Source organism: Diabrotica virgifera, chromosome 8, assembly GCF_917563875.1.
Source record: "Diabrotica virgifera virgifera chromosome 8, PGI_DIABVI_V3a".
Lineage (NCBI taxonomy): Eukaryota > Metazoa > Arthropoda > Insecta > Coleoptera > Chrysomelidae > Diabrotica > Diabrotica virgifera.
This window is the reverse complement of record NC_065450.1, coordinates 182,076,048-183,202,301: the sequence shown is the minus strand read 5'-3', so window position 1 is coordinate 183,202,301 and position 1,126,254 is coordinate 182,076,048. Positions and strand designations below refer to the sequence as shown.

Below are 1,126,254 nucleotides of genomic sequence, written 5' to 3'. Positions count from 1 at the left end.
GAATGCACTGTGTAACAAACGAGGCGTTGAGGGCTAAGTATCAGCGAATAACTGTAATAAGTATCATTTAAGAAATACAATTTCCATAGGGAAATGTTACCCCTACAGACAACCAATGGCAAACAAAACTAGAATCCTTTCTAGAAATTTAATGGTCTTCCATAAGACACTAGCAAAAAAGGGTTTCCCACCAAAACCGAAATAATGACGGATATAGAACGCCATATGCCAAAGAACTTGTTGATGGACCCGAAGCGAATGATTGAGAAATATATGATCTGGAACAGATCCAAGAAGAAATCCAACCAGCCAGTTTACGTCACTACTAAAACCACCAGTATGTATGAAAATAGAGAAACAGATAATAGACCGGGATCTATTGTCGCCCCCGCTAGCGAAATTATTCCGATTCGATTTTTTTTGCTCAAAAATAGGTCCTTATAACATGTGTATATCCACAGGGTGCCGGGCGGTGTCGTGGTCGAAAAATTGTTCAATTTTTTTTTAAACAAATTCACAAAAATAATTTTTTGATTTCAAACAATTTTTTTTAGATAAATTGGGTCTTCCTAACCAAAAAGGTCTCTTGTCATTTTTTTCTAAAATTGATTGTTGTCGAGTTATATGTGATTAAACATTTGAAAAATGCGAAAATGGCCATTTTCAAGGCTTACTAACTCGATTAAAAATTATTATTATGAAATTCAAAAAGAGGCTAAAGCAATCTTCAAACTCCTTCTTCAAGGTCCTGAAGAGATTTTTGTCAATATTTTATTATAAAGCTGTTATTTTTAATTATTAACAATTAGCGCTATAGTTCAAGATGTATCGTCGCCCCCGTTAGTGAAATTATTCCGATTCGATTTTTTTACACAAAATTACTCAAAAAGAGGTCCTTATAACATATCCATAGGGTGCCGGGCGGTGCCGTGGTCGAAGAATTGTTTAAACAATTTTTTTAAACAAATTCACAAAAGTAATTTTTTCACTTCGAACAAATTGTTTTTACATAATTTGGGTTATTCTGAGCAAAAAAGGTCTCTCGTAATTTTTCTCTAAAATTGATTGTTGTCGAGTTATATGGCCATTTTCGCATTTTTCAAATTTTAAATCGCGTATAACTCGACAACAATCAATTTTCGAGAAAAATCACAAGAGACCTTTTTTGCTCAAAATATCCCAAATTATGTAAAAACAATTTGTTCGAAGTGAAAAATAATTTTTGTGAATTTGTTTAAAAAAAATTGTTTAAACAATTTTTCGACAACGGCACCCTGTGGATATGTTATAAGGACCTCTTTTTGAGTAAGTTTGTGTAAAAAAATCGAATCGGAATAATTTCACTAACGGGGGGCGACGATACATTTTGAACTATAGCGCTAATTGTTAATAATTAAAAATAACAGCTTTATAATAAAATATTGACAAAAATCTCTTCAGGACCTTGAAGGAGTTTGAAGTTTGCTTTGGCCACTTTTTCATAATTTCATAATAATAATTTTTAATCGAGTTAGTAAGCCTTGAAAATGGCCATTTTCGCATTTTTCAAATTTTTAATCGCATATAACTCGACATCAATCAATTTTTAGAAAAAAATGACAAGAGACCTTTTTTGCTCAGAATGACCCAATTTATCTAAAAAAATTGTTTGAAATCAAAAAATTATTTTTGTGAATTTGTTTAAAAAAAATTGTTTAAACAATTTTTCGACCACGGCACCGCCCGGCACCCTGTGGGTATGTTATGAGGACCTCTTTTTGAGTAAGTTTGTGGAAAAAAATCGAATCGGAATAATTTCGTTAGCTGGGGCGACGATACTGCCCGGTCTATAATAAAAAGAGAAAAAATCAGCAAGATCTGGTTACCGATACTAAAAGACGAAAATAATAATAAGAATATAACAACACTAGGTAATGAGTTAACAACAAATCAGAGACATGTAATAATAGTTCTGTATTCAGTAATATAAACATTAAGATAATTTATACAGGTTGTCCAAATTTTTGAAGTTATACTTCTTTACCGGCGATAGAGTGTGATTTTTTTATATGTTAAAACCTATCAGCCCGGCGCATGCGCATTATAACTTTGTTCTGATTGGATGTTCAAATGACATGTCAAAAATTATCCGATATGGCAGCTGCATAGAGGTATATATTAACATAGAGAGAGCCTACCTTCCGCGCTTCCTGACGACAAGATCTCATGGACTGGTTTGCTGCATCTCTTTCTAACACATTGTATCGAAAATCTATGATGACATTCAGTGTGAATATAGGCACGGAAGAGGAGGACAACTGTAGCAGCTTTACTATGCGTAAGAGTCAAACAGCACTAATCCAAATAAAAAAGATGGTGTCGTCACTTCGCTCTGAAAGACACTCTCTCTATGCTAATATATAACTCTATGGGCAGCTGTGGTTTGGAGGTAAAGGTAAAGGTAAACAAATGTATAATATATTAGTTCTATTGTTGTGAGGACAGAAACAAAAAAGTTTATAATATTGTAGTGACTTTTAAATAGTTTTTAAAAGCAACAGGTACGTAATAATTGTTAATGTATCATGGGTATAAACCTACCTATTTGATCTGCCAAAATACATAGTATGTAATACTTTTATTTATATAATTTGATTACCATCAAAATTTCTATCAATATTCACCTAATATATTGTTTTTTTACTCTATGTTTTGTTGTATTTTTTCAATTCTAAATCATTTCAATTCAAAATTAAAATAATTTGATCAATTTTCAAAATCTCAAAATATCAAGTTTAATCCGTTTAGTTAGTCGATCTTCGTAAATAATGACACATAGTGTCCGTGGCTAAGCGGAGAAGGCGAATGAATTCCAATACCAACCGCTCTTATCAGCGCTGGTTCGAGTCCCAATAGAAACTTTCTTTTTTGTTTTTTTTTAATACATTTTATGATTGTAAGTATATTTATTATATAATTGTATTTTCAGAAAATACGTATTTAGTTAAAAAAATTTTCGACAATTAATGTTCAGACATCATTTGTGGCTTGTTTAATGTGTTTGTGTGTGTTTTATTCTTTTATTATTTTAATTTTTGGCACTGTTCTAATAAAAATGTTTGAGAAGTAGTAAGTATAAATTAGTTTAATATTTAAACAAAATCTAAATAAAAAGTATATTAATTTCGTTTAAATCATATAAGAGAAGTATAACTTCTTACGTGCGTACAAAGTACACACACATTCTTTTTTTTTTTTAATTTAAATAATTGACACAAAAAGAAGAATGTATGTAATTTATTTAATTCAAAATATCTTCTACTGCTGTTAGAAAACAGAAATAATAGTTTATTGTACAAATAAACATTGATTTTTGCTTAAATTCAATGTTCAAACTGCCAAGAGGCAGATAGGTGGCAGCTTGAACATTGAATTTAAGTGAAAAGTAATGTTTATTTGTTAAATAAACATTTATTTCTGTTTTCTAACAGCAGTAGAATGTTTTTTTTGAATTAAATAAATTACATGCTTTCTTCTTTTTGTGTCAATTAATTTAATTAAAAAAAAATTTGGACATCCTCTATAAATAATCATGTTAATGTTTAATATTACTGAATAGGGAATTGAATAACCTTTCAGATGACCTAGCACACGACCCCTATTTTCATTTAAAAAAATAGTCAATTACGTCATCGCGCCCAGATGGATGACGTCACTAGTACGATATATGTATATGTTAAAAAATCATAATTTAAAAATCGAATAACTTTTCTATTTTGTAATGTTCTACCATTTTTTCTTTTTAATGATAATGTGGAGAAAACAATAACAGTAAAACAATTAGTATTAAAACACAATGTGGCTTTTTAATGCCATTTCATTTAGCCATGAACTTAACCATATTATTACTCTGCTAAGTATGTATATAGGGATTTAATGAAATTTTTAGTTCCTAAAAAATATAAAGATTTTTGTACATTATATGCCCCGAAATCAAACAATTGTTATAGTAAATGCAGATAACACATTTGAAAAGAAATAGTATTTAAACATTACTTAATTAAAATTTGTGAGTATCACATCTAAATGAAATGGCTCTGAATTTATTGTAATTTGTTATTATAAAATAAATATTATTTTATATCATTTCTCTATTCTGCTATGTACTTCTAAAAATTAACACCAGGAGGCGTCTAAAATACATTTTCCCTGGAACCATTTGTACTGTAGTTGATTTTCAGGTGAGTACTGGTCCACATTTATACCTGTGGCAGCTTCCTCTTGACTCTGAAATAGAGTTAGTTGTGTATTTAAACATAATAATGCATTAAAAGAATTGATTATTGAAAACCTAGATATATTCCAGATATTTTTATGAGTAAATAGTGAAACCTGTTGACAATCAAAGTTTTGGTATTGACAAAATTTATCAATGTCCAATAAGCGAAGCTCAATATGAAGAAATCGCACGTTCCGCAGTAAGTATATTAAATACTGCTAAACGGGAAAGCCACAACAATCCTGGGATATTTTAATACCAAGATTGGTGTAATAGTCTAAGAGCTAGTGAACCCTCCCTTCCTGTAAGGCTAGAAATTTGTGTAGCGATAATTCATAGCACACCAAGGCTAAAATCCATGACCTGGCAGGCATCAGCCTTGCACGTGTATCTACCAGGTGAATCGAAAAGTGCATAGTTTAGGGGAAAAATAAACTTTCTACTGTAAAATTTAAATTTAAATATGTGTTCGAGTAAGTCATTTAGAAGAAATGTGTACAATGACAGGCGATTCTGAAGAGCATAAGACCTTGCCAGGCGAGGGGAAAGATTAGGAGTTTTTCCTAAAATTATTTTTTTTTTTGCATCGAACAATTTTTTTTAGGTTTTTTGAATAATTCCAAACAGAAAAGTTCTTTAGTGATTTTTCTCTTAGGTTAATAGTTTTTGTTATATAAGCGATTAAAAATTTTGAAAAGTGCGAAATCGGCCATTCTTAACCCTAAATCGGAATTTAACTAAAAATTTCAATGTTGCCAAGGTAGGTAGATATTCTTTAAACATTGATTAATGAAATCCCAAAGAGTTTTTTGCAATACAATATCGGAAACCCCTTTGTTTTTGAAGTTATACTTCTTTAGGCGCGATTGAGAGTAAAATTTCATAATACTGCGCGCATGCGCACACAGACAGTATGGCGTTTAGTTGCTAAATCTTTCAAGTTATGTATAAATATATCAGTGCAAGAAAAGGTGTGAAAAGAATATATTAGTGTTTTTAGTAAAAATGTATATTTATTATAATTTTTGTGTCTTTGGATTTGTCTTCCTCAGGAGTAAGACGAGTATTATTAAAACATTTTATTGTATTATTATACTTCACCTTGTCTGTTTGTTACCGTGAATTGTCATTAGGTACGTCCGAACCGATACAGACACAGTCCTCGTAGCGTATTTGGTATAGCATTCGGCCAGAGATCGAGAGGTCTTGAGTTCGAATCCGGAGCAATCCTATACTTTTTTTTATTTTTTTGAAAGCGGTAAGCACAAATATTCGTGAAACATTCGACATTCGTGAAAGAACAAAGATTACTGATGTCGCAGAACGTATAGCAAGGCTCAAGTGGCAATGGGTCGGACATGTTGCCCGAGATAATCCCGAAAAATGGACACAGAGACTAACAAACTGGAGACCAAGAGAGAACAGGCGATTAGTAGGCAGACCGCAGAAGAGGTGGGCAGATGATATCAAACAAGTCGCGGGCAAGCAGTGGATGAGAATTGCCAAGAGTAGAAATCGATGGAAGCAAATGGAAGAGGCCTATGTCCAGCAGTGGACGAACACAGGCTGAAGAAGAAGAAGAAGAAGAAGCACAAATAAATTAGTTTAGTGTTTAAAAAAATTAAAACAAAGTGTTTAAAATATATTTATTTTTAAGAAATCATATAATAGAAGTATAACTTCTTACGTGCGTACAAAGTACACACACATTCTTATTTTAATTGCTAATCAAGCGGGCGCGACACTGTAGTATAAGTGAGGACGTTTGAGTTGGCATAAATTCATTATCTCGAGAATGGGCAAATTTGAAGCGAAATCCTCAGACAGGTCGATTTTTATTTTTAAATTAGGACTTTTTGGCATATATATAATACTAGTGACGTCATCCATCTGGGCGTGATGACGTAATCGATGATTTTTTTAAATGAGAGTAGGGGTTGTGTGATAGCTCATTTGAAAGGTTATTTAATTCTCTATTCAGTAATATAAACATTAACATAATTATTTATACAGGGTGTACAAAAATTTTTTTTTATTAATTTAACCTTGATTGAATTTGACAAATAGAAGAAACATTTTTTTTGTACACCCTGTATACATAATTATGTTAATGTTTATATTGCTGAATAGAGAATTAAATAACCTTTCAAATGAGCTATCAGACAACCCCTACTCTTATTTAAAAAAATCATCGATTACGTCATCACGCCCAGCTGGATGACGTCACTAGTATTATATATATGCCAAAAAGTCTTAATTCAAAAATAAAAATCGATCTGTCTGAGGATTTCTCTTGAAATGTGCCCATTCTCGAGATAATGAATTTATGCAAACTCAAATGTCCTCACTTATACAACGCTTATACTAGTGTCGCGCCCGCTTGATTAGCAATTAAAAAAACAAATGGGTTTTCGATATTTTATTGCAAATAACTCTTCGGATTTCATCCATCAATGTTTAAAGAATATCTACGTACCTTGGCAACATCGAAATTTTTAGATAAATGTCCGATTTAGGGTTAAAAATGGATGATTCCGCAATTTTCAAAATTTTTAATCCCTTATAGAACAAAAACTGTTAACCTAAGAGAAAAATCACTAAATACCTTTTCTGTTTGAAATGATTCAAAAAACCTAAAAAAAATTGTCCGATGCAAAAAAAATAATTTTAGGAAAAACCCCTAATCTTTCCCCTCGACTGGCAAGGTTTTATGCTCTTCAGAATCGCCTGTCATTGTACACATTTCTTTTAATTGACTTACTCAAACACATACTTAAATTTAAACCTTACAGGAGAAAGTTTATTTTACCCCTAAACTATGCACTTTTCGATTCACCTGGTAGATACACGTGCAGGGCTGATGCCTGCCAGGTCATAGTTTTTAGCCTTGGTGTGCTATGAATTATCACTATACAAATTTCTAGCCTTACAGGAAGACCGTTAGTCGGAGGGTTCACTAGATTTTAGGCTATAACTGAATGAATAACACGACTTGAGAGACTGTAGGTTGCTACATTTCTGTACGGTGAATCATTTTTTGGCTACTAACAAAGGCTTTGAGCATTCTCACAAGATAATTTCGTACTTGGACATCACCAGGTCTAGCTCTTCTAGAGGTGCACTAGCTATTCCATCTCCCTTGCTGGAGGTTGTTAAGGATCATCATATGGAAGGTATGCTCCTTAAACAATCATATCCTTCATAATCTGTGACCTTCATTCTTACCGTCATTAAATTCCTAGAACATAAATTCATTAACGACAATATTTTCATTTTACCTTAATATTTTTATAGGTCCTTTGGCATAACACAATTATTCGGTACTCCGGTAGATCTGCTATATGTAAGCTCTCCACCAACACCCGATATAGACCTCTTGTTCATATTTGATCATTGGTAAACTCGGGTCTCTTGTAATAAAGCTACATCGAACCTTCTCATAGCCACAGTAAGTTCTGTCGAAGCTGCTTCACTGTGCTGGAGATTTGACTATATAGCACTCTGATTTGGAGTCATTATTTGAATCTGTAATATGCCTTGAAATGGACATATACCTTCAATTTTTGGCAGGAAAACTCTGAAAAGGATCATTCATTACCATGAGACACCTAGGCATACTTTGGGCTAGACTACAATCAAGCCTGCTCTCTCCCATAAGCCCCAAATAGTCCTCACCAGATCTACAATCCATTTCTTTGCGTATTCGTTAGCAAAGTTCACCCATAGGCTCTCAGCCGCTAAATGTGTTACTGAACTGTATAGATCTTTTAGAACTTTTCTACCATAAGATGTGCAGTGTTATACATTCTAATTGGTGTAAAAAATGAAGGCTCATGACTACTGAACACGGTTTCGTAGCCTTTTTTAACTTCTTTTGACAAATTTCTACTTTCTGTTGACTTCTCAGTGGCATACCCAGGGGGTTATAACCACCCCCCATTGGGATGTACTTTGAGCTTAAATTGGCAATATTCCATACCCTCCAGTGGTTGTACCCCCCCCCCTTAGGATCATCCTGGTTACTCCGTTGTGACTTCTTCTCTTTTTATTGTAAACTACAATTGAGATACTTGTATTAATTAATATTTATCTTTCCTTTCATTATTATGTTGTCACTTTTCGAGGTCTTGTTCAACCACTACTTGATCGTCTGCTAATGTTCCATTTGCAGACGATCCATTATGGTATGCTATTCGACAAATCCCGCAGTGACTATTTCCAAATACTATTGACTGTAATACATCCAACTCACACAGAAATCTAGAAGCACGTTGCCACTAGCGCCACTGTCGGCTTGAAGTGAAACTACGTTTTGAAAATGTAAAATTTGACGTAAACATTCAAATTTAATTTTATAAATTTTTGAATAACGAGCTAATTTTGCTAAATTAAATTAAAATAAAAATAGTTCAAACACTTATCCAAAAACAATAATAATACCCCAGGCTGTGGGTGAAAAAACGTGATATAATTCAGGAATTTTTGAAACCTATCAGGTGTTGTAAAGGACGATGCCAGGAATAACTTCTACTAAAATGTAACCAAAAATATTGTGCGCTTTTTTTTCTATTGCGATTTTCATTTGTTAAATTTGCAATTTTTAATGATTTTTAATTTTGCAACTTAGGATATTGACTTTAGAGAAAAACTTTTTCATAGAAAGTAGTAGTAATTTAAAAAACCTACAATTTGAGGAATGGTAAGTTTAATTTCGTTAATTGGTTATTGCAGATCAGCCTCCGAAAAGTCCAAAAATGGCCGTTTTTTACAATTGCATTATTTATTGCACGAATAATTTTTTTTTATTTTTTAAAGCTTTAAAATGAAGATCTTTCAATTCCAAACATAAAAAAAAATTGTAAAGCCAGATTAACGAATTTGTTGCTTAGATATTATAAATTGTTTATCCCAAGAGGTAAAATGTCGAAGGCTATAACTTTTTGAAAAAAAATCATTTTTAAACCTCTAATTTTTGGGTTTGAAAATAAGGGGGCAAATTTCGTTAAAAACATTTAGAGCTGAAGCGGTCCTGTACATCCTATGAGTTTTTAACTTACAGATTATTGTTGCTGAAGATGAAACTAATATTTATAAAAAAATAAAAAATTTCTACGACCAACTGAAGCTGAGATAATTTTTGGGTTTGAAAATAAGGGGGCAAATTTTGTTATAAACATTTAGAGCTGAAGCGGACCTGTACATCCTATGAGTTTCTAACTTACAGATTATTGTTGCTGAAGACGAAACGAAGATTTATAAAAAAATAAATATTTTCTACAACTAACTGAAGCCGAGATAAAAATTCGGCCGCTCGCAAAAACACCGATTTTAAAAATAATTTTTAATAATTAAATGTAACTATATTCTATAATAATTTTTATTTTAAGATAATATAAGTCTTTCTTTAGTCAATGACTGTAAAATAATTTCTTAATTGTTATAAATAAAGGCACTACGATTAAGAAAATAAAACAATTATCTCGGCTTCAGTTGGTTGTAGAAAATTTTTATTTTTTTATAAATCTTCGTTTTGTCTTTAGCAACAATAATCTGTAAGTTATAAACTCATAGGATGTACAGGGCCGCTTCAGCTCTAAATGTTTTTAACGAAATTTGCCCCCTTATTTTCAAACCCAAAAATTATCTCGGCTTCAGTTGGTCGTAGAAATTTTTTATATTTTTTTATAAATCTTCGTTTTATCTTCAGCAACAATAATCTGTAAGTTAAAAACTCATAGGATGTACAGGGCCGCTTCAGCTCTAAATGTTTATAACGAAATTTGCGAAGTTTAAAAATGTTTTACGCATTTATTTACATCAGAAGATGAAAATATAACTCTTTAGAAGGAGATTAGATGTTTCACCAACTCTCTACGATTTTTTTTTTCAAAAAGTTATAGCCTTCGACATTTGACCTCTTGGGATAAACAATTTATAATATCTAAGCAACAAATTCGTTAATCTGGCTTTACAATTTTTTTTATGTTTGGAATTGAAGGATCTTCATTTTAAAGCTTTAAAAAATAAAAAAAATTATTCGTACAATAAATAATGCAATTGTAAAAAACGGCCATTTTTGGACTTTTCGGAGGCTGATCTGCAATAACCAATTAACGAAATTAAACTTACCATAGCTCAAATTGTAGGTTTTTTAATGTACTACAACTTTCTATTAAAAAGTTTTTCTCTAAAATCAATATCCTAAGCTGCAAAATTAAAAATCATAAAAAATTGCAAATTTAACAAATGAAAATCGCAATAGAAAAAAAAGCGCACAATATTTTTGGTTACATTTTAGTACAAGTTATTCCTGGCATCGTCCTTTACAACACCTGATAGGTTTCAAAAATTCCTGAATTATATCCTGAAATCGACCTATTTTTCACCCACAGCCTGGGGTATAAAGCAATTTTATAAATGTAAGGTTAGATTGCTCTGGTTATCACCGAACACCACTAGATGGCGCTATATTGTTTGCTTCCTCAAATGTAATGGGAAATGTCAAGAGTTGTATGTGTTACATTCAATAGTATTTGCTACTTATGTATTCCCAATTACCAACATTACATTGCTTCTCACAATTACTCAGATCTTGTTATCTAGTTCCACAAGTACGTAAGCATCTAAGTATGATTTACGCGTCGTAAATACTGGCTTCTTCTTTTTCAAGTGTCATATTCTCATACTTTCATGGCTGCGTAATATTAGACAATGGTGTGGCTGCACAGTAGAAGAACTACTTCGCGCAGCAGCCAGTAGAGAGAGATTTCAGGAAATTGTAAACATGATGACGGCTAACGTCTGAATACAGACACGGCACCTAAAGAAGATATTCTCATAGAACGTTAACAATAAATTGCATGGTTTTTATCATTGATATAAAAATACCCATTGATATAAAATTGGTTTTTATCTACTGTTATCCGAAATAATGACCTGGGGCTAACTCCATACTATTGAAGATTGAAGCTGCTTATTAAGCCATGAGGTCTTTCTTATTTCTATATAGATATAATTTGAAGCAGTGACTTTATAAGAAAACAATAGAAAATATTAAAGATTGATATATACTTTACCATTGGAGGAGGAAATATTCTTTTACAGTCAGCCTTATGAAGATGTTCTTTAACAGCTGTCACCAAATATTGGCGAGTTTCTGTGGTAATACAAGTTTTGCATAATTGGCATTCCAGTGACATACAACTCGATCTACAGGTGTGACTGTTACATACATTTGGGTAAACTGCCAACGTTTTGTCAGATACCACCATATCTTCTTCTGATTTTGATCTAAATTTTAAAAACAAAGTATTATTTCCAGTAGCAAAAGTTTCGTAAACTATTAGGTACCTATATACCTACACTTGCGAGCAGAAAATTCGACTCAAAAGTAAATTAAGTTATATTTTTTGACTACGCTGTTTTGCAAGCCTCTATCCACATATTTATGTAAAATTAGAACTAAAATATTATGAACAGAGGTAATTTTTATTGTAATGCCATCAATATTTATAAAGTTAGTAACTAAAGTTAAGTTTAACTAAAGTATGTAACTTAATATGGTATGTGAGAAAACATGTTATGAATGAAAGTCATTATGTAATAAATAGTAAAGTAAATTAACATAAAAAATCAAGAGTAATACTGAGTATTTTCTCCTATATGTTGTATTACACTTTCCATGCGAAATCTTAAAGACCTTATTAAGTTATTGCTTTACAAGCACAATCGACTCCCGTCAGAGAATAAAACTGTGCTCCATTGGCCAAAGTCCCAATTGACGTGTTCTCAGTCAAACTGAAGTCAAGCTTGTCTCTGACGTGCGTTCAATTTGGGGCCTGTGTTAGCTTGTATGGGAGTCAAAGTGGCAGTCTTAAGTGTTCTTCTAACTATCCCCTAAGTGACGAAGACACCTCGAACATTCCTCAAGTGTTGAAAAGCTCAACTTATGTCGCGTATTGAGTCCGTAAGATACTCAGGACAATGAATCGATCATCCCTCTCTGGTATTACACGTCACCGACTCAAACCTGGTCGTCGACTATAGCTACCGATCTCCTGGTATCGACGGTAAGCCTTTGAGATTGCCGTCTGCGTCATTAGGAGGCGACGGGCGACAGTCCTTTGACTATAGCGCTCCCGTAATTATGCAATTACCTGGGCCGCCTTCACTGGTGAAGTATCCATTTATAAAATATTCCCTTACTGCACTTTAAATATTCACACGTCTGTGTACTGAAGTGTACACAGACGTTAACTTTTGAAAAGCGACTGAGATTACCACCGGTAAATTCATAGAGGTCTAAATTGCGTAGAACATGTCAGTTACATTGTTTGCTGCATTCCCTATCTATACCATACAGGTAAGTCGATTTTTTTGATCAAAAGTAGAAAACAGTAAATGCAAAAATAATATTAATGTAAAACTATTAGTTAACTCAAATGATAAGATAAATGCATTCAAAATGAAGAACTTAATTATTATGTATACAAGTACCTTACAGCTAAAGAACTTCTGTATATACTTTCTCCAACTCCAACCAGACCCAATACGTTGTATAGGACTTGTTGGTACAATAGTCTATTTGGTGGAAAATGAGCAGACGATAAGTTTGGGCTCATGTTCGCTTCCAGCAAGTAGATTTTCAAATTTTCATCAACCAAGAAATCGAAACGCATTAATTCGAAAAAGTTCCTTTTGCTCGTGTACCTGGAAAATCATTTGAAATAAAAATTAAGAATTGAGGAGTACCTACCTACAACAATGCATTATTTATAAACGTTATGTTTTAAGGGGGGGGGGTGTATAGTTTGAATTCAATATTACAAGTACATTTTTGTGATTTTTTTTGAAACTATGGTAGAATTGTTTTGTTTTTAAATTAAGTAAGCATGTTCAGATTGTTCAGTACAATTCAAAGAATATTCAAAAAAAATTTCAAGACAAAATATTGAAAAATAAGCCAACATTGGAAAATTTTTACAGACATCCCCCAAAAAAATGTATTTTGCGATGAACATCAGAACTCGTATACTCCATTCTTTCACGGTTTTTGCTCTAAATTTTAAAGAACCGCTTGGATTGACATGAAATTTGGCATATGTATAGCTTACATTTCAAAGAAAAAAAGTGATATTGTGCCGATGTGTGCTTTTGCCCTGGGGGTGACTTTCACCCCCTCTTGGGGGTGAAAAAATATATGTCCAAAACAAGTCCGGAAATGGGTAAACTGACTAATTTTAAGTAACTTTTGTTCTATAGAGCTTTTTGCCAAGTCAACACTTTTCGAGTTATTTGCGAGTGAATATGTTCATTTTTCAACAAAATAACCACATTTTTAGACGGTTTTTCGCAAATAACTCAAAAAGTAAATATTTTGTCGAAAAAAACGTTCTTAGCAAAAATATAGTCTATAAAAAATAAAAAAAATTGTGTACGCGTTAGGTCTCTGGATCTGGTAGAACCAGAGTTATAGCCAATGAAAAATAGATTCATATTTACCAAATTTCAAATATAATAATTCGACGTGAAATATCCAAAAAATTAAGCACTTTTTGGGGAAAACCCATTATAACTTTTTTAAAGTGTTTTAAAAAAGCTTTATTTCTGTTTTTACAAAAAGTTTCTAGCATTAGATTTAAGCAAGTTACGCTTAAAATAAAGTTGGTTCCTTTTGTTTTTGCAAAAAAAAATCGGGAGGACCACCCCCTAATTAGCAACTTAAATGAAATTAATCGTTACCGCTCCACAAATTATTTTACTTATGTTGTGTTTATAATATGATCTGTAAGTTTCACCGATTCAAAGTGCTTATTTTTGAAAAAATTTGGTTTCAAAGTAAAATTTTTAAAAATTTTAATTTTGAAAAAAAATGCTTTTTTTCAAAATAACTTAAAAATTGTTAGAGATACAAAAAATCTCGAAAAACAAAAAAAGTCAGATTTGCTTTTCTAAATATCATGTATTTTTTGTTTTTCTGTTAGACAAAAATTGATCAAGATTTGATGTTTCTAAATTTGCATGCATTCGTGATCAGTGGACTCCCCCCTTTTAACTACAGCCTTTTCAATAATAAGGACTTTGAACCGATGAAACTTACAGATCATATAAACAATATATACACGAGTCAAGAAACTTGTGAAGTCGTAACGATTAAGTTCATTTAAGATACTAATTAGGGGGTGATTTTCTCGATTTTTTTACCAAAACCAAAAGGGACTAACTTTATTTTGAGCGTAACTTGTTTAATTTTGATGCTAGAAATTTTTTTTATAAAACAAAAATGAAGCTTTTTTTTAACACTTTAAATAAGTTGTAATGAGTTTTCCCCGAAATGTGCTTCATTTTTGGATATTTCACGTTAAAATATCCCATTTGGAATTTGACGAATATGACCCTATTTTTCATTAGCTATAACTCTGCTTCTACTAGGTATAGAGACGTAATATATACACCATTTTTTAAAATTTTTACTTTTTTTAAACTTTTTAAATTTAAGACAAACTACTTACTATTTGAGTTATTTGCGAAAAACCGTCTAAAAGCGTGGTTATTTTGTTGAAAAAATGAACATATTCACTGCCAAATAACTCAAAAAGTATTGACTTGGTGAAAAAACTTTATAGAACAAAAGTTACTTAAAATTAGCTAGTTTACCCATTTCCTGACTTTCTTTGGACGAATATTTTTTCACCCCCAAGAGGGGGTGAAAACCACCCCCAGGGCAAAAGCACATATCGGCACAATATCACTTTTTTTCTTTGACTTGTTAGCTATGTGTATGCCAAATTTCATGTCAATCCAAGCGGTTCTTTAAAATTTAGAGGTTTTGCAATATTTTACCGTTAGCCAAGCCGCACACCAAAGAAACATGAAACGAAAAACATGAAACATGAAACGAAAAACATGTTTCATGAACCTAAAACACTGCTAAACAAATCTGAAAGTTCGCCTACCAATGAAACGAGTGTGACTCATGCTCATGACACATTTTTATTTTCGGAGAGTTTCATAAATGGGCGGACGTTTATTTGTTTAGCACTGTTTTATTTCCATGAAACGTAATTTACGTTTCATGTTTCTTTGATGTGCGGCCTGCCTTAAAGAACGGACTAGTAGTTGAATCACGTGAAACTGAAAATTCAAAAATATTTTATTAGCTTATAAGTTTCTCGAGGTAACGCTGTCGAATTTTTTTGTTTTAACGATTTTTGTTTTTTTTTAACGAAATTAACTAACTAATTACGAAATTTTTCGTAAATAATTATACTTTTATAAAAAGTTCTTTTTTATAAAAGTATAATTATTTACGAAAAATTTCGTAATTAGTTAGTTAATTTCGTTAAAAAAAAACAAAAATCGTTAAAACAAAAAAATTCGACAGCGTTACCTCGAGAAACTTATAAGCTAATAAAATATTTTTCTTAATAAATAATACGTTATAAAACGTTTTCATTATTAATTTATAGGACCCAATAATATAAAATTATAAACTATTTTGTTGTTTCAATTTCTATATAGTATATTATGCAACGAGCATTTAATGATGGGCATTATGAAGCGAGTATGAGGGATACAAAACGCGGCGAGTTTCGTATAGAGTACGAGTTTCATAATGATAATTAAATATAAGTTGTATACCTACACGATTTTTTTTATGATCATTCACAACAAAAAATATATTCAAATTTATTAATTTTGTAACTCAAATAAATTAAATAGTTTTTCAGTTTGTTTACATATTGAGAACTGTCAAAACGTATTTATTTGACTCGCCATTGGTCACTGCGCGTGTGCAAATGCCATATCGCGATTTTATTGGTTAAAAATCTGTATCATAATGAAATTCATTATGATACACGTAGTGAAATCATAATTGATATATTATAGTATGAGAATAGAAAAAAGAATTTTGTAATCGACTTTTTTAGAGGCATAATTATTTCTCTAGCGGATTTAAACTCATATACAAAGAAAATATTTAAAATGGTATATATAATATTTATATATAATAATTAACTTATAAAATATGAATTTTAATTATATTAACTTTTAATCATTTATTAAAAAAATTAAAAAAGATACGTAACAGACGGGCTTCGAATTAAGGACCTCTCGATCTCCAGTCTACCACTCTGCCACTGATCTACCACGTATCGATTCGTTAACGTACTTTAAAATGGCATTTAAGTGTAATTGCATTAGTCACATTTTTAAAATTGTTTGGAATTAAAAAAAATCGATTTATCCATATAATAGCAATTAAATATTGTATTGTTAGCTAGTTCTGAGCTTTTCTGAAAATTTCAGATGCCTAGGAAACATAGAACTATAAAAACTCTAAAAAATATAGAAACGTTTTAAAAAATGTGAAAATCAACCTATTTATTATTGTTAAACAAAAAATAAGCATAAAACAAAAAATATTTCGACAGCGTTACCTCAAGAAATGTCGGAAAAAAATATATGCAAAATTTCAGGTAAATCAGTCATGCAGTTTTTGCAATAGTTATAATAGTTACAATGTCCACCGCATTTGAAAAAAAAAACAGTTTTGAGAAAAATGCGTTTAAAGTTTTTACAACTTTTATTTTTAATCCCTTTTTTGTCTGTCAAATCGTGATGCACACCCGAATATATTTTTGTATTGTGGAGTAATTTACAAAAGAAAAGGGGAATAGCTGTTGAACGTTTCTCTCCACGCTCTAGTGCGCTGGCGCCAAGCTATTGTAAGTTGAGTCGAAGGTAGGGATATTCAACATGCTGTAGCTCTGGTAGTTTTACTCCGATCAATCTGAAATGTTCAGAGAGTATTCTTAAAGTTATGTCCTTTTATTTGACACAATAAAAAATCGATAATTTCAAAATTTTCAAAACATACACCTGCTCCCCTTAAATTGTATTTTTTATTAACGAATCTTAAAAAGTATACTAAAATAAAAATCTCTTCTGACACAGATGAAAACTGTTAGTGTACTCGCTTGATGCATATGATCATTCAGATCTAAGAGACAAAATAATTATCCCGGTATTAACCTTACTAATTAATGCAGTTAATGGAAATATCAAAACAGCTCTACCTACTCCATTTCACGAATTTGGGTCAAACAGGAGTTAAGAGTCAAAATAATTGAAACTAAAAACAATTTAGCATAGTAATACTATCATTTTTTTATTTGTGATACTTAAATTATGTTATACCTTTGTAGAACATCAACAATAGCAGCTTCTTTGGCTAATACCACAGTTCGAATTGCATCTTCTATCTGCTTCCAAATAGTACTGGGATCTTTACCCAAACTTTTTAAATAAGCGTTAAGGCTATCTCTCATCCCAAATCCTAATTCGTTGTAATAATAATCCAACGCAGGTATTTTCCAAACGGGCAAGTAGTCGTCACCAACAACATATTTATCCAAATTTTCGGGATCAAATGGATGATATTTTTCTGGACAGAATCTAAAATTGAAAATGTCAAAAGTTAAGGAAATAAGATTAAGGAAACTCTTATGCATACAGTACAAATGTTATTTGTTATTTAATACTACTTTCAGTCTCTGAAGTTTAATCACGATTAAAGGTCTTCTTATTTTTTTCTCTTTAGGTATACGTAATACTGCTTTTTCATTGGTGAATTGATACTTCTGTGGAAGGTTGTCACTCCATATTCTGCGCGGTCGGCCGATACTTCTTTTACCGATAAGAAGTGATTTATCTCTTGATATTTTGACCACACGTGTCTACCCCATTTTGCTTTATGTGGTTATTTCATTCTTTCTTTTTATTTAGTGTCCATTCGATTATACATTGTACGTTACATTCTAATGTCTTCACTTCTCTTTAGATCTTTCAGAGTATTTCCTGTAATCCTTCTCAGTACTCTCATTTCTGCCGTTTCCAGTAATGTTTGTGTTCTGGCTGTATCAGGTCTTGTTTCTGATACTTAAGTCATTATTGGTCTTACACTGGTTTTATAAATTCTTGACTTCATCTCAGCGTTAATATGTTACTATGTCGGTTTCGCCATATAGTACCTATTAAGGCATCCAGCCAGTATATTTGTTTATATTCCTTGATTTTCACTTCTTTGTCTAGGTCTCCGTAGATGGACAGTGTAATTCCAAGGTATTTTATTTCCATTACTTGTTATTTACTGATTCATGTTATTTTAGTTTGCTGAGATAAAATTGTCTTTTTTAATTATTTTGCTGTTATGATAAATATGTGGACCTATCTTTGCAGACTCTCTTCATCTTGAGCTATCATTATTGCGTCGTCTGCGTAACAGAGTATTTTTAATTCTTTGTTTCCCATTCTGCATCCCTTCTTTGTTGACGCTTTTGATGATTTCATCTGTCTTATTCCGCTGCTTATGTCTGCAGATTCTGTAAGTTGTTCATCTGTTCTGACTTGCATTTTGTTGTTTTGGTAGATATTTCTAATAGTTTTTATTATGATTTCTAGGAGAACTTCTCTATTATACAGAAGATGAATTACATCTTTGTCTTACTCCGTCAAATGCTTTCTTCAAGAGTCAATCAGACATAGAAATGCTGGTCAATTATACTGTAGTGATTTCTCAGTAATTTGCTTTGTGACGAATATTGCATCTGTACATGATTTTCCAGTACGAAAATCCTGTTGTTCATCTGCTAAACTTATCCTCTGATTCGTTAGTTCTTGTAAAATTTTAGTTGTAAGTTTTAGGGCAGTATTTAGCAAGTTGATACCTCTGTAGTTTTCTGGCTGATTTTATCTCCATTTTTGAATAGAAAAATTATCGCTCGTTCTCTATTCTTCCGGTATTTTATTGTGTTTTATAATTCTTCTTCTTCTTCCTTCTTGTATGTAGGCTTTAAAGCCTGTTTGTTCTTCAATATTAGCCTCATAAATTGTTTTAGTTATCGCACCATCTTTTTCTTGGTCTGCCAATACTTCTTCGTCTCTTTGCTGACTTATCTCGTGCTATTCCTATCCTCTGCCATTCTACTAATGTGTTTGTTCCACTCCTGTTTCCGTTTTGCACCCATCTTATGTTTTCGCTTCTCTCCCTATCCAACAGACTTTTCCCTGATATTCGACGGAGTATTTTCATCTGTGTTGTATCTAGTATTCGTCTCGTTTTAGATGTGTCAGGTCGTGTCTCAGCCGTGTATGTCAATATAGGTCTAATTGCTGCTTTAGGTATAGATTCTTGCTTTTGTGTCTTGTTTTAGCTGTTTGTTCTTCCAGATTGTGTCATTAAGAGATCCCGCCGCTTTACTTGCTTTTAAGCTTTGTTGTCGTACTTCCTCTTCAACATCTCCGTAACTGGCTATATCTATTCCCAGATATCTAAACCTTGCTTCCTACTTTATTATTTTCCCATCAATTTCGATTTTACATCGTAGTGGGTATTTAGATGTTGTCATACATTTGGTTTTTTCTGCTGATATTGTCATATTGTATTTCTTGGCTGTTGTATTGAAGATGTGTGTTAATCTTTGGAGATCGTCTTCTGTGTCGGCGATTATTGCGGGGTCGTCTGCATAACATAATATTTGGATTTATTTGTTCCCCATTCTGTAACCCTGACCTTTACGTACTACTTGTATTATTTCGTCCATTATTATATTAAAGAGCAGTGGACTTAACGAGTCAGCTTGTCTGAATCTGCTTTGTACTGGTATAAACTGCGTTAGTTTTCTATTTATCTTTGCCTGTATTCGATTATGAAAATAGATGTCTTCGATGGTTTGTATAATGGTTAATGGTGTTTTATAATTAATGTTGTTAATTGTTTGGTCATTGCTGCTCCAAAATACTTCAGTACGTAATTCGTTTAGTATTCTGTCTTTACCTGTAGCTTCTATGCTCTTCAGCTTTTCCAGTGTTTTTCAAAGTTTATGTGTACTTATATTAACTTTTTCATTTGTGCTAATTTCTGGAATTTCCAGTTCTAGCGTCATTGGTTCTTCCTCTACATAGAACTTTGTAATATAGTCAATCCATGTATCCATGATTAAAAGTGCATGTGTGAATTGGCATCGGTTTATTGTTACATGACACATTATGTATAAAAAGTTTTCATTAAAAAAAATTGAAGGCACTCGTGGGAGTGCCGACAGAAGTGAAAACTGCTTATAGTATATAAATTACGCGAAGCGTATGCCCTATGCTATTTATGTATGTATACATACACATAATTAATATATGTACAAAATTTATTTCAGCGAAGTGATCACGGTCGCAAATTCAATATTTTTTCCCCATCCAAGAAGTGCACAACGTCCATAAAGAAATTTTCACTTCAAAAATTTATTTCGTCGAAGCGATGACAGTCGCTAATTTAATATTTTTCTTCATCCAAAAAGTGCACAACGTCCTTCAAGAAGTTTTCACTTAAAATATTTATTTCGTCGAAGCGATGATGGTCGCGATGACGGTTCCTAATTCAATAATTTTCCCCCATCCAAAAAGTGCATAACGTTCGTAAAGAAATTTTCACTTCAAAAATTTATTTCGTCGAAGCGATGACAGTCGCTAATTTAATATTTTTCCCCATCCAAAAAGTGCACAACGTCCCTCAAGAAGTTTTCACTTCAAATATCTATTTCGTCGAAGCGATGACGGTCGCTAATTTAATACTTTTTCCCATCCAAAAAGTGCACAACGTCCCCAAAAGAAGTTTTCACTTCAAAAATTTAGTTCGTCGAAGCGATGACGGTCGCGATGACGGTCCCTAATTCAATACTTTTCCCCCATCCAAAAAGAGCACAACGTCCCTAAAGAAGTTTTCACTTCAATACATATACGTAAAAAATTATTTCGTCGAAGTGATGACGGTCACGATGACGGTCGCTGATTCAATACTTTTTCCCCATCTAAAAAGTACACAACGTCCCCAAAAGAAGTTTTCACTTTAAAAATTTATTTCGCCGAAGCCATGACGGTCGCTAATTCAATATTTTTTCTCCATCTAAAAAGTGCACAACAACCCTCAAGAAGTTTTCACTTCAAAAATTTATTTTGTCGAAGCGATGACGGTCGCGATGACGGTCGCCAATTTAATACTTTTTCCCATCCAAAAAGTGCACAACGTCCCTAAAGAAGTTTTCACTTCAATACATTTACGTACAAAATTTATTTCGCCGAAGAGATGACAGTCGCGAAATAAATCCTTTTTCCCCATTCAAAAATAGGTTTTACATTTATTTTAAATTTAAATACTTCTATAGAATTTATGTATAGATACACATAATATAGATACGTACAAAATTTATTTCGCCGAAGAGATGACGGTCGCGAAATAAATCATTTTTCCCCATCCTAAAATAGGTTTTACATTTTTTTAGATTTAAATACTTCTATACAATTTATATATACATACAAATAATATATAGAATACGCGATGACGGTCGCAATGACGGTCGCGATGACGGTCGCGAATTCACTGCTTTTTCCCCAATCCAAAAATCGCACAACGTCCCTAAGGAAGTTTTCACTTCAAAAATATGAATTTATTCTATTTGGCTGACACAATGTAAAATATATTCGTTTTTAATAATTTACTTACCGTAAAAGTCCTTCTCCGTTGTAAATATAAACTCTTAAAGGTTCAACAGAAGTAATTATAGTATAAATACCAATGTCAAATCTGTGCCCACTAACTAATAAAGGCTTATCAACATACTCCTGCAGAAAAGTTCCTTCTTCGTCTAAATTCACGTCAAAAATTTTTTTGATCTTAACCTCACGATGATCGTTATTTTTTTGTACAAACGATACATTGGTAAACTTCTGGGAATATTCCAGTAGTTTGTCTTTATCGACTGGTAGCTTGAATGCTGGTGGTATGTAATTTAAGCCGCTAGTAGCTAGAGTTACTTTGTTTGTTATGTGACCGATTCCCGGCAAATGGTTAACTTTTTGATGAGGTTTCAGATTGTCTAATTGCGACCTGAAATAATAGTCACAATTAATAATTAATCACAAAAAAATTGACAGTAGAAAGTAAGTCTTGCAGCCAAATTGTAAAAGAAAGAATAGAGGACAAAGTTACGGATAAGGAGGAGCAAAGTGGTTTTCGTGCAGGAAGATCTTGCACTGGCAACCTGTTTTGAATAAAATAGCTTTTAGAAAAAAGAACAGCCAGAGACTTAGAACAACATATGATATTCGAAGACCAAAAGAAAGTCTAAGATAGCATACCCTTCAGTAAATTGTGGCCTGCAATGAAGGAAAATGAAGTGATTGGTTGTATTATCTGAGGATAAGAATGATGTAGGATATAAGATCAGAAAATTAAACGAAGAGAATAAGGTTTGGATTGTACGCTTAATGTAGATTAATCTGGAAAAGACCAACTATCTAGTTGTTGGAAAATCAGATGGAAATAATCTAGGGCTAGACCACCGTGAAATTAGGGATATTGAGTCATACGAACTGGACAATCTGCAAAACTATAGTCGAAAGCATTACAACTTATTATGTGATGTTGGAGATTATACTAGGCTACAACTTCACGACAAAATAAGAAATGAAGAGATTCGGCAGAATGAGCATTGAGACAACAATAATTGAAGCCAAGAGTTTGAAATAGTACGGACGTGTAAGCCATATGAACGGAGACAAGTGGCCAAAGAAAGTGATGGAGTGAAGAGAGTGCAGGGAAAAAGATGGGGAAGCCTGAGATTTTACAGGATCGTGACCGGCGATATAGAAATCGGTGAAAATGTCAACATTGTACGAATAGGAATATTCACGCCTCATGTATATACTATTGTATTATGGACATTTCATTCTTATGAGATCATCAGATGAGAAAAATACGCAGAAGAGGTTGGCTTCCTAATACTGGTATAATACCTGTCACCATAGTATACCAATAAAACAAAAAGTATCGCATAATTTTCGAAACAGAAAAAAAGTTTAAAAATAATTTTGAATTTTTGGCAGAATGTTATCTATCGTCTCCTTTATAGTGTAGGAAACAGAGGTTGAACCTTGCAAAATGGACACAAGTCCGGTTTTATTTTTTTTTCGTTATACCAAGGGGTGCTTATTATAAGACTAACTTTTTCTGAAAAAATTTCGCCCCGGAACCCCCCTTTTCACCCCTTTAAAGGGGGTAATTTGTGGTTTTTGCGGAACGTAGCCCTTCCTGTACCTTTTACAAAAAATTTTTTTATAGAAATATGAAGTGGACTATATTTTCTACGATTTATTTCCCGCCAGCATATGTCTATCATCCACCGTTTAGCGGGGGTGGCGCCCCAAAGTTGACAAGTTTTTAAAAAAGATGTTTTTAAAACAAATATATTTTTCCCTAACTGTAACGGAAATTAAGAAGAAATCCTACGGCAATTATTCACAAATAAGTGAACGATTTTTTGGTATAGGTTTCACTTAAGGGTAATTGCCCTATTTTTAATTACAGGGTGTTACATTTTAAAAAACCCCTTTTTATACCATCTGAACCGTTTATGCTAGAGTAAAAAGACTTTCAGCGATTACCCATGTACTGGTGCTATTTACAAATTTGTATAATGCACCACCATTTTTCCCCGGAACCACCCCAAAACAAAGAAGAATTAATAAATAAAGTGATTTTCTTGGAATCCTTCACACACAATGCCCTTTATTATTATGCTTCATATATCATTTTGTGCACGTTATTATTACCCATGCATGGACACCAAAAGCGATTTCCTAGTCCAACCCCTGTAGCCAAAAAATAAATAAATAAAATGGGGGGTTGAAATTTTATTTTGTTTTTTGCTTTTTGATCTATATGGGTATCTGCTTCATCAATAGTGCTTTTCAAAAATATATATGGTTATTGCAACATCCCTGCGGAAACCACACCTATCCTTGAAAATATACTGCAGAAACTACCCCTATCCCTTGGCGAGGAGGTTTTTACGATTTTCTCATTACCTATGCATTCTTTTTAAACAAAACTTATACAAGGTTAAATACCACTATTTACTCTAAACATTAGGTCCTATTCATTTTTTTCGTATAAGCAAGCGTTACGGCACAGTGGCGCCGTAAACCTCATATATGCTTTGGCGGGCTCCAGTTTTTGTTTTTTTTTTTCGTCATCTGTTCGTTTTATTGATAAAGTACTTATGTAAAATAAAACAACACAGTGTAACCTACAAATTATGACCTATGCACATTTTACAATCTTTGCGCCCCAAAGCCACAGTGGTGGCCCAAAATCAATTTTTGCATATTTTCGCCACCTACACGCATTTTATTGCATTAATGCTACCTTAATAGCACCATATTTACCCTTAAGTGGTCACTAAGGAGTGGCGGATCCAGGGAGGGGTGATGGGGGTGATCACCTCCCCCCCTCTCAAACCAAGTGATATTATATTCAAAGATTATAAAAATATTCATTTATTTTTATAGAAATACTTATATTATATTATTATTTTTATAAGAATGGCGTACTTTTTATGCTTTACCAACAGTGGAGGATCCAGCATCGTTTAGAGGGGGGTGCCAATTGGCTAAATTTCTATAAGAATAAAAGAATATTTTTATAATCTTTAAATATAATATCACTTGGTTTGAGAGGGGGGGAGGTGATCACCCCATCACCCCTCCCTGGATCCGCCACTGCCGAGCGACCACCTAAGGGTAAATATTGTGCTATTAAAGTAGCATTAATGCAATAAAATGCGTGTAGGTGGCGAAAATATGCAAAAATTGATTTTGGGCCACCACTGTGGCTTTGGGGCGCAAAGATTGTAAAATGTGCATAAGTCATAATCTTTAGGTTACACTGTGTTGTTTTATTTTACATAAGTACTTTATCAATAAAACGAACAGATGACGAAAAAAAAAACAAAAACTGGAGCCCGCCAAAGCATATATGAGGTTTACGGCGCCACTGTGCCGTAACGGTTGCTTATACGAAAAAAATGAATAGGACCTAATTTTTAGAGTAAATAGTGGTCTTTAACCTCGTATAAGTTTTGTTTAAAAAGAATGAATAGGTAATGAGAAAATCGTAAAAACATGCTCGCCAAGGGATAGGGGTAGTTTCTGCAGTATATTTTCAAGGATAGGGGTGGTTTCCGCAGGGATGTTGCAATAACCATATATATTTTTGAAAAGCACTATTGATGAAGCATATGCCCATATGGATCAAAAAGCAAAAAAAAAAAATTTTTCAACGCCCCATTTTATTTATTTTTTTTTGGCTACAGGTGTTGCACTAGGAAATCGCTTTTAGTGTCCATGCGTGGGTAATAATATTGTGCACAAAATGGTATATGAAGCATAATAATAAAGGGCATTGTGTGTTAAGGATTCCAAGAAAATCACTTTATTTATTAATTCTTCTTTTTTTTTGGGTGGTTCCGGGGAAAAATGGGGGTTCATTATACAAATTTGTAAATAGCACCAGTACATGGGTAATCGCTGAAAGTCTTTTTACTCTAGCATAAACTGTTCAGATGGTATAAAAAGGGGTTTTTTGAAATGTAACACCCTGTAATTAAAAATAGGGCAATTACCCTTAAGTGAAACCTATACCAAAAAATCAGTCACTTATTTGTGAATAATCGCCGTAGGATTTCTTCTTAATCTCCGTTACAGTTAGGGAAAAATATATATTTTTTAAAAACATCTTTTTTAAAAACTTGTCAACTTTGGGGCGCCACCCCCGCTAGACGGTGGATGATAGACATATGCTGTCGGGAAATAAAACGTAGAAAATATAGTCCTTTTCATATTTCTATAAAGAATTTTTTTTTGTAAAAGGTACAGGAAGGGCTACGTTCCGCAAAAACCACAAATTACCCCCTTTAAAGGGGTGAAAAGGGGGGTTCCGGGGCGAATTTTTTTCAGAAAAACTTGAGGGACTTGTGTCCATTTTGCAAGGTTCAACCTTTGTTTCCTACACTATTAGGTGTCTACAAGCCCATAACATTTCAAGTTGAAGCGTGTTTTGGCCGAAAAAGAACAGTAAACAAAACGTTGTTAAAGGAGAATATTTATTTTGGACATTTGTGCTCGAGAATTTGATCTGCTTGAGTTTTGAATGAGGAGCTGCGTTCTTACCAAAAATGAGTAATATAACGTCAGAATAAGCAGCCCAAATTGTAGCTTTAATTGGAGATGGACGATCGCACAATAACTTGCTGATGTTAAGGGAATCCACCAATCCAGCGTTTCAAGTGTTTTAAGAAGGTATAGAGAAAGTGGAGGATACAGAAAAAGATCGGTTCCAGGACTTCCCAGGTACACGAACCTTGCCGATGAACGTTATTTACATCTACAGACTTTGCGTACATATGCTACAGCGAGACCACTGCGAAATGACTTTCGCACAGCCCATGGCCCGTAATGTTCGGTTCGTAAAGTGACAATTCGGTTAGAAACATAAAGGAAAGTTGGAGTCAGAGCCAGAATGCCTGCTACTGTCCCATTGTTAACGAGGGCACACGGTATGGCACGTTTAAGTTTTGCACCAGAACATGTCGATTGGAATAGTAATGACTGGACTAATATTCTTTTTACTGATGAGTCAAGATTTGCACTTTGTGGGCCCGACAGACACTTTGCACTGTCGGATCCACAAAGTGCAAATCTTGACTCATCAATAAAAAGAATATTAGCTCAGTCGTTAATATTCCAATCGACATGTTCTGGTGCAAAACTTAAACGTGCCATACGGTGTGCCCTCGTTAACAGTGGAGCAATAGGCTTATTCTGGCTCTGATTCAAAATTTTCTTAATCTGTTTCCAACCGAATTGGTGCTTTACGAACCGAACATTACGGGCCACGGGCTGTGGAACGATAATTTCGCAGTTGTCTAGCTGTAACATGATGTGTACGCAAAGTCTGCAGATGTAAATAACGTTCATCTGTGAGGTACGTGCAACTGGGAAGTGCTAGAACTGGTCTTCTTCTGTGTCCTCCACTTTCTCCATACCTTCTTAAAGCACTTCAAACACTGGATTGGTGGATTCCCTTAACATCAGCAAGCTATTGCTGCGATCGTCCATCTCCAAGTAAAGCTACAATTTGGACTGCTTGTTCTGGCGTTATACCGGGTGTCCACTTATATTTTCCCCCATTTTAACTGCCTATAACTTCTAAACGGCTCCAGATAAAAATATGCGGTTTTCACTTAAATGTTTTATTTTAGTAAAAGTTTTGTCTGAATGGATTGAATTTTTTATATCGCTTTCAAATACGAAATAAAATATGGCGGATTTTTGAAAAAAACGTTGTTGACTTTTTTTAATGGAACACCCAGTATATTCTTTTGTAAATTGAAAGAAAGGTCATTCACCTATCTGCGATATAAGGTTTTTTAAAATCGGTTGTCAAATCACTGAGTAATTAATTTTTAAAATGAGAGGTGCAACGTGGATATCTCATACCTAAATAACATAACTAACCAAGTTACGTGATTTCCACATTGCATCTCTCATTTTAAAAATTAATTGCTCAGTCATTTGACAACCAATTTTAAAAATTTTTATATCGCTGGATAGATAAATGACCGTTTTTTTCAAGTTTTTAGGTAAGTGACCATTTTTTATATCGCTTTTAAATAAAAAATGGCGGATTTTTGAAAAAAAAACGTTGTTGGCTTTTTTTATTAAAACAACCAGTATATTTTTTTGGATCTTGAAAAAACGGTCATTTACCTATCCAGCGATATAAAATTTTTAAAAATCGGTTGCCAAATGACTGAGCAATTAATTTTTAAAATGAGAGATGCAATGTGGAAATCACATAACATAATATCATTTTGCTCAGTTATGTTATTTAGGTATGTGATATCCACGTTGCACCCCTCATTTTAAAAGTTAATTACTCAGTGATTTGACAACCGATTTTGAAAAACTTTATATCGCTGGATAGGTGAATGACCTTTCTTTCAATTTACAAAAAACATACTGGGTGTTCCATTAAAAAAGTCAACAACGTTTTTTTTCAAAAATGCGCCATTTTTTTTCGTATTTGAAAGAGATATAAAAAATTCAATCCATTCAGACAAAACTTTTACTGAAATAAAACATTTCAGCGAAAACCGCATATTTCTATCTTGAGGCGTTTAGAAGTTATAGGCAGTTAAAATGGGGGAACATATAAGTGGACACCCGGTATTACTGATTTCTTTTTAAAAAAATATAGAGCACAGATCAAATACTCGAACACAAATATCCAAAATAAATATTTTCTTTTAACAACGTTTTGTTTACTGTTTTTTTTCTGCGAAAACACGCTCCAACTTGAAATGTTATGGGTTTGGAGACACCTAAAGAAGACGATATACAAGTATTATAACAACATTCTGCTAAAAATTAAAGATTATTTTTAAACTTTTTTCTGTTTCAAAAATTATGCGATATTGTTTTGTTATTAGTGTATTTAAAATATTGCCGATAGTTACCTAAGTTCCGTAAAGGGATAATCGTGGGCCCAAAGCAGATCCCACTCTGAGTAATTATCGTCTTTCTTGTATCCTAATCGATCTAGTATCGTGAAAACTTCTTTCAAATGCCCTCCGTCGACATCTTTTCCATATGCCCAATACGCCTTTTGTATTTTCTCTAGCGGTTGCAAGTTTGATGCTTTATCGAAGCATTTCCTACACTCATCTGCAGTTATGGCAATAACTGTTAGAACTGCAACAGCACCTAAGACAACTGATAATATGGTCCATTGTCCTATAGCGGTTTCTATCAGGGGTTTTGGAGGAGGTCGAGATGGCTGAAAATTTGAAAAGAGTAAAAATTATTTATCGGTGATATTTTAAATGATATTAATATTGTATAATGCGTTTTTATTGTCTACAACCAGAGCTTTATGCAGGGCTGATAAACCTAATGCCCCCCTTCTAGAGATATTTGATATTTTCATTTATACTTGAGTAAAGATAACTAAATTCTACTTAAGTAAAAAGTAAAGTGACAAAAAAAGAATCCAATAAAATTTGAAACGCAAAACTTTGTTTTTTGACCATCGGAATTGAATCGGATTCGATTCAATTTCAGCTCTAGGCTCTAGGCCACGAGTGGGCAAAAGCCGGCCCTTTTGCTTACTTTATCCGGCATATTGAGAAATCCTGCAAGCAATTTTTTTAAGAGCGTAGGCCTAATGTTTTTTAAATGCATTCATATTTTTCGATTCCTGAGAAAACTAATAATAAGTATTTTTGAAAAATTTAAACGCAGAATGAAATAAGTATGACATTATTACTGAGGGCCGAAAGTCCCTGAAAACTTCTATAATGTTTATCACAGAGGTGAAAAAAAAAGAGAACTTAGTACGTTATCATTTCTAAGTATGTTCACTTTCTCCTTGCTGTCTTTCTCCTTTTAATGATGGTCAAAAGTTCTCTGTTCCTTTTCCATTCTGTGCAACACCATTTAGTTCGTAATAAGATCGGTCCATGGTATTTTCACAATTCCCCTAAAAAGCCACATCTCAAAAGCTTGCAGCTTTTTCATTAAGTCAGCATTAACAATCCAATAAAGAAAAATAGAGTGGACATAACATTTTTATGATTATCCCTGTTATTTATAGCGTTCTCCGCCTCCCGGTTGCCAGTTTCCAGTTTCGTCCGTCATTGCATTCGTCAGGGTGAAGGTTCCTTTCCGACATTGCCTTCTGAATACCACCTAGCCAGGATTGTTTTGGCGTTCCTTTCTTCTTTCTTTTCCTTGGCGTCCATTTTAAAATTTGATTTGGCAGCCTGTGGTCGTCCATTGACGTCGTACATGACCATACCAGATAAGTTGCCTCCTTTGAATTTCGTCTATGATGGTTGACTTGACATAACATTATACCATCCGATATCAGATTTGCAGATTGAAGCTTTGGTTACTCAAAATCTTCAAAAAGGCTGCTCTTGATTACTCTCTTCTTGATCGAATTTCTGAAGTTCATTTTTTATCTGGATCCTTGTTATGGCTTAATATAATGGACCATATTAAAAATTTCGTAATTTTACTGGGAACAAATTGTTCGCATGTACACACCAGAAAGACAATTTATTATTATTAACAGTCAAATGTCTTTCTCCAAATGCTTTAAAATGAAACTTTAGTATATTTGTCAAAAAAATCTCTTGGGCAGAGAAAAACCTCCACCAAAAACATTAGCGTACATACTGGGTATGTCTCCGGCCCGGGAGACATTTTGAAAATTTAATTTTGGCCCGCGCTTAAAAGTATTTGCCCACCCCTGCTCTAGGCCAACACTATCTTCATACAGGTTACAAAATTTACTCTGAAAACTTCAGAATCATAGCCGCTTCTATCCGCCTCTATTAACCAAGAATTATACAGGTTTACTAAACAAATAAATTTTGGACTATTTGACCCCGTTTTTGGGGTCGCTGATCACGAATCCGGTTTCCGCTGACCTCTATCACGTCCGGTAAAGGTTATTTCAAGGTCAAATCAAGATAAATCGACAATCGTTTTGAAAAAGTATATTAGGGGGTTTTTGGGGTCGGTGATCACGAATCCGGGGTACTCTGACCTCTCACACGTCTAGCTCAACGTCATTTCAAGGTCAAATCAAGATAAATCGACACAGTCGCTCTGAAAAAGTGTATTAGGCGGGTGTTGGGGTCGCTGATCACAAAAATTGGGTCCGTTAAGCTCTACCACTCCAGGTAAAGATCATTTCAAGGTCAAATCAGTTTTGTGGACTTGTCCTGTTCTGGACGTGTCCGAAAAGAGCATACCGAAATCCACAAAATACCCATTTTTCAAAACTTCCGGAAAACTTTCCAGGTAAAATTACCAAATGATTGGACTAATAGGATTATTAAAACTTCCCCTGTTCCAGCGTTCCCGTACATCAAAGTTTGTTAGACTAGACACCGTTAAGCTACTAACAAATTTTCAGCTTGCTATTAATAAACTTTTTTGATACGCAGGATCCAGGCCTAATAAGATAATTCTATTTACAAATTTACATGAGAAATGACTGAGAACTTCCTCACTCAATCTGTAACAAAGTCAGGCTCAGACTGATACGGACTGTATGGTAGTGAATAATGGTCACTAAAAACCCTAATAATATCGTAAGTACAATATTAATAATACAAGTTATTAACCCTAAAAAATTCAAATGCAAAAATTTAATTACAAAAAATATTTTGAAAACTATAATGTCGAAGTATCAAATAATCCATCAAATAATAATTATTGTGTCTCATTCCATAAGAAATATATGAATAGAAAAGTGGTTTTACAACCATACTAATAACAAATTTAGCTTATAAAACCATGTTAATTAATTTTTTTTTGTCAAGTTTTAAAATTATTTTCAATCCAATTTCTAATCGACCAAACTAAACTATGTCATTGCACATTTGCTCTGTTTTTTTGTTTTCTTTTTATATCTAGAGCTACAAAAAATTAAAATAGGTAGGTATAATAATATGATAAAAAACTGACAGAGAAATTCTGTTCGTACTAGCTTTCGACCATTGATTAAACTTTCTTTTGCTGATGGTTTGATGCATATCTGTTAGATATATTTAGGAAACAGCAGTAATGTAAAAAAGTTGACTGACCTCTAAGCCAGTTCTTAATGATATTCTGAATAAAATTAAATGAGTATTGGTGAGATAATGTATTTTAAGCGGATTTATCATTTTTAGCGTTTAAAATCTAACAAAATATATGAGATGAAAACGGTCAAGAATAAAAACTATGACCTAACAAGAAATACTCAATTTAGCCCAATCGAATAAAATTACAATACAAACATGTAAATCAAAATGTAAACCCGTACAGGTTGGAATATATTTTATATCAAACTTTAGGTCAAAACAAAAGATACTTTCAAGAAAGTGTACGATTCATATGGAGGGTTCATTGTTTAAACAATTAAAAATGGGTAATTTTTGCACAAAATTTACTTTTTTAACTGCTGCGGTAATTCATGTTTTTATGAAGATTTTACGATTTTTTTCTGCAAATCTGAAGAAACATTTTTTCATATAAGACTTACTAAATTAAATTTGACCCTTAATTTATTTAAACAATTGTAAATCAAGGTTGAAAAACAAATTTTCAGAAAAATATTACATATTTTCATTATAAATAAGCACTATGAAAATTTTTGTTTTAGAGAAAAATATGCGTTGTGGTACTAGTATAAATAAAAAAAAAATTGGTTAGAAAATCTTCAGTAGTTTATGAGATATATGTAATTTGTTTATTAAATATTACTATTTTTTGAATTGCAAGAACTCTGTTGTTGCCGATGCAGTATACAATTTTTTAAGGCCACATTTTTTTATTTTATATTTATTTTCAATAAATACATTGGGAAGTTAAAATTTTAATTAAACTCCCATCCAAAATGGCGTTTGAAAATTGTTGTAATTTGTTTAAAGCTTGTTTTTAATACCGTCGCCGGGATTAAAAATTTTTAAATGCTGTTTTGATAGTCTTGTTCCCGGTAATTTTTCATACATTTGCAAAAAAAAGTTTTACTAGGACCATTTTTTGCCGAGATAGCCTTTCCAAATTTAAAAATTCATAATTTGTTTATTTATCAATATTAACATTGAAAAGTGCGTGATACATCTATCAACCCTGCTACTTAGCAATGTCATTTATAAATACAGTAAAAATTATAGAATATTTTTAAAAAATAATGATTTTCGTAGCGACCTTAATTGAAAACTTCTTACCTGAAATTTGGTGGAGCAGTATAGGTAGCTTGCAATATTTCCGTTAATAATGGACCAGTTTCAATGTTTTTTTTTAATTTATATTAAAACAGTAACATCTAAAACAGTATATTAAAACAGTAACACCTGTATGCATAATTATGAATTTTTAAATTTGGAACAGCAATCTCGGCAAAAAATGAGTAAAACTTTTGCTTTTGAAAATGTGACTATCAAAACAGCATTTCAAAATTTTTAATCTCGGCGACGTTATTAAAAAAACAAGTTTTAGATAAATTACAACAATTTTCAAACGCTATTTCGGATGGGAGTTTAATCGAAATTCTAACTTCTCAATGCATTTATCAAAAATATAGATATGTACATAAATCAAATAATGAGACCTTAAAAAATTGTATAGGTACTCTATCGGCAACAACCGCGTTTTTGCAATTGAAAAAATGGTAATATTTAATAAACAAATTACATATCTCATAAACTACTAAATATTTTCCAACCAATTTTTTTTTGCTTTATACTGGCATCACAGCGCAACTTTTTCTGCAAAAAACGTTTCATAATGCTTATTTATATTGCAAATAATATTTTTTTGCAAATTCGTTTTTCAATCTTGATTTACAATTATTATTTAAATAAATTAAAGGTCTAATTTAATTTATTAAGTCTTGTATGAAAGAGTGTTTCTTCAGCTTTGCAGAAAAAAATCGTAAAAAACTTTCATAAAAACATTAATTACCGCAGCAGTTAAAAAAGTAAATTTTGTGCAAAAATTACCAATTTTTAATTATTTAAACAATGACCCCTCATATGAATGCATGCAACAACCATCAACAATTTGATGTTGGGGTTTTTTCAACATCAAGAAATATTTTTTTCACTGGTTTTAAACTTCGGAAGCTAGGAATAACTAAAGGCAGTGAAAAAATTATTTCTTGATGTTGAAAAACCCCAACACCAAATTGGTCCTTCGAGCCGGATATAAAAAGAAGCAACAGTCTTCTAAAAGAACAACTTAGCGGATTACTTATGAATATCGTGACGGGCAATTTTTTATGTTTCTTCTTCTTAATGTGTCATGCATTTCTGCGTAAGCGTCCACCGTACATTGCCTTGTCAGGTGAGCTATTAATTAGTCAGGATTAAATAATTCTGTTTTTAGCTGCGTTGCGAAGCATTTCCTAGCTGTGGATTCCTGTCCATTGGCGAATACATATTACGCAGCCATGACAATTTTTTAGTGGTCCTAGACCCCTCTTACTGAGGTCTCATTTTAAAGATTATTTAATTGGCTTTCAAAAAAAGTTTGTTAAATTATTTTAACTTCATTTGTTTTAAAGTTATTAGGTCTGGATCCCGCGTATGAAAAAAAAGTTGATTAATAGCAAGCTAAAAATTTGTTAATAGCTTAAGGGTGTCTAGTCGGATAAACTTTGATATATGGGAGCACTGGAACAGGGGCAGTTTTAATTGTGGAACAGGTTAAAAATTTGGAACAGTCAGACCACGAAAACGGCACATTTATTTTGTCCGACAGAACAGACTTAAACTCTCCGAACAGAGATTAAACTCTCATGCAAAAATCAGCCTGCTATTTATCACCTGTCATAATTCCTGTCATTTGACATATTCTACATGTTCCACTCATTAAAACGCCCATTTGGTGAAAAATAGCAGTCTGATTTTTGCATGAGAGTTTAATCTACGTTCGGAGAGTTTAAGTCTGTTCTATCGGACAAAATACATGTGCCGTTTTCGTGGTCTGACCGTTCCAAATTTTTGACCTGTTCCACAATTAAAACTTCCCCTGTTACAGTGTTCCCATATATCAAAGTTTGTCCGACTAGACACCCTTAAGCTGTTAACAAATTTTCAGCTTGCTATTAATCAACTTTTTTTATACGCGGGATTCAGACCTATACCCGTTTGAATTTATAATTTTCGTAAAAAAATTGTACAATAATTTGTTTATAAGGGTTTTAAGCAAATTTGAGCTATAAACATTTATACTTTAATTAACAATAATGATAGAAGAACTCAAAAGGAACAATTTGAGCTTATGAAAATGTTCATAAGTTTATTTTTGGCCAAGATATTTCTATATTTTAATGACGCGCTATGAGGCGCAAGATCGGCTCATAGTCAAGTACATAAGTATTTTTCGACGCTTTATCGATCGTAACTCGGCTTCTACGCATGCAAATGAGCTTTTCAAGGTCTCATTTTAAAGCTTGATTAATATACTTCCAAACAAAGTTTGTCAAATTACTTTATCTTTATTTTTTTTAGAGTTACACTCGTTTGAAGTTATAATTTTCTTAAACAATTTGTACATTAATTTGGTTATAAGGGTTTTTAGTAAATTTAAACAATAAACATTTATACTTTAATTAACATTAATAATAGAAGAACTCAAAAGGAAAGTGTTCATAGGTTTATTTTTGGCCAAGATATCGATAATTTAATAGCAAGCTCTCAGGCTCAAGATCGGCTCACAGTCAATTAATATTACGGTAAAGACTTATGCAGATGTAAAAAAGCTGAGATTCCCTGTATATTTCGATGCAGATACATGAAAGAAAATGTTTGTAAAAATAGTTTTAATAAATAATATCAACTTACTTTTTAGTTATACATATCTCTAAAATATTAGCTTTTAATGTTTTTTTCTCATTTCGTACAAAAAAGAGAAGACAAAGTAAATAGAATGAAAGCTGATGATGATTTAATTATAAGAATTATATGATAAAATTTTATTAGGACCTTCAAAAATGAAAAATTAAGATAACGTATAATATATACATAAAAATTATAATTTGCATCGAGAAGTTAGCGCGTGAACCTTTACGTTGTGAGCCGATCTTGCGCCTCAGAGCGCCCTATTAAAATATCGATATCTTGGCCAAATATAAACTTATGAAAATTTTCGTAAGCTCAAAATATTCCTTTTGAGATCTTCTATCATTATTTTTAATTAAAGTATAATTAAAGTATAAAAGTATAATTAAAGTATAATTAAAGTATAAATGTTTACCACTCAAAGGACCCCGCACAAACCTTATGGAAAATAGGTCCCAGTGGATTTCGTTCATACTTTGGGAAAATACTCTTTGAAGCATCCTGATAAAAAGTTCTCATGGGCACAACTCAATCGTATGAAGGATTTTCAAGATATAGAGGCCCAAACTCGGAAAATTATAAGATTTACGGGGTATTCAAATTCCGTGAGTTACTGGTTATTTGGAAACATGTAGAAGTTTGGATCGAGGAAAAGTACTAGTAGTCTAGGATTTTTTCTTGGCTATCCATAGGCGACCTTTACTTTGACCTTGACCTTCAACGGGCGCCATCTTCTAGAGTTTCGAGGGTTTTAGGCAATAAATTGATATAAACAGATTACTCATGGGTTTTTGGGATCTCAAAACACGAATATGCCATAAAAATTGACCTCCGGATGACTTGGTGGCCAGGGCCTCTGCAAGGGACGTCATCTTCTAGATTTTCGATGGTTTTCGGCATTTAATTGATGCAAATAAATTACTGAAGGGTTTTTTGAGGTCGCTATATACGAATATGCCACCAGAACCGACTCCCGGAGCACCTGGTTTCCAAGGTCAATGAAAGGGGCTTCTGGAGTTTCGAGGGTCTTTGGTACTATTGATGCAAATGAATTTATTATAGCTTTTTGGAGTTGCTGAACACGAATACCTCATCAGAACAGACATCGCAGTACCTGTTGCCTAAGGCACGTCACGCTTTGGAAATTCGAGAGCTTTCGGTACTAAATTAATGTAAACTGATTACTCACAGGTTTTTGGGGCTGCAGAACGTGAATACGCCGTCAGATCCGACCCACGGAGCACCTGGTGCTTAAGGCAGGTCTTCTTCTGGAGTTTAGACAGTATGCATGTTCGGTAGTATGCATGTATGCATGTTCGGCAACCCCAAAAACCTAAGAGTAATCCATTTGATTCCTCCGAAACTCCAGAAGATAACCTGTCTTAGGCACCAGGTGCTCCTGTGTCTGTGCTAATCACGTATTCGTGTTCAGCAACCCCAAAAACCTATAACTAATCCGTTTGCATTATTGTAGTACCAAAGACCCTCGAAACTCCAGGAGCCCCTTTCATTGATCTTGGAAATCAGGTGCTCCGGGAGTCGGTTCTGGTTGCATATTCGTGTATAGCGACCTCAAAAAACCTCCAGTAATTCATTTGCATCAATTAAATGCCGAAAACCATCGAAACTCTAGAAGATGACGTCCCTTGCAGAGGCCCTGGCCACCAAGTCATCCGGAGGGAAATTCTGATGGCATATTCGCGTTTAGCGATCCCAAAAACCCATGAGTAATCTGTTTATATCAATTGAATGCCGAAAACTCTCGAAACTCTAGAAGATGACGTCCGTTGAAGGTCAAGGTCAAAGTAAAGGTCGCCATTGGATAGCCAGGAAAAAATCCTAGACCACTGGTACTTTTCCTTGATCCAAACTTCTACATGTTGCCAAATAACTAGTAACTCACGGAATTGGAATACCCCCGTAAATCTTATATTATAATTTTGCGAGTTTGGGCCTCTATATCTTGAAAATCCTTCATACGATTGTGTTGTGCCCATGAGAACTTTTTATCAGGATGCTTCAAAGAGTATTTTCCCAAAGTATGAACTAAATCCACTGGGACCTATTTTCCATAAGGTTTGTGCGGGGTCCTTTGCTTGAAACTCTTATAAACAAATTAATGCACAATATTTTGAAGAAAATTATAATTTCAAACGGGTATAACTTTAAAATAAATGAAGATAAGGTAATTTGACAAACTTTGCTTGAAAGCCTATTAATTAAGTTTTAAAATGAGACCTTCTAAGGATCATTTGCATGCGTAGAAGCCGAGTTATGATCGATAAAGCTTCGAAAAATACTTTTTTGCAATTTGCAATTTGCATTGCGCACTAATTTTACAATATCTTGAGTTCTAATTATTGGATTTCAGTTAGGTAAACGTTGTTTTCTTTGGTTTTTATTAAGGAACAAATTTTATTTGAAACATTTTTTTTATCTCTTTTAGTTTATGAGCCAGAGCGTTATAAACAATTAAATTGCTTATAAAAATTTTTTGACCACTCGGATCGAAATCCACACTCGACATTCGTTGAGTTTGTCCATCAGAATTAAAAAGGACACGGTGACCTCTATTTGAAGCGTAGACTAATAATGATAAATATGATGAACAACATGGTATTTTTATATCTGATTGGAAGGGAATCTCTTCATATTTCCTTTATCCTTCGTAAGGATGTGGGGACGTCACGGTATTCGACGTATGGTTGTTATCTATTCTTCTCTCCTCTGTGCGCAATATACTGACCCAGAGGGAGAGAAAAAGAAAGAGGGGGAGTGCGAGAGGGAGAGAGAGAGAGAGAGTGGGAGAGAGATATAGTAAGCAGTAGTGCTCTTTATTGGTCTGACCATCGAAATATTTTCCGAGTTCGCTTATAATTTATTTTTCCTTTAACCACCAATCTATTCATATCTTCACTACTTCGTATAGGTATGTGTCCTAAATACCTCATTATACTCTGGTTGATGATTGTGGTGATATCCACCACTAGGCTTATGATTTATTATTGAGATATTTGTGCGGCATTCTGTCTAGAGTCTAGAGTACTAAAGTTAAGCGCCCGTACCAAACATAGTTTGGTATTCTTAGTTATGCGTGTATCTGTTTTTGGTTTAGTATGTTTGACCATTGCTGATCTGGCCATCGTAAGATGTCGAACATGAATGAACATTAAATAGAAAAAATAATGGAATAACCACATAAACAGAATGAAGACAACAATAGACACGTGTGGTCAGAATAGCAAGAGATAAATCACCAATAGGTAGAAGAAGCATCGGCTGAGCGCGCAAAAAATGGAGTGACCTTCCATAGAGGTATCAATCCGCCAATGAACAAGCAGAATGGCTTTTAAAGAAGAAGAAGAAAAAGAAGAAACGTAGAAAACCAAAAAAGGAAAAATAGCATCTAAAAAGCATAAAACCATAAAAAAATATCCAATGCAATAGTTGAGCAGTGTATTTCAAAAAAGAGAAAATCCAAAAATAGAGCGGAATTTACACTAGCATAAGTGAGTTAATCTCAAATCATATATAGATATAATATGTAGGTAAATATATGTATTATGTATATGTATCAATATTGATCTCATACTATAAAAATTTGCGGTCAATAAATTAAACATCTATATAATTATTACTTTTCTTTTCAATGTCTGCATAGTGTGCGTTAAGCAATAGCATGATAGATATCTTTTCACTTTTTTATGCCATGTAATTATTCCTTAATAAATTCTAAATCTACCTTCTCATTACATTATTTGTTCGCATAGGTCAATGTTCAGATATGTGTTATATAACGAACCAATAAAATTTGTACATGGGATGTATAAAAGACCCACGACCGGTGTAATATTTTTGTAATAATTATGACATTAATTGAGGAAGAGATAATCGTATTTTTATATACAACAATGTATCATTTACGATAGCAAACAATAAGGCTTAAGACGGAGTTATACTACCCCTAATGATTTTAAGAAGATCTGATTTTAAGAAGAATATAGTCTATATTTGGATCCAAGGGTTGTGAGTTCGAATCTCAGCTGGGTAGGAAATTTTTATAATAGTTTCCCGTTTTATACCGCTTTAGGATTATAGCAGGGTAGTCTGCTGTATCTAGGGCCTACGGTATACAGAGAAGGTAACAGGGCCAGTGCTACGCTTCAACCGCCTATTATTACCCCTGGTTTTATCCAAGGTACCTATTCATTTTATTCAAGCTGAACTGTACAATGCACCATGCCAATGGCCATTAGTTTTTCGAGGCTTAAGGCCATCAGTACATAATTCGCAAATATTTTACGGCTGTCCCTACTTTTTCTGTCTTTACACGGCAAATTACGTGTAGTAAAATTCACACTGCTATGGATATGTAAACATTACTAGAATGTCATTCTACTTGAAAATGTCATCATTAACTTAAAAATATGGCTTTTGAATGTTCTTGGATAACTGTTATTTGTATAATTGCAAATTATTAATTCAGTTAATAAATGTAATAATTTTTTCACTAACTATGTATTCAGTGATTGTAATAATTTATATGTACAACAAAAACTAATACTCAATCGATAAAAGAGGAAAAGTGTTAAAGTAATTTTTTAATAATGTACTGTTAATATGGAACGCTTACAATAATTTTGAACATCTTTGTCAACAAAATACTTGGATCACAGAATATATTATCCTGATGTATTCTCTGCTTGGGTCTTCCACATATAATACACAATAAATAACTTTTTATTAAGTTCACGTCTTAAATCAAATATTTCTCAGATACACTATACATATATCAATATTATTTAATCAACAACTCAAAATATTCCCGATGCCATGTCAAATATTTAAAATTGTCACTGATTGTCACTGTCTGACTGATAATATGCTGACAATATTCTATTCGACTGAGTGCGTTGTAAGACAAAGACAGATTTGGAAAATATTACCACGGACATTGTGTTCATTTTTGTCGAATCCTGAAAAAACCAATAAATATTTTTGAAAAATTTAAACGCAGAATGAAAGATTAAATTATTACCGAGGGCCGAAAGACCCTTAGAATAAATAAAAAGTTTATTCTGAATGAGATATTTGAAATTAAAAATCACACTAAATTTTCTCTTAGTTTTTCACCCCTGTCATTTATTAAAATAAACATTATAGAAGTTCTCAGGGACTTTCGGCCCTCGCTAATAACGTAATCTTTGATTCTGCGCTTAAATTTTTCAAAAATACATATTCGTTTTCTCAGGATTCGAAAAATATGAATCGGCATTTGAATAGCATTGCAGCCGAAAATACATACCCATCCCCTTAAGCTAAATAAAAAAAAATAATAATTATAAATTAATAGTTACCATAATTACATTATTAGAAATATAAGAGGTAAATTTATGTGAGGCATTAACATTAGTAGATAATTTAAAGTCAAAAATTAAATCGGCACACGGAAGTAATGGTAAATTAATTAAAAATAGTGATTCTACGGAGGAGTCTTAAAAATCTACATAAGCACATAGTGGAAGCCCTATTCTGACATCAAATCTCAATCATCTTTTACTTTTAGTTAAAAAAAGTTAAATATGTTTTTGACAAAAATGAAGGTTTTTTTGTTTTTATCTAATGTTGCTAAGGTTTTGATTGGGACATTTTGCGAGAAATTACAAATTGAGTTAGATTTATTATACGCCCTGAAATATGTTTCAATTACATAATGTCTGTGTAGAACGTTCATTTTCAATTTACAAATTGACATAGTTTTAAGACCGGTAATGGTAGGGGAGCAAAGTATGCTAAATGTGCAGTCACTCGAGCGCTTTGGGGACCTATTGGGTTGTAAAGAGTAGGTCCTAAAACCAAAAAAAGTTAAGTAAAGTTTTCCATTTTAGTGGGCGCTTGCCATTTTTTAATTTAATTTTCCATTTCCAACAATCGTTTTTTCCGATTATTGCGACATCTATCCATAATTCGAAAAAATGTTTCGAATAAAAGTTACTTATTTTTACGTAAGGAATCCAAATCTGCAATAAAAAATGAGGGTTCCTATTTAAGATTTTAAAGTAACCCCCCACCCCACATCCATGGGGAGTCGTGTTTGGTGCCTTTCGACATATTTTTCAAAAATATTGAATAAGTGTATTTTACAGTTTTTCGATCTGATGTTCATTTCGCGAAATATCGCGGGATTCGTATTTAAAATATTCAATTTACCCCCCACCCCTCTCCGTGAGAAGTCGTGTTTGGTATAGTTGGATAGATTTTTAAAAAATATTGAGCATACATTTTTTAGTTTTTCGATCTGCCATTCATTTCACGAAATATTCGCTTTTTTCTTGTGAAACTTTGGGACTCACCCATTTCCTTACGCCCGGCTCAAATCGTCAGATTTTTGAAATATACACTCTTTTGCATGTACTTAACCTACCTTATCTTAATCTGACAATTTCGAGTTTTTTTAAGGGTAGATTTTTTTTTTCGGGCCCCCCTTAACGAACTCCCCTGTGTTAAGAGCCAATATATAGTAGAGGTGCATCTGCAGAGTACCAGGTTTCTCACCATATGCTAATCTGACGCGCTCGAGTGACTGCAAAAATCCCCGCTTGGGCTCCCCTACCATAATATTGAAAAGCATTTAGTTGTAGCTATTATAGTCCAGGAACCAAAGCATTACACCTCGCAATTTTTACAGAATGGATCAATTTGCTTGAAGATTTGAGAATAACTAGTGGATAGTCCATGGATCAAAATCTATATGATGCCGACAGGCGCTTTTACCATGGGGGTGGTTGCCACCCCATCTCGGGGGTGGAAATTTTTTATTATATTTTGACCGCAAAAGTTAATAAAAACATTCATTCTAAGCAAAAACTGTTCTATACATTTTTTGATAAAATTAATAGTTTTTGATTTATTCGCTATCGAAAGTGTTGGTTTTATATCTAAAAGAACAATGTTTTTCGATGGTATACTCATTTACGATTCACTCAATTTTTGCCGTAGAACAAATATTATCAAACCAAGTTCTTGGGAAATAAATTACCTACAATTTCATATTTAAACATTTTTTCGTATCTCTGATGCTAATCTTTCTATTCTGAAAAAAATGGCATTTTTTACCAAATTGCAAACATTCGTTATTCGCTTTAAACTTCAGTTTTTTTTTTAAAACTAATCATTCTAAGCCAGTCAAACTTCTAGAATCTATTAATAATACATAAATAAAGAAGAATAAATAAGGCCAATGACTAAAAACACCGCTAACTTATATTATTATGCTTCCAATTGGATTTCTTTTTTTTTCAAAAAAATATATTGCTTTTTTAACAGTAACTTTTTTATTTTTTATCTTAGAAAGTTTGTTAAAAAATAATTTGTAGATTTTTAGAAGATCTATAAGGCTGTTAATATTAAATCCTTTTAAAATTCTCAGTCACAAAAAGAGGTGGCATTGAAAGGGTTGGTAAAGGTGGTTTTTGCATGATATTACAAGTTTGAATTGTCAATAGCTCACTCAATTTTTGCCGTAAAAAAAGTTTTACAAACCAAGTTCTTGGGAATTAAATAGGCTACAATTTCACATTTAAATATTTTTTCGTATCTCTGATGCTAATCTTTCTATTCTGAAGAGAAGGACATTTTTTACCAAACTACAAACACTGGTTATTCGCTTTTAACTCAAATTTTTTTAAAAACTAATCATTCTAAGCTGATCAAACTTCTAAAACCTATTAACAATACATAAATCAAGAAAACCAAATCAGGTCAATGACAAATTTTAATTAGGGTGGTGATTAGGGGGTTGTTTACGATCACTTTTTTGCTGAAAAAAATAGGGACTGACATTCTTTTCATTATAAGTCACTTAATTTTTTTAGCTAGAGATTTTTTTTTATTTCTGGAGATACATATTTTTAAATACTTTAAATTAGTTTCAACAACTCGAAATATGCATAGTTTTCCCGTCGTTTGACTTTGAAACTACAATATTTAGCATTTGACGAAGAACAGCCAACATATAATAAAGTATAGCTCGATTACTATTGGTCTTAAAGAAAATAAAAAACGGTTTTGTTTATTTTTTCAAAAGGCACATTTTTGTTAAGCAAAGTTGTTTTGATAAAACGAAAACTTTTTGAGTTATTAGAAGAAAACTGATTAAAAACATTGATTTTTTCGATATAAAACTAAACACTTTCGATAGCGAATAAATCGAAAAGTATTAATTTTAACAAAAAAATGTATAGAACTTTTTTGCTTATAATGAATGTTTTTACCAAATCTTGCGGTCAAAATATAATAAAAATTTCCACCCCCGAAATGGGGTGGCAACCACCCCCATGGTAAAAGCGCCTGTCGGCATCATATAGATTTTGATCCATGAACTATCCACTAGTTATTCTCAAATTTTCAAGCAAATTGATCCATTCTGTAAAAATTGCGAGGTTTTGTCCTATTTTAAGCTTCATTACTTGGACTATTAATGATAAAATTTTAAATGGTTTCTATGTTTAATTATTAATTAACCATTATTTAGATATTCATTTAATTTTTTATTAATGTTACGTGCCATATACCACTATGTGCTAACAGGGTTTTTGAAAATATACATATATAGGGTGTCCCAAAAGTATCGAAGCGGACGAATATTTCGCGAAATGAACATCGCATCGAAAAACTGAAAAATACATGTTCAATATTTTTCAAAAATCTATTGAATGACGACACCAAACACTCCACCCCTTGGAGGTGGGGGGTATCTTTAAAATCTTAAATGGAAACCCACGGTTTTTATTGCAGATTTCAGTTCCTTACGTAAAAGTAAGCAACTTTTATTCGTGAGATTTTTTCGAATTGTAGATAGATGGCGCTATAATCGGAAAAAATGATTCATCGTGATACCGTAGGTAAATTATAGAAACGGTCTCGAGAAATACACTTCCAAATGAAATACCAAAAAACAAGTGTTTAACATTTTTCAAAACTCTATCGAATGACACCAAACGAGACCTCCATTCCACACCCTGGAGGCGAGGTGGGGGGGGGGGGGGTAACTCTAAAATGGTTTCCTCATGAAAGAATAAGTAACATTTATTCGAAACATTTTTTAGAATTGTTGATAGATGGCGCTAATAAATCATGTTTTTCAGATTACACCGCCATGTACGAATTTTAAAAAAATGTTTCGAATAAATGTTACTTATTTTTTCATGAGACATCCAAATTTTTAATAAAAAAATAAGACTTTCTATTTAAGTTTTTTAAGCTGACCTCTCCCCCCCCCCTTCCCCTTGCCCACTTCCAGAGGTTAGGGTGAAAAGTCATGCTTGGTGTTATTCGATAGGTTTTTGAAAAATATTAAACACGTATTTTTTGGCTTTTCATTTGGAAGTGTAATTCTCGAGATATTAGACCATTTCTATAATTTATCTATGGTATCAAGATAAATCGTTTTTTCCGATTATAACGCCATCTATCCACAACTTGAAAAATGTCTCGAATAAAAAATGTTTATAAAATCAATGGGGAAATCCCAATAGTTGGCTGTATACCATAGTTTAAAAAACTCATACAAGAAAAAACTTCATATTGTATACCTACTTGTATAAACTCGTTTATTAAAAACTATCTAAAATGTCATCCAAATGGATTGCAAAACGTTTTCGTTCTAATTCAGATCATCTTCAGTGCATTCTGCTGAGTAGTTTGAAACTAGCACACTATTTAAAATGGTAACCCCATAATATGCTTTACATATTATACATATTTTAATGAAATATGGTGACTACAAGTCGATGATGTTAGATATATTAGAATACATGCTCAAAGGGCAACATGTTTCCCTGCTCGAAACGCTAGGTCTGTTGGTATACTCTGTTGGTCTGTGCCCATTGAACTGGCAAGTACCTAGCATTTTCGAGCAGGGAAACATGTTGCCCTTTTAGCATGTATTCTAATATATCTAACAACATCGACTTGTAGTCACCATATTTCATTAAAATATAATATGTAAACCATATATTATGGGGTTACCACTTTAAATAGTGTGCTAGTTTCAAACTACTCAGCAGAATTCACTGAAGATGTTCTGAATTAGAACGAAAACGTTTTGCAATCTACTTGGACGACATTTTAGATAGTTTTTAATACATGATTTTATACCAGTATACAATTTGAAGCTTTTATTTTTGTATGAGTTTTTTTAAAAAATGTTTACTTTTACGTAAGAAATCCAAATCTGCACTAAAAACTAGGCGGTTTCTATTTAATATTTTAAACTTACCCCCCACCCCACGTCCAGGTGATGCAGTGGGAAGTCGAGTTTGGTGTCATTCGATAGATTTTTGAAAATATTGAACAATTATTTTTGGGTTTTTCGATCCGATGTTAATTTCGCGAAATATTCGACCGTTCCGCTACTTTTGGGACACCCTGTATAATAAAGTTATGTTTTGTAAATATATTTGTGTTAAGTTAATATTAAGTTCACTTTGTATAATAAATAATAAGTTTTTTGCCTATATTTAATGCCTGATTTTTTTCCTATAAACCGAGCTCTGGTTATGAACACGGAGGATAGCAAAAACAATTTCACACAATTTTTTCATAAAAACAAAATATTAATGCAAATCAAGTTAATTATGAAGGATTTAATGAAGAAAGTAGAATAACATAGCGCCATTAACTGCAGTAGAAGTCATAGCACTCATAGTATTTATAGAATGAAAGCTGTATAATGAACAATTGTTTTTTGACTTTCAAAATCCAATGAAGACCTACACCTACAATCTTTATAAGCATGACGCGTATATATACAGGGTGATTAATTAATTTTAGATCAGTTAGAAATTGGACGAGGAAACCTACTGATCAACAGAACGCTTCAACTGGCCGCTTATGCCGATGATATGAATATTATGACTAAATCATCAACAGGAGCACAGAAAACATACGCAGAGATAAAAACGCAGACGATAAGGCTAGGCCTGGAAATTAACAGAAAAATAAAAATAATGATACAGACAAGCAGAAATATAGTCCTATAAAACATTATACATAAAGATAACAATGAAACGGTTGGAAAATTTACATACCTGGGAATAGAAATATATGCCGACGGATCAGAATATGGAGAAATACGGAAGAGAATACCGCAGGCAAACAGAGCTTATTTTGCCCACTTGTCCTCTTCCATATATTTTCCGAATCTTCAGAATTCGATAGAAAAACGAGCTTTAACAGCTTTACAAGGAAACAACCCTGTCTGACTTCATTAGAATACAAAAATTGCAATGGACCGGCCATGTAATAAGAATGGGAGAGGATAGGCTACCGAAAAGAGCACTGAACGCTGGAATGCAGGGAAAGAGACCGGTTGGAAAGCCAAAAAGCGCTGGAAATACAGAGTAAATAGCGACGCACAAGCACTTTTAGGAGTAGGTGTATGAAGAAGACCAGCCACAGACAAACAAGGGTGGAGGCAAAAAATAAAGGAGACCAAGGCTCAATTTGAGCTGTAGTGTCGTAGAAGAAGAAGAAGATTAATTAGTGTGATAAAGCTCAGTAGATCCGCTATAATAATACATAGGAAAAGAAGTTAATAACAAAAATTGTAGTTAACTTTCAGGTTAATATTACAAAATTAGTAAGAATGTTGCAGGGTGTTTAGTATCATAGTGGCTGACCAAACTTATGTTTTTTTTAATGGAACACACTGCATTTTATTTTATATCCAAAATCTTCTTCACTTTCTTATCACAAAAATATAAAGTTTTATTATGTTGTACAACCAATTTACGAATTTACAAACAATTTGCTATGAAAAACATGATCATCTATTGCTGCCACTATTTTATTGATTGTCAAAATTTTCTAACTCCATGTCCGACTCCTATAGTCCTGTCGCCAGGGGGGGTACAACGGCCTCCTTTATTCAGATGGACTTACCCAAGTTTTTTTCATGTATTTTGACCCGTAGAATACGAATTTTTTGGGTAACAGTTGATCCGGATGTCGATAAGATTGTTATTGACCAAGAACTTGAGGAATTACATAACCGCGATCTCTCGCAAAACAAAACATTTTTTGGTATTTTTTGGGTCATTCTAAGCAAAACATGTTTCTACAATTTTTTTCGTATGATGGCTAGTTTTCGAGATAACCGCGGTTGAACTTTCAAAAAATCTAAAAATTGCAATTTTTGAACCCGAATAACTTTTGATTAAAAAATAAAATAGCCAGTCTGCTTACCGCATTTGAAAGTTTAAGTCAAATTATATCGGTTTTAATTATTTGCATTGCTAAAAATTTATTTTTTTATTGTTTAACAAAGCTATAAACACATAGTGTTTCCCTTGCCGTTACATGCGTTTTAACGCATGCCACGTAGAAATAGCCTCGATTGCACTAGTACCTATTCTACCTACTCGTTCGATTTTAAATGAGAAATCATAGAAAGCATCACTCACGCACTAGGTGTTTGTAGCTTTGTTTAACAATATCACAATACATTTTTAGCAATGCAAATAATCAAAACCGATATAATTTGACTTGAACTTTCAAAGGCGCTAAGCAGAATTGCTATTTTATTTTTTAATCAAAAGTTATTCGGGTTTAAAAATCGCAGTTTTTCGATTTTTTGAAAGTTCAACCGCGTTTATCTCGAAAACTGAGCATCCTACGGGAAAACTTGTTAGAACATTTTTTTACTTAGAATGACCCAAAAAATACAAAAAAAATGTTTTGTTTTGCGAGAAATCTCTGTTATGTAATTCCTCAAGTTCTTGGTCAATAACAATCTTATCGACATCCGGATCAACTGTTACCCAAAAAATTCGTATTCTACGGGTCAAAATACATGAAAAAAACTTGGGTAAGTCCATCTGAATAAAGGAGGCCGTTGTACCCCCCCTGGCCCTGGCGACAGGAGTACTATATCATATTTACCATTTCATCAACAGTAAAATTTATCTTAACTGTTTAGTAGTTTATACAGATGCATTGCCCCAGAAACTTGTACGGGAGTTTCAGAAACTATTGTCAAGACCGATATGCCAGCTTAAGTTGTCCAATGGATAAAAAGACGAGACATATAACTAAAGGTTGTCCACAAGGTTCAGTGTGTGGACCTATTTTTTGGGACATACTGTTAGAAGAACTGCTGGAACGGTTAGCTGTGGATCCTGAAGTTCTAGGGAGCATAGCGTATGCGGATGATTTGCTGCTTATCATAGATGCTAATTCAAGAAGAGAACTAGAAATAAAATCAAATGGAGTACTTGAAAACATAAATGAATGGATGAAAAAAGTTAAACTAACTATATCAGAAACAAAAACAACATATAGCCTTATAAAAGGAAGACTTGAAAGAAATCCAAGTATACAAATAAGGGGAAAGGCAATAAAAAGAACAAAAATAACTAGATATCTTGGTATCATAATCGATGAACCAAGACTCTTTACAAACCATATAAATAGCGTCTGTGAGAAGGCAGCGAAAGTCATGCATTGCATTGCAAGCCTAGCACAAAGGGAATATAGAATTCCGTTCCAGCATATGCGCGTATACCTGAGTACGATACTTGCCTCAATTGTAGGGTACGGTGCAAGTGTATGGGCACACAGACTAACAAATAATACAAATATTGAAAAACTGAATAAAGCACAAAGAGGTTTCCTTGTTAGAATGACAGGAGCCTTCAGTACTACAGCAACATCAGCTTTAACAGTCTTGACTGGTGTAATGCCCATGCACTTGGAAGCACAAAAACGTGCATGTAGATATTGGCAAAGAAAAGAAAATTATGAAAAAATAATGCAATTAATGGGAATAGAAATCAGAACAAAAAGACAATTAGAAGAAATATTAAATAGAAAATGGCAAAACGAATGGAATAATTCACCTAAAGCAAGACGTCTCTATAATTTCATTCCAAATTTAAATAATATACCAAATTATTTTAACCCAAAAAAAGGATTAATACATTTTCTTACAGGGCATGGTCCGTACCCTACATACCTACATAGATTTAACTTAAAAGACAATGAGTATTGTGAATGTGGAGAAATAGGCACACCAGAACACATAGTATTTATTTGCGAAAGACAAACAAATACACAAGAACTACAAAGAATGAGAAGAGACCTTCTTGGCATAAATATAGAAAATATAATACAAAATGAAGAATTATTTAATACATTAAACAATTTAGCGGACATAATATCAAAGAAACAATTAGAATTATATAATATTAGACGAAGAAGAAATCAAGTAAATAATATCCAACCTCTTTGAATTTAAATAAGAAATTATACACAAAAAAATTAAAATTACCTATAAAAATATAAAATAAAATATTGGAATAATTAAATAAATATTTATATAATAAAAAATTAAAAATTAATATCAAATATAAAATAAAATAAATCAAAAATAAAAAAATTATTAATCAAACAAAAAAAAATAAACTAAAAGCCTGAAATTTTAAAACTCAATGGTCTGAGGCTCACCGAAATACCATTAAGAATATCATAAAGTCGATTAGACCTGCACTTAAAATTATTCGTGACTATTTTTAGATGAAGAATGCTGGCATTTCTCATCTGAGAATGAGAAATGGGAGCACTTTTATAAAAATTATATGTTCAAAAAAAAAATTAATAATTTATATTTTGTTTGTTGGTTTTTGTTTATTTGTTATTATTTGTTCATTAGAATTATTTATTAGAATTGTTTACAATTTGTAGTTTTCATAATTAGTAGTAGATTAGGGCTATTGTTAAATAGTCAAATATAGAAAATTCTTAAAATAATAATAATGTAAAGATAAACTACTGTAATCCCATCAGGAAACGACCTGGATTAGTCACAAGAGGCCAGGTCATTTGTATAGTACTATAAATAAATAAATAAATAAATAAATAAATAAAAAAGTAGTTTATACACAAACAATTATGGTGAACTGTCAGTTTTGGACAATTCTTTAAGGGGGTAGGCGCAATATCCTGGTCAAATGCTATTTAAATGCATTAAATTTTTTCGAATCCTGAGAAAACTAATAAATATTTTTGAAAATTTTAAAGAGAGAATGAAAGACTGCATTGTTGTTTAGAATAAACAAAAAGTTTCTTTTGAATGAAATATTTAAAATTAACAATCACACTAAATTTTCTCTTTTTTTAACTTCTGCAACTTATTAAAATAAACATTATAGAAGTTTTCAGAAACTTACGGCCCTCGGTAATAATGTAACCTTTCATTGTGCGATTAAATTTTTCAAAAATATTTATGTGTTTTCTCAGTATTTGAAAAAATAAAAGCTTTTAAATAGCATTGGACCAAGATTTTGCGCCTGCCCCTTAATGGCTTAATTCAAATTTGTAAAAATTTTAATACCTAATTAATAATTTGCGATGAAAATTAAACTATCCCAAAATAAAAAGCTAATAAATTTAGACATACGGAATATCAAATAAAAATTAAAGAATGATAATGGCACTGTTTGATAGTGACATAAAATACAGGGTGATCTTTTTAAAATTATTGAGAAAATAATGTACTTGCCTTTTCACCCACTCTGTATTCGATATAAAGAAAATAAGCAATATCAGTCATTTTTGAAAATTTTGACAATCAATAAAAAGTGGCAGCAATAGATGATCATGATTTTCATAGAAAATTTTTGTTATAACTTTGTAAACACTATGTATAACATAATAAAACTTTATATTTCTTCGATGGGGAAGTGAAGAAGATTTCGAATATAAAATAAAATATAGGGTATTCCATTTAGAAAAACATAATTAGTTTGGTCTACCACTATGTTAACCTTCCGATGACCAACCTTTATCTTCTATATCATCATAAAAATCGCTAGCAGTAACAATTTTCTGTAACTCGGCCTCAGTAATAGGTGACATAAAATTACAAAATATATTTTTTTAGAACATTGAAAACCTTAAAAATGACGATTTTTGAAAATCAAAAAGTTAATTTGTAGCTTCGTAAACTGCAAAATAACTGAAAATCGTTATTTATTAATAAGTTTTCCTAAAACTAACTTAGAACTGTAGTGTTTCGCTTTACTCAAAGTTGGGTATTAGGGTACATAACAAACTTCCAAAATTTGAGACCGATCCATTAATTAGTTTAAAAGTTAGGTATTCTATTTGTTTATCCCAGAGACCTTTGTTTTGCAATAACTAATGACAGAAAATAATGAAGATAGGACAATTCTGCGTAAAACAAATGAAAGTAGAAAAGTGATCCTATCAAAATGTATTAAGAAAAGATACAAAATTATCTAATATAGTAAAAAATACTAGTTTATAAACATTTACAATAACTTTAAACATTTTGTCCGTAGTAAACATCTTCTTACATAGGTATTCGGAAAGATGATATTTTACTCGAATTTTTAAAAATGCAGTTCAAATGATGATTAGTCATAGTAAGTGAAGGGGGAGCTTCTGCGTTGATTGCACTAAATTGTTTTAACTATTTAGAATGGGAAATAAGCCACAATATTATTAAAAAAATGATTTTTATTAACGTTTCGACGCCCAAATCGGGTGCCGTTGTCAAAATATTGTCAAAGTATTTTGACAACGGCACCCGATTTGGGCGTCGAAACGTTAATAAAAATCAGTTTTTAATAATATTGTGGCTTATTTCCCATTCTAAATAGTTAAAATTATAAAAATGCCACAAGAAAATAGCTTCAGAACAACACTAAATTGTTAATAATTAAAAAACGAACGCGAACTCTAGGCAGGAAACATGTACGTTTTCATCCTATAGGTCAACAATTAAAACAGTTGTCAGCTACCTGGCGGGAGCCGAAAAATGCACGAGTTCAAAAACTAAAAAAGCAACTTAAAACTACTACCATTTTCTATATATTGGGATCTACTCAATGAATTTTGATATTTCTTTTTTTAATTTGTATGTACTTTTGTGTAAATTACAAATATGCAATTTGTCTAGACATTTAATAATTAATAAACAGTCTAATTTTTTAAATAATTTTTGAAAAAATAATATTTTCTCAAAAATCCATTTTTTGTAATAATACTATCATTATTAATCATAGAAAAAGTTAAGGTATATTTTAATGAATAAATTATGTTCAATAAATTATTATTTAATAAAAATAATTTATTTATTAAAATATACTTTAACTTTTTCTATGATCATTAATAGTATGATAGAATTGATTCAAAAAATGACATAACCCAGACATCCAAAGTGAAAGTTATCCTCGAACACCAAATTGTTCTATATCGTCCATTATAATGTTCAGAAAAAAGGTACACTTTTTGAGCGTCGGGTTTGGGGGGGGGAGGGGGGAGAAGCGGAGAAGTCGGTAAATTCGTAGTTTTTTACGTTTTTCGTCAATATTTCTAAAACTATGAGGTTTAGCATGAACAACATTTATACAAAAATGTTCTACAATAAATTTGAAATAAAAAATGTCCTATACATAATCCTTCTAAAATGAACGATTCCAATGTTACGGAGGTAGTATAGTATAATTGGTCCAAAAAAAGGCCTAACCTAGACATCCAAAGTAAAAGTTTTCCTCCAACACCAAATTGTTCTATATGATCCACATATTGTTCAGTAAAAAGTTACACCATTTTGAGCGTCCGGTTTGGGGGGGAGATGGGGGAGAAGTCGGTAAATTAGTTATTTCTTTACGTTTTTCGTCAATATTTCTAAAACTATGTTTAAGCGTAAACAATGTTATATACAAAAACGTTCTACATAAAATTTAAAACAAAAATGGTCCTATCCTTAATTGTTATAAAATCAACGGTTCCAGAGTTACGGAGGGTGAAATGTGGAGGTTTTCGATACTTTTTATATTTTTTAGGCAATGGAAGATGATTTTGGGTGGTGAGGTTGACGTTTAATTCTTCAAGGGATTATCACTAACATACCATCGGCCACTGAAATAGCAAATCCTGTTAAAGAAAATTTATTTCAATCAGTAAAAATATTATAAATTGCTCAAAAAATATAAAAAGTATCGAAAATCTCCACTTTTCACCCTCCGTAACTGTGGAATCGTTGATTTTATAACAATTATGTATAGGACCTTTTTTGTTTTAAATTTAATGTAGAACATTTTTGTATAGAACATTAAAGCATATCTTTAGAAATATTGACGAAAAACATAAAAAAACTACTAATTTACCGATTTCTCCTCTATTTACCCCCCAAACGGGACGATCAAAATGGTGTAACTTTTTACTGAATAATATCTGGACCATATAGAACAATTTGGTGTTGGAGGAAAACTTTTACTTTTAATATCTGGGTTAGGCCTTTTTTGGACCAATTATACTATACTACCTCAATAACTTTGGAGCCGTTCATTTTAGACGGATTATGCAGAGTACCTTTTTTGTTTCAAATTTAATGTAGAACATTTTTGTATAAAGGTTGTTCATGCTAAACCGCATAGTTTTAGAAATATTGACGAAAAACTTAAAAAACTACGAATTTACCGATTTCTCCCCCCTCTTCCCCCCAAACCCGACGCTCAAAATGGTGTGACTTTTTTCTGAACATTATGTAGACCATATAGAACAATTTGGTGCTGGAGGATAACTTTCACTTTGGATGTCTGGGTTTGGATCTAGTTATACCATACTATAATGATATGATTAAGAAAATAGGTATTTGGAAAAAAATAATTTTTTCAAGAAATGTTTAAACATAGTAGACCCTTTATTAATTAATACATTTATAATAAAATTGCATATATGTAATGTATGTAGAAATTACATACAAATTAAATTGTTAATAATTAAAATAACGGACGTGAACTCTAGACAGGACACGGGTAGGTTTTCTTGCTATAGGTCTACAATAATTAAAAAAGTAGTCAGCTACCTGAATATTTCAGTTATAATGAAAATGATGTAACAGTGTGAAATAGCTTCAGTGAAATAACAGTTAAAAAATAACGGCTACTGCTATCGCAACACATTCCTATCTTATACTAGTGCAAATTGCAAATTATACATAATCATAATTTTTCATTTTTATATAAAACATTCTGTGTTTATTTTCACCGGTCAAAAGTGAATTCATACCATATTGTGATCAGTGTGATTTTTGTTCTGCTCACTTGTGTAAAATATTATTTTTTATAAATTCTATGTTCCTCATTTTAATACATTTCTTATTTAAGGGACCGTTCAAGTATTACGTAACGCAGGTTGGGAGGGGGGTCAAAAATCTTCAAAAACTGCGTTACGTAGGGGGGAGGGGGGTCAAAAATCTTCAAAAATCGTGTTACATAATACTTGAACGCTCCCTAAATAAAAAATTCTGCTTGCATTTTTTTTCGCAAAAATGGTACATGTTTGAAGGGCGGTTACTAGAGAATTGCCTAGGGCTGCAATTGACCTAAACGCGGCCCTGCTTATATGTATACAAAATACTAAGAAACTATAATAATATACGCCAGGAAATAATAATAATGACTAACTGTAGCAGACAGGAATGTCATAATTCGTACATAACAGGTACCACAGTCTAAAAATAGATTTTGATAACGCGTAGTGTAAAACTACTTGGAATTCCACATAATAGACTGTATTTTACTAAACATAAACTTCAGAACATATTTTTTATTCGTAAAATATAGGGATTTTTTTTTATTTCAAAATATGAGGATATCTAGAATGATATTAAAGTCAAATAAAAAAATAATGAGTTAAAAATTGAAAATACTTTTGAATTTATTAAAGAAAAACCTAAGCTGGTGTCCAAATTTACCCCCCTTGGTCATCCGAAGGTTAAGGAACATTCTGTAACATTCTAACTAATTTTGTAATATGAAAGTTGGCTACAATTTTTGTGAATAACTTTTTGCTATCCATTATTATAGCTGATCTACTGAGCTCTATCATACTAATCAATTACCTTGTATACAGGGTGTAACAAAAAGGCAGATCATAAATGAAATCACATATTCTGGAACCAAAGATAGTTCGAATTGTACATAACTTACCTTAGTACAAATGTGCACAAAAAAAAGTTAGAGTCCTTTGAAGTAACAAAATGAAAATCGATTTTTTCTAATATATCGAAAACTCTTAGAGATTTTTTATTGAAAATTGACATGTGGCTTCCTTATGGCAGGAACATCATAAAAAAATAACAGTGAAATTTGTTCACCGCATAAAAATTCTATGCGGGTTTTGTTCCCTTAAACGCCTCCAAATATTTGTGTAGGTTTTAATTAAATTATTATTGTGGTACCGTTAGTTAAATGGTACCTACCATTAGTTAAACGGAATATTTCTAAAACTTTTTAGGTACCTCTTAGTAATTTTTTGATAAACCAGTTTTTATCGAGATATTTTGAAAATTTGTAAAATTCACCACACATTCATTATATTATTACCAGGTCTGTATAATTTTACTTAACCATTTAAAAATATGTGGTGAATTTTACAAATGTTCAAAATATTTCGATAAAAACTGGTTTATCGCAAAAGTACTGAGACAAAAAATTTTAAAAATATTGTTTTTAACTAATGGTATTGGAACGCACTCAAAAATTTGGGGGTTTTTAGGGAACAAAACCCCCATAAAATTTTTATAGGGTGCACAAATTTCACTCTTATTTTTTATTAAGTTGCATTTTCAACAAAAAATCTCTAATATTTTTAGTTTTCGATATATTGGAAAAAATCGATTTTAATTTTGTAACTTCAAAGGGCTGTAAGTTTTTTATGTGTACATTTTGTACTAAGGTAAGTTAGATTTGTGATTTAATTTATGACCTGCCTTTTTGTTAGGTAGGTACAACTTGTATAAATATAACTAAAGATAAATTGTTCCACCAATACTTTGATCTAATCTTTTTTGAAAAAAAAATCAAATATAAAAATATTGACGAACCTTTGCTCCCTTGGATTCTTCTTCGACTAGATTCATATCACTTTCAGTTAAAACTGAACTTGCTTCACGGTTGTGTGAGGTAACTCGAATGAATCTTCTGGCTGGTGAGAGCGTTAGACGTTGCCGATTGTGAAAGGAATTGACCAACAACCATAAGAACGACTATAGGGGGTATCTAGTTCCGTTTTGACACTATTTATTTTGGTGCCGCTATTGTATGCGGTCTACCCTAGGAATGCGGTCTACCTGTGCATTTGTGCAAATCCTGAAGGATTTGAGCAAAGTAATGAAATACTAAACTCTTGTAGAAAAAAATATTTATTCACAAGTAATAAAACTTTGGAGGAAAATATATAAAAGGAAACTGAAAAAAAATTTATATGTAACCTAATTATTTACAAAAGATTACAGCCTAATAATTATTATTAAAGAAAAAAATTATGAACATTGATTTAAGAGTGAGAAAATCAATTATTCTAGCTTAAAAAAGTTATGCATGCACCCCAACTAAGAATAGGCACCCCACCCCACCTTCGCGGGGGGTCATGTTTGGTGTCATTCGATATATTTTTCAGAAATATTGAATACGTGTATTTTTTAGTTTTTCAATCTGATGTTCATTTCGCGAAATATCACAGGTTTCGTATTGTATATAAATGTAGAATGCAGTAGGATGTGGTTACCCATACTGAAAGAGGTAGTCAATAGAAAGAAAATACCACGATTAGTAAGTCAATAACATATCGAGTTAGTACATATTTTATATTTTAGTATTACTTATTGTATATCTATGTATTATTAATATTATTTTTAATTTAAACATAGATATTAAGTCAGAATTTGGTATTAGTTTTTTAAAGTAAATTAAATGTAAGACCAAATACTTACGATGTCGGGATAGTATCACGAGGTTTTTTCCTGGTTTTCCCTCGTGATTTACTATGGAATCTCTAACGCGAGAATTTTACTGTCATCGTTGCATTTGGTTGTCTTTTTAAAGACAGATCACATGCTATGATTTTTTTGTGACGGATATTCTTGAGTTGGGATTGATTTCATGTAATCGAATGAACTATCTTTTAGTAAAGTCGTCCCAGGAACGCAACTTATAAATATTGGCGATATCATTTTAAAGTCTTCTACTTTAAAATGTATAATATACGTCTGAATTGCCAATATAAATGAGTCAGATTAAATAAATTATTAGAAGAATTTTTTTACTTAGCAACAACATTTTTGTTTAATTTAGTAATATTTTGTATTTTGACAACGGCACCCGATTTGGGCGTCGAAACGTTAATAAAATTATTTTTCAATTTAATTGTGGCTTATTTCCCATATAAATAGTTAATCATAAAAATGCCACAAGGAAATAGCTTCAGAACAACATTTCGTATGTAAAATTTTAAATTTACCTTCCGTGGGTTTCGTGTTTGGTATCATTCGATAGATTTTTGAAAAATATTAAACACGTATTTTTTAGTTCTTCGATCTGACGTTCATTTCGTGAAATATTCGGTTTTTTTTGTGAAACTTTGTGATCCGCCCATTTCCTTACGCCCCGCTCAAATCGTCAGATTTTTTAAATATACACTGTTTTGCACGTATTTTTTAACTTACCTTATCTAAGGACCGGTTGTTCGAACGCTAATCAACAATGATCATTATCAAATATTTAATTACTGTCACCAACTGTCAATGTCAACTTTGTTTGGGTTGCTGAAAACATAATTGATTACAATTATGAAATTACTTAATCAATTATGTTAATAATTGTTATGTTAATTGATTAACTAATCTCATAATTATAATCAATTATGTTTTCAGCAACCCAATAAAAGTTGACATTGACAGTTTTGGTGACAGTAATTAAATATTTGATAGTGATCATTGTTGATTAGCGTTCGAACAACCGGCCCTTAATCTGACGATTTCGAGTATTTATAAGGTTAGATTTTTTTCGGACTGCCCTTAACGAACTCCCCTGTATTAAGAGCCAATATATGGTAGGAGTACATTTACAGGGTACAAAGTTGCTCCACATGTGATAATCTAACGCGCTCGAGTAACTGCAAAAATCCCCGCTTGGAGTTCCGTACCATTAACATTGTTTTATTTAACGAGACGATTTAAAAAAAAATTTGAATTTTTTGGGCGCCAGTCAGGGGTGTCATGGTGCGGGAACGCGCGGGAACGCCGTTCCGGCACTGGTTAAGAAAAGAAAAAAAATAAATAGAGAATTTAGGTTTTGTAAACAAAAATTTGCAGTGCGTTCCGGCACTGCTAATTTCGCCATGACACCACTGGCGCCATTAAATGTTTTGCACACAGGCGCTACCACATGATACAAACAAAATGTTTACTAAATAAGGTTGCTTTTAATAAAATTTCAATCCCAATTGCAATCTAAAGCCGAGTAATTAATTTAATTAGGTATTATGTAGTTATAAATATCGAGCGTGAATTTTGGGCAGCTGTTTACATGTTGACAGAGTAATACCGGGTGTCCACTTATATTTTCCCCCATTTTAACTGCCTATAACTTCTAAACGACTCAAGATAAAAATAAGCGGTTTTCGCTGAAATGTTTTATTTTAGTAAAAGTTTTGTTTGAATGAATTGAATTTTTTATATCGCTTTTAAATAAAGAATGGCGGATTTTTGAAAAAAAAAACGTTGACTTTTTTTATTGAAACATCCTGTATATTTTTTTGTAAATTGAAAGAATGGCCATTTACCTATCCAGCGATATAAAGTTTTTTAAAATCGGTTGTCAAATGTGGAAATCACATAACATAATATCAATTTGCTTATAGGTCTGGATCCCGCGTATGAAAAAAAAAGTTGATTAATAGCAAGCTGAAAATTTGTAAATAGTTTAAGGGTGTCTAGTCGGACAAACTTTGATATATGGAAACACTGAAACAGGGGAAGTTTTAATTGTGGAACAGGTTAAAAATTTGGAACGGTCAGACCACGAAAATGTCACATGTATTTTGTCCGACAGAACTTCCAACTGATTTGTTACCCTTTCATTAAATTCTCATGCAAAAATCAGACTGCTATTTATCACCTGTTATAATTCCTGTCATTTGACATGTTCTACGTGTTCCACTCATTAAAATGCCCATTTGGTGATAAATAGCAGTCTGATTTTTGCATTAGAGTTTAATGAAAGGGTAACAAATCAATTGGAAGTTCTGTCGGACAAAATACATGTGACGTTTTCGTGGTATGACCGTTCCAAATTTTTAACCTGTTCCACAATTAAAACTTCCCCTGTTCCAGTGTTCCCATATATCAAAGTTTGTCCGACTAGACACCCTTAAGCTATTCGAATTTTCAGCTTGCTATTAATCACCTTTTTTTATACGCGGGATCCAGACCTATTAGTTATGTGATATCCATGCTGCACCTCTCATTTTAAAAATTAATTACTCAGTCATTTGACAACCGATTTTAAAAAGCTTTATATCGTTGGATAGGTAAAGGACCGTTCTTTCAATCTACAAAAAAAATATATTGGGTGTTCCATTAAAAAAAGCCAACAAAGTTTTTTTCAAAAATCCGCCATTTTTTTTCATAATTGAAAGCGATATAAAAAAACTCAATCCATTCAGACAAAACTTTTACTAAAGTAAAACATTTCAGCGAAAACCGCATATTTCTATCTTAACCCGGTTAGAAGTTATAGGCAGTTAAAATGGGGGAAAATATAAGTGGACACCCGGTATAATAAAGCAACAACTGATGATACTATGGCAAGACTATGTATGTAGGTACTACTTTTAATGAAAAGGTTGGCAACGTCGGTAATATTTATCCACGAAGAAAGTACTTTCTACAACACACTGATTCAATCCACGATACCGCGTAATGGCGCTACGATATTAATTAATGTCAAATTGTCCGAAAGTAAATCATTGCGTCACACTGCAACAACTTTGTAATGGGTTTCATTGATTGGCATCATGCAATTTCAAGAATGATGAGCATGCATTGATTTAGTTAATGTCTTCATAATTGACTCTTCTTTTAACGTTAATACATTATTGAATGAGCAGCTTTTATTTTATTTAGCACTCTAGAAGAGTGAAAAAGTTATAATACACTTTCTCTCCCTAATTATATACAACACTTTTTTAGGGTCCCCATTTACAAAAAGAGTAGTTATAGTAGGTAAAACTTAAGTAAAATTTTGCTTTAGAAATTATAGTATAGTGGAACCTCGAAAAGTCGGATTAATCGGGACCGCGGATGATCCGGGTTATCGAAAATCCGGGTTAGCCAGAGAATTTGGTAAAAATTACTAAAATACGGTATACTTACAGATAAACTCCATTATAATTACAAAAACATGAAACACATATGCACAGTACATCTAAATTACTTGTATACTACAGTAGGTATTGTTCATTTATTGGTGAAAAACTCAGTCGAACTGAAAAAATGTTTGATTTGTCTGATGAAAATCGGTCCAGGTTAACCTGACTTCCGGGTTATTGGAGGCCGACTTATCGGGGTTCCACTTTACTTATAATATTCGCCTACAAAGTCCCTTTGGTATTAAGTACGTTAAATTGAAATATGAGTGTTGTAAAAACAACCTAATTTTAAGGGGTAATTCTACCTGAAAAAATAATGTCAGTTTGCCGAGAAAGGGGGTGTTGAATTTTTTCTTACAAACTGACGATTTATTTATTTCTCTAAAATCGGTTGAGATATGCAAATGAAATTTGGTGGATTTTAAGAGGTATTTATTGTGCATTTTTGATATACAAGAATCTTATGTTCAGCATTGGCGCACATAAGGGTCATATTACTCGTGTGCGCGACAATGGTGTATAGAATATTCTTAATCGTATGTCAAAAAATGCACAATAACTACCTCTTAAAATCTACCAAATTTCATTTGCATATCTCAACCGGTTTTAGAGCGATAAATAAATCGTCAGTTTGTAAGAAAAAATTCAACATCCTGTATCTCGGAAACAAAGCATTTGCGAACATATGTTTATAAAGCAAACGGTCATTATTTTTTCATGTCGAATTACCCCTTAAAGTTTGTGGTATGGTATGTTAAACAGTAAATGGGTAAGTTCAATTAGTTACCACTATAAACAGCCCGGATTAACCGATAATAGTATAAAAGGCCCGGTTTCAGGTAAAATTTATTTTAGGCTTTATTATAGGAGTACCGTCTAGTCAGTGTTAATTGCAAAAGACCAACTCTGTCTACCTCGGTGGCTTATCGCTCCGGGTGGGTCTTAACAATGGGCCAGGTCAGATAAATTTAATAATATTTACGACCGCACTAATTTAACTCAAACCATTTACTGTTGAACAAACCATACCTAACTTTTTTATTATTCAAAATAAGCGAATGAATAAAAAAACATAATGTTAAGAACAGCTGAAGGTATAGTTGGGTTTTTATTTCAGTATTTTATAAATGCTAGAATATTTCAGAGGATGATACGAACTTTGAGAAAAAAACACATTTTGATTGGTAAACCCGGTATACAATGAATATTTATCTGTTTAGCAACAATATTATTACAGCGATATAGTTAAAGAATAAGGCTATAACAAATTAAAAAATTATTTAAATGGGACAACAGGTTCAGGAAATGAGAGACATCAAAAATTACCCATTTTTAAGGTGAACGGTTAATTTTGCCGGTGAGTGTATTTAAAAATTGTATTGGAGAACTCAATTCTCAGTCACAACAGAAACCCTACAAGCACTTTAAATGCATGGTTTCCCATTATTTAACCTTCGGATGACCAAGCGGGGGAAATTGTGACCCCAGCGTATGTTTTTCTTTAATAAATTCAAAAGTATTTTCAATTTTTAACTCATTATTTTTTTATTTGACTTTAATATCATTCCAGATATCCTTATATTTTGAAATTTCCTATATTTTACGAATAAAAAATATATTCTGAAGTTGATGTTTAGTAAAATATAGTCTATTATGTGTAATTCCAAGTAGTCTTACGCTAATGACGTCGACTATGCAAAGTAACAAGACACTTACTTAACATACACACTACACATGACACTAATACTCATGTTGTGACTGGCTGATTGACATAAAGTCCATGCCATAAAAAAAGCGTCATTTTTTTATTAATTGTCATTTTTGACATTTGCCCCCCCTTGGTCATCCGTGTAATAAAAAAAGGTTACCTCTCATTTACATGAGATTTGCTATACGCATAGCTAACATTTTAAAGAAAAAAAGTGATATTGTGCCGATATGTGCTTTTGCCATGGGGGTGAGTTTCATCCCTTCTCGGGGGTGGAAAAATATACGTCCAAAATAAGTCCCGAATAAGATAAACTGACTAATTCTAAGCAACTTTGTTCTATCGAGTTTTTTCACCAAGTCAATACTTTTCGAGTTATTTGCGAGTGAACATGTTCATTTTTCAACAAAACAAACACGATTTTAGACACATTTTTACGCAAATAATTCAAAAAGTAAGTATTTTATCGAAAAAACATTCTCAGCAAAAATATAGCTTGTAATAAAGTGAAAAAAATGGTGTATGCATGAAGTCTCTAAATCTAAAAAAAAGCAGAGTTATAGCTAAAGAAAAATAGGTTCATATTCGCCAAATTGCAAATAGAATATTTCAACGTGAAATAACAGAAAAATAAAGCAAATTTCGGAAAAAACTCATTATAACTTTTTTAAAGATTTTAAAAAGCTTTATTTACGCTTTTGTAAATAAAGATTTTAGCATGAAATCTAAGCAAGTTACGCTCAAAATACAGTTGGTTCCTTTTGTTTTGACAAAAAAAAATCGGGAAAATCACTCCCTAATAACCAACTTAAATGAAATTATTCGTTACCGCTTCACAGCATACTTTATTTATGTTGTGTCTATACGATCTGTAACTTTCGTAGATTCAAACGTTCATTATTTTTGAAAGCAAAATGGTTTTAAATTGTAATTAAAAAAAAATTATTTTGAAAAAAATGGGTTTTTTCAAAATAATTTAAAAATTATTAGGGGTACCAAAAATCTCAAACAATAAAAAAAGTCGGCGTTGCTTTCTGAATATTTTGAATTTTTTGTTTTTCTGTAAGACAAAGATTGGTTAAGATTTGGTGTTTCTAAATTTGCATACACTCGTGATTAGTGACTCGTTGAAGCCTTTTCAAAAATAGGAACTTTGAACCGATGAAACTTACAGATCGTATAACTAATACATACACCAGTAAAGCAACTTGTGAAATGATAACGAATAAGTTCATTTGAGATGCTAATTAGGGGTGATTTTCCCGATTTCCTTACCAACAAGAAAGGGACCAACTTTATTTTGAGAGTAACTTGTTTAATTTTAATGCTAGAAATTTTCTTACAATACAAAAATTAAGATTTTTTTAAACACTTTAAAAAAGTTGTAATGAGTTTTCCCTAAGAAGTATTTCATTTATTGGCTATTTCACTTTAAAATATTCGATTTGGAATTTGACGGATATGAACCTATTTTTAATTAGCTGTAAGTCTGCTTCTACAAGGTCTAAATATGTAATACATACACCATTTTTTTTATTCTTTTACAGGCTATATTTTTGCTAAGAACATTTTTTTCGAGAAATTACTTACTTTTTGAGTTATTTGCGAAAAATCGTCTAAAAACGTGGTTATTTTGTTGAAAAATTAACATATTCACTCGCAAATAACTCGAAAAGTATTGACTCGATGAAAAAAGTCTATGGAACAAAAGTTGCTTATAATTAGTCAGTTTATCGAATTCCGCACTTATTTTGGACGTATATTTTTCAACCCTGAGAAGGGGTGAAAGTCACCCCCAGGGCAAAAGCACACATCGGCACAATATCACTTTTTTTCTGACTTGTTATCTATGTTTATGCCAAATTTCATATGTTAATTCAAGCGGTTATTTCATATTTAGAGCTTTTGCAATATTTTACCGTTAAAGAACGCTATTATGGAAAACCGGTTCAAAAAATGCATTTCACGAAAAATTAGAATCTTTGATCTTTAGTAACTTAAAAAGTATAGATTTATTTCGATAACTTGGTATTATAAAACAAATTTTACTTAGAATTTGTCTCTATATCGATTTGTGGAGTTATTTTTAATAAAATAATTTTCACCCCCGAGAAGGGGTGCCATCCACCCCACGGCAAAAGCGCAAGACGGCACCATGTTTATTGAGATATCCTCTAACTACTCACCAATTTTCATGAAAATCGATGGAGGTTTAACGAAATCAGAGGTGTAAACCTTCTAATGCACTAGTGACTGCACTAAAGGCAAGGTTGTGAAGACGAGCGTTTTCAATAAAAATGTTCGTTTGTCCGAACATTTTTAGTTTAGGTCTCGTACATACCAAAAAATAATAATTTAAAAATAAAAATCAACCTCTTTCGGATTCGAGATTTGTCTCCAAATTCGCCAATTCTCGAAAAAATGAATTTATTCCATAATTTTGCCCCCCACTGTATATGTAATTAAACAAAATAAAATATTATCCCAGGTTTTATCGTTACTTACTAATCCAACCTTAAAAATTAATAGTATAGGTAGATGATCCGATAAATATAAGGTCGATTTTCACCTATTTTGTTTAATGGATAAAAATTATTGGATATGTAATTTAGCAGCAGGTTAACAATTACAAAAAACAAGGGTTGCCCGATCTAATCTTGTTCTAACTTTAATTAATTAATAATTAAAAAATGAGATTTTTTTTTATAAATTTAAAAACACATTTTTCGATCCGGGCAGATATTATTTCAGATTTTTTGGATCATTCTAAACAAAAAAGGTCGTTTGTAATTTTTCTATAAAGTTGATCGTTTTCGAGTAATAAACAATTTAAAACTGAAAACAGAACGACAGATGACAATTTTCAAGGCCCAAAAACACAAGTATTACTAAAAAATATAATTTTTGTCATCGTCAAGTAAATAAATTCAAGTTCAAACCTTTTTCTATCAGGTGTCGATAAGAAGTTTAGCCATGTTTTATTCTAAAACATATTTTTTTAATTGTTAATGAGAAAGGTTTCTTATGGGGAGACGGGAATAAACAACTAAAAACCAATGTTTCAAAATGAAATTAAGTCCAACAGTTATCAAGAACTGATAGAATAAGGTTTGAACTTGAACTTAGGCACCTATCTAGTTCGTAATTTCAAAAATGATATTTTATAGGTACTTATGTTTTTGAGCCTTGAAAATCGTCATCTTTCGTTCTTTTTTCAGTTTAAAATTGTTTATAACTAGAAAACGATCAACTTTAGAGAAAAATTACAAAAGACCTTTTTTGGTTAGGATGATCTAAAAATCTGAAATAATATCCGCCCGGGTCGATTTTTTTTAATTCGTAAAAAAATGTCATTGTTGAAGATATTCTTCTTTAGCGGCGAATCGATTGAGGGTAAAATTTGATTGATCCCCGCGCATGCGCACACCGACAGTATGGTATTAGTTGTTATACGGGCTCTGATTGGGTGTTGAAATTTTGAAATGATCGGTCAATAGGGCTTTTCATCGATTGTCATTTGTTTCGAGCTTCTGTCATATGTTGTATAGTCTGTGTATAATATTAATATGCACGGTTTATACGACATTTGACAGAAGCTCGAAACAAATGACTGTGATTGAAAAGCCCTATAATTGTTCAATATGGAGGTTATCGGTAAACAAAAATATTGTATAATATTAGTTTTTATTGATGTGTGGACAGAAATAAAATAAAATTTATAATAATTATAGTGACTTTTTAAATAGTTTTGAAAATCCGCAGGTACGTAATTCTAAATGTTTTAGTTGGAAATACCTAATAGTTTCAATACCTATCTATTTGTAAAATGTAAACAAAATAATGTAGTTACCTATTAGTAGGCAATGCTTTAATTTACATATCTGATTACGAACAAACTTTCTACAAATCTTCATCTCATATATCGTTTTCTTACTCTATATTTTGTTGTATTTTATTTCGACAAAAATCAAACTAATAATTTTATTAAATTCATATAAATTTACGGTGTAAACGTTTAGTTTGTGTATATTCCCACATGACGTATACGAGAGTTTGGTGCAGTTTGAAATGGCGTCAACTTTCGTACGGCGCGGTAGACGTGAAGTGGGTTCAAGCCCCAAGCAAGTTATTATTTTTTTATTTTTTTTATAGATTTTATGATTGTAAGTATATTATTATATAATTTTTGAAGATATTCTTCTTTTTTGAAAGTGGTAGATAAGAAAGTTAGTTTGATTTTTAAATAAAATAAGTACAAATAGCCTTTTAAGTATATTTACTTCGTTTAAATTGCCTATTATATAATAGAAGAATATCTTCTTACGTGCGTACAAAGTACACACACATTATTTTTTAATTATTAATTAATTACGGTTGAAAAAATAATATATCGGGCAACCCTTGTTTTTTGTAATTGCTAACATGCTAAATTACATATTATCCAATAATTTTTATCCAATAAACAGATAGGTGAAGGTCGACTATCTTAGACTATAATCATAATCAATTCAAATGTTATATTATTCTAACGGCTTAAATAAATTGTTTCTTACAACTTTCTTCTATGCAGTTTCACTTAAATTTATACAAAAGCATATTATATTAATTTGGCCAAAAAAATGGCACAAGCCCACTTTCTATATTGTTCGTTAACCTGTAGGTATGCACAAAATATAAAATTATAATACAAATTATTCATAACCGTGAAACTGACCTTAGCAATTTTTTCATCTTTATTTTCTTCTTCGACTAGATTCATATCACTATCTATCATAACTTGGCACCTAGTTCAAAAAACTATTATGGAATAAAATAAGGTCATTTTGGAGACGTAAACTAAAAGATACTTAATCTGAATTTCATATGCATAACGGTATCCGTGTATACGTATACGCAGCAGCAGGAAGGGATCCGATCGTGTTTTGATTTCACCTTGTCTTTTTGTCACCCACTTAAGATGATTGTCTTCTTTGCGTCTTTACCTCTTCATGGGAATTGTTATGTTGGTTGCCTAGCGCTTGGCTACAGTCATAAAAGTAGACGACACTTTTCCAAATGTATGTACAGTTTACCAGCGGCGCGGCGGTTCGTGGGTTAAGTACTTAGACGAGGGCATTTAGCACAAAATAAATCGATTTTTAAATACAGCACCTAGATATTTGCAGTTTTTTGCATTATGTTCAGGATGGCGTCAGGAAAAAGTCTACTATTCAAAAATGGGTGGAAATGCATAAAGTGCATAAGTGCACAATGTGCATAAAGTGCATAAAATGCACCCAAAAGTGCATATAAACATGTCAAAAACAGTATACTAAGGACCAAATTTTGTTATTCGTGAGTGTTTTGAAATCACTGAACACGAACACGCCATCAGAACTGACCCCCGGAACACCTGGTGCCCAAGGTCACTGCAAGGGACGTCATCTTCTGGAGTTTCGACGGTTTTCGGCATTAAATTGATGCAAATGGATTACTCATGGGTTTTTGGGGCGCTTAACACGAATATGCCATCAAAATTGACCTGTGAGTACCTGGTACCCAGGGTCACTACTAAGGCACGTCATCTTCTGGAGTTTCGAGGATTTTCGGAATTAAATTGATGCAAACGGATCATTAACGGGTTTTGTTGTCGCTAAACACGAATACGCCGTCAGAACTGATCCCCGGATTACCTGGTGCCCAAGGTCACTGCAAGGAACGTAATCTTCTGGAGTTTCTAGGGCTTTCGGCATTTAATTGACGCAAATGGATTAGTGCAGGGTTTTTGAGGTCGCTAAACACGAATATGCCATCAGAATCTACCTCCGGCGCACCTGGTGCCAGGGTCACTGTAAGGGGCGTCATCTTCAAGAGTTTCGAGGGTCTTCGGTACTACATTGAAGCAAATGGGTTACTCATAGGTTTTTGAGGTTGCTGAAGACGAATACCATATCAGAACAGACACAGGAGCACCCGGTGCCTAAGGTACGTCATCTTCTGGAGATTCGAGAGTTTTCGGTACTGAATTAATGCAAACGGATTACTCATAGGTTTATGGGGTAGTCGAAAGCGAATACGACATCAGATACGACCCACGGAGCACCTGGTGTATTAGGCAGGTCATCTTCTAGAGTTTCAAAAGGTTTCGGCGCTAAATTGATGCAGAGACGGATTAGTAATGGGTTTTTGGGGTTGATGAACACGAATACGCCGTTAGAACAGACATCGGAGCACCTGGTGCCTAAGGCACGTCATCTTCAGGAGTTTCGAGAGTTTCTGGTACTAAATTAATGCAAACGGATTACTCTTGAGATTTTGGGGTTCCTGAACACGAATATAACTTAGATGAATGACTCTTGTAGTATCTAATGACCACGATGATCAATAATATCGTCAACGCATAATAACATTATCAAAATAGAATATAGTAAATCGATCTTGAAATAAATAAGGGAACAACATTGTCAGATATAAATTGAGTTTATATTTATAAACAATTAAATAGCACGACATAGTTCTTTTAATATAAAGTCTATAAATAGCAAAAAAAATCAACAATTTGAGCGCTTTCTTTGAATAGCGACTAAGAAATCCTCTCAGTAAACCGAGGGTCGGTTCTGATTTCATATTCGAGTTCAGGAAACTCAACAACCCATGAGCAATTGAAAATCCTCGAAGCTCCAGAAGATGACATGCCTTGGGCACAATGTGCTCCGTGGGTCGGCACTGATGGCGTATTCAAGTTCAGCAACCCCAAAAACCCAAGAGTAATCCGTTTGCATCAATTTGGTACCTAAAACTCTCGAAACTACCGGAAGATAATACGTGCCTTCTGATTTTGTATTCGTGTTCAGCAAACCCAAAAACCCATGAGTAATCCATTTGCATCAATTTTATGCTGAAAACTCTCGAAATTCCAGAAGATAACTTGCCCTTAGGTACCATAGGTGCTCCGTGGGCTAGACCTGATGGCGTATTCGCATTCAGCAACCCCAGAAAACTATAAGTAACCCGTTTGCTTCAATGTAGTTCCGAAGACCCTCGAAACTACAGAGGATGACGACGCATATTCATGTTTAGCGACCTCAAAAACGCCTCCAGTAATTCATTTGCATCAATTAAATGCCGAAAACTACCGAAACTCCAGAAGATGACGTTCCTTGCAATGACACTGGGCGCCAGGTGCTCCGGAGGTCGGTTCTAATTGCGTATTCGTGTCTAGTTACCTCAAAAACCCTTCTGTAATCTAGTTGCATCAATTAAATGCCGAAAACACTCGAAACTCCAGAAGATGACGTAGCCTAGTAGTGACCCTGAGCACCACGTATTCTATAGGTCAATTCTGATGGCATATTCGTATTTACCGACCCCAAAAACCCATGACTAGCCCGTTTGCATCAATTTAATGCCGAAATCCCTCGAAACTCCAGAAGATGACCTCCCTTGCAGTGGCCTCGGGCACTATAGGTGTTCCGGGGGTTAGTTCAGATGGCGTATTCGTGTTCAGTGATCACAAAAACCCCCCGAATAACAAAATTTGGTCCTTAGTATACTGATGTTGACATGTTTATGCACTTTTGGATGCATTTTATGCAATTTAAAGTGCAATTATGCATTTCCACCCATTTTTGAATAGTAGACTTGTTTCCTGACGTCACACTGAACTTAATGCAAAAACTGCAAATCTCTAGGTGCTGTATTTAAAAATCGATTTATTCGGGTGGTTTTAGTGCTAAATGCACCGTCCTAAATAAGCAGGAAGTATATAATAGAGTAGGGAATTTTACTCATACACTTGACGAGTAAAATCTCCTACTCTAAGATAAAATTAAATAGAGCATATTTAGATAAAGTCCATGCTCTGAGGCCGCTACTGTTTAAAAATTTTCTTATTCGGTTTCTTTGCGGATTCCTGTTCAAAAATGCTCCCTTAAACAAATCAGAAGGATGCTGTACGAGCTTTTTGGGCAAACATTGTTTAAACAAATTCAAAAGATCACCTTTTTTGCCCGGAAAATATTTTTTAGGTTTTTTGGTTCATTTAAACAAAAAAGTTTTCCTTTAATTATTCTCAAAAGTTAATAGTTCTCGAGTTATAAGCGATTTTTTTTATTTAGCTTAATGCCTCGACAACTAATGGCCATTGGCATGGTACAGTTGATGATCAGATACCTATTTCATTCGCTTCCAAGATAAGCTAAAACACTAGTTTCAGACGCGTGATTGGTGGGTTTGTAGTGTCGTCAACCAATGACAAGCTGCGACGACATGACAAACCCACCAATCAGGCGTTTTATCTTAAATTTGAAGCGAATGAACTAGTGTAGTGTGTGTTGAGTAGATGTCTTGTTACTTTGAAAAGTCAACTTCATTGTCTTTACAAAGAGGCACTAATTGTATCCGAACGTCTGCGGTCCTTCCGGTGAGTACCGATCTCACAAGGATAGAAACTATTTTTATTTATTAATTTTAATAAATGAAAAATTTCCTCCTTCTTTAAGTACCGTGCCCAAATTTTAGGCGTTGCTAGCTTCCATATCTTGCGAGGCATGTAATAATTGATCTGCTGATAAGCCAGTCCATTGACAAAGGTTTCGGAGCATTGAATATTTCTTCCTACCAATTCCTCCTTTTCCGTCGATCTTTCCAATGAGTATATTAACTGCAGTATCGTGTATCTGCTACCTCTCATTATATGCCCCAGATATTCAAGTTTTCTATTTTTTATCATCTTCATTAGTCAAAATTTGCTACCCTGCTGAAATTCGAACTCACGGCCCGTGAATCCAAATGTAGGCTCTCTTACCACTGAGCCACAAAGGGAACTATAAGCGATTCTGCAAAGAGGGAACTATAAATCTGAAAAAAATGCAAGAAGTATGCATTTTCGAGGATTGAAAACTCATGTTTAAATTATTATTTTGAGGTTGTCAAGTGCCTACATTGACGTTTAAACATTTAGTTTTTGAAGAGTAATTGAAGCTTATTTCAATGAGGCGCTCTGAGCAACAGTGGCCCAACCCGCAATTTGAGCAAAACGCTTTTATTACATTAAAGTTATCCCTTATTAGTAGTGTGACCAGACCAACTCCAATTTAGTCAAATTCGGGACAAGGCTGAAAAAACTACCTAAAATCCGGGACTCTTCAATGAAAATCGGGCCATTTTTTTTTAAATATAAAACTTGATTATCATCATTTTATTGATTGGTATTTTTATGTTGACAAAATTTTTTTGGTGGAATGGGTTGTAATGATGATTACATTTTTGTTAGTTTTTGACGTTTCGACTTCCAATCCGGAAGTCGTTCTCAACAAACGAACAATTAGAAAATCAACTAATGTTGGATTTTCATGAAAATGGAACCTTGGGTTAAAATATATTTATCATTATTTGATATTCATGTTTTTAAATCGTCTTTTCAGAAGACGATAATTAAAATACAGAAACCGGAAAAAGTTCAGATTTTGAGTTTTCGTAGAACTATAATACGACGATATAAAATGCATGCGTTTTTAATGTGGTATTAGTATAACAGTCTAGAAATTGTAGACTTTTTTTCGTCCCGCCAATTCAATTTGATGTGAATTCTTAGAACAGTATTGTATTAAAAATTTCAAAATGGAATTTTTCCAAAATGTTAAAAATTCGGATGGCCCGGAAGCCTTGTCCGGGACACGATTTTGTAATTCTGGCCATGTCCCGGATTTTTCGGGCTAGTTGGCCACACTACTTATTAGTGTAGGAAACAGGTTGAACCTCGCAAAATGGACACAAGTCCGGTTTTATTTTTTTTCTGGTATATCAAGGGATGCTTATTATGAGACTAACTTTTTCTTAAAAAAATTCGCACCGGAACCCCCCTTTTCATCCATTTAAAGGGGGTAATTTGTGGTTTTTGCGAAACGTAGGCCTTCCTGTACGTTTTGCAAAAAATTTACTTAGTAGTAAAATGAAGAGGACTATATTTCCTACTATTTATTTCCCGACAGCATATGTCTATCACCCACCGTTTAGCGGGGGTGGCGCCTCAAAGTTGACAAATAAAAAAAAATATTTTTCCCTAACTGTAACGAAAATTAAGAAGAAACCCTCCGGCAATTAATCACAAATAAGAGGCTGATTTTTTGATATAGGTTTCATTTAAGGGCAATTGTAAACTTTTTAATTACAGGGTGTTACATTTTAAACAACCTCTCTTTATACCATCTGAACCGCCTATGCTAGAGTAAAAAAACTTTCAACGATTATCCATGTATTAGTGTTATTTACAAATTTGTATAATGCACCCCCATATTTTCCCCGGAACCACCCAAAAAAAAAGAATTAATAAAGAAAATAATCAAAAATTGATTTTCGGCCACCACTGTGGCTTTAGGGTGCAAAGAAAAGAAAATATGCATAGGCCATAATGTGTAGCAGACAGTGTGTTCTTTTATTTTACTGGAGCCCTCCAAAGCATTTCTGAGGTTTACGGCGCCACTGTGCGGTAACGGTTGCTTATACGAAAAAACTGCATAGGACCTTATTTGTAGAGAAAATAGTGGGCTTTAATTCTGTATAAGTTTTGTTTTAAAAAAATGCACAGGTAATGAGAAAATCGTCAAAACATGCTCTCCAAGGGATCGGGGTAGTTTCCGCAGGGATGTTGCAATAATCAAACCAGTACCTGTGGATCTTTTGATCACTGAGTGTGTTTCAAAGATCTACATCTTTTGTTTTTTTATAAACATTATCTTACTTACTCTAAAGTAATTAGGGAATTAAAACTTGAGAATGGCATTGTCAGGTTGGGCGTAGATTTACGTTCCTACTATGTCTAGGTCTCGAATGTTGTTTTTTGATTGGAATGTGTCTGAAGATATGCAACCTCTCATCTTCACCGATGAGCCCATAGAGGTTGAAGAGGGCGAAACACATTTCTAAGAGCTGGTGTTTGGATCTTCGATTCTATTCAAAAAATTTTTCCCAGCCCGAAGTAGTGGATGTGTGAATTGTTCGTAAGGGGATTTTTCCGCATTCTCTATTTCATTTGTTTGTTTTCGTACGAGTGGTCGTCCAAACCAGTACCTGTGGATCTTTTGATCACTGAGTGTGTTTCAAAGATCTACATCTTTTGTTTTTTTTATAATCATATATATTTATGAAAAACCCTATTTATGGAGCGTATGTCCATATGGGTCAAAAAGCAAAAAAACATTTTTTTTCAACCCCCCCCTTTATTTATTTATTTATTTTTTGGCTACATGAGCTGCCGTGCTAAGCCCAAAGGCGGTAACTGATTTTTTATCGAAAATGAGATTGTTGTATTTCTACGTAGATTATAGGTATTTAGAATATTTTTACCAAGTCCTTAGAGTTGTAGAACTATTATAATGGGTATCTAGAATATATTTACAAAGTCTTTGAAGTTGTAGAAGCATTATAATATAATGAAACCTACCTAGAAATACAAAAATGTCATTTTCGATAAAAAATCAGTTACCGCATTTGGGCTTAGCACGGCAGTGAGTTGCATTAAGAAATCAATTTTGGTGTCCATGCATGAGTAATAATAATGTAACGAAAATGATATATGAGGCATTTTAATAAAGGGCATGATGTGTGAAGGATTCCAAGAAAATCACTTTCTTTATTACTTCTCCTTTTTTTTGGGGTGATTCCGGAAAAAAAATGGGGGTGCAAAATATAAATTTGTACATAAAACCAGTACATGGATAATCGCCGAAAGTTTTTTTTACTCTAGCATAGGCGGTACAGATGGTATAAAAAGGGGTTTTTTTAAAACGTAACAGCCTGTAATTAAAAAAACGGGCAATTGCCCTTAAATAAAACCTATACCAAAAAAATCAGCCACTTCTATGTGATTAATTTCCCCCGGGGTTTCTTCTTAATTTTCGTTACAGTTACGAAAAAATAATTTTTTTTAAAACATCTTTTTTAAAAACTTGTTAACTTTGGGGCGCGCCACCCCCGCTAAACGGTGGGTGATAGACATATACTGTCGGGAAATAAATAGTAGGAAATATAGTCCTCTTCATTTTACTATTACATATAGTATGGTATAGTTAGACCCAAACCCAGACATCCAAAGTGAAAGTTTGTTCAACAAACTACGAATTTGCAGATTTCTCCCCCCCCCCAAACCCGACGCTCAAAATGGTGTAACTTTTTACTGAACAATATGTGGACCATATAGAACATTTTGGTGTTGGAGGAAAACTTTTACTTTGGATGTTTGGGTTAGGCCTTTTTTGGACCAGTTATACTATACTACCTCCATAACTTTGGAACCATTCATTTTAGAAAGATTATGCATAGGGCCTTTTTTATTTCAAATTTAATATAGAACAATTTTGTATAGAGGGCTGTTCATGCTAAACCGCATAGTTTTAGAAATATTGGCGAAAAACTTAAAAAACTACGAATTTACCGATTTCTCCCCCCCAAACCCGACGCTCAAAATGGTGTGACTTTTTTCTGAACATTGTGTGGACCATATAGAACAATTTGGTGTTGAAGGATAACTTTCACTTTGGATGTCTGGGTTATGCCATCTTCTGGACCAACTATACTATACTAATACATTTTTTGCAAAACGTACAGGAAGGGCTAAGTTTCGCAAAAACCACAAATTACCCCCTTTAAACGGATAAAAAGGGGGGTTCCGAGGCGAAATTTCTTAAGAAAAAGTTAGTCTTAGAATAAGCACCCCTTGATATATCAGAAAAAAAAAAAAATAAAACCTGACTTGTGTCTATTTTGCGAGGTTCAACCTCTGTTTCCTACACTATATTTAAGTATTTTCAGATGCAGAGTGGCTCCAGCATTAGTTACTCTTCATTTCTTATTATTAGTCCGCTGTCTGGTTCTTTTGATATTGTTGTCCGAGTCTTTAATCTTGATAAAAGGCCTATCAGATAAAGATAGGTTCTTGTTCTTGTAAATATAGTAGTGAAGTAAATCTAAATATGGAACAAAATTCAAAACATTCAAATTTCAATGTATGTATTTAATAACGGGATTAAAAGATTTAATCAAACAACATTTCCAATACAACTTAATTACTTTCTTTATTTACAAATTTATTCTATTGTAACTTTTAAATATAACTAAAATATAAAAAGTCTTAGAAAATTTTAGGATAAAGATATCTTATATAATTCCAATTTCGTGTAATTTGTTCTTCATTTTGGTTATGGTTCCTTCCCATACGGTTTGCAGTGGCTCCCTCACAGTTTCCACTGCCAAATTGGTCATTATACTAATAGCAGCTTTTAGTGTGGCCACCATGTCACCTAAAAATATCATTATTAGTATACACATTTCTTCCTTTAAGGGGAGAGGGGGGGTATGGTTTGAAATATTTAATTATTTTTTATAATTAAAAAAAAAGGAAAACTTCAAAAATACTCTCTGAAAATTTCAGATTGATCGGAGTAAAATTACCAGAGATACAGCGTGTTGAATATTACTACTTTCGACTCGCTTTGCTGCGCCTTCTCTTTTGTAAATTCCTCCGCAATTCAAAAAACATATTCCGATGTCCATCACTTTACGATTTGATACACAAATAAGAAGATTAAGATGAAGTTATCAAAACTTTAAACGATTTTTCTCAAAACTGATTTTTCAAAGTCGGTGGACATCGTAACTCAAAAACTATTCGACCGATCCACCTGAAATTTTGCACAGATTTTCTTTAGACATTTCGTGAGGTAACAACGACGAGATGTATTTGTTTTTATGCTTATTTTTTGTTTAGAAATAATACATCATCATCATCTTGGTGCTACAGCCCTTAGAGGGTCTCGACCTTCTCAAGCTTTCTAAGCCATTCTGTTCTGTCCCTTGCTTGCATTTTCCAGTTGCCGACTCCGATCTTCTCGGCATCTTGTGTTACCCCGTCCATCCACCTCAACTTTGGTCTACCCCGTCTTCTCATTCCCACGGGTTGAGCTGTTAGAATCTTTTTTATCATGTTCGATTCAGGGGCCCGGGCTACATTTCCTGCCCACTACAGGCGGTTTCGCTTAATTATAGCATTGATTATAAACTTACCCATAGATAGCTCACCTCCTGGTAACCGAAAGACGTATCGGCAACTAGATGGCGCTACTCGAAAACCGTATCGAGATTTCTCAGTCGCTGTCTGACTTGTGAGTAGTTAACAGTGGCGTCAGAGCCGAACTTACCCTATAGGTGTATTACCTTTTATTAGCTGCGTATTGTGCTGTGATAAGTTAAAGCGGAATTTAAGACAACAACCACAAATTTAGAAACGTGTGCTGTTACATGTGCATGTTACTGGTTATATTTACTATAAGATTATAAAGAATTTGAATTGGATTAAATGCCATGAAGATTTGCAAGACACTAAAACTCTATTAGAGAAATACGAATTAATTTTACTTCTTAGAGAATATGGTACACATGAATAAAGATTCTTCAGAGATAATCAGATTTGTTTGTTACTATTACTACAATAATGTTAGAAAAAGTTTCACGGGGCCTTTAATTCATTTAAAGTAGGTAATGCAGTTTTTGACAATATTGAAACCTATTTGGCTAAGCATATTTTATTAACTAAAAATTGGCTTGAAAACTGTAAAGACCATAAAAGAAAAAATATAAAATTCTTGGTGAAAATCAAACTTTTAAAAACTTGTCAGTGGTATAACATTAATGAAAGCAAACAAAAAACAGAAAATTACTTATTTTCGATAAAAGTAAAGTTAAACAAACATGAATATAATACAATAAATAGTCAATTTAACAAGATCTGGAATTATGCATTTTTTGAGTTGTGTTACTTTTCTTCCGGGTGAGCGATTATTGAAAACTTTTTTATAAAATTTAGGGAAAAAATGCATTCTTGATAAAAACCTGCATATTTTAAAACTTAAAATGAAAGAATTAGATGTCCTCGGCTATTTATATTTTGGAAATTCCCTGTCATTTTATCAATATTATTCATTTAAACGTTGGCAACATGTGGTGTTTTGTCAACGAAAAATATAATCCATTGTATTTGGTACACATCACTATCAGCTTTTAATCACCTCTTTGAAGTAATTCCATCAGAAAGGTCCTCAGAAATTGTTAAATGAGAGTTAGAATGAGAATTAAATAATAATAATATCGTAGGGCATTTTTGCCGGAGAGATCCTTTCGGATTGTTCCGGCGCCATTTACATCTTTAACCTGTTTCAAGTAACTATTGTTGATGTACACTAGCCCAGGGGGACCGACGGCTTAACGTGCTCTCCGAGGTACGGTGAAACGGCTCTTATCATTTTTAGAAATTAAAAATTGATTGTCGTTTGCAGGGCTTGAACCCGCGTGCTCTGGCGTATGATGCCAGTGATCATGCCGTTCACCGGCCGTATAGGTCTGGATCGCACATATGAAAAAAAAGTTAAATAATAGCAAGCTGAAAATTTGTTAATAGCTTAAGGGTGTCTAGTTGGACAAACTTTGATATATGGGAACACTGGAACAATGGAAGTTTTAATTGTGGAACAGGTTAAAAATTTGGAACGGTCAGACCACGAAAACGGCACATGTATTTTGTCCGACAGAACAGACTTAAATTCTCCGAACAGAGATTAAACTCTCATGCAAAAACCAGACTGCTATTTATCACCAAATGGACGTTTTAATGAGTGGAACATGTAGAATCTGTCAAATGACAGGAATTATGACAGGTGATAAATAGCAGTCTGATTTTTGCATGAGAGTTTAATCTCTGTTCGGAGAGTTTAAGTCTGTTCTGTCGGACAAAATAAATGTGCCGTTTTCGTTGTCTGACCGTTCCAAATTTTTAACCTGTTCCACAATTAAAACTGCCCCTGTTCCAGTATTCCCATATATCAAAGTTTATCCGACTAGACACCTTTAAGCTATTAACAAATTTTTAGCTTGCTATTAATCAACTTTTTTTTCATACGCGGGATCCAGACCTAGTAGCTCTGTTCTGTTAAATGTAAAAAGTATGCGATCGAACAGTAGATCCTATTGATTTCATTTCACCTCTATACTATTTCTTATTTTGTACAGAATATAATTGACTTCTATTTTACCATTTCTAGACAAATTGTCAATTTTTTGTAATACAATGTTAGGTACTCTCAGAAAAAAATATATAGCTAATTTTTATTTCCGGTAAATTAAAAATGCAGGTATTTGAGTACCTCTAATATACCTAGTACATATTCTAGTATTATTGTTTAGTTTTATAACATAACTGAACTTTTTTCTGAACGATCACGTTACTTTTATTTGACATTCCGAGCCATCACAAAATATGTAGGAGTAATTATTTCATTTACTCGCGGGTTTTGCCCCTAATTTATATACGTTCAAAATAAGTCCGGTATTAAAATGAGTAATGCTAAGCAACTTTTGTTCTATAGAGTTTTTTTCACTAAGTCAAGAATTTTCGAATAATTTGCAAGTGAACATATTCACTTTTCAACAAAAAAAAAACACCTTTTTACACGGTTTTTCGCAAATAACTCAAAATGTAGGTAAGTATTTGATCGAAAAATTAAATATTGTTAACAAAAATATACCTATCTTATAAAAAAGTGCAGAATGGTATGAAGTTATATATAATAAACGTATGAAGTTTGTAGACCCAGTAGAAACAGACTTGTAGTTCAGGAAGAGTGGGTTCTAATTCGTCAAATTCCAAATCGAATATTTAAACGTGGAATAATTAAAAAATTAAGCACTTTGGGAGAAAACTCAGTATCTTTTTTAAAATGTTTAAAAAAAGCTTTATTTTTGTTTCTCTTTTAAGTTACTAGCATCAAAAGTAAGTAAGTTACGCTAAGAATAAAATGGTTCCTTTTTTTTTGTAAAAAAAGATCGTAAAAATCACCCCCTAATTAGCGTCTAAAATTAAATTAATCGTCACCGCTTGATAAATTACTTTACGTATGTAGTGTTTATATGATCTGTAAGTTTTGGAAAATTTTTAACAGCCATATTTTAACCTATTTTTGTCTTAAAAAAAACAAAAAATATAAAATATTCAGAAAAGCAAAACCCCTTTATAGTCTAAAAAATGCTTTTTTCAGAATTTCAAAAAATTGTTTTTTTACTTTAAAACCAATTTTTTCAAAAATAGGCGCTTTGATTAGATGGAACTTACAGACAATATAAAAAATAAACAAGTTAAGTAAATTGTAAGGCCGTTTCGATTCATTTAATTTCGGATGCTAATTAGGGGGTGATTTTCATGACTTTTGTACCAAAAATAAAAATGGGGGCCAAATTTATTTTGACCATATCTTGCTTACTTCGATGCTAGAAACTTAAACAACAAAAATAAAGATAAACTTTTTTTAAAGTTGTAGTTTTTCCCGAAAAGTTCTTCATTTTTTGGTTATTTCACGTTGAAATATTCGATTTGGAATTTGACGAATAAGGACCCACGTTTCATTACCTACTACTCTGTTTCTGCTGGATCTACAGACTTCATATATCACTTCGTATACCACTTTTTTACTTTTTTGAAAACTATAGGTATTTCTGCTACATATACCTTTTTTCGATTAAATACTTACTTATTGAGTAATTTGCGAAAATCATATTTACCCGAAAATAACTCGAAAAGTATTGACTTATTGAAAAAACTCTATGGACCAAAAGTTGTTAGTATTAATCAGTTTATCCAATTCTGGACTTATCTTGAACGTATATTTTTTCACTCCCGAGAAGGAGTGATACTTAACCCCAGTGCAAAAGCACACAGTGGCACAATATCACTTTTTTCTTTGATATTTTAGCTATGTGTATACCAAATTTCATGCCAATAAAATGGATTCTTTAAAATTCGGAGGTTTTGCAATATTTTACCTTGAGTGAATGGGTTAGATCTGCAAAGAAATTCTGTATATCAACTTCAAATATTTTATTTCGCATTAGTTCTGAAAATTAATTTCTTTTACAAATTGCAAAAAATAATTTACATGTGAATTATCACTGCTAATTTGATTATGTATTTTCTATTTTGTTGTTTTTTTGTAGTGTATTAATAATTAAATCATTTTTAGGAAACCTCTTCACTATTTTTATTAATCAATATTTAGCGTTTTATCTGAAGTAAAATAGGAATTCCAAAATAGAGATTACAAGCGCGTTAAAATTATTTGTGAAAATGCTGAATACTACCCTTATATCGTTGTCTATTACGCCAGCCAAGCAACTCAAATTTATTTTTCAATCTTGGCAAAAATTTCAATAAATGTCGCCACCGTCCAGTCAGGTAGTACTTAGACTTGAGGGGCAAAGAGGTGTAAGTGGGCGGAGTTTACCACTGAATTCGGTTTTACCTTAAGGTGAGGTATCTATGTGTTTATTAATCAATGATTATAGTGATATCTTTTCCACCAAACATATGCTTGTAGATATTCTGCAGTTCAAAGTTATATCTAAGCCTCCATATTCCGTTCTCACAGACCGCTCCGAATATCTTGCGTAGCACCTATCTTTCAAAAATCGATAGAGCGGATTCATCTGTTTTAGTTAGCGTCCATGCCTCTGATCCATATGTGAGAACGGGGACTATCAATGTTCTATACAGCTTTATACGAGTTTTTTGAGACAGACGTTTGTTCGCTAAGTACTTTGATAGACTATGATAACACCTGTTTGCAATTATTATTCGTCTTTTTATTTCCCTTGTATAGCAATAATACATATGTTGGCGGAATTCGGCGGAACTAAAATTGAGGGTGTTTTTCTTCTTTTTCTTGGCCTGTTATAATGGGGGTTTTTAATGTCAAATCGTTGTCAAATTTTGAAATTTCAAACGCGCGAAAAAATATTCATTGTTTACATTGCAAATTGATGGTTAATATAAAATTATTAACATGGAATCTTCACGTTTCAATAAAGGTTGGCGTCGATGTTGTATAGAAACTTGAAAAAAAAATCTGCTGGAGTATAACTGCATTATTATCCAGTTAAAAAAAAAACGAAACAAAAGTATTATTGATCGAAGCTTGTGGATTAAGCAAAAATATCAAGTATTTTTATCTTTGCACTGGCCACTTTAAAAAAAGACGATTACATTACTGCAAGTAAATAATTTATATAATGAATGGGTTGCATGTGTCAGTCCATACTATTGTAGTAAAGAAAAGAGAGACGTTCTCACAAACAATTTATTTTACAACTGACGACCGGTTTCGCTGTCTACAATATTCACAGCATCTTCAGGTCCCGGTTAAAGTAAAATTCAATGCTACGAACAACAAAAAACCAGAGTTAGTTAAGTGGTCTGGTTTAAATCAAAAGTTAATGATTAAGCCAATATCAAAATACATATATTTATGCATGCATGAGGATTGTACACCATGCGTACGTACATGTGGGTATTTATGTGCATGCATAAATATATGTAATTTGATATTGGCTTGATCATTAACTTTTAATTTAAACCAGACCACTTAACTGACTCTGGTTTTTTGTTGTTTGTAGCATTTAATTTTACTTTCACCGGGACCTGAAGATCCTGTGAATATTGTAGACAGCGAAACCGGTCGTCAGTTGTAAAATAAATTGTTTGTGAGAACGTCTCTCTTTCTTTACTACAATAAATAATTTATATTTGATACTTATCTTTATACTAAGCAGATATGTACACAGTGTACATAATTATTGTCACAAGATAGTGACTTTGAGAATTCAAATTATTTTGTTTAATCGATGGGATTATTGACTTTTTCCAATGTGAAGATTGCATGTTAATAATATATAATAATTACTTAACAATAAATAATATTACCCAACAATTAATTTAAAACATTTAAAAATAAACAATGAACATTTTTTGGCGCGTTTGAAATTTCAAAATTTGACAACGATTTGACATTAAAAACCCCCATTAAAGCAGGCCAATAAAAAGAAAAAGAACACCCTCAACTTTAGTTCCACCGAAATCCACGAGAGGTCGTCATTGTGACTTAACACCTCCAATTGTATCCTAGTAAAATGTAATAATTAACTTACCATTACAATAAATATTGTCGATAGCTTTCTTTAGAAGGTTTTGGGAAGCCTGGGCACTCTTAATTTCTCCTTCTTTTATACATTGGCAAATGGATTCGGCCAGTTTAGGTAAAATATTAATACTGTTACCCATAATGCAGGTAAATCCACTGGCTACAGCACCAAGCATTACCTTAAAATGATGAAACGATAAAATGTGATAATGATAATAAAAAGACAATTTAACTGCAACTAAGTTTGTTTTTTGCGACTAAATTTCTTCAATGGATTACAGTTGTGGTGTAATAGCATCCGTAAGAGAATGTAGAAACCTATGCACCACGACATGTCGAGACCTTTTAAACATCAGTATTGTATTTTGTGAGTGATTATATCCAGTAAATGTCTTGTAACTAGGTAAAGCTGGCCACTCGAGTTAAGAAGGAACTCGAGTTAAGAATAGAGGACTAACACAAGATTAAGGGATAAACATAGATAGGAATACAAGTGTAAGTCGAATAAGAAAAATATAGCACTCCAATGTAAGAGAAAATGGCAAAAACAGTCTCCCACGAATAATCATAGAAAAGAAACTGGCAAAAAAATCTCAACCTCCCAAAAAAATCTAGAAATCTGGTAATATACTTCCACAGGAACGCCACACCAGAACTATGGTTTAAGTGAAACAATTAGACGTACACGTCATAGATTTAATGACATCATAACCCACTGGTAAAAACTTGACGGCAAAATTCAAAACATTTTTCCTAATACATTAGTTTTTTCGCTACTGTCCAGGTTAACAGGAAAGCACTGTTGCCAAATAAAAAACTTATATGTATTTTACCAAAGCAACTACTGGCTATTATACTGTTTCTCTTTGTCTTTAAGGCAGGCCGCACATCAAAGAAACATGAAACGTAAATTACGTTTCATGGAAATAAACCACTGCTAAACAAATATATGTCCGGCCATTAATGAAACTCTCCGAAAATAAAAATGTCTCATGAGCATGAATCACACTCGTTTCATTGGTAGGCGGACTTTGAGATTTGTTTAGCAGTGTTTTCTTTTCATGAAACATGTTTTTCGTTTCATGTTTCATGTTTTTCGCTTCATGTTTCTTTGGTGTGCGGCTTGGCTAAGAGTGACATTAAATTCTGTTACTTTAGTTTCTCGACTTGATTTTGATTCAAATTGTTGAATATTTTAATTGAATTGTACTAAAACAATAATATATCTCTGGTCTTCCCGGATTATAATTTGAAACAATATTTTGACATTATATTGACCTCCAATATTATGAGAGATGGAAGTTACAATTTCCAATCTAGCCAAATGTAATAATTACGTCATATAAACTCGTCATTAATTCTAGACAATGAAAGGCTAGCGGTAATAGGAATGATATGTCAAAAACATCTGATTATTTCCTATATCAACAAATGTATAGATAGAACTACTAGTAAAATAAAGTAAAACTTAAAATAGTTCTAATTTATCTAAAATCTATTTGGTAAGTCAGTTGGTTTATAACGCTTAAGTCTGCGAACTTCACCCTCCGTGTTTAATAATTCACTCGCGAAATCATTTGGATGCGCACTAAGTCTTTCTTCATACGTTTCACTGTATTTGCTGATTTCTTCTTTGATGCTAGGAACTCAGGTCTCTCTCTATTATTGCGTTGGGGACGTACCATGGAGTGTTTACTATGGTTCTTAATGCCTTATTTTGAAAACGTTGTATGATTTCCAAGTTAGAGTTGCTGGCTGAGCCCCATAGCTGTATGCCATAGGTCCATATGGGTTTATGTATGGCTTTGTATACCACTAATTTATTTTCAACTGACAGTCTTGAATGTCTACCCAGAATCCAGTACATTTGTTGAAGTTTGAGTCCAAGTTGCTTTCTTTTGGTGAAGATGTGTTTTCTCCATGTTAGTCTTTTATCTAGATGTATGCCCAGGTATTTGGTTGTATCTACTTGTAATAATCGTTTGTTGTTTATGTATACTGGTGGACAGCTCTCTTCGCATGGTAAATGTCATGTGGGTCAATTTTGTTTCATTAGTTTTTAGTTTCCATTTTTTAACCATTTTTCTATTTTATTTAAGTAGGCTTGTGAGTTATGCGAAGCTCTTTGGGGGTCTGTGTGAGATGCGATAATACCTGTGTCATCTGCGAATGTTGCGACTGTTGTCAATCTAGTTGTAGGTAGGTCAGCAGTAAATAACAGGTATAGTAAGGGACCAAGTACACTACCTTGTGGGACACCGGATTTTATTTTAAATAGTTCTGAGCGAGCATCTTGTTGTTTTACTAATGAAAAGCGATCTGTCAGATACGATTTTATAATTAAATAATATTGATACGGAAGATTTTTCTTCAGCTTATGGAGGAGTCCTGTATGCCACACTTTGTCGAATGCTTGGCTGATATCTAGAAAAGCTGCACTACAGTACCTGTTTTCTAGATCATTGCTGATTTGTTTGACTATACGATGTGTTTGTTCTATTGTTCCATGTTTGCTACGAAAACCAAATTGGTGTTTTGGAATTAATCTTGCTTCTTCTATTACTGGTTCTAATCGACGTAGAAACATTTTTTCAAATAGCTTAGATAATAGTCCCTGCCGATCATTACAAGATTCCGTAGTGTGGCCTCGGTTAGTTGAAGTGCAGAACCCAGATGATTACAGAATGTTTATACAAAAGAATGTATTGTTATTTTACCTAGATTTGAATTATCTAGTCGTATGTAATTTTTGACATTTTGTTCAAATTAGTTATTATTTTATCCATTCATTTCCAATATTTTGCTTTCCTCACAACTACGTATGAAGTAAAAATCAATTGAAGACAATAAAGCAAATGTAACTAGTTAAATTAGTAGTAATTTTTTATTCTAAAATTAATTTAAGTTCTACAATGATAGATTGTAGACGTCAAATTTTTTACCTTTGTTTTATTTGTGCCATGACAACCTAAAATTGCCAATTAATCAAAGAAGGTGAAGAAGAAGTAGAAGCAGATTGTGTAATAGTCGGCAGTTTTCCCTAAGCGAGAAAAGTTTTTACCTTTGTTGTATTTGTCCGATATTAACTCTAAATTGTATATGAATAAGGCATTTTTCCTTTATTCTGAGAGGATGAACTGACCAAAATACACATGCAGGCAGAGGTCAATAAACCAGAGAAGAAGAAGACATACAGACATAACCTGATAAAACTAAGTTTGAAGGAGCGTCATACGTAGAATTATGACCGAAGTTAACTAGCTGACGTTTAAAGGTATAAAGATGGTAGCTATCCATAATGGTAATGTAAATTATAAGTTAATACCGATAAAATCCCACCTCCGGTAGTTTCATTTCTTTTTATCTCACAACTTAATACATTTTCCATCTTTTGCGCTATTTTGCGCTCATCACTGTATTGTTCTTTTTTGTTGTTGTGTTTAGGTGGGCAATATGCTGCTAATAGAACCAGAGTACCTGTGCTACTTTCTATTGCTACACTGGTTGCTTGTAGGTATTCTTTTTGATAACTTTCTAATTCATAATGTTGTATACTGCTACGAATTATAACTGCTGTTCCTCCATGAGCTGTATTATCTGGATGGTTTGTGTGGTAGATGTTATATTTAGGTATTTTGAGATAGTTTTTATTGGTAAAATGTGTTTCTGCGACTAGAAACACATCGATGTTATTGCCGATGATGTAAGCCTTAATTTCATGAGCATGTAGACTCAGACCATTGGCGTTCACTGTACTATCTTTAACAATTGAGTATCCATTAAGAAAGTTTTGAAACAAGCGCTGTGATTAGATTCATGATCGTTGATAATTTAGAAAGGAAAGTTTTCATTGGAATTCTTACCTACATGTCATAGCCTAAGAAAGTCATAACTTTAACTGATTGTTCCTAACGGAACAGATTGTTAAATAAATTGGAGTAATAAAAAAAATTCCTAAATATTTTTTTAAATTTAGAATATGGCAACAAGGTAAAATTTCGTGCAACCTTTATTGTTTAACTTTTCCTTTATCATATATTAATCTGCACAAATCAACAAATGGTCAGCAACTATAAGAAGTAAAAGAATATTCTGTTCTTTTTTGCCAATTACTGCCCTCGTTTTTAGATGTCATTGTGCGATTATGATTCTACGTAATTTTTGTTTAAACAATGAAAATTATTGTTTATGTAAGCTGCAAAACGAGTCTATAAAAATAATCTCGATTATTTAAAACAGAAATTAGATCTTACAACTACGTCTACATTTCTCCGTCCTTGGAATCATCATTACGTGCCATCTCCGCGACGAAGGTTGGCAATCATTATTGCTATTCTAACTTTTGACACTACAGCCCGAAAGAGTTTAGTTGAGCTGCATCCAAACCATTCTCTGAGGTTTCTCAGCCAGGGGCCTGATTCTAATTCATTTCGACAGTCGCAATTTCATTTCGACACCGCCATGACAGCCGCAGAGTATAGCGATTCTTATTCATTTCGATATTAGTTACAACTGGGGACATTAACCTTATCATGTTGACACTGCTCAGAATTTGGGTTGGCGCTCCGGTTTATTGGAATTTGTTGATAGTCTGGGAAAATTATCGAAAAAATGCCATTTTTGGGAAAAATTATTTACCAGCTATTTTATTGCTAAAATCGAATCTTAAGATTGCATATACAGAATAAGCCAAATAAAAACGGAACATACGCAGTTAATACAGTGTATCGGAACTACGTTTGAAATAGTCGACCAATATAAAAGTTTGACACACAAATCATATCAACTCAACTACCTGTCTCCTTTTAGGCTAGGCTACGGCCAGATAAGCGACAATTTACGGCGCCATAAGAGCAGTAAAATGAAGCGCGAAAATGGGTCCTGGGAAGAAGGATCTGGGTCCAAATTTGTAGCTCATCTAACCACAACAACGAACGAAACACTGTATTTACATCTCGCGACACGCCGTAATTTACATCCCCATCTGGTCATGCTTTTTACTGCCGCTTCATTTTACTTCTCTCGCGGCGCTGTAACAGCAATAAAATGAAGCGGCAGTAACTGCAGTAAAAAGAATGGCCAGACGGGGATGTAAATTACGGCGTGTCGCGAGATGTAAATACAGTGTTTTGGTCGTGGCTGTAGCTAGATGAGCTACAAATTTGGACCCAGGTCCATTTGTTGGCGACACGACGCCGAAGATGAACCCGTTCGATAATATTGCTTCGCGATATTTCACAGCTCAGTCTGGCCATCCACTACACTCACCGCGGGACCCATTTTCGCGCTTCATTTTACTGCTCTAATGGCGCCATAAATTGTCGCTTGTCTGGCTGTAGCCTTAGCCTAAAAGGAGACAGGTACCTAGTTGAGTTGCTATGATTTGTGTGTCAAACTTTTATATTGGTCGACTATTTCAAACGTAGTTCCGATACACTGTATTAACTGCATATGTTCCGTTTTTATTTGGCTTATTCTGTATTAGTAATATGGGGTAAGACAAGTCCGCAGAAAGTGTGTTATTTTATTTATAAACAAATTAGCACTCCTAAATCTTCTTTTTTTTTCAATTAATGCTATGTAACTCCTAAGATTTTTCCTTTGAGCCAAAAACACTCAAATAAAAATTCACCGTAATTTAGTTCTGCACAAAGTTATTTTTTTCCGATTTCCTTCAACAAAAATTTTACTCAGAAAATCCGAGTTTTCCCAAAAAATCTGCAATTTTCAATTAAAATTTTAGGGAAGTATATAATTATTTATCAATAATTAAATAATTGATGACATGAAAGATTTATTATAGTAGATTATACAGAGGGGCTAAATTATGGAATAAATTCATTTCTTTAAAACGGACGATTCTGGAGCAAAATCCCGAAAGAGGTCGATTTTTATTTTTAAATTAAAATTTTTTGGCATATATTCCATACTAGTGACGTCATCCATCTGAGCGTGATGACGTAATCGATAATTTTGTTAATGGGAATAGAGGTCGTGTGGTAGGTCATTTGAAAGGGCGTTCAATTCTCTATTCAGTAATATAAACATTAATATCATTAGGTATTTATACAGGGTTGCCAAAAAATAATTTTTGAATTAAATTAATTGGCGCAAAAAGAAGAATGTATGTAATTTATTTAACTCAAAATACATTGTACTGCTGTCAGAAAATAGAAAAAAGGTTTATTTCACAAATAAACATTTCTTTTCGCTTAAATTAAATCACAAACAGCCTCCCTCCTACCTATTGGCAGTTTGAACATTTAATTTAAGCTAAAAGCAATGTTTATTTGCAAAATAAACATTTTTTTCTATTTTCTGACAGCAATAGAATGTATTTTGAGTTAAATAAATTACATGCATTCTTCTTCTTGCGTCAATTAATTTAATTCAAAAATTTTTTTGGCCTCCCTGTATAAATAATGATATTAATGTTTATAATACTGAATAGAGAATTGAACGCATTTGTAAATGAGCTACAACACGAACCCCTATTCCTATTTAAAAAAAAATAATCGATTACGTCATCACGCTCGGATGGATGGCGTCACTAGTTTGAAATATATGCCAAAAAAATTTAATTTAAAAATAAAAATCGACCAATTTAGGGATTTTTCTCTAAAATCGTCTAAATCTCTAAAATCGTTAAAATACATATTTTTATTTTCCTCGTAAACATCTATGCACGGCCGACCAAACGAGGGCCCCTGCGGGGCCCCTCTTGGCCGGGGCCCCGGGGCACTGCCCCGGTTGCCCAATGGTAGTTACGGCCCTGCACGGCTTCTGTGCCCTTTTCGAAGAAAAAAAATTAAATTGCGAGGAGTGATTCCAGGTATAACCGGTCAAATTTGACCGGCATTTGCGGCAGAGTTATAAACAACAGGATTTTAATCTTTGAACCATTAGATACCTTTTAATTCCGGTCCTCTTTGTACATACAAATTTTCATATCTTCAAGACACTCATAACGAAAAAGATTTATGTAACTGTCACCAAATTATTTAATTATTGATAAATAATTACTTTCCTCAAATTTTAGTTGAAAATTAAAGATTTTGTTTGGCAAACCCGAATTTTCCGAGGAAAATTTCCGTCGAAGGAAATTGGAATAAATTATCAATGTGCAGAATTAAATTACTGTCAATTTTTATGTGAGTGTTTTGGTTTAAAGTTAAAATTTTCGGAGTTATAGAGCAATAATTAAAAAAAATGGCACATTTTGTTTATAAACAAAATGGCACACTTTCTGTGGACTTTACACAGCTATATTACTAATATAGGAAATCTTAAGATTTGATTTCAGCATGTCCAGCAATAAAATAGCAGGTAATTAATTTTCCTTGTTTTTTACTAATTTTCCCAGATTATTACCTTACATCTTTCATTGAGTTGATGATTCATGTTGTGGACATTCTCAATTATTATATTTCTAATTTAATACTATTCTATCTAATTCCTCAAAACAAGCAGATTTCAATTAAACCCAACCATATTAATACCTTTTGCTTTAGTTTTCCTTGCAAGAAATAAACAAAACACATCTAAACTAAACCTAACCTCGCTTTTGGCCATTCATTCATCTCCGTGTCAAATAATTTCGACATCGAAATTATAATAGCGACCACTTTTTTGGAGTAGCTATTAATTTTGATAGTCGCTATTTTGTGACGTCATTTCGTTAGTTCAACGAAAATCCACAAGGCTCGCACAGTCGCATTTCGACGTCGCCATATTGAAAGCGACTTGTTTAGTGTCGAAATTTGATTTAGAATCAGGGCCCAGGACATTTTTTTCTTCTACCTATGCTGCGATTTCCTTGAATCTTTCACTGCATTATTAATTTTAGGAATTCATATCTGTCACCACGTGTTATATGACCCACATATTGTAGTTTTCTTATTTTAATGGAATTCAGTATCTCCCTGCTGTTCTCTATTCTTCTTAGTACTTCTTCATTGGCTATTCTGTCTGTCCAGGAGATTTTCAGCATTCTTCGATATGTCAATTTCAAATGCTTCCAATCTTTTGAGACATTGTTTATTAAGAGTCCATGTCTGCACACCATACAAAAGAACAGATAATACATAACACTTAAGTACTCGTTTTCTAAGATTTAGGCTGAGGTCTCTGCTACATAATAGGCTATTGATTATGTACTATAGAAAGGAACTACAACGTTAACGGGGTTTTATTATTTCATATGGTCAATGAATCTCTATATATGAATAAACCGCGGAGTGCTACCATTTAAAGGGGTGCGTTTTTGAGAAATGGGTGAATTAGTCCTTGGGCACAAGTTACATTAGGGTGAGTTCTATGCACTTTTGGTACAAACACGTCCACATAAAAATTGTTCCTGGTTAAATTTCCTATCTAAATATATAACCTTTTAAGGTCAAAGATACTTTTTTTTTACAAAAATATATTCAAAAGAAAAAGCACAAAGAAACCCAAAAGAAAGAAATTTTGTTTTTTGTCCCATAACTTTTGTCTACGGGGATATAGGTATAGGGTATAGGCATTGCTTCACAGAAAAAAAACTTACATATTTTCTCTTTAAAGTGATGTTTGGTAGAGGTCATTAGGATTTACAGTTTTCGAAATATGATTTTTCAAAGTTCGCCACCCACAGCAATTTTGGGCAATTTTCCTTGTTATTTCGCAAATATTGTTCTGTAACTTTTTTATACGCAACTTTAGGCATATGTAATGGTACATGTAAGAGGAATAGAAATCAATTACCTTTAAAATGTTCTACTTTATAATATTCTACAACTTCTTTTAAATAGGTTATCTTTTTCAAGATTTTATACTTTTAATGAGTTTTTATATTTTTTACGATTATATTTTAAATTTCCCATTATATCTTTTTTTTCTTCATTTAGGTATATATTATATAATAAAAAAGAAAGCTTATTCTGTTTACTTTAAAATGGTGTATTATAAAAAATTCTAGGATTAGTTTTGAATAAGATATGCTTTTTCAAAATGTAATAAGTACTTGTAACGATTTTTGATTTTAGGATTATTTTTGAAGTTATACTTCTTTACGCGCGATATGAGGGTGAATTTTTATATGCTAAAACCTACGATCCCGGCGCATGCGCATTATAACTTTGTTCTGATTGGATGTTCAAATGACATGTCAAAAATTATCCAATATGGCAGCTGTAGCGCAGCTGTGGTTTGGACGGTTAACGGTTTGGTTATGTATGGTTGTTGCGTTTTAAAATTTGTGGGAAGAGAAACAACAAAGGTTAGTTAATAGTTATACTGCCTTTTTAAATAGTTTTCATATTATATTTTTGAAGTTATACTTCAAAATGTTTTAATTTAAGGTGTGGAAAGAATATATTAGTGTTTTTAAATATATCTTTCTACAAACGTGTTAAAAATGCAATTTTTAGGACTCCATAGGAGCGTTAAAAATGCTACTTTAAGGCACTAGTGCTTTAAAAATTTTAAGGCACTGCAGTTAAAAGTGAATTGTCAAATTGTAAAACGTCAAAATATTTATATTTCATTTATTAACATTAATATTAATAATACAACTTGCGCAATTTGAAGAAGGTGGTTTAAAAGGTTTTTTATTATAATTTTGTGTCTTTGGATTTGTCTTCCTTGGGCGTAAAATAATAAAACATCTATTTTTATATTTCACTTGTCACCGTGATGTATAATTATGTATATCTGACAGGTAAGTAGCATGCGGCTTGATGGCTTTGTTGGTAGAGCATTGGACCAGAGATAAAAAAATCGCGAGATTGCGGGTTCAAATCCCGGACGATTCATATTTTTTTTTTTTTTTTTTTTTTTTTTTTTTTTTTTTTTTTTTTTTTTAATATTTGGCATTGTTAAGTTTTGGTTCATTTTTGGTAATTATTGTTAATTTTTTGTATTGTAACTGTTAAGTAGGTATGTATATTTATTTGGTTGAAATTATATTATAATAGAAGTATAACTTCTTACGTGCGTACAAAGTACACACACATTCTTTTTTTTAATTTCTCATTATAACTTTTTTTTTATCTGATTGTGTGTTATGATTGAATCTTATTTTTTATAGGTAATACTTTGGATCCACTTGACTCGGCCGGGCAAACTTCAAAATATGGATTAATTCCAATATTTACTGTCAAAGCTCCTGCACCACAAGCCTTGCTTGAAAAAATAGCATGTAAATGTACCAAAGGATGTACAAAAAACTGCGGTTGTAGGAAGATATGAATTAGTTGTTCAATATTCTTCAAAGGTGCATGTGCATGGGTAATAATTGTGGGAACTCTAAGATAACTGAGGTGTCAGAGAAAGATATTGAAGCTAATGCTAACGAAGAGATGGACTTTGATTTTGAAAATTTTTTAAATGTCAACGTTTAAATAATTTTAACTAAAGTGATGTTTTCTAAGACTAATGCTTATGTAATTTTTGTAAAAGAAATAACTTTAAATAATACAGGTAAAAATATATCACAGAATCACTCGGTTTCCACTATTTAAATATAGATGATACACCATTTTAAAGAACAGAAAGTAAGCCCTCTTTATTGAGCAATATATAGTATATTCATGTACAAGAAAAAAAGTTATAATGAGAAATTTAAAAAATAATCCTAAAATCGAAAATCGTTGCAAGTACTTATTACATTTTAGCAAACAAAATAAGTTTTTTTATTATATAATATAATATATACCTAAATGTAAAAGAAAAAAAGTTATAATGAGAAATTTCAAAAATAATCGTAAAAAATAATATTTTTTTTATATTAGGTATTTATGTAATATATAATATAATATGATATAATATATACTATATTATATAATATATTATATAATATTATTTTATTTTTATATTATATTATAAAAAATCGTTAAAAGTATAAAACCTTGAAAAACCATAATCTCTTTAAAAGAAAGTCGTACAACGTTATACAGTAGAGTAGACCATTTTAAAGGTAATTGATTTCTACTTCTATTACGTGTACCATTGCCTATACCTAAAGTTACGCAGAAAAAAGTTACAGAACAATATTTGCAAAATAACAAGGAAAATTGCCCAAAATTGCTGTGAGTGGCGAACTTTGAAAAATCATATTTCGAAAAATATAAATCCTAATTACCTCTACTAAACAACATTTTAAAGAAGAAATATGTAGGTTTTTTTTCTGTAAAGCAATGTCTATACCTATATCCTCGTGGACAAAAGTTATGGGACAAAAAACAAAATTTCTTTCTTTTGGGTTTCTTTGTGCTTTTTCTTTTGAATATATTTTTGTAAAAAAAAGTATCTTTGACTTTAAAAAGTTATATTTAGATAGTAAATTTAACCAGGAACAATTTTTATGTAGACGTGTTTGTACCAAAAGTGCATAGAACTCACCCTAATGTAACCTGTGCCCAGGGACTAATTCACCCATTTCTCAAAAACGCACCCCTTTAAATGGTAGCACTCCGCGGTTTTTCATATATAGATGTCCATTGACCATATGAAATAATAAAACCCCGTTAAAGTTGTAGCTCCTTTTAGCTATCTTATTTTGAATATAATCAATAGCCTATAATATTTGTTTCATATTATTGGATGGACTTCTAGGCCTTTTCTATTCTAACTCTGATTTCTTTGGTATAATCGTTTGTTTCATTAACGTTTCTCCCTATATAGTTATAATTCCGAACTCGTTCTATTGTCTTATTATTTACGTATAGATTGATGTTTCTAATATTTTTCTTTGATATAACAATGAATTTTGTTTTCTTTATGTTTAGTGCCAGACCAAATTCTTCACTCGTTGCAACAACCTTATCTAAAATTCTTTGTAGATCTGTAATATTTTCTGCTATTAGTATTGTATCATCAGCATATCTAATTTCACATATGGGTAGGTCATTTATTTTTATGCCTGCTACTTCATGTTCTAAGCTTTGGTAAACTTCGATAATCCGGAAAATAAGTTATAGTGCACAAACTAAGTCACAAACTTGATTTTCAGATTCACAAATATAGCCCTCATCCATTTCTACAAACCCAGGATTACCAGAAAAGCCATTGAGATCGAGAAACGCCCAAATTGTTTCAATAAAAAAGACGGCCACGCCCGATTACATTTCACATTCATAAGAAACATGTCGCATGTTGAAAACAAAAGTAACACTATGCCAAATTTACAATTTTAGAGAAGAGCATTTGATTTTGGAGATAATTTTAATAAACTAATTGTGTTTTTTTAACAATATACATGGCAGTATTTTTTGTTAATATTAGTCATGATTTGTAATGTATTTAATAGCTAAATATATTGAAATGTATAGTGGTTTATAAAATGTATAGTATTGAATGGTTTATAAAATTTTGTATAGTGTCACTTTTGTTTTCAATGTGCGATGTATGCCTGGATTTTTAGTCTTGTAAAATTCACTAAATTTGGTTGACTGTCTCAGAAACCTTAATTTGGTTCCATAAACCGTTTTTGGGCATCAGTGAACCATATTTGATATCCGTTAATGTAAAAAATGAGTTTTCTTTAGATGCGTGGTACTACTTTCCCCAGTGAAGATAATTTTAATAAATGAATCGTCATCAACTTACCTCATCAGTTCCCATAAATACCACATATTTATCAGGATTTAGGGTAAGTGCTGTTAACCCATCCTGTAAATCATTTGTAGTATATATCACACCAACAAATTGTTCGACTTCCCCCGTTATGTCTAATAAAAATGCAGTCATATCAACTAAAAAATAAAAGGAAAATAAGTTAACAAAAAAATTTAAAAATATATGTAAAAAAACTCAGAAACTAAAATTTGGATAATTATCCTCTGCGCTTTTTAAGATGTAAATATAATAGACGGGACTGTATCGTCGCCCCCGTTAGCGAAATTATTCCGATTCGATTTTTTTGAACAAACTTACTCAAAAAGAGGTCCTTATAACAAATCCACAGGGTGCCAGGCGATGCCGTGGTCGAAAAATGGTTTAAACAATTTTTTTAAACAAATTCACAAAAAAATTTTTTTCATTTCGAACAAATTTGTTTTAGATAATTCTAGGATAGGGTCAATCTGAGCAAAAAAATCTCGTCATTTTTCTCTAAAATTAATTGTCGAGTTATACGCGATTTAAAATTTGAAAAATGCAAAATTGGCCATTTTCAAGGCTTATAATAACTCGATTAAAAATTATATTATGGAAGTCAGAAAGTGGTCAAATCAAAGTTTAAAACCCCTCCTTCAAGATCCTGAGGAAATTTTTGTCATTATTTTATTGCAAAGCTGTTATTTTTAATTTTTCACAAGGGGCGCTATAGTCCAGTCGGTATCGTAGCCCCCGTTATCGAAATTATTCCGATTCGATTTTTTTGCACAAACTTATTCAAAAAGAGGTCCTTATAACAAATCCACAGGATGCCACGCGGTACCTTGGTCGAAAAATTGTTTACACCGAAACAGTCTCAAATTCACCGTCTAAATATAACCAAGTCCTACCATGTCGTGATGGGTAAAAGTAAGACGCATATTGTACACGAAATATTTTTCAATAAGTCTCACGCTAAGTGAAGACTTAATAATTTTCGTCGACATTCAAGTACCTAGAAAAGAACACGTGCTGTGTTGTAGGCTAAAGTATAAAGAGCCTTTATGGCTTTCTCAGACAGAAGTCTGTAGACTGTTTGTATTGGAACAGGAAATGTCGACATAAATAAGTCGATAGTATTGATAAAACCCTCAAGTATTGAGTTCTCAAAACTGGCCGTGAGATTACGAGTCAGCGGATTTCGTGAAAACTCATAGATTTGTTATTGCAAGGATAGCGTGTTTGTATTGGTCGAAAGGAAGAATCATGGCATTTGTAGGATGTCCTGATCATGATTCTCTCGCTACCCGATTTGTAGGGAAATGTTTTGAATGATCATTATTGGACAAAGTAGGTGATGGCTGTCAGAATGGGAGGTGAATTCAGGCGAGAGAAAGAAATCTTGTCCGAAATTAGGACAAGAACAAGCAATTAAGTTCCAGCGGACATGCAGTAAAGACGTCCAATTTTTTGGTCTGTGCCGAGTTAGGCTCAGAATGGAATCTTGAGTGATTCTGTAGTGAAAGTCGCAAGTACGATGTGTTGTCGTAAATACCATACCGGTATATTCTTTGTGTTGTGTCCGGTATAATAATGGAATAGTGTTCCTTGTACGGCGTTTAGTATGCCTTTTGCAAAAATAACTTTTAATCTTCGCGGAACGTAGTTCCTGGTCTTTTGAGTAACGACCAATTGTCTAAACAAAGTTTGTTTTACCATCAAGTCAGTGAAATGTGTCACTAATAATCAAAATACGCAGTTACTTTTTTTCATAAAACAAGACTATGGAATTTTTATCTTTCATATAATAAATAACAGTTGTGTAATGGTACTTTAAATCTAAAATTGTAAAGTGAAAGTGAGTTCGCCGCATCGCCCAGAGCTCTAACGAGCTACCCAGATCCAGCAGTACAACAACAGCAGATCGCCACCAGGTATTTGTAATAAACTGTATAATTCCCTTTTTCTCGAACTTTTAAAATAAACGCGAAAGACTTAATTTTTTTATTTCTTACCAGATCAGTTTTATTTTTCTGAACATTTTTCTACATGAATAAACGATAATTATGTTTTAAACTTATATGTCTTCTTATTCTCTTTGCACAATCCATCTCTGATCCTTATTGTAATAGGACATGCAGACTACCTCAGACACCAATGGTAAGTACCGATTGCTATTCAAAGGGATACCATTTTAAGTAATTTTTTTTTGTAATTCTTATATAGACATATGGCAATAGATTTTGATCTATTAATGGCGCCCAAAAATTATTAAATTCTTTTCTTTATATTAAATATTATTGCAAGAACTCACTTCCTAAATTCTCCGAGACTGTAGCTACCGGGGTATTAAAAAAATTATGTAGCACGAATTTTGTCAAGCCTATGATCTAACAATAATGTCTAAGTATATATTTATGTTTATTTAATTTGTCGTGCTTCAACACAAATTTTTTTAAACAAATTCACAAAAATAATTTTTTCACTTCGAACATTTTTTTTAGATAATTTGGGCAATTCTGAGCAGAAAAGGTCTCTTGTGATTTTTCTCTAAAATTGACTGTCCTCGAGTTATACGCGAAAATTACCATTTTTCAAATTTTAAATCGCGTATAACTCGACAACAGTCAATTTTAGAGAAGTCACAAGAGGCCTTTTCTGCTCAGAATTACCCAAATTATCTAAAAAAATTGTTCGAAGTGAAAAAATTGTTTTTGTCAATTTGTTTAAAAAAAATTGTTTAAACAATTTTTCGACCAAGGTAATGCCTGGCACCCTGTGGATTTGTTATAAGGACCTCTTTTTGAATAAGTTTGTGCAAAAAAATCGAATCGGAATAATTTCGCTAACGGGTGCTACGATACAGACTGGACTATAGCGCTAATTGTTAATAATTAAAAATAACAGCTTTGCAATAAAATACTGACAAACATTTCTTCAGGATCTTGAAGGAGGCGTTTTAAACTTTGATTTGACCACTTTCTGACTTTCATAATATAATTTTTAAACGAGTTTATTAAGCCTTGAAAATGGCCAATTTTGCATTTTTGAAACTTTAAATCGCGTATAACTCGACAATTAATTTTAGAGAAAAATGACAAGAGACTTTTTTTGCTCAGAATGACCCAAATTATCTAAAACAAATTTGTTCGAAATAAAAAAAAATTTGTGAATTTGTTTAAAAAAAATTGTTTAAACCATTTTTCGACCACGGCATCGCCTGGCACCCTGTGGATTTGTTATAAGGACCTGTTTTTGAGTAAGTTTGTGCAAAAAAATCGAATCGGAATAATTTCGCCAACGGGGGCGACGATACAGCCCCGTCTTTAAACAGTGATTAATTAATCAAACAAGGGAATCTATAATTGCAATCACGACTTGTTGTCCACCATGAGAATACTCTTTAACGAACTAGTTCTTTAAATCTTCAAAAGTAAATAAAAATAAACTAAAATTAAAAGATGATTGAGAGTTGATTTCAGCGCCAGATATTGTGTGTCTCCCTCATGGCGCATTTAAATCAAAGCGAACACGAACGAACGAATTCGTTCGTTAACTTTATTGTATTTGTACAGCGAATCGAGCACGACCGAACGAATTCGTTCGCATTCGCACATGTTCCAACCGAAAGGAAATCGTTGTTCAATGTGGACAGTGGATAGACGGTAGCGAACGAATTCGTTTAGAAGTACTGATTTAATTTATTTACAAACATTAGTTTGAGAGGGTTGTTTATTGTGTAGTTGTGAAAACATAATTTTGCAATATGGAATACGCCTATGAAACCCAAAATCAAAGCTATATAAAACAATAAACAGAAAAACTGATGCTTGTTTTAACATTTCTATAGGAATGGGTTGTGATGTCTCTGAACTAAAAAAATGAATTAGCTTCTGGCATCATTTAGACGAGAAAGACAAAAAGAGGGTTCGAAGTGGTTTGCTTTTAAAAGCGTAATGTTTTTATTGGATAAATTTCAACCCAGAAACACTAATGAGGTAACCAAATCAAATTAATTGCTAAAATTAATTAAAAGCAAATTTATTTTGATACACCAATTTTACAATTTATTATTTAAACATAATATACAATGTAGTCGTAATATCACGAGCAAGTAACTTTTTCGACGAAGAATTTTAAGAAAGCTGGTTTATTATGTTATTTTCTAAGCTCCCTCAAACAGCGTATAATACCCGCTACCTGCTATTTTTGTAAGCTATTATTGTATTAAAATTTACCCAGCAAGAAACACGAAAATAAACTTAAACACAATGTGTGACTGGCACTGGCGCATCTTAAAAACATCTGCGGGCAATATGCACTCCGGATCATCAACGAATGCGAACGATCGCTTCAATGTAAATGGCCCTACTTTGTAGCGAACGAATGACCAAGCGAACACCTACGAATTCGTTCCTTCGTTCGTTCGTGTTCGCTTTGATTTAAATGCGCCTTTAGAGACCGAATCCCTAACGAAGAAATATGTCGTAGAACAAAAACAACAGACGCTGTCGAAAAAATCGCGTCTCTAAAGTGGAATTAGGTAGGACAGGTCATGAGATTGTCAGACATCCGATGGACAAAACGTATTGTCGAGTGAAGGGCACGAGAAAAAGCATTACGGAGCAGAGGACCCTTAGAATATAAAATAAACAGGAAGGGGTCTGTCACATATCAACAACACCTTAAATCTCGAGCCGAATCGGCCATCTTGAACGTCTGTGGATGACTCATTCATAAGTTTTTGTCAACGATGTAAAAGGTATTTGTATATTGGATCAGCTTTGTGCATAGGCGTACCATCTGGTAAAGCTCCTCTATATGCAATCAATTAACTGAAGTTATTAGTATAAAACAATGTTACTTAACTGACTTTTCAACAAAATATTTTATTAATACGTATTTGCTCTTGATCTATAGCTGTTTGTTTAACATCAAAGATGTAATAAAATCGTTAAGAATTTCTTTTCTTCTATCTTTCAAAGGTACCTCACTGGAGATGGAAAGCAAATCTGAGAGCTGGTCGCCATTTGCGACCTCCTTCCCGGCTCAAGGTCATTTTGCATATACTCCTTCCTGGTTATTTTATATTCTAAGAGAGGACCAGCAGAGGACGCCCACCAACCAGATGGGCTGACGATCTGAAGCGTATTGTCGGCAACTGGATGCAAGCCGCACAAAACAGAGAAAGATGGAAAGAGCTGAGGGAGACCTATGTCCAGCAGTGAACGCATACGGGTTGATGATGATGATTATGATGATGACTCTTGTTAACTCGAGCTTTCGATAAGTTAAATAAATTTCCCTGGTCTCAACGAATTCAAGTTATCGAAAGTTGATTGTATTTATATTATATAATACTATAATATTATCTTGTTTTTCTTTATACTGAAAATATAAACACAAGTGCGAATACTTACTGTTGTAAAGTTGAGTATACTTTGGATAATGATGATATAATATAGGAATTTTTTCAGTGTACTCCGATATAATTTTAATGTATCTTATTAAATCTAGATGATTTTTTGGTTTATGATATAAATCAGGCATTAGAACAATCGCCCCTACTTTCAACTTTTCAGCATGGATAGCCTGAAATTAAAGAAATTGTTAATATACTGTATCTATAACATACCTACATAATGTATTAATACCGGGTTGCGAAAAAGTGTGGCAACACGGTAATTTCTCGGAAACCGCTAGAACGATTTTTATGGATTTTGGTGGGTGAGGGTCTTTTAATGCGGCCGAAATAATAGTGGTAATTACATTGTTGTCAAAACATCCATTTTTCTGGAAATCTAATGAACTTTCTTATTTCAAATAGAACACTCTGTATATTTTTTGCGTTTTGGACTTCTTAAGGGATACTGATTATTTTTCATATGATATTCCCTATACCTAAATGCCATATTTTCGGAGTTATTGCTACATTTATTAAAAAAAAAAAAAATTAAACAATTTATAAAAATCAATTTTGTCGGCCCGGGTAAACATTATTTTAGGTTCCTTGGATCATTGTGAACAAAAAAGGTCTTTTGTAATTTTCCTCTAAAGTTAATCGTGTCCCAGTTATAAACAATTTAAACTGAAAAATATTGAAAAATGACGATTTTCTATGTTCAAAAACACAAGTAAAAAATATTATTTTTGAAACTACGAAGTGCCTAAATTCAAGTTCAACCTTATTTTATCAGCTCCCGATAAGCAATTTGGTCTTGTTTCATTTTAAAATATTATTTTTTATTTGTTAATGCAGCCCGATCGCCCGTTCTCTCATATGCGCTTCATTAATAATTAAAAAAAAAACAATATTTTAGAATAAAACTTGCCAAAAATTCTTATAGCTATCTGATAGAAGAAGGTTTGATGTTGCATATAGGTACTTTGTAATCTCAAAAATTATTTCTTTTACTTGTGTTTTTGAACCTTGAAAATCGTCATTTTTCGTTTTTTCAGTCTTAGATTGTTTATAAAAACGTTTAACTTTAGAGAAAAATTACAAAACAACTTTTTTGTAAAGTATCGTAATGTCTACCCGGGTCGAAAAAATTGATTTTTATGAATTTAATTTTTTTTTAATAAATGTAGCAATAACTCCCAAATTATGAAATTTATGTAAGTATAGGAAATATCATATGAAAAATAATCAGTATCCCTTAAGAATTCCAAAACTTAATGTAATTAGCACTATAATATCGGCCACATTAAAATACCCTTCTTCTTCACGTGCCATCTCCGCGACGGAGGTTTGCAATCATCATTTCATCATGGCTATTCTAATCTTAGATGCTGCTACTCTGAATAGTTCGGAGAATGTGCAATGTGCATCCGTAAAAAATACCCACCAAAATCTATAAAAATCGTTTTAGCGGTTTCCGAGAAAATAACGTGTTGCCAGACTTTTTCGCAACTCTGTATAATTGAGTACATACATATCTTTACATTAATGCTTAGGAATGCAATGAGTCGGACTTAAAAATTATAACATGAAGATCATTACAAATGGATTTTGAATATTTCAATGTACAGGGTGTTGTTTCAAGGTCACAATAAATTTATATTTTTTTATTAATCCGGACCCGAATTTTTGCCTGTGAGTTACCAAAGTAGCCGGATGAGCAACCAAAACCCGCTTTGGGTTCTAAAAATCCTCATTCAAGTTCTCATCAAAAAAATATACAAGGTATATATATAAGAAATTGGCAAAATCGATAAAACATCCTGTAACTCTGTTATATTATCATTATCATGTTGAACTTTCTTGCTGTTCTATTAAATGGTAATATCACATGATCATGAGTAGCACCAAATAAAACAAAAAGTATTGTAATCTCTAAAGATCCAATAAGATGCAAGCTGGAAGTGGACAGCAAAATAATCCAACAAGAAAGAAATATCAGCTACCTGGGAGTATTAATGCACAGTTATGGAGATACAGAAGCGGAAGTTGCTCCACAAATAAACAAAGTCAATAGAACAGCAAGATGTCTTAAACACATTATCTGGCGCAACACCCATCTACGGCTAGAAACAAAGGCCAAGATTCATACAGTAGTTAGGCCAATTATGACTTATACCGCAGAAACAAGACCTGACATCACAAGGACAAAAAGACTGATGGAAACGTGTGAAATGAAAATAGTCCCGAGATATCACAGGAAAATCATTGAAGATCAACTTGATACCAGGGAAGGCGAAGCAAAGATATATAAAATAGCCAAACAGAGAGCAAAGAAAGCAAGAGATTTTAATCAGATTAGATGTATCCGAGATGAAAATAATAAAATACTAATTCACAAAAAGGATGTCAAAAAGAGATGGAGAAAGTATTTTGACAGTTTATTAAATGAAGAATTTGACAGACAGCCTGTGGAGTTAACGGAGACAGTAACAGCAATGGTTAGCAGAATAACAAACGAGGAAGTGGCTCAAGCGCTTCAAAAAATAAAGAAAGGAAAAGCAGTCGGACCAGATGATATTCCTGGGGATGTATGGAGAGCATTGGGAGAGACAGGAATAAGTTGGCTAGCAGGTCTATTTAATAGAATTATGGAAGTTGGACAAATGCCAGACGAATGGAGAAGCAGTATATTAGTACCTACATCTACATCTATATCTACAAAAACAAGGGAGACATACAACAATGTACAAACTACAGGGCTATAAAACTACTTAGCCACACCATGAAAATATGGGAGAGAGTAATTGATAGACGGATACGTGAAGAAACCGAAATATCCGATAATCAATTTGGCTTTATGCAGGGCAGATCAACAACAGATGCAATTTTCATTGTAAGGCAACTGCTGGAAAAATACAGGAATAAAGAGACCAACGGTCATATGGTATTCATTGATCTTGAGAAAGCATATGATAGAGTTCCTCGAGAGATTCTATGGTGGGCACTCAATAACAAAGGAGTCCCTGGCGAATATGTAAAGATTGTGAGAGATATGTATGAGGGAGTAACGACTAGTGCTAGGACAGGTGTGGGAGATACTGATAAATTTCAGGTGAAAGTATGATTGCACCAAGGCTCGGTGATTAGTCCTTATTTATTCTCATTAGTTTTGGACCAGATCACAGCGAAGCTACAGGGTAGCATTCTATGGTGCCTAATGTATGCTGATGATGTAGTGTTAATAGGAAATAGTGAAAGAGACTTAGAACAAAAACTGGAACAGTGGAGACAAGCTCTGGAGGAAAAAGGTAAAACTTAGTAGGACAAAAACAGAGTATTTGGAATGTTCATTTAAAGATGGAGTTCATCGTTGGATGGTGAAATGATTGTGAAAAGCAATAGTTTTAAGTACCTAGGATCGGTATTACAGAGTAATGGAGAAATAAATGGACATGCATGCAGTAGAATTAGGGTTGGATGGATGAAGTGGAAAGAAGCGAGTGGTGTGTTGTGTGACAGAAAAATTCCAATGAAGCTGAAGGGAAAATTCTACAAAAAAGACATAAGACCGGCTATGATGTACGGAACTGAATGTTGGGCAGTGAAAAAGAAAGAGGAACAACGAATGCATGTGGCGGAAATGAGAATGCTTAGATGGATGAGTTGAGTGACAAAGAAGGATAAAATTATAAATGAGTATATTAGGGGAAGTCTAGGTGTGGCACAAATTGATGCCAAAATGAGAGAGCATAGATTAAGATGGTTTGGTCATGTTCAACGTCGAGACGTTAATCACCCAATACGAAGAATAGCTGAAGTGCAGATTCCTGGAAGGAGTAGGAGAGGAAGACCAAAGAAGACCTGGGGGAGACGATAAGGCAGGACATGTTGTTAAAGGGGATTAACATTGATATGACCCAAGATAGAATTGTGTGGAGAAATGCAATTAGGGAAGCCGACCCCGCATAGTGATAAGGCAAAGAGAATGATGATCACAGGAAAATCATTATGGGACAGACAACGTACCACAGACCTCAGGCAAAGCTGTAATATAGAGAACGTAAATGACTGAACACAGAAAAGAAAAAAAGAATGGTATAGCCATATAAGCAGAATGGGAGAAGGAAGACTGGTAAAGATAGCACGAGACAGATCACTAAACGGATGAAGGAGTATAGGAAGGCCAAGGAAGAGATGGAGTGATAACCTGGATATCTGATGAGGAGGCATCCGAAGATAGAACAGGCGTGAGCCTATTCAGGAAGCAGGAAGAAGAAGAAGAACTCGGTTATAAAAATCGGTTGGGCAATTTTTTTTTCGGTTGTACCTACTGCAGCCACTTATTGTACTTATTGTACATCTTCCGTTCGTTTATGAAACCCATTCCAGAATTCTGGAACCCTGTGCCAGCTTGTACAGGTCTAGTGTGTGGGTGCCATATATATTTGGAGTCACTTCGATGTCTCCGAAAAGTGTTTGCCGCCTCCGATCCAATGCCTCACAGTCATGCAAAATATGGTTGACTGTTTCAGGTTCTCTGTTAGAAGAGTCTGCAGCTCAAGTCTCCATGAAACAGCCCCATTGTATGCAGGTGACCCTTAACTGGTGCATTTCAAGTGAGGAAACCTGTTATGACTCTGAGCTGATTCCTGCTTGTTTTCAGCAGTAACTCAGCCCTACTAGCACATGTCCGTCCGATATACATCTTGCCATGTGTTTGACCGGGTACACTCTCCCAATGTGAGTTGTGTTGGCTTCGGATCCAGGCTTTTTTTCGTTCGCGGACGGTGCTTTTTGGCACTCCCACGGCCGGCTCTGGACCCAGGTATTTTGTAGCTGATGCTCTCTTGGCAAGTGCATCAGCTCTTTCATTGCTGTATATGCCCCGATGACCTGGAACCCATACCAGTATAACACTGTTATGTTGTGCCAGTCTGTCAAGTTCTTGTCGACATTCCCATACCAGCCTAGAGTTCACCTTAGGGTTTATAAGAGCCCCAATGTCTGCTTGGCTATCTGTGCATATGTTAACCCGCTGCAGTTCGAATGCCCTCAGGTTGTTTTCTCTTGCACATTGCAAGATTGCAAAAATCTCTGCCTGAAATACGGAGGTATATTCTCCCAGTGGAATAAAAATGTTGAAATTTCCACCACTACAGAATATTCCTGCGCACGAACCATCTGCAGTTTTATACCCGTCCGTATACCAGGTGTAACCCTGCAGTCTGGGTGGAGAGTTTCCTCTGTCCCATTCGTCTCGTGGGCAAATGTCCACTTGAAAAGGTACTTCAGGCTTGTATCTTGATGTCATATGATCAGAAATCATCATCCATTCGGCATCATTAGTTTCATTCGTTATTCTACTATGTCCTGATTTAACTGGTACATTGCTCAGGTTTCCTCGCAGTCTATAATATCCCATTCTCGCCTCACCTCTTATTGTTATATGTAAAGGAGGGATATCCAGTAGTGCCTCCATGGCTGCCATAGGTGTGCCCCTCATAGCCCCCGTGATCCCGAGACAAGCAAGTCTTTGCACCTTGCTTAATTTGATGATGGCACTTTTTTGTTGCACTTTTGGCCACCATACCACTGATGCATATGTAATTGTGGGTTTTACCACCATGTTATAAGTCCAATATCAAACCCCACATTTTTCCATGAGTATGTCTGGCTACCATTAACGTAGTTACCGCTCTCTTCGTTATTCTTTCTATCTGCTGATTCCAAGTAAGTCTTGAGTCTAATATTATCCCGAGATACTTTACTTCACTCACCAGATTTAAATGTTGACCATTTAGACTTAGAGGACCCAATTCCTCTGAATTCCTCCTTTTAGTAACTTTAGGCCTGATAGTCTAGCTATCAGGCCATCCATGACTAGCTTCCACAATAGAGGAGATAAGACTCCCCCCTGTGGGCAATAAATGTACAGCTAGAACCGCTTCAGTTACCTCTATTCATCATTCAAGTACAGTAAAACCTGCCATATCCGGATCAATGTGGCGACAGACCGATCCGGATATGAAAAAATCCGGATATCAAGACCACTACTTCTTTTACAGTCTCTGAAACGTTTTCTCCTTCATACATTCCAGTAATCAACGCCGTAAATAACTTTCGTCGATAGACACGTTTTATAGATTCTATAATACATTATTTCGCCATATTTTAGTTCTTTTTTTAGTGCGTTGTCCAACAGCAGGACTGCCTTTATCGGTAGATTTCGGTAGATCCGGACGGCACAGAACCGTCCGGATATGGGGAGGTCCGGATATGACATGAAGGTTAGACGTAGTGTCAATCCAAAATTCGACATAAGGCTATTAAAAGACCAAAACACAGAACAGAGTGTAAAACGGTATATACAGAACAACTTGAATACCGTTATTCAATCGGATGTAATGGACCAGGAGATAGAAAAGTTGCATACAGTTTCACAAGACATACGTGAGAAATTCCTCAAACCACCAAAAATAAAGAAGAAATCGTGGATGACAAACGAGATTTTAGATATGATGGAAGAGAGGCGAAAGTCCAAAGATCAGGACATGTCATTATACAAAAGAATAGATAAAGATATCAAAAAAGCAATTAGAATAGCTAAGGATACACGACTAAGAGAACAGTGTGCGGAAATCCAGCAATTGCAACATAAACACGATTCATTCAATATGCACAAAAAAGTTAAAGAAGCTGCAGGCTTATACAAACCTAGAAGAGTTGGGTGTTTGGCAGATAACCAAGGCAAACCACTGTTAAGTGTGGAAGAAAAACTAGACACGTGGAAGAAATATGTGGAAGTAACTTTTGCAGATGAAAGGCAGAATACCATTGAAGACATTGAATGCCAAACAGGACCCCCGATTACCATTGAAGAAGTCACGTCAGCTATTAAAACAACTAAAGATGGTAAAGCTGTAGGGCCTGACCAGTTTTATGTAGAATTCCTAAAACTTATGGATGAACAAGGAATAAAATGGATAACAACCGTATTCAACAAAATATACGTAACTGGAAAAATACCCCAAAGCTGGTTAAAGTCGACCTTCGTAACTTTACCCAAAAAAGTAAATGCCAAAACATGTGAAGACTACAGAACAATTAGCCTAATGAGCCACTTACTCAAAACGTTTCTGAAGGTGATACATGGCAGAATATATAAAAAATGCGAACAACAGATATCATGGACGCAGTTTGGATTCCGCGATGCCTTAGGCACCCGAGAGGCTCTATTCGCTGTCCAAGTGCTTATGCAAAGATGCAGGGATGTTGACTGTGAAGTGTATATTTGTTTTATCGACTACAAAAAGGCGTTTGATAGAGTAAAACATGATAAACTCATAAACATCTTGAAAGAAGCGGGAGTAGATGATAGAGACTTGAGAATCATATATAATTTGTATTACAACCAAACTGCCAATATTAAAGTGGAAGACCAATTAACAGAGGCAGTCTCCATAGATAGAGGAGTGAGGCAAGGATGCATCCTGTCCCCGGTGCTGTTTAATATGTACTCTGAGTGTATCTTCGAGCAAGCGCTGGGAGAACTACAGGAAGGCGTATTAGTCAACGGAGTGCGTCTGAACAACATTAGATATGCCGACGACGCTGTAGTTTTTGCAGACAGTCTAGATGGTTTGCAAAGAATAATGTCGCGCATATCAGATATAAGTAGAGAATACGGACTTGATCTCAATACGAAAAAAACAAAGTATATGGTAGTCAGTAAGCGCGAAATATTAAATACACAGCTTTTGGTTAACCAACAACTAATTGACAGGGTCGACAGCTACGCATACCTTGGTACCAACATAAACAGCCAGTGGGACCACTCAAGTGAAATAAAACAACGCATAGGAAAAGCGAGATCAGCGTTCATAATGATGAAGTCTCTTTTCAGAAGCCACGATTTACCTCTTGCTACCAAAATCTCTATCATCAGATGCTATGTATTTTCTACGTTATTATACGGAGTAGAGGCCTGGACACTTTCCGAGGCTTCTTTGAGAAAACTCGAGGCATTTGAGATGTGGTGTTACAGGCGCATTTTGAGAATTTCGTGGGTGGATCGTGTGACTAATATTGAGGTTCTACGTAGAATAGGCAAGGAATGCGAGATTATTAACATAATCAAAGAGCGCAAACTAGAATATCTTGGCCATGTTATGAGGAATGAACAGAGATATGGCTTGTTGCAACTCATTCTTCAAGGCAAGGTATTTGGAAAGAGAGGACCAGGGAGAAGAAGAATATCTTGGCTTCAAAACCTGAGAAAGTGGTTTAATACATCGACAACCGGACTATTCAGAATAGCAGCAAGCAAAGTTAGGATAGCCATGCTGGTCGCCAACATCCGGAACGGATAGGCACCTTAAGAAGAAGAAGGATATGACAGGTCCGGATATGGCAGGTTGTACTGTATTTCTGTTTTCCTATGAAACACTCTGTATATATTAATCCGGTTATACAGCGTTCTACACCTTTCCGTTCCTAGTCACCACTTCTTTCTTTTAAGGCAGTCTTTTTCTCTTAAATTTCTATAAAATATTTTATACCTGAACTAAAGAAAAAATAACTAACCATATCGATCACACTTTTCAAAGGTGCTCCTCCAACTTGTACCATTAAAAACTGATTTTTTTCTTTACAAATGTCGTACCAAAATTCTGCCAGCTGCTTCCTTTCTTCTGGTGTCAATGACATACCTTCACCAGTGACATCATTCACTAAAACACATTTATTTAAACAATTAATTACTTTTTTATAATATACAGGGTGTAACAAAAATGCAGGTCATAAATTAAGTTACATATTCTGGGGCTAAAAATAGTTCGAATGAACCTAATTTATCTTACTGCAAATGTGCACATAAAAAAAGTTACAGCCCTTTGAAGTTACAAAATGAAAATCGATTTTTTTAATATATCGAAAACTATTAGAGATTTTTTATTGAAAATAGACATGTGGCATTCTTATGGCAGGAACATATTAAACAAAAATAATAGTGAAATTTGTAAACCCCATAAAAATTTTATGGGATTTTGTTCCCTTACACCCCCCCCCCCAAACTTTTGTGTCCGTTCCAATTGAATTATTATTGTGGTACCATTAGTTAAACACACTGTTTTAAAACTTTTTTTACCTCTTAAAATTTTTTCGATAAGCCAGTTTTTATCGAGATGCAGCTTCTTTTTTAATATCTTTACATAAAAAATTATGGGGGTTTTGTTCCTTTAAATCCCCCAAATGTTTGTGTACGTTCCAATTAAACTATTATTGTGGTACCATTAGTTAAACAAAGTGTTTTAAAAACTATTTTGCTTCTTAGTATTTTTTTGATAAGCCACCTTTTATCGAGATGTGGCTTCATTTTTAATATGTTTCAAAATACATCTAAAAATGTAAATTATAATTTTATAAATTTTCAGATTAATACTTAACCAATCATACTTAACCATATACAAATATGTGGTATATTTGACGAATATTCAAGATATCTCGATAAACACTGGCTTACCGAAAAAGTACTTAGAGGCAACAACGTTTTAAGAACGTTGTGTGTAACTAATTGTACCACAATAATAATTTCAATTGGAACGTACACAAAAGTTTGGGGGGGTTTAAAGGAACAAAAACCCCATAACATATTTATAGCGTGTACAAATTTCACTATATACTTTTTAAGATGTTCCTGCCATAAGAATGCCACATGTCCATTTTCAATAAAAAATCTCCAATAGTTTTCAATATATTCGAAAAAATCGATTTTCATTTTGTAACTTCAAAGTGCTGTAACTTTTTTTATGTGCATATTTGTACTAAGGTAAGTTAGGTTCATTCGAACTATTTTTGGTCCCAGAATATGTGATTTAATTTATGACCTGCATGTTTGATACACCCTGTATAAGTACCATGTTGCAATTCTGTCAATTCTGCGCTCCAGTAGGTGGCTCGTGCAAGTATATGTTGTACCTACATCTATTGGCATCATAGACATAATAAAAATAGACTAGGTAAGGTATGGGCCGCTCTGCATCAAGGTGTAACACAGATATCAAGCATGTCATTGACCAATATTCACTTTGAGTGATTTAGCCATCATTGTCTGTCACATGCGCGGGATCGCTTGGTTAAAAGAGATATGATAGACCACTGATCGACTGCAAAGTATGCCGTGTCTATCCTTATTATGTCTATAATGGTTGGCATGCCACACATGGCATTTATCATTATAACAACAATCAATCGTTTATAAATTTGATTTTGCTTGTCAAAATGCCTCCACCGACTGTTAAAAATATATACTGTAATTTTTTTAATGACGTGAAATCCATTTAAATATACCTTCAGACGTGATGGGCAATTTTTGTACAAGCTCATATTATTTTGTGATAAAAAGAGAATAATAAAGCATTCATTTTATGTATTGGTTTTAGTTTCATGCACAAACTATACATACTCATAGACGTTTCACGTAAATTGTCAAGGTCAAGACAGCAAATTAGTTACCATTCCAATCCAGAGATGTCGCCGTCAGTCAATTCTCTTGTCATATTTAACAACTGACAGTTGACAATTAAATTAATTTGTTATTTACTTTTTATTTTACAGTTTGTGGCTTATTATTTTATTATAGTGGTGTTACGTTTTTAATTAGATTTAATCACAATTTTAATAAGTGTATTAACCTCCTCTCCATTTTTATGATTAGAATTTTTAGTTTACATTGATCATCCCGTGTTGTGTTTCTCACATTAAAAAAACAATATAATAGATCCTGAAACAGTTTATTCCAGTAGACAAGTGTGTCATCAACATTTCGGACCTATATATTTTTGGAAGTTTGTAAAAGATTATAAGGTAATATTTATCTAAACAATCATCCTATGTACAAGATTCTTTCAAAAATTTTCATTCAACTCGATACACATCAGTGCTTTCACGTGACACAGCAGTAGTGTTTAGCATTTTGAAAACAAATTGGAATATTTGAAGTTTTCAGTAAAATATGGAATAAAACATTGAATTGTCTTTCTGTTGTTTTAATTTCCTGTGAAATTTCATCAAAAATCCCGAAAAAATTTATAATTTGAAATTCTCACGTAACTAAAATTTGTCAATTTAGTTCCCATTCCAATCAAGAGATGGCGTTAATTCGATCCGAAAGATTAACATGGTCGTGAAACGTCTATAAGTATGTATGGTTTGTGGTTTCATGCTACTACTTGAAATGCCAGAGTATATAAACAAAAAGCACAGAAAAGATACTTACATAAAATTCCTTTGACACCACAGGCCTTTAAAAATTTAGCATAGGGAGTTATTAATTTATAGTTAACTTCTTTTCCTCTAAAAAGAATATAAAAATAAAATCATAAAAGTGGGAAATAAATGTTGACTTACCTGGATTTGACAAATGGTGTAATAACTGGACATAGTAATCCTCTAAACATAAACTTATTCTGAAAAGTAATAGATTAGTATCTTAATAGAAAAGAAAGGACCCCGCAGAAGCCTTATGGGAAATGCTCTGAAACTTTGGGTTCTGGTAGTCCTTGATGTGTAGAACAAAAGACTCAATGGGCGCGTAGCTCCAAAAAATTATGGTTTCAAGATATAAGCCTCTGAAGTTATAGGTATGGTTTGTTCAACAGTAATTGGTTTGAGTTCAATTAGTGCGGTCGTAAATATTATTAAATTTATCTGACCTGGCCCATTGTTAAGATCCACCCGGAGCGATAAGCCACCGAGGTAGACAGAGTTGGTCTTTTGCAATTAACACTGACTAGACGGTACTCCCATAATAAAGCCTAAAATAAATTTTACCTGAAACCGGGCCTTTTATACTATTATCGGTTAATCCGGGCTGTTTATAGTGGTAACTAATTGAACTTAACCATTTACTGTTTAACATATCATACAGTGAGGTCGTCTGAGTTGGAATAAATTCATTTTTTCGAGAATGGGCCACTCTGGAGATAAATTACGAATCAGGTCGATTTTTATTTTTAAATTGTAATTTTTTGGCATAGGTATATATCATACTAGTGTCGTCATCCATCTGGGTGTGATGACGCAATCGATAACGCAATCGATGATTTTTTTAAATAAGGATAGGGGTCGTGTGACAGATCATTTGAAAAGTTATTCAATTCTCTATTCACTGATATAAATATTAACATAAATATTTATACAGGGTGCCCAAAAATTTTTTTGAATGAAATTAGTTGAGACAAAAAGAAGAATGTATATAATTTATTTAATTCGAAATACATTTTACTGCTGCCAGAAAACAGAAAAAATGTTAATTTAAAAAATAAACATTGCTTTTCGCTTAAATTAAATGTTCAAACTGTTAAGAGGCAGGTGGGTGGCAGCTTTAAGATTGAATTTAAGCGAAAAACAATGTTTATTTATCAAATAAACATTTTTTCCTGTTTTCGGACAACAGTAAAATGTATTTCGAATTAAATAAATTATATAAATTCTTCTTTTTGTCTCAATTAATTTAATTGAAAAAAATTTTTGGGTGTCCTGTATAAATAATTATGTTAGCGTTTATATTAATGAATAGAGAGTTGAATAACCTTTCAAATGAGCTATCACACGACCCCTATTCTTATTTAAAAAAATCATTGATTGCGTCATCACGCCCAGATGGATGACGTCACTAGTATGATATATATGCCAAAAAATTATAATTTAAAAATAAAAATCCACCTATTCGTAATTTATCTCCAGAGTGGCCCATTCTCGAGAAAATGAATTTATTCCAACTCAAACGTCCTCACTGTACCTATAACTTCAGAGGCTTATATCTTGAAACCATAATTTTTTGGAGCTACGCGCCCACTGAGTCTTTTGTTCTACACATCAAGGACTACCAGAACCAAAAGTTTCAGAGCATTTGACAGAGAGCCATTTCCCATAAGGCTTCTGTGGGGTGGTTTGTAAAATCAACTTAATAATAATCCAAAAATCTAAATACACATCTAAAATTATAATATGTACAAACTAAAAACTAAGAACTTCCCCATACTCTATTATTGACTATTTATTTATTTCTAGAAACCTAAACGAGACAAGAAGACTAAACTCAAAAAGCAACATGGAAATGCAAAAGAGGGACAGGGATACTATTAACATGGTGATAAATCTTTATTGGAACCAACAGGCTGTTGTAAAATTAGATGGAAATAGCGTGGATGCACAACAGATAAGTAGAGGAGTGAGACAGGGCTGTGTAATTTTACCATTACTATTTACCATATACTCCGAAGAGTTATTTACACAAGCACTTGAAAACAGCACAGAAGGAGCTGGTGAAAATATAAACAACATTCATTATACCGATGATACAGTCATTATCGCTGAAAGTGAGAAAGACCTGCAGACGGTTCTAAACACAATTTGTGATATTGGGGAACAGTTTGGTTTAACAATAAACAAAAAGAAAACAAAAACCATGGTGATCAGTAAGAGGGGTAAAGTCATAACTAAAGCTCGGATTATAGGCAAAATGCCTTTTTTGCCTATTATAATTGTTTTTTGCACTTTTTGCCTTTTTTCGTAAATTCCGCCAATTTGTTCATTTTTTAAAATTTCATGGTACTACCCATGATATTATTCTATTACTAAACCATTCTATAATAAAATTTTGGGTCAATAATAAAATATCAATGGTTTGTTTATATAACAGATTTCTAGGAAAATGTACCTGATCGAGACTTGAGGGTTAACTATTTGGAAATCCCTAAGCTTTATTAGTTTATTATCAGTTGTACAGTCGGTTACTGTATCAGAGTTTAGTCACAAATTGCTATATCCTAGTTTAGTTTTGTTGCGTATACCGAAAAGCAAAGAACACGTTTTAAAACGTTTTAGACATTTGTGTGAAAATATGACATCTAAATTAAGGCTATGGATCGCACCTTATTCGGAACTTTCTCTAGAAGGAGATGGAGCATTTTGTAAACCATGCGGCAAATCGGTAAGTTTTATTTTTTTCTCTTTTCTTCTCGTCCCACAACATAACTAAATTCTAAAGCGGTTTTAGAATTCTAATTATTTTTTTTTTAATTCTCAGATTTCAAGTAGAAAAAAGTACTTTATTGACCAGCATTGTGGAACCCCACTTCATAAACGTAATTTGGAAAAATTAAATTCCTCTAAGTTAGCCCAAATATCTCTGCGGGATAGTTTAAGCAGTTCAAAAAAAAAAAAAGGAGGAAGACGCATTTAAATTTGATTTATGCCAGATGATGATTGCATCCAACATTCCTCTCTATAAAGTTAATAACCCTAGTTTTAAATGCTTTTTCGAAAAATATCTTAATAAATCCTTATCGGACGAGAGTACATTGAGAAAACATACTGTGGAAAAATGTTATGTGGAATGTATTTCAAAAATTAAGCGGGAGTTAGAGGGCAATTTTTTGTATATTATCGTGGATGAAACGACAGATGTATGCGGCAGGTATATAGCTAATTTAATGATTGGAATTTTGAACGAAAACTTTGCGAGAAAACCTTATTTAGTTGCCGTTAAAGAATTGGAAAAAACAAACAATTTAACAATAAGTCGATTTATACAAGATAGTTTAACAAACCTCTTTTTACCCAACCCTATACCAGTGAATAAAATAGTTTTAATGCTTTCAGATGCTGCGGCATATATGTTAAAAGCTGCTGTTAATTTAAAGATTTTTTATCCTAATTTAATTCATTGCACTTGTGTAGCCCACGGGGTAAATAGAATTGCTGAAGAAATAAGAAATCTGTTTCAGTTGGTAAATAATTTTATAAATTTTATGAAAAAAGTTTTTGTCAAGGCTCCGTTGAGGGTGCAAATATATAAAGAAAGACTTCCCGGTGTCCCTTTGCCACCTAAACCAGTAATTACAAGGTGGGGAACCTGGCTCGAAGCAGTTTTTTTTACTTTGAACACTGCAATGAAATATAATTAGTTATGTCAGAATTTGATGATGATATTTCCGAAACCATTCGAGAAGCAAAAAAAAAATATTAAAAAATCCCAAATTGAAACAGGAACTCGCTTATATCAATGACAATTGAATGGTGGGCTACAACAATGTTGTAAGCGACATATTGGGTCAAAGTGAGGTTTTAATGCAATATTATTGTATATCTAAAGACCAATACGAGCATCTTTCAAACTGACTAAAAACATTTTGCCTTCCCCGAGTTTTTCGTACCGCAATGTTGGTATCCGTATGTTCATAAATAGCTTGTCAATATGTTTTTTCATCTCCTGCATAATCTCAATTTTGTCGCTTACAACATTGTTGTAGCCCACCATTCAATTATAAATTAATAGTTACCACAATTACCTTATTAGAAAAACAAGAGATAAATTTATGTAAGTCAGTAAAATTAATAGATAATTTAAAGACGAAAATTAAATCGGCACCTGGAAGTAACGGTCAATTAATTTTTAAAAAAATGAAATATGTTTTCGACAAGAATGAAGGTTTTTCGTTTTTATCTAATGTTGCTAAAGTTTTGATGGGACATTTTCTGAGGAATTACAAATTATGCCAGATTTATTATCCGCTCTGAAATATGCTCCAATTACATCTGTCGATGTCGAACGTTCATTTTCAATGTACAAATTAATTTTAAGTGATCGAAGACATAGTTTTAAGACCGAAAATATTGAAAAACATTTAGTTGTTTCTATTAATGATAAAATTTTAAGTGGTTACAATGTTTAATTATTAATTAACAGTTATTTAGTTACTAGTTTATTTATACTAATGTTATGATTATGATGTGTGAATATACCTGCCTTAAGTTAATAATGCGTTAATTCACTTTGTACAATAAATAATAAGTTATATTCCTTTATTGCCTATATTTTGCCTAAATGTTAATATTCCTGCCTTTTTTAATAAAAATCTTTGCCTATATAGGCGCCTTTTTCTTCAATTTTTGTTGCCTATAAATCCGAGCTTTAGTCATAACAAGGATCCATGCCAGGGGTGTAATGCTAGTTCGCCTCCATGTGGTGCACCCTGGGTAACGCTAAATGAACTAGCAAAAATTTGGCGGCAGACGAACGAAAAACAAAAACAATATCCTGCCAACATCACAGATCACAAACAGAAATCTTATCTATACGTTAACATACGATGGGAACAAATAAAGGTTCTTCTCAGAACCAACTGACTAGAGATCTCGGACCGTGTATCCGAGTCTGTCACCTTAACATCGAGGGCATAAGCCAGGCAAAATGCCAAGTGTTGCAAAAAATCCTACACGATAACGACATTGACCTGGTTGCCATACAAGAGACCCATACTGAAGACAAAGTCCAGCTTGATTTAAGGGGAAAGATACCTGGCTACGATTTACTGGGAGCCACCTATGATAAACATTACGGCGTCGCAACCTACATTCGCTGCAATATAGAAAATGGTTTCCTACTTTCTGCTTCCAATGAAAATAATATACATGAAGTAGTCACCAAGATTGGAGATATTACCGTAGTTAACATATACAAACCTCCAGCCACTACATGGAACCCAGAAGTGCTAAAGACTCATCCACATCCTACTATATACATCGGCGACTTCAACAGCCACCACGAAATGTGGAAGTACACCACGAATGATGAAAATGGGGAGGCACTAGTAGAATGGTCCGAAGAGCAAAACACATACCTAGTTTTTGATGCCAAAGACAGAGGAACATTTAAATCAGCTACATGGAGAAAAGAATATAACCCAGACCTATGTTTTGTCTCAAAAGATACCAATGACAGACCACTAACAACTGCGAGAAGTGTCCTTGCAGACTTCTCACATACTCAACATCGTCCGGTGCTTATCACCATCGGAATATCAATTCCAATAATTAGATCATATCCTCGACCCAGGTGGAATCTTAGAAAAGCAAACTGGAAGAAGTTCTCTGAACAACTAGACCGGACCTTGAGCTGGGTCCCTCCAACCAGCAAACATTATGAGAGGTTTGTGGGCGCAGTAATAAGCACTGCCAAGAAAACCATCCCTAGGGGGTATCGCAAAGAATATGTGCCTGGATGGACTGAAACATGTGAAAACTTATACACGAAGTTTCTCGAAAGTGGTGACCGAGAAATAGCCGATGAGCTTTTACACAACATCGATACAGCTAGACGCCAAAAATGGATAAAGACTGTCGAAAACCTTGACTTCAAAAAATCAAGCCGGCAGGCATGGTCCTTGTTGCGGAAAATTGGAGGAGCTAACCAGCTGGAATCCAGAGAGTCTAAAATGTCTCCTAACAAGGTTGCCTCCCATATAGTATCTCTATCCAGAGCTCCACGAGATCGAACACATACTACCAACGTGAAAAGGGACTTAAGGGCATTAAAACAAATGAACAGAACGAACTCCGAATATTCAGCAAGAATACTTATTTCTGAAATCACACATGCGCTGAAAGAAATGAAATCAGGTAAAGCACCTGGCTTTGATGGTATCCATCCAGAGTTCTTGATACACAGTGGTGCATACACGAAACAGTGGCTTGCAATGTTCTTTAATGATATACTTCAGTCAGGTAACATTCCTTTCTCACTTAAGCGAACAAAGATAATTGCAATTCCGAAACCGGGCAAATCAAACGATAAGCCAGAAAACTACCGCCCCATAGCTCTACTCAGCATGGTATATAAACTATTAGAAAAGCTTCTCCTCAACAGAATTAGTCACAGGATACTAGAAAATGTCCCCATTGAACAAGCTGGCTTCCGCCCTCATCGAAGCTGTACGGACCAAGTGCTGTCATTAACAACTTTTATAGAAGCTAGTTTTCAAAAGAAACAAAAGACAGCAACAGTATTTATAGATCTAACAGCAGCATATGATACTGTTTGGAGACAGGGATTAATATATAAACTGGCCCGCATTATCCCCTGCAGAAAGATAATTAACCTCATTGACAACATGCTGACCAACAGAGCCTTCCAGGTTATAATAGGAAAGGAGACGAGTAGACAGATGAAACTTAACAATGGTCTTCCACAGGGTTCTGTCCTTGCCCCTTTACTTTTCAGCCTCTATATTGCTGACATGCCTGAAACCGAATCTCGGAAGTTTGGATATGCTGACGACTGGACCCTTGCAACAAGCCACCAATCTTTAGAAACTACAGAAATCACTCTCACGAATGACTTATCCATCCTCAGCGAATACCTTAAGAAATGGAGACTACAGCCAAGTACTACAAAAACTGAAGTATCAGCTTTTCATCTAAACAACAAGTTGGCAAACAGAGAATTGCGAGTGTATTTTAATAACAAGCTGTTAAAACACAATAAATACCCGAAATACCTTGGGGTTACTCTAGACAGAACGCTCACATTCAGAGAACACCTGACGAAAACAGCAGCAAAATTGAAAACACGCAACAATATAATACAGAAACTCTGCGGCACTACATGGGGGTCCACAGCATCAACATTAAGATCCTCTGCTCTTGGCCTGATATATCCGGTGGCAGAATACTGTGCTCCAGTGTGGCTAAATAGCAGGCATACCCACCTGGTCGACACCCAACTAAACCGTACTATGCGTATGATAACAGGCACAATTAAGCCCACCCCTACAATGTGGCTACCTACCCTTAGTAATATAGCACCACCCAACCTACGCCGCGAACATGCATTGGTTAAAGATTATAACAAAATAATGGACAGTCGCCAGCTTCTAGTCCACAACGACATCCCCGATATTCTTGGAAACCGTCTCCGATCCAGGTTACCCCCTCTACAATCTGCTCAAGCGCTGCAGCAATCCAACTTTGACTTAAATACCCGATGGAGAGAAGATTGGGAAAGTAGGACAGATCCGCATTACCATAGTCTACCGGACATCATAGGGAAACCTGGCGAATTTGAACGTCCCCGTAAGATTTGGGCAGCCCTTAATCGAATTCGAACAAACTGTGGAAGATGCGCCGACTCCCTCCACAGATGTGGTAAACTCCCCTCGCCTTCTTGTGACTGCGGCGCTGCAAGACAGACGATCAGTCACATTGTTCAGGACTGCCCACGCAGAGCATACACAGGCGACCCTATAGACTTTGTAATGGCAACCGAAGGGTCAATCGAATATATAAAAAAATTGGACATCTGTTTGTGATGCATTGTATAATGCATAAATCTAAATATATTCTGTGATATACTTAAGCCATACGCTAAATAAATAAATAACAAGGATCCAGATAAAAAATTAAGATATCGAATAAGTAGACCAAATGAAATACTTAGGAGTCTGGATTACGGAAGATCTAAATCCGAAATCAGAAATTCTATCAAGAATAGAGCAATCAAGAGCAGCCTTTTTGAAGATAAGAAAATTTCTGAGTAACCAAAAACTCAATCTGCAAATCTGATATCGGATGGTAAAATGTTGTACATCCACTCTATTCTTCTTTATGGTGTCGAAGCTTGGACTGTTAATGTTGACTTAATGAGAAAGCTGGAAGCTTCTGAGATGTGGCTTTTCAGGAGAATTTTGAAAATACCGTGGACTGATCATATTAAAAACGAAATGGTGTTGCACAGAATAGGATGAGACAGAGAAATTTTGACCACAATTAAAAAGAGAAAAACATCATATTTGGGCACATACTTAGAATCTAACAATAAAACACTGAAAACGTTTGTTTTCTATACTTCCACAAAATTTATTACAACTATGTGACTACAGCTGTTTCAGCAGAGTGCCTTTCTCAAGTGATATAGTTTACAATGTGTTTGCCTTTTTAAGTCTTTAACTGAAGAGGTTGAGGAGTGGGGAGCTGTTTGTCTCGAGTTGGTCATTCAGAATTATATCTGTATTTTTCAATTTATTAATTTCCATAGATTCTAAAAAAGATAACTTAAGGCCTTTATTTTGAATATGCAGAATTTGAAACTCTTCATTGAAAGAATGATTATGATCTAGAATGTGAAGTGCGTATGTGGAAGTGTCTGTTTTTCTATTGTTGAAAGTCCTTTTGTGTTCTACTATCCGCTGGTCAAAGGTTCTGCCAGTTTGACCGATGTAAGTTTTCGGACAGTCACCACAAGTTAGTTTGTACACACCACTCTGTATTTGCTTTCTTTCGGCTTTTATTGTTCTTAATATATTTGCTAAGTTGTTGTTAGTTCTGAAAGCTGGTGTTATTCCTTTCTTTTTTATGTACCTGGCTATTTTTGTTGTTATCTTGCCAGTATATGTGAGAGAGCAGAAGGTACTGGGTTCTTTCTGTGGTGGTGGATACACTAATTTCAGGGCTTTCCTATGGAGTTTTTGGTTTAAAATTTTGTTAACTGTTTGTTCGTTATAGCCATTGTTTACTGCTATTTGTTTAATGATGTTTAGTTCTATCTCGAAGTTGTTTTTTGTCATGGGAATTTCTGTCAGTCTATGTATCATGCTATGGTAGGCTGCTAATTTGTGTTGTGTAGGGTGGGATGATGAATTGTGTATAGTTGTGTCAGTATGGGTAGGTTTATGATATACGGAGAACTCATGTTTGTTGTGTAGTCTGGTAATCATAACATCTAGAAAGTTTATGGAATTATTCTGTTCTGTTTCTATTGTAAACTCAATATTACTATGAAGTGAATTAATGTATGATAGAAATTGGTAAAGTTGTCTGTTAGTTCCTGTAAAGCATACACCTGTAAAGCCACATATCTCCACCAATATAAGAACTGTTTAAATACGGGATGTTTAGAGATTGTTGTTTCAAGTTGGTTCATAAATATATCTGATAGCAATGAGCTTTAGAGGATTACCCATAATAAGTCCTGCACTGTTGTTTGTGTATATTTGATTATTGAATTCAAAATAGTCTTGATTTATGCAAATTTCAGGAAGGTGTAAACTTTCAGATGCAATGATCGGATTTGTACTATTATGGTCTAAAAGATTTTTTACGTCAAATGAAATCAGTCTGGAGTTGTTGGGCAATTGAAAATGTTGTTTCATTGCATCTGAAATTTTACACCTTCTTGAAATTTGCATAAATCAAGACTATTTTCAATTCAATAATCAAATATACACAAACAACAGTGCAGCACTTATTATGGGTAATCCTCTAAGCCCATTGCTATCAGACATATTTATGAACCAACTTGAAAAAACAATTTCTAAACATCCTGTATTTAAACAGTTCTTATATTGGTGAAGATATGTGGATGATATACTAGTATGCTTTACAGGAACTAACAGACAACTTGACCAATTTCTATCATACATTAATTCACTTCATAGTAATATTGAGTTTACAATAGAAACAGAACAGAATAATTCCATAAACTTTCTAGATGTAACGATTACCAGACTACACAACAAACATGAGTTCTCCGTATATCATAAACCTACCCATACTGACACAACTATAGACAATTCATCATCCCACCCTACACAACACAAATTAGCAGCCTACCATAGCATGATACATAGACTGACAGAAATTCCCATGACAAAAAACAACTTCGAGATAGAACTAAACATCATTAAACAAATAGCAGTAAACAATGGCTATAATGAACAAACAGTTAACAAAATTTTAAACCAAAACCTCCATAAGAAAGCCCTGAAATTATTGTATCCACCACCACAGAAAGAACCCAGTACCTTCTGCTCTCTCACATATACTGGCAAGATAACAACAAAAATAGCCAGGTACATAAAAAAGAAAGGAATAACACCAGCTTTCAGAACTAACAACAACTTAAGCAAATATATTAAGAACAATAAAAGCCGAAAGAGAAAGCAACTACAGAGTGGTGTGTACAAACTAGTGGTGACTGTCCGAAAACTTACATCGGTCAAACTGGCAGAACCTTTGACAAACGGATAGCAGAACACAAAAGGGCTTTCAACAATAGAAAAATAGACACTTCTACATACGCACTTCACCTTCTAGATCATAATCATTCTTTCAATGAAGAGTTTCAAATTCTGCATATTCAAAATAAAGGCCTTAAGCTATCTTTTTTAGAATCTATGGAAATTAATAAATTGAAAAATACAGATATAATTCTGAATGACCAACTCAAGAAAAACAGCTCCCCACTCCTCAACCTCTTCAGTTAAAGACTTAAAAAGGCACTCTGCCGAAACAGCTGTAGTCACATAGTTGTAATAAATTTTTTGGAAGTATAAAAAACAAATGTTTTAAGTGTTTTATTGTTAGATAAAATGAACTTCCATCAAGTAACGGTCGAATCCATCAATTACATACTTAGAAATGACAAGTATGAGTTATTACAGCTTTTTTATTTATTTATTAATCATACGGGAAAACCCCATTAAAAGTGTAATTATAGAGTAAATAATAATAATAACTAGCATCAATACAAAAAAGTAGTACACATAAGATACAATGCAATAATACAAACAATCACAATATAGGGTCAATCGGGGCTAATGTGAAACACACAAAACATTGGGGCTAATCTGAAACATGTAAATAACTTTAAAGTTTTAGTAGATGAAGATGTGGAGTATATGTCATTTTGTAGCTAGTACATTAATTAATTAAACCCCATATCAAACATAGTCAAAATCCACCTAACTGTGTATAGAAAAATATAAAAATCATAGACTTGCAATTTTAAGGAAAAAAACTTTTAATCGGAATGCCAAAACTTTTTCTCAGGCATTAAAAAATACATTTAAAAACACAATAATTTAATTACAATGCATTCTATTAGAGTGAATGAGCATTTTTAGCTATAAATGTTTGTCCTAACTCTGACCAAACCTAAAATATTATCCACCAAAGTCGAGGGGCTAATATGAAACAGTGTTTGGGGCTAATGTGAAACACTCTCCAGTATTATTTCAAAACACACTCTAAGCAAAAATATTCTACATTATAAAATTTGTATCCGCCTACCACATTTAAAAACAAAATAGTTATGTCTTTTTGTTTTTCTTTTTGTTTTATTCATGCAGCTTCTTCCTTTTTTACTCTGTGTCAAAGGTAGGCATTTTTTCAGCTGGAAGTTTTCAGTCAGCTGTGTGACGGAATTTGTATATAAGGAAGGTGACATCTTCAATATAGATTTCATGGAAATAGTTGCGGTTCTACCTTATCCAGTAACCACTTTTAAGTCCAGAAAAATTACATATGTATTCCCTGGAAGTGTCAATGTGTATGAACAATGACTGAAGTTAGCAAAGGCTTAGGCCTATACACAAATTTGTTCATATTTCAGCTATTCATTTTTCCAGTTCTGTATTGTAGCTTATGTTGCTTATTTTGAATTATAAAAACCTTCCAAATGTAAACTGTTATTGTTATTACTAATTTCCATGGAGATTAATGCTACCTAAATCCATATTTAACTATCTTATTGTTGTTGTTTTAGGGCCGGTTGTTCGAACGCTAATCAAAAATGATCATTATCAAATATTTAATTACTGTCACAACTGTCAATGTCAACTGATTTAGTTGCTGAAAACATAATTATTGATTACAATTATTAAATTAGTTAATAAATTATGTTAATAATTGTTATGTTAATTGATTAACTAATCTCATAATTATAATCAATTATGTTTTCAGCAACCCAACCAAAGTTGACATTGACTGTTGTGACAGTAATTAAATATTTGATAGTGATCATTGTTGATTATCAAATATTTAATTACTGTCACCAAAACTGTCAATGTCAACTTTATTTAGGTTGCTGAAAACATAATTAATTACAATTATGAGATTTATTATCAATTATGTTAATAATTATTGTTATATTAATTGGTTCTAGTCTCAGAATTGTAATCAATTATGTTTTTAAAGTTGACATTAACAGTTGGTGACAATAATTAATTATTTGATAATGATCATTGTTGATTAGTCTTCGAACAACCGGCCCTTAATGTATCAGTTAATTGGCCAATATAGTTGCAAAGTGATAAAATGCAAAAAAATGTAGGTATAAAAATTAAGTTATAAGGTAGTAGGTTAGTAGGTACTGAAAGTTTACACACACAGCTAAATGCTGATATGTTTTTTGATTAATTTAATGGTTGTAATAAGGCAATTAAGTATATGTTTCACAATAGCCCCATTGCTGTTTCATAATAGCCCCTTTTCATGGGGCTAAAGTGAAACGCAGTTTTATTTTTTTTGTGCTTTTATTTTATGACAAAAAACATTTTTGAAACCACCAACTTGTAAAGGACACAAAGATACATACTAATGAACTTTTGTTTGTGTCTTGGGGCAAATAGATCATAAGTTATATTGCAAAGTTTACATTTTTGTTTCATATTAGCCCCGATTGACCCTACCTAAAATATAAGATGTAACAAATATACCTAACATATAACACTAAATTTAACAAGACGTATTAACAATAATGAAATAGACTTTTTACAACAATGAACATCATAAAGCCAGAGATCTCTTCAGTTGATCCAATGAAATCTTGAAAACATCAACATTACTAATATTCAATAATCCCATATACCTATCGACTGGGCTATGAAAACCAGAGGATGTTCTGTGGTAAGAGACATTGAATGTTTTATGATAGCGAAGGGCTTGATAGGGAACATTAAAATCAATTTGGCGCAAGAGACTGGGACAATCAATTTGTGCGTTAATCAACTTATGCAGAAAGACCGCACCAGAGATGTCACGACGTAATCTGAGAGGAATTCGAGAGAGATGGGACTCTACAGTTGAGTAATCATGGTTAACTATAGTTAATTAATGTTGGATCCTCTCGACCGTATCGATATGGTTTTGATAGTAAGGGGACCAAACTACAGAACAGTACTCCAACAAGGATCTAACAATTGAGCAATAAACTAATCTCGTTGCTACCACAGAAAAACACTTACAATTTCTCATAACAAAACCTAGAAGCTTAGAGGCCTTTACAGAAATAGTATTAATGTGTTCTACAAAAGAAAATTTTCCATCCATAATGACACTCAAGTTGCATTAGCTGATTATGAAGTGTAAAATCAAAGGAAAAAGGGGTCCTGGTAGACGACAAATATTCTGGAAAAACATTCACAACTAGATCGGGTTAAACATACAGAAACTTTTTAGAAACGCAGAAGATAGACACGAATTTGCAATGGTTATAGCCAACCTTCATTAGTGAAGTCGGCACTAGAAAAAGACGACTAGGAGTAGATAAAATAGATGGTAAAAGAGAAGTGAAAGGAAAAGAAAACTACAACAATGGATTGGGTATAGCACTCTACAAAATAAGTGAACTAGTGGGTGCAACAAGAAATGGTAAATAATCAGAAATGTAGTTGGCAACATCCAGTTAAGTATTTACACCCTCAAAGAAGTAGCCAGTAATAATATAGGCTTGTTTGTGTATGATTTTAAAATTATACTGAAACCAATTTGGAGATATGAAGATGTGCTAAACCATAAAAAGAATGTATTACATGTATACACGTAAAGAATGTATTACAGTAAGTTGAAACAATCTCAACATTTGCTTAAGTGCTCTTGTATAGAAAATTCTTACCTGTCCTGATTGGTTGGGGTTGGTTAGGTGCTTTTTATGTTTCATGGCACTCATATGTTTAAATACTTCTGTCTTTCCACATTTATAATCTTTTTTGCAAAACCTACAGTAAAAATAATGTGGGCCGTGAACACTTTCTGATATCCATGGTTTTACAGCTGGTATAGCCTCCCATTCTTTCTTATATTTTTGAATGTAATTTTTCTAAAAGATAGGGAAAAATATGTTATTAAACAGGTTGAACATATTATTTTAATTTTAATAATGTGATAGTGTTTAATTAACCAAAGTAATATTAATGTTGTGTATAAAACAATATTTATTATGTAATTTAAATACATAATGTAACATTTAATAGCATTTTATTTTATTTTCCAATTTATGTGAAATTTTTGACAAGCACTTTGAGATATATCAAATCCGTACAATACTGCAATTTTACAGTACAGTCGAACCCTCTTATTGGAATAGCCTTCGTGTTAAGCACAACAGAGGAAATAATTCTGAAAGGCAGAAAAACATATGGAATGAATAGAAATCTGCTGAGAAGCAGGACTCTTAACTGCCGTGCTAAGCCTAAAGGCAGTAACTGATTTTTTATCGAAAATGAGATTGTTGTATTTCTAGGGTAGAACAGGGTATTTAGAATATATTTACAAAGTTCTTGGAGTTGCAGAAGTATTATAATGGGTATCTAGAATATATTTACAAAGTCTTTGGAGTTGTAGAAGCATTATAATATAATGAAACCTACCTAGAAATACAAAAATCTCATTTTCGATAAAAAATCAGTTACTGCCTTTGGGCTTAGCACGGCAGTTAAGTATAATGTGAACCTATATAAGATCTTAATAAGACCTGTTGTTACATATGGGATGGAGACAGTGAGGATTAACAAGAAAGAGGAAGATAGCCCTGAAATTTGAAAGATAAATAATGAGAACAATACTGGGCCACAATGTAACAGAAGAGGGAAGAATAATAATGAAAATAAATGCTGAAATTACAAAAAAAAATTAAAGAGAGAAAATATTTATAGTCAAATACATAAAAGCAACCCAACGCAAATATGTCTTTGAGCAAAGGCGTCCTGAGAGACTTTTTTGGGACCCTGGGACAAATCGTTAATAAAACGGGACAATCCCGTTTTTACGGGACGTTTGGTCACCCTAATCTATGAAGTTTGGTTAATTGTATACAAATATTAATTTTTGGGATATTTGTATCCATTAACCAGTACGATTTTTTATTGTACTCTTAATCATTTCCTCTTCTCCATCACATATAGAAGAATAGTAATTTACTTCACATAGTTGACTTTGTTCCTATCATCACTGAGTGTTAAATTTCTAAATTCTTAGAGTTGAGTACTTTGTTATTTCTAAATTGGGTAAATTGGGCTAGGAAAAGCCTAGTAAAACTATACCTTTTTCTTAGAAGAGTCATAATTTCCTGCATCCTTAGATTTCCTTTTCCCTTCGCCTTTTTTGCCCTTTTTGATTTTCTTGGACAGAGGTTCGTCTGAATCGCTGTCGCTGTGTGCATCAAAATCATTTGGTCCAAAATCAGATTCATCAGAAGCTTTGAAATCAGAAAAGAGATCTTTGGCCGTCTTTGCAGCGGGCTCATCTTTCGGTTGCAGCGTTTGAACTACATTAATTTCCCTTATCTCTGGAGAATCTGGGCTTGTATTATTTTCCATTTTATTCTGTTATCTTTCGTAATTAAAAATTTGTTTTCAATATCGAAGCTAACCTAAAAATACAATTCGAGGGAAACGAAGACAGATTTGACAAAACAAAACTTCTTCTTTTCGTGTCAATCTTAATAAGTATTATTACCTAAAAAGCAGTTAGCTGTTGTATGGAAGAGAGCAAAGAGAGAGGACACAAACGCTTCTGTATTTACCAGTGATATGAAAATCACTGGTAAGAAGTTAAGAAAAGTATTTAAAACACCATAGTGTAAAACACTCTTACACAATTAGTCTACTCGCCTATTTCTACTTTCAGAACTTTTCTACTTAACAGAAATTTTAAATATTTGAACCGCCTTGAAACACAGAACAAGAAATTTGAAACATGTATTAAACTTTGCTAACTTCATATCAGTAACTGAATACTTTTGTCTAGCGGCCGACTCACTGCTTTGTGCCGTGTAATTTGGGTTGCCTATATGAACTTGAATCGGCGAAATGGCCATATAAAATATAAATAATAATAAAGTTCTGCTGTATTAACCACTTAAAAATAAAAATTCACATTGTAAGGCATGAATGAATCAAATATATAGTACCTTTTTTGTATAGGGCTTTTCATCGATATTAATTTGTTTCGAGCTCCTGTCATATATGTTGTATAATCTGTGTATAATATTTGATTATACGGATTATACGACATATGACAGAAGCTCGAAACAAATGACTGTGAATGAAAATCCCTATTTAAAAATGAAAATTTGGGAAAGTTTTCGGATAATTTTTTTCTTAATTATTCACCCTTTTTACACATTTCACATTTTTAACTTGGTATCAGAGATGATGGGCAGTATTTCAAAATTTTAAATGCCAAGTATTTCAATACCTACTCAATAATTATAAATAAGTACATACTTGGTATTTAAATGCTCTAAAGACTAAAGTATTTAAATACAGTAAAACCTTGATATAACGGAGTAATTGGGGGGAGGGTATGTCCGTTAAAGCCGAAAGTCCGTTATAAAAAAATAGGTTTAAAATTAATCATAATTTTTTTTTGAAAATATATGCCGTAGTTCTTTAGATACAGTGTACAAATCTCTAGTTAAGACAGGAATTAAGTTTTGTTTGGTACTTTTTTACTTCTTGACTTCATCTCAAAACTTTTTACAATATACTCGTTTGGTTGCTAAAATTATTCACTGATCCATGCGTTGAATAAGCTATGTATTTTTTGGAAAAAACGATCCAATTAAAGTTACCATCTTCTGAATGACGAATATTTTCAGGGGGATAAGCAGGAGTGTTGTCTAAAATCAATAAACAATTCACCTCTTTCGGCGGTATTTCCAGTATCTTCTCTTGAAATTTTCTCACTGCAGGTACAAATTCTTAAAAAAAAACCAATTTTTGAAAATATCTGTGGTGAACCATGCCTTATTAGAGCGATAATATGAAACGGACAGATGATGCATTATATCTTTGACAACTCTACATAGATTTACGAGATTTGCCAATAATTATAACAGTCAATCCACGCGATCCATCGGCTTGAGTACAAACTAGTGCCGCGATCCTTTCCTTGCTAATTTTTCTTCCAGAATTCGATTTTTCATATTTTTTTGCATTCAAATTTTTTTTCAGTCAATCGGATTTTTTGTCCGTTATATCCGAAGTCCGTTAAATAGAGGTCCGTTCTATCGAGGCTTTACTGTACCTAAAAAAAGGGTGAATGATTAAGAAAAAATATACCTAATGACTTGGGTACATTTTTAGTACATATTTAAATGTTTGCTATTTAAAAATACTTTTCAACATTGGTATAAATATTTGTATTTATGACACTTTCGCCAAATTTACTAAAATTTGTAATTTTTTGAAGTTATGCTTCTTTAGGCGCGATTGGGAGTGAATTTTTATTATTCTGCGCGCATGCGCACACTGGCAGTATGGAGTTTGTTGTTAAATATTTTAAGTTATGTAGGTATGTATCAGTCCAAAAAAGGTGTGGAAAGAATATATTAGTGTTTTTAGTAAATATATTTATTATAATTTTTGAATCTTTGTATTTGTCTTCCTCGGGAATAAGACAGTAAAAGTAATATTTAAAGTATTTTTATACTTCACTTGATCTATTTGTCACTATGTCTGACAGAAGTTGTAATCTGTAAAAACAAAAGGAGTAATAGCTCAGTGGTAGAGCGTTTGACTGGAGATTGAGAGGTCCCCGGTTCGAATCCGTGTGTTTTAAATTTTTTTATTTTTAGTATTGCTTTAATAAAGATTTTTGGCAAGTAGTAAGTAAAAATTAGTTTAATCTTTAAATAAAATACAAATAACCTGATGAAAGTATATTTATTTCGTTGAAATCATATAATAAAAGTATAACTTCTTACGTGCGTACACAGTACACACACATTTTTTATAATATCTAATCATTGTTTTATTTAAGTCGAGAATAGCCTACCTACAGACCACTCTTTATAGTAATAACTTTTCAGTTTCATTTTTAAATACGTCTACAAAAAAAGGTACTACATAATACCTACTACCTACCTACATATTTTTTGATTCATTCATGCCATTCAAACAAGTGAATTTTAAAAGTGGTAAGTGGTTAATTTATGCTCATTTCGCCGATTCAAGTACATATATATAGGCAACCTAAATTACACGGCACAAAGTAGTAGTCCTGTCGCTAGACAGAAACGACAGGAATGATATTTAAAAATTTAAATATCCACACAGCGCACAGCACAGCAAAACAGCACACTCAGCCACTCAGCACAGCAGTGCCAGCAGGAAGAATATGTGTCAATGTCAAAATTCTTAAAAAATGTAGTTTAGGTTAAATCTATTTTTGTTCTTTAATATTAATCTTTTATTAAACTATGCAGATAAAAAGGTAGTACTTAAGTAAATATGTCTCAAATTATGCTGATAATTGCTTCGGCATATCTAGTCTATTGTCCATTTACGAAAGTAGAGGAAAGCTTTAACTTACAGGCCATTCATGATATTCTATATCATGGATTTAACCTTACACAGGTAATCCATTTATAAATGATCGTTTATTTTTAGTATTTTAACTTATTACCCTTGATAATAAAGTAGCTTCTAACCGGAATAATGAATGGCATGCCCAAAATGTATAAACATTTGTGCACAGCATGAAAATATTTTAAAGGCTCTATAAAAATAGTGCCACTATATTTATGCTTCACAGCTTGCTGCTTATTTATTATGGTACATGTGTAGTGCCAATATATTGTAAGTATTTCAAATTATAAAAGAATAGGAAACGGTGTCTGATGGGATGACAAACACTGTACATTCACTAGTTATTGTAAAAAACCTTTCTTTCTTTCTATATCCGCGTAATTTGGTGTTGAAAAGGAAGCAAACACTGATGCATTGCATGGATATAGTTTATACAGCGAAACTGCATTTCACACCAAATGACACAGAGAGTGAAGGGTTTTTTACTAAAGTGAACTCTCTCTATAACGATCACGGATATCACACGGTTTTGCTTAAAACGAGGTTAGTAGATGTCCCATGAAATTCCTATTGAACTATAACACCTCTATAACGAGGCATACTTATTTGGTTATAATGAGGAAAAAAGAAACCTAACAATATGTTTCTTTACCTGTTTTTAGCGCAGTAATAGCTATAAATAAATACCCCAACTGCCTGTATATAGAAATGCCCAACATCTGTGTTATTATTGAGGCCAGTGCTGTAATAAACTCCACCGCCTGTAATAAAATTCTTCCTTGATCGACCGATATTGAATATTGTAGGAAATTTACAATTTACTATGGCGAAGTCTCATTATTCATGTTGACCATCGACACCTAATAAAATAGGTAAGAGGCATCAAAACCTTTCAATATTATTGTTGTCTGATATAACGAGATCCATTTAAAATGAGGTAATAGTCCACCATTTCAGTTCTTGTTATAGAGGGAGTCTACTGTATAATTCGGAAAGTAGAAAATAGTGTTTACCCTCTTTTAACAATAAATACTTTAAATCTTGAATCCCATCGTTTGGTGCCCATCTTGAAAAAACACCACATGGCTGAGTACCATATACTTAAATGGTTCATTTAGCAGGGTTGTTTTGTTTTAAACATTTTGTTTTAAACAACTGTTTTAAACATGTTTAAAACACTTAAATTAAACAAGCGTTTTTTTTTCATTTTTTTTGTGAATAATACATAAATATGAAAAAAGTCTTATACATATTATTATACAGAAATACAGACTTTGTAACAAATATATTTTTATTTATTAATAATGGGAACCCAACAAAAATTGGAAAACTCAAAACATTTTGCATACAAGAGTTAATAATTTTCTCAAATTGTTTTAGTCTCATAGTAATCTTGTAATCGAAGTCATCAATTTTATCAGCCACGTGATCACTTATAGAATTAAGCTCTTTAAAAATTGAAACCAACTTAGCAGCTTTGACATTGCCTAGCCGGTTATATAGTTTGGAATTGACTAAAGCGTATGACGAGAAGAGATTTTTTATGTTGTATGACCATAGAACGCCACCATGCCAATGGTTGTACATTAGATGTTTAGAAAATATATATGGATTAAAGGGTACACACCTTGCCTGGTAATTAACAATAATTGGCAATGCTTCTGGATGTGAAGTGAAGTTTCTACATATTCCGTACCAGTTTTTATTTGCTCTTGACTAAATTTACTTCCACTAAAGCGATGAGCAAGCAAACTTGTCAAGAAATGAGCCAGGATCAAAGCCATTTTCATAAGCTCCTTGACTTTATTCGTATCATTTACCAAAAATTCGCCATTTGCGTGTTCAGTCTCGAATGCTTCCAGAAGTTCTAGCCATATCTCTGTAGCCTCTCCTTTAGTGCAAGTATTTGTTTGGACTTTGTCCCTGCACTGCAATATAATTTAATTTTTATAAATACCTAGTCTTTGGCATTTGCCTTTAACTTTGTATCATTTACAAGCTTTGTTACATCTTTATCAATACTTATTCTAAAAAATCCACAAGGAAAAGAAAATGTTTTTCCTGTAGTTGGCTGTATACCATCAACCACAAAATTGGAAAAAAATCCTTTGTAAAAGGTATAATTTTTTACCGGTGTTACCTTAGCCATAAATTCCATCCATAAATTTTTTTTTCATATTTTCACAAAAATTTGGTATAAATTTATCAAAAATGAATAAAACAGATAATATTGACAAGAAAAATGTTATATATGTTACATATGTTTGGAAAAAAAATTTAAACCGGCAATTTATTGACGGTGAGTAGATAATGCCACTCAAATTCAAAAATCCTTTATGGATGGTACGTTAGTCAACTTTTTTTCTCAGTTTCTTGTTAAATTCTCAAAGTAAATATAATAAAGCATAACATATAAAAAAATCGTGATGGAGGTATTTTTCAAAACAAGCGAAAAAAATTCTGAAACTTAGATGTATTGCGCGGTATTCGTTAATACGTCTCAAATTCAAAAATCCTTTATGGATGGTACGTTAGTCAACTTTTTTTCTCAGTTTTTTGTTAAATTCTCAAAGTAAATATAATAAAGCATAACATATAAAAAAATCGTGATGGAGGTATTTTCCAAAACAAGAGAAAAAAATTCTGAAACTTAGATGTATTGCGGGCTATTCGGTAATACGTCTCAAATTCAAAAATCCTTTATGGATGGTACGTTAGTCAACTTTTTTTCTCAGTTTTTTGTTAAATTCTCAAAGTAAATATAATAAAGCATAACATATAAAAAAAACGTGGAGGTATTTTCCAAAACAAGAGAAAAAAATTCTGAAACTTATATGTATTGTGGGCTATTCGGTAATACGTTTCACATTCAAAAATCCTTTATGGATGGTACGTTAGTCAACTTTTTTTCTCGGTTTCTTGTTAAATAAATTCTCAAAGTAAATATAATAAAGCATAACATATAAAAAAATCGTGATGGAGGTATTTTCCAAAATAAGCGAAAAAAATTCTGAAACTTAGATGTATTGCGCGCTATTCATTAATACGTCTGAAATTAAAAAATCCTTTATGGATGGTACGTTAGTCAACTTTTTTTCTCAGTTTTTTGTTAAATTCTCAAAGTAAATATAATAAAGCATAACAAATAAGAAAAATCGTGATGGAGGTATTTTCCAAAACAAGAGAAAAAAATTCTGAAACTTAGATGTATTGCGGGCTATTCGGTAATACGTCTCAAATTCAAAAATCCTTTATGGATGGATCGTTAGTCAACTTTTTTTCTCAGTTTTTCGTTAAATTCTCAAAGTAAATATAATAAAGCATAACATATAAAAAAATCGTGATGGAGGTATTTTCCAAAACTAGCGAAAAAAATTCTGAAACTTAGATGTATTGCGCGGTATTCGTTAATACGTCTCAAATTCAAAAATCCTATATGGATGGTACGTTAGTCAACTTTTTTTCTCAGTTTTTTGTTAAATTCTCAAAGTAAATATAATAAACCATAACATATAATATAAAACGTGATGGACGTATTTTCCAAAACAAGAGAAAAAAATTCTGAAACTTATATGTATTGCGGGCTATTCGGTAATACGTCTCACATTCAAAAATCCTTTATGGATGGTACGTTAGTCAACTTTTTTCTCAGTTTCTTGTTAAATTCTCAAAGTAAATATAATAAAGCATAACATATAAAAAAATCGTGATGGAGGTATTTTCCAAAACAAGAGAAAAAAATTCTGAAACTTAGATGTATTACGGGTTATTCGGTAATACGTCTCAAATTCAAAAATCCTTTATGGATGGATCGTTAGTCAACTTTTTTTCTCAGTTTTTTTTTAAATTCTCAAAGTAAATATAATAAAGCATAACATATAAAAAAATCGTGATGGAGGTATTTTCCAAAACTAGCGAAAAAAATTCTGAAACTTAGATGTATTGCGCGGTATTCGTTAATACGTCTCAAATTCAAAAATCCTATATGGATGGTACGTTAGTCAACTTTTTTTCTTAGTTTTTTGTTAAATTCTCAAAGTAAATATAATAAAGCATAACATATAAAAAAAACGTGATGGAGGTATTTTCTAAAACAAGAGAAAAAAATTCTGAAACTTATATGTATTGCGGGCTATTCGGTAATACGTCTCACATTCAAAAATCCTTTATGGATGGTACGTTAGTCAACTTTTTTCTCAGTTTCTTGTTAAATTCTCAAAGTAAATATAATAAAGCATAACATATAAAAAAATCGTGATGGAGGTATTTTTCAAAACAAGCGAAAAAAATTTTGATCCTTAGATGTATTGCGCGCTATTCATTAATACGTCTCAAATTCAAAAATCCTTTATGGATGGTACGTTAGTCAACTTTTTTTCTCAGTTTTTTGTTAAATTCTCAAATTAAATATAATAAAGCATAACATATAAAAAGATCGTGATGGAGGTATTTTCCAAAACAAGAGAAAAAAATTCTGAAACTTAGATGTATTGCGGGTTATTCGGTAATACGTCTCAAATTCAAAAATCCTTTATGGATGGTACGTTAGTCAACTTTTTTTCTCAGTTTCTTGTTAAATTCTCAAAGTAAATATAATAAAGCATAACATATAAAAAAATCGTGATGGAGGTATTTTCCAAAACTAGCGAAAAAAATTCTGAAACTTAGATGTATTGCGCGGTATTCGTTAATACGTCTCAAATTCAAAAATCCTTTATGGATGGTACGTTAGCCAACTTTTTTTCTCAGTTTTTTGTTAAATTCTCAAAGTAAATATAATAAAGCATAACATATAAAAAAAAACGTGATGGAGGTATTTTCCAAAACAAGAGAAAAAAATTCAGAAACTTATATGTATTGCGGGCTATTCGGTAATACGTCTCACATTCAAAAATCCTTTATGGATGGTACGTTAGTCAACTTTTTTTCTCAGTTTCTTATTAAATTCTCGAAGTAAATATAATAAAGCATAACATATAAAAAAATCGTGATGGAGGTATTTTTCAAAACAAGCGAAAAAAATTCTGAAACTTAGATGTATTGCGCGCTATTCATTAATACGTCTGAAATTCAAAAATCCTTTATGGATGGTACGTTAGTCAACTTTTTTTCTCAGTTTTTTGTTAAATTCACAAAGTAAATATAATAAAGCATAACATATAAAAAAATTGTGATGGAGGTATTTTCCAAAACAAGAGAAAAAAATTCTGAAACTTAGATGTATTGCGGGCTATTCGGTAATACGTCTCAAATTCAAAAATCCTTTATGGATGGATCGTTAGTCAACTTTTTTTCTCAGTTTTTTGTTAAATTCTCAAAGTAAATATAATAAAGCATAACATATATAAAAAACGTGATGTAAGTATTTTCCAAAACAAGAGAAAAAAATTCTGAAACTTATATGTATTGCGGGCTATTCGGTAATACGTCTCACATTCAAAAATCCTTTATGGATGGTACGTTAGTCAACTTTTTTTCTCAGTTTCTTGTTAAATTCTCGAAGTAAATATAATAAAGCATAACATATAAAAAAATCGTGATGGAGGTATTTTTCAAAACAAGCGAAAAAAATTCTGAAACTTAGATGTATTGCGCGGTATTCGTTAATACGTCTCAAATTCAAAAATCCTTTATGGATGGTACGTTAGTCAACTTTTTTTCTCAGTTTTTTGTTAAATTCTCAAAGTAAATATAATAGAGCATAACATATAAAAAAAACGTGATGGAGGTATTTTCCGAAACAAGAGAAAAAAATTCAGAAACTTAGATGCATTGCGCGGTATTCGTTAATACGTCTCAAATTCAAAAATCCTTTATGGATGGTACGTTAGTCAACTTTTTTTCTCAGTTTTTTGTTAAATTCTCAAAGTAAATATAATAAAGCATAACATATAAAAAAAATCGTGATGGAGGTATTTTCCAAAACAAGAGAAAAAAATTCTGAAACTTAGATGTATTGCGGGCTATTCGGTAATACGTCTCAAATTCAAAAATCCTTTATGGATGGATCGTTAGTCAACTTTTTTTCTCAGTTTTTTGTTAAATTCTCAAAGTAAATATAATAAAGCATAACATATAAAAAAATCGTGATGGAGGTATTTTCCAAAACTAGCGAAAAAAATTCTGAAACTTAGATGTATTGCGCGGTATTCGTTAATACGTCTCAAATTCAAAAATCCTATATGGATGGTACGTTAGTCAACTTTTTTTCTCAGTTTTTTGTTAAATTCTCAAAGTAAATATAATAAAGCATAACATATAAAAAAAACGTGATGGAGGTATTTTCCAAAACAAGAGAAAAAAATTCTGAAACTTATATGTATTGCGGGCTATTCGGTAATACGTCTCACATTCAAAAATCCTTTATGGATGGTACGTTAGTCAACTTTTTTCTCAGTTTTTTGTTAAATTCCCAAAGTAAATATAATAAAGCATAACATATAAAAAAATCGTGATGGAGGTATTTTTCAAAACAAGCGAAAAAAATTTTGAAACTTAGATGTATTGCGCGCTATTCATTAATACGTCTCAAATTCAAAAACCCTTTATGGATGATACGTTAGTCAACTTTTTTTCTCAGTTTTTTTCATAAACCTTTTATATTTACTTTGAGAATTTAACAAAAAACTGAGAAAAAAAGTTGACTAACGTACCATCCATATAGGATTTTTGAATTTGAGACGTATTAACGAATACCGCGCAATACATCTAAGTTTCAGAATTTTTTTCGCTAGTTTTGGAAAATACCTCCATCACGATTTTTTTATATGTTATGCTTTATTATATTTACTTTGAGAATTTAACGAAAAACTGAGAAAAAAAGTTGACTAACGATCCATCCATAAAGGATTTTTGAATTTGAGACGTATTACCGAATAGCCCGCAATACATCTAAGTTTCAGAATTTTTTTCTCTTGTTTTGGAAAATACCTCCATCACGATTTTTCTTATTTGTTATGCTTTATTATATTTACTTTGAGAATTTAACAAAAAACTGAGAAAAAAAGTTGACTAACGTACCATCCATAAAGGATTTTTTAATTTCAGACGTATTAATGAATAGCGCGCAATACATCTAAGTTTCAGAATTTTTTTCGCTTATTTTGGAAAATACCTCCATCACGATTTTTTTATATGTTATGCTTTATTATATTTACTTTGAGAATTTATTTAACAAGAAACCGAGAAAAAAAGTTGACTAACGTACCATCCCTAAAGGATTTTTGAATGTGAAACGTATTACCGAATAGCCCACAATACATATAAGTTTCAGAATTTTTTTCTCTTGTTTTGGAAAATACCTCCACGTTTTTTTTATATGTTATGCTTTATTATATTTACTTTGAGAATTTAACAAAAAACTGAGAAAAAAAGTTGACTAACGTACCATCCATAAAGGATTTTTGAATTTGAGACGTATTACCGAATAGCCCGCAATACATCTAAGTTTCAGAATTTTTTTCTCTTGTTTTGGAAAATACCTCCATCACGTTTTTTTTATATGTTATGCTTTATTATATTTACTTTGAGAATTTAACAAAAAACTGAGAAAAAAAGTTGACTAACGTACCATCCATATAGGATTTTTGAATTTGAGACGTATTAACGAATACCGCGCAATACATCTAAGTTTCAGAATTTTTTTCGCTAGTTTTGGAAAATACCTCCATCACGATTTTTTTATATGTTATGCTTTATTATATTTACTTTGAGAATTTAACAAAAAACTGAGAAAAAAAGTTGACTAACGATCCATCCATAAAGGATTTTTGAATTTGAGACGTATTACCGAATAGCCCGCAATACATCTAAGTTTCAGAATTTTTTTCTCTTGTTTTGGAAAATACCTCCATCACGATTTTTTTTATATGTTATGCTTTATTATATTTACTTTGAGAATTTAACAAAAAACTGAGAAAAAAAGTTGACTAACGTACCATCCATAAAGGATTTTTGAATTTGAGACGTATTAACGAATACCGCGCAATGCATCTAAGTTTCTGAATTTTTTTCTCTTGTTTCGGAAAATACCTCCATCACGTTTTTTTTATATGTTATGCTCTATTATATTTACTTTGAGAATTTAACAAAAAACTGAGAAAAAAAGTTGACTAACGTACCATCCATAAAGGATTTTTGAATTTGAGACGTATTAACGAATACCGCGCAATACATCTAAGTTTCAGAATTTTTTTCGCTTGTTTTGAAAAATACCTCCATCACGATTTTTTTATATGTTATGCTTTATTATATTTACTTCGAGAATTTAACAAGAAACTGAGAAAAAAAGTTGACTAACGTACCATCCATAAAGGATTTTTGAATGTGAGACGTATTACCGAATAGCCCGCAATACATATAAGTTTCAGAATTTTTTTCTCTTGTTTTGGAAAATACTTACATCACGTTTTTTATATATGTTATGCTTTATTATATTTACTTTGAGAATTTAACAAAAAACTGAGAAAAAAAGTTGACTAACGATCCATCCATAAAGGATTTTTGAATTTGAGACGTATTACCGAATAGCCCGCAATACATCTAAGTTTCAGAATTTTTTTCTCTTGTTTTGGAAAATACCTCCATCACAATTTTTTTATATGTTATGCTTTATTATATTTACTTTGTGAATTTAACAAAAAACTGAGAAAAAAAGTTGACTAACGTACCATCCATAAAGGATTTTTGAATTTCAGACGTATTAATGAATAGCGCGCAATACATCTAAGTTTCAGAATTTTTTTCGCTTGTTTTGAAAAATACCTCCATCACGATTTTTTTATATGTTATGCTTTATTATATTTACTTCGAGAATTTAATAAGAAACTGAGAAAAAAAGTTGACTAACGTACCATCCATAAAGGATTTTTGAATGTGAGACGTATTACCGAATAGCCCGCAATACATATAAGTTTCTGAATTTTTTTCTCTTGTTTTGGAAAATACCTCCATCACGTTTTTTTTTATATGTTATGCTTTATTATATTTACTTTGAGAATTTAACAAAAAACTGAGAAAAAAAGTTGGCTAACGTACCATCCATAAAGGATTTTTGAATTTGAGACGTATTAACGAATACCGCGCAATACATCTAAGTTTCAGAATTTTTTTCGCTAGTTTTGGAAAATACCTCCATCACGATTTTTTTATATGTTATGCTTTATTATATTTACTTTGAGAATTTAACAAGAAACTGAGAAAAAAAGTTGACTAACGTACCATCCATAAAGGATTTTTGAATTTGAGACGTATTACCGAATAACCCGCAATACATCTAAGTTTCAGAATTTTTTTCTCTTGTTTTGGAAAATACCTCCATCACGATCTTTTTATATGTTATGCTTTATTATATTTAATTTGAGAATTTAACAAAAAACTGAGAAAAAAAGTTGACTAACGTACCATCCATAAAGGATTTTTGAATTTGAGACGTATTAATGAATAGCGCGCAATACATCTAAGGATCAAAATTTTTTTCGCTTGTTTTGAAAAATACCTCCATCACGATTTTTTTATATGTTATGCTTTATTATATTTACTTTGAGAATTTAACAAGAAACTGAGAAAAAAGTTGACTAACGTACCATCCATAAAGGATTTTTGAATGTGAGACGTATTACCGAATAGCCCGCAATACATATAAGTTTCAGAATTTTTTTCTCTTGTTTTAGAAAATACCTCCATCACGTTTTTTTTATATGTTATGCTTTATTATATTTACTTTGAGAATTTAACAAAAAACTGAGAAAAAAAGTTGACTAACGTACCATCCATATAGGATTTTTGAATTTGAGACGTATTAACGAATACCGCGCAATACATCTAAGTTTCAGAATTTTTTTCGCTAGTTTTGGAAAATACCTCCATCACGATTTTTTTATATGTTATGCTTTATTATATTTACTTTGAGAATTTAAAAAAAAACTGAGAAAAAAAGTTGACTAACGATCCATCCATAAAGGATTTTTGAATTTGAGACGTATTACCGAATAACCCGTAATACATCTAAGTTTCAGAATTTTTTTCTCTTGTTTTGGAAAATACCTCCATCACGATTTTTTTATATGTTATGCTTTATTATATTTACTTTGAGAATTTAACAAGAAACTGAGAAAAAAGTTGACTAACGTACCATCCATAAAGGATTTTTGAATGTGAGACGTATTACCGAATAGCCCGCAATACATATAAGTTTCAGAATTTTTTTCTCTTGTTTTGGAAAATACGTCCATCACGTTTTATATTATATGTTATGGTTTATTATATTTACTTTGAGAATTTAACAAAAAACTGAGAAAAAAAGTTGACTAACGTACCATCCATATAGGATTTTTGAATTTGAGACGTATTAACGAATACCGCGCAATACATCTAAGTTTCAGAATTTTTTTCGCTAGTTTTGGAAAATACCTCCATCACGATTTTTTTATATGTTATGCTTTATTATATTTACTTTGAGAATTTAACGAAAAACTGAGAAAAAAAGTTGACTAACGATCCATCCATAAAGGATTTTTGAATTTGAGACGTATTACCGAATAGCCCGCAATACATCTAAGTTTCAGAATTTTTTTCTCTTGTTTTGGAAAATACCTCCATCACGATTTTTCTTATTTGTTATGCTTTATTATATTTACTTTGAGAATTTAACAAAAAACTGAGAAAAAAAGTTGACTAACGTACCATCCATAAAGGATTTTTTAATTTCAGACGTATTAATGAATAGCGCGCAATACATCTAAGTTTCAGAATTTTTTTCGCTTATTTTGGAAAATACCTCCATCACGATTTTTTTATATGTTATGCTTTATTATATTTACTTTGAGAATTTATTTAACAAGAAACCGAGAAAAAAAGTTGACTAACGTACCATCCATAAAGGATTTTTGAATGTGAAACGTATTACCGAATAGCCCACAATACATATAAGTTTCAGAATTTTTTTCTCTTGTTTTGGAAAATACCTCCACGTTTTTTTTATATGTTATGCTTTATTATATTTACTTTGAGAATTTAACAAAAAACTGAGAAAAAAAGTTGACTAACGTACCATCCATAAAGGATTTTTGAATTTGAGACGTATTACCGAATAGCCCGCAATACATCTAAGTTTCAGAATTTTTTTCTCTTGTTTTGGAAAATACCTCCATCACGATTTTTTTATATGTTATGCTTTATTATATTTACTTTGAGAATTTAACAAAAAACTGAGAAAAAAAGTTGACTAACGTACCATCCATAAAGGATTTTTGAATTTGAGACGTATTAACGAATACCGCGCAATACATCTAAGTTTCAGAATTTTTTTCGCTTGTTTTGAAAAATACCTCCATCACGATTTTTTTATATGTTATGCTTTATTATATTTACTTTGAGAATTTAACAAGAAACTGAGAAAAAAAGTTGACTAACGTACCATCCATAAAGGATTTTTGAATTTGAGTGGCATTATCTACTCACCGTCAATAAATTGCCGGTTTAAATTTTTTTTCCAAACATATGTAACATATATAACATTTTTCTTGTCAATATTATCTGTTTTATTCATTTTTGATAAATTTATACCAAATTTTTGTGAAAATATGAAAAAAAAATTTATGGATGGAATTTATGGCTAAGGTAACACCGGTTAATTTTTTTTTATTAAAATCCCTTAAAAGGGCTATATCACAACAAAACGTTTTCGATTTTTATAAAAAATCATCATCAGTGTTAGATAAACTGGATGCTAGCTGACCCACAAAAGAAAAAGAAAAATATCCGGGTAAAAACCCTTTACATGTAATATAGATGCCTTAAAAGTGCATACTTCAATAAAAAGCCCTGTGATGGTCACATGGCAACCAGGATAATGCCCTGAGGTAATGTATTGAAATTTCCCCACACGTGGGATCCAAATTGAGTTGTTTACATTTCAATGACTTAATGGCAACTGAATACGAAATGAGTGATGTTTCTGAAAAAAGTCATTGAAATGTAAACAACTCAATTTGGATCCCACGTGTTGGGAAATTCCAATACATTACCTCAGGGCATTATCCTGGTTGCCATGTGATGTAGCCCCTTTAAGGGATTTTAATAAAAAAAAAAATTTATACCTTTTAGAAAGGATTTTTTTCCAATTTTTTATTACTTATTCTATTGTTTAGAGCAAATGTGAAATAATATTGGCCAGTTTTTCAACTAACTTTCTAAGCATTCCGATAAAGTATTCCAACGAACATCCTAATGCAATACAAGAGCAGAATCACCAATATTTGCAATTTTTTGACACTGTTCTTTATTCCTGGCACTTCTATATCGTGGGCAAGTAAGTTCATAACATAATATGGGCTGAACAGCCATAAGTTATTATATGTATCTGTGCTGCCTAATTCCTCAAACAGATCCTTCGCATTGTAAGAAATATGATTTAAACAATGTTTTTTTCTACGTTTTATTTGTTTAAAACAAGTAATTTAAAAACGAAGAATAAAACATGTTTAAAACAAAAAAAAACCATTTAAAACAAAAAAAAAAAAACGTTTGTTTTGTATAAAATAAAAAAAAACATGTTTTTTTTCAACCCTGTCATTTAGTAACACAGTACTACCACCTACACTCGTGCATCATTGGCACCCTTTATGAAACCCTCATGATGACACACTGTCATGGTGGGTACTGAACGAGTTAAATAGTCCTGGGAAGATAGGGTGCACATGCTTTACTTCTTGGCCTATGTTAAATTTCTCTGTTGATTCTAGGGTTATTCCTGTCAGCTTCCTGTTTTTGATATCTGTAGTTCTTTTAATGCTTTCATCATTCTACCTCTTTTTATTGCATTGAAGGCATTTTTAAAGTCAATAAATACTATATTATGTTTTGCTATGTTTTATTCCCAAGACTTGTAGAATTTTTCCCAAAGCATGTTTATCTTCCAGGTCCAAATCTATTTTGGTAGTCACCTGGTTTCTTATTTATTTATATCTGAAAATATTTTATAAACTGGGGTATTACAAATTTTAAACAAAATAGGAAGCTAAAAAATAATAGAATAAAAATAGTACAGTTAAAATTATATCCAAACCAATAATAGTAAATAAGTGATTTTTTCTGGAACCTATTGTGAAAATGACCAACATGAAAATAAAAACAAATTTCATATTGATCTGCAATTACTTGCCAAACACATTTTCTTCTGGTGTAGTTAATTATTTATTTTCGTTATTTAAATAATTCAATAATATTATCGCGAAACTCTTCTTTTTATGATGCCGTTCACATATAGTGCGTTTGTCTTTCACAGTATGCAAAAGCTCTCCAGTGTTATTTATGTCTGTCCAGTTTTTATATTTTGTCAACATGACATTTGTTTGCGACCTAGTCCACTCTAGCCCTCAATCTTTCCTTGGATGATTAGTTGAGATATTGCATATTTTTCCCTTCCCATGATATGCCCCAGGTGTCCAATTTTTCGTACCTTGATCAATTTAAAGTACTAGTACACTTTAGAAGACCAAAAATATTCATTTTTTCAATAATTTTTTTTCAGAACCTTTATTAAAAAATTAACATAAAGCTTTTTACATATTAATATATAATTCTTAGAGAGTACAAAAAATATATCTTTTTGAAGTTATACTTCTTTACGCGCGATATGAGGGTGAATTTTTATATGTTAAAACCTACGATCCCGGCGCATGCGCATTATAACTTTGTTCTGATTGGATGTTCAAATGACATGTCAAAAATTATCCAATATGGCAGCTGTAGCGCAGCTGTGGTTTGGACGGTTGACGGTTTGGTTATGTGTGGTTGTTGCGTTTTAAAATTTGTGGGAAGAGAAACAACAAAGATTAGTTAATAGTTATACTGCTTTTTTAAATAGTTTTCATATTATATTGTTGAAGTTATACTTCAAAATGTTTTAATTTATGTATGTATCAGTCCAGAAAAGGTGTGGAAAGAATATATTAGTGTTTTTAAATATATTTTTCTACAAACGTGTTAAAAATGCAATTTTTAGGACTCCATAGGAGCGTTAAAAATGCTACTTGAAGGCACTAGTGCTTTACAATTTTTAAGGCACTGCAAATAAAAGTGAATTGTAAAATTGTAAAACGTCAAAATATTTATATTTCATTTATTAACATTAATATTAATAATACAACTTGCACAATTTGAAAAAGGTGGTTTAAAAGGTTTTTTATTATAATTTTGTGTCTTTGGATTTGTCTTCCTTGGGCGTAAAATAATAAAACATCTATTTTTATATTTCACTTGTCACCGTGATGTATAATTATGTATATCTGAAAGGTAACTAGCATGCGCCTTGATGGCCTTGTTGGTAGAGCATTGGACCAGAGATCAAAAAATCGCGAGATTGCGGGTTCAAATCCCGGACGATTCATATTTTTTTCTTTTTTTTTTAAATATTTGGCATTGTTAAGTTTTGGTTCATTTTTGGTAATTATTGTTAATTTTTTGTATTGTAACTGTTAAGTAGGTATATTTATTTCGTTGAAACTATATTATAATAGAAGTATAACTTCTTACGTGCGTACAAAGTACACACACATTCTTTTTTTTTTTCATTTATGCACGCACACAAATATTGTAGAGGGCGCAAAACTTGAGGACTCGAAAAATGATGGCGGACAGTTAAACTCAGGATTGGGATATCTGAAACAAAAAAATCTTACAGCATTTGGAAAAAGGAAGGTTTCTTACGTGACAATTTACCACAATTTGACCAAAAAATAAAAAAATAATATTTTTTAACCATGAAAAACTGAAGAAAAACAAAAATTTTTCAAATTTCCGTAAAATCATTTTTTTTTTGGAATTATTTACTAACGGTAGTAAGTTGTCACGTAAGAAATCTTCCTTTTTCAAATGCCGTACAATTGTTTTGTTTCAGAGATCCCAATCCTGCGATTAACTGTCTGCCATCGGAACTACTTTTTTCGAGGCCTCGACTTTGGCGCCCTCTACAGTATTAGTGTACGTGCATAAATAAAAAAAGATATATTTTTTGTATTCTCTAAGAGTTAGATATTAACATGTAAAAAGTTTTATGTTAATTTTTAATAAAGGTTCTGAGAAAAAAAATCTTGAAAAAATGCTCATTTTTGGTCTTCTAAAGTGTACTAGTACCTTAAGCGATTCTTTCTCAGTATTTGCTATTCTTAAGATCTTCCTAGTTTCTCACCCTATCTGTCCATGTTATGCGGAACATTCTTCGCAATGTCCACATTTCTAAGACCTCCAATTTATTAATGGAAGATATTTGCAACGTCTTATATCTTACATCTACAGTACATAAGATGTAAGAGGATATAAGGATATTAGACATGAACTACAGGTAAAATCGCTCAACGGAAAAGTTGAAGAAAAGAAGTTAAAATGGACTGGACACATGATAAGAATGAGTGCTGACAGACAAGTGAAAATGACATGGGAGGCCAAAGCAGTGGGTAAAAGCACTGAGCAGACCAAAGAAAAGCTGGAACACGAGTGTAAACGAAATAGTTAAGAAAAGAAGAACATCGTGGTAAGAAGCAAAAGTTTTAGCAGCAGATAGGAAGAAATGGCGTCAGTTGGTAGAGAGTATCATATAAAGGAGGAATCCTCGACACCTAATGGTAAAAGAGGCAATTGATTATGTATGTATGTATGCATTTTCAACGTTCATGTCTCCATGCCGTATAACAATATTAACTATACATAGCACTTAACCATTCTGTAATGGAGATTGAAGGAAAGTTTGCAGTTATAAAGTAACAGCTTAAATTTAATAAAAGCTTGTCTTGCTTGTTCGGTACAGCATTTTATTTCTTGTTGAGGAAACATGTATACAATATACCTAACTAATTAACATGAAATTGTTGAACATAATATTGAACCAATTTTAATTGCAGTACGATCATCTCGAGTTTCCTGGAGTAGTGCCACGAACTTTTATTGGGCCTCTTTTCATATCAGCTCTTGCATCACCTGTAGTAGCAGTACTTCAACTCCTAAATGTAAACAAATTTTGGGTCCAGTACTTAGGTTAGTACATTACAAAAAATTACTTTTTCTGTTGTTTAACCTGCATTATTATTACTGCATTTAAAACTACAAATTTGATGTTACCAGTTTGAAAGCTGCTTATCTATTTTATTTATTTTTTTATGGCTTTGGATTGCTTGATCCATAGAGCCACCATAGAAGCGGCTTTTGAACTATAATAGTATGATTAACTTTTTGGGTAAATTGACCTAAGGCTTCTCTTCATAATTTTTTTGATTGTAGTGATGTAATCCTTAAAAATGGAGAGTAGATATCCTTTTGTAAGATTGTTTTACAAGGGATCATATTTCAAGCAATACGCCGGCTATTATAGTCTGTTCGCTAAACTCAGACGCAACTTTCTAGATATTTTAGTCGGTAATTTTGCCAATTTTAGTAAAATTGGCAAAAAATAATTACTAAATAGTTAATAATCACTAAATAGTTAGTAATTTCGCCAATTTTTGCAAAATTGGCAAAAAACAAAAAAATTATCGACTAAAATATGTAGCCAGTTGCGTCTGAGTTTAACGAACAGACTATATAAATATGCCTGTTAAGTTAATGAGATTTTGTGCTATTCTGTTGCTTTCTTTTTATAGTTTTTTATCTTCTTTTTCCTTCTTGTATGTAGGCTTTAAAGCTTGTTTCTTCTTCAATATCAGCCTCCTAAATTGTTTAAGTTATCGCACCATCTTTTTCTTGGTCTGCCACTATTTCTTCGTCCATTTGGTGACTTATCTAGTGCTATTCATACTATCCTATCCTCTACCATTCTACTAATGTGTTCGTTCCACTCCTGTTTCCGTTTTGTCACCCATCCATTTATGTCTTCTACATTGCATGATCGTCGTATGTTTTCGCTTCTCTCCCTATCCAACAGACTTTTCCCTGATATTCGTTGGAGTATTTTCATCTCTGTTGTTTCTAGTAGTCGTCTCGTTTTAGATGTGTCAGGTCTTGTCTTCGCCGTGTATGTCAATATAGGTCTAATTGCTGCTTTATAGATTCTTGCTTAAGTGTTTGTTCTTCCAGATTGTGTCATTAAGAGATCCCGCCGCTTTACTTTCTTTTAAGCTTTGTTGTCGTACTTCCTTTTCAACATATCCGTAACTGGTTATATCTATTCCCAGATATCCAATCCTTGCTTCCTGATTTATTGTTTTCCTCATCAATTTCGATTTTACATCGTAGTGGGTATTTAGATGTTGTCATACATTTGGTTTTTTCTGCTGATATTATCATAATGTATTTCTTGGCTGTTGTATTGAAGATGTGTGTTAATCTTTGGAGATCGTCTTCTATCTCGGCGATTAATGCGGCGTCGTCTGCATAACATAATATTTGGATTTCTTTGTTCCCCATTCTGTAACCATGACCTTTACGTACTGCTTTTATTATTTCGTCCATTATTATATTAAAGAGCAGTGGGCTTAACGAGTCACCTTGTCTGACTCCGCTTTGTTGTGGTATAAACTGCGTTAGTTTTCCAAGAGCAGTGGGCTTAACGAGTCATCTTGTCTGACTCCGCTTTGTTGTGGTATAAACTGCATTAGTTTTCCATTTATCTTTGCCTGTATTCGATTAATTACAAAATATTCAGCTAGAAATGGCCAGACTAGACATTCCTATCCTAGGTATATGCGAGACGAAATGGCTAGGGTCAAACATATTTGAGAGTAATGGATACATTGTATACCACTCGGGAAAGGCAGAAGGACCCAGACGTAACGGAGTCGCAATCATTGTCAAAGAAGAAATTCGTAACTGTATCCGAAATTTCGTCCCTTTCAATGATCGTATCATGATGATTCAGCTGCAAAATAAACTACTGAATATTAATATAATACAAGTCTATGCGCCAACAGCTGACAAACCAGATGAAGAAATTGAGCAATTCTACAGCCAAATTAAACAAATTCTCCGGAGCACAAAAAAACATGAAGCTACAATTATTATGGGAGACTTCAACTCAAAAGTTGGTGCCGAAATCACACAAGATATAACCGGAAAGTATGGACTTGGAGAAAGGAACGAAAGAGGGCAAAGACTAATACAGTTCTGCCAAGAAGAGAAATGCATTATAGCAAATACTTTGTTTCAGCAACCTAAAAGACGACTATATACCTGGAAATCTCCAGCTGATCAAGATGGAAAGATAGTCAGAAATCAAATTGACTACAATATCATTAATAGAAGGTTTAGAAACAGTATTACATCTGCAAAAACATACCCAAGTGCAGACGCAGCAACTAACCATAATCTGCTCTGTGCTGGATTCAAACTAAAACTAAAAAGAATAAAAGCCCCCACAACGCAGAAGAAACCTAATACTCGACTCCTAAGAAATGCCGTAATATCAGATGAGTTCGGAAATAAGATAAATCGTGAGATTAAAAAACAGTTAGAAAGATCTGGACAAGAAAATATCGGTCAAAATCTAGATATCATGAATTCCGCCATGGTCACCATAGCAAACGAAGTTTTGAAACCAGAAAAAGACCCAATAAAGAAAAAGGATTGGATGACCGATAAAATACTAGACCTTATTCAACAAAGAAGAAATTGGAAAAACAAAGACGAGATTCGGTATAGAGAGATATATCGACAAATAAGATACGAGGTTAAGCGAGCAAAAGAGGACTGGATGGAACAAAGATGTCGTGAAATGGAAGAACTACAAAGAAAACATGACGAGTTTAATATACATAAAAAGCTTAAAGAAATTACCTACACTCAGAGAAAAAGAACTCCTCACTTTATGAGAAACTCCAAAGGTAAAATAATTCTCGACTTGGATGAAAAAAAGGAACAATGGACTAACTATATAAAAGAGCTCTTCCTGGATACGAGGCCACCACTTAACACCACAAAGTATACGAATACTGGTCCTAGTATTTTAAAAGCGGAAGTAGAGAAAGTCATCAAACAGAGCAAAAATGGGAAATCTCCAGGCCCTGACCAAATACCATCAGACTGGCTCAAACTTCTGGATGACGACAATGCCTCACAACTAACAAACATTTATAACCATATATACGAGACTGGCATGATACCACAGATATGGTTAGAGTCTACATTTATTCCACTCCCAAAAAAGCCTAATACATCATCATGTAAAGACTTTAGACTAATTAGTCTCATGAGCCACTCTCTCAAGCTACTTCTTAAGATAATTCTTAATAGAATCAAGCAGAAATGTGAAGAGACAATGGGAAACAAACAATTCGGTTTCAGAGAAGGATTGGGAACCAGGGAAGCTTTGTTCTCAATGTTAACATTACTTCAACGATCATGGGAAGTACAGAAACCAATTTACGTCTGCTTTATAGATTTTGAGAAGGCGTTTGATAGAGTTCAACATAATAGGTTGTTTGAATATCTAGAAATGATTGGAATAGACGATAAAGATCTGAGACTTTTACAACATCTATATTGGAATCAAGAAGCTTCTATTCTGGTAGACGGCAAAGAAACAGACAAAATTTGCATTCAAAGAGGTGTCGGACAGGGTTGTGTGTTATCCCCAACTTTGTTTAAAGTATACTCAGATATAATTTTTAATGAAGCCTTGGAAGGACAATGTGGAGTTCGAATCGGGGGAGAAACTATTAACAACATCAGGTATGCAGACGACACCGCGATCATGGCTGAAAATATCGAAGATCTTCAATTCCTTATAGATCGAGTCACTAGAGAATGCTCCAATAACGGACTTAACATAAATGCAACAAAGACAAAGTTACTTGTGGTTAGTAAACAAGACGTCGGCCCTATGCAACTAATTGTCAATGATGAATCAATAACAAAAGTTAACCATTTTAAATACCTAGGATGTTGGATAAACGAGACACTAAATCCGGATGAAGAAATTAAAACTCGTATAGAAATTGCAAGAGGAGCATTTATGAAACTTAGATCTATTCTGAGCAACTCTCAGCTGAACTTACAACTAAGAATCAAGTTCCTAAAATGTTATGTGTATCCTGTATTACTATATGGATGTGAAACCTGGATCATGAAGGTTAACATGATGAACAAATTAGAAGCCTTTGAGATGTGGTCGTATCGTAGAATGCTCAGAATATCTTTTGTTCAACGCATTTCAAACAGAGAAGTCTTAAACAGAGTAGGTCAAGGCGAAGGTGACTTAATGAAGATGATAAAAAAGAGAAAACTTGAATATCTGGGGCATATAATGAGAGGTAGCAGATACAGGATGCTGCAGTTAATACTCAATGGAAAGATCGACGGAAAAAGAGGAATTGGTCGAAAGAAATATTCATGGCTCCGAAACCTTCGTCAATGGACTGGCTTATCAGCAGATCAATTGTTACATGCCGCACAAGATCGAGAACGATATCGGCAAATTGTTATGGAAGCTACCCACGCCTAAAAATTTGGGCACGGTACTTAAAGAAGAAGAAGTATTCGATTATGAAAGTAGATGTTTTCGATGGTTTGTACAATATTGATTGGTATGTTTCTTCTATACAGTAAATGTAAGACGTCTTCGACTTGGATGCGATCGAAAGCCTTTGTCAGGTCTATAAAACATAGATATGCTGGTTTATTGTACTCAATGGCCTTTTCTGTGATTTGTCTCAGTACAAATATGGCGTCTACGCAGGATCTTCCGGATCTGAATCCTTGTTGTTCATCTGATAAAGTTGTTAGTTTATTGATTTTGTTGGTTAGGACTTTTGTGGTTAGCTTAGCTAGTTTTTTTATATTTACATAAATGTAAAATTATAAAATTTACATTACATAAATTTATGTTACATTTACAATATTGTATGTGCGCAACTTATGAACTTTGGAATGGCCCTTTTTTTGTAAGATATGTTTTATAAAATTAATATAAATGCTATTGACTATTTTTAATTGGAATCAACCACAATTGTAGTTGAAAATAGGTTTATTTTGAACCTTTTTAAAATGTTTCCAAGTGGATATCGAAACTTCAAAATGAGCATATTTTCAATTGAAATTCTGCTTCAATCGCATAAAATTTAACAAAAAAAAAAATTTAAACATTTTTTTTTTGTTTTAGTGAGGACCATTCTTGCTACTTGTGTGGTGTACAGCTTTAATATATTAAGTAAAACTCTAGAAAAACAATTTGGAACAAGATGGCTGCAGTGGTTTATAGCAATAACTGTGACTCAAAGCCACTTCATGTTCTATCTAAGCCGTCCATTGCCAAATATTTTTGCGCTGCCTCTAGGTTAGTATAATTTTATCATATAGCCATATTTTATATAATTAAGTATGGTGAGGCAGATTTGAATAGCATGATTACTGATGATATTAAATCGAAATAATTATTAAAAAAGTTCAGTCCTTTTTTCGACCTGTTTTTTGTGGTCCGTATTCAGGGTGGGCAAAAACCAAGGCTTTTAAAAAAAAAAAAACCAAAATAACCAGGTTCATTTGGTTTAAACCAGGTTTATTTGATTCAAAGTATCATAAGTCTAAATACTTTAAAAATGAATAAATTATTTTATAAAAAATAGTAATAAACAATGAAAAAAAAATGATTAAGACAACTTTTATTTTTATTTACACACACAAAAAATTAAAATAACAAAAAACATCTTCAAACGTATGAAAACATATTCAAAATAGCTAAGTTCGAAAGTAAAAAATAGAATTTGTTTATCTTAATTTTCTTCATTTGCGGCAGCTGTATAAAAAACTTTAAATAAAAACACCAGTTTGGAGGCTCTATAAAAAAACCAGGTTTTTTTCTTAAAAAACCAGTTGATTTAAACCATGGTTTAAACTATGGTTTTAAGCATGTTCGTTTAAACCTGCCAACTCTGTCCGTATGTCAACAGGAAGTAGAAACATAGGAAAAAAATATGGTCATCTACAGTGGAGTACACTGGAGTGAAGTTTGTAGGTCTTTTAAGACTAAGAAACTTTAAAATGCGATGTCTCAGCGAAAAAATAAGACATCTGAGTAAACTTAACGTCATTTACGGGACTGATATTTATACTTTAAAATGGTTATACCATATTCTTGGAGATAAATTATATTACGATGCTATATCACCTGGAAAATGACCAAAACGCTATTTTTCCACTTTTAGGTCAGGATATCTCAGAAATTCAGCTCACAAAAAAATCTCTGAAAAGTATATTCTGATGTCGGCCTGTGTTGAATCGCAGAGGATGAAGTTTACGTGACATGTAAGAGCGAAATCAAAGAGCACTTAGATGCGCTGTATACGCTGACTTTTCTCCTTCGATGACAATTCTCAAGAATTTATTTGAGTTTCAACGTGGTCGCACGTCGGTTTTTGTTGTGCCTCGCCTATGTGCCATGAAAATGGCCATCGCGGAGGATAACGTGATGAAAAGCCATGATCTCGTATTGGCAGACTGACGACTGAAGGTGTGCGAGATAGCTGAGACAGTAGGCATGCTTAAAAACCCCGTTTGGTCACAAAAGACAACAAGCGCAATAGTGAGACCACTTCAATGCCATTACAATGTTTGTTGCTCTCCCCCGAAGAAGATGAAGACTGTCCTATAGGCCGGAAAGGTGATTGCCACCGTTTTCTGGGATTTACAAGGTGTGATCTACATCAACTGCCTGTATTCGCGGTGTGCAAGTACTTGGAAGGGAAACGAGAAACGACCGTGCGCGAGTCGCGGAGAAATATTGCAACTATCTTAAATAATTCATATTGTCAATTGAAATTGTCAAATTGACGTATATTTCATACTTTCTGTCATTGAAGCAGAAAAATTATATATTGCTCCACAATATTGATATGATATGCAATTATTATATAAAGGTAAATTTAATTAATTGTATTTTGCTTGCAGTACTGCATTTTAATAACTAATTTTATTTACTACATACAATTGTTTACGTTTGCATAACATAACCTGCATCTTATTTTTTCTTCTTATTATTTTTTTGGACTATGGCCTTGACAATTATCCATCCACCAGGACTAATATAATTGGCCAATATAATTAAAAGTGCGAATAAAAGTACAGAGCGTAGAAATAGAGGTCGCTTTGCCGAACTTGCACGGTCCCAATAAGGGCAAAACGGTCACAAGGCTCTACTATGGCGAATTATGGTGCCGATTCGACGCTAAATTGCAGAAAAAGGCCCCATTTGACAAAGAAAAAGTCTACTTTGCGGACATTGAGAAAATAAGTCTAATCCTTTGATCAATGTGTTTTATAAAATTTCGAATAAAACTTTTGGTATATCGTTTGATTTAATATATACATTTTTTAGTTTTACTGGCATTAGATGGCTGGCTCAACAACAACAATAAGACTTTTATCCTGTGCTCTGGAGCAGCTATTATTATTTTTAGAGCAGAATTGGCACTTTTCTTGGGTATTCTTCTGCTCTATGATCTGTACAATAAGAGGATAACAATTAAACGGTAGGTTAGTAAATAAATTATAATTCTTGATGTAAAAAAATAAGTTTTTCATGTTTTTTTAGACTGTTACAAATAGCTGTTCCAGGAGGATTAGCCTTTTTAATATTAACTGTTGTGATAGACTCAATTTTTTGGAATAGACCTTTATGGCCAGAAGGAGAGGTCTTATGGTATAATACAGTACTGAATAAAAGCTCGAACTGGGGCGTATCCTTTTTATTTTAGTAATTAAATAGTTCTTATAAAATTCTAGATGCTTCGGATTTCCAGAAGGCCTTCGATCAAGTCTAGCACGCTGGCTTGATTGATTAGCTCCACCTTGCTGGACTGCCTACCTCTCATAGAAATCATACATTCGTTTCTCTCCAATCGGACAATCCTCGTGAAGATTGTTAACCAATTCTCAACACCATTCACACCATAAGCTGGAGTCCCACAGGGCTCAATTTTAGTTCCAATTTTATACACAGTCTATACCAATATCAGCCCTCATCCCCTCAACAAGTCCGAGTACATTCTCCTCTCTGCAGGTACCGCTCATGGAACGCCGAGACATCCATCTGCATTCCATACAGCCCAGAATCAATTAAAAAAAATTGTAAGGTGATATTTAAAATGAAGAATTACACTTAACCCCTCCAAAATCCAAATTGTTTTCTGAACCTCGGTGCCTTATTTAGGAGTTAATTTTAGTAGAACTCTCAACTGGAACATGGACGTCAAAGACACCCTAGACAGGGTAAGAAGAAGAGCTAATCTCCTGGACACATTGACTGGCAAATTTGGAAATATTTACTTCTAAAACTTTCCTGCACACGTACAAAACGTTCATTAGACCAATTATCGAATACAAGGAGTGTGTCTATGCGTCACTAAATAATCGCCAAAGTAACAGCATTTTGGTTACTGAAAGAAAAATCCTTAGGAAATTCATGAGGAAACGTGCAGATTGTCCATCAGTATTAATCCACCCTCGCGCCCTTATTCTTACTGTAAAAGACAGAATCTGTTCTCTCAGCAAAATATACGTATTACGCACAGTAGACAGCTCCAACAACAGAGCTAAATAGGTCTTCTCTCCTCAAATTCTTAACCTTCTTGCCTATCATCAATTTTCCCGCTCTACTAGCAGTTCTGCCACTCTCCCTCACTTGCAAATGACATTGATCCTCCCCACTCCAAGCTCCCGCAACAAAAAAAAAGGGAGCAGCCTCACAGTAAAGAGGCGAAAGCCTAAGCGACGTTTCATAACTTTCAGTTTTGATTTGATGGAATTTTGATAGTGATTTGATATCTTCTTCTTTTTCTTTTATACAGGCAGTACTGCCTGTTTTTCTTCAACTGCCTTTTATTCTACCCCTAAATTGTCGTTCCATATTTTCCTTGGACGATAAAAAGGTGATCAAAAGGTTGCAGGTGTGAGTCCATGGTGTATAGTATCTGAAAATAGGATCAATACTCACAATCTTTATTATAAGTTGTTAAATAAAGCGACCGGTTTTGAGGTTTACATTTTATGCCTCATCTCCAGGCTCAGTGTAAGAGTTTGTTTTTTTTTTGTTTTCCTTGGGCGTCCTATGCTTCTTTTGCCTAATGGTGACTTGTCCCTAGCCATTCTTACTATCTTTGATTCAGACATCCTGCTTACAAATGCGTCAAATTTGGACATAACATCTATGAGTGTAAAGGGGAGAGCAGGGCAGCATGTTGCTACAACTGCATGAAGAACGGACATACGGCGGTGCAGTGTAGCAGTAATGCAACGAGGATGCACAGAATGACCTGTCCAGCAGTCCAGCCTATAGAGCGTGGGTGTACGGTAGAGGAGGGGAGAGAACCCCCAAAAAATAGATGATCAAAAAAAAGGTGATTTTTTGGTGTTTTTTGGTGGGAAAAGTGCTAGTATGTAAATGGTTTTTCGTATTTTGATCGTTCTCATTAGACCGTCTTTCGTCATGTTTTTCGGACGAATCCTGCATTTATCATTTGGTTTCTGTGTAGAAACCTTGTCATCTCTTCTTTTTTTTTATATGCTCCCGTATTTAGTCAGGAGTTCCTTTATAAACATTTCTGTCTAGCTGTAGTTTTGCTTTTTATAGCATGTTTGCATTCTTAGTTTACTTTTCTTGTGTCTTCTTCCAGTGCTTCCTTTGACATATTCGTAATTGTCCTTGAAGACATACAGAATTACTTACACAAGCTAACCAATATACAAATACTTACCATTTAAAAATAGGTCATATTACACAGCAGTTATAAAACAAATTTTATATTTATTTTATTGTAGTGTTGTAACTAAGCATTCCATACGTTTGTCGCATTTGGTGTAACTACATAATTTGTATTAAAATATTTTCTTAACTCTCTACAGACTTCTCCATTTTTATGGTACTTCTACTCAGCAATTCCGAGAGGTATGGCGACATCAGTATTTTTGTTACCTGTAGGTATTATTTTAGATCAGAGAGTAGCAAAAATGGTGATTCCAGCATTGGTATTCGTAGTGCTTTATTCATTTTTGCCGCATAAGGAGTTACGATTTATAATCTACGTGTTTCCTATCTTGAATGCAGGTGCAGCAACTGCTTGCCACAGAATGTAAGTACATACTTAAAGATACCTTACGCAGGAATCAGATTTCAAGTTTAAATTTATCTTGGCGTACTGCTTAACAGGGCCCTGATTCTAATTCAAATTTCGACTCAAAACAAGTCGCAATCAATATGGCGACTAGTGTTGCCAGGTCCGATTTGGTTTTAATCGTTACATAAACAAAAACAAATCGGGATTTAGGGTTGTAGATCGGGACAAATAAAAACAACAATAGCCCAGTAGTAAATAAAAGTCTCTAGCATTAAAACTAAGCGAGTTAAGCTCAAAATAAAGTTGGCTCCTTTTTTTGGTAAAAAAAAAAATCGTGAAAATCTCCCCCTATTTAGCACCGTAAATAAAATTAATCGTTACCCATTTACCATTTACTTTATATGTGTATTGTTTATACGATCTGTAAGGTTTACCGGTTAGGAGTGCTTAGTTTCAAAAAAATTGGTTTTATAGTAAAAAAAAAATTTCCTAAAATATTGGAAAATGCCCTTTTTTCAAAATAACTTAAAAAGTATAGGAATACTAAAAATCTCAAGGAGTAAAAAGTAGGTAGGTTTTGCTTTTATAAATATGATAGATTCATTTTGTTTTTCTGTTAGACAAAAATTGGTTCAAATATCAAATATGGCTGTTTATATTTTGCATACACTTGTGATTAGTGACTCGTTCAGGCCCTTTAAATCATGTAAAAAATACATAGTAAAGTACATTGTTTGTAAAGCGATAACGATTAATTTCATTTGGGGTGCTAAATACAGGGAGTCAACTTGATTTTGAGCATAACTCACTTAGTTTTGATGCTAGAAACTTTTTTAAAACATAAAATTAAAGCTTTATTAAAAAAGTTTTAATTGGTTTTTCCAGAAAAGTGCTTCATTTCTTGGTTGTTTCACGTTGAAATATTTGATTTGGAATTTCTCGAATAAAAACGTATTTTTCATGAGCTACAACTTTGCTTTTGCTGGGTCAATAGACTTTACGAGTTCACAATTTTTTCATTTTTTTTATATTATGCTACGTTTTTGCTAATATTTTTTTTGATCAAATACTTACTTTTTGAGTTATTTGTGAAAATCGCCTGAAAACGTGATTTTTTTGTTGAAAAATAAACATTTTCATTCGTAAATAACTCGAAAAGTATTAAGCAAGTTAAAATTCTATAGAACTAAAATTGCTTAGAATTAGTCAATTTATCCATCTCCGGACTTATTTTAAACGCGCGGTTTTTCACCCCCAACTAGGGGTAACTGTTACCCCCCGAGTAAAATCAACCAACAGCACAAGCCGTCCAAATTTTCATGCAATTCGGAGTTGATCCTGAAAATTACACGGTATCGCCGTATTTTCCGTTCATTTACTGGACTACAAGGTGTTTCTATAATCTGTATTTAATCCTACATAATAATAATAATAATCAGACGAAATAAAAAAAAATCGTAGATTAAGTAAATTATTTATTTTTTATTAAAATTCACTGCAAGTCCTCCTGAAATTGGTTTTCCTCCTGAAAATCGGGACATTTAGTGTCCCGATCAGGTACAAATCAGTACGCGTCCCCAGACCCCTGAAAATCGGGACGTCCCGCGCAAATCGGGACACCTGGTAACGCTAATGGCGACGTTGAAATGCGACTGTGCGAGCCTTGTGGATTTTCGTTGAACTAACAAAATGATGTCATTGAATAGCGACTTATCGAAATGAATTACGATTCCAAAAAAGTGGTTGATATTATAATTTTGAGTCAAAATTATTGTGACACGGACATGAATGAATGGCCGAAAGCGAGGTTAGGTTTAGTTTAGGAGATGTATTTTGTTTGTTTCTTATAAGGAAAACTAAAGCAAAAGATATTAATATGGCTGGGTTTTATGAAAATTTGCTGGTTTTGGAGGAATGAGATAGAATAGTATTAGGTTTGTTCTAGCAAACAGTCAAACTAGTCAGAAACCGTCAGCAAACAGTTGGTCAGAGAGAGAACATAATACAGTCACCAGTGCTATCCCCTCTACGCGCGCTGGTCCGCTATTCGCTGATGGTTTCAAACCGTTTGAAACTGATGCTAGAACAAACCTATTAAATTAGAAAAATAATAATTGAGAATTTCCACAACGTGAATTATCAACACAATGAAAGATGTAAGGTAATAATCTGGGAAAATTAGTATAAACAAGGAAAATTATGTACCAGCTATTTTATTGCTGGACATGCTGGAATCAAATCTTAAGATTACATATATTAGTAATATAGCTATACAAAGTCCTCAGAAAGTGTGCTATTTGGTTTATAAACAAATTAGCGCTCCGAAATCTTTTTTTCAATTATTGCTCTGTAACTCAGAAGATTTTAACGTTAAACCAAAAACACATAAAAATTCACTGTAATTAAATTCTGCACATAAATATTTTTATCTACTCCATGTCATATTATGTATAAGTTTTTAGTTTGTGACAACTGTCATTATAGATAGCAGTGCGTGAAGTGTTTAAAGTGTGCGTGAAGTAACAATGTATTTTAAATGGGACTTACTTTTTCGCACTGGTTTTGACACTTTCATATAATCAAATATCCTTAACTTTCACGTTGTCATGGTGATGACATAATGAGCAAAATTACGACAAAAGTTTTAACAGTTTTGTGGTTTGAAAGAAGTTAGAATTTTTAAATATCAAAGTTCTAAAAATTGTAGAATAGAAATAAATTCCAGTGACGAAGAGTTACAGTTTTTTATTTGTTCATCATAGATAAAATATTGTATGAAACTGTGCGTGAAGTACTTTTTGCGAACTTACGCGATGTATATATATGTGACGATATACTCTAAATATCGCGTGCGTTCGCAAAAAGGATACTTCACGAACTGTTTCATAAATAACTATTTTCCGATTTCCTTCGGCGGAAATTTTCCTCGAAAAATTCGGGTTTTCCAAACAAAATTTTTAATTTTCAACAAAAATTTTAGGGAAGTAATTATTTGGAAATAATTAATAAACTTAATGACATAAATCTTTTTTGATATGAGTGTCTTGAAGATATGAAAATTTGTATGTACAAAGAAGACCGGAATAAAAAGGTAATAGTTCAAAGATTGAAATCCTGTTGTTTATAACTCTGTCGCAAATGCCGGTCAAATTTGACCGGTTATACCTGGAACCACTCCTCGCAATTCAATTTGTTTTTCTTCGAAAAGGGCACAGAAGCCGTGCCCTTTTCAACAGCGTTAACTTAATTTAATTTAATCTAATATTTTCTGAGGGGTTCTATTTATTTAAAAGTCAAAAAATTGTTTATAACATTCCTGAGACCGCTCAAATAGTCCAATTTCAATTCTGTAAAGTACGTTGCATAGGTATAGTGCTTTTTTATACGAAAATCATAGTTATTCTAGTGTATCTTTCTGGTTATTATTTCGACCGAAATTTTTTAATTAACATTTTAATTATTGCTAAGCTATTGGTTAGATTGTCGCCGGCTTCCTGATATATAATATAATCTACTATAAAAAATCTTTCATGTCATCAATTTATTTAATTATTGATAAATAATTACTTCCCTAAAATTTTAATTGAAAATTGCAGATTTTTTTGGGATTTTCCGAGTAAAATTTTTGTTGAAGGAAATCAAAAAAAAAAAAAATAACTTTGTGCAGAACTAAATTACGGTGAATTTTTATTTGAGTGTTTTCGGTTTCAAGGAAAAATCTTAGGATTTACAGAGCACTAATTAAAAAAAAAGAAGATTTAGAAGTGCTAGTTTGTTTATAAATAAAATAACACACTTTCTGCGGACTTGTCATAGTCATACCCCATGTTACTAAATATGCAGTCTTAAGATTCGATTTTAGCAATAAAATAGTTGGTAAATAACTTTTCCCAAAAATGGCATTTTTTTCTTTAATTTTCTCAGACTATCAACAAATGTTGCGGTGGTTGCGTAGCCAATAAATCCAATAAACCGGAGCGCCAACCCAAATTCTAAGCAGTGTCAAAATGATAACGTTAATATCCCCAGTTGTAACTAATATCGAAATGAATAAGAATCGTTATAAATTGCGACCATCATGGCGGAGTCGAAATTAAATTGCGACCTCGAAATGAATTAGAATCAGGCCCCAGTTAGCTCAGTTTGATAAATAGACAATAATATACCGTTTCGAATGATCCGGCTTTTCACAATTTTTCAAATGTTCATTCATAAACGTTAGGAGGTAATTAATTTTGATAAGAGCTATGAGTCATGTCGATGCAGTACACAAGTTTACGTGTTATTTACAAGGTCATAGCTCTTGTCAAAATCCATTAACCTCTAACAACAACAACGAAACAAAAACAGTTTAACAGCTTAGGGTTAGCAAAAATGAAGCGTTACACTAGAGAACAACAAGTTTTCCTTGTTGAACAATATTTTAAAAATAACAAAAGGTTGGCGGTCACAATTTGAAAATTTCGTACAAAATATGGTCAGACTATTGATTTTGACTTCGGTAACTGCGAAGAGAGTAATTGGGGAGTAATCAGGGAGCAATCAGGGAGACTGGATCAATAATTATTGGTACCGCGAAGCAAACAGGTCGTCCAAAAACAAGCCGTTCAAATGTCAATATCGAAGCAATGCTTGAGTGTGTTCTCTGAAGAATAGCTGTATCTTCATGTTTACAAAGTTCAATTGATACACGAACTGAAGCCCAAAGACCATGCAGAGCGAAGTGCGTTCGATAAATGGATTATTGCACATCAAGAAGTGGATTGATTTTCACCTTGATTGTTTTGTTAATCGTCTAAATTCCGCATTTGGATTCTGAGAACCTATGTACACGTGACTGTCGAAGAAAAATGCATCCACAACGTGTCACTGCTTGGTGCGGATTTTGGGCTGAAGGCCTCATTGGACCATCATCATGATCATCCAGCCCTTTGCGTCCCTATGTTGGACATAGGCCTCCCTCATTTTTGTCCATTGTACTCTATTTTGAGCACTTTGCATCCAATTTCTCGACATTTTCTTAAAATCGTCAGTCCAAGAAGTAGGTGGTCTTCCTCTACTTCTTTTGTCTAATCTCGGCCTCCACTCAAGTAATCTCTTTGTCGACCTCCCATCACTGATTCGGGCGACACGTGTCCGGCCCAGTTCCATTTCAGGGTGGCAATTCGGGAAATTACATCAGTAACTCCTGTTCTTCGTCTTAAGTCTTCATTTCTAACTCGGCCACGAAGCGATATACTCAGCATTGACCTTTCCAGTTTCCTCTGAGCTATTTGCAGCATTTTAGAAGTTGTAGCTGTCAATGTCAGAGTTTCGGCACGAGGCGTCACAGACAACACACATTGGTCAAATGTTTTACGTTTTAAAGAAATTGGTATATCGCTTTTAAAGATGTCTTTGAGTTTTCCATAAGCTGCCCATGCTAGGTTTATTCTTCTTCGTATTTCGCATGTTTGGTTGTCTCGTGTGATCTTTATTTCGTGTCCAAGATATATGTATTTTTCCACTAGCTCTACTTCGTTGTTTCCAATATTGATATTTCCGCTAGGTACTAGGTTTGTCATGAATTTTGTTTTGGAGATGTTTATTTTAAGACCTACACTGGCACACACTTACTGAAGTTCATGTAGCATTGTACATTTCTCTTTGAGGTTGTCAGGGAATAAAACTATGTCGTCTGCGAATTTCAAATTTGTTAATCTTCTACCGTCAATATTCAGGCCTCGTTCTTCCCAGTTAAGTTTTTACAAGCATATTCTAGTACTGCGGTAAACATTATAGGCGATAAGGTATCGCCCTGTCGGACTCCTCTGCCGATTGGGATATGTTCCGTGTTTTTATGTAGTTTCACCGACATAGTTGCGTTCTTGTATGCATTGTAAATTAACCTTGTGTATCGGAGGTCAATGCGCCATGCTTGTAGTCCTTCCAGAATTGTATTCGATAGTCTTTTCTATTACCGTTGTAATGCTCTGTAGTTGATCATTTGTTCCAAATCCGGTACGAAATCCCGCTTGCTCCATTGGTTGATAGAAATCAAGTTTTTTCTCAAGACGATTCGTTACTATTCTTGTAAGGAGTTTGTATAAGTGACTAAGCAGGTTTATAGGTCTGTAGTTTTCTAATTCATGGGGATCTCCTTTTTTGTACAATAGAATTACTTCAGCATTGTGCCATTTGTCGGGTATATTACTATCTAAAAGGCACATGTTAAAAAGGTTTTTTATTTTCTTAAGAAGACAAGTGCCTCCGATTTTGATTGCATCAGTAACTACACAATCTTCGCTTGGAGATTTGTTATTCTTAGCTTTTCTTAGGGCTAGTTTTATTTCGTCTATTGTGATTTCCGGTAGCAGTTCTGATCCTTGGTTGACAATGCCCTTTTTCCTTGTTAATATTTCTGGTACTTGATCTTCTTTTCTATTGGACCATACTTCTTTGAAAATGAGGCTGGTCAAGCAATGGCTGTTACTAATGCTCAATATTGCAACGTGATAAGAGTTTGCTGTCTAAATTGGATGATGTTAATGCAGACGACATGTTGTTTCAACAAGACGGTGCCACATGCCGTACAGCTCGTGAAACAATTCATTACTGCTTGAGACATTTCCTGGACGTGCAATCTCTACTTTCGTTGATGAAAGTGGCCTCCTAGATCCTGTGATTTAACACCATTAGATTTATTTTTATTTGGTTATTGAAAGTCAACAAGTCTACAACCACCCGTGCAACGCAGCATCAACGAAATTCAGCAACATTTATGTTGCACGTCAGACCATTTGCCTGAGGTGCTATTCCATTCTTAACCCTATTCTATGTATTTTATGGTTTAATAAAAAATACAATCCAAAGAAAAAACAGTGTTTTCTATTAAATTCAAATCTTTGTTACACTACCAACAAGTTATTAAGTTACCAATTTCAAGTTTGTGGGACTGTAAGTTATTAAGGTCCTGTTTCACCAACAACAAAAAAATCAATGAATAGTTATTCGTCGATTAAAATTTATAGACGTTTATATTTATATTTTGTTTCAAAATAAATTTGATAATTTAAAGTTAAACTGGCGAATTTACTTTCTTCTTAATATTTACAGCGGGATTAACTTACCAATTTATTGGAAGAGTATGATAAATATATAAAATAAGTCTCATTTGACGTTAGTAAAATGGAGAAATGTCAGTTTATTGGTCGAATAACTTTATTCATAGAATAAACTACTATTTGTCGTTAGTGAAACCGGCCATAACTGAATTAGATATTTTTCAATAAAACAAACCATTATTTGTATGTTAATGTCATGGATACCAGAAATATCAAAATCGAGTAGGAGTTTGGAGGTAAATTCTTTCTACGCCGGTATATTAGGTGTCCCGCTCTTCAGGTACGGATCTATGGAGGAGTATCACCAAGAAGCAAGCCCTTACCTCTTGGCGTGCTGCTCCAACCTAGGCCAAGTAGACACCAACGGATTCTAATCTAAGTTGCAGATTCATTTAGAATTTTAAACTATTATGTTAGCCTTTAGATTTTTCCGTACACCGGGCCAGGATTTGAACGCACTCGGCTTTAATGAATTATGAAGGCGACCGGCTGCCCTGCTTGGTTATCTGACTGACTAACTTACGTCTCATACATTATTAAAAAAATGTCCAGTACCACTTTATTAACTAATATTATTCTTTTTAGATGGGAGAATCGAAATAAATCACCCATTTACCATTTACTCTCTATGGGAGTGGTTGGACATTTAGCAGTCAACCTCGCCTTCACCCTATTTTTATTAAGCGTTTCTAATACAAATTATCCTGGAGGTGTTGCCATATCTCGACTTCATCGACTAGCCAAAGATGAACCGAACGTGAGAGTACACATATCAAACTTAGCTGCTCAAAGTGGGGTATCACGCTTTACCCAAATCAACCCTAATTGGACGTAAGTACGAAATCAATATTGTTTATGTAGGGAATAGTGAAACATCTGGTTAATTAACCCCTTAACGTGCACACTCGAGATAACTCGAGCGCGCTAAACTGGCCAAATTGTGCACACTCGAGATAATTCGAGCGGCGTTGTACTTTATGTTGCTATAATTTTATCAAAGTGCCATAATCTTCATCAATACAGGGTGTTTTTAAATAAGTGCGACAAACTTAAAGGGGTAATTCTGTATGAAAAATTAATGTTGGATAATAAAAAAGTAAGGTACTTTAACAAGTAGCCGTGTTCTTCATCAGTACAGGGTGTTTCTAAATAAGTGCGACAAACTTTAAGAGCTAATTGAGTATGAAAAGATAATGTCCGTTTGCTTTATAAACATATGTCCACAAATGCTTCGTTACCGAGATACGAGATGTTGAAATTTTTCTTACAAACTGACGATTTATTTATTACTTTAAAACCGGTTAAGATATGCAAATGATATTTGGTGGGCTTTAAGACGTAGTGATTGCACATTTTTTGACATACAATTAAAAATTTGATATTCGCCATTGGCGCGCATATGGGTAATATGACGGTTTCTATTATCCGTGTGCGCGCCAATGGTGAATATTAAATTATTCATTGTATGTCAAAAAATGTGCAATAACTACGTCTTAAAACCCACCAAATTTCATTTGAATAGCTCAACCGGTTTTAAAGCAATAACTAAATCGTCAGCTTGCCAGAAAACTTTCAACACAAACGAAGAAGTCACATCTTGGAAACGAAGTATTTGCAGACATACGTTTATAAAGCAAACTGTCATTATTTTTCATACAGAATTACCCCTTAAAGTTTGCCATACTTATTTAAAAACACCTTGCATTGATGAAAAACATAATTAGCTGTTAAAGTACCTAACTTTTTTATGGTCCAACATAAGCGAAAGAATCACAATACAGAATGCTAAGAAAATATGAGGCTATTCGCGGTGTGCAAGTACTTGGAAAGGGAAACGAGAAACGACCGTGCGCGAGTCGCGGAGAAATATTGCAACTATCTTAAATAATTCATATTGTCAATTGAAATTGTCAAATTGACTTATATTTCATACTTTCTGTCATTGAAGCAGAAAAATTATATATTGCTCCACAATATTGATATGATATGCAATTATTATATAAAGGTAAATTTAATTAATTGTATTTTGCTTGCAGTACTGCATTTTAATAACTAATTTTATTTACTACAAACAATTGTTTACATTTGCTTAACATAACCTGCATCTTATTTTTTCTTCTTATTATTTTTTTGGACTATGGCCTTGACAATTATCCAGTAACCAGGACTAATATAATTGGCCAATATAATTAAAAGTGCGAATAATAGTACAGAGCGTAGAAATAGGGGTCGCTTTGCCGAACTTGCACGGTCCCAATAGGTGGGTTTTAATTTCAGTATTTTATAAATGCTATAACATTCCACAGGGTGATGCGAACTTTGAGAAAAAAACACAGTTTGATTCGTATACCCGGTATACAATGAAAATTTACATGTTTGGCAACAATATTATTACAGTGATATTGCTAAGGAATAAGGCTATAACATATTAAAAAAATCACTTAAATCGGACAAATGGTTTAGCAAATACGAAACATCAAAAATTGCCCATTTTAAGGTTAATTTTGGCTCAGAGTGTACATTGTTACTTCACGCACACTTTAAACCCTTTACGCACAAATCTATCTACAGGGTGATTGATTAGTAGGGTAAAGCTCAATAGCTCCGCTATAGTAATAGATAGCAATAAAAGTTAATAACAAAATTTTTAGCCACCTTTGAGCTTCACATTACTAAATTAGTTAGAATGTTAGAGGGTGTTCGATAACACAGTGGCAGACCTAACTTATGTTTTTTTAAATGGAACACCCTATATTTTATTTTATATTCGAAATCCTGTTAACTTCTCCATCACAAAAATATAAAGGCTTGTAATGTTATACAGGGTATTTACAAAGTTATAACCAATTTTGTATGAAAATCGTAACAAGTTCAACTCCCTGTATAAATAAAAATAAGCACAACAGCAATGGTTTATTAATGCCATACTTTTTTATTTATTGTCAAAATTTTTAAGAATTATTGATATTGCTAATTTTCTTTATATCAAATACAGTGTGAGTCAAAACGCAAGTACATTATTTTCTCAGTAATGTTAAATGGAACACCCTGTATTTTATATCATTATTGAAAAGTAACATTAACGTACTTTAATTTTTATATAACATTCCCTATGCCCAAATTTCTTAGTTTTCGAGATATTTTCATTTTTCAGAGCAAATTATTTTAGGTGTTTAAATTTATCTAAATTTTAAGTAAGCCATGACTGAATTGACAATTGAAGATTACCGATTATCAATCCGGTAATCAATGTAACACTGTAGCAAATAAAGAAATAAACTATTTTTTTATGTAAATGCAACAAATAAACAAAGAAAATTAGTAATAAATTTTACAAAAAAACACACAAACACAAAATACAATATTTTGTGAAGACAATTAAACACTACTTTTGTATGTAAATGTAACAATGTAACAAATAAAGAACGAAACATAATTTATCAGTAATACATTTTGCAAAAAAGCATGTTTGAAAAAATTAGAAGCTACTTTTAATAAAATATTTTCAATATTTAATTACATAAGGTGTTCAAAATTATCTCCTAACACATTTATGTACGCCTAAAAACGATCATTGAATGAGCTACTTACTCTACGGAGCATTTGTAAATTAACACGTCGAAATACACTTTGTATTCTATTTTTCATCTCATCCCTTGTTGTTGGAGGTATTTTATAAACTTCATTATTAACGAAACCCCAAAAAAATCAGTCCAGTTTATTAAATTCTGGTGATTCGGGTGGCCACGCTACTGGTCCATTGAAAAATGAAAATATCTCGAAAACTAATAAATTTAGACATAGGGAATGTTATCTAAAAATTAAAGTACGGTAATGGTACTTTTCAATAGTGATATAAAATACAGGGTGTTCCATTTAAAATTACTGAGAAAATAATGTACTTGCGTTTTGACTCACCCTGTATTTGATATAAAGAAAATTAGCAATATCGACCATTCTTGAAAATTTTGACAATACGTTAAAAAATATGGCATTAATAAACCATTGTTGTTTTGCTTATTTTTATTTATACAGGGAGTTGAACTTACAATTTTCATATAAAATTGGTTATAACTTTGTAAATACCCTGTATAACATAACAAACCTTTATATTTTTGTGATGGAGAAGTTAACAGGATTTCGAATTTAAAATAAAATATAGGGTGTTCCATTTAAAAAAACATAAAAAAAAAGTTTGGTCTGCCACTGTGTTATCGAACACCCTGTAACATTCTAACTGATTTTGTAATGTGAAGCTCAAAGGTGGCTAAAATTTTTGTTATTAACTTTTATTGCTATCTATTGCTACAATCATCCTGTATGGCAGTTTTCACAAACTAAAAACTTATACATAATATGAGATAGAGTAGATAAATATATTATTAACATTGTAAACATCCAAAGTGCTACTATATTTTCTTTTACTTTTTAGGTACAGCAAAAAGGAAGGTCTTAAACCAGGCGATTACGAACTATATCGATTCACACATCTCATAGTGGAAGGTAAAAGTAAATTCTCACAAAGTCTCAAACCTTATTCAGCGACTCACGACATCATAGATTCTGTTGATGCCTTTCATAAGATATCTTTTAACTACCTCACCATTCCACCGATTAAAATAGTCACCAAACCGGTGCTGTTCCTTCTAAGAAGAAGACGGAACTATAAGGACATTTTGAGGGTAGAAGATGATAGTTTGGATCAAGGTGATCGCGAATATCAAGACCTTGGTGACGGTATAGATGAAGGGGACGAAGAGAACAATCAATCGGAAAATATATCTGAGGAAACTCAAGTAACAGAAGATACTGAAAGTGAACGCGATAACCAAAATGATGAAGAAAATAATGATGATAATGGAAGTGAAGAACTCACTAAATCTGAAGAAAAGTCGACAGAACAAGCTGTAAGTGCAAATAACTTGGAGGCTAATAAAATAGAAAGTCATGAAGAAGTAAGCAGTTTGGTACAAACTGTAACAGCAAAAGCAATAGTAGAAAAAACAAATAAAAGTGGAGAGGGAATTCTTAAATATGAGAACGTTCAAAATGTTGGTAACATTGATGATACCTCTGCAGGTAAGAACGTAAATAAGGAGACTAATTTTGAAAGACTAAAGAAAAAAGACTCAAAAACCGACGAGAAAATCCATAAGCAAAAAGATATCAAGGAGAATCAAGAAGTATACCAAACAGAAGATGATCAAGTCGACGATAAAAACTTGGATACTAAAATAGATAACGATGCAGCACCTAAACTAAAATATGCTCGTGGTAAAAAGATTAAGAGTGATAATGATGTGACTGATGAAATTCAAACCAAAAAGTACAAATTTAAAAATATAGATCATGACGCTATTGATACAAAATTCGAAAAACTGGATAAAAAACCAAATATGGAGAATATTGATAAACATCTGGATATTTCTAGTAAAAGAAGCAAACATTACGTGACAAGTAAAAATGTTGGCTTGGATGATGATCAAGTTGATAAATCTGAGAAATTAGTCAAACTTGACAAAAAAACTTTGTTACCAAAAGATAATAACATAGATAACATTCAAGATCTCTCCAATAAAAGAAGCAAACATACAACGAGTAAAAATATTGATCTAGATGAAGATAAAATTGATAAAGCAGAAAAAATAGTTAAACATAATCAAAAAACAGTTTTGATTAAAGATGATGACGTGAACGATTTCCAAGATGCTTCTAATAAAAAAATCAAATATTTGAGTAAAAAACGTTCTCCAGAAAATTTTGAAGCTGTAGAAAATACAGAAAGTACCGAGAAACCTGAGGTTTCAGTTGAAAAAACGGTGAAACTAGAAACTAATATTAAATATAGCCAAAAATCCTTAGCAGTTTCCCAAAAACGTGTTCAGTTAAAGGATAGAAGTCAGATGAAGAAATCTTTTGACGAAGAATATAATAGAGAAAATAAGCAACATGTCAAACAAAATATACGAAAATTAATACAGAAATTTAGACGGAAAAAGATGTTTGATGAAGAAAAAGATGAGGTAGTAGTAGTAGATCATCCTAAAGAAAATATAAAGAAATTAATTGAGGAGAATAAAATTATGGAAGAACGTGAAGAAATAAGTAAAATCCAACGACAAATCATAGAATTAATAGAAAGTAATCCCAAAATTATAAACAAAGAATTGATAAAATCGAAACTAGAAGAAACAATTGAAAAGGAGTTAATTGGTGTGTTAGACCTAAGCATAATTGAAAAGGGGGATGCGAAGAAATCCAAAATAAGTACAGAAATAAAAGATACGAAGAACGTTGATAAGGTTGTGACTAAGCCTACAAGTGATTCCCCTAAAGTTGTGGAAGAACTTCTTAAAGTGAAAGTCACAAATGAAATTCCGTTAGAGGACAGTACTGCTGATTTAGACAAAAGTGAGGAAGATTACAAAACAGGTGAACAGGGTTTAGAGACAGAGTTACTGAAAGATGGTGAAAATGAAGGAATTCATTACGAGGATGAGAAGGCGGCATTTTATAAAAAGTTTAAAAAGGCAAATGAGAGATTAGAAGATATTATGATGATTATCGATGAAATTGTTGATACAATTGAAATCACCGACGATGATTTCGAAGAAAGTTTACGATAACATTTTGTGTGCAATATTTGTTGATTTTTTGAATAAAATGTGTTTTCAATAAATTATTTTTTATTTAACTGTTGAATGGGTTGCACAATATGCGAGTTAATTTTGAACGAAGTAAAAGACAGACGTACTCGCAATAATTTATTGTTTTATAGTCTGGGCAGATTATCGGAGAATAGGTCATTTTTTGGAAAAGTTATTTACCAGCAATTATATTGATGGAACTGAATCTTATGAGTGTATATATTAATAATATAGGTATGTAAAGTCCGCAGATAGTGTGCTACCTTTTTATAAACAAAATGGCGCCGGAAAATCGTGTTTCTTTCAGTTTTTGCTCTATAACTCCAAAGATTTTAACTTTACACCAAAAACACCCAAATAAAATTCACCGTAATTACATTTTGCGTAGAGACGTGTTTTTCCCGATTTACTTGGATGAAAACTTTCCCCGGAAAATGCGGGTTTTTCCAACAAAATCTTTAATTTTCAACTACAATTTTAGATAAGTAATTGCTTATCAATAATTAAATAACTTTGTAATCTAAAAGTTCTTTCCGTATAGCTATAGATTATAATTCTAGAAGTCGTTGGAAATTGAATGAACAGTTTAGCAACAATTGAATTGTCAATTAAAAATTTACGGTCGCTATAATAACCACAATAATTATGATACATAAGAATCACTATGATTTTTGTATAAAAAGACACTGTTCCTATCTAATGTACTTTACAGAATTGAAATTGGACTATTTAAGCGGCCTCAGGAATATTTTAAAATTAAAAACAATTTTTGGCTTATAAACAAATAGAATATTTCGGGAAATATTAAATTAAATTAAATCATGAAAACGGTATTGGTAAAAAAGCGGCAGGATGCTTCTTTTAAAAGAAAAAAACGTTTAATTCTGATGAGTGGTTCCTGAGATAAATCCGGTCAAAGTTGACCGGCATTTACGGCAAAGATATAAACAATAGGATCATAATTTTCAAACCGCCACCTTTTTATTTTTGTCCTCTTTCTCCACATCAATTTTCATATCTTTAAAATACTGATAACATATATTATTATAATAAAAACTATCGATATTATGAGTGCAAATTGCCAAAAATAGCAAAATTCCAATCAAAAATTAGGTTGGAGAAAATGTAATCTCAAAGTTCAAAATCGGTATACGTTAAAAAGATGCATTTTTTCGGCTTCCCATGGAGCAATTTTCTTCATTCTTTTTTTGTTCCCAAGTAGCTCGAGTAGAGCCATCTAACTAACGCATTATTAAATGTCAAAGTTGCTTTTGTTTTGTTATAATCAATTAATTTATTTATAAGAAATCAAAACTACATATTTTTTTCCAGTTGTAGACTTTTTTTACATAAATTTACCACAAGTGTACCTTTTGACGTTTATAATAGAAATATTCTCTTTTGAAAGCTGTATAATTATTTAAACAATCTTTGTTTAAACAAATTAAACATTTTTGTTAAAATAAATAAATAAATTTATTATAGCAAAACAAAAGCAACATTGACATTTAATATTGCGTTAGTTAGATGGCTCTAGTCGAGTTACTTGGAAACAAAAAAAAAAGATTAAGAAAATTACCTCCATGGGAAGCCGATGTCATTCTATGTTCTTTCCAATACCGTTTTTATAATTTAATTTAATTTAATATTTCCCGAGATATTCTATTTTTTTATAAGCTAAAACATTGTTTATAATTTTAAAATATTCCTGAGGCCGCTTAAATAGTCCAATTTTAATTCTGTAAAGTACATTAGATAGGTAGTTACTTTTTATACAAAACTCATAGTTATTCTTATGCATCATAATTATTGTGGTTACTTTATAATAAATTAATTTATTTATTATAACAAAATTTTTTAATTTGTTTAAATAAAGATTGTTTAAATAATTATACAGCTTTAAAATGAGAATATTTGTGTTTTTAACGTTAAAAGGTAAACTTCTAGTAAATTTATCTCAAAAAAGTGTACAACTGGAAAAAATATGTAGTTTGCTTTTCTTATAAATAAATTAATTTATTATAACAAAACAAAAGCAACTTTGGCATTTAATAATGCATTAGTTATATGGCTCTACTCGAGTTACTTGGGAACAAAAAAAGAATGAAGAAAATTGCTCCATGGGAAGCCGAGAAAATGAATTTTTTAACGTATACCGATTTTGAACTTTCAGATTACATTTTCTCCAACCTAATTTTTGATTGGAATTTTGCTAATTTTGGCAATTTTCACTCGTAATATCGATAATTTTTATTATAATAATATATGTTATCAGTATTTTAAAGATATGAAAATTGGTGTGGAGAAAAAGGACAAAAATAAAAGGTGACGGTTTAAAAATTATGATCCTATTGTTTATATCTTTGCCGTAAATGCCGGTCAAGTTTGACCGGCATTTGAACAGGAACCGCTGATCAGAATTAAACGTTATTTCCTTTAATAGAAACGACCTGTCGCTTTTTTACCAGTACCGTTTTCATGATTTAATTTAATTTAATATTTCCCGAGATATTCTATTTGTTTATAAGCCAAAAAATTGTTTATAATTTTAAAATATTCCTGAGGCCGCTTGAATAGTCCAATTTCAATTCTGTAAAATACATTAGATAGGTACAGTGTCCTTTTATACAAAAATCATAGTGATTCTTATGTGTCATAATTATTGTGGTTATTATAGCGACCGTAAATTTTTAATTAACAATTCAATTGTTGCTAAACTGTTCATTCAATTTCCATCGGCTTCTGGAATTATAATCTAAATGGAAAGAACTTTTACAATACCAAGTTATTTAATTATTGATAAACAATTACTTATCAAAAATTTTTGTTGAAAATTAAAGATTTTGTTGGATAATCCCGCATTTTCCGGTGAAAGTTTTCATCGAAGTAAATCGGTAAAAACACGTCTCTATGAAAAATTTAATTACGCTGAATTTTTATTTGGGTGTTTTTGGTGTAAAGTTAAAATATTTGGAGTTATAGAGCAAAAATTGAAAAATACACGATTTTCCGGCGCCATTTTGTTTATAAAAAAGTAGCACACTATATGCGGACTTTGCATACCTACATTATTAATATATCCACTCATAAGATTCGATTCCATCAATAAAATTGCTGGTAAATAACTTTTCCTTGTATTTTGCTAATTAGCCCAGAGTATTACTCCGACGACCGGTTTCGCTCTCTAAAATTTGCAGAGCATCATCAGGTCAACGGTTACAAGTAAACTAAATGCTACAAATAAAAAAACCAGAGTTAGAACATTGTCTGGTTGTTATCACCCAGCAAACAGACCGACGTGTTAATTACGTGAATTTTGGGTACATTTGTCACCAATATACGTAAATTACTTACGTGAATTTCACGTTAAAATTTGGTTGGAATGTCACATTGAAAATACGTCTTTAAATTACGTGAATAACTCGTCTTCAATAGACGTGTTATTTACCTTAAATAGCAATAATATCTTTCGGGAAATTCACGTCGCAAATACGTGTTGATTAACGTATCTTTTAGGGAATGTCTATATTAGTATTCACGTGAAAGATACGTCCTCGGTTCGCGTAAATAATTCGACCTTAATTAACTTATGAATCACGTAATTATTATCCTCATAATATGATATAAATAAAACCAGGGCCGTCTTAAGCATACACGGCGCCGGGGTGCGAGACTTATCTTTGCGCCCCCTTTTGTCAGAAGATTATATAGGTTAGAGGTATGCAAAAATTAAAAATAATTATGCTTGTTTTCTTTATTTATATTTAAAAAAAAATATGGTTTGAGTATTCAAAAAAAGATCAATCTTATAACACTACACTATATCATAGCCAACTTTTCTAGCTTTTAAATTGGCAAAAGTTTTTATTACTTCGGTGATTCTTTTTGGCCCACTGTCTTGGCCCATTGTTGAGCGCAGATAATTTTTGATTAATAGAATAAGTTTAGAAAAAGACATTTCTTCTTCAGCTACTGTTACTGGAAGTGTTAAATATATCCTTAGAAATATTTGGGAAATCGGAGAGTAAGTTATTAGATTATATAACTTAAAATATCAAGTGGAGTTGTGTCTTTATTTATAAAAAATCTTGGTAACAATTCTAACTCATGGAATATATCTTCTATCATCTACCTATATCAGATCTATTTACATGCACTTGTTTTTTTGGAATATCAAACATTGTGCTTTTTTAAAGTTTTCTTCTGAGTTTCTCGAACTCAATATATTTTCCAAGAACGAAAAATTATGATTATGTTCTCTCAACATTTCAAATGTTTCACTTAATTTTGCAATGGCAATGTCCAATAAATAATAATACAAGTTACATTTAAAATTTTGTTTTGGATCTAATAGAGGCTCGTCTGCAGCCTCGTAATTAAATGTCTTTTTTGGGGACGTGGACGAACAGTAACAGAAAATTTAGTTTCGCAATCGAGTTCTTTAGCAATTGGTACTGAGTCCATTCATATCTGCTCAAACGCAGTGTCAGTGCGGTTGTTGGCTAAATCTTTACTAACTTGATCAAGCATCTAAATAATAATATCCCGTGTTTGCAAATGTTTAGTGGCAATATTAACCTTTGTTAAAATATTTTTCCACCTACCTCTACCGAAAGCATACATTTCCTGACATCATTGTAGTGACCAAAGTCGTACTTTTCCTACAAAGTACAGAGACAAAGTACTTGTACTCCCTAGGGAGTAAAAGTGTACTAGGGAGTAAAAGCAACGTCATGGTATGCCATTGATGAAATAACTTATTAACGCCCTATACTCTATTGCGTATATTCTATTTTCTATTACGTAAGTATTTATACATTTTAACGTTTATTTATAGAACACTCTGTATTATACAGAATGGTAAGAAACAGTAAATTGTTATTTTGATTTAACAATGTTTACATTAATAATTTGACTTATATTTGACATTTAGAATGTACCTACTTGTTAGATTTAGTTCTCTAATAAATTTTGTTAAATAAATAAATAAATTATTTAAAAATGAAAAATGACTTGTTATTTGAGGAAGGTGGAAAAACCATATTTATAACATGGGAGTAAAGTGCCTTTCCTCCCTTGAATGATTACAGTAAACTTCATTCTCGGGAGGAAAAGAGGAAAAGTAACACTTTGCTCCCTTGTTATACAAATAGCTATTAACAGTCACGACAGAGCAGATAAACTTAAAATTCTTAAATTTTGTCACCAAATAGCTTGCGATGTTTCTTGTGTCACTTTCGTACTTGTTGTCAAAAATTGAGTATAATGCATCGGAAATCTTCCCCATATTAACACGAAGTATATTTTTAATGAGCCAATTCTACTCTCCCATCGCGTATTTGAAAGCGGTTTTAATGTAAACCCATTCAATATGACATTCCACCGTAATGTTGATGCAAAAAATAAAACATAAATTTCTTGAACAATTGAAAAAAAATTGATATTTCCAATGAGCATTTAGCGAACGGCTCCACGGGCGAGAAATTGACGCTAGCAGTAGCAGTAAAATGAACTTAAGGTCCCGCGAAACGGAATAGGAATAGCCGGTGCGTAGTCGGTTCAGTTCGGCTATTCCCATTCCGTTCAGCGGAACCTTAAGTTCATTTTACTGCTACTGCTAGCGTCAATTTCTCGCCCGTGGAGCCGTAGCCTTAGCAGAATCATTTAGCACTAAAGTAAGGCTGTGAGCCGCACAAGGAACATAAAATGCACGAGGATTCATGTCTAAATTTTTTTTTGAAGGCCAATATTTTCCCTCTCATACTTGCCCCATTATCATACCCTTGGCCTCGTAAATCATCTAAATCAATATTCATTAATTTCAGAAATTCTAATAAATAATTTGCTAATCCGTGTCCGGTAGTATCAGTAACCGGTAAAAAACCTAGAAAATTCTCTCTAACTTCGGCAAGCTTTGTTGAGATAAACGAACCTAACAACAATAGTTCCTTGTGTGAAATTCGACATTCAATATTGGTCAAAACTACGCGTCACCTTCTTGAAATTATTTTTGGAATATTCTAAATGCATTAATAGCCTTTAGAAAAAATACCGAAAGTGCACTTGTATATTTTTGTTATTTGTAGTTTTTTTAAAAAGAATTTTGAAAATTTTGAAAGGACAAAAAGCGGTAGTTTGAGCCTAGCAAATGTTCGGCTTGCGCCCCTTGGACTTGGCGCCCGGGTGCCTCGCACCCCTTGCACCCCCGGGTTGAGACGGCCCTGAATAAAACAAGCATATAAAGTATTAACAATGTATTTATTTAGTAGAATTTAGAGACTTTAAAACATTTGTCCTGTATAATTATTATACAAGATAATGAACCAAAAATGGTACCGACCTAAAGACACATTAAAAAATTTGCCAACACAAAACACAACACAGGTCACTTTTTATTTCGAGGAGGACACTTCGACACTTTCTTGTTTTTTCTAATTGCATCATGGCACTTCAACCCTCGAGCAGTGAGGTAAACGTTAATACGAAAGACATTACTATAAATAAACCCGCCTAAAATAACACGAGAGAAATAAAGCTCTTCACGTTTCACTTTTTGTTGTGAGAAATGTAAGAAGCCAGAGAAGCTGATATTAGAGGTAATGATAATCGATTATAAAAATCGATTATTTTTAAATTGCAGTTAAACTATTCTACTTACTTTAAATTAGTATTACGAATTTTCTTTTTGTTTTTAAATTTCTTCTACTATTAACTAATTGGTCTTACTAAAAATCTATTTCAATACCAGAATAATATAAAAAAATAATCCTATCGAAACGTATCTATTATTCGATAAATCGATTATTTTAGTTTTCGAACCAACTATGTTAGTCACGTGATGGTATTTAAAGGAGGAGAAAGGCTTGGTAGTACTTCATCACCGCGCGCGATTTGAAAATAAGACTCAACATCATTTTAGCTCCTGTGATATTTTTAAAGAAAAAAATAGCTTCAAATCAAGGTTGGATTGAAATAGTTATGCTAAATGATCTTAAAAGCGAAATCATAAATTTTTGTTTAAATATTGGTATTATTTATATTACTTTTACGTGAAATACATCTAATTTTTCGACGTCCATAAAATACAATGAGTAAAATTCAAGCGATACGTATTTAACCAACACCGTTGTAAAATTTTGTTTCCAAAATATTTCTCAAAATTTAACCAAAGCAAGTTATTTCTGTTTCGTGATTATTACGTGAAATAAATTTACCTTTGCGATGTAACCAAAATTCACAAATATTATAAAAAACATGTACTATATTCGTCATTATGATTTTATATTATTCTAATGTCAAACATGTATAAAGAAAGCACTAATATATAGGTGAATGATTTGGCACTGAAATACGTTTTTTTCCCGTCATAAATCACCGAGTTACGTATTCGTTGAAATTTGCCGTAAATTTAACGTAATTATCACGTAATTGGGCTCAAGTCTGTTTGCTGGGCAAAGACTATAAGATCAAGCCTTCTTCTTCTTGTGGTGCTTTCTCCTTTAGTGGAGGTTAGAGACTGCACTGGCAAATCTGTCTCTGTCCAATGCAGCTCTAAACGAAGATGTTGAATCAAGGCCGAACCAGTCTCTGATATTTCTAAGCCATGAAATCTGGCGCCTACCGGAAGCCCGTTTTCCTTCAATCTTACCCTGGATGATCAGTTGCGCGAGGCGGTACTTTTCGTTTCTCATTATGTGTCCCAGGTAGCTAACTTTTCTGACTTTAATCATTTTTAGCAGTTCCCTACCTGTACCTATTAATTCTCTTCAGAACATTTTCGTTGGTGGTGTGGATTGTCTAAGGTATTTTCAAGATTCTTTGTTCACCAGTGTTGTGTTGAGTGTCCAGGCCTCCGTTCCATACAAAAGTATTGACCACACATAGCAATGCAGAAAACGACATCTAAGGCTAATATTAATGCTACTGTTACAAAATAAGCTTTTCATTTTGATAAACCCTTGTCAGGCTACCTCTATTCTCGCTCTTACTTCTCGTTTATAATCAAGCTGTTGGTGTTTCACATATATTGGAAGGGGTAACTTTTTGTTCCGTGACATTTTCATAACTTTGGTTTTCGCAGTATTGATCTTCATCCCCATTTTTTCACAACTCTCAGTAACCCTATCTAACAGTAGTACCTATCTGCAGACTATGGTCCGAATCAGTCATTAGTACCGTGTCATCTGCATACCGGATGTTATTTACTCTGACATTTATCCTGATTCCTTCTGAAGAGTGCAATAAAGCGTTCGCAAATATTACCTCAGAGTTGACGTTAAACAGCATGGCTGATAACACACAACCCTGTCTAACACCTTGTTGTATTTCAATTGGCCTTGACGTGTTACCACTGGTCTTTATGATTGCTGTCTGATTCCAATAAATAGCCTCTATAATTTTAGAATCTCTAAGATCAAGTCAATATTTAAAAATATATAAATTACAACCACAGACACATATGCACGCACACATACAAGTAAACACTCCCATGCCCGCATATACACTCATATGTATGTGGTCTATGATTGTGAAATGTCAAAGTGTTGTAGTTGAAAGACATTTGTACACACTTGAATGAATAAAGGAAGTGAAAAAATAGTATATCAAAGTGTCTAAGAATTAATTTGTTTCTTTAGCTGTATAGCTATAGGAATAATAAAGTAAGTATTCTCTCATATAGCCACATCTCAAATTCTTTCAATCTTATCCCAGGCAACCAAATAACGTTTACAAAACGTTGAAAAAACGTCATAATTATCACCAAATGACGTCAGTTTATCACGTTTTTTTCGACATCGAAAATCCGTCGAAAATTTCGACGAATATGTCCCACCATAACTCACGTCATTTTTATCACGTTTTAAATACGTGATATGAAAAACGTAGTTTTTGCGTCGTTTTTAGATTTATTTTTCATTTTATGGCTTTAGAAATACACAATAATTGAATGGGTCCGCCGAATAACGTTGTAAGCGCCACATGGTCAAAGAAAAAGTTTTAATATTGTGATAATGGTGAGTTTATACATTTTAAAGATGAGTAATTCAGTTTGTATTTTGTATTTAAAAACTGTATTACTAACCCTTAAAATGTATAAACTCACCATTACCACAATATTAACTTTTTCTTTGACTTCTCAAAAACAAACCATGTGGCGCTTAGAACATATTTGGCAGACCCATTCAATTATTCGTATGGGCATGGTTGGTATTGCAATTTTTCCATTTAAGTAAAACCAAATGGAAGGCTCGTTAAAATGCATATAGAATTACAATATCCTCAATGCAACATATATAACTTACATAAAATTTTCACTTTTTATATTATATTTACTGTGTCAAAACTGAAACGACATATAAACTAATAAATAATTTATTAACAAATTAAACATTTAAGTCACAATTTAATAACAAACTTAAGTTTAAACCATTTAAGTTATATAATATATATAATTATTATAACTATACTACACACTTTAAAGGTACGATTCCGGCAACGACTGCAGACGGCAGTTACAGTTATATCATCATGACAGACGTCATTATTTTGCACTATTAATTTGCATAATTATTAGCAACTGACATTCTGCCGGACAGCAGTTGCAGTCAGATGTCGGAATCAGTCTCATACAAATAAACAGTGCAAAGTAATAACGTCCGTAACGCTGACAACTGCAACTGATGTTTTGCAGTTGCCGTCTGCAGTTGTTGTCGGAATCGTACCTTTAGTCCCAATCTATTGAATTTCAATGAAAACTATCTGCTTTATATTTATAAATTTTAAGGAAGACGATTGAATGATAAAAAATAGGACAAAACTATAATACTCTGTGTTCTCACATATATTTCCATACTCTTATAATCCTCAAATTGATTTCAAATAATCATTACACATTTTTGCATACAAAAAGATCTACAGACAGCTGAAAAATATATTTTTTGATTAAAGGACTGTAATGACCAAATTAAAATGATAAAAACAATTTACACGTGATTAATAGCGGGAAAGGATAGGCACTATCAGACGAAGAAGATATATATAAGAATACGTCATAATTTACCTTGAAAATAAATTTATTTTGATGTTTTGATTTTTAATTGGGAAATCTTTCTTAAAATTTAAAACATTAATTATTTAAAAAATTAATTAAAGATTAAAAGAACAATTTCCGAAATTGAAATTTAAATATCAAAATAAAGGTATTTTAAAGTAAAACTGTAGCTTTTTCCCAGTAATAATAATAAATTGCATTAGATGACCAAAAAAAGATAGCTTCAAAAAAATAGTTATTAATTTTTTCGAGAATAGTCAATTTTGGAGACAAATCCCGAAACAGATCGAAAAATGTTAGTTCCATAATTTTGCGCCTGACTATATGTATATTTCAGTTACCCAAATGAACTTCTAAATTGCCTTCAAATAATGTAATCAGAATACTTTTGACAATTTTTTGTTGTGAAAGTCCTTCCAAAATCTAGTTACCTTTTTCCTATCCTTTCCTACTGTAGGAAAGCCTCGATCACCAGTACCAGTTCAAAGCGCAGAGAAAATGATCCTGGATCGGCTTAACACTAGACTACCAACTACCACAAAGGCTAAAGGAGTTTAAATTGTGGTATTGTAGTGTCTGTATTGTATATGTTACCGTCCAAACCCGATTTCAGGACAAACTAGTTTGTCCTAGGCCAAACTAATTTATCCTGATATAAATACACACACTTAAGGCCAAACTAGTTTGGCCTAGGCCAAACTAGTTTATCCTGATATAATAAAGACTCACACTTCAGGATAAGCTAGTACGGCCTAGTCTAAACCAACTTAGCCGGGTCGAAAGTAATTTAGCGAACATCCCAGGCAACCAAACGACGTTTTTATAACGTGGATAACACGTTATAAAAATGACCAATTGACGTGTATCTATCACGTAGTATCAACGTTGAAAATCACGTGTATTTGTCTCGTCGATTTGACGTCATAATTGTGACGATTTTAAAACGTCAAAAACGTGACGACTTTTATACGTCGGTAAAATCACGTCTTTAATACTTTCAAAAAGTGACCTCTTTCAGATGTTTCAAAATAGGTAGTATAAAAAATAGGTAACATGAAACTTCATCGGTAACATCATTTGGTTAAGATCGCTTGTGCATTAGAAGCAATCTAACATTGATTCTCCATGATTGTACCAGCCCTCGCATTATAGAATTTTCACTATTTATATAAGTATGCCTACCTACTTACTGTGTCAAAACTGAAACAACATATAAACTAATAAATAATTTATTAACAAATTATCCAGCATACTTAATGTCTTAATTTAACGCTGTCCATTAAATCAAAAAGAATCATGAACAACTCATTTTGGAATACCTGTATACAGTAGTATGGGCGTCAATTTTTCTTTGCCATCTCATAGCTAAATCTTGTAGACTGCTGAAGCAATCTTAGAAGACTAAACATTAATTTAATTAAACTCGATAACACATAATTAGTTCATTAACAGAAAATAAACATAACCTCAAACAATTGTCAAGAAGAATACTGCATTAAACTAACTCACTGAGCAAAAACGAATACAAATATCTTAATTAACACGTTTCTTCAACTTAAATATCTAAATGAAAAGTCTTATTTTATCACACAAGACACAAACCACGTAAACAATAAATGAGAAATTTCTTATGAACATTATTTAACGAAATTATTTTGAGTAATACAAACAAGCTCCTCCCAATTTTGTGACGTCAGACTTAACAGTATGAAATTAAAACGTTTATTAAACGTATTTTAACGTCATTAATCTTACGTATTTAAAATCACCTACAAAAGACGTCTATATGACGTAATTTCCAAACACGTGTATATATTCAACTAAAGCTGACGTTCCCTCAACGTTATATGACGTCACTTGGTTGCCTGGGATGTAAGGACTTTTACATGCCGGCAATTCCCAAATCACGTCCCAACAGGGATGGCAAAAAATTTTTTATATTGGTCGTTACTTTTTTGAGTAACTAGGTCCATTTTCTGTTGGAATTTACCAGCTGAACAGACGGGGTCGTGAATTCTAAGTTTTTTGAATTCCCTCTTGTCTTCTTCGCTTCAGCATCCATCTGGCTTGCAAATTTTAGAAGCCAGGGAGGTGTTATCCTGCATCATGTATTAAATATCCTTTAGTAATATTTTAATATTTTTAAATATTATTAATTATGCTATTAGGAATGAAAACTACTTCATCTTTCAATTGCCAGATGACGCTAGTCACCTAGTCCATTCACCAGTCTCGCACCTAGAATTTTGGTCTGGGGGGGGGTTTGGCTTGGGTACAGAAATTTTTTTTGTATTGTTTGTGAAAGACAAGTTACGTTTTCCTTCTATTCTTTATATATTTTTTATATGCCCTGGGAGGGGGTTTGACCCCCAAACCCCCCTAGGTGCGCCACTGCCATTCACGTCAGTTGCGGTGTGGGGGATAAACTCTCGGTGTTGGTCAATTGGAGTATGGAGTAGCAGACCTACGCTCTCTCCGATGATGAGACTCCAACACGAGTCGAAAATCGTCGATTCAGAGGGCTGGACTGCGCTCCGTATGCTAATTGACAAATAAGATTGTTTTGCCTTCGCACTGCAACTGAATAAAAATGGAATTTTTATTTTATTTTTATATTGGTCGTTACTTCTTTGAGTAACTAGGTCCATTTTTTGTTGGAATTTACCAGCTGAACAGACGGGGTCGTGAATTGTAAGTTTTTTGAATTCCCTCTTGTCTTCTTCGCTTCAGCATCCATCTGGGTTGCAAATTTTAGAAGCCATGGAGGTGTTACCAAGGAAATGGACCAATAAGTTTTCAATATAAAAATCTTTTAGTAATATTTTAATATTTTTAAATATTATTAATATTGCTATTAGGATTGAAAACTACTTCATCTTTCAATTGCCAGATGACGCTAGTCACCTAGTCCATTCACGTCAGTTGCGGTGTGGGGGATAAACTCTCGGTGTTGGTCAATTGGAGTATGGAGTAGCAGGCCTACGTTCTCTCCGATGACACTCCAACAAGAGTCGAAAATCGTTGATTCAGAGGGCTGGATGTGGCTGGATTGCGCTCCGTATTCTAATTGAAAAATAAGATTGTTTTGCCTTCGCATTGCAACTGAATAATGGAATTCTTATTTTATTTTTACTATTACCATTACCATACTTTTTAAAGTATATCAAAGTCAACTTTTCTAGCTTTCAAGTTTTGCAAAGTTTTTTTTGCTTCGGTGAGATCTAGTTTTACTTGCTTCTCTATACTTATTAAGAGGATCGGTACGTATTTTCGGCTGCAATGCTATTCAAATTAGGATTCATTTTTTTCGAATCCTGAGAAAACTAATAAGTATTGTTGAAAAATTTAAACGCAGAATGAAAGATTACGTTATTAGCGAGGGCCGAAAGTCCCTGAGAACTTCTATAATGTTTATTTTAATAAGTTACAGGGGTGAAAAACTAAGAAAAAATTTAGTGTGATTTTTAATTTCAAATATCTCATTCAAAATAAACTTTTTATTTATTCTAAGGGACTTTCGGCCCTCGGTAATAATTTAGTCTTTCATTCTGCGTTTAAATTTTTCAAAAATATTTATTGGTTTTTTCAGGATTTGAAAAAAATGAACACAATGCCGTGGTAATATTTTCCAAATCTATCTCTGTCTTACAACGCACTCAGCCGAATATAATATTGTCAGCATATATTGTCAGTCAGACACTGACAATCAGTGACAATCACGACAATTTTAAATATTTGACATTGCATCGGGAATATTTTAAGTTATTGATTAAATATTATTGATATATAGTGTATTTGATAAATAATTGATTTAATACGTGACCTTAATAAAAAGTTATTTATTGTGCATTATTTGTGGAAGATCCAAGCAGAGAATACATCAGGATAATAATATATTCTGTGATCCAAGTATTTTGTTGTTAAAGATGTTCAAAGTTGTAAGCGTTCCATAACAATATATTATTAAAAAATCACTTTAACACTTTTCCTCTTTTCTCGATTGAGTATTAGTTTTTGTTGTACAAATAAATTATTACAATCACTGAATACATAGTTAGTGAAAAAATTATCACATTTTTTAACTGAATTAATAATTTGCAATTATAAAAATAACAGTTATCCAAAAACATTCAAAAGCCATCTCTTTAAATTAATGATGACATTTTCAAGTAGAATGACATTCTAGTAATGTTTACATATCCATACCAGTGTGAATTTTACTACACGTAATTTGCCGTGTAAAGACAGATAAAGTAGGGATACACGTAAAATATTTGCGAATTATGTACCCATAGCCTTAAAGCCAGGTTTGTTAATCTGTCTAGGTCCATTGTCTAGCTCAGATATCAATTTAAGTTTAGAGAAAGTCCTTTCTCCTTCAGCTATTGTTACTGGTAGTGTTAAGTATATCCTTAGACATGTAGAAACATTTGGGAAAACGGATAGTAAATTATTAGAATATATTATATAACTTAAACTATCGAGTGGATTTGTATCTATGTTTATAAAAAATATTGGTAACCATTCTAACTCATGGAATATATCTTCACCACCTATATCAGACCTATTTCCCTGCGCTGTTTTTTTTTTGTAAATTTAAACATTGTGTTTTTTTTTGTTAAGTTTTCTTCGGAGTTTCTCTAACTCAATATACCTACTTTCCAAGAAAGAAAAATTATAGTTATTTTCCCTCAACATTTTAAATCTTCCACTTAATTTTGAAATGGCAATGTCCAATAAATAAAAATATAAGTTAACTTCAAAATTTTGTTTTGGGTCTAAAAGAGGCTCGTCTGCAGCCACGTAATTGAAATGTCTTTTTCGGGGACGTGGACGAACAGTTTCAGAAAATTTAATTTCGCAATCTAGTTCTTTAGCAATTGATACCGAGTCAATTAATATCTGCTCAAAAACAGTGTCAGTGCGGTTGTTGGTTAAATCTTTACTAACTTGATCAAGCATCTTAACAGCTTCCAAAATAATAATATCGCTCGTTTGCAAAGTTTTGCTGACAATATTAACCTTTGCTAAAGCGGTTTTAATGTAAAGGTGGGTACCTCATTCATTATCTCATTCATTATGACATTCCATCGTAATGTTGATGCGGAAAAAACATACCTACCTAAATTTATTTAATAATTTAAAATTTATTTCCATTGATAATTTACCGGCATCATTTAGCACTAAATTAAGGCTGTGAGCCGCACATGGAACATAAAATGCACGAGGATTCAGGTCTAAAATTTTTTTTGAAGGCCAATATTTTTCCTCTCGTATTTGCCCCATTATCATAACCTTGGCCTCGTAAATCATCTGACTCAATATTCATTACTTTCAAAAATTCTAATAAATAATTTGCTAATCCTTGTTCTGTCTAGTAGTATGAGTAACCGGTAAAAAAACCTAGAAAATGCACTCTAACTTCAGCAAGCTTTGTTGACGAATTAGGATAAACGAATCTAACAACAATTAATAGTAAGTTGTTCCTTGTGTGAAATATCAGGTGTGCAATCTAAAATAATAGAATAATATTTAGATTGTTTCAAAAGATCAACAATTTTGCATTTAATTTTTTCACCAATTATTACACTTATCAATTCATTTTGAATATTATGTCCAAGATAATGAGTCATACGATGCTCAACACTTCGTGCAATGTGTTCTGAGTATTATCAAAATTTGAAATACATTCTACTAATTTTAAAAAACTACCGTTATCGGATTCATACAACCTTTCACTGGTTCCTCTTAATGGTAAATTTTGTCGTGCTAAAAATGTTATTAGTTCGATAATTCTTTCTAAAACCGCCTTCCACCTTTTTCTTTCCCGTTTAACTGCTGCTTGATTGACAGAGTCTACTGTATGACTTTCTAGTGTAAGTCTTTTTTTAAGATCTAGATCAGGGGTGGCCAACCTTTTTAAGTCGAGTGCCAATATGAGAACAAAAAAAATTTGGCGTGCCACTAAAATTTTTCGACATACTAATATGGATACTATATATTAATAATATACGGTACAATATGTATTTCTTATGTAAATTCCACATTTTTCCGTTTAGTCAAGATAGTGGAGGTTTAAAAAATAACGTAATAAGTAAAACATAACAACAAACTTACTTTATTGTTAATAAAAATAAAATAAAAACGTTAAACAAAAAAACTTAAATATTTTCTTATTATCTAAAATTCAAATTATTAAACAGTTACTTATTTAATGTGGTATTTGAACTTGTATTTTTTTAATTAATTCATCTATATTGGGATTAATTTCGGAACTAGCCAACAGAATTAGATTTTTTAAATGCATGTCAGTTAATCGTGACCGATATTTTGATTTTATTATGTTCATAATAGAGAACATTTGCTCACAAACGTACGTTGAACCAAATCTACAACAATATCTCAGAGCTAACTCGTGTAAATTAGGAAAATTGTTTGCTGGTACAAATTTCCAAAATTCAATATAATTGGGATCAGTAACAGTTGAAATAATTTCCCTATATTTGGTTTTTAGTATAGTGTGGTTCTGTAAATCAATAATTTCGATCTGTATTTCAGCTGAGTAACAATTGATATCTTGCAGAGAAATAGAAAAAGGATTTATGAAAAGGTCAACATTCATTTTGTCTTTTTGAAAATCTTCAAACCGGGTATTGAATGAACCTAGCAAAATAGATATAAGGTTTTTAAATCTGTCATAATTTGGAGTTCTACTGACCTTGTTGGCTAATTCCTGCATTAATGTGAAATGTATCAATCTCTGTTCTCCAAAATCGTTACAAAAAAGCATAAGTTTATTCACAAAAGAAGATATATGACCAACTAGAGTAGGAAAAATACAATTTTTTCCCTGTAATCTTAAATTTAATTGATTTAAATGTCTCATAATATCAGTGAGAAAAGCTAAATCCCAAAGCCAATCTTTATCATTAAGTAACGAGCACTCACTGGGTAGTTCATTGTTTTCTTGCAAATATTTTAAGACGCACTCCTTCAAGTTCCAAAACCTTTCGAGTGCATTTCCTTTGGAGAGCCAGCGCACACTGCAATGGAGAAGTAACTCTCCATCTTGCTCCGTTTCTTCCGCGAACAGTTCTCGAAATTGTCGTCGATTCAATGCCCGAGCTCGTATTTTGTTAATGCAGCGTGTTACAGGGTCAACAACAGATGACATGTTTAGGTCCTTGGCACAAAGAGCTTCCTGGTGAATAATACAATGGTACTTAAAAGCTTTTCTTCCCAAATAGTTTTCCAGTAATGTAACAAACCCCTTTAGTCTACCAACCATGCAAGGAGCTCCATCTGTACAAACACTATCTAATTTTGACCATTCAACTTTGTTGACTTCGATTACGTTTTTAAGCTGTTGAAAAATGTCCTCTCCTGTTGTTGTGACTAGTTGGCGCAAATCCAGAAGCTCTTCGGCATTTTCAAAATTATCATTGGTATAACGGACAAAAATGCTTAACAGCGCATTTTCTGTGTTGTCACAACTTTCATCCAACGCTAAAGAAAAGAATTTGCAGGATTGTAATCCACTTATAATTTGGGAAACAACATCCTGGACCATATCATCTATACGGCGCATGACTGTATTTCGGGATAATGCAATATTATCGACCATATTTTTGATCTTTACATCTCCCACATTTTTAGCAAATATTGCCAGACTATTTTTAATTATCTCCTCTCCATCAGAGTAGGCTTTTTTCTTCCGGGCTAACAGCAGAGAAAGTTCATATGATGTTTTAACCATAGTTTCCATTTCATCACTTCTCTTCTGAAACAGTGACTGTTGGCTGGCTAGGGTTTTCTTTTTTTTTTCAATAAAGTCGGCTCGCAAATGTGAACCAATAGGATATTTGTTGCTGAAGTCCTTATGCAGTTGTTTATAATGTCGTTCCAGGTTAAATTTTTTCGGAACTGCTACAGACAATCCACATATCAAACAAACAGGCTTTGAAGTATTACGATTAGTAAATAAAAATTGTTCTTCCCAAGCAGGTTGAAAATCGCGAATTGCAATATCATCTTCGTATTTTCGTTTTGAAGTCGAAGGCTTACTCGTGGACATATCCAACAAATACTTTTAAAATTTTAAAGAAACAATGCGCGATGACAAAATGTGCACATACAACGGGGCAGTTTAAAATAAACTAAGCAAGGGTAACGCAGTCCTATTGCACATTACGACAGCTAGGATCACGTGCACCAATCGCAGCAATATCGCTCGCCAGAGGATGTAATGATGCCGCATCTATCGTTACTTTCGTAAACCTACCCAGTTTCTTCTTATTATTTTTTGTTTTTCAAGTTTTAATTTTTTTGAAAGTTTTTTAATCCAAAACGCTACGCGTGCCACTGATAGGACTCAATCGTGCCACAGAGTGGCACGCGTGCCGCGGTTGGCCATCCCTGATCTAGATATTTTCTTACAGAAGTTAAGTGACTACAACTTTTTTCGTGTCTTTCTAAAAATGCAATGAACGTCTTTCTTGTCGCAAACGTAATGAATGAAGAAAATTAGGTTTATGAAATCAGCATTTATATTTTCCTATTATAAAAGATTATACCGCCGCCGCCTTTAAAAAATACCGACTACTTATATAGCAATAACTCCGAAATTATGGCATTTAAGTATAGGGAATATAACACGAAAAATAATCAGAATTTCTTAAGTACAGTGGAACCCCGATAAGTCGGCCTCCGATAACCCGGAAGTCCGGCTAACCCGGATCGATTTTCATCAGACGAAACAAACATTTTTTCACTTTGACTGAGCTTTTTACCAAGAAATAAACGATACTGTATACAGCTGTACGTAATTTAGATGTACTGTGCATATATATTTCATATTTTTGTAATTATAATGTGTATTTGTTTATTAATTATTATATGTATTTTATTAATTTTTACCATATTCTCCGGCTAACCCGGATTTTCGATAACCCGGATCGGCCACGGTCCCGATTAATCCGACTTATCGAGGTTCCACTGTACTTCCAAACGCAAAAAATATACAGGGTGTTCTATTTGAAATAAGAAAGTTCATTAAATTTCCAGAAAAAAGAAGATCTGACAACAATGTAATTACCACTATAATATCGGCGGAATTAGAAAAGCCTTACCCACTAAAATCTATAAAAATCGTGCAAGCAGTTTCCGAGATAATTGAGGGTTTCCATACATAAAACTCACTCTGTATACATAATGCGTCGCTTTTACAAACTCCCCAAACGGCAATTATACTTTTGTCAGCAGAATCGGATACACTGATAATTTTGACAAGATGGTCATTCATTGTCAGTCGACATTCAATATTGGTCAAAATAGTGTCACCTTTTTGAAATTATTGTCTCAATAATCTAAATGGTTTTCATATTTCATTTGTATATCGTAGGTTTAGTAACGATTACTAGCCTTTGTAAAAAATACCGAAAGTGCACTCGTATATTTTTGTTATTTGTAGTTTTTTTTTAAGGAAAAGAAGCGCAAGTTTGAGCCTATCAAGTGTTCGGCTTGCGCCCCTTGGACTTGGCGCCCGGGTGCCTTTCACACCTTGCACCCCCGGGTTGAGACGGCAGATTCTGGCTATGTGTACAGCCAGTTCCACTTTGGGGTCATAATTCTTTCTATGACATCTGTCACTCCTGTTCTTCGTCCTATTTCCTTGTTCGTAATTCGATCCCTACGAGAAATGCCTAACATTGAGCGTTCCATGGCTCTTTGGGTAACACAAGTTTTATTTCTTACTTTCTTGGTTACTGTTAAAGTTTCTGCACCATATATGTAAATACGGGCAACACACACCGATCAAAGACTTAGATAGATAGATAGATAGATTTATTTAACTACTTTACAAAAAAAAATTGTTTGTAGCAAGTCAAAATTACAAAGTCAAAATAAGGAATATAAAAATTACAAGGTATATAAAATCACAAGGTATATAAAACAGAAATATAAAACACAACTTATAAATATGTATCACAAACAAGAATATAGATTAACAAAAAATATTTTGTGTCACGGTAAGCATTTCAGTAGATGTTCTGCAATGAGTCATATATTCTTCCGAGCAATAAAAGCAATGTTTCAACAGATACCTTTTTATTACTTTTTTGAAACTGTTACAGCTTAGCTGTTTAATATCTTTTGGTAAAATATTGTAGTAGTTATAATTAAGACAATTTTTATCTGAAAGACGCAATCTAGAGCGATTTGTTCGTAAATAGTGAGAGTATCGCGTATTGTGAACGTGAACATCAGACTGCTTTGTTAAATGGGACCTTTTTCTGTGAATTTCAGTCAGAACTTGATATATCAACAGAGTAGGTAGCGGCATAATTTTTAATTTGATGAAGAGAGGTCGGCAATGTTCCAGATAACTAACCCCTGCTAAAATCCGGATAGCTTTCTTTTGCATCCTGAAAATTTGAAGAGCATTTGTTGAATTGCCCCATAAGATTAATCCATAGCTTAGGTGTGAGTGAAATAAAGAAAAATATGTCACCTTCAATGTCTCAAAGTTGACAACCCTTGCTAGTTGACGAATAAGAAACAATGAACTAGACAGCTTCGCCTTTACTTGTGAAATATGAGCCGACCAGTTCAATCGATTGTCTATGGTTATTCCTAATAGTTTAGCAGTGTCTTTGTCATCTGGATCGCCATGTAAACCACTTTCAGATATAATCAAGTCCTGCGTTTTTTCAGTATTGAGTTTTAGTTTGTTCGCAGCAAACCATGTGCTAGATTTATCAGCGACTTCCTCGTAAGCCATTTTTAAATCCTCATTTTTATTACCTGATATTATGTATGTCGTATCATCCGCAAATTGTACTGATTTGTACGGAGATATGAAATGAGGCAAATCGTTGACATATATAATGAATAAAAGAGGTCCCAAGACCGAACCTTGTGGGACTCCATGTTTTACGGGTCGAAAATCGGAGAGATAACCTTTAGACACTACAGCCTGGTGTCTACCACATAGGTACGAAGAGATAAGCTTAAGAGGGATACCTCTGATTCCATAATAGTTTAATTTGTGGAGCAAAATGTCATGTGAAACGCAGTCAAAAGCCTTCGACAAATCGCAGAGAGAAATTGCTATGCGATTGCCACGTTCAAGCCCCTCAATCACCTCGCTCACAATATTATATACCGCGTTTGTAGTAGAACGAGCACTTCTGAATCCATATTGCGAGTTGCTAAAATAACTTTTAGACTCAAAATAAGAATATAATTGTTGTTTGATCACCTTTTCAATCACTTTCCCGAATGTAGAAACAATGCTTATGGGTCTGTAATTGTCAGCTTTCGAGGAATCACCTTTTTTATAGATAGGTAGTACCTTTGAGTACTTTAGTGCTTCTGGAAATACTCCAGTTGATAAAATTAAGTTAATAAGATGAGTGAAAGGTGTTAAAACTATTTGGTAAGTTTCTTTTAAAATTTTGCTATTAATTTCGTGAACGTCCTTACAATTGGAATTATTAAGAGATTTAATTATTTGAGAGATCTCATCTTCCACAACGGGTCGGAAACAAAAGGACTTACTCGGGGAAGGATAGTTTCTGTAACTGAAGAGGATATCGTTATTAATAGTGGGAAGGGATGTAATTATATTCTCTGCGATTGTAATAAAAAATTGATTTATTTCGTCTGGAGATAGATCTGGTTGTACCGAACTGGATCTTGTATTGCCTCTTTCGAAGTTTAATATTTTCCAGCAGTCTCTAGGTTTATTATTGGAGTTAGTAATAAAACCAGAGTAAGCCGACTTTTTAGCATTTTGTAACTGCCGATTATATTCATATTTTTGTTGTTTATATAGTTTGAAAATATCGGGATCCTTAGTGACATCTGCAATGTGTTTAATGAGAGAAAGATTAGATCTGTAAGACCTTAATTCGTCATTAAACCATTGCACGGGTGTTATTTTAGCAGTTTGTCGTACTTTTTTTAATGGAAAAAACTTTAATATTAAGTTGTTATAAGTTTCAGTTAAAAAGAACATCAAGACATCGGGATCGTTATTGGTGTCATAGAAAAAGTCCATCTTTGTACTAGCTAGTGCATATTTAAGTTTCTGCAAACCAGAAGAAGTAATAGACCGTTGAAGTGATTGATTAGTGTCAACAACTTTAAGATCAGAATCAATAGATATAAATTGTGCTCGATGGTCAGAGAAACAAGGTTCAAATACGCCCACCCTGTAGATATTTTCAGAAAAGTTAGTCATAATGTTATCGATGCAACTACTGGATTGAGATGTGATTCTAGTATAATCGTTTATCATTATTTCTAGACCAAAAGACATTAACAGATTTTGAATATCATAAGAAGAGTCAGATTTAATTTTAAAATTTATATTAAAATCCCCAAGTATAATCAGTTTGTCTGCTTTGTTAAGTAAGAATGCTATAACATTCTCAAAATTCACCAAGAACAAGTCACAGTCACCATTACCTGATCTGTATACAGTTAAACATTGGTTCTCATTGAAGGTATATAAATTGCACAAAACTCTGAAGTTTGCTCTACGTTATATTCATTTAGATTAAGAGAAGAATACATAAGATTTTCTTTTACATAAATTGCAACGCCACCTTGCTTCTTTTCAACCCTACAGAAAAAGTTAGCTAGTGAAAAGCCGGAGATGTTAATTAATTTTAGATTTTCTTCAGTTTGCCAGTGCTCTGAAAAACATATGACGTCATAGAACTTTTTATCCGCAAGAAAAGCATTGATCATATCGACTTTATTAGATATACACTGTAAATTGACATGAAACATGCTTACCGTGCCTTGTTGAATTAGGTTATTTTGAAAATTTGATGGAGGGTTAACGGTCGTTTCTTCATCCTTCATTTTATTTGAGTATGTGTTGGACGCTTCATAAAAAACCTGCTTACATAAGAGCCTACGGGCCATAGTTTTGGGTCCATCGCTAAACCAAAATGTTGTTCAAAAATTGAGACTTTAAAGGATGAATATATGTTGGGATGCTTAGCCGTTAAGGACGTACATATCACTTCTGGAAAGTGTTTTTCTAACATCTTCTTAAGATTATCTGCCGTTGTATGCTGGTTTACCCTAGTAACATGAAGATGACTAAATTTTGGGACACCACTGATTTCAGAGTTTTCATTATTGCCAATAACAATAGGTCCATTCCTTCTTTTATACCTAACAGTTTTCCATTCTTGCCCATTATTATTTGGAACTGGAACCGAATTTTTACTCTCAGTATTTATCAAATTCTCATGGTTTGTTAAATTAATGATATCTGAACATTTTGCCTCCGTTTGTATTCTTAAAATATCAGCTGATAATTGTTTATTATTTTCGATTAAGGAAACAACTTGTTTATTCTTATTGGTACTATTTTTAAATAGAGTTTTTGTTGGGGAACTCCTTTCTTTATCAACAACTAGACTTTCATTTACAGCAACATTTTTTGCGGGTGTAGTGTTATCGTTTTTTGGATATATTTTACTGCTAGACTGTTTCGGTCGTTCAAAATTTGGGTCTCTGTTTGAATGGTTGATTGAATTCGTATTTTGTTTTGTAGATGGCGACTGAACAGCTATTTGCATATATTTAAATAAATCTAGTTGTTCCTTCAATAAATTTATCGTAATTTGTTGATTTGATATTATTGTTTCATTCTGATTAATAATTTTCTTTAAGTACCTTATTTCAGTTTGTCTCGGATCTTCATCGTCAGCCTCACTATCCAAGGTTTTGTTTGGTGGATCACTTAACCTCACACTCTCCTCACAGCATATAACTGTCTCATCATCGATATATTTGATCGATTTTAGTTGCTTCAGGCAGCCACTATGGGATAACGTTCCACAATTCGCACATAATAGACCACTTTGTGCAACTTTATAACACTTTTTACAACACTTAACTTCCGAGTCGTAAACACGACCGTTCTTCTGAGGCGCCATGTTTCATGTGACTTTCTTTTGAGACACATAGGCAGTTCTGACTTAAGGACATAGCTCAGTTTTCCGAATGCCACCCAAGTGAGTCCTATGCGGCGGCTTAGTTCGCACGTTTGATTATCTCTTCCTATGCGTATCTCATGCCCTAAGTACTTATAAGAAGTGGTTTCTTAAATGGGAATGCCATTTAATGAACATTTTTTTGTATGGTTGCGTTTTTGTATGGTTGATTTTTAATCCAACTTGTATGGAGACTAGGTGTAGTTTCTCCAGTTGCGATACTGCATCATCGATGCTGTCAGCACAAAGAACGATATCCTCAGCGAATCTCAAATATTCAAAGTATTTCTCCGTTGACGTTAATTCCTTTTTCACTCAGATTTGCGTTCTTAAACATATATGCTCTAATAATGTTGTAAACAATTTTGGCGAAATTGTGTCCCCCTGTCGTACTCCGCGTTTATTTTAAATGCGTCTTTTTATCTGCCAGTTTCAGAATTTTGATAGATGTATTTGATCATGTTTATATAGCGATGATCTATACGGCACTCTGTTAAGGCTTTTAACATTTTATGATGACTTATGGTGTCAACAGCTTTTTCGTAGTCAACAAATATCAGGACTAATGGCTTATTATATTCAACACTCTTTTCTATTAAGTTCTTAATTACTTGTAAATGATCATTCGTGCCATATCCTGCTCTAAAACCTGCTTGCTCTTTTGGCTGATAGAAATCCAATTTACTTCCTAGTCTGTTGGTAGCAAAGTAAGCGGAATTTAGGTATATAAATTAAGCGGAAATAAATAAGACAAGGTAACATCCAAATATACGCCATTTTATTATAGCTCTAACAAAAATCCAAAAAAGTATAATACAAAATGCTATAACTACTCTTAATGTTCTTTATACACAACAAATATATTTAACAACTAATATAAATAAATATTTTATGCGTAATCTATTTAAGGGAGGTATTGCTATTTCGGATTAACGTTTTTGTTCCTTATTTAGGAAATTTGACAGCTTATGGGATGAAGATGAATGTCACAGTTACTTTTTTAACACACATCGTTTTTTAAAAAGACAGTTGGACATGAGCCAGAGAAAAATATTTCGTATCGTACTGATGAATTCATTATTTAATCATTTATTTAATTCATTATTTATTTATCAGCGAGAAAAAAACTGATGAAAAATGTACCTAGATGTATATACCTAACATAGCGATATATACTTTATAGTAATTATGATCATTTGCATTTCGTTAACTACTATTATAAAAACGTTGCTTGTTTTTTTCTACGTTTATCCAAAAACTTTCTGTGAATGAGATCTTGTAGCTGCTGATATTTTGTCCTCAGTACATGACCAAGCAAACGATCAGAAGTTAAAGAATCGAAAAAACCGACTATAGTATTCTACCGAGACCAAACTTACTGTTGGCATTTGCAGACGATATCGACCAAATATGAAACACCAGCTTAAGGATGAGGAAGACTTTCGTCTTGTTCGAGAAGGAAGCAGAGAAGATGGGGCTCCTAATCAATGAAAACAAAACTGTATGTACCAATGTAAACAAATATGTATTGTTATGTAATTTTTATGGGGAAAATTTAGAGAATTCATTTTATGTCAAAGACCACGAGATCGTAAATTTTCATCGCCCTGTATACGACCAAAATTTGTAAATTAAATAATTTAGCCGTAAGCAGTGTTTCGTGGAAAAGTAAAAGTCTAGTGGTAAAGTTTATACGAACGGATTTATACATTTCAAAACAATGAAGTAAAATACGGTCGTTTTAGAAAGTTAATGTGCTGCGTTGGAGTGAACAATAGACCATGTTTCTAAATGGTTTCCTAGAAAGAAGCGATGGCAAACAATTTTGTTTAGTTTAGAATAGAGGGTTCTTCTAGAATGTAAGTAAAATTTAATTTTAATATCTCCTGGAAATTGACAAGACATAAAATTTGTATACAATACTACTAGTAATACCTTGTTCTTAAGAAAAAATAGTAGGGATATGATCTATGGAGAATGCTTGTGATTGGCGAGGAGACCGATGGAGGGAGAATAGAGTTGTTTGTTTTTTGGATTGATGGGGGAAAAATAATTCACTGTGTAATTAAGATCGGAAGCAACCAGTCCAGTTCGAAAGTAGTATTTTTGTGTAAAGTGGTTAATTTGGTGGCCGTGGAAGCAGATTCGTGTTGAGAAAATATTTAAAAATTTCGAAAAACATCGATTTCTTTCCTGCTTTCTTTGCTTATAACTTTAACGATGTTTTACACCTTCGCTGCGGGGTATGCCTCTCAGAGGAAAGGGGGGGGGGAAACTTATATGCAAGCGAAAGTTGGTAACAATGTATTTATAGCAGAATACTCAAATCATATGTTTCAGTATTGAATACTTTATAAAAATAAATTATAATAAATTACGGAAATTACGGAATAAATTACGGAAATAATTATAATAAATACATTAAAAATAAATGGTACGGTAAACAATCCTCATTTTTTAATATGTTATTCCATACAAAAAAACCTTTAATTTAAGCACAAATAATTAAAAATCGTAAATTTGGGTCAAAAGTTATTAACTTTTTAAGAATTCCCATAAGAGCCCATGTTAAAACTTAACTTTGACCCTTAATAGTAATTAAACGGCACGGTATTTTTTTTTAAAATCAAGTCTTAGTTTTTTGAAGTAAACTATAACATACTAAAATTTCATGCAAATTCTTAATTCTTTGCCGAAGGTGTAGAACGTCGTTAAAACGGTTCCTTTTGGAACAAAGTCGTAGAGAAATAAAATAAAGACAATTGAATTTTGATTAGTCAAAAATGTCTTAAGGTATTACTTTTCTGCAATATAGCAATAAATACAAAATAAGGGGGCAAAATACGCATGTTGTTATTCAATGTTTCTTAACCACTTTGGTGGCACTCAGAACCTTAGTAATTCGCTTAGAAAATTATTATAACTTACTTAAATGGTCTACAAGATTTCATTAAAATCGACCTAATAGATTTTGCATAATAAATTTGCAATGTAAATGTTTTTAAAAAAATTCAAATTTTTTAAAATATTTCTGAACAAAAAGTAGACCATTTAGAAGTTAGCTAATTTTTTTACATATAAAGAGGTGCTCTACCTATCTAATATACTTTATAGAATTAAAATCGGATTGTTTAAGGGGCCTCAGCAATGTTTTAAAATTATAAACAATTTTTTGGCTTAAACAAATAGCTTTGTTTAATAATAAAAAAAATAATTTTTAGCAATGCAAATAATTAAAACCGGTATAATTTGACTTAAACTTTTAAATGCTGTCAGCAGAATTTTTAGTCAGCAGCTATTTTATTTTTAAATCAAGTTATTCTCGTTCAAAAATTGCAAGTTTTAGATTTTTGAATGTTTCAACGCGTTTATCTAAAAAACTATGCATCCTACGAAAAAACTTGTAAGAACATTTTTTGCTTAGAATTACCCAAGAAATACAAAAAAATGTTTTATTTTGTGAAAAATCGATGTTATCCCTAATAGCACACGACGTCCTTTGGACGTCCAAAATAGGTCCATTTTTGGTCCTTACGTCCATGGACTATAAACGGACGTCCTTTGGACGTCCCATTTTGGACGTCCTTCGGAAGGAATAAATATGGACGTCCTTTGGACGTCCGACGTTGGACGTCCTTCGGACGGAATAAATATGGACGTCCTTTGGACTTCCGACGTTGAACGTCCTTTGGACGTCCATACTGGACGAAATACGGACGTTTTATGAACGCGTATATATTATATTGGACACATTATACCAATTACGGGATCAAATAGCAAAATAATTCAATAAAATATTAACTTACGCGTTAACTTTACGTTAATGAAATACAATCAAACCTGTCAGTAACGGCCACTAAAATGAAAGAACTATTGGCCGATATAGAAAGGTGGCCGTTATTGCCAGTTTTTGTAGTCTAGATATACAGTAAAACTTGTGTTACTGGCCACCTGATAAAATCGGCCGCCTGTACTAACGGCCAGTTTAAATATTCCCCAAACCAATTATATCTAGACTACAAAAACTGGCAATACCGGTCACCTTTCTATATCGGCCAATAGCTTTTTCATTTTTAGTGGCCGTTACTGACAGGTTTTACTGTAATTGGTTTGGGGAATTTTTAAACTGACCGTTAGTACAGGTGGCCGGTGTTTGCAGGGGGCCGGTAACACAGGTTTTACTGTAGTTTAAATCGAAAAGATTAAATTTTAATTCAAAATTGTATATACAATTATTACAATTATAAACAAACTATATAGTTTAATATCCAAAAAATGTTTTTGATTTTATGTAATGTAATGAAAATCTTATTTGTAAATTATTGGTTACAATGTTTAACAATAGGAAATATTCAAGAATAAATAAAATAAAAGTTTAATCCTAACAACACAAAACATTCCAGGAATGTAGGTACTACCGTTCTATTCCGTGAACATCTATCTGATTAAATTATGGGTGGAAAGTTACCACAAGATTCTATGAACATAGTACAATGTCTTCCTGGAGGGGTAAAATTTTCCATTACAAGATTTTAAGAGAGGCCATTTATTGTACTGTTCAATTTGCGTTCATTTTCAAATTTGCCGCGCGAGTATCTATGTAGCGTCTCGTGGTCATTGGTCATCACATTTCATTTTCATAACATAACCGATAACCTAAAAATTTAGTAAAAAAGTAAAAATTTTGATTGGAAAAAAATGCATCGATAAGGGGATGTGGGAAATGGAAATTAGTGGCTTTTTTGCTGTACTGTCTGCTAGTTTTTGCTCTGGGCACTGGCTAGATCTCTTGTTTAAACAATTTTGTAAGTATTATAAAATCCGTTTTCAATTTTCTTTATTCTTTATGAAACGAATCATTTATACATGCATATTATTACCTGTAAATAGGTACCTATTTCTTTTGATTTTTAATTGTAAAGAATAGAAAAATTACCGTTCATTTTAATTTTTTTTAGAATCAGCTGAAAGTGGCCTACAAAAAAAAACCAAGAAGGAAATGTATAGCCTTGTGGCTATGAAAGGCAAAAGAGAGATATAAAAAGTGTATTGGCTAGTTGGAAGAAAGTCCACATTGTCCATGCATAATAAGTTATTACATTATCAACAAATATCAAGAAGATAGCAGGGTCACGAGCATCAACTTCATGAGTTCAAGAATATCGAGGAAATCCAGCTCCTCGATACTACTGGGCAAACTAGAAGATTGAAGAGGACAAATCCTTTTGAACTAGTTTGAGTGATAGGTGATAGTGAAAAACGGAGCATAGTGCTTGTGTGCTGTGCCTGTGTATATTAGAATAGTGCACGATCTTGTTAGATTAGATAAGAGATGCTATGGGGTAAGCTCTTCATTTTAAGAAACAGTAGTAATTTAGGCTAAATTAAAATTGCTCATTGGTCAGTTATGACCAGATTGTTTTTTTATGTTTGGCAAAAAGGACTTAAGTCAGAATTGCACATTGATAATGTTTTGATGATTTCTGGACCAGAAAAAAACTGTTGTAGATGTAAACTGTATGTACAGTAGAATCTACTACAGTACTGTAGAAATCATCAAAACATTATCGATGTGCAATTCTGACTTAAGCCCTTTTTCCCAAACATCAGAGAATTGTAATGTACAATAATTCTCCTATCTGCTTTTTCATGAATTTTGTAGGAGACGAAAAACCATTTTTAGGATCATCTGCTTTCACATGTTTTGTAGTAAATAGATAGTTGAATTTACTACAAAACATGTCAAAAAATATATGAAAACAGGAGGTGACTATAAAAAAAGTTTTTAGTCTCTCTTACAAAACTCATGAAAAAACAAATCGGAGGTATGTCACATCAGTGACCATAGATATATAATACTCTAGATTGCGCCTTACGATCTTAAAATGGGTGACGGTTGCGACAGAGATAAATGAGCCTATTTGGTCGGTAGTCTCTTTCTAATTCAAGGGGAGTATCGACGACGTCACTATCCTACTCTGTCGTCGAGTATTTTAGATGGTTTGACAGTTCGACCGGATGGCGACGAGAACTGGTCGTTTGTCTTCGGACGTGGATAATCCTGGTTCGAGTCCCATACCAATCTTTACTTTTTTTATTTAATCAATATTGCGTTTATTAGATATTATTACATCTCTAAAGTAAATCTATGCAAAGAAATATATAACAAATAAGAAAAACTGTGTAGATACCTATAGATTTTTAAAAATATAAAAGCCAATGTTATTTTTTTAATAAGTTAATTGTAGAATAGTATAAAGTAATTGTTAAAAATATTCGTAAAAAATTACCAATAATTAATATCAACATAATGTATGTACCATCGATTTATTAATTGAATCGGTCATTTCAAAAACAACATGAGTCACATATTCCTAATTTTACAGAAGAGCAAAGAAAACTAACTATATAGTCGAAAGATGGATGAAATGAATGACATCAAAATTCAGAGTTATATTGTAGTTTTGTTCCTAATGTTTTTACTGGACTGGTGTCGTTTTTGCACACAACATTTATCTTAAAGGAGTCTATTCCTCTCAAAAAGTTAGTTTCTGAAAATTGTGGACTTTGCTGTTTTTGAAATGACCGATTCAATTATAAGTAATTAGACATTATTTTTATTTATGAAACTATTGTTACAATTTTTAAAAAAAGTAGAAGCAAAACAAACATTCACATCATTCGAATAATGACGAATTTATATCTATTAATAACGAATGACTTTTATTTTACTATGCAGTTCACAAATTATGTATTCCAATATTAACTTACTATACATACATTTATTATCTGCTAGATTTACTTAGGTCCATTTTTCAGATGTAAAAATATCTAATAAACGCAATATTGATTAAATAAAAATAAAAAAAGTAAAGTTGGGTATGGGATTCGAACCACGATTATCCACATCCGAAGACCAAAGACCATTTCCCGTCACCAACCGCTCCAACTGTCAACACATATTACTCGATAAAGTGGGATATTCACGTCGTCGATATTCCCCTTAAATTAAAAAGAGACTACCGACCAAATAGGCTCATTTATCTCTGTCGCAACCGTCACCCATTTTAAGATCGCAGGGCGCAATCTAGAGTATTATATATCTATGTCAGTGACTAAGAATGTCTAAAAAATATACTTTGATGTCCCAAGAACCAAATATAACCTACAGTCCATCTAATTTACTTACTGTTGCACGTCATTATCTACGCCAGAGATCTAAGTTGACATAGTTGCCAAAGTATAAAAAGATCCTGAATCCATTTTAAATCAAATATGTCACATAATTATTGTAAACGTGGATTATACAACAAAACAAATTAATATTCAATGTAAATAAGTAAAAACTTAAGAAATAGAGAACAAGAATTAAGTTATAATCTTTTAAGATTTGCAGTGCAAGAGTTTTTGCACTGCATTGTTAATAATTAAAAAACGGCTCCGAACTCTTGGCAAAAAGCCGGTAGGTTTCTTTGTATAAGTATGTCTACAATAACAACTACAAAAGTTGTCAGATACCTCGATTATTCCAAGTCGTTATAAAATTAGGTGAAATTTATATTTTTATAGTAGAGGATCTTTTTATAGTAAAGTAAATAATAAAAACAGTAAATATAATAAATAAAACAGATACTTATAGTAAAGAATATAAACAAATATGAAGTGTCATCACCGTAACTGTCAAATAAATGTTACCAATTTATTCTAAAATGTCACCTTCGTTCGATTACAGTTACAGTGTGATCCGAACAAATCTGCTTCATAAAAACGCTTTATAATCCATTTATACAAATTAAATGAAACATATTATTGTGTATTTCTTTAGGTTAACATTAATAGAAATCTTCAAATATTATTTCTACGCGTATATAATAAAATATGTCTAGTGGCTGTAATTCCAGTGTACTCGGCAAAGTGATTCTAAAAAAGAACACACCTACCGCCTAAATATTTCGTGTTGGTATCATGCAACCTCACAGGCTACGACGCGGATGACGCGCAACAGTTAGTAAATTAGACGAAGTATGTAGATATATACAGGGTGTAACAAAAATACAGGTCATAAATTTAATCACATATTCTGGGACCAAAAATAGTTTGATTGGACCTAACTTACCTTAGTACAAATGTGCACACAAGAAAAGTTACAGCCCTTTGAAGTTATATATATATATATATATATAATAGCACCAAGGGTCTTAGAGGCCCATGGCTTGAAAAGTTTGTTTTTTTTCTTCATTTTCATGTTTCTTTATGTACTGAGATCTTCTCTGGCTTGATATGTGATTTTTCTCCATTCCTTCCTGTTATTCATTTTTCTTTTCTGACCCTGTAGCACCATTCTTTCCAAATCTTTTTCGACCTCTTGCTTCCATCTATTTTTCGGCCTTCCTCTTCTCTTTCTTGAAGCTGTAGTGTAGTTTAGTACCATTTTTGGAGTCCTCGTGTTTGGCATCCTTTCAATGTGACCTCGCCATCTAAGTCTCTGTGCCTTTATCATTCATTTGAAGTTACAAGATGAAGTGATTTTTTCCAATATATCGAAAAGTATTAGAGATTTTTTATTGAAAATGGACATGTGGCATTATTATGGCAGCAGTATCTTACGAAAAAACTATAGTAAAATTTGGACACCCCATAAAAATTTTATGGGGGTTTTGTTCCTTTAAACCACCCAAACTTTTGTGCACGTTTCAATTTAATTATTATTGCAGTACCATTAGACACAACGTTTTAAAAACTTTTTTGCCTCTTATTGCTTTTTCGAAAAGTCAATTTTTATCGAAATATTTTGAATATTTGTCAAATCCACCACATATTTGTATATGGTTAAGTACGATTATGGAGACTTGGTAATAATATGCAGACTTATTTATGCTTTACATTTTTAGGGATATTTTGAACCATATTAAAAAAGAAGCCAGATCTCGATAAAATGTGCCTTATCGAAAAAATACAAAGAGGCAAAAAAGTTTTAAAAACATTCTGTTTAACTAATGGTACCTCAGTAATAGTTTAATTGGAACGTACACAAACATTTGGGGGGTTTAAAGGAACAAAACCCCCATAAAATTTTTATGTAGACATGTTAAAAAAGAAGTCGCAACTCGATAAAAACTGCCTTATCTGAAAAATACTAAGAAACAAAAATATTGAATTTAACTAATGGTACCACAATAATAAAATTGAATTGGAACATACACAAAAGTTTGGGAGGATCTAAGGGATCAAAACCCCCATAAAATTTTTATGGGGTGCACAAATTTCACCATAATTTTTCTTTAAGATATTCCTGCCATAATACTGCCACATGTCCATTTTCAATAAAAAATCGCTAATAGTTTTCGATATAATCGAAAAAATCGATTTTCATTTTGTAATTTCAAAGGGCTGTAACTTTTTTTATGTGCATATTTGTACTAAGGTAAGTTAGGTTCATTCAAACTATTTTTGGTCCCAGGATATGTGATTTAATTTATGACGTGTATTTTTGTTACACCCTGTATATACAGCCGATTACGCACCACCTTAAAAATTGGGCATTTTTGATGTCTCGAATTTCCTAAACCTGTTGTTGCATCTAAGTGATTTTTTTATAATATTCTAGCCTAGGCCCTAGGCTATAGGTTAAGTACCTCCTTATGCTTGTCATGCACGGGGAGCTATACTGTAATATATATTATATCACATCGCACTCTATAGTAATGAGTGAGCCTGCACATATGGAACTATTTGTTTTCTGTCTGCAGGCTCACTCATTACTATAGAGAGCGATATGATATAATGTACATATATTACAGCATAGCTCCCTGTGCATGACAAGCTTAAGGAGGTAACCTATAGCCTAGGCTATAATATTATAAAAAAATCACTTAGATGAAACAACAGGTTTAGGAAATACGAGACATAAAAAATACCCCATATTTAAGGTGGTGCGTTAATTTCTTGGAGAAGTGTATTGTAATTTAATGTAAATAATGTAATATCCAATAATTGTAATTTAATATAAGATGTAATATAAGTTCCTTAAAAAATATATTTTTTATTTCCCACGACATTAGATGGATGTTCGGCAGCAAGACATTGGACCAAACTGGGACGTCCTATGAAGGCCCAATTGACGTCCACCGAACGTCCCTTCGGATGTTAAGTGGACCTCCATTGGGCGTTTGGTAACGTAGCATTTGGACCAAAATTGGACGTCCTGTTAAGGTCCAATTCACGTCCCCTAGAACGTCCGGTTAAGGTCCAATTTACTTCCGATTAAGGTCCAATTTACGTCCGATTAAGGTCCCATTTACGTCCGATTAAGGTCCAATTTACGTCCTATTAAGGTCCAATTTACGTCCGATTAAGGTCCAATTTACGTCCGATTAAGGTCCAATTTACGTCCGATTAAGGTCCAATTTACGTCCGATTAAGGTCCCATTTACGTCCGATTAAGGTCCAATTTACGTCCTATTAAAGTCCAATTTACGTCCGGTTAAGGTCCAATTTACGCCCGATTAAGGTCCAATTTACGTCCTATTAAGGTCCAATTTACGTCCGATTAAGGTCCAATTTACGTCCGATTAAGGTTTAATGTATGTCCGATTAAGGTCCAATTTACGTCCGATTAAGGTCCAATTTATGTCCGATTAAGGTCCAATTTACGTCCGATTAAGGTCCAATTTACGTCCCCTAGGACGTCCGATCAAGGTCCAAATTACGTCCGATTAAGGTCCAATATACGTCCCCTCGGACCTTAGATGGACGTCCAATGGACGTTCGGTAGCGCGACATTTGGACCAAAATAGGACTTATAAAGGACGTTCCTCGGACGAAAACGGACGTCCAATGGACGTCCCTAAAGTCCGTGAAGGACGTCCAATGGACGTCCATTGGACGTCCTTGTGCTATTAGGGATGTAATTCCTCAAGTTCTTTGTTTATAACAATCTTATCGACATCCGCATCAACTGTTACCCAAAAAATTCGTATTCTACGGGTCAAAAGACATAAAAAAACTTGGGTAAGTCCATCTAAATAACGGAGCCCGTAGCACCCCCTCCTGGACACAGCACTAATTTGCTTATAAGCCAAAAAATTGTTTTTTAACTTTAAAACATTGCTGAGGCTGCTTAAATAATCCGATTTCAATTCTGTAAAGTGCATTAGATAGGTGGAGTGCTTCTTTATATGTAAAAAAATGACAAATCTTTGTATGTTCTAGTTTTTGTTGTGCAAGATTTAAAAAAAATTTATTTTTAAAAGATTTTTAAATTTTTAAATTTTTTTAAAAAAGTTTAGATTGCAAAATTATTATGCAAAATCTAGTAAGTCAATTTTAATGAAATTTGGTGGACGGTTTTAGCACATTACAAAAATTTTCTTCTAAGCGAATTAGGAAGGTTCCAAGTGTAACCTAAGTGATGAAAAAACATCGAATAACGACAGGCTTGTTTGCCCCCTTATTTTATATTTATTGCTATTTTGCAGCAAGGCAAGGGTGTTAAATTAAGACATTTTTAACCAGTCGTATCTGATAGAAAATTTAATTATCTTTGTTTTATTCCTATATGACTTTGTTCCAAAATGAATCGTTTTAAAGTTATAAGCAAAGAAAGTAGAAAAAAAAACGAAATTTTTTTTTGAATTTTTAAATATTTTATTTTTTTTTATTAATGTTCCGGGCGTATTTGAGAAGGAGCATAAGTCAATTATTATTAACGAAGTTATCACCTAACTCTATCCCCAAAAATCCGAATGCCACCTCTCACATCCACCTTAAAACAGATCCTTCCTGGTCTATAAGTAAATTGAAAAAAAAAAACAATACAAAATAATATTAAGTTAAACTATAGTAGCATCAGTTACCTTCTTGGTAAACTTTGGTACTACTAAGGGAAGATTGCTCTCATTGCAAATGGAAAATCTGGTTTGACTAATTTACTTCGATCAAATAATGATGTCGTCAGTACATTTAAATTCGTCTTGCTTGAAAATCCTCGATTTTTGCAATAAAAATACGTTCGCTTTAAGTTAAAGTAGTATCACAGATTATCTGTAACTAGTTTATATTATAAAATATATTTAAGAATAGCCAGCTACCTACATTTGCTAAACGTAAACAATTGTTATTTCTAAAAATATCATTTTGAGACGCTGCATCTTAATCTAAGAATATGCATCAACTTTTGTCGAATTATTGTAAACATTTTTCGTTCTTGTTTTTAATTTTCCATCGGGTACAGTGAAAGAGCTACAACAGGTATCAAAACTGCAAGTACAAGACTTAAATTAACATCCAACTATACTACGTTCGTTTCCAAGGTAAGTTTTGATTCCAGTTTCAGACGCCTGATATGTGGGTGTGTCGTGTCATGTCGTGAAGGTGAATGTGTGAACTAGGTACTACTACTATCGGTTCTCCGACGCCTTCCGACTCCTAACTATTCTTCTCTATTTAACCATAGACCTGGAGGGATAGGACCTTTCTTTCCTCTATTCTTTTTTACTTCCCTCCCTCCAGCTTCTTCCCTTTCAAGCCTTCCTCTTTACCTTCTCCCTTGTGGTGTCCACGCCATTGTGGTGTCCACGCCAAAATCTGTTTAGGGATCCTTTCATCTGGCATTCTCTGTACATGGCCGTACCATAGTAGTTGTTTTGTTTTTATGTCATCAATAATTGTATGTGTGACTCCGGTCGTATCTCGTATTCTCTCATTTGGTATCCGATCTTTTCTTGATTTGCCTGCTGCTCTTTTCCAGAAGTCCATTTCTGTTACTAGTAACATTTTCTCTGTTCTTTTTTTCAGTGGCCAAACTTCACTGCCATATGTGATTACACCTTTAAGTATGCTATTGTATATGACCCCTTTGTTCGCTTTAGATATTGTTTGGTCCCACAGAATACCATCATGGATATGGCTTTTCTACCCTGTATGTTTCTGTCTTTTATCATCGAGTGTTCCATCTTGAGTTATGTTCATGCCAAGATACTTGTATTCATCACCGTGTTTAATTTCTACCCCATCGTCTAATGTAATGGAATGCTTTTTCCCTGCAATACACATGGCTTCAGTTTTCTTAATGTTGACTTCGAGATCCCATTTGTTATATTTTTTTAGTAGCTTCCGTGTCATGTAACTTAAGTTGTCATGATCCTGAGCAAACAGAATTTGGTCTTCAGCGAAACATAAAGTGTAAAGTGTTGTCTCGTCATTGAGAGGGATTCCCATGCCATTACATTTCTTTCCCACTGCTTGTTCCAGATGATTTTGAAAAGGGTAGGCGAAATACAGCAACCCTGCTTCAATCTTTTTGTGACCTTAAATTCCTCAGACATCCTTGATCCAGTTTTAATTTTTGCAGTCGTTCCGTTATATAGATGTTGTACTGCTTTGGCAAGACCATGTTTAATGTTGGTTTGTTGTAGGGTTGACCATAGTTTGCTGAGAGACACACTGTCAAATGCTTTTTGTAAGTCTACGTATACCAGGTTAACTTCTTTATTGACGGCTGTTTTTTTCTCAATAACTTGTTAATGTGTGAATTAGAAATTAATTTCCGACAAATGACAAGCTGCAACGACAGGACACACGCATTGATCACGTATCTGAAACTGGGACTATTCCGAGCTTACCTTGGAAACAAACGTAGTGTAGATACCTATTTATGTTGGGATGCCAGTCATTATTTAGTTTTATATGGATTTCTATTTTCTTCCTATTCGTTCAAAACTTTCATCTTTGTCAGTGTGGCAACCTGTTGAATCCTAATACATAAGTATCTTAATATCATACAAAAAACAAGAACTAAAACCTTCCATTAAAATAACAGCCGAAGAAACTCTATAAGGTTATAGGAAGAAAATATAGAAGACTGGTAAACCGTACGGTGGGAAAAATATTGACGAAATGATTACGCACAAGAAAGAAAAGTACAGAATTAACTCGTAACAGATTCAAACGTGTAGTAGAAGATTAAAAGCAAATGAATAAAAGAGTTAAACAAGTAGTAGGTACTCAAGAAAAAGTACAGTGCCTGGTAAAATAAATGTAACTATGTAATTAATCACATTGGAGGTACTGAAAGTCCCGAAACGTGGAACGTGGAAGACCCTAAAAAGTATAAAGATGAGCAATAACAGCAAAGTACTAATAGGTAGCATATCTGACAAACAGTGGATCACTTTTCTAAATTATATTATTGACAGAAACACGAGAAAATTTTCTAGGGAATGAGCAGAACATTCAATTATCAGGTGAAATGATGAATGTAAGTTGGAACAGGTAGAAAGAGCTGAAAAAGAAACAACATTGCGGAAATAATCAGGTCCAATGGGAATAAATCCAGGACTAGTACGGTTTGGCTCAGTACAATTGCTAAAAATGCAAGACAAAAAGAATAAAAATGGTATACGTTTTTGTTTTACTAAAAATGCTTCAAAAACTTTTTGAAAGATGCCTAAACAAAGGGTATGTTCCAGAAGAGTGGAGACGGTCTTATATTTTATCTATCAACTGAGGTTTGAGACAGGGATGTTGTCTGACTCTTACTCTTTTACTGTTTTATACTTTTTGTTGGGTTAAAAATGCAGAAACATGAAACTGAGATTAGGGGAAAACATGTTTTCACTTTATTCTTTGCGGACTACCAATTCGGTAATTGCAGATTCTCGTAATTACCGAAGATCAAGATAACGTAAATATAATAACAAAACTAAAAGAAAAATACGAAGACGCAGATCTTACAATGAAGATATCTGTGAATAGGGCTTTTCATTCACAGTCATTTGTTTCGAGCTTCTGTTATGTGTCACATAATATTAATATATCTACGACATACGTTATTGGTATATACAATAATACAAACCACAGACGTATGACGTACATATATTAATATTATGTGACACATGACAGAAGCTCGAAACAAATGACAATCGATGAAAAGCCCTATATCTGATAGCCTAAAACAGTACAAGATCTAATTTTAGATATGGAAAGTATCCATAAATATGTATGTAGTAGTCTTTAATAAAAAACAAAATAATGAGGATGAAATATAAAGCAGAATTGACAAAGCTACAGCGACTTTACATCCGATACTACATTCTCTTCTCAGAAACAGATCAATAGAAAGAGACATGAAAAACATTTACAAAAGAATTTTTAAAAGTATAATCTACGGCTCCGAAGTTTGGGACGTAATCAAAATTAAAGAGAATTCTAAATGAGCATATGAAATGGATATGGGCAGAGCAAAAAGAGATTGAAAGAAGACAATTATCTTGGTTTGGCCATGTTAAAAGAATGCCAGAAGACAGATGGCCCTGGAAAATATTGGAATGGAAGGAATGGAATGCACCTACAGAACAACGGAAAAAGGCTATGACGACAAGAAACATGGTAGGGGATTGTGTCTTAAATAAAAAAGATTGGAAACGGGAGACGGAGAGATGGGGGCAGCTTTTAAAAAAGTCCCTTATATACATTAAAAACAGTTGTAACACCTATACACAGGTACCTGTAAAAGGGAATAGAGGGACTCGACTAGGAAAGGAGGGATATAGTAGTAAGGAATGAAAGAAACTGTTGATACGAAAATACAAATGCCCTAGCCATCGATCATTAAGAAGATCTCAAAATATATGAAGGGATATCTGGTAATCTACACCGCAAAAAAGCATGCTCCGAATAATGCACACGCTATATTATTTATGTCTAATAGAAATAGAGAATGATATAGATATAGAGGTAAACAGAAAATTATGTTATAGATACTGAAAATACAATTTAATTTATCAGGTTTGATTTTAAATGGTAATATACACTGACCGGCACAAAAAACAAAATGGGTAATTTTTGATGTTTTGGATTTCCTAAAGCTGTTGTCCGATTTAAGTGATTTTTTTAGTATTTTATAGCCTTATCTTTTAACAATATTGCTGTAATAAAATTGTTGCTAGACAGGTAAATTATCATTGTATACCGGGTGTATCGATCAAACTGTGTTTTATTCTCAAGGTTCACCACACCCTGTGGAATATTCTAGCATTTATAAAATATTGAAATTAAAACCCAACTATAGCCTCAGGTTTTCTTAACATTCTGTTTTTTGATTAATTCGCTTATGTTAAATAATAAAAAGTTAGGTACTTTAACAACTAGCCATGTTCTTCATTATTACAGGGTGTTTCTAAATAAGTGCGAAAAATTTTAAGGAATAATTCTGCATAAAAAAATATTGACCGTTTGCTTATAAACATATGCCCGCAAATGCTTCGTTTCCGATATACGGGATGTAGAATTTTTTCTTACAAACTGACGATTTATTTATTGCTCTAAAAACCAGTTGAGATATGCAAATAAAATTTGGCATGTTTTAAGAGGTTGTTATTGCGCATTTTTGACATAAAATTAAGAATTTTATATTCACCACTGGCGTGCATACGGGTAATATTACGGGTAATGCGCGCCAATGGAGAATATAAAATTCTTAATTGCATGTCAAAAAATATGCAATAACTGTATCTTATCTTAAATCCTACCAAATTTCATTTTCATATCTCAACCGGTTTTAGAGCAATAAATAAATCGTCAGTTTATAAGAAAATAATTCAACATCCAGTATCTCGAAAATGAAGCATTTGCGGACATGTGTTTATAAAGCAAACGTCTTATTTAGAAACACCCTGTATTAATTAAGAACATGGCTACTTGTTAAAGTACCTAACTTTTTTATTATCCAACATAAGCGAATGAACCAAAAAACAAAATGTTATTAAAACCTGAGGCTATAGTTCAGTATTAATTTCAGTATTTTATAAATGCTAGAATATTCCATAAAGTGTGGTGAGAATAAAACACAGTTTGATTGGTACACCCGGTATACAATGATAGTTTACCTGTCCAGCAAGAATATTATTACAGAAATTTTGTTCAGGAATAAGGCTATAACATATTCAAAAAATCACTTAAATCGGACAACAGGTTTAGAAAATTCAAGACATCAAATATTACCCATTTTTTTGGGGTGGCCGTTTTTTGTACCGGTCAGTGTACCTTCCACAATATAAGTTGATACATAATTCTTATAATGTGTGTTTTAATATTATATAGTAGTTATATATTTACAAAAAAAGTAATCTAACAAAAGAAATTACTAACTTCATGCATTTCCTAGCCTTTTTTCCTCGTTATAAGGACTTTTCTAAGCTTATTTCTTCTAAAAAATTATTTATCGTTTGTGCTATATATTTTTTAAATTTTTACACTTAAACTTTTAATTCAGCAATCTTTGCCTCTTCTAAATTTCATTTAAAAAATTACTGTCTACTGTATATAGCTGATATGATATGATATATTTGTTACAAAAGTCTCTCTAGCAATGCCTAACAATCCGTGTAATGCAGTGGCGTAACCGGAGGGGATTTGGTGGTTTTAACCCCTTCCCCATTGGGATGTACTTTGAGCTCTATATACTTAACACCATACCCCCCAGAGACTCACCAGTAGTTGTAACCCCCTCCTTAGGGTCATCCTGGTTACGCCGTTGGTGTGATGTACCTAAAAGAACCCCTCTGTGATTTTTATCTTTACATTTTTATTTTGCTTCATATTTACTATATTTCGGGGTTTAAGTAAAGAGACAAAATTTTATATACATACTTAAGAATTGTTGAGTAAGTGCAACATTTGTTTTTCAAATTGATTGACACACAACAGTTTTTGACATACCTATAGGTATTTGATTATAAAACTTTTCTTTATTTATAGTCAAAACAGATAACACATAGATATATAAACATAAAATTTTCTGCAAGCAAACTAAGAGTCATTACTATTCAGCTCAGCGGGGTGCAATAGTACCCTGCTGAGCTGAATATTAATGAGTCTCCTAGTTCGCTTGTAGAACTATATCATAAAGAAATAATCTACCGTCTAATAATCTAATAATATTTATATCCTCTAACGTTTCATCAGGCTCTCCTTAAAGTGACATAGTAATCCAGTTCGTAAAATAATATGTGACGTACTTTTCAGTCCAACCTGAAAAAATTATTTAATATTTTTAGTTTTTTTTTATTAGAAATGTTTTGTTGAAATGTCTTGAAATTATTTTCTAAGGAAAAGAACAAGTTGCCTAATCTTTTGTAGAAAGAAGGAAGGTTAGTCTCTCATAGAGATACTCTTACGCTTTTGTTATAGCCAAAAAATTTTTTTCTGCTCGTAATTTCTTAAATGTTTTCATTTCCTTGATGTTTCAAATTAGAGTGATGCTGTTTTAACACACTCGCCACTTATTGCCAGAATTGCCGGCAAGCAAAAGTACGTGTTAATGAACAGATGTCAGAATAAATTGAAATTAGACGTGGGGTGAGACAGGGATGCGTATTGTCACCAATTTTTGTTAATGCCTACTCAGAAGAAATCCTGAAAAAAGCTCTTGAGAGTGAAAGAGCTGGAATAAAGCTGGAAAATGGAGTTTCCATTAACAACATTAGATATGCAGATGACACTGTCTTAGCCAAAAACATTATAGAACTTCAGAAACTGGTGACCAGAATAGCGGAGTATGGAAAAGAATATAGTCTAAAAATTATCATAAAGAAGACAAAATTTAGGAGAATATCAAAAACTCAAAGAAATAACGAAAATTTTCTAATAAATGGAACCAATGTCGAACGAGTGGACAAATATGCATACTTTGGAACAATGACTAACTCCACAATTGATTTCTTCCAGGAAAACAAAATCATGACAGAAAAGGCTAGAGCGAATTTCAACAAAATGAGAAGAGTCCTCTGCATACGAGATTTAAAGTTTGAGCTAAGAGTAGCTTGGCGAAGTGCTACTTTTCCACGACTTTCTTTTATGGAATGGAAGCCTATACATTGAAGGCGACATCAGTGAAAAAACTGAAAATTTAAATACAATCAATAAACAAAATGATATGCTTGTATTACTGTCAAAAACTAACCTCAAACAAAATTTTGTCTCTCACATAATCTCCGAATCTTTAGAAATTTAATTCAGTAAATAGATTTTCTTTTCTCTAAAACAACACCTGTGTATATATTTTTCATCTTGCTCATGCCCATTTGTCTTTATCCTAAAATGTAGCTTTTAAAGAGAGTGTTGATAGAGTAGTATTAAATTTTTTAGTTCCTAAATTTGTTAAAAAAAACAATTCTCCTAGAGACCATATCAACAACCTCCATAAACAATAGAAGATAGCAATGTTTGTGTTATTTTTTTACATTAGGTTTCAGATTTATATATAAAAATGTAGGTAATAAGTTAAACTGTACATAACATTCAAAGAAAGTGGAATCTACAGGTGACTGTATAGGTTGTCCATCATGTTTAAATTTCTAAAGGGAATAAAATATGCGTGGCTAAAGCATACGATATAGATAAAAAACATTATTAGCTTTTGCTTCCCAATATTACTCTAAAGTCAAACTGACATTTTTTAGTGTAGTTACAGTTAAAGCTTGAACATGGCACACAAAAAACATAAATTAAGATAAAGTGTGTATTCTTCTGATAGAAGAATATAAGAAAAAAAATTGTAGATACTTGTGACGATAATATAAATTTATCGTCTAGAGTACGCCAATGAGTTAAGTAAAACGTGTTTTTGTACCGTCTCAGATGATATAAAAGTCGAAACCAAAAGCCTAGTTGATGATTCTTGGAGCGTCGAACGAAGAATAATAAACAACAACGAGGTATAAGAGGTAAGTTATCCCGACAATTTTCCGCCGTCGTTTTGGTGCGTTGAACGAATCCGACGGTTTTTCCCTTTACCTATCCTTATACGAGCAGTGATCGTATTTCCCAACATGTCTTTTCCCCTGGCGAGCTGAGCGAGATTTCCTCTCCTTATGCGTTCATTTCATATTAATTAAAGTAATTCCTAATCCACGCGATCGTCAATATAATTCATTCATTTACAAAATATCGTCACATCGACCCGAACCGAAAGGTCGATGCGTAGATTATAAATATATTTTATTAACGAAATTAACGAGTAATTAAGGCTAATTATCTTATCTTTCGCATGTTTTGATTCCAAATAAAGATGTCTTAAAAAGTGAACTTTTGTCTTCGACTGATTTTGTTACCTGGAGCAACAAGCGCAACGACCACGTTACATATTGGAAGTATACTTACCATTAAAACATTATCTCTTTTACTTCTTATTACACAACAAAAGGAGATTTACAAGTATACAGAAAGAGAGGCTTTGATGACAGACAAGAGATAGTAAGACTAATCAGAGAAGCAATCAACAATATCAGATATGCTGACGATACTGCCGTCCTTGCATCAAGTTATTGAGGAGGTCTTAAATTAATATTTCAAAGACAAAGTGGATGGCAATTGAAAAGTGACTCTGATGAAGAGATAATAACCAGGATCAAAATATCACGTAAGACTTTTATAACCTGGAAACCAGTTTTATGTAACACAAACTTGTGGATGCATATTTGCAAGAAAGTCCTGAAATGTTATATGTGGTCTATTTTATTATATGGTTGTGAGACATGGACATTAAAAACCAGAATGCTTAAAAATATCGTAGGTTTCGCACAGTTCCACTGAAGATGTTCTTAAAATGATGGATTGAAAACGTCTGCTCATAAATATCATAAAGGGGAGAAAAATAGAACAACAATAATTATAGTCTCCCGTTTTATACCGCTAACGCGGCTTTGGGATTTTAACAAGGTAGTCTGCTATATCTAGGGCTTACGGTATACAAAGAAGGTAACAGGGCCAGTGCTACCCCAGGCAACCAAGTGACGTCAATAACATCGAGGAAACGTCAGTTTTTGGTTGAATATATACATATGTGTGAACATTACGTCATATAGACGTCTTTTGTAGGTGATTTTAAATATGTAAGATTAATGACGTTAAAATACGATTAAAAAACGGTTTCATTTCAGACAGCAAGTCCGACGTCACAAAATTGGGAGGAGCTTAAATCTTATATTGACTATTGACTCCAAACAAGTTCGTTTAGTTTAGGTAACGCTAAATGGTCATAATAAATTTTTCATTTATTGTTTACGTGCTTTGTGTGGTAAAATAGGACTTTCCATTTAGATATTTAGTTGCAAAAACGTGTTAGTTAAGAGATTTTTATTCGTTTTTGCTCAAGTGAGTTAGTTTAATGCAGTAAATCTTCTTGAAATTTTGAGGTTATATGATTCTTTTTTATTTAATGGATAGCGTTAAATTAAGATATGCTGGATAATTTGTTAATAAATTATTTATTAGTTTGTATGTTGTTTCAGTTTTGACATAGTAAGTATATCTGTATGAAAATTCTATATGTTGCATTGAGAGTATTGTAATTCTATACATTTAAGAGAGTATTCCATTTGGTTTTACTTTTAGCCTGTGGGCTAAATTTAAAACAGTTTAATGAAAAAATTGCAATACCATTAATGCCCATACGAATAATTATTATTGTGCATTTTTAAAACAATTAAATGAAAAATAAATCTAAAAAGCGACATAAAAACGTTTTTGATATCACGTATTTAAAAGGTGATAAAAATGACGTCAATTACAGTGGGAGAAATTCACGTGACTTTCGACGTCGAAAAAACGTTATAAACTGACATGGTTTGGTGATAATTACGACGTCTTTTCAACGTTTTGTAAACGTTATTTGGTTGCCAGGGACGCTCCAACCGCCTATTATTACCCCTGGTTTTACCCAAGGTATTCATTTTATTCAGGCTGATTCGACCTGGGGCCTATGGACATTTTTAAAAATGTCTAGCTGTTCTCGCCGGCTCGACGCTGGAATTCGAACCCCGGCCTAACTGCATGGAAGTCAGACTCCTACCGCCTGAGCTACTCCGGCCCGAAAAAATAGAATATTTCGGCCATATAATTAGAGGGCTTAAATACCGTCTACTTCGCCTTATGTACTACCAACAAGAAAAAGTGGAGGTTAAGACATGGACTGGTCGAAAGAAACTTTTATGGCTACGTAATATTAGGGAATGGTGTGGTTACTAGTAGAAGAATTATTTCGCACAGCAGCCGATAGAGAAAGGCTTCAGGAAATTGTAAACACGATGACGGACAAAGTTTGCAAAATTTCATCTTTCCTCACTACCCGGTAAGAAATATCCGGTTATTTATAACTGTAGTCAGACCCATGAATTTGTATGGTGCACTTGTACGGTGGTCACAATTTTCCAGGCAGAAATAACGGTAATTCATCACTGCATGGACGAAACAGACAGAAAAAAAAATCAATGGGAAAATCCCAATTCTAACTAATTTTGTAATGTGAAGCTCAAAGTTCGCTACAATTTTTGTTATTAAGTTTTATCGCTATACATTACTATAACGGATCTACGGAGCTTCACCCCATTAATTATTAATCACCGTGTATAATAGCAGTAAAATATTTCATTGTTAGCTAGAAAAAAAAACTTCGCCATTAGATTTTGTAGAGGTCAATAATTCTAAGCTAGTATGTGATTGTGTCAGTGTTCTAACTAAACTAGGAGACAGACGGGAGCAACGATACGGAAGCCTGGGTACCGGGGCACGAGGATTATAAGGACAATGAAACAACAGCAGATGAAATGGTCAAACAAGACTCATCAATGCCATTCATTGGAAAGGAATCCTTCTGCGGCATTGCAGGCAGAAGAAAGTGGGTAACTCACAAATCTCTGGAATAGTGTAGGAATTCACCACGTCAAAAACAGACGAAAATAGTTTATAGAATATTTGCCAAAATTCACTGCAGACCTACTAAGCAAAGACAGGAAATCAGTCAAAGCCATAGTAGGTCTGTTAACAGGGCATTGTAAGATGAATAGGCGGTTGAAGCGGATAGGATGGAATTGGCAGATCAAGGCCTATGCAGATTTTGTCACCAGAGGAAGAAACAGCAGGGCGTATTTTATGTCAATATAACATGCTGGCAAATGTTCGGTTCTTTGCATTATTGGAAAAACTTATGGAAATATAAATCGTACCACTCACTTCACATGTAAATACACTAATTCTAGAGTAAGGGTTGTTAGAGTATATATTTTCATGTATTTCACAATTTCACTATACTGTAATAATTGACATCATTTCAAAGCTTGGAAGATAGCTATTTAAAACTTGTATTCTTGTAAAAAAATTATCAAAAATAATTCCTATTGAATTACTAAAGTCTGAATAATAAAAGTCTTGGCCATAAAAGTGGAAAGACTTACTAAAATGAAAAAAAAAAAAAAAATACTAAAACGACAAAAAAGAGATACCCACTTATATACACTATCAATTTCTAGGAATTTCACTTCAGGAACAGGAACAGGAAATATAATTTTTAGTTTGATAGCTCCATACAAGTATATTTCAGATTAAGAGAACAGGTTGTTCAATAAGCTTTGTGATCCGATAAGAGAGGGCGTTACTACTAGCCTAATTTTATTTTGTTATGTTGGTACACTCTTCAAATAAACGTGTGTGAAGTTTCATTTCAATCTATGCATTCGTTTACAAGCACAAACCATACATACTCATAGACGTTTCACGTAAATTGTCAAGGTCAAGACAGCAAATTAGTTACCATTCCAATCCAGAGATGTCGCTGTCAGTCAATTTTTTTGTCATATTTAACAACTGACAGTTGACAATTAAATTCATTTGTTATTTACTTTTTATTTTACAGTTTGTGGTTTAATTATTTTATTATAGTGGCGTTACGTTTTTAATTAGATTTAATCACAATATTAATCAATTGTATTAAGCATCCGTTTTTATGAGTAGAATTTTTAGTTTACATTGATCATCCCGTGTTGTGTTTCTCCACATTTAAAAAAACAATATAATAGATCCTGAAACAGTTTATTCCAATAGACAAGTGTGTCATCAATATTTCTGGCCTATATATTTTTGGAAGTTTGTAAAAGATTATAAGGTAATATTTATCTAAACAATCATCCTACAAGATTTTTTCAAAAATTTTCATTCAACTCAATATTACACATCAGTGCTTTCACGTGACACATGGCAGTAGTGTTTAGCATTTTGAAAACAAATTGGAATATTTGAAGTTTTCAGTAAAATATTGAATAAAACATTGAATCGTCTTTCTGTTGTTTTAATTTCCTGCGAAATGTCATCAAAACTCCCGCAAAATTTATAAGTTGAAATTCCCACGTAACTAAAATTTGTCAATTTAGTTCCCATTCCAATCAAGAGATGGCGTTAATTCGATCCGAAAGATTAACATGGTCGTGAAACGTCTATAAGTATATATGGTCTGTGTTTACAAGTCATTTGATATCGACCTGTCACAATCAACGAACTGTCAATGCTGTCAATACTGATGGAATGGGTATGAAGCGAATTTAATGCGGCCAACAAACAAAAGAAGGTCCTAGAGAGAGATAGAAAAGAGCCAGGGAAAAGTTGGGCCGTGTAATTTGAGTTGCCTATAAGTATAAACTTAAATCGGGGAAATGGACCTCATATTTTTAACTTGGTTTCAGGGCTGATGGGCAGTATTTCAAAATTTAAATAGGTCAGAATTTTCTTCTTCATTAAAAGAAGTACTTACTGGTTTTAGTCTTGCCTTTTATCATTAAATGATACACAAGAAAATTAGTTATATTTATTAAATATACCTATCATGGCGCAGTTCTAAAACCTACAAAATAGAATATGCCAAAAAGAAAACCAATACTTCTTTTAACGAAGAAGAGAGTTCTGAGAGAGTTTGCAAAAGAAAAAAAACCTTTTTCATTAGGACAATGCACCGTGTCATATGACTATTTTGGTAATAGCTAAAGTCGGCGAATTAAAGCTTCAGTTGTTAAAGCATCCATCATATTCACCATATTTGGTTCCTAATGACTTCCATCTGGTTCAATACCCAAAAAAATTCAGGTCATAACTCCCACGAAAGCGTATTTTGCGGCCTTAATAAATTGGAATCTCATTGGAACGAGTGTACTGATTACTAATGTCCAGGGATATAATACTGATTAATAAAGTGTATTTCAAACCATAAAATTGTATTTTTCTTATCGAACCGCACAACTTATTGAACAACCTATTTATCCGACCTATTTAAGTATTATTTTTTTTTTAAATTCTGTTTTTAAATTTATTTATTCTTGGACGTAAATAACGAATCTAAAATAAAAGTAAATTCAATACAAGTAATTATAAACAATGTTAAAAAGGTTTAAAAGAAGTCTATTTTGATGTAATTGTTAGTAGGACAACCTATACATTTGCTCGTCAAGCTCGTAGCCTCGTTACACAAAAAATGGAGAAAAGTTTATTGTCAGATTGTGTCAAACTTCTTCTCTATTCCACCATTTTACACTGTTCTCTATAGATCCACATTTATTTGAATCAAATCAAACAGCAAATTTTATTTACTATTGGTAGAAAATTTATATAAATATATTAATAAGAAATGTAATTTTTCATAAAAGTCCATACTTAAAGAAAGTAAAACATTAAGGAAAACAGTAACATCACTATTTCATTTCTTGTTTTTTATACACAGCTATTTTTTATTAATGATTGCACAATATTTGCGAGATATAAAAAATATTTTTTTTCATTATAAGGTAAATATGTTCATAAGGTAAAGTGTACCTAACAAGAAATACTACGTTGCTTAATGACTCGTATATTATCAAAAGAAATTGTTATCATAATAATTACAGAGTATACCATGATCTGATTATTCCATCAACAATAAATCGTTCAATTATAGAGGAATTATGTCAAGTCTCTCTAAATCCTCTCAGAGCCCCCAAAAAATTATAATATATATTATTATATTCTTCGCCGGCCACACTCTGCGGCGAAAAGATGAAATATGGAATAAGCGAATTCTACACTGGCGACCATCGGAACAGAAAATAAAAAGAGGAAAACCACAGATGAGATGGACGGACGAGCGACCTTAAGAGAACGGCAGGAAAGGAATGGATGCAGGTCGCCCAGAATAGAGACCAATGGAAATTAACAGGGCAGGCCTATGCCCACAAATGGGCATAGAGATGTTGAAAAAGTATCACTACACTTGATTACTTTCTACCAATCGTATCCCAGCGAGTAAAAACAGATCGGTTAAGGTCGTTGTTATATCGGAATACCTATACAAAATACCTACCTACCGAGAAATACGATTCTCGATATGATTACCGGTACTCAAATAGAAAAGTAATCATAGTAATCAAAGTAACGAATACTGTAAATGATTACTTTATACAAAAGTAACGATTTGTAACCAATACTCGAAAGTAACTATAATCAACATCACTAGTTTAAGTCTGATTAGACAGATAGATAGAGATCCCGTGATCTCGGTTTGTATAAAAAAAATCGTCTATTTCGTCATTACACTAACACAGTCAGATAATTTCCAAAAATATATCACAATTGATGGTCATTCAGATATTAAAATTTACGTGTTTAACGATTTTTTAAAGTGGTCTCTTTCTGACAATGAATGCATTTCATACTTTCGCATCATACTGTATAACTGTAGACAGGAAAATGATGATAAAAGTTCATTGTTATCGCAGTTTATAGGTCGTGGTCAGGAATGGTGGGTCTAGGAAAGTTGGTCGGCAACTCTTCATCGACGGAAAATTAGTCGACAACATTTGGTCGACAAACAGTTGGTCAAATGCACAATTCATCGAATGTACAATTCGTCGACGAACATTTGTTCGAATGGATTTTTCGTCGACAAACTCTGATTTATCTTTAGGATAAAGGGATTAATGGTGACAAACGACGGATTATTGGTTTTTATTTTGTTAACTGGAATATTGTATTATATATATCTGAATTTATTTAAATCTATTTTTTCTAAATCTTAATTATTTTTAAATTTAATGAAAAAATTGGCTTCGGTGGGAGAGTAGACATCAAAAATAAACCGATATTTTAATTAGTGATGTTGTACCGTTCTTCTTTTTGGTGTCGGCGCACTTGCGAACGGAGCATTTCCGGACAATTGATACTTATCATCTTATCAACATTTTAGACTACAGCAGAAAATTTAAACAAAATGTTGAAAAAAAAAATAAAAATCAATAATCCTTCATTTGTCACCATTATTCCCTTTGGGTCTTTGTCGACGAAAAATCCATTCGATCAAATGTTCGTCGACGAATTGTACATTCGATGAATTGTGCATTCGACTAACTGTTTGTCGACCAAATGTTGTCGACTAATTTTCCGACTAACTTTCCGACACCGGGAATGGTTTGTTGTGGCAAACAGTGTCAAAAGCGATGTGGGAGAGTAAATCCCTGGGTGAAGTGATTGTATCTACTGCAGCAATAATAATGCTTAGAAGAATAAATGCAGTAGTAAATAGGACAAAATTAAAAATGAATATGTTTAACCCTGCTGTCCCGTTCGAGTCAAGTACACAAATGTACTGTTCGGGTCAATATGACCCAACCATGGTTTACGCTCCTTAATCGAAACAAAATAAGCTATTGGTGATAAATAAAACTTTATTAACAAGAAATTATGGTTAATTAAACAAAAATTATGTTGTTCATGTAAATTAAACCTTATTAACAAAAATAAAAGGCATTTTTTCTTTCAAAAAGGCCTAGTAACAAATATCTACAAAAATTTAATTTAGTTTACAACTGGGACCGTAATAAAAAGGATGGATTTTCCAAATATGTTTGTAATATATAAAACATAAAATTAGTCTTGTTATCGATTTTAGGGCAAGTTTACAGCGTGCTTGTTTAGCAGGCGGAGTTAGATTGTTCATAGAAGGTTCACTAGGATTTCCATCTTGTCTACTTTTTCCTGCTCGTGTCCTTTTTACCAGTTCGTGAGAGCCTTTAGTTATTGGTATATTTTTTCTGGAAATGATGACTGGTTTCATTAGTTTTTTCCCAATTCCTCAAGAAAAAATCCGCCGTTTTCCCAATTTATTGGTATTCCATTGGATAATTATTGATACCCATAACACGAACCCGTTGTAGGCAGAAATGTCCAGCAGCGTAGAAAAAACAATCATTGGCCAGCGATTTATCTCTTCTCACATATATACGTGCCAATAAGCTAATCTAGAGTATACACTGCTCCCTTATTGGAATTGTAATCTAAAATAATTTGAGGCTATTTTATTTGATGAAAGTGATGCATGATGCATCGATTCATGGTGCAAAGTACTGATAAAACAACATTTCGATTATTTTTAGGAATATTGTCAACAACAGTGGTATCTAGCATGAAGCAAAAAAGACGAGCTATGAACTTCTTTATTCGCGATTTTTGCTAAAAGCTCCGGTTTATTTTACTTATAATCCCCGGCATTGTATCTACTTTGTTTTAGAAGAAATTGTCCTAAATTTTACGATGTCAAAAAGTTATTACACGTAATATTGTGGCCTTCCAAATCACTATTCAAGTCACACATCATACTCATTCCTGTATAGATCTGCAATTTTAGAGCATAATAAGTTTTTCTGTTCATAATTACAAAAAAACCCCAACTTTTGTGCCATGTTTCGCTGGCTTGCTTGGAATATACCATTTGAAGGGAGAGCGGCCTCTAAAGGCAATTAGTTGCTTATCGAAGGTTACATTTTCATCAGAGTTAAAAAATTTTGGTCCATTTTCTACCTATGTTTCATAAATTTCACGTATTGCAGCAAGTTTATCAAAACGTCTCCTATCCTGTCTAGTAGTTTTGTTATCAAAACGTATTACTTGCAAACTTTTTGTAAATATATCAAGTGACATTGTTGATTGAAATATACTACGATCTTCATTCCACAAACTTTTATTTGATTCACCATGGGACTTATAAACTCGAGCTAAAAATAAAACACCAATGTATGCTTGGAAACCAACAACTTTATTCATGTCTTTTCTGTTGGTTCCAAAGACATGCTGTTTGTCCATGTTGGTCATATTTATAATTTGGTTTGCAACTTCGTCCAGCTATACTACAGTTTATTTTACAAGTTTTAGCTTGCAGAAACCTGTTTTTGTTTACAGACGTATCCGGCTGACAAACACACAGGTACTGCCAATATAGAATACTGCCAACTAAACACACATACACAGGTAATTTTTAACGGTTTAAATACGTGGGTCACATTGACCCGAACGTACCCTAGGTAACAATTTCATTTTTATCAAAAAAATCAGGAAGTTGATTGTTTATCTCATATGCAATTAAAAGACCTCATATTAGGTAATAAAGTCACGAAACACCAAATCGTTACGCCGCGTAATAATTTGTAAAATAAGAAATAAATTATTTTTTGGGTCAAATAGACCCGAACAGGACAGCAGGGTTAAATGGGTAATCTAGTTGTAGCACCAATCAATGCCAAAATGGGGGAGCATAAGTTAAGATGATTTGGATACGTTTAACGTTTTAAGACTAAAGAAGATTTGATGAAACCGGATAATAAGAGGCATGGGTTATAAAATAGAAAGATAGAAATTGCATGTAATGTAGGTATGCCAACCAACCATATGAATAAAAGAAAGCAAGTTATGATGATATATTGATTCTCACACCCTGTTTTTATTATATTATATTTAGATCAATTTTTTGTTGTAATCTAATTCTTCTCTTGTTGAACTACTGTTAAAAATGCCTTCTAGTTCTTTTATATCGTCAGCTCATTGATGACAAAACTCTATTTTCTTACTGCAATATTGTGAATTTGTAACATAATTTAAATTAATTACAACATTTTGGGAATATTTTGTCATTAGGCAACACTTTACGTGTGTACATGATTTTTAACAGACTGATTTTAACGATTTAATATATTCATTATACAGGGTGTCCCGGAAAATAGTGCGTTCCTTCAAGGTACTGGCTAAGTGTACCATTTAGAGCAAAAAAGTCCGATAAAATTTTTTTGTAAAGTCGACCGTTTTCAAAAAACTAATTTATTAATTTTAATGCATTTGATTAATGTCCACAGAAACGCAAATACAGCCGGCAACTCTGCGTTCCGTCTTCTGTGTAAAAATAATTTTACTGTAGGGGAAAGGAGGGTAAGATGGAAGGGTAGGGCAAGATGGAAATTACCTATAAAACCCGAACTGCGCAATGAAGCGCCTGGATGCACATTCACACAGATGCAGACGAACCTCTTCCATTTACAAACGACGGCTGAATCAGTTCAGGTCAGCTAATGAGTGTACACGCTTCCTTCTTATTTTCGCAGTTAAATATTACACAATTATTGAATTTTTGTGATACGATTATTTAAACAAGGTGTATAATATTATTATTATGCATTTATTCAAAGTATCTATTAGGTACAGGTTATCTGAATTGATATTTAAATAAGAGAAATATTAAAGCATTTTTAAAATATTGATATTATTATTGGAAAGGGGCATATGGGCAAGATGGAAAATTGCAACTTAGGGCAAGTTGGAAGATAATAGTTAGGCAAAAATAATACCAAGGAAATAGGAACCTGCGAGAATAAAAGAAAAGGTAAAGGAAAAGGGACAAAAATAGAAAAAGTTAAAAATATTGTACAACATTTAAAACAGTCTTCACAAAATGATGTGTTCTGTGTATGTGATGAACGTTATGTGGAACCGCCCACAGAGGACTGGGTACAATGTCCTGTATGTAATGGTTGGGCACATGAATTGTGTACCGACACAGAAGATGGCAGTTTTTTGTGTGTAAACTGTAAAATGTAGTGCTTTCCTCTACATTCCATCTTGCCCGAACAAGCTTTCCATCCTGCCCTCAGGGTAAGGGCAAGATGGAATTTTTGACATTATTTTTTAATTACTCATAAAAAAAATTCTACTTATTATTAATAATATTTAATGGCTGACTTTTGTAACTGTATAAGGTCTCTTTCAAGAATGATTAAAATGAAAGTTTTGTATTACGTTGTTTTATTTTTTTACACATTATAAAGTTAAGCCTTCCATCTTGCCCTCCCTTCCCCTAACTCAACTATCATGAATCATCGACCATTAGGCATAATATGTATTGATAAAATACTGATAACAGTGATAGAAAAACAGCATAATATTTGTGTTTAATAAATATCTAATAAATAAGGCTTGTAAAGTTTATAACTTGCATGAAATTTTTTTATTACAATCAAGCTACGTCTTTAGGAAGTATCTATCGGTATAATATGTTACAAAAATTTGAGTACTACATTTCTCCAATCTTCTGGGAAATTCGAACGGTTCAATCAGATAATTCCTAATAATCCCAGCCCATAAATTCATACTTTTGGCAATTATGAGAGTTAAACACACCATTTCTCGTAAAACAAGCTTTATCTGCACACAACACTTTACATAGAAATTCGGGTTCTCTGAAGATTTTGTTTTGAAACCATCTACAAATCCCTTAACTTCGAGGTAAATCGCCTTGGTGTACCTAAATCTTGCACTAATTATATACTATAGGTACGTAATTAACATGATACTTGCGATCGAAATCATGACAATACCACAACGATACGATGTATTCTCGGGTTACAAGTAATTATGATATTATGACTGTTTGCATTTACAATTTTAAATATCTTCGCTATGTCAAAATAAAGAAAACTGCCGGGTTGCCAAATATAAATTTTAGTAGAAGACATTATTTTATTTTTTTGAGGCAACAGATGACTTTGGAAAAAAAATTTATAAGAAAGTTTTTTCTTAAATGGTGCATTCTACCCACACCTTTAAGGAACGCACTATTTTCCGGGACACCCTGTATTTAAGATGATATAAAAATGAATACCAAAAAAAATATTTTTCTTAAATGCTACAGATAAGTACGTTTAAGCCGAAGTAAATAAAATTTGCTGAATAGGTTAAACAACTCAAAAACACCGAAAGTAAACCATTTTAAAAGAATACATATGCAACAATGAGCATAATGACAATTAGTTTTTTATTTGATAGAATCAACACTGGTAAAAGATTAAAATCTGAGAAAAGTTCAGATTTAAGATTGAGTTGGTGTACCGCAGAAATATTATATTCGGAATTTCCTACTTATATGGTAACATTGTATCATAAATATAGTAAATAAATACTCGGAACATTTGTTTTATATTTTTTTAATGCAGATTAGCCAGTTCTACAAGAATCTAACTCTAAACAATAAATATCATATTTATTCAATATCATCTTAAAAACAATGTACGGATTATTTGTTCGATAACACTTCTCTTTCTATGGCGACTGTCAAAAATTAGTTTGAGTTTCAATGAATAGTCCATTGAAATGTTACATTTAGTGTGCATTTCTTAGAGGAGTCAATTTAATTTTTTTAATGTGTAGGGGGGTTCAGTAGAAGCTTAAGTTCAAGTTTTTGGGGTTGAGGCCCTTGTCCCCCGGCCGCCATCTTGGAAAAAGAGGTGCAAAGGGCTTTCGCGCTGTATCTCGTAAACTAGCTACCCTACAGAAAATTTAATGTCACGTAAAATGAAGCAAATTAAATTTTCTACAATTTTATATCTATTACTTTTTATCGTAAAAAGACCAACAAAAAAGTTATAAACAAAAATAAGAGAAAATTTTGTAAGAAATTTCCTTTTGGAAATTATAACTTTTTTTACGTTCATTTCACAATAAAATAACATCATAGCAATTTTGTAGAGGATTTTTCAGCGAACAATTTTCACTATAAAGTTGTTTAATTATCTTTATCTACGACTGATACATAATATATGTATTATACTTGTGGTGTTTGCAATATAATGCCATATAATAATCCCTTAGGGATTAATAATGCGGGATTAATAGCTATTAATCCCTCTGGCACAACAATCACAAAATTCACCACGGAAACAAAATAATCAACCTCAAAAAGTGTCACTGTCAAAAGAATAGTATATTTGACAGTTTGTGTTGAGATGGACGAAAATGAAGAATCTTTTAATTGTACACCACCAGAAATTGTAGAACTAGCTAGAGCAACAGCATCTACCTTAATACCTGAAACATCGAAATCCATTTATAATAAAACGTACGCAACCTTCAACGAATGGCGTGTTCGAAACAACGCGAAATCATTTTCCGAAAATGTTCTCCTGGCCTATTTCGCTGAATTAAGTGCAAAATATAAACCGTCTTCATTATGGTCATTCTATTCAATGATTAAATCTATGTTGAGAATAAACCATGACGTTGATCTGGAAAAATACGGCAAACTAAGAGCGTTTCTAAAGAGAAAATCGGAAGGATTTCAAGCAAAAAAGTCTTCCACTCTAACCCCAGAGCAAATTAGGAAATTTATTGACAAAGCTCCTGATGAAATTTATCTTTTACATAAGGTAAATATACATATTTAATTTGATTTATTCAAAAACTCATATGCTTATTTGCTTCAGGTAATATTGATCATTGGAATTATGGGTGCATGCCGCTCAAACGAACTTTATCAAATAAATATACAAGACGTGAAGGATCTCCAAACAGATTTATTAATAACAATCCCCAAGTCTAAAACCAAAATTGTATGAAAATTTACCATAAACAGTACGTTTTACAATATTGTGAAGAAATACATCGATCTCCGTCCGTCACATGTGAAAATAAATTCATTCTTTCTAAATTATCAAAAATCTAAATGTACAATACAACGTATAGGAAAGAACAAATTTGCAGATATTGGTAGGCAGATTGCCAAATATTTAAACTTGCCAAATCCTCAAAGTTATACCGGCCATTGTTATCGCAGATCATCTGCCACTCTGTATATTGATGGAGGAGGCGATTTAACTGGATTAAAGCGTCATGGGGGCTGGAAGTCAACACAGGTAGCTGAAGGATACATTGATCAGTCTATGAGAAACAAGGCAACTACAGCAGATACTATCGCTAAAGAGATAAACAGTAATGTACCATCTTCTTGTTCTACAGCAATCGAGATCCCAAATATTTGTATTAAAAACTCTACTAAAGTTAATGATGATTCTCAACCAATTCAGTTTATTAATTGTACTATTACTAATTTTAATGTTTTTAACAAATAAAGTTGTTTATTAAAAATCTTAAATTAATTAATTTGTCGTAGATAAAGTAGAGTATACTACTCGCAATAATGGCTCTCATTCCCTCGGAATGTTACTCCCTCGCCGCTAACGCGGCTCGGTTCGTAAATATTCCTCGGGAATAATAGCCATCATTATTGACTCGTGGTATAATCTACTATTATTTATATAGGTTTTACAGCGCTCCAAACTTGACCAGATTCTCGAATTCTCGTAGAAAAATAAAGCTTTTCTATCTACGAGCGGCATTCCGTTATGCCAGCCACGAAAATAAAATTTAAGCTGAATGATCAATTTTGGTCTATTTTTATGTTTTAGAGGTCGCTAAATCCGAATATGAAGTTTATTTTTATCTAGAGTTGGTGGCACATGTTAAAAAAATAAAGTTTATACAAAAATGCCAAAAATCAATTTTGATGATTTTTCAAATTTACCTCGCTGTATCTTTGGTTGCTGTAAATATTTCCTTTTAAAAATTTTACTGTGTCATCTTTGGAGTACTTAGATAACAAAGAAATTTGTCCAAAATGTTTAAAAAGATTAAAAAAGGAGTTGTTAATTTATTAACATTTTGTCATCATATTTCGTTAGTTTCATGTTTACTTAAAAAAGTTGAGCGACAAACTTTTTAGTTTATAATTTTAACCAACACAACAATAAAATATAGTTCATGAAGAAGTTTTTTGGAAAATTTTAAGTCAAAATATATAATAGGAAAAAAGTTATGTTACTTCATATACAAGCGGCACACCCCAAAAAACGCTTATATTTTGAGATCCTTACCACGGTGTGGTGAATGGCTAATTTTTATCATACTTTATGATTTTGATATCAAAAATCGTTTTTTTGCTCTGCTTAAGAATTTTGCATTTTGCGGTTGCGTCATTCTTCTTCTGAAGCGGCGAATTTGTCCTCAAACAACTTCTTGGGCCTTTTCTATATATGCTTAGAGTTATAAGTTTTATAGTGGGAAGAAAGGTCAAAAACAGGTTAATAATAGCATAGGAATGTTAAAATCATAATAAATTGTATGAATTAAAAATATATATGGATAGAAAAGTAAGCCTAACTTTTGTTTTTATTGTATCCCTATGAGCAGTCGAGAATCTGGTCAAGTTTGGAGCGCTGTAAAACCTATATAAATAAAGATAATTAAACAACTTTATAGTGGAAATTGTTCGCTGAAAAACCCTCTACAAAATTGCTAAAATGTTATTTTATTTTAAAATGAACTGAAAAAAAGTTATAAGATCCAAAAGGAAACTTGTTAAAAAAATTTACATATTCTTGGTTATATCTTTTTTGTTGGTCACTTGACGATAAAAAGTAATAGAAACAAAATTGTGGAAAATTTATGTTTAGTTAGATTTTCCGTAGGGTTGGTAGTTTACGAGATATAGCGCGAAACCCCTTTGCACCCCATTTCCAAGATGGTGACCGGGGGACAAGGATGGCGACCCCAAAAACTTGAACTTAAGCTTCTACTGATCCCCCCTACACATTAAAGAAATAAAATTGACTCCTCTAAGAAATGCAAGGTACGGCCTAAAAAATGTAACATTTTAATGGACTAGAAGTCGCACCTCGGTTTTGATGAGCCACACCTAGGTACCCTAAGTCGGCTACCAGGGAGAATCTCTCCTATAGCGCTACAGCCCAAGTCTAGCCCTGGCCTCCCCCAGCATCCGCCTCCAAATATCTCTGTCTTTGGCTGCTCTCCTCCAGTCGTCCACCCTCAATATCTATTTAGCATCGGTTTTCACTTTCACACCCCACTGACCAAAAGAACAGTCAAAACAGTGGACCTCATCGGACGAAAGTGCTCCAAGAAAGTGCAAAGAAAAAGTGCTCGTTTATTATGACATGACATGATACAGGCCAAATTCATCTACGAGCTGTGGTCCATCCAACTTATTCTCTAGATTTGGCTCTGTGCGAACAAGTACATATGTCTCCAGCACATCGCTATCTGTGACCTGTATTGTCATAATGAATGACGTTGCAAATTCTTGATGAGGAACGACTTAATTCACTTGTTGATTGGTGGCCTCTTTCACGTAGAATAGTTTGATGTCTACCTCTGACTCCGAAAAGTCCTCAGAAAACTGAAGAAGTGCGATAGAAAATGTGCTGCTAGAGCGCCATAAGAATTAGTATATCTTCATGAATGCTTTACACTTATCCAATACCAGCATAGCTGCAGTTCCGTCTTATCTTTAGAAAACTACTTTAGAATACCGAACAGTGGCAGATCTACATGGAGAATAGGGGAATTGAATATAGAATTAAAGAAAAAAATTGTTGAAACATAAAATATATTAGCTGACATGAAACTTAAACTAGCAGACATACAAATTAAACCCATAAACTCGACAGCTAGGAAAATAAAGGGAACTTATTGCACATAAGTTTTTATCTATGTCTTTTATGTAGTTTGGGTTTATCTATTTTATGTCTTGTGGTTGGTGTTTTATTGGAAGTCCCCCGAGGTAAATGTTCCGCCACTCTTACTAAAGCACCTTCAGAAAACTGAGGAACGACCACAACCGAACACCTAAATCCAATAACTTCAGAAGGCTGTAGCTTCAGAATAATAGTTTTTCAGACCTAGGCCACATCGACTTTTTTAATCTACGCACTGAGGACTATCATTTACCGAACTTTCGTTAAATTTGACTGGGGCCACTTTTCCATAAGGAGTGTTGCGGGGTCCTCTATCAGACAAATCGAGTTTATACATAGTTCGAAAAATTGATCATGTTACATAGCAGATTTTAGAAAACCTTTAGTTCAGATAAATTTATACTAGTAGATATTAGTAGTATCTAGATATTAGCTCGCTACTCGCGAGCTGCTTGATAATATCAAACGTAGAAAGATGGCCTATTTTGGACACGTATTAAGGGGAGACCGATATAATATTCTTCAACTTATTATGATGGGTAAAATCGAAGGACGCAGAGGAATTGGTAGAAAACAGGCCTCTTGGTTGAAGAATATCAGGGAGTGGACAGGTATAAAGAAAGCAGAGCAACCATTTAGAATAGCTCGAGACAGAGACAGTTTCGCCATGTTAATCGCCAACGTCAAGGGGACTTGATAGGGCACGTTAAGAAGAAGATATTAGTAAACGTAAAACTCCTCGCATTAGTAATTTTCTCAAGTATCCCACCATAATTGGTCAGTCTATCTATACAATGAACTGAACAAAAATACATGACTAATAAGTAAGTACTTATTAATGCGTAAATGTATTAATAAATAAATTATAGTAAATATATAATATCATGTAATATCAATACAATAATGTCAAAAAATTCTTGTAGAACCAGTCATAATCAATATTAGATTAAAAATATTATATCATTTTTACACACAAATAACAGGTTTTTAGAAAAACAACAATATCAGGAGTGACTGATTATACGAACACATAAAAAATACCTATATTTAATATAATATTGTGATTCCGTTTCGGTACACCAACTTCTTGTAATAGATTAAGATATCACTTCCTCATGTTAACAGTTTAAGTAGACTAATTTCGCGACAAAAACACCGTGTCCATCGTCGACCAACTAAAAGAAATCGCTTGTTCTCACACACATTCAGACAACTCACACTGTATGGCTCGGAGTCATTCTCACATTCAAACCACTCGCAGTCGACGCCATCGCTTTACACATACCACTCTTTTATGTCTTTACTGTCGCGTTTCTTAGCCTTCATCTGCGCAGATTGCCCGCCGTTCTTGTCGCCGTTGCGCAGCGCTCCGTTGAGCTGGTACTGCGCTTGATGGTGGCCGTTGCTGCTGGATGTGTTGCCGAGAAGCGCAGCGTTGGGGCCCTGTTGGTAGCCTTTTGTTTCCTCTACTTTATAGGAACGATCGCTGCGCGATTTAAACTTAAGGATTACGAGGATAATTAGTACTACGGCGATTAGGGCACCGGCGATTATACCTGAAACAGAAATCATTTTTAATTATGCGTACAATAAATTTTTGAAAAAAGAACCAAACTTAGATTTAGCCATACGGCCCACACTTCCACTAAGGGGAAAATTGACTCATCCCAGATACCTACGGTATCAAAAATATTGACCTCTGGTGGAACTCTTTCCGTGTTATCGAGCTCTAGGTGACTTGGTATGCAGGCGTATCTCCCAAGAATTTTCGTACACATCTGGCCGTTGCGAGTAGTACAGCTTTCTGGATGGTCTTGTAAAGATGTTCATTTAGACCCAACTTTTTTATGCTGTGGAGGAGGTTCTTCGGAATGACTCCAGTAGTAGACATAATAGTAGGTATCGTCTGGGTACTTTGCATTCTCCATTGTCTTCGTATTTGAATTTCCAGATCTCTGTACTTGGCGATATTTTCAGTAAATTTAGTACGTACATTATTGTTGTTAGGTATCGCCACATCAATTAGTGTGGTTTGTCTTGTTAATTTATTAACTAGTACGAGATCTGGTCTATTATGTGCCACTGTTTGATATGTGAGTACAGTGCGGTCCCAGTATAGCTAGTAGTTGTCATTCTCAAGCATACTCGCAGGGACGTATTGATAATATGGGAGATGGTTCGTTTGGAGAAGTCCCAGATTGATAGCTATCTCTTGATGAACGATCTTTCCCGTTAAGTCATGCCGTTCCTTATATTCAGTTACAGCAAATGCCTGACAGCCCCCTGTAAGATATTGGATGGTTTCTTGAGCTTGACATCCATATCGGCATTTGTCGTTTTGGACCTGAGGGTCCTTGACGATATACAGGGTGTCCCGAAAAGATTGGTCATAAATTATACCACACATTCTGGGGTGAAAAATAGTTCGATTGAACCTAACTTACCTTAGTACAAATGTGCTCATAAAAAAAGTCCTTTAAAATTACAAAATGAAAATCGATTTTTTTCAATATATCGAAGACTATTAGAGATTTTTTATTGAAAATAGACACGTATTTTTCTTGTGACAGGAACATCTTAAAATAAAATTATAGTGAAGTTTGTCCACCCCATAAAAATTTTATGGGGGTTTTGTTCCCTTAAACCCCCCAAACTTTTGTGTACGTTCCAATTAATTCATTATTGTGATACCATTAGTTAAACGCAAGGTTTTTAAAAATTTTTTGCCTCCTAGTATTTTTTCGATAATCCAGTTTTGATCGAGATGCGGCTTCTTTTTTAATATATTTACATACAAATTTTACGGGGATTTTGTTCCTTTAAAGCCCCCAAACGTTTGGGTACGTTCCAATTAAACTATTATTGTAGTACCATTAGTTAAACACAGTGATTTTAAAACTTTTTTGCCTCTTAGTCTTTTTTTGAAAAGTCACCTTTTATCGAGATGTGGCTTCTTTTTCAAAATATACCTAAAAATGCAAATTAAAAATAAATTTTCAGATTATTAACAGGTCTCTATAATCGTACTTAACCATATACAAATATGTGGTGGATTCGACAAATATTCAAAATATGTCGATAAACACTGGCTTATCTAAAAAGTACTAAGAGGCAAAAAAGTTTTAAAAACATTGTGTTTAACTAATGGTGCTACAATAATAATTTAATTGGAACGTACACAAAAGTTTGGGGGGGTTTAAAGGAACAAAACCCCCATACAATTTTTATGGGGTGCACAAATTTCACTTAAATTTTTTTATGAGATGTTACTGCCATAAGAACGCCATATGTCCATTTTCAATAAAAAATCTCTAAGAGTTTTCGATATATGAAAAAAAATCGATTTTCATTTTGTAACTTCAAAGGGCTGTAACTTTTTTTGTGTGCACTATTGTATATAGGTAAGTGAGGTTCATTCAACTTATTTTTAACCCCAAAATTTGTGGTATAATTTATGACCAATCTTTTCGGGACACCCTGTATTTCAGGTAATTTTTTGTTGGTACAACCTGATCCTGAATGGCCAGTAATAAACCTTGCGTTTCAGGGAACACCTTTCCTAATGTCAACCAATAGTTCGACGCTGTATTTTCGACATAGTCTTAGCTGACCTCACTGGGATGTCGCCCGTGCAGAGGTTTACCTATCCAGGTGCGCATTTTCCGTCCTTAGTGAGGTGGTTTATGCGCATTTCTGGTTCCCTAAGTTTGATCGGTATTGTGTCATCTTTCAAAAGAACTAAACTATTATCATTATTATTTTTACAATTACACAATTATTCAATTGTTAACAGCATCTTGCCGAATTCCCGTCATACTTTGCCAAACGTCTCTGTCCAAATCATCATCTTCTTGTAAATTGCAGTTATACATCAATCTCCCGACGCTCTCGTTCCACGACCTTCACGGTCTACCCCGATTTCTTCCTCCTGGTGGTCTCCACTGAAATATTTGTCTTGTTTTTATTAAAAATATTCTTATCCCACCAAAACGAATTTGCCTGCCTTTCCGGATTCTCTGCTTGCTTTATCTTTGTTCCCCCCAATCCGGTATTGTCAAACAATGCTCCCAGGTATTTAAATGTTTCCACCTGATTAATGTTAACGGCATCATTGACAAGGACATGAAACCGAGCCTCGCTGTTTACTAACAAATACTGTTTTTGTTGGACTTACTTGCAGTCCCCATTTTTAATACTCATAATAAATTCTAGAAAGCATCCTGGGCTATCACGATCTGATCATCTGCAAAACTAAGAGAGAAAAGAAAGGGTGTTGTCATTAACTGAAGTACCCATTACGCCACATCAAACTTCTAAGGACTGCCTCAATATACAAATTAAACAAAAGAGAAGACGTACTACAACCATCTCTTAGGCCTCTCAGGCCCAAAGAACCAAACTCCTTCAATTATTATGCTAAATTTAAACTACAAAAATTTATTTGTTCATACCAAACCCTTCTTTTAGTGGATCATAGTTTGTCGAATTCTCTCTATCGTGATTATATACACAGAACTCAGAAAATTATGTATTCGTTGAGGGATAGTTGCATACTTTCACAATGCTAAGGGGTAAAATTAGAATTGTCATTCTAGGTTAGTATATTTCGAGATTTTATCGTTGACGCACTGAAAGAAGGTTTTGGTAGGAACTGTATGTACAGTTGTTCTTGCATCCATAATGCCACGTCCGCATTGGTAAATTTTTCATGCGTACCAGCTGTTCGTCGCAAATATTTGTGTGCTCGAAGTAAATTATGCTAGTGTGGACGTGTTCGTCGCATAAAACGAACGCTAGAATTTTCGACGCACTCAACGAACACGCTCCATCGGTTATCGTTTTCGAGCGAAGATCAAATGATTTGAACATCGCGTCTTCACTGGTAAAAATTTGCGACGCAGATCCTTGTGCCCCAATTTCTTGCGACGAACCAATAGTTCAATACGCATGCAAAATTTACCAATGCGGACGCGCCATAACATCCAAAGAATATATTTATTCTTGGATGGTCTGAGGAGAGCGAAATACTGTGTGAAGAATTCTGTGTAGACGCAAAGCAGAAAATTGCAGACAAATTACTCCAGAGAATTGATACCGCTAGGGGCGAGAAATGGAGAGAGACAGTTAAAAATCTAGATTTAAAAAATACGAGTAGACAAGCCTGATTACTGCTTTGAAAACTAGGAGGCAGTAACTCATCCGATCGCCCAACCAATCTAGTAACACCAAACCAAGTGGAATCCCACATTATGTCTACCACAAAAGCACCCCAAAACCGCTTAAACATAATTAAAGTTAAAAAAGATCCCAAAAATTTAAAATACACTTGTCAACTTGAAACATGCATGGTTATAACAGCAGATCCAATAAGATGTAAATTGGAGCTGGAAGGTCAGATAATCGAACAAGTGATGGAGTTTAAATACCTAGGCATCACACTATCTAGCTACGGAAGGCTCGAAACAGAAGTGGAAGATCAAGTGAATAGAGCAAACAGAGCCGCAGGTTGCCTGAATGACACAATATGGAGAAATAAATATATTGGAAAAGAAATGAAAGGCAGAATTTACAAAACAGTCATCCGACCAATAATGACATACGCGGCAGAAACACGACCCGACACAGAGAGGACAAAACAGGATGACAAAAATCGATGGTAAGACTCTATGGGACAGAGCTAGAAGTACATATATACGACGGAGATGCAAGGTGGATAACATTAATAACTGGGTAAGAAACAGAAGAATAGAATGGATTGACCACATAAGCCGAATGATAAAAAATAGGGTAGTCAGGACAGCGAGAGACGGTTCCCCAATAGGAAGACGATCAGTGGGAAGACCACGAAAATTATGGAACGACAACTTACTAGATAGTCCATGTGGTGAGACCGCTCCAGTCTGGAAAAATTTCTGATTCTGTTTCTTTATGGATTCCTATTAAAAAATGTCCCCTTTAAACAAATCTGAAGGGTGCCGGGCGGAATTTTTGGGCAGAAATTGTTTAAACAAATTTTTTAAACAAATAGAAAAGATCACTTTTTTTTACTCCGGAACATATATTTTTAAGTTTTGTGGGTCATTTTAAACAAGAAAGGTATCTCGCAAATTTTCTCAAAAATTGATAGTTTTCGAGTTATAGGCGATTTAAAATATGAAAAATGCGAAAATACGCATTTTCGAGGCCTAAAAACTCATATTTAGATTAGTATTTTTGAGATTGTCAGATACATAAGTTGAAGATTAAACATTCAGCTTCAAGATTCCGAAGAGTGATTGTGTCTAACCTTAATATAAAGCGTTGTTTTTTAATTATTAAATATGCATGTCCATGCGATTTTTTTTGCCGGTGCGGCGCGCTCTATTTCAAAAATCTCCAATTTTCCGCCGAAAGATATTTTTTCTAGATTCTTTGGGATATTCTAAATAAAATAAGCTTCTTGACATTTTTCTCAAAAGTTAACAATTTTAAAGTTATAAGCGATTTAAAATCTGAAAATGCGTTTTTTTGGCATTTTTCGAATTTTAAATCGTTTATAACTTTAAAACTATTAACTTTTGAGAAAAATGTCAAGAAACTTATTTTATTTAGAATATCTCAAAGAATCTAGAAAAATATTTTTCGGAAGAAAATAGAAGATTTTTGAAATAGAGCGCGCCGCACCGGCAAAAAAATCGGATAAACACGCATATTTAACAATTAAAAAACAACGGTATAAATTAAGGTTAGACGCGATCACTCTTCAGAACCTTGAAGCGGAATGTTTAGTCTTCAATTTAAGTATCTGGCAACCTCAAAAATACTAATTTAAATATGAGTTTTTAAGCCTCGAAAATGCGTATTTTCGCATTTTTCAAATTTTAAATCGCCTATAATTCCAAAACTGTTAATTTCTGAGAAAAATTACAAGATACCTTTCTTGTTTACAATGACCCAAAAATTTAAAAATATATGTTCCAAGGCAAAAAAACGTAACCTTTTGTACTTGTTCAAAAAAAATTGTTTAAACAATTTCTGCACAAAAATTTTGCCCGGCACCCTTCAGATTTGTTTAAAGGGGACATTTTTGAATAGGAATCCACAAAGAAACCGAATCAGAAATTTTTTCAGACGGGAGCGGTCTCACCACATGGACTAAGAGGCACATTGAAAAACAGACAGAGTCATGTCTATACAAAAAGAAGAATAAGAAGAAGAAGAACTTGAAACAGAGTCAACCCTTTCACCTGTAAACGACTCACGAAAGCTCTTAATGCAACGAAAACCGGAAAAGCTACTAGCATTGGTAGCATTCATGCTATATATGATATAAAGCACAGTGGCAGATTTACTAGGCAATGACTTGCAAAGTTCTTCTCAGACATTCTTCAGACGGGAAATGTTCCCCATCAACTAAGAGCAAAAATCGTCGCCCCTTTAAACCTAGTGAAAGCTAACAATTTACCAAAAATTTACCCTTCGATTGCACTACTATGTATGGTCTATAAACTTTTTTAAAGAATTAAACAAATGCTATATAATAGGATCAGCCAAACAATACTCCACATATATCTCTTAGAAAAAGCAGGATTTCAACAAAACTTCAGCTGTACAGACCAAGTCCTAGCACTGAATCAAACTTCAAAACCTTATAAAATCGAAATAACTAACAAGATATACAAAGATACGACTGTATAAAACAATCATACGACCGGTAGTGATGTATGATAGCTAAACGTGGACGGTAAAAAAGACAAACGAAGAGACTAGTGTTTGGGAAAGAAAAATCCTAAGGAAGATTTTGGGCCTATGATTGATAAAGCAACATTACAATGTGGGATAAGAACTAACAAAGAGCTTGAAGAACTATACCCAGATTGCTAACATAACAAAAGAAATTTCCAGAAGACTCCAGTGGGCAGGACAACCTCAAAAGACATTATGACGAAACAACAGTAAGGTTGGCATGGGAAGAAATCTCAACTGGAAGAAGACCATGTGAGCGCCCTCGACTTCGGTGGCGAGACAATATAGCAGAGGGACTTAAAGTTATGGGCGTGGAGAATTGGATGGATATTGCGCAAGACAGAGAGGAATAGAGGGGTGTTGTCGAGTCGACTAAAACCCATGAAGGGTTGTAACGCTGAGTAAGTAAGTAAAAACAAAAATAGTCCAGAGAAATAAGGTTTTTGTCGGGACACTTGACCAGCCAGTTTGCAAATGGGTTTTTTGGGTACTATGTATCTAATACATTATAAATAGAAAAATGCCCGTCACAGTTCAGATGAGAATTTCAGTTATTAACAAATAAGTGTCAAAAATGGTAGTTTTTTCGTTTAAATCGCTACAGGTAAAAAGAGGGTAATTAAATATATTATTTAGAGAATTGATCTTTTAGTAGAGGAGCAAAGGTTTAAAATGGCAGTTTTTAAATTTTCGTCTGATCATTTTTTGCTTCGGAAATTTCGAAGTTAAGCTAAAATTTGAAAATGAAAAACTTGATATAACTTTTGCGAAAACGAACTTAAGACTTTGATGTTACAGGAAAAGTAGAGTCAAACAGTTCGTATTATACACAAAAATTTTCAGGAAAATTCGTCAATTAGTTTAAGTTTTATTCAATTTGATTTTTGCCAAAGATTTTTTGCAATGTTATTGCTCAGAAAATAATAATGATACAGTAATTCTGTGAAAACCATATGAAGGAAGAAGACCTATATTTTCAAAGTATTTAAAAAAAATTGATAAAACTCATTTTTACCATTCCTAAAATATTTTACTAAAGTATGGTCATTTCTGGCTTATAAGTAATTTGAATAACTTTGTTAATATTGACTGTAGACTAAATCTCCCTTGAGGATTGAAAAGCTGGTATTTTTACATGAATTAAAAAAACACTTTTCGCCTAGGTTAATTACGGTTAAAGTTAACCACTTTTTTTATTTAATTCACAGTTACTTCTATATAAATAAAATTCTCCTCTAACAGTGTAAGGCACCATACTAATCCAAAACGACTTTTTATATGAAATTTTACACGTATAGCCTGTAGAACTGAGGATATGTTGTAAGCTATTTTTCCTACCCATAAGTTATAAGTGGGGTAGCCACCCTGACATTTTTTTTATTTTTTTGGATAAAATTGTCTACTTTAATTTTATATGATGTAGCATTAAAAAATACATATAACCCTTAATTTTCACCCTTTTATCAAAAACCCTCTTTTTATTTATTTTTAATAGCCATCTATATATTTACGTCTATAAAATTCTCCTGCCACAGTGTTAGTTGCCATACTCTTCCGAGCTAGCTTGACCGATTTTTATGAAATTATATATGTACAATGTATATATATTTGGTAGATCTGAGAATCGGTCGTAATCTATTTTTCATATCCCTGAGTAATAAGGGGGGTTCCATCCTAACATTTTGTAATGTTAGGTGGGGATATGTGTACATAACGTACTCTACAAGGCTACGAGTAGGTACATACAAATTAAAAAATAATAATCAAAATCCATTAACAAGCTCCGGATATATTAATTGCAGCATATGTGTGAAGAATCAATTTCATTTTTTGAGTGCATGGATTTTAATAATTCCCCTCCACCGACCCCGAGCCGATTTCATTAGGACGTCATTTTAAAAGCTTTATTAACCACTCTGTTGAAGCTCAACGTTTACTCAATTTTTTACACGTAAAGTATATACTTTGAAGTTAACAATGGCTCTAGCTAGGTTCCTTAATTGTTATAAAAAAAGTAGCTGTGAATTAAATAAAAAAACGGATAATTTTGACCTTAATTGATCTAGGCGAAATTCTTTTGTGATAATTTTTGTAAAAATATCAGCTTTACAAATAATAAAGTGAATTTGGTCTACAGTTAATATTAAAAAAGTTATTCAAATTATTTATAAGCCAAAAATGACTACTTTATTAAAATATTTTTGAAATGTTAAAAATAACTTTTGTTGATTTTTTATTAAAAATAATGAAAATATTGGTCTTCTTCTTTTTATTATTTTCTGAGCAATAACATTGCAAACAAAGCTCTGTAGGATAAACAAATTAAATAAAATTTAAACAAATTGACGAATTATCTTGAAATGTTTTGTGCATGTGAATGTTTGACTCAACTTTTCATGCAATATCAAAGTCTTAAGTTTATTTTCACAAAAGTTATAGCAACCTATTTATTTTCGAAATTTTTTTTTCGGACCAAATTGAAAAACTGCCATTTTAAACCTTTCTTCATCTATTAAAAGATGAATTCTCTAAATAAGATATTTATTTAGCCTATTTTTACCTGTAGCGATTTAAACGAAAAAACTGCCGTTTTTGACACTTTTATTTGTTAATACCTAAAATTCTCGCCCGAACTGTGACGGACATTTTTGTATTTATAATACATTAGTATATTTGGTAATGGTATATTTTTGCCTTATTTCCCTGGAGTAAAAAGTGTGTGGCTGCAAAGCTCGTATTATGTAGTAATTTTATAAAAATATATTTACCTATAATAAGAGCAACAATTTCAGACGTTTCTGAATTGACCCTTTCAGGTTTCTTCGGAGGAACCGGCTTGTAATTATACGGATTCTCTTGTTGAGGTGGTATAATCACATGAGGCGGAATCTCTTTTTCTGTAGTAGTCGTAGTGGGTGCAGTTGGACTAGAGTGAATTTCAGTAGTAGTGATAGCCACAGTAGTTTCAATTCTGGTCGTTTGGTGTTCTGTTGTGGTGTCTTGATGTTCTGTTGGTTTGAAAGTTACTGTGGTTAGATTTACCATACCGCTTGTTGTGTGACTTGGTATAGTCGATTCTTCTTCGACTGTATGTTTGGGACTTGAAGTTTCAGTCATTGAGCTACCTTCTACTGATTCTGTAAAAGATATACAAAAGTAAATAAACATACTACACTCACTGTCACAAAATTCCTCTACTAAAATTTTTTTATTAATTTCAAAAATATATAACTTTATTATTTTGTACTCCAATTTTCAAGATTCTTGCATCAGTTTGTAGGTATATATGTTACCGGCCAAACCCGATTTTAGGACAAACTAGTTTGGCCTAGGCCAAACTAGTTTGTCATAAGCGCGTTAGGATAAACTAGTATGGCCTAGGCCAAACTAATTTGTCCTATCGCGCGTAGGCCAAACTAGTTTATCCTGATATAAATACACACACTTCAGGCCAAACTAGTTTGGCCTAGACCAAACTAGTTTAACCTGATATAATAAAGACTCACATTTCAGGATAAACTAGTACGGCCTAGTCTAAACCAATTTAGCCGAGTCGAAAGTAATTTAGCGAACATTTAAGGACTTTTACATGCGGGGAATTTCCAAATCACGTCCCAACAGGGATGGCAAAAAACATTATACATCGATATATTGTATCATATATGATACATCAAATGAAGATATTAGATAAGAATATAACTCAATATTATTGTTTGTTTGTTACGAATAATTATAAATTAAATAAAAAATGATTATTTTTCCAAGAACAAAGTATGTTATTCAATTTATCATTTATATTAAGCCGTACTAGTAGTTCGCTGGATTACTTTCTTCTTCTTGGCTTTTTCCCATTATCAGTTTGCCTTTTTCTTCTTCCGTAGCACTCTATTTTCCCAGTCGAGATCTCTGAGGTCTCTATCTATCATAGCATTTCCTATGTAAGTTTTCCATCTCACAGCAGGTCTTCCTCTCCGTTTTCCTACCCGCCGGTCCCAGTCTAGTAATCTTTTCGGCCACCTGTGCTCCGGCATTCTTTGTACATGCCCATATTTCCTCTGTTCTTACCTACCTATCTATCCTACCTGGTAATTTGTAGACACCTTCTCATAAACTCCAATTCAACTGTTCGTATTTTATTTCGTACTATTGTTGTCACTGGCAATTCTTCTGCTCTTGTAAGGTAATATTCAGCACTATGCCCTGAAAAATCCTTTTTTGTTTTCTTTAGTTAGAGTGTTCTTCCATATCACTTCATGGAGTGCTTTCGTGGCTTGTTTTCTCCGTACTATTTTCATTTCTATATCTTTCATACAAGTGCCATCTCGGTTTATCATTTACCCTAAATACTTAAAAGTCTTACAACTATTAATAGTGTTTTCTAAACTTACGTTTTAACCAACAACGAATCTGTAATCAATTACTTTCGACTAGATTAAATTGGTTCAGACTAGGCTAAACTAGTTTATCCTGATATAAAAACATTCACTTTTGGATAAACTAGTTTGGCCTGAAGTGTGGGTCTTTATATCAGGATAAACTAGTTTGGCCTACGCGAGATAGGACAAACTAGTTTGGTCTAGGCCATATTAGTTTATCCTAATGCGCTTAGGACAAACTAGTTTGGCCTTGGCCAAACTAGTTTGTCCTGAAATCGGGTTTGGCCGGTAACATTTACATGTAATGGTATCGTAATATTCGGATAATTCCAAAAACAAAATCTTAGTGATGCCTCCGGGATAATACGAAAAGACTATGAGACAAAATTAGCTCTTCAATTTTTCCACAGAATTTTTTAGGAGAGGAGGAGCCACAACGAGCAAGGGAAAGAGGAGAAAAGATAGACAAAAGATTAATTCTTCTTCTTCAAGTCCGTCTCCTATCGGAGGTTGGAAATTATCACAGCTATTCTTATTTTACTGGCGGCTGCCCTAAATAGGTCGATGGAACTGCAGCCGAACCATTCCCTCAGATTTCTTAACCAAGATATTCTGCGCCTACCGATACTTCTCTTACCCCTGATTTTACCCTGAATGATCAGTCTCAGCAGCGAGTATTTGTCACCTCTCATAACATGGCCAAAGTATTCAAGCTTTCTTCTTTTAACAGTAAGTACAACTTCACATCCTTTTCCGATCCGACGTAAAATTTCGGCATTCGTCACGTGGTCCACCCAAGATACACGTAGCATTCTACGGTAACACCACATCTCAAAAGCTTCAATGTTTTTAATGCTGCCCATCTTGATGGTCCATGACTCAACTCCGTATAATAAAGTGGAGAAGATATAACACCGCAGCATACGCACTCTCAGATCAAGATTTATGTCACGACTACAGAGAAATATTTTCATCTTGTTAAATGCTGATCTAGCTATTTCTATTCTTGCTCTTATTTCTTTTGTTTGATCGCCTGTATGATCCAGGCAAGCTCCAAGGTATTTATAGGAGGATACCCTTTCTATAACCGTGTTATTGAAAACCAAATCATTCCTGGCGTGTGGATCTTTTGTTATTACCATCCATTTAGTTTTTCTGAGGTTTAATGTAAGTCCGTAGCTGTTGCAGTAGTGGTTAGTGCGTTCCATCAGTCGTTGCAGATCTGTAAGATTGTCTGCTAATATCACTGTGTCGTCAGCGTATATCAAATTATTGATTGTATTTCCGTTGATCACTACACCACAAATAACGTCCGACAGAGCTTCTTTAAATATGACTTCGCTATAAAAATTAAACAAAAGAGGAGACAGAATACACCCCTGTCTTACTCCTCTACATATTTTGATCTCCTCAGTCATTTCATCATCTACCTTGACTCGTGCTGTTTGATTCCAATACAAATTAGTTATTATTCTAATATCTTTTTCATCAATGTTCTTTTCGACTAGAAGTTGTCTCAGTCGGTCGTGTCGGACTCTATCGAAGGCCTTCTCAAAGTCTATAAAGCAGGCGTATACATCCTGATTGATATCCAAACACCGTTGAAATAGTACGCCCACACCAAAGAGCGCTTCCCTCGTACCAAGGCCGTTCCTGAAGCCCATTTGTGTTTCACTTATATCTTCTTCAAGTTTGCGGAAAATTCTATTATGAATGATTTTTAGAAAAACTTTAAGCATATGACTCATCAAGGCAATCGTTCTGTAATCCGAGCACTGTTTTACATTTGATTTTTTAGGTATTAAAATGAATGTGGACCTTAACCAGTCTTGTGGTATTATTCCAGTATCATATATGTTGTTAAATAACTCGAGTATCATGTTCATCACTTCTCCATCAATAAGTTTTAATACTTCAACCGGTATTTCATCAGGCCCTGGTGTCTTACCATCCTTGGTGTTTTTTAAAGCATATTCCAGTTCTTGTTTAAGTATCCTTAAACCCTTCATTTCTTCTCGTTTCACTGTTATTAATTCTCTTTCGTCGTCAAAAAGTTCTTTTACGTATTCTTTCCATCTTATGAGTTTTTGTTTGAAATCTATTATAATCTTGCCTTCTGAATCATTCACCATTCCACTATGAGTCTTCTTCTTTGTACCAGTCATTTCTCTGATCTTCTTATGCATGCCGAAACTATCGTACTTTCTCTCACATTCCTCAATATCCTTGCATTGTTCTGACAGCCACTTTTCTTTTTCCTCTTTGATCATTCTCTTTATGGTTCGATTTATTGCATCATATTGTTGTTTGTTTTTGTTCTTATAGGCACGTCTCTCATCCATTAAATTAAGAATTTCTTCTGTCATCCATGCCTTTCTTTTAGTTCTCTCAGTTCGTTTAGGAGTCAACGTCTCTTTAGCAGCTGTTGTTAGTGCTGCCTTTATCTGTTTCCAATTATTTTCAACTTCTTCGGAGTTCACGCTATTAATTTCTTTCAAGTTTTTATTAATTTTTTCTTTTATGTCTTCTCTTGTTCTTGTATCTTTTAGTCTATTGAAATCTATCCGAGTCGTTTTTTTCTTTTTTAGTTTCTTTAATTTTATGTTTAACACAGATTAATGAAGGGATTAATGAAGGGAAGCAAAGACTCCCAGTGATGCAAGCCAGCGAAACGGGGATTATAAACCTTCAGGAAGAAAAGAAAGTCGAGATCTGTAAAAGACAGGTGCTCAGAAAAATTTTCTGAGGAATACAGACAAATAAAGAAATAATGAGGATCTATATAAAACCAATAATTATGACAAAAATATACGGCCCAAGGGCTTGGTCGGTAACATTATTCGAAACTCAGAAAACCGAACTGTTAATGTGATACTAAAGGATGGATAAACGGGGAAAAAGAAGAGGACGTCTATAAAAAAAGATTTTAAACAGTAAAGCGAAACGAAGAAATAGGCGTGAGAGAGTGATTGCTTAATGTTCTGTATTCACATTTTGTATAAATTTGCTTAGGTGTTATTATGAACTACTTTAATGAACGGCTCATTAAGCCAATAGTCCAAGTGTCCAAGAGGCAGCTCTGAAAAATCTCTCTGAATTTACTAAAGCTAGATTTTTCACAGTTAATTACTGTGAGTGTGTAGAGAAACATACTGCGGTCGGTCAAGCGAAACGTAGAACAGGAGTTAGTGAGAGGGTATCAAAGTTGCTTTCCTACGAAGGTAAATAAATCCATTTACTAAGGCTGAAAATCAGTACACACATTCTAAATTGAATATAAATAAAAGTTATTATAGTCGGTCAGCTGTATGACGGGACAGACGGACACTATACAGGGTGTAACAAAAATACAGGTCATAAATTTAATCACATGTTCTGGGACTAAAAATAGTTCGATTGAACCTAACTTACCTTAGTACAAATGTGCACATAAGAAAAGTTACAGCTCTTTGAAGTTACAAAATGAAAATCGATTTTTTCCAATATATCGAAAACTATTGGAGATTTTTTATGGAAAATAAACATGTGGCATTCTTATGGCAGTAGTATCTTAAGAAAAAATTATAGTGAAATTTAGACACCCCATAAAAATTTTATGGGGGTTTTGTTCCTTTCAACCCCCCCTACCTTTTTTGTATATTCCAATTTAATTATTACTGTAATACCATTAGTTAAACGCAATATTTTAAAAACTTTTTTGCCTCCTAGTACTTTTTCGAAAAGTCAATTTTTATCGAGATATTTTGTATATTTGTCAAATCCACCACATATTTTTGTACGATTATATTTTATGGCTAAGTACGATTATGGAGACTTGATAATAATAGGAAAATTTATTTGTGATTTACATTTTTAGGTATATTTGGAACCATATCCAAAAAGAAGCCACATCACGATAAAAGGAACCTTATCGAAAAAATACAAAGAAACAAAAAAGTTTTAAAAACACTGCGTTTAACTAATGGTATCGCAGTAATAATTTAATTGGAACGTACACAACCATTTGGGGGGTTTGAAGGAACAAATTCCCCATAAAATCTTTATGTAAACATATTAGAAAATAAGCCGCAACTCGATAAAAACTGCATTGTCGAAAAAATACTAAGAGCCAAATTTTTATTAAAAATATTGAATTTAACTAATGGTATCACAATAATAATTTAATTGGAACGTACACAAAAGTTTGGGGGGGTTTAAGGGAACAAAACCCCCATAAAATTTTTATGGGATGCACAAATTTCACTACAATTTTTCTTTAAGATATTCCTGCCATAAGAATGCCACATGTCCACTATCAATAAAAAATCTTTAATAGTTTTCGATATATTCGAAAAAATCGATTTTCATTTTGTAAATTCAAAGGGCTGTAACTTTTTTTATGTGCATATTTGTACTAAGGTAAGTTAGGTTCATTCGAACTATTTTTGGTCCCAGAATAGGAGATTTAATTTATGACCTGTATTTTTGTTACACCCTGTATATTAGAAAAAAATGTAAAATACAAAAGTTATTCGATTTTTAAATTATAATTTTTTGACATATATATGGTACTAGTAGGTCATCCATTTGGGCGTGAATACGTAATCGACTATTTTTTTTTAAATAGGAATAGGTATCGAATGCTTGCTTATTTGAAAGGTTCCCTATTCAGTAATATAAACATTAACAAATTTTTTTTTAAATTAAATTAATTGACACAAAAAGAAGAAAGTATATAATTTATTTAATTCAAAATATATTCTACTGCTCTCAGAAAACAGAAATAAATATTTATTGAACAAATAAACATTACTTTTCACTTAAATTCAATGTTCAAGCTGCCACCCATCTGCCTCTTGGCAGTTTCAATATTGAATTTAAACAAAAATCAATGTTTACTTGTGCAATAAACTTTTATTTCTGTTTTCTAACAGCAGCAAAATGTATTTTAAATTAAATAAATTACATACATTCTTGTTTTTGTGTCAATTAATTTAATTAAAAAAATTTTTTTTGGACACCCTGTATAATTAATCATGTTAATGTTTATATTACTGATTAGGGAATTAAATAACCATTCAAATGATCTAGCACTCGACCCCTATTTCCATTTAAAAAATAGTCGATTACGTCATCACGCCCAAATGGATAACGTCACTGGTAAAATATATATGTTAAATAATCATAATTTAAAATTCGAATAACTTTTGTATTTTACATTTTTTTCTAATTCTGTAAATAAAGCAGTTTACAGGGGAGTCAAAATATAGTGAATAATCCTGTACATTCCCTGGGGCCGACCGACCGGCTCTGTCCCGTCATACAGCTGACCGACTATAATAACTTTTATTTATATTCAATTTAGAATCTGTGTGCTGATTTTCAGCCTTAGTATTCTTTTTCTCATGATCATCTTTCAGTGCGTCACAGTTTTTCGATTTCTTTCTAACGCATTGAATTGTATGTGACAGAAAAAAGGCACGTCCGTGTTTACAGACATTTACAACATTTATTCTAGTTATTCTAGTTGTCGATAGGTGGCGTCATAATAAAAAAAATATTTTTTTTAATTAGATAATAATATTACAAATATAATCTATATAATTTATAAGACTATACAAATTAAAGAAAATACCATTTTATAAATGCAAGAAACACATTTGATTTGTTTTTATTCCAAATTGAAAATAAAATGTGACAACTGTCAGATTTAACTAAAATGTCATGTTAGAATAAATGTCATAAATGTGTATTATCACGGACTTACCCTTTTTCCTAGCATTTGTTACGCACTGAAAAATGCTCATGAAAAGGACAATAAATTGATTGCATTACCTTCGTAGGAAAGCAACTTTGATAACCTCTCAGTAACCCCTGTTCTACGTTTCGTTTGACCGACCGCAGTATGTTTCTCTACACAATCACAGTAATCAACTGTGAAAAAACTATAGTTGATTTTTTAACCAAGAGGAGTAAACTAAAAAGACAGATTCACACCCAAGAAAGTTACTGGAAAAGTCACCAAATTCATTTTCTTTTTTCGTTGATCATATCAGCTTTCGATGATAATCCATACATATTATATTATACTAACACATCGCTAAAGAGTTCTAAAAACAACTGTTTTTATATAAAAGTAGACTAAAAATCTAAAAATTAAAGGAATAAAAGCAGAAAACACAAAAAATCGCCGATATACTTAATTAACCTATAAAATGACAGAAGTGCCAAAATTTCCTAAATGTCATTAGTGTCAAAATTTAATAACAGCGGAGTAAACTTGCCGGCGGTTGGACCAATTAGAAACAAGCATTACGGCGCGGTAAATTTGAATCACTCCTCTTGGTTAAAAAACAAACAATACTTTTGGTAAATTCAGAGATTTTTCTGCGTTGCCTCTCCGTCTATAACAAAACGGTGTTCTTTGTAGTCACCAGTATTGTGATACTTCGATATTGTTACGAAGGCTGATTTTAGCCAATTTGTTGGTATTTGCCATGTGTTGTCAAATCTGACATCTAGTCCATATAAATGGATTCTATTACTTAATACTTTCCAGTATTAATTTTTTTAATATGTAAAAAAGTACAAAAATCCATCATTTACCTGTAGTTACTTTCATAGTCGTTTCTTCGGTAACCTCTCCAGATCCAGATCCAGGGAAACAATCTTCATCATCGCATGGTTTTCCTTTATCGTCACCTCCGTCCGATTTATGCTTTGGTTTTTTAGTAGGTGGAGGCCTCGTTGGAGGATCATAAACAGGAGTAATAAGATCGTCATCGCCTGATCCGTGTTCAGGCAAGGGTGGGCATTCATCTTCATCATCGCCATTGTTACAACCCGATCCGGCGCCACTGAAAACTAGATCGTCCTCTAAGCCGGGAAATCCTGACGCTGGCGTCTAAAAGGGTTAAAGTTAAAATTTATATTCTTGTTATAAAAGTAAGTTTAACATGTACAGTAAACATCGGAACATATTTTAATAAGTATATTGTTGAGGCAAACAATCCATTTTATGTTCATAAAGCCGCACTAACCAGTCTGGGCAGATTATCAGAGAATAGGCCATTTTTGGGAAAAGTTATTTACCAGTAATTTTATTGCTGGCATCGAATCTTATCGTTCTATATATTAATAATATAGGTATGCAAAGTCCGCAGATAGTGTGCTACTTTTTTTTATAAACAAAATGGCGCCCGAAAATCGTGTTTCCTTTCAATTTTTGCTCTATAACTCCGAAGATTTTAACTTTACACCAAAAACACTCAAATAAAAATTCACCGTAATTCAATTCTGCATAGAGAAACGTTTTCCCAATTTACTTCGACGAACATTTTCCTCGGAAAATGCGGATTTCTCCAAAAAAATCTTTAATTTTCAACTAAAATTTTAGGTTAGTAATTATTTATCAATATTTAAATGACTTGGTGATATAAAAGCTCTTTTGGTATATATTATATTTCCAGAAGCCAATGGAAATTGAATGAACAGTTTAGCAACAATTTAATTGTTAATTAAAAATTTACGGTTGCTATAGTAACCACAATAATTATGATACACAAGAATAACTATGATTTTTGTATAAAAATAGTAACTAGACCTATCTAATGTATTTTACAGATTTGAAATTGGACTATTTAGGCGGCATCAGGAATATTTTAAAATTATAAACAATTTTTTTGCTTATAAACAAATAGAATATCTCGGGAAATATTAAATTAAATTATGAAAACCGTATTGAAGAATGACGCTATTTTTTTAAAAGAAAAACCGTTTAATTTAAATAACTCGTTCCTGAGATACATCTAGTCAAAGTTTACCGGCATGTACGGTATAGATATAAATGATAGGATGGTAACTTTTTAACCACCACCTTTTAATTTCAATCCTCTTTCTCCACACAAATTTTCATATCTTTAAAGGACTCATAACATACATTATATTAATAAAAACTGTCGGTATTACGAGTGAAAAATACCAAAAATACGAAAATTTCAATCAAAAATCAGGTTGGAGAAAATGGAATCTCAAAGTTCAAAATCGGTATACGTTAAAAAAATGCATGGAGCAATTTTCTTCCTCTTTTTTTGTTCCCAAATAACTCGAGTAGAGCCATCTAACTAGCCCATTATTAAATGTCAAAGTTTCTTTTGTTTTGTCATAATCAATTAATTTATTTATAAGAAATCAAAACAACATATTTTTTCCAGTTGTAGACTTTTTTTACATAAATTTACCACAAGTGTAAGTTTTGACGTTTATAATAGAAATATTCTCTTTTGAAAGCTGTATAATTATTTAAACAATCTTTGTTTAAACAAATTAAAAATTTTTGTTAAAATAAATAAATAAATTTTTTATAGCAAAACAAAAGCAACATTGACATTTAATAATGCGTTAGTTAGATGGCTCTACTCGAGTTACTTGGAAACAAAAAAAAAGATGAAGAAAATTGCCTCCATGGGAAGCCGATGTCATTCTATGTTCTTTCCAATACCGTTTTTATAATTTAATTTAATTTAATATTTCCCGAGATATTCTATTTTTTTATAAGCTAAAACATTGTTTATAATTTTAAAATATTCCTGAGGCCGCTTAAATAGTCCAATTTTAATTCTGTAAAGTACATTAGATAGGTATAGTTACTTTTTATACAAAACTTATAGTTATTCTTATGCGTCATAATTATTGTGGTGACTATAGCGACCGGAAATTTTTCATTAACAATTTAATTGTTGCTAAACCGTTCATTTAATTTCCATCTGCTTCTGGAAATATAATCTATACCAAAAGAGCTTTTATATCACTAAGTCATTTAAATATTGATAAATAATTACTAACCTAAAATTTTAGTTCAAAATTAAATTTAATGATTTTTTTTGGAAAAACCAGCATTTTCCAAGAAAAATGTTGGTCGAAGTAAATCAGGAACAACATTTTTCTATGTAGAATTTAATTACGGTAAATTTTTATTTCGGTATTTTTGGTGTAAAAAAATCTTCGGAGTTATAACGCAAAAATTGAAAAAAACACGATTCTCGGGCGCCATTTTGTTTATAAAAAAAGTAGCACACCATTTGCGGACTTTGCATACCTATATTATTAATATATAGAATCACAAGACTCGATTCCAGCAATAAAATTGCTGGTAAATACCTTTTCCTTGTATTTTGCTAATTAGCCCAGAGTATTGGTTAGATACTCATTTTCCCTCTAAGAATTTTTCAGTTATTAAATGGATTTATTTACTATTTGAACTGGAAAATAATCCACAATTTAACTTAAAAATTTTTATTGACGTTTCGACTTCTACCTCGGACGTCGTTATCAAAATACAAAATATTACTAAATTAAACAAAAATGTTGTTAAATAAGCAGAATTTTTTCTATTTTCTAACAGCAGTAGTGCTGTAAAATTGATGATAGTATAGAACTCACAGATATCATTGTATAGTATACAAACATTTCGTTTTGAAATATAAGTATATCTTGATTGGATTAAATCCATAAAATGTAATGAAAATGAAACTTTTGGTCTGTAGTGAACTAGTCTGTATATATCTTAGTACTAAAAATTAATACACAAGCTATTATAATTACTATTACCTAATATCGTGTTAAATTTTAACGTTTAGGGTTAGTACTGGTACTCTCATGTTATGACCTGAAAGGCAGTTTTGCTTTATTACAACACTAAATACGTACCGCATCTGACGTTTGGATGGCGCTGCTGACAATAATATTATTCAGTAAGTGCTGTAAGTGCAAAAAGAAACCTCTTTTACAATTAAGAAACGAACACTTCAATATCTCGGTCATATTATGAGACATAATAAATATTATATACTCCAACTGAAAATATAGGGTAAAATAGAGAGCAGACGCGGACCCTGAAGAAGAAGACACTCACGGCTTCAAAACTTACGCAAATGGTTTGGACTAACATCGATCGAGTTATTCAGAAACGCCACAAACAAAATTAGATTTGCTATGATGATAGCCAACGTCCTCAACGGACAAGGCACACTAAGAAGAAGAAGAAGAAGTGCTGTAATGAGTTGTTTACTTTATTTTATTTTGCACACATACTAAAACATAACTCTAATTTACATATATACAATTATTATTTACAATTTATGTTCCACATTTATAACACGCGACATTAAGATAACGACTGAGCCCGCTTCACATAAATTCTCTTATTTATATTACTTGATGCCAGTTCTGGAATTTTCATTCAAGGCGACGGTCAATCTGTAATGCTTCCAGTTTTTGATCCCAACTAGGGTTAAGTAGACCCTAACCACCTGAAAACTGGTACGTGATGGTTGTTTGCACGAGGGTCCGATCTAGGCGTCATTTACAGCTGACTAACGTCACAGTACTTTTAAACGTAACCTGTTGAAATGTGACCTAAATCGAATCATTAATGCGCAAATTGCAGTGTTGAAATAGTCACGTTCTTTTGCAACTTTTAAAATAATGGACTAAATTTCATATGTTGATGAAATACCAATTCTAATGGACAAAAACCTATCCACACAAAGCAATATCTTGGCAACTGTTATCCACTTTCTGCTTTGTCAAAAAAAATGGTTAAGAACATCCACTCTGTTCCCTTTTATCTCTTCCGCGATATTGTTATCTGCTGTGATTGTCACTCCGAGATATCCAAAAAGCCCCAATATTTCAAAGTTATATGGGTTTACTGTTACACTTTGCCCTATTCTATCTCGATTTTTCTTTGGCATTTACACAGTTCGGCAAAAGTTTACTTTAACTCTTTTTTTGAACTTATACCCGGTGGTAGCGGGTAGATTATACCGGGTGATGTGGTAGCGGGTAGATACTTCTCTGCGATCCCGGTAGGGAATAGATCTACTTCAGGAATAGCACACCTGCCCTACGCGAGCTCATGGATTTCCCCAACATCCCTTTACCGGGGAAACCATGTCCAAACCCAAAGCATTCCCATCTCCACCATTTCCTCCTTCCACATCCTAACCAACTCGCCAACACGCACTAGCCAAGCTTGGCGTTTTAATGGCTAAATCCCCAAAGGCAAATTTCCATGAAAGACGAAACTACTGAACGGCCCTCAGTCTCCGGCGGCTCCAACACCCCCAGCCAAGGTAGCGGGTGGAAAAGGGTTGGAGCAGAGGGTGCTAAGAATCCCCGGAAAAAATCCTACCACAAAGAACGACAAATACATATCACCTCATATAATGTTAGAACTCTTATATCGGACCAGAAGATGATGGAACTGGAGGAAGAACTGAAAACAATAAAATGGGACATCATCGGCCTCAGTGAAATCAGACGAAGAGGAGAAGCGCAAATTACCCTTAAATCGGGGCACTTATTTCATTTTAGAGGAGAAGAAGACACTTCAAATGGTGGAGTAGGATTCATTATACATAGAAAGCACGCCCAAAATATAACTAAAATTAACAGCATAAGTCCCAGGATTGTGTACCTCATCTTCAAATTAAATGCAAGATATAACCTTAAGATAATCCAGACATATGCTCCAACGACTAGCCACTCGGATGAAGAAACTGAAATATTTTATGACGACCTACAAACAGCATTACATACTACACCAGCATACTACACAATAGTTATGGGCGACTTTAACGCGAAAATGGGCTTTAAACAAGATGATGCAGAAGTAGCAATGGGCAAGTATGGCTACGGCGAAAGAAATGAACGAGGGTAAAGACTGCTTAACTTCTTACACCAGGAAAATTTATCCGTGATGAACTCTTTTGTCGATAAAAAGCCTCAGTGTAAATGGACATGGATAAGCCCAGATGGCAGTGTCAAAAATGAGACAGATTTTATCATAACGAACAGAAAAGAAATAATTAAAGATATTAAAGTACTTAACAAATTTTCGATAGGAAGCGACCACAGATTAATCCGAGCAAGGATACAATTAAATGTCAACTTGGAAAGAACAAAGACGATCTTCAAAACACGAAAGAAGAAATGGATTCCCCCAGAAAACAACGACCTCTATGAAGATATATTAACCAGACGTATACAAGACTTAGAAAACGAAATAGAAGACATAGAACTAGCAAATAATCTCATAACGGAGGCACTTAAAGAAACCGAAAGGGAGTGCTGCCCGACGGACGTGACCCATAAAGAAAAATTAAGCCAAAATACCAAAGAGTTAATAAGTAAAAGAAGACAACTGACGGAAAAATACGACTCCAACTACACAACACTGAAGAAATTAAATAAAGATATCCACCGGTCAATCCGAAAAGACATAAGAGAAAACAATACAAGAGAAATAACTCAAATAATTCAAGAAAACAAAAGTTTAAAAGTTTTGCGGCGAAATACGAATAACATTGGCAACAAAAATATGTACAGAAGAGTTTCGAAACTTGTTTCTTAACTAGTAAACAGTGTTTCCGATTAGCTCTTAGTTTTTATCAAAATTAAGGTGGTTTTACTTGTTAGAAAATTATCAAAGTTGGTATAATAGTGTATTATATAGTGCTTAATCCGATTTTGGGATCAAACTGTAAGTTAGATCATCTTTATTACTATTTTTTAATCAACAAACAGTAAACAACGGTTATAAATACCAGTAACGAGGTAATTAAGTAGCTTAATTACTAATGAACCTGTCCAAGCACAAGGGCCGTAATCAGGCAACATAGGCCCAATATGCAGGAAATTTCAGAGGAGAGATCTTCTGAACTTCAAAATTCTCAAGATGTCATTAATCCATCCAATCAATCAAAATTATATTCAACCGCTCTGACTCAACCTAACAAAAAATTCGCAAGCAAAAACCAAGCCATTTTATTCAATTCACTTCCAAATACAAAAATTGAAGATTATTTAAATGCCATAGCAACTAAAGTCGATCCCAATAAAATTCTCGCCATTTCCAGGATTGTAAATGATCGTATTTGCGTATATTTTACTACTGAAGAAACAGTCACCGAATTTTTAAGAACAGATAATGGAACAATAGTAATCAACCAGGAACGTATCCAAGCCAGGAAGTTAGTCACACCAAGCGAAAAACTGATAATTTCTAATGTCCCCCCATCAATACCTCACAGTATTATAGAGACTCAACTACAAAATTTTGCAATTCATCAAATAACTCCATTGGATTTTCTAAGAATAGGTACAACTAACTCTTTATTTAAGCATATCTTGAGTTTCCGACGCTATACTTACATTTCTCCTAAAAATCTGGAAAATATTCCTGAGTCTATATTAACTAACTATGAACAAATCAATTATCGAATTTATTTTTCACTTGAAAAACAGTCTTGTTACATTTGTAAAGAACAAGGTCATCTAGCCTCTCAGTGCAAAAAAAATACAAACACTCAAACATCTATCGAAAATTCATCACCTACTGCTCAACCAAATTATATCCAAAATTGCCACCCTATCATAACAGATGCTCAGCCAACTATCCATCCTTCACAATCTTCGCAACAATCCACCAGTCCACAATCAAAAGAAACAACCAATACTTCTCTAATTGATTCAAATCCCATTCAAACACCTATCCAGCCAGATAATGTTGAAATGAATAATCACAGCCAAAATCAACCTCCTACACCCTCTGACACTCAATCGTCTAAACGAGCGGTGTCAGAAATAACGTCTCCTTCAACATCAGTAGACCAGAACCCATTTAAAGAACCTCTGCGTAAATCTAAGAAAGCAAAAACTATTCCTGAAGATAATAAGACTTTAGCAGAAGATCTTATTAAATGCACTAGTTCTTTTTTCCAAGATAATTCTGACAACGGATATTTAACCCAGGAAGAACTAATTGATTTCTTTGAAAATGCATACGGCTCTGCAGATCCTCTCAGCATTGCAAAAACGTATACAGAAGATATCGAAGGACTACTCAATTTTTTAACTAAAATCCATCCAGCATTAACTCCCAAGTATCTGAAAAGTCGCTGTACAAGATTAAAAACTAAGATTAATAAACAGCTATTATTATCCGCTTTCTCTACTGATCACAGTGAATACAGCAGCGACGCCTCTGCTGAAATTTAAAACAACATTCAACTGTATACTGCAATGGAACCTAAATGGGTATTACACCCATTTAGAAGAACTTAAATTAATTATAGCTAAGTTTAAACCATCTGTAATATGCCTACAAGAAACCCACTTCAAAGAAGATAACTGTCATAATTTAAGAAACTATACTCCGTACTATAAGAACAGAATAACTGCTAGCCATGCTAGTGGGGGAGTAGTAATATATGTCCATAACTCATTTAATACCGAAGTAATACGTTTAAGAACTGAGTTGGAGGCAACAGCAGTATCTATAAAAGGCCCCCACAAAGTCAATATATGTAATATTTATTTTCCTCCGAACTTAGACCCGTCCATAAAAGAAATAACTGAACTCTTCAATCAAATTCCAGAACCGCGTATTATATTAGGCGATTTTAATGCCCACAATATACTTTGGGGAGGTAAAAAAACAGATTCCTTGGGACGTAAAATCGAACAAATTGTTACAGATTCTAATATGAATATCCTTAACGATGGAAGAATCACAAGGTTCAATACTTCCACCGGCAATGGATCCCCAATAGATTTATCCCTCTGTGACCCTGTCTTACAACCAACTCTGTCGTGGGATGTGACATCCCATTTGCATGGAAGCGATCATTTTCCTATCCTAATTACGAACAATAACCATATCTCCTCATCAATTCCATCCAATAAATGGTGTCTGAAAAATGCAGATTGGTCTCTATATTCCTCTTTAATTTCACAAAAAATTTCTCAGTTGGTTCAGCCCTTTGATACAGACATTGATATTAACTCCAAAGTACTCCAACTCGTACAGTTTTTAACGTCAATAGCTCACGAGTCCATAGGTTATTCAAAATTTCCAAAAAAACGTGCTCCAGTCCCGTGGTGGAATCCCCACTGCGAAGCAGCAATTAAAGAGTCAAAAAAGGCGTTTTATAAATTAAGAAGGCACCCAACTTTAAATAACCAGCTAGAATTCAAAAGATTAAGGGCGTATTGTAGATACACCTTAAAGAAGAGTAAGAGAGAAGCCTGGAAAAATTATGTATCATCTTTAAATTCATCTACCCCGACTTCTGAGGTTTGGCAAATGATAAGCAGAATGTACGGGAAAAAATCATTTAACACCATTCATTACCTAGAACATCATAACCATATTTATTCAACTAAGCAAGAAATAGCCTCCGTACTAGCAAACGTATACCAACAACATAGCAGTGACGAAAATCTATCTACAAGTTTCCTAGCCCATAAAAATAAATTTAATAATCCATGTATAAATCTTGATGACCACAATAATTTACCTCTAAATGCCATATTTACGATGGATGAACTGTTAGAAACTTTAAACAAAGTTAAAGACACTAGCCCAGGGCCTGACAACATCCCTACGACATTTTTAAAAGCTATGCCAACGGAAGGAAAACAATATCTTTTGGATCTTTATAATTTCATTTGGACAAATAATGTTTTCCCCATTGATTGGTACGATTCCATTATTGTACCAGTTCTTAAACAGGGCAAGAATAAATCGGACCCAGAGTCTTACCGACCAATCTCCCTAACATCTAATATGTGCAAAGTACTTGAAAAAATGGCAAGCAACCGACTAATGTGGTACCTAGAAGATCGACAGCTACTTAGCCCTATACAAAGTGGATTTAGAAAGTCCAGATCTACATTAGACAACATAGTGGATATTGAATCTGTAATTCATGAGTCATTTGGATGTGGTCAAGAATGTCTGGCTGTATTTTTTGATATAACGCGTGCATATGATACAATCTGGAGATCAGATATCATAAGAATCCTGTCAAGTTGGTCGATTAAAGGAAATATTATCAAGTTTATTAATAATTTTTTATATAGGCGAAACTTCAAAGTTCGAATAGACAACTTTCTTTCAGACTCTAAAATCCAATTAAACGGTATTCCTCAAGGGTCTACTCTTAGTGTTGCACTTTTCCTTATTGCCATCAATGACATCGCTAAGTCACTTAGCCCATTAGTCAAAGCCCGTCTATTTGCTGATGATCTTGTTATATTCTGTCGTGGTAAAAATATATCAACAATGACGACCCATATACAGCAAGCCATTTACAAACTAGAGAATTGGTCGAATACTACTGGCCTAGAATTTTCACCCACTAAAACGAAAGCAATGATCTTCAGTAAAACTCCAAAGAAACAAGTAAATCCACCGAAACTCTTCCTAAAAAATTTACCAATAAAGTATTCAGAATCGATCAACTTCTTGGGAGTAAAACTGGATAGCCGACTATCTTGGCAAGACCACATCCACTCTCTCCGTCTGTCAGTTCAAAACGGCCTTAACTTAATGAAAAGTATCTCTCATAAACAATGGGGTGCCGATTTCCAAACTCTTATGACTGTATACAAAACCCTAATTCGTTCAAAACTAGATTATGCCGCTGTTGCCTACAACTCAGCCAAAGGTTCACTATTGAAAGTGCTAGACACAGTTCATAATTCAGCAATTAGAATTGCACTGGGAGCACACTACACAAGCTCAGTTGAGTGTATGTATGTTGAATCAGGCGAACCATCCCTTCAACTCAGGAGAGAATACCTTAGCCTCATGTATGCCTTAAGAGTATCAACTAACCCACATGTACCTGTTTATAAAAACACATTTACAGATAGATTTCCATCGACATTTAATTGTGGGAAAAGATTGGATCCTCCGTTTTATCATCGAGTGAGAGCAACGTTACAGAGCTTAGACACAATAATTCCACACACTTACAATACTTTTAAAGTCAGCCAACACATATTACCATGGACAATTGCTCTCCCTGCTTGTAATACAAACCTATCTGCATTCAAGAAAGGTGACACACCAGCAAAAATCTTCAATCAGAGATTATTAGAGATATTAAATGGTTTTAATGATCACATCCATATTTATACCGATGCATCCAGATCTGCAAATGGAGTAGGAGCGGCTTTCACAACAGATAACTATAACAGTTCCTACCAGCTCCCTCCCCAAACCTCCATATTCTCAGCTGAACTCTTTGCTATCCTCCAGTCATTAAAGTTTGTTAACACACATGACATCAAATTCTCAATAATCATTAGCGATTCCCTAAGTGCATTAACGGCCTTGAGGCGGGTATACCCCAAACATCCTATCCTCCTCTTAATTAAGGCGGAACTCTTGATATGCCAACAAAATCAAAGATTAGTTCAGTTCCTCTGGATACCATCACATTGCGAGATAAGTGGAAATGATAAAGCTGGCACATTAGCAAAAAATGCGAGTGAGAATCCCTTAACAGACATCATAACTACTTGCGTTCATACTGATCTAAAGCAATATTTTAAAAACAAGATCATGACAAAATGGCAAACAAATTGGAACGAATCAAACTCTACATTAAGAACAATCAAACAAAGTATATCACCGTCGAAACATCCTACAAAGAGAAGAGACCAAGTGCTCATGTCCAGATTGCGACTTGGTCATACGAAGATCACCCACGACTTTTTATTAAAGAAGGAAGCCCCTCCGATGTGTTATGTGTGTGATAGTGAACTAACAGTGCAACATATAATAATAGACTGTCCCCTCTACGTTATAGAACGGCAACATCAACAGTTACCAACTACAATTAAAGATTGTTTAAGTGAAAGTAATTCATGTAAGACTCTTAATTTTTTACGTACTATAGGACTCATTAACCAAATTTAATATACCTAAATTTTGTAATTTGATGTAAATACAGTTCATTGCTAATAACCCTTGTGGTTGAAGCAAATTGTAAATAAAAAAAAAAAAAATATGTACAGAATAAGAAATAAAGACAACAGCATTGCTACGGATAGAGCCGAAATCCTTAAGGTTGTCGAATCGTTTTATCGCGAAATGTATGAGAGCACCAACGCAAGGCAAGATCAGCTCCTGTCCAAAATCACAAACCAGGGATCAGAATTAATGCCAGAAGTAACACCATACGAAGTTAAAAAGACACTTTCAGAAATGAAAAATAATAAATCCCCTGGCGATGACGGAGTAGTGATCGAGGCAATCAAACAAGGTGGAAATAAAATTATCCAGGTTTTGGCCAAACTTTTCACCGAATGCATTTACCAAGGAAAAACGCCTTCTCAATGGAACAATGCAGTCATTGTTTTATTGCACAAGAAAGGTGACATAACAGATCTAAAAAACTACCGTCCTATCAGTCTGCTATCACACATATATAAACTTTTCACAAAAATTATCAAAAAGAGACTGGAGGCTAAGTTAGACTTCTATCAGCCTAGAAAACAAGCTGGCTTCAGATCCGGATACAGCACTAACGACCACTTACTGGTAATAAAAAAGTTGATCGAGAAGTCTGCGGAATACAACAAACCATTGGCACTGATATTCGTGGACTACGAGAAAGCGTTCGATACCATAAACCAGCAGAAAATGTTAAAAGCATTGACAGAATGCCGAATAGATTATCGCTATACTAACATGATAAAATATATCTACCACAACGCAACGGCTAGCGTAAGACTATCTGATCAACAAACAAATAAATTCTGTATACAGCGAGGAGTACGGCAAGGACACACCATCTCACCAAAGCTGTTCACAACCCTTTTGGAAGACAGTTTTAAGAAGGCAGATCTAAACGAATATGGTATCAACATAAAGGTAGAGAAGCTCAGTCATTTGAGATTCGCAGATGACATCGTCCTTATAGCCGATCGTATGGATGATGCAATAATAATGTTGAACAAGTTATATCACGCTTCCTTAGAGGTCGGACTAAAGATTAACATCAACAAGACGCAAATAATGACTAATCTGGTGCTAAATCGTAATATTGTTCTTGATGGAATGAATATTGAGCAGACTGCATCTTATAAGTACTTGGGACATGAAATTCGATTGGGAAGAGATAACCAGACGTGCGAGCTCCCACGTCGCATAGGATTAGCCTGGGCAGCGTTTGGTAAACTGAGCTATGAATTTAAATCGGACTTACCCATATGCCTGAAAAGGAAAATCTTTGACCAGTGTGTATTAACACTCACAAAAAAGGTAGTGCACAAGATTCGCATCACTCAAATGGCTATGGAGCGCCAGATGTTGGCTGTCTCCCTGAGGGACTGAATCCCAAACGAAGAAATACGTCGTAGAACAAAAACAGCGGACGCCGTCGAAAAATCGCGTCGCTTAAGTGAAATTGGGCAGGACACGTCGCCAGATTGTCAGACAACCGATGGACAAAACGTATTGTCGAGTGGAGGCCACGAGAAGAAGCACTACGGAGCAGAGGACGACCACCAACCAGATGGGCTGACGATCTGAAACGTATTGTCGGCAACTGGATGCAAGCCGCACAAAACAGAGAAAGATGGAAAGAGCTGAGGGAGACCTATGTCCAGCAGTGGACGCGTACGGGTTGATGATGATGATGATACCGGGTGGAAGAGAAGATATGTTTTCTGATTTTAAGCTTGAGACACCCTATAGGGAGAACCCACAAGTTTCGGTATACAACGAAATCGTATTATAGTCTTATGTTTTGTGAACATCTTATTTTTTGAATGTCGCTGATATCTTTAGAAACAAAGAAAATATACGGTTTTATTCTTTAACATGACGTGTTTTAACCGAAACAAAACTAATATAACAAAAAAATTTCAGTTAACAGACCTTTAAAATAGAAAGGCACATAACGTTAACAATTCTGGTTGACATGTTAAGAATTATTTGTCGACCGAAGTGAGCGGTATGCACAGCGCAACATAAGAGCGAATAAAATGTTTAATGGAGACTCTGTGATGTTTTGGGGCGGAATTTCCTTGAGAACAAGTACGGATTTGCTGTCTACGTGGAGGATCTTTAGGACCCGGCAGATTGCAGATTTTTTATCGGCCGATAGTTTAGTCGGCTTCTTAATCAGTACAGAGAGGTATACAGATGCGCACATTACACCGATTCAGTCTCGGCCGACAAAAAAGTTTGATGGGCTTCCCGATTGCATTCAAACTAAAAAGTTGCCACACTGTCGGCCGACTGTTTAATCAGTATTGGCTAACCACGCCGTGCGTATACAGGACGATTGTTTTGTCGGCCGACAGTTCAATTTGGAGAATTCTCTATACAATTTTCGGATTCGGAATGTAAATGACGGTTTGAATTTTTGAATACAGTCATGTTTAAAGACAAAGAAGGAAGATAGCTTTTTGTTATCCTTTCAGAGAAGCAGAGAACTACAGTAATGTAAACAAAAATGCAAATATTCATTTCATTGTTGTAAGTCACGTATGTTAACAATATAAATAGAAATAAAGAGAATGGCAGGCAATGGACACGAGAATAGCATTTCTTTAAAAAATGTATTAGCGTCTTTTGCTTTGACAATATCTATAATTTGGTATTTCCACGATTTTACGCTAAAACTCCCATTTTTAAATTTTCGTAGAGAAAAGAATAGAAAGATGGTTTAGGGCAGTGTTGCCAGGGCTACCGAAATTTCGGTAGGTCTACTGAAGTTGGCTCCTTCTTCTTCTTTAAGTGCCGTCTCCTAATCGGAGGTTGGATAGCATCAGCACTATCTTTACTCTATCTACCGCTGCTCTAAAAAGTTCTATAGAACTGCATTTAAACCAGTCCCTTAAATTCTTCAACCACGACACTCTCCTTCTTTCTACACTCCTTCAACCTCTTACCTTTCCCTTTATTATCAATCTTAGCATTTCATATCGATGTCCCCTCATTACGTGTCCCAGATATTGTAACTTTCTTATTTTCATTGTGTTTATTAATTCGCATTCTTTGCCCATTTCTCGCCATACTTCCGTGTTCCTTTTCTTCTGTGTCCATGCTATTCTAAGCATCCTTCTGTAACACCACATTTCAAATGACTGTAGCTTATTTACGTGTTCTTGCTTCAATGTCCAGCATTCAAGTCCATATTGCAGTATCGAGAAGACGTAGCATCTCAAAGCTCTTACTCTCAGTTCGAATCTAAGGTCTTTGTTGCAGAGAATTGTTTTCATTTTTACAAACATATTCCTTGGTATTCTTATCCTGGTCCATATTTCTGTCGTTTAGTCGTTTCTGTCGTTCAGGTTCCTAGGTATTTGTATTTGTCCAACCCTTTCTATCGGCACATTTCCCAAATGTATGCTTATTTGTATGTTTGTTTTATTATTAGATATTATCTTGCAAATTTGATGCACCCAATACTCTCGGAATCTTTTCTAATTTTCGTCCTCCGTTGTATGATAGCAATAATCACATTTCTGGACAATTTTTTCATTATGAAACCACTCACTTCAACAGTCAAATACGAACCAGTAATCGCTCGAGAATAGTTGGCCGATAGTTGTTGCTAGTCTGCGCCCCTTCATCAACCCGACTGTTTAGTTGGCTCGGTGTGCGCACTAACAGCCCAACCCGACTAAACTATCGGCCGACTAAAAAGTCTGCAGTTTCCTCGGGCTCTTAAAGAGCGAGAGGTACATGGCACACATTTTCTTTCTTTGAACACTTTGTTCCTTTTGCAGTATATATAGGAAATTATTTCATATTAGTGTATGATAAGACATGGTCTCCTCATGTATCGTATGTCGTCAGTTAAAACACATATTAAAGACTAAAACTGTCTAATTTCTTTGTAACTAAAGATGTCAGAGAAACTAAAAAAATTAAATAATCGCAAAATATGAAACTACAATATAATTTCGATGTATACTCTCCGTGTTACATTTTCCTTTCTACAGGGTGTTTTAAACTTTTGTTTCAGTTAAAACACGTGTTAATGTTAATGAATAAAACCGTCTATTTTCTTTGTTTCTAAAGATATTAGGGACATTCAAAAAACAAAATGTTCACAAAACATAAGACTACATTACGCTTTTGATGCTTACTCACCTTGTCCTCTCTACATGGTGTCTCAAACTTAACTTAAGAAACACATTTCTTTTCTTCCATTCGGTATAAGTACGAAAAAAGTTTGAGTAAACCTTTGCCCAACTGTGCAAATGAAAAAGACAAAAGAAAAATCTAAAATAATAAAAAAAAATTAGCGAAATCTGTTCATCTGTTCATGAAAAAATCAACTATGAAAATGAGCATAATTTTAGGTGATGCATAACTTTTGAAACCATGTTTAGATTAGCGACAGCCCTTAAATTCTAGGCATACATCAAATATTTTTATTTTTTTTATATCGTTTTATTTTATTCATTAAATCACATCATGTGACATCCCGCACATCCTTGTACGTTAAGCCATTTAGACATTAGCACCCTAATGCTTGTTTTTTTACAGTTATAACGTTTTCTTTTTCTGTCATTGTACCTTTCGACTTCTTCGCTTTTCAACAAGCACATATCTTACAGTACATTCAGATATCTAACAGTACATTCTTACAGTACATAAAGTACATTCACATATCTTAAGCAGTTTAGGCGTTACATGTCTATTGTCTAAGGCCGTTCGGTTAAATTCACTCTGGAACCCCAATCACTTCATATTTACTTGTTGAGCTACCCCCTTTTAAATATCCTGCTAAGGCTACGATCCGACGAACCGTTCTACCTCGAGGGTTGAGAACCATAGGGTTCCAAACGACATTTTGTACAAAATCAGTTTTTCTAAAGGATTCTATTTAATAAATAATTCTGCATCAAATGGTATTTGACATACGTAGAATTGTTTCAAGATGGCGGTGTAATCAATGCAATATGGTTTCAAGTGCGTCAAATATTTTCAGGTTCTGTCCATAAGGTTCCAAGAGACATTTTACGTCAGAAATAAAGTAAAAATATTCTTGATTCGTGATGTGTTCAATAAAAAAAAAGATAAATTTAATTAGGTACATATTTCCATAATGTATAAATGTTTTTTGTTCATTTCAAGTTCTCTATTTTTAAGCTTAATTTAGGAAAAATATTTTTTTCTTGTTTTTTGTTATGATTTTCAATTTAAGAATAAATATTTGCTTTATTTTGAAATTTATTGCTTAACTTCACCAATTGTGCTTAGAATATTTTTAAAAATTAAAATTTTTCTCTGAACTAATCTTATAATTCCTTAAGGTTCCAAGTACAAGGCTTATAGTGCATTAAGGTTCCAAGTATACTGCAGAGGTCGTAAAAATGTTACAAAATCTCACATTCGAATCTTACTTATGACATTATTTAACTTGAGGTATTGTCACAATTTACCACACTGTAGTATAAAATAATTTTAACATTTACAGCCCTTCAAATAACGAAGTTATGACAGTTTAAAATCAGAACCTTATTGTTCTCTTGCGCTTGGAACCTTATTGTTCTCCAGGCCTCGACCTAACAAACAAAAAACAAGAATGCACCTTAGATTTTGGTGGAGGTGCCTTGTTAATTCTTACGGACGCATCCACCACATCGCAGTTTTTGAGGCAGTATCAACAATGATTTCAACATTAATTATGATGCTGCATGTGCTACCCAAATGTCCTTGGTCAACATATATTTGAATCGTATGGTCTTTCAATGCACGTTAATTCTCCTACAAGGATTGCAAAAACTTCATCTACCATAATAATATTGTCTCAGATTTCTCACCCCTTAATGTCTGCTCTACAATTGAAGTGCGTATTGTATAAAGCGTATAAGTCCACAATAGTTAGTTTTGAGAAAAACGAAAAAAACTATTTAGTTTAGAAACTTGATGACCTATCAAATTTTGTTCTACAGCTGAAATGTAGAACGAGACTAGTAGAGTGATATGTGATACAGCAAACTTGGCTTTGAAAATTATTAAGGCCAAAAAGTCATTTTTAAAGGCAGGGATTTGTTTCCTCTATATAATCAATGAATAAAAGACGAAATAATGCTGCTTCTCTACAGTTAAATTATTAATTTATTTATAAAAAAGGTTTATTATTACAAACAAGACCTAAAATATAATATTGTAAGACTAACTAACGTAAGCTAACCGAAGTAATAAAATAAACGACTCTGTAAACAAAATGACACAAAAAAGGTAATCAGTCCCGGACTAGTTCCCTTTATACGCTCAACAAAAATTTTATCATGCGATATTTCGCGTACGGTGAGAGATACAAATTTCCTTTATAGACTCATCGATCCGTCGACGTTGGTTTAACAAAATGTATATCTCACTCTAATTTCGTAACTGGACTTATTTCCTTTACACAATAAGCGATTCAATTATTAATGCGGGATAATTGGATCATAAAGCAGTATTTACGAAGTTTCACGTCTTCAGCAAACCCTCCTCTAAAACCCGACGTTTAGGTAGGATTTTTTCCGCTCGGAATTATTTCATAACTTCCAAAATTTGTGCTTCACTTCTAAGTGGCATTTCCTTCCACGGACGTGGACTATAACTTCAATGTTTTTTTAGAAAAGCTTGTCTGTCTCTTTAGTAAGGCATTTCCATTAATTTGAATTAAGTCACAACATCACAAAACCTGTGCTACCAAAAGTATCCGCATATCAGCCAAGGATATGCGTTCACTATTGTATATCAAGAAATTTGCTACCAACGACTCTGTCACTTAATATATCACCACGTACACTACGCACAGGGTAACCTATCTAAACAATATGGACAATGGACACGATGAATCATGGAATGGAGGCCCAGAAACTATAAAAGAAAACGAGGACGACCACCGAAAAGATGGACCGACGACGTAAAAAGAGTAGCGAGAAACTGGCTATAAGCACCCAGTGTAGAGAACAATGGAAATAACTGAGGGAGGCCTATGTCCAAAAGTGGACGCGATGGGCCGATTGATGAATCTACATATTAAACAACGTATTGCACATATACACAAAAGTTTATTTGTATTTTTCGGTGACTTATTTAGATTGTATAAGCTTATCTTCCTCGCGTGCACTCATAGCTCTAACTACACTCACAGGCACAAAATTCCGCTACCCAAAATTTTTGATTAAGTTTGACAGTCTATAACCTTATTATCTGTGCTTAGATTTTCAAGATTCTTCAGTTTGTAGGTACATATATTGATGTCGATTGTTATTATTCCGGTAACAAAAAAATGCTTAAATGGTAAATACGGGGGTGAATGAAAGCGTTTTTTTCTCCTAATTTTAAAAAATTCTGTGGAAAAATTGGAGGGCTGATTTTGTTTCATACTTCTTTTGTATTATCCTGGAGGTATCACTAAGGTTTTGTTTTTTGAATTATTAAAATATCTCTTTTCTTGTAAGAGCTGTAAATAGAAACACTGCTTTGAAGTATTATTTAATTAAAAATATCAAACGCACTAAAATTAACAAAGCAAAACAAAATTAACAATAAAGCAAAATAATTCAATAGCGTGTATGTCCACCTCTTGCAGCAACGTCTGCTCGAAATCTGTTTAGCATCGAATAAAGACGTGTTATCCTTGACTGGGGAATAGCCCAATATCCCTCTACCAGGGCCCTAACTGTACCAAATTTTCTGGAGGCCTAGGATGACGGTGAACAGCTTTTTTAATTCATCCCATAAATACTCAATAGGATTGAGATCTGGGCTGCATGCGGGCCATTCTAATCTTATCAATCCAACCTCTATTTTATGAGTCAAGCAGTGTTTTTACTTACCAAAAATGGTACAGCTTTTACAAGAAGAGAGATATTCGGATAATTCAAAAACAAAATTTTAGTAATACCTCCGGAATAATATGACAGGACTATGGAACAAAATAACCTATTCCATTTTTCCACAGAATTTTTTTAAAGTTGGAGAAAATACAACGCTTCCATTCACCCCTGTATAATGCCATGCAAGCAAAATTTTTTTGTTACTGGAATAATACTAAACGATATTAATACATATACCTATAAACTGGTGTAAGAATTTTGAAAATCGGGGCACAAATAATAAAGTTATAAATTGTCAAACTTAATCGAAAATTTTGGGTGGTGTAATTTTGTGCCGGTGAGTGTATAAACTCAGTACTAAACCAACGGGTCAGTGTACATATTCCCTTATATAGTTCCTTAAACATAAACAGCGAAACAACACGTGTTTGGATTACATTGAAGTTTATTCGGTGTGTGATTGTGTTGCTTCTCGTTAAGTTGGCGACAGTTATTCAGAAATTTATACCTACAATCTAAACGATTTCAACCGCAACAAACACAAAACTATTTTAGATAATACAGGTAATTTGCTTTAATGCCATAAGATAGACTAAGAGCTTTTGCGTGGCTCTAGACATATTCCTATGAATGGATTTAACATTAGACTACTATTCGTGTACTGAATTAGAAAATACCACACTAATGTAGACAAAGTAGAAATCATTGAAGATGATTTCGTTTCAACGGAGCCATTATTTCAGGCACAGACACTGATGATAGCGAAAAAGGTTTAAATTTAACTCAATTTTTTTAGTATGAGTCTTTTCTTTTTATAATTTATTTTATTGTGTACGGCAGACAAGAGAAATTACCGTACTCAGGAAGTCTAATTAGTTCCAACAGGGAACTTGCACTAAAAAAATTTTTTTGCATAAAGTTGTTAATTTATGTTTTAAAATGTTATATTCAAAATATTACGTCTTAACAATGAATAGTGTACGTACAACATCTAGTCAAAGTTCCGCGCCTAAAATTTCCGTTTTAAACAACTTCAAAAGCGAGACCTGGGGTCTGACGTCACAGGCCACTCGTATCGTTTGCCCGTTCGGGGTGGGCTATTGTATTTAATGCAGTTTGCCCATAGATAAATAATATAGTTGAAATAATTTGTTTTACTCTGTGGCAAAAATGATTTTTTCTGTGACAGGCAAAATATTAACATTTTATCTCTGTTGACATGTATCAAAAAGTTCTTTTTTATGAAATTACTTTTGTCGTTTCTTGTGTTGAAGAACAAAGAAGAAACAAGTAACTTAAAAATAAACAAAACTTTTAGTAATAAAAGTAAGAGTAACTAAAAAGTATTGGTGCTACTATAGTATGCGGTTTACAGTCGGGTTTCTACTACAGCTTGCGGTCTACCGAGGGATGCGGTGTAAGTATAAGCTGAGATGATAAAGATATTAACTTGTAAAATTACAATAATGATTCTTCTTATTTATGCATATTATTAACTTTGTAAAGAAGGATTTTGTTGGCTATGTACACGTTCTATCGGTACGTCTGATATAATCACCATAATCTTTTCTCAGAAGGCTTTGAACACAATAATGAAAGGCTCCAGTAGGTACTAATAAGCATTACAATAAAATATAATCTTTATTATAATGCAAATTACACCGTAATCTTTTCCAGGATATGCGAAATCCTTCGATTAGAAGTAGGTAGATTAAACCCACGGGGTAAACCGCATACTATAATATAATGGTACCAAACTATTGTTATAAACGGTTTAAACATGCTTATTAATAACTCTTACTTATTTGCCTTGACACCTCGCGTTTCTCCAATAGAATAGCTTTCACTACTTTTTATAAAAGTTGCCACGATGAAGACATCAACGGTAGGTAAGTTAGTCAGATTGACCTTTTGAAAAACCCTCGTCCGTCATATTATGCGTTTTAAACCCTTTACAAAGTAGCACTCAACTTTATCAATTTCAGTTTAAAACTAAGCTGATTGGGGAACTACTTATTACAATATATAAGATGAACATAAATAATACCTAGGAATTTTCCATTAAAGCGATTAAAATGTAATATACCCGTGATACCTACCGTAATCGCGTTGTTTCCGACTAGCTAGCCCGGTTGACCGTGGCCCGTGACGTCGAACCAATAGAAAGATGTTCAAGAGCCTCCTAAGATATTTGAATTTTATAGCATTTTCAAAGCGTCGTAATTAGCGTACGGGTTAAAAATATTTGTTTTTTTCGCATGCAAGCGTTTTAAGATCATGTTGCCTTAAGTTTTTTAATATCATTTTAATATTTAAAAATTTATGCAAGTTCCCTACTGTCATAATAATTTTATTTTATGTTAAATAATTATGTAACGTTACAAACGTCACATCTTTGCTATTTTTTTAAATAATTATTTTACTTTATTTTCTTTAATATTTCATTAGTAATTATCTTCTGTATTCGTTCTAACTTATTTTTTCGTTAAAAACCTGTTTGGCGCCCTCTTTGGTTATCTTCTATTTACTATCTCTCTCTTCATTTAAATCATCAACTGAACATACTGAACGTACTTCATAATATTTTTACTCTGTAAGTATCTGTCTTTAAATACGGAACATGGTTGTCCATCTCCCTATAGTTTGCGCTGTCATATTTCACTGACAGTGACAATACTGGAGAGAGGGGAAATTAGTTTATTTAAAGAGATGAGCTTTAGATAAGGCCCCATTTATTTCATCAAAGTATCATCTCTTGGGGTAAGTTTTTAACCATCACTGTACAAGATTTTCTAAGCCTGTATTAATTTTTTATAACCTTTTTTGTTTTTGTACCTAACCTCCCATCTTCTAAAAGCATGACATGTGTTCTGATATTTCTTTTCATCTATTAATATGCGTTTAGTAATCAAATTTTAACAAGTAATAATTAATTTTAATTCCATTTAATTTACCCCTTGCCATCTGCTACTTTTTGAATACTTTTTGGCAAGGTGCTTTTTCTTTCTTCTTGATGTCAAACTTATACACGTTTTGTATTCTAGTTTTTGGGAATAATTTGAATATATTTGTTAATGCATTTAATAAATCACATTTTTATTATATCTTTATTGAACAATAAACATGATTGGTTAAAATATTGTTTTGTTTGCTTCCATTCTGAATTTGCATAGTTCATTTAATATTAGGACAAGGCGAACACACACCTTGGGAGAGCTAAGACAGGGTGAACGATAGCTATCTTGGATAGTTGAAGTATTATTTTCGAATGGTATTTCAATTAGTTGGGGTAGTCTATCGGTCTTCGCTTCACTGGCGCCCAACTTGGGGCCAGTGAAACAAAATAACGCGAACTACCCCAGATAATTGAAATACCTTTCGAAAATTATATTTCAACCAACCAAGATAGTTATCGTTTACCCTAGCTTAGCTCAGTCTCTCAAGATGTGTGATCGTCTTTTCCTAATCTTAAATATGAACTATGAAAATTCAGAATGGAAGCAAACAAAACAATACTTTAAATAATCATGTTTATTGTTCAATAAAGATATAATAAAAATGTGACTGTAATTCATTAACAAATATATTCAAATTCTTGCCAAAAACTAACAATTTGTAGATTATACTTATGGCTTTTGGTATTCGCTGGTAACTTCTTGATGTCGAATGGTACAGCTGTTGAATTGTAGACCTGGGCAGATGTTGTGGCCCTGGGTCCCTGCAACTAATGATGTCGGGTGCTGCTGTCTGTTCGATATACCTTGTTGTCATGCCTTTAAAGTTGCATCACCGGTGATGAAAGCTGGTGTCTCCCGAAGGGAGAAAAGTGATTTTTTCCCAAAAACTAGAATACAAGTCTACAGCTGTACCATCCGACATCAAGAAGATCTACTATCAAATACTACAAGCCATACAGAAGTATAATCTACAAATTGTTAGTTCTTGGCAAGAATTTAAATATATTTGTTAATGCATTTAATAAGTCACATTTTTATTATATCTTTATTGAACAATAAACATGATCGGTTAAAATATTGTTTTGTTTGCTTCCATTTTGAATTTTCATAGTTCATATTTAAGATTAGGACAAGGCTTACACACACCTTGGGAGACTGAGCTAAGCCAGTGAACGATAGCTATCTTGGAGGTTGACGTTTTGGGCATGCTTGCTATCCAAGTCATTTATATAAAATAAATGTGATTGAAGGTGATAATTGCAAACATTGCGGAAAACAGGATGATCTTGATCATATCTCTTTTGAATATACTAAGTTTCAACACCATTCAAACTCTCTCTATAAAAATTTAATTAAACTTAATATGCATGCACCATTCAATATCCAGTCTCTGTTGGCTACAGGCTCACAACAAATATACAATATCATTATAGATTTCTTGTCAGATACACGCACGGTCCTATAAGATTTGTACGCGGGCATGAAATTTTTTATGATTTATGTTCAGATTTGCATCCTTTTTTATCGTAAATGTTATATCAGTTTATCAGAAATTCATCATTGTCTTTATTGTATTATTATTTTATTGTGTTATTTATTGTATTCGTATATTGATTCTGTTTAATTTTGTATTAGGGATAGGATTGTATATTCTTTATTGCAACTGGCTGAATGACTAACATCTATGCCATTAAATAAAAAAAAATATTATTTTCGAATGGCATTTCAATTAGTTGGGGTAGTCTGCATTATTTCTTTTCAATTATTTAAAATTTACATCATCATACAGCCCCATAAGTCCACTCTTCCTCGTGTTTCCAACCCTATCTATCTTGCTAAGCTCACGTCTATTACCACACTGGACATACAGTACTAGCACATAAAATGACAAAACGTAAATTATTTAGAAATATCTAATACTTAAATGATCCAATCTAATCTAATATCTACCTGTTGCATCTTTTGCAGGTGTTCATGCTTATCCATCTGAGTCAGTTGTACATCTCCACGAATGGAAGTGTGAAGGTCTTTCTCTGCTGCTAAATCAAGAATTCGTAGGCCATTCACTACTACTCCAGATATTTTACCCGAAAATGGTCGTTCGATTCGTCCTTTTTTGGTCCATTTACCTCCGATTTGAATTTGTGATTGCGTGTTAAATACTTGAAGCTGATGCCCTAAAACGCATAAAACACAATTTAAATCAGATCAAACCGGCAACAGCTGTATGTACTGAAAATAATTTGATAGTGTGTAAAATTATTTATTAATTTACAAACTAAAAATTTTTTAAAATTAGAAAATCTACGGTTTCGTTTTGATTTAAATCTGTTTCCTGCCATTCCCCGATAGTACTATTTCTAGGTCTACCTGTTGTCAAGGAGGCTCCGCAGAAGACAAATTTACACCAAAACGTCCATAGTTCTCGGTACAAAAATAAAACTATTTATAGCCTAGTATGGTTAGAACGCCCTCTAACGGGGAATAAGTGAAATGAATATCAACTCGATTCAAGTTCTCTGTTTAACCCAGATATGACAATATCAAAAGGCATCGCTAGGAAAATATTCCAATATGCGGTTCAGATAACCTGTATGAAAAGGGTCTTTGTACTCTAATTAGGGGAGTGCAATTAGAAAGAGAAGATACAATGTTTCGGAAAAAACCAAACAAGGTTATATTTTTCTAAAACTTTTTTTGTTAGTTTATAAATATGTTAAAGTAAAAAGTTCTACTCACAAATTTCGCCGCTAATTGTTTATTAATTGTTTAAACAATAACAATTGTTTTGTATAAATAATGTTAAGAATATTGGTGAATTCAACATTTTATTTTGATAAAAAATGTTTTTATTTTAGTTTTGATTATGCTGAACCCGAATCTGACATTACAATTTGCAAATTCAAAATGGCGGATTCAAAATGGCGGATTTTTTCCTAAAATTCCTTAAAAAGCAGTTGTAAAATCCGATTTTTTTATAAAACGTGTTTGTTTACATATATGTGGATATTTTTGAGAGGTTGCTGAACCTGAATCAAATTTTGATAATTTAAATCATAAAATGGCAGATCCAAAATGGCGGATAACTTAAAAAATAGTTGTAAAATCATAATTTCTTTACAAAATGTATTTATTTCTACATATATTTATTTTTGAGAGCTTTGATAAACCTAACTTAAATGTTAACATTATAAACTATAAAATGGCGGATCCAAAATGCGGATTTTCTAAAAAGAACATAAAAAAGAACATTTTTCTAAAACATTTATTGTCTTTATGTTTAACAGGTTGTTGAATCTGAATTAAAGATTAAAAATTTAAATTTCAAAATGGCGGATATTTAAATGAAAAACAAGTAGAATTCAATCAAACAAATATGGAATTTCATTCTTAAAAAAAAAGATAAACAAATAATTTTCACAAAAATATTAAAAATTAGAATGTACTAGAAAGAAGGAACCAATTATTCAAAATCTATCTCTTCAATATTCAAAAAATTGTTGCAATGGAATCATAAATAAAAAGTTATTCTTAGTAAAAAGCTCTGCATATTCTAAAACTTTAAATGCAATCATAAAATATCAATTTTTATCAATTTTGTACAAGATATGTCAATAAATAAAAATTTCAGTTAGGAGTAAAATACCTGTATTTTTCATAATACTGAAAATTGTTATTATGGAAAGTTGTTCAGAATTAAAAACGATGTGTCAATATGCAATTACACTTTTATGCAATTTTTTTACATAATAGCTCGTATAATATTGATAAAATATAATATTTTATATTTGCATATTAAGTATTAGTCCATGCACAGCTATTTATGACGAATAACTTTCTTCATAAAATTAATAATAAATCAGTTATCATAAATAATAAGTGAAAATTTAATGATGTTTGGTATAATTAATTTGAAACAATATTAAAAAAAAAAAACAAATTTTCGATTAGAAGGATACAATTACATATTGGAACATAGTTTTTAATTCCAAACAACTTCTCTTTATAAAAATTTTCGATATTGTGAAATATAAAGGTACTTTACTCTTGAGTGAAATTCATATTTTTTGACATACCTCGTACAAAATTAACAAAATTCGATATTTGATGGTTGCATCTTATGTTATATACGATGCAGAGTATTTTATAAAGAATAACTTTTTTTCGTAAAACTGATAATAAAAAAGTTATCAATTGTTTCCAAGTTACGCAGACATATTGTATAAGAGCTAAAAAAAAATTTTTTTGTTGAACATTTATTATTTTTGAAGCTTATTATTAAATTAATTTTAGGTAAGTTTTACAGAAGAAAGTTTTGATCACTCTGTATATACATTTTTTCAGCTGGTAATTTTCGGTTTTTGTATTACATTTTTGTTATCTTTCTTAGTTTTCTCAAAAAGAAATTGTTTATTTCATTTTTAATCTAAAATAATTCAGTGTTTTTTAAAGATTACTTCCTAGGCTTTAAAAAAATATTAAAAAAATTGTATTAGATTTATTCAAACTTGAGTAATACCGTCTTAAAATGGTGGCAATTCTGTAGAACTACGAAGTTCTCAAAAGATTACATTTTTTGAGACAGCGTATTATTTGAATTAAATTTTTGAAATTTTTTTGAATGTAACATCGTTTAGTAAGATGATTGAGAGGTAAGTTGTGCAAATTTGAGAGCTTTGTAAGTAAAATTGTATTAGTTACACAGTTTTAAATCATTTTTAAACAAAATTCATGTAAGTCTCACTTTCCGCCCACACCGTACTTATGTCCATACATTTTATTTCTTTTTATTACAACCATAAGATAGCTCATTTTATCATCTTTCATGTCCAATTTGTAAAATTTCTTTTGATCCATTAGTTAAAGAATTACATTAAAAAAACTCAACCGTGCACTTCTACCAACGCTAGTTTACATTGCGCCAATGTGTGTGAGAAGGGTGACTTTAGCGTTATAAATAAAAAATTACAGAAGCTAGAGATTTAATTTTAGAAAAATCTTTATATAAGGTTTTTTTTGTAAAATTTTCTGAATTTTTCAATGGTCAAGTCAGTTTTTTTCTAAAAATTATACTTTCGGAATTATTTAAAAAAACATCTAACTTCGCTGTTCATTTGTTTAATAAAAAATGAAGCACCCACTTCTCGAGTAGAACTTTTTGATATGTTGTTTAATTAACATTTCTTAATGAAATTACAAAAAGTTTTATCTTGTTTGATTTTTTCCGAAGTGAAAATCTAAATGCACTCCCCTAAATACAGAGTATGGCATTAGTAAAATTAGAAAATCTACGGTTTCGTTTTGATTTAAATCTGTCTCCTGTCATCCCCCGATAGTACTATTTCTAGGTCTACCTGTTGTCAAGGAGGCTCTGCAGAAGACAAATTTAAACCAAAACGTCCGTAGTTCTCGGTACAAAAATAAAACTATTTATAGCCTAGTATGGTTAGAACGCCCTCTAACGGGGAATAAGTGAAATGAATTTCGACAAGACTCAAGTTCTCTGTTTAATCCAGATATGACAATATCTAACTAAAAATTTTTTAGTTTTTCTTGTTTCTTCTACTAATGACCACAAACGTGATTATACCAATTTAATATTTATTACATTTAACACGGGAGCAGTCGCGCCGTTAGAAAAAATCTAACACCTCATTTGCCCTGATAACTTGATGAACAATTTTGCAACATAACTTTCCACGCGTAAGTGCATCGAGGAAGATTGTAGTAAGGCGTGCGAATTTTTTTAAAAATTTTTTAATTCCTTTATTTTGTGGAATTTAGGGCTTTGGTGAGAAACATTAGCTTTAAAATTGTAATAAATAGATATTTATAACATAACAAGTAAAAAAAAATATTATAAAATAGAAATTTGTTTCAAATTCGTATTTAAATTTGTATTGTGAGATTTTTTCTCTACGCGAGACTGCTTACGTGACAGAAATGAGCGCGACTGCTCCCGGGTTAAACAGGATACAACTCTATAAAATTTAAAGTTGGCAACAAATTTTAAATATTGTTTTTTCAAATGTCATGTAAAAGCTCTACTTGGAGATATACAGGGTGATTCATTAAGAATGTCCAATCTCTGAGTTGTAGATTCTAGACCTCAAAATACTAAGATTTAACCCAAATTACTTAAAATTAATAACTATTTTCACGAATTACTTTAAAACTATTTCACGTATCCTTATCATACTTGGCAGAAAGTGTAGGCACTGCACACCCTACGAAATTATGACAAACAAACGTTTCTGCCTACTAATACAGGCAAGTTAAGCCGTAAATCATCAAATAAACAAAAAAATTGCGAAGTGGCTGTAACTTTCTACACTGATAAACAAACATATTCTTTTGAAAAATCCGATGAGTCCCGAGCATTAAATGTTGTGCTCGACCCGAAATCCAGGTATAAAAACCCCGGCGCTTCCCTCTTCAGCTACGCCAGATAAAGTACCTACAGAAGAAGACATCCAGGACACAACAAGAGAAGAACCAACACCGAGAGGATGAAGATCAAAGGAGATGGTGCAATCGCGGAACTTCTAAGAAGAAAATAAAATATCTTAAGGTTGAAATGTACATATAAGTTAGGGCAATAAACGTTTTTATTTTATTTTATTTTATTTATCCTCAACTACGTAACGGTCACCGGCAGTCGACCAAATGCTTGCGTACTGGTTAGTTGTCTTTTAAACAGTGTGCGTGTAGTATCGTATGTTGTAAGATATTTCGGTTGAGTAGTATTAGAAAAACTTGACAATCAACAATTATTATTGTGCATTTTAAACATTCTGTGGGTGGGTTTGTATGTGCATGAACACTTTTCAATATGACTGAAAACAATGAGTGTTTTATTTGTGAAAAGCCCATTTCGGATGATGCTGTAACGGTTGGTCTAGAAGCCATACAAACTTTAGGCAATTGCAGCAAAGAACGGGGAGATGGCAAACACCAGTTACTCAGCGAAAGTTATTTGATAGTTGTCCACAGAAATTGTAGGAAAGATTATACAAGACCAAGTAACGTGAAAGCGGGGATTACAACACTGTTTACACGTCCCTAATGATGGCTGTTGAAAAATCCAAGGAACTGCAAATTCAGACCACGTTTGTCACGTTTGATCAACCCTTGTACATGACTGCTGTTGACATAGTGCTTTCCGCGGAGCCGGACTCTGAATTAAGTAATGTTATAATCAGACTTGGAGGATTTCATTTGGTAATGTCATTTTTAGGCTGCACTGGTTTTATAATGAAGGGTAGTGGATTGAAAGAATTACTAAGTACTGCCTACGCACCCAATTCAGTTGACAAAATGTTAACAGGACATGCTTATGCTCGAGCTATTAGAGGGCATTTATTAGTGCAATTGTCTCTTGCAAAATGTGTATTAAATGATATAAATTTCAACGACGAAGAATGTAATGTTATCGCAGATATATTTTTGAATTTCGGAGACAACCCTCCAGCAAGAAAAACGATCGAAGAAATAGATTTACTACACAACATTACGAAGAAATTCGTACACCATAACCAAATATGTACACCATAAAGTTAATGATCCCTTATTTCCACGCTAGTGGGCATTTCCCATACTCAAAATCATGTCAAATTTATCTGCAGAGCGTGGCAAACTTGAAAGAGAAAATGGACATATCTGAGTATAACAAATTTGTTACAAACGGATACTTTACGATAAAGCGCAAAGACAAATTTTTTTCAGGAACCTGGACTGATATGTGTATTGAACAAACTGCCAACAAAGGTTTCAAAGTAAAAGGTGGCGTAATCTGTCGAGGGTTTACAAATGATATCCTCACAGCTCACGTTGTTGCTGGTCCTACTCTTCACAACATTTGTGAAGCATTGGAAGAATTTTGTGGTAGCAATAGTGGCACGACTGAGCAGCACGTTGAGTCAAGAGAATCTCGCGTAAAAAGAAATTATGCTGATGTCGAAAAACTTGATAATTGGCTAACCACACACAGCCCTTTCATTATTGGCGAAGAAATAATGTCTCTTAGCTCCGGAATAGTAGGCGACAAAAAGATAAATTGCCATAAAGCAAAGCAAATTGGCAACCAGTGTATAGCAGGAATCATTGGAAAGCTGTTTCAAGATATCAAACTAAAACGGTCTAACACAGTTTTATCTCTTGCAACAGTCAATTCTGCAGTAAAAGTTCATGATAAACTGGTTGCAATTGATCTTTTGATACTTTTCCAAAGAATGTTAATAGCCAAAAAACACGATGATGATCTCGCGGAATTTTTCAAATATGAACTTGCTCCGTACCCACTTTCAATGTTCAATGATACAACTGGAATGAGGAAGACTAAAAAATCTGCTGTTTATGACATGTTCCATCCCATTGATCTTGAAGAAAATTTGCCGAGCTGCAATGACATTTATGTGATTGATGGTGGATTTTTATTGCATCGGGTAATATGGCAGACAAATCAAACATATGGACAAATATGTGCTATGTACGTTAACTATGTAGAAAACAAAATTGGGAAAAATGCCGTAATCGTATTTGATGGCTACGAAAATGACTCGAGTATCAAAAAAGCTGAGCAGCATCGACGATACCTGCATAGCCAACGTGTAGAAATTATTTTCGATGAATGTAGGACATGTACTGTCAATCAAAAAAAATTTTTGTCAAACGATAAAAATAAAATCAGATTAATTTCATTGTTAACGAAGTTTCTCCAAAATAAAAAATTGGTGGTAAAACAAGCATTAGATGATGCGGATACACTTATTGTTAAAACCGCAATAGAAATGTCAAATAATGGTCGAATATTTGTAGTTGGCGAGGTGACCTATTACAACACTCCTTCAGCCAGCACCAGAATCGATACTACAACTAATAATAATATCGTATGGCATTTTTGCCGGGGAGATCCTTTCGGATAGTTCCAGCGCCAATTACATCTTTAACCCTGTTTCAAGTAACTAGTGTCGATGTACACTAGCCCAGGGGGACCGACGGCTTAACGTACTCTCCGAGGCACGGTGAGACGGCTCGTGTCATTATTGGAAATGAAAATGGTTTGTCTTTGGCAGGGATCGAACCCACGTCTACTGGCGTATGAGGCCAGCGTTTATGCCGTTACCCACGGCCGCTCACGATACTACAACTTATTTCCTGCAACTGTACATCTGATTGTTCTTAGAGATGTGGGTGCAGAAAAGCAGGGTTAAGATGCTCGGAAATTTGTAGACACTGTCAAGGAATGCAGTGCCTCAATGCATACATGGAGCCAATTTGCGAAAATCTTGACGACTCCGATACAGATTCAGTACACGAGCATGGAAGCAAAGAATTAGAAGATATCTTTTACGAGGCAGATGCTACCGACTCCGAATTTTTTAGGTATAAAAGATATCCATGAAATATAATATTTCAATCTACTTAAAAATCGTCACTTATGCAATTAATGTGTATTTTTTTTACAGAATATTCACACCTAGAATATTACACCTAGTGAAGCAGGTCTATAAAGAAAATAAATGTACAATTAGATGAAAATATTTATCACAATCGAATTAAGTATCAAAAGTAATCGAAACAGACCTCGAAACGACCTCGAAAACCTCAGAGTACAAAATTTCAATTTATAACTTTTTATATTTTTTGAAAAATTAAATTCATTTAAATATTTTTTAATTTTGTTTGTTTATTTCAACAATATTATAAACAGAAACAAAATTATGGTACCTACTGTATCTTTACTTATTATTTTAGATCTTAGGATGCTAAATTTACCAAACTTGTCAATATTGATAGTGATTTACTTGAAAAAAAAAATCACAAAATTATATTACTTATTATTTTAGATCTTAGGATGCTAAATTTACCAAACTTGTCGATATTCATAGAGATTTACATAAAAAAAATCAAAAAATTATACTATTTACTTGTGGGACTCTGAGAGACCCGTTGTACTGCAAAAGGTTAAGCGTGGCCACGCCAGCACACCCTTTATGGCTAGGGACTCCTTGGTTTCTTGAAATATATACATTTTCAAAGGTCTATACCAAGTTACAGCCACTTCGCAATTTTTTTGTTTATTTTGGACAATTTTATTGGACTATACTACCAGAGGCGTACGACAGGGAATAGTGAATGGTTGACCCAATCCAAATTCTACGTCACTAGTGGAATTACTATTATCCATTACTTTCTATATAATTATCCATTAATTATCCATTAATTTCTATGTAAATAATGTACTCTTCATTAGTAACGATAAAGCTATTAGTTTTTCGAGATATTTGAAGTTGAAAATGAAACGGTAAAGCTACATATTTTAATTAAATGTGTTGTGCCCCTTCATTCTTAACTTCAAATATCTCGAAAACTAAGGATGTTATCGTTACAAATGAAGAGTATATTATTTACATGGAAGGTATCGAAGAAATTAAAAATTAAGCTAAAATAGCAATTCCATCAGTGCCGTGGAATTTGGTAAGGGTCAACCGTTCACTTCCCTTGCCGTACGCCTCTGGTAGTAGCGAGAAACGTTTATTTAACATAATTTAGCAGGGTGCACAGTGCCTACACTTATTGGCAAGTATGATAAGGATATGTCAAATAATTTTAAAGTACTGGGTACAAATAGGTAATTTTTAAAATTTTAAATCAAACATCCTGTTACTCAGTACGGAGCCACATTTTATTTAAGTGATTTGGGTTAAATATTCACTATTTATAGGTACTCTACCCACTACTACATTATGTTAAATAAACGTTTCTAGCTACTACCAGAGGCGTACGACAGGGGAGATTGAATGGTTGACCCTTCCCACATTCTACGCCATTGGCGGAATTACTATTTTAGCGCAATTTTTCGATTCTCCAATACTTTCTCTGTAAATAATGTACTCTTCATTTGTAATGATAAAATCATTAGTTTTCGATTTATTTGAAGTAAACATTGAAGGGGAACAAGCATAGCACAAACTTGCTGTGCCGTTTCATTTTCAACTTCAAATATCTCGAAAACTAATGACTTTATTGTTACGAATGAAGAGTACATTATTTACATAAAAAGTATTGGATAATCCAAATATTACGCTAAAATAGTAACTCCGCCAGTGGCGTAGAATTTGGGAAGGATCAACCATTCACTATCCTCTGTCGTACGCCTCTGGTAGTAGCCAGAAACGTTTGTTTATCACAATTTAGTAGGGTGTACAGTGTACGTACGTACACTTTCTGCCAAGCATGGTGAGCATAATTCAAATAGCTTTAAAGTACTGGGTAAAAATAGTTATTAAATTTTTAAATAAAACACCCTGTAACTCAGTAACGAGCCGCATTTTATTTAAATGATTTGGGTTAAATCTTAATATTTTAAGGTCTAGAATCTAGAAATCAGATATTGGACATTCTTAATGAATCACCCTGTATACTTAATTTAAAATGTTTATTCGAATTTGTAGTGCATAATACGATACTTTTCTTCACTGTCGATTAAGAAAAAGTATCGTAGTATGCCCTAAAACCTTTATAACCATTTTACAATTATATCCTGAGGTATAACTTTTATTATATGATATTTAAAGAAAAAAATTGTCAAAGTCGGTTTCTTTTTGAATTGAAATAACTTCAAATTTTATAGAGGTGTTTCCGATGTAAGTGGGCCACACTGTATAATTATAGTACCTAATTAGTTAAAAATGTATAAACACTATTTCCAACTTTAAATATTTTTGAAGACTGAAACTCTGGAAACATTTGTATTAAAACTAGTAAGAATAATTATTTTACCTAGCGGATGTACAGTTTGCACATTATAATCGTCAACTTGTAGGGTGGCGTTATGACCTTGTCTGTGGTATCTAACTACGTGATATGCATTGTCGTTAACTTTGACAGATATTTCTCCAAGAAGAAGATCACTGGATCCTAAATTGTAAACTACGAACACGTTGCCTTCCACCTAAAAAATCAATAACACTATTACTAAAACTATTTGTTAATAGTAAGAATGTTTACAGAAGTTTTACATGTATATTTGCTTATATTTTTAAGCCGGTCACTCACGATACTGCGGCGTCATTCAATTTTGTCGAATTTGACTAATTGACAAAAATTTTGATCATGTGTGACCGTGCATCCAACAAAATCGTTACAATTTTACCACAGAGAAACTGGTTTATATGCTGCAGTACTGCAGAATTAATAATATCGACGATTTTGTCTAACGACACCGCAGTATCGTGAGTGGCCGACTTTTGATATACTTATTGTTACTATCTATAAAAGTAAGAAGAACTTACAATATACATTTCAATGTAATCATTTGACGTTCCACTAACAACCCGAAGTAAAACTGCATCAGATTTTGAAGTCATCAGTCCGAGTGCTATTGTATCCTCTTGCATTTCTGGCATGTTATCTTCTGGATATGTGTAGATTATGATACCTCTGTTAGGACCAAATTCGTACGAAACAGATTCTGTAACAAAGGCAAGGTTACACAGTTAAGCAAAGTAAAAGAAGAGTTATAAAATAATGTAGTCTAATCCTAGAATCATTAGGTAAAGTCTTTTCGGAAATATAATATTTTTTATTTACAAAAATCCGTTTTAACCAAATTAGGGTTTATTACACAGTAAGTAGGAAAGAGCTCAAGAAACAAAGTTTACCCTATATAGGCGAGCGGCAGCAACCCCTAAAATTACGTTATACCGACCACGAAAATCAATTTCAAGGTGAATGACCAATTTTGGCCACTCATTATGTTTTCGAGGTCTTTGAATCCGAATATGAAGTTTATTTTTATCTAGAATTGGTCTTCTTCTTGCAGTATTGTCTCCTATCGGAGGTTGGCTACCATCACAGCAATCTTTACTTTGTTGGCTGCAGCTCTGAACAACTGTATTGAACTGCACCTATACCACTCCCTTAAATTTCGCAACCAGGAAATCCTCCTACGTCCCACATTTCTCTTTCCCGAGATTTTTCCTTGGATTATGAGTTTTAGCAGAAAGTACTTTTCTCCTCTCATTATGTGGCCTAGATATTCCAGTTTTTTCGTTTTTATGACTTAGCATTCCTTTCCCATCTTCAGCAAAATATCTTGATTTGTTACTCTTTCGTCCATGGTATTTTCCACATTCTCCTGTAACACCACATCTCTTTAACCCTTCATACACCTGAATTTAAATGCATCATTTTCCTTTTACAATACCTTTCACTGTAATATTGTTTCTATGTTGAAAAAGTTGAACTGGTTTAGAAGGCATGGTTTTTGAAAAAAAAAAATAAGATTAAATATTATATTATTATTCAGATCAAATTATAGAGTGCATTTTTAAATTTCCTTAAAAATCTTCTATTTCTCCATGTAACTGGAAAATGATAAGAGATACGAAAAAAATGACACAGTACAAAAATCTAGTGATTCTTTCAAGAAAAATTTTGTTTGCCTCTTCAATATAGCATACAAATTGTCAGGGATATCACCATTTAAATTAGGTTGGAAGCGCAAGTATCACCTTTATTAAGCCTTTTAACCCTTTACCTTTTAAAAACTAAACTTTTCGCATAGATGTGATTAATGTAGTTTTACAGTTCTTGAAATTTTCTATAAAATGGTTTTTGAATGGATACGGTACCTTTAAAATGGACGGTATTATTGTAAAAAAACCAAACAATTTGTTTTTCAATTTTGGGATTTCAATGGGATCTCAGTATACCGACTAACCACTTTTCACAGCTGCTGGTGAAAAGCACTGCTGTAAAATTGACATTACTCATACCTACATTAGATGCTTTGGACGAGCACATTAAGACAGTTTATAGTCCAGGGTAATAAGGTTTTTTCCATGACACTTGAGCAGCCAGGGTACTGAAGCGTTTTCTCGACAGGTAATACCAATAAGAGCAAATTGTAACTATTTCCTGCGTAGGATCTGGCGGCCATTTTTATTTATAAACAATTAAGTGTCAAAAAATGGCATTGTTCCCTTTTTTTTTTTCAAATCAATGGAAAACAGTGAAACTTATGGTTTTTTTAGTACAAATATCTTTGAGATAATGGAAAAAGCTTTAAAATGACGTATCACAAGGTTTGATATACTCATTTATTGTTAATATAATTGCGAAAAAAGGTCGGAATTAAAAAAAATAATTTCGCCATATCTATTGTAAAAATTAGTGTACAGCTTTTGAAATTTTTGTCATATAAGGGTTCTTTGGTGCTTGATATGTGATAAAAATTTCAAAGCGATTCATTCAATTGTTTAAATTTTATTCAAATTGTTTATCCCAGAGAGCATTTTTTTTGCAATAACAAAAGTCAGAAAAAAATGACATTAGAACCATTCCACAGGTGTCAAATGAAAGAGCATGAGCTATATTTTCAACTTGGTTTAAAAAAAGAGAATAAAAAATATGCATTTATTAGTAATAAATAATTATGCAAAAGTATCGTAAATCTTTCCTTACGAACTTTTTATTTTGTTATATAAGAAATTATATATATTTATTACAATTTTTTATAAATTATGATATAAATAACATTACTTTGTAGTTGTGCACGTAAAACAGGGTAAAAAATTAATTTTTTTGGAAAAAGTTATTCAAAAAGTTTATAAGGAAAGATTTACAATACTTTTGCATAATTATTTATTACTAATAAATGCATTTTTTATTCGTTTTTTTTAAAACTATGTTGAAAATATAGCTTATGCTATTCCATTTGACACCTGTGGAATTGTTCTAACGTCATTTTTTTTGACTTATGATATTGCAAAAAATGCTCTATGAGAAAAACAATTCGAATAAAATTTAAACAATTCAATGAATGGCTTTGAAAATTTTATCACATATTAAGCAACAAAGAACTCTTATTTGATAAAAATTTCAAATCTGTACACTAATTTTTACAACAGTTATTGCGAAAATTTTTTTTTTTGCAATTCCGACCTTCTTTCGCAATTATAGTAACAATAAATGAGTATATCAAACTTTGTAATATGTCATTTTAACCCTTATCCGGGCAAGGTGGGTCCAACGAGCCCGAGACGCCAATTCTTTTATCATAAACTGATAAAAAAATGTTATTGAATTTTATGCATCACTGAATTTGCTTAGAAATATGTTTCCTTCAATATAGTCATGAGCTATTCAAAATATTCATTATCATTTCTGAAATTATTGCGTCGAAAGAATTTTGTCACGTAAAGGGGCAACACGGGCCCGTCGGACCCTGTTTGTATTTATACTTAAAGTCTAAATCTTTGTTACAGAAGTTAAACTGGCAGTCAGGTATTGTTTTTATGGATTATCTGAACGACTTTTATAATTCCGGAAATCAAATAATAAAGTCTAAACGTGAACAAACAATGTAAACATCTCTTTTATGTGAACATCAAAGATATGCTTACAATAGGTGTTATATCTATTTTAAATGAATTTTAAAAACTGATAATCATTGTTGGAATGCAATAATATTGTTAGGTAGGTACCTATACATATTTTGAAATAAATAATGCATCTGCTATCAGTCGCTTGATATCGATGTTAGTGTCGACAAATAAGCTCCTAAAATTATATTGAACTACAGTAAAAGTAGACAGTGCCAATAAAATGTCCCGAAAACAATTATCAGCTGCAGAACTAAAGATATTGCTAATAATTTATGGGATTCCTATAATAAAGTATCTCCTGAAGTAGGTGGCATTGAAAGTGACTCTGAAATTGAGGATTATCTTTCGGAAGCAAGTGAAGAGGATGATCAGCAAGTAGTATTGAGTGATAATGAAGAAGAATGTGTAGCTACAAGTTCCCTGATTTCAGAGTGTAATTTTTGAAACTTAGGATGGAATTAACTGGAAGAGTTAACCACAACCGACAGGACGTATGCGATACTGCGACATAACAAAAAGCAAAGTGCACAAAGTAATGTTAGTCCCTGGTCAAAGTGTAGATGATCCTGTTGATTCCTTTTGTTTATTTGTGGACGAAAAAATTGTAAACTAAATAGTGTAGTGTACAAATAAAGAAGCCTAAGAAGTCCTGGGGATAGATAACTGGGAGAATTGCGACTCTACAGAGCTATATGCCTCTATTGGACTACTACTAACTGCAGGGCACCTGAGTGCCAACATCCATAATGAATGTCGATATACTTTGGAGCAAGTTTTATGAACCTACTATATTTAAAGCTACCATGGGGTTAAAACGATTCAAAAACTTGCTAAGATTTGTTCGATTTGACGATAATGACATGAGGTCTGAACGAATAAGGAACGACAAATTAGCAGCAATACGTAATGTGTGGAATCAAGTCGACTAAAACTTTCAGAAATACTATTTACCAGGAAAACACATAACGGTAGATGAGCAACTTGTTCCGTATCGAGGTAGTCTTTATTTGGCTCCAAATGTTTATTACTTGTGAATAAATATTTTTTCTACAAATGTTTTCTTGCATTTCATTATTTTGTGCAAATCCTTCAGATAGATCGCACCCTCGAGGTAGACCGCATACTATAGTAGCACCTTTTTTTATCTAGATAATTTAAATTTAATTTTAATAAAAAATCAAAAAACAATATTAGAAATATATGGGTAAATATGAATAGTACATTCAAGAACAGTAGTAGGCCCAACGGACCCGAGTTGCCTGGTTACGTAAGTAAAATGTGTTGCCCGGATAAGGGTTAAAGCTTTTTCCATAATCTCAAAGATGTTTGTTCTAAAAAAATCGTAAGTTTCACTGTTTTCCATTGATTTGAAAAAAAGGGAAAAATGCCATTTTTTGACAATTAATTGTATATAAATAAAAATGGCCGCCAGATCCTACGCAGGAAATAGTAACAATTTGGTATTACTTGTCGAAAAAAACGCTTCAGTACCCTGGCTGCTGAAGTGTCACGAACAGGATATATTTTTGTCTTATTACCCTGGCCTATTATTACCAAATTCAAATTTGCTAGGCGATAAAGCTATCAATCCAATAGGCAACTTGCATATATTTTTAAATATTAAAATAATATTAAAAAATATAAGGTAACATGATCATAAAACGCATGCATGCAAAAAAAAACAAACATTGTTAACCCATAGGCTTATTACGAGACATTGAAAAAGCTATAAAATTCAAATTTCTTCTGAGGCGCGTAAACGGGTCTGACGTCACGACCCACGTTTAACTGCTAGATTTCTATGAGTCGACAACAAAGCCGCTAGGATATTTCGAAATTATTTACAAATTCATTCACATTTACTTAAAACTCTCATGTAGAAGTTGATTGTAAATAAAAGTTCAAAAAAAGATTGTTTTGGGGATTGTATTAATTCCATTTTAATCATATTATTTAATTGGAAATTCCAAGGTATTTGTGTTCTTGTATAGTTCCATAATGAGTATATTTAGTTTCAAACTGAAATTGATCATTTTGAGTGCTACTTTATAAAGTAGTGTTTTTAAATGTATAATATGACTGACTAGGGGTTTTCAAAAAGTTAATCTGACAATCTACAGTAGTTGATGTCTTCATGGTGGCAAATTTTATATTCATATATTCATCAATAATAATTCAAATTTCTTCAGAGGCGCGTAAACGGGTCTGACGTCACGACCCACGTTTAACTGCTAGATTTCTATGAGTCGACAACAAAGCCGCTAGGATATTTCGAAATTATTTACAAATTCATTCACATTTACTTGAAACTCTTATGTAGAAGTTGATTGTAAATAAAAGTTCAAAAAAAGATTGTTTTGGGGATTGTATTAATTCCATTTTAATCATATTATTTAATTGGAAATTCCAAGGTATTTGTGTTCTTGTATAGTTCCATAATGAGTATATTTAGTTTCAAACTGCAATTGATCATTTTGAGTGCTACTTTATAAAGTAGTGTTTTTAAATGTATAATATGACTGACTAGGGTTTTTCAAAAAGTTAATCTGACAATCTACAGTAGTTGATGTCTTCATGGTGGCAAATTTTATATTCATCTATTCATCAATAATAATTCAAATTTCTTCAGAGGCGCGTAAACGGGTCTGACGTCACGACCCACGTTTAACTGCTAGATTTCTATGAGTCGACAACAAAGCCGCTAGGATATTTCGAAATTATTTACAAATTCATTCACATTTACTTAAAACTCTCATGTAGAAGTTGATTGTAAATAAAAGTTCAAAAAAAGATTGTTTTGGGGATTGTATTAATTCCATTTTAATCATATTATTTAATTGGAAATTCCAAGGTATTTGTGTTCTTGTATAGTTCCATAATGAGTATATTTAGTTTCAAACTGAAATTGATCATTTTGAGTGCTACTTTATAAAGTAGTGTTTTTAAATGTATAATATGACTGACTAGGGTTTTTCAAAAAGTTAATCTGACAATCTACAGTAGTTGATGTCTTCATGGTGGCAAATTTTATAAAAAGCAGTGAAAGTTATTCTATTGGAGAAATGCGAGGAGGCAAAAAAGTAGGTACCTATTATAAGTATTATTAATAAACACGTTTAAATTGTTTATAACAATAGTTTTTAGTTACTCTGACTTTTATTACTAAAAGTTTTGTTTATTTTTAAGTTATTTATATTTTCTTTCTTCTTTGTTATGAATTTAAAATATTTATAAATTATAGGTTTTAGTTTTGTTTATTACAAAATATTACGACCAAAAGTACATATATTTGGAACATTTAATAACCAATAGACAACCAAATAACCAATGTTACAATGTACAATGCAAAAGTACAGTTGCAAATAATGTTTCTATTTGAAAAAAAAAATTGTTGATTTTGCGTACCAGATACACACTTTAAAAATAATTCAAAATTTACTTATATTTGGATAGAATAGGACGCAGATCTTATCGACAGTTTGATTAGTATAGCACAAGACTTTTGTTGGAGTGTAAATATTTTCCCGCATCTATTTGGATCTGATAATTATTAAAAATAAATGGAATAAAAATTTGATAAAATAAAGTTTCATCCATAAAATATTTTTTATTTCTTAATGTGAGAATGAAATTCATATTTTAAACTAAATATATATTTATATATTATAATAAAACATCCAGCCGGGGATTGTAGTCTGCGGTAGTTGGGACTAGTTCCCTCCTCCTGCGGATTGCAAACCCACGGGGGGTTGACCACGACCCATCTGGCGCGTCCCAATGGCTGATAGGGTGAGCCAGTGAGAGGGGGAGGTGCGACATGAAGTTCCGGACTTGTCGGAGGGCATGACGCTCCTCGCACACTCGCTGGTAAGATTGCTAAATAATGTGGGCTTCCACAGAATAGGCACCGCGGATCATGTGGTAGCACAGTTTAGGGGAGGCAGCTGACCTGTGCTTTGAGAGGATGAATGACGAGGACCCGTGTGTCGCGGGAGGAAGGACCTGGTATCAGCCCAAATCGTGCGACACATGAGCCCTTCCATGAGAGAGTGAATGACTGCTATCATACCGTGCCTGGCAGACGGGTGGTTGTTGAGGAAATGTTTGCCAGGTGTGGGGGCTTGCCTTAACCGGCCGGCCAAGTGGAAGGTAACCACAATAAAAATCCCCTCAAGCTAAGGTGGAACAGCATAAGCCGAAGGTTTGGCGTAGTAGAGGATGCTCCTACGGGACTTAGGGGTTGCTAAGCCGCTATTATGCGAACTCCGGGAAATGGGCGAATCCCTGGTTTTATTAGCCTTCCTGTGTTAATGCGGGGCTCTGGCACAGGTGACCAAAACTTCCCTAGCTACTCGTGGGATAAAACATGGACCAACAACAAAAAAATAAAAAAAAAGAGGCTGGAGTGATCTCGGACTCGGACGAGTCCTCCAGCTCAAGCACTGTCGTGGACACAATAGAACACGACAGTGAAGCATCAGCGGGAACTCAAGGAACCGCTGATACAATCACGACAGGGGCTGAAAGAATGGACCTGTCAGACAAAAAACGTTTGTCTGGGGCTCAGAAGAGGAAACAGACAAAGGAAAGAAAAATGGCAGAAGGGACGTGGGAACAACGACCACGGAAAAGGATGCAGAGGAAAGAGGGCTCTTCTAGACCTGCTATCGGGACAGACAAAGGACCCGATAAAGAAAGTAAGAAGAGACCCCGAGAGTACTCTGCTACACCACCCCAGGTCTCCAAAAAGACGAAGCAGGCTCCCAGACCTGCTGACTCTTATACAGAGGCCGCACAAAGACTCAGGATGGCGATCATAGATCGACGACATCCTGAGGTAACACTAGATCAGGCTCAAGCTGACCTGATCCAGAGTAGGATTGCGGATGCAATGGATGAAGCTCCTTCGGGGAGCAGTAATCCACTGCAGTTCGCCAGAACTACCTTTAGCGGAGGCGTCTTATGGATTACCCCCGCTAATGAACACACCAAAAACTGGCTGGTAGGTGCAGTGGAACGGCTGGGCCGTTTGTGGGAGAACGCGGATTTGACGGCTGTCGAATCCAAAGATCTTCCCAAGAGACCCAAAGTTCTTGTGTTTATACCAGGCCAGACACAAGAAGAGGGAGTTATCCGAACACGACTGGGGCAACAGAACCCAGAATTAAGAGTGGGAGGGTGGCTCCTTCTAAACAAAAAAGTAGAGAAGGAAGGAGTACTCCTGGCCTTCTCTATAGACGAAGTGTCCTTCAGGGCCCTCGAGAGGAACCGTTTCCGAGCTTATTACAGACTCGGAATGGTCATCTTTAGAGTCCTTGGAGCAAAAGATGGAGGGGAGAATCAGAATCCTTCAAATTAATTTGCAGCACAGTAAGGCTGCTTCGGCTGCCCTTACGGCTGCAAAAAGGGAATTCGATGTGGCCCTTATTCAGGAACCCTGGGTGAACAGGGGAAATATTATGGGGTTAGGGGGAGTTGGAGGGGAACTCATATATGACAGAACCTCCGAGGTCCCTCGAACCTGCATTATTATCAAAAAGAAATTTAACATACTGCCGTTAACAAATTTTTGTTTTAGAGACTTGACGGCAGTCAAGATAAGGCCGGGGAAGGGAAGGGTGTCAAGAGCGATTACGCTCGCATCGGCGTACCTTCCATATGATGCACCTGGTTCTCCTCCAACTAAGGAAGTGGAGCAGCTGGTAAGAGACTGCAGGGGATCCAGAACCCAGCTGATCATCGGCTGTGATGCTAATGCACATCATACAACGTGGGGAAGTACGAACACGAATGTAAGAGGTGAATCTATACTCGAATTTGTCATGGAAAACGAGCTGAACATAATAAATTCAGGTAATAAACCGACTTTTGTGACTAGGGCTCGAAAGGAGGTCATAGACATAACGATAGCCACCAACTACGTTAGCAATAAAATTACAAATTGGCGTGTGTCTGATGATGCGAGTTGCTCGGATCACAGACACATACAATTTGAAGTAGGGGAAAAAACATGTACCCTAGAAACCTATCGTAACCCTAGGAAAACTAACTGGGAGGCTTATAAAGCAGACCTGGAATATAGTTTAAAACAGACTAAGGATACGATAAGAAATACAACAGACCTCGAAATGGTTGTGGAGCAGCTGCAAGACACAATCATCTCGGCGTATAATGACAACTGTCCTTCAATCAATAAGGAATCCAACAGGAAAGTGCCCTGGTGGAATGAGGAACTTAAAGAATTAAGAAGGAAAGTTCGTAAAAAATTCAACAACGCAATGAACAAGAATATCAGTTGGGATGAATACAGAAAGGCCCTAACTGAGTACAATAAAACTCTGAGGAAGCAGAAAAGAGAATCATGGAGAAGGTACTGTGAGGATATAGAAAGAACTCCAGAATACGCCAGACTCCATAAGATTCTCTCAAAAGGACCTCAGAGCCCGATATATACTCTCCAAACAGAAAACGGAGAGTACACAGAAACAGGGGAAGGAACTATTAGAGAACTGCTGAAAGTCCACTTCCCCGGTTCCCAAGTTACAGACTTAACTTTGGAGAACTGCCAGAAATCAGAACTAGATACCCCTCTGTGGGCATCCAAGGAGAAATGGCAGGCAGCCAAGAAAGTAGTAACTGGGGAAAAAGTAAAATGGGCATTACACTCATTCGAACCTTATAAATCGCCAGGATTAGATGGGATTTATCCAGTACTGTTGCAGAAGGGATCCGACCTTCTGGCAAATAGAATATGTACAGTGCTTCGGAGCAGTTTGTCTCTAGGATATATTCCAAAGGCATGGAGAATGATCAGAGTAACTTTTATACCAAAACCTGGAAAAACTGGACAGGATGGGGCAAAGTCTCTGAGACCAATAAGTCTTATGTCTTTTCTGCTTAAGACGCTAGAAAAACTGCTAGATAGGCATATACGGGATGGCGTATTGGAAAACAGACCGATACATAAGAACTAGTATGCATATAGAGCAGGAATGTCAACAGAGACAGCATTACATCAGCTTGTAGAAAAAGCTGAATATGCTCTCAAGCACAAAGAGGTACTATTAGCGACCTTTTTGGACATAGAAGGAGCGTTCAATAACATATCCTTAGAAACAATCTCAAGAGCATCGAGGAGAAAAGGGATCGATGAAATTTGTTGCAAGTGGATAGACCACATGCTACAACAGAGACTCGTATATACGTCCATTCTAGGGGAGAGCATTATCGCCCAGGTCCGACGAGGGTGTCCGCAGGGAGGTGTTCTGTCCCCGCTAATATGGAACCTTGTCATGGACGATTTGCTTGAGTCCCTGGAATTGAACGGCCATGAAACCCTGGGCTATGCAGACGACTTGGTAGTCCTTGTTCAGGGAAAATTCCAAAACATAGTAAGGGAACGCATGCAACAGGCCCTTAATATTGTCACCAAATGGACTGAGGAAGAAGGGCTGAGAGTCAGTCCTTCCAAAACAGTCACAATTGCGTTCACCAGACGAAGGAAGCTGGAGGACTTAGGGCCTCTGATCCTTAATGGTGAACAATTGGAGCTGTCTAAAGAGGTAAAGTATCTAGGGGTTATACTGGACCCAGAACTTACCTGGAACCGACAGCTTGAAAGAGTAATTAAAAGAGCGGAGGCGACATTAATGCTGACCAGACGCACACATGGAAAAACATGGGGACTCTGTCCGAAAATGGCGTACTGGACATATACAACGATAGTGAGACCCATGATAACATATGCATCCTTGGTATGGTGGACAAAGATGCAGCAAAGAACCGCTATAAACAAGATAAGCAGGATACAAAGACTTGCATGCTTGGGAATAACGGGAGCAATAAAAACAACACCGACGGCGGCACTGGAAACCCTGTTAGACCTACCCCCTCTTGATATATTTATCAAAGGGGAAGCGAGGATGGGAGCATACAGGCTGCAAGGAAAACCAAGGGATAAATACGAGAACCTTGGGCATAATCAGATTTGGAACCATGGTGGGGTAAGTATATCTGATACATACACTGACCACATGGTACCAAAATACACATTTAATAGGAACTTCGGAATAGAAATCAATGACCGAAGGGAATGGAACAGCATCAGTAGCAAAATCAGGGGAACGATCTGGTATACAGACGGATCAAAAACCGATGAAGGCACTGGAGCCGGTATTTATAGTGAAACAGAGAATGTAGGACTCAGTTTCTCACTAGGAACATACACAACTGTGTTTCAAGCGGAAATGTACGCAATTCTGCAGTGTGTCGCAATGAACAACTTGAGGGCCTATGAAAATAGACGGATCAATATACTCACAGACAGCCAAGCATCACTGAAGGCACTAATGAGCCCGAAAGTGACGTCAAGGCTGGTATGGGAATGCCGGCAAGAACTGGAAGAACTGGCCGAAAGAAATAGTGTAACTCTATTCTGGGTGCCAGGACACACCGGGATAGACGGTAATGAGAAAGCAGATGAGCTGGCAAGGAACGGTTCATCAACTTTATATTTTGGCCCAGAACCTGCTCTAGGAGTAACTAAAACAATAATTAGGGGACAAGTCAGGGAATGGGTCAAAAACAAACACAAAGAATACTGGGGGAACGTACCTGGTCAGCGACACGGGAGGCCCTTAATAAGGGAACCCTCAAAACGGAGAGCTGAGGAACTAATGAAATTACATAGGAGTCAGCTCCGCATAATTACAGGTCTTCTCACGGGTCACTGTGCCCTAAAAGGACACCTGAATAGAATTGGGCTGTACGAAGGGAACCTTAACTGCAGACTGTGCAATAGGGGAACTGAAACAGCACATCATGTACTGTACGAGTGTGAGGCTTTGGATCACAAAAGGCAGGCTATTTATGGACAACCAAAATTAAGTCCAGCAGAATATGCCACCCAACCCATGCTAGGGATGTACAATTTGGTACGTGGAACCAAGCTTGTGGATTGGGTGACATAAAAGGTAGGATGGCTGGCACAATAAGCCCATGAGGCTGCAGTGCCATCGGAGACATATGTCAGACGACCTCCAAAAAAAAAAAAAAAAATAATAAAACATTCTTTCTTTTTCTTTTTATAAGTAATTTTTTAGTAGTATCTATGTACTTACATTTTTTAAGAAATATGATATTAATGTAGGTATTTAATTTTGTTCAAACTTTATAATATTATTTGGCATTTGAGATACCTATGTTGTAAAATAAAAATGTATTTCCCTAAACTAAAAATAATATTATGAATGCATGAAAATCTTTACAAGATATTATCTGCAGAGTGCACGTCTGGCAATAAGCAGTAGCCAAAACAGAACAGTGGTAAATATCATGGTTGGTGACGTCAGACCCAAGCGCGCGCTTTTAAAGTTGTTTGAAACGGTAATTTCGGGCGCGGAATTATAATCAGTTGTTGTACGTACACTATTAATTGTTAAGACGTAATATTTTGAATTTATCATTTTTAAACATAAATTAACAATTTTATGCAAAAATATTTTTATGTGCAAGTTCCCTATTATTGGTCGTGGATGGAATAATCCTAATGAATTTTTGCAGCCCACAAAAATGCATAAATCACCTTCTTCTTCTTTTTCTATGACACTACAGCCCAAATTGAGCCTTGGTCTCCTTTATTTTTTGCCTCCAACCTTGCTTGTCTCTGGCTGCTCTTCTCCATACACGGACTCCTAAAAGGGCTTGTGCGTCGCTGTTTACTGTGTCTTCCCAGCGCTTTCTTGGCTTTCCAACCGGTCTCTTTCCCTGCATTCTAGCATTCAGTGCTCTTTTTGGTAGCCTATCCTCTCCCATTCTTATCACATATCCGGCCCATTGCAATCTTTGTATTCTAATGAAGTCTGACAGGGGTGCTTCCTTATAAAGTTGATAAAGTTCGTTGTTGTATCGACTTCTAAAGATTCCGTTTTCCCTCACAGGACGTAGTATTCTCCTCAGTACTTTTCTTTTGAATGTGTTGAGCTTGTTTTTGGATGTTCCTTTCAGGACCCAGGCTTCACCGCCTAAGCATGTTATTGGTCGGATTAAACTTTTATAGATTCTCATCTTTGTATTTCCGTGGACACTTTTAGACCGAAATATACGGGAGAGGGCAAAATAAGCTCTATTTGCCTGAGTTGCATAAATCACCTGCGCCGCAGGAATTATTATACATAATCTTTTGCAACTTTGAGTGAGATTGTTTCGCACTTTCTATAGATTCGGTTATGTATGACTTTTAATAGGACTTTTACTGCATGACTCATAAGGATTATGTATAAGGTGCCATTCTCTTAGAATTTTTTCCTTTTTTGCCATTTTCAAAGACTGCGGCCCTGTTCGAATCACCACGTTTTGTGAATTAATAATTATATTTTTTATATTATATTAAATCTATGATACATATTACATATTTATAATAATTCCATTAACACAAATTAGTAATTTTGTTTATCCTTTTCAACATTTTACGCTATACTTTATTGCGTTATTAATAATAATACTGAAAAGTAGATATTTAAAATATCCTGTTTTATTTGAGCATTTAATTGAATAAAATAATAATAGGGATTCGTAAAATTTCATTGTACCAAATAAACATTCAGTGACATTGACACATGAAATATTAAAATTTAATTCGTGTTGTGTAAGTCATAATAATTTTAGGATTTTATTATCTATAACCATTTCTGCTGAAATAATAATTGTGATTAATAGTTATATATAAAATGAAAAATAATATGTAAACAGGTTTTTAACAATCATTTTTGGATAAAATATACTGTTACTGTTTATTATGTGATTTTATTGAATAAACGCATCAGGATGGTAGGCTACATTTTGTTTAATTTTATTGTTATTTAATTTTTTTTTATTTAGCACATTCTACATATAATCCAAAGAAATAAGGATTTTCTCAGGACACTCAAACATCCAGGTAGCTGACTACTTTTTTAGTTATTTTGGTTCTATAGGAAGAAACTTACCTGTTTCCTGCTTAGAATTCGCGTCCGTTTTTTGATTATTAACAATTTAGTGCAAAAACGCGATTCTTTCGATTTTTTGCGCTCCATTAAAAAGCTAAATAGTTCACATAAAATTAAATAATTTTATTTTTTATAACATTGAAAAAGCTTCAAATACCGACTTTTGAATGTTTAAAGTCAATTTGTTGCTTCGCAAAATGCAAAATAAATGAAAATCGATACTTGTTAATAACTTTTACTAAATTTAACTTAGAATTTTAGGGTTTCACCCAAAGTTGTATATTTTGGTATTTAACTAACCCTCAAAATTGGAGACCGATCCATTAATAAGTATAAAAGTTATTCTATTTGTTTATCCCACAGACCTTTATTTTGCAATAACATAAGACAGAAAATAATGAATATATGGCAATTCTGCGTATGCCAAATGAAAGTAGTTGAGTGATAGTACCAAAATGTATTGACAAAAGATACAAAATTAATCAATTTAGCCTGAGATTTTTTGGGACAACGTTATCCATGTGTCTTTAAAATTCACAGCTAATTTGTTTATAATAAATATGAAATCTCATTGATGCCATTTTAAAGAATGGGATTTGTGTTCTTTTTTAAAAATTTTTCACAAACATTGTACCTTCACAGCACCCTCTACGAATTTTCAAAAGTGTAGTTCAAACGGTTACTAGGGGGTATCTACAAATCCACCGAGTACAAATACCGAAAAAGCAATTTCAAACTATTACAATTTTATGTGGATCAACTCAATGGATTTTGACCTTTCTTTTTTAATTTGTATGTAATTTCTACGTATATTACAAATATGCAATTTGTTTATAAATTTATTAATTAATAAACAGTCTAATTTGTTTAAACAATTAACGAAAAAAAATATTTTTTTTCAAGAATCTATTTTTAATCATAGTATCATTAATGATCATAGAAAAACTTAAAGGACACTTTAACAAATAAATTATTTTTATTAGATAATTATTAATTGAAGATAAATTATTTATTAAAGTATACCTTAACTTTTTCTATGATTAGTAATGATAGTATAATTAAAACATGGATTTTTGGGAAAAAATTATTTTTAAAAAAATTGTTTAAACATATTAGACTGTTTATTAATTAATAAATATCAGGACAAATTGCATATTTGTAATGTGCACAAAAATTACATACACATTAAAAAAGAAAAATCAAAATTCATTGAGTAGATTCCGAGATATAGAAAATGATTGTAGTTTTAAGTTGCTTTTTTAGTTTTTGAACTCGTGCATTTGTCGGCTCCCAGGTCCCCCTTCACTTACCACGACTAGTCACCAATTGAGCTACATTTTTAAAAATTTGTGTAAAATATCAGCTTTTCGAATATGTAAAATAATGTTTTCTACGGACAACATTTTTAAAGTTATTCTAAATGTTTATAAACTACAAAATTTCAAAAATTTGGCATTAGGATTTTTGACTATATTAGAAAATTTTTTTATCTCTTTAAATACATTTTGATAGTATCACTTTTCTACTATCATTTAGCATACGCGTAATTGCCCGATCTTCATTATTTTCTATCTTATGTCATTGCAAAATAAAGGTCTCGGGGATAAACAAATAGAATAACTTTTTTTAAACTAATTAATGGATCGGTCTCAAATTTTGAGTGTGTGTTAAGTACCCCAATATCCAACTGTCGGTGAAACATTAAAGTTCTAAGTTAGTTTTAGTAAAAGTTAAATTGTTAATAATTAAAAAACGGACGCGAACTCTAGGCAGTAAACAGGTAGGTTTTCTTCCTATAGGTCTACAATAACTAAAAGAGTAGTCAACTACCTGGATATTTGAGTGTTCTGAGAAAATCTCTGGCCTAAGGTGAAAACATTCGATTCCTGCACTAATAAAACAGAGCATAATTCAAAAAAAGCTTCATCGGTTTATTAAAATATCAATGCTTACCATCGGAGCATGTGGGTCCAGTAAAAGAGGTCATATCACAGTCGCAGGTGTAGGATGTCCATTGTTGGACGCAGATGCCGGCATTGGCGCACACATTGTGACTACATTTAGCTGACTGACCTGCAAAGGTTACACAAATCCATTTTAGCTTGTTGTTGATGATAATATAATGTGGTTACTCAATTACGAAGGCTTTTAAACTTCAAACACTGTCGTTTGTCAAACAGTTCGGAACTTAATTAATTTAGTAAAGCATAGGGGGTTGCGTAATTGCAAAGCGTAGGGACGCAGAGAAGCGCTAATTATATGTCACGGTCAAACTAAAGCTCATCGCCGGTATTCAAAATTAAACCGGACAGTAGCGGCAATTCAAAGTAAAATAAAATTTTGTAGATATTTTTTGCTACAATCTGTTGAAAGTGACAAATAGACCAGTGCGGATCTGTTTTGAGGTGGATGTGAACGGTGGCATTCGGATTTTTGCAGATAAAGCTAGGTGACAACTTCAATAATTATAATTGACTTGTGCTCCTACTCAAATATGCCCGGAACATTATCAAAAAAATTTAGATATTTAAAAATTTCTAAAAATATCGATTTTTTTCTAATTTAATTGCTTATAACTTTAAAACGATTCATTTTAGAACAAAGTCGTAGGGAAAGAAAATAAATATAATTAAATTTTGTAAAACATACGACTGGTTTAAAATGTCTTAAATTATTACCCTTTCTGCAAAATAGCAATAAATAGAAAATAAGGGGGCAAAAAGACTGTTTTATTCAATGTTTTTCAAACACTTTGGTTGCACTCAGAAACTTCATAATTCGCTTAGAAAATCCTTACAGCATATTTCATGTAAAAAGTAGACCACTCAGAAGTTCGCTAATTTTTTTACATATAAAGAGGTTCTCTACCTATCTAATACACTTTACGGAATTAAAATCGGATTATTTAAGCGGCCTTAGCACTGTTTTAAAGTTATAAACAATGTTTTGGTTTATAAACAAATACAGTGAAGACGTTTGAGTTGGAATAAATTCATTTTCTTGAGAAACAAATCGATTTTTATTTTTAAATTATATTTTTTTTCATAAATATCATACTAGTGACGTCATCCATCTGGGTGTGATGACATAATCAATATAATGGAATTAATTTAATTCAATTTTTTTTTTAATTCAAACCCTGTATCAATAATTATGTTAATGTTTATATTAGTGAATACAAAATTGAACAGCCCTTTGATTGAGCTATCACACGGTACCTATTCTCATTTAAAAAAATCATCGATTACGTCATCACGCCAAGATGGATGACGTCACTAGTATGATATGTATACCAAAAAATTAGAATTTAAAAATAAAGATCGATCTGTTTCGGGATGTATCTCCAGAGACGCCCATTCTCGAGAAAATGAATTTATGCCAACTCAAACGTCCTCACTGTATTTTTTATAAGCAAAAAAATTGTTTAAAACTTTAAAACAGTGCTGAGGCCGCTTAAACAATCTGATTTTAATTCTGTAAAGTATATTAGATATATCGCACCTTGAAAACCATAGGGCAGTAACTGCAAAAATCATAATATCGAGTTATGAGCATTTTAAGTTTTTGTAAAGTTCATTTTATTTCCTGTAGTTCCAAAATTTAAGCTCCAAACCTGATATTTGGTATTTTGCATATTTTTATATGAATTAAGAAGTACATAAAATTTCCGTCAGGAAATAGGTATTTTAGCACATACGGCCATATGGTTTTAAAAAATATATTAATTTTCGCAAATGACGCAGTAAAAATTTATATCAAATAACAGTTTTTTTATTTAAGATTGTACTTATTCATTACAAATTTTTAGTGTTTACACTTAATCAAAGTCTTGCATATTATAATCTGTCTGTTCGGTTTCTATTGTTGCATTGGTCACGTGTAAATCTGCATAAAACCTATGATAGTGCTCTTAAATAACATTAGCCTTACATAGTGAGAGTCTAGATCTTGTTTTTTGAGATTGCATATTCCTGGTGGATGCGAATATGCTTTACTTAGTTCCATATTAGCCATCCTCCCTCGTTATCATTGCCTTATATTAATGGTTCTGAACTCTGTATCGTTAAAGCTTGCCTTAACCTAAAACTTATTTTTAAATGTCTTCTCCACCTAGCTCATCTTATCTCATTCCAGACGACCTGATTTCCTTCTTCGTCAATGCTATTTTTGTTCCCCATTTCCTTACATCGTTTTTTAAAGTCCAATATATCCGATGTACACCTTTCATTAATTTTATAAGGTTCACCTGGTTTTTCGCTGTTGAACTACTGTGAACCATTGCGCAGGTATGTAAATTGGTCATCTTTTAAAGCCTTTTTTTGTTTCTCAATCAAAGAATACACGTTATCTACCGTATTTTGGAAGTGACCCGTTATCAAAAATTTGTGGGTAATTTTTTTAGGTATGTTCAATTTCTGTACTGCATATTGATAAATATAGACAATATACTTGTTCTTATTTTGCCCACAGTAGTTATCTGAGTATAATATTATTTCCTTTTCCCTGGCATGGTTCCTCAGAAATTGTAACAGGAACGACGCTATTTCATTTGAATCACGATTAGCAATTCGCTCGAATCAAAGACCAAAGACAGAAGTGTCCTGCATTTGTGGTCAGGTAAAAATTGTGAAATTAAATAATGATGATAATCTCCTTTTTTAATAAAATAGACTTCGCCTGAAGGAGTCGGTAATTATTGTAAATCAAAACAAGCAGTGATGCAAGTGTTGGATTCTGCAGATTTTAACATTTTGCATTTATTTCTATTTCCTATTGAGTTCCACTTCCTGACGGTGAGTATTATAGGTTGTTTCTAATGTCGATTTATCTAATTAATTTCTGTAACTGTAAATTTCTCACAGCAAGCAAAGGTATTTTTGGGCTTAAAGAAGTCTATATTAAATTCCATGTGACATATGGTCATCATCGTAGCGTAATTTCCGAACACCGAACCTTTTTCTTTGCAAAATTTTATATAATCGCAATGAATATCAGCAAGAGTTATCATCGCTGACGAATTATCTGGTTTGTTTCCTTAGGTCGTGAGATTCCACTCTAGAAATGGACTCGATGTAAATCATTATGTTTTCTTTCACGACTTCGTTGATTCTTTTTCCATTCTTATGAGTTCCTTGCTTTTCTTTTGGGATAAACCCATCTGCAGTACGACGTTGTATATTAATTTGTTATAGTCTTGTCGCTTATTTCCAGTGTTGCAATGAAATCTCTATGTAGCACTCTATGTTTTGTTGCATTCAAAGGATTTTTCCTTAGTACATCTTGCTTTTATTTTACGAGCGTGGGTCACATTTTGCACATATTGCCATATAGATCTTAGTTTTTGTTCCAATTTTAGAACCGTAGAGCATCAACTGCAGATAATGCCTGATGGTATAAAAATAAGAATCAATTTTTGAAAAAAGCCATAGGGGTGTATCTTTCTAGTGCCGAACTTAAAATTTTTTGCAGATGCTGCTATATAGCATTAAAAAATAGATTTTTTTCCCTATTAGACTGAATTCAAAGGTCATTTCATGAAAAAATTGCAGATATTGCCATATGGTTTTCAAGGTGCGATATAGGGAACCTCTTTATATGTAAAAAATTAGCAAACTTCTAAACGGTCTACTTTTTGTTCAGAAAGTTTTTAAAAAATTTGAACTTTTTTCAAAAAATTTAGATTTCAAAATTATTCTGCAAAATCTATCAGGTCGATTTTAATGAAATATGGTGAACGATTTAAATATGTTGTAAGAATTTTCTAAGCGAATTACGAAAGTTCTAATGCAACCGAAGTGGTTGAAAAACATTGAATAAAAACAGGCTTATTTTGCCCCGTTATTTTGTATTTATTGCTATTTTGCAGAAAGGGTAATAATTTAAGACACTTTTAACTAGTCGTTTATTATACAAAATTGAATTATCTCTATTTTATTTCCCTACGGCTTTGTTCCAAAATGAATATTTTTAAAGTTATAAGCAAAGAAAATAGAAAAAAATCGATGCTTTTCAAAATCTTTAAATATTTTAATTTCTTTTTAATGTTCCGGGCATAGTTGCGAAGGAGTGAGCATAAGTCAATGATTATTGTTGAAGTTGTCACCTAACTTTATCTGCAAAAATCCGAATGCCACCTCGCACATCCAAAAATAGACGTTTTTTCACAAATCCGTGCTGGTCTTAAAGGTAATAGGGAACTTGCACATTTTTTTATTACATAATAATATTTAGTTTTGTTTAAAATGAGATTTACAAAATTTCACGCTTCAAGAACTCATATTAACAATAAAACACTGAAAACGTTTGTTTTCTATACTTCCACAGAATTTATTATAACTAAGTGACTACAGCTGTTTCGGCAGAGTGTCTTTCTCTTCATTCGGCAGAGTGCAGAATGAAGAGTTTCAAATTCTGCATATTCAAAATAAAGGCCTTAAGCTATCTTTTTTAGAATCTATGGAAATTAATAAACTGAAAAATACAGATATAATTCTGCATGACCAACTCGAGAAAAACAGCTCCCCACTCCTCAACCTCTTCAGTTGAAGACTTAAAAAGGCAAACACATTGTAAACTATATCACTTGAGAAAGGCACTCTGCCGAAACAGCTGTAGTCACTTAGTTATAATAAATTCTGTGGAAGTATAGAAAACAAACGTTTTCAGTGTTTTATTATTAGATAAAATGAACTTCCATCAAGTAACGGTCGAATCCATCAATTAACTCATATTAACTTAGGTCCGGTTTCACAAACAACAAATAAATCAATGAATAGTTATTCGCCGAATAAAATTTATTAGATGTTTATATTTATATTTTGTTTCAATATATTTTTGATAATTTAAAGTCAAACTGACGAATTTACTTTCTTATGAACATTTATAGCGAGATTTACTTGCCAATGTATTCGAAGAGTAAGGATTTATTTGATTAAAAGGTAAAATAAGTCTTATTTCACGTTAGTAGAATGGAGAAATGTCAGTTTATTGGTGGAATAACTCACAAAATAAATTACTATTTGTCGTTGGTAAAATCGGCCATTAGAAGTACAAATTTAAAATCTTATGTGTATTTAAAAAAGTTCAAACGACTCGTGACGTCACATAATTATACTTTATTTATGCTAATGGTTATGTTTATATTTTAATGACATTTGTCGTATGTTATTGTAATAATATAAACCAGTTTGCTGCGATTGGAGTTTTATACAGTTTTTGAAGGAAAAGAAAGAATGTTTACTAGGGGAAAATAAAAGAAAACACTACAGGTGTTGTTTAGTGCCATTTGGTAAAAGTACAACTATTAAAAACCCCAATAAAATATTTTTGGGATTATCAGCCAATAAAACACGGCGTTTAAAGTGGTTACTTGCATGCCGAAAAAACGTTGAAGATATTTCAGTTAATACACAAGGTCCTCATGTATGTCAAGATCATATTTATCGTAAGTATAATGTCTGTTGTCTGCTTAACAAAAACACTTAAATATTAGTTCGAAATTGTCGTAACAAAAACACTCAAATATTAGTCAGAAATAGCAACTATCAAAATATTTATAAAACTTAGTGTCAGTGTAAAAACGAATGCCAAACCTAATAAATTAATGGCGAGGACATCCAATACTACAATATGTCGTCACGACCAATGAGACCAATGACAAAAAATACTTTTTTTCTGTGTTATACGTTTTAAATTATGTTCTGTTGTGATTTATAGCATTTTTTTAGAACTTAAAATCTTATGCAACTTCCCTATTGGTTAAATTAATTCTTTGACAAAACAAAAATACTATTAATATTCTTTAAAAATATCCAGAGACAATGATAACCAAAGTTCAAATTATAGGCAAAAAGCTTTATTTTCCTGTTATAAGTGTTTTTTGCGCATTACCGTTTTTGATAAATTCCGCCTATTTGTGTTTTTTTTAATTGTATGTTACTATGCATTAGATATTATTACTAAATTATAATTATTATAATATTATATATTATTAGAATATATACTATTATTACTAAACCATTCCATAATAAAATTTTGGGTCAATAATACAATATCAATAATTGTTTGTTTATCAATAGATTTCTAGGAAAACGAGATCGAGACTTGAAATAGGTATTTTGGTAACGACGTCCGAAGTGGAAGTCGAAACGTCAATAAAATCATTTTTCAAGTTAAATTGTGGCTTATTTCCCAATTAAAAAAGTAAATTACATAATTGCCACAAAGAAATAGCTTCAGAACAACTTTATTTTGAGCGTAACTTGCTTAGTTTTGATGCTAAAAACATTTGTAAAAAATAATAATAAAGCTTTTTTTAAACGCTTTAAAAAAGTTGTGATGGTATGGAAAGTGCTTCATTTTTTGGTTATTTCACGTTGAAATATTCGAATTGGAATTTGACGAATAAGAACGTATTTCTCATGAGCTTCAACTTTACTTTTACTTGGTCTATAGACTTTATGAATAAACGAATTTTTGCGTTTTTTTTATAGGCTACATTTTTGTTAACAATATTTTTTTCGATAAAATACTTACTTTTTGAGTCATTTGCAAAATGTAGTTTTTTTGTTAAAAAATAAACATTTTTACTCGCAAATAACTCAAAAAGTATTGACTCAGTTAAAAAATTATATAGAACAAAAGTTGCTTAGAATCAGTGAAGTCATCCATTTCCGGACTTATTTTAAAACATATGTTTTTTCTCCACGAGAAGGGGCGAATTTCACCACCCAAGTAAAAGCAACCAACGGGATAAGTCCAACTTTGAAGTCGAGGGCTGTGTCGAGGGTAAGTAGAACCTAAATCCAAATTTTCAGTAGTAATTACACGAGAGCTCTAAAATTATCGATTTGTATCCCGACTGACACTTTGCAGTTTTAATTTATGTCAAATAATTAATGTCAAAGTGTTACGAGGGCAAAACAAATCGATAATTTTTAAGGGCTCGAGGGTAATTCGGTAAGAATATTTCATGAATAAAATTATTGTTTTTTAAATAATTTCAAGTAATATTTTATTGATATCTTCACCTGAACATTTGCTAAACCTGATCATGGTGTTCTCTTTGACAAATTGTAAATCAGTAATTATTGTCATTAATGTCATTGAATGTTCATTTTTGCGTGGCAACAAAGGGCATCTGACGTAATACTTGACGACGGGAAATTATCGAAAAAACGTTAACATCACAAGGGAGTGAGAATAAATTGACAATAATGCGACAATTTTCGAAAACTTGTTTCTTGGCAATAGACACGAGAGCCCGGAGGGCTCGAGTGACTATTACCGATTGGAAACCAGTTTAAGAAAGAAACGTTTAGCATTATTTTCTTGTTTATTCTTATTAGTCCGTTCTTTAACGGTAAAATATTGCAAAATCTCTAAATTTTAAAGAACAGCTTGCTAATTGCTAATAGCTAACAAGTCAAAGAAAAAAAGTGATATTGTGCCGATATGTGCTTTGCCCTGGGGGTGGTTTTCACCCCCTATTGGGGGTGAAAAAATATTCGTCCAAAGAAAGTCAGAAAATGGATAAACTGGCTAATTTTAAGTAACTTTTGTTCTATAGAGTTTTTTCACTAAGTCAATACTTTTCGAGTTATTTGGCAGTGAATGTTCATTTTTTTCAACAAAATAACCACGCTTTTAGACGGTTTTTCGCAAATAACTCAAATAGTAAGTATTTTGTCGAAAAAATATTCATAACAAAAATATAGCCTGTAAAATTTTTAAAAAATGGTGTATATATCACGTCTCTACACCTAGTAGAAGCAGAGTTATAGCTAATAAAAAATAGGTTCATATTCGTCAAATTCCAAATGGAAAACTTTAACGTGATGTAACCAAAAATGAAGCACATTTCGGGGAAAACTCATTACAACTTATTTAAAGTGTTTAAAAAAAGCTTTATTTTTGTTTTATAAAAAAATTTCTAGCATCAAAATTAAACAAGTTACGCTCAATATAAAGTTAGTCCCTGTTGGTTTTGGTAAAAAAATCGAGAAAATCACCCCCTAATTAGTATCTTAAATGAACTTAATCGTTACGACTTCACAAGTTTCTTGACTCGTGCATATATTGTTTATATGATCTGTAAGTTTCATCGGTTCAAAGTCCTTATTATTGAAAGGGCTGTAGTTAAAAGGGGTTGAACGAGTCACTGATCACGAATGTATGCAAATTTAGAAACACCAAATCTTAATAAATTTTTGTCTAACAGAAAAACAACAAAATACATGATATTCAGAAAAGCGAATCTGACTTTTTTTTTGTTTTTCGAGATTTTTGGTATCTCTAACAATTTTAAGTTATTTTGAAACAAAGCATATTTTTCAAAATTTAAATTTTTAAAAATTTTATTTTGAAACCAAATTTTTTTAAAAATAAGCACTTTGAATCGATGAAACTTACAGATCATATAAAGACAACATAAGTAAAATAATTTGTGGAGCGGTAACGATTAATTTCATTGAGGTTGCTAATTAGAGGGTGGTCTTCCCGATTTTTTTTTGAAAAAACAAAAGGGACCAACTTTATTTTGAGCGTAACTTGCTTAACTTTAATGCTAGAAACTTTTTGTAAAAACAAAAATTAAGCATTTTTTAAACACTATAAAAAAGTTTTAATGGGTTTTCTCCAAAAAGTGCTTAATTTTTTGGATATTTCACGTCGAAATATTCTATTTGAAATTTGGTGAATATGAATCTATTTTTCATAGGCTTATAACTCTGGTTCTACGAGATACAGAGACCTAACGCTTACACCATTTTTTTTTTTACTTTTTTATAAGCTATATTTTTGCTAAGAACGTTTTTTTCGACAAAATACTTACTTTTTGAGTTATTTGCGAAAAAGCGTCTAAAAATGTGGTTATTTTGTTGAAAAATGAACATATTCACTCGCAAATAACTCGAAAAATGTTGACTTGGCGAAAAAGCTCTATAGAACAAAAGTTACTTAAAATTAGTCAGTTTACCCATTTCCGGACTTATTTTGGACATATATTTTTTCACCCCAAAGAGGGAGTGAAAGTCACCCCCAGGGCAAAAGCACACATCGGCACAATATCACTTTTTTTCTTTGACATGTAAGCTATACGTATGCCAAATTTCATGTCAATCCAAGCGGTTCTTTAAAATTTAGAGCAAAAACCGTGAAAGAATGGACTGTCGTGTGATATTCGACAGATTATTTATTAATACTTACATATAAATTTCAAGTCTTTATATAAAATACACACACCGGCAAAATTAGCCGAACACCTTAAAAATAGGACATGTTTGATGTCTCGAATCTCCTAATCCTCTTGTCCGATTTGAGTGATCCTTTTAGTATGTTATAGCCTTATTAGTTAAGAATATCGGTGTAATAATATTGTTGCTAGACAGGTAAATGTCATTTTATACCGGGTGTTACAATCATACTGTGTTTTTTTCTTAAAGTTAGGAACACCCTGTGGAATATTCTAGCATATATAAAATATTAAAATTAAAACTCGATTGTAGACTTAGACTTTTTTAACATTCGTTTTTAATTCATTTGCTTATGTTGGAAAATAAAAAAGTTGTGTGCTTTAACAACTAGCCATGCTTTTTATCAATAAATTCTCATAGTAGGGGAGGAAAGTATGCTACATTTGCAGTTACTCGAGCCTTATGGGACATATTGGATTGTGAAGAGTGGGTGCTAAAACCAAAAAAAGTTAAGTTAATTTTTCCATAAAGTGTGCGACTCTCCATTTTTAAATTTAATTTTCCATTTCCACCAAATCGTTTTTTTCCGATTATAGGAAATATAGGCTATATCTATCCATAATTCTAAAAAATGTTGCGAATAAAACTTGCTTATTTTTACGTCAAGGATCCAAATCTGCAATAAAAATTGGGGGCTCCTATTTCAGATTTTAAAGTAATCCCCCACCCCACCTCCGTGGGGGGTCGTGTTTGGTGCCATTCGGTAGATTTTTGAAAAATATTGAATAGGTGTATTTTGCAGTTTTACGACCTGATGTTCATTTCGCGAAATATAGCAGGGTTCGTACCTATTTAAAATTTTTAATTTACCCTCCACCCCTCCCCGTGGGGTGTCACGTGCCCCCACGGAGGTGGGGTGGGGGACTTAACTTAAAATCTTAAATAGAATCCCCCAAATTTTATTTCAGATTTGGATTCTTTACGTAAAAATAACTTTTATTCGACACATTTTTTCGAATTATTGATAGATAGCGCTATAATCGGAGAAAAATGATTGTTTCAAATGGAAAATTAAATTAAAAAATGAAAAGTCCCCCACTTTATGAAAAACTTAACTTAACCTTTTTCTGATTTTAGCACATACTCTTCACAATCCAATAGGTCCCCATAACGCTCGAGTAACTGCAAATTTAGTATACTTTCTTCCCCTACTATGAGGAATTATTGATGAAAAACATGGATAGTTGTTAACCCACATAACTTTTTTATTATCTTACAGAAGTAAATAAATCAAAAAGAAAAATATTAAGAAAGCCTAAGTCTACAATCGAGTATTGATTTTAATATTTTACATATGCTAGGATATTTCACAGAGTGTTCCAAACTTTAAGAAAAAAACACAGTATTCTTGGTACACCCGGTATAAAATGATATTTACCTGTCTAGCAACAATATTATTACGACGATATTCTTAAATAATAAGGCTATAAAATACTATTTATTTATTTCTATTTATTTATTTACTGTTCATACATATAACCTGGCCTCTGGTGACTAATCCAGGTCGTTTTTTCCTGATGGGATTACAGATAATTTTTTTTATATTTTTACATTTTTTACTAAACTACTAAATCTATTTTTACAATTAATAATTTGCCATGCTCTATTAATTACATTTAACAAATACATTTAACAAGTTTAAAGAAACAATATATATTTGTTAAAGTATTTTTGGTACTATCAACTCCCTTCTAAGTTATAACGACAGTCCCTCTATTTTCAGAAGAGAGTTGGTAGTTCTTTTTTTAATTTAATGAATTATTTATTGAATTATTATTTTTATTTACCTATTTATTTTATATTGAATTATTATTATTATAATTGTGAATATCTATTTTTGAATTTATATTTTATTTTATTTATTTTAACTTTATCTTACTCAACTTCATCAGGGTTGGATTATTTGTTGTCTTCTTCTATTATTATAAATTTCTTGTTGTTTTTTAGATATTATTTCTGTTAGATTGTTTAATATTCCAAAATATTCTTCATTTTGTAATATATCTCTTATTTCAATTCTTTCTAATCTTCTTCTCATTTCTCTATGTTCTTCATTTTCTATAGTATTTTCACAATGTAACACTATATGTTCTGGTGTACCTAGTTCTCCACATTCACAATATGCATCATCTTTTAAGTTAAATCTTTCCAAATATGTTGGGTACGGTCCATGTCCTGTTAAAAAGTGTATTAAACCTTGTTTTGGATTAAAATAATTTGGAATGTTTTCTAATATTGGTATAAAATTGTATAAACGTCTAGATTTTGTTGAATTTTCCCATTCATTTTGTCTTTTTCTATTTATTATTTCTTTTAATTCTCTTTTATTTCTTATATCTAATCCTATTATTTGTATTATTTTTTCATATTTTTATTTTTTTAGCCAATAATTACATGCTCTATTTTGTGTTTCTAAATGCATTGTCATTACCCCAGTTAAAACTGTGAGTGCCTTTGTTGCAGTTGTTCCAAATGCTCCCGTCATTCTTACAAGAAATCCTCTCTGAGGTCTATTTAATTTTTCTGCATTTTTTTTATTTATTAATCTATGTGCCCATACACTTGAACCGTACCCTACAATTGATGCAACTATTGTACTTAGATATATTCTCAGCTATAACATACTAAAAGAATCACTCAAATCGGACCAGTGGTTTAGGAAATTCAAGACATCAAACATGTCCCATTTTTAAGGTGTTCGGCTAATTTTGCCGGTGTGTGTAATTCAGTGACGTTGATCCCAATTAATGTGTCCCACATTTTTTAATTTTTCAAAGTGAACAGCACAGTTTAGCAGATACTTAGACAAAGATATTAATAAAATATTAGTTAAAATTATTTATAAATACAGTTTTATTCATGAAATAATCTTACCAAAGTAAACTCAAGCGCTTAAAATTGCCGATTTGTGTTCTCCTCGTGACAATTTGACATTAGATACAGAACTAATAGTTTATTATGGATATTTTCTTAAATGTGACAGCTGTCAAAACTAGGAAACTGGTTGCAATTAAACAGAATCAATCTACTTAACATTATTCCCACTGTTATAATGTACAGCAGAAAATTACCGCTGTAATAATAATCTGATTGGACAGAATTAAACACGTGATAAAAAATCTGATTACACGATTGGAAGTTAAAATCATTAAAAAATAATAGCTGCAATTTTTATTCTTGTAACCTTCTATTGGTCAGAATCACTATGAATGAAATAATCAAGCAAATCCGCCGTGACACTGAAAATTACACTCCAAATCGGACATTTACTGGTAGACCAGGCAGTATCGTCGCCCCCGCTAGCGAAGTTGTTCCGATTCGATTTTTTTGCACAAACTTACTCAAAAAGAGGTCCTTAAAACATATCCATAGGGTGCCGGGCGGTGCCGTGGTCGAAAAATTGTTTAAACAATTTTTTTAAACAAATTCACAAAAATAATTTTTTCATTTAGAACAAAATTTTTTTAGATAAATTTGCATATTATGAGCAAAAAAGGTCTCTTGTCATTTTTTTCTAAAATTGATTGTTGTCGAGTTATATGCGATTAAAAATTTGAAAAATGCGAAAATGGCCATTTTCAAGGCTTAATAACTCGAGTAAACATTATTATTATGAAATTCAAAAAGTGACCAAATCAAGTCTCAAACCCCTTCTTCAAGGACCTGAAGAGATCTTTGTCATTATTTTATTACAAAGCTGTTATTTTTAATTATTAACAATTAGCGCCATAGTCCAGGATGCATCCGCCGCCCCCGTTAGTGAAATTATTCCGATTCCATTTTTTTGCAGAAACTTACTCAAAACGAGGTCCTTATAACATATTCACAGGGTGCCGGGCGGTGCAGTGGTCGAAAAATTGTTTAAACATTTTTTTTTAAACAAATTCACAAAAATATTGTTTTTATTGCGAACGATTGTTTTTAGATAATTTGGGTTATTCTGAGCAAAAAAAGGTCTCTTGAGATTTTTCTCTAAAATTGATTGTTGTCGAGTTATATGGCCATTTTCGCATTTTTCAAATTATAAATCGCGTATAATTTGACAACAATCAATTTTAGAAAAAAATCACAAAAGATATTTTTTGCTCAGAATGTCCCAAATTATCTAAAAAAAATTTGTTCGAAGTGAAAAAATTATTTTTGTGAATTTGTTTTAAAAAAATTGTTTAAACAATTTTTCGACCACGTCACCGCCCGGCACCCTGTGGATATGTTATAAGGACCTCGTTAAAATGGAATCGGAATAATTTCACTAACGGGGGCGACGATACATTCTGGATTATAGCGCTAATTGTTAATAATTAAAAATAACAACTTTCTAATAAAATAATGACAAACATCTCTTCAGGACCTTGAAGAAGGGATTTGAACCTTGATTTGGTGGCTTTTCGAATTTCATAATAATAATGTTTAATCGAGTTATTAAGCCTTAAAAATGGCCATTTTCGCATTTTTCAAATTTTTAATCGCATATAACCCGACAACAATCAATTTTAGAAAAAAATGAAAGAGACCTTTTGTGCTCAAAATAAGCCAATTTATCTAAAAAAATTTTGTTCGAAATGAAAAAATTATTTTTGTGAATTTCTTTAAAAAAATTGTTTAAACCATTTTTCGACCACGGCATCACCCGGCACCCTGTGGATATGTTATAAGGACCTCTTTTTGAGTAAGTTTGTGCAAAAAAATCGAATCGGAATAACGTCGCTAGCGGGGGCGACGATACTGCCCGGACTATGGCTTAAAAACATAATAATGAAATTGTATACAGTATTTTAGGCCCAACAACAAAATTAAATATAGTGGTTGTGGTTACTGTATATAATTTAAGTTGACTAATCATTTATCACTATAATAAATGAATTTTATATATAACTAGAAATAATGGATAATTTTGTTTATTCATTAAGTATAATTACATGGTTTCAGTCAGTTAGTAAGTTAGTAGTTAATTGTATTTTAAAATATATATTAGTTTACAATAAATAATAATTTAGAAATAGATAGAAAATTATAATATATAGTTATTTACGTTACAAGACCGGAAAATGGTGTTTTTCAGGTCGAGCCAAGCAGATTCCAGGGCAAGCCGCAGGCGAGCCCTGGAAGCTTGGGGAAACCTGAAAAACACTAATTTTTTTTTTGTAATTTAAGTTCTTTTTAGAGCTTTTTAATTTTTTTTATAACAAATTTAATCCGAGTTTCGGCAATTTGCGGGGTAGTGTAGAAATGATAACTGCTCGTCAAAAGTTAGGAATATAGAAAATTATACTCATTTTCATAGTTGATATTTTCGTGAAGAGATTAACGGATTGCACTAATTTTTTTATTATTTTAGATTTTTTTTGGATGTACATAGTTGTGCATAATTTAGCTGGAAACTCATTCTGCGAAGCTCTTAGAGCAGCTGAAGATAGAGACCAATTGAGAAACATTGTTAGGAATATTGGAAGAAATCACGATCCTCAGTAATGGGGAAACGACAAGAGAGGGAGAGAGATAGTTGGGCAAAGGTTTACTCAAACTTCTTTTTTGTACTTATACCGGGTGAAAGAAAAGAAATGTTTTCTTATGTTAAGTTTGAGACACCATCTAGGGAGTAGTGATGTTGATTATAGTTACTTTCGAGTATTCGTTACAAATGGTTAGTTTTGTATAAAGTAATAATTTACAGTATTCGTTACCTTGATTACTATGATTACTTTTGTTACTTTTTTATTTGAGTACTGGTAATCATATCGAGAATCGTATTTCTCAGTAGGTAGGTATTTTGTATAGGTATTCCGATATAACAACCACTTTTACCGATCTGTTTTTACTCCCTGGGATACGATTGGTAGAAAGTAATCAAGTATACTGGTTGTAGATAAATAGTTCAATAGTCGTTACTCGCTCTGATACGATTGGTACGAAGTAACGAAGTAATCAGAGTAATCAAAGTAACGATTTGCCTCTCTGTATAGTAATCGTTACTTTCGGTATTCGTAAGTAACGAGTATTTTGTAACGAATAGATACTTTTTCAACATCTGTAGTAGGGAGGACTAGGTACAAATGTGAGCATAAGTTTCGTATAAGAATCGTATTGTAGTCTTATGTTTTGTGAACATTTTGTTTTTTGAATGTCCCTGATGTCTTTAGAAACAAAGAAAAGAGACGGTTTTTTAGTTTAACATGTGTTTTAACCGAAACAAAAGTTTGGACACCTTTTAGGGAGGAAAAGGCGCAAAGATGGGTACACACCGATATTACCTTGTAGGCTCATATCTTGTGAATATTTAATTTTTTTAATTTCTCTGATATCTTTAATAACAATAAAACTAGACGGTTTTACTCTTAAATATGTGTTTTAACAACAAAACTAGACGGGTTTACTCTTAAATATGTGTTTCAACTGACTACATGCGATATGTAAGGAAGATATGTCTTATCATACCACTAAGATGAAATTATTTTCTACATATAGTGCAAAAGGAACAGAGTGTTTAAAGAAAAATAATCTGTGTAATGTACCTCTCTATATTTAAACAGCCTCACTTAGACAACAAATCCGTACTTATTCTCAAGGAAATTCCACCCCAAAACGTCACAGAGCCTCCATTAAACAATCTCGTCTCTCTTAGGTTGTGCTGTGCATACCGCTTACCTGGTCGACAAATAACTCTTATAGTACTAACATTTAAATACTAACATTTGTACTTCGTTCTCCCTACAGGGTGTCACAAACTTAACATAAGGAAAACATTTGTTTTTTTCCACCCGGTATAAGTACAATAAAGAAGTTTGAGCAAATCTTTGCACAACTGTGTAAATACTAAAGAATAATTTAAAATAATAAAAAAATTAGCGAAATCCGTCAATCGGTTCACGAAAAAATCAATTATGAAAATGAGCATAATTTTCTATATCCCTAACTTTTGACGAGCAGTTTGTTTTAAAATCAACTTTTAATATGAAAACTGAAACATCAAACGACGAATTTATTTTGTAATTGGCTGTATATTTCCAGCGAGATCTACATACAAGCAAAACCGCAAAACAATATATTTTAAAATACAATTAATACCCACTAATTCAAACCATGTGAAAATTATACTTAATGAATAAACAGAATTATTCATTATGTCTATTTAATATAAACTTAATTTAATATAATGATAAATGTTATCCAACTTAAATTATAAACAGTAACCAACATTATTTAATTTTGTTGTTAGTTCTGAAAATACTCACTAGATTTTATTATGTCGTTTTTAACCGCATCAACCCGTAGCGATATTAGCGGGGTGGTTTATTTTTATTTTGGAAAATTGTATTTACACATAGCATATTTGCGATGGCCTAGAAGCAGTACCTCGTAAGTGCATCTATCAACATGTGTGGTTTTTAACAAAAAACTGTGTATCGATGGACTAAAAGCAAAACATTGTAAGTACCAAAAAAAATTCAAAAATCACGCTTTTCACGCTACAATACTGATATAAACCTTTTCTACCAATCACCAGATTGGTAAACTTAATAGTAGGTACAACCTGGCAAAACAATAAATTTTTACGTTATAACCGCCATTAACTAACATAGCAAAATAAACACAGATGAGCTATTGCACACAAATACTATATTGTGCAACAAGTACTAATTTCTCACGAGTTTGAAAAGTTGCGGTACGAGCGCAAGCGAGTGCCGCAATCCAAACGAGTGAAAAATTACTTTCTGCACGTGTTACACACTATATTTTTTCTACAACCACAGTTTTTGCTAAAAATAAAAATCACAATCTCCAAACGAAGATTTATTATAACAGTAAATTATAAATTTTAAACTGTATTTAATTAATACTAATCAATTAAAATTTCTCACACCTAAACAAACTACACAGAAATCCGTTAAAAACTTAATGCACTGCCTTAATTTGTTAAATTTAATAGTTATTTATGATATAAGTGTTAAAAGTACACGTTTATGAGCGAAGCGAATTCTGCAATTCACATGAGTGCCAAATATCGATTATCCAGTGCCAATCTATTAAATATTGCCAAATATCGAGGTGGACTGTTTTCTTTGGCCCACAGTGTATACAGAGTGAGTCGGTAATTTGGAATTAATTCAATATCTTTTTTGAAAGTTGCTCAGACCCGTCGATTAGTATCTCAAATTGTCTTTTTTGACATACAATAATAATGTATACAGGATGTCCCAATTTAGAGATATGACGTCATCGTTGATTTTCTTAAATGTCAACACTGTCATTTTGATAACTATTTTGACAGGGTGTGTAAAGTTATATAGGGCTTTTCATCGATTGTCATTTGTTTCGAGCTTCTGTCATGTGTCACATAATATTAATATATCTACGTCATACGTCTTTGGTTTGTATCATTAGTATTACCAATAACGTATGACGTAGATATATTAATATTATGTGACACATGACAGAAGCTCGAAACAAATGACTGTGAATGAAAAGCCCTATACCTGCAAAATATCAAATTTTTATTCTCTACCGTTTACAAGATAATAAAAAATAACAAAGTTATGTCTGTAATTATGGGCCCCTGGACGTGAAGCGTGTGACCCATGTTAATGTGTATGTATATATATTTTCTCTTCTTTTCACTAATTGTTGTATTGATTTCCAACTTTAAATTTATCTATTCTAGTCTATTCAATTGCAAAAATTCATAAACTTTTCACTGCTCCTAATGAGATTAAAAGATCATGTAACTGGCTGTATGGCAAACTGCCAAAGTCATAAAAAAATGTCTGTAATTTGGAATAAATTCAATAATTCATATACTAATTGATTTTTTGAAAGATGCTCAGACCCGTCGATTAGTATTTCAAATTTTCATTTTTGACATACAATAATAATGTATAACGGGTGTCCAAATTTAGAGATATGACGTCATCGTTGATTTTCTTAAATGGCAACACTGTCATTTTGATAGCTATTTTGATAGGGTGTGTAAAGTTATACATAACTGCAGAATTTCAAATTTTTATTCCTTACCATTTACAAAGATACTAAAAAATAACAAAGTTATGAAAAATAAGTAACCAAATAATAATTGAATTTAATTATTTCACTTAAACAAATGCTCATAATGTTGCCCGTTGACTATTTAACAATAATTGAGGGCAATATTATGAGCATTTGCTTAATTGAAATAATTAAATTCAATTATTATTTGATTACTTGTTTTTCTTAACTTGGTTATTTTTTATTATGTTGTAAATGGTAGGGAATAAAAATTTGAAATTCTGCAGTTATGTATAACTTTACACACCGTATCAAAATAGTTATCAAAATGACAGTGTTGCCATTTAAGAAAATCAACGATGACGTCATATTTTTAAATTGGGACACCCGGTATACATTATCATTGTATGCCAAAAATGACAATTTAAAATACTAATCGATGTTTCTGAGCATTTTTCAAAATAACAATTAGTATTGGAATTATTGAATTTATTCCAAATTACAGACATAACTTTGTTATTTTTTATTATCTTGTAAATGTAAACGGTAGTGAATAAAAATTTGATATTTTGAAGGTATGTATAACTTTACACACCCTGTCAAAATAGCTACCAAATGACAGTGTTGCCATTTAAGAAAATAAACGATGACGTCATATCTCTAAATTGGGACATCCTGTATACATTATTATTGTATGTCAAAAATGACAATTTGAAGTACTAATCGACGGGTCTGAACATTTTTCAAAAAAACGATTAGTATTTCAGATATTGAATTTATTCCAAATTACAGACTCACTCTGTATATATTTTCTAACTACCTATAACCAACGAAAAAATACTACGGCATCAACAAACTTTAATATTTGAAATAATAATTATTATGGTCCTTATCAATTGTTAAGCACTGCATATTGTAATAATGTAGCTCATTTATTTAAATTTTGTGTGCAGCCGCCATTTGCAAAGCAAAAAATTTACAGTTTCGTCTGATTGCTTTCACGCCGCTAATCGTGTAATTCAGCCAAATTAAACAAACAGTCTCTATTGACTGGTGGATTTCGCACACCGAATGGTTATATTATGATGTTTGATGAAGCAAGCCCATTTTGACATTGTGTACGGGTTTATGTAATTGGGTCTTGTCAACAAGCGTTTGTAAACACGAGTTTTAAATGTTACAAAGTTAAAGATAAATATAGTTCTATTTAACTTTAATAGTAGAAAATAATATTGAATAGGTATGTAGCAAAATAAAAAAAAATTAAGCAAGGGACATAAATTAAAAAAATGTTTGCTCTTAAACTTAAACTTACTCTGTCTGCAGCGCTTCTAAAGAGTTCTATTGTAGGCCAGGGTAATAAGACAAAAATATACCCTGTTCGTGACACTTCAGCAGCCAGGGTACTGAAGTGTTTTTTCGACAAGTTATACCTATACGCTGTGAGCTCGTACGTAGAGGGGATATTTATAAATTCGTGAGCGCCAGTAGTGACAAGTCTGTAAACGTTTACCGGAAATTTGACATAAATGTCAAATTGATTAATTTTAAATTAAAATTAAAAACATTAATTATAAAAAATATTAGTTGATCAAAGCTGTGGTTTATATTTTTATCTTAAATATACTTACGTTTTAAATACTGAATTTGCGTTTTTTAATGTTCTGTAATATGTAATTATAAATTATTCTTGGCGCCATCTACATGATAATTGTGAAAGTATCCGAAGTAAGAAATTAATATTTCATCAATAGAACGTCAAAATGATTAGCAAAATCTTAAAAAAATCTATTACAATTTAATTACTTTTTAGCGTTGTAAATATTAAGCGATAACAATTAAATAATAAATTTAAAAATTACCGGTGAAAGTTGAATTAGTAACCGCTAGGAGCGACACCAGCGAAGCTCAGAGCGTATACGCTCTGAGCTTCGCTGGTGTCGCTCCTGGCGGATTACTATTCAACTTTCACCGGTAATTTTAAAATTTATTATTTAATTGTTATCGCTTAATATTTACAACGCTAAAAAGTAATTAAATTATAACAGATTTTTTTAAGATTTTGGTAATAATTTTGACGTTCTATTGATGAAATATTAATTTCTTACTTCGGATACTTTCACAATTATCGTGTAGATGGCGCTAAGATTAATTGATTAATTTATAATTACTTATTACGGAACATTAAAAAAACGTAAATTCAGTATTTAAAACGTAAGTATATTTAAGGTAAAAATATATACCACAGCTTTGACCAACTAATATTTTTTATAATTAATGTTTTTAATTTTAATTTTAAATTAATCACTTTGACATTTATGTCAAATTTCCGGTAAACGTTTACAGACTTGCCACTAATGGCGCTCGCGGATTTATAAATATCCCCTCTACGTACGAACTCACAGCGTATAGGAATAAATTATAACTATTTCCTGCGTAGGATCTGGAGCCATTTTTATTTTATAAACAATTAACTGTCAAAAAATGGCATTTTCCCCTTCTTTTTCGAATCAATGAAAAACAGTGAAACTTATGATTTTTTTAGTAAAAAGCTTTAAAATGACGTATTACAAAGTTTGATATACTCATTTATTGTTAATATAATTGCGAAAAAATTTCCGAATTGTAAAAAAAATATTTTCTCAATAACTGTTGTAAAAATTAGTGTACAGCTTTAAAAATTTTGGTCAAATGAGGATTCTTTGGTGCTTAATATGTGATAAAAATTTCAAAGCGATTCATCCAATTGTTTAAATTTTATTCAAATTGTTTATCCCAGATAGCATTTTTTTGCAATAACATAAGTCAGAAAAAAATGACCTTATAACCATTCCACAGGTGTCAGGTGAAAGAGCATGAGCTAAAATTTCAAAGTAGTTTAAAAAAGTGAATAAAAAATGCATTTATTAGTAATAAATAATTATGCAAAAGTATCGTCAATTTTTCTTTATAAACTTTTTGAATAACTTTTTCCAAAAAAATTAACTTTTTTACCCTGTTTTAAGTGCACAACTACCAAGTAATGTTATCTATATCACAATTGATAAAAAATTGTAATAAATATGTATAATTTCTTATATAACAAAATAAAAAGTTTATAAGGAAAGATTTACGATACGTTTGCATAATTATTTATTACTAATAAATGCATTTTTATTCATTTTTTTAAACCAAGTTAAAAATATAGCTCACGCTCTTTCATTTGACACCTTTGGAATGGTTCTAACGTCATTTTCTTCTGACTTATGTTATTGCAAAAAAATGCTCTCTGGGATAAACAATTTGAATAAAATTTAAACAATTGAATGAATCGCTTTGAAATTTTTATTACATATTGGCCACCAAAGAATCCTTATTTGCCAAAAATTTCAAAGTTGTACACTAATTTTTACGACAGTTATTGCGAAAATAATTTTTTTTGCAATTCCCATATTTTTTCGCAATTATATTAACAATAAATGAGTATATCAAACTTTGTGATACGTCATTTTAAAGCTTTTTCCATAATCTCGAAGATATTTGTACTAAAAAAACCATAAGTTTCCCTGTTTTCCATTGATTTGAAAAAAAAAATGAAAAATGCCATTTTTTGACACTTAATTGTTTATAAATAAAATTGGCCGCCAGATCCTACGCAGGAAATAGCTACAATTTGCTCTTATAGGTATTACCTGTCGAAAAAACGCTTCAGTACCCTGGCGGTTCAAGTGTCATGGAAAAAACCTTATTACCCTGGACTATTGTTGTTTTACCACTCCACTGCTTTAAATTTTTCAACCAGAACGTGCATCGTCTCACCAGTCCTCTTTTTCCTTCCACCTTTACTGGTATAACTAATCGCATCAACTCATATTTTTCATTTTTTTGTATATGACCAAAGTAGCTAGCTCATTTTCCTTTCCTTCACAGTGTTGAGTATACCAACACTTCGATAACACCATATCTCAAAGCTAGCCATGTCTCAAAGTCTTCAAAGTACAGATAATACGTACCATCTCAATACTCTAGTTCTAATTTCTATTTTAAGTCTTCCATTGCATAATAATGTTTTTCTACGACCGTTTAATAACATGCTCATTATTTGCTATTTTTTAATAGATAATAGCACCCATTACTTTAGCCCGTGAGTAATAATTCATTACTCACGGGCTGAAGTTACTCACGGGTCATTACTCACGGGCTGAAGTTAGGTTCAAGTGGTGCATGCCACTTTAAATATGAATCGTAAACTGCAAATAAAAGTACTTAAATTTGTTTATTTAATACAATAATTATTGTACTTTATTTCAATAATTAACTTCGAAAAATTTTTAAAGGAATTTTAACTGTAACAATGTCCGTATATTTTTTACGTTTATATCTTGTTTACTAAAAATTTTGACGTTTAGGTATCATTTATTTTAGTGACAGTGACATTAGCGTATTTTGTTTGTGTTATTTGGAATTTATAACTAATATTGTGTTTATTTTTTAAGTTGTATTGTGATAAATATGTTAACAAAGTATATAGTTATATTATTATATTATATATAGTTAAATGTAAATATACATAAAACTTTATGAATGAAACACGTCAGCCGATAATAGCAATTTCCTATTTATTAGATTCATTGACAGTAGGTGCAAATTTATGCATATAATTTTTCGGAAACGAATAGAACTTGGATTGACTATTTCTTGTTGTATTTTTACAATAAATAAGAATTTAGTTAAAGTAGGCAACCAATTACTCAGCCACGTACTAGGGGTAAACAGCATTTAGGTATTTTTGTAAATTATTATAATTCGAATCTCGAGTAGTTGATAATTATATTTTTTACTAATTAAAATAAAAAAAGTCGTAGAAAAAGTATAGTATTCTACTCGCATGTAATGGCTATTAGTCACTCTAATGAATTACGACACTCGCCTACGGCTCGTGTCGCACACTTCATCATCGTGAGTAATAGCTATCATTACATGCTCGTTGAATAATATAATATTTCATATTATTGAAAGCGCTTCCAGTCGTCTCAATGCGTCGTTTTATTTCAAGACTGCGGTCATATTGTTCATTTAGCTCACATCCCAAATAATTGTATCTATGTTATAGTCAAACCCCGAATTTCAGGCACTCCTAGGTTTGACTAGGCAATCCTCAGGTCTGACTGACGGTCTCAGTCAAAGCCCGAAATAAATTAGAGTTTCGGCCTTTGACTAGTCAAACCTAGGAGAGACTAAGTTGGTCAGGCAAAGGTCGAAATTTAATTTTATGAAATCGGGGTTTGACTAGTCAAACCCCGATCAGTTATTAAAATGTCGTAATTTGTTAGATTAGGTTTAATAAAACGTACTTTTTTAATTTTTTTTTTTTTTTTTTTTTTTTTTTTTTTATTGAAAATTTACCGCATCCACCAAGAGGTGATTAGCGGGAATACAGTGTAAAAGTACAGTTCCAATAACTTACAATCTATAATATAATTCTATGAGTTTTAAATAATTATCGATATTATTATCTATAATTACAGTATGTATCTTAAATTAAGAATACAGTGTAGGTATAACTTCCAGTAATTTAGATTCTATAATATAGCCCTATACATTTTAAATAGTTTGCGATATTGTCATAGTAACCATCTGTGCCTAAAAGTTTGTTGATGTTGTTAGGAATATTGAATCTAATTCGTTCATTTGCAAAAAGTGGACAGTCAATTAAAAAATGTTTTACATTATTTATTTCGTCACAAATTTCACATTTAGGGGGATCGTCTCTTGTAAACAGGTGAGAGTGCGTGTATCTTGTGTGACCTATACGCAGACGTGTGATAACAGTTTGAAGTTTTCGGGCTCGTATTCTCGATAGCCGCGGGTAAACATTATCCTTGATTGTTCTTAAAGATGTCTGTGAATATTTCCATTCTTGGTTCCATTTACACGTGATTAGATTTCTAAAGTACGATTTTATGTCACTCGCGAGATTTCGACACTCCGTTACCTCTGTTTCGACACTTTCCGACACTTTACGGGCGCACTGATCTGCTGCTTCGTTTCCATCGATACCAATATGAGATGGGATCCATATGAAGGTAATGCGTCTGGAATTTTCTTGAGCCTCTTCTAGTTCAGATTTTACCATTTTCTCTAGGGGGTTTTTAGGATACACATGATTTAAAGTTTGTAAAGCACCGAGTGAATCACTTAGGATCAAGCATTTTGGTATTTTGTTTTTGTTGACATGTTCAAGGGCTTTGAGTATTGCATAAAGTTCAGCAGAAAAAATACTGAAATATTTGGGAAGTTTTACCAAAGTGGCAACCCCACCAGAAGAATAATTACTATTACTTTTTCTGTCATTTCTAAAACAATTGAACTGCTTAGAATTGTAACTTGTGTTTGGACTAAGGTTAGTTTCTTGTAGGCAAATTATTTCTGGACAGTATTCTGATTGGATGATTTGAAGCATGGGTAAACGATGGAACAGTCCATCAATATTCCACTGTAATATAGAGTTGAAAATTAGGCATCGGAGGAAGATAATTCACTGTCAGTGATATCTTTACCTAGATAGTGATTCAATTTATTTTTAAGTCGGGTGAAGCGATGTTTCGTAGTTTTGTCTGATAGGTATGGGTAAGATATGGTTAATAGGTTTATTAAACCGGGGAGATCGGTTGTGTATTCCTGGATAATTTCTATAGGTGAATTGTTACCTTGGGTATTTTCAATTAGCATTATTAGCTGATCATAGTTTAATGGGAGTGTTGTGGAATTTTTATTCATGAAAAATTTAAGTGCGTCAGGAGTAGGTGCTGTGCGTTTAGGTTTTTTGGGCTTTTGGATGTTGGTTTGATGTGGTGTTTGAGGGAGAGCAAACGTTGGATTATTAGTATTCAGATTTTCGATGGGAGGGGATAACGTTTCGTCAATACTTCTTTTCACAGATGTACTGGATGATTCTCCTATGATTCCGAGTGAAGCTTGTTGATCCATTACTTCAGAGGTTTTTTCACATGGATTTTTAGTGGGAATGTTCTCTTCGGTGGGAATTATTTTGCTCGCTTCAGAAGTTGGCAGTAGGGTTTGAGGAGTAGAAGAAATTGAAGAAGGTTTTTGAATATTTATGTTGTTTGGATCACCGTCTTCAGCTTGATGTGATTCAGTATGGGAGAAAAGTTGTGTGTTCTGTTGCTGTGGCGTAGATTCGGTGGTGGAGGTTAGGTCATAAGAGATAGTAGAGTTTTGAGATAACACATTGTCTGTCACAAGTTGTGTATGCTGTTGCTGTGGCGTTGATTCGGTAGTGGGAGTTGGGTCATGAGAAAGAGTAGAATTTTGTGATAACACATTGTCCTTTTTTAATTTTAATGTATATTATTTTTATATTGTCGGAATTAAAATAACAAAATTAGTGTTTATTCTCACATGTTGATGCATTATAGCATTTAGAGTTGCACAATTCGTTAGACCTTTTACACTTATATAATTTTAAAGAGCATTTCTTTTTGCAGTAGCATATTATAAAGCCTTGTCCTTTAGAATATTTAGTACAAATTTCTCTTTATAGAGATAGCTTAACATCTGGAACATCTTCGAAATTAAGAAAATTCTTTTTGCATTCTCTTATTTGATTTCTTGAAAAACGTAATTTGGTTTCACTAAGTATATGAATTTTATTTTAGCACAAACATGGAATGGGAATGTCATCGTCAACTGTGAAAGAAGATATTGCAATCGGAGAAAAAACTAAGGATCACCATTATACTAAGGAAGCCCCTGGACCGTCGTCACTAGGAGAGGAAGAAAATTGTCAAACAATTCAGATTACTTCTTCAGAAGTGGTTTGTTTTATTTGCCAAAAAGAGAGCTCTGACACACATACGTGCATAATTTGTAATTAGGTGGTACTAGTTGTATGCGCTGACAGCACACTTGGTGTATGCTATGAAGGTTTTGATAGAAAAGGTACATGCATGCGTTGTGCACAGACAGAAAAGATTAAAATAAATAAAGGAAAGGCGATTGAAGGTCTTCATTCCCAGGCTAATGCTATGAATTAATTAAGTGAAAAAAATTTCCTTCAATTTCGATCGGAAAAACTGTAACAATACCTCTCCCCAGCTTTGATAGGGCCAAAGGAGATGCTCCAAATATTTTGGATATCATACAAGATAAATCAATTGACGTTTTATATAGAGTTGGTACTAAATTAGGAACAATAAACACACCTTTTTAAAGAAATCAAATATACAAAGAGAATTTTCTTAATTTCGAAGATGTTTCAGACGTTAAGCTGTCTCAAAGAGAAATTGATACAAAAAATTCTAAATTTGCAGGACAAGGCTTTATAAAATGCTACTGCAATAAGAAATGCTCTTCAAAATTATGTAAGTGTACCTAAAAGTTCTAACTTATTGTGCAACTGTAAATGCCATAATGCCTCAACATGTGAGAATAAACACTATTTTTTTTATTTTAATTGCGACAATGACCCCCTCTGTGGCTCAGTGGTAAGAGCGCCTACCTTTGGATCAAAAGATCCGAATGGTCGTGAGTTCGAATCTCACCAGGGCCAGGAATTTTTCGTTTATTATAAATTAATAAATGAAAATAGTTTCTGTCCTTGTGGGATCGGTACTTACCGGAGGGACCGCAGACGTTCTGATACAATTAAGGTCTCTTTGCAAAGACTATGACGTCGACTTTGCAAAGTAACAAGACACTTACTCAACACACACTACACATAACACTAGGTACCTGACTGCAAAAATTCACCGAACCTACCATGCCATAGCCATTAGTTGTCGAGGCATTAGCTAAATAAAAAAAAATGCGACAATATAAAAATATTAAACGTTAAAATCAAAAAATAACGTTTTATTAAACCTAATCTAACAGATTACGACATTTTAATAGCTGATCGGGGTTTGACTAGTCAAACTCCGATTCCATAAAATTAAATTTCGACCTTTGCCTGACCAACTTAGTCTCTCCTAGGTTTGACTAGTCAAAGACCGAAACTCCTAATTTATTTCGGGCTTTGACTAAGACCGTCAGTCAGATCTGAGGATTGCCTAGTCAAACCTAGGAGTGCCTGAAATTCGGGCTTTGACTATAACATCTATACTAAATTTAAATTTAAGATGCAGTAGAAATAAACAAACCAAGACACGTTAAATGCTACAAGGAGCACTCCCGAATCATAATTGATCTCAAATCATGATTTACAAAGTTTATACATTGTAAATTATGATTCGGGAGTGCTTCTAGTAGCATTTAACGTGTCTTGGTTTGTTTATTTTTACTGCATCTTGAATTTAAATTTAGTATAGTAGGGGAGTGCAATTAGAACGAAAACATGCATTGTTTCGGAATAATTCAAACAAGCTTACATTTTTCTAAAACTTTTTTTGTTAGTTTATATACATGTTAAAGTAAAAAGTTCTATTCGCAGATTTGGCCGCTAATTGTTTATTAATTGTAGTAATGAAACACAGACTTATTCACAATCATTTAATTATACTTTGACGACCGGTTTCGATCTCTACATTATTCAGATCATCTTCAGGTCGGCGTTACAAGTAGTTAAATGATGCCGATACAAGGGATGCGTTGCCAGTTCGTTGATAACATGTTTCTACGTCCAACTTATGCTAATTGGTTAGCTGGGACCAATTAGCATAAGTTGGACGTATAACATGTTATCAACGAACTGGCAACGCATCCCTTGTATCCAGTGGCGGCCCGTGAGGCAGTGCCATAGAGCCATGGCACTACCTTGCTAACTATCCATAAACATATTTTTTATCTTCAAAACTTTTTAATTCCTATTAATTTTTTTGTGTGTATTTCTTTTGATCTTCATAAATTATATAAAATATGGCAACTATGGGCGCAATACAATCCCTGCCGACAGCGGAGAGTATTCGACAGGAGAATCTCCTTCGCGCCGAAGTCAGTACTGGCACGAGTAAAGAGAGAAAGATTTTACGAGCATTATATGTAAGTGACAGAGAAAGAGCTATATTGGACTATTAGTATACCTTAACATTAGAATCTCTGTGCCAGGCACGAGGGTATGAAGCCAGGTCTATTTATTTTGAGTTTCTTTACGTGCTGGTTTGTCGCTTTTATTATGTATATTTTCTGTTAAAAAGTTTTTGTATTTATAATTCAACTTTTAGTGCATCATGATCGTGGGTGTTTTGATAATATTTTGATTATTTATTAAGTTTAATTTTTTAATTGACAATAAAGATTAGTATTTTAAAAATTGTTTTGGTGGTTTTTCGCTAGAAAAAAAAAAAACTACAAATGTTATAAGGTGTTGTGGAGCTTTCGAGTTAGCTTTAAGAGGTCACGACGAAAAAGAAAATTCAGAAAATAGAGGTATATTTAAGGAGCTGGTCAATTTTAGCGCCGAATTAGACAACGACTTAAAGGTTCATATTATTCAAAGTACCAGTATCTTTCAAAGGTCTACCTTCTCCGGACATTTAGTTGCTTCTAATTTATTTATGTCGGAGAAATTTTCTGCTTATAAGCATCTGTTCTCCGAATCATTTCTTAATGAACCATGGAGACAATTTTAATTTTTATGCAAAACTTGGTTTAAAACTGAATTAGAAATAGGTACTGTATTAGCGAGACGAATTAAGTACTACCTCTGGGGCTGTTTCGCTATCGGTTTTATTGTAGAGGGAAGGTTTAAAAAGCACATTTGAAGAAACTATTAAACTTTTAAGTATTTTAGTTACCATTCCTATATCAACATCTGAAGCAGAACGCTGTTTTTCGATGTTTACATCGAAACCTAGTGCTTTAGGTATGCTATCTGCAGAAAAGCATTTTGTAAATTGTATTGATAATTTTAATTATAAAGTCATTGAAAACTTTGCAACCAAAGAATAGAAAAATGAACTTCATATATCGTAAACTTTAAAAGTGACATTACAAAAATTTGTGCATGTGTGTGAATAATGAAATAGTATTATTTTTATAAATTGGTAAATAGAGACTAAATCGTAATAACAATTTCAAGCACTATCAGCAGTAAATGCTGGTGGTAGGTTAAGAGGTTTTTATTATTAATTAATTTACGGAACTGTTTTGATCAATGTTGGACAATTGCTTGGCACCTCAGGTCAATAAACTTAAGATATGTACATAAGATTAAAGTATCCGCGCATATTTTTTTTTTAGTTTTTGTTGTCAGTATACCTTTTTTTGACAATATCGTGAATCCGTCACTAAAAATTTTGGCGGCTGCCCGAGTTGTGGCACTACCTTCTTAAAGTGGTACGAGCCGCCACTGCTTGTATCGGCATCATTTAACTACTTGTAACGCCGACCTGAAGATGATCTGAATAATGTAGAGATCGAAACCGGTCGTCAAAGTATAATTAAATGATTGTGAGTAAGTCTGTGTTTCATTACTACACTTAATATGGACTCAAATATGCAAACCATTCAATATTTGTTTATTAATTGTTTAAACAATAACAATTGTTTTGTATAAATAATTTTAAAAATATCGTTGAATTCATTATTTTACCTTGATGAAATATGTTTCTATTTTGTTTTTGGTTATGCTGAATCCGAATATGGCATTACAATTTGAAAATTCTTAGGTAGAAGTTCTTATACAGTATGTTTGCGTAGCTAGGAACCACATGGAAAACTTTTTTATTATCAATTTTACGAAAAAAAGTTATTCTTCATAAAATACTCTGGATAGTCAAAAATCTAAAACTAAACCACCAGATATTAAATTTAATCAATTTTATACGAGTTATGTCAAAAATATGAATTTCTTTAAAGAGTAAAGTATCTTTTTATTCCAGAACATCAAAAAATGCTATTATGAAAATTTGTTTGAAATTAAAAACTATGTATTAATATACAATTACATTATTCTAATCGAAAAAAAATTTAAATTTTTTGTCAAATTACGGATACTCATCATCATTTTATTACAATTATTGTAACTATTTTATTATCAATTTTACGAAGAAAATTTATTCTTCATAAAATGCTCTACTTGGTCTAAAATCTATTATACAATCATCAGATATCAAACTTTTTCAGTTTTATACGAGGTATGTAAAAATATGAATTTTTCTTAAGAGTCAAGTGCCTTTATTAGTCACAATATTTTAATTAGAAGGATGTAGTTGAACACTGAAACATAGTTTTTAATTCCAAACAACTTTTCTTTATAACAATTTTCGATATTGTGAAATAGAAAGGTACTTTACTCTTGAGTGAAATTCATATTTTTTGATATACCTCGTATAAAATTAATAAAATTTTATATTTGATGGTTGCATCTTAGATTATATACGATGCAGAGTATTTTATAAGGAATATCTTTTTTTGTAAGACTGATAATAAAAAAGTTATCAATAGGTTCCAAGTTACGCAGACATAGGTACTGTATAAGAGCTAAAAAAAATATTTTTGTTGACTATTTCATATTGTTGAAGCTTATTATTAAATGTATTTTAGGTAAGTTTTACAGAAGAAAGTTTTCACTTTGTACATTTTTTTAGCTGGTAATTTTCGGTTTTTGTATTACATTTTTGTTATCTTTCTTAATTTTCTCAAAAAGAAATAGTTTATTTCATTTATAAAGTAAAATAATTTAGTGCATTTTAAAGATTACACCCTAAGATTTAGAAAACCGCCTATAAAATTGTAATAAATCTATTCAAACTTGAGTAATACCGTCTTAAAATGGTGGTAATTCTGTAAAACTACGAAATTTTCAAAAATTACATTATTTGAGATGTCATATCATTTGAATTAAATTCTTGATATTTTTTTTTGAATGAAACATCATTTAGTAAGATGTTTTAAAGGTAAGTTGTGCAAAATTGAGAGTTTTATAAGAGAAATTGTATTAGTTACACATTTTTAAATCATTTTTAAACAAAATTCATGTACGTCTCACTTTCCACCCACACCGTAATTATGCCCATACCTTTTATTTTTTTTTATGATAACCATAAGATAACTTAATTATTCTACTTTCATGCCCAATTTGTAAAATTTCATGTGATCCATTAGTTTAAGAATTACGTTAAAATAACTCAACCGTGCACTTCTCCGAACGCCAGGTTACCGTGCGCCAATGTTTGCGAGAAGGGTGACTTTAACGTTATAAATAAAAAATTATAGAAGCTACAGATTTAATTTTAGAAAAATCTTTATAAAAGGTTTTTTTTTTGTAAAATTTTCTGAATTTTTCAATGGTCAAGTCAGTTTTTTTCTAAAGTTTATATTTTCGGAGTTACTTAAAAAACCATCTAATTTCTCGCAGTTCATTTGTTTAATAAAAAATGAAGCACCCACTTCTCGAGTATGGGCCATTCCACGAACATACGCCTGTTTTGGATTACTTCGACAACGAATATCTTAATGTGCAACATAAGAAGTACGAAAGTAAATGGCGCTAATAATTATTCCAATAAACAACAATGTAATTTGCAATTTACTTTCGTTCTTCTTATTTTGCACAGTAAAATATTCGTTGTCAAAGTAATCCAAAACAGGCGTATGTTCGTGGAATAGGGTATAGAACTTTTTGATATGTTGCTTATTAAACATTTCTTAATCAAATTACAAAAAGTTCTATGTTGTTTGATTTTTTCCGAAGTGAAAATCTATATGCACTCCCCTAAACGACCTCCACCGATCTGTTTAAGGGATAAAAATGATTTGATTACTATGATTATTTTGTTACTTTTTTATTTGAGTACCGGTAATTATATCGAGAATCGTATTTCTCAGACTCAGTAGGTAGGTATTTTGTATAGGTATTCCTATATAACAACGACCTTCACCGATCTGTTTAATTGATAAAAATGATTTGATGAATATGATTATTTTTGCATTTGAGTACCGGTAATCATATCGAGAATCGTATTTCTCAGTAAGTAGGTATTTTGTATAGGTATTCCGATATAATAAAGACCTTCACGAAGTACGAAATAATCAGAGTAATCAAAGTAGATACAATAGTCTTTACTCGCTCTGACACGATTGGTACGAAGTAATCGGAGTAATCAAAGTAGATACAATAGTCGTTACTCGCTCTGATACGATTGGTACGAAGTAACGAAGTAATCAGAGTAATCAAAGTAACGATTTGCCTCTCTGCATAGTAATCGTTACTTTCGGTATTCGTAAGTAACGAGTACTTTGTAACGAATAGTTACTTTTTCAACATCACTACTGACAATCACGATTTTTGTTTTTTTTTTGTGTTAAGTCATTCCATACCTCTCTAAGTACTGCCTAGTGCGATCAACCAAAATTTGCAGTCATTCTCTTCTGTCCGCAAGAGTATTGTATCGTCTGCATCTCTGAGATTATTCACTAGTGTTCCGTTAATTGATATGCCTTTATTGATGTCATCTAATGCCTCTTTAAACATTTCTTTTGAGCAAATAATAAAAAGTAGGGGTGAAAGTACACATCCTTGTCGTAATTCTCTTTTTATTGGAATCTCTTTAGATTTTTGTTTCTCTATCTGGAATTATGGCTTTCTGATATAAGTATAAATTTGTACTGATTCTTACATCCTGATAATCTATTACTGTGTTCAATATGTTTGCAAGCCTTCAATGTTGTATTTTGTTGAAGGCCTTTTTTAAAGTCAACCAGACACATACGTCACAGTTGACATCTTGACATCGTTCCATGAGTATTTATTTGCTCCGTGCATGACTGACGCGACACCTAGCGTAGTCGCCTGAAATTTTTGGCGAACACAATTTGACGTTAAATATATGATACAAATATTACATCTTCTTCTTCTTCTACGGCACTACAGCCCAAATTGAGCCATGGCCTCCTTTATTTTTTGCCTCCACCCTTGCTTGTCTGTGGCTGCTCTTCTCCATACGCGGACCCCTAAAAGGGCTTGTGCGTCGCTGTTTACTGTGTCTTCCCAGCGCTTTCTTGGCTTTCCAACCGGTCCCTTTCCCTGTATTCTAGCATTCAGTGCTCTTTTTGGTAGCATATCCTCTCCCAATCTTATCACATGCCCAGCCCATTGCAATATTTGTATTCTAATGAAGTCTAACAAGGGTGTTTCCTTATAGAGTTGATAAAGCTCGTTGTTGTATCGACTTCTGAAGATTCCGTTTTCCCTCACAGGTCCTATTATTCTCCTCAGTACTTTCCTTTCGAATGTGTCGAGTTTGTTTTTGGATGTTTCTTCAGGACTCAGGCTTCACTGCCATAGCATGTTATTGGTCGAATTAAGGTTTTATAGATTCTCATCTTTGTATTTCGGTGGACACTTTTAGACGTAAATATATGGGAGAGGGCAAAATAAGCTCTGTTTGCCTGCGTTATTCTCTTCCGTATTTCTCCATCTTCTGATCCGTCAGCATATATTTCTACTCCCAGGTATGTAAACTTTTCAACCGTTTCAATGTCATCTTCATGTATACTGTTTTATGGGGCTACATTTCTTCTCGTCTGATTCATTATTTTTTTTTCTGTGTTAATTTCCAGACCTAGCATTTTTGTTTGTGTTTTTAACTCTGCGTATGTTTTCCGTGCTTCTGTTGATGTTCTACTCATAATATTAATATCATCGGCATAAGCGGCCAATTGAACCGTTCAGTTGGTCAGTAGGTTTCCTCGTCCAGTTTGCATTTGCCTAATCTCATACTCCAGTGCCAGGTTAAATAATGTTGTGGCCAGCCCATCTTCCTGCTTTAGCCCCTGCGAAATTTTAAAAAAGTCTGTCCGGTGGTTTTGTATTCGTACACATGCCTGAGTTTCGTCTATTGTGGCCTTAATGAGTCTTATTAGCTTGTGTGGTATTGCCAATTCAGCCAATATATAGTATAGTTTGTTTCTTTTGACTGAGTCGTATGCCTGTTTGAAGTCTACAAACACGTTGTGAACATCAATATCGTGTTCCAATGATTTGCACAAGATCTGTTTGACTGTGAATATTTGATCCAGTGTCGATCTTCCCCGTCGGAAGCCCGTCTGATACTCTCCAATAATATTTTCTGCTAGTGGTTGGAGCCGCTGGTTTATAATATGTAGTTATAATATGGTAGTTTTTGCACTGGAGTTTGTCTCCTTTTTTTATAGATCGGGCATACTATACTTTTCTTCACATATTACATATTTGACGTTAATGTAATGTTTTATTTACCATTTTTGATAAAATTTATTATACAAACAATAAGTTCGAGTGTCAAATAAACGTCAAATTAAAAAGCAGATGTAAGTTCTCTGAAGAAAATACAATAAGGGTCTTTCTTCACTTTTTCGTTATAGTTTAGTTGTCGGTGTTAACATTCATTAAGTGTACATCGAAAGCCATTAGGCAGTTTGAATTATTATTACCAGATTTTAGCATTAGCTGGGTCTCTTGAACTATTAATTTTGTGGTGTGTGAACACAAAATGGAAATAGATGACGATAGGAATATACCATTAGATCGGGGAAGGACAAAAGTCAGTATGAAAATATAAATATAAATAATAAATATCAAAACGGCGTAAATAAGGTAAGCGAAATATCTACTAAACAAAATTATTATTCAATCATTATTCATCAAAGTTGTCATATTTCGCCGCAACGAGCACTGGCATAGTTTCGTGTATCCCCGCCATGGTCACGCACGGAGCGAATACAGTGATGAGCACGCTAATAATCTGCAGAATAACCCAAAAGATGGAAAAACACATTAAGTTATGAGATAAAAAGAAATGAAACAGTGGAGGGATAAAAACTTATACATTTACATTCTACTTATTGTTTCCTACCTTTAGACCTTAGACGTATCGGAGGAGTTTGGCAAGTGCCACTGTGATAGTGACAGTTTTAGTTGACATACTCCTCTGATACGACTAAAGTTGGAAAACAATAAATAGAATGCAAGTATATAGGTTTTTCTCTAAATCCCCCACCTCCAATAGTTTCATTCCTTTTTATCTCACAACTTAATATGTTTTACATCTTTTGCGTTATTTTGCCTGTTATTAGCGAGCTCATCGCTGTATAGTAAATAATGCCTCTCTAGATCAAATTTTTTTATACCAATATAAACTATTTTTAATTCTCTGTTTTATATCAATTTTGAAATTAAAATTGTTTTAATAATGTCTATCGTTAAGTTAAAAACAAGCACAAAAATGTGGAAATATAATCCGTTAAAAGTACATCACCAATAAAGTTATATAACAAAAAAAAACAAGTAACACAAAGGAAACTTTTTCTAATCAAACGTGAATTTGCCCTTTAGCGATTTTGTGAAAAAATCAACGTCGAAAAGTTTTTATCCAGCTCAGGTTTATTTTGCAGGATAAACACGTGTATATGTATTTACCAGTAAATAAAAAACATGTACTAACTTTATAGTACAATCATTTGGTAGTTGTGCCTGGAAAGTTTTCTGGGAGTTTTAAAAATTGGTAATTTTATGGATTTGGGTATGCCCTTTTCGAATTTCAAATTTGCTACCTCGTATATCCGCCGTTCGGGCCGCCATTTTGAAAAAATTGCGCCTAATAACAGTTTTCTGGGAATATCTCCTTTCCAACGCATTTTACGAAAAAAACATGTACAAAATTAAACTAGAAAATATTTCATACCATTTTATAAAATCAATCTAATCAATTTTTTTTTATAAAATCAATCGTTTTTGGCCTACGAGCGCTGCAAAGTATATTTATTTCAATAGACGTTTTGAACAAAAAACTCATTTTCTCACCACCTGGAGGTAGAGTAAGCGGCGCGTTTTTTATTGTGGTTTTCACTATGGGCCTACTTCACATAACATGCATTTATTAATTTAATAATTTAGCGCAATCTCCTTCTTTTTTCTGTTAGTCCAAGTAATGAAGCTTAAAATAGGATAAAACCTCGCAATTTTTACAGAATGAATCGATTTGCTTCAAAATTTGAGAATAAGTAGTAGATAGTCCAAGGATCCCAATCTATATCATATCGAAAGGCGCTTTTACCATGGGGGTGGTTGCCACCCTATCTCGAAGGTGGAAATTTTTGAAGTTATACTTCTTTAGGCGCAATTGAGATTGAGGGTGAATTTATATTAATATGCGCGCATGCGCACACCGATAGTATGGTATTAGTCGTTATACGGGCTCTGATTGGGTGTTAAAATGATCTGTCATAATAAATAATTGTTCAATATGAAGGTAAACAAATGTATAATATATTAGTTTTATTGTTGTGAGGACAGAAACAAAAAAGTTTATAATTGTAGTGACTTTTAAATAGTTTTTAAAAGCAACAGGTACGTAATAATTGTAAATGTATCATAGGTACCTACCTATTTGAACCTACCAAAATACATAGTATGTAATACTTTTATTTACATAATTTGATTACCATCAAAATTTCTATCAATATTCACCTAACGTATGGTTTTCTTACTCTATGTTTTGTTGTATTTTTTCAATTCTAAATAATTTCAATTCAAAATCAAAATAATTTAATTTAATTCAAAAATGTCAAACTTTTAATCCGTTTAGTTAGTCGATCTTCGTTCATAATGTCACATTGTCTCCGTGGCGAAGCGTTTAAGGCGAATGAGCCCCAATACCAACCGCGCTGATAAGCTGGTTCGAATCCCAATAGAAACTTTTATTTTTTATTTTTTTTTATACATTTTATGATTGTAAGTATATTTATTATATAATTTTATTTTCAGAAAATACGTATTTAGTTAAAAAAATTTCCTACAATTAATGTTCAGATTTGTGGCATTTTTAATGTGTTTGTGTGTGTTTTATTCTTTTATTATTCTAATTTTGGCACTGTTTTAATAAAAATGTTTGAGAAGTAGTAAGTATAAATTGGTTTAATATTTAAATAAAATATAAATAAAAAGTATATTAATTTCGTTTAAATCATATAATAGAAGTATAACTTCTTACGTGCGTACAAAGTACACACACATTCTTTTTTTATTATAGTTTGACCGCAAAAGTTGGTAAACACATTCATTCTAAGCAAAAAACGTTCTATACATTTTTTTGATAAAATTAATAGTTTTCGATTGATTCGCTATCGAAAGTGTTAGTTTAATATCGAAAAAATCAATGTTTTTAATAAGTTTTCTGCTAATAACTCCAAAAGTTTTCATTTTATCAAAACAACTTTACTTAACAAAAATGTACCTTTTGAAAAAATAAACAAAACCGTTTTTTCTTATTTTCTTTAAGACCAATTGTAATCGAGTTATACCTTATTATATGTGCGCTTCTTCGTCAAATGCTAAATATTGTAGTTTCAAAGTCAAAAGACGGGAAAACTATGTATTTTTCGAGAATAACTTGTTTAAACTAATTTGAAATATTAAAAATATCTATTCCTAGAAATAAAAAAAGTCTCTAGCTCAAAAATTAAGTGACTTATAATGAAAAGAATATCAGTCCCTATTTTTTTCAGCAAAAAAGTGATCGGAAGCAACCTCCTAATCACCACCCTAATTAAAATTAGTCATTGACCTTATTTGTTCTTCTTTATTTATGTATTTTTAATAGGTTCTAGAAGATTGAGGGGCTTAAAATGATTAGTTAAAAAAAATGGAATTAAAAACGAATAACAATTTTAAGTTTGGAAAAAATGGCCTATTCTTCAGAATAGAAAGATTAGCATCAGAGATATGAAAAAATGTCTCAATATGAAATTTTAGCTTATTTAATTTCCAACAAACTGGTTTGCAAACATTTTTCTACGGCAAAAATTGCGTGAGCTATTGACAATTAAAACATGCAAAAACCACCTTTACCAACCCTTTCAAAGTCACCTCTTTTTGCGAATGAGGATTTTAAAAACATTTAATATTAATAGGCTTAAAGATCTTGTAAAAACCTACAAAATTAGTTTTTGCCAAACTTTTTATGATAAAAAATAACAAAGTTACGGTTAAAAAATCAATGTATTAAAAAAAGGAGAAATCCAATTGGAAGCATAATAATATAAGTTAGCGATGTTTTTAGTCGTTGGCCTTATTCATTTATCTTTATTTATGTATTATTAATAGATTCTAGAAGTTTGACTGGCTTAGAATAATTAGTTTTTAAAAAACTAGCGTTAAAAGCGAATAACGAATTTTTGTAGTTTGGTAAAAAATACCATTTTCTTTAGAATAGAAAAATTAGCATCAAAGATACGAAATAGTTATTTTCCTAACAAATGCAGAAAGTCATTCTTTTCTGCACGCGACTGCAGTTTGCCGAACGACGCGAAGCGGGAGTTCGGCAAGCAGTCGAGTGCGGAAAAGAGACTTTCTGCAAGAGTTAGGAACAATATTTTTTCTAAGAGTCTTTTACCAAAATTAATTTAATTAATATGAAAATACATACACAAATTAATTCTTTGACAAGGTTGTCAAAACCAAATTTTCAATATAATTAGTTAGCATGAGGACGATCTTGGTTTCCATGACGATGATTCAAAACGACTGTTATTGTCTACCGATTTGACTTTCGAATATTATGTCAAAATAATTTTATTTCATCGAATTGTCGCGTTAATTTCATTAAAACAGGAACACAATAAGATATATTTGAAATAAATAAGTAAATAACATCTAAATATTAGTTTATTGCATGTATTATAATTACTTTAAGACCATATTAACATATCTAAATTAACACGCGTGCGGAAAAGTAAAAACCGCGTGCGGAAAAGTAACACGCGTGCGGAAAAGTAACACGCGTGCGGAAAAGTGAAACTTTCTAAACTAAAACTCGTGCGCGAAAGTAGACATTTTTGCACGCTCGTAGAAAAAAAATGTTTAAATATGAAATTCTGGGTTATTTAATTCCCAAAAACTTGGTTTGAAAATTTTTTTTCTACGTCTACAATTGAGTGAATCGTAAAGTAATATGTATCGAAAAACTTTGATTTTTTCGATATTAAACTAATACTTTCGATAGCGAATAAATCGAAAACTATTTATTTTATCAAAAAAGAACGTTTTTTGCTTAGAATTAATGTTTTTACCAACTTTTGCAGTCAATATATAATGACAAATTTCCACCCCCGAGATGCGGTGGCAACCACCTCTATGGTAAAAAAGCCTTTCGGCATCATATAGATTTTGATCCTTGGACTATCCACTACTTATTCTCAAATTTTCAAGCAAATGGATCCATTCTGTAAGAATTGCGAGGTGAAAAGCTTCTGCTCCTGGACTATGTCACGACTTCGTCCTGACCATCGATCGAGACCATAGACGTATATATTAACATATACTGAGCCTATCCTCCTCGCCTCCTGATGACAAGATCTATTGGACAGTTTTGCAGTATCTCTTTATAGCACATTGTATCGAGAAACAAACATGAAACTAAGTGAGGCTATACGCATGGAAATGGAGGACTACTCGGACAGCTTTACTATGCGTAAGAGTGAAACAGCACTGAGCCAAAAAAAAAGCTGGTGTCGTCACTTCGCTCAATATGACACTCTGTTTATGTTAATATATGTCTATGATCGAGAGATCGCAGACCGAAATTTCGTCCGCATCATCTGCAATGTGACTATCAGACTCATAACGGAGCATTTTAATCCAGCTTTTCTGCATCCACAGGCTTTCTGACATCCTTTTTTTACATTTACAAGAAACAAGTTTCAATAACGACCCTTTAGCTTGGGGTTGGAGCATTGTAACAGGAATTAGTCCATTTTGTTCCTTTTCCATCTCCATTATTCTGCACATTTTTCATTCAGGTACCACTGCTGAACCTGGTGGTAGCGATGCAATATTAAATTTACTTTTATATGCTATTTGCATGAAAATCCATGTTATTTTCAAAATCCTTCTATAGCACCACATCTCTAATGCTCCCGACTTCTTTATATTATCTACTTTTAGTGTCCAGCTTTCCATTCCATATAACAAAGTCGAGAACACGTAGCATCTTAAGTCTCTTATCCTAAGCTCCAGAGGAAGGTCTCGATTAACAAACATTTTTTTCATTTTTATAAATGCTTGTCTTGCAATTTTAACGCGTGTTCTGATTTCTCTACCGTGTCCATTGTTTTCATTTATTCAGGTTCCCAGATATTTGTAGTTATTCACACTCTCTACTTGTTTCCACTCGACATCTAGCCTTCCTACTGTGCATAGAAATAATCATGAACTTGATTTTTTTAACGTTCATTTGTAGTCCATACATGTAGGTCTGGATCCCGCGTATGAAAAAAAAGTTAATTAATAGCAAGCTGAACATTCTTAATAGCTTAAGGGTGTCTAGTCGGACAAACTTTGATGTATGAGAACACTGGAACAAGGGAAGTTTTAATTGTGGAACAGGTTAAAAATTTGGAACGTCAGACTACGAAAACGTCCCATGTATTTTGTCGGACAGAACTTTCGATTAATTTGTTACCCTTTCATTAAACTGTCCTGCAAAAATCAGACTGCTATTTTTCACCAACTGGGCATTTTAATGAGTGGAACACGTTCGAACATGTCAAATGACAGGAATTATGACACGTGACAAATAGCAGTCTGATTGTTGCATAAGAGTTTAATGAAAGGGTAACAAATCAATTGGAAGTTCTGTCCGACAAAATACATGGGACGTTTTCGTGGTCTGATGTTCCAAATTTTTAAATTGTTCCACAATTAAAACTTCCCCTGTTCCAGTGTTCCCATACATCAAAGGTTATCCGACTAGACACCCTTAAGCTATTAACAAATTTTCAGCTTGCTATTAATAAACTTTTTTTTTCATACGCGGGATCCAGACCTAATATTTTATACTGACTTCATGTAATCTATTTACTAATCGTTCGTTGCAGTGCTTCTAGACTGTCAGCAAAAATAGCGATGTCGTCTACAAATCTTATGCTGTTTAATATTTTTCCGTTTGTTGATATACCCTGTTCTTCCTCTGATATTGCTTTCTGAAAAATAGCTTCGTTGTACAGCTTTAATAACAATAGAGATAACACGCAACCCTGTCTAATACCTCTTTTGATTCCTATAGTTTCTGTTTCAACAATTTCGATTCTAACCTTTGCTTTATGATTTCAGTACAGATTGATAATAACCCGTATATCTCAACTGTTCTTTTTTTAAAGTTATATGAGTTTCTGATGTCGTACTCTTTCAAAAGAGTATGACATCAGAAACTAGGGATCATCAAAATGAGTTCATCTGACTGGAAATGATTAATACCGGCGGCAATAGTAGAATATTGCACTTCTATATAATAGGTATATTTAATAAAATCTTAAAAAATACCAATGAAGTGAATAAAATATGTCCATTCAGAACGTTTTCGAACCTATCAGTCCATCATCAGTGAATTCAAATACTTGCTAAATAGCCCCAGAATCAAACAATGGTTTTAATTATAATTCAATCTACATTATGATGTTGTAATATTGAAAAGGCTAAACGCCGATGTTAATAGATAACCTCTGGGAACATGGTGAAACTCTAAACGAGAACCTTAACCAACCATCTTGGGCCAACAATGTCTACCATGAATGTCTAGACTTGTTGAAGAGTGTAGGCGCAAATATTTTACGGCTATCCCTACTTTTTCTATCTTTATACGGCGAATTACGTGTAGTAAAATTCTCCCTGGTATGGATATGCAAACATTACTTGACAATGTCATCATTAACTTTAAAGAGATGACTTTTGAATGCTCTTGGATAACTGTTACTTGTATAATATTGCTTAAATTATTAATTCAGTTAATTAATATGATCATTTTTCACTAACTATGTATTCAGTGATTGTAATAATTTATATACTGTACAACAAAAACTAATACTCAATCGAGAAAAGAGGAAAAGTGATAAAGTGTTTTTTTAATAATATATTGTTACTATGGAAGTCTTGCAATTTTGAACATCTCTAACAAAAAAATACTTGGATCGCAGAATATATCCCGGTGTATTCTCTGCTTGGATCTTCCATAAATAATAAACAATAAATAACTTAAACCAATTATTTATCAAATACACTATCAATATTATTTAATCAACTCAAAATATTCCCGATGCCATGTCAAATATTTAAAATTGTCACTATTTTGTCACCATATTATTCTATTCGACTCAGTGCGTTGTATGACAAATATAGCGAATATTCGATTTTTAAAATACCACCACTGACATAATGTCCATTTGTTTCGAATCCTGAGAAAACTAATAAATATTTTTAAGAAAATTAAACGCAGAATGAAAGAGTAAATTCGAGGGTAAAAAGTCCCTTTAAACAAATAAAAAGTTTCTTTTGAATGAGATATTGAAATTAAAAGTCACACTATATTTTCTCTTAGTTTTTCACCCTGTAACATATTAAAATAAACATTATAGAAGTTTTCAGGGACTTTCGGCCCTCGGTAAGAACGTAATCTTTCATTCTGCGTTTAAATTTTTCAAAAATACTTATTAGTTTTCTCAGGATTCGAAAAAAATTAATTTCATTTAAATAGCGTTGGAGCCGAAACTTTGTTCCGATCCCCTTAAAGTTAAAACTGCTGTAAAGTATGATATTAAAATGGAGTAACTTTAATTTCGACAAAACTAGATTCGGTCCTTGCCACGTTTCAAGAGTTAAAGTTTAGAGAGCTGGGAAACTCCTCCGTAAATCTATGGAACGTTTAACATTCCCAAATAAACGAACATGAAGTTATATCACGTACGAATTGGATTCGGTTAATTGCTTATATTAAAGTAATGATTTTGAATTTCAACGATAGTCCAGTCATTTCGTATTAAAATTGTTCAATAATGTCTCTTTGACTTTATATTTGATTGTAATCTGATATAAACCATTTGGAATATCACTGTGACAGGATCTTTTCACAAAACAAATTTTTTTACAGATTGTCCCAGTGGTTTCTGTGTGATACTCGGTATAGTCTGGGCAGATTATCGGAGAATAGGCCATTTTTGGGAAAAGTTATTTACCAGCAATTTTATTGCTGAAATCGAATCTACTGGTATGCTACTTTTTTTATAAACAAAATTGCGCCCAAAAATCATGTATTTTTCAATTTTTGCTCTATAACTCCAAAGATTTAAACTTTACACCAAAAATACTCAAATAAAAATTCACCGTAATTAAATTCTGCATAGAAATAATATGTTCTTTCTGATTTACAACGACGAAAAGTTTCCTCGGAAAATGCGGGGTTTTCCAACAAAATCTTTAACTGTCAACTAAAATTTTAGGTAAGTAATTATTTATCAATAATCAAATAACTTGGTGATATAAAAGTTCCTTTGGTATAGATTATATTTCCAGAAGCCGATAGAAATTGAATGAAAAGCTTAGCAACAATTAAATTTTTAATTAAAAATTTACGGTCACTATAATAGCCATAATAATTATGATGCGTAAGAATAACTATGATCTTTGTATAAAAAGGCACTATACCTATCAAATGTACGTTACATAATTGAAATTGGTCTATTTAAGCGGCCTCAGGAATATTTTAAAATTATAAACAATTGTTTGGCTTATAAACAAATAGAATATCTCGGGAAATATTAAATTAAATTAAATCATGAAAACGGTATTGGAAAGAACTCGGCAGGCGCTTCTTTTAAAAGAAAAAACGTTTAATTCCGATGAGTGGTTCCTGAGATACAATTGGTCGGCATATACGGCGAAGATATAGACCATCACCTTTCTATTTCGGTCATCTTTCTCCACACAAATTTTCATATCTTTAAAAGACTCTTAACATACATTATTATAATAAAAACTATCGGTATTACGAGTGGAAAATAGCAAAAATACCAAATTTTCAATCAAAAATCAGGTTGGAGAAAATGGAATCTCAAAGTTCAAAATCGGTATACTAGTCCAAGTAATGAAGCTTAAAATAGGACAAAATCTCGCAATTTTTACAGAATAGATCGATTTGAATGAAAATTTGAGAATAAGTAGTAGATAATCCAAGGATCAAAATCTATATCAGGCCGAAAGGCGCTTTTACCATGGGGGTGGTTGTCACCCCATCTCGTGGGTGGAAATTTTTTATTTTATTTTGACCTCAAAAGTTGGTAAAAACATTCATTCTAAGCAAAAAGGTTCTATACATTTTTTTGATAAAATTAATAGTTTTCGGTTTATTCGCTATCGAAAGTGTTAGTTTTATATCGAAAAAATCAATGCTTTTAATCACTTTTCTGCTAATAACTCAAAAAGTTTTCGTTTTATCAAAAGAACTTTGCTTAACAAAAATATATCTTTTGAAAAAATAAACAAAACAGTTTTTTTTTCTTTAAGACCAATAGTAATCGAGCTATACTTTATTATATGTTAGCTCTTCTTCGTCAAATGTTAAATATTGTAGTTTCAGACTCAAAAGACGGGCAAACCGTGCATTTTTCGAGGAAAACTTGTTGAAACTAATTTAAAGCATTTAAAAATATCTATCTACAAAAGTAAAAAAAAAGTATCTAGCTCAAAAATTAAGTGACTTATTATGAAAAGAATGTCAGTTCCTATTTTTTTTCAGCAAAAAAGTGATCGGACACTTCTCCCTACTTACCACTCTAATTAAAATTAGTCATTGAACTTATTTAGTCTTCTATATTTATGTATTATTAATAGGTTCTAGAGGTTTAAGCGGCTTAGAATGATTAGTTTAAAAAAATGGAGTTAAAAGCGAATAAGGAATTTTTGTAGTTTGGTAAAAAATGCCGTTTTCTTCAGAATAGAAACATTAGCATCAGAGATACGAAAAAATATGTAAATATAAAATTGTATCCTATTTAATTCTCAAGAACGGGGTTAGCAAAAATTTTTTCTATGGCAAGAACTGAGTGAGCTATTGACAATTAAAACTTGTAATAACATGACAAAGCCACCTTTACCAACCCTTTTACAGTCACCTCTTTTTGCGACTTAGGATTTTAAAAGGATTTAATATTAATAACCTTATAGATCTTGTAGAGATCTACAAAATTCTTTTTTACCAAACTTTCTAGGATAAAAAATAAAAAAGTTACGGTTAAAAAATCAATATATATTTTTGAAACAAAAAGGAGAAATCTAATTGGAAGCTTAATAATGTATGTTAGCGGTGTTTTTAGTCATTGGCCGTATTCATACCTCTTATACTTCTTCATTTATGTACTAGTAATATATCCCAGAAGTTTGACTGGCTTAGAATGATTAGTTTTAAAAAAACTTGAGTTAAAAGCGAATAACGAATTTTTGTAGTTTGATAAAAAATGCCATTTTCTTTAGAATAGAAAGATTAACAACAGAGATACGAAAAATGTTTAAATATGAGATTTTAGGTTATTAAAATCCCAAGAACTTGGTTTGCAAAAATTTTTCCTACGGCAAAAATTGAGTGAATCGTAAATGAGTATAATATCGAAAAACATTGATTTTTTCGATATAAAACTAACACTTTCGATAGCGAATAAATCGAAAAATATTAATTTTATCAAAAAAATGTATAGAACATTTTTTGCTTAAAATGAAGTTTTTCATCAACATTTGCGGTCAAAATATACTAAAAAATTTTCACCCACAAGGTGGGGTGGCAGCCACCCCCATGGTAAAAGCGTCTTTCGGCATCCTATAGATTTTTATCCTTGGACTATCCACTACTTATTATCAAATTTTCAAGCAAATCGATCCATTCTGTAAAAATTGCGAGCTGAAAAGCTTCAGTTCCTTGGCTATACGTTAAAAAATGCATTTTCTCGGCTTCCCATGCAGCAATTTTCTTCATTTTTTTTTGTTCCCAAGTAATTCGAGCAGAGCCATCTAACTAACGTATTATTAAATGTCAAGATTGCTTTTCTTTTGTTCTAATAAAGAAATTTATTTATAAGAAAATAAAACTACATTTTTTTTCAGTTGTAGACTTTTTTTAGATCAACTTACCAAATGTGTACCTTTTAACATTTAAAATACAAATATTTTCATTTGAAAGCTGTATAATTATTTAAAAAATCTTTGTTTAACAAATTTAAAATTTTTGTTATAATAAATAAATCAATATATCATAACAAAACAAAAGCAACTTTGACATTTAATAATGCTCTAGTAAGGTGGCTCTACTCGAGTTACTTGGGAACAAAAAGTGAAGAAAATTGCTCCATGGGAAGCTGAGAACATGCATTTTTTTAACGTATACCGATTTTGAACTTCAAGATTCCATTTTTTTCAACCTGATTTTTGATTGAAATTTTGGTATTTTTGGTATTTTTTACTCGTAACACTGATAATTTTTATTATAATAATATATGTTATGAGTCTTTTAAAGATATGAAAATTTGTGTGGAGAAAGATGAGCAACATAAAAAGGTGATGGTTCGAAAATTACCGTCCTACTACTTATATCTTCGCCGTACATGCCGGTCAACTTATGTTTTCGATAGTCTTGATAATATTTGACGGTATGTTTCATTTATATAACAGGTGCATTACGTCATTCAGCTCTACACGGTCAAATGCCTTTTGGTATTTTTTTGTTGAAAAGTAAACAATTTCACATTCACGAGTTAGTGAAAAAACTCTATAGAACAAAAGTTACTTAGAATTAATTAATTCATCTATTTCCGGATTTATTTTAAACGTATGTTTTTTCACCCCCAAGTAATATCAAGCAGCTCCACAAGTCCAATATTGAAGTGGAAAGTAAGTAGAACTTACTTAGAAAGTAAGTAGAATCCACATTTTCAAGTAAATCCGTCGTTACGCTGAAAATTACACTCCAAAACGGTCATTTACTGGGCTATTTAATTGTAGTTCACTAATTATACCAAAACAAAAAAATAGTGGAAGGGATCTATTTTATTGGGGATGTTAATTTACTGTAGCTGTTCATTGAGTTTTGCCAAAGATTATTAAATTGGATTTTAAATACCATATTGTTTTAATTGGAATTATTATTCATTATTCAATAATTTTAATGCTTATGTCAATATCGGTCACAACTCGGTAAAGTATATCCTATACACTTTCCTGGTGCCCAAATATTTGCTTCCAGTAATTGTCTTTATTGTTTTGTCTTTTCGACTTTCTGCTTCCTTAATTTTGTTTGGTTTGCTTGTTCCATACTCCATTGTCTTTTACGGGAATGCAAAATAGTGGTCAGTCACATGCATAATTTTTCTTTGTGTTAAACCGAGCATATTAATCTCTCTTATTTGTTACAAATGTTGAAAATTTTAGCGTGATTATTCTCCTATAAGCACAAGCACATTCTAACCAGCTGTTTCATTTCGAAATTGTTAGATTTTATTTCTGCAAACAATAGTTCGTTTTAAACGCCTCGAATAAATGAGAAATTAAAGAATGCTCACAAATTAGTTTTCCTTGCATACGTTTTTCATTTTTAATAATACTAGCAGGATTGCGGTTGTTTACGCTCATTATATTAGTTGGTGAGTATACAGGACTCTCGGCAAACCACTGTTCGCTTTAGCGGAACACAACAGCGAGCAAAGAGAACCGCCGCCACACCACATCGACGAAATTCCAAATCATTAATTTAGTCCAGTGATACTAGATTCGTTCGATGCTTCACACAAGAAAGACTTTGCCAGAGTTGGAATGTGAATATGTTAAGGCGGAAATACATATCCGCGCCGCGAACTCCGCGCCGTGTGAGCGCCGCGCGTTCGTGGCGCGGTTAATGTTCGTTAAAATTTTTCATTTTGACGAACCTTCCGCGATCCAGAGGAAACTTACGAACATTTAGTAATTGTAGATAATTAGTATTAAATGTGGGTGCCTACATTGGATCCGTTTTTCTCCGATCAGATCAGATCCGATATCGGCCGACGTTGGGAGTAGCTTCTCCTATTCTCATCGAGAAGTGTTGGGTTTCATTCCGATTGGTTGTAAGTTGAGTTTCAAGTTGGTTGCAAGTTGGTTGCAAGTTGGTTGCAAGTTGGTTGCAAATTGGTTGCAAATTGATTGCAAATTGGTTGCAAATTGGTTGCAAGTTGGTTGCAAATTGGTTGCAAGTTGGTTGCAAATTGGTTGCAAGTTGGTTGCAAATTGGTTGTAAGGTGGTTGCAAGTTGGTTACAAGTTGGGGGTTGCAAGCTAACATGTTTAAATATATTCAATGTCATCATCTCATTTTCACTTTCCACGGTAAACATCAATAAGTTTGATATTTCCTTCCTAACACTCCATTACTAACAAATATTCAACTCAGGCGCCCCAAAACCAACAAACCACTCGCAAACCCGTCCAAATACGTATTGCGAACCATCAAAGCATTTGTTGAAAAGCCGACAGAAGTTAGATCGTGGTGCGCCGTGTGCGAGCCGTTTGTGTACCACTTGAAAACACGTACTAATCTAACAGATATGCTGCGCGCGAGAGGCTCGCACACCGAGCAGAGCGCATATGTATACCCGCCTTTACATTGTATGGATTCTAAAACTTTATAGTCGAGGAAATGAAACTGAAAAAATGGCAAAACCTCGCAATTTTTTCGTCCAGCATCAATTTGTACAAAAATTTGGGATTAGGCTCATTTCACCCTCTAGTTCATTTTCTATATTGAACCGTTGTACGCATTTGGTTTTTTAAGAGTGAAAACTACCCCTAAGTGTAAAAAATTATAAAATAACATTTTTTAAACCTTAATATTGTCAATATTTGGTTCTTATTATTTACATAATGATTGTTTTATGCTTTAAGATATACTACCATAATATTGCAACCCTTAAAACCAACCTTGTTGGAGCTATATATAAAATTTTTATTATAGCTATACATAAAAATTTAGGATTAGGATCATCTCACCCTGTACTTTATATTCTATATCATACTCAAGGGCGTTGATTATTTTTAGGGGTGTAAACTACCCCTTATTGTCCAAAATGATATAAAAACATTTTAAACTTTAATATGGGTAAAATTTGGTTTTGATTGGTTACATAATGATTGTTTTATGCTTTAGGATATACTATCATAATATTTCAACCCTTAAAAAGCACCCTTGATAGTACGGGATCCGAATAGGAGGTCAAAATGTACCCATCTGCTTGCCGGATGAAACATTTTTTTTATTAAATTTCATACATAGACAAACACGACCAGCATGGGTTGCCTATCAAAATCGTGTCATAGCTATCCTTAAGGGGGGAGGCGGGTATGTTTTGAAATCAACATTTTAAGCACATTTTTGTGAATTTTTTTGAAAGTATGAGAGAATAATTTTATTTTTAAATTAAATAAGCATATTAAGTATAATTCAAAGAATATTCAAAAAAATCCAAGAAAAATATTGAAAAATAAGCCAAAGGTGGCAAATTTTTAAAGAAACCTTAAAAAAATGAATTTTGCGGTGGACATCAGAATTTATCATTTGATCATGGTAGACAAAAAATTCAAAAAGATTTTGTTAGCTTATAAGTTTCTCGAGATAACGCTGTCAAGTTTCTTTTAGTTTTAATGATATTTGGCTTTATAGAAGTCTGTCTTAAAGAAGACTGTCAGAAGTTAAAACAATGAAATCTTCTACAGAAAATGGGTGAAAATCAACATATTTATTATTGTTAGACAAAATACAAGCATAACAAAAAATATCTCGACAGTATTACCTCAAGGAATGTCTAAAGAAAATATCGCTGTCCTGATGGAACGTTGACATAACTGCAAATTTATAGAAAATGAGTTTATGTGGTCACTGGATCCAAACTTGGTTACCAACTTCGGCAGATCACTGTCAGACGTGTTGTTCAGATTTTAGCCACCAGGGAGCAGATGCGTCATAGTTGAAAAATCAGCCGACCCACGAAATCTTGTACTTAGAGGTCGAGGAAGACAAGCAAGAATGAAAACTGTCAGATCTGTTCACAAATATAAGGGGAAGTGTAATGTTCTGGATCCGTAAAAAACTTCTTTAATTTTCATCCAATCAACTTTACTGCTCTCAGGTATGTTGATAACCTGTAGTTAGGCTGTGGAGAGGTGCAACAGGGGAAACTTTAATTTTCTTGCATGATAATGGACCTCTACATACCATTAGAGTGGCTAGAGACATCATTGAAGCAGAAGGTATCCCTTGTTTGGAGTGGCCTGCTTGCTCACCCGAGCTTAACCCTATAAAGTATTTGTGAGATATCCTTAAAAGAAAAATTAGAGCTCGTCGAGATAATCCACAAAACACCGCACGGCTAGTACAGGCTGCTCTTGAAGGATAAAGCAACCTACCACAACAAAATGTTGATAATTTGATTAGGAGCGTGCTCACGCAAACTAAAGTTTACATAAGGACTAGAGGTGATAACACTGACTACCAAAAAAAAAAACAAAACAAAAATAAATAAAAACAATTTAAACACTATTCGTTTTACATTGAAATATTTTTTATGCTATTGTCTTTAAAACGACTAGTTTCAATTTGTTTGTTAAGTACACGTACTTTATTGTTTTATTTAATTGTTATGTATTTGTTATTAAATTGCTTTAAAATAAATATTCTTTGACTGCGAGTGTTCGTTTTTTTAAATTCATACGAAATAATAAGAAATATCAGATGATTCCATATAAGGTTGGTTGTGTGTATATTATCCAATATGCTCCAATTTCGCAACCCCTTTGCTAATAGAATAATAGTTTTCAAAAGCGTTATACTTACTCTCACATCCGGCGACCACTTGCGAACTGTGCACCACAGCGTCTTCCACAATATGCGGCGACTCCCCGTTAAGATCCAAGCCAGCGATGCATCCCTCGAAACCGTGGGTCGACTTGATCACCTCCTGAGGCAGCAGCGGGTATAAATCCTTGTAGACGCCGCCCAAATAAAGAATGCCGTCGAGTTCTAGATTGCCAGTGCCGAGATTTGCAGCTATGACGACGTCGTCGTCTACCATCAGGGTGTGCTGTTTGACGGAAGGACGCCGAATGCCGACGGTGTGCCAGCGGTTGTCGTTTAGGTGCGTACGGTGGTTGTCACGTAAAGTTACAGTGCCGTCACCTGAAACATAAAGTTTGTAAATTAACGTTCAAGTAACGTAAAATTTTTAACTGCCTTATATTATTTCCTAAACTGAAACTTTTTCTAAACAAAATTTCTGACTATTTTTTCGGTCCCACTATAGTCTGCGGTCTACCGTTAAGTTTCTGCTCTATCTTGCGGTCCACCGATAGATATGGTCTACTTGTGGGGCTAAACAATACCATAAACTTTTCTCAGAAGTGTTTGCATACAATAATGAAAGGCAACAAACCATTGTAGGCAAAATATTTATTGCTATAAGTAATAAAACATTTCTTTACTATTATATAAATACATAAACACCATAATTTTTCCCAGAACGATTTCCCAAATAACAACTCCAATTTTCAAAAAAAATGGCCTGGTAGATTTACAAAAATTAGTTAAGTCTTACTATCAACAACAAAATACCTGGAATGAGAATTTTGCTGAAATACTTCTACCAGTGGCGGCTCGTGATTTTTAAAATAGGGAAGGGTATACCTAACTGTAAAATATCTAGACAAATTTGCACTAGCAAAAAAAATCCGCCAAAAAATCTAATTTAAGGTCCCATTTTTTTGACCGTTTTTTATTTACATTTTATAATATCATAATTCACAATTTCATAATATCATATCATTTTAAAAATTGTTAGTCTAATTGTAAAAGTGTATTACCAAAGTTTGTGTCGTTTATTTGTTAAGAATTCTATCTCTGTAAGTAGATATGCATATCAAAATAAATACAGATTTGAAGTTTTGCAGTCCATTCAGGTTGAAAATTCACATTTTTGAAGATACTCAACTGAATTTTTTTAATTCTAAAAGCGGCCTACTGCGAATGCAAAAACACGGTAAATTACCGATATTTTGCTTTGCATTACAGATATCGGAAAAAGTTATTTGAACAAGTTGTTCCAAATATCATTCTAATCCCTCATACCAAATTTCATCACAAAATTCACACTTTTAGTTTTTTCATTATTTGTAGTCAGGATCCTAAAATCGCAGAGGAGGCTGCTGGCCGATTAGCCGCCCTTGCCCAATCTCCGGGCAGCGTATGCGTTAAGCGATAATGCAGCTCTAAGAAGACCGGGTCTCCTTAAACTGCCATGCTTAAACGCTGCAGGGCTGCGCGGAGCATTAGCAAGTGAGATTTTCCGGCCAACAGCTTCCTCTGCGATTTTAGGATCCTGACTACAAATAATGAAAAAACTAAAAGTGCGAATTTTGTGATGAAATTTGGTATGTGGGGTTAGAATATTATTTGGAATAACTTGTTCAAATAACTTTTTCCGATATCTCTAACGCGAAGCCAAATATCAAAGTAAACAAAACAGTGTAGCACGTGTAAAAAATTTATGGGGTGGCTAAGCCTCCCTTGCCTCCTCTGACCAGCCGCCACTGACTTCTACAGAAGCGTAATTTTATTAAAGGATTGTGCTGGGGCGTTTCTTCGACAACAAGGACTTCTTGACGAAGCAGATGATGATCAACCTTGCCATCTTTGTGGAAGTGCCATGTAGCACAAATAAACCGAAGTAGAGAACCGATTCCAGTTTTGCGGTGTCCTCAAAAAAGCTGCCAAATAACATGGGTTCGTCAGGGTAATGAATTTTTATATTACATCGATCTCAACAACAGTATTAATTCGAAGCTCTCCCTAATCGATTTTTTTGAGGGTAGTATCTTTCTCTTCGTGGAAGATAATTACATTTAACACGACAGTTCATCTAACGGGCAAGTCAGCGGATATAGTAACCTGATACAACTTGTGTCGAGAAGTATGTACAGCCTTCGTATCGAGAAGTGACACGATGATAGGAACAAACAGGAGGCCCATTCAAATTGATGAAGCAAGATTTGCTGTTTGCTGAAAATATAACCGAGGACGCATGTTGAAAGGAGATGGTGCTGCAGAATCAGAGGACAGCGATGATAAAGTGGAAAACCAACAGAATCACGGAGCACGGATCGACGGCCCTTGGGTATTCGGGATGAAAAATGGTGCAGACGGTAGCTATTTTTTCGTCGTGAAGAGAGGCATCCATTCTGATAAATGGCCTGCTTCTGCAAACCTAAATCGACTACAATTTTAACATCGGAGGGTGAACAACCAAAGGCACTACGTAGATGCTTTATCAGGAGCACACACACACACAGGTGATCGAGTGGTTGTGGTTAGATGCAATGATCCGCATCATGAAGGACCACGTCAACATTTACAGTCTCATTTGGACGACGACTGCTGGAGGATTCTACGGAAAGATGACAAAGACCTGTTTCTCGCATTTCTAAGGGACGTTAAACAGGTATATAGACAGAGTATTTTCTTAGTTCTTGGTTAGGGTGCCTGCATGACATTTTAAAGCGAGAATCATTCACTGGCTTCTCTTTTAAATTTAAGGTGCATGGACTTTTTCTTTAATAATAATTAAGCTGTATCGTTTTGAAAATAATTAGATTACATCTAATTCACCCCTCATGTTAAAAAGAGTTCCCTTTCATTTTACATTTATTTTTCTCCAAATGTTTATTACTTGTGAATAAATATTTTTTTCTACTAGAGTTTTATTTCATTCCATTATATTGCGCAAATTTTTCAGGAATTTTCAGATTGCGATCGACAAACCGAGCGCTCACTTAACCCGGCACCTGCCACGTGGCTTTGCAAGGAGCCAACTGCCACGTGGGGATCTCACAGCACCCCTTAACAATTTTCTGTGATCCACTTGTTTAAAAAACAAAATAATGTGTTGAGTAACACAAGAATATAAATAAACATGTTTTATTACCTTATTAGCCACTAATATGTTATAAAAGTTGAAAAATAAAATGAAAAAGGTGTTATAAGCAAATTAGCAAGTACCAAACCATAATAAATGAAGTCAAGTAAAATATCTAAAAAAATTAGGATATAGTGAGTATAGAGTCTATATTAATAATTTAAATCAGTTATTTCAATACAAAATGTAAATTTGACCTATTTATATCTAAAATTCAAAAAAAAATTAAAACATAAAGTGCCAGATGATGACACCCCAATTCGACTTTAGAGCTATAAGTTCAGAATGACACTAAATAACCACTTTAAACACTAACACATATATACTATATAATATTATAGAAAGCTACTATGACGCACAGCTCGCTTACCAAACTTGAAATACCAAATATTTGATAAAAATATGTTATGGGGTGCTGGTAGATCCCCACGTGGCAGGTGCCGGGTTAAATACAGCCACATGCAATCTCGTGGTAGACCGCATACTATAGTGGGACCTTTTTTTCTTCCAGGGATCAACTTCTTTTAGTCATATTTCCTCTAACAAAGATATATATCAGAGGTAAACACAGTATAAAACACATAAAGAGTACTTACCCACGTTAACAATGTAGTTGATATGACCTTCAACCAATTCCACAGCTACGAAGTCTTCTTTCTTTCCCCCATTGAATAAAATCAGTCCGTTTGATTCTCTAGTTTTAAACATAAAGTCGATATGTATGCTGGAGTAGGCCCTGAGCATTGGTAGACCGATGAAGGTGTGTTTCGACCGAAACGTTACTGGCCTGTGCAAATTATCTGTGGCGTGCTTTACGAACTTTGCTGCAATCTGTAAAAATATAAATAAGGTTTTTAAATAAGAACAAACAACGATATTAAAAAAATAGTAACTATAATATGCACCACATTGAGTATGAACAGCTACGATTAATCTTGAAAGAAAAGACATTAGGTCAGGATCCCGAGTATGAAAAAAAAGTTGATTAATAGCAAGCTGAAAATTTGTTAATAGCTTAAGGGTGTCTAGTCGGACAAACTTTGATATATGGGAACACTGGAACAGGGGAAGTTTTAATTGTGGAACAGGTTAAAAATTTGGAACGGTCAGAACACGAAAACGGCACATGTATTTTGTCCGGCAGAACAGACTTAAACTCTCCGAACAGAGATTAAACTTCCATGCAAAAATCAGGCTGCTATTTATCACCAAATGGGCGTTTTAATGAGTGGAACATGTAGAATATGTCAAATGACAGGAATTATGACAGGTGATAAATGTCAGTCTGATTTTTGCATGAGAGTTTAATCTCTGTTCGGAGAGTTTAAGTCTATTCTGTCGGACAAAATAAATGTGCCGTTTTCGCGGTCTGACCGTTCCAAATTTTTAACCTGTTCCACAATTAAAACTGCCCCTGTTCCAGTGTTCCCATATATCAAAGTTTATCCGACTAGACACTCTTAAGCTATTAACAAACTTTCAGCTTGCTATTAATCAACTTTTTTTTCATAGGCGGGATCCAGACCTACATGTGGAAGACGAAGTGAACCAGTTAAATTTTGTTTCCTTAATATTGCCATTTCTTTAACTTTCTTGTGCAGATTAAGTGGATCGTATCTCTTTTGAAGATCGTCTTTTCAAATAATTTTCAAAGTATTTTTCTTTTGCCTGTTTTATCATCGTCCTGATCTAGTAGTTTGTAACGATATTCCTTCAGCCTGGCGTTCTGCAGATCAACAGCAGAGAACCGTACGCGCTTCGATACCAGCGCAACCCCATTAATTTCCACTTCTACTCCGGGGCATCCAGGGATAGTAGCCGAGAGTGTATTTCAGAAGAGAAAAGAGGAAGAACAATCAGTCTTGCGGCGTTAAGTTCTAGACTCCCTGGCTAACCAGTGTAGTGAACAGATAGGAAAATCTGGGTGGTGGAACTCTGTAGTGAAGAGATGCTCCGCTTGTAATTTAACAGGATTTGTGTAACCGTGTTATGAAGGTGCTACTCTGGCATACAAATATATAAAATAATACTGAGATCCTGGAATGAGGAACAAATCCCGGAAGAGTGGTGTATTAAAATCGTTTGCCCGTTACACAAAAACGGTGATCAATTGGAATGTAGAAACTATAGGGGAATAACCCTCCTTAATACAGCCTACAAAATATTTTCGAGTATCTTCTATAGTCGCCTAAGTGCACATTCAGAGGAGCTTCTTGGAGAATATCAAAGTGGTTTTAGGCCTGGTCGATCAAAAACAGATCAGATCTTTGTGCTACTAGTCCTGTCGCCAGGGGGGGTACAACGGCCTCGTTAATTCAGATGGACTTACTCAAGTTTTTTTTATGTATTTTGACCCGTAGAACACGAATTTTTTGGGTAACAGTTGATCCGGATGTCGATAAGATTGTTATAGACCAAGAACTTGAGGAATCAAATAACAGCGATTTTTGGCAAAACAAAACAATATTTTGTATTTTTTGGGCCATTTTAAGTAAAAAATATTTCTACAAGTTTTTTCGTAGGATGCACAGTTTTCGAGATAAACGCGGTTGAACTTTAAAAAAATCGAAAAATTGCAATTTTTGAACCCGAATAACTTTTGATTAAAAAATAAAATAGCAAGTCTGCTTACCGCATTTGAAAGTTTAAGTCAAACTATATCGGTTTTGATTATTTGCATTGGTAAAAATTTATTTTTTTATTGTTTAACAAAGCTATAAACACGTAGGGTTTCCCGTGCTTTTACATGCGTTTTAACGCATGTAACGTAGAAATAGTCTTGATTGCACTAGTACCTATTCTACCTACTCGTTCGATTTTAAATGAGAAATCATAGAAACATCACTCACGCACTAGTTGTTTGTAGCTTTGTTTAACAATAACACAATAAATTTTTAGCAATGCAAATAATCAAAACCGACATAATTTGACTTGAACTTTCAAAGGCGCTAAGCAGAATTGCTGTTTTACTTTTTAATCAAAAGTTATTCGGGTTTAAAAATTGCAGTTTTTCGATTTTTTGAAAGTTCAACCGCGTTTATCTCGAAAACTGTGCATCCTACTAAAAAACTTGTAGAAATATTTTTTGCTTAAAATGACCCAAAAAATACAAAATATTGTTTTGTTTTGCCAAAAATCGCTGTTATTTGATTCCTCAAGTTCTTGGTCTATAACAATCTTATCGACATCCGGATCAACTGTTACCCAAAAAATTCGTGTTCTACGGGTCAAAATACATAAAAAAACTTGGGTAAGTCCATCTGAATTAACGAGGCCGTTGTACCCCCCCTGGCGACAGGACTATACGGTAAATACTGGAAAAAACCAATGAATTCAATATCGGCGCATACCATCTTTTCGTAGATTTTAAATCGGCCTATGATAGTGTTCTAAGAAATAAATTGTATGAATCCATGGATGAATTCCACATCCCCAGATAAACTGATAAGATTGGTTAAGGCTACAATGCGTAAAGTTGTTTTCAAAGTCGAAATACAGGGCGAAAAATCACAGGCGTTTGAAACGCATGTTAGGTTGCGACAGAGAGATGCGCTGGCGTGTCTCCTCTTCAACATAGCTCTGGAAAAATCGGTCAGAGATGCCCGAATATACAACAGAGGAAATATTTTTTATAAATCATCCCAAATTTTGGCATATGCAGATGACGTGGACCTAGTTGCCCGCACAAGACGCAAGCTAGAAGAAATGTATACCACCTTCTCAAATGTCTCAAAAAATATGGGCCTGCAAGTAAACGAGGAGAAAACTAAGATGATGGCATCAACACCCAACAATAGAGCCAGAAACCTCGGTCACCAATTCACGGTTGATAACTCTACCTTTAAAGTGGTGGACAAATTCACATACTTAGGCTCCCTGATCACCAAGGAGAACGTCTTGACGGAGGAAATCAAGAGAAGGATAATCCTAGCAAACAAATGCTATTTTGGACTGAGTAGACATATGAGAAGCAGAAACTTAAGCCAAAAAAACAAAAATAACTATATACAAAACCCTTATACAACCAGTGTTGCCATATGGATCAGAGGCATGGACCATTTCGAAGGCAGATGAAAACCTTCTGCTTCTATTTGAACGAAGCATCCTGAGAGGAATATTCGGTGGCATCTGTAAAAATGGTGTCTGGAGGAGGAGGTACAACTACGAGGTATACCATAGATATAAACAAGAATTTGGTGGTAAAGACGTAGTATCTCTTATAAGAATAGGAAGACTAAGATGGGCAGGAAATCTAGCAAGATCACAGCAGAACAATCACAGTAGGCCAAAACTCAGATGGAAGGATGGTGTGGATGAGGATGGGAGAAAAATAGGCGCAGCAAACTGACAACGGTTGGCAATGGATAGGACTGACTGGCGTAATAGACTTGGAAAGGTCGAGGCTCTTTCACAGATGATGTGTAATCGTGTAGTGAACGGTTACCGCCATGTCCGATTCTGAGTTGTATGGGTGTCTTTATGGTTATTAATTTTTTTGAGGGAGTATTTGTACTTACACTGGAGTGAAGTGTAATGAGGTGTGAGTCTGTCCGTATGTGCTTCTTGTATTACATTAATTACATTTTCTTTTGATATTAATACATATAATTTTCTTTTGCAGACGTCCGCCAAGGGAGCTTTCTCTCGAATGGAGCGAAGATATAATGTTACTTTATTTTATTATTTTAAGTTTAAACTGTATATTTATAAATATCCTCAATATGTATTTATTTTATTTTAACCTGTGTTTTACTGAGTCTCTTCTCCTAAAAGAGCTACCCGTCACAAATATTGTTATCTTGGCCCTTACATTGTGTGCCCGTTGTTTCATGACGTTGAGTATCTTGTCATTCTTCCATTAGGTTTTCGCCTTGCGGAATCTTGCGGATTTTTTTAATTTTTTTTACACGGTTCGAGAAGATAATGTTTTTAGTCGATCCCAGTGCTGGACAATAGGGCTTTTCATTCACAGTCATTTGTTTCGAGCTTCTGTCAATTGTCGTGAAATCCGTGTCTATTAATATTATACACATATTAACAATATAATTCTCAACTTATATTGGAATCAGAAAGCTAACATGAAAATAGAAAATGAGATATCGAAAGCAATAGAAACACGTAGAGGAGTAAGACAGGGATGCATTTTGTCACCACTGCTATTTAATGTATACAGTGAAACCATCTGTCAGGAAGCCCTTTTGCAAGCAAATGAAGGAATCGTAATCAATGGAGAGGTTGTAAATAATATTCGATACGCGGACGACACTGTACTAGTTGCAAGAACAGTAGAAGAATTACAACGATTACTTACAAACATAAATATTGCTTGAAACAATTATGGCATAAACATTAATATCAAAAAAACCAAGTATATGGTCTTCAGTAAAATCATGACACAACCAGCACATATTAGTATAAACGGCATTCAAATTGAAAAAGTATCAAGTTACAAATACTTGGGAACTTTAATAAACGAAACTGGAGACTAAAACAATGAAATAAAAAGACGTATCGAAATTGCCAGGACCACCTTCATAAAGATGAGGAAATTCTTCTGCAACAGAGATATAAGCATCCCTCTACGATTAAGAATGCTAAGAGGCTACGTATTTAACACGCTATTATATGGTGTAGAGGCCTGGACTCTCAAACAGAACAACATAAAAAATATTGAAAGTTTCGAGATGTGGTGCTACCGTCGAATGCTGAAGATAAGTTGGGTTGAAAGAATCACAAATCTTGAAGTAATACGAAGGATAGGAAGAGACCCAGAAATTTTGTTAACGATAAAACGAAGAAAACTTGAGTATTTGGGTCATCTGATGAGAGGTCATAAATACGCATTACTTCAAAATATAATGCAAGGAAAAATAGAAGGAAAACGGAATGGAAGCTTGGACATTGAAAAGGCAACATATAAGAAAAATAGTAGCGTTCGAAGTGTGGTGTTACAGAAGAATGTTGAAAATTCAATGGGTTCAAAGGATTACCAATGTTGAAGTGCTACGACGTTTAAATAAGGAGTTAGAAATTATGAACAGTATAAAAACAAGAAAACTAGAATATTTGGGTCACATTACCAGAGGAGAGAAATATTAGCTGCTGAGAGTTATTATGCAAGGAAGGATCCAAGGAAAAAGAAGCATAGGAAGAAGACGCATCTCCTGGCTGAGGAACCTTAGAGAATGGTTTAACTTTAGTTCATTACAACTGTTCAGAGCAGCAGCCAACAAAGTGACCATAGCCATTATGATATCCAACCTCCGCTAGGAGATGGAACTTTAAGAAGAAGAAGAAGGAATCCAGGCCGTGGAAGAATGTCATGGTTACGGAATTTGAAAGAGTGGTTTGGCTGCACCACTAATGAACTTTTTAGGTCAGCTGTAAACAAAGTCAGGGTAGCCTTGATAATTTCCAATCTCCGATAGGAGTGGCACAAGAAGAAGAAAAATACAACATATGACAGAAGCTCGAAACAAATTACAATCGATGAAAAGCCCTATATCATTCGTCTATGTTCAGTTTGCTACAGTTCATATGCAGTTTGTATTGGAAGCATTCTTTTACGTTGGGTTCTTTAAGCTTGCTTGTAGGAATTCTTTGATATCTTTGTATCTTTAAATTATCATAATGTAGTCTACTCGTATCTAGTTTCTACCTACTTTCTCCAATTTATCTCAGTGCTATTGTCTTTTATAAAGTCGTTTATTTGGTACCTTGAATAATGTGTTTGTAATAATAAAGTTCTACTCTTGGCAAAATTGTGATCGACGGTCTCTTTTCTCGTTGTGCTTCTCATGCACTCTCCAGACCATAGCTTCTTCCACTTTGCCCTTCCCAATCTTTGCATTGAGATCACCTAGGGTTATTGTGATTTCTCTAATTTTTGCTATTCTCAGCGCCTCTTCGCTATCTCGATAAAATAATAATCCCACTTCGTCTTTCTAATCATTCGCCGTAGAAGTATACACTTATACCAATTTCCCTTTGGCGTAAGATGTCACTAACTTTAATAATTTTAAAGCCCTTCACTGCTCTAGTAGATATTTTATTAACTATTGCTGCTAAGCCGTCTCTATGTCGGTTCTCTCAAAGTGAAGATGATTTACAACGTATGTTGCACCAATTCAACATAATCGCCAGAAAATTTAACATGTTAATTTCCCCACAAAAGACAAAATGCATGGTTATAACAGCAGATACAATAAGATGTAAATTGGAGCTTGAAGGTCAGATAATAGAACAAGTGATGGAGTTTAAATACCTAGGCATCACACTATCTAGCTACGGAAGGCTCGAAACAGAAGTGGAAGATCAAGTGAATATATCAAACAGAGCCGCAGGTTGCCTGAATGACACAATATGGAGAAATAAAAATAATGGAAAAGAAATGAAAGGCAGAATTTACAAAACTGCCATCAGACCAATAATGACATACGCGGCAGAAACACGACCCGACACAGAGAGGACAAAAAGATTGCTCGAAACAGCGGAGATAAAAACCCTTCGAAAAATCGATAGTAAGACTCTATGGGACAGAGCTAGAAGTACAGATACACGACGGAGGTGCAAGGTGTATAACATTAATAACTGGGTAAGAAACAGAAGAATAGAATAGAATGACAACATAAGCCGAATGACAACAAATAGGATAGTCAGGACAGCGAGAGACGGTTCCCCAATAGGAAGACGATCAGTGGGAAGGCCACGAAAACGATGGAACGACAACTTACTAGAGGCACATTGAAAAAACAGACAGAGTCATGTCTATACAAAAGAAGAAGAAGAAGAAGAAGAAGAAGAAGAATATTGTGCCTATTATCAGGCTGAAACATGCACTGAATATTCCAGGCTCCAAATCTAATGTTCTACAGTCTTATGCTCTCGTTTCCATTCTTTTGACAAGGAATTTGCTAGAACTACCTGACAGTTATTGTTTTTTATTCCTCTGTCATATCTTGGCTGTCGAAGACCATGGTTTCTAACGCCGTTGATTTCTGACACCATGATGATTTTGTTAACACCAAGGGATTTTCCCTTGCCTTCTACATTGTTATGCGGTTGCCAATATTTGGGTTCATCCACCTTTGGAACCGATTTCTCAATCCCAGGACAAAAGGGCGTGCCTCCTGTGTTAGAGTAGTCTTACAGAATTTATGTGTCATTGTTACGTTAGGGTAGAATTATACAATTTATCTGTCATTGTCATTTAACTTACTAATGAAATAAAAACCTCACATGTAGGTAGGTGGTATATAATTTATTAAAAATTTTTTTCTAAAAATGATCCAAGATGGATAAAATCACAAACGTTTTCGGACCAATCAGTCCATCATCAGGTGGTAGAAACTTCAGATCCAAAGTAGTTGGAACTAGCTACATATTTAGGTCAAAAGACCTTAATGTAATAATAATTATGCCATTTAGGCTACAAAAATGTCGACAATAAGTCGATGTCACAAGAAATTAAATTGCAACGGTATTACAAAGTGGTCTTCATCTTGGCCTCAAACTGACAGACTTATTATGGTATACAGCCAATGAGAGGAATCTTTTCCTTTATATTTTATTGTCATTTAAATTTTGCTATCATAAAAAATCAAGGAGTTTTATGATCTTCTAAACTGTACATTCTTGGATATTTCGTTTTTTTTTATACACAGGTACCAAGTTAACAAGACATCTATAAAAATTGAGAAAACGGGTTGCTTAGGATTAAAAGAGAGGAGTACTTACAACTGAAAAATATCCAGTTTTAGAGAAAAATAAATTTCAGAGAATTTTTGGAGAACATAAAAAAGAATTAAAACATTTTTTGGTTGCCAAACACCGATAAAAGCGGTGTTTTTAATAGGAAAAAGCATAATAAGAACAAAACTCCTTTAAATATTTATAAAAATGGTAACAAATTAAAACTGTATTTATACGTACCTTGATATTTGGAAAACCAGCTATCGATTGCTCTGTACTTAATGCTTTAGCAAGTTCGATATAGGGTATGTTGTTAAAATAAAACTGTTGGATATCCCCGATAAAGTTTGGAACTGTTGTCGACATGCTAATTTCCTCTTCAAGATGATATAGTCCTCCCAAATGGACAGTTCTCCATTGCAGAGATATAAACTTCCCCTGAATTTCAGCTGCAACAATAATAAACAGATTAATACAAATATAAATAACACCATTTATTAATTTTTTTTATACAGTATGACATAAGAGTTAAAACTTTTACCCTTTTATTTATTAATTTAGTAGTCATTTAAAATTATATAAAACGTTTTACCATAATTCAGTAATTGTTGAAGAATAGTTTAAACAAGCGTCAGGAGAGTGAGGATGATAAAGTTTATAAATACTGATGTTATGAGTTTATTTATTAACTTTATTTTAATTAAAAACACTTTCATTATAAGGCAGCTGATGGAAAAATACAGGCATAAAAAAACCAACGCTCATTTGGTATTCATTGATCTTGAAAAAGCATACGATAGAGTTTCTCGAGAGATTCTGTGGTGGGCACTCAATAAGAAAGAAGTCCCTGGTGAATATGTTAAATTTGTGAGAGATATGTATGAGGGAGTAATGACTAGTGTTAAGACAGGTGTGGGAGAGACTGATAAGTTTCATATAAATGTAAGATTTCATCAAGGCTCGGTGCTTAGTCCTTATTTATTCTCATTAGTTTTGGACCAGATAAAAGCGAAACTACAGGATAACATTCTATGGTGCCTAATGTATGCTGATGATGTAATGTTAATAGGAAATAGTGAAAGAGACTTAGAACAAAAACTGGAACAATGGATACAAGCTCTGGAGGCAAAAGGTTTAAAACTTAGTAGGACAAAAACAGAGTATCTGGAATGTCCATTAAAAGATGGAGATACTACAAATAAAATTCTATCTTTGGATGGTGAAATGATTGTGAAAAGCAATAGTTTTAAGTACCTAGGATCGGTATTACAGAGTAATGGAGAAATAGATGAAGATCCATGCAGTAAAATTAGGGATGTGAAAATTCTATAATACAACCATAAGACCGGCTATGATGTACGGAACTGAATGTTGGGCAGTGAAAAAGAAAGAGGAACAACGAATGCATGTGGCGGAAATAAGAATGCTTAAAAGACTGAGTGGAGTGACAAAAAAGGATAAAATTAGAAATGAGTATATTAAGGGAAATCTAGGTGTGGCACCAATTAATTCCAAAATGAGAGAGCATAGGTTAAGATAGGTCGAGACGTTAATCACCCAATACGAAGAATAGCTAAAGTGCAGATTCCTGAAAGGAGTAGGAGAGGAAGACCAAAGAAGACCTGGGGGGAGACGATAAGGCAGGACATGTTGGTAAAGTGGATTAATATTGACATGACCTAACACAGAATTGTGTGGAGAAATGCAATTAGGCAAGCCGACCCCGCATAGAGATAAGGCAAAGAGAATGATTATGGTAATTTTAATTGAAAACACTTTATTTATAAGTCTTTATTTTTAACTTATTTACACATTAAGGCAATATACTAAAAATATTTAATTTATATCTAATTATTATGTACAACTTATTTTACATTTTAGTCCTGTCGCCAGTGGGGGTACAACGGCCTCCTTAATTCAGATGGACTTACCCAAGTTTTTAAACAAAGCTATAAACACATAGTGATTGAGTGATATTTTCAATGCATTTCTCATTTGAAATCGAACGAGTAGGCGTGCATACAGACAATTTCTACGTAGATTTCGTACATTAAAACGCATGCATTGGGCACAGGAAACATTATGTGTTTATGGCTTTGTTTAACAAATAAAAACTTAATTTTTAGCAATGCAAATAATTAACACCAATAGATTTTACTTGAACTTTCAAATGCAGTAAGCAGAATTGCTAGTTTATTTTTAAATCAAAAGTTATTCGGGTTCAAAAATTGCACTTTCTCGATTTTTTGAAAGTTCAACTACGTTTATCTCCAAAACTATGCATCCTACGAAAAAACTTGTAAGATCATTTTTTGCTGAGACACCCAAAAAATACAAAAAAATGTTTTGTTTTGCGAAAAATCGCTGTTATGTAATTCCTCAAGTTCTTTGTTTATAACAATCTTATCGACATCCGGATCAACTGTTACCCAAAAAATTCGTGTTCTACGGGTCAAAATACATAACAGAAACTTGGGTAAGTTCATCTGAATTAAGGAGGCCGTTGTACCCCCTGGCGACAGGACTATTTATAGAGCGCTACTTTTTTAGAGCATCTTATGCAATTTACTATTTTATGTGGGAATAAGCCACAATTTTAGTTTCAATCAAGTTTATTTGACGTTTCAAATAAACACTAGAAATATCCCTAAAATATTTCAAACGCTTGATGTTGATTTTGAGAGTAAATCAATGTTTAACATGTCGGGGTAGTACATGTGGTTTTTTTCTGTTTTTCCTTGTTATTTACTATGGGATCACTAACAGGAGAATTTCACTGTAATCATCGCATGTGATTTTTCTGATGATGATTTTTCTGATATTCTCTGATTTTCTTCTGATTTTTGAAAATTCTTAAGTTAAAGTTGATTTTATGTAATCGAATGAACTACCTTCCAATAAAGTCATCACAGGAATGCAGCTCATAAATATTGACATTATTAGTTTTTGGTCATCTACTTTAAAACATTTGTCTGAATTGTCAATATGAGTGAGTCAGATAAAATTAAATTATTAGAACACTGTTTTACCAAGCAATATAAACAAAATTTGTTTAATTTATGAACGTTTTCTTATTTTGATAACGATTCCCGAAGTATAAGTAGAAACGTCAAATAAACTTGATTTAAAACTCAAATTGTGGATTATACCCAAATAAAATAGTTAACCTTATTTTGAATTGCTCACGCCGGTAAAAGGACAACAATGAAAACACTATTTTTCACATTGACCCGCATGTATAATTATTTCATTCAGCTTCTATTTTCCTTCAGACATCGGCTTTAAGTTGTCTTTTAAAATGGTGCTTTTGTTAAAGATCCCAAAATAAAGATTTTCTACGGTAAGCATCAATAAGTTTGAAAATATTGCCTTCCGACCACTCCATTACTAACAAATATTTCACTCAGGCGTGTTAAATCCAACAAAACTTTCGTGTGCGCGCCGTTTGTGCGCCACTTGAACACACGCACTAATCTAACGAACATTCTGCGCGCGAGCGGCGCCCATATGTATACACAATACATCAAGCAGGTCCTCATAATCTGCTTTATAACAACTGTGTTAGTTGTACAATTTCGCATAATATTTTAAAATAAGCTTTTTTGAAAAAGATTGCCGGTGTGGAAATGGAAACGTCAAACATTAGTTAAAAATGTAATTTTCATTTAGAACTATCAATTCTGACTTAAGGTGATAGGCGCAAAGTTTCGGCTCCAATGCTATTTAAATGGGATTTATTTTTTTTCGCATCCTGAGAAAACTAATATAGTGCAGTCACTGAATGTTTTCACCTTCGATTTCGTTGAACCTCCATCGATTTTCATAAAAATTGGTGAGTAGTTAGAGGATACCTTCAGGAATAAAGGTGACATAATACCAACTTGCGCTTTTACCCTGGGGGTGGATGCCACCCCTTCTAGTGGTTGAAAATTATTTTATTAAAAATAATACTATAAATCGATAGACGGGCAAATTCTAAGCAAAATTTGTTATATAAAGTTTTTAATATAAATCAATACATTTTGAGTTATTGAAGATCAAAGATTTAATTTTTTCGTAAACAAATGCATCTTTTAAAGCTGTTTTTCACGTATAACTCAAAAACTATATGCTTTTACAAAAAAGTTATAATTACCAAACCTGAAGATAATAAAAAATTGAATACAGTCCTTTTTTAAAGAACTAAACTAATGTTAATTCAAAGTGAGTTATGGGTAATTGAATCTATACTTTTTTCGACGAGTACTCAAATCTAAGTATTCAAGCTTAAATAACGGGAAAACGATGCACTTTATAAAATATACCTGCAAAACACTTGTCAAAGTACTTTGGAGTACCTATCAAATGAGCTCCAGGAGAAGTTAATAGCAACAAAATTAAGCAAGTTATGATGAAAATAAAAGAACCCTTTCGATTTTTTTAGGAAAAAGTGAAAAATGAAACATACGTCATTTCCACAAAAATTAAAATTATGGTAGTCCTTACAATAATTTCTTTATATTAGCATAAGTAAGGATTTCAACAATTTTGACCGGTTTAGAATGCATATTAGTGAAAAAAAGATATAATTTAAAATAATCAGAATTTTTAAAATTATTGTAATAAAATTAAAATAATCGATACACGTGCAAAATGATATATAGCCAAATTTTTGTATCAAATATTTTACCTTTCTCACTATTTCTGTAGGGTAAAAAATAACCGAGATATAAACGTTTAAAGTTTAAATTTTGCTGCGAGAACCATATAATCGGGACCATTCAACCTTTTATTTTTAAAAAAGTAAGAGGTTTAAAAGATTAAGTTCTATGTGGTTTATTAGCCCTCAGAATTATCTTTCAAATGGTTTTTAGGTGAACCTGATATCGTAAAAATTAACAGAGTTATTAAAAAAAAAACAATAACATTTTTTGGAAAACTTTTTAAAAGATCAATTTTGAAAAAAATTGGAGCATAAATTTTATTGCTATCAACTTGTTCCAGGGCTCATTTGATAGATATTGTTATATAATGTTATATAATAGCTTATGTTATAAAATGCATAATTTTCCCGTTATTTAAACTTGAATATTTAGATTTGGGTACTAGCAGAAAAAAATATACATTCAGTTACCTATAAACCACTTTTAGTTAACATTAATAGATTTTTCTAATAAGGAGGTTATTTCGTTCGTTATTAGCTTCAATTTTCGTAATAATACCTTTTTTGCAAAACTTATAGTTCTTGAGTTATTTATGAAAAATCGGTGCATTGAATGAATCGGTGCATGAAAAAACATGCATTTTTCTCACGAAAAATTAAAATCATTGATCTTTAATAACTCAGAAAGTTTTGATTTATTTTAATAACTTTATATAACAAATTTTGCTTGGAATTTGTTTCTCTATAGAATTATGGGTTATTTTTAATAAAATAATTTTCACCCCCGAGAAGGGATGGCATCCACCCCCAGGGTAAAAGCGCAAGATGTCACCTTTGTTCATTGAGACATCCTCTAACCACTCACCAATTTTCATGCAAATCGATGGTGGTTCAACGAAATCGGAGGTAATAGCCCATATCCACCTTCAGTGACATGACTGCACTAATAAGTATTTTTTAAAAATTTAAACGCAGAATGAAAGATTACGGGATTACCGACGAACGAAAGTCCATAAAAACTTCTATAATGTTTATTTTAATAAGTTACAGGGGTGAAAAAAAAAAAAAGAAAATTTAGTGTGATTTTTAATTTCAAATATCTCATTCAAAAGACAATTTTTATTTATTCTAAGGGACTTTCTTTCCTCGGTAATAATTTAGTATTTCAATCTGCGTTTAAATTTTTCAAAAAATATTTATTAGTTTTTTCAGGTTTCGAAAAAAATGAACACCATGTCCGTGGTGATATTTTCCAAATCGAACATTCGCTATCTTTTTCATACACCGCACTCAGTGCTGATAAGACAGTGAAAATTTTAAATATTTGACACGCCTTCAGGAATATTTTGAGTTGTCCTAAAATAATATTGATAGTGTATTTGATAAATAATTGATTTAAGACGTGAAATTAATAAAAAGTTATTTATTGTTTAATATTTATGGAAGATCCAAGAAGAGAATACAGCAGGATCACTTGTGTGATCCAAGTATTTTGTTGTTAAAGATGTTCAATATTTATCTAAGCGTTCCAAAGTAACAACATATTATTAAAAAAAATCGCTTTATCACTTTTCCTGTTTTCTCGATTAAGTAGTTTTTAGTACTACTTTTTAGTATTAGTTTTTATTATATAGTATATAAAATACTATAGTCACTGAATACATAGTTAGTGAAAGAATTATCATACTAATCAACTGAATTAATAATTTAAGCGACTATACAAGTAAAAATTGAAGACCTAAGTGGAAGAAGGGGTTATGTTACAAAGCCTACCTTTTGAGATATGGGCAGTTAAAGTTTTTATTCATATACTTTTATCATGAAAATATTGTTTGTGTTATTTGGCTTTATTTATACTGCTATGAGCATTCCTTTACATATATTGTTGATAATTTGTTCTTATTTTTAGTATTCTTTCTAAAAATAGATAAAAACTGTACATACCGCCTTCTTCCATTAATTTTAGTTTTTATAACTATCCTTGATCTGAAGGGATGAAGGGGTATGTTGCATGAAAGGATACTGTATTCAGATATTCATGTAATTGAACACAAAATAATCTTCTTCTTCATGTGCCGTGCTCGATTATCGAGCGTTGGCTATCAAATTGGCTATAGAAATTTTGTCGGTCTTCTTCGACCTGACCCTTCTTCTTCCGTCTACCTTGTCTTGTATTATAAAATGGAGTGAGTATATTATACACAGTGAGTTTTATGTATGGAAAGATTGAATTATCTTGAAAACGGTTTGCACGATTTTTTATAGATTTTGGCAAGTAAGGGTTTTCTAATGCGGACGATATTATAGTGGTAATTACATTGTTGTCAGATCTTCCGTTTTTCTGGAAATCTAATTAACTTTCTTATTTCATATAGAACACCCTCTATATTTTTTTTTGCGTTTTGAAGTCATTAAGAAATGCTGATTATTTTTCGTGGTATATTCCCTATACATACCTAAATTCCATAATTTAGGAGTTATTGCTACATTTATTAAAAAAAATTTTCAAACAATTTATAAAAATAAATTTTTTCGGCCCGGATAGACATTATTTTAGGTTCTTTTAATCATTGGAAACAAAAAAGATCTTATGTAATTTTTCTCTAAAGTTAATCGGTTTCGAGTTATAAACAATTTAAACCTGAAAAAAACGAAAAATACTTCATACCTCCTTCTTCCATTCAAGAATCGTATTTTACATGTTACATAGCACCTTCATCCTTCATCCACTAGAATATCTCTTACTAAGCTTTTCATAGGTACAGTATAAGTGCGTGACCCGTCAAAATAGCCCGGTCAAAACAGCCCCGTCAAAAAAGCCCCGTCAAAATAGCCCGAACACAAAATAGCCTCGACAAAATAGCCCGCAAACAAAATAGCCCCGACAAAATACATCGCACACAAAATAGCCCCGGTCAAAACAGCCCCGGCTAAAATAGCCCCGGTCAAAATGGCCCCGGCTAAAACAGCCTCTTATAAACAATTACATAATTACTTATACAAGGTGTCCAAAAACTTTTTTTTATTTAAATTATTTGACAAAAAGGAAGACTGTATTTAATTTATTTAATTTAAAATGCATTTTACTGTTGCCCGAAAACAGAAAAAAATGTTTATATAAACATTGATTTTCGCTTAACTTAAATGTTGAAACTTCCAAGAGGCAGGGAAGACAGGACTAGAGTTCTCTGAAAAGACCATTTTTATTTAATGTGGTTAAGATAAACATCTGAATAGAGGAGAATACCGTTTCCGAAAAAATGTATTTTTAAGGAATTATTTCATGATGAATTCTGAAGGGAGCTTTTTTGTCGGGGCTATTTTGTCGGGGCTATTTTGTCGGGGCTATTTTGTCGGCGGGCTATTATTCCGTGGCTATTTTGTCTGCAGGCTATTACGTCGGAGCTATTTTGTGTTCGGGATATTATGTCGGGGCTATTTTGTCGGAGCTTTTTTGACGGGGCTATTTTGACGGGGTACCGTATAAGTGTAATATGATAGTGAAGTTACATACCACCTTCATTCACTAGAAAACTCAAAATTTTAGAAAATGTGACATACCTCCTTCTTCTACTTAGGTCTTTAATTATCCAAGAACATTCAAAAGCAATGTATAAGTTAATGATGACAATGTCACATTGTCAAGTAATGTTGACATATCCACACCAGTTAGAATTTTACTACACATATAGTACATTCTTTCACGGTTTTTGCTGTAAATTTTAAAGAACCGCTTGGATTGACATAAAATTTGGCATACGCATAGCTTACATATCGAAGAAAAAAGTGATACGGTGCCGATGTGTGCTTTTGAAAGATATGTCCGGAAAAGGATAAACTGACTAATTTTAAGCAGCTTTTGTTCTTTAGAGTTTTTTCCCCAAATCAACACTTTCGAGTTATTTCCAAGTGAATATGTTCATTTTTCAACAAAATAATCACGTTTTTAGACGGTTTTTCGCAAATATCTCAAAACGTAGCCATTTTGTCGCAAAAAATATTCTTACTAAAACTACAGCCTATAAAAAAGTGAAAAAAACGGTGTATATACTAGGTCTCTATACCTAGCAAAAGCAGAGTTATAGCTAATGAAAAATAGGTTCATATTCGAAAAATTCCAAACAGAATAATTCAATGTGAAATATCAAAATAATGAAGCATTCTTGGGGAAAACACATTACAACTTTTTAAAGTGTTTAAAAAAAGCTTTATTTTCGTTTTTATAAAAAAAATTTCTAGCATCAAATGTAACCAAATTACACTCAAAATAAAGTTTGTATCTTTTGTTTTGGCAAAAAAATCAGAAAGATCACCCCCAATTAGCAACTTAAATTGAAATTAATCGTTACCGCCTCACAAGTTACTATAATTATGTTGTGTTTATATGATCTGTAAGTTTCATTGATTCAAAGTGCTTATTTTTAAAAAAAATTTAGTTTTAAAATAAAATTTTTAAAAATTTTAATTTTCAAAAAAATGCTATTTTTCAAAATAACTTAAAAATTGTTAAAGATACTAAAAATCTTAAACAATAAGAAAGGTCGGCTTTAATTTTCTGAATATTTTGTATTTTTTTGTTTTTCTGTAAGACAAAAATTGGTTAAGATTCGGTGTTTCTAAATTTGCATACACTCGTGATAAGTGACTCGTTCAAGCCGTTTTAACTACAGCTCTTTCAAAAATAAGGACTCTAAACCGATGAAACTTACAGATCATATTTTTGATCAATACATACTCGAGTAAAAAACTTTTGAAGTAACAATTAAGTTCATTTAAAATGCTAATTAGGGGGTGATTTTCCCGATTTCTTACCAAAAAAATGAGACCAGTTTTATTTTGAGCGTAACTTATTTACTTTTGATGCTAGAATTTTTTTTAAAAAACAAAAATAAGCATTTTTTAAACATTTTAAAAAAGGTTAAATGAGTTTTCCCCAAAAAATTGCTTAGTTTTTGGGTTTTGGCACGCTAAAATATTCGATTTGGAATTGGACGAATATGAACCTATTTTTCATTAGCTATAACTCTGCTTCTACTTGGTATAGTGACCTAATATATACAGCATGTTTTTCACTTTTTTACGTGCTATACTTTTGATAAGAATTTTTTTCGACCAAATACTTACTTTTTGAGTTATTTGCGAACAAACCGTCTGAACAAACCGTGTTTATTTTGTAAAAAAATTAACATATTCACTCGGAAATAACTCGAAAAGTATGTATTAACTTGGTGAAAAACTTTATGTAACAAAAGTCGCTTAGAATTAGTCATTTTATCTATTTCCGGACTTATTTGGAACATATATTTTTCACCCCTAAAAGGGGGTGAAACTCACCCCCTAGGGCAAAAGCACACATCGGCACAATATCACTTTTTTCTTTGACTTGTTAGCTATATATATGCCAAATTTCATGTCAATCCAAGTGGCTCTTTAAAATTGAGAGGTTTTGCAATATTTTACCTTTAAAGAACGTACTAATAATTTGCCGTGTAAAGAAAGAAAAAGTAGGCACAGCCGTAAAATATTTGCTCGTACGGTCTTAATCCCATATAAACATTTTTAAAATTTTGCTGTTCCGCAGAAAGGATTAATCAGCTATTTCATTCACTGAAAAGCACTCAATATTCACCCAAACGTTCCAAATATACAATTTGTGTAATAAGAGGCCCTAAAAATTAAAATCTGTTTGCACCGCGCTACATGTGTAATTGAAATATACAAAAGTAAAGGATTATTCACAGTTTCCATCATAACTAACTACATGAATAGCATCAATGGTCATCAAACATGAATGGATTTGTTTGAAATATAATTAAACCAGATGGCACGGATGTTTTCGTGATTAGTTTTGTTATGCGTTGGCATTCAATGGGATGGAACATCAGACATTCAAATAGCGTTGTAGAACAATATCAAAAAATTATTTTTTTAATAGTAATAACAAATATTTTTTCTCTTTTTTTCTATATACCTAATATAAATAGAAATACACTGTTAAACAATCAAAAATTAACTAATTAATTCGATCTCTTATTTCTATCCTTATGGGATCGGTACCTACTCACCTAAGGGATCGCAGACGTTCGGATACAATTAACGTCTCTTTCTAAAGACAAAGAAGTCGAGTTTACTAGGTTACAATACATTCACTTAACACACACACACACACTACATATTACACTATAATCTGATTGCAAAATCAACAGTAGGTACTATGCCAATAGCCTTAGTTGTCGAGGCATTTAAGCTAAATTAAAAAAAAAAACGATCGTTTAAAGTTTCCTAAAGGTACGTTTATAACGGAGACCATAGGATGGTATCCTCGCCTAGTATCATAGGGTCGTATCCATCGCATCGTATTCTCGCCTGGAGCATAGCATCGTACTTAGTCCAGGGCGCATCTGTTTTAAGATGGACGTTGAGAGGTGACTAAAATTTTTTGCAGAAATTGCTTGAAAATAACTCAAATATTAATATTTAAGTTATCTTTTCACTCAAAATGGTCCGGAACATTGTTTAAATAATCAAAATGTCAAAATATTAAGGAAACATTCGATTTTTTATTGGTTTTTTGATGATAACTTTAAGACTATTCATTTCTGAGAAAAGTTGTACTGATCTAAAAGTTGCATAATTAAATTTCCTACAATATAGAATTAGATAGAAATTTAAAAAATAGTCACCGTTGTTGCAAAATAGCAATAATTGCGAAAAAAAAAACATACAAAAACAAGTATTCGCATTTTACATTTTTCAACCATTTATGCTACACTTAGGACCTTCATATTTTACCCACAAAAACTTTATGGTATAGTTAAACAACACTGTAAATTTCATTAAGATCGGTTTAATAGATTTTGCAAAATAAATTTTGCAATCCAGCTTTCGCAAAAAAATTCATTTTTTTTTAAATGTTGCAGGACTGAAAATAAAGCAGAGAGCAAGTTGAATTTTTTTTGCTTATAGAAGTGTACTCAAACTTTCATTTTCAATTTGCAAAATTAAAATCGATTAATTACCACGGCGGCGTCAGGAAATTTTTTAAATAAACATTAATTTTTGGTGCTACGCGCAGGACAGCGGTGTTCGATTCACACAAGTTGATTTCCACCAAAATTTTTTCCAATCTTTATCTAATATATTATTTTCGTACTCTATATTTTGTTGTATTTTAATATTTTAATTTTACAAAAATCAACCTAATTTTATTATTGTTTGTGAAATATTGTTTAAACCATTGCATATGTTTAAAAATAATAAACTTTTATTCTCTAAGTTAAAATATATGAACAAAGAAAGTTTTTGCTAAAAAAGTGTTATTTCAAAGGATAGAGTATGTGTTTTTATTTTGCAATAAACAAATTTATTTATTTATTTATATCGAAATGTAATAAAAATTAAAATGTATCAATCACTATCAAAGGTCATTGGAATACCTAATCAGAGCAAACTATCCGCTGTCCTGCGCGTAGCACCAATAATTAATGTTAATTTAAAAAAATTCCTGACGCCGTGGTAGTCAATCGATTTTAATTTTGCAAACTGAAAATGAAAGGCACAGTACAGTTCTATAAGAAAAAAAATTTCAACTTGCTATCTGCTTTATTTTCAGTCCTGTAACATTTTGAAAAAATAATTTTTTTTTGCGAAAACTGGATTGCAAAATTTATTTTGCAAAATCTATTGAACCGATCTTAATGAAACTTACAGTATTGTTTTATTGTGTCATAGAATTTTTCTGGGTGAAACATGAAGGTCCCAAGTGTAGAAAAAATGGTTGAAAAACCTAAAATGCGAATACTTGTTTTTGTATGTTTTTTTCCCAATTATTGCTATTTTGCAACAAGTGTGACTATTTTTTAAATTTTCAACCAATTTTATATTGTAGGAAATTTAATTACGAAACTTTCATGTCAGTGCAACTTTTCTAGGAAATGAATACTTTTAAAGTTATAATCAAAAAACGAAGAGAAAAATCGAATTGAGAGGGAGGATAATTCAAATATTATTATTTGAGTTATTTTCAAGCAATTTCTGCAAAAAAATTTGAGTCACCTCTCAACGTCCAAATGTACTAATATTTTCACAGGTGCGCCCTGGTCTAACTCTTCATGCTCTTAACCAGGTATCTCTTCCTAATATCGTTGTCGTCTCTTCGTATTTACATTGCTGGGCATTTAAATATTCCGATTTTACTTCCGTAAAGTGTATTAAGTAGGTAAAGTGCCTCTTAAGATTGTCTGTATGCGCGCCTACTCGTTCGATTTTAAATGAGAAATGCATTGGAAACATCATTCAAGCACTATGTGTTTATATCTTTGTTTAACAATAAAAAAATTAATTTTTATCAATGAGAATAATCAAAACCGATATAATTTGACTTTCAGCTTTCAAATGCGGTAAGCAGAATTGCTATTTTATTTATTTTTTAGTCAAAAGTTATTCGGATTCAAAAATTGCAATTTTTCGATTTTTTGAAAGTTCAACCGCGTCTATGTCGAAAACTATGCATTCTACGAAAAACTTGTAAAAACTTTTTGTGCTTAGAATGACGCAAAAAATACAAAAGAATGTTTTGTTTTGCTAAAAATCGCTGTTATGTAATTCCTCAAGTTCTTTGTTCATAAAAATCTTATCGACACCCGGATCAACTCTTACCCAAAAAATTCGTGTTCTACGGGTCAAAATACTTTAAAAAACTTGAGTAAGTTCATCTGAATAAAAGAAGCCGTTGTACCCCCTGGTGACAGGACTAATTTTAGCGTGGACATTATTGCAACACTATTTGGCAATTATTTCACTGGCAATTAAATTATTGATGGATATGTTTCACAATTATACACGGTAAAACTATAAAAAATTAGGAAGTTACGATTAATGCGAGATTACAAATTAAGGGATTAATTTGTGATGGAACAGTGGTTCCATAAACATAATATTTAATTTTAAAATACGTTCAAGCTTCAAACAAAAACTTTTCGTGGTTTATTTAAGCGAAATTTGGATTTTCTTTCTGCACATAATCTTGTTGATGTAAATAATCTTTATCTACGAATAGTAAATATTTTACAAAGCAGAACTAAATCCAGAAGAGCCGGCATTATCTCTAATCCTTTTAGTTCAGTGCTTGAAACCGGTTTCTGATTTAATTTTCTGCTGCAGGAATGGGTCTGAATAAAAGAATTCTTTAGTCAATTGAAATTAAACTAAAGTACATTCTTTATTTTTACTTTATCTTAATTTTGGTTTATTACAATTTAGTATGTCTAAGCCCGGTTGCACCAACAGATCTTAAGCTTAAGTCGAGAATATCATAAGAATTAATATAATATAATTATAATATATCACAATAAGAATACCATAATATAATAATAGATATAATTGCTAATATGGTAAGAATCTAAAATTATGGTGCAACGTAAGTGATACCGTAAACATGGCCTACTTTGCCCAGTGGGTTCAACTTTGCCCACTGTAAGGGTTATAATATTTGTAAAAAAAAATACTTGGCAACATAGCAAAGTACCACAGACTTTTACGCGCGCACTAAGAAACACGCAGAAATCAAGACAGTGTGATCTAACCTGTTTGACTGAAGTGTAACGCTTGTAGTAAGGTAAGAAATTTGAACACGTTTTTATAGTTTTTTTAGGGTAAAAGCTAAGCACTGCTTAGCTTACACCAGTAGGAATATTAACTAAATATTTGTTTATACGTCTTACTTAGTATTGTTTTAACTGAATTTGCGATGAAACGTTTATCAGGGATTACATGTTTCTTCTTTATAAAACAAAATTTAAGTGGGCAATGTTGTCCTGTCATTTGTCTTTAATTTTTTATTCTTTATTTTTTATATAAAATGTTTTAGAGGCATTTAAAAGGAAACGGAAGTGTGCTTTTGAGTTTAACGTCACAAAGTATTAATTTTTACGTAAAACAGCATGTCAGTATTTACTTAATTGTTTTTTTTTTTTTGTTCAAGGACCAATCAAAATGCCAAGAAAAAGTAGAAAAAAATTGGGAGCAAGGCAGTATGTAAACTACTCCGAAGCCATGCTTGAACGAGCTGTGGAAGCAGTGAGAGGAGGTTTAAGTTCCCGTCAGGCAGAAGAACGTTTTAAGGTGCCACGCCGAACCATTCTGAATAAAATTAAACGAACGCATGTTTCCTCCATTGGCCATCCCCTTACACTCACTAAAATAGAAGAACGTCATTTAGTGGATGTTGTTATAGCAAGTGCAGAATATGGTGCCCCTTTAACAAGCCTGGAGATTAGAATGCTTGTAAAACAATATTTAGATGCCAGAGGAACTCGAGTTGTTTATTTCTCTAACAACAATCTTCCTAGTTGTGACTGGGTCAAGGCTTTTTTGTCACGACATAAGCACATTTTAACTCAAAGGCACTGCCAAAACGTTAAACGATCCAGGGCAGCCAACACTGAAGAAATCATAGAGGGATATTTTAATAATTTAAAAATAACACTTGAAAACATCAAAATATCCTAAATTATGACGAGACAAATCTGTCAGATGACCCTGGTACCCAAAAATGTGTATTTCGACGAGGGACAAAATACCCGGAAAGATACATGAATGCCACTAAAAGCGCAGTGTTTCTAATGTTCGCAGCTACCGCAACAGGAGAACGCCTACCACTGTATGTCGTTTATAAAGCTGAAAGATTATATGATAGATGGATAACGGGTGGTCCCCCTCGTACATTGTATAATAGAACAAAATCTGGATGGTTTGATGCATCAACTTTCCAAGACTGGTTTTTTAAAGTTGTTTTACCTTGGTCAAAACGGGATAACAGCACAAAGGTTTTGATTGGGGACAACTTGTCCTCACATTTGTATATTGAGATAATAAGGGCTTGTCAAAGGGCAAATATAAGGTTTGTATTTTTGCCACCTAATTCTACAGGGCTTACACAACCACTTGATGTTGGATTTTTCCAGCCTGTAAAAAGAGCCTGGAAAAAGATCCTTACTGATTTAAAAACTAGTCAACCTAACTTAAATTCAGTTAAAAAAAAACATCTTTCCTCAATTGCTAACAAAACTAATAAACGCGATTGAACCAAATTTTCAAAAAAATCTTCAAAGTTCATTTCGTGCAACTGAAATTTGTCCCTTTGACCCACATGAAGTGCTTAAAAAGATGCCAAAAGAGAGATTTGCCAAAAGAGTAAGTTCTGAAATTGATAATGCATTATTAAATTTTTTACAACAAAAAAGAAAGGGGATACCATTAAAAAACGAAAGAAAAAGTTGCTTAATACTGAACCCGGTCAATCAGTTCAATTTGAAGAAATTGGTCAGAATCAGAAGGGAAGTAGGAACGAGGATTTAGAAGAAGAAATAGAGATGGAGACGAGTGACAACGAAAATTTAGCAGAAGAAATGGAGATGACTAACAGTGACGATGATATTGGTGGGGAGGCAGATGAATTACATGAAGACGAGCAGAATGAAATGGTTGAAAATATCGAGTCTGATGAAAATATCGAAGTAGATGGAAATAATTTAAAAATTGGTACTTTTGTGGTGGTCCAATTTCTTACAAAAAAAAACCGTTAAACATTTCATCGGAATTATAGTAGAAATAAACGACGACATTACATACTACACCGTAAAATTTTTAAGAAAAAATATAAATGGTTTTTTTTATCCAAACATATTAGACATATCGGACGTCAATTTTGAAGACATTATAAAAATATTAAAGGAACCTTCCAAAAGTAGAAGAGGATATTTTTCTTTTAAAGAAAATTTAAGTTGTTTTCAGTTATAATTTTTCGTGTTTTTTTTTAATAAAAGTGTAATATTTTTTTATATTTTTATAATAAAACTGTAATAATTTTTTTCTAATTTTTTAATAAAAGTTTCTCCGAAATTGAAGAAAATTCTGAAAAATGGAGCTTTTTTGTTCTAGTTTTTATTAAAAAATAAAATTAAAAACGTATATCGTGGGGATAGTAGGCAAATTAAAACGTATGCCAGGGGCAAAGTAGTCCTATTACGTTTTAATTTTGCCCTACAGTGAATTTAAAATAGGTGGGCAATGTTGACCTTTTCCGGGGCAACTTTGCCCACCTTGTATTTATTTTTTTTTCCTCGGGTGTGTTACAGATTTTTATAAAAAATGATAAGAACATTCTCGGTTAATATTTCGAGAGTTCTCAAAATAATTTTTGTACTTATTTATATGTGCTAAGAAAAGAAATATTTAAATAAAACTGAAATTTGCTGGGCAAAGTAGGCCATGTGTACGGTACTCAAGGAGGCCCTATCTGTAAGTAGAGCTTAGCTAAGCTGGAGCTTAAGATCTGTTGGTGCAACCAGGCATAAATCTTTTAACTGGAAAGGTTTTAGGAAAAAGAAAGAAATATATGTTTAAAAACATTCCATGTATTTTCTTATGCACTAGGTACACAAACTTGCGTCCATAGAAATCGGCCCACTTTAAACTTTTGACTTGAATTATATTTTATAGGCGAAGCAATAAAGCACTAAAATCGGCCTTACCTCCGAAAAAAAAATGACAAAATTCTTTTTGCATTCGATTCGTGAATGCGCCAGGAAACTTTGTGACCCTGAGCCATTATATAATATTGAAAAACTGCATACAAAAAAAAATGCATTCTTAAAGTGCATCTCAAACAGACAATAAAAAAAAATTCAGAACTCGTTAATTATCGACGGAAATGAGTTCAATTTTGTTACTCGGGGAGTTTTTGGGGTCGCTGAAAACGAATATGACATCGAAAGTGATCTCCGGAGCCCAGGGTGGTGCCCAGGGTACCTACTGTTTACCTCGTCTTGTGGAGTTTTCGGCAAAAAATTTATTAAAAAATTAGTCAAAAATAATTACTCGAGGATTTTTGCGGTCGCTAACGACGAATATACCACCGGAAGTTATCAACTGAGTACCTGGTACGCAGGATACCTACTGTTTACCTCGTTTTCTGTGGTTTTCGACAAATTCATTAAAAAAATAGTCAAAATTCATTACTCGTGGATTTTTGGGGTCTCTGACAACGAATCTGACATTGGAAATGATCTCCGGAGTACCTGGTACCCAGGGTACCTACTGTTTACCTGGTCTTCTGGAGTTTTCGGCAAATTCATTAAAAAATTAGTCAAAAATCATCAGTCACTAGATAAACAGTAGGTATTCTCGGCACCTGGTACTCCGGAGATCACTTCCGATGTCATATTCGTCGTCAGCGACCCAAAAAATCCCCGAGTAATGATTTTTGGCTAATTTTTTAATGAATTTGCGGAAAACTCCAGAAGAAGTAGGTACCCTGGGCACCAGGTATTCCGGAGATCACTTCCAATATCATATTCGTCGTTAACGACCCAAAAAACCCCCGAGTAATTTTTTGACTAATTTTTTAATAAATTTTTTGCCGAAAACTCAGAAGATGAGGTAAACAGTAGGTACCCTGCGCATCCGCATCAGATACTCCGAAAATCACTTCCGATGCCATATTCATCGTTAGTGGCCCCAAAAACCTCCAATTAATGATTTTTGACTAATTTTTAATAAACTTGCCGAAATATCCAGAAGACGAGGTAAACAGTAGGTACCCTGGGCACCACGTACTCCGGAAATCACTTTCGACATCATATTCGTTTTCAGCGACCCCCAAACCCCTGAGTAACAAAATTGAACTCATTTCCGCCGATAATTGACGACTTCACAATTTTTTTTATTGTCTGTTTGAGATGCACTTTAAGAATGCATTTTTTGTATACAGTTTTTCAATATTATATCATGGCTCGCGGTCACAAAGTTTCCTGGCGCATTCACGAAAAGAATGCAAAAATAATTATTAAGATCCGTCTTGTCGTTTTTTTTTTAAGATTTAGTGCTTTATTTATATATTATATTTATATTTATTGCTGAAAGTAATTACTTTCATCACAAAATATACCGTTTGAAAGATAATTTTATACGCTTTAATGTGAGTATAAACTTGTCATGGATTGCTTATATGCTTATCCTTTATTATAATATGTAGCAACCGATAAACATAGAAGTGTCTATTTGATGTTAATAACGATAACAAGAAATTTGTTACAATTGCCTTTATAACTAAAAATTGCATATTGTCCATTTTTCATAATTAATTAGTGTTTAAGTGTGTGTAAGTTTAATTGGATACACTAGACCAGCGATACTCAACCTTTTTCTTTCCTGGGCAACATAGTAGCTATTGCCACAGCTTGGGGGCCGCAATCAAGATGAAGTAGTATACAGGGTGTTTCATTGGAAAACGGAAATACTTGAATGGTGAATAGAGGTAAATGAGGCGGTTCTAGACATACTAAATTTATTGCTCCACCGAGTTTATAACCGAGTTACAAGGTGATTTATCGATTTTGCTCTTTTATTTCTGGACTCATAACTTTAGAACCACCTTGTATACAGGGTGTTTCATTAATAATTGTCCATATAGTAACTGGAGAAGCCTTAGTACAAAATACGAAGATTTAACCTAAAACACTTAAATAAATTGTGGTTTCTTACTGAGTTACAGGGTGTTTTATCTAAAAATTTAAAAAATATTTTTGCTCAGAATTTTAAAACTATTCGACGTATCCTTTTCATACTTAGCAGAAAGTATAGGTACTGTACAAACTACTAAATTACGTTAAACAAACGTTTCTGGCTATTACCAGAGGCGTACGACGGGGGAAAGTGAATGGTTGACCCTTTCCAAATTCTACGCCACTGGCGGAATTGCTATTTTAGTTCAATGTTTGGATTCTCCAATACTTTTTATGAAAATAATATACTCTTCTTTCGTAAAGATAAAGTCATTAGTTTTCGAGATATTTGAATTTAAAAATGAAACGACACGGTTATTTTGATTAATGGACTGTGTCGCTTCATTTTTAATTTCAAATATCTCGAAAACTAATCATTTTATCGTTACGAATGAAGAGTATATTATTTACATAAAAAGTATTGGAAAATCAAAAAATTACACTAAAATAGCAATTTCGTCAGTTGCGTAGAATTTGGGAAGGGCCAACCAGCCACTATCCCCTGTTGTACGCCTCTGGTAGTAGCTAGAAACGTTTATTTATCTTAATTTAGTAGGGTGTACAGTGCCTACACTTTCTGCCCAGTATGATAAGGATACGCCAAACAGTTTTAAAGTACTGGGTACAAATAATTTTTAAATTTTAATCATATGAATCATATCATAAATTAATCAAAATAACTGTGCCGTTTCATATTTAACTTCAAATATCTCGAAAACTAATAACTTTATCGTTACCAATGAAGAGTATATTATTTACGTAGAAAATATTGGAGAATCCAAAAATGGCACTAAAATAGTAATTCCTCCAGTGACTTAGAATTTGAGAAGGGTCAACCTTTTAGTATCCCCTGTCGTACGCCTCTCGTAGTAGCTAGAAACGTTTGTTTATCATAATTTAGTAGGGTGTATAGTAGTCGCACTTTCTGCCAAGTATGAAAAGGATACGTGGAACAGTTTTAAAATGCTGAGCAAAAATAATTTTTAAATTTTTAGATAAAACACCCTGTAACTCAGTAAGGAACCACATTTTATTTAAGTGTTTTAGGGTAAATCTTCGTATTTTGTGCAAAGGTTTCTCCAGTTACTATATGGACAATTATTAATGAAACACCCTGTATTTTTTTGATATTTGGTACACATATGTCACATTTAGAACCCAAACCACCCAACTACTAATTACAAGAAAAATCCAGGTCCGGATTAAACAAAATTATAAATCTATTGTGACCTTGAAACAACATCCTGTATATTGAAATTTTCAAAACCCGTTTGCATACTTAAAAAGAGCTTAATGGAGCTTCCATTTTTGCGCAGACAATTCAATGACTTAAGAACTCGAACTTTCAAAACAAAAATTTCGATATAATTTCAAAATTAATGTCATTAAATTATCTGCGCAAAAAATTGAAGCGAGCAATTAAACTTATTTTTTTGTGCTATTTTCAAATGTGCAGACGAATTTTGAAAATTTTAATATACAAGGTGTTGTTTCATGGTCACAATTATTTAAATTTTTTTTGTTAATCCGGACCTGAATTTTTCTTGTGATTAAGAGTAAACAGTAGCGATCAACAGGTAGCGAAAACGCGTTCCAAGATTGCGGCTGTAATTTTGAATATTTTTTCGAGATATTTGACACACATATTCGTAATATAATAAAGAATGGCGGTACAGAGCCCACTTTGAAAAATATATTAATATGTGGAAATTACTCTGTAATTAAATACAATATTAAAAAAATGAGCCTGTACCGCCATTAAGAAGAACAAAAAAATACACTTTCTTCAAATAAACTTTTTTATCCGATGCCTAGATTTTGTGTCATTTTGGAACTACTAATGAAATAAAAAATTTTAGTAGTTTCAAAATGACACAAAATCTAGGCATCGGATAAAAAAGTTTATTTGAAGAAAGGGTATTTTTTTGTTCTTCTTAATGGCGGTACAGGCTCGTTTTTTTAATATTGTATTTAATTACAGGGTAATTTCCACATATTAATATATTTTTCAAATTGGGCTCTGTACCGCCATTCTTTATTATATTACGAATATGTGTGCCAAATATCTCGAAAAAATATTCAAAATTACAGCCGCAATCTTGGAACGCGTTTTTGCTACCTGTTGATCGCTACTGTTTCCTCTTAATAAATGGGTCGTTGCAATGTAGTAAATAGATATTGATTATTTTTAAAATGAGTATTTGTTCATTAACTTTAATAATTTATTATTAACAATTAATAATACCCTGCTTTTTAATCAGAGTTCTTACAAATTTCAATATAATTTAAAATTAAAGTCATTAAATTGTCTGCCACACGCCCAAACACGCATCAAACACATCGGCACACTATCAAATAATTTGAAAAATACGTGAAATTTGACAGATAATGTGATCACAGGGCCCTCTAGTTAGCCTTCGGGCCGCAAAAAAAACGCTAGAGGGCCACATGCGGCCCGCGGGCCGCACGTTGAGTATCACTGCACTAGACAAAGCCGCTCAAGTTATTGCATTAATGGGATGGGTACATACGAACTTTCAGCTTCAAAATGGGATTCATTTTTTTCGAATCCTGAGAAAACTAATAAGTATTTTTGAAAAACTTAAACGCAGAATAAAAGATTACGTTATCAACGAGGGCCGAAAGTCCCTGAAAACTTCTATAATGTTTATTTTAATCAGTTACAGGGGTGAAAAACTAAGAGAAAATTTAGTGTAACATTTAATTTCAAATATCTCATTCTAAAGAAACTTTTTAGTCTTTCTAAAGGCCTTCGGTATTTAAGTAATCTATCATTCTGCGTTTAAATTTTTTAAAAATACCCAGTAGTTTTCTCAGGATTCGAAAAATCTTCATTTAAATACATTGAAAATTTTGACAGGTGTCAAAATTTTGCATCTTGCTCCCTTTCCCTTAAAAGAAAATGGACTTATCCAGCCAGCTGTTGCAGTACAACTGCATATATGACACGCGCAGTGATTTGAAGAGTGTTATAACGTTATAAGGAGACAGTGATCATTTTGTAGATGATCTAAAACCAGTGGTGTCATGGTGTGGGAACGCGTGGGAACGCCGTTCCCGCACTGGTTAAGAAAAGAAAAAAAAATAATAGAGAATTTAGGTTTTGTAAACAAAAATTAGCAGTGCGTTCCGGCACTGCGTTCCCGCACTGCTAATTTTGCCATGACACCACTGTCTAAAACAGGTATAAAGCGATTTATAACAGCTCGTAATTATCGCTTTATTGTGTCAACAATATTAAGAAATCGTCAGCTTAATGCTGTTCATGTGCCACAATAGTTCCGTGAAGTAAAAGGAATGGCTATTATTCAGTGGAGAGTAAGGCGAGGACTGAAGGAAAATAATCTGACTCCTCGAATATCTGCGATTGGTCTAAAATTTACTGTAGCACTTTGTCAAGCAAGCCTACAATTTGCACGGGATCAGCTGAACTGGAAGTTGGAACAATGGGGATCTGTTCGCTTGTCAGATGATACCAGAATATATCTCTATGGTAGCGACCAAAAAAGCAAAGGGTACCGAAAACGAGGAGAGCGATTTGCAGAATTCTGCATTGAAGAACGTAGTCCTTACGGAGGTTATTCCTGCATGATATGGGGTCCAATTTCTATGAGTAAGTAGTCACTCCAGCTCTGCGGGCCCTCGTGTCTATTGCCAGACAACAGCTTTTCGAAAAATTGTCGCATTATTGTCAATTTATTCTTACACTTTTATGATATGAATGTTGGGAATTTTTTTCGATAATAATTTCCCGTCGTGAAGTATTACGTCAGATGTCTTTCGTTGCTACGCAAATATATACATTCAATGACAACAATTAATGTTTTACAACTTGTCAAAGAGAAAATCATGAACAGCTTTAGCAAATATTCAGGTGAAGATATCAATAAAATATGACTTAAAATGATTTAAAAATACAGTTTAATTCGTGAAATAATCTTACCGAATTACTCTCGAGTTATTAAATTATCGATTTGTTTTGTCCTCGTGACACTTTGACATGTCAAAATGTCCTCGGGATACAAATCGATAATTTTAGAGCTTTTGTGTAATTACTACTGATTATTTCATTCATAGGAGATTCTGACCAATAGATAGCTACAGAAATAAAAAATACAGCGATAATTTTTGATAACATCGCTTCGTCAAGCATTACGTCAGATGCTCTTCGTTACTACGCAAGAATGAACATTTAGTGACATTAATGAAAATTAATGTTTTACAACTTGTCACAGAGAACACCAAGAAACAGGTTTAGCAAATATTCAGGTGAAGATATCAATAAAATATTAGTTAAAATGATTTAAAAAGATAGTTTTATTCATGAAATAATCTTATAGAATTACTCTCGAGTTCTTAAATTATCGATTTGTTTTGCCCTCGTGACACTTTGACATGTCAAAGTGTCCTTGGGATACAAATCGATAATTTTAGAGCTCTTGTGTAATTACTACTGATTATTTCATTTATAGAAGATTCTGACCAATAGAAAGCTACAGAAATAAAAAATACAGCGATAATTTTTGATAACATCGCTTCGCTAAACATTACGTCAGATGCCCTTCGTTACTACGCAAAAATGAACATTCAGTGACATTAATGACAATTACTGTTTTACCACTTGCCACAGAGAACACCAAGAAACAGGTTTAGCAAATATTCAGGTGAAGATATCAATAAAATATTAGTTAAAATGAATTAAAAAGATAGTTTTATTCATGAAATAATATTGGCGAATTACAATAGATCTCTAAAATTATTATCGACTTGTTGCCCTCGTGACATATTGACATAATTTCTCTCCCCTTCGGGTCACGAAATTAAAACTGTCAAAGTATCACTCGGGAAATAAATCGATAATTTTAGAGCTGTCGTGTAATTAGTACTGGTAATTTTCAGCTTTTGTACTACATTATTTTTAATTTTCTGAAAAAAACTTATTTATTTCATTTTTAAAGTAAAATAGTTTAGTGCATTTTGAAGACTCTTAAGCTTTAAAAAAACACCTATAAATTGTAATATATCCGTTTTGACTTGAGTAACTTAAACTGGTAGTAATTCTGTTAAACAACGAAGTTTTCAAAAATTACATTTTTTGAAACATCGTTCAGTCAAAAGAATGTTGTGCAAATTTTACAGTTTTATAGGTAAAATTATTGTATTAAGTACATATCTTTAAATAATTTTTAAACAAAATTCATGTCCCAAAAGTCCCACTTTGCGCCCACACTGTACTTATGCTCATATTTTTTTCCTTTTTATTACAACTATAATATAGCTTTAATGTTCTTCTTTTATTTTCAGTTTGTAAAATTTAATTTGATCAATTATTTAAAAAAGTATAATAAATTAACTCTCGCTACGTCAAACGTTACTATACAGTGCGCCATTATTTTTGAGAGGAGCGAATCGCATTATAAATAAAAAAATATAAAAGCTGTAGTACCCCAGTCAATGGGAACAAGAATAGGATATTACCTCCGAATTCTATCCTACTGCATGAATTTTAATGAAATTTTGGGCCTAGCCTCTACTTATCTCTTAATTCAAAGTCTACCCTATGCCGATGTGTGCTTTTATCTTGGGGGTGGTTCCCATCCCTTCTTAGGGGTGGACAATTTTTTGGTTAAAATTACCAAGGAATTCGCTAGAGAACCCAATTCTAAGCAAAAACTTTTCGATATTTTTTTTTTGAAAACTCACTACTTTTTGAGATACTCGTGGTTGAAAATTGGCAATTTTCATGAAAACATAATACGTTTTCGAACGATTTTTTGCGAATACTTTAAAAACTATGCATCTAACTAAAAAAACTATATCAAACATTTTTGTAGGTTATAAAAAACCAACAGACACTTGCCTTCATAAATCTTCTAGTTATAATACAAAAAGAGATATGGTAGGTGAAAATAGTTTGTTTTGGGTACATTCTCAAATTGGTGTATTCAACTTGAAATATCAGAGAAACGGTCGATTTTAGGTGTATAATGCTACAAATATCTTTTGTAGTGCTTGAAAAGACCTTTACAATTAGCTATATTAAAGGTCCATTACATTACAACTAAGCGAGATATGCTGCAAACAAAATTATTGATAACCAATTTATTTTAAGAAAAAATGAGATCCCCCATCCATCAAAATGTAAATGCATTGTTTTCCTTCCATAATATATTTTATTATAGTGTTATTTCCACGTTCAAAAGTTGTACGGGTTTAAAATGAACGCTGTATTTAAACTGCCGTCAAACGGCCTTGCACTATAAAGCCGTTAACAGCTATGACTTCATTCGTATGATGCGTTTGACGGCATTTTCTTCGGCTGCCGTTCGCTTTCACTTGCAGTTCAGCATATAATGTATATATTATATACACGTGGTGAGTTAATGCACGAGTTGACGATTCTCTTGTCTTATTTTATTATAGTGCCCGTCTTAGTATATAGTTACAAGCGTTATATTTGTACCTAATTGTTAATTATTATGAGAATAATAAGTTTGAATTTGGAAAACTTGAATGACTTAGGTAAGTATCATTATTGGGCGTCCGTTCGTTTTCTAAATATTGGTACTTTTAGTTAGGTAAAGTATTGATATATCAATGATGTTAAAAGTTGGCGATACATTTCCTTATTTGCCAATGCAAAAAAAGCCATCTCGGAACTTGGAGAAAGTACATTTATCACGTTTTGGAAACGAGATGCACGTACTATTGTAAGCAGTAAAATTAAGAGGCCGATGGAAAGTTTTTTAATCTATTATCAACTTGTTTATGCATGCAATCATGGTGGAAGGAAGTTCAAGAGCGGTGGGAAAAAAATTCGGCAGTCTTGGATATTCAAAGAAGATTGCCCAGTACATATACGATTCAAGGCATCGTTAGATGTAAATGCGTTAGAAATAACGTCAATTCAAACTCAGCACAATCATGATACCTCAAAAGTAAGCAAATAATGATTATCAATAGGTACAACGTCGGCACTGTTAACCAAATTGGAGTTTATTTGGGTTTCTGCATTTGAAGTTGTATTTGAAAATGGCACGCAAGTTATTATTGAAAGAAATGATGAAGTTGTATTTGAAAGTGAAAACAAGCTGTGGGGTGATGTGGTTCGTCAAGAGATAAGTAGGGTAGATAGCGTGAAGAGGAATATACAAGAGTCAAGTCCAGAAAATGAACTTCCTATTACTCACCAAACTCTTCAAGTGAATGATGTTGCTTTGTCGACAATTAAAATGCCAGTGGCAGTAAAGAAACGAGGACGCCCAAAAGGACAAGGCTTGACAGCAATAGGACTACCAAAGAAAAGGAATCCCAAAACATTTCCAAATAAATCCAGGGTTTCATTGCAAAGAAAGGATTAAATTTCTATAATTAATTTTTTTTCTTAGTTTACAACAGGTTCTACAATAAATAAAGACTAATTTAATTATGTATTTATCATTACCCATAATTAAAATAGGTTTTAATACTTCACTTTGTTTTCTTTTTCGTTCATAAGAAAATCTTCTAATATTAATAGATTCTTTATCACAAATTTATACTAAGATGGCCAGCCTCCAAGCGAACGGCAGCCGAAGAAAATGCCGTCAAACGCATCACAAGAATGACGTCATAGCTGTTAACGGCATTATAGTGCACGACCGTTTGACGGCAGTTTAAGTACAGCGTAAAATGAATGGTTTTTGAAAAAAAAGATCCAATTATAGAGAGCATTTTTAAATTTTCTTAAAAATCTTCATTTTTCTCCATGTAACTTGAAAATTATAAGAGATACAGTAATGAAAAATAAAAAGGAAATTTTTATCTGAAAAAGCCCTACATTTTTGTGTGGTATCTTTTTTTCGTATCTCTTATATTTTTCGAGTTACATGGAGGAAAAGGAAGATTTTTAAGAAAATTCCACACCTGTAATTTTGAACCAATCAAAATACGTTATTTTGACAGATCACCATGGCAACGGAGGTATTTTATCGGAAATTTTTTGCTCGTGGGGTACCCAACAGCGAATTATAGTGGAAATTTTTTGACGTTTACAATAACAGAACATTTTTGACAGACTGGTTTTTATTTGTTTACATAATTTAGTTTTGATTAATTTTCTATCACTTGTAGTTACTCAAAACTTATGTAAAATTGAAGAATATACTATTTTCTATCTTGAAATGGTATTCCCATGCAACTACAATGAGTAGAAATTACGAATTTGAAAGCCTAAATAATTGCTGACAAAGCTATGGCGCGCTATTAATCTGTTCATGCAGCTTTGGATTTTCAAATGCAAATTTGGTGTGGAATTTTCTTACCGAATACCACGCGAAGTCAAATTAATATCCGGAAATTTTTTTTTGATCATGAATATTTTTAGAAAATTTCCCTCGTCTGCGACTCGGAAAATTTTCAAAATATTCATGATCTCAAAAAAATTTTGAGAAACCTACAGAAATATTTGGTATAGTTTTTTTGTTAGATGCATAGTTTTTAAGGTATTCGCAAAAATCCGTCCGAATTTTTTAATGAAAATGGCCAATTTTCAACCACGAATAACTCAAATAGTATTGAGTTTTCAAAAAATAATTATAGAAGAGTTTTTGCTTAAAATAAGGTTCTCTAGCCTCTTCCGTGGCTATTTTAACCAAAACATTTTTCACCCTCGAGAAGGGGTGGGAACCACTCCAACATAAAAGTGCACATCAGCATAGAGTAGACTTTGTCTCTTGAGCTATTCCCTACTTACTTTGAAAATATCAAGTAAATCGATGTAGTAGGATGGAATTCGGAGCCAAATACCCTCATTGACTGCCCTATAGATTTAATTTTAGAAAAATCTTTGTATAAGGTTTTTTGTGTAACATTTTCTGAATTTTTCAATGGTCAAGTCAGTTTTTTTTCTAAAATTTATATTTTCGTAGATATTTAGAAAAACAACTAATTTCACAGCTCATTTGTTTATTAAAAAGTGAAACACCCACTTCTGGAGTAGAACTTTTTGATATGTTGTTTAATAAATATTTCCTAATGAAATTACAAAAAATTCTATCTTGTTTGATTTTTTCCGTATTTTTCCGATTTTTTTTTAATGTTTGTTTTTACATACTACATTTTTATATACTACAATATCTAGCATGCAACGTCAGGCAGGTAAAAAGTCAATAATGTGTAGGTTCATTTAAACAGTACATTCTGCTGACAATTCAAATAAAACTGAGTGCATGCTGTGTACTTTTCAATGGTTTATGTAATAATCTCTATTATTTTATTCCCAGAAGTCGGGACTGCATAGCTTCATCTGCATCATATTTAAATTTTAAATTAAATTCACACCAAATAAACAAGAAGTTTAGATCTGCTTTTGCGGATAACATCGAAATATAAAGAGCTTTAGTTTTATTCAAAGAACTGCTTCTTTGCAACGCTCCCCTTCTTTCTAAAATGATATCGCGTCCTGGAATTTATTAAGTGCAATGGAAGCTTTACACCTTTTTTTATAAACAGCTTTATAAACGTATGCCCGCAAATGCTTCGTTTCTGAGATTAGGGGTGTTGAAATTTTTCTTACAAACTGATGATTTATTTATTGCTCCCAAACCGGTTAAAATATGCAAATGAAATTTAGTAGCTTTTGAGAGGTAGTTACTGCGCATTTTTTGATATACAATTGGGAGTTTAATATTCGCCATTGGCGCGCATACGAATAATATGACCCTTATGTGCGCCAATGGCGAACATAAAATTATTAATTGTATGTCAAAAAATGCACAATAACTACCTCTTAAAACCCACCAAATTTTATTTGCATATTTTAACCGGTTTTAGAGCAATAAATAAATCGTCAGTTTGTAAGAAAAATTTCAACACTGCCTATCTCGGAAACGAAGCATTTGCGGACATTCGTTTATAAAGCAAACTGCCATTATTTTTTCATGCAGAATTACCCCTTAAAGTTTGTCATACTTATTTAAAACACCCTGTATTGATGAAAAACAAGGCTAGTTGTTAAAGTACCTAACTGTTTTATTATCCAACATAAGCGAATGAATAAAAAAACAGAATGTTAAGATTATATTAGGCTTTAGTTTGGTTTTAATGTCAGTACATATGTTATAAATGCTAGAATAGCCCACAGAGTGACGCAAACTTTATGAAAAAATCACAGTTCGATTGGTACACCCGGTATACAATGACAATATACCTGTACAGCAACAATATTATTACAGCAACATTGTTAAAGAATAAGGCTATAACATGTTCAAGGCTAAAACAAGCCTTAAGCCTCAAAATCATTTAACTCGGCCAACAGGTTTAGGAAATTCGAGACATTAAAAATGAGAACACATTTCGAGACATATTTATTTGTGTGTTTTCATTTCTGATTAATATAATTATTTTAGCTATTGGTTTAATGTTTATAGAAAGGCTGCTCATAAGTACTTTTATTGATGCTCCACATCTTGAAAAAGAAAATCCATGGCTGTTCCCTTCTTTCTTAAGCCACTTTAAAATGTTTCCTTCTTCCATTGTAGGAGATAATTTTGGCACACTTACAGTAAATGGCATAGATACTCCATTAAAGTGATGCCTTAATTTCTTGGAGAAGTGTATATAGATCTACCTACAAGTTGGTTTCAAGTGTAGTGGCGAGCAGTTTCACGAAATATTTTATTGCGTAGACAATAAAAACAGTTATGCAATGGCATCGCCATATTTTAACAATTTGAGAACAATATTTTATATTTCAAATCGCAAAATATTTTATTACTTAGGTACTTCTCCCTAATTTCATCCCTCCTTGTGAAGTAACGGGCGCCTATGCGTTTCTTGGCCAAAAATGTAAGATTGCTAATTTGACCGGGTCAGCGAATCCTCTTTCTTTTGTTTTCTCCGAATAAGCTGTGTGCTAGTTCCTTTTATTCTCTTCTATTTCTTGCTCGGTTTTTGACTGCACCCCATCTTAGTCCAATTTTTCGTGTTTTCTCGTTGTAGTTCTTTTCCAGCTGTTGTCTGGTCTAACTCTCTTTCTTTTCCCATCGGGTTGGTATTCAAGTACCTACTTGTTTCGCTATATTGCTTTGATCTTTCCTCAGAGTATGGCCAATCCATTTATATTTTTTCCTTGACTCTAATATATTAATTAGTTTGTTTTGTTCTTTTCAATAGTTTTGTATTAGTTATTCTGTTGGACCAGTATATCTTCAGGATTGTTCTTAAATATTCATTTACAAAATTCTTTTGTAACTTTATTTTTTGATTTTCCCACTTTCTTCTATCAGTTGTATAATCTCTTTAGTTATCAATTTTTTATTTTCTCTTTTTTTCTATCCGATTATTTTTTGTTGTGTTTATTTATCCTTATTTCCTTAAATAGACAAGATAAAAACGGCGGGTTCGTTGGAAAAAATATTCCCATGAGATTTTTTTGCATAATTACATTCGTGAGACATCCCAGAATTAGGTTCTAGAAGTCGCCCACGTGAAAAGTGGGCCAAATTTTTTTTAACAATTTTTTTTAATCAAATTGCAAAAATCAATATTTTTGGCCTGGACAATTTTTTTTAGGTTTTTTGGACCGTTCTGGACAAAAAAGATCTCTTATAATTTTTCTTTAAAATTGATCGTTTTCGAGTTATCAGCAATTTAATATTACAGCCGCGTCATTATGATCTTACAGCTCATTGTTAATAATTAAAAATAACAGCTTAGTAATAAACTAATGGCACAAATTTCTTAAAAACATCATGTAGGGGGCCTTAAACTTTGATGTAGTCACTATCTGACTTTCATAATAATAATAATTTTTAACCGAGTTATTGACTCTTAAAATGGCTATTTTCGTGTTTTTCAAATTTTAAATTGCTTATAACTCGAAAATCATCAACTTAAGAGAAAAATTAAAAAAGCTCTTTTTTGCCCGGAATGGATCAGAAAACCTAAAAAAAATTTGTCTGGACGGAAAACATTGATTCTTGAAATTTGTTTAAAACAAATTGTTTAAAAAAATTTGGACCAATTTTCGCCTGGGCGCCTTGAACCTTATTCTGGGGTGTCTTACGAATAAGATTATGCAAAAAAATCTCATGGGAATATTTTTTCCAACGAACCCGCCGTTTTCGCCTTGTCTTAAAGTACTTCCATGTTTTTTCGACTGACTCTACAGCTCGGTTAATTGCCAGTTATTTCATATATTTTCTTGTTCTTGGGCATCGATGTTATATTTGTTGGTTCTGTTGATTTTTTCGTTTTTATTTCTGGCTAATTCATTTTAGTTTAGCTTTGACTCGCATGTGGTTTGAGACTTGAGACTAGATCAGCAACTCTTACGCTCTTGACATCTTGCAACTAGCTTATCCATTTATATCCAATTCTTATGTGATCTATTTGGTTCTTTTAACTCCCTCCTGGTGCTTTCCTGGTATTTCCTGATTTTATTCAATTAAACAATAAATAAAATTTGCTTTTAGAATCACAATCACTTACTCGTATTCAGAGAGAGTGTGCTACGTAAATAATTACCTTGATCTGCTAAAAAAAATGTTATTTAATCTACTATTATACTACTTATTACACTACCGGTTTATGTTTTTCTTATTTATTAATATTTATTATATAATATACAGGGTGTTTGGTAAAGAATGGGCCATAGCTTAACCTTAGATTTCTGAGGTTAAAATAGGTCGATTTAAGCTAACTTTCCTTAGTACGAAAGTTGATAATAACCGAAATGCAGGGTGTAAAGGTTAAATTTTTAATTTATTTATCCTTGAATATTTCCTAACAGGCATGGGACTATAACACGAAATTTGGTAAACAGGGGTTTTTTGGGACGATAAATCTAAATTCGCCACCAAAAATGATGTATTACCCAGAGGACGCCACATACGCCTTTCAGCGCTCATTTAATAGGTTCAATTTTCTTTATTACCCACTATACATACTTTCATTTTTAGTTCAGAGGAATAAGGAAAAACAATATCCTGTTGGTGACACATCCCCTCCAGGCCGAAACCAAATTTTTTGAGTAGTATGGACATCTATAATAATAACCTATATGTTTTCTGCAGCCGATTTTGATGATATACATAGTTATAAACAAATGAAGATCAAAAAACCGTAAATTTTCGCTTTTATCGTCTATATAACCAAAAAGTTAAGTATTTTAAACAAATTTGAGAGCGAGAAACTCATATATCGCATAAAAAACTTCAATATGGCGTTCGCTGAATATGTCTATCATTATTGGTTGCTTAGAAAATTGCAAAATAAATCATAAATTTTGAGTTTATATAAATATTCATAACTTATGTAAAAATTAACTTAGAACGTTCTTATTAAACGAATTGCTGAGACTTGTGGTGCTTAAATTATATTTTAAATTTCAAAGCAATTGGTCAAATAGTTTAAAAGTTATTTAATCTATCTATCCCAAATTAATTTTTTTGCAGCGCTATTAAGTCAGAAAATGGTGAAGTTACACTAATACTTTGAATAGTTTATGAAAGAAAAGGATTTATACTATTAATTTAATTAAGAAAAAATGACAAAAAATAATTCTATATACTGCAAAATTATTTTGGAAAAACATGTGAATTAAAAAAAGGGGGGCTAACTTCGTCCCTAATTGTCCTAGGACAATTGTTTTTCTTTCTAAATTTGTATAAAAATTCAGTCTTTCCAAATCTGAAAAAATAATTTTTCTACGGGTAAGGGTTAAAAAGTTATTCTAATTGTTTATAAGTAAGCAAAAAATATATAGACTGTGCGAAGAAAAAATCAGCCGAACACAGTTTGGTTTTCGAAATGCACTGGGTACAAGAGAGGCTCTATTTAGTATACAAGTGCTATTTCAACGATGTAGAGACGTGAATTGCGATATTTATGCATGTTTCATTGATTACCATAAAGCGTTCGATACAGTAAAGCACGACAAGCTGATGGAGATATTAACCAATATTGGAATAAACACCTGTGATTTAAGGATTATCAGCAATCTGTACTAGAATCAAACATCATCTATCTGGACAGAGGCAGGAGAATCCGACGATATCAAAATCAAACGTGGGGTCCATCAGGGATGTATACTATCCCCACTGCTGTTAACATCTACTCTGAGGAAATCTTTCAAGAAGCATTGGATGATGTTGAAGCCGGAATTAGAATTAACGGAGAATGTATCAATAACATAAGATACGCAGACGACACTGTGGTATTCGCTGACAGTTCTGAAGCCCTACAGGAGTTAATGAGCAGAATCGCAGAAGTCAGTCAGAGATACGGACTTTCACTAAACACTAAGAAAACCAAATGTATGATGATCTCTAAGAATGAACAGCAATTTGGACGGATCAGTGTGAATGGTCAACAAATAGAAAGAGTAAAAACATACACCTACCTTGGTACGAACGTCAATGAAAATTGGGACCATTCTATAGAAATCAAATGTAGGATAGAGAAAGCAAGATCTGCATTTCAAAAAATGGCAAAGTTGTTCAAATGTCTTGATTTGTCGATACCCATAAAAGTCAGATTACTACGATGTTATATATTTCCTATACTGTTGTACGGAGTTGAGTCGTGGACTCTCATAGACGCCACCTGCAAGAAAATTGAGGCTTTTGAGATGTGGCTTTATCGTCGAATCCTGAAGATATCTTATACCGACCACATTACTAATGAGGGTGTTTTGCTGAGAATGAAAAAAGAAAAAGAGCTGTTAATCAAAATAAAAACAGCCAAAATCGAATACCTCGGTCACATCATGAGGAACAGTGAGAGATATGGACTGCTGCAACTGGTCTTGCAGGGAAAAGTAGAGGGAAAGCGAGGACCAGGAAGGCGAAGGATTTCCTGGCTGAAAAATCTACGAGCGTGCTTCAACACAACCACTACAAATCTTTTCAGAGCAGCAGTGTGCAAAGTGCAGAGTGCCATGATGGTCGCCAACATCCGAAACGGATAGGCACTACAAGAAGAAGAAGCAAAAAATCGACGTGTTTTTGCAAAATAATTTTACACTGTTTAAATTTTTTTTATATATTTTTTTTAATTAAGTCAATAGTATAAATTTTCTTCTTCCATAAACTGTCTGAACTTTTACTGTAACCTCATAATTTTCTTCTTCCATAAACTGTCTGAACTTTTACTGTAACCTCATACTTTTCTGACTTTTTCTGCAAAAAAAAATGAATTTGGGATAAACAAATTAAATAACTTTTAAACTATTTAACCAATTTCTTTGAAATTTAAAATATAATTTAAGCACCACAAGTCTCAGCAATTCGTGTAATAAGAAGGTTCTAAGTTAATTTTTACATAAGTCATGAATATTTCTAAAAACTCAAAATTTATGATTTATTTTGCAATTTAATAAGCAATCAATAAGGATAGACATATTCAGCGAACGCCATATTGAAATTTTTTAGATGATTTATGAGTTTCTTACTCTCAAATTTGTTTAAAATGCTTAACTTTTTGGTTATAGACGAAAAAAGCGAAAATTTACCGTTTTTTGATCTTCATTTGTTTATAACTATGTATATCATCATCATCAAAATCGGCTGCAGGAAACACAAAGGTTATTAATATAGATGTCCGTACTACTCAAAAAATTCGGTTTCGGCCTGGAGGGGGAGGTGTCACGAGAAAAATCTTATTTCTCTGGACTATTTCTTAATATTTTTACTTAAAAAAGGTATACTACATTCGTCTCGCCAAACTTAACCGTTTTCGAGATAAACACATTTTAAACCTGCGAGGCAACATATTTTTTTGCATAATATCATTGTAGTTACACCCGAAAAATAACTTAAAACCATAAAATTATCCAAAAATGTATCGCACATTTCTTGAAATGGAATTTGCGATACAATATTATAAATATGAGAACTGGCACAATTATTATGGTTTCAAGTTTATTTTTCGGGTCTAACTTCAATGATATTATTATGCAAAAAATTATGTTGTATCGCAGATTTAAAATGCTTTTATCTCGAAAACTGAGTTTAGCGAGATGAATGTAGTATACCTTTTTTAGGTAAAAATATTTAGAGAATAAAAATTTGGATTCAAAAAGTATTTAGAGTGGAGGATAAAAAAATTGAACGTATTAAATGAGCGCTGAAAGACTTATGTGGCGCCCTCTGGGTAATACATTATTTTTGGTGGCAAATTTGGATTTCTCATCCCTAAAAAGTTTTGCTTACCAAATTTCGTGTTATTGTCTCATGCCTCTCAGGAAATATTCAAGAATAAATAAAATAAAAGTTTAATTTTGACACCCTGTATTTCGGTTATTAAAAATTTTCATACTAAGTTTAGTTAGTTTAAATCTTAGCTTATTTTAAACTCAGGAATCTAAGGTTAAGTTATGGCCAATTCTTTACCAAACACCCTGTATATGAACTAGTTGCTATTAACTCTTTTGTCTGATAGAAGTCAAATTATTCAGCGTAAGCTCTGTAGAGCTCCATATCCAGTGCTGATTTAATTATAGCAAAGCTTTTATAGCTTATGATAGCACTCAGATCCACCAAATCACCAAAACAGGAAATATAATTTTTCACAGCTGACAAAAATACTCTATACCTCGGTCGGATTATTGCCCCACTTACCTCCTCATTCGAGTGAATATCCGCCCTCCAAAAGAAGTGAATATAAAGGACAGAGAAAATACCGTTCTCATCTCATGGATGGTTTTTGCGAGCGATTTCCCAACCTTTATTGGCATGAAATTCATTATTTCCCCCCTTTTTGTCGTATCGTACGGGAGGTGTCAAAAATAGCTCGTAATAGGTAGGCAATTATAGAAGTGTGACAAAAGCCCCCATACTGGGAAAGTCGCTGGCAAATGGGTTTAGCGTACAAAGGAAAATTTGGATCTATTAGACCAGTTCTTAGGGACTTAAGATATAAAAAAACTAGTCAAAATTTTTTATTAAATTCGACGGGAAATTATCGAAAAAAATTACAATAATAATATCACAAGAGAGTGGAAATTTGACAATATTGCGACAATTTTTCGAAAACTTGTTACCTGCCAACAGATACGAGAGCCCGCAGCGCTTAATGAAAGAGTAAAAAATCAATGGGAAATTCTGTCCGACAAAATTCATGAGAAGTTTTCATAGTCCGACGTTCGATACCTGTAAGATATAGACAGCTTAGAACGTCCCATGAAATTTGTCGGACAGAACTTCCAATTGATTTTTTACCCTTTCAATAAACTCTCATGCAAAAATTAGACTATATCACTAACATATTTCCTCTCACTGGACATATTCTACGTGTCGGACTGGTTAAAATGCCTAACATTTTTGTCGGACAAACATTTTTTCGTATATTATATTATTATAGGGTAGTGGGTAGGAACTCCTTAGAGTCCTTTGGATTCTATTGGATAGTCCTATCAGGGAAAATAAATCAATCCATGCCCTCTGCAGATTCCAGGAGCTTTTTGACCCGGGAAGCTAGCACCTGCTAAGGGTCCCTTGTCCAGGGATACGGATGAAGTCCAGAACGGCATCCAAGGCGACGAAGACTACTCTTCGGTACGGCGAAGGTGGCGGAGCTGGCAACCCTTGATTTTAGGGATAGTATAATATTAGGGTAGGTGGGACTCTCTAGCTGTAGTGGAAGCAACTCGCATAGGAGAAGGATACTCCGATGTAAAATCCCTGGCTCTCCAGTTTGGGGGTTAAGGCACTGAGCTAACTCCTGGGTACTTATAAAACACGTTCAATGTTAAAAAGCCTAACCAAAGCCTCGGAGCAAAAGATTGGAAACACAGTAGATGAAAACTGCAAAGAAAACGGTTAATGAATTTTTGTACATGGAATGTGCAAATTATCTCTCGAAAAACACCAGAAATCATGTCAGAACTCAAAAATGCAGAAATAGATATCGCGGTACTTACGGAAACTAAAAAGAAGGGTAGCGGTTCCGAAAAGTGGGGTCACTATGACCTGTTCTACAATAGAGTAACTAAAGACCAAAGAGCACAACAAGGAGTTGCTATTGTTATTCGCAAAACTTTAAGAAGATATATTACCTCTTGGGAAGCAATTAATCAGAGGTTTATAAAAATGAACATCATGATAAAAGGAAGCAGAATAGCCATACTAGGAGTATATGGAATTAATGAGGACGCATTGATCAACAATAAAGATGCATTCTTCGAACAACTGAAGGATGAAATTATAAAAGTAGGAACATCTAGGGAGATCATACTTCTAGGAGACTTCAATAGCAGAGTTGGACGGAAATTGAACAACAAAGTGGTAGGAGCACACGGTGAAAATACCAGAAACGATAATGGAACCAGATTAATAACAACATGCACACAAAATAACTTAAAAATATTAAATGGATGTTATCAACACCGTGATATACATAAGTACACCTGGATACAAGAGACCAGAAATCTGAAATCTATAATAGATTACAGCGTTGTAAGACAGAGAACTGCAATTAAAATACAAGATGTGCGATCAGCCAGAGGGCCATCATGTGGCACCGATCATCATCTGCTAAAAGTTAAAGCGGTACTCCCAAACAGATATGAAAATGAAAAAGAGCACATGTTCAAGAGTCAAATCAGTTAATAAAACAAGTACGGTACAATCTATACAGTCTAAACCATGAGAGTGTAAAGCTACTGTATAAAAACCTTTAGACGAAAAATTAGAAAGGGGTAATTTTGAAAATACCCAAGAACACTACGAACACATCAAAAAGTCTATTCATTCGGCAGCAGAAGAAGCACTGGGAAAATGTGACGAAAACCATAAAGGAATAAAACCGTACTGGTGGGATGAAGAAGTAGAAAAGGAACTTACAGATAAACGTCGGAAATACCAAACGTTCCTATCAACAAAAACAGAAAACGATAAAATAATTTACGAAGAAGCCCAAGCCAAAGTAAGAAAGAAGATAACTCAAAAAAGAACGAATCATGGGAAAAGAACTGTCAAAAAATCAACACTTATTTAGGAGGTAGAAGAAGCACAGATAGTTGGAGGTTAATTAAAAATATGAGAACTAATAAGAAAAAAGACGTTATATCACCAATAACAACGGAAAAAGGGAAGAATATTTCAAAAAATTACTAACAGAACAAAGACCAGAATTTGTTAACATAGAAGAAAACACGATAGGTATACATATAAATTCATCACCATTACAAATAAGTAAATCAGAGATGGAAGAAATAACCAAATCCCTGAAAAATGGAAAGTCCCCTGATTTTGGTGACATCCCTGCAGAATTAGTGAAAGCCGGTACAGATAAACTCCAAGAACAGCTAAGAAAACTCTTCCAAGACTGCTTAAATGGTGCCGAATTACCAAAATAATGGAAAGTATCTATCATGTCAACCATCTACAAAAAGGGCAGCAAGGATCAATGTGAAAATTACGGAGGAATTGCGGTAAACAGCACAATAAGTAGGATGTATGGGAAACTTATTAAGAACAAAATAGAAAATGACTATAGAGATTACGAAGCAGAGGAGCAAGCTGGCTTTAGAGCTGGGAGGTCCACAGTAGACCACCTGTACTCGATTACGCAAGTTATTAAAAAAAAACAGCCGTCAATAAATAAGTTCACCTGATTTATGTAGACTTACAAAAAGCATATAACAGTGTGCCCCTCAGCAAACTATGGTCAACCCTACATCAAACCAACATTAAACATGTTCTTATCAAAGCAGTCCAAAGTCTGTATAATGGAACGACTGCAAAAATTAAAACTGAATCAAGAATGTCTGAGGGATTTAAGGTCACGAAAGATTGAAGCAGGGTAGTTGTATTTCGCCTACCCTTTTTAAAATTTATCTGGAACAAGCGCTCAAGCTGTGGAAAAGAAAATCTAATGGCTTTTTGATCCCTCTCAATGACGACACAACACTATACACCTTATGTTTCGCTGATGACCAAATTCTGAGTGCTCGGGATCATGACGACCTGAGTTACACGACCTGGAAGCTAATAGAAGAATATAACAAATGGGGTCTCGAAATCAACATTAAAAAAACTAAAGCCATGTGTATTGGAGGAAAAAAGCAGTCCATTACATTAGACGATGAGGTAGAAATTAAACACTGCGATGAATACAAGTACCTGGGCATGAAGATAACTCAAGATGGAACACTCGATGCTGCTGTAAAAGACAGAAACATACAGGGTAGAAAAAACCATATCCATGATGAACGGCATTCTGTGGGACCAGACAATATCTAAAGCGAACAAACAGCTCATATACAATAGCATACTTAAAAGTATAATCACATATGGCAGTGAAGTTTGGCTACTGAAACAGAGAACGAAGAAAATGCTACTAGTAACAGAAATGGACTTCTGGAGAAGAGCAGCAGGAAAATCAAGAAGAGATCGGATACCAAATGAGAGAATACGAAAAATGATAGGAGCCACACATACAATAATTGATGACATAGAAACAAAACAACTATGTAGTATGGTACGGCCATGTACAGAGAATGCCAGATGACAGGATCCCTAAGCAGATTTTGGCATGGACACCACAAGGGAGAAGAAAGAGAGGAAGGCTGAGAAGAAGTTGGAGGGAGGGAATTGAAAAGAACTAGAGGAAAGAGAAACCCCTCCAGGTCTATGGTTAAACAGAGAAGAATGGCGGTTAGGAGTCGGAAGGCGTCGGAGAACGCTGTAAACGGATAGTAGTAGTAGTATTATTATAAGGTTAACTATTGAATAAACTTAAAAACAGCCTGCCATTTTTACAATTATAAACTTGTCAGGATGACACGTTTATCACGTTCCACAAAAAGATTCCCTGTTCCAGTGTTCCCATACATCAAAGTTTGTCTGACTCGACACCGTTAAGCTATGGACACATTTTCAGCTTGCTATCAATAAACTTTTATTTGGTACCCGGGATCCAGGCCTACCTTTATCAAGCATTCTTTTTTGATTCTTGGAATATTTTCAGTGGTGTACTTTGAATTTTCACGCAAGCATTTTTCATATTAACTATAAAGTTAACTTTACAAATTTACATAATAAAGTAAACGGTGCATACATGGAAATAGAAGGAGACTTAATACATTCGTCAGTTTCGTCTGATTTACAACACGTAGATGAATTCAAAAATCGTGTATATGCAGATTTACTGTTCAATCTCTGTTTGTGTAGACCATACGATGTACGTACCGTACATATTAAACCCATATATTTTACATGTTGATAACCAACTTCACCTTACCTACTACTGAATAATCTTCCCTACGCTGATGACGTTTTACAACACAAGCTCTAAAGTTCGTTATTATCTTACCTCTTATAGGAGATTGGCCATCGAGTTGCAGCTTTAAATTAGATCCCCTTCTGGATAATCTCACTGTGTGAAATTCGTTGTCGTTGACATTTTGGCCGGCCAGCAAGATCTGAAAATTAAATCAGTGTTAATCAACTGACTGGATTAAATCCTGACGAAGAAGGAGTGAGCAAAGAAAGTTGCAGGATAATGAAAAACTGTTAACAATGAAATGACGACACACTTAATAATTTTGAATGAACCAAATACATAAACTAGTCAAGAAATTATTATGTTTTTAGTTTTTAATTGTATTTCTCTTTAAGTATAAAAGTAATTCGAAAAGTATCTTTCGAAAGTATAAAAGTAAGTAATTAATAATATCTTGAGAAATTAATGCAAATTAGTTTTATTTTATTCTAAATAATAAAAAATATAATAATAATAACAAGTAATTGGAATTCGTAAGTCCTAGGTTTTCACCCAAAGTAATCGAAAGTACTGAAAGTCGATATTTTCTGAACTCTTCCTGTAACTTTGTGTCGATTGATAGATGATTTTACCACTTTTAAGTCATTTTAACTAAACTTTGGGCAACCATTTCTTAAACAGAAATTATTTCAAAACCGGAACTAAAGACTCAAACTCAACTTTTCAAAACCCTTTGATTGATGTGTTACATGTACTATTTCTGCGACTATAATGACACTTCTGGTTAGAACTTTTTAACCGGAAATGATATTATAACCAAAATTTTACATTTTTTCTTATCTTGCTAAGGCACGTCGAATGATATATCGCCTCTACTATTTCGGTGACTTTAAAACAGTACTTACGGTTGCAACACTAAAACGGGAAGTCCGATTTCAAATTTCTCATCTTTAATACCATCTTTGGGTTATAAGCTTACATTCGACATCTCATTTGTCATTCTATCTGTATTAATAAGGCAGGAATTGTATTCGCGGACGCGGACGGACAGACAGTCATGAAACCAGAAGTATATTTGTTCTCGTCTTGCGAAGACGCGTCGAATAATACATCACTTGTACTATTCTGGTGACTTTAAAACAGTACTTCTGGTTGCTTTTCTAAAACCCGAAGTCCTAGTTCAAATTTCTCACCTTTAGTACCATCCTTGGATTATAATATTTCATTCGACACCTCATTTGTCATTCAACATGGTATAGTGACGGAGGAGTTATATTAGCGGTCGGATGGACAGACGGACAGGCAAAAAACGGAACAGTCAAATTTCTTACATTTAGTACCATCCTTGGATTATAAGGTTACATTTTACACCTCATTTGTCATTCTAAATGGTATAGAAGTTATATTCGCGGTCAGACGGACAGACGGACAGACAGCCTAGGTCAAATTTCTCACATTTAGTACAATTCTTGGATTATAAGCTTACATTTGACACCTCATGTGTCATTCTTAATAGTATAGTGACGGAGGAGTTATATTAGCGGTCGGACGGCCAGACGGACAGACAGCCTAGGTATAGTTTCTACACTTAGTACCATCCTTGGATTATAATCTTCCATTCGACATCTCATTTGTCATTCTACATGGTACGGTGACGGAGGAGATATATTAGCGGTCGTACGGACAGACGGACAGACAGCCTAGGTCAAATTTCTCACATTTAGTACCATCCGTGAATTATAAGCTTACATTTGACACCTAATTTGTCATTTTAAGTGGTATAGTGACGGAGGAGTTATATTCGCGGTCGGACGGCCAGACATACAGACAGCCTAGGTAAAATTTCTACATTTAGTACCATTCGTGGATTATAAGCTTTCATTTGACACCTCATTTGTCATTCTACCTGGTATAATGGCAGAGGAGTTATATTCGCGGTCGGACGGACAGTAGGACAGGCAGCCTAGGTCAAATTTATCACCTCTAGTACCGTCCTTGGATTTTAAGCTTTCATTTGACATCTCATTTGTCATTCTACCTGGTAAAATGACGGAGGAGTTATATTCGCGGTCGAACGGACAGACGGACAGACAGCCTAGTTCAAAGAACCTTTAGTACAATCATTGGATTATAAGCTTTCATTTGACACCTCATTTGTCATTCTATCTGGTATATTGGCAGAGGAGTTATATTCGCGGTCGGACGGACAGACGAACAGACAGGTTACAGCTTAGGTCAAATTTCTCACGTTTATTACCATCTTTGGCTTATGAGCTTTCATTTGACACCTCATTTGTCATTCTACCTGGTATAATGACGGAGGAGTTGTGTTCACAGACAGATAGACGGACAGACCGACGTGCATAATTCGGAGTTTTCACATTTTTTCAAAATTGGGTTAAAACAGTAATACATTAGCACTACAGGCATAGGAGGCCTACGGCTTGGTTGACTATTCTTCTTCATTCGTTTCCGTTCCTTGCTTTTCTTTCCCAGTTAGTCACTTTTAATCTTCTGATATCTGATATCTTTTTGCACTTCTGCTTTCCGTCTTATCCTTGGTCTTCCTATTCCCATCTTTCCTCCTATTGCACTAGTTAGGAGGCATTTTGGTACCCTGGTTTGAGGCATTCACTGCAAGTGTCCCATCCATCTTAATCTGTGTGTCTTTATGATTGCTATTATGTCAGGCTCTTTGTACAGTTCTTCTAGTTCTTGGTTTGTTCTGCGTGTCCATATGCCATTTGTAGTTTTCCGTCGTGTTTTTTCGTTCCCATATAAGTTTCAACTGTTCTGCTGCTGTTAGTGTCCATGTTTCACTCGCATAGGTAACTACAGGTCTGATTACGGTTTTGGAGATCCTGATTTTGGCACCTCTAGATATGTGGCTACTTCTCAGCACTCTATTTAAGACATATAGACAACGATTCCCAGCTATGACTCTTTTTTGAATCTCCTCGCTGTTACCAGGTTCACAGGAGAGTACTGCTCCCAGGTACGCAAATTTCTTATCTTTTTCAAATTTGTAGTTTGAATTCTTTGATGTAATCAGCGCGAGGTACTGTCCGTTAATGAAGGGTTCGTCCGTCCATTTGATATATTTGGTTTTGGTTTCAATAATATACAAGCCCTTGTTATTTGCCTTTTCTTCTAATCTTCTCACTGTCTCTCTTAATTCTGTTTTACTTCTGGCTATGATCACAATATCGTCTGCAAACACCAGGCACTGGTGTTTCTTGGGTTATACGAGGCCAGACCTGTTTATGTGTGCCTCTTGTAGGGTTTTTTCTAACAATATATTAAACAACAGCAATGACAATGGGTCCCTTTGTCGTACTCCTTCTCTGACTTCAAATTTTTCAGTTAGGTTGTTATGTACTTTGGCTTTGTTTTCTAATGCTATTTTTATCATTTTAGTCAGTTTCGTGCTAATGTTTAAGTCTCTGAATGCTTTAAATAGTTCTTTTCTTTTCACTCTGTCGAATGCCCTTTAAAGTCTATAAAGAGAGTGACTGTCTGTTTTCCATATTCGTGACATTCTGCAAATATGTCACAGTACTACGTCCTCTCCCAAATTCACATTGGTATTCTCCAATTATATTCTCATAATTTGGTATTAGCTTATTTTAAATAGTATTTTGTATGCTATGTTGAGCAATGCCTTTTATATCTTATGCCCCTATAGTTCTGACACTCACTTTTATCTCCTTTCTTAAATATAGGACATTATGACTCTTCGGTCCAATCTGTTGGCATTGTTATGGCTATCTATAAATTTGTTGATTTCCAGAGATTGCAACATCGGTTACTTAAGCCACTTTGCATCTGAAAATACTTAAATAAGGGATACATTTAATGTAATAAAAGCGTTTTGGTAAAATTTTGGATTGTGATTTAGGCCACTGTTACTCTGAGCCCTCTCAAATGTTCAACCTGTATTATTCATAAAACAACCTACATAATTTAGTTCGTTAAACTCATGTCGTTAAACATCTTTTAAAAATATAAAAACATACAGGGTGTTCCATTCAAAATAAAGTTTTGGACTATGTTAGTCTTGAGTCTTGAGTGAATCACTTTGTACATTTAAATTTATCTTTAAAAAGCCCACATTTATATATAAAAATCGAGGGCTCTCAGCGATTTTTATAATTTCTTAAAACAAGGACAGAAATAATTTTTTTTCCATAAGTGCCTTCCACCATATATAAATGACTCTCAAACGTTAAAAATTTGTTGTAAAATACCATCCACTTATCACTACACTGAAATTTCCATTATTATGCTTTAAAATAAATATATTATTAAACGTACACCGCACACATCTTATGGAAAATATAATGTCACTCAAATGAAATAAAATTTACATGAATAGATGCGTCCTGAAATTTCAATAATTTGATACCATTGCACCAACTCTGAATTTTGCTTAATTAGGGCGTTAATTGTAATTAAAGTTTATAGAAATTGCATTTTGAAGTCCATAAAACTGGCATTCATAAATAACATTAGTCTAGAGACTATTGAAAACAGTATATTCACCACTAGTTTAAGCTAATTAGAGGCGGTACAACTAACCAAATTATACCTACTTTATTATCAAAAATAATAGGAAAAGATAAGAGTAAGCCTCTGCCTTAATCCCCCGTGAAAGATTTATGGAGTAACCGAATCACAAGATCTTTTTTCTCTCTTTGACACACGTACATTCCTATTTGATTTTAGATTTATTTTTATCAATTTACGCTCTTGTTAATCAAACTACAGAGTAGGCGCACTGGTATTGAAATTTCAGGACGCATATATTCATGTAAATTTTATTTCATTTGAGTGACATTATATTTTCCATAAGATGTGTGCGGTGTCCTTTGTTAAAAGTTGTCACAGTTTTAAGTAGATTTTAAGTAGATGTTTTTAGAAAATTCTCTTTACGCTCATATCTGTTGTTTGATGGCACTTCGGGTGTACTGGAAATTTTTAAAATTAGGTAACTAGATATCTGAAAGACAAACTATTATGCTTCCATTAAGTTTTGTAAGTACAGTAGCAAAATATTACTATTAATTATACCCAAGGCTGTTATTAGATATACACAAAAGGAATACTTGTCTTATGAAGTTACATTGTATATTTTAACTAGATACTAATTTGTGCATAAGTAATAAGTTCTTGTATTATATACAGGGTGTCCAAAAGCTCTCCTTACAGACGAAGACCGCAGACTCCTCAGATAATTTTAAGACAATTTAACCCAATTCACCTAGTCCGAAAACGCTTCATAAGGGAGCTAGAGCTCTTTGAAGATGGCGTCTTCCTGCTTAAATACCTGCAGAAAGAGTCTATTTAGAAAAACGAAAACTGGTACACCTGTTTGTCTTCCAGAGATCAATCGATTCCATCAATTGCGAATTTATAGTACCGGTCATATGCGTTCGTTTTTGAATAGGGCAGCGGTTATTTTATCACATAACTTTTTTGTCTTTAACTTTTAAGCATTTTTGACACTGGCTTATTAAATTGTGAGTTATTATAGTACTAAAAGGTACTATTGCTTTAAGTCGGTAAAATACACCATTTTCTAGAAAAATCAATTTGAAAATTTTTCGTTTTTGAAAATTATTTTCAAAATAAACTATTTAGAAAACAACAACTGGTACGTTTATTTATCTTCCAGAGATAAATCGATTTTGTCAATTGCGAATTTCTAGTACAGGTCATATGCGTCCGTTTTGGGTAGGTCAACGATTATTCTATCGCATTCCTTTCTTGTCTTTAGTTTTTAAGCACTTTTGGCACTAGATTAATAAATTATGAGGTATTCGAGTACTAAAAGTTACTATTATAATATATTGCTTTAATTCGGTAAAATACACCGTTTAATTAAAAAAAAATTTCAAATTGAAAATTTATAAAATTTATAAAATCCATAAACCAAATGGCGAATGGGCTCGTTCCAACAAAGAAAAAGCGGACGTCTTTGCTGAACATCTTATGAGTGTATTTCAAACCGAACCACCAGACCTTGATGAAGAAGTGGAAGAACTAATTAGCGCAGCATGTCAAATGTCCCTTCCAATCAAAAGTTTTACTTCTATAGAAGTCAAGAAAGAAATAATCAAACTAAATTCACGAAAAGCTCCAGGTTATGACTTAATCTCGGCACAAGTACTAAAACAACTTCCTCGTAAGGCCATTATTATGCTAACAGTAATATTTAATCGCATGGTAAGTTTATCATACTTTCCAAAAATATGGAAATTTTCAGAAATTATAATGATCCTTAAGCCAGGAAAAGCTCCCAATGAAGTAACATCTTATCGACCCATCAGCCTACTCTCAATCGTTAGCAAAGTTTTTGAAAGATTGCTGCTACAAAGAATATACGCAGATCATGAATTCCTAACATTACTACCAGAACATCAGTTTGGTTTTCGGGAAAATCACTCTACTACACAACAAGTTCATCGAATAGTAAATGAGATATCAAAAACTCTCGAAGAAAAGAAATACTGCAACGCTGTATTCCTAGATATCTCCCAAGCGTTTGACAAAGTTTGGCACAGAGGACTGCTTTACAAAGTAAAATTAACACTATCTAGTAACTATTTCCTCCTAATCAAATCCTACTTATCAAATAGATATTTCTCAGTAAAATTCAAAGACCAACAATCCAGCCTCTGTCCTATTAACTCTGGAGTTCCGCAAGGTAGTGTTCTCGGACCTCTGCTTTTCTCACTCTACTACGATCGCTTCCTTTGCTGATGACGTAGCAATACTAGCAGTAAATGAAGGTCATATGCAAGCCTCACAAGGCCTGCAACACCATCTGGACATACTCAGTGAATGGTACACAAAATGGCGAACTAAAATAAATAAAACAAAATCATCTCAAATAACGTTTACAAACCGCCACAACACATGCCCACCTGTAAGAATGGAAAATTTACGAATACCAACAGTAACAGAAGCTAAATACCTTGGCCTCCATATTGACCAACGTCTTACTTGGAAAAAACATATACAGACTAAAAGAAGACAACTAGACTTGAAATTTCGGCAAATGTATTGGCTCCTTGGACGCAGATCAAAACTCAACATCCAAAACAAAATTCTTCTGTATAAAGCAATAATCAAACCTATTTGGTACTACTGACTACACCTCTGGGGCTGTGAAAAGTCAACATCACTGAATATCATTCAAAGATTTCAGTCGAAAGTTCTAATATCAATAGTGGATGCACCCTGGTATGTAACTAATCAAACACTTCACGAAGACTTAAATATACCTTTCATTAGAGAAGAAATCCATCGAGCCTCGGAATCACAAAACGAGCGTACCATTCACCATGACAACGAATTAGTAAGGGAATTATTTCATAATGGCCCTGTCACAAGGAGACTAGATAGAACCTGGCCTCAGGACCTATTTTAAAACTTTAAACATAAATAGAATAAGATGAGACATCATTGGAAGCCTCTTCTTCATGACCAAAAACATGAAAAAAATTTACTTAATACTCTTTTAATGATGTAGATTGTAAATAAACGTAATTACATAAAAAAAAAATTGAAAAACCGACTAATTTTTAAATCGATTTTTCTAGAAAACGGTGTATCTTACTGATTTAAAACAAGAATATCTTTTAGTACTAGAATGCCTCAAAATTTAATAAGCCAGTGTCAAAAATTCTTAAAAGGTAAAGACAAAAAAGTTAAGGAATAAAATAATCTTTGCCATACCCAAAACGGACGCCTATGACCGGTACTAGGAAGTCGCCATTGATGGAATCGATTTATCTATGGAAGATAAATGGGTGTATCAGTTTTTGATTTTCTATATAGAAGCGTTATGGAGGTATTAAAAAAAACTAAATATAAGGCCCCATCTTCTGAAAGCTCTAACCGGTTTTAGAGCAATAAATAAATCGTCAGTTTGTAAGAAAAATTTCAACACCCCATATATCGAAAACGAAGCATTTGCGGACATACGTTTATAAAGCCAACTGTTATAATTTTTTCAAGCAGAATTACCCCTCAAAGTTTGCCATACTTATTTAAAAACTCCCTGTATTTACAGAAAACATGGCTAGTTGTTAAAGAACCTAACGTTTTCGTTATCCAACATAAGCAAATTAATCAGCAAACAGAATATTAAGAAATAATGAGGCTATAGTTGGGTTTTCATTTCAGTATTTTATAAATGCTAGAATAGTCCACAGGGTCACGCGAACTTTAAGAAAAAACTCACAGTTCGATTGGTATACCCGGTATATGTATAATGACAATTTACCTGCCTAGCAACAATATTATTACAGAGCCAGTGTTAAAAAATAAGGCTATAACATATTTTTAAAAATAATACCCTACGACCTATTAAATTTAAATAATTTATTAAATACAATAAAGTTGACAAAAATAACAACGTAAGTAAAACTACGGTTACCACAATTACGTTACGACTATTGCTGGTAAATGTACTTATTTGAAAACTAATTAATTCAAAATTCTTTCAAATTTTTTGCATATAAAGAATATTTAGTCGGACATTAAACGTTGAAGGCACCACGGGTATTGAACGCCCTCTGGAAACACGCCATTGACCTCAAGCGTTATTATTAGGCGAGCGGCATAAACGCTAATTTGAGGCTTAGAAATCGAAAAAGCGACCATGATAGGTGAATGGCAAATTTTAGTCATTCTTTATGTTTTGGAGGTCGCTGAATCAGAATATAAAGTTTATTTTTACCTAGAATTGGTGGAACATGTTTAAAAATCAAATTTTATGCAAAAATGTAAAAAATCAATTTTAATGATTTTTTATATTTACCTCACTGTATCTTTGGTCCCTGTAAATATTTCCTTTTGAAAATTTTACTGTATAATCTCTGAAGAATCTATATAAAATGAGATTTGTCCGAGATATTTAAACAAATTAATAGTCCAAAGAAATAAAATTTTTTGAGTGACACATCCCCTCCTAGCCGAAACCAAATTTTTTGAGTAGTATGGACATCTATATTAATAACCTTTATGTTTCCTGAAGCTGATTTTGATGATAAACATAGTTCTAAACAAATGAAGATCAAAAAACGGTAAATTTTCGCTTTTTTCGTCTATAACCAAAAAGTTAAACATTTTAAACAAATTTGAGAGTAAGAAACTCATAAATCGTCTAAAAAATTTTAATGTGACGTTCGCTGAATATGTTTATCCTTATTGGTTGCTTAGAAAATTGCAAAATAAAACAAAAATTGTGAGTTTTTATAAATATTCATAACTTATGCAAAAACTAACTTATAACCTTCTTATTACACGAATTTCTGAGACTTGCTGGTGCGTAAATTATATTTTAAATTTCAAAGCAATTGGTCAAATAGTTTAAAAGTTATTTAGTTTGTTTATCCCAAATTCATTTTTTTGCAACACTAAAGTCAGAAAATTATGAGGTTACAGTAAGACTTCTGACAGTTTATGGAAGAAGAACATTTATACTATTGACTTAATTAAAAAAAATGACAAAAAGTAATATTAAACAGTGCAAAATTATTTTGCAAAAACACGTCGATCTTTTGCTTACTTAAAAACAATTAGAATAACTTTTTAACCGTTACCCGTAGAAAAATTATTTTTCCACATTTGGCAAGACTGAATTTTTATACACGTTCAGAAAGAAAAACAATTGTCCTAGGTCAATTAGGGACGAAGCTAGCCCCCCCTTTTTTAATTCACATGTTTTTGAAAAATAATTATGCTGTATCTAGAACTATTTTTTGGCATTTTTTTAAATTAAATTAATTGTATAAATCTTCTTCTTTCATAAACTATCCAAAGTATTAGTGTAACTTCATCATTTTCTGACTTATAGCGTTGCAAAAAAATTAATTTGGGATAAACAAATTAAATACCTTTTAAACTATTTTAAATACTTTTTAAACCAATTGCTCTGAAATTTAGGGTATGCTGTAAGCACCAGAAGTCTCAGCATTCCGTGTAATAAGAACGTTCTATGTTAATTTTTACATAAGTTATGAATATTTATAAAAACTCAAAATTTATGATTTATTTTGCAATTTTTTAAGCAACCAATAAGGATAGACATATTCAGCGAACGCCATATTTAATTTTTTTATACGATTTATGAGTTTCTCACTCTCAAATTTGTTTAAAATACTTAACTTTTTTGTTATAGACGAAAAAAGCGAAAATTTACCGTTTTTTGATCTTCATTTGTTTAGAACTATGTATATCATCAAAATCGGCTGCAGGAAACATAATATATAGGTTATTATTATAGATGTCCATACTACTCAAAAAATTTGGTTTCGGCCTGGAGGGGGTTGTGTCACCAACAGGATATTTTTTTCCTTATTTCTCTGTATGTTACGTAACTATAATGGAAAAGTTGTTAATTTTTAAACAATTTGTCGTCAGATTTCTTTAGTTTCATGTCTACTTAAAAAAGTTGGGTCAGAAACTCTTTAGTTTATAATTTTATTCAACACAGTATTAAAACATAAGTCATGAAGAAATTTCTGTAAAATTTCAAGTCAAAATATGCAATAGGAAAAAAGTTCTGTGACTTTATAGACGAGTGGCACTCCCCCAAAAAACGCTTATTTGTCGAGATACAGACCACGGTGTGGTGAATGGCCAATTTTGATCATACTTTATGTTTTTGATGGTGCTGAAAACGAAAATAAGGTTTATTTTGAATTTTATGTTGGGAAACATTGTCAAAATAGCAGTCTTACAAAAATTCACCTCGGATACTGATTCAGATCTTAGATATATCTTAAAATGAAAAAATAATAAATATGATAGACCTTTTTCAATATATAATAATAAATAATATTATTTTGTCTAAATATTGTCCGTGGATTAGGTCCACTGGAGATACCACACAAAATACGCGCCCCCAGACTCTATCTCATGGGTGCTGGAGAAAAGGGTCAAAAATAGTTTAATTATAGCATAGGAATATTAAGATCACAATAAATTGTATGAATAAAAAAAACATATAAATAGAAAATTAAGCCTAATGTTTTGTTTTTATTGCATCCATATGAGCATGTGCGAATGTGGTCAAGTGTGGAGCGCTGTAAAACCTAGATAAATAAACAAAATTCAACAACTTTATATAAACCGGGAGATATTAACAGAAGTTCAACCACGATTTTCTAAGTCCTGCCCTTTGCAATACTGGAAGGTTAGAGAAGGCACTTACAATTTGTGAAAAAATCCACGGGTTTCCTGTGACATTTTTCTGTGAAAATTAGATTTTCCATGAATAAAAAAATTGGGAGTTGCGATGAATTTTTAAGTCCTGCCATATCCATAGAATAACAGGATACTATCTATTTTATGAAGAAAATTTTTTGGGCAGGACGGTCGCAAAAGTACTTAGGGAGTATACATATATACAAATATGTAATGAAAATAATGAAATTTTCATGATTTTCTAAGTCCTGCCAACTTAATAAATTAATTATATTTATTTCAAAATGACCAAAAAAAATATTGGCATGACGTCACCTAATGTTTAACTGCACTTGTTTCTTGGAAAATTTTGTATAAAATTTTCACTCTGGTTCCGTGATTTTCTAAGTCATAAAATAAATTTTGTTACAAAATAAATAATTTCAGTATACATTATGCAAAATGGCAGGATGTTTAGTTACACCTTTTTTACTATATATAGTTAAAAAATTTGTAAGATAATTCGTGGAAAATTACACGATTTTCTAAGTCATGCCATTTCGCACATATCTCAAGAAGGTTAATATAAATCTATTTTCAAAGAGGCAGGATGGTTGTATAGTTATTTCGTATAAAAAAATTAAATTATCTGTCTGTAAAATTATTTCAGGGTGTTATACAAACATATTCATATCACCACATTTTTCTTGAGTCATACCATGTCGAGTATGCTTAAAAAACACTAATCTAAAACCGTTTACAACTTTACAAATGTCATCAGACCATCTGGTTGGCGGACGACCTCTACTTCGATATGCTTCGTCTAGAAGAAGCATATCGATGTCTTGTAATTAGTTCCTTTAAAATAGCTGCAGAACGCTTTTATTTGGAAAAACGAAAACTGGTATACTTATTTATCTTCCAGAGGTCAATTGTCAAATGTCAATTATTAATTGTCAATTTTTAGTACCGGTCATAGGGGTCCGTTTGGGTACGGAAACGGATATATTATCGAATAACTTTTCTGTCTAACTTTTAAGCATCTCTGACACTGGATTATTGAATTCTGGGATAGTTTTGTACTAAAAGGTACTTTTGCTTTAACTCAGAAGAATACGCAATGCAGTGTTCTAGAAAAATCGATGTGAAAAATTTTTCGCTTTTTGGTTTTTGAGTTTAAAAGAATTTAGAAAAATTCTATTTAGAAAAACGAAAACTGCTACGTTTATTTCTCTTCCAGAGATGAATCGATTTTATCAATTGTAAATATCTAGTACTGGTCATAGGCCTCCGTCTATTTAAAAGTACGCCCACCAATAAAACGAGTGTGATTCATGTGCCTGAAACTTTTTTATCTTCGAGAGGCCCCACACCAAAGAAACATAAAACATGACACGTTTCATGAAAATAAAACACAGTTAAACAAATTGAAGTCCGCACACACAAGAAGCGAGTGTGATTCATGCACATAAAACATTTTTATCTTGGTGAAATCTGTTTCAGGAAAGAGATCGTGTTGTATTTTTCGGTTTCAGTTTCATTGTTTTGGACAGTTAATTACGTGCATAATATGAATTCCAACCAAGAATTTAATATTGCATTGGTTTCTGTTGTAAAGTAGAATGAAGAGTTGTACAATTATTATAACCTGTAGAGGTACTCGAATAGGTAATGATAAGAAAATATCAGTTTTCTTTAAACCAGGACCCACAATAAAACAATGTAGATGTCTGAATACTCAGTCTATAAAATTATTTAAATTTGGGAAGATGATTACTTAGTTCGTTTGCAACCAAATACGTACTATGATTATGATGTTGGGCAGTAATAAAAAGTTGCCGCAAGAGTAACAACCTCGTCATCATTACTTTCCATTGTTGGCTATACAAATTTTCATTTTGTTTCTTTGATTAGTATATAATATGAAACGGTTTCGTCCTTCACAATTCATTTTGTTTCATGTTTTACGTTTTATGTTTTACTTCACGTTTCTTTGATCTGCGGCCTCCCTTAGAAAGTAATAAAGGTTTGCCATGACAGCAACGACCTCGTCATAACTTTCCATTGTCGACTATACAAATTTTATTTTTGTTTCTTCGATTAGTATATCACATGAAATCAAATGTTTTTTCACAATTTATTTGTTTCTTATTTCAAGTTTCGTGTTTCACGTCTCATCTTTCACGTTTTATGTTATTTTAATCTGCCTTAGGAAGCATTTTCAGATTAGTTGAATTGTGTTAAATTGCCGTAAAATTATTAAATTTATTAATTGCCTTTATTGCAATTATTAATTGCCTTAAAATCAATTTGTTGTTATTAATTTATTTTGTTGCATAGCAATTTTATCCCGCCTTCTTACTTGTTCGAACACAAAATACACACGCATGTAACAGGCGCTGAGTTGCCGCACTCAACTCGTTTTCCTAATATTGTAGGATTGTAGATATTATCCTGATATTGTTTCCTATATTTGATAGCAAAATTTACTAACACTAACAACACCAAAATAACGATTTTTAAATACAGCATCTATCTACTTGCAACTTTTTGCATTGTGTTCAGGATAACATCAGGAAAAGGTGTATAATATAAAAATGGGTAGAAATTGCATTTTAGTGCATAACATGCATCCAAAAGTGCATAAACCTGTCAAAATCGGTGTATGAAGGGCAAAATTTTGTTATTTTTGAGGTTTATGGAGTTACGAATACGCAAGCAGAACCGACCTCTGAATCACCTAGTGCCCAGAGTTGCTGCTAAGGCACGCCATCTGGAGTTTCGTGGGATATCGGCAATAAATTAAAAAAAAAAAACAGAATATTCGATGGTTTTTGGGATGGCCGAACACGAATATGACATTACAACCGACCCTCGGAGCACCTGGTGCAAAGGGTGACTGATCTCGAATTTAAGAGAGTTTTTGGAGGTCGATTCTGATGGCGTATTCATGTTCAGCAACCACAAAACTCTTCGAGAAATCTACTTGCATCACTTTAGTGTCTGAAAGCCTCGAAATTTAAGAATACGGCGTGTATATCAGTCACCCCGGGCACTAGGTAAAGATCTGTTCTAATGTGACATTCTTGCTCAGAAACCCCAAAAACCACCTGAGTAATCTGTCTGTATCAATTTACTGCCGAAATTAATATATAAATATGGTATAGAAAATGCTTAGCAAATAAAAAGGTACCATAAAATATCATTTTATTATAATACTAAAATACAGGGTGTCCCATTTAAGAAAACTCAAAAAATACTCATTCCGAGTTTCAAGTTTCAACCAACCCCGTATATTAAAATTAAACATTTTGGTATACTATTAATAACTGACAATAGTAGACTATATTAAAAATCGTTTAAACATAAATTAATAGAAGTTTGGATATCAAATCACTAACAATATGTATAGGGTGTGAATGTTCCTACAAAATAAAAAAAAACGTAATTATATTTTAAACTACCTCGTATAATATTTCAAAACACTATATTTTATTAAAGAGAACATCGAGTAGAATCCAAAAATGTAAAAATATACAGGGTATTCTATTTAAAAAAACATAAATTTTTGTCACCCTGTGAAAACGGGTAGCCCTGTATATTAGAAAATACTGTTAAATTATAGTCCTATCTGTGGCACATGTTTTACCTAAATAACTTTTTTCGTATATCTTACGACAAACGAGTAATTGGACTAGCCCACACTAATGCCCCACCCTGTATACAAAATAACCATAAAACCATCCTGCCTCTTTGTATATAGACTTATATTAAGATTCTTGAAACATGTGCAAAATGGCATGACTTAGAAAATCGTTGACTTTTTCACGAATTTTCTTACAAATCTAGGACTCCTGCCGTCTTACAAGAACTGTTTAACCTTCCTGCCGAGTACCGAAAAGGTATTGATTGTATTTGAGTATTATAACTTTTTAAAGGCAGGACTTAGAAAATCACGGAATCAGGGTGAGAATTTTCCGCAGAATTTTCCAAGGGACAAGTATACTTAAACATTAGGAGACGTCATGCCAATATTTTTTTGATCATTTTGAAATAAATATGTTTAGTTTATTAAGTTGGCAGGACTTAGAAAATCATGAAAATTTCATTATTTTCATTACATATTTGTATATATGTATACTCCCTAAGTACTTTTGCGACCGTCCTGCCCAAAAAATTTTCTTCATAAAATCTATCTACGGATATGACAGGACTTAGAAATTCATCGCAAAACCCTATTTTTATTTTTTGGGAAAATCTAATTTTTACAGGAAAATGTCACAGGAAATTTGTGGATGTTTCCACAGATTGTAATTACATCGTCTACCCTTCCAGTATTGCAAAAGGCAGGACTTAGAAAATCGTGGCTGAACTTCTGTATAATATCTCCCAGTCTAATAGTGGAAATTGTTCGCTGAAAACCCCCCTACAAAATTGCTATAATGTTATTTTATTGTAAAATGAGCTGAAAAAAAGTTATAACGGCCAAAAGGAAACTTGTTAATCAATTTTCACTTATTTTTGTTTATATATTTTTTGTTGGTCACTTGATGATAAAAAGTAATAGAAACAAAATTGTAGAAAATTTAGTTTGCTACATTTGATGTCTGATTAAATTTCCTGTAGGGTTGGTAGTTTACGAGGCACAGGGCGAAACCCCTTTGCACCCCTTTTCCAAGATGGCGGCCAGGGGACAAAGGTGGCGACCCCCACAAAATTGAACTGAAACTTATAATGACCCCCCTTACACATTAAAAAGATAAAATTGACTCCTCTAACAAATACAAGCTATGGCCTAAAAAATGTAACATTTCAATGGACTACATAGTATTCGAGGTAAAAAAATTGACCTCAGACTTCCTGTTGTAGAGTTGCAACCGGAAGTACTGTTTTGAAGTCACCGAAATAGTACACGCGATATATTATTTGGCGCATCTTAGACGAGAACAAATGTATACTTCTGGTTATTACTGTAACCGGAAGTGCCACATTATAGTCTCAAAAATACTACATGTGGTATATCAATCGAGGTGTATTGAAAAGTTTAACTTGGATATCTAGAGAAAAATAAAAAAAATATATTAAAAAAGATACGTGTGAAAAAGAAGGTCTGGGATGCAGCTGCACCCGAACCGTCTTAAGAGGGTTAACTATCTCTGTGGTATTATTAAACATAACTATAAACATAACAAAACAAAATTTTTTAAGAAATTGAAGAGTCTCAGATACAGAATTCACCATTATAATAAAATTAAAATGGTAATTAGTTATTTAAATCTGAGACTTTTCGTGTTGAAAGTTCTTTCTGGTACATCCTTAATCTGCGACTTTTACAATTTATAAGACCGCAGACGACGAATATAGAAAACAAAAAGGATTCCTTTCAATCACATTCCGTTTTTATTCGTCTAGCAAAAGGACAGAAGAGGAACTTTCTAGTACTCAAATCTGAGTAAAGATAGAAAAGTAAAATATGGTTTTGCTTGTTTTTGATTCAGATGGATGCACATGCACAATCGCTAGACAGCTGTTTCCACTATTTCAGGCTTTATTAACAGCGCTAGCGTGCTTTCCTCTGAATCGAAAAGCAGCTCAACCATCAATTTAAGGAGACTTTGAAAGATCATTCAAATTCCCATTGGGACGCGATTTAGCGACCTCTCTTAACAAATTGAAGAGTAAAAAGGGGTAGTTCCCTGGGTTGGCTGTATACCTTATAGTTAAACAAACTGGAACATGAAGTAAAAACCACTTCTATGTAAATATACCTTTTACATGGAAGTGGTTTTTACTTCATGTTCCAGTTTGTTTAAATTGAAGAGTCTCAGATGCAGAATTCACCATTATAATAAAATTAAAATCATTTTAAAATTAAATTAAGGCAAGATCCCTTATGTGATTGCGGTGAAATAGGAACAACGGAACATATGATCTTAAATTGTAACACCATACAGGATAGGGTACAACATTTAAATTATGAATTGAATAAATTCAAATGTATTAAAAATCCATACAATCTTGCCCAATTACTTATATCTAAAGATATAAAAGTATATAAAACACTGTATAAAGACATTTGTAATATAGGTTTAAAATTGTAAATTATATGTATATATTTGGAAAAAAAAAATTAATAAAAAAAATAGAATAAAAAAAAATAGAATAAAAAAAATAGGAAAAAAAATAAAAAAAATTAATAAAAAAATAAAAAAATAAAAAAAAATAGAAAAAAAAGGATAAAAAAATAGAATTAAAAAAAATTATTTATATCAATAGGTAGAAGTTTTCCATCCTAAAGGTTGAATTGTGGATACTTTTGGCGCCAATTGATTAAGAAGAAATATTATATACATAAGAAAAAATATAATATATAAAACCGAACACTTTTGTTAACCACAATAAAAAAAATGAAAAAGAAATTATAAAGTGCAGCAATTCATGAGCTCAAAATATAAAAATCGGTTAGGCGAATGGATCCAGTAATCCGCAGTCATTTTTTTCAACCACACACACACACACACTATTTTAATCTGAGATTTTCGTGTTGAAAGTTCTTTCTGGTACATCTTTAATCTGCGACTTTTACAATTTATAAGACCGCAGACGACGAATATAGAAAACAAAAAACCCTTAAATTGATGGTTGGGCTGTTTTCAGATTCAGAGGAGTGCACGCTAGCGCTGTTGATATGATAAAGCCTGAAATGCTGGAAACAGCTCTCCAGCGATTGTGCATCCCCTGAGTCAAAAACAAGCAAAACCATCTTTTACTTTTAAAATTTTTTAAATCTTAATTCTTGTTTCTATTCTCATAAAAAGAAGAAAAAGTATATCCTGCTGCTCCCTTAAACTAAAATCTGTACGCCAATGCACTTACCTTATCCTTTTCCCTGTCCTCTTTCTTCTTTTCTCTGACCCCAAGCCTAAGCGCCAGGCGAATCCTTCCAGCGGCCACAGCCAACTCAATCCTATCACCGGTCTCGACGGTCGAGGTGATCAACAACAATCCGAGCGGCTTGCTGGTCCTGCAAAAGAGACAAGACTTCAGATTTTTCAAACGAAAAGATGGATTTTATAGAGAAAAGGGAGGATTTAAGCTGCAGGTAAAAACTGGCGAAGTCTCAGAAATATCTTTCAATTTAGTCCAATCCGAAGATGATGCAGTATCCGCCTTTATCTATTTGGGACGTTTCCGGATTTACATATATGAGTAAATGTAAAATAAATTAAAATAAAAAGAGAACAACAATAAGTAGATTCTTGTAAATATTGAAGAACTTATATTTCATGGATACTTTATTTTTATATTTATTATGTCATACTAGTAGATAGTAGGGGAGGAAAGTATGCTAAATTTGCAGTTACTTGAGCGCTTTGTGGACCCAAGGGGTTGTAAAGAGGAGGTCCTAAAACCAAAAGAAGTTAAGTAAAGTTTTCCAATTTGGTGGGGACTTTACATTTTTTAATTTAATTTACCATTTCCAACAATCGTTTTTTCCGATTATAGCGCCATCTATCCATAAATCGATAAAATATCTCGAATAAAAGTTGCTTATTTTTACGTAAAGAATCCAAATCTGCAATAAAGATTGGGGGCTACTATTTTATTAAAGATTTTAAAGTTACCCCTCACCCCACCGTGCGTGGTGGGTCTTGTTTGGTACTATTCGATAGATTTTTCAAGAATATTGGATACGTGTATTTGGCAATTGTTCGATCTGATGTTCATTTCGCGAAATATCGCGGGGTTCGTATTTAAAATTTACCTATTTATAGATAACTAATAAATTTATCGTTGCGATTATTTACACAATATCTGTATACTTTTACCAAGTTTTTAAAAAATCTAAACTCATCTATATAAAATATTGAATATATTATCTTATTTTAAAAATTTCCCAAAAGCTTACCTAAATCTAAGTACAATGTCTTCAGTCTGAGTAACTTGTTCAGTATCCATGGTAACCTCCATGTGTTGAGTACCGTTAAAACTGAGGGTGGGTGCTTCTTTCCCACACGTAGGGCCGCTGAAGAGAGTATTGGTACAATCGCATATAAATCTGTTCCAGCCTTCAGTACAAGTTCCACCGTTTAGACATGGCTGCGAAGGACACTGTTGTGGTTGGGTATGGCACAATGTTCTTATAGACCCTGCAATAAGAATAAAAAATAAAGATTTTATATAAAAAAATTTTTGGTTTTTCTTATTTTGATTTATATTTAGCACGCATTTAAAAAAAAATAAACAGCTTTCGCTTAATGATTTTTATTAGTCCTAGCTTAGCTAGGTAGATTATAAATAAAGCAGTACTTTTAACTCATAGACCTTTTTACATTGATGTTAACCCCTTAAGTAACCCGAGATCATTCGTCTTGCACTTGTATCTAAAATAACCAACCCGATATATCTCGTTTTGAACTATTTAGTGGGAATTTAAGCGATTTTGAACGAATGTAGACGGAGTAGTTTAGTTGTATGGCGTCAGTAAAACGGTTGAATGGGACTTGTAAATGACATTAGTGTATAAACAACACGTGCTGCGTCCGGTTGTGTATACGTAAAGACATTTCATGAAATTGAATCGTTATTTTATTCACTATGAATTCTAGCCAGGGTAGTGAAGATTCAGATGACAGTTTTGTGCTAGATGTATCCGCCGTATTCACTTCAGAAATTGACGGTGAAAGTGAAATCTTATCAAGTGACTCTTTTGTTGTCTAGGCAATGCTCTAGGCAAGCTAGACAACAAAACCTTTTGCTAGCAGGTTTTATTCATCCAACCAAAAACCAATAAGATATCTCGGGATAGTTATTATACATATCTTCAACCGTTAAAAAAAAATAAAAACACAGCAAAAATCAACAGTATAGGACATTTTTGAATTCTGCAAAAAGTGAATAAGTAAGTGTATTAATAAATAAATGAGTTTTTTGGCACCGTTTTTGGAAAAATAAATGGTTCATGAAGGGGTTAATGTAGGCTCCCAAATTAATTTAATATTCAAGATATAAAAAGAAAATAATTTTGATTTTAGGTTATGTATAATCTTGTCAAACTGTTACACATGTTTTGTTAATATTCTTAGTTTATTATAGTAAACTTTTTACTAATCGACAATAGAATTGTTTTAGTCGTTAATTGAAATATTTTTTGCACAATTCCTACATCTATATTTCTTGTTATAGCGAGGCTTACTTAGTCTGAGGCCTTTCTTCAATAAATACTTAAAATCTGGACGTTTTTTTGGTCCTTACTGTTACTGAGCTTCGTCGCCGTTTTCCTGACTATTCCTAAGAAGTTCCTCTGCATCTTCGGATCCTGTTCCACAGTTTCCGTATATTTGCGTGGTTTATCTTGCTTGTTTGCTATAGTTGTGTTTTATCTTGTCCAAGGAGAAGCTAAAAACTGGGTGCTTCCAGCAGAACTCCACATGCCTTGAGAAGGCTAATGACACCTGGGTGCCTGACACCTTAAACTACATTAGCTTCCACTAGGGCGTGAATTTACGACCTACCAGAATTAGTGATCATTTTGGGCGTAAAGCTTGATTGAGGTCTTGAGGAGATGTATTACTATTATTGTTACTTGGTTTTATTCAACATAATTATAGTAAAATCTTTAATTTTATTTTTACTCTTATCATTGCATGTTGTGATAAGATACGACATACTCGATGGTAAGACACTATGGAACATAGCTAAAAGTACATATATACGACAGACATGCAAGGTGGAGAACATTAATAACTGGAGCTTCTTCTTGTAGTGCCTATCCGTTTCGGATGTTGGCGACCATCATGGCAATCTGTACTTTACGCACCGCTGCTCTGAAAATATTTGTAGTGGTTGTGTTGAACCACATACGTAGATTTTTCAGCCACGAAATCCTTCGCCTTCCTGGTCCTCTCTTTCCCTCTACTTTTCCCTGTAAGACCAGTTGCAGCAGTCCATATCTTTCACTGTTTCTCATGATGTGACCGAGGTGTTCGATTTTGGCTGTTTTTATTTTGATTAACAGCTCTTCTTTTTTTGCATTCTCAGCAAAACACCCTCATTAGTAATGTGGTCGGTATAAGATATCTTCAGGATTCGACGATAAAGTTACATCTCAAAAGCCTCAATTTTCTTGCAGGTGGCGCCTGTGAGAGTCCACGACTCAACTTTGTACAACAGTATAGGAAAAATATAACATCGTAATAATCTGACTTTTATGGGTATCGACAAATCATGAAATTTGAACAACTTTGCCATTTTTTGAAATGCAGATCTTGCTTTCTCTATCCTACATTTGATTTCTATAGAATGGTCCCAATTTTCATTGACGTTCGTACCAAGGTAGGTATATGTTTTTACTTTTTCTATTTGTTGGCCATTTACACTGATTCGTCCAAATTGCTGTTTGTTCTTAGAGATAATCATACATTTTGTTTTCTTAGTGTTTAGTGAAAGTTCGTATCTCTGACTAAATTCCGCGATTCTGTTCATTAACTCCTGCAGGGCTTCAGAACTGTCAGCGAATACCACAGTGTCGTCTGCGTATATTATGTTATTGATACATTCTCCGTTAATTCGAATTCCGGCCTCAACCTCATCCACTGCTTCTTGAAAGATTTCCTCAGAGTAGATGTTAAACAGCAGTGGGGATAGTATACATCCCTGATGGACCCCACGTTTGATTTTGATATCGTTGGATTCTCCTGCCTCTGTCCGGATAGAGGATGTTTGATTACAGTACAGATTGCTGATAATCCTTAAATCACAGGTGTTAACTCCAATATTGGTTAATATCTCCATCAGCTTGTCGTGCTTTACTGTATCAAACGCTTTATGGTAATCAATAACACATGCATAAATATCGCAATTTACGTCTCTACATCGTTGAAATAGCACTTGTATACTAAATAGAGCCTCTCTTGTACCCACTGCATTTCGAAAACCAAACTGTGTTCGGCTGATTTTTTTCTTCGCACAGTCTATATATCCTTTGATGTATAATTTTTAGAAATAGTTTTAAAATATGGCTCATTAAGCTGATGGTTCGGAAATCACTGCAGGATACGGACTTTGTTTTCTTTGGTAAAGCAACAAACGTCGACTTCAACCATGTTTTTGGTATTACTCCGCTTAAATGTATGTCGTTAAATATTTTGGTTAGGCGTTGAGTACCGTCGGTGTTAAATAGTTTTATGAGTTCAGCATATGCATTGTCAGGTCCAGGTTCTTTGCCATCTTTTAGTTGTGATATTGCTCTTTCCACTTCATCTGATGTGATTGGTAAGTGGTCATCACATATGTAGGATGGAGGTTGTTCGGATCTAGTATCATCAAAGAGTTCCTGTATGTATTTTGTCCATATGCAGATGTCTTGATTTCTGTCTCTGATGATATTCCCCCGTTGGTCTCGTAATTTGCTAGCTGTGTTGGATTTTTGAAGACCAGCTGCTTGTTTCACCTTTTTATGTATGTTAAACGTATCATATTTTTGCGCTAATGACTCTATCTCTTCACACTGTGATTATAACCAATTTTCTTTGGCCTTTCTTATTTCAGTTCTTATTTGTCTCTAAATCGTGTTGTACATTATTTTGTTGTTTTTTGATTTAGAATAACTGGATAAGAAACAGAAAAGTAGAATGATATGACCACATTAGCCGAATGACAACAAATAAAGTAGTAAAGAAGGCGAGTGACGGTTTCCCAATACGAAGACGATCAGCGTGAAGACCACGAAAACGTTTGAACGAATAGATATAATGTTTAATGAAGGTTTTCGAAAAATAGAAAAAATGCTTTGGTGTTGGCAGAAAATACTGATATGAACGGTGTTACAAATGACTTCGAATATGATTGCAAAATTTAAATACGCGTCCATAATAGGTGTTGATGTAAAAAGGAGTTTTTCAGCAGATACAAACACCCTAAATGATACAAGAGAAAATTTTGCAATGTAACATTTAATAGTTATTTATGTATTAAGAGCGAAAAGTGATATATTATTGCTTGAGAGTAATAGTTACCGCGCGACGTGTAGCGGAGCGCGGTAATTACTCGAAAGCAATGTCACTTTTTGCTTGTAATACATACAAGATTTTTTCTACAATCACTTAATAAAATGAAACTATTTTTAAATCATTAACTTTATGAGTTTGAATATTCAATTTTTTTGTATTGTATACGATTGTATGGATCTATGGTTGCTACTGACTACGAGCGTTTATGAGTATGAATTTTTAGTTTGTTTGTATTGTATGATGGTATGGTTGCTACGGACGACGCGCGTTTTTCAAACTTTAACGCGCTAGAGCGCTATACTCAGTAAACGTGAACTTTTCGTTGCCATTGACCAGCGAAAAAGTCTTTTTATCAAGTGATTGTAGAAAAACCAGTTTAAACCAATATTATTTGGTTATTGCTTGTTTTTACAAAAGTTAAGTTTGTTAGTTGTATAACTTTATTCTAGAATTAATTTAATTCTAGAACAATATTAACTTTGTTCTATTTTATGATTTTGTTTTTTTTCTTCTTGATGTGCCTAGCCGTGACGAATGTTGGCGATCACTATGGCAATCTTCATTTTATCTGTAGCAACGCGTAAAAGCGTTCTTCTTACCAGAAAGTTCTTATTCCTGGACTTCGCTTTCTAAATAATTTTCCTTGCAGGATGGCTTGAAGGAGGGCATATCTGGATGACTTCCGCAGAATGTGGCCGAATTATTGTAACTTTCGAGATTGTTAAAAAAGTTTTTGATTTTATTTTATGCTTTTTTTAAGTTGATGTTTTATGCCTTTTTGATGTGTATACTTGAAGCATTTTTCATAATATCGATTCCATACTTTGATTGAAACATTATGCAAGCGCTTATTTGAACTTTTTTATGCTTTTTAACTCGGATTTTAATTATTATAACGCACATACTAAAATAAATTATAATTATTATGCACGCGAGAACTTTCTGTTGGACATAATTTGGTTTTAGTTATTATTACTATCCATTAGTTTATAGCGACAATAAAATAGAGAATTTTCATTTTAGACATAATAGCCAATGTTTATTTTTAATAGCTGATATAGGTAATAACAAACTCAATTATCTGGTGTGTTTTGTAATGGCAATACAGTAGAACATTTTAAAAATCTTCCAAACTAGATTTATTTTTCTAGTATTAATATATTATAGATATTATAGATATTATAATATTATAGATATTTACTACCATATCCTTTTTTGTACTAATAAATATGTAAAAGTTATAAAATATAAGTAATGAGCTCGCTAAAAACCGGAAAATACCGCAGAATATGAACAACATAATGCGTTGTGAAATAAAAAGAGATGACACATAGAAGTGGGAAATTATCGGTATAAACCTATAAAACATGACCAATTACAATAGTTTCCCACCTTTAGATGTTAGCATTTTTTTCGTTTTAACTAATAAATAAACGACAAAATATAACAAGTTGATAAGCAAATCAAAATATGACAAATATGACTAGTTTGAGTTTGGGTATCTGAATTCTCTTGGGACAAGAGAAGCACTTTTTGGTCTACGAATACTCATCCAGCGCTGCAAAGATGTGAATAAAGACGTGTACATATGCTTTATAGACTACGAAAAAGCATTCGATAATGTACAACACGAAAAGGAAATTGAACAGGGTATACAACTGCTACAGTAAGACAAAAACAGGAAACAACCTTCAATATAGCTACAAGATAATGACTTTGTTGGCCTACAGATTCAAATAAAACACCATCTCTTGCAGTTTATGTTTTATTATTTTACTTCTTATCTATTTATTTCTTTTTCTTCGAGTTATCCCATTATGAATTCACCATTTTCGTTCTCCACAGCACTCTATTCTCCCAGTCACCTTCTCTGAGGTCTCTATCTACAGTTGAGTCCCCGAGTCTTTACCCGTGCGTCATCATTTAAAGCATACGAAATAAGTCGGAAATTTACTAAACGCAACAGTAAGTGACAGAAAGTGGGTATTATTCCGATCACGGGTTATAGTATAAAATTTGACGTTATCAAATAAATAGAATGACAAATTTAGGTTTTGCTTTAAAATTTTGGTGCATAATTACAGCTACATTTGGAGTAGCTTAATAAATTCTTTTATTATCATTGATTAATAAACAAATAAACAATTTATAAAAAAATCGATAACTATTTCCTTTTTGTCATTTTATTCACTTTGGCGGAGGGCGGAGCATTAAACAAAAATATTCCTTAAATGTGTCAACAATGAGGTTATTTGTACGTTGTTAAAATTTATCGTAAAATAACATAAACTTATCATAAAATTTCTGACTTCAATATAAAATTAGTTGTGAAAACAACTGTTTGTATATTATAAAAAACTTCAAAATGCAAAAAATCGACAAAATAACAGCTAAAAATTCAACAAATTGACAACCACAAAAGTAAACAAACCAAAACGTCAGAAATTGTACTTAAAATATGTGAAAACATCCCCAATCATATTTCTTTGTACCTATCTCTTTTCAATGCACTGAGTCTAGATATTTCATAAAAATAACATGTGTCTTTACTTAGTAACAGGCGGCAGCTGGTTTGTCATTAGTTTCATGCGTGGAAAAGAATGATGCTAGACACAATAGTATATTGTGCAACAAGTGCAGAAAGGTACTAATTTCTCAAGAGTTTGAAAAGTTGCGGTACGAGCGCAAGCGAGTGCCGCAATTCAAACGAGTGAGAAATTACCTTTCTGCACGTGTTTCACACTATACTTTTTCTACAAGCACAGTTTTTCCTAAAAATAAAAATCACAATTTCCAAACGACGATTAATTATAATAGGTACCTATGTGATAAATTTTAAACTGTATTTAATTAATACCTACTAATCAATTTAAATTCCTTATACCTAAATAAATTGCACAGAAATCAGTTAAAAAATTAATGCACTGCCTTAATTTGTTTAAATTTAAACAATTATTACACATTATTGACATTATATTTATGCAGTCACGGATTTACACAAAACCTACTTCATTCGACGTCTCTTGCACAGGTTGCTAAATCCTTACTGGTTATTTGATAATTATAAAATGTTTAATAAGTATAAAATTGTAAAATAAATCAGTTGTAACATCCATAATTTAGTTTCTATGCTATAGTTAAATATAATAATTGTCTTATATGTTATATAGTTGTCTAAAGTTTAACCACGGATGTAAACAGAATATAACGTTACTCAGAATGCGGTAGTCCACGGATGTAAACAGAATATAACGTTACTCAGAATGAGGTAGTCAACTGTGCAGAAAAGAACTTTGCGGCACAGAAACGTCACTTTGCGGCACAGAAACGTCACTTTTCTGCACACTAATGTCAAATATCTTATACTGTGAGAAAATATCAAGTTTGCTAACATAAAACCGTGCAGAAAAGTGCACTTTGAATAGTGGTTGTAGAAAAAGTAAGTCAGTTTCATGCGTGGTAAAGACTCGCGGACTCAACTGTATCATAGCATTTCCTATCTATGTTCTCCATCTCATAGTAGATCTATTTATTTATTTCTTAATATTTATGTCTGTGATTTCATAAATCCTTCTTGTCACTATTTTATTTAAAACCACAATTTGCTGCATGGCCTTAACATTATTCCATTTCTTTTCGACGTGTGAGGTAAAATTTCCCGGAAATATACGTCACTGGAGTGTAACTTTAAAAACATTCCTTATTTGCCAAACCTGAGTTTCGTGGCAATTCATTCTTAAACAATGAATAGTAGAACAGTTCCTCAAAAATTATACTTCAAGTAAATAGAAAAAGAGCACTTAACTTTAATTTTATTCTTAACTTACTACAAGTTAGAGTTTGAGATTTATTTTCTGCCGGAAAACTGATAAAAAGTCAACAGTGAGAAAACTTTCAAGAATCTCTCTGGCTTAACTCTTAGATTATTATTTTTGCGCAGTGGTATCACTAAAATGTTATTGTCTCTTCTAGCATGTTATTTTAAATTTTTAATTTATTTTAGAGGATAGAATTCAATAAAATCAATGGGAAAATCCCAATAGTTGGCTTTATACCATAGTTTAAAAAAACTCATACAGAAGTAAAAACTTCAAGTTGTGTGTATACTGGGACCGTGCAAGTTCGGCAAAGCGACCTCTATTTCTACGCTCTGTACTTTTATTCGCACTTTTAATTATATTGGCCAATTATATTAGTCCTGGTTGCTGGATAATTGTCAAGGCCATAGTCCAAAAAAATAATAAGAAGAAAAAATAAGACGCATGTTATGTTATGCAAACGTAAACAATTGTATGTAGTAAATAAAATTAGTTATTAAAATGCAGTACTGCAAGCAAAATACAATTAATTAAATTTACCTTTATATAATAATTGCATATCATATCAATATTGTGGAGCAATATATAAGTTTTCTGCTTCAATGACAGAAGGTATGAAATATACGTCAATTTGACAATTTCAATTGACAATATGAATTATTTAAGATAGTTGCAATATTTCTCCGCGACTCGCGCACGGTCGTTTCTCGTTTCCCTTCCAAGTACTTGCACACCGCGAATAAAATCGTTTATTAAAAAACTTCATAAAATGTCGTGCAAAACATACAAACTAATACAAACTAATTCAGAACATCTTCAGTGCATTCTGCTAAGTAATTGTAACTAGATCACTATTTAAAGTGGTAACTTCATATATGGTTTACATGTTAAATTTTATGAAAATATGATGACTACCAGTCGATGTTATGAGATTAAATTAAGTACATGCTTAAAGGGCAACATGCTTCCCTGCTCGAAAAAACTAGGTACTTGCCAGTTCAATGGGCACAGACCAACTGTTGGTCACAGACGTTGAGTCACATTGGAAAATCGAAATTAGACGTCTATAGACGTTCTACCCGTCAACGTGTTAATCTTAAATTACATTAATGGTACATCTGTCTCAATAAATAAACGAAATCGAGCTAATCTATTATTTTGAATTATTTAGAGCCAACATTGTCGAACTGATAACATAATCAAAGTTTTATATTGGTTCCAGATAAATTTGCCGTTCAGAGATGTAAAATGTAAAACGCCAAAGTCAGAAGTGTTCATCAAAAGTTTTATACTTTTAAATAACAGGAATTTCGTGGGCCCTGTGTTTCAACAAACACTTTCTAAGAGTTTTATGGGACCATCAAGTTGCCCTCTAAGTCCTCGTTCGTGTTCATCCTATCGTAACGTTTTTTAAAGGTCTGGCGTCATCACAAAGTTTTGATCGAAAAGTTCGAACTTTGAGTTTTCTGGAACGTAAAACATCAAACAAAACACATGTTTTGATTTTTTAAGATAATACATATTTAAACCCTGTATCAATAAGATTTACGGCAATTTTGGGAGCCAACCATTAATTCTGTGTTTGACTGTTCAGTAAGGGAAAGTTAACTTATTTGAAATAATGTTAAGTGACTGTTATAAATATCTTTTTGTAAAATACATAAGGACGTATCGGTCTCAATCAACCACCTTAAATATACAAGAATAAAAACCGATAAACGCCTTAATAATTAGTGGCGCATGCAATATTCCAGCTACAAAAGAGCTGATATGAATATTACGTGGAGCGAAAATGTATTTTAATTTTGATGGAAAATACAATTCTAGTTTTATTTTGAAAGATTTTTTCCATAACATTTCCATAATATTTCCATAAATTTGAAGTCAAACGCGCCACAAAAGGGGAACTTTGATACAGTTTGCATTTTGAGGCTCTTTTGTGCGCGTTCTACTTCAAATTTAGCAAATATTATGGAAAAAATCTTTTAAAATAAAATTAGAATTTGATTTTCCATCAAAATGAAAATAAATTGTGGCGCCACGTAATATTCATATTAGCTCTTTTGTAGCTGGAATATTGTATGCGCCACTCATTTATACGGCGTTTAACGGTTTTTGATTTCAGGAGTTTTTAAAAGTTTTTTATAAATTAAATGTATGAAGTTGAATGTAGTGTTTCTCGATTACACGTTAGGCGTTATAAATGGTCGCCTTTTTCACATTCTCTCCCAAATGATCTAGTAGTTACAACACCAGACTTGTGATAAGACAATCCGAGTTTATCCATCCTAATAATTATGGCCGGCAAATGAACTCAGATTACGTCGTAACCACTACAGCTACATAAACCATTTCAACGATAATGGTTAAATGAATTATTCTTTTAGGGCTCGATAACTTCTGAACAGCTTAACCGATTTTGAACATTAAACATGAATTTTAAATATATTGACAAGTAGCATCTGATGCATCCAAGGTCAGGTATGATAATTGAAGGTATTACAGGAATTATTGAGCTTGAAAATCCGTTTTCCCATAAGAAATAAATTTGGTCATACTTACGAAACCTATAACTTAAAAATTCGATAAATTTTCCCACGTATGTGGTATACTACGTTATACGTGTCTAGAGTCCTCCTACAAACGCTCAGCTATGGGCGCAACTCGTAGGTTGAAATTTTAAGTAATTGCCGATAAACCAAAATTTTTAAAGTTCAATTTTTCAGTTTGTCGGCTATACTGAGCCGTGTGTAGGTATGATCTTGACCGCTTAAGCACCATTTGAAAGCTTAACTTAATGGTATTTATTTGGTGTATTTGCGGTTTCCTGGCTTTCCTTGAACCTAAGATAAATACGCCCAAAAAATATGCCATTTTGTGTCTACCTAGCCCTATAGCTGGCTTATAGGTAGTCAAAAGTCACAAACTACACCGGTTCTGAATCGGCCCTGACCTCTTCTTGAAACATAGAAAAAAAATTCAGATCGGTGTAATTTTTCCACACACATACATACATAGATACATACATATATATCCACAAACATTTTCCCCTTTTTAAATAAAAATTGAGTCATTCTTCTGAGATCGATAACTTTTGAATGGTAAAACCGATTTTCAAAATTAGAAATGCGTTGGAAACGTAATGATTGGGGCTATCAGACGCTTTAGGTAGGACTTAAATTTTCTAAATTTTTGGTATATTTGGGGACGAGAACGAAAAACAGACCCTAAATGGGAAGGACCGTAAAATACACACCCTTGGACCAAAATGGAGAGTTGACATATGGATGGGCGAGTCTTTTCCTAGACTTTAAGATAGTATTTGGTCCAATTTTCAATTCAGTCAGATTTAGAAAATCGAAAATTTCGTGTGTATATAGTGTCGCATGTTGTAGGGGTATTGTGCGCCACTGGCGCATATTCTAGTATCATATTATATCCTCTTTTTATTTTCTTAACATTGTAATTTACCACCCATGATCATAACATTCCTTTACAAATTAAAGAAATTTTAAATGAAAAAAGAAGAGCTAGAGCCAAATGGCAGCGGTCAAGGAATCCCCGGGATAAAACACAATTAAATCGGTTAACACATCAACTGCGTACAGCTTTAATCCAGGCCCGTAATGAGACTTTTAAATATTACATCTCCAACCTAACACCTAATGACCATTCATTATGGCAAGCGACCAAAAAATTCAAGAGACCAATAACATCTATTCCACTAATTAGAAAATCGGATCTAAGCTGGGCAAAAACTGATGAAGAAAAATCAAACAAATTAGCACAACACCTCGCCCAGGTATTTAGTCTACATATAGAAGTCAATGCTGAAGATGAAGAAGTATACACATTTCTCGACGCTCCTTGTCAATTATCACTACCACTGAAACCATGTACACCAACAGAGATCTGGAAGGCGATAAATAAAATAAACCCTCATAAGGCTCCAGGTTATGACTTAATTAATGGTGATGTACTAAAGCATTTGCCTAGAAAAGCGATAGTCCTGCTAACTATTGTATATAACAGCATGATAAGACTGTGTCACTTTCCTATTCAATGGAAATACGCACAAATAATTATGATTGCGAAACCGGGCAAACCGCCTACAGAACCCTCCTCCTATCGTCCTATAAGCCTTCTACCAATAATGTCAAAAATTTTCGAAAGACTTCTTTTAGTCCGAATTCTCGAAAGAATAAACATAAATAACATAATACCTGACCATCAATTTGGCTTTCGACAGAACTACTCAACAATACAGCAGTGCCATAGGATTGTAAATTATATAAAAGAAACTTTAGAGGGAAAGAAAATGTGTGCGGCAGTATTCCTTGATGCGGAAAAAGCATTTGATAAGGTGTGGCATAAAGGCCTGTTGTATAAAGTGAAAAAGAATATGGCTAATGAAATATGCCTGATATTAAAATCATTTCTGAACGAGCGATTTCTCCAAATCAAAGTAAATACCTCACTTTCCAAATATTATCCTATACAATCCGGAGTACCTCAAGGTAGTGTCCTCGGTCCCTTCCTTTATCTCCTTTACACTGCTGATATACCTGCTGATGATGACATTACTATGGCCACATTTGCCGACGATACAGGAATCCTTACATCAGACGATAACCCAGATAGAGCTTCTAACAAACTGCAAAACTATTTAAGTTCACTTCAAACATGGTTAACAAAATGGAAGATTAAAGTAAACGGTGAAAAGTCTTCACAAATTACGTTCACAACAAGAAGGATCGACTGTCCACAGGTTCATATTAACAACATTCCTATCCCCTTCAAATCAGATGTCAAGTACCTGGCACTCCATTTGGACCGAAAGCTGACATGGAAGAACCATATAACAACCAAGAAAGCTCAACTAAATTTAAAAGTCAGACAAATGTATTGGCTGCTAGGTAAAAGATCCCAGTTATCATTAGAAAACCAAGTATTATTATACAAAATTATACTAAAGCCGATATGGAGTTATGGTATAGAGTTATGGGGCTGCAGCAAACCGAGCAACACTAAAATACTGCAAACTTTTCAATCAAAGACGCATGATAGCGAATGCACCATGGTACGTCTCCAATATAACTATCCATAATGACCTTGGGATACCATTAATCGAAGATGTTATTAGACTACAGGCAACCAAAGCCCAAGAAAGAAATTTCGCCCATGAAAGCCAAACTATTCAACAACTCTACCAGCCGCCACTTGTGGGAAGAAGACTGAAAAGGACATGGCCAGAGGACCTAACTGATTAGGTGTATTGGAGAACCATCGATGGATGGTGCCCAAAGCATGCCAGGATTCAAGACTTTGCTACTAATTGCTAAATACTCTGTGTTGTAATTGGAGTAGATTGTAAATTTGCACTTAATAAAATGAAAAAAAAAAAAACATTGTAATTGAACGTTAACAGTCAGCTCGTTACGACCGACGTTTAGAGAGCTTTGAGATGTGGGTATTTCGTCGTATGCTGAAAATTCCATGGACTGACCACGTTAGAAATGAAGAAGCTTTAAGGCGTACGAATAGAGAGCGTGAACTCACAGAAATTATCAAGAAACGTAAAACACCTTATCTTGGACACATATTTAGAGACAAGTTATAACTTCCTTCAGCTTAATATAGAAGGGGAAATAGAAGGAAGACGCGGTCCGGGTAGACGACAAATGACCTGGCTGCGCAACATAAAAGAATGGACAGGATTAGACTTTCAAAGTCTAATAAGAAAAGCCCAAAATAGAGAAGACTTTGCAGAAGTCATCGCCAACCTTCGCTAAGAAGACGGCACCTAAAGAAGAAGAACATTGTAATGGTTTTTCTACGTGCCGTATTTCTTTTGGCTTTGTTTAAAATTCCATCATGCGAAGTAGTAATTGGATTTATTTAGCTTTTTAGCTATTACATTACAAATAAACATTTATATATATATATATATATTACATATATATATATATATATATATATATATTACATTTACAGTCGGAAAAATGAAAGAATACCCATGAACGAACATATAAAACACGCTCTATTTTCCTGTCACCGTGTCACAAAGAAAATTGCCCAGCACAAGTACATGTAACAATAATTATTACATGTACTTGTGCTGGGCAATTTTCCTTGTGACACGGTGACAGGAAAATACAGCGTGTTTTATATGTTCGTTCAGGGGTATTCTTTCATTTTTCCGACTGTATACATATATTTAAATAACTATAACTTAAAAACGAAAAATCAACTAATTCTTAAAATACAATTTTTTTAACCTACTTTTGAAGACTTTAACATTTGGTGAATCTTTTATACTAGATGCTAGACTGTTATATATTCTTAGTCCTTCAACAAAAAGAGTTTTTTCCATGGCACTTGTATTGAACCTTTCAATATGATAATTATCAAATCTTAAATTATACTGACCTAACAAAAGTGATCTTTTAATGACATAATTATTGAAGTATTGAGGAGCTTGCTTGTTAATACAGTGGAACCTCGATTATCCGTCTCTCCATTAACCGTCACCTCTGTTAACCGTCAGGGTCCGTACATAAGTTTGATTGACTACATAAGCAAAAATTGAATCATTAATTCATTTTGTTTGAGCATTGAGATAAGCCAAACGAATGGTTAATTTGTGATGTGGATGCAAACAGCTATCAAATGCTGACAAATGATGAAATTGATGAAATGGCAACAGAGACGCCATTCAGAAGCTGATATAGACTTGGAATTTGACGGTGGCAATGTCGATGATGCTATTGCAACTGACACAGATTTGAAGAAGCTAAATTTAAGTTAAGAAGCTAGAGAAGCTGCATGGCACATCCAACAATTCATCGAGTGGTATTCTCAACAAGGAGAAGCCAATAAAATAGCATGATCTTACTTCGATCAAGAAATTCAGCTGTTGCAAAATGTGAAGCAACAGTAAAACAAACAAAGATTTTAGAATATTTTAAACCAAATTGATTCGATTGCCCATACCTACATAAATCCTTCTTATATTGTGAAACAAAAAATACAAATAAAATTTAAGAGTTGTACTCTGACCTTTTAATTTTTTTATTAATGTTCTGTTAACCGTCTTTTTGATTATCCGTCATACCCTTGGTCCGGTGCCCTGACGGATAATCGAGGTTCCACTGTAATTTTAAATATTAACACCAAACATGACTCAGTAATAAGCTGATTAACATATAAAAAATTTAATGTTTCCAGCATAAAGTTTATAGAGGTATACTTGCTACATCCAAGGACAATTCTCATAGCTTTATTTTGAAGCAACTGCAAACGATATACCTGTTCATTTGAACATGAAATAAACAGTGACATACAATAATTAAAATGCGGAAATATTATTGTATTATACACAACCTTCCTAGATCATCGGGAAAGCCCTTTAGATATTCTAGAGAATTAATCAATTTTTTTACCAATTTTTTACACAGAAAATTTATATGTTTGGTAAAACTTAACTGTGGATCAAATAAAATTCCAAGATATTTAATTTCATCTACATATAGTCCATTCTTTCACGGTTTTTGCTCTAAATTTCAAAGAACCGCTTGGATTGACATGAAATTTGGCATACGTATAGCTTACATGTCAAAGAAAAAAAGTGATATTGTGCCGATGTGTGCTTTTGCCCTGGGGGTGACTTTCACCCCCTCTTGGGGGTGAAAAAATATATATCCAAAAATAAGTCCGGAAATGGGTAAACTGACTAATTTTAAGTAACTTTTGTTCTATAGAGCTTTTTCGCCAAGTCAACACTTTTCGAGTTATTTGCGAGTGAATATGTTTATTTTTCAACAAAATAACCACATTTTTAGACGGTTTTTCGCAAATAACTCAAAAAGTAATTATTTTGTCGAAAAAAACGTTCTTAGCAAAAATATAGCCTATAAAAAAGTAAAAATAACGGTGTACTCGTTAGGTCTCTGGAATTCGTAAAACCAGAGCTATAGCCAATGAAAAATAGATTCATATTCACCAAATTTCAAATACAATATTTCGACGTGAAATATCCAAAAAATTAAGCACTTTTTGGGGAAAACCTATTATAACTTTTTTAAACTGTTTAAAAAAAGCTTTATTTTTGTTTTTACAAACAGTTTCCAGCATTAAATTTAAGCAAGTTACGCTTAAAATAAAGTTGGTCTCTCTTGTTTTTGCAAAAAAAAATCGGGAAGACCACCTCCTAATTAGCAACTTAAATGAAATTAATCGTTACCGTTCCACAAATTATTTTACTTATGTTGTTCTGAAGCTATTTCCTTGTGGCATTTTTATAATTACGTATTTTTTATGGGAAATAAGCCACAATTTTACTAAAAAATAAATTTATTAACGTTTCGAAGCCCAAATCGGGTTTCGTTGTCAAAATACAAAATACTATTTTATTTTTTACTTATGTTGTGTTTATATGATCTGTAAGTTTCATCGACTCAAAGTGCTTATTTTTGAAAAAATTTGGTTTCAAAGTAAAATTTTTAAAAATTTAAATTTTGAAAAATATGCTTTTTTTCAAAATAACTTAAAAATTGTTAGAGATACCACAATTCCCGAAAAACAAAAAAGTCAGATTTGCTTTTCTGAATATCATGTATTTTTTGTTTTTCTGTTAGACAAAAATTGATTAAGATTTGGTGTTTCTAAATTTGCATACATTCGTGATCAGTGACTCGTTCAACCCCTTTTAAATACAGCCCTTTCAATAATAAGGACTTTCAACCGATGACACTTACAGATCATATAAACAATATATACACGAGTCCAGAAACTTGTGAAGTCGTAACGATTAAGTTCATTTAAGATACTAATTAGGGGGTGATTTTCTTGATTTTTTTACCAAAACCAAAAGGGACTAATTTATTTTGAGCGTAACTTGTTTAATTTTGATGCTAGAAATTTTTTTTATAAAGCAAAAATGAAGTCATTTAGAACACTTTAAATAATTTGTAATGAGTTTTCCCCGAAATGTGCTTCATTTTTGGTTATTTCACGTTAAAGTATTCCATTTGGAATTTGACGAATATGAACCTATTTAGCATTAGCTATAACTCTGCTTCTACTAGGTGTAGAGACGTGATAAATACACCATTTTTTAAAATTTTTTACAGGCTATATTTTTGTTAAGAATGTTTTTTCGACAAAATACTTACTATTTGAGTTATTTGCGAAAATCCGTCTAAAAGCGTGGTTATTTTGTTAAAAAAATGAACATATTCACTGCCAAATAACTCGAAAAGTATTGACTTAGTGAAAAAACTCTATAGAACAAAAGTTACTTAAAATTAGCCAGTTTATCCATTTCCTGACTTTCTTTGGACGAATATTTTTTCACCCCCAAGAAGGGGTGAAAACCACCCCTAGGGCAAAAGCACATATCGGCACAATATCACTTTTTTTCTTTGACTTGTTAGCTATGTGTATTAGGGTGGAACGAAAAAAATGACTTTATAATTTCAATGTGTAATAGTGATAGAAAGTTGCCTATAGCCATTGTGAAGCCACAAATAAAATATTTTTCCAAACAAAATATTTTTAGAGGTGCCGCAAAAGGGTTGAAAGTTAGAATTTTTAGTTAAATTTTGGAAATTTTGATGATTTTGGTTTGGTAAAAAATAGCTATTGTAATGTCTTAATTCCTATTTTAAATGATAAATACACACTCTAAAACTACTCTTTCAAGATAATTTTAGTTTTAACTTACAACAATCCATTGTTTATTTTTACTAAAACTGGCAAAGTTTGAACTCGAATTCCACATTTAAAGAAATATTTAATAGGAAATATTTATTTCATTCCTTAATACAATTTAACATTCTGACTATATAGCAGAAGAGCACATTTCAATAGTAGAGGAACCTAGATCAACCTTGCTAGGGTATATAACTTCTGCTTCCGGAACAGGTGAAGCTATAAAATATAATGGAGCATTTTGAAGAGGACAATCTTTTCAACATTTCCAATATAACAGCTGTCGGATTTGATGAAACTGCCACTAACACCGGCATTAACAATGGTGTAATTGCTTTTATAAAAAAAACTTGCATCATTTGTTTTGCACATTGATGGAAAAACTAAAGACCGTAATGAATTTGGAGGGCTTTTAGGCAAAGAACTTGAAATCTATAACCAGCTTCATGGGGTTAATTTCGTTCCCATACAAAATAACCTCCCTACTCTAGAGATTAAGGATGACCTAAGTACAGATCAAAAATATTTACTTGAAATGTGCAAAGGATCTCCAGTGGTGTATATCCTTCTGATCTTTCTTTAAAAACCCATGGGAAATTAGCTCATTCACGATGGCTTACGTTGGCCAATCGCCTTCTTCGGTTATATGTTGCAACAGAGAATCCTTCAAATAATCCGAAAACTGTAACTATGTATGTGATGAAGGTGTATGTCCCAGTCTGGTTTCATATCAAACTGAAACCATTTTGTTAAATGGATCAAAACATCTATGGAGACTCATCAAATTTTCACGTTATCTTTGTGAGGAACATCTCTAACTAAATAATTGATCCGGTAATTCAAAGGAATGGGACAAGAGAAAACATATAAGGCGAGCTAGGTCTGCTGCGACTTTTGAAGGCAAGATCGAAACTCATAAATGGTGTAAGGAAGTTTGTTGTCCCGAAGCTTAACTTTAATGTCAATGACTTACATTAATATAGATATAATTAACTGGACGGTAGAATAAAATTACTAAGCCTTCTATGACAAAACATAGAACTGACGAGGACTTAAAAAATATATAAGTGAAGCAAGAGACCCTAGTTGTCAGGTACAGTGTGTGGATTCTCCGTGTTTTCCCTGTCATACACAGGCAGTGAAAAGAGCCATAAAGCTCGTGACTGTGTCATCTCTTAGTGTCTGTGGTCTTGAAGCAAAAATGGCTTTGTTAGAGCAACGATTTCTTCCCAAAAGATCATGCCCAAGTTTGAGACAAAAAACCATTTTATTTAAGTATCAAGATGAATATTGTAACTAAAGAAATCTTATAGCAATGTATGCATACAGCAATGATAGCAATGTTAACTGTTATTAGAAACAATATTTGACTAAGAAATGTTAGTTACGTCACCAGGTTAAATATAAAAATATTTGAAATTTTCTGTATTTTTTGTTAAAACCCTATCTTTTCAAAGCTCTTGCGGCACCTCAATATGTAAACCTAGAACAAAAATATTTTGTAGTTTTATTGTAGACATGATAAGGCAACTTTTGAGTGCTATTAGAAAGTTCCATGAAAGAAAAATTTTTTTTCCTATCCTTTCGTTCCACCCTAATGTGTATGCCAAATTTTATATCAATCCAAGCGGTTCTTTAAAATTTAGAGGTTTTGCAATATTTTACCGTTAAAGAACGGACTAATAGCTTATTATATCTTTACCTATTTTAATACTAAAGTTTCCTTGATTAAATTTATAACAATTTATCTTAGTACCCAAAATCATACACTTAGTTTTTTGAGCATTTAGTTTTAATTTATTTGCCATCAATCAATTATTAAGAATATCTAATTCATCATTTATTGTTTGAACTAAATTATTAAAATCTTGTCCAGAGACAGAAATGAATGTATCATCTGCAAACAGATTTACAAATGAATTTTTAAGATAGAGATGTAGATCATTTATATATAAAACAAATAATAATGGTCCATGAACGCTTCCTTGGGGAACTCCATATATAGTACCTATTTCGTCTGAAATATTATTATTTACTTTAGTTTTTTGACATCTAGCGCTTAGATAATTTTCTAGCCATTTGAACACAACTCCAGTTATTCCATAATTTTTGCATTTCGTTAATAACATCTGCCTGTCTATTGTTTCAAAAGCCCTTTTTAAATCTACAAAGACACTAATTACTATTTTACCGTCATCTATTATCTTTCTTCCATGTGTTACATACTAACTGGCATGCAGTTTCAGTAGAGTGCCTACATCTAAAACCAGATTGATTTACAAACAGCAAATTATATTCATTTAAATAGTTAAATAAGTGATCATAAACTAATAATTCAATGATTTTTTCGATTATCGGAAGTAAATTAATCGGCCTAAAATCTTCAAACGCCTGTGGTTTACTTATTTTTGGTACAGGTATTATGGTACTACATTTTAATACTGACGGCAGAACTCCTGCTTGCAGGCAGGTATTAACTATGTTTATATATGTGTTTATATCAACAATGGGTAACCAACCACTGAAAATATCCCTTTCAACAGTGACACTGTCAGAATATCGTCACCAGTTGCTTTATTTTTTAAACTACTTACCACTTTATGCAATTTACCAAGTGAAATGATGGGAAAAGGATCAATATTAGAAACAATATCAAGCTGTATTTCAGAAAAATTTGAGGATCTAGGAATATTTTGAGCAATCCCCTCAATACTATCAAAGTAAAACTTATTTAAGTCTTTAGTAACATTTAACCTACTATCTAATATGCTAAAATTCGATGTATTATTACTACTATTTACAATTTCTTTTAAAGTACCCCACATTCTTTTACTGTCATAGCGACATTGATCAATTTTTTGCTCGTAAAATATTTTGTCCTTTCTTGTAATTAAAGTAACAACTTCATTCATCTTCCGTTTGTACCGTTGAAAATCTAATGGATTATTTGTATACCGAAATATAAATCTCTTTCTCTTTGTAAATTTCGTTCTTCTTCATCAATCCAATAACTACTATCAGAACGGAATTTATGTTGGGTTGCTGCTATCTTATCCAAACTGCTTCTGATATTATTTAAAAAGTATTCATACAAAACGTCAAAATTGGTAGACGAATAATTCCAATCTTTTCCAATTAAATCAATATTAATTGCTTCAATTTTCTCAGGCGTAATATATCTTGAAGATACCATTTTAAATTCTTTTTTGCACAAATATTAATGGACAATATCGTGATCAGTAAATTTCGGAAAAGTTCGGTCAGTTTCTTGAAGTTTGCAATTTGTGATAATTAGATCTATTATAGTTCTGGAGTTTGCAGTAATTCGTGTTGGTATTTTAACGATTTGTTTACATCCAGCTGCTTGAATAATATTTAAGAGTTTAGTCCCGACTACAGAAACATTTAACACATTTACATTAAAATCTCCCAACATTACAATGTCATTTGTACACATTTCTTCTAACTCAAATAATTTTTGAAGAAAATCAAAAAATACAGCACTAGATCCATTAATACCTAGATATTTGTAGTCGTACCAAGGTGAAAGTCAACTCCAAGTCAAGTCGGTTGACTTTCACCTTCCCCAATGTGAAGACAGAATTTTACTCAACAACCCTCGTGCTTCGTGGAAGGTCATATAATGCCTTAGGGCCGATCCTTAGAGATTTCATCCATCCTTTGGATTTAATATTTAACATTCTAATGTGTGACATTTAGTCGACATTTAAATAATTTTAACCGATGTATTTTTGGTGCCTTAGCATGTCAAGCTTGCAAGAACAATGATGATACTCTTTTTAGAGCTAGAACGTTCTGTTGTATTTTTAGGTTTTTTTTTTTTAACAAATATACCTTTTATAATGAAGTTTTTCATCACTTTTTTTATGAGCAGAAGAATAAGAAAAATTATACTGAATTTTTAAAGAGCAGAGCTTATGTGAACTACACATTCGTCAAAACATTATAGACGAGGAAGGCTCTGTTTTTGGGTGGATGTGAGAGGTAGCACTCGGATTTTTGGAAATAAAGTTAGGTGATAACTTCGTTAATAATAATTGACTTATGTTCCTTCCCAGATATGCCCGGAACATTTATAAAAAAAAATAAAATTATTAAAAATTTCAAAAAATTTCGTTTTTTCCTATTTTCTTTGCTTATAACTTTAAAACGATTCATTTTGGAACAAAGTCGTATAGAAATAAAACAAAGATAATTAAATTTTCTATCAGATACGATTGGTTAAAAATGTCTTAATTTATCACGCTTGCTGCAAAATAGCAATAAATATAAAATAAGGGGGCAAAACAAGCCTGTCTTTATTCAATGTTTTTCCACCACTTAGGTTACACTTGGAATCTACCTAATTCGCTTAGAAAATTTTTGTAATGTGCTAAAACCGTCCACCAAACTTTAAAACTAACTTACTAGATTTGGCATAATAATTTTGCAATCTAAACTTTTTTAAAAAATTAAAATTTTTTAAAATCTTGCACAACAAAAACTAGAACATACAAAGATTTGTCAATTTTTTTACATATAAAGAAGCACTCCACCTATCTAATGCACCTTACAGAATTGAAATCGGATTATTTATGCAGCCTTAGCAATGTTTTAAAATTATAAACAATTTTTTGGCTTATAAACAAATTAGTGCTGTGGCCAGGAGGGGGTGCTACGGGCTCCTTTATTTACATCGACTTACCCAAGTTTTTTTTATGTATTTTGACCCGTAGAACACGAACTTTTTGGTTAACAGTTGATCTGGATGTCGATAAGATTGTTATAAACAAAGAACTTAAGGAATTACATAACATCGATTTTTCGCGAAATAAAACATTTTTTCTATTTATTGGGTAATTCTAAGTAAAAAATGTTCTTACAAGTTTTTTCGTAGGATGCAGAGTTTTCGAGATAAACGCGGTGGAACTTTCAAAAAATCGAAAAATTGCAATTTTTGAACGCGAATAACTTTTGATTAAAAAATAAAATAGCAATTCTGCTGACAGAATTTGAAAGTTTAAGTCAAATTATACCGGTTTTAATTATTTGCATTACTAGAAATTAATTTTTTTATTATTAAGCCATTTTTATATACAGTATGTCCCTGTAAGTTGTATCCATATGGAAAACTTTTTTATTATTAATTTTACGAAAAAAGTTATTCTTTATAAAAAGCTCTGCATGGTCCTAAACCTAAGATTTAATCCTCAAATATCAAATTTTTTGAATATTATACGAGGTATGTCAAAAAGTTTGAATTTCACTCAAGAGTAAAGTAGCTTTATTTTTCGTAATATTGGAAAATGCTATTATGGAAAGTTGTTTGGAATTAAAAACTCTATTCTAATATTCAATTACATCCTTCTAATTGAAAAAAAATTGTTTTGAAAAATTATGGATAACTATCATTATTTTTTCAGTTATTTCAATTCTGATAACTCTTTTGTTATTAATTTTACGAAAGAAAGTGATTCTTAATAAAAAGTTCTGGATGGTTTAAAACTTAAAATACAACCATCTTATATCAAATTTTATCAATTTTATACGAGGTATGTCAAAAAAGATAAATTTAGATCAAAATCAAAAGTAAAGTAATTACATACTGAAACATAGTTTTAAATTCTAAATAACTTTTCATAATAACAATTTTCGATATTGTGAAAAATAAACGTATTTTACTCTTGAGCGAAATTCATAATTTTTGACATACCTCGTATAAAATTGATAAAATTTGACAAAAGATGGTTGTATTTTAGATTTTAGACCATGCAGATTTTTTTATCAGGAATCACTTTTTTTTCGTAAAATTAATAATAAAAGAGCTATCTGAATTAAAATAACTGAAAATAATGTTAGTTATCCATAATTAAAAAAAAAAAAATTCAACTAGAAGGATGTAATTGCATACTAGAATACAGTTTGTAATTCCAAACAACTTTTTATAATAGAAATTTTCAATATTGTGAAAAATAAAGCTACTTTACTCCTGAGTGAAATTCAAACTTTTTGACATACCTCGTATAATATTCAAATAATTTGATATTTGATGGTTAAATCTTAGGTTTTGGACTATGCAGAGCTTTTTATAAAGAATAACTTTTTTTCGTAAAATTAATAATAAAGAAGTTTTCCATATGGATACAACTTACAGGTACATACTGTATTTGTATATAAGCCAAAAAAATGTTTATAATTTTAAAACATTGCTGAGGCGCCTTAAATAATCCGATTTTAATTATGTAAAGTGTATTAGATTGGTAAAACACTTCTTTATATGTAAAAAAAATTAGCCAACTTCTAAATGGTCTACTTTTTGTTCAGATACATTTTAAAAAAATTGAACTTTTTTAAAAACATTTTTAAAAAAATTTGGTAGACCGTTTAAGTAAGTTATAAGAATTTTCTAAGCGAATTACTAAGGTTCTAATTGCCACAAAAGTGGTTAAGAAACATTCAATAACAAAAGGCGTATTTTGCCCCCTTATTTTGTATTTATTGCTATATTGCAGAAAAGGTAATAACTTAAGATATTTTTAACCAGTCGTATATCATAAAAAATTCAATTATCTTTATTTTATTTCTGTACGACTTTGCTCCAAAACGACTCGTTATAAAATTATAAGCAAATAAAGCAGAAAATAATCGATGTTTTTCGAAATTTTTAAAAATTTTAATTTTTTTATTAATGTTCTGGGCATATTTGAGAAGGAGCATAAATCAATTATTATTATTGAAGGTGTCACCTAACTTTATTTGCAAAAATCCGAATGCCACCTCTCACATCCAAAAATAGACGTTTTTTACATATTAGTCCTGGTCTATTGCTACACTCGGAAATATGGAAAGTAATATCTAATTAAAAGTTTTAAATCTGCTTTTCAATAGTCTTTCCAATTTAAATACAATTCATTGCATACGTTTTGAAATAAATCAAAAGCACTTGCTAGAAATGTTGTTTCAAATATGGAGTATTTGCGAAACTGATTTGCAAATACCTACATAACTTTTTAATTGCTTATTTACAAAATTGAAATTTATTAAATTCAACTAGCCATAAAGAATATAAAATAATTAAACAATTTAAAATAAATATATAGGCAGAACATTGTTTTTGCAAATTATAAAAGTTAATTTCAACAAACATGATGTTCTTTTTGACTTGCATACCTTGATTTATATAAAAAATTATACACGGTGCAAAAAAAATAGGAAAAAAAATAGTATTATTTTTATATGTAGACTAATTATTAGCCTAGTAAAATAAAAAAATTAAAATGTAAATACGTAAAGGTAAGGTTGGAACAAATTTTATATCAAAGTTTAGGTGAATACAAGAGATATTTTAAAGAAAGTATTCAAATCAAATAAGTTGATCATTGTTTAAATAATTAAAAAGGGATCACTTTTGCAAAATATTTACCTGTTTAACTGCTGCTGTAATTCACATTTTTATAAAGGTCTTTTCGATTTTTTTCTGTTAAGTTGAAGGATAAAGCTTTCACTTAAGACTAAATTAAATTTGAATTTTTAAATTTAAATAATTGTACCTAAAACGTAAAAAACAAATTTGCAAAAAATTATTATTGCCTTTTAAACAAGCACTATAATAGTTATTTATGAAACAGTTCGTGAAGTATGCTTTTTGCTAACGCACGCGATTTTTAGAGCACGAGCGACAACAGAGCGAGTGCTATAAATCGCGTAAGTTCGCAAAAAGTACTTCAAGGATAGTTTCATACAATATTTTATCTACGATAAACAAATAAAAAAAGCTGTACCTCTTCGTCACTGGAATTCATTTCTATTCTACAATTTTTAGAACTTTGACATTTAAAAATTCTAACTACTTTCAAACCACAAAACTGTCAAAACTTTTGTTGTAATTCATTGCTCATAATTGTCATCACCATGACAACGCAAAAGTTAAGGATTGTCACCATGACAACGCGAAAGTTAAAAATAGTGCGAAAAAGTAAATCCTATTTAAAATACATTGTTACTTCACGCACACTTTAAGTCCTTCACGCACTGCTATCTATAATGACAGTAATCACAAATTAAAAACTTATACACAATATGACATAGAGTAGATAAAATATTTTATTTTACTGGAGAATTTGCGTCATGTCATCAGTATAAAGCAAAAAAACATTATGAGATATTTAATTTGCTTATTATATATTTTTATATATTTTCATTTGCAAAAACGCGGCTATTGCCAATCTCAGAGAACGGCAGTTCTCGCCAGTGGCGCACAACCCCCGTTTATGCGACACTATATTACACGATTTTCTAAATCTGACTGAATTGAAAATTGAGCCAAATCCCATCTTAAAGTATAGGAAAATACTTACCCATCCATATTATGTTAACCATCCATTTTGGTCCAAGGGTGTTGATTTTACGGCCCTTTCCATTAGGGTCTGTTTTTCGTTCTCGTCCCCAAAACTCCCAAAACTTTCGAAAATTTAAGTCCGACCTTTGCGGCTTCTGATAGCACTCACTGATCATTACTTTCCAACGCATGTTTAATTTTTAAAATCGGTTATACCATTAAAAAGTTACCGAGCTCAGAAATTGTATTCAATTTCTATTTAAAAAGGGGAAAATGTTTCTATGTGTGTATGTGTGTATGTTTTTGGTGGAAAAGTTACACCGATCTGAATTATTTTTTCTGTGTTTCAAGAGGGGGTCAGTGCCGATTTAGAACCGGTGTGGATTGTGACTTTCGACTACTCATAAGCCAGCTATAGGACTAGGTAGGTACAAAACGGCATATTTTTTGGGGTTATATATCTTAGGTTCAGGGAGAGACAGGAAAAGCGCAAATATACCAAATAAATAACGTTGAGTTAAGCTTTCAAATAGTGCCCAAGCAGTTAGGAACAGACATACACAAGGCTTCTAACTAAAAAAATTAACTTTGAAAATTTTGGTTTTTCGAAAATTACTCAAAATTTCAACGTACGAATTGCACCAATAAATGAGCGTTTGTAGGAGGACTCTAGACGCGTCTAACGGTGTATACCTCATATCTGTAAAAATTCGAATTTTTAAGTTATAGGCTTCATAAATGTGATTAAATCTATCTTCTGTGGGAAAAACGGTTTTTCAAACTTAATAATTCCTGTAATACCTTCAGTCATATACTTGACCTTCGATGCATCAGATACTACTCGCCAATACGTTTCAAACTCATGCTTAGTGATTAAAATCGGTTAAGCCTTTCCAAATTATCAAGCTCCAAAGTAGGTATAATTCATTTGACCATTGTCGCCGAAATGGTTTATGTAGTTGTAGTGGTTACGACGCTAAATTTGATAAGGCAATCCGAGTTCATTGACCCGCTATCCCAATATTTGTTTTCAATCTTTTTCGAATAGAAAAAAAATCTAGTGTACACTCGATGGACACTAGAGCATTTGTGAGATAATGCTAGAAAGGCGACCATTTGTAACGCTTAACGTGGAATCGAGAAACATTACATTTAACTTCATTCATTTAATTTATAAATAACTTTGAACAACTCCTGATACAAGAATAAAAATCTGCTAAACGCCGTAAAAATGAGTGACGCTATTTTATGCTCCAGCTACAAAAGAGCTGATATGAATATTACATGACGCGAAAATGTATTTTCATTTTGATGGAAATTAAAATGCTAGTTTTATTTTAAAATATGTTTCAATAATGTTTGCTAAATTTGAAGTAAAACACGCCACAACAGTGCTTCAAAATACAAACTCTATCAAAATACATTTTTGGGCCACGTAATATTTATATCAGCTCTTTTGTAGCTGGAATATTGTATGCGCCACTCATTTTTACGGCGTTTAGCGGTTTTTATTCTTGTAGAATATACACTTAATTTTTATGTTTTTTTATATTTTTTATATTTGTATGTATTTTTATATTTTCGATAAATAATATATCGAGAAATTCAAATTTTAAATAAACTCCCCTTTAAAATGGCGTTTGAAAGTAGGCCGTTTCGATAGGTCGATAGATCGGCACGAAATTCATTATTTTTTAAAATATTTTACAATTTTTAATATGTATGTATAAATTGCATTATGGGGTTTAATAGATGTAAATAGTCACACAGTTTTAAATATTGATATTCATAAACAAACAAATTATGAATTTTTAAAAGTTTTTGGCAAAAATGGTCATAGAAAAACTTGTTTATAAGTAAATTATACAAATGTAAAAATATAAAACATCTAGTCAATTTAACATATACCGGGTGGTGAGTCGTCAAACGGGCCATAGGAAACTCAATGGGAAATTCTAAATTGCTGAATTCCTGCTTCCATAATTCTTTTAAATCAAACGTCATGAGAAACCATTTGTAGAAAACTGAAATCTCTATTAAAAACAAATGTTAGATTTGTTTTATGAATTAAACACATTCCAAAATGTTCCATACTCTAAAAATTGCGAGGTGAAAACCTTCGGTTCCTGGACTATCAGAGCCGTCAGTAGTTGTTTTTGCACTTCCTGAAAATATTACTAAAAAGAAAACAAACCGTACTTTAACCAACAAGAAAATCTATTAAGAGGATAAGATAACCAACAAGATAAATTAACATACGAGATTAAAATAAGTGTACCATTGACAACAAAAGACCAATTTAAGGATGAATTAAAGGTATTCAATCAAGAAATCTAACAGGCAACGTAAAAACATATTCCAGCAATAAAGATAATGGCAACTGGACGAAAACATCCCATATAAATTTTAGACAAAGAGGCAGCGCTGAAAAATCTCTTTGAATTTACTAAAGCTAGATTTTTCACAGTTGATTACTGTGAGTGTGTAGAGAAACATACTGCGGTCGGTCAAGCGAAACGTAGAACATGGGTTACTGAGAGGGTATCAAAGTTGCTTTCCTACGAAGGTAATTAAATCCATTTACTAACGCTGAAAATCAGTAAACACATTCTAAATTAAATATAAATAAAAGTTATTATAGTCGGTCAGCTGTATGACGGGACAGAGCCGGTCGGTCGGCCCCAATAGTCGATTGAGGAAATTAAGCATTTTGGCTCGCAATTTTTTCGTCCAGCATGGATTTACTTGAAATTTTCACAAAAGGTAGGCCAAGGATCATTTTCTATATCATGCCGCTATCATACGCTAAAACCTTGGGGGTGGCTGTCACCCCATCTTGGGGTGGGAATTTTTTATTACATTTTAACCATGTAATTCGATGGAAAAAGTGATTCTAAGAAAAAAAATGTTTTTTACATTTTCTTAGTAAAACTAATATTTTCCGAGTTATTCGCGCTTGAAAATAACAGTTTTTCGACGAAAAAATCGACTTTTTTAGAGTTTTTTGAGAATACCTCGAAAAATATGCATATAATCAAAAAAACTGTAGACATCAAAATTGTATCTTTTAGTAACACAAATCAAATTCTTTTTTGTAATATTATGTTTAACACCAATACAAACCGAGATACGGCATGTTAAAAGTCAGCTGTTTTCGTCAAATGCATAATTTGAAATATTCAAAGCCAAATAATGGGAAAAATTTGCATTTTTTCGAGGAAAACTTACATAATCTTTTTTCAAGTATACAATTAGACCTTCCAAAAAAAAATAATAAAAAGTTTATACCATGTAAATTGAGCGACTTATGATCAAAAAAATGTCGGTACCTGCTTTTCTCTACGAAAAAATCAGTGAAAACAACCTCCTAACTACCTTCCTAATTCAAAATTGGTCTTGACCTTTCTGTAGTTCCGTTTATATTAATATTATCAATACACTCAAGGAGTTTGACCTATCTAAAATGCCTAATGTTGGAAAAATTGGATCTTAAAGAAAAATAGATTTTTTGCAATTTGGTATTTTTTACCTTTTCCTTCAAAATATTTTCGAAAATATTGAAGATAAGAAAAAAATTATCAACTACTAAATTGTAGCTTTTTTAATGACTAAAATTACCCTGTGCATAGATTTTCATAACAGTGAACAGTTAGCCAGATATAGCTGTTTAAACCTCTATTTACCAGCAAACACCCCCTTATTCGAGCCATTTAAACACGCCCGAAATAAAAACTAAGGGATCTTACGGAATTTAATTTACAAAGTCTTATAGCTCTTTAACAATCCTACAAAATCATTTTTTAAGAAACCTTTCATCGCCAAAAAATATATATAATATTTTTCGAGGTATTTTCAAAAAGCCCTCTAAGAAAGTCGATTTTTTCGTCAAAAAACTGATATTTTCAAGCGCGAATAACTCGAGAAATATTAGTTTTACAAAGAAAATTTAAAAAATATTTTTTTCTAAGAATCACTTTTTCCATCGAATTACATGGTTAAAATGTAATAAAAAAAATCCCACTCCGAGATGGGGTGGCAACCACCCCCAAGGTTTTAGCGTATGATAGCGGTATGATATAGAAAATGATTCTTGGACTATTCCCTAGTTCTGTGAAAATTTCAAGTAAATCCATGCGGACGAAAAAATTGCGAGCCAAAATGCTTCATTTCCTCAATCGACTATTGGGGCCGACCGACCGGCTCTGTCCCGTCATACAGCTGACCGACTATAATAACTTTTATTTATATTTAATTTAGAATGTGTGTACTGATTTTCAGCCTTAGTAAATGGATTTAATTACCTTCGTAGGAAAGCAACTTTGATACCCTCTCAGTAACCCCTGTTCTACGTTTCGCTTGACCGACCGCAGTATGTTTCTCTACACACTCACAGTAATCAACTGTGAAAAATCTAGCTTTAGTAAATTCAAAGAGATTTTTCAGCGCTGCCTCTTGGTCTATTAGAGGAATAGTTGCAGGAAAAATAATTATACGGAAAATGTGGCAAACGACACAAGTATCTTGGGATTAAACCCAACTAAATAGAAACACTGACCTGCTAAAAAAAATGTAAAACACAAAGAAGAATCCGTAAACAGATACTTAATAGAGTTGTGGACATTCTCCTATGGAATTTATAGAAGAAATGCAGTTAGTAGTAAAAAGGCTTCCGTATAAAAATGTAAAAATATCTATCAAAACACAAGTTTGTTCCACCCTGTTTATGTGGGTGGACCTGTATAGGTATTTGAAAATATTTTTTAAGGATGGCCCTATCTATTCTTCAACTTTTACCTGAACCATTGTTCTAGTCCTCTTACGCACATATTTTATGCTGCACCTTGTATAAGCATGAAAAAATTGAAACTTTTACCTGAACAATTTTTTTCATTCTCTTACGATTAATGAGTAGTTGGACACCTTTTCACTTATGCTGCACACTGTATGTGCGTAAAAATTCGCAGAACATTGAAAATCTGGACAAGAAACGAGATCCTGATAATAGTCCAGGGTAATAAGGTTTTTCCCATAACACTCGAGCAGCCAGGGTACTGAAGCGTTTTTTCGACAGGTAATACCTATAAAAGCAAATTGTAACTATTTCCTGCGTAGGATCTGGCGGCCATTTTTATTTATAAACAATTAAGTGTCAAAAAATGGCATTTTTCCCTTTTTTTTTTCAAATCAATGGAAAACAGGGAAACTTATGGTATTTTTAGAACAAATATCTTTGAGATAATGAAAAAGCTTAAAAATGACGTATTACAAAGTTTGATATACTCATTTATTGTTAATATAATTGCGAAAAAAGTTCGGAGTTGCAAAGAAAATAAATTTCACAATATCTATTGTAAAAATTAGTGTACAACTTTGAAATTTTTGTCATATAATGGTTCTTTGGTGCTTAATATGTGATAAAAATTTTAACGAGATTCATTCAATTGTTTAAATTTTATTCAAATTGTTTATCCCAGAGAGCATTTTTTTGCAATAACATAAGTCAGAAAAAAATGAAGTTAGAACCATTCCATAGAGGTCAAATGAAAGAGCATGAGCTATATTTTCAACTTGGTTTAAAAAAAGCGGATAAAAAATATGCATTTACTAGTAATAAATAATTATGCAAAAGTATCGTAAATCTTTCCTTATAAACTTTTTATTTTGTTATATAAGAAATTATATATATTTATTACAATTTTTTATCAATTATGATATAAATAACATTACTTGTGGTAGGGGAGCAAAGTATGCTAAATGTGCAGTCACTCTAGCGCTTTGGGGACCTATTGGGTTGTGATTATTAGGTCCTAAAACCAAAAAAAGTTAAGTAAAATTTTCCATTTTAGCGGGCGCTTGCCATTTTTTAATTTAATTTTCCATTTCCATTAATCCTTTTTTCCGAATATAGCGCCAACTATCCATAATTCGAAAAAATGTTTTGAATAAAAGTTGCTTATTTTTATGCAGAAAATTCAAATCTGCAATAAAAAATGGGAACTCCCATTTAAGATTTTAAAGTAACCCCCCACACCACCTCCGTGGGGTTTCGCGTTTGGTACCATTCGATATATTTTTCAAAAATATTAAATAAGTGTATTTTGCAGTTTTTCGATCTGATGTTTATTTTACTAAATATCGCGGGATTTGTATTTAAAATTTAAAATTTACCCCCCACCCCTCTCTGCGAGGGGTTGTGTTTGGTATCTATCGATAGATTTTTGAAAAATATTGAACGTGTAGTTTTTAGTTTTCCGATCTGACTTTCATTTCGCGAAATATTCGCCTTTTTCTTGTGAAACTTTGTGACTCACCAATTCCCTTACGCCCCGCTCAAATCGTCAGATTTTTTAAATATACACTGTTTTGCATTTACTTAACTTACCTTATCTTAATCTGACAATTTCGATTATTTTTAAGGATAGATTTTTTTTTTCGGGCCCCCCTAAACGAACTCCCCTGTGTTAAGAGCCAATATATGGCAGAGGTACATCTGCAGGGTACCACGTTTCTCCCCATATAATAATCTGACGCGCTCGAGTAACTGCAAAAATCCCCGCTTGGGCTCCCCTACCATTGGTAGTTGTGCACCTAAAACGGGGTAAAAAAGTTAATTTTTTTGGAAAAAGCTATGCAAAAAGTTTACAAGGAACGATTTACGATACTTTTGCATAATTATTTATTACTAATAAATGCATTTTTTATTCGCTTTTTTTAAACCAAGTTAAAAACACAGCTCATGCTCTTCCATTTGACATCTGTGGAATGGTTCTAACGTCATTTTTTTCTGACTTATGTTATTGCAAAAAAAATGCTCTCTGAGATAAACAATTCGAATAAAATTTAAACAATTGAATGGATCGCTTTGAAATTCTTATCACATATTAAGCACCAAAAAACCATCATTTGACGAAAATTTCAAATATGTACACTAATTTTTACAACAGTTATTTTGAAAATATTTCTTTTTGCAATTCCGATCTTTTTTCGCAATTATATTAACAATAAATGAGTATATCAAGCTTTGTAATATGTCATTTTAAAGCTATTTCCATAACCTCAAAGATATTTGTACAAAAAAAATCATAAGTTTCACTGTTTTCCATTGATTTGAAAAAAAAAGGGAAAATGCCATTTTTTGACAGTTAATGGTTTATAAATAAAAATGGCCGCCAGATCCTACGCAGGAAATAGTTACAATTTGTTCCTATAGGTAATACTTGTCGAAAAAATGCTTCAGTACCCTGGCTGCTGAAGTGTCACGAACAGAGTACATTTTTGTCTTATTACCCTGGCCTATAAATCTTTATCAGACAATAGCCACATGTACCGACTCTGTTAGACAGTAAAGTTGTGAAATCTGAATAATGGCATAAAGGGAAAACTAAAATCCATAAGGAAAAATTTTCCTGTAGCTGGCTGTATACCATTAATTACATGTATAACTCTAATATTCAGACTAGCGCAATCATAGCTTAGAAGAGCTAAATAAATTACAAGAGTTGATAGGTAGATAAGAAAGAACTAAATATCTATCTACTCAATCAAAACTCCATTGAAATGTTACATTTTTTAAGCCATACCTTGCATTTGTTAGAGGAGTCAATTTTATTTTTTTTATTGTGTAGGGGGGATCAGTAGAAGCTTAAGTTCAAGTTTTTGGGGTCGTTACCCTTGTCTCCCGGTCGCCATCTTCGAAAAGGGGTGCAAAGGGTTTTCGCGCTATATCTCGTAAACTACCAACCCTACGGGAAATCTAATAAACATAAAATGTAGCAAATTAAATATACTACAATTTTATTTCTATTACTTTTTATCGTCAACGGGCCAACCAAAAAGATATAAACAAAAATAAGTAAAAATTTTTTAACAAGTTTCATTTTGGAGGTTATAACTTTTTTTCAGTGCATTTTACAATAAAATAACATTAAAGCAATTTTGTAGAGGGGTTTTCAGCGAACGATATACACTATAAAAGTATTTAATTCTATTTATTTATTTAGGTTTCACAGCGCTCCAAACTTGACCAGATTCTCGAATTACCATAGGAATACAATAAAATCATAATGTTAGGCTTACATTTCTATCTTAATATTTTTTATTCATACAATTTATTATGATTCCTATACATTACTATGCTATTAATAATCTATTTTTGACCTTTCTTCCCACTGTAAAACTTAGAACCCTAAGCATATATAAAAGGCCCAAGAAGTTGTTTGAGGACAAATTCTCCGATCCAGAAGAAGAATGACGCAACAGCAAAATGCAAAATTCTTCAGAAGAGCAAAAAAAAAAACGATTTTTAAATATGTAAAATAGGGATTAAATGAAGAGTAATCGTCCAGGAGCATCGGTATGGCTTTTATTTTTTGACAACGATGGCTTTTATTTTCATCGATGTTGGTTCTAATTTCATTATCTTAATTTAATAGCCCCATTTTCAACCCTACCTACAGTTGCGTCATTATGCATCTGAAACAAGGTCTAACATAGGGCGTATTTCAGCAACGAAGCAATACCCTACCCTATAGTGGCTCAGCACATTTTTACAGTTCGGTTTTTTGTATCATCTTTACATAGTATTTTAGAAGTTAATTGCACAATAAACAGGAATTGAAGAAATTTGCAGTTACGTCATTTTTATTCCATACAGGACTGAATATCTGCCTGCTATTACTTTTATTATTATAATTTATCCTAGGTGGCACAGCAGTCGGTCCCCCTCTACTTAACTTATTCGTAAAGTTTTGCAACCTATTTGGCCACGTGCAGACGTATTAAAAATTGTGAAAAGTATTTTGAGTTTTATAGATAACACTATTGAGAGTCTTGTAGGTAAAACTTATATTTTTGTGATTAGATAAGCATTTTGTGTTTTTTTGTAAGAACGCATAATGAGTGGTGGTTATTTTATTTGTGAGAAACCTCTAGGGAAAATTATTTGTCAGTGGGAAAGTCGAGCCATCTTTACTCACTGTTTTCGGCGAACGTTTTTCGTTTCTTTATCTGGCGGAAATAAATACGATTCTCTGGAAACCCTGAAATACAAATGATTCGCTAAAACAGTGACAAAAAATGCATTTAATCTCTCCTCACTTCCTCCAACACAAGATGCAGCCCGTTTCCATAGACTCCGAGTGTATCACCAGATTCAGTCATGGCTCGGTAAACATTGTGATCCAGAAAATTGGACCTGGAAAAAGCATGGAAAATTTTGGATACCAATCCAAACTTCCAGGCCTCCAGTACCCCCGAGCTTATAAAATTCAACTTAAGCAGATGCAATGGAAACTGGAAGTGCATGTGATTACCGAAAAACAGATTTAAAATGTTCAGCAGTGTGCCTCTAATGTAGTGGTAAAAGTTGCAGCAACATCGTGGACATATCAACATTAATTATTGAAGAAAGTGAATTGGTAGATGAATTACCGACAATGACGCCGACTCTAACTCTCATCACATCACAAAAATTCACCTCTGATACTGATTCAGATCTTGACTCGCAGACTTGACCATCGAAAAAAAAAATGAAAAAATAAGAACTATGATAGATCTTTTTCAACATATAATAATCAATAATATTATTTTGTCTAGAAATTGTCCGTAGATTAGGCCTATTCGGGATACCACAAAAAAAAACGCGCCTCCAGACTCTACCTCATAGGTGGCCGGGAAAAGGGTCAAAAATAGCTTAATAATAGCATAGGAATATTAAAATCATAATAAATAAATATATAGATAGAAAAGTAAGCCCAAGGTTTTGTTTTTATTGTATTCCTATGAGAATTCGAGAATCTGGACAAGTTTGGAGCGCTGTGAAACCTAGATAAATAAATAAAATTAAGCAACTTTATAGTGAAAATTGTTAGTTGAAAAATCCACTATAAAATCGCTATGATTATATTTTATTGTAAAATGAACGGAAAAAAAGTTATAACCTCCAAAAGGAAACTTGTTACAAAATTTTCTCTTATTTTTGTTTATAACTTTTTTGTTGGTCACTTGACGATAAAAAGTAATAGATATAAAATGGTAGAAAATTTAATTTGCTACATTTTATATGTCATTAAATTTTCTGTATAGTTGCTAATTTAGGAGATACAGTGCGAAAGTCCTTTGCACCACTTTTTCCAAGATGGCGGCCGGGGGACCAGTGCGGCGACCCCAAAAACTTGAACTTAAGCTTCTGCTGAACCCCCCTGTACATTAAAAAAAATAAAAATGAATCCTCTAAGAAATGCAACCCTAAATGTAACATTTCAATGGACTACAAGGAGAGTAAAAAAGAATAAAGAGCATAATGGAAACAACATACAGGGTTGCGAAAAGTCTGGCAACACAACTATTTCTCGGAAGCCTCTAGAACGATTTTTATAGATTTTGGTGGGTAAGGATCTTCTAATGCGGCCGATATTATAGTGGTAATTACATTGTTGTCAAGTCTTCCGTGTCTTCCAATGAACTTTCTCATTTCAAATAGAACACGCTGTATATTTTTTACGTTTTGAAGTCCTTAAAAATACTGATTATTTTAATTTTTTTAATCAAATTATAAAAATCAATTTTTTTCGGCCCGTGTAGACATTATTTTAGGTTCTTTGGATCATAGGGAACAAAAAAGGTCTATTGTAATTTTTCTCTAAAGTTAAGAGTTTTCGGGTTATACAGGGTGTCCAGAAACTCTTCCGACAAACGAAGACCGGAGATTTTCCAGGTAATTCTAAGACAATTTAATCTAATTCTCCTAGTCTGAAAATACTTCCTAAGGGAGCTAGATCTCTTTGAAGATGGCGTCTTGAACTAGTTTTTATTAAATATCTCCAGAACACTTCTATTTACAAAAACGAAAACTGGTACTCTTATTTTTATCTTCCAAAGGTTAATCGATTCCATCAATGGCTAATTTCTAGTACCAGTCATAGGCGCCCGTTTTGGGTAGCCAAATTGCTTATCGGTATCTGATAAAATAAGATTTGAGCTTGAATTTAGGCACTTCGTAGTTTCAAACATAGTATTTTTTAAAAAGACTAAGTTTTCACTCTAATGGAATATAAAACAACATAATGCTATTCTACATCCCACCAGAATGAAAACAATGGGAACCTTCTCTGGTTACACCTCCGAGGCTTCTACAATTTGCAAGCCATACGGATGCTGAGACTAAGGGAGATGAGGGAATTCTACAATTTACAATTCACGTCCATCTGCTCAGCGCGGTAGATGCTACCGCGCTACCGCGCTACATCTGCTACTGCGCTGAGCAGATGGGACGTGAATTGTAAATTGTAGAATTCCCTCATCTTCCTTAGTCTCAGCATCCGTATGGCTTGCAAATTGTAGAAGCCTCGGAGGTGTAACCAGAGAAGGTTCCCATTGTTTTCATTCTGGTGGGATGTAGATTAGCATTTTGTTGTTTTATATTCCATTAGATTGAAAACTTAGTCTTTTTGCTAGCAGTTGCCGCTAGGGCATCTATGCCATTTCGTTCGTTGCAATCCGGGACTGCATGCTGGGGTTTGTTTTGGTTGGATCAGGGAGAGCAGCATATGTGCCTCCTGATGAGAGACTAATAAGTTTCGAAACCGGTAGAGGTGCTTGCAGCACTCTCTGATTGGACCAGAATATGGTTCGGCTGTATTTTCGTTTTGCAACGAAATTGAGGATGGTTATTCATTTTTGATAATATTTTTTACTTGTGTTTTTGAACCTAGAAAATCGTTATTTTTCGATTTTTTTCATTTTTAAATTGTTTATAACTCGGAAACGATTAACTTTATACGAAAATTACAAAGAACCTTTTTTGTTCCCAATTATCCAAAGAACCTAAAATATTGTCTACCCAAGCCGAAAAAATTGATTTTCATAATATTTCAAAAAATTCTTTTTTAATAAATGTAGCAATAACTTCGAAATTATGGCATTTAGGTATAGGAAATATAACATGAAAAATAAAAAGTATTTCTTATGGACTTCAAAACGCAGAAAATATACAGGGTGTTTCAGTTGAAATAAGAAAGTTCATTAGATTTCCAGAAAAACCGAAGATTTGACAACAATGTAATTACCACTATAATATCGCCCGAGTTAGAAGATCCATACCCACCAAAATCTATCTTAAACGTTTTAGCGGTTTTCGAGAAATTACCGTGTTGCCAGACTTTTTCGCAACCCTGTATAAACACAATGTATGAAAGTCGACTAACGAAACACATATTAAATTAAAAATGAAAAGGAATAGGACGTGTGAGACATCCCTTGAAAAGTAGGAGCGAAGTTTGATGTCAGAACAGGCAACAAACGCCTAATCCCTGAAATAAAAAGAAGAATCCGGAAATACTTAATATCCTTGCGACTCGTTATTTCACCTCGAAAACTTCAGTCAACAGCCACGTACCTTTTCAAAAATGGCTTATTTAATATTCAGTAGCGGCAAGCGACGCATTACGACGTCGACGATGGTGTCAGTGTCGGTCGGACAAAAACAAAAGCTAAACACAACAACTACTTACCGGAGTCCTGTTCCCTCGCAAAACCTGCAACATCCACGGCCTCATTGTTCATAACGAGGTCCTTGAAGCATCCAACAAATCCTTGTTGAAGGACCGCCGTCCAGAGTCCGGCGGGAATAGGGATCTCGGAAAAGGGCGGGCCGAGACCGCCCACGTACATATTTCCGTCTAACTCCAGACTCGAGGAACCTTCTGCAACAGATAAAAATGATTAAACCAAACAAAAGCCGGATACCTGGGGACGAAAAAAGACAATTAGGAGAGCAGAAAAAGCATATTCTCTTAAATTCATAATTAAAAACAAGTTTATTTATATGTATTTCTCAAGTTGTTTTGGTACAGTTAAAGCCCTCTTAAAGTAACCAGGAGAAATATGCATATCTAGATAAATTTAAAAAATAAAAAATATTAAAAAAATATTTTAAGAAACGCTCTTCTTTAGTTACGAGTGATTAAAATTAAAAATATTATAAAAAAATCAACTAAAAAGCAAAAAATAAAAAAAATTCAAACTCAAAGGATTATTTGAAACAAACCGTTATGATAGATTAAATATACAAAAATCTCGCACATTCGTTAAAAAATTGAAAAAATATAACACATTCGTTAAAGAAAAAGTGGGGCGCGAAAAGTAAAAAAGTATTTATTCTCAAACCGTTTATTCGATGAAGACGCGCACCACGCTTTTCTTTAACGAATATGTTAGATTTTTTCAATTTTTTAACGAATGTTTGAGATTTTTGTACATTTAATCTAACAGGTTTTTTTCGAGTTTGAATTTGCTTTATTTTTTGCTTTTTAGTTGATTTTTTTATAATATTTTTAATTTTAGTCACTCGTCACTACAGAAAAGTGATTCTTAAATTTTTTTTTCATATTTTTTTATTTTTCACTTTTTATTCCTACACTTTTTAAACACTAAAATATATGGTCATGTTTCAAAAAAGGATATATATGATATAGTCGGTTCGCTAAACTCAGACACAACGGGCTAGTGATTTTAGTAGGTATTATTTTTTGTTTTGGCCAATTTTGCCAAAATTGGCAAAATTACTAACTATTTAGTAATTATTAACTATTTAGTAAATATTTTTTTTGGAAATTTTACCAAATTGGCAAAATTACTTACTAAAATCACTAGAAAGTCGTGTCTGAGTTTAGCGAACCGTTTATAGACATATTTTTTGCATTTATTTCATCATTTGATGCATACATTGTACATTTTCTATAATTTCTTCATACATTTCTTAAATCAAAATCATTATTTACACCTATTATAGTTTTCGCAGTCTTTTTATCTCTTCTAATGATTTACTATTGCGCGGTGTAGACCCTGTTAATTTCCACTCCATCTCTTAAGGGTTCATAACAAACTTTGAATTAATACCCCAAAATGAATTCCAATGTTAATTGTAGTACGAAACGTCTCTAACCGTGGTTTTTCTAAGCCTACGTTAAAATCACGAATTTTTTGAATTCGAGTTTTGGTTGAAGTTTTGTTTCGTGTCGTATTGAAATTTGACATGAATAAGCGCCGATGTTTATACAGGGTGCTTCATTGGGAAACGGAAATACTTTAATGGTGAATAGAAGTCACCAAGGCGGTTCTAGCTATACTAAATTTTTTGCCTTACCGACTTTTATATCCGAGTTACAGGGTGTTTTATAGATTTTGCTCATTTTTTCCTAAGCCATAACTTTAGAACCACCCTGTATATTTTTTTAATATTTGGTACACATATCTCTTATTCAAAACCCAAACGACCGACATACTAATCAAAAGAGAAATCCAGGTCTGTATTAACAAAAAATTATAAAATAATTTTGACCTTAAAAAAACACCCTGTATATCGAAATTTTGAAAATCCGTTTGCATATTTGAAAAAAGCACAAAAACTAAGTCTAACAGTTTGCTTCGATTTTTCGCCCAGACAATTTTTTGACTTAAGTTTTGAAATTATATTGAATTTTTTTTAAGAACTCCACATTAAAAACCAGGTATTATTAACTTTTAATTATAAATTATTAAATTTATTGAATAAATACTCATTTTAAAATTAATCAATATTTATTTAACACATTGGAAAGACCCAATTATTAATCGCAAGAAAAATCCAGGTCCGGATTAACAAAAAAACATAAAGTAATTGTGACCTTGAAACAACACCCTGTATATTGACATTTTCAAAAATTGTTTGCACATTTGAAAATACCACAAAAATCCGAGTTTATAGATTCACTTTGATTTTTTTTGCAAAAATTTATTAACTTTAATTTTGAAATTAAATATATTCAAATTTTTAAGAACCCTGAAATTAATAAGCAGGTTTTTAAAGCACTTTTATTAATAAATCATTCAAGTTAATGAATAAATACTAATTCTAAAAATAATCAGTTATTATTTACAGCATTAGAAGGACTTACTTACTAATCACAAGAAAAATCCAGGTCCGTATTAACAAAAAAATACAAAGTAATTCTGACCTTGAAAAAACACCCTGTATATTAAAATTTTTAAAATACGTTTGCACACCTGAAGAGATCACGAACAACTAAGTTTAATGTCCCGCTTTAATTTTTTGTGCAGACAATTTAATGACATTACTTTTGAAATTATATCGAGATTTTTATTATGAGTTCCCAGAGTTCTTAAAAATTTCGACATAATTTCAAAATTAAATTCATTAAATTGTCTGGCCAAAAAGTTGAAGCTAACAATTAAACTTAGTTTTTTGTGCTCTTTTCATACCTATGTGCAAACGGATTTTGAAAATTTCAATATACAGGGTGTTGTTTCAAGGTTACAATTACTTTATATTGTTTTGTTAATCCGGACCTGGATTTTTGTTGTGATTTGTAAGTGGGTCATTCGAATGTCGTCAATAAGTATTGATTACTTTTAAAATGGGTATTTATTTAATAACTTTAATAATTTATTGTTAAAAGTTCTTTAAAAATCTGCTTTTTAATTGTAGTGTTCTTAAAATTATCAAAATATTTAATTTCAAAATTAAAGTTATTAAATTTCCATTCACGAAAAATTAAAGCAAACCGATAAACTTAGATTTTTGTGGTCTTTTCAAATGTGCAAACAAATTTTGAAAATTTCAATATACAGGGTGTTGTTTCAAGATCACAATTACTTTATTTTTTTTGTTAATCCGGACCTGGATTTTTCTTGTGATTAATAATTGGGTCGTTCCAATGTGGTAAATAAGTATTGATTAATTTTAAAATAAGCATTTATTCAATAGCTTTAATAATTTACAATTAAAAGTTAATAATACCTTCTTTTTAATGTCAGAGTTCTTAAAAATCCAATATAATTTTAAAATTAAAGTCATAAAATTGTCTGGCCGAAAAATTGAAGCGAACGATTAGACTTAGTTTGTTGTGCTCTTTTCAAATATGCAAATAGATTTTCAGAATTTTAATATACAGGGTGTTGTTTTAAGGTCACAGTTACTTTATAATTTTTTGTTAATCCGGACCAGGATTTTTCTTGTGATTAGTATGTCAGTCGTTTGGGTTTTGGATGAGACACATGTGTAGGAAATATCAAAAAAATATACAGGGTGGTTCTAAAGTTATGGCTTAGGAAAGAAATTGGCAAAATCGATAAAACACCCTGTAACTCGGTTATAAAAGTCGGTAGGGCAAAAAATGTAGTATACCCAGAACCACCTCGGTGACCTCTATTCACAATTAAAGTATTTCCGTTTTACAATGAAACACCCTGTATAAACAAAGATATGAGCGTTCAAAATCGTCGCCGCTTAGGATTTTGATGAACATGATGTACAAACATGAAAAGTAGTCGGAATCGGCAAAACTTTTTAAACTTTATTGTTTATTTATGAAGCATAACGCAAACAATTAACGTAAAAAGTAAAACTCTATATAGTTCATATAATTAGCTATAATCTGTAAAAGTTTCAAGTTTCTTCATTGTAAAAAACAAGAGAATTAAGCATTTTCCATTAAAATTGTTTATTTTTATTTAAAAAATTAATAAACATAACATTTTTTATTGACTATTCGTGTATTGTTTCCACGAATGCATATATCTGCAAATTTTCATTCATTTGCATTGGAGAAAAGGCAGTCAAATTAACGTCTAAATATTTGACCCAAACGATTAAATTAAAGAAAAGCGTTTAATAAAGCTAGAATACTTTAAATGCAGTTTGCAACGGCGAGTAAAAAACAAACTCTTAACGAAACTTGTTGTAGGATAAAAAAGGCACTAAATAACATACGATTTTAGTTATATTGATATATTAAATGAAGAAATAAATTTCGACAACGATTAAAGCAAGCTGTTAACCCAGATATATAAATATCAAACGGACGACGCTTACGAAAAATATTCCATTGATGAATCTCAGCTTGCCTATTAGTATGATACAATTGATCCAAATAACGGCATAACCCAGACATCCAAAGTGAAAGTTATCCTCCAACATCAAATTGGTGTGACCAAGTCACACCATTTTGAGCGACGGGTTTGGGGGGAGCACCTTTTCACACCATTTCTAAAACCATGCGGTTTAGCATGAACAACCTTCTGTACAAAAATGTTCTACATTAAATTTTAAATAAAAAAGGTTGTAAGCATAATCCTTTTAAAATGAACGGTTCCAAAGTTACGGAGGTAGTATAGTATAATAGATCCAAAAAAAGGCCTAACCCAGACATCCAAAGTAAAAGTTTTCCTCCAACACCAAATTGTTCTATATGGTCCATATATTGTTTAGTAAAAAGTTACATCACTTTGAGCGTCCGGTTTAGGGGGGAGATGGGGGAGGGTCGGTAAATTAGTAGTTTTTTACGGTTTTCGTCAATATTTATAAAACTATGCTTTAGCGTAAACAATGTTCTTTACAAAAATGTTTTACATAAAATTTAAAACAAAAAGGTAATATACATAATTGTTATAAAATCAATGCTTCCAGAGTTATAAAGGGTGAAAAGTGGAGGTTTTCGATACTTTTTATATTATTTGGGCAATTGATGATGATTTCGGGTGGGCAGGTCGACGTTTCTTAACACTAGAAAGTCGGAAGGGCCAATTTGGCCCCTGTTGCGATTTGAAGTTATTGTAGTTTTTTTATTTGAGGCAATAATAATTTCATATTTTATGACTTTTAATATGTTGGTACAAAGGCTTATTTAACACAAAAAAATATTGTTTACTAAGTTTATTAAATGGTTTTTCTAACAAATCTACCATAGGAGTCTAAAGGGGCCAAGTTGGCCCTGTGTAAATTATTATCGTTTTCTGGGAAATTCGACGAGCTTTTCTTTCAAATTTCTGTCGAATGGGTAAAATTATATTTATGTATGTTTATTGTAAATGGTTACCCTTATACTGGTACTGATCATCTACATAATAATACTCTGGGCTAATTAGCAAAATTCATGGAAAAGTTATTTACCAGCAATTTTATTGCTGGAATCGAATTATAAGATCCTATATATTAATAATATAGGTATGCAAAGTCCGCAGATAGTGTGCTACTTTTTTTATAAACAAAATGGCGCCGACAAATCGTATTTTTTTCAATTATTGCTCTATAACTCCGAAGATTTTAAATTTACAACAAAAACACTCAAATAAAAATTCACCGCAATTAAATTCTGCATAGAGATATGTTTTTTATGATTTGCTACGACGAAAATTTTCCTCGGAAAATGCGGGTTTTCCTAACAAAAACTATAATTTTCAAATAAAGTTTTAGGTAAGTAATTATTAATCAATAATTAAATAACTTATTGACATCAAAGATTTCTTTGTATAGATTGTAATTCCAGAAGCCGGTGAAAATTAAACGAATAGTTTAGCAACAATTCAGTTGTTAATTAAAAATTTACGATCGCAATAATAACCAAAATAATCATGATACATTGATCAAATTTATAAAGATTATAAAGATGAGATGCTTGTTTAATATTTTATCGACAACATATAAATTTTTCTTTTTTTTGCATAATCTTTAAATTTTGAAAAAAAAAATAGTTATAATACGTTGGTCTAATTAGTAAAGTTCAAAGAAAGGTTATTTACCAGCAATTTTATTGCTTTAATCGAATTATAAGATCCTATATATTAATAATATAGGTATGCAAAGTCCACAGATAGTGTGCTACTTTTTTTATAAACAAAATGGCGCCGACAAATCGTATTTTTTTCAATTATTTCTCTATAACTCCGAGGATTTTAACTTTACACCAAAAATACTCAAATAAAAATTCACCCCAATTTAATTCTACATAGAGGCATGTTTTTCCCGATTTGCTCCGACGAAAATTTTCCTCGGAAAATGTGGGTTTTCCCAACAAAATCTCGAATTTTCAAATAAATTTTTTGGGCCAGTAATTATTTATCAATAATTATATAGCTTGGTGAAATAAAAGCTTTCTTGGTATAGATTATAAATTCAGAAGCCAGTTAAAATGAAACGAATATTTTAGCAACAAATCAGTTGTTAATTAACAATTTGCAGTCGCAATAACAACCAAAATAATCATGAGACATTGATCAAATTTAGAAAGATTATAAAGGTGTAATACCTATTTAATATTTTGTCGACAAAATATAAATTTTTCATTTTTTTGCATAATCTTTAAATGTTTAAACAAAATTGTTATAAACAAATTAACATTTCTTAGAAATTGTTTATTATATTCTAATTTTAAAAAATACTTAAAATGCGTATTTCATAGGTCTTGAAAATGAATGCTTTAAAAAATTTTTCCAACCATTTGCAAACAAATTAGGAAACAGCAAAATAAATATACGATAGCTCTATTGTTTATAATTTGTTTTAATTGTTTCAAAGCTTAAAAGTGAGTCTATGGTACAATCTAATTACTCACAACGAATGTCAAAAATTAGTGCAATGGTTATATTTTAATGAAAGATTAAAAATACTTTTTTTTGTAATTTTTAGCGCGAAAGTAGGCTTGATACAGAGCCGGAGATAAAATGTTCACTCGAAGCGACTGACACGCTTAAACTCGCGCGAGTTGTGTATGTGGGCGGGTAGCTACGGTACTGTATTATTCTACTTTCGCGCGTGTAAATTACAAAAAAATATATTTATAATCTTTAATTAACATATAACCATTAAGCTGATAATTGATATTGTTTTATAAATAATTAGCTTGTACTTTAAAATCACTTCTACGCTTTGAAAGAATTTAAAAAAATTATTAACACCGTAGTAATCGTATGTTTACTTTGCTGTTTCATAACTTTTTTGAAAATGGTTACAAAAAAGGTTTAAAGCATTCATTTTCAAGATATTTGAAATGCGCATTTTAGCTATTTTTTAAAATTATAATATAATAAAAACTTTCTGAGAAACGTTAATTTGTTTATAACTATTTTTTTAAACATTTAAAGATTATGCAAAAAAATAAAAAATTTATATTTTGTCGACAAAATATTAAATAGGCATCTCATCTTTATAAAATTTCAAAGTTTGATCAGTGTATTCTAATTATTTTGGTTAAAATTGCGACCGTAAATTATTAATTAACAATTGAATTGTTGCTAAAATATTCGTTTAATTTTCACCAGCTTCTGGAACTATAATTGAAACCAAGAAGGCTTTTAAGTCACCAAATTATTTAATTAGGGGTAAATAATTACTTATCTAAAACTTTATTTGAAAATTAAAGATTTTGTTGGGAAAACCCGCATTTTCCGAGGAAAATTTTCGTCGGAGCAGATCGGGAAAAACACGTCTCTATGTAGAATTTAATCACGGTGAATTTTTATTTGAGTGTTTTTGTTGTAAAGTTAAAATCTTCGGAGTTCTAGAGCAATAATTGAAAAAAACACGATTTTCGGGCGCCATTTTGTTTATAAAAAAAGTAGCACACTATCTGCGGACTTTGCATACCTATATTATTAATATATATAATCATAAGCTTCGATTCCAGCAATAAAATTGCTGGTAAATAACTTTTCCCAAAAATGGCCTATTCTCCGATAATCAGCCCAGACTATAAAGATAAAAATATTGGTGAACACAAGTGAACACAAAGATACAATTGTGGGTGTAGAGGACCAAATGACGCATCTTTATACTGCAAAGGTAACTTCAAGACGATGACCTATGTACGTGTTTTATAATACTCTTGACTTGGAAGCAATAAACGCATGGATTATTTATAAAGAGATAACTGGAAGTAGACTCAGTCTTTGTAAGGATATTCTTCGGCTGTGTGAAGAATTATGGGCCCCATACCTTACCTCCCGAAATCTGGAACTACGCCTAGTAATCCCAGGTCAACAACTATCACTGTTACTATCCAAAAACGACAAAAATATCAGTTGAAAATATTTTGTAAAGGAAATCATACTTCCAATCATTGCCGCGGCTGTAACAAGGCAATGTGTGGCAAATATCAAAAACTGCAAACTGTATGGTGTTCCGAATGTTTTTGATAGGCAGCGAATGTGTTAAACAATGAAAGTAAAAAATAAAATCAGATTCTATCGTCTAGAGTAGATTTAATTTCTTTAAACTGAGTTTTAATTGATTAAGAAACGTGGAGCCAAAATGATCCCTTCCGGCTTTCTGGGTAGGTAAGCTAAGCCCGACTTCCTAGTGTGAAAGAGCTTATCACTAACATACCATCGGCCCCTGAAAGAGCAAATTTTATCTACAAAACACAATCCTGTTAAAGAAAATTTCTTTCATCAGTAATTATAAATTGCCCAGAAAATATAAAAAGTATCGAAAAACTACACTTTTCACCCTCAGTAACTCTGGAACCGTTGATTTTATAACAATTATGTATAGCACCTTTTTTGTTTTAAATTTTATGTAGAACATTTTCGTATAGAATATTGTTTACGCTAAAGCATAGTTTTATAAATATTGACGAATAACGTAAAAAAGCTACGAATTTACCGACTTCTCCATCTCCCCACAAACCGGACGCTCAAAATAGTGTAAATTTTTACAGAACAATATGTGGACCATAATATAGAACAATGTGGTGTTGGAGGAAAACTTTTACTTTGGATGTCTGGGTGAGGTCTTTTTTGGACCAATTATACTATACTACCTCCGTAACTTTGGAACCGTTAATTTTAGAAGGATTATGCATAGAACCTTTTTTATTTCAAATTTAATGTAGAAAATTTTTGTATAGTGTTCATGCTAAACCGCATAGTTTTAGAAATATTGACGAGAAACGTAAAGCACTACGAATTCACCAATTTCTACCCCTCTCCCCTCCAAACCCGACGCTCAAAATGGTGTGACTTTTTTCTGAACATTATGTGGACCATATAGGACAATTTGGTGTTGGAGGATAACTTTCACTTTGGTTGTCTGGGTTTGGGTCTAGTTATACCATACTAATTCCAATGTTTTATTAATCATTGATTACATATCTTTGAAATTAATTATTTTTAGCCGAATTGAATGAATTATATTTTTTTAAACTACGGCTTTAACTGAGTATTTCATTTTTGTTTCAGTAAACCAGTATCTAATACCTTGTTAATAAATTCCAAAAATGGCTTATCTGACGTACAGTTTAAACCTCTAGATTGAATATTCATGCGACCTTAATAATTCCTGTATAATATCGGTTCGTGTATCGTTTGCGCTTTTTTTGTATTCCAAAACAGTACAATAACCACTTCGAATTCATTCCTGAGGAATAACTGGAATCATGTCTCCGAATTAAATTATAACGATATGCGGAATATGCGGATGTTATCCTTAGAACGTGGCGGCTCAGAATTTGAATAATTGTCTTTTCTAGGCGACGCGACGCGAGGCGTCTCTATGTAGCCCGGATGCGCAGAAGGTGCTGGCAGTGGCGGTGGTTGGCGAGAATGTATAAGATTAGCAAAGAAACGGCATTCAATTTGCAAGGTAAAGTAAAAAAGAATGTGTGTGTACTTTGTACGCACGTAAGAAGATATTCTAATAGAAGATAATCGCAAAAACATAAAACATTCTAAAAGGATATAAAGACACCGGTATATAAGTTGAGTGCAGACGTTCAGAAAACAAATAATTTTGTAACCATGGATATTTTATTATATAATGTGTTATATATCGTTGGAAAGAGAAGATTTCAGGGAATAATTTTTAATCATAACCCAAAAAAAGTTAAAAAGTTAAATTTTCGGACTTTGGCTGCCCTTAATGGAATTGCACCTTTAGATTCACATGAACCTGTAGTTCACACTGGAATGTTTCTAGTGCGTGATCTGTTCAATATAAACCAGGGGTGTCAAACTCAATTTTGCAGAGGGCCATATATTAAATTCAGAATGTGTCGGCGGGCCAGATTCAAATAAAAAAAAATGTACTGAATTATTATAACATTTTATTTAATAGTATACTTATAATATACGGTTGTTAAAAATCATATCAAAGTTATAAAAGAGGGTAATTATTTTGAGCTCGAGGATCCAGATACCTGACTTCTCTTGTTTTTGACAAGCTCATTGATGTCAGGTATCATATTCGTTGTATTTATTTTAAGAATTGATTGGAGATGTTCATTTGTAAGTCTTGTGCGATGTTTGTTCTTATTTATTTTCATGACGGAAAACATCTGCTCACATAAATAGGTGCTACCAAACATGCACAGAATGCGTGCTGCATGCTTTTTTAATTCCGGGTAGTTATCCAAACTCTTGAAATATTGTGTATAAAATGTAAGTGCGTTAACCTCTTTAAATTTTTCTTTCAAAATACTGTCCGATTGAAGATCTATCAACTCCATTTGCAAATGAACTGGTGCCTGTGAAGCTTCAAAACTGAATGGATTGTTGAAAATTGGGAATTCCATTTCATTCATTTTGTGGAAGTCTTCAAAACGATTGTTGAATTCCGTGATAAGATTTTGCAGAAGTTGAGAATATTGATCCAATTTTTTTTGATCCACTGTGCCAAATGATTTTAAATGAGGGAAATGATCCAAAGTTTGATTTTTTACCTGATTTTCCCACAGCCTCAACTTTGTTTCAAAGGCTTGAATACATGAGTACATTTGAGTGACAATCAGATTTTTACCCTGTAACTTTACATTCAGATCAGTCAAGTGTTTATTCATATCTACCAAAAAGGCACAATCAACCCACCAGTCATTGTCATAATCAATTGGGTTGCCTTTTTCTAACATGAAAGCTTGAATAGGGTCACGTAATGCAAAAAATCTTTCTAAAACTACTCCTCGACTGAGCCAACGAACTTCGGTGAAATAAGGGACATCAGAAAACTTTTCGTCCAAATCTTGTAAAAACTGCCTGAACTGTCGGTGATTTAGTCCTCTGCTCCTTATAAAATTTACTATTTTAATTATAGGTTGCATGACATGGTCCATTTTAAAATGTTTGGATGCCAATGATTCCTGGTGAATTATACAATGAAATCCCACAAAATTTCCTGATGTTTTCTGTTTTAATTTAGTTACAACGCCCGAATGTTGGCCAACTATGGCAGGAGCGCCATCCGTAGTTGTGCTGCTAAGTATATTCCAATCGAGTCCATATTCTGCCATCAAATGCTCCAATGCAGAATAAATATCATTTGCTGTTGTAGTACCTGTCAATGGAACGCACTTTAATAGTTCTTCAGTTATTTCAAAGTTACTGTTAATACCTCGTATAAAAACAGCAAGTTGAGCTGTATCAACAGTATCAGTGCTCTCATCAACAGCCAGTGAAAAGTTTGTAAATTCCTTAATTTTCTCCTTCAGTTGAAGAACCAAATTTTGAGATAAATCATTTATTCTTGAAGCAACAGTGTTTCTTGACAGCGAAATATTTTGAATTATTGACTTTTGAAATGGAAATGAAACATCGGCAACTTTCAACATACAGTCTTTAATAAAATCACCATCAGTGAAAGGTTTTGATCTCTTCGCGATTTCTAATGCAATAATAAAACTTGATTTCAGGGCATCTTCGCTCTCAGTATTAGCTTTAGTAAACATCGATTGTTGACCTTGAAGTTTAGATTTTAAAGATGACAATCTGTCCATTCTTATTTTTTCAGTGTAACAATCGAATTTTGATTTATGATTCGTATCATAGTGTCTCTTCAAGTTAAACTCCTTACAAACAGCAACTGTTTGATTGCAAATCAAACACAGTGGTTTACCTTTCCATTCTATGAAAAAATATGCATTTTCCCATTTAGACTGAAAAACTCTACGTTCACTATCAACTTTACGTTTTTGTGACATTATGCCGAAATCGTAACAAATATGGAACTCGACACAATTATGGATATCGCACACGCACGACACAAACAAATGTACAATACCTTCTCAACCACTACTTCGCAACTGACTCACGTGACACGTCGACGCACTTCTTTTATATCGATAAGGAAGGTTCTAGTCTAGACTCGAAGCGCATGGAAGATTCTATTGTTCTCAACAAAAATAATAGGGTGTTTCCGCTAAGAGATGGTGTTACTGTCTATCTCTCTCGCTTGTCTAGGCACGCGCTGCCTTTGAAATGACTTATAAATGTAGTGTAGTGTACGCATTTTAAAACTTCCGTAGAGCAATCGAGTGAAGTCTAAAAGCTCTAAAAAACATGATTCTTCTTTCTGTGACACATTGCGATCGCGGGCCGTATTGGTATGGCCCGGGGGCCGGATGCGGCCCGCGGGCCGTATCTTTGACATGACTGATATAAACGATCAAATGTACCGTTTGAAATGGTTTTAGCCTAAAGACTTATCAGATAAATTCAAATAGCCAATACGTTGCTACTTCCGGCTGTTAGTTATATTATTACAGGATATCTCTCAATAGACAGAATTTCTACATGCCTTTATCCACAAGTTCCTTGCTGATAATCAAATAGGTATATGATAATTACTTTCTTTTCTTTGCTTTAGGAAGAACTTAAAAAGTTGTGACTAGCTGAATGGCAAATGGCAAAACTAGTGCAGTCACTGTAGATTTTCGCCTCCGATTTCATTGAACTTCCATCGATTAACATGAAAATTGGTAGATAGTTAGAGGATACCTCAATAAACAAAAGTGATATGGTACCAAGGATGCCACCCTCTCTCGCGGGTCAAAATTATTTTATTAAAAATATCCCCACTAATGTGAAAGAAAGTGAAAAAAGTATATTAAAGTGTGTAAATATATTTAATTTCCTTAGCTAAGCGCTTTCGACTTATGTGTCATCATCAGAGCTAACGGCCAAAGTATATAAAAAAAAAATAAAAAAAAAAGAATGTGTGTGTACTTTGTACGCACGGGAGAAGATATTCTTCTATTATATAATAGGTAATTTAAACGAAGTAAATATACTTAAAAGGTTATTTGTACTTATTTTATTTAAAAATCAAACTAACTTTCTTATCTACCACTTTAAAAAAAAATATCTTCAAAAATTATATAATAATATACTTACAATCATAAAATCTATGAAAAAAAAATAAAAAAATAATAACTTGCTTGGAGCTTGAACCCACTTCACGTCTACCGCGCCGTACGAAAGTTGACGCCATTTCAAACTGCACCAAACTCTCGTATACGTCATGTGGGAATATACACAAACTAAACGTTTACACCATAAATTTATATGAATTTAATAAAATTATTAGTTTGATTTTTGTCGAAATAAAATACAACAAAATATAGAGTAAGAAAACGATATATGAGATGAAGATTTGTAGAAAGTTTGTTCGTAATCAGATTATGTAAATTAAAGCATTGCCTACTAATAGGTAACTACATTATTTTGTTTACATTTTCCAAATAGATAGGTATTGAAACTATTAGGTATTTCCAACTGAAACATTTAGAATTACGTACCTACCTGCGGCTTTTCAAAACTATTTAAAAAGTCACTATAATTATAAATTTGATTTTATTTCTGTCCACACATCAATAAAAACTAATATTATACAATATTTTTGTTTACCGGTAACCTCCATATTGAACAATTATTGACAGATCATTTCAAAATTTCAACACCCAATCAGAGCCTGTATAACAACTAATACCATACTGTCGGTGTGCGCATGCGCGCGGATCAATCAAATTTTACCCTCAATCGATTCGCCGCTAAAGAAGAATATCTTCAAAAAAATTTCCAGCTACTTCGGGTTGTAGGTGTTTGTATATTAAAAACATTGGTCTGCTGTGCAACTCCGGATGATGAAAGATTACTTTTCTTGGATTACTTGATTTTATTTAAAAATAATGAAACAGTAAGAACAACCACTTAGACGTTACAAACATATTATAAATTTTGGTCATGGTACGGTATCACCGAACCATTTTCAAGTGATGCGAGCAGTCAACTGCTTTGTTGATCATTGTTTAAGCTTGAATACTTAGATTTGAGTACTCGCCGAAAAAAATATACACTCGATTACCTATAACTCACTTTGAATTCAGGGGATGGGTACGGACTTTCGGCTTCAATGCTATTTAAATGGGATTAATTTTTCTTGAATCCTGAGAAAACTAATAAGTATTTTTGAAAAATTTAAACACAGAATAAAAGATTACGTTATTACTGAGGCCAAAAGTCCTTGAAAACTTCTATATTGTTTATTTTAATAAGTTACAGGGGTGAAAAACTAAAAGAAAATTTAGTGTGATTTTTAATTTTTTCAAATATCTCATTTAAAACATCAGCAACATACAATTTGCAAACCTCGGAGGTGTAACCAAAGAAGGTTCCCATTGTTTTCAGTCTGGTGGGATGTAGAGTAACATGATGTTGTTTTATATGCCATTAGAGTGAAAACTTAGTCTTTTGCTAGCAGTTGCCGCTATGGCAATGCCATTTCGTTCGTTACAATCCGGGACTGCACGCCTGGGTTTGTTTTGGTTGGATCAGAGAGAGTAGCATTTGTGTCTCCTGATGAGAGACTAATAAGTTTAGAAATTGGTAGAGGTGTTTGCTGCACCCTCTGATTGGATTAGAATATGGTGCGGCTCTATTTTCGTTTTGCAACGAAATTGAAAATGGTTATTAATTTTTGATTTTCATGTTTACTTTGATTGGAGCATACACGACGCCAGGGTGCAAGACTCATCTTTGCGCCCCCCTTTTTTCAGAAGATTATATAGGTTATAGGTACGCTAAAATTAAAATTAATTATGTTTGCTTTATTTATTTATATATTAAAAAACATGATTTCACTATTCAAATAAGGTCAATAGTATACTATACTATATTATCAAAGTCAACTTTTCTAGCTTTTAAGTTGGTAAACGTTTTTATTATTTCGGTAATATCTATGTTTACTTGCTTTTCTATACTTAGCCAGTTTTCTATACTTATTAAAGCTAGGTTTGTTAATCTGTCTTGGCCTGTTGTTGAGCGCAGATAATTTTTTATCAATTTAAGTTTAGAAAAAGACCTTTCTCCTTCAGCTACATACTGTTACTGGAAGTGTTAAATATATCCTTAGACATGTAGAAAGATTTATAAAAAATATTGGTAAAAATTCTAACTCATGGAATATATCTTCACCATCTTTATCAAATATATTTCCATGTTTTCGGGGACGGGGACGAACAGTTTCAGAAAATTTAGTTTCAAAATCTAGTTTTTTAGCAATTGATACGGAGTCAATTAATATCTTCTCAAACGCAATGACAGTGTGGTTATTGGCTAAATATTTACTGACTTGATCAAGCATATTGACAGCTTCCGAAATAATAATATCGCTCGTTTGCAAAGTTTTGTTGATAATATTAAGCATTGCTAAAATATTGTATCATGTTACGACATAGCAGATAAACCTAAAGTTCTTTAATCTTCAATGATATCGCGATGTTCCTTGTGTCATTGTCGTACTTGGTGTCGTCAAAAATTTAGGATAATGCATCGTAAATTTTCCCCATTACATACATATTAAAACGTATTTTGAATGAGTCAATTCTACTCTCACAAAGTGGTTTTAATGTAACGGTGGGTATCTTATTCATTATGACATTCCACCGTAATGTTGATGAGGAGAAAAAACAAATTTCTTGAAAAATTAAAACAAAAAATTGTTATTTTCGATTAGCATTTAATAGCATCATTTTAGCACTAAATTAAGGCTGTGATCCGCACAAGAAGCATAAGATCACGAGGATTAATAATTTAAGTCTAAAATTTTTTTTTGAAAGCCAATATTTTTCCTCTCATACTTGCCCCATTATCATATCCTTGATCTCGTAAATCATCTAAATCAATATTGGTTCATTACTTTCAAAAATTCTAACAAATAATTTGCTAATCCTTGTTCGGCGGCCATCATAAAAGATTCTACCGCCACCTTTAAAAAATACCAACTAATAGTAATGCGGCGCTTTTACATACATACATACAGTAGTATGGTAGTATTACATACATACGGCAATTATACTTTTGTCAGCAGAATCGGAACTTTGCTCCTAATCTAAATGGGTTTCATATTTCATTTTCATATCGTAGGTGTAGTAAGCATTAGTGGCTTTCCTTATTAATGGCTTTGTAAAAATACCGAAAGTATTACAAGTAGTACACTTGTATATTTTTGATATTTGTAGTTTTTTTAAGGACAAAAAGCGTAAGCTTGAGGCTAGCAAGAGTTCGGTTTGCACCCCTTGGCCTTGGCGCCCGGGTGCCTCGCACCCCTTGAACCCCCGGATTAAGACGGCCCTGGGAGTACGAAGGGAACATTTCTCGTTGAAACTTTACCGCGCTGAGCAGATGGGACGTGAATTATAATTGTAAAATTCCCTCATCTTCCTTAGTGTCAACATACATATGGCTTGCAAATTGTAGAAGCCTCGGTGGTGTAGCCAGAGAAGGTTCCCATTCTTTTCAGTCTGGTGGGACGTAGAGTAACATTATGTTGTTTTTTATGCCAGTAGAGTGAAAATTTAGTCTTTTTCAAAATAAATAAAAAAATAAATTATTTTTTTTTGTATCTGTGTTTTTTCTAACAGCTTTTGTATCTTTTTCTTATCCATCACATTACCCATAAAACAAAAATACGTTAGGTATTTTTTTAATAAATTATTTTTGAGGACAAGCTTATGTTAAGGATTGATACATGTTTTTTTGTATCAAACCTCTAGTTTATGTGTTTCCGTTTTTACACGAATTTTATATCTCTGGAAGATTAGTATAATTCCTCTAATACTGCCCGCCACTGATTAAATGGATACATAGCAAGAAACGTTTTTCCCGTTGTGAAGGGATAACGTCGAAGAGCAATGGTAAATTCATTCCAAACGGACGATGCTCCAAGGACGTAATGCGATTATCTTTGTTCTTTGTATGGATTTTATTTCCCCATATATTCGGCCAAACACGAATGCCTAATAAAAAATAATCCCAACAGTTAAATTCACAACATTCGGGAAGATAATATATCTATATTATTTTCATCAAAATATCACAAGTTTTAATTGGATTAAAAAAGCAAAAGAAAAAAGTGTTGTGTAGCTAAAAGAAGGAAAAAATCACAAAACCCTAGTTCACTTTATAGGGGAGTCAATATAAAACGAAAACATGCATTGTTTCGGAAAAATTAAAACGAGCTTATATTTTTCTAAAACTTTTATGGTTAGGGTTACTATACATATACATACTTTAATATATATACAGCGTGTCTACTTAAGTTGGAAACATGGGAAACTTTTTTATTATTAATTTTACGAGAAAAAGTTATTCTTCATAAAAAGTTCTGCATGCTCTAAAACCTGAGATTAAATCATTAGATATCAAATTTTATCAATATTATACGAGGTATGTCAAAAAATATGAATTTCGTTCAAGGGTAAAGTACCTTTAATTCTCTGAATATCGAAAATTCTTATTATGGAAAGTTGTTTGGAATTAAAAACTAAGATCAAATATGCCATTATAAATATGCTTCTAATTGAAAAAAATATATTTTCCAAACTTTTCAAATTTATGGATACTTAACTTTGTTTTTATTTATTACACGTAAGATAACTCTTTTATTATTACTTTTACGAAAAAAAGTTAAACTTTATAAAAATCTCTGTATGTCCTAAGCCCTAAGATGCAAACATCAGAATCACATTTTCTTAATTTTATACGAGGTATGTCAAAAAATATGAATTTCACTCAGGAGTAAAGTAAATTTATTTTTCACAATATTGAAAATTGTTATTACAAAAAGTTGTTTAGAATTAAAAACAATGTTTCAATATGCAATTACGTCCTTCTTATTGAAATATTGTGAAATATAAAGGTACACACTATACTCATGAGCGAAATTCATATTTTTTGACACACCTCGTATAAAATTAAAAAAAGTTGATATATCATGGTTGTATCTTAGTTTTTAGACCATGCAAAGCTTTTTATGAAGAATAGCATTTTTTTGTAAAGCGAATAATAAGAGTGATCGTATTTGTAATAAATAAAAACGATGTTTGGTATTCATAAACTTGAGAAAAATTTGTAAATTTTTTTTTCTCAATTGGAAGCATGTAATTGCATATTTGATATTAGTTTTTAATTCCAAACAACTTTTCATAATAATAATTTTCGATATCCAGAGAAATAAAGGTAACCTACTTTACCCTTGAACGAAATTCATATTTTTTGACATACCTCGTATAATATTGATAAAATTTGATATCTAATAATTGAATTTTAGGTTTTAGAGCATGCAGAACTTTTTATGAAGAATAACTTTTTTTCGTAAAATTAATAATAAACAAGCTGAAAATGCGAGCATTATCATAACGAAAACTTTGTTCATTTACGTATTTTAATTTGTCATATGGAAAATTGCTATTATGAAAAGTAGTTTAGAATTAATAATTATGTTTTAATGTGCAATTATATCATTCTAATTTAAATGTTATGAACTATAAAGGTAGTTTACTCTTGATCTAAATTTATATTTTTATATACCTCGTATAAAATTAATAAAACTTTATATAATATGTTGGTTGCATCATAAATCTTAGAACATGAATAATGTTTTATGAAGAATAACTTTTCTTCGTCAAATTAAAAATAAAAGAGTTATAAATGAAAATGTTGTTTGTGTCCATAATTTGAGAAAAATCTTCAAATATTTTTTTCCATTAGAATTGCACATATCAGGCCATAATTTTTTATACCAAACAATATTATTTCATATACTTACTGTCGGTTCGCTAAACTCAGACACAACTGGAAAGTGATTTTAGTCAATAATCAAAAAAAAATAATTACCCATTTGTTAATAATTACTAAATAATTAGTAATTTTGCCAATTTTGGCAAAATTCGCAAAAAACAAAAAAAATACCTACTAAAATCACTAGCCAGTTTTGTCAAGTTTAGCGAACCGACTATATAGGGTGTCCAGAAACTCTACCGACAAACGAAGACAGGAGATTCCTCAGATAATTTTAAGAGAATTTAACCACATTCACCTAGTCCGAAAATGCTTCCTAAGGGAGCTAGAGCTCTTTGAAGATGGCGTCTTGTAATTAGTTTTTCTTAAATACCTCCAGAACTCTTTTAGTTAGAAAAAACGAAAATTGGTACACATTTATCTTCCAGAGATAAATCGATTCCATCTATGGTGACTTTGGGTGGTGGTTTTGGGTGAGGCAACGGTTATTTTATCGCATAACTTTTTTGTCTTTAACTTTTAAGCACTTTTGATACTGGATTATTAAATTGTGGGTATTCTAGTATTAATAGGCACTCTTGCTTTAAGTCGGTAGGACACACCGTTTTCTAGAAAAATCGATTTGAAACTTTTTCGCTTCCTGAATTTGAAAAAATTTTAAAAATTAAAAAAAAACGGTGTATTTTACCAACTTTAAGCAAGAGTAACTTTTAATACTAGAATACCTCATAATTTAATAATCTAATGTCAAAAATCCTTAAAAATTAAAGACAAAAAAGGTATGCGATAAAATAACCATTGATCTACCCAAAACGGACGTATATGACCGCTACTAGAAATTCACAATTAATAAAATCGATTCATCTCTGGAATATAAATAAATGTACCAATTTTGGTTTTTCTAAATAGTTTTTTTTATTGAATTTTTGTTTTGATATTCAAACAACGAAAAATTTTCAAATCGATTTTTCTAGAAAACGGTGTATCCTATCGACTTAAAGTAAGAGTATTTTTTAGTACTATAATGCCTTACATTTTAATAATCCAGACTAAAAAGTGCTTAAAAATTGAAAACAAAAAAGTTATGCGATAATATAACTGATGCCCTACCCAAACGGAGGCCTATGACCGGTACTAGAAATTTGCAATTAATGAAATCGATTTATCCCTGGAAGATAAATATGTGTACCAATTTCTGTTCTTATAAATAGAAGCGTTCTGGAGATATTTAAGATAAACTAATTACCAGACGCCATCTTCAAATAGCTCTAGCTCCTTTAGGAAGCATTTTCGTACTAGATGAATTGGGTTAAATTGTCTTAAAATTATCTGAGGAACCTCCTGTCTTCGTTTGTCGGTAGAGTTTCTGAACACCCTGTATTTTAATTTCATAACAAATGGAACAGTCCATTTATCATAAAGGGTAGGCCGTATACTCGTAAATATATACCTACTTAATTAATTATTGCTTTTAAAATATACTCAACTTGTATTTTTGAATATCTTATTTATTTTATATAATAATTAAATTCACTATCAAATGTCATTTTTTTTTATTTAGCTAATGCCTCGACAATTAATGGCCGTTGGCATGGTAGGTACGGTAATTTTGAACAGTTAGGTACCTAGTGTCATGTGTAGTGTGTGTGTTGAGTAAGTGTCTTGTTACTTTGCAAAGTCGACGTCATTGTCTTTGCAAAGAGAAGCTATTTGTATCCGAACGTCTGCGGTCCCTCCGGTGAGTATCGATCCCACAAGGACAGAAACTATATTCATTTATTAATTTATAATAAATGAAAAATTTCTGACCCTGGTGAGATTCGAACCCACATTTGGGATTTTTTCGATCCAAAGGCAGGCGCTCTGGATCGAAATCTATCAAATGTCATTGATGTTTTATTACTACTTAATTTAAAATTTAGTTTGAGATTCACGAAGTGTCAAACTCAAATGTAAATAAACTATGCTTTGCTGAACAAATTGAGATTAAATAATTATTCAAAATAACTAAATATTGTTAAAATTATTCAAATTCATTAATTACAAACGTTACATAATATAGGTACCTTGTTGTGCATTACGTCAATGGTTTTTAATTTCAAAAATAATTTATATAGGTACAATATATAACCTGAATTTACAAATAAATTAAAGGAATAAACGGTTTACTTACACAAGATTCGATATTTGATGTAAGATGTAAGAAGGTAGGTAATAAATTGATTTATATATATATATATATATATATATATATATATATATAGTTTGAATATGATTCTTGAACCTTAATATATTTTTTAATTTGGGTTTCTTGGGCTTAGGTTCACAAAGAAAAAGAGATGGCTATGATGTTATGTCATATCATTTAATCGACGTTTCGACAGGAATATCCTTGCCTTTTTCAAGATCATTACGTGACTAAAAAACATTTCGTCAAAGATACAATACCAAAATTTAAGAAAACATTTTGACTTACCCTGCATGTAAAGTTGGCAGTGAACAATAACAATAATAGACGTCACAAAATAAAACAATGTTAAAAACATAGGGACAGACCCACTAGTAGATACGTTTAAAATTTAGGTACTGTGTCGAATTATTGTGATGTTATATCGATGTTTCAAATATCAATCAATTAAATACCTAGTTGCTTCCGCATCATAGGCGTGCTGAAATTTCTTTTGTATTATATTTTAAATTAGATTATAATATAATTTGTTCAGATGTTTGATGTCCCTTTTGTCATTAATAGCATGGTTGTTCTTTTTTATTTCTATAGACTCTAGGAGCTCCCTCTTTTTCTTGTTGTGTTCAGTTTTTAAGATTTTGGTGTTGTCAAAATCAAATTTATGTTTTTTCTCGTTTTCATGTTTTGTGAGGGCCGTTGAGTTTTTTTTATCATATTTGTGAGAACGTATTCTTGAGTTGAGTAGCTGGCTGGTTTGTCCAATGTATACCCCATCGCAATCTGAGCAAGGGATTTCATATACTACATGCGATTTTTTTGATTGAGGAGTTTTTGTTTTTAGTTGTGTGAAATTCCTTTTCAATAGATTGTACCCTTTATGAGCAACTGTTATGTTGTGTTTAGATAGGAGATTTGCAAGCTGTTCTGATAACCCTTTTATATACGGAAGAGACATATAATTCTTCTTTACCTTGTTAGTTTTATTGTTATTCTGGTTGTTGTAGAAAGTATGTAGTCGCGACTTAAAAGTGTTTTCAATGAGATGATGGGGGTAAGAATTAAGCGTCAATGCTGTTTTTGCCTTTTTTATGGCCTGAGGTCTGTTTGTGGGGTCGGACAATCTGATGGCTCTATCAGCTAGGCCAATAACTACTGATTGCTTTTGGGACAGAGGATGATGTGAGTTGAAATTCAGATATCTCGATGACCAGGTTTTTTTAGTGTACCATGAAGTGGTTACGATACTATTTTCTCTATGTAAAGTCAGGTCCAGAAAGTTGATTTGACAATTTTTTTCTATTTCTAATGTAAATTTGAGTTTTGGGTGGAAGTTATTAAATTCGTTTAATAAAATATCCAGTTTATCCTCTGGTGCTGCAGTCAAGCAGTCATCTATATAACGATAGAAAAAAGGAATATCGAAATCTATTTTATTTAGGACAATTTCTTCTAGGTGCTCTAAAACTAGTTGAGCGATAGCACTAGATATGCTAGCACCCATAGCACATCCATCTGTTTGTTGGAAGAACTTGTTTTTATATATAAAGTATGTTGAGTTTAATGTTGTTTCAACTGCTAAAAGAAATTCTTCTAGTGGAATGTCCGTAAATATTTTGATTTCATTCCATTTTTGCTTAATAATATCTTTCGCCAAAGCTATTGGAATATTGGTGTATAAAGATACGACATCGAGCGAAACTAATTTGTACTCTTTAGGTAAATGTGTATTTTTGAGTTTTGATTTCAGGTGATCAGCATCTTTTAAATAGTGTGGATTTTTATTAATTACATTAGAAATGATGTTCTTCAAATATTTTGAGAGGTTTTCAAAAGGGGACTGAATACATGAGACAATAGGACGTAGAGGCATATCTTCTTTGTGTGTTTTGGGCAGACCGTATATTTTTGGAGCAACAGCATTATGTATTTTGAGGAAGTTAGCGGTATTTGGTGAGATGTAGCACTTTTTTTCCCATCTGTCGACTAATTCGTTATTTCTTTTTTGAAATATGTTTGTGGGGTCATTTTTCATTTCACGATATGTTGTTTTGTCATTTAAAAGAGAATCCATTTTGCTGTCATAGTCGTTGGACTCCATAATAACAGTCTTGTTTGTTTTGTCAGGTTTCAGGACAATTAAATTTGGGTTTTCGTTTAAAAAAGCTTTTGTTCTTTTTATTTTTTTATGCAGTGATTTATCTTCAAACTGATATTTGTTTTTGTTTTTAAAATTTGTTAAAATATTGCAACATTTGGTTCTAATGTCATTCTGTACATTTGTACTTAAGCTAGAGATGGAACTCTCAATTGAACAGATAATTTCGGATGTTGGAATATCATTTTTATTGCGGATGGGAACTGCAAAATTATCTCCTAAACTTAAAATGTCTTGTACGTCACTGGGAATTTCTACATTTGTTAAATTTTCTAACCAGGTATCTTTCAATGTATCGTTGTGGTTTTTATTTGATTTTAACAATAGCCTATTAAGTTTATTGATATTTTTATCTCGAATTTGACAAAAAATACGCTCATTATATTGTATCGATGTTTCTTTAAATGTATTTAAAATATCAACTGGTAATAAAACGATTAATTTTGCTTCTAGTTTTTTTAGTTCCGAGTCTACAGTTTTTAATGAAATAGTGGTATCTGCTATAAGTAGATTCAATGTTTGTTTCGCGAATAGATTAAAAACGTTACCAAATTTACGAGCAAGGTTTACAGAGTTTAGATTAATATGTTTTACATTTAAATTTAAAAAATTAGGTATTAAACTCTCTGTTTTACATCTAAGAAGAAAAATTCTGCGATTTCTTAGATTTGCCTTTTTAGCCAAAAATTTTTGATACAATTTCATCTGTTGGACGGATGTTCTTCCAAAATTGGTTTCAATATTACGATAGAAAGGCATATTTTCACCCATGCCTGTATATGCCTTTCTATCGTAATATTGAAACCAATTTTGGAAGAACATCCGTCCAACAGATGAAATTGTATCAAAAATTTTTGGCTAAAAAGGCAAATCTAAGAAATCGCAGAATTTTTCTTCTTAGATGTAAAACAGAGAGTTTAATACCTAATTTTTTAAATTTAAATGTAAAACATATTAATCTAAACTCTGTAAACCTTGCTCGTAAATTTGGTAACGTTTTTAATCTATTCGCGAAACAAACATTGAATCTACTTATAGCAGATACCACTATTTCATTAAAAACTGTAGACTCGGAACTAAAAAAACTAGAAGCAAAATTAATCGTTTTATTACCAGTTGATATTTTAAATACATTTAAAGAAACATCGATACAATATAATGAGCGTATTTTTTGTCAAATTCGAGATAAAAATATCAATAAACTTAATAGGCTATTGTTAAAATCAAATAAAAACCACAACGATACATTGAAAGATACCTGGTTAGAAAATTTAACAAATGTAGAAATTCCCAGTGACGTACAAGACATTTTAAGTTTAGGAGATAATTTTGCAGTTCCCACCCGCAATAAAAATGATATTCCAACATCCGAAATTATCTGTTCAATTGAGAGTTCCATCTCTAGCTTAAGTACAAATGTACAGAATGACATTAGAACCAAATGTTGCAATATTTTAACAAATTTTAAAAACAAAAACAAATATCAGTTTGAAGATAAATCACTGCATAAAAAAATAAAAAGAACAAAAGCTTTTTTAAACGAAAACCCAAATTTAATTGTCCTGAAACCTGACAAAACAAACAAGACTGTTATTATGGAGTCCAACGACTATGACAGCAAAATGGATTCTCTTTTAAATGACAAAACAACATATCGTGAAATGAAAAATGACCCCACAAACATATTTCAAAAAAGAAATAACGAATTAGTCGACAGATGGGAAAAAAAGTGCTACATCTCACCAAATACCGCTAACTTCCTCAAAATACATAATGCTGTTGCTCCAAAAATATACGGTCTGCCCAAAACACACAAAGAAGATATGCCTCTACGTCCTATTGTCTCATGTATTCAGTCCCCTTTTGAAAACCTCTCAAAATATTTGAAGAACATCATTTCTAATGTAATTAATAAAAATCCACACTATTTAAAAGATGCTGATCACCTGAAATCAAAACTCAAAAATACACATTTACCTAAAGAGTACAAATTAGTTTCGCTCGATGTCGTATCTTTATACACCAATATTCCAATAGCTTTGGCGAAAGATATTATTAAGCAAAAATGGAATGAAATCAAAATATTTACGGACATTCCACTAGAAGAATTTCTTTTAGCAGTTGAAACAACATTAAACTCAACATACTTTATATATAAAAACAAGTTCTTCCAACAAACAGATGGATGTGCTATGGGTGCTAGCATATCTAGTGCTATCGCTCAACTAGTTTTAGAGCACCTAGAAGAAATTGTCCTAAATAAAATAGATTTCGATATTCCTTTTTTCTATCGTTATATAGATGACTGCTTGACTGCAGCACCAGAGGATAAACTGGATATTTTATTAAACGAATTTAATAACTTCCACCCAAAACTCAAATTTACATTAGAAATAGAAAAAAATTGTCAAATCAACTTTCTGGACCTGACTTTACATAGAGAAAATAGTATCGTAACCACTTCATGGTACACTAAAAAAACCTGGTCATCGAGATATCTGAATTTCAACTCACATCATCCTCTGTCCCAAAAGCAATCAGTAGTTATTGGCCTAGCTGATAGAGCCATCAGATTGTCCGACCCCACAAACAGACCTCAGGCCATAAAAAAGGCAAAAACAGCATTGACGCTTAATTCTTACCCCCATCATCTCATTGAAAACACTTTTAAGTCGCGACTACATACTTTCTACAACAACCAGAATAACAATAAAACTAACAAGGTAAAGAAGAATTATATGTCTCTTCCGTATATAAAAGGGTTATCAGAACAGCTTGCAAATCTCCTATCTAAACACAACATAACAGTTGCTCATAAAGGGTACAATCTATTGAAAAGGAATTTCACACAACTAAAAACAAAAACTCCTCAATCAAAAAAATCGCATGTAGTATATGAAATCCCTTGCTCAGATTGCGATGGGGTATACATTGGACAAACCAGCCAGCTACTCAACTCAAGAATACGTTCTCACAAATATGATAAAAAAAACTCAACGGCCCTCACAAAACATGAAAACGAGAAAAAACATAAATTTGATTTTGACAACACCAAAATCTTAAAAACTGAACACAACAAGAAAAAGAGGGAGCTCCTAGAGTCTATAGAAATAAAAAAGAACAACCATGCTATTAATGACAAAAGGGACATCAAACATCTGAACAAATTATATTATAATCTAATTTAAAATATAATACAAAAGAAATTTCAGCACGCCTATGATGCGGAAGCAACTAGGTATTTAATTGATTGATATTTGAAACATCGATATAACATCACAATAATTCGACACAGTACCTAAATTTTAAACGTATCTACTAGTGGGTCTGTCCCTATGTTTTTAACATTGTTTTATTTTGTGACGTCTATTATTGTTATTGTTCACTGCCAACTTTACATGCAGGGTAAGTCAAAATGTTTTCTTAAATTTTGGTATTGTATCTTTGACGAAATGTTTTTTAGTCACGTAATGATCTTGAAAAAGGCAAGGATATTCCTGTCGAAACGTCGATTAAATGATATGACATAACATCATAGCCATCTCTTTTTCTTTGTGAACCTAAGCCCAAGAAACCCAAATTAAAATATATATATATATATATATATATATATATATATATATATATATATATATATATATATATATATATATATATATATAATAGCACTAAAGGCCTTAGAGGCCCATGGCTTGAAAAGTTTGTTCGTTCTTCATTTTTATTTTCTTTAGGTACCTAGATCTTCTCTGGCTTGGTATGTGATTTTTCTCCATTCCTTCCTGTTATTCATTTTTCTTCTCTGGCCTTCTAACCCCATTTTTTCCATATCTTTTTCGACCTCTTGCTTCCATCTATTTTTCGGTCTTCCTTTTCTCTTTTTTGAGGCTATGCTGTAGTTTAATACCCTTTTTGGAGTCCTCGCGTTCGGCATCCTTTCTATGTGACCTCGCCATCTAAGTCTCTGTACCTTTATCACTCCTATTATATTAGGTTGATTGTATAATTCCTTTAACTCATTATTTGATCTTCTTAACCATAAACCGCCCCTTATTATTCCTCCATATATCTTCCTCAGGATTTTCCGTTCCCAGATCTCCAGTAAACTTTGTTCATTTTTTGTCATTGTCCATATCTCACTGCAGTATGTTACTATTGGTTGGATAGTTGTTTTGTATAACTGTATTTTTGCCTTTCTTGATAAAAACTTGCTTTTCAACATTCCATTAAGCGCATGTACACTTTTGTTGCCTGCCATTATTCGAGCTTGTATTTCTTCTTTAATATTCGGTTTACGTGATATTATTGCTCCTAGGTATGTAAATCTTTCTACCATTTCGAATTCGTATGATGTTCCTTCTTCTACTTCTACTTTAAGCTTTTGTCCATTCCTGAACTGACCATCTGTCCATTCCATACATTTTGTTTTAGTTTCATTTATGTGGAGTCCCATTTTCTTCGCTGCTTTTACTATTCTCTGTACTATTTCCTGTAGCTCTTTTGTTCCTCTTGCAAGCAACACCACATCATACGCAAATGCCAAAACTTGGTGTCGTTTTTGATATAGGAGTGCTTTTCTATTGATTTTTGCTTCTCGCATTATTTTTTCTAGGCATTAGTTAAAGAGTAATGATGACAAAGGAGCGCCCTGCCTTACTCCTTCATTTACTATAAATGTGTCTGTTTATAGTCACACAAAAATACGACAGCGCTTGTTCAATTCTGGAAGACAAATGTCAAACATTTGTAAAACTACTAGATAATTATTATTAGTCTACTCGTAACTTATTGAGTTTGATGTTTAGCTTTTTGAAAAGTATCCTACTTCCTAACCAACCATTTGAGCCGACATTTAGTGCGTCGGTAGGAAATAACCGGATTGTGATGTCACATTTTAGATTTTGAGGTCGATTATCTCGAAGACGGTTAGAGATATCGAAATGCCGTTTTCAGATTTGGATTCAGAAGGCAATACTACATACGAATCCATCGATATGCCTGCTCTAAGTATTGCAGCAGTGGCAACGCAATAACACACACACTTTTGCAAATTTATAAACGAAAAGTTTTCGTTCAAAAAGTTTCCCATATGTTTCCAACTTAAGTAGACACGCTGTATAATAAAGTAAAAGTTCTACCCACAGATTTTGCCGCTAATTGTTTAAACAATAACAACTGTTTTGTATCAATAATTTTAAATATCGTTGAATTCATCATTTTACTTTGATCAAAAATGTTTTTATTTTGTTTTTGATTATAGTCTAAGAGCTAGTGAACCCTCCGACTAACGGTCTTCCTGTAAGGCTAGAAATTTGTATAGTTATTTGAATTAAATTTTTAAGATTTTTTTTGAATAAAACATCGTTTAGTAAGATGTTTAAAAGGTAAGTTTTACAAATTTGAGAGTTTTATAGGTAAAATTGTATTAGCTACACATTTTTAAATCATTTTTATGCAAAATTCTTGTAAGTCTTTCCGCCCACACCATACTGATATCCATATTTTTTATTTCTTTTTAATATAACCACAAGATAGCTTAATTATTTTTCTTCTTTCACGTCCAATTTGTAAAATTTCATTTGATCCATTAGTTAAAGAATTGTATTAAAATGACTCAACCGTGCACTTTGTCGAATGCTAGCTTACAGTGCGCCAATGTTTGTAAGAAGGGTAACTTTACCGTTATAAATAAAAAATTATAGAAGTTATACCTAGATCTAATTTAAGAAAAATCTGTATACAGGGTGAGTCATTTTTTTCATCAATTCCGTCACTAACGGGACGGAAGATTACAGCGAAATGGTAAAAGATTTAAGAAAAATTTAAATTGAGTAGTTTGTAAGTTGATTACAGCTACATTTTAAAATTATTTTTAAATATACAGGGTGTGTCAATAATTGGCGACGTATCAAAGCTATATTTTTTCTTATGGAACACCCTGCATTTTATGGCATTTTTTAATTATACGCAAAAAATAAGGTGTAGTTTCATAAGGCTTCCCTATACCTATGTACAGAGTGTTCTGAGTTATGTTGACTTTTCTTAAAATGTAAAGTTTTAAAAGGAGGCTTATTCTCAAGTTATTTAAGAAATTACCAAAACATTACTTTTACATCTAAATAGTTGGATATTGGTTAAATGTATTCCATGATTAATTATTACACATTTATCTACAGGGTGTTCAAAATTTACAGTTTCATTATTGGCCTTTTCAATGTGTCATATGATGCTTATTTTAAATGGAACACCATGTATATTAATACATAATTATACTAAACAAATTTACCTCTTTTGAATGGTATATGGATGTCCTATAGCTAGGTGTCATAGTTTTTGCGTAATTTACAATTATTTAAATTCTTAATCTGTAAATCGATTTTAAAACAAAAGATGTCGTTAATTAATGTCATTGTATGACATTGTCAGTTTATGACAGTACGGTCTGGTAATTATCAAAACTATAAACATCCGTGTATGAAATTCAATTTTTTTTTACTTAAAAATGACTTTGGCAGAGCCAATTACATTAAAATTTAATTGTTCCTAAAAATGAATAATCACGTTATCTATGAAAGAGTAGACATGCTACTTTACATTGGGGAATATTTTTCAAATTGTCTCAGCCTCTAAAGTTTACGCTTAAAAGTATCCTGATAGAAGACACCCAAAAAGGACGTTTTTGAGAGATTTCTCGATAGATTCTCTGCTACTGGTAATGTTGCATAGGTACGAAAAGTTAAATAAAAAATAAATCATTTATTTTTGATGACGTCAACGAACTTGATGTCCTGCTTTCTGTTACGGAAAACCCAAATACTAGTACGAGAAAAATTTTGGGTCGATTGGAAATCAGTCAAACAAGTGTATGTAGAATACATAAGAGAAACCACTATCATCCGTATAAAACTCAACTACAACAGCATTAAAAAGAACAGGAACGTTTAACTTTTCATTTATAGACTTTAGAATTTGGAGAAGATCCTAATTTTTTTTAGAATGTATTGTGTACAGACGAATTTACCTACTTTTCATAATAATCGTCTAGTTAATAGACACAGCTTTCACTTTATTATGATACAGGAAAAAACCTTTTATTGTTGTTCGCCAACACCGATGAAGTGTTAATGTTTGGGGCAATATTCTGAGCGAGTACGTTATCGACCCATATTTTGTTGACGAAAATCTGAATGGAGCAACTTTTTTAAATTTCTTAAAACAAGTTTTTTGGATCCTTCTTAAAACCTTCCACTTAGCGCGCGAACAAACATGTGGCTCCAATTAGACGGAGCTCCTGCTTATTTTTGACGTGATGTTAAGAACAACCTCAACATAAAATTTAGAAATAAATGAATAGATAGATTCGGTCCATATATTTGGCCACCTAGGTCACCAGGATTGACCAAGATGAATTTTTTTAAATGGGGTTATATTAAAATATTGTAAATGCTACACTTCCTACCCTACTACTTCAGATGGGATTTTTATGAAATTAAGAATTTTGGACGCTTTTACGTCTATAAATAACACCAGCTATGTTAAATAATGTAAACAAATAATTTAAAATCGCTTGTTGTATAAACATTTTGAACTGTATTACATAAGTGGTTAATATCCATGGTGTTCTGTAACTGTAAATTTTGAACACCCTGTAAATAAATGTGTAATAATCAATCATGGGATGCATTAATTATAAGATAATTACCAGACCGTATTGTCATAAAATGACAATGTCATACAGTGACATTAATTAACTTCATCTTTTGTTTTAAAATCGATTTACAGATTAAGAATTTAAATAATTGTAAATTACGCAAAAACTATGACACCTAGGTATAGGACATCCATATACCATTCGAAAGAGGTAAATTTTTTTAGTATAATTATTAATTAATGTACATGGTGTTCCATTTAAAATAAGCATCATATGACACATTGAATACTTCAATAACGAGACTGTAAATTTTGAACACCCTGTAGACAAATGTGTAATAATAATTCATAGAATACATTCAACCAATATCGAGCTATTTAGATGTAAAAGTAATATTTTTATAATTTCTTAAATAACTTGAGAATAAGCCTTCTTTTAAAACTTTACATTTTAAGAAAAGTCAAAATAACTCAAAACACTCTGTACATAGGTATAGGGAAGCCTCATGGAACTATACCTTCTTTTTTGCGGACAATTAAAAAATGCAATAAAATACAGGGTGTTCCATAAGAAAAAATATAACTTTGGTACGCCGCCATTTATTGGGACACCCTGTATATTTCAAAATAATTTTAAAATGTAGCTTTTATCAGCTTACAAACTATTAGTTTAAAATTTTTTTCAAATCTTTTTACCATTTCGCTGTAATCTTCCGTCCCGTTGGTGGTGACTCACCCTGTATAAGGTTTTTTTGAAGTTATACCTACTTCTTTAGGCGCGTTGGGAGTAAATTTATATGTGCGCGAATTCATCAAAAGTCTTGGTCCTGAGCGCAGCTCAAACGTTATACAAGCTCTGATTGGGTAATTACAATGACCTGTCAACAATTGTTCAATATGTCGGTTATTTTATTAATACGTCAATGGTTATAGGTAAACAAATTGTGTGTATATTAGTTTTTATTGTTGTGAGAACAGGGACAAAAAGCATGTTTATGATTGTAGTGACTTTTTAAATAGTTTTTAGAAGCCACAGGTACGTAATTATTGTAAATGTTTCAGTATTGCAATAAAAAATTACATACCTCTTTGGAAAATGTACCTACCTAGCTAGTAGGTAATGCTTTCATTTATATAATTTGATTACCAACAAAATTTCTACCAATCTTTATCTAATATATTGCCTTTTTAGTCTATATTTTGTTGTATTTTAATATTTTAATTCCACAAGAATCAAACTTATTTGATTAAGAGAATAAACAACTGTCAAAAAAGTTTAAAACGTTTAGTTGCTATATCTTCCCACATCATTCATATGTCTCGGCAGATAAATTCTGCGTGCGGTGAGTTCAAAATCTAACAACCTGATAGACGCAGGTTCAATCCCCAATGCAAATTTTTATTTATTTTTTATTTTTTTATACATTTTATGATTGTAAGTATATTTATTATATTTTTTTCAGAAAATACGTATTTAGTTAAAATTTTTGTCAACAATAATTATTGTTTAGAAATAATTTTATTCTTTGTTTCATTTTTCTATGTGTTTGCGTGTGTTTTATTATTTAATTTTTTTAATATTTGGTATTGTTTTAATAAAAAATTGTGGAAAGTAGTAAGTATTAAAATTAGTTTAATATTTAAATAAAATATAAATAAACTGTTAAAAGTATATTGATTTCGTTGAAATCATATAACAGAAGTATACCTTCTTACGTGCGTACAAAGTCCACACATATTCTTTTTTTTGTAAAATTTTCTGAATTTTTCAATGGTTAAGTCAGTTTTTTTTTTCTAAGATGTTTTTTGGGAGCTATTTAACAATTAATTTCGCAGTTCATTTGTTTAATAAAATATTAAGCACCCACTTCTGGAGTAGAACTTTTTGATATGTTGTTTATTAAACATTTCTTAATGAAAGTACAAAAAGTTCGATCTTGTTTGATTTTTTTCGAGGTTAAAATCTCTATTGACTCCCCTACTAAAATTATATCTAAACTCTGTTCATATAAAAAAATTAATAGGTCTTATAAACATTATAAACATATATATGTCACATGTTAATTTTTTTAAATAATTACTTTATTCCAATTTCTGTTGATTTTATACAATGATTATTTCATTCATAGGAGATTCTGACCAATAGAAAGCTACAGACATGCAAATTAAGGTGAAAATTCCACACCTGTAATTTTGAACCAATCAAAATACGTTATTTTGACAAATCACCATGGCAACGGAGGTATTTTATCGGAAATTTTTTGCTCGTGGGGTACCCAACAGCGAATTATAGTGGAAATTTTTTGACGTTTACAATAACAGAACATTTTTGACAGACTGGTTTTTATTTGTTTACATAATTTAGTTTTGATTCATTTTAGTTACAAAGCTAAGATGTTTTCTATATTCTTCGGACACCTCCTCTCTTCTTAATGGCGAAAATGCAGGACTTTGAATGTTTTCAATTAAGTTTCTATGTCTAATAAAATATATATAATATTTAGACACTAATTTATTTACATTTTCCTATTCAGTACTTTCAATTTTGCGTAGTTTAGACGCAAATATTCGTGGACAATTTGGAACAGATTTTCTTTCTTCAAGTTGAAGCCACAATCCTCTATTAATTCAAATAAATAAGCCATGGTACGATGATTGATCTTTACATCATATAATTTCACGCATATTTTGCATATTGTATGATTTTCAAATCGATTCATTTTTTAAACAAAGAATTTTATTGGTTTTACTGACTGTGCAATATTATTTATTGTAACAAAACGCGAGTTTTTTTTTATGTTTTGAAGTGTCAAAATATAATGATCACAGCCTCCTATGATTGATGCTTGCTGACGCTGGTTATTAATTCCATACCATTAAAACGCGCATAACGCACGTTAAGAAAAACGCCAAAAAAATAATTTTCTATCACTTGTAGTTACTCAAAACTTATGTAAAATTGAAGAATATACTATTTTCTATCTTGAAATGGTATTCCCATGCAACTACAATGAGTAGAAATTACGAATTTGAAAGCCTAAATAATTGCTGACAAAGCTATGGCGCGCTATTAATCTGTTCATACAGCTTTGGATTTTCAAATGCAAATTTGGTGTGGAATTTTCTTACCGAATACCACGCGAAGTCAAATTAATATCCGGAAATTTTTTTTTGATCATGAATATTTTTAGAAAATTTCCCTCGTCTGCTACTCGGGAAATTTTCAAAATATTCATGATCTCAAAAAAATTTCCGGAAATAATTTGACATCTAGTGGTATTACTAGTGATAATTTTTGATAATCTCCCGTCGTTAAGCATATTACGTCAGATGCCCTTCGTTGCTATGAAAAAATACATTCAGTGACATTAATGACAAATGTTTTAAAAATTATAAAAGTGATGACTTTCAAACGTCAAATACATATTTATAACAACTGTGTGTTTAATTTCACTAATTGGTACTTACATATATAAATTACAATAAAATTTTGGTTTTGAACAGTTTTATTCATGAAATAATCGCAACAAATTGCACTCGAACTCTAAAATTAATATAGAATTTTTGCCCTCGTGACACTTGACATAATTTCACTCGCCTTCGGCTCGTGAAATTAAAACTGCCAAAGTGACACTCGGGAAAAATTCAATAATTTTAGAGCTCTTGTGCAATTACTACTGATAATTTTCTCTTTTGTTTTACTATTTTTCTTTCAAAAAATTGTTGACGCTCAACTCGTTTATCAAATTTCCTTTGAAGGTTAGTTCTACCGAAATTTCAAATAGAAAATTTATTAGAGTCGCCATCTCATGGTTAGGTGCGGAACTTAATGACCGACATAGTCTAACTTTGCTTTTTCACTCTCTCCACCTATACTAAATTTACAATCAAGATGCAGTAGAAATAAACAAACCAAGACACGTTAAATGCCACTAAGAGTACTCCCGAATCATAATTTACAATGTATATACATTGTAAATCCCAAATCATGATTTCCAAAGTTTATACATTGTAAATTATGATTCGGGAGTATTCCTAGTAGCATTTAACGTGTTTTGGTTTGTTTATTTCTACTGCATCTTGATTGTAAATTTAGTAAAAGTAGTTCTATTTCCTTTCTCTATAAGCTTCTTGTGTTTTATATTCTCAATGTTATATTTTTTACAAATACTTTTTTTATGTTTTGGCATCGTAAGCCTCTGTCGTGTCTTGTGTACATTATATTTCCTTGCTCATCAGTTAAAGTTAGTTTTTAGTTCTTTTAAAATATTTAAATTTTTACAGCTCTTTACGTAATTTCCAAATTTCACCGTCAACTATTAACTTTAAAAATCCAATTTTGACAGATTTACATTTTTGTTTGTCTTCTTGGGCTTTCTTTTTTCCTTTTTTTATTGCATTCGTTCGGTTTTAGTCATATCGTCGTCGAGAAATATTTTATTCCGAAGCTTCCGAAAGGTGCAAAATATCGTGCTTAACTTTTCCAGGAAAAACGTTCCAAAGGGCACTTTATAAAAACTTTAAATTGGGTATATTTTATTATTTTTAAGTAATTTTCCTTTAAAAGTTTCCTTTTCTTTTTGACCCTCCTAACTGCGTTCATCGACTTATTATTATTCACGAAACTTTCCACAAAAACAAACTTTGTGTTCTCTCTGCCAAGTAATTAGCATTTGGATATTCTTGCCCGACCGCAAACAAAAACTAATTTAACGTCCATTAAGCGCAACCGAAAAACCATTTTACTTTCAATCCGTGACTGACAACTCGTCTGCCAAGCGCTAGAAAGCTCCTGAGAAGTAATTAAAGTTATATAAAATGTATTATTCCCGATTTGAATTAGGTCATTGCATTCGAACAATCTATTTATAAATATTTTAACAGGAAGTAACTTTAAAACGGACTAAAGTGGATTTAAGCAAAACGATTTGTGAAAACATTGAACTTTGGAAATTAACTTCACCAACCGTACAAAGCAGCATACAATAACGAATAACATATTATAACGTTATAAACGTTACATCTTTGTTATTTTATTTTCCAATAATTATTTTATTCTATCTTCTTTATAAATTCATTAATAATAATCTTGTATTTGTTTTAACCTGTTTTCTCGTTAATAACTTGTTTGGAGCCCTCTTTCGTTATTTATAGGCATGTATCAACAATCTTGTTCTATCTCAGCATAAAACATTCTTATTCAATCGTTCTGTGGTTCATGGAAATGACATCCCACTGTCGTTTCTCGTATCAAGTTTCAAGCCCCCACTCATTAACTCGTGTTAACTCAATCCCTCTTCAAATGAAAAGTTTTTATAATTTCTCTGACTTTAAAACCAAGATTTCACGGTTATCTCATTTTATTTTCCAACATACGCAGACGTTTTTAATTGAGTTTTCTGGACAAATAACAAACCAATAGAACAACCCTTCACCTCGTGGGAGGACTCCCTGAACCTGGAGCCCCCAATGTCGCCGGCGATGCAGCTATAATATAAACACCTAACAACCAACCGACACCTGTAGGCCTGGTGGCCAGAACATCCACGACCCTAGAGCCAGTTGCAAAACCGACAGTAAGACACCAGGAATCCGCAGACAGATACCAGGTGCCATCAAGTAAGTATAATCTCTGATCTGTTAAGTTTCGGCAAGGTCTTGTATATATTTTTGAAGTGAAAACTTCTTTAGGGACGTTGTGCGATTTTTGGATAGCGGAAAAAGCATTGAATTCTCGACCGTCATCGCGACCGTCATCGCCACCTTCATTGCGACTGTCATCGCTTATGCTATATATTATGTGTATGTATATGTAAATTATATAAAAGTATTTAAATTTAATATAAATGTAAAACCTCTTTTTGGGATGGGGAAAAATGACTTATTTCGCGACCGTCATCGCGACCGTCATCTCTTCGGCGAAATAAATTTTGTACGTATCTTTATTATGTATATGTATACATAAATTGTATAGAAGTATTTAAATTTAAAATAAATGTAAAATCTATTTTGGGATGGGGAAAAAGGATTGAATTAGCGAACGTCATCGCGACCGTCATTGCTTCGACGAAATAAATTTTTTATGTGAACACTTCTTTAAGGACGTTGTGCACTTTTCAGATGGGGAAAAAGTATTGAATTAGCGACCGTCATCGCTTCGGCGAAATAAATTGTTTAAGTGAAAAGTTCGTTAGGGACGTTATGCACTTTTTAGATGGGGAAAAAGTATTAAATAGGCGACCGTCATTGCTTTGACGAAATAAATTTTTGAAGTTAAAACTTCTTTAGGGACATTGTGCTCTTTTTAGATGGGGAAAAAGTATTGAATTAGCGACCGGCATCGCGACCGTCATTGCTTCGACGAAATAATGTTTTGAAGCGAAAACTTTTTTAGATGGGGAAAAAAGTATTGAATTACCGACCGTCATCGCGACCATCAGAGCTTCGACGAAATAATTTTTGAAGTGAAAACTTTTTTAGGGAAGTTGTGTCTTGTTTAGATGGGGAAAAATATTAAATTAGCAACCATCAATGCTTCGACGAAATAAATTTTTGAAGGAAAAACTTTTTTAGGGAAGTTGTGCACTTTTTGGATGGGGAAGATGTATTGAATTAGCAACCGTCATCGCGACCGTCATTGCTTAGACGAAATAAATTTTTGAAGTGAAAACTTCTTTAGGGACGTTGTCCCTTTTTAGATGGGGAAAAAGTATTGAGTTTGCGACCGTCATCACTTTGCCGAGCTAAATTTCGTACGTATATTATGTGTATGTATACATAAATAGCACAGAACGTACGCAACGCGTATATAATATAGGTATAGCACTCCTTTTTGGATGGGGAAAAAGCATTGAGCTCGTAATTTATACTGTAAGAAGTTTTCATTTCTGTCGGCACTCCCGTGAGTACTTTAAATTAAAAAAAAATCATTGATTACGTCATCATGCCCTGGTAGATGACGTCACTAGTATGATGTATATGCCAAAAAACTATAAATTGTCTTTTTTAATACATTGCCTTTTATGAAAAACAAACATGATTAGTTATATTATTGTTGTGTTTGACCCATTCTAAATTTTCAGTGTTAATATTTTTGATTAAAACAAGGTGGACTCACAACTTGGGAGATTGAGCTAGTCTAGGGTAAACAATAACCATCGTAGTTGGTTGAAATATTATTTTTTAATATTACTTCAATTATCTGGGGTAGTTTATCGCTTCAAACACTAAGAACATTATAAATATCAGAAATTGTTCTCTAGAAAATTATAGAAACAAAAAATCATCATCATCTAGGCATCTACAATACTAGCGGAGTAATTGCAGCCCTCCTTGGGCTCTTCAGATTCATTTGTCGCGGGGAATCAGTCTGCATTAACATTTTGGTTTTACAATAATTGGTTGTGTGAGTTGTCGTATTTTAAAATATTTTTCTATTCGTTACTAATTTTGCTAATGGTTATTGATTATCTAACTCCTATCTTCTTCTTATTCTTCTTCTTCTTCTTCTTCTTTTTCTTCTTCTTCTTCTTCTTTTTCTTCTTCTTCTTCTTCTTCTTTTTCTTCTTCTTCTTCTTCTTCTACTTCTTCTTCTTCTTCTTTTTGTATAGACATGACTCTGTCAGTTTTTTCAATGTGCCTCTAGTAAGTTGTCGTTCCATCGTTTTCGTGGTCTTCCTACTAATCGTTTTCCTATTGGGGAGCCGTCTATCGCTGTCCTGACTACCCTATTTGTTGTCATTCGGCTTATATGGTCATTCCATTCTATTCTTCTGTTTCTTACCCAGTTATTAATGTTATCCACCTTGCATCTCCGTCGTATATCTGTACTTCTAGCTCTGTCCCATAGAGTCTTACCATCGATTTTTCGAAGGGTTTTCATCTCCGCTGTTTCGAGCAATCTTTTTGTCCTCTCTGTGTCGGGTCGTATTTCTGCCGTGTATGTCATTATTGGTCTGATGACTTTTTTGTAAATTCTGCCTTTCATTTCTTTTCCGATATTTTTATTTCTCCATATTGTGTCATTCAGGCAACCTGCGGCTCTGTTTGCTCTATTCACTGTTTCGAGCCTTCCATAGTGTGATGCCTAGATATTTAAACTCCATCACTTGTTCTATTATCTGACCTTCCAGCTCCAATTTACATATTATTGGATCTGCTGTTATAACAATGCATTTTGTCTTTTTTGAGGAAATTAACATGTTAAATTTTCTGGCGATTATGTTGAATTGGTGCAGCATACGTTGTAAATCATCTTCACTTTGAGAGATTAGTATTGCATCGTCCGCATAGCAGATTATTTTAAGTTGATTTTCTCCCATTTGGTATCCTTTTTTAGTTCTTACTTTTTTATTATTTCGTCCATGATTAGGTTGAACAATAAAGGACTCAAGGAACCCCCTGTCTTATCCCATTGCCGGCTTCAATTGGGTCAATTAGTTCATCTTCCACTTTTACTTTTATTGAGTTGTTCTCGTAGATGTTTTCTATCGTTTTAATTATTCCGAGAGGTACCTCTCTCGAGTATAACAAGTGAATAACGTCCTTTAATGTGACCCTGTCAAATGCTTTCTTAACGTCCACGAAACATAAATATGCCGGTTTGTTTTATTCCAACGATTTCTTTTGAACTTGCCTCATTATAAATATACCGTCAGTGCATGACCTTCCCGACCTAAAACCTCCTATCTTCTAATCTACGTAATTATCTAGTGTTTCCATCTCGTTTTCGGACTTTTTCGTGGTCTGCCTCAAGACATATTATATTAACAAAGGAAGATGGACGCAAAACTTCCAACCTTTGCGAAAGTACTGAGATCCTGATGAAAACACCCTTCCCCGGTTCTAATTCCTCAAAAGCACCGAACTGGATGGTAGAAATAATCATACCCACACCGAATAACCGATATCTTGCCAGAACTTTATTTAGTAAGGAAAAGGTAAGGTCCCCTTTCAAGTCACCAGGACCTGTCGACATATATTCAGCCCTACTACGGCGGGGACTGAATATTCTTTTGCCGCACCTTGTGGAAATGTTCAGAACCTCGTTGGCTCTGAGATATATTCCTAGAAAATGGAGAGAGGTACGTGTGGTCTTCATACCAAAACCACGTAGGATGGATTACACACTAAAAAAGGATTTGCGACCAATCAGCCTAACATCTTTTCTCTTGAAAATGATGGAAATGCTATGCGAGATGTACATAAATGATTAAAACAAAATCAATAGGAAAGTCCCAGTAGCTGGCTGTATACCATAATTAAAAATCACACAGAACAAGTAAAAACTTCGTTTGTATAATGGTATAAAAATTTATTGAAAAACTATTAAGGTGAAACAGTAGCGATCAACAGGTAGCAAAAACGCGTTCCAAGATTGCGGCTGTAATTTTGAATATTTTTTCGAGATATTTGGCACACGTATTCGTAATATAATAAAGAATGGCGGTACAGAGCCCAATTTGAAAAATATATTAATATGTGGAAATTACTCTGTAATTAAATACAATATTAAAAAAACGAGCCTGTACCGCCTGTTTCAGTATGTTTAAACCATTTCTTTGGACTAATAACAATTAGAAAATTACTTAGTGAAGAAGTCAAATCAGGTAGTTTTTCAGTCGGCTATCTACGATTTGTTAAGTTAGTATTTAAGTCTCTCCTATTTAGCTATTTATATAAAAAAAAATTGATAATTGTCAGTGTCATCAGAAAAGTAATAAAAGTTGGAAAATTTGTAAAAAAGAAGTAAATTTGATTGCATTTCTATTATTCAATTGCAGCTAACCTAAATTGATTGATTTTTACTTCGAAACCTGGCAAGTTAAGGAGTAGAACGAGATAAAGAAGTAAAACTAAAGTAAAAGTTATCTTGTTCGAAACATTTTCGAAAGCTTACATTCGTAAGCGTATATCAAGACCCCCTCCAAGAATGACATACAACGAGTTTGGAAATCCAATAGATGCCCCAACTTCAGTGAGAGTAAGACAACCAAAAGTCAATTCAAGCCGAAGAAGCTCATTGTCACGAGCTTCATCAGTATACTCAACAAGCAGTAACCAATCCGTAATTGCCCTTGAAAAAGAATACGCTTCAAGAGGCAAACACTCCGAGACAAAGAAAAAGATTGCTGAATTACAAATTAAGGTCATAGAAGAAGAAGAAAAGGTTGAGGACTTTTCAACCCTAAAAGAGATCTCTCCAGAAGACCTGAGTGTAGATGATGCTGAGAAGCTAGTCAATGTACAAAAAAACCTGCAAGAAAGTAAGAAGACATTGAGGCACCTTCAGCTAAAACTACAAGGCCTTCAGTCGTTAAGTTTAGTTCAAGAAGAAGAGCTTAAGGATCTTAAAGAGCTTAAAAAGAAAAAAGCTGAAGCCATTCGACAATCAATTGCCGAAGACCAGTATTTAGAATCTGATGGTGGTGGTGAAGTCGTCGAAACCAATCCTTCAAATGAAGTAAACATACAAACTGAAGTGGAAGAAATACCACAAGTGAAGTGTCTACCAGAATCAAAAAATGTTCCAGTTGACCCAATCGTTTTGATGGCTCAAGCGATTTCACAGGTGTCTGCTACACAATCCCATTCTCGTAAAGAAGAGAAACTGCCAAAGTTCAATGGTTGTTCAGAAGATTGGCCACTATTCAAAGCTGAGTTTGATCGATCAACTAAAGAGTACAAAGTTGACAATTCAATCAACATTCGAAGATTAAGAGAAGCTTTGAAAGGAGATGCCTTGGAGACAGTTTCATTCCTGCTACCAAACATCGATAATGTAGAAAGCATCATGAAGACCCTAGAAGATAGGTTTGGACAACCAAAGTTTGTGATTGAAGGGTTATTAACTAAAGCAAGAGCAGCCCCTTCTCCATCAGTAACCAAACCTGAAGCAACAATCAAATTCGGAATCGCCGTTCAAGCATTAGTGGAAAGCATCACGTCTTATAAAAGTAGCCAGTATCTATATTCCATTGAAATCCTGAGCACTCTGGTCAAGAAGATGTCGATAGAAATGGAAACTGAGTGGTACACCTGGCTTCGACAAGACACCTCAGGAGAAGAGAATCTGAAATATTTTTCACAATGGATTTCTATAAAACAGTCTGTAGCGTATCTTCTGTCAACTCCCACTACAGCTTCTGAAAATACAAATGACAAAGATAGAAAGAAGAAGCAGACTAATCTTGGAACAGTATCAACAAACCCCAAGCCGGATCGAAAAGAATACTGTGTGTACTGCAAAATTGAAAATCATCATGTAAGTGACTGTCGAAAGTTTTCTGCACTACCAATTAAGGAAAAAGACGAGTTTGTAAAGAAAAATCGTATGTGCTTCCGCTGTTTAAAGAAAAATCACGCTGTCAAGAATTGCAAATCAAGAATGACTTGTAAAGTTGAAGGATGTAGAGGAAGACATCATACATCCCTACATGATAATTCAAGATTCAATGAAGTTCAGAAAAAACATGAAGCCTTCCTTCAAGATCAATCAAAATCTCAACCTCCTTCAGCCCCACCAGCTACTCATATGCACTACCATCAGGGATCAGCAGTTACAGATACAGACGATGAAGTTGAAGAAACATTATTATGGTATGCCCCTGTTCAACTTAAAGGAACCAATGGAACTATAATATCCGTCATTGCTATGTTTGATACGGGAGCTCAAAAGACTCTCATTCTGGAAGAGAATGTGAAGAAACTTAATATAGATGGTAAATGGCGAGATCTTTCACTTGGATGGTTTAACGGAAAAGATAACACTGATCCATCAATGAAAACAAGAATAGAGATCTCAGGCGACTTTCCAAATGCAAAGACTTATCTTTTGAAGTGTCATACTGTTCCAGTAATGAATTTGCCTTCTCAGACCTATTCTGCTGCAGAGCTAAAGAAGAAGTATCCGTACTTACGAAGAGCACCTTTCCCATCACTGAAGAATGCAACCCCATCACTGATCATTGGAAATGATAATATCTCCTTGTTCCTGTCACGAGATTACATTGAACAATCTCCTGATCTACCAATTGCTGTGAAAACAAAGTTAGGATGGACTCTTGCTGGAAATGGTGAAATGTTAACTGGAGGAAAACAAGGAAATTTCTCTATTTTCACTCGCAAGAAAACTAACAACGAAGATCTCTCTGAAGTCATGAGTGACTTCATTGCAGCCGAAGATTGTACAACATTCAAATCTGCGACACCAATGTCAAAAGAGGATGTGGAAGCTTTGAATATTTTGGAAGAAACAACGATTAAGAAAGAAGGGCGTTGGGAAACAAGCTTACTGTGGAAAAATGATGTTCTACCTTTACTTTCGTCTGAAGAAATGGTAAGAAAGAGACTGTTAACCATGGAAAGCAAAGCCGATAAGGATCCACCTTTTGCTAAGTTATACACAACCAATTTCGAAGAATATATCTCAGCTGGATTTCTCCAAAAGGTTAAAGTATACCCTAACGAAACAGAAGACAAGCGATGGTACCTACCTAATTTCTTTACCTTTCACCCGAGTAAAAAGCCAATACTTGTATTTGATGCAGCTGCAAGAAGTAAAGGAAAGTCACTTAATGATTTCGTTTACACTGGACCCGATCTGCTACAACTTGCTGCTGTTCTTATGAGATTCCGAAAACATCGATTTGCTATTTCTGGAGACATAAAGCAGATGTTTCACCAAGTTGCACTGAGAAAAGAAGATCGACCGGCCCAGACGCTTTTGTATCGTGAAATGAATTGTAATCGAGAACTCCAACTTCACATATGTTGCTTTTGTGATGCTAGCGAAGATGCGTTTGCAACTGTGGCTTACGTACGAGATCATGCGAGAGGGAGCTTAAGCGTTTAAATCATCGCAGGAAAAGAAAAAGTAGCAAAAGCCAAAGGAATGCCAATACCAAGATTGGAACTCGATGCTGCTATTAAAGGAGCCAAGTTGAAGGCGTATGTGGAAAAAGCTTTTGGACAAGAACTTAACTTTGCAAGCTCTTTTCTATGGATTGATTCAAGAACTGTAATGTGTTGGTTGACTTCACGAACGGGAGAATTCAGCCAATATGTAAACAATCGAGTAAACCTTATTCTGGACTACTCTATGTTGGATCAGTGGAATTGGATCAACACGGAGGAAAATGTTGCCGATGATGCCACACGCTTAAGAGGCTCAACAAAGATGTCAACTTCTTGTCGTTGGCTCAATGGAAGCAGTTTTTTAAAATTAAAGGAAAATAAATGGTCAAGGATTTCGACATTACCAACCGCTGATGATAGTCTACTTGAGAAACGGGCAATAATCAACTTCATTCACGAGAGGGAGCCGTTACGGAAAATGCCTGTTCCGGATGTCAAGAAATATTCAACGTAGACTAAACTGATTATGAAAACAGCAAGCTTCATCAGATCTTTTCGATCTAAGATTCAAAAAGTTGGAGAAAATAATGTGAGCCTTGCTGATGTGAAACGAGCTGAGCTATTTTGGGTGAAACAAGTTCAACTGAATTGTTTTGCTGAAGAAATAAAACAGTTGCTCCAGAAAGGAACCGTCTCCACTAAAAGTAAGCTTTATCAATCCATTCCATTTTTGAATTAAAACGGAGTCATGGTCGTGGAAGGAAGACTAACAAAGTGCGATAGAGTTCCAGATTAAGTCAAGTTTCTACCCATTTTGGATGGAAATCAATCAAGAAGATTAAAAATTTAAATAATTATTTAAATTTCAATAATTTCATTATTTTTCATTTATTTGGTTGTTATTTGTGATTCATTTTAATTGGTTTTAAATTTCTTTAAAATTAATTATTAATCTTAGAGAGGGAGAATGTTTCAGTATGTTTAAACCATTTCTTTGGACTAATAACAATTAGAAAATTAGTTAGTGAAGAAGTCAAATCAGGTAGTTTTTTCAGTCGGCTATCTACGATTTGTTAAGTTAGTATTTAAGTCTCTCCTATTTAGCTATTTATATAAAAAAAAATTGATAATTGTCAGTGTCATCAAAAAAGTAATTGTAAAAGTAAAGTTGGAAAATTTGTAAAAAAGAACTAAATTTGATTGCATTTCTATTATTCAATTGCAGCTAACCTAAATTGATTGATTTTTACTTCGAAACCTGGCAAGTTAAGGAGTAGAACGAGATAAAGAAGTAAAACTAAAGTAAAAGTTATCTTGTTCGAAACACCGCCATTAAGAAGAACAAAAAAATACACTTTCTTCAAATAAATTTTTTATCCGATGCCTAGATTTTGTGTCATTTTGGAACTACCAAAATTTTTTATTTCATTAGTAGTTCCAAAATGACACAAAATCTAGGCATCGGATAAAAAAGCTTATTTAAAGAAAGTGTATTTTTTTGTTCTTCTTAATGGCGGTACAGGCTCGTTTTTTTAATATTGTATTTAATTACAGAGTAATTTCCACATATTAATATATTTTTCAAATTGGGCTCTGTACCGCCATTCTTTATTATATTACGAATACGTGTGCCAAATATCTCGAAAAAATATTCAAAATTACAGCCACAATCTTGGAACGCGTTTTCGCTACCTTTTGATCGCTACTGTTTACTTTTAAAAAGTCATCCAAAAGGATTCGCAAAACGTTTTCAATCTAGATTAGATCATCTTCAGTGCGTTCTGCTTAGTACATGAAACTAGCAACCTCATAGGTGTCCATCGAACTGGCAAGTACCACACGTTACCATCGAGCAGTGAATCATGTTGCCCTTTGAGCACTCTTAAATTTATCTTTTAACATCGACTTAGAGTCGCTACTGACATCAGTTTTTAAAAATGTAAATCATATTTCTCGATGTCACCTATTTTATAAGGTTGCTAGTTTCATGTACTAAGCAGAACGTACTGAAGATGATCTGATCTAGATTGAAAACGTTTTGCGAATCCTTTTGGATGACTTTTTAATAGTTGTTCAATAAACTTTTTATACCATTATACAAACGAAGTTTTTACTTGTCCTGTATGATAAAGGATTAAGTTATAGTTCATAACCCGCTTCACCTACATCAACATGCATATACTTCGGGAAGATCTACTGATTCTGCATCGCATCAAGTAGAGGGAAGAATTAAAAGATCGCTGGATAATAAAGAATGCACCCTAGGTATATTCATAGACATTGAGGGAGCGTTTTCCCAACCATCTCCCAACAGCTCAATGTCATGAATGTCCCCTCGATCGTAAGCGAATGGACATTTAGTATGCTTTCCAATAGAACAATAAGCATAAATGTAGAAGACGTTTCAGTTAAAGGAATGGTTACGAGGGGAGGTCCACAGGAGGGTGTCATCACCACTCCTCTGGAACATAGTTTTGGATACATTGGTTGACCAACTCAGCAAGAACGGGTTCTACACAATAGCCTATGCAGATGACATAACCGTCTGGCAAAGCGGTTAGTTTGAGAATACACTATGTGAGAGATTACAAGTTGCTCTCACACTAAAAGAAACATGGTGTAAGGAACACTCACTATCTATAAATTCAAAAAGGACAGAGATGGTTCTCCTCAGCAGAAAAAGAAAGATCACGGGCTTAATATCCCCTAGGATTCTAAACTGCAGTCTGAATTTCTCTGAAGAGGTGAAATACCTTGGTATTACCCTTGACAGGAAGTTAACATGGAACTCTAACTTAGATAGTAGAGCTAAAAGAGCATATATTCCCTATGAACAGTGTCAGCGAACGGTTGGACGCACTTGGGGCCTTTCGCCCAGGGTGATCGCCTGGATCTACACTATTGTGATTAGGTCAATGCTAACTGACAGAGCTATTGCTTGGGTACCAAAAGTACTACAGGCAACAGCGATCAACAAACTAAAGCATATTCAGCGGATGGCTTGCCTAAATATAACAGGCGCCGCTATGAAAACAACACCAACTGCTGCAATGGAGTTTCTCATTGGCATCACCCCTTTAGTCAAAAAGGTGAAGCTGATGACTCGTTAGTCACTTAAGGATAAAAAGTAATAGAAACAAAATTATAGAAAATTTAGTTTGCTACCGTGAAAAGATCTAGACCACAAAGCTGCCAAACAAGAATGGATGACACAAGAAATTCTCGAAAAGATGGACGAGAGAAGAATACATAAAAACAAAAATAAAATTAAATATCAAGAAATTAATAAACAAATAAAACAGAAAATAAAACAAGCTAAGGAAACATGGATGTCCATTAAATGTCAAGAAATTGAGGAATGTGAGGCAAGGTATGACACTTTCAACACCCATAAGAAGGTTAAAGGAATGATTTCAGAAAATCGTAACAAACTAATCGGGATATTAACAAATGCAGATGGTACCACTATAACTGAAACGCAAGACCAATTACGTAGATGCAAAGGATACATTGAATACCTATTTTATGACCAAAAAGTAGAACAACTAGAAGTTGACGGAGAAACCACGGGACCAGAAATAATGAAAGAGGAAGTTATTTATGCCATAAAACACACAAAAGGTAGAAAAGCTCCAGGACTCGATGAAATACCAATTGAACTATTGCAGATAATTGATGAAGATAATATTGATGTCTTGGTAGGCCTTTTTAACTCCATATACAAGACGGGACACATACCCAAAGAATGGCTTCTCTCAACTTTTGTAACGATTCCAAAAATCACAAATGCTAAAGATTGCAATGACTGTCGGACAATTGCATTAACGAGCCACACATTGAAAACCTTTCTTAAAATCATACACAACAGAATCCACGTGAAATTAGAACAAGAAATAAGTGATCCACAGATGCATTTTAGAAAGGGTCTAGAAACTAGAGAAGCATAATTCGGAGTGAATGTTCTGACACAACGATGTCTGGATATGAATCAGGACATATATGCTTGCTTCATAGATTTTAAAAAAGCTTTTGACAGACTTCAACATGAAAAGCTTTTAAGTATTCTCAAGACAAAAAACATAGATAGTAGAAATCTACAAATTATATCGAATCTGTATCAAAATCAGAAAGCAAGAGTAAGAGTCGAAGGAGAACTGACAGAGGAAGTAAATATATTTAGAGCAGTTCGACAACGGTGCATACTTTCACCACTTTTATTCAACGTCTACAGTGAAGTGATATTTCAAGAAGTTTTATTGGATATTGTGGAATGTATTTTGGTCAACGGAAATAGCATTAATAATATTAGATATGCGGACGATACGGTCATATTTGCAAGTGACATGGAAGATCTACAGTACATAATACAACATGTATACAATGCATGTGAAAGGTACGGACTGCAAATGAATCTCAAGAAAACGAAATCAATGGTAATCTCAAAAAAACCACAAAATGTAGATAAGCTGATCATCAATAATACAACGATCGAAAGAGTAACAACATATAAATATTTAGGAACATGGCTAACCGAAGATCGAGATGAAACAAAAGAAATCAGATCTAGAATAGAAATGGCAAGAAACACGTTCATAAAATTGAAGAACTTACTTTGCAACCGTAACCTTAATCTAGAGATCCGCACAAGAATGCTACGTTGTTAAGTCTTTTCTACTTTACTACACGGCATGGAAGCGTGGGCAATAAAACAGTCTGAAATCAAAAAATTAAACTCCTTTGAGATGTGGTGCTATAGGAGAATCCACAGAATATCGTGGACTGAAAAAGTAAATAATATAGAGGTGTTACAAAGAATGAAGAAAGAATGTGAAGTCATAAAAACTGTTAAAATTAAAAAGATTCAATATCTGGGTCATATAATGAGGGGCAAGAAGTACGTATTACTTAGGTTAATTATTAAAGGGAAGATACAAGGGAAGAGAAACCCAGGACGACGCAAAATATCCTGGCTAAGAAATTTGAGAGAGTGGTTCGGTTGCAGCTCATTAGAATTATTCTGAAGTGTGGCCAATAAATTTAAAGTAGCGATGATGATTTCCAACCTCCGATAGGGGAAGGAACCTGAAGAAGAAGAAGTTTGCTACATTTTATATTTAGTTACATTTTCTGCAGGGTTACTAATTTACGACATACAGCGCAAAAACGCTTTGCACCACTTTTTCCAAGATGGCGGCTGGAGGACAAGTGTGGCGACCCCAGAAACTTGAATTTAAGCTTCTACTGACCTCCCGTACACACTAAAAAAAAAAAAATAAAATTGCGTCCTCTAAAAAAACGCAACCATAAATGTAACATTTCAGTAGACTAATAGAAATTATTTTTAATTATTAATTTTGTAATAAAGAAAAAATTTCATAGCCATCTAGGACTCGAACTCACAATCCTTGGATACAAAGGTAGGCTCTCTTACCACTGAACCACAGAGTTTTCCCATATCTTTATACAAATTTTATTATTAAATAAAAACAATACAGCAAATATGCTTGTGCAACGCTGCTGATATAATAATCTAAGCCTGTGCGGAGTACACTGACAGTGAGTGAAGTTGAGCGAGGAAAAAGTAAATTCTTAACAATAATTTGATAAGTTCTAAAAAGTTTGAAGAAGTTTAAATAAAATTTTCTGTTTAGTAGTATTTATGTTGTACTTTATTTACCACGCGATGATTTTCTTCGAAGCAGTTACAGGGAAAAATACTTAAAAATACAATTTAAGTGTTATGTGTATGTGGGATTAATAGCTACAGTTTAATTGTATAGTCCCTTCGCTAATCTCAGACACAACTGGCTAGTAATTTTAGTAGGTAATTTTTTTGGTTTTGTCCAATTTTGCCAAAATTGACAAAATTACTAACTAATTAGTATTAATTAACTATTTAGTAATTATTTTTATGCCAATTTTACCAAATTGGCAAAATTACTCACTAAAATCACGAGCCAGTTGTGTCTGAGTTTAGCGAGCCGACTATGCTGATTATCTGATTCATAGGATATTCTGGCCAATACTACAGAAATAAAAATTACAGCGACTATTTCACTCATAGAAGATTCTGACCAATAGAAAGAAACAAAAATAAAAATTAAACTGATTATTTTTTAATACCGATAGAATTTTTTTATGTAGATTGTTTCTGTTTAATGGCAACCAGTTTCCTAGTTTTGACAAGTGTCACATTTAAGAAAATATCCATAATATACGTATTAAAAAATAATCTTACGAATATCACACGACAGTAAGAATAAATAAGAAAACAATGTTTCATTTTTACTCAAATTTGTTGTCATTGGGCAATAGCCACACGAGCCATGCGGGCTCTCGTGTCTATTGCCAGATAACAAATTTTAGAAAAACTGTCGCATTATTTTCAATTTATTCTCACTCTTTTGTGATATTATACCCGATAATTTTTGATAATATCCCGTCGTCAAGTATATTACGTCAGATGCCCTTCGTTGCTACGAAAAAATACATTCAGTGACATTAATGACAATTAATATTTTAAAAATTATAAATGTAATGACTTTCAACCGTTAAATATTTATAACAACTGTTTGTTTAATTATACTAATTTGTACTTACATAAATAAATTACAATAAAATTTTGGTTTTGAACAATTTTATTCATGAAATAATCGCAACAAATTGCACTCGACCTCTAAAATTATTATCGAATTTTTGCCCTCGTGGCACTTTGACATAATTTCACTCCCCTTCGGGTCGTCAAAATTAAAACTGTCAAAGTGTCACTCAGGAAAAATTCGATAATTTTAGAGCTCTTGTGCAATTACTACTGAATATTTCATTCATAGGAGATTCTGACCAATAGAAAGCTACAGAAATAAAAATTAAACTGATATTTTTTGATAATATCCCGTCCTCAAGTATATTACGTCAGATGCCCTTCGTTGCTACGAAAAAATACATTCAGTGACATTAATGACAATTAATGTTTTAAAAATTATAAAAGTGATGACTTTCAACCATCAAATATTTATAACAACTGTATTTAATTGTACTAATTTGTACTTACATAAGTAAATTACAATAAAATTTTGGTATTGAACAGTTTTATTCATGAAATAATCTCAACAAATTGCAATCGATCTCTAAAATTATTATCGAATTTTTGCCCTCGTGACACTTTGACAAAATTTCACTCCCCTTCGGGTCGTGAAATTAAAACTGTCAAAGTGTCACTCGGGAAAAATTCGATAATTTTAGAGCTGTTGTGCAATTACGACTGATTATTTTTTAATGATTTTAACTTCCAATCGTATAGTAAGATTTTTGATCACGTATTTAATTCTGTCCAATCAGATTAAAATTATACTGGCAATAATCTACTGTCGAAAATTACCGATAGAATTTTTTTAAGTAGATTGCTTTTGTTTAATTGCAACCAGTTTCCTAGTTTTGACAACTGCTCCATTTAAGAAAATATCCATAATATACTTTTAGTTCTGCATCTAATGTCAAATTGTCACGAGGAGAACACAAATAGGCACATTTAAGCGCTTGATTTACTTCGGTAAGATTATTTCATGAATAAAGCTGTATTTATAAATAAACTAACTAATATTTTATTAATATCTTCATCTAAATATTTGCTAAACTGTGCTTTTTACTTTGACAAGTTGAAAAATGTGTGTCACATGTGTGACTGTTTTTATACAAAGACTTGAATTTTATATGTAAGTATTAAAAAATAATCTTACGAATATCACACGACAGTAAAAATAAATAATAAAATAATGCTTCGTTTTTTCCCTTTGTTGTCATTGGGCAACAGCCTCTCGAGCCCTGCGGGCTCTCGTGTCTATTGCAAGACAACAAATTTTCGAAAAACTGTGGCATTATTGTCAATTTTTTCTCACTCTTTTGTGATATTATACCCGATAATTTTTGATAATATCCCGTTACAGCGATAGTTTTTGATAATATCGCGTCGTCAAGCACTACGTCAGATACCCTTCGTTACTAGGCAAAAATGAACATTCAAGTGACACTAATGAAAATTATTGTTTTACAACTTGCCACAGAGAACACCAAGAAACAGATTTAGCAAAATATTCAGGTGAAGATATCAATAAAATATTAGTTAAAATTATATAAGAAGACTTGTAGTTGTTACTTACACCATCAAGACAATTACATTTAAACCTCAATTTTGTTTTAACTGTGATGTGACATAACCTCAACAACAACAATTGGCGATTACACACAGCTTTTAACACAATTCTTTTTAATCTTTCTCTGAGGACTATTTCCGGAGTGGAAATCGAAACGTAGGTAAGTATTTTTAGGTAATAATGGAATTATCTTTACAACCAAACTGTGGCTAATAGACCTTGATCCCGCGTACCAAAAAAAGTTGATTAATAGCAAGCTGAAAATTTGTTAAAAGCTTAACGGTGTCTAGTCGGATAAACTTGATGTATGGGAACACTGGAACAAGGGAAGTTTTAATTGTGGAACAGGTTAAAAATTTGGAACGTCAGACTATGAAAACGTTCCATGTATTTTGTCTGACAGAACTTCCAATTGATTTGTTACCATTTCATTAAATTCTCATGCAAAAATCAGACCGTTGTTTATCACCAACTGGGCATTTTAATGAGTGGAACACAAAGAACATGTCAAATGACAGGAATTGTGTTGGTGGTAAATAGCAGTCTGATTTTTGCATGAGAGTTTAATGAAAGGGTAACAAATCAATTGGAAATTCTGTCCGACAAAAGACATGGGACGTTTTCGTAGTACATATAACGTTCGAAACCTGTAAACTATTCCACAATTAAAACTTCCCCTGTTCCAGTGTTCCCATACATCAAAGTTTGTTCGACTAGACACCGTTAAGTTATTAACAAATTTTCAGCTTGCTATTAATAAACTTTTTTGGTACGCGGGATCCAGGCATATTTTATTAGAATGTTGTGTCTCATTATTAGCACTACCTTGTGCGTTAAAATTTACTGAAACCGTTTTCGAGCAGAACGATATCTTTGTGTTAGCAAAAAACTGCGAACAACACAGTCAACGTTTTAGCTAACATCTTGCTTGGATGTTCATTTATGGTAATGGTAACGGTCATGATACGTCCGCTCGCAGGATTTTACGATCTAACGGCCATTTATTTTACGGAATGCATGAAAAAGGCTTGCCTATAACTACGACTAGCAAGAATATCTTTTCTTTATGATATTACACACATACAGCATAAAAAGTTTTATGAGCTGTTATTTAAAATAAGAAAAGTTTATAACTCATATATCTAAAATTAATACTGTTTATAGGGGAAAGAGGTCTATACTTGGCTATAGGGAACATTCGGCTATCCTTAATAGTTGGTAAATTTTATTATACCGCGATGCACGGTGTCAACTTTACCCGGTGCCTTATGATTATTTTAATAATTGTTTCTACTAAAAGTTCCCTTATTTAGGTCTTTATTTGTAGGTATTTTTTTCTGGATAAGAGGCTTTATGAAAAGACATGAAAAAGATAAACATATCTTTACGTAAGCCAGAGAACATAAGCATCATCAGGGCAATGGCATTCAATAAACTTGTAGTTGATGAATTTTTCCCCAAATATATATCCATGCTTGAAAAGTAAAAGTTTAGACAAGAAGAAATACTAAGCTTAAATGAAAATGGCTGGAGGACCATGACGTCACCTACAAGGGTTGTTGCTCCTGAGGGTACAAAGCAATCTGCTCATATATCTTCTCAAGAGATGCGGGAAATGGTTATTTTTTGGGTGTTATTGCAGCAGGAGATGCATTTCTATCGGATTTTGTATATTCCAGAAAACGAAACCCAACCAAGAACATCGGCGGATCCAGCAGGATCCAGCATTGCTAAGAGGAGGGACCGATTGGATAAATTTCTATGAAAAATAAATGAATGAATGAATGTTTTTCTAATCTTTATATAACTTGGTTTGAGATTGCCCAATCGGCCCCATCGCCCTCCCCTGGATCCGCCACTGACCCAGAAGAATACTTACGAGATGAATATCCAACTTCATGTATTGCTTTGGAAACGAAAGTGTGTATATGACACCTCTTTTGATGACAAATTATTTCCTGAGGTAATAAAACACTTCGTCATCATGTAAAATTTACTCAACAAAGTCGGGTTTTTCTGCTTGTAGATAGCCATGAATCCAACATTTCTATATATAAGCAGTGGGGTTCCTACGGTCTCCTCAGCATCCCACATTTCGCTCGCCATCGTTTTCTATCCACCCATTCGTTTTATTCTATAAATCTATCTGATATAGACTGTTCTATGCATTTTTCCATGTTTCTATAGGCCTTTCTCTTCTTCTTCTATTTATGGGTGTGCAATTTAATTTTTTTTGGCTATATTTTCTCTGGCATTCTCATAACATGACCATACCATAGCAATTTCTTTATTTATATTTGGTCAACCGTGGAATATACACTCTTTGTCCGTCGTCTTTTTTTCCTCATTTGTTACGTGTTCTAATCTAGATAACATGCATGCTCTATGTAAGTACATAATCCATTTCCGCTATTTCTACATTTTTTCTTTCCTTTTCTGTGAGTTCCCAGCACTCTGCCTCATAAGTTGTTCAGCTTCACCTTGTTAGACCATAGTACGCCAGGGAAATAAGGCAAAAGTATACCATGTTCGGGACACTTAAGCAGCGAGGATGCAAATGGGTTTTTGAGTACTATATACCTAATAAATTATAAATAAAAAAATGCCCGTTACAGTTCCGACGAGAGTTTTAGTTATTAACAAATAAGCGTCCTATATTCTGTCGAATAGAGAGTTACACCCGTCTCTAATCTTGGATGTAAGAGCACTAACATCAGCAGAAATAGGAAGCGATCATAAATTGGTATTGTGCAAAATCAGAATGAAAACACATCTATGTGATAACAAAACAGCAGAATACACCACCAAGACTAAAGTCGAAAGCTTACAGGACGACTCCACCAGATACCTATTCCAAAAAAGACTAACGGAAAAAAGCAGCAACATGTATATCACAGAAAGTGACGGAGTCGAAGAAAGCTGGACAAAAATTAAGTCTAATATCTTAGCCTCAGCCAAGGAAGTTCTTGGTGAAAGAAACAATAATAAAAATAAATCGCTTCCAAGACGAAGAACTCCATGGTTTTGTACAGAAGTGAAGGAAAAATGTAAAGGGAAGAAAAAAGCCTACCTAAAATACATGTCAACTAAAACACAAGAGGCATACGATAATTATAAGACCATAAGAAACGAAACACATTCAGTAGTAAGAAGAATAAAAAACGATCACTGGGAACGTTTTTCGAAAGAAATGGAACATGATTATTAAGGTCTCCAAAAGGAAATATGGCGCTTTATAAGAGGTCAAAGAATGGAGGTAAAGGAACTAATAGAACCAAAACACATAGAAAAGGATACATGGATTGACTATCTAAAAAAGCATTATGCAGAGGAAGAACAAATAATGCTAGAACCGGAAACACCAGAAATTACCACAGATGAAGATGTTAATATAAGTGCACAGGAAGTACGAAAAACACTGGAAAAGCTGAAGAACAGAAAAGCTGCAGGTAAGGATGGAATACCAAACGAACTACTGAAATATTGTGGAGCAGCAATGACAGAACAATTAACAACATTAATTAACAAAATCATAAAACACGGTAAAATACCGGAAGAATGGAGAACGAGCGAACTAATCCTACTATTCAAAAAAGGAGATCAAAAGCAGCCAGAGAACTACAGAGGTATCAACTTGTTAAATACTACCCTAAAACTTACAACTAAAATCTTACAAGACGTAATGAATCAGAGGATAAGTTTAGCAGATGAACAACAGGGTTTTCGTACTGGAAGATCGTGTACAGATGCAATATTCGTCATAAAGCAAATTACTGAGAAATCACTAGAGTATAATAGACCAGCATTTCTATGTCTGACTGACTTAAAGAAAGCATTTGACAGAGTAAGACTTAGGGATATAATCCACCTTCTGTATAATAGAGAAATCCCTCTACATATCATAAAAACTATTGAGAACATCTACCAAAATAACAAGATGGAAGTCAGAATAGATGGACAACTTACAGAACCTGTAGATATAGGCAGCGGAATAAGACAGGGAGACTCATTGAGTCCTCTGCTTTTCAATTTAATCATGGATGAAATCATCAAAAACGTCAACAAAGGAAGAGGATATAGAATGGGAAACAAAGAAGTAAAAATACTCTGCTACGCAGACGACGCAATATTGATAGACCAACATGAAGATAGTCTGCAAAGATTAGTCCACAGATTTAACATAAGAGCAAAAGAATTCAATATGACAATTTCATCTCAAAAAACTAAAACTTTAGTAATCAGTAAAGAACCAATCAGATGCAAAATAGAAATTGATGGTATCAGTATTGAACAAGTAATGGAAGTAAAATACCTTGGAATTACATTGTCAAGTTACGGAGACCTAGACAAAGAAGTGAGAAATCAAGTACAAAAAGCAAATAGATTGGCAGGATGCCTTAATAACACTATATGCCGAAACCGACATATTAACACTGAGATGAAGTCAAGAATTTATAAAGCCAGTGTAAGACCAATAATGACATATGCATTGAAACAGGCTGGAAGAATCACAATCTAAATATCGCAAAAGTCCGTCTCTGTCGTTATAGATAGAAGTAAGACGAAATGTACTTCCCAACGCGTTTCTCTTGGGCCACCCACAAGAAAGCGGAAGGATTAATATTTTAAGAAATTCTAGACGCCTAAGCTGATAATTTAGCTATTGCAGGCAGTAAAATTACAAAGACACTTTAGAGCTCGAAGACAGCTTTCCTAAGAATTATTTACTTTGCACAGGATATGCCTCATAAAAAGAAGAATAGGAAAGATTGCTAAGTGTTTGAGTGATAGAAATCTCAGAATTCCACAAGGTTACAACGCAGTAACTTTCGTGGGAACCCTTAAACGGTTACAAAAAGGACACTCGTGGTGATTGGCCGAAAAAGAAACGTATGATCATAATAAGGCTGGTCTAAACATTATTTCCCAGCTATGTGATTGGTACGAAAATTTCGGAATGATGATTATTGGTCAATTAGGTGATAGCTGTGAAAAAGGGAGGTGAATATAGAGAGCAGAGAGGAATCTTGTCGGAGATTAGGACAAGAAGGAAAAAACTTAAGTTCTAGCGGTCATGCAGTAAAGACCTGCATTTTTTCTTGTCTGTGCCTAAATAGGCAAGATGGAATCTTAAAGATTCTGTAGTGAAACTCGCAAGTGCGATATGTTGTCTTAAATACCATACCGGTATATTCTCTGTGTTGTGTCCGGTACGATAAAATAATAGTTTTCTTAGTACAGCGTGTAATATTTTTCGTTCAAACAGAATTTAGTTCAACATTTGCGGATAAGACTTCCGTTTAATATGTCTCATATAAACCGCACTTAATTCAATCTTCGTGGAACGCCGTTCCATTCTTTTTTAAGACAATGGTCTAAATAAAATATGTTTAATTATCAAGTCAGTGAGAAGTATCACTCATAATCATGAATACAGTTATTTTCTTTTCATAAAACAAAAAGAACTATGGAATTTTTATTTTTCGTATAATATAATAACAACTATGTAACAGTACTTTAACTCTAAAAATGAAAGTGAAAAGTGAAAGTGATTTCGTCGTATCCACAACTCTGGCGAGCTAACCTGATTCCAGCAATTCAACAACAATGGATCATCACCAGGTATTTTGCAATAAACTGTTTCGTTCCTTTTTTTTTTTGAACTTTTAAGATGAAACGCGAAAGACTTATTTTTTTATTTTTTTTTCTAATCAACTCAGTTTAATGACTATTTTCTATCTAAATAAATGGTAACTATGTTAAAACTTATTTCGTCTTTTTCTGTTCGCACAATCCATCTATGTATCCTTATTGTATTAGGAAACGCAGCCTACTACAGACAACAAGGGTAAGTACCATTAGTAGTCAAAGGGATACCATTTTTTTCGTAACATTTTTGTAATTTTTATATAGATAAATAGTAATAGATTCTGATCTATTAATGGCGCCCAAAAAATTAATAATTTCTTTTCTTTAACTTAAATATTGTTGTATGAACTCACACCCTAAAATCTCTTGATGATTAGAGCCGCCGGTGCGATTTTAAATTATGTAGCACGTATTTTTTTAAGTTTATGTACATCACATGTTTAGCTAATTTGTCGTGCTTCATAAAATGGCACCCTAGAACGTGGGGCTATCTTGTGTCTAATTCTTATTAGTTTGTTTTCTTATTTTGTCCACGTTGTTCTGCTCACTATTGATTCATAAAATAACGCTAAGTTTTTCATATAACTCTTAATTAGTAATATCACAAAAAGGCTTTTTTATTTTTAACGCAACCTAAGTTTTATTCATAAAACGGCGACCGCACCTAGAGGTTTCTGTCATTTTTTTGTTTCTTTTTGCTCCGTGTTAACGAGTACTTAAAAACAACGTCATTGCATTCCTTTTTTTGTTTTACACGTAAATGGTATTTTTCCCAGCACTAATTTAAAATGTGGCTCCTTGTTGTCTAAAGGTGTCTGAATAGAGATTTTATACTGTTTATAAAATTTCGATGGATGCGCAGATAAGAAATAAGATAGTAATGTAAATACGAAAAGAGAAAATTCCAAAGGTAAATAAAATAATAACTGCTAGTTTCCAATTCCAAGTTTACAGTAAATTTTGAGTTTAAATATTTTTGTTGAATTTTTTTGCATAATTTTTGAAAGAATATAATTCAAAATGGAATCCTCCGTGGTTCAATACTTAAAAAATGACGAAATTGATTATGAATTGTTTATACGAGGGGTTAAGACTAAGAAAAATCTTAGTGACAAAAAAACAATGCTTCGTAAATTACTTAGTAAAAAGGCCGTTATTGATTTAGAGGAAAATAGGTTAATATTCAACGATGAGAAGAAGCAGATAGACGAAACTGCTGTTGACATCCATAGTTTAATTGGAGATTTCGAAGGAGACGTTAGAGATTCGGTCTATCGTAGGGCAAAGGCTCATCTTACGCATTTATCTTTTAGAATAGCTAGGTTACCCGTAGAATTTGAGGAAGAAGAAGAGTATAAGGCAGAGGCTTCTGCAGATTGTTTACTTTTAGAAGGGCAATTAGATGACAAAGTCGTTCCTGTTGGGCCATCAGTTTCTTCGAATATAATTCCTTCACAGCCGGTCGTTAATATTCCAGCTCCCGTCGTTCAGGTGTCGCATCCAACTAATTTAGCTAATTTGCCGTGCTTCAGCATCAGAAACAAGACCCGATACAGCCACAACACAAAGACTACTGGAAACGGCAGAGATGAGAGTACTGAGAAGAATTACAGGAAATACACTGAGAGATCGAAAGAGGAACGAAGATATTAGAAGACAATGTAACGTACAGTGTAAAAACGAATGGACACTAAATAGAAAAAAAGAATGGAACAACCATATAACCAGAATGGGGGAGACACGTGTGGTCAAAATAGCACGAGATAAATCACCAATCGGCAGAAGAAGTATCGGCCGACCGCGCAAAAGATGGAGCGACAACCTTCCATAGAGGTATCAATCCGCCAATGAACAAGCAGAATTGCTTATAAAGAAGAAGAAGAAGAAGAAGAACAAATAAGCGTCAAAAATGGCAATTTTTCGTTTATATCGCTACAGGTAAAAATAGGGTAATTAAATATCTTATTTATAGTATCCTTCTTTAGTAGAGCAATGGTTTAAAATGGCAGTTTTTGGTTTTTGAATTTTTTGTCCGATGCTTTATTGCTTCGGAAATTTCAAAATGAAATTAAAATTTCGAAAATAAAAAAATTGCTATAACTTTTGCGAAAATGACCTTGAGACTTTCATATTGCATGAAAAGTTGAGTCAAACAGTCCATATAATGCACAAAAATGTTTAAACGATTCGTTAATTAGCTTAAATAATATTCAACTTATTTATCCCAAAGAGCTTTTTTTGCAATGTTATTGTTCAGAAAATAATAACGATATAGCAATTCTGTGGAAACCACGTGAAAGAAGAATAGTTATATTTTCAACATATTTAAAAAAAAATCATTAAAAAGTCATTTTTATCATTTCGAAAACATTTTTCTAAAGTAGGGTCATTTTTGGCTTAAAAACAATTTGAATAACTTTGTTAATATTGACTCTAGACTAAAACTACCTTATGATTTGAAAAGCTGGTATTTTTACACGAATTAAAAAAAACCTTTTCACCTAGGTTAATCAGGGTCAAAGTTAGCCACTTTTTTATTTAATTCACAGCTACTTTGTTTATAGCAATTAGCCTAACGAGCTCCATTTTAAAGTTTAAGGTATATAGTTTATGTGTAAAATTTGACTATCTCTGTGTAAACTTTGAACTTCACTAAAGTGGTTATTAAAGCTTTAAAAATTACGTCCTAACGAAATCGATTCATGGTCGATGGAGGGGAATAATTATTAAAATCCGTGCACCCAAAAATGAAATTGACTCTTTGAACATATATGCTGCAATTAATATCTCCGGAGCTTGTTGATGGATTTTGACCATAATTTTTTAAATTTGTATGTACTCGTAGTCTTGCAGAGTACGTTATGTACACATATCCCCACCTAACATTACAAAATGTTAGGGGGAACTCTTCTTCTCACCTCGGGGTCTCGGAGAAGTATGGCAACTAACAGTGTGACAGGAGAATTTTTTAGATGCAAATATATAGATGGCTATTAAACAATAAGGGTTGGTGTTAGAAGAGTGAAAATTAAGGGTTGTATGTATTTTTTAATTCTACGCCATATAAAATTAAGGTAGACAATTTTGTCCAAAAAAATAAAAAAAATGTCAAGGGAGCAACCCCGCTTATAATTTATGGGCATGAAAAATAAATTAGAACTTATTCTCAGTCCTACAGGATATACGTGTAAAATTTCATAAAAATCGCTAAAGCCGTTTCGAAGGAGTATGGTATTAACTAACACTGGTAACTGGTAAGTAACACTGTTACAGGAGAATTTTATGTATATGGAAGTAACTGTGAATTAAATAATAAAAGTGGCTAACTTTGACCGCAATTAACCTAGGCAAACAGTTTTTTTTTTTGAAAATTCGTGTAAAAAGCTTTTGAAATCCCAAAGTGGATTTACTCTACAGTTAATATTAACAAAGCTTTTCAAATTGATTTTAAACCAAAAATGACTCGAGTGGCTATTGCCCAATAACAACAAATTTGAGTAAAAATGAAGCATTATTTTCTTATTTATTCTTACTATCGTGTGATATTCGTAAGATTATTTTTTAATACGTAAATAATGGATATTTTCTTAAATGTGACAGTTGTCAAAACTAGGAAACTGGTTGTAATTAAACAGAAACAATCTACTTAAAAAAATTCTACGGGTAATTTTGTACAGTAGATAATTCTCAGTATAATTTTAATCTGATTGGACAGAATTAAACACGTGATCAAATATCTTACTATATGATTGGAAGGTAAAATCATAAAAAAATAATCCCTTTAATTTTTATTTAGGTAGCTTTCTATTGGTCAGAATCTCCTATGAATGAAATAATCACATTTATTAACTGAATTAATAATTTGCAATTATACAAATAACAGTTACCCAAGAACATTCAAAACCCATCTCTTTAAGTTAATGATGACATTTTTAAGTAGAGTGACATTCTAGTAATGTTTACATGTCCATACCAGTGTGAATTTTACTACACGTAATTTGACATGTAAAGACAGAAACAGTAGGGATAACCGTAAAATATTTGTGAAATTATGTACCGATGGCCTTAACCTAAATACCTTTTGATGATAAATCTTTCTGATCAAATTTAACTGGTTAATTTATTTTAATATTTAGGAGGTACAACGGTCCAGAACAAATAAGTGTGCATTCAAGAATCAAATCTCGCACGTTTTACATAGACATTTGGGAGAATATTTCTAATTTAATACTCCCCGAAGAACGAGCTTTATCTTCTATGCTAATGACTTATTCAAAATCTCAGTTCCACTACTACTCATCTTTACAGTATGGAGAATATGCCCCTAAATCAACTTAATATTACAGTTTTAAGGGCCGTTATTCTCCTATTCGCCTGTTCTAAAACATCATCCGGCACGTTTTTGGTTTTAATGCTCAAGGTGTTTTATATTTTTATATTACGTATAGAAGTTTGAGGCTTGCGGAAAGCTTACTTTAAATTTTATATTACTTTGGAATAAGATTACAGGATTTGAAGTTTAAAGCAATTTTATAATTATTAAATTCTCTTGCAGAGATCTCTTTATGAAAGAAAAATTTAAGATTTTATGTTGATGTTCATCCTTTTTTCAGATGAATTTACACGGGTTTTTTATTTCAAGTAAAAGACCAACGAATCAACTCACCAACTAAAAAACAATATTTAGGTTGCTGCTTTAGCTGGGTAGTGACAAATGGCAACTTAAATGTTCTAAGAAATAGACAGATTTACATTTTCATAACCTCAAAGTTGATGACACTCAACACGAAAAAAGAATTAAAATTTACTATTTATAAAAAATTACCATGTTTTTTGGAAATCAGCCATAATTTTACTTTAAAATCAACTTATTTTGACAAAAAGTTGTAACGTTACAAACGTCACATCTTTGCCATTTTATTTTTAAATAATTATTTTATTGTATTCTCTTTAATATTTCATTAATAATTTTCTTCTATTTGTTTTACCTGTTTTCTACGTTAAAAACTCGTTGGCGTCCTCTTTTATTATCTTCTATTTAATATATCTCCTTTCATCTAAAATCTAAATCATCAACTGAACATGCTGAACGTACCCCGTATATTCTTACTTTATAAGTATCTGTCTTTTAATACGGAACATGGTTGTCCACCTCCTTATACTTTGCGCTGGCATGTCAATGAGGTTGACGATTAGTAATGGAGGGGGAAAATTAATAATATTATAAAAGACAATTACAGAGCTGATAATAGCTATCTATTCCCAGACTTTGATATTCTCTTGGGGTGAGTAGGTTGTAACAACACTGTACAAAATTTTCTAATCCTGAATTATTTTTTTATAAAGATTTTTTTACCTAACTTCGACGTTACTCTCACGTGTATTATTATCTTAATTTTGAATATTTCATTTCATCTATTGATATGTTTTTAGTAATCAAATTATTTAAATATTCCGTCAGTATTAATTTTATTTTATTTCTTTGCCAATTACTACTTTTTACGATTATTTGGCAAAGGCTCGTTTTTGGTTTTTCTTCTTGATGATTAATATGTGTCTTTGTCTTATAGTTTTTGGGAATATAATCAACTTTTCTCCCTCCGGGAGCCTCCAGCACCAAGCCATCCACACCGGTGATGGAGCTAAGGCCAACAAGAATAAAGACCATTGACCATGTCATCTAGACTACAGCACCCAGCATCTTCAGCTGCAGGGATCTGAGGCCGACCATCTGCCCAGGTCTATAAGAAGTCTACAGCAGTACCATTCGACATCAAGAAGTTACCATCGAACCAGATACCAAAGCCATAAGTATAATGTACAAATTGTTAGTTTTTGGCAAGAATTTGAATATATTTGTTAATGCATTTACTAAGTCATATTTTTATTATATTTTTATCGAAAAATAAGTATTATTAGTTAAAAATACTGTTTTGTTTGCTTCTATTCTGAATCTTCATAGTTCATTTCTAAGATAAGGACAAGGCGAACACACACCCTTAGAGACTGAGCTAGGCTGGGGTGAACGATAGCTATGTTGGATGATTGGAATAATATTCTCGAATGTTATTTCAATTAGCTGTCTATCGCCCGTTTTTGTTTCAAAGTAAACAACATATTCGAAACCAGGATGGTGGAATCTACAGGACTCTCCAGCTCTGCGTATATCCCTCAAGAAACAACAGTCTACTGTTGTTTCTTCACACAGCCTGTTTCTTGGAAGATCACTTCAAACAAACATGCTTCTTACAAACTTCCAAACCAGACTTTCTAGGGCATGGTCTATCTTCGGTAAAGCCAAATTTTTTATGTTATAATTAACCACAATTTTCTTCAAATTAGTTAGGGTCCACCATATATTCTCGTAGATTGCCTTGTCTGTATAAGACTTCCTCCTCACCATATACAGCAAAGATCGAGGACCATCTTCTAATCTCAAAACTGTTCCAATTTTAGGCTGCTGATTCCTTAACTATTTCAAGCGGCCGAACTTTCTATTAAACATGAACGAGATTCCTTTAGTCATCTCAAAGTCTTGAGAAACATAGTGCGCTAGATAAACGTTTTCCGGAAAACTAAAAAGAATATGCCGCACTTCTGTTGTCTCGCTGAATCTAGCACTCTTTTTTCTGAATAATTTGATATAAAAGCATTAAAACTTCTTGTGTTGGAAAACTTGTGCTTCTGTCTCATTTGAGCCAGCATATGGTTACAGATGAGTTATATGAACAACTTTTGGTTAATCTTTTGGCAAATATTACACCATTTATTCTTTTTATAATTTTATACGCACCTTACCATTGTCTTTGTAAATTAGGAGACAGGGCTCAACGGGGTTGTGAATTATAAAGCAAGACAATATTACCTACTTTAAAGCTTTCATTCTTGCATCGAGAATAATATTGGTCTTGCATTCTGTCACTGGCTATTTAGATGTGTTTTTGGACCAGTTTATGGATGTTGTTTATTCGTAACTTCAGGCGGTCGACATATCCCTCGCCTGCAACATGTTCTTTGGAAGGTCTGCAGTCAAACTCTAGGTCACAGGGAAAACGAACTTCACGGTCCAATATTAGGGAGGTTGAGGATGGGCCTGCAGCTTCATCCACGGTCGAGCGGTAAGCCATTAGGAATAAATGATGGTCCCAATCTCTTTGATGTTACGATACAACTTTGGAGAGGTGTTTACTCATCGTTTGGTGCATCCTCTCGACCATCCATTGATTGAGGATGCAGGGGTGTCGTTCTGGTCTTATTGATAGTAGTTGGATAGAAGGGTGTTGACTCAGTTCCACTACTACTCTTTTTTACAGTATGGAGAGTATGCCCTTAAATCAACTTAATATTACAGTTTTAAGGGCCGTTATTCTCCTATTCGCCTGTTCTAAAACATCTTCCGGCACATTTTTTTTAATGCTCAAGGTGTTTTATATTTTTATATTACGTATAGAATTTTGAGGCTTGCGGAAAGCTTACTTTAAATTTTATATTACTTTGGAATAAGATTACAGGATTTGAAGTTTGAAGCAATTTTATAATTATTAAATTCTCTTGCAGAGATCTCTTTATGAAAGTAGAATTTAAGATTTTTATGTTGATGTTTCCCTTTTTCAGATGAATTTACGTGGGTTTTTGATTTCAAGTAAAAGACCAACGAATCGACTCACCAACTAAAAAACAATATTTAGGTTGCTACTGTAGCTGGGTAGTGACAAATGGCAACTTAAAAATTCTAGGAAATATACAGATTTACATTTTCATAACCTCGAAGTTGATGACATTGTTCATTGGAAATCAGCCATAATTTTACTTTAAAATCAACTTATTTTGACGAAAAGTAAACAACATATCTGGAACCAGGATGGTGGAATCTACAGGATTCTCCAGCTCTGCGTATACCTCACAAGAAGAAACAACAGTCTACTGTTGTTTCTTCACACAGCCTGTTTCTCGGAAGATTACTTCAAACAAACTTGTTTCTCACAAACTTCCAAACCAGACTTTCTAGGGCATGGTCTATCTTCGGTAAAGCCAAATTTTTTATGTTATAATTAAACACAATTTTCTTCAAATTAGTTAGGGTCCACCATATATTCTCGTAGCTTGCCTTGTCTGTATAAGACTTCCTCCTCACCATATACAGCAAAGATCGAGGACCATCTTCTAATCTCAGTGCTGTTCCAATTTTAGGCTGCTGATTCCTTAGCTCTTTCAAGAGGCCGAACTTTCTATTAAATATGAACGAGATTCCTTTAGTCATCTCAAAGTCTTGAGAAACAAAGTGCGCTAGATAAACGTTTTCCGGAAAACTAAAAAGAATATGCCGCACTTCTGTTGTCACGCCGAATCTAGCACTCTTTTTTCTGAATAATTTGATAAAAAAGCATTAAAACTTCTCGTGTTGAAAAACGTGTGCTTCTTCTGTTTCATTTGAGCCAGCACATAGTTAAAGATGAGTTATATGAACCACTTTTGGTTAACATTTTGGCAAATATTACACCATTTATTCTTTTTATAATTTTATACGCACCTTCCCATTGTCTTTGTAAATTAGGAGGCAAGGCTCAACGACGTTGTGAATTATAAAGACAGACAAGATTACCTACTTTAAAGCTTTCATTCTTGCATGGAGAATAATATTGGTCTTTCATTCTGTCACTGGCTATTTAGATGTGTTTTCGGGCCAGTTCATGGATCTTGCTTATTCGTAACTTCAGGCGGTCGACATATCCCTCACCTGCAACATGTTCTTTGGAAGGTCTGCAGACAAACTCTAGGTTACAGGGAAAACGAACTTCACGGTCCAAAATCAGGGAGGTTGAGGATTGGCCTGCAGTTTCATCCACGGTCGAGCGGTAGGCCATCAGGGATAAACGATGGTCCCAATCTCTTTGATGTTAGAATAAAACTTTGGAGAGGTGTTTACTCATCGTTCGGTTCATCCTCTCGACCATTCCATTGATTGAAGATGCAGGGGTGTCGTTCTGGTCTTATTGATAGTAGTTGGATAGAAGAGTGTTGACTCAGTTCCACTACTACTCTGTTTTACAGTATGGAGAATATGCCCTTAAATCAACTTAATATTACAGTTTTAGGGCCGTTATTCTCCTATTCTCCTGTTCTAAAACATCTTCCTGCACGTTTTTGGTTTTAATGCTCAAGGTGTTTTATATTTTTATATTACGAATAGAAGTTTGAGGCTTGTGGAAAGATTACTTTAAATTTTATATTACTTTGTAATAAGATTACAGGATTTGAAGTTTAAATCAATTTTATAATTATTAAATTCTCTTGTAAGGATCTGGTTGTAAAAGTATATACTAGTTTTAATTAAATAGTTAAGATTTTAATGCTACTATTGATCCTTTTTCCAGATGGATTTACGTGGGTTCTTGATTTCATGTAGATTCAACGATTCAACTAACCAACCAAAAAAACAATATATAGGTTGTTGCTTTAGTGAATAGTGACCAATGGCAACTTAAATATTGTAGGAAATAGACATATTTAAAGTTCATAGCTACGGACTTGGTGACACTCAAGACGAAACTAAAATTGACTAGTTAAAATAAATTACTTCGTTTATTGGAAATAAGCTATAATTTTAGTTTAAAATTAGCTTATTTTAACGAAAAATAAACAACATATTCGGAACCAGGATGGCGGCATCTACACGACTCTCTAGTTCTGCATATACCTCTCAAGAATAAACAACAGTCTACTGTCTTTTAAGGGCACAACCTCTTCGGGTTAAAGCAACACACAGTAGTAGGTACGCCGGTTTTTTGGAAAATCACTTTAAACAACCATGCTTCTCACCAACTTCCAATTCAGATTTTCTAGTGTATAGCCTCTCCTGTATCTCCGGTAAAGCCAAATTTTTTGTGTCCTAGTTAAACACAATTTTCTTCAAATTAGTTAGAGCTCGCCATATGCTCTCGTAGTCTGCCTTGTCTGTACAAGACTTCCTTGCAACCATAATATATAGCAAAGGTCAAGTACCATCCTCTAATCGCAGTAGTGTTTCAACTTTAGACAGCTGATTCCTTAACTCTTCCAAGCGGCCGAACTTTCTATTATCTTCTTTCTATTTTCCTTCTTTCTGCGTAATTTGACACAAAAGCATTAAAACTTCTCCTGTTGGAAAATTCGTGCATCTTCCGTTTCATTTGAGCCAGTATATGGTGCAAGACAATTTATATGAACAACTTTTGGTTAACCTGTTAGAAACTTCTTGATTCGGTATATTACTTCATTTATTCTTTTTTTAATTTCATACGTACCTCACTCTCATTTTCTTTGTAGATTAGGGGACAAGCCTCGATGGCGTTGTGGATTATAAAGACAGACAAGATCACCTACTAAGATTTCATTCTAGCGTCGAGAATCATATTGATCTTTCATTCTGTCACTGAATATATTTATATTACTATTTTATTGCTGGCGTTTATTTCTCATCCTAGAATTAGAGCTGGGAGCACATTTATAAAAATTATATTTTCACAAAAAAAAAACATTAAAAATAAAAAAAAATAATAATTATATTTTGTTTATTAGAATTGTTATTAATTTTTCACTAGAATTATTTTTTAGAATAATTTATAATTTTCAGAATTAGTAATAGATTAGGGCTATTTTTAATTAGTCAAATAGAAAATTGTTAAAATAAATATCATGTAAAAGTAAACTACTGTAATCCCATTAGGAAACAACCTGGATCAGTCACAAGAAACCAGGTCATTTGTATAATAGTACTATAAATAAATAGATAAATAAATAAAACTGGCTATCTGGATGTGTGGTCGGGCAAGTTCATGGATGTTGTTTATTCGTAACTTCAGGCGGTCGACATATTCTTCGCCTGCAACATGTTCTTTGGAAGGTCTGCAGCCAAACTCTAGGTCTATCCACGGTCGAGCGTTAGGCCATTAGGAATAAATGATGATCCCAATCTCTTTGATGTTCTAATATAACTTTGGACAGGTGTCTACTCATTCGGTTCATCTTCTAGACTCTAGACCAGGGGTGGCGAACCTTTTTATATTAGAAGGCCAATTTTCATTTTACCATTTTTGAGAAGGCCGCATCCATATATACGATTTAATTAAAGGGATATGTAAAATTAAAATACATAATTTTCTTTGCAATTAAATAGTTTATTTTTTAAAATGACATACAATTAATAAATTCCAAAAAATTTGACATTTAATTTTATGATCCAGAAAATTTAATGGGATTTCTGTGGTTGTTTATTGGATGACAAAAAAGAAATATTTGTTTCAATTGACGTGGTACGTAATTTAAGTTGATCTTCCAAATGAACATCACTTATTTGACTTCTTAGGCGGGTTTTAATTTGAGTCATGTATGAAAATGTTGCCTCGCAACAATATGTACTTCCAAAACATAAAAGAATTCTTCGTGCGTGTTGTCTTAGACGAGGATAAATAACTGCACTCTTCCATATTTCAATAGGATCTTTTTTTGAATCGAATTGTGATTTAAAGACATTATCTTCTCCTATCTCAAATAATTCCATTGCAACACCATAGCAAATCTTAATTGAATAAAGTTTAGGGGGTTTATTGAATCAATTCTGCTGGACCATCTTGTTACACTTAAATAGGACATAAAATAGGAGTTAGGTATTTCTTATCTATATTTTTGTCTACGGAATGGGTGTTTGTTATTTTTATAGCGTGATTTTTTATTTTATATCTATAGAAAGACTAATAATGTCCTCCAAACAAAGTAAAACTGAACTATTTAATTTCTCAACTTTTATTTTAAAATTAATTTTTTCTTTCTGATTTTTTTGTAAATATTTTTGCAATTTTTGACCCTCGGTTTTGGCGCCCCTAAAGGATGGCGTCCGTGTGCATTGCACACTTTGCACATATGGTAGCGGGGGCCCTGGACTGAAATCAAAATCCACATTTTTTTTTTACATAAGTTTGCTTTCACAGAAAAATAATTATATTAATAATCGTTCAACTGATAAGAATTTTTAAATTGTGCAATGATTACTAAAATTTAAAATTAATTGACCCTTATTTTACTACAATACAATAGAAAACATTGTTCGATGTTTGTAATATATATTATCTTACAACTTACCTTATTAAAAAAAATAAACAACATTTAGTAAAGTTGATACAGTTATACACCGGCAATTTCGTTGCCTCGACGTTACTTGGCTGCGTTCCTTTATGCAACTGCGAGGATCGTTTTCATGGACGTATAAATAAAGATGGACTAGGCATGCTACTCTTTGTTCACCGAAATTTAAAGCCAAACAATTTATAGGCGCGGGGAAGGAATCGAGGTGATAGCAGATAGAATGTGACATTTCCTTCTTAGTCAGTAGCGTACCTTCCAATAATTGAACGGTATTTGAAACAATTTTTTTGTTTGAATAAATGATTACTAATGGTATTTTTAGTATCGTAAACTTTTTTTTATCGTTTAGTATCGCAAAATTTTTAAAATTTTTAATTTATGAAAAGGCCACAACTTGGGCAAGAAAAGGCCACATGCGGCTTTAAGGCCGCACGTTCGCCACCCCTGCTCTAGACCATTCCATTGACTGAGGATGCACGGGGGCCGTCCTAGTCTTATTGATACCAATCAATTTACAAACGTTTTGGAAGAGGGTTGACTCAGTTCCACTATCTTCTTTACAGTATGGAGAATATGCCCCTAAATTAGCTTAATATTATAGTTTTAAGGGCCGTTATTCTCCTATTTGCCTGTTCTAAAACATCTTCGGACACGTTCTTAGCTTTAATGCTCAAGGTGTTTTATATTTTTATATTTACGTATAGGAGTTTGAGGCTTGCGGAAAATTTGCTTTAAATTTTTTTTGGAATAAGATTACAGGATTTGAAGTTTAGAGCAATTTTATAATTATTATTAAATTCCCTTGTAGAGATACATGTATAAGGATATAATAAATTTATGATATGTTTAGCAGTAATTGGTTTGAGTTCAATTAGTTACCACTATAAACATCCTGGATTAACCGATAATAGTATAAAAGGCCCGGTTTCAGGTAAAATTTAAATGTTTTCTGGTAAAATTTCTTTGCTTTATTATGGGAGTACCGTCTAGTCAGTGTTAATTGTCAAAAGGCCAACTCTGTACTTCATACTTGACTAGTTTAAGATTTTTGTGTTGATGTTCATAATTTTTCCAGAGGGATTTAGGCGGGTTTTTGATTTCAAGTAAAAGAGCAACGATTCAACTCATCAACCTTCCTGGTCACCATTATACAGCTAAGGTCGAGGACCATCTTCTAATCCCAGGACTGATATAACTTTAGACTGCTGATTTCTTAACTCCCTCAAGCGACAGAACTTTCTATTGAATATGGACGAGATTCCTAGTCATCTCGAGGTCTTAAGAAACATAGCACTCTAGAGAAACGTTTTCCGGAACACTAAAAAGATCCTGCCGCACTTCTGTGGTCACGCTGAAACTATACTCTTTCTTTCTGCGTAATTTGACATACAAGCATTAAAACTTCTCGTGTTGAAAAACTCGAGCTTCTACCATTTCATTTGAGCCAGTATATGGTGCAAGAAGATTTATATGAACAACTTTTGGTTAACCTTTTGGCAACTTCTTAATTCGGTATATTACGATTTTATTTAATTTAGTTACATCCTACCATATGTTCTCGTAGCTTACCTTGTCTGTATATGGCTTCCTACTCACTATATACAGCAAAGATCAAGGACCGTCTTCTAATCGCAGTACTTTTCCAAATTTAGGCTTTTGATTTCTTAACTCGTCCAAGAGACCGAACTTTCTATTAAATATGGACGAGATTATTCTAGTCATCTCAAGATCTTGAAACAAACACCGCCTTGTTATCTATTTGCATACATTCAGTGCCCAAAACCTTCGAAACTCCAGAAGATGATGTCCTTAACAGTGATCGTAGGCACCATGTGCTCCGGGAGTCGGTTTTGCTGGCGTATTGTATTTAGCAACCTTAAAAACCCCCGTAATCTGTTTGCATTAATTTGGTGCCCAAATCACTCGAAACACCAGAAGGTGACGTGACTCTAGACACCAGGTTCTACGGGTGTCGTTCTGATGGCATATTCGTTTTCAGAAACCCCAAAACTCCCTTGAGAAATCTGTTTGTATCAATTTAATGTGCCTTAGCAGTGACACTGAACATAAGATGCTCCAGGGGTAGGTTCTGATGGTGTATTCATATTCAGCGACCCCAAAAACTTAATAAACTTAAAACAAATATTCTGCTTGCATCAATTTCGTACCGATAACCCTCGATAAGACGTGCCTTAGCAGTAAGCCTGGGCACTAGGTACTCCGTGGTTCTATACTGATGGCGTAGTCGTGATCAGTGACCCCAAAAACCTCCCAAGTTACAAAATCTGGCCCTTAATATGCTTATTTTGACATGTTTTTCTATAGTAGACTTTTTCCCGACATCATCCTGAACACAAATGTCATCTGCCGTTTCCAATAATCTTGTTTCTGATGCATATGTCATTATTGGTCTTATACTGGCTTTATAAATTCTTAACTTCATCTTAATGTTAATACATATATCGGTTTTGCCATATTAGTGGTAAGGCATCCTGCTGGTCTATTTGCTTTTTGTACTTGATTTTTCACTTCTTTGTCCAGGTCTCAGTAGTAGCTGAGCAGTGTAATGCCAAAGTATTTTTTTCCGTTAGTTAGTCAATACTGATGCCATTAATTTCTACTTTACATTTGATTGGTTCTTTGCTGCTTATGATTGTTTTATTTTTCTAAGATGAGATAATCATACTGAATTCTTTATCTCCTAAATGTTAAGTCTATGGATTAATCTTTGCAGACGATTTTCATCTTTGTCTATCAATATTGCTTCGTCTGCGCAACAGTGTATTTTTACTTCTTTGTTTCAGATTCTACATTCTTTGTTGACGCTTTTGATCATTTTATCCATGATTAAATAGGAGAGTAGGGCTCAATGAGTCCCCCTGCCTATGTCTATTTCGCTGCCTATGTCGGCAGTTTCTGTAAGTGGTCCTTCTATTCTGACTTCCATTATGTTGTTTTGATAGATGTTTTCAATAGTTTTTATGATATCTAGATCTTTGAGTCTTCATATGTCAATCAGATATACAAATTTATAACGAATCAGATATATACGATCTTCCAGTACGAAAACCCTGTTGTTTATGTGCTAAACTTATGCTGTGATTCATTAGTTTTTGTAAAATTTTAGTTGTAACTTTTAGTGTAATATGTAATTTATTTTTCTGATTATATACAGCAAGCGCCACGCTACTATATACATGGGTAGGTACCTAATTGCTATGCTTATGGGCTAATCCGGTCCGTTCTCAGTTGTGACTTTTATCCCTTTCATGTTATTGTCAAGAAACTATTAAAAATAATTATTTTTCCATACAAAATTACATTAGTTAATAGTATTGTTACCCTGCTTTATAGTCCGTTCTTTAACGGTAAAATATTGCAAAACCTCTAAATTTTAAAGAACCGCTTCGATTGACATGAAATTTGGCATATACATAGCTAAAAAGTCAAAGGAAAAAAGTGATATTGTGCCGATATGTGCTTTTGCCCCGGGGGTGCTTTTCACCCCCTCTTGGGGCTGAAAAAGTATTCGTTCAAAGTAAGTCCGGCAATTTATAAACTGACTAATTTTAAGTAACTTTTGTTCTATAGTTTTTTCACTAAGTCAATACTTTTCGAGTTATTTGCCAGTGAATATGTTCATTTTTTCATCAAAATAACCACACTTTTAGACGGTTTTTTGCAAATAACTCAAATAGTACGTGTTTTGTCGAAAAAACATTTGTAGCAAAAATATAGCCTGTAAAAAATTTAAAAAAATGGTGTATATATCACATTTCTATACCTAGTAGAAGCAGAGTTATAGCTAATTAAAAATACATAGGTTCATATTCGTCAAATTTCAAATGGAATACTTTAACGTGAAATGACCAAAAATGAAGCACATTTCGGGGAAAACACTCTCATTACAAATTATTTAAAGTGTTTAAAAAAATCTTCATTTCTGTTTAATAAAAAAAATTTCTAACATCAAAAGTAAACAAGTTACGCTCAAAATAAAGTTAGTCCCTTTTTTTCGGTAAAAATATCGGGAAAATTACCCCCTAATTAGTATCTCAAATGAACTTAATCGTTACGACTTCACAAGTATTTTGACCCGTGTATGTATTGTTTATATGATCTGTAAGTTTCATCGGTTCAAAGTCCTTATTTTTGAAGGGGCTGTAGTTAAAAGGGGTTGAACGAGTCACTCATCACGAATGTATGCAAATTTAGAAACACCAAATCTCAATCAATTTTTGTCTAACAGAAAAACAAAAAAAATACATGATATCCAGAAAAGCATTGCTGATTTTTTTGTTTTTCGAGATTTTTGGTATCTCTAACAATTTTGAAGTTATTTTGAAAAAAAGCATATTTTTCAAAATTAAAATATTTAAAAATTTTACTTTACAACCAAATTTTTTCCAAAATAAGCACTTTGAATCGATGAAACTTACAGATCATATAAACACAACATAAGTAAAATAACTTGTGGAGCGGTAACGATTAATTTCATTTAAGTTGCTAATTAGGGGGTGGTCTTCCCGATTTTTTTGCCAAAACAAAAGCAACCATCATTATTTTGAGCGTAACTTGCTTAAATTTAATGCTGGAAACTTTTTATAAAAATAGAAATAAAGCTTTTTTAAAACACTTTAAAAAAGTTATAGTGGATTTTCCCCAAAAAGTGCTTAATTTTTTGGATATTTCAGTTCGAAATATTCTATTTGAAATTTGGTGAATATGAATCTATTTTTCCTTGGCTATAACTCTCGTTTTACGAGGTCCAAAGACCTAACGCGTACACCATTTTTTTTACTTTTTTACAGGCTATATTTTTGCTAAGAACGTTTTTTTCGACTAAATACTTACTTTTTGAGTTATTTGCGAAGAACCGTCTAAAAATGTAGTTATTTTGTTGAAAAATAAACATATTCACTCGCAAATAACTCGAAAAGTGTTGACTTGGCGAAAAAGCTCTATAGAACAAAAGTTACTTAAAATTAGTCAGTTTATCCATTTCCGGACTTATTTTACACTTATATTTTTTCACCCCCAAGAGGGGGTGAAAGTCACCCCCAGGGCAAAAGCACACATCGGCACAATATCACTTTTTTTCTTTGACATGTAAGCTATGCGTATGTCAAATTTCATGTCAATCCAAGCGGTTCTTTAAAATTTAGAGCAAAAACCGTGAAATAATGGACTATTAAAATAACTTTATTTAAACACCAAGAATATTACAAAATTTTTACAACTTTAACAAAATGACAACTATGAACGTCAAATACAGCTGATCTACTATAATTTGTCACATTTTCTGACGTTCTAAACGTCACTAGACATAAAAATAAACATTGAAACAAGTGAAGGGTCCAGGAATGTATTAACTGTTGGCGGTTATGTATGTATGGGCCATTCCACGAGCATACGCCTGTTTTGGATTACTTCGTCAACGAATATTTTACTATGCAACATAAGAAGTACGAAAGTACATGGCGCTAATAATTATTCCAATAAACAACAATGTAATTAGCAATTTACTTTAGTTCTTATTATTTTGCACAGTAAAATATTCGTCGTCGAAGTAATCCAAAACAAGCGTATGTTTGTGGAATAGGGTATATTTACTTTATTCCCCACATTGGGAGTTCCTTACATGGTGATGGTAATTACATTGAATGATCTAGATAAGATAAAAAATACATAAAAAATATTAGTTGCTCTGTTAACACTACTTATTCATCACAATCAACTCGTCAATGTTTTTGGATTGATATAACTATCAGTTTAAATCATACACCGAAGAAAAATCTCAATAGAGTTCTAGAATCCAGTTTCCGAGTATATCTGCACTTGAAAATATAATACACGGACAACTACATTACATAATATCAGTTAAACCTATTTGAGATAGCCAATTAAGCTGCACTTACCGACAGTCTTGAAATCTGTGTGAAGTCCATCTACCGTTATCCTGGAGTCCCTTCCGGTTCGTCTGAAAGTGAACTCGTGCCAATTTCCATCGTCGATTCTCCTCCTCGATCCTCTCTGCTTCGATGGACCGGATCCTAGATCAATGTGGACGTATATGTGACCGTTATATATCTCCACGGCGAACAGGTCGATCTGAAAAATAGATGAAGGGTTCTATTTATGTTTCGAATAAACAGAACTTGAACACATGATACAAACCTAAAACTAGAAATAAAATAATACACACATTGGAAAAGTCTCGGGATACTTTTATAACAAAATAAAATTAAGAAAAAAAAATCAATGCGAAAATCCCAGTAGCTGGCTGTATACCATAATTAAAAATCATACAGAACAAGTAAAAACTTCGTTTGTATAATGGTATAAAAAGTTTATTGAAAAACTATTAAAAAGTCATCCAAAAGGATTCGCAAAACGTTTTCGATCTAGATCAGATCATCTTCATTGCCTAGAACGAAGTATTTCCACGTTAGAAAGAATGCAAAAGGTTAAAATGATATATAGTTAAAGAAAAATGTGGATAATACTTACGTTCTGCTTAGTAGATGAAACTAGCAACATTATAAAATAGGTGACAGAAATATGATTTACATGATGAAAATCTGATGTTAGTAGCGACTCTAAGTCGATGTTAAAAGGTAAATTTGTTTCAAAGGGCAACATAATTCACTGCTCGATAAGAGCGTGTGGTTCTTGCCAGTTCAATGGACACTTGGACACAGACCAACAAGAGTATAGGAGATGACAATTTATTTAGCTGAGAGTTGCCATTTAGACTTTTACAATAGAATCTAATTTATTATAATTGAAATTCCACGTTAAGGGGGTATGTAAACGCCACAGTCAAAATGGTTGGTGATCATAGGAACTAAACGTTTAACAATTCTTTCAGTAGATGGCATCACGTATATATATTCGAACATTTTAATAATGACCAATTTTAATTCTATTAACGACGGCGTTGTTGCCATTGCCAAGTACTAAATAGAACTTATGATCGTTACCGATCGATAAATTTTTCGATAAACTAGACAAATTTTTATCTTTTTTTAAACAATGCTAATAGATACAAAACGTTTCATTTGGAAATATTTTATCACTTATTGTATTTAGATTATATTTGTAATAATGTGATTTGTAATTTTGTGACAATTATTAATTGTTTACCTGGTCAAAAATATTTATTTTAAACTGATAAAAAAATTTGCAATTGTTTGAAATACAAGTATACGTAGGTCTGGATTAGTGATGTAACGAATATTCGTATTCGCATTCGCATTCGCGAATATTCTCATGTTTTTGCATATTCGCATTCGCATCCGCGTTCGCGAAATTTGTGCGAATGTTTTGCGAATATGAAAACCAGAAAAAAATAATTTTAAGATAATATTAGGTTACTAAAATCAAAATCTATTCACTTCTCATCTTTTTTTTATTAAGAAAAGGTAACTTAACCTCAAACATGCAGCTACTCTCAAATGGAAATATGCAGGACACAACAGCACACAAAGAGACGGAAGATGGAATGAAGCGATAACTCACTAGAGACCTTGGGACTACAAAAGAGGAAGGGCAGACCACAGGCTAGATGGTCGGATGACCTAAAAAGATACGCAGGGACCAGATCGACAGCACTAGCACTGAACCGAAAAGTGTGGACAAATAAGAGGGAGGCCTACGTTCAACTTTGGACAAATGAAGGGAAATAGATAGATAGAACTTAACCTTGTATAATCACATTATCAGCCTTCACTTTTTTTATTATTTGGTATTATGTAATAAAGCTTAAGGTTCAAATTGATTTACACTAAATATCAATTAACTTTTCATTATAAATTTAGGAAACTTTACAAAAATAGAAACAAATAAAAAAAATGAATATTCGCATTCGCATCCGCATTCGCGAATGTCGGTAACAGATATTCGCATTCGCATTCGTATTCGAGAATGTTCAAAAAATGACATTCGTTACATCACTAGTCTTGATCCCGCGTATGAAAAAAAAGTTGACTAATAGCAAGCTGAAAATTTGTTAATAGCTTAAGGGTGTCTAGGCGGATAAACTTTGATATATGGGAACACTGGAACAGGGGCAGTTTAAATTGGGGAACAGGTTAAAAATTTGGAACGTCCAGACCACGAAAACGGCACATTTATTTTGTCCGACAGAACAGACTTAAACTCTCCGAACAGATATTAAACTCTCATGTAAAAAATCAGACTGCTATTTATCACCTGTCATAATTCCTGTCATTTGACATATTCTACATGTTCCACTCATTAAAACGTACATTTGGTGATAAATAGCAGTCTGATTTTTGCATGAGAGTTTAATCTCTGTTTGGAGAGTTAAGTCTGTGCTGTCGGACAAAATACATGTGCCGTTTTCGTGGTATGACCGTTCCAAATTTTTAACCTATTCCACAATTAAAACTTCCCCTGTTCCAGTGTTCCCATATATCAAAGTTTGTCCGACTAGACACCCTTAAGCTATTAATAAATTTTCAGCTTGCTATTAATCAACTTTTTTTTCATATGCGGGATCCAGACCTAGTAGTAAATATACAGGGTGAGGCAAATAAAGGGCCTATTAGAAATATCTCGAGAACTAAAGGCAACAGAATCATGAAAATTTGAATTAAGGGGTTTCGAAGAGTCATCTATTTAATGAAAGTGTTTTCATCTATTTGCTACTTCCGGTTATACCGGAAGTTGCTTATATCTTGTTTTTTTTTAATGGGACACCCTGTATATTTTTACATTTTTGGATTCTCTTCGATCTCTTCTTTCTTAAAATATGAGGTTTTGTAATGTTATACAGGGTATTTTAAAAGATAATTACGTTTTTGTATTAATTTCGTAGCAATATTCACACCCCGTATACTAAAATTTCAAAATTAGCTACACTAATGATTCTTAACAATAGTAGACTATATTAAAAATCACCTTAACGTAAGCAGAGTTTTTAATGTCAAACTGTTACAATTCTACAGGGTGTGAACTTTGCTACGAAATTAATCAAAAAACGTAAATATCTTTTAAAACACATTACAAAACCTCATATTTTAAGAAAGAAGATATTGAGGAGAATCCAAAAATGTAAAAATATACAGGGTGTCCCATTTAAAAAAACGAAGTTATAAGTGAGCTATTTACACATTCACGCTGCCCACTTCCCTGTCCAATTCCCTGCGGAACAGGGCTGAGTATAAATCCGGTATAAGATTTTCAACATGTAAATTATATTTCTCGATGTTACCTATTTTATAAGGTTACTAGTTTCATCTACTAAGCAGAACGTAAGTATTATCCACATTTTTCTTTAACTAGTCATATTCTTAACGTAGCATTCATTCTAACGTGGAAACACTTCGTTCTAGGCACTGAAGATGATCTGATCTAGATCGAAAATGTATTGCGAACCCTTTTGGATGTCTTTTTAAGAGTTTTTCAATAAACTTTTTGTAGCATTGTACAAACGAAGTTTTTACTTGTTCTGTATGAAAATTAGGAAAGTGAAAAAAAATGTACCTATATCAAATTGTGTAAAAAGTATTTATTTCCTAATCAACTATTCCTCTTCAGTCATGATGGTTTGGTGAAATGCCCCCCACACCATGAACAAAGTTTTAATGTGTTTGTAACGTTTGTCTGGCTGTTTTTTCACGTGTTTTGTGTCTGTAGGTTGCGCGAGAGATAAATGAAGCATACATGACTATAATATACAGGGTGTAACAAATAAGTAAGTCATAAATTAAATCACATTTTCTGTGATCAAAAATAGTTCGATTGCACCTAACTCATCTTACTACAAATGTACACATAAAAAAAGTTACAGTCCTTTGAAGTTACAAAATGAAAATGGATTTATTCCAATATATCAAAAACTATTAAAGATTTTCTATTGAAAATGAACATGTGGCATTCTTATAGCAGGAACATCTTAATAAAAAATAAAAGTGAAATTTGTGCTACCCATAAAAAAATTTTGAGGGTTTTGTTCCCTTTAACCCTACAAATATTTGTTTACGTTCCAATTAAATTATTATTGGGGTACCATTAGTAAAAAAAAATTTTAAAACTTTCTCGTCTCTTAGTACTTTTTCGATAAGCCAGTTTTTGTCGAGATATTTTGAAAATTTTTAAAATCCAACACATATTTTTACATGGGTAATTAAGATTATAATAGAGACCTTGTAATAATATGAAATTTAATATTTTAGATATACCTATTTTTAGGTATTCTTTGAAACATATTAAAAAAACTGGCTTATCGAAAAAGAATAAGAGGAAAAAATACAGAAAATAAGAGGCAATGACCCGTATGCACTCCAATGGTGAATATAAAATTCTTAATTTTATGTCAAAAAATGCGCAATAACTATCTCTTCAAACCTACTAAATTTCATTTGCATTTCTCAACCGGTTTTATGGCAATAAATAAATCGTCAGTTTGCAAGAAAAAGTTCAACATCTCGTATCTCGGAAACGAAACATTTGCGGACATTATTTTTATAAAGTCAAGCAAACAAATGCTATTTTGGACTGAGTAGACATATGAGAAGCAGAAACTTAAGCCCAAAACAAAAATAACCATATACAAACCCCTTATACACCTAGTGCTGACATATGGATCGGAGGCATAGACCATCTCCAAGGCAGATGAAAAACTTATGCGTATATTTGAACAAAGGTTCCTGAGAGGAATATTCGGTGGAATCTGTGAAAATGGTATTTAAAGGAGGAGGTACAACTACGAGGTGTACCACAGATATAAACAAAAATTTGGTGGTAGAGACGTAGTATCTCTTATAAGAATAGGAAGACTAAGATGGGCAGGACATCTAGCAAAATCACAGCAGAACAACTCTCCTAAAAGAATCATTATGTCATAGCCTGTGGGAAGTAGAAATAGGGGTAGGCCAAATCTCAGATAGAAGGATGGTGTAGATGAGGATGGGAGAAAAATAGGCGCAGCAAAGTGGCAACGATTGGCAATGGATAGGACTGACTGGCGTAATAGACTTGGAAAGGTCGAGGCTCTTGCATAGGGCTGTAGCACCATTAATTATGATTATGATGTTAGTAAAGCAAACGGTCATTATTTTTTCATGCAGAATTACCCCTTAAAGTTTGCCGCACTTATCTAGAAATACCCTGTATTGATGAAGAACATGGCTAGTTGTTAAAGTATCTAACTTTTTTAATATCCAACATAAGCGAATGGATAAAAAAACAAAATGTTAAGAAAACGTAAGGCTATAGTTGGGTTTTAAATTCGGTATTTTATAAATGCTAGAATATTCCACAGGGTGTAATGAGCTTTGAGAAAAAAATACAGTTTGATTGGTACACCCGGTATACAATGACACTTTACGGGTCTGGCAAAAATATTATTAAATCAATATTGCTAAAGAACAAAACTATAACATATTAAAAAATCACTTAAATTGGACAACAGGTTTAGTAAATTCGAGACATCAAATATGACCGATTTTGTGGGTGACCCGTTTTCTCCGACGCGTAGTGTATATGTACCAAAAATCTTATAGAACTAAAAGTAATTATGGCTAAAGCTAATTTAATTTTCATACCTAGCTTCCTCTTTTCTTATAAAATTGTTGAACCAATTAATTTTCTAAATTGAAATTTAGATCGGATCAATATCATTTGTATATACTTAACATAAAAAATAGTATTCCGTTTGATGCTTTTGATGGCCTTTTTTTTAACTTTTTTCTTTATACCGATCAATTTCCAATATTTGTCCTCAAAAATGTAAAAAGTGCTGCTTTTTAATGCCTTTTCAATTTATGAGAAACGAGACTTACAAAGAAACGTGCCTTTTGAAGCTTGTTAAATCTTAGTTCGGATATTTCAATATTCTGTATTTCTGTAAGAAAATTAAATAGAAAAATATTTATTTTTGTAAACGCTGACGCAAAAATGTATACTCGTAATACAGAGTGTGGCAAAACCATTAGTCATCCCAGAGAACGGTAGTTTTCGTCAGTGGCGCACACCCTCCTAAATGCGACACTATATGGGTGAGGCAGATAAAGGGCCTATTAGAAATATCTCGAGAACTAAAGTTGAGAGAATCATGAAAATTGGAGTACAGGGGTTTTGAGGTATGAACTATTTAATGAAGATATTTGGGTCCCTTTACTACTTTCGGTGATACCGGAAGTTGATTGTAACTTCGTTTTTTTAAACGGGACACCCTGTATATTTTTACATTTTTGGATTATACTCCATATCTTCTTTCTTAAAATATGAGGTTTTATAATATTATACAGGGTAGTTTAAAAGGTAATTACGGTTTTTTATAAATTTTGTAGCAAACTTCACACCCTGTAGAATTTTACTGATTTGATATCAAAAACTCCATTTATGTTTAAGTGATTTTTAATATAATCTATTATTATTAATATTTATTAATACTGTGAAATGTTTAGTTTTAGTATACAGGGTTGTTCGAAACTCAGATTGAGTATTTTCTGAGTTTTCTTAAAGGGAACATCCTGTATTTTAGTATTGTAATGAAATGATATATTATAATACTTTTTTATTTCCTAAGCATTCCCTATACCTAACTGCTTTAATTTTTAAGTTATTCGTAGTTCTTTAAGCCAAACATTAATTGCAACAAAAATTACGTGAAATTGTTTTTATTATTTTTGCCGTGAAAATATTCAATCATAAATAATTTTTTGAAAATAAATACATGTTAATCTAGAATGGTCCTTAATTTATTAATAATGGATGAGATACCAAAATGCTTACGTTGTTAAGATTGTTGGTGCATAAAATATTAATAAAAATAAACCATATTCTACCTAGTTGGCTATGGCTTTGACACTAAACTTGATTAAACATTAGACATTATGTAATCTTTATAGTTCCAGTTGCTTTGTTACCATTACTAATATAAATTTTTGTAATGGAGAACTGATTAATAAAGATTTTGTTCTATGAGAGTATAACAAATGGTAGGGGAGTAAAGTATGCTAAATGTGCAGTCACTCAAGCGCTTTGGAGACCTATTGGTTTGTGAAGAGAAGGTCCTAAAACCAAAAAAAGTTAAGTAATATTTTCCACTTTAGTGGGTGCTTGCCATTTTTTAATTTAATTTTCCATTTCCAACAATTGTTTTTTCCGATTATAACGCCATCTATGCATAATTCGAAAAAATGTTATATTTAATATATTATATGTTATATATAAAGTCAAATAAAAGTTACTTATTTTTTTGTAAGGAATCCAAATCTGCAATAAAAAATGGGGGCTCCTATTTAAGATTTTAAAGTAACCCCCACCCCACCTCCGTGGGGTGGTCCATTCGATATATTTTTTAAAAATATTAAATAAGTGTATTTTACAGTTTTTCGATCTGATGTTCATTTCGTGAAATATCTCGGGATTCGTATTTAAAATATTAAATTTACCCCCCACCCCTCTCCGTGGAAAGTCGTGTTTGGCATCATTCGATAGATTTTAAAAAAATATTGAGCACATATTTTTTAGTTTTTCGATCTGTCAGTCATTTCGCGAAATATTCGCTTTTTTCTTGTGAAACTTTGGGACTCACCCATTTCCTTACGCCCCGCTCAAATCGTCAGATTTTTGAAATATACACTCTTTTGCATGTACTTAACTTACCTTATCTTAATCTGACAATTTCGAGCTTTTTTAAGGATAGATTTTTTTTTCGGGCCCCCCCTTAACGAACTCCCCTGTGTTAAGAGCCAATACATGGTAGAGGTACCTCTGCAGGATACCAGGTTTCTCCCCATATAATAATCTGACGCGCTCGAGTAACTGCAAAAATCCCCGCTTGGGCTCCCCTACCAAAAAATGTACTACTAGCAATAAGAATTTATCATCTGCAACTCCCTGATAGACGACAAACAAGAAGACACACTTTTCAAAGTTAACTAGAATATTTTCGACGTACTATTAGACACTTAGATTACGAGAAAGTTCATACTAATATGCAGATTCTCAGTGACACTAACATCTAATTGTATTTAATTGCATTTAATATTGAATATTATATGTTTCTATTAATATTAAACACACCAACAATCTTAACTACGTAGGTATTTTGATATATCAACCAGTACTAATAAATTAAGGGAGAGATTAATATGTGTTTAATCTCGAAAAATTATTTATAATTGAATATTTTCACGGCAAACCTAATAAAATTTGACGTAATTTTTGTTGCAATTAATGTTTGTCTTAAAGAACTACGAATAACTTACAAATATAAAGCAGTTAGGTATAGGGAATGCTTAAGAATTAAAAAAGTATTATAAAATATCATTTCATTACAATACAAAAATACAGGGTGTTCTATTTAAGAAAACTCAGAAAATACTCATTCCGAGTTTCGACCAACCCTGTATACTAAAATTAAACATTTCGCTATATTATTAATTTTTAATAATAGTAGACTACTAGCTGACCCGGTGAACTTTGTTGCACCTTAGTGTGTCATAATTAAATATTCTGTCATAATTGTGATTCTAGATCAGTTCTTGAACGCAATTGCTAGAAATCAATTACTCAAAATCAACTGCTCGAAAATGAATTGCTAGACATGAAAATTGATCAAAATGCAATTTGCTCGAATAAAAAAGAAAATTATATGTCCAAATATTTTTTCACAATAATGCAAAATTTGTAGGTATGGTCGAATGAAATTCGATAGTTTTAAGGCATTCCAGAAGCCGCTACAGATAAAATGTTTTAACAACTCATTAATCATTCAGAATTAGTCGACGGTTATTAAAAGGTAAAATAATTAAGACGATAACTGGACGATAACGATTTAATGAGTGAAATTTAAATTTTTTCTACTTTAATGACAAAAAGACAAATTCATTAGCAGAACTCAATTAAAAATTACTTTGCACATCATATTTGAAATAGTATTTGGTTGAAAAATCTCATTTTTGCTGGAAAAAAATATATTAATTTGTCTGGACTAAATTACAGTTCTGTTTACCTTAAAAGGGATATGTTACTATCAACATTCACACAGTGTTGCCAAACTGGATTTTGTTATTTTTAGTGTAAATTTTCCCAGCGATCTCCGAGGGTACAATACATAAAAAAGATACATAATATGACAAATTATATGATATTCCACGTATACAGTACGTAAATCTTTCAGCTGGACATAGGGAACATACAATATATAGATTTAGATAGATACATAAATAGCTACATTATTGTATTATACTGAGATAATTGAGGCAACTGAGCTTTCTCGATGACAATATGGTTGTTAGCATTAAGGGGCATTAACCTCAAAATTGACAAATCATTTCGATTGACACAAATAAACGTCAAAATATGAGAATGTAGTAGGTAGCTAAATATTTTTGGCCTAAGAGAATGGAAAAACTGTTTAGTTTTTAAAGTAAAATTAATTTTATTATTTTAATTCATACCTTAACCGTTAACTACACGTGCTGGCGTATTTTTGTACGCCACATATAAGAATTCTATTACAAATGTATTGTTTATTTATTTGACCTATCACTGGAATGTGCTTTACACTGGATTTAGTTTCGTTATAATCGGCGTTCTAGGAACATCGTAATTTACAGTTTATTATTTGTTGTTTCCGGCGGCGGTGGATAACATACGCCACAATTATAGTATTACTATTAGTACTATAAGTACATATTTCAAATATTCTTTAGTCATTATGGCACAAAATATATTTTTTTTTATAAACAATACTTTTTCTCAGGTAAAAAATATTTCAAAAAAATTTTTATTAGCAATTTTATTTATCATGGAATCAGATTCCAGTTATATATCCCAATTTTCTTACTGAGCAGAAACTCCAAGTATTCGCTGACGCCGAGTAAGGTTTATAGCAAGCAAATAAGTGTAATTAAAAAAAAATAAACAAATCCGCTGTTTTTAATTGTATTTTCTTGTGGCGTATAAAGTACGCCACGCGTGTAGTTATGTTATACAGTAAAACCTGTCAATAACGGTCACTAAAAATGACAGAACTATTGGATGATATAAAAAGGTGGCCGTTAATACCAGGTTTTGTAGTCAACAAATTTTGGTTTGGGAACTTTGAAACTAGCCGGCTAGTTCAGGTGGCCGTTAACACAGGTTTTACTGTATTTTGATGCGCGGGTAGATAAAGCTTAAAATTCTCAATATTAATTAATTATAACAATAACAAAAAATATTATCAATCATTTAATACATGCAATAGTGTACATGATATTTTTCGTTAGTTCATCTAATAAACATAAATAAACTGGATGGTTTGTCCAGGCGAAAGCAAAATTTTTTGAAAATTGCGTAATATTAAAAAATTCATATTTTATCCAATTTGAGTCCAAAAGGTTCGCTGTTTCGTAAACGGGCTGCGCTAGAGAAGAAAAAATAGCAGCATTTGGTTGGGAATTCAGCAGGGAGTCTACCTGTCAACAGGAGGCAACAAAGATGTAAAATATTTAAATGGCTATTAAAAAATAACAGTTGAAGATAAAAAAAGTGAAAATTTAGAATTGTATGTATCTTCTGCTTCTACATCATACAAAATTAAGAAAAAACGGTTTGTCAAAAAATTAAAAAATATATCAGGGGGGGCAAGCCCCCTTATGACGTGCGGGCATGAAATCAGAGTTATGCCTATTCCGAGTCCGGTAGAATACACGTGTAAAATTTCATAAAAATCTGTTGAGCCCTTCTCGAGTTATAAATGGTGTAACTAACATAACTCGACTTTCTTTTATAGATGTAAAATATTTAAATGGCTATTAAAAAATAACGGTTGAAGAAAAAAAAGTAAAAATTTAGGATTGTATATATCTTTTGCTTCTACATCATACAAAATTAAGAAAAAACGGTTTGTCAAAAAATTAAAAAAATATATCAGGGGGGGGGGGGCAAGCCCCCTTATGACGTGCGGGCATGAAATCAGAGTTATGCCTATTCCCAGTCCGGTAGAATACACGTGTAAAATTTCATAAAAATCTGTTGAGCCCTTCTCGAGTTATAAATGGTGTAACTAACATAACTCGACTTTCTTTTATATATAAATTTATATATAATCATATGAACATAAATTTAGTTTTTGATATTAAATCAGTACAATTCTACAGGGTGTGAAGTTTGCTACAAAATTTATAAAAAAGCGTAATTATCTTCTAACCTACCCTGTATAATATTACAAAACCTCATATTTTAAGAAATAAGACATCGAGCAGAATCCAAAATTATAAAAATATTTTAAAAAACGAAGTTACAGTCAACTTCCGGTATAACCAGAAGTAGCAAAGAGTCCAAAATATTTCCATTAAATAGTTCATACCTCCAAACCCCTGTATTCAAATTTTCATGATTCTATTACCTTTAGTCCTCGAGATATTTCTAATAGGCCCTTTATCAATGTTATAAATTATTCAATCTCCTTACTTTTTTCAATATTATATTCATCAAAACAATTCATCAAATTTCTAACAATAAAACACTGAAAACGTTTGTTTTCTATACTTCCACAAAATTTATTACAACTGAGTGTCTACAGCTGTTTCGGCAGAGTGCCTTTCTCAAGTGATCACTGCCGAAACAGCTGTAGTCACTTAGTTGTAATAAATTTTGTGGAAGTATAGAAAACAAAGGTTTTCAGTGTTTTATTGTTAGATAAAATGAACTTCCATCAAGTAACGGTCGAATCCATCAATCATCAAATTTCGTAAATACTTTCCCAAACTTTTTAGTACTGTCAACGGCCTCCTTAATTCAGATGGACTTACCCAAGTTTTTTTTATGTATTTGGCCCGTAGAATTTTTTGGGTAACAGTTGATCCGGATGTCGATAAGATTGTTATAAACAAAGAACTTGAGGAATCACATAACAGCGATTTTTCGCAAAACAAAACATTTTTTGTATTTTTTGGGTCATTCTAAGTAAAAAATGTTTTTACAAAATTTTTTCGTAGGATGCATAGTTTTCGACATAAACGCGGTTGAACTTTCAAAAAATCGAAAAAGTGCAATTTTTGAACCCGAATAACTTTTGATTAAAAAAAAAAATAGCAAATCTGCTTACTGCATTTGAAAATTCAAGTCAAATTCTATCGGTTTTGATTATTTGCATTGATAAAAATTAAGTTTTTATTTGTTAAACAAAGCTATAAACACATAGCGGTTCCCGTGCCCAATGCATGCGTCTTAATGGGCTTAATCTACGTAGAAATTGTCTGTATGCGCGCCTAATCGTTCGATTTCAAATGAGAAATGCATTGAAAACATCATTCAATCATTATGCGTTTATAGCTTTGTTTGACAATAAAAAAATCATTTTTAGCAATGAAAGTAATCAAAACCGATAGAATTTGACTTGAACTTTCAAATGCGGTAAGCAGATTTAGGCAATAAGGTAAGCAATTTTATTTTTTAATCAAAAGTTATTCGGGTTCAAAAATTGCAATTTTTCGATTTTTTGAAAGTTCAACCGCATTTATGTCGAAAACTATGCATCCTAAGAAAAACTTGTAAAAACATTTTTTGCTTAGAATGACCCAAAAAATACGAAAAAATGTTTTGTTTTGCGAAAAATCACTGTTATGTGATTCCTCAAGTTCTTTGTTTATAACAATCTTATCGACATCCGGATCGACTGTTACCCAAAAAATTCGTGTTCTACGGGTCAAAATACATAAAAAAAACTTGGGTAAGTCCATCTGAATTAAGGAGGCCGTTGTACCCCCACTGGCGACAGGACTATTTTGATAAGATAATAACACCACACAAAATTTTAGGTGACCTGCCTGAATAGCCATAATATAATTTAAGGCTCACAAAATACAAATTGAACAGGTCAAATATTAGAGAACATTATTACAGATTTGAAAATTATGGCAACTCTACTTTTTTTAACATATTGACAGGTGAACTCAGCTACTACCTTGTCATATTTTGACGTTTATTTGTGTCAATCGAAACGAAAAAAAAAAAAAAAAATTAACGGCCAAAGCTGGGAAACCATTGTAAGTGGTCATGTTTTATAGGTTTATACCGATAATTTCCCACCTTTTCTAGCTCCGTCTCTTATTATTTCAAAACGCATCCATCTTGTGCGTTATTTTTCTGGTTATTAGTGTGCTCATCACTGTATATTACGTATGGTAGGGGAGCCCAAGCGGGGATTTTTGCAGTTACTCGAGCGCGTCAGATTATTACATGGGGAGAAACCTTGTACCCTGAAAATGTATCTCTAGCATATATATTGGCTCCTATTTCCGGGGAGTTCGTTAAGGGGGGTCAGAAAAAAAATCTATCCTTAGAAACTCGAAATCGTCAGATTCAGATAAGGTAAGTTAAGTACATGCAAAACAGTGTATATTTAAAAAATCTGACGATTTGAGCGGGGCGTAAGGAAATGGGTGAGTCCCAGTTTCATAAGAAAAAAGCGAATATTTCGCGAAATGAATGACAGATGAAAAAACTGAAAAATACGTGCTCAATATTTTTCAAAAATCTATCGAATGATACCAAACACGACTTCCCACGGAGAGGGGTGGGGAGTAAATTTAAAATTTTAAATACGAATCCCTCGATATTTCGCGAAATGAACATCGAAAAACTGAAAAAAATACTTATTCAATATTTTTGAAAAATCTATCGAATGGCACCAAACACGATCCCCCACAGAGCTGGGGTGGGGGATTACTTTAAAATCTTAAATGAAAGCCCCCATTTTTTATTGCAGATTTGGATTCCTTACGTAAAAATAAGTAACTTTTATTCGAGACATTTTTTTTTGAATTATGGATAGAGGGCGCTATAACCTAAAAAAACGATTGTTGGAAATGGAAAATTAAATTAAAAATGGAAAGTCCTCACTTAAATGGAAAACTTTACTTAACTTTTTTTGGTTTTAGGACCCACTCTTCACAACCCAGTCCCCATAACGCTCGAGTGACTGCACATTCATCATACTTTGCTCCCCTACCAATACTGGCTTCACATATTTTGTATTTTTTTATTAAAAATAGTTGCAGTTAAAAGAATTCTACTGATTAAAAACATCGATTAATACGCTACAGTCACTAATTAAATTGGTTCTAAAGAGAAAATCACTCCTAATCCAGCGAAAAAGTGCAAGAAAATCATTAGAAATAAAGAAATACTCACTCTAGGTGGCCTAATTCCTCCGTTGAAAAGTATCAATCCATTGGCTTCGTTCGTGCGAAACTTAAAAGAAATATTTCCAGACTTCTTGGCATTCCACGGAGGCAGGATCTGAAAATAAATCAAAGGGATAAGTTGCAGGGAATTTAGATAGAATTTTTTGAAATACACCCGACCAATGGTCGACCACACACTATTATGTGGCGTAAGATTTATTTTAAGGATACAGATTCTAATATTTAGAAATTTTGGTATTTATGAATATGAAATTATTCCACTTGCTTAAGTACACAGTATAAATTATTACACTTTTTGGGAATTAACCAAAATATAATTAGTTAATTAGGTAATTAATCTCTTTGACGATTTTTAAACGCTTTTCTTTAGATTAATCGTTTGTGTCATATATTTAGACGTTAATAATTTGACTGCCTTTTTTTCAGTGCAAATGAATGAAAATGTGCAGACATATGCATTCGCGGGAACAATATACGAATAGTCAATAATTTTTTTTATGTTTATTAATTGTTTAAATAAAAAAAACGATTTTAATGCAAAAAGGCTTAAATTCTCCTGTTTTTTACAATGAAGAAACTTGAAACTTTTACAGATTGTAGCTAATTATATGAACTATACATAATTTAACTTTTTACGTCAATTGTTTACCTTATACTTCATAAATAACCAATAACGTTTTAAATTTTTTGCCGATTCCGACTGATTTTCATGTTAGTAAATCATATGTTTTATACATATATTTTAATAAATATGACGATATATTTTAATGTTTAAAAAGTGCAAGACTAAAAAGTAAAAAATACAAAAAATATGAAAAAAATTTTTTATGAAACACTTTTCTTTAGTTATGAGCGACTAAAATTTAAAATATAATAAAATCAACTAAAAAGCAAAAAACAAAAAAAAAAAAAAATCAAACACGAAGGATTATTCGAAAAAACTGTTAGACAGATTAAATACAAAAATCTTACATATTCGTTAAAAAATTGAAAAAATCTAACACATTCGTTAAAAAAAGCGTGGGGCGCGTCTTCATCAAATAAACGGTTTTCTCCCCACGCGTTTCTTTAACGAATGTGTTAGATTTTTTAAATTTTTTAACGAATGTGTTAGATTTTTTAAATTTTTTAACGAATGTGTTAGATTTTTTAAATTTTTTAACGAATGTGTTAGATTTTTTAAATTTTTTAACGAATGTGTTAGATTTTTTAAATTTTTTAACGAATGTGTGAGATTTTTATATGTTTAATCTGTCTTACAAAATTTTTTCAAATAATCCTTCAAGTTTGATTTTTTTTTATTTTTTGCTTTTTAGTTGATTTTATTATATTTTTAATTTTAGTCGCTCGTAACTAAAGAAAAGCGTTTCTTAAAATTTTTTTTCACATTTTTTTATTTTAAATCTAAATATCAAATGTTATTTTCCTATTACATTCAAGAAAGTCCATTGAATCACGGTTTTTGCTCCACATTTTAAAGAACCGATTGGATTGACATGAATTTTTGCATACGCATAACTAACATGTCAAAGAAAAAAAGTGATATTGTGCTAATGTGCTCTTTTGCCCAGGGGGTTAGTGTCACCCCTTCTCAGGGGATGAAAAAAATTACGTTTAAATTCTAAGCAACTTTTTTTATATAGAGGTTTTCCAATAAGTCCATACTTATCGAGTAACTTGCGAGTGAATGTGTTCATTTTTCATGTTGTTCTGAAGCTATTTTCTTGTGGCATTTTTATAATCAAGTATATTCAAATGAGAAATAAGCCACAATTTTACCTAAAAATGATTTTATTAACGTTTCGACGCCCAAGTCGGGTGTCGTTGTCAAAATGCAAAATAATACTAAATAAACAAAAATGTTGTTGCTTAGTAAAAAATTCTTCTAATAATTTATTTAATCTGACTCATTTATATCGGCAATTCAGACACGTATTATACATTTTAAAGTAGACGACTTTAAAATGATATTGCCAATATTGATGAGTTGCGTTCCTGGGACGACTTTACTAAAAGATAGTTCATTCGATTACATGAAATCAATCCCAACTCAAGAATATCCGCCACAAAAAATCATAGCATGTGATCTGTCTTTAAAAAGACAACCAAATGCAACGGTGGCACTGAAATTCTCGCGTTAGAGATTCCATAGTAAACCACGAGGGAAAACCAGGAAAAACCTCGTGATACTATCCCGACATCGTAAGTATTTGGGTTTACGTTTAGTTTACTCTCAAAACTAATACCAAATTCTGACTTGATATTTTAAATTTTAATTAATACTAAAATACTAAATATGTACTAACTCGATATGTTACTGATTTACTAATTGTGGTATTTTCTTTCTATTGACTTCCTTCTTTAATATGGGTAACCACATCCTACTGCATTCTACCGAGGAATTTGCAACACAATTGGTTTCATTTAGCATAATTAGAGCCGCTTCTTTGATTTTTCTCTTTTTACTATCTGCTTCTTTTAGGACTATACTTGAATCTCTCCACTGAACTCTATGTTCATTATCCCATGCGTGTTGACATATTTGAGATCTATCAAATTCTCTATTTTTTATATAAAACGTTAAAAAGGGAATCATTAAATCCTTATATGATAGAGCCAAAATTACTTTAACGAAAATTCATTTTTAGAAGAAAAACAATTGTTAACATCTGTTTTATTAAAAAATGATTATCCCATATCGTTTATAAATAAGGAATTGTCAAGATTGGATCGAGTGGAACAGAACAACTTAGAACGGGATCCTACAACATTCACAAGAAATAATACGAGGAAAATATCAATACCATTTGTAAAAGGACTATCCGAGAAACTTAAAACAATAGGAAATTAATTCAACATATCAACAACATTCAAAACAACAAACACATTGAGATCTATTCTATCTAAAACTAAACCAAACAGTGAACAAGAAAGAACAAAGAATTGTATTTATAAAATATCTTGTGAATGCGAAAAATTTTATATACGTGAAACGTCAAGACCATTAGACGTTAGAGTAGATGAACATCAGTCTTATATAAAAAATAGAGAATTTGATAGATCTCAAATATGTCAACACGCATGGGATAATGAACATAGAGGGTACAAAAGAAAGTATTTTATCGAAAAAAAAACGCTATTAGCAAAAATATAGCACATAAAAAAGTAAAAAAAATATGTAAGAGCTACACGCAGTAGAGGCAGAGTTGTAGCGAATGAAAAATAGGTTCTAATAATTCGTCAACTTCCAAATCAAATATTTCAATGAAAAATGACGGAAAAATGAAGCACTTTTTGGGGAAATCTGCAAGTGTTAATTTTATTTAAAAAAAAGCTTTATTTTTGTTTGCTAAAAAAAAGTTTCTAGCATCAGAAGTAAACAATTTAGGCTCAAAATAAAGTTGGTCCTTTTTTTTGGTAAAAAAAATCAGGTAATCATACCCTAATTAGCATATTAGATGAAATAAATCATTACCGCTTCACAAGTTTCTTTACGTATGTTTTATTTATATGATCTGTAAGTATTATCGGTTCACAGTGTTTATTTAAAAAAAATTGGTTTTAAAGTAAAATTTTTTTAATTCGTAATTTTGAAAAAAAAGCTTTTGACCGTGTCAAATAGCTTAAGCATATTACTGCATCAATAATTAAATTTAGTTACTTATATGGTATAAAAGACTTGATTTAGTACTCGAGGCCGTAACTACAATGTTAGGGGCCCCGGGACAAAGGTGATCTGGGGCCCCCTGCCGGTGGGTCTGGGGGTTTACCCCCAGCGGAAGGCGGGGTCTGGAAATTTTTTTTATATTTAACCCCTTGAAAACGTATTTTAATGGATTGTATGACTACTTGAACCAAGGGCGGATCCAGGACCGATTTTCGGGAGGGGCCATGAACTTTTTTGGGGAGGGTTTCCGGGGGGCCAAGGGGTATTTTTGTAAAAATTAGGGTTACAATGGTGAGTTTTAAGGCATTTTTCACACACTTTTGAGTTCCATAAAAACATTCAAAAGTTATCGTTATTAAAGTATTATTAAAGTCAGTACCGTTTCCTACACATTTCTTCGGATCCAAGTGCAGTTATTTTAACAAGTTTAATACTATTTTTCCCAATACTTCTCCTATCAGGCCTTGTTCTTCCCCTCTTTTTTGATTTTCACTAATTGTTTTTATGTTCTCATAAGCGTCAATGAACTTGACAAAGCTTTCACAAATGATGTTATTCTGTATGTATTTCAAATTCAGAGAATGCTGTTCTACGTGGGAAAATTGTCGGTCGTCTCGTGAAATATGACAGAGTAATAATTTGCACGTAGAACCTGATTCATTATTTGTTCAATTGTTTTTTCACTCCATCATGTTATCAATTGATTTTGATTGGTGTTACTAATGTATGTTGCTGCGGATAGGTGTCGTTTAAGAGTCTTTTCTCTTGATGCGATTTTAAACCTTAACAATTCCTCTTATTGCTTATCTTCGTCCAGAAGCAGAAGGCCATTATCACGATGGCCTCTTAGAGGAATATTTTGTCGACCTAACACTATAGACTCTACTATCGGTCGTAGTCTTTCTTTATTTTCTTGTATTTGTTTAGACCTTTGAGAGTCTATCTGGTTTATGACTGACTTTTGCGGGTTGCGATAACTTTGTAGAAAATCCACCTCAATCTCAACGCACTCTTTGTGGTATACCCTATTCCACGAATATACGACTCTCTTGGATTATCTCGACAACGAATATTTTGCTGTGTAAAATAAGAAGAATTAAAGTAAATTGAAAATTACATTGCTGTTTATTGGAATAATTATTAGAGCCGTTTACTTTCGTACTTCCTACGTTGTACACTAAAATATTCGTTGTCGCGATAATTCAATAGAGTCGTATATTCGTGGAATGACCCATATAATGTTTTTTCATGGGTTTGTATGGCTGCATCTTTGCCCATGAGTTTGACGAAAAATGTTAAAGGTTTCGTGACAAAGCTTTGGGTTGTCATCAATTTATTGTGACCATATTTTTCATTAGAAAAATAAAACGTTCTGTGGATCCAAGTAATGCTTCATTTTTTTTATTCTTTGTCTGTATAGAATATGGAAATTGATACGATTTTGATGGCTGCCAAGCCCGTTCTATAACAATTGTCACTTTGTAAAATTAACTACATTTTGATTTATAAAACATCCTATGGCATTCTTGAAGCTTCCGTTACTGCTTTTGTTTAATTCTAGTCCAAAAAACATATTTATCTCCTGCTTTGTACACATTATAATATGCGTTTGAAACTAAAACATTTCAACTGCAAATATTTAAATTTATATTTTTTTAAATTCTCGGAGGGGGCCATGGCCCCCTCCCTGGATACGCCCTTGACTTGAACCTACATATTGCTATTTTAGTTGACCAACACAAAAAAGTTTTAAAATCACCTTATTTTTTATTCGCTTTAAAAAATTTAAAAGAAAAACAACAAAATGAACAGATAGTAAAACAAAATGAGATAATATAATGAAACAATAAAAAGAGAATTTCTTGAAACTTCAAAACCGAGTGGAAAAATATGAAGGTATGAAGGTACAGAAAATTGAAAATGTGGAAGAAAAATTCAACAATGCGGTAAAATTCGATATGGAAAAAGTTGAAGGAAAATTGACGGAGATAGGAAAATGTCAAAAAGAAGGAGCCCGTCGGGAAGCAATTGTATACAGCTCTAATGAGAGCAGAATCCTATTTCACGAGGATATTAGAAAACCATATCCGGTACCTTCAGCAGTGCACTCTCGAAGGCGAATACCGTCACTGCTGTTGTAGCATTGCAAATTTCTGCTACAATGTTTTGTAAATATTATCCATTAATTTTATATCCTATCCCAAGAAAAATATCTATTTTTCTAATTTATTTTGTGAGTTTATATATCATTAAAATATTCTGAACCGCCCCTGGTTCTGAGTATAACGGTTTATTTCACAACATTGAAAAACGTTAGGAAATTTCCTGTTTGTTTGTGTAAGTAAACATTCATTATTCTAGAATGAATCCTTGAAAAGGTTTGGTATTTTTCCCTTAGTTTTGAGCGCGAAGCATCGTTTGATATTATTGGTCTGAATTTTGAAAGATCCTTGAGTTGTAGTTGACGATTGGTCAATAGTTTTGGTCGAACGATTGAGAAGAAATGCTTCGGTTTGACGCGAGAGAGACGTGACGATGTAAGCGTCTGTTCTAAAAGTATGTTTGAAGGTTAAACTTCTTTTTCCCGTAGAACTCATAGAATCGCAATTTGCCGCTTTAAAATGGCTTTTTCGTTATGGAAAACGAAGAAAAGAACTTGCATTTTGTCCAGTAAACATTAAGGAATATTGTTTTAAAGTTTCACAGCAATAAGTTGGATATATTCATGTGAAACAGTGTGACGCAGTTTGGTTTGCCGGTAGAAAAGTGCGTGGTTCCTGTCTTTTCCAGTTATGATGTTATGGTAATATTCCTGTAAGAATTCCTGTATTGAAGTACCCCGATGATATTTTATTTGGTATCAACTTATCCTGTTTCCTGTTTGGTTAGGATTGAATGTCTTCCCCCCAATCTTAGATGGAAAATTTTGGTTAAGTTCCAAGTGTGACATGTGACGATTGATTTTGTTTTAGAAATAGAGGTATGAAATAATGTTTATTTTAATTAAATTCCAAGTGGATATAGATTTGGTAAAGGTTTTAAATATTTATATAGTTTGTTTTCAATATGGTAATTTTATGTAAAGTAAATAAAATGGCAGTGACTTTTGACAGCCATAAGTCAAATTTTTGTTTAGAGATGCACTGCTAAAAATAAGGTTAAGAATTGTAAAATCATATATTTGTTTTTATTATTCATTTATTGCTTGAGAATATGTTTATTCTCAAAGTAAAAATAATAAGGTCTAAAGGTTTGAATAAACATTGTAAAATGTACCTATTTTTATTTCTGTAGCCTCTTTAAAAAAAATTATTAACCAGATGTCTAATACAAATGAAATAAGTTTTAGAATAAAGAAAAGGAAATGGCATAGAAGCCATAGCATGGTAATTAATAGCCCAGTATAACCCCAACGAGGAATCTAAGATGAATGTCCCCCAATTTGGTTCCCAAAAGTATGGAATATGTCCAGTAAGTACTCGATACGTGAATTTGAGGATTTTTCAAACGGCGTCCAAATTTCTTTAAGTAGTAGGAAGGTCCTCAAGTCTGTGTAAGTATCCTTTGCTTATTTCGATAAGGTAGTTAGTCTTCTTTAAACCCTCTTACCCCTTACCCCCTTAACGATTCCACGACCCGCCACCGCACAAAAAATGAGCTGTCGTACGCAAGAAGCTTTATGTGTCTGTTTCTTCTACTATCCCCATTTCGACCCAAAGTATTTTTATAGTTAATCTTATCCTTGATCCCATTAGAGCAGACCTGTTAAAAATGCTTCAACTTGCGCCCAACGTGTGAGGCTTAAAACGCATCAAATAGCGCCCTATACATGGGGCTCAACTTATTTTTTAGCCTCCGTTAGACCCCATTAGTATGTGCCCACTACCAGGTCTTGTTGGCCTCCTTTCGGTTGCATTTGTACTGCAACTGGTGGGGCAACCCGTACCCTTGGGAGCCCGATCTCCATTTGCGCTACAACTGTTTCCGACAACACATGTAAAAACGCTTCAAATGCCGCCCAACGTGTGGAGCTCAACTCATTTTTCTGCCCCCTTCTGACTTCAGTTGGTGTCTGGTCCAGTTGAACGCATCAAATGGCCCCCTAGAACGTGGGGCTCGACTTATTTTTTAGCCCCCCTGACCCCATTAGTATGTGCCCACTACCATGTCCTTTTTAGCCTCCTTTCGGTCTCATTTGTACTATATCTGTTGGGACAGAGCCCGTCCCCTTGGGCAGCCCGATCCCAGTACTGCAAGTGTTTCTGACAACATGGAAGCTCGACTCTTGTCATGTTTTGTATACCCACTGTTACAAGTGTAGCTTGTATACCATTTGCACTAGTAGTTAGCCTATCTACTAGTTCCCAATACCTTTAGCCACCCCCACTTGGTGTTACACTTGTAATACTTATAACATTCACCCTGAAGTTTGACCCCGAGTAACTATCGCACTAGTCTTCCCAAGTAGTTTAGCCCAGATTCCTCTTGTCTTGTCCCTAGAAACTGTTTTAAGTCTTTTAGTGCCCCCGAAACTGTTTCAGTCTGTTAGTTCCCACTAAAGAGCCCATTTTTGTAATTTTTGTTATCAAATGTTAATAATTTTTCCAAAGAGGTGTAAGTATGTACACATGGTATTGTGGTGTTGATTTGGTCATGCCGTTGATTGTATAAGTATGTGCCATTTCATACATCATAGTGTATTTACATTGTAACCCCATATTATGTAAACCGTAGTATACTGGTATTGTATTTTATGTATCGTACAACAGAATTGAATGTTAAATATTGTGACGTACTTACTGTATAGTATTGATATTGTACCCATGATAAAAGCATTGATTTGATTTTATAAAAATATTGATAAATATTATTGTGTTTTCAATTTATCAATCAAAGGCAAAATGAAAATTAAATTAAATTTTTTTTAAATAACGAGGGCACATAAATTTAATACACCCTGTATATTGATCTGTAAATATTTATTAGAATTTAGTTTGGATGTAAGTGGATTTCTTTTTTAATGAGCTTTCCGATGAACCATTAAAGACTTTTGTGAATAATTAAAGTGAAAAGGACGATGTATTTAGATTTAAATTGGAAAAAGATTGTTTATTACGGGAACTATAGAATCCACAGGTAGAGGTAATTATCAATTTCTAGAAAAATGGTTTAAAAGAAAGTTTGGAATTTTAATATCTTTGTTTCAACCCGAGTAAATATTGTAGGGTTCCCCTAACGTAATTAGGATGGTCGGAATAATTTTGAAAATGACTGTTTGTTTGTCGAATGGAAAAGAGAAATGTTTATGATTCTTGGCAAGTTGGAAGGGGAAAAGTGGTTTGAATGTTGAGTGAGTTTGAAAAAGAAGTTATTATGTTATTGGCATCGCTGAGGAGCAGTTCGACGTTTTCGTGGATAGATAGTTAGCAAGTACCAGTGGCTTTTTGATAGTGGAGGATAGTGCTGAAAAGTGGAACGAGAGACAGATCAAATTAAGACGAAATACCTCTTTGATTCTGTATTATTTTGAGAAGGAGAGCAGAGAATTTTTGGAGTTTGTGTGAATCGAGTACTCGTCAAAAGAGGCTTTGGCTCGTTGGAGAATTGGTGCTGGTATGCTGATAGTTTTGAAGCTGGAGAACGGAGAGGGCTTTGATGAGTAGCCTTTAACATAGTCAACGAGGGAGAGCTGTTTTGGGTCACAAGAAGACATCAGAGTGAGTGAAGCAAAAGGTCAGTCAACTTATGTGAAAGATATTTTTATGTTGGGAAACTAAAATTTTGAGTAAAAAGCGTAGGAATTAAAATTCCAATATTTCAGAAAGTAAATAGGGAGTATAGCTAATATTGCGAATACATAATTTGGTTTTGTTTATTTTGTTGTACCAAAGTCATCGGGAACAAACCGATAAAATATTTTTTTTTAACTAGAATAAATTTAAATGGTAGAAATTTCATTCGGACATCTGTGTCCACAGGTTTTAGATTTGATAGATTTTTAGAGTATCGATTTTGATAAATAAAAGACAATTCTGTATGTTTATTTTATATTTTGCTTTATTTTTTCCCCTATTTTATCCCGATTAGGATCAACTAAGAGATACTGAAACCACGAGAGAAGATAAGTATAACGTAAGATAATTTAGACATTTTTTAATATTATAAAAAGGCACCCTGAGATTTTTTATTCATTTTTTATGTATGATTTGCGACAATTAAAATTATCGATTTATTTTCCGAGTTTCATTTTGACAGTTGTAATTTCGCGACCCAAAGAGGAGAGAAATTATGTAAATATGTCACGAGGGCAACAAGTCGATAATAATTTTACAGATCTAGTGTAATTCGCCAAGATTATTTCAAGAATAAAACTATCTTTTTAAATCATTTTAACTAATATTTTATTGATATCTTTGCCTGAATATTTGCTAAACCTGTTTCTTGATGTTCTCTGTGACAAGTGGTAAAACATTAATTGTCATTAATGTCACTGAATGATTATTTTTACGTAGTAAAGAAGGGCATCTGACGTAATGCTTAACGACATGCGAAATTATGTCAAAGTGTCACGAGGGCAGAAATTATATATTAATTTTAGAGATCGAGTGCAATTTGTTGCGATTATTTCATGAATAAAACTGTTCAACACCAAAATTTTATTGTAATTTATTTATGTAAGTACAAATTAGTACAATTAAATACACAGTTGTTATAAATATTAATTTGACGGTTGAAAGTCATCACTTTTATAATTTTTAAAACATTAATTGTTATTAATGTCACTGAATGTATTTCTTCGTAGCAACGAAGGGCATCTGACGTAATATACTTGACGACGGGATATTATCAAAAATTATCGGGTATAATATCACAAGAGAGTGAAAATAAATTGAAAATAATGCGACAGTTTTTCGAAAATTTGTTGTCTGGCAATATACACGAGAGCCCACAGGGCTCGAGTGGCTGTTGCCCAATGACAACAAATTTGAGTAAAAATGAAGCATTATTTTCTTATTTGTTCTTACTGTCGTGTGATATTCGTAAGATTATTTTTTAATACGTATATTATGGATATTTTGTTAAATGTGACAGTTGTCAAAACTAGGAAACTGGTTGCCATTAAACAGAAACAATCTACTTAAAAAAATTCTGTCGGTAATTTTCTACAGTAGATAATTCTCAGTAGGTATAATTTTAATCTGATTGCACAGAATTAAACACGTGATCACATATCTTACTATACGATTGGAAGTTAAAAGCACTAAGAAATAATCAGTTTAATTTTTATTTCTGTAGCTTTCTATTGGTCAGAATCTCCTATGAATGAAATAATCGCTGCAATTTTTATTTCTGTAGCTTTCTATCGGTCACAATCTATATGAATGAAATAATCATTACAATCAATTGTATTTTATTCATATTTATGATTAAAATCTAAATCAATACAAAACAAATATTTATAATAAATAGTTTAAAAAAATCGCGTGTGGCCACTGTTTCAAACCATGCGACATGTGAACATGGCAGTGCTTTATTTTTAATCGATACGGCTCTGGCGTTTGAACGTGACTTTTTTTAAAATCACGTTTTTAGTTTTGTTGATAAATTGAGTGATCTATTCGAGTCGAGGGATCATTGCAGTATCATCAGTAAATATTGGAATATTGAAGAGAAAAACAGGCCATTTGATTGCAAGATCAAGTTTGATACATTAAATTGATTTTGAAATTTGAATACTATTAGTTACAAAGTATACAGTTTGCAAAAGGGAAAAGTTAAAGATTTGTATATTTTAACTGAACTTTTTGATTGATTGACGTAATTTACGAGAAAAAAAATAATAAGGATATAAAATGTTTGGTAAAATTAACATATCCATAAAGAACTTTTAAATAAACTTCTCATTTACTTGAGGATCTTTCATTTTTCTCCTTTTCTATATGAATACATTTGTCAATTACACCAAGAAATACATTGTTTATAATGCTCAAGATTTTAGCGCTTTGGTATGTTGGCTTACAGGAGTTTCTCTTTATGGGTCACGATGGCCAGGCCGGACTCCCTTTGGGTTTCTTTTAGTGCCTTGGGTATCCCATTGTTTGCTTGATCAGTAGCTTCTATTTCGTTTTATTAGCCTTGGCCTTGAATATATCTGGTTATTAAATCGTTATAGAGATCGTTGTTTCTTGAAGAATCCCTTTCATCTTTTGTGTTCTAAGATCATATTGGTTCATTCCAATTTGACATTTAATCGTATCCTTGCTCGGATTAATCTGTGGTCACTTTCTATCCAAAATTTGTCGAACAGTTCAATGTCTTTGATTATTTCTTTTCTGTTCGTTATGATAAACTCTACCCTGGTGTATAAATTTTCGTCGTGTAAGAAGGTGAGGAATCTTTGCCCTCGTTTATTTCTTTCGCCATATTAGTACGTTTTTTAAAGGTAAAATATTGCAAAACCTCCAAATTTTAAAGAACCGCTTGGATTGACAAGAAATTTGGCATACAGATAGCTAATAAGTTAAAGAAAAAAAGTGATATTGTGCCGATGTGTGCTTTTGCCCTAGGGGGGAGTTTCGCCCCCTCTCGTGGGTGAAAAAATATATGTCCAAATAATGCCGGAAATGGATAAACTGACTAATTCTAAGCATCTTTTGTTCTACGGAGTTTTTTCACAGTCAATACTTTTCGAGTTATTTGCGAGTGAACATGTTCATTTTTCAACAAGATAACTACGTTTTTAGACGGTTTTTCGCATATAACTCAAAAGTAATTATTTTGTCGAAAAAAACATTCTTAGCAAAAATATAGCCTGTAACAAAGTAAAAAAGATGGTGTATATATTAGGTCTCTACATGTAGCAGAAGCAAAGTTACTAGCTAATGAAAATATGTTCATATTCGTCAAATTCCAAATCGAATATTTTAACGAGATATAACGAAAAAATGAAGCACGTCTTGGGGAAAACTCATTACAACTTTTTTAAACCTTTTAAAAAAGCTTTATTTATGTTTTATAAAAAAAATATAGCATTAAAAGTAAACAAGTTACGCTCAAAATACAGTTGGTCTCTTCTCTTTGGTAAAAAAATCAGGAAAATCACCCCCTAATTATCAGCTCAAATGAACTTCATCGTTACCATTTCACAAGTTTCTTTACTCGTGTATGTATTGTTTATATGATGTGTAAGTTTCATCGGTTCAAAGTCCTTATTTTTGAAAGGGCTCTAGTTAAAAGGGCTTGAACGATTCACCAATCACGAGTGTATGCAAATTTAGAAACACCAAATCTTAACCAATTTTTGCCTTACAGAAAAACAAAAAATACAAAATATTTAAAAAAGCTAAGCCGACTCTTTTTATTGTTTGAGATTTTTGTTATCTTCAACAATTTTTAAGTTATTTAAAAAAAAAAGCATTTTTCAAAATTAAAATTTTTAAAAAGTTTACTTTAAAACCAACTGTTTTCAAAAATAAGCACTTTGAATTAATAAAACTTACAGATCATATAAACACAACATATGTAAAGGAACTTGTGAAGCAGTAATAATTAATTTCATTTAAGTTGCTAATTGGGGGGTGATTTTTACGATTTTTTTTTTGACAAAACAAATGGGACCAACTTTATTTTGAGCGTAACTTGCTTCCATTTTGATGCTAGAAATTTTTTTTTATAAAAACAGAAATAAAGTTTTTTTAACACTTCAAAAAAGTTATATGTAATGAGTTTTCCCTAAAAAGTGCTTCATTTTTTGTATATTTCACGTTGAAATACTCTATTTGAAATTTGGTGAACATTAACCTATTTTTCATTAGCTATAACTCTGGTTCTGCTTTAGGTGTAGAAACCTCGTGCATACACCATTTTTTTACCTTTTTACAGGCTATATTTTTGAATTATTACTTTTTGAATTATCTGCGAAAACCGTCTAAAAACGTGGTTCTTTTTTTGAAAAATGAACATGTTCATTCGCAAATAACTCGAAAAGTATTGACTTTGTGAAAAAAGTTTATAGAATAAAAGTTCCTTATAATTAGTCAGTTTATCCATTTCCGGACTTATTTTGGATATATATTTTTTCACCCCCGAGAGGGGATGAAAAGCATACATCGGCACAATATCACTTTCTTTTAAATTTAGTTTAAATGTTTAGACTAACTTAAGGTTTTACCTCGGGCTTAAGCTGTTAATTTAACTATATTTTGTGTGTTACTTCTATGTATAATGAATCCTACTCCACCAGTTGACTTGTATTTTTTTGCTCTAAAGGTAAGTATCCTAATTTAAGAGTAATTTTATTGTCGGTCCTTCCTCAAATTTTAACACCTTTTGATCTAATATAAAATTTTTAACATTATATGAAGTAATATGCATTTGTCGCTCTTTGTAGTAGCCTAATTTTTTTCGAGGATCCTTAGGACTCTCTACTCTAAACCTGTCCCAACCTCTACCTTGTTTGGGGATGTTGACTGGAGCCTTGACTGAGGGCCGTTCAGTAGTTTCGTCTTAGGAAAAATAGCTTTTGGCCTGTTGATTTGATAGTTGAAATAGCAAAGGGTGGAGATGAGATGAAATGCTTTGGGTTTGAATATGTTTTTTTTTCTCACAGATGAGAGGCTGGGAAAATTCATAAGCTGGCGTAGGGAGTGTGTCATTCCTGATAGTCTCAGTAGTTAGAGACATAATATATTAGCAAGTGGTAAAAGAATTTTCGTCCATTCTCGCAAAATATTATGTTCAACATAAATCTACAGTCATTAATCATCTGCTAATAAAAAAGCAGAAATGCTTACAAAAAGAAAAAATTCATTTGCTCTAATGTAAGACCTTTATTGTTCATTTTAAATATATTATTGTTATGAATCTTAATAATTGCATTATTTTGTTAAGCACTGCGAGGTGAACACAACTTAGTATCATGTACTATACAAAATCCGGTGTTATAAAAAAGTTAAATTGACATATAGTGGTATCTTCAAAACACATCCTTAGTATAGCTTTCACAAAAATTGAAAAGGCATTTCTGTTAAACAAGTTCACGCCAAGCCTTGATTTAATAAGCAAAAATTTATAAATCTGCCCATTAGTCCCAAAATAGAACAATAAATTTTATTATAGTTCGTGCATGGGGCGTTGCAAAAGCTCATTTTAACTTAATTTGGCAGCTTTGTAGAAATTAATAGCGATTCGACCAAATTTTAGTAGTATTTATTAAGAAATTCCTCTACAACAAAATGAACCCAAATTACAGCAATTGTGTTCATAACAATGACTACATAACGATATTTTTATGACTGATTGTATCTCTTTTCAGGCCAGGACTGAAATTTTAAATTGTTGTAGGTAACCCTAAAAAAGTCATTTGAAATGTTCGTTGTGAAATAAAATGAGATAAAATTAGTAGAAGTGGAAAATTATCACTAGAAACCTATTAATCTACATTATATTGATAGTTTCCCACCTTTAAGCGTATCGAAGTCAAACTGCACAGGAGAACTTTATAAAATTCTCCTGTCACAGTTGGCAGTTGCCAAACTCCTCCGATACGTCTAAAGGTGGGAAACTATCAATACAATGTAAATTTATAAGTTTATATTGATAATTTTCGACTCTACTAGTTTCACCCCTTTTTATTTCACAACGTATTATGTTTTCCGCCTTTTGAGTTATTTTGTCGGATCTTAGTATACCCATCACAGTTTAAAGTATGAAATATAAAAAGGAGCTGTACGCGCCACTCACCCCCAATTTTAATTTGAGTCAGAGCGCATCGTGGATGCGTGCGATCACCCCGACTGAGGGCAAAGACCAGTACTCATTCGTCTTCATGGTAGTACACTACATACAATTTTGTCACTATAGCAATAAATACATTAGCATTTATAGTGTTGTTCAATAATTATTCAGTAAATACAGAACACTTCAAGCGTCAGCTACAATTTTGGTCCTTCGTAATAAACCAGATCTACTACAGTTCAATTAATAATAATAGGATTAGTTCATTTAAAAACATTGTGTTTCGTGGAAGTGACGCCAAGCCGAAAAAGCGCGCGCTCTAGACGCAGTCATCCAACGATTCATCATTCAGGAGAGGAGCGCTGCATTGTAGGATTCTTCCATTCTTCAACTGGCCGATCGCAACGACCACATCGAGGCGAGAACAGACAAAGATTCTCTGGTCAGGTACCTATTATACAAATATTCAGAGCTAGTAATATAATCCTTATTTACCGTTTTCCTATACCATTTTTCAATTATTCAATGAAAGCAATTTAAAGACATTTTAACATGTTTTAATTTTAATTCAATTACATATTTCATTTTATTTATCTTACGCTATACTTATCTATTAAATAATAATATTACATATATTATTAAATATAATATTTATTATATTATAAAAATAATTACACAATATCATTATATCGCATATTTATATAGTACAGTCATATTTAGTATTCGGTTTTATTTTAGATAAATTCTATTTGCACTTTTAAATAAATCTTGTTGTTTTTGTTTTGTTAATAAATAAAATGGAACACTTAAAAACATTACGTGTCAAGCGAGGTAGCTTAGAAGCGCGACTAGCAAATTTTCAGATATACGTTGAAAAATGCATGACACAAATCGATTCAATAGACGATAGAGTCTTAAAAAACAGACTTTCGGATATTGAAAGTCTACTCGCGGAATTTTCGGAGCTTTAGGTAGGCATTGAATGCTCGGTGAAAGAAGAAGACTTACAAGGCGAGTATGACAAGCGCAAGGCATTTGAAAACGACTTTTATTCAATTATTTCAAAAGCGCAAGGTCTTGCCAAGGAAAATAGTACAGATAATGTAGGTTCAGCTTCGGTTTCCAATCCGGGAAATAGCAGATTCCCTAGCTCATCAGAAGTACGATTACCGGCCCTAAATCTGCCAATATATTCAGGAGAGGCAGGTGAATGGCTCCAGTTTCGCGATAGCTTTGATAGCTTGATAAATAGCAACCTTTCGATTATTAATGTACAGAAATTTCACTATCTAAAGAGAGCTTTGAAGGGTGAAGCATTTGAAGTTATCGCCAATATCCAGGTCACACATGACAATTGTCCGATAGCTTGGGATTTATTGTGTGACCAATATACTGACAAGAGGGCATTGTTGCATGTACATACCAAGGCCTTATTCGATATTCATCCTGTAAAAAAGGAATCTTCAAAGAGTTTAAGCCACTTGGTAGATCATGTGAGGATGCACTTAACGTCTTTAAAGTCATTAGGACAGCCTACAGAATCATGGGATACTTTAATTATATATTTGGTATTCACTAAACTTGATCCAGTGACAATTAGAGAATGGGAATCAAAGGATTTCATGAATGATACTCCTAAGTTGGAAGCTTTTCTCACATTTTTGAAACAAAAGGCAAAAATGCTCAAAAGAATGGAGGAAAAACCTACAGAGGCAAATTCAAGCCAAAACGTAAAGGGACAAACTTCTAAACCACCAGCAGAGTCTAGTAATAGATCTAATTCTCATGTTCAGAGAAGTTATCACATCTCAAATCGTACTTTTGCATCATGCGATGCTCCAAATCACAAAATTTATACATGTACAAAGTTTCTAAGGTTGTCTGTGCCTGAACGAACCGATTTAGTCAAAAAATCCAATTTGTGCGTTAACTGTCTAAATCGGGGGTATCAAGTAAACAATTGTAACTTTGGTCATTGCAAAAATTGTACTGTTAAGCATCATTCTCTGTTGCACGTTTCCGAACCTTCTACATCTAACACCAATACCCAACAGTCTCTATTTACATTTAATTTAAGTTCAAAACAGGTACTTCTATCCACTGTCTTGTTAGAGGTAGTTGATTCAAAGGGAAATCGTCATGATTGCAGAGCACTTTTAGATCCAGGGAGCCAGTCTAATTTCATTAGTTCACATTTATGCCATAAACTTGAAGTACCAAGAAAGCCTACAAATATTACGATTTCAGGGGCATTCAAGGTGGAATCCAAAATTCAGGCTGTTTGTCAAATTCAAATTGTGTCTAAAAACACTCCATTTACTGCTCCTTTAGTCTGTTTGGTAGCTCCAGAAATATGCGATGTTGTACCCGAAGCTCCTATTGATCCAGTATCTCTTTCGATACCTACATGTCATAAATTAGCAGATCCTGATTTTCACATTCCCAAACAAATTGATCTTCTCATAGGTGCTGAGTTGTTTTGGGAAACATTATGCATAGGACAGATTCGTCTTAAACCTTCAGGTCCGTTTCTTCATAAAACTAAGTTCGGTTGGATAGTTAGTGGTCCACTTTCAAAGCCTCTTCTTTCAGACCGATCCAGTTCTTCTCCAAGTTATTCACAACACTTAAACATACAAAGTCAGCTTGCTCGCTTTTGGGAAATAGAGGAGTGTTCTGACTTAATTCAGTCTCCAGAAGAGAAATCTTGTGAAGATATGTTTACTTCTACACACTACAGAGACAACGAAGGTCGATTCGTGGTCTCAATACCCTTGAAAGAACCTATTTCTAGACTAGGTGACTCAAGATCTATTGCACTTAAAAGGTTTCATGGTCTAGAACGTAAACTTCAGCGGAATGCACAGCTTCGAGAGTTATACACTTCATTCATGAGTAGCGTTGCCAGGTGTCCCGATTTGCGCGGGACGTCCCGATTTTCAGGGGTCTGAGGACGCGTACCGATTTGTACCTGATCGGGACACCAAATGTCCCGATAAATTTCACCCACGAAAACCAATTTCAGCATGGCTTGCAGTGAATTTTATATGTAACTATGTTATAAAAACCAAGGCACTCCTAAAGGCGACAATATCGAATGAAAAATATAATTTACTTAATCTACAATTTTATTTTGTAATTTCGTCTGATTATTATTATTATTATGTAGGATTAAATACGGATTATAAAAACACCTTGTAGTCCAGTAAATGAACGGGAAGTAAGGCGATACCGTGTAATTTTCAGGGTCAACTCCAAATTGCATGAAAATGAACTTCTGCTTTTGGTTGCTTTTACTCGGGAGGTGACAGTCATCCCTACTCGGGGGTGAAAAACCGCTCGTTTAAAATAAGTGTAACTTAGTTATTACTTTTCGAGTTATTTGCGATTGATGTTTATTTTTCGACAAAAAAATCACGGTTTGAAGCGGTTTTTCACAAATAACTCAAAAAGTAAGAATTTGATCGAAAAAAATATTCTTAACAAAGATGTAGCATATAAAAAAATGAAAAAAATGTGAATTCGTAAAATCTATAGACCCAGCAAAAGCAAAGTTGTAGCTCATGAAAAATACGTTCTTATTCGTCAAATTCTAAATCAAATATTTCAACGTGAAATAACCAAAAAATGAAGAACTTTTCGGGAAAAACCCATTAAAACTTTTTTAAAGTGTTTAATAAAGCTTTATTTTTATGTTTTAAAAAAGTTTCTAGCATCAAAACTAAGCGAGTTATGCTCAAAATCAAGTTTTTTTTGGTAAAAAAAAATCGTGAAAATCTCCTCCTACTTAGCACCCCAAATGAAATTAATCGTTACCGCTTTACAAACAATTTACTTTTCTTATGTATTTTTTATATGATCTCAGGTTTCACCGGTTTCAAGGGCTTATTTCTGAAAGGTTCATAGTTGAAAGGGCCTGATGGAGTCACTAATCACACGTGTATGCAAAATATGAACAGATTCTGATATCTTCAATTTGTGTCTTACAGAAAAACAAAATGAAACTATCATATTTATAAAAGCAAAACCTACATTTTTTTTACTCTGAGATTTTTCGTATCACTAATACTTTTCAAGTTATTTTGAAAAAAGAGCATTTTTTCGTATAAACAATACACATATAAAGTAAATGGTAGAGCGGTAATTTTATTTAGGGTGCTATGTAGGGAGATATTTTCACGATTTTTTTTACCAAAAAAAAATCAACTTTATTTTGAGCTTAACTTGCTTGGTTTTAATGCTAGAGACTTTTATATAAAAAAAATTAAGATTTTTTTAAACACTTTAAATAATTTCAATAAGTGCTTCCCAAAAATTGCTTCACTTTTTGATTATTTCACGTTGATATATTCAATTTGGAATTTGACGAATAAGAACGTATTTTTGATGAGCTACACTTTGCTTTTACTGGTTTTATAGACTTTCTGAACACACAAGTTTTTTGTTTTTTTATAAGCTAGATATATTTTTGCTAAGACAATTGTTTTCGATAAAGTGCTTCTTGACTTTGCGAAAAACCGTCTGAAGAAGTGTTTTTTTTTACCGAAAAATAACATGTTCAATCGCAAATTACTCGAAAAGTATTGACTTGGTTAAAAGTCTATAGAAAAAAATTTGCTTAGATTTAGTCAATTTATCCATTTTGGGACTTATTTCAAACGCGCGTTTTTTCTAACCCGAGAAGGGGTAACTGTCACCCCCACCCAAATAAAAGCAACCAACGGTACAAGTTCAAATTTGAAGTAGACGGTAAGTAGAACCTTACGACGGTAAGTAAAACACTCCAAAACAGTTATTTACTGGGCTATTGTTGTTTATTTGTCCCGATCTACAACCCTAAATCCCCATTTGGTTTACCTTATGTACCGATTTAAAACAAATCGGACCTGGCAACACTATTCATGAGAGAGTATAAAGAGTTAGGGCACATGTCCAAGGTAGACCCGTCGAATAATACAACACAGTTCTTTTTGCCACATCATGGCGTATTGAAGGCAGATTCACTTACAACCAAATTACGGGTTGTATTCGATGGTTCTTGTTCTTCATCTTCAGGCTGGTCCTTAAATGATATACAAATGGTAGGACCAACCATTCAAAATGATCTCTTTCACATCTTACTTCGTTTCAGGCAACATACATATGTCGTTTCAGCTGATATATGCAAAATGTATCGGCAAGTTTCAATTCATCCTCCACAAAGAAATCTTCAACAAATTCTGTGGAGAGAAAAACCTTCAGATCCTCTTTTGGAATTTCAATTAAATACGGTTACGTATGGCACATCTTCAGCGTCATATCTAGCCATAAGATCCATTTTTCAATTGGCTTTAGAAAATATGAATTCATATCCAGTCCCTTCCAAGGTCATCCAAAACGACTTCTATGTAGACGATCTACTCACAGGCTCTGAATCATTAACAGACCTGTCCAATATTTGCAAAGATGTATCTTCAATCCTCAAACAAGGTTGTTTTGAATTACGGAAGTGGATATCTAACGAACCTCAAGCCCTTAAACATATTTCAGATTCCAATGTGCAATTACACACATTGAACTTAGGTTCCAAGGAAAATACAAAAACATTGGGCATATTTTGGTCATCTTCGTCAGATGTCCTAACCTACAATTCAGAGGTTTTATTAGACAACTCTTCCAAAACCGTTACAAAACGCCTAATTTTATCCAGTGTCTCACAGATCTTTGATCCATTAGGTTTACTAAGTCCTTGTGTCATAATAGCAAAAATTCTTCTTCAAAAACTATGGACGGAACGGTTATCTTGGGATGAGTCCGTCCCAGCATATATCCACACAGTGTGGGTAAATCTTCGTGATGAGCTCAATCATATTAATACCTTTACGATTCCTAGACATATAAGGTGTAACAACCCTGTTGTAACTGAACTCCACACTTTTTGCGATGCAAGTGAGAAGGCTTATGATGCCTGCGCATACATTCGCACAATTGACATTCAAGGCAATGTTCATGTTCATCTACTTTGTGCCAAATCCAAGGTGAGTCCAATCAAGGCTCTTACAATTCCTCGATTGGAATTGTGCGGTGCTCTTGTAGCCGCCAAATTGTCCCATCATATTCAGAGGGCGCTCACCATATCTTTCAGTGGTATATTTCATTGGACGGATTCTACAATAGTCTTGGGCTGGATAAACATATCCTCTTCTTCACTAAAAACATTTGTTGCAAACAGGATATCTGAAATTCAGAGCAAAACTTCATGTGAAAATTGGTACCACGTCAATTCATCTTCGAACCCTGCAGATCTATTGTCACGAGGTGTCACTCCAACTTCATTATTTGCATCTTCTTTATGGTGGCATGGTCCAGACTGGCTTTCTCTTCCCTCAGTGAATTGGCCCATTGCTTCCGTTTTCAAGGAAACGGAACTTCCTGAAATAAAAACCCCTCAAGTGCTACAAACTACAATAAGAGGTACTGCAATAATAGATATTGAACGATTTTCAAATTTCTCAAGACTTCATCGCTCTATGGCATTTTGTTTACGTTTTATTCATAACCTCAAACCAGGTAACGATAAGTGCCACGGGCCATTGAGCAGTGAAGAACTGTCAAATGCGTTGAACATTCTTTCAAAGATAATTCAAGCTGAATATTTCATTTCAGAAATAAAATTGTTGAGAGAATCATGCCCAATAAAAAAGGGTACTCTTAAGTTTCTTTCGCCGTTTTTGGACGACATGGGTATTTTGCGAGTTGGAGGTAGACTCAAACATGCCTCATGGTCATTCGAAAAACGCCATCCTATTCTACTTCCCAAAGATTCGCATTTTACAAAATTACTTTTCATTGATGAACATAAAAGGCTTCTTCATTCAGGTCCCAACCATTTACTTTCTTCTGTTAGGGACAGGTTTTGGCCCATTTCCGGCCGCAACATTGCTCGCAAAACAGTGCATAGTTGCATAACATGTTTCAGGGCAAAACCCTCTTTTCAAACCCCTATAATGGGTGATCTTCCCAAGGAGCGGGTTACTCAAACGTTTCCCTTCCATTCAACTGGCGTGGATTACGCTGGGCCCTTTCTCCTAAAGGATAGGAAGGGTCGGGGGTGCAAGACGTTTAAGGCTTGGGTTTGCCTCTTTATATGCCTTACAACCAAGGCTATTCATCTGGAGATAGCCACAAGTCTTACTTCCGAAGCATTCATTACCTGCTTCAAGCGCTTTATAGCTAGAAGAGGCCGGCCCTTGCAATTATTTTCGGATAATGGCACTAATTTCACAGGAGCCAAGAGTGAGTAGGATGCAATTTCAAATTTTTTACTCAATAATGAGGCTGAGCTAGCTTCATTCTGCACTAACGATCAAATAGTTTGGAAATTCATTCCGGCAAATTCACCACATTTCGGGGGAATTTGGGAGGCGGGCGTAAAATCAGTGAAAGTGCATTTACGTAGAACAATGAAAAACAACATACTCACTTTTGAGGAATTTCAAACACTTTTAATTCAAGTAGAGTCAGTATTAAATTCCCGACCACTCTCACCTCTTAGCTCCAATCCCAATGATTTAAATCCCATTACACCAGCTCATTTTATCATCGGCAGACCATTCACTGCATTGTCTGAACCAGACCTGACGGACGTATCTACAAACCGATTGTCTCGTTATCAACATCTTCAGATGATGCACCAGCACCTATGGCATCGCTGGTCCAAAGAATACATGGGAGAGTTGCAGCAACGTCAGAAATGGTTTTCTGACCCTTCACCTAACATACAAATGGGACAATTAGTTTTAATCAAGGACATGCGGTTTCCACCTCTGTGTTGGCCATTAGGCCGTGTGACTGCCATTCATCCAGGACAAGATGGTGTGACTCGCGTAGTGTCAGTGAAAACAGCTCGCGGCGAATACAAACGCGCGGTTAAGAACATTTCACCACTACCGAACATTTAAGCTTACTTATATTGAAGACTTTCGTTATTTTCACTACCGAACATTTAAGTTTTCACTTATATTGAACACTTTGCTTTATTCTCATAACCATTTTTTTTTATCTCATTTATGTATTTTATCTTATTTATATGTATTTCCTTCATTCATGTTGTATATGTACTTGCATAATTTGTGTTGACATATTTGAAATGTATTTCAAGGCGGGGGGCATGTACGCGCCACTCACCCCCAATTTTAATTTGAGTCAGAGCGCATCGTGGATGCGTGCGATCACCCCGACTGAGGGGAAAGACCAGTACTCATTCGTCTTCATGGTAGTACACTACATACAATTTTGTCACTATAGCAATAAATACATTAGCATTTATATTGTTGTTCAATAATTATTCAGTAAATACAGAACACTTCAAGCGTCAGCTACAGGAGCTTTGAATCGTTTAGTGATTTCTAGCAAGAAGAAATAGCAAGAACAAATACAAAAAATTTGAGACGTAACTTAAATTTGAGATTTTTTAAAAATTTTTAATGTCAATATAATGATAAGAATACGATAGCTACATTTAGTAATTTGGACAAAGAAAATCAAACGAAGAAAAATAAATAAATAAATAAGGACGTTCTCACATTTAGTTTCCAATATCTCTGCTTTCTCTGCGTTGGGATATTAGGTAGTATAGTATAGTATAGTTGATCCAAAAGATGGCATAACCGAGACATCCAAAGTGAAAGTTATCCTTCAACACCAAATTATTGTTCTATATGGTCCACACAATGTCCAGAAAAAAATCACACCATTTTGAGCGTCGGGTTTGGGGGGGAGAGGGGGGAGAAATCGGTAAATTCGTAGTTTTTTAAGTTTTTCGCCAATATTTCTAAAACTATGCGGTTTAGCATGAACAATCTTATATACAAAATTGTTCTACCTTAAATTTTAAATAAAAAAGACCCTATGCATAATCTTTCTAAAATGAATGGTTCCAAAGTTACGGAGGTAATATAGTATAACTGGTCCAAAAAAAGGCCTAACCCAAACATCCAAAGTAAAAGTTTTCCTCCAACACCAAAATGTTCTATATGGTCCACATATTGTTCAGTAAAAAGTTACACCATTATGAGCGTCCGGTTTGGGAGGGAGATGGGAGAGAAGTAGGTAAATTAGTAGTTTTTTTAAGTTTTTCGTCAATATTTTTAAAACTATACTTTAGCATAAACAATGTTATATACAAAAATGTTCTACATGAAATTTAAAACAAAAAATATTCTATACATAATTGTTATAAAATCAACGGTTCCAGAGTTACGGAAGCTGAAAAGTCGAGGTTTTCGATACTTTTTATATTTATTGGGCAATATTTATGATATAACTATACCAAAAACCCAGACATCCAAAGTGAAAGTTATTCTCCAACAACAAATTGTTCTATATGGTCCACATAATGTTCAGGAAAAAGTCACACCATTTTGAGCGTCGGGTTTGGGGGTTGACGGGGGAGAAATCGGTAAATATAAAAAGTATCGAAAACCTCCACTTTCACCCTCCGTAACTCTGGAACCGTTGATTTTATAACAATTATGTATAGAACCTTTTTTTGTTTTAAATTTTATGTAGAACATTTTTCTATAGAACGTTCCTTACGCTAAAGCATAATTTTAGAAATATTGACGAAAATACCTAAAAATACTAATTTACCGACTTCTCCCCCATCTCCCCCCCCCAAACCGGACGCTCAAAATGGTGTAACTCTTTACGGAACAATATGTGGACCATATAGAACAATTTGGTGTTGAAGGAAAACTTTTACTTTGGATGTCTGGGTTAGGCCTTTTTTTGGACCAATTATACTATACTACCTCCGTAACTTTGGAACCGTTCATTTTAGAAGGGTTATGCATAGGGCCTTTTTTATTTCAAATTTAATGTAGAACAATTTTGTGTAGAAGGTTGTTCATGATAAACCGCTTAGTTTTAGAAATATTGACGAAAAACGTAAAAAACTACGAATTTGCTGATTTCTCCCCCCTCTGCCCCCCAAACCCGAAGCTCAAAATGGTGTGACTTTTTTCTGAACATTATGTGGACCATATAGAACAATTTGGTGTTGGAGGATAACTTTTACTTTGGATGTCTGGATTTGGATCTAACTATACCATACTAATATTTCAAAAAAAAATTCGTTATGTTTAAAATAACGATACAAAACAAAACATATTACGGTATATTCAGAAACAAAACACAAAATTTCTAAAATAACCTTACAGCTCATTTGAGAAATGTGCCTGATTGAGTCGCAGCTTGGCTTGCACACACCCTTCATAAGAAAAAACCCGAAAGAAAACGGGGTCTTTCAACATGTGAAAACACTCAGTTATCTTATTACTTTATAATTTATACATTATGAGATTTTCTATGACATTAGAATTTAATAAATCATTGTTTGTACTGAAAGCAATTATTATTGTAGCGTCTTATTTGTTAGTATAAATTCACTTTTAAATCCCATATAAGTGCGTAGGCACAAACTTTTGGGCTGATCCTTTTTAAATGCATTCACTTTTTCGAGTACTAAAAAACTAAGAAATATTTTTGAAAAATTTTTAACGCAGAATGAAAGATTACGTTATTACTGAGGGCCGAAATTCCCTGAGAAACTCTATAATGATTATTTTAATAAGTTACAGGAATGAAGAAAAAAAAAAGAAGAAAATTGAGTGTGATTTTTAATCTCAAATATCTGATTCAAAAGAAACTTATTGTTTATTCTGAGGTACCTTCGTCCCTCGGTAATAATATAATCTTTCATTCGTTCCCATTTTTTAAAAATATTTATTAGTTTTTTCAGGATTCGAAAAAATAAAATGAATGCATTTAAAAAGCATTGGCCCAATTTTTTTGCGCCTACGCTCGTTATATGTATATAAAATGGAATATTTTTAATATTTCAACATTAATTTGCGTACGTCGCTGCTACAAGAATTGCTGAAAGCAGGTTTAAATACTCCCCTAAACTTAAATGTAGTACTAAGCGAAGATAACATAAAATTTTTTAAACTAATTATGATATTTCTGCAAAAAATTAAATTAAAGGTGGGTATGTAAAACGAATTGTTTTAATGGATAAGTATTTCTTTTGTATTATGTAGGAATGAAATATTTCCTGTAATTAATTATATTATTTTGTAACCTATGTTCAGAAAAAAAGAATTATATAAAAAAAGATTAGAAGAATTTGAAAAAAGATTAAAAAAATATTAAAAAATAAAAAGATAGATATTTATATCGTATACTATAAAAAAATTAAAAAGGTTTAAAAAAATCACTAAGAAGTTCTAAATCCCCGATGTGCTGAATCGGGTTTAGTTCCTATCGCAGTGAAAAAAAATAAATAAATAAAAAATAATAATAAAAAAGAAAAATAAAAATAATTGGCATAGTTGTATTTATTAACATAGTAAGGCATTGTTATTTGTAAGCTTTATTTTTTATTATTCTTTATTTATAAGTGTATACCTAGAATTTTGCACGAATGAATACTAATTTTATATGTAATTACGTGGCTAAAGGTTCTAAACCAAGGCCAGAAAACAAAACAAAAAACGCTGGACGGAAGGGCCGCCCGAGAACTTTATCGTGCCGATTTATTATCGTTATGGTACTAGATATGGGCATTCTATAAAAATAACAAAGTTACTCGTTATTTTGATATTTTAGAAACACCTACTGTACTTAAAAGTATTTTATGGTTCTACGCATCATTAATTCCTGCATTTGAGAAAATGTTCGATGCCATATTTCGGAGACACACTATAGATGTGTAGATTATTGCATAAATCAATAGAATATTATAGTCATACTTTCATTTCAAATTAGTTCATTTTTCTGAGAAATTAATAGTTTACAATATTTGCATTTCATTCTATTTCGATTACGCCAGTCAATGCGCGAGATTAAGAACAAGATATTATCTCCAAATTCTATCCTACTGCATGGATTTTAATTAAATTTTGGGAGTAGCCCAATCTCCTAATTCAAAGTCTATCCTATATACTATGGCGCTTTTATCATGGGGGAAGTTCCCACCACTTCTCAGGGGTGAAATATTTTTATTTTCGAATTACATGGAGAAAAAGGAAGATTTTTAAGAAAATTTAAAAATTCATTCTATAATTTGATCACATTTTTTAAAAAAAACATTCATTTTAAACCCGTTTAACTTTTTGAAAGTAGAAATAACACTATATTAAAAGGTATTGAGAAGAAAAACAATGCATTTAAATTATGGTGGATGGGGAGTTAAATGTATATACTTTTCATTTTTCCTTAAAGTACATTAGTCATTATATTTTTTGCACCATATCTCGCTTAGTTTGTAAGTAACCGACATTTAACGGTGCTCGTTTTAAAGGCCTTTTCAAACACTACAAAAGGTGTTGGTAGCATTATACACCTAAAACCTACCGTTCCTCTGTTATTTCAAGTTGAATACACCAATTTGAGCATGCACCAAAAAACAAACTATTTTCACCTACCATATCTCTTTTTGTATTATAAATAGAACATTTACGAAGGAACGAATCTCTTTATTATTTATAATCTAAAAAATGTTTTATATAGAGTTTTTAGTTCGATGCATAGTTTTTAAGGTATTCACAAAAAATCCGTCCGAAAAGGTGTCATTTTTCAATGAAAATGGCCAATTTTCAACTACGCATAACTCAAAAAGTATTGAGTTCTCAAAAAAAAGTATAGACCAGTTTTTGCTTAGAAATAGGTTCTTCAGCCACTTCCGTGCTTATTTTGACCAACAAATTTTCCACCCCCTTGAAGAAGTGGGAACCGCCCCAAGATAAAAGCGCCATAGTATATAGGGTAGATTTTGTTTCTTGAGCTATTCCCTACTTACTGTGAAAATATCAAGTACATCAATGTAGTAGGATGGAATTCGGAGCCAAATACCCTCATTGACTGCTCTACAATAATGCTCTGCTATGAACGCGTGAGAGAGGACACACATAAGATTATAGCAAAATTTCTATTTACCGTAACTTTTCGAGTTTTTGAGCTACAGCAATAAATTTTATGTCATTGGAAAGGTAATTTTGCATTCTTTCAAAATGTGTTAAAATATACAGGGCGTATGAAAAAAATTAAGATTTTTTATTCATTTCCGGTTCAACCGGAAGCCATGTTTTTGGTAAAATTTATTGTGATAATAGATAATAAAATACCATATATGTCTGCAAAATTTCAAATTTTAGTTTCTATTAAGAAGGAAGTTACGGGCACTCGAATATTTTTTTATAAAAAATTCATAACTCCCCTCCTATGGGGAGTTAAGATATATGACTAATGTCATTCAATTTACTGATAGGATATCAAAAATATATCAAAAAATAAAAAAATTCCTTGGAGCCATTTTTGAGAAAATCTAGTTCAAATTTATGTCAAAATTTGACCCCTTAAATATAGGCAACCCGTAACTTTTTCTGAAAAACGATAACATCTTTCTTATAGCCCCATCTTTAGGCTATATAACGACTTTTTCAAATTAAACTTATCTTCAAAAACTTTTTAGATAGATAGGGAAATGTGTCGGGGGGGCGGTCGGCCATGTTGGCCGCCATTTTGAATTTGGAAATGTCTAATTCCGTACTTTTATTTAACTATCGATGAGCTTACTTTGAGTTGAATTTCATTTATTTCTGTCAAAATTTGCAAAAATGGGCCCTAAATAACCCCCCTATTTCGGCCCCCCTTTGAGAGATTTTTTTTAAAAGCTTAGTTTCTCGACAAAATTCTCTTAAACTTACTCATACCGAATTTCATCAAAATCGGTCCAGTAGTTTTTGCTGGGCGGTGGCGACATACGTACGTACATACGTACGTACGTACGTACGTACATACTTCCGACATGTTTTTTTTATTTGCTTTTTAGACTCAGGGGGACTCAAAACGTCGAAAAAAAGTGAAATCTGAAAAAATTTTTTTTGTACGATCCTATAACTTTATCTATTATACTATACTACGTATATAGTACGATAAAGTAAAAAAACGTTAAATTGCAATTATTTATTTATCAATGTAATATGGAATCTTACTTTTTGGACTAACTAAACTATAAATTTTAATAAATAACTCAAACTTTTACCTAATGGTACTTTCGTTTTATAAAACTATCTTTTTTTTTATTTTTTTTTATTTTATGAGAAAATTCGCCATAGTAAAACATACCTACATTTTTTAACACCATCAGAAAGTGGAGACTTCAACGAACAAACAGCATACTGAATTTCTTAACAAGTTGATATGTTGACGTGAGAATTTTTAGATTGAAAAGTAGGGTGCTTTTTGTATATTAAATCAATGTCGAAAGGAAAAAAAAAATAAAACGCTGTAACAAAAAATTACAGTGCGTTTAAGACATAAAAAGTTACATTTTACAAATAAAGGTAGAAATTGTGAAAAAGTTCTTTCGTTCTCAGAGCATCGTCAGGGATATCTGAAATAAGTAAAAAAAACTATTTTAGTGACAGAAAAACTAGAAAAACTTCAACAAAAGCTTGAAGCTGATATACTAAAAAAATTATAACGTAGACATACTTCGTCAAAAAAGTAGGCTATCCAGCACATTCAGGAATGTCGTAATCTATCTATGTAGCCCAAGTTATCCATTTTAGGATATAGGCTTCTCCTTATTGTCTTCATTTGTGTCTATCCTCAGCTAAGTTCATCCATCTAGCACCTGTCATTTCATCTCATCTGTGGTTTTCCTCTACTTCTTTTGTATTTGTATGGTCTCCAGTGTAGTATTCCATTGTTCCACCTATCGTCTCTGTGTCTGGTGTTGCGCTCGCAAATTTACATTTAGATTCGGCTACTTTTTCTCTTACATACTTCAACTTCGTAATATTCGAATCCACTCGTTTCGTTTTTTGTCCTACAAGTGTATTTGCAACATCTGTCTTTCCATTGCTCTCTGTGTTTTTATAAGTTTATCCATATTATTCTTGGTTAGTGCCCAAGTTTGCTCTCCATAAGTTATTACTAGTAACACACTCTGGTTGAAGACTTTAGACTAAAGATGTTGCGCAAATTTTTTATCCTTCACGATATAGCTAAATTGGCAAAATGCCGCCCATGCCAATCTTATACATCTGTTAATTTCTTTTGTTTGATTTTCTCTGCTCACTTTTATTACTTGCCCCAAATATTATATTCTTGTACTTGTTCTGTTTCACTTCCTCGAATAGTGATATGAGTATCTTGTTCCTTGTTTGTCATCGTCATCGTCTTTGTGTTGTCGTAATATTCACATAAAAATTGTACAAATAACATACACTAGACAAAGGACAAACAGTTTAAAAGAATAATTCGGGGGCTACATTATGTACAATGTCAGGAGATAGAATGGTTCCTGCTCCTTCTAATTTAACAAAAAAGTGATATTATCTGACAAATGACAACTGAGATGGCGTTGTGTCTTAACATAGGCTTACAGGGTATTTCAGACATGCGATCAAATATTTCCAACTTTCGGCATATATCCTCGTTCAAGGTCCATGATTCAGCACCATAAAAAAGGACAGAGAAGACGTAACATCTCAACATTCTTACTTTTATACCGAGGGAAAGGTTGTGGCTTTTGAAAAACGCGCCCATACGGTTGAAGATTGATTTAGCCCTTCCGATGCGCGCTCTTATCTCTTGGTTGTTGGTCCACTATTCGTTTATTATGGTGCCAAGGTAGTTGTAGTGCCTCACTCTTTCTACAGGGGTTTGGTTGATATAGACTTGACCTGTTATCTTTTTCTTGCTGACGATCCGTTTTCTTTACGTTTGCTTAGTTTTTTTACGTTTATATTGAGTCCATATTGTTGACTATAATACGTGATTTTGTTTATGAGGACTTGTAGGTCTTCTAGGTTGTCCGCAAATACTATGGTGTCATCTGAATACCTGATGTTATTAAGCCGGTACCCGTTTAGTAGAATACCTTTTTCAGTTTCGTGTAAAGCATAAATATTCTTTCAAAGTAAAGATTGAAAATTGGGGGGGGGGGGGGGGACAAAATGCAGGCCTGCCTCACTCCACGCATAATTTTCACATATTCGGTGTGCTCACCGTCAACTCTGAGGTTTGCAGTCTGATTCCAGTAACGGTTTCTAATTATTTTCAGATTTTGTTTGTTAATTCCTGCTTCTTTTAGTATTTGCATCATCTTGGCGTGTTGTACTCGATCAAACGCCTTCTCGTAATCAACCAGTCATGCATATACGTCGAAATTGACTTCTCTGCATCTCTGGAATAAGACTTGTATTGAAAACAAAGCCCCTCTCTTACCAACAGCATTTATGAACCCGAACTGGTTGGGCGAAATTTGACTTTCACATAGCTTGTAAATTCTCGTATGGATTACCTTTAGGAACAATTTTAGGAGAGGACTCATTAGGCTTATCCTACGGTATTTTTCGAATTCTTCAGATCCTGTTTTTTTGGAAGTGCAATAAACTCAGACTTCAGCCATTCTGTTGGTATTTCTCCAGAGTTGTATATGTTGTTGAATATCTTTGTGATTATTTCTATTAATTCGTTGTCCATCAGTTTAAGTAGTTCTGCTTGTATATTATCGGGACCTGCTGCTTTGCCATCCTTTAGCTGTGTTATGGCAGAAAATAAACTTCCTGCTGTAATATTCTTGGCCCATCATTTACCTCTTCTACTGACTCAAAGGTGTTATCTCTTTGGTCTTCAAATAGTTTTTCTAGATATTATTTCCACGTTCTAATTTTACTCTGTTTTTCTAAGATGATGTTTCCGTCAGAATCAGTTAGATTTCCTCTCTGTCTCCGTCTTAGTCCACCTGTGAGTGTTTTAACTTTCCTATGTACATTGTGACTATCGTACTTTGACTGTAGAGTCTCAATTTCTTGGCATCTCTCCATTGCTTCTTTTTTTTCGCTTCTCTAATTTTCCTTCTTATGGATATATTGATTGTTTTATATATGTCGGGGTCATTTTTGGTATTTCTTCTTTCGTCCATTACTTTCAGGATCTCATCTGTCATCCATGATTTCTTCTTGGTTAATTTATCTGCCTTTATTCATATTTGTACTACATCAAGTTAAAACACGCAATTGGGCTTCGTGAGTCCTAGAATTTCACCTAACGTGACCAAAAGTAGAATCTGAAGTCGATATTTCAACTCTTCGTCTCACTTTGCGCCGCCTGATACACTATATACTAATTTTAAGTTATATTTGTCGAACTTTCAGTCTTTATAACTGGAATTGGCATCAAAACCGGAGCTAAATATTCGAGCTTGCTTTTAAAAATATGTTCATTGATATATCACAACATGTACTATTTCTGCAATTTTAACGTGTCACTTACGGCTACAAATTTTAAACGGAATTAATTAAAACTGCAAGTATACATTTGTTCTCGTCTTGCTAAGGCGCGCCGAATAATATATCGCTACTACTATTTCGATTATATTAAAACAGTACTTCCGGTAACTCTGAAACCGGAAGTTTGAGGTCAAATCTCTCACCTTTAATACCATAGGGTTTTAAGCTCCATTTGACAGCTCATTTGTCATTCTGTATGTTCTAATAACGAAGTAATTGTGTTCAAGAACGGACAGACAGACGTGGATAATTCAAGGTTTTCACATTTTAATGTAAAATGGGTGAAAATAGTTGACACTACTATACGTTTTCATCAAGAAAACAGTTAGATTATGGCTTATTGGGTGCTCATACCTATGTTTTATAAAAATTTATACCTTTCTGTTAAATAGAAAAGTAGGCACTGTGGTTTAAAGAAAGTTTTCCTATTTTTAGAAGCCAGCTCTGCTGAATAAAAAACGTCCCAGACGAAAAACGATAAATTTCTTAGTTGCCATTGTGCTTATTTCGATTTAATTTTAGATTTCCACGAAATTTCGTGTAGCTGCAATCGATTTTCTCTGTCCACGACATACCTGATATGTACGTGTACACGTAACGCGTTTATTTCTCAAAATGTAAATGGAAAATTATATTGGATATGCCGTAATTTTACTTCAATTAGGCAGCGCTCGTATGTGGAATGAAGAAATTATAAAAGTGTGGAAATTTGTTTGTGGTAATTGCTTTCAAAGCTAAAATTATATGTTAATTAGATAAAACAATCAAATAAAATATGTTTTTGTTTGCTTTTTAATAAATAAACTTAGTAAATATAAACTTCTAAAATGCTGCAAATAGTCAATGCTGAGTATATCGCTTCGTGACCGAGTTAGAAATGAAGACTTAACGAAGACGAAGAAAAGGAGTTACCGATGTAATTTCCCGAATTGCCACCCTGAAATGGAACTGGGCCGGACACGTCACCCGAATGAGTGCTGGGAGATGGACAAAGAGATTACTTGAGTGGAGGCCGAGATTAGACAAAAGAAGTAGAGGAAGACCATGTACTCGTTGGACTGACGATCTCAAGAAAATATCTAGAAATTGGATGCAAAGTGCTCAAAATAGAGCACAATGAACAAAAATGAGGGAGGCCTATATCCAGCAGTGGACGCAAAACGGCTGGATGATGATGATGATGATGATGATGATGAAGCTACAATAATGATTGGTGTAATGAAAATTATATCTTTAAATAACTAATATTGACTTTTTGATTTTCTATCCGGAAAACGTTTTCAAAAAAGATTATTTTAAAAATTCTGAGAATATTAATAACCAAACTTTATGTTTTTTCAAAATTTACATACTTGGCCTCGATCTTGAAATTCTGACAGTCGAAATAGGAGCCTGCACAGTGACATCTGTATATAAACCACCCTGTAAAGACTTTGTTTTCTCCCCTTCAAAAAATTTCGCTTCTCAAAAAACCAGATTCACTCTCGGGGATTTTAATAGTCATAATGTTAATTAGGGCTACGCTTCAACCGTTGATTGAATACACCGTGTATTCCGTGTATTCAATCAACGCTTCAACTGATAAAAATGAAAATCTTGTGGGATCATGGGGTGAACAAATCAACCTGGCACTGCCGCATGACTCAAAACTGCCCCATTTGTTCCAAAGCAAAATATGGGAGAAATGTTATTACCCGGATCTGACCTTCAACAGCATGTCTGTAGAGGACCGTTGCATTAGAAAGGTATATAAGCCTACACCAAAGACACAACAAAGGCCCGTGGGAATAACCGTATACAGCGCTCTAAAAGCTCCCAAAATACCTTTCAAACGAAGGTTTAGTTTCAAAAAAGCGAACTAGTAAAATTATACTGATGAATTGGAAACATAAGTAAAAAATATAGTCCCGATCCCCACAAACTGTGATGCGTTAATCAATATTGTAAAACAAACCTCATGTAAACACATACCCAGAGGATGTAAACAACATTGACACCTGGTCTGAACGACGAAGAAAAGAAGCAATGACAAAATATACCAAAGAATATAGTAAAGACCCATTTAGCGAAGTTACAGCAGAGATAGGGGAGATACTGCAGCAAATACTAAGCGCCTCAAGATAAGAACGGTGAAGCGAGACATTAAGCAAAATGGATATTACGCACAGTAGTAAGCAAGCTTGGAATATGATTCAAAACTTAACAGTGATCCCAGAGAAATGAATGAGCTATGTGCAATAACGCCAAATCAGATAGCTCACCAACTGCTTCTGAATGGCAAAGCAAACGATCGGTGCAAAACGCCAAAGATTATCAGAATTCGAGAACAGGAAACAAATGTCTTGCTAAACCAATTTACCATCGAAGAGCTCAAAAATGGCATGGACCTTATGAGAAATGGAAAATCACCTGGGGTGAATGAAATCCTAATAGAGCAGATAAAACACTTCGGGCAAAAAGCGAGGCAATGGGTGCTCGATCTATTTAACATCTGTCGCTCTACCTACCAGATTCCGAAACAGTGGTGTAAATTAAAAGTAGTAGCCCTTCTGAAACCTGGAAAAGACCCTGAACTACCGAGTAGCTACCATCCGATATCTCTGCTATGCCGTTTGTATAAATTGTATGAAAGGCTCATTTTGAACCGCATCCAGAAAAAGTTAGATGCAAAACTAATCCCACAAAAAGCAGCTTCAGGCCAGGTAAATCATGCACAGGACAAGTGCTGAACCTAACAGAGTACATAGAGGAGGGATTTAAGCAGAAAAAAAAATAGTGGAAGTAGCCTTGATGGACCTCAGAGCGGCATATGATACGATAAACCACAGAACCTTCCTAACTAAGATATATAACACTGTGCTTGACTATGACCTTGTAGGTATCATTAGATCACTGTTGTAGAATAGAGGCTTCTACGTTGTGCTAAATGAAAAGAAGAGCTGATGGAGAACCCAAAAAAATGGCCTGCCTCAAGGAAGCGTTCTGGCGCCGTCCCTATTTAACATCTACACCAACGACCAACCAATGCTCTTCCAGACTGAGAGTTTTGTTCACGCTGACGATCTTGGTACCTATCAGCGTAAAGGGCAAAACACTCACACAAGTAGAGTCGACAATAGGCTTTAAACGTGCTGTCAACTTACTACAAACAAAACTCTTTAAAGCCAAACCCTACTAAAACCCCAGTATGTGCATTCCACTCAACAACCATCTGGGGCATGTAAAACTGAATGTTTCTTGGGAGGGACTACGCTTGGAACATACTGATAGGCCCAAATATCTTGCAGTGATACTATAGACCGGTCACTAACATATGAATTTCACTGTCAGAGCACAAGACGAAAGGTTTTTACGAGAACGAACCTTCTCCGGAAACTTGTAGTGAGCAAGTGGACTGCAAACTCCTAGGTCTTAAAGTCAACAGCTGAGGCCTTATGTTTCTCAACAGGGGAATATGCTTGTCCCGTCTGCGGTAGATCTAGACACACCCAACAAGTCACCACGCCGTTAAATGAAACATGTAGAATAACTACCGGCTGTATGAAGCCTACCCTTCTACCCTTACTGTACTGGGCAACTGGATTCGCATCCCCAGACTACCGTAGATGCGCCTCACAATATGTGGAGAAGTTCAGGCGAACTTTCGATAAAAGGCACCAATTATTATATACGGGTTTGACGAACCGCCAGAAACCAGCCGACTTAAATCAAGAAAAAGGTTTATGAGAAATATCAGCGTAGAATCACCCGAACTGTGCCCCCTACAACCAGAACGACTTAATGGAATGAACCTGGACTGGAGAACGTGGCGGATTTTCAAAGGCATACGCACAGGTGTTGCCCCTGTAAAACAATACCTCATTAAATGGGGCATCAACACAGAAAACGACGCACTCTGTGAATGTGGGGAAATACAGAACATGGAGCACCTGAGAGTATGCAGACTTTCCCATCACAGTGCACCCTCGATGATTTCTGGTTCGCAAATACAAAGGGTATAGATCTATCCCGATACTGGGCAGAAAAACTGTAATCGGATCCAGACACAAAAAAGTAAAAGTAAGTAAAACAACATCTAAAATCTATTTTGAAAATTTGATTTTAAAAAAAAGGCAAATGATATGAGCAAACAGATATGTAAGAAACAATCTAACGCGCGACCAATGACATAAAAACCAACCTAGCGAATAATACCAGGTTAATAAGTGTCCGTATAAAGATGTTTGGTGATAAGGAGTGTCCTTTAAGGTAGAATTTACTGTATTTTATTATTATTTTTTTTATTAGAAAAAGAAGCCGCATCCACCAAAAGGTTATTAGCTACGGAACAAAATATAAATAACAAAAGTAAACAACTACAGATTGTACAAAATGTTTATGGATCTTAGATAATTAACTATATTGTCATAGGAACAGTTTTGACGTTGAGCCTCTGGTAGAGCGTTTGGAATATGGTATGTCCTAGACGTAAACGCGCAACCACAATTTGTTCTCGGCTATTGCGCGACGATGGAATTCACTGAGACACATTATTTTTGATTTTTTCATCTTAGAATTATTTTGAGATCACTCATTTCGCCACAAACAACACTTTATTTTTAAAATAAGCTTTTAAGTCACTCCGAAAAATCGTGCAGTCCTGTCAGCATCTTCATTTATTGTTATTCTGACGTGTGAGGGAACCAATAAAATTAGACGCTTCTTCCATGTTCATGAGCTTGGGACAGCTGGTATTTTAGAAACTTTGCAAAAGGATGTTTCGGAAAAATGTGTTTTAATGAGTTTAGAAAGCTAAGGGAATCTGTTATGATCAGGGCTTTTGTGAGTGTAAGCTCGTTAAGAAGTTTCACAGCACGGTATATTGCGTAGAGTTCAGCTAAATATGTGCTGCATGCTGGGGTTAAATAGAGAAGAAGATTGTTTTCTGAAGAAACGATTGCTATTGCTACACCACCGCTTGCACGACTTGCATCTGTATAGTCTTTGCGGAAACAAGTGAAATGTTTTGAATTGTACAACTGATTGGTATTTAAGTTTGTCTCCTGTAGACAAATAATATCTGGAGAACATTCAGATAAAAGAAGCTGTAGCATAGGGAGACGATGGAAAAATTCATCAAAGTTCTATTGAAGTATCGAGTTGAATGTTGTTAACAGATTCGGAGTTAGATGATAATGAACAATTGCCTACAGAAGAGTCACTGTATAAGTCAGAACTCTCTTTCCCTAAATGAATGTGTAGTTTGTTTTGAAGTTTCGTAAACTTGGTTTTTGTAGATGTATCATTTGCATATTGATAGCTGCTTTGTAAAAGATGGAGTAAACCAGCCATACCAGGAGTAAATTCTTTAACGACGCTAATAGTTTCGGGGGAGCGTTGGACATTATCAATCAGTAAGGATAATGGGACTTTAGATGAGCGCGGTTTTTTTGGTTTAGAGGATTTGGGTTTTGCAAACAGATTTTGTGATGAAATTGCTGAGTCTGAAGGAGGCGTATCGATCTCACTAATACTGCGTTTTATGGAAGAACTTACGTTTTCGCAAGTGCTATTAGAGTTTTCACTTAGATGCTGTGGCTTTATTACATTTGGAAGTACTGAAGCAGACTCATTAGTAGTGACAGAAGTCAAGCTTGAAGTTTTGTTTGTAAGATTGGTTGAAATGGTTGTTTCAGAAAATTGTGGTGATGTATCAGTTTTATTAGAGTTTTCTGCAGTTGTATCTAATGGAAAAGGTGCCGATAGATTGGAGGATATTGCTTACGAAGTTTGTGAAAACGGTATTGCTGCTGAATGAGGTTGATTGAAAGTGTTGCTATGAGTAGGAGTATTAGTAATTTCTTGGTCATGGATATTTGTAGGTGTAGGTGATATCCTCGGATTTAATAATGGATAACTTGATGACTGCTGAGTGTTTGGTACCTTGCGTAATATACTTGTGGGGGCTGTTTGATTTGGTACTTCATTGTTTGAATAAATATGAGTTGATTCCGTTACTGACCTGTTATTGCATTGGGATGATATATGTCCTGTATTTTTGCAAATAAAGCAGGTGAGTGCACCTTGTGACAAAAATATGCGGTAAGGTGTTTGGTCGAAATTTATTAGAATAGAATCTGGAATTGATGATGTTATGGGGCTTAAATAAACTTGTCTCCGAAAGCTCAATATGTGACTATATTTGGGAAGAGTCGAGCTAATTTTCAGAAATGTTATTGGGGAAATAAGCTTTAAACCGATATTCTGTAATTCTTCAACTAATACTTGATGACGAATTGACGGGCAGACATCAGACAAGACTAGTCTTTCTGCTGGAGTGACAAGTCTTCGTGCTGTTATAACTTCGCCGAGTACTTCTATAGAGCCATGTTGTGTCATGAAATTATCTACTACGGTTTTGTTTGCAAAATACATGCAGATTCTAATATGAGATAATCTAGATGAAAAAATAATATTTTTTGGGTTGATGATTGTGCCCAACGGAATTAAATAATCCTGCAGTTTAGCATTATCGATATAACTAAATACAATTGCTTGGGTCTTACTCGGAAAAGATTGTGAAGCGGCTGATGCATAACTGTTTGTGATATTCGAACGTTGATTTACTGGACTGGTTAGTAGACCAGGGCTCATCTGTAAAAATATTAGCACATTTGGACGTTGAGAGGTGACTCAAATTTTTTTGCAGGAATTGCTTGTAAATAGATCGAATAATAATATTTGAGTTATCCTCCCTCTCAAAAAGGTCCGGAACATTGTTTAAATAATCAAAATGTCAAAAAATGAAGGAAAATTCGATTTTTTTCTTGGTTTTTTGATTATAACTTATAAAGTATTCATTTCCGAGAAAAGTTGTACTAACATAAAAGTTGCATAATTAAATTTCCTACAATATAGAATTGGTTAAGAATTTAAAAAATAGTCACCCTTGTTGCAAAATAGCAATAATTGCGAAAAAAAAACATACAAAAACAAGTATTCGCATTTTACGTTTTTCAACCATTTATGCTACACTTAAGACCTTCACATTTTACCCAGAAAAACTTTATGATACAGTAAAATAATACTGTAAATTTCATTAAGATCGGTTTAATAGATTTTGCAAAATAAATTTTGTAATCCAGCTTTCGCAAAAAAAATTCATTTTTTCAAAATGTTACAGGACTGAAAATAAAGCAGATAACAATTTGAAATTTTTTTTACATACAGAAGTTTACTGTACCTTTCATTTTCAATTTTGCAAAATTAAAATCGATTAACTACCACGGCGTCAGGAATTTTTTTAAATAAACCTTCATTATCGGTGCTACGCACAGGACACCGGATAGTTTGCTCTTATTGGGCATTCCAATGACCTTTGACAATGATTGATACATTTTAATTTTTATTAAATTTCGGTATAAATAAATAAATTTGTTTATTGCAAAATAAAAACACTTACTCTATCCTTCTAAATAACACTTTTATTAGCAAAAACTTTATTGTTTATATATTTTAACTTAGAGAATAAAAGTTTATTATTTTTAAACATATGCAATTGTTTAAACAATATTTCACAAACAATAATAAAATGAGTTTGATTTTTCTGGAATTAAAATATTAAAATACAACAAAATATAGTGTAAGAAAATAATATATTAGATAAAGATTAGAAGAAATTTTGGTGGAAATCGAATCAAACACCGCTGTCCTGCTCGTGGCACCAAAAATTAATGTTTATTTAAAAAAATTCCTGACGCCGTGGTAATTAATCGATTTTAATTTTGCAAATTGCAAATGAAAGGTACAGTACACTTCTATAAGAAAAAAAAATTCAACTTGATATCTGCTTTATTTTCAGTCCTGTAACATTTTGAAAAAATGAATTTTTTTTGCGAAAGCTGGATTGCAAAATTTATTTTGCAAAATCTGTTGAACCGATTTTAATTAAATTTAGAGTATTGTTTTACTGTATCATAAAGTTTTTCTGGGTGAAATATGAAGGTCCTAGGCATAGCATAAATTGTTGAAAAACGTAAAATGCGAATACTTGTTTTTGTATTATTTTTTTCGCAATTATTGCTATTTTGCAACAAGGGTGACTATTTTTAAAAATTTTGACCAATTCTATATTGTAGGAAATTTAATTACGCAACTTTTATGTCAATAAAACTTTTCTCGGAAATGAATACTTTTACAGTTATAATCAAAAAACGGAGAAAAAATCGAATTTTTCCTTAATTTTTTGACATTTTGATTATTTAAACAATGTTCCGTACCTTTTTGAGAGGGAGGATAACTTAAATATTATTATTTGATTTATTTTCAAGCAATTTCTGCAAAAAAATTTGCGCGCTGGACTATAGACCGGAAGGTGAGTTTACATTGTGTGAAGTCATTTTAAGCTGCGTTGGCAAAAGCTTCACTCCGACTCTGGTAAGTGACAGACCAACCGCATGCTAGCTAACCTCACAAAATGATTGTATGGTGGTGTATATTTCTTATTTGACATTTTCTTTCCACAATAATAAAATAATAATTACGTATAGATGACTTACGTAGTAGTATCTAGTAGATAAACACTTTAATTTTAAAAAACTATTTAATAAAACCACTTGTTTTTATTAAAAACTAGGAGTACAATATCAGTACAACTTAACCATACTTTGCCAGGGCCGGGCTCCTATTTTATTATTATTTCTACTATATTTTTAACTAAGGTATACTGCCGTGCTAGGCCCAAAGGCGGTAACTAACATTTGACAAAATGGTGGCAAAATCGATTTCAAAATTGAATGCTAAAATTTTGGCCCGTTAGGGATTTATGGACTAGCTAATAGTTTTTATGCATGGATATATGTCTTAGTTTATAAAAAGAGCCATTAATTATATTTTAAATCAAAGTTTTATAGAAAAAAAGGTAGATACCGCTAAAACGCTTTATCAAAAATTACTATAAAACTAAGCCTATTAGCGGTATGTGGTTTACACTCGTGATTGATATGAAATAAAAAGCTTTTCTGTGTATTAAAGTTTATTAAATTGAAACAATTAAAACATTATTAAATGTTATTATTTTGTTGGTTCACAATGTGACAAGAGCAAATTGACAATATTTAGTTGTCGTTATTTCTGTTTTCTTTCAAGAGTCAATAAATACATATTGGTTCATTAATAATAATGTTCTATTTGTGACGAAATATAGACAATTAAATAGACAACCAAACAACATACACTGTGTCTGGTACATACAAAAAACCTATTTAGTATTTTAATGGTATTACCTCATAATTAACATTTTTATAAAATCTTTTTTAGTGCGTCTAATAATTTGGCCAAAAACTGTATACTACTAAAAAAACAGGATTTGTTCAGATTGTTATCGGATGTTAAAAATATTATAATGTTAAGCGTTTTAAAGAATTCTTCAACTCATTTTATCTTTTTTTATAATTATAGCTTCATAATTTTACAATACCATATTTTTCGGCCAACTTTTCTGAATATTATTCACTTTCTCAGCCATTATATTTTTATTACGTTTCTTAGCGACAAAGGTTTCCTATTTTAGGACATATTATTATAGAGCTTTAAGAACTTTATGATCGCCGACACCGAAACATCGACCCATCGACCGATATGCAGGTTATTTTTAATCTCATTTTAGATAATTACGATAAGTAATAAAATAGTATTGGGTATTTCGCAATATATTATTCGGTAAAATACCATTAATTACAGTAATTACGGCAAATAACATTTTATTAGTTGTATTGTACAAACTAATTATATGTTATGATTAAAATATGATCACATTGTCTTTCAGACCGAAACTTACTTAATTATTATGGGATTTATAAGATTTTTAAAATATTCAAATTGCTCTACTAAAAGGTTGCTTAAAATGATATAGTGTAGTTTACTTCCGAGGTCCAGAAATATTATCAACAAAACTCTGATTTAAAAACAAATTTAATCGAATTAATTCATACTTTTGAATACATCATTAATTAAAAATGAATAACCATTTTCAATTTCGTTGCAAAACGAAAATACAGCCGAACCATATTCCAGTCCAATCAGAGAGTGCTGCAAGCACCTCTACCGGTTTCGAAACTTATTAGTCTCTCATCAGGAGGCACATATGCTGCTCTCCCTGATCCAACCAAAACAAACTCCAGCGTGCAGTCCCGAATTGCAACGAACGAAATGGCATAGATGCCCTAGCGGCAACTGCTAGCAAAAGACTAAGTTTTCACTCTAATGGCATATAACATATCCCACCAGAATGGTTATTCATTTTTGATTTACATTTACTCTGTGTGGAGTATGAAGGGAACCAGTCTCGTTGGAACTTTACCGCGCTGAGCAGATGTGACGTGAATTGTAAATTGTAGAATTCCCTCATCTTCCTTAGTCTCAGCATCCGTATGGCTTGCAAATTGTAGAAGCCTCGGAGGTGTAACCAGAGAAGGTTCCCATTGTTTTCATTCTGGTGGGATATGTTATATGCCATTAGAGTGAAAACTTAGTCTTTTACATCATTAATTATTTATGAACAAATTTTTGTATCATTAACCAGGTAGGTACCTGACGCTTCTTAGAACAATTTATAAAGGAATAAAACCAGCATTTTTGTATACAACTTAGGTAAAGGATTCTTTTCTTGCTAGGAATGCACAAACGTACTAAACAATTAATTATTATTTTATGTTCAAACAAAATCACTTTTTAACTCGTCAAAACACTCCAAACCCACATTCTGCGAAAATATTTTTAACTAACACCATAATATAACCATAACCATGTAAAGTTAGGCCGAATTTACTTTGTAATGCTAAGGCGATTTGGCGGTTTCTAATTGTAGGCGTGGCATTCTTGAAAGTATATTAGCGGTAAGTGCAATATGCTAAGGTATATGGGTAGTAGGGCTTACAATACCGAGCCAAAATCTCAATACCGGTATTTGGTATTTAAAATTTCAAATACCGGGATCCCGGTATTAAAACCGGTATTATGAATAAAAAATATACACGTTATAAATTTATACTATCCTCAGTTGTTATATCGACTTGTTATTAAATAATATATAAAACCTATTAAATATTTTGTTTTGAAAAGAGTAGATGTTATATATTATAACATTACATAGAGAGTAGGAATAGACAGATACAAAAAATGTGCAAATAGAAAAACTTATAAGGATAAATTTTGCATATAATAGGATAGTACTTTTAATAGTTATTTATGATATAAGTTAAAAGTACACGTTTAAGGCACGCATGTGAAAGTTTGCAGAATGAGCGATAGCGTGTCCTGCAATTCACATGAGTGCCTTAAAAATGTACTTTTTAACACGCATATCAGACAATATTTTTTCTACAAACGTAATTACAGGACAATATCTACAAAAAATTTTACTTGAACTTGACTGACATTCCATTTTTATATTTTTTTGACATAACATCAAAATTGCCCATACGGTCAATACGAACTGCAGTGCCTTAAAAATTTTAAAGCACTAGTGCCTTAAAGTAGCATTTTTAACGCTCGTATGGAGTGCTAAAAATTGCATTTTTAACACGGTTGTAGAAAAAATATATTAATACAAAGATTAACTTACTGTGACAAATATTTTATATGGATGACTCTGTATTTAGACCGCTATATATTTTTAATTATTATTAATAATTCAGAAAATGAAAAATAAGTGAGCCTAATTTATACACCACAATACACAAAAAAAATGAAAAATAGATCTGAAAATGTAAAAACAATTCTGATTATTAAATCTTACGGCTTATTTATAAAATAAAGTAGTCTAATTTTAAATATTTAAGAATTTTTATATAACTCATTTTATGTATTTGTATAGACGAGATTTAATAATTTGGTTGTAGAAGCTGATATAACCCTTCGCCTTAAATTAACGACATTCACGCTTTTAGAAAGCGCTATACTTGACTTGTATGTGTAATAAACGTGTTTAATAAATATTTTTTACAATGATATTGGTTGTTTATCTTGAAAAATAATTTCTTTTAATAGCAAAAAATGTCTTAGAAGAAAGTTTATTGTGCATCAATTCACTTTTTATAAATTAAGCTAATACCGAAATACCGGTATTTTTATTATAAATACCGGTATCGAATACCGGACAAAAATCGTCCGGGATCCCGGTATTCGGGATCCCGAAATTCCGGTATTGTAAGCCCTAATGGGCGGCAACTGTAGCAGATACTGTCAAAACGCCGTACATTTGCCGCCAAATGGCTTAGTATTTTAATTGAAAAATGTAGATACCTCTAACAAAACTGCAATTTTATTTAAAATATAATGCTTCTACAACTCCAAAGACTTTGTAAATATATTCTAAGTACTCTGTTCTACCTAGAAATACAAAAATCTCGTTTTGGATAAAAAATCAGTTAGCGTCTTTGGGCTTAGCACGGCAGTATACTAAAAGCAGCTCCTTCATTTATTTTTACCAAACATGCTTGCTATTATAAATGCCTTGCTCTAACTTTTTTCTCTGTTTGTTTTTTCATATATCCCCATAACAGTACCCCCTCAAAAACCGCAACGTATGTGCCAACAATCGGATACTTACCAGATGTGATTCCCTCGTGGTGAACGTGACAGGATCGTGAGTTTCTCCAGCGGGGCATTTGTAGTCCAGTCTGCCTACTACTTGTATGAGATGGCTGCCCGACCTGCCCAATTCAAGAAGGTTTAACCTCAATGTGTCGGCCACGAACTCCACCTGCAAATGATAAGAGGAAATACGTGTTAGTATCCGCTTCGATTGGATTTTGATTTAAACTTTACCAGAGGAAACAATACCGTATTCGAGGAGAATAATTATAGTAATAGAACAGATGGAAATTTATTTCAGTCAAATATTTTATTACAGTCGAACCCGCTTATTAGAATCCCTGTTATAGGAATATTCCGGTTTATGGAATATACATTCAAGTTCCCGAAACATTTCCATTTACTCCTTAATAAATTTATCTGTTTATTGGAATAGGATCTAACTAGATAATACCGCTTATTAGCATATTTTGTAGGTCAAAGAATATTTTTTTTACAATTTACTAAAAATTTAAATTATGTTTCGTATTATGGTTTGTCGTCAACGGCCTGTAGTGCTGGATTAGATATTATTAGGGTAATAAATATTTATTACTTTGTTACGAATACCAATTCGATCTTTAGCATGGCCGACAAATGCATGGGTCATAAAATAATTTTTATTTGTCTACACAAAGGCACTGTTGCCTGTTATAAAATTGTTAGAAGCAGTTTATTTAGAATCCACTCAGAGAGTACCTACTTGTTTGCAAGATGTGAATTATGGCTTTGTTAAATTCGAAAAGAAGGGAAAAGAACAATAATGTAACAATCCATTTCTTGACGCCAATAAAACTTCTATTCAACCAATGGATTAAGGATTAAGGATGACCGCACGGATTAACAACAAAAAAGCTATAATTACCAATAATTTCTCAAGAAAAAAATAAGTCATTTTGTTATATTATATCCATTTTAATAAGAAAATATTTACATATCTACATATTGCATACATTCCATATTAATTACCTAATGTATTCATTCACATACATGTAATGTAATTTGGTATTTAACACATACATAGATAAGTACTAGTTACACTAAGTAGTATTATTGACGTAAAAAGACCTAAAACCATTTACATACACTGATTATGTAGGAACATATATGATATACATATTGGCATAGTATGTAATAAAACTACATATTGGCATAGTATGTAAAACTACACATTGGCATAGTATGTAAATAATATTATTAAGTATATTCGGTAACATTTATTTCGACTAGCCTGGGGTCAAAAATAGTTCGATTGAACCTAACTTACCTTAGTACAAATAGAATAGAGTAAAATAGAAATATGCTTTATTGTCACTGAAAATTTTTACAATTTTATGGACAAAGCTTACATACAGTTAAAAGAAAACATAATATCAATAAAAAATAACAACTACAATTTAGTAAAATTAAAAAAATCCTCAATATATGTTTGGGTCAATAAATGTGCTCATAAAAAAAGTTATAGCCTTTTGAAGTTACAAAATGAAAATTAATTTTTTTAATATATCGAAAACTATTTGATTTTTTACTGAGATTTTTTATTTTTGAAAGACTTTTTATATAAAGATTAGATATAAAGATTTTTTATTTTGAAAAACTGAGATTTTTTATTGAAAATGGACATGTATTATTATTATGACAGGGACATCTTAAAACAAAATTACAGTGAAATTCGTCCACCCTATAAAAAATTTATGAGGGTTTTGTTCCGTTAAACCCCCCCCCCAACTATTGTGCACGTTCCTATTACAGTGGAACCTCGATTATCCGTATCTCCATTAACCGTCACCTCTGTTAACCGTGAGGTTCCGTACATAAGTTGTATTGAGTACATAAGAAAAAATTTGAGTCATCAATTCATTTTTTTAGCATTGCGATAAGCCAAACGAAATTCGCTGAAATGTACAGTGCGGTAACAAATGAAGTTATGGCTGAATCAACTGTTTTGTTTTCGTTGCCTAAAGATGACTTAAAGGAATGGTTAATCTGTGATGAGGAAGCAAACGGCTATCGATTGCTGACAGATGATGGAATCGTTGAAATGGCAAAACAGAGGCTGACGAAACAGCTTCAGAAGCTGACACAAACTTGGAATTTGACAGTGGCGTAGTCCGATGGTGCTTTTGCAACTGACAAAGGTTTGCCTAAAAAGCTAGAGAAGCTGCATCGCACATGCAACCATTCATCGAGTGGTATTCTCGACAAGAAGAATCCAATAAAGTAGGTTGCATGATTTTAAGCCAACTAAGAAATTCAGCTCTTGCAAAATGTGAAGCATCAGTAAAACAAACGAAGATTCAGAATATTTTAAACCAAATCGACAATATTAACACGAACACAAATTCCTCTTATTGTATTATCAAACAAAACAAACAAATAAAATTTGAGAGTTGTATTATCAATTTTTAACTTTTTTTTAATGTTCTGTTAACCGTCTTTTCGATTATCCGTCAACCCTTGGTCCGGTGCCCTGACGGATAATCGAGGTTCTACTGTAATTCATTATTGTGCTACCATTAGTTAAACACAACGTTGTTAAAACTATTTTGCCTCTTAATATTTTTTCGATAAGCCAATTTTTATCGAGATGCGGCTTCTTTTTAAATATATTTACAGAAAAACTGTATGGGGGTTTTGTTCCTTTAAACCCCCCAAATGTTTGTGTACGTTCCAATTTAACTATTATTGTGGTACCATTAGTTGAACACAGTGTTTTTAAAACATTTTGCCTCTTAGTCTTTTTTTGATAAGTCAACTTTTATCGAGCTGTGGCTGTTTTTTCAAAATATACCTAACAATGTAAATTGTAAATAAATTTTCAGATTATAAACAGGTCTCTATAATTGTATCTACTTATCGATATACAAATATGTGGTGGATTCGACAAATATTCAAAATATCTCGATAAACACTGGCTTATCGAAAAAGTACTAGGAGGCAAAAAAGTTTTAAAAACGTTGTGTTAAACTAATGGCGCCACAACAATAATTTAATTGAAACGTACACAAAAGTTTGGGGGGTTTACGGGAACAAAACCCCCATAAAATTTTTATGGGGTGCACAAATTTTACTTTAATTTTTTTTAAGATGGTGCTGACATAAAAATGCCACATGTCCATTTTAAATAAAAAAATTTTAAGAGTTTTCGATAAATGAAAAAAAATCGATTATCATTTTGTAGTTTCAAAGGGCTGTAACTTTTTTTGTGTGAACTATTGTATATAGGTAAGTGAGGTTCAATTAACCTATTTTTGACCCCAGAATCTGTGGTATAATTTATGACCAATCTTTTCGGGACACCCTGTATACAGAGCGCTTTGGAACAAGTCATTTAGGCCCAGAGCTCGGTTATGTCGTTCCATCTTTTTCTGTTGAGTGATAACCCATGTCCCTAAAGTTTTCGAAAAATTTTAGATTTAAAGTCCTATTAGTAAGAAGCATTGGATCAAGTTGCCATTGCAAACCAAAGTTAGTAAACAACTTAAACGATATAAACAATGTCAGTTTTGACAAATACGGTTCGTTAAGATGTTTTACAAGCGTAATATTCGTCATAGTATATTACATACCTAGCAGGAAAGTATTCTATTTCAGCCGAGCGGCCAGGTAGTTTACCGAGGTGCGAAGCACCGAGGTAAACTACAGACGCGAGGCTAGAATGAGTTCCCGCGAGGTTTGTATACTATTTTACTCACAATCGGTTAGTAGTTTATGGATTTCTAATACTCACAATCTACCAATAATACTTTCGTTTCAAATATCTGTATCCATTTTCATTATGTGATAAGATGAATTATTTTAAGTAACCTGTGAGATCGTTGCTAGGTAACAAAACAAGTTTGTTGAATCTGACATTTAGGCGATACACGACGCCATTAATTGTACATATAATCAAATTGTGTTTATTTTACAAAAATGTCTGATAGTGAATTTGAATGTACGCCACTAGAACTGCGGGTAGCTGCAGAGAGAGCTACTGAAGGAATAATTCCTGAAAAAAGCAGGGAGAGGTATGAAAACACCTATGAACTATACAGTAAATGGTGCGTGGCAAAAGGTGTGCAGCATACCTCTGAGACGGCACTTCTTGCTTATTTTTGTGAAATGAGCAAACAAAGTAAAGCCTCCACATTATGGTCAAGATATTCGATGTTGCGAGCAGCATTAAACTTTAGGCATAATGTTGATATTAGTAAATACGCAAAATTGCGGGCATTTTTAAAAAGGCAGAATGTGGGATATCAAGCTAAAAAGTCAAGTGTTTTTTCTGAAGCAGACATCGATACATTTTTAAACAATGCCCCGATAGAATATCGTCCTCAAAAGGTAATTTTAATTTATTTAGTGCATATTAAATATATGTTATATTAATTTTTTTCAGGTTGCTTTCATTATTGGCATTTCCGGAGCCTGTAGGTGCGATGAACTTTTAAAAATGAAAATAAGTGACCTGGATATTTTAGAAAATCGAATTATAATAGTGATTCCTGTCACAAAAACCTACTCTTCCCGTACATTTGTAATTACAAAATCGGAATGGATAAAAATAATAAAGCAATACTGTGACCTTTGTAATAATATTGACTCTGATAGATTTTTTTACAAATAAGATTTGGTAAAATTACACGACAGTCTTTTGGGCATAATGCTATAGGAAGTTTTCCCAAAAAAATAGCAACTTATTTAAAGTTGAATGTTAACAGGTTTACAGGACATTGCTTTAGACGTACTTCAGCAACATTATTAGCAAATACAGGTGGAGACATCCTACAGTTGAAAAAGTTGGGGGGTTGGAAATCCAACACCGTAGCAGAGGGATATGTGGAGAATTCATTACATGGACAAATAAAAATTGCTAATATGTTGTCTCATGTAGAAAATCCAGAAACGTCGGCGTCATCATCTATTTCTGAAACTCATAATTTTGAGCAACACGGTCTTACTTTAACCGTTAATAGTAATCATAATTCCAATGTAACTATTAATATTTATAATTCCAAATAGTTTTCTTTTTGTTATTGTTGTTGTTGTTTCTTAATTAAATAAATGTTGAGTGGATTATATTCTTTCTAAACCATCTTTTAATCAAAAATGACATTGACATTTGCAGGTAGAAAAGTGACAGATGCTAGCCGGGAAAGTACTTTCCCGGCTAGCTGGGAAAGTAAAGTAAGTAATAAGTCGCTTCCTGATTACTTCAAAGGTTAGAAATCCATAAATTACTAACCGATTGTGAGTAAAAGTATTTATGGTTTCAAAGTTTCCACCTAATAGAAATATTAAAAATATTGAAAAATATTACAAATATTCCTAAAATATATATAATTGAAAACTTTTTGGACCATTTTCCTGGTAATACCTCCATGGCTTCTAAAAATTGCAAGCCAGATGGATGCTGAAGCGAAGAAAACAAGAGGGAATTTAAAAACTTACAATTCACTACTTCGTCTGTTCAGCTGGTAAATTCCAACGGAAAATGGACCTAGTTACTCAAAGTAGTAAAACTGATATAAAATGAAATAAAAATGTATACCATTTTTATTCAGATGCAATGCGAAAATAAAACTGTCTTATTTTTCACTTAGAACAGAGAGCGCACACCAGCACTCTAAATCGAGGATTTTCGACTATATTTGGAGTCATCATCAGAGAGACGTAGGTGTGCTGCTCTTTGTCCCAAGTGACGAAACTCCGAAAGCTTATCCCTGCTTTGCTACTGACGTTTATGGCGTAGGTGTCTAACGACATCTGGCAACTGAAAGTCAAAGTTTTATGTTTTAAAGCTTTCAACCTAATAGAAATATTAAAAATATTGAAAAATGTTAAAACTATTTCTAAAAGATATTTAATTGAAAACTTATTGGACCATTTTCTTGGTAACACCTCCATGGTTTTAAAAATTGCAATTGCTTCAGTTGTCAGATGTCGTTAGACACCTACTTTATAAACGTCAGTTGCAATGCGGGGATAAGCTCTCGAAGTTTCGTCACTTTGGGCAGAGAACAGCAAGCCTACGCCTCTCTGATGATGACTTCAAATAGAGTCGAAAATCGTCGAATTAGAGTGCTGGTTTGCGCTCCCTGTTCTAAGTGAAAAATAAGAGTTTTTCCTTCGGTTTACAACTGAATAAAAATGGTACATATCGATGGTTAAGAGCACAGATATAGTATGTCCACTTTTTGCTGATTTTAAGATAACATCATAAGAATATCCAGTAGGGTCATATCGACCCATGCAACGAAGACTATAGTAACTCAAAAAACGTTACATTTGACTTATGGTATTATTTTTCTTTTTAAGCTTTATTTGGTAGAAAAGTATGGTAAATCAGGTATGAATTTTAAGGCAACCAGTAAAGCATTTGCATGTATATAGGGTGAGGCAGATAACTGGCCTATTAGAAATATCTCGAGAACTAAAGGCAACAGAATCATGAAAATTGGAATAAAGGGGTTTTGAAGGATGACCTATTAAATGAAAATATTTTCATCTCTTTGCAACTTCCGGTTATACCGGAAGTTGCTTATAACTTCGCTTTTTTAAATGGGACACCCTGTATATTTTTACATTTTTGGATTCTCCTCAATATCTTCTTTCTTATAATATGAGATTTTGTAATATTATACAGGGTGTTTTAAAAATATTTACGTTTTTTATTAATTTCGTAGCAATATTCACACCCTGTAGAATTGTAATAGTTTGACACTAAAGTAGTTTGAAATTTTAGTATACAGGGTTGATCAAAACTCGGAATGAATATTTTCTGAGTTTTCTTAAATAGAACACCCTGTATTTTAGTATTGTAATGAAATGACATTTCATAGTACTTTTTTATTTTATAAGTATTCCCTATACCTAACTGCTTTAATTTGTGAGTTATTGGTGATTCAAGCTAAATATTAATTGCAACAAAAAATACGTAAAATTTTATTAGGTTGGCCGTGAAAATATTCAATTATAAATAATTTTTCAGAAATAAATACATATTAATCCAGACTGATTCTTAAAATTGCCAATAATGGTTTAGCTATCAAAATACCTACGTAGTTAAGATTGTTGGTGCGATTAACAATTAAGCACAAATTAAAGCAGTTAGGTATAGTGAATGCTTAAGAAATAAAAAAGTACCATAAAATATCATTTCATTGCAATACTAAAATACAGGGTGTTCCATTTAAGAAAACTCAGAAAATACTCATTCCGAGTTTCGACCAACCCTGTATACTAAAATTGAAAATATAGCTATGCTAATGATTCTTAACAATAGTAGACCATATTAAAAATCATTTGAACGTAAATAGAGTTTTAGTTGTCAAACTACTACAATTCTACAGGGTGAGAATATTGCTACGAAATTAATAAAAAAACGTAATTATCTTTTAAAATACCCTGTATAACATTACAGAACCTCATATTTTAAGAAAGAAGACACCGAAGAGAATCCAAAAATGTAAAAATATACAGGGTATCCCATTTAAAAAAACGAAGTTATAAGCAACTTCCGGTATAACCGGAAGTTGCAAAGAGATGAAAATATTTTTATTTAATAGATCATCCTTCAAAACCCCTGTATTCCAAATTTCATTATTCTGTTGCCTTTAGTTGTTCTCGAGATATTTCTAATAGGCCAGTTATCTGCCTCACCCTGTATAGTAAGTTTACTGACCCACACTCCTGCAGGCGAAATCCATAGTAAGTTGAGTTACTGTAATCTTCGTTGCAAGAAACAGTGGAAGGTATTGCAGATTTTAGGTCCAAACTGTTTGACTTACTATAGTTTTCTCTAGTAAGACTCTAATTTTAGTTATTCCGATTAACTATAGAAATGTGTTTTATTATAATTTTTACATAGTACTGCTTTGCTTCAATAAATCTGTTACTTCTAATCTAGGACAAGTATTTTTTCGTTAACTGTTTCGACGAAAACTATAGTAAGTCTACAAAATTTAGCAAAAACCTATTTTTTTGTTGAGTTTGATCTGTGAAATCCCTTAAAACCCTTTAATATATAATACAGGGTGTCTGCGTAACTTGGAACCATATGGGAAACTTTTTTAATATCAATTTTACGAAAAAAAGTCATTCCTTATAAAGTGCTCTACATAGTCTAAAACCTAAGATGCAATCATCAGATATCAAATTTTGTCAACAGTATACGAGGTATGTCAAAAAATATGAATTTCGCTCAAGAGCAAACTACCTTTATATTTCAAAATATCAAAAAATTTTATTATGAAAAGTTATTTGTAATTAAAAGCCATATTCAAATATGCAATAACAACCTTCTACTTAAAAAAAAATCTGAAATTTTCCTAAATTACCGATTGCGAACATCATTTTTATTTATTAGACATGTAATAACCCTTTTATTAATAATTTTAGGAAAAAAAGTTCGTAACAGAGAAAGAAATTCTTCATAAAAATCTGTGCATGGTCTAAATCTCAAGATGCAACCATCAGTTATCCAAGTTTGTTAATTTTATACGAGGTGTGTCAAATAATATGAATTTAGAAAGAATTCTTTCTAAACACCTTTTAGGAATATTTTTAATATTTTTCAATATTTTTAACATTTCTATTAGGTTGAAAGCTTTGAACCTTTGACTTTCAGTTGCCAGATGTTGTTAGACACCTACTCCATAAACGTCAGTTGCAATGCGGGGATAAGCTCTCGGAGTTTCGTCACTTGGGGCAGAGAGCAGCAAACCTACACGCCTCTCTGATGATGACTCCAAATAGAGTCGAAAATGGTCGATTTCGAGTGCTGGTTTGCACTCCCTGTTCTAAGTGAAAAATAAGACAGTTTTGCCTTCGCATTGTAACTGAATAAATATAGTATACATTTTTATTTCATATTTATTGTTTAGTTGGACATGTACAAAAACGCGATATTGTAAGAATTTTTAGTGCTCAAAATATTTCTGTGTCAACAATTTACCAGACAGTTAAACTGCCTTAATGCCTTAATTTGCCCAAAAGTGGAAGACCAAAAGTTGTAACACCTGCTAGGGAAGAGAGATTAATTCAGAGTATGGAAAACCAATTAGGAAAGTCTTTGCAAAATGTTGGCAGAAGATATAATATTTCACGGATTACTGTAAGTAGAACAATTTCTAGAAATAATTTAGAACAATAAGAAAGAAAAAAGTACACACCAGCCCAGTTAGAAATTTGCAGATGTTGCCGTACATTGAGACGTATCTATTCGTTTTCCTGGTAAAATTCTCATTATGGATGATTTTACTTTATCCAATTCCGAAATGAAGGGCAAAACAAAACGTGAAATTTGCGAAACGTGAAATTTGCCGATAAAATTTTGGTATGGTGTGCCATCTCAGAAGCTGGTGTTTCACAGCCGTTTGTTGGGCGTGTTCGCGGTGAAGATCTCATTGATGACATTTATAGGTCTGTATCCCGCGGATAAAAAAAAAGTTGATTAATAGCAAGCTGAAAATTTGTTAGTAGCTTAAGGGTGCCTAGTCGGAGAAACTTTGATATATGGGAACACTGGAACAGGGGAAGTTTTAATTATGGAACAAGTTAAAAATTTGGAACGGTCATACCACGAAAACGTCACATGTATTTTGTCCGACAGAACTTCCAATTGATTTGTTACCCTTTCTTTAAACTCTAATGCAAAAATCAGACTGCTATTTATCACCAAATGGACATTTTAATGAGTGAAACACGTAGAACATATCAAATGACGGGAATTATGACAGGTGATAAATAGCAGTCTGATTTTTGCATGAGAGTTTAATGAAAGGGTAACAAATCTATTCGAAGTTCTATCGGACAAAATACATGTGACGTTTTCGTGGTCTGACCGTTCCAAATTTTTAACCTGTTCCACAATTAAAACTTCCCCTGTTTCAGTGTTCCCATATATCAAAGTTTGTCCGACTAGACACTTTTAATCAACTTTTTTTTTTCATACGAGAGATCCAGATCTATTACGGTGACAGGTGTCTTACAAAGATTGTTCGATTTATAAATACTAATCACCCCAATGATGAAATCATATTTTGGCCCGACCTAGCGTTACGCCATGACACCAGGAGAACGACATATTGGTTAACTGCTCAAAATATAAATTTTGTTCCCAAGCGCGACAATTCTCCAAATGTGCCTCAGGCGAGGCCTATAGAAGAGTTTTGGGCTGTTTTGAGTCGAATGGTGTATAATAATGGCAGGAAAGCCCAAAATGAAGATCAGTAATCAATAATTTTGCAAAAATTTTGTGAGATCGATTTAGAAACAGTCCAAAAGCTTATTTAGACAAATAGAAAACGGCGTGTTCGTTGGGAAATATTCCCATGAGATTTTTTTGCATAATTACATTCGTAGACCAGGGCATTTAGCACTAAAAACGCCCGAATAAATAAATTTTTAAATACAGCACCTACAGACTTGCAGTTTTTTTGCATTATGTTCAGGATGACGTCAGGAAAAAAGTCTACTATTCAAAAATGGGTGAAAATGCATAATTGCACTGTAAAGTGCACAAAATGCATCAAAAATTGCATAAATATAAAAATAAAGTCAAAATCAGTATACTAAGGAACAAAATTTATTATTTGAGGGTTTTTGGGGTCACTGAATACGATTACGCTGTCAGAACTGATCCCCGGATCACCTGGTGCCCAAGGTCACGGCAAGAGACGTCATCTTCTGGAGTTTCGATGGTTTTCGGCATTAAATCGATGCAATCGGATTACTCACGGGTTTTAGGGGTCGCTAAATACGAATATGATATCAGAATTGACCTCCGGAGTACCTGGTGCCCAATGTCGCTACTAAGGCACGTCATCTTCTGGAGTTTCGAGGGATTTCGGCTCTAAATTGATGCAACTGGACTACTCGGGGGGTTTTTGAAGTGGTCAAACACGAATATGCCAACAGGACAGACCTTAGGATTACCTGGTGCCCAAGGACACTGTAAGTGACCTCATCTTCTGGAGTTTCCAGTGGTTTCGGTATCAAGTTGATGCAAACGGATTACTTACGGGTTTTTCAGGTCGCTAAACACGAATATGCTATCAACACCGACTCCCTGTGCACCTGAAGCCCAAGCTCACTGCAAGGAGCGTCCTCTTCTGGAGTTTGAGAGATTTCGGCATTAAATTGATAAAAATGGATTACTCTGGGGTTTCTGAGTAGTTAAATACGAATATGCCATCAGAACAGACCTCTCGATCACCTGGTTCCCAAGATCACTACAAGGGACGTCATCTTCTGGAGTTTCAAGGGCTTTCGGTATTAAATTGATGCAAATGGATTACCTACGTGTTTTTGGAGTACCTAAATACGAATATGATATCAGAATTAAACTCCGGAGTATCTGGTGACCAGAGTCGCTACTAGGGTACGTCATCTTCTAGAGTTTCGAGGGATTTCGGTACTTAATTGATGCAAATGAATTACTCATGGGTTTTTGGGGTTTCTGAACATAAATACGCCATCAAAAAAGACACCGGAGCACCTGGTGCCTAAGGCACGTTATTTTATGTAGTTTCGATAGTTTTCCGTATTAAATTAGTGCAAACGGATTACTCTTGAGTTTTTGGGGTTGCTGAATATGAATCTGCTATCAGACCCAATCCATGCAGCATCTGGTACCTAAAGCAGGTCATCTTCTGGAGTTTCGAGTCTTTTCGGTACTAAATTGATGAAAACGGATTACTTATTGCTTTCTTAAGTACCTGAATACGAAAACGCCATCAGAACAGACACCGAAGCACCTGGTGCTTAAAGCATGTTATCTTTTGGAGTTCTAATAGTTCTCGGTACTAAATTGATGGAAAATGGATGCTTTTTTGGTTTTGGGGCTGTTGAACACGAATATGGCTTACATGGGGAATTCTGGAGTATTTTGTGATTACGGTAATCACTAATAACGTCAACGCATAATAACAATCATATAAAAAAAATAAATAGATCAACATAGTAGAGTTCGTATTCCGTAAACCCAAAACCCATGAGAAATTCATTTACATCCGGTTTACAGGTGCTCCGATGTTTGTTCTAACGGGCTATTTGTCTTCAGCAACCCCAAAAACCCATGAGTAATCCATTAGAATCTATTTAGTGCCAAATACCCTCAAAACTCCAGAGAATAACGGGCCTTAGGTCCAGGTGCTCCGGTGTCTCTTATGATGGCGTATTTGTGTTTAGCAACCCCAAAAACCCGTGAGTAATCTGTTTGCATCAATAGAGTACCTATACCTAAAACTTTCGAAACTCCAGAAACTACTGCCTACTGCCGTAGGCACCAGGTCCTCCGGTGTTTGTTCTGATGGGGTATTCGTGTTCAGCATCCCCACAAAACTATAAGTAATCTGTTTGCATCAATATAGTACCAAAAACCACACCTAGCGGATGACGCCCCTTGCAGTGACCCTGGGCACAAGGTTCTACAATGGTCTGTTTTGATGGAATGTTAGTGTTTACCGACCTCAAAAACCTCCGAGTAATTTATTTTTATCAATTTAATGCCGAAATTCCTTAAAACTTCAGAAGATGAGGTCCCTTGTAGTGACCTTGGGCACCAGGTATTCCGAAGTTCAATTATGATGGCATATTCGTGTTTAGCGACCCCAAAAACCCGTAATTAATCCGTTTGCATCAATTTAATACCGAAATCCCTCAAGATGACTTCCCTTGCAATGACCTGGGGCTCCAGGTGCACAGGGTGTCGGTTCTGATGGCATATTCGTGTTTAGCGACCTCAAAAACCGTCCAGTAATCCATTTGCATCAATTAAATGCCGAAAACCCTCGAAACCCCAGAAGATGACGTGCCTTAGTAGCGGCCCTGGGCACCAGGCACACCGGAGGTCAATTCTGATGGCATATTAGTACTTAGTGACCCCTAAAACCCGGGAATAATCCGTTTGCATCGATTTAATTCCGAAAACCATCGAAACTCTAGAAGATGACGTCTCTTGCACTGACGTTGGGCACCAGGTGATCAGGAGGTCAGTTCTCATTGCGTAATCGTATTCAGTGACCGGAAAGACCCTCCAAATAATAAATTTTGTTCCTTGATATACGGATTTTGACTTTATTTTTATGTTTATGCAGTTTTGGATGCATTTTATGCACTTTACAATGCAATTATGCATTTCCACCCATTTTTGAATAGTAGACTTTTTTCCTGACGTCATCCTGAACATAATGCAAAAAACTGCAAGTCTCTAGGTGCTGTATTTAAAAATTTATTTATTTTGTGCTAAATGCCCTGGTCTATCGTGAGACATCCCAGAATAAGGTTCAAGAAGTCGCCTACGTGAAAAGTGGGCCAAATTTTTTTTAACAATTTTTTTTTAATCAATTTGCAAAAATCAATATTTTTGGCCCGGACAATTTTTTTGTAGGTTTTTTGGACCATTCTGGATAAAAAAGGTTTCTTATAATTTTTCTCTAAATTTGATCGTTTTCGAGTTATAAGCAACTTAAAATTGAAAAAAAAAACGAAAAATGGCGATTTTCAAGGCTTAATAACTCGGTTAAAACTTATTATTATGAGAGTCAGAAAGTGACTAAATCAAAGTTTGATGCCCCTCCTACAAGATTCTGAAGAAATTTTTGTCTTTATTTTATTACTAAGCTGTTATTCTTAAATAATAATATTGAGCGCCATGCACGTGGTAGCCGGCCGTAAATGCTGAGTGCGAGAGAGATGCCACTCCGGCAGTCCAATTGTGCATCTTACTTGCACTCACATTTCCCGCCGCCTACCACGAGCATGGCGCTCATTATTATTACTTACTTAAAAATAACAGCTTAGTAATAAAATAATGACAAAAATTTCTTCAGGATCTTGTAGGGGGGGGGGGGGGCATTAAACTTTGATATAGTCACTTTCTGAGACTTTCATAATAATAACTTTTAACCGAGTTATTAAGCCTTAAAAATCGCCATTTTTCGTTTTTTTTTCAATTTTAAATTGCTTATAACTAGAAAACGATCAACTTTAGAGAAAAATTATAAAAGACCTTTTTTATCCAAAATGGTCTCTTTATTTGTTCGCCTAATATAACCGTCTTTGATTTTCTTTTCCCTAAGTATTCTCCTCAAAATCTTGCACTCCCATCTTAACAATTTTTCTTTAGACTTTTGGTTTAAGACCCATGTGTCGCATCCATATATTGCTATTAGTCTTAGCCTAGTTTTATATAGACGAAGTTTTGCATTTCGTGACAACTGTTTCGCTCTTAGGAGGTGGTTCATAACTCATAAAGTTGACAGTTCTAAAGTTCTCAAAAATATTAGTATACCAAAAAAAAGTTAATCATTAGCAAGCTGAAAATTTGTTAAAAACTTAACGTTGCCTGGTCGGACAAACTTTGATGTATGGGACAACTGGAACAGGGGAAGTTTTAATTGTGCAACAGGTTAAAAATTTGCAATATCAGACTATGAAAGCGTTCCATGCATTTTGTCGGACAGAACTTCCAATTGATTTGTTACCATTTCATTAACCCAAGGAGGGTTAAAAAGTATCAACCAGATTCCATTACATCCGATTTTCTTAATACTTTGCTCCTAAAAATCTCAAATAATTAGTAGTTGTTGGCGAACTACTGCCCTATTAGATGGCATAATTAACATTTCTTTAATTTAATTAATTTTCTCATACTTTTATAAAAACTTGACAGTGGACTATAACTAATCCCTTTGAATACCTTCAAAACCATCCTAAAATGGAAAGTGACGAATCATGTATCAAATTAGTAAAATCTAAAAGAAAAAAGGCAAATAAGTGGGCAAAAACAACCATAGTTTGTTCAAAATGCAAGTATGTATGCGGTAAGCACAGCAAGAAGTCAAAAATGTTTCTGTATCCTACGATGATGTCAATTCCGCTGAAGCCAAAGACTCCGGGTAACTTATAAATTCGTATGTTTTAACTGTTCCATTAACGTCTAGGAATAATATAAAAGTGTTATTTTTAAATTATTTTAAATAAATAAGCACGTTTTGATTAATTTAGGTGTGGACATTTATTGACCCTCCTTGGTCTTCGCTGTTTCTACTAAAAGGTTGGTTCTGCGAGGGTTAAACTCTCATGCAAAAATCACACTGGCGATTACCACCAACTGGGAATTTTACTGTCATATGACAAGAATCGTGTTAGTTAGTAGTAGCAGTCTGATATTTGCATGAGAGTTTAATGAAAGGGTAACAAATCAATTGGATGTTTTGCCTGACAAAATACATGGGAAGTTTTCGTAATCTGACGTTCCAGATTTTGAAACTGTTCCACAATTAAAACTTTTCCTGTTTCAGTGTTCCCGTACATCAAAGTTTGTCTAACTAGACACCGTTAAGCTATTAACAAATTTTCAGCTTGCTATTAATCAACTTTTTTTTTGGTACGCGGGATACAGATCTATGTTTATAATTTACGCGAATTGACTGAATTTATTTCGACTAAAAAATGTAATTAGAGATTTAGAGAGAAATTAAGACTGTAGTCTCATGAAATATAAGATAAGAAAAAAAAATAAAAACAGTTAATTTAAAAAAATTAAAATAAGTAGGTACAATGACCAGAAAGGTTATCCAATACAAAATAAATTAAAGCTGCCAACCACTCAACAATTACCACAATTATTTTGCCACCAAAGTTATTGCTTAAATTTTCCTTCTAATCAAATAAGTGGTAGTCGTAAACCAAATAATTTAAATAATTCGAAGTTGTTTCCAGCGAAACGTTTCTCGCCCCAAAATTCCAGAAAGTATAAACAGACCAAGAAATATTCCGGCTGTGTATTTATTTTTCGTAATTAAATTTGCCCTCCCACAGTCAAATATTTAAAATTTAAATTGTAAATGTGAGAAAAGTAAACATCATTTAATTAGGTTTTCATCCAAAAAGCGATCGGTTGTCTTGTCACTCCAGAATAGATAAGACAAAAGTTTTATTAGTCGAGGAAATGAAGCTGGAAAAATGGCAAAACCTCGCAATTTTTTCGTCCAGCATCGATTTGTACAAAAATTTGGGATTAGGCTCATTTCACCTTCTAGTTCATTTTCTATATTGAGCCGTTGTACGCTTTTGGTTTTTTAAGAGTGAAAACCACCCCTAATTGTACAAAATTAAAAAATAACATTTTAAACTTTAATATTGTCAACATTTGCTTCTTATTAGTTACATAATGATTGTTTTATGCTTTAAGATATAATATATTATTTTAACCCTTAAAACCACCCTTGTTGGAGCTATATATAAAAACTTTGCTTATCCTAAAAGAATAATTTCGGCTTGCATCAATTTACATAAAAGTTTCGGGTTAGGATCATCCTACCCGGTACTTTATATTCTATATGATGCTCAAGGGTGTTGATTATTTTTAGGGGGTAAACTACCCTTTATTGTCAAGAATTATATAAAAACATTGTAAACTTTAATATAGGTAACATTTGTTTTGACTGGTTAACTAATGATTGTTTTATGCTTTAGGATATAATATCATAATATTTCAACCCTTAAAAACCACCCTTAATAACATTGCAATTTTTATAAGTAGACAATTTAATAGATCTATACAGAAAAAAAGTAGAATTAAAGAATTACACAACCATTTATTTACACAAAAATACGAATTTAGAAATACGTAAAAATACCTACAAATAGTTTTTTAGTCATCATCCAGTATACGAACCGGCTCTGTGGTATTATATACATTAAAAATGCTCTATAAGGGGACTATTCGAATTTTTCAAAAAAAAAAATTAGTTTTATAAACATAGCTCCTTCATTTTTGGCGATAAAAAGTTTTTTTTCAATAATGGTTTTGTAGGATTTTTGAAGAGATATAAGTTTATGTAAATTAAATTCCGTAAGATCCCTTAATTTTTAATTGAGATGGGTTTTAAGGGTTCAAATAAGAGGATGTTCGCTCGTAAATAGATGATTTAAACAGCTACATCTCAGTAATTCTTCACTGTAATGAAAATCGATGGATACAGAAATTTTAGTTATTAGAAAAGCTACAATTTAGTAACGTATCATTTTTTTCGTATCTCCAGTATTTTCGGAGATATTTTGCAGAAAATTATAAAAAATGCGAAATTGCAAAGAATCAATTTTGCTTTAAACTCCAATTTTTCTAAAATAAGGCTTTTAGATAGGTCAATCTTCTTGGGTGTATTGATAATATAAATTTAAAAAAAAATTGCAGAAAGGCGAAGGCCAATTTTTAATTACAAGGGTAGTTAGGGGGTTGTTTTCACTGTTTTTTTCGTAGAGAAAAACAGGTACCGACTTTTTTTTATCATAAATTGCTCAATTTTTATGCTACAAACTTTTTATTATTTTTTTTTGAAAGATCCTATTGTATGCTTGAAAAAATTATCTAAGTTTTCCTGAAAAAAAAGTTTTCCCGTTATTTGGCTTTGATTATTTCAAATTATGCATTTGACGAAAAAAGCTAACCTTTAACATACCGTATCTCGATTTGCATTGGTCGTAAAAATATTATAGAAAAAAAGTTTAATTTGTGATACTAAAACATACAATTTTGATATCTACCGTTTTTTTAATTAAATAAATATTTTTCGAGTTATTCTCTTCTTCTTCTTTCTCATAATCCTTAGTGCCCTTCAGGGCGTCGGATGTCGGGTTCCGCCTTTTATCCACTTCTTCCAATTGCTTCTATTGGTGGCCAGGTTCTTCATATCCCTCATACTGATGTGTCTCCTTTCACCTATATCTTGGATCTGGTCCATCCATGTCTTCCTCGGCCTTCCCTTTTTTCTTTTGTTTCCCATTTTGGCTTCATGTACCTTCTTTGTAAGTCTATTTTGCTCCATTCGTTGTATGTGTCCAAACCAGCTTAATTGTTTGTTTTCGATCTTCCTAATTATCGGTTCTTGTTCCAACTCTCTTCTTATATCTTCATTTCTGAATCTGTCAAACTTCGTAACTCCGGCTATTTTTCTCATGTATTTCATCTCCGTCGCGTTTATCATTGATTCATGTTTCTTTTGGACAATCCATGTTTCCGCCCCATATGTCATTATCGGATTTACTATGCTGTTATATACTCTGAGTTTAGTTTTGTTGCTTATTTCTGACTTTCCAAAAATTGTATTATTTAAAGAGTAATACACGCTAGTTGCCTTCTTCAGTTTATTACTTATTGCCAAGTCCGTTTTCCCATCATCTGTTATTATATTTCCCAGATATTCAAAAGTAGATACATGTTCTATTACTTTTTCCCTTACTATTATATTAGTATTCCTTTCTCTTTTCTCATCTTCATTTATTATCATAAGTTTTGTTTTGTTGAGGTTCATTTCCATTTTTAATTTATGTATCTCTTTTTGCCAAATATCTATTAGTTTCTGCATTTTCTCTACTGTGTCTGTGATTAGAACTATATCATCAGCGTATAGAAGGGAGTTGATCTTTATTGCATTTAAGTTTTTATATCCTACTATGTATTGAAGGTTTCTTGTTTGATCTTTGGTATTTTTGATTAAAGTATCCATGACTATTATAAACAAGAGGGGGCTTAGTCCATCTCCTTGTTTAATTCCCTTATCCCATTTAAAAGTGCCTGATCTTTCTCCATTTATTTGTACTTGGCCTTCTACTTCCATATATATAGATTTTATGACTTTTATCATCTTTTTTGGTATATTATAGCTCTCCAATATTTTCCACAATATTTCTCTGTTTATCGTATCAAATGCCGCCTTCAGATCGACGAACATGAGAAATAGTTCATTCCCTTTACGGCATTGTCTCTCTATTATATTTCTTATGATGTAGACGTTATCGTTTGTTTGACGGTTTGATCTGAATGCAGCCTGTTCGTCTTCCAATTCTTTCTCTATCACTGATCTTAGACGCTTCTCTATAATTCTCGTGTATACCTTGAAGGCGACCGATGACAAGCATATTGCTCTATAATTCTCGCATTCATTATGTTGTCCTTTTTTGTATATTGGTAGAACTATGTTCTTCTTCCAGTCATCTGGGATTTTCTCTGTACTCCATGCTTCCTTGCATATCTGTAATAGCCAGTCCTCTCCTTTTTCACCCATCCATTTTATCATTTCTGGATCTAGTTGGTCCTCTCCTGCCGCTTTTCCAAGTTTAATATTGTTTATAGCTTCTTCCAGTTCTTCCTTCCTTATACTCTCTGGTTCCTCTTCCTCCTCCAGTTCTGGTCTATTTCTTCCTGCTTCATATATTTCTACTTCTTCGTGTTTGAATTTATCTTCGTAGTATTGTTTCCATACTTCTACTATTTCTGTAGTCTCTATTTTCAATTGGTTATTTTTATCTTTGATTCCATACTGTTCCCTACCTTTTTTCCCTCTTAGACCCTTTATACGGTTCCAGAATTTTCTGTTATCTGTTTTGTAATTTGCTTCCAATTCTTTTCCGAATTCTTCCCAGCTCATATTTTTCGCTTTCCTTACTGCTATCTTTGCTCTATTACGTTTCTCCATGTATTCTACTTTGTTATTTTCATTTCTACATTGTTGATATTTTTTCCAGGCTTGCTTCTTTTCCTTTATTATTTTCTTTAGTTCTTGACTCCACCATTCTGTTCTCTTATGATATTTATTTATTGACTTTTTTCCACAAATTTTCTCTGCTGTTTTATATAGTGTGTCTTTTAGTATTTTCCATCTTTCTTCCATATCCAATTGCTCTCTTTCCAGCTCCATTCTTTGCAATTCCTCATATATTTCTTGTTTATAGTCACTTTTCTCTTTCTCTGTTTTCAGCTTCTTAATATTTATCTTAGTGTATGACTTATCGACTATATATTGCTTTTTCTTTGTAGTCATTTCGGCTACGAGTAGCTTGTGTTGAGTATTAAGTTCTGCAAATTTTTCTGTTTTTATATTTTTGATAATATTCATTTCTGCAGGAATCACGATGTAATCTATTAGACTTTTGGCATTTCTTTCCTGTGCTTCAAAAGTGTATCTGTCCTCCATATTTTGATACCAGAATGTATTTCCAATTTTTAAGTCGTTATTTATAAAAAATTGTATCATCTTCTTCCCATTTCTGTTCTCAGCTTTTTCTCCATACCGCCCAAGGCTTCCAAGTCCCTTGTTGATGTCATTTCCAACTCTAGCATTCCAGTCTCCCATAATAATTATGTTCTCAGTATCTTCTCTCACTTCGTCTAAAGCTGTTTGGAGTTCGCTATAGAATTGAGACATTTTCTGTTCTTCTGTGCCCTCGACTCGTGCATATATTTGTATTATGCTAACTAACTCGTCTAGTTTTATACTTACGGTAATTATTCTAGAGTTTATTGCTTGGTATTTTACAACTCTCCCACTCAGATCATCCGTGATTATAAAACCGACTCCCTCTTTTGCTCTTTCCATTTCTTGTACACCTGAGTAGAAGAGCTTGTAACCATCGCCACATCTCATATTTCCTCTTCCCTTCTTCTTCGTTTCACTCAGGCCTAGGATGTCAATGCCGTATGTTTTCATTTCCTCTGTCAATTCGAATTCTTTACCATAAAGACTTGTGATATTCCAAGTACCTATTATTGTTGTTTCCTTTCCATTATTTTCGTTGTCCTTTTCCATTTGCGTTGTCTTTTTTACTAGTATCTTTGCAGTTTTTGGTGCCTGTGTTTTCAGTTTTTTGAGTTATATGCTCCCCCTTCTGCTGTTCTTATTGATTTTGGTATTTGCTGTATTTCGTTTCCTGGGGATCTTTCACTCGCTTTTCTCCCCTTTGTTTTTTGTTCCTCTGCTCCATTTTCAGGTTGAATTTCTCCATTGTTATCATTTTTGTAGCCCAACTGCTCCGGGGTATATATTTCTCCATCTATTTTGAGCCCGTTATAGTTTAGGAACGCTCTGTAACCTTTATCTCTAGCCAATTTCAGTTGGTGGATTAGAAATTTCCTTTTCTGTTGGTATTCTTTTGAGTAGTCTTCCGTAATGAATATTTTGCTACCCTTGAGTCTGCGTGTTTGGCTTAGTATCTCTATTTTTTTCGACACATGTTTAAGTTCTATTTTTATAGGCCTGCTTTTATTATTTTGGTTTCCTACTCTATAGATATCTTGTATCTCCTCGTTTTCGTCTATTGAAATGTTCATTTTATTAGTTATTTCTTTGAATTTATTTTTTAGGATTGCTCTATTTTCATTTGTTGTTTCGTCTACACCATGTATCACAATGTTTTTCTTTCTTACTTCTTTTTCTAGAGCCTCGATTCTTCTTTCTTGCAATTTCATCTCCTCTTTGATTTCCAGGTTTTCCTTTTTGATCAGTTCATTTTCTAATTTTAGCTTATTGAGTTCGATTGATATAGCATCTATTTTATTTTCTACCCTAATCTCTCTCTCTTCCATTTTATTAAGTTTTTCTATTATTTCTTCCATTATTTTTTCCATGACGATGTATTTGTTTTTACCTTTCCCTACACGACCACTCACCGATAAAGGTTTATCCCAAGTCGACCCTGCGGAGGAACCGCCTTTCCTTGAGTGGCTAAATGTAGTTTGTTTAGATTTTAAATTAGAGTTATTCTCAAAAACCCTCTAAAAAAGTCGATTTTTACGTCGAAAAACTGTTAGTTTCAACCACGAATAACTCGAAAAATATTAGTTTTACGAAGAAAATGTAAAAAGAATTTTTTCTTAGAATAACTTTTTACATCGATTTACATGGTTAAAATGTAATAAAAAGTTCCCACCCCGAGATGGGGTGGCAACTACCCCCAAGGTTTTAGCGTACAGCAGCATGATATAGAAAATAATCCTTGGACTATTCCCTACCTTCTGTGAAAATTTCAAGTAAATCCATGCTGGACGAAAAAATTGCGAGCCAAAATGCTTCATTTCCTAGACTATACGTTTATTAAATTATTTAATGATGGACTAATGAGGGTGATGTGAATATATCTTTACTTATGAGAATTTTAGAGATAACATGCTTTAAATACTTTAAAGGCAAAAACCTTCGATCAGTACGTGTTGCCAATTCTGACATACGCAACCAAAACTTGGGCTTTTAACAACAGCATAGTCCACAAACTTCAAGTGACTCAGATAGCTATGGAACGGAGAATGCTCAGCATTAAGCTCAGTGGTCGCAAGTACAATGAAGAGATAAGAAGACGATCAAAAGTAACACATGTGATCCAGAAGATTGCCATGTTAAAATGGCACTGGGCAGGTCACATAGGAAGAATGAAAGACAACTGTTGGATAATGCAAGTTCTTGAATGACGACCAAGGGCAAGCAAAATGACTAGAAGCAGACCTCAAACAAGATGGATTGATGAATCAAGGGAATGGGTGGACACGAATGGATGCAAAAAAACAGCAAATATATATGAAGGAACACACCCAGGCGCGGATACAGAGGGGGTCAACAGGGTTTCAGACCCCCCTATTGTATTAAGTACCTAAATATTTTTTTTACACTTTTACAATTGTCCGACAAAGCAAAGGAATATCACTGCTATAAATTATCATTTTGTGTAACTATTTTACGCAGAATGGTTGATTTGAATTATTAATTTATGCAACAATAAGGTTTCCATATTTTAAAGGGGCAGTATGACAGAATGCATTCACACAACGGCAGAGCCTATGTGGCAACATTGGATCATTCAATATATGTAAAATATTCACTGTTGGAATTCGGTTTAGGTGTATCAAACCTAGCGGCATTCAAAGAGAATCAGATCTAAAACGACAAGTTCCGATATGGATGCCAATTCCAAGAAACCATTAAATATCTTATCGGGGTCAGTAGGAAAGATCATTTATTAAGAGATATCTATTAAAGTGGGACTTCTCCAAACCAACCATCTCTCATATTATCAATACGTCCCTTAGAGTATGCTTGAGAATGACAATTATAAGTTAAACTGAGACTGCAGACCAAACAGTAGTATATAAAAGAAGAGCTCTTACATTAGTTAATAAGTTTATACGACAAACAACACTAATTGATGTGGCGATACTTAACAGCAATAATCTGCGTGTCCAATATAACGAAAAGATCGCCAAGTACGGAGATTTGGAAGTACCCATATAATACATATTATTCTCTCTACTGCTGGAGTCATTCTGAAGAACCTTCTAGAAAACATAAAATAGTTGGGTCTGAATAAACATCTCTATAGACCATGCTGAAGGCTGTACCACTTTGAACGTCAAGATATACACGAACATTTTTGGGAGATACCCCAGCACACCAAGTCACCTAGGCTCGATGGCACAGATAAAGCTCCACCAGAGCTCAATTCTTTTGATACCGTAAGTATTTGGGATGAGTGAATTTTTCCCTTAGAGGTAGTTAGAGCCATATGGTTAAATGTGAAATAGTTATAATAACGCGCTTAACTACTCATTTGGAGTTACAATGTGGTCAAAAACGGATATAGAAAGTCTTCAGCAGACAACAAAATACTTCTCAAAAAGGCACAAAAATGTCATATATTCAGTGCAGTAAAGAAAAAAACATTACCGCGGTATCTAGGAGGACGAGAACTTATGGGCACAGGCGAGCAACTGGACAAACAGGTTGCTAATTTAAGAACCCATTGTCAGATGCAGAAGATAAAATAGGGCGGCTTAAACTGATACAACAAGCAATGAGCATGAACCAACTTTAAAGCAGATCAGCCAAGAATATGTCGGCAATATAACGTCGAACTACTCGTTGAAACCAGGTAGGATATTTGCCGAAACAGAGAGTTTTCTACTGTCCATTCAAGATCAGATTATTGCAACTAAAAATTACCTGAAATATATAGTCAAAGACTACCAAGTCCTAAAAGACAAATGCCGATATGGGTGTCAAGCTAAAAGAAACTCAAATACCTAACCGCGAGCTACCAAGCGTTATAAAACTACCAGATTATAAAGATCGCCATGACTCAGTAGGAAAGATTCTTCACCAAGAACTAGCAAGCAAACTTGGACTACTACAGACCGACCATCACCCTTGTTATACGTTCCTGACAAAGTGCTTGAAAAGGACAACTCCAAGCTATACTGCGACCGCACTGTGCTCAGAGCCTTAGAGTCTAACCCACCCCTATTATGAATTTCTAGATCCGCGCCAGGACACACCTAAGGCCTGACTATGTATGGAAAAACTGTTGATGATGATGATGATGCTTTTAATAAGGTTATTCAACAAACATAGTTTTAGAACCTGTAAGCTGTTTTTATTTACACCAATTAAAATCAATATGTATGTGTATGTGTGTGTTTTTCTCGTAAAATATCACCGAGCACCGTTTTAGCGAGTATTTTAAAACCGACACATACATACAGTGAAGACGTTTGAGTTGGAATAAATTCATTTTCTCGAGAATGGGCGACTCTGGAGATAAATTCCGAAGCAGGTCGATTTTTATTTTTAAATTATAATTTTTCGGCATATACCTACATCATACTAGTGACTTCATCCATCTGGGCGTTTTGACGCCATCGATGACTTTTTTAAATGAGAATAGGGGCCGTGTTATAGCTCATTTGAAAGGTTCTTCAGTACTAATATAAACATTAACATAATTATTTATACAGGTTTTAACTATTTAGAATGGGAAATAAGCCACAATATTATTAAAAAATGATTTTTTATTAACGTTTCGACGCCCAAATCGGGTGCCGTTGTCAAAATACAAAATACTATTAATATAAACAAAAATGTTGTTGCTTAGTAAAAACATTCTTCTAATAATTTATTTAATTTGACTCATTTATATCGGCAATTCAGATACATATGATACATTTTAAAGTAGAAGACTTTAAAATGATATTGCCAATATTTATGAGTTGCGTTCCTGGGACGACTTTACTGAAAGACAGTTCATTCGATTACATGAAATCAACCCCAACTCAAGAATATCCGTCACAAAAAAAATCATAGCATGTGATCTGCCTTTAAAAAGACAACCACATGCAACGGTGACATTAAAATTCTCGCGTTAGAGATCTCATAGTAAATCACGAGGGAAAACCAGGAAAAAACCTCGTGATACTATCCCGACATCGTAAGTATTTGGTCTTACATTTAATTTATTCTCAAAATAGAGGTTTTTTCCTGGTTTTCCCTCGTGATTTACTATGAGATCTCTAACGCGAGAATTTTAATGTCACCGTTGCATGTGGTTGTCTTTTTAAAGGCAGATCACATGCTATGATTTTTTTTTGTGACGGATATTCTTGAGTTGGGGTTGATTTCATGTAATCGAATGAACTATCTTTCAGTAAAGTCGTCCCAGGAACGCAACTCATAAATATTGGCAATGTCATTTTAAAGTCTTCTACTTTAAAATGTATCATATGTATCTGAATTGCCGATATAAATGAGTCAAATTAAATAAATTATTAGAAGAATTTTTTTACTAAGCAACAACATTTTTGTTTATATTAATAGTATTTTGTATTTTGACAACGGCACCCGATTTGGGCGTCGAAACGTTAATAAAAAATCATTTTTTAATAATATTGTGGCTTATTTCCCATTCTAAATAGTTAAAATTATAAAAATGCCACAAGAAAATAGCTTCAGAACAACATATTTATACAGGGTGCACAAAAAAATTTTTTTTGAATTAAATTAGTTGAGACAAAAATAGGAATATATGTAAGTTATTTAATGCAAAATACATTTTACTGCTGTCAAAAAACAGAAAAAATGTTAATTTGAAAAATAAATATTGTTTTTCGCTTAAATTAAATGTTCAAACAACTAAGAGGCAGGTAGATAACAGCTTTAATATTGAATTTAAGCGAAAACAATGTTTTATTATCAAATAAACATTTTTTACTGTTTTCGGAGAACAGTAAAATATATTTCGAATTAAATCAATTATATACATTCTTCTTTTTTCTCAAATAATTTAATTAAAAAAAATCTTTTTTTGCACCACGTATAAATAAATTATGTTAATGTTGATATTAGTGACTAGAGCATTGAATAACCTTTCGAGTGAGCTATCACACGACCTCTATGCTCATCTAAAAAAAATCGATTACGTCATCACGCCCAGATCGATGACTTCGCTAGTATGATTTATATGCCAAAAAGTCATAATTTAAACAAAAAAATCGACCTCTTTCGGGATTTATTTCTAGAGTCACCCCTTCTCGAGAAAACGAATTTATTATTTCAACTCGAACGTCCTCACTGTATAAACACACATACTCACAAACTGACACTTCTTCATGAAATAAATGAAGATGATCTCGACCGGAGTGTAGAATTTTGTGGGGACATGATGCTTAGATTACAGCAAGATCCAGGCTTTATTTGCAAAACTGTATTCTCAGATGAAGCAACATTTGATTTGAATGGTACTTGTAATCGACATAATTGCAGGTATTGGACAGACGAAAATTCTCATAGGATGCGGGAGAGCCAAACCCAATATCCACAGAATTTAAACATTTGTGGTGGAATAATAAAAATAATCATCTGAGTGGTCCATTTTTCATTGATGGTAATCTTACTGCTCAAAGTTATGACATCATGCTTCGAAATAAAATAATTCCAGCAATAAAGGAAATTGAGGGCAATAACTTGGAGCACGTTTGATTTCGGCAACATGGTTTCAGAACTGGTGAAACGTTTGTAATTATTTAGATAAACATTTTTCTGATCGTGTAATCGGAGGAAGTACGATTGAATGGCCTCCTAGTCCTCCAGATTTACCTCCATTTGATTTTTGCTTGACCAAATATTACTGTATCACTGATACTTTACGGTAAGTGTACCATATAGTTAGAAGAGCATGCTCATAATGACTAGTTTTATTTGTTATCAAATATATTTGGAAAGAGTTGGCATATATCCAAGGGGTTTTGCAACTTTATAAACCAATGTATAACTTCATAAACTAAATTTCCTCGATTATTTCTTGTAAATTAAATAGCCTTCGGGAACTAAGCCACTTAGCAAACCAAACTTATGACCTTGTGTCGAAACTGACAAACTGCAGTAACAAAATAATAAGCTGTTGCAGAAAAGTTGCATCAAGCTTTTCTGCAAAATTAAACCAAAGAAAGCCTTGGGTGTTAGACTGTTTACATATTCGAATAGTTATATTAAGACACCATGTATAAATTACTTTGGTGAGTTGCTACTTTGACGTAAGTTTTAGAAACCTCTAGTTAAACTATAGGGAAACTTGTCTTGACTTTGTGTTATTTTATATCAAAGCGCTGGAAGTTTGAGGACATCTACTCCATAAAGAAACTGAATATTCACTAAATGAAACAACTTATTCATGTTATAAATGAGGTTACGTTCCTCCGAGCGTTAAAGGAAATTGAAAATTAACAAACTTACTTGATTACAGAGTATCCAAATTTCTCTAAGAGGTTAGGGAACCTCTAACCAACTAAATTATTAAAAAAGTCACATTTATTTATATAAATTAATTTGGAGTAATATTTGGTTAGAGTTGTTAGCCGGGTCAAAGAAAAATCTGATCCAAAAAAAATAAAGGAAGGATGAAAATTTGGGAATAGGTATTTGAACTTGAGTATTATTATATAAGAAAAAGTTTACAATTCTACATCCCCTCCATTTTTCAAAAATCTCCCCCTCTCGAAGGTGAAAAATATACATTCAAAATAAGTCCGGAATTGGATAAAACGACTAATTCTAAGCAACTTTTGTTCTATAGAGTTTTTTCCATAAGTCAATACTTTTCGAGTTGTTTGCAAGTGAATATGTTCATTTTTAACAGAAAAAAACATGTTTTTGGACGGCGTTTCGGAGATATCTCAAAAAGTAAGTGTTTCAGCAAAAAAATATTCGTAGCAAAAATATAGCTTATAAAAACTGAAAAAAAATAAATAGTGTATGCTTGAGGTCTGTAGACCCAGTAGCAGCAGAGTTGTAGCTAACGAAAGTAGGTTCTTCTTCATCAAATTCCAAATCGAATATTTCAATGTGAAATAACCCAAAGACGAAGCAATTTTCGGGGAAAATTAATTTCAACTTTTTAAAGTGTTTAAAAAAAGGTTTATTTTTGTTAAAAAAAAAAACTTTTAACATTAAAAGTAAGTAAGTTACGCTCAAAATATTGTTGGTCCCTTTTATTTTTTGGTAAAATAATCGCGGAAATCACCTCCTAATTAGCATCACAAATAAATTTTACCATTACCACTTCACAAGTTACTTTGCTTATGTATTATTTATATGATCTGTAAGTTTAATCGGTTCAAAGCGCTTAATTTGTGAAAAAGCTCTGTAGTTAAAATGGTTTGAACGAGTAACTAATCACGAGCTTAGGCAAATTTTGAACAGCCATAGCATAATCAATTTTTGTCTAACAAAAAACAAAAAAGCAAAAATATTCAAAAAACAAAAAGTACATTTTATTACTCTTTAAGATTTTTGGTATGACTAATAATTTTTAAGTTAATTCCATGAACAATTCCATTTTCTTTTCAATAAAAAAAAATGTTTTACTTTAAACCCAATTCTTTTTTTAAATGAGCAGTTGAAACTAATGAAACTTATAGATAATATATTGTTATGCTTTGCTTTCTATTACTTTTATTTTAATTGAGTATTTATTTAATTAATTATTGAATTGACGCAAATCATACATAAACAATTAATAAAAAATCTCAGGGTGCCTTTTTGTCATAAAAATTAACTAAAATTATCTTAGGTTATACTTATCCTTTCTCGTGGCTTCAGTTTCTCTTAGTTGATCCTTATCGGGATAAAATAGGAAAAGGAAATAAATAGAAAAATCATAAATAAGCACATACAAATACCTTTATTATCAAAAGCAATGCTCTGAAAATCTATCAATTAAATCCTGTGGGCATAATTGTCCAAATGAAACTTTAACCATATAATTAATCTAATTTAAACAAATAGTTATCGCTTTTTTCCTGATACCATATATAGAATAGAAGCTAAACAAACAAATTTAGGTATTTGCAAAACTACTTATACTTCCTATTAAATTATTGAAATGTCGGAATCTTAATTCATATGCTTTTACGAAAATATTTTAACTTCTGATTATAAAAAACATCTATCACATAAGTTATTGACTGAACTTTTTGATTCACACACAATGATGTCTCCTCTTGACCCAAACAGCTCTTCCTTGTTGATTATGTTAGGCTACCAATCAAAGCAATCTCCGTTCTCAGCATCAATCTAGCAGCATACCAGCAATTATTTCTCCAAAACACAAGCCAGACCGCTTTTGACCAGTACTCGTTCAATAAACTCCAAAACTCTCTCCTCTCTTTCTCTCAATAATAATCTCCTGAGACCCAAGTATCTTTTTTACTTGGTGTCACAAATAATTTTAATAACGATAAATCTTGTAAATTACTCTCTTGGACTTTACGGAATCAAAGAGGTAATTCTTCTCGATTTGATTTGTCTCGTTCCACTTTTCAGCTACTCTCCATTAACAAACACAACCACTAGTACTTGCTTCTGAAACCTACGCGAAAACTTTCGACTGCCCTTCTCGGATGCCCTCAACACAATGATTTTTCTTTTCCAAAACTGTCTCAACATTCAAACTTCCCTTTCCCCATTCCAAATTGCCAAGCCAATCAGAAACATTTCTCTATTTCATTCGAAAAACCAGGCATTCTTTCAAACAATACTTCTACTCATACTAATCACTTTCCGGAAATTATACAAATACTCTTGTGCTTAAAACAAAGAGACTTAAAATTCCAAATCTCTCTACCTCTCTCTATTTTTCTAAAAACTAATAATTACAGCTACCTGTGGATCTTACCTTTTCCGTAACATACAATCTTTTTTAATTATAATCCGAAATAAATTGTACTTTCACTTCACTTCATATACAAATGTCTTTAAATCTTCAGGGAAAAACTCATTAGGATAGACCCACTGCGTAAAAGCTACCTTCTACTAAATAGTTACAAATCAATATACAGGGTGTATCAAATTTATGTGCCCGCGTTTTAATTAAAAATTTAAATTTTTACTCCATCTTTGATTGATAAAGTGATACATAATAATATATGTACATAACCAATACATAAGTAAAGTAACTTGTGAAGCGGTAACGAAACATTTTATTTTGGGAAGCTAATTAGGGGGTGATTTTCGTGATTTTTGTACCAAAAAATAAAAGAGACAAACAATATTTTGAGCGTAACTCACTTATTTTTAATGCTAGAAGTTAAAAAAAAAACAAACAAAAATAAACCTTTTTTTAAACACTTTAAAAAAGTTGTAATGAATTTTCCCCGAGAAGTGCCCTGGTTTTTGGTTATTTTACATTGACCTATTCGATTTGGAATTTGACGAATAAGCTACAACTCTGCTTCTACTGGATCTGCAGACCTCACCCATACACCTTTTATTTCAATTTTGTATAAGCTATATTTTTACTAAGAATATTTTTGTCGCTAATACTTACTTTTTGAGTTATCTGCGAAAAACTGTCCAAAAACATGTTTTTTTTGTTAAAAATAAACATATTCACTCAAAAATAATTCGAAAAGTATTGACTTAAGTGAAAAAACTCTATAGAACAAAAGTTGCTTAGAATTAGTCAATTTATCCAATTCCGTGCCTATTTTGAACATATATTTTTTCACTCCTGAGAAAATATTTCACCCCGTATTTCCCAATTTTTGTAAAATTTAGGGGATGTAGAATTGTAATTTTTTTTTATACAGTGATGAGCGCGCTAATAACCGGCAAAATAACGCAAAAGATGGAAAACCTAATACATTGCGAAACAAAAAGAGATGAAACTAGTGGAGATGGAAATGATCGTTATAAACGTATAAATTAACATTACATTACATAGTTTCCCACCTTGAGACGTATCAGAGGAGTATGACAACTACTGTCACCGTGACAGTAGAATTTTATAAAATACTCCTGTCACAGACGTCTAAAGGTGGGGAACTATGTAATGTAATGTTAATTTATACGTATATAACGATCATTTCCACCTCCACTAGTTTCATCTCTTTTTGTTTCGCAATGTATTAGGTTTTCCATATTTTGCGCTATTTTGCCGGTTATTAGCACGCTCATCACTGTATATTAATAGACAATTTCAACTACCTATTCCCAAATTTTTGACCTTTTCTTTATTTTTTTGGAGGTTTTCGTAAAATTTTGTGTTCCCTGATCGGGCTATGTAAGGAAGCAGGCCTGGATCTTAACATACATGGAAAATTATTAAAATAAAAAATCAATTATTAAAATAAAAGCAACAACGTATATTTAATTTGACGTAATTTTATCGTTCATCAACACAGTTTGGCCCTCTTGAATTTTTGAAATATTTTTAAATATTGACTTCAATCAACCACTTCATTCATTCATTCATTCATTCATTCATTCATTCATTCATTCATTCATTCATTAAGCATTACAATCCATAGGGATTATAGCTAACGCGATGGCGCTTAAAATGCTATTCTTGGGTGAGGTGGATTCCTCCTCCGTCATTTCCCAGGCAACCAAGTGACGTCAATAAGGTCGAGGCAACGTCAGCTTTTGGTTGAATATATACACGTGTTTGAACATTCCGTCGTATAAATGTCTTTTGTAGGTGATTTTAAATACGTAAGATTAATGACGTAAAAATACGTTTAAAAATACGTTTTCATTTCAGAGTATTTCAGACAGCCCAAGTCTGACGTCACAAAAATGGAAGGAGCTTAACAGGTTAATGCTTATAATGTTCAGGGTTACCAGGTCTAATGATTTTTCAGTGGACCTACTGATTTTAACTCCAATTAGTGACCTACTGAAATCTATAAACATATATTGGCCGTTATTGACAGGTAAATTTCTATGAAACGGACTTTAAAAATACGAGATTATTTGGCTGCCTCCGTATTATAAAGATGGCCGTAAAGACCAGGTCATAATAATTATGACCTGGTATTATTGCATTATTTAAATAAGGAAATCTTCATATCTATACATACAGCCGGTTCCTAAAAAAACTGATACGACTCTTAGTAAGATTTGATCATGTTGAGCAGTGTATTTGATTGATCTGACATTATATTTATTATGACAGACAAATAATAAAATAAACAAACAACAAACAACTGATTACATATTATGTTAATTCATAAATTGTACTAATTATTAAGGTCTAAATGTTTATATTATTTTGAATTCCTATATTTTATAAAGAGTATATAAATGATAGTTTTTACATCAAATAGATCACATAATTATTGTAAACGTGGATTATACAACAAAACAAATTAATATTCAATTCAGCCCTGTAACTTATTAAAATAAATATTATAGAAGTTTTCAGGGACTTTCAGCCCTCGATAATAATGTAGTCTTTCATTTTGAGTTTAAATTTTTCAAAAATATTTATTAGTTTTCTCAAGATTCGAAAAAAAAATGAATACAATTAAAATACATTGAGAATTTTGACATGCGTCACAATTTTGCATTAACTCAATGTAAAATTCTAAACTGTTGAATTCCAGCGTCCCTAATTATTTGACATCAAATGACATTAGAAACTATTTGTAGAGGATTGAAATCTGTATTGAAAACAACTGTTAAAATTGGTCTACGTAATTAAACATATATTCCAAAATTTTGTAAAAATGTAATACATTTCAGTTTTCAGCCCAAACTTAGGCCACACACAATGCAATATGTTCACATTTTTGAACTGTCAATATTCTTATTTTATCATCTATTGTTTAAAAACAATACAGTTGATAAGATACCCTCAGTTGCGGAGAAAGTATTAATAATAAAGATTAATAATAAAGTCTAATAACCGTGGAACAGAATAATCTATCTGACAAATTTTAAGATTTGGCAGTGACATTGACAGTATGTAAATATTAAGTATTTATCCTTCAAAATACACTGCTCAATTTTCTACAAAATACGCTTCAAAAGTCGTATCAGTTTTTTTTGGAACCAGGTGTACCTAATTGGTTTTGAGAATTTTTAAACTGGCCGTTAGTACAGGTGGCCGATTTTGACAGGTGACCGGATAAACAGGTTTTAGGTTTTACTGAATTTACATGACCTAAAAAGAATCTACTGATTTCTACTGATTTTTTAAAGGAAAACTACTAAAAAAGTAAAAACTGATCTGGCAACCCTGATAATTTTGTATATTGACGTTTATAAGCCTTAAATTGTCATAAGAAATTTTTCATTTATTGTTTACGTGCTTTGTGTGGTAAAAAGGAATTTTCATTTAGATATTTAGTAGAGGAAACGTGTTAATTCAGAGATTTTTATTCGTTTTTCTCAAGTGAGTTGTGAGTTAGTTTAATGCAGTAGTTCTTGTGATAGTTCTTCTTGAAAACGGTTTGAGGTTATGTGTTTTGTTTTGGTGAATATTTTCTGTTAATGAACTAATTATGTGTTATCGAGTTTAATTAAATTAATTTGTTAATAAATTATTTATTAGTTTATATGTTGATTCAGTTTTGACACAGTAAGTATACTTTAGCCTATAAGCTAAATTTAAAACAGTTAAATGAAAAATTGCAGTACCAACAATACCCATACGAATAATTATTATGATGAAGGCTCCAATAAGAGCCGAAAATCGCGATTCAAGGGACTGGACTGCACTCCGTATTCTAATTGAAAAGTAAGATTGTTTTGCCTTCGCATTGCAACTGAATAAAAATGGTATACATTTTTATTTTAAATTATTATTGTGTATTTTTCAAACCATAAAATGATAAATAATCTAAAAAAACGACATAAAAATTACGTTTTTTTATATCACCTATTTAAAACGTGATAAAAATGACGTCAGTTATGGTGGGACATATTCATGTGACTTTCGACGTCGAAAAAACGTGACAAACTGACGTGGTTTGGTGATAATTATGACGTTTTTTCAACGTTTTGTAAACGTTATTTGGTTGCCTGGATTATAGCTTGCTGTGTGTCTTTGCTGTTCTCGCGACTCTTTTCCATTTCTTCCTGTTCTTGCACTGAACTTTCCAGTCTCTTACATTCATTACTCTTATGTCTTATTCTACATCATCCAGCCATCTTTTTCTGGGTTTTCTTCTATTACGAGTCTATTAATGTCTTATATAGGTTTATCTTGATTCTCTTACTTAGGGTTTTACTTCTCAGCCGATTTCTGTTCATTCCATATGTTTTTTTGACTTCCAGAATTCCTTCCTCTGTTCTTTTTTTCCGGTTTTCCCTATTGTTACTCCCAAGTAGCTAAAGGTGGATACAGTTTCAAATTTATGCTTCTGTTTTATTAGATATTTCTGATTTGTTTTGTCGTTCTTTCCTATCGTCATGCATTTTATTTCGTGCTGGTTTATCTGTAGCCTAATCTCTTCGCTTGATTATCTAATTTTTCAATTGCTTTTATAAGTGTCCCATTCGTCTTCGCTATGATGAGTAGATCATCTGCATATTATGCTACTAGTTGAAGTTGATCTGTAATAATGTTTTTGTTTGCAAAGTTTGTCCTCATTATTACTTCCAACATCAGGTTAAATAGTGTCGGTCAGATAGAGTCACCTTTGGTCCCAGATGTTCTTTAACATAAGTGAATCTATTAATTTCTAAGGCTATTAGGATAAAAACTACTCTAATTTTTTTGAATAAAGTATTGTTGTTTGCATACACAATACCTTTCATCTTTTCATAAATACTTTTCATTTACCCTAACGGCCATTCTAAAATATTTTTTACCCCACATCTTATATAATTTTAAGGTAAATGCAATTAAAACCACAATTTTGTTGATGTTTGTTTTTACTGTTAAATTTCAATAATAGTGCAGCCGATATGTGAAACAATTGTGCATTTAATAATAGAAGTATATAATTTGAACCACATTATACTACACATACAAAGGATCAAATTTAGATATGAGGCCATCTCAGATTTTGGCTTTTACAAAAATGGCGGGCATTCAAAATGGCGACTATACATATGTGACTAATAGCACGATAACTTTTGAACGGGACGTCAGATTTTAACCAAATTTGGTATATAGGTTCCTTTTTTAATGTATAAGATTGATGTCTTAAACCGGAAGAATCGGTTTACCAGAAGTTGTGTTTTTCCTGGTTTTTATGTAAAAATATGTTGTTTTTTTTTCAATTCTTTCACCCTGTATGTATTAATTTTTCATAAAGTTAATGCCGCAATTGAAAAGAGCGTAAAAATATTTGTTAGGAAATATTTTAAACTTTTTAGTTATGCTAATTACCATTGAATAAATTCATAACGTATCTTCACATGTACCTATGTGCGGCAGATTCGTGCAAATATAAGAATTATTGTTCGTTTAATGGTAGAAGCATATAATTTGGATCACGTATACTACACATATCGAGGTTCAAATTTAGATATGAGGCCGTCTTAGTTTTTGTTCATTTTACAAAAATGGCGGACATTCAAAATGGCGACTATACATATGTGACTAATAGCACGATAACTTTTAAACGATACGACACAATTTAACCAAATTTGGTATATAGGTTCTTTTTTTGATGAGTAAGGTCGTGTTCTTGAACCGGAAGAATCGGTTTATCAGAAGTTGTGTCTTTACTGTTTTTTTTTATGTAAAAATATGTTGTTTCTTTTTCAATTCTTTCACCCTGTATACATAAATTTTTCAAAAATTTTTTTAGGAAATATTTTGACCTTTTTAGTTATGTAAATTACCATTTAATAAATGCATGCCGTATGTTCACATGTACCTATGGGCGGCAGATTCATTTTCAATGTCCGCCATTTTTGTAATAGACAAAATCTGAGATGGCCTCATATCTAAATTTGAATCTTTGTATGTGTAGTATGTGTGGTCCAAATTATATGCTTCTACCGTTAAATCCACAATAATTCTTATATTATTACTTGCACGAATCTGCCGCACATAGGTACCTACATGTGAATATACGTTATGCATTTATTAAATGATAATTAATATAACTAAAGGGTTCTAAATATTTCCTAAAAAATATTTTTACGCTATTTTCAATGCCGGTATTACAACCTTTTTAAAAAATTAATATATACAGGGTGAAAGAATTGAAAAAATAAACAAAATATTTTAACAAAAAAAAAAAAAAAATCAGGAAAAACACAATTTCTGGTAAACCGATTCTTCCGGTTCAAGAGCTCGATCTTACACATCAAAAAAAGAACTTATATATCAAATTTGGTTGAAATCGGACTTTTCGTTCAAAAGTTTTCGTGGTATTAGTCACACATGTATAGTCGCCATTTTGAATGCCCGCCTTTTTGGTAAAAGGCAAAATCTGAGATGGCCTCATATCTAAATTTCAACCTTTTTTATTTGTAGTATATGTGGTCCAAATTATATGCTTCTACCATTAAATGCACAATAATTCTTATATTTGCACGAATGTGCCGCACATGGGTACATGTGAAGGTAAGTTATGCATTTATTACATGGTAATTAACATAACTAAAAAGTTCAAAATATTTCCTAAAAAATATTTTTACGCTCTTTTCAAGGTCGGTGTTACCTTTTTGAAAAATTAATATATACAGGGTAAAAGAATTAAAACAAAAACAACATATTTTTATATAAAAAATCAGGAAAAAGTCAACTTGTGGTAAACCGATTCTTCCGGTTCTGGAGCTCGATCTGATACATAAAAAAGTAACTCATATACCAAATTTTGTTGAAGTCGGATTTTTCGTTTAAAAGTTATCGTGCTATTAGTCACATATGTATCATCGCCATTTTTGGAAAAGGTAAAATCTGAGATGTACTCTGGGCTAATTAGCAAAATACAAGGAAAAGTTATTTACCAGCAATTTTAATGCTGGAATCGAATCTTATTATTGTATGTATTAATAATATAGATATGCAAAGTCCGCAGATAGTGTGCTACTTTTTTTATAAACAAAATAGCGCCCGAAAATCGTGTTTTTTTCAATTTTTGCTCTATAACTCCAAAGATTTTAACTTTAGACCAAAAACACTCAGAAGAAAAATTCACCGCAATTAAATTCTGCATAGAGACGTGTTTTTTCCGATTTACTTCGACGAAAACTTTCCCCGGAAAAAGCGGGTTTTTGCAACAAAATCTTTAATTTTCAACTAAACTTTTAGATAAGTAGTTGTTAATCAATAATTAAATAACTTAATAACGTAAAAGCCCTTTCCGTATATATTATAATTCCAGAAGTCTATGGAGATAGACTGAACAGTTAAGCAACAATTAAAATGTGAATTAAAAATTTACGGTCGCTATAATAACGACAATAATTATGATGCATAAGAATAACTATGATTTTTTCATAAAAATACACTATACCTATCTAATGTACTTTACAGAATTGAAATTGGACTATTTAAGCGGTCTCAGGAATATTTTAAAATTATAAACAATTTTCTGGTTTATAAACAAATATAATATCTCGGGAAATATTAAACTAAATTAAATTGTGAAAACGGTATTCGAAAGACAGTGGCAGGACGCTTCTTTTAAAAGAAAAAAACGTTTAATTCTGATGAGTGGTTCCTGAGATACAACCTGTCAAAGTTGACCGGAATTTACGGCAAAGATATAAACAATAGGATCATAATTTTCAAACCATCACCTTTTTATTTTTGTCCTATTTCTCCACACCAATTTTCATATCTTTAAGAGCCTCATAACATATATTATTATAACAAAAACTATCGATAATACGTGTGAAAATTGCCAAAAATAGCAAAATTCCAATCAAAAATTAGGTTGGAGAAAACGTAACCCTCAAAGTTCAAAATCGGTATACGTTAACAAAATGCATTTTCTCGGCTTCCCATGGAGCAATTTCCTTCATTCTTTTTTTGTTCTCTAATAACTCGAGTAGAGCCATCGAACTAACGCATTATTAAATGTCAAAATTGCTTTTGTTTTGTTATAATAGATTAATTTATTTTTAAGAACAGAAAATTACATATTTTTTCCAGTTGTAGGCTTTTTTTTAGACAAGCTTACTACAAGTGTACCTTTTAAAATTAAAAACATAAATATTCTCATTTGAAAGCTGTATAATTATTTAAACAATTTTTATTTAAACAAAATTAAAATATTGTGTTATAATAAATAAATAAATTTATTATAACAAAACAAAAGCAAGTTTGACATTTAATAATGCGTTAGTTCGATGGATCTACTCGAGTTACTTGGGAACAAAAAAAGAATGAAGGAAATTGCTCCATGGGAAGCCGAGAAAATGCATTTTTTTAACGTATACCGATTTTGAACTTTGAGGGTTACATTTTCTCCAACCTAATTTTTGATTGGAATTTTGCTATTTTTGGCAATTTTCACACGTATTATCGATAGTTTTTATTATAATAATATATGTTATGAGGACTTTAAAGATATGAAAATTGGTGTGAAGAAAGAGGACAAAAATAAAAAGGTGATGGTTTGAAAATTATAATTCTATTGTTTATATCTTTGCCGTAAACTTCGGTCAACTCTGACCGGTTGTATCTCAGCAACTACTCGTCGTAATTAAACGTTTTTTATTTTAAAAGAAGCGTCCTGTCACTGACTTTCGAATACCGTTTTCACTATTTAAGTTAGTTTAATATTTCCCGAGATATTATGTTTGTTTATAAGCCAAAATATTGTTTATAATTTTAAAATATTCCTGAGGCCGTCTAAATAGTCCAATTTCAATCTTGTAAAGTACATTAGATAGGTAGAGTCTCTTTTTATTAAAAAATCATAGTTATTCTTATGCATCATAATTATTGTCGTTATTATAGCGACCGTAAATTTTTAATTTACATTTCAATTGTTGCTAAACTGTTCATTCGATTTCCATTTACTTCTGGAATTTTAATACATACGGAAAGGGCTTTTACGTTACCAAGTTATTTAATTATTGATTAACAACTACTTAGCTAAAAGTTTAGTTGGAAATTAAAGATTTTGTTGGAAAAACCCGCTTTTTCCGGGGAAAGTTTTCGTCGAAGTAAATCAGAAAAAACACGTCTCTATGCAGAATTTAATTGCGGTGAATTTTTATTTGGGTGTTTTTGGTCTAAAGTTAAAATCTTTGAAGTTATAGAGCAAAAATTGAAAAAAACACGATTTTCAGGCGCCATTTTGTTTATAAAAAAAGTAGCACACTATCTGCGGACTTTGCATATCTATATTATTAATATATACAATCATAAGATTCGATTCCAGCAATAAAATTGCTGGTAAATAACTTTTCCCAAAAATGGCCTATTCTCCGATAATGAGCCCAGACTAATGGCCTCGTATCTAATTTTGAACATTTATATGTGTAGTACATGTGTCCCAAATTATATGCTTCTATCATTAAATGCACAATTCTTATAATATTTGCACGAATCTGCCGCACTATAATTCACTTTCACAATAGATTGGCTAGAGTAATACAGGTAAATTACACAAAACCTCAACGTCACATTTTCTGTCTGTTTTGGACACCATTCGGACTATGTACTACGTACTACGTTTAATTTCAATCAGTACCTAACTGTCGTCGTGTAAACATACGACATCAACTCGCTTTGCAACCTGAGATGATATCTCAGTTCAATTTCTTTTCTGGATATTATATCCCTAACAAAATGATAACGCACGTCTATGTGCTTCGATCTTTTATGGAATACGTTATTCAGAGAAAGCTTTTGAGCCCCTTGATTATCATTGTACAATACAACCGTGAAAGATTTAAAAGATTTACCCAAGAGTTCTATCAAAATATTTCTCAAATTATTAACTTCTTTTGAAGCTTCACTAATTGCCGTATGTATATTCCGCTTCAGTACTAGAAAGTGTCACAGATCTCCGCTACAGCTGATATAGTCCAAGTAATGAAGCTTAAAATAGGAAAAAACCTCGCAATTTTTACAGAATGGATAGATTTTATTGGAAATTTGAGAATAAGTAGAGGATAGTCCAAGGATCAAAATCTATATGAGGAAGGCGTTTTTACCATGGGGGTGGTTGCCACCCCATCTCGGGGGTGTAAATTTTTTATTTTATTTTGACCCCAAAAGTCGGTAAAAACATTCATTCTAAGCAAAAAACGTTCTATACATTTTTTTGATAAAATTAATATCTTTCCATTTATTCGCTAACGAAAGTGTTAGTTTTATATCGAAAAAACCAATGTTTTTAATTAGTTTTCTGCTAATAACTCAAAAAGTTTTCGTTTTATCAAAACAACTTTGCTTAACAAAAATATACCTTTTGAAAAATCAAACAAAACTGTTTTTTTAATTTTCTTTAAGACCAATAGTAATTGGGCTATACTTTATTATATGTTAGCTCTTCTTCGTCAAATGCTAAATATTGTAGTTTAACCCTCCGTTACTCGCACACGGTGTGGGAGACCGGGCCTGTAAATAAATTCCTGTAACTCTGCTTGTAGTGGGGATTTTGAATGGCTACTTCGTATTCCTCTTCAGTGGTCAATCAACTGTGGGTAAAGTCAGTTCGCAGTGTAAAAAATAGTACTGTCCTTTTGTTATTACGCAACACGGTCCCGTACACCGTGTGCGAGTATTTGTGCACCAATTTTTGTGTTTGGATCACACATCGATATTTTTAATTAGTAAGGTAATTTAAGATCTTCTCCTTATTTTCAATGTTTATAGATTAGTTTATTTATATTTATATATATAAATATAAATATATAACTTACCCAGAACCATCAGAATGAGGTTTAGGGAGACATGTGGTTTACCAACAGAACAAGTACTAGTCGTAACACCAGGAACTTCAGATCGCTGTGCTGTTTGTGATTGGAAGAAAAATAGAAAACAAAGTTTTACTGCCAAATATGCTCAAAATATCTGTGTTTGGAACACCATTGTTCCAATGAATGTGACACCATTGTGTATTTCATGTTTTAAAAACGTTAATTAATTTTTATAACTTTTTTTGTTACTACAATTACTCTTTATTTTTAATTTTTTTGTGTATTGAATTAAGATCTAAAGTTCTTAGTAAACAAATTTAACCATATTCAATTTTTTTTTCACTTCCAAAGTTTTTGTATATACATATAAATGGATAACAATGAAAATTATTAAATTTTTGATTAAAGTAATATAATGTGAACACAAACGCATATCTACAAAATTATATGATCATATATTCATTAAATAATTTAATCGTACACAATTTTGCAAAAAAAAATAATTTTAAAACACTGCTGACCCATATTTTTGGACCCGGTCTCCTGCACCGTGCGCGAGTATCCGATCACAAAAAGTTGGCGCGAGTAACGAAAGGTTAAAAGTCAACAGATGGGAAAACTATGCATTTTTCAAGGATAACTTGTTCAAACTAATTTAAAGTATTTAAAAATGTCTATCTCCAGAAATAAAAGAATAGTCTCTAGCTCAAAAATTAAGTGACTTATAATAAAAATAATGTCAGTTCCTATTTTTTTCAGCGAAAAAGTGATCGGAAACTTCCTTCTACTCACCACCCTAATGAAAATTAGTTATTGACCTTATTTGGTCTTCTTTATTTGTGTATTATTTATAGCTTCTAGAAGTTTGACCGGCTTAGAATGATTAGGTTTAAAAAAAAATGGAGTTAAAATCGAATAACGAATTTTTGTAGTTTGGTAAATAATGCCTTTTTATTCAAAATAGAAAAATTAGGATCAAAGATACGAAAAAATATTTAAATATAAAATTGTAGCTTATTTAATTCCCAAGAACATGGTTTGTAAAAGTTTTTTTACGGCAAAATTTGAGTGAGCTATTGACAATTAAAACTTATAATAACATGCAAAAACCGCCTTTCCCAACCCTTTAAAAGTCACCTCTTTATGCGACTGAGGGTTTTAAAAGGATTTAATATTAACAGACTTATAGACCTTGTAAAAACCTACAAATTTTTTATTTTACGAAACTTTCTAATATGAAAGAAAAAAGTTACGGTTAAAAAATCAATATATTTAAAAAAAAGAAATCCAATTGGAAGCATAATAATGTAAGTTAGCGGTGTTTTTAATCATTGGCCTTACTCATTCTTATTTATTTATATAATATTTAATAGACCTCAGAAGTTTGACTGGCTTAGAATGATTAGTTTTAGGAAAACTGAAGTTAAAAGCGAATAACGAATTTTTGTAGTTTGGGAAAAAATGACATTTTCTTCAGAATAGAAAGATTCTCATCAGAGATACGAAAAAATGTTTAAATATGAAATTGTAGGTTATTTAATTCTCAAGAACTTGATTTGAAAATTTTTATTTTCTGCGGTAAAAACTGAGTGAATCGTAAATGAGTATATTATCGAAAAACATTGATTTTTTCGATATAAAACTAACACTTTCGATAGCGAATAAATCGAAAACGATTAATTTTATCAAAAAAATATATAGAACATTTTTTGCTTATAATTAATGTTTTTATCAACTTTTGCGGTCAAAATATAATAAAAAATTCCCCCCCGAGATGGGGTGGCAACCATCCCCATGGTAAAGGCGCCTTTCGTCAGTATATAGATTTTGATCCTTGGCCTATCCACCTATCCACTACTTAATCTCAAATTTTCAAGCAAATTGATCCATTCTGTAAAAATTGCGGGGTGAAAAGCTTCGGTTCCTGGACTAATATGCCAGCAGATCTATTAACTAGAGCTTTGCATAATGCAAAACATGATAAATTTATGAATTTTTTAAATATTGATTGTTTGGATTTTTAGGGTTATATTGTATTTTGAACTAGTGGGGGTGTTGGTAATATGTAGTCCAAAATAATGTTCTGTGAAGACAACTCTAAACTTAATTCCTTTCACAAAAAGGCAAATGCTCCCTTTAAACAACCTTTCATCATTTTCTAAACTTAATGTCAGATGCCATGTAGGGGAGATGTGTCTGAGACGGCATACTGGCTGAGATGGCATATCACACGTTTTCCTTAAACTATTTCAAATTTGGTGCCTAGTGTGACTGTTTTCAGTTCCTCAAGTTAGAATTTGTCAACATTGCTGAACTTATGCAGGTTACTTTTGTTTTGACAGCAGTAGCCTTTGGAATGTTTAATAAGTAGGACAATATATTTATTGGCTTTTTTTTGTATCACATTATAATTCGCGAGTCTTTACACCTAAGTTAAGTTTTTAAATTTTGTGATGTTCTTTTACCTTATGCCTATCACGCCTACATCGATTTTGCAAAAGTATACTCCTATCCAAAAAGAAAAAAATATTACACAGGTTCTCTAAAAATTTATTAAAACTAAAATATAGCCATCCAAGAAGGTGTAATAATACAGGGTGTTTCAATGGGAAACGGAAATATTTTAATGGTGAATAGAGGTCTACTGAGGAGGTTCTACGTTTATTGCCCCACCGATTTTTATTTATACCCGAGTTACAAGGTGTTTTATCGATTTTGCCCATTTAGTTCTGAATCCATAACTTTAGAACTGTTTTAAAAAAAATCATGGACATCTCACTGGGAAATTAGAAAAAGTAAAACACCATGTGCTCTTGTTAGTAATCAACCATTCTGTTTATTATATATTATAACCTCACATAGTAGGGGAGATATGCCTGAGACGGCATACTTTTTTTTAAATGTTTTTTAATCGATAATCGATACGCCTACATCGATTTATATCTTAAAAATGTGCTTAAGAAAAATTAATTTAAAAAAACGATCTGATTGCAATGTTGCCTGAGATGGCATAGTAAGTAGGTGGATTAGATGGCATAGGTATGCCATCTCAACCTTATGCGTTTTTACACTGCATTAACTTTGTTACATGATCGTTACAGTTATGGGTCGTTTTAAGAGGAATTTGAACCGACAAAATCGATTCCGTCGAAGTTGAAACAAGTGAAGAGGAAGATGCTGCTTGCATTTTTTGTAAGGGCCTCTTTTAATTATCTCGTTCTCGAGAAACCTGACTAAGATGCCAAATTTGTGGCAAGTGGTCATATTCCGAATGTGCTGGTGTACCCAAGACTGCAAAAACTTTATTTGTGACTTATGTCGAGATTAGTGCCTTTATTTCAAGGGTATGCCATCTCACCCACATGTATGTGGGTGAGATGGCACATGTAATACTTTACAATTTATTTTTTCAGAAAAAAACTATAATATGTAGGTTGTTAAAACATAATGTTATATTTACGTAAATGGTCCTAGCACTGATTTTGATTTTTATTACATGACTAACTCTATCGATTATCGATTACAAAACATTTAAAAAAAAGTATGCCGTCTCAGGCATATCTCCCCTACTATGTGAGGTTATAATATATAATAAACAGAATGGTTGATTACTAACAAGAGCACATGGTGTTTTACTTTTTCTAATTTCCCAGTGAGATGTCCATGATTTTTTTTTAAAACAGTTCTAAAGTTATGGATTCAGAACTAAATGGGCAAAATCGATAAAACACCTTGTAACTCGGGTATAAATAAAAATCGGTGGGGCAATAAACGTAGAACCTCCTCAGTAGACCTCTATTCACCATTAAAATATTTCCGTTTCCCATTGAAACACCCTGTATTATTACACCTTCTTGGATGGCTATATTTTAGTTTTAATAAATTTTTAGAGAACCTGTGTAATATTTTTTTCTTTTTGGATAAGAGTATACTTTTGCACGCGTTTTGTTACTACAATGTTGCTTTTTGTGTGCACCTCATAAAGTAGTCATTTGATAACTTATAATATGTATGGTGTGCATTGCGTGACAAATGGGATGTTTGGTTAATGGACAAAGCAAAAATCCACCGTCATTAAACAGGAAAATTACATTATCATACCTGTTTGGTACCATATATTTTATCGTTAAAATTGTGTTGCATTCTGTTCGTTGAGTTTATCTTTGATATTAGCCGATACGGCGTGTTTTTATACAGAATAAGCCAAATCAAATCGTTCATCGGCAGATTCAAACAAATACCACATTTAGTCATAGTCCTTATAGGTCATAGCTTGCATTTGTTAAAGGAGTAAATTTTATGTTTTTATGTACAGTGGGGCTTAGTAGAAGCTTAAGTTCAAGTTTTTTGGGTCGCCACCCTTGTCCGGCCGCCATCTTGGAAGAGGGGTGCAAAGGGGTTTCGCGCTATATCTCGTAAACTACCAACCCTACAGAAAATCTAACTACGCACTTGCCGTTCGAAAACACTAGCTTTGACGGCCAGACGAGGGTGGTACACAAACCAGGACAGTAAAACCAGTAGAGGGGGATGTAGTAGCTTAACAAAACAGAACTCCATGCTATTAAACTATCCTAGCTTAAGACACTGGCTTACTGTCTTTCTCACTAGCTTACTAGCCTACATGCGAAGCTAGTTCTGTATACAGGAAGCTAGTAATAATAGCTTGTTAGTTTAAAGGGGCTAGCTTGCTATCTTAACTTGAAAAACTAGCCTCGTGTAATCCGGGCAATAGAGACGAATTTGCAATGGTTATAGTCAACCTTCATTAGTGAAATCACTAGCACACGAATATTGTTGATTCAGATATTGTTGATTCAATTCAGAGTATTGTTGTTAGTAGAATGGTCCGAAGAGCAAAACACATATCTAGTTTTTGATGCCAAAGACAGAGGAACATTTAAATCAGCTGCATGGAGAAAAGAATATAACACAGACCTATGTTTTGTCTCAAAAGATACCAATGACAGACCACTAACAACTGCGAGAAGTGTCCTTGCAGACTTCCCACATACTCAACATCGTCCTGTGCTTATCACCATCGGAATATCAATTCTAATAATTAGATCATATCCTTGACCCAGGTGGAATCTTAGAAAAGCAAACTGGAAGAAGTTCTCTGAACAACTAGACCGGACCTTGAGCTGGGTTCCTCCAACGAGCAAAAATTATGAGACGTTTGTGGGTGCAGTAATAAGCGCTGCCAAGGAAGCCATCCCTAGGGGGTATCGCAAAGAATATGTGCCCGGATGGACTGAAACATGTGAAGACTTATACACGAAGTTTTTTGAAAGTGGTGACCGAGAAATAGCCGATGAGATTTTACACAACATCGATACAGCTAGACGCCAAAAATGGATAAAGACTGTCGAAAACCTTGACTTCAAAAAATCAAGCTGGCAGGCATGGTCCCTGTTGCGGAAAATTGGAGGAGCTAACCAGCTGGAATCCAGAGAGTCTAAAATGTCTCCTAACAAGGTTGCCTCCCATATAGTATCTCTATCCAGAGCTCCACGAGATCGAACACATACTACCAACGTGAAAAGAGACTTAAGGGGATTAAAACAAATGAACGGAACGAACTCCGAATATTCAGCAAGAATAATTATTTCTGAAATCACACATGCGCTGAAAGAAATGAAATCAGGTAAAGCACCTGGGTTTGATGGTATCCATCCACAGTTCTTGATACACAGTGGTGCATACAAAATACAGTGGTTTGCAATGTTCTTTAATGATATACATACTTCAGTCAGGTAACATTTCTTTCTCACTTAAGCGAACAAAGGTAATTGCAATTCCGAAACCGGACAAATCAAACAATAAGTCAGAAAACTACCGCCCCATAGCTTTACTCAGCATGGTATATAAACTATTAGAAAAGCTTCTCCTCAACAGAATTAGTCACATGATACTAGAAAATGTCCCCATTGAACAAGCTGTCTTCCGCTCTCATCGAAGCTGTACGGACTAAGTGCTGTCGTTAACAACTTTTATAGGGGCAACAAGCCACCAATCTTTAGAAACTACAGAAATCACTCTCACGAATAACTTATCCATTCTCAGCGAACACCTTAAGCAATGGAGACTACAGCTAAGTACTGCAAAAACTGAAGTATCAGCTTTTCATCTCAACACCAAGCTGGCAAACAGAGAATTGCGAGTGTATTTTAATAACGAGCTGTTAAAACACAATAAATACCCGAAATACCTTGGGGTTACTCTAGACAGAACGCTCACATTCAGAGAACACCTAACGAAAACAGCAGCAAAATTGAAAACACGCAACAATATAATACAGAAACTCTGCGGCACTACATGGGGGTCCACAGCATCAACATTAAGATCCTCTACTCTTGGCCTGATATATCCGGTGGCAGAATACTGTGCTCCAGTGTGGCTAAATAGCAGGCATACCCACCTGGTCGACACCCAACTAAACCGTGCTATGCGTATGATAACAGGCACAATTAAGCCCACCCCTACAATGTGGCTACCTACCCTTAGTAATATAGCACCAGCCAACCTACGCCGCAAACATGCATTGGTTAAAGAATATAACAAAATAATGGACAGTCGTCAGCTTCTAGTCCACAACGACATCCCCGATATTCTTGGAAACCGTCTCCGATCCAGGTTACTCCCTCTACAATCTGCTCAAGCGCTGCAGCAATCCAACTTTGACTTAAATACCCGATGGAGAGAAGATTGGAAAAGTAGGACAAATCCGCATTACCATAGTCTACCGGACATCATAGGGAAACCTGGCGAATTTGAACGTCCCCGTAAGATTTGGGTAGGCCTTAATCAAATTCGAACAAACTGTGGAAGATGCGCCAACTCCCTCTACAGATGGGGTAAACTCCCCTCGCCTTCTTGTGACTGCGGCGCTGCAAGACAGACGATCAGTCACATTGTTCAGGACTGCCCACGCAGAGCATACACAGGCGACCCCTATAGACTTTGTAATGGCAACCGAAGGGTTAATCGAATATATAAAAAAATTGGACATCTGTTTGTGATGCATTGTATAATGCATAAATCTAAATGTATTCTGTGATGTACTTAAGCCATACGCTAAACAAATTATTGATTTAACAAAATCGCATAATTTTTTTTTCAATTGCGTGCGGGATTTCTTAACGAGCCGGATAAAGTAAGCAAAAGGGCCGGATCCGGCCCGCGGACCCCTGGTGTAAATGGTCAAAGGGTAAGAACCTTGGTACAAACGTCAATGAAAATTGGGACCATTCCCTAGATCACAGCAGAACAACCCTCCTATAAGCCTTCGCAATATTGATCGCCTACGTCTCATAATTCTCATATGGCACGTGAAGAAGGACTGTAGAATTTAGTTTCAAAATTAATGGCAAATAATTTCCAAATATATTCTGTTAATTTATAATATACAAACAGCATTGATCTTAATTTTAAATTGAGTTTTCTTGTTAACTAATAATTAGTCTTAGGAAAACAAAAGCTTTATACGAGAAATAAGCTAATACAGTTAATAAGCATGAAAAATCCATTACAAAGATGCTAATAGTATCTTCTCCTCAAGCATCCGCTAATAAATATACCCCTAAGCAATATTTCTGCAGAAACCGCTACATTTCCGGACGCGGATATTGGATCTCAACATCAGCATCCCCTAAACGATGATAGATTTCCTCCTAAAATCAATAACAGAAGAAATTGCCAAAAATATTTAGTGTTTTTTTTAATAAGTAACGAGTTAGTGTTAAACAATTTTTTAATATTCATAATAAAAGCTTACGATTATTGTAGGTAATTATTATTTCATTCATAGAGATTGTGACCAATAGAAACTTACAAGAATAAAAATTACAGCGATTATTTCATTCACATGAGATTCTGACCAATAGAAAGCTACAGAAATAAAAATTAAACTGATTATTTTTTAATGATTTTGATTTCCAATCGTATAGTAAGATATTTGATCACGTGTTTAATTCTATCCAATCAGATTAAAATTATACTGAGATTTATCTACTGTAGAAAATTACCGATATAATTTTTTTAAGTAGATTGTTTCTGTTTAATGGCAACCAGTTTCCTAGTTTTGACAACTGTCACATTTAAGAAAATATCCATAATATACGTATTAAAAATAATCTTACGAATATCACACGACAGTAAGAATAAATAAGAAAATAATACTTCAATTTTACTCAAATTTGTTGTCATTGGGCAATAGCCACTCGAGCCCTGCGGGCTCTCGTGTATATTGCCAGAGAACAAATTTTCGAAAAACTGTCGCATTGTTTTCAATTTATTCTCAATCTCTTGTGATATTATACCCGATAATTTTTGATAATATCCCGTCGTCAAGTATATTACGTCAGATGCCCTTCGTTGCTTCGAAAAAATACATTCAGTGACATTAATGACACTTAATGTTTTAAAAATTATAAAAGTGATGACTTTCAACGGTCAAATATTTATAACAACTGAGTGTTTAATTGTACTAATTTGTACTAACATAAATAAATTGAAAAAAAATTTTGGTTTTGAACAGTTTTATTCATGAAATAATCGCAACAAATTGCACTCGATCTCTAAAATTATTATCGAATTTTAGAGCTCTTGTGCAATTACTATTGTCCTTTTCATGATCATTTTTCAGTGCGTAATAAATGATACGAAAAAGGGTAAGTCCGTGATAATACACATTTATGACATTTATTCTAACATGACATTTTAGTTAAATCTGACAGTTGTCACATTTTATTTTCAATTTGGAATAAAAACAAATCAAATGTGTTTCTTGCATTTATAAAATGGTATTTTCTTTGATTTGTGTAGTCTTATAAATTATACAGATTATATTTGTAATATTATTATCTAATTAAAAAAAATTATTTTTTTATTATGGCGCCATCTATCGACAACTAGAATAACTAGAAGAAATGTTATAAAAATGTCACCGACGAAATGTAATCACCGACGTGCCTTTTTTTCTGCCACATACAATTTAATGCGTTAGAAAGAAATCGAAAAACTGTGACGCACTGAAAGATGATCATGAGAAATACTGTACTGATAATTTTTGATACTTTCCCATCGTCAAGCATTTTACGTCAGATGCCCTTCGTTGCTACGCAAAAATACATTAAGTGACATTAATGACAATAAGGGCCGGTTGTTCGAACGCTAATCAACAATGATCACTATCAAATATTTAATTACTGTCACCAAAACTGTCAATGTCAACTTTTATTGGGTTTCTGAAAACATAATTGATTAAAATTATGAGATTAGTTAATCAATTAACATAACAATTAACCAATCACATTAGGTTTTTTATTTCTTAGTACATATATGACCAAAGTAGCTCATGTTTCTTTCCTTCATAGTGTTGAGCATTTCTTTTGCCTTTTTCATCTTTCTTAATGTTTCCGTGTTTGTTATGTGTGTCCTTGATAATATATTTAACATTATTCGATAACTCCACATCTCAACAACAGGCTTCGACTCCGTATAAAAGGACGGAGGATACGTAGCAACTCAACTAATTAATCACTAATTAATTTTTAATTAATTCTAAATACATATTACAACTATTTACAGATCATGTAGAAGAGGAATCTGAGTCTCGAGGGGAGTCTGACGAAGAAGAAGAGAATGAATATTTAAGCTCAGATGAGGAGTTTGAAGAAGAAGTACAAGATTCGGACACAGAATTAATTTAGTTGATAGTTTTATACTTTTCTACCCATAATATTTATAATAATAAATTTGTTTATCATATTTGCAAAATCTATTGTATTATTTTTTTTAATTAAGAAAAAGTTACTTAAAAAGCTATAATATATGTACAATAATTACTCTAACGTTTCGAGGAACAATAACATGGATATCGCCAGGTCACGTGACTTTTCTCGAGCGAACGGACTCGCTCAGCTACAACAGAGGAAGCAAACAGCTATCGGTATACACTCTTTCTCACACTGTTGCTTACCTATAGCGCTTTTCATTTATATGCACGCGTAATTTGTTCCATCACCTGGCAGTTGGAAAACTTCACCAAAAACCTGTCTTTTTTGGATTATTTATTTTTAATATTAAAAAATACCCTGTCAAAATAACAATTGCACCTCCCTCTCCGGAAGGAATGTACATAGCTATGCATGTATATTTGTATATTTTATACCGGTTAATAGTATGTACAGATTCAGATGAAATCTTCTGAAGTTCAGATGCATCCCCTGAAAATAATCCTGGGGCGCCCATGCAAGTATCTTGCAGAGTTAAAATCGCCATCAAATCGCCTTGTCTGTATATTTTCTTTATATTTGAATATTTAAATTTACTTTAAAGTCACGTCAATGATATTTTTTGTAATAAAAATTTTTACCCTTTTGTTAAATTTGGGGGGGGGGGGATTTTTGGGGAAAATAACCGCTACCCTTCAGCCAGACCAGCATTTTTTATTAGGCTATCATGGAAGAGTCACCTGAAAAATTTTCAGGTTGCCTAAAATACCTACTCAAAAATGTCTCACAGCTCTTGGACCATAGTTTTTGACAACATTTAAGAAAATGAACCATAATAAACTTTTAGTTCTGTACCTAATATCAGATTATCACGAGGAATATGCGAATCTGCAATTTTAAGGGTTCGAGTATAATTCATTCAGTAAAATTATTTCATGAATAAAACTTTATTTATAAATAATTTTAAGTAATATTTTATTGATATTTTCGTCTAAATATTTGCTGAACTGTGCTGTTTTCCTTGACAACTTGAAAAACATTAATTGCGATAAATGTTACTGACTGTTTATTTATGCTTGAATTTTGTATGTAAGTATTAAAACATAATCTTGTGGTAGGGGAGCAAAGTATGCTAAATGTGCAGTCACTCGAGCGCTTTGGGGACTTATTGGGTTGTCAAGAGTAGGTCCTAAAACGAAAAAAAGTTAAGTAAAGTTTTCCATTTTAGTGGGGACTTTCCATTTTTAATTTAATTTTCCATTTCCAACAATCGTTTATTTTTAGATTATAGCGCCGTTTATCCACAATTCGAAAAAATGTCTCAAATAACAGTTACTTATTTTTACGTATCTAAGGAACCCAAATCTGCAATAAAAATGGGGGCTCCCATTTAAGATTTTAAGGGGTGGAGGTCTTACACGACCCCCTACCTCCGGTGGGGGGGGGGTCGTGTTTGGTGCCATTCGATAGATTTTTCAAAAATATTGAATAAGTGTATTTTTCAGTTTTTCGATCTAATGTTCATTTCGCGAAATATCGCGGGATTCGTATTTAAAGTATTAAATTTACCTCTCACCCCTCTCCGTTGGATTTTTGAAAAATACTGAGAACGCATTTTTTAATTTTTCGATGTGTCATTCATTCCGCGAAATATTCGCTTTTTTCTTGTGAAACTTTGGGACTTACCCAGTTCCTTACGCCCCGCTCAAATCGTCAGATTTTTTAAATGTACACTGTTTTGCATGTACTTAACTTACCTTATCTTAATCTGCCGATTTCGAGTTTTTCTAAGGATATATATTTTTTTGGCCCCTCCTTAACGAACCCTCCTGCATTAAGAGCCAATATATGGTAGAGGTACATTTTCAAGGTCCAAGGTTTCTCCCCATGTAATAATCTGACGCGCTCGAGTAACTGCAAAAATCCCCGCTTGGGCGCCCCTACCATTACGAATATCACACAATAGTAAGAATAAATTAATAAGAAAATTCCACACCTGTAATTTTGAACCAATCAAAATACGTTATTTTGACAGATCACCATGGCAACGGAGGTATTTTATCGGAAATTTTTTGCTCGTGGGGTACCCAACAGCGAATTATAGTGGAAATTTTTTGACGTTTACAATAACAGAACATTTTTGACAGACTGGTTTTTATTTGTTTACCTAATTTAGTTTTGATTCATTTTCTATCACTTGTAGTTACTCAAAACTTATGTAAAATTGAAGAATATACTATTTTCTATCTTGAAATGGTATTCCCATGCAACTACAATGAGTAGAAATTACGAATTTGAAAGCCTAAATAATTGCTGACAAAGCTATGGCGCGCTATTAATCTGTTCATGCAGCTTTGGATTTTCAAATGCAAATTTGGTGTGGAATTTTCTTACCGAATACCACGCGAAGTCAAATTAATATCCGGAAATTTTTTTTTGATCATGAATATTTTTAGAAAATTTCCCTCGTCTGCGACTCGGGAAATTTTCAAAATATTCATGATCTCAAAAAAATTTCCGGAAATAATTTGAGCTCTAGTGGTATTACTAGTGAAAATAATGCTGTTATATGCTGTAACTTTTTCTACGTACAGTAATTTATTTGAGATTAATTTATTAGCTAAGTGATAAACATGAATTGGTTTTCTCTTGTTTATTTTAAATTTAACATATTTAAATTTTAGGGCTTTCAAATACAATAGCTCGCTTTAGCTTATAATTGCAAATACCTAAAGAAAGAATCCATTAAGAAATAACATCCAGATTCATCGAATCCCTCCAAAGCTAAATATAATCAGTCCCCAGATATATCCGTAAAACACTTAGTAATCTTTCAGCTTCCCGATCGATCCCCTCTCTTTATATATTTAATTGTTTACCCTTAGACCTTTTTTCGGAAAACGGGTCAATTGGAAAAGAAGTGTAGCTCATAATTTAAAAAAAAATTGATGACGCCCTCGCGATTTCCCCTAATTCCCGCTCTTCCTAACCACTGTCATTTCAGTTTTAATAAAATTCCATCAAGATTATCCCGACCGCAATCCTCCATTATTAAATTCAAATCCCTACTTTACCATCTTACAATTTTTAGTGGACAATTCTGCATAAAACATGACAAAATGTTATTGCCTGCAAAGCGACTCGTTCGAGCTGTCTACCCTTTCCTTTTGCTGTTCCTGACCTAAATTCTAAATGAACTGGTTCCCATAGTTTCAGAGTAACTTCAGGGTTAGCAGTACAGGAATGCAAAAACTGCTCGGGATTAAAAATAAATTTGTAATCGTACACGTTATGGTTTTCTATTTGTATTATTAACCTAACGGGAAGAAACATTTTGGGATAACAAATTATATTGGAATTTAACGTTTTTTTAAAGTCAATTAATAAGTAAATTGGATTACGAATATGGCCAAATACGGATGTACAATAAAGACATACTATACATACAGGGTGACCCAGACTAATTTATCCAGGCTATATCTCTTAAACGAATAGAGATCTTCAAATGGGACAAAAACTGATATATTTCATTTGTAATACACTTTAATAGGGCGTAGAAATAATGATCCCCTAAATATTCTTCCCTTAGTTACAACCCCTAACTTTATTTTTTTAATAACACCCTGTACATTTTTTTTTATAGTTTGGGATGTGGTCTTCTATCGTCTATTCAACAGATTTTTTCAAAATAAAATCGATTCGTAAATAATCAAGAAAACAATATCAGTTTATTTTTTATTTTTGTTATGTCCCAGACTAATTTATCCAGGCTATATCTCTTAAACGAATAGAGATTTTCAAATGGGACAAAAAGTGGTCTATTCCATTTATAATATGGCTTTAATATGGCGTAAAAAAATCATCCTTTAATATTGATCCCATAGTTACAACCCCTAACTTTATTTTTTTTAATAGCACCTTGTAAATTTTACTGTAACTAACGGATGAATATTTAGGCAATGATTTTTTCTTCGCTGTATTAAAGTGTATTACAAATGGAATAAAATCTCTATTCTGTTAAGAGATAAAGCCTGGATAAATTAGTCTGGGACATATAATTAACAAAAAAAAAAAAAATAAACTAATATTTTCTTGATTATTTAACAACCGATTTTATTTTGATTAGACGATCTGAGACCATATCCAAAACTATAAAAAAATATATAGGGTGCTATTAAAAAAATTAAACTTAGGGGTTGTAACTAAGGGATGAATATTTAGGGGATGACTTTTTGTAAGCTATATTAAAGTGTATCACAAATGGAATAGACCATTTTTTGTTCGTTTCAAAAATCTCTATTCATTTAAGAGATATAGCCGCCTGCATTAATTAGTCTGGGACACCTTGTAAATGAAATTTTTAATATAATTTCACAATTGTGTGGACTGTATCTTCTTAGGTTGTTTGTGTAAGTAGGTTAAAAAGGGAATATGATGATAAAGACAATATTATAAATTTATAAAAAATTTTACCAAGTCACTATGTGGTCACTGTTCACCCTCGTCTCGATCAAACAAATATAGGTAGTGGTTTCAACGCGTTTATTTCTCATAAGAGGTTTAATTGATTTTAGCGGATTAGCAATTGGTCTATAAAGGTTCGTTAATAGTTGAACCCCGGGAAACGTTCTCGTACTGAGATAGATGTGTTGCCAATGAAAGCTAACTCAACGGAATATTTACCCTTCGGCGAGTAACACAAGAGAGACATATTTGCACTCATATTGCTTTTGCTGGTCAACAGTGGAGATAACGTCCGTTTGCAGTTCACAAAATGTTCACAAATATCGTTCTTAATATTTTCCGCTCAAATATTCTTAACTGATTTCATCAGAGCTCGCGTCAGTCCCTGTTTTGCATCCAGACGTCAGCACTAGTAAGTCTAATAACTGTTTCGTAGATTCTTAGCTTTGAGTTTAGTACCTACTTTTAGCACAATTTAGCACTTTACTGTTTATTAGGTCTTTGTATCTATAAAAACTGATTACCGCTAATGGCGGGGGAGCCCAAGCGGGGATTTTTGCAGTTACTCGAGAGCGTCAGATTATCATATGGGGAGAAACCTGGTATCCTGCCGATGTACCTCTACCATATATTGGCTCTTAACACAGGGGAGTTCGTTAAGGAGGACCCGAAAAAAATATATCCTTGAAAAAACTCGAACTTGTCAGATTAAGATAAGGTAAGTTAAGTATATGCAAAAGAGTGTATATTTCAAAAATCTGACGATTTGAGTCGGGCGTAAGGAAATGGGTGAGTCCCAAAGTTTCACAAGATAAAAGCGAATATTTCGCGAAATAAATGACAGATCGAAAAACTAAAAAATACGTGCTCAATATTTTTTAAAAATCTATCGAATGATACCAAACATGACTTCCCACGGAGAGGGGTGGGGGGTAAATTTAATATTTTTAATACGAATCAAGCGATATTTCGCGAAATAAACATCAGATCGAAAAACTGTAAAATACACTTATTTAATATGTTTAAATAATATATTGAATGGCACTCTCTCCAAGGAATAATCTCTCCAAGTTATACGTATACGCATGTTTTGTTTATTACGAGAAAGCGTTTGATCGAATACAGCACACCAAGATGATGCAAATTATAAAAGATGCAGGAATTAACAGCCAAGATCTCTGAAAATAATTAGAAACATTTACTGGAATCAGAGTGCAAACCTCAGAGTTAAAGGTGAATAAACCGAATATCTATAAATCATGCCTAAAGTGAGGCAAAACTGCATTTTGTCCACTCTAATTTTTAATATCTACTCTGAAAGAATATTTATCGAAGCTTTTCGCGAAACTGAAAAAGGTATTCTACTAAACATCATCATCCAGCCTCAAAAGTCCACTGCTGAACATAGGCCTCCTCCCCTCGTTTCCAACCCCATCTATCCTGCGCCGCCCTCATCCAGTTTTTATTTACCTTTCTTAAGTCGTCAGTCCATCTTGTAGGCGGTCGACCGACGCTTCTCTTGTCTTCTCTTGGCCTCCATTCCAATAACCTCTTCGTCCATCGCCCATCTGTCATTCTGGCTACGTGTCCTGCCCATCTCCACTTCAACCTGGCTATCCTCTCGATGACGTCAGTCACCTTTGTTCTTCTCCTGATTTCTTCGTTTCTGATTTTGTCTCGCAGAGTTATTCCTAACATTGACCGCTCCATTCTTCTCTGCGTGACTCTTAGTTTGGTAGCCGAGGCTTTAGTTAAGGTAAGTGTTTCTGATCCGTACGTCAAGACTGGGAGGACGCACTGATCGAATACCTTTCTCTTTAGACATGTGGGTAACTCACTTTTAAAAGTTTCTCTCAGTTTTCCAAATGCTGCCCCCCAAGACCGATTCTTCTCTTCAGCTCATGAGTCTGGTTATCCCTGCCAATCGTAATTTCATGTCCCAGGTATTTATATCTATCTACGAGTTCTATTTCCTTCCCACCAATACTGATGTTCTGGTTGGGTACCAAATTTGTCATTATTTTTGTTTTTGAGATGTTTATATTTAAACCAACATTTTCTGTAGCTACAACGAGTTCTTGTACCATCTCTCTTGCCATACCTAGATCCTCAGCTACCATGACTATATCATCGGCGAAACGTAAGTTGTTTAGGTATTCTCCATCTATTTTTATTCCCTTTGTCATCCAATCCAAACTCTTGAAAACATGTTCTAAGACCGTATTAAAAAGTTTAGGTGACATTGGGTCTCCTTGTCTAACCCCCCGTTCTATTTTTATGCGATTACTGTTAGTATGTAATTTGACAGTGGTTGTTGCCTGTAAGTATATTTTGTGTAATAATTTTGTATACCTATAATCTAGCCTGCATTCTTTAAGCGCCTGTAATATTTTGCTAAGTTCAACTGTATCAAAGGCTTTATGAAAATCGATAAAAACTAGAACTAGGGGTTTATTGTATTCCACTACTTTCTCTATCAGGGTTTTTATACTTTGTAGATGGTCATTTGTTCCGTAATTTTTTCGGAATCCTGCCTGTTCTCTTGGTTGATAAGTCTACTAAACAAGTACCGGCTAAATAACATTAGGTATGCAGATGACATCATAGTATTTGCGGACAACCTAGAAGATCTACAAGTCCTCTTGAACAAAATCACGTATTGCAGTCAACAATATGGACGTAAATATAAGCGTAAAGGAGACAAATCTTATGATCATTAGCAAGAAAAAGATAACAGAAGGTCAACTATACATCAACCAAACCCCTGTAGAAGGAGTGACGCACCACATCTACCTCGGCACCATAATAAATGAAGAATGGACAAACAGCCAAGAGATAAAGCGAGGAAAAGCTAGATCCAACTTCAACCGTATGGGGGCCTCTTTCAAGTGCCACAACCTTTCTCTTGGTATAAAAGTATGGTGTATTCTCTTTTTTATGGTGTTGAATCATGGACCTTGAACGAAGATATTTGGCGAAAATTAGAAACATTTGAGATGCAGCTATAGCGGAGAATTCTTAGAATCTCCTGGACTAACCGAGTAACAAATGGGGAGGTCCTTAGAAGAATGGGGAGGAACCGACAGGTACTAACCACCATCAAATCTCGAAAGATGGAATATTTTGGATACATTATGCGAAATGAATCCAGATATATCCTCCTACAAGCCACCATGCAAGGAAAAATATTTGGAAAGCGAGGTCCAGCAAGAAGAAAAACATCCTGGTTAAAACACCTAAGAACCTGGTTCAACACAACATCTGCGCAGCTTTTTCTCGTTGCTGTGGATAAAATGAAGACTGGCATGATGCTCGCCAACATTCGTCGCAGATAATCACATCAAGAAGAAGAAGAATAAAATGGTGTTTTATCCAATTCGTACATAATAAATGTGGGCCGGCGTAGCTAAGCGGTAGTGTTTTTGGCTCGTGTGCTGGTAGACCGGAGTAGGGATGGCGGTTTTTGACAAAACACCGGTTTTCGGTTATACCGGTTTTTCTTGCTTACGGTTTAACCTGGCGATTATAACCGGCCAAAAAAAACCGGTTTTTGAAAAAACCGGTTTTCGGTTTTTTTAATCCAATAGGTTACAAAGTTACATTTACAATACACTTTAGTTTGCGATACTTCATTCGACTCGATATCAATATGATCAAAATTAGTACTATCGATAGAACATGTATTACTTTTAACACGTTTGTATATTTGTAGAATAGGTACATTTTAACTCATTTAATACTTCCTGTATGAGTGTATCGTTTTGAAAACGTAGCGAAATTCTTGGAGATTCGTATTCGTAATCAGTAATTCGATATTCATAGTCAGAGCATTATTTTGGTAAACAGAAAAAGTCATTCACCCACTTTCAATGTCAAGAGTTAAGTGTGAAAAATTAGATGATGTTTGCGTCTAATTGAACCAGATCACTTCTTATGTAAATATTATGATTACAAATACCTTTTCAAGGAAATATTATCATAAAACTTAATAATTGTTTCTGGCTGATGTGAGATTGCACTTTCAGTTTGCTTCTGTATTTTATAGAATATAATAAAATTTGAATTATGGTTTTGTTTGGAATAATTACTTGAGAATAGTAATTATGATTGGGATCCAAAATAATAAAATAATCACCGTAAAAACCTAATAACCGGTTTTTACTTTTAAAAGAAAAAACCGGTTATAACCGGGACAAAAAAACAACCGGTAAAACCGGTTATTGCGAAGTAAAAAAACCGGTTTTAGGTTTAAACCGGTAGGTTTTTCCCATCCCTAGACCGGAGTTCAAATCCTACCGCCGCGCCGGCAAGAACAACTGGACATTTTTAAAATGTTTATAGGCCCTAGGTCGACTCAGCCTGAATAAAATGAGTACCTTGGGTAAAACCAGGGGTAATAATAGGCGGTTGAAGCGTAGCACTGGCTCTGTTACCTTCCTTGTATACCGTAGGCCAGTGATACTCAACCTGCGGCCCGGGACCGCATGCGGCCCTCTAGCGTTTTTTATGCGGCCCGAAGGCTAACTAAAGGGACCTGTGATCAAATTGTTTGTCAAATTTCACGTGTTTTTCAAATTATTTGATACTGTGCCGATGTGTTTGAGGCGTTTTTGGGCGTGAGGCAGACAATTTAATGACTTTAATTTTAAATTATATTGAAATTTTTAAGAACTCTGATTAAAAAGCGGGGTATTATAAACTTGTAATAATAAATTATTAAAGTTAATGAACAAATACTCATTTTAAAAATAATCAATACTTATTTACTACAAAAAAATTTCAAATAATTGTGTCCTTGAAACAACACCCTGTATATTAAAATTTTCAAAATTCGTCTGCACATTTGAAAAGAGCACAAAAAACTAAGTTTAAAATTGTTCGCTTTAATTTTTTAAGCAAATAATTTAATGACATTAATTTTAAAATCATATCGAAATTTTTGTTTTGAAAGTTTGAGTTCTTAAAAATTTCGACATAATTTCAAAATTAAAGTCATTGAATCGTCTGTGCAAAAATGAAAGCCCCATTAAAGCTCTTTTCAAATGTGCAAACGGGTTTTGAAAACTTCAATATACAGGATCTTGTTTTAATGTCACAATGGATTTATAATTTTGTTTAATCCGGAACTGGATTTTTCTTGTGATTAGTAGTTGGGTGGTTTGGGTTCTAAATGTGATATACGTGTACCAAATATCAAAAAAATATACAAAGTGGTTCTACAGTTATGGGTCCAGAAAGAAATAAGCAAAATCGATGAAACACCCTGTAACTTGGTTATAAAGTCAGTGGAGCAATAAATTTAGTATGTCTAGAATCGCCTTATTTACCTCTATTCAACATTCAAGTATTTCCGTTTCCCAATGAAACACCCTGTATACTACTTCATCTTGATTGCGGCCCGCAAGCTTGGGCAATAGCTACTATGTGACCCAGGAAAGAAAAAGGTTGAGTATCGCTGCCATATGCCCTAGATATAGCAGACTACCTTGCTATACTCCCAAAGCCACGTGAGCGGTATAAAACGGGAGACTATTATATTACATAATAAATAACTTTGTTGTTTTACGCCCACTTTTCGCATTTCGAAATTAATTAACAGAGCTCACCATTAATATTCAACCAAAATGAAAAATCCTCTTTCAAAAATATTTACAAATTAAGCCATCAGCTAACAGTCCACAATAAATAGAGCTTTTCAACACTCCTACGCGTAGAGAACTGGGTCAAACTGTAAAAATAACCGCCAATTTACACCACCACCGTCAGTACTGACGGACACACTAAGGAAGTTAATGTTCAGGAAGTTTTAAATTTAAGGTTTAACCATCCCTACTCGGAAACGGGAGAATATGTGAATAAAGTAGCCTGTAGCTGTGTTCTATTCATACAACTTACAATTGAGTTCGTCCTCGAATCTGACAGAACAGAGAATATAAACAATCCCAACCACTAAATATATGAAGTACATGTTTCTATACTTAACTTGAAATTATATGTTTGTGACAATTAAGTAACAATATGTATCTGTTTGATGTAACTTAGCTAACTTACCTTTCGCATACATCCCACGAAATTATTGTGGACCCTGGCTCCTGGGAGGGCTCTAGTGTTTATGCTTCCTCCCACATACACGCGACTTGATGACAACATTGTGAATTTTCCAGCAATATGTGAATGGTCTGCATATACGCCATCAACCACAGCAGATAGCTGTAATAATATAGAACCTTGTCTTTATATAGAAATAACTAACGATATAATACAATGTACTGTATAGACCAGTAAGGATCTGCGAAAAAACGTCTATTTTTGGATGTGACAGGTGGCATTCGGATTTTTGCAGATAAAGTTAGGTTCAGTAATAATAATTGACTTATGCTCCTTCTCAAATATGGAACATTAATAAAAAAATTAAAATATTTAAAAATTTCGAAAAACATCGATTTTTTTCTGCTTTCTTTGCTTATAACTTTAAAACGATTCGTTTTGGAACAAAGTCGTAGAGAAATAAAATAAAGAAAATTGAATTTTGTATGACACACGACTGGTAAAAAATGTCTTAAGTTATTACCTATTCTGCAATATAGCAATAAATACAAAATAAGGGGGCAAAATAAGTCTGTTGTTTTTCAATATCTTTTAACCACTTTGGTGGCACTTAGAACCTTAGTAATTCGCTTATTAAATTCTTTGTAACATACTTAAACCGTGTACCAAATTTCATTAAAATCGACCTAATAAATTTTGCATAATAAATTTGCAATCTAAATGTTTTTAAAAAAGTTCAAATTTTTTAAAATCTTTCTGAACAAAAAGTAGGCTATTTAGAAGTAGGCTAATTTTTTTTCATATAAAGAGGTGCTCTACCTATCTAATACACTTTACAGAATTAAAATCGGATTATTTAAGGGGCCTCAGCAATGTTTTAAATTTATAAACAATTTTTTGGCTTATAAAAAATAGCTTTGTTTAATAATAAAAAAATTAATTTTTAGCAATGCAAGTAATTAAAACCGGTAAAATTTGTCTTAAGATTTCAAATGCTGTCAGCAGAATTGCTATTTTATTTTTTAATCATAGTCCGTTCTTTAACGGTAAAATATTGCAAAACCTCTAAATTTTAAAGAACCGCTTGTATTGGATTGAAATTTGGCATACACATAGCTAACAAGTCAAAGAAAAAAAGTGATATTGTGCCGATATGTGCTTTTGCCCTGGGGGTGGTTTTCACCCCCTCTTGAGGGTGAAAAAATATTCGTCCAAAGAAAGTCAGGAAATGGATAAACTGGCTAATTTTAAGTAACTTTTGGTCCATAGAGTTTTTTCACTAAGTCAATACTTTTCGAGTTATTTGGCAGTGAATATGTTCATTTTTTCAACAAAATAACCACGCTTTTAGACGGTTTTTCGCAAATAACTCAAATAGTAAGTATTTTGTCGAAAAAACATTCTCAGCAAAAATATAGCCTGTAAAAAATTAAAAAAAAATGGTGTATATATCACGTCTCTACACCTAGTAGAAGCAGAATTACAGCTAATGAAAAATAGGTTCATATTCGTCAAATTCCAAATGGAATACTTTAACGTGAAATAACCAAAAATGAAGCACATTTCGGGGAAAACTCATTAAAACTTATTTAAAGTGTTTAAAAAAGCTTCATTTTTGTTTCATAAAAAAAATTTTTAGCATAAAAATTAAACAAGTTACGCTCAAAATAAAGTTATCCCTTTTGGTTTTGGTAAAAAAATCGAGAAAATCACCCTCTAATTAGTATCTTAAATGAACTTAATTGTTACGACTTCACAAGTTTCTTGACTCATGTATATATTGTTTATATGATCTCTAGTTTCATCGGTTCAAAGCCCTTATTATTGAAAGGGCTGTAGTTAAAAGGGGTTGAACGAGTCACTGATCACGAATGTATGCAAATTTAGAAACACCAAATCTTAATAAATTTCTGTCTAACAGAAAAACAAAAAAATACATCATATTCAGAAAAGCAAATCTGACTTTTTTTGTTTTTCGAGATTCTTGGTATCTCTAACAATTTTTAAGTTATTTTGAAAGAAAGCTAATTTTTCAAAATTTAAATTTTTTAAAATTTTACTTTGGAACCAAATTTTTTCAAAAATAAGCACTTTGAATCCATGAAACTTACAGATCATATAAACACAACATAAGTAAAATATTTTGTGGAGCGGTAACGATTAATTTAATTAAGTTGCTAATTACGGGGTGGTCTTCCCGATTTTTTTTTACAAAAACAAAAGGTACCAACTTTATTTTGAGCGTAACTTGCTTAAATTAAATGCTAGAAGCTTTTTGTAAAAACAGAAATAAAGCTTTTTTTAAACATTTTAAAAAAGTTATAATAGATTTTCCCCAAAAAGTGCCAAATCTTTTGGATATTTCACGTCGAAATATTCTATTTGAAATTTGGTGAATATGAATATATTTTTCATTGTCTATAACTCTGGTTCTATTAGATCCAGAGACCTAACGCGTACACCATTTTTTTTTTACTTTTTTATAGGCTATATTTTTACTAAGAAAGTTTTTTTCGACAAAATACTTACTTTTTGAGTTATTTGCGAAAAACCGTCTAAAAATATGGTTATTTGAAACAATGAACATATTCACTTGTAAATAACTCGAAAAGTGTTGACTTGGCGAAAAAGCTCTATAGAACAAAAGTTACTTAAAATTAGTCAATTTACCCATCTCCGGACTTATTTTGGACATATATTTTTTCACCACCAAGAGGGGGTGAAAGTCACCCCCAGGGCAAAAGCACGCATCGGCACAATATCACTTTTTTTCTTTGACATGTAAGCTATACGTATGCCAAATTCCATGTCAATCCAAGCGGTTCTTTAAAATTTAGAGCAAAAACCGTGAAAGAATGGACTATCAAACGTTATTCGCGTTCAAAAATTGCAATTTCTCGATTTTTTTAAAGTTCCACCGCGTTTATCTCGAAAACTATGCATCCTACGAAAAAACTTGTAAGAACATTTTTTGCTTAGAATTACCCAAGAAATACAAAAAAAAATGTTTTGTTTTGCGAAAAATCGATGTTATGTAATTCCTCAAGTTCTTTTTTTTATAACAATCTTATCGACATCCGGATCAACTGTTACCCAAAAAATTCGTGTTATACGGGTCAAAATACATAAAAAAACTTGGGTAGGTCCGTCTAAATAAAGGAGCCCGTAGAACCCCCTCCTGGCCACAGCACTAATTTGTTTATAAGCCAAAAAATTGTTTATAACTTTAAAACATTGCTGAGGCTGTTTAAATAATCCGATTATAATTCTGTAAAGTGCATTAGATAGGCGGAGTACTTCTTTATATGTAAAAAAATTGACAAATCTTTGTATGTTCTAGTTTTTGTTGTGCAAGATTTTAAAAAATTTAAATTTTTTAAATAAAGTTTAGATTGCAAAATTATTATGCAAAATCTAGTAAGTAAAGGGTACCCCCCGTTAAGATAGGCAAAATGCCCTCACTCTCAGAATTCAATTTTTTAAATTTTTTTACGTTCTGTGCAATTAAAAAATGAGATAACGCGGATTTTTAGCTCGCCACCCCCCTTACCCCTCCCCCACAGCCAAAAACGTAGATTTTTAGATTTAATTTTTTTTAGTTTTGTTGCAATTGATTTAAAAATTTCAAAAAATTCACACGTGTAGCTGAGGCTTCTACAAAACATGTCCATTTTTTATGCAACCTTAGGTCCAGTGTACATACCCTCAAATTTTTTTTTTAGCTTTTTTAAAACCTATAACTTTTTTTTGGAGGTCCAATTTTTTTTTGGATTTTGTGTATTTTGTCAAAAGCTATCTCTCTGATTTTTTTCAGATTTTCCGTCAGGTGCGCCATCTTGAAAAATCCGGAAAACTGTTTTTTTAGGGGATTTTTAGGGATTTTCTCCATTTTATAGACTGCAACATAGATCAAATCAAGGTTTTGTTAATAGATTATGTATAATTTGAAATAAATGAGTATTTTAGGATTATCAAAAATTGGGCAAAATACCTTTAAACCCCCCAAAAACCATGATTTTTTTTAAGTTATGTAAGGGTTTTTGCGGGCTTAATGATATTATTTTTTTAGATCGATACAGCCTGAATGTTTTTTTTCATTTTTTTACGTTATATGTGAATAAAAATAAGACTAATCGCATTTTTAGCACACCACCCCCCCTGCCCCCACAAAAACGTCAATTTTTTTATTTTTTTTTTGCTTAAATTTGCCATTAATTTAAAATTTTTATGAGGCGTCTACAAAACATATCTATTTTTTATAGACCCGTGTAGGTCGAGTGTACAATGCATATAACCTCAAAATTCCTTTTTTATTTTTTTAAAACGTATTTTTGACTTCCAATCGATATTTTTCTAAAACGTCCAATGAATATTGTACATCTCTCTCTCTCTCTCGCGGACGGCCGCTTCAATACATGCTTAGCGCTCATTTTTAATTATTAAAAATAATAGTAATAAAATAATGACAAAAATTTCTTTAGGCTATTGCAGGGGGGCTTTAAACTTTGAGTTGGTCACTTTATGACTTTCATAATAATAATTTTTAATCGAGTTACTAAGCCTTGAAAATGGCAATTTTCGCGTTTTTCAAATTTGAAATTGTATGTAACTCGACAACAGTCAATTTTATAGAAAAATCACAAGATACCTTTTTTGCTCAGCTTGATCAAAAACAAAAGAATCTAAAACAAATTTGTCCGAAGTGAAAAGATTGATTTTTTGAATTCGTTTAAAAAAATGTTTAAACAATTTTCCGACCGCGGTACTGCCTGGCACCTTGTGGATTTGTTATAAGGACCTGGTTTTGAGTAAGTTTGTGCAAAAAAATTAATCGGCATAAGTTACCTAACGGGACAAGCATACAGCGTGGACTATTTGCATTAGGAGCCAAACGTAGATGGTTTGTAAAATACACAAAAGACAAAAAAAATTAGCAGCCATCGCCAAAAAAAGTTATACGTACCTATTAAAAAACAAAAAAAATGAGGTTATAATATGTACACTCGACCTTCGGGTCCATAAAAATAGACGTTCTGTAACAGCCTCAGCTCTGCGTGTGAATTTTTTGCGACGTCCACCACGGACGTCGTTGTCAAAATACAAAATATTAATAAATTAAACAAAAATGTTGCTTGGTAAAAAAATCGTCTAATAATTTAATTTAATCTGACTCAATTAGTTCTATAACGCCACATGAGGCATATTTTCGTTTTTGGACGCAAAAGTTAGTTTATTTATTTTCATTCAATTTGCAACTCAAGCAAATAACCTATACCGTACCGAGCTGTACTATCTGATTGTCTTATCGATTTGTTTATTTCAATAAAAAGCTTTATTGATCGTCCCAAACCATTTTTTCAGTGCGTCACGGATTATCGAATTCTCTCTATCGCATTATATATGGAAAATAAAATTATTTTTTAGTTAAATTGTGGCTTATTTCCCATTTAGAATAGTTAATTACAAGAATGCCACAAAGAAATAGCTTCAGAACAACATTTGCAAACCAACTTAAAAAAAATAAAATCGAAAAATTGATATTTTTGGCTGTGGGGGAGGGGGAATAGGGGAAGTGGCCTAAATTTGCGGTGAGACCTAATTTTATAAAATCATATAGAACGTAAAAAATATAAAAAATATTCAGGCTGTATCAACCTCAAAAAATATAATTAGACCCGCAAAAATCCTTACAAAACTTTAAACAAACATGGTTTTTGGGGGGTTTAAAAGTGTTTCGCCCAATTTTTGAATATCCTAATATACTCAGTTATTTCAAGTTATACATAATCTATATACAAAACCTTGAGTTGATCTATGTTGCAGTCTATAAAATGGAGAATTTCATCAAAACCCCCTAAAAAAACCGTTTTCCGAATTTTTCAAGATGGCGCACCAGACCGAAAAATCTAAAAAAAATTAGAGAGATAGCTTTTGACAAAATACACAAAATGCAAAAAAAATTGGACCTGCAGCCGCCTCCAAAAAAAGTTATAGGTTTTAAAAAAGTTAAAAAAAAATTTGAGGTTATGTACACTCGACCTAAGAGTCCATAAAAATGGATATGTTTTGTAAAAGCCTCAGATATACGTGTGAATTTTTTAAAATTTTTCAATCAATTTCAACCAAACTAAAAAAAATTAAATCTAAAAATCTACGTTTTTGGCTGTGGGGGAGGGGTAAGGGGGGTGGCGAGCTAAAAATCCGCGTTATCTCATTTTTTAATTGCACAGAACGTAAAAAAATTAAAAAGATTGAATTCTGAGAGTGAGGGCATTGTGCCTATCTTAATGAATCTTACCCTTTTAATGAAATTTGGTGTACGGTTTTAGCACATTACAAAAATTTTCTAAGCGAATTAGGAAGGTTCCAAGTGTGACCTAAGTGATGGAAAACCATTGAATGAGACAGGCTTGTTTTGCCCCCTTATTTTATATTTTTTGCTATTTTGAAGCAAGGGTGATAAATTAAGGATATTAAGGGATAGGAAATTTAATTATCTTTGTTTTATTCCTCTACGATTTTGTTCTAAAATGAATAGTTTTTAAGTTATAAGCAAAAAAAGTAGAAAAAAAAACGAAATTTTTTGAAATTTTTAAATATTTTATTTTTTTATTAATGTTCCGGGCATATTTGACAAGGAGCATAATTCAATTATTATTAACGAAGCTATCACCTAACTTTATCCGCAAAAATCTGAATGCCACCTCTCACATCCACCTAAAAACAGATCCTTACTGGTCTATGTACTAAGTACTACACTAAATTTGCTTTCACACAAAAGTTTTTTTAATAAAATATGCTTGAGGTGGCATTTATCAATATTGACTTATCATTTAGGTAATGGGACAGTGAACTGCGAACTGTACATCCAAGCTTACCTGAAGCTATTGGACGATGCTAGGAGTAAGCTTTTATTCTGAAAATACGTCTATAGTTTACCCTTGAAAACCATCTTTTGCATTTCCATTTACTTAGAGAAATACGTTGAATGTAGAGTAGAAAATTGCATTTCTGTTCATCTCGAGCTCCACCATTATTCTACATAAATGTTTCGAAGATTCAACTTCCATCAGGAAATTTGGGAAGGGCAAATTGTAGACGTTTTTTCGGAATACAAGGTTTTTCATAATATCGTCCAACAGCTTCCAGAAAGCTTGGATATGCAATTCACCTAACTCGCCACCAGAGTCTCTTGAAAAAGTCTCTTGCTTTTTATTGCATATATTATATTATTTATAGAGGTCGCTACTAACTGTCTCAACCATGTAATATGCATCTAATCCAGCAAGAATTAGATGTATATGTACTAGATATAATCAAGAAATTTACAACAGTTCAAAACAACCACCTGAAGAACTAAATGGGTAATTGAACTCTAAAATTAAGAATATAAACTTCTTAAACTAAAATCCCTAAAAAAATGGTATCGTTGTATCTTAAAATACGTATCCATTACGTTGCTGCTCGGTGCTCTGTGTGGATACGGCATGAGCTCCTATACATATAAACTGCCACCGATTCAGCCGATTGGATCGCCGAGGGCAAGGGCCGGTCCGGGCGATCTCGACTCTCGGCGATCCAATCGGTAGCGGTTTATATGTTGAGGAGCGCATGCCGTATCCACACAGAGCACCGAGCAGCAACTTAATGGATACGTACCTTTAAAATAACTCTTTATAATGGTATTGAACGTTAGAGTGAGGTAATTTGAAATACCGAGGTAATGAGATAAGTTGAAAAAAGAAATGTGTTCAAATGTCTCGTCTACATAAGATGTATCATCATAATCACCAACAGGTATTCCAGCCATCCTCGGATGTAAGCCATCTTTAGACGTGTTCACTTATTTCTGTTCGTTGTTTTTTTGCATCCATTCGTTGCCGGACATTCGCTTGATGTCCTCAGTCCATCTGGTTTGAGGTCCGCCTCTACTTCTCTTTCTTGTTCTTGGTCGCCATTCCAGAATTCGCTTCGTGTAAGTTGTCTTCCATTCTTGCTATCTGTCTATTCGAGTTCCATTTTAACATGGCAATATTTTGGAGGTAACAAAGTAGACTGCAATAACTACCGAGGGCTATCAGTAACGAGTACGGTAAGTAGGATCTATAGAAGAATAATCAGAGATATGATCGAAGACGAATACAAAAACCAAGAGGAAGAGGAGCAGAGCGGGTTTCCAGCTGGTAGATCTTGCACAGACAACGTGTTATGCTTGAAACAAATTATAGAGAAGAAACTAGCACGGAATAGATCAACACACCTTGCATTCATAGATTTAGAAAAAGCATATTATAATAACATACTTATCTCGAAACTATGGCAGGTACTCCAGGAAACTTCAATCAATCATACACTCATAACGGCTGTTCAGAATATATACAACAACATGAAAGCCCAGATAAAATTAAGCAACAGAATATCGGAACCATTCAGAGTCAATAAAGGCCTACGACAGGGGTGCTGCATATCACCGACACTTTTTAAAATCTACATTGGTAAAGCTCTCCACTAGTGGAAATCGAAATGCAAAGGAATGGGCATACAGCTGGACGATGATACTTGTTTGTATACCCTCCAATTTGCCGATGATCAAGTAATATGTGCAAATGACAAAGAGGATCTCGAGTACATGACACGAAAATTGAATGAGAAATTTGAAAAATGGGGTTTGATAATGAACATGGAAAAGACGGTGTACCTCTGCGTATGAGAGGAAACTACTAACCTGCAACTGGAAAACAATAAAACGATGTGAAGACTGTAAATACCTGGGAACAAATTTTAACAAAGAAGGAATGGATGATGCAGAGATAAACAGTAGAATAAATAAAGCTAGAAAATTAATTAAATCTCTGAATGGAATATTATGGAGTACTGAAATCAAAACAAAGAAAATTGAGAATATATGACACAATGATAAAAAGCACACTACTGTACGGATCTGAAACTTGGCGTCTGAAAGAACATCAAATAAGGAAAATACAAGCCACAGAAATGGATGCACTAAGAAGAGCAGCTAGAAAAACGAAACTTGATAGGGTTCGAAACAACACAATTAAGGAAGAAATGGGTCTAAAAAACTGTGGCCGACTGCATAGATAGAAAACAGCTTATATGGTATGGGCATGTTCAAAGAATGCCAGAAGAAAGACTACCAAAGAAAGTAGCAAAATGGATACCACCGGAACACAGGAAACGAGGAAGATCAAAGAAATCGTGGATGGAAGGAGTTCGAAGATCAATGAGCGAACGAGGATTCACAGAGGACAATTGTAATGATAGGACGCGATGGCAATTGGGCATCGGACAACGTCGCAAGACGTTTTAACCCGAATCTATATATAATATTTTGGATCACATCTGTTGCTATTGATCGTCTTCTTATTTCTTCGTTGGTTTTGCGATCGTTGAGCTTAATGTTACATATTCTACTTTCCTTAGCTCTCTGAGTCACTTGAAGTTTGTGGATTATGCTGTTGTTAAAAGCCCATGTTTTAGTTCAATATGTTAGAACCGGCAATACACATTGATCGAAGGTTTTTGACTTCAAAATGTTTGATAAGTTTGGCCAAATCTACCACCCAGATACCAAACTTACATATGATATAATATATCGTTTCTTAAATACAGAACTTTTAAAGATTACTTTTGATACAATTCGTCAGCATCTTGTGACATATGACACCTTAAGGGTTCTGTATATAGTTATTTATTCCCATATTAGGTGCGGGCCACTTGAGAATATACCCACAGAATCTTCTACTTGTCGTCAACGGCCATTTATTGGAGCAGCTGACCGCTGTCCTTGCCCAACATTTCATATTCTTCTTCTTCAGGTGCCATCTCCGCTACGGAGGTTGGCAATCATCATAGCTATTTTAATTTTTGAGGCAGTAGCTCTAAATAGTTGTTTTGAGCTGCATCCAAACCACTCTCTCAGGTTCCTCAACCATGAAATTCGTCTTCTTCCGATGCTTCTTCTGCCATCTATCTTTCCCTGCATTATGAGTCGTAGGATGCCATACTTCTCGCCCCGCATCACATGTCCGAGATACTGTAGCTTCTTTTCTTTAACTGTAAGTTCAACTTCCTTTTCTTTACCTATTCTTCTCAGTACTTCATTGTTTGTAACTCTATCTACCCAGGAAACCCTCATAATTTTTCTATAGGTCCACATTTCAAAGGCGTTAAGTCGTCTCATTGTCTCTACATTTAACGTCCATGATTCCACTCCATAGTATAGAACACTGCAGACGTAACATTTTGTTAGGCGTACTTTAAGAGCTAATGTTAAATCTTTGCTACATAGGACCTTTTTCATTTTTATAAAATTGGAACGTGCTTTTTCGATTCTGACTTTTATTTCTGCAGTGTAGTCATTATTTTCTGTTATAAGTGGTCCTAGGTAATTGTACTTTTTTACTCTTTCGATCTGCTGGCCCTCTACTATCAAGATTTCGTTAGTATTGTAGTTGTTTTTACTAATTTTCATAAACTTCGTCTTTTTGATATTGAAAGAGAGTCCGTACTCCCTACTACACCTTACTATTTTACTCATGAGTCTTTGCAGGTCTTGTAAACTATTTCATATTAGCCTTAGCCAAATATTTATCCTAGAGCCCATGTTATCCACATCTTCGGGTGTTGGAGAAGTTTTTTTGACCGCGTATATAGTAAAAATGGTTTATTTTGTGCGGGGTATGTATGATGTATAGACATTCATATTAAGCGAGGTGTGAGACAGGGCGACACTCTCTCACCTAAATTATTTATAAACGGTCCTTCAATATGCCTTTAAAATGCTAAAGTACTTATTACCGAAGATCTGGGTGAAGCACACAAATGCTACAAGAACTATGAAACGTATGTTTAACAATAGGTCTAAAACAGGATCTCAGTAAGACCAAATTTATGACCAAATCAAGTGGCAGAATTGACAGAAAAGTACATATTATATCTCGGTCATGAAATCGGAATAAGCAAGGATAATCAGACCTGTGAATAATTTCAACGACGAATAACACTTGCTTGGGCGGCGTATGGTTCACTAAGAGACATCTTTAAGAGCAACATCCCGATAGCTATAAAACGTAAGATATTTGACCAATGCATTCTTCCTATTATGACACACGGAGCAGAAACTCTCACGATCACAAAAACAATAGCATTAAAAATGCGAGTGGCATTAAGGCGCATAGAAAATTCGATTCTCGGCGTGACAAAAGAGACAAAATAAGGAACCAAGACCTAAGGAAATGAACATATATCACTGATGTCGTCGAACGTGTAGCCAAGCTGAAATGGAATTGGGCAGGTCACATAGCGAGACTAAAAGACTTAAGATGGACCAGAAAACTAATTGACTGGCGCCCAAGAGAAGACTAACGCAGCAGAGAACGACCACCAACACGCTGGATGGACGACAATAAACGAATATCCAAGAAATGGCAACAAGACGCACAGAACCGTGGAAAGTGGCGAAAAATGGAGGCGACCTATGTCGAGCAGTGAACAGAAGAGGTTGCACGATGATGATCATGATACAGTAACCCAAGATATGATATGGAGCGTTCCTAATTTCGTTAAGTCGCGCATGACGTCACGTTGTGGGTAGATCCTTTAAATTTCGAATGCATTGCCATTATGATTTGGAGATTTTACCTTTTAATATCAGTTGTGAAACTTTCTAGAAGTGCTGTTTTCTTTAGTATGATTAAATATAATTATTGAGAACATATTCTAATAATAAAAATCAATCTGAAACATGATTTTTTTATTATTAGGCAACATACATCTAATTATACAGTGTGGAAGGCACTTGTAGAATAAAATGATTTCTGTCCTTGTTTCGAAAAATTATAAAAAACGCTGATACTCGTCGATTTTTAAATAAATATCTGCACTTTTTAAACACAAATTTAAATTTACAGGGCGATTCATAAAAGTCAAACAGAGTCCATAAGCTTTATATTTAATGGAACACCCTGTATATATTTATATTCTTAAAAGCTGCTTAACAACCTGATTTCAACTAACTATATCATGTAGGGTGAATTATGAACAATACAGGATGAAATTTTGAAATCATTAACTATGGAATCCACTTATGGATTAAAATTGTTTGTGTCCTTATTTTAAAAAATTATAAAAATGCCGGAACAGGTCAACTTTTAAATTTAAATGGGCGCTTCACAAACATAGATTTAAATTTACAGGGTGATTTACGCAACTACAGCATAGTCCATGATCTTTAGTTTTAATGGATCACCCTGTATATTTTTATGTGCTTAGAAGCTACTTTATAACTTCATCTCAAAAATGTATTATTCGGGTCCATTATGAATAATACAAGGTGAAATTTTGAAAAGGTGAAATTTTTAAATTATTCATAAATTTCGTCAAGACATTAAAGATACAAAACCAAAAACAAAATAAATATTATTTATACTTAGTTTAGAAAATATATGTCTCTATTTAGCTAAAATACCATTATTATATACAGACTTTACTATTATTTAAAGTATGATAAATTATTAGATAATTTCAAAATTTTATGTAGGTACCTATTTAATATCTTGACGAAAATTTAACCAATATAGGTAATTTTAAAAGTTCATCTTGTATTATTCATAATAGGCCCTATACAATACACGTTTGGGATGAAGTCATTTAGCAAATTCGAAAAACATAAAAATATACAGGGTGTTTCATTAAAATTAAAGATCATGGACTATGATAGATTTGTGTGGATCACCCCGTATATTTTAATTAATGTTTAAAGATGATAATATCTAAATTTAAAAGTTGACGTATCCTAGCGTTTTTTATAATTTTTTTAAAATAAGGACACAAACAATTTTATTCCATAAGTGGTTTCCATACACTGTAAATTCAAAATTTCACCCTGTATTATTCATAATACACCATACATGATATGGATAGTTGAAATCAGGCAGTTAAGTAGCTTTTAATAATATAAAAATATATAGGGTGTTCCATTAAAAATAAAGCTTATGAACTATAACAGGCTTGCGTGAATCACCCTGTTTAAATTTAAATTTTAGGTTTAAAAAGCCTACATTTATATATAAAAATGAACGGGTTTCAGCGTTTTTTAAAATTTTTTAAAACAAGGACAGAAATAATTTTATTCCATAAGTGCCTTCCACCCTTTATATAATACATGTATTATACATACACCCTGTATAATACATGTACTGACGATGAAATAAAGGTAACACTAAAATTGTAATGTGTTAAATGATAAAAAAAGTTAAAGCTGCGATAGTCATGAAGCCCATCAGTTATATTTTTTATTACTTAAGTTCTCTTATTCATTAATTATATTTATGATCACACCTCCTAAGAACTATTCAAATCTAACTATGAATATAATATTTTTGATAAAAGTGTAACAAATTATAAGTAAATTTCACCTTAAACACAAAAATAAACAGTGTTTTTCTACGACCGTTTAATAACATGCTCATTATTCGCTATTTTTTCATAGATAATACATAGCACCCAGTACTGTACCCGTGAGTAATAATTCATTACTCACGGGCTGAAGTTACTTACGGGTCATTACTCATGGGCTGAAGTTAGATTCAAGGGCGCATGCCACTTTTAATATTAATCGTATATAAACTGCATATAAAATTACTTAAACTTGTTTATTTAATACAATAATTATTGTAATTTATATCAATAATTAACTTCGAAAAATTTTTAAAGTAATTTTAACTGTAACAATGTCAGTATATTTTTTACGTTTATATCTTGTTTACTACAAATTTTGACGTTTATCATTTATTTTAGTGACAGTGACATTAGCGCATTTTGTTTATGTTAATTGGAATTTATAACTAATATTGTGTTTATTTTTCAAGTTATATTGTGTTAAATATGTTATAACATATTGGTATAGTTATATTATTATATTATATATTATAGTTAAATGTAAATATACAATATAATTATATTTTATATGAAATATGTCCACCGACATCAGCCATTTCCTATTTATTAGATTCACTGACAGTAGGTACAAATTTAAGCTTATAATTTTTCGGAAACGAATAGAACTTATATTGACTATTTCTAGTTGTATTGTTACAATAAATAAGAATTTGGTAACAGCAGGCAACCAATTATTCAGCCACGTAATAGGGGTAAATAGCATTTAGGTATTTTTGTAAATTATTATAATTTAAATCTCGAGAAGTTGATAATTACATTTTTTACTAATTAAATAAAAAAAGGTCGTAGAAAAAGTATAGTATTCTACTCGCATGTAATGGCTATTACTCACTCTGATAAATTACGACACTCGCCTACGGCTCGTGTCGCAAACTTCATCACCATGAGTAATAGCCATCATTACATGCTCGTTGAATAATATACTATTACTATACGACAACACTGAATATAATGCTGATCTACTCACAGAGTGACGTAGCTACGTTGGCCCCGCCTACCTGCTCCATGTCATATCTTCTGTTATTGTATCATGGATGATGATGATGATGTGTTTTGTATTCATAGGTCTCGCGCATATAAAAGCTACGTAACCTGCGGCTTTATTTACTCACACACAACCCTAGATTTTCCCTCCACTTATAATCCATTTACCAGCGCGGCAAGTCATTCACCGATTGATTGCTGGTATAAGAAATCCCATACTTACTGACCAACAACTTCGGGCACATGAGTTAGTAAGTAATGGAGCACTCTTTTGTCCTAGGGTTGGGAAACGGGCCCTAAAGGCGGATGAACCGAGAAATATATCAATGGCGTAAGGATGTAGGAGGCAAAGAGAATGAAAAATGAAGGATGTAGAAATAGTTATTTAACCATAAAGTGTATTAATAAGTGCAATAAACAACTGGGATATTTTAACGCGTGAGCGGCGCGAGCGCGTTAATATTCGAGATTGTTAATCGCCATTTTAATTCACGATTTCGTTACAAAACTTTTCCGTCGACCGTACTTTTCAGAAATAAAGATATATCCATCTTTTGATTTTTCAAATACACACAATTATAAACAATAAAGTAAATAATGACATACAATGACAGATAGTACTAACAGCGGCTACTTGAGTTTAAATTTTTTAGTGGGAATATAGATAGGTCTATGTTTGGTTGCTTACACCACAGGTCACTGCCAGTCACAGAACGTTTAATTAATTTATGCAAGCAATGTATGTTGTGTTGCCTATAATGAAATCGTTCATTAATAGAAAATCATTTATTAATTGGGGTCATTAATCAATGATTTTGAGGGTATTAACCCGGGAGTAGTCGCGCTCACTTCTGTAACGTGAATGGTCGCGTGTTAGATTTCATCTCACAATACGAATTTAAATACAAATTTACAACAAATTTTTATTTTATAGTTTTTTTATTTACTTGCTATGTTAGAAATATTATTTCTAACAATTATTAAAGCTAATTGGCTCTCCCCAAAGCCATAAATTCCACAAAAGAAAAAGAAGAAGAAAAAAAAAAAAAGAAAAAAAAAAAGAAAAAATACCTTCACATTACTACACCCTTCCTCTAGGCACTTAAGAAATTTTTTCAAAATTGCAAAATTTTTCATTAAGTTATCGCGAAAAAGGATAAAATGTGAGATTCTATCTAACGGCGCGACTAATCGCGGGTTAAAATTGATCATAAATGGACGGTCGACGGAAAAATAAATTAAAGGTCCATATGGATATCTCTCATAATATATCTATCACGTTATAGTTTTGAGAATGATTACTACAATTTTGAGAATGGTTGTGTGTCAGAGTACAAGATCCGACACAGAAGGAATAACACCACAAAACCATTTTTTATATCAAATAATTAGTTATATATCTTCATTGATCTAATTAATCTAATCATATAAAAAACAACTTGTGTACTTACCCTACAAAAAGCAGTTATGGCTGATATCTGTAACAAGAATAGTATATTTTACACAATGCTTACTACTAGTATTACGACGAAAATATATAATATGTAATATGAAATTTATTATATTAGTACAACCATAAAACTTTCGTTGGATATTAGACCTGGATCCCGTCTACCAAAAAAAACGTTGATTAATAGCAACCTGAAAATTTGTTAAAAGCTTAACGGTGTCTAGTCCAACAAACTTTGATGTATGGGAACACTGGGATAGGAGAAGTTTTAATTGTGAAACAGGTTAAAAATTTGGAACGCCAGACTACGAAAACGTTCCATGTATTTTGTCGGACAGAACTTCCAATTTATTTTTTACCATTTCATTAAACTCTCATGCAAAAATCAGACTGGTATTTATGACCAACTGGGCATTTTAATGAGTGGGAACACGAAGAATATGTCAAATGACAGGAAGTATGTTGGTTAGTAATAGCAGTCTGATTTTTGCATGATAGTTTAATGAGAGGGTAAAAAATTAATTCGATTAATTATTTATATGGGAAATAAGCCACAATTAAAATGAAAAAAATAATTGTATTAACGTTTCGACGCCCAAATCGGGTGCCGTTGTCAAAATACAAAATATTACTAAAATAAACAAAAGTGTTGTTGCTAAGCAAAAAAATTCTTCTAATAATTTATTTAATCTCACTCATTTATATTGGCAATTCAGACATATATTATACATTTTAAAGTAGAAGACTTTAAAATGATATTGCCAATATTTATGAGTTGCGTTCCTGGGACGACTTACTGAATGATAGTTCATTCGATTACATGAAATCAACCCCAACTCAAGAATATCCGTCAAAAAAAATTATAGCATGTGATCTGTCTTTAAAAAGACAACCAAATGCAATGACAGTAAAATTCTCGCGTTAGAGACTTCATAGTAAATCACAAGGGAAAACCAGGAAAAACCCTGTGATACTATCCCGACATCGTAAGTATTTGGTCTTACATTAATTTACTCTCAAAAAATAATACCAAATTCTGACTTGTAATATGTTTAAATTATAAATAATATTAATAATACTAGATATATAAGTAATACTAAAATATAAAATATGTACTAGCTCGATATTATTGACTTACTAATCTTGGTATTTTCTTTCTATTGACTTCCTCTTTCAGTATGGGTAACCACATCCTACTGCATTCTACCGAGGAATTTGCGACACAATTGGTTTCATTTAGCATAATTAGAGCCGCTTCTTTGATTTTTCTCTTTTTGCTATCTGATTCTTTCAGGACTATACTTGAATCTCTCCACTGAACTCTATGTTCATTATCCCATGCGTGTTGACATATTTCATGTGTTGTATCCCATGCTGTTATTGTATTCCTTTTCCATTGTAAATTTTATTGTATCTTCTTGATCGTTTATAATATTCAGGAACGTATCCAACAATTCTGATCTATGAGGCCATATTGAAAACACATCATCTACATATCTCCACCATACTGTGGGTTTTAAATTTTGTTTAGAATACAATAACAGCCTACCTTTCCTCGATGTTTTGATCTCAAAGAAGGATATTGGATATGAGACTCAAGTGTATAGAAAACCAACACACACCAACAGATATCTCAATTACAAGTCAAATTACAACATCAACGTTAAAAAGGGAATCATTAAATCCTTATATGATAGAGCCAAAATTACTTGTTCTAACGAAAATTCCTTTTTAGCAGAAAAACAATTGTTAACATCTGTTTTATTAAAAAATGATTATCCTTTATCGTTTGTAAATAAGGAATTGTCAAGATTGGATCGAATGGAACAGAACAACTTAGAACGGGATCCTACAACATTCACCAGAAATAATACGAGGAAAATATCAATACCATATATAAAAGGACTATCCGAGAAACTTAAAACAATAGGAAATAAATTCAACATTTCAACAACATTCAAAACAACAAACACATTGAGATCTATTCTATCTAAAACTAAACCTAACAATGATCAAGAAAGAACAAAGAATTGCATTTATAAAATACCTTGTGAATGCGAACAATTTTATTTAGGTTCATTATTCAAGACCATTAGACGATAAAATAAGTGAACATCAATCTTATATTAAAAATAGAGAATTTGAGAGATCTCAAATATGTCAACACGCATGGGATAATGAACATAGAGTTCAGTGGAGAGATTCAAGTATAGTTCTGAAAGAATCAGATAGTAAAAAGAGAAAAATCAAAGAAGCGGCTCTAATTATGCTAAATGAAACCAATTGTGTCGCAAATTCCTCGGTAGAATGCAGTAGGATGTGGTTACCCATACTGAAAGAGGAAGTCAACAGAAAGAATATACCAAGATTAGTAAGTCAATAATATCGAGCTAGTACATATTTTATATTTTAGTATTACTTATATATCTAGTATTATTAATATTATTTATAATTTAAACATGTTACAAGTCAGAATTTGGTATTATTTTTTGAGAGTAAATTAATGTAAGACCAAATACTTACGATGTCGGGATAGTATCACAGGGTTTTTCCTGGTTTTCCCTTGTGATTTACTATGAAGTCTCTAACGCGAGAATTTTACTGTCGTTGCATTTGGTTGTCTTTTTAAAGACAGATCACATGCTATAATTTTTTATGACGGATATTCTTGAGTTGGGGTTGATTTCATGTAATCGAATGAACTATCTTTCAGTAAGTCGTCCCAGGAACGCAACTCATAAATATTGGCAATATCATTTTAAAGTCTTCTACTTTAAAATGTATAATATATGTCTGAATTGCCAATATAAATGAGTGAGATTAAATAAATTATTAGAAGAATTTTTTTGCTTAGCAACAACACTTTTGTTTATTTTAGTAATATTTTGTATTTTGACAACGGCACCCGATTTGGGCGTCGAAACGTTAATAAAATTATTTTTTTCATTTTAATTGTAGCTTATTTCCCATATAAATAATTAATCATAAAAATGCCACAAGGAAATAGCTTCAGAACAAATTAATTCGATGTTCTGTCCGACAAAATACATGAGACCTTTTCGTAATCTGACGTTTCAAATTTTTAAATTGTTCCACAATTAACACTTACCCTGTTCCAGTGTTGCCATACATCAAAGTTTGTCCGACTAGACACCGTTAAGCTTTTAACAAATTTTCAGCTGGTTATTAATCAACTTTTTTTGGTAAGCGGTATTCAGGCCTACATATATACGTTTTTCCCTTTCTTGAACTCTTCGTCTATAAGGCATGGTCTCTCAGACTAACGAATAAAATATTAACGTCTGATTTTCGCATCAATGCGTTTACCGCCCCACTATTTCACATATTTCTAGACTTCACAAGTAACTTTTGAGTGGATTACAAAGCGCTGCTTGGGGCTGTTTGTTTTACAAGTAGTGTATTTTAAGTTGACGATCTGTGAGACAAAAAATTACAGACCGTATAACTCTGTTACAGTCTATGTTGGAAAGTAGTCTAGTGATTTTTTCATAAAAGTCGGTTTAGTGTTGTTGAAGATAACAGTTTATAATGAGTACCAAATGAAGAGCAGATAATGTAACAGTGATTAATGGATCAAATGTTACGAGACAAATAAAGTGACTTAGAATTAGAATCTGTTAAATATCGACGACAATTTTTAGAGGACAACGTAGAAAAACATTCAAACGAAAGTAACTTAAAAAATTCATCAGATGGTGGCAGAAACGTGTAGCACACAGAGTGTTAACACTAAGATGACTAAAAGCTGCGTTGCTCAGAATCAGAAGAGATGTGGGGGTGGTTCTTGGATCTTTCTTACTAGCTCAGAAATAGATGTAGAGTTGAGGAAAATAAAAATAGGGAGGTGATAGCTACTAGTTCTAAACCATAAATAACGAATAAATAGATCAACGAAAATGAGATTCCAAAAACTCAAAAAAAAAAAGATTTTCCAAAACGCCACTTTGTCTTTTCTTAGAGAGACAAAGAGATTTCCTAAAATCAAAATACAAATATAAACAAATACCAGGTAACAAATAAGGAATAGCGATCACACCAAAATTATTAACTTTTTGCTGTCCAGAAGAAAGAAAGATTATGAAAAAATAATAAACAGTACAAAATTGTTGTTTCTGTAGTTGTATGACAAAGCTTGATAACTCAGATTTTTGCCAAAATGAATTATTTGCTTGATATGTTATTTAGTAACATTTCTTCATGTTTATAGAGTTTGGTATGTCTATGATGAAGGTAAAACCCTTAAAAATGCGAATGGCAATATATGATAAATGTTCGCTGTATTACTTATTAGGTAGGGCAGGATCTAATATCTAACTTGATTTCTTATGTTGACAGTTATTAATATGTCCATTTTTTCGTTTGTTTTGGGTTGGCAAAACATGATATATGTATCCTGTTCATTAAAAAAGAGGTATTCATTAAACAATTAGCTAATACCAGTTAATAAATTTTGTTACACCGGTATCGTGGTAAACTGAAAATCATATTGCCAACTCGTTTTGAAAATTTCAAGAATTTAGAGGGCCTTCTAAATTTTCAAAATGTTCTACTGAAAAATAAGGTTAGATGCACATAATATGAACTATTGCCAAAACACTACAGATTTATTTTTATTCAGGACATATTTTTAGTAGGACAACTTTCAGATTTTACAAATAGATATGTCCGAATGCTACAGTGTAAAAACACAACTATTCCGTATAGCAACCAACAAAGTCATCATAGCCAGAATGATCGCCAACGTTCGGAACGGACAGGCACCCTAAGAGGAAGAAATGTTACAGACAAACAAAACAATATACTTAACTAATTTAATACTTTTAGTGTTACACAAAGAAAACAATGGTGATATAACATGCAAAAAAATTACGTGATGTACCCCTTTAAAACCAAACGCTGCACTACACTGAGTACATTTGGAAAGCGGAAATAAGTACAGTTGTCTGTTATAGTATCTTTTTCTTTTATTGATATCCATGTGAAAATTTTACCTTAGTTATTATTTGTTGTTGCTGGACTCATACACAAGAAAAATAAAAAAACTTAAAATATCTTGTTTTTAACAAAATTCCAAAACCCCATGCATTCTGCGTACTAGAACATGTATCTTGTAGAATAACCCAAAATCGACTGCTTTACTTTATAAAAACTGTAATATTAACTACTGCCAAAGATATACTTATGTAGGGGTATTCAATCACCCAGACATGGTAAAAATGCCCATATTTCTGTAAACCGGCTAAAAATTAGCCGGTATATCTGCATCTTCTGCGGATGACCGCACCAACCACCTCCTCAGGTCTTTTAGCCACGAGTTCTGGCTCCTTCCTACTCCCTGCAGGGCCTATTTACCACTAGGCCCGTGAGGCACCTGCCTCGGGCCCGCATTTTAATGAGGCCCGGAGAGATAACCAAAAAATTTTTGAAATTATACTTCTTTACGCGCGATATGAGGGTGAATTTTTATATGTTCAAACCTCCGATCCCGGCGCATGCGCATTATAACTTTGTTCTGATTGGATGTTCAAATGACATGTCAAAAATTATCCAATATGGCAGCTGTAGCGCAGCTGTGGTTTGGACGGTTGACGGTTTGGTTATGTATGGTTGTTGCGTTTTAAAATTTGTGGGAAGAGAAACAACAAAGGTTAGTTAATAGTTATACTGCCTTTTTAAATAGTTTTCATATTATATTTTTGAAGTTATACTTCAAAATGTTTTAATTTATGTATGTATCAGTCCAGAAAAGGTGTGGAAAGAATATATTAGTGTTTTTAAATATATTTTTCTACAAACGTGTTAAAAATGCAATTTTTAGGACTCCATAGGAGCGTTAAAAATGCTACTTTAAGGCACTGCAGTTAAAAGTGAATTGTTAAATTGTGAAACGTCAAAATATTTATATTTAATTTATTAACATTAATATTAATAATACAACTTGCGCAATTTTAAAAAGGTGGTTTAAAAGATTTTTTATTATAATTTTGTGTCTTTGAATTTGTCTTCCTTGGGCGTAAAATAATAAAACATCTATTTTTATATTTCACTTGTTACCGTGATGTACAGTGAGCACGTAAAGATTGGAATAAATTCATTTTCTTGAGAATGGACGATTTTGGAAAAAAATCCCGAAACAGGTCAATTTTTATTTTTAAATTGCGACTTTTTGGCATATATATCATACTAGTGACGTGACCAATCTGGGCGTGATGACGTCATCGATGATTTTTTTAAATAGGAATAGGGGTCGTGTGATAGCTCACTTGAAAGGTAATTCAATTCTCTATTCAGTAATATAACCACTAACATATTTATTTATACAGGGTGTCCAAAAAAATTTTTTTTTAGATTAAATTTACTGACATAAAAAGAAGAATACAAGTAATTTATTTAATTCAAATACATTTTACTGCTCTCAGAAAACAGAAAAAAATGTTTATTTGAAAAATAATATTGCTTTTTGCTTAAATTAAATGTTCAAACTGTCAAGAGGAAGGTGGGTGGCTGCTTTAATACTGAATTTAAGCAAAAGACAATATTTATTTGTCAAATAAACATTATTTCCTGTTTTCTGATAGGAGTAAAATGTATTTTGAATTAAATAAATTACACATATTCTTCTTTTTATGTCAATAAATTTAATCCAAAATTTTTTTTTTGTGCAACCTGTATAAACAATTATATTAATGTTTACATTACTGAATAGAGAATTGAATTACCTTTCAAATGAGCTATCACAAGACCCCTATTCTCATTTAAAAAAATCGTAGATGACGCCATCACGCCCAGATGGGTGACGTCACTAGTATGATATATATGCCAAAAAGTCTGAATTTAAAAATAAAAATTGACCTGTTTCGGGATTTTTTTCCAAAATCGTCCATTCTCGAAAAAATGAATTTATTCCAACCTTTACGTGCTCACTGTATAATTATGTATATCTGAAAGGTAACTAGCATGCGGCTTGATGGCCTTGTTGGTAGAGCATTGGACCAGAGATAAAAAAATCGCGAGATTGCGGGTTCAAATCCCGGACGATTAATATTTTTTTCTTTTTTTTTAATATTTGGCATTGTTAAGTTTGGTTCATTTTTGGTAATTATTGTTAATTTTTTGTATTGTAACTGTTAAGTAGGTATATTTATTTCGTTGAAATTATATTATAATGGAAGTATAACTTCTTACGTGCGTACAAAGTACACACACATTCTTTTTTTTTTATTAAAATAACAAAATTAATTTTCAAATTTCTTTAATTTTAAGAACAGGAAATGATAACAATAAGAATTATAATTACATATTAAACAATTTTTAAATATAAATTTTATTTATTGTTAATAAAAATTAAAATTTCTGGTGCCACTGTATTTCTATTAAGGGGATGGGTACGTAGTTTCGGCTCTAATGCTATTTAAATGGGATTCATTTTTTTCAAATCCTGAGAAAACTAATAAATATTTTTGAAAAATTTGAACGCAGAATGAAAGATTACGTTCTTACCGAGGGCCAAGAGTCCCTGAAATTTTCTGTAATGTTTATTTTAATAAGTTACAGGGATGAAAAACTGAAAAACTAAGGGAAATTGTAGTGTGATTTTTAATTTCAAATATCTCGTTCAATAAAAACTTTTTGTTTATTCTAAAGGACTTTTGGCCTTCGATAATAATTTAGTATTTCATAGTGAATTTAAATTTTTTTAAAATATTTATTAGTTTTTTCAGGATTTATAAAAAATTTACACAATGTCCGTGGTGATATTTTCCAAATCGAACATTCGCTATCTTTGTCATACAACGCACTGAGTCAAATAGAATATTATGACAAGACAGTATTAACAGTTTTAAATATTTGACATGGCATCGGGAATATTTTGAGTGGTTGATTATATAATATTGATAGTGTATTTGATAAATAATTGATTGAAGACGTGAACTCAATAAAAATTAAATTGTTTGTTGTTTATGGACGATCCAAGCAGAGGATTGACCAGGATATATTCTGTGATAACAATAACATTAAAATAACCATAACGATAACAACATATTATTAAAAAATAATTTTAACACTTTTCCTCTTTTCTCGATTGTGTATTAGTTTTTGTTGTACAGTATGTAAATTATTACAATCACTGAATACATAATTAGTTAAAAAATTGTCATGGTTATTAACTGAATTAATAATTTGCAATTATACAAGTAACAGTTATTCAAGAACATTCAAATCTCTTTAAAGTTAATGATGACTTTGTCAAATAGTAATGTTTACATATCGATACCAGTGAGAATTTTAGTACAGGTAATTTGCCGAATAAAGACAGAAAAAGTAGGGATGGCCGCAAAATATTTGCGAATTATTTACAGATGGCCGTAAACAATAATTAATACATTTAAAAAAGTTTTTACCATTATTCAATTATATTTAAGGGCCCGAAAATTGGGTTGTGTCTCGGGCCTGATTTGAAGTAAAATAGGCTCTGACTCCCTGTACTTTACTTTCCAATACGATTCGAAGTAATTCATATCTTTCACATCTCGAAACACTACCCACGTATGGTTTTTTTGCTTTCCTTGATTGTTCTTAGTAATTCTTTTTGTTTACTCATTTTTACCAAAAACTCAATAACAATTGAACTGTCGACTTCCTCTTTATATAGTATTGTGTATCAATCTATCAATCAAAGCTAGAATAAAAATTTTATTTTTTAATGTAACGCGGGCACATAAATTTGATACACCCTGTATATTGATTTGTAAATATTTATTAGAAGTTAGCTGTCACGCAAGGTGGCTTCTCCTTAATGAATCTTTCCATGAAGAATATTAAAAACATTTGTAAATAAAAGTGAAGTGAAACTTATTTAGGATTATTATTTTAAGTATGAGTGGGTGTTTCGAATGAAAAAAAGAATGGGGGAAGAAATGTCTCTGATTGGTTTGGCAATTTGGAGTGGGAAGGAGAGAAGGTTGAATTTTCAGATAGTTTTGGAAAGAGGGATGATTGTGTTACCGGCAGCCGAGAGGAGCAGTCAAAAGTTTTCGTGAGTAGTTCAGAAGCAAGTACTAGTGGTTGTGTTTGATAAGTGAGAGTAGCTGAAAAGTGGAACAAGAGACAAATCAAATCGAGAAGAAATACCTCTTTGATTCTGTAAAGTCCAAGAGAGTAAGTTAAAAGAATTATCGTTATTAAAATTATTTGTGACACCAAGTAAAAAAGATACTTGGGTCTCAGGAGATTATTGGTGAGAGAAAGAGAGGAGAGAGATTTGGACTTTATTGAACGAGTCTTGGTTAAAGGAAGCCTGGCTTGTGTTTTGGAGAAATAGTTGCTGGTATCCTGCTGGATTGTTTGCTGAGAACGGAGAGGGCTTTGATTGGTAGCCTAACATAATCAACAAGGAGGAGCTGTTTGGGTCAAGAGGAGACATCATTGTGTGTGAATCAAAAAGGTCAGTCAATAACCTATGTGATAGTTTTTTTTATAATCAGAAGTTAATTTTTTTACGTAAAAGCATATGAATTTAAGATTCCAATATTTCAAAAATTTAATAGGAAGTATAAGTAATTTTACAAATACCAAATTTGTTTGTTTAGCTGGGTATACTAATGGTATCAAGAACAAAGCGATAAATATTTGTTTGAATTAGATTAATTTATATGGTAAAATTTCTTTTGGACAGTTATGCCCACAGAATTTAATTGATAAATTTACAGAGCATTGCTTTTGATAATAAAGGTATTTGTATGTGTTTATTTATGTTATTTCTCTTTATTTCCTGTTCCTATTTTTATCCCGATAAGGATCAACTAAGAGATACTGAAACCACGAGAAAGGATAAGTATAATCTAATTTAATTATTTTTTTATGACAAAAAGGCACCCTGAGGATTTTTATTAATTTTTATGTATGATTTGCGACAATTAAATAATTAATCAAATAAATAATAATTAATAAAAAAGTAATAGAAAGCAGATCATAACAATAGTTTATGACGTTCGAAAGCTAAAACATATCTAAATATTTCGATTACATCCAGAACACTCTAGATTCTTCTACTTTTCCAACAAGGGACCTTTTCTATATTGAATAAATCTTACGACACTATCCTAACTGTTTGATGATAAAAAGTCAAACGAGTAATTGGAAAACAGTTGTTGCAATTCATGTTGAAAAACTGAAATATGTCAAAATAACGATTCTAATTGAATTACCCGTACATTTATTCGAAATACATTTTTCAAATCACTCTATACAGTGGATATGAATTTGGTACAAAAATAATATTATGGCGTATATCACTCTTATGCCAGATTTTACGATGTTGGTGTCACAATTTATGTTCTACTCCGTCGATATATTTCAAAACATATAAAGTTATAAAATATTAAAACGTTAGTATTTTAATGGGTTGTTGTGACAAATCCATCCTCACCCTCACCAAGTGGCCGCTGATTCTTCATTTCCTTTAATCTTGCTCTTACTTCTGAAAATCATGGATAAAATTACTTCAGATCTTCCAAGAAGTATTTATAAAACGCTCTAGTTATTTTCAGATATCCTGTTAGTATCGGCGGTCTGGAATAAGAATGACCTAACTGCAAAAAGGCAAATTTCTCAGGAGAGCAAAAAAAAACGATTTTTAAATATTTAAAATAGGGATTAAATGAGAAGTAATCTTTCAGGAGCAACGACATGGCGTTTATTTTAACAATGATGGTTTTTATTTTTATTCCTATTGGTCCGAATTTCCTTATCTTAATTTAATCCTCCCATTTTCAACCCATTTTGCAGTTTCGTCATTCTTCATCTAAAAATATTTAAATATTTAAAGTAGTCATGAAATAAAGAGAAACCGCCCGGAGCATCGGTATTGCGTTTTTTCTTACAATGACAGCTTTTAGTTTCATCACTATTGGTTCGAATTTCATTATCTTAATTAAACCCTTCATTTTCAACCCTGTCTACAGTTGCGTCATTCTTGATCTTATAATTTTTCTGCACAAAAAAATATTTTTAAATACTTAGTATGCTGTTTATTCTTACAGTTATGACTTTTGTTTTCATCCCTATTGGTCCGAATTTCATTATCTTAATTTAGTTCCCCCATTTTCAACCCTATTTGCAGTTGCGTCATTATTCATCTAAAATAAGGTCTAAAATGGTGCGTATTTCAACAACGATGCAACTACCCTGTAGTGGTTCAGCACATAGTTACAGTTCTGTCGTTTTTGTACCATCTGTAGACAGTATTTTAGAAGTTAATTACGCAATAAACAGGAGTTGACAAAATTTGCAGTTACGTCATTCTTATTTCGGAACGGCGATATGTGGTGGCCTTTCCGTCTTTGTGACATAGCTTGTACAGAGCCTATTTTACTTCAAATCTGGCCCGAGGCACTACATAATTTTCGGGCCCTAACAAAAATTTAATAGTTATAATTATGATAATAACTTTTTTAAATTTATTAATTATTTAATAGAAATATAGTTGTACCAGAAATTTCAATCTTTATTAACAATAAATAAAATTTATATTTAAATAATTAAACATTGTTTAATTGTTTAAAGTGCAAAAACTACCGTGGAATTTCTCTAATATGTACAGCAGCGATTCTCAACCTGTGGGGCGCGCCCCCTAGGGGGGCGCGCATTTAATAATTGGGGGGCGTGAGCATATAAAAAATACACCAACATCATTAACTAATTTACTAAAATCAAATCAAAACAAAATTCTGACAAAATAAAAAATAAAATACACATGATCACTGAATGGGAGTTATAATCATAAAGAGCACTCAATACTAAAAAGTAAGATTTTACTGTTTTTTGTCAAAATTATTGAACGAGCGGGGGGACGCGGTGAAAATAATTATGGAAGATTGGGTCGCAAAGAGTATAAGGTTGAGAAACGCTGATGTACAGCATATAAAGTCCTCACGTAACTATATTATAAACCAGCCAGCAGAGGCTCCAACCAATAGCAGAAAATATTATTGGAGACTGGAGAGTATCAGACGAGCTTCAGACGGAGAAGATCGACAATGGGTCAAATATTTACAGTCAAGCAGGTCTTGATCAAATCATGGGAACACGACATTGATGTTCACAACGTGTTTGTAGACTTCAAACAGGCATACGACTCAGTCAAAAGGAAGAGACTATACTATATATTGGCTGAATTGGCAATACCACACAACCTAATTAGACTCATTAAAGCCACAATCAATGAAATTCAGACACGTGTACGAGTACAAAAACATCGGACAGACTTTTTCAAAATCTCGGAGAGATTGAAGCAGGGAGATGGGCTAGCCCCAACATATTAATATTATGAGGAGAACATCAATAGGAGCACAGGAAACATACGCAGAATTAAAAACGCAAACGAAAAGGCTAGGTCTGGAAATTAACACAGAAAAACCAAAAATTATGATACAGACGAGAAGAAATATAGTCCCACAAAACAGTATACGTGAAGATGACATTGAAACGGTTGGAAAGTTTACATACCTGGGAGTAGAAATATATGCCGACGAATTAGAAGATAGAGAAATACGGTGAGAAAAACGCAGGCAAACAGAGCTTATATTGCCTCTCCCATATATTTCTAAAATATATCTAAAAGTGTTCACCGAAATACAAAGATGAGAATCTATAAAACCTTAATTCGACCAATAGCATGCTATGAAAGTGAAGCATGGGTCCTGAAAGAAACAACCAAAAACAAACTCGAGACATTCAAAAGGAAAATACTGAGGAGAATACTAGGACCTGTGAGGGAAAACGGAATCTTCTTCGATACAACAACGAGCTTTATCAACTTTATATGGAAACACTCATGTCAGATTTCATTAGAATAAAAATATTGCAATGGGCCGGACATGTGATAAGAATGAGAGAGGATAGGCTACCAAAAATAGCAATGAACGCTAGGATGCAGGGAAAGAGACCGGTTGGAAAGCCAAGAAAGCGCTGGGCTGGGAAGACACAACTAAGCAGCGATGCACAAGAATTTTTAGGAATTCGTGTATGGAGACGAGCAGCCACAGATAAACAAGGGTGTAGGCAAAAATAAGGGAGCCCAAGGCTAAATTTGGGCTGTAGTGCCGTAGAAGAAGAACAAGGATGGGAGGACGAACTTCCTTTTTGTGCACTGTTTTGAGGTGTAAAATATGATAATATTGCATCTTTTTGTGTCTGCCCTTGCTGTTCTCTTTTTTTTTCGTTCTGCTTACTACAAGCTCCCGCATTTCATATAGTCGCCAATATACAGAGTGGGCCAAATAAAAGTATCCACCTAGATATTTGGCAGTATACAGGGTGCGCCAAACCTCTGGTTTTCTTTGATTACGGCTAAACTATGAGATATACAAAAAAATGTTTTTAACAAAACTAATGTGTATCAAAGAGGTCTATATTCTAAAATTATTTTTGATTATACAGGGTAGTCAGAACGACGGTATGAACTAAAGTTTTATTTTTTTAAATGGAACACCCTGTATATTAAATCATTTTTGAATATATTATTTAAAAATATGAAAAATTTGTATACGGTCTTATAGGCCTAAAGTTAATAATTTTCGAAATATTTACATTTTTATTGAAAAAAATGGTAATATTTATAGGGTTTTGGATTATGTTTCCAAGGAAATAAAAATTTAAGTCCTAGGTCAAAATTTTTAAAATATAGTGTTATTTTTAAATAATTTAATATTTTTTACTTTTAGCCATAAAATATACAGTGTGATCACTATTTGAAAATACAAAATTTTCTCATTTTTTTAAATGGGACACCCTGTATATTAGCTTTGCATTTTGTAGTAAATATTACAACCTTTCTTTTGATATAAGGTTGTATGTACCTAGCATGTTTCGTTTTGTAGATATTTTAAAAAAACTATAGATTTTACGTTTTTGCGGATTTTTTATTTAAAAATTTTTTTGCAAAAAAAATAATTATAATCTGGATTTAGAAACATACACTAAAATAAAAAATATGAAAATAAAAACGTAATTAAAGATTAAAATAAATCGTATGCTAGTACAATTCAATTGAATTTAATAACTTTAAATTATTTTACAAAAATATTTTACCATATTAATGAATGCATAAATTAGTTACTAAATTAAATTAACAACCAAATTTTAAATCAACCGTAGTAATTTTTCTACTACAGCAACTTTCCTGTACCAAATTGATTGTTGGTTAAATTGTATTTAGTTAAACTTTTAATTTACCTTTTATATTTACTTACATACCTACATCTTCAGAATATAAAAATTATTATAAAGTATGCTTTGAAACAAATGAATGTTAAATGTATCAGCCAAATTATTTATTAATATAAATAGTATTTACTGGTGTCACAAAAGCTGGTAATACTTTTGAAGTTGAAATTTTTGTGAAAATTTTTTATATTTTAAATTTTAATTTTTTAACCGAAAAATTTTTGGATATGACATTTGTTTTGGGCGAAACCATTATTTATTTATGAGACCATCTTTTATTATTATTATTACCAGCTTTTGTGACACGAGTAGGTACATAGATACTATTTACTTCTTAATATACTTCCATAACGTTCATTTGTTTCAAAGCATACTTTATACGTTCTCAAGATGTCGGTAAATTAAAAAGTTATTAACTGATCTTACTCGTAAATACAATATAACTAACAATTAATTTGGTACAGGAAAGTTGCTGTGGTAGAAGAATTACTACGGTTGATTTAAAATTTGGTTGTTTATTTAATTTAGTAACTAATTTATGCATTCATTAATATGGTAAAATATTTTTTGTAAAATAATTTAAAGTTATTAAATTCAATTGAATTGTACTAGCATACGATTTATTTTAATCTTTAATTCCGTTTTTATTTTCATATTTTATATTTTAGTGTACGTTTCTAAAACCAGATTATAATTATTTTTTTTGCAACAAAATTTTTAAATAAAAAATCCGCAAAAACGTAAAATCTATAGTTTTTTTAAAATATCTACAAAACCAAACATGCTAGGTACATACAACCTTATACCAGAAGAAAGGTTGTAATATTTACTACAAAACGCAAAACTAACATACAGGGTGTCCCATTAAAAAAAATGAGAAAATTTTGTATTTGCAAATTGTGATCACACTGTATATTTTATGGCTAAAAGTAAAAAATATTAAATTATTTAAAAATAACACTATATTCTGAAAACTTTGACCTATCACCTAAATTTTTATTTCCTTGGAAACATAATCCACAACCCTATAAATATTACCATTTTGCTCAATAAAAATGTAAATATTTCGAAAATTATTAACTTCAGGCCAATAAGAACTTATACAAATTTTTCATATTTTTAAATAATATATTCAAAAATGATTTAATATACAGGGTGTTCCATTTAAAAAAATAAAACTTTGGTTCATACCGTCGTTCTGACTCACCCTGTATAATTAAAAATAATTTTAAATTATAGACCTCTTTGATACACATTAGTTTTGTTATAAACATTTTTTTGTATATCTCATAGTTTAGCCGTAATCAAAGAAAACCAGAGGTTTGGCGCACCCTGTATATTGGATTTTAAGAAAATAAAAAAACAGGTCAATTTTTGATCTAAGGGGGACACATTTTTACGGTACAAACATTTGTCATTTGTCACCTCCCTCCCTTCCACTTCCCCCACCCCTTATTTTTAAATAGGGAATAGGAGTCGTGTGCTAGCTCATTTGAAAGGGTATTCAATTCTCTATTCAGTAATATCAACATCGACTTAAAAATGTATTCAGGGTGTCCAAGAAAAATTATTTTTAATTAAATTAATTGACACAAAAAGAAGAATGTATGTAACAGAAAACAGAAAAAAATGTTTTTTGATAAACAGACACTGCTTTTCGCTTAATTTCAATGTTCGAGCTTCCACCCATCTGCCTCTTGGTAGATTGAATATTGAATTTAAGCAACAAACATTATTTATTTATCAAATAAACATTTTTTTCTGTTTTCTATTAGCAGTAGAATGTATTCTGAGTTAAATAAATTACATACATTCTTCTTTTTGTGTCAATTAATTTAATTTAAAATAATTTTTCTTGAACACCCTGTATAAATTTTTATGTCAATGTTGATATTACTAAATAGAGAATTGAATACCCTTTCAAATGAGCTAGCACACGACCCCTATTCCCTATTTAAAAATAAGGGCGGGGGGAGTGGAAGGAAGGGAGTTGACAAATGACAGATGTTTGTACCGTAAAAATATGTCCCCCTTAAATCAAAAGTTGACCTGTTTTTTTATTTTCTTAAAATCTAATAAATACTGCCGAATATCGGGGTGGATACTTTTATTTGGCCCAATCTGTGTTTAAAATATTGCGGATATACAATTGCACATTAATAAAGCTTATACGAATAAACCTTTTAGTGCAAGCTAGGGAATAAATTTAAATCTTCAATTTATTCTTGAAACTAGTTTTAGACTCGACCAGCAAGGGAAAACTTAAAGAAACCACTTGGGAAGTCCCTTAATTAAAACAAAAATTTCATTTTAGTTTTTTTAGCAATTTAATTGAGATGGCAACCAGGAATCAATAATTCTAATTAAAATTGGAATATGATATAAAAATTGGGGTTTGAAGATATTGTTTCCACAAATTATGTAATACAGCCTTACAGAAATTCACAATTTAGAACCATAGTACGTTTATTTCTAAAATAAATTTAATTTCTAGTAAATTTCATTGGCGAATCTGAAAATACTAGCTGAGATTTAGTAGTTCTTATTAGCTGGTGACGTCTCAACGTAACTGTTTAGATTGGTGGATATAAAAAGCAGGTTATATAGACAGTGCCTGCTGAAATTGTAACTATATACAGGGTGTCCCGAATAGATTGGTCATAAATTATACCAGACATTCTGGAGTCAAAAATAGTTCGATTAAACCTAACTTACCTTAGTAGTATGGTATAGTTAGACCCAAACCCAGACATCCAAAGTGAAAGTTATCCTCCAACACCAAATTGTTCTATATGGTCCACATAATGTTCACAAAAAAGTCACACCATTTTGAACGTCGGGTTTGGGGGGGGGGGAGAGTGGGGAGAAATCTACAAATTCGTACTTTTCTAAGTTTTTCGTCAATATTTCTAAAACTAATCGGTTTAGCATGAACAACCCCCTACACAAAATTGTTCTACATTAAATTTGAAATAAAAAAGGCTCTATGCATAACCCTTCTAAAATGAACGGTTCCAAAGTTACGGAGGTAGTATAGTATAATTGGTCCAAAAAAGGCCTAACCCAGACATCCAAACTAAAAGTTTTCCTTCAATACCAAATTGTTCTATATGGTCCACATATTGTTCAGTAAAAAGTTACACCATTTTGAGCGTCCGATTTGGGGGGGAGATGGGGGAGAAGTCGGTAAATTAGTAGTTTTTTTAGCTTTTTCGTCAATATTTCTAAAACTATGCTTTAGCGGAAGGAATGTTCTATACAAAATGTTCTACACAAAATTTAAAACAAAAAAGGTTCTATGCATAATTGTTATAAAATCAACGGTTCCAGAGTTACAGAGGGTGAAATATGGAGGTTTTCGATACTTTTTATATTTACCGATTTCTCCCCCCTTTCCCCCCCCCAAACCCGACGCTCAAAATGGTGTGACTTTTTTGTGAACATTATGTGGAACATATAGAACAATTTGGTGTTGGAGGATAACTTTCACTTTGGATGTCTGGGTTTTTGGTATAGTTATATATCATAAATGTTGCCCAAAAAACATAAAAAGTATCGAAAACCTCGACTTTTCACCCTCCGTAACTCTGGAATCGTTGATTTTATAACAATTATGTATAGAACATTTTTTGTTTTAAATTTCATGTAGAACATTTTTGTGTATAACATTGTTTACGCTAAAGCATAGTTTTAGAAATATTGACGAAAAACCTAAAAAACTACTAATTTACCGGCTTCTTCTCCATCTCCCTCCCAAACCGGACGCTCAAAATGGTGTAACTTTTTACTGAACAATATGGGGACCATATAGAACATTTTGGTGTTGAAGGAAAACTTTTACTTTGTATGTTTGGGTTAGGCCTTTTTTTGAACCAGTTATAATAATATACTACCTCGGTAACTTTGGAACCATTCATTTTAGAAAGATTATGCAGAGGACTTTTTTTATTTCAAATATAATGTAGAACAATTTTGTATAGAAGGTGGTTCATGCTAAACCGCATAGTTTTAGAAATATTGACGAAAAACGTAAAAAACTACGAATTTACCGATTTCTCCCCCTCTCTCCCCCCCAAACCCGACGCTCAAAATGGTGTGACTTTTTTCTGGACATTGTGTGGACCATATAGAACAATTTGGTGTTGAAGGATAACTTTCACTTTGGATGTCTGGGTTATGCCATCTTTTGGATCAACTATACTATACTATAGTACAAATATGCTCATAAAAAAAGGTACAGACAGCCCTTTGAAGTTATAAAATGAAAATCGATTTTTTTCAACATATCGAAAACTATCAGAGATTTTTTATTGAAAATAGACGTGTATCATTCTCATGGAAGGAGCATCTTAAAACAAAATTATAGTGAGATTTGTCCACCCCATAAAAATTTTATGGGTGTTTTGTTCCCTTAAACCCCCCCCCCCCCCAAACTTTTGTGTACGTTCCAATTAATTGATTATTGTGGTATCATTAGTTAAACACAACGTTTTTAAAAGTTTTTTACTTCTTAGTATTTTTTCTATAAGCGAGTTTTTATCGAGATGCGGCTTCTTCTTTTACAAATTTTATGGGGGTTTTGTTCGTTTAAACCCCCCAAATGTTTGTGTACGTTCCAATTAAACTATTATTGTGGTACCATTAGTTAAATACGTTATTTTTAAAACTCTTTTGCCTCTTAGTCTTTTTTTGATGTCACCTTTTATCAAGTTGTGGCTCCTTTTTCAAAATATACCCAAAGATGTACATTATAAATAATAAATTTTCAGATTATAATAGGTCTCTATTCGTGGTGTGCAACCTACTTGAAGGGCATACGAGAAACGATCGTGCGCGAATAGCGGAGAAATATTGCAACTTTCTTAAATAATTCATATTGTCAATTGAAATTGCCAAATTGACGTACATTTCGTACCTACTGTCATTGAAGAAGAAAAATTATATATTGCTCCACAATATTGATATGATATGCAATTATTATATAAGTGTAAGTAAATTTAATTAATTGTATTTTGCTTGCAGTTCTGCAATTAAATAACTAATTTTATTTACTACATAAAATTGTTTACTTTTTAATAACATAACCTGAATCTTACTTTGTCTTCTTATTATTTTTTTGGACTATTGACAATTATCCAGTAACCAGGACTAATATAATTGGCCAATATAATTAAAAATGCGAAGAAAGTTGCTAAGCGTAGAAACCAGGTGTCGCTTTGCCGAACTAACCATATTCAAATATGTGTTGGATCCGACAAATATTCAAAATATCTCGATAAACACTGGCTTATCGAAAAAGCACTAAGAGGCAAAAAAGTTTTGAAAACGTCGTGTTTAACTAATGGTACCACAACAATGAATTAGTTGGAACGTACACAAAAGTTTGGGGGGGTTTATGGAACAGAACCCCCATATAATTTTTATGGGGTGGACAAATCTCACTATAATTTTGTTTTAAGATGCTCCTCCTATGAGCATAATACATTTTCGCCTACAGTGCCTATTTGTTTCCACTGCTAGCGACCATTAGAACTGTTATTCCCAATAAAGGTAGTAAATTAGGATTAGTCGGGTCTCTAATTTTTTAGTGTCCCATCTGTATACTGTTTCCTAAGTCTCCCACGAGAAAAACAAAATCAATTGAAATACTAAATTTCAGTGGTCTGAGTACAGCACAGTCGTAAAATTATAAGTTTTAGAGTGGAAACGAAACGAAAGCTCAATTACCAACAGGAAAGCTGGAACTGTTAACGCTCGTAATAAAATACAAGCTGATTTACGACGATGAGCTATTTTATTTTTATTGTAATTGATCAAAAAGGTAGTTTGAAATTTAGAAGCGAATGTTTTATTTTCACTTTTATTGCTGACATTACAACGGAACAGTGTAACACGAATCTTCACACTTTTTTAATACTCAATTACTTCTATATGGATTTCAATCATACATTGAATAATCATAAAATATACTTTTTAACAAGAAATACAAGTATTTTTCTGCATTTCTGATTGTTTCAGACCGATAAATCACTGTAAAGACATGGAGTGATATCCGGCAATATGTCTGATGAGTCATGTTTTGAAGATCTTCTTACGAGTATAGTAAAACCGCAAAAATTATCTGCAACCGCGAAAAGAAGACATGGCAGGCTTTTGTTAAGCGGTGACCTTAAGGATTTCAGTTAAATCTGTTATACTATAATATATGGCAGAATATACACGATATTATATACTTTCACCGGACACGCCCACAAGACGAAACAGCATTTGGAGACTAAATTTGGAGACAACACTCTTGATCAGAGCATAATACCAAACGGTGTCGATGAGTTGAACAAACAAATAGTTGATACACTTAAACAACCACAAGCACGTTTTTGCCCAAAGACCAAACGAGACGAAAAGATCTCTCTAGAAACACAACTCAAAATAACAGAAAGAAGACAGTTACAAAGTAAAAGGGACATTGACCCACAAAATAATTAGGGCACTCGATAAAGACATATCGAAAGCTGTGAAAAGTGGCATTAGCAAATTTAAACTTGAAAAAATCGTACAAACTATAGATCAAAACGAGAGCATGAAGCTAATGAAAAAAGGCGACAAGTGGAAAATAAATTTTCCAGCTTAGGGCTAAAAAGGGTGAGGTAACAACAGAAATACAGAAAATACTAGGAATAGTCGAAGAGTTCTACACTATATCCTACACAAACCAAACTAACCATACCATAAATCAAGACGATAGACAATAGGTACAAAACCAGGATCTGAGGATATTCCAGAAATTACTCGAGATGAGATACAACATGCACTCAAAAAAATATAACACAACAAGGCTCCAGGAGATGATGGAATAGTTAGAGAAGCTATAAAGCTTGGCGGAACTTCTCTTCTGAAAAAAATACGAGACCCCTTTACGTTCTGCTTGTAGTCACAAAATTTTTATAGCTTGGAATATCTCCATTACAGTTCTTCTGCTTAAAAAGGGTGACAACATAAACCTAGATAATTACAGGCCAATTTTCTCATCATCATCATCAGTGGCTCGACAACCCTTTTTGGGTCCTGGATTGTTCTAGGATTTTTCGCCATTCTGTTCTGTTCCTTGCTTTGTTCTTCCAGTAGGTAATCTCAAGTGTTTTCAGATATTGTTCCACTTGTTCCATGTATCTAAGTTTGGGTCTTCCCTTTGACCTTCTCCCTACTGGTGTTTGCTTCATTATGTGTTTTAGTGTTTCGGTCTCCAACATTCATTCAACATGGCCCATACAGCGCAGACGTCCGATCTTTATGGATGTTATGACGTCGGGTTCGTTGTATGCTGCGTATAGTTCAAAATTATATCTTCTGCGCCATACGTCATTTTCTTTCACCCCCTTATATATGTGACTAAGGATTTTTCGTTCAAACGTAACTAATAAGTTCTCATCGCTTTTCGTCAGTGTCCATGTCTCTGATCCATATATAAGGACCGGTTTTATCAGTGTTTTGTATATTTTGCATTTGGTTTTTCTCGTGATGTTGTTAGATCTTAGATGTTTAATTTTCTATGCCAATTTTCTACTCAACCATTTATACAAACTGTACAGCAGAATAATAACCACTTGATTGGAAGCAAAACTTGAGTTTTATCAGCCAAGAGAACAGGCTGGTTTTCGCCTTAACTACGGTAGAAATGACCACCTCCAGTGCATAAAAGTCTTGATTGAAAAATCAATTGAATATAATAGACCTCTAATTCTAACGTTTATAGAGTTCCATAATGCGTTTGATATTAACGAACTACCTGCATTTCTAAAGGAATTGGGAGAGTTTCGAATTGAACATAGGTACACCAATATTATAGTAAATATATACAGAAATACTACAACTATAAATCTGCACGGTCCAACCAATAATAATAATAAAAATAATTTATTCAACAATAATAGGTACAATCTTTTTAGATATTTACATATAAAATGAATAAATTAACCCGGAATTAATCCGAGAGGTGTGGATACACCTGTTTCGGTAAATAGAATATAAAATAATAAATAATAACATACTAACGTAAATAACATAAATAGCAATCACAATGCCTATTTTATATAAAAATTAACTTTATTAATAATAAATAAATTAAATTATTTTTTTATTATTATTTATTTATTTATATTTGTTTTTAATTTTAAATATATATCTAATTGTTAATATTAGAATTATATATAATAAAATATTTTAATAGAGAATATAATAATTTTATCCTACTGACTTAAGAAATATAATTAATAATTATTAATTAATAAGATTCATATTAGGAGAGGTATTCGACACGGAGATACTATGTCGCCTAAATTGTCCATTACTATACTTGAACATGCCTTGAAGTCATTGGAATGGGAAAATAAAGGAATAAATACCTATGGTGAAATGCTTCGTTAGCTACGATTCGCAGATGATATTGTTCTGATTTCAGATGACCTAAAAACTGCCAATGATGTGTTGAATGGACTTAGCGATGCAGCACGTAAAGTATGTAGGTCTATTAGTTACCAAAAAAAAAATATGAAGAATTCAGCTCTTTGTAAAAGTGTAATTATTTTTATTATTAATTTTCCTGGTCTTTTTTCATTTTATGTCTCGGTTTTGGGACAGCTGACACATCATTTGTTAATAGACCTGGATCCCGCGTTCAAAAATAAGTTGATTAGTAGCAAGCTGAAAATTTGTTAATAGCTTTACGGTGTCTAGTCGGACAAACTTTGATATACGGGATTACTGGATCAGGGGAAGTTTTAATTTTGGAACAGTTTAAAAATTTGGAACGTCAGATTACGAAAACGTCCCATGTATTTTGTCGGACAGACCATCCAATTGATTTGTTACCTTTTCATTAAATTTTCATGCAACAATCAGACTGCTATTACTAACCAACATGATTCCTGTCGTTTGACATGTTCTTCATGTTCCACTCATTAAAATGCCCAGTTGGTTATAAAAAGCAGTGTTATTTTTGCATGAAAGTTTAATGAAATGGTAACAAATCAATTGGAAGTTCTGTCCGACAAAATACATGGAACTTTTTCGTTGTCTGACGTTCCAAATCTTTAACCTGTTGCACAATTAAAACTTCCACTGTTGCAGTGTTCCCATACATCAAAGTTTTCCGACTAGACACCGTTAAGCTATTAACAAATTTTCAGCTTGCTGTTAATTAACTTTTTTTTGGTACGCGGGATCCAGGTCTATAATAAGCTTTGGAACAACTGACTATATAAAAAAACAGCCATGCCAAAATGCTCTGGCCAAATTTGACGCTACCTCCCGGACTATAATTGAATAAAGATTAAATTTTTGCATAAATGTAAAAAAGACATTAAAAGGAAACCAATAACTGTAAGCGCTTACCTCTTGTATCCTTCTGTGTATGCTAACTTTATGCCACTGATTGTCATCGAAGCGAACTTTGTTAGGCTTTATCTGCATTTCCTGTTTGCCGTTCGAAAGGCCCATTGTCAAGCTAAGAATTCCATCTTTGATTGCGACGTTTAAATAGTCGTTTCCATCACCTGAAAATTATATTAAATTCAGGGTGTAAATTTTTAAATGAGTTACAAATTTTTATTTGTGTTCTATGTAATAAATTAATATCTGCCAATTTTGTTAATTCATTCATTCTTTTATTCATTCATTCATTCATTCATTCATTCATTCATTTAGTCATTCATTCATGCATTTATTCATTCATTCATTCATTCATTCATTCATTCATTCATTCATTCATTCATTCACTTACTCATTCATTCATTCATTCATTCATTCATTCATTCATTCATTCATTCATTCATTCATTCATTCATTCATTCATTCATATATTTTTCTTTAATTTTTTTTCAATATACATACAATAAAAAATCAAAGAAATATTTTTATTTAGTATTAAATAGAGCCTTTTATTGATGAATATATATTTAAAAGTGCCTTAAAAAAGAAAAAAAATATAAACAGTGTCAAGGAAATAGGTCGGCCAGAGATCTTCTAAACTACAGAGTCACCAAATTAGAAGCAAAAGTAACAGTAGGTACCTAAAGCTAGAGCAGAAGCATATAATAATAAAAGAAGAGGATGTCAAAAAGAGATGAAAATAGTTATGTGTATAACAAGGGACCAAAGTGCTCAAAGTTCGCTACGCGTCGAGCAGTAATCATTAAAGGGGGGAAAAAGCACTTTACTCCCTTGTTGTACATATGATTTTTCCACCTTCCTCAAAGAACATGTCATTTTTTTATTTTTAAATAATTTATTTTTGTAACTAACTAACAAGATTTATTAGAGAACTAAAACCACTAAAACTAATAAGTAGGTACAGTAAAACTGTCAACTGTCAAATAAAAGTCAAAACATTAATGTAAACATTGTTAAATAAAAATAACAATTCACTGTTTTTTATCATTCTGCAAAATACAGGGTGTTCCATAAATAAACGTTAAGATGTATAGATATTCTTTTTCTCATGAGCAACTTTCAGTGCGTCACAGTTTTTCGATTTCTTTCTAACGCATTAAATTGTATGTGACAAAAGAAAAGGCACGTCGGTGATTGCAGTCATTTATAACATTTATTCTAGTTGTCGATAGATAGCGCTCTAATCGAAAAAAAAAATATTTACGAATTATATAATATATCTACGAATATAATCTGTACGAGATTCGGTATAGAGAGATATATCGACAAATAAGGTACGAGGTTAAGCGAGCAAAAGAGGACTGGATGGAACAAAGATGTCGTGAAATGGAAGAACTACAAAGAAAACATGACGAGTTTAATATACATAAAAAGCTTAAAGAAATTACCTACACTCAGAGAAAAAGAACTCCTCACTTTATTTGAGAAACTCCAAAGGTAAAATAATTCTCGACTTGGATGAAAAAAAGGAAGAATGGACTAACTATATAAAAGAGCTCTTCCTGGATACGAGGCCACCACTTAACACTAAAAAGTATACGAATACTGGTCCTAGCATTTTAAAAGCGGAAGTAGAGAAAGCCATTAAACAGAGCAAAAATGGGAAACCTCCAGGCCCTGACCAAGTACCATCAGACTGGCTCAAACTTCTGGATGACGACAATGTCTCACAACTAACAAACATTTATAACCCATTTATACCCATTATAACCCATTTTATACGAGATTGGAATGATGCCACAGATATGGTTAGAGTCTACATTTATTCCACTCCCAAAAAAACCTAATACATTATCATGTAAAGACTTTAGACTAATTAGTCTCATGAGCCACTCTCTCAAGCTACTTCTTAAGATAATTCTTAATAGAATCAAGCAGAAATGTGAAGAGACAATGGGAAACAAACAATTCGGTTCCAGAGAAGGATTGGGAACAAGGGAAGCTTTGTTCTCAATGTTAATATTACTTAAACGATCATGGGAAGTACAGAAACCAATTTACGTCTGCTTTATAGATTTTGAGAAGGCGTTTGATAGAGTTCAACATGATAGGTTGTTTCAATATCTAGAAATGATTGGAATAGATGATAAAGATCTGAGACTTTTACAACATCTATATTGGAATCAAGAAGCTTCTATTCTGGTAGACGGCAAAGAAACAGACAAAATTTGCATTCAAAGAGGTGTCAGACAGGGTTGTGTGTTATCCCCAACTTTGTTTAACGTATACTCAGAAATAATTTTTAATGAAGCCTTGGAAGGACAATGTGGAGTTCGAATCGGGGGTGAAACTATTAACAACATCAGATATGCAGACGACACCGCGATCATGGCTGAAAACATCGAAGATCTTCAATTCCTTATAGATCGAGTCACTAGAGAATGCTCCAATAACGGACTTAACATAAATGCAACAAAGACAAAGTTACTTGTGGTTAGTAAACAAGACATCGGCCCTATGCAACTTATTGTCAGTGATGAATCAATAACAAAAGTTAACCATTTTAAATACCTAGGATGTTGGATAAACGAGACACTAAATCCGGATGAAGAAATTAAAACTCGTATAGAAATTGCAAGAGGAGCATTTATGAAACTTAGATCTATTCTGAGCAACTCTCAGCTGAACTTACAACTAAGAATCAAGTTTCTAAAATGTTATGTGTATCCTATATTACTATATGGATGTGAAACCTGGATCATGAAGGTTAACATGATGAACAAATTAGAAGCCTTTGAGATGTGGTCATATCGTAGAATGCTCAGAATATCTTGGGTTCAACGCATTTCTAACAGAGAAGTTTTAAACAGAGTAGGTCAAGGCGAAGGTGACTTAATGAAGATGATAAAAAAGAGAAAACTTGAATATCTGGGGCATATAATGAGAGGTAGCAGATACAGGATGCTGCAGTTAATACTGGAATAATGGAAAGATCGACGGAAAAAGAGGAATTGGTCGAAAGAAATATTCATGGCTCCGAAACCTTCGTCAATGGACTGGCTTATCGGCAGATCAATTGTTACATGCCGCACAAGATCGAGAACGATATCGGCAAATTGTTATGGAAGCTACCCACGCCTAAAAATTTGGGCACGGTACTTAAAGAAGAAGAATCTGTACAATGTATAAGACTATACAAATCAAATAAAATACCATTTTATAAATGCAATAAACACATTTGATTTGTTTTTATGCCAAATTGCAAATAAAATGTGACAACTGTCAGATTTAACTAAAATGTCAGGTTAGAATAAATGCTATAAATGTGTATTATCACGGACTTACCTTTTTTTCTATCATTTGTGACGCACTGAAAAATGCTCATGAAAAGGATCATACTTACGTAATAGAAAATAGAATATAATATAAGGCGTCAATAAGTTATTTCATCGATGACATATCATGACGTCAACTTTAATTTTTACTCCCTAGGTAGTAAAAGTAATTTAAAAAAAATTGGAAAAAATCCTTTGTAAAAGGTATGAAATTTTATTAAAATCCCTTTAAAGGGCTACATCATAAAAAAACGTTTTCGATTTTTATAAAAAATCATCATCAGTGTTAGATCTAAAAATAAGTATAACCGATTTAATGAATATAAAGTTGGTATTTAAATTTTGACTAAGGTTAGAGCAAGGTGGTTATACTTAAAAACTGGATGGTAGCTGAGCCACCAAAGAAAAATATCCGGGTAAAAACCCTTTAAATATAACATAGATTCGTTAAAAGTGCATACTTTAATAAAATGCTCTATGATGGTCACATGGCAACTAGGATAATGCCCTAAGGTAATGTATTGAAATTTCCCAACACGTGGAATCCAAATTGAGTTGTTTACATTCCAATCACTTAATGGCAACTAAATGCGAAATGAGTGATGTTTCTGAAAGATGTCAAAAGACAAACGGACAACGTGACGTAGAAGTTACCCTGTATTACCACAGCCAACTAATTGTAATAAAAGATTTTTTAAAAATTGTCACAGTAGTAAAAAACATCAACAAACTTGTGGCTATAATTACATTTAAGTACCTTGATTATGTGAGATGATTTATACTCTACCTACATCTTACATAATCAAGGTACAAATGTAATTATAGCCACAACTTTGTTGATGTGTGTTATTACTGTAAAAATTAAAAAAAAATCTTTTATTACAATTAGTTGGCTGTGGTAATACAGGGTAATTTCTACGTCACGTTGTCCGTTTGTCTTTTGACACCTTTCAGAAACATCACTCATTTCGGATTTGGTTGCCATTAGGTCATTGGAATGTAAACAACTCAATTTGGATCCCACGTGTTGGGAAAATTCAATACATTACCTTAGGGCATTATCCTAGTTTCCATGTGACCATCATAAGGCATTTTATTAAATTATGCAGTTTTAACGCATCTATGTTATATTTAAAGGGTTTTTACCCGGATATTTTTCTTTGGTGGCTCAGCTAGCATCCAGTTTTTAAGTATAACAAACTTGCTCTAACCTTAGTCAAAATTTAAATACCAACTTTATATTCATTAAACCGGTTATACATATTTTTAGATCTAACACTGATGATGATTTTTTATAAATATCGAAAACGTTTTTTTGTGATGTAGCCCTTTAAGGGGATTTTAATAAAATTTTATACCTTTTACAAACGATTTTTTCCAATTTTTGTGATTGATGGTATACAGCCAACTACAGGAAAAACATTTTCTTTTCCTTGTGGATTTTAAAAGCACTTTGTCCCCATAGGGAGGAAAAGTACGACTTTGCTCCCTACAATGAAGCCAGGAAATATATACTTTGAGTAGAGGTAGGTGGAAAATACCTTTTCCACCTACCGAACACCTTAGGTACTTCCAGGTCTTGTAAACTATCGGCTATTATTATTGTATCATCTGCATATCTGATATTTTTAAGACACCATTTACTCTTATGCCGACTGTTTCATCTTCCAGGTTTCTCGAATTACCCCTTCAGAATAAGCGTTAATTACTAGAGGTGATAGTATGCAGCCTTGCCTGACTCCTCTCTTTATTTAAATTTCTTCAGATGTTTCTTTTTCAATTTTTACTATTGCTTGCCGATTGTAATGGAGGTGTGTTATTAGCCTTAAGTCTCTTTCATCTAGGTTTTATTGTTTAGAATTTCCATGAATCGATAATGTTTTACTTTATCAAACGCTTTATTCTAATCTGAGTCTAGTTTTACTTTATCAAACGCTAAAACAGACGTAAAGAAGACGGTTAACATCCAAACATCTCTTGAATGAAAACGATTGAATGAAATGTCTATTCTGATTCGAATTTGAAGTAACTGCATAGCGTTGCCTTTAGTCTACATAGTGTTAATATTAAATAGTTTGGCACTTTTTGTACAGATGGCATAAACATGCACTTCGACCCATTGAATTGTTTGGCAGCCAACCTGTAACGTCGTGTATTATTTGATGAAGTTTGTGAGTCTTATCTAGTTAGAATATTAGTGATTTATTATTGAAAAAATATCCTAGTTAGTAGGTAAGATATATACTTTTTTCTTTTATTATGCTCTCTTGTTGTTTTTCTTGAATTCATGAGAAAAATGAAAAACATTCTTTGTTGCCATTTTGCTACAGTGCGCACTCAAGAATCGCTGACACAAAATATTTACATCTGATTCTTTATTACAGAATACACCGTCAGAATTATTTGTCGGAAAAGGATCTACAGGAATATTGGGCAAATTTCACTGGCTTGAGTAGTGAAGATGAAAGTGATTTCTCCGACACAGATAGTATTGCAGACCCTGAATTTGAACCTAACTATGGCGACGAATCTGATAAAGAAACGTGCAATGTTGCTAAAGATATGGCAGAGGAGATAGACACAACAGAAAATATGGAAATGCTAGAAAGTGAGCAAATCATCCACGAGAATGAAAGCTTGCCATCTACCGATCTTGGAGCATCCGGTAATGTAGTTGTTCGTTTGGCTCGCATTATTCCATAGCATCAAAATTTCCGTCTTTATCATGATAATTATTATACAGGCGTACCGCTGCTCGTACATAAAGCCAAAAGGGGAATATTATCATTGGGAACAGTTCAAAGGCAACGGATACCATATTGCAAATTACCAACACATACGGATATGAAGAATTTCCTCGTGGTGATAGTCATGAATATACTGCTACGGATGACGGCGTAGATATCTCATCTACAATATGGAAAGATAATAAAAAGTCGTCTTGCTTTCCACTTTTGCAGGTATATCTCCTATATACAAAATATAACGCTTTGATAAGACTGCGAGAAATCTACCGAAGTAGACTGTCCCTTTGTAATTAAAGAATGTAACCGCCATATGGGAGGGGTTGATCTCATGGACAATCATATTGGAAGTTAAAAAATTTCTATAAAAGTAGGAAATTGTACCTCCGGCTATTTTATCACTTTCTTGATTTAACAGTTGCCAATTCCTGGATACTCTATAAAAGAGCGACGGTTGCTAGGAACCCACAGGCAAATCTTTTAACACAAGCGGCTTTTCGCACAGAATTTGCAGAGTGTCTGTGCAAGATGAGGAAACCACAGCAAAAAGAGGGAGACCAAATATATTGGAAGCTGACATCCAAGAAAAGAAAAAGAGAAGACCAGCTCAGTACATTCCCCCCAAAGATATTAGTAGGGACCAATATGGTCACTGGCCGACTATAGAAGATAACAAACAACGGTGTAAATATCCCAATTGTAAGGGATACAAACAGAATGTCAGAGACGTGGTGTGGCAGTGTGTTTCAATAAAAATAATGATTGTTTTTATAATTTTCATGTAAATTAACAATGTAGATTTTATATCCTAACTTGACCTTTTGTATGCACAATGTAGAATTTTGGCAACAAACATGTTATTGTCAAAAACAAGTGTTTAAAATTAAACTTAATTTTTTTTTTTATTATTTTTTCAACATTACTAAGCTTCCACTAAAGGTCTTTTTTGATATTTGACATCAATAAAAAAAATCATGCATTTAAGGGTTAAGGATAATAATGTCTCTCTGGTACCCATAGCATTGCGGGACCCATATTGAGTGTCACTAATATCCAGCTCCAGTTTAGAGTGTATTCTGGCGTAGATAATTTTCAGCACAAATTTTCAAGGTCATTTGCAATCTAATAGATTAAAAATAATTAATTAATTAACAAATATTAAATTAAAAATTATTATTTATCCTAAATTTTATAATCTGCTTCTGCAATATGAAAACTGCGTATTTGCAACAATATTAACAATGTACGTAAGCGACAGCATACATCAGTTCCTAGAGGATCCGATATGGGGTCGATTTGCACCCATCTGTTTATAGTCCAGGGTAATAAGGATTTTCTCAGGACACTCAAAGATCCAGGTAGCTGACTACTTTTTTAGTCATTGAAGACCTATAGGAAGAAAACTTACCTGTTTCCTGCCTAGAGTTCGTGTCCGTCTTTTAATTATTAACAATTTATTGCAAAAATCGCGATTTTTTCGATTTTTTGCACCCTATTCAAAAGCTAAACAATTGACATAAAACTACAAAATTTAATTTTTTAGAACATTGAAAAACCTTAAATACCGATTTTTTAAAGTTAAAAGTTAATTTGTTGCTCCGAAAATTGCAAAATAAATGAAAATCAATATTTGTTAATAACTTTTACTAAATTTAACTTAGAATTTTAGGGTTTCACCCAAAGTTGGTTATTTTGGTACTTAACAAACCCTCAAAATTTGAGACCGATCCATTAATTAGTTTAAAAGTTATTCTATTTGTTTATCCTAGAGATATTTATTTTGCAATAACATAAGACAGAAAGTAATGAACATTGGGCAATTCTGAGTATGCCAAACGAAAGTAGAAGACTGATAGTATCAAAATGTATTAAAAAAGATAAAAAAATTAATCAATATAATCAAAAATCCTAAAGCCAAATTTTTGAAATTTTGTAGTATAAAACATTTAGAATAACTTGACAAATATTTTCAGTAGGAACAATCTTTTCATATATTCGGAAAGCTAGTATTTTAACACGAATTTTCAAATAAAAAAATTTAGCCTGGGTTCATTCGGTACAAAGTTAGCCATTTGTTTTTTTTTAATTCACAACTAATTTGTTTATAATAATTAAGGAATTTCATTGATGTAATTTTAAATAATGATATTTTTGTTTTTTGTTAAAAAATTTGCATAAACATTGTATCTTCACAGCACCCTCTACGATTTTTCAAAATTGTAGTTCAAAGGGTTACTAGGGGGAACCTACGAATGCACCGAGTTAAAATACCGAAAAAGCAATTTCAAAATATGTAATACAATTTTCTGTATTTCCGGATCACCTCAATGGATTTTCATCTTTCTTTTTTTAATTCGTATGTAATTTCTACGTTCATTACAAATATGCAATTTGTTTATAAATTTATTAATTAATAATCAGTCTAATTTGTTTAAACAATTCATGAAAAAATATTTTTTTACAAAAATCTATTTTTTTAATCATATCATGATCATCATTAATGATCATACACAAAGTTAAAGTTCACTTTACCTAATAAATAAATTATTTTTATTAGATAATTATTTATTGAAGATAATTTATTTATTAAAGTATACCTTAACTTTTTCTATGATTAATAATGATAGTCTAATTAAAAACATGGATTTTTGGGAAAAAATTATTTTTTCAAAAATTGTTTAAACAAATCAGATTGTTTATTAACTAATAAATGTCAAATTGCAAATAGACAAATTACATATTTGTATTTTACAGAAAAATTACATACAAATTTAAAAAAGAAAGATCAAAATATATTCAGTAGATCCCGAGATAGGTATAGAAAATGATTGTAGTTTTAAGTTGCCTTTTTTAGTTTTTGAACTCGTGCATTTGTCGGCTCCCAGCTTCTCCTTTACTTACTACGACTAGTCACCAACTGAACAACATTTTTAAAAATTCGTGAAAAACACCAACTTTTCGAATAAGTAAAATGATTTTTTCTACGGATAATATTTTTAAAGTTGTTCTAAATGTTTATAAACTACAAAATTTCATAAATTTGGCATTAGTATTTTTGACTATATTAGATAATTTTTTTATCTTTTTTGAGTACATTTTGATAGTATAACTTTTCTACTTTCATTTGACATACGCAGAATTGTCTTATCTTCATTATTTTCTGTCTTATGTTATTGCAAAATAAAGGTCTCTGGGATAAACAAATAAAATAACTTCTTCTGATGACCAACCTTTTTTTGTTACACGGATGACCAAGGGGGGGAAAATGACCCCAGGTCAAAAATGTCAAAAATGACAATTAACAAAAAAATAAAGTTTTTTTTTTAATTTTTACTTTTTTTTGGCATGGACTTTATGTCATTCAGCCAGTCACAACATGAGTATTAGTATCATGTGTAGTGTGTATGTTGAGTAAGTGTCTTGTTACTTTTGCAGAGTCGACGTCATTAGCGTAAAACTACTTGTAATTACACATAATAGACGCTATTTTACTAAACATCAACTTCAGAATATATTTTTTATTCGTAAAGTATAGGAATTTTTTTTTATTTCAAAATATGAGGATATCTGGAATGATATTAAAGTCAAATAAAAAAATAATGAGTCAAAAATTAAAAATACTTTTGAATTTATTAAAGAAAAACATACGCTGGGGTCACAATTTCCCCCGCTTGGTCATCCAAAGGTTAAACTAATTAATGGATCGTTCTCAAATTTTGAGGGTTTGTAAAGTACCCCAATACACAACTTTGAGTGAAACATTAAAGTTCTAAAGTAGCTTTAGTAAAAGTTATTAACAACTAACAATTTTCATTTATTTTGCAGTGTGCGTAGCAACAAATTAACTTTTTAACTTTCAAAAATCGGCATTTTGAAGGTTGTTCAAAGAAGAAATGTTTCTATATCCAGTAAAGACTCGTATTAATGTTAGATACTTGTGTCAAAACAGTGATATTATACAAAAAGAACATTATCGGGAATGTACAGTTAAGTGGAAGGAGTATGGAAAAATTTATACTGATGGATCGAAATCGGAACATGGAGTTGGTTGTGCCGTTTATTACCCTTCTAAAAATATTAAGTTAATATACAAACTACTAGAAATGTTGTCAATTTTCAGTGCAGAGCTTATTGCCATAAAACTAGCAATTAGCATGTGTTTAGAACAAGAAGATGATAAATTTGTTATATTCACAGACTCTAAAAGTTCTGTAGAAAAACTTAAAAACCTTTGTTTAAATCCTAATTTAAATTATATACTTCTTGATATTTTGGAATTGTATCACAATGTATTAAGTATGGGAAAACAAATTTATATTTCATGGATCAAAGCCCATTCAGGTATAGAAGAAAATGAAGAAGTGGATTCTTTAGCAAAAAATGGTGCGAAAAATGAAGAATACTCGGATCAAAAATACCAGAGTCTGACTTTATTCCAATTTTTCGAAAGGAACTAAAGTAAAATTGGCAGCTAAAATATGAATTAGGAGAGAAGGGACAGTTTTTTAAGAATATACAACCAAAAATAAGAGACAAACCATATTCGGATTATAAGTCGAATGCGCTGTAATCATGCCTTATTTCCCGTGTATAAATGTAAAATAGGTTTATTAGATAATAATAAATGTCTGTGTGATGAAATTGCCGATTTACAACATATTATTTTAGAATGTCCTTTAAAAAAATTAGAAATTGACAAGCTTTATCAAAATTTAATATCTTACAATATGAAATTTCCAATAAATTTTTCAAATCTATTGACATTAGAGGATAATAGTATTTATAATATTATATATCAGTATGTAAAATCTACTAACATTACATTGTAAGCAGTATTGCGACAGACAAAAAAATTTTTCATTGTAAGCCTAAACCGAAAAAATAATTAAAAAAATAAAAAATAAAAAGCAAAAAAAAAACTAAAAAATAAAAAAATAATAATAATAATATAAAAAACAGAACAATAAAAAAATATACATAAATCCTAACAAAACGAAAAGAAATAAAAAAAAGCAAAAAAAAACAAAAAAAAAATACATAAAAAAAATAATAAAAATATGCAAACAAAATTATTAGGCATTTACTAACATACCATTATTGTATTGTATACAAATTATTGTTACTCAATATACCACGTATATAAATGTAAGTATAAGTAAGCAATGGTTGATAAAACTATAAGGAAACATGACTGGCCTTTTGGGTACGCCAGCGCCATTACCTTAGTTAAAAAAAAGGTTTTTCAATGTTCTAAAAAATTAAATTTTTTTAGTTTTACGTCAACTGTTTAGCTTTTGAATGGGGTGCAAAAAATCGAAAAAAATCGCGATTTTTGCACTAAATTGTTATTAATTAAAAAACGGACGCGAACTTTAGGCAGGAGACAGGTAGGTTTTCTTCCTATAGGTCTACAATAACTAAAAAAGTAGTCAGCTACCTGGATCTTTGAGTGTCCCGAACATGGTCTATTTCCATCTTATTACCCTGGAGTATTAATACTTAGATGAAAATTATTGGATATATAATTTAGCATGTTAACAATTAACTTGTTCTAACTCTAATTAATTAATAATTAAAAAATTACATATGTTTTATGAATTTTAAAAAAATTAGACCCGGGCAGATATTATATCAGATTTCTGGATCATTCTAATCAAAAATTTCTTCTTTAATTTTTCTCTAAAGTTGGTTGTTTTTGAGTTATACACAATTTAAAACTGAAAAAAGAACGAAAGATGACAATTTTCAGGGCTCAAAAACACAAGTAAAAAATATCATTTTTGTAATCATTAAGTACACAAATTCAAGTTCATACCTTTTTCTTTCAGGTCTCGATAAGAATTTTAGCCACGTTTTATTCTAAAACATATTTTTTTAATTGTTAATGAGGAAGGTTTCTTATGGGGAGACGAGCATTAACAACTAAAACACAATGTTTCAGAATGAAATAAGTCCAAAAGACTTATCAAGAACTGATAGAATATGCTTTGAACTTGAATTTAGGTACTTCGTAATTTCAACAATGATATTTTATACTAATGCTTTTGAGGCTTGAAAATCGTCACATATTTCGTTGTTTTTTAAGTTTTAAATTGTTTATAACTAGAAAACGATCAACTTTATAGAAAAATTACGAAAACAATTTTTTGTTCAGAATGACCTAAAAAATCTGAAATAATATCTGCCCAAGTCGATTTTCTTTTAATTTATAAAAAATGTAATTTTTTAATTATTAATTAATTATAGTTAGAACAAGATTAGATCGGGCAACCCTTGTTTTTTGTAATTGTTAACATGCTAAATTACATATCTAATAATTTTTATCCATTATACAGATCGGTGTAAATCGACCTTATATCGTATCTTAGACTAAGTGTATGTGGTATTTAGTACATAATATAAGTATTTTCTAATAACAATAGTGTGCTCACCTGTGTAAAAAAGCAATCCATTAGGTTGCCTGGTTTTGAAATAAAATATCACAGAATCTTGAGCACTGACAATGGGTTCTCCTCCAGTCTGACTCAAGTCATAGGATAGGAATTCTGTTCCGCGGAATACAGCTTCTGAAGGTGCTTTATCTGTAACAAAAAATTGATTTTAGTATTCGTAATCTCTATAAAAAATAGTTTTTTAATGTTGCAAGATGAACAGTCTGTAGCCATTAATGACGCATCCTTAATAGAAAGTATTGATTTACATAATATACCGGAAGATTTTTTATTTTCTTTTTTTAAATAAAAATGCATTTCAGTTTGTTCCCGATATGACACTGATTGATGAACAAAATATCGATGATGTACTTAAACGTCTTTTTTATTTTATAGTAGTAATCTCAGTTTTAACCGTCCAATATGAATAATGTCATAACTATCTAACTGTATACCATACCATTATCTGATGATGTTAAAGTTTTTTTTATTTCTAAATATATTTCTTGACTGCTAATGGTCATTGACAAAGGTAAAATTTACATCTACATGTACATTTTTATTACTGTTACATCTACGAAAGTAATTAATGTAATATTATTCCCTATTTTATAGATGATCAAGTCAGTTTTGCACAAGACAGGGAGGACATAATTTATGATACGGAAATTAAAGAAAGAATATGAGCTATGGGAACTCAAGATAAATATGTGTCAGAATGAATACTTATGTTACTCTGGGCTAATTAGCAAAATACAAGGAAAAATTATTTACCAGCAATTTTATTGCTGGAATCGAATCATATGATTGTATATATTAATAATATAGGTATGCAAAGTCCGCAGAAAGTGTGCTACTTGTTTTAAAAACAAAATGGCGCCCGAAAATCGTGTTTTTTTCAATTTTTGCTCTATAACTCTAAACATTTTAACTTTACACCAAAAACACTCAAATAAAAGTGCACTGTAGTTAAATTATGCATAGAGATGTGTTTTCCCCGATTTACTTCGACGAACATTTACCCCGGAAAATGCAGGTTTTTTAAACAAAATTTTTAATTTTCAACTAAAATTTTAGATAAGTAATTGTTCATCAATAATTAAATAACTTGGTAATATAAAAGATCCTTTCGTATAGATTATAATTCCAGAAGCAGATCAAAATTGAATGAACAGTTTAGCAACAATTGAATTGTTAATTAAAAATTTACGGTCGCTATAATAACCACAATAATTAAGATACGTAAGAATAACTATGATTTTTGTATAAAAAGACACTGTACCTATCCAATGCACTATACGGAATTGAAATTGGACTATTTAAGCGGCCTCGGGAATATTTTAAAATTATCAACAATTTTTTGGCTTATAAACAAATAGAATATCTCGGGAAATATTAAATTAAATTAAATCATGAAAACGGTTTCTGAAAAAAGGCGGCAGAACGCTTCTTTTAAAAGAAGAATGTTTAATTGTAATGAGTGGTTCCTGAGATACAACTAAATATATAAACAATAATATCATAACGTTTAAACCATGACCTTTTCATTTTTGTCCTCTTTCTGCACACAAATTTTCATATCTTTAAAATACACATAACATATATTATTATAATAAAAACTATCGATATTACGAGTGAAAGTTGCCAAAACTAGCAAAATTTCAATCAAAAATTAGGTTGGAGAAAATGTAATCTCAAAGTTCAAAATCGATATACGTTAAAAAAATGCATTTTCTCGGCTTCCCATGAAGAAATTATGTTCATTCTTTTTTTGTTTCCAAGTAACTCTAGTAGAGCCATCTAACTAAGGCATTATTAAATGTCAATCTTGCTTTTGTTTTATTATAATAAATTAATTTATTTATAAGAAAGAAAAACTACATATTTTTTCCAGTTGTAGACTTTTTTTAGATAAACTTACTACAAGTGTACCTTTTAACTTTAAAAAACAAATATTCTCATTTGAAAGCTGTATAGTTATTTAAACAATCTGCATTTAAACAAATTAAAAAAAAAATGTTGTAATAAATAAATTAATTTATTATAACAAAACAAAAGCAACTTTGGCATTTAGTAATGCGTTAGTTGGATGGCTCTACTCGAGTTACTTGGGAACAAAAAAGAATGAAGAAAATTGCTCCATGGGAAGCCGAGAAAATGCATTTTTTTAGCGTATACCGATTTTGAACTTGGATATTACATTTTCTCCAACCTCATTTTTGATTGGAATTTTGCTATTTTTGACAATTTTCACTCGATATATATAGATAGTTTTTATTATAATAATATATGTTATGAGTATTTTAAAGATATGAACAATGGTGTGGAGAAAGAGAACAAAAATAAAAAGGTGATGGTTTGACAATAATTATGATCCTATTTTTTATATCTTTGCCATAAATGTCGGTCAACTTTGACCGGTTTTATCTCAGGAACCACTCATCCCAATTAAACGTTTTTTCTTTTAAAATAAGCGTCCAGCAGCTTTTTTCCAACACCGTTTTCATAATTTAATTTAATTTATTATTTCCCGAGATATGCTATTTGTTTATAAGCCAAAAAATTGTTTATAACTTTAAAATGTTCCTGAGGCCGCTTAAATAGTCCAATTTTAATTCCATAAAGTACTTTAGATAGGCACAGTGACTTTTTATACAAAAATCAAAGTTATTCTTATGTATCATAATTATTGTGGTTATTATAGCGACCGTAAATTTTTAATTAACAATTCAACTGTTGCTAAAATGTTCATTCAATTTCGATCGGCTTCTGGAATTATAATCTATACGAAAGGATCTTTTAAATTACTAAGTTATTTAATTATTGATGAAAAATTACTTATCTAAAATTTTAGTAGAAAAATAAAAATTTTGTTGGAATAACCCGCATTTTTTGGGGAAAATTTTCATCGAGGTAAATCGGGGAAAACACGTCTTTATGTAGAATTTAATTACGGTGAATATTTATTTGAGTATTTTTGGTGTAAAGTTGAAATCTTTGGAGTTATAGAGCAAAAATTGAAAAAAAAACACGATTTTCGGGCGCCATTTTGTTTATAAAAAAAGTAGCAAACTATCTGCGGACTTTGCATAGTATATTATTAATATATAATACAGTCATAAGATTCGATTCCAGCAATAAAATTGCTGGTAAATAACTTTTCCCAAAAACGGCCTATTCTCCGATATTCAGCCCAGACTATGTATTGAGTCCAAGGTTGTAGATTTGAAGTTCAAACCGTCTACACACGCTCTGATAAATTTAGAGCTGACAAAGTTAGGACTGACAAATTTAGACTGTTGGAGCGTGTGTAGGCTTGTCGCATTACAAAAATGAGTAATCCTGACAGTCAGGCTGACCAATTTTTGTCAGGTGATGGTCACAAATTACGTGTTAAACTATGCTAAGGTCTATAATATAGAGTACATAATTTTTCCACTTGGTGCTATGTATTTTGACATGTTGCATTTTTTTTACTTCAATTATGATGTTAGGAATTTAAAAATACTGCTTCTTATACACAAATTAGGTTTAGAAAAAAGTATGTAAATAAAATGATTATTTTATACAGGGTGTAAAAAAAAATAGAGATCATAAATTAAATCGCATATTCTGGCACCAAAAATAGTTCGAATGAACCTAACTTACCTTAGTACAAATATGCACATAAAAAATTACAGCCCTTTGAAGTTACAAAATGAAAATCGATTTTTTTGAATATATCGAAAACTATTGGAGATGTTTTATTGAAAATGGACATGTGGCATTATTATGGCAGGAACATCTTAAAGAAAAATTATAGTGAAATTTGTGCACCCCATAAATAATTTATGGGGATTTTGTTCCCTTAAACCCTCCCCTCCCCCAAACTTTTGTGTACGTCTCAATTAAATTATTATTGTGGTACCTTTAGTTAAATTCAATATTATTAGAACTTTTTTGCCTCATTGTATTTTTTCGATAAGGCAGTTTTTATCGAGTTGAGGCTTATTTTTCAATATGTTTACATAAAAATTTTATGGGGGTTTTGTTCTTTTAAACCCCCCAAATGTTTGTGTACGTTCCAATTAAAATATTACTGCGCTACCATTAGTTAAACACAGTGTTTTTAAAACTTTTTTGCCTCTTTGTATTTTTTCGAAAAGGCACCTTTTATCGAGATGTGACTTCTTTTTTAATATGGTTCAAAATATCCCTAAAAATGTAAATCATAAATAAATGTTCATATTATTACCAAGTCTCCATAATCGTACTTAACCATATACAAATATGTGGTGGATTTGACAAATATTCGAAATATCTCGATAAAAACTGACTTTTCGGAAAAGTACTAAGAGGCAAAAAAGTTTAAAAAATATTTTAACTAATGGTACTACATAGTATGATAAAATTGATCCAAATAATGGCATAACCCAGACATCCAAAGTGAAAGTTATCCTCCAACACCAAATTGTTCTATATGGTCCACATAATGTTCAGAAAAAAGTCACACCATTTTGAGCGTTGGGTTTGGGGGGTGAGGGGGGAGAAATCGGTAAATTCGTAGTTTTGTAAGTTTTTCGTCAATATTTCTAAAACTATGCGGTTTAACATGAACCACCTTCTATACAAAAATGTTCTACATTAAATTTGAAGTAAAAAAGGTCCTATGCATAATCCTTCTAAACTGAACGGTTCCAAAGTTACGGAGGTAGTATAGTGTAATCGGTCCAAAAAAACGCCTAACCCAGACATCCAAAGTAAAAGTTTTACTCCAACACCAAATTGTTCTATATGGTCCACATATTGTTCAGTAAAAAGTTACATCATTTGGAGCGTCCGTTTTTTGGGGGGGGGAGATGGGAGAGAAGTCGGTAAATTAGTAGTTGTTTTAGGTTTTTCGTCAATAGTTCTAAAACTATGCTTTAGCGTAAACAATGTTCTAAACAAAAATGTTCGACATAAAATTTAAAACAAAAAACGTCTGAGACATAATTGTTATAAAATCAACGGTTCCAGAATTACGGAGGGTGAAAAGTGGAGGTTTTCGATACTTTTTATATTATTTGGATAATTGATGATGATTTTGGGTGGTGAGGTAGACGTTTCTTCAAGGGCTTATCACTAACATACCATCGGCCACTGAAATAGCAAATTTAATTTACAAAAAAATTTCTTTCATCAGTAATAATATTATAAATTGCTCAGAAAATATATAAAACATCGAAAGACTCCAATTTTCACCCTCCGTAACTCTGGAACCATTGATTTTATAACAGTTATGTATTGGACCTTTTTTGTTTTAAATTTTGTGTAGAAAATTTGAGTATAGAACATAATTTACGTTAAAGCATAATTTTAGAAATATTGACGAAAAACGTAAAACAACTACTAATTTACCGACTTCTCCTCCATCTCTCCCCCAAACCGGAGGCTTAAATTGGTGTAACTTTTTACTGAACAATATGTGGACCATATAGAACAATTTTTTGTTGGAGGAAAACTTTTACTTTGTATGTCTGGGTTAGGCCTTTTTTTTGACCAATTATAATATACTATCTCCGTAACTTTGGAACCGTTCATTTTAGAAGGAGAATGCATAGGGCTTTTTTATTTCAAATTTTATGTAGAATATTTTTGTATAAAAGGTTGTTCATGCTAAACTGCATAGTTTTAGAAATATTGACGAAAAATGTAAAAACTACGAATGTACCGCTTTCTCTCCCCCCTCCACCAAAACCCGACGCTCAAAATGGTGTAACTTTTTTCTGAACATTATGTGGATCATATAGAACAATTTGGTGTTGGAGGATAACTTTCACTTCGGATGTCTGGGTTTGGGTCTAGTTATACCGTACTAACAATAATAATTTAATTGGAACGTACACAAAAGTTTGGGGGGGGGGGGGATTTAAAGGAACAAAATTTTTATGGGGTGTCCAAATTTCACTATAATTTTTTCTTAAGATGCTGCCACAAGAATGCCACATGTCCATTTTCAATAAAAAATCTCTAATAGTTTTCGATACATTCGAAAAAATCGATTTTCATTTTGTAACTTAAAAAGGCTGTAACTTTTTTTATGTGCACATTTGTACTAAGGTAAGTTAGGTTCAATCGAATTATTTTTGGTCCCAGAATATGTGATTAAATTTATAACCTGTATTTTTGTTACACCCTGTATAATATACCATTTACCATAAATTCGTAATAACTACGTTGTTTATTTCGTTCTTTCCGTATTCGTTAACATACAAATGCCGGTGAAATCGGTTCTAAAATATAACTGTTATACGGAATAAAAAATTGTACCTAAACTGCAATTCAAAAAAATGCAAAAAATGCGGTGGGCGGTTGCGCGTATGGTGCGTAGCGTGTCAATTTTTGCAGTACCTACAGTAAAAGTAGAAACACATCCTAATTAGACATACCTATAGTATTTTTGGTGCTCATTATACACACTTGTATGCTTATCCCATGCTTGTCAAGAAATATTCAAGAATAAATAAAATAAAAGTCAATGCTGTATTTCGGTTATTATCAACTTTCGTACTAAAGTAAGTTACCTTAAATCGACCTATTTTAACCATATGAATCTAAGGTTAAGCTATGGCCCATTCGTTACCAAACACTCTGTATAGGTACCATTATACAAACGAAATTTTTACTCTGAAATTTCTATGGTATACAGCCAACTATTTGGACTTTTCCTTTTAATTGATCATTATTAATTTTATTTACCTTCCAAAGTTTACATTTTATGCATTTTAGCTTAAACCAATAAATATTTAATAAAGACATGGCAAACAATATAAATAATCACGTATTATGACAATGTTTTCTTTAGTCTATATGATGGCATTTCATAAAATATTGACCAGTTCCGCTCTAGATATGTAGCAAATTGTGCACCCTTTAAAGTCTATATTGCCTATTTATTGGAAAGCTGTCAAATATTTTCCACAAATTGGCGTAAGCTATGAGTTGGTATTCGTATTGCACTATCTGCTTCAATCAGTTACAGGCCCGTCCTTTTTAAAATTTTAAAACATGTAAAATATTTTATTTGAGATCTCTGGATGACAGGATTTCATTTTTGATAATAAAATCAACGTTAAGCTATTTGATATTCAAGTTTTACTTTATTTTATAACACATAAACTGATTATTAAAACAAAACAAAGTTTTGTTACAAAAGTTGTTATAAAATATAGATCAACAGGTTTATTAATATATTAACTATTATTAAGTTCAGAAGTACCATCAGATATTATCAAGACTATCGAAAACATAAAATATACAGGAGAAATAACTTGCAGGCCAGAAATATTAACAAACTAATACAGCCGATATCAGTGGAAAGAGGCATAGTCGACACTCATTGAGCCCGCTGCTGTTTAATCTCATCATGGATGAAATTATTCATAACGTCTTAGTATAGGGAACCTGAGTATAGGGTATAGAATGTAGTATGCATACTTATTGCAGAGAGTGAAGATGACCATTAGAGACTGTTATATCAATTTAATATAACAGCGAGAAAGTTAAACATGATAATCATCATCATCATCATCCAGCCCTTTGTGTCCACTGCTGGACATAGGCCTCGCTCATTTTTGTCCATTGTGCTCTATTTTGAGCACTTTGCATCCAAGTTCTAGACATTTTCTTGAGATCGTCAGTCCAACGAGTAGGTGGTCTCCCTCTACTTCTTTTGTCTAATCTCGGCCTCCATTCAAGTAATCTCTTCGTCCATCTAATTCGGAAAATTACATCTGTAACTCCTGTTCTTCGTCTTAAGTCTTCATTGCTAACTCGGCCACGAAGCGATATACTCAGCATTGGCCTTTCCATTTTCCTCTGAGCTATTTGCAGCATTTTAGAAGTTGTAGCTGTCAATGTCAAAGTTTCGGCACCATAAGCAAATACTATTGACTGTAAGACATCCAACATCCACAGAAATCTGGAAGGACGTTGCCACTAGCGCGCTAGCGCCACCGTCGGCTTGAAGTGAAACTACGTTTTGAAAATGTAAAATTTGACGTAAACATTCAAATTTAATTTTATAAATTTTTGAATAACGAGCTAATTTTGCTAAATTCAATTAAAATAAAAATAATTCAAACACTTATACAAAAACAATAATAAACCAATTTTATAAACGTAAGGTTAGATTGCTCTGGTTATCACCGCACACCACTAGATGGCGCTATATTGTTTGCTTCCTCAAATGTAATGGGAAATGTCAAGAGTTGTATGTATTACAGTCAATAGTATTTGCCATAAGTCATCACAGGAAACACGTATTGGTCAAATGTTTTACGTTTTAAAGAAATTGGTATATCGCTTTTAAAGATGTCTTTGAGTTTTCCATAGGCTGCCCATGCTAGATTTATTCTTCTTCGTAGTTCGCATGTTTGGTTGTCTCTTGTAATCTTTATTTTGTGTCCAAGGTATATGTATTTTCCACTAGCTCTACTTCGTGTTCTCCAATATTGATATTTCCGCTAGGTACTAGGTTTGTCATGAATTTTGTTTTGGAGATGTTTATTTTAAGACCTACACTGCCACACACTAACTGAAGTTCGTGTAGCATTGTACATGTCTCCATAAGGTTGTCAAAAATAAAACTATGTCCTCTGCGAATTTCAAATTTGTTAATCTCCTACCGTCATTATTCAGGCCTCGCTCTTCCAAGTTTTTTACAAGCATATTCTAGTACTGCGGTAAACAGTTTAGGCGATAAGGTATCGCCCTGTCGGACTCCTCTGCCCATTTGGGATATGGTCCGTGTTTTTATGTAGTTTCACCGACATAGTTACGTTCTTGTATGTATTGTAAATTAACCTTGTGTATCGGTAGTCAATGCGGCATGCTTGTAGTGTTTTCAGAATTTTGTCACATTCTACCATGTCAAAGGCTTTATGGAAATCTACAAAAGCCAAAACGAGTGGTCGATTGTATTCGATAATCTTTTCTATTACCGTTTTAATGCTCTGTAGGTGATCATTTGTTCCAAAACCGGTACGAAATCCCGCTTGCTCCATTGGCTGGTAGAAATCAAGTTTTTTTTCAAGGCGATTCGTTACTACTCTTGTAAGGAGTTTGTATAAGTGACTAAGAAGGCTTATAGGTCTGTAATTTTATAACTCATGGGATCTCCTCTTTTGAACAATAGAATTACTTCAGCATTGTGCCATTTGTTGGGTATATTACTATCTAAAAGGCACATGTTAAAAAGGTTTTCTATTTTCTTAAGAAGACAAGTGCCTCCGATTTTGATTGCATCAGTAACTACACAATCCTCGCCTGGAGATTTGTTATTCTTAGCTTTTCTTAGGGCTAGTTTTATTTCGTCTATTGTGATTTCAAGTAGCAGTTCTGATCCTTGGTTGACAATGCCCTTTTTCCTTGTTAATATTTCTCGTACACTCAAAAAAATTTAGTTCCTAATATTGATTAACAGTGATTACTGAATAGTATTTCGTTGTCACAACAATTTAATTTGTTGTTTCAACGAACTTTTAGTCATTGACGAATGTATTTGTTTATTGTCACAATGATTGGATAATAATTGTGAGAATAACTGGAGTATATTAATCAATAACACTCAATTTATTCAGCCAATAACTTTCATATATTTCGTATATCTAATAAATACTGTTAATTCTGGCAGCAACTCACGTTCTTGATTTCGTAGATGACAAGCAATTACCTTGGTTTATCGTGACAACGTACAGATTTCATTAAAACAATGTAAAAATGTTGTTAATATAGAGTAATATATGATTATTGAATAGATGTAAATTGATTGTTGTGACAACGAATGCATTAATCAATCTACTACTGCATTTAAACCCACAATAAATGCGTTCATTGTGACAATAATCGTAGTTGTTGAGACAATAAATGTTTGCTTGACCATTTGAAAGTTAACGGCTCTTTCTTATCGTGATACCCCTAGCTTCTTTGTGTTACCGAAGTGCCGAATAATAATTGCATTTCGTTTTCAAGTGTAGTCCGTAGTAGAAGGAAGTTTTTGTGTGTCTATTATCGTGAAATTTTGGTCGAATTCTTTTTAAATGTATCCATTTTTTTTTTCGAATCCTGAGAAAACTAATTATTATTTTTGAAAATTTAAATGCAAAATAAAATATTACAGTAATATCGAGGGTCTGAAGTCCCTGAGAACCTCTATAATGATTATTTTTAGAGAAAATTTAGTATGATTTTTAATTTCAAATAGACATACCATTCAACAGAAACTTTTTGTTTATTCTAAGGAACTTTCTACCCTCGGTTATAATGTAATATTTTATTCTGCGTTTAAATTTTTCAAAAATACTTATTAGTTTTCTCAGAATTCCAAAAAAAAAAATGAATGCGTTTAAAAAGAATTCGATCGAAATTTTGCACCTGCGCTCTCAAAAAGGATTCAAGTGTTATACATTTTTGGAATCACTATTTCAAACGCTTTTAAATAAGCTGTCACATGACGTACTATCCCATTAAAAAAATCAAAGTTACGCCGCGCCTGTCACCTGAGGAGGGATCGTGTAAAGTTCGAAACATTGATATTATAATATACTTTGATTATTTTAAAAATCGACCTGTCCGAGCATTTTGCTTATGTGCTAAAAATAAATAAGTTAATAAGGGGGTGGGGGAGTGTAACACTTATTCCAGTACACTGTATAAGTGAGATCATATGAAAAATCACACAGTGTAAAGTTTTTTAGGTTAAGGACAAAAAAGGGGGATTTAAAAAATGATTATTAATAAATTAATATCATACATTGGGCTATTGCATTCAGTAATTATTAATAATTAATAAAATACGTTCATAGTAGGAATGAACGAAACTGATTGTAAGAATGGATAGAATTGCTTGTAAGAAAAACCGTATTTATTGTGGGAATGAACGAAATTAATTGTAACAATAAACGGAAATAATTGTAGAAATAAACGAAATACGTTAGGAGAAATACCACTGTTATTGACACAACGAATAGTCTTCGTCGGACAATTAACGACGTTGTTGTTTCAATAAATAGTGTTCGTTGACTCAGTGAACAGAGTTCGTAATATCAATAAATAGTGTTCGTTGACTCAGTTAACAGAGTTCGTAATACCAATAAAGTGATATTATGGTATACATAATGAATGTTCATCCATTCAATAAACGAAATACATTGGCTCAACGAACGAAAATAATTAATTGATGAACATCGTTTTGTTGTCCCAATAAAAACCAAGAATTGGACAAATTTTAAGTATTGCGTTTGTTGTCTGAATTAACATTTTTATTGATATTACGTACCTTTTTCGTTGAGTGTACTTGATCTTCTTTGCTATTTACTTTGTGTTGGCTTGTGTACAGCAAATTGTAGAAGTCTTCAACTATTTTAAGGGTTTCCCCTCTGTTGGTTGTAAGATGACCATCTCTATCTTTAATCTTTATTATCTGCCTTGTCTCCGTTCTTTGCCTTCTTCTCAATACTCTCACATTTCTATTCTTCAACATGATAATATCACCAAATAAAACAAAAATAATGGTTAACTCTAAAGATCCAATAAGGTGCAAGCTGGAAGTGGACAGCAAAATAATCCAGCAACAAAGAAGTATGAGCTACCTGGGAGTACTAATGCACAGTTATGGAGGTACAGAAGCGGAAGTTGCTCAACAAATAAATACAGCCAACAGAGTCGCAGGATGTCTTAAAAACACCATCTGGTGCAACAAACATCTACGAACAGAACCAAAGGTCAAGATTTATAAGACAGCAGTTAGGCCAATTATGACTAAAGCTCGGATTTATAGGCAACAAAAATTGAAGAAAAAGGCGCCTATATAGGCAAAGATTTTTATTAAAAAAGGCAGGAATATTAACATTTAGGCAAAATATAGGCAATAAAGGAATATAACTTATTATTTATTGTACAAAGTGAATTAACGTAATATTAACTTAAGGCAGGTATATTTACACATTAGTATAAATAAACTAGTAACTAAATAACTGTTAATTAATAATTAAACATTGTAACCACTTAAAATTTTATCATTAATAGAAACAACTAAATGTTTTTCAATATTTTCGGTCTTAAAACAATCTCTTCGATCACTTAAAATTAATTTGTACATTGAAAATGAACGTTCGATATCGACAGATGTAATTGGATCATATTTCAGAGCGGATAATAAATCTGGCATAATTTGTAATTCCTCGGAAAATGTCCCATTCAAAACTTTAGCAACATTAGATAAAAACGAAAAACCTTCATTCTTGTCGAAAACATATTTCATTTTTTTAAAAATTAATTGACCGTTACTTCCAGGTGCCGATTTAATTTTCGTCTTTAAATTATCTATTAATTTTACTGACTCACACAAATTTATCTCTTGTTTTTCTAATAAGGTAATTGTGGTAACTATTAATTTATAATTGTCATTGATATAAGCGAGTTCCTGTTTCAATTTGGGATTTTTTAATATTTGTTTTGCTCCTCGAATGGCTTCGGAAATATCATCATCAAATTCTGACATAACTAATTCTATTTCATTGCAGTGTTCAAAGTAAAAAAAAACTGCTTCGAGCCAGGTTCCCCACCTTGTAATTACTGGTTTAGGTGGCAAAGGGACACCGGGAAGTATTTATTTATATATTTGCACCCTCAACGGAGCCTTTACAAAAACTTTTTTCATAAAATTTAAAAAATTATTTACCAACGGAAACAGATTTCTTATTTCTTCAGCAATTCTACTTACCCCGTGGGCTACACAAGTGCAATGAATTAAATTAGGATAAAAAATCTTTAAATTAACAGCAGCTTTTAACATATATGCCGCAGCATCTGGAAGCATTAAAACTATTTTATTCACTGGCATATGGTTGGGTAAAAAGAGGTTTGTTAAACTATCTTGTATAAATCGACTTATTGTTAAATTGTTTGTTTTTTCCAATTCTTTAACGGCAACTAAATAAGGTTTTCTCGCAAAGTTTTCGTTCAAAATTTCAATCATTAAATTAGCTATATACCTGCCGCATACATCTGTCGTTTCATCCACGATAATATACAAAAAATTGCCCTCTAACTCCCGCTTAATTTTTGAAAAACATTCCACATAACATTTTTCCACACTATGTTTTCTCAATGTACTCTCGTCCGGTAAGGATTTATTAAGATATTTTTCGAAAAAGCATTTAAAACTAGGGTTATTAACTTTATATAGAGGAATGTTGGATGCAATCATCATCTTGCATAAATCAAATTTAAATGCGTCTTCCTCCTTTTTTTTTGAACTGCTTAAACTATCCCTCAGAGATATTTGGGCTAACTTAGAGGAATTTAATTTTTCCAAATTACGTTTATGAAGTGGGGTTCCACAATGCTGGTCAATAAAGTACTTTTTTCTACTTGAAATCTGAGAATTTAAAAAAAATAATTAGAATTCTAAAACCGCTTTAGAATTTAGTTATGTTGTGGGACGAGAGAAAAAGAGAAAAAATAAAACTTACCGATTTGCCGCATGGTTTACAAAATGCTCCATCTCCTTCTAAAGAAAGTTCCGAATAAGGTGCGATCCATAGCCTTAATTTAGATGTCATCTTTTCACACAAATGTCTAAAACGTTTTAAAACGTGTTCTTTGCTTTTCGGTATACGCAACAAAACTAAACTAGGATATAGCAATTTGTGACTAATCTCTGATACAGTAACCGACTCTACAACTGATAATAAACTAATAAAGCTTCGGGATTTCCAAATAGTTAACCCTCAAGTCTCGATCAGGTACATTTTCCTAGAAATCTGTTATATAAACAAACCATTGATATTTTATTATTGGCCCAAAATTTTATTATAGAATGGTTTAGTAATAGAATAATATCATGGGTAGTACCATGAAATTTTAAAAAGGCACAAATAGGTGGAATTTAAGAAAAAAGGCAAAAAGTGCAAAACATAATTATAATACGCAAAATAGGCCAAAAAAGGCATTTTGCCTATAATCCGAGCTTTAATTATGACTTACACTGCGGAAACAAGACCTCACACCTTAAGGACAAAAATACTGATGGAAACATGTGAAATGAAAATAGTCCGAGATATCACAGGAAAATCATTATGGGATAGACAACGTAGCACAGACCTCAGGCAAAGCTGTAATATAAAGAACATATTAAATGACTGGACACTGAAAAGAAGAACCTACAGCCAGTAGCGTAACAAAATCTTTTCCCCCGCAGAATTGGAAATGGGGCCCCCTTGAAAAATTACTAAATGCGATATGTATCACAAAAACTTATATGTGTTATAGCCCAGTAAATGAACGTGAAATACGGCGATATCATGTAATTTTCAATGTCACCACCGAAGTGGTCCAGTCAGTACCACTTTTGTAGCTTATACAAAGAAAAAAATGGCTATCGACCAAGTAAATGCAAATGTATAGCTCATGAAGAATTGTTCTTATTTGTCAAATTTTAAATCGAATATTTCAACATGAGATATCCAAAAAGTGGAGCAATTTTCGGGGAAAAGTCATTAAAATTTTTTAGTGTTTAAAATAAGTTTTAGGTATTTTTACTTTTTATAAAAATTTCTATCATCAAAACTAAGCAAGTTAGGTACGCTCAAAATAGAGTTAAAGTCTTTTTTGGTAAACAAAAATTGTGAAAGTCTCCCCCTATTTAGCACCTCAAATAAAACTAATCATTACCACTTTAAAAATTACTTAACTTTTTTTAAATAACCTGTAAGTTTTACCGGTTCAAAGTGCTTATTTTTTAATGGGTTTTATTTGTAAGGGCTCTAACGAATCACTAATTACGAGTGTATGCAAATTGTAAGCAGCCATATCTTAAACAATTTTTGTTTTCCAGAAAAACAAAATAAAACTAAAATATTTATAAAATAGCAAAACCTACATTTCTTTACTCTTTGAGATTTTTCGTATCACTAATACAGGGCGGATCCAAGACCGATTTTCGAAGGGGGGGAGGGGGTTTTTATAATATATGCATAGCTTAGGTTACCTCACACTTTACCTCGTTCAGCACAACCTTCACTACCGTTCAGCACAAAGATAAAACATTTTTCTCGTAGGAAGCGAAATGTGTTTAACACAAAAACATTTGAACTGCAAATTTTAAATTTATATTATTGTAAATTTTTGAGGGTGCTCTCTGAGCCCCCCTCAAACTTTGAGCGTAACTCGCTTATTTTTGATGCTAGAATCTTGCTATAAAATGCGATAAAAATGCTATAAAAATAGAAATAAAGCTCATTTTTAAACATTAAAAAAGTTTCAATGAGTTTTTCCCGAAAAGTGATTCGTTTGTTGGTTATTTTACGTTGAAATTCGATTTGGAATTGAACTAATATTTTCATGAATTCATGAGCTACAACATTACTTTTACTGTGTTGATAGACTTACACCATTTTTTTAAATTTTTTATAAACTACATTTTTGCTAAAACTATGTTTTCGATAATTTTTCGATAGTATTTAATTCGATAAAATCCTTATTTTTTGAGTTATTTGCGAAAAACCGCCTGAATACATGGTTTTTTGTTGAAAAATAAACATTTGCACTCGCAAGTCACTTGAAAAGAGTTGACTTAGATAAAGAAGCTCTATAGAACAAAAGCTGCTCATAATTAGTCAATTTATCCATTTCCGGACTTATTTTGAACGTATATTTTTCACCTCCGAGAATGGGTGACTTTCACCCCCCCCCCAATTAAAAGAAACCAACGGCACAACTCCAACTTTGAAGTAAATTACCTGGCAAATACCTCGTGACGCTGATAATTACACTCCAAAACAGTCATTTACTGGGCTATTAGTGCATTCATGCACTGTTTGGGACAACTTACATTTTTAATCTTTATTGGTATAGAATAAAATAGATAGAATATGAACAAACGACTACATTATTACATAGTATTATTCTATGAGATGAACAATTTTCTTCGTGCACTACTATCAGCGAATATATCTAAAATTTTATTAATACATACAATACATACATACGATATATTGTATCTACAGTCGGAAAAATAAAAGAATACCCATGAACGATAACATCAATCACTTATTTTGTATTTGCTGTCTTTTTCTATACATAACCAAGGTTTGTTATAGAAAAAGACAGAAAATACAAAATAACTGATTGATGTAATCGTTCATGGGTATTCTTTCATTTTTTCCGACTGTATCTGATGAGCAACTTCATTTTCAATACTGTAATTGATTCATTATACATTTTCAATAATATAATCATAAAAAAAAATGTCAAAATTAATTTATTAAAAATGTCACTTACAAATGTTTAAATTGTGAAAATTATGGTAAAAATGGATAAAACACCTTCAAAAAGTAATTATAATTCTTACAGAAAACGAAGTTTGTCAGAATAATCCCATCAGAAATTTTTTGCAATCCTTTCTTGAATATTATGCGAGATTTTCGGAGGTCCCATAAACAAAATTTAACAGTAACTGAATTAGGTGAAAAGGAGCCCATAAATTGAAGTTAGATGATCGAAAAAGACTATATTTGATTCCGTTTTTTGTTAACCTATAAGATAAATTAATGTTATTTAATACGCTTAATCAAAATTTAACCCTCACGCACAAGTTGTAGTCTATTTGACTAACAACTTCAGTGAGAAACTGGGTTTATTTATTATGTAATAGTTGCTACAAATAAACTCTATCCAGATAACACACTTTTACATAAATTTATTAGACGACAAGGTGGGGCAACTGACATATTGGGGCACCCGCAAGCTTCATGTTGCGGGGGCCTCTGTTACGCCCCTGGGTATAGCCTCATAAGCAGAATGGGAGAGGGAAGACTGGCCAAGACAGCACGAGATAGATTTCCAAACGGCCCAAGGAGTATAGGAAGGCCAAGGAAGAGATGGAGTGACAACCTGGATATCTGATGAGGACGCATCCGAAGATGGAACAGGTGCGAGCCTATTAGGAAGCAGGAAGAAGAAGAAGAAGAAAAAGTTCTGCTCTGTACAAAATATTTAAAGTTAGAGCTAAGAGTTAGGTTAGCAAGTTGCTACGTTTTCTCGACTTTGTTTTATGGAATGGAAGCTTGGATCTTGAATGCAACATAAGAAAAAACTGGAATCATTCGAGTTATGAGTGTATAGAAGAATTCTGAAAATGTCTTGGACAGAAAACATCACAAACAAACAGGTTCTGAGACGGATGAATGGAGAAATGCAAATCTTAAGTAAAATCAAAACAAGGGAATTAGAATATCGCGGACATGTAATATGTGGAGATAGTACAGCTTTCTTCAACTAATTACGCAAGGAAAGATCCGAGGAAAAAGAAAAATAAGGAGACGTAGAATGTCATAGCGCTGCAATCTGAGATAATGTACCATTGAATGGACACAGACTGTGTCCATTGAACTAGCAAGGACCACAAGTTCTTATCGAGCAGGGAACCATGTTGCCCTTTGAGGACTCCTAACACATTCAGTCTTATAACATCGACTTGGAGTCGCTATAAATATCATATAAGTATTATATAAACCATATTTCTCGATGTTACCAATTTCATAAGGTTGCTAGTTTCATGTACTAAGCAGAACGCACTGAAGATGATCTGATCTAGATCGAAAACGTTCTGCGAATCTTTTTGGATAACTTTTAACGGTTTTTAATAAACTTTTTTATACCATTGTACAAACGAAGTTTTTACTTCTGTATGATTTTTCAAATAATATTAATTATAAACACAATTCCCATAATATAAACTGTTTTACTTTTTTTCCACATCCGCACATTATGCATGGCACCATGAATGCATGTCTGACACCTAATCCATATTTCTTTTGATTTAGATAGCGAGTAGAGTTCATTATAATACAAACAATCGACATCAGGGTTGTCGTCTTTAAGATCATTCCAGAATTCCGGTTGTTCTTCTTCTTCTTCTTAACTGCTACTTTTTCCACTAAAACTTTTTTCGTGACCCTTCTTGGCAGTTTTTTCTTTATTAAATTGCTTTTTCTTCTTACTTCTGTCTAAGCTTAAATCGGGTCTGGAGTAGAATTGAGCATACCGTTCTTCCCACGTTTTCTCTTTTTTCATTTTCTTCTTTACAAGAGGTTTACAATTTTACAATACTGGTCCTTATTTTTTGTACAAATGAAGGTCTACGCACATTAGCTTTTGGCATTTTAATTTCAGATTTCGAAGATATTTCATCATTAGTATTTTTGGAGCGAATAATGGACTTTCCATGATTGCATACTTATGCCATCATTGGATACCGTGAAGTGTGCCATCGTAGGCAAAAATCGGCATTTTATTAAAAGAAGACAAAACATCTTAAATCGAAAGATAACTTCAAATAACGCACACAACAAACATAATGTGTCTAACAAATATATTCAAGGCCTTATTTAAGCTTTTCTTCTATTTACTCTACTGGATTCTAAATATTAAGTTTGTGTAATATTACTACGAGACTTGCCGAAAAATGTGTAATTTTCCTACTCTCGCAAAAAGCATTATACGGAACTACAAACCTACTATCTAGCCTAGCATATACTAATACATCAGTTTTCAGAAAAAGTGGACTGCGTTCCAAAATAAACTCACTATGCCATCATAGGCAATATGCCATCATACGACTTTCCCCTAGTTTGAAAGGAAATTAATAGCCACTAACGTTAAAACTTTATGTTTATATTTGTTTAACGGCTTCCCCTATTAACGGGAGCAATTAATAGTAACTGGACTCTTCCATCTAGGTTACGTAATAATTAGTTTTACGTTACCGATTCAAGTATACTTTATGACGTACTTTATATACGATTACGTAATTGGAGAATTTAAATACATAAGCAAAGTTTTCGTTGTGACAATGCTCGAGTTTTCAGCTTGTTTAAGCGAAATATTTCAGACTTATCCAGCTAATTCGTTCGGTAGCAGAAAAATAAATATTTCATTTGTACTCCATCGTTTAATCGATCAAATCAATCTAAAAACTCTTATAAATGTCAGTTTTTATTATCAACACGAACGAACTCCTCCTACCTGAGACGATCCTGTGAGAAAATATTGTCGGTTTCTAGAAAGAAGACTATTTCTGACAGCCTTATCAGCTGCAAAACAAATTTCGCAGCTTGTTTGAGAAATTTTCGTTTTGAGGGATTGGAAGATGTCGGGAAATGTTTGTTGATTCTCTTGTAAGGATAAGAAATGAGCATTTATCTTTCCAGAAATTGTTTGCGCTTGTAAATATGATTTTTTATTTGTGTTTGCCAACTGGTTGATATTTATTGAAGAATACGAACTGTAATAACGGAATATATCAATGGATTTCATCTGTCAAATAACTGAGTATCCTGGAATTTTATATTTATATACCTGAGTATATTCGTTCAATGTTAAATATTGTGTTTGAATGGGACTAGCCACAATTGATTGTGGCTAATTACAACAATGACAATCATCTAATTAAGAGAATTATAGATCAAAACATCCCACTCCCTGTAGTAAATGTTCTCTTTATTCTGTCACTGAATTAAAAGAAAATTTTTGACTGTTTGGTATTGTAATAAATAGTGTGATGTTATGCCTTCTGGTCCCAATTAATTAAAACTCTATTGTTTGGTTCAAATACATTATATTTACAATCACCTCCATCAACGTCTAACCATAACAATATGTTTACATTTAACAGTAACGACCTACTACAACAATAATATCTATATCATCGGGCGTTCACTTATATAAGGATTAAGCTATTGCAACATCACGCGCTGGCCTCGGTCATGGTCGATCAATAATTATATTATTTACTTTTCAATAAAACATCTTTTTGTACAGGGTGATATTATAATACCACGCCTCCCCGTTTTGTTAAAATTACATATTTTTAAAATAAGATTGATTGTCTATCATCGCCGTTTTTAAAAAAAAAAAGAAAGTCCTAAGAAGAGAAGAAGAATATCTGAGTGTATATCCCTCTTTCCCTTTCACAGAGTGTTTATGATTACCTAATACTATTTTCAAAAATTAAATTTCCTAACTATCCTAACTAACTGTAACATGGTACGTTTCAGATCAATCAATTTTTCCCTAAACTAAACTGGTATTTTATAACCTATCACTAGTTCACGTACTTTCACGTCGTGTCTTTTCGTCCTTTTTCCCGTTCACTAATTCACTTCATCAAAACAGTGTCCACAGTGAATGAAATTGATCCTAACTTTTAAATAGTCTTTTAGTGCCTATAGGCATCTCATATAAGCGGGGGAATACCTAACTAAAAATCTCGTATTTACCTAAAAGTCCTAGGCTAAGCTAATATTACTCGAATAAGTAAAAAAAATGTATCCTTTACTCTATTAATAATTCCTATTTCAGTCTTCTTTTGATTTATTTATATATGTCTTACTAACTCTAAAATAATGTACCTATAATAAAAATGTAATCTCTCTAAAAACTTCTAATATGTCTCTAAAAACTTCTAATAACTCTTTTGTAGCTATAATAAAGATTTAATCTATGTTGCTGAATGTCTAAAAATTTCACTTTCTGTGTCCCTTTGCTTACTATCTACTAACACTTATTGTAAGATATTGTCTATCCTTAATTCAAATACTTCCATTTTCCGCGAAAATTTAACCTGAATTTAAAAATAAGTTATTTATAATTAACATTACTTTAGAGAAAAAAATTACAACTTTAATTCTTAGACAAAATTCAATGATTAGCTACTTATTTGATATTATTCTTAATTCTGCTTGTTTATTTTGACATTTCTGACAGGTTTTATGTCTCTTCTTTCATTTTTCCCACATATTTTAATAAAATTATTTTTTTTCTTTCTTTTCTTCTTGTCTGGTACTACAACTCATATAATTCATTTTTCTTCATATAATAGCACTTCTACAGTGTACATAATTCATCTTCATATACATATTTCATATAACAATCATATATCATTTATCTCATATATCATTTCACATAACATCATAATTATCACTTCATATACTAGCTCCGATACCTTCGTTTTACCTTAATAAAAGAGGTTTCACTCGGATATCTTAGTTCTCCGCCAATATTAACCCGAATTTTCGCCCTGATCTGTACGCACCATTAAGGTGGTATAGTTAACTCAAAACACGAAATAGGTATTTTATGCGGTTCAAATTCTTCTAAAAATATCACAACCTCAATCCCTTGCTTTGAGGCCGTTGTTTATTCACGAATAATCATGAATAAAATAGGTACTCTCAAAACACAGAGTGGGTCTCTAATAAGCTTTCAAGCTTCTATAAATCACTTAGTACCTTCCTAATTTGACAAGAGCAGTGGGTTTCTTATTGTCTGTAGTTGTCTCATAATATTTAGCTTATACTATTGTTAGTTCTTCTTCTTATCTATATAGTTCTTCTCCAAATTCCTTATCTCGACGCATCAGGTCGGTTCGTTAAAAATAAATCTCTTGCTTATAGCAATGTTTGTCTTAAGCTCTTATATTAACGTATGTCATCACTAATCATTATTCATTAAAAAAAATCATTTATATATCATTTATCACACAAAAATTATTAATTCAGGTTCATATCATACAAAATTTAACACAAAATCGATGAAAATGTACTAAATATACTCAATAAATATCAATAATAAAACAACTGGCTAATAAAGATTCAATAATGGTATACATATTCGACAAACATTCAATAAAAAAATAGCATATGCAAAACTTAGATAAAAATATTCAAAATAAGTTTATATCTCAAACTTCGATAGAAATTTTTGGAAAAAATTCGATATTCCATAAAATATTCAAAAATAACCGTACTAAAAAATCGAAATCGGATAGAGATTTTTCAAATAAATTCAATAAAGATTCAAAATTCAATAAAAATTCAAGAATAGCATATATAATAAACTTCGATAAAAATATTCAATTCAACAATCATTTCGTGTTTCAAAATTCATAGATATTCTTAAAAAAAATCGATACTTCATAAATTATTCAAAAATCAGGAAAGATAAATATTCAATGTTCAACAATAATATAAAAACGAGGGAAGCATTTTTAATAAAGATAGACATTCTTACTTACATTTTATCACTTTGTCTTTTCACTGGGTTTCCTGTCCATCTTCGTCCTGGTCCATCTTCGCCGTCTCCGTTTCCAAGCTGGTGCCGCCATCCCTGCTCCTTTCAGAAGACCTCCTCTAGTCTGCAGGATCAGCCATGTAATAAATAGTGTGATGTTATGCCTTCTGGTCCCAATTAATTAAAACTCTATTGTTTGGTTCAAATACATTATATTTACAATCACCTCCATCAACGTCTAACCATAACAATATGTTTACATTTAACAGTAACGACCTACTACAACAATAATATCTATATCATCGGGCGTTCACTTATATAAGGATTAAGCTATTGCAACATCACGCGCTGGCCTCGGTCATGGTCGATCAATAATTATATTATTTACTTTTCAATAAAACATCTTTTTGTACAGGGTGATATTATAATACCACAGTATCTTTCTCGTCGGATAGTAAAATAATATTGTAATTACCTAGTTATATTTGTAAAATATGTAGAAATAAATATTTAAAAAAATAATAAAAAATGAAACAAAAAAAAAGTATAAAAAATGGTTTAATTAAAAAAAATCTAGTATTTAAAATATACAAAAAAATATATAAAAAAAAAATTAAAGAAAAAAATCACTAAGAGGATTTAAACCTCCGAGGTGTTGAACCGGGTTGACATTTTATCGTAGGGACAAAAAAAAAACAAAAAAAAACAAAACAAAAAAAATACAAAAAAGAATGCAAAATTATCTGAAATATTAACATTAAGATTTTTATTTGTAAAATGTATAAACTATGTGTTCTTGATAAACATTAAGTATAATATGTATGTATATTTATAGTATGTATACAGGGTGTCCCGAAAAGATTGGTAATAAATTATACCACACATTCTGGGGTCAAAAATAGTTCGACTGAACCTAACTTACCTTAGTACAAATCTGCTTATAAAAAAAGTTACAGCCCTTTGAAGTTACAAAATGAAAATCGATTTTTTTCAATATATCGAGAACTATTAGAGATTTTTTATTGAAAATGGACATGGGGCATTCTTATGGCAGGAATATCTTAAAAAAAATTTAGTGAAATTTGTCCACCCCATAAAAATTTTATGGGGGTTTTGTTCCCTTAAACCCCCCAACTTTTGTGTACGTTCCAATTAATTCATTATTGTGGTACCATTAGTTCAACAAAACGTTTCTAAAACTTTTTTGCCTCTTGGTATTTTTTAGATAAGCCAGCTTTTATCGGGATGCGGCTTCTTTTTTAATATGTTTACATAAAAATTTTATGGGGGTTTTGTTCTTTTAAACCCCCCAAATGTTTGTGTAAGTTGCAATTAAACTATTATTGTGGTGCCATTAGGTAAACACAGTGTTTTTAAAACTTTTTTGCCTCCTAGTCTTTTTTTGATAAGTCACCTTTTATCGATATATTTCTTCTTTTTCAAAATATACCTAATAATGTAAATTATAAATAAATTTTCAGATTATTAACAGCTCTCTATAATCGTACTTAACCATATACAAATATGTGGTGGATTCGAAAAATATTCAAAATATCTCGATAAACACTGGCTTATCGAAAAAGTACTAAGAGGCAAAAAAGTTTAAGAAATATAGTGTTTATCTAATAGTGCAACAATAATAATTTAATTGGAACGTACACAAAAGTTTGGGAGGGTTTAAGGGAACAAAACACCCATAAAATTTTTATCGGGTGCACAAATTTCACTTTAATTTTTTTTTAAGACGTTGCTACCATAAGATTGCCACATGTCCATTTTCAATAAAAAATCTCTAAGAGTTTTCGATATATGAAAAAAAATCGATTTTCAGGTTGTAACTTCAAAGGGCCGTAACTTTTTTTCTGTGCACTATTGTATATAGGTAAGTGAGGTTCAATCAACCTATTTTTGACCCCAGAATCTGTGGTATAATTTATGACGAATCTTTTCGGGACACCCTGTATATTAACATAGTTAACATAGTATGTATATTAGATGTAATGAGTAGGTAAAATAAGAAGTAACAAACTATTATAATAACCATGTTTCACTAATTAGCAATATCTTTAATACATTTACTTTTGATTAAGACGGGCTAAATGACTATAGTCCAAGCACAAAAAAATGGATTATAATATAATATTGCATTTTTACCTAAAACGATATGACGCATTTTAACTCCGGGAACCGTTTTTAAAAAGTTTACTCACTCTTTTTCAACGCAATTTTTTTCAATAATCATTTAAAAACAATTTTCGTAGTGAAAATGGAAACGCCAAAAATCGTTTTAGGTAAAAATATAATTATTGTTATTACAATTAACTGTGGCTGATCCTATATGTACTTACAGATAAACTCCGTTATATTTGAAATAACATGAAATATATATATATATGTATGCACAGTCCCTACACATCTAAATTATTAAAAACACGCAAACACAAACCTTAGCAAACGGAAGCAAACAGTAAAAGACTGAACTACACACAATACAGTCACAATCGGAACGATGCCGATGTTATGAACAGTGAAAACTAAGACCATTGTTTAAAAAATAATTTTTTAAATAGTTTTTTAGTCTTTTTTAAACAATGCTAAAAGGGGTGATACACACGCGAGTAAGTACGCGAACTTATGGCTCGACGACCTTTTTCGCGCGTGTATCACAGCAAGTACGCGTACTTTAAGTCCGCCGAGTAAGTACCTACGACGTCGATCCAACAAGTTTGAAATCTTACTCGTAACCCGTACGTGTATCACTGCCACGAGCCGCGAGCCTCGAGCCATCATGTTATTGCGTTCAAAGTTACACTTATATTTTCACTAATTAAGCAAATTGCATAGAAATAATTCAATCGTTTATTGTTGAAAGGAGACAAGTTACATTTTATGTTTTGAGAAAACCGTAAAACACTATTTTAAGCTATACTAAATTATTTTTGATTATTTGTTTTTGAGTAAACCAAATTATTTATAGGTAGTTTTATCCTCCTGACGAAAATATTACCATCTTATCTATGATATTTTGTTTGTTTATGCCTACCTTGTATTAAATTAAAATTGATCAAAAACAAGTGCTATACTTCACATCATGATTTTGACAGCTTACCACACTTATAAAAAATCAAATTATTCTTCTGTTTAACAAAACCTGATCAAAAAATAATCAAACTCTACTAAAAAACATAAGATTTCAGCAAAATTAGGTACACAGAAAATAAAAAATTTAACCACGAGGACAGTTTCTAATTTTTTTGCTACCGACGGCGACCGCGATCTTTAAAACCGCGTACTTTAAGTCTGCCGTATCACCGACGGCGAGCCGAGTAAGTTCGCGATCTTTAAACTTGCGTACTTAAAGTTTGCGTGTGTATCACATGCTTAAGACAGTTTGAAATAAATAAACGAATAACAGGTGCCTGTTGTTTCCGATAAATTCGAGACAATGACCGTCGCTATGCCGCCGCCGCCGTGTGCCATGAGTCATTTTTACTATCGTATATATAGTTCAAATTACACAAACACACATTATCTCTCAAATATTATATTACTTACTATCCCTTGCAAGATAATTCGGATGGAATTCCCCAGATTGGGGGATATCAAGATATAGAGACTGGGCCGATATCAAGCACAAAATAATCTAGGAATCCAACCGAATTATGTTGTAACGGATAGTACATTTTTATTGATGAAATGTTTGTCTGATGAAAATCGGTCCGGAATAGCCGGACTTCCGGGTTATCGGGGCCGACTGATCGGGGTTCCACTGTACGTGCATTAATTTCGCTACTTACGAAATTCTTCCAATTGATTTCTGAGCCCAGATATGTGAAGACATCCACACGTTCAGTATCTAGTTCCAGGCAATATAATAAATTTCAATAAGATGTGCAATTCAGTGCATGTAAACAACGATTTTAGTTCTTAAAGGTGTTTAAAATTTATCTACTCGTTCCATGGTAACAGTATATTATTAAAATAACTTTATTAATATTTCTCTTTTCTCGATTATTAGTTTGTATTGTATAGTACATAAATTATAATAATCACTGAAAACATAGATAGTGAAAAAATAATCATGTTAATTAAATTATTGCATAGTTTACCCGATTATACAAGTAACTGTCGTGGCTTGTTCCTAATATTGATATCTATACCATCGGCATAATATATTACGTACTAATTTTTACTGTATTGGTGTGTACATATGTGGCCAATTACAATGGTTTTACTGATGACTGCTTCAAGAACTAGGTTGAATATCATATTTGATGGAGCGTCTTCCTGTCTCACTCCCATGTTGATGTCAAACAGGGGAGTCAGTTCTCCATCTACTCTAACTGCGGCTTTTGAACCCTGCAACGTCATTTTTATGAGGCAGATATATTTTTTGGGTATACAAGGACATAGATTACGAAGGTCTTCCAGCATTTTGTCTCTTTTTACACTATCAAAAGTTTGTTTAAAGTCTGCATACATACGTATTTTTCAACCGAAGCTTTTTCTTGTATCGTTCTTAGTATGAATATGTATTATCTGCAGTGGATCTATTTGGTCTAAATAAATTTTGATAATCACCAATTATATTTTCGGAGTATTCTAACAATCTATTTTAGATTATACCAGAAAGAATTTTGTATATTCCATTTAGCAATATAATTGGCCTATTATATTGCTAATTGGCCTATATATAATAGCCTAAAATATCGGCTGGGATTAATTTCAGACCGTGCCCGGACGGGCCCCGTCCGGGAAACGCCAATGTATAAATATCCTCATAAGAGTACATATTATTTTTTTGGACCGGGCCCTGTCTTAACACGGAACGAACACGGCCCTGATATGTATAAATGGGCCTTTATTCTACTAATCCCGCTTATCTCCTTTTTTGTAAACATTGGCTGTATAAAGCCAACTGTCCATTCCTCCGGCATTTGCTTCTTGCTCCATATTATTGTTATTAGGTAATGAATTCACTCGAAGTTGCCACAATTGGCAAGCAAGAAGTTTTCGAAAAATTATCGCATTATTTTTAAATTATTGTCACTATCTTGTTATATTGATGCTAATAATCTAAGACACGATATAAGCTCGATTTGCACCGATCTGTTTAATGTATAAAAATTATTGGATATGTAATTTAGCATGTTAACAATTACAAAAAACAAGGGTTGCCCGATCTAATCTTGTTTTAACTATTAGTCCGTTCATTAACGGTAAAATATTGCAAAATCTCTAAATTTTAAAGAACCGCTTGGATTGACATGAAATTTGGCATACACATAGCTAACAAGTCAAAGAAAAAAAGTGATATTGTGCTGATATGTGCTTCTGCCCTGGGGGTCGTTTTCACCCCCTCTTGGGGGTGAAAAAATATTCGTCCAAAGAAAGTCAGGAAATGGATAAACTGGCTGATTTTAAGTAACTTTTGTTCTATAGAGTTTTTTCACCAAGTCAATACTTTTCGAGTTATTTGGCAGTGAATGTGTTCATTTTTTCAATAAAATAACCACGCTTTTAGACGGTTTTTCGCAAATAACTCAAATAGTGAAAGTATTTTGTCGAAAAAATATTCTTAGCAAAATATAGCCTGTAAAAAATTTTAAAAGTTGGTGTACATATCACGTCTCTACACCTAGTAGAAGCAGAGTTATAGCTAATGAAAAATAGGTTCATATTCGTCAAATTCCAAAATGGAATACTTTAACGTGAAATAAACAAAAATGAAGCACATTTCGGGGAAAACTCATTACAACTTATTTAAAGTATTTAAAGAAAGCTTCATTTTTGTTTTATAAAAAAAATTCTAGCATCAAAATTAAACAAGTTACGTTAAACAAGTCAAAATAAAGTTATTCCCTTTTGGTTTTGATAGAAAATCGAGAAAATCACCCCCTAGTTAGTATCTTAAATGAACTTAATCGTTACGACTTCACAAGTTTCTTGACTCGTGTATATATTGTTTATATGATCTGTAAGTTTCATCGGTTCAAAGTCCTTATTATTGAAAGGGCTGTAGTTAAAAGGGGTTGAACGAGTCACTGATCACAAATGTATGCACATTTAGAAACACCAAATCTGAATCAATTTTTGTCTAACAGAAAAACAAAAAAATACGTGATATTCAGAAAAGCAAATCTGACTTTTTTTTGTTTTTCGAGATTTTTGGTATCTCTAACAATTTTTAAGTTATTTTGAAACAAAGCATATTTTCCAAAATTTAAATTTTTAAAAATTTTATTTTGAAACCAAATTTTTTCAAAAATAAGCACTTTGAATCGATAAAACTTACGGATCATATAAACACAACATAAGTAAAATAATTTGTGGAGCGGTAACGATTAATTTCATTTAAGTTGCTAATTAGGGGGTAGTCTTCCCGATTTTTTTTTGCAAAAACAAAAGGGACCAACTTTATTTTGAGCGTAACTTGCTTAAATTTAATGCTAGAAACTTTTTGTAAAAACAAAAATAAAGCTTTTTTTAAACACATTAAAAAAGTTAGAATGTGTTTTCCCCAAAAAGTGCTTAATTTTTTGGATATTTCACGTCGAAATATTCTATTTGAAATTTGATGAATATGAATCTATTTTTCATTGGCTATAACTCTGGTTCTACGAGATCCAGAGACCTAACGCTTACACCATTTTTTTTTACTTTTTTATATGCTATATTTTTGCTAAGAACGGTTTTTTCGACAAAATGCTTAGGTTTGGAGTTATTTGCGAAAAACCGTCTAAAAATGTGGTTATTTTGTTGGAAAATGAACATAGTCACTCGCAAATAACTCGAAAAGTATTGACTTGGCGAAAAAGCTCTATAGAACGAAATTTACTTAAAATTAGTCAGTTTACCCATTTCCGGACTTATTTTGGACATCTATTTTTTCACCCCCAAGGGGGGTGAAAGTCACCCCCCGGGCAAAAGCACACATCAACACAATATCATTTTTTTTCTTTGACATGTAAGCTATACGTATGCCAAGTTTCATGTCACTCCAAGCGGTTCTTTAAAATTTAGAGCAAAAACCGTGAAAGAATGGACTATATAATTAATTAATAATTAAAAAATTACATTTTTTATAAACAAAAAAAAATTGACCCGTGCAGTTATTATTTCAGATTTCTTAGGTCATTCTAAACAAAAAAGTCTTTCGTAATTTTTCTCTAAATTTAATAGTTTTCTAGTTATAAACAATATAAAACTGAAAAAAGAACGAAAGATGACAATTTCCAAGGCTCAAAAACATGAGTATAAAATATCATTTTTGTAACTACGAAGTACGTAAATTCAAGTTCAAACCTTATTCTATCAGTTTTTGATAAGTCTTTTGGACTTATTTCATTCTGAAACATGGTTTTTTAGTTGTTAATGCCCTTCTCCCCATAAGAAACTTTCCACATTAACACTTAAAAAAATATGTTTTATCTACTCTACGTGATATTATGTATAAGTTTTTAGTTTGTGAAAACTGTCATTATAGCAGTGCGTGAAGTTACAATGTATTTTAAATAGAATTTACTTTTTCGCACACTTTCAATGGGTTTTTTGGCACACTTTTATGTAATCAAATATGCTTAACTTTCGCCTTGTCATGGCGATGATAATATGAGCAATGACTTACAACAAAATTTTTGAAAATGATATTTTTTACTTGTGTTTTTGAGCCTTGAAAATTGTCATCTTTCGTTCTTTTTTCAGTTTTAAATTGTTTATAACTCGAAAACGATCAACTGCAGAGAAAAACTACAAAAGACCTTTTTTGTTTAGAATGAATCAAAAAATCTGAACAAATATCTGCCCGGGTCGAATTTTTTTTTTAAATTCATAAAAAATTGTAATTTTTTTAATTATTGATTAATTATAGTTAGAACAAGACTAGATTAGGCAACCCTTGTTTTTTGTAATTATTGTTAACATGCTAAATTACATATCCAATAATTTTTATCCATTAAACAGATCTGTGCAAATCGACCTTATATCAGATCCTCTACTATAACAATTTATTTTTAGCTCTAAATTGTAATATCTCTTCGAACATATTTTATTATGCTTTGACTAAAGTAATGGTTACTGTAATACAAACCAAATAATATATCCTTCTTACAGAAAGAAGGAGATCTAAACATATTATTGATAAAAAATCTCTCGAAAAATACTACAAAATTGGATTCATCGTGACTGTCTACAAAGGAGCAGATAAAAAGCAATTACTTATACCACCTACTGAAATTTATACGCCCTTCCTAATCGGTATCAAATGCAGATTAGCTGTTTATTTAATAACTAATATTACCTATTCTCAAATTTATCATACTACAAATTTTCTATTAGTTTTGGATTATTTAAGATTGTTTAAGAGAAGGTGAATTATTCGTTATCAGCCATATTGCAAGCTTAGCTGATACTAATGACAAAAGCTCTGCACAATTTGTATAATGTTGGTGTTCTCTGCTTTCGAGATAAGCTTCAACGAAGTTTGGCTAAACATAGTGCATTAACCTGAACATCGTAATATCCATATTCATCAACAAAATTACTCTTCCAAATAATCCACTTATCGTTAAATCAAAGGCGGATGGAAACAGGATCTTCAACGAAAGTATATTTTCGTTAGGGTATTATAATTATCTTAAAACTAGTGGTACAAATTACAATAATAATACCTCAACTTTCTAGCAATCGAATCAGGTTACACATACAAGTGTAATTTACATAATGTACATTAATTTAGAGTATGCGATGCGGCAAAATAAACAGTACTGACATTAATATTGAAATGTTTATGGTTATTTATCGAGAGTTGGGATAAAGTATGGAACTAAGCAAATATCATTGAAACGAAAAGTACAATATTTATGAAAATTTACACGCAGGTATAGTGACGCAAAAGGCATCTAATGCCATATTTTTTCTTACTACTTCACTTCCGGTTTCACCGGAAATACCCTTAACTTGTTTATTTTATATAGGACACCCTGTATATTTTTGCAGATTTTAAAAGAACTCACCTCCTAACAACGTGCAAGCCTATAAATAAATTTGTGAGTCACTCTTTGCAAGATTTATATCCACCTAATACATAACCCCAAAGAAAAATCTAACGGGTTGAGGTATGGAGAACGAGCGGGCCACTCTACGTCCAATCCATCGATTAGTAGTGGGGAGAAGCTCCATCTTATTGAAACCAAAAATTTTGTGATAACGGGCCATTCTGTTGAAGTGTAGGAATAATTTGGTTATTTAGTAAATTTAAATACTTGTCACCATTCAAATTTCCGTCTATGAAAAATGGGCGTATTAGTCTATTTTGAACAATTCCCATCCAAACATTCAACTTTTGTGGATGCTAGGTATGTGCTTCAATAATCCAATGAGGATTCTCATTTGACCAATACCTACAGTTCTGGCGGTTAACTATTCCATTTAAACAAAAAGTTGCCTCATCGGAAAATACTACATTACTTGCAAAATGTTCGTCATCGTTACAAATGTCCATCATTCGTTCGCAAATCTCCAGCCGTCGGTCAAAATCATCACCTGGCAATTCTTGAACCAATTGCATCTTCTACGGATAATATGTTTTCATTTTCAATATTTTCCTTACAGAACGTTGACTTATTTTATACTTTAGTGGCAAATTTGTGGAGGAAGTTTGAGGTGGTTCCTCTAAATCAATTGCAATATTTTGTTTAATAATTTCTTTCGCTGCAGCTCGTGGTCTTTCAGTTTTTGGAAAATTTTTGACCATCTCAGTTGCATTAAAACCTTGCATTGTTTAAGTAACCGTTGAACGTGATATAGGAATTTTTCCAGGATGCAAATCCAAAATTATTATACATCTCTATCTATTCAAGAGTTCTAACACGATCACCATAACCGATTATCATTAATATTTCAATACGATATTTTTCACTTAAATGAACCATTTTTAATACAACTTATTTGTGTCAATTAGATTAGTAACAATTACCTACTATAATAAATTCAGATATGTAAGTCATGCAGTTAGTGCTGTCGCCGGGGGCGGGGGGTGGGGGGTACAACAGTCTACAAGCCAATGGTATGCCTTGAATTATCGGGAATCAGTCTGATTCAATCAGACAAGGGGATAGCTTCAGTCCATTGCTTTTTAATTTAGTAATGGACAAAATCATAGAAAACATTAAAGGTATTGAAAAAGGATATAAGAGGCAGAAAAACAAATTATAACACTCCATTATGCTGACGACGCAATCTTAATCTCCGACAACGAGGATAACCTACAGCGAATGGTCCAAACTTTCAATACAATGGCGAAGAACTACAACATTAAAATATCAACAGCCAAGACAAAATCCGTGGTATTATCAAGGGAACCCATAAGATGCAAATTAGTAATTAAAATAAAACTAATTGAACAAGTCTCGAGATTCGAATATCTGGGAGTCGAAATATGTAGTTATGGAGATGTTAAAGAGAGCGTCCGAAAGCAAGCAAATAAAGCCAATTACGTGTCAGGATGTCTGAGTGATGTCATCTAGAGAAACAAAGATATGAGACTGGAAGGAAAAGTACGCATATACAAATCATGTGTAAGACCGATCATGACGTACGCGTTAGAAACAATATGTGACATAGCAGAAACCAAGAGGATACTGAGAACATCAGAAATGAGAACGTTGAGGTCAATAACTGGGAAAACACTGAGAGACAGAATACCGAACGACAGAATAAGAGATCTCTGTAACATACAAGGTAGAGTACGGTGGGGAAGATAGAGAAGACAAGAGTGGAACCAGCATGTGACGAGAATGGACAGCGAGAGAATAGCCCGTATAGTCAGGGATTCGAAGCCAACAGGCAAGAGACCAATAAGAAGGCCCTTTAAAAGGTGGCGAGATAGCTAAGGGTCCCCTGTCCAGGGTCACGGATGAAGCCCACAACGGCATCCAGGGCGGAGAAGAAGGTCTTCACAACGGTCTGGAGGACGGAGGTGGCAGCCCCCTAGTTTTAGGGCTTGTATAAAATCGAACCTGGAAATCGGCAGCTGGTTTTTCAGTATCTATATTGAGCGGAATTCATTTAGGCCAGAACGGTCAATACAGAATAGTACTCGGTGCGGTGGCAACCACTTAAACAGCGTGTACACAGCGGTGTAGAAAGCCAAGGGAATGACTACTACACTATTTTTCCCAGGTTAGTTCAATATGGCTGAGGAAATAAACGATGGCCCCGAGTACGGGCGCTTCTTAAATGGGGCAGGGGTGCGAAGAATCTCCCGCTTGGTCAAATTTGATATACAGAGAAGTTGTAGAATAGGCACATGGAATGTGCGGAGTTTATATGAACCAGGAAAAACACACAATGCCATAAATGAGATGAAAAGGCTGCAAATATCAATTCTGGGTATCAGTGAAATGCGATGGCCCGGATCTGGCCAATGCCATGTGGATGATCATGAAGTATATTATGCAGGAGAAGAGAGTAATTACCATCGTCATGGTCTAGGATTCATAGTCTCAAACGAGGTTAGCAAATGTGTTAGGGCGGTATGCCAGGTATCTGAACGAGTCATAATGATTCAGTTGGACGCGAAACCCAGAAATATAAATTTAATACAAGTGTATGCACCGACAGCGGAAAGTGAACTGGAAGAACTTAACAAGTTCTACGCCGATGTAAAAACTGTTACCGACCAACTCAAGACTAGAGATCTCACCATTCTGATGGGTGACCTTAATTCTAAGATAGGAAAAGGCAGACAAAGTAATATTATTGGCCGTTATGGACTGGGCGATAGAAATGAAAGGGGAGACTATTTCGCAGATTTTTACAAAGAACATAATCTATGTATAATGAATACCTTTTTCAAATTACCTAAAAGGAGATTATATACGTGGAAATCTCCAGCAGATACCCCCAATAATATCGTAAGAAACCAAATTGACTACATAACCATCAGTGAGCGTTACAGAAATGCAGTAAAGTCTGTAAAAACCTATCCTGGCGCCGATGTGCCATCTGATCACAATCTATTGTTAGCCGAAATAAAATTAAAACTTAAACGGATAAAACAACAACGATCCTCTAACAAACTGGATACCGATTTTATTAGAAACAACAGTCAGGGGATTTCAAACAATTTAGAGAGCAACTTTGAGAATAGCGAACAACAAGAATCCATCGAGGATCATTGGAACCAAATCAAAACGATTATAAGCAACTCAACTCCAAACTTCAAAGAGAAAAATCAAAAGAAGCAACAGTGGATGAACGATGAGATTTTGAATTTGATGGAAAAAAGACGCAAATTTAAGAATCAAAACATCGAAATGTATAAACGCATTAATAAAGAGATAAGGACTAAAATACGAGCGGCAAAAGAAACGTACTTTGAAAAAAAATGTTTAGAAATTGAAGAGTTGCAGAGAAAACATGATTCATTTAATATGTATAAAAAAATAAAAGAACTCACCCGTCAGAACAAAAAACATGCAAATAACATCGTTGATAGAGACGGAAAACTGATTATCACTGATTTGGATAAAATAGACAGATGGAAAGATTACATTGAGGAACTGTTTAATGATGAAAGGCCCGAGCTTGAAATTAACGAAGTAGTTACAGGACCTGACATAACTATGGACGAAATTGAACAAGCAATAAGATTAGCAAAGACCAGAAAAGCGACGGGACCAGACGAAATACCGAATGAAATAATAAAGCTCTTCGAAAATTCAGGTAAAAGATCTCTCCTTCATCTTTTTAATAAAGTTTATCAAACTGGCTATATACCAACGGATTGGCTGCTGTCGGCTTTTGTGACGATACCTAAAAAAGCAAACGCGAAAAGATGTAGTGACTACCGAACCATTAGCTTGATGAGTCATGTTTTAAAGATATTTCTACGAATTTTGCACTCTAGGATGTACCAAAAAATAGAAGAACAGCTTGGTGATACACAGTTTGGATTCCGCAATAACCTTGGGACCAGAGAAGCACTGTTTAGTATTCAGGTTATGGTACAGAGATGCAGAGATGTCGGACATCCGGTTTATATGTGTTTCATTGACTTTGAGAAGGCTTTTGATCGGGTAAAACATACGGAAATGATTGCTATTCTTCAGAAAGTGGGTATTGATGATAAAGACTTACGCATTATCAACAATCTTTACTGGCATCAACGTGCAAACATCAGGATTGGCTGGGACATGTCTGAAGAACTTCAAATACGAAGAGGAGTAAGGCAGGGCTGCATTTTGTCCCCACTAATATTTAACATCTATTCTGAGTTTGTTTTCAATAAAGCAGTGGATAATGCTCAATGTGGTATCAAAATGAATGGCGTCAATATTAATAATTTGGGATATGAGGATGACACGGTGTTAATTGCGAGCAATTATGAAGAACTTCAACATCTGATTAATAGGATTACCACAACGTGTGATGAATATGGACTCAAGCTAAACACCGCAAAGACCAAGGTGATGGTTGTCAGTAAGACGCCAATAGAACCGGAAGTAGTAACAGCTTATGGTGAACATTTAGAGAGAACTAACAGTATCACCTACCTTGGTTGTAATCTAAATGAGAACTGGGACATGAGCAAAGAAATTAGAATAAGTATAGAGAAGGCCAGAGCTGCATTCTTTAAGATAAAGAAACTTTTATGTGGAAACAACATTACTTTGAATCTTAAAATTAGATTAGTGAGATGTTATGTGTTCTCTACTCTTTTGTACGGTGTCGAAGGTTGGACTTTAACAGATACTCTTCTCAAGAGATTGGAAGCCTTTGAAATTTGGGTATACCGAAGAATCCTACGAATAAGTTGGGTGGATAGAGTTCGTAACGAAGTTGTTTTGCACCGGATGGGAAAAGTCACAGAAGTCGTCAGAACAGTTAAAAATCGAAAACTTGGATATTTTGGCCATGTTATGAGACACCCAGAGAGATATAATATACTCCATTTAATAATACAAGGCAAGGTAGACGGAAGAAGAGGGCCAGGTCGAAGAAGAACGTCATGGCTTAAAAACCTGAGAGAATGGTACAACAGATCCTCTGCATCCCTTTTCCGAGCTGCCGTTAACAAAATTGCTAATTTGATAGCCAACGTTCGATAATCGAGCACGGCACATGAAGAAGAAGAAGAGATAGCTGGCAGTCAACATCACAGCTACGAATACAAGCTCAAAATCGGTTAAGAACAGGCCAAGAGACCTAATATAAGAAGAAGAAGAAGAAGAAGAAGAAAAATAATTATTTTGAATGGTTTCATAAGAGTCACATGGCATGACAGACTGAAAGTCACAGGTGAAAACGGGCCGGATTAGCCCAATCCTAGAAATTAGGTACCCGTGTTTCTACTAGAGTGGCGCTTACTGCATATTCAAAAATTAATGTTTTGACCTACTTAAATTGATATAAATTACACCTAGCAAACAATTTTTATAAAGTTCTTCAAATATAATAAACAGAGACGATGCGTGTATCTACCAAACATGTCAAGCCTACCCTGTAGTTTCTATTAGTATAAGTAAACACATACATGAATATTATATCAAATTAAAATGATGGATCATTTTGCTGCATTGTCCTCATGTCTAAGTTATATCCCCGTCCATTCGGGCGGGTCCCTAAACGTTTCCTGATTAATCCACGTTAAGTCTCAAGCTTAAGAAAGCCATTAGAGTCCGTCGGAGTAACACGGAAATGGGCGAAGTGCCAACTAACCGCATCCTCCGTACTCAGTGAAGGGACTAATAGTTATCCGAAACCCAAACATGAATTATTATGCACATATAAATGTTAAAAGTGATTAAGGAAGGATGTTTGGATTTCATTTGGTGGTTTTGGATTTATTAAAATTTGCTAATCGAAACATCTAATCTTATAAAAGCCTAATGCGACAAGTCAGCAGTGTGTCCAGACATTTGTCCATATAATATAAACATTAAATGACTTTTAATAAACGTCATTTCATTTTTTATACGGTGAATTCATAAAGTGTGGAAACGGTATATTATCTCATGACTTAATTAATTTCAGAGTTAAAGCTCTGACAGGTCGATTTTTATTTTTAAATTATGATTTTGTGGCGTATATCCCATAATAGTGACGTCATCGAGTTGGCCGTGATGACGTCATCGATGATTTTTGAATTTATACTTCTTTACGCGCGATATGAGGGTGAATTTTTATATGTTAAAACCTACGATCCCGGCGCATGCGCATTTAAACTTTGTTCTGATTGGACGTTCAAATGACGTGTCAAAAATTATCCAATATGGCAGCTGTAGTGCAGCTGTGGTTTGGACGGTTGACGGTTTGGTTATGTATGGTTGTTGTGTTTTAAAATTTGTGGGAAGAGAAACAACAAAGGTTAGTTAATAGTTATACTGCCTTTTTAAATAGTTTTCATATTATATTTTTGAAGTTATACTTCAAAATGTTTTAATTTATGTATGTATCAGTCCAGAAAAGGTGTGGAAAGAATATATTAGTGTTTTTAAATATATTTTTCTACAAACGTGTTAAAAATGCAGTTTTTAGGACTCCATAGGAGCGTTAAAAATGCTACTTTAAGGCACTAGTGCTTTAAAATTTTTAAGGCACTGCAGTTAAAAGTGAATTGTCAAATTGTGAAACGTCAAAATATGTATATTTCATTTATTAACATTAATATTAATAATACAACTTGCGCAATTTGAAAAAGGTTTTTTATTATAATTTTGTGTCTTTGGATTTGTCTTCCTTGGGCGTAAAATAATAAAACATCTATTTTTATATTTAACTTGTCACCGTGATGTATAATTATGTATATCTGAAAGGTAAGTAGCATGCGGCTTGATGGCCTTGTTGGTAGAGCATTGGACCAGAGATCAAAAAATCGCGAGATTGCGGGTTCAAATCCCGGACGATTCGTATTTTTTTCTTTTTTTTTAAATATTTGGCATTGTTAAGTTTTGGTTCATTTTTGGTAATTATTGTTAATGTTTTGTATTGTAACTGTTAAGTAGGTATATTTATTTCGTTAAAATTATATTATAGAAGAAGTATAACTTCTTACGTGCGTACAAAGTACACACACATTCTTTTTTTTAAATAGGAATAGGGGTCGTGTGGTAGCATATTTCAAAGGTGATTCACTTATCTATTCAGTAATATAAACATTAACATCATTATTTATACCGGGTGGCCAAAAAAATAATTTTTGATTTAAACTAATTGCCGAAAAAAAAAGAATATAATATGTAATTTATTTACCTCAAAATACATTTTACTGCTGTCAGAAAAGAATAAAAAATGTTTATTTGAAAAATAAACATTGCTTTTCGCTAAAATTAAATGTTTAAGGCCCATTTATACATACCAGGGCCGTGTCCGTTCCGGGTCAGTGCCGAGTCCGGGTATTTTTAATGCAATATTTACATACAACTGGGTTGTGGCAGTGTGCGTACCGGGCCGAATAAGAGAGGAAAACGTTATTACATATCTCTGTGTAAAAGATAGTTGAAAATATTTCGGCTTGGATAGAAGATCTCACCTCACAATATCTATTGCTTGCCTCTTTTCCAGCAGTCGCGTTCACAAAACAATAAAATCGTGTTTATACAAGTCCCTGCGATCCGTGTCATTTTCGTGCATCGCCAGTGCCGACTGCAAAAATATCGGCTGGGATTAATTCCAGACCGGGCTCGGACGGGCTCCGTCCGGGAAACACCAATGTATAAATATACTCATAAGAATACCTATTGTTTTTTTTTGAACGTCCCTGTCTTAACACGGAACGGACACGGCCCTAATATGTATAAATGGGCCTTTAAACTGCCAGGACCCAGGTGTGTAGCTGTTTGACATTTAATTTAAGCGAAAAGCAATGTTTATTTATAAAATAATTTTTTTTATATTATGTGGCATCAGTAAAATGTATCTTGAGTTAGATAAATTACATACATTCTTCTGTTTGCGTCAATTATTTTAATTCAAAAATTATTTTTTGGCCTCCCTGTATAAATAATGATGTTAGTGTTGATATTACTGAATAGAGAATTAAATCACCTTTCAAATGAGCTACCACACGACCCCTATTCCTATTTTAAAAAAATCATCGATGACGTCATCACGACCAAATTGATGACGTCACTATTATGTACTACAGTCGAACCCGCTGATTGGAATAGCCTTCGTGCCAATCAAAAGTATTCTTATAACAGAAATATTCTAATAACCGATCATTGGTGGCTAGTAGAAACGTTCCGGGACCGCAAATTTCTATTACTTAAAGCGGGATATTCCTTTTAGGTATTCTAATAAGCGGGTTCGACTGTATACGTCAAAAAATCATAATTTAAAAATAAAAATCGACCTGTCAGAGCTTTAACTCTGAAAATAATTAAGTCATGAGATAATAGACCGTTTCCACATTTTATGAATGCACTGTATATTTTTTATAAAAGTTCCAGAATGAGTATAGTTATTTTTCTACAATCACTATTCAAAATGCACTTTTCTGCACAGTTTTATGTTAACAAAGTTGATATTTTCTCACAGTATAAGATATATGACGTTAGTGTGCAGAAAAGTGACTTTTCTGTGCGGGAAAGTTCTTTTCTGCACAGTACCGTTACATTCCACAATAAGATCATAATTGAAGACACAAGTGCATGAACAAATTTTTCAAAACATGTTTTTTATGTTAAAAGTAAGTTTTTCGAACCTAAAAATCTTTCAAACAAGCCAAACACGTTTTAAAATTAATATTTTCTAAGTTACTAGGGTGTAAAGGATCTACGTACACAGTAAATTTTAAAATGTAAGTGCATAAAGGATCTATGTACACTTTTTATATATAAAAACTATATAATAAATATTTTTTTTAAGTTTTTTTTTAATAGTGTTAATAAATATATTAGTTTTAGGACTACCTATCCTATAAATTTAGTCTATTTAGATCTTATAGTAAAAAAGTTCTAGTAAAAAAACTTTATCTTCATTTTTCTCAATAACTTGCAAATATCACATAGACCCTTCATGCACTTGTGTCTTCAAGTATAACATGTTTTGATGAAATGGTTTTATTTAAGATATTAGATTGACCTAGGCCAAACTAGTTTACCTGACGCATTCACGACAAACTAGTTTGGCCTAGGTCAAACTAGTTTATCCTGAAATCGGGTTTGGCCGTTAACATATACATACTATAATGTATGTATTACACCCGTTTCTATCAACATCCACATCATTGAGTTTCCCTGCATTGAATAACTGAAATTTAAATTGGAAAGAAATCCTTTGTAAAAGGTATAAATTTTTTTTATTAAAATCCCTTAAAAGGGCTACATCACAACAAAACGTTTTCGATTTTTATAAAAAATCATCATCAGTGTTCGATAAACTGGATCACATTACCTTAGGGCATTATTCTGGTTGCCATGTGACCATCACAGGGCTTTTTATTGAAGTATGCACTTTTAAGGCATCTATATTATATGTAAAGGGTTTTTACCCGGATATTTTTCTTTTGTGGCTCAGCTAGCATCCAGTTTATCGAACACTGATGATGATTTTTTTATAAAAATCGAAAACGTTTTGTTGTGATGTAGCCCTTTTAAGGGATTTTAATAAAAAAAATTGATACCTTTTACAAAGGATTTCTTTCCAATTTTGTGATTGATGGTATACAGCCAACTACAGGAAAAACATTTTCTTTTCCTTGTGGATTTTGAAATTTAAATATTAAATGCCCTTATTTGCACAGTAACATTTCCACGAGTCGTTAGCTGGATGTTAAATAATTAAATTTTCTTAATACACTTAAGAGACCTGATATTTGACACCCAACATAGCGACCCGTATCATCAACAATTACCTCATCTTTGTAACCATTGCGTTAATCGTCTAAATTCATTCAATTATGATAAAGTAGAGAAGGACCTATGATCCCCAGCCAGTGAGCCAAGAGCGCCCTCTGGGTGGCGATATTATCCCAATTTTAAGGAAACTAGGGCGTGAAGAAGACATTTGCTCTGTGGGGACCGATAACACATCGTGCAGTTCAGTGGCGTTCGATTTGTTAACACTTAATAGTTAAAGTTGTTTTAACCAATAAACTGTGTAATAACTTTATAAAATATTTCTTTAGGACTGTTCTTGGTAAGACAAAGAGACCATACTAATCGGTGAAATGTGATCAAATAACATGTCGCTGTTTGATCTTCTTCTGCTACTTCTTCTTGGTGCGACGAGGATTACTCCTGTTTGTCTGCCTCTTATTCGGTTTCAGTTGTTGTTCACTGTACATTGTCTTTCCACCTTTTCGGCGGCCTTTCAACGGGTCTTCTGCTATATGGCTTGTTGTTTTTACAGATGTTCGCTAATCTATCTGGTCTCATTCGGTTTACATGTCTCTTTCAGTTTTTTTTTTGTTTTTGTTTAGCTGTCAATATTTTGAATTTTGCATTATTCGCGTATAATTATGTTGCTTTGTCTGTCGCTTACTGATATGCTCGCTATTAATCTTAATACTTTCATTTAGATTTTGTTGATTCATTGTTTTGTCTTTTGTGTATCGTTCCTTTTCTCAGCTGCATATTTTAGGATTGGTCTTACTGCTGTCTTGTATACTTTCATTTTTTCTTCCGTGGTCAGATATTTGTTTCTCCATATGGTTTCTCGGAAGCAACCATTTACTCTTGCTTCTTTTGCTGCTTGACTTGTGGTCTCTGTTCCTATATTCCTGTCACTTATAATCTCTACTCCTAGGTAATTTCGGAAAACTTACATCGGTTAAACTGGCAAAACCTTTGACAAACGGGTAGCAGAACACAAAACGGCTTTCAACAATAGAAAAAAAGACACTTCTACATACGCACTTCACCTTCTAGATCATAATCATTCTTTTAATGAAGAGTTTAAAATTCTGCATATTCAAAATAAAGGCCTTAAGCTATCTTTATTAGAATCTATGGAAATTAATAAATTAAAAAATACAGATATAATTCTGAATGACCAACTCGAGACAAACAGCTCCCCACTCCTCAACCTCATCAGTTAAAGACTTAAAAAGCAAACCCATAGTAAACTAAATCACTTGAGAAAGGCACTCTGCCGAAACAGCTGTAGTCATATAGTTATGATAAATTTTGTGGAAGTATAGAAAACAAACGTTTTCAGTGTTTTAGATAAAATGGGACGGGGTCGAGTTCGCTCCCAATGGTAAGAATTTTACCTGAACTAAAAAAGGTAGAGTCCGAATTGGCTACCATAGACAAAATTTATTTTACCTAAGCATGTCGAAAATATCACCCAGCGTTGTCACTTCTTTCAAATTTTCTCTTTTTGTTAGAAACAGGTACCTTCCTAGAAATATCTATAGGAAAGGAGGAAGACCCAACCCTTCGGTCCTAACTTAACTTTCGGGTATTAGAGTGTAGAGCGCAAACCTTCCTAGAAATATCTATGGGAAAGGAGGAAGACCCAACCCTTCGGTCCTAACTTAACTTTCGGGTATTAGAGTGTAGAGCGCAAACCTTCCTAGAAATATCTATGGGAAAGGAGGAAGACCCAACCCTTCGGTCCTAACTTAACTTTCGGGTATTAGAGTATAGAGCGCAAACCGGCCGATTTCAGGTAAGAGCGCAAAGCGGTCGAGCGCATACCGGCCGACACCGATAATTTGTGTTAAAATTGCCACATATGCCAATGTTGAACTAAAACAAACTCTAAAAGTATAATTTTCCTATAAAAAGTCTATATCACTATGTAAATTTCCTAAGCAGTATAAATATTACACGATTTGGCAACAATGTCTAATGTTTCCGCGATTATATGAGAGCCTACCCGCATTCATACGGGAGCCAGTTCGTACCCTTCTAAAATATACCTGAACGAAGCGGAGCGAACTCGACTTCACCCATAAAATGAACTTCCATCAAGTAACGGTCGAATCCATCAATAATTTAAATTAAATTTAAATTTAATTAAATTTTAAATTTAATATGTTCGCGAGGACAAAGCTTCATTCACAACTTATTGGTTTTCTAGGAAGGATGGGATGTTTAAATTATTATAAATATTATAATATTATATTATTATAATTAGCATATCATCTAAAATAGATAGTAGGTCATGAAAATAAATTTATTATACATTTATGTATATGTGACAAAATTAAATTTTGCATGAATAATTATTGAAATATCCATATTGCATATTTTATATAAATGCTTATACAGAGTGTCCCAAAAGTAGTAGAACGGTCGAATATCTCGCGAACTAAACATCGGATCAAAAAACTGAAAAATACATCTTCAATCATTTTCAAAAATCTATCCAATGACACCAAACACCAACCCCCACTACACCCCCTGGAGGTGGGGTGGAGGGTAACTTTAAAATCTCAAATGGAAACCCCTAGGTTTTCTTGCAGATTTGGATTCGTTACGTAAAAGTAAGCAACTTTTATTCAAGACATTTTTTCGAACTGTGGATAGATGGCGCTATAATTGAGAAAAACCAGTTATCCTGATACCATAGGTAAATTGTAGAAACGGTCTAATATCTCGAGAAATACACTTCCAAATGAGAAACCAAAAAAAAGGTTTGTAATACTTTTCGAAAACCTATCGAATAACGCTAAACATGACCCTGTAACCCACCCCCTGGAGGTGGGGTGGGGGGTAATATTAAAATCTTAAATAGCAACCCCCACTTTTTATTACAGATTCGGATTTGTCATCAAAAACTAAGCAACATTTATTCGAAACATTTTTTAGAATTGTTGATAGATGGCGCTTTAATTGGAAAATACGATTTATTAGCGCCATCTATCAGCAATTTTAAAAAATGTTTCGAATAAATGTAGCTTAATTTTTCATGACGAATTCGAATCTGCAATAAAAAGTGGGGGTTGCTATTTAAGATTTTAAATTTACCCCCACCCCGTCTCCAGGGGGTGGGTTGGAGGGTAATTTTTGGTGTTTATCGATAGGTTTTCGAAAAATATTAAAAACGTGTTTTTTGGTTTCTCATTTGGAAGTGTATTTCTCGAGATATTAGACCGTTTCTATAATTTACCTATGGTATCAGGATAAATCGTTTTTCCCAATTATAGCGCCATCTATCCACAGTTCGAAAAAATGTCTTGAATAAAAGTTGCTTACTTTTACGTAACGAATATAAATCTGCAAGAAAATCTAGGGGTTTCCATTTGAGATTTTAAAGTTACCCCCCACCCCACCTCCAGGGGGTGTAGTGGGGGTTGGTATTTGGTGTCATTGAATAGAATTTGAAAATGATTGAACACGTATTTTTCAGTTTTTCGATCCGATGTTTAGTTCGCGAAATATTCGACCGTTCCACTACTTTTGGGACACCCTATATATTAGAAGTATCTAGTAGAAGAGTAATATGAAAAAGTTATTCATGTTTATGCTTCCACATAACTAGTATGTACAATAAGAGTAATATCCATATTATCTGAAATCAAATTTTGAAAATCATAAAAATTGCTAATTAGGATTAAACTGAAAGAAAAAATTCTTTCATTACGTAGAAAACAAAAAGGGTCATTGTCCACTAGTATGGGCTTAGTGAATTCTCCACTTATTTTTGTTGATTATTAAGTTTGCCTTTAGGATTTAGCACAATTTCACTATTTCTCTCCCTAAAAGATTGTTAGTTTGTTATTTGTTATATTATACAGGGTGTTTCATTAATAATTGTCCATATAGTAACTGGATAAACCTTATCACAAAATAGGAAGATTTAACCTAAAACACAATAAAATATGGTTCCTTACTGAGTTACAGGGTGTTTTATCTAAAAATTTAAAAATTATTTTTGCTCAGTATTTTAAAACTATTCGACGTATCCTTTTCATACTTGGCAGAAAGTGCGACTACTATACACCCTACTAAATTATGATAAGCAAACGTTTCTAGCTACTACCAGTGGCGTACGACAGGGGATGGTGAATGGTTGACCCTTCTCAAATTCTACGCCACTGAAGGAATTACTATTTTAGTACCATTTTTATACTCTCCAATACTTTCTACGTAAATAATACACTCTTCATTGAAAACGATAAAGTCATTAGTTTTCGAGATATTTGAAGTTAAATATAAAACGGCACAGTTATTTTGATTAATTTATGATTTGATTCATATGATTAAAATTTAAAAAGTATTTGTACCCAGTACTTTAAAACTATTTGGCGTATCCTTATCATACTTAGCAGAAAGTGTAAATACAATACACCCTACTAAATTAAGATAAATAAACGTTTCTAGCTACTACCAGAGGCGTACGATAGGGGATAGTGGCAGGTTGACCCTTCCCAAATTCTACGCCACTGGCGAAATTGCTATTTTAGTGTAATTTTTTGATTTTCCAATACTTATGTAAATAATATACTCTTCATTCGTAACGATAAAACGATTAGTTTTCGAGATATTTGAAATTAAAAATGAAGCGACACAATACATTAATCAAAATGACCGTGTCGTTTCATTTTTAACTTCAAATATCTCGAAAACTAATGACCTTATCGTTACGAATGAAGAGTATATTATTTTGATAAAAAGTATTGGAGAATCCAAAAATTGTACTAAAGTAGCAATTCCGCCAGTGGCGTAGAATTTGGAAAGGGTCAACCATTCACTTTCCTCCGTCGTACGCCTCTGGTAATAGCCAGAAACGTTTGTTTAGCATAATTTAGTAGTTTGTACAATATCTATACTTTCTGCCAAGTATGAAAAGGATACGTCGAATAGTTTTAAAATGCTGAGCAAAAATAATTTTTACATTTTTAGATAAAACACCCTGTAACTGTAAGGAACCACATTTTATTTAAATGTTTTAGGTTAAATCTTCGTATTTTGTGCTAAGGTCTCTCCAGTTACTATATGGACAATTATTAATGAAACACCCTGTATAAACCTGGAGACTCACAAGTTATTTCTGCAAACTTTCAATGATTTGCCTTCCGATTTGTTTATCTTCATTGTAATAGCACATTTCATTAAGTGGTTTGAGGAAGTAAAAATCAAGAGTGGAATTCGACAAGGCAGTATACTGTCACAACTGTTGTTTAATCTTTACGCTAATACAATCCTAAATAAAGAGTTGGAAAACGCAAAAGAGGGCATAATCATTAATGGCGTGCTTATGAAAAATATCATAAACGCAGATGACACCTTAGTTAGTGACAGGATCAATTAAACATGGATAAAATTTGGTACATGGGGTTAGAATAATATTTGGAACAACTTGTTCAAATAACTTTTTTCGATATCTCTAACGTGAAGAAAAATATCGGAAATTTACCCTGTTGTGGATTCGCATTAGGCCATCTTTATAATTTAAATTTCAGTTGAGTATCTTAAAAAATGAGAACCTTCAATCTGTATGACAGTGCAAAACTTCAAATTCTGTATTTATTTTGATAGCCGAAATATAGGGCTATCTTCATCTTAAATGAGATACACTGTATGTGTAGGTATACATAATATATAGGGTGTCCCAAAAGTAGGGGAACGGTCGAAAATTTCGCGAACTAAACATCGGATCGAAAAACTGAAAAATACGTTTTCAATCATTTTCAAAAATCTATCCAATGACATTAAACACCAACCCCCACTACACCCCCTGGAGATGGGGCTGGGGTAACTTTAAAATCTTAAATAGAAACCCCTAGTTTTCTTGCAGATTTGGATTTGTTACGTAAAAGTAAGCAACTTTTATTAAAGACATTTTTCGAACTGTCGATAGATGGCGCTATAATTGGGAAAAACGATTTATCCTGATACCATAGGTAAATTATAGAAACGGTCTAATATCTCGAGAAATTCACTTCCAAATGAGAAACCAAAAAACAGGTTTTTAATATTTTTCGAAAACCTATCGATAAACACCAAACATGACCCTCCAACCTACCCCCTGGAGGTGGGGTGGGAGGTAACTTTAAAATCTTAAATAGCATCCCCCACTTTTTATTGCAGATTTGAATTCGTCATGAAAAATTAAGAAACATTTATTCGAAACATTTTGTAAAAATTAGATGGCGCCAATAAATCGTATTCCAAAGTTATCTATCAACAATTTTAAAAAATGTTATGAATAAATGTTGCTTAGTTTTTCATGACGAATCCGAATCTGTAATAAAAAGTGGGGGTTGCTATTTAATATTTTAAATTTACCCCCACCCCACTTCCAGGGGGTGGGTTGGAGGGTCACGTTTAGTGTTATTCCATAGGTTTTCGAAAAGTATTAAATACCTTTTTTTGTTTCTCATTTGGAAGTGTATTTCTTGAGATATTAGACCGTTTCTTTAATTTACCCATAATGTCAGGAAAAATCGTTTTTCTCAATTATAGCGCCATCTATCCACAGTTTGAAAAAATGTCTTAAATAAAAGTTAGTTACTTTTACGTAACTTATCCAAATATGCAAGAAAATCTAGGGGTTTCAATTTGAGATTTCAAAGTTACCCCCCACCCCACCTCCAGGGGTGTAGTGGAGGTTGGTTTTTGGTGTCATTGGATAGATTTTTGAAAATGATTGAACACGTATTTTTCAGTTTTTCGATCCGATGTTTAGTTCGCGAAATATTCGACCGTTCCACTACTTTTGGGACACCTTCTATATAAATTTATCTTGTTCATTTCAATGGCGGCGATCTGTGAGATATATGAACTCAAACTCAACGCAAGAATAGGTCGAGATCCCGCGTATGAAAAAAAAAGTTGATTAATAGCAAGCTGAAAATTTCTTAATAGCTTAAGGGTGTCTAGTCAGATAAACTTTGATATATGGGAGCACTGGAACAGGGGCAGTTTTAATTGTGGAACAGGTTAAAAATTTGGAACGGTCACACCACGAAAACGGCACATTTATTTTGTCCGACAGAACAGACTTAAACTCTTCGAACAGAGATTAAACTCACATGCAAAAGTCAGACTGCTATTTATCACCAAATGGGCGTTTTAATGAGTGGAACATGTAGAATATGTCAAATGACAGGAATTATGATAGGTGATAAATAGCAGTCTGATTTTTGCATGAGAGTTTAATCTCTGTTCGGAGATATTAAGTCTGTTCTGTCGGACAAAATAAATGTGCCGTTTTCGTGGTGTGACCGTTCCAAATTTTTAACCTATTCCACAATTAAAACTGCCCCAGTTCCAGTGTTCCCATATATCAAAGTTTATCCGACTAGACACCCTTAAGCTATTAACAAATTTTCAGCTTGCTATTAATCAACTTTTTTTTCATACGCGGGATCCAGACCTAGAATACAAAGTTTATGGTTATTAGTAAACAGGCCACAGTAAATAATAATAACTATAACGTAACAGTTGGTAATATTATCTTGTATATCTGGATACACATATTAATGAAAAATGAAAACCTAGTACAGAAATAAAAAGTAGAATTGCCAAAGCAAGAACAAGTTTTATGAAATTTAATAAAATCCTTTGCAGTCTTGATCTCAATTTGGAACTTCGCATAAGAATGGTTCGATGTTATTATATCCTCAGTACTACTTTACGGGGTTAAAGCATGGATGCTGACAGAATCGCTTTTGAAGAACCTAAAAGCATTTGAGATATGGATCTACCGTCGTGTTTTGAAGATTAGTTGGGTAGAAAGAGTCACAAACGAAAGGGTTTTGCAACGTTTGAATAAAAGTTTTGAAGTATTGAACACGGTTTAAAGGCGTAAATTGGAATACTTTGGTCATATAATGCGTCACCCAGAAAATATGACATACTTTACCTTGTAATGCAAGACAAAAAGAAGTGTGGGACAGCATTACAACTTCTTGGCTTAAAAACCTACGCCAATGGTTTGGGAAAACTAGCTCTGAACTATTTCGTGCTACTGTAAATAAGACAATGATTCTTAATATGCTGGACAACATGAGGAGCTAACGATCGACAAGCGGTCTCGGCACCGTAAGAAGAAGAATCTGCAAATATCAAATGCATGGGAAATTAAAGACGCTCAAATTCAAATGGTAAGTCTCTTGGAATCATCGGTGGACGAAGTACCAAGACATCTTTTCCTTCGTATTTTTTCTTGATGATCGTTGTCCAATGAAATCATTCATTATCGTCTTCAGTCAGTCTCGTTCGTGATTTGAACTTGGTCAACATACTTTTAACTATTGTGAGTGTCTACGTCTGTCGTGAGAAAAAGTAAAAGTGTGAAGTCGTGCATTACCGTGCATAAATATTGCCATATCCTCAACAATAACCATAACCGGTAAAACATTATCTTTTAAAATATCTGTCAAATCGCTATTTGCAAGCAACATCTTATTCTGGAGAAAGAGTACCTACCTGCGTACATTAAAATGTCTCCTCAATTGATTACTGATTATCCTACGAAATTTCTCTCACTACTTATCACCACACTCGTACAATGTCTATCTGATCCCATCAGATAAAAATACATTCATCAGAAAACAATCCATGGCTCCAATCGGCTATTACCTATCTAAGCCAACTTACGACATTTATTTTTCTGTTGTAATGTTGAAAAGGAAGGAAGCGAGTGGTGTCTCGTGTTACAGAAAAATTCTATAAAATAGTCATAACACTCTGGGCTAATTAGCAAAATGCATGGAAAAGTTATTTACCAGCAATTTTATTGCTGGAATCGAATTATAAGATCCTATGTATTAATAATATAGATATGCAAAGTCCGCAGATAGTGTGCTACTTTTTTTTATAAACAAAATGGCGCCGACAATCGTGTTTTTTTCAATTATTGCTCTATAACTCCGAAGATTTTAACTTTATAACAAAAACACCCATACAAAATTCACCGCAATTAAATTCGGCATAGAGGTATGTTTCTCCCGATTTGCTCCGACGAAAATTTTCCTCTGAAAATGCGGGTTTTCCCAACAAAATCTCTATTTTTCAAATAAAGTTTTAGGTAAGTAATTATTTATCAATAACTAAATAACTTAGTGACATAAAAGCTTTCTTGGTATAGATTGTAATTCCAGAAGCCGGTGAAAATTAAACGAATATTTTAGCAACAATTTAATTGTTAATTAACAATTTACGATCGCAATTATAACCAAAATAATCATGATACATTGATCAAGCTTATAACGATTATAAAGATGAGATGCTTATTTAATATTTTATTGACAAAATATAAATTTTTCCTTTTTTTTGCATAATCTATAAATTTTGAAAAAAAAAATAGTTATAATACTCTGGTCTAATTAGCAAAGTACAAGGAACGATTATGTACTAGCAATTTTATTGCTGGAATTGAATACTACGATCCTATACATATATTAATAATATAGGTATGCCAAGTCCGCAGATAGTATGCTACTTTTTTTATTAACAAAATGGCGCCTCCAAATCGTGTTTTTTTTTTAATTTATTGCTCTATAATTCCGAAGATTTTAATTTAACACCAAAAACACTCAAATAAAAATTCACCGCAATTTAATTCTACATAGAGGCATATTTTTCCCGATTTGCTCAGACGAAAATTTTCCTGGGAAAATGTGGGTTTTCCCAAAAAAATCTCGAATTTTTAAATTAATTTTTTGGGCAAGTAATTATTTATCAATAATTAAATAACTTGGTGAAATAAAAGCTTCCTTGGCATATATTATAATTGCAGAAGTCGATGAAAATTAAACAAATATTTCAGCAACAATTCAATTGTTCATTAACAATTTACAGTCGCAATAACAACCAAAATAATCATGAGACATTGATCAAACCTAGAAAGATTATAACGATAATTTTTCTTTTTTTTGCATAATCTTTAAATGTTAAAAAAAATAATTATAAGCAAATTAACATTTCTCAGATATTCTTTATTATATTCTAATTTTAAAAAATACTTAAAACGCGTATTTCAAAGGTCTTGAAAATAAATGCTTTAAAACTTTTTTCCAACCATTTGCAAAAAATTTATGAAACAGCAAATTAAATATACGATTGCTCCGTTGTTGATAATTTGTTTTAATTGTTTCAAAGCTTAAAAGTGAGTATGTGGTACAATCTAATTACTCACAAAGAATATCAAACATTAGTTCAATGGTTATATTTTAATCAAAGATTAAAAATATTTTTTTTGTAATTTTTAGCGCGAAAGTTGGCTTGATACAGAGCCGGAGCTAAAATGTTCACTCGAAGCGACTGACACGCAGCATACATCAGAGTGAGTTTTATGTATGGAAACACTCAATTATCTCGAAAACGGCTTGCACGATTTTTATAGATTTTGGTAAGTAGTGGTTTTCTACTGCGGCCTATACTATAGTGCTAATTACATTGTTGTCAAATCTTCCGTTTTCCTGGAAATCTAACGAAGTTTCTTATTTCAAATAAAATACCCAATATGTTTTCTGCGTTTTGAAGTCCCTAAGAAATACTGATTATTTTTCATGTTATATTCCCTATACCTAAATACTATAGTTTCGGAATTATTGCTACATTTATTAAAAAAAAATTAAACAAATTATAAAAATCATTTTTTTTAGGCCCGGGTAGACATTATTTTAGGTTCTTTGGATCATTGGGAACAAACAAGGTTTTCTGTAATTTTTCCCTAAAGTTAATCGTTGTCGAGTAATAAACAATTTAAAACTCAAAAAAATTGAATAATGACGATTTTCAAGGTTCAAAAACACAAGTAAAATTTTTTTGAAATTTCAAAGTACCTAAATTCTAGAACAACTTTCCTTCTAATAGCTTGCCATAAGATTTTTTGGCTCATTTTATTCTAAAACATTGCTTTTTAATTGTTAATAAAGTGCAAATGAAAGAACGGCCGATCTAAATGTAATAATAATAAATGCATTAACAACTAAAAAACAATGTTTTAGAATGAAACGATCTCAAATTACTTACCGGTAACCCATAAAATAAGGCTTTAGCTTGAATTTGGGTATTTTGCAGTTTCAAAAATAACATTGTTAATTTGTGTTCTTGAACCTTGAAAATAATTGCCATTATTCGACTGTTTTCAGTTTTAAATTGATTATAACTCGGAAACGATTAATTTTAGAAATTACAAAAGATCTTTTTTGTCCCCAATGATCCAAACAGCCTAAAATATTGTTTACGGGCAAAAAAATTGATTTCCATAATTTGTTAATTTTTTAAAAATAAACGCAGCAATAACTCTGAAATTATGGCATTTAGGAATAGGGAATACAACATAAAAAATTATCATTATCTCTTAAGGACTTCAAAACACAGAAAATATACAGGGGGTTCCATTTAAAATCAGAAAGATCATTAGATTTACATAAGAACGAACAATATGACAACAATGTAATTAGCACTATAATATCGGCCGCACTAGAAAACCCTATCTACCAAAATCTATAAAAATCGTGCAAGTCGTTTTCGAAATAATTGAGTGTTTCCATATATAAAAATCACTCTGTAATAATATAATTTTATTTATTAACTGTACGTCGCGCGGTGGTCGTCGCTTCGAGTGAAAATTTTAGCTAGAGTACTGTATTAGTCTACTTTCGCGCGTGTAAATTACAAAAAAATATATTTATAATCTTTAATTAAAATATAACCAATAAACTAATAATCGATATTTTTTGTAAATAATTAGCTTGTACTTTATAAGCACTTTTACGCTTTGAAAGAATTAAAAAAAATTATAAACAACCTAGTAATCGTATGTTTAGTTTGCTGTTTCATAACTTTTTTGAAAATGGCTGCAAAAAAGTTTCAAAGCATTCATTTCAAGATCTTTGAAACTCGCATTTAAACTATTTTTTAAAATTAGAATATAGTAAAAAGTTTCTGAGAAACGTTAATTTGTTTATAACTATTTTTTTAACACTTAAAGATTATTCAAAAAAAAATTAAAAATTTATATTTTGTCGACAAAATATTAATAGGCATCTCATCTTTATAAGATTTCAAAGTTTGATCAGTGTATAATAATTATTTTGGTTATTATTGCGACCGTAAATTATTAATTAACAATTGAATTGTTGCTAAAATATTCATTCAATTTTCACCAGCTTCTGGAACTATAATCTAAACCAAGAAGGCTTTTAAGTCACCAAATTATTTAATTACTGTTAGATAATTACTTATCTAAAACTTTATTTGAAAATTAAAGATTTTGTTGGGAAAACCCACATTTTCCGAGAAAAATTTTCGTCGGAGCAGATCGTGAAAAATATATCTCTATGCAGAATTTAATTGCGGTGAATTTTTATTTGAATGCTTTTGTTGTAAAGTTAAAATCCTCGGAGTTATAGAGCAATAATTGAAAAAAACACGATTTTCGGGCGCCATTTTGTTTATAAAAAAAGGCCACACTATCTGCGGACTTTGCATACCTATATTATTAATATATATAATTATAAGCTTCGATTCCAGCAATACAATTGCTGGTAAATAACTTTTCCCAAAAATGGCATATTCTCCGATAATTAATCAGCCCAGACTATAAGACCGATTATGATGTACGGAAGTGAATGTTGGGCAGTTAAAAGAAAAAGGAACAACGGATACATGTGGCAGAATTGAGAATGCTTAGATGGATGGGTGGAGTCGCAAAAAAGAATAAAATTAGGAATGAGTGTATAAGGCAAAGTCTAGGGGTGGCACCAATTGATTCCAAAATGAGGGAGCATAGGTTAAGATGGTTTGGTTATGTTCAACGTCGAGACCCAATTACGTTAATCACCCAATACGAAGAATTGCTGGTTCTGGAAGAAGTAGGAGAGAAAGACCAAAGAAGACTTGGATGAAGACGCGTAGATAGGACATGTCGGTAAAGGGGATTGATGTTGATATGACCCAAGAAAGAAACTTATGGAGAAATGCAATTAGGGAAGCTGATCTTGAATACGGATAATGGAAAAGAGAATGATGATGATGACATCGTTGCAAAAATGATTAGAATACCCTTCAAATACTACATTCCTGTGAACTTGCTTTGTTGGTTTGTATTTGTCCAACATATACAGTGTGTTAATTTGAAAAAGTGCCACCCTTTCTAATTTGGTCCCTATACACAAACTAAAAATATGCGAAAACACTTCAAATTTATTTGTGAGGGGGACATTTTTTAGACCAGTTTTCAACTAAATTACTAACCCTCTAGTGGAGGTGGATATTACCCCCAAAATCTTTAATGGAAAGAGGGATTGACTGATACCTCTTTTTAAAGGTCATTCAATTACCTCTTCAAAAATACCACATACCTTATATTTCTTTTCAGTAATTTTTGAAAAATCTTGGACTCAATACCCTTAAAAAATTTTGGAGTTCTGAACTCGATACTTTACGGTTTTACTTGATTTTTCCAAAAATACTCCAAAAAGATACTCTAAATACTCCAATACCCAAAAAAATTCAATTTGGAGTTCAATACTCCAAAAAAATTTTGGAGTTCTGAACTCGATACTTAATATCTGTATGGTTTGACTTGATTTTTCCAAAAGTACTGAAAATAAATATAATGTATATGATATTTTTGAAAAGGTAATCGAACGATCTTTAAAATGAGGTATCACTTGCCCCCCCTTCCACTAAAAGTTTTGGGGGTAGTGTCCGCCCCCGTTAGAGGGTTAATGTAATTTAGTTAAAAAGTGGTCTGTAAAATGTCCCCCTCACAAATAAATTTGACGTGTTTTTGTATATTTTTAGATTTTCTATAGGTGACCAAATTATAGGGGGTGGCGACTTTTCAAATTGACACCCTATATGTAGTAATTGGCGGTCATTCAAAAATTAAAATTGGCCTGTCTTAAGATTTTTTTATAAGTCCGATTCTGAAATATTGAATTTTTTTCATACTCTTGCATCATACTGTATATTACTCGATTAAAATTTATTTATTTGACCAGTTAAAACCGGACGCCACTGAATTTATCTAGTTCGTTTATTCCGCCGCAGGCCCATTGCAGATGTTCTGTGGAGGATTGGAGGAGAGAAGGGTAGTCGGGGGATGAACTGTAGGCGAAGTGGCGGGCGATATTGGCGGCAAGGTGACGGCGCGGATAATGTTAAGGAAACGATAATTCGATAATAATAAAGTTATCACATAGTTTCCTACAATGTTGAGTTGCTGTTTGTACGGGGTTAAACTACCGCCAACAATGCAGTGTCGGTACCATATATTTTAGGGGAGCGGCACGCACCCCCAAAATAACCAGGTACTGATCACGGTGTGGTGAATGGCTGATTTTGGTCATAATTTATGTTTTCGATGGTGCTGAAAACGAAAATGAGGTTCATTTTAAATTTTATGTGGGGGAACAATGTCAAAATCGCAATTTTACCCTAAAAATAAAAAATATGAAATCACGAAATTCGCTACAACTATGATCCATTTTAATATTTTAAGCGCTTATTGTATAAAGGGTAGAAGTCCACAATACTTAGTTTTGCGAAAAACGAAAAAACTATTTAGTTTAGAAACTTCATGCTCTATCAAATTTTGTTCTACAGATGAAATGTAGAAGGATACTAGTAGAGTGACATGTGATACAGCAAACTTGTCGTTTTTAAAGGCTGGGACTTGATTCCTTTATACAATCAATGAATAAAAGACGAAATAGTGCTACTTCTCTACAGTTAAATTATTAACTTAGTTATAAAAAAAGATTTATTATTACAAACAAGACCTAAAGTACATCGTAAGACTAACTAACGTAAGTTAACCGAAGTAATAACATAAACGACAAACTGCCACAAACGATGGTGGCGACACAAGAATTATTGTATAAAGGTAATCAGTCCCGGACTAGTTCCCTTTATACGCTCAACAAAAATTTTATCGTGCGATATTTCGCGTACGGTGAGAGATAAAAATTTCCTTTATAGACTCATCGATCCGTCGACGTTGGTTTAACAAAATGTATATCTCACTTTAGTTTTGTAAGAAAGTGGACTTATTCCCTCTGTATAATAAGCGATTCATTTTTCTCGCCTTTCTGAAGACAACGGCGCCTGTTGTAAACTTTTAGTCTTATCAGAAATCACGTCTTTGGCGTTTAACTGGATACAACTCTGTTTTCTTTTAACCCATCTTTTAACCCGTTTTCTAGAAAACAGTGTATCCTATCGACTTAAAGCAAGAGTATCTTTTAGTACTAGAATACCTCACAATTTAATAATCCAGAGTCAAAAATGCTTAAAACTTAAAGACAGAAAAGTTATGCAATAAAATAACCGTCGCCCTACCTAAAACGGACGCCTATAACCGGTACTATAAATTGGCAATGGATGGAATCGATTTACCTTTGGAAGATAAACACGCGTACTAATTTTTGTTTTTCTAAATAGATGCGTTCTGGAGGTATTTAAGAAAAACTAATTACAACACGCCATCTTCAAAGAGCACTAGCCCCCTTCCCAAAGAAAGCATTTTCGGACTAGGTGAATTGGGTTAAATTATCTTACAATTATCTGAGGAATCTCCTGTCTTTGTTTGTCGGTAGAGTCTCTGGACACCCTGTATAATAGTGAATTTTTATTTAAAAATTACATGACTTTTTCATATTTTGTTTTTATCTTGTACCATTCTTTTGGTTTGTGAGAAGAAGCTGTTTTTGTAGTTACATCAAAATAAAATTTATTATTATAGTATTAATAAAGTAAGGGAAAGCCAATGTTAACAATAACATTTTAAACCTTTCTGTCATTGATTAAAATTTTACAGCTTATGGAATCTTTCGATAAATCCCTTCTCATAAGTTCTCCTTTTTGAAGTTATACTTCTTTAGGCGCGATTGGGAAAAATGTTGAAAGTGAACCCACGCGCATGCTCATACAGACAGTATGGGGTTAGTTGCTAAATCTTTCAAATTATGTATGTATCAGAGTAAATGATGTGTGAAAAGAATAATATACAGTAGAACCCCGATTATCCGTGCTCCTCGAGACCGGAGGTGGCACGGATCGATCCGAACATGTACGTATTTCTTATGTATAATACATATGTACGTATACACATACATAGATATGTACCTACCATAAAAAGATAACAGAAAAAAATCTTTCATTATGAGTCTCTCTTTCGTCATATAGAGTTTCCGTCAAGTTATTTACGATGACGCTATTTTCATAAAAACCTAAAAAATGCAACTTGAGTAATAGAAAATCATAGCACGGATAATCCGCACGAAACTGTATTAGTGTTTTTAGTAAATATATTTATTATAATTTTTGTGTCTTTGGATTTGTCTTACTTGGAAATAAGATAATAAGTATTATTAATGTTGTTCTGAAGCTATTATCTTGTGGAATTTTTATAATTAAATATTTTCGATGGGAAATAAGCCACAATTTTACCAAAAAAATGAATTTATTATAACGCAACTCATCAATACTGGCAATATCATTTTAAAGTCTTCTCCTTTAAAATGTATAATACCTGCCTGAATTGCCGATATAAATGGGTCAGATTAAATAAATTATTAAAAGAATTTTTTACTAAGCAACAACATGTTTGTTTATTTAGTATTATTTTGTAGTTTGACAACGACACCCGACTTGGGCGTCGAAACGTTAATAAATTCATTTTTTTGGTAAAATTGTGGCTTATTTACCATCGAAAATACTTAATTATAAGTATTATTAAAACATTTTTATATTTATACTTCACTTGGCCTATTTGTCACTATGATATGTCAATATGTCCGAGAAATCATGTAAATAGAGCGATTATAGGTGAGTGGTAGAGCATTCGACTACAGATCGAGAGATCCCAGGTTCAAATCCGGGTGTTTCCTATTATTTTTTTTATTTTGGTATTGTTTTAATAAAAGTTTTTGGAAAGTAGTAAATATTAAAATTAATTTAATATTTAAATAAAATACAAATAAACTGTTTAAAGTATATTTATTTCGTTATGGCTTGCAAATTTTAGAAGCCTCGGAGGTGTAACCAGAGAAGGTTCCCATTGTTTTTAGTCTGGTAGGATGTAGAGCAAAATTTTTGGTGTTGTTTTATGTGCTATTAGATGGAAAACTTTGTCTTTTGCTAGCAGTGGCCGCTAGGGCATCCTTGCCATTTCGTTCGTTGCAATTCGTGACTGCACGTCGGGGTTTGTCCTGGTTTGGTCAGAGAGAGCAGCATATGTGCCTCCTGATGAGAGACTAATACGTTTCGAAACCGGTAGAGGCGCTTGCGGCACTGTCTGATTGAACTAGAATATGACGCGGCTGTAGTTTCGTGTTGCAATGAAATTGAAAATGGTTATTTACTTTTGAATTAAATTTATTTCGTTGAAATCATATAACAGAAGTATAACTTCTTACGTGAATACAAAGTACATACATACGCATTCTTTTTTTTAATATATACTTCTTGCCTAGTTATTTCAACAAATCAGAAAAAAGGCACATAAAACTAATTTTGGAATAGTTTTATTTCCTGCGGAACCCCCTGTAAATTCTTGAACAACTAATCTAGTCTGTATCGCTAATTTTGTGGATGCCGATCACGTAAACAGCCGATAAACGAACTACAATGAGTCCACAGATTGAATACGAGAGCATTTCCGAAGCGATATCTCTAATAAGCTATCGACTGCATTGATATATAGTGTGTTGCGGACGTTGAGGTTACTCCAAAAACGATGGGGTCTGGGGTTTGGGGTCTGGGGGATGGAGCACATGAATAGACAGGATATTGGACGGATTGATGCCTAGTGACAGCTCTCATATTTCATATGCTGTAGAGGTAATACATCTGTCGATTTTGACAGAGAAGTTGAGTTGGTGTTTTCATTGTGTAGTGTTCCTGGAAACGAAATCAGGTTTTGGAAATTACGTCGGAAAAATCATATTTTTTAAATGTTTAATTAAAAATTGTGTGTTTGCTATTGTAATGAGTAAAAATTTCAAATAGTGCAGTCACTGAAGGTTTTCACCTCCGATTTCGTTGAACCTCCATCGATTTGTATGAAAATTGATAAGTAGTTAGAGGATACCTCAAGAAACAAAAGTGATGTGGTGCCAATATGCGCTTTTACCCTGGGGGTGGATGCCACCCCTTCTGGGGGTGAAAATATTTTTTTAAATAACCTCACAAATCGGCGAGGGACATATATTATATGCAAAATTTGTTATATCACGTTAATAAAATAAATTAATTCCTTTGAGTTATTAAAGATCAACTATTTGAATTTTTCGTGAAAAAAATGCATGGTGTAAAGAGATTTTTCATAAATAAATTATAAACTGTAAGTTTTACAAAAAAGTTATTATTACCAAAATTGAAAATAATAACAAATCAAGTAGATTGCTTACTTGAAAAGCCTTTTTAGTGTAGGAAACAGAGGTTGAACCTTGCAAAATGGACACAAGTCCGGTTTTATTTTTTTTCTGGCATATCAAGGGGTGCTTATTATATGACTAACTTTTTCTGAAAAAATTTCGCCCCGGAACCCCCCTTTTCACCCCTTTAAAGGGGGTAATTTATGGTTTTTGCAGAACGTAGCCCTTCCTGTACCTTTTACAAAAAATTTATTTTATAGAAATATGAAGAGGACTATATTTTCTACGATTTATTTCCGACAGCATCTCTCTATCATCCACCGTTTAGCAAGGGTGGCGCCCCAAAATTGACAAGTTTTTAAAAAAGATGTTTTTAAAAAAATATATTTTTCCCTAACTGTAACGGAAATTAAAAAGAAATGCTGCGGAGATTATTCACAAATAGATGATTGATTTTTTGGTATAGGTTTCACTTAAGGGTAATTGCCCTTTTTTTAATTACAGGGTGTTACATTTTAAAAAACCCCTTTTTATACCATCTGAACCGTTTATGCTAGAGTAAAAAGACTTTCAGCGATTACCCATGTACTGGTGTTATTTACAAATTTGTATAATGCACCCCCATTTTTTCCCCGGAACCACCAAAGAAAAGAAGAATTAATAAATAAAGTGATTTTCTTGGAATCCTTCACACCCAATGCCCTTCATTAATATGCTTCATATATCATTTTGTGCAAGTTATTATTACCCATGCATGGACACTAAAAGCTATTTCCTAGTGCAACCCCTGTAGCCAAAAACAATAAATAAAATGGGGGGTTGAAATTTTTTTTTATGTTTTGCGTTTTGATCCATATGGGCATATGCTTCATCAATAGTGCTTTTCAAAAATATATATGGTTATTGCAACATCCCTGCGCAAACCACCCCTATCCTTGAAAATATACTGCAGAAACTACCCCTATACCTTATCCGGCATGTTTTTACGATTTTCTCATTACCTATTCATTTTTTTTAAACAAAACTTATACAAGGTTAAAGATCACTATTTACTCTAAAAATTAGGTCCTATTCATTTTTTTCGTTTAAGCAACCGTTACGGCACAGTGGCGCCGTAAACCTCATATATGCTTTGACGGGCTCCAGTTTTTGTTTATTTTTTCGTCATCTGTTTGTTTTATTGATAAAGTACTTATGTAAAATAAAACAACACGGTGTAACCTACAAATCATAGCCTATGCACATTTTACATTCTTTGCTGCCCAAAGCTACAGTGGTGGCCCAAAATAAATTTTTTCATATTTCCGCCACCTACACGCATTTTATTACGTTAATGCTACCTTAATAGCACAATATTCACCCCTAAGTGGTCGCTAAGCAGTGGCTGATCCAGGGAGGGGTGATGGGGGCGATCACCCCCACCCCTCTCAAACCAAGTGATATTATATTTGAAGATTATAAAAATATTCATTTATTTTTATAGAAATACTTATATTATATTAATATTATTTTTATAAGAATGACTTTTTATGCTTTAGCGACAGTGGCGGATCCAGCATCGTTAAGAGGGGGTGCCAATTGGTTAAATTTCTATAAAAATAAATGAATATTTTTATAATCTTTGAAAATAATATCACTTGGTTTGAGAGGGGGGGAGGTGATCACTCCCATCACCCGTCCCTGGATCCGCCACTGCGTAGCGACCACCTAAGGGAAAATATTGTGCTGTTAAGGTAGCATTAATGCAATAAAATGCATGTAGGTGGTGAAAATATGCAAAAATTTATTTTGGGCCACCACTGTGTCTTTGGGGAGCAAAGAATGTAAAATGTGCATAAGTCATAATTTGTAGGTTACACTGTGTTGTTTTATTTTGCATAAGTACTTTATCAATAAAACGAACAGATGACGAAAAAAAAACAAAAACTGGAGCCCGCCAAAGCATATATGAGGTTTACGGCGCCACTGTGCCGTAACGGTTGCTTATACGAAAAAATGAATACGACATAATTTTTAGAGTAGATAGTGGTCTTTAACCTTGTATAAGTTTTGTTTAAAAAGAATACATAGGTAATGAGAAAATCGTAAAAACATGCTCGCCAAGGGATAGGGGTAGTTTCTGCAGTATATTTTCAAGGATAGGGGTGGTTTTCGCAGAGATGTTGCAATAACCATGTATATTTTTGAAAAGCACTATTGATGAAGCATATGCCCATATGGATTAAAAAGCAAAAAACAAAAAAAAAATTTCAACCCCCCATTTTATTTATTTATTTTTGCTTCAGAGGTTGCACTAGGAAATTGCTTTTGGTGTCCATGCATGGGTAATAATAACGTCCACAAAATGATGTACGAAGCATATTAATAAAGGGCATTGTGTGTGAAGGATTCCAAGAAAATCAATTTATTTATTAATTCTTCTTTTTTTTGGGTGGTTCCGGGGAAAAAATGGGGGTGCATTATACAAATTTGTAAATAGCACCAGTACATGGGTAATCGCTGAAAGTCTTTTTACTCTAGAATAAACGGTTCAGATGGTATAAAAAGAGGTTTTTTTAAAATGTAACACCATGTAATTAAAAAAAGGGCAATTACATTTAAGTAAAACCTATACTAAAAAATCAGTCAATTATTTGTGAATAATTGCCGCAGAATTTCTTCTTAATTTCCGTTACAGTTAGGGAAAAATATATTTTTTTTAAAAACATTTTTTTTTAAAACTTGTCAATTTTAGGGCGCCACCCCCGCTAAACGGTGGATGATAGAGAGATGGTGTTGGAAATAAATCGTAGAAAATATAGTTCTCTTCATATTTCTATAAAAGAAATTTTTTGTAAAAGTTACAGGAAGGGCTACGTTCCGCAAAAACCACAAATTACCCCCGTTAAAAGGGTGAAATGGAGGTTCCGGGGTGAAATTTTTTCAGAAAAAGTTAGTCTTATAATAAGCACCCCTTGATATACCAGAAAAGGTTCAACCTTTGTTTCCTACACTATTTTAGAATTAACTAAAAGTGACCATCAATAGGTCATTGAATGTAAAATTTTTTCGGCTAGTACTCAAATCTAAGTACTTAAGCTTAAATAACGGGAAAGCAATGCATTTTGTAAAATGTACTTACTAAAAACTTGTCAAATTACTCAAGAATACCTATCAAGTGAGCTACAGATGAAGTTGATAGCATCAAAGCTAAGCAAGTTATGATGAAAATAAGAGAACTCTTTCCAATTTTTTAGGAAAAAGTGAAAAATAAAACATACGCTATTTCTACAAAAATTAAAATTTATAGTAGTCTCTAAATGACTTTCTTTATTTTAGCATAAGTAATAAGCTAAAAAAATTTGACCAGTTCAGACCGGTTGACCATTTTCTTTCGATACCAACTCCAGAAGTAATCGATGTACGTAAAAAACGATAGAAAACCAAATTCTGTTTGCTTCTTTAGCAAATATTTTACTTGTTTGTTATTATTTTTAAAGGATAAAAAATAACCGGGATAGAAACGTAACATTTTTATAGCGAGAACCATGTAACCGGGGCCCATTAACATTTTATCTTTAAAAAATAAGGGATATATAAGATTAAGTTTAATACTGTTATTGCAGAAATATTTTCAATTTTGAACTAATTTTTTTTACTTTAATATCATTCTAGATACCCTCATATTTTGTAATACAAAAAATTGCCTATATTTTACGATTTTTTTTTAATCTGGGTTCAAAGACGAGCTTCTTTGGCCTTCCATGTTCCAATTTTATATTAAGTAAATACCGTCGATTATGTGGAATTGTTTGTAAGAAACATTCGAATATTGAAAAAAAAAATGTTTTTAAACTTTTGGCGACGTAAATTAGTGTATATATTAAAATTTTGGTTTCATGTTCAGAATAATGATTCCTGTTTTTTTCAGTTGTAATGAAAATATGTTTTACTAATATTTATTTATCATTTTTATTGATACAACACTAACATTCAAATTACGAATTACATTATTTTATTTCTTAAAACAACTTAATTTTTTTGTCAATTTTCATTTTTGACTTGGGGTCATTTTTTACTCCAGTTAGTTATCCGTGTAACAAAAAAGAATGTGTGTGTACTTTGTACGCACGTAAGAAGTTATACTTCTATTATATGATTTAAACGAAATTAATATACTTTTTATTTATATTTTGTTTAAATATTAAACTAATTTATACTTACTACTTCTCAAATATTTTTATTAGAACAGTGCCAAAAACTAAAATAATAAAAGAATAAAACACACACAAACACATTAAACAAGCCACAAATGATGTCTGAACATTAATTGTCGAAATTTTTTTTAACTAAATACGTATTTTCTGAAAATACAATTATATAATAAATATACTTACAATCATAAAATGTATTAAAAAAACAAAAAAGAAAGTTTCTATTGGGACTCGAACCAGCGCTGATAACAGCGGTTGGTATTGGAATTCATTCGCCTTTTCCGCTTAGCCACAGACACTATGTGTCATTATTTACGAAGATCGACTAACTAAACGGATTAAACTTGTGATATTTTGATATTTTGAAAATTGATCAAATTATTTTAATTTTGAATTGAAATGATTTAGAATTGAAAAAATACAACAAAACATAGAGTAAAAAAACAATATATTAGGTGAATATTGATAGAAATTTTGATGGTAATCAAATTATATAAATTACATTACATTAACAATTATTACGTACCTGTTGCTTTTAAAAACTATTTAAAAGTCACTACAATATTATAAACTTTTTTTTTTCTGTCCTCACAACAATAAAACTAATATATTATACATTTGTTTACCTTTACCTTTACCTCCAAACCACAGCTGCCATATCGGATAATTTTTGACATGTCATTTGAACATCCAATCAGAACAAAGTTATAATGCGCATGCGCCGGGCTGATAGGTTTTAACATATAAAAAAATCACCCTCTATCGCCGGTAAAGAAGTATAACTTCAAAAAGGTTGGTCAAAAAATTAATGAAGAGCTGTCCTAAAAGAAAAAAAAATAAAAATTTTTTGGAAAAGTTTTTGGAACACAAATTTAAAAAAAATTGGAGCATTTTTAATGCTATTAGCTTCATCGGCAGCTCATTTGATAGAGACTTTTGAGTACTTTAACAAGTGTTTAGTAAGTATACCTCTAGCATAAAATGCATTGTTTTCCCGTTATTTAAGCTTGAATACTTAGATTTGAGTACGCGTCGAAAAAATATACATTCAATTACCTATATATAACTCACTTTGAATTAATAGTAAATATTTTTTCAAGTAAGAAATACAACAATTTATATTAGCTTCAATTTTAATAAACATCACTGTTTTTGTAAAAAGTTATGGTTTTGGAGTTATTTATGAAAAGCCGCATTAAAAGATGCACTTCTTTCACGAATACTTAAATTAATTGATCTTTAATAACTCAACAAACATTGATTTATTATAATATTATGATATAACAAATTTTACTTAGAATTATAAAAGGAAATATCCATAGTTCACAAATGTGGTCTAGAGGTAACAAAGTACTCAACTCTAAGAAGGTACCACAAAATTTATTAAAAAGTTAAATATTAAAAATATTGGACGCGTTTCGGCCAACAAGAGCCATCATCAGCAAATTACAGGAAAATACATCAAAGAACTGACCTACTACAATACATAATTGAGTTAGATATGAAAAAACTAAACATGTTGGGACAACGCCCACCTCAGTCAAGATACTTACTTAACAGGAAGGAGAAAGAAGCGATTAAGTCTGGATAACAAATTGTACATAAATAATCATTTTAAAATAACGTTTTGTAAAAGATCTACATTGTATTTTTCAATCGATGTGGCATCCACCCCCCCCCCCCCCAGTGATTAAGCGCAAGTTGGTACCATGTCACTTTTGTTCCTTAATGTATCTAGCCACTCACCAATTTTCATGAAAACTGATGGAGGTTCAACGAAACCGGAGATAATAGCTCATACCCACCTTCAATGACTGCACTAAAATTATTTTGTAATAGTACTAATGCTTACTCCGTGGCGTTACAACCCTTCGTGGGTTTTAGACAACTCGACAACATGCCTCTACTGTTCTCGGTCTTGAGCAACCTCCATCTAATTCTCCCCGCCCATAGTGTTCAGGTCTTCTGCTATATTTATTGTATCGCCATCGGAGTCGAGGGCGTCCACGTTGTCTTCTTCGAGTTGGGACTTTCTGCCACACGAGTCTTACTGTTCTTTGGTCAGAATGTCTTCTGAGGTGTCCTGCCCATTGGAGTCTTCTGGACTTTATTTTTTTTATGATGTTGGCCTCTGGGTAAAGTTCTTCGAGCTCTTTTTTAGTTCTTATCCTATATTGTCCTAATGCTTCATTCAGCAAAGCTCAAAGATCTTCCTTAGGCTTTTTCTTTCCCAAACACTTAGTCTCTCTTCGTTTGCGTTTGTTATCGTCCACGTTTCGCTTCCATACATCACAACTGGTCGTATGATTGTTTTATACACTTGTATCTTCGTACGTCTTGTTAGTTGTTTCTATTTTATGAGGTTTTGGAGGGAAAAACGACATCGGTTGCCGGCTTGTATCCTATTGTTTATTTCTTGTGATCCGTTATTGTCTTCAGTTATTGTTGTTCCAAGAGACTTAAATTCTCTAACTTGCTTAAAGCTAAAGTCATCGATGGTAATGTTCTGACCGATTAGATGTCTCTGCTTTGGTTAATGCGGCACGTATACATATATTTCATCTTGTTTTCGTTAATTTGGGGCCCCATCTTCTCTGATTTCTTCTCTAACCTCACGAAAGTCTCCTTCTTCCTTAATGTGGTGTTTCCTATTAGATCGAGGTCGTGTGCAAATGCCAGTAGTAAGTTTGGTCCTTCTTGATGAAATACCGTATTCGGTTTTTCGATTAAATACCGTATTCGAAGTATAAATATAAATTTAATACAAGTTACGTCAGAATTTTCCGAGCGCGCGGTTTGAAGCGAGTCGGGCGATTTGCAAAATTCGGCCGCTTGCAAAAGCACCGATTTTAAAAATAATTTTTAATAATTAAATGTAATTATATTTTATAATAATTTTTATTTTAAGATAATATAGTCTTTCTTTAGTCAATGACTCTAAAATAATTTCTTAATTGTTATAAATAAAGGCACTACGATTTAAAAAAAAATCAATTATCTCGGCTTCAGTTGGTTGTAGAAATTTTTTATTTTTTATAAATCTTCGTTTCGTCTTCAGCAACAATAATCTGTAAGTTAGAAACTTATAGGATATACAGGGCCGCTTCAGCTCTAAATGTTTTTAACGAAATTTGCCCCCTTATTTTCAAACCCAAAAATTAGAGGTTTAAAATGTTTTACGCATTTACTTACATCAGGATATGAAAATATAACTCTTTAGAAGGAGATTGGATGTTTCACCAACTCTCTACGATTTTTTTCAAAAAGTTATAGCCTTCGACATTTGACCTCTTGGGATAAACATTTATAATATCTAAGCAACAAATTCGTTAATCTGGCTTTACAATTTTTTTTATGTTTGGAATTGAAGGATCTTCATTTTAAAGCTGTAAAAATTAAAAAAAAATTATTTGTACAATAAATAATGCAATTGTAAAAAACGGCAATTTTGGATTTTCGCAGGCTGTTTTGCAATAACCAATTAATGAAATTAAGCTTACCATACCACAAATTGTAGGTTTTTTAATTTATTACAACTTTCTATTAAAAAGTTTTTCTCTAAAATCAATATCCTAAGCTGAAAAATTAAAAATCATTACAAATTACAAATTTAACAAATGAAAATCGCAATAAAAAAAAGCGCACAATATTTTTGGTTACATTTTAGTAGAAGTTATTCCTGGCATCGTCGTTTACAACACCTGATAGGTTTTAAAAATTCCTGAATTATATCACATTTTTTCACCCACAGCCTGAGGTATAAGGGGTCAATAGAGATTTTGACTACGGAAAATGAAACAAGATAGAACTTTTTATAATCTGATTAAGAAATGTTTAATAATCAACATATCAAAAAGTTCTGTTCCAGAAGTGGGTGTTTCATTTTTTATTAAACAAATAAACTGCGAAATTTACTTTACTCTTTAACGAAGTTCATATTTTTGACATACCTCGTATAAAATTGATAAAATTTGATATCTGATGGTTGAGTTTTAAATTTTAGACTATGCAGAGCCATTTATGAGGAATAACTTTTTTTTTCGTAAAATTGATAATAAAAAAGTTTCCCACATTATAGTTCCTCGTTACGCAGACATACTGCATAAGAGCTCAAAATTTTTAAATTTTCAAATTGTAATGCCATAATCGGATTCAGACTGTTTAATAAAGAACATATCAAAATGTTCTGCTCCAGAAGTGGGTGCTTCATTTTTTATTAAACAAATGAACTGCGAAATTTACTTTACTCTTTAACGAAGTTCATTTTAGTTTTGGAAACGTTTAAGTGTAAACCAAACATTTCGCTATGACGAACTACAGCATTTATTATATTTTGTAGTTCTTGCTAAGACTTGTAGCTATTAGGACGGTATCATCGGCGTATCTGATGTCTATGCTGGTTCCGTTAATCTTGATTCCACCTTTACTACGTTATTACTCTAGAGGTGCCAAATTCTGTCAAATTTTGTGTTAATTTGTTTGTGGAATGCTTATCGTAGATGTAATTGTTTAAGTTAAATTTTTAATTGTTGTTCATGGTTGTGCGTTCGTGTATTGCATATAAAGTAAGGTGCAAAAGAAAGGAATACATTGAATAACCTTTCAGATGGGCTAACATACGACCCCTAGTCTCATTTAAAAAAATCGTCGGTTACGTCATCACGCCCAGATAGATGACGTCACTAGTATGATGTATATGCCAAAAATCACAATTTAAAAATTAAAGTCGACCTGTTTCGGAAGTTTTCCTCAAAATTGCCGGTTTACGAAATAACGAATTTATTCCTTTCATTTGCACCTTACTGTATGCATCTCATAATGTGTATAAAATTTTCGATGATTGTTCTTTGATTTTTCTTTCATTCCGCTATTGTTAGTATGTTCTTGTCAGTAGCGTACTGATAGATCCGCGGGCCCTGGTTCCAGTTGGGATGCGGACCCCCGCCCAATAAAAACACATTTTATATCAAAAGTTTTTAATAAACATTAAATATAAATCATCATATAATTGTAAAAACTCAAACTAATTTAAAACAGTAAATTAATATTAATCCTATGGTTTTTCATACTGACATGACTGATCACTTTACTCCAGCTGTTTTCATAAATAATGAAACTCAAAAATTTTCTACATCTAAATCTCCAGTCATAATTCATCATTCTCTTATCCCTATGCGGGGTCGGCTTCCCTAATTGCATTTCTCCACACAATTCTATCTTGGGTCATATCATTGTTAATCCCCTTTACCAACATGTCCTGCCTTATCGTCTCCCCCAGGTCTTTTTTGGTCTTCCTCTCCTACTCCTTCCAGGAATCTGCACTTCAGCTATTCTTCGTATTGGGTGATTAACGTCTCGACGTTGAACATGACCAAACCATCTTAACCTATGCTCTCTCAGTTTGGTATCAATTGGTGCCACACCTAGACTTCCCCTAATATACTCATTCCTAATTTTATCCTTCTTTGTAACGCCACTCATCCATCTAAGCATTCTCATTTCCACCACATGCATTCGTTGTTCCTCTTTCTTTTTCACTGCCCAACATGCAGTTCCGTACATCATAGCCGGTCTTATGGCTGTTTTATAGAATTTTCCCTTCAGCTTCATTGGAATTTTTCTGTCACACAACACACCACTCGCTTCTTTCCACTTCATCCATCCAGCCCTAATTCTACTGCATGCATCTCCATATATTTCTCCATTACTCTGTAATACCGATCCTAGGTACTTAAAACTATTGCTTTTCACAATCATTTCACCATCCAAAAATACCATTTTATTTGTAGTAACTCCATCTTTAAATGAACATTCCAAATACTCTCTTTTTGTCCTACTAAGTTTTAAACCTTTTTCCTCCAGAGCTTGTCTCCACTGTTCCAGTTTTTGTTCTAAGTTTCTTTCACTATTTCCTATTAACACTACATCATCAGCATACATTAGGCACCATGGAATACTACCCTGTAGTTTCGCTGTTATCTGGTCCAAAACTAATGAGAATAAATTTAAGGACTAAGCACCGAGCCTTGGTGCAATCCTACTTTCACTTGAAATTTATCAATCTCAAGTCATAACTAAAAGTCTTAATATCTTAAAACTAAAACAACTTTTAAGAAATGATCAAAATAGATTCTCAAATTGCATGTATTATTATGTGTGTGTATGATAGATTTATAAAAAATTTAGATAATTACATACAAACCCATAGGGAGATAAAAAGCTTAAAAAAATAGCAAAAATAAAAAATTGGATAACGGTGGGGTTGATATTTAATCAAACGACGAGATTTTCTTAAAAAGAAATTGATAAAGCAATTTTCGCCAACATTTAAGAGAATAGGCGCAAATTTCGGCTCCAATGCATTTTAAGCATTATTTTTTTTTAATCCTAAGAAAACTAATAAGTATTTTAAGATTTTTTAGATTTAGATTTTTAAGATTTAAACGCAGAATGGAAGATTAGGTTATTGCCGAGGGCTAAAAGTCCCTGAAAACTTCATTAATGAGTATTTAATCAGTTACAGGAATAAAAAAGTAGGTTACAGGAAATTTTTTATTTATTGCGAGGGACTTTCAGCCCTCGGTAATAATGTTGTCGTTCATTCTGCGTTAAAAATTTTCAAAAATATTAACTAGTTTTTTCAGGATTTTGAAAAAAAGGAACACACATGTTTACATTTGTGCGTCAATGGGACGCACAAGAACATTTCTCCAATGTTCTAAATATTGTTTTCCATTAATATTACAATTTGTCCTGCTGTACTACTTCTCTTGACTAACGTACCAACTGAGGAAATATGCTCAGCAAATCGCTCATGTTAAATAACTGTCCAATTGATATTTTTCCAGTCATTATCACCGGAAGTTTGAAGAACAATTTTCGTTTAAAACGGTTTTCAAACGTAACAATAAACACGGCTACATTTAGGACTGGACACTAACCACTCGCGAAGAATTTTTACTCATTAGCTTTCGTTTTATAAAAAATCGCACTTTGCAAATATCTGGTTTTATTATTAGATATCTAATTGTGTAACACACTCACCAATTTTATCAATATTTTGATTCGGTTGATTATTTATAAAATATTGTTGAAATTCAAGATTTAAATGTTTTGGCCTATCCATCCCCTATATCGCTAGGAAAAGAGTTACTTACATTGTTGTTTTATAGCAGATGACGGAGATATAATTGTACCAGGGTGAAGTCGCTTGAAAATCAACAGTGAAGTCATCATTTTCTTTGATTGCAACTCGCCCTTTATCACATAATTTATTTTCACTATCACTTTCACTAGTCACCATAAATTGATCAGCAACAGGATGGGAGAACGAACTTCCTTTTTGCGCACTGTTGTGGGATGTAAAATATGATAATATTGCATCTTTTTGTGCATGCTGTTCTTGTTCTCTTAATTTTTGCTTTTTTAGTTTTTCACTGCCACTTAACTGTTTGTAACTCATGATAATAACGAAACGATTATTTAGTAAGTAAAAATAAGTGTTTTAAGAAATTTAATAAAACGACTAAATGAATAACGGATAGAGAGATTAATTGAAGTAACTTAAAAATCACAGGACTGAAAAATAACACTAAAGCAATACTTCTTTATCTTTGCAGAAAATGGCATCAAAATCTGACAAACTATTTCTAAAAGTCCATTTTGAATCAATATTATGATAAAACGTGACAATACCTATTATTAATATTACCTCTTGTTAATCATTCGGAGTGGTGTCTAACAAATTTGCTTATTGATATTGATGCCGACATTGCCGACAAAGAAATCTACCTACCCTTATTGCAGTTTTATGATAAGATTGTTTTATGGTTCATGAATATAACTCTTACTGTTTATTTCATGTATATTATTTCCTGTTCGTAAAATGAAATAATTAAAAAAAATTATTTTGTTTTTGCAATAAAAATTTTCTTTTGATGATCTTTTCGGGTCCCATTAAAATGAGGGCTTGAGGAATGGGCCTCAAAGGCCTAGTGGTAAAATAGGCCCTGATTCTTCGCTTTTATTTATAAGTATTGTTCCTACACAAAAATAAAAATTTATTAAGCAGTTACATTTTCTAGTATGTACGTGTGTACTTAGTTTAAATGTTCCTATCAAATTGAAAAAAAAGCAGGAAAAATCGGGATAGAGCGGGCCCCTGCGGGACCCGGGTCCTGGTTCCGCGGAACCTGCGGAACCATGCTCAGTACGCCACTGGTTCTTGTTATTGATGAAAATAACAAATAACTAAGAAAAGTAATTAGTAGAAAATTAAGAAGTAAGTAAAAACAATGACTGTAAAAACTTGGAACATCTTATATTATTGGTGATTATAGTAAAATTTTATTCAAAATCAAATACAGTTAAAAAAACAAAAAATTATTATGCATTTTGCACAATTTTGGTTATAATTTTTTATGTGAAAAGAACACAACTGAATAATTCGTAATAACATTTTGATTTTGTTCTGAAGCTATTTTCTTGTGGCATTTTTATAATCAAGTATATTCAAATGGGAAATAAGCCACAATTTTACCTAAAAATGATTTTATTAACGTTTCAACGCCCAAGTCGGGTGTCGTTGTCAAAATACAAAATAATACTAAATAAACAAAAATGTTGTTACTTAGTAAAAAATTCTTCTAATAATTTATTTAATCTGACTCATTTATATCGGCAATTCAGACACGTATTATACATTTTAAAGTAGACGACTTTAAAATGATATTGCCAATATTGATGAGTTGCGTTCCTGGGACGACTTTACTAAAAGATAGTTCATTCGATTACATGAAATCAATCGCAACTCAAGAATATCCGCCACAAAAAATCATAGCATGTGATCTGTCTTTAAAAAGACAACCAAATGCAACGGTGGCACTGAAATTCTCGCGTTAGAGATTCCATAGTAAATCACGAGGGAAAACCAGGAAAAACTTCGTGATACTATCCCGACATCGTAAGTATTTGGGTTTACATTTAGTTTACTCTCAAAACTTTGGTTTTCCCTCGTGATTTACTATGGAATCTCTAACGCGAGAATTTCAGTGCCACCGTTGCATTTGGTTGTCTTTTTAAAGACAGATCACATGCTATGATTTTTTGTGGCGGATATTCTTGAGTTGCGATTGATTTCATGTAATCGAATGAACTATCTTTTAGTAAAGTCGTCCCAGGAACGCAACTCATCAATATTGGCAATATCATTTTAAAGTCGTCTACTTTAAAATGTATAATACGTGTCTGAATTGCCGATATAAATGAGTCAGATTAAATAAATTATTAGAAGAATTTTTTACTAAGCAACAACATTTTTGTTTATTTAGTATTATTTTGTATTTTGACAACGACACCCGACTTGGGCGTCGAAACGTTAATAAAATCATTTTTAGGTAAAATTGTGGCTTATTTCCCATTTGAATATACTTGACAATTTTGATCGCTTTGCTGTCTAAACGTTAAATTAAAAACCCCTTTTTTAATCCTATTTTTTTATTTTACATCTCTATTGTTTGTCGGAATTTTACATTCAAAACGTTATAAAATACCTTGATAATATAGTAAAGGCCATTCGGTAAAAGATAAAGACTGTAGGAAACCCGCAGCAGCTATTGCCATGTCAGTAACACATGTTCGGGTTGCTAAAAGCCATTACAAGCCTACGTCCTTTTTTACTTTGTTAATTATAATTCCTTCATTACACGCACTTTCATATTCTCCATTCGGCCGCGTTTGTAAAATTTTACGGAGGGCGAACAAACTGAAATAAAGTTAATTTAATTATCCGTTACTTGTTTCTGCGGTGAACGATATAATTAGAAACTGTTGATAGATATTGGTCGAATTAAAAAGTGTTGTTTGTTGTTATCGAAAAATAAAAGTAATTGGACTATATGCTTTTTCTCACGAGGATCTTTCAGTGCGTCACAGTTTTTCGATTTCTTTCTAACGCATTAATTTGTATCATCATCATTCTCTTTGCCTTATCCCTATGCTGGGTCGGCTTCCCTAATTGCATTTCTCCACAAAATTCTATCTTGGGTCATATAAATATTAATCCCCTTTACCAACATGTCCTGCCTTATCGTCTCCCCCCAGGTCTTCTTTGGTCTTCCTCTCCTACTCCTTCCAGGAATCTGCACTTCAGCTATTGTTAGATAGATAGATAGATAGATAGAATTTTATTGTTTATAAAAACTTTACAGTTTCATAACAAGAAATTTAGTTCGCTACATGTACATAAATAACTTAGATATAAATAGCATTAAAAAAGTATAAAAATGCAAGTAAGTTCTAGAATACAACCTTATACTTATATAGACATACCTATATTACACATTATATAAACATACACACCTATACTCTATACCCACCTACCCGTATACACATACATATATACACAATTACATATCTAGGAAGAACAAGATAAATATATAATGAGATTAAGGGCACACGTAACTGCAATATTATTGACATTGTAAATTTTAAAATAAATAAATAAATAAAAAAGAAACAAACTTGTGAGTTATTCGGATACTTTTTTTGTAAGTGCTACTAATAATCTTTTAAGGTACGCTAATAATACATTGAGAAATTAGAGCTTGCGTTATTAATTTTTTTTATTACTCACCACACTTCAGCTATTGTTCGTATTGGGTGATTAACGTCTCGACGTTGAACATGACCAAACCATCTTAACCTATGCTCTCTCATTTTGGCATCAATTGGTGCCACACCTAGATTTCCCCTAATAAACTTATTTCTAATTTTATCCTTCTTTGTCACTCCACTCATCCATCTAAGCATTCTCATTTCCGCCACATGCATTCGTTGTTCCTCTTTCTTTTTCACTGCCCAACATTCAGTTCCGTGCATCATAGCCAATCTTATGGCTGTTTTATAGAATTTTCCCTTCAGCTTCATTGGAATTTTTCTGTCACACAACACACCACTCGCTTCTTTCCACTTCATCCATCCAGCCCTAATTCTACTGCATGCATTTCCATCTATTTCTCCATTACTCTGTAATACCGATCCTAGGTACTTAAAACTATTGCTTTTCACAATCATTTCACCATCCAAAGATACCATTTTATTTGTAGTAACTCCATCTTTAAATGAACATTCCAAATACTCTGTTTTTGTCCTACTAAGTTTTAAACCTTTTTCCTCCAGAGCTTGTCTCCACTGTTCCAGTTTTTGTTCTAAGTCTCTTTCACTATTTCCTATTAACACTACATCATCAGCATACATTGGGCACCATGAAATACTACCCTGTATTTTCGCTGTTATCTGGTCCAAAACTAATGAGAATAAATAAGGACTAAGCACCGAGCCTTGGTGCAATCCTACTTTCACCTGAAATTTATCAGTCTCTCCCACACCTGTTCCAACACTAGTCGTTACTCCCTCATAACGCATTAATTTGCATGTGACAGAAAAAAACGCACGTCGGTGATTACATTTCGTCGGTGACATTTAAAACATTTATTCTAGTTATCAATAGATGGCGCTATGATAGAAAAAAAATTATTTACTAATTATATTATATATCTACGAATATAATCTGTACAATTTATAAGACTATAACAAATCATAGATTTTATAAATGCAATAAACTGAATTAATTTGTTTTTATGCCAAATTGCAAATAAAATGTGACAACTGTCAGATTTAACTAAAATGTCATGTTAGAATAAATGTCATAAATGTGTATTATCACGGACTTACCTTTTTTTCTATCATTTGTGACGCACTGAAAAATGCTCATGAAAAGAAGCATACCATAGCTAAATTTATAAGTGAAATATAGGGGAGAATGGGGGAATGGGAACCACTTAACTATATTCTTTAATAAAAAACAAATTTTAAGTTATATAAAAAATCGGTCCAGGTTAAGAGCTAGTTTAAAATGTTAATTATCCTTCCCTATTATGATTGCGTCAATTTATTTAGTTATGTTAAAGTTATTATGGAATTACTAAAAATAGTGAATGGCTCCAATTGCCCCAATAGGTCGGGTAATAGGAACCACAATTTATTTTTAGTTTTATCTGTATTAAATTTTTAATTTTCGTAACAAAAATAGTAATAAATTGTTTTCAACTCATTTTGTTTAAACAAAAGTCACGGAGATAATCTTTAGCTGTGTCAACCCCCGAATAAACTGCACGTACCCATCGACCACAAGCTGTACAGCGATACCACAGTTCTGCCACGAAACGCTTAATGGTTCCCATTACCCGTTTTGTTTAGAAAATTTTAACCTATGAAAAAAATTACCAAAACCAAGTGATTAAAAAACAAATCACATGTAGTTATTCTTTAGGTAGTTAAGTTTAGTTTGCATAAAATAGCTTTGAGGAAAAACATATTGGGACCAACTTACCGTGAATTTTGTAAACCACGTGTATTATAACGATTACTGCAAAAAGTCTACTATGCTCACACAACAATCAAACAACACTGAATAAACATCTGCAACGATGTCGCTGCTTGTCTGCATTGTTGGTAACGTGTCGCCAGTGTCAGCAAGTATTTAAAAGCCTGTAATTTAAATAAAACTGGGTGGTTCTCATTACCCGATGGCTCCCATTCCTCCATTCTCCCCTAAGCTTGTTCAATTGAAACATAGTCCGTCCGCTATAACTTTCCCATGCGGTACGATTCATTTTCAATCAAATAAAGTCAAAACATAAATTGAAACGAAAGTCGATGTGAATATACATTTTGTATACTGTATACTACAGTATAGAAATAGAGACAGTGGGACTCACATTAAATGAAGAAAAGACGAAAATATTAAGACTAGGGAAACCAGCAATAAAAGGAAAAACCAAAATAGGAAATTCAGAGTTTGAAGATGTAGAACATTTCAAATACCTAGGAGTGACAATAAGCAAAACGGGTGAAGGAATACCAGAAATAAAAGAAAAAATATTGGCAGCGAATAAAGCTTATTTTGCAAATAAAACACTACTTAAAAGCAAAATACTGTCTATTAAAACCAAGATGAGAATGTATAACACCATAATTAGACCAATATTATTATACGCAGCAGAAACAATGACGATGACTAAAAAAGATGAAGAAAACTTAAGAATAGTGGAGAGAAAGATCATGAGAACCATACTGGGACCAATCAGAACAGAGCAAAATGAATATCGAAGCCGAACAAATGCAGAGATTAAGAAAGTACTAAAAGAAGATATCGTGACCAAAATAAAGCAATGCAGAGTTAGATGGTTAGGTCACATCTGGCGGGCAGGAGATGAAGCAGTGACATATGCTATGATAGAATGGAATCCAGGAGGAAGAAAGAAAAGAGGAAGACCAAGATCAAAGTGGTTGCAAGAAGTTGAAGAAGACTTAAAAAACGCAGGAGTCAGAGAATGGCGGGGAAAAACTAGAGATAGGAAAAAATGGAGAGAAATCGTTAAGAAGATAACATAAGCAAAAGGGACTGATCCTCCCTAAGAAATAGGATCTAGAAAGCTTACGCGACTTAGCCCCATATCGGGGTGTACAGTCACTATATATATATATATACACTACATATATACTACACACATCGGCGTACGTTTCACTTTCTGTTTTGACTTAATTTGATTGAAAATGAATCGTACCGCATGGGAAAAGTTATAGCGGACGGACTATATGGTTGCTCAGGTTAGCCTTGGAAACAATTATGGTAATCACTCAACTGACGTTATGAAATATTAGTTATGTTTGTACACGTTATAGTAGAGGATCCGATATAAGGTCGATTTGCACCGATCTGTTTAATGGATAAAAATTATTGGATATGGAATTTAACCTGTTAACAATTACAAAAAACAAAGGGTTGCCCGATCTAATCTTGTTCTAACTATAATTAATAATAAAAAAAAATTACATTTTCTTTATGAATTAAAAAAAATTAGAATCGGGCAGACATTATTTCCTATTTTTTGGATCATTCTAAACAAAAAAGGTCTTTTGTAATTTTTCTCTAAAGTTGATCGTTTTCGAGTTATAAACAATTTAAAACTGAAATAAAAAAATATAAAAAAAATTTTAAGAAACGCTTTTCTTTAGTTACGAGTGACTAAAATTAATAATATAAAAAAATCAACTAAAAAGCAAAAAATAAAAAAAATTTAAAAATCTAACAAACTCGTCAAAGAAAAGCGTGTCGCGTCTTCATCTAATTAAATGGTTTTCGCCCCACGCTTTTCTTTAACGAATGTGTTAGATTTTTTTAAATTTTTTTTATTTTTTGCTTTTTAGTTGATTTTTTTACATTTTTAATTACAGTCACTCGTAACTAAAGAAAAGCGTTTCTTAAATTTTTTTTACATTTTTTTATTTTTTACTTTTTAGTCTTACACTTTTCAAACATTAAAATATATCATCATGTTTATTAACATATGTATAAAACATATGATGTACTAACATGGAAAGTAGTCGGAATCGGCAAAAAAATTGAATCTTTATTGTTTATTTATGAAGCATAACCTAAACAATTAAGGTAAAAGTGAAATTATGTATAGTTCATATAATTAGCTACAATCTGCAAAAGTTTCAAATTTTTACATTTTAAAAAACAAGAGAATTTAAGCATTTTCCATTAAAATCGTTTTTTATTATTTAACCTTTAACTACACGCGCAGGCGTATTTTGTACGCCAGATTAAAGAATCCTACTGCAAATATATTTAAAAATTTAATTTTTGACCTTGTTTATCTCTCTAACCTATCACTGGAATATGCTTTACAATTTGGTTTTAGTCTCGTTATAATCGGCGTTCTGGGAAGATCGTAATTTACATTTTATTATTTGTTGTTTCCGGTGGTGGACAATATACGCCACGAATATATTAATATAAGTAGTAATATAAGTACAACAATAAGTAGTAATATAAGCAGCAACTATAAAGAAGTTAGCGGCTCTAGAAATGTGGCTGTATCGACGCATACTGAGAATTCCTTGGACAGACAGAGTGACCAACACAGAGGTATTGAGACGAATGGGTAAAGAGTTGGAATTGTTAACAACTGTTAAAAGGAGGAAAGCGTCATACCTGGGCCATGTGTTCCGTAATGATAAGTACAGTCTGCTACAGCTTATCGTCGAAGGCAAGATTGAAGGTAGAAGAGGTTTGGGCAGGAAGAAGAAATCCTGGCTGAGAAACTTGAGAGAATGGTTTCAAATACCAGAAGCTGCGAACATAATACATGCGGCACAAAACAGAGAAACCTATCGTTTGATGGTCGCCAACCTTCGGTAGAAGACGGCACATAAAGAAGAAGAATATAAGTACATATTTCAATTGTTTTTTAGTCATTATGGTACAAAATATATTTTTCTTTATAAACAATACTTTTTCTCTTTTATAAAATCACATTTAAAAAAATTTTTTATTAGTAATTTTATTTATCATGAAATCCAGTTATTCCGTGATTCCAGTTATAAATCCACAATTGGCTTACTGAGAAGGAACTCCCAAGTATTCACTGATAGTCTGGGCTGATTATCGGAGAATAGGCCATTTTTGGGAAAAGTTATTTACCAGCAATTTTATTGCTGGAATCGAATCTTATGATGGTATATATTAATAATATAGGTATGCAAAGTCCGCAGATAGTGTGCTACTTTTTTATAAACAAAATGGCGCCCGAAAATCGTGTTTTTTTCAATTTTTGCTCTATAACTCCAAAGATTTTAATTTTACACCAAAAACACTCAAATAAAAATTCACCGCAATTAAATTCTGCATAGAAACTTGTTTTTCCCGATTCACTTCGACGAAAACTTTCCCCGGAAAAAGCGGGGTTTTCCAACAAAATCTTTAATTTTCAACTAAAATTTTAAATAAGTAATTGTTAATCAATAATTAAATAACTTGGTAATGCAAAAGCCTTTTTTATATAGATTATAATTTCAGAAACCGATGGAAATTGAATGAACCGTTTAGTAACAATTGAATTGTTAATTAAAAAGTTATGGTCGCTATAATAACGACAATAATTAAGGTGCATAAGAATAACTATGATTTTTTCATAAAAAGGCCCTATATCTATCTAATGTACTTTACAGAATTGAAATTGGACTATTTAAGCGGCCTCAGGAATATTTTAAAATTATAAAGAATTTTTTGGCTTATAAATAAATAGAATATCTCGGGAAATATTAAACAAAATTAAATTCTAAAAACAGTATTCGAAAAACAGCGGCAGAACGCATCTTTTAAAAGAAAAACGTTTTATTATGATGAATAGTTCTTGAGATACAACCGGTCAAAGTTGACCGAAATTTACGACAAAGATATAAACAATAGGATCATAATTTTCAAACCATCACCTTTTTATTTTTGTCCTCTTTCTCCACACCAATTTTCATATCCTTAAAATACTCATAACATATATTATTATAATAAAAACTATCGATAATACGTGTGAAAATTGCCAAAAATAGCAAAATTCCAATCAAAAATTAGGTTGGAGAAAATGTAACCCTCAAAGTTCGAAATCGGTATACGTTAAAAAAATGAATTTTCTCGGCTTCCCATGAAGCAATCTCCTTCATTCTTTTTTTGTTCCCTAATAACTCGAGTAGAGCCATCGAACTAACGCATTATTAAATGTCAAACTTGCTTTTGTTTTGTTATAATAAAGTAATTTATTTATTATAACACAAAATTTTAATTTGTTTAAATAAAAATTGTTTAAATAATTATACAGCTTTCAAATGAGAATATTTATGTTTTTAACTTTAAAAGGTACACTTGTAGTAAGTTTATCTAAAAAAAAAGCCTACAACTGGAAAAAATATGTAGTTTTCTTTTCTTATAAATAAATTAATCTATTATAACAAAACAAAAGCAAGTTTGACATTTAATAATGCGTTAGTTCGATGGCTCTACTCGAGTTATTAGGGAACAAAAAAAGAATGAAGGAAATTGCTCCATGGGAAGCCGAGAAAATGCATTTTTTTAACGTATACCGATTTCGAATTTTTGAGGGTTACATTTTCTCCAACCTAATTTTTTATTGGAATTTTGCTATTTTTGGCAATTTTCACACGTATTATCGATAGTTTTTATTATACTAATATATGTTATAAGTATTTTAAAGATATGAGAATTGGTGTGGAGAAAGAAGACAAAAATGAAAAGGTGATGGGTTGAAAATTATGATGCTGTTGTTTATATCTTTGCCGCAAATTCCGGTCAACTTTGACCGGTTGTATCTAAGGAACCACTCGTAATAATTAAAAGTTTTTTCTTTTAAAAGAAGCATCTTGCCGCTTATTTTTGAATACCGTTTTCACAATTTAATTTAGTTTAATATTTCCTGAGATATTCTATTTGTTTATAAGCCAAAAAATTGTTTATAATTTTAAAATATTTCTGAGGCCGCTTAAATATTCCAATTTTAATTTTGTAAAGTACATTAGATACGTATAGTGTATTTTTATGAAAAAATCATAGTTATTCTTGTGCACCATAATTATTGTCGTTATTACAGCGACCGTAAATTTTTAATTAACAATTTAATTGTTGCTAAACTGTTCATTTAATTTCCATCGGCTTTTGGAGTTATAATCTATACGAAAAGCGCTTTTACACTACCAAGTTATTTAATTATTGATTAACAATTACTTATCTAAAATTTTAGTTGAAAATTAAAGATTTTGTTGGAAAAACCCGCTTTTTCCGGGGAAAGTTTTCGTCGAAATGAATCGGGAAAAACACGTCTCTATCCAGAATTTAATTGCGGTGAATTTTTATTTAAGTGTTTTTGGTGTAACGTTAAAATCTTTGGAGTTATAGAGCAAAAATTGAAAAAAACACGATTTTCGGGCGCCATTTTGTTTATAAAAAAAGTAGCACACTATCTGCGGACTTTGCATACCTATATTATTAATACATACAATAATAAGATTCGATTTCAGCAATAAAATTGCTGGTAAATAACTTTTCCTTGTATTTTGCTAATTAGCCCAGAGTATGGTGCCGAATAAGGTTTATAACAACCAACTAAGTGTATTTTAAAAAAAATAAACAAATCCGCTGTTCTTACGGGTATTTTGTTTTGGCGTATAAAGTACGCCACGTGTGTAGTTATGTTATAATTTGATGCGCGGGTAGTTAAAGGTTAAACAATTAATAAACATAAATTTTTTTTATTGACTATTCGTGTATTGTTCCCACCAATGCATATGTCTGCAAATTTTCATTCATTTGCATTGGGGAAAAGGCAGTCAAATTAACGTCTAAAGATTTGACGCAAACTATTGAACTGAATAAAAGCGTTTAAAAAGAACGAAAGCTGACAATTTTCAAGGCTCAAAAACACAAGTAAAAAATATAATTTTTGTAATCATAAGTACATAAATTCAAGTTCAAACCTTTTTCTATCAGGTCTCGATAAGAATTTTAGCCATGTTTTATTCTAAAACATATTTTTTTTTAATTGTTAATGAGAAAGGTTTCTTATGGGGAGACGGGAATTAACAACTAAAAACCAATGTTTCAAAATAAAATAAGTCCAAAAGGCTTATCAAGAACTGATAAAATAACGTTTGAACTTTAATTAAGGTACTACGTAATTTCAAAAATGATATTTTATATAAAATTAACATGAAGTAAAACTCCCTAGTGTAGTAGGTATATTTAATAAAAATTCTAAAAATTTTTTAAAAATCCAAACGGATTACGTTCAAAACGTTTTCGGACTTATCAGTCCATCATCAGTGAACTCTCTGTCCTTGCTAAATAGCCACAATGCCAAACACTGGTCAAGATGTATGTTCTAACTACATAGTAAAATTTGTTAAACAATTTGGCTTACATTGGATGCCAACGGATTAGTACTAGGTACATGATGCTCTACTCCATTAATTAAGAGATTTTTTTTTATTTAGATTATTAAAAAAAAATCTCTTAATTAATGGAGTAGCGCATCATGTACCTAGTACTAATCCGTTGGCATCCAATGTAAGCCAAATTGTTTAACAAATTTTACCATGTAGTTAGAACATACATCTTGACCAGTGTTTGGCATTGTGGCTATTTAGCAAGGACAGAGAGTTCACTGATGATGGACTGATAAGTCCAAAAACATTTTGAACGTAATCCGTTTGGATTTTTAAAAATTTTTTAGAATTTTTATTAAATATACCAACTACACTAGGGAGTTTTACTTCATGTTAATTTTATTTAACTAGATGGTATACAGCCAACCTTCGGGTATTATCCCGTTTTATTTTTGATATTATTTTATACTTGTGTTTTTGAGCCTTGAATATCATCATCTTTCGTTTCTTTTTCAGTTTTAAGTTGTTTATAACTAAAAAACGACCAAACTTGAGAGAAAAATTACAAAAGACCTTTTTTGTTTAGAATGACCTAAAAAATCTGAAATTATATCAGCCAGGGTCGATTTTGTTTTAATTAAAAGAAATGTCAGTTTTTAATTATTAATCAATTATAGTTAGAATAAGATTAGATCGGGCAATCCTTGTTTTGTAATTGTTAACGTGTTAAATTAGATATCCGATATTTTTTATCCATTAAACAGATCGGTGCAAATCGACCTTATATCGTATGTATGCTTTATGTAGCCGAAGATGTGAAAAAATCTACAACGAAAGAAATAGAGGATAATAAAGTGTTCACACTATAGTTCAAATATACCGCTCTACGAATTTCACATCATTCTACCACTGAAAACGGCGTTAAAAGGTAATAGGCCTGGATCTCGCGTACCAAAAACAGTTGATTAATAGCAAGCTGAAAATTTATTAATAGTTTAACGGTGTCTAGTAGGACAAACTTTGATGTACGGGAACACTGGAACAGGGGAAGTTTTAATTGTGAAACAGTTAAAAAATTTGAAACGTCAGATTACGAAAATGACCCATGTATTTTGTCGGACAGAACCTCCAATTGATTTGTTACCCTTTCATTAAACTCTCATGCAAAAATTAGACTGCTATTACAGTATAACAGATTTGACTGCAACCCTCAAGGTCACTTGTACCGCATAAACGAACGTCTGTCATTTCTTCTCGCGGTTGTAGATAAATCGGTTTTATTGTACTAACCAACATGATTCCTGTCACTGGACACGTTCCACAGTGGTCCCAAAACCCGAAAAGATGGTCAAAATATGAAAGCGTTTTTTGATCTTCATGAAATTATGCATCCAGTGGTTTTTGAGGTCGCTAATTACGAATCCGAAGTCTGAATTGCAAAACACAAAGTGGCGAATGTAATATGGCGGGTTTATGTATTTCAAATATATATAATACCGTTGAAATTTGACATCCGGGGGTTTTTGAGGTTGCTGATTATGAATCCGAAATAGAAATTTTAAAAAACAAAATGGCGTCGCCAATTTTTTATTCCAACCTTTGTCTTCTAAAACTAAGGACGTGTTTAAATTCTAGAAGTTGACTACCGATTATAAGGAAGGCTAAATGTGACATTAATTTAAGACCTAATCTGGATAACTCATTCTCTGTTAGAATATCTGGAATAGAAGGGCAAACATTTGATAGTAACAGTCTTTTGTTCAGAGTTATAAATTTTCGTGCTTTTAGATTTTCGCCATTAATTGTTATTTCTGCTGGACCGGACCTAAATTTTTCCACCAAGGATTCGCTGGAGAGATAAATACATATTCTGATATTTGATAGTACTCTTCTATTTTAGTATCAGGCAGCGCATTAAATAAGATTGATTGGTGCTTTGAAGGGAACTGAATTGAAACGTTATTAAGCACAGCGGAATATGATGTTTTGTTTTGAGGTTGTTGATTGTCAGTCATGATTGTCGTCAAATTTGTTAGAAACAATGTCATTAGTAATTAGGAAACAGTTGTAGAACCACAACTGGTTCTGATAACTGGCCTTTCGACCGTCACCGAACCTTACACACGGTATGCTTGGTAATGTTTTGAATAAATTAAAAATAATAATAATTCACTGTTTTATTCCACAAGGTAACTGCACTATATACTATTACTTTTTGCTTATTTTCAAGTTTATTTGGATATAAATTACTATGAAAAAGATAATTTTTTGTGACTGAAATGTAAACACTGTTTGTGTAACCATGTTCAGGACCGGACCTCTAAAATCCTTGATGGCTCCATGATAATATTTCAATCGCTATCTTTTATGTTGTTGGGTGACTTATTGAATTTCTTCTTGATTGTCATTGATTTTAGTGAGAGATGCTAATCAAAACTGAGATTATTTATTTTTATCACAAACACAGTTTAAATGAATGGGCACTAATTAAAACTCGCTGACTATGTATGTATATGAAAAATTGGCGCCGATTATTTTCATTCAGAATAATCCAATTACAAGGAATGCGCTAAAATTTATTTAACGCGTTGTCCAGTGTAAGCTTCCCAATTATTTCAATTCTTTATTCGATTGAAAGCAAAGCTATTATCAAAACCTAATACAACAGCACATTTTCCTCTCCCAATTGATTATCGATCTATCAATTTAACTCACATTTATCATAATATGTATATTCTTCTATATGGATGATCTTTGTGAACGCTTTAGTGATATGATTGATCAAGCTTATAAGACGGTAGTCATCATAGATCTGCGTATTTGGTTTCTTCAGGACTGTAATTAATGTCGACTGCAGCTAGTTATCCGGGATTTTACCGCTATTATATATGTTGTTAAAAAGTACAACTAGATTATCAAGGAATAATTGTTTGCCTGATTTACAAAGGATCTTTAATATTTCGCAGGGTAAAATGTCCGGATCTACTGCCCTATTTGCCATTGCTTTTTAGTTAGTGCTGAAATGGCATCTTCTACCTCCGACTTAAGGATAGAAGGTCCTGTTTCTCCTTTTCCATACAGGTGATCATCAGTCCTGTCCGATGCAAATAATTTTTCTATGTAGAATTTCTATGTATCTAAAATCCTTGATGGCTCCAAGATAAGATTTCAATCGCTATCTTTTATGTTGTTGGGTGATTTATTGAATTTGTTCTTTTTTTAACTCCTTTATTCTGCAATGTATCAGTAATAACAATTAAGCGTCTTTGTTGATAAATGATTATGACATGTACAGGATGCTCCATTAAGCACCGTGTTTTTAATGTAGCTATTGCTAACTTTGTGGCATTACCTCTACTATTTACAATATTTTACTATTTACAAAAATATGTACTATATATTACAAATTACTTAAACCTATTAATTAAGTGTCTTGGTTTAATTTTTTTAATCTTCTTTCTTCATGTTCATATAAGTCTTGAAACAACCGCTTGGCTAACTCGTTATGATGTACAGACACTCTTTCGCGATATGTTGCACTATATTCACTTATCACTTCTTGCACTGTTGGAATTGCTAAAGTCTCGTTAGATCACGTAGTCGGGTACGTAGTACGGAGCATCAAGAATCAGCCTTATCGTCTTGTTTTGGAACCTGTGTATTATATTTATGTTGCTATTAGAAGCTGCCCCCCAGAGCTGAATACCGTAGGTCCAAATGGGCTTTATAAAGGCTTTGTAGACCAGTAGTGTATTTTCTAGAGGCAACTTAGAGTTTCTGCTGACAATCCAGTATAGACGGCTTAGCTTTAGTCCTAACTGTTTGCGTTTAGTGAAAATATGTTTTCGCCATGTTAGCCTTCTGTCTAGATGGATTCCCAAGTATTTTACATCTTCGGCTTGAGGTAAATTGTTGTTGTTAAGTTGTACTGGTGGGCAAGTTTCTTTACGGAGTGTAAATGTTACATGTGTAGATTTTAGTTCATTTGCTTTCATGCGCCATTTCGATAGCCATTTTTGTATCTTGTTAAGGAAGATTTGAAGTTGTCTTGTGCCATCTTTGGGCCTTCGTGTGAATAGAGACTAGCTGTATCGTCCGCAAATGTGGCTATTGTAACCATCGGTGTAGTAGGAAGATCACTTGTGTACAACAAATACAGGATAGGTCCGAGTACACTGCCCTGTGTTACCCCTGATTTTATGGCATTCAGAGAAGAGTATTCTTGGTTTTGTCCGACAAGGAAGTGTCTATTAGTTAGGTATGATTTTAGTAACAGGAAGTGGGGATATGGAATTAGCTTCTTAATTTTGTAGAAGAGTCCAATAGGCCAAATTTTATCGAATGCTTGTGACATATCAATAAATGCAGCAGAACAATAAAGTTTTTGTCAGAAGTCATCGTTAATCTTTTTAACTATTTTATGTACTTGTTCTGTGGTGCCATGTTTGTTTCGGAATTCAAATTGGTAGTCTGGAATAATATCTTCTTGATTGTCATTGATTTTAGTGAGGGATGCTAAGCATAACTGAGATTATTTATTTTTATCACAAACACAGCTTAAATGAATGGGCACTAATTAAAACTCGCTGACTATGTATGTCTATGAAAAATTTGCGCCGATTATTTTCATTCAGAGTAATCCAATTACAAGGAATGCGCTAAAATTTATTTAACGCGTTGTCCAGTGTAAGCTTCCCAATTGGTATATTTCAATTCTTTATTCGATTGAAAGCAAAGCTATTATCAAAACCTAATACAACAGCACATTTTCCTCTCCCAATTGATTATCGAGTAATTTTTAATTGATGTATTTATCAAATTCGCCATCACGTTCAATTAACCGTCTCGTCCTTTTGGTCCTCTTCGGGATTTCGATTGTACACGGTTAATAATTCCCGAGGGTTCAACGTTTGACGAAAAATTTATTTTTAGTCCGTCAACACACAAAAGGACAGAAAAAATGTTAACTTTTAAATGTTTAACGTACTGACTATTTAACAAGAACAAAAAACCGTTAAACGCCGTAAAAATGAGTGGCGCATATAATATTCCAGCTACAAAAGAGCTGATATGAATGTTACCGTTAAAACCCGATTTCAGTTAAAACCCGAATTTACTAGGAAAAACTAGTTTTAACTAAGCGCTTTATAGTCCAGAGAAATAAGGTTCTAGCCGGGACACTTGAGCAGCCAGGTTGCAAATGGGTTTTTTGGGTACTATATACCTAATACATTATACATACAAAAATGCCCGTCACAGTTCGGACGAGAATTCTAGTTATTAAAAAATAAGTGTCAAAAATGGCAGTTTTTCGTTTTAAATCGCTACAGGTAAAAATAGGATAATTGAATATTTTATTTATAGTATTTTTCTTTTAGTAGATGAGCCAATGTTTAAAACGGCAGTTCTTTAATTTTGGTCCGATCATTTGTTGCTTCGAAAATTGCAAAATAAAACTAAAATTTCGAAAATAAAAAATTTGCTGTAACTTTCGTGAAAGTGACCTTACGATTTTTATATTTCACAAAAAGTTGAGTCAAAGAATCCGTATACTGCGCAAAAAATTTTAAGACGATTCGTCAATTAGTTTAAATTTTATTCAATTTTTTTATCCCAAAGAGCTTTTTTTTTTAATGTTATTGTTCAGAAAATAATAATTATATAGAATTTCTGTGAAAACCACACGAAAGAAAAATAGTCTTGTTTTCAAATTATTGGAGAAAATCATTAAAAAGTAATTTTTGTCACTACGAAAACATTTTACTAAAGTAGAGTCATTTTTGACTTGTAAACAATTTGAATAGCTTTGTTAATATTGACTGTAGAGTAAATTTAGTTTGGAATTTCAAAAGCTGGTATTTTTACACAAATTTAAAAAAAACTTTTCGCCTAGGTTAATTACGGTCAAAGTTAGCCACTTTTAGTATTTAATTCACAGGTACTTCAATATACATAAAATTCTCCTGTAACAGTGTTAGTTACCATACTACTCCGAAACGGCTTGGCCGATTTTTATGAAATTTTACAAGTATATCCTAGGGACTAAAAATAGGTTTTAATCTATTTTTCATACCCATAAGTTATACGGGGGTTGCCTCCCTGACATTTTTTTTATTTTTTTGGACAAAATTGTCTATCTTAATTTTATATGATGTAGGATTTAAAAATACATACAACCCTTAATTTACACTTTTCCATCACCAACCCCTATTTGTTAATACCCATCTATATAGTTACATCTATAAAATTCTCCTGTCACAGTGTTAGTTATCATACTCCTCCGAGACCGCTTGACCGATTTATTGAAATTATATATGTATATTCGGTAGGTCTTAGAATTAATCGTAATCTATTTTTCATATCCCTGGAAGATAAGGGGAACTCCCCCTAACATTTTCAAATGTTAGGTGGGGATTTACGTACATAACGTACTCTACAAGACTACGAGTACATACAATTTTAAAAAATTATGATCAAAATCCATCAACAAGCTCTGGATATATTAATCGCAGCATATCTTTGAAGAATCAGTTTTATTTTTTGAGTGCACGGATTTTAATAATTCATTTCCACCGACCACAAATCGATTTCGTTAGAACGTTATTTTTAAAGCTTTATTAACAACTCTGTTGAACTTTAAACTCAAACTTTTACACATAAACTATATACCTGCAACTTCGAAATGGCGCTAGTTTGGTTGCTAAATTGTTATAAACAAAATAGCTGTCAATTTAATAAAAATAGTGGCTAACTTTGACTGTAAAATTAACCTAGGCAAAAAGTGTTCTTTTGAAAATTCGTATAAAATACCAGCTTTTTAAATCCCAAAGTAGTTTTAATTTACAGTCAATATTAACACAAAGTTATTCAAATCGTTTATGAACTAAAAATGACCCTACTTTAGTAAAATGCTTTCGGAATGATAAAAATGACTTTTTAGTGATTTTTTTAAAACACTTTGAAAACATGAACTTTCTTCTTTCGTGTGGTTTTCACAGAATTGCTATATCATTACTATTTTCTCAACAATAATATTGCGAAAAAAAAGCTCATTGGGATAAACAGAGTGAATAAAATTTAAACTAATTGACGAATCGTCTTAAAGTTTTTTGTACATTATACGGACTGTTCGTCTCAACTTTTCATGCAATATGAAAGTCTTAAGGTCATTTTCAGAAAAGTTATAGCAATTTTTTTATTTTAGAAATTTTAGTATTATTTTGCAATTTCTGAAGCAACAAATGATCGAACCGAAATTAAGAAACTGCCATTTTAAACCTTGGCTCATCTGATAAAAGAATAACGGTATAAATAAGATATTTAATTACCCTATTTTCACCCGTAGTGATTTAAACGAAAAAACTGCCATTTTTGACACTTATTTGTTAATAACAAAATTTCTCGTCCGGACTTTGACGGGCATTTTTGTATGTATAATGTATTAGGTATATAGTACTCAAAAAACCCATTTGCAACATGGCTGCTCAAGTGTCCCGAACATGGTATATTTTTGCCTTATTTCCCTGGAGTATTAGACAATTCTAGTTTTAACTATGTATCAAAAGTACATTGGACTGCTAAATTCAGTTAAAACTAGAAATCGCGAACGGATTACGTTTAGAGTAGTTTATATGCAATTTTCTTGTAATTTATGCATATCGATCAAATCTACCTGACAGCGACTATTCATTTCTGAATGCAATATAGGTTTGGACACAAGACCTCTCTCTGTTTTTATATTTTTACTCTTCTTCCGTTGGCAGGTTTCACACATTGGTATAAAAGTATTGATCATATCAATAAAAAGTTATTGCCTATTTCCTGGCTGGTTCATTCTTCAACCTATCCCGATTTTCATGAAAAATAGCAAAATGCTTCAATTCTGCCAAAAATATTTTCGACAGGTACCTACATAAGATTTGATGGGATCAATTTTAGAAGCTAACTTTTTTATTTCGCCAACTTCAACAATTCTAAATCATTTTAGTCTTCGAATTTGTAATGGTGTTTTTTTGGCAGACAGTTCCGCATCTTGTACTTCGACCATTAATTTATTATATATGCTTTTGGTTACAACATTGTAGTGACTTTCTTTTTTCTCTGTCTTTTCCATTTGTAAAATCATTTCCAAAACCCGTTCTTATATCTCTGCTCTCAATTTGATCTTCGATATTATCACTAATGGTGAATAATATATGGTGGTGTAATATAACCAGTAAAAACGGTGCAAAACAATCAACAGTTTCACACACTATTTTGCTACCGACCGGCCGCCTTCATCATTAACACTACCCCGAACAAGCCTTAATACATACTCGTCTCTTGCAACAATTTTAACTGGTGTTCGCCAGTAATTCCAAAAAAGCTACTTTGAACTAGTATAAACTACTCTACATGAAATCCGTTCGGGATTTCTAGTTTTAACTGAATGTAGCAGTCAAATCTAGTTTTGACTAGTTAAAACTAGAATTGTCTAAAGCGCATAGTTAAAACTAGTATTTCCTAGTAAATTCGGGTTTTAACTGAAATCGGGTTTTAACGGCAACATGAATATTACATGGCGCGCAAATGTAGGTATTTTCATTTTCGTGGATAATAAAATTCTAGTTTAATTTTGAAAGATTTTTCCATATTTGCTAAATTTGAAGTAAAACGCGCCACAAAAGAATAACTTTGATATAGTTTGTATTTTGAAGCTAGCTGTCGGAGTTTTTATAGTAAGTTATAGTTTGTAAGTTTTTTATAAATTAAATATATGAAGGTGTATGTAATGTTCGTCAGTTACACGTTACGAGTTATAAATGGTCCCCTATGTCGCATTATCTCCCGAATGATCTGGTGATTACGACACAAAACTTGTGATAGGACACTCCGGGTTCATATCCCAGCCATCCTAATACTTTTTTATTCTTTGTAACCAGAATATTACTAGATTTTTTTCTATTCTAAATAGATTAAACAAATTGGGATTGCCGGCAAATTAACTCGGATTGCTTGATCAAATTTAGCGTCGTAACCACTACAACTATATAAACCATTTCGGCGATAATGGTTAAATATATTATATTTTGGAGCTCGATAACTTCTTAACGACTTAACTGATTTTGATCACTAAACATGAGTTTGAAACTTATTGATAAGTAGCATAATATGATGCATCCAAAGTCAAGTATGATAACTGAAGGTATTACAGGAGTTATTGAGCTTGAAAAGTCGTTTTTTCCCATAGGAAATAGATATGATCATATTTATGAAGCCTATGGTATATAAACTATTAGAAAAGCTTCTCCTCAACAGAATTAGTCACAGGATACTAGAAAATGTCCCCATTGAACAAGCTGGCTTCCGCCCTCATCGAAGCTGTACGGACCAAGTGCTGTCATTAACAACTTTTATAGAAGCTACTTTTCAAAAGAAACAAAAGACAGCAACAGTATTTATAGATCTAACAGCAGCATATGATACTGTTTGGAGACAGGGATTAATATATAAACTGGCCCGCATTATCCCCTGCAGAAAGATAATTAACCTCATTGACAACATGCTGACCAACAGAGCCTTCCAGGTTATAATGGGAAAGGAGACGAGTAGACAGATGAAACTTAACAATGGTCTTCCACAGGGTTCTGTCCTTGCCCCTTTACTTTTCAGCCTCTATATTGCTGACATGCCTGAAACCGAATCTCGGAAGTTTGGATATGCTGACGACTGGACCCTTGCAACAAGCCACCAATCTTTAGAAACTACAGAAATCACTCTCACGAATGACTTATCCATCCTCAGCGAATACCTTAAGAAATGGAGACTACAGCCAAGTACTACAAAAACTGAAGTATCAGCTTTTCATCTAAACAACAAGTTGGCAAACAGAGAATTGCGAGTGTATTTTAATAACAAGCTGTTAAAACACAATAAATACCCGAAATACCTTGGGGTTACTCTAGACAGAACGCTCACATTCAGAGAACACCTGACGAAAACAGCAGCAAAATTGAAAACACGCAACAATATAATACAGAAACTCTGCGGCACTACATGGGGGTCCACAGCATCAACATTAAGATCCTCTGCTCTTGGCCTGATATATCCGGTGGCAGAATACTGTGCTCCAGTGTGGCTAAATAGCAGGCATACCCACCTGGTCGACACCCAACTAAACCGTACTATGCGTATGATAACAGGCACAATTAAGCCCACCCCTACAATGTGGCTACCTACCCTTAGTAATATAGCACCACCCAACCTACGCCGCGAACATGCATTGGTTAAAGAATATAACAAAATAATGGACAGTCGCCAGCTTCTAGTCCACAACGACATCCCCGATATTCTTGGAAACCGTCTCCGATCCAGGTTACCCCCTCTACAATCTGCTCAAGCGCTGCAGCAATCCAACTTTGACTTAAATACCCGATGGAGAGAAGATTGGGAAAGTAGGACAGATCCGCATTACCATAGTCTACCGGACATCATAGGGAAACCTGGCGAATTTGAACGTCCCCGTAAGATTTGGGCAGCCCTTAATCGAATTCGAACAAACTGTGGAAGATGCGCCGACTCCCTCCACAGATGGGGTAAACTCCCCTCGCCTTCTTGTGACTGCGGCGCTGCAAGACAGACGATCAGTCACATTGTTCAGGACTGCCCACGCAGAGCATACACAGGCGACCCTATAGACTTTGTAATGGCAACCGAAGGGTCAATCGAATATATAAAAAAATTGGACATCTGTTTGTGATGCATTGTATAATGCATAAATCTAACTATATTCTGTGATATACTTAAGCCATACGCTAAATAAAAAATAAAAATAAATAAATATGAAGCCTATAACTTAAAAATTTGACTTTTCTCAGATATGAGCTATACACCGTTAGACGAGTCTAGAGTTATTGGCCCAATTCGTAGGTTAAAATTTTGAGTATTTGCCGAAAAACCAAAATTTTTAAGGTTTAGTTTTTCAGTTTTTCGGCTATACTGAGCGGTGTGTATGTCCGATGCTGACCGCTTGAGCACCGTTTGAAAGATTAACTCAACGCTACTTATTTGGTGTATTTGAGGTTTTTCTGACACTCCTAGAACCCAAGACATATACCTCCAAAAAATATGCCGTTTTGTACCTACTCAGTCCTATAACTGGCTTATGGGTGGTCAAAAGTCACAAACTACACCGGTTCTAAATCGGTCCTCACCACCTCTTGAGACACAGAAAAAAATCAGATCGGTGTAACTTTTTCATACACACACAAACATAAGTACATACCCACAAACACTTTCTCCTTTTTAAATATAACTTGAGTCATATAGACCTGGATCCCTACCAAAATAAGTTGATTAGTAGCAAACTGAAAATTTGTTAATAGCTTAACCGTGTCTAGTCAGACAAACTTTGATGTATGGGAACACTGGAACAGGGAAGTTTTAAATGTGGATCAGGTTAAAAATTTGGGACGTTAGACTACGAAAACGTTCCATGTATTTTGTCGGACAGAACTTCCAATTGATTTGTTACCATTTCATTAAACTCTCATGCAAAAATCAGTCTGGTGCTTATCACCAACTAGGCAATTTATTGAGTGATTGGCTAAAAGATGCTGGTTTAACGCTAAAAATTAACCAGAAGTGACTTGAAGCAGAATCCACGACTCGACTGGTAAGAAATGCGATAGACCGCAGAAAATTTGGTAGTACCAGAAAAGCCCTTTTTATCCATGTGAGCTACCCAAAATGATGGGGACTTAATAATTTTTGGAATGGATTATGGATTTGTGACAGTCAATTAGTGCCTTTTCGTTGAAAACAACTGGAAATTTCGTGTTATAATAAGGGCGTGGTAGTTATCTTCTACTTATTACCTAACGGTTCCCTTGTGGTGAAATGCCTGTTTCTGTATGGATGCAGTGAAAAAACCAGCCAGCCATTTTTATGACAGATTGGCCCCCTTTTTGTGTGATTATAATTTTTAAATTTGAGGAAGTTAATAGTTTTTGTGAAGCGTTTTGGGTTTCCTAATCAAGGTAACATTTTCTTATTTTATAGACATCTATAACATCAATAAAATCTCTCATTTTATTACGAATAAAAAGAAATGAAAATTTGACAATTTATTCCTTAAATTCCTTAAGAGTCTAAATTCAAGTTTGGAAGTTTTACACTGAAATAAATATTGCATTCATATTATTTATGTATTTTTGATTTTTCTTCATAAAAAGTAAAACTAACTTAATGTCTTCTTAAATTTTTTTTTATTTAATTAAACTTTCCATTTCCAATTTACATGTGACAAGTGACAGCTGCCATTTTGTATTTGTATGTCAAATTCCACTTGTAAACAAACCATACATATTTCCTTCGTTTTGAACAAAAAATTGCTCAAATATAAATTCAAGCCATCATAATGTTAAAAAGGTGATTTTATTTTGTTTTATTCTAAAGGTAGAGAAAGAGTCTTACCTATAATTTTAACTGTTTAAATAGGGTAATAAGTCTGATAAAAAAGCTCAGTAAACTCACTGAATAACAAGGGTTAGTTTTATTCAAATATTAGACAGGAATCCTAGTGAAAAGTAACTAACCACTATAACAGTTTTTAGTTAAAACAAAAAGGCAAGAAGAACCCTAAATAAATTTTCCAGAAGTTCTTGAAAAAGACGCTCTTTATGAATATTATCGGGAACTTCCTTTGTAAGTATCTTTATCATTATCAGTATTTAGCACTCCCCATCTCCTAACCTCTTAAACGAACCTGAGTACTCAGATCTCTAACCAAAACGTGAGTAGCCGCCAAGCAACCACAGCAATGATCTACATTGTTCTTCCACTATGGACCCTCTTTTCAACCCCTTCAGAGCCCGGGCGCCCATATAAAAATTTTCAGGGGGGGGCAGACGTGAAGATGTTGCACATTATATTTTGTATACTTTGGATAACCGTATATAGTTTACAGCATTAGAAAAGCTAGAAGGGGCCACGGGCCTCCCCTGACCATGGGCACCCATGCTTCAGAGTAAGTACTCCATTTGCTACAATACTCAGTTAGGAATAAAAATTAATATACAATAATTCGCTGGAAAACTAAATTAAGCGACGGTTTATATTTCTCTTGTAGCTTTTCTGGTATAGTATTTATTTCAAAAATCTATAAATATTAATAAAAATCACAAAAAATCAATTAAGAATAATTCAATAATATTAAGTCATCTTCCATGAATATGTTATAACAGATACACTTGTTTCACTAGCGTAATAAGAGATAAATAAACATAAATCAAGAGTATCATTTTTTCAATTTATGCTAACCCAAAGCTTAAAACAAGATGGAATAAAATTTAAAATTCACAATTTTATCTGCCAAATCTCAGCAGATTCACAACGAAGTGGGCGTGCTGGCAAATAGAGAATAATGAACTGAAGGGATGTAGGCAAAATTAATAATGGGGGCGGCAGTTTGAGTAAGGATGATGGATGGAAAGGAATCCTAGTCCCATTTTCTTGTTAAATTGTAACAAATGAAGGGACTTTGTCATTTGACTAGCGTTATCACAACAAAAATGAGTTACACAGGATGGGGTATTATATTAAATCCCACACATTTTTTTGTGCTGCCAACGTTTTTCCGGAAGACGTATAATACAAAGTAGAAAGTGTTTAATTTCAACAATGTTTTGCTGTTTTCTCGTTAAGAAGACGAAATCAATCTGGAAATATATGTGAGGATTATATATCAGATTACTTTTACTTTCATCATGCTCTGAATATATCTATTTGGAGGGCAAAAATAAAGAGAACAGGACGCTTTGTACAGTAAGGGAAAAAACCCTTACTGTATAATATAATATGTATCTAGAAAATGTATATAATTTAAGTAATTAGGTTGTTACAAAAATGTTGTTTCTACATACGCAAACAAAACGAAGGTTGATTGACGGAGTTTGTTTGTGTAACCTCGCAGAGACTCACGTATCGTTTACTTTTCAAAGTCCGAATTATAAGAAGATATAAATAGCCCACACAGGAATTAATATTGGCACTATAGTATTGTTATTAATAATATTAAGATTAAGATCGTTACTATGCTAGTTAGCAGTCATGCGAGAAGGGTGTCCTGAAGGACTACCTCGCGAAACCATATCTTAGCAACCTTATGTTGATAGATGTTGTAAATAATAAATAAAGTTATAAGTAAGAGTCAGTGTTTCAAGTCGACATACCAACCCTGCAACGTATCATGGCCATCTACCAACTTAACATGGCGACCAAAGCCCTTTGAACCTGGACAGCTGGACAGCTGAGACGACAGGACGCTAAGATGAAAAAAGAGTTATGGAAAACAACAGCTGGAAATTTAAATGGAAAATTGGGGTAAAGTATCCATCCTCCCTTTAGTTAGCTGATTTATGGAACTTGCCCTGGATTGGAGCCTGCCCTAAATGGAGCTGCCTCACGATGAAACAAACGACTGGACCACAGCTCGCAGCCACTGACGCATCGTTGGATCCAGCCCACAGACATAGAAGTGAAAAGACAAAAGTGAGTACATTGGTTTACCTTTTTATATGTGTCTATTCAGTCATTGTACACCTGGCTGTATACACGGTGTAACAAAAATACCGATCATAAATGAAATCGCACATTCTGGGACCAAAAATAGTTCGAATGAACGTAACTTACCTTAGTACAAATATGCACATAAAAAAAGTTGCAGCCCTTTGAAGTTACAAAATGAAAATCGATTTTTTCGAATATACCGAAAACTATTGGAGATTTTTTATTGAAAATGGACATGTGGCATTCTTATGGCAGGGACATCTTAAAGAAAAATTATAGTGAAATTTGTGCACCCCACAAAAATTTTATGGGGATTTTGTTCCTTTTCTTCTTCTTCTTCAAATGCAAATCCACTAATGGATGTTGGCGATCACATTTTCCATTAACTCTCTGTTTCTTGCAATGTGTATCAGTGATTGTATGTCGATAATCCCTGTCCATTGCCTTATGTTTCGGAGCCAGGACAAACCTGGCTTTCCTTTTAACCCCTCCAAACTTTTGTGTACGTCTCAATTAAATTATAATTGTGATACCATTAGTTAAATTTAACATTATTAAAACTTTTTTGCCTCTTAATATTGTTTCGATAAGGCAGTTTTTATCGAGTTAAGGCTTATTTTTCAATATGTTTACATAAAAACTTTATGGGGGTTTTGTTCTTTTAAACCCCACAAATGTTTGTGTACGTTCCAATTAAAATATTACTGCGGTAGCATTAGTTAAACACAGTGTTTTTAAAACTTTTTTGCCTCTTTGTATTTTTTCGAAAAGGCATCTTTTATCGAGATGTGACTTCTTTTTTAATATGGTTCAAAATAGCCATAAAAATGTAAATCATAAATAAATGTTCATATTACCAAGTCTCCATAATCGTACTTATAGTCCTGTCGCCAGGGGGGGGTACAACGGCCTCCTGTATTCAGATGGACTTACCCAAGTTTTTTTTATGTATTTTGACCTGTAGAACACGAATTTTTTGAGTAACAGTTGATCCGGATGTCGATAAGATTGTTATAAACCAAGAAGTTGAGGAATCACATAACAGCGATTTCTCGCAAAACAAAACATTTTTTTGTATTTTTTGGGCCATTTTAACCAAAAAATGTTCCTACAAATTTTTTCGTAGGACGCATAGTTTTCGTGATAAACGAGGTTGAACTTTCAAAAAATCGAAAAATTGGAATTTTTGAACCCGAAAAACTTTTGATTAAAAAATAAAATAGCAATTCTGCTTACCTCGTTTGAAAGTTCAAGTCAAATTATATCGGTTTTAATTATTTGTATTGCCAAAAATGTATTATTTTATTGTTAAAACAAAGCTATAAACACCTAGTGCTTGAGTGATGTTTCAATGATTTCTCATTTAAAATCGAACGAGTACGTAGAGGAGGTAAAAGTGCAAGCGGGGCTATTTCTAAGTAGCATTTAATAAAACGCATGTATTAGGCACGGGAAACAGTATGTGTTTATAGCTTTTTTTAACAATCAAAAAATAAATTTGTAGCAATACAAATTTCCAAAACAGATATAATTTGACTTAAACTTTTAAAGGCGGTAAGCAGAATTGCTATTTTATTTTTTATTCAAACGTTATTCGGGTTCAAAAATTGCAATTTTTCCATTTTTTGAAAGTTCAACCGCGTTTATCTCGAAAACTATGCATCCTACGAAAAAACTTGTAGGAACATTTTTTGGTTAGAATGACCCAAAAAATACAAAAAAATGTTTTGTTTTGCGAGAAATCGCTGTTATGTAATTCCTCAACTTCTTTGTTTATAACAATCTTATCGACATCCGGATCAACTGTTACCCAAAAAATTCGTGTTCTACGGGTCAAAATACATAAAAAAAACTTGGGTAAGTCCATCTGAATTAAGAAGGCCGTTGTACCCCCCCTGGCGACAGGACTATTAACCATATACAAAAATATGCGGTGGATTTGAAAAATATTCGAAATATCTCGACAAAAACTGATTTTTCGAAAAAGTACTGAGAAGCAAAAAAGTTTTAAAAATATTGTTTTTAACTAATGGTACTACAATAATAATTTAATTGGAACGTACACAAAAGTTTGGGGGGGTTTAAAGGAACAAAACCCCCATAAAATTTTTATGGGGTGTCCAAATTTCACTATAATTTTTTCTTAAGATGCTACTGCCATAAGAATGCCAAATGTCCATTTTTAATAAAAAATCTCCAATAGTTTCCGATACATTCGAAAAATCGATTTTCATTTTGTAATTTAAAAGGGCTGTAACTTTTTTTATGTGCACATTTGTACTAAAGTAAGTTAAGTTCAATCAAGTTATTTTTGGTCCCAGAATATGTGACTAAATTTATGACCTGTATTTTTGTTACACCCTGTATATTCCATTTTTTAAATTTTATTATTAGTAAACAACTTTTCGTTTCGTTTCGTTTGTTTCGTTTCGTGTAGGTACGGTAATTTTGAACAGTTAGGTACCTAATAGTGTCATGTGTAGTGTGTGTGTGTGTGTGTTGAGTAAGTGTCTTGTTACTTTGCAAAGTCGACGTCATTGTCTTTGCAAAGAGACGCTAATTGTATCCGAACGTCTGCGGTCCCTCCGGTGAGTACCGGTCCCACAAGGACAGAAACTATATTCATTTATTAATTTATAATAAATGAAAAATTTCTGACCCTGGTGAGATATAAAAATTACAATCTCTAAAACTAAAAATAAAAGTATTTCATTGTTTTAAATACATACGCTAAGTGCATCAAAACATAATGCAGTCATGCATTTTTTAAAGTTATACTTCTTTACGAATGAGAGTGAAATTTACAGTATGTAGTTCCTTGCTAATCGTTCAACATATGTATGTATTAGCGCTGTCAGCGCAAATAACTCATTAAAAGGATATATTAGTGTTTTTAGTAAATGTATTATTTATTATAATTTTTGTGTCTTTGGATTTGTCTTCCTCGGGAATAAGAAATTTTATAATAATAGTAAATATATTTAAAGTATTTTTGTATACTTCACTTAGTCTATTAAATATGTCAGTATGTATGAGAAATCTTGTAACCTGTCAAAGCAAAGGGGGCATAGCGCAGTGGTAGAGATCGAGAGGTCCCGGGTTCAAATCCCGGACGATTCATATTCTTTATTTTTTATTTTTGGTATCGTTTTAAAAAAAAAACTTTTAAAAGTGGTAGGTAAGAAAGTTAGTTTAATATTTAAGTAAACCTGTAACCTGTTAAGTATATTAATTTCGTTGAAATAATAATAATAGAAGTTTAACTTCTTACGTGCGTACAAAGTACACACACATTTTTTTTTGATTAGTAAGCTAAACGATTATTTATTAATACTTCCTATTGCATAGTGACCTTGAACTGGATACATGAATCATATTGCATAATTTCTACATTTTCGTTAGGTGCTACATCTATTTATAGGTTCTATTTTATTTACTTTACTTCTTCTTTGTGGGCCGTGCTTGTTTTTAAGCGTTGGCTATTGTCGTATTAATAAGCTGATGAAATGTTTCTCGGTTGGTAGCTATATTGAACAATATTGAACCGGAGTAAGCGATATTTAGGTACTCTCATTATATGACCAAAGAATTGAACCTTTCTCATTTTTATGATGTTTATCAATTATCGCCCATTGTTCATGAGGTCTAGCACACGTTTCATTATATTTGTGTGCTGTTCACAAGATTCTGAATAAACTGATCAAACAAGAGCAGATGTCCCTGCAGAACTAAAAAGCTAAAATCAAATTTTAGGGAACAATAGCAGACGAAGTTAAAATCATTAGAGGTGTGAAGCAAGACAACACAATCTCCCAGCCCTCTTTAACCAAGTTTTGGAGCATGTCTTGAGGGACGCAAAACTAAGCGGAAATGATATAATACTGAATGGAACACAAACTATCGCTTATGCGGATGATTTTAAAGTTGTAGCAGAGAAAACAGAAGACTTAATAAAAGCCACAAACAAGCTGGATATAAAAGCAAAAAAGGTGAGAAAAGATCTAAGAATAGCCGTTGATTGAAATATTGATATGGGTTCCAATACCTCAATCAACGGAATAGCAGAAAGAAAAGGCCACACAATGAGAAGAGCTCTTACTGAAATGACAAAAATAATCACGAACTGCAAACTCCTGGGACCAAAAAAACGACCCAGGATAAGATGGTGGAAACAGATAGAGCAAGACATATAAGTAATGAAAATAAAGGACTGGAAGACAAGTTTCAGAAAGAGAAAAGATTAGAAATACATAACCAACGCTGCAAAGACACGTATAGATCTATGAGAAATAAAATAAACAGGAATAATCCACCTGGATAAAAGGTTTACTATATGCTGCGGTAGTGCCATAATCCACTAGGATTAAGCGGCTGTGATGATGATGATTATGGCATAATTTTTCTAAGAAGAACTTGGATAGGTAGATCTCCCTTACTAGCCCCACTGCTTTGTACATACATTCTTTTTTACTTTGCGGTTACGTAAAAAAATTAATAGTGTTTTACAAATCTGTAATATTTAGAAAGGGCACGTATCCGTTTTAAACCAACTAAATCCGTGACGTGTGTCTCACAAAAATTATTTCATTCAACAAAATCCTTGTCTCAATTGTAAGTTGGCGCCATTCCAAAGCATCTATTATTAACACAATATCGATCGAGTACAGAATTAGAATCATCCCTAAATAAAATATAGAATTATCCCAACCATTGGACTGTCCGCTATTTTATTTGTTGATGTTGTAAAAAAAGCGATAAATCGGATTTCGATGATGATTTAGCAATTATGTATTGTGACACTATTTTTCAATTAAAGCCTTGGTGAATAATTTCAAATATTTTCTGTTGAAATATTAGTGTAGGAAATAAAGGTTGAACCTTGCAAAATGGACACACGTCCGGTTTTATTTTTTTTCTGTTATATCAAGGAGTGCTTATTATAAGACTAACTTTTTCTGAAAAAATTTCGCCCTGGAACCCCCCGTTTCACCCCTTTAAAGGGGGGTAATTTGTGGTTTTTGCGAAACGTAGCCCTTCCTGTATCTTTTACAAAAAATTTATTTCATAAAAATATGAAGAGGACTATATTTTCTACGATTTATTTCCGACAGTATCTGTCTATCATCCACCGTTTAGCGGGGGTGGCGCCCCAAAATTGCCCCAAAAGTTTCTAAAAAAGATGTTTTAAAAAAAATGTATTTTTCCCTAACTGTAACGGAAATTAAGAATAAATTCTGCGGCAAATATTCACAAATAATTTACTGATTTTTTGGTACAGGCTCCACTTAAGGGTAATTGCCCCTTTTTTAATTACAGGGTGTTACATTTTAAAAAACCCCTTTTTATAACATCTGAACCGTTTATGCTAGAGTAGAAATACTTTCAGCGATTACCCACGTACTGGTGCTATTTACAAATTCGTATAATACACCTCTATTTTTTCCCCGGAACCACCCCAAGAAGACGAAGAATTAATAAATAAAGTGATCTTCTTGGAATCCTTCACACATAATGCCCTTTATTAATATGCTTTATACATTATTTTGTGTACGTTATTATTACCCATGCACGGACACCAAAAGCGATTTCCTAGTGCAACCCCTGTAGCAAAAAAAATAAATAAAGTGGGGGGTTGATTTTTTTTTGCTGTTTGATCCATATGGGCATATGCTTCATCAATAGTGCTTTTCAAAAATATATATGGTTATTGCAACATCCCTGCGGAAGCCACCCCTATCCTTGAAAATATACTGCAGAGACTACCCCTATCCCTTGGCGAGGATGTTTTTACGATTTTCTCATTACCTATGCATTTTTTTTAAACATAAATTATACAAGGTTAAAGACCACTATTTACTCTAAAAATTAGGTCATATTCATTTTTTTCGTATAAGCAACCGTTACGGCACAGTGGCGTCGTAAACCTCATATATGCTTTGGCGGGCTCCAGTTTTTGTTTTTTTTTCGTCATCTGTCCGTTTTATTGATAAAGTACTTATGTAAAATAAAACAACACAGTGTAACCTACAAATTATGACCTATGCACATTTTACAATCTTTGCGCCCCAAAGCCACAGTGGTGGCCCAAAATCAATTTTTGCATATTTTCGCCACCTACACGAATTTTATTGCATTAATGCTACCTTCATAGCACAATATTTACCCTTAAGTGGTCGCTAAGCAGTGGCGGCTCCAGAGAGGGGTGATGGGGGTGGTCACCTCCCCCCTCTCAAACCAAGTGATATTATATTCAAAGATTAGAAAAATATTCATTTATGTTTATAGAAGTACTATATTACATTATTATTTTTATAAGAATGGCGTACTTTTTATGCTTTAGCGACAGTGGAGGATCCAGCATCGTTAAGAGGGGGGTGCCAATTGGCTAAATTTATATAAAAATAAAAGAATATTTTTATAATCTTTGAATATAATATCACTTGGTTTGAGAGGGGGGGAGGCGATCACCCCCATCACCCCTCCCTGGATCCACCACTGCTTAGCGACCACCTAAGGGTAAATATTGTGCTATTAAGGTAGCATTAATGCAATAAAATGCGTGTAGGTGGCGAAAATGTGCAAAAATTGATTTTGGGCCACCACTGTGGCTTTGGGGCGCAAAGAATGTAAAATGTGCATAAGTCATAGTTTGTAGGTTACACTGTGTTGTTTTATTTTACATATATTTTTGTTGTTTTATCAATAAAAAGAACAGATGACGAAAAAAAAAACAAAAACTGGAGCCCGCCAAAGCATATATGATGTTTACGGCGCTACTGTGCCGTAACGGTTGCTTATACGAAAAAAATGAATAGGACCTAATTTTTAGAGTAAATAGTGGTCTTTAACCTTGTATAAGTTTTGTTTAAAAATAATTCATAGGTAATGGGAAAATCGTAAAAACATGCTCTCCAAGGGATAGGGGTAGTTTCTGCAGTATATTTTCAAGGATAGGGGTGGTTTCCGCAGGGATATTGCAATAACCATATATATTTTTGGAAAGCACTATTGATCAAGCATTTGCCCATATAGATCAAAAGGCAAAAACAAAAAAAAAATTTACCCCCCATTTTATTTATTTTTTTTTTTTGGCTGCAGGGGTTGCACTAGGAAATCGATTTTGGTGTCCATACATGGGTAATAATAACGTGCACAAAATGATATATGAAGCATATTAATAAAGGGCATTGTGTGTGAAGGATTCCAAGAAAATCACTTTATTTATTTATTCTTCTTTTTTTTGGGGTGGTTCCGGGGAAAAATGGGGGTGCATTATACAAATTTGAAAATAGCACCAGTACATGGGTAATCGCTGAAAGTCTTTTTACTTTAGCATAAACGGTTCAGATGGTATAAAACGGGGTTTTTTAAAATATAACACCCTGTAATTAAAAAAGGGCAATTACCCTTATATGAAACCTATACCAAAAAATCAAACAATTATTTGTGAATAATTGCCGCAGGATTTCTTCTTAATTTCAGTTACAGTTAGGGAAACATATATTTTTTTAAAAACATCTTTTTTAAAAACTTGTCAACTTTGGGGCGCCACCCCCGCTAAACGGTGGATGATAGACAGATGCTGTTGGAAATAAATCGTAGAAAATATAGTCCTCTTCATATTTCTATAAAAGAAATTTTTTGTAAAATGTACAGGAAGTGCTACGTTTCACAAAAACCACAAATTACCCCCTTTAAAGGGGTGAAAAGGGGGGTTCCGGGGCGAAATTTTTTCAGAAAAAGTTAGTCTTATAATAAACACCCCTTGATATACCAGAAAAAAAATAAAACCGGACTTGTGTCCATTTTGCAAGGTTCAACCTTTGTTCCTACACTATATTCATATTTGTACATCAACAAGATAGAAAATACACTGATCACAAAAAGTATAGCATAATTTTTAGAACAGAAAAAAAGTTTAAAAGTAATATTTATTTTTTAGTAGTGTTTTATAATACTTATCTATGGTCCTCTTTAGGGTTCTACAAACCCATAACATTTCAAGTGGAAGCGTGTTTTTGCCGAAAAAAGTTAAACGAACCGTTGATAAGAGAGAATATTTATTCTGGACATTTCGCACCTCCGATCAAAGAGTGTCATAACTCAAAAAAAAATTTAAAATCGGTTTTATTGCACCAACAGTTTAATATAACAACTATAAACTCCTATCTCAAAAAGTGTCACACCTATAGGTCAAGTATTTGTCGTTAGATGACACTAGTGTCATTATACGATTATCCAAAATCCACGACCACCGGACACAAACAGTGTCACATATCGACTTGTGCAAAGCATTTGTCCATCTATGATGTGTATAAAGCGTCGTTTTTCGAGTTAAGACAATATATTATATGTGATTACTTTATTCAAAACAATCTGCGTATGTGCTCAAGAAAAGTGACACAGTTATCACTTATTTATCTTTTTTTGCAGTATTTTGTGTTGTTACTTGTATTTAAAGTTAAATCATTAAAAAGTAAAGTCTGTTAACCAAATAGTAATAATGATATTATTTACCTATATTCTGTACTGCAAGTGTCACTTTTGATAAATAATATTTCGTTAATTTTTTGTTGTTTAATCTGTATAGTGTCACAACTCAATTTATTTTTAATATGTTTAATATATTTGTATAGAAATATTTAAATTTAAAGTAAATGTAAATCCTATTTTTAGATGGGGAAAAAGGATTTATTTCCATCGCGACCATCATCTCTTTGACAAAATAAATTTTGTACGTATGTATATTTATTGAAGTGAAAACTTCTTTAGGGACGTTGTGCAATTTTTGGATGGGAAAATGTATTAAATTGGCGACCGTCATCGCTTCGAAGAAATAAATTTTTGAAGTGAAAACTTCTTGAGAGACGTTGTGCACTTTTTGGATGAGGAAAATATATTAAATTAGTGACCGTCATCGCGATTATCATCGCTTCGACGAAATACATTTTTGAAGTGAAAACTTCTTGAGGGACGTTGTGCACTTTTTGAATTGGGAAAAAGTACGAAATTAGCGACCGGTATCGCTTCAACGAAATAAATTTTTGAAGTGAAAATTTCTTTAGAGACGTTGTGCACTTTTTATATGCGGAAAAAGTATTGAATAAGCGACTGTCATCGCGACCGTAATCGCTTCGGCGAAATAAATTTTTGAAGTGACAACTTTTTTAGGGACGTTGTGCACTTTTTGGATGGAGAAAATTATTAAATTAGCGACCGTTATGACTTCGACGAAATATATTTTTGAAGTGAAAACTTCTTTAGGAACCTTGTGCACTTTTGAATGGAAAAAGTATTAAATTAGCGACCGTCATCGCGACCGTCATCGCTTCAATGAAATTGATTTTTGAAGTGGAAACTTCTTGAGGCACGTTGTGCACTTTTTGGATGGGGAAAAAGTATTAAATTAGCGACCGTCATCGCCTCGACGAAATAAATTTTTGAATTGAAAATTTTTTTAGGGACGTTGTGCAATTCTTGGATGAGGAAAAAGTATTGAATTTGTGACCGTCATCACTTCGCTGAAATAAATTTTGTACGTATATAAATTACGTGTATGTATACATAAATAGCATAGGGCATACGCATCGCGTATATGATATAGGTACAGCACATCTATTTTAATGGGGAAAAAGCATTTAGTTCGTAATTTATTTACTTTAAGAAGTTTTCACTTTTGTCGGCACTCCCACGAGTTCCTTCAATTTTTTTTATTTTAACAACGACATCCGATGTGGACGTAAAAACGTTAATAAAATTCACTAGGAAGAATTTCCTGTAGCTGGCTGTATACCATTAATTACAAGTAAAATTTAATAAAAAATTTTGGTCTTGGTAAAAGGTATATTATTTTAAAAAGCCCTATAGGGCTACAAACATCGAACAGAACGTTTTCGCTCTAAAAAGAGCATCATCAGTGTTGCCTAAAATAAGTATAACCATATTAATTATCAAAATGTTGAACTTAAAGTGATGACCAAGGTAGAATCAAAGTTTGGTTATACTTACAAGAACATGGTGAGCCAACCAAAAAATACGAAGGTCAAAGCCTTTCAAAAATGGACTAAAAGTCACATCAAAATGCTAACATAGCAAATTCCAAAGGATGGATATAATCCCTAAGGATATGGCCCTACGATAACATATGACTCCCACACGTTGTAAGTGGGTCAAAGGTAACAAATTAGGTCATTATGTTACAAGAGCTGACAGGCAACTAAGATGTGAGATATCAAAAGCGAATCTGTCTGATGTCAAGACAACAATTGTCAATGGAACTTGAAGTATCATGAAAAATTGGTTACACAGCTACTAAATTTATAGTTGTTTATAGTACAAGCAATGATAACAGCTAACATCAGTGTGTTGGAATTATAAAAATAAAGAGTTAGTGAGAATAGATTATCTAGATGTAAAATAGAAGGGGGGAATTTGAGTACCCACAATCATCAATGAAGTGTACGTAAATTGATGAAGAAAGGTAGGCAAAACAACATACAGATAATGTAATGTATGGTTTATGTTTTGAAATTAGATAATTTATATTTGTGAACCAACACAAATGATGGCTGAGAGACTGGCTGAAAAACTAGAGACAAAATAGGGGTCGTGATATCAAATGCTGAAAAAGTTGTAAATGCAAAATCTTATTTATAAATTAATAAAATATAGATGGGTTCATCAACACAAATTTACAAGACTGAAAAGGTTGTATTACAAGCTTAGTCCAAATTTCTTTATTATGTCCTTTTATGTTAAATAACATCTAGGACAAAGAAAAATTAATAACTTGAATAAAAGTGTCTAAGCTACAACTAAAGTGGGGTCAGATGAAGATAAGTGTTGAGTAAGATTATTGAGTATATGAGAAAATTAAAAATTGTGTTTATTTGAGATAGATGAGTTTGTGGTATATAAAGTAAATTTGACATCACTATTGAGACTAATGAACATTATTGAGAGACTGGGGACTCCAGAGACCAGGCAACCAAACAAACCAAATGATGAATGAAAGGTTGGCTGAATGGAATAACTACTAGATGTGTGAAACTTGAAAGATATATTGTACAGTATTATTGGTTGATTTAGTTTAGAATGAAATAGTTATGATTGGACACTAAACGAAAAACGGTTTGAAAAGATGATGTGGAGAGAATGGGATATATATTGAATAGATATAGTTGTGTACAGGTTGTGACAAATGGATGTTGCGGATATAGTTGAAATTGCTTTGTTTGGGAGAAGAAAAATTTTTTGAAGAAAGGATTAGATGATTATCGAAAATTGAGTGAACATGTGGATGTGTGTGAATAAGAAGAGAAAAGAAAGAAATAGAACAATATTGGTAGATGCGAATAATTAGGAGAAATAAAGTAATATAAGAAACAGATTTATAATGTAATTTATGAGAAAAGTTGACGATGTAACGGTTGAAAGTCACGATTGAAAGACACATGGCGACAATCGTGACTTTCAACCGTTACATCGTCAACTTTTCTCATAAATTACATTATAAATCTGTTTCTTATATTACTTTATTTCTCCTAATTATTCGCATCTACCAATATTGTTCTATTTCTTTCTTTTCTCTTCTTATTCACACACATCCACATGTTCACTCAATTTTCGATAATCATCTAATCCTTTCTTCAAAAAATTTTTCTTCTCCCAAACAAAGCAATTTCAACTATATCCGCAACATCCATTTGTCACAACCTGTACACAACTATATCTATTCAATATATATCCCATTCTCTCCACATCATCTTTTCAAACCGTTTTTCGTTTAGTGTCCAATCATAACTATTTCATTCTAAACTAAATCAACCAATAATACTGTACAATATATCTTTCAAGTTTCACACATCTAGTAGTTATTCCATTCAGCCAACCTTTCATTCATCATTTGGTTTGTTTGGTTGCCTGGTCTCTGGAGTCCCCAGTCTCTCAATAATGTTCATTAGTCTCAATAGTGATGTCAAATTTACTTTATATACCACAAACTCATCTATCTCAAATAAACACAATTTTTAATTTTCTCATATACTCAATAATCTTACTCAACACTTATCTTCATCTGACCCCACTTTAGTTGTAGCTTAGACACTTTTATTCAAGTTATTAATTTTTCTTTGTCCTAGATGTTATTTAACATAAAAGGACATAATAAAGAAATTTGGACTAAGCTTGTAATACAACCTTTTCAGTCTTGTAAATTTGTGTTGATGAACCCATCTATATTTTATTAATTTATAAATAAGATTTTGCATTTACAACTTTTTCAGCATTTGATATCACGACCCCTATTTTGTCTCTAGTTTTTCAGCCAGTCTCTCAGCCATCATTTGTGTTGGTTCACAAATATAAATTATCTAATTTCAAAACATAAACCATACATTACATTATCTGTATGTTGTTTTGCCTACCTTTCTTCATCAATTTACGTACACTTCATTGATGATTGTGGGTACTCAAATTCCCCCCTTCTATTTTACATCTAGATAATCTATTCTCACTAACTCTTTATTTTTATAATTCCAACACACTGATGTTAGCTGTTATCATTGCTTGTACTATAAACAACTATAAATTTAGTAGCTGTGTAACCAATTTTTCATGATACTTCAAGTTCCATTGACAATTGTTGTCTTGACATCAGACAGATTCGCTTTTGATATCTCACATCTTAGTTGCCTGTCAGCTCTTGTAACATAATGACCTAATTTGTTACCTTTGACCCACTTACAACGTGTGGGAGTCATATGTTATCGTAGGGCCATATCCTTAGGGATTATATCCATCCTTTGGAATTTGCTATGTTAGCATTTTGATGTGACTTTTAGTCCATTTTTGAAAGGCTTTGACCTTCGTATTTTTTGGTTGGCTCACCATGTTCTTGTAAGTATAACCAAACTTTGATTCTACCTTGGTCATCACTTTAAGTTCAACATTTTGATAATTAATATGGTTATACTTATTTTAGGCAACACTGATGATGCTCTTTTTAGAGCGAAAACGTTCTGTTCGATGTTTGTAGCCCTATAGGGCTTTTTAAAATAATATACCTTTTACCAAGACCAAAATTTTTTGTTAATAAAATCATTTTTATAGTTAAATTGTGGCTAATTTCCCATTTAGAATAGTTAATAAATTGTTTCATTATTCATTTTAGGAAAAACAATTATTTTCACAAAATGCTCTGCATAACCTAAAACGCAACAAGCAATTATCAGGTATCAATAGTATACGAGGTATGTTAAAAAATATGAATTTCGCTCAAGAGTAGAGTACCTTTATATTTCACAATATGGAAAAGTGTTATTAATATTCCATTATATTCTTCTAATTGAAAAAAAAATTCAAAATGTTCTCAAATTATGGGTACCCTTGGATATCCTACGGACGTCTTGTTTAAAAATAGCCCTAGAATTTTTTACAGTATGTACACCATTTTAAAATAAATAAAATAAGCTTTCTTTTTTATTAGACAATCTATATACCTTACTGGACAAGAAAAAAAGTTATAAAGAGAAATGTAAAAAATAATCGTATAAAAAAATCAAAAATCGTTAAAAGTATAAAATTTGGAAAACCATAACTTGCTTAAAAATAGTCGTATAACCTTTTGCAATAGACCATTTTAATGGTAATTGACTTCTCTTTCTAGTTAATGTACCATTGCATATACCTAGAAATACGTAGAAAAAATTTAGAGAAAAATGTTTGCCAAATAATAGGGATAGTGACCCACAAAAATGCCACAAAGAAATAGCTTCAGAACAACATTAATAATAAAGCAGTTTTCCATAATCTGGTTCCAACTAGTATGACATATTGCATGTGTATATGTCACATTTTGAAAAGGCATATCTTGTTTAAAAATAGTTCTAGAATTTTTTACAATACGCCATTTTAAAGTAAAGAAAACAAGCTTTATTTTGTATTGAGAAATATAATATTCCTAAATGTAGAAGAAAAAAAGTTATAATGAGAAATTTAAAAATAATCGTAAAACATATTATCAAAATCGTTAATGGTATAAAATTTTGAAAAATATTATCTTGCTTAAAAGTAGTGGCACAACCTTCTATAGTAGACCGTTTTAAAGGAAATTGACTGCTCTTTCTACTGAATGTACCATTGCATATACCTAGAAATGCGTATAAAAAAGCTATAGAACAATGTTTGCGAAATAATGAGAAAAATGGCCCAAAAATGCTGTGATCGGCGAAATTTGCGACTTTAAAAGGTGATATTTTGATAGTAAATTTAATCTGGAACAATTTTTCTGTAAACGTGTTTGTACCAAAAGTGCATAGAACTCACCCCAATGCACCCTGTGCCTAGGGACTAATTCACATCTTTCTCAAAAAGGCACCTGTTTAAATTGTAGCACTGAAAAGTTTTTTTCTTATTTAGGCCGATGTCAGATTATGCGTTTTGACCGGATGCGCTTCCGCCGCATCCGGTGAAAACGCATAGTGTGACAGTTCGGTCCGGTTGCGTTGGAAACGGATGCGTTTTCACCGCATCCGGTCAAAACGCATAATGTGGCATCGGACTTAGAGGTCCATTGACCATACGGAACAATAAAACCCCGTTAACGTTGTAGTTCTTTTCTAAAGTACATAATCAATAGCCTATTACTCGTAGATCTGTTTATGACCAAAAAATCCTATACTAATGAAGAACCAGTAGGTACTATAGAGCAGGGACCACCAATTATGTTCCTTGTGGGTCCGTTTCGAGAAGCTATGACACATACGGGGTCCAAATTTAATGCTGCCTGTTTCTGGTTGTTTTTTTTTTCTGCAACTATACACTGTTGAAGTGTTCACCAAATTTATGGAATATATTTGAAAAAATAACGCATTTAAATTTTGAATTTAGTACTAGTTTAAGTTAAGTGGGGAGGGGATGGTTTGAAAATTTTGAAATTTTCGATTTTTTATTATTTTAAGTGAAAGTAGAAATTAAGAATACTCTCTGAAAATTTCAAATTGATTGATTGAAAATTGCCGGAAAGGCAATAACAGGCAATACAGCATGATAATAATATCATCCGCGCCAGCGTGCTTGAGCGTAGTGAGAAACGTATTCCCCTTCTCTTTTGTAAATTACTCCACGATTCACAAACATATTCTGATGTGCATCACTTTACGATTTCACAGGCAAAAAAGAGGTTGAAGATAAAAGTGGTCAAAACTTTAAACTCCTTATTTTCAAATTAACTTTTTCAAAGGCAGTGGACATTGTTATAAAACTACCTGACAGATTCACCTAAAATTTTGCACAGATTTTCTTTAAACATTTTATGAGGTAACGCTATCGAGATATTTTTTGTTTTATGCTTATTTTTTGTTTAACAATAATATATATGATGATTTTCACCATTTTTTACGAAAAAATTTCGTTATTTTGAATTCTAAGTGATACCAAAACTCAAAAATGGTTAAAACTAAGAAAAATCGACAGCATTACCTCAAGAAATTCAAAAGCTAAATAAACATTTTGAATTTTTTGTTTCACATCGTCCAACGACTAGTTCTGACGTCCACCGCAAAATCCATTTTTTTTTGACGTGTCTGTAAAAATGTGTTACTATTGTCTTATTTTAGTCCGCACAAAACTAGCCTACGGTCCGGATGCGGACCGCGGTCCGCTATTTGGTGACCCCTGCTCCTGCTTTTAGAGAATATAATAAATAAAATCGATAGTCTTCCTTTCCTGGCGCGCGACGAATAAAAAATGGCCTCGTGTAATATTTTACTGACCTTGACTAGAAATTCCAAGATGTGAAATCATAAAAAGCTTGACTTAAAGTCATATATTCGAATCGTATAAAGGTGCTGGCTGGCCCCTTTAAACATAAGGGTTATTTCCACAGTAAGCGGAGGATCATTTAAGGACAAAGGGTATTCAGAGCTACAACAATACTGTCGGAAACCTTGAACCGTTTATTATACCTAAAATGTTATAAAGGTTTTACTCCATTCATCTAAACGTATGTGAAAGTTTTTTACGCGATGTCGTGCTAACTAAATTGCTGTATTGAATATTAAAATGTTTTTAGAAGTTGTTTATCACGATTTTGAATTATTTTGTACATTAGTGAAATGGTATTTTAATCAAATGAAGTAATGAAAGCTAGTAGAAGAAAAAGTAGTCAATTTATATTTTACTTTAATGGCTGATATTAAAATTAAAAAAAAATTAAAAAAATTGACTTCTTTATACAATGAACTCTATAAATAACTGTAAAGATTCCACAAATAACCAAAAATAGTACTATCGTAGCATGCTGGAACTAAATATCATCACTAAATACTAAAGAAATATAAGTAATTGAGGTGGTAGAAGATTGGTTCAAATTCTTCTCGAATCTTCTTCTTCTTTAGGTGCCGTGTCTGTATTCAGACGTTGGCCATCATCATGTTTACAATTGCCTGAAACCCCTCTCTATCGGCGGCTGCGCGAAATAATTCTTTTTATTGTGCAGCCACACCATTGTCTAATATTACGCAGCCATGAAAGTTTCTTTCGACCAATCTATCTCTTTTCCTCCACTTTTCCTTGTATTATAAGGCGAAGCAGATGGTATTTAGGTCCTCAAACTATATGGCCGAAGTAGTCTGTTTTTCTCCTCTTTACGATGCTTATGAGCATACGTTCTGAATTCATAATTTGAAGAACATCTTCATTGGAAGTGTGCGAAGCCCACGATATCTTTAGGATTCGTCGATAGCACCACAATTCGAATGCTTCTATTTTGTTTAGCATTGTGATTTTTAACGTCCATATCTCACAACCATGCAATAAGATAGACCACACATAACATTTCAGGACCTTTTTTCGAATATTCATCGACAGGATTCTGTTACATAAAACAGGTTTTCAGCTCATAAAAGCCTTTCGTGATATTTCGATCCTAGTTATTATCTCTTCTTTAGAGTCACAATTTACATTTAACCAGCTGCCAAGGTACTTGAAATGATTCACCCGTTCTAACTCCTCTCCATCAAGAGAAAGCTGACCCTGATCTACATTAATCTTTCCGACTACCATCCACTTTGTTTTTGAAATGTTGATTTTAAGGCCTCTCCGATAACTTGCTTCACTGACTAGATTTAGTACTGTCTGAAGATCTTGTAAATTTTCAGCAAGAATGGCTTTATCGTCAGGTATCTAATATTTTTGATTACTTCTACGCCTAGCCTTACTCCCTCTTGGCTGTCATCCAAAGCCTCCCTAAAGATTTCTTTAGAGTACAGATTAAAAAGGGTGGGTGATAAAACACAATCTTGTCGTACTCCACGTTTTATCCATTTAATAGAGGCTACTTGATTGTAAATTATAATATAAATATTTCAGCAGTCTTATATCGTAGTGGTCAAGTCCTGCTTCCCGCAGGCAATCGAAAAGTGTATCATGTTGTACTCGGTCGAATGCCTTCTCGAAGTCGTTGAAACAAACACATAAACGTTCTTTCGACATTCACAACATTTTTGTAGGAGAACGCGCATACAAAATAGTGCTTCTCTAGTTCCTAGACCATTTCTAAATCCAAATTGCTTATTACCCATTCTAGTTTCGCACAGAACAAATAATCGGTTTTGTATAATACGTAAAAGTATCTTAAGTGTATGACTCATCAAACTGATTAGTCTAAAATCGCTACATTTGGTGGGCCTGCTTTTCTTTGGTAATGTTATAAACAGTGACTCCAACCAATCATCTGGTATTTTTCCTTCGTTGTAAATTTTGTTGAAGAAAGTAGTCAAGTAGGTAATGTTTTCCTCATCTAAAAGTTTAAGTAGCTCTACAGGGATTTGATCTGGTCTCAAATGACCATCAACAATGGATAAAGATGTTTAACAAAAATGTAGGAAGATGAACAATAAATTGAGATGGTCATCTTACTACCATTTAGAGCGCAATAAGAATAAGCAATGTAATATATTACCGAAGGATTACCTACTAACGTGGGACTAAAAAAATACAAGCATTAACAAATATGTAATATAATGATTAACTTTGTCACTATTACTAAATTAAGATTTGGTCAAAGTTATTTCGTAGAGTTCTTATATTTAAACCGCATATTCACTGTCCAATAAGACGCAAAAATCTCACAAATGACGAAGAAAGCACTAGAGAAGAATACAGAGAATTGAGAAAAATCATGAAAAGAAAATGTAAAAGCAAACAGAAAATACAACGAGAACAAACTGAAAGAAATAGAAGAAAAATTTCAAAAAAAAAGAAATAAGATCATTCTGCCAGGAAGCAAAAAATATCAAAAAACAACCCATATATGAGAGATGATAAAGGAATGTTGATAAATGAGCCGGAAAAAATAATGGGAAACTGGCAAAACTATTTCACAGAACTGCTAAATAAAAGCGAAGTACAAAATGAAACAAACCATGAAATTGAAGATGATCAGATAGAAATAGAAATACCCACAGAACAAGAAATAAAGAACGAAATAAGGAGCTTGGAAAATAACAAAAGCCCAGGAATAACAGAAATATCGGCCGAAATGATAAAATCAGGAGGGAAAAGACTACAGAAAGAGGTATATTACCTGATAAAAAGAATATGGGAGTAGAAAAAATGCCAGAAGAGTGGACCATAGCAAGGATATGCCCTATACATAAAAAAGGTGATATAATGCTATGCGAAATCTACAGAGGCATCGCACTATCAGAAATAGTTTACAAAATCTTGGCACAAAGTATAAGAAAAAGGCTAAGTCAATATTCGGAAAAAATACTGGGAGAATACCAGGCAGGTTTTAGAAACAACAGATCAACGACTGACCAAAGATTTGCCTTAAAAGAAATACAGACTACCTGTTACGAACATAAAACAGTACTATATGCTTTGTTCATAGACTTTAAGCAGGCTTACGACACAGTAAACAGACAGCAGATGTACGAACTGATGAAAGAATTGAGGATACCAAGTAAAATTGTCAGGATGGTAAAGATGACGATGGAAAACACAACAAACGAAATAGCTTGGAAAGGGTATACATCCAAAAAGTTTGAAACCAAGGAAGGCTTAAGACAAGGAGACCCACTATCAACAACGGCATTCAATCTAACATTGGAAGGAATAATCAGGAAAAGCAGAATAAACATGCAAGAAACGATATTTAAAAACGGCCACCAATGTATTTGCAGATGATCTGACGCTATTATCAACAAGCAAAAAAGAACTACAAAAGTTAATGAAAAACATAATAACAGGAGCCAAAAAATTCGGACTTAAAATAAATGAAGAGAAGACAAAGTATATGATAATGGGAGAGATCCAAAAAGAAAAAGAGAATAACATCATAGTACAAATAGATGGAGAAATAACATACTCGTTCAAAATACTCGTTCAAAAGAGCCAAAGAAATTATTTACCTGGGAGCCAAAATAGATGAAAATTATGTACGTATCAACAAAAATAAGAATTTATAAGACTGTTATCAGACCTACAGTAACATATGCATGCGAAACATGGGTGCTCAAAAAGTCAGAAACAGACCTTTTAGAAAAATGGGAGAGAAAATGCAAAGAGCAAGATATGGAGGTGTGAAAATAGAAGGTCAGTGGAGAAGAAGAACCAATAAAGAATTGGAAGAACTATATCAAGAGCCAACGATCACGACGACGATCAAAGCACAGAGAATACGATACTTGGGGCACATCGAGAGAATGGGAAGTAAACGAATGCCAAAAATGGTACTTTCACGAAGACCAATACAAAAGAGGAGGAAAGGCAGGCCAAGGAAAAGATGGAAGGACAGTGTGTAATGTGTATGAAGACTTGAAGAAAAGTAACATTGAGAGATGGAAAGAACTAGCATTGGACAGAAGGAGATGGAGAGAGGTGGCGAAGGAGTGTATAAAAAACTTAAGTGTAACTAAATAAAATTTATAAGTTTTATAAGTTATGTAAGTTATATTAAGTTATTTATTATATTATTTATGTAACCAGAAATGTAAACATTTTAGCCCTAGGCCTACAAGGCCTGTTGCGCTTAATAAATAAATATTCACTGTCCAATTCACAGTATTGCGCAAAACACAAAATATAACCGCACCGTTACAGTTTTTAGGTGACTAACTAGGACATGAACTAATAGGGCTTTTCATCGATTTCATCTGTTTCGAGCTTCTGTCATATGTTGTATAGTCTGTATATAATATTATTATGCACGGATTATACGACATTTGACAGAAGCTCGAAACAAATGACTGTGAATGAAAAGCCCTATAAGCGAGACTTGTAACTCTAAACAAAAACTAATAAAGCGTCCAACTACTCTGTTTTCTAAATGCATACCTTTCAATATAAATACGCGGGAGTTTTACATCTAATACTCTAAACTAACAAAAGTGGCGTCGAGCTAAATTGAATTACAAGATGATACTAATAACCTCCGTGGAGGGTGATGTTTGGTGCCATTCGATAGATTTTTCAAAAATATTGAATACGTGTATTTTTCTGTTTTTTGGCCTGATTTTCATTTCGCGAAATGTCGCGGGTTTCGTATTTAAAATTTTAAATGTACCTCTCACCCCTCTCCGTGGGGGTCGTGTTTGGTATCATTCGATAGATGTTTGAAAAATATTTAACATGTCTTTTTTAGTTTTTCGATCTGACGTTCATTTCGCGAATATTCGCTTTTTTTAACTTTGCGACTAGCTCATTTCCTTACGCAACGCTCAAATCGTCAAATTTTTTAATTATACACTGTTTTAAATCTTTCGAGTTTGTCTGAAGATAGATTTTTTTCGGACCCTCCTTAACGAACTCCCCTGTATTAAGAGCCAATATATGGTAAAGGTACATTTACAGGGTGCAAGGTTTCTCCCCATGTGATAATCTGACGCGCTCGAGTAACTGATAAAATCCCCGCTTCGGCTCCCCTATCATAAAACTAATAAACGTAGCGTCCACTCTGCACAGTACTTCCAAATGTTGTAAACGTGCACCGAGAGAACAATTTCTTTTCTCCTAAAACACTGATTTATCATATCTCCTAAAACATATCATATTAACTTAAACATACCGCTTCACATATAAAGAAACGAGTTTTTTTATAACACAACTCAATAATTTCTTACAGATAATTTCTTTAATATTAAGAAATGCATTAATGGTTACATTTTAATTTTCTTATCCTAAAGTTTCTTAAATGGAAAACTACAAATATTTTGCAATATAAGAAATATAATGTTAAGTTAATCCATATTTATATTTGTGAACAAGAAATTTTCTTGCAATCAAATAAATATTTTAAACCACACGAAATACTTCTTCAGAAATACCCGCTGTAGTAACTGTGGTTATTAAATAAAAACTTTATCATTAATGCCGAAATGTTACTTGCAAAGAGATTTTCTTCCACAAAAGGATTGCGCAGTAACCATTATTCACTATTTGTGATTTAATCTTAGTGTTTGACAAGATGGCGTGGCATTAGTTCATTTTCATAGATGGACTTTGGATTTGTTGGTATTCTTTAAAATCTAAGGGATAGTTTGAAGGTACGTACATGTACATAGGTACTAAATAAAAGTAAATTGATTAATTTAAGATGTAATAATAATATTGTTGCATATCCGAATATGTAGTTCTAAAAGAAACATAATAGTATCTTTATATGCATTTTAGATATCTATATTGATAAACACCTCTGAAAAAAAGAATCTTATTCTAACTGGAAAATAAGCCACAATTTAACTTAAAAAATGATTTTATTAACGTTTCCACTTCAACTTCGGGGAGAAAAATATAATATAAAGCTTCAGAACAATATTGAAAGGAGCTATTAGCCAACTAGGGCCTTCCATAAATGGTAGAACAGTATACAGGTAAGTTCCTTTATAAAAATGTGTATACTTATGTATAAACTATATGTTTCTTGAATGTATCGTCTTCTATATACAATCCTACAATTCAACGTTATATCAAACATGGCGCGTGCTTTATTTGTCATAAAGAAATATTAGTTAGTCTAAAAGAAACATCTTAACGATTAAGAACTTTTAGTGCCGAGAACTCAATAAGTTAATAGGTATAAAATAACTTAAGATGTAAACTAATAATACTTTCCTGTAATAAAATTTCTTAATGATTAGGTTTGCTGTCTCTTTTAGAAAATTACAATATATGTCTGCTTCAGTGTTTACATTGGTTGTATTTTTCTTCTTATTTTAGCTAAACAATGTCTATTGTGTGATATTATACAGATAAATAATAAAAAATATTTCATACACAAAAAGAAAATATTAACAACGATGGTAGGATAAATAAAGCCATGTTTGAGCTACATATGATTGATTATTATTTGTTGAAATGCCAAGAAATGTTTTTGGATTGTAGACTGTTTGACTGATACCTACCGTTCTTATACCAAAAAAATTATTATGTGGCCCGTGTATTTGTTTTTTTTTGTATTTCCTTTTGTCAAAATAAGTATGTGCTTATATTCTTATAAAAAAGTTTTTATTAAAATAAGTTTACTCTTTCTCCACAACGGCTTTGTTTTAGGTAACTGCTGATATACAAAGTGCTATTAACAAAAAGAAGGAAAAATTAGGGAAGTTGGATTTTCCTCTCCATCCTTTTATTATTGTATAGGAGCCAGTGGTTTAAGAGCGGAGAAATTATTTGTATGTATTAATATCTAACGTTTTATATCCTGTTTCTATTATCTAATAAATAATAATTTTACCTTAACAGAATGATTTATTTCGCCGTATATAATATCACTTTATTTTTAAGAAATGTAACTTAATTCTAAATATACAATTATCGCTGTACTTAAACTGCCGTTTTAGGTATTATAATGCCGTTAACAGGTATGACGTCATTCTTATGATGTGTTTGACGGCATTTTCTTTGACTGCCGTTCGCTTGGTGGCTGGCCATCTTTGTATCAATTTCTAAGATTATCTAGTATCTTTTTAGATAAAGAATTTATTAATATTAGATGATTTTCTTTTAAAAGAAAAAGAACACAAAGTGAAGTAGTAAAACGTATGTTAATTATGGGTAATGATAAATACATAATTAAATTATTCTTTATTTATTGTAAAACCTGTTGTAAACTAAGAAAAAAAAATAATTTTACAAATTTAATCCTTTCTTTGAAATGGAACCCTGGATTTATTTGGAAATGTTTTGGGTTCCTTTTCCTTTTCTTTTGCAGTCCTATTGCTGTCATAATTATCGACAAAGCAACATCGTTCACTTAAAGAGTTTGGTGAGTAATAGGAAGTTCATTTTCTGGATTTGACTCCTATATGTTCCCCTCCACGTTATCTACCCTACTTTTCTCTTGACGAACCACCTCACCACACAGCTTATTTTCACTTTCAAATACAACTTCATCATTACTTTCAATAATAACTTGCGTGTCATTTCCAAATACAACTTCATCATTACTTTCAATAATAACTTGCGTGTCATTTTCAAATACAACTTCATCATTACTGTCAATAATAACTTGGGTGTCATTTTCGTCTGTAACATCTATAGGTGTAAGTAGAACAGCAGTATCATTGGCCCACAGTGTTTTGAGGTTTTTTAATAGATTAAACCTTTGCTCAAATAACATGCCCGTACGTTGAGCAGCTAAATCTGCTAGTTCATTGCATAAAACAAAAGACATTTTTTTCTTCTTTGCGCATAGGAACTTGGTGGTCGATACCCTTGTGTGGTCAATGTTATAAATATATTATCATTAGATCTACTTGGTAACTCATATTCTGTCGATTCGTTTTCTTCAATCAAAGACGTTAATGTTCGTTGGTTATTTTTAAAATATGTAGTCCATTGTCCATCTATGATTTACGATCATTTTATTAAAAAGTTCTAATTGCAAACGCCTTCTCAATGCAAAAATATGCTTGCAAGGTAAAATCATTGAATCATAGATTATACAGTTGCACGAAGAAACAGAAGTATTTGTGGAACCCTGTCTATCGGTAATGATGTAATCACCGTCTGCAAAAATTGTAATATCTCTGATTTGTTTAGAATTACGAATTTCTCTTGAAACATACTTCGAGGCTTCACGTGTGAGCAATATAAAAAATTTTTTTATCTTCCGGAAACATATCGACGGGTTTCTTTAAAATACCATAATAAACTGCCTTATGATCCCTCTCTGATGATTCCCTCATGATTTTCGCTTTAAAATGTTTCCAAAAACCTGATGAAACTTTCCTTATCTTCTGATGCTAGCATCCAAACCCCCACTATTTTAGTTTGATAATTACCGTCTTCTACAATAATAAGGAAAACAGGTAATTCTATTTTTAATGATTTATATGTAGCGTCTACTGCAAGAAATTCTAGAAATGCATTCGTTTTATTTTTCATGGTTTTAGTTGTAATAAAAAGGCCTTTAAAATAATTTTCTTCATCCTGCAAAACAGCTGAATGGGTACCTGAAAATAATAGTAGCTAATTAGTTTTTATCAATTTGACGATAATAGTTAAGATCAGTTATATAAGATAATAGATCAGTTAAGTTTATTTAAATGCACAAACCCAAATAAACTCCAATTTGGTTAAAAATGCCGACGTTGTACCTATTGATAATCAATAATATGCTTACTTTTGAATCTTCTTTGAGAATGTACAAAACTGCCGAATTTTTTTCCCACCGCTCTTGAACTTCCTTCCACCATGATTGCATGCATAAACAAGTTGATATTAGGTTAAAGAGCTTTCTATCGGCCTCTTAATTTTACTGCTTGCAATAGTACGTGCATCTCGTTTCCAAAACGTAGTTAATGTACTTTCTCTAAGTTCCCAGATGGCTTTTTTTGCATGGGCAAATGAGGAAAATGTATCGCCAACTTTTAACATCATTGACATATCAATACTTAACCTAACTAAAAGTACCAATATTTAGAAGACGCACGGACGCCCAATAATGACACTTACCCAAGTCATTCAAGCTTTTCAAATTCAAACTTATTATTCCCACAATAATTAACAATTAGGTACAAATATAACGCTTGTAACTTGAGACGGGCACTATAATAAAATAAGATAAGAGAATCGTCATCTCGTGCATTAACTCACCACGTGTATATATGCTGAACTGCTGCAAGTGAAAGCGAACGGCAGTCGAAGAAAATGCCGTCAAAGGAATCTTACGAATAACGTCATAGATGTTAACGGCATTATAGTGAAAGACCGTTTGACGGCAGTTTAAGTACAGCGTACAATTATATCTGCGAAATATATTTCTTAACATTAAATACATTAATTAATAATGGTAAGATAACAATATTCCTTACTAAGAAATATTATTGTTCAGAAAGAAGAGTTTTGTAATGCCAAGAAAATATATTCTTATGACAAATATAATTTCTTTGTGACAAATGGGTTTGCAGTTTGCAAGAAAGTGATAGTTCAATCATGTTTAAGATATATTTCTTTGGGTATATTAAAATTTATTTAAAATATTTTAGAAAAATATATCTTACATACAAAGATATATTTCTTAGGCAATATGCCAAGTCGATCTTACTTAAATGTTAATAGAGTTTCTTTATGTCAAGAATTTTTTTCTCTCGGTGTGGTTATGAAGCAAAAAAAGTCCCTATCCAGGGATTTTCATGTTTACAGTTGTTTCCTCATATTATCGTAGAGTCGTAATCCGCCGGTATAAGGATCAGACCGGATCTATTCTTATTCATAGCTCAAGCACAAGTGAGCCATATATGACGTTATTTTGGCTGGCAGTGAAAGTGGAAAAGAACGCGTATATTGAAAACGCTGTAAAACGTTTTGTTGTTTATCAATTTTATCGCTATAAGCAGATTCTTCTTTATCAAGTAAGTATTAATTTAAGATGTAAATTGATTTAAGATCTGATAATAATAAACGCATAAAAATTTTTAATGAATAAATAGTAAAAATATACTTGAAATAATAAAAATTTTGTAAAAGTTCATTCAAAAGTACAGAGTTCTGCGACTAATGTTTATTAATCTTAAAAGTAAGATACATAATCACATTGGGTTAGCTGCCTTTGCATTGCTTGCAGTGGTTTGAATACAAAAGTGTGAAATGACTCAAATTAGATGATTCTGGCTATTGTTGAGTATTGAGTATGTATTGTTGGTTGTTCATAATTAGCAGGTTCTGAATATTGTACTTCAAAAAGCATTAGTATTCGTAATTAGCAGTATCAAAAGACCCTTATAATATAAAATTTCAAAAAAAATTGTCTAAATTTTTTAATCTCTTTCCGCCATGTTAATCCACCATATTGTTTCTCAAAAAAATAATCTCAGATTATTTGTAAGCAGCGATTTTAAATTACCAAATTTCGAAAAAAATATTTTGTTTTGATTGATATTTTCAATTTATTTATGCCATATTGGATCCGCAATTTTGTTTAAACAAAAATGTCAGATTCGTAATCAGCGATATAGGTACCAAAAACCCTTAAGTAAGAAAATATTTCTGAAGTATGGGAAAAGTATGCTCTTTTAAAGGTTCTTGACCACGTTCTCGGTATTATAAAACGAACTAACAACTTTATCAGATGAACAACAAGGATTCAGATTCGCAAGATGCTGCGTAGACGCCGTATTTGTCCTAAGAAAAATCACAGAAAATGCCATCGAGTACAATAAACCAGCATATCTATGTTTCATAGGCATGACAAAGGCCTTCGATCGCATCCAAGTCGAAGACATTTAACACCTACTGTATAGAAGAAACATACCAAACAATATCGTAGAAACCATCGAAAACATCTACTCCCATAATCGAATAGAGGCAAAGATAAATGAAAAACTAACACAGTTTATACCAGTACAAAGCGGATTCAGACAAGCTGACTCGTTAAGTCGACTGTTCTTTAATATAATAATCAGGGGCGGCCCGTCGGGGTAGGCAAGGTAGGCGCCGCCTACCCTCTTCGAATGTAGTACAATAATATAAATTATTAATATAAATTACTTATTTCAAAATTTTAATTTATAAATTTTGACACAGTATCTACAATAAAATAGCAAAAATTATCCAAATTATTTTTAAAAATATCCAAAAAATTTTCTCCGTAGTTATAATTATTGTACGCTCCTTGTAGTATCAGTCGTACTGTATAGATTCTATATTCTCCTTGGTCAGGCACTCGGGAACGTAGCCTGAAATAGAACGACGCCAACACCGAATTGACGTGCGATCTCTCTCTGTTTACGCGAGCAGGCCTGCTGCAGGTCTGCTCGTAGCGACCGTATTCTACGATTTTGAACGAGCGGATAGGCACAGAGTCTTATAGCCGGACCTACAAAATTTTATCAGTTGCTTCTCTTGTGTCTTGTGAAACTGTTTTAAAATAATTGTTTTTTGATTTTGGCTGTTATTAGTAAGTTAAGTATTGAATAAAACTAGGTAGGACAATTTAAATTTGTTTATGAAAACTGAATAATGTGTTATTAGATTATATAGATAATTAAAAATTTAAAGCGAGATTAATTGTTAACTTATCAATTTATTCGAATAGTAAATTATTATTTGATACATAAATAAAATAAGTAATATTTGACGTTGTTGAAACGTAGGTGTGTTAGTTTTATTGGTGGAAAAACTTTAGTCATCGAATATGAATATTTTAAACGATGTAATATGCAGTTTGATCGAGACGCCTTTTTCAAGGCGCCAAAATCAAGAAAGATTAGTAATTATTTCAATGGGCCGGCCTTTACAAAATTTAACAATTGTATCCACAGATAAGACAAAAGACAATCAACCATTTTCGAGATCGTTTAAAACAATATTGTATGAAAATCATAAATGGCTAAGCGGAAGTTATTTTAAAAATTCACTTTTCTGTTGGCCTTGTCTGTTGCTCTCAAATTTGAAGCAAAATGTTTGGGTGAGTCAGGGATATTCAGATTTGAAAAATTTATCAGCTAGTGTAAAAAAACATGTATCTTCGAAAGAACATTTAAACAATTGCTTAGATTTAAAACGGTTAGAAAAAAATAAACAAACTACTGACAGTGCTTTCGCTGGACATATTTCTCTATCTAATAAGATATATAATGAAGAAGTTGAAAAAGATTGAAGAAGTTGAAGAAATTGATGTTACAATTCTTTTAGCAAAACAAGAACTTACATTTCGCGGTCGTGATGAGAGCCATAATTTTTCAAACATGGGTAATTTTAAAGAAATTTTTAATTTAGTAGTTAAACGCGATCAGGAAATCCAGGATCATCTTAAAAAATAGAAGGGGTGTTCACGGGTTTGTCAAAAACAATACAAAATGATTTAATAGATTGTCTTGCCGATTACGTAAAAAATGAAATTTCAACAGAAATTAATGAAAGTCAATTTTTTTCTATACTAGCTGACGATACTACAGATATAACCGAAAAATCACAGTGTACTTTAACAATCCGTTTTGTTAACAAAGTTGGTCAGGTAACAGAAAGATTTTTAGGGTTTTTTGATGTTAGCGATAATAGATCTGCAGACGCTCTATATAGTTTAATTTCAAACGTGCTTGAGCCATATGATTACTAAAATAAATTAATTGCTCAATTTTACGATGGTGCAAGTGTAATGGCTGGCTCTTTAAACGGATTACAATCAAAAATTAAAGTAGATGCTCCAAAAAAAATTTTTACACATTGTTGCGCTCATAGATTATATTTAGTATTGCAAGAAGGCTCAAAATGTATTACAAACTGTAGGATACCTTTTGTCGCCTACCCGAAGTATATGTGTAGCCTACCCGCATACTGAGGTCACGAGCCGCCACTGATAATAATGGACGAAATAATACAAGTAGTACGTACAGGTCAGGGTTGCAGAATGGGAAACAAAGAAATCGAAATATTATGTTATGCCGAGACAGAAGACGATCTCCAAAGATTAACACACATCTTCAATAAAACAGCCAAGAAATATAATATGAAAATATCAGCAGAGAAAACCAAATGCATGACATCTAAATACCCACAACGAAGTAAAATCGAAATTGATGGGAAAATAATAAAGCAGGAAGCAAGGTTTAGTTATCTGGGAATATATAAAACTCTTAATGACAGAATCTGGAAGAACAAATACATAAGACATTACACAAAAGCAAGAAACTATAAAGCAGAAATTAGACCTATATTGACATACACGGCGGAGACAAGACCTGACACATCTAAAACGAGACGACTACTAGAAACAACAGAGATGAAAATACTTCGACCAATATTTAAAAACTCTGTTGAATGGGGAGAGAAGCGAAAACATAGGAAGAGCATGCGATGTAGAAGATATAAATGGATGCGTGACAAAACAGAAACAGGAGTGGAACAAACACATTAGTGGAATGGCAGAGGATAGGATAGTACGAATAGCATAGGATAAGTCACTAAATAGACGAAGAAGTATTGGCCGACCAAGAACGAGATGGTGCGATAATTTAAACAATTTAGGAGACAACACCGAGAGAAAAAAAATCTTGACATAAAGAAACTTTATTAATATTTAAGAAAGATCGACTTGGCATATTGCCTAAGAAATATATCTTTGTATGTAAGATATAATTTTCTAAAATATTTCAAATAAATTCTACTATAGCCAAAGAAATATATCTTAAACATGATTGAACTATCAATTTCTGGCAAACTTCAAACCCATTTACCAGAAAGAAATTACACTTGATGTTAATTAATTTTATTAGTCATAAAAATATAGTTTCTACACATTACAAAACTATTCTTTCTGAGCAATAATATTTCTTAGTAAGGAATATTATTATTTTACTACTAATAATTAATGTATTTAATGTTAAGAAATATATTTCGCAGAGATAAACGTATATTTAGAGTTAAGTTAATATTTCTTGAAAATAAAGTGATATTACATACGGCGAAATAAATCATTGTGTTAAGGTAAAATCATTATTTATTAATAAAACAAGATATAAAACGTTATTATTACATACAAATATTTTCTCCACTCTTAAACCACTGGCTTCTACACAACAATAAAAGGACGGAGAGGCAAATCCAACTTCCTCAAAATTTCCTTCTTTTGTTAATAGAACTTTGTATATCAGCAATTCACTAAAACAAAATCGTTATGTAGAAAGAGTAAACTTACTTTAATAAAATTATTTTTATAAAGATATAGATATTTATTTTGACAAATTTAGGAAATACAAAAAAAAAAACAAATACACGGCCCCACATAAGAACTATTAATACTAATAATAATCAATCATATTTAGTTCAAACATGGCATTATTTAACCTGCACATCTTTGTTTATTTTTTTCTTTTTGTTAATGAAATATTAATTATTTATCTGTATAATATTAAGTTACGTAATAAACATTGTTTAGCTAAAACGAGAGGGAAAATACAACCAATGTAAAACATAGAAGCAGACATAATAATATGTAATTTTCTTAATTTTTATAACCTAAAAGAGACAGCATACCTAATCATTAAGAAATTTTATTACGGGAAAGTATTATTAGTTTACATATAAGTCATTTAATACATATTAACTAATTCACGGTTTTCGGCAATAACATTTCTTAACCATAAACATATATTTCTTTTAGACTAACTGATTTCTTTATCTCAAATAAATTAACAGAACACATCCTCAGCGTTGCACCCGCCATGTTTGATATATCGTTGTATTGTATATTTTTATAGAAGACGATACATTCAAGAAACCTATTATATGTAGTTGATACATAAGTATACACATTTTTAAAAAGGTACTTACATGTATGAAGTTCTACCATTCCTGGAAGGCCTTGCAGTTGGTTAATAACTCCTTTCTTAATATTGTTCTGAACCTATATATTATATCATTCTGTCCCAGCTTTAAATTGTGGCATATTTCCCAGTTAGAATAATAAGCTCCTTTATTTCAGAGTCGTCCATCATTATACCTAAAAAGCATATAAAGATACTATTATGTTTCTCTTTTAACCATTCGGATACGCAACAATATTATTATTACATCTTAAATTACTCAATTTACTTTTATTTAATACCTATATATGTACGTACCTTCAAAATATCCGTTAATTTTTAAAGAACACTGATAAATCCAAAATCCATCTATATGAACATGAACATATCACGCCATCTTGACAAACACTGACGACTAAATCATAAATAGTTAATCTGCGCAATTCTTTTGTGGAAGAAAATCTATTTGCAAGTAACATTTCGGCATTAATGACAAAGTTTTTATTTTATAACCACAGTTACTACAGAGGGTATTTCTGAAGAATTATTTCTTGTGATTTAAAATATTTATTTGATTGCAAGAAAATTTCTTGTTCACAAATATAAATATGGATTAACTTAACATTATATTTCTTATACTGCAAAATATTTGTAGTTTTCAATTTAAGAAATAAAAACTTTAGGAGAAGAAAATTAAGTGTAACCATTAATGCATTTCTTAGCATTGAAGAAATTATCTGTAAGAAATTATTGAGTTGTGTTTAAAAAACTCGTTTCTTTATATGTGAACCGGTATGTTTAAGTTAATAGGATATGTTAACTTTTAAGAAATATTGCTCAAAGAAATCGGTGTTTTAGGAGAAAAGAAATAGTTCTCTCGGTGTAACATTAAAGAAGAAACATGCTTTAAAGTCTACATACAAAAAAGAAGAAGAAGAATTCTTGTTTAAAGTTAAATAGTTTATGAGAACTAAACTACCAGTTAAAAGTACATCAATGCTTTGATGCTGATGCTGCTATACATAAATTATAATTCTTTTAAAATAATTCCTAACTTTACTTAATGAAAATCATTAAATTAAAATCTTTATTTAAAAATTTCCTTCGTAAAATTTTGTAAACTGCATTAGCCTTCGAACCAAGAAAAGTGGCAAGACAACGCAAATAAAGTTTATCTCGACATAAAGATCATAATACACTAAAAGATTTTACGACAGTAGGTACAAGCATTTCTCCAGACCCGTGCAGAAAACGAGTACTCAGAAATGCGTTCTTTGTTGGAAAACTTTAACCTCCGTCCAAATTTATTGGCGGTGGTAAAACTGAACTTCTGATGATATAGTGCAAAAGTTATAAAAGATCCCGTTTGCATTTACATACCGAATTATATTATCAAAATAGTCCAGACGAATATTCCTTACTGGAGTTTATGTTGGTTAGGATTTTCCATTAAAATATTTTTAGTACATTCTTTCACGGTTTTTGCTCTAAATTTTAAAAAACCGCTTGGATTGACATGAAATTTGGCATACGCATAGCTTACATGTCAAAGAAAAAAAGTGATATTGTGCCGATGTGTGCTTTTGCCCTGGTGGTGACTTTCACCCCCTCTTGTAGGTGAAAAAATATATGTCCAAAATAAGTCCGGAAATGGGTAAACTGACTAATTTTAAGTAACTTTTGTTCTATAGAGCTTTTTCGCCAAGTCAACACTTTTCGAGTTATTTGCGAGTGAACATGTTCATTTTTGAACAAAATAACCACATTTTTAGAAAGTTCTTCGCAAATAACTCAAAAAGTAAGTATTTTATCGAAAAAAACGTTCTCAGTAAAAATATAGCCTATAAAAAAGTAAAAAAAATGGTGCACCCGTTAGGTCTCTGGATCTCGTAGAACCAGAGTTATAGCCAATGAAAAATATATTCATATTCACCAAATTTCAAATAGAATATTTCGACGTGAAATATCCAAAAAATTAAGCACTTTTTGGGGAGAACCCCTTATAACTTTTTCAAAGTGTTTAAAAAAAGCTTTATTCTTGTTTTTCCAAAAAGTTTCTAGCATTAAATTTAAGCAAGCTACGCTCAAAATAAAGTTGGTTCCTTTTGTTTTGGCAAAAAAAATCGGGAAGACCGCCCCCTAATTAGCAACTTAAATGAAATTAATCGTTACCGCTCCACAAATTATTTTACTTATGTTGTGTTTATAAGATCTGTAAGTTTCATTGATTCAAAGTGCTTAATCTTGAAAAAATTTGGTTTCAAAGTAAAATTTTTAAAAATTTTAATTTTGAAAAATATGTTTTTTTTTTCAAAATAACTTAAAAATTGTTAGAGATGGGTGGTTCGCCAAAATAAGCGGCATATTGTGTAACTCACTTTTTTCTTAAGTCCTTTACATACTGTGTTTCAAATTATGTTGCCAAAGTTAAGCTATATAATAGATGAATATACGCCACTTAACATTAATTTAAAAAAAAAGTATGTTTACAAGCATTTTATGCAATTTTACTGTCAAAATATCAACTCCGAGGCTGTAACTCACCTTGTTTTTTGATCTGTTTTATAGTATTACACACTGAAAAGTTACAAAAGTGCAGATTATTTTATCAATCATTAATTAAAATCCAATGTAATTTTAAACTGTCAAATTAATAACTTTCATTTTTAAAATTAAACCATAAAAATATACTACTAAAAACTGTAACCAACTTTGTGCATCAACACCGAGGCCTCATGAAAATATATGAAAATTTAAGCCAAACTGCACTATACAGTACGCCAGGCAGCTTGACAAGATAGGAACGCTTCAGTCTAACCCAAATTGTGAAAGAAAGTGGACGAACATTATTATACAGTGAGCACGTAAAGGTTGGAATAAATTCATTTTCTCGAGAATGGACGATTTTGGAGAAAAATCCCGAAACAGGTCAATTTTTATTTTTAAATTACGACTTTTTGGCATACATATCATACTAGTGACGTCATCCATCTGGGCGTGATGACGTCATCGATTATTTTTTTAAATGGGAATAGGGGTCGTGTGATAGCTCATTTGAAAGGTAATTTAATTCTCTATTCAGTAATATAAACATTTACATAATTATTTGTACAGGGTGTCCAAGAAAACACTTTTTTAATTTAATTTATTGACATAAAAAGAAGAATGCATGTAATTTATTTAATCCAAAATACATTTTACTGCTCTCAGAAACCAAAAAAATGTTTATTTGAAAAATATTCATTGTTTTTTGCTTAAACTAAATGTTTAAACTGTCCAGAAGAAGGTGGGTGGCGGCTTTGATATTGAATTTAAGCAAAAACCAATATTGATTTGGCAAATAAACATTACTTCCTGTTTTCTGATAGCAGTAAAATGTATTGTGAGTTAAATAAATTACACACATTCTTCTTTTTATGTCAATAAATTTAATTCAAAAAATTTTTTTGTGGACATTCTGTATAAACAAATATGTTAATGTTTATATTATTGAATAGAGAATTAAATTACCTTTAAAATGAGCTATCACACGACCCCAATTCTCATTTAAAAATTTTTAAGATGACGTCATCACGCCCAGATGGGTGACGTCACTAGTATGATACATATGCCAAAAAGTCGCATTTTTTAAAAATAAAAATTGACCTGTTTTGGGATTTTTTTCCAAAATCGTCCATTGTCGAGAAAATGAATTTATTCCAACCTTTACGTGCTCACTGTATATCGTTAAGCGATAGAAAATTTTTCAAAGTGTCTTAAACTAAGCGTATGTTTTTATACAGTCAACACCGAAGCCTTCGTAAAAACTTAATTTTTCTAATTTTTTAATATGTTTTTCTTCTAATTATGCGCTATAATTTTTTTTTGACACCCGATGAATAAAGCAGAATTATTTTTAATATTTGTAGAAAGTAGAATTAAAAATGTATGGAATCATCAACACCGAAGCAATCAACTCCGAGGCCCAGTCGTTCCTCGGAGTTGATGAACGTGCCTCGGAGTTGTTGAAAGTGTGTAAGTGGTAATTTTTAAACTAAAAAAATACAAATGATGAAAGGGTTGCCAATGCGAGTCCATTATACTACTGGATAAGGAAATGGGTCAATACTCGAAATCTTATAGTTTGTATGTTATTTATTAGTTGTTATACAATCATGGGGCAACCGATTTCGAAGCTTACATTTTATGCTTCATCTTCAGGCCCAGTATATAGAGTCTTCACATATACAAACTACTAGATATCAGTATTTGGAACTGTTCTACAGCCAAAGATATTCCCGGAAGTCACCAGCTCCATCAAAATGCAGACCAGTTTAATTTTAAATCTTGTGTTGTAGATGATAGATCTTTTGTAGCTACAGTTGTTTTTTGTCTCAAACTTTTTTAATGCAGTTGTTTTTATTTTGTGTTTAACGTTTGTAAAGTGTAAAAACATTTAAATTTAAAACTGGGACATCACTCACACATTTACATGCACAAAATTTTTAAAAAAGGTTTCTTAAGATGCCATGGAGATTTTCTATTTTTTTCTCCTTATCCAGTAGTAAGAAAACACAATTTAAATTTAGTCTGATATAGGAAAAGGATTACTGGGTAAGCTCTCAAGATGTTTCGGTTGGTTTGGTGATATTACCTTCTTTTTATAGAAAATGGGTCTTATACACTGGAGTACGACGGAAAAATGAAGGCGAAAACCCCCAAAATCGTTAAATAAAAATTTTATGAAAGAAAGTAATATTTTATGCAGCTATGCTTATTTCTGTAAGAATATACCATTTTGGGCAGTCTTCTCTAATGTTGATAAAAGAGACATCTGTCTATGTAGGTACATTATGTGAAAACATGGAGTTCATCTGTGGAACCGGATAACAAATCATTATGTTGCGGAGAAAAGACAGAAGAGTGTATTGAAAGGAAATGCCAAGATTGTGTTCAAAAGCAAATTAGATTTTTGAAGTTTAACGGAGAGGACACTGCTACATTAGCTACATATTAGAAAGTTTTGTCAACACGAAGGCCGGTCTAAATCAACTCCGACGCAATTGATATTTTACCTATTTTCCATGTTTTTTTGTAGTAGTTTATATCAAAATGGAAGTGTTTTGTATAGTTTTATTACATACTAATTTTTTTTAATTGTTGCGATCATAAATTTCAATTAACAGAGAATTACGTCAACACCGTGGGCACTTAGTCAACTCCGAAGTCACAACATTTCTGTTTTTCGGAAAACATTTAAAAATGATCTCTGCTGGTATCATGGGTAAGTTGAATAGCTCATTTTATAAAAAATATTTAAAAATGTACTATCTTTAAACCATGTTTTAAATTAAATTTCTCTACCTCGAAATTGCCGTCTATTTTGGCGAATCACCCAGATACCAAAAATCTCGAAAAAAAAGTCAGCATTGCTTTTCTGAATATCATGCATTTTTTGTTTTTCTGTTAGACAAAAATTGATTAAGATTTGGTGTTTCTAAATTTGCATACATTCGTGATCAGTGACTCGTTCAACCCCTTTTAACTACAGCCTTTTCATTAATAGGGACTTTGAACCGATGAAACTTACAGATCATGTAAACAATACATACACCAGTCAAGAAACTTGTGAAGTCGTAACGATTAAGTTTATTTAAGATACTAATTAGGGGGTGATTTTCTTGATTTTTTTACCAAAACAAAAAGGGACTAACTTTATTTTGAGCGTAACTTGTTTACTTTTGATGCTAGAAATTTTTTTTATAAAACAAGAATGAAGCTTTTTTAAACACTTTAAATAAATTGTAATGAGTTTTCCCCGAAATGTGCTTCATTTTTGGTTATTTCACGTTAAAGTATTCCATTTGTAATTTGACGAATATGAACCTATATTTCATTAGCTATAACTCTACTTCTACTAGGTATAGAGACGTGATATATACACCGTTTTTTAAAATTTTTCACAGGCTATATTTTTACTAAGAATATTTTTTCGACAAAATACTTACTATTTGAGTTATTTGCGAAAAACCGTCTAAAAGCGTGGTTATTTTGTTGAAAAAATGAACATATTCACTGCCAAATAACTCGAAAAGTATTGCCTTAGTGAAAAAACTTTATAGAACAAAAGTTACTTAAAATTAGCCAGTTTATCCATTTCCTGACTTTCTTTGGACGAATAATTTTTCACCCCCAAGAGGGGGTGAAAAGCACCCCCAGGTCAAAAGCACATATCGGCACAATATCACTTTTTTCTTTGACTTGTTAGCTATGTGTATGCCAAATTTCATGTCAATCCAAGCGGTTCTTTAAAATTTAGAGATTTTGCAATATTTGACCGTTAAAGAACGGAATATATCAGCTCTTTTATAGGTGGAATATTGTATGCGCGCACTCATTGTTACGGCTTTTAGCGGCTTTTTGTTTTTGTTAAATAGTCAGTACGTTAAACATTTACAAGTTAACATTTTTTCTGCCTGTTTGTGTGTTGACGGACTAAAAATAAATTTTTCGAACTCACCCTAATGTAACCTGTGTCCAGGGACTAATTCACCCATTTCTCAAAAACGCACCCCTTTAAATGGTAGCACTCCGCGGTTTTTTCATATATAGAGATTCATTGACCATACGAAATAATAAAACCCCGTTAACGTTGTAGTTCCTTTCTATAGTACATAATCAATAGCCTATATAGAGACGTGATATGTACACCATTTTTTAAAAATTTTTACAGGCTATATTTTTGCTTAGAATGTTTTTTCGACAAAATACTTACTATTTGAGTTATTTGCGAAAAACCGTCTAAAAGCGTGGTTATTTTGTTGAAAAAATGAACATATTCACTGCCAAATAACTCGAAAAGTATTGCCTTAGTGAAAAAACTTTATAGAACAAAAGTTACTTAAAGTTTATCCATTTCCTGACTTATTTTGGACGAATATTTTTTCACCCCCAAGAGGGGGTGAAAACCGCCCTCAGAGCAAAAGCACATATTGACACAATAGCACTTTTTTTCTTTGACATGTTAGCTATGTGTGTGCCAAATTTCATGTAAATCTAAGCGGTTCTCTATTTCGAGGTTTTGTGATATTTTACCGGTAAAGAACGGACTATTTCTGCAGTTCTTGTATTTTATTCTAGTTATTGTTAATATGTATAAGAACAATAATAGGTACAAGCAAAAGAATTCAGCAGGACAAAATCTCAAACGAGCTCATAAAACGAGGCGGAGAAGAACTGCAACGAAAAATATACGACTTAATAAAACAGGTTTGAGAAAAAGAATGTTATATGTCCGCAGAATGGAAAAGAGGATCGATATTTTCTATTCTAACGAGAGGTGACACCACACAATGCAACAACTATAGAGGAGTAACATTGTCAACCAGCTGCTACAAAATATTGACATCATTAATAGGACAAAGACTCTAAAAATACATTGTAACTAGAATAGGAGGCTATCAGGGGGGATTTAGAGAGAGAAGGTCAACAATTAATATACGCAATACACATAATCGTACAGTCAATTAAGAGGTGTTACAAACGTGGAGATTTGCCGGACACACTATAAGACAAAAATAAGACCGATAGAACAAAATTCTTATAAATTGTAGCCTTTTTTTGTTGAGTAGGGTGGTTAGAAGTTTCTGGTATAACATGATCTGTTTGAGAAGGCTTTCTATAGATGTTATACTCTAGTGAATCTTTGTGGTGAGTTATGGCTATATCCAAGAAGTTCAACTTATTGTTAGACTCTGGTTCGAGTGTAAAGTAAATGTTGGGATGGAGTTTATTAAGATGGTCTAGAATCTGTGTGGCATCATCTTGGAGTCCCTCTATGAGAGCTATGCAATCATCAACATATCTGGACCAGAAAATGATGTTGTTGTTGCTATTGACAAATGTCTGTTCCAGGTTATCTAGGAAAATGTCAGCTAGAAATGGGGATAGTGGAGAACCCATCGCTAAACCTGTTGGTTGTTTATATATTTTTTGATTAAATTGAAAAAAGTCTTGATCAAGGCAAAATTTGAGCATAGTTGAGACAGTATCTAGGTTTTTAGCAGCTATGTTACATTTAATTAAGATACTTTATACCAGAGGTAAGGTTTCATCTCTTGACACAGGAGTGAACAGATTAGAAATATCGAATGAAACCAAATAAAAAGTCTCCTTGATTCTGATGTAATTTAAACGTTCTATTAACTCTAAAGAATTTGAAACAGAAAACTTATGTTTAACCTTTAACTACACGCGCTGGCGTACTTTGTACGCCAGATATAAGAATTCTACTGGAAATATATTTAAAAATTTAATTTTTGACCTTGCTTATTTTTCTAACCTATCACTGGAATGTGCTTTACAATTTGGTTTTAGTTTCGTTATAATCGGCGTTCTGGAAAGATCGTAATTTACATTTTATTATTTGTTGTTTCCGGTGGTGGACAATATACCCCAGGATTATATTACTATAAGTCGAAATATAAGTACATATTTTAATTGTTTTTTAGTCATTATGGCAAAAAATATATTTTTCTTTGTAAACAATACTTTTTCTCCTGTAAAAAGTCACATTAAAAAAAATTTTTTATTAGTAATTTTATTTATCATGGAATCCAGTTATTCCATGATTCCAGTTATAAATCCCAATTGGCTTACTGAAAAGGAACTCACTGATGCCGAAAGTATTCACTGATGCCGAATAAGGTTTATAACAAACAACTAAGTTTATTTTTCCAAAAAAAAAATAAACAAATCCGCTGTTTTTAACTGTATCTTCTTCTCTTCTTGTGGCGTACAAAGTACGCCACGCGTGTAGTTATGTTATACCTTGATGCGCGGGTAGTTAAAGGTTAAATTTAGTGATAGACTTAATTGTATTGTAAACAAACTCTGATAATAGTGAACGGAAACTAACAACAGGTCTTATGAGACAATTATATTTGTGAATCTTAGGAAGTCCCTATAACCTAGGTGTTATATAAAGGTTAGATATAGGAAGTCCCTATAACCTAGGTCAGATAAAGTAAACTTTTTAGAAGTATATTTAGTGATAGTCACATTGTACAACATCGCTTTTGATTTATTATTAAAGTTGTTAATTGGATTTTTCTCTAAGATTAAAAAGTTGTTATCTGAAAGGAACAGTTGAAATTAAAAGTTGGTATCTGACAATTGTTATCTGTCATATTTTATTGATATCTGCACCTGAATACTATTGCTGAATGTGTTTCTTGGTGTTCTATGTGACAAGTTGTAAAACTTGTCTATTATTGTCATTAACGTCACTGAATGTTCATTTTTGCATAGTAAAAAAAGGGTATCTGACGTAATGCTTGACGACGGAATATTATCAAAAATTATCAGTAATAATTGCACAAGAGCTCTAAAATTCTATATTAATTTTAGAGTTCGAGTGCAATTTGTTGCGATTATTTCATGAATAAAACTGTTCAAAACCAAAATTTTATTGTAATTTATTTATGTAAGTACAAATTAGTACAATTAAACACAAAGTTTTTATAAATATTTGACGATTGAAAGTCATCACTTTAACAATTTTTAAAAAATTTATTGTCATTAATGTCACTGAATGTATTTTTTCTCAGCAACGAAGGGCATCTGACGTAATATACTTAACGACGGGAAATTATCAAAAATGATCGATTTAATTCAGATTTCTGTAGCTTTCTATTGGTCAGAATCTCCTCTGAATGAAATAATCAGTAGTAATTGCACAAGAGCTCTAAAATTATTGAATTTTTCCCGAGTGACACTTTGACAGTTTTAATTTCACGAGCCAAAGGCGAGTGAAATTATGTCAAAGTGTCACGAGGGCAAAAATTCTATATTAATTTTAGAGTCCGAGTGCAATTTGTTGCGATTATTTCATGAATAAAACTGTTCAAAAACAAAATTTTATTGTATTTTATTTATGTAAGTACAAATTAGTACAATTAAACACAAAGTTTTTATAAATATTTGACGATTGAAAGTCATCACTTTTAAAATTTTTAAAACATTAATTTTCACTGAATGTATTTTTTCGTAGCAACGAAGGGCATCTGACTTAATATACTTTACGACGGGTAATTATCAAAAATTATCGATTTAATTCAGATTTCTGTAGCTTTCTATTGGTCAGAATCTCCTATGAATGAAATAGTCGGGTATAATATCACAAGAGGGTGAGAATAAATTGACAATAATGCGATAGTTTTTCGAAAATTTGTTGTCTGGCAATAGACAGTAGAGCCCGCAGGACTCGAGTCCCTATTGCCCAATGACAACAAATTTGAGAAAAATCTAAGCATTATTTTCTTATTTATTCTTACTGTCGTCGTATGATATTCGTAAGATTATTTTTTAATACTTACATATAAAATTCAAGTCTTTATATAACAACAGTCAGTGACATTGATCCCAATTAATGTGACACACATTTTTCAACTTGTCAAAGTGAAAAGCACAGTTTAGCAAATATTTAGATGAAGATATTAATAAAATATTAGTTAATTTATTTATAAATAGAGTTTTATTCATGAAATAATCTTACCGCAATAAATCGAGCGCTTAAATATGCCTATTTGTGTCCTCCTCGTGACAATTTGACATTAGATGCAGAACTAAAAGTGTATTATGGATATTTTCTTAAATGTGACAGTTGTCAAAACTAGGAAACTGGTTGAAATTAAACAAAAACAATCTATATAAAAATATTCTATCGGTAATTTTCTACAGTAGATTACTCCCAGTATAATTTTAATCTGATTGGACAGAATTAAACAAGTGATCAAAAATCTTACTATACGATTGGAAGTTAAAAAACAATCACTTTAATTATTATTTCTGTAGCTTTATATTGGTCAGAATCTCCTATGAATGAAATATTCATTGTACTTTAACGAAGTACATACAGTCGGAAAAATGAAAGAATACCCATGAACGATCACATCAATCACTTATTTTGTATTTGCTGTCTTTTTCTATAAATGACAAGCGTTGGTTATATAAAAAGAGAGCAAATACAAAATAAGTGATTAATGTGATCGTTCATGGGTATTCTTTCATTTCTCCGACTGTAAATACCCTGGTATTAAATTGGTATTAATATTAGGTACAAAATATTATTTTATATTTTATTGATATAAAAATCTGTCCATGAAATTATATTTAATAGTTATTGATTTGGGCATTATTTACTCATTAATGCATTCCTTTTCGGATGGATTCTATGTCACCCACGATAAACTAAACTCATAATTAACCGAAAACTCCAAAACTAAATTTATTTTATTGTTGAGCACCGCCTCACATTTAGCATAAACCCAACTGCCAACTTTTAACTTCTTTGCATAACTTTGAGAAATACCTTTAGGTTGAACGAGTTTCGAATAAAATATAAGTTAGGAGAGGAGATGTTCAGATAAAATTAATCTGGAAAAGTGTGATATTTGATAGCGATTGTTCGGAAAATCTCCAAGATTTTCGAGAAGTTATTACTATAAAGAAGATGTTTTAGATTTTAGGGTTTCCAAAGGATGAAAGGAATATTAACATGTTCTGAAGCGGTCTTTGTTGTCGAAAAGAAAGTTTTACATTAAATTAGGTACATTTTAAAAGCATATTACTTAAAACTAATTAACTTAAATATCCTAAGTAACTTCCTGATCCTAAATATTTATTTATTATCGTTTGAAGTTTTTAATTAAAAAGTTGATTCCATAGAGATAAAAAACTAGCTTCAAATCACATGAAGTTTAAAATACAGTGTTCTACATCAGGAAACGAAGCAGAAGCAGGGTTTATAATATTAAAATTTAAGCGACTTTTTTCATTTATTTCAATATTGTGAAAATACTATGCAATATAGATGAAAATATTCAACAGAAGACTTTCTTTAGAAAACATACTCCTTAAAATAAAATGAGATTTTCTAAATTTAAAAATATATATAAACAAAAAATTTATTGGAAAATGACTATATGGCGATTGACGAAAAAATTCGACGGATACCAGTCGAAAGAACAAGCTGATGAAAATCCTTATAGAACGAGCAAATGAATACCACATTCTTCTATATATAGCGTTCATAGATTTCGAAAAGGCCTTTGACAGTGTCGAACATTGGGCAGTGAAAAGTTCTCTAATTAACAGCAGAATTTTTTTACATTAACGTGCTCGGCAACTGTGGCCACTCGCACGGGACGATTACAAACAAGATTACAAGAGGTATAATTAAAGAGCATTAACAGCAGATTTTACCACAGATATACAGACCTAATAGTCAATTAAAATGGGAAGAAAAAGGTATAAACATTTGTGGACAACGCTTGAACCACTTAAGGTACGCTGATGACATCGTATTGATAACCGATAAAAAACAAGAATTGTTTGAAATGATGAAAGAACTGGATATAGAAGCCTGGATATATTGAAAGATAGGCCTTAATATGAATTACAGCAAGACCAAAATCATAACATATATAAACGACACACGCAACGGAATAAGGATATTTGCATAGGTACGTGGAATGTGTTAAGTTGGTACAGACCTGGAATAGCGACAAGAGCCATTAGACAACTGCAAGAATATAACATGGATATAACAGCAATACAGGAAATAAGATGGACAGCAACGGGAAATTTAGAAATGGAAGATGTTATAGTCTTTTGGTCGGGTAGTGAGAACAGACATGAATACGGATGTGGATTCGTAATTGCAAAAAGATTAAAAACGGCAGCGATAGATTTCAAGCCAATAAACGAACGTATCTGCTATATTAGACTTAAAGGTAAGTGGTTCAATCTCACTATATTCTCAATTTATGCCCCAACAGAAGATGCCGAAGAAGATAGGAAGGACGAATTTTACGAATTACTAGACCAACAGTATAAAGCAACGCCAAAACATGACATTCAAATAGTAATGGGGGACTGTAATGCTAAACTAGGTAAGGAAGACTATTTAAGAGAAGTAATTGGTAAACATAGCCTACACGATACAACAAATGATAATGGACACCGGCTAACACAATTCGCAATATCTAATAACATGATTATTAAATCCACCCAATTTGAAAGAAAGGACATTTACAAGGTCACATGGGTGTCAAATGATGGAAGAACACGTAACCAAATAGATCATGTCCTCATTGATGCAAGACACTCTAGTAGCATTATTAAAACATCATGAAGTATGAGAGGAGCTGGCAGCGATAGTGATCATTTTCTTGTAAAATCAAAGTTGAGAACACGAATATCAGTACAGAAGATGGAGCAACAAGAACAAAGAGAAAGATGGGACATAGAAGCTCTTCAAACACCAAATAAAGAACTGCAGGACCAAGTAGCCATAAGCAACAGATTTCAATTGCTGGGAGAGGAAGACCAAAATGTAGACATAGGAGATGCATGGCAGCGAGTGGCATCAGTGATAGAACAAGCAGCGAAAGAAACCATTGGGAAAAAGAGGACTCGCCCAAAACAGAAATGGTTTGACAAACAATGCGAAGAAATGCTGGAAACAAAAACTCACAAAAGAATGAAAATGCTACAAAATCCTACAGATGAGAACAAAGCAGATTTTCGCAGAACGAGGGCACAGACAAGGCAACTACTCAGAACTAAAAAGAGAAGCTACATAGAACAGCAAATACGAGTAATGGAAATAAGTGGCGAGAGGAATCAAATAAGAAAATTCTTTAGGGAAGTGAAGACAGTCAGACAAGGTGGAAATGTTGGGGTAACACAAGCTATGAGAAATGAAGCAGGTGAACTGATAATGATGGAAACAGAAATCGTAGAGCGATGGAAGGAATACTTTCGGAATTTACTAAATATTGAAAGTGAGATGGAGGAATCAGAGACTACATTTCATTCTGCAGATGTGGAAATAACACCACCAACACTCCAAGAAGTAAAGAATGCAATAGCATCTTTTAAAGATCACAAAGCACCAGGAAATGATGGTATAAATGGAGAATTGATAAAAAAAGGAGGAAACGTTTTACATCAAAAATTTTATGACATTACTCTCAGAGTATGGCAACAGCAGAAAATACCTAGAGAATGGAATGGAAGCGTTATAATACCCATACATAAGAAGGGAAATAAAGAGCAATTCCCAAACTACACAGGCATATCGCTTATTAGTACAGCGTATAAGATTCTATCAATTATCTTACTAAAGAGACTCACTCCGTATTCGGAAGATATTCTAGGCGACTACCAATGCGGCTTTCGAAGTGGAAGGTCAACAATAGATCAAATATTTACCATCCGACAAATATTAGAAAAAAACTGGGAATTCAACCTTGATGTACACCAAATCTTCGTAGATTTCCAGCAAGCATATGACTCGATAAAAAGAAGCAGACTATGGCTAGCAATGCTAGAAATGGGAATACCAAGAAAATTAGTGCAGCTCACTCAAATGTGCGTGGCAGACTCATATGCACAGGTAAAGATAGGAAACAGAACATCGATGCCATTTAGTATAACATCAGGGCTTAGACAAGGAGACCCATTATCACCATTGCTATTCAATTTGGCTTTAGAATACGCAATAAGTAAAATATCGTCTGAACTAACAGGGGGATTCGCAAATCGAGGATCAAAACTATTGTTGGCCTTTGCCGATGATCTAGATGCAGTCGCTCATTCTACAAGAGACGTAAGAGAGGTGTTTTCACAGCTCGAGAAGGAAACAGGTAACCTGGGCCTTCGAATAAATGAAGAGAAGACGAAATATATGCTGGTGACCAAAAATCCAAGACCAAGAGTTAGGCAGAACGTAACTATTAATGACCACAACTTTGAAGTAGTAAAAGAGTTTAAATATCTGGGAGCAGTAATCACAGAGGACAATCACATAGAAAAAAAAGTCTCAGCAAGAATAGCTGCGGGAAATAGAGCATTATACTCCCTATCATCATTATTAAGATCTAAGCTGCTGAAAAGACAATCTAAATTAAGACTGTACATGTCAATTATTCGCCCAGTTGTTACATATGGGAGTGAAACATGGACTCTACATCAGCGAGAAATAAATAAATTGCTGATATTTGAAAGGAAAGTCCTCAGAATGATATTTGGTCCTCAAAGAGATGAATTGACAGAAGAGTGGAGAAGGCGCCGCAATGCTGAATTGGTAACTCTATATGGTACTGAAAACATCGTCAGACATATAAAAGCTAATCGGATAAGATGGGTAGGTCATGTAGTAAGATCAGAGGAAGACAGAGTGCTAAAGACAGTGTTCTTCGAGAGAACAGACGGTAGAAGATCAGTGGGCCGTCTCAGAAAAAGATGGAAGGATGATGTTGAAACCGATCTATCTAGGATTGGGGTACAACAATGGCAAATCGAAGCGCAAGATCGCAGACGATGGAGGGCCATAGTGGATGCGGCGAAGACTCACCCCGAGTTGTAAAGCCAGTCAAGAAGAAGAAAATCATACCAGTAAGGATAACAAAATAACATCACAATGAGGGCCGGACAAGATAAAATAGAAGAAGTTCACGATTATATACATATCTGGGTCAAATTATAAAACTTAACAAGGAAAACCAAACAGCAGAGGTCAGTTAAACTGGCATGGGCGGCATTTGGCAAATTAAGCTACATCCTTAAAAACAAAAGATATCCACAACATCTTATGACCAAGGTATACAATCAATGCGTACTCACTGTTCTCATTTACGGTTCCTAAACGTGGATGTTTACAAAAGCAAACGTGGACAAGATCATAAAAATGCAAAGAGCAATGAAAAGGCCAATGTTGCACATAAGACTAACGGATAAAAAGAGAAACGAGTGGATAAGTTAGGGATGTTAGACAAGAAGTTGCAAAATTGAAATGGAGATTTGCCGGACGCACTATAAGACAAAAAGAAGACCGTTGGAACAAAATTCTCATAAACTGAAGACCGTGGGAATATAAACGAAGCAGAGGAAGGCCACAAATGAGATGGGCAGATGATGTCAAGAAGCACGTGGACTCTAGGTGGATAACTGTAGCGACAGACAGAGAAAAATGGAAGAGGATTGGGGAGGCCTATTTCCAAAGATGAACCGAAGAAGGCTAATTAGATAGATATATAGATTATATGGCATGTGCACACTTCTAAGTTATATGAATAAAGCCGTAATCGAGTAAAAATATGTAAATATAAGTCAAACCGGCAACAAGTGTATTTTCCTAAAAAACTTGTGATGTGTTAATTTTTATTAAAATTATCTAATAACTTTCAGCATGCCACATGCCATATTCAGAGCTTTCTTCTTATAGGAGGTAATAAATACCTCATAGAAGTGTTGTCACTACCGAACCATAAGCTTAATGTCACATACCTTGAAAATTCTGCTGAAAATTATCCACGCCAGAATACACTCTAAACTGGAGCTGGATATTAGTGACACTCAATATGGGTTCCGCAATGGTATGGGTACCAGAGAGGCATTATTCTCCTTCAACGTGCTGACACAGAGATGTTTGGATGTTAACCGTTCTCTTTGCGTCTGTTTTATAGACTACAATAAAGCGTTTGATAAAGTAAAACATGACCGACTCATGGAAATTCTAAAAACTAAAAACCTAGATGAAAGAGATTTAAGACTAATAACACATCTCTATTACAATCAGCGAGCAATAGTAAGAATTGAAACAGAAACATCTGAAGAAATGGAAATAAAGAGAGGAGTCAGGCAAGGCTGCATACTATCACCTCTATTATTTAACGGTTATTCTGAAGAGGTAATGCGAGAAACTCTGGAAGATGAAACAGTCGGCATAAGAGTAAATGGAGTCTTAGTTAACAATATCAGATATGCAGATGATACAGTAATAATAGCCGATAATTTACAAGACCTGCAAATACTCATGAGTAAAATAGTAAGGTGTAGTAGGGAGTACGGACTCTCTCTCAATATCAAAAAGACAAAGTTTATGAAAATTAGTAAAAACAACCATAATACTAACGAAATCTTGATAGTAGAGGGCCAGCAGATCGAAAGAGTAAAAAAGTACACTTACCTAGGGACACTTATAACCGAAAATAATGACTACGCTGCAGAAATCAAAGTCAGAATCGAGAAAGCACGTTCTAATTTTATGAAAATGAAAAAGGTCCTATGTAGCAAAGATTTAACATTAGCTCTTAAAGTACGCCTAACAAAATGTTACGTATATAGTGTACTATACTATGGACTGGAATCATGGACGTTAAATGTAGAGACAATGAGACGACTTAACGCCTTTGAAATGTGGACGTATAGAAGAATTATGAGGGTTTCCTGGGTAGATAGAGTTACGAACAATGAAGTACTGAGAAGAATAGGTAAAGAGAAGGAAGTTGAACTTACAATTTAAGAAAGAAAACTACAGTACCTCGGACATGTGATGCGGGGCGAGAAGTATGGCATCCTGTGACTCATAATGCAGGGAAAGATAGATGGCAGAAGAAGCATCGGCAGAAGACGAATTTCATGGCTGAAGAACGTGAGAGAATGGTTTGGATGCAGCTCAAAACAACTATTTAGAGTTACTGCCTCAAAAATTAAAATAGCTATGATGATTGCCAACCTCCGTAGCGGAGATGGCACCTGAAGAAGAAGAAGAAGTGTTGTGTTGACAATAGGTAATTCTTCCATGACCTATTTATAGCTTCTTATAAGAGGAAGATCTGAAGATGAGATGTGAAATGCTGAAAGTACTTATCTGACTTTAATAGAAATTTACACACTATCAAGATTTTTGAGAACATAAACCTATTGTCTCTTTTACCTATAAAAAAGTTATTGCAAATTAATTGGGTTTGAATTATTTCTTTTACACCCACTATACAGTCCAGATCTGGCCCCTAGCTACTGCCCCTTTTTCCGTTTAATATAAATTTTTCCAAAAAAAATTTACTATTTAGATCTGCGACTTACTAACAACCTTATTGACTGACGCATTTCACAGTCATGCAAGATATAGGTGACTGTTTCATATTCTGTACCACAGCGTTTTTTTCAGTTATCTTACCTGTTTTCTGCAGTGCTTCAGCCCGATTAGTGTATCAACGTATCTTGGCATGTGCCTGATCAGCTACACTTTCGCTGTGGCAATTATGATGTCATATTCGAATACAGGCTCTTATACACTCGCGGTTTATCAGTAAACCGGCTCGGGATTGAAGTATTTCAGGCTTATCAGCTTAAATTCATCGGATATCAATTTTTTGAAAAAAAAACGAGGTAATCGTAATATCGTTCTCATGCCATTAGATTGACAACAGATGGAAACTCTGGTTACTACCTCCGCGACTTTCAAAAATTATAAGCCATACGGGTGTCGAGACGAACATTAAGATAAGGGCATTTTAAATAATTCACGTCCCATCTGCTCAGCATGGTAAAATTCCAACGAGAAGGTTTCCTAATTACTCCACAAAAGAGTAAATGAATTAAAAATGTATAAACATTGTCAATTTCTTTGCAACCTGAAAATGCAGCAGCATTATACTCTAGTTAAATCGGAGAGTGCAGGAAGAGTCTACACCGGTTTCGGGGCTTTTTGCCCCTCATCAGTAGTCCCATATCATCTTCTCTCCAATTTATCGAGGTACCTCGACCCAGATCGAGGTACCTCGGTCTGGGTCTAGATGGGGTTGTTTTCACCCCCAGGGCAAAAGCCCACTATGCCGTATTGTAGATTTTGACAAAATTTATAAATACTACCTAAATCCAAATTTTCAAGAAAATCAACCTTGATTCTCAAAATTCAACGAGAAATAGCTGTAGATTGAACTATATTTTGAAAACAGCTTTATCATACCCAAATGTTCATGTTTAGTAGTGTAAATGCGAAACTGATAACCTAAGAGTGTCAGCTAATTCTTGTAATTTCAGTTTACAGTTTTCCATAAGCATGCGCGAGGCCCATGTCTAGCAATGGACATTTTAGGCTAGATGATGATACTCATAATATATTTATGGAGATATTACGTGCATCGATGTTGTGATTCTAAAATATATTACTACTTCTTTATAGTAAATAGCTGGTCAATTATGACATTTCTTGCCGAAAATCCGTTTGATGATTAATTTACAGTTATAGGTTGACGCCTGTTTTTGAGAATGGTTAAGGGGATGGGTACGTAGTCTCTGCTCCAATGCTATTAAAATGGGATTAATTTTTTCGAATCCTGAGAAAACTAATAAGTATTTTTGAAAAATTTAAACGCATAATGAAAGTTTACCTTATTAGCGAGGGCTGAAAGTCCCTAAAAACTTCTAGAATGTTTATTTTAATAAGTTACAGGGGTGACAAACTAAGAGAAAATTTAGTGTAATTTTAATTTCAAATATCTCATTCGAAATAACCTTTTTATTTATTCTAAGGGACTTTCTGCCCTCGGTAATAATTTAGTCTTTCATTATACGTTTAAATTTTTCAAAAATATTTATTGGTTTTTTCAGGATTCGAAAAAAATAAACACAATGTCCGTGGTAATATTTTCCAAATCTATCTTTGTCATAACTTAGTCGAATAGAATATTGTCAGCATATTGTCAGCCAGACAGTGACAATTTTAAATATTTGACATGGCATCGGGAATATTTTGAGTTGTTGATTAAATAATAATATACAAAGGTCAAAACAAAGTAAAATTTTACTTGTCCTGCGTAAAATTTTACCTGCGTAACATGTCTGTTTACCGTATAACTCTCCCAGCAAACCAATTGGCATAAGTTGGACGAACTAATATGATAACAACTAAGTGGCAACGCATCCCTTGTAACGGCATGTGAGTAGGTTTGAACAATATTACTATCTATTTATTATTATTATTTTGAGTTGGGATGCATATTTAAGGTTGCTTAATGTTTTAATTTGTTTTTTAATAGTTAAAAAAATTAAATTTCAACAAAAATTCACAAACTGCATGCACCCATTTGCTCATATATGCTTATGAGCATTTTAACTCATAGGTGTGCATTTGTATGTATCAATATTCTGAAATGTCAACAGTTGCAAAACTTTATTTCAAAAATTTTTTCGAATTTGGCTTTCTATTAATATTTGTGCAACCAGATAATGTTCTAATTCTGGTTTTCTTTAATTGTAGCATTTAACTACTTGTAACGCCGACCTGAAGATGATCTGTATAATGTAGAGATCAAAACCGGTCGTCAAAGTATAATTAAATGATTGTGAGTAAGTCTGTGTTTCATTACTACATTTATTTTTATCTAATTTTTAAAATAAAATTATTACATCCTTCATTATTAAAAAAAAAGAAGAAATTACGTATCTCTTATAAATAACTATCACGAAATAGATACATCAGGAAGTAATTTCAACTTCACCATCTTACTGTTTATTTTCAGCGCGCCATGCATCGCATTTCTGACTCATCCCACCCCCAGAAGTCATGTAAACAACTTCACTAAATTACTCCACATGTCATTTCAATCTCTATCTTACTCCATACTCCAAATTGCGCTTATCTTACTCTGCAGGACGTAATTCTGTTTGGAGCACCAACAGGCAATTGCTTCAAAATTAACTTGTAAATGAATGAGTAGTAGCCGGAGCCTCTAATGGAAATAAACCTCGTTATTACATAGAAAGATAATCCGAACGAATCCAATATTGTGCTAATGAGAAAATTAGATTTTCAAGAATTTATAGTCTTATTTCAAATACCTTGTATTGTTTTTGTACTAATAGTACGTTCTTTAACGGTAAAATATTGCAAAACCTCTAAATTTTAAAGAACCGCTTTTAATGACATGAAATTTGGCATATTCACAGCTAACAAGTTAAAGAAAAAAAGTGATATTGTGCCGATGTGTGTTTTTGCCATGGGGGTGGCATTCACCCCTTCTGGAGGGTGAAAAATATACGTCCAAAGTAAGTCCGAAAATGGATAAATTGACTAATTTTAAGTAACTTTTGTTTTATAGAGTTTTTTCATTAAGTTAATACTTTTCGAGTTATTTGCGAGTGAATATGTTCATTTTTCAACAAAATAACCGCGCTTTTCGCAAATAACTCAAAAAGTAAGCTTTTTGTCGAAAAAAATATTCTTAGCAAAAATATAGCCCGCAAAAAATTGAAAAATAATGTGTATATCTTAGGTCTGCATACCTGGTAAAAGCAGAGTTATAGCTGATGAAAAATAGGTTCATATTCGTTCAAATCCAAATGGAATATTTTAACGTGAAATAACCAAAAAATTAAGCACTTATTGGGGAAAACTCATTACAAATTATTTAAAGTATTTAAAAAAGGTTTTATTTTTGTTGTATAAAAAAAATTTCTAGCATTAAAAGTAAACAAGTAACGCTCAAAATGAAGTTAGTCTCTTTTTTTGGTAAAAAATCGGGAAAATCACCTCCTAATTAGTATGTCAGATGAACTTAGTCGTTACCACTTCACAAGTTTATTTACTCGTGTATGCATTGTTTATATGATCTGTAAGTTTCATCGGTTTAAAGTGCTTATTTTTGCAAGAGCTGTAGTTAAAATGGCTTGAACGAGTCACTGATCACGAGTGTATGCAAATTTAGAAACACCAAATCTTAATCAATTTTTGTCTTACAGAGAAACAAAAAATAAAAGATATTCAGAAAGGTAATAATGTCTTTTTTATTTTTTGAGATTTTTGGTATCTCTAACAATTTTTACGGTATTTTGAAAAAAAAACATATTTTTCAAATTTAAAAAATTTAAAATTTTTATTTTAAAATAAAATTTTTTCAAAAATAAACACTTTGTCAATGAAACTTACATATTATAAATAAACACAACTTAAGTTAAATAATTTGCGGAGCGGTAAAGATTAATTTCAGTTAGGTTGCCAATTAGGGGGTGATCTTCCCAAATTTTTTTTTGCTAAAACAAAAGGGAGCAACTTTATTTTAAGCGTAACTTGCTTAAATTTGATGCTAGAAACTTTTTATAAAAACAGAGATAAAGCTTTTTTTAAATAATTTAAAAAAGTTATAATATGATTTCCCCAAAAAGTGCTTTATTTTTTGGATATTTCACGTTGAAATAGCCTATTTGAAATTTGTCGAATATGATCCTATTTTTCATTGGCTATACGCGATAACTCTGGTTCTACGAGGTCCAGAGACCTCAAGTGTACACCATTTTTTTAAATTTTTTCACAGGCTATATTTTTCTCAAAAACGTTTTTTTCGACAAAATAATTACTTTTTGAGTTATTTGCGAAAAATCGTGGTTATTTTGTTGAAAAAGCAACATATTCACTCGCAAATAACTCGAAAAGTGTTGATTTGGCGAAAAAACTCTATAGAACAAAAGTTACTTAAAATTAGTCAGTTTATCTATTTCCGGACATATTTTTGACATATATTTTTTCACCCACAAGAGGGGGTGAAAGTCACCCCCAGGGCAAAAGCAGACATCGGCACAATATCACTTTTTTTTGACATGTTAGCTATGCGTATGCCAAATTTAATCCCAATCCAAGAGGCTCTTTAAAATTTACCGCAAAAACCGTCAAAGAATGTACTATAAAAAAATATAAATACCAAGTTTTTTGTAAAATGTATATATTAAAATTCCCTAAATAAGGGTCATAATACAAAACGTTTTCGGATTAAGGAATCCATCATCAGTGTTTAAAAGCCCTAAAATTAAGTATAACCTAATTATTTGAAGAAAAGTTAAAAAATTGACAGACGTTTTAAAAAAAAATAGGCCATACTTAAAAAATTGCATGCCTGAGCCACCAAAATGTATTGGGTAAAAACCCTTTAAATGTAAATGATATGGTTGTTTTACATATTCTTTTTGAAATGCTCTGCATAGTCTAAGCTCTAAAATTCAACCATCAGATATCAAATTTTATCAATTTTGTACAAGGTATGTCAAAAATATGAATTTCGTTAAAGAGTAAAGTACCTTTATATTTCAGAATATTAAAAATTGTTATTAAAAAAATTTGTTTGGGATTAAAAATATTATGTTTTATTATGCAATTATATCCTTCAAGTTAAATAAAAAATTGCAAATTTTTTTCAAATTAGGGATACCCAACATCATTTTATTACAATTATGATAACTATTTTAGTATCAACTTTACGAAAAAATTATTCTTCATAAAATGCGCTACCTGGTCTAAAATCTAAGATATAACCATCAGATATCAAACTTTTTCAATTTTATATGGGTATCAAACAAGATAAAACAGTTGACGGTTTATAAAGAGTAGGGATGAAGCACCAAACAATAAACACACTTTTTCGAGGCATCAAATAAAAGAATACAAAATAAATTTCCTTAATGTAGAAGATGTGCCAGGCGTTCAGCTGTTCCTAAGAGAAATCAGTGCAAAATATTCTAAAGAGGACAAATTTTTGTAAAATGCTACTTCAATAAAATACGCTCTTCAAAATCATGTATGTAAATGTAAAAGGTCTAACGGATTGTTTAATTCTAAATGTTATAATATTTCACCATGTGAAGATAAAGACTAATTTTTTATTTTAATTACGACCATATAAAATAAATAAATATTAAAATTAAAAGATGCCGTTTTATTAAACCCAATCTAATCAATTATTATATTTTAATACCTGATCTGGGTTTGACTAGTCAAAGGCCGAAAAGAGAATTTATTTCGGGGTTTGACTAAGACCGTTAGCCAAACCTGAGGATTGACAAGTCAAACCTAGGAGCGCCTGAAATTCGGGATTTGACTATAATATATGCATGATTCTGAGAAAAGTTTTTAGTACTTGAGACATCAAGCTTAATATTCGATAATCATCGCACTGTGAAAAATTGTTTTTTTCGGTAATGTCACAAAAGTTGATTAATTGCATTTACAGTGCATGAAATATAAAATACATCTAAAAGTGCACAAACATGTCAAAATCAGTATATTAACGGCCACATTTTGTTACTCGGGTGTTTTTGGGGTCTCTGGACACGAATACGCCATCAAAATTGACCCCCGAGTACCTGGGGACCAGGATCACTCCTAATGCAGTTCATCTGAAGCCTCGAGGATTTTCAGCAATGAAATTATGTAAATAGATTACTCAGAAGTTTTTTGAGCCACTGAACAAGAGTACGCCATTAACACCGACTAGCTCACGAAGATGACGTGCCTTAGCAGAGACCCTGGGCACCAGGTGGTCCGGGTTCGGTTCTGAGGGCGTGTTCGGTTCTTGTTTAGCGGCCTCAAAAAACCACTAGTAATCTATTTTCATGCATTTAGTGGCAAAAACTCTCGAAATTCTAGAAGATGACGTACTTTAGAATTGACCGTGGGTAACAGGTACCCTGGGTGTCGGTTCTGATGGAGTATTCGTGTTCAGCGACTACAAAAACTCCCAAATAATCGGTTTACATCAACTTAGTGGCGAAAACCCTCGAAACCCCAGATGACGTGCCTTAGCAGTAATCCTGGGCACCAGGTGCTCCGAGGGTCAGTTCTGATGGCATATTGTGACCAAAAAAATCCCCCGAATAAAAAAATATTGCTCTTAATATACTCATTTTGAAATGTTTATGTAATTTGGATGCATTTTATGCAGTTTAAAATACAGTTGTGCATTTCCACCCCTTTCCTATTGTAGACTTTTTTCCTGACGCCATCCTGAGTGAACACAATGAAAAAGTTGTAAGTGTGATGCTGTATTTTAAAATCGATTTATTCCGGTATTTTTTGTTCCAACTGACCTGTTTCATAGACAGGAAAGAAATTAATTTGTAATTATTTATAGTGTGGACAAAAAACGCTTATTTCATTTATTTCTTATTATCAGTTTGATAAATAGAATGGTATGTTACTTGTACTATAAATTAATAATAATACAATTTAGGAGTTCAATAAAGAAACAGGTCAATTTGTTTAAGATGAATTTTTCACCATTTCCCGATGATGGCATAAAAAATCGATAACTATTTAATCCGATTAAGCTAATGAACTTTGTGTTTTAGTTTCTTATTTGTGTTTGTTTATTTATATTTCTGCCTGTAAACTGTAGTTGTAAATCGTTAGCTAAAACACAAAAATATAGCGATTATTTTCATCGGCAGCAAACGGTTTTGTTTGCTTTTGATTAAGCCGTCAGTGAAAAGCAATTTACCAACCGAATCCCAGCTAGAGGTATTTAAAAAGGTTGTACGCGCTTAACTAGCATCTAATGAATGAGCCAAAAAGCATTCCTTTCAAAGGCTGGCCTGAAGCAGATCTCGGATGGATTCATCGCCGCGCCGTTTCGACTGGCAAATATTTAAAATTCTACATCGCCCCGGTTCATATAATAAATCTGATGCACTTCTAATAATCGCTTTTTATTGTTTTCTACCAATAGGGAAGTATAAAAGTTTTATCTTTCGAGCAAAATGGTGCACTTAACACAAATAAGCCGATTTTAAAATATAAGTAATTTAGATAATTTTACTAGGAAAAAATGTTTGAACAAAAATATTCTGAAATTAGTTTTCCGACTGCATCAACAAAAGAGCTCATCTATACCCCAAAAAAGTAACAAGAAAAACAATACCTTCAGTTAAAAGAGAAATGTGGTATCAGAAATATCAGGAGAATAAAACCCACGTAGGAGACAGAAAATATATAGAGACATGGAAGCTCCTTTGAAAAAATTTGAAATTATGAAAGAAAAAGCACCAATTGAATATTCAAACATCAACACAAAAATGGGAAAAGTACTACGGTCACAGTAAAGCCACTTTTCTGTCGGCACCTTGATCTCAAGAAGTAATACTGGCAGTACGCAATTGGTAATTCACTAGTGGTGGATGCGGGTTTTCCCTGTTAAAACCCGTACGTTTCTATGCGACTAGCAATGCGAGAGTGGGGCAAAAGTGACTAAGAACATTGCGCGGTCGCCATGCGCGACTACAGATTTTACTTCCAATTTTTCGGAGAGTAAACAGTTCCAACAGCAGAAGTGTAGTGAACTGGGAAGGACTCAAACGGCAGAGATGTAATGGCATGAATTGGAACCTGCTGAGGTCCGAGGTGGACGAGCTCTGTAGTGAGGATGCGTTCCACCGGAACCGAAACCGCAGCGACGCCACCTCGCCCAGAGCTGGCTGACGGGTAACTGTGTCGATGGGTAGATGTTTGATTGGGGGACTACGAGTCTGAGTATGTAATCATGAAGATATATTAATTCCGTATATCAAGATTGCGATTGAATATACTGTGAGGTTATTATATTAATGTCCGACTGGTATATTATTTGACAAATAATGACATGATTTCGAAGTCAGTTACGCATGATATAACGCACTAGGGCATTAAATTTAAGTAATTAGTTAAATACTGTCAAGCTGACAAATGACAACCTGAGTAAAACTATGGTTACCACAATTACGTTACGACTATTGCCAGTAAATGTACTTATTTGAAAACTAATTAATTGAAAATTCATTCAAATTTTTTGCATATAAAGAATAATTTAGTCGGACATTAAACGGGCACAGACCAACCACAGTTGGTCTGTGCCCATTGAACTGGCAAGTACCTAGTTTTTTTCGAGCAGGGAAGCATGTTGCCTTTTAAGCATCTACTTAATTTAATTTTATAATATAACATCGACTGGTAGTCACCATATTTTCATAAAATGTAACATGTAAACCATATATTATAAAGTTACCACTTTGAATAGTGTGCTAGTTACAATTACTTAGCAGAATGCACTGAAGATGTTCTGAATTAGAACGAAAACGTTTTGCACGACATTTTATAAAGTTTTTTAATAAACGATTATATACCAGTATACAACTTGAAGTTTTTATTTCTGTATGAGTTTTATATTTTATCCTATAAATAATGAAAACCTTTTATTATAAAAAGTTGTCTTTTATAAAAATGTAATTATTAAAGTAGTAAATGCTAGCTTTGCATTATTTCAACATCAGATCTTAATAGTTTTCCATCCGCACTCCTCATCTGTCGCACGTAAGTCAATCAATTGATAACTTGTCCCTTGTTTGAGTAATGCTCTATAACCTTTTCATCCCCTCGTGCTTCCAATTCTAAAAATATTAGCGTAGTTAAGAGGTGCGTAAATTTATTTTTCAAAACAAATTATAGATAATACTCAAAATCTACACTATAGAATACAAGGGTTCAAGGTCTACAACATGTCATCATCAACAATGGTGCTACAGCCCTATAAAACAGCCTCGACCTTCCTAAAGTCGCGTTTACACGATGGCAATTGGCGAGACAATTGTCAGAAGACAACTGACTGGCATGAAATTATTGTCTTCGTGTAAACACTTCAGGACAATTGCCTTGCCAACTGCCCTCACAATTGGCCCAAAATTCAGTTTTCTCCGGGAGTAGACTGAGGACAATGAGCAGCGCCCAGTGAGCCCCCCACCACTCGAAATCCCAATTGTCGCGACAATTGGCGCCGTGTGAACGGTGTAGGCCAGTAGTGCTGTCTTGTTTTTTGCCAGTTCCCTCTAGATGACGAGCAGTCGGCCATGTTTTAGCTGTCTACTGCCATGGCAATAGTTGGCCCCGTGTAAACATCTTCTCTTTCAACTGGACTGACCTCCGACAATCCGCAACCACGTGATGACAATTGTCCAATGACAATTGTCTATTACAGTCTATTACACCAGTCAGTTTTATCCATTGCCAACCGTTGCCAGTTTGCTGTGCCCATTTTTCTCCCATCCTCATCTACACCACCCTTCCATCTAAGTTTTGGCCTACCCCTATTTTTACTTCCCACAGGTTGTGACATAATGGTTCTTCTAGGAGGGTTGTTATGATGTGATCTTGCTAGATGTCCTTCCCATCTTAGTCTTCCTATTATTATAAGAGATACTATGTCTTGACCACCAAATATTTGTTTATATCTGTGGTATATCTCGTAGATAAAAACCGGCCAACACGTCTTGGCAAGCGCGGCAGGTTTTAAAATCACGCCAAATACCCCCTAAAACAAAATGAAAATGTCATTATCTAAAAGTGAAGTACCCCAGGCGAGTAGGAAAAAACTTCCAGAATCTCACACTAAACTGATAATCTGTCCCACGAACTCGGATTCTGGGGGGGACAAGATTATGACAAGTAAACATACCAAACCTAGAAAACCCTTAAAACTCAACGTCGCTACATATAATGCTAGATCCCTGGCAACTGAAGAACGAATCATAGAGATGGAAGCAGAAATGTCGAAAATTAAATGGGATGTGATAGGCGTCAGCGAGGTAAAAGAGAGAGGAGAAAGCCTGAAAAAGCTGAAATCAGGTCATTTATTCTATCAGATCGGTAGTGAAACTGAAACAACAGGAGGCGTTGGCTTCTTTGTACATAGAAAGCATGAAAGCAACATCATATCAGTAAAAAGTTTCTCTACTAGAGTAGCTTCTTTAACCTTAAAACTAAATAAACGGTATGCCTTAAAAATCGTACAGGTATATGCCCCAACAAGTGGCCATGCGGACTACGAAGTAGAGGAATTCTACGATAACATTGTTCTAGCCTTAAATGATACAACAACACACTATACCATAATATGCGGTGACTTTAACGCTAAAATGGGGAGAAAGGCAGACGATACAGAAACATCACTGGGAAAATTTGGTTTGGGAGATAGAAACGAACGCGGTGAAACTTTACTTAGTTTCCTGCTGGAGAAAAATATATTTCAAATGAATAGCTTCATCTACAAAAAAGAACATCGTAGATGGACGTGGCAGAGCCCAAATGGAAAAACTAGAAACGAGATCGATTTTATAATCACCGACAAGAAGCAAATATTTAAAGACGTTACAGTTCTAAACCAGTTTTCAACAGGTAGCGACTACAGAATGGTAAAAGCCTCTATAGAAATAGACCTTGGGAAAGAGAGATACCGCATGATCAAAAAGAAGTCCACAACTACCTGGACCGAGCCTAAAAATATAAATGCATTTAAAGAACATATCAACAGCATTCTCGAAAGCGACAGGAATACAGACCTAAATGTTAACACCCTTAATGACATTATAATACAAACTATAGAAGAAAGCCAGAAGATACACTGCCAAAATTCATCACATAACAAAAGAGTAAGCCCCCAAACACAAGTATTAATGGAAGAGCGAAGAAAAATGCAAAGTAATAGAAATAAAGAACACCATGAACTTAGAGAGATAAGTAAAAGAATATAAAAATCGATTAGGACGGACAACCGAAAATATAAAAACGAACAAATTCAACAAACAATTGAAGATAACAAAAGCCTCAAAGTTCTAAGAAGAAAACTAACAAATGGCAAAAAAGAAATAACCAAATTAAAGGATAGAGATGGAAATATCATCATCAATAGAGATGAATTATTAAGGGTAGTTGAAGACTTCTATACAGAACTGTACAACAGCCAACAAAACCATGATGAGCCACTAGAAGATTCAGGAAAAAGGTTAGTCAACCAAGGATCGGAATTGATGCCTGATATATCAACAGACGAAATTAGGAACGCATTGAGAAAAATGAAAAGAAATAAAGCTCCGGGAGAAGACAATATCGTTATAGAAGCCGTAAAGATTGGAGGAGACAGACTTTTAAACAACATAAAGCAATTGTTCAACTTATGCCTGCACCAAAGTGAAACACCTACAAGATGGCACAGTGCACTTACCATCTTATTAAACAAAAAGGGCGATCCAACAGACTTCGAAAATTACCGGCCCATAAGCCTATTAGCCACTTCTACAAGTTATTCACAAAAATAATAACAAATATACTTGAAACAAAATTGGATTTTTGCCAACCTAGAGAACAGGCGGGTTTTAGGAAAAACTTTGGCACTAACGACCACCTACACTGCATAAAAGGAATTATAGAAAAATCTATCGAATACAACCGACCACTGGTCCTGGCTTTCGTAGACTTTCGCAAAGCATTTGATACGATTGAAATTAAAAGCTTAATGAGAGCATTGGAGGAAAGCCGTATAGATTATCGGTACTCCATACTGATAGCGAACATATACAATAATGCAACTATGGCCGTCCGACTACACAAAGATACCAAATCTTACTTACTTAAGCCGTCCTCTTGTACATTACGGTGTCGAGGTAAGTGGAGAAATGAGACGTCTCCATGCCTTTCGGTCGGTAGCTAGTCTTTCTGCTTCTCTCCACCCAATATTTCTTTTTCCGCAAGCCTTTCCAATATTTGCATTCCACGTTCTTGCTGGCCTGCCTCTTCTTCGTTTGTTGTCAGATGCCGCTTTCCATACCCTCTTTACAGTTCTACCTTCACTCATTCTCGCCATATGTCCGAACCACGATAACTGTTTCGTTTCTTTCGTTTCAAGTCTGTCTAAGGTCCTTCCAACACAGCACCTTTCACGTATGTCTTCATCTCTTATACGATCACGTCTGGTCACCCCGGATACCGTACGTAAATATCGCATTTCACATGCTTGGATTTTACTACGGATGTTGTCGTTCACTGTCCACGTTTCACCACCGTAGAGTAGCACCGGCTCGTATACGGTTTGAAATACTTTCATTTTTGTTTTCAGGCTTACTTCTTTCTTCCTAATAAAACTTTTATTTAGTGCATAGTATAATTTTGTTGCACCCATTACCCTGCTGTTTATTTCTGGTTCTATATTTCCTTGCCCATTCATTGTTGATCCTAGATACTTGAAGTCCTCAACTTGTGTAATGGTCTCATTATTCAACTTAACATTTATATTTTCTTGTGTTTTCGATATTACTAAAGCTTCTGTTTTTTCAATATTTATTCTCATCCCAAATTTCTTAAAGGCTTCATTCCAAACATTCACATTTACTTGCAAGTATTTTTCTGATTTTGCCACAATAACCAGGTCATCGGCATATATCAACTCTGACACGCAAACTTGTTGAAGTTTATACACCCCAACCCTAGTTCTTTTTACCTTACCCCTGCATTCTTTTGCAATTTCGTCCATTAGCGTGATAAATGACAAAGGACTCAGAACACCACCTTGTCTTACACCTGTCCTTGTGTAGAATTCAAGAGATGAGCAATTGTTCGTTATTACATTATTACGTGTACATTTATATATACTCTTTATTGCTTGGATTAACTTCGGTTTCACATTTCTAGGGTTTAATATTTCCCAGATCTTGTTACGTGGCGCCCGATCAAATGCTTTTTCCAAGTCCACAAAACAGAGATACAACTTACTGTTATGCTCTAGGGCTTTTTCTGATAACTGTCTCACCGTGAATATGAGATCGGTTGTACCTCGCCCTGGCCTAAAGTCGCATTGGCTGTCTACCAAATCTATAAAAATCAAAAGAGGAATTAGACAGGGAGATACGTTATCTCCCAAACTCTTTACGGTAGTCCTTGAACATGCTTTCAAACAATTGGAGTGGGACGCCAAAGGAATAAATGTCGACGGTGAAAGGCTCTCCCACCTACGATTCGCAGACGACATAGTTCTTATAACAGACAACTTGAAAGAGATTAGAACTATGCTTACTGAGTTAGATGCCGCCTGTAAAAAAGATGGTTTAAACGTAAATTTTGGAAAGACACAATACATGACAAACCTGGTACCAAGCGAAAATCCAAAAGTCGATGTCAACGAAATAGCATTGGTCCATAAATATAAATACTTAGGGCATGAAATCCAAATTGCCAGGGACAATCAAACTGTTGAATTACAGAGAAGGATTACCTTAGCATGGGCCGCATATGGAGCTCTATCAGACATCTTCAAGAGCAACTTGCCAAATTATTTGAAAAGGAAGACGTTCAACCAATGTGTGCTTCCAGTCATGACTTACGGCGCTGAAACATTATCGTTAACCCAGGCCACAGCAACGAAACTTAGAGTGGCCCAAAGAAGAATGGAACGGTCACTACTTGGACTGACTCTCAGAGACAGGGTCAGAAACGAAGAAATCAGAAGAAGGGCAGGCGTCACAGATGTCATAATGCGAGTAGCTTGGCTGAAGTGGAATTGGGCGGGTCATGTAGCCAGAATGAAGGACGGGAGGTGGACCCAAAAAAATTACAGTATGGAGACCAAGAGAAGACAGAAGAGGTAGAGATAGACCACCTACACGATGGACAGACGACGTCAAAAGGATTGCTGGGAATTGGTTGCAGAAAGCCCAAGACCGACAAAATTGGAAGAAATTAGGGGAGGCCTATGTTCAACTTTGGATGTAGAAGGCTGGATGATGATGATGATGATATCTCGTAGTTGTACCTCCTCGTCCAAACACCATTTTCACAGATTCCACCGAATATCCCTCTCAGTATCCTTCGTCGAAATAATAAGCAGAATTTTTTCATCTGCCTTGGATATGGTTCGTGTCTCCGATCCATATGTCACACTGGCTGTATAACGGTTTTGTATATGGTTATTTTGGTTTTTTGGCTTAAGTTTCTGCTTATCATATCACTAATTAATCCAAAATAGCATTTGTTTGCTAGGATTATCCTTCGCTTGATTTCTTCCGTAATGACGTTCTCCTTGGTGACCACGGCCTATGTGAATTTTTCCACCCCTTCAAAGGTAGAGTGATCAACCGTGAATTTCTGACCGATGTTTCTGCCTCTATTGTTGGGCCAAACCGGCAACTGGTGTATGTTTTCAAAAAAAAACTGATAGTGTGTAAAAACTTTATTAAAATTCAGCCAAGTACTTTCAGCATATCAAAATGCAATCATCAAAACTATCGTCTCATAGGTATAAATACCTCAAATGAAGAGAAATTGTTGAACAACATATTACAAAATTTAAAATTCACCCAGGGATCAACCACTGGTCATGGGTAAAAACTCTTAAAATATATAATTATCACATTTATTGTGAGTGTAATCTTCTCTATTGTTGGGTGTTGAAGCCCTCATCTTAGTTTTCTCCTTAATTACTTGCAGGCCCATATTTTTTGAGGCATTTGAAAAGGTGGTATAAATTTCTTCTAGCTTGCGTGTTGTGAGGGCATGTAGGTCCACATCATCTGCATATGCCCAAATTTGTGATGATAAAAATATTTCCTCTGCTGTCTATTCGGGAACCTCTGACCGCCATTTCTAGAGCTATGTTGAAAAGGAGACACCCAGCGCATTTCCCTGTCGCAGCCCAACATACGTTTCAAACGCATGTGATTTTTTGCCCTCTATTTCCACTTTGCAAACAACCTTACGCATTGTAGCCTTAACCAATCTTATAAGTTTATCGGGGATGTGGAATTTATCCATGGCTTCATACAATTTATTTCTTAGGACACTATCATAGGCCGATTTAAAATCTAAGAAAAGATGGTATGTGTAGATATTGAATTCATTGGTTTTTTCCAGTATTTGCCTTAGCACAAAGATCTGGTCTGTTATTGATCGGCCAGGCCTAAAACCACTTTGATATTCGCCCAGAAGCTCCTCTGAATATGCACTTAGGCGACCATATAAAATACTCGAAAATATTTTGTATGCTGTATTAAGGAGGGTTATTCCCCTATAGTTTCTACATTTCAATTGATCACCCTTTTTGTGTAGCGGGCAAAGGATTCCAATACACCACTCTTCCGTGATTTGTTCCCAATTCCAGGCTCTCAGTATTATTTTATATATTTTATTAGTCAGAGCAGCGCCTCCATATTTAATAAGTTCCGCGAGTATACTATCACTTCCTGGAGGTTTCTTATTTTTTAGGTGTTTTATTGCATCCCGTACTTCTTGAATTGATGGAGGCAACAACGTGTAATAATGTATAATGTCTTATATTTATAACGTTTCATTCGACTCAGTATAGTATTTATTACCCAATACATAAATCCAAAACATAAACATTCCGCATATCATGTTGAAAAATAATTCATTTTTAAATTAAACGTAAGAATTTGGGTTAAAGTTACAAATATATTCTAAAAATTTCATTTTGTGTAAAAGAGAGATGAACTATTTATTTTTCAACAGCGTGTCATTCTCGTGGTAGTCGTAATATGCCGAAATATATAACTGCCAAAAAGAGAAGCTCATTTTTATACGAAGCCGACAAAGTGAAAACAATGAAAGTTAAACGAAAATTTATCCAGTTGACTTCAGATGAGCACCAACATTCTTTTTTTTTTTTCCAGTTCGCAGATTGACTTTTTTTCCTTCGCGCGTCACGCAATTTTGGGGCGACAAATTAATTATTTTGAAGAGAAATTATGTCGAACTGAAGAGATATAACTTAATTAATGTTGTAAATATTACTTTTTGGAAGACAGTACGAAATTGACGAAATATAAATGATGCATCATTATCATCATCCAACCAATTTACGTCCACTGCTGGACATAGGTCTCCCCCAATTTTTTCCACACTTCACGGTTTTTTGCTGATTGTTGTCAGTTTCACTAATGCGTCTGATCTCATCTATCGTGTAGGCGGCCTTCCTCTACTGCGTTTATCTTCTCTTGGCCTCCATTCCATTAGCTTTCGTGTCTATCTTGAATCCTTCAGCCTGGCGACTTATCCTGCCCAGTTCCATTTGAGCTTTGTAATACGTTCTATAACATCTGTGATACCGGTTCTTTGTCTAAGATCTTCATTTTTTATTTTATCCCGTAGAGTTACGCCCACCATGGATCTTTCCATACGCCTTTGAGCAACCCTCATTTTCGACGGTGTTGCCTTGGTTACAGTCAGTGTATCTACTCCATATCTCATTACCGGTAGCACACATTGATCAAACAATTGTCTTTTTAAACTGATCGGTATACTGCTTCTAAATATGTCTCTCAACGCTCCGTGAGCTGCCTAAGCAAGAGTTAACCTTCTTTTAATTTCGCACGTTTGGTTGTCTTTGCCAATTTTAATATCATGACGTAAGTAAATGTACTTTTCTACTAGTTCTACTTCTTGTTCACGTATAATCGGCTGTGTGCTAGGAATCAGATTAGTAATAAATTTAGTCTTAGTAAAGTTAATTTTCAGGCCTATTTTCCAGCAGATAGCATCTATCTGATTTAGCATTTCCTTTACTTCTCCTAGGTCATCAATTATAAGGATTATATCATCTGCAAAACGAAGATGATTTAACTCTTCTCAAACTATCTCTTTGTTGTCCCAGTTGAGTATCTGAAATGCATATACCAGAACAGTTAATAATAGTTTTGGTGAGAGTGTGTCGTCTTGTTTTTCGCGGCGTTCTATGTTTATTTGTTTGGTTTTACATCTTAACACTCATTGTTGCCTCTTTATAAATCGTAACATTAGTACTATAACTTGATAACTCCAAAATTGACGGTTTTGAGATAACTAGTTCACAAGATGTATTTTGTTTTCCTCCTTATTGTGTAAAAACTTGATCTTCTTCTTCAGGTGCCATCTCCGCTACGGAGGTTGGCAATCATCATAGCTATTTTAATTTTTGAGGCAGTAGCTCTAAATAGTTGTTTTGAGCTGCATCCAAACCATTCTCTCAGGTTCTTCAGCCATGAAATTCGTCTTCTGCCGATGCTTCTTCTGCCATCTATCTTTCCCTGCATTATGAGTCGCAGGATGCCATACTTCTCGCCCCGCATCACATGTCCGAGGTACTGTAGTTTTCTTTCTTTAATTGTCAGTTCAACTTCCTTCTCTTTACCTATTCTTCTCAGTACTTCATTGTTCGTAACTCTATCTACCCAGGAAACCCTCATAATTCTTCTATACGTCCACATTTCAAAGGCGTTAAGTCGTCTCATTGTCTCTACATTTAACGTCCATGATTCCAGTCCATAGTATAGTACACTATATACGTAGCATTTTGTTAGGCGTACTTTAAGAGCTAATGTTAAATCTTTACTACATAGGACCTTTTTCATTTTCATAAAATTAGAACGTGCTTTCTCGATTCTGACTTTGATTTCTGCAGTGTAGTCATTATTTTCGGTTATAAGTGTCCCTAGGTAAGTGTACTTTTTTACTCTTTCGATCTGCTGGCCCTCTACTATCAAGATCTCGTTAGTATTATGGTTGTTTTTACTAATTTTCATAAACTTTGTCTTTTTGATATTGAGAGAGAGTCCGTACTCCCTACTACACCTTACTATTTTACTCATGAGTATTTGCAGGTCTTGTAAATTATCGGCTATTATTACTGTATCATCTGCATATCTGATGTTGTTAACTAAGACTCCATTTACTCTTATGCCGACTGTTTCATCTTCCAGAGTTTCTCGCATTACCTCTTCAGAATAAGCGTTAAATAATAGAGGTGATAGTATGCAGCCTTGCCTGACTCCTCTTTTTATTTCCATTTCTTCAGATGTTTCTGTTTCAATTCTTACTATTGCTCGCTGATTGTAATAGAGATGTGTTATTAGTCTTAAATCTCTTTCATCTAGGTTTTTAGTTTTTAGAATTTCCATGAGTCGGTCATGTTTTATTTTATCAAACGCTTTATTGTAGTCTATAAAAGAGACGTAAAGAGAACGGTTAACATCCAAACATCTCTGTGTCAGCACGTTGAAGGAGAATAATGCCTCTCTGGTGCCCATTCCATTGCGGAACCCATATTGAGTGTCACTAATATCCAGCTCCAGTTTAGAGTGTACTCTGGCGTGGATAATTTTCAGCAGAATTTTCAAGGTATGTGACATTAAGCTTATGGTTCGGTAGTCACTGCATTCTTTGGCATTCACTTTTTTTGGCAAACACACAAATGCTGATGTCAACATTTCTCTAGGGATGATTCCCGTAGTATAGATAGCGTTGAACAGTTCTACTATTATGTCCAGGTTTTTCTCGTTGACCAACTTTATCAGCTCGCTAGGTAATTCATCTGGACCAGCAGATTTATTGGTTTTCATAGAGTTTATTGCCTGACTAACCTCTGATTTGGATATCTCTGGGCCTACATCTCCGGTTTGGCTATCTACGGATGTACTAGCTTCTCTCTGGTCATGAAATAGTTCCTCGATGTACTCTTTCCATCGTCGTAGTTTTCGTTCTGTCTCTATTATAGTATTTCCGTTTTTGTCGAGCAATATATTTGAGGTTCTTCTATTTCCTATTCCGGCTAGTTCTTTGACTTTTTTATGTAGGTTGAAGTTGTCATATATGTTTTGAAGTTCTTCTATTTCTTTACATTTTTCAGAGAAGTAGGTTTCTTTAGCCTCCCTAATTTTTCTTCTTATTTGGTTTTGAAGCTGTTTATAGCGAGTCTTATTAATTGTTTAAAAACTTGATAACTCACTACAAACGGGTTAAGTATTTATTTACGATTGACGAAAATTGATAAAACTCAAATGCCCCTAATATTCCGTGCTAAAACATGACAAGATGAGTTATCAAGTTATTGTTTAGTCGAATGCGACATACACTGAATGCTACAACCAGCTAACTCTAGTTATCTAGTTATAGCACGTGTTTTTCTAAAACCATTAAGCTTATCACGTAATTGCTATCTGTCATTTAGGTTCATATTGATGCAAAAATTCGAGAATTGTTAGCAGGTCTGGCAACCTCCATGGCAAAGGGCTAATTTTCACCAAAATAATGCTTAAAATATTAGTTTCGTTAAAAAGTTCACTTTTGTAGAAGCAAATTGGCACGACATGAGACATTACCAAATGTTAACATTAGGTTAGTGCTAAAAGTTGATAACTTTTTTAATTTTTCATGATATTTTCCATATTGGAAAACAAATTTGCAACGTATTCCTAAATAGATCAGTAGTCATAAAATGATGGAACAGTATTTTAGAGCCGCAGAGTGAATTCCCTTTTTATCATCATCATGGTAGCAGCACAAATATCTCTAAAATCTTTAAACCCGTTTATCTCAGAACTTCTAATTTCAAGTTATCAAGTTATAGTATTAAGGCGACGAAATATTATAGATGAGTGTACTTATAACGATAGTCAATGAGGCATTCATTTAGGGCTTCTAAAATGCTATCCAGCTCTATCGTGTCAAAGGCTTTATGAAAATCTACTAATGCTAGGACAAGGGGCTTATTAGATTCTATTGGCTTTTCAATTAGTAACTTTACTGTATGCAGAGATGGCCGTTTGTTCCAAAGTTTGTGCTAAATCCAGCTTGTTCTTTTGGCTGGTAAAAATCTAGCTTCTTTTCTCTCTTGATATGGTCGGTTCGCTAAACTCAGACACTACTGGCTAGTGATTTTAATAGGTAATTTTTATGTTTTTTGCCCATTTGGCAAAATTGGCAAGTATGACAACTGTCATAGCAACAGAGGAGTATGACAACTGTCACTGTGTATCTTGTCGGTTATTAGCGTGCTCATCACTGTCAGTGGCGTGCTGGAACGTTTCAAGCGGCCCGGTAAATTTACAGAAAAGCGGCCTCTCATCCTCATTTTACCTTCCACTATAAGGATTTATTTTACTCGTTATTTATAAAAAAAAAAACAGAAATACAAAAATCTAAATTATTTGTAAATGAAGCATAAAGCTTTGAATTCAATGATTTTTTTTAATTCACTTCGTTTTTTTATTTAAAAATAGGCAATCTTCCAAATAATAAATATTATCACATATATGGGCTATTCCACGAATATACGACTGTCTTGGATTATCGCGACAATGCATATTTTAGCGTGCAACATAAGAAGTGCGAAAGTAAATGGCTCTAATAATTGTTCCAATAAACAACAATGTATTTTGCAATTTACTTTCGTTCTTCATAATTTGTACAGTAAAATATTCGTTGTCGAGATAATCCACAACAGACGTATGTTCGTGGAATAGGGTATATGAAAATATTCTTTGCACTAAGGCCGAAATCATATTTTCCTGAATAAATAAATATGATTTTTTTTATAATTAAGATAAAACTAAAATACAATTTTGAGAATTTTTCAATTACGTATTCAGTTGAATTTTAGTAAATCAATTATACAAGAGAATACAAATACAAGTACAGTACGAATGCTTAACAATATTTAAATTTCAATACAACGCATTAACATAAACATTATTTTTTTGAGTAGTAGATTTTTGAGGAAATTCGTCGATTATTTCATCATTTTTAAGCTCATACGAAGCGTCTTTTTCTATAACCATCAGCATAAATGTTTCCAAGTGATCTTGCGTTAAAGTACTTCTTAACCTATTTTTTATATAGGTAGTTCAATGTAGATAAGCTTCTTTCACAAGTTACTTGTGTCACTGCAAGAGTTAATAAACGCTTACATACCTACTATATTTAAACTTGGATTAGCACATTGATATAAGTTTTGCTTATGCAAAACAGCGTAACAGCAAGCTATATACGATAATAATCTTTACACTTTCCAAAACCACACGTAGGTGATGCTTCACGGCATCAACAATATTGTCATTTGTTATTTCATGTTTATTATCACGTAGATTAATAATATCATTCTTCATATTTTCTGTAGACTGAACATATTCATCATTAACTCGATCTTCTATAATTTCAGTATTTTGCAAATTCCTATTTTTTAATACAATTTATTTATCAGCAAAATCAACGAGTTCTTCTCTAATTGCAGTCGCAGATATGGTAGGATAAAATGTCGTAACTTTTCAGTGAATGACTTAAATGTCGTTAAGTTATAAGTAACATTTTTTATTGTATTAAAATTTTTAGGACGTAGAAAGCCGGATGTAGCTGACGATTTGCCTTGATCAAATCGTTTTTCGATACTTTTAAAAATTTGAATAAGTTTATTATTATGTTTCTCATATTTGTGGAAAACTATTGTACAAAAATTTTTTCCATTTTTATATTCTGCAGAGTACCTACGTGTTTATTAGATGTTCGAAGGAAATTGGAAAACCATAAAATATACTTGTATGTATGAACATAAATATTATCTGTAGCAATCATTTATGTATATGTATAGAGTCTTATTCATTTATCTAAACTCTAAACTGTATTTTACAATTAAAAAGGATTTACATTGTTTTTTTTTAAATGTTTTGTTAACATCAGTCGATTAGAAATTAAACAAATTTTTATTGTTACATCTCAAATTTTTTGTGAAAAAAACTTATTTGGCCGGCCTTAAGATTCCGGTGATTACACCGTTTCATTTATATGGCCAGCACTCCACTGATCACTGTATGAGAATAGAAAAAAAAACTGTTAACAAACAAGTTTAATTTAAATACCGCCGATGTGATGAATTTTCTGATTAAATTTACATTCGCAAATTACTATTTAATTTACCCGCCACTGCCAGCAAATATCTAGACATACTGTTCTTTCCAAAAAGAGTCTCATTGTGCTCGCTGAATGTACTCCATCTCATACAACACAAAAGTTATCTGCCTTCTGACACTGAGGAACGCTGAATATGGAATTTGTAATTGAATATTAAATTACTTCAACTGAGGTATAAAGAAGCAAACCAGCTGCGTCTGAAAGAACGGTTAGTGCCGTTTTGTTTGCTAGCGACAATTTTGTTATCGTCTTAGCTTGTTTACTTAATGTGAAATTCTAATTTAATTTAGAAATTGTTAAGTGTAGTATGAGGTAATGGGATATAATTATATGTGATCTTGTCGCTTTGGTAAGTGAGGAAGTTAAGGTGGGACAGACAAATTTATGAACACCAACAATAAATAACCCGTGCTGAGCTGGCCCCCCACTTGCAAAAATTTTAAAAACAAATAGCCCTGATTTATTAGCTATTTATGAGCTTTCATATTCCGCAAATCAAAAATTTTGAGCTCGTTACACTAAGCAGGAATTTATTATTTAAGTGGGAGGAATGGGGGGGGGGGCTTAGTACTTAAAAATAGGGATATTGAATCGATTTTTGCGGCAGAATTACGAGCTATTTATGAGCTCTTGAAATAATATAGTTTCGATTTTTGAGCTCATCCCCTTCACCCCAAACAACTCTTTAATTGAAAACTTAAGAGAAAAATGCTGAGAAAAATTAAAATATATCGTATTGCGGATATAATTTGTATAGCTTATATATTCTAAGAATAAACTCTTAAGTCACGCGCATTTCGATTATTGAGCTACAACCCCCTTCGCAAGAAAACCACCCCATCTTCCCGGTTTAAAAGAGAGTTGTACTTAAAATGCATTCAATTAATTACTTGGCGACTACATATCAATTAATAAATAATTTATGAGCTCCCAAAATATGCGCATTGAGATCATTAAACCGCAATTCCTTTTGTATAGTGCAGTCATTGAAGGTAAAAATCAACTATTACCTTCAATTTCGGTGAACCTTCATCGATTTTCGCGAAAATTGGTGTGGTTAGAGGATACCTCAAGAAACAAAGGTGAGATGGTGCCACCTTGCGCCTTTACCCTGAGGATGGATACCGCCTCTTCTTGGGGGTCAAATTATTTTATTAAAAATAACTCTACAAATAGAAGGAAAAATTATAAGCAAAATTTGTTACATAAAGTTATTAAAATAAGTCAATACTTTTTAATTTATTAAAGATCAAAGGTTTATTTTAATTATTCGTGAAAAAAATGCATGTTTTAAAGCGGTATTTCGTAAATCACTGAAAAACTGTAAGTTTTTACACAAAAGTTAATAGAAGTTTCATTCGTATAGCTTATAAAATTCTAAGAATAAACTCTTAAACCACGCGCATTTCGATTATTGAGCTACAACCCTTTCGCAAGAAAACCACCCCAACTTCCCGGATTAAGAGATAATTTCACTTAAAATGAATTAGATTAATTATTTGCCGACCACATATCGTTTAATAATTTATGAGCTCGCAAAATACATGGACTTCAATTATTGCATTGCAATTTTCTTTCTATAGTGCAGTCACTGAAGGTAAAAATCAACTATGATCTTCGATTTCGGTGAACCAAGAAACAAAAGTATCATGGTACCAACTTGCGGTTTTAGCCTGGGGTAGATGTCACCCCTTCTCGGGGGTGAAAATTGCTTTATTAAAAATAACCCCACAAATCGATAGAGGGACAAATTCGAAGCAAAATTTGTTATATAACGTTATTAAAATAAATCAATAACTTTTGATTTATTAAAGATCAATATCTTTATCATTATCTTTTTATAAAATTCAAATAACTCAAAAACTGTAAGTTTTTACAGAAAAGTTTTCATCACGAAAATTGAAGCTAATAAAAAATATAAAATTTCCTTACTTTAAAAACCATTTAATGTTAATTTAAAGTTAGTTATAGGTAATTGAATGTATATTTTTTTCTGCGAGTATTCAAATCTAAGGATCCAATCTTAAATAACGGGAAAGCGATGCATTTTATAATACTTACTAAATACTTGTCAAAGTACTTAGATTATCAAATGAGCTCCAGAAGAAGTTGATAGCATCAAAATGTATACTCCAAAACATTTTCCAAAAAATGATATTGTTTTTTTTTGGAATACCTCTGTTAATTTTTATATCAGGCCCATCCAACTATTTGAAAGGTAATTTCAAGAGCTATAAAACTGTATTACATTTAATCATTCAAATACTTTAGTTTTTTTTAGGATAATAGGTTAAATGGCTCTAGTTACGTTATTTTCGCAGTATTTAGGCTTAAACGTTTCTATCTTGGTTATTTTGATTCACACAGAAATCAAAAGACAAGTAAAATCTTTGCTAATAAAAAACAACTCAAATTTCGTTATCTATCATTTTTTATATTGTTGGAGTTATTATCAAAAGCAAATAATTTACGAAAATTTGGAAAATTTTATTTTTTTTAAATCATATACCATATATATACATATATATTTTTTAAAAATATGCATTCTAAAACGGTCAAAATGTTTAAGGTCATTACTTGTGCGAAAGTAAAGAAAGTCTTATAGAAATTACTGAAGATTTGAATTTTTGTGAAAATGGCGTTCGTTTATTTTTCACTTTTTACTAAAAATTTGAAAGGGTCCTATTATTTTCACGTTCACTTGCTTAATTTTGATGATACCAACTTCTTTCGGTGCTCATTTAATAAGTATTTCTGAGTACTTTGACAAATATGTATTAGGTATTAATTATAAAGTTAATAATAAAAGATTTTTCAAAGCTTTAATTTTGGTAATGATAACGTTTTTATAAAAACTTACACTTTTTAAGTGATTTACGAAAAGCCGATTTAAAGCATGCATTTTTCACGAAAAATTAAAATCTTTGATTTTTAATAACTCAAAAAGTATTTTTAATAAAATAATTTTCACCCCCGAGAAGGGCCGCGTTTAGGTCAATTGACGCCCTAGGCAATTCTCTAGTAGCCGCCCTTCAACCATGTACCATTTTTGCCAAAAAAAAAAATTGCAGAAATTTTTATTTAAATAAGAATACACTAAAAATGGATTTAAACTACGATTTTTATATACCTATAACAGGTCTCCCATTTCAGTTCAATCACATCAGACTTTTCAAAATTTTTTTCTTGACAAAATCGACAAATTGTTAACACGTTCTTGGGTCATTTATACTTGATGGGAATTTATTTTTAATTCTTGACATTTTCGAAAATGACCTTTCAGCGGACACTTTTTCAACTGGGATGCACAAATAAATGTGCAAAGCAATGTCAAAATTAGGGAAAATATCTTTCAGTCCACTTAGTGCAGTCACTAAAGAGTTTGACCTCCGATTTCGTTGAATCGTCATCGATTTTCATGAAAATTGGTGAATAGTTGGGTTAGTAGAGGATACCTCAAGAAACAAAGGTGAGGTGATGCCAACTTGCGCTTTTGCGCCAACTTGCGGTTGCGCCAACTTGTGGCGGTGGATGCCACCCCTTCTGGGGGGTGAAATTTTTTTTAATAATACAATAAATTGATAGAGAAACAAATTCTAAGCAAAATTTGTTATATAAAGTTATTAATATAAATCAATACTTTTTGAGTTATTAAAGATCAAAAATTTTAATTTTTCGTAAAAAGCTGTTTTTCACGTATAACTCAAAACCTATAAGCTTTTGTAAAATAGTTATTATTACCAAAATTGAAGATAATAAAAAGCTGAATACAATCCTCACTTAGGAACTAAACTGATGTTAATTCAAAGTGAGTTATGGGTAATTGAATGTATATTTTTTTCGACGAGTACTCAAATCTAAGTATTCAAGTTTAAATAACGGGAAAACGATGCATTTTATAAAATATACCTGTTTAGCACTTGTCAAAGTACTTCGGAGTACCTATCAAATGAGCTCCAGTAGAAGTTAATAGCATAACAGTTAAGCTAGTTATGATGAAAATAAAAGAACCCTTTAGAACTTTTTAGGAAAAAGTGAAAAATAAAACATACGCCATTTCCACAAAAATTAAAATTTATAGTAATGCTTAGAAGAATTTTTTTATATTAGCATAAGTAATGATTTTAGCAATTTTGACCGGTTAAGAATGCATACCTTTGAAAAAAAGATATAATTTATGAAAATCAGAATTTCTAAAATTATCGTAATTTTCGTTTTCTTTTGCTAATAACTCCAATATGTATAACCAAATTTTAGTTTTTTCTTTATCAAATATTTTACCTTTTTACTATTTGTATAGGGTAAAAAATAACCGAGATAGAAACGTTTAAGTCTTAAATTCTGCTGCGAGAATCATGTAACCGGGGCCATTTAACCTTTTATTTTAAAAAAGTAAGGGGTTTACAATATTAAATTCAACGCGTTTTAATAGCTATTAAAATTAACTTTCAAATGGTTTTTAGGCAAACCTGATATCGTAAAAATTAACGGAGTTATTAAAAAAAAACAATAACTTTTTTGGAAAAATTTTTTAAAGATAAATTTTGAAAAAAATTTTGTGCTTAAATTTTAATGATATCAACTTGTTCGGGGGCTCATTTGATAGACATTTCCAAGTACATACTTTGACAAATTTTTAATAAGGTTATGTTATAAAATGCATCATTTTCCCGTTATTTAAGCTTGAACTCGCCAAAAAAATATACATTCAATTACATACCTATAACTTACTTTTAGTTAACATTAAAAGATTTTTCCAGTAATATATTTCATTTTTTATTAGCTTCAATTTTGGTGACAACTTTTTTGTAAAATCTTGAGTTATTTATGAAAAATTTAAAAACTTTATGTAACAAATTTTGCTTAGAATTTTAATAGCTCATATCCTAATTCAGTGCCTGCATTAACTCTTTTTTAAATATTAAGATACCTACGCCAATTGGTCATTTTAATGTGGTGTCCAAATGATTCTTTAACTTTAAGTCAATGCATTCATGTATGAATGATGTATCTTGATCGTCTTTATTTTGTATCAGATTTTCAGCTTCTTTAATAATTTCTCCATTGCTTAATTTTGCAAAATCTGTTAATAACACGAAAACGTTGATAAAGTTGATAAGATTCCAGACGTCCATTCAGGTCTCTTATCAGAGTGTCGATTATAATATAGAATGTGTAGATTTTCATCTCATCACTAGCTGAAAAGTTTAGTTCATCATCGGCCCCCTCGTCAAATTGAATTTTTCTTTTTCTCTTTCTTATTTCTTTATATTTTTTATTTGGGCACCATTTTTTTGGCATCCTTGCGGTAAAGCAATTTGAAAGAGCTTCATAATCTTTAATGACAGAACCCAGATCCATAATTTTTATATACAAATATTTTTGTCAGTATTTTTTCCGCCCTCTCATAATGTGCCGCCCTAGGCAACTGCCTATATTGCCTAATGGATAAAGCTGCCCTGCCCCCGCGACGGGGTGGTATCCACCCTCAGGGTAAAGGCGCAAGGTGGCACCATGTCACCTTTGTTTCTGAGGGTATCCTCTAACTACTCACCAATTTTCGTGAAAATCGATGAAGGTTCACCGAAATTGAAAGTAATAGTTTATTTTTACCTTCAGAGACTGCACTATATAAAAGAAATTGCAATTTAATGACCTAATAGCACGTATTTTGGGAGCTCATAAATTATTAAACGATATGTAGTCGCCAAATAATTAATTTAATTCATTTTAAGTACATCTCTCTCTTAAGCCGGAAAGACTAGGTGGTTTTCTTTCGAAGGGGTTGTAGCCCAATAATCGAAATGCGCATGATTTAGGAGTTTATTCTTAAAGTATATAAGGTATAGGAATTATGTCAGCGATACGATATATTTTAAGTTTTTTCAGCATGTTTTTCTTAAGTAAAATCAATTAAAGAGTTGTTTGGGAGTGAAGGGGATGAGCTCAAAAATCGAAACTATATCATTTTAGGAACTCATAAATTACTCGTAATTCTGCCGCAAAAATCGATTCAATATCCCTATTTTTAAGTAGTGGGGGCTGGCTCAGCTCTCCCCACTAAAATATTAAATCCCTGCTCAGTGTAACAAGCTCAAAATTTTTAATTTGCGGAATAGGAAAGCTCGTAGATAGCTCATAAATAAGCGCTATTTGTTTTTTAATTTTTGCAAGTGGGGGGCAGCTCAACAGGGGTCAATAAACAAGATATTCCTGGAACAAATAATAAAACCATGGAAAAGGAAATGTGAAGGGATGGGAATACTAATCCGGGACAACTTCTTGTACACATTAAATTTTGCAGGTAACCAAGAGGTAACGGCTCAACATGAAGAAGATTTGTCCTATAAGCTCCGAAAATTAAAAAAAGAATAAACAAAAAATGGACTGGAAATAAACCTAGAAAAGACCGAATACTTAACAACAGAACAAAAACCGGTGAGAAACTTGGAAATGTACAATGATAGGGAAATTAACAGCACTAAAAATTCAAATAATTAGGATTCATACTCTCAAAGAATGGAACCACCGAGCTAGAGATATCCAGCAGATTAGCACAAATGATAACATTTAAACAAATGAATGGGGTACTGTGGGATACACAGATTACCAAAAATACAAATAACAGAATATGTAACAAAGATGAAGTAGTTATGTAGTGAATAAAAATGGAATTTTAATTTTATTTTTATATTGGTCGTTACTTCTTTGAGTAACTAGGTCCATTTTCTGTTGGAATTTACCAGCTGAAAAGGCGGGGTCGTGAATTGTAAGTTTTTGAATTCCCTCTTGTCTTCTTCGCTTCAGCATCCATCCGGCTTGCAAATTTTAGAAGCCATGGAGGTGTTACCAAGAAAATGGACCAATAAGTTTTCAATATAAAAATCTTTTAGTAATATTTTAATATTTTTAAATATCATTAATATTGCTATTAGGGTTGAAAACTACTTCATATTTCAATCGCCAGATCACGCTAGTCACCTAGTCCATTCACGTCAGTTGCGGTGTGGGGGATAAACTCTCGGTGTTGGTCAATTGGAGTATGGAGTAGCGGGCCTACGTTCTCTCCGATGAGACTCCAACAAGTGTCGAAAATCGTCGATTCAGAGGGCTGGACTGCGCTCCGAATTTTTATTTAAAAATAAGATTGTTTTGCCTTCGCATTGCAACTGAATAAAAATGGAATTTTTATTTTATTTTTTTTGAATATGTAACACCTTGGTACGTATTGTAATGGCCTATGGAGCAGATAATTGGGTAATAAACAAATAAAACGAAACAGGTCCAAAATTACGGCAACTGAAATGGAGTTCACGAGAAGAAGCTGTGGAGTGGCAAGAAAAGATCGCATTAGAAATGAGATAAAACGAAGAATGGCAGTAGAACAAGACATATAACAAGCTACATCGAAGAAAAACGTTTAATTTGGTATGGGCATGTGAGAAAAGCAGATCGTGCAAGGTGGATATCAAAGATTTCGGATTGGAGCCCAATAGGAAAGAGTGGAAGAGATAGACCACGAAGATCATGGAGTGATGAAGTGAACGAGGCCATGGAAAGACGAGACTGGAGACGTTGGCTGAAAGAAGGGAGGCGGCAGCTGTAAAAATCCTTATATGGATAGAACAATAAGCGGATATAACTATTGTTGTAATGGAATTTTTGGTTTAATTGTTATCATGGGTCTAGTAAATCTGACTAGAGATACGATTGGATTTACTTTGAGTAGTAGATATAATAATAGGTATCGTCTGGATACTTTTCATTCTACATTGTCTTCGTATTTGAATTTCCAGATCTCTGTACTCGGCGATTTTTTAGTAAATTTACTATGTAGATTATTGTTGTTAGGTATCGCCACATCAATTAGTGTTGTTTGTCTTGTTAATTTATTAACTAGTACGAGATCTGGTCTATTAAGTGCCACTGTTTGGTCTGTGAGCACAGTGCGGTTTCAGTATAGCTTGTAGTTGCAATCCTCAAGCATACTCTCAGGGACGTATTGATAATATGGGAGATGGTCCGTTAAAAAATTCAAATTTGAGACTGAGAAACTCATAAATCGTATAAAAGACTTCAATATGGCGTTCGCTGAATATGTCTATCCTTATCGGTTGCTTAGAAAATTGCAAAATAAATCATAAATTTTAATTTTTTATAAATATTCATAACTTATGTAAAAATTAACTTAGAACGTTCTTATTACACGGCATGCTGAGACTTCTAGTGCTTAAATCATACCCTAAATTTCAAAGCAATTGGTCAAATAATTTAAAAGGTATTTAATTTGTTTATCCCAAATTATTTTTTTTGCAACGCTATTGGTCAGAAAAGGATGAAGTTACACTAATACTTTGGATAGTTTAAGAAAAAAGAAGATTTATACTATTAATTTAATTAAAAAAAATGCCAAAAAATAATTCTAAATACTGCATAATTATTTTCCAAACACATGTGAATTAAAAAAAGGGGGCGCTAATTTCGTCTCTAATTGTCCTAGGACAATTTTTTTTCTAAATGCGTATAAAATTTCAGTCTTTCCAAATATGAAAAAATAATTTTTCTACGGGTAACGGTTAAAAAGTTATTCTAATTGTTTATAAGTAAGCAAAAAATCGACGTGTTTTTTTTTAAATAATTTTAAACTGTTTAAAATTACTTTTTGTCATTTTTTTTAATTAAGTCAATAGATAGTATAAATGTTCTTCTTCCAAAAACTGTGAGAAGTCTTAGTGTAACCTCATAATTTTCTGACTTATAGTGTTGCAAAAAAAATGAATTTGGATATACAAATTAAATAACTTTAAAACTATTTGACCAATTGCTTTGAAATTTAAAATAAAATTTAAGCACCACAAGTCTCAGCAATTCGTGTAACAAGAAGTTTCTAAGTCAATTTTTACATAAGTTATGAATATTTATATAAACTCAAAATTTATGATTTATTTCGCAATTTTCTAAGCAACCAATAAGAATACACATATTCAGCGAACGCCATATTGAAATTTTTTAGACGATTTATGAGTTTCTTACTCTCAAATTTGTTTAAAATACTTAACTTTTTGGTTATAGACGAAAAAATCGAAAACTTACCGTTTTTTGATCTTTATTTGTTTATAACTATGTATATCATCAAAATCGGCTGCAGCAAACATAAAGGTTATTAATATAGATGTCCATACTACTTAAAAAATTTGCTTTCGGCATGGAGGGGGATGTGTCACGAGAAAAATCTTATTTCTCTGGACTAATAACATAATATTTCATTAAGTTTGTGTATTCTGGTCATACTTATGATAATCTTATATAAGTCTGAAATTATTTACCAATATATAAATGTAATCAAAGAATCTCAAATAAAGATGCTTACCTGCAACAAACAAAAACTAATTATCTAGAGAACTTGGAAAACAAAATAAATTAAAATATTTTTAAATGATGAAAGGGTATGCGAGTCCATTATACAATTGGATATGGTAATTGAGTCAATACTCGCAATCTTTAGTTTGTATTTTTTTATTAGTTGTTACGTAATCGTGGGGCAACCGGTTTCGAGTCTTACAATATATGACTCATCATCAGGCCCAGTACAAAAAAGTCTTCTCAGTACAAACTACAAGATAACAGCCATTGAAACTGTTCCACAGCTAAAGATGTACATGCAGTCACCAGCTCCCATAAGGATAGTTGATCGATCAAACAACCTTTAGTCTCTTATATTGTAAGTTGTGTTCAATGTGGAACTTGGAAAAGAAAAATTCTTATGTTCCCAAAGATGTGTGTTTTATATCCTTCACAGTTGTTTTTTGTCAGGCTTAGCCGTTGTTTTTATGTGTTTTATGTTTAGTAAATTTAAAAAATATTTAATATTTTAATATTGGGACAACACTCACAAAAATTCCACATACACAAATTTTAAAAAAGTTTTTTGGTTGCCAAGACTTTTTATTTTATAAAATAAAAAGTCTTGGCAACCAAAAAACTTTTTTAAAATTTGTGTATGTGGAATTTTTGTGTGTTATCCCAATATTAAATTATTAAATATTTTTTAAATTTACTAAACATAAAACATATAAAAACAACGGCTAAGCCTGACAAAATACAACTGTGAAGGATATAAAACACACATCTTTGGGAACATAAGAATTTTTCTTTTCCAAGTTCCACATTGAACACAACTTACAATATAAGAGACTATAAAGGTTGTTTGATCGATCAGCTATCCTTATGGGAGCTGGTGACTGCATGTACATCTCTAGCTGTGGAACAGTTTCAATGGCTGTTATCTTGTAGTTTGTATTGAGAAGACTTTTTTGTACTGGGCCTGATGATGAGTCATACATTGTAAGACTCGAAACCGGTTGCCCCACGATTATGTAACAACTAATAAAAATACAAACTAAAGATTGCGAGTATTGACTCAATTACCATATCCAATTGTAAAATATTTTTAATAAATCAAAATTTTTATGTAACTGTGGTAAATATGGTATACACATAGTTTCAAAAGTTATGCAGCACCCCTCGTATTCACGATGTTTACGTTTTTATAAATCCGTATCTTTATCACATATTTAATGGGCCTTTTTTATAAAAAATATACCATTTTTGGTTTTTTATTTTATTTGATTAACCATTTAATTGACCTGGTTTGGCCAAGGTGTAAAAATTTGAAAAATTTATTCTGGTGAACTTTTTGAAAACGTGATTAAAAATCAATAGTACTTTAATTTCTTGGTTGGACTGTATAAGAGTTATCGATTTAGATGAAGAAGGCCATCCACAGCGGTTCGTGGCGGAAAGAGTGGGTGTCTCTCAGAGTGATGTCTCACGGATATGGAATAGGTTTCTGGAGACAAACTCGATACGGAATACAGCTCGGTCTGGTAGACCCCGAGTTACCAATGATCGAAAGAATAGATATATCAAAATTTCCATCCGTAGAAATTCTTCTATGTCTGTACCAGCCCTCCAAAGAGAATTCCCGAGGAGTATCGTTGTCTGCAATAAGAAGAAGAATCTAAGACTCAGGTTTGAGGAGTCGTCGGCCAATAAGAGTTCCTCAGCTACAACCTAGACATGTTTTGGACCGCCTCCAGTGGGCTCAAGAACACAAACAGCTCCCCCAAAAATTTTGGAATTTGGCGCTTTTTTCAGACGAGACCAGAACCTGTTTAAATAGTGATAACCGGCGAATTTGTATGTCGCGAGAGCCAACAAGAGCTGCATAATTAGCCACACACGAATTCGCCGGTTATCAGTATTTAAACAGATTCTGGTCTCGTCTGAAAAAAGCGCAAATTTCCAAAATTGTTAAGGGAGCTGTATGTGTTCTTGAGCTCACTGGAGGCGGTTCAAAACATGTTTAGGTTGTAGCTGAGGAACTCCTATTGGTCGACGACTCCTCAAACCTGGGTCTAAAATTATCCTTCTTATTGTAGCCAACGATACTCTGACTCACGTAGCATGCCTGAATCCTCTTTGGAGGGCTGGTACAGACATAGAAGAATTTCTACAGATGGAAATTCTGATATATCTATTCTGTCGATCATTGGTAACTCGGGGTCTACCAGACCGAGCTCTATTCCATATAGAGTTTGTCTCCAGGAACCTATTCCATATCCGTGAGACACCACTCTGAGAAACACCCACTCTTTCCGACACGAACCGCTGTGAATATCCTTCTTCAACTAAATGGATAATTCTTATACCGTCCAACTCAAAAATCAAAGTATGATTCATTTTTAATCACGTTTTCAAAAATTTCACCAGAATAAATTTTTCGAATGTTTACACTTTGGCAAAACCATGTCAATTAAATGGGTAATCAAATAAAATAAAAAACCAAAAAATGGTATATTTTTTATAAAAAAGGCCCATTAAATATGTGATACAGATACAGATCTATAAAAGCGTAAACATCGTGAATACGAGGGGTGATGCATAACTTTTGAAACTATGTGATCAAAAAATAAACTGAAACGTACGTCGATGTGTAGATCATTGATACGTACTTTCAGAGTGTCAGTGGTAATAATTAGGAAATGGTTATTATCCCGTGAACGTATTATATAAAGTTATTTTATCTACTCTATGTCATATTATGTATAAGTTTTTAGGTTGTGAAAACTGTCATTATAGATAGCAGTACGTGAAGGGTTTAAAGTATAAGTGAAGTAACAATGTATTTTAAATTGGATTTAGTTTTTCGCATAGTTTTTGGCACACTTTCACATAACCAAATATCCTTACCTTTCGCGTTGTCATGGTGATGACATAATGAGCAATAAATCACAACAAAAGTTTTGACAGTTTTGTGGTTTGAAAGAAGTTAGAATTTTTAAATGTCAAAGTTCTAAAAATTGTAGAATAGAAATGAACCCCAGTGACGAAAAGTTACAGTTTTTTTATTTTTTTATCGTAGATAAAATATTTTATGAAACTGTGCGTAAAGTATTTTTTGCGAACTTACGCGAAGTATAGCACTCGCTCCGCTGTCGCTCGTGCTCTAAACATCGCGTGCGTTCGCAAAAAGCATACTTCACGAACTGTTTCATTAATAACTATTATCAAAGTGTTCAATATTGTTTTGCTATTAAGGAGATTGATAAAGCTAAATATATAGAACGGTAATGAATAAATTAAAAAAGAGTCACAACACAAAAGTTAATATTGTTACGGCGATTTAATATTGCCCAAGGTTAGGAAATCTAGTTAGGAATCTAGTGAGTTACAGAAATAAATTATTAATAGTATTAATATATCGTACCTTTAGGGAAACAGTGATACAAGTTCAAATTTTTCACAAATTGAGTTATCAGTAGTAATTGCACAAGAGCTCTGAAATATTGAATTTTTCCCGAGTGACAGTTTGACAGTTTTAATTTCACGACCCGAAGGGGAGTGAAATTATGTCAAAGTGTCACGAAGGCAAAAATTCGATATTAATTTTAGAGATCGAGTGCAATTTGTTGCGATTATTTCATGAATAAAACTGTTCAATACCAAAATTTTATTGTAATTTATTTATATAAGTACAAATTAGTACAATTAAACACACAGTTGTTATAAATATTTGACGGTTGAAAGTCATCACTTTTATAATTTTTAAAACATTAATTGTCATTAATGTCACTGAATGTATTTTTTCGTAGAAACGAAGGGCATCTGACGTAATATGCTTGACGACGGGACATTATCAAAAATTATCGGGTATAATATCACAAGAGACTGAGAATAAATTGAAAATAATGCTACAGTTTCCCGAAAATTTATTGTCTGGCAATAGACAGGAGAGCCCGCAGGGCTCGTGTGGCTATTGCCCAATGACAACAAATTTGAGTAAAAATGAAGCATTATTTTCTTATTTATTCTTACTGTCCTGTGATATTCGTAAGATTATTTTTTAATACCTATATTATGGATATCTTCTTAAATGTGACAGTTGTCAAAACTAGGAAACTGGTTGCCATTAAACAGAAACGATCTACTTAAAAAAATTATATCGGTAATTTTCTACAGTAGATAATTCTCTGTATAATTTTAATCTGATTGAACAGAATTAAACACGTGATTAAATATCTTACTATACGATTGGAATTTAAAATCATCAAAAAATAATCAGTTTAATTTTTATTTCAATAGCTTTCTATTGGTCAGAATCTCCTATGAATGAAATAATCAATACTACGCCATTACTAATACTCGTCTTTGTCTGGGGACCCAAACGTCAGTATTGCAACTCTTCCTTTATTTAACTGAAATATTATATTTATTTTTTATTAATATAAAACCAAATAAACTTTATTGATAAATAAATAAAACTTTATTGATTTATAAAACCAAATAAACAATAAATGCACATAAACCAATAAACTGTAACTGTCATTGAAAATTATAAACGTCAAAATTTATAAGCTATCAAAGACATTCCGTATTGTTTATCTTTGTTTAACTGATTCTGATTTCTATGGAAAAGCATCTTAATCTTGCGATACTAGTTTCTGTGAGTTAAAAAGAGACCTAGTATAAAAAGTCATTCGTAAATAATTGTATGCATGGGAAAAGTTAGAGTGGAAGTACTATACCAAAATAACCCGCCACAACTGCTTAAGAATTAGGTCTGGATCCCGCGTATGAAAAAAAAGTTGATTAATAGCAAGCTGAAAATTTGTTAATAGCTTAAGGGTGTCTAGTCGGACAAACTTTGATATATGGGAACACTGGAACAGGGGAAGTTTTAATTGTGGAACAGGTTAAAAATTTGGAACGGTCAGACCACGAAAACGGCACACGTATTTTGTCCGACAGAACAGACTTAAACTCTCCGAACAGAGATTAAACTCTCATGCAAAAATCAGACTGCTATTTATCACCAAATGGGTGTTTTAATGAGTGGAACATGAAGAATATGTCAAATGACAGGAATTATGACAGGTGATAAATAACAGTCTGATTTTTGCATGAGAGTTTAATCTCTGTTCGGAGAGTTTAAGTCTGTTCTGTCGGACAAAATAAATGTGCCGTTTTCGTGGTCTGACCGTTACAAATTTTTAACCTGTTCCACAATTAAAACTGCCCCTGTTCCAATGTTCCCATATATCAAAGTTTATCCAACTAGACACCCTTAAGCTATTAACAAATTTTCAGCTTGCTATTAATCAACTTTTTTTTCATACGCGGGATCCAGACCTAAATCCTCAAACACTAGAATGGTTCCAAAACTATATCGAGACCAAATCACCAACTGGGCTTTATTCTCAGAACCATTATCATTTTACAGGGTACAATCCCACTGGGTCCAATAGGTTAGGTTACTACTGACCATATATTTAATATTTCTTGACAAGACGGTCAACGGTTTTCTTATTTCCATTTTATAATTTTCTGTTAATCTTTCTCTTGTTCTTCTTTGATCTTAGTAGGCGTCCACTCATCGTTTACCATCGTTGTTCTTAACAGTGCTGCTTGCTTGGATTCTTTGTTGCGGTGGGAACACTCTGCTAGGCACGGGCTTCTAGAGGGAGAATCAGCGTTCCTGTGGCTAACTCCGAACTAATGATCAATCTTGAAATCGCATTCTTGGAGTGATTTAGGGCCGTTCCTAAATCCCCTTAACAACCATCAAATAAAAAAATCCGTTGTTCGTACGCAAATCAGTTGATTGTAATCAATTATGTTAATTATCATTACGATAATTAATAGAATTGATTGATTAATTAATTATTCATTAACATAGAAATTATTAACATAACTGATTCACTAATCAATTGATCTCATAATTGTAATCCATTATGTTTTCAGCAACCCCATCAAAGTTGAGATTGACAGTTGGTGACAGTAATTAAATATTTAATAATAATCAGTTGATTACATTTTTGATTAGCGTACCTGGCGTCCCTTGTGATTAGCGTAACTGGCCCTTAATCCATCTGCCTCTCTGATTCGGTGAATTCTTAAACTGCTGGCCAATTTTTCGATTTGTGTTGTACCTAGCCTAGAATATTTACATGAAGAATTTTTTAAATTTAAAGTTCACTTGGTCAAATTTTTAATTCATAATCACATTTTTTTATTGACAAATTAAGTAATCTTTTGGGAAAAAATGAAAATATCATTTTAATTGCTTATTTGTTTAATTGAGTATTGAATTAAATATGTAGCCCACCATCACGACAAAATGACAAAAAAAGACTTTACTTTGTCTATTTAAGAGACATTTGGAAGATGATACACTAGAAGAAGGACAAACACCACATGTTTTGAGTGCAGACAAAAGAAAATAAAGTGATAACAAAACACATTAATCTAATACCTAATCAAATAAATAGAGTACCTTATAATAACCATGCCCTCTAAGAAATAAGGAGAGGAAAACCATTGGGTAGTCTCAACCGAAGATCCTCAGGGTATGCCTGACCAAAAAATATCCGGCTCTAAGGACCACAAAATGATAGCAAGTGATAAACAAAAATGTATAAAGGAGGAAGATGGACAATAAATTAGGATGGCAATCTTATCACCATTTAGAACGTAATAAGCAATGAAATAAATTACAATTCGATGGCCCACCCACTAACCTTTGTATATGAATATATGGGAATAAAAGAATACAAGCATAAAAAAGTATGTCATTTAATGACTAACTTTGTTACTATTACTAATCTGGTCTCAAAGTTCTTTCGTACAGTTCTTATATTTCAATTGCAAATTCACACTAGTCCGCGACATACAGGGTGATTGATTAGTAGGGTAAAGCTAAATAGCTCCGCTCTAGTAATAGATAGCAATAAAAGTTAATAACAAAAATTTTAGCCACCTTTGAGCTTCACATTACAAAATTAGTTAGAATGTTACAGGGTGTTCGATAACATAGTGGCAGACCTAAATTATGTTTTTTTAAATGGCACGCCCTATATTTTATTTTATATTCGAAATCCTGTTAACTTCTCCATCACAAAAATAATTTCTAATGTTATACAGGGTATTTAAGTTATAACCAATTTTGTATGAAAATCGTAACAAGTTCAACTCCCTGTATAAATAAAAATAAGCACAACAGCAATGGTTTATTAATGCCATATTGTTTATTTATTGTCAAAATTTTTAAGCATTATTGATATTGCTAATTTTCTTTATATCAAATACAGGGTGAGTCAAAACGCAAGTACATTATTTTCTCAGTAATGTTAAGTGGAACGCCCTGTATTTTATATCATTTTTAAAAAGTAACATTAACGTACTTTAATTTTTATATAACATTCCCTATGCCCAAAGGACATCGCACACATCTTATGGAAAATATAATGTCACTCAATTTCAATAAAATTTATACGAAAGATTCGATTTAAATTAACGGTCAAATCTCAAATTAATCATTGCGCCAACTCTTAATTATGATTAATTACGGCGCAAATTCCAATTAAAGTTTATCGAAATCACATTTTTGGAGTCAGTAAAAGTGTCAATTACAATTACTATTGCTCTGGGTGCTATTCAAAAGAGCTTAAACCCCGCTGGGTCTAAGCCGATTAGTGAAACTAATCCACTGATTTATGGAGTACCGACAATTTGGGTATTTTAAAATATTTTTTCTCTCTCTAACTTATGTACGTACCCATTTGATTTCAGATTTATTTATATCAATTTCTGCTCTTATTGTTGAAAATATAGAGTTGGCGCAATGATAAGATTTGACCGTTAATTTAAAACGCATCTATTCGTATAAATTTTATTGAATTTGAGTGACATTATATTTTCCATAAGATGTGTGCGATGTCCTTTATTAATTTTCGAGATATTTTCATTTTTCAGAGCAAATTATTTTAGGTGTTTAAATTTATCTAAATTTTAAGTAAGCCATGACTAATTTGACAATTGAAGATTACCGATTATCAATCCGGTAATCAATGTAACACTGTAGCAAATAAACAAATAAAAATAATTTATTAGTAATACATTTTACAAACAAAAACACAACCACTACATGCAACAATTTTGAAACAATTAAAAACTATCTTTTTATGTAAATGCAACAAATAAACAAAAAAAAAATAGTAATAAAGTTTACAAAAAAACACACAAATACACAATACAATATTTTGTGAAGACAACTAAACACTACTTTTGTATGTAAATGTAACAATGTAACAAATAAAGAACGAAACATAATTTATCAGTAATAAATTTTGCAAAAAAACATGTTTGAAAAAATTTGAAGCTGGTTTTAATAAAATATTTTGAATATTTAATTACCGTAAAATGGGGTGACTTTGACCGATTTTGTACTTTAATCCTATACAAATCACATTTTAAATTTTGCTACATTTTTGTATATGCAAATATGTTATGGGTTTAGGCGTCTACTTTCAGTAGCTTAGATTATAATTACAAGAGAATAATCATGACTTAGAAAAAAAAAAAAATGCCTTTGTCACCCCATCTGGTGGGAAGTTGACCGTATATGCATTTTGCCTGTTAAATTATTTTTCTTTTAGGTGGGGTTAATTTGACCGTTTTTTAAACCATTTTTTCTTAATTCGTTATATGGGTGGATTTAACAACCCTTGGAATATTAATTTTTTTTTTATTTAAAAATGAATTCTTAGATATTTATAAATTTGAATCGTTAAAAATAATTGTAAAAATTATACAGGGTGGCTGAAATATATCACAATAGATATTTTTCTATGTTTTCAGTCAAATTCACCCCAGCGGTCAAAGTAACCCCATTTTACGGTACATAAGGTGTTCAAAATTATCTCCTAACACATTTATGTACGCCTAAAAACGATCATTGAATGAGCTACTTACTATACGGAGTATTTGTAAATTAACACATCAAAATACACTTTGTATTCTATTTTTCATCTCATTCCTTGTTGTTGGAGGTATTTTATAAACTTAGTTATTAACGTAACCCCAAAAAAATCAGTCCAGTTTATTAAATTCTGGTGACTTGGGTGGCCACGCTACTGGTCCATTGAAAAATGAAAATATCTCGAAAACTAATAAATTTAGACATAGGGAATATTATCTAAAAATTAAAGTACGGTAATGGTACTTTTCAATAGTGATATAAAATACAGGGTGTTCCATTTAAAATTACTGAGAAAATAATATACTTAATAATCTATTATCGATCATTCTTGAAAATTTTGACAATACTTTCAAAAATATGGCATTGATAAACCATTGTTGTTTTGCTTATTTTTATTTATACAGGAAATTGAACTTGTTACGATTTTCATATAAAATTGGTTATAACTTTGTAAACACCCTGTATAACATAACAAACCTTTATATTTTTGTGATGGAGAAGTTAACAGAATTTCGAATTTAAAATAAAATATAGGGTGTTCCATTTAAAAAAACATAAGTTTAGTCTGCCACTGTTTTATCGAAAACCCTGTAACATTTTAAGTAATTTTGTAATGTGAAGCTCAAAGGTGGCTAAAATTTTTATTGCTATGTATTACTATAGCGGAGCTATTGAGCTTTACCCTACTAATCAATCACCCTGTATAATAATAGACAATTTTCGAAACGTGCAGCTTTTAAACTATAAGCGAAACACATAATAATTATCAATTGCGTCCAAACTTATGGTTAACTAAGCGATTACTTCGTTTACAAATAAGCGAGAGTTATAACTCTAAAAAAATGAATAAGACGCCTAGCTACGCTGAATTCTAAAATTATAATTAAATATTAATACGTGAGAGTTACAGCTTTACAGTAAGAAAAGCGGCGTCTAGGTACGCTAGATTGCAAACTGATACTTATTAACACAAATACGCGAGAGTTTTAACTCTAAACTCATAAAGGCGGTGTCCAGACCTCGCTAAAATTTGAATTTTATTGATACTAAGCAATAGTTCCAATACCTATCAGCAGTTGGAGAGAAATTTCTTTGAAATTTCTATTAGATAGTTAAATCATCCTTTGAATGCATTTTACCCGGGATTTCTTGGGTGCAAATTACTCAGTAGATTTTATGAAGGTAGAAATTATTTTGCTACTAGTGGCGTCGCAACACTTGGATAAATATATCCAAGTATATTTCTGGACCTCGGAGGTAAACTACACTATGTCGAACTGGTGTTTTTTTGAATAAGTTCCTTTAATCCACTGATTTTATTAGTTGGATTATACAATGGAATTATGGAATATACCAGATTATGGAATGTGATTTTTATTAACAACCTAAGTGCTCTAAACATTGTTGCAAACACACACTAAACACAGTTGCTCGAAACTGTGCTGAAAAGCCTGAAAAGCCTAACGAGTTCGGACCTATTCTCTGTGTATCTCAATGCTAACAAAACTAACGTATATAAATAATTATTTTACGTCTTTTTCCACACGAAATTATGTACATCCGCTTAGTTGGTGGGCGTGAAATTCTCAAAAAATATTTTCTTTAGAAAGTTTGCTGTCGCCTCGAGAGCTAGTTTTCTTTCAAACAAAGCATCCCACAAAGAATTAATCTTTTCCATCTTTTTTATAGTTTTATTCCAGGCGAGAGCTTCACAAAATGAAATTTTAATGATATCCACTTGCATCCACTGTTACCGAACAGGGTAGGACGGACCATTAAAAATATTAAAATAAGTTATTCGCCGAAGGCGTTTATATATAGGTCAATGGGACGGTTTTAGGAGATCAAAGAAGTAGTCCTCTATAGCTTTTGTTAAACATTTTGAATGGCGTTCTCGTTTTATAAATATATATCTGTTCCATTATGATTGATAATCAAGCTCTACAGTACATTTTCCGAATTTGCAACTATTTTGGATGAGAGATGAAAGCTTTGACTTGGACGGTCTGCTATGCTGAGAAAGTTAATAGCAAATTCTACCAATATTTGAAGGACTGTCGAAGACAAGCAGAAATAAGATTTTAACTGACATAATATATTTTACATTAATTTAGAGAAACATACAATAATTAGTGCAAAAATAAAAGAAAATTATAAATTCTATTATTTCCTAATTGCAGTGAAAAGTATTTACTGATATAACATAACATAACTTAACAATTACATGACAATAACACATTAGATCCTGTAACGGTCCACCCGTTATAATATCATTTTTAGCGCTTTAATTATTTTTATAACTATTTTTTTTTGGTCGCGCAATTAAATTCTCTAATTTTGTCGTAATTAAATATTCACGTGACGTCACATTCTATACGGAACATATTCTACGCCTCTGTTGGTAAATTTAATTCGTGTTCTGTGGTAGTTGACGTTCTGATCGTTCTGAAAATTTTGACAAAGCAATCGTCCGTTACTTGGTTGTGAAGTGTGCTGGAACTCGGTCGACGAACTTTTGGTTCCATAATGGCGGAAGGTTTCATTTCTAAAGCCATTTTATTTGGAAAAATACGTTCCACTAAAGTAAAAATGGTATCCCGTGGTTTTCCCAAAATCCATCCAGAGTTTCTAGAGGGACAGTAAATGAACAACTGACCTATCCGATAAATAATTATTTTTTGACATATAAAGGTAGGGGATACTACTATCATTTTTCATTTAAAATATTCTTTCTTAATTTGGTTTCTCTTAATCACTCCACTGTGTGTAATATGTGTTCGGAGAGAATTCTCATAGTCATAATTTTTTTGGGGTAGTAAAGTTTAAAGTTAGTCCACACCCAAAATTTGATAAATTGTGAATAAAAAAATCTAATGTTATGCTCCACACTAGCAATATAATTATCCTATAATCTTTTGTTCTCAATATCATATTCTGTATTTAAAGACTACATCAAGGTCACACACAATATCTTCTTACATCTGATAAGCCTTGCTAATTGATGTTTTTTATTGCTGTTCATTCAAAAAACCTCTTCTTCATTACTTCTTCTGTTGTTTTTTATTCACACATGTTCTAGTGTAAAATAAACTAAAACTGGGAATGTTTTTTAGCCATTTGGGAGAAATATTAAAACGTACCATATAAATCCTTCAACCACCTGGAAGGCGTCGATTCCAGCCACGACCACAGCCAAGTCACTATTGGGGTTTTGGGGAACAAGCTTTTTGGGGACATTCCAGCTCCTTTTCGTCCTGCCACCTGGGCCTACGGAGGGCATGGGGGCGCATCATCCTGATGCTCATTTCTGAGGATGCAGCAGCAACCTCTTTAGGAGTCGTTTGGGTTTGTTTGGGAACAATTAGTGTGCTTTAAGTAACTATTGGATTTTACGTTTCAGACATTTGGTTTAATGCACTATTAATTTTTTTTCCAGATTTAGTTTACCTCTGGTTTTTTTTATATGACATATTTGTATACTACTGTATTAGGTTCCCAAACTTATATACGATCTATGGTAAGTTACTTGTGTACACAAGGTAATAAGCCTAGAAAATTAGGTTTTGTATTTTATTATTGGTTTGATATTTATTTTTGTATTATTACTTGCTTGTTTCCCAAATATTTTATTGTTATTCGCTTTATTCCATTTGTTCGGTTAATTTAGGTCATCGTTTAAGTATTTACCTCAACTTCATTTCTATTTCATTCATTATATATTTAACTTTGCTTATTCATTATAGTATTTTCCGTTAGTCAGGCTCATGCCTATTTATATATATGTATTATGTATATATATTAGTCATATTTTTCGGGTTTTAATTTTAGTCGTACGTAGCAAGCGTACTATAACCATTTGGTAGAAGACTCATGTGAGTTGTACCCTATATGTAAGTGAGAGGTACTTATGTAATTTTGTAAGAGATAACGTTATTGTAGTTATCTCAAATATAACTTTTTGTATAAGTTATGTCATTTTAGAGTCACATGATATGCACTTTGTGTAACTCAGAGATTGTCAAAAATCTAGTAGTTATTTTAATAAATGTTTATTTATTTTGTATATCATTTATTTTTATTTTTCCTTTATGTTCATTATTACAGGTTTAATATATTTAATATTTGACAGCAGTGTAAGATACCTGGGAGAATGATCGAAGATCATTTTCATGGCGCCCATGATTTGTTAGTTTTATTTATTTTGTTCGTCTTTAGCAATTATTCATCTTCATTCATTTTCAGTACATTATTCTTATTTTATTATTTCATCTTTTAGTCATCATTACTATCTACTTAAAGCTACTGTTCTTCGACAGACATGCAAACGAGCCGTATCCATCCTTGAGTGTCAAGTTGTTCTCTTGCATCTCTTGCTAGCCAACTCTATTCAGTTTGCCTCTGTCTCTTCATACTTCTACTTCTATCCCTTATTATTCCCTTTCTTCAGTACTCCTGCAAAGTAGTATTTTTCATACTGAGGCTTCTCAACGTAGAAGCCACTTCACTCTCTTCTTTACATACAATCTCTCTTCATTCTTGTCCCATTTTGTCCCACTAGTTACTTCCTTTTTCCTTACTTCTGTTGGAGTATATCTTTCTTTTTACTTTCACTCTAACAGAAGTTTTTTTTACTTGTTACAATCCACACTCATAAGCATTTTCAACGGTATCTTTTTAAATACTACCCTAAAACTTTCAACTAAAATTTTACAAGAACTAATGAATCAGAGGATAAGTTTAGCAGATGAATAACAGGGTTTTCGTACTGGAAGATCTAGTACAGATGCAATATTCTTCATAAAGTAAATTACTGAGAAATCACTAGAGTATAACAGACCAGCATTTCTCGGTCTGATTGAGTTGAAGATAGCATGTGACAGAGAAAGGCTCAAAGATGTTCATTATTTTCTGTATAATAAAGCAGCTCCCGTTGATATCATAAAAACTATTGAAAACATCTACCAAAACAACAAAATGGAAGTCAGAATAGATGGACAACTTACAGAACCTATAGACATAGTCAGCGAAATAAGACAGGGAGACTCATTCAGCCCTATACTCTTACCAATCAGTTAAAACCAATTTTAATGCTTACTACTTTCCAAAATTTTTTATTAAAACAGTACCAAAATTTAAAAAAATAAAAGAATAAAACACACACAAACACATTAAAAAATGCCACAAGCACACATGAACACATGATGGAATGCAACACATGAACAATAATTGTTGCCAAAAATTGAAATAAAAGGAATGTTTTGTGGAATAACAATATATTAGGTGAATATTGGTTGAAATTTTGATGGTGATCAAATTATGTAAATCAAAGCATTACATACTATTTTGGTAGATTCATTTTAAATTTTCCAAATAGGTAGGTACCTATGTAATTTTTTTATTAGGATACTGAAACATTAACATTTATTACGTACCTGTCGCTTTTAAAAACCATTTAAAAAGTCACTGCAATTATAAACTTCCTTTTTTCTCTTCCATCACAACAATAAAAACTAATATACACAACATTTGTTTATCCCAGTTTATCCAAAATCTCCATATTGAACAATTATTGACAGATGATCCCGTATAACGTTTGAGCGAATAATACCATACTGGGTGTGCGCATGCGCCCGGGAAAATAAAAATTCACCCTCGTGCCTAAAGAAGTATAACTTCAAAAACTGTTACACAGACAAAGCAATATTGATATGCCAAGATAAAGATAATCTACAAAGATTAGTCCAAAGATTTAATATAGGAGCAAAAGAATTCAATATGACCATTTTATCTCAGAAAACTAAAACCATAGTAATCAGTAAAGAACCAATCATATGTAAAATAGACATTGATGGCATCAGTATTTAACAAATAATGGAAAAGGAAATATCTTGGAACTAGACTGTCCAGCTATGGAGAGCAGAACAAAGACGTAAGCAATCAAGTACAAAAACAAATAGACTGCCTTAACACTAAGACTTAATAACAATGAGATGAAGTCATGAATGTATAAAGCTACTGTAAGACCAATAATGACATACACATGACACAAGACCCGATATAGCCACAATACAAAGACTACTGGAAATGGCAGAGCTGAGAGTACTGAGAAGAATTGCAGTAATTACGCTGATAAATTGAAAGAGGAGCGCAGATATTAGAAGAAAATGTAACGTACAGTATATAAACGAAGGGGCCCTAAATCGAAAGAAAGAATAAAATAAACACATAAGCAGAATAGGGGAAACACATGTGGTCAAAATAGTAAGAGATAAATCACCAATCGGTAGAAGGATTATCGGCCGAACGCGAAAAAGATGGAGTGACAACTTTCCATAGAGGTATCAGTCCGCCACTGAACATGCAGAATTGTTTATAAAATGAAGAAGAAGAATATTTGCATATACATATATTAAAAGTATACTTTGACTAAACCGGACCTGTAAAGTCTTCTACAGAAGATCGGTTTGCGTTATGTAAAAGTCGTCTGCATTTTAAAATTAAGTTAATATAAGGAGTTTTTTAAATATGTAATATATATCGAATTGTGAGATTAAATTCTTGTTAAAATACGAGTAGGTGATAGAAATGGAATTAATTGTCTAAATAATTTATAAGCTAAAAATAAATTTTGGCAGAAGGTTTTGGCACACTGGCACATTGTCTCAGCTGCGTGTGTAAACTGGTCTGATTGCAACTCTATATACAGTGAAAACCGTTTATAATGGACTCCAAGGGACCTAGGATTTTGTCTATTATAGCCGATTTCTATTACAACTGATAAATCGTTTATAATGGACTGTCTACTATTCGCGATTTTTATAGTTTATAATGGACATTCCATTATAAATGATTTTCCAAAAATCACACGACGTATGTTCTATTTATTGACAAATGCAAGAATACTAGAAAACCGAATTTGATTACACAATATGAGGAACAAGTTTTGACGATCTGTCTACTACAACCGATTTTAACAGGAAAAGGGATGGGAATTTGTGTCTATTACAGTCGATATTTACACTACAAAAACGATTGTCTAGTACAAATGACTCCTATGCATTAACTCCATAACACTCGGAGGGACTGGAGGATTTGTCAACTACAAGTGATAGTCTACTATAACTGATTCTATTATAAATGGTTTTCACTGTATTTTCAGTTGAGTATTTCTGAATAAGTTCTTGTGATTCATTAGCCTATGATATCTCCAGTATGTTTTGTTGCCTCCTAGTATTCACTTTGTTACTTATTCACTCCTCTTATTTTTTGCATTCACTATTAATTACTCCCAAATACTTATTTAAATTGATGAACTCTTTCAGAAGTGTAGTTTTTTTTCTATATTGATTTCTCTCGCCTTGTTATCTTCTTTTGTAGAGCAGAGTAGATATTTTGATTTTCCTTCGTTAATTTCAGATAATTATTGTTAATTATAGACCTCTTTCCCGTGCTCTATTGACCAAGGTTGTTACTGCTTCTTTTAATATTTCATTGTCTCTTCCCATTTCCCATTAAAACTATGTCATCTGCATAATGCTTTATTAGAAACATAGAAAATCAAAAAGACCTTTAGAACAAAATAACTGCACACCGAAATTCAGAATATATTAATGTTTTTCTAGCGTTTTAATACGTTTTATCAGGATGTATCGAAATATAGAAATTTAATTTGCAAAACAAAATAACATAATTTCAGCAACTTTAATGGGTACCATTCACGAATTGGCGAAGGTCAAGTGGCTTATTTCTTATTCATAACCATAAAATAAAAATATTACACGCGACTTTGATAACTAGCCATAACAGAAACTGTTTTAAAAATACATTAAACGAAGTTGATAGGATTTTCTTATCCCACGTCTTATAATTTACTCAATTAAATAAGCGAATATATCATAAGCGTATATTATTCAATGCGCAATAGCCATTACGTGCGAGTAGAATATTATACTTTTTCTACGCGTTTCTTTTTATATTTATATTATATTATATTATATTATATTATATTATATTATATTTTATCATAATTAACAACTTCTCTCTTTTAAAATTAAAATTTACAAAAACAAATGTAGTTCTCCAATAGTACGCAGCTGACTAATTGGTTGCCTACTATTAGGAGGCGTATTCGCTATGTGCATGTTCGGAAAACCTAAACTTGTTTCTTTAATACAATAATTATTTCACAATAAAACACTGAAAGCTTTTGTTTTCTATGCTTCCACAAAATTTATTATTTACAACTACGTGACTACAGCTGTTTCGGCAGAGTGCCTTTCTCAAGTGATATAACTTACAATGTGTTTGCCTTTTTAAGTCTCTAACTGAACAGGTTGAGGAGTGGGGAGCTGTTTGTCTCGAGTTGGTCATTCAGAATTATATATGTATTTTTCAGTTTATTAAATTCCATAGATTCTAAAAAAGATAGCTTAAGGCCTTTATTTTGGATATGCAGAATTTGAAACTCTTCATTGAAAGAATGATTATGATCTAGAAGGTGAAATGCGTATGTAGAAGTGTCTGTTTTTCTATTGTTGAAAGCCCTTTTGTGTTCTCCTATCCGTTTGTCAAAAGTTCTGCCAGTTTGACCGATGTACGTTTTCGGACAGTCACCACAAGTTAGTTTGTACACACCACTCTGTAGTTGCTTTCTCTTTCGGCTTTTATTGTTCTTAATATATTTGCTTAAATTGTTGTTAGTTCTGAAAGCTGGTATTATTCCTTTATTTTTTATGTATCTGGCTATTTTTGTTGTTATCTTGCCAGTATATGTGAGAGAGCAGAAGAAACTGGTTCTTTCTGTGGTGGTGGATACACTAATTTCAGGGCTTTCTTATGGAGTTTTTGATTTAAAATTTTGTTAACTGTTTGTTCGTTATATCCGTTGTTTACAGCTATTTGTTTAATGATGTTTAGCGTTCGTTATAGCCGTTGTTTACAGCTACGAACAAACAGTTAACAAAATTTTGAATCAAAAACTCCATAAGAAAGCCCTGAAATTAGTGTATCTACCACCACAGAAAGAACCCTTCTGCTCTCTCACATATACTGGCAAGATAACAACAAAAATAGCCAGATACATAAAAAGAAAGGAATAATACCAGCTTTCAGAACTAACAAAAGCAAATATATTAAGAACAACAAAAGCCGAAAGAGAAAGCAACTACAGAGTGGTGTGTACAAACTAACTTGTGGTGACTGTCCGAAAACGTACGTCGGTCAAACTGGCAGAACTTTTGACAAACGGATAGCAGAACAAAAAAGAGCTTTCAACAATAGAAAAACAGACACTTCTACATACGCACTTCACCTTCTAGATCATAATCATTCTTTCAATGAAGGGTTTCAAATTCTGCATATCCAAAATAAACGCCTTAAGCTATCCTTTTTCGAATCTATGGAAATTAATAAACTGAAAAATACAGATATAATTCTAAATGACCAACTCGAGACAAACAGCTCCCCACTCCTCAACCTCTTCAGTTAGAGACTTTAAAAGGCAAACACATTGTAAATTATATCACTTGAGAAAGGCACTCTGCCGAAACAGCTGTAGTCACATAGTTGTAAATAATAAATTTTGTGGAAGCATAGAAAACAAAAGTTTTCAGTGTTTTATTGTGAGATAAAATAAACTTCCATCAAGTAACGGTCGAATCCATCAATTACAATAATTATTGTAATTTGTATCAATAATTAACTTCATGAAATGTTTAAAATATTTTAACTGTAACAATGGGTTTAGTTATTTTCCTAACTAGTGCGGAAAGTGATACGTTCACGCACGAGACTGCCGTTGACCCGAACGACGCGATGGCGGAGTTCGGGCAAGCAGTCGAGTGCGGGGAAGACACTTTCCGCATGAGTTAGGAACAATATGTTTTCTAGGGCCGTACGTTTGGAAAAAAGCCACAAAAAATAGAGGTATATCAATTTTTATTTAGGAGTGAAAATACACAAATTAATTGTTTGACAAGGTTGTCAAAACCAAACTTTCAATATAATGGGTTACCACGACGACGATATTGGTTTCCATGACGACGATTCAAAACCATTGAAATTGTCTACTGATCTGACTTTTAAATATTATGTCAAAATAATTTTATTTCATCGAATTATCGCGCTTATTTCATTAAAACATGAACACAATAAGATAAATTTGAAATAAATTAGTAAATAATATCTAAATATTACTTTATTGCACCCATTACTTTACTCGTGAGTAATTGGTCATTACTCATGGGTCATTACACAAGGGTTTAATAAATCAAGTGATGCCTGCTAGTGACATACACACATTAAAATAATCTAGGGGACACAAACAAAATGCGAGATTACAGAAGGTTTTCAAATAATTTATTTCAAATATTTAAAAAACAAGTTATAGACAACGGTCCTGAATATAAAATAAACATATTTTTCTTAGAATTATCGTAATATATCTTAAAAAAATTAAGAGAGTACTCCATAAGTCAAAAATTGGCAACAAAGAAAAATAAAAAACTGATTTGTTGCCCCTCAGCTTCCAACAAAGTAGTCTTTAGGTTAATGCCCTCCACGGTTATTGAAAACCACCCTACATCTATTAGGCTAACTCATGATCAGATGGTCAATGTTTTGCTGCGGTATTCTGCTCCACTCCATGGAAAAGCTATCAAACAGTTGGTGTCTTGTACTGAACGCAATATTTTATTGTAAAATGCATCTGCCCAATATGTCTCATACATGCTCAATTGGGTTTAAATCTGGCAATTGTGCAGGCCATAATAAAACCTCAATTTCATTATCTTTTAGGAATGTTTTGCAAGACCCTGGCAGTATGTGGACGCGCACTGTCGCGCAATAATTGAAATTGGGAAACAGCTTGTTACGTAAGGGGTACAACAATATGTTCGAGAATAATAACGCAGTAGTCTGTTGAATTTAGAAACCGTTCGAGACAAACGAGATTGGTTCTTTCCCTAAGAGTGATGCCACCTCATACCATTATACTGCCGCCTTTCTGTCTATGAACCTCCTGCACGATGATCAATCGTTCAGTATTGCCAGATCGTCTTCAAATTCTTGTTCGTCTCGTGTCTGGTGCAAATCCAAATCGGGACTCATCTGTTAAACAAAGTAGAGTCCTACTCACCTCTAACCAAATTTGCGTGTTCTTGTGCTCATTGAAGTCAATGAGCGCGATTTCCTCTGGATAACACAGGCGCTCTCACAGGCCAACTAGCACTTAAACCTACTTCATGCAGTTGACTTCTAATAGTTTGGCAACAAACACCTGATGGGTCTCTTGCAGCCTAATTTATAATTATGATGCAGTTATAGTGAGATCTCGCAAAGCATGAAACCTAAGAAACCGGTCTTTAATCTGACTGGATATCCTTGTATGGCCACTATGACGTTGAGCAACGTCACCAGTTTCATGAAACTTTAATCACAAACAATTAGTGACATTACTGTTTGTGTGGAGGACCTCAACAACGTCTCTTTAACTTCTACCAGGTTATGCCACTGCATTTCGCGATACAAATTATGTGTCTCCATTATTGGCAATTGCATAAATAAATAAAAATTCGGATAGACATGGAACCAAAAGGACCAATAGAACCAAATCAAGGACCAATAAAGAAATATTACTTTTTATCTTATAGACAAAAACGCATATTGAACTTTTGTTAATTTTTTTTAGAAAATGCAAAAATTAATCGATATCTGGGTGGAAGAAATAGAAAATTTGAAAATGGAGGTAAATATAAAGAAAACGAAGACCATGATAATAACCCAAAAGAAAAGGGAAGAAATAAAACAAACGATATTTAGGTGCAAAAACGAAATACATAATAGAAACAGTCTCGACGTTTGAATACCTTGGAATAATAATATCAGAGGATGGAAAGAATATAGATCAAAAAATCTCATATAGAGCGAAAAAAGTAAATAAGATCTACTATGCACTAAATAAAACAATATTTAAAGGTATACAACGCAATCTCTTTACCAACTTTAATATTGCATATATGCAAGTGGGACATGGACAATGCAAAAATAGACAGTACAATAAACGCAGCGGAGATGAATCAGCTAAGAAAAATAGCAGGAAAAACGAAACTGGAGAGAATAAGAAATGAAGATATTAGACAAAGACTGAAACAGGAATCGATAATAACCAAGATACAAAAAATAAAATTAAAATGGTATGGACACAGTAACAGAATGGACCTGGGAAGACTATCAAAGCAGGTGATGGAATCGAAAAGATATGGTAAAAGAAGAAAAGGGAGGCCAAGAAAGAGATGGATCCATCAAATTATAGAAATTGGACAGGAAAAAGGAAAAACAGATCAACAAATAAAGAGTTAGCAAATGACCGCCCGCAAGAAATGGAACAGATTGATAGAAGATGAATAAAACCTCCGACGCCCCTGAGGGCCATAAGGAGTTTCAAGAAAGAAGAAGTTAACTTTTTTTATAGCCATTCTTGTCAGCATTATCCTTGAAGTTGGTACAATAATCGAAAAAACAACAAAAAATATTAAAATCATAAATTCATTTTTATATTTTCAGTTAATATTGATTTAAAGCTGTTAATATAGGTGTCCCCTAAATTATTTTGACGTGTGTATGTCACAGATGTTAAGGTCCAAACAGACGGTCATTACGTTACGTGAATTTGCATGCTACTATATTGCAATCTATAAATTTTATTCTCTAACAGAAATATAATAAAATATTCATCATCATCATTTGGCTCTACAACTCTATCTGAGTCTTGCCCGCGTTTACTATTTCCCTCCATTGTTGTCGGTCCTGAGCAGCTATTTCCCATTGATGTACTCCCATTTTGCGTAAATCACTGGCTACTGCGTCCTTCCATCTCTTTCTTGGGCGACCAACTGACCTTTTTCCATCGGGCCTTTTCCAGAATGTGGCGTTCAGAAGTCTTTCGTCACTTGATCTTAGCACGTGACCCGCCCATCGTATTCTGTTTGCTTTAATGTAGCGTACTATGTTTTCATCTCCATATATTGTCTGGAGTTCATCATTGTGTCTTCTTCTCCATTCTCCTGTTGTCTCGTCTCTGCAAGGCCCATAGATAGTCCGCAGTATCTTTCTTTCAAGTACCAGTAATTTTGTCGTTTCCCGCTGATTCAGAGTCCATGTTTCGCTTCCATACGTTATTGTGGGACGAATTATTGTCTTATATATTCTTATTTTTGCTGGTCTTGAGAGTATTTTTGATTTAAGTAGGGTCATTAATGAGTAATATGCCCTGTTTCCTGCAATGATCCTGGCTACTACGTCCTTTTCATATTTATTTTCAGATGTTATAATCGCTCCCAGGTACTTAAATTCTTTGACGACTTCAAAGTTGTATTCATTAATTGTTACGTTTTGTCTAACCCTTGGTCTTGGGTTCTTCGTAACCGCCATGTACTTGGTCTTGTCCTCGTTAACCTTAAGACCAACTTCCTTGGCTCCGTTCTCGAATAGGGTGAAAACTTCTTTTGAATCTCTGGTGGATTGTGCAATTGTGTCCACGTCATCCGCAAAGGCTAATAGTATTTTTGATCCTTGGGCTGCAAATCCGTTTGTCAGTTGTCGCTAAGCTTTCCTTACTGCATTTTCCAGTGCGAAGTTAAACAGCAGGGGGGCGAGAGGATCTCCTTGTCTAAGCCCGGTGTCAATGAGGAATTCCTCCGACGTGGTGCTGCCAATTCTGATTCGTGCGGAAGCGTTCTCCGTGCTCACCTGTGCTAATCGTACCAGCTTTCCAGGTACTCCCATTTCCACCATAGTCTGCCATAATGCCTCTCTGCTAACAGAATCATAAGCTTGTTTAAAGTCCACGAAGATTTGGTGTACGTCGCGGTAAAATTCCCAGTTTTTTTCCAACACCTGGCGTAGGATGAAGATCTGGTCTATGGTCGACCTTCACGGTCGGAATCCACTTTGGTAGTCGCCTATTTTTAATCAACGATATTCCTCTATAGTTCCGACATATTTGTTTGTCTCCCTTGTTGTGAATAGGCATTATATGGCTTTCATGCCAGTGTTTCGGTATTTCTTCTCTTTCCGACTTCTCTTATAATATAATTCTCTTATATAATTCTCTTATATTATACAAAAATATTGTTTATTTTTATGCGAATAATCTTCACGGACAAGACTTCTTGTCTTCCTCATAAGTTTGTATGTCTTCACATTAAAGATATGTGAGAAGCAACTGAACCGGTGAAGTTGCTTTTCAACGTCTTTAATGTTAAGACATACTGTCTTTTAAGCAACCCACGTGCCTTATGGGGGTCATATTATAATGTTAAAGGCCATATTCCTAGAAATTTTATCCATAAATTGGATTTTAACACACTTTGTTAAAAATTAAAGGGTTTGTACCTATATATTTTGGTGGGTCGTCATGTCATGCCTCTAACAGCACTGATGATGCTCCCCCCACTTTCTGAGTGAAAACGTTATGTGATAGATGCAGCCCTCTAATGGCTTTTTTTAATAAATTTACGTTTTATAAAGGAATTTGTCATTTTTATTTGTGATTAATGGTATATAGCCAGCTACAGGAAAAAACTTAATATTGTCTGTATCATCATAATTCCTCTGTAAAACCAACTACTTAAAAACATGCAGTCCATCTTTTTATTTGGGTGGAGTCTTCTTAGCGAAGGTTGGCGATGACTTCTGCAAAGTCTTGTATATTTTGGGCTTTTCTTAGTAAAATTTTAAAGTCTAATCCTGTCCATTCTTTGATGTTGCGCAGCCAGGTCATTTGTCGTCTACCCGGGTCGCGTCTGCCTTCGATTCTCCCTTATATATAGAGCTCGGGAAATATGCAAAATGCATATTAAGTGCATATTTGCATATTTTGGATAAATTTTATAAGTGCATATATATGTATTTATTAAAATTGCATATTTTCAGACTTTTTTACCTCAAACGATACCAACAGAAAAATTAAAAAAAAAGAGAAGTCTCAGATCTAAACATTAAATCTGAAATGGAACTACTCTCGTGGAACGACTTTCTAATAATAGCCTTTTCCTTTGCCTTTTACAATTTATAAGGCAAGGAGACGACGAATAAAGGAGACGAAGGAGACTCTACAATATGCAGTCACATTTTGTTATTGTTAAGTGATTCTGCGCCATATGACCAAAGGTGGACAACATTAAAAAATATTTTTTTCAAATCTGTTACATGTTTAGCGCACGCTTTAAATATAGTAGCAGAAACTGGTAGATCAGAATTTCCAAATGGTCAATACCGTTTTATCGAATATAAGAAAATATTTTTAAAATCTCTTCTGCGAATACAGTTGTATAAAGATCGTTTACCTAGTGTGCCTTTACCACCTGAACCTGTGATAACTAAATGGGGAACATGGTTAAATTCTGTAAATTTCATAACCGATAATTTTTACCAGAGGTAGAACCCTCATACAATATTTTAAATTTGCTCCTTTGACTTCATGTAAAGTAGAAAGAAGTTTTTCCGTGTTTAAACAATTATTATCAGATAGACGGCTCAGATTTTTTGTAGAAAATTTAGAAAAACATTTAATAATGTATAGTCTTAATTTTAAAAACAATATAATAAAGAATGATGATGATAAATATGAAGAATACATTAATGAATATAATGATGTAGGTACATAATAGAAATTTCAATAAATATTTTTGTGACTTTAGCATAAATTTAATATTTTTTTTATTTAGCTTAAATGCCTCGACAGCTGAGGCCATTGGCATAAAATAAATAATTAAATACCTTCCAAACAAGCATTACTGAGTTTTTTTTATTGATATGCATTAAAGGCATAAAAGCATATTTTAGTGCATACTTCAACTGTTTTTTGTGCATATTTGCATGCACATTTTAGGGTTTTTTAAGTGCATATTTCCCGAGCTCTACTTATATAATAAGTCGAAGGAAGTTATACCTGTCGTGTCTAAATATGTGCCCAAGATAAGATGTTTTACGTTTCTTGACTTCTTCATTTCTAATGCGGTCGATCCATGGAATTTTCAGCATACGGCGAAATATCCACATTTCAAAGCTCTCTAAACGTCGTAACGAGCTGACTGTTAAAGTCCAAGCTTCCATGCCGTGTAGTAGTACACTATATACATAACACTTTATCGTAGGGACAGATCAAGATGGTTGGTAGTGAGTAACTGTCGCATCTTTGCAGTCCACACAACTCTGAAATTATATTAATAATATCGTATACATCATCATCATGCCACCTCTTCTGTCCACTGCTGCAAATAGGTCTCTTCCATTTTTTTCCACTCTCCACGGTTCTGTGCATCTTGTTGCCATTTCTTGAATATTCGTTTAAATTTCGTCCATCCAGTGTGTTGGTGGTCGTCCTCTTCTGCGTTTGTCTTCTCTTGGGTGCCAGTCAATTAGTTTTCTGGTCCATATTGAGTCTTTTAGTCTCGCTATGTGACCTGCCCAATTCCATTTAAGCTTGGCTATATGTTCGACGATATCAGTCATACCTGTTTTTTTTTTAGTTCTTGGTTCATTATTTTTTTTTGTCACTCCGAGGATCGATCTTCCACTGCGCCATTGTGCCACTCGCATTTTTAGTGCTTTTGTTTTTGTGAGCGTGAGAGTTTCTGCTCCGTATGTCATAATAACATATATCATATGTCATAATAGCTCCTAACAGTAGCTGGTAGAAAAATCTCCAATTTAAGATTTACTGATGACACTACAATTATAGCAGCAAATGAGCAAGAAATGTTTGATCTCCTGCGAAGAGTTGAGAACGAAAGCAATAAAGTTGGTTTAAAAATCAATAAAGCTAAGACAAAAATAATGGTGGTCGACAGATTCGACACTACTCAACTGACTAACATGTTACAAGAATACCAGATAATAAACACCTTTGTCTATCTCGGGTCTAGTATAACTAAAGATGGTAACTGTGAAGCAGAAGTTCGGAAACGTATTGGTATGGCAAAAAATGCGATGAGTCGCCTAACTAAAGTTTGGAAAGACAGATCTATCTCTCAAAACATCAAGATGAGAGTGGTGAATGCCCTTGTATTCTCAATATTTCTATACGGAGCAGAGACTTGGACTCTTCGCGCATGCGAGCGCCAAAAAATTGATGCCTTTACGATGTGGTGCTGGAGAAGAATGCTGCGCATACCTTGGACAGCTCTTTAAACAGCTTGTCTTGGACAAACATTTCCATTCTAAACCAAATCAAGGTTAAAAAAGGCTGTCCACAATATGTCTGCAACGAATACTGCAATTCTCTGGTCAAGTGGTTCGCAGAGGTGACGACAGTTTGGTGAGTTTCTGGAAACGTTCCGGGTAGAAGATTAAGAGGACGATCACCAACTAGATAGTCCGATCAAATAAAGAACTCAGCTGGAAACTCATTCTGCGAAGCTCTTAGAGCAGCTGAAGATAGAGACCAATGGAGAAACATTGTTAGGAATATTGGAAGAAATCACGATCCTCATTAATGGGTAAACGACAAGAGAGAGAGAGAGAGAGAGAGATGTCATAATAGAGAGAACGCATTGGTCTTCCGTCTCATAGCTATCGGAATGTTGCTTTTAAAGATCTCTAGATCTCTTAGTGAACCATACGCCGCATAAGTAAATGTTATTCGTCGCTAAAATTGGCAGGTCTGTTTATCCTTGCTTATTCTGATTTCATGACCAAGATATATTTATGTACTTTTCTGTCAATTCTACCACTTCATTTTGGACGGTTAGGTGTTCGCTGGGAACTAAATTTGTCATAAATTTTGTCTTACTGATATTCATTTTTAGATATATTGTTGATTATACGTTTTCTAATTCTTGTAGCATTTGTTGTGCTTCACCCAGATCTTCGAAAATAAGTACCATATCGTCGGAAAAACGCAGATGATTGAGCATTTCCCACTTTCGCATTTTAATAACGTGTTTGAGGACCGTTATAAATAATTTAGGTGGGAAAGTGTCGCACTGTCTCACACCTAACTTGATATTAATTTCTCTGGTGGTATCATGTAGTTTTACACGCATTATGGCGTTTTGGTATAATGTTTGTACTAACTTTGTAAACCGGTAGTCTATTCTACTATTATTCAGAGCAGTTATAATGCAGTCTAATTCCACAGTGTCGAAGGCTTTGTGAAAGTCTACGAAGATAATTACCAGTGATCTGTTATATTCTATCGATTTTTCTATTAAGGTTTTTACTGTTTGTAGGTGATCGTTTGTTCCGAATTTTGAGCGGAATCCAGATTGTTCTCGGGGCTGGTAGAAATCCAATTTTTTTAGATAACATTTTTTTAGTAAACATTTTTATAGATGTGGTTTAATAAGCTGATTAGTCTATAGTTTTTAAGGTGCGCATTGTCTCCTTTCTTGTGTTCATATATGTGCATAATTTCATATATGATCATGCTTTAATTGTAAAAGGGTACACGTAAGATTTTTAAACCCTATACCTTCCTGACGAAAAAATAATTGCTCTGATACGGCTCTTCCTTCGTAAACTGACTAAGGAGAACGGGTAGACAATTTGACTGGATAAAAATCTCTTCTGTTCTATAGTAAGAAAAGGTGAAGGGATTATTTGAAAAGTTTTCGTGTCTTTTGTCTGATTTTCGTAAGAGGTTACCAGTAATTAGCAAACGTAATGAGATTTATCCCTCGGCAATCTGATTCGTCTTAATATAATTTAAGAGATTTGCCATTTCCTTTTTATTTAAAATGGGAGCAGAGCTAGGGATCGGATCAATATCTATTTAACTTGGAAAAGAATCGTTCGGAGATTAGATTAATGGATTAGCAGAACGGATTATAACGGACGTTTTGATCAAATACATTGGAAACCGGTTAAAAAGCGCAATAAAATCGGGTTACCTTGTCGTGTCATAATTTATTTAGTGTATATGGAATTTTGCAGTTAAATATATAGTTCAGAGAAATAAGATTTTTCTCGTGACACATCCCCCTTCAGACCGAAACCAAAATATTTGATTAGTATGGACATCTATATTAATAGCCTTTATGTTTCATGCAGCGGATTTTGATGATATACATAGTTATAAACAAATGAAAATCAAAAAACGGTAAATTTTCGCTTTTTTCGTCTATAACCAAAAAGTTAAGCATTTTAAACAAATTTAAGACAAAGATACTCATAAATCGTCTAAAAAATTTCAATATGGCGTTCGCTGAATATTGGTTGCTTAGAAAATTGTAAAATAAATCATAAATTTTCAGTTTTTATAAATATTTATATCTTATGTAAAAATTAACTTAGAACCTTCTTATTACACGAATTGCTGAGGCTTCTGGTGCTTAAATTATATTTTAAATTTCAAAGCAATTGGTGAAACAGTTTAAAAGTTATTTGATTTGTTTATCCCAAATTCATTTTTTTTGCACCACTACAAGTCGGAAAATTGTGATGTTACAGTAAGACTTCTGATAATGACAAAAAGTAATTTTAAACAGTGTAAATTTAATTTTTAATTTTAGAATTATTTTTTGTCATTTGTACTATCATATACTACTGTAACTATCCATAGTATTAGTGTAACTTCATCATTTTAAACCTTTTTTTTCAAATTAAATACCTTTTAACCTATTTGACCAATTGTTTTGAAATTTAGGGTATGATTTAAGCACCAGAAGTCTCAGCATTTCATGTAATAAGAACGTTATCAGGTAATTTTTACATAAGTTATGAATATTTATAAATACTCACAATTTATGATTTATTTTGCAATTTTTTAAGCAACCAATAAGGAAGACATATTCAGCGAACGCCATACTGAAGTTTTTTATACGATTTATGAGTTTCTTACTCTCAAATTTGTTTAAAATGCTTAACTTTTTGGTAATAGACGAAAAAAGCGAAAATTTACCGTTTTTGATCTTCATTTGTTTATAACTATATATATATCATCAAAATCGGCTGCAGGAAACATATATACTTCATCTAATTTACTAACCGTTGCACGTCATCCGCGTCATAGCCTTTGACGTCGCATGATATCAACACGAAATATTTAGGCGGTAGGTGTGTTCTATTTTAGAATCACGTGGCCGAATACACTGGAATTACAGCCACTAGACATATTTTATTATATATGCGTAGAAATAATATTTAAAGATTTGTATTAATGTTAACTTAAAGAAATACACAATAATATGTTTTATTTAATTTGTATAAATGGATTATAAAGCGTTTTTATGAAGCACATTTACTCGAATCACACTGTAACTGTAATCGAACGAAGGTGACATTTTAGAATAAATTGGTAACATTTATTTGACAGTTGCAGTGATGACACTTCATATTTGTTTATATTCTTTACTATAAGTAACTGTTTTATTATATTTACTGTTTTTATTATTTACTTTACTATAAAAACATCCTCTACTATAAAAATATAAATTTCACCTAATTTTACCACGACTTGGAATAATCAAGGTAGCTGACAACTTTTTTAGTTGTTATTGTAGACATATACAAATAAACCTACCGGGCCGTTTTTTAATTATTAACAATGCAGTGCAAAAACGCTTGCACTGCAAATCTTAAAAGATTATAACTTAATTCTTGTTCTCTGTTTCTTACGTTTTTACTTATTTACATTGAATATTAATTTGTTTTGTCGCACGTTTACAATAATTATGTGATCTATTTGATTTAAAATGGATTCAGGATTTTTTTATACTTTGGCAACTATGTAAACTTAGATCTCTGGCTTAGATAATGAAGTGCAACGGTAAGTAAATTAGACGGACTGTAGGTTATTATTATAGATGTCCATGCTACTCAAAAAATTTGGTTTCGGCCTGGAGGGGGTTGTGTCACCAACAGGACATTTTTTTTTCTTATTTCTCTGAACTAATATTTTTGATCAAAAACTCAAAGAAATAACGAGAGTCTCTTCATAAACGGATCCAATATCGAACAAGTCGACCAGTATGCATGACCAGTGGAACAATAATCAACTGCACAGGAGATTACTTATAGGCAATCAAAATCAGAATAGAAAAGGCCAGAGCAAATTTTAACAAAATGAGAAAAGTGCTCTGCACAAGAGATTTGAAGTTGGAGCTGGGAGTTAGGTTGGCTAGGGTCTATGTTTTCTCGACTTTGTTTTATGGAATGGACGCTTGGACCTTAAATGATGCATCAATGAAAAAATAGAATCATTCGAGTTGTGGGTGTACAGACGAATTCTGAAAATATCGTGGACAGAACACGTCACAAACAAAGAGGTTCTGAGAATGATGAATAAAGAAATGGAAATCTTAAATACCATCAAAACAAGAAAATTTGAATACCTCGGACACATTACACGTGGAGAGAGATACAACTTGCTCCAATTAATTTTGCAAGGAAATATTCAAGGAAAAAGAAGCATATGAAGACGCAGAACATCGTGGCTGCCGAACCTGAGAGATTGGTACGGATGTACATCAAATGAACTTTTCAGAGCAGCCGTCTCTAAATCCGAATAGCTATGATGATCGTCGACCCCCGTCGCGGAGGTGGCACTTAAAGAAAAAGATATTTTTGAATTTTAGTATATAATAATATTCGCACATTCCATTCTAAACCGTCATCATCATCATCATCATCATCATTGACTCTAAAACCCATGGTGGGTCTTTATCTGTTCTAAAATCAGCTTCCATTCCTTCCTACCCTTGGTTTGGTTTTCAATCTCGTACTCTTAAAACTCGTAATGTGTCTTCAACTTGGTCCTTAATCGTGCTCTGGGACTGCCCCTTCTCCTCACTTAATGCGGTCTTTGATTATAAATGTGTTTCGACGGTTCCATCTCCTTCAGTCTCTCTAAGTGGCATAGCCACAGTAGCCTGTTAATTTGGTGGACCTACCAATACTAGGCTCACTATAAAGGCGGTAAAGCCCAAAATTGTAACGTCTATTCTATAATCTGTTTTCCTGAACGCTTTTATAAATGTCTGGGGATTTTAGGTTCAAAACAGTCTAAACGTTTTTCATCACTTTTTGTCACCCCCTAACAACACAAATCATTCCAGGAATGTACTATCAAAGTTCTAATAATATTTGAATGTCCTGGACATTCAAGGAACATTCGGTGAACATCTTATTTAATTATTGGTGGAATGTTATCACAAGACATTCTATGAACATACTACCAATGTCCTATATTTTAAGAGAGGCCATTTACTATTTAATTTGTGTTCATTTTCAAATTTGCCGCGCGTGTATCTATGTAGGGTGTAGTGGCGTGGCGTGGTCATCACATTTCATGATAATAACCTAAACATTTAGAAAACAGAAATTAGTGGTTTTTTTTGCTGTTCTGTCTGTTAGTTTTGCTATCGCTGGAACTCTTTTGTTTAAACAATTATGTAAGTATTAAAAAATCCGTTTTCAATTTTCTTTATTCTTTATGAAACGAATTATTTATGCATATTATTAAATTGTAAAGAATAGAAAAATTACCATTTATTTTAATTTTTTTAGAATCAGCTGAAAGTGGTCTACAAACAAACCAGGAAGGAAACGTATAGCCTTGTGGCTATGAAAGGCAAAGAAAGATATAAAAAGTGTATTGGCTAATTGGAAGAAACTCCACATTGTCGATGCATAATAAGTTATTACTTTATAAACAAATATGGAATGGAACCTGAATATAATCAACAAGAAGATGACAGGAAGTCACGAGCAGCAACTTCATAAGTACGAGAATATTGAGAAAATCCAGATCCTTGATACTACTGGGCAAACTAGAAGATTGAAGAAGACAAAGCCTTTTGAACTAGTTTGAGTGATAGGTGATAGTGAAAAGCAGAGCATAGTGCTTGTGTGTCTGTATATATTAGAATAGTGCAGGATCTTGTTACATTAGATAAGATACACCATGGGGTAAGCTCTTCATTTTAAGGAACAGTAGTAATTTAGGTTAAATTAAAATTGCTCATTGATCAGTTATGACCAGATTGTAATTTTAATGTACAATTCAATACAATGAATCCTCATCGTAGTGATGATTATGAAAAAAATATATGACATGATTTTGTGCAATAAAAATATTTATATTTTTTAGGGATGTATTATTTGGTATCGCCACATATACTTCTGATATATCGTCGTTGATGTGACAATAATACCTACTATGCTTTTTCATGAATTTTGTAATAGGCGAAAAACTATTTTTAGGGTCATCTCCTGTTTTCACATATAAATTTTGACATGTTTTGTAGTAATAGATAGTTGAATTTACTACAAAACATTTCAAAACATTTCATTTTAAAAAATTATATGAAAACAGGAGGTGACTGTAAAAAACGTTTTTAGTCTCTCTTACAAAACTCATGAAAAGACAAATCGGAGGTATTATGTCACATCAGAGACTATATCCAGGGAATGTCTAAAAAATATACTGTGAATGTCCAAAGAACATTCTTAGACATTCATGAAATGTTCCAATTAGACATTCAGGGAATGTTTAAAATGCTGGCAGATGACTTTCCTGGGACATTCAGGGGACTTTCTTGTGCTTTTGAGGACATTCCAGGAATGTTTTCAATTTCCTGTGTGTACATTCTAGGAACATAAATGGAATGTTTGGTTTTATTAGGGTCGTCCACGTTTCTGACGCGTAAAGGATTACGGGCTTGATTGGATATCGGTATTTCAATATTTTCGTTTTTTTTGTGACTATGTTTGATGTTAAAAGTTTCTTTAGTCCATAGTAGGTGCTCTATATTTGCTAGATATATACGTCTGGTAATTTCTGCAGTTACTATATAATTTTTGTTGACTTGTGAGCCGAGATAATATATGAACTCTCTTACTCCTTCGAAAGTATACCCATACTCTAAGCGTTAGTTCTTCGGGTTTTGCTACTTGATTGTTGTTTGTCACCTTTATATACTTAGTTTTATTAGTATTAACATGTATTCCTATTATTTTGCTGCTGTTTTCAATGCCACGAGCGATTGGGCCAGGTCCGTCTTTCTTCTTGCTATGATGTAGATGTCATATATTATTTCCCAGTTAGAAGAGGAAATTACATAAATGCCATAAAGAAATAGCTTCCGAACGATATATATGTCGTCTGCATACGCTAGTATTTGTACACTCCTATTAATAATGGTTCCTCTTGCTGTTATTCCAAATTCTCTAATACCTTTCTCTAGGGCAATGTTCAATAGAAGGCACGATAGTCTACCTGTCCTGTTGGAGTCCTGTTTGTTTTTGGAAAATCTTCTCTATCTGTCGTTACTTTTTATTCAAAATAAGAGCAGAGCTAGCGATCGGATCGATATCTATTTAACTTAGAAAGAATAGTTCGAAGATTATATCAATGGATTAGAAGAACGGATTATATCGAATGTTTTAATCAAATACATTGGACTACGATTAAAAAGCGCAATAAGATCTGGTTACTTATAAAATTTACAAAGTTAAAACCATGTAAGATAGCGCAAACGTATGATAATTGATAATACTTTTTGTATAAAAAATATTGCAATGAAATATTATATTTTTGCACCATCAATAAATGATTGAATAGCCAACTTTTTCATCATGTCTTCAGTAGCTGTTGGATATGCATATCGTATTAACCTGACAATGTCTACCTTATATTCTTAAAGAGCTTCATCTCTCTTATGTCTTCAATTTTTAAACTGCGACTGATACAGGCTCCAAGTATTCGTGACCATATCGCATGTTTATAATCTCTTCATAAGCCGTTCGAAATCATCTGTTTCCTCTAGAGCTATGGTCTGAAGCACAGTCAAAGCATATAAAATTTGTTACACAAACAATGACACCGACATTACAAAAAATCGCCAAAAATTGTCATATTTCGCCGCTACTCACGCTGGTATCGTTTCATGTACCCCCACCATGGTCACGCACGGAGCGAATAAGATAAACTGTTGCATTAAGAACTTTCTACTAATATATTATATACGAGTAGAACTGATTTTGTAATTTTTTCGTTACGTTTATTTTATTCTATTAGTTCTGGATCACGCGTACCAAGAAAAAAGTTGATTAATATACAAGCTGAAAATCTGTTAATAACTTAACGATGTCTAGTCGGACAAACTTTGATGTACGGGAACACTGGAACAGGGGAACATTTGTACAGAACTTCCAATTGATTTGTTACCGTTTCTTTAAACTCTCATGCAAAAATCAGATTGCTATTTATCACCAATACCTGTCGTTTGACATGTTCTTCGTGTTGAACTTATTAAAATAAACAATTGCTGATAAATAGCAGTCTGATTTTTGCATGACAGTTAAAATTAAATGGTAACAAATCAATTTGAAGTTCTGTCCGACAAAATACATGGAAAGTTTTCGCAGTCCGACGTTTCAAATTTTTAACCTGTTCCACAATTAAAACTTCCCTTGTTCTAGTGTTCCCATACATCAAAGTTTGTCTGACGAGACACCGTTAGGCTATTAGAAAATTTTCAACTTGCTATTAATCAACTTTTTTGGTACGCGGGATCCAAGCCTATGTAAAGTAATATATTATGGAAATCATTTCTTAAAATAAAGGAAATAACCTGTAGCTTGGGTACTACTTTTGGCTCGTTTATTTTTAGGTAAAACATTTCTCTACTTTTTTTTCTATGTTTACTTTACCCTAGAAAATATTATTACAAAAGTAATTTTAAAATAAAAGAAATATTACCTGTTGCTTGGATAATGCTTTTGCCTCGTTTATTTTTAGTTAAAACATTTCCTAGTAGCGAAACAGCGCTTTAGGATCTCTAAGAAATATTTCACATAACATCTATCTCGAAAAATACAAGAACAAAGCTTCCATTCCCTGCATAATCGGCATAAAATGAAAATAACTTCTTTACTAAGAATATCTACCGAAAGATAAACAAACAGAAACTCAAAGACGGCTGGGTACGGAGAAAATTCGCAGAGAAAATAAAATTAGTAGACATTCCTCCCTCAAAGTTTCAACTTTGTCGATTTTCCTTGCTTGTCTCTGGATTTAATATTTTACGGTTGAGCAAATATCTATCGTCTATATAAGTCAACTATTGTTTAGATTTTATTATTTTTACAGTAACTGAAAAGCTAACATATTGCTTTTGTACTCGAACATTGAGGTAACTTTTAACAGAAGAAATAAATAGTAAGCTTTAAATAAATCTGACAAAATATACAGGTTTGTCAATAAGGTTTATGTGCTTATATATTTGGAGAATACTTTGACATCGATTTATTATTTAAAAGAAAAATAAAACTGTTTTTGAGTAAAACTTTAAAATAATTGGAGTTAGTACTGTTTGGTCCACATATTTCTTTAGCATTGAAGCGATCAACCGAACAGCGATCTATGTTATAAATTTATTTTCAGGAGAAAAAAAAAAGATTTTAGAACCTCTCCTTTATATGTTTTTATCTATTATTTTCTTATAGTGCCTATCCATTTTGCATATTGGCCAACAACATGGCAATCTGTACTTTGAACAACAATGATGCCCTAAAATTAATTGTGGTTGTTATGTTTACCACGTACGTAGATTTCTCAGCCAGGAAATTATCCACCTTCCTAGTCCTCAATTTCCTACTACTTGTCCCTCTAAAATTAGTTGCAGCATTCCATATTTTTCGCTATTTCGCTTGATATGATCAATGTATTGTAGCAAGCCTAAACAAGTGCAAAATTTATGTAGCACGATAAATTAAATAAACAACGAAAATATATTCAAACAGTGTAGATATGTAGGTCATAGGCATGATGTTCTTTGTGCTACTTAACTTTTCGGGATGTCTTGATGATTTTCCTTGCTTGTCTCTGGATTTAATATTTTAAGGTTGAGCAAATATCCAGAAGCCACTATTGTTTAGATTTTATTATTTTTACAGGAATCGAAAAGCTAACATATTGCTTTTGTACTCGAACATTGTGGTAACATTTAACACACGAAATAAATAGTAAGCTTTAAATAAATCTGACAAACTACACAGGTTGGTCAAAAAGGTTTATGTGCTTACATATTTGGAGAATACTTTGACATCGATTTATTATTTAAAAGGAAAATGAAACTGTTTTTGAGGAAAACTTTAATATACTGTTATATTCCTATTTGACATAAGAAATAAAAGTCTATAGTTATATTTAAAATTCAAATAAAAATAAAGGTTTTCGTTTTTCTCGACCGCGGGCATGTAAATTTGGAACACCCTGTAAAAAACAAATTTTGTATAGGTAGTTTTTAAGAAAGTGTTTCGGAGAAGTGTTTACGAACCCCAGGAACAATACGACTCAAGTAAACAATTAGAGTGATGTTTAAAAAGAAAGTGTTCGTGGAAAGGTTGTCAATAACCACCGATAACTCATATTCTAGTAAATAAGATAATAGGTTATTAAATTTGTAAAGAGGATTAATGTGGAAAGTAAAATTGAAATGGGGAATATTATTTTTTCTTGAAATCCATTAAGATATTTAGGAAAAGGAAAGTTTGTGTTGGTAAATACGGATAATTGAAAGTTGCTTGGGATTGGTTGATTTTTGAATGCTGGAAGGGGTATTTTGGAAGGAGGAGAATGAATGAGAATGAGAGTCAAGGTGTTTTGAGCGATCGAGGAGGCGAAGTCCAGTTTTCGAGAAGAGTGTACAAAAAAGTGAAACGCCGGGTTAGTTAGTTTTGTTTTTGAAAATTAAAAAGTAAGATATCGTGGAACGAATGATAGGCCGAGAGGAGATAGTGTATAACTCCAGGAGTCTAAAGTATCCCGGTTTGTTGAAGTGTTTAAAAAGGTGGAACACGGCATCAGGAGAAGGCAGGAACGAGTGCTGTACGAGGCATAGTTTTCAAAGGAGCCGAGGTATTACTGGAAGACTTGGACGAGTCGTTGGATCGCAACCCAAGCCAATAGGAAACGTGTTTTGTGTGAAGACATTGTCAAATAATCAGTAAAGCTCAGTCTAAGTTGTTATGACACGAATGTATGGTTTGTGTATTAAATACCACATTGAAAATTGAGCCACACAATCACCATTAAAAAAAATTTCATCAAACCTAAATCAATTTGTTACTGATAAATCATAATAGTTCATTATAAATAAAATAAATTTGGAGACATAAAGAAATAAGATTCCCATTTTTGTAACTGTTGTATTAAATAAAGATAGAAAGATAAGATATAAGAAATATTAAGCAGTTATTGCCATTTAGATAAAATAAACGATTTTCATAATTTCTAATTGAAATCCGTATGTGTGTATTATTTTACTCTCTTTTATCTATCCCGATTAGGAATCCACTGAGAAATACTTTGAAGCCACGAAAGTAAGTAATTGATATTATAATTTAGCCCTGAGATTGACACTATATTGGTATTTGATCTGTTTGATTGATGAGATAATTATTGATTAATTAATTAAGATAAATTACATCTGAGAACATCATAAGATTGCAGAAGTAAGATCACAACAATACATAATTGGAGTTAATACTGTTTGGTCAATACATTCCTTTAGTATTAAATCGATCAACTAAACAGCGATCTATGTTATAAATTTATTTTCAGAAGAAAAAAAAACGATTTAAAAACCTCCCTTTATATGTTTTTTTTTATTATTTTCTTATAATGCCTATCCATTTTGCATATTGGCCAATAATATGGCAATGTGTACTTTGAACAATGATGCTCTGAAATTAATTGTGGTTGTTTTGTTGACCACGTACGTAGATTTCCCAGCCAGAAAATTATTCACCTTCCTAGTCCTCAATTTCCTCCTACTTGTCCCTCTAAAATTAGTTGCAGCATTCCATATTTTTCGCTATTTCGCTTGATATGATCAATGTATTGTAGCAAGCCTAAACAAGTGCAAAATTTATGTAGCGCGACAACAAATTAAATAAACAAAAAATACTTATTTTCCTAACAAGTGCAGAAAGTCATACTTTTCCGCACGCGACTGCAGTTTGCCGAACGACGCGAAGCGGGAGTTCGGCAAGCAGTCGAGTGCGGAAAAGAGACTTTCTGCAAGCGTTAGGAACAATATTTTTTCCAAGAGTCTTTAAAAAATGACCAAATGTTAATCAATTAATTTTATTAATATGATTATTTCATTCATACGAGATTCTGACCAATAGAAAGCTACAGAAATCTAAATTAAATCAATAATTTTTGATAATCTCCCGTCGTTAAGTATATTACGTCAGATGCCCTTCGTTGCTACGAAAAAATACATTCAGTGACATTAATGACAATTAATGTTTTAAAAATTATAAAAGTAATGACTTTCAATCGTCAAATATTTATAAAAACTGTGTGTTTAATGGTACTTACATAAATAAATTACAATAAAATTTTGGTTTTGAACAGTTTTATTCATGAAATAATCGCAACAAATTGCACTCGACCTCTGAAATTAATATAGAATTTTTGCTCTCGTGACACTTTGACATAATTTCACTCGCCTTCGGCTCATGAAATTAAAACTGTCAAAATGTCGCTCGGGAAAAATTCAATAATTTCAGAGCTCTTGTGCAATTACTACTGAAAATACATACACAAGTTAATTCTTTGACAAGGTTGTCAAAACCAAAGTTTCAGCATAATTGGTTAGCATGACGACGATCTTGGTTTCCATGACGACGATTCAAAACCACTGTTATTGTCTACTGATTTCTTTCGAATATTATATCAAAATTATTTTATTTCATCGAATTATCGCGTTAATTTCATTAAAACATGAACAAAATGAGATATATTTGAAATAAATTAGTAAATTATATCTAAATATTAGTTTATTGCATGTATTATAATTACTTTAAGGCCATATTAACATATCTAAATTAACACGCGTGTGGAAAAGTAAAACGCGTGCGGAAAAGAAAAAGCGTGCGGGAAAGTTACACGCGTGCGGAAAAGTAAAACTTTCTAAACTAAAATGCGTGCGCGAAAGTAGACATTTTTGCACGCTCGTAGAAAAAATATATATTCAAACAGTGTAGTTATGTAGGTCATAGGCATGATGTTCTTTTTGTGCTACTTAACTTTTCGGGATGTCTTGATGATTTTCCTTGCTTTTCCCTGGATTTAATATTTTACGGTTGAGCAAATATCCAAAAGTCCACTATTGTTTAGATTTTATTATTTTTACAGAAACTGAAAAGCTAACATTTTGCTTTTGTACTCGAACATTGAGGTAACTTTTAACAAAAGAAATAAATAGTAAGCTTTAATAGTCCGTTTTTTAACGGTAAAATATTGCAAACCTCTAAATTTTAAAGAACCTCTTGGATTGACATAAAATTTGGCAAACACATAGCTAACAAGTCAAAGAAAAAACTCATTACAACTTAATTAAAGTGTTTAAAAAAAGCTTCATTTTTGTTTTATAAAAAAAATTCTAGCATCAAAATTAAACAAGTTACGCTCAAAATAAAGTTAGTCCCTTTTGGTTTTGGTAAAAAAATCGAGAAAGTCACCCCGTAATTAGTATCTTAAATGAACTTAATCGTTACGACTTCACAAGTTTCTTGACTCGTGTATATATTTTTTATATGATCTGTAAGTTTGATCGGTTCAAAGTCCTTATTATTGAAAGGGCTCTAGTTAAAAGGGGTTGAACGAGTCACTAATCACGAATGTATGCAAATTTTGAAACACCAAATCTTAATCAATTTTTGTCTAACAGAAAAACAAAAAAAATACATGATATTCAGAAAAGCAAATCTGACTTTTTTGTTTTTCGAGATTTTTGGTAACTCTAACAGTTTTTAAATTATTATTTTGAAAAAAAGCATATTTTTCAAAATTTAAATTTTTAAAAATTTTACTTTGAAACCAAATTTTCTGTGAAATAAGCACTTTGAATCGATGAAACTTACAGATCATATAAACACAACATAAGTAAAATAATTTGTGTATCGGTAACGATTAATTTCATTTAAGTTGCTAATTAGGGGGTGGTCTTCCCGATTTTTTTTTTGTGCAAGAACAAAAGGGTCCAACTTTATTTTGAGCGTAACTTGCTTAAATTTAATGCTAGAAACTTTTTGGTAAAACAGAAATAAAGATTTTTTTAAACACTTTAAAAAAGTTATAATAGGCTTTCCCCAAAAAGTGCTTAATTTTTTGGATATTTCACGTCGAAATATTCTATTTGAAATTTGGTGAATATGAATATATTTTTCATTTGCTATAACTCTGGTTCTACGAGATCCAGAGACCTAACGTGTACACCATTTTTTTTACTTTTTTATAGTCTATATTTTTGCTAAGAACGTTTTTTTCGACAAAATACTTACTTTTTGAGTTATTTGCAAAAAAACTGTCTAAAAATATGGTTATTTTGTTGAAAAATGAACATATTCACTCGCAAATAACTCGAAAAGTGTTGACTTGGCGAAAAATCTTAATAGAACAAAAGTTATTTAAAATTAGTCAGTTAACCCATTTCCGGACTTATTTTGGACATATATTTTTTCACCCCCAAAAGGGGGTGAAAGTCATCCCCAGGACAAAAGCACACCTTGGCAAAATATCACTTTTTTCTTTGACATGTAAGCTATACGTATGCCAAATTTCATGTCAATACAAGCGGTTCTTTAAAATTTAGAGCAAAAACCGTGAAAGAATGGACTATAAATAAATCTGACAAAATATACAGGTTTGTCAATAAAGTTTATGTTTTTACATATTTGGAGAATACATTTATTTCGATTTATTATTTAAAACGAAAATAAAACTAAGTAAGTTATCAATCGAAGTAGCACATAAAACGACAATAACTATCGTTCCCATACGACCAGATTGACAACAGGTGGAATACTTCCTTTGGTTAGACCTCCTGAGATTTTCAAAATTTATAAATCATACAGGATGCCGAGGAAATTAAGATGAGAGAATTTTAAATAATTCACAACTTATCTGCTCAGCGTGGTAAACTGAGCACGCTGAGCAGATGAGTTGTGAATTATTTAAAATTCTCTCATCTTAATTTCCTTGACATCCTGTATGATTTATAATTTTTGAAAATCTCGGGAGGTTGTAACCAAAGAAAATATTCCACCTGTTGTAAATCTGGTGGTATGGGAACGATATTTATTGTCGTTTTATGTGCCACTTCGATTGATAACTTACTTTGATTTTCGATAGATGGCTCTAGTTTATCCGTGAGATTTCTTTCTTTGCAATACGGAAAGTCTCAAAGTGTGGTTCCTGGCGAAATCGGAGAGAAGAGAATATGGGACTACCGATGAGGGGGAAAAGACCCCCGAAACCCATATAGACTCTTTCTGCACTCTCCGATTTAACCAGAGCATTATGCAGCTGCTGCATTTTCGTGTTGCAAAGAAATTGAAAATGTTTACACATTTTAAAAATAAAACAGTTTTTGACGAAACCTTTGTTTAAAATAATTTAAGTTTTTTTGTTTTGTTTGTTTAACATATTTCTTTAGCATTGAAGCGTTCAGGCGAACAGCGGTCTATGTTATAAAATTATTTTCAGAAGAAAAAAAGATTATAGAACCTGTCCTTTATATCTTTTTATCTATTATTTTCTTATAGTGCCTATCACTTTGCATATTGGCCAACAACGTGGCAATCTGTACTTTGAACAATGATGCTCTGAAATGAATTGTGGTTGTTATGTTGACAACGTACGTAGATTTCTCAGCCAGGAAATGATTCACCTTCCTGGTCCTCAATCTACTTTTCCCTGTAAAATTAGTTCCAACATACCATATTTTTTGCTATTTTGCTTGGTATGACCAATATATTCCATTCAGGCTGTTTCAATTTGCTTAACAGCTCTTTCTTTGGTATTCTTAATAAAACGTCCTGATTAGTATAGTATATAGTCAAATTTCTAAACTCTCAATTTTCTTAAAGGTAGCGTCTGTGAGAGTCCAAAACTCATTTGCGTATAACAGTATTGGCTAGACATAACAAGTAGGTAACCTGATTTTCTTCTTTTTCTTCTTTTGGCATCGTAACCCTGGATGGGTGTTTGTTTTTGCCTGCTCATTAGCATGTGTAGAAGCCAAGGTAATATCGAAATAGCTACTAAGTATAACAAGGGAGGAAAGTGCTAGTTTTCCTTCCGAGAATGAAATTTAAGTAATCATTCAAGGGAGGAAAAGACACTTTACTCCCATGTTATACATAATATGATTTTTTCACCTTCCTCAAATAACAAGTCATGTTTTCATTTTTACATTAATTTATTTATCTAACTAACTAACAAAATTTATTAGAGAACTAAAACTAACAAGTAGGTACATTATAACTGTAAACTGTCAAATATAAGTCAAATTATTAATGTAAACATTGTTAAATCAAAATAGCAATTTTCTGTTTTTTACCGTTCTGCAAAAAACAGGGCGTTCCAACAATAAACGTTAAAATGTATAGATACTTACGTAATAGATAATAGAATATTGTATAGGGCGTCAATAACTTATTTCATCAATGACATAGCATGACGTCACTTTTACTTTTACTCCCTAGGGAGTGAAAGTACTTTTACTCCCTACGGAGGAAAAGTACGACTACAAAGTAAACGCCACAGCCTTAGTCAATCATTCTGTAGAAAATAACCATGGTTTTGATTTTGAGAATGTGCAGATTTTGGAAAAAGAACATCATAATTATAACAAAAGATGTATATTGGAGATGATTCACATAAAGAAAGACTAAAATTGCATCGATAATAAAATTGATATTAACTATCTCTCCAATATATATTAAAATTTGATAAATTAAATACATTTTGTAAACACACCATTGGCAGATAATTTAAATACGGTCCTTATTCCTATTATTTTTCTTCAATAAGTGTTGTCTCACTCAAAAAGTGGCCGTCATTATGACTAATAATTGGCCGATATCATGGCCGTCATTAATTTTAATATCTTATAAGTAGCTCCACAAAGCTACATTTGTATTTAACCAATAGGGCTTTTCATTCACAGTCATTTGTTTCGAGCTTCTGTCATATGTTATATAATCCGTGTATATTTTTACTATACACGGATTATACGACATTTGACAGAAGCTCGAAACAAATGACAATCGATGAAAAGCCCTATATTCCATTTTGTCTAGCCAGAATATATCTCATCGACATAATATGTTTCTGCTGTCTTACATTTCCCTGTATAATGATCTACAACAACACATATCTATTTTATTTCCCACAATGACCAGATAGGTACCACAAATTCTTAGTTTAACTATGTTTAATATCTCATTTTGTTTGTTCTTCCTTTTTTACAAAATGGTCGTTGTTCATAACAGTATCAACTCAACTTATTTTTAAAATTCTTGTATACTACTCCCACGTGCCTAATGCTTCTATTATAATATTACAGTATCTACTTATATTCCCTTTTTAGCGTCCATGCCTATATTTCTTAATATCCCAGAAAATCCGCAAATTCGCAAATTCACATCATTCTTACAAAATATTTTTTCTTTTCTCTTATTAGTGAATGTTAATCAGATTTTCCTATGTGTAATTCGATGTCTTATAAGAAGGATTTTTTTACTAAGCAACAACATTTTTGTTTAATTTAGTAGTATTTCCCATCTAAATAGTTAAGTATAAAAATACCACAAGGAAATAGCTTCAGAACAACATTAAAAATGTTACATTCCACTCTTGTGGTGGTAACGTTTTTTAGTTTACTTTAATGTTGTAAAACATTATTAAACTAGAAGCGAGACGTGTTTTAGTAAAAGTGCCGTAGATTAACGTAATATAACTTTACGGTATAACTAATTTAGTTTTTACATGTATAGCGTGTTTAGTAACCTCGTTTAGCGAGAGACACATACGTTAATTAAAATAATTTTTAAAAGGAAAATGGTTGAGTTAAAAAGAGGATTTTTTTGTCAAAACGAATTACCTAGCAGTAAATGTGGTGACTCTAGAAAAAAGATCTTGAAGTTTTCTTGAAAAGCAGTTTTATTTTCCTTTTAAATAAAAAATCTATATCAAAATATTCTCTAAACGTGTAAGCACATAAACGTTACTGACCAGACCTCGTATATTTTATTAGATTTATTTAGAGCTCAGTATTTATTTCGTCTGTTAAAAGTTATCTCAATTTTCGAGTACAAAAGCAATATGTTAGCTTTTTAGTTTCTTTAAAAAGAATAAAATCTGAAATTTTAAATCCAGAGACAAGCAAAGAAAATCAACAATCAAGGAGGAATGGCTTTAACATATCTAGAGAAAAGAAGATGCAAAAATCAAAACAAAATATTACAATGGATGTCGATATTAAGACGAAAAAAGGAATGCTCAAAACGAGATGGTTAGATGACGTGGAAGACGACCAGAAAACCAAGAATATAAGACAATGGAGGAGAAGGTCACAAGCACAAAAATCCAGGGTTATGATGCCAAAAGAAGAAGAAGAAGAAGAAGAAAAATCAGGTTACTGTGATGTTACATCTTTCCCCTACTGTTATACGCAGTTATGTCTTGGACTATTACAGATGCTACCTGCAAGAAAATTGAGGCTTTCGAAATATGGCTTTATCGTCAAATCCTAAAGATATCTTACACTAAACACATTACATTACTAATCAGGACATTTTATTAAATAAATACACAGGGTGTAACAAAAATACAGGTCATAAATTTAATCACATATTTTGGGACCAAAAATAGTTTGATTGAGCCTAACTTACCTTAGTACGAATGTGCATAAAAAAAAAGTTACAACCCTTTGAAGTTACAAAATCAAAATCGATTTTTTCTAGTATATCGAAAACTATTAGATATTTTTTATTGAAAACGGACATGTGGTATTTTTAAGGCAGTAGCATCTTAAGAAAAAAATTGTAGTGAAATTTGGACACCCCATAAAAATTTTATGGGGGTTTTGTTCCTTTAAACCCCCCCAAACTTTTGTGTACGTTCCAATTAAATTATTATTGTAGTACCATTAGTTAAACACAATGTTTTAAAAACTTTTTTGGCTCTTATTACTTTTTCGAAAAGTCAGTTTTTATCAAGATATTTTGAATATTTGTCAAATCCACCACATATTTGTATATGGTTAAGTACGATTATGGAGACTTGGTAATAATATGAAAATTTATGTATGATTTACATGTTTAGGAATATTTTGAACCATATTAAAAAAGAAGCCACATAAGCCACATAAGCCACATAAAAGGTGCCTTCTCGAAAAAATACAAAGAGACAAAAAAGTTTTAAAAACAATGTGTTTAACTAATGGCACCGCAGTAATATTTTTAATTGGAACGTACACAAACATTTGGAGGGTCTAAAAGAACAAAACCCCCATAAAATTTTTATGTAAACATATTAAAAATAAGCCACAACTCGATAAAAACTGCCTTGTCCAAAAAGGACTAAGAGGCAAAAAAGTTTTAAGAATATTGAATTTAACTAATGGTACCACAATAATAATTTAATTAAGACGTACACAAAAGTTTGGGGGGGTTTAAGGGAACAATACCCCCATAAAATTTTTATGGGGTGCACAAATTTCACTATAATTTTTCTTTAAGATGTACCTGCCATAAGAATGCCACATGTCTATTTTCAATAAAAAATCTCGAATAGTTTTCGATATATTCGAAAAAATCGATTTTCATTTTGTAAATTCAAAGGGCTGTAACTTTTTTTGTGTGCATATTTGTACTAAGGTAAGTTAGGTTCATTCGAACTATTTTTGATCCCAGAATATGTGATTTAATTTATGACCTGTATTTTTGTTACACCCTGTATAAAGAATACGATAAGAAAAATCTGCTAACCACAATAAAACAGCCAAAATGGAATACATTGGTTACATCATGCGAAATAGCGAAAAATATGTAATGCTGCTACTAATTTTACAGGGAAAACTAGAAGAAAATAGAGGTCCAGGAAAGTGAATAACTTCGTGGTTGAAAAATCTACGTACGTGTTCAACACAATAACCACAAGTAATTTCAGGGCAGCAGTGTTCAAAGTACAGATTGCCATGATCGGTAAACATCCAAAATGGATAGATAAAAATTAGATAAAAAGATATAAAGAATAAGAACAGGCAGGCCCGGCTCTAGGGATTTTGACGCCCTGGGCAAGATCGGCGAACGCCGCCTCCCACCCCCTCCTACTTGGTAGACGCATGACTAACCACAATCCTTCAGCGATCACCAATATTGTATTTTTATTGATGTATGCTTGGTGCTAAATTATTTAATATGCCATTTTCTACTTTATTTGAACGATACACGCTTAAAAACACAATTGCAATATTTTTATGAGATTTTACTACGTTATCGCGGTGTGCAAGTACTTGGAAGGGAAACGAGAAACGACCGTGCGCGAGTCGCGGAGAAATATTGCAACTATCTTAAATAATTCATATTGTCAAATTGACGTATATTTCATACCTTCTGTCATTGAAGCAGAAAAATTATATATATTGCTCCACAATATTGATATGATATGCAATTATTATATAAAGGTAAATTTAATTAATTGTATTTTGCTTGCAGTACTGCATTTTAATAACTATTTTTATTTACTACATACAATTGTTTACGTTGGCATAACATAACCTGCATCTTATTTTTTCTTCTTATTATTTTTTGGACTATGTCCTTGACAATTATCCAGCAACCAGGACTAATATAATTGACCAATATAATTAAAAGTGCGAATAAAAGTACAGAGCGTAGAAATAGAGGTCGCTTTGCCGTCCATATCCATAATTACACACCTACTTTTTTATTAAGTAACACTATTCTTATCTTGGCACGGGAAAAGTCTTTTATTAATTCTCCATGATCCAGGGACTCAGTTATTTCGTGTTCAATAGAGATTGTCGCTAGAGCCCTAGAGCACTCAAACGTTCCTGGGACATAGTTGATCAAAAGTAATTTTTTATTAGTTTTAGCTTTGAAAAGCTTTTCTCTCCAGAGGCCACTGTCACTTGTAGGGTTAATAAAATCCTCAAAGCAACTAACACTAACGTTTGGTACGAAATCAATATTATGCTCTCTAATCATTTTCAGGGTCACTAGAGGTGTAATCCTGGGCTTCACAATCATGGAAAGTACTTTCAGTTCATCTTTTAGATCTGCATAATTTAGATCTTTTGATTCATCAAAAGATAAAGCATCACATAGCATAAAACATATATATCTGATAAATCATGCATAACTTTTGCGTCTGTCAAATAGCCCTGGATTTTTAAATCACTTCTGAGAGACTTAACATGGATGTCAGGTGTTTCTAATAAACTGACAGCTTGATACATTCCTATATCAATACTCTGCAATGACTTGCTGACTACGGTGATGTGAAGTAAAATGTCATGTGTCATGCCATATTACCACAAAGCAAAGAAAAGTAAAATCACGGATTTGATTTGGCAAACAGCTTGCCTCATGAGCAACCATTTTATTGTTGTTTTTATTGACAGTGATTTCTACGAGAGCATCGTAGATTTCTTCAGTTTGGTATCTGATGGAAGTAATTGCATAAATTCTCATGTAGAAATATAATTTCAGTATAGCCCAACGATGAATAGCTGCTGAGTAAAAGTTGTAAATTTTTGTCACTAAGGAAAAGAAACTGCAAAGTGTGCGGCTTTAGTTCACGACTAAGTTTTGTGAATGGCCAGAACATGGGACAAAAAGTTCTTCACTTTCATATTTACCCCATTATCATATCCTTTTCCTCTCATATCTTACAAAGGTATTTTCAGTTCATTCAGTTCTTGCAAAATAACTTCTGTAAGTCCCAAGCCAGTGGTTTCCAGTACAGGCAAAAATCCAAGAAAATGTTCTGCAATTTCCACACTTTGTGAACAGGAACCTAAATCGACAAAACGTACAACAATAGTCATCTGTTCCACCCCAGAAATATCAGGTGTACAATATAAAATTATGCTATAATACTTTGCTGATTTCAAAAATTTTAAAATTTTATTTTTGATTTGATCAAGCAGGAGCTGAATAATTTCGTTTTGAATACGTTTTCAGAAAGTAGTGATGCTGCTTGTTACTAACATTCGTTGTTGTCCTACCTAATGTGCTCTTGTAAAATTGACTCAAATTTTCCAAAGAGCTGAACAGGCTTTCAAAAATTACCATTGTTTTGATGAAAATGTTTATCAGAATTGCCCCTCAATGGAAGACACTATTGTACTAAGAACTCTATTATTGATGTAAGTCATTCTATTACATTTTTCCAAAGACGGCTTTCTGAATTTAGAACTTTTTGTGTTTCTTCGTCTATGGCTTTGCCCGATTCTAGTCTCATTGCTAGTTCTACCACTGTCTCTGTGACTGTAGATGAGCTGGAGAACTAGCGTGGCTGGACAAAGCTTCAGCCATATGTTTCCAATTATTTTATCCATTTTCAGTAAATTTAATTTTAAGTGAATTTAATTTAGTTCTGATCTCACTATTATTATGCGATGAAGAAGAAGGCGGTGTTGTCGATTTCCTGTGGAATGAACCTTGTCATTGATATTGTTTCACTTATTTAATTTTCGTTTTTTACAGTTGCATTTTGCCGCTCTTGTTCATAATATTCATTTTTTATCACATTAAAAACATAATTTATTATTTCTTCAATTTTGAAAAATTGGCTGTCCTCTAAAATTTGCCGCCCCTAAATTCGCCGCCCTGGGCGGCTGCCCAGTTCGCCCACTCCTGGGGCCGGGGCTGCAGAATAGGTATTTAAAGCGTTTTTTCTTCTGACAATTAATTTATAACACAGGCCGTTGTTCGGCTGAACGCTTTAAAATTTTCCTCAAAAACAGTTTTATTTTCCTTTCAAATAATAAATATATGTCAAAGTATTCTCCAAATGTGTTGTTACGATGAACCACCACAGAAAATTGAAATACTATTGTAAAATGATACTTCAACTAAATATGAGTCATCGATTATGTTAGCCTAGATGAAATCTCTCAAATATTTTCAGCTTCGACGATTTATGAGTATTTAAAAAGCAGCACTTTCTATATAGAAAAAGGCTTGGTTTTACACCAGTGTTACGAAGTTTAATAAATATTACCCGTAGCACTCTTATGCCAGGAGTGCCGTAAAATTACACCTTAATTTATTTTCACGTTTTTTGGTGGCATTAAAAGTGTAATAAAGTATAATGTCAGAAGAAGATTCATTAAGTTTAATTAATATATTTTTTAACGTTTATGTGAGGTTCAGCAAAAATCTCATTTTATATCTATGCTGTTAACCATTACGTATGTAACCAGAATAATGGCATTGTTTAAACAAGTAATTGTACTTCGTAAGTCCTAGGTTTTCACCCAAAGTAATCGAAAGTAGAAGTGGAAGTCGATATTTGAACTCTTTGGGCAACTTTGCGTCGATTGATTTACGATTTTACTAATTTTGAGTCATTTTCACTAAACTTTGGGTCATCATTGTTTAAACAGAAATTACTTCAAAACCGGAACTAAAGGTTCAAAATTAACTTTACAATACGCTTCGGATGTTTTACATGTACTTACTATTTCTGCGACTATAATGACACTTCTGGTTAGAAGTTTCTAACCGGAAATGATATAAAACCCAAATTTTACATTTGTTGTCATCTTGCTAAGGAACGTCGAATGATATATCTCTTATACTATTTCGGTGACTTTAAAACAGTACTTACGCTTGCATTTCTAAAACCGGAAGTCCTAGGTCAAATTTTTCACCTTTAGTACCATCCTTGGATTATAAGCTTTCATTTGAGACCTTATTTGTCATTCTACATGGTATAGTGACGGAGGAGTTATATTTGCGGTTGGACGGACAGACGGACAGACACCCTAGGTCAAATTTCTCACATTTAGTACCATCTTTGGATTATAAGCTTTCATTTGACCCCTCATTTGTCATTCTACTTGGTATAATGACAAAGGAGTTATATTCGAGGTCGGAAGGACAGACGGACAGACAGCCTAGGTTCTCACTTTTAGTACCATCTTTGGATTATAAGCTTTCACTTTGCACCTCACTTGTTATTCTTCTTTGTATAATGACGGAGGAGTTATATTCGCGGTCGGACGGACAAACCAACAGACAGTCTAGGTGAAATTTCTCACCTTTAGTACAATCCTTGAATTATAAGCTTTCATTTGACACCTCATTTGTCATTCCACCTGGTATAATGACGGAGGAGTTGTGTTCACAGACAGGAGACGGACGTAGATAATTCAAAGTTTTCACATTTTTCAAAATGGGGTGAAAACAAAAAGAATAGTTGGTCAACGTAATGAATAAATTCGTTTGATTCTAATTGAGACAGTCACCAGATTTCACCACCATTTCTATCAGGGTCGCAACGTCACGCGTAACTACGATAAAGCCAAAATGCATAGACACCAAGTTGGAAACGATCCTATTAATAACACACTAACTCGCGTACATATTAAGAAAAATAAATGTATAGACGAGTTATTTAGAAATTGAATTCATGATGTCATGCTATTACATATGTAATAATATATAATGCTAATGCCAAGTTAAATAAGAGAAACGATAGTCCATCACCTTGTCTTAGTCCATTTTTGCAATGCAAGGGTATTTAGGAATCGTTTGGATTTTTACCATGCTCTCTGCTCCTGTGGGTGTAAATTAAGTTAATTGGAGAAGATGAAGCTGTTTTTGAAATTCTGTCATAGCAAGTAGAAGTTCACCTCTATTAACAGAGTCGTATGCGGCTTTGAAGTCCACGAATATGTGGTGGGTGTCGACGCCGACCTCTAGGTTATTTTCCAGGATCTGCCTCACTGTAAATATCTGGTCCATTGTTGATTTAATTGGGGAAACCGCACTGATATCTTCCCACTATATGTTCGACGTAGGGGAGGAGTCTTTTGTACAATACGTTGGACAGCACTTTATATGTCATATTGAGTAGAGTGATTCCTCTATAATTATCACACACCATTATGTCTTCCTTTTTGTGTAGATGACACAGTACACCCAACTTCCAGTCTGTGGGTGATCCTTTTTGTTGCCAGATTGTAGTTATCAGTTTATGCATGTGTTTCAAGAGGGTGTCGCCAAAGTTTTTGAAAAGTTCGCTAGGGAGATTATCCGAAACGAGGGCTTTATTATTTTTTAGTGTTAAGATGGCTTCTCTAATTTCTTCTTTGGTGGGTAGTTGCTGCCGATCATCTTCATTCATTTAAACATGGGATCCTCCATGTCGTCATCTTCATGATTGCCACTAAGCAGTTCTTCAAAATGTTTCGCCCATCTGTTTAGTCTCTGTTTCTTGTTACTATTTATGGAGCCGTCCCTGTTTTTACAGGCTATTATTCTGTAATCGAATTCTTTTCTGCAGCTGTTTACCTATCTATTGGTAGAATTCTCGTGAGTCTTTTCCATTGTGGAATTGTGGTAGTTAACAATATAGTTTAGAGAGTGTTGGTATTGCTCTTTCGTTTTGCTTCTAAACATTCTCTTTTCTTCTCTTCTAAGATTTTCATAATTTTTCCGAACTCCTTCTGCGCTGCTGGAGTCTCTTATGTGCTTCATTTTTTTGTTGGTTAATATATCTACATTCTTCGTCGAACAATCTTCATTTCTTCTGGTCTTTTGGTTTTAATACAGTTTCAGCCACTGTGTGCATAGCTTCCTTATATTTAGTCCAAGGCTCTTCTCTACTAAAATTTTCTTAGATTTTTGGTAACGCTTCGTTTAAGATTTTCATGTAATTAGTCCCAGCAGTGGACTATTATAATATGTACAAGTTTTATAAACTTAATACAGTGGAACTTCGATAAGTCGGATTAATCGGGACCGCGGACGATCCGGGTTATCGCAAATCCGGTTTAGCCGGAGAATAATTTTAAAAATTAATAAAATATGGATACTTATAGATAAACTCCATTATAACTGCAAAAACATGAAATACATATGCACAGTATATCTAAAATACGTAGAGTTGTACACAGTATTGTTCATTTCTTGGTAAAAAACTCAGTAACGTTTTTATTGTTAAAATGTTTGATGAAAATCTGTCCGGGTTAGCCGGACTTTCGGGTTATCGGGAGCCGACTTATCGGGGTTCCACTGTATCATTGAAATATTCATTTTAATACGCCAGTCAATGAGAACTAGAACTATACCTCCGAATTCTATCCTACTGCATGGATTTTAATGAGATTTTGGGAATAGCCTCTACTTATCTCCTAATTCAAAGTCTAACCTATATACTATGGCGCTCTTATCTTTGAGGCGGTTCCCACCACTTCAAGTGGGTGGAAAATTTTTTGGTCAAAATAACCACGGAAGTGGATAGAAAACCTAATTCTAAACAAATTGTTCTATAATTTTTCTTGAAAACTCAACATTTTTGAGTTATCCGTGATAGAAAATTGACCATTTTCATTGAAAAATGACACCTTTTCGGACGGTTTTTGCGAATACCTTAAAAACTATGCATCTAACTAAAAAAACTATATAAAATATTTTTTTAGCTTATAAAAATACAAAGAGGTTCGCTGCTTCACGAGTCTTCTAGTTTTAACACAAAAAGAGATATAGTAGGTGAAAAGTAAAATTAGTAATTTAAAATGTCGATTACATTCAAACTGAGCGAGATATACTGCAAAAAAATTGATGACTAATATATTTTAACAAAAAATGAGAAGTGTATTTAACCCCTCATCCACCAGAATTTAAATGCATTGTTTTCCGTTTACAGTACCTTTTACTAGAGTGTTATTTGTATGTTCAAAAAGTTGGCCAGGTTTAAAATGAATGATTTTTGAAAAAAAAAATTTGATCAAATTATTGAGCGCATTTATAAATGTTCTTAAAAATCTTAATTTTTCTCCATGTAACTTAAAAATGATAAGAGATACATTAATGAAAAGTAAAACAGAACTTTAACCTAAAGACAACCTACATTTTTATACCATATGTTTTTTCGTATCTCTTATGATTTTCGAATTACATGGAGAAAAAAAAGATTTTTAAGAAAATTTAAAAATGCGCTCTATAATTTGATCATAGTTTGTTCAAAAACCATACATTTTAAACCCGTCCAACTTTTTGAACGTACAAATAATACTCTAATAAAAGGTATTGTAGGAGGAACACGATGCATTTAAATTCTGGTGGATGAGGAAATAAATATGTTTCTCATTTTTTCTTAAAATACATTCTTCTTAGCCTTCTATCGTCCACGTTTAGACATAGGCCTCTCCCAACTCCTTCCATCGGTCTCTATCCTGAGCAACATATTTCCAATTCGTTCCGGCTACTCTTTTAATATCATCAACCCATCTCCTCTGTGGTCTTCCTCTCGGTCGTTTACTTTGGTAAGGTCTCCAATGTTGTATCGTGGCATTCCAACGTTGGTCTTTTTGTCTAACAGTGTGGCCTGCAAAGCTCCATTTAAGTTTGGCAACTTTTGTTGTTATGTCCTCGACTTTTGTTTTTGATCTTACCCAGTCGCTCCTCTTTTTATCTGACAGTCGTATACCTAACATTGCTCTTTCCATAGATCTTTCTGTTGTAGCTAGTTTATTCATATTTGCCTTGGTTAGGGTCCAGGTTTGACACCCATATGTCATGATAGGAAGGATGCACTGGTTGAACACTTTGGTCCTCAAATATTGAGGTATTTTGCGGTTCTTAAGTATCCAACCAAGTTTTACAAATCCTGCCCATGCTAGTCTTGCTCTCCTATTAATTTCCGCACTTTGGTTTTCTTTGTCAAGTTTCAGGATTTGGCCTAGGTAGATATATTCCTGGACTTTTTCTATCTCACTGCCATTTATAGTTATGCATCTGGGGTCATCTGTGTTTGTCATTATTTTTGTTTTCTTCATGTTCATTTTTAGACCGACGTATTGGGAGCTGCCTGCGAGTTCCTCTATCATAATTTGCAGTTCCTCGAATGAGCTCGCTATAATCACAATGTCGTCAGCGAATCTGAGGTGATTTAGCTTCTTGCCATTAACGTTAATGCCATAGGTTGACCAATTTGTCGTTTTGAAGACGTCTTCTAGTGCTAGGTTGAAAAGCTTCGGCGATATTACGTCTCCTTGTCTCACGCCTCTCTTAATAGGGATGGGATTTGTATTTTCGTCTAGTTGTACTATCATAGTTGCATTTTCATATATATTATGTATTAGTTGTCTATATCTCGAATCTATTCTACAATTATTAATAGCTTGTTCTATGGCCCACATCTCGATACTATCAAACGCCTTTTCATAGTCTACGAAGGCAAGAAATACGGGTAGTTGGTATTCATTTGCCTTCTCTATCAATGTTCTCATTGTCAGCAGATGGTCTGATGTACTATATCCTTTGCGGAAGCCAGCCTGTTCCACTGGTTGGTAATTGTCCATTTTGTAGGTCAACCGGTTGTTAATAATTCTCATGAATAGTTTGTATACTTGACTGAGCAACGATATCGATCTATAATTCTGTAGGTCACATTTGTCCCCTTTTTTGTGTAAAAGTATTACTAGACTTTCGTTCCAGTCTTTAGGGATCTTGCTATTATGGAGACATTTATTAAATAGCTCTGTTAGTATAGGGATTGTTACTGTCTTGCTTGTTTTCAAGAGCTCGGCAATTATACCGTCCTGTCCTGGAGCTTTATTATTTTTTAGTTCTTTTAAAGCTCTCTCTATTTCGAATCCCTTTATATTTGGTAGTACTTCTGATCCCACGTTTTTTATTTTTCTTTTGACGTTCTCCTTTGTTGATTCATTAGGCTGGCTTTGCGAGCTGTACAAGCTTTTGTAGAAGTCTTCGACTATTTTTGTTATTTTATATTTGTCCTTCTCTTCCTTACTATTGGCGTCTTTAATTTTAATGATTTTTTGAACACCCAATGCGGGTCTTAGACATTTTAAGCCTCTGTTGTTTTCAATGACTCGCTCTATTATGTTCTCGTTCCATTTTTGTAAGTCGCGTTTTAGTTCTTTTCTAATTGTTTTATTAAGTTCTATGTATTCTTGAGTATGGCGTTTGTTTTGCGTTAGTAGTTGTCGTCTTTCCGTCATTAGTTGTTTAGTTTCGTTGCTTATTTTGTCTTCTTTAGTACTTGTTTTCTTTGCGACCTGTAGTCCGGCTTCGAGAAGGTTCTTATTGATGTTTTTGTTAATTTCGTCAATTTCATCTTGATTATGTGAAGGATCATATTTGAACTTATCCGCTAAGACCTCTCGGAATTGCTCTTCATTTGTTTTTACTTTAAAGGCATCTATTCGCGTTGTTTTTTTAAATAATCTTTTCCTCTCTTCTTTCATGTTAATATTTATTTTTGCTCTAACTATACGATGGTCACTACCCGTTGTTACGTTGTTTATTGTTGTTACGTCTTCGAATATTCTTTTGTTGTTTGAGAGAAAATAGTCTATTTCATTTTTGGTGGTTCCGTTAGGTGCAACCCATGTCCACTTTCTGTTAGGTTTCTTTTTGTAGAAGGTATTCATAATATACATGTTTTCTTGTTCCAGAAATTCCATAAGTTTTTCTCCCCTTGTGTTTCTTGTGCCGAATCCAAAACTTCCAATCTTGCTTTCAGAGTCTTCAATATTACTTCCAATTTTGGCGTTAAAATCTCCCATTATTATTATTTTGGATTCTCTGTTGGTGTCTATAGCTTTTTTAAGATCTTCGTAAAAAGTATTTATTTCTTCATCAGTTGCCTTTTCAGTTGGAGCATAAACTTGCACAATCTTTAATTTGGTTTTTGGATTTAGTTTTAAAATCATGTATGTAACACTGTCTGAGATGCTGTCAATTATTTGAATTTGTGATTTTCTCTTCTTGTTGATTAAGAAACCTACTCCACCGTATGTATAGTCTTCATTGCCTTTATAATAGAGCCTGTTGCCTGAATGTAAGTCCACATACCCTTCACCTCTTCTTTTAACTTCTGATAGTCCCATTATATCCCAATTCATATTCCCTAATTCCTCTTCTAGTTCGTAGAGTTTTTCGTCTTTTGCCATGGAACGGATGTTGTAAGTTGCTATATGGAGTTGTTTGTTGTTCTTCTTTTTCAATGTCGACTTGCCTCCCCCAGAATCCTCGAGGCAGACCGTTATTTCGGTGTGGGACTGTGGAATAAACTTCCTACCCACCTGGGGTATCTTCCGTATATCTGTTGAAACCGACATTTTGGATTTGTGGAAGTTTTGGCCATAACCCACCACGCTGGCCAGACGGGTTGGTGGGTGGGAGGGGATATTAGGGAAGGAATTTGGGGTTTGGATAGGATAATACGGAGGTTGGGGCCTGGTTACCTCTAAATAGGAAATGGAGGAAAAAACCAGGAGCTCGCGTGGGCAGGGGCGCTAAATCCCTGAAGTAAGTCTGCTCTCTATCGGGATCATAGAGGGGTACCTACCCGCTACCACGATAAAATACATTATTCATCAATATTTTTTGCAGTATATCTAGTATGGCTATTTTCCCCAAACTAGCAATGTCGAACTTACAACAAAGCGGAAATGGACCCAAGGTGGGTAGGAGAAATCCGGAGTCCCACATCGGGAAAACGATCAGCCTCATGGATTCTGGGGGAGGCAAAAGCTCGACAAGAACGAATCAGAGAAAACGGAAAAAGAAGGAATGCAACAGAATACATATAGCGACATATAATATCAGATCCATGGCTCAAGATGAAAAGTTGTACGAACTCGGAGAGGAATTAACTAAAAACAAATGAGACATTGTCGGATTGTCAGAGGTCAAAAGAAGAGGAGAAATGTGTATAGACCTAGAATCAGGAAATCGCCTCTATTACAAAGGAAAGGAGGACGAAACATATGGAGGAATAGGATTTCTGATCAAAGAGAAAATTAAACAAAACGTAATCGAGTATAAGAGCATATCAGATAGAGTAGGATATATCATACTAGAAACTAACAGGAAGACAAGAATTAAACTAATACAAGTATATGCTCCAACAACAACACATGATGAGGAAAAAATTGATAACTTTTATGATGACATGACCACAGCAATGAAAGACAAAAATATCAAAACAACAATCGTTATGGGAGATTTTAACGCAAAGATCGGAAAGAAAATGGAAGACTCAGAAAACAAGATAGGAAACTACGGACTTGGATCAAGGAATATTAGGGGCGAAAGACTACTAGAATATTTGGAACAACAAAACCTTCATGCAATAAATACATACTTTAATAAGAAACCAAACCGAAATTGGACATGGGTCTCCCCAAATGGGGTGACAAAAAATGAAATAGACTACTTCCTCTGCCAAAATAAACAAATCTTCGAAGACGTAACTGCACTTAATAAATTCTCAACTGGCAGCGACCACCGCATACTACGAGCCAAAATAGAAATAAGCAAACTAGCGACGCAGAAATCTAGAAGAAAACCAACGGCTATTGACCATAGCAGAATAAGACAAAACGCAGAAGAATATAGACAGACTTTAAGGGCAAACTATAATCAACAAGTAGCAAAGGAAGAGTCAGAAATTAATAAGATCAATGAAGAAATGAAAGAAAAACTCTTGGAAGCGGGAATGAAAACTGCCAAAAAACTAACAACAAAAGAAAATAGATTAAGTAGCGGGACAGTTAAATTAATGGAAAGTAGACGAAAACTAATAAGCGAAAACAAAAGAAACACAGTAGAATACGTAGAACTAAACAAACTTATTAGAAGAAAAACCAGAGAGGATCTAAGAAAACACATTGAAAATGAAATCGAGAAAGTAATTGAGAGAAATAAGGGCCCAAAATGCTTACGACCAAATTTAGGAAAACCACTACTCATTTCAATAAAGGATGAAACAGGACGGGAAGAGAGGAGAAAAGATATGATATCAGAAGAAGTAGAAAGGTTTTATAAAGAACTATACACCTCAAAGAAAGACGCAAACTTCAACACTCAGGAATATATAAAGAAAACAATCACGAATGTAAACTCAGAAACACTACCAAAAATAGAAAATTATGAAATAGAAGCAGCACTATCACAATTAAAGAACAACAAAGCACCAGGACCAGATGGAATCCTTGCTGAAATGTTGAAAGAAGGGAAAGAAGAAATCTTACAAACATTAAGAAATCTGTTTAATCAGTGTCTACATAAAGGAGAAATACCCGACGAATGGAACGAAAGTCTTACAATCCTGCTATTTAAGGAAGGCGACAGAAAGGACATAAAAAATTACAGACCCATCTCACTGCTATCGCAAACGTATAAACTATTCATGAGGATTATCAACAACAGACTAACACACAAATTGGGCTCGTATCAATCAGTAGAGCAGGCAGGATTCCGAAAGGGATATAGTACCACTGACCATCTTCTAACAATTAGGACACTAATAGAAAAAGCTAACGAATACCATATAGATCTGCACTTAGCGTTCGTTGACTACGAAAAAGCATTTGACAGCGTGGAAATGTGGGCAATAGAAAAAGCTATAAACAACTGTCGAATAGATTCCAGATACAGAATGCTAATACATAATATATATATAAGAAAGCAACAATGACAGTACAATTGGAAGAAACCACAAAACCCATACCAATTAACAGAGGAGTGCGACAGGGAGATGTTGTTTCTCCTAAACTGTTTACATTAGCACTGGAAGATGTTTTCAAAACAATGGAATGGAAAAACATGGGAATAAACATAAATGGAAAGAAACTAAACCACCTAAGATATGCAGATGATGTAGTAGTCATAGCATCAAGTTTTGAAGAACTACAAACCATGCTAACCGAACTAGCAAATGAATCCGAACAAATAGGTCTAAAAATGAATTTTGCCAAAACAAAAACAATGACAAACACACAAGACAATAGAAACGTAATACTAAACGACACCACAATAGAAGCGGTTAATGATTATATATATTTGGGACAGATTATAAAAATAAATAAGGAAAACCAAACAGCGGAGGTAAAAAGAAGGGTCAGATTAGCCTGGGCAGGATTTGGAAAATTAAAATGGGCCCTAAAGAATAAAAAAATACAACAATACTTAAAAACAAGAGTGTTTGACCAGTGCATACTCCCAATTCTCACATACGCATGCCAAACATGGACCTTGACCAAGGCAAACATGGATAAAATAATAAAGACACAAAGAGCCATGGAGAGAGCAATGTTAGGAGTAAAATTGACAGACAAAAAGCAAAACAACTGGGTCAGAAATAGAACAAAAGTCAAAGACGCAGGCCAACATATAACCAGGCTAAAATGGAGCTTCGCAGGTCATAACGCTAGACAAACGGACAATAGGTGGAATAGCACGATACAACAATGGAGACCGTGGACAGGAAAGAGAGCAAGAGGACGACCCCAGATGAGATGGGGAGACGACATTAAAAAGATAGGAGGAACGCACAGGAAACAGAAAGCACTAAACAGAAGCGAATGGAGGAAACTGGGGGAAGCATATGTTTAGAATTGGACGAATTAAAGGGCAAAAGAAGAAAAGAAGATCTCGCTTAGTTTGAATGTAATGGACATTTAGTATTTGTTATTTAATAATTTTATTTCAAGCTGAATACACCGATTTGATCATGCACCATAAAAACAAACTCATTTCACCTACCATATCTCTTTTTTATTATAACTAGAAGATTCACGAAGGAACGAATTTCTTTGTTTTTTTATAAGCTACAAAATTGTTTCATTATAGTTTTTTTTAGTTAGATTTTAAAGTATTCGCAAAAAAGCGTCCGAAAAGTGTCATTTTTCAATGAAAATGGCCAATGTTCAACCACGAATAACCCAAAAGTATTGAGTTTAAAAAAAATATAGAACTGTTTTTGCTTAGATTTAGGTTCTCTAGCCACTTCCGTGATTATTTTTACCAATAAATTTTCCACCCGCTTGAAGGGGTGGGAACCGCTCCAAAGATAAAAACGCCATAGTATATAGGGTAGACTTTGTTTCTTGAGCGATTCCCTACTTACTCTTTAAATATCAAGTAAATCGCCAAATACCCTCGTTGACTGCCCTATAAGTTAATAAAAAAGAAATAGCAAGATATAATTACCAAACCAAACAATTACTTAAATTCTTAGACTGATTAAACCAAACACAAATGCCGCCCTTATCGCAAAAATCTCTCCTACACCGACGATTTTGAATTAATTTAATCAAGTGCAAGATCTAACAAATAATTAATCAACTTAAAAGAGTAAGCAGTTTAGTGAGAAATGTGTGATAAGGCTTGCAAGAACACATTACGTGCAAGTCATTAGTAAACATTGAAATATAATGCTTATGTGGATAAGGTATGTAATGTAGGAGGAGCTGTCTTATTCAAATTTTATTCATTTAACTAATGGCTAAAGGTCATTAATATTATAAAGATATTACCTATTAGTGTTCTGTGATGTAAGCACTGGCGGACGTAAGGGGGGACCCCCCTATCAAGGTCCAAAATAAAAGAAAAAATTGTTGAAATATGAAGCAAACCACAGACACCAAAAATTCAACCCAATAATCACGCTAGATAGGAAAATTAAGGGAGCTTAATATTTAATAAATTACTATTTATGTCTCTTATGTTGTTTGGGTTTATCTTTTTTATGTCTTTTTTGGGTGGTTCGTGGGAAGTTGCCCCCTAAGACAAATTCCCCTCCCAAGCAAATTTCTAGATGCGCTACTGAATGTAAGTGTATATAAATTGAGGTATGTTTTCGGAAATTCTAGAGCATTTTTTAGTACTTTTTAACGTCGTCAAAAAGGAATCAATAAAATAAGAAACACCGAGGCGCAAGTTTCCATTATTTTTTTATCTTCCATTAAAAATTCGAAATACAACAAAAAATGTATTTTGTAGTGCTTTTCACATTTTTTGAAAATGGTGTGCCTTAGGACCTTACTAGAAATTTTACACAAATATGAAACACTTTATAATTGATAATTTGATAAATTTTAAAATACGCGATGTATTTGACTTGACATTTTCGATTTTCGTTGTTAAAAAAAAGTCTCCATAAATATAGTCTGTGCAGATTTTCGGAAAATATGCCATTTTTGGGAAACGTTATTAACCAGCAATTTTATTGCTGAAATCGAATCTCATGATTGTATAATATAGGTATGCAAAGTCCGCAGATAGTGTGCTATTTTTTTTTATAAACAAATAAGCGTTCCGAATTCGGGTTTTTTCAATTATTGCTCTGTATCTGTAATCCGAAGATTTCAACTTTACACCAAGAATACTCAAACAACTCACCGTAACTAAATTCTGCATACAGATATTTTTTCCCGATTATCTTCGATGAAAAATTTTCTCGGAAATTCCGGGTTTTTATTTCAAACAAAAATTTTAAGTAAGTAATTATTTATTAATAATTAAATAACTTGGTGACATAAAAGATTTTTAGGTATATTTTGTACTTTTAGAAGCCGGTGGAATTGAAGGAATAGCTTAGCAACAATTAAATTGCCAATAAATATTTTTTTAAATGAATATACATTTTGATATTTAAACTTAAGCTTTTTCATTTTTTTTGTTCAAAATTATCTAAGCTACGTTGTTCCTTGTTTGAAATATTTTTTACAGCCTATATATTCTAGGTTAATTGATGTTTTCCACCCACCCCCCCTACGAGTGGGTTTTAGGGCGAAGCCAAGGGGTAAGAGTAGCAAACTTTTTTTTTTTTTGGGGTTCCAAATTTGGCATTTACAGCAAAATTTAGCTTGTTGGTCTCGTTTTTAGAGATTATATCTCTGACGACTGGCCAATCGGACTTTAAATAATGTGAAAATAATGAGCGAAACTGAGTTCAGAACAAAACTAAACACAAAATAAAAACCTTATCGGACAGTGGCGTGCTTTTCCATGCTATTTTTGTTATTATAAAAACATTCAAAATCTCTAATGGTAGAGATTTTGAGTCTATTTTGAGTAATGGTAGAGTCTAATGGGATTTTTGCAGTTACTCGAACGCGTCAGATTACCATATGAGGAGAAATCTGGTAACCTGCAGATGTACCTCTACCACATAATGGCTTTTAACACAGGGAAGTTCGTTAAGGGGGGTGGAAAAAATCTCTCCTTAAAATATTACTCGAAATTTTCAGATTAAGATAAGTTAAGTTAGGTACATGCAAAAGAGTATATTTCAAAAATCTGACGATTTAAGCGAGGCGTAACAAAATGGGTGAGTCAAAAAGTTTCACAAAAAAAGCGAATATTTCGCGAAATGAACGTCAGATCGAAAACATAAAATATACATCTTCAAGATTTTTCAAAAATCTATCGAATGTTACTAAACATGACCCCCCACGGAGAGGGCTGGGCGGTAAATTTAAAATGTTAAATACAAACCTCGCGATATTTTGCAAACTGAACATCAGATCGAAAAACTGCAAAGCACACTTTCAAAATGTTTTTAAAAAATCTGTCGAATGGTTCCAAACACGACCCCCACGGAGGTAGGGTGGGGGGTTACTTTAAAATCTTAAATGGGACCCCCAAATTTTTATTGCAGGTTTGGATCCTTTACGTAAAAATAAGCAACTTTTATTCGAGACATTTTTTAGAATTATGGATAGATGGCGCTATTATCGGAAAAACGATGTTGGAAATGGAAAATTAAATTAAAAAATGGAAAGTTCCCACTAAAATGGAACATTTTACTTAACTTTTTTTTGGTTTTAGGACCTCATAATCACAACCCAATAGGTCCACATAACACTCGAGTGATTGCAAATTTAGCATACTTTGTTCCCCTTCTATAAAAAAAAAAATAAAATTTATATTACTTTCACCAATGTATAGACTTACTTAATTGAAACTCATGCTTTGTCATGTTAGCCTTGCAAACAATTGTAATCACTCAACTGACATTTTGCAATGTTGTTTATAAACGTCACACTAATCAATTCCTACCATTTGTATTTTACTGCGATTTTAAGTATTGTAACTTGAAAATGGCGTTTGTTGTTAATAATCCATCCAAATGTAGTCAAAGTGCGGTCATATAATTTTTGTTAACATTTTTTTTGACCATGAAGGCCCTTTATCTTATGGTTTACAGTACCTTGAGTGTACATCAAGCCAAACCTGTATAATGAAAATTTGATGAAACAAGCTCTCTCAAGTAATTTGACTAAATCGTCCAGGCCCAGGCAACCAAATAACGTTTACAAAACGTTGATAAGACGCCATAATTATCACCAAACCACGTCAGTTTATAACGTTTTTTCGACGCAGAAAGTCACGTGAATTTGTCCCACCATAATTATTGAGGTCATTTTTATCACGTATTAAATACGTGGTATCAAAAACGTAGTTTTTAGGTCGTTATTAGATTCATTTTTCATTTTATTGTTTTAAAAATACACAATAATTATTCGTATGGGCATTGTTGGTCAAAACTGTATCAAACTGAAATAACATATATAAACTAATAAATAATTTATTAACAAATTATACAGCATAATATCTGAATTTAACGCTGTACAATAAATCAAAACGAATCATGAACAACTCTTGGGAATACTTACCTGTATACATTTTTCTTCACAATATTTATAGCTAAATCTTATAGACTGCTAAAGCAATCTTAGAAGGCTAAAAATTAATTTAATTAGACTCGGTAACACATAATTAGTTGATTAACAGAAAATAACCACCAAAAATATAACCTCAAAAGTTTGCAAGAAGAATTAAGGCATTTAACTAACTCCCTGTGTAAAACGAATAAAAATCTCTTAATTAACACGTTTCTTCAACTAACATCTAAATGAAAAGTCTTCTCTTAGCAAAAAAAGCACGTAAACAATTAAATGAAAAATTTCTTATGACAATGTAACTTTTTAAACGAAATCGTTTGGAGTCAAAGTCAATAAGCTCCTCCCAATTTTGTGACGTCAGAGGCTGTCTTCAATGAAAACGTTTTTTTAAACGTATTTTACCGTCATTAATCTTACGTATTTAAAATCACCTACAAAAGACGTCTATATGACGTAATGTTTAAACACGTGTATATATTCAACCAAAAACTGCCGTTTCCTCGACGTTATTGACGTCACTTGGTTGCTTGGGGACGCCTTTTCACGTGTTTCATTCTTTTGCACAACAATGCTCGATCTCAGGTTGCCATATTCGGGCATCCACCTTATAGTCCTGATTTAACGCCCTGTAATTTTTACAATTTTGGGTCACTGAAAGGCACGTTAAAAGGTTATCGTTTTCTGTCGGACGAACAAGTACAAAATGCCGTATATTAATTCTTCAAACAATAGCCACAATAATTTTTAAGCAAGATAGACATCGGTTGGTGAAAAAATTGGATATGTGGCTTAATTTTAGCCGTAATTATTCGTAGCTAGATTTGTCAATAAAGTTTTTCTGGGTCGAAGATAAGCTTCAATTAAACAAACCTCGTAATTTTTATAGTAAAATAAACAAGCTTAATATAAATCAATATTCCAATTACACCGATCTAAAGGTTGTCTGTAATATAACGTATCCGTCATTTCCTACGAGAGTCGTACATTTCCAACGTTACTACAATTTTTATTTGTCAGATTGTTCTTGTACGTCCCAGTTACCTATATCCAATTTACCAGAAGAATACGTGGTCGGAGAACATAAAATAACAAATCGATAATACAATTTACTTTTACTTTACGGGTTTCCCTCACATTTTGCATGTAACGGGTATGCGGATTCGGTAAAGATTTTATTATAGATTTATACTGTGATTTATGTAGGTACAAGTTTAATAAAAATATTGCTGACTAGGCAATATTTGTTTTTTTACTAAGAAACGTCAAATCATAATTGGCAGAAATAATAATAATAATATCCCAGCAAACAGGTTTGAGCCCAGTTACGTGATGATTACGTTAAATTTACGGCAACTTTCAACGAATACGTAACTCGGTGATTTATGACGGGAAAAAAACCTATTTCAGTGCCAAATCAATCACCTATATATTAGGACTTCCTTTATACATGTTTGACATTAGAATAATATAAAATCACAATGACGAATATAGTACATGTTTTTTTTAATAGGTGTGAATATCGGTTACATCGCAAAGGTACACCGAGACAACAATTTCTTTTCTCCTAAAACACCGATTTCTTTGAGCAATATTTCTTAAAAGTTAACATATCCTATTAACTTAAAGACACCGGTTTACATATAAAGAAACGAGTTTTTTAAACACAAATCAATAATTTCATACAGATAATTTCTTCAATACTAAGAAATGCATTAATGGTTACATTTAATTTTCTTATCCTAAAGTTTTTATTTCTTAAATTGAAAACTACAAATATTTTGCAGTATAAGAAATATAATGTTAAGTTAATCCATATTTATATTTGTGAACAAGAAATTTTCTTGCAATCAAATAAATATTTTAAACCACAAGAAATAATTCTTCCGAAATACCCTCTGTAGTAACTGTGGTTATAAAATAAAAACTTTGTCATTAATGCCGAAATGTTACTTGCAAAGAGATTTTCTTCCACAAAAGAATTGCGCAGATTAACTATTTATGATTTAGTCGTCAGTGTTTGTCAAGATGGCGTGATATGTTCATGTTCATATAGATGGATGTTGGATTTATTGGTGTTCTTTAAAAATTAACGGATATTTTGAAGGTACGTACATATATAGGTATTAAATAAAAGTAAATTGAATAATTTAAGATGTAATAATAATATTGTTGCGTATCCGAATGGTTAAAAAAGAAACATAATAGTATCTTTATATGCTTTTTAGCTATAATGATGGACGACTCGGAAATAAAGGAGTTTATTATTCCAACTGGGAAATATGCCACAATTTAAAGCTGGGACAGAATGATATAATATATAGCTTCAGAACAATATTAAGAAAGGAGTTATTAACCAACTGCGGGGCCTTCCAGAAATGGTAGAACTTCATACATGTAAGTACCTTTTTAAAAATGTGTATAATTATGTATCAACTATAATAGGTTTCTTGAATGTATCGTCTTCTATAAAAATATACAATACAACGCTATATCAAACATGGCGGTTGCAACGCTGAGGATGTTTTCTGTTATATAATTTATTTTAGATAAAAAAATCAGTTAGTCTAAAAGAAATATATGTTTATGGTTAAAAAATGTTATTGCCGAAAACCGTGAATAAGTTAATATGTATTAAATGACTTAGATGTAAACTAATAATACTTTCCCGTAATAAAATTTCTTAATGATTAGGTATGCTGTCTCTTTCAGATTATAAGAAAATTCCATATTATTATGTCTGCTTCAATGTTTTACATTGGTTGTTTTTTTCCCTCTTGTTTTAGCTAAACAATGTTTATTGTGTGACTTAATATTATACGGATAAATAATTAATATTTCATTAACAAAAAGAAAAAAATAAACAAAGATGTGTAGGTTAATTAATGCCATGTTTGAACTAAATATGATTGAATATTATTAGTATTAATAGTTCTTATATGGAACCGTGTATTTGTTTTTTTTTTGTATTTCCTAAATTTGTCAAAATAAATATCTATAGATATCTTTATAAAAAAATTTTTATTAAAGTAAGTTTACTCTTTCTACATAACGATTTTGTTTTAGTGAATTGCTGATATACAAAGTGCTAATAAAAAATAAGGAAAATTTGAGGAAGTTGGATTTGCCTCTCCATCCTTTTATTGTTGTGTGGAAGCCAGTGGTTTTAAGAGTGGAGAAAATATTTGTATGTAATAATAACGTTTTATATCTTGTTTTATTAATAAATAATGATTTTACCTTAACACAATGATTTATTTCGCCGTATGTAATATCACTTTATTTTCAAGAAATATTAACTTAACTCTAAATATACGTTTATCTCTGCGAAATATATTTCTTAACATTAAATACATTAATTATTATTAGTAAAATAATAATACTCCTTACTAAGAAATATTATTGCTCAGAAAGAATAGTTTTGTAATGTGTAGAAAATATATTTTTATGACTAATAAAATTAATTAACATCAAGTGTAATTTCTGTCTGATAAATGGGTTTGAAGTTTGCCAGAAAGTGATAGTTCAATCATGTTAAAGATATATTTCTTTGGCTATAGTGGAATTTATTTGAAATATTTTAGAAAATTATATCTTACATACAAAGATATATTTCTTAGGCAATATGCCAAGTCGATCTTTATTAAATATTAATAAAGTTTCTTTATGTCAAGAATTTTTTTCTCTCGGTGTACGTTTATTTCACGTAATAATCACGAAACAGAAATAACTCCCTTTGGTTAAATTTTGAGAACTATTTTGGAAAACAAAATTTTACAACGGTGTCGGTTAAATACGTAACGCTTGAATTTTACTCACTGTATTTCATGGACGTCGAAAAATTAGATGTATTTCACGTAAAAGTAATGTAAATAATACCAATATTTAAACAAAAAGTTTATGATTTCGCTTTTAAAATCATTTAGCATAACTATTTCAATCCAACTTTAATTTGACGCTATTTTTGCTATTTTTTTCTTTAAAAATATTACAGGAGCGAAAATGATGTTGAGTCTAATTTTCAAATCGCGCGCGGTGATGACGTACTACCAAGCCTTTCTCCTTCTTTTAATACTATCAGGTGACCACGGTACATGATTAATATAGTTGGTTCGAAAACTAAATTAATCGATTTATCGAATAATAGATACGTTTCGATAGGATTATTTTTTTTATATTTTTCTGGTATTGAAATAGATTTTTAGTACCTACCTAAGACCAATTAGTTAATAGTAGAAGAAATTTAAAAACAAAAAGAAAATACGTAATACTAATTTAAAGTAAGTAGAATCATGATACTATAAAAATAAAGATACAGTATTTTCCCGTAGCTCAAATACGTCCGAGATCGCACATTGATTACGTAACTGGAGACCGGAAGTTGAATTTGAATTCTTGTTAAAGTTAAATGGGATTTGTATGCATTATGTGATGAAATTAGTCAATTAGCAAAATAACATTAAACTTCAATTTATTCAAAAAGAATTTAGTGTCGATATTCCAGTCAAAATAACTGTCAAAGATAAAATATAAAATACAACCGCGAACAATTCAAAGTAATCGGATATTACGAATGATTACGAACCATTACGAACTTGCCAGTCTCCAGTTACGTCACGACTTCCGGATGTGCAATATATTTTCTTGTTATTTATAGTATCATGAGTAGAATAGTTTAAATGTAATTTAAAATTAATCGATTTTTAAAATCGATGATCATAACCTCTAATATCAGCTTCTCACTTTCTCATCTCACATTTCTCACAACAAAAAGTGAAAGTGAAACGTGAAGAGCTTTATTTCCTTCGTTTTATTTTAGGCGGGTTTATTTATAATAATGTGTTTCGTATTAACGTTTACCTCACTGCTCGAGGGTTGAAGTGTCGATGATGCAATTAGAAAAAAACCAGAAAGGGTCGAAGTGCCTCCTAGAAATAAAAAGTGACCTGTGTTGTGTTTTGTGTTGGCAAACTTTTTAATGTGTCTTTAGGTCGGTACCATTTTTGGTTCAGTATATTGTATAATAATTATTATACAAGACAAATGTTTTAAAGTCTCTAAATTCTACTAAATAAATACATTGTTAATACTTTATATTATGCTTGTTTTATTTATATCATATGAGGATAATAATTACGTGATTCATAAATTAATTAAGGTCGAATTATTTACGTGAACCGAGGACGTATCTTTCACGTGAATACTAATATATACATTCCCTAAAAGATACGTTAATCAACACGTATTTTCAACGTGAATTTCCCGAAACATTTTATTGCTATTTAAGGTAAATAACACGTATATTGAAGACGAGTTATTCACGTAATTTAAAGACGTATTTTCAATGTGACATTCCAACCTAATTTTCACATGAAATTCACGTAAGCAATTTACGTATATTGGTGACAAATGTACCCAAAATTCACGTAATTAACACGTCAGTCTGTTTGCTGGGATCTTATGGCATTTTTGCCGGGGAGACCCTTTCGGATTGTTTCGACGCCACATACATCTTTAACCGGCTTTCAAGTAACTAGTGTCGATGTACACTAGCCCAGGGGGACCGACGGCTTAACGTACTCTCCGAGGCACGGTGAACAGCTCGTATTATCTTTAGCAATTATAGAGGTATAAATCTCTGAACACCGCATTTAAGTTAACCACAAAAGTCCTAACCAGCAAAATCAATAAACTAACAACTTTATCAGATGAACAACAAGGATTCAGATCCGGAAGATCCTGCATAGACGTCGTATTTGTACTGAGACAAATCACAGAAAAGGCCATTGAGTACAATAAACCAGCATATCTATGTTTTATAGACCTGACAAAGGCTTTTGATCTCATCCAAGTCGAAGACGTCTTACATTTACTGTATGGAAGAAACATACCAATCAATATTATACAAACCATCGAAAACATCTACTTTCATAATCGAATACAGGAAAAGATAAATAATGGAAAACTAACGCAGTTTATTCCAGTACAAAGCGGAGTCCGACAAGGTGACTCATTAAGTCCACTGTTCTTTAATATAATAATGGACGAAATAATAGAACCAGTACGTAAAGTTCATGGTTACAGAATGGGGAACAAAGAAATCCAAATAATATGTTATGCAGACGACGCCGCATTAATCTTCGAGACAGAAGACTATCTCCAAAGATTAATAACACACATCTTCAATACAACAGCCAAGAAATACAATATGATAACATCAGCAGAAGAAACCAAATGTATGACAACATCTAAATACCCACTACGATGTAAAATCGAAACTGATGGGAAAATAATAAAGCAAGAAGCAAGGTTTAGGTATCTGGGAATAGATATAATCAGTTACTGAGATGTTGAAGAGGAAATACGACAACAAAGCTTAAAAGCAAGTAAAGCGGCGGGATCTCTTAATGACACAATCTGGAAGAACAAACATCTAAGACAAGACACAAAAGCAAGAACCTATAAAGCAGCAATTAGACCTATATTAAAAAACACGGCGGAGACAAGACCTGACACATCTAAAACGAGACGACTACTAGAAACAACAGAGATGAAAATACTCCGACGAATATCAGGGAAAAGTCTGTTGGATAGGGAGAGAAGCGAAAACATAAGAAGATCATGCAATATAGAAGACATAAATGGATGGGTGACAAAACGGAAACAGGAGTGGAACGAACACATTAGTAAAATGGCAGAGGATAGGATAGTACGAATAGCACGATATAAGTCACCAAATGGACGAAGAAGTATTGGAAGATCAAGAAAAAGATGGTGCGATAACTTAAACAATTCAGGAGGCTAATATTAAAGAAGAAACAGGCTTTAAAGCCTACATACAGAAGGAAGAAAAAGAAGAAAATGGATTGCCTGTGCCGGGGCTCGAATCCGAGCGCTCTGGCTTATAAGGCCAGTATCATGCCGCTGTGATACGGCTGTTCACACTATTGGCAGCAAAAAGACCAGAATGCAACGAAAAACAGACCAAAAAAGGAATATCCTTATTAAAAAACGGCCGCGCCCCAGATCCGGAAGGAATACCTGCGGAACTACTTAAAAATGGTAGACAAATTAGTTAAAATAATAACAATATTAATTAACAGATTGTTAAATGGAGAACCGGTACCACAGACATGAAAAAAGGATGAATGACATATACACATAAGAAAGGTAGTAAACAAGATCCAAATAACTACAGAGGTATTACCGTAACTAGCACACTAAGTCGACTGTACGGAAGAATTCTAAAAGACCTAATATGTGAAAAGTGCCATCCATACGAATCAGAGGAACAAAGCGGCTTTAGGACAGGTAGATCCACAATAGATAACATTTTCTGTAAAACTCAAGTAATAGAAAAAAGACTGTCAAGAGCCCAAGAGTTGCATTTACTCATGGTAGATCTAACGAAGGCATATGAAACGGTCTCCATTAATAGACTATGGGAAGTACTAGAAAAGACCAGCATAAATGTATCTATTATATAGAAAGGCCAGCATAAGGCCTTTTCAAAGACCACCAAGCTGACGAATATCTTGTTTTGGTATTCGGTAGCCTGGTCGAGGATAATTTTTAGGGTATATAATGATCCAAGGTAAAAATTTGCTTGCAATGCTTTTTAAATGCATTCATTTTTTCGAATCATCAAAAAACTAATAAATATTTTTGACTTTAAACGCAGATTGAAAGATTAAATTATTACCGAGGGCGAAAGTCCCTTAAAATAAACAAAAAGTTTCGTTTAAATAAGATATTTGAAATTAAAAATTACACTCAATTATCTCTTTTTTTACTCCTGTAATTTATTCAAATAAACAGTATAGAGGTTTTAAGGACTTTCTTTCCTCGGTAATAATGTAATCTTTCATTCTGCGGTCAAATGTTTTCAAAATACTAATTAGTTTTCTCAGGATTCGAAAAAAAAAATGATGAATTTAAAAAGCATTAAAAGCAAATTTTGCGCCTACCCACTTACAGTATGTAATTCAAAATAAAGTCAAAATAATAGTACACTTTAAGTATCTGTAAACTTCTTCAAAGTAGTAACAATAAGTATTTTTGCCCTGTTATCACAAGACCAACTCGGTCTTTGAGCAATTTGGTACGAAAATAAACATTAAAGAAACCAAAATGATGTTAACCCGAAAAAACCAAAATGTACTCAACCTTCCACAATAAACGGGCACGTTTTAAAACAAATCAACATATTTGAGTACTCGGGATGTTGGACCGATAGCAGTCTAAATCCTGACCGAGGGATAAGATCGATAATAGGACAGACCAGAAAATCTTTCGAAAAATAAAAAAACTGCTTTGTGCTTCTCGAGTAAAACTCAAAATTCGATTACGTTTATCAAAATGCTACGTCTGGTCGACTCCTTTCTATGCAGTCGAGATGTGGAGCCTTAAAACATCAACCTTAAAAAAAATGTAGGTCTGTGAAATGTGGATCTACCGGAGAATCCTCAAAATTTCATGGACGTCGCATTCTCAAACGAAGAATTGCTGCATAGAATAGGCAGGGAGAGAGAACTTTTCAAACAGTGAAAGTAAGAAAAACCTCATACATAAACCAACCACTGAGAAATAATAAGTACCAATATGCTCAACTGGTCATTATGTTTATATAATCTGCGTATGCTGCTAATTGGTTTAAAACAGAGTGCAGAAACAGAGTGCAGAAGCAGTAGGGCTAGCAATAAATACAAATAAAACAAAACTATTCATGCAAACCAGATCAAATAGACCGGCGCAACAACACTTTATTGACGATATAGAACATGTAAATAGATTCACGTACCTAGAAATGGATCTGGTCGCAAGCAATAAAGAAGAACCGGAAATAAATAGAAGCCTTGTGCTGGCAAATAAAACCCATTTTGCGATGGGCCACATATTCAAATCGCGGGACGTACACCGGAAAACAAAATTCCTGGTCTATAAAACAATAATCAGGCCCATAGTAAGTTATGGCTGTGAAACATGGGTGGTGACACAGAAATCTGCCAATGCATTAGATGTGTTTGAAAGAAAAATATTACGTAGGATACTGGGCCCAATAAGTGAAAATAACAACTGCCGAATTAGGTATAATAGAGAAATATACGAGCAATGTAGCGAACAAACTCTAGCACAATACACTAAACTGCAGAGATTACGGTGGGCAGGGCACGTGGTCCGCATGCATGAGAATAGAATCCTCAGAAAATTGCTAAATGCAAGAATGCAGGGAAAAAGATCTGTTGGAAGACCTAAAAAGAGATGGGAAGACGAAGTCGATGAGGATGCCAGGAACTTCCTGGAACGCGTTCATGGAAAAGAACAGCGGTAAATCGAAATGATTGGAGAAGCTTGTTGAAGGAGGCCAAGGCTCGATTTGGGATGTACTGTCATTGGATGGATGGAATATGTTCAACTAATAGTGAAAGAAAGGATCGAGGGAAGAGAGGAATAGAAAAGCAAAGACTATAGTGACTAAGAAACATCCGACAATGGACAGGGCTAAATTTTGAACAGCTAATAAGAACAGCTGAAGACGGAGAAGAATTTTCAATTGTAGTAGTCAACATCCATTAAGGATAGGGCACTTTAAGAAGAAGAACTCAAGGTTTCATCTTTTTTTTGGTAGTTAGTATTATCTCCTCTTCATTTCCTTTTATTGTCGTCTCTTTCAAGTTTGACATTCTTTGAATCCATAATATCCGTAAGATTCTTCTGTAAGACCAAAATTCAAAAGCGACCAACTTATTTAGTTGCACTTGTTTTAGTATCCATGCTTCCCAGCTACACAGAAGAGGAGAAAATACGTAACCCAGAAGCATTTTCAGGTGTATAGCCCGACAGCAAAAAACTAAGTTTAATGAATGATGACTGATGTACACCTGGTTCCAAAAAAAACTGATACGACTCTTGAAGCGTATTTTGTAGAAAATTGAGCAGTGTATTTTGAAGGATAAATACTAAATATTTACATACTGTCAATGTCACTGCCAAATCTTAAAATTTGTCAGATAGCTTATTCTGTTCCACGGTAATTAGACTTTATTATAAATCTTTATTATTAGGAATACTTTCTCCGCAGCTGAGGGTATCTTATCAACTGTATTGTTTTTAAACAATAGATGATAAAATAAAAATATTGACAGTTCAAAAATGTGAACATTATTGCATTGTGTGTGGCCTAAGTTTGGGCTGAAAACTGAAATGTATTACATTTTTACAAAATTTTGGAATATGTTTAATTATGTAGACCAATTTTAACAGTTGTTTTCAATACTCTACAAATAGTTTCTAATGTCTTTTGATGTCAAATAATTAGGGAAGCTGGAATTCAACAGTTTAGAATTTTACATTGAGTTAATGCAAAATTGTGACGCATGTCAAAATTCTCAATGTATTTTAATTGTAGGTATTCATTTTTTCGAATCCTGAGAAAACTAATAAATATTTATGAAAAATTTAAGCTCCGAATGAAAGACTATATTATTACCGAGGGCTGAAAGTCCCTGAAAACTTCTATAATATTTATTTTAATAAGTTACAGGGCTGAAAATAAAAGAGAAGTGTGATATTTAATTTCAAATATTTCATTCAATAGAAACTGATTGTTTATTCTAAGGGGCTTTCCGCCCTCGGTAATAATGTAATCTTTCATCCTGCGTTTAAATTTTTCTAAAATACTTATTAGTTTTTTCATGATTCGAAAAAAATCATATTACGATTCAAATGACAGTACTCTCGTAACGTAATCCACGTTTGTTGTGTATTTGTTGTATAATTTGTTGTATAATCCACGTTTACAATAATTATGTGATCTATTTGATGTAAAAACTATCATTTATAATATACTCTTTATAAAATACAGGAATTCAAAATAATATAAACATTTAGACCTTAATAATTAGTACAATTTATGAATTAACATAATATGTAATCAGTTGCTTATTGTTTGTTTATTTTATTATTTGTCTGTCATAATAAATATAATGTCAGATCAATCAAATACACTGCTCAACATGATCAAATCTTACTAAGAGTCGTATCAGTTTTTTTAGGAACCGGCTGTACATGTTATTTTATTTCGTTTCGTAATTTCTTTGGTTTAATCCACATTTGATATTATCTATATTCCTTAGCATTTATAGGTATGCAATCTCAAGCAATAATACAATCTCAATTACAGTGTATGCAGTGAGCACGTAAAGATTGGAATAAATTAATTTTTTCGTGAATGAGCAACTTTGGAAATAAATCCTAGAACAGGTCGATTTGTATTTTTAAATTAAGATCTTTTGGCATATATACCATACTAGTGACGTCATCCATTTGGGCGTGATGACGTAATCGATGATTTTTTTTTAATGAGAATAGGGGTCGTGTGATAGATCATTTGAAATCTTATTAAATTCTTAATTCAGTAACATAAACTTTAACATAATTATTTATACAGGGTGTCCAAAAACGTTTCCTGAATTAAATATTAATTGAGACAAAAAGGAGAATATAATATGTAATATCTTTAATCTAAAATACATTTTTCTGCTGTCAGGAAACAGGAAAAAAATATTTATTTTACTGTTATGCTGTATACTGTTGTAATACTGTTTTTACGCTTAAATTCAATGTTAGAGCTGCCATCCAACTGCCTCTTGGCTGCCACAAATAACTGTCGATAACGTCAATACGCCCAGATGGATGACTTCACTAGTATGGTATGTATGCCAAAAAATAGTAATTTAAAAATAAAAATCGACCTGTTTTGGGATATATTTTAAAATGGCTTACAGTCGACTCGCATTAATTCAAACCTGCGATAATTCAAACCTCTCTATAATCCAAAGTTATCACGAGTTCCCTACAAAATCTCTTTATATTTCGAACTAAATAAATACATTTTTATGCACTTGGTAATTTGAACGAAAAAATCATTGCTATATAACAAAACGACGCGTTAGTTCAAGCTCATCGGCATCCAGAACTCGACAATTCAAAGTTGCAGAGAGAAAGATGCGGAAAGATTGTAGTAAGTACAGTTTTCTGTACTTTATTTTTCTATACCTGCTTCAAAAAGTCCGGTTTCTTAAAAAAAGATCAGGAAAATCTTCCAATACTTATGGATGATGAAGGACCAGCAATAGAACCATTAGTTGACATCAGCGGTGTGAGTTTTTCCGACTTTGTTCAAGTAGATGAAGATGTTGCTGTCTCAGGTTCACTAACCGATGGGGAAATTTTATCTGCGACAGATACGAATGAAAAAAGTAACGATGAAGATGCGTGGATACAGAGGGAGGTCAACGAGTCCATGGACCCCCCTATTGTATTTAGTCTATAAGCATTTTTTTATTATTTATTATTTTTTTCTGTCAACTCTTATTTTCAAACGATCAGTAAGTAAGTCTAGACCCCCCTATTATGAATTTCTAGATCCGTGCCTTAAGATGAGTACGATACATAAGAACCTTTGGCAGAGGTATCCGATACCTTACAAACTTTCTGTCTACAAAATGAAAGTGATTAAAAAGCATTTCAGGCACTTTTTTTCTCTTAAAAAAAATTATTGAGCACTCGGAGCAGCAGCAATGTGCTTTGAAGCAAACCAGTGTAATACAGTTCTTTCGAAAGATTGATTAATTCACATTACGAATATGTACATACATATATGTACACGAAAGTACCTCTAAACTTTTGTCATCATTATAGAATAGCAGTTAATAAATAATAATTGATCAACACTTAATAATTCGAAGATTTATTTATTTTCTCTCACAAATTTCGAACCATGTGATATTTCAAACACTCAATAATTCGTAATATTTTAAGAGTTCCTCGAGTTTCGAATTAACGAGAGTCGACTGTATTTATAAAACAATGAATTTATTCCAACCTTTTCATGCTCAGTGTATAGTAATTAACTGGATGTTGGCATCTGATGTTTTAGTCATGAAGATCCATTTATTCAAATCGATGCTGCAGCTAGGGCAAATGGCTGGATTGAGACAGAAATGACAGCTTTCTTGGTACTGTCGCTTCCAGGAGAAGTAACAACCATCTTGTAATTACTATCCCAGGATTCACCCAGTTATATTTCTCTTGCCTAAGCTATAGAGACAAGATATTAGCAGCAAGATCTGAAGCAGGTTTTACAAAGTCAGCTCAACGTTCGATTTAATAAACATAACGAAAACCTGCAAGAATTTGAAGCCGATAAAAAAGATTATGTAGACTCAGGCACATAAAGATTTTGTGGAATAAATTGGTATATAGGCATTCACAGATGGACTACAGGATGTAAAAATGCAACAAGCTTTTCGATTACAATATTACAAAATGCTAAATTAAGCACTAATCTCAGCCTAGGAGTAAAAAGCGGAGTAAAGTGTTCCAGAACACATAAAAACTTAAAAGAAAAAAGATTTAAGATAACAAGGAAATCCCTACCACACATAACCAACAAACTATTTCATCCCAGATGTTAAGCTTACTGCAAAATCTTCAACAAAAATCTTAAAATGAAAACGGAAGATGTTTCGAAGAATAGGACATTTGCAAAATAGTTGCAGAAACTGATCCCAGACAAGAAAATAAGAACCAAAGAATGAGGTAAGAAGGTCGCATAGGTCATGCCCAACGACGCTAACAAAAACTTTATGGTAAAATACGAGTATAACAACGGAATGTTCCCCCTTTTTAATTAAAGCCTAAATTTATGTATAAAATGAGATATGAAATAATGAGATAAAATTATTGATTTAAATTTCGATAAAATACAACTTGTTTTAAATTTTTGTTTCAGAAGCACTCTGTAATATTTTACCGTTTCACTTTATAATGATTTCCTTTTTAGAGGGAGCTAACGGTCAACAAACGGAACAGGAATTTAAAAATATTTGATGTATGTATGCGTGGGTAGAGCTGGAAAAACTCCAACAGGTTTTGTTTTAAAAAAACCTTTACGCTATGAAATATGTTTTGTTTTGTAAGCAAAATGAAAATTTTTTCTCTAAAAATCGGTAAAAACTCAACACTTGTAAACATCTATTTAAAAACACAAAAGCTTTTTATCTGTTTAAAATATTGTTTTCGGGGCTACACAAATACTTGACTCCAGAAAATTTATAAGCGATGAAGGTTTTATATTATTTAGTGTGTATATTATTTAGTAAACCCGGGACTTTTCAATGAAAATCGGGCCATTTTTTTAATATAAAACTTTAATATCAGGATGCAGGCACAACTCGTTGTAATGATAATTACATTTTTGTTAGTTTTTGACGTTTCGACATCCAATCCGGAAATCGTTCTCAATAAAGATTAGAAAATCAACTGATGTTGGCTTTCAATTGTGGCTTAATCCCAACAAAGATATAGTTGTCTCGCATGCTACAAGAAAACAGCTTCAGAACATTTTTATGTTGATAACTTCTTACTGTCGTATTTGTCGAACAATTGAATTTGCTTAAAAAAGAGAAGAAACCTTTTAAAAGCAATCCATTCATATTTTAAGTTGACCTCAACGAACAAAATATATTTATTGTTATTGTTTTTGAATCGTCTTTTCAGAAGATGATAATTGAAATACGAAAACAAAAAAAGTTCACAGTTTGAGTTTTCGTAGAACTTATAATATCACCATATAAAATGCATGAATTTTGGATGTGGTAGTATTACACTCCAGAAATTGTCGACTTTTTTTCATCTCACCAATAATTCAATTTGATGTGAATTCTTAGAAGAATAAATAATTCACAATTTCAAAATAAAATTTTACCAAAAACTTGAAAATTCGGATGGCCCGGAAGCCTTGTCCGGGACGCCGGAACACGACTTCGTAATTCGGGCCATGTCCCGGATTTTTCGGGCTAGTTGGTCACACTAGGTATATTACTTACTTAGTAGGTTTATAGTTCAGTTATTTGGTCGAAAAAAGGGGGTTTCTTGGAAATTTTCCGGGAGTTTCGAAAATTGGTTATTTTATGGATTTCGGTATCATCATCATCATTCAACCCGGAACTCGGATCCATCCGCTGCTGGATATTGGTATCCCTTAGTCTTTTCCATGTATTTCTGTTTTGTGCTGTTTGCATCCAATTTTTGTCGATCCCTTTTATATCACCAGACCATCTTTTTGGCGGACGACCTATACTTCGATATGATTATTGTCTTGATCTCCAGCGTATTATTTGCTGTGTTCATCTGTTATCCGACATTCTAGCTATGAGTCCAGCTCAGTTCCACTTTAGAGTCATAATTGGTTCTATAGCATCTGTCACTTCTTTTCTTCGTCTTATTTCCGTGTTCGTAATTCGATCCCTACGAGAAATGCCTAACATTGAGCGTTCCATGGCTTTTGGGTAACACCAACTTTATTTCTTACTTTTATGGTTATTGTTAAAGTTTATGTACCATTGTAAGTATTGGCAGCACACACTGATCAAAGATTTTTCTTCTGAGACTCATAGGCAGTTCTGACTTAAGGACAAAGCTCAGCTTGCCGAATGCCACCCAAGTGGTGGCTAAGTTAGCACTTTTGATTGTCTCTTCCTATGCGTATCTCATGCCCTAAGTACTTATAAGTAAAGACTGGATTATATGCAAAATGCATATGCATATATATGCTGCATATTTCTCATGTTTTTCATAAATGCATATGCCTTGCATATTTGGAGATTTAAGAGCATATAAATGCATATTTTGATGGGAATTTACTCTACCCCATTTAAAAATAAGGTATATATTAGTAACATCAACATCCATTAAAATAAAATGTGAAAGTAAATATTTTGCTGTTAAGCTCCTTTGTTGTTGTACCCATAAACATAATGGGCGTTATTTATAGCTGCAGGTATCATTATCCGGATATTTAAGATTTATAGACTTCTCAGAATTTACAAATTACCTAAGTAAATACCGATTATATTTTGAATAACATTACAAATATTACCTGTACTTTCTGCTGGTGTCGGCCAACTATGAATTATTCTGGGAAAACCAACCAAAACGAAATTTTAAGCATTTTAAGGGTAGGATAGATTATTTTATTTTATGAATGGTTAGTCTTAAATCAATCGCCGATTATTCAACTTTTGTGATTGCAAGTTATTGACTATACTGTGTAAAAAAATCATTTTATTATTATTGTGAAAATGCCTAAAGTAGCAAGGGAAAAATCAAGTCTTCTCAGAAGTTGGATTGGAAGTAACAATCATCTAAAAGTTATCGACAGTGAAAGTATGTTTTGCACCATTTGTGATAAAAAGGTAAGTTCTCCACTTCAATAGATTTTTAAACTTATCAAACTTCTTTGCACATCTATGTGTCTGTCTATTCTAAAATGACAAACCGTCCCATTTCTTCAAAAACTGTTTTTTAAAGTTCGCAACGGTTTGGCTTATACAGAGCGAGGTGTTGAGAGTGGCCCACCCTGTATACTACGGTACACTGACTGTACTTTATTGTTTGACGATTTCAATTTCACTTTGAGAAATAAAAAAAAATTGGGGGAGGTTTAAAAAGTTTGATCATTTTAATGTAGGTATCTATTTACGAAAACATCTAAAACATCATTATCATTATATTCCAGATTCCATGTCAAAAGAAATTCCAAGTAGTTCAACACATAAAAACTTCACTTCACCAAACTAAGCTATCAAAAAATGATAATAAACCTCGCCAGCAGATTCTACAGAACAGTTTGCAGATTCAGAATACGTCAGTTGGGCAAGAAACCTTTGCAAAGGATTTATGCCATTTTTTTTTGAACTGCAATATCCCTCTGCACAAGTTAGAACATAAATCGTGTCAAAACTTTTTAAAAACTTATTGCAAGATTAAAGATAAACCAGCTCAAATACCAAGTTCTTCAACTCTTCGGAAAAAATATGTCAGTGCATGTTACAAAGATGTGATGACGAGTATTAAAAATCAGTTAAAAGCCGAATATCTTTGGATTTCCGTCGACGAAACAACGGATACAAAGGGTCGACAAATTGCGAATCTAATTGTTGGAGTTCTTAACGACTCTGGCGATTTTAAAAACTCATACTTAATTAGTGTAAAATGTTTGGAAAAAACAAACTATGCTACAATAGCTAGATTTGTTAACGAATCCCTAACAAATTTTTTTTTACCTGATCAAGTACCATTTGAAAAAATATTATTAATGCTTAGTGATGCCGCCTCATATATGATGAAAGCTGCATCCAATCTTAAAATCTTTTTCCCTAATTTAATTCACTGTACATGTTTGGCGCACGGCCTAAACAGAGTTGCAGAGAAAGTTAGAATTGAATTTCCCAATGTAAACACCTTAATAAATAATGTAAAAAAAGTATTTCTGAAAGCACCACTACGTGTACAGGTATATAGGGAGATGCTTCCCGATATTCCTTTACCACCAGAACCAGTATTAACCAGATGGGGAACTTGGCTTAAAAGTGCTATATTTTTATCTGAACACTACGACGACATCAAAAGCGTTATTTCAAGTTTTGATCCGACTTGTACCGCTATTGATAACTGTCAAAATATTTTTAAAGAAAAGTCTATTAAAAATCAATTGTTGTATATAAAATCGAATTTCGATATCATTGAAAGTTCAATTACAAAATTAGAGGCTCAAAATTTATGTCTTCACAATAGTATGTCTATTGTTGATTCGGTTAAACAGAAAATAACAAATCTGAATGGGGAAATTGGAGTAAAAATTAAAGATAAACTTGATGACGTTTTAAACAAAAATGAGGGTTTCACTTTATTGCGTTCAATAAATAATATAATCAATTTTGGAAACTTCGATGAAAATATTAATATGGATCCGTCTCTAATAGCAAAGTTTAAATATGCCCCAATTACATCTTGTGACGTTGAGAGATCTTTTTCTGCCTATAAACAAATATTAACAGATAGAAGACATAATATTAGTTTAGAAAATATGAATCAATATATGATTATTTATTGTAACAATAAAAATATGTAAATTTGTTTTATTGTACTCTTTTTATAATATTAGTTTAGAAAATATGAATCAATATTGTAACAATAAAAATATGTACATTTATTTTATTGTACTCTTATTTATCTTGTGGTCAAAATAAAATATTTTGCCGTTTTATTTGTCACAAAACCTGAAGTTAAAAAAATATATTAAGAAATAATAATACAATTTGGTTTAAATTCAAACCTATTTATTTATTTTTATTATTTTTTATTTATTTATGTATTTAACGTAAACCATAAAATTATTCATATAAAAATAAGTGCATATATAAATGCATATTTGCATGTTAATTGTGCATATTCAGCTTGTTTTAAAATGCATATTGCATGCATATTTTAGACATTTTTTAGTGCATATTTTCCAGTCTCTACTTATAAGAGGTGGTTTATTCAATAGGCATGCCATTTACTGAAATATTTTCGCTTAACACAAGATTTGTCATGATTTGTGTTTTCGTATGGTTGATTTTTAATCCAACTTGTAAGGAGGCTAGGTATAGTTTCTCCATTTGCGATACTGCATCATTGATGCTGTCAGCAAAAAGAACAATATTGTCAGAGAATCTCAAATGACTAAGAATTTCTCCGTTTTTCTCCCTTTTCCATTTCTTACGTTATTTTGCCGGTTATTAGCGCGCTCATCACTGTATATACAGGGTGAGGCAGATAAAGGGCCTATTAGAAATATCTCGAGAACTAAAGGTAAGAGAATCATGAAAATTAGAATACAGGGGTTTTGAGGTGTGAACTATTTAACGAAAATATTTTGGTCTCTTTACTACTTCCGGTTATACCAGAAGTTTATTGAAACTTCGTTTTTTTAAATGAGATACCCTGTATATTTTTACATTTTTGAATTCTCCCCGATGTATTCTTTCTTAAAATATGACAATTTATAATATTAGACAGGGTAGTTTAAAAGATAATTACGTTTTTTTATTGATTTCATAGCAATATTCACCCCCTGTAGAATTGTACTGACTTGGCATCAAAAACTCTATTTATGTTCAAATTATTTTTAATATAGTCTACTATTATAAAAAATTATTAATATAGCGAAATATTTAATTTTAGTATACAGGGCTGGTCGAAACTCGAAATTAGTATTTTCTGAGTTTTGTTAAATGGGACACCATGTATTTTAATATTGTATTGAAGTGACATTTTGTCATACTTTTTTATTCCTTAAGCATTCCCTATACCTAACTGCTTTAATTTGTGAGTTATTCGTAATTCTTTAAGCCAAATATTAATTGCAACAAAAATTACGTGAAATTTTATTAGGATTGCCGTGAAAATATTCAATCATAAATAATTTTTCGAAAATAAACACATATTAATCTCGACTGACCCTTAATTTATTATTACTGGTTGATATATTAAAATACCTACGTAGTTAAGATTATTGGTGCGTTGAATATTAATAAAAATATACAATAGGTACTCTATCTAGTTCGCTATGACTTGACACTAAATATGCTTAAACCTTTGCTTTGCTTAAACACTCTACTATTTTTGTAGTTCCAGTTACTTTGCTACCATTACTAATATGAATTTTTCTTATGAGAAACTGATTAAGATGTTTTTTTTTTGTTCTAGGAGAGTATAACAAAATGTGCTACTAGCAATAAGAATTTATCATCAGGAATTCCATGATACATTACAACCAAAAAGAGAAACTTTTCAAAATTTACTATAGCTGTTCCAACGGACTGGAGATTTAGATTACGAGAAATCTGATCGAAAAAAAAACTATTGTAAATGATTAAAATTAATTAAATGTAATTGTAAATGATTAAAATGAATTAAATGTAATTGTTAGTGTCACCGAGAATCGGCATCTTAGTATGAACGTTGTTGTAATCTAAGTGTCTAGTACGTCGAAGCTATTCTAGTAAACTTTGAAAAGTTTACCTTTTTGGTTGTCGTCTATCAGGGAATTGCAAATTAATGGTAACAAAGCCACTGGAACTATAAAAATAGTATAATGTAATGTCTAATGTTTAAGCAAGTTTAGTGTCAAAGTCATATACAACTAGGAAGAAAATGATGTGTATTTATTAATATTGAACGCACCGACAATTTTAATAACGTAGGCAATTTGGTATCTCATCCAGTATTAATAAATTAAGGATCATTCTAGATTAACATGTATTTATTTTCAAAAAATTATTTTTGATTGAATATTTCCACGGTCAACCTAATAAAATTTCACGTAATTTTTGTTAAAATTAATGTTTGGCTTAAATAATCACAAATAACTCAAAAATTAAAGCAGTTAGGTATAGGGAATGCTTAGTAAATAAAAAAGTACTATAAAATATCATTTCATTACAATACTAAAATACAGGGTGTTCCATTTAAGTAAACTCAGAAAATACTCATTCCGAGTTTCTACCAACCCTGTATACTAAAATTACACATTTCGCTATATTAATAATTTTTAATAATAGTAGACTATATTAGAAATCACTTGAACATAAATCGTGTTTTTGATATCAAATTAGTACAATTCTACTGGGTGTGAAGTTTGCTACAAAATTTATAAAAGACCGTAATTGTCTTTTAAACTACCGTGTATAATATTACAAAACCCATATTTTAAGAAAGAGGACATCAAGGAGGATCCAAAAATGTAAAAATATATAGAGTGTACCATTTAAAAAAATGAAGTTAGAATCAACTTCCGGTATAACCGGAAGTAGCACAGAGACCAAAATATTTTCATTAAATAGGTCACACCTTAAAACCCCTGTATTCCAATTTTCATAATTCTATTACCTGTAGTTCTCGATATATTTCTAATAGGCCCTTTATTTGCCTCACCCTATACATATACATATAGGTGTTATACATAAATACATCATCTAAGCACGAGAGTTTAAATGGGCAAGAGGTAGAATTAACTGACGAATTCGTTGAGAGAATGATAAAATCAATAAAAAATAAAAAAAACATATGGTCCAGAAGTATTCCCAAAGAAACAAAACCACATATTATGTGGTTTTATTTTTATAAATAATTTATTTTATTATGACAAAACTAAAGCACATTTGGGACTTGATAATGCGCTATTTAGGTGGCTCTTTGATGGATGGGAAATTGCTATCGCAGAAGGAGAAGAAGAATAATTGAGTTTTTGAATGGTTTTTATTCACTTAAAGTTTATAACAAGAATTGTAATAGTCTTGCTCTTTCAGTAAAAGTAATTATAAAGAAGAGTAACATTATGTTCTTCCTTTTACAATGGGTTCCATCCTATTATTTTTTTTTTCACTTTTTCTTATTATCAAAGACTCCGGGCCTGGTCTAATAAATCTTAGCCGCATTATAAACAAAATTAAAATAATTAAATTTGGGCTCGATATCTTTAAAGAAAATTCCCAAAACTTTCCATTTTAAATTGCGTGACACAACCGGCATGTTACATCTCGAACAGCGCCAAATAATTTTCGAAACAAATCTTTTTTCGCATTTTTCCGACATTATCAAGACACCAAAAAGAAACATTTCCACCATTTGAAACGAAAAATGTAGCTACTTCGCACAATCTGGACACAAAAAAACAATCAAATAAAAGAAACGACAAAATAAACAAGGCTCGCCCCTTTCACATTACTTTTCTTTGTAATCCTTCGTTGTCGGATTTGAGCATAATCATTTGTTTAATTTTTCTCGCACGAACATCCCAAGACGCTGGAATTATTTAATTTAAGCCTAATAAACATGAAAATTCTTTATTCGGATACAAAATAGTTACAAAGAAGTGGGTCAATATACACAAAGGAATTTGTAATTTAATATCTGTGCTTTGTACTAATTTAATCTTTTGAAAATATAGTGACAATTAGTTCTAAAATCACAGATAAAATTTACTTTTATGGTCTAACCATTCCAGCTAATCTCTAAGATTCAACTATTTCATTTGTGTACAAAATAATCCTTATCCATATAAAGGGAGAAAAAACCAAGTGCTCTAAATAAGAGGTATCTCTTTACGGTGTACAAAATCTTATCGAACATCTTAATACGCTGGCACTTTTGTAGAAAATTTCATGAGGAATACCAACCCAAATTAAAAAAAATATATATCGACCATAAATCAGCTACTTGAGAAGATATGGTAAAGTCCGTTCGCTCAACTCAGACGCATTTTGACAGATTCAGAGTAGGAAATATACAACACGAAAATTCCTACCTTACAATATTGACAGCTTAAATTATGAATAAATAATAAAGAGTCAATAAAGAATACATTATTTTAATAAACAAAGTATCTAAAAATTGTAACAAAAGAAAAAAAATTTGAAGCATATTAACTATTCAAAAATACCACCATCAAAAATTATTGTTATGTGTCAAAATGTTAATATTTTACCAATTTAGATTAAATAATGGTATTAATTAAAATTAAGTCATATTTTAATTTTTTTTTACTTTGGGCTTCGCAATTCACATAATTTCAGAATTCAAATTTAAAATTTTACCGGAAAAATTATTTTGCCGAAAATTCAAAATATACCTCTAAATTTAGTTTTGATCCTCTTTTCAAATGCAAAATCCATTTTAAAAAACTTAATATACATGTTGTTTTTTGGGTCGGAACATTTATACAATATTTTTTAATCCGGACCTGGATTTTTTATAATTGTAAACAAATTAATTGATTGGACACCTATAAGAATATTCGCGTGTTAAATATAAAATAAATATACAGTGCGGTTGACAAGTTGTAAGCTGTATTTCAATTTTTTTCTACTTAGAGCTCTCGAAATTCACATAATTTCAGAATCAAATTCAAAATTTGACCAGAAAAATCATTTTGCCAAAAATTCAAAGTATACCACTAAATTTAGTTTCTTATCCTCTTTTAATTGAAAAATCCATTTTAAAGAAATTGAATGTACAGGGTGTTGTTTTTGGGTCGGAATATTTTTCAATATTTTTTAATCCGGATCTGGATTTTTTACAATTGTAAATAAATTAATTTATTGTACACCTTAAATGATATTTTCGTGCCAAATATAGGATAAATACACAGTGTGGTTAAAAAGTTATGAACCAATTAAGAAAATGGCAAAATAGATAAAACACTCAGTATCTTTGTTATTAATGGAGCAAGACACATTAAGTATGGTATTTTTGAGACCACCTAAGTGTCCTGTTTCTACAGTTAACGTATGTTACTTTCCCAATGAAACGCCCTGTATATTCCAGAAAACTGTATAAGTTTAGTATACACTCCCACCATTTCCAATAGTTCTTCTTTTTTTAATGAAATACTACGTTTATTTAACCTTTAACTACCCGCGCATCAAGTTATAACATAACTACACGCGTGGCGTACTTCATACGCCATAAGAAAATACACTTAAAAACAGGGATTTGTTTATTTTGTTTTGAAAAAATACACTTAGTTGTTTGTTATAAACCTTATTCGGCATCAGTGAATACTTGGATTTCCTTCTAAGTAAGCCAATTGGGATTTATAAAAATAAAATTACTAATAAAAAAATTTTTGAAATGTGATTTTTTACAGGAGAAAAAGTATTGTCTATAAAGAAAAATATATTTTGTTTCATAATTACTAAAAAACAATTGAAATATGTACTTATATTACTACTTATATCGTGTCGTATATTGGCGACCACCGGAAACAACAAGTAACACACTGTAAATTACGATCTTCCCAGAACGCCGATTATAACGAAACTAAAACCAAAATGTAAAGCAGATTACAATGTTAGGTTAGAGAGATAAACAAGGTCAAAAATTAAATTTTTAAATATATTTGCAGTAGAATTCCTATATCTGGCGTACAAAATACGCCAGTGCGTGTAGTTAAAGGTTAACTACACGCGCTGGCGTATTTTGTACGCAAAATATACGAATTTCTTATAACTGAAAGAATTCTACTGCAAATATATTTAAGAATTTAATTTTTGACCTTGTTTATGTCTCTAACCTATCACTGGAATGTGCTTTACAATTTGGTTTTAGTTTCGTTATAATCGGTGTTCTGGGAAGATCGTCATTTACAGTTTATTATTTGTTGCTTCCGGTATTGGACAATATACGCCACGATTATATTAATATAAGTAGTAATATAAGTACATATTTCAATTGTTTGTTAGTCATTATGGCACAAAATATATTTGTCTGTATAAACAATACTTTTTCTCCCGTAAAAAATCACATTTCTAAAAATGTTTTATTAGCAATTTTATTTATCATGGAATCCAGTTATTCCATGATTCCAGTTAAAAAACCCAATTGGCTTACTGAGAAGGAACTCCAAATACTCACTGGTGTCGAATAAGGTTTATAACAAACAACTAAGTGTATTTTTTCAAAAAAAAAAAAAATAAACAAATCCGTTGTTATTGTGTATTTTCTTGTGGCATATAAAGTACGCCACGCGTATAGTTATGTCATAACTTGATGCGCGGGTAGTTAAAGGTTAAAGGTTAAAGATGAATATTCGCCATAAACTATTTGTCACACATGATAAAAAACACTGAAATGTTTTAACATTTTACCAATTTAAATTAAATAATGGTATTAATTAAAATTTAGTCGCATTTTAATTTTGTCTACTTAGAGCTCTCGCAATTGACATAATTTCAGAATTCAAATTCAAAATTTTATCAGAAAAATCATTTTGCCGAAAATTGAAAGTATACCACTAAATTTAGTTTTTCATGCTGTTTTCAAATGCGAAATCCATTTTAAACAAATTTAACATACAGGGTGTTTTTTTGTGTCGTAACCTTTTTACAATATTTTTTAATCCGGACCTAGATTTTTTATTATTTCAAATAAAATAATTGATTGGACACCTAAAAGAACATTCGCGTGTTAAATATAAAATAAATATACAGTGCGGTTGACAAGTTGTAAGCTGTATTTCAATTTTTTTCTACTTAAAGCTCTCGAAATTCACATAATTTCAGAATTCAAATTCAAAATTTGACCAGAAAAATCATTTTGCCGAAAATTCAAAGTTTACCACTAAATTTAGTTTTTCATCCTCTTTTCAACTGAAAAATCCATTTTAAAAAAATTTAATGTACAGGGTGTTGTTTTTGGGTCGGAATATTTTTCCATTATTTTTTAATCCGGGCCTGGATTGTTTACAATTGTAAATAAATTAGTTTGTTGTAAACCTTAAAGGATATTTGCGTGCCAAATATAAAATAAATATGCGGTGTGGTTAAAAAGTTATGAACCAAATAAAAAATGGCTCTTCGTCTTCTCCTTCTTCTTTTTGTATAGACACGACCCTGTCTATTTTTTCAATGTGCCTCTAGTAAGTTGTCGTTCCATCGTTTTCGTGGTCTTCCCACTGATCGTCTTGCTATTGGGGAGCCGTCTTTTGCTGTGCGGACTACCCTATTTGTTGTCAGGACAAAAAAATGACAAAATAGATAAAACACCCAGTATCTTTGTTATTAATGGAGTAAGACCCATTAAGTATGGTATTTTTGAGACCGCCTAAATGTCCTTTTTCTACAATTAACGTATGTTACTTTCCCAATGAAACACCCTGTATATCCTACAAATATTTTTGTTTTGTATAATAAATAATTTACATTTTTGTTATTAACAACTACATTCTATTATGGTGTAAATAAATGTCTATTATGGCGAAAGATGTATGTTATTTAGGTTTGTTTACTCTTAATATTGACTATGAGCACATGTGCTTGGTTGTATAGTAATTTACAGTTATGTATAGTTTGTCAAATTATTTACTAAAATTACTAGACAGTAGTCGTGTCTAAGACCAGCAAACCAACTATAATTCAATGGAACAATCAATCCATAATCTCTTCATAGATTTTCGACAAGCAAGCAACAGTAGGAATGGGGGTTGTTGACAAAACACCGGTTTTCGGTTATACCGGTTTTTTACTTACGGTTTAACGTGGCGGTTATAACTGGTCGAAAAAACCGGTTACTCTAAAAACCGGTGTTCGCTTTTTTAATGAATCATGCCTATTCTGTAACTCATTTCGAAGATAGAAGTAAGTAGAATCGAATAGAAGTGACCAAGTCGAATAGAAACCCAGCAAACAGACCGACGTGTTAAATATGTGAACTTTGGGTGCATTTGTCACCAATATACGTAAATTGCTTACGTGAATTTCACGTGAAAATTTGGTTGGAAAATCACATTGAAAATACGTCTTTAAATTACGAGAAAAACTCGTCTTCAATAGACGTATTATTTACCTTAAATAGCAATAAAATGTTTCGGGAAATTCACGTTGCAAATACGTGTTGATTAACGTATCTTTTAGGGAATGTATATATTAGTATTCACGTGAAAGATACGTCCTCGGTTCACGTAAATAATTCGACCTTAATTAACTTATGAATCACGTAATTATTATCCTCATATGATATAAATAAAACAAGCAAATAAAGTATTAACAATGTATTTATTTAGTAGAATTTAGAGACTTTAAAACATTTGTCTTGTATAATTATTATACAAGATAATGAACCAAAAATGGTACCAACCTAAAGACACATTAAAAAATTTGCCAACACAAAACACAACACAGGTCACTTTTTATTTCGAGAAGGACACTTTCTGGTTTTTTCTAATTGCATCATCGGCACTTCAACCCTCGAGCAGTGAGGTAAACGTTAATACGAAAGACATTATTATAAATAAACCCGCCTAAAATAAAACGAGGGAAATAAACTCTTCACGTTTCACTTTTTGTTGTGAGAAATGTGAGAAGCTGATATTAGAGGTTATGATCATCGATTATAAAAATCGATTATTATTGAATTACAGTTAAACTATTCTACTTACTTTAAATTAGTATTACGTATTTTCTTTTTGTTTTTAAATTTCTCCTACTATTAACTAATTGGTCTTACTAAAAATCTATTACAATACCATAATAATATAAAAAAAAATAATCCTATCGAAACGTATCTATTATTCGATAAATCGATTAATCTAGTTTTCGAACCAACTACAGTCGGAAAAATGAAAGAATACCCATGAACGAACATATAAAACACGCTGTATTTTCCTGTCACCGTGTCACAAAGAAAATTGCCCAGCGCAAGTACATGTAATAATAATTATTACATGTACTTGCTCTGGCCAATTTTTTGTATACGGTGACAGGAAAATACAGCGTGTTTTATACGTTCGTTCATGGGTATTCTTTCATTTTTCCTACTGTAAGTATGTTAGTCACGTACCATGGTCACATGATAGTATCTAAAGGAGGGAAAGGCTTGGTAGTACGTCATAACCGCGCGCGATTTGAAAATTAGACTCAACATAATTTTAGCTCTTTGTGATATTTTTAAAGAAAAAAAAATAGCAAAAATAGCTTCAAATCAAGGTTGGATTGAAATAGTTATGCTAAATGATTTTAAAAGCGAAATCATAAACTTTTTGTTTAAATATTGGTATTATTTACATTACTTTTACGTGAAATACATCTAATTTTTCGACGTCCATAAAATACAATGAGTAAAATATTTTTCAAAATTTAACCACAGGAAGTTATTTCTGTTTCGTGATTATTACGTGAAATAAACGTACCTTTGCGATGTAACCGACATTCGCACCTACTATACAAAACATGTACTATATTCGTCATTATGATTTTATATTATTCTAATGTCAAACATGTATAAAGGAAGCACTAATATATAGGTGAATGATTTGGCACTGAAATACGTTTTTTCCCCGTCATAAATCACCGAGTTACGTATTCGTTGAAATTTGCCGTAAATTTAACGTAATCATCACGTAACTGGGCTCAAAACTGTTTGCTGGGATGAAGTGGAAAGAAGCGAGTGGTGTGTTGTGTGTCAGAAAAGTTCCAATGAAGCTGAAAGGAAAATTCTATAAAACAGCCATAAGACCGGCTATGATGTACTGAACTGAATGATGGGCATTGAAAAAGAAAGAGGAATAACGAATGCATGTGGCTGAGATGAGAATGCTTAGATGAATGAGTGGAGTGACAAGAAAGGATAAAATTAAAAATGAGTATATTAGGGGAAGTCTAGGTGTGGCACCAATTGATGCCAAAAGGAGAGAACATAGGTTGAGATGGTTTGGTCATGTTCAACGTCGAGACGTTAGTCATCCAATACGAAGAGTAGCTGAAGTGCAGATTCCTGGAAGGAGTAGGAGAGGAAGACCGAAGAAGACGTGGGGGGAGACGATTAGGCAGGATATGTTGGTAAAGGGGATTAATATTGATATGACCCAGGATAGAATTGTGTGGAGAAATGCAATTAGGTAAGCTGACCCCGCGTAGGGATAAGGCAAAGAGAATGATGATGATGAATACTTTTACGTGAAATACATCTAATTTTTCGACGTCCATAAAATACAGTGAGTAAAATTCAAGCGATACGTATTTAACCAACACCGTTGTAAAATTTTGTTTTCCAAAATATTTCTTAAAATTTAACCAAAGGAAGTTATTTCTGTTTCGTGATTATTACATGAAATAAACGTACCTTTACGATGTAACCGACATTCACACCTACTATACAAAACATGTACTATATTCGTCATTATGATTTTATATTATTCTAATGTCAAACATGTATAAAGGAAGCACTAATATATAGGTGAATGATTTGGCACTGAAATACGTTTTTTCCCCGTCATAAATCACCGAGTTACGTATTCGTTGAAATTTGCCGTAAATTTAACGTAATCATCACGTAACTGGGCTCAAAACTGTTTGCTGGGATGAAGAGGAAGGAAGCGAGTGGTGTGTTGAGTGTCAGAAAAGTTCCAATGAAGCTGAAAGGAAATTTCTATAAAACAGCCATAAGACCGGCTATGATGTACGGAACTGAATGATGGGCATTGAAAAAGAAAGAGGAACAACGAATGCATGTGGCGGAGATGAGAATGCTGAGTGAGTAAAATTCAAGCGATACGTATTTAACCAACACCGTTGTAAAATTGTGTTTTCCAAAATATTTCTTAAAATGTAGCCAAAGGAAGTTATTTCTGTTTCGTTATTATTACGTGAAATAAACGTACCTTTGCGATGTAACCGACATTCACACCTACTATACAAAACATGTACTATATTCGTCATTATGATTTTATATTATTCTAATGTCAAACATGTATAAAGGAAGCACTAATATACAGGGTGAGGCAGATAAAGGGCCTATTAGAAATATCTCGAGAACTAAAGCTAAGAGAATCTTGAAAATTGGAATACAGGGGTTTTGAGGTATAAACTATTTAATGAAAATATTTTCTTCTCTCTGCTACTTCCGGTTATACCGGAAGTTGATTGTAACTTGGTTTTTTTAAATAGGACACCCTGTATATTTTTACACTTTTTGATTCTCCTCGATTTCTTCTTTCTTAAAATATAAGGTTTTGTAATATTATACAGGGCAGGTTAAAAGATAATTACGTTTTCTTATTAATTTCGTAGCAATATTAACACCCTGTAGGATTGTATTAGATTGGTATAATAAACTCTATTAATGTTCGAATGATTTTTAATATAGTCTACTATTGTTAAGGGTTATTGGTATAGTTAAACTTTTCATTTTAGTATACAGGGTTGGTCGAAACTCGGAATGAGTATTTTCTGAGTTTTCTTAAATGAAACATCCTGTGTTTTAGTATTGTAATGAAATGTTATTTTATGGTACTTTTTAATTTCTTAAGCATTCCCTATACCTAACTTCTTTAATTTGTGAGTTATTGGTGATTAAAGCCAAACATTAATTGCAACACAAAATAGGTGAAATTGTATTAGGTTGGCCGTGAAAATATTCAGCCACAAATAATTTTTTGGAAATAAATACATATTAATCTATACTGATACTTAAAATTGCCAATAGTGGTTGAGGTATCAAAATACCATCGAAGTTAAGATTGTTGGTGCGATTAACAATTAAGCACAAACTAAAGCAGTTAGGTATAGGGAATGCTTAAGAAGTAAAAAGTACCATGAAATATCATTTCATTACAATACTAAAATATAGGGTGTTCCATTTAAGAAAACTCATAAAATACTCATTCCGAGTTTCGACCCACCCTGTATACTAAAATTAAAAATTTAGCTACACTAATAATTGTTCCCAATAGTAGACTATATTAAAAATCATTTGAACATAAGTAGAGTTTATTATGTCAAACTACTACAATCCTACAGGGTGAGAATATTGCTACGAAATTAATAAGAGAACGTAATTAGGTATCTTGTAACCTACCCTGTATATTATTACAAAACCTTATATTTTAAGAAAGAAGAAATCGAGGAGAATCCAAAAATGTAAAAATATACAGGGTGTCCCATTTAAAAAAACGAAGTTATAAGCAACTTCCGGTATAACCGGAAGTACCAAATAAATGAAAATATTTTCATTAAATAGATCAGTCTTCAAAACCCCCTTATTCCAATTTTTATAATTCAATTGTCTTTAGTTCTCGAGATATTTCTAATAGGCCCTTTATCTGCCTCACCCTATATAGGTGAATGATTTGGCACTGAAATACGTTTTTTTCCCGTCATAAATCACCGAGTTAATTCGTTGAAATTTGCCGTAAATTAAACGTAATCATCACGTAACTGGGCTCAAACCTGTTTGCTGGGAATAGTCCAAATCGGTATTCCGTAACTACTTCGGAATCTCTACAATCGTAATAGTGAATAGAAATTACTTCGACAGCATTTACCCTGTCGAGATCAGATTTCGATATCGGAATTGTGCTTGACGCAAGCGCATTTTGTTTTGTTTTGAAGTTTATATTTTATATCCTTGAATGTTTTCTTGAGTAATCTATGAATTGTACTGAATATGCCTATTTAATTTAAAAACAAAATAATGCCTCCATACTTAAAAAAAATAAGCTTGAAATATTGATTTCAATCCCTACCCCCCCTTAAGGATAGCTATGACACGATTTTGATAGGCAACCCATGCTGGTCGTGTTTTTCTATGTATGAAATTTAATAATAGAAATGTTTCACCCCTCAAGCAGATGGGTACATTTCGACCTCCTATTCGGATACTAATATCTGAAATGCAGTATAATAAAACTGCTATATCAAAATCTTGTTTTCTCAAAAGTATAGACAGGTGCTATATAGCTTCTTATTTTCCCATATCTATTTAAAGAAAGGAGACGCTTCAAAGCCATAAAAGTATTTTCGCACACCCTCAAATAAAGAAAAAAATGTATAAAACGAAAGAATCAAACAAAGAACTACTTACCCTTTTCGCAATATTCTCCCTCATAGTCGGGATTCCGACACTCGCAAATTGGGCCGCTGTCCGTCGAAATGCAAATGCCGCCATGTTGGCAGGGGTCGCGCGTCTCACAAGCGTCACTAGTACTGTTGCCACGTAAAATCTGAAAAATAAGAAAGTAAGTGTTAACTATATTTTAATATAAATGTTTCACAGAACTTCTTCAGTTATATTAGTTATATATTTAAATACAAATATTTACTTTTTTTAAAATGGACTACTCTACTGCAAGTAAAAACGTTTAATTTTCAAAATACCTGTTTGCTATCCAATATTAGTATGAGCAGATTATCAAAGAATAGCACATATTTGGGAAAAGTTATTTACCAGCAATTTTATTTGCTGGAATCGAATCTTATGATTGTATATATTAATAACATATGAATAACATATGATATGTATGCAAAGTCCGCAGATAGTGTGCTATTTTTTATAAACAAAATAGTGTTTTTTTTAATTATTGCTTTATAACACCTAAGATTTTAACTTTAGACCAAAAAAACCCAAATAAAAATTCACCGCATATAGTAAGTAACTAAACTGTGCAGAGACATGTTTTTCGATTTATTTCGACGAAAGTTTTCCTCGAAAATGCCGGTTTTCCTAACAAAACCTTTAATTTTCAACAAAAATTTTAGGTAAGTTATTATTTATCAATAATTAAATAACTTGGTGACATAAAGCCCTTTACTATAGATTACATTGCCAGAAGCCCATGGAATAATATATTACTTATACTATTCCGGTTACTTTAAAACAGTACTTCCGGTCGCCTTTCTAAAACCAGAAGTCCTAGGCCTAATTTCTCACCTTTAGTACCATCCTTGAATTATGAGCTTTCATTCGACACCACATTTTTCTTTCTACCTGGAATAGTGACAGAGGAGTTATATTCGCCAACAGACGGACAGACGGACAGACAGTCATCAAACCGGAAGTATATATTTATGCTCCTCTTGAGAAGGCTCGTCGAATAATATATCACTTAGACTATTCCGGTTACTTTAAAATAGTACTTCCAGTCGCATTTCTAAAACCGGAAGTCCTAGGTCAAAATTCTCAATTTTATCACCATCCCTGGATTATAAACTTTAATTGGACACCACATTTGAGTATAGTGACGAAGGAGTTATATTCGCTGAAGGACGGACAGACGGACAGACAGTCATCAAACCGGAAGTATATTTTTGTGTTCCTCTTGAGAAGACGCGTCGAAAAATATATCACTTTACTATTTCGATCACTTTAAAACAGTACTTCCGGTCGCATTTCTAAAGCCGGAAGTCCTAATTCAAAGTTCTCACCTTTGGCACCATCCTGGGATTATAACCTTTAATTCGACACCACATTCTTTTCATTCTTCCTGGTATAGTGACGGTGGAATTATATTCGCGGACGGACGGACAGACGGAGAGAGAGTCATGAAACCGCAAGTATATATTTGTTCCCGTCTTGCGAAGGCGCGTCGAATAATATATTACTTATACTATTCCGGTTACTTTAAAACAGTACTTCCGGTCGCATTTCTAAAACCAGAAGTCCTAGGTCTAATTTCTCACCTTTAGTACCATCCTGGGATTATAAGTTTTCATTCGACACCTCAATTTTCATTCTACCTGGTATAGTGACAGAGGAGTTATATTCGCCAACGGACGGACAGACGGACAGACAGTCATCAAACCGGAAGTATATATTTATGCTCCTCTTGAGAAGGCGCGTCGAATAATATATCACTTAGACTATTCCGGTTACTTTAAAATAGTACTTCCGGTCGCATTTCTGAAACCAGAAATCCTAGGTGAAATTTCCCACCTTTAGTACCATCCTTGGATTATAAGCTTTCATTCGACACCACATTTGTCATTTTACCTGGTGTAGTGACGAAGGAAATATATTCGCGGACGAACGGACAGACAGTCATCAAACCGGGAGTATATATTTGTGCTCCTCTTGAAAATACGCGTCAAAAAATATATCACTTGTACGATTCCGGTCACTATAAAACAGTACTTCCGGTCGCATTTATAAAACCGGAAGTCCTAGGTCAAATTCCTCACCTTAGGTCAGTGGCGTACCGATAGATCATCGGGCCCTGGTTCCACTTGGGATGCGGGGCCGCCGACCCAATAAAAACGCACATTGTATATCAAAAGTTTTTAATAAACATTAAATGCAAATCATCATTTATCATTAAATGTAGGTACCATATATTTATAAAACCTCAAGCTAATTTATAGTCCATTTACTCACAGAGTTTTTTTTTTGTACATTTTAAAGAACTGCTCTTGGTTCCAAGTGCTCATTTTTGAAAAAAATTTGGTTTGAAATTAAAAAAAAAATAATTTTGAAAAAAAATTGTTTTCAAAATAACTTAAAAATTATTGGTGATACCAAAAATCTCAACTAGTAAAAAATATAGGTTTTAGTACTGTGAATATTTTGGACTTTTTATTTTCCTGAAGACAAAAATTGGTTATATTATGATATGGCTGTTCAAAATTTGCTTACACCCGTGATTAGTGGCTCGTTCAAACCCATTTAACCACAGCCTTTTTAATAGAAAGCACTTTGAACCAACGAATCTTACATAATATCTTATAAACAATACATAAGTAAAGTAATTTGTGTAGAGGTAACGATTAATTTCATTTCGGATATCTACTAATTACAGGGTGAATTTCACGATTTTTTTAACCACCAAAAAAAAGATAACATCATTATCTTGATCAAACTTACTTACTTTTGATGTTAGAAACTTTTTTAAAAGAACAATGGACTATTAAAACAGTAAGTTAATATTAATCCTATCGTTTTTCATACTAACGTGACTGATCACTTTACGCCAGCCGTTTTTATAAATAATGAAACTCAGAAATTTTCTACATCCAGATCTCCAGTCATAAAGAAAAACCTTAATATTGGAAAAATAAACCAGTTTTTAAAAAATGAAAATTTGAATAAAATTTATTTCAACAAAATACATTCTCAAATTGATACATGTATAATTATTAAGTTAAGTAATTACATACAAACCTCTAGGGAGATGAAACGGTTATATAAAAAAATATCAAAAAAACCTTGGATAACGGTGGCGTTGATGATATCTTTCACCAAACGACGAGATTTTATTAAAAAGAAATTAGTGTCTATATTTTATCCTTATTATCCTTATCACTACATATTGTCTTTATTGAGAATTTACCTAATTTCAGTTATTAAAGTTACCTAAAAGTACAGGCTGAAGGATGAAGGTGCTATAAACACGAGTATCGAGCATTGAGTCTAGTGTATTGAGATTATTTTTATGACCCACCGTATAAAACTTGCATTGATCAGTTTCCAAATTTCTGCAACTTTGTAGTTTACCTACAACTTACTCATGGAACGTGCTAATATAAAAAATACAAGTACGTACAAAAATACAAATAGGTTAGTCTTTAAACAAGTGTTAAAAGAAGGGCTTCGGTAAGTAAGTAAAACGAGTAAGGAACCTTACAAAAGCGTTCCGTGTGTTTCAATAAATTTTGTTTTCAATTTTTTTTATGAATATCGGTTCTTCGTTTCTATTTATAGGGGAATGGGGGGTATGATGGGGTAGCTAAGGAAAATAACAAAAATACAACATAATTACTACGTTTATTACTATTACTAATTGATGGCACGTTACGTCATTAATCTAACTATGATTTGGTACAATCTTTGGAAAATCAACCTATCACATTTTTCAACAATTAGCCGTTAATAAGAGCATTATGAAAAACCATCTTGCCCCATACTATGGGGTATGATGTGGTAATGGAATTGGGGCATGATGGTGATGCTAATTAATTCTCACAAAACAAACAAAAATGTGTATTTGCTCCAGATCTTCATTGTCCACCCTAGCACAAGCATTGTGAGCTCAACATCCATAGATCTGGCAGCCTACCCAGGGTTCTGACGATGTCACTTTATCTATGGCTGTTTTCATAGCATCTATCGACCACTCTCCTCTTTTTGTTTTTTTCTTGTAAGTACGTACCATGGTATTATCTAAAATAATAATCAAATGGTATTTATTAAGAAATTTAAATTAACCCAGACTTACCACCAATGTCCCATCATACCCCGCACCCAATACCCCATCTTGCCTCAAAAGGTAACTTTGAACAAAAAAAAAATTCACTAATTAAATTTTTAACGTATTCACACAAACAATATGCCATTATCAAAATAAGAATACTAGTAAACAACGATAAAAAAGACATTAATGAGGTGATCATAATTACCTTAAAATAGCGATGGTTGTCCTTGCACAAAATTAGATCAACGGGTCGCTAAAACAGTTTTCCGTTTGTAAACAAAAAACGCGTACACTCTCATTCACAGTTTCTCTTGCAGGGACCGTTAGTCGAATGACTCTTCCTATTGAGTTACTGCATGATATTCACCAACCCGTAGTTTCTTGTTTGTGTGTGGTACCCCGTCTTACCTCGAGACCCCGTCATGCCCCCCATTCCCCTAAGTACCTACACAAAAATTTAAATTTATTAAGCAGTTACATTTCCTAGTGTGTACTTGTGTAGTTCAAAATGTCCCCATCAAAGTATAAACAATAGAAGCAAAAAGCACGATAGAGCGGGCCCCTTCGGGACCTGGGTCCTGGTTCCACGGAACCCACGGAACCATGCTCAGTACGTCACTGCCTTAGGTACCATCCTTGGATTATAAGGTTTCATTCGATACCTCATTTGTCATTCTACCTGGTATAATCACGGAGGTGTTGAGATTACGGACAGACAGACAGACAGACTGACTGACGGAATTGGGTAAAAACAAAAAATACACAGTGTGGTTAAAAGGTTATGAACCAAATAGGAAAATGGTAAACTAGAAAAAACACCCAGTAACTGTTATTGAATAAATATGACCCATTAATTAGGGTATTTTTGAGACCGCCTAAGTGTCCCCTTTCTACAGTTAACGTATGTAACTTTTCCAATGAAACATCCTATATTAATAAGCAATTCATTGGCATTGAAAAACTTATGATTTCGATACTACAAATAGACTTTCGATAATATTATAATAAATCTCTTCGATTTCCTAAAACCGAATTACAGCTTTGTCTGTAAATAAATCTTAGTTCCAATCGAAACTTAACGTTATGGTTGTGGTGTTTAAAATTACTGCGGATCTTGGCACTTTGTTCGCGGAGCATTCTGTGGAATGGAATGGAATGGAGTATGAAAATTTATATCAAAGCCAAAACCAAACAACAAACTTTAGAACAACTCAGATCGTGCCCATGTCTTTCCTTAAACAGGTACAAACTTCTAACAGACAATATTAATGGCAAAAAGTTACACATAAATAATTTCTGATTTTTTTTAATGAACTATTATATGGTTATATTTATTTATTTATCGTATGGAAATTACAACTAGTCCAGAAAGCCACTGCGCATCCGCTAGGAAAAATATTCTAATTCGGATTTTTGGCACAATCTTACTCAAAAAGGACCCCTTTTAACAAACTTGCATGTTGCCAGGACCAAAAGTTGGTGAAAAATTTTTTAAAAGTTTTTTTTTTGTTTTTTTCCTAAAATTATTTTTTTTGCATGGAACAAAATTTTTTTAGGTTTTTTGGATCATTCCAAACAGAAAAGGTCTTTAGTGCCTTTTCTCTAAAGTTGATAGTTTTTGACATATCAGCGATTAAAAATTGAAAAATTGCGAAATCGGCTATTTTTAACCCTCAAAAACTATGTGAAAAACTGAAAATTTGAATGTTGCCAAGGTAGGTAGATATTCTTTAAAACTCCTTTGTCTCTTAATTGTTAATCAAGCGTGCGCGACACTACTTTCCACCGTTGCATGTGTATGCAGTATGGTGCAAATAAAAGGAATAAATTCGTTATTTCGTAAACCGGCGACTTTAAGGGAAAATCCCGAAACAATTCGATTTTTATTTTTTTAAAGTTATGATATTGTGACATATATGGTATACTAGTGACGTCATCCATCTGGGCATGATGACGTAATCGATGATTTTTTAAATGAGAATAGGGGTCGTGTGCTAGCTCATTTGAAAGGTTCTTCAATTCTCTATTCAGTAATATAAACATTTACTTAATTATTTGTACAGGGTGTCCAATAATTTAAATTTTTTGTCAATTTGCCAAATGATTTAATTTAATAAAAAAATTTTGGACACCCTGTATAAATAATTATGTATATGTTTATATTGCTGAACAGAGAATTGAAGAACCTTTCAAATGAGCCAACACACGACCCGTATTCTCATTTAAAAAAATCATCGATTACGTCATCACGCCGAGATGGATGACGTCACTAGTATACTATATATGCCACAATATCATAACTTAAAAATAAAAACCGACCCGTTTTGTAATTTTTCCTTAAAGTCACCGGTTTACGAAATAACGAATTTATTCATTTATATTTAATACGGAAAATAGTGTCGCGCACGCTTGATTGGCAATTAAAAAACAAAGGCGTTTTTGACATTGTATTGCAAAAAACTCTTCGGGGTTTCATCAATCGATGTTTAAAGAATATCAACCTACCTTGGTAACATTCAAATTTTCAGTTTTTCACATAGTTTTTGAGGGTTAAAAATGGCCGATTTCGCAATTTTTCAATTTTTAATCGCTTATATGTCAAAAACTATCAACTTTAGAGAAAAGTCACTAAAGACCTTTTCTGTTTGGACTGATCCAAAAAACCTAAAAAAAATTTGTTTCATGCAAAAAAAATAATTTTAGGAAAAAAACAAAAAAAAAAACGTTTAAAAAATTTTTGACCAACTTTTGGTCCTGGCAACATGCAAATTTGTTAAAAGGGGTCCTTTTTGAGTAAGGTTGTGCAAAAAATCCGAATTAGAATATTTTTCCTAGCGGATGCGCAGTGGCTTTCTGGACAGTTAAAAACACTAGTAATATAGGTATATGACAAACTTTAAATAGTTACAGACAAACATCAAGTGTATTAATATAATAATCAATTGACTCTGAAGTTGCAAACAGGAAGTCTTCAGGGCTACCATTATAGGATCTTTAGGGACACTCTTCAATAATGTGGTCAATGGTTTGGTTCTCCCCACAGTTACATTGAGGAGACGGGTTCTTTTCCCATTTATGTAGCACGTGTGCACATCTGCCATGTCTGGTTCGGATCTATTTAGAGTGGACCATGTTTTACGTGGAAGATCAAAACCTGGTGGCCTGTAGGTAATGCAGGGCATGTCATTTTGCCATGCATTCCATTCTTGGGACCATGCATTCGTGATGTTGAACGCCTCATGTATCATTCTTGCCGTTTTTATTGGTGGTTTTCTAGAGCGGAGACGGGTATTTCGTGCATCTTCGGTATCTGGGTGAATCGGCAGATTTATATTGTTCATGATCTTTTTGTATTCTCGTGTAAGTGCGTCAACTCGTCGTAAATGTGGAGGTGGGATGTGACTTAATACTGGAAGCCATTGGGTGGGAGTTGATTAATTTAATTGTACCAGCTATCATCCTCATAGTGCTGTGCAGCTAAGTGTCGACCTTTTTTACGTGTGGGCTGTGTAGCCAAACTGGAGCACCAGCAGTCTAGAAAACAAGGGCTAAGGCAGTAGAGCGGAGAGTGGAAACGGATGCTCCCCAGATGGTACCGCAGAGCTTTTGTATGATGTTATTTCTTGTACTCAACTTTTGGGCAGTTTTTGTTAGATGCTCTTTAAATGATAGCGTTCTGTCTAGTGTTACGCCCAGGTACTTAGGTGTTTTGTTGTGGGTAAGTGTGGTATTTTCAAACCGTATGTTGAGTTACTTCCCAGCAAGTTTATTGTTCAGGTGAAAGCAACTAACTTCTGTTTTGGATGCATTTGGTTGTGAAGTCGCCACTTGCGAAAATATTTGCCCAATATATATCTTTGTTCCTTACAAACTTTTGACACTTGGCAGACCTCATTGGCCCAAGATGGTTGGTTAGTAGAGTTTCACCATGCTCTCGGAGGTATTCTTTTAACATCGACGTTTAGACTTTCCAATTTTACAACACTATAATTTAGATTAAATTATAAGTACAACCATTGTTTGGTTCTGGGGCTAGTTAGCAAGTATGTATGAGTAAGTAACCATAACCACAAATTTTTTATCTTTCAAAATTTGAACCATCTTTTCAATTTTATTAGTGGGATTACTTATTCTATTTTAGATTAACTGATGATGGACTGATAGGTCCGAAAACGTTCTGAATGAACCTATTTTATTAAATCCATTGGGATTTTTAAAATTTTATTAAATATATCTATTATATAGAAGTGGTTTTACTTCATGTTTTTTAAATTATGATTGTTTGGCACATATTTATCAGTCTAGTGTAGTCATCCATTTCGGCGTGATGACGTAATCGATGATTTTTTAAATGAGAGTAAGGGTGGGCGTGCATGATTTGGACGCTAAATTTAAAATTCGACGCTGAAAAATAAAATTACCTGCTTCTGCATACATGATTTGGACGCTGGGTCTAATTGAAATGTAAATGGAAAGTCAGGTAATAAAATTCTAGAGATTAAGCTGATAAGGTTTATTTGTCACTTTGAAATAAATACGACATACATTTTACGAAATGGTATCGATCCATACAGTTAGTTTGATACTCATGTATCCTATCTCTAACGAACATAATATTTTTCTACTCTTTGGATCTTTAAGTCTATTACTTTCATGGACACTATTAATATTAATGTAAGTTTCAGTTTGAAAATTTTTTAAAACATCAATAAAATGGAAAATATTTGGATGAGCATGGTAAAAATTATCGATAGCAATGTCAAAATCGGAGAAAATGATTTTTGGATTGAATTTCAGACCAATTACTTCACATTTGCTTTTCAAAACATTAAATAGTTTTATATAGGTTTGTTCCGATTTGTCGGGAAGTAAACAATAACACAATGGTATATAATGTCCGTTGATAAATACGTGTATGGTAAAAACTTGCTTGAAATATTGAGCACAGTAACTAAATGTACCGTCCATATAAATCGTTTCACTGCCGCACAGAAAACGCATGTTAGTGTTACACGAGAAGATGATAATGTTAGAACTTGGTTCAACCGCAAATATAAAATTCTCGTCTTTAAGTGTTTTGATATTCATAATATTTACCGCAGCAACAGTTTCTTCTTTACTTTTGGGCAGTTTCGGTTGAGCCATTCGCCGTTCACTGTATATTTGATTTCGTATTAAATTAACGTCTTTAACAGTCATGTGGCTCAAGCAATCTACATTTTCTTTCAACGCACTATGTATGAGTTTGGACGGCCTTTCGGTCAAATTATCCTTAGGCTTCCTTTTGGCACTGCTACGCACAATCTGTCTATTAAGCGTCTTGATATCACACTCGTGATTATGTTCTAGATTACTTCGGATCACTAACTTTTCTGGCCCTTTCGTGAATATCTTCGCTTTACACGACCGTTTTACGCACCTCCAATACGTTTCTCCCGATTTTAGTACTTTGTCTTGAGAAAAAGTAAAACTGTTCACTTTGAGCAAAATTTTTCCACGATTACTTACTAACGTTGAAATTTCCATATTCACTATTATATTAGTTTATATTCCTGTCTAGTACATGAGTTATTGTAAATAGACACAGGTTTATGGATTACAAACAAATTACCAGTTTGTTTTTTGCGGGAAACGAAAGTAATTAGTTTCGGTAGTACCGTAAATAAATTATCAATATGTCATCAGATGTTACTATACAGAATGTCTCACCGAATAAATCCTATTCTACCTCTTACTCTACATCAGTAGAATTTATACAACCCGTTGGATGTGCATGATTTGGACGCTAAATTTAAAAGACCCAAAGGAGGAAGACCCAACCCTTCAGTCCTAACTTTACTTTCTGGCAGCGTCCAAAACACGGGTACTTTTAAGACCCTCAGGTACTTTAGCGTCGAAAACATGCCCGCCCGTAAGGGTAGTGTGATAGCTCATTTGCAAGGCTATTTAATTCTCTATTCAGTAATATAAACATTAACATACTTAATTTAAAGGGTGCCAAAAAAATTTTTTTTCATTAAGCTATTTGTCAAAAAAGGAAGAACGTATGTAATTTATTTAATTCAAAGTATATTTTACTGCTACCAGAAAACAGAAAAAATGTTTATTTTACAAATTTCGCTAAAATTCAATGTTAAAGCTACCACCCACCTGATTCTTAGCAGTTTGGACATTTATTTTAAGAGAAAAACTATGTTTAATTGTCAAATAAATATAGTTTTCCGTTTTATGACCGCAGTAAAATGTATTTTAAAATAACATAGGTACATACTTCTTTTATTGTCAATTAATTTACTTTAAAAATCATTTTTTTGGCCACCCTGTATAAATAATTATGGTAATGATTATACAGAGTATTGAATAGAGAACTGAACAAACTTTCAAATGAGCTAGCACATGACCCCTATTCTTATTTAAAAAAAATCATAGATTACGTCATCATTCCCAGGGAGATGACTTCACTAATATGATATATATGCCAAAAAATTATAAATCAAAAGTAAAGTAGAGTTTGTTGCTTCCAAAGTCGCCCATTCTCGAGAAAATGAATTAATTCCAACTTACACGTCTTCACTCTATGTGACAAGTAAAGCTGATAGATGTTTTATATGATTTTAAAAGCTCCACAATAAAGATGGGTTTTAATGAAAAATAGAGCTATTTATTGTTTTAATGATGATGGCTACGGCGATAGAACAATATCATATAGTGAAGCAGCTAACTTGTTAAACGATACTTTCCCAAACTATTATAGTATCAAACACGTAGGCCAAGAATTGTTATAAATTAAAATAAAACTTTAGATTTATTGCATCAATGTATATATACAGAGAGGGGTAAAATTATGGAATAAATTCATTTTCTATAAAATGGACAATTTTGGGGAAAAATCCCGAATCGATCAAAATTCCCTCAATTTTTATTTTTAAATTACTTTTTTGTATAATATATTTCATACTAGTGACGTCATCCATCCAAATGTGATGACGTAATCGATGATTTTTTTAAAGGATCATATAGTTGCTCATTTGAAAAGGTGTTCAATTCTGTATTCAGTAAAATAAACATTAACATCAGTATTTATACAGGGTGACAAAATATTATTTTTGAATTTAATTAATTGACGCAAAAAGAAGAATGTATGCAATTTATTGAGAATACAAAAACATGTTTATTTGGCAAGTAAACATTGCTTTTCGCTTAAATTAAATGTTCAAACTGGCAATAGGTAGGTGGGAAGCTGCCTGAGCTTTAATTTAAGCGAAAACAAATGTTTATTTGTGAAATAAACATTTTTTTCTATTTTCTGACGGCAGTACAATGTATTTTAAGTTAAATAAATTACATACATTCTTCTTGTAGCGTCAATTAATTTAATTCAAAAAATATTTTTTTGGCCACCCTGTATAAATAATGATGTTAGTGTTTATATTACTGAATAGAGAATTAAACAGTCTTTCAAATGATGTACCACATGTCTCCTATTCCCATTTAAAAAAATCATCGATTACAATGACGTAACTAGTATGCAATATAAGCCAAAAACTTGAAATAAAAAAAAAATTAAGCTGTTTCCGGATTTTTTTTCAAAATCGTCCATTTTAGAGAAAATGAATTTATTCCATAATTTTCCCCTCTATGTATTTTAATAAAAAAATATTGATTAACATGCTAGTTAGATACTAATATTTTGAAACAAATTTTAAGTTTAATATTTAACCTTTGAATATTTAAATTAAAACATCATTGCTATATTATTTTAAACTAAAAATACACATGTATATTGACAGAATGTTCCGATTGTTTAATTAATAATCAATTCATTAATACAACGTGAATACACTATTAACGAAAGTACTGAGTAAATAGTGAGGATTTCGAAATTTACGTTTGATTTTATTTAAAACTATAGAAAAAGCTTTTACCGTGCAAGCATGCAGAATATATTTTTAATATACAGTGCTTTTCAGATAAAATTATCCACCTTAAAATTTTGAACCACTGACTTTTAGAAAAAACACAAAAACACGTCAAATAATACGTGAAGGGGGAGACATTATGCCATATTTAAGCTTTCCGGGAAAGGCACCCTCTCACCCCCGTATCATCCTTTTTTTTTACTTTTACCTTTTTTATTTGATATTTGGATTCTCCTCTATGTACTGATTTCGAAAATGTATAACACTTGATGTCTAAAGGGAAAGGCGCAAAATGCTGCCTGTCAAAATTTTCAATGTGTTTTAAATGTATTTAAATCTTACTTTGGGCCTGCCTCTTCTCACTCCATCCAGTCTTTGGTTACAAATGTGTTTTGAAGGCTCCATAGAGTTTTCAGCATAGGTTTTAACCAGTGGCGGCTGGTCAAGGTCGGCAGTGCCGACCCACACATTTATGGACACATTATAGATTTTTTTAAATATATAAGTTAATCAGAGTTGATGATATTAGTTCCTGTGAAATAAAAAAAATATCTGTAAGATAATATAGACCAAATTTTATTCATTGTTTTTAAAAGAATTCGATCGATCCGATACGTTAAGTGATCCCTGTGCGCTGTGCTTAAAAGACTTTTCAAATTAATGAACCTAGCCATGCACCCAATTGCGATTGTGTGAATTCTTATAAGGCCCGCTTCGGCAAGCCGTCCCCAGATTGACCATTTGCTTGTAATATAAAGCTATGGAATATTAGCCGATAGGCAACCAATTATACATTCCCCGTATTTATTTGAATGGCAAATACGGCAGATAAACAATCTGCCGAGCGGTAATCTGCAAACGGCAACAAGACACGTACGTATAGACCAGGGCGCATCTGTAAAAATATTAGTAAATTAATTTGGATGTTGAGAGGTGACTCATATTTGTTTGCAGAAATTGCTTGAAAATAACTCATATAATAATATTTGAGTTATCCTCCCACTCAAAAAGGTCCGGAACATTGTTTAAATAATCAAAATGTCAAAAAATAAAGGACAAATTCGATTTTTTTCTTCATTTTTTTATTATAACTTTAAAAGTATTCATTTTCGAGAAAAGTTGCACTGACGTAAAAGTTGTATAATTAAATTTCCTACAATATATGATTAGCTAAAAATTTTAAAAATTGTCACCCTTGTTGCAAAATAGCAATAGTTGCGAAAAAATAATAAAAAAACAAATATTCGCATTTTACGTTTTTTAACCATTTATGCTACACTTAGGACCTTCATAACTTTACCCAGAAAGACTATATCATATAATAAAACAATACTGTGAATTTAATTAAGATTGGTTTAATAGATTTTGCAAAATAAATTTTGCAATCCAATCCAGCTTACGCAAAAAAATTCATTTTTTCAAAATGCTGCAGAACTGAAAATAAAGCAGACAGCAAGTTGAATTTATTTTTACGTATAGAAGAATACTGTGCCTTTCTTCTCTATGTAAAAGAAATTCAACTTGCTATCTGCTTTATTGTCAGTACTGCAACATTTTGAAAAAATTTTTTTTTTTGCAAAAGCTGGATTGCAAAATTTATTTTGCAAAATCTATAGAATCGAGCTTAATGAAATTTACAGTATTGTTTTATTATATCATAAAGGTGTTCTGGTTAAAATATGAAGGTCATAAGTGTAGCATAAATGGTTGAAAAACGTAAAATGCGAATACTTGTTTTTAGTTTTTTTCGAAATTATTGCTCTTTTGCAACAAGGGTTTTAAATTTTGAACCAATTCTATATTGTAGGAAATTTAATTACGAAACTTTTATGTCAGTGTAACTTTTCTCAGAAGTGAATGCTTTGAAAGTTAAAATCAAAAAACCAAGAAAAAAATCGAATTTTTTCTTCATTTTTTGACATTTTGATTATTTAAACAATGTTCCGAACCTTTTTAAGTGGAAGGATAACTCAATTATTATTTCTAAAGAATTTTCAAAATATCTATTAGACAAGTTCATTAAAAATTATCCATCATTCTTTAATCAAAGAAAATAAGAAAATGGATTAACAGTTTTATATGCTGATCCAAATATTTTCGGAAGGTGGGAAAGTTTCAAAATATGTTTAATTTTATATACTGCAATTCATTAGGTATAACAAACTATTCTCAAATATAATAAATTATTGTGCTCAAATGTTGGCACATTCTGCCTCAAATGAGCGGGAGTTCTCTTGTCTCAAAAGAGTCAAAACGTATTGTCGAAACACCATGAAACAAGAGAGAATGTAAAACTTGTCTCAAATGTCAATAGAAAAAAACTTTTAAAACCTCTCAAAAACAATAATAAATTTTACAATGACGTTATAACCCATTTTGCTACTTCGAAACAACATAGACTAGAGTTCATTTATAAACAGGTTTAGGTTCTAAATTTATAGGAAAAATAAAAAAAAACAAAAAAAAATAAAAAAAATTAAAAAAACAAAAAACAAAAATCTATGAAATTGAAGCTTTTTAATTAGATGACATACCTATCAGAGGAGACAAAACCTTGCCGACCCTGTCCCTAAAGCCACGAGCCGCCACTGGTTTTAACATTTTCTAATAATCCTTTCTGTTGGGTCTATCTTTTTCTTTGTCAATTATTAATATTTTTTTAGAATGAAAGTTACGAATTTGTTTTTAAGAGAGTAGGTGCAAAATTTCAGACGAATGCTTTTTAAATGCCATTTTTTCGAGTCCTGAGAAAACTAATAAGTATTTTTGAAAAATTTAAACGCCGAATGAAAGATTACGTTATTACAGAGTGCCGAAAGTACCTTAGAATAAATAAAAATTTTCTTTTGAATCAAATATTTGCAATTAAAAATCACACTAAATTTTCTCTTTTATTTTCACCCATGTAACTTATTAAAATAAACATTATAGAAATCTTCAGGGACTTTCGGCCCTCAGCAATAATGTAATATTTCATTCTGCGTTTAAATGTTTTAAAAATATTTATTAGTTTTTTCAGGATTCAAAAAAAATGAATACATTTAAAACACATTGAAAATTTTGACGGGCAACATTTTGCACCTTGAGATAAATAAATACAAAAGCAAGAAAACTGGATTGAAAAAAAATTATTTTTTTAACAATTTTGTAACAGACTGAACATTTCACTACCAAAAATTTTAACATTAATTATTCAAAATTTTTACAATAGTGCGGCAGATTCGTGCAAATATTATGAAGAATTGCACATTTAATGATACAAGCATATAATTTGGTCCACATATACTGCACATATAGAGGTTCAAATTTAGATATGAGGCCATCTCAGATTTTGCCTTTTATAAAAATGGCGGTCATTCAAAATGGGCGACTATACATATGTGACTAATAGCACGATATCTTTTGAATGGAAAGTCCGATTTTAACCAAATTTGGTATATAGCTTCTTTTTGTGATTTACAAGATCGTTGTCGTGAACTGGAAGAATCGGTTTACTAGAAGTTGTGTTTTCCTGGTTTTTTATGTAAAACTATTTTATATTATGTAAATAACTTATTTCCAATTTTTTCACCCTGTATATAGTATTTTTTCAGAATTGTAATACCACCATTGAAAAGAGCGTAAGAATATTTTTTAGGACATATTTTGAACTTTTTAGTTATGTGAATTACCATTTAATAAATGCATAACGTATCTGCACATGTACCTATGTGTGGCAGATGCGTGCAAATATTATAAGAATTATTGTGAATTTAATAGTAGAAGCATATAATTTGGACCACATATACTAGCCAGCCACATTGTTTGATTTGCTTGTCTAGATAATGTTTAGAAGAAATGCGATTCAATGTGCTTCCCCGTTTAGGATTTTGTTCTCTTCAGGGTTTGAGGTGAATGTATTGTGTTGGCAGCAAAAGCAAACAGTCCGAAAAACACACTGGGGCAAGCGCCGTGTCCTGGTGTTCTTGGATCCTGGGTTATGCCGGACGGTGGTGTCCAGAAGGCTAAGAAGTCAACAGAGAAGAAAGTTTGATGGATTGTTGTTGGTTCCATAGATATTTACGTGTACTGTCCGTGCTTTGCTCTCGACCAGTCTCCCTAGAAACCATTGTACAACGACAGGCGAACCTGCGTCCCTCGTCGGCGGTCAGGAGGTGGCTTTGAGTGCAGCGTGGACAATGTGCGTTCGAGTGGAGAAAATAGTTGCGGCTATTTTCTTGGGACGAACAGGTATAATTGTGCAATGAAGTTGGGAAACCGCAAAAAACCAACTTCTCCCTGTTCGGGGTAGGGAAGAGGAAATGTTAGAGGTGGGTACGGTAGGCTAACGGGGTAGCCTCAAGGATGTTTTCGTACTCCACCGGGAGTTCGTCAATGCATGTTTGCATTAGAGCGGACGGTACATGAATCTTTTTGCGTTTGGGCTTTCGGTGGAGTACGTGGCCGGAAGATGAACAGGAACATTTGAGAGATTCTTGTGTGTCGGAAGGGGGGCCGTTGATTACTTTGATTGTGAAGTTCCTGTTCAGAGAGTTTATTCTCTCGGTGATTTTGGGGGTGTTCGAGATGTTATGGATTTCGTTTGAGGGATATCGCCAGTGCTCATAGTTGCATCTACGCAAGATTCTACGTTCTGTTCTCAACAAACTCTCTTGTTTTTGTCTTGAACAAAGAGAGTAGATACATGATTTGTACTCCATGACGGGTCGAATAAAGGTCTTGTAAGTGTGAATGAGAGTCTTCTTGTGTGTCTTGCCAATTTTTCCCGAGAGAGCGTTGAGAAATCTGGCCCTGTTCCTTACCCTATCTAAAGTTGCCTTTAGATCTGCGTCCCAGTTGAGAGTCCTGGTAAACAGTACTCCCAAATAGTTCGCAGTCGGGCTAACAACAAGCCTTTCTCCCAACAGTCTCAGTGGATATTGGTCGTCTTCATTGCGTATGATTCTATTTGACACAGAAGGGGCGCGAAACACAATTGTTGTTGTTTTGTTCGCGTTCAGCGTGACTCTCCACTTACAACACCATTCGCCGACGCCGTCCAACAGAGCCTGGGCTCTTCTGAAGAGGAGTCTTGGGTTGTATCGAGAGGTTGTTGAGAGCAGAGTCGTGTCGTCTGCATAGAGAAACAGCCGAGTACCTGGGATATTTTGGTTAGTGATGTCGCTGTTGTAGATGATGTACAACAGCGGTGCTAGGACTGAACCCTGGGGAACTCCAGCTTGTGGAGTGAAGGGGGTGGACCTTTGATCGCCTATTTTAACTCTGACAGTACGGTTGTGGAGGTAGGAGTGTACAATATATATATATTTGTATGTATACTACACATACAAAAGTTTAAATTTAGATATGAGACCATCTCAGATTTTGCCTTTTACAAAAATGGCGAGCATTCAAAATGGTGGCTATACATATGTGACTAATAGCGCGATAACTTTTGAACGAAAAGTCCGATTTCAGCCAAATTTGGCATCCATGTTCTTTTTTTTTTATGGATAAGATTGAAGTCCTGAACCAGAAGAATCGGTTTACCAGAAGTTGTGTTTTTACTATTTCTTATGTAAAAATATGTTGTTTTTTTTTCAATTTTTTCACCCTGCATATATTAATTTTTCAAAAAGGTAATACCGCCATTGAAAAGCGTGTAAAAATATTTTTTAGGAAAGATTTTGAAATTTTTAATTATGTAAATTACCACTTAATAAATGCATAACGTATCTTCACATGAACCTATTACCTATGGGCGGCAGATTCATTTTGAATGCCCGCCATTTTTGTAAAAAAAAAACACAATCTGAGATAGCCTCATATCTAAATTTGAATCTTTGTGTGTGTAGTGTGTTTAGTCCAAAGTATATGATTTTATCATTAAATGCACAAAAATTCTTATATTATTTGCACGAATCGGCCGCACATGGGTGAATAGATACATGTGAAAATACGTTATGCATTTATTAATTGGTAATTAACATAACTAAAGAGTGCAAAATATTTCCTAAAAAATATTTTTACGCCCTTTTTAACGTCGGTATTAACTTTTTGGAAAAGTTAATATATACAGGGTGAAAGAATTGGTAAAAAAAACAACAGGCTTTTACATTAAAATCGGTAAAAAACAACTTCTGGTAAATCGATTCTTCCGGTTTAAGACCTTGGTCTTACACATCAAAAGAAGAACATATATACCAAATTTTGGTAAAATCGGAAATTTCGTTCAAAAGTTATCGTGCTATTAGTCACATATGTATAGTCGCCAATTTGAATGCCCGCCATTTTTGTAAAAGGTAGAATCTGAAATGGCCTTATATCTTGATTTGAACCTTGATGTGCTTAGTACATGTGGTCCAAATTATATGCTTCTACCATTAAATGCACAATATTTCTTATAATATTTGCACGAATCTGCCACACATAGGTACATGTGAAGGTATGTTATGCATTTATTAAATGGTAATCAACATAACTAAAAAGGTCAAAATATTTTCTACAAAATATTTTTACGCTCTTTTCAATTGCGGTATTACCTTTTTGAAAAATTAATATATACAGAGGGAAAAAATTGAAAAAAAAAAACATATTTTTACATAAACAACCAGTAAAAACACAACTTATGTTAAACCGATTCTTCTGGTTCAGCACATCCATCTTATAAATCCGAAAGAGAACCTATATACCAAATTTGGTTGAAATCGGGCTTTTCGTTCATAAGTTATGATACTATTAAACACATATATGTATAGTCGCCATTTTGAATGCCCGCCATTTTTGTAAAAGGTAAAATCTGAAATGGCCTAATATCTAAATTTAAACCTTTATATGTGTAGTATATGTGGTCCAAATTATATGCTTTTATCATTAAATGTGCAATTGTTTCACATATCGGCCGCACTACAATAATTATTTAAAATTTCAAAAGTCATTTTAAATAATTATTGTTAAAATTTTTGGTAGTGAAATGTTCATTCTAAATGTTTGTTTCTTAAGATTGTTAAAAACGTTTTTTTTTCAATCCAGTTTTCTTGCTTTTGTATTTATTTTTCTCATAAACTAATAACTTTAAGCATCATGTGTTATCTTCTTCTTCTCCTTCAGCTGGTTTGTATCCACTCCTGGACAAAGGCCTCCCCATGAGCTCTTCACTCTTCTTGGTTTTGTTCTATGTGGTGCCAGTTTCTCCCCACTTTGTCTTTGATGTCTTTTAGCCATCGTTTTTGTGGTCTTCCTCTACTACGACTATGTTCGCGTGGTCTCCAATGTACAATGTTTTTCGTCAACCTTCGATACTCCTAACATAGCTCGTTCGATTGTTCTCTGTGTTGTTCTTAATCTATTGGCTCCGGAAATCTCGATCCTGAGTAAAATAAAATATTTTGTACAATCTTTCTCAGCAGACGACTTCTTCGCTATGAAATCAATTGTCCAGATTTTGAGGATAGCTGCTCTCTAATCATAAAATAATCTTCTTGCGTTGTGACCCCGACAGTAATGTATCGAAACTTTTTAAAAATATGTCACCTTAGCTGATAAAAAATATAATAAATTTAGCATACCTACTGTTAAGGGCACCCACTCAATAATCAAATTTTTCCCTATTAGTTAGTAGGAATCTAAGTACCACAAATCTTATGGGCCTAAGAATAAACATCGTTTCAGCTGAGTGTGCGATGAGATTATTCGGTTAAACAAAATTCGCTGAAAGAACGCGGCTAATATTTAAAAGTAACCACACAAATTAATAACAGATAATGCCGGCTACTGTGTGAACAAAATACCGAAATAAAAAATGAATAACCATTTTCAAGTTCGTTGCAACACGAAACTACAGCCGCATCATTATTCCAGTTCAACCAGAGACTGCAGCAAGCACCTCTACCGGTTTCGAAGCTTATTAGTCTATCATCAGGAGGCACATATGGTGCTCTCTTTGACCCAACTAGGACAAACCCCGGCGTGCAGTCACGGATTACAACGAACGAAATAGCAGGGATGCCGTAGCGGTAACTGCTATCAAAAAACTAAGTTTTCAATCTAATAGCACATAAAACATCAAAAAATGTCATTCTACATACCACCAGACTGAAAACAATAAAAACCTTCTCTGGTAACACCTCCGAGGCTTCTATAATTTGCAAGCCATAACGGATGCTGAGACTAAGGAGTTATGGCTTGCAAATTGTAGAAGCCTCTTAGGTGTTACCAGAGAAGGTTCCCATTGTTTTCAGTCTGGTAGGATGTAGAATGACATTTTTTGATGTTGTTTTATGTGCTATTAGATTGAAAACTTAGTTTTTTGATAGCAGTTGCCGCTAGGGCATCCCTGTCATTTCGTTCGTTGCAATCCGTGACTGAACGCCGGGGTTTGTCCTAGTTGGGTCAGAGAGAGCAGCATATGTGCCTCCTGATAAGAGATTAATAAGTTTCGAAACCGGTAGAGGTGCTTGCTGCACCCACTAATTGAACTGGAATAATGATGCGGCTGTAGTTTCGTGTTGCAACGAAATTGAAAATGGTTATTCATTTTTGATTTATGTTTACTCCCATTGGAGTACGAAGGGAACCATTCTTGTTGGAGCTTTACCGCGCTGAGCAGATGGGACGTGAATTTTAAATTGTAAAATTCCCTCATCTTCCTTAGTCTCAGCATCCGTTATGGCTTGCAAATTGTAGAAGCCTCGGAGGTATTACCAGAGAAGGTTCCCATTGTTTTCAATCTGGTAGGATGTAGAGTAACATTTTTGGATGTTGTTTTATGTGCTATTAGATTGAAAACTTAGTTTTTTTTTAAATACCGAAATATTTAAAGTAACGATTAATTCTCGGTTTGGTATTCGGTACATAGGGTATTGGATAGTAACGAGTATAAAGTAACCATTAGTTACTTTTTCGACATCACTCCGAATATTCGACATTCCCAATTGAGCTTCGATTCTAATGTAATAATTGTTTTGCATTTAATTCTTGTTGTTCTCGGAGTGATAAGTTTTCAATTTGACATGAGTGACGAAGATTCAAATGGTTCTAGTCGGAGTAATGAGAGTTGGAGTCATATATCTTAAAGACCTAAAAGCAAATTGGATGAGTTTTTCGAAATAATTCATACATTCCAAATTGCTTTACGTATATTGTGCCAACATGGAAAAGTTCTCACTCGATTTCAGTTGTTTAGACATTTATTAATTTCGTTGGTCTTTACTATTGCTATGGTAATTCAAGCTTAAAATGTACCTACTCTGTTACGTAACCGCGAGACTTGCAAGACTCTTGCTGCAAGACCAAGACTAAACCAAGACCAGGAGAGCAATACCAAGACCAAGACCAAGATTATCTAAGTTTTCAAGACCAAGACTCTCTAAGCATTTCCTTTAATCACAATTAAGCCAAAACATCGCAAACCCTGGACTAGTAAAGGTGCAAAAATATGCTTTCACTATTGTACATCAAGAAATTTACTACCAACGTCTCTGTTACTAAATATATCACCAAGTACAGGGCAATCTATTTAAAACTTATAAAATCAGCCAAAAAATTGTACTATCAAAATCGTCTCAGAAGCTCTAAAAGCGTTACAAAAGAAACTTGGTCCATAATTAACGATCTTCAAAATAAAACTCACACAGCTTAAACATTTTCCCTTCCAGACCCAGAAAATCTAAATGAATACTTTGTTAATGTGAATAAAAATATAACACACTTTTATTCCTATTACTTTTTATCGTCAAGTGACCAACAAAAAAGGTATAACCAAAAATATGTAAATTTTTTTTAACAAGTTTCCTTTTGGATCTTATAACTTTTTTTCAGTTCATTTTAAAATAAAATAACATTTCAGCAATTTTGTAGAGGGTTTTTCAGCGAACAATTTCCACTATAAAGTTGTTTAATTCTATTTATTTATATAGGTTTTACAGCGCTCCAAACTTGACCAGATTCTCGAATGCTCATAGGTATAAAATAAAAACAAAAGTTAGGCTTACTTTTCTATTTGTATATATTTTTTATTCATACAATTTATTATGATTTTAACATTCCTATGCTATTATTAATCTGTTTTTGACCTTTCTTCCCAATATAAAACTTATAACTCTAAGCATATATAGAAAAGGCCCAAGAAGTTGTTTGAGGACAAATTCGCCGCTTCAGAAGAAGAATGACGCAACCGCAAAATGCAAAATTCTTAAGCAGAGCAAAAAACGATTTTTGATATCAAAATCATAAAGTATGATAAAAATAAGCCATTCACCACACTGTGGTAAGGATCTCGAAATATAAGCGTTTTTTGGGGTGTGCCGCTTGTATATGAAGTAACATAACTTTTTTCCTATTATATATTTTCAGTTAAAATTTTCCGAAAAACTTCTTCATGAACTATATTTTATTGTTGTGTTGGTTAAAATTATAAACTAAAACGTTTGTCACTCAACTTTTTTAACTAAACATGAAACTAACGAAATATGATGACAAAATGTTAATAAATTAACAACTCCTTTTTTAATCTTTTTAAACATTTTGGAAAAATTTTATTGTTATCTACGTACTTCAAAGATGACAAAGTAAAATTTTTAAAAGGAAATATTTACAGCGACCAAAGATACAGCGAGGTAAATTTGAAAAATCATCAAAATTGATTTTTGGCATTTTTGTATAAAATTTATTTTTTTAAAATGTTCCACCAATTCTAGATAAAAATAAACTTCATATTCGGATTCAGCGACCTCTAAAACATAAAAAATAGACCAAAACTGATCATTTACCTTAAATTTGATTTTCGTGGTTGGCAGAACGGAATGCCGCTCGTAGATAGAAAAGCATTATTTTTCTACGAGAATTCGAGAATCTGGTCAAGTTTGGAGCGCTTTAAAACCTAGATAATAAATAAAATTAAACAACTTTATAGTGAAAATTGTTTATTGAAAAATGCTCTACAAAATCGCTATGTTATTTTATTGTGAAATTAATGTACAAAAAGTTATAACTTCCAAAAGGAAATTTCTTACAAAATTTTCTCTTATTTTTGTTTATAACTTTTTTGTTCGTCACTTTACGATAAAAAGTAATAGATATAAAATTGTAGAAAATTTAATTTGCTTTGTAGGATAGCTAGTTTACGAGATACAGCGCGAAAGCCCTTTGCACCCCTTTTTCCAAGATGGCGGCCGGGGGACAAGGGCCTCAACCCCAAAAACTTGAACTTAAGCTTCTACTGAACCCCCCTACACATTAAAAAATAAAATTGACTCCGCTAAGAAATGCACACTAAATGTAACATTTCAATTAGCTAATCGATGTGGTAAGCAAGAAACTACATATTCTCAGTTTGCTTTGCCATAAGATCTGTTTCGAAGGAAATAAATTTAGACTCTTCCATAATAACATATTTTTGTTTGTTCGGGTTTCATCATCGATATGGCCTTCCTTTTTGGGGTTCTGGTTCTGATACAGCTGCCCAATCCGATGCTATTTCTAAATTACAAAAAGAGCAATAAGATATTTGTTTGACCTCAAAAGAACAACACATTGCAGAAGCTACTTCAAATATCACAGAATTCTAACACTACCTTCTTTATATATTTTTCTACAACCGTGTTAAAAATGCAATTTTTAGCACTCTATACGAGCGTTAAAAATGCTACTTTAAGGCACTAGTGCTTTAAAATATTTTTAAGGCACTGCAGTTCGTATTGACCGTATAGGCAGTTTTAAAAATATTGTATGATATGCGTGTTAAAAAGTACATTTTTAAGGCATTCATGTGAATTGCACAACTCGCTATCGCTAATTCTGCAAACTTTCACATACGTGCCTTAAACGTGTACTTTTAACACTTATATCATAAATAACTATTAGAAACTTTTCGCTTAATTCGTAAACATCTACACGTCTTTCCAGTAAGACCTAGACATGACTATTCCACCAGAAATTCTACCTTTGACATCTATTTACCGAAAGAAATCTATATTATATTCTGCAAAAAAACTATACAATCATCTCCCACTACAACTTAAATCTGCAACATTTTTCCCCAAGTTCCGTAAAATGACAAAAGCATATTTATCTGAAAGACCATATTATTCAATAGCAGAGTTTCTTAACCAATAACTAAGAAATTACAGTATTCTTATGTATAAGTAGAATCTTAATCTATATTTGAGTGTCATATGCAGCATCTTAACTTATTAAATTTCTTAAGATAGATTACGCAATTTGCAACATTTTTTTTAATTTTGCAATAGATTGTTACTGTTTTTTGTTTCACTTTATTATATTTTATTTATATTGACGATTTGTATAATTTTAGTAAATTGTATTTGTTATTGTTTTTATTTATGATTCTTGTAAGCTTTGTCTATAAAATTGTTAAATTTTTCATGACACTAAAGCATATTTCTATTCTATTCGTCTTGTTCTTGCATATGGGCAACACTAATCCCAAGTCAAACCCTGGCCTACCCAGCATCTTCCTTCAAGTATCTCGGTTCCTGGCTGCTCTCCTCCAGTTATCCACCGTATATGTTAGTTCTCTTTTTACATAAACACATATCTTTATAATCTCTAATTTTGTTGGCTTTAGAAAAGTTTAATTAAAAGATATCCCGATTTAATTAGGGTACTCAATGGCATCGGACTCTAATCGAATTTCCATTCGAAATAATCACGATGTAACTCCCGTAGAGGTAATTCAGAATGTCATGCTCCCTTGTAATTAGAGACGTTGAGTGGTCGCGTCGGTAGTGACTAGGCGTATTCACAATCGCACAAGCAACCTCCGCCTTTTGTGAATTCTATTACAAACTTAGTAACTGCACTTTGTATGTTCTAGTTAACAACTCTGACACAAACTTCGAAGTTTCTTGTTGAATTTTCACTATGTGTTACATTTATTTTATTCTTGGGGTCTTCAGATACCCTTTTAATTTAAGCAGCGTAAAATTGAACAAAGAGCAGGGTCTTCTGGAGCACGAAATGGAATAGTCTAAGCAAAGCGTAATTGTTTTGAAAAAAACGGTATAATACAGCGGAATTCTTTCAACTACGAGAATCTGAGATGTATTGTAGCGTTATTTAAATAAAACTAGCGGTTTCATTTTATACAAAACTATTTATTTAAAAGATTACAGTTCGGAATTATCTTATTAACTAACTAAACTAAGCACAGCTCGCTTTATATATATGTTATAGTCAAAGCCCGAATTTCAGGCACTCCTAGGTTTGACTAGGCAATCCTCAGGTCTGAGTGACGATCTTAGTCAAAGCCCGAAATAAAGTTACAGTTTCGGCCTTTGACTAGTCAAACCTAGGAGAAACTAGGTTGGTCAGGCAAAGGTCGAAATTTAATCTTATGAAATCGGGGTTTGACTAGTCAAACCCCGATCACCCGATCAGCTATTAAAATGTCGTAATTTGTTAGATTAAGATTAATAAAACGTCATTTTTTAATTTTAATGTTTAATATTTTTATATTATCGTAATTAAAATAAAAAAATAGGGTTTATCTACTTTATGTCATATTAAGTCTTTAGTTTCTGAAAACTGATATTATAGATAACAGTGCGTAAAGGGTTTAAAGTGTGCGTGAAGTAACAATGTATTTTAAATTTGATTTACTTTTTCGCACTGTTTTTGACACACTTTCATATAATCAAATATCCTTAACTTTCGCGTTGTCATGGTGATGACATAATGAGCAATAAATTACAACGAAAATTTTGACAGTTTTGTGGTTTGAAAGAAATTAGAATTTTTAAATGTCCAAGTTCTAAAAATTGTAGAATAGGATTGAATTTCAGTGACGAAGAGTTACAGTTTTTTTATGTTTATCGTAGATAAAATATTGTATGAAACTGTGCGTGAAGTACTTTTTGCGAACTTACGCGATGTATAGCACTCGCTCCGTTGTCGCTCGTGCTCTAAACATCGCGGCGTGCGTTCGCAAAAAACATACATCACGAATGTTTCATAAATAACTGTTATTCTCACATGTTGAGGCATTATGGCATTTAGAGTTGCACAATATGTTAGACATTTTACACTTTTGAAGAGCATTTCTTATTGCAGTAGCATTTTATAAAGCCTTGTCCCCAAAATTTAGAATCTTTTGTACTCATTTCTCTTAGAGACAGCTTAATGTCTGGAACATCTTCGAAATTAAGAAAATTCTCTTTGCATTCTCTTATTTGATTTCTTGAAACAAGTTTTATCTTGTGTGATACTCAAAATATTTCAAGCATCTCCTTTGGCTCTTTCAAAGCTGGGGATAGGTATTGTTACAGTTTTTCCGATCGAAATTGGAAGATTTTTTTTTTCACTTAATTGTTTCATAACAATAGCCTGGTCATGAAGACCTTCAATCGCCTTTCCTATATTTATTTTATTCTTTTCTGTCTGTGTAACAATACCTATCCCCAGCTTTGATATTGCCAAAGGAGATGCTCTAAATATTTTGGGTATCATAACAGCTAAAACAATTGGCAATGTATATAGAGGTGGTACGAAATGCGGAACAATAAACATTCGTTGTTCAAGAAATCAAATAAGAGAATGCAAAGAGAATTTTCTTAATTTCGAAGATGTTTCGAAGAAAAATAAGTACAAACGATTCTAAATTTGGAGGACAAGGCTTTATAAAATACTACTGCAATAAGAAATGCTCTTCAAAATTATGTAAGTGTAAAAAGGGTCTAACGTATTGTGCAACTCTAAATGCCATAATGCCTCAACATGTGAGAATAAACACTATTTATTTTATTTTAATTACGAAAATATAAAAATAATAAACAATAGAATTAAAAAATGACGTTTTATTAAACATAGTCTAACAAATTACGGCATTTTAATAGCTGATCGGGGTTTGACTAGTCAAACCCCGATTTCATAAAACTAAATTCCGACCTTTGCCTGACCAACTTAGTCTCTCCTAGGTTTGACTAGTCAAAGGCCGAAACCGTAATTTATTTCGGGCTTTGACTAAGACCGTCAATCAGACCTGAGGATTGCCTAGTCAAACCTAGGAGTGCCTGAAATTCGGGCTTTGACTATAATATATACATAAATAGTTATTTTAGAAAAATCGGGAGTGTTCCACCCATCTCTAGTAATCACGCCTGCCTAATTGTACCTTCTGGAACCCCTTCCCCTTGCAACGCGTCTATCCTTCTAGAACATGCTGCCGAGTTGGAACCGTTATTTGGGTCAGGTCGGAAATAACCATTTTCGTTACAGTATTTTATTCCTGCACAAAACGCATACTATACTGCCATAAAGAAAAACTATTTTTTTAATAAACATCCAGTTTAATTGGTAATCTGTAAATTTTACAATAGGCATATGATAATTATAGTAACAAAAATTTACTAACAATATCCAGTGATACTTTCCTTTTACTTAACTAAGGTTGGGTTTGGAAACTTATCTACTACACACAAGACTACACTAGAGAACAGTACTTAAGTTCGATAAGTCTGAGAGGCAGATCACATGGAAGATTCTTAATCTTCGCTGGATGCGACATATCATTATGGGTCCAGCCAATGCATTGGGGTGATCTCTATGTGCTTGTCATACTTCTGAGAGAAGTGGGATATTTCTTCTTAGACATATTTCATTTTAAAATCACGATTAGTTACGTATCATGGAGCGTTTACGATAATCCTAAGTACTTTGTACTGGAATATTTTTGTAGGATTTTGATACTTGAGTGGGATGCTGTCCTCGATATTTGAATTCTGTAGGTCTTTTTTAGGGCGATTTTGTAAATTCGTATGTATCATCGGCATATATTGCAATGGTTATATTGTCACGGTCCCAGGCCGGCCCTGTCAACACCAGAAGCTTCTGGCGACGAACTGTCTGAGACCCCTTTTTGATTACTGAATTTGATTTATATGTTTAAAAGGAGGACCTTTTTAATAAGTACATACCTCGATGTTTCTTTTTGTTCTAGAAAATGTAGTTTTAGACAAGGCTGAAACGGCGGGTTCGTTGGGAAAAATATTCCCAAGAGATATTGTTGCATAATCACATTCGTGAGACGTCCCAGAATAAGGTTCAAGAAGTCGCCCACGAGAAAAGTGGGCCAATTTTTTTTAACAATTTTTTTTTAATAAAATTGCAAAAATCAATATTTTTGGCCCCGACTAAGTTTTTTTTTAGGTTTTTTGGACCATTCTGGACAAAAAAGGTCTCTTATAATTTTTCTCTAAAGTTGATCTTTTTCGAGTTATAAGCAAGTAAAAATTTGAAAAACGCGAAAATGGCCATTTTAGGACTTAATACTCGGTCAAAAATTATTATTTTGAAAGTCAGAAAGTGACTAAATCAAAGTTTAAAGCCGTTGCTACATGATCCTGAAGAAATCTGTGTCATTAATTTACTACTAAGCTGTTATTTTTAATTAATAACAATGAGTGGTTAGATCGTATTGACGCTGCTGTAAATGTGTGTGCGAGTAAGATGCACAATTGGACTGCTGGAATGGCTTCTCTCTCGCACTCAGCATTTACAGCCCCGCACACGTGCATGGCGCTTATTATTATTACTTAAAAATAACAGCTTAGTAATAAAATAATGACAAAAATTTCTTCAGGATCTTGTAGGGGGGGCTTTAAACTTTGATTTAGTCATATATTGACTTTCATAATAATAACTTTTAACCGAGTTATTTTAAGCCTTGAAAATCGCCATTTTTCGTTTTTTTCAATTTTAAATTGCTTATAAGTCGAAAACGATCAACTTTAGAGAAAAATTATAAGAGACCTTTTTTGTCCAGAATGGTCCAAAAAATTAAACAAAAAATTGTTCAGGCAAAAAATATTGATTCTTGCAATTTGATTAAAAAAAATTGTTAAAAAAAAATTGGCCCACTTTTCACATAGGCGACTTCTTGAACCTTATTCTGGGATGTCTCACGAATGTGATTATGCAAAAAAATCTCATGGGAATATTTTTCCCTTCGAACCCTCCGTTTGCGCCTTGTCTATTTGTGTGAATAACCCTTCGATTTTTATTCTAGAATAGTATGTTTGTATTGTAAAAATTCTTCCGAAATAATTTTTCTTATTCTGGAACATTGTAACAAGATATAAAAAAGTGCATTTGAATTAGGGAGAGTTCAGTTGTTTTTGTATCGTAAATAAATAAATTATTTCTATGAGATAAGTTATTATAAATTACGCGTGTGAATTCTAAGTTATGTGTTTTATTATAGGTCTGGATCCCGCGTATGAAAAAAAAGTTGATTAATAGCAAGCTGAAAATTTGTTTAATGGTGTCTAGTCGGATAAACTTTGATATATGGGAACACTGGAACAGAGGCAGTTTTAATTGTGGAACAAGTTAAAAATTTGGAACGGTCATACCACGAAAACGGCACATTTATTTTGTCCGACAGAACAGACTTAAACTCCTCGAACAGAGATTAAACTCCCATGCAAAAATCAGACTGCTATTTATCACCTGTCATTTAAAATATTCTACATGTTTCACTCATTAAAACGCCCATTTGGTGATAAATAGCAGTCTAATTTTTGCATGAGAGTTTAATCTCTGTTCGGAGAGTTTAAGTCTGGTCTGTCGGACAAAATACATGTGCTGTTTTCGTGGTATGACAGTTCCAACTTTTTAACCTGTTCGACAATTAAAACTTCCCCTGTTCCAGTGTTCCATATATCAAAGTTTGTCCGACTAGACACCCTTAAGCTATTAACAAATTTTCAGCTTGCTATTAATCAACTTTTTTTTCATACGCGGGATCCAGACCTATTAGTGTTGTAGTTAAATTAAATGTTAGATAATATTACGTTTTATAAATAAAACAATATCAAGTAAGTCTTTGGTTGATTTAATAATAAATTCAGTGTTTTACTTCTTGTTTAGATGTAAGTTATTAAAAATAAATAAAGTCATTTAAGATTAAACATTCATCATCATCATCATGGCTTATTCACTCCTGGCGGAGTGTTTGCCGCCCTTTTGGGCTCTCTGATTCATTTATTGCGGAGAATCAGTCCGATGTTGTCTTTTATTATTTCAGCAGCGTGTGTGACTTGGCCTTGTCTACAATTTTCCTCCATTCTTTCCGGTCCTTACAGCGCTCCTTCCAATTGTAGATTCTCAGCTCCTTTATGTCTTCTAAGACTTGATCTCTCCATCTTGTTTGGGGTCTTCTCTTTGGTCTCTTTGTTGTTGGTCTCCATTCAGTTATTCGCTTTAGCGTAGGGTTAGCTCTTTCTGCGTGTCCCAGCCACCTGAGCCTTTGCGCCTTGAAGAATTTGATTATGTCTTCACCCTGGATGACTTCTTTAATTTCTTCATTGGTTAATCTTATAAATTCGCCTACACTTATCCTCACCGGTCCCATTATTCGTCGAAATATCTTTCTCTCTAAGATTTCTAACCTCATTTCATCTTTTTGTATTAGGTACATAGTCTCTGCACCATAGGTGATCACTGGCCTGATTGCAGTCTTGTAAATTTTTAATTTGGTTGTCTTACTAATGTGCTTTTCTTTCAAAAATTTTTGATAGTTCCAGTATGTTTTATTACCCAGTAGGATGCGTTCATTTATTTCATCCGTTCTATCATTTCTGCCATTCACCATCACTCCCAAGTATTTGAAACGGTGTACTCTTTCAAATGTATATGCACCAAGCTTAATTCCTTTCTCGATGTTCGTATTCTCTCTTGAGCACTTAGGATATTTCGTTTTGCTTTGGTTTATTACTAGCTCTCTCTTGTTTGCTTCTTTATCTAGTATTAATATTATTATATTCTGCATGGTTTTTAAATCTCTAGTAACCAGTGCAATATCGCCTGCATACGCTATCAGTTGGGCTTAAGATTCGATAATAGTTCCCATAATTTTGGCTGCTCTTACTGTCCCCTCTATGGCAATGTTAAATAATGTTGTTGACAGGGAGTCTCCCTGTCTGACACCTACCTCCATTTGTACTTTATCTGACGGACCTTCCCTTGTTAAGATTCGTGCCTTGGATTCCTTCATCGTCATTTTCAAGATTAAACATTAGGGCCTATAAAAACATAAATAATAAAATAGTAAAGTCAGTTTTGTAACAATATTTTTGCTAGTAGGAAGGTCATCTGTGGGGTATACTCCCCTGAGGCAGAGGGCAGACCAGACCTCATTGGGTGTAGAGTTGTGGTTTTGTCTGAATACCTTACTAGGAAGTGTCTACTTTGGGGGTAGGATTTAAGGATAAGGAAAATGTTGTTTTGGGTAAGCTTTTTCTGGTTTTATATAAGAGTTCATCGTGACAAACTTTGTCGAAAGCTTGTGCGATTTCTAAACAGGCAGCAGCAGTATTCTTGATCTTCAAAAGATTTATATATTTTTTTTTATAATTCGGTAGATTTGTTCGATGAAGGCATGGTTAGGAATAAATTTCTTTGCTTTCAGAAAAGTGAATCTCTACAATTAATTGTCGAACGTATGAATCTTGTGACGTGGATAATGGTACAATTTTTAATAGTTACTTCCAGTTGTTATGGGGTTTGCAAAAAAGCCTTCACATTATCTTCAATGTTGAAGTTATTTGCCAAGTTCTTGGCAAAAACATTAACTTTGTCCTCATTATTTTTACCCAGTGTCCATCTGAAGTATGTAAAGGAGGGTTTCTAAATAGAGGGCTTTTTAATTCTTTTACAGCTTTCCGCAGATCATAGTCAGTAGCTTCTAAACCTGTTAAGTTCCTAAGATTGTTTTGAATCTTTTTTTTTTTTAGTATTTATGTAGTAAGTTCTTTAACTTTAATTCATTTAGTTTAAAAACCTCCGCCTTTTTTAAATTCTATTATCAGTGTCCTCAGATACCCTTTTGATTTAAGCAGTGTACAATGAAACAAAGCGCAGGATCTTCTGGAGCACGAAATGGAATAGTCTAAGCCAGCGGTTCTCAAACTTTTTGAGTCATGTACCACCTACAGTTCTTTTTAAAATTTTTGGTACCACCTATATTTTTAGATTGTATTAACAAGATTCACTATGTAGGTACTACTATTTTGATTTTTTTTGTGTTTTGTGTACCACCGCACATGATGATATGTACCACCAGTGGTACATGTACCACAGCTTGAGAACCGCTGGCTAAGCAAAGCGTAATTGTTTTGAAAAAACGGTATAATACAGCGCAATTATTTCAACGACGAGAATCTGAAACGTATTGTAGTGTTATTTAACTATACATAATTAGAGGTTCTAGTTTATATAAAACTATTTATTCAGAAGATTACAATTCGGAATTATCAGTAGTAATTGCACAAGAGCTCTAAAATTATTAAATTTTTCCCAAGTGTCACTTTGACAGTTATAATTTCACGAGCCGAAGGCGAGTGAAATTATTTCAAAGTGACACGAGGGCAAAAATTCTATATTAATTTTAGAGATCGAGTGCAATTTGTTGCGATTATTTCATGAATAAAACTACTCAAAACCAAAATTTTATTGTAATTTATTTATGTAAGTACAAATTACTACAATTAAACACACAGTTGTTATAAATATTTCACGGTTGAAAGTCATCACTTTTATAATTTTTAAAACATTAATTGTCATTAATGTCACTGAATGTATTTTTTCGTAGCAACGAAAGGCATCTGACGTAATATACTTGACGACGGGAAATTATCAAAAATTATCGATCTAATTTAGATTTCTGTAGCGTTCTAATGGTCAGAATCTCCTATGAATGAAATAATCGTATTAACTAACTAAACTAAGCACAGCGCGCTTTATATAAGCATAAATAGTATTTTAGAAAAATAAGGAGGGTTCCACCCATCTCTAGTAATCGCGCCTGCCTAAATTGTACTTTCTGGAACTCCTTCCCCTTGCCGCGCACCTATTCTTCGAGAACACGTTACCGAGTTGAAACTGTTATTTGGGGTAGGTCGGAAATAACCTTTTTCGTTACAGTATATTAGAGCTACAAAAAACACATACCTACCATACCGTCATAAAGAGTGGGAGGAAGATTAGATATTTTTTTATTGGTTAGAAGAAGTTATACTAGACGAGAGTAGGGGCGTCGACCGAGGACACGAGGTCCAAGTTCTGATATTGCAAGTTAGCTAAGTTTGATTTGATGCAGAGTTAGGTTCAGTGGAGTCTTGAGGAGATTCCTTGTGGAAAGTGAGAAGGAATGATGTGTGTAGTACTGAATACCATACCGGTACTCTTTTTGTTTTTTAAAGGTCATACAGAACTGTGCCTGTTTTTGTGAGTGAAGAGTATGTTACTGCAAATTAAAGTGACCCAAGTGTCGCGGGACGTGCAGTCCCCAGTCTTCAGTCAAAATGTAATGGTTTAACAAAACCCATCATAAATTTTCTTTTGTCAAACGAAAGGAAAGAAAACAATTTTAAGTTATTAATAGAGTGAAGTGTTTTACTAATAAAAACCCAAAAGCAGTTACTTCTTTCATCGATAACCTATGGAATTTATCTTTTGATATAAATGATAATCTGTTCTGTGGAACTCTAATTATCATGAGCCAGTGCAGTGTTGTGCTAAAAAGAAATTGCTGAGGAGAAATTCTACATGAGTTGCCTGTAGTAGCTAACGCAGACCAGAACACCAGGTAGGTATTTGTATTGAACTTTTGAACATTTTTTTTAAATCTCATAACCGAATAAAAGACATTTTGACTATAAATTTTATTTAATAAGCTACAATTTTTCTCTTTATTATTTTTTTAAATAAACCATAAATATGTATAACCTTATATAGTCCATTCTTTCACGGTTTTTGCTCTAAATTTTAAAGAACCGCTTGGATTGACATGAAATTTGGCATACGTATAGCTTACATGTCAAAGAAAAAAAGTGATATTGTGCCGATGTGTGCTTTTACCCTGGGGGTGACTTTCACCCCCTCTTGGGGGTGAAAAAATATATGTCCAAAATAAGTCCGGAAATGGGTAAACTGACTAATTTTAAGTAACTTTTGTTCTATAGAGCTTTTTCGCCAAGTCAACACTTTTCGAGTTATTTGCGATTGAATATCTTCATTTTTCAACAAAATAACCACATTTTTAGACGGCTTTTCGCAAATAACTCAAAAAGTAAGTATTTTGTCGAAAAAAACGTTCTTAGCAAAAATATAGCCTATAAAAAAGTAAAAACAATTGTGTACGCGTTAGGTCTCTGGATCTCGTAGAACCAGAGTTATAGCCAATGAAAAATAGATTCATATTCACCAAATTTCAAATAGAATATTTCGACGTGAAATATCCAAAAAATTAAACACTTTTTGGGAAAGAAAAACTCATTTTAACTTTTTTAAAGTGTTTAAAGAAGCTTTATTTCTATATCTACAGAAAGTTTCTAGCATTAAATTTAAGCAAGTTACGCTCAAAATAAAGCTGGTCCCTTTTGTTTTTGCAAAAAAAAAATCGGGAAGACCACCCTCTAATTAGCAACTTAAATGAAATTAATCGTTACCGCTCCAGAAATTATTTTACTTATGTTGTGTTTATATGATCTGTAAGTTTCATCGGTTCAAAGTGCTTATTTTTGAAAAAATTTGGTTTCAAAATAAAATTTTGGAAAATTTAAATTTTGAAAAATATGCTTTTTTTCAAAATAACTTAAAAATTGTTAGAGATACCAAAAATCTCGAAAAACAAAAAAAGTCAGATTTGCTTTTCTAAATATCATGTATTTTCTTGTTTTTCTGTTAGACAAAAATTTATTAAGATTTGGTGTTTCTAAATTTGCATACATTCGTGATCAGTGACTCGTTCAACACTTTTAACAACAGCCCTTTCAATAATAAGGACTTTGAACCGATGAAACTTACAGATCATATAAACAATATATACACGAGTCAAGAAACTTGTGAAGTCGTAACGATTAAGTTCATTTAAGATACTAATTAGGGGGTGATTTTCTCGATTTTTTTTACCAAAAACAAAAGGGACTAACTTCATTTTGAGCGTAACTTGTTTAATTTTTATGCTAGAAATTTTTTTTATAAAACAAAAATGAAGCTTTTTTTAAACAATTTAAATAAGTTATAATGAGTTTTCCCCGAAATGTGCTTCATTTTTGGTTATTTCACGTTAAAATATTCCATTTGGAATTTGACGAATATGAACCTATTTTTCATTAGCAATAACTCTGCTTCTGCTAGGTGTAGAGACGTGATATATACACCATTTTTTTTAAATTTTTTATAGGCTATATTTTTGCTAAGAATGGTTTTTCGACAAAATACTTACTATTTGAGTTATTTGCGAAAAACCGTCTAAAGGCGTGGTTATTTTGTTGAAAAAATAAACATATTCACTGCCAAATAACTCGAAAAGTATTGACTTAGTGAAAAAACTCTATAGAACAAAAGTTACTTAAAATTAGCCAATTTATCCATTTCCTGACTTTCTTTGGACGAATATTTTTTAACCTCCAAGAGGGGGTGAAAACCACCCCCAGGGCAAAAGCACATATCGGCACAATATCACTTTTTTTCTTTGACTTATTAGCTATGCGTATGCCAAATTTCATGTCAATCCAAGCGGTTCTTTAAAATTTAGAAGTTTTGCAATATTTCACCGTTAATGAATGGACTAATATGAGTCTTTTCTTTTGCACATCAATCTCTAATCCTTATTGTTTAAAATTAAGACAATACCTGAGATAGCAATGATAAATACCTATTTATAATAAATCGACATGTAAAGTAACTTTTTTGAAGTTATACTACTTTAGACGCGATTGAGAGTGAATTTTTATTAATCTGCGCGCACGCGCAAACAGACAGTATGGACTTAGTTGCTAAATCTTTCAATTTATGTAGATATGTGTCAGAGAAAATAAGGTGCAAAACGAATATATTAGTGTTTTTACTAAATATATTTATTATAATTTTTGTATCTATGGATTTGTCTTCCTCGGGAGTAAGATAATAAGTATTATTAAAACATTTTTATTTTATATTTCACTTGATCTATTTGTCACCGTGATTGTAATCATGTCCGAGAAGCAATGTATACAGAGCCGTGGTAGGTCATTGGTAGAGCATTCGACTAGAGATCGAAAGGTCCCGCGTTAAAATCCGGACAATTCATATTCCTTTTGTTTAATTTTTGGTATTGTTTTAATAAAAAATTTTTGAAAGTGGTAAGTAATAAAATTAGTTTAATATTTAAATAAAATAAAAATAAACTGTTTAAAGTATATTTACTGCAAGCGACAGTTAACTTGGCGACAGCGAATACGCACAACGACACTGAGACTGATGATCATCCCAGAAGCCACTGTGCAATGCGTCTCGCCAAGTTAACTGGCGCTTGCAGTATTTCGTTGAAATCATATTATAGAAGTATAACTTCTTACGTACGTACAAAGTACACAAACATTCTTTTTATTTTAACATTTAAGTACAGGCATACAATAGTAAATTTTAATGGGTTTATGGCGCCCATGATTCAAAATATTTTTAATACCATATGTACTTAAAAGATCTATACCTCTTATCTCTGAGAACTGAGCGTACCGATGCACTCATAAAAATTATGTAGCACGACAGACGATAGATATTTAGTTTACTTTAGTTTACTATGCCTATGATCTAACGACATTGCGTGAGTATATATTATGTGATTATTAAATTTATTGTGTTACAACATAACCATATGAAAATGGAATTAGCGACAAAAAACCCATTTTTCACTTATTCTAATTCGTAGTGTAGTCTATTTCAGTACAGTATTAATCACTATTGCAGGCTATAGCGATATAAACCTAACAACATACAAAATTACCGTCTTCCTGCAAAAAATCATTACGTTAGAAACAATCATACATACGGCCTAGTTCCGGTGGAATTGAAAATTAGAACAAAGCTCTTAAAATTCATGCAACGGTCCAACTAAGCGTTAATAGCGATGCTAATAATGGTTATAGCTCCTAATTAGCTCACATTTGCATGGAGTTCAGCGTTACTTCTCGGTAGTGGATTTGTAGCCAGAGGGTTTTTTATGTTAAGTTTACTCCAGAACTGTTCTAACCTACAAAATATTGGTTTTAAGTGGCTTCAAAATGTTCTTTAACAAAGTTAAAGATTATAGTTAAACATTTAAGAAAATTCTAGTTTTAATTTAGGAAAATGTGAAATAATTCAGACGTCTAGTTTCTTAATGTCTTTAGCGAGTTTTGTTTAATGGTCCATTGAAAATGTACTAAGCGAATTTAATAACATGTAAACATCTTGATAAAAAATAAATTTTTAACTTTAGAAGTATTGATGCACACGTTGGCGCAAGAACAAATACGTTTTCCACAAAAGCTCTTATATTTATCTCGACGAAACTATAAAGCAAAACAAATCATCTGGGAAGTTTTGAAAATAACTAAGGGGAAAATTTAATGTGTAATGAATAAGTCGGCGTCAATTAGTCGGCTTATGTAATACTACCTCCTTTACCCTTGCCCGTTTTTTATTGTAGTAAAAAAGTGTTTTAAAATGCACTTTTGAGTAAAAAGTGATCTTGTCTAATTTTTTAGAGATCAGGACCCCGTTATGCAACAAGGAACCAACTAACATTTTTTCGAAAATGGAGTTATTGATTCCTATAGACTCTAAATAATACGATTATGTTCTGCAATAACGAACCAAAGGTTCTGGTACTTCAGCACCATCTAGTGAACGATAGAACCATATTGCAGATGAATAAATTCGGTTATACAGGTTTTCAATTTCGAACCAAGTAACTTGGTGCAGGTATCAATCTGTAACATGCGACAGTTAATTCCATATTGTAGATTTATTTTAGTCAAATTTCAGTAGGTTTCAGATTATCATTGGCAATCAAAAATTTGTGAAAATGTTACCTAACCAAAATAAATTTCCTCCGCAAAGAGTGCAAAAAGTTATGACAAATGTAACGTTGATGTCGTAAACTTCCACTGAAGCTTATATTGACAATGTGTGTATGTGTATTGTTTACATATTGTATGTGACAGGTAAGCGAAAAAAATCTACTTTTCATTTATGGCTCGAAGGACAGGCAGGCCGTGGAGCTCAAAAAGTGGGGTCTTGTCTAAAAAAAAAGAAAATAACTATATTATCAGTAGTAATTGTACAATAGCTCTGAAATTATTGAATTTTTTCCGAGTGACACTTTGACAGTTTTAATTTCACGAGTCGAAGGCGAGTGAAATTATGTCAAAGTGTCACGAGAGCAAAAATTCTATATTAATTTAAGAGATCGTGTGCAATTTGTTGCGATTATTTCATGATGGTAGGGGACCAAAGTATGCTAAATGTGCAGTCACTCGAGCGCTTTGGGGACCTATTGGGTTGTGAAGAGTAGGTCCTAAAACCAAAATAAGTTAAGTAAAGTTTTCCATTTTAGTGGGCGCTTGCCATTTTTTAATTTAATTTTCCATTTCCAACAATCGTTTTTTTCGATTATAACGCCATCTATCCATAATTCGAAAAAATGTTTCGAATAAAATTTACTTATTTTTACATAAGGAATCCAAATCTGCAATAAAATATGAGGGCTCCTATTTAAGATTTTAAAGTAACCTATTTTAAAGTAATTTTAAAATATTGAGCACATATTTTTTAGTTTTTCGATCTGTCACTCATACCGCGAAATATTCGCTTTTTTGTTGTGAAATTTTGGGACTCACCCATTTCCTTACACCCGGCCCAAATCGTCAGATTTTTGAATTATACAGTCTTTTGCATGTACTTAACTTACCTTATCTTAATCTGACAATTTCGAGTTTTTTTAAGGATAGATTTTTTTTTTTTTCGGGCCCCCCTTAACGAACTCCCCTGTGTTAAGAGCCAATATATGGTAGACGTACATCTGCAGAGTACCAGGTTTCTCCCCATATGATAATCTGACGCGCTCGAGTAACTGCAAAAATCCCCGCTTGGGCTCCCCTACCATGAATAAAACTGTTCAAAACCAAAACTTAATTGTAATTTATTTATGTAAGTACAAAGTACCATTAAACACACAGTTTTTATAAATATAATATATGACGATTGAAACTCATGACTTTTATAATTTTTAAAACATTAATTGTCATTAATGCCACTGAATGTATTTTTTCGTAGCAACGAAAGGTATCTGACGTAATATGCTTAACGACGGGATATTATCAAAAATTATCGGGTATAATATCACAAGAGAGTGAGAATAAATTAAAAATAATGCGACAGTTTTTCGAAAATTTGTTGTCTGGCAATAGACACGAGAGCCCGCAGGGCTCGAGTGGCTATTGCCCAATGACAACAAATTTGAGTAGAAAATGAAGCATTACTTTCTTATTTATTCTTACTGTCGTGTGATATTCGTAAGATTATTTTTTAATACGTATATTATGGATATTTTCTTAAATGTGACAGTTGTCAAAACTAGGAAATTGGTAAACAAAAAAATTCTATCGGGAATTTTCTACAGTAGATAATTCTCAGTATAATTTTAATCTGATTGGACAGAATTAAACACGTGATCAAATATCTTACTATACGATTGGAAGTTAAAATCATTAAAAAATAATCACCTTAATTTGCATTTCTGTAGCTTTCTGTTAGTCAGAATCTCCTAGAAATGAAGTAATCAGTAATATTAGCGATAAAGTTGAGCACATTATTCGGTGGATCGACTCTTGCGGGGGTCAAAACACGAATATTAAAATCGTACTTCTATTAAAATGTCATCTAGAGGAATAACACCATTTAAAGACTATTAGGCTGAGATTTTTAGTTCCAGGACACACGTTTCTTCCAAATGATAGTGATTTTGGAGATGTTGAATGTAGAGACCGACCGATTAATCGGCTTCGGCCACCTTCGGCCAATATTTTAACCTTCGGCCAAAATTCGGCTTCAGCCAAAACGAAGCCGAAGGTTTCGCCAAAAGTGGAATAATAAAATGCTCTGAGTATACTATACTATATAAATAATCTCTAAACAAACAATATGCTTCGGCGAGCCTTTGATAATTTGAATAATATTTACACCCTAATAAACTAAAACGTTTTACAAACTTTCAGGAAGTAGGTAGGATATAAATTTTAACAATAGGTCAAGATGTCTCAAAGATCTTCATTTGAATATTTCTCACGTAGTAAAATTCTGAGAAACTATAATAAATTTATTGTATTTGCTAAAACTCAAAATTACTGATGTTTTGACTACCTAAATATTAATGGCAAAACATCGACCATCGACTATCCCTACTATGAATGCAAATATTTAGTCACCTTCGTCTTCGGCATCGGCTTCGGCCAAAAAAATCACATTCGGTCGGTCTCTAGTTGAATGTGCCCTTCAAAAGCAACAAAATATGTTTTCACCTGGCGAATATTGCAGTATAATAAAAAATTGTAGGCAAAAACGACCCATTAATGCAAATATCATAACACAGGAAAACATTTTGAGTACCGCAACAGAAAAAAAAGTAAAACCAACCAACCAATAAGTTGGTTACAAACCAAAGAAATTAAACTATGTAAAGATAAGCCTTGTAGCATATTTTTTAAAACGACGCGACGTATCAAGACAATGACTACTATGCAGAAATAACCATAAAAAAGGGAAGAGGAAGAGAACCTTCAACTGGGTCACAGTTTGCCACACATTTAGAACCATTGTGGTCTAAAGATAGTTTCAACTTAAAGATATACAAAGTTATCTTCATTTAATACCCTTAAGTTACCACGATTTTTATACAAATCTTATAGCAGATAGTACTATAGTCCAGGATATGGACGGATTTAGCGGAAATACAGATTATGAACCAGATGCAGATTGATAATGTTATATTTAACAACAAAGAACCACGTGATTTTTCAGTTGATCTACGACCATTGTGCGTGCGGCGACTATTTTTTGAAAACTTAGGTCTTCAAATAATTTTAAAGTAAAAAACACCATAACTTTATTGACTTTTTGGCTAAATTTTGGTGTTTATTGACAATCCTTATTCTTCTTCATACTCAACTATCTTGTTCATTAACTTTTGGAGGTCTTGGACGTTGTCCCCTATTATTAGATATTATAGTATCGTCCGGATACTTAATGTTGTTAGTTGGCGTTTCATTGACCATTATTCCTATTGTTTCTTCCTCGAGAGCTCTTTTCATATTTTTTTCAAAGTACGCATTGAATAGTAGTAGTGGCAATACACACCCCTGTCGCACTTCTTTTAATTTCGAACTCTTCTGATGTGGGTTCGTTAATATATATGTGTGCCTGCTGTTTATAATATAGATTTGTTATAATTCGAAGGACATTGTATTGTAACTGTTTTGCTTTGAAGATGTCCATTAGCTCTTTGTAGCGAACTATATCGAAAGCCTTGTTGTAATCTATGAAACAGACGTACATATCTTGGTTCACATCCCAGCATCTCTGGGTTAGTACGTTGAATGCAAAGAGAGCTTCACGGGTACCTACGCCCCTACGGCATCAGAATTGGGTTTCTTCAGTATCCATATTAAATGTTTGTTTGGTAAATGCGTTTATAAATGATCTTTAAAAAGATTTTAAGTGTGTAAGACATCAGACTTATGATGCAGTGGTCGGTGCAGTCTCTAGCATTTTTCTTTTTTGGGAGACAAATAAAAATGTTGAGGTCAACCGTCCATTGGGTATGTAACCCGACTGATAAATTTCATTAAAGAGTTTTAGCAAGACATCCATGTACTCATTTTCTATTATTTTAAGGATATCAATAGGCAGTTGATCTGACCCCGGGCATTTTCCATTTCTGGTGTTCTTTAGTAGGTACATACAATATTTCTTTCTTTGTAATTTCTACACTTGTTTCTCTGTCCTCGAAAGATGCATACATATGTCTTGTAGGTTTCCTCTTTCATCGTCAAAGAGTTCTTCCCTAATATATTCTTTCCATTGTTTTAGCTTTGACTATTTAGACCTCCACTAACGAATGGAAAATTGTTGACGAAGCAGAAGAAGAAGTAAAATATCTGATATTTCCCTGACGTTGCTTTAAAAGAAAATGCGGTTTTGTTCCTACTTTTGTGTGGCATCTTTAATTTAGTTCAGTTTAAGTTATGGCTTAATGTTTCATTAAAATTCATAAGAAATTCTTATAATTTCCAGATTTTCAAAATAAAAAGCAACCTAATTGTATTTTGCACTCTTAAAAAGGTAAATTAGCGTCGGCTTTTTCCATTGCAAAAACATTACGAGAAATTAAATTTCCTTTTCAAAATGATATGCAAATGCAGCTCCACGAAATGTGCAATAAATATGCAGATATCGAAGTCTTTTTAGTATAGTGGAAAGTAAAAAGCGCAGAGGCGCTTTGGACTTGCAGTTAGGCTAGGGTGACCAAATCACATCCAAGGAGCAGTGGCGCACCTAGAATTTTTCTTTGGGGGAGAGGGTTGGTTGGGCGTCGAATTTTTTTTGTATTGCTTGTGAAAGATATGTTGTATTTTCGTACGACTTTTGTATATTTTTCATATGCCCTGGGGGGTTTAACCCCCAAAACCCCCCTGGGTACGCCACTGCCAAGGAGTGTTTGGAGCGATACCCAAACAGGTAGGGGAAATTAAAACATGGTCTTTTAGCTAATTTGGTACCTATAAATACTTTTCAATTTACTTTTGAATGTGTAATTTACGTACGATCAAGACTGCGAAACAGAAAACTATAAAACTCCGCCAGAATGGCATGGATTAACAACCCGTCAGAACAAAACAGGGAAGAATACAAAATATCGAGAAACAAGGCCAACTCAACAAATAAAAGAAGAAAAATGACTGGTTTCGCTGGAGGATATTGAAAAAGACAGAGAAAACTATCAAATACAACAATAATTTTACAAAAAAGTCAACGCAGCAAAAAAATAGGCCCAGCATTAAAACAAGAGGACTAAAAAAGAAAAAAAAAGAAAAACCTTGTTTGAGGACAGACAGTTCAGCAAAATATGGGAAGAATATTACGAAAAAATGGTATTCACTGTAAAGGAAATACTCTGCGATAAAGAAGTAAGGCCGTACAAGATGACGACGAAGAAAACATTTTCACAAAAGATGAAATAACTGTGAAATAAAATACAGAGGAAGAGAATTACGTAAAGGAATAAACCAGCTAATACAACAAATATGAACAAAACAGACTACCAGCCGATTGGAACGCAGGTATTATAGAAGGTACCTATATACAAAAAAGGAGATCTAGACGAGTGCGAGAATTACAGAGCAATAACTTTATTAAACAACACATATTATAACATTCTAGAAAATATACTAAACATAAGACTTAAATCATGCACTGAACGAATATTAGGAAAATACCAGAACAGGTTCAGACCGGGGGAGGTCGATGATTATTTCCATACATACAGTGGAGCAAATAATTCAAAAATCGAGAGAATACAACAAAGAAATGCACCTAATATTCATGGATTTCAAAAGCGCTTTTGATACAACCAGTCGGACAAAAATAAATGGAGCAGCTAGAGAATGTTGGAATCTCAGAAAAATTAAGACATATGCTAACAGTGAGCCTAAAGAACACCAGAGCAAGGATCAGTTTCAACGGAACGACTTCTAAGGAGATTAATGTACACAAAGGTGTAAAACAAGGTGACTCTATCTCTCCGACAGTATTTAATCTGATATTGACAATATCAGGTATTCACATAATCGTTAATCATGATAATGACAAACTTGCAAACAAAAACATTATTACAGATCAACTTCAAATAGTAACATATGCAGGTGATTCAGTCATCACAGCGAAGACGAAGATAACACTTGCAGTTGGAAAATTACATAAGGAAGCGAAGAGAATAATAGGACTAGAGATAAACCAGCTCACAGCAAAATACATGGCGATAGGGAAAGATGACCCCTCTCAGAAGTATCTAATAACACATAACCATAAATTTGAAACTGTATCCACCTTTAGCTACTTAGGAGTAAAAATAGGGTAAACCGGAAAAGAGAGAACAGGGGAAAGAATTCTGAAGGACAGAAAAACATTACACGGTAGAAATCTGCTGAGAAGCAAGACTCGTAAGTATAATATGAACCTATATAAGACCTTAATAAGACTTGGTGTTACATATGGGATGGAAACAACGGCGATTAACAAGAAAGAGGAAGATAGCCTTCTGAAATTTGAAAGAAAAATAATGAGAACAATACTGTAACAAAAGAGGGAGAAATAAGACTGAAAACAAATGCAGAAATTGAAGAAAAATTAAAGAGAGAAAATATAGTCAGATAAAAAAACTCGACCCAACGCAAATACGGGACATTTAGGCGTCCCGAGATACTTTTTCGGGACTCCGGGACAAACCGTTAAAAAACAGGACAATCCCGTTTTTACGGGACGTTTGGTCACCCTAAGTTCGGCCAGTATTGAATAAACAAAGGAATAAAAACTTGTAACGATTAAAGGTGTTAGGCTAAATCAATTTAGTAACGAGGCCGGTATATCAGATAGGAAAAGAGGTGTGAGGTAGATCTTTTCTTTAGCCTTCCACAACTAACATAGGTTTTCTGAACATTAAAGCTAACATCGGGTCTCAGAGACCGACATAAAAAAATGTTTCCATTGACAGACTTTCAAGCGTAGGATTGTGTTTACTCTCTGAAGGAGTAAAATCAAACATAAATGATACCTATTTTTAAATTATTAAACCTCTTTAACATTAGCAAAGTACCAAAGGTAATAAAACAATCATGTAACATCTGATTTGTCAAAAACAACCTCAATATTTCCATTGCTGTTTTCTTGTACCTAGGTTCACTTTGTACTCCTGGCAATTGGGTTACTAAATTATCAGCACTTGTTTGCACGGTCTTTCGTTAATCTAAATATTTTTTTCATCGAGTAGATCATGGGTCCAACATGGGTCTCTGAGACAAGATTTGCCGATAATTGCATAATAAGTTGACACTGCAGTCTCAAACTTCAACACTAAAAACAGGCATCTAAATCAGGCAGCTACTGATGGCGGCGAAGATTCATAACGAACGATTTGGATATATTCGTAAAAACTCTAACTGGTCGGTCTCACAGACCCAATGTTAGTCACGGAAGGTTAATAGCACATGTATTGAATGACAGATGAAAATCAATAATAAGAAATTGCTACTGGATTAATTTTGAGGTTAACCAGGCTAGGAAATAAAGCAATTAGGGAATCCATCGACCTGTCAAAGTTAAATCACGTGATCTTTGGTTGGCACACAAAACTGTTCCTAACCTAAGCTCAATGTAATTATTGATTTTTCTTACTTGTTTTTTGTCGTGATTTTGAGGTAGTATAGTATTTAAAGACATTCACTAGATTAATTGTTTTATAAACTTTACGTTTTTGGTGATTTTAAGTGCTGACAACATGCCTGTGACTTGTATAGTAGTGAACTGTGGAAGTCCAACTGATCGGGATAATGTTAATTTTAATTTGTTTTTTGTCCTGATTTTGAGCTTAATATAGTATTTCAAGACATTCATTAGATTAATTATTTTATAAACTTTACGTTTTTGATGATTTTGAGTGCTGACAACATGCCTGTGACTTGTATAGTAGTGAACTGTGGAAGTCCAACTGTTCAGAATAATGTTAATTTTAATTTGTTTTTTGTCGTGATTTTGAGATTAATATAGTATTTAAAGACATTCATTAGATTGATTATTTTATAAACTTTTCGTTTTTGGTGATTTTAAGTGCTGAAAACATGCCTGTAACTTGTATAGTAGTGAACTGTGGAAGTCGAGCTGATCGGTTAATGTTAATTTTTTTCGTGTTCCCTCTATAGGGCTTTTCATTCACAGTCATTTGTTTTGAGCTTCTGTCATATAATCCGTGTATAGTAATATTATACACGGATTATACAACATCTAACAGAAGCTCGAAACAAATGGCAATCGATGAAAAGCCCTATTAGAAACTATTTTATGTTTCCTCGCCTAACTAAATGATCAAAAAACAGGACGCACTCATGCTAGGAATTATGGTTTTTATTAATATTATTACAATTATTTATATGTGACACTAACGTAACTAGTGACATTAATTTTTAGGCCAATGTGACAAACTTTATTAATACTAAATTTTAACATTTATCCCCTATTTTGTTAAAACAATATTATTTTGTTTTTCATTCTATTCAAAATAAATGCAGTTTTGACAGGGAATTTGTTTTGTTATTTATTTATTCCATATTGACCTGGATCCCGCGTACCAAAAAAAAGTTGATTAATAGCAAGCTGAAAATTTATTAATAGCTTAACGGTGTCTAGTCCGACAAACTTTGATGTACGGGAACACTGGAAGTTTTAACTGTGGAACAGGTTAAAAATTTGGAACGTCAAACTACGAAAATGTTTATGTAATTTGTCAGATAAAACCTCCAATTGATTTGCTACCAATTCATTAAATTCTCATGCAAAAACCAGACTGGTGAAAAAATCACCAACTGGGCATTTTAATGAGTAGAACACGAAGACCATGTCAAACTACAGGAATCATTTTGGTTAGTAATAGCAGTCTGATTTTTGCACGAGAATTTAATGAAAGGATAACAAATCAATTGGATGTTCTGTCCGACAAAATATATGGGATGTTTTTGTAATCTGATGTTCCAAATCTGAGTTTCCGAACTGTTTCACAATTAAAACTATCCCTGTTCCAGTGTCACAATGCATCAAAGTTTGTCCAACTGGACACCGTTAAGCTATTAACAAATTTTCAGCTTGCTATTAATCAATTTTTTTGGTACATGGGATCCAGGCCTAATAGGTTTGTTCGTAGTACGACACAAACGATTAGCAACTGCTGCCAACCATCAGATGCATGAGCAGGTAATAGTTAGCATTCATAGACTACGAATGCACATGTGTCTGATGGTTGGCAAGAGTTGCTGATCATTCTACGAACAAACCTATCAGTAATCACTATTTGTGATATCCATGGGTAGTTACTAACAGAAAGAGGCAGGATTCGATTTTTAAATCATTTATTTTAGAGTCAAAACATAGTCATACCTTAAACGATAAATGTATATTATCATTACAAGTTGATACTAATTACAAAAATAAATACACATTTAAAAGACCAATACATAATTACTCATGATGAAGAAGTACATTATAATTAAAAATGAATAACCATTTTCATATCGCTGCAACACAATGCCAAAGCCATCTTATATTTCAGTTCGTTTAGTGAGCACAAGAAGCACTCTGACCGAACAGTTTCAAAACTCATTATTTCATCAGAGAATGCATATGTTGCTATCTCCAAACCATGTAGCTGTAACATATGTACATGCATTGGGTTCTTCTTCGTCTTTCTTGCCCTGGGCATACTCAGCTAAAAATAGGATTGCTGCAGACTTCACTATTACCGGCCATACACATACAATCTGCATTTGCTATGTCATCAGAACTGGCTATCACCCCACCCAAGCATTTAGTCATTTAGCATTAGATTTTTGGAAATGCTTCACCTAAAAAAATATTTTATTTTTTTGGAAATTCTTCAACTACAAAAATTTATTTTTATTAGAGTATTTGCGTTCTTTACAATGATTGAGAATATTTTATTTAAAATGAGACATTCGTATAATATAATTTTAAAACAATCATGACAGTAATTCAAATAGATGGCAGTAATAAATCATTTTCAGATAATTATATAGTTCGCAGGTTACAGATTAGGACGACGATATGTCTGGTTTCATACAGATATATAAACGTAAATAAATCTAATATTTAGAATCAATTTATCCAAAAGACACTAATACTGTTATCCATATATTTCTTAATGGTGAATAAATAAAATAAAGGCATACCTTTCCAACAATAATATGAAAATCAGGAAATCATTAACAATTTTTACTCCATTCAAAACAAATCCAGCTGTAAAATATTTATGTGCCTGAAGGCTTTTGTATGCTTTCATCTGCTGCTTAGAGTAGCAACTGCGAGATTCCACCAGATATGTATAAATATCTATAATAGTAACTTGATGGTCTGCACTTTACTGTAAAATCCAATTCTGACTGAATTGCGTATGGATCTAAATCCCCAATTATTTTCAGCTTCAATAAATATCTAAAACAATAAAAGAAATAATGCTATTGCTTGCAAAATTCATCATTATTGATAAATATCGGGGCAAAATGAACAGTAAATAAAATTTGTTTCGCCTACCTTTCTCGCAACATCTGGAGTTTCCAATAATAATTTCCTTAAATAATCAGTTTGCATTGTGGTAAAGTTTATAAAGTTCACAAAAACAGGAAACGAAATCCAAATGCATCCAAAATAGACAAAATACGACGATAAACAATGAAAAATCATTGAAAAATAGATACAAACATAACCTCTTCGTTAGTTTGTGTGCCAACCAGAGGTCACGTGGTTTGGATTGCCTAATACGAGTACTGGGCCCTGATTCTAAATCAAATTTCGACCAAAAACAAGTCGCTTTCAATATGGCGACTGTCGAAATTATTTGACACGGAGATGAATGAATGGCCAAAAGCGAGGTTAGGTTTAGTTTAGATGTGTTTTGTTTATTTCTTGCAAGGAAAACTAAATCAAAAGGTATTATAATATAGCTGGGTTTAATTGAAATTTGCTTGTTTTGAGGAATTAGATAGAATAGTATTAAATTAGAAATATAATAATTGAGAATGTCCACAACATGAATCATCAACTCAATGAAAGATGTGAGGTAATAATCTGGGAAAATTAGTAAAAAACAAGGAAAATTAATTACCAGCTATTTTATTGCTGGACATGCTGAAATCAAATCTTAAGATTTCCTATATTAGTAATATAGCTGTGCAAAGTCCACAGAAAGTGTGCTATTTTGTTTATAAACAAATTAGCGCTCCGAAATCTTTTTTTTTATTATTGCTCTATAACTCCGAAAATTTTAACTTTAAACCAAAACACTCACATAAAAATTGACAGTAATTTAATTCTGCACATTGATAATTTATTCCAATTTCCTTCGATGGAAATTTTCTTCGGAAAATTCGGGTTTTCCAAACAAAATCTTTAATTTTCAACTAAAATTTGAGGGAAGTAATTATTTATCAATAATTAAATAATTTGGTGACAGTGACATAAATCTTTTTTGTTATGAGTGTCTTGAAGATATGAAAATTTGTATGTACAAAGAGGACCGGAATTAAAAGGTATCTAATGGTTCAAAGATTAAAATCCTCTTGTTTATAACTCTGTCGCAAATGCCGGTCAAATTTGACCGGTTATACCTGGAATCACTCCTCGCAATTCAATTTGTTTTTCTTCGAAAAGGACACAGAAGCCGTGCTCTTTTGAACAGCGTTAACTTAATTTAATTTAATCTAATATTTTCTGAGGGGTTCTATTTGTTTATAAGCCAAAAAATTGTTTCTTTATAACATTCCTGAGACCGCTCAAATGGTCCAATTTCAATCCTGTAAGGTACGTTGAATAGGTATAGTGCTTTTTTATATGAAAATCATAGTTATTCTGGTGTATCATAATCTTTCTGGTTATTATTTCGACCGAAATTTTTTAATTAACATTTTAATTATTGCTAAACTATTGGTTAGATTGTCGCCGGTCTCCTGATATACAGAGAGGGGCTAAATTATGGAATAAATTCATTTTCTCTAAAATGGACGATTTTAGAGAAAAATCCCGAAACAGGTCGATTTTTATTTTTAAATTAAATTTCTTGGCATATATTTCAAACTAGTGACGTCATCCATCCGAGCGTGATGACGTAATTATTTTTTTAAATAGGAATATGGGTTCGTGTTGTAGCTCATTTACAAAGGCGTTCAATTCTCTATTCAGTATTATAAACATTAATATCAATATTTATACAGGGAGGCCAAAAAAAATTTTGAATTAAATTAATTGACGCAAGAAGAAGAATGCATGTAATTTATTTAACTCAAAATACATTCTATTGCTGTCAGAAAATAGAAAAAAATGTTTATTTTGCAAATAAACATTGCTTTTAGCTTAAATTAAAAGTTCAAACAGCCAATAGGTAGGAGGGAGGCTGTTTGTGATTTAATTTAAGCGAAAAGAAATGTTTATTTGTGAAATAAACCTTTTTTTCTATTTTCTGACAGCAGTACAATGTATTTTGAGTTAAATAAATTACATACATTCTTCTTTTTGCGCCAATTAATTTAATTCAAAATTTTTTTTTGGCAACCCTGTATAAATACCTAATGATATTAATGTTTATATTACTGAATAGAGAATTAAACGCCCTTTCAAATGACCTACCACACGACCCCTATTCCCATTAACAAAATTATCGATTACGTCATCACGCTCAGATGGATGACGTCACTAGTATGAAATATATGCCAAAAAATTGTAATTTAAAAATAAAAATCGACCTCTTTCGGGATTTTGCTCCAAAATCGTCCGTTTTAAAGAAATGAATTTATTCCATAATTTAGCCCCTCTGTATAATCTACTATAATAAATCTTTCATGTCTTCAATTATTTAATTATTGATAAATAATTAGGTACTTCCCTAAAATTTTAATTGAAAATGGTAGATTTTTTGGGAAAACTCGGATTTTCTGAGTAAAATTTTTGTTGAAGGAAATCGGAAAAAAATAACTTTGTGCAGAACTAAATTACGGTGAATTTTTATTTGAGTGTTTTTGGCTCAAAGGAAAAATTATAGGAGTTGCAGACTACTAATTGAAAAAAAAAAAAGAAGATTTAGGAGTGCTAATTTGTTTATAAATAAAATAACACACTTTCTGCGGACTTGTCATACCCCATATTACTAATATATGCAATCTTAAGATTCGATTTTAGCAATAAAATAGCTGGTAAATAATTTTTCCCAAAAATGGTATTATTTCGATAATTTTTCCCAGACTATCAACAAAATCCAAGAAACCGAAGCGCCAACCCAAATTCTGAGCAGTCTCAACATGATAATAAGGTTAATATCCCCAGTTGCTGTCATGGCGGTGTCGAAATGAAATTGCGACTGTCGAAATGAATTAGAATCAGGCCCCTGTACACGTATTGCTGAGGTGTAACACCTCTAACTTTTTTTAAACTAAGACGGATCGTTATGAAAACTTTTGCATTCGATTCGGGAGAGTTTCAGGAAAACAATTGATCTATTGGCGTGAAGGATAAATGAAAATTCAATTATTGTAGGCGTAAACTTCATTTTTCAAAGGGCATATCAAAGTGTTTAAAAAATAAAAATTCGCAACTCGAAAAATAATCATGGAAATAAGTTCAATTTTCATAGTCGGGGGTTTTTAAAGTCGCTGAACAGGAATATAGTATCTAAACTAGAATATAGTATCAGCGAGGCTGGTGCCAGGTATCTAGGTCATCTTCTGGAGTATTATGGAAATTCGTTATAAAAATAGTCGAAATTTATTATACAGTGGAACCTCGATTATCCGTCAGGGCACCGACCAAAGGTATGACGGATAATCGAAAAGACGGTTAACAGAACATTAAAAAAAAATAAAAACTCATAATACAGCTCTCTATTGGTATGTTTTGTTCGACAATATAAGAGAGATTTGTGTTCGTACAATCGGATCAATTTGATTTCAAATATTTTAAAATCTTTGTTTGTTTGTATTGCTTAACATTTTGCAATGCCTGAATTTCTTAATCGGCGTAACATCATGTTATCTACTTTATCGGCTTCTTCTTGTCAAGGATACAACTCATGAATTGTTGCATGTGCGATGCTGCTTCTCTAGGTTCTTTACGCAGATTTTTGTCAGTTGCAATAGTATCATCGACATCGCCACCATCAAATTCAAAGTCTGTGTCAGCTTCTGAATCTGCTTCCTCCGCCTCTGTTGCCATTTCAACGATTTCATCATCTGTCAACAATGGACAGTTGTTTGCTTCCTTACCACAAATTAACCATTTAATATGACATATATTGGTTATGACCACGAAAGACCACGAAAACAAAACAGTTAATTCAGCCTTAAAAATATGGTGATAGCATAACTGTACATTTCAGCGAATTTCGTTTGGCTTATCGGCTCAAACAAAGCAATGCGCAAACAAAGTGAATTTATGACATATTTTTACTTATGTAGTCAATACAACTTATCTACGGACCCTGACGGTTAACAGAGGTGACGGTTAATGGAGAGACGGATAATCGAGGTTACACTGTATCGGGGAATTTTGATTTCGCTGAACACAAATATTGCTTTGAAGGCGCTGTATGAGTTAGCTGGTACCCGGTATATACCGGGTGTCCCAATAAGAATGGCTCTCGGCCATATCTCAGGAACCGTTTATAATAGAGCTTTGAAATAAAAAATTTTTTAACAAAAGTTGCCTCAGGAAAAGCCTGGAAATTATTTTCATAATTGTGGGTCCACCGCTAGAGGGCGTAATTGAATATCAAAAATTAAAAAATCAAAATTTTACAAAATTTTCCTAATGAAGGGGCATTGAAAATCCGGTCATCGTATTTTTCATATAATTCTGCGCATATTTGATTTCGCAAGTTTAGGTCTACCTTTGCAAATAAGAGGTGGGGGTGAGTGGGAACCTTGTTATGAAAAAATGGCTGTAAGTCCGGTTCTGTTAAATCAAATCTTGCAAATTTGGTCTTGTTGAAAACAGATCTTTTTCATCAATGTAAGAGTTATGATTTCGAACCAACCTACTAAGTCATATGCCAGCTATAAGGCGTTATTTAATTTTTTTCAGAAATCTAGTTTTCTTTGGGAAAATCTTAAATACAAATATGCATTTTTAATCCTATATTATAAAATTAGATTAAATTAGCAATGGAATAGTGAAAACCGCATGTCGATACCTTTTTTCTATCTCGAGATATCATACGAAACGTGTAAATTTAAAACCATAACTACTGTCACCGGTAAACGAAGTTAAGGAAAAGTAGTGTGCTATAATAAAAGCAAAGAAACATTTTCTAGATGTCAACGTATATAATAGGGCTTTTCAACGCCTTTCATTTGTTTCGAGCCTCGGTCATATCTCGTATACCTATTAATATTATCACGAATTATACGACATATATGACAGAGGCTCGAAACAAATGAGCAGCGTTGAAAAGCCCTATTAATTAAAACAACAAAAAAATAAAAACAACTATTTAGTGTTAGTGACGACTTAAATGTTCAAATTTTTGCAAATCATTTTCGTTGCAAGCATTTACCCTTTCAGATTGAACAGCGGTCTCAATTTCTGCTCTTCAAATGCTTTCGTATTCTCTGGATAATATTTTCTCGAGTAGTGTATTAGTATTGTAAATGCTTGCTTCAAAAATGATGGAAAATAATTTGAATATTTAGGTCGTCACTAAGTAGTTGTTTTTATTTCTTTGTTATATTTTATAGTGTTGTTTGTCTTTATATCGTTGTTTTAATTAATTATATTTTTATACGTTGACATCTGGAAAATATTTCTTTGTTTTTTCCATAGCACATTAGTTTTCATTAACTTAGTTTACCGGTGACAGCAACAGTTATGTTTAAAATTTACACGTTTCTTAAGATATCTTGAGATGAAAAAAAGGTATCGACATGCGATTTCCGCTATTCTATTGCTAATTTAATCTAACTTTATAATGTAGGATTAAAAAGGCATACTTGTATTTAATTTTTTCCAAAGAAAGCAAGATTTCTGAAAAAAATTTAATAACGCCTCCCAGCTGACTTATTACTTATTAGTTAGGCTGATTCCAAATTATAACTTTTACATTAACGAAAAAGATCTGTCTTTAACGAGACCCAGTTTGCAAAATTTTATTTAGCAAAACCGGATTTGCAGCCCTTTTTTCATAGCAAGGTTCCCACTCACCCCCACCTCTTATTTGCAAAGGTAGACTTAAACTTGTGAGATCAAATATGCGCAGAATTTTATGCAGAATACGATGATCGGATTTCCAGTACCCGTTTATTAGGAAAATTTTGTAAAATTTAGATTTTTTAATTTTTGATATTCAATTACGCCCTCTAGCGGTGGACCCACAATTATGAAAATAATTTCCAGGCTTTTCCTGAGGTAACTTTTGATATAAAATTTTTTATTTAAAAGCTCTACTATAAACTACTACTATCATTGTTTGATTTGCGTGTATGATATAATGCTATGTTGAAATGCGTTCAATGATTGTCCCCGTTTAGGATTTAGTCCTCTTCAGGGTTTGTAGTGAATGTAAAATGTTGGCAGCAAAAGCAAACACTCCGAAAAACACACTGGGGCAAGTGCCGTATCCTGGTGTTTTTGGATTCCTGGGTTATGCCGGACGGTGGTGTCCAGAAGGCTAAGAAGTCAACAGAGAAGAAAGTTTGATGGATTGTTGTTGGTTCCATAGACATTTACGTGTACTGTCTGTGCTTTGCTCTCGACCAGTCTCCCTAGAAACCATTGTACAACGACAGGCGAACCTGCGTCCCTCGTGGGCGGTCAGGAGGTGGCTTATGAGCGCAGCGTGGACAGTGAGCGTTCGAGTGGAGAAAATAGTTGCGGCTATTTACTTGGGACGAACAGGTATAATTATGCAATGAAGTTGGGAAACCGCAAAAAACCAACTTCTCCCTGTTCGGGGTAGGGAAGGGGATATGTTAAAGGTGGGTACGGTAGGCTAACGGGGTAGCCTCGAGGATGTTTTCGTACTCTACCGGGAGTTCGTCAATGCATGTTTGTATTAGAGCAGACGGTAAATGAATCTTTTTGTGTTTGGGCTTTCGGTAGAGTACGTGGCCGGAAGATGAACAGGAACATTTGAGAGTTTCTTGTGTGTCGGAGGGGGGATCGTTGATTACTTTGATTGTGAAGTTCCTGTTCAGAGAGTTTATTCTCTCGGTGATTTTGGGGATGTTTGAAATGTTATGGATTTGGTTTGAGGGATATCTCCAGTGCTCGTAGTTGCATACACGCAAGATTCTACGTTCCGCTCGCAACAACCTCTCTTGTTTTGCTCTTGTGCAAAGAGAGTAGAGGCATGACTTGTACTCCATTATGGGTCGAATAAAGGTCTTGTAAGTGTGAATGAGAGTCTTCTTATGTGTCTTGCCAATTCGTCCAGAGAGAGGGTAGAGAAGTCTGGCCTTGTTCCTTACCCTATCTAAAGTTGCCTTTAGATCTGCGTCCCAGTTAAGAGTCCTGGTGAACAGTACTCCCAAATAGGTTGCAGTCGGGCTAACAACAAGCCTTTCTCCCAACAGTCTCAATGGATATGGGTCGTCTTCATTAATTATGATTCTATGTGACACAGAAGGGGCGCGAAACACAATTGTTGTTGTTTTGTTCGCGTTCAGCGTGACTCTCCACTTACAACACCATTCTCCGACCCCGTCCAACAGAGCCTGGGCTCTTCTATGGATGAGTCTTGGGTTGTATCGAGAGGTTGTTGTGAGCAGAGCCGTGTCGTCTGCGTACAGAAACAGCCGAGTACCTGGGATATTTTGATTGGTGATATCGCTGTTGTAGATGATGTACAACAGCGGTGCTAGGACTGAACCCTGGGGAACTCCAGCTTGTGGAGTGAAAGGGGTGGACTTTTGCTCGCTTATTTTCACTCTGACAGTTCGGTTGTGGAGGTATGAGTGTACAATTTTGGTAAATTGTAATGGTAGCCCGATGTCCAGAAGTTTCCGAACAGGTCCGTCGTGCCAGACCTGATCGAAAGCCTTCTGCACATCCAGGAATGTGGCTATGGCGAATGAACCATCGTTGATGGTTTGGGTAACTTTAGTTGTGAAATCTATTAATGCATGTTTAGTAGATTTACCAGACTGGAATCCGTATTGGAATTTTGGTATGATGTTGTAGTTTTGGAGAAAGTCATTGAGCCTCTCTTTTAGGATTAGCTCAAGAACTTTACCCAGAGTGTTGATTAAAGATATGGGTCTGTAGGATTCCACGTCGGTTGGGGGTTTGCCTTTTTTCAAAAGCATGATGGTATTGGCCACTTTCCAAGGAGTAGGAAAGTGGCTATTTTTGAGACATGCATTGAATATTTTAGTTAGAAGAGGGATGATACTCTCTGGAAGTTTTTTGGGGCACCTTCGGTTGATGCCATCAGGTCCGGGAGCGCTGTTTTTGCCAATTTGGCAAAAGCTCTCCGTTTCCCTGTTTGTGAGGGGGTCCATGATAGGATCATAGACTGGAATGTGGTGGTTGAGAGTAACATTTACTATGTATTCTGTGTTGAGTTTAAATAAGCGATCAAAGTTCGGGTTATCTGGGGTTATTCTACTATAAACGGTTCCTGAGATATGGCCGAGAGCCATTCTTATTGGGACACCCGGTACGTCTCTTCCTACATTTTATAAACATTCCTTATGAAAATCGCTTAAACTTTTTATCCCGAGGTTTTTGAGATCGCTGAAAATGAATATCGGGCCGACGAAGCTGTAACAGATACCTGGTACCCAGCTTCTACGTCACCTTCTAGATTCTAGACTTTTACAAAAATTCGTTATGAAAATAGTTAATTTATTATCCCGGGGTTTTGAGGTAGCAGAATACGAACATCGGGTCGACGAAACTATAAGAGGTAACTGGTGCCCAGTATCTACGTCATCTCCTAGAGTTTTCCGGAGATACCTTATAAAGTTTAACACTGAGTAACACTATCATTAGAATAATAGAACAAGTAGGCCTGAATATAAACTATCAAAAAACAAAGTACATCATGCACCAATTTAGTTACAAGTAATAACGTGGGATCCAAAATTATTGTCACCATAGGTGGCACTGAACGACAGAGATAGCTATACAGTGCATGTCCATTCTTAATTCAGATATATTTACCAGTTTACGTCAACTTTGCAGTGTACGTCAACTTCAAGAAAAGTTAGGTTATGTAGAGATGTTGGTTGTTTGATTTTATTATTAAATTATTATTTTATTAATTATTTTTACTTATAATTTTGTTAATTCTTTTTATTTTTGATTAAAGTTCTGTGTTAAAGGTTTTGACTGATTTTTTATAGATAGATAGATAGATAGATAGATATGTTTATTGTTTGTAATGAAAAATCATATAACAAGAGGTTGAGTACAAATTATTACACATAAATAGTCGACGCTTAATGGAGATTTAGTTACAATTATTCAGTTAATATAAATGAACGCAATCTGAGTGCATTAATAAAAAATGTACACAGTTCCTTAATCTCAGTGGGAGAATGGGTTGTATTTAAAAACAGAAAAAAGCTCTCGGTATTCTCTACAAATGATCGAATAAGGGGTGATCTAAAACACGAGTATAATGGACATTCCAACAAAATGTGGGAAAGAGTCTCTAATTTGTGTAAATTTGATATTGAACAATTTTCAGTTTGGTCGATGTGATACGAAATCCCTTTATAATAAAATTTTATGTAAAGTTTAGAGCAAAGTCTGATTTGTGAATAAAGTCTTGTAATATATATGGAAGTTTTTATTTGTAAATAGCTTTGCGGTTGCCTATTGTGTGAGAAATGTTTATAGTACAAAGAATAGCGAGAACTTGTTAATGCTGATAAGTCATCTTGGAAGAGTTTTTCTTTCATTTTTAATAACAAACCGTTTCTTTGATGCCTCAGTAACCCCCATGATAAATTTTCCCAAATTTCTTTTGCATCAATTTCAGAAAAATAATTTTTTAGCTGAACTACCCAGTTATAATTCTCATTATTGTCATTACTGTTACATAGCTGACGAAGACGGTTATAACAAATTCTTGGATACCTAGAGGAGTCCATAAGTAAAATTCTCTCAAGCCAATTAAGTGATATTTTAAAAATTAAGTATTTTAAGTGAACTTGGCCAACTTCTAGCCTAACATAAGTATTGGGGGTATTTTTTGGTAGATGCAGCAGTCTCTTAAAGAAATTAGTTTGAATTTGTTCTAGAGTATTTGAGTAGCGCAGACCCCAGACAGATATACACTGAGAAAGACAGTTTAAAATAATGGAATTATATAATGTAATTCTCGTCTCCCATGAATTTACTATTGCATTAGACAAGAGGTTCATTACTGCTCCTATAGACTGCTTGGCTCTAGCAATCGTAGTAACGGCCATCTCTCGAAATAACGAGGAACTACTAAACGTTACACCCAGATAATTAAATTTATTAACGCTTTCAAGTTTTTGACCATTTAGTAGGAATCCTCGCTCTTTGGAGAAATGGCCACCCCTCGAGAAATCTAAGATTTTGCTTTTGGAAGTGTTTATAGTCAGTTTATTCTGTGAGGTGTAGGTTTCCAATATTCGTAATTTGCGGGTCATGTCAACTTCTGATTCTCCTAATATTATCAAATCGTCGGCATATAGTAATAGAAGGATATCAGTATTACCATTAATATTAATTCCCTTTGCCCCTGCCTCCCTAAAAAAAGGCCTCCACATCTGAAAGAAAAATTGAGAACAAAGTCGGGCTTAAGCATTCTCCTTGAAGAACACCTTCCGTTATTTTATATTGTCGTGACAATTGTGAATTTGAGCGAACCTGGAAGGTAGCCGATGCGTACAGGAATCTAATTAATCTAATAAATTTAGCGCTAATGCCACACTGAAAAAGTTTGTTCCATAACAAGATCTGTTCGACTGAGTCAAATGCTCTTTGGAGGTCTATAAAAGCAGCGAAGACTTTTCTTTTCTTAAGTCGCAGTTGTAGCTGAACAGCTGAAGTGAGGGTAAATATATTATCTAGACATCCCCTGCCTTGACGAAACCCATTTTGACATTCTGGAATAACGGAAGTATTGTCCAGGCATATCGTTAATCGATTAGATAATATCTGCGTGAATAGTTTAGTTAAACAGTTTACTAGAGCAATTCTTCTGTAATTCTCTGGATCTTCACGGGAACCTTTCTTGTGCAACATTGTTAATATAATATTAGACCAGGCTGAAGGCATAGTTTCGGTATCTAGAATACGATTGTACAAGCAATTTAAATATAATAGCCAATTATTTGGGAGGTGTTTCAAGAACTCAAATGTAATATTATCTAGACCGGGGGCTTTGCCATTTTTGCATTGTTTTAGAGTATTGCTAATTTCTTTAAGAGATATAGGGGCGTCCAAAATAGGACAACGAACGTCAAAAAAAAAGAGTATTATCGACAATTTTCTCTTGCGAAATATTATTTAAAAATAATTCCCACGTGTGAATATCTAGATTAGTTTTAACTGTATTTCCCTTAAAATACTGGATCGTTTTCCAAAAGTTTTTTTGATCGCGAACGTTACTTAAAGCCTGCGTAAAATTGTTTGTATAAGATTTTTTCTTGTTATCAATCATTGTCTTATACTGCTTTTTACTAACCAAATAAGCATTTTTATAATTTGGTAGAAAGTTGTTGATTTTTGCTATTTTCAAATTTTGCTGAACAAATTTTTTTGAGTTGTAACATTCCTGATCAAACCAAGGTTTATTATTTTTTTCTGGAGTTTTTTGGAGTATTAAATAATTTTTTCGATAAGCCAAGAAGCAAAGAGGTGTTAGTAATTGTTTCAACAAACTTTTGGTATGAGTTTTCCAAGTCTGGCTCAAGCATACAGTTTAGTGAGTTTTTTAAAGTATGATAAAATGCTAATGCGTAGTTTTCATTCCAAGATGGAATTAATGTGTATTCTGGATTGTTGGACTGCTGTGTACATTTTTTATTTATAGCTGACGGTAAATTTAATATCAGCCTTAAAGGGAAGTGACTTCCAGAGGAGGCAAAACATTCCAAAACCTGGAGACTTTCTACTAAAGAAATTTGAATATTTTGCATCCATAGCAAGTCGACAACACTATTACCTGCAGAAGCACAGTAAGTAAATTGACCCGGTATGTCACCTTTAGTTCTCCCATTCAAGAGAGTGAATGAATTTTCGTCCATAAAGTTGACAAGAATTTCACCTTTGCGATTAAAAATACCGTCACTACTTATTCTATTAGCGAAAATATTACTGTAAGAAATTAGTTCTAGTGGTACTTCACCAGAAGACCCCATTCGGCAATTAAAGTCTCCACCTATGAAAACAGGAGTGTTTGGATACGCATTGTTTACTTCTTGCAAAGAAAAATTGAAAAGTTCTAAAATGCTATCAATGTCTAAGTTAGGCTTAAAGTAAACATTGCTTATAATTATCTCCCAACTGTTACAGGATATTAAACAAGTTAACCAGTACAGTGACTTATCTAAAACACACACATTTAAAGGTTTTTTCACAAAAGTTATTAAACCTCCACTGGCCCTGCCGCGAAATTTATCACGAACGGCGTTAGAAAAACAAACATTGTAATTGTCCAAAAATATGATTTTTTATGTTTTATAATGTTATTCAAAATTAATTGATAAACCAATGATATAAATTCAGATTCAAAGAGGACATACGTAATTTTTTGCACGGCTAGCTTTGATCCCAATAATTTTGGATCGCTCGTTATTATGAGAGTAAGTGGGCACGAAGTGCATCAGGTTTTTTCTTATTCTTAACGTGCCCTTTCAAGTCCCCTTGACGTTGGCGATTAACATGGAGAAACTGTCTCTGTTTCGAGCTATTCTAAATAGGTGTTCTGCTTTCTTTATTCCTGTCCACTCTCGGATATTCTTCAACCAAGAGGCCTGCTTTCTACCAATTCCTTTGCGTCCTTCGATTTGACCCATTATAATAAGTTGAAGAATATTATACCGGTCTCCCCTAACTACGTGTCCAAAATAGGCCATCTTTCTATATTTGATGTTATCAAGCAGCTCGCGGGTAGCATTTGCTCTCTTAAGGACTGCCATATTTGTCAGCATAGCCGTCCATGGTATTTTCAGTATACGTCTGTGCAGCCACATTTCAAAGGCCTCCAAACGGTTAACGGTGGATATTTTTAATGTCCATGCTTCGACACCATACAAGAGGACTGACTAAATGTAGCATTTAATCATGCGCTTTCAAAGTTTAAGTTGCAAGGTATCATTACAGAAGAATGACTTTATTTTTAAAAATGTCGTGCGGGCTATCTCGATTCTACATTTTATATCTTTATCTGGATCTAGTTGTTCAGTAATATGGCAACCAAGATATTTAAAACTGGGTACTCTTTGAATTATATGACCATCAACATATAACCGTGAATCTTGATGGGCCAAACGGCTAACTATCATGTATTTTGTTTTTGAACAGTTTATATTTAGGCCAAACTCTCTTCCCACTGTGTCATGGGCATTTAAAAAGTGTTGTAATTCATTCATATCATCATTTAAAATAACTGTATCGTGTGCATATCTGATTGTATTTATCAGAATTCCATTAACTTTCACACCCCATTCCAAATTATACAGCGCTTCCTTAAATATTCTATCTGAATATAAATTGAATAACAGTGGAGACAGTATACAACCCTGTCTAACACCTCCTTGTATTTTGCATATTTTTGTTGATTTTCCATTTATGCAAGCTGTCGCTGTTTGACGCCAGTATAATTTTTCTATGATTCGTACATCTTGACTATCAACTCCTTTATCGTTTAATATTTTATAAAGGCCTTCTCATAGTCAATAAATACAGCAAAGACGTCTTTCCTTTGATCTCAGCATTTCTGAGATAACACATTTAGTGCAAAGAGTGCGTCCCGGGTTCCCAGTCCATTTCAGGTTTTTTACTATATCTATTTCGGGGATGAAATTAAAATAGGTAAAGACAATCAAACTGGTGAGATCCAGCGTCATATAGGCATGGGATGGGCAGCATTTGCTTCCTTCCGGCAAAGGAACGCTACCGATTTGCTTCAAGAAAAAGTTTACAACTAATGCATTTATCTATCTATCTAGTCAGCCCTAAACATCCATCCTTGGATATAGGCCTCCTCTTCCTTCTTCCATGTCTCTCTATCTTGGGCAATTTGCATCCATTTTGACCCAGTGTGCTTCTTCAGGTCATCTGACCATCGCATTTGTGGCCTTCCCCTTTTTCGTTTGTGGTTCCACGGTCTTCAATGTATAATCGTCTTAGTTCATCTTTCATCCTTCTGCCGTAGGGTGTGTCCGGCGAAATTCCATTTAAGCTTTGCTACTTGGGTTGAGACATATTTCACTTTTGTTTTGTTACGGATCCATTCGTTTCTTTTCCTGTCTGATAGTTTAATGTTCAGCATTTGTCTTTCCATGGATCTTTCTGTCTGTGGAAAAAAAAAGAAAAGACAGAAAGACAGAAAGACAACTAATGCATACTGCCGATAATACATACGGTCCCGAAACCATATTTGACTGAACATTCTGCAAATAAATTGAGAATAACCCAAAGAAAAATGAAAAGAGCAATGTTGGGAATAACAAGAAGAGATATGGTACCAAATAGGATAGTGAGAGAGAGGACCAAAATGACAGATGTCATAGAAAAAATTGCACAAGCCAAATGGAGAAGGGCAACTGTTTAGATGATAATAGGTGGACCAAAAAACTCTTAGAATAGAAACAGAGAAGATAACAGACACCGAGGTAGACCACCAAAAAGACGGATGGATGACTTGAGAAGAGGGTGAGAAATTAACGACTTTTTAAATTTGTTTGGTCTTTCTTAACCTTTGTGTCAATACCCAGGTACCTGGGTATCATTGGTAATTGTTTTATCTAAATCATTGGCGATAGTATAAATATTTTTACTCCAGCTTCTAGTTATTCCTAAAATTATTCAGAACGAAGATATTTATAATAAAATCCAAAGAAAAAAATGCATATAATATATTAAAAATACCTGTCAAAGTTTTACACCATTACGTCCACACCCGTGACACCCGGGTAACATTAATGTTAAGTAAATCATTAAGCTGTGTCTAGTTTTTTTTATAATAAAAGTGATACAGAAACATAAATAAAAGTTGCATTTCAAACATATTGTGGGCACTTACGTATATTTACTGAGTGTTCGTTACACAGTGGACGATTACAAACATTACATGAGTTCCGCGGAATGGGACGTTTCATCGCCGCCGGTTCATCGCCGTCCGTTTCATCGCCATCCGTTTCATCGCCAGTTAGTCAGTTGATTTTGTATTATGGGAGATTAAATTCAGTTCAAAACTTTTGACAATTAAAAAGATAAAAAATATTATTATATTTACTGTTCTACTTCCCCTAAATTTTTGTACAGAAATTTTGGGTTCTTTTCGAATTTAAGAAACAGTTTCTTGTTTGGAAATGTTGACCGTGAAATTTAAAAGATTATTATTATAATATATTTTATATTATAAAAGTTTAAGGGCCGGTTGTTCGAACGCTAATCAACAATGATCATTATCAAATAATTAATTACTCTCAATGTCAACTTTGTTTGGGTTGTCAAAACATAATTAATTACAATTCTGAGACTATAATCAATTAATATAACAATAATTATTAACATAATTAATAATAAATCTCATAATTGTAATTAACTATGTTTTCAGCAACCCAAACAAAGTTGACATTGACAGTTTTGGTGACAGTAATTAAATATTTAATCGGCCGGCGATGAATGGGCCGGCGATGAACTGGCGGCATCGAAACGGCGGCGATGAACTGGCGGCGATGAAAGGTCCTAGACCCGATTTTCGTGTCTTTTTTAGCCGCTTTTTCGCTAAAAACATGCAAATGTAGCAATTTCCAACAATTTTGAGGCGTCCAGTGGAATCTCGGAGAGGTAATGACTCTGCTGTATTACTTGAATCTGTAGGTAGAGGTTTTCCTAACATACACTCAATTCCTGACCTTGATGAAAAATTTCGATATACATTTGGTACTTTAGATCTATCAGAAATTGCAGGTGTCACTAGTTGGTTCCCTAAGTCTTGTAGAAAAATTCTACGCTTACTAGTTTCAGTAGAACTTTGTGGATTTGTATTATACATAGGTTGCTAGGTAAGCTACGTCTAGGATATTGTAAAAGGAGGTTACTGGCCAACGCAAAGTTCTGCGTTTAGTAGAATAATAAGAAACCATTTTGTCCATTTTATCCATGTTGTCTACGCTCCTTTAGTAGTAATGAATTATTTCAGGTCTATTTTTTGAGCCACTTAAATTATCGTTGTCATGCATTGTTGACAGCAAAATAACGCTTTTTTCTATTTTTGGCACATAACGAACAAATGGTAACAAGATATGCACTGAATCCGTATAATGAGGATTCAGGCTCACGCTCTGGCGAAGGCAGCATTTCTTGTGAAATATATTGGTTTGTTTCTTTTTAAAGTAGCAACTAATGATAAATTCCAAGACAAAATTAGACGGACTAGTGAAAGAGTTTTGAACAAATTATCCATTGTTATGTTTCGTCCAGAATTTGTATATCTGTAACACAAATCTTTTACTACGCGTTTACTTTGATTAGTTTCACGACCAGTTGTATTTTTTCTAGTATATATTTATCTAGTAAGTGGATACGAATTATCTTCAAGCGAATTATCGTCGAACCTACAAGCGAAGTGTACCGAAACAATGCGTGGCACCTGGAGGGTAGCACGGGTATTGGCTCCGTGCGTCTCCCCTCTACGTACAGTCACGTGATACGCTGTCAGATTTTGTAAGGACGTTTTAACATTGAGTCTTATGGGATTATTTTGTTAAACTTGAATATTTTATTTTGTAGTGATAATAACCGAATACAATTGTTAGAATTCATTAGTTATTAATTTATACTGTAATTTATAGTTCAACAAAATATTTTCTTTTTCGTTAATAAATATTTATTGACATAAACTGCGATAGTGAGGTTATGCATACAAAATCAAACTGATAATCAATATTGGAAAGTGAAGAATTTATAGTGCGTTTTTATTTTCTGTTTATATTAATACATAATATCACTAGCGTGACATGACATTTTTTTAAAAATCTCATTTAAACATACCTACACAAAGCGCCCTGATAAAATTTCAAAAAACCGCCACCATGAGCAGGTCGGTCGATTTTGCTTTGACACTTTGTTAACGCTCGGAGCGAATGACCTCCGTATCAGGTACTTGGGTATAGACATAACGGTTAAACTGATGTTTAAGAACGTCCATTTTATTCCTACATTATAGGTCTGGATCCCGCGTATGAAAAAAAAGTTGATTAATAGCAAGCTGAAAATTTGTTAATAGCTTAAGGGTGTCTAGTCGAATAAACTTTGATATATGGGAACACTGAAACAGGGGCAGTTTTAATTGTGGAACAGGTTAAAAATTTGGAACGGTCACAGCACGAAAACGGCACACTTATTTTGTCCGACAGAACAGACTTAAACTCTCCGAACAGAGATTAATCTGTCATGAAAAAATCAAATTGCTATTTATTACCTGTCATAATTCCTGTCATTTGACATATTCTACATGTTTCACTCATTAAAACGCCCATTTGGTGATAAATAGCAGTCTGATTTTTGCATGAGAGTTTAATCTCTGTTCGAAGAGTTTAAGTCTGTTCTGTCGGACAAAATAAATGTGCCGTTTTTGTGCTGTGACCGTTCCAAATTTTTAACCTGTTCCACAATTAAAACTGCCCCTGTTCCAGTGTTCACACATATCAAAGTTTATTCGACTAGACACCCTTAAGCTATTAACAAATTTTCAGCTTGCTATTAATCAACTTTTTTTTCATACGCGGGATCCAGACCTATTAGAGTGGAACTTTTTATTTCGTTCGGTTTAAGTTGTGGCTTAATGTTTCATTAAAATTCGTAAGAAATTCTCATAATTTCCAGATTTTCAAAATAAAAATCAACCTAATTGTATTTTGCACTCTTAAAAAGGTAAATTAGCGTCGGCTTTTTCCATTGCAAAAACATTACGAGAAATTAAATTTCCTTTTCAAAATGATATGCAAATGCAGCTCCACGAAATGTGCAATAAATATGCAGATATCGAAGTCTTTTTAGTACAGTGGAAAGTAAAAAGCGCAGAGGCGCTTTGGGAGTTGCAGTTTGGCCAATATTGAATAAACAAAAGAATAAGAACTAAAGGGAAAATACTGTGGAGAAAAGTAATGAATTTTAAATTTCAGGTGCTGTCAAAGGTTTGCTGCGATCGGCACGAAATCAAAATTTTATATGCCACTGAAAGAAAAGGTTAATTTGCTTTAGACGTAGGTGAATAGGTTTTCTCTGATAAAAATCTTTATATAAAATTAAAATGAAAAATTTTCCACATGCTAATAGTTTTACATTTTTGAAAAGCTATAGTTGAAATAAAATTATTTTTATACCTCTGGGCTAATTAGCAAAATACAAGGAAAAGTTATTTACCAGCAATTTTATTGCTGGAATCAAATCTTAGGATTGTATATATTAATAATAGAGGTATGCAAAGTCCGCAGATAGTGTGCTACTTTTTTTTATAAACAAAATGGCGCCTGAAAATCGAGTTTTTTTCAATTTTTGCTCTATAACACCAAAGATTTTAATTTTACATCAAAAATACTCAAATAAAAATTTACCGTAATTAAATTCTGCATAGAGACTTGTCTTTCTTGATTTACTTTGACGTACATTTTCTCCGGAAAATGCGGGGTTTTCCAACAAAATCTTTAATTTTAAACTAAAATTTTAGACAAGTAATTGTTTATTAATAATTAAATAACTTGGTAATATAAAAGCTGTTTTCGTATAGATTATAATTCCAGAAGGTTATGGAAATTGAATAAACAGTTTAGCAACAATTGAATTGTTAATTGAAAATTTACGGTCGCTATAATAACCACAGTAATTATGATGCATAAGAATAATTATGATTGTTGTATAAAAGACACTGCACCTAGTTAATGTACTTTACAAAATTAAAATTGGACATTTAAGCGGCTTCAGGAATATTTAAAATTTATAAACAATTTTTTGGCTTATAAACAAATAGAATGTCTCGGGAAATATTAAATTAAATTAAATCATCAAAACGGTATTGGAAAAAAAGCGGCAGGATGCTTCTTTTAAAAGAAAAAACGTTAAATTTTGATGAGTGGTTCCTGAGATACCACTGGTCAAAGTTGATCTGCATTTACGGCAAAGATATAAACAATAGGCTCATAATTTTTGAACTTTTTATTTTTGTCCTCTTTCTCCACGACAATTTTTATATCTTTAAAATACCCGTAACATACATTATTATAATAAAAACTAACGATATTACGAGTGAAAATTGACAAAAATAGCAAAATTCTAATCAAAAATTAGGTTGGAGAAAATGTAATCTCAAAGTTCAAAATCAGTTTACGTTAAAAAAATGCAGTTTCTCGGCTTCCCCTGGAGCAATTTTCTTCATTATTTTTTTTGTTTCCAAGTATCTCGAGAAGAGCCGTCCAACTGACGCATTATTAAATGTCAAACTTGCTTTTTTTTGCTATAATAGATTTATTAATTTATAAGAAAAAAAACTACATATTTTTTCCAGTTGTAGCCTTTTTTTAGAAAAACTTACTAGAAGTGTACCTTTTAACGTTAAAAACACAAATATTCTCATTTGAAAGGTGTATAATTAAAGCTGTAAACAAATTAAAATTTTTTGTTATAATAAATAAATTAATTTATTATAACAAAGCAAAAGCAGCTTTGACATTTAATAATGCGTTAGTTAGATGGCTCTAGTCGAGTTACTTGGGAACAAAAAAAGAATGAAGAAAATTGCTCCATGGGAAGCCGAAAAAATGCTTTTTTTTAACGTATACTAATTTTGAACTGTGAGATTACATTTTCTCCAATCTAATTTTTGATTGGAATTTTGCTATTTTTGGCAATTTTTGGCAATTTTCACTAGTAGTATCCATAGTTTTTATTATAATAATACACGGTATGAGTATTTTAGAGATATGAAAGTTAGTGTGGTAAAAGAGAACCGAAATAAAATGTGATGGTTCGAAAATTATGATCCTATTCTTTATACCTTTGGCGTAAATGCCGGTCAACTTTGACCGGTTGTATCTCAGGAACCACTCATCACAATTAAACGTTTTTTATTTTAAAAGAAGCGTTTTGCCTCTTTATTTCCAACACCGTTTTCATGATTTAATTTAATTTAATATTTCCCGAGATATTCTTTTACCAGAGAACAGTAGTTCTCGCCAGTGGCGCACACCTACACCCCCTACTCGCGATACCATACACGAAATTTTCGATTTTCTAAATCTGACTGAATTGAAAATTGGGCCAACACCCATCTTAAAGTTTAGGAAAAGACTCACCCATTCATATGCTAATCATCTATTTTGGTCCAAGGGTGTGGATTTTACGGCCCTTCCTACTTAGGGTCTGTTTTTCGTTCTCGTCCCCAAAACTCCCAAAAACTTCAAAAATGTAACTCCGATCTTTGCGGCTTCTAATAGAAGCGATCATTACCTTTCCAACGCATGTCTAATTTTGAAAATTTGTTTTACCGTTCAAAAGTTACCGAGCTCAGAAATATGAATCAATTTTTATTTAAAAAAGGGAAAATATTTGTGGATATGTATGTATGTACATACATATGTATGTTATATGTATGTACAGTCGGAAAAATTAAAGAATACCCATGAACGAACATATAAAACACGCTGTATTTTCCTGTCTCTGTGTCACAAAGAAAATTGGCCAGCGCAAGTAGATGTAATAATAATTATTACATGTACTTGCGCTGGCCAATTTTTTGTATGACACGGTGACAGGAAAATACAGCGTGTTTTATATGTTCGTTCATGGGTATTCTTTCATTTTTCCTACTGTATGTATGTGTGTGGAAAAGTTAAACCGATCTGATTTTTTTTTTCTGTGTTTGAAGAGAGGGTGAGGGCCGATTCAGAACCGGTGTAGTTTGTAAGTTTTGACTATCCATAAGCCAGCTATAGGACTTGGTAGGTACAAAACGGCATATTTTTTGGCGGTATATATCTTCGGATCAAGAAGAGACAGGAGCACAGTTAATACACCAAATTAATAGCATTGAGTTAAGCTTTCAAATGGTGTCTAATCTGTCAGGATCAGGCGTAAACACGGCTCAGTATAGCCGCAAAACTGAAAAGCCCAACTTTGAAAATTTTGTTTTTTCGACAATAAATTACTCAAAATTTTAACCTACGAATTACGCCAATAACTGAGCGTTTGTAGAAGGACTCTAGACGAATCTAACGGTGTATACCTTATATCCGGGAAAATTCGAATTTTTAAGTTATAGGCTTCATAATTATGATCAAATCTATTTCTTATGGAAAAAACGGTTCTCAAGCTCAATAATTCCTGTAATAGCTTCAGCTATCATACTTGACCTTAGATGCATAAGATACTACTTTTCAATACGTTTCAAACTCATGTTTAGTTAACAAAATCGGTTAAGCCGTTTAGAATTTATTAAGTTACAAAAATTTAATCCAATTAACGATTATTCCCTAAATGGTTTATGTAGTTGTAGTAGTTACGACGCTAATTTGATCTGGCAACGGGAAATCCGAGTTCATTTACCGGCCATCCCAATATTTTTTTCAATCTATTTTGAATAGAACAAAAATATAAAAATGAATAACCATTTTCAATTTCGTTGCAAAACTAAAATACAGCCGAACCATATTCTAGTCCAATCAGAGAGTGCTGCAAGCACCTCTAGCGGTTTCGAAACTTATTAGTCTCTCATCAGGAGGCACATATGCTGCTCTCCCTGATCCAACCAAAACAAACTCCAGCGTGCAGTCCCGGATTGCAACGAACGAAATGGCATAGATACCCTAGCGGCAACTGCTAGCAAAAAGAATAAGTTTTCACTCTAATGGCATATAAAACAACATAATGCTATTCCACAACCCACCAGAATGAAAACAATGGGAACCTTCTCTGGTTACACCTCCGAGGCTTCTACAATTTGGAAGCCATACGGATGCTGAGACTAAGGAAGATGAGGGATATCTACAATTTACAATTCACGTCCCATCTGCTCAGCGCGGTAAAGTTCCAACGAGAAGGGTTCCCTTCATACTCCACACAGAGTAAATGTAAATCAAAAATGAATAACCATTTTCAATTTCGTTGCAAAACGAAAATACAACCGAACCATATTCTAGTCCAATCAGAGAGTGCTGCAAGCACCTCTAGCGGTTTCGAAACTTATTAGTCTCTCATCAGGAGGCACATATGCTGCTCTCCCTGATCCAACCAAAACAAACTCCAGCGTGCAGTCCCGGATTGCAACGAACGAAATGGCATAGATACCCTAGCGGCAACTGCTAGCAAAAAGAATAAGTTTTCACTCTAATGGCATATAAAACAACATAATGCTATTCCACAACCCACCAGAATGAAAACAATGGGAACCTTCTCTGGTTACACCTCCGAGGCTTCTACAATTTGGAAGCCATACGGATGCTGAGACTAAGGAAGATGAGGGATATCTACAATTTACAATTCACGTCCCATCTGCTCAGCGCGGTAAAGTTCCAACAGAAGGGTTCCCTTCATACTCCACACAGAGTAAATGTAAATCAAAAATGAATAACCATTTTCAATTTCGTTGCAAAACGAAAATACAACCGAACCATATTCTAGTCCAATCAGAGAGTGCTGCAAGCACCTCTACCGGTTTCGAAACTTATTAGTCTCTCATCAGGAGGCATATATGCTGCTCTCCCTGATCCAACCAAAACAAACTCCAGCGTGCAGTCCCGGATTGCAACGAACGAAATGGCATAGATGCCCTAGCGACAACTGCTAGCAAAAAGAATAAGTTTTCACTCTAATGGCATATAAAACAACATAATGCTATTCTACACCCCACCAGAATGAAAACAATGGGAACCTTCTCTGGTTACACCTCCGAGGCTTCTACAATTTGCAAGCCATACGGATGCTGAGACTAAGGAAGATAAGGGAATTCTACAATTTACAATTCACGTTCCATCTGCTCAGCGCGGTAAAGTTCCAACGAGAATGGTTCCCTTCATGGTTTCAATCCGGGACTGCACGCTGGAGTTTGTTTTGGTTGGATCAGGGAGAGCAGCATTTATGTGCCTCCTGATGAGAGACTAATAAGTTTTGAAACCGGTAGAGGTGCTTGCAGCACTCTCTGATTGGACTAGAATATGGTTCGGCTGTATTTTCGTTTTGCAACGAAATTGAAAATGGTTATTCATTTTTTATTTACATTTACTCTGTGTGGAGTATGAAGGGAACCATTATCGTTGTAACTTTACCGCGCTGAGCAGATGGGACGTGAATTGTAAATTGTAGAATTCCCTCATCTTCCTTAGTCTCAGCATCCGTATGGCTTGCAAATTGTAGAAGCCTCGGAGGTGTAACCAGAGAAGGTTCCCATTGTTTTCATTCTGGTGGGGTGTAGAATAGCATTATGTTGTTTTATATGCCATTAGAGTGAAAACTTATTCTTTTTAAAAAAAATCTAGTTTACATTCGATGTACACTAGATCATTTGGGAGATAATGCGACAAAGGCGACCTTTTATAAAGCTTAACGTGTAATCGAGAAACATTCAACTTTATAAATTTAATTTATAAATAACTTTGAAAAACTCCTGATACAAGAATAAAAAACCGCTAAACGCCGTAAAAATGAGTGGCCCATACAATATTCCAGCTACAAAAGATCTGATATAAATATTACGTGGCGCGAAAATGTATTTTCATTTTGATGCAAAACACAATTCTAGTTTTATTTTAAAAGATTTTTTCATATTATTTGCTAAATTTGAACTAAACGCGCCACAAAGAGTTTCAAAATTCAAACTGTATAAAAGTTACTCTTTTGTGGCGCGTTTTACTTTAAATTGGACAAATATTATGAAAAAATCTTTTAAAATAAAACTAGAATTTTGTTTTGCGTCAAAATGAAAATACATTTTCGCGCCACGTAATATTCATATCAGATCTTTTGTAGCTGGAATATTGTATGCGCTACCCATTTTTACGGCGTTTAGCGGTTTTTTATTCTTGTTTGTTTATAAGCCAAAAACTTGTTTATAATTTTAAAATATTCCTGAGGCTGCTTAAATAGTCCAGTTTTAATTCTGTGAAGTACATTAGATAGTCTTTTTATACAAAAATCATAGTTATTCTTATGTATCATAACTATTGTGGTTATTACAGCGACCGTAAATTTTTAATTTACAATTCAATTGTTGCTAAACTGTTCATTCAATTTCAATCGGCTTCTGAAGTTATAATCTATACGAAGAGGGCTTTTATATTACCAGGTTATTTAATTATTGATAAACAATTACTTATCTTAAATTTTAGTTGGAGATTAAAGATTTTGTTGGAAAACCCGCAAACCCGGAGAAAATGTTCGTCTAAGTAAATCGGGAAAACCAACTCTCTATGCAGAATTTAATTACGGTGAATTTTTATTTGAGTGTTTTTGACGAAAAGTTAAAATCTTTGGAGTTATAGAGCAAAAATTGAAAAAAAAAACTCGATTTTCGGGCGCCATTTTGTTTATTAAAAAATTAGCACACTATCTGCGGGCTTTGCATACCTATATTATTAATATATAGATACAATCATAAGATTCGATTCCAGCAACAAAATTGCTGGTAAACAACTTTTACCAAAAATGGCCTATTCTCCGATAATCTGCCCAGACTAGTAGGGAAGTTACGATAAAAAGATTGAGAAAAACATTTTTGCTATATTATAATATTTATTTAAAATAACGTACGTATCATTTTTCTGAGCAATAGGTATTACGTTCACGTGCTTATTAAATAGGTTTCGTTAACTTAAAACTTCTTTTATGACGCGGCTACATAACTTTTTAAGGAGAAATATGCAAAATACTTCAAATCCTCACAGTCTCTCTAATTCCTTGGTGAAGAACATTCCCATTACATAGTGTGTTAGCGTGAGGTGAGACATTGCTCATCACGCACCACCTGAGAGATTCAAAGTTAAAATATTACTTATAAAACATTCAATGTGCTTATTTCGGTTATGTTACAGACTTTATCTAATCAAACATTCAAGTGTGAAGGACGCCTACCCTCATATTTTATGCAGCTATTCCGTCTAGTATAAATAAATTCATTACTTTCACACCAGTGTTCTTCATCAAACCATATCACATTACGTTAGAAATCAGCATACAGCAAACCAGCCAAATAGCCACATACACTCACGGACAAAAATATTGCATATTTTGAAATTAAAGTGTGAAATAAAATTTTGTGTGCTGTCCCCAGTGTCATAGAAATGGGATTTCTTTTCCGAATGCCATGTTTTAATGTATCACTTAAATGGTATAAACGGATTTAAATTTAATATGGACTATAATATAGCCCATAATATAGCCCAATTAAATTTAATATTGTCCTTCACATTACATTTCGAACATTTGTACTAATGGTAGTGGCATTTTCTGGCCGCTGATCACAGTCTAAAGAAGAAGAATAAGAAAAAAGAAGATATTAGGCTTCTTGACACGTGACGTGCGCACATCACTGTTTTTTTCAGTGCGCGGCTGATCACACGCGTGTTCGAAATAATTTTATGAAAATTGTTAAAAAGCGTTTAAAATGCCAAAAAGGTCATCAAAGAGTGATTGTTTATCCCGAAAGCGGCGGAAATATGAAATGTTGCAACAGAAATTGGTAAAGTTGAGAGAGGAAATGGATGAAAAGGACTCAGGTATTTATATGATATTTTTTTTTTATTTTCTTACGTTAGTTAAATTAAATTTAGCGTGAATAAATAGAGCTATATTTATTAATTATTTACAAAGTGACAATTTGAATCAAATTCAAACATTGAGTCTTTTATTTTGTTGTTACCAATATATTTTTCTGTTGCCATAGTACCTGTTTTTTCGCCATCTTCCTGTTCGAATATAAAACAGGCACTACGTTGCCGCACTGCACTGATTTTCCTATTAATGTTTATTTCGTAGAAAATGGGTTAACATAAATGGCATGCAAAAACGTCACATTTTGCAAAGAAAAATTATATTGTTTGTCTCAATAAGGGTGCCTTAAGGTAGCTCAAAGTAATACAGACTAAATAATTAAGGATATAACAATAAATCAGAGGGTACTTTTAAGTTGCCCAGAAAACCTTTATGATTATTTGACCTGCTTCTATTATTTCTCAGAGGCACTTTATAGTAGCCCAGAAGTATAGAATGGAATATATTTTTATTTAACTAATTTTACACATTTTACTTCGAATTTACATCACAAGAATAGCAAGTTACTGACACAAAATTTGTGTTTGGCTTGTCTTCAAACAATAATACTAGGGGAGCGGGTATTTTTTAATAGCCCAGAAAATCTTTATGATTTATTTGAGATGCTCCTATTTCTCAGAGGTATTTTATAATAGCCCATAAATTTAAAATAGAATACATAATATTTATTTAAATTTTTTTTGTACATTTTACCTTGATTTCACTTTTCAAGCGTAGCAAGTTTACTTACACTAAATTTTTGTTTGGTTTTGTCAAAATATTAAAAATAATATTACAGGAACCATTGTGGAGGTGCATGGCCCATCAGTTTCACTAAATAATACAGAAAATGAGATCCAATGCAATTTGAGCATAATTGAAGATTTTGCAACAACCAGCTACCAGCAACCTGCTACAATCAGCAGCACTTATTGAGGAGTCGCAACAGCAGACAGAAGATTTTTTTCATTGGAGAGGTACCTACACAAAAAGAATCTATTTCTCTAAATATGATTAACTTTGGGGAAGACCCATTAGAAACTAACCTTAATGCTTCTGAAATGTTGCCAGATGTAGCAAAAAGGCTAAACTATTCTCTTTCCAAAGGCTTAGACAAAAGTATTATGGGTAAACTTACAGAAAAATTCTTACCTGCTACAAACTGCGAAAGACTTTGTTCACCTCAGTTGAATTCTGAGATTTGATCTGCCATAAAAGATAAAAATAAAATTAGGGAAGATAAATACTTGCAAACTATGCAAACAATTTTAGCTGCAAGTATTATGTCCCTTTATATAGAGGTCGAATTAGGATTAAACGAAAAAAGGAATATCAAAACAATTGCCAATTCCATAAACTTCAATATAGAAGTGTTTTATAAGATGTCCTTGCACAGAAGATTTTTGCTCAGTTCTTCATTAAATTTAAAATTTAAAAAATTATTAGACGAGCAACCTATAGATAAATATTTATTTGGGGAGAATTTTATTGAAATGTTGAAAGAAAGCAAAGATACAAGATCAGCACCTTTTCAAGTCAGCTCTATAATGAAGCCCCAAAAAGCCACTTTTTATCCGAAGACCGCGCCACAACGCCAAGCTGTTTTTTCCACTCAACATCCAACAAGAGTTCTTCCAGAATCTAACAACTTCAATCAGCAGAGTTTAAACTTTAATCCAGCATCGAACAGACCAAGATTTCGACAAAGCCAGTACCCAAATCATCCTCAACCAACATCGAGATACAAACAGTCGAGCAGACAACAGCACCAAAACCCAACCAGAACAACCAGGAGGTCATACTAAAGGTAAATAAAAAATCTGCAGGAAATGTGGCTAATTATTTTAAAAACCGGAAAAAGATTACCTCAGACAACAAAGTTTTAAGTTGGGTCCAAGGTTTTGATATTTTATTTAAAACAACACCGTCTCAAGAGAGAGCACCAAAAGTTTTTCATAGACCAAAATGAGTCGTATGATTTAGCTATAAAGCAATTACTTGATAAGGGAGCTATTTCTCCTTCTTCACATACAAGAGAGCAATTCCTTTCTTCATATTTTCTAGTGCCCAAAAAGAACGGAATTCATAGATTTGTTTTAAATTTAAAACAGTTAAATTGCTTTATAGAAGTCCCACATTTTAAGTTGGAAGACTATAAGTCAGTTCTCAAGCTCATTTTCAAGGGTTGTGTTATGGCAAAAGTAGATTTACAAGATGCCTATTTTGCTATTCCTCTTCATGAAAATTAAAAAAAAAATATTTAAAATTTGAGTACAAGAATATTCTATATCATTTCAACAGCTTACCATTTGGTTTGAATATCTCGCCTTTTATATTTACGAAAACCTTAAAACCAGCCTTAAACAATCTAAGAACAAGAGGCTTTACTTCTGTCATTTTTTTAGATGACACTTTACTGATTTCAAAATCATATTTTCTTAAAGAAAATATTGTTGAAACTTATTCTAAGTTTTCCCGCCTGGGATATACTATAAATAAAAAAAAAAGTATACTTTCACCCACACAAATTATAACTTTTCTTGGTTTTACGTTTGATTCTAATAAAATGATATATTTTGCACCTGCTGACAAAAAAAAAGAAAAAATAATTAATAGTATTCAGACCATCAAAAATAAAAGTACATATATGATAAGATCATTTGCAGCTTTAATCGGTCAGTTGGTAGCAGTTTGTCCTTCAGTTAAATATGGAAAATTATATTTAAAAAATTTAGAAAAAGAAAAGTGGCTTGCTCTTTCTAAAACTAATAGTTTTAACAAAAAAAAAAATGACCATACCTAAATACTTGTACAACGATTTCAATTAGTGGTTACATAACATACCAATTAGTGAACAAAATATAAAAGAATCTAATTATGTACTTGAAATATTTTGTGATGCATCTCTTTTAGCATGAGGAGCATGCTGCTATGTTAATAAAACTCATGGTTTTTGGAGTTATGAACAGCGAGAACTACATATAAATGTACTTGAGTTATTGGCAGCATATAATGACTTGAAATACTTTTCCAAGGAATATAGGAATTGTAATATTTTGCTAAGAATAGATAACACAACAGCTGTATCTTGTATTAACAAGATGGGGAGTGTGCAATACTAAAATCTTAACATCATTTGCAGAGAAATTTGGCAATACTGTGAAAATAGAAATTTAAAAATATTTGCATCTTATACCAGTACAAAAGAAAATATTATTGCTGATTCAGAGTCAAGATCTTTGAAAATAGGAACAGAGTATTCTTTAAGTGATAATTGTGTTAATATAATTTTTAAGCAGCTTCATATTCCAGAAATCGATTTGTTTGCCACATATCTTAACAAAAAATGTGCAAGGTATGTATCTTGGAAACCTGACCCCGAATCGGAGAAAGTTGATGCCTTCACTCTAAATTGGCATGGATTAAAATTTTATGCTTTTCCACTCCACCTTTTGCTATTATTCCAAGAGTTTTAGAAAAAAGCATATGCAACAAAGCAGGAGGAATTGTGGCAGTAGCAGAATGGCCAAATCAGCCTTGGTAACCAACCTTTAATAAACTGATATCAGGCAAAAAGATAATTTTAGGACCTGATAAAAATTTAATTTTGAACCCTTTTAGGCTTCCATATCCGGGACACCAACATCTTACCCTGATTATCGCATGTTTGTCAGGCAATCGTTTTTAAGAAAAGGTGTTCCTGAGCATTCCATCGCAATTATGATTGCATCTATTACAACAAAAACACTAAATTTATATGAAACAGTTTTCAAGAGATGGTGGAGGTATAGTATAGAAAAAATATGGACCCTTTTGCTTATGAATTATCAAATATTATTAATTTTATTAAATATATCGTAGATCAGGATTATACATATAGCTCTATAAACATTCAATAGATATACCAAAAAATCATAATAACATGGTTAAAAAATTTTACAAAGCTATATATAATCTCAAACTTTCATTGCCCAAATATAAATTTACTTGGGACCTTCAACCAGTATTATTTTATTTAGAAACATTATTTCCTCTCACAGGTCTTTCCTTGAAAGAACTTACTTACAAACTTGTAATGTTGATTGCTCTGACTACAGCTCACAGGTTGCAAACCCTATCCCTAATAAAAATTCAAAATATTTTCATGGATCAAGGTAAAATTGCGATTTTGATACCAGATAGGATAAAGACTTCTTCAAAAAATAAAAATCAACTTATTTTAAGATTTCTCTATGTTAAAGAAAAACCACAGTTGCGTGTAGCATCGACTTTATGTCACTATTTAGAGATTTCTACAAACATTCGTCCTCAATCAGAGGACAAGTTGTTTATAACAATAAAAAAAACATATAAAGCAGCGTCTACGCAGACTTTGAGTAGATGGCTAAAAGATGTTTTAAAATTATGTAACATAGACACCAATATTTTTAAAGGGTATAGTGTTAGACAAGCTTCTACGTCAGCAGGAGCTAGGGCTGGATTAAATATAGAAACTATTAGAGAGACAGCGGGATAGACAGAAAATTCTCAAGTATTTAATATTTTTTATAATAAACCTCTAGCAAAAGATTACAGACTCTTTGCAAAAATTATATTGTCTGTTTAGTCCATGTATGCTTGTGCGTTTGTTTATTGTTTGTTATACGTTTGTAATTATATGTTTATGTTATTATTATTACATAAGAACATTAATTTTCTTATTATTTACAAACATTACTCTTAATTGTTCTAATATATTCTCTCTTTTTTTGTAAAGTTCCTAATAAAAAAAATGTAAAGTATCGATTTTTGGATTGCAATGTAGTTTTGTTTAATTATCGCACAATATTGCTTAATCTTTCAACAGCCTACCATTATTACAAATGTTCGAAATGTAATGTGAGGAAAATTAATTGATTGGTTGACTTACCTGTTAAGGAAGGACAATCATAATTGTCCTTTCTTACATTTCGAACATTTGTACGCTCCCTCCCTTTGATTCTTTCGAACCCACCCGTTTTTGTGCGATCAAAATAAATAAAAAAAAAACAGTAATGTGCGCACGTCACGTGTCAAGAAGCCTAATATCTTCTTTTTTCTTATTCTTCTTCTTTAAACTGTGATCAGCGGCCAGAAAATGCCACCACCATTAGTACAAATGTTCGAAATGTAAGATAGGACATTTATGATTGTCCTTCCTTAACAGGTAAGTCAACCAATCAATTAATTGGCCACCATATCATGGTGGCCAATATAATTTTTAAATTGAATCGCATCAATGTGGGTATTCACTATTCTACCCACATGAAGACCTGCGTCATGGTGTATTAACACGAATTTGTCATCCAATATAACATGGCTGGCAAATGAAAAAATATGATCTTCTAAATTTTTTTTTTATTAAAAAATGACAAAGTCGCATCCACCCGAAGGTTATTAGCTACATTTCTGTAACATTTGTAACAATATTAAATCAAAAATTGGTAAAAATGAATTACAATTTGTAGACAATTAAACCTTTGGAGCAATCGTTAAATTCCACGCACTAACACTTTATTTTTGAAATGACCTTTTAGATCGCTAGCGACACTCCGACACCCTCTTTCTGATGCATCATTAGTGATAACGTTACGTGCACTAGTATCTGCTTGTACTGTTCTTATTTCCTTCTATGCCTATGTGGGATGGTATCCACAGGAAGTGGATTCTTCTGAAACTTTCTTGAGCTTCCATTAGTTCGGCCTTGGTTCTTTTCTCAATGGGGTGTTTATGGCATATATTTTGCATAGCTTGTACTGTGCTAAGAGAGTCGGAAAGGACTGGACAACAAGGGAGGTTTTTAAAATAGTCGGCTTGTTTGATGGATTTAAACAAACATGTTTGATGGCTTTAAACAAACCAAAGAGTTATGCAGTATAGATGCTGGAATTCACATAAAGATGTAGGAGCATAGCAAGGCGATGAAAAAATCCATCAATATTCTTTTGAAGAAGAAACTTAAATCTTAATGTTGGCTTAATTGAGATGTGTCACTTTCCCAGTCCGATGCCTCACTGCCAATATAACTATTGATTTTTTTCTTTATGGACATGAACTTTTGTTTTATGGATCTTTCCTTTAAATGACGGTAAACTTGACTGAGCATATGAGACAAAGCTGATAGGTCTGTGGCATATTCTTAAATTGTGGTTTTAGGATGTATTGATCTCGTGATATTCGTTAGGAGCATGTAAGTTGATCAAAGTTTAGAGCGAAAGGTAGAGGGTGATTTTCTATGAAGTTTATAGCAGGGTCAAGTAAGAGAGAAAATGAGCATTCAGAAGTGCTTGCTGAACTAATTTTAGCTTTTTTAGATTTTGCTTGGACTTTAGTTAGTGGAACAATGTTACATTCTTTTGAAGATGGATCTGCTTCAGGTAAAATAATTTCATCAAAGTTACCTTTTGGTTGATTAATTATGTGACTGTCCTTATTTGATGGATCTAGTTTGTTCGGTATCAAATATTTTTAATGTACATAGATCAGCTGTCGTTCGACCAATCACCTCCACAAGTTCGGTATCTCCTTTACAAGAAACACCACTCCATACCATTATGCCACCGCCACCAAAATTAACACTGTGTATGAGGTTACATCACTGTCATACTCACCATATATTTCGAAGCGAGATTTACAAAACTTTTTTTTTTAATTTACAGAACAGTCAGTTGTAACCTCATACAGAGCGTTAGTTTTGGTGGTGGCGGCATAGTGCGACGGAACGGTATTGCTTTGAAAGGACATAAGTGCTGAACACGTGAAGGTGATTAGGCGAATGCCAACTGATATGAACATTGAAAACATTTTAGATCATGTTCTGCCATTTTAAAATCATATTAGATATTTATTTATTTATTTATAATACTATACAAATGACCTGGCCTCTTGTGACTAATCCAGGTCGTTTCCTGATGGGATTACAGTATTTTATCTTTACATAATTTTTACTTTAACAATTTTCTATTTGACTAATTAACAACAGCCCTAATCTACAAAACTAATTCTGAAAAACTACAAATTATAAACAATTGTAATGAACAACATTCGAACATAATAACAATTCGAATAAACAAAATATAATTATGATTTCTGTTTAATTTTAAATATTTGTGTGAACATATTATAATTTTTATAAAAGTGCTCCCAGCTCTCATTCCCAGATGAGAAATGTCAGCTAAAAATAGTCAAGAATAATTTCAAGTGCAGGTATAATCGACTTGTATGGTATTTCCAATTGTATTTCGGTGAGCCTCAGACCCTTAGCCGAAAATATCCATTGAGTTTAAAAATATTAGGTTTTTTGTTATATTTTTTTTGTTTGAATAATAATTTTTGATTTTTGATTTATTTTAATTTATTTTATTTCATATTTGATATTAATTTTTCATTTTTTTTTATTTTTTATTTTATAATTTCTTATTCAAATTCATGGAGGTTGGATATTTACTTGATTTTTCTTCGCCTAATATTAAATAATTCTAATTCACAAGGAAAAATTTCCTGTAACTGGCTGTATACCATTAATTACAAAAATTGAACAAAATCTTCTGTGTAAAAGGTATATTTATTTAAAACCCTAATAAAAAGCTACATTAAAAGACAGATCGTTTTCGCTCTAAAGAGAGCATCATGAGTGTTCTAAGCCTAAAATAAGTACAACAATAATAATTAGTGAAGACAAGAGTAAAAAATTTAAAGGCTGACCAATATAAAAAATTAGGTTATACTTACAAGCTCTACATGCTAAGCCATCAAAAATACATGGGTTAAAACCCTTAAAATGCCGACCAAAAGTCTTACATTTGCGTGTTATATATTATACCCTGGCGATGGGTGAAATTTAAGCAAGATATACCTCAAAGCATCATATGAATTATTGTGTTTCAATTTATCAATCAAAGATAGAATAAGAATTTTAAATTTTTTAATATAACGCGGGCACATAAATTTGATACACCCTGTATATTGATTTTTAAATATTTATTAGAAGTTAGCATTCAACGCAAAATGGTTTCTCCTTAATGAATTTTTCCATGAAGAATATTAAAAACCTTTTTGTAAATAAAAGTGAAGTGAAAGTTATTTAGGATTAGTATTTTAAACCGATTGTTTATTACGGGAAAGATAGAAGCCATGGGTAATTAGTTCTCAGAAAATTAAGGTAAAGAAAGTTTGGAATTTTAAGCTTTTTGTTTAACCCCGAGTAAATTTTGTAGAATTTCCCGAAAGTAATTAGTATGATGGTAGGAATAATTTTGAAATTATGAGTGGGTTTTCGAATGAAAAAAGAATGGGGAGAGAGAAATGTTTCTGATTGGCTTGGAAATTTGGAATGGGGAAAGTTTTGTTTGAATGTTGAGACAGTTTGGAAAGGAAAATATTGTGTTACCGTCAGCCGAGAGGAGCAGTCAAAAGTCTTCTTGAGTAGTTCAGAAGCAAGTACTAGTGGTTGTGTTTGATAGTGAGAGTAGCTGAAAGTGGAACGAGAGACAAATCAAATCGAGAAGAAATACCTCTTTGATTCTGTAAAGTCTAAGAGAGTAAGTTACAAGAATTATCGTTATTAGAATTATTTGTGACACCAAGTAAAAAAGATACTTGGGTCTCAGGAGATTATTGTTGAGAGAAAGAGAGGAGAGAGATTTGGAGTTTTATTGAACGAGTCCTGGTCAAAGGAAGCCTGGCTTGTGTTTTGGAGAAATAGTTGCTGGTATCCTGCTGGATTGTTTGCTGAGAACGGAGAGGGCTTTGATTGGTAGCCTAACATAATCAACAAGGAGGAGCTGTTTGGGTCAAGAGGAGACATCAGTGTGTGTGAATCAAAAAGGTCAGTCAATAACCTATGTGATAGATTTTTTTTATAATCAGAAGTTAATTTTTTTTACTAACAAAAGATTGGTATGATGAAGAATGTCAAGAAGTAGCAGAAGCAATAAGAAAAGTAAGACTCAAAAATCTCACAAGTGACGAATAAAGCACTAGAGAAGAATACAGAGAATTGAGAAAAATCACGAAAAGAAAATGTAGAAGCAAAAAGAGAAAATACAATGAGAACAAACTGAAAGAAATAGAAGAAAAATTTAAAAAAAAAGAAATAAGATCATTCTACCAGGAAGCAAAAAAAATGGAAAGAGGATATCAAAAAAACAACCCATATATGAGAGGTGATAAAGGGATGTTGCTAAATGAGCCGGAAAAAATAATGGAAAACTGGCAAAACTATTTCACAGAACTGCTAAATAAGAGCGAAGTACAAAAGGAAACAAGCCATGAAATTGAAGATGATCAAATAGCAATATAAATACCCACAGAACAAGAAATAAAGAACGAAATAAAGAGCTTGAAAAATAACAAAAGCCCAGGAATAACAGAAATATCGGCCGAAATGATAAAATCAGGAGGGAAAAGACTACAGAAAAAGATATATGACCTGATAAAAAGGATATGGGAAGTAGAAAAAATGCCAGAGGAGTGGACCATAGCAAGAATTTGCCCTATACATAAAAAAGGTGATAGAATGCTATGCGAAAACTACAGAGGCATCGCACTATTAGAAATAGTTTACAAAATCTTGGCACAAAGTATAAGAAAAAGGCTAAGTCATTATTCGGAAAAAATACTGGGGGAACACCAGGCAGGTTTTAGAAACAACAGATCAACGACTGACTAAATATTTGCCTTAAAAGAAATACAGACTACCTGTTACGAACCTAAAACAGTACTATATGCTTTGTTCATAGACTTTAAGCAGGCTTACGACACAATAAATAGACAGCAGATGTACGAACTGATGAAAGAACTGGGGATACCAAGTAAAATTGTTAGGATGATAAAGATGACGATGGAAAACACAACAAACGAAATAGCTTGGAAAGGGTATACATCTAAAAAGTTTGAAACCAAGGAAGGATTACGACAAAGAGACCCACTATCAACAATGGCATTCAATCTAACATTGGAAGGAATAATCAGGAAAAGCAGAATAGACATGCAAGAAACGATATTTAAAAACGGTCACCAATGCATAGCATAGCATCTGCAGATGATCTGACGCTATTAGCAACAAGCAAAAAAGAACTACAAAAGTTAATGAAAAACATAATAACGGAAGCCAAAAAATTCGGACTTAAAATAAATTAAGAAAAGACAAAGTATATGATAATGGGAGAGATCCAAAAAGAAAAAGAGAATAACATCATAGTACAAATAGATGGAGAAAAAACATACTCGTTCAAAAGAGCCAAAGAAATTATTTACCTGGGAGCCAAAATAGATGAAAATGGTCGTGAAGAAGGGGAGATAAAGGCAAGAATAGCTAAAGGAAATAAAAAATATGGAGCATTACGCACATTATTGAAATCCAAATACAAAATACAAAGAGCAATATATGGAGGTGTGAAAATAGAAGGTCAGTGGAGAAGAAGAACCAATAAAGAATTGGAAGAACTATATCAAGAGCCAACGATTTCGACGACGATAAAAGCACAGAGAATACGATACTTGGGGCACATAGAGAGAATGGGAAGTAAACGAATGCCAAAAATGGTACTCTCACGAAGACCAATACAAAAGAGGAGGAAAGGCAGGCCAAGGAAAAGATGGAAGGACAGTGTATATGAAGACTTGAAGAAAAGTAACATTGAGAGATGGAAGGAACTAGCATTGGACAGAAGGAGATGGAGAGAGGTGGTGAAGGAGTGTATAAAATGACTGAAGTGTATTTAAATAAAATTTACAAGTTTTATAAGTTATGTAAGTTATACTAAGTTATTTATTATGTTATTTATGTAATCAGAAATGTAAACATTTTAGCCCTAGGCCTACAAGGCCTGCTGAGCTTAATAAATTAATAATTTTTTTTTACGTAAAAGCAAATGAATTTAAGATTCCAACATTTTAAAAATTTAATAGGAAGTATAAGTAATTTTGCGAATACCAAATTTGGTTGTTTAGTTGGTTTTATTAATGGTATCAAAAACAAAGCAATAAATATTTTTTTAATTAAATTAATTTATATGATAAAGGTTTCATTGGGACAATTATGCCCACAGAATTTAATTGATAAATTTTACAGAGCATTGCTGTTGATAATAAAGGTATTTGTATGTGTTTATTTATGGTATTTCTATTTATTTCCTTTTCCTATTTTTATCCCGATAGGGATCAACTAAGAGATACTGAAACCACGAGGGAATATAAGTATAACATAAGATAATTTAGACATTTTTTTATATTAAAAAAAGGCACCCTGAGATTCTTTCTTAGTTTTTATGTATGATTTGCGTTAATTAAATAATTGATCAAATAAATAATAATCAATATAAAAGTAATAGAAAGCAGATCATAACAGAATGTACCACGTGTATGTTGGTGGTTGAGTTGATTTCTCTGACTTCAAAAAGAGAAAGGTAAAAGCCAACTAATTACAAGTGACAGGTAAGGAAGCGTTTCTGACTGATGACAGCACGAGACAGACGGTCCAACATGAAGTTATGTGAACTGATATGTAGTTAGGTACACTAGCCAATAGTTTTAAAAATTTATTTGTGGTAAAATACGATAATAACAACAAACATCATGTGCTGGGATTACAAGTATTCACTATTAAGCTACCAAGAATAATATACGGAGTGAAAATAACGTTATTTAAAAAACCAATTGTCACCGGGTTGTATTAAGTGTATTACTAAAGATAGGCAACCAACCATACATGAGGTGTATTTTAAAATAAAATAGATATCTTATTTTTTGTTTTAATAGTTGAAAAAGAATAATTTGCACATATGATCAAATGCATTTATGGCAGAGAAAATAAGTAGATTTTTCTTAAACTATTAAACATGATGGGGCAATGTCTAGGTTGAAGTTGCTATTCTTATAAGTAACTTAACTAAGACGTCTCGCTTTAGGGGAATTATCCCATTCGTTTTGCCATTTTCTATTTAATATTTCTTCTAATTCTCTTTTCGTTCTTATTTCTATTCCCATTAATTGCATTAGTTTTTCATAATTTTCTTTTCTTTGTTTAACCATATTAGATATGACATATTGGTGCTAAAGCAAATCTTCATGTCGCTAGCATAGTGAATACTTACCTTGATGAGAATCAATTTAAAAATTATACTGGCCAGTCGAGTATATCGCCTGATCAGATTTAAATCCGATTATAGCATTTATATGATACTTTCAAATATCGCATTCAGAAAAAATCCTATTCTTATGATACAGGGGGGCTAAGTACAGCAGGACAAAAAATTTCATTCCACATGCATATTATACAATATTTTGTCCGTGAGTATATATTATCTTTTTATCAAATAACATGGACCAAAAAAAGTTATTAAATCCTCATTTTGATTTTAGCTTTTTTATTAACTGCCACAAAATGCCAAGAGCTTAAATTAATTTCCACTCCAATGAAGCTTGCTCTAATTTAATATTTTAAACCACTCTTTAAAGCTAGCGTTAACACAACGATTGTAACACAGCTGGCGTTCACAGCCGTATGAACTTCCGTTAGTTTAGATTAGGCTGTATCGTCGCCCCCGTTAGGTAAATTATTCTGATTCGCTTTTTTTGCACAAACTTACTAAAAAAAAGGTCCTTATAACAAATCCACAAGGTGCCGGAAGGTGGCGCGGTCGGAAAACCGTTTAAACAATTTTTTTTAAACAAATTCAAAAAATCAATTTTTTCACGTGGGACAATTTTTTTAGACTCTTTCGGTCATTCTGAGCAAAAAAGGTGTCTTGTGATTTTTCTCTAAAATTCTCTAAAATGTCTTAAATGGCCATTTTCAAGATCGGTTAAAAATTATTATTATGAAAATCAGAAGGAGCCTAAATCAAAGTTTAAAGCCCCCCTACAGCCCTACATGATCCTGAAGAAATTTCTGTCATTAATTTATTATTAAATTGTTATTTTTAATTATTAACAGTGAGTTCGAGTAAAATTCACCATTGGACTGCCAGAATGATGCATCTTAAGACGGATCAATAAAAATTTACGTTGTACGTTGTATTTGACACAAAGGGTACCCCCCGTTAAGATAGGCAAAATGCCCTCACTCTCAGAATTCAATTTTTTTAATTTTTTTACGTTCTGTGCAATTAAAAAATGAGATAACGCGGATTTTTAGCTCGCCACCCCCCTTACCCCTCCCCCCACAACCAAAAACGTAGATTTTTATATTTAATTTTTTTTAGTTGTGTTGCAATTGATTTAAAAATTTCAAAAAATTGACACGTGTAGCTGATGCTTTTACCAAACATGTCCATTTTTTATGGACCCTTAGGTCGAGTGTACATAACCTCAAATTTTTTTTAACTTTTCTAAAACCTATACCTTTTTTTGGAGGGGGCTGCAGGTCCAATTTTTTTTGGATTTTGTGTATTTTATCAAAAGCTATCTCTCTGATTTTTTTCAGATTTTTCCGTCAGGTGCGCTCTCTTGAAAAATCCGGAAAACTGTTTTTTTAGGGGGTTTATAGGGATTTTCTCCATTTTATTGACTGCAACATAGATCAACTCAAGGTTTTGTTAATAGATTATGTATAATTTGAAATAAAGGAGTATTTTAGGGGTATCAAAAATTTGGCAAAACACCTTGTAACCCCACAAAAACCATGTTTTTTTAAGTTATATAAGGGTTTTTGCGGGTTTAATGATATTTTTTGAGATCGATACAGCGTGAATATTTTTTTTTCATTATTTTACGTTATATGTGATTAAAAAATAAGACTAATCGCATTTTTAGCCCACCACCTCCTCCCACTGCCCCCACAAAAACGTCAATTTTTCTATTTTGTTTTTGTTTAAGGTTGCAATTAATTTAAAATTTTTATGAGGCTTCTACAAAACATATCTATTTTTTGTAGACCCGTATAGGTCGAGTGTACAATACATATAACCTCAAAATTCCTTTTTTTATTTTTTTAAAACGTATTTTTGACTTCCAATCGATACATGCTTAGCGCTAATTTTTAATTATTAAAAATAATAGTAATAAAATAATCACAAACATTTCTTTAGGCTATTGCAGGGGGGGCTTTAATCTTTAACTACCCGCGCATCAAGTTATAACATAACTACACGCGTGGTGTACTTTGTACGCCACAAGAAAATACACTTAAAAACAGCGGATTTGTTTAATTTTTTTTGAAAAAATACACTTAGTTGTTTGTTATAAACCTTATTCGGCATCAGTGAATACTTGGAGTTCCTTTTCAGTAAGCCAATTGGGATTTATAACTGGAATCATGGAATAACTGGATTCCATGATAAATAAAATTACTAATAAAAAATTTTTTTAAATGTGATTTTTTACAGGAGAAAAAGTATTGTTTACAAAGAAAAATATATTTTTTGCTATAATGACTAAAAAACAATTAAAATATGTACTTATATTACGACTTATAGTAATATAATCCTGGGGTTTATTGTCCACCACCGGAAACAACAAATAATAAAATGTAAATTACGATCTTTAGGAAAATCTTTACGATAGGTTAGAGAGATAAACAAGGTCAAAAATAAAATTTTTAAATATATTTCCAGTAGAATTCTTATATCTGGCGTACAAAGTACGCTAGCGCGTGTAGTTAAAGGTTAAACTTTGAGTTGGTCACTTTATGACTTTCATAATAATAATTTTTAATCGAGTTATTAAGCCTTGAAATTGGCCATTTTCGCGTTTTTCAAATTTGGAATTGCATGTATGTCGACAGCCGTCAATTTTATAGAAAAATCACAAGATACCTTTTTTGCTCAGCTTGATCCAGAGAATCTAAAACAAATTTGTCCGAAGTGAACAAATTGATTTTTTGAATTCGTTTAAAAAAATGTTTAAACAATTTTCCGACCGCGGTACTGCCTGGCACCTTGTGGATTTGTTATAAGGACCAGTTTTTGAGTAAGTTTGTGCAAAAAAATTAATCGGAATAATTTACCTAACGGGACAAGCATACAGCGTGGAATATTTGCATTATGAGCCAAACGTAAATGGTGTGTAAAATACACAAAACACAAAAAAAAATTAGCAGCCATCGCCAAAAAAAGTTATACGTACCTATTAAAAAACAAAAAAATGAGGTTTTAATATGTACACTCGACCTTCGAATTTTTTGTGAATTTTTTGTAATTTATAATTTAATAATTACTAACTATTCTAAATGCGAAATAAGCCTCTACGTAAGCCACGGACGTCGTTGTCAAAATAAAAAATATTAATAAATTAAACAAAAATGTTGCTTGGTAAAAAATCTTCTAATAATTTAATTTAATCTGACTTATTTATATAGATCGTCCCAAACCATTTTTTCAGTGCTTCACAGATTATTGAATTCTCTCTATCGCATTACAGATGGAAAATCAAATCATTTTTTAGTTAAATTGTGGCTTATTTCCCATTTATAATAGTTAATTACCAAAATGCCACAAAGAAATAGCTTCAGAACAAAATTTATAATTTAATTGCAAACTAACTTAAAAAAAAATAAAATCGAAAAATTGACATTTTTGGCTGTGGGGGAGGGGGAATAGGGGAAGTGGGCTAAAATTTGCTGTGAGTTATAATTTTTTAAAACCACATAAAATCACAAAAAAATAAAAAAAAAATTTCAGGCTGTATCGACTTCAAAACATATAATTAGACCCGCAAAAATCCTTACAAAATTTAAACAAACATGGTTTTTGGGGGGTTTAAAAATGTTTCGCCCAATTTTTGAATAACTTAATATACTCAGTTATTTCAAATTATACATAATCTATTAACAAAACCTTGAGTTGATTTATGTAGGAGTCTATGAAATGGAGAAAATCCCCAAAACCCCCCTAAAAAACAGTTTTCCGGATTTTTCAAGATGGCGCACCTGCCGGAAAAATCTGAAAAAAATCAAAGAGATTTGATAAAATACACAAAATGCAAAAAAATTGGACCTGAAGCAACCTCGAAAAAAAAGTTATAGGTTTTAAAAAAGTTAAAAAAAAATTTGAGGTTATGTACACTCGACCTAAGGGTCCAGAAAAAATGGACATATTTTGTAAAAGCCTCAGCTACATGAGTGAATTTTTTGAAATTTTTAATTCAATTGCAACCCAACAAAAAAAATTAAATCTAAAAATCTACGTTTTTGGCTGTGGGGGGAGGGGTAAGAGGGGGGCGAGCTAAAAATTCGAGTTCTCATTTTTTAATTCCACAGAACGTAAAAAAATTAAAAAAATTGAATTCTGAGAGTGAGCATTTTGCCTATCTTAACGGGGGATACCCTTTACTCGTTTGCGTTGATTTTTTTGTTGCTGTGGACTGTGCGCCAAAATATTTTTGTGACGAACAACACACGCTATCCTTCGTGCTGGCGGTTTTTTAGTCGACTTCGAAGAAATTTACGTCGCACAGCAGTGTTAATGTGGACTTTTATTATCCACTTTTTGCTAGGTAGATTTGGCGGTACAACACACAAACTAAATATTTAGGTTTTAAAAATACTTGACCAGATTTAAATTTGTGCCGCAAATATTTTTTTCTGTACTTTAAAATACAACACACACATGCAAATTTTTATTGATTTGGATCCGCCTTTACTCTCACACACATTGACGGCTGCCTCAATACGCTCTTAGCCGCTCATAGTTAATAATGAAAAAAGCAACTAGTAATAAATTGATGACACAAATTTCTTCAAGATCATGTGGGGGGGGGGTCTTTAAACTTTGATTTAGTCACTTTATGACTATTCTAGTAATAATTTTTAACCGAGTTGGCCATTAAACATGGCCATTTTCGCATTTTTTAAATTTTAAATCGCATATAACTTATTATATGGGCAACTATCAATTTTAGAGAAAAATTAAAGCTTTTTTGCTCTCAGTGACCCAAACAATCTAAAAAAATTGTTTTAAGTGAAAAAAATGAGCTTTTGAATTTGTTTAAAAAAATTGTTAACAATTTTCCGACCGCGGCATCTCCCGGCACCCTATGGATTTATAACGACTTTTTTTAGAAAAATTTGTGCAATAAAATCGAACCAGAATAATTTACCTAACGGGGGCGACGATACAGCTTGGTCTAGTTTGACTCCAGTGAATTTTACTAGAACAATCCCGGTTTTGCCTGTACCGGAATTAGTTGTCTAGAGCAAACACAAAATAGTATAAAAACTGAATATTAAATGCTCGAGTTTTTGTATTATTTTCAAAAAGTTATCAATGTTCGCTCAAACAATGGCTTATACGATAATATTTTTGGACTAAATTCGCACACAATTTTATTCAAACGAGTACGTTTTCCAGATGGAAGTGGAAATAAAATGTAATATGTGTAATACTGTATTGCTTAAAATTTTTGGTATTGCAATGAATATATTATACACTGCGCGTCAGAGAAAACGGGCCACTCACAAAAAGGGGCATTTTGATGTCTCGAATTTCCTAAACCTGTTGTCCGATTTAAGTGATTTTTTAATATGTTATAGCCTTATTCTTTAACAATATCGCTGTAATAATATTGTTGCTAGACAGGTAAATTGTCATTGTATACCGGATGTACCATTAAAACTGTGTTTTTTCTCAAAGTTTACCACACTCTCTGGAATATTCTCGCATTTATAAAATACTGAAATTAAAACCGAACTATTTATAGCCTCAGGTTTCCTTAACATCCTGTTTTTTTATCTACTCTCATATGTTACGTAATAAAAAAGTTAGGTTCTTTAGCAACTAGCCATGTTCTTCATCAATACAGGGTGTTTCTAAATAAGTGCGACTAACTTTAAGGGCCGATCTCATATCGAGTTCAACTCCAGTTTAATCTGAACTTGTAGTGAACGTCAGTTTAAAGTCAAAATCGTCGTTCTCAATTCACGTTCAACCGATGGCAGTTTAACTACGTTCAGCTTGAACGCTGAAATTTGGCCTTCAGAACCCAGTTCAGATGATTTTAAGGATAACGCATGAGTTGAATTACTGCAACTTGACATGAAACGCTGTCATAATATAAATATATCCTATTAGGGATAACATTATTTTTGTTTTTATTATATTTATTTATAATATTTAAAATGACTTTGACTACAAATACTTAAATTAAACTTTATTCAGAAACAGCATAAAAAAGTTCATACAAAATGGCGATAGTTTTTACTTTTTGCCATCTATTGGCATTTCTCGAAAGCTGTAGAACTTGAACCGACAATGAGAATTACATTTCCAAACAAAACCGAAGTTCAAGGATGAACCCCAGTCAATTGAACCATATATTAACGTAGGTATCAAAAATTGACCCTAAGGGGTAATTATGCATGAAAACATAATTACAAATTGCTTTACAAACATATAGTCCACAATACATCGTGCTTTTTGGAAGATGAATACAAAAGTCTTAAAAATAGTTTTCGATGGCTTAGTGTGAAAACCTCGTATCTCAATAAATTACAATTTTACAGGAGAGGCAAAAAACTGATTTTCTGCATAATATAATCTAAAAAAACTACTGTTACATATTTTAATTTGAGCACATTGAGACAAATATCTGATCTTGGCCCAGAGCTGAAAGTGTTAAATGTTGCTATTAAATTGAAAATACAAACATTAACTATGAAAAACACGTAAATATCCTTGCAGTATATAGAGCCTTTGCCCAAGTAACTATGATAACCTCGTATATCTTGATATACTTGTTTTTCATCTAAAATGAGGTAGTGTTTATGATTATTTATGAGGTTTTCATTTTTCATAGCTTATTGCATACCTCCAAATACTAGGTTGATACAGTATAAATCTTTTGATTTAAGGTTTATAAAATGTTTCTATATGCCGGACTGCCTTTTGTTGTTCACAAAAAAACATTTCTCCAAGTCGAATTTCTTAAACAAACACTCCATATTAAGTACCAAATTCTTGGTTATAAATATACGTGGTATTCACACTAAATCAAGAGAGCAATTGATATACGTGGTTTCTTTTTTCGGCTGTAGAAAATAGTCTGGTGTATTTAGATTTTTTCTAACAGTTGTAAATCGTGAGATAAAAGGTTTCCAAACTAAAACCACCAAAATGTCATTTTCGAAAAAAATGAGATACGAGGTTTTCACACTAAGCCATCGTTTTAACATACTTACGTTATCGGACTAACAAACGAGGCTATACATTTGTCGGACAAGAGATCGACAATATATATTAAGGTGATACAATAGCGATCAACAGGTAGCCAAAACGCGTTCCAAGATTGCGGCTGTAATTTTGAATATTTTTTCGAGATATTTGGCACACGTATTCGTAATATAATAAAGAATGGCGGTACAGAGCCGAATTTGAAAAATATATTAATATGTGAAAATTACTCTGTAATTAAATACAATGTTAAAAAACGAGCCTGTACCGCCATTAAGAAGAAAAAAAAATACACTTTCTTCAAATAAACTTTTTTATCCGATGCCTAGATTTTATGTCATTTTGGAACTACTAATGAAATAAAAAATTTTAGTAGTTCCAAAATGACACAAAATCTAGGCATCGGATAAAAAAGTTTATTTGAAGAAAGTGTATTTTTTTTCTTCTTAATGGCGGTACAGGCTCGTTTTTTTAAAATTGTATTTAATTACAGAGTAATTTCCACATATTAATATATTTTTCAAATTCTGTACCGCCATTCTTTATTATATTACGAATACGTGTGCCAAATATCTCGAAAAAATATTCAAAATTACAGCCGCAATCTTGGAACGCGTTTTGGCTACCTGTTGATCGCTACTGTTTCCTCTTAATTAAATATAAGTACTTTCAATTGAAAATTAAGAGTTTTGTAATAACAAAACTACCGTATTTTATAAATGCTAGAATATTCCACAGAGTGTTGTGATCTTTGAGAAAAAGCACAGTTTGATTGGTCCATCCAGTCATCATCATCATCATCCAGCCTTCTGCATCCAAAGTTGAACGTAGGCCTCCCCTATTTTTTGTCCAGTTTTGTCGATCTTGGGTTTTCTGCAACCAATTCGCAGCAATCCTTTTTACGTCGTCTGTCCATCGTGTAGGTGGTCTACCTCTACTTCTTCTGTCTTCTCTTGGTCTCCACACTGAAATTTTTTGGTCCCACCTCCCGTCCTTCATTCTGGCTACATGGCCCGCAAAATTCCACTTCAGCCATACTACTCGCTCTATGACATCTAAGACGCCTGTTCTTCTTCTGATTTCTTCGTTTCTGACCCCATCTCTGAGAGTCAGTCCAAGTAGTGACCGTTCCATTCTTCTTTGGGCCACTCTAAGTTTCGTTGCTGTGGCCTGGGTTAACGATAATGTTTCGGCGCCGTAAGTCATGACTGGAAGCACACATTGGTTAAACGCCTTCCTTTTCAAATAATTTGGCAAGTTGCTCTTTGGCAAGTGGGACGCCAAAGGAATAAATGTCGACGGTGAAAGGCTCTCCCCAGTACGATTCGCAGACGACATAGTTCTTATAACAGACAACTTAAAAGAGATTAGAACTATGCTTACTGAGTTAGATGCCGCCTGTAAAAAGTTGGTTTAAACATAAATTTTGGAAAGACACAGTACATGACAAACCTGGTACCAAGCGAAAATCCAAAAATCGACGTCAACGAAGTAGCATTGGACCATAAATAAAAATGCTTAGAGCATGAAATCCGAAATTGCCAGGGAAAATCTCAAACTGCTGAATTACAGAGAAGGATCACCTTAGCATCGGCCGCACATGGAGCTCTATCAGACATCTTCAAGAGCAACTTGCCAAAAAAAGCAACTTGTCCATCCGGTATACAATGACAATTTTCCTGTTTAGCAACAATATTATTACAGCAATATTGTTAAATAATAGCGCTATAAAATATTAAAGAATAACTTAAATCGGACAACACGTTTAGAAAATTCGAGACATCAAAAATGACCCATTTTGTGGGTGGCCCGTTTTCTCTGACGAGCAGTGTAGTTATAAGGTGGAAGCGAGAATTGGATATTATAGAATGCAAAACACCTGAACAGCTAACGATTAGATCTGATATGGTATCCAGATAAAAGAACATTTTTCCAAGTGAACATTTGACCATGGAAGGGATTTGTTCATAGAAGCGATGGAACATAGAAGTAGTACCTGACATATAGACGGGTTTAAAACTGCAATAAGGTCGGATGCAAGAATAGTCAGGATGGTTAAACATTTAAAGATTTAAACACAAGAGCATTAGAAAACAAAAACAAATCAGCTCTGTGTTATAACAAGGCTTCCTTGCAGGAAGGCACAACTACATTATATAATTTGACTGTTTTATGAAAGCCTAAGCTACAGAGTTTTTACCAGATTACCTGAAACGGTCAACCATATCTTGCATGAATGCGAGTTATTAGATCAGAGGCAGAAAACACTTTTCAGAGACTATCAAGTTATTTCAAAAACAAATGGTACCCTTTCTCAAGACAACCGATTTTTAACAGACCATTTTTATAATAAAAAATAAATAAATAAAAGAAGAAAATACTCACGTAAGTAAAAGCTAGACGGTCAGATAATAGAACAAGTGATGGAGTTTAAATATCTAGACATCACAATGTCAAGCTACGGAAAGCTCGAAACAGAAGTGAAGTAAATAGAGCAAACAGAGCCGCAGGTTGCCTTAATGACACAATATGGAGAAATAAAAATATCGGAAAAAAAAATGAAAGGCAGAATTTACAGTCATCAAACCAATAATAACATACACGGCAGAAACACGGCCTGACACAGAGAGGACAAAAAGATTGCTCGAAACAGCGGGATAAAAACCCTTCGAGAAATCGATGTGATGATGATCGATGATGATATTTATCTTTATATATGACGAAGATGCAAGGTAGGGAACATTAATAACCGGGTAAGAAACAGAAGAGTAGAATGGAATGACCACATAAGCAGAGTAATCACTATGCAAAAAGAAGAAGAAGAAACGTAAGAGGAAGAGTGTAAGTCCGGGAAAAACATAAGAACCAAATATCTAGTAGAAAAGGTAGGCAAAATAAGAAAACAAGATTTAAATGGACGGTAAACAATTGACATTTAGTTCAAAGATATTCACGTTTTTATGAATTTTTATAAATTGGTGTAAAAGGACTACGCCGAACTTGAATAGAAAAATAAAAGTATGATAATAAACCTCAGGAATGTGCATAATTTATAGACCAATTTATAATTTCAGTAATGGTGAAGTCTAAGACCGTCAAGTTAGGAAAATTTTTAGTGACTAATAACTCACTTAAAGCTTATCTAAAAGACCATTCTGTTAACCATTAATTAAAAAGTTACAAAATATCACCGAAACTTCAAAAAAGGCGTTCGGTATCGCCAAGGTAATGGCAAGAATGTCCTAAATATGCTAATTAAGTCGAAATTATTGCAAATAAAGTAACAAGACCGGTTTATGAAGTGTTACAGCATGAAATTACTTCAAGAGGTGTGAGAACCGGACTCAGGACAACTACATCCCAACCAGCAGAATAAAACATTTTAGGTTTATTTAAGAATTATAAAGGTTTTTTGTGGTAAATAAGAATATAATGGTTTTAAAACAACACCTTGTAATAGTATCAAATAAGACTATTTAATCTTAATAGATCATTTTTCTTATTGTAGTTTTAAATTGGTTTATTCCAAGTTCGCTTTAAAACTAATCAGTTTTTTTTAAACTTCCGGACTGTTTGGTTTTATTAGATTCTAGTTTGTGACCTTTTATTTTGTTGGAGTTTTAATTCTCCTAATATGACTGATAAAACCTATTATAAAAACTACTTGATCTCAAGACTATTATGTCAGTAAATCGGATGCCTTAAAGCTATTTTTTTACTTTTCTTTAAAGATGCTTTCTTAAAAGCAATAAGTAGGTAATATTAAAACCGAACGCTCTTAACTGAATCAATTTGGCTATAATAAATTCTAAACTATGCTTCTTGTTAGAAACATTAAAACTAAACTCATCCCCTCTTCTTTCATGTCCAAAATGGTCGGTTATTATTGTTTTAGAGCGAAACAGTGGTGTAGTGTGTTGAAAAAAGTAGAAGTACAGTTAGTATGGAAGAAATAAATCGCAAGTACTTAAAATATAAACGAACTTTTAATTACGACTTATTTTTCAAAGGATACAACATACACAGCACTACGACGCCTCGATTTTAAGATTAGATTCACATTAAAACCGAGTGGCATTATTGACAGCAGCATTAAAACTACAGTTTCAATTCCAATGCAACCATGCTTTTATGTAGGATATATGCTCTTGGAAAGATATAAAATAAAACCCTTTGGTCTTAACAATTTTCTGTCGATAGACAAAATAGTTTTATTTTGTTTTCGACCATATTTTTTTCTCGACATGCTGAAAGCCATGATTGATTACAATAAATATAAGGCTAACATAAAAATTATAAATAAGTGACTTAAAAACATATATCCTATTTATTTTAACATTAAAACATTAATATTGTAGATGAAATAATTTTTCTTTCAAATTCATATTTTTTGGATTGAAATTTTTCTATTATTATTATTTTTTAATCGCCAAAAGTTAAAAAATTTTAGGGCCTATGACTTATTTAGACCTATTTTTGTTATCAATAAAGTTGGATGCGCAAGTGTTTTTCTACATTGAAAGTCCGAAATAACTAGGTAATTTTTATTATTTTATGGTTACAAATACCTACCTACCATAAATAACACATGTAAACATTTGTTGGACTAGGTATATGGAGTATATGGAGTGTGACCAACTAGCCCGAAAAATCCGGGACATGGCCCGAATTACGAAGTCGTGTCCCGGCGTCCCGGAAAAGGCTTCAGGGCCATCCGAATTTTCAACTTTTTGGTAAAATTCTATTTTTTTTCGTTATTCTTTTAAAAATTCACATCAAATTAAATTGTTGGGACGAAAAACAATCGACAATAATAATTATGATTTTAAAAAATAAGCAATATAAAGAATTACATTGCAAGAGTACATCATAATAATATTATTATTTTGTTTGTTGAGGTCAATTTAAAATATGAATGGATTGATTTTTAAATGTTTTGAAGCTGTTTTCTTGTGACCTGTTTGGCAATTATATTTTTGATGGGATTAAGCCACAATTGGTTGTAATGGTAATTACATTTTTGTATTAACCTAAGGTTATATGTACATGGAAATCCAACATCACTTTATTTTCATTTTTCCTTTTTTGAGAATGATTGGAAGTCGAAAAGTCAAAAAGTAACAAAAATATAACTATCATCAATTGTGGCTTAATCCCATTAAAAATATCATTATCAACATAAAAATTTTAAATAATCAATAAAATGATGATATTAAAGTCCTATATTTAAAAAATAAAAAATGGCCCGATTTTCATTGAAAAGTCCCGGATTTCAAGTATTTTTTTCAGTCTTGTCCCGAATTCAACTGAATTGGAGTTGGTCACCTATATATGGTTTTAAAGATACATTTTCCTATAAAACTGCGTCCACTTAAGCGTCTTTTACCATGGTTTTAAAAGTAACTCCAAGGCAGATTTAAAACCGATTGCTTAAGAAAACAAAGTTTTAAGAAGGTTTTTATTTTTGGTTTACTTAAAAACCAAATGGTTTTAATTTTAGTTTTATTCTCCAGTTTTGAAGCATCCTTAAAATACCTAATAAACCGATTCGGTGCTACTTGGGATGTCTCTCGATGATTTGAAAAATTTAAAATGAGGAGAGCGCTGTAGAAATTTTTCCGTAAACAGCATGGAAGGGTCTTTTTTTTTGGTCAACCCAATTCATGTCAGTATTTTTTAGCTATCAAGATAATGTCGCTAATTTGGAAAAAGGACATCATATATCAAAATACAGCAATTATCAGAAATGGCCATTTAAAAAGTTGATAAATTTTAAAAATAACTTAGAACTTTACCCATAACTGCGAACAATCTAATATTTTGGCTTTGGTGTGTACCAGTGTGTAAAAGGCTATAGGCTATGTTTAAATTTGGTCTATATGGGGTTGAGACACAATTGTTGGTGTATGAAAATTACATTTCTTGCTTAATTATTTATGAATTTTTAAAGGGTTGAAATATTGAAAAATTATACATAGACCACCGAAAAATCATTATTTATTTCATCTTAACTAAATTTCACTGTTTACGTATAAACTTTTTTGTAGAGTCCGGAATTAGGGGTTTTGTAGTTTTTACCATTAAAAAATATATTTTTAAGTGTTGAAATACTCAGAAATTATATTAAGAATTTCAAACTATTATTACCTAAATCATCATATCCAAATTTTATCCTCCTTAAGATTTTTTGAGCAAATTTGAGAAATTTGGGGTAGTTTTCACCCTTAAAAATGAACTTTTAATGGGTTGAAATAGTTAATAATTCAAGTTAGAGAATTAAATAATAATATTTAATGCATCTTAACAAATTTCACTTCTTTGAAGCTTTTTTATAGAATTTGGCAATAAGGGGTAGTTTTCACCCTTAAAACATAAAATCACCCTTTAGCACAATATATATTTTGAAGTAGAGGGTAAGTTGAACTTAATTCCAAATTTCCATGCAAATCGGTCCATTCTGTAAAAATTGCGAGGTTTTATCCTGTTTTAAGCTTCATTTCTTGGACTAGTAACAATTAATAAAAATTATGCAAACTGTCACTGTCTACATTATTTTTATTTTAAATGAATTTTTACATTTAGACAGGGCAGTATCGTCGCCCCCGCTAGCGAAATTATTCCGGGCGGTGCCGTGGTCGAAAAATTGTTTAAACAATTTTTTTAAACAAATTCACAAAAATAATTTTTTCATTTCGAACAAAATTTTTTTAGATAAATTGGCTTACTCTGAGCAAAAAAGGTTTCTTGTCATTTTTTCCTAAAATTGATTGTTGTCGAGTTATATGCGATTAAATATCTGAAAAATGCGAAAATGGCCATTTTTAAGGCTTAATAACTAGATTAAACATTATTATTATGAAATTCAAAAAGTCACCAAATCAAGTTTCAAATCCCTTCTTCAAGGTCCTGAAGAGATTTTTGTCATTATTTTATTAGAAAGCTGTTATTTTTAATCATTAACAATTAGAGCTATAGTCCAGGATGTATCGTCGCCCCCGTTAGTGAAATTATTCCGATTCCATTTTTTTGCAGAAACTTACTCAAAACGAGGTCCTTATAACATATCCACAGGGTGCCGGGCGGTGACGTGGTCGAAAAATTGTTTAAACAATTTTTTTTAAACAAATTCCCAAAAATAATTTTTTCACTTCGAACAATTTTTTTTAGATAATTTGGGACATTCTGAGCAAAAAATGTCTCTTTTGATTTTTTTCTAAAATTGATTGTTGGATACGCGATTTATAATTTGAAAAATGCGAAAATGTCCATATAACTCAACAACAATCAATTTTAGAGAAAAATCACAAGAGACCTTTTTTGCTCAGAATAACCCAAATTATCTAAACAAAATCGTTCGCAATAAAAAAAATATTTTTGTGAATTTGTTTAAAAAAATATTGCTTAAACAATTTTTCGACCACGACACCGCCCGGCACCCTGTGGATATGTTATAAGGACCTAGTTTTGAATAAGTTTCTGCAAAAAAAATGGAATCGGAATAATTTCACTAACGGGGGCGACTGATACATCCTGGACTATAGCACTAATTGTTGATAATTAAAAATAATAGCTTTGTAATAAAATAATGACAAAGATCTCTTCAGGACCTTGAAGAAGGGGTTTGAAACTTGATTTGGTCACTTTTTGAATTTCATGATAATAATGTTTACTCGAGTTATTAAGCCTTGAAAATGGCTATTTTCGCATTTTTCAAATTTTTAATCGCATATAACTCGACAACAATCACTTATAGAAAAAAATGACAAGAGAACTTTTTTGCTCAGAATAAGCCATTTATCTAAAAAAAATTTGTCCGAAATGAAAAAATTATTTTTTTTAATTTGTTGTAAAAAAATTGTTTAAACAATTTTTCGACCAAGGCACCGCCCGGCACCCTGTGGATATGTTATAAGGACCTCTTTTTGAGTAAGTTTCTGCAAAAAAAAATCGAATCGGAATAAGTTCGCTAGCGGGGGCGATGATAATGTCCGGTCTAATTCTATCAATCCAGAATATATGCGGTTGAAAAAAAATTTTAATTCTATCCAAGCAAAATTGTTTGCATATTTCTTATAAAGGTACAACAACCCTTTTCCATAATATATAACCCCGCATTCGAATGCCGTATATTTTAAAATGGTCCATTCCATTTTAACCCAGCTATAAATAAATTTATGATCCGCTCAAGTACTATCCTGGGGCAATTTTTATTCTCTTTTGTGATTTATTTCTAAGTTTTCTTACTTCGGCTAATGATAAGGCTGCAAGCTTGAAATTTGATGAACTAATTTTTCATTTCCTTTTTGTTCTCATTTCGTGTGGATGCAAGCATTTTATTTGCTAATTAATGGCGCAAGCCGAGATAAGTGATTTTTATTTTACTTAATGCTGTGTATTGACTAATTAGGGTTTGGCTAGTGTCGTTGTCATATTTGTTACGAGAAAAAAGCAATTATTTAAGAAACATATTAGATAATACTTTTAGGGCAGTCAATGAGAGCAAGAACAGGTTATTACCTCCGAATTCTATCCTACTCCATGGATTTTAATGAAATTTTAGGAAGAGCCTGAAAATATCTCCTTATTCAAAGTCTACCCTATGCCAATGTATGCTTTTGTCTTGGGGGCGGTTCCCACCCGTTCTTGGGGGTGGAAAATTTTTTGGTTAAACAACTACGGAAGTTGCTAGAAAACCTAATTCTAAGCAAAAACTGTTCTATAATTTTTTTTCGAAAACTCAATACTTTTTGAGTTATTCGTGGTTGAAAATTGGCTATTTTCATTGAAATATACCTTTTCAAACGGTTTTTTGCGAATACCTTAAAAACAATGCATCTAACTAAAAAAAATAATAAAAAACATTTTTGTTGCTCATAAAAAATCAAAGAGATTTTTTCCTTCATCAATCTTCTAGTTGTAACACAAAAAGAGAGATGGTAGGTAGAAGAGTTTGTTTTTTGGTGCATGCTCAAATCAGTGTAATCAACTTGAAATAACAGAGAAACGGTCGACTTTAGGTGTATAATGCTGCCAATACCTTTTATTGTGCTTGAGAAGTCCTTTCAAATATGCAATATTAAATGTCGATTACATTCAAACTAAGCGAGATATGCCGCAAAAAATTGATGACTAACGAATTTTAAGAAAAAAATTGAGAAGTATATTTAACCCTTCATCCACAAGAATTTAAATGCATCGTTTTCCTTCTACAATACACATTTTACTACAGTGTTATTTTTATGTTCAAAAAGTTGAGCGGGTTTAAAATGAATGGTTTTTGAAAAAAATAAGATCAAATTATAGAGCGCATATTTAAATGTTCTTAAAAATCTCCCTTTTTCTCCATGTAACTTGAAAATGATAAGAGATACTGTTATCAAAAATAAAATCAAAATGTTTAACTAGAAGAAAGTTATATTCTGTATGGCTTTTTTTGGCATCTCTTATCATTTTCGAGTTACATGGAGAAATAGGAAGATTTTTAAGAAAATTTAAGAATGCCTCAGTAATTTGATCTTATTTTTTTCAAAAACCATTCATTTTAAACCCGCCCAACTTTTTGAACATAAAACGAACACTATAGTAAAATTTATCGTAGAAGGAAAACGATGCATTTAAATTCTTGTGGATGAGGGGTTAAATATACTTCTCATTTTTTTTTCTTAAAATACGTTAGTTATCAAATTTTTACAGTTTAGCTCGCATAGTTTGAATGTCATCGACATTTAATATTGCTTAATTTATTAGTAGCATAATACACCTAAAATCGACTGTTTCTCTGTTATTTCAAGCTAAATACACTGATTTGAGCAGGCACCAAGAAAACAAGTTTTTCACTTACCATAATATCTCTTTTTGTGTTATAACTAGAAGATTCATAAAGGAACGAATCTCTTTGTTATTTTATAAGCTACAAAAATGTTTTATATAGTTTTTTTGGTTAGATGCATAGTTTTTAAGGTATTCGCAAAAAAACATTTTTTAAAGGTGTTATGTTTCAATGAAAATGGCCAATTTTCAACCAGGAATAACTGAAAAAGTATTGATTTTTCGAAAAAAAAATATAGAACAGTTTTTGCTTAATATTAGGTTCTTTAGCAACTTCCGTAGTTATTTAAGCAAAAAATTTTCCACCCCCGAAAAGGGGTGGGAACCGCCCCCAAGACAAAAGCACACATCGGCATAGGGTAGACTTTGTTTCTTGGGCTATTCCCTACTTACTGTAAAAATATCACGTAAATCGATATAGTAGGATGGAATTCGGAGCCACATACCCTCATTGACTGCCCTATTTTTAAAATCTGTAAAAATAATTATAATGGTAGTACAGTCGAACCCCCTTGTTGGAATAGCCTTGGTGCCAAGCAAAATTATTCCTATAACCGGATCATTCTAATAACCGATCATCGGTTGCTAGTAGAAACGTTCCGGGACCTCAAATTTATATTTTTAAACCGGGATATTCTTATAATAGGTATTCTAATAAGCGGGTTCTACTGTACTTGTAAAAAAAAAAATGTGCACAAGTTGACTGTTCTGAAGAAAATGCTTAACTAATGTTAAAATATAATTGTGTTCCCAGTTTTTTGACAAACTTAAGGTAGTATTCCATTGTGGTTGGTAGCATTACTCGAAAAGTTAAATTCATGGTCAGAAGCCGTCTAATTTCTTCTTTCTCTTGTCTTCTATCGTCCACTTCTGGACATAGGCATCTCCCCACCTCTTCCACCAGTTTCTAGCCTAAGCAACATATTTATTTCCAAAAATTTAAGGAAACATCCTTTGTAAAAGTTATACATTTTTTATTAAAATCCCTTTAAGGGCCACACTACAAAACGTTTTCGATTTTTTAACAAAATCATCATCCGTGTTAAGAACCTCAAAGTAAATATAACCATGTTAAAAAATGCAAAGTTAATATTTAAAATTCAGACCAATGTTAAAGCAAGTTTATTATACTTACTGGTTAGTTGCAACTGAGCCACCAAAGAAATACCAGGGTGCGAACCCTTTAAATGATATAAAAATATGTTATAATCGCATATTTGCTTAAAATTCTATAGACTGGATAATATTTTTAAACAATTAGGTCCTTGGTCACAGTATGACTCTCTTATCACGTGATTTGCAAAGCAAATAGATGTGTCGCTATGACGTGTCTATATGAATCTAAATGTATCTACATGACGACTGTTAGATGGCAACTGAGTGGAAATTGAAATATGTTTCCGAATGGTGTCAAAAACCGACTGACAATGTGACATTGAGGTTTTGTGAAATTTACCTAGTATTACTCTAGCCTACCTATACCTCGTCCAATTTACTTACCGTTGCACGTCATCCGCGCCATAGCCTGTGACACGATACCAACACGAAATATCTAGGTGGTAGGTGTGTTCCCCTTTAGAATGATTTTGGTTCTAAAAAAGAACACATCCACCGCCTAAATATTTCGTGTTGGTATCGTGTCACAGGCTATGGCGCGGATGACGTGCAACGGTAAGTAAATTGGACGAGGTATATTTAAGTAATTATCCATTGAAATTTAATAGTAATAACAAACACCAACAAAGTTGGGGTTCTAATTACATGTACCTTAAAGTTGTATAAGATGGAGGGTATAACATGATTGTGAAATGATCGTAAGAGTAAATAATGAAATGTTAAAGTTATGTGTAGGCAATCAGCAATACTTTACTTAAAGTGGGAAATAGAAATTAGATTTATAAATCATATATAAGATTTATATATTAGATTTATATTTATATCATATATAAATCAAATTTATATTAAAACAAAGAAGAATAGGCAACGGCATGACATACCGCATGTTAGTGTCTACGTCCTGAAACAGTCACGTCAGTAGTTAGGGTTAGGAATTTACTCTACACATATATGTATATAGTGTTCTGCGTTCAGTCAATTTTTCCGGGTTTTAACTTAAGGGGATAGGTACGTAGTTTCTGCTCCAATGGTATTCAAATGGGATTCATTTTTTTTTTCGAATGCTGAGAAAACTAATAAGTATTTTTGAAAAAAATTAAACGCAGAATGAAAGATTCCGTTATTAGAGAGGGCCGAAAGTCCCTGAGACCTTCTATAATGTTTAATTTAATAAGTAACAGGGGTGAAAACTAGGGGAAAATTTAGTGTGATTTTTAAATTTAAATATCTAATTCAAAATAAATTTTTTATTTATTCTAAGGGACTTTTGGCACTTGGTAATAATTTATTGTTTCATTCTGCGTTTAAATTTTTAAAAAATATTTATTGGTTTTTTCAGGATTCGAAAAAAATTAACACAATGTCCGTGGTAATATTTTCCAAATCTATCTTTGTCATACAACGCACTCAGTCGAATAGGAATAGAATATTGTCAGCCTATTGTTAGTCAGACTGTGACAATTTAAATATTTGACATGGCTTCGGGAATATTTTGAGTTGTTGATTAAATAATCAACTATTTTCAATGGGAAATAAGCCACAATTTTACTAAAAAATGATTTTAATAACGTTTCGAAGCCCAAATCGGGTTTCGTTGTCAAAATATAAAATACTACTAGTAGTATTGGACTACAAGGAAATAGCTTCAAAACAACGTTGATTAAATAATATTTATAGTATGTTTGATAAATAATTGATTTAAGGCGTGAACTTAATAAAAAGTTATTTATTGTTTATTATTTATGGAAGATCCAAGCAGAGAATACACCAGAATATATTCAGTGATCCAAGTATTTTGTTGTTAAAAATGTTCAAAATTTTAAGCGTTTCATAGTAACAATATATTATTATTAAAAAATCACTTTATCACTTTTCCTCTTTTCTCGATTATTAGTTTTTGTTGTACAGTAGATAAATTATTACAATCACTGAATACATAGTTAGTGAAAACATTTTCATATTAATTAACTGAATGAATAATTAAAGCAATTAATTATTCAAGTAACAGTTCCTCAAGAACATTCAAAAGCCATCTTTAAAGTTAATGATGCCATTGTCAAGTAAAGTTTACATAATATCCATACCAGTGAGAATTTTACTACACGTAATTTGTCGTGTAAAGACAGAAAAAGTAGGGATAGCTGTAAAATATTTGCGAATTATGTACCGATGGCCTTAAGAAGAACTATATGGTTGCAGTGTCAACAAAAATTCCTGTTATGTAAACCAGGAAGTTTGTGTAAGATTTCACATAGTTCCTTGATACTCTTACAGACCCAGGGTTGTAACAATATTGTACACAGACATTTTAATTACCTACTTTATTAGTTTAATACAAAAGTAATTATTTTAGTTCTAGCGGAGTCCAGGCAGAAGAAGGAACATTATAGTGTAAAAACTTAATACAATGGTTCAAAAAATCTACTATATCGTTATTTGTGCTGATGTCATTCACCATTGTATCCACTGATCGATAACGGTGAGAAAACCAGAAGATTTTTTTTGCGAAACAATTTAATTGTCATTGAATTTTTAGTATTCAATCAATTTGTTCGTTTTGATTTCCTTTGCCATTTTTGAAGATATTCTTCTTTAGCGGCGAATCGATTGAGGGTAAAATTTGATTGATCCGCGCGCATACGCACACCGACAGTATGGTATTAGTTGTTATACGGGCTCTGATTGGGTGTTAAAATTTTGAAATGATCTGTCAATAATTGTTCAATATAGAGGTTATCGGTAAACAAAAATATTGTATAATATTAGTTTTTATTGATGTGTCGACAGAAATAAAATCAAATTTATAATTATAGTGACTTTTTAAATAGTTTTGAAAAGCCACAGGTACGTAATTCTAAATGTTTCAGTTGGAAATACCTAATAGTTTCAATACCTATCTATTTGGAAAATGTAAACAAAATAATGTAGTTACCTATTAGTAGGCAAGGCTTTAATTTACATAATCTGATTACGAACAAACTTTCTACAAATCTTCATCTCATATATCGTTTTCTTACTCTATATTTTGTTGTTGGGATTTCTAGCCTTACAGGACGACCGTTGGTCGGGGGGTTCACTAGCTCTTAGACTATCAGTTCCTTATGTTGTACCTATTTTATTTTATTTGTTGTATGTTCAATTTGCAATTTATATATATTTTGCAATAAATTGTTTTTGTCTTGGCTTTTATATCTTATACTGCACATTATTGACGATTTATCTAATTTTAGTAAATTGTAGTTGTTATTTGTTATTTATATTATGTATTTCTTTTGACTGTATGTAAGCTTTGTCCATAAAATTTTAAAAATTTTCAGTGACAATAAAGCATATTTCTATTCTATTCTATTCTATTCTTGTATTTTATTTCGACAAAAATCAAACTAATAATTTTATTAAATTCGTATAAATTTATGGTGTAAACGTTTAGTTTGTGTATATTCCCACATGACGTATACGAGAGTTTGGTGCAGTTTGAAATGGCGTCAACTTTCGTACGGCGCGGTAGACGTGAAGTGGGTTCAACCCCCAAGCAAGTTATTATTTTTTTATTTTTTTTTATAGATTTTATGATTGTAAGTATATTATTATATAATTTTTGAAGATATTCTTATTTTTTGAAAGTGGTAGATAAGAAAGTTTGATTTTTAAATAAAATACGTACAAATAACCTTTTAAGTATATTCACTTCGTTTAAATTACCTATTATACAGGGTGTTTCATTAATAATTGTCCATATAGTAACTGGAGAAACCTTAGATCAAAATACGAAGATTTAATCTAAAACATTTAAATAAAATGTGGTTCCTTACTGAGTTACAGGGTGTTTTATCTAAAAATTTAAAAACTGTTTTTTCTCAGCATTTTAAAACTATTCGACATATAATGTTCATACTAGACAGAAAGTGCGACTACTATACACCCTACTAAATTATGGTACACAAACGTTTCTAGCTACTACCAGAGGCGTACGTAAGGGGATAGTGAATGGTTGACCCTTCTCAAATTCTACGCCACTGGAGGAATTACTACTTTAGTGCCATTTTTAGATTCTCCAATACTTTATACGTAAATAATATACTCTCCATTGGTAACGATAAGGTCATTAGTTTTCGAGATATTTGAAGTTAAATATGAAACGGCACAATTATTTTGATTAATTTATGATATGATTCATATGATTAAAATTTAAAAATTGTTTGTAGCCAGTACTTTAAAACTATTTGGCCTATCCTTATCATACTTGGCAGAAAGTGTAGGTACTGTATACCCTACGAAATTAAGATAAATAAACGTTTCTAGCTACTACCAGAGGCGTACGACAGGGGATAGTGGCTGGTTGACCCTTCCCAAATTCTACGCCACTGACGAAATTGCTATTTTAGTGTAATTTTTTGGTTTTCCAATACTTTTTACGTAAATAATATACTCTTCATTCGTAACGATAAAATTATTATTTTTCGAGGTATTTGAAATTAAAAATGAAGCGACACACTACATTAATCAAAATAACCGTGCCGTTTCATATTTAACTTCAAAGATCTCGAAAACTAATGACTTTATCGTTACGAATTAAAAGGATATTATTTTCATAGAAAATATTGGAGAATCCAAAAATTAAGCTAAAATAGCAATTTCGCCAGTGGCGTAGAAATTGTAAAGGGTCAACCATTCACTTTCCCCCGTCGTACGCCTCTGGAAACAACCAGAAACGTTTTTTAACATAATTCAGTAGTTTGTACAGTACCTATACTTCCTGCCAAGTATGAAGAAGATACCTCGAATAGTTTTAAAATGCTGAGCACAAATAGTTTTTAATATTTAAGATAAAACACCCTGTAACTCAGTAAGGAACCACATTTTATTTAAGTGTTTTAGGTTAAATCTTCGTATTTTGTGCTAAGGTTTCTCCAGTTACTTTATGGACAATTATTAATGAAACACCCTGTATAATAGAAGAATATCTTCTTACGTGCGTACAAAGTACACACACATTCTTTTTATATAATTGCTCTAAATTGTATATAAATTGATATCTGGGAGTATAATCAATATCGACGTAAATTGAAATTTCCTATATTATATTTTCTCTCCTCCTCCTCCTTTCGGAAAGAACCTACGGATTAATGACAAAGGTTCAAACATCCGACATTTCAGTTCACAAAATTATCTCCGGCTCATTGGAATCACAAGAGCTTTGTTAAATCGTCAAAGTCATATCGAAAGACTGATAATATTTCGAAATAAAATTCTTTTGTTGTTACATCGCTACTTACTACACCACTACAATGTTCAGGTGGTTTGATCCGCCGTGAAAAATTAGACACGCCCAGCACTCCTCGCTAGTATATCGATCTGTCTGTCTCTCATCTTAGAACGGTTGATCGGCTTTTAGATAGTTGCCAAAAGAAGACGTGAGATAAGAATTTAATCTAATTATTATGGTTTATATTCGGGTCACAGACAACGGATTTATTAGATAATTTTTTACAATCATAAACTTATGCTTTAATTGGTCAAGAAAAAGGGTAACAGGAGATATATTACACAAAACACACGGGATGTGGCACTCCGGGGAGGCATCTTAACATTCCGTATATGTATTTGACACCTAGGACTGTTCTATTGGTTTTTTGCGGCACGCGACCATGTTTCATATGCGGAATGTTAAATAGTTGTAGACCAAAAAAGACGACTTTTTATTAAAATTACGTAAAAGTAGACTGATTTTAAAACATTTGTTAATGTATTACTAAGGACAACTAAAACAACGCAATAGGAAATAAAACAAAATATATGTAAATAAAAAAAATATGAAAAAAATTTTTTTAAGAAACTTAGTAACGATAAAATTAAAAATATTCTAACAAAATGAACTAAAAAGCAAAAAATAAAAAAATATTAAACTCGAAGAATTATTCGAAAAAAACTGTTAGACAGATTAAATATAAAAAATCTCACACATTCGTTAAAAAATTGAAAAAATCAAACACATTCGTTAAAGAAAAGCGTGGGGCGCGTCTTCATCGAATATAAATGGTTTGTTTATACTTTTAACTTTTCGCGCCCACGCTTTACTTTAACCAATTTGTTAGGTTATTTAAATTTCTCAACAAATGTGTGAGATTTTTGTATATTTAATCTAACAGTTTTTTTTCGAATAATCCTTCGAGTTTGAATTTTTTTTACTTTTGCTTTTTAGTTGATTTTGTTATAATATTTATTTTTAATTTTATAGTAAATAAAGAAAAGCGTTTATTAAAAATTTTTATCTACTCTGTGTCATATTATGTATAAATTTTTAGTTTGTGAAAACTGTCATTATAGATAGCAGTGCGTGAAGTGTTTAAAGTGTGCGTGAAGTACCAATGTATTTTAAGGCTATGGGTACATAATTCGCAAATATTTTACGTGTATCCCTACTTTTTTCTGTCTTTACACGGCAAATTACGTGTAGTAAAATTCACACTGCTATGGAAATGTAAACATTACTAGAATGTCATTCTACTTGAAAATGTCATCATTAATTTAAAGAGATGGCTTTTGAATGTTCTTGGATAACTGTTATTTTTATAATTGCAAATTATTAATTCAGTTAATAAATGTGATAATTTTTTCACTAACTATGTGTTCAGTGATTGTAATAATTTATTTGTACAACAAAGACTAATACTCAATCGAGAAAAGAGGAAAAGTGTTAAAGTGATTTTTTAATAATATATTGTTATGGAACGCTTACAATTTTGAACATCTTTAACAACAAAATACTTGGATCACAGAATATATTATCCTGATGTGTTCTCTGCTTGGATCTTCCACAAATAATACACAATAAATAACTTTTTATTAAGTTCACGTCTTAAATCAATTATTTATCAAATACACTATATATCAATAATATTTAATCAATAACTCAACATATTCCCGATGCAATGTCAAATATTTAAAATTGTCACTGATTGTCAGTGTCTGACTGACAATATATGCTGACAATATTATATTCGGCTGAGTGCGTTGTAAGACAAAGATAGATTTGGCAAATATTACCACGGCATTGTGTTCATTTTTTTCGAATCATGAAAAAAACAATAAATATTTTTGAAAAATTTAAACGCAGAATGAAAGACTAAATTATTACCGAGGGCAGAAAGTCCCTTAGAATAAATAAAAAGTTTATTTTGAATGATATATTTGAAATTAAAAATCGCACTAAATTTTCTCTTAGTTTTTCACCCCTGTAACTTATTAAAATAAACATTATAGAAGTTTTCAGGGACTTTTGGCCCTCGCTAATAACGTAATCTTTCATTCTGCGTTTAAATTTTTCAAAAATACTTATTAGTTTTCTCAGGATTTGAAAAAATGTATCCCCATTTGAACAGCATTGCAGCCGAAAATACGTACCGATCCTCTTAAATGGGGCTTACTTTTTCTTACTGTTTTTGACACACTTTCATATAATTAAATATCCTTAACTTTCGCGTTGTCATGGTGATGACATAATGAGCAATAAACTACGATAAAAGTTTTGACAGTTTTGTGGTTTGAAAGAAGTTAGAATTTTTAAATGTCAAAGTTGTAAAAATTGTAGAATATAAATAAATTCCAGTGACGAAGAGTTACAGTTTTTTTATTTGTTCATCATATATAAAATATTGTATGAAACTGTGCGTGAAGTACTTTTTGCGAACTTACGCGATGTATAGCACTCGCTCCGTTGTAGCTCGTGCTCTAAACATCGCGTGCGTTCGCTAAAAGCATACTTTACGAACTGTTTCATAAATAACTATTTTTTCATATTTTTTATTTTTTACTTTTTGGTCTTACACTTTTCAAACTTAAAAATATATCGTCATGTTAAAAAAGGATGTGTATGATACACACATTTTTTGCATTTATTTCAACATTTAATACATACATTGTACCTACATTTTCTGTAATTTCTTCATACATTTCTTAAATCAAAATCATTATTTACACCTATTACATTTTGTTTTCGCAGTCTTTCCATCTCTTCTAATGTTTTATTATTGCACGATGTAGAGTGTAGACCCTCTTAATTTCTCGCGAATTACGAATTCTGATGGTAATTGTAGTACGAAACGTCTCTACCACTGGTTTTTCTAAAGCTACGTTAAAAGTGATAGCAGTGAAAACTACGTTAAAAACACGAATTTTTTGAATTCGAGTTTTGGTTGAAGTTGTGTTTCGTATCGTATTTAAATTTGACACGAATAAGCTCCGATGTTTATATAAACAAAGATATGAGCGTTCAAAATCGTCGCCGCTTAGGATGTTTATAGACATGATGTACAAAACATAAAAAGTAGTCGGACTCGGCAAAAAATTTAAAGCTTTATTGTGTATTTATGAAGCATAACGTAAACAATTAACGTAAAAAGTGAAATTTTGTATAGTTCATATAATTAGCTGCAATCTGTAGAAGTTTTAAGTTTCTACATTGTAAAAAACAAGAAAATTTAAACATTCCCTATTAAAATCTTTTTTTTTAAACAATACTTTTTTAACTTTTTTTATTGACTCAACTTTTTTTATTGACTATTCGTGTATTGTTCCCGCGAATGCATATGTCTGCAAATTTTCATTCATTTGCATTCAAGAGAAGGCAGTCAAATTAACGTCTAAAAATTTGAACAATTTGACAATATGAAATATTTAAGAAATATGTTAGAAACTCGCCAGGTTTCTCCGCGACTCGCACACGATCGTTTCTCGTATCCCCTTCAAGTACTTGAACAAAGCGAATACACTTTCAACATTCCCTTATAAATTTCTTTTGCATTTAGACCTTCCAAAAATAAAAATTTAATCACTACACGATTCTTGATTGTTTCTATTGTAAAAAATACTGTGACACCTCGATACTAAATGGCTTGTAAACAAAATGTAAAATCACAGATTGCCATGAAACTTCAGACATGTTCATATGAAGAGTAACCAACATAACAAAACAAAAGTAGGCTAGTAGCAATGCCCTCTCTTGTAGAATTGCAAAACTTATTGAATACCCTAGTACAAGGGTTCCCAACCGATGGTACGCTTACCACTGGTGGTACGCGGGAATATTTCAAGTGGTACGCGTCATGTTGGTGAAACAAGCGCTTACGGTGTGCCCCTGTCTGCCAAAGTGCCAGTACAGTTGTTGTGCTTCCCTATTAAGCTATAAAGCAGTTTTGATGAACTCTGGCATTTTAAAGAATAGTGTTAAAAAACCTAAACCGCCAGCCAATCGGAAATACCACAAAAGCTACTTACAGTGTTGTTTTATAGTGAAATCTGGCACAGAAAATAGTAACAATCCTGTTCTTTAACGTGTTGCTTGCTTCGAAACGCTTTCGAATCAAAACATGAAGCCTTCTATGCTGATACGTCACCAACACACAAAGTACTCTGTGGTTGGTAAGCAGATCGAATTTTTTTAGAAAAAAATCTACTTTTTTACGAAAGAAAATAAATGCATGGCTAGCTTTATAAATATAATACTAACTTAATAGAGACATCCTACCTTGCTAGATGTATAATTGCAAAGGACGGAAAGCTTCATATAATAGGTGAGACCTTTTTACTACCGGCCGCTGTGGAAATGGCCCAAACCGTGTTAGGAAAAAAGTCAATCAAAGAAATTAAAAAAAATTGTCAAACAACACAATGAAAAGGCTAACTACTGATATGTCTAATGTCTTTCAATATTGAAGAACAAGTTTGCTTAAAACTTAGCACCGATATAACAAATATAGCACAGCTACTCGTATTGTACGATTTGATTTTTATGAAGAAGTTATAGAAGAATTTTTGTTCTGCAAACCACTTGAATCAAACACTACATAGGAACTCATATGTCCGGTAAATTGACAGGGTTAGCAGCAAAGATAAAGAAAATTGCTCCTGAATGCCTAAATAGACATTCTGTCATACATCGAGAAAAATTAGAATTAGAATTAGTAAGTTAGAATTAGTAAATTAGTAGATATATTGCTAAAAATTTAGGATCGGAGTAGGGGGCTTCCTTTCCGTTTCATGTCCCCCGACCGATGTTTGGTGGTACGCCAAAATCTTCAAAATATTTCAGGTGGTACGCAGTTGCTAGAAGGTTGGGAACCCCTGCCCTAGTATATAATATACACTATTAAAGGTATACTATAAACAGGGTATATAAGACAGTGATTAGACCGGTGCTCATGTATGGGTGTGAGAGGTTGACGCTGAAATAAGTAATAAAAGAAAACTCCAGTATTTTGAAAGAAAAATCCTCAGAAGAATCACGACCCGAATAATACTAATCAATGCCAAGTGACAACAAATGCTAAGGTCAAGCAGATGTATAGGGTTAGCGACAGAGTCCAAGAGATTAAATCCCAACGTCTAAGATGAGCAGGTCATATCCAGTGGCGTAACAAACTCCATCGGGCCCCCCCCCGCAGAATTGGAAATGGGGCCCTCTTTACAAAGTAACTAAATACGACTTTTTAAATTATTTGTGAGTGAAAATGTTTATTGTTCAACAAGAAAACCACGTTTTCAAGCGGTTTGTCTCAAATAACTCAAAAAGAATTTGATCCAAAAAATATTCTTAGCAAAAATGTAGCTTACTACAAAAAATGATGTCTATCGACCCAGTAAAAACAAAGTTGTGACTTATGAAGAATTCTTCTTATTCTTCAAATTCCAAATCAAATATTTCAACGTAAAATAACCAAAACATGGGGCACTTTTCGGGAAAATCTCATTGAACATTTTTTAAAAAAAGCTTTATCTTTATTTCTTATGTTTCTAGCATGTGTATGCTAATTTTATGTATTAAGTTTCTAGCATAAAAACTAAGCGAGTTACACTCAAAATAAAGCTAACCCCTTGTTTTGGTAAAAAGTCGTAAAAGTCTTCCCCTATTTAGCACCCCAAATTGAACTAATCATTACCGCTTTACAAATTACTTAACTTTTTTTATATGATCTGGAAGTTTCACTGTCAAAAGACCATATTTTTGAATGAGTCACTAATCACGAGTGTATGCAAATTTTGAACAGCCATATCTTAACCAATTTTTGTGTTAATAAAAAAATAAAACCATAATATTTATAAAAGCAAAACCTACCCTTTTTACTATTTGAGATTTTTTGTACCATTAATACTTAGTTATTTTGAAAAAGGCATTTTCCAAATTAAAAAAACCCTTTCTTATTAAAAAAATTTTTTTTCAAAAATAAAAACTTTGAACCGGTCAAACTTACAGATCATATAAACAATACATATATAAAGTAGATGGTAAAGCGCTAACTATTAATTTTATTTGAGGTGCTAAACAGGGGGAAAACACAATTTTTGAAGTTATACTTCTTTGGGCGCGATTGAGATTGAGGGTGAATTTATATTGATCTGCGCGCATGCACACACCGACAGTTTGGTAATAGTCTTTATACGGGCTCTGATTGGGTGTTGAAATGATCTGTCAATAATTGTTCAATATGGAGGTTATCGATAAACAAAAATGTTGTATAATATATTAGTTTTTATTGTTGTGAGGCAGAAATAAAATCAAATTTATAATTACAGTGACTTTTTAAATAGTTTTGAAAAGTCACAGGTACGTAATTCTAATGTTTCAGTTGTATTCCAATAAAAATTATCTTCATACCTATTTGGAAAATGTAAAAAAAAATAATGTACTTACCTAGTACTTACTATGCTATACCCCTAGTAGTCAACGCTTTAATTTACATAATCCTATTACGAACAAACTTTCTACAAATTTTCATCTAATGTATCGTTTTCTTACTCTATATATTGTTGTATTTTAATTCGACAAAAATCAAACTAATAAAAATTCATATTAACAAAATGTCAAAAAGTTGTTCAGTTTGTGTATATTCCCACATGACGTATACGCGAAGATGGTGCAGTTTGAAATCGCTTCGACTCTCGTACGGCGGGATACACGGGAAGTAGGTTCAAGCCCAATGCAAGTTATATCATTTTTTTTTATTTTTTTTATAGATTTTATGATTGTAATTATATTATTATATAATTTTTTTCAGAAAATACGTATTTAATTAAAATTTTTGGCAACAATTATTGTTCAGAAATCATTTGTGGCATTTTTCAATGTGTTTGTGTGTGTTTTATTCTTTTATTTTTTTAATTTTTGGTATTGTTTTAATAAAAATTTTTGGAAAGTAGTAGAGAAACTGTTTAAAGTATATTGATTTCGTTGAAATCATATAATAGAAGTATAACTTCTTACGTGCGTACAAAGTACACACATTCTTTTTTTTTGCCAAAACAAGTGGGCCAACTTTATTTTGAGCTTAACTCGATTAGTTTTGATCCTAGATACTTTTAGAAAAAATAAAGCTTTTTTAACACATTTAAAAAATGTTATTAAGTTTTCCTCGAAAAGTGCTTTATTTTGGTTATTTTACGTTGAAATATTCGATTTAGAATTGGACGAAAAGAACAATTTTTCATGAGCTTTAAATTTGCTTTTACTGTCTCGATTGATTTCATGAATAGACCATTTTTTTGTTTTTTATAAGCTACATTTTTGATTAAATATTTTTTTGATAACTTACTTACTTACTTACTTACTTACTTTCTAACAACTTTCTTCGTGTACAATTTTATTAATACATATTTATCTGATAGACAACTTTATTTTCAATACTACACTGCTTAAAAAACATATATGCTTATGCCTATAATAATATAAAAATGACACATTTTTAGACGACAAGATCAAGCCCCTGACATATCGCCTGGTGAGAACAATAGTGACGAAACTTCAAAATGAATATTTAGAGATAATCGTATTTGAAGTTTTGATGAAACTGCTAAACAGTATAAATGACTGATAGGTAATCATTTTGCGCATTTTTTCTAATAATATGCTTTCTAGATATGTAAACCAATTAGTAGAAGTAATTTTATTTGAAGAAAAGATGGATATTGTATTTATTTTTGATTTTTTTTCTGCGTTACGTCATTATTGCATTATCGAGGATGTTTAATTTGATGTTTCGCCACTATACTTTACTACTACTATACTACAACAGTTTAGTTTCTGTTTTAAATAATTAAAAAATTTATTTTTAAAAATAAATTAAACGCATCAAATAAAATATTTTATTATACACACCAGTTATTCGCAAAGACACTAAAGTACAATAGAAAAATAACAAAATAAGATCTTAAGTAATCATTATGAAAACGATCAACATGATAAAAGATAAAAATTAAGCAAAAGAACTATGAATAGTAAAATCAAATTCATCATTTCAATCACGTATATTTCGTATTTCAAACTAGGTACTAAATAAATGATTGTGGGTAGAAGGAATTGATTTATTTTGTAAGACTTCTTTTTAGAAATGAATATTAGTTCTCGATAGTGTGGAATTAAACAAAACTGATCCAAAGTGGATAGACGCTTTCTTGATTTGCTATTTCTAGATACCTAAGAAAGAATGAAACTGAGTTTCTCTGTAAGAAGTTTCATAAAAAAAAACACAAAAGCAAAAACGACCACACAGACAAAAGTGCTCATTCGCCACTATTGCACATTGTACTACTATCTTTAATAAAATATCTAATATTTCAAATACATGCAGGTACGGCGTAATTGCAGATTCGCCAGTGTTTATTATAAGTTTGGTGTGCTTTCGTCGTTAATGCATCAAAATATTTGACAAATTCACAATACCATAAAGACTTGTAGGCGCCCTCTAGTAATAAGGAAATTAAATAATTGTTAGCCGATATTGCACATAAAAGAGGGCATATTTAGATGTCGATTGATGGACTTAACTCAAAAACGTTGATTTTCGTGTTTCGCCACTATTGTTCTCACTAGGCGATATTGGAGCCCGCCGCAAGCTTCAAGACTCAAACATGTAATCCATCTTCTGTATAATATAGAAGTTCCTGTAGAATAGATGGACAACTTACATAATCTATAAACATAGGCAACGGAATAAGGCAAGGGACTCATTGAGCCCAATTCTCTTCAATTTAATTATGAATGAAATCGCCAACAGCATCAACAAAGGAAGAGGGTACAGAGTGGGAAACAAAGAAGTAAAAATACTCGGTTATGAAGACGACGCAATATTGATATCCCATGCTAAGGGGGCATCTGTTACGCCTCTGAAAACTACTGCCGATAATTGTATCAAAATACTAAATGTAAAGAGAAAACCCATTTCTAGATTTAGAAATATTGTTCTATAATTTGGTAAATTGCAATTCTCAAATCTTTCAATGGTCACGTACAAAGCAATATAGTTTATTGCCGTTACCATAAAAATTCGTCAGACCGGAAAAGATTAAGTCTATAGATATGAGATGATTCACTTGCCGAACATCCCTATTTAGAAATTTATGTTCTTAAATTTAAACACACAACGTAAAATAATATACCAATAACAGATTTTTACATAATATCAGATCGATTGGGCCCCCCCGCAACAAGCTTCATACTGGGGGGCCCTGTTACGCCCCTGGTCATATCCATAGACTCCCTAATAACCTCCTTGCGAAGCTAATCTGGGAGGAAGCCTCGATAGGAAGAAAGTCCTTAGGACGTCTACGAATGCGATGGATAGATAACATAGATCATGTGATGCCAGGCTCTACCTACAATTTGCCAACCAATATGGTTGATGTCATGTGATGCCAGGGGTTAATCTGGAAATATTTTTAACATCCTTTAAGATCATATAATAAACATAATGTAACCCCAACTGTTTAATATCAATTTAAAGGTTTTTACGCGTACATTTTGGTGGCTTAATGCTTGTAAACCTGTGATAAAATTAAGAATTTATTATTCACCATTGGCGCATACGGGTAATATGACCGATCATATTACCCGTATGTACGCCAATGGTGATTATTAAATTCTTAATTTTATGTCAAAACATCCTCAATAACTACCTCTTGAAACCTACCAAATTTCATTTGCATATCTCAACTGGTTTTAAAGCAATAAATAAATTGTCAGTTTGTAAGAAAAAATTTAACATCCCGTATGTTGGTAACGAAACATTTGCGGACATACGTTTATAAAGCTAACTGTCATTATTTTTTTATGTAGAATTACCTCTTAAAGTTTGTCGCACTTATTTAGAAACACCGTGTATTGATGAAGAACATGTCTAGTTGTTAAAGTCCCAAACTTTTTTATTATCCAACATAAACAAATGAGTCAAAAAACAGAATGATAAGAAAACCTAAGGCTATAGTTGGGTTTTAATTTCAGTATTTTATAAATGCTAGAATATTCTACAGGGTGATTCGAACTTTGAGAAAAAAACACAGTTTGATTGGTACACGCGGTATACAATAAAAATTTACCTGCTTAGCAACAATATTTTTACAGTGGAATTGACAAAGAATCAGGCTATAACATGTCCAAAAAGTCAAAAAACAATATGAGACATCAAAAATGACCAAATTTTTAAGTGGGCCGATTTCTATGCACGTAAGTTTATTACTCAGTAGATAATTAAATAACCATAGAAATGAGTTAGCACACGACCCCTATTCTCATTTAAAAAAATCATCTATTACGTCATCACATCCATATAGATGATGTTATTCATATGATATATTAATAAGCCAAAATATCATCATTTAAAAATAATAATCGACCTATTTCGGGATTTTCCTTAGTCGCCGGCTTACGAAGTAACGAATTTATTCCTTTCATTATTTGCACCATACTGTATGTCTATGTAGGTTACGGTTAAAACGCGAATATCAAATAATAGTCGAACCCGCTTATTTAAATACCGCTTACTTATAGGTGTATCCCGCTTTAAGGAATAGAAATTTGAGGTCCTGGAACGTTACTATTAGCCACAAATGATTGGTTATTAGAATATCCCGGTTATATAAATACTTTTGTATGGCACGAAGGGCATTCGAATAAGGGTCGATTTCTCATACCTGCGTTAATCTACGGTTCAGTTGACCTAGGTTCACCGGTGAACCTCGGTTTTGTTTGGAATGCATTTCTCATTGTTAATGCACGTTCTACAGCTTTCGAGAAATGCCAATAGATGGAAAACTGTAAAAAAACTATCGCCATTTTGTACGACCTTTTTTATGCTGTTTTTGAATTAAGTTAAATTTAAGTATTTATAGTCAAATAGTCATTTTAATAATTATAAATAAATGTAATAAAAACAAAAATACTGTTATCGTTTATCGTTAGGCTTAATATAATAAAATAGGTTATTTTTATATTAAGACAGTGTTTCGTGTTAATACAACGCATGTTTAATCCATGAAATCGTCAGAACTGGTTTCTGAAATCTTTGAACGGCCGAATTCCAGCGTTCAGGTTGAACGTAGTTTAAACTGCAATCCATTGAACGTGAATTGAGAAAGATGATTTTGACTTTAAAGTTGCGAATAGAAAATCCTTTGACTCAATAAAGAGAAAGGAAATAATGAAAGCCCTAAAATATCAAGGAGTAAGTAAAAAATTAAGAAATCTAATAAAATGTCAATGAACAAATCAAAAATCAGTATTCTAACACAAAAAGGGGAAACAGAAGAGTTCGAAATAAATAAAGGAGTGAGACAAGGTCACTCACTATCAGCAACACTATTTAACCTGACAGTAGATTTTGTGTTAAGAAAGATCCACAAGGGAAACCTAAGAGCATCAGGTTACCAACTAATCGCCTATGCAGATGATATAGCGATAGTAACAAAAACACGAAAAATCATGAAAAAATTATTAATGGAGATTGAAGAAGAGGGGAAGAAGTTGGGACTAAGAATTAATGAAAAGAAAACAAAATTAATGAGACTCGGAAAAGCAGAACAAACCGGAGAGATAAGGATAGTAAATAAAAAATTCAAGGAAAAACAGAAATTGAAATACCTGTGCGTTATGAGAAACAACAAAGAGGAAAGAAAAAGAAAGGGAAGAAAGAATAACTGCGACAAACCGGGTATACGAAGCAAATAGAAAACTACTAAAGAGTAAAATATTGACCAAACAGACAAAAATTAATATATAAATATAAAACAATAATTAGACCAATAACGATGTATGCAGCACAAAAAATGACTATGACAAAAAAAAAAGAAGAAGAGAAAATAAGGATAAATGAACGGAAGATAATAAGGACAATACTGGGTCCAGTGAGAATCGAAGTACAAGAGTATAGAAGGAGAACGAATAAAGAAATTTTAGAAGAAATAAATGGTGAAGATATACAGTAGAACCCCGCAAATCCGAACTAATTGAGGGGACAGCCTGTTCGGATTCCGAAAAGTTCGGATTATCCGAAAGTTAGCCTTAACTAGTAGTTCAAAGCTTTCATTGTGATTTTGAGTAGCCAAACGTTCTCGCAAGAGTGTGGACAATATTTTTGGACTCAAGTTGACTACGAGAGAACCAAAGTAAGTTTGTGTTTAACCTTTATAAACACTTTATAAACCTATATATTAAAGTATAATATTTATTTTTAAGAAATTTTAAATGTCGAAGTCCTAGTAATCCTACATTGTCCAATTTTCTGGCTTTACTCTGTATAATAAACACGTTTTTAAGTTTTTGTCTTGAATTTTTTAATTTTTTTCACTTTCCGTTGGTTCGGATTTGCCGAAAGTTCGGATTCGCGGGGTTCGGATTTACGGGGTTCTACTGTAGTAAAGAAAATAAAAGTACAAAGAACCAAATGGCTGGGTCATATTATATGGAGACAAGGACCAAAATCAGTATCAAAAGCGATGGTATTGTGGCAACCAGGAGGAAAAAGGAGACGTGATCGACCCAGATCGAAATGGTTAACTGAAGTAGAGGAGGACCTAAGAGGGGCAGGAATTACTAAATGAAAAGAGAAGACAATAGACAGAACGAAATGGAGACATATTAGTGAACAAATACAATGATCATGGGGACTGATCCACCCCGTAAAATAAATCTAGAAAGCGAAAGCGTCGAAACCCCACATGGGGTGTTAAGCCATATACTATACTATACTGACGTTCACTAAAAGTTCAGGTTAAACTGGAGTTGAACTCGGTATGAGAAATTGGCCCTAAGCGGGTTCGACTGTACTAGATTTACCCGTAAGTAGTTAAAATTTAACAAACATATGGAAAACGCTACAGTGCACAGATTCTAAAGGTACCGGTGAGGGATAGCGTCTATGCACAGTATTACAGTCGGTGTATGAAAGAGAAAGTATAGTACAACCTGCGATATCCGGACCTGTCATATCCGGACCTCCCCATATCCGGACGGTTCTGCGCCGTCCGGATCTACCGAAATCTACCGAGAAAGGCAGTCCTGCTGTTGGACAACGCACTAAAAGAAGAACTAAAAGATGACGAAATAATGTATTATAGAATCTATAAAACGTGTCTATCGACGAAAGTTATTGACGGCGTTGATTACTGGAATGTATGAAGGAGAAAACGTTTCAGAGACTGTAAAAGAAGTAATGGTCTTGACATCCGGATTTTTTCATATCTGGATCGGTCTGTCGCCACATTGATCCGGATATGGCAGGTTTGACTGTATTCGAAATAATGAATTATGAAATAATATAAAATTTGTGTTTTATGATTTTGTTAATTAATGTTGATAATTGTTCTGTCATTGCTGATCCACTAATATTTCAGTAATTCGTTTGGTATTCCGTCCTTACTTGCTGCTTTTTATTCCTTCAGCTTTTCAAGTGTTTTTCGACCTTCCTGTGTACTTATATTAACATCTTTATTTGTGCTAATTTTTGGTGTGTCCAGTTTTAGCGTCATTTGTTATTCCGCTGCATAGAGCTTTTCTACAATAGTTAGTCAATCCATGTATTCTTTTCTATGTGTTTTGATTCTATTAGTTACTTTACCTCCGTTCTTTGACCTCTTATATCCTTTTGCAGACCGTAAAAATCATTGATGATGATTGTTTACCAAATTGAAGGTAAACGAGATAGAGGAAGTAGAAAAAAATTATCATGTCAATATCCAACTTTGGATCTTAAATAGAGGATGCGTGGATTTTAATACCGAAGATAAAGAACTGGCCTATTTTTGAAACGAAGTCGACATTCACCGCATTTCCTCACCGCTTTCTGCTTTCCATCGCCTACACAGCGACTACACAGGCAGCAGCGGTACGTTTACACGTATATACATATATACATGTGACCCGTCTTCAAACTGGGAGAGCACAAAGGATTAGCTAGTGCATAACAGAATATAAAAAGTAATTACCATTCTGTATATATGATTCTGTAAAAGAGAGTAGCGAGTTTTTATGATTCTGTCATAAAATCTTGAGCCAGGTAATGCTCATTTAGTATTAGAAAACTCTATTAAAATTAAAGGCTCATATAGTTTGTTTCATGATACTTTGTTCTCTTTATTACTCACTTTAATGGAAGTGTCACAATGAGTATTTTAAATATACGACTTTTTCTTTGAGAGATGTTGATAAACACTGGTTTCAAAATATGTATGTTTTATGAATATTTCTAAAGAGTAGGTCTCGGGTGGTTAATCGTCAAACTTGTCATAGGAAACTCAATGGAAAATTCTAAACCGTTAAACCCCTACTTTCTCAATGATTTTTTATCAAATATTTTCATATACTATTCTTTGTAGAGGATTAAAACTCTATCGAAATCAAATATTATAATTTTGTTAAAAAATTATAAACTCTTGCTAAAAAGTTATAATTTTGTTAAAAAACATTCCAAAATTTTGCAAAAATGTAATTCACGATGTTAAGTCACAATGACGACCACTTGTGGATTTTGGCTGAACTAGCATCGAGGGTGTTTTCAATGTCAAACGCTGAGCGCAGATGCATTTGAAACAACTAGTCATTATATATTTTTGCATGTTTTTTACAAATACTATATACCAAATTTTATTTAATGGTGAAAATTGCATGTTAATCATTTTATATTGCTTCTTCTTCTTAACGCGCTCTAAAAGTCCCCTAGACGTTGGCGATTAACATGGCGAAACTGTCCCTCTGTCCAATATTGCCCAATAATTAATTTAAAACATATAAAATAAATAATAAATATAACTTACTCGTTTCAAATGCATGTCGTGCGCTCAGCGTTTGATATTGAAACACCCTCAATGCTAGTTCGACCGAAATCCACGAGAGGTCTTCGTTGTGACTTAACATCGCGAATATATTTTTCAGAGTATTGTTGTCAAAGTTAGACCACATGTAGTGCAAACTGTGTATAACGGGTTGCTTTCTGTCAAAATGAAGTAAGATATTACTATGATTTATTTTTAAACCAAGAGGAGTAAGATAAAAAGACAGATTCACACCCAAGAAAGTCAATAGAAAAATCACTAAATACATCTTCATTTTTGTTTGATCATTTCGGCATTCGACGGTAATCCATAAATATTGTATTATACTAATACGTCGCTAAGGAGTTCTAAAATAAAAATAAAAACCTGTGTTGTATAGATATAAAAGAAGACTTAATATCTAAATTTAAAAGAATAACGCAGAAAGCTCAAAAAAATCGCCGATATAACTTAATTAACCTATGAAATGCCAGTAGTTTTCATAAATGTAATTAGTGTCAAAATTTCATAACAGTGGAGTAAACTTCGCTGAGGTTGGACCAATTACAAACAAATATTACGGCGCGGCAAATTTGAATTATTCCTCATTCATGGTTTAAAAATATACCATATAGTAACTAGTAACCCATTCGCACGATATGGCAAGTATTATACGCAAGTAACGATTATTCGCCAAGTACCTACACGAGTCATTTGAGCCCGGCTTCAGGATAAAACAAACAATTATTTAAACTGTTCTTAAGGATCAAAAATGAATTACCATTTTTAATTTCGTTGTAACACGAAACTACATCCGCACTATATTCTATGTAGTTCAATATTAGAGAGTGCAGCAAGCACCTCTACCGGTTTCGAAACTTATTAGTCTCTCATCAGGAGGAACATTATGTTGCTCTCTCTGACCCAACCAGGACAAATCGCGGCATGCAGATACGGATTGCAACGAACGAAATGGCAGGGTTGCCCTAACGGCAACTGCTATCCGATTGGAGTACGAAGGGAACCATTTTCGTTGGAACTTTACGGCGCTGAGCAGATGGGGCGTGAACTATAAATTCTAAAATTCCCTCATCTTCTTTACTCTCAGCATGTGTTATGGCTTGCAAATTTTAGAAGCCTCGGAGGTGTAACCAGAGAAGGTTCCCTTTGTTTTCAATCTGGTGGGATGTAGAGTAATATTTTTGATGTTGTTTTATGTGGTATTATGTTGAAAACTTAGTCTTTTACAAGTCGACACAAGTGAGTATAAAATTGAAGAACGTTTTACCGCAGCCGTGTGAATACAGTAACGTTGTCATAACAATAAAACAATGGCCGACCTCGTGAACAAGTTTGTTGTTCATTTTGAAAGACCATTACCATCCAGACCAACTTTGCTGTCGTGGTAGAAGAAGGCTTTTTCATTGGAAACCGTTCTAGATGCACCAAGAAGTAAAAGACTAAACACTTGAAAACATATGTGCTGGCATTGACGATTCCATTGAACGTTCACCGATGAAGTCGACGCGGAAACGCTCTGCAAAGTTTGGTATTGCACAGTCAACAATGCAACATCATATGCGAAAGAATTAACAAGTGAGAGCCTTGTTAATTTTCAATAAATGGCGCCACACCTCATTTTGCTCCCGCTTTTTGCATTAGAGCTTCACGATATTAGATAAAAATATCGATATTGTATTGATATCGTATCGAAAATCAATACGATACCGATGTAATACATACCTTAGCAATATTAATGTCGATACGACACTCATTATCGGATATCTTGCATACGACAATCTTGTATTGTGTGTTCCAGCGACGCCCGTACCAGTCGAGCGGATTTTTTCTGAAGCAGCGCTGGCACTAACGAATAATGGATGCTCTTTAAAAGATAAAAGTGTCAAAGAACTCATTTGTGTGAACAGATGGATGAAGACGGATTAGAGGATAATATTTGTGAGGTTAAAATATAATTTATCCTACTTCTTGTATATTTTAAGAAATTTCTCAATAAAGATAATGATTTTAATATAATATAATTTATTAAATAAATAAAGAATGGTTTTTTATTAATTTAATCCTTTTTATGTCAATATTTTATCGAGTAATTTATCGATATCGTATCGAAATCAATATTAGTACGATATTTTTATAAGAAAGTATTGCCGATATGGATACACGATACGATAGTTCATTGGTATGACCAATACAATACTCAATACTTAAAAAATATCGATACTGCATTATATCGTGAAGCTTTAGTTTGCAATCGCCTGAATGAAATTTTACCGGACCGATGGATTGGGTGAGGTTCTCTAACTCCTTGGCCTCTAAGAACTCCAGATTTGACAATACCGGACAATGAACTGTGGGGTTTCATTAAAGAGGAGATAAGAAACCGCGCAGATATGTTTCAAATGAGGGGTTGCGAAATGGAGTTCGCCAAGCTTTTACGTCAGTAACTCTGGACATGCTGAGACGGATGAGCATACGAACATGGCGTCGTATCAAGTTGTGTTGCGACAAAGGCGGAATGAACACCGATGGTTTGGATAAATAAATAAGTAATAAATAACTTACAAATAAAATTGTATTGTTATGTTTTCCTTCTGTAGTACAACAACAGCAATTCTTTAATGTAAAGAGAGTTTCCGGCCACCCTATTGTAAATAAAACTGAAACTTTAAATAAGTTAGATTACACTAATTTATCCGTAATTTCAGAAGAGATCTTTTTGTGATTTAGATATCTGTTAAAAAACAGAAAATATTTTATATTTATAAGAATGCCTTGAAGAAAACTTAATTAGAGAACACAATTTTCAACAACGAAGAACTTAAGTTTACGCGTAAGATATGAAATAAAGTAGTTTTCAGAAGGTAGTTAGTTACCTACTAAACTTGTGCAGACTACGGTAATGTGCATGCAACACGTTTTGGTAAAAACTTTTGCAGAGATTTTACACAGAACCTTTGATAAATCATTTTAACGGGAGTAGGAAGTTAAGATGCGTTTCTTTCCAAACTCAATTTTAAACTAATCAAAACTTTCAATATCCAATTATTGAGAATATTATCAAAGTTTTTCCGTGTTGTACGTTGCCAGTTTTATATATACATTTCTTCCTGTAAAGTAGCTCTATTGTTTGAAACTACCCTATGTTTTTTTAATTGCACCTTCAAAATAAATACATTTATTTTTTTAATAGATGGATACTACTTCTCTACCTCTAAACTAAGAAAAGTAAAACTACTAGGACTGAGAACTACTAACTCTCTTTCTTGTCGTTTCCCCATTACTGAGGATCGTGATTTCTTCCAATATTCCTAACAATGTTTCTCCACTGGTCTCTATCTTCAGCTGCTCTAAGAGCTTCGCAGAATGAGTTTCCAGCTGAATGCTTTATTTGGTCAGACTATCTAGTTGGTGATCGTCCTCTTGATCTTCTCCCCGGAACGTTTCCAGAAACAATTATTGTCTCCAAACTGCCGTCACCTCTGCGAACCACGTGACAAAAGAATTGCAGAATTCGTTGCAGACGTATTGTGGACAGCTTTTTTTTTAATATTGAGTTGGTTTAGAATAGAAACGGTGGTCCTATGAGCTGTCCATGGTATACGCAGCATTCTTCTCCAGCACCACATCTCAAAGGCATCAATTTTTTGGCGCTCGCATGCGCGAAGAGTCCAAGTCTTTGCTCCGTATAGAAATATTGAGAATACAAGGGCATTCACCAGTCTCATCTTGATATTTTAAGAGATATATCTGCCTTTCAAAACTTTAGTTAGGCGGCTCATCGCATTTTTTGCCATACCAATACGTCGCCGAACTTCTGCTACACTGTTACCAGCGTTAGTTATACTAGACCTGAGATAGATAAAGGTGTTTTACTATCTGGTATTCCTGTAACATGTTAGTCAGTTGAATAGTGTCGAATCTGTCGACCACCATTATTTTTGTCTTAGCTTTATTGATTTTCAGACCAACTTTATTCCTTCCGTACTCAACTCTTCGCAGAAGATCAAACATTTTTTGATCATTTGCTGCTACAAGTGTAGTGTCATCAGCAAATCTTAAATTGTAGATTTTCCAATCAGCTACTGTTACTCCACTGGTCCATCCTTCTAAAACCTGAGAACTACTAACAGAAAAACAAAGAATTTTAATCAGACAGAACGAATACTCTCTTCCTTTAAGAACCATCATCATCATCGTCAACAGCTATTCCATCCATCTTCAGATGTAAGCCTCATTTGGGTGTGTCCTTTCATATCTGTTTGTTGTTTTGCATCCATTCGTGGCCAGCAATTCGCTTGATGTCATCAGTCCATCTTGTTTGAGATCTCCCTCTACTTCTTCGAGAATTCCCTTTATCCAGCGGTTTTCTTCCATTCTTGCTATGTGCCCTGCCCAGTTCCATTTTAACATGGTAACCGTCTAGATCACATCTGTTACTTTTGATCCTTCTTATCTATTCATTGGACTTGCGATCACTGAGCTTAATGTTGAATATTCTCTAATGTTGAATATAGCTCTCTGAGTTACTGGACAATATTTAATACGGCAGAGCAGCGGCATATCGAACATCCGAGTTTAAAAAAAAAGTAGTTCAAATAATAGAGAAACTAAAAAACAATGAAACGCCAGGAACGGACGGAATTTCGGCAAAATTATTAAAACACGGAGAATCCAGAATTCTGGGGAAGAGGTCATTACATAATAACAATAATTTGGACCAAGGAGCAAATGCAGAAGGAATGGGCAATTGGTCTTATACAGACAGTATACATATAAAAGAGGATATAAGAGGGAATGCCAGAATTATAAACCAATTAAATTGCAAAATATAATATACAAAATCCTTTCTGGTATTATCTACAACAGATTGTTAGAAAACTCCGAAAATATAATTGGTGATTGTCAAAATGGATTCGGACCAAACAGAGCCACTACAGACGACAATATATTTATACTAAGAATGATACAATAAAAAGCTTATGAAGACGACATAGAACTATATAATATGTATATAGTCTTTTGATAGTGCGAAGCGAGACAAAATGCTGGAAGACTTTCCTGATCTAAGGATATCAAAAAAATATATCGGCCTTATACAGGATGTCCCGGAAAATAGTGAGTTCCTTAAAGATGTGGGTAGAATGCATCATTTAAAAGAAAACTTTCTTATATATTTTTTCTAAAGTCATTTGTTGTCTCAAAAAATAAAATAATGTCTTTTACTAAAATTTACATTCGGCAACCCGGCAGTTTTGTTTATTTTGACATAGCGAAGATATTTTTAAAATTTTAAACACAAACAGTCATATCATAATTACCTGTAACCCGAGAATACATCGTATTGTTGTGGTATTGTCATGATTTCGATCGCAAGTATCATGTTAATTACGTAATACCTATAGTGTATAATTAGTGCAAGATTTAGGTACACCAAGGCGATTTATCTCGAAGTTTAAGGATTTGTAGATGGTTTCAAAACAAAATGTGTACAGTGTTGTGTGCACATAAAGCTTGTTTTACGAGAAATGGTGTGTGTATGTTTTACTTTAATAATGACGAATAATTTCGTCAGGAAGATCAACAAAGGCACCCTCCGAACGAGAGAAGGACAAATAATAGCATACGCTGATGATATTGTGCTAATAACAAAAAATAGAAAAACAATGGAACGAATGTTAAACGAAATGGTAACAGAAGGAAAAGTAATGGGATTAAAAATAAACCAAGAGAAAACCAAAATAATGAGATTTGACAAAAACTTTGAAAACAGAAAGGTTAGAGTAGGAGAATACACTTTTGAAGAAGTCGAAAAATTTAAATATTTAGGAATATTAATAACAAACAATGGAGAAAGAGAAACCGAAATCAAAGATAGGATTATTACAGCAAATAAGAGCTTCCATGCAAATAAAAAATTACTTAAAAATAAGTTATTGAGTAAGAAATCAAAAATGAAAGTATACAAAACAATAATTCGACCGACGATGATGTATGCAGCCGAAACTCTTAGCATGACAAAAAAACAAGAGGAAAACCTTAGAATACAAGAAAGAAAAATACTAAGAGCAATATTAGGACCAATAAAAATAAATGACAATGAATTTAGACAAAGAACGAACCTTGAGTTACTGGAAGAAATTGAGGAGGATATAGTATGTAAAATAAAACAGCAAAGAGCAAAATGGCTAGGACACATATGGAGATCCGGATCAACTACGACGATATACTCAATATTGGAATGGACACCAGCTGGCAAAAGAAGACGTGGAAGACCAAGATCTACATGGTTACAAGAAGTAGTAAGTGATCTCAACAATGCGGGCATACGACATTGGAAAGGGAAAACCAGAGACAGGAAAGAGTGGAGAAAAATAACAGAGAAAATTAAATAACGAACATGAGGACTGATCTACCTCAAAACATAGATCTAGAGAGCGTAAGCGGCGTAACCCCTAAAGGGGTGTTTAGCCACTATATATATATATATATATATATATATATATATATATATATGTTTTACTTTAATAATGACAAAAGTATTAATGTATGAGCTGGGATTATTAGTAATCATCTGATTGAACCACTCGAACTTCCCAGAAAATTGAATGGAGAAATGTATTACTCAAATTTTTTGTAACATGTTCTACCGATAGATACTTCTTGAAGTCGTAGCTTGATTGAGTTGATTGTAATAAAAAAAATTTCATATTTAAAAAAAGTTTTCATATCACTGTTACACAGAAGAAGGAACGCAGTGTTGCCGGCTGTATTTGCATTTCTGTGGACATTAATCAAATGCATTAAAATTAATAAATTATTTTTTTGAAAACTGTTCATTTTACATAAAAAATTTATCAGACTTTTTTGCTCTAAATGGTGTACTTAGCCCGTACCTTGAAGGAACGTACAATTTTCCGGGACACCCTGTATAAATTACATAGCATGATTAAAAAGTTGCAGTTAGAGTAGATGGAGAGATGACTCCCCTGTTTGATATCAACATGGAAGTGAGAAAGGGAGACGCACTTCCAGTCATGCTGTTCAACCTAGTTGTTAAGACAGTCATCAGAAAAACCAATGTAACCAGCCATATACGTACCAAAACAATACAAATTTCTGCAGAATATGAAGATGATGTAGCTATCATTAGTAGGAGCAAACCAAACCAAAACCGAGGGGCGTTTTTAGATCAGATATTCCCATGTGGTTAAAAAGAAAGTAGTTTGATTAACATATCCTCCCAGTCCTAACGTATGCAGCAAAATCATTGACCAGCACCAGAATAGAAATCAACAAAAGTGGTACAGAGAACAATGGAGAAGTCAATATTATATCCCTTAGTATAGATACCAAGTTCGAGGGAGTCAAACGTGGCAAATGCATATTGCATCTACACCGATGGCTCCAAAACGGAAAAAGGCTCAGGATGCGAAATATACTCCAGATCACTGAACCTTACTATAAAATGGGGTATGGCCAAAAATGCCAGCGTAGTTCAGACTGAACTGGCTGATATCTCCATAGCCGCAAAAGAGATAATCGGGAAAGGTATAGCCGGAAAAACTATAATAATCTGCACAGACAGCAGACAAGCGCTACTAATCCTGAACAGACCACGTATTATATCAGGGCTAATAATGGAGTGTCATGAATCACTAGCCCAAGCTTAGGATGGTAACAACATCATCCTGAGCTGGGTTAAAGGACACAATGGAAATAAAGGCAACCGCATTGCTGACCAGCTAGCTAGGAAGGCAGCAGGCCTAAGTCTCTTAGGACCTGGTGATGTTTTTGGATGGTCAACCGCAACAATCGCGGAAATTGCCAAACGTCACTCTCACACGCAAACCGTAAAAAGATGGAAGAAGGGAGAGTATGTAGACTTGCCAAGGTAACACTAAGGAATCTTGGGAAGTCAGCATCAGAAAATTACTTGAGAATGACCAGGAAAAACCTAGGCTTGACAGTTGGTTTTTTAACTGGCCATTGTTAACTAAGAAAACACCTCCACACACTGGGACTAGCAGACACATCTCTATGCAGGAGGTGTGAACGAGATGACGAAACTGTCGAGCATGTCTTATGTGAATGTCCGGAGTTATCGTCCATACGAGAGTATGCGTTCGGCGAGCCTTGGCCTACACCTGCCTATATAGGGGAGATATCTCCAGGTGATTTGTCTACCTTCCTGGAAATGGCAGGATGGATGATGAACTAAGGACGACAACCCCCTGGGAGGATGTACAATGGGTCAATTGTGGCCTAAGTGCTGTGGGACTTTGACTCACACTCCCTACTCTACAGATACAGAGAGAGTTTCACATAAAATAGTTAGGACAAAGACCGGTGGTTCGGGCGCAATTAAAGAATTACAACGCTGAACAGGAACTGGCTGGGACATGTTGCCAGATTCAAAGATGGAAGAGAAGATGGACCAATAACATTTTAGAACGAAGACTTAGAAGCCATGCTTATGGTAATCGAAGACGTCCTTTAACAAGTTGGTCGGATGACATTAAGGGGATGGGTACGTATTTTCGGCTGCAATGCTATTCAAATGGGGATTTATTTTTTTTCCAATCCTGAGAAAACTAATAGGTATTTTTGAAAAGTTTAAAGGCAGAATGAAAAATTACGTTCTTACCAAGGGCCGAAAGTCCCTGAAAACGTCTTTAATGTTTATTTTAATAAATTACAGGGGTGAAAAACTAAGAGAAAATATAGTGTGATTTTAAATTTCAAATATCTCATTCAAAAGAGACTTTTTATTCATTCTAAGAGACTTTCGACCCTCGGTAATAAAGTAATCTTTCATCCTGCGTTTAAAGTTTTCCAAAATACGTATTAGTTTTCTCAGGATTCGAAAAAAATGATTACATTTAAAATACATTGAAAACTTTGACAGGCGTCAAAATGTTCCTTTCCTCTTAAGCGCATCCAGCACAACTGGATTCAAGGTGCTCGAGATCGGATGCAATGGAATTATTTATGAGAGGCCTATGTCGGCAGTGGACTGAAAATTGCTAATGATGATGATGATAACTTTTAAATTTTCAATAATAGCATATTTATAAAGGAGGATCTTTTCTGTTACTTTAGCATCATTTTTAAGAGACACTATATTTGTGAACGTTCTTTACTACCTTTGTCTATTAGACTTAATACTAAAACATAATATTTTTCTTTAAGAGCACACAGTAGCGATCAACAGGTAGCAACAAACGTCCAAGATTGCGAAAGTTCTGGGAACTTTCAAAAGTGAGGCAACAGTGGGTGAATAATTCGACACTGCCAGTGACGTTTATACTATCAAAAACAATAATTTTTATACACATAAGCGCGAAATGTTGCCAAGTCAGTGACGTTCGATATATTGTTATAAAAAAATCGATTTTTAGTAGTTCCAATGTAACACAAAATCTAAGCACGGGATAAAAAAGTTTGTTTGAAGAAAGTGTATTTTTTTGTCTTTCTTAATGGCAGTACAGGCTCCTTTTGTCAATATTTTATTTAGTTATAGAGTAATTTCCACGTACTAACATATTTCTGAAATTGGGCTCTGTACCGCCATTCTTTATTATATTACGAATATGTGTGTAAACTATCTCGACAAAATATTCAAAATTAGAGCCGCAATCTGGAAGGCGTTTACTGTTACCTGTTTATGGCTACTGTTTGCTCTTAAGGGCGTAGAAGCCAAATTTCAATGTGTCTTAAATGCATTCATTTTTTTTTCAAATCGTGAGAAAACTAATAAGTCTATTGTTCAAAAATTTAAAGGCAGAATGGAAGATTGCATTATTACCGAGGACCGAAATCCCTGAGAAATTCTGTAATGTTTATTTTAATAAGTTACAGGGGTGAAAAAAAAAGAGAATATTTAGTGTGATTTTTAATTTCAAATATCTCATTCAAAAGAAACATTTTGGTTATTCTGAGGGACTTTCGGCCCTCGGTAATAATGTAATCTTTCATTGTGCGTTTAAAAAATTGAATGCATTTAAAATACATTTGCGCGAAATTCTGCACCTACGCTCTTAACTAAACGTTATTTCGGGGATCGAACCTTATCGTTTAAAATGGATTGTGTTATGTTTGTTTAATTATGTAAATGTGAATTTTCTCTTTCACAGAAATTATTATTTTATGTTTTTGATTGATTTTGCATGGTGTTTAATTTAGATTGAGCACTGCTACAAATTCATTATATCAACAATCAAAAAAAGTCAATGTTTGAAAGCCGAATATATTTTATTAATTGATATTCCTATTAATAATTCGGAGTGAAAATTATCCGTCAATAGTACTTTAATAAAAAAAAATATTATTTATTTTAATGCCTCGACAACTAATGGCCATGTGCATGGTATAGTTGATTTTTCAATCAGATACCTCGTGTAGTATATACTGTGTGTCTGTGTGTTGAGCAAATGTCTTGTTACTTTGAAAAGTCGACTTAATTGTCTTTACAAATAGATGCTAATTGTATCCGAATGTCTGCGGTCGTTCCGGTGAGTCCCGATCCCACAAGGATAGAAACTATTTTCATTTATTATTTTTTAATAAATGAAAAATTTCCTACCCTGCTGAGATTCAAAGTCCCAACTCCTGAAACCCCCCACCCCACCTCCGTGGGTGGGCGTGTTTGGTGTCACGTATTCTTCAGTTCGTCGATCTGATGTTTATTTCGCGAAATATTCGCTTTTTTTGTGAAACTTTGTAACTCACCCATTTCCTTACGCCAGGCTCAAATCGTAAGATTTTTGAAATATACACTGTTCTTCAGGTACTTAACTTACCTTATCCTAATCTGACGTTTTTGAGTTTTTCTAAGGATAGATTTTTTTACGGACTGTCCCCAACTCTCGTCCATGTATTAAGAGTCCATGTACACTGACCGGCACAAAAAACGGCCACACCAATAAATGGGTAATATTTGGTGTCTTGAATTTCCTAAACCTGTTGTCCAATTTAAGTGATTTTTGAAGTTATACTTCTTTAGGCGCGATTTAATTGAGGGTGAAATTTTAGTAATCTGCGCGCATGCGCACATAGGCAGTATGGAGTTCGTTACTAAATGTTTTAATTTATATATTTATCAGTCCAGAAAAGGTGTGGAAAGAATATATTAATGTTTTTAAATATATTTTTCTACAAACGTGTTAAAAATGCAATCTATAGCACTCCATAGGAGCGTTAAAAATGCTACTGTAAAGCACCGGTGCTTTAAAAATTTTAAGGCACTGCAGTTAAAAGTGAATTGTCAAATTGTGAAACGTCAAAATTTTTATATTTCATTTATTAACATTATTAGATAATTAATAATACCTGTTTACGAATGTTTGTTCTAAAATTTAGGAATATATTAATTTTATACTACATTTAAGTATGTAGTAATTTTCTTTACAATTTTTACTTACCTATTTGTTTTTGTTTATACCTAATATCGCCCTTGCCTAGCAAGTGTCTGCGTAGGCTAGCGGTATGTGTATCTAGTGACGGACTTGTTAGTACTTGGTTCGATTCCCCCATAAGGAAATTTTTATTTATAATTAATGGTTATTGACATCTTAGACTATTATTATATGGACTTAAAAATGATTAAAAATAATTAAAAATAGTTAAAAATAATTAAAATAATTAATCGGGATATTGCCCAACTATTTACCGAGTTGCAAATTTATAATAATTACTTACTTCAAAATGCACTTTTGAAATGAATTTTTCTTATGCACAAATGCAATTTCAGATTTCTTATTCATTACAATAGTTCACAAAATTTCCTGACATTCTCACGAATCCAACGCACCAAACTGCATTAAAATCCGTCTTACTGCGCCAAAAATCGACAGTAAGGCCTTTTTTTGTGCTTCAATGCCTCGACTAATTCGGCCAGAGATCTAGAGGTCGTGAGTTCGAATCCAGTGCAATCCTATACTTTTTTAAATTTTTTTGAAAGCGGTAAACACAAAATTAGTTTGGTGTTTAAAAAAAATTAAAACAAACTGTTTAAAGTATACCTATTTATTTTTAAGAAATCATATAATAGAAGTATAACTTCTTACGTGCGTACAAAGTACACACACATTCTTTTTTTTAATATGTTATAGCCTTATTCTTGAACAAAATGTCTGTAATAATATTCTTGCTGGACAGGTAAAATATCATTGTATACCGGGTGTACCAATCAAACTGCGTTTTATTCTCAAAGTTCACCACACTTTATGGAATATTCAGCATTTATAAAATACTGAAATTAAAACTGAACTATAGCTTCAGGTTTTAATAACATTTTGTTTTTTGATTCATTCGCTTATGTTGGATAATAAAAAAGTTAGGTATTTTAACAACTAGCCATGTTCTTAATTAATACAGGGTGTTTCTAAATAAGTGCGGCAAACTTTAAGGGGTAAATCTGCATGAAAAAATAATGGCCTTTGCTTTATAAACACATGTCCGCAAATGCTTCGTTTCCGAGATACTGGATGTTGAATTATTTTCTTACAAACTGACGATTTATTTATTGCTCTTAAACCGGTTGAGATATGAAAATGAAATTTGGTAGGATTTAAGATACAGTTATTGCATATTATTTGACATGCATTTAAGAATTTTATATTCTCCATTGGCGCGCATACGGGTAATATGACAGGTAATATTACCCGCATGCTCGCCACTGGCAAATATAAAATTCTTAATTGTTTGTCAAAAAATGCGCAATAACAACCTCTTACAACCTGCAAAATTTTATTTGCATATCTCAACTGGTTTTTAGAGCAATTAATAAATCGTCAGTTTGTAAGAAAAACTTCAACATCCCGTATATCGGAAACGAAGCATTTGCGGGCATATGTTTATAAGCAAACGGTCAATATTTTTTTAGTGGATGATGTGTTGGCTATTATAGAAGGAAATTCCTCAGATGCAGAAAATATTCTAGTTTCACTCAATAATTTACATCCAGCCATAACTTTCACTTTAGAAACAGAGTCTAACAATTCTATTAATTTTCTAGACTTAACATTGACTAGAATAGAGAACAAATTAAGTTTTTCAGTCTTTAGAAAACCAACTCAGACTGACCATACCATCCCTAGATCTTCGAATCATCCTTTTCAACAGAAGATGTCTTCTTTTTATTGCTATATCCATCGTTTACTTACCTTACCATTATCAGATACAAATTTTACTTCTGAATTGGATATTATTAAACAACTTGCACATAGTAACGGTTACTCCCCTACTTTGGTTGATAACATTCTCAACAAATTAAGGAATAAAAGAAACAGATCTCTAGCTTATATTGCGACCCCAGACAACTCCAACTCAGCAGTTATGTATAGATCTATATCATACATAGGTTATCCTTCAGACAATATAGCAAAAATCTTAAATAACATTCCTAACTTAAAACTTTCATTTAAATGCAAAGATAACATCAAGTCAATTTTCTCTCATACTAAAGACAAAATTAAAAAAACTTCAAAAAGTGGCATTTATAAATTGTCATGTGGTGAATGCCCTGTGACTTACGTGGGTAGAACGATGCGACCTTTGGATACTCGTATCAAAGAGCATCTGTCAAAGATCGATAAATCTAGCTTTGGTCATCATTTACATGCACCAAAACATAGCTTTAGTCCACAAAGAGATAGTAGGATCTTACACAGCATACCTAATAATAACTATACCAAAATGAATCTACTAGAAGATCTAGAAATAAGTAGAGAAATGAAAAGAAACCCTCAAAACTGTGTTAACACCCAGATTCAATTAAATTGTAAACTTGATCCTATTTTTAAGAAATTTCTTTAATAATTTTGGTTTAGTATACAGTATACCCAACAATTTATGAAAGTTTTTTGAACATTACTTTTAGGTATTCTTGAGTTTTCGTTAATTTTTTACATATTTTTTAAACAAATAAATATTTGTTATTTGTCTGAATTAATCAATACGATTTTTAAAATTTTTTTTTTAAATAACAGCTTTCGATCTCTGAGCTTGTCAAATGATATTTCTCCTAGGTTTGATTTCATCTAACTTCTTCTACACTTGGTCGAACTATAACATTTTTGTTTTTGGAAGAATTTTGATAATTTATAATATACACGTTAACATTTCACTTCAATAGTAATAATAGTAATCTTTTGAAAATTTAACTTTAAAATTTAATATCTTAACTTTAAATTCATTTAACATATACATGGCTTTTTAGTCATTTTCAATTTTTTAATTAATATTTATGAATATAGAGGTCGCATAAGATTGTAGTTCCTTCTTTACCATTTTAATAAATGACAGTCTTCCTCAGCTGATCTGCTGTTCACGTGGGCTCAAAATGGTCTTTATAATTTAATAAAAGAATTTAGATGTGATTCTATTCACTGTAAAGGGTTATTACCCTATATCTGTGGCTTTTGCCCAGTATTCATATTTTTTGTTGTGTTGTTGGGCAATTGCTCTTCTATGAAGGTATTTTAAGAGGACGTAAGTTTTTCACTCATTTTTTATAGAAAAAAAATTTTACCTTAATATGTCCTTTTAGGAAGCTCTGATGATGGCACGTTATGTGTTGAAAGTACTTAGCTGATATAAAATATATTTTTTACACACTATCAAAAGTTTTTTGAAAACATACACCTGTTTGCCGTTTTGACCTATTCAGAAGTGTGTACAAGTCTTGCAGTCTTTTCCAATTCAATATTTTTTTATGCAGAATTATTTCTTAACATTTGTCGCACTTATTTAGAAACACCCTGTATTAATGAACAACATGGGCTAGTTGTTAAAGTACCTAACTTTTTATTATTCAACATTAGCGAATGAATCAAAAAACAGAATGTTTAGAAAACCTGAGGCTATAGTTTGGTTTTAATTTCAATATTTTATAAATGCTAGAATATTCCACAGGGTGTGGTGAACTTTGAGAATAAAACACAGTTTGATTGGTACACCCGGTATACAATGATAATATACCTGTCTAGCAACAGTTTTATTGCAGCAATATTGTTAAAAGATAAGGCTATAAAATATTAAAAAAATCACTTAAATCGGACAACAGCTTTAGGAAATTCAAGACATCAAAAATTACCCATTTTGTGGGGTGGCCGTTTTTTGAGCCGGTCAGTGTATATATGGTAAGTGTACATTTACAGGGTACAATCCTCGCTTGGGCTCCCCTACCATAAATATCACTATACATTTTAAATTCTTTGGCAGTCTTTCATGGTACATTGACAGACTAGCACTGATATCGTTAAAAATGCCTTTAAATTCAGTTGCCGCTTGTTATGTAGGGTTCTATCCTCTGGATATTTCAACTCACGTAGGGAGAGACCTGTGTTGCCTGAAGTTAAATCCAGGAATATTTTAAACATGTCATGAAATTAATAAAAGGCCAACGCCGTAGTATAAAACTCAATAGAGTCTACGACTTGGTCTGGAATAAACTGGCGTCTGATCGGCCTATGGAGGAGCGGTACGGCAAGGGAGAAGGGCTTGCGGCTTGGTGATACTCCTCCATAGATCCCTACCGAAGGGCGTTGACGCCTAAGAACGGTGTAATATATGTTTTAATCATTACATACAGTCGTAAAAATGAAAGATTACACATGGATAATCATTTAAAGCTCATATTTTGTATTTGCATTATTTTGCTGTAAATAACAAATTTGAGGGATAGATTACTAATAATCTAAATAATCTATCTTTCTCGTTTGTTATTTAGAGAAAAAGACAGCAAATACAAAATAGGTGCTCGATATAATCGTTCATGGGTAATCTTTCATTTTTCCGACTGTAAATTTAATACCATACTGTAAACATTTTAAAATTTTATAGTACTTAACGGGATTTTACCCAAATATCTTCGTGACTCATGCATGTACTTTGCTCTGTTAAGTATAGCCATCTTGTAGTTTTCAACCCTTCGCAAAATTTTACTTTACGTTGGTCTTAATTAAAAAGGTTATACTTATTTTAGGTAATAAGCACTGATGATGGAACTATTATTCCGAAAACGTTATTGTGATATAGCCCTTTTTAGGTATTATTTTATAAATATATCTTTTACAAAGGAATTTAGCTATTTCTTATAATATGTTTGTATTCTAACTTTCAACTTCAATGTTCTATATCTTCCATCGAATTTTATATCGCGATCTTTGTCTTATGTTTTTAATTTCTGTCTGTCTTTACATTGCTTCCTATTGTTCCTCTATTTTATTTTCTACTTCGTCAATTCAACAATTTAGTTAGTCTTTCATTGTTGTTTTTTTTTGTCTTTGATTCTATTCTATTTTATTATTTGTGGGATATTATAACATTTTCCATATTTCTACACAATATTTGTTTTCATGTATTATTTTACTAAGCTATTTATTTGGATCTACTATTTCTTTTCTGTTATTATCTGTTATATTATTTTATTTTAGGGACATTTTGAAATTTTTTTGACTTCACTTTGATGACAGAGCTGAGATACCACAAGATTGGCACACCAGTATCACAATACCGATTTTTAAGAAAGGACATAGATCATGCCCGGACAACTACACAGGAATAACTCTCTTAAATACGCAACGAAGTTATTTACAGGCATACTTAAGGATAAATTGGGATCACAGATAAAGAACAGAGACGAACAGCAAGGATTCAGAAAAGACAGGTCGACGACGGACGCAATATTTGTCATGAAACAAGTGAAAGAAAAGTCGACAGAATATATCAAACCTGCATATATTTGCTTCGTAGACCTAACGAAAGCATTTGACAGAGTCACAATTAGCGATATAATAAAGAAAATTAAGCAAAAAAGGATACCGGCAAACATTGTTGAAGTCATAAAACAAATGAACAATAACAACACGACAAAAATTAAAACAAACGACACCACTACGGCCAATACACCAACACCAGGAGAAATCAGGCAGGGAAACAGCCTCAGTCGATTCCTATTCAATATGCTAATTGATGAAATAATAGAAGATGTGGAATCGCTACAACTAGGATACATACTCGGCCACAGTAGAATCAGTATAGTGTGCTATGCGGATGGTGCAGCCCTGATGGCAGAGGACGAGGATGACCTACAAAGACAACTTTATCGATTCTATCAAGCATGTCGACGACTCAACATGAACATATCCACGCAGAAAACAAAATGCATTACCATTGCGAAAGACTCAATTAGATGCAAGCTCGTGGTAGAGGGGAAACCCATAGAACAGCTAAACCAGTTCAAATATCTAGGTGTAGAGTTAATAAGTTATCATGACCCAGCCAGAGACCTAAGAGGACAAATTAACAAGGCCACTGTCTTGTCCGGATGTTTGAGAGATGTGGTCTGGAATAACCCATATACAGTCTGTCTGCGTAACTTGGAACCTAATGGGAAACTTTTTTAATATCACAAAATTGTAAAGAAATCCTTTGTAAAAGGTATAAAAAATGTTTTTTATTAAAAATCCCTTAAAAGGCTACATCACAACAAAACGTTTTCGATTTTTATAAAAAATCATCATCAGTGTTCGATAAACTGGATGCTAGCTGAGCCACAAAAGAAAATATCTGGGTAAAAACCCTTTACATAAACTGAGTTGCCATTAAATCATTGAAATGTGATCAACTCAATTTGGATCCCACGTGTTGGGAAACCTGTATACTTTACCTTAGGGCATTATCCTGTTTGCCATGTGACCATCACAGGCCTTTTTATTGAAGTATGCACTTTTAAGGCATCTATATTTTATGTAAAGGGTTTTTACCCAGATATTTTCTTTTGTGGCTCAGCTAGCATCCAGTTTATCGAACACTGATGATGAATTTTTATAAAAATCGAAAACGTTTTGTTGTGATGTAGCCATTTTAAGGAATTTTTAATAAAAAAAATTTTTATACCTTTTACAAAGGATTTCTTTCCAATTTTGTGATTGATGGTATACAGCCAACTACAGGAAAACTTTTCTTTTCCTTGTGGATTTTTAATATCAATTTTACGAAAAAAGTTATTCCTTATAAAATGTTCTGCATAGTCTAAAACCTAAGAAGCAATCATCAGATATAACATTTTATCAGTGGTATACGAGGTATGTCAAAAAATATGAATTTCGCTCAAGAGTAAAGTGCCTTTATATTTCACAATATCGAAAATTGTCACTGAGAGTTGTTTGTAATTTAAAATTATGTTATAATCTGCATTTGCACTCTTCCAGTTGAAAAATTTTTTTTTTGAAAATTTTCCTTAAATCACGGGCACCTAACATCATTTTTATTTATGACAGCTCCGTTATTATTAATTTTACGAAAAAAAGTTTTGTTTATAAAAAGTTTTGCATAGTCTCGTAACCAAAATAAAATTATAAAATATTAAATTTTGTCAATTTTATACGAGGTATGTCAAAAAATATGAATTTCGCTGAGGAGTAAAGTAACTTTATTTTTCATAATATTGAAATTTGTTATTATAAAAAGTTGTTCAGAATTAAAAACTATTTTTCAATATGCAATGGCATCCTTCTATTTGAAATATTATGAACTATAAAAGTATTTTACTTTTAAGCGAAATTCATATTTTTGAAATACCTCGTATAGAATCGAAAAACAATTGATATCTTATGATTGCATTTTAGTTTTTTGACTATTCAGACATTTTTATACAGAATAACTTTTTTCGCAAAATTAATAATAACGGAGTTATCTTAAATAAAAATGTGGTTGGGTATCCGTAATTTGAGGAAAATTTTCAAAAAATGTTTTCAATTAGAAGAGTGCAAAGGCATATTATAGCATAATTATTAATTACAAACAACTTTTCTTAATAAAAATTTTCGACATTGTGAAATATTTTTTTTTTTTTTATTAACTCCCAATATATTTACAATCTGTCACATATATAATATTGAAGGACAATAAGTAAATGGTCGGATATTTACATTGGACATGTAGGAAATATTTCCAGTGAATTATTTCCTTTACATAATTAACCTATTTATTTAAAACCGTTATTTGTTTGTTATTCTGAGTACACTTAGTTAAACCTGCTTATCAGGTCCGTTGGTTTAAATTTTTTTAAGCGGCGCACCTCTCCTACTGTGTTAAATAGATCACTCGCGAGGGGGTTCACATGCGTATTTGCTCTATCCCGATATTTTTCACTATGTCGTTTTATTTCACTTTTGATGGTGGGGATTTCCAAGTCTCTTTCTATTGCTGTATTTGGCACGTACCAAGGGGCATTGACTATTAATCTTAAAACCTTATTTTGGAACCTTTGAAGTATTTCTAAGTTTGAATTTGACGCTGTGCCCCATAGCTGGATTCCATATGTCCAGATTGGTTTTAGAATTGATTTATATACAAGTATTTTGTTTTGAATGGTCAGTTTTGATTTCCTGCCAATAATCCAGTATAGTTGCTGCAGTCTAAGTCCTAGTTGTTTTCGCTTGTTGAATATATGTGTTCGCCATATGAGGCGTTTGTCTAGGTGCATGCCTAAGTATTTCACACTATCAGCTTGTGCTAATTGGCTGTTATTTAGTTTCACTGATGGACACTGATCTCTTTTCATCGTGAAAGTAACGTGAATTGATTTGGATTCATTCGCTTTTATTTTCCACTTTTTTAGCCATACTCCTATTTTGTTCAAGTTTGTTTGTAGGTTTCTTGTAGCTCCTGCAGGATTGTGATGGGAGGCTAGTATTGCTGTATCATCAGCAAATGTTGATACTGTTGTTTGTTCTGTAGTGGGAATGTCTGCCGTGTACAATAAATATAATATTGGGCCCAAGGTACTACCCTGTGGTACTCCAGATTCTATGTGGTAGATGTTAGTATATTCAGACTGCTGTTTTACTAAGAAAAATCTGTTAGTTAGGTATGATTTTAATAATGGATAGAAGTTGTGAGGTAAACCTTTTTTTATTTTATACAATAGTCCAGGATGCCACACCTTATCAAAAGCTTGGCTAATATCTATGAATGCGGCTGAACAATACCTTTTCTTTTCTAAGTTATTGCTAATTTGTTTAACGACTCTGTGGACTTGTTCTATTGTGCCACGTTTTGCTCTAAAGCCGAACTGATGATCTGGTATGACCTTTTTTTCCGTTAATATTGGCTGCATTCGCTTGAGTAGAAGTTTCTCAAATATTTTTGATAAGATTGGCAAGAGACTGATGGGTCTGTACGAGCATATTTCATTAGGGTTTTTACCTGGTTTGGGAAGCATTATTATTTCTGCTACTTTCCACTGATTTGGAAAGTAGCTCAGCCTTAGCATTGCGTTAAAAATTTGTAGTAATGCTGTGATTCCTTTTCTAGTGAGTTTTTGCACTATAATGCCGGTTATTAGGTCATAGCCCGGTGCTTTTTTTGGTTTAATTTGGTGTACAATTACATCTCTTATTTCCTTGTATTTAAAGTTGCTTATGGGCTGTTCCATTTGGAGAGGTGACTCCAGGTAGTTTTGTATGTCGTCCATGTCTTCTTGTGTACTCTCTACTTCATTTGGTTTAAACACATTTGATAGGTGAAGTGCAAATGCATTGGCCTTTTCTTTGTCGTGTCTGGCCCATTTCCCCTGTTGATCTTTTATAGGGGGAATATGTTGTTGTGGCCTGTTCAATTTTCTTGTTGCTCTCCAGAGTGAGTAGTCTGTTGCTTCCGTTGGCGTTAGGTTTTCAAGATATGCCTGAACCGAGTCATTTTTCATCGTTAACAGAAGTTTTTTTAGGTCCTTACTTGCTTTATTGAGGTTTTTCTTATTTGCTGCTGTCCTTGTTTGCTGCCATTTCTTGCGTAGTCTTCTCTTTTCAGCAATTTGGTCTTTTATTATGATTGGGTTTTCGTCGATTTTATCACTGTCTTTTTGTATCGGGGTTGCAACCCAACCCGCAGTTTGAATGGAAGTTGTTAGTTTTTTTAATGCTACTTCTATGTCCTTGGTTGTTTTAAGAGGAATTTTAAGATCTATACATGCATCCACCCGTTCCTGAAAGGTGTCCCAATTTGTTTTATGATTGCATACTATAGGTTTTTTTGGTCGCCCTACTATTCCCTCAAACATGGTTAAGAGTATTGGTGAATGATCAGATGACAGATCAAAGCTGGACTGTATTTTGAGTTGTTTAGTATTAAGGCCTTTTGTTAGGAAAAAATCTATGGCATCTGGTGTTTTCTGTGGATCACTGGGCCAGTATGTAGGTTCTCCTGTGGCGAAGTGCTTTAAGTTACTGTGATTTATAGTTTGAAGTAATTCTCTACCTTTCGTAGTTATTAGTCTGGAGCCCCAGGCTTTGTGTTTGGCATTATAGTCTCCTCCTGCTATGAATCTGTTTCCAAGCGTTTCGAAGAATTTAGAGTATTCTTGTTTTTTATTGTTATGTTTTGGAGACCTTAGGGCATTATCCTGTTTGCCATGTGACCATCACAGGCCTTTTTATTGAAGTATGTACTTTTAAGGCATCTATATTTTATGTAAAGGGTTTTTACCCAGATATTTTCTTTTGTGGCTCAGCTAGCATCCAGTTTATCGAACACTGATGATGAATTTTTATAAAAATCGAAAACGTTTTGTTGTGATGTAGCCATTTTAAGGAATTTTTAATAAAAAAAATTTTTATAC

General features: G+C 32.8%; 4 protein-coding genes and 1 long non-coding RNA gene across 9 annotated transcripts; 1 reads left to right on the top strand and 4 right to left on the bottom strand.

Annotated features, from left to right (window-relative positions):
- Nucleotides 1–3,838: 3,838 nt before the first annotated feature.
- Nucleotides 3,839–67,376, bottom strand: LOC126889632 (probable tubulin polyglutamylase ttll-15). Of its 3 annotated transcripts, none has more exons than XM_050658115.1 (7): nucleotides 67,215–67,376; nucleotides 28,666–28,985; nucleotides 21,813–22,196; nucleotides 17,459–17,716; nucleotides 12,755–12,967; nucleotides 11,335–11,548; nucleotides 3,839–4,266 (listed from the first exon to the last, which is right to left on the bottom strand). In XM_050658115.1, exons 1-7 carry the CDS (start codon nucleotides 67,272–67,274, stop codon nucleotides 4,156–4,158), a joined length of 1,560 nt encoding a protein of 519 aa, XP_050514072.1. In that variant the 5' UTR covers nucleotides 67,275–67,376; the 3' UTR covers nucleotides 3,839–4,155. The 3 variants fall into 3 exon arrangements, with proteins under 3 accessions (XP_050514072.1, XP_050514073.1, XP_050514074.1); XM_050658116.1 differs by lacking the exon at nucleotides 67,215–67,376 and adding an exon at nucleotides 56,468–56,601; XM_050658117.1 differs by lacking the exon at nucleotides 3,839–4,266 and having other exon boundaries at nucleotides 11,379–11,548; nucleotides 12,760–12,967.
- Nucleotides 67,377–75,526: 8,150 nt separating this feature from the next.
- Nucleotides 75,527–127,776, bottom strand: LOC126889633 (N-acetylneuraminate lyase-like). The gene is made up of 9 exons (XM_050658118.1): nucleotides 127,411–127,776; nucleotides 125,985–126,188; nucleotides 111,878–111,936; nucleotides 111,747–111,823; nucleotides 109,055–109,200; nucleotides 100,488–100,659; nucleotides 95,080–95,225; nucleotides 82,502–82,673; nucleotides 75,527–75,777 (listed from the first exon to the last, which is right to left on the bottom strand). Exons 1-9 carry the CDS (start codon nucleotides 127,684–127,686, stop codon nucleotides 75,635–75,637), a joined length of 1,395 nt encoding a protein of 464 aa, XP_050514075.1. The 5' UTR covers nucleotides 127,687–127,776; the 3' UTR covers nucleotides 75,527–75,634.
- A 2,680-nt stretch (nucleotides 127,777–130,456) lies between these two features.
- Nucleotides 130,457–170,495, top strand: LOC126889631 (probable Dol-P-Man:Man(7)GlcNAc(2)-PP-Dol alpha-1,6-mannosyltransferase). 3 transcript variants are annotated; one of them, XM_050658111.1, is made up of 8 exons: nucleotides 130,457–130,728; nucleotides 146,580–146,712; nucleotides 151,766–151,939; nucleotides 153,977–154,130; nucleotides 154,193–154,337; nucleotides 156,502–156,728; nucleotides 164,402–164,647; nucleotides 168,249–170,495. In XM_050658111.1, the coding sequence occupies exons 1-8, from the start codon at nucleotides 130,603–130,605 to the stop codon at nucleotides 170,440–170,442; spliced, it is 3,399 nt and encodes a 1,132-aa protein (XP_050514068.1). In that variant the 5' UTR covers nucleotides 130,457–130,602; the 3' UTR covers nucleotides 170,443–170,495. The 3 variants fall into 3 exon arrangements, with proteins under 3 accessions (XP_050514068.1, XP_050514070.1, XP_050514069.1); XM_050658112.1 differs by lacking the exon at nucleotides 130,457–130,728 and adding an exon at nucleotides 131,531–131,552; XM_050658113.1 differs by lacking the exon at nucleotides 146,580–146,712 and having other exon boundaries at nucleotides 130,458–130,728.
- Nucleotides 170,496–231,941: 61,446 nt separating this feature from the next.
- On the bottom strand, nucleotides 231,942–990,505 carry LOC126890321 (neurexin-1-like). Its single transcript, XM_050659185.1, has 23 exons — nucleotides 990,077–990,505; nucleotides 980,881–981,019; nucleotides 709,066–709,215; nucleotides 696,559–696,719; nucleotides 672,923–672,949; nucleotides 657,012–657,170; nucleotides 596,085–596,237; nucleotides 550,734–550,841; nucleotides 536,489–536,681; nucleotides 460,699–460,890; nucleotides 422,221–422,461; nucleotides 421,188–421,335; nucleotides 403,206–403,314; nucleotides 362,922–363,130; nucleotides 354,587–354,821; nucleotides 350,861–351,202; nucleotides 299,993–300,112; nucleotides 283,959–284,137; nucleotides 283,447–283,618; nucleotides 273,613–273,839; nucleotides 249,653–249,950; nucleotides 241,460–241,828; nucleotides 231,942–232,522 (listed from the first exon to the last, which is right to left on the bottom strand). The coding sequence occupies exons 1-23, from the start codon at nucleotides 990,503–990,505 to the stop codon at nucleotides 232,242–232,244; spliced, it is 4,641 nt and encodes a 1,546-aa protein (XP_050515142.1). The 3' UTR covers nucleotides 231,942–232,241.
- A 37,707-nt stretch (nucleotides 990,506–1,028,212) lies between these two features.
- On the bottom strand, nucleotides 1,028,213–1,029,287 carry LOC126890546 (uncharacterized). Its single transcript, XR_007700352.1, has 3 exons — nucleotides 1,029,070–1,029,287; nucleotides 1,028,709–1,028,970; nucleotides 1,028,213–1,028,363 (listed from the first exon to the last, which is right to left on the bottom strand). It is a non-coding gene; the product is annotated as an uncharacterized LOC126890546 (long non-coding RNA).
- Between the last annotated feature and the right edge of the window lie 96,967 nt (nucleotides 1,029,288–1,126,254).

Bases quoted from the DNA above. Each gene is read 5' to 3' on its own strand.
- LOC126889631 (XM_050658111.1), top strand. From the start codon at position 130,603: ATGTCTCAAATTATGCTGATAATTGCTTCGGCATATCTAGTCTATTGT. The intron at 154,131-154,192 runs GTAGGTTAGTAA...ATGTTTTTTTAG, and splicing joins AAGAGGATAACAATTAAACG to ACTGTTACAAATAGCTGTTC. The intron at 154,338-156,501 runs GTATCCTTTTTA...AACTCTCTACAG, and splicing joins ATAAAAGCTCGAACTGGGGC to ACTTCTCCATTTTTATGGTA.
- LOC126890321 (XM_050659185.1), bottom strand. From the start codon at position 990,505: ATGGAAATTTCAACGTTAGTAAGTAATCGTGGAAAAATTTTGCTCAAA. The intron at 709,216-980,880 runs GTAAGTAGTTCT...TTTTTGTTACAG, and splicing joins GGGAGAATATTGCGAAAAGG to ATAAAGCACCTTCAGAAGCT. The intron at 696,720-709,065 runs GTGAGCACACTA...TATAATTTTCAG, and splicing joins TGGATTGCTTTTTTACACAG to GTGATGGAAACGACTATTTA.
- LOC126889632 (XM_050658115.1), bottom strand. From the start codon at position 67,274: ATGATAGATAGTGATATGAATCTAGTCGAAGAAGAAAATAAAGATGAA. The intron at 12,968-17,458 runs GTATAACATAAT...ATGATTTTCCAG, and splicing joins ATTGTTGATGTTCTACAAAG to GTACACGAGCAAAAGGAACT. The intron at 4,267-11,334 runs GTAAAGTATATA...ACTCTATTTCAG, and splicing joins GAATATTTCCTCCTCCAATG to AGTCAAGAGGAAGCTGCCAC.
- LOC126889633 (XM_050658118.1), bottom strand. From the start codon at position 127,686: ATGGAAAATAATACAAGCCCAGATTCTCCAGAGATAAGGGAAATTAAT. The intron at 126,189-127,410 runs GTATAGTTTTAC...CCTATCTTTTAG, and splicing joins ATGACTCTTCTAAGAAAAAG to AAAAATTACATTCAAAAATA. The intron at 111,937-125,984 runs GTAAGAATTTTC...ATTACTTTTCAG, and splicing joins ACCCCAACCAATCAGGACAG to AATAAGTTTATGTTTAGAGG.